Source organism: Mobula hypostoma, chromosome 8 (genome assembly GCF_963921235.1).
Source record: "Mobula hypostoma chromosome 8, sMobHyp1.1, whole genome shotgun sequence".
NCBI classification, from domain to species: Eukaryota; Metazoa; Chordata; class Chondrichthyes; order Myliobatiformes; family Myliobatidae; genus Mobula; species Mobula hypostoma.
This window is the reverse complement of record NC_086104.1, coordinates 143,183,874-144,337,306: the sequence shown is the minus strand read 5'-3', so window position 1 is coordinate 144,337,306 and position 1,153,433 is coordinate 143,183,874. Positions and strand designations below refer to the sequence as shown.

Genomic DNA, 1,153,433 nt, shown 5'->3' with positions numbered 1-1,153,433 from the left:
AGATTATATGTATTGCACTGTACTGCTGGCGCAAAAAAAAAAGATTTCATGACGTATGTGAGCGACGATAAACCTGACTTTGATATAGGTCTCTATTAAGGACTAAATATGGGAAGGGGGCAGAGAGAAGAGAATCATAAGACCATAAGACATAGGAACAGAATTAGGCCATTCAGCCTGTCAAATCTGCTCCATCGTTCCATCATGTCTGATCCCAGATCCCACTCAACCCCATACACCTCCCTTCTCCCAATATCTTTTGATGTCCTGACTGATGAAATGATCAGGTGTATACGATGATGAGAGGCATTGATTGTGTGGATAGTCAGAGGCTTTTTCCCAGGGCGGAAGAGGCTAGCATGAGAGGGCACAGTTTTAAGGTGCTTGGAAGTAGGTACAGAGGAGATGTCCAGGTAAGTTTTTTAATGCAGAGAGTGGTGAGTGCGTGGAATGGGTTGCCGACGACAGTGGTGGAGGCGGATACGACAGAGTCTTTTAAGAGACTCCTGGACAGGTACACGGAGCTCAGAAAAATAGAGGGCTATGGGTAACCCTAGGTAATTTCTCAGGTAAGGACATGTTTGGCACAGCTTTGTGAGCCGAAAGGCCTGTATTGTGCTGTAGGTTTTCTATGTTTCTATGCTCAACTTCCCCCTTAAATATACCCATGGACTTGGCCCCCACCACACACTGTGGCAGAGCATTCCACAGATTCACTACTCTCTGGCGAAAAAAAAATCCTCCTTAACTCTGTTCTAAAAGGTTGCCCCTCAATTTTGAGGCTGTGCCCTCTCGTTCCACCACAGGAAACATCCTCTCCACATCCACCCTTTTTAGTCCAATTCATTTTCAGTAGGTTTCAGAGAGATCCCCCGCATTCTTCTAAATTCCAGTGAGTACAGACTCAAAGCTGCCAAACGCTGCTCAAATGTTAACCCCTTCACTCCTGGAATGATGCTCATGAACCTCCTCTGGACTTCCTCCAATGACAGCACACCCTTTCTGAGATATGGGGCCCAAAACTGTTGACAATACTCCAAGTGCGGCCTGACTAGCATCTTATAAAGGCTCAGCATTATTTCCTTGTTTTTATATTCTATTTCCCTTGAAATAAATGCCAAAATTGCCACAGACTCAACCTGTTGGTTAGGAAAGGGGGAAAGGAGAGGGGAGGGAGCAGGAAGCATCAAAGAGACATTCTGTAATGATCAATAAACCAATTGTTTGGAATCAAATGACCTTGCCTGGTGTCTCAGGGTTGGGTGTGTCTGCACCCACACTAACCTCCACCCCCTGGCACTCCTTCTCTGTCACATGTCCCACACCCCTCCAGTGGAGCTCCACCCTCATTATTCCCATCACCCGTTGCTCCTGCCAGACTTACAAACTTGCTCTTCACTCCATGTTGACAAATACACAGCTTGTGTCTTTTTCCTTCTAAATGTCCAGTACTGGAGGGGATGCATTTAAGGTGAGAGGGGGAAAGGTTCAAAGGAGATGTTCAAAGGTTCCATTTAATAACAGAGAATGTATACAGTATTCAACTTGAAATTCTTACTCTTCGCAGACGTCCACGAAACAGAAGAAAACCCAAACAATGATTGACAGAAAAGCCCCCTCCCCCTCCCAAGCAGAGCAGCAGGAAAGCGTCAACCCTTCCCCTCCCCCACCTGTTCCAGGGAATGTTGGCGTTTTTTGTAATTACACGCACACACGTACATACACACATGATAGCCTACTGGTATTGTTTTATTATTGTCAAATGTACCAGGTTAGAGTGAAAAGCTCGTCTTGCAAGCTTCTCATACAGATTACTCAGTACATTGAGGTAGAAGAAGATAAAACAATAATAATGCAGAATAAAGTGTAAAAACTACTGGAAAAGTGCAGTGCAGAAAAACAAAGTGCAAGATTATAACAAGGTAGATTGTGAGGTCTAGAATCCATCGTATCACACTCTAGAACAGACCACTTGTGTGATAGCAGTGGAATTGTTGTCTCTCGGCCTGATGGAAAACGGAAGAAAGAATAAACTACCAGGATGATGGTGGAGGCAGATGTCATAGAGGCAATGAAGTGGTTCTTAGAGCATTAGCATCAAGATCATTATGTGCCGTGTCGTATGACATGGGCAATCATGGTCTTCTAGCTGTCTTTACTCTGAGAAGTTCTAATAAGCTCTTCAAAACTATTGCCTGTCCATCCCTTGCTATAACTTGGGAATGTCATGGGCTATTGACCTCAACTTTTTCTTCCATTAACTTTTCCCATCACTGTCAGATATTTGAGCTTCTCTTTCCTCGGAACATCTCCCATAAATTCTGGTTTCCTTTTACTGATTGATATCAGCTCTCTTCTTAGAAATATAGAAAACTTACAGCACAATACAGGCCCTTCTGCCCACAAAGCTGTGCCAAACATGCCCTTGCCTTAGAAATTACCTAGGGTTACCCATACCCCTCTATTTTTCTAAGCTCCAAGTACCTATCCAGGAGTCTCTTTAAAGACCCTATCATATCCACCTCCACCACCATTGCCGGCAGCCCATTTCACGCACTCACCACTCTCTGCATAAAAATCTTAACTCTGACATCTCCTCTGTACCTACTTCCAAGCACCTTAAAACTGTGCCCTCTCGTGCTAGCCATTTCAGCCCTGGGAAAAAGCCTCTGATTATCCACACAATCAATTCCTCTCATCGTCTTATACACTTCTATCAGGTCTCCTCTCATTCTCTGTCTCTCCAAGGAGAAAAGGCTGAGTACACTCAACCTATTCTCATAAGGCATGCTCCCCAATCCAGGCAACATCCTTGTAAATCTCCTCTGCACCCTTTCTATGGTTTCCACATACTCCTGTAGTGAGGCGACCAGAATTGAGCACAGTACTCCAAGTGGGGTCTGACCAGGGTCCTATATAGCTGTATCATTACCTCTCTGTTCCTAAACTCAATCCCACGATTGATGAAGGGGAATGCATTGTATGCCTTCTTAACACAGAGTCAACTTGTGCAGCAGCTCGGACCCCAAGATTCCTCTAATCCTCCACACTGCCAGGAGTCTTACCATTAATACTATGTTCTGCCATCATATTTGATCTACCAAAATGAACCACCTCACACTTATCTGGGTTGAACTCCATCTGCCACTTCTCAGCCCAGTTTTTCATTCTATCAATGTCCCGCTGTAAACTCCAACAGCCTTCCACACTATCCACAACATCCCTAACCTTTGTGTCATCAGAAAATTTACTAACACATCCCTCCATTTCCTCATCCAGGTAATTTATAAAAATCACGAAGAGTAGGGTCCCAGAACAGATCCCCGAGGCACACACTGGTGACCAACGTCCATGCAGAATATGACCTGTCTACATCACTCTTTGCCTTCTGTGGGCAAGCCAGTTTTGGATCCACAAAGCGATGTCCCCTTGGATCCCATGCCTCCTTACTTTCTCAATAAGCCTTGCATGGGGTGCTTTATCAAATGCCTTGCTGAAATCCATATATACTACATCTAAGGCTCTACCTTCATCAATGTGTTTAGTCACATCCTCAAAAAATTCAATCAGGCTCGTAAGGCACAACCTGCCTTTGACAAAGCTATGCTGACTATTCCTAATGATACTATGTTCATAAATCCTGCCTCTCAGGATCTTCTCCATCACCTTTCCAACCACCGAAGTAAGACTCACTGGTCTATAATTTCCTGGGCTATCTCTACTCCCTTTCTTGAATAAGGAAACATCATCCGCAACTCCCCAATCCTTCAGAACCTTTCCCGTCCCCATTGATGATGCAAAGATCATTGCCAGAGACTCAGCAATCTCCTCTCTCGCCTCCCACAGTAGCCTGGAGTACATCTCATCCAGTCCCGGCGACTTATCCAACTTGATGCTTTCCAAAAGCTCCAGCACATCCTCTTTCTTATATCTATATGCTTAAGCTTTTCAGTCCCCTGTAAGTAATCTCTACAATCGCCAAGATCCTTTTCCATAGTGAATACTGAAGCAAAGTATCCATTAAGTACCTCTGCTATCTCTTAAGGTTCCATACGCACTTTTCCATTGTCACACCTGATTGATCCTATTCTCTAACATCTTATCCTCTTGCTCTTCACATACTTATAGAATGTCTTGGGGTTTTCCTTAATCCTGTCTACCAAGGCCTTCTCATGACCCCTTCTGGCATCTACTAATTTCATTCTTAAGCTCCTTCCTGCTAGCCTTATAATTTTCTAGATCTGTATCATTACCTAGTTTTTTTGAACCTTTCGTAAGCTTTTTTCTTCTTGACTAGATTTACAACAGCCGTTGTACACCACGGTTCCTGTACCCTACCATCCTTTCCCCGTCTCACTGGAATGTAGCTATGCAGAACACTATGCAAATATCCCCTGAACATTTGCCACATTTCTTCCGTACATTTCCCTGAGAACTTCTGTTGCCAATTTATGCTTCCAAGTTCCTGCCTGATAGCCCCATATTTCCACTTACTCCAATTAAGCACTTTCCTAACTTGTCTGTTCCTATCCCTCTCCAATGCTATGGTAAAGGAGATAGAATTGTGATCACTATCTCCAAAATGCTCTCCCACCGAAAGATCTGACACCTGACCAGGTTCATTTCGCAATACCAGATTAAGTACAGCCTCTCCTCTTGTAGGCTTATCTACATATTGTGTCAAGAAACCTTCCTGAACACACCTAACAAACTCCACCCCGTCTAAACCCCTTGCTCTAGGGAGATGCCAATCGATATTTGGGAAATTAAAATCTCCCACCACGACAACTCTGTTATTATTACTCCTTTCCAGAATCTGTCTCCCTATCTGCTCCTCAATGTCCCTGTTTCTATTGGGTGGTCTATAAAAAACACCCAGTAGAGTTATTGACCCCTTCCTATTCCTAACTACCACCCACAGAGACTTCGTAGACAATCCTTCCATGACTTCCTCCTTTTCTGCAGCCATGATACTATCTCTGATCAATAATGCCACACCCCCACCTTTTTGCCTCCCTCCGTCTTTTCTGAAACATCTAAAGCCTTGCACTCGAAGTAACCATTCCTGCCGCTGAGCCATCCAAGTCTCTGTAATGGCCACAACATCCTAGTTCCAAGTATTGATCCACGCTCTAAGCTCATCCGCTTTGTTCATAATACTCCTTGTATTAAAATAGACACATCTCAAACCATCCCTTCTCAGACACCTGCCTATCCTCCCTCTCGCACTGTCTACAAGCTTTCTCTATTTGTGAGTCAACTGCCTCTTCCCCAGTCTCTTCAGTTCGGTTCCCACCCCCAACAATTCTAATTTAAACTCTCCCCAATAGCCTTAGCAAACCTCCCCGCCAGGATATTGGTCCCCCTGGGATTCAAGTGCAAATTGTCCCTTTTGTACAGGCCACACCTTCCCCAAAAGAGGTCCCAATGATCCAGAAATCTGAATCTCTGCCCCCTGCTCCAATCCCTCAGCCACACATTTATCCTCCACTTCATTCTATTCCTATATACACTGTCACATGGCACAGGCAGTAATCCCGAGATTACTACCTTTGAGGTCCTGCTTCTCAACTTCCTTCTTAATTCCCTGTAGTCTCCTTTCAGGACCTCCTCCTTTTTCCTACCTATGTCGTTGGTACCATTATGTTCCACAACCTCTGGCTGTTCACCTTCCCACTTCAGGATATCGTGGGTGTGATCAGAAACATCCTGGATCCTGGCACCTGGGAGGCAAACTACCATCTGTGTTTCTTTCCTGCATTCACAGAATCACCTGTCTGACCCCCTAACTATAGAATCCCCTATCATTGCTGCTATCCTCTTCCTTTCCCTACCCTTCTGAGCCATAGGGCCAGATTCTTTGCCAGAGGCACGGCCACTGTTGCTTCCCCCAGATAGTGCCCCCCCCCCCCGCCAACAGTACTCAAGCAGGAGTACTTATTGTTAAGGGGGACAGCCACAGGGGTACTCTCTAGCATCTGACTCCTGCCCTTCCCTCTGCTGACTGTTAACCCTTATCTGTCTCCTGAGGCCCTGGTGTGACTACCTGCCTATAGCCTCTATCTATCACCTCCTCACTCTCCTGACCAGACAAAGGTCATCGAGCTGCATCTCCAGTTCCCTAACGTGGTCCCTAAGGAGCTGCAGCTCAACGCACCTGGTGCAGATGTGGCCGTCTGGGAGGCTGGGAGTCTCCAGGACTTCCCACATCTGACACCGAGCACAGAACACCAGCCTCACACACATACTTCCTATCTTATTCCTGTCTTTCTTATTCTGGCTCTTCACAAAACACTTCCTCATTTGTTACACACATCAAAGTTGCTGGTGAACGCAGCAGGCCAGGCAGCATCTCTAGGAAGAGGTACAGTCGACGTTTTGGGCCGAGACCCTTCGTCAGGACGAGGAGGGGTCCTGATGAAGGGTCTCAGCCCGAAACATCGACTGTACCGCTTCCTAGAGATGCTGCCTGACATGCTGCATTCACCAGCAACTTTGATGTGTGTTGTTTGAATTTCCAGCATCTGCAGGATTCCTCATGTCCTCATTTGTTACTCTGTCTTTCCATGGTATTATACTTTATACTTTATTGTCGCCAAATAATTGATACTAGAGCGTACAATCATCACAGCGATATTTGATTCTGCTCTTCGTGATCCCTGGAGTACAAATTGATAGTAAATATTAAAAATTTAAATTATAAATCATAAATAGAAAATAGAAAAGGGAAAGTAAGGTAGTGCAAAAAAACCGAGAGGCAGGTCCGGATATTTGGAGGGTATGGCCCAGATCCAGGTCAGGATCCGTTCAGCAGTCTTATCACAGTTGGAAAGAAGCTGTTCCCAAATCTGGCTGTATGAGTCTTCAAGCTCCTGAGCCTTCTCCCAGAGGGAAGAGGGACGAAAAGTGTGTTGGCTGGGTGGGTCGTGTCCTTGATACTCCTGGCAGCGCTGCTCCAACAGCGTGTGGTGTAAAGTGAGTCCAAGGATGGAAGATTGGTTTGTGTGATGTGCTGGGCTGCGTTCACGATCTTCTGCAGCTTCTTCCAGTCTTGGACAGGACAACTTCTGTACCAGGCTGTGATGCACCCCAGAAGAATGCTTCATCATTCTTCTCAAAATGCCTTGCCTTAGTAGTAATTCTCACTACTAGTAGTAGTAGTTCTCAAAAACCACATTTCTGCAGCTTTGAGTCTTTCCTCAATAATGCTCTTAGTTAAACACAGGAATATCTACAGAATGAAGAATATGGACCAAGTGTAGGCAGAGGGGATTTGGTGTCAGTAGCTTAATTAGTTTGACACAATATTGTGGGCTGAAGGACATGTTCCTGTGCTCTACTGTTCTATGTCCTAATTGCCTATGCAGGCAGCAATCTTATCATCTTATTACTAAGAATTACTTACACTGATATTGATCTGGAACTAGCGAAGGCTCAAATGGACTACATACAGAACTAGTCAAAATGTCAAAAGAAAACCAATCCTTCACTGTACAACCGACCTTATGCTTCACTGTTCTTGTCCTGATTCACTTCATCCAACGGACTCACACTTGTGTCTGTGTTTTAGCCTTTTTTTTTAATCTCCTCTATCAATATATACCTTTTTGTCTTCAATTGACTGAGTTTCACTTCTCATCACACTTCCTGTGACTCATTTTTCTGTGCAGCTGTTACGAGATTCGTTTTCATCCTTGGCAGTCCTTTTCTTAGATCTCCGCAATCTTTTGCCAATCACTATGCAAGTTAAAATTCATTGAGTGCTGCAGTTTTGGAAGACTGAGGGGAAGATGAAACGTGGTCTGGATGGAAATGGCAGGGCAGTGTGGATGAACAAACCCAGATCTTATTGCATGCCTCATATGGCATACAAAAAACAAGGGGAAGGTGGACAGGGAAAGAAACCCAATTCTCAGGAATGAGCAAGCAAGATATTTTGAAAAATAAAAATGAAAGGAGCAAACAAAGCAAGTGGAGATTAATTTGAGAAGCTTGAAATTAATACCCACTGTGATATACCATATACCGACAGAACTTCTGATTGAAAATGTAATAAAAGAGAAGGCTTTCATTAAATTCTGAAGTATTAGTCATCGAGTCAATTGGGAAATTTTCCAAGAACTGATTAGAAGCAAGAAAGATAAAAATGTGTTAACACTGCCACCCTAGGCTTATCCAGAAATTTGTCTCCAGTCCTGATGAAGGGTCCTAGCTCATGATATTCACTGATTATTCCCTGTCACAGATGCTGCCTGACCTGCTGAGTTCTTCCAGTATTTTGTCTGTGTTGCTCTGCACTTAGAGAATCTTGTGTGTAGAAATTTATCCTACTTGGTCACATCGGGACTTTGCACACTGCCTCCGAAATTCAATCCATTTGCTTCCATATTATTTATTGGCATACACTATGGAAGAGGCCCTTCCAGCCGTTCGAGTCAGCAATCCCCCAATTTAATCCTAGCCTATTCACGGGAAAATTTACAATGATCAATTAACCTACCAATCGATATGTCTTTGGACTGTGGGAAGAAACCAGAGCACCCAGAGGAAACCCATGCAGTCACAGGAGAAATGCACAGACTACTTACAGGCAGCAGTGGGAATTCAATCTGGTTTGCTGGTACTGTAAAGCATTGTGTAAATCATTGTTTAATCTGGAACGTTGGACGCTGAGGGGAGAACTGATAGAATTTTAACAAAGGTGAAGGTCTCGCTCTCAGTAAGAACTGGAATACGATTGTAAAATAGGTGGAGCACCAGAAACCTGATTGGCTGAGGACTAACCAATCAGGAGGGATGGACGATGGGGTTATAAGTACCACCTGACTAGGTGGGCCTTGGCAACATCCCTGATGAAGATATCGGAGTTTGTCATCGAAATGGTTAAAATTAATACCAGTACCCAGCTGGAAGCCTGAGAGAAGTTTATGCGTCATATATGCCAGGAAGGCATTAGATCCCTTTTCAGGGCTGAAAGTAGTTTATGAAATTGAGGGATTGAAAGGGTAGACAGTCAGAATCCTTTTTCCTCTGGTACTAGAGGACATGGATTTAAGGTGAGAGAGGTGGAATTTAAAGGAGATGTGCAGGCAAGTTGTTTTTTCCTAACACTGCCAGTGGCAGTGGTGAAAGCAGATGCATCTTAAAAGGTTTTAAAAATAAATAAAGGAAAATGCAGGGAATGGAGGGATACGGATCACGTGGAGGCAAAAGAGATTTAGTTTAATTTGGCATTATTTTCAGCACAGACACCATGAGCTGAATGAACTGTTCCTGTGCTGTGCTGTACTGTTCTATAATCTCTCACTCTAAATCGCATCCAGGTGTCAGTGCTGATTTCCAAGAAACCACCTGAAAGAACTTCAAACTATCTATCTCTATCTCCCAATGGTACAGTTTCACACTAAGCTAAAGATGCACAGTGCGATAAACAGGAACTGTAATACAATATTATGGCTTGAGGTCAAAGTTTTACTGAAATAATGTGCTTTGGATCTAGCACTAATAAGTCTTAACTTAATAAACTGGAATAATTGAAAGGACATTGCTGAGATTATCAAGCAAAAAGCTACTTTACAAGTATTTGCAGAAATTTTTTGGATTAAGGGTATTGGAGTATACACACCTTGCTGGATTTTGTTCAAAACTGAGCCGTCAGTCTAAATAACTGAAGGGGGAAGAGATGGCATATCCTCAATGAACTGCCTTAGGTAATGCAGTGAAACACACGTCTAATACTTTGTGTTCAAGTCTCTGCAGTGAAGCTTAAAACCATAAACATCAAGGTACGAGTCCTGGCCGACCCCAGGTAAAACTCAACCGGTAAACAGTCAGGTGAAACATTAAAAAACATAACTTTGAAGAACTTCTGGAGAGGCTAGCATTCATTCTTTGGAACAAAGAAGCCTGTAGGTAAATCTTTGAAATGTGTAAAATTAAGAAGCTTTGACAGAATAAGAAAGGGATATGTTTTCCGTGGTGAGGGAAATGAGATCAAAAACCAACTGGCGTAGATTTAAAGTATTTGGTCACAGGTCTAAAGTGGAGCTGAAGGACAGATGTCACTGGTGATACAGGCCTAGAACTTACTACTTGATAGTAGTTGAGGCTGAAACCATCACCACATCTTTAAAAGTACTTGGATGCAGTGCTTGAAAAGTTGTAACCTGCAGAGCTATGGGCCTTGTGCAGGATGTGGAATGAGATTAGGCAGCTATTTCTTGACTAGTATAGTATACTGAATGGTGTCCTAATTTCTAAATTTTCTACTGCATGAATTTAGGCTCATATAGTGTTATTTCTCAACACTGACATCTTCCTAATCCATTCAAAAATACTTTTGTTAAACTTGGAATCCTGTCCAAAGTAGCTTCCTGCTGAAGCTGTTCAGTAGAGAGAGGTGGGGAGGTAACAATTTTAGGGCAGCCAGTCCCTCTCTGGTAACTGTTCTCATAGCGTGGCCTTTAAGTCTGTCAGATTATTCAGCCACACCAGGACAAAGCAGAAACCTTCATCTGCTGCACCCCATCTGACAATCAGATGTGCCTAATTAATTTCCCTTCTTAACCTGGCACTGGAACATGTGGTGACACTTGCAGGCTGCCCCCAGCACACTTTTGGGTATGTTGGTTATTGGCGCAAATGATGCATTTCACAATCCAAATCTGAAATCTGAACTGAAGACTGGCATCTGGGCAAGTACAAATTGGGGATGCTGAAAGAGGTTAAGTTACCGGGAGTTAGGGGTTCTAGACCACTAACCCAAAGAGATGAGTTCAAATTTCACCCAGAAGTATTTAAATTTGCAGTAAAAATTAATCTGCATTTAAAATAAGAAGTTTCAGTTTTGACAAACACAACAGATTCTGCAGATGATGGAAACCCAATGCAACACAGAAATAAAAGCAGGAGGAACTCAGCAGGTCAGGCAGCATCTATAGAAAGGAATAAACAGTTGATGTTTCAGGCTGAAATGGTCTACATAAATGCTGCCTGACCTGTTAAATTTCTCTAGCATTTTGAAAGTGTTACTCAGTGCTGGTAAACTGGGATTGCTGTAAAAACCCTTCTGGTTCAGTAATTTCCTTCAGGGATTAAAACCTTCTGTCTTTACCTCATCTGGCCTTCTGGCCTATTTTTATCCATTGACTCATCATTGTGGTTGACTCATAACTGCCTCCCTAATTAAGGACATTAAGGGATGAACAATAAATGCTGGTATCGCCAGCAAAATTCATATTCTATCAAAAGATAGATATGAATTTGCATCATTTCAGTGCTGCAACAAACCAAGAACTTTCTGAGTAGATGCCTGAATCTGTGTCCTTAGACTCATAGAAAAGTACAGCACAGAAACAGGCCATTCGGTCCATCTAGTCTGTGCTGAACCATTTAAACTGCCTACTTCCATCAACCTGCACCGGGACCATAGCCCTTTATATCCATACCATCCATGTACCTATCCAAACTTCTCTTAAAACACTGAAATAAAGCTTGCATGCACCATTTGTGCTGGCAGCTCATTCGACACTCCCATAATCCTCTGCATGAAGAAGTTTCCCCTCATGTACCCTTAAAACTTTTCACCTTTCACCCTTAACCCATGACCTCTGGTTGTCTTCTCACCCAACTTCAGTGGCAAAATCCTGCTTGCGTTTACCTATCTGTACCCCTCATAATTTTGTATACCTCTATCAAATATCTCAATCTTAACTCCAAGGAATAAAGTCCTAATCTATCTAATCTTTCCTTCTGAACAGAATGCTCACAATTAGAACGTGGTGTCATCATGTATTAAACCCACAGATCATGCTCCTGTTTTAATTCAAATGTGATGCGACAAAGTAATATTCTGTGGAACATACCCAAAGAGAGCAAATAGACATGTTGGTCTCATTTAAGTGTTTTTATTTTTTTTTTAAATACATTTGAGGTAAACTCTACCAGTGCCAATTTTAATCCCGCATTTCCCACCCTCTGTACAAGGTTAAAGGCACTCTAGTACCAAAGTTCTGAAATGTCTGGAACATGGAGTCAAAATTGCATCAACCAGATTTCTCTAAGAAAGAAATCATTCCTTAATTAATTCAAGGCAGCCTGCAGTGCTACCTCATACGTATCTAAATTCATGCTGAGAGCATTTTCAGAGGCTGTGCATCATTCATGATCTGGATACTTAGACAAATCATTAGATTTTCCAAAACGGATTGCAGCAAGTCCAATTCTGTTCTCTGGTTCAAAAGGAGTCACAAGACCCACTGTCTAAACTTCACCCTTCGATGCGCCTTTTTGTCAAGCCCATTTTAAACCTGGCTGGAAATTGGGTCACCTAGCTTTCACTCTAACTTGTCAAAATAGGATTAGCCATGTATAAAGGGAACATAGCAAAGATGCCAAATCCTAGTAGTCCCTAGTAGTAGAGGTCACCAGTTTCCTATCCCATACACTGATGGCCAATTGTTTGCCAAGTCATCAAAAGGCTCAACAAGTAGAAATGAATCATCAATATCTCATGCCCCTGCCAAAAATCAACAAGGGTATCGACAACAGATGTAAGCCACATCACTCACAGAGCAGAGGCTTATAGTTACACAGAGAATTTTGTTAATGGTGTCTGTTACACTGGTGAAGGATGTGTAAACTCATTAATAAAAGTGATTAGCCTTCAAAGGCACTCTCCCAATTTGTCAAAACTAAAGATACTTTATGTTCAATTGTGCAAATGAGGAAAACAATTCATGGCTGAATTGAGGGACACAGAGAATGTGATGGAGCTTTTTTTTGATTCTAAACCTTCATCTTTAGAATCAAACTGATGCAAAATATAGCAATCAGGTCTCATGAGTAAGGCAATGCCTCTTGTACTCTTATTGCAGTGTCAGAACATCTCACACTCTCATGGCAGCTTAGCCACATGACAGGGGACTCAAGTGTCAGCACCCATAATCCATCCAGGTTTGGTAGAAAAGCCCAAAGTACAGAAACAATTAAATTTACCTTCAAAAGACAATTTTCACCCAAATAATAAAAAACCTTGTTAAGAGAGGCAGCTTGATGGGTTACAACCAAATTCTGGGCTTTGCAAAGTGTGATCGAAACACAGATTGGTTCATTATTAATCAGTTTGTACTAATATTTAGTTAGCACACCAACTCTTTTGGAAATGGCTTGAGATACTTCACCAAGGTAATCAAGTGCAGTATGTGGTTTGTAACACACGGGTGAGACTACTCTTCCAATCAGGCCATCACCAAGTATCAACTGCAATTGGTCATTAACAAGTAAAGGGGAAAAGGATTGAAGCACATTCCAAATCACACCCAAGTACACAGGGCAAAGCTTTACGAGAGGTCTGTAAACCAATTCCTCAACTTAACTCCAGACACCTCCAACTTCAAGTTAAATTGCAGAACTGAACTCAGAGCAGCATTTCATTCCGAGCAGCTCCATCACACAATTCACAGAACTGTGCTGGACTAGCTGAAATTAGATACAAACTACATTGAAAAGTAGCATGACGTGCAGGTGAGGTGCAGATTCAATTTTAAAATGCCCCAAAAGGAAACATGTTTCTTCAGAATTAACGGTGGATATAACAGTTGTAATAAAATGCAGAATAATTCTGTACATTTTGAAGGGAGTAAGTGGGGAAGGGGGTGGGAAGAGAGGAAAATATTAACCCACTAACTTTAACTTGAAGACAGATATAGTTATCACCAATTATCATGTACACTTTCATCAGTTATGTTCAGTGCAAGACTAAAATGCTGCTAATATGTGATTCTCATGCAGATACCTCCTCACTACCCAACCACTGGAAGTAAAGTGCTAGTTACTGTGCTTGACAGTTTAACCATTTGCTACTCACAGTAGCTAACATTGCAGGGCTAGTTACTATGCAGGTTAAGGAACCGTGATGCATCGAGTCCACTCTGTAGATGTGAACACTCACCACAAAAGTCTGGTTCCAGCAGCTTTCATTCTTCTGCTTGCTGTTCCAACCAACGTGATATGATGACCTTCACTGCAACAAGCAACTCCCATTTCCTATGAATTTATAAAGTAGGAATGAGGCGAGGGTGGGAGACGTGGGATTAGGGAAGCAGAAGCGTGGTCAAACACCTTAAATTACATTATTTTCTTCTTTGAACGAGTGCAGCTATCTTCCTTTGTAAACAGCAATGTCTAAACCAACCAGCAGACATTGATCACCCCCACAGTACTGAAATCAGAATGTATAATCCAATATACACAAATCTTGATAGGGGTAGAACGTTTGAAAAGTGGCATCCAAACCCTCTTTTATACATAAAAATACACATTTTACTTGTCCATTATTAATTCTGCATGGTTATGTGATACACACAGGTCGAGGCTTACAAAGCAGCACGCCAACTTCCAACAATATTAAAATGTCTTCCGGTGGATTGCCCGTGCTCCATCCTCCTCGTATTCTTTCTTGGACACCCACATTTTCTTGAATGTGTCTAGTGAGGCAAGGATAGAGCCCCTGCAGAAGCACAAGACAAAATGCACTTTAAAAAAGAGCCCACTGTGGTTCCTGATGACTCAATAGGTAAAAACACAGTCTGGCATGCAGGGAGGATCGGAGCGCTGCCAGGTTCAATTGTCTATTTATGAAACCTTCTGGTTCAGAGCCAGAACTGGAATTGCTACACACTTAGTCTTTGTTATTCACAATGGATAGGGGCACCGAGGGATAACAACTAAACGCAAATAGCAGTAAAGCTGCTGGTAATGTACATGTACAGAACAAAATACCAGTTTCAGCGACACAAGAGACAGTTTGCTGCTCCAGACCCCAGCATCGGCATTCTGCTGGAGGAACGCGGTGGGTCGAGCAGCGTTTGTGGGAGGAAATTTGGGTCTGACTGGAATGACAGACGGCATCTTTCAGTTGATGCTGTGCAAGAACTTGAGGGAGGGAAACAAGATTTACCTCAGCTGGGGTAACAACAGGAATCAAAGACCAGTTAATTCATCATAACAGAAGATAGAACATGACAGCATGGTACAGGCCCTTCAGCCCACAATGTTGTGCCAACCTTTTAATTTATTCTGAGATCAATCTAACTCTTCCATCACCCTTACCCCTCTATTTTCTTTCATCCCTCTGCCTATCCAGAAATCTCTTAAATATCCCTAGTGCATCTATTTCTATCATGACCCCTGGCAGCATGTTCCACTCACCCACATCATAGGTAAAGAAAACTACCTCTGGCATCCGCTGTACACTTCTTTCCAACCACCTTAAAATTATGCCCCCTCACATTAGCCATTTCCATCCTGTGAAAAAGAGTGGTCTGCAAGAGACTATCTACGTCTCTTATCATCTTGTACACCTTTATCAACTCACCTCTCATCCTCCTTCGCTCCAAACAGAATAGCCCTAGCTCACTCAACTCATCTTCATAAAACATGCTCTCTAATCCAGGCTAATCTCCTCTGCAGAAATGATACAGTGTCCCTCACAACCTCTACTAGCTAGAAGGGACAAGGGTAACACTACTACTTGGAAACTGCCTTCTAAGCTACTTGGAAATATATTGCCGCTCCTCCACCATCATTGGGTTAAAATCTTGGGACTCTCTCCCTATCAGCACTGTGGGTATGCCCACATACCCCCAGTTTAACCCTAGCCTAATCACGGGACAATTTACAATGACCAATTTATCTGCCAACTGGTACATCTTTGGATAGTGGGAGGGAACCACACAGTCAAAGGAGACTGTACAAGCTCCTTAGCGGTTCAAGAAGAAAGGTCACCCACCACCTTCTCATAGGGCAAATAGGGATGGGGAAATAAATGCCGTCTCAGTCTGTGAAGCCCATGTCCCTTGAATGAATGTGAAAGAAAAATCACACTAGGTTCTGAGCGTGCTGAGACATAGAGGTTAAGCTTTTTTTGAATGGAGGGAGGTAAGAGTTCTAGAACTTTTACTTGTACCCAATCCATACTCACTTTATTTTTGTACAACTGGTGGTCTTGTACTGATGAACAATGTACTTAATATACAGTATACTTAACCCAGACTGTACCTATCCCAGGAATATGAAACGGGACAGAATAAAAGAAACACAAACCTGTATCTGACCTGAACTGGGCAGACTTTGAAAGACATTAGCACATCAAATCCACAAAAATCAAAACAAAAAACAGTAACGATGATTGAGCTTATATGCGTGCCAATTGTCAGTATTATTCAAAATTGTTAAAACACTTGAAAGCTTCTACAGATGTACTGTGGAGAGCATTCTGACTAGCTGCATCACGGTCTGGATGGTGAGGTGGCGGGGGGGCGGTGCGCTACTACACAGGATCAAAGTAAACTGACGAGAGTGGTAAACTCAGTGAGCTCCATTACGAGTACTAGCACATCTTCAAGGAGTGGTGCCTCAGAAAAGTGGACCCCCACCACCCAGGACATACCCTGCTGTTACTGTTACCATCAGGAAGGAGATACAGGTGCCTGAAGGCACATACCCAATGATTCAGGAACAGCTTCTTCTCCTCTGCCATCCGATTTCTAAATTGACATTGAACACGTGAACACTACCTCACTACTTTTTTTTTAAATTTCTGTTTTTGCACCACCTATTTTAATTTAACTATTTAATATACATTTATATACTTACTGTAATTTACAGTTAATTTTACCTTATTATTACGTCTTGCATTGTACTGCTGCCACAAAGTTAACAAAGTTCACGACATGCCTGTGTTATTAAACCGGATTTTGACACTTACCCTATCCACGTGGAGTATAGCCTCTCTTGTGGTGCAGAGATCTGCAAAAGAAAATATATCAACAGCTGCTGCACATTACAACTCTAACACCTGATTGTTACAGAAAGAAATTAAAAGCTTTGCTCACACCTTTATTTTCACGTCCTTTGGAGCAAGTTTCTTAACCTCACTGAGTAACCGATCACCAAAACCTAAAATGGCAATGAAAGGTATCTTTTAGTACAAAATTACGTAGTGTGCACAGGATAGAATTGTATCTTTGATCAAGCAGACCTACCCAACATTTATGCTTCACATATTCCCTCCCACCCTTAACACTCCCCTCTGATTACTTTCTTTGCAGTGTGCTGATCTGGCTTCCCAGGAACGTATCATATGATTTGTTTCGAACATTTCCAATACAGTTCCTGACTCTAATCACCCAAATTCTTTCAAACTTATGAATGCCAGCAGAATACTTATGACTCTCGTAAGTTTTCCAAGTTTGTGGAAAGGTTATTTACTGAAAATATTAACCTGTTCTCTCTTCTAAAACACACACTTTTTACTCTGGCAGATCTGCTGCTCCCTTAGCTGGCAGGGCTCGAACCTGCACAGGCAAACCCCAACAGATTTCTAGTCAATCGCCTCAACTATTCAGCCATGTCTTCTGTCTCCTCGGCCACACCCGATGTGCTGGGACATTTTAGGACTGTCCTACAGGTGGCATAGGTGCGGTAATTGGTTTACTGTCACATGCACCAAGATACAGATCGTTCAGTACATAAGTACATCAAGGTAAAAGAGGGGGGAAAGAGGGCGAGGGCAAAGAAAGAAGAAAGGTAAGAATTACACTCCATCAGTGGATTCAGTGTGACTTTGGGAATTCAAGAACGTTAAGAATCAGTGCAGTATTTTTTCTGAATTAATGGAAACTTTCTGGATCAAAAAAAGCTAATGATATCTGGCTCAATGAACTCAACACATGCAGAGTCTGCTTGTAGTCACGTCTGTTCCATGTTTGAAGTCTCCAGGCTTGTACAATAGGCACTTTGTAGAAAATCAGATCAGTCCACGCCTCGTGATAAAAAATTTCAACAACCATTACCGGCGAGGCATTATGGGTGCTACTTCAACACACAAGCACCAATCCACTGTTTTGCTGAAATGTTCCCTATTGATTTCATTTTTGGATGCTCTTTCAAGATTGTAATTGAAGTACAGAATTCTGATGAGTTTTACACTCTCTCTAGCCCCTGCGAAACCGAATAATGCTTACTCCGTAACGTCCCCATTAGGAACAAAAGGCTACTGCACTCCTAAGAGCAGCAGTTAACACTCGAAGGGTACAGTACTAAAAAGGTGCCTGTCAGGCACCCTTGAAGAAAGCAATCCAAATTGCCCTTCACTTTTTGCTTCTCTCTCCTCTCTCCCTACTCCAAATGACCCTGCAAATTTTTTCCAAGTTTTTTAGGCATTTCTCTCTTCAAAGCTACTATAATCCAAAAATACAAGAGGTTCTGCAGACACTGGAAATTTTGAGCAACACGCACAAAATGCTGAGGAACTCAGCAAGTCAGGCAGCATCTCTGGAAGGGAGTAAACAGTGGATGTTTTGGGCTGAAGCTAATGAAGGGTCTTGGCCTGAAACATCAACTGTTTATTGCTCACCATAGAGCTGCCTAGCTTGCTGACTCCCTCCCGCAATTTAAAATGTGTTGCTTTAATCCATAACCACTATACTACCATTGCTTGAAAGGAACTTCACAAAGCCAGCAATGATAATGACAAGTTACTTGCTACTGGGCATCTTGCAGCTACCTTTAAACAGGGTGGAACCCCCCGAGAGTACAATATTGCAAAATAATGTCCTGCGGAGGTCCATGTCTGACTTCTGAATGGCGAAGGTCAGCACCTCATGGATTCCCTCACTTTCATCTCCTTTCAGGTCAGGTTTGAAAAGCAACTCAGGGGCTCGGAATCGAGCTGGTCCCACCTGTAGATAACCAATAAACAAATCATCAGATACAATGAGTAAATAGCCCAATTTACACAAGTTTTCTTGTAAATTAGCAGCACTAAATATGTCACTGGATCAAACAGTTAATAATTCTTGAAACATCCCTAGGCAAAGTTTTATCAAAAGGCACATCATCTTGTGTGTTGACAAGGCAAGTAGACCATGACAGGTCACAGGATCTATTGCTTACTGAGCCGAATAATAAAATCTAAATCTGGCTGGCAATCCTGAGCTCTGAAAGGAAAAGCTAAAATCAATTAGAGTATTCAAAGCTGATCATAATCCTATGCATGCAGTGCCCGCCTGGAACAAGGCAGGCAGTGGTAATGGTGCCTTCCTGCTAATATTTACTGTCCAGGTTTGGACATTAAGTCAGAATGTTGGCAGGGCCTGTGGAATTAGATCCTAACGTGAAACTGTACCCACAAGAGACAGGATGACGACACGAATCTCAGTCCTCCAACTGCAGTGCGACTGGTTTAATGAAGCTTACCTCCAGAATAAAACCATTATGCAAGGGAATACATTACCTCTAAGGTGCTTCCATCGGGGAGAGTGTATTGCGCCTTCTCAGTCTCCAGGGTTTCATCCTTCTGTGGGTTTATAGATAGATAACAGGCCCGCTGTAAAGCAAGAAACATACTTTAAATTCCGTCCCAGCCTTATTGCTTGAAAATCTATGTTTGTGCCAACCACAGCAGAGTAAAAATAAGCATGGAAAATTAAAAACCACCATACTTATATCATGAAGAATTGCTTTAGGCTCAGGCCCATAGAACAGGGAGAGATTGGGTAGCAAATAGAGTTGGGTAGGGGATTGGGGTTGTAAATCAAATCAGGAAAGACTCTAAATATTCATCATCTATGGAAACAGAACTAACTTAAGTGGAAAAGCTCCTTTCCCAGCTCAAACTCTTGTTTCTCTTTCCACACCTGAGCTCCCGAACGTTTCCAGACTTTCCATTTGTGTTTCAGATATCCAGCACCTGCAGTTTTTTGTTACAAGTTTCTAAGAGTGGTTAGTGGTTGAGAAAGCGGTAGGAAGAATTGTGCCTCTTTGTGGCTGGGTTCCCATCTAGTACAAGAGGCCGTGACAGCAGGCCTTAAATTATATTAACTAGAGAGAGAAAAAGCTATAAAAAGAAGTGACAGCATAATCCAAATCCCAGGTGAGAGATTTGCCATTGCAAGCTGTGTCATCAAGAAGCCATCTCATGCTCCCTTGAGTAAATACACATTAAAATCAATCAGCTTAGCTCCCACAATGGTTTCAGGTCTACAGAGCACAGTTGAGCACATCTACATGAAATGCTGCTGCAGGAAAGCAGCATCCATTATCAGTGACCCTCACTACCTAGGAAATGCTCTCTTCTTGCTTCTGCCATTAGGAAGAAGGTACAAGAGCCTCAGGATTCGGAAGCTGGCCACCCATATATCATGTGTGTTGCAGAGGAAAGGCAAAAGAATTTTTGCAAAGAGTGCAGATGTAGGGTCTAGGTTTCATCTGATAGTGCAAGGCCCCTTTAGTACAGGATTGAGATTCAAAGATTCAAAGTATATTTATTAACAAAGTATACAAACCTGAGATTCGTCTTTCTGCCAGGAAACAAAGAAATACCATGGAACCCATTCAAAGAAAACATAAACACCCAACGCACAAATGGCAAAAAACAAGTGAATAACATAGAATATTAAACATCGAACGTCAGATCTTGAAGCTGTATACGAATATTCAGTTTAGTTCAATTTAGCGCTGTGTCTTCGTTGAGCCAGTCTGTCCAGATCAAAATGGCACAAATAGCAATAAAAAAAGTACCTAAAAACCAGAAACACATAACATGAACTGCAGAGTCCTTTAAAAACGACTGGAATCCACAAACTGCGCCGATCAAACCTTGCCCAAGACCCAAGACTCCTGCACCTTCCTCTGGTAGCAGAAAACAAGAGGAAGAGGGAGACCAGTCAAAGACAGACAGCTGAACACCCGCTCGACTTCTGCTCTTTTCCCCATTAACTTCTATCCTGCTTGATGCTCTAATTGGCGAGAAATGGAGCCGATCGTGGGTTCACACTCCACCATCAGGCCACACGTGTCCTCAACTTCGCTGAATTCTCCTGGAGACAGCGAAAGTGCCAGATTGCTCAGTCAGACTGAAAACACATTATCAAAATGTGAATTACCAGGCTCCAATTGCACACAGATTAATAATATTTAAAAGAAGAAGAAGAAGTAGTAGAAGTAGTTTCGTAAACTGTCTGCAGGACGTCGCCATTAGTCATGTTGATCGCTGGTGCCATCTTGACACGATCAGTATTAGCTGATTATCATCAGCGGTATGGTGGCGTTGTGGTTAACGCACTTTACAGTACCAGCGACCTGGGTTCAGTTTGCTCTGCTGCCTGTATGGAGTTTGTACTTTCTCCCCATGACCGCGTGGGTTTCCTCTGGGTACTCCAGTTTGCTCTCACAGTCCAAAGGTGCACCGGTTGGTAGATTAATTGGTCATTGCAAATTGTCCCATGATTTGGCGAGGATTAAATCTGAGGTTGCTGGGCAGCACAATTGGAAGGGCTGAAAGCACCTATTCTGCGCTGTATCTCAATTAACAATAAATAAACAATATAAATGACAATGAGAAACTGGCAGAAGGAAGCACCACCATTTCCTCCAACACATACACACACACGAAGCCAACTTCAAAACACAGGAGACAGGAGAGACTACAGATGCTGGAATCTAGAGTAACAAAGAGCTGCAGGAACCCAGAGGGTCAGACATGCTCTCACCCCCTCCTCCAGGGATAGGGTTCCTCTCACCTACCACTCCACCACCCTCCACGTCCAGCACATAATTCTCCGCAACTTCCGCCATCCTACCACCAAGCACATCTTCCCCCCCCTCCGGCACCCCGCTTTCTGCTTTCTACGCGACACCCTCGTCCATTTGTCCCTCCCCATTGGTGTCCCTCCTGACAATTATCCTTGCAAGGGAGCTGCTGCACTTGCCCCACACCTCCTCCCTCACTACCATTCAGGGTCCCAAACAATCCTTCCAGGTGAGGAAACCTGTGAGTCATACACTGTGCCCTGTGTTCCCGGTGTGGTCTCCTCCGTTTCGCGGAGCACCTGCTGGGGGGGGGTGGGTCTCCCAGTGGCCACCCATTTTGATTCCAATTCACATTCTAAAGTGTTTGTCCATGGCCTCCTCTGCTGTCACGATGGGGCCACACTCAGGTTGGAGAAACACCACCTTATATTCTATCTAGGTAGCTTCCAGCCTGATGGCATGAACATCGATATCTCAAACTTACAGTTAAGGACCCCCCCCCCCCCCCGCTTTACCATTCCCCATCCCCTTTTCCCTCTCTCACCTGATCTCCTTCCTGCTCATCGTCTCCCTCTGGTGCTCCTCCCCCTTTTCTTTCTTCCATGGCCTTCTATCCTTTCCTATTAGATTCCCCCGTCTCCAGCCCTGTATACATTTCACCAATGAACTTCTCACCTCTTTACTTTACCCCTCCCACTCCCAGTTTCACCCATCACCCCATCACCTTGTATTCCTCTCTCTCCCCCCCCCCCCAACTTTTAACTCTACTCCTCATCTTTTTTTTTCTCCAGTCCTGCTGAAGGATTTTGGCCCGAAATATCGACTGTACTTTTTTTCCATAGATGCTGCCTGGCCTGCAGAGTTCCTCCAGTATTTTGTGTGTGTGTTGCTTGGATTTCCAGCATCTGCACAGTTTCTCATTTTTGAGAGTCCAGTAAGGGAGGTGAGGTGGGCAAATGGGAACAGTGAGAGAGCAGATCCAGAGGAAGGAGAATGAAGGTGATGAGCAGATGGTTGGAGGAGGAGGAGGATGAAGGGGTAAAAGCAGGGTGGTAGTGGTGGTGCTGTAGAAGGAATGGGGTAGATCAGGAAGAGAAAGAAAAGATTCAGAGAGGGAGCGGGTTATCTGATATAGGAGAGTTCAATGCTCATGCTGTTAGGTTAGAAACAGTATAGTTGCAACACAGTCATTGCAATTTGCAACCCAACAGCTTCCCACATAGATTTCAATGATTCAATATGACTCATCACCACCACAGTCATATCAGCAGTTAGTCAAATAAACAATGCAGTACAGCCCTTCAAAGGTAAACTGAAAAAAAACCAGCACCTACCTCTTTGATTGTTTTAACAACCTCAAATTCTGCAGTGGTGTGAAAGTCATATCCTTCTTTCCGGAGCAGTAGGCGCAGGTAGCGGGACACATCCCTGCCTGCCACATCTACCCTCATGATGGAATGTGGCATGGCAAAGCCTTCATAGATTGGGACAGCGTGGGTGACACCATCGCCAGCATCGAGCACCACACCCGTGGTTCGACCAGTCGCATATCTGCAGGCAGAATTGCAAAACAGCTCAGTAATTGTACAGGAATAGTTCATCAAGAGCAAGGTTTGCAGCAAAACAAAAACTACTGTGCAAAAGTCTTCACATATATAGACAAAGAGTGCTTAACAGCTTTTATACAGTACTGTATTTGTCAACGAGGAGTGGAGAGTGAGTTTGTAATCCTGGCAGGAGCAGAGATGCTGGGAAGATCGAGGGTGGAGTGCCCCGGGAGGAGTGTGGGACAGGGGGCAGAAGGAGTATCAGGGGTGGGAGGTGGTGCAGGTGCACACACACCCAGCCCTGAGACACCAGGCAAGGCCACTTGATTCCAAACTACTGGCTTATTGATAGAGTATTTTTCTGGTGCTTCCTGCTCCCTCCACTCTCACTCCCCCTTCTCCTAACCATGATTCCTCTGTCCCTGCCCCCTTCCCACTCTCAGTGCACAAGGGAGACAAATATCAAGATTAGATTTATCATCACTCACGTTTGTCATGAAATTTGTTTTTTTTTGTGGCAGCAGTACGGTGCAATACATAAAATTACTACAATACTGTGCAAAAGCCTTGGGCACCCTAGCTATATACAAACGTGTGTGTATATATATATATATATATATATATATATGTATATATATATATATACACACACACATATATATATATATACATATATACACACACACACATATATATACATATACACACACACACACACACATATATATACATATACACACACACACACACACACATATATATACATACACACACACACACATATATATACATATACACACACACACACACACATATATATACATACACACACACACACATACATACACACATATATATATATTAGTTCAATACAGAACTGGAATGCCAAACTAAACTAGCCCCTTCAGTCTACAGTGTCCATATCCATAAGACCATAAGATATAGGAGCAGAATTAGGCTATTTGGTCCATCGAGTCTGCTCTGCCATTTCATCATGGCTGATCCAATTTTCCTCTCAGCCCCAATCTCTTGCCTTCTCCCTGTCTCCTTTCATGCCATGACCAATCTAAAATCTATCAACCTCTGCTTTAAATATACCTAAAGACTTGGCCCCCACAGCTGCCTGTGAGAGTGAATTCCACAGATTCGTCACTCTCTGGCTAAAGAAAATTCTCATCACCATTCTAAAAGGATGTCCCTCTATTCTGAGGCTGTGTCCTCTGGTCTTGGACCACCAGAGCAAACATTCTCTCCACATCCACTCTACCAAGGCCTTTAACCATTCCATAGTTTCAATGAGGTCACCCCTCATTCTTCTGAATTCCAGCAAACACAGGGCCAGAACCATCAAACGCTCTTCATATGACAAGCCATTGGAATAATTTTCATGAACCTTTTTTTGGACTCTCTCCAGTTTCAGCACATCCTTTCTAAGAGAAGGGGACCAAAACTGCTCACAATACTCCAAGTGAGGCCTCACCAGTGCTTTATACTCCAGTGCTTTATAGTCTCAATATTATATCCTTGTTTTTCTATTCTAGTCCTCTTGAAATGAATGCTAACATTGCATTTGCCTTTCTCACCACAGACTCAACCTGCAAACTAACCTTTAGGGAATCCTGCACAAGAACTCCCAAGTCCCTTTGCGCCTTAGTTTTCTACATCTTCTCTCCATTCAGAAAATAGTCAACCCTCTCATTTCTTCTAGCAAAGAGCACAACCATACACTTCCCAACACTACATTCCATCTGCCATTTCTTTGCCCAGTTTCCTAATATGTCTGATTCCTTCTGTAGCCTCTATGCTTCCTCAAAACCACCTGCCCCTCCACCCATCCTCATATTGTCTGCAAACTTTGCAACAAAGCCATCAATTCCCTCATCCGAGTTATTGACATATAATGTAAAAAGAATCAGTCCCAACACAGACCCCTGTGGAACACCCTTCTATTCTCTACACATTAATCTGCCTATATAAGAGGCTCTTAAAACTCGCTATCATATTTGCCTCTGTTATCACCCCGGCAACACATTCCAATCATGTAGTAGTGTGGAAAAATGACTTGCCCCATCTCCGATGAACTCCGCCCCCCCCCACTTAACTTAAAAACATTTCCTCTAGTATTAGACATTTGGATCCTGGGAAAAACATACTGGCTGTCTGCTCTTAACTATGCCTCTCATAATCCTATAAACTCCTATCGGGTCTCCCCTCAGCCTCTGCTGTTCCAGAGAAAACAATCAAAGCTTGTTCAACCTCCCCTCATAACACATGCCCTCTTACCCAGGAAGCACCCACGTAAACATCTTCTTTGCCCTTTCCAAGGCCTCCACATCCTTCCTATAATGATGTGGCCAGAAATGAATGCAATGCTCCAGATGCAACCTAACCTAAGCAGATTTCTTTTCAATAAGAAAACTGTTTAAATACTTGAATTTAAATTTCCCCGTTGGTATGATAGGATCCCAACTCATCCAGAAATTTGGGATTCTTATGAGTCTAGCCCTCAGGAACTGAGTCCAGTAACTTAACCACAACAATACTAATCTGCTACTTAAACCAGAAAGATCCCAGTAAACACACACACACACATACACTATTTAGCAGAAGCAACACACTCAGACCTACTCTGCCATTTATTATCATAGCTGATCTGATTATCTTACTTGTCAGGCAAATTGTTCCTGTGGATCAAGGGATTTGCTTCCATGCTGGATTTGTGGGTTGTGAGGAGGCTAATGAGGACAACGTGGGAACTGCAGATGGGGCAAGTGTCGATTGATGGTGAGCATGAGTAGTTTGTGAGGAGGTCTGCTCCTTCTACCATTTACACAGAGCCTGAGTGAGCCCTCTGATGTGTCGCCTCAAAGTTCTCAATGCCATCCCAAAACATCTTTCCTCATTTAGGCAATCCTGTGCCTGAGATTCCCAGGAGCCAATAGAGATTTCTTCAAGGTGGTTTTGAGCACCTTTGAGTTGTCTTGTCCGCCTGGCAATCTGTTCCCTGAGAGAACTGGAAATTGAGTCCACTTCAAGAGCCTGGTCTCAGGCACGTGAACACTGTGTTCTACCTGGTGAGACACAGAACGTAGTCAGGGGAGGATGGCAGGGGAAAAAAGGATACTGAGATTAGCTTGCTTATCCTCGAATAAATGAAGGATTATGTGAAGACAGCGTTCAGGAGACCCAGGCGACTTCTTCCAGATTGTCCATGAAACAGCTTATTATTTCTTTTGTACGTCTTTTTTTTCTTTTCAAGGTAGCTGGGATTTTGTCACAGCCTGTGATCTACAGCTACAGCTCAAACTACGGCTCTCCTCAAGCAGTGGGTTTTTGTACCGGGCTCTCTCTCTCTCTCGATGGAGGGTGAGAGCCTGTTGGTCCCTGAGTCAAAGGGGCTTGGAGAAGCGATGTTGAAGATTAACATCGGAACAGCGAGCTGTTGGTCTTCCACTCTCGTTGTTGCAGGAGTGATCGCTTTCCCCCTCGCTAGTGAGAGGTAGCCTGCCTGAGATACTAAGGTGCTGGGTTATGTACTATAGTTTTTGATGGACTCTAGATCAAGGTCACTTTGGTGGTATTTGCTATTGCTTGCATGGTGGGTGTGTGGTGCAAGTGAGGGGAGGGGGTGGGGAAGGGTCGATGCTTCTGTGGCTGCTTGTGCCTGGGAAGGGGTGAGGGGGCCTCTGGGGATCTGATATTACTATTATTCGTTCTTTGGAGTTTCTTGTTTCATGGACATCTTCTGTGAAGAGCAAGAATTTCACGTTGAATACTGTGTATATTAATAATAAGACATCCGTTAGTCTTGCAAGACCATGAATCTGCACCTGGAAAGTCTTCACTCTCCAGGGCACAGGCCTGGGCAAGGTTGTATGGAAGACTGGCAGTTGCCCATGCTGCAACTCTCCCCTCTCCACGAGGCCGATGTTGTCCAAGGGAGGGGCATTAGGACCCATACAGCTCGGCACCGGTGTCGTCGCAGAGCACTGTGTGATTAAGTGCCTTGCTCAAGGACACAACAGGCTGCCTCGGCTGGGACTCGAACTCACGACCTTCAGATCACTAGTCGAATGCCTTAACCATTTGGCACGTGCCCACACTGTGTATATTATCTGATATTAAATTGAAGCACTTATAGATGGCCTCCTGCAAACTCCCCAGTTATTAGCTGCTCTTTAGGATCAAGACCTCTTAATTCAGATGTCTTTGGAGATATTATTCTGCCGTTGAGAAAAGATGCGGCTTCCAATTGAGAAACACCTGATGCCCCTCGATCAACTGGTTGTTTTAGATAAATTTGCCCCAATTCTCCATGTAAGCCAGCCAGTGGTGTAGTGGCATCGGCACCAGACTTCGAGTCGAGTGGTCTCGGGTTCGAATCCATGCGGCTCCTTGCATGCTTTCCATCCATGCTGGGTCGAGTGTCGAGCTAGCAACTCGGATAAGATGCTAAAGAAATGGAAAGATTGTCGCCCGATGCACCATAAGGCTTGGAGAGGAAAAACAACAGTAACAAATTCTTGCAACATACATCAAAGTTACTGGTGAACACAGCAGGCCAAGCAGCATCTCTAGGAACAGGTGCAGTCGACGTTTCAGGCCGAGACCCTTCGTCAGGACTAACTGAAGGAAGAGTGAGTAAGGGATTTGAAAGCTGGAGGAGGAGGGGGAGATGCAAAATGATAGGAGAAGACAGGAGGGGGAGGGATAGAGCCGAGAGCTGGACAGGTGATAGGCAAAAGGGGATACAAGGGGATCATGGGACAGGAGGTCCGGGAAGAAAGACAAGGGGGGGGGGTGACCCAGAGGATGGGCAAGAGGTATATTCAGAGGAACAGAGGGAGAAAAAGGAGAGTGAGAAAAAGGAGAGTGAGAGAAAGAATGTGTGCATAAAAATGAGTAACAGATGGGGTACGAGGGGGAGGTGGGACCTTAGCAGAAGTTAGAGAAGTCGATGTTCATGCCATCAGGTTGGAGGCTACCCAGACGGAATATAAGGTGTTGTTCCTCCAACCTGAGTGTGGCTTCATCTTTACAGTAGAGGAGGCCGTGGATAGACATGTCAGAATGGGAATGGGATGTGGAATTAAAATGTGTGGCCACTGGGAGATCCTGCTTTCTCTGGCGGACAGAGCGTAGATGTTCAGCAAAGCGGTCTCCCAGTCTGCGTCGGGTCTCACCAATATATAAAAGGCCACATCGGGAGCACCGGACGCAGTATATCACCCCAGTCGACTCACAGGTGAAGTGATGCCTCACCTGGAAGGACTGTTTGGGGCCCTGAATGGTGGTAAGGGAGGAAGTGTAAGGGCATGTGTAGCACTTGTTCCGCTTACACAGATAAGTGCCAGGAGGGAGATCAGTGGGGAGGGATGGGGGGGACGAATGGACAAGGGAGTTGTGTAGGGAGCGATCCCTGCGGAATGAAGAGGTGGGGGAGGGAAAGATGTGCTTAGTGGTCAACAAATTCTTCTTGTCAGGCGCAAAGAGTCCCCTCATAAGGTACATAAGGTACCAATTACGGCAGTCACCAAAGCAGGCCATATTCTCTGGATGTTTTGCAGCTCTTATAGGCTGGGAGCTGACAGGTTGTAACGTGCCATCTTCAAAAGCTAGATTGGAAGGATACTTGAATGCTTCAATGCCGAATGTCTTTCAGCAGTGCCCCTGTTGATGTGGTTTTAGGGCCAGGGTGCTGAAGATAACAAAACAGGTTAATCCAGCCATCAGTATCAAGATGGTGTGAGTAATGTGGACATCTTTGCGGTCTCAGTGGGACAATATATTTCAGTTGGTGCCAGTGATTTGATGTTGTCATGATTTCCTGTGCTTGCCGCTCTGACAAAAGAGGATACTTGTTATGACAAGACAGGGCTCCGAGCATTTTGTCAACAGCAGGAATTCACTGGAGGTAGCCTTCCCCACCCCATATGTACTAATCACACCCTGCCCAGAGGCTAACTCCCTTTCCACACTGAGGTTACAGTCATCCAAGTTCAGTTAGTCTTCCTTTGGAATACAGACATGTACTTTTCCACAAGGTACAGGCACTTGAACAGACAGCGCATAAAATGGACAAGGATTTAATGCAGGCAAATGGGATTATTACAGCTAGGTAACAATGTCAGCATGAATGTAGTGGGCCAAAGAACCCATTTTGTGCTGTATGACTCAATGATTCTAAGGTCCAAATCCTCATTAGACAAACTGGTCACTACAGGTATTAATCTAATAAGCCTTTAACAAGGAGTTTATTAATGTACACGGTGCCCAGATTCACTTAAGCCCTGTATAAATGAAGCATACCTTTTCATTTAACTTCGCTTGCAATAAACATTTTTTAGTTTTCTTTTTATTTAGTATCTCAGAGCTCTGTAATCTCTTACCACTTGGATTATTTGTCACTTTTCCCTGCCAAAATGAAAAGTTTATTTTTTCCTCCATATTGTAATTCATTTGCCAGGACTTGGCCAACTTACTTATCCAAATCCCTTTAAAGACTCCCTCTGTTCTTTTCATTTTCCAACTCATTTTGTGTCATCCACAAATCTTTCCTTTGGTGTCTTCATCCAAGTCATTGAAACAAATCAGGAAAAAGTTGAAGCCCAGCATCAATACCCAAGGCACTCCACTCTGCATATTTTGCCAATCAATAAAAGACAATTTGCTGACTAGTCTCCATTTCCTGTCAGTTAGCCAATCTTCTATCTGTAGAAATATATGTTACTTCCCATACCACACATTTTGATTTTCTACACATGAGCCTGATGCAGCACTTAATTTAATGTTTACTGGAAATTTGCACTTGATACATCCTCCAATTTTCTAAATACACAGATCACATTACTTCAAAGAATTCCAAGATTAGCCAGGCTGAATTTCTCTTTCACAGAGCCAAAATTTTCAATAATTCAAAACTCGTTTCACAAATATCTTGTTATAATGTCTTTAACATTCCCTTTTCTTCCATGTCAAATCTTAAACGAGTTGGCTTACAGTCTTCCATTTTCTATCTGGATAAAGGAATATTTGCTATATTTCGATTTAATGGAACATTCTTCATATCTAAATAATTTTAGATAATTAAAACCAATGCCAGTCATTTTTTCTGGGAGCCCTGATCTGTATTGAGTTAAAAGCTCAACAAATATCCTCTGCTGTCTTGATCTTAGGGTGGAGGAGTGATTGGGAAGGATATAGAACAATGTCTGAACTGCAAATCAATTTGCATTCCTTTTGCCCTGCTAGAATAGTTCAGGTGACAGCTATTTCACAAGAGCGAAACAAGACAAAGATATGAAAGTGTTTACTGCTTGTACCAATTCGTTCATTTGTATTTCCTTATAGTCGTTGCTTTGTTATTCAAAAATCCAAACCATAAATTGTTTGAAGACTCAATGTCAACAGGTGAAAGAAACTGACATTTACACTATGACTTACAGACTTAGAACAGCTTGCATTGAAATGAAAAGCGCCGGAACGTTAAATGACTCAAAAAACACTTCCGCAGCCCGTTCCCGGTTTTTGCTTGGATTTAGTGGAGCTTCTGTCAGGAGCACTGGATGCTGCAAAACAAATGAATCAGCATTGTCCTGGATTATTTGCAGCATATAGGGAATTACAGCAATGCTCAAGGCTAATTAAATGCTCTACATGATATGTATTTAAGACAATCATAGTAGAAGTCCAAGCAGACAATGGTGCAAAGCCTCACTGAGACATACTTATGTAGCACATAGCAAAGTGACAATACATTACATCCCTGAAAGTTTGGAGAAGGAAGAGTAGATGGAGCTTTACACTAGATTAAACCTGTCCTGGAATGGTATGTTGCATCAGTGTTTAGAGAGGTTTATTCTATATCAGTGACCAACAAGTAGAGTATTGATAATGACTTCTGAGGTTTAAAAAAAAATCCTACTATATTGGATGCATTTTGACCATACCCTTACTAGCTTTAACAGTCCCAGTAATCAGTTTACTTCCATTCCTCTTGATCTTCCCATATAGTCCTGCAATTGCCTCCTTTCTAAGTTCACGTGCAGTGTAAACACGAGCATAGATCTATTGGGTCAAGTCATTACAGTTATGCACTGTAAATAATTACTATTTATTTGGTAGGTATCCAGTTCCACTCTGATCAACATTTTGAATTAGGTGTCTAAATGTGAAATGGTTAGCAAGCTGAACACAATGATCAAGTGGGACTTCCATGTAAAAAAATCACTCTGTGTATTTAACTATAGCATAAGAAAGGGAAGAAAATTTTCCATCCTCCCTTCCCTCTTCTATTCTCCACACTAGCCGTTTATCTTTTCTCACCTGCTTGTGTCTGACCCAGAGACCGTGTGAAGGGACGGTGTAGAGGGAGCTTCACTCTGTGTCTGACCCCAATCACTTCCCCTGGGTCCCTTCCTCTTCTCCTAGGGTCCACTCTCCTCTCCTATCAGATTCCTTCCAATATCGCCCTTTACCTTTCCCAGCCACTTGGCTTTACCAATCACCTTCCAGCCAGGTTCCTTCCCCTCCCCCCACCTTTTTATTCTGACACCCTCCCCTCTTCCTTTCCAGTCCTGAAGAAAAGTCTTGGCTCGAAATGTAGACTGTTTATTTATTTCCATAAATGCTGCCTGATTTGTGGAGATCCTACAGTATTTAGTGTGTGCTGTTGAAGAAAAAGAAATGTGCTTTTGCAGAACAGAGAAATTGTCTCACTTCCTCAGAGAAGGTCTGTAGTTGGTCCTTGCCATAAACATACTGCCAAATTCTCTCCATATCATTCCAGTCTTGCACAATGCCATGTTCCATGGGATAACGAATTGAGAGCAATCCTCGGTGTTCCTAACAGTTGGAGGGAAAAGATAGATGAGGACAAGTAGAACAATGAATAAACACATTATTGAACTATTCAATGAAAATTTAAACTGCAGATGTTGGAAATTTGAAATAAAATAGAAAATACTGCAAACACTCAGAAGCTCAGGCAGCATCTGTGGAAAGAGGAAGAATTGTTTTTTTTTAAAAGAGTGGAAAACCATCTTCCTAACTGTTCTTAATGAAAAAATCCCATCCCTAACGATTTCCCCAGGATGCTGAAACTTGACAGATTCCAGGTGATTTATTATTTTGCTTGTGGTCATCCATATGCAAATACTTACTGACTTCTGCAGAGTTCAACATTGTCCTCATAATATGGATTCCGGAGGTAATTATTTGAACAAAAAGAGGGATCATCATAAGTTCTCACAGACGAGCTAACTCAGCAAGACACAGGAAGTCTAAGTCTGGAGCACCAAAGCTGATATTAGCTATCAGCCAATACCCATGTGAAGTTTCCACTGGGCAGTTTTGTAAATACAGCTCTGCCAACAGTACGATGTATAGCCAAGGAGGTGATGCTGAATGAGCCTTAGACAGTTCCTCACAGCACAGGTCTGAATGCAATTTCCACCACTTCTCCCTCTGATCGAGGCCAATAAACTTCAGGGAAATTTTGGGAAAGCAAATAACCACCCCAACAGTTATATAAACCATTTCATGCATCCTCAGAAAGCAGTGTGACTTGCAAGAACGTCCAGAGACCAGGTACCTACGCCAAATTTGCATATCAAATATTTAAGATGAGAGTTCCCAACCTGGGTCCATGGACTCCTTGGATAACAGTAGGGGTTCATAGCATAAGAAAAGTTGGAAACTCCTGATTAAGGTGATCAAAGGAGTTGGAAAAGAAAATAAGGAATGTTTTCCTTTGCTGAGGATGTCCTTATGAACAGACCAGTTCTAATTTTAAATTATGTCATTGGCTGAAAAATTAAGGACTGATCGTTGATCCACTAAAAAAAAGATGAGCAGAAAAAGTCCCCCTTGCTTTCATAAGGCTACCCCCTTCATGATAAATGAATGGCAAAACAAGCTCAGGGAGCTCAATAACACCACCCCCCGCTTTATTATATTTTGAGATATAACTTAGTAAAAGGCCCTTCCAATCGAACAAGTCCAGGCTGCCTAATTACACCAATGTGACCAGTAAACCTACTATCCCCATATGTCTTTAGAATGTGGGAGGAAACTAGATCACTATCACTGAGAGGAAACCATGAGGTCAATTGCTCAATGGTTCCATTTAATATCAGAGAATATATACAGAATACAACCTCAAACAGAGAAAAAAAAGAACGAATGACAGAAAAACGTTAGAATCCCAAAGCCTCCATCCTCCTTCCCATGCACAAGCAGCAGCAAAGCATCAACTCTCCTCCCTCTCCCTCAACTTGTTCCAGCAGGAAGCATCAGCGCCCATCACCCACCAAGCAAGCAATAGTAATGCCCCCAAAGACTATGATCTGCAATCCAACAAAACCTATTGTTCACCCAACACTTCGACATGCCACAGGCTCTTGCTCTCTCTCTTTCTGGGAAGGGAGAGAGAGGTGTCACCTCTTCCACAGAGAGAGGGTTGACTAACAAACAGCTCGCTGTTTTGATGTTGCGGTCTGAAGCGACGCTTCAGTCTGAAGAACCCTCCACAGGGAGAATGTACAAAGTCCTCACTGACAGCAGTGGAATTGAACCAGGATCGCCCATGTTATGCTAGGTGAAAAGCTACCCTGCTGTGTTGCTCCTACTTCAGGACACAAATTTTAAGCCTCCATATATTTCCATGTCATTGAATTTGTTTTGGCAAAGGAAGATGATTTTAATCAACAAACGGTGTTGAGAATAACGTAGTACCTCAGCCTTGGGCCCAATGAAGAGATCACCTTCCAATGCTCCTGCCATCACCCGAATGTGCTTTGGACGACCAACACTGTAATGAAACAGAAGCATTTTTGAAAAGTTAGAAGGAAAAGAAAATCCTGTGTTTTCCAGTCAGTCAGTGCTGTTATATTCATTCACAAGGCAAACTCAAGCCAAGGTTGAGACTTTTACAAATGTGTACATGATCTTACTGGCCCAAAGTTACCTGGGTTGTATCTAAATTTCTGGGATGGTCCAGTGCCCACCAGCCACTCTCACTACAACTGCATTATCAGCTGTTTCTCACCTATTTTCTCTACAATTCTTCCCTTTAAACATTCCCAATAACCTGCCGACTAACAGACCCTCACATTAGTTGATATTGTGAGTAGCTTGTGATGCCGTCTGAAGGTAGCGTCACCTTCTTCATCTTCAACATCATTAAAAAAAAACAAATCTTTACCCTTCTGGACCTGCAAACAATCCATAGCCCTCAGCCCATCACAAACGTTGTCCCTAGCCACCGACTTCATCCATCCGAAATGGGACCAAACCTTGTTATTAACGCAATCTGATCAGTGGTGTTCTTTAGGGGTTGCTGTAGGGTCCGCTACTTTTCATGTTATATGTTAACGATCTGGATGATGGAAATGATCTTATTTATTATTTAACGATACAGTGCAGAATAGGCCTTCCTGGCCCTTCAAGTTGTGCTGCCCCAGCAACTCCTGACAACCCCGGTTTAACATTAACCTAATCACAGGACAATTTACAATGATCAGTTAAACTACCCGGTATGTCATAGGAGGAAACTGGAGCACCAGGCGAAATCCCAGGTGTTCCATGCGGTGGAATACAGACTCCTTACAGGCCTACGCTCTGTCCGCCAGAGAAAGCAGGATCTCCCAGTGGCCACACATTTTAATTCCACATCCCATTCCCATTCTGACATGTCTATCCATGGCCTCCTCTACTGTAAAGATGAAGCCACACTCAGGTTGGAGGAAAAACACCTTATATTCCGTCTGGGTAGCCTCCAACCTGATGGCATGAACATCGACTTCTCTAACTTCCGCTAATGCCCCACCTCCCCCTTGTACCCCATCTGTTACTTATTTTTATACACACATTCTTTCTCTCACTCTCCTTTTTCTCCCTCTGTCCCTCTGAATATACCCCCTTGCCCATCCTCTGGGTCCCCCCTCCCCCTTGTCTCTCTTCCTGGACTTCCTGTCCCATGATCCTCTCGTATCCCTTTTGCCTATCACCTGTCCAGCTCTTGGCTCCATCCCTCCCCCTCCTGTCTTCTCCTATCATTTTGGATCTCCCCCTCCCCCTCCAATTTTCAAATCCCTTACTCACTCTTCCTTCAGTTAGTCCTGACGAAGGGTCTCGGCCTGAAACGTCGACTGCACCTCTTCCTAGAGATGCTGCCTGGCCTGCTGCGTTCACCAGCAACTTTTATGTGTGTTGCTTGAATTTCCAGCATCTGCAGAATTCCTGTTGTTTGCGTTCCTTACAGGCAGTGCTGGAATTGAAGTCTGAACTCCAACTGCCCAAGCTGTAATAGCGTTGTGCTAACCGCTATGCCACCACAGTGCCCGTGGCTTTGTGGACAATGCAAAACTAGCTGGAGGGATAGGTAGTGTTTTAGAAGCACTTTAAAAGTTTGCCCAACGAGTTGGACAGATTAGCAGAATGGGCAAAGAAGTGGGAAGTATATGGTTATACACTTCGGTAGAAGGAAAAAAGGTGTAAACTGTTTTCTAAATGAGGATGAATTCAGAAATTGGAAGTGTAAAGGGACAGTGCAGGATTCTCTAAAAGTTAACTGCAGGTTGAGGTGGTAGTCAGGAATATAAATGTAATGTTAGCATTCATTTTGAAAGGACTAGAATATAAAAGCAAAGATGTAATGCTGAGTGTTTATGAGGCACTGGTCAGACCACATTTGGTGTATCGTGAACAACTTTGGACCCCTTGTCTAGGGAAGGATATGCTGGCATTGAAAAGGGTCCAGAGGAGGTTTACAAGAATCATCTGGGAATGAAAGGTTAACATATGAGAAGCACTTAATGGCTCTGCATCAGTGCTTGCTGGATTTAGAAGAATGGGGGTGATCTCATTGAAGCATACCAAATATTGAAGGGCCTAGATAGAGTGAAGCTGGAATAGCGGCGGAGTCAAGGACCAGAGGGCACAGTTCAGAATAAAAGGATGTACCTTTAGAACTAAGATAAGAAAGAATTTCTTTAGCCTGATGGTGATGAATCTGTAGAATTCATTGCCACAAATGGCTATGGAAGCCAAGTCACTGGGTATATTTAAAGTGGTGGTTGATAGATTTTTGATTAGTAGAGGTGTCAAAGTTTTTGAGGAGAAGGCAGGAGTTGAAAGGGATAATAAATCAGCCATAATCAAATGGTGTTGAAGACTCAGTGGGTCGAATGGCCTAATTCAGCTCCTATGTCTGTCTTACAAGCAAAGGATTACCTACCATCATGTCCAGTTCTTCTACTATAACAAGGGTGAATTCTGTCCATAAAACCATAAGACATAGGAGCAGAATTAGGCCATTCAACTCATCTCTCGTTCTCCTCTAATGGCGGAGTGCTCTATTAATCTTCGCCAATTAAAGTGTTGAGGAAGACTGAAATTGACGAGGGTGTTCAGGAGTCTTGGGTCCCACGCTGCAAGGTTTGTTGATTGCACCTTGTGGTTGTGGACCCAGTTTTTGAAGGACTCGGTGGTTCCCATGTTAAATGTGTTTCTGGTTAATCTTTTCTCGTTATTTTGCACGATTTGATTGGGGAACTTCAGCGCAGACTGGCTCTGAGGTCTGCAGTCAAAGAATGACACAGCACACACCTAGACTGTTTCAAGGACTCTGCGGTTTGATGTTTAGTATTCTGTGCATGATTCGCTCACTTTTTGCCACTTGCACATGTTGGTTGCCTGATGTTTTCTTTGAACAGGTTCCATGATGTTTCTTTGTTTCACTGCTGCCTGCAAGAGGGTATATCTCAGGGTTGCACCCCAGATACATACTTTGATAATAATGTATTTTGAACCTTTAAAGAAACTCCTCATCTCTGTCCTAAATGAATGTCCTTCTATTGAGGCTGTGCCCTCTGGTCCTAGAGTCCCTCACTATCAGAAGAACCCTCTCCACATCCACTCTATCTAGGCCTTTAAATATTCGATAGGTTTCAATGAGATCCCCCCTCATTCTTCTAAACTCCAGTGAGGTTGGGCTTAGAGCCATCAAAAGCTCCTCATACATTCACCTTTTCATTCCTGGAAACATTATCGTGAATATCCTCTGGACCCTCTCCAATGCCAAAACGTACTTTCTTAGATAAGGGGCCCAAAACTGCTCTCAATATTCCAAGTGCGGTCTGACTAATGCCTTATCATGTTGTGATTATTAGTGGGTGAAAGAGCGACCCTGTGGAGTCTACTAGTGTGTCTAACTCTTGCCTGGGTTGGTAGACTATCACTCGAAGACGGTGCTCTTAAGTTGGTTAAGTTTGGCTAACTTGGAAGTTTCGGAGGACAATGTGAAGATCGACAGCATCAGCTCACCTGAAGAGCTAAACATCTCTCTCTCTCTCTCTCCCCATCACTATTCAACTCAATACCACAAACTGAACTGAACTTTACTCATTACCGTAAGACTGTATCCATTTACCCCTAGGTTTGAAGAAGCTTGGTTTTTCTATTTCCACATATATATATACAATCATTGCTAACCTGTTTGATATACCTGCATTTATGTTACTGTATTGCGTAGTTACTAATAAATACCATTAGTTAATAGCAATACCGGACTCCAAAGTGTTTTCCATTTCTGCTGGTTCTTTAACCCGTCACAGGGTACGTGACACCAACAATCAACTGGAAAAAGCCCCTTTTACTCCCATTCTTTGCACCTTGCCTGTCAGCCAATCTTTAATCTATGCTAGTATCGCTCTTTTAATACCATGGGCTCTTAGCTTGTTAAGCAGCCTCATGTGTGGTACCTTGTCAAAATCCTTCTGAAAATTCAAGTAAACAACATCCACTGACTCTTCTTTGTCTATCCTGCCTATTATTTCCTCAAAGAATTTCAATAAATCTGTCAAGCAGGATTTCCCCTGAAGGAAATCATGATGACTTAGTTCTGTTTTACTGTGTGCCTCCAAGTATCCTGAAATCACATCCTTAATGATGGACTCCAACATCTTCCCAAGCACTGAAGTCAGGCTAACTGGCCTATAACTCATTTTCTTCTGCCACCTTCCCTTCTTAAACAGTAGAGTGACATTTGCAATTTCCCAGTCCCCCAGAACATTGCACATAATCATTTATTGACCTCAGCTCATCTGATGACAGCAAATGATTTAGTGGATTTATTGAAGTTCTCAACAAGTCACTAGTTGCTCCAGACATGACTATTCCAATGCACTCATTCTACCTGAGATCATGCAAAAACCAGCACCTTTTGTCCTAACTCACATCTTGACAGAAATTATCTCTGTTCAGCCACTATTTCCAGTGACCCATCTGCACACAAATACTTACTAATTGGGGAAACAGTATTTGGGTATCTGATCACCAGCAAATCCAGCTTTGACAACACCAGAGCCCTAGAGAGATAAAGAACAGAACAAAAGCATGTCACACATCAGTAAATGCTAACAATGCATAATGTATCAATGAACCAGAGCATTATTATGGCAGAATACTTATTCAGCCCATCTAGTTTGTACCGGCTCCCAGGAGAGAAATTCAACCAGGTCACTCTCCTGCAGGATCCCTTCCAATCCTGCAATTAATTTCCTTAACTGCCTATCCAATTCCCTTGTGATTGTTTTCAACACCTTTCCATGCAACAGGATCAAAAAGTATTTCCCACATCCCCTTCCCAGGAACCTTTCAGTTTACCAACATTTTACACTGGCATCCATCCACCAGTGACAGAACCAAATGGCCCTTCATCACTGGCAAGACCAGACAGTAAGTGTCAGCAGACTGTTGAACCTCAGGCAGAACAGAACCATTCCAATATGGTTTTTGTCATACCCTTCAAGGTACTTTCTAGACCAGCTAGCATACAATGATTAGAAACAGAAAAGGTTGCTGATTTCTCCTTATTCACTTCTATAACCTGCTAGCTTATATGTGACTCCAGACCCACTGAAAAAGGCCTGCTAGATCTTTTCAGTTCCGGAGCAACAAATACCAATCTTTGAGTAAGTAAAAACTAGCTTCTTTATGACTTTAGCTTTATTTGTCGCAGGTAATGGTGAAACATCATCATGGAGGTCTTTAACCTTTCGCTTCAATAGTATGTGGTACCTGCCTGTCCTGGGCCCAGTATGTATGTGCAATTAAGAAAAAAACACGGCAGCGCTTCAACATCCTTAGGAGTTTGCAGAGACTTGGCATGGCATCTAAAACTTTAACAAACTTCTAGAGTGTAATGGGGAGTGCACTGACTAGCTGCATCACAGTCTGGTATGGAAACACCAATGCCTTTCAATGGAAAATCCAATGAAAGTAGTGGATATGGCCCAGTCCATCATAGGTAAAGCCCTCCCAAACATTGAGCACATCTACATAAAACGCTGTCCCAGAAACACAGCATCCATCATCAGGGACCCACATAACCCAGGACATGCTCTCTTCTCACTGCTGCCATCAGAAAGAAGGTACAGGAACGTCAGGACTCTCAGCACCAGGTTCAAGAAAAGTGACTGCCCCTCAACCATTAGGCTCTTGAATCAAAAGGGATAACTTCACTTGCCCCTCCACTGAACCACAACCAATGGACTCACTTTCAAGGATTCTCATGTTCTCAAAATTTATTGCTTATTTATTTAATATTATTATTCTTTCTTTCTTTTGTAGCTACACAGTTTGTTATCTTCCGCACTCTGGGGTTGAACGCCCAAGTTGGGGATTCTTTCATTGATTCTGTTATGGTTATTATTCTATAGATTTATTGAGTATACCACAAGAAAATGAATCTCAGGGTTGTATATGGTAACAATTATGTACCATAAATTTACTTCAAACTTTGATTTATGCTAGCCAAGGCTAAGAAGCTCAACACAGACAAGGAACTGAACGTGGACCCCTACAGTTTTGTGCCCAAAAAGCCTGCCCTAGCTCATCGCTTTGCAGTGCCAGAGATCACGATCAGGTTTCAATTCCCACTACTGTTTGTAAGTTACGTCAATAGGCCAAAAGGCTTAACTCTACTCCTATATCTCATGGTCTTAACAGTACGAGTTTCCTCCCACATTCCAAAAAGACGCATAGTTAGGGCTAGTGAGCAGGCTGCAGGCTATGTTGCCACTGGAAGAGTGGCTGCCCCCAGTACAGTCCTTAGACTGTGTCGGTCATTGACGAAAACAATGCATTTCACTCTATGTTCGGTCAGTACTTGTGACCTTTCTTTCCTGTTTAAATAATTTACTTAATAGGCTCTGCTATCATCCAGTATACAATTATTTTGTGAACGGACAGGATCGCCCCAAGTTACAAATGTACAAAGTTACATACATACAAACAGACATTTGGGAGAGTGATGGATGGATTTGTTGACTGCTCTGGAGATGCAGGCATCTTCTGCTGTGAGAGAATTCAACTTGTGGCAATCTCATTGCATACTGCAAAGACATCCAAATGGCTGAGGTAAACAGCAGATTTAATTACACTTTCCCTTGGTTATTTGGTTCCATTAAACTTTTTTTTATTATTTAGACGTACAGCAGAGTAACAGGCTCTTGTGGTTCAATTGGTCCCATACCAATTTACTACACCCATGTGACCAATTAACCTACTAACCAAACATTCTTGGATGTAGAAGGAAACTGGGGCAACCAGCGGAAACCCACATACACACGGGGAGAACATGCAAACTCTTCACAGAAGGAGGGAATTGGCGTAGTAATAGTGTTACACTAATCACTATGCTTATTGTGTTGCCCCTAATTGCTGGGTGGCTGCATTCTGACGTGCAAACTGCTCAGGTTACAACAGATCATAGAAACAGATCCCTGGTGTAACCTGAGAGTGGGGTGACATGTACTACACAACACATGAAATAAGCCTATTTGTTATCCAATAGTTCCTGGTCCTGTTTAACCTAAAGAGCCAGGAAACTAATCTGCAAAACCAAAAAGTGATTCGAAACTTGCACCAAACAGGTTTCATCAAACAGTAGATAAAGGGTTCTAAGAATTGGACTAACACCCTTTTTATTGCACACTCTGGATAGTGTCAATATCCTTTATATAAAGCAGTCAAAAAATCCTTGCTTTTGACTCAACCACAGGCTTCTTCAAACTTTTCGATATAGAAACATAGTAAAACTACAGCACAATACAGGCCCTTCAGCCCACAATGCTGCGTTGAACATTACTTTAGAAATCACCTAGAGTTACCCATAGCCCTCTATATTTCTAAGCTCCATGTGCCTATCCAGGAGTCTCTTAAAAGACCCTATCGTATCTGCCTCCACCACCATCGCCGGCAGCCCATTCCACACACTCACCACTCTCTGCATAAAAAACTTACCCAGCATCTCCTCTGTACCTACTTCTAAGCACCTTAATACCGTGCCCTCTCATGTTAGCCATTCAGCCCTGGGAAAAAGCCTCTGACTATCCACATGATCAATGCCTCTCATTATCTTATACACCTCTCATCCTCCATTGCTCCAAGGAGAAATGGTCAAGTTCACTCAACCTATTCTCATAAGGCATGCTCCCCAATCCAGGTAACATCCTTGCAAACCTCCTCTGCACCCTTTCTACAGCTTCCACATCCTTCCTGTAGTGAGGTGACCAGAACTGTGCACAGTACTCCAAGTGGGGTCTGACCAGAGATCTATATAGCTGAAAGGAACCTATATAACTGTAGGGATCTTATTTATCTTGTTTTCATTCTGTGCTATTATTTATGAAGTCTGAAATACTAGCTACATCTTCTTTGCCACTTTAAGTCCAAGTGAATAGAATCTTCAGATTCTGAGAGCATCTCATCTGTGGGTCAACGGGCAGCCATTACGCTTAGGAAGCAGATGTACTTGAGTTTAAATCCCACTGCAGAAACCAAAAACAAAAATTTGGGCACTCACTTCACTTTCAGATGGGATGTTAAACCAAAGCATACCCAACATCATTAAGAACTCCCACCATACAGGACATGTCCTCTTTCCATTACTACCATCAGGGAGTTGGTACAGAAGCCTGAAGACACCCACACAATGTTTTAGGATCAGCTTCTTCCCCTCTGTCATCAGATTTCTGAACTATTCATGAAAACCACCTCAGCAATTTGCAATTTATTCAATATTTCTTCAAAGTTCAAAATAAATTTGATTATCAAAGAACATATATGTCACCATATACAGCCCAGAGGTTAATTTTCCTGCTAGCATACTCAGCAAATCCATAGAATAGTAACTATAACAGGTTCAATGAAAGAACCCACACAAAATGTTGGAGGAACTCAGCAGGCTAGGCAGCATCTAGGGAAGAGAGAATATTCGATGTTTCAGGCCAAAACCCTTCTTCAGGCCTGGAGCAAAAGAGCTGAAGAATAGAGTTAAAAGTTCGGGGGAGGGAGGGAGAAACATGAGGTGTTGGTTGAACAGGGAAGGGGAGGGGTGAAATAAAAAACTGGGAAGTTGATTGCTGAAAGACATACAGGGCTGGAGAAGGGGGAAGAGGACCAAAGGCCATGGAAGAAAGAAAAGGGGAGGGGAGCACCAGAGGAGGCAATGGGAAGGTGAGAGAGGGAAAAGGGGATGGGGGGGGGTCATTACTGGAAGTTCGAGAAATCAATGTTCATGCCATCAGGCTGGTGGTGACCAACCTGAGTGTGGCCTTATTGCGAGAGTAGAACACAGGTGCTCGGTGAAGCAGTCTCCCAATCTACATTGGGTCTCACCGATATACAGGAGGCCACACTGGGACAACCAGACACATGACCCCAACAGGCTCACAGGTGAAGTGTTGCCTCAACTGGAAGGACTGTTTGGGGCCCTGAATGGTAGTGAGGGAGGAGGTGTAGGGGCAGGTTCTACTTGCAAGGATAAGTGCCAGGAGGGAGATCAGTGGGGAGAGAATCACATAGGGAGTGATCCCTACTGAAAGCAGAAAGTGGGGGAGGGGGAGAGGGGAAGATGTGCTTCGTGGCCGGATCCCATTGGAGATGGTGGAAGTTCCTGAGAATTATATGCCGGACATGGAGACTGGTGTGTTGGTAGATGAGGACATGAGGAACCCTATCCCTGGGAGGGTGTGAGGAGGATGGGGTGAGGGCAGATGTACATGAGATGGAAGAGATGCAGATGAGGGCAGCATTGATAGGAGGAAGGGAAGCCCCTTTCTTTGACGGAGGAGGATATCTCCTTCATTCTGGAATGAAAAGCCTCATCCCGAGAGCTGATAGAGAAGAGGATGGCGTTTTTACAAGAAACTGGGTGGGAAGACATATAGTCCAGGTAGCTATGAGAGTCCATGTGTTTAGAATAGACATCAGTAGATAAGCTGTCTTCAGAGATAGAGACAGAGAGATCGAGAAAGGGGAGGGAGGTGAATTTGAGGCCAGGGTGGGAACTAGAGTCAAAGTGGATGAAGTCGATGAGTTCTACATGGGTGCAGGAAGCAGCACTGATTCAGTCATCGATGTAGCATAAGAAAAGTGGGGGACGGCCACCAGTGTCGGCTTGGAACATGTAGCTGACTAAAAGCAAGGGATAGCTGGGACCCATGCCAGTGCCCAGGGCTTCTGTCCTCGCCTATTAAATTCCCCCTTCTCCAGCCCTTTATCTCTTTCACCAATCAACTTCCGACCTTTTTACTTCACCCTCCCCCTCCGGTTTCACCTATCACCTTGTGCTTCTCCCTCTCCTCCCCCTACCTTTTAACTCAATTCCTTATCTTTTCTCTCCAATCCTGCTGAAATGTCTCCGCCCAAAATGTTGACTGTACTCTTTTCCATAGATGCTACTTGGCTTGCTGAGTTCCTCCAGCATTTTGTTTTGTGTGTGTTGCTTGGATTTCCAGCATCTGCAGATTTCCTTTTGTTTGTCAATGAAAGATAAACTAGAGTGCAGAAGACGATACACTGTGTGAATGCAAATTAAATAAATTACAAGAATATGAGATAAAGAGTCCTGAAAGTGAGATCATTTGTTGCAGGAACATGGCTGGGCAAGTGAGTGTAGTTTTTCCCTTCGTTCAAGAGCCTGATGGTTGTAGAGGAGTAACTGTTCTTGAACCTGGTTGTTCAAATCCTGAGGTTCTGGTACCTTCCACCTGCCAGCAGCAGTAAGAGAAGTGCATGGCCTGGGTGGTGGTGAACTCTGATGATGGATGCTGCTTTCTTGTGACAGCATTTCATGTAGATGTGCTCAATGGTTGGAAGGGCTTTACGTGTGATGTACTGGGCTGAATCATTGTAACCCATATTAACTTATGTATTGCACTGTACTGCTGGTGCAAAACAACAAATTTCCTGACATATGACAGTGACAAAAAAAAACAACAGATTCTGAGCCCTTCCAGTGGATAACACCGTTTCTAGGAGCTACAGGTAAGTTGTCCAACAATCATCCTTCAATATCACAAAAAATGTCACCGTCATATTGGTCGTGAGCAATGTTGTGTGCAAAAGCAAATAATTATTGCATATTCTACATTATAAAATCAAATACCAGAGGCATGAAAAAACATAACAGTATGTCTTTATTTGTGCCAATTCATTTTTTCCCTGCCCCAAAGATACAAAGTCTTGCAAGGCTATAGTTCACACTGTGCTATTTATCAAAAGCCATGAGGAAGTGCCAACAAATTTTCCCTCTAATGTCGGGGGGGGGGGGAGGTGGAAATGTTAAAATCAATTAATTGTCACTAAACCAAATGCACCTTCAGCCAATACTCTCACAGTCTCCTACCGCAGGACAGCTTTCAAGTTTTCATTTCTTCATTCTAGGGGTGTGAGCTGTGCAGGCATTTATTTCCCATTTCTAATTGTCCCTCAATTAAGAAGGCAGTTATGAGTTACATATCAACCAGACTGGGTAAGGATGCCAATTTTCACTCCAAAGTACACGTGGACCGGATTGATTTGTACAACAATCAGAAGTTTTAGCGAGTGTTTCTGAAACTAATTTTGGAATCCAGCTTTAATTATTATTACTTGAATTTAAATTCCACAGCTGCTGTGGTGGGATTCAAACTCATCTTTGGATCAGGACGCTGGCAACTTGCTGGACAACTTAATTAACACACCACCATGAAAGTTAAATTCTTGACATCACCCGAATCAACTAAGTGGCTTGACGAATCATTCTAAAGAGAACTTAATGGATCTGGGCGTAAGCAACAAGCTGGAGGATTTTGTTGTATTTTGTCAGAAAAATAACAAATTAAAATATTCGTCAATTTAAATGTTGTAATACATTTGAGAGGAGATTATTAAAGATTTTAGATCTCAGCTGATCAGGAATTAACATGGTGCAAAACCTGTTGATTATAGAAATGTGAAGCAAAAGAAAATATCTGAGATATTCAGCAGGTCACACAGTATCTAGAGGTGGAAAATAACATTTCAGATAATATTTCTGGTGGGATGAAAGTTGAAGTGTTCCCCCTCTCTGCAGAAATCAAGATCCATCTGTTTCCTCTCTTCCCCCTTCATTCCACATCCAACTAGTCCCTCTGCAGGACAAGGCACTGTACAACAGAATGTAGTCTGTGATGTTGGCATTATTTTTGTGATACTTTCCAATCAAAAAAATTAATTGTGTCTTCAGATTAGAGCTATCCCCATCCAGAAATTTTGTCAGGCTAAGGGAACAGTGGGAAGAACAATCCGATGAACATAGTGCATCCTGTACTTTTGTTACATAGGAACAATCATTATTATCATGAGATGGAGGTTCACAAGTAGAAAGACATTTCAATATACACTTAGTGACCCTGTATTAGGGTAAATAAATTGTTCACCCTCAGAGTTCAAGTGATGCAGTGCAACGTACAATGGCAATCTTTAGTGGAAGAGTGAAAGCTGAACATCAGCTCACAATTGACTTTCAAACTGAAAATCTGGTCTGTTGTGATCACTGTTACCCAGATGTTCACCAAATGAAAATCAAATCCAAGTAGTTTAACACTGTCATGAGCTAAATCTAGCTCAAAGTTTGACTGGAAGTATTTTGGTCAAAAAATTTTTCCTGATGAAATTTCAGGATGTGTCTCCCTTTCTGCTCTTTACACTACTAACAACCATCCCTCCCCTCACCAATCTGTTTTCACTAATAATAACCATCCCTCCCCTCACCAATCTGTTTTCACTAATAACAACCATCCCTCCCCTCACCAATCTATTTACACTAATAACATCCCTCCCCTCACCAAACTGTTTGCAGTAACAAATATCCCTCCCCTTATCAATCTATGTGAGAGATGAGATTCTGCCAATTTTCTCCATTTTTAAAACAACTAACATCGTATTAGTGAAGTCTTTATGTACCCAGTTTTATTGATGCCTTATGATCTTGTTTTAGACTTAGAGAAAACAAGAGGAGAATGATTATGCCAAGTACATTATCCCCTTGAACCTGCTCCACCGCTCAAGAACCTTGAAGGTGATTCTTTCACTTGTTTCATTTCTCTGCACAATCTGCTGGATGTCCATATTTAAGTGATTTCTTGTGACTCCTGATGATATTTCAAGCTTATAGTGATTTGGGGTATCTGTTTGCTACATATATTCAGTGGCCACTTCAGTAGGTACAATACCTAATATTGTATTATTGCTGTTTGTTAATGCAAATATATAAACAGCCAATCATGTGGCAGCAACTCATTGCATAAAAGAATGCAAACTTGGTCAAAAGGTTCAGTTACTGTTCAGATCAAACATCAGAAATGTGATCAAAGTAACTTTCACCACGAAATGATTGTTGGTGCCTGACGGAGTGATCTGAGTATCTCAGAAACTGCTGATCTCCTAGAATTTTCATGTACAACAGGTTTTAGAATTTACAGAGAATGGTACGGCAACTCTGTGTGCAAAAACACCCTGAGAGAGATCAGAAGGAAACGGCCAGGCTGCTTCAAGCTGACAGGAAGGCAACAGTAACTCAAATAGCCACGCTTTTCAACAGCGGTGTGCAGAAGAGCATCTCTGAATGTACCACACATTGAACCTTGAAGTGAATGGGTACAGAAGACCACCCGTGTTCTGATTCTGTACCTAATAAACCGGTCACTGAGCGTGTATTGCTGAGCACCAGAACCACATTGATAAAGGAGAAACCTGTTGACTTTGTGAAAGATTCGAATGCAGATGCTGGAGGAACTCAAGTGTCGAGCAGCATCTGTTGAGGAAATGAATTGCCAATTTTTGGGTGAGATAATAGAACAGTACAGTGCCGCAACAGGCTTTTGGCCCATAACGCTGTGCTGAACTGATTAATCTGCAATCAAATGCCCAACTGAACCAATATCCTACACAAAGCAATATCCTTACAATATCCGGCACATTCATGTGCTTAAGGGCTTTTTGAATATCTCTATTATGTTTGCCTCTACAGCCATTCCAGGCAGCACTTACCATGAACCCACTACTCTATGTAATAAAAAAAAACTTGCCAGGGACATTTCCTTTGAACTTATCACCTCTCATCTTAAATGCATGTCCTCCGGTATTAGACATTTTGATCTTTGGAATATACTGCTCTATGCCTCTCATAATCCTACAGACTTCTATCTTATCTCCTCTCAGCCTCAGTCACCCCAGAGAAAATAAGCCTAGTTTTTCCCAAACTCTCCCTACAGCAGATGCCTGATAATTCAGGCAGCACCCTCTCCAAAGACTTGACATCGTTCCTACAACAAATTAATGTAAAATTCCAGATGTGGCCCAAGGAGTTTTATAAAGCTGCAAAATTATTTGCCTACTAATCAAAGTAAGTATGCCATATGCCTTTTTTATCACCCTATTGGGGTGGAGATATGTCTCTACCAAAGAAGATTCAAGACAGTCCTTTCCTCCACTAGCCTGCAAGTCACCCTTGGGCAAGGTGTAGCACCTGCTTAACCTGCTTAGCCCCCCCCCCACCCCCCGATCAGGGTCATGTGAAGCCAGGGAGCCAGCGGTGGATGGTCGTAAAATCACAAGTCATGGTTATGCAACCAGTGACGCCAGGCAAACAATCTCTGAAGAGTACTGATAGTGGTTGGGGGCACCCATCTTGTAAAGACACTGCCCAGAAGGCAATGGCAAACCACTTCCATTGAAAAATTTGCCAAGAACAATCATGGTCACGGAAAGACCATGATCGCCCACAACACATGACAGCACATAACAGATAGACCCACCAATCAACCTTTTTTAGCCACTTTCAGGGAGCTATGGAATTGAGTCCAAGATCCTGCTACACATTAACACAGGAGATCAAATGTAAACTGACTCTAAAAACTATTAATAACAAGCCTCTTAAAGTACACCATACACACACACCCACCCAGCTCAGTTAAACTCTGAGTGCACATCTCAACCTGTATCTGCAATTGATCTACAGTAAACCCCGCTGTATCCTTTACCAGTTTTCTACACTGCCCACACCAACCTTCATATCATCACTCAGCTACATTTTCATCCAGATTGACATCCTTCATCTTTACACTAGCCTTCTCTACTTAATGCTGACATAGGGTTTAGAGATTAGCTTTATATGTCACATGTACAGTACCTCAAATCATAGTGAAATGCGTCAATAGAGGATTGTGCTGGGGGCATCCAACAAGTGTTGCCACACTTCTGGTGCCAACATGGCATGCCTATAAATCTCTAAACCCTAACCATACGTTGTTGGACTGTGGGAGGAAACCGGAGCACCTGGAGGAAACCCACGCAGTCACGGAGAGAACGTACACACACCCCACAGGTGACAGTGGTACACGAACCGCGACAGGCAATCTCTGTCACTGTAAAGTTTCGTGCAAACCGCAACGTCACCATAACCACACTAACAATCCCTTCCACATCCCCCCCCCACCACAGATGCTGCTCAGCCCACTGAGTTCCTCCAGCAGATATTTGTTTTGCTAACCAATGGCAGTGTTTGGAGTTATTACCTTCCTTCGCCCTAACACCATTCCTTCAATCCATCATCATTTATGTGCTGTATCGTATGACATGGGCAATCATGATCAATGACCACAATTGTCCTTGGCAATTCTACAGAAGTGGTTTGCCACTGCCTTCTTCCCGACAGTCTCTTTGCAAGACAGGTGACCCCTGTCGTTATCATCAATACTCTTCCGAGATTGTCTGCCTGGCGTCAGCGGTCACATAACCAGGACTTGTGATGTGCACCAGCTGCTCCCATGGCTTCACTCCATCCCGCCATCACTTAATCCACATATCATCCATTTTAACATCTTCTCTATTCTCCACTGCATTGCTTCACTTCCTCAACTGCTTTACCATTCCTGCTCAGATTTAAAAATTGTTCTAACTTCTTCCAGTTACAATAGAACGTCAATATTTATTTCCACCCAGCTAGTGTGAGCTGCCAACCATGCACAACTTCTCTAATGCCAAGATTCTTAACCAAACCAAAAATCTGTGATGACAGTCCCAGACTTTTAGAGGCAAGATTAGCGTGACGTTTAATTTCTATAGGGTTTATACATCCCGTTCAGAACTCAAAAGCTTGAAAACTAAAGGGTTGCAGGTCCTGTACGAATATCGGACACGCAGCTGTCAAGTTGAGTCCACTTTCAATAGTGATGTTGGCACTAGGGATGGGGACAACTGCAGAGAATCACTCCTGCACGAAGCAGCGCCCCGAGGACATTTGCCGCCCACCTGACAGGTTGGCAGGACCTCAGTGGAGCGTCAGATGGAGAGACGGCTCTCCCTCCTGGGCTGGGCATCACGCCCGGCTCTCGGGGCTGGGACACATCGGCGAAAGGGTGAGGAGGGGAAGGAGGTTCAGGTGCTATGGACGGGGATTTAACGGCTGCAACGAGCTTGACTAAAGATCGGCCAAACTAATTCCGGAGTGGTCAAGACTACCCCTTTAAGGGGCAGCGGACAGCAGGGCGCGCTGGGCAGAGAGAGCCAGGCTGGGCTACTCACGTTGTCGATGACCACGGGCTGGTTGGCGATGACATCGTAGGCCTCCATGACACACCGGCTCCACTCCGCCGCACAGCCCACGCATGCGCAACCCCGCCGGGCCTCACCCAGCTGCGCCTGCGCAAACTTGCCGGACCCGACGCATCTACGCCTGCGCCAAGCTTCAGTCAACCAACCTTTGGACCGCCCAGCGAGAGCCGATTCGTTCATCCATCGTGGATTGGCAGCAAAGATAACCATTCATTTCCTATAGATGCTGCCTGGCCTGCTGCGTTCACCAACTTTGATGTGTGTTGCTTGTTATTATGAGATAAAGAGTTCGTCTTCGAAGATAAGAGGAGGAAGTTAGCGCAAAGTTCAAAGCAAATGTATTATCAGAGTACATAAAATGAATCTCATGTTGTATATGGTGACCTATATGAACTTTGATAGTAAACTTACTTTTAATTTTGAACTTGTATGTCATCATATACAATCCTGAGATTCATTTTCTTGCAGACATACAAAATAAATCCGTAATAAAATCAATGAAAGACCGCACCAACTTGGGCGTTGAACCAGTGTGCAAAATACAACAAACTGCATATACAAAAAATAAATAATAATAATAATAATGAGTCCTGATGAAAGGTTTCGGCCCCAAACATTGACTATTTACTCTTTTCCATAGATGCTGCCTGGTCTGCTGAGTTCCTCCAGCATTTTGTGCGTGTTACTTTGATTTCCAACATCTGCAGATTTTCTCTTACAAGTGAAGTTATCCCCTTTGGTTCAAGGGCCCGATATTTAAGAGGTAATAACCGTTCCCGAACCTGGTGGTGCCGCAACAGCGCTCCTTGTAAATGCGCAATGGGATGGACTGGGCTGAATCCACTAATTTTTGTCGAAACTTTCCATTCAAGGGCATTGGTGTTTCCATACCAGGCTGTGATGCACCAGTCAGTAAACACTGCACTGCGCGTCTATGGAAGGGCAGTCCTTATGAAGAGTCTCGGCTCGAAATGTAGACTGTCTCCTCTAAAAGATACTGCCTGACTTGCTGAGCGAGTCTAGCATTTTGTGCATTTATTGATACTCCCAACATCACACAATGACTTGTGTTTATGAAGTTCATCGTATGATTGGCAGAAGCATTCACCAATAATCAAAGAGATTTCTGCATAACCCTGTAAAAGTTGACCAGTAATCGACAGGATGCGCAGTTTGGTCTCTTCAATGATTGACAGATACATTAACCATTAGACGAACAGGATTGAAAAGCTTCTGTTTCGTGATTGGTTGGTCGCTCGCTCCCAGCGATTGTCCAATCAGATGGTAGGTTGGAGTTCCGCACTATGAGGCCTAAAGCCTGGGTCTAGATTTTCTTTACTCCAGAAGCTGGTTCCGCAGCAGCTGCTTTAGATATGGCAGCGGGAGGTGGGCTCTCGGGGCTGGAGCGGTGAGTCGGAGAAAGGGATAACTTTGGAGCGAGAGGGGTGGGGGAAGGAGACGGGCTAGGTCGCGGATATATAATCATGGACTCGTTGCTGTTTCTCTCAACCTTCACCGGCACTCTCTCTTCCCCTCCCTGATCCTCCCCTGTATTCCCTGCCCCCCCCACCCTCTATCCCCACCCTACCCTTTCCCTCGCTGTCACTGCCCACTCTCACCCTACGGCCTTCTCCCTCTCCACCCTTGCCCCCACACCCCGCAGGCACCCTCAATCATCTGCCTGCTCACATACATTCCCCTCCTCATTGCGCCCTTCCTCATACTGCCCACTCTTCCCCCTTTTGCCCCAGTTTTACCCACTGGTCTTTCCGTTCTCAGGTTTATCCACTGTTTTGAAAAAAATAATCGGCAATCTCAAGAACACCCTCACCCTGGAATGTATAATAATGTATAATCAAGGCGGGTGATGTGAGAAAGGTGAAAGGCCAGGTGGCTTACTGCTGCCTTGGTTTGGGTCGTTACAGGTGTCAAAGGTTACAAGGCAAGCAAATAGAGTTGGGAGGGACAATAAATTCGCCACGATGAAATGTAAAGCAGACTCTGCTCCTTTGTCTTATGCTTGCAGATGCCAAAAGGATGTGAGTTTCTTGGCCACTGTAAATTGTCACTAGTGTGTAGGCAATGGGCAGAATCTGGGGCCAATTAGCAAAAACACAGGGGAAAATAAAATGTGGGATTAATAAAGGATGTGTCTAAATGTATAGGCATCAACATCTCAGAGGATCGATCCTGGCCCCAAAGTATTGATAAAAATCATGAGGAAGGCACACCAGTGGCTGCACTTTATTAGGAGATTGATCCGATTTGGTTTGTCACCAAAGGCTAGCAAATTTCTTCAGATGTACTGTGGAGAGCATTTTGACTGGATGTTTTCCCTGCCTGGTGTGGAAGCACTGACGTGCAGGATCAAAAGAGGCGGTAGCGAGTTGTAGAGTCATCCAGCTCCATCGCGGGCACAAGCTTTCTCCACCATCGAGGACATCTTCAAAACGCACTGCCTCAAAAAAGCAGCATCCTCACCATCCTGGATATACCATCTTCTCATTACTGACATTAGGAAGGAGGGACAGGAGACTCAATATGCACGTTCAACAACTTCTCCCCCTCTGCAATCAGGTTTCTGAACGATCCATGAAAACTACCTCAATGTTCCTCTTTTTTGCTTTTTATTAATATTTATATTAAAAGTTTTTGTTTTGCACTGTACTGCAGCCGCAAAGCAACAAATTTAGTTACATATGTTAGACCATAAGATATAGGAGCAGAATTAGGCTATTTGGCCCATCGAGTCTGCTCTGCCATTTCATCATGGCTGATCCATTTTTCCTCTCAGCTCCAATCTTCTGCCTTCTCCCCAAATCCCTTCATGCCCTGATCAATCGAGATTCTGTCGACCTCTGCTTTAAATATTCATAAAGACTTGGCCTCCACAGCTGCCTGTGGCAATGAATTCCACAGATTTACCACTCTCTGGCTAAAGAAAATTCTCCTTATCTCTGTTCCAAAAGGTTGCCTCTCTATTCTGAGATTGTGTCCTCTGGTCTTGGTCTCTCCCAACATAGGAAACATCCTCTCCACTTCCATTCTATCAAAGCCTTTCACCATTCGACAGGTTTCAAATAGGTCCACTCATTTTTCTGAATTCCAGTGAATATAAGCCCAAAGCCATTAAATGTTTTTTATATGACAAGCTGTTCAATCCTGGAATCATTTTCATGAACCTCCTTTGAACCCTCTCCAGTTTCAGCACATCTTTTCTAAGATAAGGGACCCAAAACTCTTCACAATACTCCAAGTGAGGCCTCATGAGTGCTTTATAAAGTTTCAACATTACATCTTTGTTTTTATATTCTAGTCCTCTTGAAATGATTGCTAACATCACATTTGCCTTCCTCACCACAGACTCAACCTGCAAATTAACCTTTAGGGAATCCCGAACAAGGACTCCCAAGTCACTTTGAACCTCTTTCTTTTTGCATTTTCTCTCTATTTAGAAAATAGCCTACTCTTTTATTTATTCTACCAAAGTGTATGACCATACACATCCTAACACTGTATTCCATTTGCCACTTCTTTGCCCATTCTCCTAATTTGCCTGATTTCTTCTGTAGTCTCTCTACTTCCTCAAAATTACCTGCCCCTTTACCTATCTTTATATCATTTACAAACTTTGCAACAAAGCCATCAATTCCCTCACAAAATACTGGAGGAACTCAGCGGGCCACGCAGCATCTATGGAAAAAAGTACAGTCAATGTTTTGGGCCGAAACCTCGACTGTACTCTTTTCCATAGATGCTGCTTGGCCTGCTGAGGTTGTCAGCATTTTGTGTGTGTTGCTCGGATTTCCAACATCTGCAGATTTTCTCTTGTAAATCAATTCCCTTATCTAAGTCATTGACATATAACGTAAAAAGAATTGGTCCCAACACAGACCCCTGTGGAACACCACTAGTCAATGGCAGCCAGTCAGAAAATGCTCCCTTTATTCCCACCCTTTGCCTCCTGCCAATCAGCCACTGCTTTGTCCATGTTAGAATCTTTCCTGTAATAGATAGATATACTTTATTAATCCCGAGGGAAATCTGGTTTCGTTATAGCCGCACCAACCAAGAATAGAGCGTAAATATAGCAATACAAAAACCACAAACAAGTGCTGATGTGCTGATAACTTGTTAAGCAGATTCATGTGTGACACCATGTCAAAGGCCTTTGAATATCCAAGTCCACAACATCGACCAATTCTCCTTTGTCTAACCTGCTTATCTCTTCAAATAGTTCCAACAGATTTGTCGGGCAAGATTGTCCCTTGAGGAAACCATGCTGACTACAGCCTATTTTTGTTATATACCTCCAAGTAGCCTGAGACCTCATCCTTAATAATTGACTCCAACATCTTCCCAACCCCTGAGGTCAGGCAATGAACCTGATTCTGATTCTGATGGTTGGCACAGACTTGGGTCCAGTTTCCATCTTGTATGACTCCATGACTGTGGAGTTGGTTTTCTAACTAACGTAGGTTGCTAAGAGCACTGTGGAGGTGGATACGGCAGCCATCCTGTTAAGGATTATTCTGGAGTTATGAAATTATTTGTAAATAGCAGCCACTAATTCAAGTAAGAATCAGTCTTCAGTTCTTAATGCAAATTGCAAGCAGTAATCAGTTTGTAATTAAAAAGGCAGCTTTGCTAACAAACAGCACTGTACCGAGCACAGGCTGCTGACCCACAGCTGCTCAAGAGATATGGTTTGCAAGTAAAATGACCATGATATATTTTCAACTGCGTCATCCAAATGTAAGACAGTGCAGTAATTGGCCTGCATCAAGCCAGACAGTACTGGCTAAGTTATTTGCACCAGACTGAATTGAAACAATCTTTCAGACCAGACTGATATCACTTAGCTCATCAAACATGGTCACAGGTACAGTTGAAGTCAGAAGTTTACATACACCTTAGCCAAATACATTTCAGCTCAGTTTTTCACAATTCCTGACATTTAATCCTAGAAAGCATTCCCTGTCTTAGGTCAGTTAGGATCACTATTTTAAGAATGTGAAATGTCAGAATAATAATAATATGAATATGGTACCTTCACGCGTTTGGAAATTGCTCCCAAGGATGAACCAGACTTGACATCATTTTCTGACCTCAGTCTGATAGAAAATTTGTGAGCAGAACTGAAAAAGCGTGTGTGGGCAAGAAGGCCTACAAACCTGACTCAGTTACACCAGTTCTGTCTGGAGGAATAGAACAAGATTCCAGCAACTTACTGTGAGAAGCTTGTGAAAGGCTACCCAAAACATTTGACCCAAGTTAAACAATTTAAAGGCAACACTACCAAATACTAACAAAGTGTATGTAAACTTCTGACCCACTGGGAAAGTGATGAAAGAAATAAAAGCTGAAATAAATCATTCTCTCTACTATTATTCTAACATTTCACATTCTTAAAGTAGTGATCCTAACTGACCTAGGACAGGGAATGTTTTCTAGGATTAAATATCAGGAATTGTGAAAAATTGAGTTTAATGTGTTTGGCTAAGGTGTATGTAAACTTCTGACTTCAGCTGTATACTTGATCGATTGATAGTTGACATATTTATCAGAATCAGGTTTAATATCACTAGCATATGTCGTGACATTTTTTGCCTTTGTGGCAGGAATTGAATGGTAGGGTGGAGGAAGCTGTTCCCCTGAGTCGCTGATTGTGTGCCTTCAGGCTTCTGTTTCTGCTTCCTGATGGTAACACTGAGAACAAGGCATGACCTGGGTGACCTTAAGGATGGGTGCTGTCTTTTTGATGGATACTACCGAGGCTAGTACCTGTGATGGAGCAGACTAGGTTTACAAATCTCTGCAGCTTATTTCGATCCTGTGCAGTAGCTCCCCCCCCCACCAATACCATATCTACTCAGAGACACTGCCCTCCCCACATTAGTTTTGGGTGTTTGGGTTTTCTGTCCTTAGAAACTTACAGAGCATCTGTGTGAATTTTGTCCCAGCAAAGGGTAGCATAATAGCTGTTACCTCAACACTATTGCAGCACCAGCCACCCGAGTTCAGTTCAGCTTCTGCCTGTAAGGAGATAGTATGTTCTCCCTGTAATCATGTGGGTTTTCTTCAGATTCATTCTGCATCCCAAGGACATACTGGTCACGAGGTTAATTGGTCACATGGATGTAATTGGGCAGCATGGACTCATTGGGCCGAAGTGGTTTGTTATCATGGTGTATCTCAAAATAAATCTGTTTGAATTTTCAGAGGTATCTGCCAACATTGTCAGACTCAAGTTACCAAGAGCATTGAGGAGATGGATGTAGCAGCAATCCAATCTTTCAGATGTCAGAGTTAGGGAAATTGATCAATAAAATCTTTGAAAGTACCAGAGCTGACAACCTCAACATATTCCCCATTAGCTTTCCTCCCTGAGGCTGTTTAAGTTATCACGAGGAACCCAGTTAATTAATTTCATGACTTCTCCCCATTTGTTTTGCCCAGGAACTGCTGGGTGTGCTTCGCCACTGACCTTGATGATCGCTCTGCAGAATGGGTAAGCCCATGTCGGTGCAAAGGATCAACAAAGTGGATCCATCAGGCATGTCTACAGCGATGGCTTGATGAGAAACAGAAAGGGAACAGCACAGGCCGGGTGGCGTGTCCACAATGCAACACAGAGTACTTGATTGTCTTCCCAAAGTTAGGTAAGCAACTAAACTAAGTGTTACTGCCTTCAAAATCTACAAGGGAAACCTTTTCCTTCCACTTATGCTGTGCTTTTCTTCTGTTTTTTTTAAATGACCAATCAAGGATCTGCAGGTGTTATTTCCAATCAGATACTAGCCAAATGGCAATTCCAGTGTCAACCCAAGCCCGTGAGCCATTTCAATAATGTGTCCTAAATCAAGCCTGGAGTTACAATAGCAGCAAATACCAATCAAGCACACCCATACAGGTCCTTGTGCTTTACCGTTGTGAGTTGGTACTCAGTGAAATGATGTGAAACTGCTGTGGTGGGTACTACTTCTTCTTCATGTGCCCTCCCCGTTACACACTTGGGCGATCATGACTCTCCACATCGAGCGATCCCTCGCAGCATCAATGATATCTCGCACACTTAGATCTGTTAGTTCTTTCACTGTGTCCATATATTTTCTTCTTTGCGTTCCTCTTCCGCATTTCCCAGGCATACAGCCTTGAAATGTGAGGCATTCTATTTCTCCCTTTCTGATGACATGACCGAGGAATTTAAGTTACCTCTCATTTAATGTTCTCATTAAAGATCTTTTTGGGTGTGCACTTTGGAGTACTGTCTCATTAGTTACCTGATCTCTATATGATATTTTCAGCATTCTTCTAAGAAACCACATTTCTGTTGCTTCTAAGTTTCTTTGGAGTTCTGGTGTTATAGTCCATGTTTTGGAAGCATACAGCAAGACTGACCAGATGTAACATTTTAGTAGCCTAAGCCTTGTCGGTGGTAAAAATGGGTTTCATTTTTTGGAAGTTGGTTTTGGCAATGGCAATTCTTCTTTTTATTTCTACTTCTAGCATCTTGTGATATAAAGCTACCAAGGTAATTAAAACTGGTCTTTTGTTCAATCTCTTGGTTACCCATGTACAATTGGCAGTTGGGAGTATCTTGCTGTTTTGATATTACCATACTTCTGTTTTTTTTACAGTTGATGGTTAGGTGGTGGGTACACAAGATGTAAAAATTCAAAGTAAATGTTATTATCAAAGTGCATATACGTCACTGTAAAATACTTTGAGATTCATTTTCTTGGGGGCATACTCAACAAATCTATAGAATAGCTATAACAGAATCAATGGAAGACCACCCAACTAGGACATTCAGCTAGAGTACAAAAAACAACAAACTGCAAAAGTAAAGAAATAATACAAAAAAATTATAGACATCCGTTAGTCTCATGAGACCATGGATTTGCGCCTTGGAAGGTTTCCAGGCGGCAGGCCTGGGCAAGGTTGTATGGAAGACCGGCAGCTGCCCATGCTGCAAGTCTCCCCTCTCCACGACACCGATGTTGTCCAAGGGAAGGGCACTAGGGCCGATACAGCTTGGCACCGGTGTCGTCGCAGAGCAATGTGTGGTTAAGTGCCTTGCCCAAGGACACAACACACTACCTCAGCTGAGGCTCGAACTAGCGGCCTTCAGATCACTAGACCGACACCTTAACCACTTGGCCACGCGCCAACACTAATAAATAGATAATAAATATAAAGAACATGAGATGATAAGTTCTTGAAAGTGAGTTCATTGGTTGTGGGATACATTTCAATGATGGAGCAAGTGGAGTTGAGTGAAGTTATCCCCTTTGTTCAAGAGCCTGATGGTTGACAGGTAGTAACTGTTCCTAAACCTGGTGGTGCGAGTTCAGAGGCTCTGGTACCTTCTTCCTGATAGCAGGAGTGAGAAAAGAGCATGTCTTGGGTGATGGGGGTCCCTGATGATTGATGCTGCTTTCTTGCTACAGTGTTTCATGTAGATGTGCTCAATGTTTGAGAAAGCTCTACCAAGGATGGACTGGGCATATCCACTACTTTTCCTAGGATTTAGATTTATTGAGGCTTATCCAAGAGGTTCTCTTGGAGACACAAGAAACTGCAGATTCTGGAATCTGGAGCAACAAGGAACAAGAAGCACAAATTTGACTGGGCATGAGTGAAAGAGACTTGCAAGAGAATTTGTTGAAGCATAGTTTTCTGCAAACAATTCTATTGACAGATATGTAGACCTCAATCCTATTTATAAGCCAATGTGGGCAAAATTTCAGACCACAATACGCAAAGTTCTCCACACAACCAAGCAGCGATGAAACCCCCTCCATACATCACAAATTTAGTTTCCGTCATGATGACCAATCAGCTAATTGATAGGTATATAAAGGTGAAGCATTTGGAGGATACACCAAATAAACAGCACACAGATTATATCTCCTTGTGTGGTGATAAAATGTTTGCAAGTGGATTGCCAAGATCAGAGAACAACTCAACCCAACCAACAAGCAATCTGCTGGAGGAAGTCAGGAGATCGAACTACATCTTGATTTAGGGGGGTTGGGGTGGTTGAGTTAAGATCTGCTGATTTCCTCCAGCAGACTCTTTGTTGTTCCACTGGTTCCTATCTCTGGATGATTGTGATTCCAAATAATGTGTTCAAGTACCTTTTCCTATTCACCTCATCCTTAGGGTTGAACATGATTTCTGTTAAAAGCAGTATTTGAGTGTGGTATCAGGGCATCCTATGGTAAAACTAAAGCAAGCAGCCAACAAAAGAAAAACACATCATGAATGGAGTTGTTCCTTATAGACTTTGGTTGCTGGAGATCAGTCATCCCAGCTACAATGACCAGGATAAAGAATCCCATTTGACTGACATCCCATCAACCTCTTCTTCCCTCCATCGCAATCTACAAAATGCCCTGTAGTAACTCACTTGCCTACTCCAAGAGTTTTCATTTACAGGTGGACAATAAATATTGGCCCCTTTGGTGATAACATGATTTTGAGAATGGATTAATGAATCCTGAGAGGTTCACTCAATTTTCTTCAATCTACAATACATGGGAGCAAAATTAGGCCGTTCAGTCCACTCCACCAGTCAATCGTGGCTGATTTATTTTTCCCTCTCAATCCCATTCTCCCATAGCCTTTGACCATACCATCCTGTCGCTGCTAGAAGAGCAGCATTTACCTAGCATGTGGCTCAGTGCTGTGCTCCTGTTGGAGCAAGTGCGAAGCCAGAGCAGCTGCAGAACCCACACATGGACAGACCAAAAGGAGTGGATCACTCTGCAAATGTGTGTGCACATTCATCTAATTCAGCATTGGTACAGGGAAGGGCAATTCCCTGTGGCAGACTCATAGCTTTTGCACCCACGCTATGGTTGTTGACTTAAGGGCGAATGGCAACACTGGTTTCCTTACTCTCCAATTGAACTGCCTCGTATTTGTATGTGGGGATCTTTCACTGTAGGATTGCTTGTTCTCACTGTTCATTCCATCCTCACCATTGAACACATCTACATGAAACACTGTTGCAGAAAAGCAGCATCCATCATCAGGGACCCCCCCCACTCCCACCCCAACCACCCAAGACATGCTCTCTTCTCACTGGAAGTAGGTACAGGAGCCTCAGGGCTCAGGAACAGTTACTTCCCCAAAATCATCAGGTTCTTGAACCAAAGGGGATAACTTCACTCACCCCATCATTGAAATGTTTCAATGTTCAACCAATGAACTCACTTTCAAGGACTCTTCATCTCCCTCCTTTATGTCTTTGCCCGGTTTGATGTCTCTTGCACTCTGGTCGAATACCCAAGCTGGTGTGTTCTTTCATTGATTGTGTGATGGTTATTATTCTATAGAGTTATTGAGTGTGCCTGCAATTTATCTCAGAGTTGTATTTGCTGACATATACATATATATGATAATAAATTTTCCCTGAACTTTGCTGTAGTTCATTGAAACCAAAATGTTCTGTGTCCAGATCCATTTTGCATTCAAACTGTTGGGAGTACAGGTCTCAGTCTGGGATGAGACTTGACCTTGTGAGTTGAGTTTGGCTAGAGAAAAATGTGCAAATTCACATATTTATGTTTCTCACAACACAACAGGCCATTTGACCTACTGAGTCAGTGCAGGTTCACAAACCTACTACTTCCCGGTGGTCCATGCACTAACTCTCACTTGTGCTGCATGCACTTCACCTCCTCCTGTCACCAGTGTATACAGGGCCAAGTCACACTGACCAACTAACTTTCTTTGAGATACGAGAGGAAACCAGAGCACCCAGGAGAAACTCACACAGTCTTCGTTAGAATGTGCAAATTTCATAGGGACAGCAAATTTCCTGGATCTGTGAGTGAGCAGCAGTATCTGCAGTGCTAACCGTATACTTCCAACAAGCTTTGTAAGGGCAAGCAAATCAGAAACATTCTGTTACTTAAGCAAGTTAGAGCCAAGTTATGCATAAGCTTGAGAAGTTATGAAAATAACTATAAAGCTGTCACAGGAACATATGGCTTGTATTGTATTATTTTCAGTGACGGCTTGTCCTGACATTTGTATAACTCTGTTCTTCAGGTCCTGTTGTTTATTCCTTACACCAAATCGACCGCATTCTGTCCAAAGCCAGCCCTTTTGCAGCGGCCAGCATCGTGGTGGGAACTGTGTACTGGTCGGCGGTGACATACGGAGCAGTGACTGTGATGCAGGTTGGTCCTCATGCCAGTCTGTAAGTGGCACGGTAGCATAGCAGTTAGTGCAATGCTTTGCACTGCCAGCTGTGAGATTGCGGTTCAATTCCTGCCACCATCTGTGAGGATTTTATATGTTTTTCCTATGACTCCGGGTGCCCTGGTCTCCCTCCACACCTCCAAAGACGGACTGGTTGGGGATAGTAAGTTGTGCCCGCGCTATGTTGGCGCCAGAAGCATGGCGACACTTGCAGGCTGCCCCCGGCGCATCCTCGGACTGATGCAAATGACGCATTTCACTGTGCGTTTCGATATTTCAATGTACATATGACAAATAAAGTCAATCTTTCTGTAATTACAGCCCACATTTTATGAATGAACCGCCTCAAAGGCTTTCACGGGATAACTTTTAAGTTGGCTGCCCTTCCTATAACTTAATTGACTAAAGACACTCATTATGTGCACAAAGAGGTCTGAACTGAATTATCTGATTGTAGCTGGAATCTTTAGTTGACCTCACTCTTAAGATTCGTCAATTGATTTGCTGTAGATTGCAGTATTTATGGTCCCTGCTGTACTGTATAATTGGGAATAGTATTTCGATTATGTCTTTCACAAACTCATAACGATTACAAATGTCTTAACTATGTAATGGGCTGGGTTGATCAGACCCAAAAGGCCCAAACCAATTCAAGTGTCCCGGAGATATGGTAATAAGCATACAAGCCCAACAGTAAGCTAAAGCCTAATTTATTATCATAGAATAGAAAGCACAAATAAACCACACAAAGTACTATGTAGCAAGTTACAAAGATTTCAGGGCTCACGATTCTCAGCCCCACTTGATTGGCACTGTTGTGGGGGCACTTGATGGCTGCTGTTGTCAGGAGAACTCTGAATTCCAACTTGTGAAATCACCCTGAGTCCGTCCTAGGCATCATTCCATCGCGATTCCTCACTCTAGGTGAAGTCCCAAGAAGTGAGGGAAATGTACCTCAATAAATAGGGGTTCAATCCACAAGCATTGAGAGACAGGCAGAGACAGATAAACCCTTTGGTCTTTTCTTCTCATGCCACTAACTCAGCATGGTTTCTTTCATTCAAACAACCCGATGCCACTTGTGCCTTGAGGCCAAGGAAGACTCCAGCTGCTATCTGTAAACTGTGAGCTCTCAAAGAGCTGAAGTGTCACTTGGAGTTGTTCAGACTTTCATCTAATATTTCACAAAATTTTACCACAACACCACTGTCAATTAAGTACTTAGTGCTATGTGCTAATGTGCTTGGTGTTGTAACGTAAGAAAGATTGTAATATGGGAAAGGTTGGTCAAGGCGACATCCATGACCTTCTCAGGACAGGTGCCAGACAGCCGTCTAATTGTAGCTACCCTGAAGCAGAAGCAGGTCTCTTCAGATTCGGGTTAGTTTATTGTCATAGACACCAGGTTGCGATGCAATTTCTTGCTTGCTTGACATTGATAGAGTAAACAAGCTGTGTGGGAATAATAAATACTGCAATAAATCAAGGATCAACTTTACTCACCATAAACATTTACATGTATTAAGAATTTGCTGTGGTGTGTTGGTCAGGATGCAACATGCAGCAAAAAACAACACTCAGCAATTAAATAATAATTATATAAAAATAAAGTTAGAAGTATGGATATGGAATAAACTGTGCACAAATACATATATACCAGCATGTATTTACAGTGTAAACAGCATTATAAAAATTGGTTTAAAGTGTTTACTACAGTACAGCGATTGAGGTCATTGATAAAGGAGTAAACTAAAATGGTTGATCAGATTAACTTCCTGGGGGAAGAAACTTTTAAGATAATGTGAAGTTTTGTTTTGTTTAAATTGCCCAGTAGTGCTTCCTAAAAGGGAGCTCTCGGTTAAAGCAATTAGCCAGGTAGGTAGTGGCTGCAGTGATTTTTTTTTCCCCACTCACTTTTTTTTTGTCTGGACACATACAAGTCCTGCATTGATGGTAGACTGCAGCCAATGAAGTTGGCTTACCTGACAGTTTGCTGTAGTTTTTGCATATTGCGAGAGGTTGTTGCACCGAACCTGATAGTAATGGCTGATATGAGTGAGGATGCTCTCTATGATGGCAGGGTAGTACTGCACTAGTATGTTTAGGAGAAGATGGAATTTTGTCAACTGTCGCAAGGAAAGGTTGGGTACTGCCTGGATCAAGGTGGCGGGTTCCAGGCCCCAGAGTTGGCCCGAGAGCGAGGACCGTCCCGATGTTTGGACGATTTAAGTGCTGGACCGGATTGAAAAGGACAGGGTGTCAGGATTGGAGGTGAAGAATGGGCTCGTTCTGCTCACTGCACCGAGCCGTTTACTCAGCTCTGCACTGAGCTGAGGCTGCGGCCTGCTCTAGCTGCAGTGATGCCTGGCTTCACGTCTGTGGTCCCGTGATGTTTACTCAACTCTGCAAAGAACTGACACTGTGGCCTGTTCCAGCTGTAGTGATGCCTGGCTTCATGTCCTTCACAAAAATTCAGTTCTAAATGCTACTTGCTCAATTTTATTTTCTTCCAGAATTTGTTTTTTTTCTCCTTCTGGGTATTTGATGGACTAGAAGGGCCGAGATGGCCTGTTTCCGTGCTGTAATTGTTATATGGATATAAAAATTGGATTCTTTTGGGGTTTTTTTTTGCTTTATGGCTGCCTGGAAACAGATGAATCTTGAACCTTGATAATATATACATGAGATCCTGCAAAATAATGATGCCTAGGATCCTGAATGTTGAAACGGTGCTAAGTATAGAATTATTGGTGATTAATTGATGGAGAAGAGACACATTTATCCTGAAATTGAATAGCATCTCCACAGTTTTGAGAGCATTTGTACATAATACAGCTAAATAAGTGAATTTGCTGGATTCCCTGCTTCTGTCCATGTCACTATCGTTGGATTTGCAAGGTTTTCAGGGTGTTATTCCTTTGATTGCAGCCTGTGATTTTTTTAAATATTTTGATGTGGGCATGTCAGTTTCACTACGGCCACCACAGAATGTTGACAAGCAAATCCAGAGCCCAATGGCAGGAGGAGTCCACACCAGAATCTGTCCAACCTGCTGCAGCCTTCCCACTTTCACTGCTGTCAGGATGCAAAAGTTCCTCCTCTTGAAGACCGTTTCTTCAGAGCTTCCTCTTGTCAGCCTATTTCAAAGTTCATGGCAGACCTTCCCGGCTACAAAAGCAGCTGCGGGGATCCCCAGCAGGTTCCTCCTTTCTATTACCTGCTATCCACTGCAAAGAAAGAGCTTGAATACCTTCAAAGGAAATTCTGTGACATTAGTGGTGGCATTACAGATGTAGCTTTCCATCCCTTTTGCCTCTGTAAAGCCATGTCCTTCATTCATGAGATATTTATACATTTTTAAGTAAAAGCAAATCTTAAGTAATGATCTAAATGGATTAGTAACATTAAATGCAATTATTTTTAACTTAAAAAAGATCCTTACTTAGATCTTCAGGTGATATTGTATAACGTATACTAGATGGCGATAGTGAACCATCTTGATGTGTTGCGAACTGCTTACAAATCTACGTAAGTATACTCCTGGTTTCTCTCACTGCAATCTACAGCCTGTAATTTTCCTTTAAGCAGCATACTTTTGAACCGTGTAAAGGCACTAGCGATTTCTCAAACTTCCAAAGGACTCGGCGGACATAACTCTCAAGCATGCAGAGGCTAAAGAGCAAGGCTCCAGAGATAAGGACAACAAAGAGGTGCTTGTGGGAAGTAGAGGAGCAGCTATGGGATTGCTTCAAGTCGGTGGACTGGGCCATGTTCAAAACCTGATTGAATATACCACGGTTGAAACAGATTTTGTAAAAGCAGTTGTAGGTGTGTGTCCACCCACAAAATCATTCCGAGTCTTCCTCAACTAGAAGCCCTGGATGAACGATGAGATTTGCAATCTGCTGCGGCCCTGATCAGAGGCATTCAGGTCTGGTGATCAAGTAAGGTACAAGAGGTTCAGGCATGATCTCTGGAAAGCCTTTTCACGTGTGAAGTGGCAATTCCAGATCGAACTTGGATCACTGAAGGATGCTCGACAGCTGTGGTAGGGCTTGAATACTATTACCTCTTACAAAGTGAAACCAAGTAACATAGGTGACAACAAGACTTGGGTCCAAGATGAGCTCAATGCCTTCTATGCTCGCTTTGACCATCAGAACATGGAGGAACCTTCATAAACTCCCGGAGCCCAAATGACCCTGTGATTACAGTCTCTGAAGCCAATGTGAGACCATCTGGGCAAGATGGGGTTTCTGGCTGAGTACTAAAAACCTGTCTGCTCAACTGGCTGGAGTGCTCACCACTATCTTTAAACTCTCGCTTCGGTAGTCTGAGGTACCCGCCTGATTCAAGTAGGTTTCAATTATGCCGGTGCCTAGGAAGAACATGGTAGTCTGCCTCAATGACTACAGTCTCGAAGCACTACATCCATTGTGATGAAGTGCTTTGAGAGGTTGGTGATGAAACATATCAATTCCTGCCTGAGAAGTGACAAAAATCCACTCCAATTTGCCTACGGCACAACAGGTCCACAGCAGGTCATAAACAGAAAAAAATTCTGAGGAAGCAACACTTTTGGAAAAATTGTTGTCCAGTGTAGTCGGCCTGAACTGTGTGGGCCAAAGGGCCTGCTTTTGTGCAAAGGTAGAAATGCTGTACACAGTGCACTGATTTTTGTCAAAATTTTGTACAAATTGTTGCAAAAATCACTGCAATTTATTTACAGAACTTGATGAAGAAGGTGGTTGGAATATGCAAACACAGTACCTCGGGGTGGGGGGGAGGTGATGGTGGAGAGAGTGGTAAGTACTTGAATTCCCAATATATGGAAGGTGATGGACCGTACCAGTAAATGGAACTGATAAAGTTCAAAGTAAATTTATTATCAAGGTACATACAGTATATATTACCTTGTACTGCCTTGAGAATCATTATCTTGCAGGGATAAGAAAAAGATACAACAGAATCAATAAAAAAACTACACACAAAGATTGATAATCAGTGCACAAGAGAAGACAAACTTTGCAAATACAAAAATAAATACATTAACTGAATAATATTGAGTTGTAGAGTCCATAAAAGTAAGTCCATGGGTTGTGGAATCAGTTTAGCATTGAGATGTGTGAAATTATACATGGTGGTTCAGGAGCCTGATGGTTGAAGGTGAATAACTGTTTTTGAATCTGGTTGCGTGGGACCTAGAACTCCTCTCCCTCATCCCCAATGGCAGCAGCAAAGAGACAGCATGGCCTGATGATGGATGCTGCTTTCTTGTAGCAGCACTCCTTGTAGATGTGCTCAATGGTAGGGACAGATATGTACTTAATCTGGATCACAAGGGTTATTACTGCATTATGTAGCACTGACAAGATTTTTGAAAGTATGGATGAGATGGAAAGCTAAAGTAACTTCTATAATTTGTGCTGTTCTCTCTGACTATTGACAAACGGTATTGAAGAGCACTGTTTAGTAACTCTGTTTGCCCTGATCTTTCCGTAGGTCGTTGGGCACAAGAAAGGTCTGGACCTAATGGAGCGGGCGGACCCTCTCTTCCTGCTGATGGGGCTCCCCACCATTCCAGTGATGCTCATTTTGGCCAAGATGATCCGATGGGAGGACTTTGTGCTTCGGATGTGGCGCAAATACTCCAGCAAGCTTCAGGTTCTCAGCAGCATTTTCCCAGGTGAAACACCAGCCTCCATCCACCTGATCCCAGTTCAGACTGACATTATTACAGGGCCCTTAATGAATTAAGTTAAAAGTCTGGCTGTAATCTAATTCTCAGTTGTCAATGTACATTCACATACTGACAGTAATCAAGTATTGGGAGCAAAAGTTAATTGGAGTTGTTTTCATTATAGCAGAGAGTGGACAAAAATGGGGTTGATCAACACAGCAAGAAACTAGTAGTCCCAGATTTATGGGAAATACATATCTATTATTTGAAACTCACCAAGTTATGCATTATCTGAAAGTGACGGGAGCTGTTTACTATTGGCAATGGAAAGACAATTGTATAAGTGCATGCTTGGAAATTTTGGAAGACAATTGGGGAAAAAGTAGAGGAGTGGATAATTATTCCAAAGATGAAGTGAATGAATGGCCTTCCCTGTGAAGGTTCATTTCCATGACTGTTCACCAGTGGGAGGGTATGAATGGTCGGTGCAGTTGATCAAACCTAGGACCTGGACTCAAGTTTGGTTTAGTTGTATGGATTAACATCACTGCTTATTATGAATCTAACTCCAACCCTGAGCTGAGGGACAGTCAATCCAAGTCCTAATTCAACAACAAACAGGAGAAAATCGGCAAATGGTGGAAATCCAAGCAACACACACAAAATGCTGCAGGAACTCAGCATTTTGTGTGTGTTGCCCAATTCAACAACAGCAACTTTCATTAGTAGGACACCATGTGACATGCTAACAACATACCAGGTTTATTTGCAAGAAAGTGAGGAAAGTTCCAAAACCTGGCACAAGGTAGCAGAAAGCACAGCCACAAGTGTTTTAAACAAACTGAGACGAGCAGCAGTCCTGTAGAGATATAGCTGGAGGAGGTTAAACTTCTATGTTAAAATGCGCAAAGACAGGCCATTCAGTTCAGTGCATTGTTTCCTTCTCCACTGCATACTGTACTTCCCCAGATTCTCTGTTTAATCATTTATATCTGGTATTGAATCTTCATTGATTTCTTCATCTACTAGCTGTTGGCTATCCACTGACTGTATCACTGAGACAGTCCACCCTGTGTCTTTATATAGCACAGCTTGAGGTTTTAGTGTTCAGTTTTGAAGGTTGATGCCATTAGATGACTGGATGGATTAAATTTTCAAACTAGATTGTATAAGATTCTTTCTAGCAAACTGTTGAGAGTTGTCTATCTGTCTCTCACTGTGGCTTTTCATACCTGTGTATTTTTCAGGTTGTGGATGTCCCATTCCTCGTATACCCGCAGAGACCAACTACCGAAGTGATCATGCATCTGTCTCTCGCATCCTATGCGGCGCACTTGTCTTCCCAACAATATCCAGCTTAGTCGGCAAGTTGATATTCAGCAGCGTGAACTCCAGTCTGCAGCGAACTATTTTGGTGAGAGTGCAATCTCCTCTGTTGCTTCTCCTCCTCCCTGACACAGGGGTTTGGTTCCACCTGCTCTAAGGTTCTTCATTTGCTCTGCCCATCCATCTGTAACTTTGACATAAGGTGAAACCGGTTCTGAAGCTCTGTTGTGATCAGAGTGCATCCTCCTTCCTAGCATGGGTCAGGGAAGCCTAGCTGTACAACTTTCACACCTAATTTAGCCCAATACCAAGTTTTGTGTGTCTTACAACCCTGTCATCATGAGTTTTCTATTGTCAATGTCCAAAACCGATTGGTGCTATTGGAAGGAGACCAGAGAGCACTCACAGTTGCTGCCTAACATTCCTTTCTTGATCAACATCAATAAAAATAGATCAGCTATATACATAACTCTGCTACTTGAATTCGTGCAGAGTAATCCATTCCTTAGAGCGCTCTTAAGCTGTTGCTAAATATATGATTAGGCCTGAATGAATCCAAGAATTCTGGACTCTTGGTGTTTTTTTTTACAAATTTTAGGAAGAAATTGGGTGGGCTCTGCTCTCCAGTGGTTGAATTTCCTGCTAATGCACTCTCCAACCTTGTCAGCAGTGGTCACACAACACAGTATCAGGGGCTGGCTGGTCTTGTGGAAAGAGTATCCTATTAAATATTGCAGGAAACTGAAGGACAAAGAAGGTAAAATAGGTGTGTTTTTTTCCTAGACTTATTACTGACAGTGGTTGCGCCTAAAGATTTGAAACCTCACTCAAGATGCATCTGAAACGGCAGTAGTACTACCACTCAAGTTGACTGGTGTTCTCCTAAGCCAGTGTTATTAGATCATGACTGAATCGATTGTGGCCTCAAAATCAGCTTCCCACCCTCTCTTCATATCACTCATCTGCCACGTACTTCAGGTGTCTGTAGTCTTTCGAAAAGTTTAGACCAAGGAGTAAACTCAGACGGGATCAGTGGCTAAAATATGGAATTTGTGATGAATACTAAAAGGCAAGTTTTAAGAAGTCTATTAAGCTGGAAAATGGCAACCACGTGGTGTTGGGAGAAAAGCAGTGCACATTGGTCAAAAATGAACAAGAATTGTATCTGCTTATGGGAATTACTAAATATTACTGACAAGGCTACGATTTATTTACCATCTCAAGATGCTCTTGCAGGGAAACCACATTCTTGACCTGGTGCAGTAGTGAAGCTGTTGTATAAGGAGTTTCAACAATGAAGTAAGGCCAAACACTTACTCTTTTTCTCCTCGTATGCCTATTACCTCCCTCTGGTGCCCCTTCTCCTTCCCTTTCTCCCATGATCCACTCTCCTCCTTCAGCTATCACCTCCCAGCTTCTCACTTCATCCCCCTGACCTCCACCCCCCCCCACCTACCTTCCCCTATCACCTCTCTGCTTATACTCCATCCCATCCCTCCACCTTCTTATTCTGGTATCTTCTCCCTTCCTTTCCAATGAGATTCCCCCTTCATTCTTCAAATGATAGTAAAGTCTATATGAAGCAGAGGAAGATTGCCTGGATTATGATCCTGCTCTGAAGAACTCATACAGCAATATCCTGGGCCGGGATGATTAATCTCCTTGAGAATCTTCATCTGTGTGGGAAAAACTCCAACAAATGGAGTTTATCTCAAAATTCAAATGTCTTTAAAAAGAGCTTCTGGAATGCCATAGTCAGTCAAATGCTGTCAAGAACACTCATCTGATCTTGGAAATTCAGCTCTTTTATCCAAGTTTGAACCAAGGCTTTAATGAAGTCTAGAAACAAATGGTCCAAGCAAAGCCAAAAATTAAGTCATAGTATTCTCTGAATGGAGAATGCCTGTGCGTGACTTTACTTAACATGAGGAGGCTGATCCACTGGCAGCCACCACACAGTCCTTGACAGATCGGGATCAGGGTCCAGTGGCATTGAACGTAAAGACAGAGAACCCCTCACTGCTGCAGCCTTCCTTTGCCTTCACTGCCGTTGTGATGTGTCATCATCTTCCGTCAGCTCCACCGCTGAGGTCTTGGTTGGATTGCTCCCGGTCTGGGAACCTCCCCCTTACCTTACCACCATGGGTGACCCTGCCAGGAGCTAAGCTCCAGGTAGCATCCCTCTCGGGATCTCGGGAACTCACAACGCAACAAGATGACGATCCTTGGAGAAGTAATCTGAAATGAATCTCAGTAAACTCCATTAATTAGGCAATCTCCACGGGCTCGTATGCAAACGGCTCATTAACCGACTCTACTTACAGCCACATGACTTGGCGGTGAAAAAGCCACCTTTCACAAACAATACCTACATTAGTCATGTCCTCATGACTTGGACTTATTGAACCATTATTAGTAACAGTACTCAAATGAATTTGGTGATTTGTAAATGGAAGTAGCGTATCTCACCATAGGAATGGACAAAACGCTCTGTTTCCCAACTGCATCCTCTGCCAGCCTAGCTAGGGGTTTCCTGACTCTCTGTGACCTCCTTATCTCACCTTCAGCTTCTCCAGCTTCAACCACTCCTTCTGGCCCTTCCTGTCTATCACATGTACCTTCCAGCAGCTCAGGTCCTGCTGCTCCATGACTGAACGTCATTTAAGTAGGGGCTGCTGAACCTCTTCAATGTCCACTGGTGCTAACCAGCGAGTGCTCTCTCAGGAACGGATGTCCTCAGGCACTCTAATAGTGTGGCAATTACTTTTGGAGCAACCAGCATGAGACTCGTCAGTAGAAAAGGCACCTCATGTTCCATTATCTTCTCAGTTATTCCTTTTTTCCATTCCTTGTGCATCGGTGAGTCACCAAAGTTGCATGACTTTGAAGTCAACTTCCTCAATCCAGAAGAAAGAGGGGCAATCAGCATCCCACATCTGAGGACAAAATCTCTTCCTGAGGTCATCCTGTTTGCGTAGACAGCCAAAGATTTCTGCAGATCAGGTCTCACCAACACTCCTGCAGGTAAGCGTAACTCTTCTTCCTAATCATCAGGAGCATCCAGCTGGATGGCCGAGGCTTTGGGCATCCCAGCTAATTTGGGGGCTCCTGTCTCTCTAGCTACTCCTCCAGGACATAACATAACAGGTTTAGACTGGGTGTACTGCATAGTTCCTCGCTTCTGCTCATCATCCTGCTTTGGAGGAACTTGCACTTTTTCAAAAGCAGCTCTGAACAGAGGGTGAATGGACAAGGCTTTCAAAGAGATCTTTCCATTTCTGTCCTTGCCTGCTCCCATGAGCCTTCTCATAATGGAAGTATTTGCTCCCACAAGAATGGAAGCTCCAGCCTTTTCAACCAGATCCAGGCAGACCAACATTGGTGTGTCAATAATCTCAGTTACTCCGAAATCTACTTCCGAAAATTTTAGTTTCAACAACAAATAACCATTGTATGGGTACCCAAATACTAAGCCCCCAAATCTTAAGAGCACTGAGTGGCATCAACGGTAAATGCATCAAATACAGGTTGTAAAAGGATCTATAAATACAGATCTATACAACCTGTATCAACTACAGCTCTGGCATAAATACCTTCAATCCACTTGGATTGATACATCAGAGCTTGCTCCCACTAAACCTTCAGAGCCAGTGTTTTGCACTTTAATATTCCTCTTGATACACTGATGGGGATGTATCCTCTCCAAAATACCAGCCTGTCTCTGTACTGGGTTCTCTCATAGATTGGCCCCTTTTCTTCTCTGTTTGATCAATTGCTGATTTACTCCGGAGATTATCCTGTCCCTCACAATCTCATTTGAAATGTCCATCTTCTCCACAGTTGTAACAGAAAATACCAATTGCCTCTAATCAAGAAACACTTTTCAGCAGCACGCCTCTGTGTTGTAAGTCCTACAGGTGGGTCGGGTTTCCCAATGGATGTATCACGTTCAGCTGAAACATTAGCAGACATCCGCCGAATCAGCTCAGCTTAAAGGTTTTCCACCTTATTCCTCTGTGGCATCTGGGATCACTTTAGCAGGAGAGGCTACTGAAGACGCTACTCGGCTTTTGGAAATGTCCTGCTTCTCCAATGGTGTTTTCCTCTTCTATAACTTCTCTGAGTAACTTGGTAAAAGATGGAGGAGGGCGCAACTTGTGGGTCATTTGAATACATCGAGCAATTATGTCATGTGACAGTGCGCTCTTCACAACTTGCTCCATCCTCAAGCGATTTCTCTCAGTTGAATTCCCCCTTTCTGGCACAAACAAGGCAGCAGTTTCTCCAAGATGAAAAGGTAGACAGACAGCTTTTCTCCTTCCTCCTGGAATGTGTGCCTAAACTTCATCCTAAGATCAGGTGGATTTTCAGCAGTGCCAAAAGTATCTTTCAGAGCTTGCAGGTAATTAGCTGACATGCCTAATGGGTTTTCCGCCTTTATCACTGTATCAGCTGTTGGAGCTTTGAAGCACCAGTCTCCGTTTTTTATATTATCTGAGTACTGCCATTCATTCAGTAACTGAGATGTCTGCTCAGTCCAAGCCTTCCCCATCAGATGTGGGGTTGACTCCAGAGAACACCCCCAGTCTATGAAAACTTTGGCTTTCCGCATATACACTTCTGCATTTAATAGCAGAATAGCCAAATAGCCATGCTGTAATAGCCAAAATGAGCTCAGTATCTAAATCAACTGCTGAAGGACCCATTAGACTTTTAACATCAGAAACTCTATTCCCTCACTTTGCAGAAACAAGAACAACTTATCTTTAAAGTCTTCGCCCTCAGCTACATGTCCTCTTTCTCTAAAAATATGGACTGCCCATGGCCCCGCCTCTCCAGGGTCTCCCAACCTATCAGGCAGCACGACTCCAGTCACGTCACTGTTAGACTGGATTAACACAACACCCTTATCAGTCGATTGTTCAAAGCGTCGTCAATTATCATAACTTTCCCCAGAACGTTGTGGAACTCAACACTCTGAGTGACCATTCATTGGGAATTTGGACATCCACCTCGCTCAAAACACAAGCATTATTTGTGGATAATCTCTTTGAATTGCACCAAACCTTAATCTCTGAGGCATCCATGTTAAAGTACCTTAAGCAACACACATCAAAGTTGCTGGTGAACGCAGCAGGCCAGGCAGCATCTCTAGGAAGAGGTACAGTCGACGTTTCGGGCTGAGACCCTTCGTCAATACCTTAGTCACTTTCCCCGACACTAACTTAAACACAGGCTTGAACACACAAACCATTTATCAATTCTAAAACAGCAGTCATACAACATTTGAAAATCCCCAGACGATTGTCCCCATAAATGTAGCCTCCCCTCACTGGGCTCATATGCAATCTTGACTCGTTACCCTGCTCTGCTAACAGCCACGTGACTTAGTGGTGAGAAGACTACCTTTCACAAACAATATGTCTAGGGTTGCTATGATTTGGGATTCAACCAAACAGGAATGTTCTAATTCAAGAAACCTCAATTTTTGTGAATGCTGTGTAAATACTGCCCATACACCATCATCGGTTGGCAAGAAATACCAGATCGTACACCGCTTAAAATTATAAAGAAAATATATTTACAGATTTCAGCTTTATCGAACAGTTAATAGGAAAAAGAAAAAAAAATAAAAGAACCCATTACAGTGAAACCAGTCCAATGTGCACATAAAGTTGGAGCTCATACTGGAGTTGTCTTTTACTCACGTACTGGACCCACGGTCTGTGTGAAAACACACACCACATTTCCAAACTTCACTCACGGGCTCTCTCGGGAGTATTGGCCCTTCCTCCTTGCAGCCATTCATCTGCACAAAGCATTCTTGCAACTGGGATGCTCCTTCCCATGGCATTCTCGGGCATCTTCTTCCCTATCCTCTCTATAGCTCCCGCCAAAAATCTCTCTCCACCATGCTCTCCCTAGAACTTTCTCCCACTTCCACCATCCTGATTGGATTTGTTCAACATTCCTAAGTTGAACAACAGGGCTTCTTATCTCTAGCCAAAACCAAAACATTGTACCAGCAGGGCATAGTGCTTTTTGCAGAAACTGTTAAAATGTAATGCCTACAGCATAGCAGTAGAAATCTTAACCAGGGGATTACACAGTCATGGAAAGCCCATAAATCCTGAAGCAATGGCTTCTGCAGTTGTAAATATAAAGTTTGAACATTGCATCTTTCTTTAAAAGTTTACCATGACCAGTGACAGCTAAACATTAGTTCATCAAATAGAAGTCTTTACCAGTTTAGACTTCTGTGGGGCAGGGCTGAGGGGTGTTGCATTTTCTACTCTTCAGGAAGTTGTTTCCCAAAGGCCATCAGTGGGAGGGTGAAGGAAGACGTGCATTGGGACCTAGGATACAGAATAAGTGGTTATTAAAATTTTGGAGTGGAGTGTTTTGGGTGAATAAAGTTGAACTTTTTTTTATATTTAAAAAAAATAAATGGATTGACCAGACAGACTGGGACTTTTGCTGCCTCTTTCAGAATGTTGGCACAGGAGCGTCAGACCGAACCACAACTTGTGCTGTAAAGTCCTAAGATCCTAATGGATATTAAGGGGTTAGGGAGTTGGCAACATGAAAAAAACTCGGGTGTAACTTGTAGGAAGCAACCTTTACTATCCAGTATCATTTTTCAGTGCATCATTGGCCTAATTTGTTCTAATTACTCTCCCTCCCCACACTCTCTCTCTCTCACTCTTTCATATTGTAGGGAGGAATTGCCTTTGTTGCTATCAAAGGGGCTTTAAAGGTTTACTTCCGACAACAGCAGTATCTCATCCAAGCGAACCGGCGGATTCTCAACTATCCTGAGAGGGAAGAGGAGCAGGAAGATCCACAAGAGGCCTACGAGGACTCGAGTAGTGACTAAAGCAGGGAATGATCAGCCTTGATCTGGGCAGGTACAGACCCAGTTAAATTGCAACTCCCCAGATTGCTGGAATTAGCGTTTAACATAATCCCACTTGAAGTGGATGTGGTGCTGCAGCCACATTTGCTGAGGTTTATAATGCAGCCCGGCTGAGTTTTCCAATCCGGTCACCACAGATATTTGCCCTAATTTTTAACTGTCTGTTTCTCCTTTAATTGCTTTTATTATTATGATTTAGTAGCTGGGAGGAATACTTATGGCTGTTACCACTAAATAATTTACTGGCGTCTGCTAAAGCTCACAGCCATGCTCTCATATGTGCCGATTTGGACAGCTTTCTCATGGGGGCTGACCCTTCGTGCCTGAGCTCTGTACATCAAACCTGATTGTAAAGCTGTACTGTAACAGGTTTAATTTTGTCATTCTGAGGCCATGGGCTCAATCTCAATCCAGCCACAAATGGACACTTGTTCAAAGCCACCCTGTGAAGCCCCTGGAGGAAAGAGCTGGTGATATCCCCTGTGGTTCACGCTGGCTGCCAGGTTGTGTTGGGAGTTCAGACACTGAATTATGACATTTCTTTCTTGTGATATCTTCATGAAACAAGAGCATAGTTAAATACTGATGATTAACTGGAGCTTTACAAACTTGATCACAGAAAACATTTATTTGTGCTCATTGCATAAGCTACAATGGGAACTGGTCAAAGATTGGGCTTAGTCTTTCAACCATTCAATCAAATTGTGCATCTAAATAAGTGTTGATTTTATACATATTTGAAAAGTAGGATATTGTAGATGAACAGATTTGCGGTATCTTCATAACAATTTATCTGAAGAAAATTTATTTTTAAATTAAGTTTTCTTTCTGTGTTGCCATAGCAATCATGACAATTGCTATAAAATTTGTTTATTTTTTATTTGTATAAAGCTGTTTGGATTAAATAAGTTGGAGAAAAATAAGGATTCTGAAGAAATTTAATTTAATAAAAATGGCACCTTATAAATTGTGTCTGTTTGTCCTTTGAGTAAATGTCAGTCAGTCATAAAGTCAATGGGGCCATTTCTAACTGCATGTGACTTAAAGCTCTTTACCATTTATTTTCCCTGGCAACTACTGCAAGAAGCTGTACTGTTTTGAGTGTTGCTGGGTGGGGCAGAGGCATCACGGTACATGTGTTTCCTGTCTGGAGAAGTCCTGTAGTCCTGTGCAAAAGTCTTATGCACCCTAGCTATATATGTGTGCCTAAGACTTTTGCACAGAACTGTAGTAATTTTATGTATTGCACTGTACTGCTGCCACAAAAACAAATTTCATGATGTATGCGAGTGATGATAAACCTGATTCTGATATGGGTCTCTATTATTGGCCTGAGCGTGGGAAGGGGGCAGGGAAAGGGCAATCGTCATTGGGAGAAGGGGAAGGAAGGGGAGAGGGAGCAGAAAGCACCAGAGCCACATTCTGTAATTATCAATAAACCATTGTTTGAAATCAAATAACCTTGTCAGGTGTCCCAGGCTGTGTGTCTGTACCCATGCCTCTCCACCGCTGGCACTCCTCCTCTGGCACCTGTTGCACACTCCTACACTCCTCGCTCTGCTCTCCACTGCATGTTGACAAACAGTACTGTACAAAAGTGTTAGGCATAATCTCTATCTCAATCTCAACGTTGTGATCAAGCCTTCCATTATTTGCAATTACAGTTCAATATCAAATTTTGTTTGATAGCACCTTGGAATATTTCACCATCTTAAAGGAGATATAAATGAAATTAGTTAAACCCCCAATGAGAAATGTACTCTTCCCTCACTTTCTTACTTCTTGAAATACAGAAGGTCATTTAGTCCCAGTTTAGTGTGGCGGTGCACACACACATACCTATGACCATGAATTTGAACTTGGGCTCCTCACAGAACAATCCCATCTTATTCTGCTGCCTGGTAAGCCAACTTAATCATCTCTCGTATGTCCCTTTTGATTATTCCACAAATGAACCTGCACGAAGGGGTAGTGATTCAACCAACGATTCTTTCTTTGGGATTGTTGTAATGTAAACAAAGTCACCCAAGAGACTTAGCTGGTAGATATGGAGTAGTCTTTCATTGGACAAAATGAGACACAGCAGACCTCATCCTGAGACCCTTCTGAAAGGAGGGGCCTGCTCAACCCAACATTACAAGACATTTTATATGCTAAAGATCGAAGGGCAATTCTATATTTATAGAGTATCTATGATGCTTTCTTTGAATTACATATAACTTTCTTCACACCCACACTACAGACACCCAAGTGAACGTTAAATCTGCATTGTCTGGTCTTCCAAATTACCGCTGTTTTCATGGCTGTTAGAAACCCATTGTCCAGAGCTGCATTATAAATTTAATCAACAGTCCATACTGAGATCTGAAGATTGGTGGCTGAAGTTCGCTACTGAAGTTAATGTTTTGCTATACACCCAAAATCCAGAATATACTCCCAACAGGGATATGGGATCACTGTCAGATCATAGGAAGTTGTGCAAATTCCACGTAAACACTCAGGGTCAGGATTAAAACCAGGTACTTGTTGCTATGAAGTGCCATTCCACAGTGCTGCCTCATAAAATTACTGCACCTTTCCACAGTACTTTTGGTTAAAAGTACTGACACCTACTGGTTTACAAAGTTTGATCTGAAGTCATGTATCAATTGATTATGGTGATTTAATATTCCATTAACTTATTTAGTTCAATGCCCAACACTGTCTCAGACACGTCTGCTGTGATCTGTGACATTCAAACAAATAACCCAGTTAGTGTGCTCTGTGGAGTGATGCTTGCTGAAAAGAGGACTGAACAATGACTGCATTGAATTTGGAAGGATAACCACCAAGTCAAAATACTGGGCTCAGTCAAGGTTTGCAAGTGCTGGTCATTCATACCTACAAGACAAGGTCAGGACCACAACCTCTCCCCATTTCCTACCCAAGCCAATATCCTCTGCCTTAAATCTCTTTGACATTTACACACATTCAAAATAATAAATGACCTATTTAAACTTATTTATTTTTATATGAATATTTTTATATTAGTGTTATATTTTATATTAGTATATTTATGTTAATATTGTTTTATATCAATATATTTTAATTCATACAAAACTTTATATAAATCAAATATTATTTAAACATTTAAAACTAAAATGAAAAGACTAAATATGCACATATTTAACCTGACTTAACCAAGTGAAATAAAGAAGCATTCTCAAGCATTCTCCTGGCAGTCTGTTTCGCTACTCATCTAAATGCAGTACCTATGCCAGGTTAACCTGCTGTGCGTCCAATTGGTAGATTTCAGCCTGTCTCCAACTTAACTACGGGCAATTATAATTGTATGAAGGTAGTGTTATCTGGAAAAAGTAAGCTAATTGACAGATCAGTAGATGAACAGAAAGATATTCAAATGGCTGGTCTTATAACCCTCTGCAGGAATGTATCCCAATTAGAAAGAGGGTTTGCATAGGAAAGAGGCACGGTAGTTAATAAAAAAAGAAGTCAAGCACAATGCTGAATTGGAAAGTGGACATATAAGGTGCGAAAGGTCTAGTGGGTCCAGAGGAGGTTCATAAGGGCGATTCAGGAATGAAAGGGTTATCATACAAAGAACATTTGATGGCTCTGGGTCTGTACCTGCTGGAATTCAGAAATGATGAGGGGGGATCTCATTGAAACCTTTCGAATGTTGAAAGGCCTAGACAGAGTAGATGTGGAAAGGATGTTTCCCATGGTGGGAGAGTCTAGGACAAGAGGGCGCAGCCTCAAGACAGAGGGGCACCCTTTCAAAACTCATTTTGGGTGAGTTGGTGTGAAGATCTTGGTGTTTGAAAATTATGTGCAATCCAAAGGAAGCATTATGAATGCACTGTAGCTATAAAAATTGTCCTGTTCTTACCTTTGTTCTTTAACATATAAAAATGTGATTTTATATTGGAGTCAGGGAGCATCTTCCAAGAGTCTCCAATAAGAGTCCTGCTTGTTGTGCTGAATAAAAGCTTCTATATCACCAGCCTTAATATTTCTCCAATTACTTCAATCACAGTCACAATAGTTGAAAGTTTTCATAACTCGCTAAATTCTAAGAGGATGAGAAAACAGCCAAATCTGATTCCCACACTCAGAAAGGGAGGAACACAAGGGACTATAGGCCAATTAAATTGTTGCCAAGATGCAAGAGTCTAATAAAAGATGAAATAATTAATCTTTCAAGAATACTTAATATAAGCAAACCTAATCAACGTGGCTATATGAAAGGTAAATCCAATTCTTTGAGGATATGACAGAAAGTCTTGATACAGGGGACCTTGTAGATGGAGTATATTTAGATTTCCGAAAAGGCTTATGACAAGGTGCTACATATGAGGCTGATGTATAAATTGAAAGCTCAAGTTATTAGAGAACAGGTGTTATCATAGATTGAATACTGGATGTCACATAGAAAACAGAGTGTTGGAATAAATGGATCATTTTCAGACTGGAGGGTATAATCAGTGAAGTGCCCCAAAATCAATTCTTGGCCCTCAATTTTTTTCTATTTACATTAATAACCTTGCTCCCTTGCAGACATAGATGGGTGAATTTATAACAGGAAACAAGTAAACAGACATTAAACTAATATGTCCGTCTTCAAAGTTCAAAGTACATATACAACCAGGTACAATCCTGAGATTCATTTTCTTGTGAGCATACTCAATAAATTCATAATAGAATAATAACCATAACAGAATCGATGAAAGACCACACCAACCTGGGCTTTCAACCAATGTGCAAAAGACACAAACTGTCCAAATACAAAAAGAAAGAAATCATAGTAATTAATAAATATCAAGAACATGATAATGAAGAGCTCTTGAAAGTGAGACCATAGGTTTTGGGAACATTTCAATGATGAAGTGAAGTTATCCCCCTTTGGTTTAAGAGCCTGATGGTTGAGGGGTAGTAACTGTTGCTGAACCTGATGGTGAGAGTCCTGAGAAAACTTAAAAAAAAGATGGGCGTATCAGTGAACCAACAAAAAGGAATATGTATAAGTAAAAACAATGTGGTACTGGAAAGTCCACAACCGATGGGCTCACCTTCAAGGACTCTGCAACTCATGTTCTCACTATTTATTTTTGTATCTGCACAATTTGTCTTCTTTTGCACATTGGTTGCTTGTCAATCTTTGTGTGTAGTTTTTTATTGATACCACTGTATTTCTTCATATTATATTCCTGTGTATGCCCAGAAGAAAATTAATCTCCGGGTAGTTTACGGTGACATATATGTATTTTGATAATGGATTTACTTGAACTTTGATGAGACAAAAGGCTGATAAATCCCACGGATCAATGACATACGAATTTGAGATTTGAAAGAGGTGGTGCTGGATATAATGAGAGCACTAATTCCACTGATCCTGCAATTATTCCTGTTTGGAAGGTCCCAAATATGAAGCCTGTATGTAATGAGGGAGGGAGGTAACTATTGACCTACTCTGTTTTTATTAATGAGGATGACTTTAATTTCAGATTTATTTTGAGCCTGCTGTACCATTCATGTACAGAGGCCATTTTCTTAGGTATATCTGTACACCTGCTCATTAATACAAATATGTAATCAGCCAATCACATGGCAGCAACTCAATGCATAAAAGCATGCAGACATGGTCAAGAGGTTTAGTTGTTGTTCAAGCCAAACATCAGAATGGGGAAGAAATGTGATCTAAATGACTTTGACTGTGGAATGATTGTTGGTACCAGACGGGAGCGGTTTGAGTACTTCAGAATCTGCTGATTCCTGGGATTTTCATGCACAACAGTCACTAGAGTTTACGGAGAGTGGTGCGAAAAGCAGAAAACATCCAGTGAGTGACAGCTGTGTGGACAAAAGCACTCTGTTACTGAGTGAGGTCAGAGGAGAATGGCTAGACTGGTTCAAGCTGACAGGAAGGCGACAGTAACTCATGTAACCACACGTTACAACAGTGGTGTGCAGAAGAGCATCTCTGAACACACAACAGGTCGAACCTTGAAGTGGATGGGCTACAGTAGCAGGAAAACGTGGACATACACTCAATACAGGAGGTACCTAACAAAGTAGCCACTGAGTGTATATTATGACTGATCTTCCACTGCAGCCTTTAACTGTAACTATTCCCATATCCTTTGAGTTCTCTCATTTCCAGAAATCTATTAATCCCTGTTTTGAACTAACATAATGACGAGGCCTCTTCAATCCTCTGTTGTGGAGAATTCTGAAACTTACAGAAGAAACTTTATACCCCGTGACTCCCAAGTGCTTGACAGCACAGCCAAGGGAAACATCCACTCATATTTTGTAAGTTTCAATGAGAACACACCCAATGGACTGATTCCAATTAAATTTCCCAGTTACCCTGTTAGTATTCAAATTAGTGTTTAAGGACAAATGGTCTATAACTGGCTGCCGGTCCAGTAGTTTTACCACTCCTTTGTAGATGACACACAACTTAGGGTCATACTCAGAAGTACATGTTTCATTAAATCTTGGCACAGTCATTGGCTAACAAACTGCTGCACTTTCCTAATCCATTAATATTGTGGGTATTCATGAAGTGAAACCGAAGTTTGCCTTTTTGAAATAACTATTCAGCGTATTATTTTACAATCGGTGTTTAATGTATGCAGCAGATTTGGACTGTCTGTCTGATGATAATATGAAAATTTCAATTTGTTTCCTGTGGATGTTAACTATCACTTAGAGCAGTCTCTAATTTGCTACTGATGAAGAAACTTAAAAATGAGGTTTCATCATAGAACTGGCTTCGGCAGTAACTCTGTGCTGTGTGTGGACAGCTGCATTTTCTACTGGGACATCTCGTGAGGTTCAGCTGCCGACAACGCAGACTGGATGGACACTTCAGCTCAACCAACGCTGCCAACTCGCATCACAATCGATCCATTTTACCCTCAGCTTGTTGATGCTCAGTGCTTGCCAGCCCAAATCAGGACACAGGCGACAAATCTCTTACATTGTTTAGAAGTAGCAATATTACAGCGATATCCAAGTCAAATTCAAAGTAAAATTTAGTATCACAGTATATATATAAGACTATAAGATTTAGGAGCAGAATTAGGCCATCGGATCCTTCAATTCTGTTCTGCCATTCCATCATGGCTGATTTATTTTCCCTTTCGACCTCATCGTCCTGCTTACTCCCTTTAACTTTTGGTGCCCTTACTAATCAAGAACCTATCAGCCTATATACCCAGGGACTTGGCCTGTGGCAATGACTTCCACAGATTCACCACCATCTAGCTAAAGAAATTCCCTCACATCTCTATTCTGAAGGGATATCCTTGTACTCTGAGGCTGTGCCCTCTGATCCTGGACTCTCCCATCATAGGAAACATTCTCTTCACATCCACTCTATCCTGGCCTTTCAATATTCAATAATTTCAATGAGATGTTACCAGATACCTTGAAGTGTATGGGGTCTCAAGGAGGGGTAGCATCTTTGGTGGGGGAACATATCACGTCCTTTTCAAGGCGGTTAGTCCACCTTCAGTCCCCACCTGGCACTCAGCTCTCACCTGTGGCTCCCCGTAGCTGTTTGCATGCGACAGCGGCCACACCCCGGGCAATGGCTTCGACAAGCCGGCTAAACCAGGTGAGGGTAGCTGACAGGTCTCAAACCCTCGGTGAGATAGGGAGTTGTCTATCCCAACATGTGAAGACAGACTCCGGCGGATTGAGCGGATGAGACCAATGGAAGGTCCAACGGTCAAGAAGGTGGTCTCTGCAAGCGTCGTGGAACGTGTAGAGCAGGACAAGACACAGAAGATGTCCTGGTCATCCACTGCGCCTAGTCCCATCTCCAGCCGTCTCGACTCTGTCTTGCCACTGGGTCCAGATGGGAATTGGGAAAAGAGAGTGAGGCTGACACTGCGCAACTCTCCCTCACTTAAATCCAAATCACGCGCTAGTCTCAACACCATCATAATGGTGTCGAGGTCCTCATCAACGTCGACGATGGACGAACACCAGATACCCACCTTGTGATTCAGTTTCTTGCAGACGTTTATAGGAAAAAAATACTATAACCTTTATGAAAAACTATACATAAACAAAAACTCACGAACAGCCAATGTGCAAAAGACAGGTTGTGCAAATTTTTTAAAAATATCGAGAACGAGTTGTATGAATTCCTTGAGAATGAGTCTGTGGGTTGAGCTGTGCTGGGTGAAGTTATCCATGCCAATTCAAGAGCCTGAAGGTTGTAATGTAGAGTAATTACCATTCCTGAACCTGGGAGTGTGGGATCTAAGGCTTCTGTAGCTCCTGCCTGTTGGTAGTAGCGAGAAGAGAGCGTGACTTGGATGGTGTGAGTCCTTGGTGATGGATGTCACTTTCTTATGGCAGTGCTCCATGTAAATGTATTCAATGGTGGGGACAGCTTTGCCTGTGATGGACTGGGCTGTGTCCACCATTTTCTGTAGACATTTCCATTCCTGGGTATTGGTGACTTGCAAATTATAGTCTCCCTGTACACGACACGGACAGCCACAGGCACAAGGATAACCTCTATGTCTCCAAGACACATAATGCTGTTGTTTCTCATATAACAGGGATAGTAGGTAAAGGAATGATCCTTAAATAAATCACAGTGATTCTGAAACTTTAGGCAAACTATATACAAGGCAAACAGTACATATTTCCGAAAGGTAGTTTCAATAGCAGTCAGAAGAGGTGCCCAGCTGAGCTGGTGAAATGTTCCTCTGCACAGGGGAGTAAATTTTAATTTCCCACAAATTGCAACATTTAAGAGGCATTTAGACAGGTAACACACACAAAATGCTGGACGAACTCAGCGAGTCAGGCAGCGTCTATAGAAATGAATAAACAGTCGCTCTTTTGGGCCGAGACCCTTCTTCGGAACAGGCACATGAATCGGCAGGGAATAGAGGAATGTGACCATGTGCAGGCGGGTGGGTTTAAGTCGATTTGGCATCATGGTCAGCACATACCTGCTGTTGTGGCTGTATATTTTTATGTTCTGTGTTCAAAAACTGAGTTTTCTTTGTAAAACTTCTCTCCCTTGTAAGTGTTGTGACAATATCTCCCTTCCACTAGGGCTGAGTTTTTCAGATTCCAACTCCCTCTGGGTGAAAAATTCTTCCTCAGAGTGGCCTCATCTCAAACCTTTGCCCTCTGATTTTAGACAGTCCCGCTGTGGAGCAAATTTCCCTACAGTTTAGGCCCTTCATCACCTCGGAGGCTTCTGTCAGGCCTGGGTCAAACTCCTCTGCTCTGTGGAGAACAAATTCAGTTAAGCTGGCCTTTCTTTATAACAGACACACTCCATCCCAGTGGCATCCTAGTGTTCAATGAGCCGACAAACTAAAGTCCACTTAATCCCCCCCTCAGACGACAACCTGCCATTCCAGAAAATTCAGTCTGGTGAACAGGAGAATATACTGAGTGACAACAGTTGCAATATTATTTCTTCTTGTAAAGTTACATTGACTTATATTGACCTCCAGATTGAGGGGATGCAGCCCATGATAGTTAAAAGCAAATAAAGTCCACAATTCAGGAGAGATGATTGATGGTGTAGGAAACTTCAGACTGCAAATTCTGGATTTGAGCTGTTTCTTCACTGCTAATTTAGGACAAAGGAGCAAGACTATGTCACCCTTGTGGCAACACACAATGCGCTGGAGGAACCCAGTGGGCCAGGCAGCATCTATGGAGGGAAATGGGCAGTTGACATTTCGGGCCGAGATCCTTCAAAATGTTGACTGTCCACTTCCGCCCATGGATGCTGCCTTGGTCTGCAGAGTTCTTCCAGTTTTTTTCCGTGTGTTGCTCTTGATTTTCAGCACCTGCAGTACCCTATGTCTCTATATCACGCATAATGACTTTGGCTCACTTTTTGGAGTGGGGGGTGGGGGTGGTCGCTGTTGTAATGTAGAGGGAGTGACAACCAATCTGCATTCAGCAAGCTTGCACAAACGGGAGCAGGGCAGCCATCAGTAGATCTGTGTGCATTAGTAAGGAGTAGCACTCTAATAGACCTCAACTTGTGGCCCTTGTGGCTAAAGGGATCAGGGGGTATGGGGGAAAGGCTGGTACGGGGTTTTGAGTTGGATGATCAGCCATGATCATACTGAATGGCGGTGCAGGCTTGAAGGGCCGAATGGCCTACTCCTGCACCTACTTTCTATGTTTTCTATGACTAGTGTCTCCCTCCTCCAGCTGTTTCTAATCTTAACACTTACCTCTTCCCCCAGCTTACCCCATTTTTTCCCCTTTCTTCCTCTGCCCCCTCAGATACATTAGGGACATTAAGAAATTCTTAGATAGGCGCATTGATGATAGAAAGTGAAAAGCTACGTAGGAGAGAAGATTTGCATTGATTTGAGAGTAAGTTAAAGGGTTAGCACAGCACTGTGGACCGAAGGGCCTGTACTGCGCTGTACTGCTCCATCAATCATTCACCTGTCAGTGTCCAACTCCACTCCCGTTCCCCTTCTCCTCTCTATAGTGGCCATGTCACCTTCCAAATCTCCATCATGATGCAGAATCGTCTGCTGTGTGAAGTTGGCATTCATAGTTGCATTGGCCCTTTAAAAACCGTGTCTAGGAAGGCGTGAGCTGGAAATGATTTGGTCAAGTCATTACGTAAACCAATATCAGGAACTGCACGGTAACTTTGGTGTCACAAAGTGGCTGCTGGGAGCTGTAGTTTGGAGGTTGCTTCCATCACTTCCCCTATGTTGAACTTCAAGAACTACAACTCCCAGAAAGCAGAGCAGAGATTATGTGGCAGGCACTTCGCTGCAGGACAGCCAGTTATTATTGATTGATTGGCACTTGATAATTTATATTAATGGCGTGCAATCCCTGCTGAAGAAAGGCGAGAGTTCTCCCATCATTCAATCAGTCAACAATAACGTGCGTTGGTACCCAGCTGGCCACCTGAAGCAGACGACCGGCATTTTTACAATTACTTTAAATACTTCATAGTCTATAAAGTCCTTTTTAAATGTCATCATGCGGGAAGCAAGCTTCCAAAAATTGTTTAATTGTCAATTGAAGATGCTTGAAGGCAGCAGGAGAGACTTTTGCTGGCATTCCCTGAGGCACAGGAATACTGCAGCCATCAGGAGAGCACAGTGATCCCTGATTTCATCCTGACATTGGCACCTCTGACCATCGCCAACCCTACCTTTTGTGCTCAAGTCTTGAACCCTCAGCTTTCTGACCCCATCGGGGTGCAGTTACTTCACGATCAGTTGGAAGGTGTCAAAGTAAATGTATTTTCAAAGTACATATGAGTCATAATATAACTACTTTCAGATTTATTTTCTTGCAGGCTTCCACAGGAAAACAAAAATATACCAATACAATCAATGGGAAAACTATACATAAACAGAGACGAATGTGCCAATATGCTAAAGGAGACAAACTGTGCAAATAAAAAATAAATTAGCAGATAAGTAATACTCAGAACAGGAATTGTAGAGTCTGACAGGTAATTGCCATAAGGAAAGAAAGGATAGCAAGCTAGGAGAATGAGGGATGATGGGAGGGAGCAGATAACTCAATCAGTGGGAGGGGTGGGGGTCTGAGAATATGGCCAAGAATTCAAGAAGGCCAGAATCCCACACTGGTGGAGTGAAGAACACCTGAAAATACAAAGTCACAAGAGACTGCAGATGCTGGAATCTGGAGCGACAATCTGCGGGAGGAACTCAACAGGTCGATCAGCATCTGCGGAGGGAAAGGACTGTCAGCGTTTTGGGTCAAAACCCTAAATTAAAATGTCAGCAATTCCTTTCTCCCCACTAATGCTGCTCAGTCCAGTGAGTTCCGTCAAAACATGAAGGAGAAGCACAGATGCTGAATGTCAGTAATCAGCAAGGACCTCGTGACCTACAGGTTACTGAGGCTTAATGAGCATGAGGTTGCCCCTCGTCCCGAACGTGCTTATTTCTGCTTGTGTGCAGTTGTCTTTGCTGTCAGGTCACCTCCAGCTCTGCTTCTCAAATCCCCAACCATGGTGGGCAGTGACTTAATCAATGGAGGGTGAGGGCGTTGGGGATTGAGGAGGGGTCATCACTGCCCTGACCACTCTAATCTCACCTGAAGCCCACGCAAGAAGAACAGCCAGTCGCTGTACCTGCTGGGTTCAGCCTTCAACCATGAGAGTTTTCAAAGTTCAGAGTAAATTTATTACCAGTGTACATATATATGCCATCATATACTACCTTTAGTTTCATTTTTGCAGGCATTCATAGCAGAACAAGAGTCAATGAAAAGCTACACATGAAGACTGATAAACAACCAATGTGCCAAAGATGACAAACTCTGCAAATACAAAAAAAAATATATCAATAAATAAATAAATAATACTGAAAACATGAGTTATCGAGTCCTTGAAAGTGAGTCCATAGGTTGTGGATTCTGTTCAGAGTTGAGGCTATTCACACTAATTCTGGAGCATGGTGTTTGAGGAGTAATAACTGCTCCTGAACCTAGTGGTGTGGGACTTAAGGCTCCTGCCCCTCTTCCCAATGTTACCAGCGAGAAGAGAACATGGCCTGGATGGTGGGGGTCCTTGATGATGTTTGCTGCTTTCATGTGGCAGTGCTCATGGTAGACGAGCTCTGTCCTGTGCTCGTCAATGTCTCAATGGTCTATGCACCCATGGAGATGTAGGAGCAGAATTAGGCCATTCAGCCCATCAAGTCTGCTCTGCCATTCCATCATGGCTGATTTATTATACCTCTCAATCTCATACCTAACTCTCTTCATGTCTGTAAAGGGAAAGACCATGCAAGCACCTCACAACATATCCATTTGCATTGCAAACTATAAAAGGAATACTGTAAAAGTAAACACTTATCTCACTGCTCACCCATCTTCCAGGAGCTGTGGTGAAGTGCAACATAGCACCTTAAAATCAAGCAAGTACTTGTCCTCATTCAGGCAAGAGGCTTATTGCCTGTCCTGGAGTCGGCGTAGCCTTGTGTCACCTGCCACCCAAAGGACAATACTCTGGCCTATTTACAAGGTAACACCACACTGCTTCAGGACACACTTTTCTCAGAGGCCAGAGAACCTTTGGAATTCAGTGGAGGCCAGGTCATTAGAAATTTAAGGTGGAGATAGATTTGAATGATCTGGGTACTGAGGGTTATTGGGGAACTGGCTGAGAAGAGGGATTGTGATCAGCAAAGATCAGCCATGATCATATCGATGGCTTTGTTGCCTTATCCCTTCCCTTTTGCCTTCTTGTGACCGCTATCCCGAAAGCAGGCGACTCCCCACAAGGATTAATTGAGGTGAATCAGATGAACGCATTAAAGGAACGGACTGGTTCTCTCCTCTCGGATGCCGCCTGACCTGCGGAGTAATCTCACCAGCCTCAAGTTTCCCCAGACCTGTAGCGTCTGTGGAGACACAAGAGATGGCAGACGCAGGAATCCCGAGCAACAAACAATCTGCTGGAGGAACTCAGCGGTTCGAGCAGCATCTGTGGGGGTGGGAGAGACTGCTGACGTTTCAGGGTGAAACCCTGCATCAGGAAATACTCTGGTAGCACCATGCAGTGTAGTTAATCGCCCACTATAAATGGCTTCCATAAATTGCCCGCAACGCATAGGCGAATGGTATGAAGCCGATGGAAATTACTGGAGAATACGAATACAATCAACGTAGGATTAATGTTTAAGGGCAGCATGGGAATATAGTGGTTAGCACAGCGCTTTACAGTACCAGCAACCCAAGTTCAATTCCCGCCTCTGCCTGTGAGGAGTTTGTACTTTCTCCCTGTGACCGCATGGGTTTCCTCCAGGTGCTCTGGTTTCCTCCCACAGTCCAAGGACCTACCAGTTGATAGGCTAATTGGTCATTGTAAATTGTCTTGTGGTTAGGCTAGGGTTAAATCGGGGATTGCTGGTTGGTGTGGCACGAAGGACCGGGTGGGCCTATTCCGCGCTATATTTCAATCAATCAAGTCAAGTCGCTTTTTATTGTCATTTCGACCATAAACTGCTGGTACAGTACACAATAAAAATGAAACAACGTTCCTCCAGGACTGTGGTGCTACATGAAACAACCGAAAACTACACTAGACTACAGACCTACACAGGACTACATAAAGTGCACAAAACAGTGCAGGGCAGTACAATAAATAATAAACAATGGGCACAGCAGAGGACAACTTACAATATAATAATAAATAATGTAGATGGCAGTCTAGACTCTGGGTATTAAGGAGTCTGATGGCTTGGGGGAAGAAACCATTGCCCAGTCTGGTCGTGAGAGCCCGAATGCTTCGGTACCTTATGCCAGGTGGCCGGAGGGCGAAGAGTTTGTATGAGGGGATTCGTGGGATCCCTCACAATGCTGTTGCCTTTACGGGTGCAGCGTGTAGTGTAAATGTCTGTAATGGCGGGAAGAGAGATCATTGAAATAGATAAACAAGGCGGGGATTGAGGGGGGGATCTTATTGAAACGTATAAAATCCTAAAGGAATTGGACAGGCTAGATGCAGGAAGATTGTTCCCGATGTTGGGAAGTCCAGAACGAGGGGTCACAGTTTGAGGATAAAGGGGAAGCCTTTTAGGACTGAGATTAGGAAAAACTTCTTCACACAGAGAGTGGTGAATCTGTGGAATTCTCTGCCACAGGAAACAGTTGAGGCCAGTTCATTGGCTATGTTTAAGAGGGAGTTAGATATGGCCCTTGTGGCTAAAGGGATCGGGGGTACGGAGGGAAGGCTGGTGTAGGGTTCTGAGTTGGATGATCAGCCATGATCATAATAAATGGCGGTGCAGGCTCGAAGGGCCGAATGGCCTACTCCTGCACCTATTTTCTATGTTTCTATGTTGAGGGTCAGCAGGGACTGGGTGGGCCGAAGAACAGGTTGCGGCGTTGTGTCTCTCCCTACGACTCCATGACTATGACTAGCTATGTGACGTGGGGGCAGGGTGCGGTTAAAATGAAAACAAAATCGCAAACATTCTGAGAGGACGAAAGAAAAACGTCAATTTTTTTTTTTAAAAAATGCCTGCTCGGAACTACCGGCCAAATTCCCGGCACCAGCGCGGGTCAGGTGCAGGATTTACATCAGAGGCAAGAGAGGGGAAAAAATGTAAAGTAACCAGAATGCTTCGGAGTGTAAGAGCTTCAGTTCCGGAGTAAAGAGGCGATGAGTAGGTCATTAAACAGCATCTTGTGATCTTGGTTGTTCCATTTTGATGCGATCGATGAGGAGCGAGAAGAGGGCAAGAGGAAAAGTACACAGACACACTCACACACACACATACACGGCACCGCACTGAAAAGCTGCTGGCCGCATTTCCAGTTCGGTTAGTTTCATGTTTCGTGTGTTAGTTGTGGCGTTGGCTGAAACTGACGCGATTAGCGCTGTTACACAATCGGGGTTGCTCTCTGGGCAAGGATCGCCGGGGTAGCGCCGCGCTGGGCTGGACTTGCATCTCCTCCCCACGTCTCCCTAAACAGCCACTTCCCCTTTTAAATTCTTAATTGTAACTCCCCCCCCCCCACCCACCCACCCCTCCACTACCCAACCCCCCCTCCTTTTTAAAAAAAATTCCCCTCCCCTTCCCCGGCTTTGCGAATCCAGCCATGTTACAGAATGACACGAAAAGGCAATCAGCCTGCAGTCCATATCTGGAGACGGAACTGGAGTCCTTTAAGAGTGCAGAGGTCAGCTGTGGGAGTGAGAGTACCCAGCTGGACTGCCACCCTGCACCTGGCAACTTGGTGCTACAAGATCATGGAGGGACTAGCTCACCTCACAGCAACCTAGGCTGGCCCACCAGCCAGGGGGGCGAGGAAAGCCTCCTCCAGCAGAGGGTCCTGCCAACTGCCATGCTGCTGCCCAAGATGGTCCACCTGGGCCCCCTCTTCGGCGGGACTTTCCCCTCAGCGCACCAGATGGGGCTGTTGCAGCAGCACAGACAGTCGTCCCTCAACCAGCATCCTCCCCCGGGGTCCTTCCCCCAAAGGAACGGCTTCAGCGGACAGCAGCAGAGTTTCAGGGCGTTCAGCTGGGGCGGACACCAGCAGCAGAGCGGAGGAGGTGGAGGAGGAAGTGGTGGCTGGGACTCCCTCAGTACTCCCTGCAGCAGGAGCCTGAGGAGATCGGTTGGAGTAATGGGAGTCTCGAACTCGATCGCATCCTGCTCTTCCAAGAGGTCCTATTCCAGTCACCTCATGGTGCCTCCAAAGTTGAACAGGAGCCAACCTGGACTAACTCCCAAATCCTGGATGGATGACAACCCAGTGTGCACAGACAGCAACAGCAACTGGCTGCCTCACCAGCAGGTAAACCCCTTATACTTTTCTCTTGGGACTGTCACAATGTGCGGGCTGGAAGTATTTTGCTACTGTTGACACCTCCCTTACTGAAGGGATTATCTGGGCTCACTTCCGTGGCTCGCTCTGCTAACTGGAGGTCAGTGGTTTAGGCTATGTCATCTCCAAGTTAGGAGGATGGGGGCCCAGTGATCCAGGTTTGATCCTGACATCCAGCGAAGTGTGTGTGGAGCTTCTGCCTTCTCCTTGTGAATGTGTGTGTTTCCGCTGGGTGCTCCAGTTCCCCCTCCTCCCACGTCCCCAAAAAACACTGTCTAGACAGGTGCCCCTGTAAGTTGCACCTCCTGCCAGTGAACTGTTGGGTATGTGTGGGTTTTTACAGGGCAAGTTAGTACGAGGTTGAATGTTCCGTGAGTCAACATTGGGCCAAATGGTTGTATAGAAATGTGGAAAGTGGGTTCAAGACTTGAATTTTTTTTGAAAAATTGAGATACAAATGCAGAATAGGTCACTCTGGCCTTTCATAGAAACATAGAAAATAGGTGCAGGAATAGGCCATTCGGCCCTTCGAGCCTGCACTGCCATTTATTATGATCATGGCTGATCATCCAACTCAGAACCCTGCACCAGCCTTCCCTCCATACCCCCTGATCCCCGTAGCCACAAGGGCCATATCTGACTCCCTCTTAAATTTAGCCACACTGGGCAGCATCCCTCAATTTAATCCCAGCCTAATCACAGGACAATTTACAATGATCCTACCAACCAGTAAGCCTTTGGACTGTGGGAGGAAACGCACGCGGTCACGGAGAGAACGTACAAACTCCTTACAGGCAGTGGCCTGTACTGTAAAGCATTGCTATGCTACCTTGCCCATATTATTACAGGTGTAACACCCCAGGCAGTACTGAGGGAGTGCTGCACAGTCTATTAAACCCAAGGTCTGTCCTCCCTTTCAGGTGCATGTTAAAGATCCAAAGGGAATATCTTTAAGAACAGAATTCACCTGTGCCTGCGATAGCCTGTTTAATAAAAACGCTTTATCGAGCAGTTATCACAGTTCCATGGGGGCCTGCTGTGCACAAATCTGTTGGCGCAAAGCTGACTTTGCAGCAGTCACTGATGGTAACACACCCGAAATGCTGGAGGATTTCTGCAAGTCAGACACCTATGCAGGGGAAATAAATATATTTATGATTCACTGATTCTAAGGTGTTTTGAAAGGGTATATGTTAATGTAGGCCTGTTCTGGTTCCCTTCAGCCCTTCCCTTTTCCCCCATGGTCCACTCACCTCTCCCATCAGATTCCTTCTTTTTTCAGCCCTTCATCTTTTCCACCTCTCACCTCGCGGCTTCTCTCTTCATCCCCCACCCAACTACCTTCCCTCTCACCAGGTTTCACCTAACACCGAGCTTGTACTCCTTCCCCCTCCCTCCAGCTTCTTATTCCGACTTCTTCACCCTTCCTTTCCAGGCCCAATGAAGGGTCTCAGCCTGAAATGCCTTCTGCTTATTCCTTTCCATAGTGGCGGCCTAACCTACTGAGTTTCTCCAGCATTTTGTGTGTACTATGCATTTGCAGACTCTCTTGTGTTTATGTCAGCTTAGGCCTTCCTTCTTTGTACTGGCTCATTGTAACATTGTGCCCTGTCCCCACAAGACACTGATGTTTCTCATTAACAGAAATTTTGCTGACTTTGTCTATGGGAGGGGACTTAGTAGCCTGGGGTACTACATCTGCGGGCTACACCTCGTCTGAAATGCCCACGTCTCACAGATGTGGCCAACATGGGCTCCTTCTCCATTGCTTGCGTAGCTTAGCAAAGGAGACCACCTCTCTCATCTCCCTGAGCAATTAGCCGAAGGCGCGCTAATGGCCAGGTCACAGTCAGTGTCCAAGTTAGCAAGAAGCAGTGATCTTTACTGTTGCGAGCATTGGGAGATCAAAGGAATTGCCAGCTGGCCATGTTACTGGGACCGGAGGCTTTGAGTTATAAGGGTAGATTAGGACTTTGTTTCTTGGAGTGAAGGAGGGAGAGGGGTGATCTTTTCGACCTTTATCAATCACGAGGGATATACAGCATTCAGCACCTATATAAAGCTCGGGTGCCTAAGACTTTTGCACAGTGCTGCATTTGTCAACGTGGAGCGGAGAGGGAGTTTGTAAATCTGACAGGAGCAAAGACCATAAGGCCGTAAAATCTGGGAGCAGAATTAGGCCATTTGGCCCATCGAGTCTGCTCCACCATTTCATTATGGCTGATTCATTTCCCCTCTCAGCCCCATTCTCCTTTATCCCTTTATGCCCTGACCAATCAAAGAATTAATCAACCTCTGCCTTAAATATACTCAATGACTTGGCCTCCACAGCCACCTGTGGCAACGAATTCCACTGATTCACCGCTCTCTGGCTAAAGACGTTCCTCCTTATCTCCATTCTAAAAGTTCGCCTGTCTATTCTGAGGCTGTGTCCTCTGGTCGTAGGCTCCCCCTCCATAGGAAACATCTCCACATCCACACTGTTGAGGCCTTACAATATTCCATAGGTTCCAAAGGATGTTGGGAATGATGAGGGTGGAACGCCATGGGAGGGTTGTGAGAGAGGTGACAGAGAAGGAGTACAGGAGGCTGGGGTGATGCAGGTGCAGACACATCTGGCGCTGAGACAACAGGCAAGGTCATTTAATTCCAAACTGTTGGTTTATCGATCAATACAGAATGTCTGCCTGGCTCTTCCTGTTCCCTCTCCTCTTCTCAACCACGATTCCCCTTCCCCTGCCTCTTCCTACTCTCGGTCCACAATAGAGACCCATATCAGAATCAGGTTTATCATCTCTCACATATGTCACAAAACTTGTTTTCGTTTGTGTGGCAGCAGTACAGTGCAATACTACAATACTGTGCAGAAGTCTTGGGTGCCCTAGCTGTATAGTGTGCCTAAGACTTTCATACAGTACTGTAGATCAGTGGTCCCCAGTTGTCGGCACCTAATTAATTAGCTTGTTTATTTCTGCTTTTTTCTTAAAGATGTGCTGGGTGTTCTGGTTTCCTCCTACAGTCCAAAGACGTACTGGTTGGTAGATTAATTAGTCTTTGTAAATTGTCCTCTGATTAGGCTAGGATTAAATTAGGGAGTGGCTATTCAGCATGCCTCAAAGTGCCAGAAGGGCCTATTCCATATTGAATCTTAATTTAAAAAGTTAAAAATGATTTAGAGGGATATGGCCCATACAAAGGTGAATGGGACTAGCTTGGTCAGTATTGACCAATTATGTCAGTAGGTCTATTTCTGTGCTGTATGACTCTTCGATTCTACCCAAGGGCTCTGCAGAATGGAAGAGGCCTTTAACTTGTCTGTTGGCCGCTTCCAAATGAGAGGGATTAAAATCACATTACTGCTTGAAGGATTTCCACTGTGAATTGTGGAGTAAAGCGCTAATCCCTCCAATTGAGGTGGTGGGGGAGGTCTGGAATCTAATAAATCCACTACCACAAGGTCACCCTGAATTTGGGGCAGGGGGGCAGTGGAATTTAATGGGCGGAAGAGGGGAACTGCAGGAGGGCAAAGGGATTGTGGTGGTGAATGAGAGGAGTGGGGGGGGGGAGCTCAAAAGCTTCAAATTCAGACCACATAGTTGGGATAATGCTATAAAACCGGGCCTTGTTTTGTAATCTGAATCCCCATTTTAAAATGGAGCCTGGACAGGCTAAGATCTGGAGCAACAAACGATCTGCTGGAGAAACTCGGTGAGTCGAACAGCATCTGTGAGGGTGAGGACTTGTTGATTGGTTTCAGGGTAGGGTCTTAATGCAGGGGTTTGGCCCAAGATGTAAACAGTTCCTTCCCCGCCCACCTACAGATGCTGCTAAACCCACCGAGTTCCTCCAAGTAATTGTTTGTTGCCCTACTTTAAGCTGCTATCTAAGAATGCGGGGGATCTAACTGAAACCTACAGAATGTTGAAAGGACTAGATAGGATGGATGCGGAGAGGATGTTTCTTATGGTGGGGGTGTCCAGAACTAGAGGGCACAGCCTCAAAATTGAGGGGAGATCCTTTTAGAACAGAGGTCAGGAGGAATTTGTTTTTAGCCAGAGAGTAGTAAATCTGTGGAACGTTCTGCCACAAACTGTGGTGGAGGCCAAGTCCGTGGGTATATTTAAGGTGGAAATTGATCGTTTCCTGATCGGTCAGGGCATCAGAACATGTGGCGAGAAGGCAGGTGTCTGATGATGAGTGGGATCCGGTTTCAGCTATGATGGAATGGCAGAGTGGACTTGCTGGGCCGAATGGCCTAATTCTGCTCTTATGTCTTGTGTCTTAACTCTTTTGAAAGCAGATAACTTTCCTGATAGTTATTTAGTTTTTCAGTAAGATCCTCTTTTTGTTTGGCTTTTGCCTGTCGTTGGAAAAGTTGATGTCTACATGTCCATGTGGCCTAGAGCAGTGGTTCCCGGCCACTGGGCCGCAAAGCATGTGCTACCAGGCCGCGAGGAAACGATATGAAATGATACGAGTCAGCTGCACTTTTCCTCATTCCCTGTCACGCACTGTTGAACTTGAACACCAGCCCCCCCCCCCCCCCGGGTCAGTCGGTCAGTCCGTAGTGCAAAAAAAGGTTGGGGACCCCTGGCCTAGAGGGTCAATGGGTGTCTTTGGGCGCCTGTACTCTGACTCTGTTTAACACTGTGTGAGTCTCACTTGGTGATCTGAAGGAGCTGACCTTGATCTCAGAGGCTGCAGCAACTTCTCAAGAGTAAGTTGTTCACCATTAACAGCATTGCAAAAGTCTTAGGCCCCTATATATGGCCAGTGTACCTAAGACCTTTGCACAGTACTGTAGTCATTTTATGTATTGCACTGTACTGCTGCCACAAAAAATTTCTTTGCATGTGAGTGATGATAAACTTGATTTTGATGAGGGCCTCTGTTGTGGACTGAAATTGGGAAGGGGACAAGGAAAGAGGAATCATGGTTGGGGGAAAAAGGAAGCAGGAAGTAGCAGAGAGATATTCTGTAATGATCAATAAACCAATTGTTTGGAATCAAATATGTTTTCCTGGTGTCTCGGGGCTGGCTGTGTCTGCATCTGTGTCACCTCCCTGCCCCCGACACTCCTCTGTCAGCAGTCCCTCACCCCTCCCACAGCACTTTGCTCTTACCATTCCCAACATCCTTTGCACCCGCCAGATTTCCAAACTTGCTCTCTGCACCACGTTGACAAATACAATACTGTGCTAAAGTCTCGGACACTCTAGCTACTTGTGTGTGTGTGTTTTGCACAGTACTGTATTTGCTGCGGCACACAAAATGGAAATCGGGTAGCACCTGTGGAGGGAAATGGACAGGTGATCTTTGAGTTGAGACCCTTCATCTGGATTGAAGGATCGAAGGGGAGACAGCCAGTGTGAAAAGATGGATGGAATGGGTGGAGCAAGAGCTGGCATGTGATGGGTGGATCCAGGTGAGGGGATAATAGGTAAATGAGGGAGAGAGTGGGGATGATGTCAGAAACTGGGAGATGAAAGGCGGAAGTGACAAAGGGCTGAAGTGATGGGGTCTGACAGGAGGCAAAGCTGGAGCAATGAATCGAGGGAGGATGGAGGGAAACCATTGGGATGCATTTGTGGGTAGAGAGGATAGGAGAGGTGAAAGAGATTGTAATGCGATTGCTTGAGTGGAGTATGATGTTCTCCTAAGTTGTCTATTGGTGGTCTTCAGGTGGCTGTGGAGGTCGATTTGGGATCCAAATATCCTGAAGGGTTTTCAGACCTCACAATTGTGTCCTCTTCTCCACTTACTAATCGTCACGGGACTTAATCCGGGGTGTCAGGGTGGATTCCTTGTGCGCGATTTTGTTTAACGTGCAGCGGCTAATGCACGGGTAGCCATCACAAGGTCCTTGACAGGTCGGAGGCAGGGTCCAGTGGCATGGAGTGTAAGATGACTGAGGACCCTTCATTGAGGTAGCCTTCCTCAGCCTTCACTTCTTTTGTGATGTGTCTGGTAGCTCCACTGTCGAGGTCTTTGTTTGATTGATATTTGTTTGGGACCATCCCCTTGACCTCACTGCTGTGGGTGACCCTACCAGGAGCTGAGGGATGGATAGCTAAACTTCAGATGGAATCCCTCTCGGGATCTCAGGAACTCACAGGCCTCTCCACCACAACAAGGTGACGATCCTCAAGAGAAGGATTGGGGAAAGAGATAAGGTGATGTGGGGAGAGGAGAGGAAAAAAAGAAAAGAACAAGAAAAAGATGGGTGAGGTGAACAGTTACCAGAAATTAGAGCATTCAACGTTCCTGCTGCTGGGTGTGAGACTACGCAGGAGGAGGTGAGATGCTGTTCCACTAATTGGTATTTAGCCTCAATGTGGCAGTAGAGGAGGCATGGCTGCGTTGTGGGGAGAGATCTCCAGCGTCTAATAATAATGTTGAAGTGAATGCAGATTAGGTCGTTGTGTGACCAAGATGGTGGTGTTCTCATATCCTTGTCGTTCTTGTCCTCCTTGCTGGTAGAGGTCACAGGTTTGGAAAGTGTTGTCGGAGTACCCTGGGCATTTTTTTTTATCAATAGTGAACACTCTACCATTGAACTGCCCCCCTCTACCATTCCTTCCATTCTCAGCCCGTTCATATGCCTGTCGAAGAGCTTCTGTTGTATTTACCTCCACTACCAACTGTGGCAGTGCTTTCCAGGTGCCCATCGCTCTCTGTAAATAAACATTCGCCCTGCACACCTCCTTTGATTTTACCCCCCTCCCCATCTTTAAATAATGGCCTCTAGTTTGTGATGTTTTGACCCTGGGAGAAAGATACTGGCTGTCAGCCCTATCTGTGCCTCTCATAATCTGATACATTTCTATTAGGCCTCCCCTCGGCCTCTTCCCAGGTTTGTCCAACCTTTCCCTATGGCCCATGGCACATGTCCTCTAACCGATGGGCATCAGCGTTTTAGAAACCTTCCACCATCAAGTTTCTGAACAGACGATGAACCAACCATAAACACAACCTCATATTTTGTGTTGTCTTTTTGCAGTACTTATTTAAATATATAAATAGTGCAAAAATATATATTTTGCTTTTTACGTCTGGCATTGTAGTGCTGCTGCAAAACAACAAATTTTATGAAATAGGTCAGTGATATTAAACCTGATTCTGATTCTCTCCTGCACCCTCCCCATTGCATCCACATCCTTCCTAAAAAAGGGGCAATCAGAATTGAACGCAATAGTCCAAATGCTGATGAACCAGAGTTTTATAATATGCGGATGAAGCAGAGTATTAGTGAAAGCAGCAATGAGCTGGGAGAGGGAATGGACCTGAGAGTACAGGAGCTTATTTATTGTGCGCAATATCTTGCAGGAAATCTGAAGGTCAGATAAAATTTTCCATTGCTCAATCGAACAACACTAGGGGAGAAGGAAGCACAGGTGCTCTTTCATGTGAGGGAGGAATGCTTTGCCAAAGACTGTAAGTGCCAGATAACAACTTTGATCTCCCGTCTGAGGCCTAGAAGCCAGCCCACTGCTGAATTAGTGCTGCCACAGGGCCTGGGTGTTCCTGAGCTAGTCCAAGCCGTTCGTTGCTGCCTTTTGCCTCTGGATCAATCCCCGTGTACTGGTGGGTGTACGCCAAGGCTCGGCCTTGTTAGTCTGCCTTGAGGGAAAGGCCAGCCCAAGGCTGAAGTGTGAAAATGACACTGGGTGGAGATTTTGGTAGTAAGACCTTGGTTTCTGATACTGCAACCCCGTCCTTGTGGCATGGGGAGAGATATCACATGTTGTTTTTATCCCAGACTGGATAATTCAGCAGGCAAAGGAACTGAAGAATTTAGGTCAGCACAAAACTCTTAGCTTATTTTAAAACAAAAAGAAACTTCAGTAGGAACTCAGTGGGTCAGATAGCGTCTGTAGAGGGAAATGGACAGTCGATATATTAGGAGAAAAGAGTGACTGTCCATTTCCCTCTCTGGACTAACACACACGGAAAGCTGGAGCATCTTAGCAGGTCAGGCAGCATCTTCGGAAAGGAATAAAAAGCCCTCTACAGATGCTGCCTTCCCCAGCCGTTTTAATTTTGCTCCAAATTCCAGCATCTGCAGTCTCTGGCATCTCCATCTTCTTCTAAATTTTATGGTTTTCATCTCCTCACCTCCTCCATCCTCCACAATGCACATCAGTGAAGATAATTGGCCAATTAAATTCAGTACTCACTCATACAGAAAGCTGGCCACTTACTATTTAGAAAATAGAGTTGAGAATCAAAGGGAGAAAAGGGGGTTTGATCAATTGTGCTGTACTGAGGCTATCTAATTTAGCTTCTGTGGATGTCTGCATTGGTTGTGGTAATGCCTGGCGTCAAGGATCTTCAGTTCTGAATGCTAATACGAAAAAATCTGCAGATGCTGGAAATCCAGGCGGCACACACAAAATGTTGGAGCAACCCAACAAACCAGGCAGCATCGGTGGAAAAGAGTAAACAGTCGATATTTCAGGCTGAGATTATTCGTCAGGATCGGACAGGTCCCGATGAAAGGTCTTGGCCCAAGATGTTGACTGTTCCATAGACGCTGCCTGGCCTGCGAGGTTCTCTACCCACCCCCCCCCCCCCGGTGTTCAATGGTCTTTTTTTGTTTTAAATGGATTCTATTGTTTTTTTTGTTTTGTGGCTGCCTGTGGGAAACAAATCTCAAGGTTGTACATATAAAGTATACATACTTCGATAATAAATTTATTTTGAATTTTGAGATCTTGGAGTGCAGGTCCACTAATCTCTACGAATTGCTTTGGATTTCCAGATAATGACTTTTTAAAAAAAAACAAATCAATCACTTGTTTTCAGTTCCAGAGGGATGGCATTAAAATATAGGGAAATAAGCTGAACCTTTTTTAGTGCATACTTGGTATTGCATGCAGTTCTGATTGCCATATTATATAAAGTATATAGAAATTTGGAGAGAGATGCAGAAGCTTACTAAGATTACAGGAGAGACAGGAGGATCCTACAAGGATTTTAAGAGAGTCTAGGAACAAGGGCACAACCCCAGGATTAGATTAGATTATGAGGACACTCAGTCCTCGTTTATTGTCATTTAGTAATGCATGCATTAAGAAATGATACAATGTTCCTCCAGTATGATATCACAGAAGCACAGGACAGACCAAGACTAAAACTGACAAAAAACACATAATTATAACATATAGTTACAACAGTGCAAAGCAGTACTGTAATTTGATAAAGAGCAGACCATGGGCATGGTAAAAAAAAAAGTTCTCAAAGTCCCGATAGCCCCATCATCTTACACAGACGGTAGAAGGGAGAAACTCTCCCTGCCATGAACCTCTGGCGCCGAATAAAGGAACACTTTTAAAACTGGTAAGGAGGAACTTCTTCAGCCCGAGCGCAGTGAATCTATGGAATTTGCTGCCACAGAGAGCTGTCCAGGGCAAGTCATTGAGTCATCCAGGGCAAGGCAAAAGTTGATATGTTCTTGTTTGGTAAAGGGGTTAAGTATTATAAGACCATAAGATATAGGAGCAGAATTAGGCCATTTGGCCCATCTAGTCTACTCCACCATTTCATCATGGCTGATCCAATTTTCCCCCTCAGACACAATCTCCTGCCTTCTCCCTGTATCCCTTCATGTCCTGATTAATCAAGAATCTATCAACCTCTGCCTTAAATATACACAAAGACTTGGCCTCTACAGCTGCTGAAGAAATTTCTCCTCAGCTCTCTTCTATTCTGAGGCTGTGTCCTCTGGTTTTAGATTCTCCCGCCATGGGAAACATCCTCTCCATATCCACTCTATCTAGGCCTTCCACCATTCGATTGGTTTCAGTGAGGTCACCTCTCATTCTTCTGAATTCCAGTGAATACAGGCCCAGAGCTATCACATGCTCTCCATATGACAAGCCTTTCAGTCCCTGAATCATTTTTGTGAACCTCCTTTGAACCTTCTCCAGTGTCAGCACATCATTTCTTAGATAAGGGGCCCAAAACTGCTCACAACACTCCAAGTGAGTCCTCACCAGTGCTTCAACATTACAACCTTGCCTTTATATTCTAGACCTCTTAAAATGAATGCTAACATATTTGCCTTCCTCAACATTGACTCAATTTGCAAATTAACCTTTCAGGAATCCTGCACAAGGATTCCCAAGTCCCTTTGCACTTCAGATTTTTTGAATTTTCTCTCCATTTAGAAAATGGTCTGTTCTTGTATTTCTTCGACCGAAGTCCATGACCATATACTTCCCGACACTGTATTCCATCTGCCAATTTTTTCCTATTATCGAGGGAAGGCAGGAGAATGGTGTTGAGGGGGAAAATAAATCAACCATGATTGAGTGGTGGAACAAGACTTGATAGGCCAAATAGCCAAATTCTCCTCCGATGCATCTTTTAACACCCCAAGTGCAAAAGTCTACATATGAGGTAGGAGGTGCTAAGAGGGTTTTCTTTCCCTTAAGGAAAGATGGTTTAGGGGTCACCTAAAGGAGGATTTGACAGGTTAGATTGGATGCACAGAGAATGTTCCTGCTGTGGGGAAGAGCACTGAAGATCACAGCCAAGTGATATGGAATTCAGCTGTTTTATGCAATGAATGGGAGAGTGGGACTCGTGGCCACAGAAGGAGTGGGGGCTGTTGATGCATTTAAAGGGAGCAAAGGGTTGATGAAAGGCAGGATGAGGCTGGAAGGGAGGATTAGGGCTGGCATGGCTGCTTGGACTGGGTAGCCTCTTCCTATTCCTTTGACCTTGTAACTCTCCCATAATTCTTCACCCCTCCAACACTGGACTCTTTTTGTTCTTTGTCCTTTGTCACAACATTGAATTAGAATCAGGTTTATTATCATTGATGTATGTCATGAAATATGTTGTTTTGCAGCAGAGTTACAATGTTGCAATAAGAATTGAAACATAGAAACAGAAAATAGATGCAGGAGTAGGCCATTCGGCCCTTCGAGCCTGCACCGCCATTCAGTATGATCATGGCTGATCATCCAACTGAGAACCCTGTACCAGCCTTCCCTCCATACCCCCTGATCCCTTTAGCCACAAGGGTCATATCTAACTCCCTCTTAAATATAGCCTCAACTGTTTCCTGTGGCAGAGAATTCCACAGATTCACCACTCTCTGTGTGAAGAAGTTTTTCCTAATCTCGGTCCTAAAAGGCTTCCCCTTTATCCTCAAATTGTGACCCCTCGTTCTGGAATATGTTAAAGTTAACTGAATAGTGCAAAAAAAAAGCGCAATTGCGAGGTGGTGTTCATGGACTGTTCAGAAATCTGGTGGTAGAGGGGAAGAAGGTGTTCTGAAAACACTGAGTGTGAGTTTTCAGGCTCCTGGACCTCTTCTCTGATGGTAGGAATGAGAAGATGGCATGTCCCGGGTACCAAGGGTCCTTAATGATGGATGCCACCTTCTTCATGCATCACCTCTTAACGGTGAGGAGGCTAGTGCCCACGATGGAGCTAACTGAGTTTACAACCTTCCACAACTTTTTCCAATTCTGTGCCTTGGCGCCTCCATTGTAGACTCTGGTGCAACCAGTCAGAATGGTCTTCATGATACATCTGTAGAAATTTGCTGGAGTCTTTGGTGACATACCAAATCTCCTCAAACTCCTAATGAAGTGCAGCCATTGGTGTGCCTTCTTCATGATTGCATCAATTTGTTGGACCTAGGACAGATCCTCTGAGATGTTGCCACCCAGGGACTTGGACCTGGTACCAGAGCTTTCCGCTTCCTAGTCTCCAAACTCTTGGATTTCATCTCAACTTTCTCAACCTCTTTCTCTCTCTTCTCAGATGCCTAACAGAAAGCTCTTAAATGCCAACACTTGGCCATGCATTTGTTCCCCATGCTAATGCCTCCTTTGGCATCACAGTTTACTTGATAACACCCTCGTGTAGGTAGTGTATAAATGAAAATTGGATCTGCTCTAACAAGCCTTGTGCACTTGCTCAGTGAGTCTGGAAACAATTTTGGTGGACTTTGCTTAGCGTACTGGATCCATAATCTTCCAATCAGTTTTGAGAACAGATAATGATTAGCTTTATTTGTCGCATGTACATCAACACATACAGTGAAATGTGGTTGTGTCAAGGACCAACACAGGAACAGCCTGCAAGTGCCGCCATGCTTCTGGCAGTGATATGACATGCCCACAACTTGCTAACCTGTACGTTTTTGGAAACCAGAGCACTCGGAGGAAACCCATGCGGTCATGGGGAGAATGTATAGACTCCTTACAGACAATGGCGGGAATTGAGCCCTGAACTTCCGATCACTACTGCTGTGAAGTGTTACACTAACTGCTACGCCTCTGTGCTGCCCTGATTTTCATTTAAAACTTAACCTCGTTGTTGAATAAAACAGCATTGTATCGGGCCCATTGGCCCATCAAACCTGCATCAACCATCTGAGGTCTCCATCGGTCAGGGTTGACAGTGGATGTTATATCTTAGCTCTCTATATACTTTACACAAGCCTGGGCAGTACAATATGGAGAGCAAGCTGTTGCCCATGTAGCAAGCTTCCCCCCTCAATGCATCTGATGAACCCAAAGGAGTGGCAGAGACCGATACAATTTGGTACCATCAGTATAGCAGGAGTTGCCAGACAGTGTTGAACTCGACGTAGGACTGCCTTTGGGACTACAGTTCCAGATTTTCCTCTCTGGGTTTACTCCCGAAGCCGCCTTCATGAGTGGATGTAGGCAGTTTGAGATCAGAGTTTCGTCTTGTCTCCCTTTCTCTTCACCATTTACACCTCGGACTTCAACTACTGCACAGGGTCTTGTCATCTTCAGAAGTTTTCGGATGACTCTGCCATAGTTGGATGCATCAGCAAGGGAGATGAGGTTGAGTACAGGGCTACTGTAGGAAACTTTGTCACATGGTGTGAGCAGAATTATCTTCAGCTTAATGTGAAAAAGACTAAGGAGCTGGTGGTAGACTTGAAGAGAGCTAAGGTACCAGTGACCCCTGTTTCCATCCAGGGGGTCAGTGTGGACATGGTGGAGGATTACAAATACCTGGGGATACGAATTGACAATAAACTGGACTGGTCAAAGAACACTGAGGCTGTCTACAAGAAGGGTCAGAGTCGTCTCTACTTCCTGAGGAGACTGAGGTCCTTTAACATCTGACTGAGGATGTTCTACGAGTCTGTGGTGTCCAGTGCAATCATGTTTGCTGTTGTGTGCTGGGGCAGCAGGCTGAGGGTAGCAGACACCAACAGAATCAACAAACTTATTCGTAAGGCCACTGATGTTGTGGGGATGGAACTGGACTCTCTGACGGTGGTGTCTGAAAAGAGGATGCTGTCTAAGTTGCATGCCATCTTGGTCAATGTCTCCCATCCACTACATAATGTACTGGGTGGGCACAGGAGTACATTCAGCCAGAGACTCATTCCTCCAAGATGCAGCACAGAGCGTCATAGGATGTCATTCCTGCCTGTGGCCATCAAACTTTACAACTCCTCCCTTGGAGGGTCAGACACACTGTGCCGATAGGCTGGTCCTGGACTTATTTCATAATTTACTGGCATAATTTACATATTACTATTTAACTATTTATGGTTCTATGACTATTTATTATTTATGGTGCAACTGTAACGAAAACCAATTTTCTCCTGGGATCAATAAAGTATAACTATGACTATGATCAGAGCTTTCCTTCTCCTGGATGAACTGCCAGCCATGGCTGACAAGCCCCATCTGCTCGAAGTTTTAAGGCACCAGAAACCCCCTTTGCCCCTTCTTCTGTCAGTAGAAACAGTTTTGCCAGGTTTAGTAGCTAAGCCACACATGAAGGCCAGGAGTTGGACTTGGTTGTCTGAGGCTATTTGAGGTGCATGCCATGGCGAGTATTAAGTAGGTAGTGGGAGCCTGTGCCCATTACCACCTCCGCCTATGAGAGCCTTAAGCACCCATCAAGCATTCATTTTCATTTAATCCCCTCTAATCCCATTTTATTCTCCCCTCGCTTCCATCAATTACCCCAGTTTGTACTGTTCACTTAATTGCTATGAACAGCTCTGATGGGCAATTCATCTACCTTGGATGTTTGAGACAACTGGAGCAGCTGTGGGGAAAACTATGTGGTCCCAGGAAAAACATACAAACTTCATAACTCTGTAATGATAGCACTGGAGTTCAGAAAAGAACCCAGGTCAATAGATCTGAGGGTTATTCCACCAGTGCTACTGCACAAGGCAAGGTAGAGGCTCCAGTGAATTTGAAAAAAACCATGATGTGGTGGAGAATTTTCTTTTCTTTATATTATCTGAGATTGCATCAGACTGGATCTGAATTTGGTTTCATATTTGCATTTCTATAGTACCTTTCTCTTCAGGACTGCCTAGTGAAACCAAAACCAGATGTAGAACACCCCAACTACTACTTAACGTCTCAGATGTGTCAGTTTTTAACACTGACACAGTGTTTATCTGACGAGCGTTTGGTGGCTCTGGCCTGTACTCGCTCCAGTTTGGAAGAACCTGGTGGGGATCTCATTGAAACCTACTGGATATTGAAAGGCCTAGACAGGGTGGACATGGAGAAGATATTTGCAATAGCGGGAGACTTGTGGGACCAGAGGCCACAGCCGCAGAGTAAAAGGACGTCCTTTAGAACCGATACAAGGAGGAATTTCTTTCACTAGAGAGTGGTGAATCTGTGGAATTCGTTACCACAGATAACTGTGGAGGCCAAGTTAGTGGGTGTATTTGAAGTCTCTTGACTAGTAAGGGTGTCAAAGGTCACGGGGAGTAGGCAGGAAAATAGAATTGAAAGGGAAAACAAATTAGCCGTGATCAAATAGTGGAGCAGATTTGATGGGCCAAATGGCCTACTTCTGCTCCTATGCATTTTAGTCCAGTTTTAAAGTGTAGTTGCTGTTGAAAATTTAGTGTGTTTCACTATTGCACAAACCTACAAGCAGCGATGTGATAGGTGCTGTGAGTGATGCTAGTCAAGGATAAATATCAGTCAATATGCCAGATGTCCCAAATTTCAACCATAAAGTGAATGCTTGGCAGAGCATGCTATAAAACACAGAGCTTCCTGTACTAGAACTGCTGAAAATGTCAGGATAATACCAAGCTGGCAACACTGGATAAATTCCTGGGGTGAGATCTGTAGCTGTCAGCAATCGACTCGCGAAGCAGATTGAGATTCAATATCCTGCAAATCTGGCGTCCTCATGAGATTTACAGAAAGAGCCAGTGTATTTAGGAGTGGAATGTTTAATCAGGTAGAAGCCGAGGGCTTTCTCTTTGCTGGTTAACTGTGGGTTTGTTTGCATCGCCAAGGGGAACGCAGTGAAGTGTACATGCCGATCTACTGATGGCATTTGTTCGGTGTACGACAGGAAGCTTGCTACAGACCCGAGGCTGATGGTGTGAGGTGTGCCAACATACTGAGGAAAAACTGGCTTTCACAGAGCAGATTTAATCAAGGCCGATGTCTATCCAGGTTCAGAGCTTTTCAGTATCACGTGCTTGCATCGGAATGTACAGTGAAGTGTGCGGTTTGCGTTAACGACTGATGCATCTTAGGGGTGTGCTAGGGGCAGAATAGAGCATGCCCGCAGTGTGTAACAAAACAGCAACAAAGCAACAATGGCAAAACAAGCCCCTTCCTCCCTCTTCTCTCTCTCTCTCTCTCTCTCTCTCTCTCTCTCTCTCTCTCTCACTCACTCACTCACTCACTCACTCACTCACTCACTCACTCACTCACACACACACACACACACACACACAGACAGGTCACAGAGTCTTACAGCATCAAAGCTGGCCCTTCGGCCCATATCCCCCCATGCTAACCACAGCAGCTGATTCTAATTGCCCACTTTTGGGCCCATATCCCTCTAATCACTGCTATTCACATACTAACCCACACTCTTTTAAAATGTTATTGCACCTCCCCCAATCACATCCCTGGCAACTAGTTCCATACACTCACCACTCTCTGGGTGAAGAAGTTGTCTCTCAGACTCCTTTGAAATCTTTCCGTATTCACCACAAACCAATGCCCTCTAGTTTTTAGTTCTATCCCCGGGAACAAAGACTGTGTGCTTTCACACTTTGTATGCTCCTCGCGTTTTTATACACCCCTGAAAGGTACGCCCTCAGTCTCTTACCCTCCCGAGGAATAAGCAGCTAGCCTGTACAACATTTCACTGTAACTCCAGCTGAGTCAGAGATCTCCAAGAGGACCACAGCCTTGTAGGGGTTGGAGGCTTGCGTGTCTCAATGACCCGGAGAGCGATGTTGGCTGGAGTTGGGGCTTTATGCTTGGTAGGGTCACCCGTGCCAAACAGGTCAAAGGGCAGAGGCCAGACTAAGAGGGGTCCACCAGTCCTCCTGGTTCTGGAGTTCAGCTCAGGGCTAACAACCCTGACTGGTAAAACAAAATTATTACGGAAACAGCAGTGAAGAATCCTTCCATGTCTGAGTGCAATGGCATTCCTGAGTTTCCACCTGGGACTTGCATGACTGACAGTAGTGAAATCCAAGAGGAAGTGATTGACATGATGAGGGAAGCCGTGAGCACTGCCAGAAATGGAGGACCTTCCTTGCTGCCCTAAGCTCCAGTGATGTAACAGGCAGTAAGTAGAGTCAGAGAGATACGGCGAGGACAACGGTCCTTCAGCCCATCTAGTCCATGATGACTATCAATTTCTTATTTATCTAATTATTAATCTCATTTAGTTTATTCTTCCCCACACTTTCATTATCTCCACACAGATTCTATCACTTGCCTACCCACCAGGTGTCTGATTCGCCTATCAACCCTCATGTTGTTGGGAAACTGGAGCACCCGGGGGAAACCCACGCAGACGCAGAAAGAACGTGCGAACTCCGCACACAGACAGCACCGGAGGTTGGGATTGAACCTGGGTGTCTGGAGCTGCGAGGCAGCAGCTCGACTAACGAAGCCAACGTGTCGCACTTCTATACTTTATCTCGCAACCTAATGGCTGGAGTTGGGAATTCCAGTTCTTAAATTGAGCGAGATGATTTTAAACAACACGAAGGCCTCGCTCTAAGTAAGTGCTGGAATTCGATTGTGAACAAGGTGGGAGAGTGGAAACCTGATTGGATGAGGACTAACCAGTCAGGAGGGATGGACAAGGGGGTATAGATACCACCGGACTAGACATATCCAAGCATCATCCCTGAAGAAGATGGCAGAATTTGTCATCGAAGCGTCGGTTATAATCGATACCTGCACCCGGCGAGAAGTCCGAGAAGAGTTTATTTGTAATAACTATATAAATTAGACAAGGTATTGAAGAAAAAAGCTGCAAAGTGCAATAGTTTTAAAAAAACCCTACACAAATAGAGACAATCTGTGCTACCACAGGAGGTGGTCCTGTTGTGTTCCATTGCAGAGGTAGGATTAGGGTTATGCAGGCTGGTGTAAGAATCTGATGGTTGTCAGTGGAAGCATTACAGAGAATTGTGAATGTGCGGTGACCTAATACTTCGATGTCTGTGTCCTGTTCACTCAGCACCTTTGACTTCCAGGTAAAAAGAAGATGTCATTTTAAAACTTCCACCCTTTCTCTGTGACACTTTGTAGTCTCACCTCTCCCTATTTCTGTGCTCCAACAGTCCTTGGAGATACCTGACAGGGGGAGATAATGAGCAGTGTTTGTGTTTCTAGGCATCCCCCTCAGAAAATTGATAGAAACGTAGAAAATAGGTGCAGGAATAGGCTATTCAGCCCTTCGAGCCTGCACCACCATTCAGTATGATCATGGCTGATCGTCCAACTCAGAACCCTGCACCAGCCTTCCCTCCATACCCCCTGATCCCTTTAGCCACAAGGGCCATATCTAACTCCCTCTTAAATATAGCCAATGAACTGACCTCAACTGTTTCCTGTGGCAGAGAATTCCACAGATTCACCACTCTCTGTGTGAAGAAGTTTTTCCTAATCTGGGTCCTAAAAGGCTTCCCCTTTATCCTCAAACTGTGACCCCTCGTTCTGGACTTCCCCAACATCGGGAACAATCTTCCTGCATCTAGCCTGTCCAATCCCTTTAGGATTTTATACGTTTCAATCAGATCCCCCCTCAATCTTCTAAATTCCAACGAGTATAAGCCCAGTTCATCCAGTCTTTCATCATATGAAAGTCCTGCCATCCCAAGAATCAATCTGGTGAACCTTCTTTGTACTCCCTCTATGGCAAGGATGTCTTTCCTCAGATTAGGGGACCAAAACTGCACACAATACTCCAGGTGTGGTCTCACCAAGGCCATGTACAACTGCAGTTGTACCTCCCTGCTCCTGTACTCGAATCCTCTTGCTATAAATGCCAGCATACCATTCGCCTTTTTCACCGCCTGCTGTACCTACATGCCCACTTTCAATGACTGGTGTATAATGACACCCAGGTCTCGTTGCACCTCCCCTTTTCCTAATCGGCCACCATTCAGATAATAATCTGTTTTCCCGTTTTTGCCACCAAAGTGGATAACCTCTCATTTATCCACATTAAATTGCATCAGCCATGAATTTGCCCACTCACCTAACCTATCCAAGTCACCCTGCATCCTCTTAGCATCCTCCTCACAGCTAACACTGCCGCCCAGCTTCGTGTCATCCGCAAACTTGGAGATGCTGCATTTAATTCCCTCATCTAAGTCATTAATGTATATTGTAAACAACTGGGGTCCCAGCACTGAGCCTTGTGGTACCCCACTAGTCACTGCCTGCCATTCTGAAAAGGTCCTGTTTATTCCCACTCTTTGCTTCCTGTCTGCCAACCAATTCTCCATCCACATCAATACCTCACCCCCAATACGGTGTGCTTTAAGTTTGCACACTAATCTCCTGTGTGGGACCTTGTCAAAAGCCTTTTGAAAATCCAAATATACCACATCCACTGGTTCTCCCCTATCCACTCTACTAGTTACATCCTCAAAAAATTCTATGAGATTCGTCAGACATGATTTTCCTTTCACAAATCCATGCTGACTTTGTCCGATGATGATGTGGACGGGTTGCAGGGACTGTGGATGAATAGCCAATTAGGCACTGTGAATGCTTAAGGTAGTGGTAGCATTTTAAAAAAAACTATTTATTTATTGAGATACAGCGTGGAGTAGGCCTTTCTGGCCCTTCAAGGCACACTGGCCCTTCAATCCCCCAAATTAATCCTAGCCTAATCATGGGTCAATTTACAATGACCAGTAAACCTACCAACTGGTACATCTTTGGAGTGGGGGAGGAAACGTGAATACCCGGAGGAAACCCATGCGGTCATGGGGAAAACATACAAACTCCTTGTAGGCAGCATTGCGAATTGAACCCGGGTCTCCTGTACTGTAAAGAGTTGTGCTAACCACTGTGCCACTGTACTGCCCCAGTAGTAGCGTGATCACTTGAGATGAGTATGATGATCTCCTAGGGTTTGGGGTGGATTCCAGTAATGGAGAATGCCTGAGCATGATCTTGTTCAACGTGGGGAGACTGATGCACAGGAAGCCGCCACCCGGTCCGACACAGATTGGGGTCAAGGTCCGGTATTACAGGATGTAAGGTGAATGGGGCCACTTCACTACTGCAACCTTCCTCTGCTTTCAGTGTCATTGTATAAGGTCATAAGACATTGGAGCAGAATTAGGCCATTTGGCTTGTCGAGTCTTTTCTGTCATTCCATCACAGTTGATTTATTATCCCTCTCAACCCCATTCTCCTACCTTTGATGCCCTGACTAATCAATAACCTATCAACCTCCGCTTTAAATATTCTCAGTGACTTGGCCTCCACAGCTGTGTGCGGCAGTGAATTCCACAGATTCACCACCCTTTGACTAAATAAATTCATCTTTATTTCTGTTCTAAATGGACGCCCCTCTATTCTGAGGCTGTAGCCTCTGGTCCTGGACTCATCCTCTATAGGAAACATCCTCTCCTCATCCACTCATCCACTCTATCTTGGCCTTTTAATATTCAATAGGTTTTAAAGAGATGTTCTCTCTCCCCCCCCCCCCCCACCATTCCTTTAAATTTCAGTAAGTACGGGCCCAGAGCTGTCAAATGCTAACCCTTTCATTCTTGGAATCATTCTTGTGAGCCTCCTCCGGAACCTCTCTGATTCAATTGCATCCTGTCTTAGATAAGGGGCCCACAATACTCCAAGTGTAATCTGACCAATGCCTTAAAGACTCAGCATTACTTCCTTGCTCTTGTATTCTAGTCCTGAACACTAACATTGCATTTGCCTTCCATACCAATGACTCAACTTGCAAGTTAACCCTAAAGGAGTCTTGTACAAGGACTCCCAAGTGCATTTACACCTCTGAATTTTTTGAATAGTCTGTGCCTTTTTTCCTTCCACAAAGTGCATAACTATGCATTTCCTGACGCCATGTCCCATCTGCCACTTCTTTGGCCCTTCTCTCAATCTGTCCAAGTCCATCTGCAGAGTCCCTGCTTCCTCATCACTACCTGCCCCTCCACCTTTCTTTGTATTATCTGTTATTTTCTCAAAGAATTCCAACAGATTTGTCAGGCAAGATTTCCCCTTACAGAATTCATGCTGACTTCAGTCTATTTTATTATGTGCCTCCAAATACCCTAAAACCTCATCCTCAGTAATTGACTCCAACATCTTCCCAACCACTGAAGTCAGGCTAACTGGCCTATAATTTCCTTTTCTCTGCTTCCCTCACTTAATGAGTGGAATGACATTTGCAATTTTCCAGTCCTCCGGAACCATTCTAGAATCTAGTGATTCTTGGAAGATCATTGCTAATGCCTCCACAATCTCTTCAGCTACCTCTTTCAGAACCCTGGGGGGTGCAGTCCATTTGGTCCAGGTGACTGATCTACCATACCTTCAGACCTTTCAGCTTCACAAATACCTTCTCCTTATCAATAGCAACAACACTCACTTCTGCTCTGTGACAGTCTCAAACTTCTGCTAGTGTCTTCCACAGTGAACACTTGACACAGAATATTATTAAGTTTGTTCACCATTTCTTTGTCCCCCATTGCCAACTCTCCAGCATCATTCTCTAGCGGTCTTAAATCAACTCTCATCTCTCTTTTATTTATATATCTGAAAAATCTTTTGGTATTCTCTTTTATATTACTGACTAGCTTACATTCATATTTCATCTTTTCTCTCGTTACGGCTTCTTTAGTTGCCTCTGTTTTTCAAAAGCCCTGTCTTTTCCTTTTATGTTGTCTTTGACTTCCTTTGTCAGCCATGGATGCCTCATCCTCCCTTTATAATACTACTTCATTTTTTGGTATGTCTATCCTGCACCTTCTGAATTGCATCCAGAAACTCCAGCCACTGCTGTTCTGCCGTCACCCCTGATAATATCCCCTTCCAATCAACTTTGGCCAGTTCTTCTCTCATGCCACTGTAATTCCCTTTACTCCACTGTAACACTGATACATCTGACTTTATCTTCTCCCTCTCAAACTACAGGGTAAATTCTACCACATTATGATCACTGTCTCCTAAATGCTCCTTTACCTGAAGCTTCTAATCAGTTCTGGTTCATGACACAACATCCAATCCAGAATTGCCTTTCCTGTCGTGAGCTCAAGCATAAGCTATTCTGAAAGAAAACATCTAGTAGACATTCTGCAAATTCCCTCTCTTGGGAACTAGCACTAACCTGATTTTCCCAATCTACTGGTGTGTTGAAAATTTCCCATGACTATCGTAACAACTCCCTTTTCTCATGCCTTTTCTACAAACGTTTGTATCTCCCGTTTTAGTTTGCTTCCCACATCCAGGCTACTCTTTGGAGGCCTGTATTCATCATCCATTTCAATTCTGCCCCCTGTTACACTTCAACTCTTCCTACTGACTGTAATTTTGCCCCATCATTTGCCAGTCCTTCCTCAGAGTCTCACTACACACTGAATCGACCTGTATACCAACTGCCTCATCCTTAACCGTATCACTCTCATTTCCACCCCCTGCCAAATTAGTTTAAACCCTCTTCCAACTGCGCCGGCAAACTTACCTGCAGGATATTGGTTCTGGTCGGGTTTAGGTGTAACCTGTCCTTTTTGTACAAGTCATTACCTTGCCCAGAAGAGATCCCAGTGATCCAGAAATCTGAAACTCTGTCCCCTGCACCGGTTGCTCAGCCATTCTTTCATCTGTACTATCATCCTATTTCTGTCCTGACTAACACATGGAACTGGGAGTACTCCAGAGACATGTCATCATCTTCCACCAGCTCCACTGTTGGAGCCTTGGTTGGATCATTCATTGTCTGGAACTGCACCCTTGACCTTACTACTATGGGTGATCTTACTAGAATCTAAGTGCCAGATGGCCGAGCTCCAGATAGCATTGCACTCTTGGGATCTCAGGAACTCACAAGCCTTTTCACCAAGACAAGGCGACTGACCTCAGAGAGGTTCATGCAGCACAGCAGTGGTGTGCACTAGATTTTTTTGGCAGGGAAATGGGAGACGTTGAGGTGGAATCACCAAGTCTGCTTCAAGCTGATGCAAGATCTCCTACCTCCTGCAGCGAAGGAGGCTGAGGATTGTCCTGATTGGTGTTTAAAAGGTTCTGAGAGGCATTAATAGGGTAGATGGTCATTTTCCCCCAAAGTTAGGCTACCAAAAACAAGAGCTCATAGGGTTGAGATGAGAGGAAGAGGTTTAAAAGGATCTAAATTTCTTTTACAGAAGAGTGGCCAATATCTGGAACTTATTTTAATATATTTAGAAATGCACCATGCTCACGGGCCCTTCAAGCCCAAACAAGCCTGCACTGCCAGTTACACCCACGTGGCTAATCTGTTCACCTTTGGACTGTGGGAGGAAAGCAGAGCACCTGGAGGAAACCCAAGCGTTCACAGGGAGAATGTACAAACCCCTCACACACAGCGGCAGAGCTGAACCTGCATTGTTGGCACTGTAATCGCGTAGCACTAACCACTACGCTGCTAAGCAGCCCCTGGGAATATCCTGCTCGGGAAGGTGGTGGAAGCAGATACAGTTACTATATTTAAGTGATTTATTGTTTATTATTGTTACACGCACAGATTAACAGGAACAGGCAAGGCATAGAAGGATATTGTCTTACTGCGGGCAAATGGAAATCAGTGTAGATGGGCAAAAAAGGTCAGCATGGGAAGGTGGGCTGAAGGGCCTGGTTCTTTGTTCCTTACTACTTCAGCCTGGTTCTGTTCTCTTGGATCTCAGCCATGTTTATTGCAGTGTCAAAGCCTCTTGAGTATTCTTGCTGGGGGGGCAGGGGAGAGGCGGACTGATTGTGAAAGAGGGGGTGGCGAAAGAGAATGAATGATATTGGTAGGGAGAGAGAAGAGGGAATGATAATGGTGAGGAAGGGGAGAGGATGACGGAGAGGGAAAGGGGGAGAGTGATTGCTAGTGGCGGGTGGGGGAGAGAGAGTGAGAGACAGATTCGGGGGGAGTGGGAGGGAGAGAGATTGAGAAGGATTAGGAAAGAGAAAGGCAGAGACCCAAATTGCTCTGAGGGAGAGAGAGCTGCCTTACAACAGTTCTGATCTCAGGATGTCGGACAATGCTGAGGATGTTCTACGAGTCTGTGGTGGCCAGTGCGATCATGTTTGCTGTTGTGTGCTGGGGCAGCAGGCTGAGGGTAGCAGACACCAACAGAATCAACAAACTCATTCGTAAGGCCAGTGATGCTGTTGGGGATGGAACTGGACTCTCTGACAGTGGTGTCTGAAAAGAGGATGCTGTCCAAGTTGCATGCCATCTTGGACAATGTCTCTCATCCACTACATAATGTACTGGTTGGGCACAGGAGTATATTCAGCCAGAGACTCATTCCACCGAGATGCAACACAGAGCGTCATAGGAAGTCATTCCTGCCTGTGGCCATCAAACTTTACAACTCCTCCCTTGGAGGGTCAGACACCCTGAGCCAATAGACTGGTCATGGACTTATTTCCTGAATAATATAACAGCATTATTTACATATTACTGTTTAACTATTTATGGTTTTATCACTATTTAATTACAGTATTTATGGTGCAACTGTAACGAAAACCAATTTCCCCTGGGATCAATAAAGTATGACTATGTCGCAAAGCACTTTATGGGCAGTTAAATATTTGAGAAGCATATTGTAATGTAGGAAAATCTGCTGCCAATTTACACTCCACTTAACACATACACAAGAGATTCGGCAGCTGCTGGACATATTGAGCAACGTACACAAAGTGCTGGAGGAACCCAGCAGGTCAGGCAGCAGATAAGGAGGGTGGGGTGGAATAAACAGTCGAGGTTTTGGGCCTTCATTGAGACCCCACATCAAGTAGTCAGAAGATCGTGTTGGCTTTCAGACAGCATCTATACCGGGGGAATAAGCAATCGACGTTTCGGGCTGAGACTCTTCATCAGGACTCATGAAGAAAGGAATGAAACAGTTGCCTGAAATGTCAAGTGTTTGCTCCCCCTCCATAGATGCTGCCTGACTTGCTGAGCTCCTCCAGCATTTAGTGTGTGTTTTAGCTGACACAGCCTGTTTTAAGGCACGGATTGTTGGTGTGAGACCAGAATCAGTGCTCCAGTGTACTTCCCTAACTTTAAATCGGCCACGGATGAGATGTATAGCCTTAGTTGAACATCACAGCCAAACAATGGTACCCCAGCTCTTCAACACACCATTTGTGTTGCACTGCACTGCTAGGTGACATATGGTACTTTGATCTTGTCAATGCATCTTGCACCACCAGAAATGGAGATGAGAGAGCTGCCAACAGAATTCTCGATATAGAAGTATTCTTTATTAAATTCATTCAGGGAACTTGGCAGGAGCTTCCATACCTGATGATAGTTCTGTGAAAAGTCGCGGTGTCCTTGGTGATGAGAAATTCAGGAAGGGGGATTAACTCAGATTATATCCGGGTTCTTGCTGCGTTAAACTTTGAAGAGCTTTGGCCTCCCAGAGGTCAGCTCTTCCCAGAGGTGTAGATTAAAACTATTTCTATTAGAAATATTTCTGCTGAGTGCAGTTCCGGCTCGTTTCGTTGTAATGGACTCTTGTCTGTTCTGTGTTTAATGATTTCAGGAATGGACGCACCCCTATGACACGTTCAACATGCACTCATTGGAGAACTCCTTGATTGACATCTTGCAGAATGAGCAGGAACCACTTAAAAGTGAGTCCCATGGAAACGCACGGCTCTCCTTTCTCGTGCCTCCCTCCTTTCTGTTCCATCGCAGACACCCGCTGAGTGGTAACCTCTTGATGGCGCTTGTTGGATGAATTGACCTTGCTTTTCTCTCTGACATTATTGCATCTATTTCATTGTGATAGCGTGAAAGAACAACTTGTCTTCTTACAGCCCATTGGACATAATACGGTAGTCAATAGAGACACCGATTTATTTATTTATCTGTTGAGATACAGCACAGAACAGACACTTCTGGCCCAACAACCCACCTATTTAATCCTAGCCTAATCACGGGGCAATTTACAGTGACCAATTAACCTACTAACCGGAACATCTTTAGACTGTGGGAGGAAAATGGAGCACCTGGAGGAAACCAATGTGATCACGAGGAGAACATACAAACTCCTTACAGGCTGTGGTGAGAATTGAACCCAGGTCACTGGTTCTGTAAAACGTGCTAACCACTACACTACTGTCCCCCCCTTTCCCCCCCCCCACAGAAACCCACTGGGTCTATGTCAGTCTTTTGAGCACCTATTTACCCTCATCCGACATTAATCCCTTCAGCATCTCTTCAGCACCCTGCCCTCCCCTCCCCGCCCAAAATCCTCCACCACTCACCTACCCACCATGGACAATTTACAGAGGCCAGTTAACCTACTAGCCCGCACACCTTTGTGGTTGTTGGAGGAAGCCGAGCCACCCGAAGGAAAAGCCCACGGTGTCGGAGGGGAGAGCGTGCAAGCTTCACACAGGCAGCGCTAGAGATTGAGATCCAACTCCAGCCTCTGGAACAGTATGGTAGCAGCTCAGGAATGGCCTCGAGACCTGACCACTTCAGCTCAGTTGACAATGATTCCATTTCCATTGGTGGTTTTAGCAAAGATGTCGCTGACCCTTTTATTTTTGGCTCTTACCTGTCTTGTTGCTCCCCACTAGTCATGTGCTTGGTAGAAGGCCAGATGTTGTCCTTCCAAGCCTCTTCCTTACAGGAGCAACTTGGCTCCTTTCGATGACCATGGCAGGAAGTTCAGAGTCTTTGAGAAAGCTGCCCAGCCCACTACCATTTTGAAACCTCTCAATACAAAATGAGGCTATTCAACCCTTCCGACAGATCTCCTCTTAATCTGATGGGCTGTGAGAAAAAAGACCCAGATATTGCGACATAATAATGTCCCAAGGATCCTGTTAAACCTCATCTCCCTATAACGAGTTGCCTTGTTACCTCAGGGTGGCACAGTGGCGTAATTTCAGTTTCTCACAGCTCCAGCGACCCAGGTTCGATTCCAACCTCAGGCACTTTATATTCTGTCTGGGTAGCCTCCAATCTGTTGGCATGAACATTGACTTCTCAAACTTCCGCTAATGCCCCACCTCCCTCTTGTACCCTATCCGTTAATTATTCATATACACACATTCTTTCTCTCTCTCCTTTTTCTCCCTCTGTCCCCCTCACTATACCCCTTGCCCATCCTCTGGGTTTTTCCCCCCCTCCCCCTTTTCTTTCTCCCTAGGCCTCCTGTCCCATGATCCTCTCATATCCCTTTTGTCAATCACCTGTCCAGCTCTTGGCTCCATCCCTCCCCCTCCTGTCTTCTCCTATCATTTTGGATCTCCCCCTCCCCCTCCCACTTTCAAATCTCTTACTACCTCTTCCTTCAGTTAGTCCTGACGAAGGGTCTCGGCCCAAAACGTCGACTGTACCTCTTCCTAGAGATGCTGCCTGGCCTGCTGCGTTCACCAGCAACTTTTATGTGTGTTGGTCAGGCACTTAACAAGTAGAATTTTTTATTTTTTTGTTCTCCCTGTGACTAGGTGGACTTTCCCCGGTGTTCTGGCTTCTTTCCACATCCAAAAGATGATAAGAGGCATATATCAAGTGGATAGCCAGAACAATTTTCACAGGGTGGACATTTAGTAAGGCAGTTGACAAGGTCCCGCACGGGAGGTTGGTCAAGAAGGTTCGGTTGCTCGGCATTCAGGATGAGGTAGTAAATTTGATCAGGCATTGGCTTTGTGGGAGAAGCAGAGAATGGTAGTAGATGGTTGCCTCTCTGACTTGAGGCCTGTGGCTGGTGGAGTGCTGCAGGATCGGTGCTGGAACCGTTCTTGTTTGCCATCTATATCAATGATCTGAATGATAATGTGGTTAACTGGATCAGCAAATTTCTGGATGACACCAAGATTGGGGTGTAGTGAACAGTGAGGTAGGCTACCTTGGCTTGCAGTGGGATCTGGGCCAGCTGGAAAAATGAGCTGAAAAATGGCAGATGAAATTTAATGTAGATAAGTGTTAGGTGTTGCACTTTGGTAGGATAAACCAGGGTAGGTCTTAAACAGTGAATGGTTGGGCACTGAAGTGCGTGGTAGAACAAAGGAATCTGGGAATCGTTCATTGAAAGTGGCACCACATGCAGATAGGGTTGTAAAGAAAGCTTTTGGCATATTGAAACACACAAAATGCTGGAGGAACTCAGCGGGCCAGGCAGCATCAGGTTGAAGGATCTCCGCCCAAAATGTCAAATGTACTCTTTTTCCATAGATGCTGCCTGGCCTGCTGAGTTCCTCCAGCATTTTGTGTGTGTGTGTTGCTTGGATTTCCAGCATCTGCAGATATTCTCGTTTGTTTTTGGCACATTAGCCATCGTAAATTGAAGTATTGAATACAGGAGATGGGATGTTATGTCGGAGTTGTATAAGACATTAGTGAGGCCTAACTTGGAGTTTTATGTGCAGATTTGGACACCTACCTAGAGGAGGATGTGAATAAGGTATAAAGAATGCAGAGAAAATTTGCAAGGATATTGCCAAGTCTGGAGGACCTGAGTTATAAGGAAAGGTTAAATAGGTTAGGACTTTATTCCTTGGAATGTAGAAAATTGAGAGGAGATTTGATAGAGGAGTACAAAATTATGAGGGTTATATTAGGGTAAATGCAAGCAGGCTTTTCCACTAAGGTTGGGTGGGATTAGAGCTGGAGGTCATGGGTTAAGGGTGAAAGTTGAAAAGTTTCAGGGGACCATGAAGGGAAATTTCTTTGCTCAGAGGGCCGTGAGTGTGTGGACTGAGCTGCCAGTGCAAGTGGTGCAAGCAAGCTCGATTTCAACGTTTAAGAGAAGCTTGGATAGGTAAATGGATGGTAGAGGTATGGAGGGCTATAGTTCCAGTGCAGGTCGATGGGAGAAAGCAGTTTAAATGGCTCAACTTGGACTAGATGGGTAGCAGGGCCAGGTTCTGTGCTGTACTTTTCTACGACTCTTTGACTCCATACGTCTAATACGAGGGAGCATCATTTTAAGATGATTGGAAGAAAATGTGGGGTGGATGTTAGAGGTACTTTTTTTTTTACACGGAGAGTGGTGTCAGTGTGGAACTCCCTGCCAGCGTGGTGGTAGAGGCAGATACATTAGGGACATTTACGAAACTCTTAGGCACATGTTTGGTAGAAAATTGGAGGGGTTTGTAGGACGGAAGTGTTTAGATTCATCATAGAGTAAGTCAAAAAGCCAGCACAAAATTGTGGGACAAAGTGTTTGTGCTGTTCTGTTACGTTCTGTGCTGCGTCTCAAGGACAAGTGGGTTGATTAGCCGCTAATTTTAGAGTAGGTGAAAATGTCAGCACAGTATTGTGGGCCAAAGTGCCGTGACAGGAATGCAGGCAAATCTGTGTTGTAAAGCCAAATTTGTTTTCGTAAAGCTTTTTACGGCAAGTGATCTGTCACACTCATCAGCTCAGGCCTCTGCATTTATTTCTTAGTTGGTTCTTAAATACCATCTGAAATAGCCTTGCAGACTGTGTAGTTCAAGAGCAATTAGGAATGGTTACAGAATCAGGCAGGTTATCAGTAATATACACTCAGTGGCCACTTTATTAGGTAGCCCTTGTACCTAATAAAGTGGCCACTGAGTGTATGGTTGTGGTCTTCTGCTGCTCTGGTCCATCCACTTCAAGGTCCAATATGTTGTGTATTCAGAAATGCTTTTCTGCACACTACTGTGGTTATTTGAGTTACTATCACCTTCCTGTCAGCTTGAACTAATCTGGCCATTCTCCTCTCACCTCTCTCAGTAATACTGTGTTTTCACCCGCAGAGCTGCCACTGACTGAATGTCTTTTTTTTTGTTCTTTGCAACATTCCCTGTAAACTCTAGCAATTGCTGTGCATGACAATGCAGGAGAGCAGCAGTTTGTGAGATAGTCAGACCACCCCATCTGGCACCACAGTCATTCCACGGTCAAAGTGACTCAGATCACATTTCTTCCTCCCATTTTGATGTTTGTTCTGAGCAACAAGTGAACTTTCTGACCACAACTGCGTACTTTTACACATTAAGTTGCTGCCACATGATTGGCTGATTCGATATTTGCATTAATGAGCAGTTGTTGCTAATAAAGTGGCCACTGAGATCATGATATTTTGTTGTATTGTGGTGGCAGTACAGTGCAAGACTTAGAAATTACTATAAATTGCATTAAATGAATAAACAGTACAATTGAGTAGTTGGGAGGAAATGTTCATGGATTTGTGGACTGTTCAGAAATCTGTTGCTGGAGGGGAAGAGGCATTGAGTGTGCGGTTTTGGGCTCCTGTACATCCTCCCAGTTGGTTAGTAATGAGAAGAAGGCACGTCCCAGATGGTGAGGGTCCTTCATGATGGATGCTGCCATCTTGAGTCACCACCCTTGGAAGATGTCCTCAATGGTGGGGAAGGTTGTACTTGTGATGAAGTTTGCTGAGGAAGAAGTATTGAGGGAATGGGATTGCTCAGCAAACTGGCATAGACTCGATGGGCCGAATGTTCTCCTATGTTTTAAGGAAACATTAAGATATAGATAAGTTTGAAAGAGTATAGAGAAAATTTACAAGGATGTTGTTGGGTCTGGAGGACCTGAACTATAAGGATAGATTGAATAGGTGAGAACTTTATTCCTTACAGTGTAGAAGACTGAGAGGAGATTTGATATACAAAATTATGAGGGGTATGATAGGGTAGAAGACTTTTTCTTCTGAGTTTGGTGGGACTGCAACCAGAGGTTATGGGTTAAGGGTGAAAGGTGAAAAGTTTGAGGGGAACATGAGGAGAAACTTCTTCACTCAGAGAGCTCTGAGAGTGTGGAATGAGCTGCCAGCACAAGTGGTGCATGCTAGCCCGATTTCAACATTTAAGAGAAGTTTGGATTGGTACATGGATGGTAGGGTATGGAGGGCTATGGTTCTGGTGCAGCTTGATGGGAGTAGCAGTTCAAATGGACTGGCATGGACCAAGGGGCCTGTTTCTGTGTTGTACTTTGCTATGGCTCTTTGACTCCATAATACGATTCTCAAACAAGATTGAATACTGAACCATATATAGGGCAGGTGACTTAGAGTTTGGCCAGGGGTGTTGGTTTTAAGGAGAGTTTTGAAGAATAAGAAGGGGTTTGGGTTTGACACTTAGTGCATCTTCTGCCAATGATGAAATCTGTAGTAGGAAGGAGGAAGGAGTGATGCAGCTTGTCACTAGACAATAATTGAATGGTCCAGACATAGAGGCAAGAGTGTCTCCCTCTAGTCATATTGGATTTCAGCCCCATCTCATTCTTCACTTGGTTTCAATAGGTACATTTAATGTCAGAGAAATGTATACAATATACATCCTGAAATTCTTTTTCTTCGGAAGCATCTGAGGGTTTAACACAATAAGGAATGTGCAATCAACTGCTGACCGTCTCTTTTCCACAGGTCGATCTGCTCTCTTTCCTGTGGAAGATGGCTTCCTTGACAACAGCCAGGGTGACCAGTCTCTATCTTCTGGCTTGAACTCCCCAGCTCTGAGTCAGAATGGAAAGCAAGGAGAACGGTATTCCCGAAAGGTTTTCGTCGGCGGTTTGCCCCCTGACATCGATGAAGGTGAGATAAATAGTTCCGGTCCCTGATGCAGGGGATTCCCTTTGTTTATTGAGCTCTCCGGAGGATAGACAATGACATATAATGTTCTCCCTTCTGGGCTTACATGTTCAGTAGCACTGGAGAAAGTGTCTACTTCCATATTATTGAGTAGGTGTCTATTTATCTGCTAGTGTCTGTTCTGCTCAGTGGTTCTGGGGTCATTGGCTTGTTAAAAGACTGAATTAACAAGGAAAGGGTTTTGCTCAGAAAATATCTGACCATTTTGCTTCAGATTGTTGACAGGAATGTAAGTAAAGGAATTTGTGTTGAATTGTCTTTGCATGGGAAGGTCATAGGGAGATGCAGCATGGAGAGAGAGGCCCTTTGGCCCATCTACTTTGTGCCTGCCTAATCATTCACAGTTATCCCACATTGGTCCTGTTATTTAATTCCCTCAACCGGAGGCCCAGAGGCAGCCTGACCTGGGGTTGGAGGTGTCCCTGTGTGAGAGTGAGTGGTTGGGAATGGGGTTTATCTTGCTGCTGTTGATGCTGTTTGTGTTGTTGTGATGAGTGCTATATTGGCGCTGGAAGGTGTGGCAAGACTTGTGGGCTGCTACCCCCACATCCTTGGTTGTGTTGGTCGTTAATGCAAAGGACACTGTGACTGAACAGTTTCATCAACCCCTTCACATTTTGCCACTCACTGACACTCCAAGGGCATTTACTTACTGCCCATTACGCCGCTGGCATTCAGGGTAGCAGTGAAAGTCCTCCGTCCTTGGTGGTGTTCAAGGGTTCCTTTTATCACGTGAGTAGTTTCCTCTCGGTTATCATTACTGTCAGTTGTGCAAGTCCTGGGTGGAGACCCAGGAATAGCGTCGCACTCCGGTGCAGGAGGGTTCTTCATTGCTGTTTCTGTAACAGTTTCGTTTTCTGACCCGTCAGGGTTGCTCGCCCTGAGCTGAACCCTCGAACCTGGAGGACCAGTGGACCTTCTCTTCGTCTGGCCTCTGCCCTTTGACCTGTTTGGCATGGGTGACCCTACCGAGAGCCAAAGCATAAAGCCCCGACACCAGCCGGCATAGCCTTCTGAGTAATTGAGGCACGCAAGCCTCCAAACCCTACCAAAGGTTGTGGTCCTCTTGGAGGAAGGGCATTTACAAAGGCCAATCAACCTCCAAACCGGAACAGGAACGTCGAGCAATACAGCATGGATACAGGCCCTTCGGCCCAACCAGTCCATGCCGACCACGGTGCCCACCCAGCTCGTCCCGATTTCCTGCGTTCAGCCCATATCCCTCCATTTATCTCTCCAAACGCTTCTTAAATAATGCTTCCATCACTTCCCCCTGGCAGCTCAGCTAGATACTTGCCACCCTCTGCATGAAGTTATTCCTCAGCTCCATTTTAAATCTTTCCCCTCTCACCTTTGAAATGGGGGAGGAAAGCTGTGCAAAGTTCGCGCAGGTGGCACCGAGGGAGGGGGCGGCGGTGGAGGGTACAGGATTGAAGTCAGGTCTCTGGCACCACAAGGAGTAGCTCTGCTGTCTATGTCACTCTGTCTAGTCATTAAACAAATAGCACTCATCAAAGACTCACTGACCCTTGACCCTGTCAAAGTACGGTCACAAAGAGTGCTGCTTACTCCTGCGCGAAAATCCCATATTGTGACAGCATGATGCGAACCACCGAGCATGCCCAGTTGCCAGGCTTCACTTCAGAGGCTGAATGAATTTATGCTCTGCTGTTGCTTCCCTGAGACTTTGATAAGAAGGAATAACTAGTCCCGTCAACAATAGCTTGTTTAAATTTATTGTATGGGCATAGATACCCAGGGGATCAATGTCATGAGAATTATCTTTTTTGCAACAGCAGCACAGTACAGGACAAACTTTAAACTTTAGTAAGACATACAGTACTGTGTAAAAGTTTTGGGTACACATATATAGCTTGTAGTAATTTTATCTATTGCACTGTACTGCTGCTGCTGCAAAATGCAAATTTCATGACATCTGTGAGTGATGATAAACCTGATTCCGATATGGGTCTCTGTTGTGGACTGAAAATGGGAAGGGGACAGGGAGAGGGGAGGGAGCAGGAAGCACCAGAGAGACATTCTGTAGTGATCAATAGACCAACTGTTTGGAATCAAATGACTGTGCCTGGTGTATCAGAGCTGGGTGTTAGTGCACCCACACCACCATCCCCCCCCCCCACCAATCCTGGTACTCCTCCTCTCCCACCTGTCCCGTGGCACTCCACCCTCGACATTCCCAACATCCTTTGCTCCTGCCAGATTTATAAACTTGCTCTCCACTCCACAAATATAGGACTGTGCAGAAGTCTTAGGTACCCTAGCTACATATATGTGTTTAAGGCTCTTGCACAGTGCTTATAGGGGCAGAATTAGACCATCCCGCCCATCAAGTCTGCTCCACCATTCGATTACTTAGAGTCCCTGTCACTATTACCATGACAGCAGAGTAAGTGACGTGCAACTCTGCAACTGGAAGAAACAGCTAAAGGAGATCTTCCACTCCTTCCATCGTGGAGACTTGCTCCCCAGTCAAGTGGGCATGTGTTTAGAACCTGGAACAGTACAGCAGAGGGAAAAGTCCTTCAGGCCATGGTGTCTGCGCCGAACATGTTGCCAAATTAAACGAAAGCTGTTCTGCCTGTATGTGATCCATGTCAGTTGCATGTTCATCCAAAAGCCTCTTAAGTATCTCTGTCATATCGACTTCCATCACTGACCCTAGCAACACGCACAAAATGCTGGAGGAATGCTTTGCATCTGCAGGTTTTCTTGTGTTTGTGATTTACTAACCCTGGCAGCCTGCTCCAGGCACCCATCATTCTCTGCATTAAACAAAAAGACTTGCCTCACACAACAATTTGAAGCATTCTCCCTCATCTTAAGCTTATGTCCTCTAGCACTGGGTGGAAGATTTTGACTGCCTACCGGATCTACGTCCCTCGTAATTTTTATAAACCTCTATCAAGTTTCCCCTCTGCCTCCCACGTTCCAGAAAAAACAGCCCAAGTTTGCCCATCTTCTTCGTGTATCTCAGTCCTTCTAGGCCAATCAGCGTCCTGGTAAACCTCTTCTGTACCCTTCCCAAAGCTTCACTGTTCACTTCACCAGGCATTTTCAAATTTTAACATAGATTTCTTACTTATGTTTCCTGTGGTGCAGGAGTCTAAGACTAGAGGACACAGCCTCAAAATAGAGGGGTGTCTTTTTAGAATGGGGATGAGGAGGGATTTCTTATGCAGAGTGTGGTGCGTGGTGAATCTGTGGAATTCGTTGCCACAGGCGGATGTGGAGGCCAAGTCATTGGTTGTATTTAAGGCAGGGGTTGATAGATTCCTTGTGCGTGCATTGCGAATGGTGAGGATCACTGATGTCCTTGGGTGGGTGAATTTGGATGTCGTGACTTGCACATGTTTGATTACAGTGAGGGAGAATTGTGCAGGTCGTCATCTTCCCCCTGCCGTCCTAGTCCATCTGAATCCAGTGGCAGGACGAGAGTCAAGATGACTGGAGATAGGTCAGGATGCAGTGGTTGGCCAGGGAGATCTACGTGTCTTGCCATGCTCTTTGCGCTCCTCAGCGCGTGCTGCGAAACGCCTTCCTGCCCGTTGAACCGGCTGGTGGTTTCCTCTGCGCAGTCTGCCGAATCCAGACCACATGCTTTGGGTAGACGAGCCCGAAGTCACCGAGGGTTCCAAAAAAAAAAGCTGCAACGGCTACTCTTGCCTGGTTTGGCCGGCCTGTTCAAGCCGTTGCCCAGGGTGTGGCCACTGGTGTGGCCGCTGTTGTGTGCAAACAGCTTACTTGGAGTTACGGGTGCAAGCTGACGGCCCGGTGAGGACCGAAGGTGGAGGATCTACCTCGGAAGGTACGGCAGGTCTTCACACCAGAGGTGCTACCTCTCCCTGACACCCCATACACCCCTCTTGATTAGTCAGGGCATAAAGGGATACAGAGAGAAGGCAGGAGATTGGGGCTGAGAGGGAATATGGATCAGCCGTGATGAAATGGTGGAGCAGACTCAATGGGCCAAATGGCCTAATTCTGCTCCTATATCTTACGGTCTTAACATAATTAACATGAATTGTACATGACTTGTACAACAAAATAAACAAAGATATTTGCATAGTAATGCAGTAAATTATTGCAAGGTATTTCCAATAAGTCAGGTTTATTGTCATTTAACTATATACATGTCTTTAATGCATATAACCATATAATATAGAGAGAAAGGAGACTGTTTCTCTGAACTAGGGTGTAAAGCACATAACACAGAAAACTCTACATTGTCTTTTCCACTGTCAGGTTAATGGGGTTAGATGCTGGGAAGAGGATGTGGCCTTGCTCCCACTATCTTCTGAGGAAAAGTCTGAAACTATTTTGAAGATGGAGGCACGGGGGACTCGGCAAGCAATGAGCTGATAGGTTATCGGGGATAGATGTGTGGCTGAGTTGAGTGTACTGTCAGATCAGACTTGAACTTATGAACAAGGTGAGCTTGGTTGGGCCTGGGCGGCCTACTGCTGTTCCCGGTGCAAACTGTCTGGCGTCCACTCCAGACTGGGCCTTGCTCGTCTATTAAATACGAGCAAGATCGTACTTCAATGGATGGTAATCCACTAAATACATCTGCGTAAAAGTGGATCACAAGCTAAAAATGATCGAGCGTTTCTGCTTAGCAGAAAGACCACAAGCAGTGCCTGTTTTTCAAGTGTTGGGGCTTAAATTGGGAGAAGTTGAAGAATTGGAGGAGGCTGTTCAGCCTGTTGTGTTGAATCTGTGTTTATAGTCTGTGTAAGTGGGTTACCATCCATTGAAGTATGATCCTGCTTGTTTTTAGTAGCTGAAGGAGAAGTCAGAAAGTAGTAGTAGATGGTTGTCTCTCTGACTGGCAGACTGTGACTAGCGGTGCGCCGCAGGGGTCAGCACCTCAACTGGACTTCGTGAATCGCAGGTCAAGGACAGGAGTTGCGATGTTATGTTGAAGTTGTGCAAGACGGTGGTGAGGCCTGATTTGGAGTATTGTGTGTGGTTCTGGCCACCCACCGACAGGAAAAAATAGCAATAAGCTTGAAAATGTACAGGGAAAAATTACAAGGATATCGCTGGAACTTGAGAACCTGAGGTGGAGGGACAGGTTGGAGAGGCTGGGACCTCATTCCCTGGAGTTTAGGAGAGTGAAAGGTCTTACAGAGGTACCCACAATTATGAGGGGTACAGATAGGGTGAATGCATGCAGGCTTTTCCCCTCAGGTTGGCTGAGACTAGAACTAGAGGTTGAAAGGTGAAATATTTGAGGGGGAACTTCATTCAGCGGGTCGTGCAAATGTGGAACAAGCTGCCTGTGGAAGTGGTGGTACGGATTCAGTTGCAACACTTAAGAGAATCTTGGATTGGTACATGGATGAGAGGGGTTCGGGGCGGGATATGGCTTGGGCGCAGGTGAAAGTTTGAGATGGCACTGGTGAAACAAAGTACTGCCATACTGACAGCAAACAAAACTACCGACTACTCTAGTAATCATACCTTTTCTTGAAAACAATCACTGCAATCGATAGCCTGTAACTTCCTTTTCGGGGATGAGCTTTTGAATTGCCTGTATGACTTGGCATTTTTGCAGTGTGAACTGAAGTCTTAAAGTGGCAGGACGTTTGCAGCGTGGTGTGTGTGGGCTGAATTAAGGGGACTGGGATCCGATTTGAAGTGGGAGATCCGAAGCGGGGCAGGGCTGGGGTGGCAGGACCCGGGCCTGGAAGTGAGGAACGAGACGATGTGTGACCACTTTAAGCGCTGGGCCAGATTGAAAAGGTCAGGGTGTTGGGGCTGAAGGCCGAGGAACTGGCCGGTGCTCAGCTCGCTGCTCGGTGAGGCTTGCTCAACTCTCTGCTGAACTGGGGCTGTGGCTTTCAACTAGCGGGCTGCAGTAACGACTGGCCTCGTGGCTGTGACCTCACTTTCGTGAAATTTAGCTCTGAATGTTAATGCTTACTTTTTATTGTTTGCACCACTTTTTTTGCGCGCATTTGGTATTTGATAGTCTTTTTTTATCGGGTTTCTTTGTTTTATGGCTGCTGGTAAGGAGACAAGTCCAAGGTTATATATAGTATACATACTTTGATAATAAATGTACTTTGTAATGGGACTAGACAGAAAATCAGATTGGCATGTAGTACTCTATGACTCTAAAATTTATCAACCCCGGAGTTAAAGTTTGACACGGAGTCAATGAGCAGGAAAGAGTTCTGAAGTGCGGGCTCTCCCGGACAATCCGGGAAGTGGTCTGAGCAGAGGAGCTGAGGTGAGGGAGAAATGGACTTGAACTCACACCCTTCTTGTCTCTGTCTAGATGAGATCATCGCCACTTTCTGCTGCTTTGGTCAGCTGATGGTTGATTGGCCTCACAAGTCCGGCAGTAAATCCTACTTTCCACCTAAAGGTAAGGACGTCTCACCTGACATCAGGTGTGAGCTGTATGTTCATCTGTGTGAAAAGAAGCTTGTGGCATAATGCATCATCAATGAAGTAGGCGGCGTCTGGGTGAGGTAGGAAGCTGTGATGGCTTTGAATCCCTGGCTAATTAATCCAATCCCTGGAATTGGACTAAATCGGCCGATAGTTCTTCTCCCTGCCCACAGCTGCTCTGAAGGTCACTTCTCTGTACCTCCTTGATATTTTCCAGACTGAGTTCGATACCAGTCTTAGCCCTTAGGAGACAAAATCCAATCAATCTCCATCTTGAAAATCCAATCAATGCGCAACACCTATAGCTTATTGGGTCACTGAACTCCCTGCTTGGTTATTGTCGTGCTTTATGACTACGTGCCTAATCTTAGGATTATGCCTTTTAATTTACACTTTCCCAAATTTACAAATGCTTTCTCAATATTTAACCTATTCAACTGCTATCTTAGGCACGTTCTTGCCCATTATCTGTACAGTGTACCCTGCAATTCCCTGCAATGCAACGCATACAAATATAGTGGAGGAACTCAACAGATCAGGCAGCATCTATAGAAATGAATAAACAGTTGACGTTTCAGGCCTAGATCATCCTTCAGGACTGAGAAGGAAGGGAGAAAGATGCCAGAATAAAAAGCTGGGGGGGGGGAGGTGGAGGAGGCTAGCTGGAAGGTGATGGGTGAAGCCAGATGGGTGGGAAAGGTCGAGGGCTGGAGAAGAAGGAATCTGATAGGAGAGGAGAGTGGTCTGTAGGTGAAAAGGGATGAGGAGGAGACCCAGGGTGAGAAGAAGTAAAAGGTCAGAATGGGGAATAAAAGAATGGGGCCATATTGAGAACACTTTTTTACAGGAAGGAAAAACTGATATTCATGCCATCAGGTCGGAGGGTACCCAGATGTAATATAAAGTGTTGCTCCTCCATTCTGAGAGTGGCCGCATCTTGGCTCAAGAGGAGGCCATGGAACTTTCTATTATTCCAGGGGTCTCTGGTGTGTCACAACTACACATTATGCCTAGGGTCAGCATTCACAAGCACATCAGGTTCTTGTAATTAAACATTGATAATTGGTTTATTATTGTTAATTGTACTGAAATACAGTGAAAAGTTCCTGTTTGCATATGCCATCCAGACAGATCATTCCATATACAAGTGCATTAGAGTCGTACAAATGAGAAATTACAAAATGTAGCCTATAGTATTGCATTTACGGAGGAAGTACAGTGGAGGTGGACACAAAGTTCAAAGGCCATCTCGAGGTAGATTCAGAGATCGAGAGTTCATCTTTCTAACACGATGTCCATTCAAGAGTTTTATAAAAGCCAGATTCAATGGTTCAATTTAATATCAAAGAATGTATACAGTATACATCCTGAAATTCTTACTCTTTGCGGGCATCCACGAAACAGAAAAACCCAAAAGAATGAATGAGAGAAACCTCAAAGCCCCACCCCCCCCATGCACAAGGAGCAGCAAAAGCATCGATCCTCCCCCCACTTCAGCAAAAGCACCTCCCTCCCCTCACCATGCAAGCAATAGCAAAACCCCCCAAAGAGACCTTGGTCTAGAGTCCATCAAAAACTACAATCCATCCCAGCACTATGGTATCTCAGACAGGCTGTCTCTCACGAGTGAGGGAGAGAGAAATCTCTCCTGCAACAACGAGAGCGGGAGACCAGGCAACGCGCTTTTCTGATGTTATAATCCTCCTGGTGAAACGTCTTCTCAGGCTTTTTACATCTCTTGCCTGATTTGTGGGGTTAGAAGAGACGATGATCCGGACGGAAGAGATCCTTGATTATCATGAAAGCCAAAGCGGAACTCCTTGGTTACAAGCTCTGCCCCACCAGTACCTAATATTTCTTCCAGTCCTGATGAAGGATCTTGGCCAAAAATGCAGACTGTTCATTGCTGTCCATAGATGCTTCCTGACATAATGAGTTACTCCAGCGTTTTGTGTGTGTTGCAACAGATTTCCAGCATCTGCCAAATCTCGTTAGGTCCCTTTCTTTCTGTTGGACCAGATCATTTGCAATCTTAGAACTCTATTGTAACACTTTTCACCTCAGATGTTTGACGAAGTTTGGTATGGGCCCCCAAATCATAAGAACTTTCTACAGGGGCACAATTGAGAGCATCCTGACTGGCTGTATCACTTGCCTGGCATGGGAACTGTACTTCCCTCAATCGCAGGACTCTGCACAGAGTGGTATGGACAGCCCAGGCATCTGTAGATGTGAACTCCCCACGACTTAGGACATTTACAAAGACAGGTATGAAAAAAGGGCCCGAAGGATCATTGGGGACCTGAGTCACCCCAGCCACAAACTGTTCCAGCTGCTACCATCCGGGAAATGGTACCACAGCTTAAAAGTCAGGACCAACAGGCTCCGGGACCACTTCTTCCAGCAGGCCATCAGACTGATTAACTCTCGCTGATTTGAGTGTATTTCTATGTTACGTTGACTGCTCTTTTTATTATAAATTATTACAAATTACTGTGATTGCACATTGCACATTTAGACAGAGACGCAATGTGAAGATTTTTACTCCTCATGTATGTGAAGGATGTGAGAATTAAGGTCAATTGAATTCAATTCAGTTGATGACTTCATAATCATACCTGCTCCATCACATGAACCAGAACTGGGAGGAGACCATATGGCCCATTATGCCTGCACTACCATTCACTAAGACCATGGCCGATCTGATTTATTACCTCAGTTCCTCCCGCTCACCTGCTTCTGGTAACCCTTCACCCTTTGCTTATCACAAATATTTCCAACTCTGCCTTGTACTGAAAAATAAAACATTCACAATTTTGCTTCCAAAGGCGTTTTGAGGAAGAGAGTTCCAGAGTTTCAGGACCCTCCGAGAGAGAAACTTCCACTTCTTTTCTGTTTTAAATTACTTTTTGAACAGTGACCCCCCCCTTAGTTCTAGATTCCATAGATGGGAACTTCCTCTCCACTGCTCAGGATCACTGTGGTGGCGTGGACACACAGTGCTGGAGAGACGGGTCATTCCTAACTTCTGCTGCCGGCATGAGCGGAGTTTGCACATTCTCCCTGTGACCGTGTGAGTTTCTTTCCATGTCCCTGAGATGTGTGGGTCAGTGGGTTAGCTGTCCACTGTAAATTGTCCCTGTTGTGTAGTGAAATGGTGGAATTTGTATGGATTTGGTAGGAGTGTGGAGTATATGAGTGGTGTAAGATTGGTTTGAAGTTAGACAGTGGTCTACGCAGACTTAATGAGCTGAAAAGCCTGGTTCCATGCAATACGTCTTTCTAAATCCGTCCCTACTTTGTTCATCTGTACCCCTCCTTCAGTTTGTCCACTGCAGAATCAGGTTTAGTATCACTGGCATATATCATGAAAATTGGTAACTTTGCAGCAGCAGTACAATGCAATACACAATAATATAGGAAAAAATTCTGAATTACAGTAATATATACATGTATATCAAATAGTCAAATTAAATACTGTAAAGCCAGATATAAAATAATAGTGAGGTAGTGTTCATGGTTGCAATGTCAATTCAGAAATCGGATGGCAGAGGGGAAGAAGCTGTTTCTAAGTCACTGAGTGTGTGCCTTCGGGCTTCTGTACCTCCTTCCTGATGAGAGAAGAGGGCATGTCCTAGGTGGTGGGGGTCTTTAATGACAGACGCCACCTTTCTGAAGCACTGCTTCTTGAAGATGTCTTGGACACTACAGAGGCTAGTATCTATACCGGAGCTGACTAATTTTACAACTCTCTGCATCTTAATTCCGTCCTTTGCAGTAGCCCCCACCCCCGCCGCCCCCCATACCAGATGGTGATACAGCTTCTCCGAATGTGTTGTGCAGTACCTCTGTAGAAATTTTTGAGTGTTTTAGGTGACGTTCCACATCTCCTCATGTGAGTAATCCTATTCCATCACACTCCCGAGTGGACTCGCATCTCCCGTAATCCGTAATGCTGTCATCCCACAACGCTGCTGCCCGTGGCCTTGATGCTCTGTCACATTCCAGTCACTCCCAGCACTACGTCCCTCGTCCTGTCGCATGCATTGCTCAGACCCTGCTGGTCCCATTTCTCCTGCCCACTGCAGTGAACAGGGAACACTGAGGAAAGAAAATATATCTGTACGTGAGTACACAAGCCAAAATCCACAGGGGGCAGTGACTCTGGGTTGAATTGAACTGTTTGGTCGCTGGATGCCACATTCTGATCTGTACCTGCAGTCACCGTTGCAGTCATAATATCAATATGCGTGGAAAGGATTTGACCCAAATAGTGTCCCTGCCCGTGTCCTTGCAACAGAATCAGGTTTAATATCACCGGCACATGTTGTGAAATTTGTTGTCTTTATGGCAGCAGTACAATGCAATACACAAAGGGGAAAAACTGTGAATTACTGTGAATATATACTATATATTATAAAATAGTTAAGTAGTGTAAAAATAGAAATAAAGATGTAGTGAGTTAGTGTTTCTGGGTTCAATATCCATTCAGAAATGGCAGAGGGGAAGAAGCTGTTCCTGAATCGTTGAGTGTGTGTCTTCAGGCTTCTGTACCTCCTCCCTGATGGTAGCAACAGGCTACCATCGGGAAGGACCTGATACTGTGCAGATCAGTTGGCGGGGGTATTTGCAGACATGTTTAATCTCTCCTTGCCTCAGTCTGTGGTTCCTTCTTGCTTTAAGAAACCCACTATCATCCCAGTGCCCATGATAAGGTGCCGTAATGACTGCAAAATAACATATCCCCTGACATTTGCCATCATGAGGAGCTTCAAGAGGCTGGTCATAGCATACAGTAATTCCAGCCTCCCAGAAAACCATCACTCACTGCAAATTGCATGCAACCAAAACACAGATCTATGGCACTCGCCATTTTTCTCTGGCTCTACACTCGTGTACAGGTAACGACACCCGTACGTTCATCTACTGTTTAGTGAGTACGGCTCAAACTTCACTGCTATGATTCCAAGCAAACTCATGACCAACCTGTGGACCTGGGGGTCAACACTGGCCTCTGCAACTGATCCTAGACTTCCTGACCAACAGACCGCAATCTGCAAAGATAGGCAATGACACCTCTGCCACGATTATTCCAAACGTTGTTGCTCAGTAAGGTTGCCCTCCTCAGCCTTTACTCTACCCCTTGTACACTCGTGACTGCTCTAAATCCATCTGCAAGTTCATAGACAATACCAGGGCGGTGGACCCCATCTCAAAGAGCAGTGAGTCAGAGTACAGGAAGGAAGTGTCATGACAACAACTTCTCCCTCAATGCCAGGAAAACACCAGGGCTGGTCACTGACTTCAGGAAGGGGAGGGTTGCACATGTTCCTGCCTACATCAATAGTGTTGAGTTTGAGAGTTGAGAAGTTCATTTTCCTTGGAGGGAACATCACCGGTCAGCCTATCCTGGTCCAAGCACGTAGATGCCATGGCCAAGAAAGCTCACCAATGCCTCTAATTCCTCAGGAGGCTAAAGAAATCTGGCATGTCCCCATCGACACTTAAACAATTTTTGTCGATGCACCGTAGAAAGCATCCTATCTGGATGTATGAAGACTTGGTATGGTAACTGCTCTGCTTGTGACCGCAGGAATCTTCAGAGAATCGCACATCACAGAAACCAGCCAAACTTCTTGCTGCCTCAGTAAAGCAGCCAGCATAATCAAAGACTCTATCCGCCCCAAACATTCTGTCTTCTTCTCTCATCCATCGGGCAGAAGATGCAAAAGCCTGAAGGCACCATAGCTTTAGGCTCAAGGACAGCTTCGACCCCACTGTTATTATGCTACTAAATAGTTCCCCAGTCTGATAAAATGGACGCTTGACTTCACAGTCAATTTCTTGCTCCCTATTGTTTACCTGCACTGCATGTTCTCTGCAGCTGTTAGACTTTATTCTGCATTGTTATTGCTTTACCTTCTTCTACCTGAAATCGCTCTGTAACAATCTAATCTGTATGAACAGTGTGCAGGGCAAGCTTTTCATTAAATTTCAGTACGTGACCATGATATTCCAATCCCAGTTCTCCCATGTTATTCTGACGAATCCAGTGCCCATCCGATTCCAATCAGACCTGATAACAGGAGCAGCAAGCTCTCCTCTCTGATGGATTTGAAGGGCCGGATACATCATGTAGGATCCCACTCATCCTGCTCACGGACTGATTGTCCCACTCACATCGGGGAGGAGGCTACTTAGCGCCCACGCCAGAACCCCCCAGACTCAAAAATGGTTCCTTTTCCCCAAACAGTAAAGCTGATCAATACCTTCACCCACTAACCCACTGCTCCACACCCCCAACCACCACTATATATCATATGCCACCCTTGGTGGAGGAGGAACACCTTGTATTCTATCTGGGCAGCCTCCAATATGCTGGCATGAATATCGATTTCTCCTTCTGTTTAAAAAAAAAAAAAAAAAATCCTTTGTTCCCTTTTCTCCTGTTCCCCACTCTGGCCTCTGAACTCTCCTCACCGTCCTATCACCTCCCCTTGGTTCCCCTTCTCCTATGGTCCACTCTCCTCTCCTATCAGATTCCTCCTTCTGCAGCTCTTTACCTTTCCCACCCACCTCGCTTCACACATCACCTTCGAGCTAGCCGCCTCCCTTCCCCACCCCCCCCACCACCCTTTTTATTCTGGTGCAGTCCCCCCTTCCTTCTCAGACCTGAAGATGGGTCTCAGACCGAAACGTTGACTGTTTATTCCCCTCCATAGATGCTGCCTGACCTGCTGAGCTCCTCCAGCATTTTGTGTGTGTCGCTCTGGTTTTCCAGCATCTGCAGAATCTCTTGTGTTTGTGATTAAGTGCTTTATCATTTCCTGTCAGTTACCCTATGCACAGCCACTGCTCTGCACAGCATCACTTTATGGACTCACAGTCAATCTAAGCATATAAGCTGTTTTGTGTATTTATACAGTACTGTGTAAAAGTCTAGGGCATATATATATAGTACCTAAGACTTTTCCACAGTACTGTGGTAATTTTAGGCATTGCACTGTACTGCTGCTGCAAAAAAACCCAAATTTCTTGACATATATGAGTGATGATAAATGTGATTCTTTTATTCGTCACTGTTGTGGACAGAGTGGGAAGGGGGCAGGGAGAGGGGAATCATGGTTGGGGAGAGAGGAGAGAGCGGGAAGTACCAGAGACACATTCCATAATAATCAATAAACCAATTGTTTGGAATCAAATGACCTTGCCTGGTGTCTCAGGGTTAGATGTGTCTGCACCCATGCCACCCCCTGCCCCTGGCACTCTTTCTCTGCCACCCGTCCTGCGATGCTCCACCCTCCCAGTATCATTTGCTCCCGCCAAGTTTACAAGCTCACTCTGTGCTCCATGTTGACAAATACAGTACTCCGCAAAGGTCTTAGGCACCCTAGCTATACTTATGTGCCTAGGACTTCTACACAATACTATACAAACAATCTATGTATATTAGTTACTTTGCATATTTATATTTATTGTGTTTTTTTAATATTATTGTGTTCTTTATCTTGTTATCTTTGTGCTGCATTGGATCCAGTGTGAGAATTATTTTGCTGTCCTTATACACTTGGGTACTGGAAATGACATTAAGCAATCTTGAATTGGAATTCCTGTCTCTGTTCTTTGGACATGAAAATAATAATTACTTTGGACTTAACACAATTTTTAAAACTGACATTGTAATTAAGTCGCAAATCAAGCTGTTAGTGTCATTGACTGATTCCTGTTGGTTTTGCAGGTTATGCTTTTCTGCTGTTTCAGGAAGAGTGTTCAGTTCAGGTTCTTATTGACGCCTGTTATCAAGATGACGGTAAACTCTACTTGTACGTTTCTAGCCGCACGGTTAAGGACAAACCGGTGAGTGAGACTTGCCGCTAACACTTCAAGTTTGTTGTCATAGACATGCATGTATTTGGTATAAGTGCCATGAAAACTTGCTTTTTGCAGCATCAGCATGGTACAGTACAAGCATAGGTAAACATAAAATAACATAAATTAGCATAAATTATACATACCAAAATAGGCATAAGTTGAGAGAAACAGAAATATAACCTGAGGTAAAATTAGGGATTTTCAAATCGGTTCAAGAACCTGATGGCAGTGGGGATAAGCCCTTGTTGAACCTTGAGGCTCCTGTACCTGCTGCCTGCTGGCAGCAATGAAGAGGGCGTACAGCCAGGTAATATGGGTCTTTAGTGATGGGTGTCACCTTCCTGAGGCACTGCCTTTTGTAGATGTCCTGGACTATGGGGCGAGCTGTATCTGTGATGGAACTGGCTGAGTCCATCACTCTGTATGGAGGGGGCGGAGGCTACTGCACAGGATCGAATTGAGCTGCAGAGAGTTGCAAACCCAGTCCGTTCCACCATGGGCACTTGCCCCCTTGGGTATCCAGGACATCTTCCAGGAGTGGAGCCCCAGAAAAGTGGCATCCATCATTAAGGATCCTCCCACCACCCTGGACATGCCCTCTTCACATCAGGAATGCTGTAAGGAAGTCTGAAGGCACACACTCAGTGACTCAGCTTCTTCCCTTCCACCATCCGATTTCTGAATGGACATTGAATCCCCTAACGCCGCCCTCACTACTTTTATATTTCTATTTTTTGCACTAATAACTACATTTAACTATTTTCTATTTTTTTTGCACAACCTATTTAATTTAGCTAATACATAACCTACTATAAATCAGTTTTGTTCTCTATTATTATGTATTGCATTGTACTGTTGCCGCAAAGTTAACAAATTTCACGACTTCTGCCGATGATATTAAACCTGATTCTGTGTAGCCTCTTGTCTTTCTGTACATTGAAGTTTCACTGCTGTGCCGCGACACAGTCAGAACCTATTGCAGAACTTGGTGTTTGAGTCGCTGTGTTGTCCTCCTGTTATGAGGAGGGATTCAATAGGCTGGGTCTGTTTTCCCTTGGAGCAGAGGGCTGAGGGGTGAGCTGACTGAGGTGTGGAAGTTTATTAAGTGGGATAGAAAGTGTTGGTCAGTAACCATCTTTTACTCGTGATGGTTAGCTTGGATGTGAAGTTTTAGTTTTATCTTGGACATGAAGGACATAGCTTTCAGATGAGAGTTTGGATTTTCAGAAGGGATCTGAGGGGGAATTTTTTTTTGCACAGAATGTGATTGGAATCTGGATGTGGTGGAGGCAGGTATTTTCACGTTTAACAAGCAGCTAGATGAAAACCAAGATTACATTGACCAGCCCTGTTAACTCCATGGAAAGTAAGTGGAAACAGCGAAGGATTTTGACCTCCTTGGTTCAAAGATTTGTATAGAAAGTAACTGCAGCCACAGAATTAAATGGCACTTTCTTCTGGGGGAGGACAGCAATGGCAAATTTAGATAAAATACTGAAGAGTAGAGACATAACATTGTCTACGAAGATCCGTATAGTCAAGTCTATGTTATTTCCAGCTGTGATGTATGGCTGTGAGAGCTGGACTGTTAGTAAGGCTGAATACAAAGGAATCGACGCCTTTGAACTTGAATGCTGGAGAAAAGTGTTAAGAGTTTATTGGACAGCACGAGGATCTAACAAGTCAATTCTTGAAGAAATACAGCCAGACTGCTCACTAGGAGGCTTGATTATGAGACAAAAGCTCAAATATTTTGACCACATCTTGAGAAGACAGGATTCCCTGGAGAAAACTCTCATGTTAGGTAAAGCAGAAGGTAAAAGAAGGAGAGGACAACAATGGATAGATGATATTACTCAGACAATGCGTATGACCTTGGGGGATCTTAGAGGGAGTTTCCAACAAAAAGGCTTGGTGTGCAGGAGTTCATGAGATCACAAAGAGTCTGACTCGACTTAACAACTGAACAACAACATACACGAGCTGCTAGTTTGTCTGATGCTGCCTGACCCGCTGAGTTCTTCCATCATCTTGTTCATTGGCTCCCTCCCTCCCTACCAGAGGAAGTGTAAGGCGCTCCTTCCCTCTGCTGGCCTGCAGGTAGCCCTTAGGCACGGCGTGTCACCTGCTCAGACCTGCATTCAGGGTCACGTGACACCACGGGAGCAGGTGGCGGATGGTCGTGCGAGCAGCCGGTGCACATCACAAGTCCTGGTTATGTGACCACTGACACCAGGCAGACAATCTCTGAAGAGTATTGATAACGGCTGGGGTCACCCATCTTATAAAGACACTGCCCAGAAGACGGCAATGGCAAACCACTCCTGTAGAACAATTTGCCAAGTACAATCATGGTCAAAGACCGCAATCATCCATGTCATACAAAAGGGCACATATCAAGTGAATGATTTATTGATTGGTTGAGGTGCAGCATGGAGACGGCCCTTCGAGCCACATCGCCCAGCAACCCCCAATTTAACCCTCGGCTAATCACAGGTCTACCAACCGGTACATCTTTGGACTGTGGGAGAAAATCTGTGCAATCACAGGGAGAACGTACAAACTCCTTATAGACACCTGCTGTCTCATATAATCAGGTTCTCTGATTTCTTCCCACACCTCAAAGACCTGCTTGGTAGGCTAATTGCCGCTGTGAGTTACTTGCAGCGTATGTTGGTAGGTGGGGGGAATGGTGTGAGATTAGTCTAAGTCAGGGGTTCCCAACTTTTTTTTTATGCCATGGATCCTTACCATTAACCAAGGGGTCCATGGATTGCTGATTGGGAACCCTTGGTGGAAATTTGAAGATCTGTGTAAATGGTGGGCCATTTGACCCTAAGACTGTGTGGTCTCCCAAGTCCATGAGAAGTAGACTGACTTGATTTGACAGACAGACAATAATCACTGGCTTGTGAATGAATAAGAACGGCAGAGTGTTTCAGCCAGTGCCAAAAGGGTGTTGTGAAAAGTGTTTGGAGATGTGTTGCAAGACTATCTTAAAAAGAACTGATGTCCTTGACTAAGTCAGGCAGTTTGTTTGAGTCAGGCATTGGCTGAAATATTGTGTCATTGCTTGCTGGTGATAACTAAGGCTGTACGGTTGTGAAACAATTCTGATAATTGACTTTAAACCCTTGTGTTATCAAAACGGCTTTAGGCCATGGGGCTTTTTAGCTAGAAAGTGATAAGATTTAAGTCCTGGCAAAAATCACAGATTTGGGCTGTTTGGCACATTAAAGTCACGGAGACGAGTAGTGCTCAGACAGGGCACTCTCTCTATGCCAGCCATAAAATACCCATCTACACTAATCCTGTATACCAGCATTTGATCCACAGGCTTCTGATTGAATCTCTTCAAGATGCTTCTTAAACTTCAAGGGTCTCTGCTTCCATCACCCACTCGGGCCGTGTGCTCCGTATTCCAACCACTCTCTGGATGAAAGAATTCTCCATCAGCTTGTTCCCAAACCTCTAGCACCTTATCTTAAACCTGGAGTCCATAGACCCCTCGGTTAATGGCATAAAAAGAAGTTAGGAGCTCCTGCCTTGAATTTCCCTGTAACATTTCTTCTTACTCTCTAGCTTATCTCAGCCTCTTATAGTTTTGTACACCTAATTTTGGCCTATCCCCTTGTCTCCTCCAAACAAGTCTAACCTATCCACTTTCTCCTCACAGTCTCCACCCCAAGCAACATCCCAGTGAGTCCCTCTGTATGCTCTACAATGTAATTGCATGTTTTCTATAATGTGGCAGACAGAAGTGCATGCAGATCTCCAGTCTAATGAAGCTGTACCTTGTACTCCCTGCTTTTATATTCGATGCATTGAGTTTTGCCGTTTCACAAAGCACTTCTCCTCATGTTGTCTTTATCCAATTCTCATATGAAAGGCAGGAAGGAATTGCACTTGTCCTACTCCACCAGGAATTACACTCAGTGGCCACTTTATTAGGTACCCCCCTCACCTGATAAAAGGAGTTTATGTTCGTCGTTGTCTGTTGCTGCGGCACTTCAAGGTTCAATGTGTTGTGCGTTCAGAGATGCTCTTCTGCACGCCGCTGTTGTAACACATGGTTATTTGAGTGACTGTTGCCTTCCTGTCAGCTTGAACCATTCTGGCCATCCTCCTCTGACTTCAGAGGAACACACGCAAAGTGCTGAGGAGTTCTGCAGGCAGACAACATCTGTAGAAAAGAGTAAGCAGTGGATGTTTAGGGCTGAGGCCCTTCATCAGGACTCCTCTGATTTCTTTCATTAACAAAGCATCTTCTCCCGCAGAACTGTTGCTCACTGATTTTTATTTTTGTTTTTCACACCATCCCCTGTAAATTCTAGAGACTGTTGTGCGCAAAAGTCCCAGGAGATCAGCACTTTCCGAGATACTCGGACCACCCCATCTGGCACCAGCAATCATATCATGGTCAAAGACACTTGCATCACATTTCTTCCCCATTCTGATGTTTGGTCTGAGCAACAACTGAACCTCTTGACCATGTCAGCATGCTTTTATGCGTTGGATGCTGCCATGTGATTGGCTGATTTGATATTTGCATTATGAGCAAGTGTACCTAATAGAAAGGCCACTGAGTAAATTCTAAGTGTTCAGCAAAGCAAGAGAATTCTCCTGTCTGTCCACTATAAATGAATTGCTGAGTACATTTGGGTGGAAATAATGAGGTATTTTTCCACTGAGAGGAAAGATGTTCAAAATCATGGAGACTTCATTAATAGGTAGTCCTCACTAATAGTGGGAAAAGATCCAAAGTACATGTATTGTCAAAGTATGTGCACAGTACACAACCCTGTGATTCGTCTTCCTGCAGACAGCCACGAAACAAGGAAACACCGTGGAACCTGTTCAACGACGTCATCAAACACCCAACACGCAAAAGAAAAGAACAAATCCCACAAACTGCAAAAAAAACAAGCAAATAGCACACAGAATATTGAACATCAAATGGCAGAGGCCTTGAAGCAGTCTAGGAATGTTCAATTTAGCGCTGTGTTGTTTGTTGGTAACAGGCCACAGAGCCAGGCGGCTTGAATCACAAATCACAAAAATTAGTAAAAATTAGTAATGGAAAAAAAAGAAGCAACAAGAAACACGTATAACGTGAACTGCAGAGTCCTCTTAAAAACGAATCCAATCCACAAACCACGCTGATCAAACCTTGCCAAAGACCCAAGACTCCAGCAGCAGCGAGTGAGTGGGAGAGGGAGACAGCGATGAATTCCCGCTCGCCTTCTGCTCTCGTCCTTGTTGATTTCCTGGTGGAAAGAATGATAATGAGGAAACGAGTCAGGGTGTTGATGTTGGGCACTGTGTATGACATGGTCCAGTAGTTGTCCTTCCTGTTGGTTGCCCTCTAGATGTTTACTGTTTGTTGTGTCTACGCACAGCTACATATCGATTAAATAAAAGCATGCACATGGAAGATGGCTTTAACTTGTGTATTCACATTGCAGAGAGAGAGAGAGAACACTATGCACCCGTAGACAACAGATCAATACGTAGTGCTGGGGGGGGGGGGGGTTCATTGCTCTGAAAGAAATAGGTCCATAGATTACACTTCCTCCCCCTTTAGATTAATGGAACATAAAACTGTATATGTACAAAACACTCAGTTTTCCTTTCATAAGCCAAATAAGCATGCTTTCACAATAAACAAAGAAATAAAAATAAACAAACAAACATGCTTTTAGTCCTGACGAAGGGTCTCGACCCGAAACCTCGACTGTACCTCTTCCTATAGATGCTGCCTGGCCTGCTGCGTTCCACCAGCATTTTGTGTGCGTTGCTTGAATTTCCAGCATCTGCAGATTTCCTCGTGGATGTTTTCACAGTAACGGTCCGTGACTAAATTCACAGTTCTAAAGGTTCAGTATTTTGGACAGCGCTCTGTTTCTTTCAAGATAGTGCCTCTGTCTCAGACAAGACACCTACCAAACCAGATATCACTCCACAGATCCAAAGTTCTCAGTTCCTGATGTCATGTTGGTGTCAATGACATGATCATCACTGAGAGGTAGGTCCAGTGACTGTAACATGTCCATCTTGTCGGGTGTCTCCTTCGGTTGAGCATCCAGTGTCTGGCCACATGATGTCTCAACGTCTGATCTCCAACATCCACTGTGTACATCAGTGGTCCAGTTCTTGTAGCTGTCCTACCAGGTGTCCACTTGTCTTCATGGTAATTACGCGCCAAGACTTCCTCTCCAATTTTTGAAGCCCCTTGCTGTTTCACTTGGCAACTGGCTGAACAGTTTATTCCGTACTTCCCTCTGGAGGTCTGGTTTCAGGAGGTCTATGCGAGATCTCAGATTCCTCCTCATGAACAGCATTGCAGGTGTTTGATTTGTCATCGCATGAACAGTGTTCTGAAATACATAAAGGAAGTTGTCCACTTTGTGCTGCAGAGAATTGTCCTCCTTGTCCATCACTTTAATGGGCTTCTTGAAGGTTTGGATAAACCTTCCAGCTAACCCATTCATTGCTGGGTGGTGAGAAGCTGACTTGAAATGTCAGATGCCATTTTTCTTCATAAACAGTTGGAATTCTTTTGACGTGTCTTGTGGTCCGTTGTCACCCACAGTTTGTTCTGGGAAGCCATTTCTGGTGAAGATGGTTCTCAGAGCGGGAACAGTCTGTGCTGAGGTGGTTGACTTCATTGGTATAACCTCCGGCCACTTCGAATGAGCATCCACTGCAATCAGAACCATGGAGTCCATGAATGGCCCAGCAAAGTCAATGCACACTCTTTGTTGTGGTAAAGACGGCCACTCCCAAGAGTGCAAAGGTGCCTGTGGGGCTGCACTTTGAACTTTATGGCACCCCGAACAGCTTTTGGCCAAGTCTTCAATCTGTTTATCTATTCCTGGCCACCACACATAGCTTCAGGCAAGACTCTTCATCTTGACTGTACCTGTGTCCTTCATGCAGATTCTCTAACACTCTGATACACAGTTTAGAGGGAACCACAACACGAGATCCATTCACATCATTGTTCTTTGACATGCTGACAGTTGGACTCGTCTCACTGAGAACTCTGGAAACAGGGTTACCATGAGCTGGCCATCCTTGCATGGTGATTTCTTAGACCTTTGACAGTGTCGGGTCATTCCTCGTTTACCTTTGTGTTACGAAATTTGTCACTGGCAACTGGTCCACCGATGTGTGGAACACATCTGCTGGGTTACAGTATGAAGACTTTTCTTCAGTCACTAATAGTGAAAGATGTGACAAGCCATCAGCATTGCTGTGTTGTTTGGTGCCATTGAACTCTATGTAATAAGAGTGGTCTCCTAGGAATAGAGCCCAATGTTGTAACCGGGTAGCAGTCATCACTGGAATTCCCTTCCTGGGATTCAAAATGGACACAAGGGGCTGGTGATCTGTCACTGGCATAAACTTTTGTCCATAGAGGTAGTGGTGGAACTTCTTTATTCCCCATACTAGACTAAGGGCCTCTTAATTGACCTGTGCATAACTGCATTCTGTGCTTGTCAGTGATCTTGAAGCAAACACAATTGAACGCTTAGATCCATCTTTCATAATGTGTGACTAAATGGCTCCAATCCCATAAGGACTGTGTGTCTGATGGGCAGGGATGGGTCATAATGGGTGAGCAGTTCACCGGATGTTATTAGTCTCTTTGTTTCCTTGAATGCTTTTTCACACCTTTCTGACTATTCCCACTTTGCTCCTGTCTGTGACAGTGCATTCAATAGATGCAGCACTGTGGCAATGTTTGGGAGAAATCGGTGGTAGTACCTAAGAAAGACCTGAGCTGTGACACATTCTCTGGTTTGGGTGCCTGTAGCACTGCTTCAGTCTTCTCTTGTGACTTAAGTAACCCATGCTTGTAAATGACATGACCACAATATGAGATTTCATTCTTGAAAAACTCACATTTCTCTCTCTTTGCGTGCAGACCATACTCAATCAGCCTGGTAAGCCCTTCACCAAGGTCTTGGATGTGCTCTTCATCATTTTTGCCAGTCACGATGATGCCATCGAGGTAACATTGTGTTCCTGGGATATCTTGGAGCACTTGGCCCATTGCTCTTTGCCAAATGGTTGGAGCTGATGTGACACCAAATACAAGACAATTGTAATGGAACAGTCCCTCGTGAGTGTTGATTGTGAGGCACTTCCTGCTTGATTCTTCTATCTTCATTTGCAGATAGGCTTGTGACAAGTCAAACTTTGAAAAGTTCTCCCCACCTGCCAAAGATGCAAAAATGTCTTCTATTTGTGGCAGGAGATACTGCACAGTACTCAGCACCGAGTTGATGCTCACCTTGAAATCCCCATATATGCTAATGGCTCTAGCCTTCCATTCCTTGATCACCAGGACAATGGGTGTGGCCCAGTCGTTCCACTTAACCCTGTAGAGAATTCCAGATACCTCTAAGCTCTGCAATTCACCATCCACTTGAAGACATAGGGTGTAAGGCACTGGATGTACTTTATGGAATCTTGGTGTTGCTGCTTCATCCAGTTCAATTCTTCATGCCTTTGAGTTTACCAATACCCTTCTCAAACACTTCTACATTAGCATTAAGGAGCTGTGACGTTCTCTGGTTAGTGCTACCTGTTGTAGTTGGCCTCTGGAGTTATGGACAAAGCTGACTCCGTATTTAGCTCCATTTTCAGTTTTACACCAGACACATCTATCGCGATCCAAACGATTTTGTGATCTGCTTCAGTTATACTATGCATTTCTAGGCATGTCAGTTCCTTTGTGAGACTCTTATGTTGTCTGATTCTGCTTTACATTTGGTAACTTTATGCATCTGCTTAGCTTTGTGTTTGAAACTTTTCACTCGGTTGTGCTTTTTGTCTGCTTTGCACATTCTGTCTGTGACCTTGTCTGTGATACTTCATGCAGACTTTTTCTTTGAACCAACAGTTATTTGCATCATGGGAGGTTTTGCCATGTGGATAAATTTTTTTGCTTTTTTGCACCATTCAGAAACATTTAGTGCTTTTCACATTCTAACCTCCTTTTCTGTAGTTCTGCTCCATCCTTTGCTGCAGTCTTTAACGATTTTGCAATGGTCAGTACCTGTTCTAAAGTTGAGTCTCTTTCTGCCAGTAGCCTTGTTTGAGTGTTTTGACCATGCATGCCACATACAAGCCTGTCCCTTAATGCATCAGCAAGTCCATCTCTAAAGTCACAGTACTGGGAAATTTTGTGCAGTTCTGCAGTGTATTCAGAAAGGCCTTCACCCTTTGACTGATTCCTTTTGTAAAATCCAAATCTCTCAGCTATTACCCATGGTTTAGGGCTCGAGCGATTTTGTAAAATTGTAACAATTTTGTCAAACATCTTGCCTGCTGGATGCATCAGAGACTGTACGTTCTTGGTCCGATTAAGCTAAGAAGTGTAGGTGTGGTATTTTTTTTTTGCTCCTTCATGTTGTTCGCGTTACAATATAGTTCCACCCTCTTGATATACAACTCCCGGCCTTCATTAGCACTAACAAATTCATCAACTTTCCCGACTGAACATCACCATGTTATTTTGACTTTAATTCAGCGCATCTCTCACTGTTACTATGCACTGTACTCACACGTTTGTTAGCGACTGTGACCGCCTTCTCGTGCTATTTAACTCGCGCTGCGTCGTCCCATAACTGTCAGTGCCGTTGGTGACGTTTTCTGACATTCAGGTTCGTGCCCATCGCCAATTTGTTGTGTCTGTGCACAACTATGCATCGATTAAATAAAAGCACGCTTGCGGGAGATGGCTTTAACTGGTGTATTCGCATTGCAGCGAGAGAGAGAGAGAGCAGTGCACGTGCAAAGACTGCAGATGAATACATAGTGCTAAAGTGGGGGGGGGGGTCATTGCTCAAAAAGGAATGGATCCATACCTTACAGTGTTGGCATGGGGTAACAAGAATTTCACAATGGCATGTCTGCACTGGTCTGAGGTTGACCAAACCCATTCCCTTTGAGAAAAGGTACGATGCCAGAGAGAAAAAAGACATACAAGCTCAATTTTCCGGGAAGGAAGGAAGGTTGTAAAAACATTCAGGATTGGAAGTTGCATGTTTTTCCAGCGACTACATTGGTTTTTCTTGTGTGCTCCAGTATTCTGTCACATCCCAGGGAAGTGCAAGTAGGGTACCAGGTTATAATTTATCCCTGGTGTAGACAAAAGACTGTAGGGAGATAATTGCCCCCTGAGAGCTGGCTGAGAGGCGTAGTGTGATACACGACAGAACATAGAACATAGAATAGTACAGCACATTACAGGCCCTTTGGCCCACAGTGTTGTGCCGACCCTCAAACCCTGCCTCCCATATAACCCCCCACCTTAACTTCCTCCATATACCTGTCTAGCAGTCTCTTAAACTTCACTAGTGTATCTGCCTCCACCACTGACTCAGGCAGTGCATTCCATGCACCAACCACTCTGAGTAAAAAACCTTCCTCTAATATCCCCCTTGAACTTCCCACCCCTTACCTTAAAGCCATGTCCCCTTGTACTGAGCAGTGGTGCCCTGGGGAAGAGGTGCTGGCTATCCACTCTATCTATTCCTCTTAATATCTTGTACAGCTCTATCGTGAGGAGCGGAAGGCAGTGTGGACAGGGCCGATGAACTTAACCTGTTCTTTAACAAATTTGACATTGTGGCCCCTGCCCATCCCCCACATGAGCCATCTGTTGTCGGCCCCCAACCAACACATATTCCACTCTCCCCTCCTACCCCTCCTTACAGTCCCCCACCCTGCTCTCATGACTATACCCCTTCCCCACATGAAACCACCATGATGGGCTTCACAGCTGAACAGGTGAGAAGACAGCTGAAACATCTCAACCCAAGCAAGGCTGCAGGACCGGACGGTGCCAGTACCAGGGTGCTCAAAGCCTGTGGCCCTCAGCTATGTGGAATACTTCGCCATGTATTCAACCTGAGCCTGAGGCTCCAGAGGGTTCCTGTACTGTGGAAGACGTCCTGCCTCATCCCTGTGCCGAAGACGCTGCGCCCCCGCGGCCTCAATGACTGCAGACCGGTGGCATTGACCTCCCACATCATGAAGACCCTGGAGAGACTTGTTCTGGAGCTGCTCCGGCCTATGTTCAGGCCACACTTAGATCCCCTCCAGTTCGCCTACCAGCCCCGACTAGGAGTTGAGGATGCCATCGTTTACCTGCTGAACTGTGTCTATGCCCACCTGGACAAGCCAGCGAGCACTGTGAGGGTCATGTTTTTTGACTTGCCAGTGCGTTCAATACCATCCGCCCTGCTCTGCTGGGGGAGAAGCTGACAGCGATGCAGGTGGATGCTTCCCTGGTAACATGGATTCTTGATTACCTGACTGGCAGACCGCAGTACGTGTGCTTGCAACACTGTGTGTCGGACAGAGTGATCAGCAGCACTGGGGCTCCACAGGGGACTGTCTTGTCTCCCTTTCTCTTCACCATTTACACCTCGGACTTCAACTACTGTGCAGAGTCTTGTCATCTTCAGAAGTTTTTGGATGACTCTGCCATAGTTGGATGCATCAGCAAGGGAGATGAGGCTGAGTACAGGGCTACGGTAGGAAACTTTGTCACATGGTGTGAGTAGAATCATCTGCAGCTTAATGTGAAAAGACTAAGGAGCTGGTGGTAGACTTGAGGAGAGCTAAGGTACCAGTGACCCCTGTTTCCATCCAGGGGGTCAGTGTGGACATGGTGGAGGATTACAAATACCTGGGGATACGAATTGACAATAAACTGGACTGGTCAAAGAACACTGAGGCTGTCTACAAGAAGGGTCAGAGCCGTCTCTATTTCCTGAGGAGACTGAGGTCCTTTAACATCTGCCGGACGATGCTGAGGGTGTTCTACGAGTCTGTGGTGGCCAGTGCTATCATGTTTGCTGTTGTGTGCTGGGGCAGCAGGCTGAGGGTAGCAGACACCAACAGAATCAACAAACTCATCCGTAAGGCCACTGATGTTGTGGGGATGGAACTGGACTCTCTGACGGTGGTGTCTGAAAAGAGGATGCTGTCCAAGTTGCATGCCATCTTGGACAATGTCTCCCATCCACTACATAATGTACTGGGTGGGCACAGGAGTACATTCAGCCAGAGACTCATTCCACCGAGATGCAGCACAGAGCGTCATAGGAAGTCATTCCTGCCTGTGGCCATCAAACTTTACAACTTCACTCTTCCTTCAGTTAGTCCTGACGAAGGGTCTCGGCCTGAAACGTCGACTGCACCTCTTCCTAGAGATGCTGCCTGGCCTGCTGCGTTCACCAGCAACTTTTATGTGTGTTGCTTGAATTTCCAGCATCTGCAGAATTCCTGTTGTTTGAAACTTTACAACTCCTCCCGTGGAGGGTCAGACACTCTGAGCCAATAGGCTGGTCCTAGACTTATTTCATAATTTACATATTACTATTTAACTATTATGGTTCTATTACTATTTATTATTTATGGTGCAACTGTAATAAAAACCAATTTCCCCCGGGATCAATAAAGTACTACTACTACTACTACTACTACGAACTCCTCTCATCCTCACCAGCCAGGCCCTTCGGCCCATCAGATCCATGCCGACCATTTGCACATCTTCATTTGCTTTTGTTAGGATTGTACCCTTCCAAAACTGCTGAATGTGCGGCCTCACCAGTGCCTTATAAAGCCTCAGGCCACAGAGGGACTTGGACACAGGAGAATGGGCAAGGAGGTGGCAGATGGAATAAAATGTCAGGAAATGTATGGTCATGTTCTTTGGTAGAAGGAATAAAAGCGTATACTATTATCTAATCAGGGAGAAAATTTTAAAAATCCAAGGTACAAAGGAACTTGGGAGCCCTCGTGCAGGATGCCCTAAAGGTTAACTTGCAGGTTGTGAGGAAGGCAAATGCAATCTTAGCATTCATTTTGAGAGGTGTAGAATATAAAAGTAAGGATGTAATGCTGAGGCTCTATAAGGCACCGGTGAGGCCTCACTTGGAGTATTGTGAGCAGTTTTGGGCCCCTTAGTTAAGAAAAAGATGTGCTGACATTGGAGAGGGTTTAGAGGAGGTTCACGAACATGATTCCAGGAATGAAAGGGTTATCATAAGAGGAGCGATTTCTGGTTCTGGGCCTTTACTTGCCGGAATTTAGAAGAATGGTGGGGAGGGCGGGAACTCATTGAAACCAATTGAATGTTGAAAGGGCATGATAGAGGGGATGTTTTCTATGGTGGGGGAGTCTAGGACCAGAAGTCACAGCTTAGAATAGAGGAACATCCATTTAGAACCGAGATTAAGAGGAATTCCTTTAGCCAGAGAGTGGCGAATCTGTGGAATTTGTTGCCAGGGGCGGCTGTGAAAGCCAGGTGACTGGGTGTATTTAAGGCAGAGGTTGATGGGTTCTTGATGAGTCGGGGCATGAAAGGTTACGGGGAGAAGGCAGGAGAATGGGGTCGAGAGGGAAATGGACCAGCCACGATCAGCACAGCAGTAACACAGACAGTCGAACTGCAGCCTCATGGCTCAAGCAAGCCAGGTTCGATCCTGAGCTCCGGTGCTGTCTGAGTGGAGTTTGCACGTTCTTCCTGTGCTCCGTTTTCCTCCAAGGTCCCAAAGACATGCGAGTTGGGAGGTGAATTGGGTGCTGTAAATGGCCTTTGTGTTGCTGAGTGGTAGAATTTGAGGAGAATTGATGAGAGCATGCGGAGAATAAATTGGGATGAGCATTTTTGTACGTTTAATGGTTGATGCAGACGTGGTGGGGGTGGGGGGCCCTGTTGTCATGGGCACTCCAGCTATCTGAGCACCAGACTGCAGGACTGAGGGAGTGCTGCACTGTCTGAGGTGCCGTTGTTCAGTTGAGACTCTGCCCACTCTTGAGTGACACAGAAGAGCGTACAGCACCATTATGTAGAAGATCAGGACGGTTACTCCCCTCTGTCTTGACCTCCGTGATCACCCTGCCGTTTTCAGGAGCTTTCTGTGCACAAGTCCCCTGCTCTGTTCCCCGCGTCGTGTTGCAGAACCCACTGCTGAGGCGGTCAGGACTCTCGAAAGGGAATCCGATAAGTGGCAGGGAGTATAATGGGGCAGCACGGTAGCCTAGTGATTAGCACAGTGCTTTACAGTACTGGCGAACCGGGTTCGATTCCCGCTGCCGCCTGCAAGGAGTTTGTCCGTTCTCCCTGTGGCCGTGTGGGTGCTCTGGTTTCCTCCCACAGTCCAAAAGCGTACGGGTTGGTAGGTTAATTGGTCATTGTAAATTACCCTGTGATTAGGCTGGGATTAAAAAAATCCCAGTGCTGCTCGGTGGGGCTGGAAGGGCCTATTCTCCATCAATATACAAGGGGAGGAGGATCGACTGTACTTTTCCTCAAGGAGCCAAGATGAGGGCATTGATGACGGTCTTCTATGCTGTAACGTTTCTGTAATTTTACCTCACGTACTTTGGGTCGTCCTGAGGTTGTGCTGCCTCAGCTCTGGTGCAAGAGCTTGTGTTACTCATTGGTTTTCTTTCCTCTTGTGCTTCAGGTACAGATCAGACCCTGGAGTCTGAGCGACAGCGACTTTGTCCTGGATGGGTCACAGCCTCTGGACCCCAGGAAGACCGTCTTTGTTGGGGGGGTCCCGAGACCCCTGAAAGCCGGTAGGTTGCCGAGTTGGAAAGGCCCAAGCAAGTTGGGGTAGCTGAGACGGAAGGCGCCATTCTTTCAACTTTTAACCTGAACAGGAGGGATCTATCACCCGCCAACATTTGCTCCAGCCCTTACCCTCTTCTTTTGTAATGGTTATCTCCCGCTCTATCTTTCAATGTAGATGAATGGTGTCAACCCAAAACACCAATTGTCCATTCTCCCTCAGCCCACCGCTCCCCACAGATGCTGCCTGACCCATTGGGTTTTTCCAGCATCTCATATTTTGCTTCAGGTTCCAGCATCTGCCGTGTCTTCTGTCTCCATCTTGTATTTATTCATCTGCTACACTGTGATTTGCAGGAAATTTAGAAGTCTAGGCAGGAAGTATGAGATATAATTGTCCACAGCACTTTGCAGCAAGTTTTCTTGTGATAATCACCGAGGAATCTGTTGGAAATAAAAAGACAGAATGCCGGAAACACTCAGCGGGTCAGGCAGTATCTGTGGAAGGAGAAAGAGTTAACTTTGTACGACATTGATTCTTCATCAAAGCCAAACCTCTCCAATTTACAGTCTGCATTTTAATAAATTTTAGACTTATTCAGTTTTCAGCCTCAGCAAGGTGACCTTCTCACATCCCTCCCACCCCTCCTCCATCTGCCCCTCTCCTCCCCTCTCTCCCACCCACCCCTCCTCCATCTGCCTCTCTCCTCCCCTCTCTCCCTCCCACCCCTCCTCCATCTGCCTCTCTCCTCCCCTCTCTCCCACCCACCCCTCCTCCATCTGCCTCTCTCCTCCCCTCTTTCCCACCCACCCCTCCTCCATCTGCCTCTCTCCTCCCCTCTCTCCCACCCACCCCTCCTCCATCTGCCCCTCTCCTCCCCTCTCTCCCACCCACCCCTCCTCCCCTCTCTCCCACCCACCCCTCCTCCATCTGCCCCTCTCCTCCCCTCTCTCCCACCCACCCCTCCTCCATCTGCCCCTCTCCTCCCCTTGCTCCCACCCACCCCTCCTCCATCTGCCTCTCTCCTCCCCTTTCTCCCACCCACCCCTCCTCCATCTGCCCCTCTCCTCCCCTCTCTCCCACCCACCCCTCCTCCATCTGCCCCTCTCCTCCCCTCTCTCCCACCCACCCCTCCTCCATCTGCCCCTCTCCTCCCCTCTCTCCCACCCACCCCTCCTCCATCTGCCCCTCTCCTCCCCTTTCTCCCACCCACCCCTCCTCTATCTGCCTCTCTCCTCCCCTTTCTCCCACCCACCCCTCCTCCATCTGCCTCTCTCCTCCCCTCTCTCCCACCCACCCTTCCTCCATCTGCCGCTCTCCTCCCCTCTCTCCCACCCACCTCCTCCCCTCCCCCTCCCCTCAGCCTACCTCCCCCTGGTGCCCCTCCATCCCTCGGCCCAGATGAAGGATTGCCCACTTCCTTCCCACAGTTGCTCTAATTTCAAAGTAAGTTTACTATCCAAACACTTGTGTGTCACCGTATTCTACCCAGAGATTCATTTTCTTGCAGATATTTTAAGGGGAAAAAAGAAATACAATAGAATTTTATGAAAAACATACATAAACAAAGATTAACAAGCACAACTGTGCAGAAGAGGTCAAACTGTGCAAATGAAACATAATACTGAGAACATGAGTTGTAAAGAGTCCTTCAAAGTGTGTCTGCTGGTAGGGAATCATTTCAGAGTTGTGGTGAGTGAAGTTACCCACTCTGCCTCAGAAGCCTGATGTTTGAGGGGTAATAAATCTTACTGAACCTTGTGCTGTGGGATCCAAGGCTCCTGTCCGATGGCAGGACCCCGAGTTCTTCCAGCACTTTGCACGCTGTGTTATGATGGGTACTACGTTGGGGAGGTTACCCTGGATGACACCGCGTTCTTCCTCTTGCAGTGGAGCTGGCGATGATCATGGACCAGCTTTACGGGGGCGTTTGCTACGCTGGCATTGACACTGACCCCGATTTGAAGTACCCCAAAGGAGCGGGCAGAGTGGCGTTCGCCAACCAGCAGAGCTACATCGCGGCGATCAGCGCCCGTTTCATCCAGCTGCAGCACCGGGACATCGACAAGCGGGTAAGGCCATCCCCTCCTCAGCCCCCTCGAGGTACCAGGGAGACAGCCGGGTCGGGGCAAGGAGCCTGCACCCTTCCCGATCCTCAGGCTTCCATTGGGAGGGTAACTTCGGGATCCCAATGACCAGTCAGTGCACAGTGAGATCCCACCAGCAACGGTGAGATAATTTGCTGTCAGGGGTAACGCACAGAAAATACTGGAGGAGCTCGGCGGGCCAGGCAGCATCTATGGAGGGGGATAAGCAGTCAACGTTTTAGGCCGAAAAGGACCGGAAAGGAAGGGGGCAGAAAGTGCGGGGAGGGGGATGGAGTACAAGATGGTAGGTGATAAGTGAGACCAGATGATGGAGAAGGTGGGTCACTGGGGTGGGGGGCAGGGGGAGGAGCGATGTGAGAAGCTGGGAGGTAATAGGTGGGAGAGATAAAATACTGAAGGGGGAGGAACCCAATAGGACAGGGCAGTGGAACAAGGGGAGGAAATGTGGGGAATCGGAGGGTGCCGATGGGCAGGTCATTGGGGCCCTGGAGAAGAGAAGGGTCTGGAAGTACAAACGTTTGTAGACTAGGGAGAAGAGTCTTTGGTGGCCATCGTGTTCTTTCACTGAGGAAGGACTAGAGTTGTTCATGCCACTTGAAGAAACTGGCAGAGTGGGACTTATTCTCTAGCTTCTGTCCTCTCTTATTAGATTTCTCCTTCTTCAGCCTTTTATCTCTTAATAATTACCTCCCATCCCCCCTTCCTTCTCCCATCTACACACCTTCCCCCTTACCCATCATCTACCAGCTTGTACTTCTCCCAACCCCCTCATCTGCTTTCTGCCCCCCACCCCCTCCACTCCATCTCCAGTGCTGATGAAGGTTTTTGGCTTGAAACATTTACTGGTCATTTCCCTCCACGGATGCTGCCTGACTTCTGAGTTACTCTGGCGTTTTGTGTGTGTTTTGCTGAAGATATCCAGCATCTGCAGAATCTCTGGTGTTTGCACTCTCAGGGGTGTTGTTTGAGGGCACACAGTGGGGTAGGAGCACTGAAGGCATCTCCCGGCTCCTGTGGCGTGCCTTACTGGTTCGTCCTATTCATTAGATAGGGCAAGTGAGGCTTGAGTTTGACGCCTCATTAGCAGATGGGAAGGACCATCTCTATTTGTGGGAGGCTGGCTGCTGATGGAAACAGACTTTGTTCTGTTGGCTTTGGAACCAGAGAGGGGATGAGATCATTGGGTTGTGATGATGATGTGGCAGGCTTTGCCTGAGGCAAGGGAAGGCGGTTTGACATATGAGGAGCATTGGATGTCTCTGGGTTTGTAATCAATCAAGTTCAGGGGTGGGGGGTGGGGCGTGGATCTCGTAGAAACCTACTGGATGGCAAAGGGTCTTGATAGAGTGGAAGTGGAGAGAATGTTTCCATGATTAGGAAAGTGCAGAATCCAAGGGCGCAGCCTCAGAATGAAAGGACTGAAGAGTTGAAGAGGATTTCCTTCATCTAGAAGGTGGTGAATCTATACTTGGTTTTTGCCACAGACAGCGATGGTGGCCAAGTCATCGAGTGCAGTTAAGCCAGAGATTGATGGGTTCTTGATTGGTAAGGGTTATGGGGAGAAGGTGGGTGAACGTGGTTGAGGAAATGGCTGAGTTGATGGGCCGACTGGTCTATTTCTGTTCCTACCATCTTGTGGTCATATTCCAAGGAGGAATTGGAAATGTACAGAGAAGGAGCCATTTTCAGGACAATATTGACGGCTTTCAAGGGGCTTGGCTGGGTCAGACACAATGGGCTGAATGGTCTTCAAGTATCAAATGCAATATTTCAGGTTCATGCGGTATAATTTCAAACGAAGTCCAAACTTCCACTGGAGGTAGATTCTGAACTATTCCCTTCCTGTGAACTTCATCCTGGTTCTCCAGCCTCCGCTCTCACAACTTCTGATGGTTCCCGAGTGTCCACGAGAGGGCAGCAGAGAGTCAGTTCCAGCCTCAGTGGGAGATGTCTGAAAACTGTGACCAAGTGGAATGTTCTACCATGAGATCAGCGCCCCCAGTACCCGCCCTACACTGACCAGCATTTGGATTGGGTCTCCCAGCATCCTAGATTGGGGCAGTGAGGAAACAGAGTCTCTGACCTACCACGCCAACCATCCCGCTCTCACTTATACCAATTATACACTAATCCAATTCTCCATCTGCTCCCACCCACTCTACCATTTACTTGCGTACTCATGGCAAGTCGCAGTGGCCAACTAACTTGCCAGCCTGCAGGAGCGTAAGATATAGGGTTAGAATTAGGCCATTCAGCCCATTGAGTCTGCTCCACCATTCCATCATGACTAGTACATTATCCCTCTTAACACCATTCTTCTGCCTTCACCCCATAACTTTTGACACCCTGACTAATCAAGAACCTATCACCTTACATTCCATCTGAGTAGCCTCCAACCTGATGGGACAAATATTGATTTCTCCTTCTGGTAATATTTTTCTCCCTCTCCCTCCCCTTTTCTTCTATTCCCTTTTTTCTCTTCTCATCTGCCTATCACTTCCCCCGGGTCCCCTCCTCCTTCCCTTTCTCCTAAGGTCCGCTTTCCTCTCCTATCAGGTTCCTCCTCCTGCCCTTTACCTTTCCCACCCACCTGGCTTCACCCATCACCTGGGTATTCTCCTTCCCCTCGGCCCACCTTTTTATTTTGGCATCTTCCCAGACCCTCTGGCCTGAAAAGTCAACTCTTTATTCACCTCCATAAAAACTGACTGATCTAAGTTCCTTCAGCATTTTGTGTGTGTGGCTATCAACCTCTGCTTTAAATATTTCGGGATGTGTGAGCAAACCAGAGCCCCCGGAGGGTCACGGGGAGAATGTACAGGCTCCATGCAGAGAACATCCGAGGTCAGGTTTGAACCTGTGTCACTGGAGCTATGAGGCAGTGGCTTTACCAATCCTTTCAGTCTGCCTAGAGAATCTGTTTCATTGCACGGATGGTCATGGGGCTGGTAGACACTGCCCCCTTGTGGCTACCCAGAGGTGCAGCATTTTCATATGTAGTTCTGCAGCAGGGACAAAACCTTGCACTTACTGTTGTGCCTTGTATATCACTAATTGGATTTGTAGTCAGTTAAGTATTCTTGAAGCATAGTCTCTGCATTGTAGGCATCACAAATAGTTATTCTGCACAGAGCAAGCTACCACAAACTTTAAAGATTAGCTTCATCCATCACATCTACATTGAAAAGTATGTCATTTGCATCATAACAAGTCGCCAAAGGTTGTGTTGGGCAAAGCCTGCAAGTGTCACAATGCTTCTGGCACGAACATATGCTCATGATTCACTAACCCGAAACCGTGCATCTTTGGAATGTCGGAGGAAGCCCTCGTGGTCACAGGGAACGTACAAACTCCATACAGTGGGAATTGAACCCAGATCTCAAAACTGGCTCTATAAAAGCATCACACTATGCTCTATTGCCACCCTACTTGTCACAATAAATAGGTCAGCTGTGGTGTAGCAATGGGGAGGGGGGTTAAAATTTAGTTGCAAAGAGATAAAATAAGTTGAGGGATAAATGTCTCCCATCCACTACATAATGTACTGGCTGGGCACAGGAGTACACTCAGCCAGAGACTCATTCCACCGAGATACAATACAGAGCGTCATAGGAAGTCATTCCTGCCTGTGGCCATCAAACTTTACAACTCCTCCCTTGGAGGGTCAGACACCCTGAGCCAATTGGCTGGTCCTGGACTTATTTCCTGGCATAATTTACATATTACTATTTAATTATTTATGGTGCAACTGTAACGAAAACCAATTTCCCTCGGGATCAATAAAGTATGACTATGACTACTAAAAGTCAGAGTCACACAATAGTGAAACAAGCCCTTCAGCCCGTCAAGTTTATTCCGACCATCTTGCACTCATTACTCAATACATCCTGTATTTTTCTCACCAATTCCTCCCAGATTCAGTCACTCATGCACCAGGGGTAATATATGGGAGGAAATAGAGTACCCGAGAGAGACCTGCGCGGTCTCAGGCAGAATTTGCAAACGCCACACAGACAGCACCCGAGGTCAGGATTGTACCCAGGTCGCTGGAGGTGTGCGGCAGCAAAGACCAGAGTCAAAGCTGAGCTTGTTGTCGTCAGCACAACTCTTATGTATTCACAGGTGCAATGAGGAGCTGGCTTGTGGTGACATCACAGGCACAGAGCATCAGAGGTGTAACCTTCACAAGGAAAACTCAAACTAAACAGAAGTTATACAAAATTATACAAGAGATGAAACAACTGGAGCAGAACAAGTCCACTGTAGTGCAAGGTGGCCAATGTGTTCTCATACTAAGGTGGTGCCATACTGACCATAAGGAATAGAATTAGGCCATTCAACCCAAGTCTGCTCTGCTATTTCATCATTCTCCATGGAGGATGAGATCCCATTCTCCTGCCCTCTCCCTGTAACTTCCACGCCCTGATGAATCAAGAACCTCTCTACTCCGCCTTAAGTGCATTCAAAGATCTGGTGCCCACAGCCACAGATCCACAGATTCACCATCCTCTAGGCAAAGAAGTTCCTCCTCACCTCCTTTCCAAGTAGACGTCTCTCTGCTCTGAGGTTGTTCCCTCTGGTCCTATACTTACCCACCAAAGGAAATATCCTCTCCACATCCACTCCATTGAGGCTTTTCAACATTTGATAGGTTTCAATCAGACCTCCTGCTCATTCTTTTAAATTCCAGCGAGTACAGGCCCAGAGCCTTCAATCGCTCCTCATGTGATAAGCCTTTCGTTCCTGGAATCATTCTTGTGAACCTCCTCTGAACACTCTCCAATCTCAGCACATCCTCTCCTAAATAAAGGGCCCAAAACTGCTCACAGTCCGCCAAGTGAGGCCTCACCAGTGCCTTATGAAGCATCAGCATTACATCTTGCCTTTATATTTCAGTTCTTTGAAACGAATGCTAACATTGCCTTTGCCTTCCTCACCATCGACTCAACCTGCAAATTAACTTTTAGGGAATCCCGCACAAGGACTCCAAAGTCCCCTTGCACCTCAGATTTTTGAATTTTCTCCCCATTTATTTAGTGAGGCATTCATTAAGGTTGTGCTAGTGGTTCAGCAACTGAATGGTTGAAGGGAAATAGCTGTTCTTGAACCTAGAACTTCAGAATTCTGTACCTTCTATCTGATGGTAGTTGTGAGCAGCTCTGCTACCTGTGTCACAATGTTGTCCTGCTCCCCAGAAGCCCTGCAACAACCTCCTGATCAACTTCAAACTTACTATGGGACCCGTACACCTACCAGACGGGGAATTTGCTTTATGTAATAAAAACAAAAGTACACTGGAAGTGCTCAACAGGTTAGACAGCACCCGTGGAAAGAGAAACAGCGCTAACATCTTCAACAAAAACGTTGACTTCTCTTTCACAAACAGGAGAAAATCTGCAGACGCTGGAAATCTGAGCAACACACACAAAATGCTGGAGGAACTCAGCAGGCCAGGCAGCATCTATGGGAAAGAGTACAGTCGACACTTCGGGCCAAAATCCAGTCCTGCCGAAGGGTTTTGGCCGGAAATGTCAACTGTACTCTTTTTCCATAGATGCTGCCTGGCCTGCTGAGTTCCTCCAGCATTTTGTGTGTGTGTTGCTTAAACTGGGAGGCAGATGGAGCCAGGTGGAGATTACTACTGGAAGGAGATAAGCAGGAACATAAGGGAGTCCCAGTGTTGGACGCCACAGGTTTCTCCCTGACTCCGGTGTCTGGTTCTGGTTCTATCTCCCCTAATGGTTCCCATTTTCACCTCCGTTATATATCGGATTCCAAGGCGGGTAGACCCTTGTGTTGCTGTGCATTGCCCTCCAGCTTCCATCTCCAACCTTCACACTCACCTCCCACTACCTCTGTACCTCGGACTTAAATTCTAAACACAAGAGATTCTGCATATGCTGGAAATACACACGTACACACACTCTCTCACACGCAGAAAGCTGAAGGAACTCAGCAAGTCGGGCAGTATGATGGGTCACAGCCCAAACTGTCCACTGTGCATACCCCTCCCTAGGTGCTTCCTGACTTGCCGAGTTCCTCCAGCACTTTGTGTGTGTTATTCCTTTATTGTATTTCTCTCTTTGCCTCTGTCCATCGTTTACCTACCACTCTCTCCCCAGCTCTGTCCCTCATTCCCCACGCTGCACAACCTCTTTCACTCTTCCTCAGATCACCTGTCTTACCGCTTTTCCGCTATGTACTGGCCATCTCCACTCTGAGTCCTGATGCAGGGTTCCGACCTCGAGGGTGCTCAGTGTCTTTCTTTTCCCCCCTCGGATGCTGCTCGACCGGCTGAGTTCTTCCAGTAGCTCACCTGCTTTTCATGTCAACAGCGGGACTGCAGGGTGCAGTCAGGAGCTTGCAGTGCTGGGGAGAGGATTCTGGTGTGCTGGAGATTGGGAGGAGAGGCTCGGAGAGGGGTGGGTGGGAGAGGTCATGTATTGAGGGTGCAAAAAAAAATGATCCGGATTCCTGTTGCTCGGCAGGTGGAGGTGAAGCCATATGTCCTGGTGGACCAGCTGTGCGACGAGTGTCAAGGCGCCCACTGCAACGGCAAGTTCGCCCCCTTTTTCTGCGCCAACATCACCTGCCTGCAGTACTACTGTGACTACTGCTGGACCAGCATCCACTCCCAGGCAGGACGCGAGTACCACAAGCCTCTGGTCAAAGAAGGGGGGGAAAGGCTGCGACAGCTGCCCTTCCGCTGGAGCTAAGAGACCCGGCCCAAAACCCACTACCCTGTGGGACTTGGACGTCTGTACCTAGTGGCTCTTTGTTAATTGGCCCATTCCTTTATTTAGAAGTGTTTGCGCACCGAATTTTCTTACCCAGTATATCTTTTGATTAATTATTTTTAAAGCAGAGAGATTTGGTTTTGGGTGAAGCACTAACCCGAGGGAGCGATGGGTGCTTGTTTCTTGTTTTTGAGGGGGTGGGGTGGGTTCTCCACCTAAGGGTTTCCTCTTTGCAGCACTGGGAAGGTGGAGGGTTGAGTTGTGAGCACGGAGGGTGGAGGAAGGGTCCCGTTGGGCAAGACTGAGGTTGGTTGAGGGAGGGAGGGAGGAGTGGGCTGGCGGTTTTGTTCCAACAGTTTGCAGTGAGAGGGGCTGCACACAGGCTGGAGAGTGGAGAGAACGAGCAGAGCCCGAGTTAGGGGGCTTGTCTGGCTGAACACACTCGCATGTTCCGCGGTCAGTAGTCAACTACTTCCACATGGGCTACGCTGCACTACTGCCCCTGTGACTGTACCCACTGATCTTTCTCTTCCACCTCTCCCCACCCCGCGGCACCGCTCACCGATCTTTCTCCCCCCCACCCACAAATCTTCCCCACACCCCCCTGCAGCCCCGCCCACCGATCTTCCCCACCCCCCCATGGGCCCACACACCAATCCCCCCCCCACATGGCCCAGCTGACCACTCTTCCCCCCCCCTTCCCCATGGCCCCATCCACCATTCCCCGTACATGGCCGTGCCTGGCAACCCACCGCCAATTTTCATATCACCCTGCCCACAGATGCTGGCTTCCGATTCTGACATGGCCCTGCCTAACAGTCCCCCTTGCTCCCCACATCTTTATTATGGGTGCTCCCCTCCTTCCCCTTCCCTGCTGACGTGTCCAGCTAACCCCATGGCCGTATCTTTCTACCCATTCCTGATCGTGGCCCCGTCCCATTCCACAGAGGGAGTTCTGTTTGCTTCACCCTCACCCCGGCAGCATTCAGCCCCACCCTGATTCCATCTCCACACTCCCCCTCCTCCACCAACTGCACACTATTACACCGTACCCCAATTTAATTTTCACTCGCACACCCCTCTCCTGTCACTCCCACCCCCCCATTGGGGATGCTCCCCAAATACAGCCCCCCCTTTCTTCCCACTGAATATCGCCCCCGCAGGTCTGCGGGTGTTGAGAAGGGTCTGGCTGTCCCTGCCCCTGTTGTGGACTGTTTTCTGTCAACATTATTGACCTTTGAGACCCCGACCTGCTGGAATTGGTGGGATACACAGGGAAGGTGCCCAAGACCCGGTGGAAGGGAGAGGAGACAGAGATTTGGACCTAGTTACACCCTCCAGTAAGTCCTATCACCGGAGGAGCCCTCATTCTCTGCCCCCCGTGTGTGAGATCCATTTGATTGGGTGATTGAGATCACTGCTGGTCAGTGGACTTGCCACTTGGAATATCTATAACGGCAGTGAAGGTACTGGCCAGCCCTGGTCTCCTTTACTCTGCCTGAGCAGCTCTGGCAAGATCTGATTCCAAACCCATGTCCAGGGGCACGGAGTACACAGCAAGTCTTCAAGCGTGATTGCAGTGTGGAATGATGTTGGGCTTGGTCTCCCAACGCATTTAGCCCCACAGCACGAGCCTGTGCCCGCAGGGCAGTGCAGAGGCAGGACTGCCACAATCTGGGAGCTTTTGGGACGTTAAAACACACCCCTGGGCTCTGTCTCTTTGTTTCTCTCGCCCCCCCCCCACCCCGATCTCTCTTGACACCTTTTCTCCACTGTTGCCCTGGGCAACCTGAGGTAACGCCAGTCCAGCCCAGGGTTCCCTGGAGCACCTCCTGTTGTCTTGCCCTCCAGTGCATCCCCTTCCCCTCTGAGTGTGGTGCTGCTGCAGCAGGGCTGCTGAGTGAGGTCCGTGCCGTGCCTCACTGGGTGGGTCTCCTCCTCGCAGTGGGTCAAACCCAGGAGGATGGGCTGGTTGGCTTGTGGAGCAGGGACTGAAGAGGGTGGTGTGGTTGAGGGGTGGGGAAGGTACACTGAGTGTGTGTGTGGCTGCTCCCTCTGCCGTCGGGGTGAAGATGTGACCACATTGACTGCTGAAAGTTTTGTGCTGCTGTTCTCTCGCTCAGCTGTTGGGTGGTGGAGATATTATGTGCCCCTGGCAGTGGGCTGTGGAGGGCCCTGTGCCTGTGTGTGTGTTTGTGTGTGCACACCTTGGCCCTGTCAGAACAAGGGTGAACTCGTGTGAGGTGATCTGCACTTGGCCACTACAGGGGTTCAAGTGACCTGGCCCAGTCACACGTCCATCCTGGCCAATGGCAGAGCCACTTGCCTGCCTGTGCTTGGCCAATGGCAGAGCCACTTGCCTGCCTGTGCTTAGCCAATGGCAGAGCCACTTGCCTGCCTGAGCTGGCCAATGGCAGAGCCAGCGGCCTTTCCACCCCATGTGATTGGCCGTGCCGAATGTTCACCCTTGCCAATGGGGGAGCTGGTTCTGCACTGAGTGGGATCATTTAGCACGTGGATTAGACTTGGTTCGGGGAAGTGAGGGAAGGCGAGGTAAGATGAGAGGAGGTGAAGGAAGGGGAGATATGGTAAGGTGAGGGGATTTCACATGAGGTGAGTTTGAAGTCGTGTGCCCGACAGACAGGACAGGGAGAGACATGGGCCAGCAAGGTACCCAGTAAGGTCCGGCTACTGTCTCACTGGGAGGGGGGTTGGTTTGGGGTTGGGGAGAAGAATCACACAGGGCTCCGTTTGCACAGAAAGCACTTTAGCACAGCCTCCCCCCCCCCCCCCTTACAGCGAAGCAAAATCCCCCACCCAACATAACCCGACTTGGAGCAGAGTGATCAGCACTCGTTTTGTTTTCTCTTCTTCATTAGATAATCTTTCTGTTAATCATTACAATGTGTGATTGTGGCCCTTGGATCATGCAGCACTGTTTTGAGAGGTAATCAGGGATAGCACGCCTAATGTGCTCTCTTAAATTCCCCCCCCCCACACTAATCCCAACACCCATACACTTTGCAATCCCATAGAACAGGTGGCCTGGTCAGTGTGGACAGTTTGACACAGGTAATCCCCTGGGTACCTCCAGGCAGCGGTTTGGATCAATTGGCCAGTGAGAGAGGTTAACTAGGAAGCATTAATTACACGTCGAATTCCCTCAGAATCCCCCCCCCCCCCACCGCCCCGAGTTTTTGAAATAACTCAGGGGTTCCCGGGGTGTTGGGACCAGAGGGCACAAAAGAAAGAGAGACCTCCTGAACACAGAAGCCCATTCTAAATCTGTCTCTACCGCTGCTTGGGCTTCATCGCGATGGAAGGTTTCAGCTCTCCTGGTACGTCAAGGTGTTCCAGAACCGCACCAGCTAACACTGAGGGTATCGTGTCACACATTAGGTTGGCTGGTCCCGGTAGGTCTGCCCTGTCCCGAGTGCCCCTGTGCCGGACAGGAGGCGGAGAGACCTTCCAGGCTGGTGGTGCGGTGGGACATCTCTAGCATAATGCAGCCAAGAGCAGGGGAGGACCTTGCAGGTTAACGTGGTGTGGTTGGGTGGAGGGGAAGCATTGTGAAGCCAAGTCTCCCTGGAAGATGCCTTTCAAGGCCAAGTGGGGTTATCAGGAGGAAAAGGGGAGCAAACCTGAAGAGGTGGTAGCGTCTTAACTAGAAGTAGGGTTGTGGGGAGTGGGAGAGAGAAAATGACTTACTTGTATAGTGTCTGTTCCTTGGATTCAGATTTAACATACCTAATAACACAACATCTTGTAAACAAACTACCAGAGTCTGGAATATTTCACACTTGAACTAGGTTGTAGCAGTTTTGTAAAAACAAAATATATAAATCAGTAAATGAGATGCTGCTTTTTTCTACTAAGGAGTCACATGATTTTTGTATTTTTGTATTGCAACTTTATCGTCCAGTGATGTTTTCTATTACTAATGGTTGTATGTAATGTCGAACATGAACATGTGACTCTGTAGATATATAGTAGATACCTCAGATTTTTTTTTCAATTTTAAAATCTTATTTTTTTTCTCTGAAATAAATATATTTCGGTTCTGCAAAGACTGACAGATAATTTATCTTTTAGTTTAGTTTGGAAATAACATATAATTATATAAATATATATTATATAAAAGGCAGTATGCACACTGTAAAATTAAAAATGTATCAAGTCTTGAGGTAAAATGTTTAACAATGAGAATTTGATTTGCCAAATAAATGCTTGATTTATGTGAGTATTTTGTTGAATTGTTTTTATTGGTGCAAGTAATTAGATTATGAAGACACGTAGTCCCCTTTTATTGTCATTTAGTAATGCATGCATTAAGAAATGATACATTATTTCCTCCGGTGTGATATCACAAAACACAGGACAAACCAAGACTGAAAAAACTGACAAAACCACAAAATTATACATATAGTTACAACAGTGCACAATACCGTAACTTGATGAAGAAAGTCCGTGAGCACAGTAAAGTTCAAAGTTTCTCAAATATCCCACATCTCATGCAGTTGGGAGAGGGAAGAAAAACTCTCCCTGCCATGCCGACCACAATCCGACTCTGAGTCATCTGAAAACTTCGAGCTCTGATCAGCTCTCCGACACTGAGTACTGAGTGCCATCTCTGTCCGAACCATTCAACCTCCTTCTCGGTCGCCAAAAGCAGGCAAGGCTGGGGATTTTGAGGCCTACCCTCCGAAAGATTCCCGACCACACAGTAACGACAGCAGCGAACGGGTTTTTCAGAAATTTCTCCAGATGTTCCTCTGTGATTTCACGTCCACTCTCCATCAAATCAGAATTGTCCACGGCCCCTATTTAACAGATACGACATCATTTTTCACCGAGTGCTGTGCACACGCGGCGCGCCGCCATCTTCTCCTCCTGCTGGTTAAGGGTCAAGGGGTTGTTGAAAATGTTGGTCATCATGTTGGGGATGTTCCTTATCTAGGAAAGGATGTGCCTGCACTGAAGAGGGTCCAGAGGAGGTTGACAAGAATGATTCTGGGAATGAAAAGGTATGAGGAGTGTTTGATGGCTTTGGGTCTGTACTCAGTAGGGTTTAGAAGTGTGGGGAGATGAGGGAAGGATCTCACTGAAACCTATTGAACCTATCCTAGATAGAGAGGGTGATTCCTGCAGTGGGGGAGTCCAGGACCAGAGGGAACATCCTCAGAATAGAGTAGGGGTTCCCAACCTGGGGTCCAGTGGGAGGTAAAAAGGAACAGTATGTAAAGCCTTGGAAGTTAGGATCAAACAAAGCACATGAGGAGTATAAAAAGGGCCAGGAAAACAGAAACTAAAGAAAGAAATTAGGAAAGCCAGGACAGGCCATGAGAAGTCCTTGGCATTAAGATGAGTCCCAAGGCATTCTATACATACATCAAGAGTAAGGGGATAACTAGGGAGAGGGTGAGACCACTCAAGGATAAAGTGGGGAACATTTGCTAGGATGTGGAGAATGTGAGTGAGGTAATTAATGAGTACTTTGCTTCAGTATTTACCAAGGAAAAGGACTTGGAGGACCAGGAGAACAGTAGAAATATGATCAGGTGTTTAGAGGTCAACGAGCAGAAGGTGTTGGGCCTCCTCATGAGTGTTAAGGTGGATAAATCCCCAGGGACTGATGTGATTTGCCCCAGGTTATCGAAGGAGACGAGAAACGAGATTGCTGGGGCCTTGGCCGGTATCTTTGTGTCCTTTCTAGCCACAGGTGCAGTTCTGGAAGTGGCTAATGTTGTATCTCCAGTTAAGAAGGAAACAAGGAAAAATCCTGGAAACTATAGACTGGTGAACCTCGCATCAGTTGTAGGGGAGTTGCTGCAGAAAATTCTTAGGGATAGAAAGAATATTTGAGAATTCGGAAACTCATGGCCTGATTAAGGAGAGTCAGCATAGCTTTTTGTGGGGCAGGTCATGTCTTATCAACTTTATTGAGTTTTTTGACAAGATGATGAGAGAGATTGATGAGGGTAGGGCAGTGGATATTGTCTACATGGATTTTAGTAAGGCTTTTGACAAAGGCCCTCACGGGGAGTCTAATCCAGAAGGTTAAGATGCATGGGGTCTGCGGAGAATTGGCTGTTTGAATTCAGAACTGATTTGTGGATAGAAGACAGAGGGGAGTGGTTGAAGGGACTTTTTCGAGCGGGAAGTCTATAATTAGTGGTGATCTGTGCTGGAACCTCTGCTGTTTGTGATGTATCAAAGTCACCTGGATGAAAATGTAGATGTGTAGGTTAGTACGTTTGCAGAAGATACCAAGATTGGTGAAATTGTGGATTAGATTAGATTAGATTATGAGGACACGCAGTCCTCTTTTATTGTCATTTAGTAATGCGTGCATTAAGAAATGATACAATGTTTTTCCAGAATGATATCACAGAAACACATGACAAACCAAGACTGAAAAACTGACAAAAACTTCATAATTATAACATATAGTTACAACAGTGCAAAGCAATACCGTACTTTGATAAGAACAGACCATGGGCACAGTACAATCTCAAAGTCTCTCGGAAGTCCCATCATCTCACGCAGACGGTGAACCTCCAGTGCCGCAAACTTGCCGATGCAGCATCCCGGAAGCATCTGACCACAGTCCGACTCCGAGTCCGTCCGAAAACTTCAAGCCTCCGACCAGCTCTCCGACACCGAGCACCGAGCACCATCTCTGCCGAGCGCTTTGATCCTGGACCCGGCAACAGGCAATAGGCAAAGCCGAGGATTTGGGGCCTTCCCTCCAGAGATTCTCGATTGCACAGTAGCAGCGGCAATGAAGCAGGCATTTCAGAAGTTTCTCCAGATGTTCCTCCGTGCTTCTTCATGTCCGTCTCTACCAAATCAGGATTGTGCACGGCATCCTACTTCACACATACGATATCAATTCGGAACGGTCGCGCGCGCTGCATCACACTGCCATCCTCAGTGTAAAAGACTGACAAAGAATACAGCACGATATACCAGTTGCAGAAATGGGCAGAGTAGTGGGCAGATGGAGCTTAACCCAGATAAATGTGAGGTGTTGCACTTTGGTAGGGCAAAGGCAAGGAGAAAGTACACTGTTAAGGGCTAGATCCTTAAGAGTGTCGCTGAGCAGAGAGATCTTGGGATCCAAGTCCATAGCTCCTCGAAAGTGGCTACACAGCTCGATAAGGTGGTTAAGAAGGCTTATGGAATGCTCGTTTTTATTAGTTAAGGCACTGAGTTCAAAAGTCAAGAGGATATGTTGCGACTTCATAAAAGTCTGGTTAGGCCACATCTGGAGTATTGCATACAGTTCTGGCTGCTCTGCTATAGGAAGGGAGTTGAGGCATTGGTGCAGAAGAGTTTTGTGAGGATGCTGCATGTGCTATCATGAGAGGCTGGATAAACTTGGGTTGTTTTCTCCGGAGCACCAGAGATTGAGGGGAGATCTGATAGAGGTTTATAAGATTATGAGAGGCATAGATAGAGTGGACAGGGAGTATCAGTTTCCCAGAGTTGAAATGTGTAATACCAGAGGGCATACATTGTAGGTGAGAGAGGGGGTAGGTTCAAAGGAGATGTGAGGGGTAAGTTTTTTTTACTCAGAGTGGTGGATGCCTGGAATGCGCTGCCTGGTACGGTGGTAGAGGCTAATACATTGGAGGCTTTTAAGAGACATTTAGGCACATGGATGTAAGGAAGATAGAGGGATATGGACTGTGTAGGTAGAAGGGATTAGTGTTTGGGTGTTTTTGATTTGCTTTTTTGGCACAACATTGTGGGTCGAATGGCCTCTCACTGTGCTGTACTGCTCTACGCTCTCTTTTTAAAGTGGAGGTTGACAGGTTCTTGATTTGTAATGGTGTCAAAAGTTACAGGGACAAGGAAGGAGAATAGTGTTTTGAACATGTCCTTGATAGTGAAAGGGAGGGCTGTGCCCATGATGGAACTGGCTGAGTTTACAATCCCCTGCAGCCTCTTTCGATCCTGTGAACCTCCAAAACTGACCATGACATACACAGGCCTCTGACTGACCGATTCCGTGCCGTGCCCGTGACCAACACTGCCATAACGTATTTTAATCAACCTAGATAGCCACCAGATCTCCTCGGGTTCTATCAGTGTCCAATTAACCCACCAATCTGCAGGAAGGAACTGGAACTCCTAGAGGAAAGCCACGTGGTCACAGGCATGAACACGGGGATGTGATTACACTGGAGAGAGTGCAGAGGCGATTCAGTGATGTTGCCAGGACTGGAGGACGTATTGGGGGAGATTTTTCAAGTTCCGGTTTAATTATCATTCAATCATACATGAATACCCATGAGTATAGCCAATCAAAATAACGTTACTCTAGGGTGCAAAACACAGTACCAACAGTCATACACAGCACAAGGCACATATAGCACATAGAAGAACATAAAAGTCATGCAAAAAATATCTATAGCACAAGTCCTTGAGTGACATCTGCTGTAAATTGACGGTGCATGAGTGTTAGTGGCAAGAACAAGCTGTTCTTAGCAGTCCACAGATGAATGTAAGCTTATACAGACAAACGCATGCCATCCAGCTTGTCATTCCACCGATTGAACACTGGAGGGCAGCACAGATGGGCGGGACCAGCCCCCAACCCAGCATGGATGCCGTGCTACACCGCCTCCAGTGTCTCCTCGCCTGGGCTGCTGTAACAGGCAAGCCTGCGGCTTGAGGCCTAGTCCTTACCACTACTGAGGCCACACAGATCCCCTGCCGCCTTTCTCTCGCCAAAAACAAGGGAAATGGACTTGCAGTACTTTACGTTACCAATGTCCAAGAGGGCCTTGCTATCGTAAGAGAAAAATCCAAGGCAATCACTTACTGTAAGACTGCACAGCGCTTTTGCACACTGACTCCAATGCCTTCTTGTAGCATAGTCTGCACAAAGTCTAGCTCCTCCAGCACCTCTGCCAACAAGCAGTTTGCTGATGGGGTAGACCTGCAGTACTTTAGTTCTTAATGTCCAGCATTGTCTTGCAATTGTAAAAGAAGATGGATGAAACAGTCAAAAACACCTTTGGCTCCCCCCGCGAGAATCCAATGCAGAGGAGGTTCACCAGGTTGATTCCAGAGTTGAGGGGCTTAGACTATGAGGAGAGATTGAGTCGCCTGGGACTCTACTGTTGGGGAAGTCCAGAACGAGGGGTCACAGTTTGAGGATAGAGGGGAAGCCTTTTAGGACCGAGATTAGGAAAAACTTCTTCACACAGAGAGTGGTGAATCTGTGGAATTCTCTGCCACAGGAAACAGTTGAGGCCGGTTCATTGGCTATATTTAAGAGGGAGTTAAATATGGCCCTTGTGGCTAAAGGGATCAGGGGGTATGGAGGGAAGGCTGGTGCAGGGTTCTGAGTTGGATGATCAGCCATGATCATAATAAATGGCGGTGCAGGCTCGAAGGGCCGAATGGCCTACTCCTGCACCTATTTTCTATGTTTGTTTTTTACTCATTGGAATTCAGAAGAATGAGAGCAGATCTTACAGAAATATATAAAGTTATGAAAGAGATAGATAATATAGAGGCAGGAATGTTGAGACGAGAACTAAGAGACATAGCCTCAAGATTTGGGGGAGTAGATTTAGGATGGAGATGAGGAGGAACTGCTTTTCCCAGAGGGTGGTGAATCTGTGGGATTCTCTGCTCAAGGAAGCAGTGGAGGCTACCTCAGTAAATATATTTAAGACAAGGTTGGATAGAATTTTGCATAGTAGGGGAATTTAAGGATTATGGGGAAAAGGCAGGTAGGTGGAGATTAGTCCATGGCCAGATCAGTTATGATCTTATTGAATGGCGAAGCAGGCTGTATGGGCCAGATGGCCTACTCCTGCTCCTATTTCTTATGAATGTGAAACCATCTTACTGGAAACTTACCCTAGATAGGTTGAGCTTATTTTTTCCCTGGAGTAAAGGAGGCTCGGTTGGGGGGTGGGGTGGGCACTGACCTGGTAGAACAGGTATAAAAACAGGTCAAAATCTTCTTATTATGGCAGGGGTGTCAGACACAAGGGGGTTTAGGTTTGAGCTATGAGGTAGGAAATTGAAATGGGATATTAGAGGTAAGATCTTTTACAGAGAGAGCAGGTTGAGATCAAGACCAGGTAGTGGAATCGGATGCAATCACTGCATTTCGGAGGTACTTAGACAAGTAGACAAGGCATGGCAGGACATGGTCTTATGGTGGTCAAATTTTACTATCTATTTATTCAGAGGTACAGCGCAGGCTCATTGGGCCTCTCTGGCCCAAGGAGCCCGCGCTGCTCAGTTATGCCCATGTGATTAATTAACTGACGAAAATGTGTGAGAAAACTGGAGCACTCGGAGGAAGTCCATGCAGTTACGGGGAGAAGGTACAATTTCCTTACAGACATCAACGGGAATTGAACCCGAGTCTCAGGCGCTGTAATAATGTTAAGCTAGCCACTCCACTACCCATGACGATAAGCAGAAATGTTGGGCCGAAAGGCTTGTTGCCCTGCTGGCCGACTGTCCGAATCTGTACCGGAGCGTGCAAATTCCACTTGGACAGCGCCGCGGGTCAGGATCAAAGCCGGCAGCTGATGGTAGGTGCTCAGTGGGCTGAAGAACCTTTCTCGATGCTGTATGACTCTAAGCCCGAGGGATGGGAAGATTTCAGAACACTGCACAGGAAGACCAAAGTAGTGATGAGGAAAGGGAAGTCAGAATGTGAGAGTTGGCCAGTGAAAAAGTTAGGCAGGTTGTGACCTGCATCAATGGTTCATTTGGGTTGGTGAGAGGCTTATCCATGTTTACATATGACACAAGGCTAGGTGGCAGTGTGGCGCTGTGAGGACAATACAGAGAAGCTCGATGTAATTAAGTACAAGCCAAGTGAATGAGTAAGGACAGTGGAAGATGTCCTACCCCTTCTTCCCAGTAGGGAAGTCTAAAACTAGAAGGCATAGTTCTAAGGTGAGGGGGAAATTTCTTCATAGACAGGTTGGTGGCCATATGGCGCAAGCTGCCAGAGGCAGCTGCAGAGGTGGATGCAGTGGCAACACTTAAAAGACATTTGGATATGCAGGTGGGAAAGGTTTAGACGGATATGGGTCAAGTGCAGGCCGTTGGGATGAGCTCCGATGGGCATCTTGGTTGGTATGGACGAGTTTGGCCAAAAGACCTGTTTCTATGTTGCATAATTTTTGTGACTCCCCTTTGTGGACTCTGCTCAACCCCTCCCTCTTTAGAAAAGCTGCCATCACAATCCCTCTTCTTTCTTCTCCTGCCTTCTATTGGGTATAAGATACAAATGTTTGAAAATGCACACCACCAACCTGATGGGCAACTTCTATCTGCAGTTTGAAGACTATCGACAGACCTCCGGTACAATAAAGTTCTTGACTTTGGGCAGCAAGGTGGAGATACGTCTCTATCAAAGGAGGTGTAAGGTGCTCCTTTTCTTCACTAGCCCGCAGGTCACCCTTGAGCAAGGTGTAGTACCTGCTTCAAAGCCATGGGAGTAGGGGGGTGGATTGTCATATGAGCAGCTGGTGCACATCACAAGTCCTGGTAACGCGACCACCGACACCAGGCAGACAATCTCCGGTAATGGCTGGGGTCACCTGCACTGTAAAGACACTGCCCAGGAGAAGGCAATGGCAAACCATTCTGTAGAAAAATTTGCCAAGGACAATCATGTTCACGGAAAGAACATTATCATCCAAGTCATACAACGAGGCACATATAACAAACGATCGAACAAACTCTTAAACTCACAATGTACCTCGTTGTACGTCTCATGCTATATTTTATGCCTCAACTGCACTTTCTCTGCAATTGTAACTGCAGCACTATATTCTCGATTTGTTTATTGTTTTTCCCTTTGTCCTACCTCAATGCACTGAGGTGGTGAAAAGATCCACATGGGAGTCATTCAAAACAAAGCTGTTCAGTGTATTTTGGTACAAGTGACAATAACCAATTATTAAATACCACTTTCTGCCCCTTGATCCATAGATCTGTAGGTTGTATCTTTATTGCCCAAGGATTGTTTATTTGCAAAGAGAGTGACTCTCAGTGGCACATTTTAGGTAGAGGCGATACCGTACTGAGAAAAAGTCTTCGGCATACATACATAGCTAGGGTCCCTAAGCCATTTGCACAGTACAGTACTGTAGTAATATATATATTGCACTGTACTGGTGCCGCAAAAAATTTTCCTGACTTTTGTGAGTGATGATAAACACGATTCTAATCACCGTCATCATCTTTATGTGCCATGTCGTGTAATGTAGACAATCATAGGCTTTCCATGACCATGATTGTCTTTGGCAAATTTTTCTACCGAGGTTGTTTGCCATTGCCTTCTGGGCAGTGAGTGCCTTTACAAGTTGGGTGACCCCAGCCATTATCAATACTCTTCAGAGATTGCCTGCCTGGCATCAGTGGTCACATGATCAGGACCAGTGATATGCACCAGCTGCTCGTACAACCATCCACCACCTGCTCCCCATGACTTCACATGACCCTGATCAGAGGGGGGGGGGCGAAGCAGGTGCTACACCTTGCCCAAGGGTGACGTACAGGCTAGTGGAGGGAAGGAGCACCTTACACCTCCTTTGGTAGAGATGTATCTCCATCCCACCAGCCAACGTAGGACATGGGTCTCTGTTGTGGAGTAAGAATGGGAAGGGGGCAGGGAGAGGGGAATCATGATTGGGAAAAGGGGAAGGGAGAGGGGAGGGAGCAGGAAGCACCAGAGATACATCCTGTAGTGGTCAATAAACCAGTTTTGAAATCAAATGATCTTGCCTGATGTCTCAGGTCTAGATGTGTCTGCACCTGCACCACACTCCTCTGCGGCCTGTCTCTCACCCCTCCCACGGGAATCCACCCTCACCACCCCAACATCCTTTGCTCCCACCAGATTTACAAACTCGCTCTCCGCTCCACATTGACAAATACAGTACTGTGCACCCTAGCTCTATACAGGTGCCTAAGACTTTTGCATAGTATTGTACTCAATAAAGTGGCTTCTGGATGTAATAATGTGCAGACTACATGCACATGTACACACGGGAATGTACACATAGAAAGACAGACAGTATCGTCGTGGTAGTTAGTAGTCAAGTTTGATGTGCTCCTAAGGTGTTATCCATTGGTGGGTCTTCGGGTGGCAATGGAGCCCATCCAGGATGCACTTATCCTGAAATAGGGGCTTCCCCTTCGCCACTTGCTGACGCAATGGTACTTAATTTGGGATGTTTGAGTGGATTCCCTTAACGGTGAAAGCCTGTGCCTGACTTTGTTTAATGTGGGGAGGCTGATGCATGGGCAGCCACCACACTGTCCTTAACAGATCAGGGTCAGCGTCTAGCAGCCTGGAATGCAAGATGACAGGAGACGCTTCACTACTGCAGCCTTCCTCCGCTTCCACTGCCGTTGTGATGTGTCATCATCTTCCACCAGCTCCACCGCTGAGGTCTTGGTCGGATCGCTCTTTGGCTAGAACCTCCCCCTTGGCCTTCCCTCCAGGGGTGACCCTACCAGGAGCTAAGTGTCAGATGGACAAATTCCAGACTGCAACGCTCTCCGGATCTCAGGAACTCATAGGCCTCTCCACCATGACAAAGTGTCGATTCTCTGTGAAGGACACACACACACACACACACACAGAGCACATACAGACGGAATAAGTATTTCATATAATCAGTGTTCCTGCTCAGTGTTTGTTTGAACGTGATGGTTTATTTTGAAGGAACAAAGCTCCTTGAGATCCTGAATAATTGTGCTCCTGCCATGGTGAACAGCTGGGTGATTATGGCTGGTGAGAGGGAGGGTTATTATGCTCTCTGTCTGGCCAGAATTCAAACTCATCCCCACGGGGTAAACTGGGCAATATTTCAGCCTGCTCTTTATTGTATAACTCTGCTGAGCGGCCTATTAGAGTGAGACGTCTGGCAGGAAGGAAGCTTCCTGCTGACAGCCGGTATGAACGGTGGACAGTTTAGCGCCTAGATCCTGGATCCCTCAAGCACAGGGAGCACGGAGCAGCAATTAAGGACCAAATTAGGAGCACGAATTAAAATAGATTGCTTACGCTGGCCATCTAAAATGCAGCAAGTTTCAACCCTAGAATTCCAAAGGGACTTCTAGCTTCTAATGTCTTGTCTGGCTTTGATCTTGCACTTTGGTTGCAGTTATCTTTAAATAGTGTCTACATCAGACAGTACTGGATCTGGACAGCTGATAGATCATTGGAAATTAAGAACTTTTCTGACAGATGACTGCTGATGGGAACTGTTTATTAAATACATGGCAAACTATGCATGCATTAACAGGAGGGGTATAGAACAGTAGAACTGTGCCTGACAAGGGAGGTCAAAGCTATCGTAAAAGCAAAAGAAAGGGCATACAACAAAGCAATAATTAGTGGGAAGATAAAGGATTGGTAAGTTTTAAAAAACCTACAGAGAGCAACTAAAAAAATCATTAGAAGGGAAAAGATGAAATATGAAAGCAAACTAGAAAATAACATCAAAGTGGATAGTAAATTTTTTTTCAAGTATGTTAAAAATAAAAGAGAAATGAGAGGGGACATCGGGTCTCTAGAAAATGAGGGAGGAGAAATATTAACGGGGACAAGGAGATGGCTGATGAACTAAATGAGTATTTTGCATCAGTCTTCGCTGTGGAAGACACAAGCAGTATGCCTGATGTAGCGTGTGAAGGAAGAGAAGTGGGTGCAGTTACTGTTACAAGAGAGAAGGTGCTCAAAAAGCTGAAAGACCTAAAGGACATGTCACCCAGACCCGAGTAACTGAAAGAAGTAGCGTTAGAGATTGCGGTAGCATTAGAAATGATCTTTCAAAAATCATTGGACTCTGGCGTGGTGCCAGAGGAAAATTGCAAAGTCACTCCAGTCTTTAAGAAAGGAAGAAGGCAGCAGAAAGCAAATTAAAGACCAGTTAGCCTGACCTCAGTGGTTGGGAAGATGTTAGAGTCAATTGTTAAGGACAAGGTGATGGAGTACTTGGTGACACAGGACAAGATGGTACAAAGTCAGCATGGCTTCCTTCAGGGAAAATCCTGCCTGACGAACCTGTTGGAATTCTTTGAGGAGATTACAAGTAGGATAGATAAAGGGGATGCAGTGGATGTTGTATATTTGGACTTTCAGAAGGCCTTTGACACATGAGACTGCTTACCAAGTTAAGAGCCCATGGTATAACAGGAATGTTACTAACATGGTTAGAGCAGTGGCTGATTGGTAGGAGGCAGCAACTGGGAATAAAAGCATACTTTTCTGGTTGGCTGCCAGTGACTAGTGGTGTTCTGCAAGAGTGGTGTTGAGGAAACAGGTAGGATGCAGAGGACTTAGACAGATTAGAAGAATGGGCAAGAAAGTGGCAAATGAAATACAATGTTGGATGATGCATGGTCATGCACTTTGGTAGTAGAAATAAATATGAGGACTATTTTCTAAACAGGGAGAAAATCCAGGAATCTGAGATGCAGAGGGTCTTGGGGGTTCTTGTGCAGAACACCGTGAAGGGTAACTTGCAGGTTGAGTCGGTGGTGAGGAAGGCAAATGCCATGTTAGCATTCATCTCAAGAGGTCTAGTATACAAGAGCAACGATGTGGTGCTGAGGCTTTATAGGGCACTGGTGAGGCCTCACCTTGAGTATTGTAAACAGTTTTGGGCTCCTCATCTTAGAAAAGATGTGCTGGCATGAGAGAGTCCAGAGGAGGTTCACAAGGATGATTCCAGGAATGAAAGGGTTATCATACGAGGAACGTTTGATGGTTTTGGGTCTGTACTCGCTGGAATTCAGAAGGATGAAGGAGGATCTTATTGAATCCTTTCGAATGTTGAAAGGCCTAGACAGAGTAGACATGGAAAGGATGTTTCCCATGGTGGGAGAGTCTAGGACAAGAGGGCACAGCCTCAGGATAGAGGGGCGCCCTTTCAAAACAGAGATGTGGAGAAATTTCTTTAGCCAAAGGGTGGTGAATTTGTGGATTTTGTTGCCACATGCAGCTGTGGAGGCCAGGTCGTTGGGTATATTTAAAGTAGAGATCAATAGGTTCTTGATTAGATATGGTATCAAAAGTTATGGGGAGAAGGCCGGGAACTGCGGTTGAGGAGGAGATTGGAAAAAAGGATCAGCCATGATTGAATAGTGGAGCAGACTTGATGGGCCAGTGGCCTAATTCTGCTCTTATGTCTTATGGTCTTATATTCTGCCATCACAGCTGCCTAGCACCCAAGATTCTCTCTCCCAGAGGGTTTTGGAGGGCAGGTCATTAGAGTTATTTGAAGAGGAACTCAATATATTTTAAAAAGTCTTGGGGATTGAGGGCTGTATGAACTGGTGCAAAAAGAGGAACTTGAGGATCTTGGAGGTTACATCTATAGATTCTTCAGATTTGATAGGATTGTTAAGAAGATGTATGGTGTGTTGACAGCCATTCCCAAACTTTCACCTCAGCTAAAGGTACCAGAGTCAGTTTATGAAAAATTTTAAAAGGTGCTTTTGTGAAGGAGGATTAAATGTGGTGTGGTTTCTATCCAATTTGTTCAAAATAAAAAAAAACATATAGATGATAAAAACCTGAAATCAAAACAGAATATATGGAAATTCTCTGCAAGCCTGGTAGGGCCTGTGGAGGAAGAAACAGTGCTAACATGTCACATCTGAAATTCTTTGTCAGAGTTGGAAAAGAGGGAAAGCAAATTGGCTTTAAACCACAGAGAAGATGAGGAAGGGATAATGAATGAGACATATACAGGATTAGGGTTAGGGTTAAGTGGGACGAGGTCAGTGTTGCCATGGTGATGAGCTGTTCATGAAACCATCTGGATGAGAGAGGGAACACAAAGTTGAAGTGAAATATAGGGCTGTAGCAGCACCAAAGTGGACATTTCTTTTAATCTTTATAAGGAAAAATAACATTAATATGAGGGGATGCTCAGTAAATTTTGTGCCAAAGGGTCTCAAGCTGAAATCACAGTTGTGTCAACAAAATGGTAGCAATCTGATAAGGAAGTTATTGGAGAAATTTCAGACGGATGTATCTTCATTTGGAAAGGCAGGTATAATTAGGAGCAATCAGCGTGGTTTAGTACAGTGATCATGTCTCAAAAACCAAGTATTTTGAGGAGATACCTAAGAAAACTGATGAAGACAGAGGTCTACATGGACTTGGATAAGACTTTTGATAACATCCCCACATAGTAGGCTGCTCCATAAAGTTGTGGCACAGTATTTGAGGAATGTTGTCAAACTACAGTTGGTTGGGTGGCCAGAGGCAGAGTCAAGCTCCTGTAAAATTGATCACAAGAGGTACTGCTCTGCTTGATTGTACTCTACAAGGCTTTGCTTGCACTTGCTTGCTATTATAACAACTTAGAATTGAAAGCAAAGGCAACCGAATTTTTCAACACAATCCCTTTTAGAGTTCAAGTTCATTGTAGTTCTGTTTACCTCGGTCCTGTGAGTGAGCTATTGCATCTATTTCAAAGAACAAAGTGCCCTCTGGTTTGGGGGCGTTACAGTCGGAATGCAGCGTGGCAATGTAGCTGTTAGCATAGTGCTTTACTCCCTAGCTGTAAGATTAGTGTTCAACTCCTGCCACTGTCTCTTAGGAGTTTGAACGTTCTCCCCATGACAGCATAGATTTCCTCCCACATTCCAAAGACCTGCAAGTTAGGGTTAGTAAGTTGAGGGCTTGCTATGTCGGCTCGAGAAGCATGGCAACTCTTGCGGGCTGCCCAGCACATTTTGGACTGTGTTGGTTGCTAATGCAAACAACACGTTTCAATGTGTCTTTCGACGTTTCGATGTACATGTGACAAATAAAGCTAATCTCTTTAATTCGGTTGATAACACAACATGAAGTATATCTCATTTCAACCTCCTTGGGTTCAGATGGACCATCCAAGTGAAAACCAACACAAAGACACACACACACACACACACACACACACACACACAGCCTGGGCTGGGTATCTGACACAATCTTTGCCAAATATTTATTACTCGAGGTCTTTTCCAAACGTGACCGCTTTGCGTCAGTCCTTTATTTAGACCTGCACTGTAATGCAAGTTGTCTCCATTCCTGGTGACCTGGAATGATTTAGCTTAATCAAGCATCATATGTTAAGATCATTGGCCAATATTAACACTGTAAACTCTTGCAAGGTCACATTTGTTCTGTGCAAGTGTTTCTAGCAATACACAAGTGTTTCGAGGATAATCATTGTTGCAACAGCCTTCCTGAACCAGCTGAGGGAGATAGAATCCTTCTTAGCAGAGTATAAAGGTGTTGGGTTTAACTATACAGGAGCCGAAGACATGACATGAGTTATCTTGGCTTTTGCTTCCTATCTTTCCTTGGCTCTGCTGTTTGTTATGGATACGTTTCCATTCCCTCGGATCCCAGATAGGATTCTGCAGCAGATGCAGTGCTCCACCATCAATGTAATGCTTTGCGTTAAGCCCCTGCTGGAGGATTTAAGACCATAAGAGCATAAGACATAGGAGCAGAATTAAGCCATTCAACCCATCGAGTCTGCTGTGCTCTGGCTAATTTATCAGAATCTGGTTTAATATCACCGGCATGTGTCGTGAAACTTGTTGATTTTGTGGTAGCAGTACAATACAGTATATAATAATTTAAAAGGCTGTGAATTACAGTAAGTATATATATTAAATAGTTAAATTAAGTAAGTACATGTAGTGCAAAACTGGAAATATAAAATAGCGAAGGTAATGTTCATGGATTCAATTTCCATTCAGAACGTAGATGGCAGAGGGGAAGAAGCTGTTCCTGAATCACTGAGTGTGTGCCTTCAGGCTTCTGTACCTCCTTCTCGATGGTAGCAAAGAAAAGAGGACATGTCCTGGGTGATGGGGGTCCTTAAAGACGAACGCCACCTTTTTTGAGGCATCGCTCCTGGAAGATGACCTGGACACTACGGAGGCTAGTGCCCCTGATGGTGCTGACTATGTCTACAACTTTCTGCAGCTTACTTCAATCCTGTGCACTAGACCATTATACCAGACAGTAATGCAGCCAGTTAAAATTGTAGGAGTCTTATCTACCTCAACCCCATTACCCTGTTTTTTCTCTGTAACCTTTGACACCCTTACTAAGCAAGAACCTATTTTACTCCGCTTTAAGTGTACCCAATGATTTGCACAGTGTTCTGTGGTAATGAAATCTACGGATTCACCACCCTCTAGCTAAAAAATTCCTCCTCATCACTGTTCCAAGGGGACGTCCTTCTATTTTGAGGCAGTGACCTTTGGTCCTAGATTTACCCACTACAGGAAACATCCTCACATTCATCTGGCTTAAGGAGAATGAAGGTAGGGCAGGCAATGTCCACAAGCAGGGGGTCTCAAACATTTTGATTTAAACTGCTCGTACCCAGACCCCATGATAAATTCTTGCTCCAGACAAGTGGCTGCTCTCTCTGTGGAAACAATTAACCCCTGACAAGGTTAAGTTTGCACATTGCTCATATTTATCATATGTTCTCATGATATCGAAAAGAGTCAGTTAAACTCTCTCTCAGAGCATGCCCACCAGTCCCATTCCTCCACTCCTCCCCCAACAACTTGCCTTCCATCCAAAGTGAAAGTAAGGGTCATAGTACAGTCAGGAGATTTCAGCCTCTGTAAGTTCAAATTTCAAAGTAAATTTATTATCAGAGTAGTTATATATCTCAATGTAGTATACTTTCTTGGTGGCACTTACAGGGAAAAAAAGAAACAATAGAATTTTACAAAAATCTATACAATAGCAGACCAGGACTGACAAGCAGACAAGAATATGAACAAATAATACCGAGAACATGAGCTGTAGAGAGTCCTTGAAAGTGATTCCAAAGGTTGTAGAATCAGTTCAGAGTTGTGGTGAGTGTTAAGTGAATTAGTCTACTGTACCTTCAGACCATGCTGGCTTCCAACCTGATGGCATGAATACTGATTTCACCTTCCAGTAATTTTTTTTCTCTCCCCCTCCCCTCTTCTTCTATTTCCCTACTCTGGCCTCTTACCTCTTCCCACCTGCCTATGACCCACTCCCCCTGACCTACCCTACCACCCCGGGTCCCCCTCTCTTCTGTGGCCCACTCTCCTTTCCTCCTTTCCTACCTAAATACCTGGCTTCACCTATCACCTTCTAGCTATCCCCCCTCACCTTATTTATTAAGCATTTTCCCCCTTCCTTTCCAATCCTGAAGAAGGTCTCGGCCCAAAACATTGATCACTTATTCATTTCCGTTGATGCTGCCTGTCCTGCTGCATTCCTCCAGCATTTTGTGTGTGCGTTGCTCTGGATTTCCAGCATCTGCAGACAAAAGCTCCTTATATGTTAACCCTTTCATTCCTGGGATCATTCTTGTCAATCTCCTCTGCACCCTATCCAATGCCAGCACGTCCTCTCTCAGATAAGGAGGCCATAACTGCTCACAGTACTCCGTGCGGTCTGACCAATGCCTTATAGAGCCTCGGCATTACATCCTTGCCGACTGATTGATTAGCGGGTGATAGAAGAGTCAGGGCAGGTTGATGGGTATGTGGGAGAGAACAAGTTATTGGGGAATGAGTGGAGGAGTGGGACTGGTGGGCATGCTCTGAGAGATCCCACGGACTTAATGGATTAAATGGTTCTTTTCTATATCATGAGAAATACGAGGAATGCGCATATTCAGGCCTGTAGGAAGAGATATTAAATTTAAGATCTATTTACTGAACTCATAAAAAGATATTGTTAGAAAGTTAGTGAATGATGTAATCCTGACACCCAGGGACAATCATGCCAACCTTATACGGAGTTGCCATTTTAATATCTTGTACACCACAGGAAGCATCCTATCAAGATGCAAGACAGTCTTGGACGGCAACTGCTCTGTACGAGACTGCAAGAAATTGCACAGATTTGTGCGGACATAACTCAGCTGTGTCGTGGGAACAAGCCTCCGCCCAGAGTACAGATTCTGTCCTTGCTTGTCGCTGTCTCAGTTGAGTAGCCAGCGTTATCAAAGATCCCTCCTTCTCCTGACATTCTCCCTCTGCCCCTCCTCCAGAAGGCAGAAGATACAAAGGTCTGAAAATATGTGCCTCCAGGCTCAAGGGCTGTTCTATCCTGCTATTAGAAGCCAATTTGACTGACTCCTTATCCAACAAGAAGGGCTCTTCACCTCACAGCTGACTTTGTCATGGGCTTGCACCTTATTTCTGCCTGCTCAGCATGTTCCTTGTAACTATAACATTTAATTCTGCATTCTGTCCTTGCTTTTCCCTAGCACTGACTCAATGTACTGATGTGATGAAATGATCTGCATGGGTGGCAGGCAAAACAAAGTTCTTTTTCACTGTGCCCCAGTACATGTGACAATAATAAGCCAACTTACCAATTTTGCTTCATATCCCATAGTTTATATCAACTTCTCTTGACCATTGAAATGCCTGACACGTAAAAGAATTACAGGAAGTATGTGAAGGCTCTGGAAATGGTACAGAAGGGGGCTGCCGGGATGCTGCCTGGATTAATGTGCCTGAGCTATGAGGAACGGTTGGGCAAACTTGGATTATTTCCTCTGGATCACTGAAGGCTGAGAGTAGATCTGATAGATGTTTATAAAATTGCGATTGGCATAGGTCGGGTAGAAAGTCAAAAATATTTCCCAGGGTAGAAATGACAAATATTAAAGGCCATATATTTAAGGTGTGTGTATATTTTGAGATGATCTGTATGGATGAAATGCAAAACAAAACTTTTGATGGTGTTTTGGTGTAGGTGACAATACCAACAACCAATTACTGTGACTAATTACCCAAACTGCTACGCTGAGGCCCAGTACAGGCCTTGTGATGAATATTCATTGTCCCAGGCTGGGGGGCCTTTTTGCCAAGCTTAGCTTTCCAGCTTTTGGCTCCAATCCTCCCCCTCCTGTCTTCTCCTATCATTTTGGATCTCCCCCTCCCCCTCCCACTTTCAAATCTCTTACTATCTCTTCCTTCAGTTATTCCTGATGAAGGGTCTTGGCCCGAAATGTCGACTGTACCGCTTCCTAGAGATGCTGCCTGGCCTGCTGCGTTCACCAGCGACTTTGATGTGTGTTGCTTGAATTTCCAGCATCTGCAGAATTCCTCGCGTTCAGCTTTCTTATGTAGCTGAAACAGTTGTAGAGATCAAAGAGTTGTTTTTGAGTAAGTTAAACCTCCAACTAATATTCTTTGTTCAGCTTCTTGCCATAAATGGGAGCCAGTCTTCAGTTCTTAAGTGCCAAGCAATAATCAGTGTGAACTTAAAAGTACAGCTTTGCAGACAAACATCACTGTCTATAGAACAATGACTGATGGGCCACAGCTGATTACTAAAGAGATGGAGTTATGTTAATTGTTATTTAGTTCAAGGAAGTTTGCAAACCTGACTGATACAATCACATTGCACATCAAGATATCAATAGTTTGAAAATTTGTGTGCTCACAGGTTCAGCATTCACATTATTAATTTTGGGTGTTTGGGAACTCTGTTGCCAGAAGCTTTTAGACTATCTGTGTGAAAAGGTATCTGAAAAAATATAATATGAGTGTGAGGTCACCCAAGCAGCAAGAACAGTATAAATGTAAAAGAGCAGTCAAGCTTGCTAGGAATGGTCAAGGAACAGTAAGAAAAATGATAGGAAGATAGGGCTATTAGAATCTACTCCTCTGTTACTCGACTTCAGTGAAGGACAACTTGTTCATCTGCCACTCATTGGTATGTCTTTTTAGCTTATTGGAATTGTACGTGTGTTTTGGAAATCCTTTGTAATTGGGAAATCGTTTATAAGTTAGAAAACTTCTCTGAGTTTCAAATGTGTTTTAAGAATTTTGTCTGGATTTAAACGTGTATGGCTGAAAATAACTGAACTGCCTTTAAACTACTTTGTTAGCTGGAGGTATCTCCTTCTAGATAGGGGAGGGGGGAGGGACCCACCACTCAAATAGTGGGTACTGGCAACTAAGATCACCATGGAGGATAAACAGAGAAGTGATCTACCGTTTGAAGAGTAGGTGGCTACAATATAATCTCCCTTTAGTGAGGGTACCTGCAGCTATCTATATTGGTTAGGGCTTGTGATTTTTATTTGAGTTTAGAATTTCATGGTCAGTAAACCCAATAATAGCAGACCCTGAGGAGCAACACTTCATCTTTATCTTCCACTGAGGTACAACGCTGTCTAATGGACTCAACATTAAACTTACTGACTTTTAGTAGCTCGTGATTTCTTTCTGTCTGTATCAGACTGGCCTGGGAGGCCATGTCTCTGACTGCTGTTCCTATATTCTTGTGTTCTTGTGTGTATCAGAACTGGCTGTTCTGTCTGTAATCAACTCATTGCCATCATCAAATTCTTTCCTTTTCTAGCTTGCTGGAAAGTCCTACAACTCTTCTTGTGGCAACAATTTACGCAGGCACAGGCACTATTACAGATTGCCAGGTATGATGTTGTGGCCATCACTGAATCGTGGCTGAAGGATGGTTGTAGTTGGGAGCTGAATGTCCAAGGTTACACGTTGTATCAGAGGGATAGGAAGGTAGGCGGAGGGGGTGGTGTGGCTCTACTGGTAAAGAATGGCATCAAATCAGTTGAAAAATATGACATAGGATTGAAAGATGTTGAATCCTTGTGAGTTGAGTTAAGAAACTGCAAGGGTAAAAGGACACTGATGGCAGTTATATACAGGCCTCCCAACAGTGGCTGGGAGGTGGACCATGGGATACAACAGGAACTCGAAAAGGCGAGTCAAAAGGACAATGTAATGGTCGTCATGGGAGATTGTAACATGCAGGTTGATTGGGAAAATCAGGTTGGTAGTGGATCTCAAGACAGTGAGTTTGTTGAATGCCTGAGTGATGGCTTTTTAGAGCAGTTTGTCATTGAGCTTACTAGGGGATCAGCTATACTGGATCGGGTGTTATGTAATGAACCGTAGGCAATTAGGGAGCTTAAGGTAAAAGAACCCTTAGGAACCAGTGATCAGAATATGATGGAGTTCAACTTGAAACTTGATAGGGAGAAAGTGAAGTCTGATGTAGCAGTATTTCAGTGGAGTAAGGGAAATTACAGTGGTATGAGAGAGGAGTTGGCAAAAGTAAATTGGAAGGAGCTACTGGCAGGGATGTCAGCAGAGCAGCAATGGTGTGTGTTTCTGGGAAAAGTCAGGAAGGTGCAGGATATATGTATTCGAAAAATGAAAAAATACTCAAATGGTAAAATAGTTCAACCGTGGCTGACAAGGGAAGTCAAAGCTATTGTAAAAGCAAAAGGAAGGGCATACAACAAAACAAAAATTAGTAGGAAGATAGGGGATTGGTAAATTTTTAAAAACCTACGGAGAGCAACTAAAAAAATCATTAGAACAGAAAAGATGAAATATGAAAGCAAACTAGCAAATAATATCAAAGTGGGTAGTAAAAGTTGGTAAAAGGAGATGGGTGATGAACTAAATGAGTATTTTGCATCAGCCTTCGCTGTGGAAGACACTAGCAGTATGCCTGATGTTGTAGTGTGTGAAGGAAGAGAAGTGGGTGCAGTTACTATTACAAGAGAGAAGGTGGTCAAAAAGCGAAAAGACCTAAAGGTACAGAAGTCACCCGGACTAAATGAACTGCATCAAAGGGTTCTGAAAGAGGTAGCGTTAGAGATTATGGTGGCGTTAGAAATAATCTTTTGAAAATCATTAGACTCTCTCATGGTGCTACAGGACTAGAAAATTGAAAATATCACTCCACTATTTAAGAAAGGAGGAAGACAGCAGAAAGGAAATGATAGACCAGTTAGCCTGACCTCAGTGGTTGGGAAGATGTTAGAGTCAACTGTTAAGGATGAGGTGATGGAGTACTTGGTGACACAGGACAAGATAGTACAAAGTCAGCATGGTTTCCTTCAGGGAAAATCCTGCCTGACCAACCTGTTGGAATTCTTTGATGAGATTACAAGTAGGATAGATAAAGGGGATGTAGTGGATGTTATATATTTGGACTTTCAGAAGGCCTTTGACAAGGTCCCACACATGAGGCAGCTTACCAAGTTAAGAGCCGATGGTATTACAGGGAAGTTACTAACATGGTTGGAGCATTGTCTGATTGGTAGGAGGCAGTGAGTGGGAATAAAAGGTTTCATTTCAGGTTGGCTGCCAGTGACTAGTGGTGTTCCACAGGGGTCAGTGTTGGCACCATTTCTTTTTATGCAGTATATAAATGATTTCGAAGATTGAATATATGGATTTGTTGCCAAGTTTGCAAATGATACGAAGATTGGTGAAGGGGCAGGTAGTGTTGAGAAAATAGGTAGGATACATAAGACCAGAAGATATAGGAGCATAGTAGGCCATTTGGCCCATCGAGTCTGCTCTGCCATTCAAACTAATGAAATACAATGTTGGAAAATACATGGTCATGCGCTTTGGTAGTAGAAATACATGTACAGACTATTTTCTAACCAGAGAGAAAATCCAAAAATATGAAATGCAAGGAGACTTAGGAGTCATTGTGCAGAACACCCTAAAGGTTAACTTGCAGGTCAAGTCAATGGTGAGGAAGGCAAATGCCATGTTAGCATTCATTTCAAGAGGTCTAGAATACAAGAGCAGGGATGTGATGCTGTGGTTTTATAAGGCACTGGTGAGACCTCACCTTGAGTATTGTGAATAGCTTTGGGGCCCTCATCTTAGAAAAGATGTGCTGGCATTGGAGAGAGTCCAGAGGAGGTTCACAAGGATGATTCCAGGACTGAAAGGGCTAGCATACGAGGAACGCTTGATGGCTCTGAGTCTCTGCTTGCTGGAATTCAGAAGGATGAGGGGGTGATCTCATTGAAACTTTTCAAATTTTGAAAGGCCTAGACAGAGTAGATACGGAAAGGATGTTTCCCATGGTGGGAGAGTCTAGGACAAAAGGGTACAGGATGGAGGGGCATCCTTTCAAAACAGAGATGTGGAGAAATTTCTTTAGCCAAATGATGGTGAATTTGTGGAATTCGTTGCCACGTGCAGCTGTGGAGGCCAGGTCTTTGGGTGTATTTAAAGCGGAGATTGATAGGTTCTTGATTGGACATGGCATCAAAGGTTATGGGGAGAAGGCCGGGAAATGAGGTTGAGGAAGCGAAAAAAAAGGATCAGCCATGATTGAATGGTGGAGCAGACTCGAAGGGTCAGATGGCCTAATATTGTTCCTCTGTCTTATGGTCTTCTAACTAATTCTCTAACTGCCTCTATTAATAGATTTGGTCTCACCCTATAAGAGATATTCAACCTTCCTTTTCCTCATCTTTTCTGAAACTGAAAACTAATTTGTTCTTTTTTTCTCTTTTCCAATTCTGATGAAGGGCACAGAGCTGAAATGTTAACAGTTCCTCTTTCCACAGATACCGCCTGACCTGCGCTGCATTTCTGCGATTTTCTATTTTTATTTCAGATTTCCAGCACCTGCAGTTTTTTTGGATTTTTGCTTGACCGAATGTTGCTGTATAGAAAATGGATATTGAATTTCCTACTACTGAGTAGTGGATAAAGTACTTGACTGGCTGTAAAGAGCTTTGAGAAGGCCTTAAGATAAAACATGTTTATTTATTTAATGCTATACTCATCAATTTGTGTCTCTCTCTCTCACCTTTATCCCATCAATTAAGCACTGAAGGTTGTCTAAACTTTCCTCCAAATGCAACAGGACATTAAATCAACTTTCTATAAAAGAGGCAGTAAAACACTATTTAACTCAGAATTACTGATGCCCGGGAATTAATTTAATGCAGATTGTCTCAAGGATCCCAAAGGGATATTTTAACAACCATAACACAGTCTTTGATCACAGCAGTGTCTCTCATAGTGGTCAACATATGGAGAGTATTTATCGTGGCTGAGACAGGAAGTAGGAATTAGGGAAGGAGGTTGTAATTCCAGAGAGAGGTATTTCCAGGAAGAGTCCTGGAAGGTGAAAGCCAGGTGCTTCCAGCTACTATTGCAGCTTCCACTGGCAGGGGGTACAGAATTCATACAAAATATCGGTTGACCTGTCCTGAGTACAGACCATAGAGGCAGCCTTGAGGAGAATGCCTCAAGCATCCTTACTTTCTTAGGAGTCAAGAGAAGCTCAGCTTGTCACCAATCTCTCCAGCATTTTCATTGTGTTTCTTTGCTCTACAATGAATGCTGGTTGGGAAATGAATCTCAGGGTAGTTTATGGTGACATATATGTACTTAAATAATTAATTTACTTTGAACTTTGAGCAAACTTCTGCAGAGATACTGTTGAAAGTGTCCTGACTGGTTGCATCATGGTCTAGTATGGCAATTTGAAAGGGCAGGAACATAAGAAGCTACAGAGAATAGTGGGCTCAGCCCAATACATCATGGGCACATCCCTTCCCATCGTTGGTAGTAAGTATCTACAGGAGGCACTGGCTCAAGGAGGTAGCAGCCATCATCAAAGATCTCCAGCTTCCGGGCCATGTTATTGTTTTGCAGCTACCAACAGGCAGTCCAAAGTCCCACACCACCAGGTTCAAGAACAGCTACTAGCGTTCAGAAACAAGAGAAAATCTGCAGATGCTGGAAATCCAAAGCAACACACACACACACACACACACACACACACACAATGCTGGAGGAACTCAGCAGGCCAGGCAGCGTCAATGGAAAAGAGTGTGGTCAATGTTTTGGGCTTTTGGGCTGAGACCCTTCATCAGGACTGGAGAAAAAGAGATGAGGACTCAAAGTGAGAAGATGAAGGGGAAGTGGGGGAGGGAGGAAGAAACACAAGCTGATAGGTGAAACCGGGAGGTGAGGAGGGGTGAAGTAAAGAGCTGAGAGGTTGATTGATGAAGGAGATACAGGGTTGGAGAAGGGGGAATCTGATAGGAGAGGGAAAAAGGCCTTGGAAGAAAGAAAAGGGAGGAACACCAGAGGGAGGTGATGGGCAAGTAAGGAGATAAGGTGAGAAAGGGAAATGGGAATGAGGAATAGTGAAGCAGCTGGGGGACATTACTGAAAGTTCAAGAAATCAATGTTCATGCCATCAAGTTGGACGCTACAATCAGGTGTTGCTCCTTCAACCTGAGTGTGGCCTCATCACGACAGTAGAGGAGGCCATGGTCTGACATGTCAGAGTGGGAAAGTGAGGTGGAATTAAAACCCTAATCACTACCTCTGTATAGCAATACCATGAACAATTTGCATTAACATGGACTTTCTGTTCTAATTGTTTTCTTCTTTGTGAAAATACTGCACAGTAATTTATGTTTTTCTTGTGAATGCTGCTAATATGATGCTCTGTGATGCTGTCACAAGCTCTTCATTGCACCTGTGCACACACGTACTTGTAAATATGACAAAACATTCGACTCTGATTTTGACCTTGTTAAAGGAAACTGCTCCAATTTGCAAAAGCTGCAGGATGCTGAATGGAGGGTGGAGAACAAAATTCTTCCTCAGTTTCATGCAGCTGAGTGCTGTTAACAGCCAATGAAATGCTCCCATGGTCATTGTTATAACAGGATGTGCAGAAGCCATTTTGCTCCCAGCAGTCCCTGTGAATACTGGAGTTATTATGGAAAAATACAGTTCCACTCCAGGTTATGAACACCCAACTGATGAGGGGTGATTGATAAGTTCGTGGCCTAAGGTAGACGGTGTCGATTTTAAAAAACCTAGCACATTTATTTTTCAGCAACACACATCAAAGTTGCTGGTGAACGCAGCAGGCCAGGCAGCATCTCTAGGAAGAAGTACAGTCGACGTTTCGGGCCGAGACCCTTCGTCAGGACTAACTGAAAGAAGAGCTAGTAAGAGATTTGAAAGTGGGAGGGGGAGGGGGAGATCCGAAATGATAGGAGAAGACAGGAGGGGGAGGGATGGAGCCAAGAGCTGGACAGGTGATTGGCAAAAGGGATATGAGAGGATCATGGGACAGGAGGCCCAGGGAGAAGGAAAAGGGGGAGGGGGGAAAAACCCAGAGGATGGGCAAGGGGTATAGTCAGAGGGACAGAGGGAGAAAAAGGAAAGAGAGAGAAAGAATATGTGTATATAAATAAATAAAAGGTTGGGGTATGAGGGGGAGGTGGGGCATTAGCAGAAGTTTGAGAAGTCAATGTTCATGCCATCAGGTTGGAGGCTATCCAGTCGGAATATAAGGTGTTGTTCCCCCAACCTGAGTGTGGCTTCATCTTTACAGTAGAGGAGGCCGTGGATAGACATATCAGAATGAGAATGGGATGTGGAATTAAAATGTGTGGCCACTGGGAGATCCTGCTTTCTCTGGGGGAACAGAGTGTAGGTGTTCAGCAAAAAGACCTCCCAGTTTGCGTCGGGTCTCGCCAATATATAGAAGGCCACATCGGGAGCACTGGACGCAGTATATCACCCCAGCCGACTCGCAGGTGAAGTGTCACCTCACCTGGAAGGAATGTGTGTTTTTATATACACACATTCTTTCTTTCTCTCTCCTTTTTCTCCCTCTGTCCCTCTGACTATACCCCTTGCCCATCCTCTGGGTATTTCCCCCCCTCCCCCTTTTCCTTCTCCCTGGACCTCCTGTCTCATGATCCTCTCATATCCCTTTTGCCAATCAGCTGTCCAGCTCTTGGCTCTATCCCTCCCCCTCCTGTCTTCTCCTATCATTTTGGATCTCCTCCTTCCCCTCCCACTTTCAAATCTCTTACTAGCTCTTCTTTCAGTTAGTCCTGACGAAGGGTCTTGGCCCTAAACGTCGACTGTACCTCTTCCTATAGATGCTGCCTGGCCTGCTGTGTTCACCAACAACTTTGATGTGTGTTGCTTGAATTACCAGCATCCGCAAAATTCCTTGTGTTTACATTTATTTTTCAACATAGTCCCCCCCTATATTTACACACTTAGTCCAGCAGTCATGGAGCATACGGATCTTGGACCTCCAGAAAGTGATGTCCAGGGGTGATTGATAAGTTCGTGGCCTAAGGTAGAAGGAGATGAGTTATACAGTTCTTGTTATATGCATGTGCAGTTCAACACTGAGTGATTATGCAGAAAGTTTGAAGTTAATAACTCATCTCCTTCTACCTTAGGCCACAAACTTATCAATCACCCATCCTTTGTATAGTCTGCACATATGGAAACATAGAAACATAGAAAATAGGCGCAGGAGTAGGCCATTCGGCCCTTCGAGCCTGCACCGCCATTCAGTATGATCATGGCTGATCATCCAACTCAGAACCCTGTACCAGCCTTCCCTCCATACCCCCTGATCCCTTTAGCCTCAAGGGCCATATCTAACTCCCTCTTAAATATAGCCAATAAACTGGCCTCAACTGTTTCCTGTGGCAGAGAATTCCACAGATTCACCACTCTCTGTGTGAAGAAGTTTTTCCTCACCTCGGTCCTAAAAGGCTTCCCCTTTATCCTCAAACTGTGACCCCTCGTTCTGGACTTCCCCAACATTGGGAACAATCTTCCTGCATCTAGCCTGTCCAATCCCTTTAAGATTTTATATGTTTCAATAAGATCCCCCCTCAATCTTCTAAATTCCATCAAGTATAAGCCTAGTCGATCCAGTCTTTCATCATATGAAAGTCCTGCCATCCCAGGAATCAATTTGGTGAACCTTCTTTGTACTCGCTCTCTGGCAAGGATGTCTTTCCTCAGATTAGGGGACCAAAACTGCACACAGTACTCCAGGTGTGGTCTCACCAAGGCCTTGTACAACTGCAGTAGTACCTCCCTGCTCCTGCACTCGAATCCTCTCGCTATGAATGCCAGAATTGAGCATTTGGGTGACTGGCTTTGTGACAAGCACCAGAAAGTCTGCAGATGCTGGAAATCCGAAGCAACCCACACACAGTGCTGGGGGAGCTCAATGGGACGGGCAGCAACATTGGAAAGAGTAAACAGTTGACGTTTCGGCCCGAGTCCTGTCTTCAGGATGGATTTATTGGCTGCTGCAGATCTGTAAGCATCTTCTGCTGTACGGGAAGGTGGTTCAAGGCCCGCTTCCAACCCGAGAATTGTCCTAGTTACAGAACGGAACCTTGTTGTAACCCCGGGAAGACCTATCATCTGTTGATGGTTATTGAGTGAGGAATAAATATTGACTAAGACACTCGTAATAACTTCCTTGCCTTTATTGCAAATATAGTAGAATTGATCATGAAGTTTATCTTAGAGCTTGAGTTGTAAGGAGATATTGGATAGGCTGGGACTGTTTTCCCTGGACAAAGGAGGCTGAAGAATGGCCTAACAACGGTTTACAAAATTATGAGGGGCAATGAAGTCAATGTTCATTATGTTCCGTCTGGGTAGCCTCCAACCTGATGGTATGAACATTGACTTCTCTAACTTCTGTTAATGCCCCTCCTCCCCTTCGTACCCCATCCCTTATTTATTTATTCCTTTTTTTTTATCCCCCTGTCCCTCTCACTATAACTCCTTACCTGCTCTCCATCCTCTTGGCTCCTCTTCCCCTTCCTTTCTCCCTAGGCCTCCCGTCCCACAATCCTCTCCCTTCTCCAGCCTTGTGTCCCTTTTGCCAATCAACTTTCCAGCTCTTAGCTCCATCCCTCCCCCTCCCGTCTTCTCCTATCATTTCGGATCTCCCCCTCTCCCTCCCACTTTCAAATCTCTTACTATCTCTTCTTTCAGTTAGTCCTGATGAAGAGTCTCGGCCCGAAACGGTGACTGTACCTCTTCCTATAGATGCTGCCTGGCCTGCTGCGTTCTCCAGCATTTTTTGTTTGTGTTACTAACCCTAACCTAATCATGGGACGAGTTACAATGACCAATTAACTTACCCAGCACATCTTTGGACTGTGGGAGGAAACGGGAGCAGCCAGAGAACACTCAAGCATTCCAGATGAGTGTTTATACAGAGACTCTGTACAGACCGATGCCAGAATTCAACTCCGAACTCCAGGGAGACCCGCGCTTTAATAGTGTCCGGCTGACCGCCATGCAACTGTGTCACCCAAACTAGCATCCAAACAGGGAATTGGACCCAAGAACCTCAGACTGAAGGTCTGTTCCTCTACCGACAGAGCCACCCAAGCTCCCCATTGGGCAGACTGTGCACACAGGAAGCTGTTGGCATACCTTGGGTGTTTAGTCAGATCTTTGGAAAAGAGAAGGCTGAGAGGAGACTTAAAATATTATGAGGGATACAGACTGATTAGGAAGTACCTACTTCCCTTAGCACAGGGGTCAGAAGGCAGGGGGCACAGGATAAAAGAAAGTAGATACAGGATTAAAGGCAAGATGAGAGAAAAGCATACATGCTCGTCACATTTCAGAGAGTCATTGAACTTGGAAGCAGGCCCTGTGGCCCATCGAATCCCTGCCAACCATTAACGGCCCATTACCACTAATTCAGCACTTGTCACATTTTATGATTCCACATTCCCTCAACTTCCGCCAGATTCTACCACTCACCTATGCAACCGACAGCAGCCAATTAACCCATGTCTCTTGGGGAGTTGGCGCACTTGAGGGAAACCCACGCGGCCACAGAAAGGACGTGCAAATTCCGCACAGGCAGCTCTTAAAAAGTACTTGGATGCGCAACTGAAAACGGGCTCTGGACGAAGGTGGGATTGGACTAGGTAGCTTATCTTCTAGGCTTGAGGCCTAGCCCTTGGTCGGAGGGAGCCGCAGTGTCGCCTGCTAACAGCCGCCGGGAAAGAGGTGTCGGAGCCGGTGGCAATATGGCACGTTGTCCAGGCTGGAGTCGGTGCTGCCATCTAGTGTTCGTTCAGCAGTACTGCGGACGACTGCAGATTTCTGTGGAATTCATGGACACGGGATCAGGACTAAATTTTTTTTTTGTGCGGCTGTATTATACTGATTTCTTACTTATGCTTGCTATGTTATATGTGCTATGTGTGTTTTGCACTTTAGCCCCAGATTAACCCTGTCTCATTTGGCTGTATTAATGGGTGTTCACGTATGGTTGAATGACAATTAAACTTGAATTGAATTGAATTGATGGGCCAACAGATTCCCATCTGTGCCATGAACCTCCTCTGATTCATCGAGGAGATATTCCACAGTGGAAGTGTTAGTCAGTGCATCTGGTGTATGTTACAAGTGCTGGCTCTCAGTCATATGTCATCCCAGCTTCCACAGACTTCTCCCTCAATCAAAGCAAAGAGAAAGACCAAGAACCACAGAAATTTTAATGATTTGTACGCAAAAATAAACACACAAGGATCCACCAATTTGTTAAAATGTGGATTTCAAGGGAAACCGGTCTTTGCTGGTTGCTGGCAGAACGGAGACATTAGTAAATAGCTTACAAAATCCATCAAGGATGCAGCAAGAACATATGCGGCAGGTGTATGTGAACAAGACGCTATTCAGGAGCGAGAGGAGAATGGAACATTTACTTCGTTATAAAGGTGCAACAATTACTTTGCCTTCTAATTAAATAAGCACTTGACATGAAAATGAAGGCCTCAAGATTAGCTTAATTGAAGTGGGCATCCCACCCTGTTCCACTGTCTTCGGTGTCTTGGATGGACGGGAATCTTAACGAAATATTACAAGAGGGATTGCGAAACTTGTAGATCAACGCCTTGTACACAGGCATGTTTCGAGTATTAAAGAAGTGTTTCCCAGTATTGTAAAATGAAACAGGGACCTTAAAGACCATAAGATATAGGAGCAGAATTAGGCCATTCAGCCCATCGAATCCGCTCCGCCATTCGATCATGGCTGATTTATTATCCCTTTCAACCCCATTCTGCTGTAGGAGGACATTTACAGTAACTACTTTTAAGTGGACCCTTGGTTAGGAGGGTACTGGGCTCTGAGAACAGCTTGCTATACCTGGAGAAAGCAGACTTTACAATACTGTTGCATATCTTCAATACATATTTCAAAGCTTCGGCTAATGGCTTACTGAACATTATGCTTCAACATAAACTGAATGCAACCTTGGGGTACTTGATTAATGTTAGAATCACAGAGTCATACAACACAGGGCCTTCAGCCCATCCTATCTGCTACTCCCAATCTATTCTGATCCCATTTCGTCTGTAACTTTCCTTGCTTTGTCTAGACTGGGGGGTTCAATGGACCACACCTTGGTAAATGGTAATGGTCTATGGCATTAAAAAGGTTGGGAACCTCTGGTCTAGATACTAGTTAAATGTTGTAACAGTCTCTGTTTCCACCAGAGCATTCCAGGTTCTAACCACCATCTGGATGAAAAATTTGTTCCTCAGTCCTCTCTAAGACTTTCAGGCTACCTCCAGCACATCCTTAGGCTGTGTTGTTTGTTAATGAAACAATGCATTTCTCTGTACATCTCAATGTACATGTGATAAATAAATGTCAGGTCACTGGTCTGAGTGCTACTGGTACCATGTAACCCAGTACTACCTGTCGCATGGTCGGGTGGTCGGCGCCTAAACCGGCTCCCCCATCAGGCTTGCCCGGTGAGGAGGGTGGCTAGACACCCTGCAGGACAAAAAACAAGACCTGTCAAAGGGTGGATGAACCCTCTCGTAGGGCCAACGGCCATCTAGCAAACACATGCCGTGAAGGGCAGAAAGGGCATTCCCTGCATCGAAGCTTGGTCTGGCCATTCACTGCAACAGAACTTCCCCCAGCTGTCTTGGACCCCACCATGCCGCTGGATCTGGGAGGGGATGTCTAGACGGTGGGTCTGGACCTGTGCAACCCCCTACTCACCTAAAATCCACTCACGCACACACTGTTCCTTTCTGAGGAGTGGGGTACCACCCCACTAACTGACTGAAAGGAACCATCATCATCCTACGGGATGGATAGCCAGACAGAGAGAGAGATAAATAAATTAATCTGAATCTGAACCTCTCCAGAAACTCCCACCTTTCACTTCAGGCTCATCTGATGTGTAGATGCCTAGTTATTGCAATGGGAGATGGGTTCATTCCAAAGCATCCATCACCACCAGAGTCCTTTACAACTACAGGTCAATAGTGAGGGGCGTCCCCCACTGGTAAAGCATCAACTCCACTTTCTTGGGAAAGTACAGAGATGTTTTATTCTGATCGGAATCAACGGGCTATTCCTCATTCCCTTTAGGGAGGAACAAGAAGACGGGGGCTTAGGAAATGGTGAGAAGAGACACTTCTGGATAAATATTCTGAGTAAATAAACGTATTACTGAAAAATAATATTTATATACAGGATATGGTCCCACAGGCAAGGCCAGCATATATGGCTCAACCTTGACCGCTCTTGTGAAGGTGGAACTGAGCTGTCTTTGAGAATCCATGTATGAGCATAGTCTCAAGGTGCTAATGCTTGGAGGTTTCCAGGATTCTGACTGAGTGACAATAAAGTAAAGGTTATACACTTCCAAACCAACCTGTGAAGGTGTCTATGTTGGTGTTCTCATGTGCATCCTCCACATGCCTTGGTCCTCCCAGGTGGTAGAAGTCGGGGGGTTAGGCTGGTGCTGTCAGGGTAGGCTACGCTGGTAACCATGAAGAAAAGTACAGCACCGAAACAGGCCCTTTGGCCCATTTAGTTTATGCTGAACCATTTAAACTGCCTACTCCCATCGACCTGCACCGAGACCGTAGCTCTCCATACCCCTACCATCAACTGCTCTTAAATGTTGAAATCGAGCTCGCGTGCACCAGTGGCGCTGGCAGCTCGTCCCACACTCTCACCACCCTCTGAATGGAGAAGTTTCTCCTGACGTTCCCCACCATGGTGTACTGCGTAGATGGAGCACACTGCAACAAGTGATGGAGGAGTGAAGCCACCATCTTTCATCAAAGGTCCACACCACCGGACCATGGCATCCTCTCACAGTCACCGTCAGGCAGAAGCCTGTGGTCCCACACCACCAGGTTCAGGAAGAGCTGCAGTACTTCCCTTCAACCATTCGGCTCTTGAACCAACAGGCACAGCCCCACTCACTACATTTTAGCAACAACATGGACATTAATTTTTGTTCTAACTATGTTCTTTCCTGTAAAAAAATCGTGTAGAATTTATTTTTCATTTATGGTTTTCTTGTGAACGTTGCTTTGACGATGCAATGGGCCTGTGAGACTCTTGGGCTCTTGCAAGTTTTTGATTGCACCTGTCCATACATGAACATGGATCTGACAATAACCTCGGCTTTGACTTTGAATAGTTGGGATGGTGCTGCTAGCCAAAGAGGCTGCTTTTCTTGGATGTTCTCATGTTCTGAAGGCAGTTGGCACCACACTCCTCCAGGCAAGCACAGAGTGGCAGCTCCTTACCAGCTTATGAGACTTGTGCTGGGTCACCCCGTGGAGTAATATTGGGCAGAGAGACCTGAGGACCAGTTGAAATATGTGCATCTATTTTAATGGGCCAAACGAACTGAGGACTGGTTCCTCTAATCATTTATAATTGGTGCACCCCTACCGGTTTTTATTTACAAATAAATTCTATTTACATACACATCCAAAGATTTGGACAGTAAACCTTTAGCATTTCCTGAGAAATCTTTCCTATATTGTGACTGAGCAGTGCTTGCTCAGAGGGAAGGGAGGGAGCTGAACCGATGGGCAGCCGGGCTCGGCCGCACATGGGTCGACTTCATCCGCCGTAGTTGTAGTCTGCCTCGTCGCCGTCACCTTCGGGCGTGTTTGAGCTGGGACACTGGATCCTGCCTATCTCTTCCAGGGCGCTGGCTAAGGAGTCAAGGTCCCTGTCGTTCTGATGCTGGGCCTCCCAGATATCCAAGATGATGCTGGCTGGGCTGCTCTTTATTGCAAAGTAGCTCAGGTTCCTAAAGGGAAAAATAAGAATAAGAAGCAGAAACAGTTTTATTATCACTGCCACGTCATGCTGTTTATTGTTACCATAGAAACATAGAAAACAGGTGCAGGAGTAGGCCATTTGGCCCTTCGAGCCTGCACCGCCATTCAGTATGATCATGGCTGATCATCCAACTCAGAACCCTATACCTGCCTTCTCTCCATACCCACAATCCCTTTAGCCACAAGGGTCATATCTAACTCCCTCTTAAATATCGCCAATGAACCAGCCTCAACTGTTTCCTGTGGCAGAGAATTCCACAGATTCACCACTCTCTGTGTGAAGAAGTTTTTCCTAATCTCGGTCCTAAAAGGCTTCCCCTTTATCCTCAAACTGTGACCCCTTGTTCTGGACTTCCCCAACATCGGAAACAATCTTCCTGCATCTAGCCTGTCCAATCCCTTTAGAATTTTATATGTTTCAATAAGATCCCCCATCAATCTTCTAAATTCCAATGAGTATAAGCCTAGCCGATCCAGTCTTTCATCATATGAAAGTCCTGCCATCCCAGGAATCAATCTGGTAAACCTTCTTTGTACTCCCTCTATGGCAAGGATGTCTTTCCTCAGATTAGGGGACCAAAACTGCACACAATACTCCAGGTGTGGTCTCACCAAGGCCTTGTTCTGTGACAGCAGTAAGTCACAAAAAAATGAGAGCGAAGGAGGAATAGCAGGTAACGTTCATGAATTCATGGACTGTTCAGAAATCTGATAGCAGAGGGGAGGAAGCTGTTCCTAGAATATTGAGTGCAGATCTTCAGGTTCCTGTACCCACTCCCCAGTAGTAGTAATAGGAAGAGGGCATGTCCCTGGTGGTGGGGGGTCTTTAAAGATGGATACCACCTTCCTGAGGCGCCACCTTGTGAAGATGCCCTTGAATGTGCAGAAGCTTGAGACTGTGATGGAGCTGACTGAGAATACAACCCTCTGGAGCTCCTTTCTGTGCGTTGGAGTCGGTGATGCAGCCTGCCAGAACGCACTCAAAGGAAGGCGTGCAGTTGCAAGGGGAACTCTCACCTGCAAACTGCCCCGAAATACCTTACAGCCACTGGAATGCAGTCTCTTTGCAAAGCATCTGCTAACTTGTGCATAGCAAGTTCCCACACAAAGAGGTAACAATCACCACATAATCCACTATTTGGATCAAGGGTTAAACATCTACTAAGCAGATCGCTGTGTTTCAATTTTGGTTTACTATTGTCACATGTACTGCAATATAGTGAAAAGCTTGTCTTGCATACTGTTCATACAAACCAAATCATTACACAGTGTATTGGGCTAGAGAAGGTTTCCCAACCTGGGGTCTATGGACCTCTTGTTTAATGGTATTGGACCATGGGATAAAAAAGGTTGGGAACCCCCAGGCTAGGATAATGCAAAATAAAGTATAAAAGCTACCGAAGAAGTGCAGTGCAGGTAAATGATAAAATGCAGGATCATAATGAGGTAGATCGTGAGGCCAAGGGTCCATCTTATCATACAAGAGGTCCATTTGGGAGTCTGATAACAATGGGACAGCGGCCGTTCTTGACCCTGGTGGTACATTCTTTCAGGTGTTTGCATCTCCTGCCCGATGGGAGAGGGGAGGAGAGAGAACGTCCGGGGGAAGGAAGGTACTTTGATTCTGCCAGCTGCTTTACTGAGGCAGCCAGAAGTACAGACAGAGTCCATACAGAGCTGGTTCCCATGATGTGCTGAGCTGTGTCCAGAACTCCCTGCAGTTTCCTGTGGTCATGTGCGGAGCAGTTGCCGTACCAAGCTGTGATGCGTCCAGAGCATCAATAAAAATGGGAATAATGGATGGGGAACATGCTGAATTTATTTAGATTCCTGTGGAACTAGAGGCATTGGTGAGCTTTCTTAGCTGTGACAACAACATGGTTGAACCAGGGCAGGTTATTGGTCCAACCTCGACACTGTTGATGTAGACAGGAGCGTGTGCGCAGCCCCTTCTTTTTGAAGTCAAGGCCCAGCTCTTTCATTTTTTTTTACATTGAGGGAAGGATAGATAGCTCTCTATCTCCTCCCTGTTGGGTAGGTGGTGTGAAATCTTTTATTTTCCCCAGAAAAGAGTCAAAGAACATGACAGCACAGGAACTGGCCCTTCAGCCCATCTAGTTGGTGCTGAATGATTAACTGACCTAGTCCCAGTGACCTGCATCCATACCATAGCCTTCCATACTCCCATCCATATACTTAATCCATACCATAGCCCTCCATACTCCCATCCACATACTTAATCCATACCATAGCCCTCCATACTCCCATCCACATACTTAATCCAAATTTCTCTTAAGTGTTGAAATTGAACCCACATTTACCACTTGTGCTGGCTGCTTGTTCCACAATCTCACCACCCTCTGAGCGAAGACGTTTCCCTTTAAATATTTCGCCCTTAACCAATGACCTCCAGTTAAAATCTCAGCCAACCTCAGTGGAAAATGTTTGCTTGCATTTACCCTAACTATACCTCTCATAATTTTGTATGCCTCTATCAAATCTCCCCTCAATCTTTTACGTTCTAGGGAATGAAGTTTTAACCTATTCAACCTTTCCTTGCAACATAGGCTGTCTGGTGACATCTTTGTAAACCTTCTCTGCACTCTTTCAATCTTATTTACATCCTTTCTGTAGGTAGGTGACCAGAACTGCACACAATACTCCAAATTAGGTCTCACCAATGTCTTATACAACTTCAACATAATGTCCCATCTCCTGTACTAAATGCATTGGTTTATAAAGGCCAATGTAGCAAAAGCTTTCTTTATGAATCTATCTATCTGTGATGGAATTTTCAAGAAATTATGGATCTGTATTCCCAGATCCCTCTGTTCTACTGCACTCCTCAGTACCCTATCACTCACCGAGGAAGACCTAAACTAGTTGGTCTTCCCAAAGTGCAATACCTCATACCTGTCTACATTAAGTTCCATCTGCCATTTTTCCAGTTCATCTAGATCCCGTTGCAAGCTTTAATAGTCTTCCCCACTGTCCAATACACCCGCAATCTTGGTGTCATTCATATATCTGCTGATCCAGTTTACTACATTCTCATTCAGATTGCTGATATAGATGACAAACAACATTGGACCCAGTACTGATCCCTGTTGCACACCACTAGTCACAGGCCTCCAGTCAGAGAGGCAACCATCTACTACCGCTCTTTGGATTCTCCTGCGAACCCAATGTCTCATCCAATTTACTATCTCATCTTGGATGCAAAGTGACTGAACCTTCTTGACCAACTTCACGCACGTGCGGGACTTTGTCAAAGGCATTGCTAAAGTCCATGTAGATAAAATCCACTACATTTCCTTCATCAACTTTCCTCGTAACTTTGTTGGAAAACTCTGTAAGATTGGTTAGATATGAGCTACAATGCATGAAGCCATGTTGACTATCCCTAATCAATTCCTGTCGAATCAAGCACTTATGTATCCAGTCCCTTAGAATACCTTGCAATAACTTTCCCACTACTGATCTCAGGTTAATTGGCTCGTAATTTCCTGGCTTGTTCTTAGAACCTTTCTTAAACAATGGATCAACGTTAGTGTTGGACCCATAATGTTATTTAAGAACAATATTAGGTCCATAATTCATTGGAAGTTGCATCACAGGCAGATAAGGTTGTAAAGAAAGGTTTTGGCACACAGCCTTCATAGATCAAAGTATCGAATCTGAAAAGGGTCTTTGATAAGATCAAGTTGTTCAAGATGGCACCAGTGAACAATGATTCCTTGGGAGACATCTTCCAGCTAGTCAATTCACTTTTTCTACAAGTTCTACTATTCTTTTTATCTTAATTGTGTTTTGGAAACTGCTGGTGCATTTGTCTCACAGTTTGGAGTTTGATCAAGTGACCTAGTGCTCTGCTGTCCCCAAGAATATTCCAAGAGAGGACCACAAGCATGAGCTGCCTCTAAGAAAAGACCAGAGAGGGAGCACAGGGCTATGATCGACTCTATTTCTTCCTGACTGCGGGTTGGTAGTCGCTCTCCATGGAGGCCATGTGTCGATGGCCGCTCTCCACAGAAGGACTGAGTTCGAGCAGTCGCTCTCCTCAACGCTGACGGGGAATGTTTTGGAAACTCTGAGATCGATGTGATATTGGTGAGGACAGTAGTTTATATTGCTCTCCTTCAGTTTTCTGTGTTCTCTTTCTTATTGCCGATCGGCGGGTTGGGGGTTTGGGGTTCAGGGGTTTGATGTCCTTGTGGGCGATATGTTAGTTTTTGTGCAAGGGAGGGGTTGGGGAATTGGGATCTGATGTTTTTCTGTGTGGCCGATCTGTTAGATTTTTATGTGTGAGAGACAGGGTTGGGGATTTGATGTTATCGCTGCTGTTTTTTTTTCCCTGTGGGTGATATGTTAGTTTTTTGTGAGGAAGGGGGCTGGGGAGTTTGGCGTTTAATGTTCTAGCTTCTGTTTTCCGGGAGGGTGATCTGTTAGTTTTTGTGCGAGGGAGGGTTTGAGGAATTTGGGGTTTGTGATTTTTTGTGCGGGCAGTGATTGGGGTTGATGTCTTTTCTTTCAATGACTTCCATGGTTTTTCTGTATCTCATGGCTATCAGGAGAAGATGAATCTCAGAGTCGGAGTCTGGCGACTTATTTTGATAATAAAATGAACCTTTTGACCTTGCTGCTGCTTTGCCTCAATTCTATAGATTCTGTGTCCATCCCCCTAGTAAATACAGATCCAAAAGATCTACATAAGTTCTCCCCCATCTCTTTTGGCTTCACACATAGATTACCACTGTGATCTTCCAGAGGACCAAGAAGGAAAGAAAAACAAAAAAAACTACCTACAGCCTAAGCCTCTCCTCAGCAAAGCCTCAACTACCCAGAGCCTCAACTCCTCAAACCAACTCATACAATGGCCACTCCATTTAAACCCAACTTCTTTCTATTGGATCTTGTCAGGTGCCTAATTATGCACAATCCAATATTTCCTCGTCAACTGTGGCGCGTAAAAACTGCCGATTGCCCCTACTCGCTTCTTTTAAACTCTCAGAATACTGACACTTCAGGGAGCTGCTGAAGTTTAGTGTACCATCCAGCCATGCGGCAATTTCTCTGTTCTACACTGGAGACAGCCAATTCTTTTGTGCAATTATCATTTGGCATTTGAAAAGTGAAAGGGTAAAGGACCATACTGAGAAAGCACTGACAGTATATGTACCCTGTAAAGATTGATACACTACTGACACAGTCCTAGGGGGCGTGCTATATACTAACTACACCTACACACTCCTAGGGACAACCTGTAAACACCAACACACCCTCACAGGTATGCTGCATTGACTTACAAACTCCCAGAGACCTGCTTTATACACAAGCACACAACAAGCCCCCCTCTAAAAAGACTGAACAGACTCTGAAACAGCTTGCAAATGCTGAGACCCCTGTTAATGCAAACACACTCCCAGGGATCCCCCTGTAAATCCCTATACTACTCAAACTACCCTCATACACCTCACAGCAAGTACTGAATGTTAAGCTAATGCTGTCATTTGTCACGTAAGTACCAACATTTCCAGAATACGATGTTGTTGTTGCTGAGATCTTGAGGAGGTTCATATTCTGGAGATGGAAAGAACAACCAGAAGACAGCAGAAAAAAGCCAGGAGAAATGCAGCCATGGTTGCCACCACTACCACCACCACTACTACATATACATGTCCCACCTGCAATAGAGCTTGTGGGTCCAGGATAAGGCTGTATAGTCATCAAAGATCTCACCGTTAAAGGAGTGGACGTCGTCATCGGATTTCGACGGACAACCGAAGAGAAGAAATACCAACATACACCTAGGGACCCTCCAGAAATCCTGACTGACTCTCAGCAACCCCCTGTATATCCTGTCGTGTTTCCTGGTAACCCCTGTAATTCCTGATGCATTTCTGGGCGCACCTGTAAATACTGACGTAATCCTGGAGACCCGCTGTAAATCCTTACACATTCCCAGGGACCCCTGTATCGCTGACCTATTCCTGGGGTTCCCCTGTAAATCTTCACGCACTCCCTGAAATGTGCAAAAGTGAGAACCCCTGCTAATGCAGACACCCCCCCAGAGTCCTCTCGCAACACTGACCCACTGCTCGTGGTGAGGTGGCACAGTGGCGTAGCAGTTAGCACAGCGCTACTGCAGAGCTAGCGACACGGGTTCAATTCCCGCTGCTGACTGTAAGGAGTTTGTACATTCTCCCGGTGACCACGTGGGTTTCCTCCCAGACTCCAGAGACGGATGGGTTAGTAGGTTAATTGGTGACGTGGGCGTAATTGGGCAGCGCGGGTTTGTTGAGCTGGAAAGGCATGCCACTGTGCTGCATCTCGCAAATAAAAAGTAAAATTGCCAGAGTTTCTGTAACCACAAACACACTCCGAGGGAATCCCCTCATTGTGCATTTTTTGAGTTGAACCTATCAATAGTAAGTTATCTGAGAGAACATAAAAGCCAGTTTTTGTAAAGTGACTGTTCCTCCCAGGTGGTGTGCCTTCGTTCTACCCACCTGTCAATATGCAGTTTCTGTGCTAACAGCCGCCAGTCCTTGCCTGTTGCACTGGGAATGTCGAACGTGGAACAGATTTTCTGCCTGATGGAATATGGAATCTTAAACGGTTTGGGGCCTGTTACATTGGTCACACCACTTGCAAACTGTGTGCAGAGGTGAACAGCTTCTCTCTCGCCCTGCAAGAAGAGACAAGCGTCTTTAATCATTGCCCAAGCCAAAAATGATCCGTGACTTTACCGCCAGGGAAAGGAAAATAATTTTCTCACACAGGGACCCTGCGGATTATTCTCTTAAAGTGTCTTCTTTCGAACCATTATCAGGAAACTATCACTGGCTGATGCATTATCCATGAATCAGCTGTATGCTTCGATTGTTCATTAATTATAAATGCCTCGTAGCAAGTACTGAATGTTAAGTTAGTGCTGGAATTGGTCAAGTGATACCATTTGCCTGGCCTTGTTTCATTCCACCACCAGTTGGATATGGAATAAGGTAGATGATCTTGTAGCACCGTTGGAGAGGTATAACACTGTGAGCATCACTGAGATGCGGCTGAAAGGATGTGGTAGTTGGCAGCTTAACAACCAAGGATACACCTTGCATCGAAAGTACAGGCAGGGAGAGGGGGTGGGGTGGCACCGCTGGTAAAAAAATGAAATCGAATCCTTAGAAAGTGGTGGCTTCCAATCGGAAGATGCAGAATCCTCGTGGGTAGAGTTAAGAAATTGCAAGGGCAAAATGACCCCGATGGGAGTTATATACAGGCCCCTGAACTGTAGCCAGGAAGTGGGAGATAAATTTCAATGGGAAAGAGAAAAGACATGTAATAAGGGCAATAGTCACGGGGATCTCAATATGCAGGTAGATTGGGAAAATTAGGTTGGTGCTGGATCTCAAGAGAGGGAACCTGTAGAATGCCTACGAGATGGCTTTTTTGGAACAACTTGTGTTTGAGCCCACTATGCTATTCCGGATTGGGTGTTGTGTAATGAACCAGATTTGATTAGGGAGCTAAGGTAAAGGAACCTTTGGGAGAGGGATCATAATATGATAGAATTCACCCTGCAGTTTGAGAGGGAGAAGATAAAGTCAGATGCATCAGTATTACAGTGAAGTAAAGGGAATTTAAGAGGCCTGAGTGAGAAGCTAGCCAACGTTGATTGGAAGGGGACATCAGCAGGGACGATGGCAGGACAGCAATGGTTGGAGTTTCTGGGGAGGGGCAATTCAGAAGGTGGGGGACAGATACATCCCAAAGATGAAGATGTATTCTAAAGGGAGGATGAGGCAACTGTGGTTGACAAGGGAAGGCAAAGAGAGCATAAAAGCAAAAGAAAGGGCATATAATATAGAAAAAATTCGTGGAAGTTAGAGGATTGGGAAGTTTTTAAAATCCAACAGAAGACAACTGATAACAAAAACTATAAGGAGAGAAAAGATAAAATATGAAGGTAAGCTAGCTGAATATATCAAAGAGAATACTGACTTTTTTTCCAGACACGTAAAGAATAAAAGAGAGGCGAGAGTGAATATTGGATTGCTGGAAAATGACGCTGGAGAGGTTGTAATGAGGGACAGAGAAATGGCAGATGAACTTAAGTATTTTGCATCAGTGTTCCCTGTGGCATTATGTCAGAAATTCACGAATGTCAGTGGCAGAAATGAGTGTTGTTGCTCTTACTAAAGAGAAGGTGCTTGGGAAGCTGAAAAATCTTAAGGTGGATAAGCCAACTGGACCAGATGGACTACACTCCAGGGTTCTCAAAGAGGTAGCTGAAGAGATTGTGGAGGCATTAGCAATGATCTTTCAAGAATCACTAGATTCTGGAACGGTTTCAGAGGACAGGAAAATTGTAAATGTCACTCCACTCTTTCAGAAGGGAGAAAAGCAAAAGGAAAGAAATAATAGGCTAGGTAGCCTGGCTTCAGTGGTTGAGAAGATGCTGGAGTCCATTGTTAAGGATGAGGTTTTGGGGTACTTGGAGGCACATGATAAAGCAGGCCAAAGTCAACATGGTTTCCTTAAGTGGAAATCTTGCCTGACAAATCTGTTGGAATTCTTTGAGGAAATAACAGACAGAATAGACAAAGGAGGGTCAGAGGATGTTGCTTATTTGGAATTTCAGCCAGCCTTTGACAAGGTGTTGCACATGAGGCTGCTTAACAAGGTAACAGCCCATGGTATTACAGAAAGATACTAGCATGGTTAGAGCATTGGCTGATTGGCAGGAGACAAAGAGACGGAAAGAGGGGAGCCTATTCTGTTTGGCTGCTGGTGACTAATTGTGCTCGCAGGGGCCAGTATTCAGACCACTTACTTTCAAGTTATACATCAATGATTCGAACAACAGAATTGATGGCTTTGTGGCCATGTTTGCAGACAATAGAAAGATAAGTGGGAGGAGGGAGGTAGTGTTGAGGAAGCAGGGAATCTGCAGAAGGACTTGGAGAGACTGGGAGAATGGGCAAAGAAGTGGCAGAAGAAATATAGTGTAGGGAAGTGTATGATCATGCACTTTGGTAGAAGAAATAAAGGCAATGAATATTTTCTAAATGGGTAAAAAATTCAACATCAGAGGTGCAAAGGGAATTGGGAATCTTTGTGCAGGATTCCCTAAAGGTTAACTTGTAGGTTGAATCAGTGATAAGGAAGGCAAATGCAATGTTAGCATTCATTTTGAGAGAACTACAATATAAGAACAAGGATGTAAAGCTGAAGCTTTCTGAGGCACTTGGAGTATTGTGAGCAGATTTAGGCCACTTATTTAAGAAAAGATGTGCTGGAATCGGAGAGGGTCCAGAGAAGATTCATGAGAACGTTTGCAGGAATGAAAGGATTAACGTATGAGGAGCGTTTGATGGCTCTGGGCCAGTACTCGCTGGAGCTTTGAAGAATAAAGGGAAGATCTCAATGAAACTTATCAAATATCTAAAGGCCCAAATAGAGTGGATGTGGAGAGAACGTTTCCTAGAGTGGGTGAGTCTAGGACTAGAGGGCACAGCCTCGGAACAGAGGGATGCCCATTTAGAACAGAGGTACAGTAGAAGGAATTTCTTTAGCAGAGGGTAGTGTAACTGTGGAATTCATCATTGTGGATGGCTATGAGGCAAAGTCATTGAGTATATTTCAAGCAGAGGTTGATAGTTTCCTGGTTAACCAGAACATCAAGGGTTAGAGGAAGAAGGGAGGAGAATGGGGTTGAGAGTGATAATGAATCAGCCATGATGGAATGGTAGAAAAGACCTGAAAGGCCAAGTGGCCTAATTCTGCTCCTATGTCTTATGGTTTTATCAGCTCACATACACAAAGACACTGGATGCCACAGGGTACATCAATTGCTGCTCTTAAACACAAACTGATTATATATAAATGGAATGCAATGGCTGCATTAATGTAACCTTTATTAAAAATCTCACTGGAATACCTCTTTGTAGTAAGACCATAAGGACAAAGGAGCAGAATTAGGCCATTCAGCCCATCAAGTTTTCTCCACCATTCCAACATGCCTGCTTTATTAACCCTATTGTCCTGACTTCTCCCCATAAGTTTTGAGGTCTTTACTCAGTAAGAAACTACCAACTTCTGCTTTAAATATACCCAATGACTTGGCCTCCACAGCTAAATATGGCAAAAAAATCACCACTCTCTAGCTAAAAAAATTCCTGCTCATCTCTGTTCTAAGGGGACATCCTTATATTTTGAGGCTATGCCCTCTGGTCCTAGTCTCCTCCACTATAGGAAACATCATTTCCAGATCCACTCTGTCTGGAGCTGTAAATATTGGGTAGGTTTCAATGAGATACCCCGTCATTCTTCTAAACTCCTGCGAGTACAGGCCTAGATAATTCAAATGCTCCTCATGTATTATCCATTCATTTCCGACATCATTCTTGTGAGCTTCTTTTGGATCTTGAGTCCTTCTCAGGCAGTCCCTGAGTCATAGAAATTATTGGCTTCCTCCCTTGTTCTTTGGCGGCTAATCGGGCAAGAGGAAGGTCAGAGCCAATTAAATGTTGGATTTATTACTTCAGGAAATGATTTTTAACTTATTCTTTCCAATTCTGCTCAGTTGGCTACTCAGATGAAGAAAGGGAAGCGAAATCAGTTGAATTAAAATATTCTATCCAAATGTCGGCTGTCTAACTTTTTGGTACAGTAGATCAATTATTTTACTAAATAACTTCTTAACTAAATTTAACTTTCTAACTAAAGTTGCTTACTAACTGCAACTATGAGATTCCTCTGAGCATGAGTACAGATGGTTCGCATGAATAGAATAAAATTAATACAGGGCATTAAATATAGATTGATTTTTGGGACTGGGCCGGCAGACAATCATTCCCTTAGCGTGGCTTTACGTAGCTGAGGCAGCTCAGATATGCGGCTCGCAGGGCTGCTGTCTCACAATTGTAGTGAGCCCAGTTCAATTCTGACTTCCTGTGCTCCTATGTGAAGTTCATGCGTGCTCCCTGAGACGGCGTGGGTTTTCCTGAATGCTCTGGTTTCCTCCCACTAAAAGTGTGTAGCTTCATTCCTGGGTGTTTGGGGTCCTGTCATCGGCTAGTCGGCGGGGGGTGGGGGGGGGGGTGTCGGTATCGAAGATTGGAGCCCGAAGGTCAAAGTTGAAGCCCGATGACTGAAGCCTGGAGACTGGAGGCCTATCCTGGGGCTGGAGGACTGCCCATTGATGTGGGTGCGTGGGGGTGGGGGGAGGAAATGGGGCTTATTTTGCTGCTGACTTGCTGCCTGTCGTGTTCTGTTTTGTTGCATTCTCTGTTATTCTGTCGAGCCCCGTGGGCATCCTATGTTGGAGCCGGAATATGTTGCGCTGCCTTGCGGGCTGCCCCCCCTGCACATCCCTAGGTTCGTTGAGAACACAAAACACACAATTCATTGTATGCTTCAATGTGATAAATGAATCTTAGTCAGAGTCTGGTGGACTAATTGCCCACTGTAAATTGTGAAATGATCGCCCACGTCATACGACATTTCACGGAATGACGATGATGAATTGCTGACAGTAAACTACCACTACAGTGCAAGCCATTAGAATTTGCAGGGTACTGATGGAAATACGGGGGAGAATAAAATGCGATTAGCTTAGGATTCACGTAAATGAGTGTTAAGTAGAACTTGTGAAAAAAAAATTGATTTCTTTTGGTTTAAACCAGGCCTAAATGAGATGCCATTAAGAATCAGAATCAGGTTCATTACCATTGACGTATGTCGTGAAATTTGTTATTTTGTGGCAGCAGTACAGTATGATAGGTAAAATAAAACAGAAAAACATAAAATTAAGTAAGTAGTGCAAATATAGGGAGGTAGTGATCATGGGTTCATTGTCCATTCAGAAATCTGATGGTGGAGGAGAAGAAACAGTTATTAAAATGTTCAGTGTGTGTCTTCAGGCCCCTGTACTTCCTCTCTGATGGTGGTAATGAGAAGAAGGCATGTCCTGGGTGGTGGGGGTCCTTAATGATGGATGCTGCCTTTTTGAGGCATCACCTTGTTGAAGATGGAGGGAAGGCTAGTGCCCGTGGTGAGATGACTGATTTTACATTGCTCTGCAGCTTTTTCTACTCCTGCACTAATCCAGCCGACTCACTAGATATTGCCACCCATTTGGGCACCTGGGGATGGGTGGTTACCACAGTTGTGTTGATACAGGTTACGGGTTTGAGATTGGAATTAAATGATCTCCAGGCCAACAGCACCGAAACAGAGTACATGGTCACTGTTCTGATCACCGAGCACCCGCTTTCACTAATCCCTTCATATTCTCCACAGATCCCCATCCACACCTGCTGGTTCAAACAGCCATGGATGCACTAGGAGCATGTTCAGTGCCCAATTAAACGATTAAACCATACATCATGTGAAATAATGGGAGAGCGCAGTGATCTCAGAGAGTTTTGCGGGTTGGAGGAATTTCCAGGGCTCCATGGTGGCGTAGTGGTTACAGCTTGGGGAGTCTGAGTTTGGAGTTCAATTCTGGTGTTGTCTGTAAAGAGTTTGTACGTTCTCCCTGTGACCGCGTGGGTTTCCTCCAAGTGCTCTGGTTTCCTCCCAAACTCTGAAGATGCACCAGTTAGTAGGTTATTTGGTCATTGTGATAAAATAGATGGGTTGCTGGGGTGGTCCAGAAGGCCCTGTTCCGCGATGTATCTCTAAACAAGATAGATAAAATTGAACGAATTGTGAAGAGCATTTGAAAAACACTGCATTGGATTGCCAGAGCCAACACAGGCCAGTGGGTATAGAGATGATGAGAAAACAGCACGAGGTAGACCATAGAGAGTAGAGTTTTGGATGAGCTCCTAGCCCTTGCAAGGAAGAAGGCAGGTGAGCATTATATCTGGAATTGAAAGCATGGACAAGAGTATCACTAGTAGTTTGGATGGGGCAACTCTAGAGGTGTTCGTACAATTGGTGACATTGGCAATGGAACAGGTATGAATTTATTTTGTCAGCAACAACCACTCACTAGTTTTTCTATAAATTCTACAGCAATTGAATGAAATACCACAAGATACCTCAGATGAATGGGCTATCTCGATACAGGTCAGTATCTTACAATGCAAAATGATGTTGATAGGGGCTAGCATTGGTGTCACACAGTTAATCAACATCTCCTGAAATAACCAACATCGCATGAGCTGAATAAATCCACGGGGAATTTTAATAAACTCTGTTAAGGCAGTGTGTATAACAATGGCAGTGAGACTGACAGCAACTTGGCTTTGAGGATTGCGGGACATCATGGACTAAACCTCACACTGATCCACACTTTAGGACAGCTGCCCTTGAAGGTAGAGCATTTAAAATTCCTGGAGAAGGGTCTCGGCCCAAAGCGTTGACTGTTTATTCAGTTCCATAGACGATGCCTGACCTGCTGAGTTCCTCCGGTGCTTTGAGTGTGTTGCTTTGGATTTCCGGCATCTGCAGGCTTTTTTGTGATCAAAATTTTCAATATAAGTTTGACGTACTTCACTCTATTTTTCAGTGCTCTGATGTACATGTGACAAATGAAGCTAACCTTTCTAATATTTTTTCGAACATCTACAACCATTTTACTGTTGTTATAATGTAAAAATGACGTACATTTTTACCTTATTCAATCTGAAGTAGTACATCTTATGCAAATGAAGCAAAAACATTCATACTGACGAATGGAGAAGATGGTACTTCAGTCAGCTTCACCTCATGCTGGATCTTTATAAGATTTATCTAATTAATTCTACTGTCCACTGACATTTAACCTTACCCTCTCATTTTTAAAAAAAAAGTCTGTCACGAGTCTTGTGGCCCATCAGGCCAGTGCTTATGCTGGTTTCCTTACCCTCTCATAATGACATAAAAATGGTGCGTATTGTCTACAAATGGTAGCAACGGCAGATTCAGGCTAGTTGGCAAACAAAATCTACTCTTACATGAGGAAAGAATGCTTACTGATGATGAAGGAGAGATGCAAAGGCAGAATATACTTACCCCTACCATTCTAGATCACTGTAAGATACATTTCTGGTGTAGACTTAGTGGGCTAATTGGTCTCATTTTGTGTCATAATGATTCTATGATTATGACTGTGAACTATTCTGCCACTGGAATTAGTATCTAAAACCCTTCAAGGTTCTGAGCAGCTTCTATCAAACCACTTTGCTGGTTTTAGGTTGAGCGTTCCTAGTCAGTCCACATTCTTCTCTGCTGGTTTTGTCCTTGGTACTTCAGCCTTCGAATCAAACAGCATAGAAATGGGCCCTTCGGCCTACCATCTCCATGCTGACCTTTGTGCCCACCTACATTAAACTCATTTGCCCACATTAGCACCGTATCCTCCTATGCTTTGCATATTTGCCTGCATTAGGACCACATTTGGACCTACTTGCTGACAATAGGATACTGTATACTTCTGCGGCTTGCCTAACTGCTTCTGTAACATAATCATTATAAGGTTCCATCCCCTCCTCTTGCTGTGCATTCTAGTTTTATTAAATTAGAATCGCGGAATCGTACCGTATGGAAAGAGGCCATTCTGCCCAACTTGCCCATGCTGACAGTGGGCACCGTTCTGAATTAACCCCATATCCCAGCACTTGGTCTAAAGCCCTCAATGATTAAACTTAGATCAAAGCTTATCTAGACACTTAAATTCTGTCAGTGGCTCCACCTCAACCACTCTCCCAGAAGGTGCAATCAAATTTCTCCCTTCACGTCCACTCCATCATCATCCTTAAAGGTACTTTGCTACACATTGGAGCAGATTTCTATTGTTGCCTGGTTTGAAAATGGCATTGCCGTTCTTCCTTTCGTTAAGCGGAGGAAAGAAGTCCTGAATGCCAAATCCACTAAAATAACGCAGGATGAGGCCATCGAAGTCTTGGCTTCCCATGCTGTTTGATATTCATGGAGGTGAGCCTGAACGTTTGGGAGGAGTCTAAAGGGCAACTTCTTCTCTCAGAGGGAGGTCCATATACAGAATGATCTACCAGAGGAAGAGGTCGTGGCAAGTGCATTCATAACTTTTAATAGACACCCAGACAGGGAAATGAATAGGAAAGGCTGAAAGCGTGAGGGGACAAAATAAGGCAAATAGGACCAGCTTAGATGGAAACCTCAGTTGCCATTGACCCTGTTTCTGGCCAGCACGGTAACAGGGCCGTCTGGCCCAACGAGCCCTCGCTGTCCAATTTCACCCATGGGACCCATTAACCTACTGCCCCGTGCATCTTTGGGGTGTGGGAGGAAACCGGAGCACCCCAAGGAAACCAACGAGGTCATGGCGAGAATGTACAAACTCTGGTGCAATTGAACCCCGCCGCTGGCACTGTAACAGCGTTACGCTAACCGCCACGCTACCGTGCTGCCTCATGATGCCATAAATCATTTCCTTCGACAGAAATGTGAGAATTCACGTCCTGTTCCAGCAACTTCAATGCCAACAATAAGGCTGAGGGAATGCTGCTTTGTCGGCAGTACTTCCCTTTGCTTGGGAGCTAAGGAATAAAATACTGCCTGCTCTTCAAAATCCATGTAAAAGATTCCATGCTGTTATCTTGATTAGGAGTGGTGTGCCTTGGACAATCCTTACACCCCAGTCAACTTTATCAACAAACAGATCCGTCATCACGTTGTGAGACCCTCTAAATTAGCTGTCAAATTTTACACACCACAACAATAACTACATTTTAGATGTATTTAATTCACTGTGGGTCAGTGACTGCTTGAGAGGGACCATTAATATGACCACAGAAATTCATATCCGTCTTTCAAAGGCTAGAACCACCAGGGTAATTTAAAAATGGTTATTGATTGGATTTGAAATGCCTTCCGAGTACCATGTTTAATGCACTATAAGGCCTCTTGCAGACTCTCACATAATGAGTAAAAGTGATAAATCAGCGATTTAACACTTCAAGCCAAAATCCTAACACCACAGGGAACAGTGCAAACATAAAGTGGTGAGTTACCTTTTTCTTTCTCACAGGTTTGCTTAATATTATGAAGAATATTATAGAGTGATTAAATTTGAGTTCATTTGCTATGTGCCATATCGTATGACATGGGTGATCATGGTCTTTCCGTGACCATGATTGTACTTGGTAAATTTTTCTACGGAAGTGGTTTGCCGTTGCCTTCTTCTGGGCAGTGTCTTTACAAGATAGGTGATCCCAGCCATTATCAATACTCTTCAGAGATTGTCTGCCTGGCTTCAGTGGTCACATAACCAGGACTTATGATGTGCACCAGCTGCTCATAGGACCATCCACCACCTGCTCTCATAGCTCGCCTGACCCTGACCAGGGGTGGAGGATCTAAACAGGTGCTACACCTTGTTCAAGGGTGATTTGCTGGCTAGCAGAGGGAAGGAGCACCTTACACCTCCATCCTACCACCCAAAGTTGAGTAGCACATACAACATGTTGCAGGAACTCAGCAGGTCAGGCAGCATCGACAGAGAGAAATAAAGAGACGATATTTTGGGCACAGACCCTTCGCCAATCTTGGTGAAGAGATTTGGCCTGAAACGTTGACTCTATATTTTGCTCTATAGAAGCTGCCTGGCCTGCTGAGTTCCTCTAGCATCTTGTGTGTGTTACTCTGGATTTCTAGCATCTGCAGACTTGTGTTTATGATTAAAGCTGAGGCCTATTTTTTTGAGACCAACTGCAAAATCAGTGGTTCCAGAAGTTGCAGAGGATTACAGGCTCGACCAGCTCCAACACAGGCACAAGCCTCCACCCCTTCGAGGACATCTTCAAAAGGCAGTGAGCACCTCAAGAAGGCAGGGAACCCTCACCATCGAGGACATGTCCTCTTCTCATTACCCTCATCACGGAGGAGGTTCAGGAGCCTGAAGATACACAGTCTATTTTCTAGGAACGCGCACAAAGCGATGGAGGAACTCCAGCAGGTCGGGCAGCATCTATGGAGGGGTATAAACAATTGACTTCTCGGGCCTGCGGCAATTTGTGTGCGTTTTTCAAGATTTCCAGCATTTTGCGTTTAAGTTTTAGGAGCAGCATCTTACTCTCTGCCATCAGATTTCTGAATGGTCCTACCTCAATATTCAGCTCTCCTTTAGTACAATCTACTTGGGTAGATAGGGCTCATCGGCCGTGGTTGGCAGCTCATCTAGGAGAAGGAAAACTCTGATCTGGGACCCCCGCAGCCTTGCAGCTGTACCCACTCTTGGAGAAGATTTTGGGAGTAAACCCTGAAATATCTGGAGCCAGAGTCCCTAAGGCAATCCTACACTGAGTTCAATGCTGACTGGCATCGCCTGTGACGCTGCTGGTCTCTGCCGTTCCTGTAGATTCACCCGCTGTGTTGGGGGGGAGCCTGCTCTCCATGTTCAACCCTGACCAATGGAGTCCCTCCAAATACGATCTACCTGTCTCTCTATCAATCTACGGGTATTTATTTATTCATTGTAACCTATACTATTTTTTTAATGTTTTGCATTATACCTCTGTCACAAAGCAACAAATTTCATGACATTATCAGTGACAATAAACCTGATTCTGATTCAGAAACAGCACAGAGAGAAACAACTTTATAGACTATGATTAGGATTTGAAGCACATGGTTGAGGTGAAAGGTCACTGACCGGAAACATTTACTCGGTTTCTCTCTTCATAAGATGCGGCCTGGCTTGCTGAGTTTCCCCCGTGCTTTTTAATTTGGGTTTCCTGCTTCTGCAGTTTTTAAATTTGCTTTTTAATTTGGAGCACTTTGCTGATCGAGCTATAGAAACAGATTACATTGCGAGGAGATACTCCAGGTAGAAGTGTCACAGAGAGCAGAATGGGACTAACTGGAACCCTTTTCAAAAGAAATGGTCAGCACTTGGTTGGACAAGTAAAGATAAAGACAAGGTTTATTTGTTGCATTTGAAAGGCAAAATGCATTGTTTGTGTCAAATCAAATCAAACCAGCGAGGATGGTGCTGGGCAGCCTTCAAGTGCCACCACACTTCTGGCACCTAATGTAACATGCCCACAACTCACTTACCCTAACCATTCATCTCTGGAGTGTGGGGAGGAAACTGAAATACCCAGAGGAAGCACACAGGGTCATAAGACCATCAGACATAGGAGCAGAATTAGGGCATTCGTTCACGGGCAGAATGTACAAACTCTTTACATACAGTGGCAGGAATTGAAGCCCAGTCTTACAGTTGGTACTACAGAACACTACAGTAAGAATACCTTCTCTTTGCCAACACAAAATCTACACCTGCACACCTGCTCGCTAACACAAATACCTAATCAGCCAATCATGTGGCAGCAACTCAATGCATAAAGGCACGCAGACATGGTCAAGAGGTTCAGTTGTTCAGACCAAACATCAGAATGGGGAAGAAATCTGATCTAAGTGATTTTGACCGTGGAATGATTGTTGGTGCCAGATGGGGTGGTTTGAGTATCTCAGAAACTGCTGATCCCCTGGGATATCCATGCACAACAGTCTCTAGAGTTTACAGAAAATGGTGCGAGAAACAAAAAATCCAGACAGCAGCAGTTCTGTGGGCAAAAACACCTTGTTAATGAGAGAGGTCAGAGAAGAATGGCCAGGCTGGTTCATGCTGACAGGAAGGTGACAGTAACTCAAATAAAGTTCAAAGTCAAAGTTAAAATTTATTTTGAACTTTGAGCTGACAGGAAGGTGACAGCAAACCAAGCAACCACGTGTTCTAACAGTGGCGTGCCGAAGAGTATCCCTAAATGCACAACACGTTGAACCTTGAAGTAGATGTGCTACATCAGAAGACCATGAACCTGGTCCAGGGAATGCTTGTGAAGCTTACCTCAAGGATGGAGGTATTGATGTGAAAGGTCTGCTCGTTGCCTTTGAGCTGTCGGACACAGATCCTACAGGAGAGCTGGGTTGTTGCTGAGTTGAATCTTTCCACTCTGAAGGCACATGGCAGAGGCTGCTGCTTCCTGCTCCATATTTGGGAAAAGGCAATTTCCTGCTGAGGAGAGAACAGAGAATCATCCTCCCATTAGAGTCTGTGCAATGATCAATTTCTGTGTTGACCCCAAAACATGAAGAGATGTGTACAGTTTTGGTCCCCCTTCTTTGCCAGAGAGTAGTGAATCTGTGGAATGCTTTGCCACAGGTAGCTGCAGAGGCAGAGGTTGACATATTCTTGACTGTTCAGGGCTTGAAGGGATACGGGGAGAAGACAGAAGATTAGGCCTGTGAGGAGAATTGGATCAGCCATGATGGAATGGTGGAGCAGACTCGATGGACCAAATGGCTAATTCTCTTCTATATCCTATTGTCTTATAGTCTCTTATTAGGAAAGATGTGACTAAACTGGAAGGAGTGCAGAAAAGATTTACAAGGACATTAGCAGGACTAAAAGGACTAAGTTATAGGGAGAGGTTGACCAGTTTAGGTCTTTATTCCCTGGAATATAGGAGAATCACGGACAACCTTTTCGCCTTCCTTTCCAGTCCCGGTGAAAAGTCTTGGCCCAAAACATCGAGTGTTTATTCCTCTGATTTGCTTGAAGAGTTTGTGTGCTATTTTATAAACTATTGAAGTCATACTTGACTTCAGGGGTTGCCTGAGTTGAGGATAACTCTCTGAGCTGACCATCCTCGAACTTGGTTGCTCCACCGTTAGGCACCTGGGCTCCAAGCTTTGAAATTTCTTTCATGACCTCTTTACCTCACTACCTTAATCTACAGGTCTGTCCGGAAACAGCCGACAAATACTGGGATCGCCGCTTGGCTGCAGACACAAGTTTGTGTTTCCTTTCTTTGTGAGAGTAATGCTGTGATCTTTTCATGCTTCTTTAAATTGGTAAATTGGCTTATTATTGTCAAATACAGTGAAAAAATGTGTCTTGCATGCCATCCATTCAGATCGCTTCATTACAACAGAAGATGATAACAGAATGCAGAATCGTGTTAGAGTGACAGAGAGAGTGCAGTGCTGGCAGGCAAGAGTTCATCTCATCATATCAGGCTTCTGTTCAATAGTTATAACAGCAGACTAGAAGATGTCGTGAGTCTAGTGGAACATACTTTCAGTTTTTATCTATAATCTTCTGCCTGATAAACAATAAAATCAAAGGGTAAGACAGATTACTTTGTGAATCGTGTATTTGTCTCTGGAAATTGCTTCGTTTTAGGGATACAGCTTTATAAGTTGTTGGTTGGGAGGCCTTATTCCATGCTGTATAGCTTTTTGACTCTTACACACAGCTAACAAACGCCTCTCAACTGTTAAACAGCTTATGAATAGCAGGTATAACAAACAAATTAGTCAATTATCTTCTTGTGAAATAGGATCAAAAGAAGTAGGAACAGAATTTGAGTTTGCTCTGTCATTCCATCGTGGCTGATTTTTTTATCCCTTTCACCTCCCTTCTCCCCGAAACATTAGATGCCCTTACTAATCAAGAACACATCAACATCTACTTTAAGTATGACCAATGACTTGGCCTCCACAGCCGCCTGCCGCAGTGAATTCCACAGATTCACCACTCATCTGGCCAAAGAAATTCCTCCTTAGCTTTGTTGATTTTCCAGTCCTCCAGAACTATTCCAGAATCTAGTGAGTTTTTTTTTGAAAGATCATTATTAATGTCTCCACAATCTCTTTAGCTACCTTTTTCAGAACCCTGGTGTGTAGTTCATCTGGTCCAGGTGACTTATCTATCTTCAGACCTGCATCTTCCAAATTAGTCACAGAAGTTCCAGCCATTTCTGCTAGTATCCCCTTCTAATCAACTTTGGCCATTCTCCTTCTCTCATGCCTCTGTAGTTACCTTTACTCAACTGCGATACTGATACTGTGCATCCAAATGTAGCTTCTCCCTCTCAAAATGCAGAGTGAGTTCTAATGTAATATGATTACTGCCTCCGAATGGGTCCTTTACCTTGAGCTCGCTAATCAATTCTGGATTGGTATTGTTCACCACATAACACCCAATCCAGAAGTGCCTTTCTCAAGCGGACTTAACCCCAGGCTGCTCTAAAAAGCCAACTCCCAATCATTTTACAAATTGTTTATCTTGGGATCTAGCACCAGTCTAATTTTTGCAATCCACCTGCATATTTTCATCCCCCATGGTCATCATAACACTGTCCTTTTTATATGCCTTTTCTGTCTCCCATTTCAATTTGTAGCCCACGTCCAGGTTACTGTTCGGAGGCCTGTGTACAACTCCCATCAAGGTCTTCTTACCTTTACAGTTTCATAACTCTATCCACAAGGATTCTACATCTCCTGATCCTATATCAGTTCTTTCTAAGGATCTGATTTATTTTTTTGGCAGTTAAGCCACCCCACGTCCTCTGCCCACCTGCCTATCATTTCAATACAATGCGTATCCTTGGATGTTAAGTTCTCAGCTGTGAGCTACTTCCAACCACAAGTCAGCGATGCCCGCAATGACGTATGTCAATGTGATAATAAACTAACTTTGAACTTTGACACCTGCCAATTTCTAACTGCTTTACAAGACTGGCTCCCCAAAATGCCCTCTAAAATCCACCAGAGGTTAATTGTGAGACAGAGATAGATAAACATTCAATTCATTGTGCTGGAATTGATTACATGTTTCATGGCACAATATGAAGCAGCAAGAATGAGACAGAATTTGGACATAGGCTGCTAAATGGTTTGGTAATGCACAGACACATTCCTCAAAGAAGTGCCGTATAACAGCTATCTTTAACAAGAGGAGAACCTAACCAGCTTCCCTTGTTATTCAGTACTACTGTCCATTTCCCCAGCACTGGTATCCTTTGACTCAGTTAGGGATGAGCTACAAATGCTGACTTTACCGATAGCACCCACATCTCGAGAAATAAAGAAATAAGGGAAAAAATTACATAAATTTCACAATGATGTGTCCATCCAGCTTTTCCTCCTCATCACAATCTTGTCTTCAAAAAATGAATGAATTAAATATGCTTTAAAGCAGCTCGCCAAGTTTCCAATTACTCTGGAAATTTGAGAAAGCTCTCTAGGTAATTTGACTATTAATAAATTATTTGTGCCGGAGAAGCTCTGTGGCAAATTATCCACGCATACTAAATCAATTCCTTTTAATACAAATCAAATATTTATGTTCAATTAACCTGTAATGAGTAAACTTGCTAGCACTGTAATTGTTTATGATGGCACCAGCTCACAACCCAAAATCACGGCGGGCATCAGCCTGCTAAATCAACATCGTTTTCGAGGAGAGATGCTCTCCGTCCCCCACACGCCAGAACTTTTTTTCTCTCCTCTCTTCTGCAGCCTAATATTGAACGTTCCTACCATCTTAACTACACGACACAGGAGCAGAATTAGGCCATTCAGCCCATCGAGTCTGCACTGCCATTTTTATTTGGCTGATTTATTATCCCTCTCAAAGGCATGTTTCTCCCCCGTACAATCAGCTCGCACCTACTTGGTTGTTTTCAGCTAAGTATAGACTAAATACACTGAAGGTGTTATGGTCCATAATCTCACTCATGGATTCTATTCCCATGCAAGTTCTCTAGGATACCTGGCTGGAAGTCCGAGAAGAGCTTATTTGCTATCTAGTATACACTTTTCTGAGGGGGACCATTCAGGATCAGAATCAAGTTTAATATTACTGGCATATGTCGTGAAATTTGTTAATTTTGCAGCAGTAGTATATCGCAATACACAATAAAAACTGTAAACTATGGTAATATAATTTACAGCTTTTATTATTATGCAGTATATATATATGTTAAATTAATTAAGTAGTGCAAAAAAAGATAAAAGAAATAGTGAGGCAGTGTTCATGGTTTCAATGTCTACTCAGAAATCTGATGGTAGAGGAGAAAAAGCTGTTCCTGAATTGTTGAGTGCCTTCAGGCACCTGTACTGCCTCTCTGATGGTAGCAATGAGAAGAGGGCACGTCCTGGGTGGTGTGGTACCTTAATGACGGATGCCGCCTTTCTGAGGTTTTGCTCTACGAAGATTGCCTCGATGCTGGGGTTTGACACAAGTCCAAAACCATGACAGGAACAAGATCAGAAATGATTAAAAGATGATTTGATCATCATAACAGATGATTAAAGTAAAGAACAACTCAAACGTTAGTTCAGACAGAATCTTTCAAATGGGAGAGAGAAGGTGAAAGCTTGGCTTGTTGACTCACACTTGGCTCGGGGTAGATTTTAAATACTGCACATATGCAGGATATGGAGATATTTCTGTACACAAGGCAATTTGGCCTATTGCTGGGAACCCTTGCCCTTTGCTCCCCATGGCATCATCAAATCCTTTGCTTAATATGTTACCTACAATGTTATGCCTGCTCAGAATGTTCTAAGACAGCGGTCCCCAACCACTGGGCCGCGGACTGGTACCGGACTGCAAAGTATGTGCTACCGGGCTGTGAGGAAACGATATGAGTCAGCTGCATCTTTCCTCATTCCCTGTCACGCACTGTTGAACTTGAACATAGGGTTGCCAACTGTCCCGTATTTGCCGGGACATCCCATATATTGGGCTAAATTGGTTTGTCTCATTCGGGACCACCCTTGTCCCGTATTTCCCCCGCTAAGGTAGAGCGTTGTTATGAAACCTTTCGTGCCGAAATGGCGTAAAGTGAACAAGCAATCACCATTAATTTATATGGGAAAAATTTTTGAACGTTCCCAGACCCAAAAAATAACCTACCAAATCATGCCAAATAACACATAAAACCTAAAATAACGCTAACATAGACTAAAAGCAAGAATGATATGATAAATACACAGCCTATATAAAGTAGAAATAATGTATTGTATGTACAGTATAGTCGGGGAGATTAAGCCAAAACCGATTTGTGGAAAAAAATCCGCACACAGGTACACAGGTGCCCGTGCAAGGCTTCATAGTCATGTTAGTCTTTCTTGGGGTAAACACAAGTGTCCTGGGATTTGACTGCTACTTTTGTCCCTTATTTGGGAGTGAGAAAGTTGGCAACGCTAACTGTAAAAGACATGTTGAGGTGAGTTTAACCCGACTTGAACACCTCCCCGCCCCCCCATCCACCGCCCGCACCCCCCCACCACCGGGCCGGCCAGTCCACAAGAATATTGTCAATATTAAACCGGTCCGTGGTGCAAAAAAATTGGGGACCCTTGTTCTAAGAGCTATACCATAGCAACAACACCTTGTACTCTGACTCTGAGATATATTTCTAACTTTGGAAAAGAATGGAATCCATTGCCCCCACTGAGTGGAACGTTTTCACGCTACCAATCAGGACAGCTTTAGCTCCTTTCACCTCTGGTTCATTTACCAATTACTATGAACTATGACCTTTAATGGTTGACTAATGGCGGGCCTTTAAATAGTTGTATTGTACTTGTGACTATTGAATGGTTTCCTTGTACAATAAGACAGAACCTTGAGCTCACAACCTACCTCATTATCATCTTGTTCCTCACTTTTGGGCCCCTAAAGGATGTGCTGACAATGGAGAGGGTTCAAAGGAGGTTCATGAAAATCATTCTGGGATTGAAAGGATTGTCACATGAAGAGCATTTGATGGCTTTGGGCCTGTACTCACTGGAATTCAGAAGAATGAGGGGTGACCCCATTAAAATCTATTGAATATTGAAAGGCCTCAAGAAAGTGGATGTGGAGAGGATATTTCCTATGGTGGAGGAGTTTAAGACTGGAAGACACAGCATCAGAATAGTGGGGGCATCATTTTAGCATGGAGATGGGGAGGAATTTCTTGAGCGAGAGTGATGAATCTGTGGAATTCATTGCCACAAGTGGCTGTGGAGGCCAGATCATTGGGTATATTTAAGGCAGAGGTTGATAGATTCTTGATTAGTCAGGGCATGAAGGGATATGGGGAGAAGGCAGGAGACAGGGGCTGAAAGGGAGAATTGGATCAACTATGATGAAATGCCAGAGCAGACTGGATAGGCCAGATGGCCTAACTGTGCTCCTATATCTTATGTTCTTAATGCTTACCTGCACTGCATTTTCAAAGTTCGAAGAACATATATTATCAAAATATGTATACTATGTACAACCTTAAGATTTGTTCCATTACAGGCAGCCACAAAACAAAGAAACTCAATAGAACCCATTAAAAAAGATCACCAAAGCACTTAGAAATGAAGTTCACAAAAGAGCCCACAGAGATGAAGCCAGCAGCCGATTCAGGATCCCGTTAGTTGCAGGCCGCAGCCTCAATTCAGTGCAGAGACAAGTAAACTTTGCAGAGCAGCAACTGAACACCAGCTCTGACACCCTGACATCCTGACCCTCTCCTCCAGCCCTGACACCCTGACCTTTTCAGTTTGGCCCGGCACTTAAATCGTCCAAACCTAAGGTTGTTCCTTGCTCTCAGACCTGAGCCCTGCTGCTTCGATATGCTCTCAGGCCCTGGCCCCACCGCCTCGGTTCAGCCTATACCCAACCTTTCCAGTTCAGCGCGGCACTTATATTGATCAAACTTTGGGGGTTTGCTCGCTCTCTGGCCCGCGATCCATCTCACCTTGCCGTGGTTCTGCCGCTCCAAGTCCGTTCCAGCAATGGCCAAACATTGGCTCACTTCCCTCCCTCGTGCCTGCGCCAAGCTGCCTCATTTTGGCACGTACATACCACGCCTCAACTGTTTTTCACATTTAAGATTCTGTACTCTGTACATCTTATTCTGCATTCTGTTACTCCTTTGGCTTGGTCTATCTCAATATAATATGTAATGGGTTGATCTGCATGAACAGAATGCAAGGCAAGCTTTTCACTATATCTTGGTACATGTGACAATGATAAACCAATACCAATATGACTTACTTTCTCTTGTTTACTTGACTTGAACCCTTCAGTAATTTCAAAACGCTCCATGAGCTGCTGGGGTGGTGGTAGAGGCAGATGCTTTAGGAACATTTAAGGGACTCTTGGATAGGCAGGTGGATGAATGGAAAATGGAGGGCTATTGTGTACAGTTTTGATCACCGAATTATAGGAAAGATGTCAACAAAATAGAGAGAGTACAGAGAAGATTTACTAGAAATCATCACCTAAGTTACAGAGAAAGGTTGAACAAGTTGGGTCTTTATTTTTTGGAACATAGAAAGTTGAGGGGAGACTTGATAGAGATATTTAAAATTATGAGGGGGATAGATAGAGTTGACGTGGATAGGCTTTTTCCATTGAGAGTGGGGGAGATTCAAACAAGAGGACATGAGTTGAGAGTTAAAGGGCAAAAGTTTAGGGGTAACATGAGGGGGAACTTCTTTACTCAGAGAGTGGTGGCTGTGTGGGACGAGCTTCCAGCAGAAGTGGTTGAGGCAGGTTCTATGTCGTTGTTTAAAGTTAAATTGGAGAGCTATATGGACAGGAAAGGAATGGAGGGTTATGGGCTGAGTGCAGGTCGGTGGGACTAGGTGAGAGTAAGAGTTCGGCACGGACTAGAAGGGCCGAGATGGCCTGTTTCCGTGCTGTAATTGTTATATGGTTATATGGTTATTGTGAGGAAAGGTCAGATTGATCTTGGAGTTGGTTAAAAGGTTGGCATAACATTGTGGGCTGAAGGGCCTGTATTGTGCTGTACTTTTCTATGTTCACTAACCCTCAGCTGACGCATTCCAAACACTAGCTGCTTTCGGGATGAAACATAATTCTTCCTTGTATTATCTATATGTTGCTGTGCTGCTCTCTGTTACTCTCCATTCAGCCTTTGCCACTTGCACACTCTTTCCAAGGCTTACCAAAGTTGCTCAGCTACAGCGAGCGAAAACAAGAGGCTGCAATTCACCCTCCAATGTCCGCCTGCGTTTCAAAAGCAAGGTCACTTTGTGGCTGTGCGGAGCGGCTGGCAAAGTCACTGACTCACAGCTCCAGCAGCCCCGGTCCAATCCTGATATCTGTGTGGAGTTTGGCCACTCTGACGGCGGGTTGCCTCCAGACCCCCTGCTTTCCTGCCACAATCACGTGGATTGGCCGGTTAAATGCTGAGTTTTAAAATCTGCTGGGGCAGTTAATGGGAATGTGGGGAGCATGAAGTATTTACTGTAGATGGGTGCAGACTCCTTGGGCATGTTTCTGTGGTGTACGACTCCATTAATACAGAGTCAGTCTGTTTAATTTATAGCACATTAAAATGGTCAGTGTCCCTTTAAATACCACATAACTGGTTCACAGGTGGGAACTGGTACCGTGGGCGGTGGACTGACAACCTGAGGGTGCGAACTAGCGATCCAGAGCAACAGACATAAAATGATGGAGGATCTCAGCAGGTCAAACTGTGAGGGTCACTAGCGAACTCTAGCGCAGGAATCACAGAGACTTTGTTAATTCAAACTAAGCTGAAGATTCATTACAGAAATTAACCAGAAAAGCTAACGAGCTCAGGCAAGCTATACAGAATCTCGATGACCTGAAATCACCCATGATACACAGAAGAACTCCGTCTGATTTCCACCACGCAAGGAACCACAACGACAGAGCAAAGAGGGTTTGGCATGCCCCCTGAAATATGCCCTGGAGCACGTAGGAAGTCAGGACCAATCAGACAACATAGGTGCCCAGACAAAGAAAAAATCCCCAAGGCCAACAACTACAAGTACAGTGCTAATTAAATGATTCCAAGTTGAATAAAAGTGATAAATACAGAGAGTTTAGCAATCCCCACAACACCAAATGAGACACCTGCAACACAAAGTGAAAACCTCCCACTAGCCCAAAGACAAACAAATAGACATAAAAGGTAAACAATCCAAGGAACACTGCGGATCCGAGAAAATGCACACCACATACTAACTGAAAATAAACCCTTTCTTTTTAAACGACCCCTGGTTGTGACACAAACAGCATCCATGGAGGGAAATGTCCATACCTGAGGCTGAGACCCTCCAACAGGGGCTCTTGTTATTGATAAAGGTGTCTGAAATAGTCACCCACTAAGTGGCAATTCTTACTGTTTCATCAAAGTGTGAGTGCATTGTTGTTACCCTTGAGTGGAATTGATGTTCTCTGCAATGCCTCCAAGGACAACGGCACTCCAGCTTTGCAGACGATACAATGATAGGTGGAGCGGCAAGTAGCGTTGAGGAACAGAGAGTCTGCAGGAGGTCCTAGGCCAATTCGAGAATGAGTAAAGAAGCGGCAGATTAAATAGTGCAGGGAAGTGTACGATCACACACTTTTGTAGAAGAAATGAAAGCATAGACTGTGTTCTAAATGGGGAGCAAATTCAGAAATCTGAGGTGCTTAGGGACTTGACAGTATTCATGCAAGATTCCTTAATGGTTAACTTGCAGGTTAAGTTGATGGTAAGGAAGGCATATACAATGTTAGTATTCATATCAAGAGGACTAGAATATAAGAAAAAAGATGGCTATTGGTCAGATGGCGCTTAGAGTACTGTATCGTGAGTTGTTTCATGCCACTTAACTAAGAAAGGATGTGTTTGGCATTGGAGAGAGTCCAGAAGAAGTTCATGGGAATTATCCCAGGAATGAAAGGGTTAATGTTTAAGGAGTGTTTGATGGCTCTGGGCTGGTCCTCATTAGATATTAGAAAAATGAAGGGGGATCTCAATGAAACTTATCGAATATTGAAAGACCTAGTTAGAGTGGACATGGAGAGGATGCTTTCTTTAGTGGGACATCTAGGACCAGAGGGCACGGCCTCAGAATAGAAGGACATCCCTTTAGAATAGAGATGAGGAGGAATTTATTTAGCCGGAGGGTGGTAAATCTGTGGAGTTCTTTGCCACAGAACAATTCACTGGGTATATTTAAGACGGAGGTTGATAGTTCTTGATAAGCAAGGGCATCGAAAGTTATGAGTAGAAGGCAGGAGAATGGGATTGAAAAGGCTAATAAAAGACTAGAAGGGCCAAGATGGCCTGTTTCCGTGCTGTAATTGTTATATGGTTATATGGTTAAATCAGCCAAGGTGATATGGCAGAGTAAACTCGATGGGCTAAATGGCCTAATTCTGCTCCTATTTATTATAACCTCTTCTACAATTATTCTTATTTCCTTCTTATTCCCTTCTACAATCAACTCTGCTACAGTTGGTCTGCATCTGAAACCTTCATCCTAATCACAAACAAGAGAAAGTCTGCAGATGCTGGAAATCTAAGCAACACACACACACACAAAGGGGATGGGAACAAGTGCAGAGAGACAGAGGGGTGTAAAATGAGGGTAGAAGCAAAAAGTAGTAAGGTGAAAAGTAACAGTGGCAGGCCGGCAAATCCAGGGCAAAAATCAAAAAGGGCCACTTTTCAACATAATTGTATAAGGGCTAAGAGAGTTGTAAAAGTGAGCTTGAAGGCTTTGTGTGTCAATGCAAGGCGCATTCGTAACAAGGTGGATGAATTGAATGTGCAGATAGTTATTAATGAATATGATATAGTTGGGATCACAGAGACATGGCTCCAGGGTGACCAAGGATGGGAGCTCAACATTCAGGGATATTCAATAATCAGGAGGGATAGACATGAAAGAAAAGGAGGTGGGGTGGCGTTGCTGGTTAGAGAGGAGATTAACGCAATAGGAAGGAAGGACATTAGCCGGGAGGATGTGGAATTGATATGGGTAGAGTTGCATAACATGAAGGGGCAGAAAACGCTGGTGGGAGTTGTGTACAGGCCACCTAACAGTGGTAGTGAGGTTGGGGATGGCAATAAACAGGAAATTAGAAATGCGTGCAATAAAGGAACAGCAGTTATAATGGGTGACTTCAATCTACATATAGATTGAGTGAACCAAGTTGGTAAGGGTGCTGAGGAAGAGGATTTCTTGGAATGTATGCGGGATAGTTTTCTGAACCAACTAGAGAGCAGGCGATTCTAGGCTGGGTATTGAGCAATGAGGAAGGGTTAGTTAGCAATCTTGTCGTGTGAGGCCCCTTGGGTAAGAGTGACCATAATATGGAGGAATTCTTCATTAAGATGGAGCGTGACATTGTTAATTCAGTAACAAAGGTTCTGAACTTAAAGAAGGGTAACTTTGAAGGAATGAGACTTGAATTAGCTAAGACAGACTGACAAGTGATACTTAAAGGGTTGACGGTGGATATGCAATGGCAAGCATTTAAAGATCGCATGGATGAACTACAACAATTGTTCATCCCAGTTTGGCAACAGAATAAATCAGGGAAGGTAGTGCACCCGTGGCTGACAAGGGAAATTAGGGATAGTATCAATTCCAAAGAAGAAACATACAAATTAGCCAGAAAAAGCGGCTCACCTGAGGACTGGGAGAAATTCAGAGTCCAGCAAAGGAGGACAAAGGGCTTAATTAGGAAGGGGAAAAAAGATTATGAGAGAAAGCTGGCGGAGAACATAAAAACTGACTGTAAAAGCTTTTATAGATATGTGAAAAGAAAAAGATTGGTTAAGACAAATGTAGGTCCCTTACAGTCAGAAACAGCTGAATTGATCATGGGGAACAAGGACATGGCAGACCAATTGAATAACTATTTTGGTTCTGTCTTCACAAACATAAATAATCTTCCGGAAATAGTAGGGGACTGAGGGTCTAGTGAGATGGAGGAACTGAGGGAAATACATGTTAGTAGGGGAGTGGTGTCAGGTAAATTGAAGGGATTAAAGGCAGATATATCCCCAGGGCCAGATGGTCTGCATCCCAGAGTGCTTAAGGAAGTAGCCCAAGAAATAGTGGATGCATTAGTGATAATTTTTCAAAACTCTTTAGATTCTGGATTACTTCCTGAGGATTGGAGGGTGGCTAATGTAACCCCGCTTTTTAAAAAAGGAGGGAGAGAGAAACTGGGGAATTCTAGACCGGTTTGCTTGACATCGGTGGTGGGAAAAATGCTAGAGTCAGTTATCAAAGATGTGATAACAGTACACTTGGAAAGCGGTGAAATCATCGGACAAAGTCAGTATAGATTTGTGAAAGGAAAATCATGTCTGATGAATCTCATAGAATTTTTTGAGGATGTAACTAGTAGAGTGGATAGGGGAGAACAAGTGGATGTGGTATATTTGGATTTTCAAAAGGCTTTTGACAAGGTCGAACACAGGAGTTTAGTGTGCAAACTTAAAGCACACGGTATTGGGGGGTAAGGTATTGGTGTGGATAGAGAATTGGTTGGCAGACAGGAAGCAAAGAGTGGGAATAAAGGGGACCTTTTCAGAATGGCAGGCAGTGACTAGTGGGGTACCGCAAGGCTCAGTGCTGGGACCCCAGTTGTTTACAATATAAACTTGACTTAGACGAGGGAATTAAATGCAGCATCTCCAAGTTTGCGGATGACACGAAGCTGGGTGGCAGTGTTAGCGGTGAGGAGGATGCTAAGAGGATGCAGAGTGACTTGGATAGGTTAGGTGAGTGGGCAAATTCATGGCAGATGCAATTTAATGTGGATAAATGTGAGGTTATCCACTTTGGTGGCAAGAACAGGAAAACAGATTATCATCTGAATGGTGGCCGATTAGGAAAAGGGGAGGTGCAATGAGACCTGGGTGTCATTATACACCAGTCATTGAAAGTGGGCATGCAGGTACAGCAGGCAGTGAAAAAGGCAAATGGTATGCTGGCATTCATAGCAAGAGGATTCGAGTACAGGAGCAGGGAGGTGCTACTACAGTTGTACAAGGCCCTGGTGGGACCACACCTGGAGTATTGTGTGCAGTTTTGGTTCCCTAATCTGAGGAAAGACATCCTTGCTATAGAGGGAGTACAAAGAAGGTTCACCAGATTGATTCCTGGGATGGCAGGACTTTCATATGATGAAAGACTGGATCGACTAGGCTTATACTTGTTGGAATTTAGAAGATTGAGGGGGGATCTGATTGAAACGTATAAAATCCTAAAGGGATTGGACAGGCTAGATGCAGGAAGATTGTTCCCGATGTTGGGGAAGTCCGGAACGAGGGGTTACAGTTTGAGGATAAAGGGGAAGCCTTTTAGGACCGAGATGAGGAAAAACTTCTTCACACAGAGAGTGGTGAATCTGTGGAATTCTCTGCCACAGGAAACAGTTGAGACCGGTTCGTCGGCTATATTTAAGAGGGAGTTAGATATGGTCCCTGTGGTTAAAGGGATCGGGGGGGTATGGAGAGAAGGCAGGTACAGGGTTCTGAGTTGGATGATCGGCCATGATCATACTGAATGGTGGTGCAGGTTCGAAGGGCCGAATGGCCTACTCCTGCACCTATTTTCTATGTTTCTATGTTTCTAAAAAGATGGAGGTACTCAGCAGGTCAGGCAGCATCTGTGGAAAAGAGTACAGCTGACATTTCAGCCCAAAACATCGACTGTACTTTTTTCCATAGATGCTGCCTGGCCTGCCAAGTTCCTCCAGCATTTTGTGTGTATTACACAAAATTCATCTTAACTGTCTGTAGAGTAACTCCACAACAGACCCTCTGGAACGTTGGATACTACAAGCAGTGTACTTCTGACCCAATCACATGTGTATCAATAAATACACTCTGAAATTCATTGTTCATTAATAACACAATCTCCCCTTGGCTTTGAAAGCTAACGATGCTACTGTTGCCACAGTTACAGCAGTGATAATAAAAAAATCTCTGATGATCATTCACACTTACAAAATAAATTAATAATTATGACCGGTGGTAGCTTTTAAAAATGGTGCCCTGGATGTTCAAATAACGTCGTTCCCATAATCTTATAAAAATACAGTATCAAACAAAGCGTGCATAGACATCAAAACTAATCAATTTCCTATCCAGTTATATTTCCTGATATTGAAAGAAATAAATGTAAGTGAGCTAATATTAGACAGCAATATCTGTCTTGGCTCTGTGGATAGTACACTTGCTTCTGAATGCAAAGATTGTTGAATGCAGCCTCTAACAGTCACAGTAATACGGTTGTATATCTAACGATATGTCATTTATGCATTGTGTCAATTTGTATATCGACAGAATATTTTATAAAAATCTGTTAATATTATTGTGTTAGTATAATCCTATGTGCTGTATGTGATCTATGTACTGTGCATTTTGTACCTTAGTCCCTGAGGAACATGGTTTCATTTATCTATATACATGTATACAGTTGAATGACAATAAACTTGAACTTGAGTTCAAGTCTCACTTGAAAGACCCGAGCACATAATTAAGACTGACTGACACTTAAGTGCTTAAGCCGTTGGAGGTTCTGTTTGTCAAATGAGACGCCAGCCAGTGCACATTCTCTGGAAGATCTGAACGGTGAGCTTATCCTACCTGGGAAGGAGTAGGAGAGTCTTAGCAGAGTTCTGTTGACCAACACTAACCGATATTATTTTGGCATTAAAAGCAGAAATTGCTGGAAAAACTCAGCAGGTAAAGCAGCATCAGTGGACAGAGAAACTGTTAAACAATTCAGGTCCCCTAACCTGCTGCTTTTATGCATTTCCCATGGGATCCTGACCTCAACTGTGCTCTGTGCTAACTGCATCCAGTTCTTCTGGAAACTGATTTCTTCCCATATCCCAAAGACATGGAAATTGCGCAGTAGTAGGAAATATTACGGGAGAAATCAGGACGGCTAAAAGAAGCATGATGTTGCTTTGTCAGGTGTAGTGCAGAAACAAACCCTTCTGCCCGTCTAGTCTGTGCTGAACGATTATTCTGCTTAGTCCCATCAAGCCACACCTGAACCATATCCATATCCCTCCCATCCATGTACTTATCCAAATGTTTAAAGTTGAAATCAAACCCTCATCCACTACTTCCTCTGGTAGCTTGTTTCACACGCTTACCAACTTCAGCCATGATGAAATGGCGGAGCAGACTTAATGGACCAAATGGCCTAATTCTGCTCCTACATCTTATGGTCTTAGGTCCTTAAATATCTCACCTTTCACCTTTAACCTATGACATCTTGTTCTAGTTTTACCCAACCTCAATGGAAATACCCCACTTGCATTAATCCTATCAATCCCTCATAATTTCGTATATCTCTATCAAATCTCCCCTCATTGTCCTACATTCCAGGGAAAAATAAATGTTGTAGCAAAATAAAACTCAGTTCAGTTCTGGTCACCTCATTATAGGAAGGATGCTGAATTTCTAGAGATGGTACAGAGGAGATTTACCAGGATGCTGCCTGGTTGGAGAGCTTGTCTTATGAGGAAAGGTTGAGCAAGGTAGGGCTTCTGTCATTGGAATGAAGGAGGATGATCTAGTGTGCAGACTGGTCCTGCACTTTGTGTGGAGGAAGGCACTGAGATTATGTGCACAGACTGGTCCTGCACTTTGTGTGGAGGAAGGCACTGAGATTATGTGCACAGACTGGTCCTGCACTCTGTGGAGGAAAGCGCAGAGATCTAGTGCAACCGCTGTCAAAACTGTGGGGTAAGGCTATGGCTTAAGGCTCCACTGCCAATGCATGTAAAGGACCTGGAATTCATATAAAATGTCTTAATGTGTTTGTTAATGGGAAAGTTGATGTGACGTTGATCATTTGTTCATGTTCTCAATGTTTATTGTTTATTTATTAATCATTATTATTATTGTTGCTTTTATTCTTTCTCTTTGCATTTGTACGGTTTGTTGTCTTATGCACTTTGGTAGTTTGCCCGTCCTGTTGGGGGTGGCCTTTAATTAATTGTATTGCACTTCTTGGATTTAATGTGAATGCTCCCCCTTAATGCAAATTCTGCAAATAAATGGAAATAGCAATGTTATAGAACATAGAATAGTTGAGTACAGAAACAGTCCTTGGGCCTATGATGTTGTGCTAAAACTAACTTAACTAGTTATTAGCCTAACGAACATCTGGGGTGGTGGGATGGAGATACATCTCTACCCAAGGAGGTGTAAGGTTCTCATTCCCTCTGCTAACCTGGGGGTCATCCTTGGGCAAGGTGTAGCACCTGCTTAGCCTCCCCATGTGAAGCCACCGGAGCAGGTAGTGGATGGTCGTATGAGCGGCAGATGCACATCACAAGTCCTGGTTATGTGACCACTGACGCCAGGCAGACAATCACTGAAGAGTGTTGATAATGCATGAGGTTATCCATCTTGTAAACACATTGGCCAAAGAAGCGTAAATTTTATGAATAAATTATATGTTTAACTTTAAATATTATTGTGTATCGAGCAGCAAAATGGTTCCGTCCCCTACTCTTCACTCCTCTGGCCACCCAACTTGCAAGTTAATGGGATTAGTGTACAGTACTCTGCAAAACTCTCAGGCATATATATACAGCTAGGGTACCTAGGATGTTTGCACAGTACTGTATTTGTCAATGTGGAGCAGACAGCGAGTCTGTAAACCTGGCAGGAGCAAAGGATGTTGAGAATGGTGAAGGTGGAGTGCTATTGGATGGGTGTGGAGCAGGTGGCAGGGAAGGAGTGTCAGGGGCAGGGGTTGGCATGGGTGCAGACACCTGGCAAGATCATTTAATTCCAAACAATTGGTTTATTGATCATTACAGAATGTCTCTCTGGTGCTTCCCACTCCCTCCCCCCTCCCTTCCCCGTTTCCCAACCATATTCCCCTCTTCCTGCCCCCTTCCCATTCTCAGTCCACAATAAAGACTAATATCAGAATCAGGTTATCATCACTTACATACATCCTGAATTATTTGTTTTTTGTGGCAGCAGTACAGTTTAAGACATAAAATTCATACAGTACTCTGCACAAACCTTAGGCACGTGCCTAAGACTTTTGCACAGTACTGTTGATGGGCAGAAAGGTCAGCATGGGTGTGGTGCTGTAAACTCTACAGCTCTGACGACGTGTAATGCCAAAACTGGGTGCATTCACTCGTGTTCATACGTAAGCCTCCACCCACCGGTGATTTTGAAGGTTCATGCATGCACAGCAAGTTGTGCTGAAGCAAGCAGCAAATACCTGAAACAGCGTCAGTGGTTTTACTCTCCACAGGAACTGGGGTATGTCGAGTAGGGAGATTTGAAGGCCATATGAGTTCGCTTTGAAATGTATTGTTCTGGGCTCATCCAACAGGTGCCCTCCCTGGTTCCTCTCTTCTGTCATCACCTCCTGGGACAGAAGGAATGCAAGAGTTAACATTTGCAATTGCAGACCACAACATTTTTTGTTCCAGGCACAAGTTTCTCAATCTGAAACATCACCTCCATTTCTCAATCCACAGATGCCGACTGACCTGCAGAACATTTCTGACGTTTTCAGTTTTTATTTCAGAATCTCAGTGTCTACAACTTCTTTGATTTTGGATTCACATTAGTTGTATTTTCAGGAATATTTACAGAAAGAAATTAACTGTGGACTTTAATTAATTGTATTAATTTATTAAAGAAATTCACAGAAGGATGAACTTCTGACAAGATGCATATTTTCAGGACCGTTCATTATAAATTAAAGTGGTTTGGATTTGTAACAGGCTTGATCATATTCCTTAAGGAATTTACTTAAGGAATATTCCTTCAGTATTTTACAAAGGTAGAATTAATTTGGAATCCTTCACTAGTATGTAGGTTCTAAGATGCATAGGTGGGGGGTGGTGGTTGATTAGGAGACTATGCTCTTTGCTGTTCTTCAAAGGATTCAAAGTATATTTATTACTAAAGTACAGTACGTATAAATTATACAGCCTTGCTATTTGTCTGCTTACAGACAGCCACAAAGAAAGAACTCAATTAAAAAAAGAGACCAATACTCAATGACAGAGAAAGAGAAAAAAAAACACAGGTTATGCAATCAACAGAATCAAGCAACAGCATTCTGAACCAATTTGAGTCCGTAGACCCCGAATCCCTGGAGCAGGTTGAAGTAGGTCTCGGTAGGTCTCGGTAGGTCCCAAAGCCTCAGTCTCGGTACATCATATAGCAGGGCAAATTACCACGAAGTGCATAGCAGCCAGAGCAGTTCCACAGCTTCAGCGCTGCAGGGAGAGGAGTGTACATTGCGGGAGAGTGACCGAAATTGGCCCGACCCTCACCCCAGGGACGATTTATGGGTTGAATTTTTTCAGGTTTCAGGATCAGATAAAAGCCACAGCAACGTTGTCACTCTGGAACGAGTGCAAAGCATTCAGAAAGGGTAGATTCTGCTGATCAGGAGGCACATCATGTATTACCTTCGCTCCTTACAAACGAGAGCTAAAGGAGCATCAAAGACAACTGTCCATCGTCTGTTCTGACCACATAAGCCTGGGATTCAACTAATGAACAAGGATTATGATGGATCCCTCTCAAATATCTGCATTCCAAAACCTTTCAACATTCTCAGGTTGCTCCATGGTGACCTTGAGGCCATGATTCTTGTCACTGGGTTCAGCACAGACCCACTCCCAATGCAGACAAAGGTTCCCCACACCAACTTGTTATCAATGGTGCTATTAACGCACCAACTTCCTTCTCAATCTTTCTCGCTGGGGTATTTCACCTCTCCTCTTACATACTTCCTGCTTGAGTTAATCTACAGAGCAAGGGGAAACCATTCAGTTTCCCTCCAGTCCAGAAGTCACCTCATTATGTGCAGGTGACGAATGGTACTCAAGTCATTGAGTTTAAAAAAGCATTGTTTTCTCTTTCATGGAAGCAGACGAGAGGATGGACCTACGCGAACATCCTGAAGACTAGGCCCATCACCAAAGTCATGGCACATTACCACCCAATGTGCCACTCCATGGACGGAGTCTACCTTCGTCCAGTGCCTTGCATTCCTTCCAACATAGGACAATAGGGTGCCGCACTCTTACTGCTCAGGGCATCCTGGAGTTTGGAGTTCAATTCTGGCACCGTTCTATAAGGTGCCGCTGAATGTCCTCCCCTTGGGTTTTCTCTAGGTCCTCCTGTTTTGTTCCACAGTCCAAAGATGTACCAGCTAGGTTAACTGGTTATTGTAAATTGTCCTACGATTAGGTTAGGGTGAATTGGGTTTGTCGGGAGTTGTTGGGCGGTGTGGCTCAAAGAGCCAGAAAGGCCTACTCTGTACTGTATCAGTAAATCATTTTAAAAAAACAGCAATGCTCCTGAGGATCCTATCTGATCACGAAGCTCAAAGAAACACAACTCATAAACCTTCCCTGAGACTGCTGAAGAGCAGTACAGAGTACAAACATCTCCAAACAATTAAGATCCATAATGAGGCACAAATCAATGTAGCCCATTTTCCACATCTCAGGAGACATCACCAATGCTCTAACAAAATCTTTGGACACCTGGGGAAAGGATTGAGGACCTCAGCTACAGCACAGAGTTCAAGGTTCATTCACTCCTGCGTGCATCCAATGTGTCTTAGGGGTGCATGAAGTGGGAGCTGGCAGACACCATTGTGGTTCCTGGTGACCACTTCTGCACCAAGTTTCAGCTGCTGGAAGAACTCCAGCTCAAAGTGAATGACCCAGGAATCTGAATTTCAAACACCGCATTGCATCAGGAAGGGGGAGAGTTACCCAGACACTGTGTTTCAGGGGGTGGTCATACCCATTAGGTTGGCTGCTACAAATTTGGTCTGTGGTCGGGGACACGACGGTGTGACTGTGAGTGAGGCAGGTAGAGGAATCCAAAAGGTAGGGCTGGAGGAACCTCAGCTTGTCCAGCAGGCCTGAGATAGTAGCTCCCTGTGCTGCAGGAAGGATAAGCAACTGAACTGTGGCACCATGGTTCAGAGAGTCAGTCAAGGCGGGGCTGGAAAGTGAGAGAAGAGAAATGTATTTGTGCTGGGACCCCAGTTGTTTACAATATATATTAATGACTTGGATGAGGGAATTAAATGCAGCATCTCCAAGTTTGCGGATGACACGAAGCTGGGTGGCAGTGTTAGCTGTGAGAAGGATGCTAAGAGGATGCAGAGTGACTTGGATAGGTTGGGTGAGTGGGCAAATTCATGGCAGATGCAATTTAATGTGGATAAATGTGAAGTTATCCACTTTGGTGGCAAAAATAGGAAAACAGATTATTATCTGAATGGTGGCCGATTAGGAAAAGGGGAGGTGCAACGAGACCTGGGTGTCATTATACACCAGTCATTGAAAGTGGGCATGCAGGTACAGCAGACGGTGAAAAAGGCGAATGGTATGCTGGCATTTATAGCGAGAGGATTCGAGTACAGGAGCAGGGAGGTACTACTGCAGTTGTACAAGGCCTTGGTGAGACCACACCTGGAGTATTGTGTGCAGTTTTGGTCCTCTAATCTGAGGAAAGACATCCTTGCCATAGAGGGAGTACAAAGAAGGTTCACCAGATTGATTCCTGGGATGGCAGGACTTTCATATGAAGAAAGACTGGATGAACTGGGCTTGTACTCGTTGGAATTTAGAAGATTGAGGGGGGATCTGATTGAAACGTATAAGATCCTAAAGGGATTGGACAGGCTAGATGCAGGAAGATTGTTCCCGATGTTGGGGAAGTCCAGAATGAGGGGCCACAGTTTGAGGATAGAGGGGAAGCCTTTTAGGACCGAGATTAGGAAAAACTTCTTCACACAGAGAGTGGTGAATCTGTGGAATTCTCTGCCACAGGAAACAGTTGAGGCCAGTTCATTGGCTATATTTAAGAGGGAGTTAGATATGGCCCTTGTGGCTACGGGGGTCAGGGGGTATGGAGGGAAGGCTAGGGCGGGGTTCTGAGTTGGATGATCAGCCATGATCATAATAAATGGTGGTGCAGGCTCGAAGGGCCGAATGGCCTACTCCTGCACCTATTTTCTATGTTTCTATGTAATTAAGGAATGTCTAGTTAGGGGATAGATACAAATCTCTGTCACAAGAATCGAGAGTCCTGAAGGCTACATGGCCTGCCTGATACCCAGGATTGCCACATTTCAGCTGACCTGCAGAGGAATTTGGAGCAGGAGGGGAAAGAATTTGCCGTGGTCCATGTGAGTAGCAGTGACATGGGAAGGACAAGAAAAGTGGTTTTTCTTAGGGAATTGAGCAGCTGTGGACTAAATTAATGCTCAGAATCAGAAAATAATAATCTCTAGATTGCTACCTGAGCCATGTAGAAATTCAGAGAGGGTTAATAAGATCAGAGAGCTGCATGCATGGCTCAAAGACCGATGTGGGAGAAGTGGGTTTGAACTTGTAGGACATTGGTATCAGTATTGGGCAAGGAGGGGGCTGATCTGATGAGACAGGCTCCACCTGAACCATTTCGGGACCATCATTTGGTGAATCGCATAACTAGGGCTGTGGACAGGGTTTTAAATTAAATAGTGGGTGGGGGGGGGAGGAGCGTTTCAGCAACTTGGAAAAGTATGCATGAAGTAAAAGGGAAGGAGAGTGCAGGAGATGTTATTGAAGTCTTCAGAATTAAGAATAGGATGAAGTTTAGATAGGGGTTATAAATTAACTTCAGAGAACACGTGGACAAAATTGAGAAGAACAGTGGTAAATACAACACTGAAGGTGTTCCAATTGAATGCCTGCAGTATTCAAGGTAAGCAGATGAGCTAGAAAGTGGAAGGTATAATGTTGTGGGCATCACTGAGTCGTGTTTGAAGAAGATCACAGCTGAGAAATAAACATCCAAGGATACACATCCTATTGAAAAGATAGGCAGGTGGGCAGAAGGGGTGGGTGGCTTTGATGGTAAAAAGTGAAATCATATCCTTTGAAAGAAGTGACATGGGTAGAGTTAAGAAACGGCAAGGGCAAAACAAACTCTAATGGGAGATACGTACAGGCCTTCGAGCAGTAGCCAGGATGTCATACAAATTACAACATGAGATACAAAAAGAATATAAAAAGGGCAATGTTATGATGGCCATGGGGCATTGCCATATGCAGGTACTCTGGGAAGATCAAGTTGGTACCAGATTTCAAGAGGAAGAATCTGTGGAATGTCTACAGGATGGATTTTTTGGAGAAGCTTGTAGTCAAACCCACTGGAGAAAAGGCAATTCTGGATTTGATGCAGTTTGATTAACCTGATTTGATTAGGAAGCTTAAGGTAAAGGAATCCTCAGGAGACAGTGATTATAAGATTCAAGATGGTTTAATGTCATGTCCTGTAATCAAGTTAATGAGAATGAAATAATTGTTACTCTGGATCTGATGCAGCACAAAAATCCCATAAAAGATAAAGAACATAATAATAATAATAATAATAATAATAAATATACACACAATAAATATAAATACATAAGATAGCTTATATATGTAGATTGATTGCATTTCCATAAAGTGATGCTAGGCTGCACAGAAGGTGCCTGATGGGAAGTTACAAAGTAGTGGTGGAGTTAGTGGATGGAGGTGTTGATCAGCCTTACTGCTTGGGCAAAGTTACTGTGTTTAGGGCTACACGGACTATATATCTTCCCACCTTGTCACTTGTAAAAATGCCACCTCTACCTCTCAATTCCTCTGTCTGCACTGTATCTGCTCTCAGAATGAGGCTTCTTATTGCAGAGCTAAAAAGATGACATCCTTCTTCAAAGAGAGGGGTTTTCCTTCCTCCACCATCAACCCTGCCTTCACCCGCATCTCTTCCATTTCATGCATCTGTCCTCACTCCAGCCACCCACCAGCCCACCAGGGAGAGGGTTCCCCATCTCCTCACCTACCGGCCCATCAGCCACTGCATCCAGTAGATAATTCCATGTAATTTCCACCATCTCCAATGGGATCCCAACTCTAAGTACATCTTTCCCTCTTCCCTCAAAATCCGCATTCCACAGGAATCACACTTTACGCGACTCCCTTGTCCATTTGCCCCTCCCCACTGATCTAACTCCCAGCGCTTAACCTTGCCAGTGGAACAAATGCCACACCTGCCCCTACACCTCCTCCATCACCACCATTCAGGGCCTAAAACAGTCCTTCCAGGTGATGTAACACGTCTCCTGAGAGTCTGTTGAGGTCGTATACTGTATCTGATGCTCCCCGTGTGGGCTCCTCTATATCGGTGAGACCTGACGTAGATTGGGAGCCCACTTTGCCAAGTTCCTACGCTCCATCTGCCAGAAAAAGTGGAATCTCCCAGCCGTCACTCTTTCAATTTTACTTCCTATTCCCATTCTGACATGTTAGTCCATGGCCTCCTCTGCTATCGCGACGAGGCCACACTCAGCATGGAGGAGCAACACCTTACATTCTGTCTGAGTAGCCTCCAACCTGATGGCATGAACATCGGTTTGTCTAACTTCTGGTATTTGCCCTGGTCCCCTTCTCCTTCACCAATCCCCATTCCTATTGCCCTCTCTCACCTTATCTTCTCAGCTATCCGTCACCTCCCTCTGGTGCTCCTCCCACTTCCCTTTCTTCCATGGCCTCTGTCCTCTCCTAACAGATTCTCCCTTTTCCAGCCCTTTATCTCTTTCACCAATCTACTTCCTTGCTCTTTACTTCACTCTTCCCCCTCTCCCGGTTTCACCCATCACCTACTACCTTATATTTCTTCCTCTCCTCCCCCTTGCCTTTTTACTCTGACTTCTTTTTCCAGTCCTGATGAAGGGTCCCGGCCTGAAATGTCGACTGTTTACTCTTTTCCATAGATGCCGCCTGACCTGCTGAGTTCCTCCGGCATTTTGTGAGCATTACTTCGACTCCCAGCATCTGCAGACTCTCTAGTTTGTGCCTAAGGCTGGTGGTCCTGGTCTGGATGCTATGTAGCCTCCTCCCCGAATGGAGTGGGACAAAGAGTCTGTGAACAGGTTAGGTGGGATCCTTCATGATGTTACTGGACCTATCCCGGTACCTTTCTGTATATGTGTCCTTGGTGACGGGTAGGCTGGTGCCGGTGATGCATTGGGCAGTTTTGACTGCCCTTTGCAGTGCAGTTTCTGTACCAAGCAGTGATGCCAGCCGTCAGGATGCTCTGTAGAATGATGTGAGCATAAATGTGCAAAGTCTAGCTCTCTTCAGCCTCTTCAGAAAGTAGAGGCGTTGGTGAGCTTCCTTGACTGTGCAGGGATGTGTTCTGGGACCATGAGAGGATGTGTGTGATGTGCACTCCCAGGAGTTTGAAACTGCTCGCAGTTTCCACTGCTGTGCCACCGATGTAAAGAGGTGTTGGGGGGCGGGGGAGAAGGAGGTGTGAGTGGTGTGAGCTCTTCTTTGTCGTGTTGGCACCTGGAGCTCTTTCACCTCCTCACTGTAGGGTGTCTCTTCATTGTTGGTGATGAGCCCCACCACTGACTTGTCACTGCGAACTTGACAATGTGATTGCTCGGGTGTTTGGCCATTTTTGATGCATTATGTGCCCTCTCTTTTTATTTTATGCTGTCTTTGACTATTCTTGTCAGCCATGGTTGCCTCATACTCCATTTTGAATGCTTCTTCTTCTTTGCAATGAACCAGTCCTACATGTTCCAAATTACTTCCAGAATCCACTGCTGCTCTACCATCATCCGGGCTAGTGCCTCATTTCCATTAACTTTGGCCAGCTCCTCTCTCATGCTTAGTTAACTTTACTCAACTGTGACTGTAACTTCTCCCTCTCAAACTCAATGGTGAACTCTATCATATTCTCCTACTCTTTGGTCTAAATACACCACCATGCAACTGGGTGTTTGACTTCCTAACAGACCTCAGACAGTCAGGAGGCATAAACATAGAAACATAGAAAATAGGTGCAGGAGTAGGCCATTCGGCCCTTTGAGCCTGCACCGCCATTTATTATGATCATAACCGTTCTTCCCTCCCTTCGTCCTCAACATAGGTGCCGCTGAGGGCTGTGTGCCTAGCCCACTACTGTTCACTCTACTCACACATCTTGAACCTCCAGAAAGTGTCCACAGCAGGAGTATTGATAAGTTCGTGGCCTAAGGTAGAAGGAGATGAGTTATACAGCTCTCATTATATGCACGTGCAGTTCAACGCTTTGAGTGATTAAGCAGAAAGCTTGAAGTTAATAACTCATCTCCTTCTACCTTAGGCCACGAACCTATCAATCACCCCTGCTGTGGACACTTTCTGGAGGTCCAAGATCCGTATGCTCCATGATAGCTGGACTAAGTGTATAAATGTAGGAGAGGACTATGCTAAAAAATAAATGTGCTAGGTTTTCTAAAATTGACTCCTTCTATCTTAGGCCACGAACTTATCAATCACTCCTTGTATAAGGAGCATTGATGGCTCCGGGCCTGTACTTGTTGGAGTTTAGAAAAATGAGGGTGGATCTTCTTGAATATTGAAAGGCCTGGATAGAGTGAACATGGACAGGACCAGAAAGCACAGCCTCAGAATAGAAGGATGTCCCTTTAGAATAGAGATGAAGAGGAATTTCTTTAACCAAAGGGTGCTGAGTGTAGGGAATTCATGGCCACAGATGGCCAAGTCATTGGGGATATTTAAAGTGGAGGTTGAGAGTTTCTTGACTAGTGGGGTGGAGCATCAAATTTTACAGGGAGAAACCAGGAGATTAGAGTTTAGAGGGAAAATAAATCAGCTAAGATTGAATGGTGGAGCAGACACAATGGCCCAATTGGTCTAATTTTCTCCTATGTCTTATGATCTTACAGTACAAGGACGAGAGGAGAGGGAATGGAGGAAAAGCTGGCAGGTGATAGGTGGATCCAATTGAGGACGGGTCAGATGGTGGATGGAAGGGTGGAAATAGAAACAAAGACTGGGAGATGATAGTTGGAAGCAACAAAGGACTGTGAGAGTTGGAATCTAACAGGAGCAGAATATGGAGCATGGATTTGATGAGGGAAGTGGGGAGTGATGATGACAATAGAGTTTGAGAGAACTAGTGGGAAGAGTACATGGGTGACGGGCAGGTGGAATGGGTGGAGGTGGGGAAAGGAACTGGGTGACAGAGGAAAGTGTAGGAAAATAACTGGATACATCAGCAAGAGAGAGGAAAGAGACAGAAGGGGAGTAACTTGCTGGAAGTTGGAGAATCAGTTATCATGCCATTGGATTGTGAACTTCCCAGATGGAAGATGAGGTGCTGGCTCTCTGTTCTGTCTTCATTCTCACCCTTACAGTGGAGAAGGCCGAGGACAGATACGTCAGTGTGGGAATGGAGAGGGGAATTAAAATGACTAACAATTGGGAGCTCCAGATGGCCAAAGTGGACACCACATAGGTGCTCCAGCATCTTCTTCTTGCTCTAGATTCTGGTATCAGTTGTCCCTTGTGTCCTCTATCAACTTCCTTTCAATTTTGTACAGGGTGTCAGAATCTTTGGTCCACGACACCTCAAACTGGCTGTGAAACATCCAGGAAGATGCTGAAGAATTTGTGGAGGTGAAGTAGATAGGAGAGCACAGCAATCTGAAGATGTCCATCTGTAGCAGAGTCCACTGAACCCTCACAGGAGCCCTTCCCCAAATCAGAGTAGATGGCGCTAAAGGGCGACTCCTTTTCTTGCATCTTCGGAAACAGCTCTATTTCCATCTTTAATATCTTTATTTTTCCCTTCAGGGTTCTTTTGAAGACCCTGACCTGGAGTTACACGCAGACTTTGGTTCTTTGCGGGAATGGGACCCGTTCTTGGGGTTTCAGGACCGGCCAATGTTTGGCACGCCAAGAGGTTGGTCCGAGAGGCGGCCTAGTGTTTGGAAGCCTAAGATCTCAGGGCTCTGGAGACAGGTGGACTGAGGGTCGGTGTCATAGTAGGAGACTCGTGTGTCATCGGGGGAGGCTGGAAAATCTTTCGCTGTGGGCCCAAAGACCCGAGATCTTTGCGATCTTCGGGCACAGAGCTCAAAAAAGCGATGAAACAGATTTTTTAACGTCGTAAACCAGCGGGTTGTTGTTATGTCTCCTGCTCGCTGTGAAAATGGGGGATGCCTCTCTCTCCCTTGCCAGGAAGGGAGAGACCCTGTGGGTTGCCGAGTGCCGGATGAATTGAGATAGTCTTTGGAGAAATTGCAAGGTCTGTGTCTTTGCTATTGCCTGTCTCACGTTTGTCCTCGGTAGTAGGTGCGCTTTCTTTTGCCAAGGGGGGGGAGGGAGGTACAGTTGCCTCGCTGCTGCTTATGCGCAGGGGGGGAGCTGGGGGGGAGACTTTGGGGTTGTCACGTTTAACTTTCGTTCCTTCTTTGGGGCACTTCTCTGTTTTTGTGGATGTTTTGCAAAGAAAAAGCATTTCAGGATATACATTGTATACATTTCTCTGACATTAAATTGAACCTATGAACTTTGAACCTTTGAACCCACAGGACAGTGACAGAAGCAAGCCACCCTTGACCTGTCCTGATGTTGTCAGACTCTTAGGCAGACTTTCATATGCTAAAGGATGAACTCTTAACCTCCCAGTCTACCTTGACGGGGCCTGAGCATTTTATCTGTCTACATCACGGCACTTTCTCTGCGAGAATGTGGACTGAGCTACCAGCACAAGTGGTGCAAGCGAGCTCGATTTCAAAGTTCAAGAGAAGTTTGGATAAGCGCATGAATGGTAGAGGTATGGAGGGCTATGGTTCCAGTGCAGGTTGATGAGAGTAGGCAGTTTAAATGGTTCGGCAAGGACTAGATAGGCTGAAGGCCTGTTTCTGTGCTGTGCTTTTCTATGGCTCTATGATTTTAACTGTGACACTGCATTCTGCATTCTAGTTTTCTTTTTACTATTTTTAAGTGCTTATGTATGGAATAATCTGTCCTGGTGGCATGCAAGCAAGGGCTTTGTACAGTATCTTGGTACGCGTAATGATGATAAACATTATTCCAGTCTCCTGAGGGACTGCTTAAGAAGAAGGCGAGTGTCAGCTCAGCAATGAAGCTGTCTGTACAGTGCTTGTCCCTGCGTATAATCTGGCAATCCTTGACAGTTCACCCATGCAACGCTTGCACCTCGTGGGGATAAAGAGCAAAGGGTTAGAGCCAACGGCTTGGATCCACTGTCAGTGTGCTGACACCTTCAGAGACACAAGAGACTGCAGATGCTGGAATCTGGAATGGCAAACAATCTGCCAGAGGTTCTCAAAGGTACCTGAAACAATTCCTTTCCGTGCAACACAGACAAAATGCTGGAGGAACCCAACAGGCCAGGCAGCATCTATGGAAAGGAGTAACCAGTTGATGTCTGGGGCCGAGATACGTCATCAGGAGTCAGACGATGAGAAGAGAGGCCAACTCCATCATCAAGACAGTGCTTCATTGGACCCCTGAGGGGCAGAGTAAATGTGGGAGCACAAAGACACTTTGGTGCTGTATTGTCGAGGCAGAGATGAGTCCTGATGAAAGGTCGACTGTTTACTCTTTTCCATGGATGCTGCCTGGCCTGCTGAGTTCCTCCAACATTTTGTGTGTGTTGCTTGGATTTCCAGCATCTGCAGATTTTTTTCTTGTTTGCAATTCCTTTTCACCCTTAGGTGCTGCTTGACTCGTTGAGTTCCTCCAGTAGATTGCTGGTTACTGAGGCTTCAATTTACAGAGCTCCTCTTAGTACCTTTTATGACGAGGACAGGAATTATGAAAGCTCTATACAAGATGGAAACGACCCTGCCAAGCTGTCGTCTTTCCGCGCCACGAGCCTGTGGAAAATCCTCTGTATTTTCTAGCCAAGGAAGATCTCCAACCACGCCCTACTCCTTCAGTGTCACCAAGGGGACATGGCCACAATCATCATGAGGAAGCGTTGGAGATGGATTGGACATGCAATGAGAAGAGAGGCTAGCTTCATCATCAAGACAGCACTTCATTGGACCCCTGAAGGGAGTCGGAAACACGGGAGACCAAAGACATCTTGGCGCTGTACCACAGAGGAAGAAATGAGGACCATGAACCATATCTGGGGCATAATAAAAAAGATGGCCAAGGACAGATAGAGATGGACGGACCTTCATTGTTGCCCTAAATTCTATTTGATGATGACAACGGTGATACAAAATGGAAACCTTCCTGACACATGTAGAAAAGGAAACAGCCTCTCAGCTCAAAACCTTACCTGTAGATCACTTGGAATGTCATCCATGCAATACACTCGGAAGTTGTATTCCAGGGAGCTGCAGGACAAGTGCCCAAACACGGCAAGCTTCAGCCTTTTCTCAGCACAGCCGGTGAGGGCCTCACCCACCAGGGCGTAGGTTCCAAGTTGTTCCAGTAGGATGTGGCAGGAGTGAGGGTCTAGCAGGCAGTAACAGGATGTGGTCTCATCTTCAAGCGACATCACTTCCTGCAAAAAGATCATTGGAAGATTGGTAACAAAGGAATCTCAGCAATAATCCCTCACTCTTGATATCCTGCGGGCTACAATCCAGAAGATGAACTGGAGCAGTCAGGTACACAATGTGGTTACAAGAGTAATTCAAAGGCAGGAAATCCAGTAACTCACTTCCTAACTCCCCAAAGCCAGTTCACCATCTCCAGGGGTCAAGTCAGGGAGCATGATGGAAAGCTCTCCACTTGTCTGGGAGAGTGCAGCTTCAACAACACTCTAGAAGCTCATCAGTAGAAATATTACCAATTTTTCTCAATTACCATAGAGAGCATTCTGTCTGGATGCATAATGGTTTGGTATGGCAACTGCTCTGCATGTAACTGCAAGAAACTACAAAGAGCTGTGCACACAGCTCAGCACATCACAGGAACCAGCTTTTCCTCTATGGATTCTGCCAATACTTCTCACTGTCTCAGTTAAGCAGGCAGCATAATGAAAGACCCTGGGCATCCTCTCTTCTCCCCTTCTCTCATTAGGGAGAAGATACAAACCCCTGAAAACATATATTGCCAGGGTCAAGGACAGCGTTGATCCCACTGTTATCAAATTCGTAAATGGATGATCTCTCGTACAATAAGATAGATTCTTGGCCTCAAAGTCTACCCTGTTACCTTGTTATGATCTTGCACTTTAATGTTTACCGTGATGCACTTTTTCAGTAGCCTTTACCATTTTATTCTGCATTGTTATTGTTTTAACCTCATTTTAGTTCAATGCTCTCTCTTACGATTCGATCTGTTTCAACAGTATGCAAGGCAAGCTTTTCACTGTATGTATGACAATACCCAACGTGTTGGCCATGGGTTTAACCTAACATCCCACTGAGAGGCTGTCAGGTTCAGTGCTTTACTCTCTGCCCCCAACGATATTACTTTCCAATAAAAAGGCACTGAACAAAGTTTGAAGTAAATTTTATTATCCAAATACAGATATGTCACCATATACAACGCTGAGGTTCATTTTCCTGTGGGCATACTCAGCAAATCTATAGAATAGTAACTATAACAGGATCAATGAAAGATCAACCAGAGTGCAGAAGACAACAAACTGTGCAAATGAAAATATAAATAAATAGCAATAAATAACGAGAACATGAGATAATGAGATAAAGAGTCCTTAAAGTGAGATCATTGGTTGTTCGAGCATTTCGGTGATGATACAAGTAAGTGTAATTATCCTCCTTTATTTAATAGCCTGATGGTTGAGGGGTAGTAACTGTTCTTGAAGCTGGTGGTCTGAGTCCTGAGGCTCTTGTACCATTTACCTGATGGTAGGAGTGAGAAGAGAGAGCATGACCTGGGTGGTGGGGATCTCTGATGATGGATGCTGCTTTCCTATGACAGTGTTTCATGTAGATGTGCTCGATGGTTGGGAGGGCTTTACCCGTGATGTACTGGGCTGAATCCACTATCTTTTGTAGGATTTTCTATTCAAAGAGTATAAAACTGGCACTTCACCCAAGTGTTTCCTCACAGATTTTACCATCTATCTACACATTGGGGCAATTAAAAAGTTCGAAGGGTAACTTTATCATCAAAGTACTTATGTCATAGAAACATAGAAAATCTACAGCACAATACAGGCCCTTCAGCCCACAATGCTGTTTCGAACATGTACCTACTTTAGAAATTAACTTGGGTTACTTATAGCCCTCTGTTTTTCTAAGCTCCATGTATCCATCCAGGATTCTCTTAGAAGACCCTATTGTATCGGCCTCCACCACCACGTGTCATGGAAGCCCAGCCCATGTCACTACATACCACCTTAGATTCATTTTCTTGCAGGCATACTCAATAAATACAATAACCATAATAGAATCAATGAAAGACTGCACCAACCAGTGTGTGGAAGACATCAAATTGCAAATACAAAAAGAAAGAAATAATAATTATAAATAAATAAGAAATAAATATTGAGGACATGTGATGAAGAGTCCTTGAAAGTGAGGACATCATTTGTGGGAACAGTTCAGTGATGGGGTAAGTGAAGTTGAGTGAAATTAACCTGCTGACCCAATTATAGATCCTAGAACATTACAACACAGTACAGGCCCTTCAGCCCAGGTTGTGGTGCTGACCTGCTGAACTACTCTAAGAGCAAACTCACCCTTCCCTGCTACACAGCCCTCCATTTTTCTATCATCCATTTTCAGTTCATTTTTCGGATGTGGGAGGAAACGGACTTCGGGAGAGTGAGACTGTCAGAGGTGGAGATGGTTAGCAACCTTTAATTCCTAGGTGTCACTATTTGAACTTTGAAAACATGTAGTACATGCAATCTCCCCAGAGGTCAAAGTCAACGTCAAGTTTATGCACATATGTACATAGGTGCCATGAAAAACTTCCTTGGAGCTGTATCATGGACATATAGCATCAGATATACAACACCAGTAAGAAAAACTTGTTAGAGGTAAATTATGTATAACTTTCATGGGTTACGTGAGATTAGGATTGAATCTGCGTCGCTGGAGCTGTGAGAAACCGACTCGACAATCCAGGCCTTTGTGCTGCCTCAGTCCAGTTGAGGAACAAAGATAGATTCCATGTTAAACTTTGTCGGATTCCCCAAAGTGGGAGATGAATGGTGGGGGGGGGGGAGTGGAGGGAGGGGCAGGCAGGAAGGTAGCAGCTGGTAAGTACATCCTGCTGTCCTGTGGATTCCTTGGGAAGGGAGAATGAGGGTGGAGCATTAGCCTGGCAGGGCGGTGTTTCGGGGACACAACACCAAACACTTACTCTTTCAGGAGGCTCCCCAGAAGCATGACACAGTCAAGAGAAGTGAGAGCTTCAGACTCTACCCTCCCTCTTTCGATTGCCCCGTGTAAAATTTTAAGGGGTCTTGATGGGTCATTGTAGAGACAAATGTTTCCTCTTCCGAGAGAACCTAGATCTTAGGGTCACTCCTTCCCCACCTGACACGAGGTAGACCATTTTCTTTCGGAGGTTTATGTGGCTTAGGGCAAAGGACAAGAGAGGCAGAATATTTGAATACTTCAGGAAAAATTGAGCACAGGGGTGAAAGGAGCAGGGAGGAAGGTGGTTACAGTATCAACCATGATCTTATTGGGTGGTGGAGCAGGCCTGAGTGATTTATTTCTGCTCCTAGTTCACATCTTTCTACGCAAAATCACCTCAGGTAGATCCTAGAATAAACAGAAGCACCTGGCTTGCCAAAGAACTTTCTAGATGGAAACAGAGAGAAAAGCTTGTCTGGAAGCTGCTCACTCATTGGATTTGCATGTCACCAGCCTGGAAGGTATTTTTTTGCCCAAGAAGCAGATGGGAGCCTCCATCATTTCAGAAACAGCAAGAAATGGGCCCAGACCAATTTCTTTCTACATATTTGTCCAGACTTTTCGATGACAAGAAGAATGTGCTTCAGCCCATTGAGTCTCAGCTGGCACTTGGTGTATCCCCACTCACCCTTCTCCACTCCTGAGACCTGATGAAGGGCCCTGGCTCGAAACGTTGTCTGTTCATTTCCCTCTTTAGGTGCTGCCTGACCTGCTGATTTCAGATTCAGGTTTATTTATCATGTGTGCATCGAAACATAGAGCGAAACACATCATTTGTGTTAATGATCAACACAGTTGCGGATGTGTTGGGGGTAGCCCACAAATGTCTCCAAAATAGCGTGCCCACAATGTTTGGCAGAACCACGCCAGAACACAACAAGCAACAAAACAACAACAGCAAAATCAGGCCCTGTTCCTCCCTCCCACCCATCAGGCATTGACTTCTAGTCTCCAACTGATCTTCAGTCTTCGATCTTCCGTATTGATCCCCAGACTGGCCGACGATGGGACCCCAAACTCCAGTGTTCTGAGTGAGTTGCTCTCTGCAGTCTGTCTTGAGCCTTCTCTTTGCCTATGACCTGTTCTCTTTCATGTGCCCAGCGCTTTATCAGTTTTTAAATGGCAGCAGTAAGCCAGAATGCATTTTAAAACTCGAGGAAGGTAGGAGCAGAAATAGGCCAATCAACCCCTCAAACCTATCCTAGTGTTCAATATGATCATATCTGTTCTGTTCACCCATGCCAGTTCCCCACAGTTCACAATTCCTCGATCTTTCAAGATTCAAGGTACATTTAATATCAAAATACGTATGTGATATACAACTCTGAGATTCACCTTCTCCCGACAGCCACGAAGCAAAGAAAACCATGGAAGCCGTTCAAAGAAAAACATCACAAAATAAAAATAAATCGGGCAAACAGCAGCAAGAAAAACAAACCCCGCCGCACACACAATAAAAAACAGCTACAGGAACATCATACACCAACCAACCCCCTCGTGCAAAAAACCAAACAAATCACACAAACAGCAACAAGAACATCAAACCCCCGAGCCCCAAACCACTCCCTGCGTAAAAAAAAACAAATCGCGCAAGCAGCAGCAAGACAGAATGGGAGAAAACAAAGAATATAAAGCACAAACCTGAAAAAGTCCAAATGAGCTACAGTCCAATTCATAAATCGTAGACCCAGAACTTCAAAAACACATATCTACTTCCTTATTAAATACTTCTAGTGATCTTAACTCTACAACTCCCTAGTGTGGGCAATTCCAGAGATTCACCTTCCGTGAGAATTACTATCCCTGATGAACTTAAGCTCCCCAACTAGGATTTGAACTCACATGCGGCATTCTGATTGGCTGCATTATTGTCTGGTTTGGTGAGGGGTGGGGGTGGAGCTACTGCACAGGATTGAAAGAAGCTACAGAAAGATGTAAAATTAATCAGCTCCATCTTGGGTACTGGACTCCATCGAATCTAAGACATTTTCAAGGAGTGGTGCCTCAGAAAGGTGCCACCCAGTATTAAAGACCCCCACCACCCAGGACATGCCCTCTTCTCATTGTTACCATCAGGAAGGAGGTACAGAAGCCTGAAAGCACACATTCAATTCAGGAACAGCTTCTTCCCTTCTGCCGTCCGATTTCTAAACGGACATTGAACCCATGAACACCACCTCACTTTTTTTTCTGTTTTTGCACTATTTTTAATTTAACTATTTAATATATACAGTTATATATATTTACTGGTTCCTTAAGGTTGTTATAGCTGGGGGTGGTAATGGGGACAAGCTCCCAATACTCCCGACGGCGTGCACCTCAAATAGCCTCTGAGGACCAAGTCCAGCTCCTGGCCTTCATGTGTGGCTTACGGGAGAAGCCGCAAAGGTGGGTTACTGGCGCCTTAACAACAGTCGCTTCGGGCAGATGGGGCTCATCAGCAGTGATTGGCAGCTCATCTAGGAGAAGAACTCTGATCTCAGACCTCTGCCACCTTGCTGCTAAACCCACTCATAGGAAGGCTTCGGGAGTAAGCCCAAAGGAAAGAATTTGAAGCTGGAGTCCCTACATTAAGTTCAATGCTGACTGGCAACTCCTGCGACGCAGCTGGTACCAAACTGTATCAGGCTCTCCCGTTCCTTTGGGTTCATCAGCTGTGTGGAGAGGGGGAGCTTGCTACATGAGCAACAGCTTGCTCTCCACATCATACTGCCCAGGCTTGCGCATCTAGACAGCTAAGGCACAATATCCGCGGTCAACTCTCACTGACGGAAACCTCATTTATTTACAGTGATTGATTTACTTATTTTTTATTTTATCATGCATTGCATTTTACTGATGCTACTAAGTTAAGAAATTTCATGACATATGCCGATGATATTAAACCTGATTCGTTCTCCAACCCTACAGATTCTTCCTCCAGCATCATTACACCAGATCCAATGGCCAGGTGTTGAAATTCACCCTCCACTGCCTCTGCACTTGTTCAGTCCAACCAGCGCACAAGCACTCTAACTTTCAGAAAGCAGGGAAGACTTGCCACAGGGCCACAGATGAAGCAATCCATCAACGTTGCAGGAAGATTAACAACGTGTAGCAGTCACCTCTGGAAGATCATGCACAGCACAATGCCGTGCTCTGCGACAGGAGAAGAAGACTAACAGCGAGGAAATACTCTGGAGTTTGTTGAATATAAGATTTAATTTAAATATTAAATTTGTCTGAATCAATTAATATTAATTAGCTAAGGGCTATAGTTCGGTGAACCCTCAATTGCACAGTACCAGGAGACCATTATATGAGGTTGTAACGGATCCACTTAATCAAGTAAAACATTCAAACAGATCAGGGTGTTCAATGCAGATGCTCTGTGGATTTGCCACACTGGGAGAATATTCCTCTACATCCTCATGTTTGAAATGTTACGTTTATGGCCTCTGTAAATCATGTGAGACAGTACTGAATTAAACGCACTGAATCAAACGCACTGAATCAAATTCAGAATCAGCCTGATTATAGTCATAGTCATACTTTATTAATCCCGGGGGAAATTGGTTTTCGTTACTGTTGCTCCATAAATAATAAATAGTAATAGAACCATAAATAGTTAAATAGTAATATGTAAATTATGCCAGTAAATTATGAAATAAGTCCAGGACCAGCCTATTGGCTCAGGGTGTCTGACCCTCCAAGGGAGGAGTTGTAAAGTTTGATGGCCACAGGCAGGAATGACTTCCTATGACGCTCTGTGTTACATCTCGGTGGAATGAGTCTCTGGCTGAATGTACTCCTGTGCCCACCCAGTACATTATGTAGTGGATGGGAGACATTGGCCAAGGTGGCATGCAACTTGGACAGCATCCTCTTTTCAGACACCACCGTCAGAGAGTCCAGTTCCATCCCCACAACATCAGTGGCCTTACGAATGAGTTTGTTGATTCTGCTGGTGTCTGCCACCCTCAGCCTGCTGCCCCAGCACACAACAGCAAACATGATAGCACTGGCCACCACAGACTCGTGGCCAGTGCTATCACTGACACATGTCCTGTAGTGGGGTCATGGCCCGAAACAGCGACTGTTCACTCTTTTCCACGGATGCTGCCTGACCTGCTGAGTTCCTCCGGCATTTTGTGTTGCTCAGCATTTCCATCTCCTGGAGGATTTCTTGTATTTATGTGATGAAATTAGTTGTTTTGTGATAGCAGTACTGTGCAATATATATAACATACTATAAATTTGAATAAAAAATATGAAATATATATTTAAAATATCAAATTAAGTAAGTAGTGCAAAGACAACAAAAGTAGTGAGGTAGTGTACGTGGGCTCACTGTCTGTTCAGTAATCTGATGGCAGAGGGGAAGAAGCTGTTCCTAAAATGTTGGGTGTGTGTCTTCAGGCTCTTGTAACTCCTGTTTGATGCTAGCAATGAGAAGAGGCATATCCTGGGTGATGGGGGCTCTTTCTGAGGCATCGCATTTTGAAGATGCCCTCGACGGTGAAAAAGCCAGTGGCTAAGATGGCTCTGGCAGAGTTTAAAATCCACTGGAGCTTTTTCTGACCAGGGCATTTGCCCATTCCATACCAGATGATGAAGCAACCAGTCGGAATGTTCTGTGCAGTACATCTAGAGAAATCTCCTAGGGTCTTTGGTAACATACCAAATCTGCTCAAAGCCTCAATAGAATAAAGCAGCTGGCATGCTTCCTTTGTAACTGAATCCATACGTTGGGCCCAGGATAAATCTTCAGAGGTGTTAACACCCAGGAATTTGAAACTGAAACTGAACTTGGAATGCACAAAATGCAGCATGTTACACCAGAAACAGGACAGGTTGTGTCTATGGCAACAGGCATATCTGCTGGAAAAACTCAGCATCTGTTGGAGGAAAGAACACTTCGGCAATTCCTTTCCTCCCGCGGATGATGCTTGACCCTTTGAATTGCTACAGCAGGCTGTTTGTTGCTCCAGTCTCTAGCATCTGCAGTTTCTTGCAGTCCCTCAGATGAAGTGTCCTGATGAAGGGTCTCGGCCCAAAAGGTTAACAGCTTAGTCCTCTCCACAGACCGCCTGACTTGCTGAGTTCAAAGTTCATGGTAAATTTATTATTAAAGTACATGTATGTCACCGTTTACAACCCTGAGATTTGTTTTCTTGCAGGCATACTTAATAAATCCAAGAAACACAATTGAATCAATGAAAGACCACACCTAACAGACAGACAAACAGCCACTGTGCAAAGGACAACAAAATGAGGAAATAAAAAAAGAGAAAAAAATAACAAACAAATAAATAAATATTGAGAACATGATGAAGAGTCCTTGAAAGTGAGTCCAGTTCAGTGGGAACAGTTCAGTGATGGGGTGAGTGAAGTAATCCCCTCTGGTTCACAAGCCTGATGGTTGGGGGGGGGTAAAACCTGATGGTGTGGGTCCTGAGGCTCTTGTACCTTCTTCCTGATGGTAGCAGTGAGAAGAGAGCATGGCCTGAATGGTGGGGGTCGATGATGGATGCTGCCGTCCTGCATCATCGCTCCGTGCAGATGTGCTCAATGGTGGGGAGGGCTTTATCTGTGATGGTTGGGCTGTATCCACTACTTTTGTAGGATTTTCCATCCGCGGGCATTGGTGTTTTCATACCAGGCTGTGATGCAACCAGTTAATATACTCTCCAGAAGTTTGTCAAAGTTTTCGATGTCATGCCGAATCTTTGCACACTCCTAAGGAAATAGAGGCACTGTTGTGTTTTCTTTGTAATTGCAACTTACATGCTGGGCCCAGGACAGGTCCTCTGAAATGATAACACAGAGGGGAAGTTGCTGACCCCCTCCATCTCCGATCCCCCGATGGGGACTGGCTCATGGACCTCCAGTTTCCTCCTGCTGAAGTCAATGATTAGCTCCTTGGTCTTGCTGACCCTGAGTGAGAGGTTGTTGCCATGGCACCACTCAGCCAGATTCCAATCTCCCTCTTATATGCTAACGCGTCACCACCTTCGATTTGGCCAATGACAGTGCTGTTGACAGCAAACTTGAATATGGTATTGGAGCCGTACTTAGCCTCACAGTTGTAAGTGTAAAGTGAGTAGAGCTGGGGGCGAAGCACACAGCCCTGTGGTTCTCCTGTGCTGATGGAGATCATGGAGAGATCTTGTTGCCACTCTGAAATAACTGGTGTCTGCAGGTGAGGAAATTGAGCAACCAATTGCACAAGGAAGTATTGAAGCTTTGTGATTAGTTTTGAGGAGATGATAGTATTGAATGAGAGTTGTAATTGATAAAGAACATCTTGATGTATGCACCTTTGCTGTCCAGATGTTCCAGGGTTGAAAAAGAGTCCTCCTGGCTTCAACATCACCATGATGAAACGTTCTGAGAAACACACAATATTAGACTGCAGGCTGCTTTACTGTTGAGATGATGAACTCTCAGCAACTAATGGGGTCTTCGTAGCAGCCGTGAAGAAAGCAAACAGCTCAGGTTGCTGAGGTGCCCAAAGGAAAGTCTGCAAAGGAGATGGAATTAAGTAGAGGAGATCAAAATGGAAAGTAATGCTATGAAATCCTCTACAGTCACCTGGCTGTGAGACTGCTCTGGCTGCTTTGGGCTTCGTGCTTGCAAGCTTCACGGCGACTTGCTCCACTGTGTGCTAGGCTGAGGCTATGGATTCAATTTCATTCCAAATGCTGTTGTTTGCTTTTACTGTTTACGTGATTTGTGTTTTTTTTCCTCTCTCTGCACATTGGGTGTTGGTTTTTAAAATTGGGCTCTTTCAAGTTTCTTGCTTTGTGGCTGCCTGTGAGCAGATGAATCTCAAGGTTGTATAATTTAGACATACTTTGATAATATATGTACTTTGAGCTTTAAACTTTGAATTTTTAGATGGGCTTGGTTTAATTTTTTAACCAGAAGGCTCTGGCAAAGTTGCACTCCTGCAGTGCATGCTGGGATATCAGCCACGAGACAGGAAAGTCAAACACTGAGGCACAGGTGACAGAATAAAACGGGCAAACCATTTGAGCTAACGTGGTCATCTTGCTAGTACACTATAACACATACAAAATGCTGGAGCAACTTAGCCAGTCAGGCAGCATCTATGGAGAGGAATAAATAGTCAACATTTTGAGCTGAGACCCTTCACTAGGACTGGTTCGAGCCATTTGTAAGGGCCTCGGCCCAAAACGTTGACTGTTCATTCCCTTCCATAGATGCTGCTTGACCAGCTCAGTCTCTCCAGCATTTTATGTGTGTTGCTGTGGATTTCCAGCAGCTGCAGAATCTCTTGTGTTTATGCTAGTACTCTGTCTTTTTCTTGCCTTCGCTCCATCTCTTCCCCTCACTCACGTTGGCTCTTTCTCACTCCCTCTCTCTCCTTTCCACTTTTTCTCTTTCACTCTTGCACTTCCTCTCTCATTTTCTCCTTTGTGCCTTCTCCAACTCTCACTCTCTCAATAGAGCAGGGGTTCCCAGTCTGGGGCCCACGGATCCCTTGGCTCCAATGCATAAAAGAAGTTGGGAATCCCTGTAATAGGTACCGCACACAAAATTCTGGGAGCATCTCTGGAGAGGAACAACAGTCAATGCTTCGGACTGAGACCCTTCATCAGGACTGGAAAGGAAGGGGGAAGAAGCTAGAGTAAGAAGGTGGGGCAGAGGATGGAGTACAAGCTAGAAGGTGACAGGTGAAGCCAGGTGGGTGGTGGGAGGGGGTGAAATAAGAAGCTGGAAGGCAATAATTGGAAAAAGTAAAGGGGTGAAGAGGAAGGAATCTGACTGGAGTGAGGAATAAACCTAGGAGAAAGGGGAGTAAGAGGGGTACCAGAGGGAGGTGATGGACAGGGGAGGAGAAGAGAGGGGTAAGAGGAGAGACAGGGAGAGGAATGGAAGAAGAAGGAACAGGGAAGAGGGAAGGGAAAAATTGCTCCTCACTCTTGTTCTTTCACACCTGCTATCTCTCTCTCTCACATACTCACACCCTCATATTACCGCAACCTCATCGAAAAAGCAGCTGTTGAAATATTTTCCATCAGCTGTTACTGAAAGTTATGCATCTTTTGTGTGCTGATTATTATGTTTGGCTTACACAGCTCTCGGTGCTGTTCCGAATCAGCTGGTCACTAACTTGTTTTCTCTTGTTACACCAAGTTGCTCTGAATTATACTTCTGCCATTTATCCACTGAGAAGGCAAGTTATTATGTTCAATCTTGTCAACTGTTGCTTAGTGGTTAACCTTCCTCCTGTCTAATCAGAAAATTGCTTTTGTCTCAGTCCTGGGACAAGCACAGTAATCCTGGTTGACATTGCACTGTTGAAGTGTTATATTCTGCATAGGGCAACATATATCAAGCACCATTGAGCCTCTCGAGTGTGTGCCCTTGTTATGAACTTGCACGTTACTGTCTACCTACAGGACTATGGGTACAATGGGAGATATGTGGGATCATTGGGCTCCACTGGGGCTCCGGGAAGTGATAGCGATGATTGAGTTGTAATTAGAAACTATAAATGGTGGACAAGAGAAAATCTGCGGATGCCGGAAATCCAAAGCAACACACACACACTCAAAATGCTGGAGGAATTCAGAAGGTCAGCAAGAAAGAACAGTTCATGTTTTGGGCTGAGACCCTCATCAGGACTGAAGAGGAAGGGGGAAGACTGAAAATGTTGGGGGGAGGGGAAGGAAGGTGATAGGTGAAGCCAAGTGGGTGGGAAAGGTAAAGGACTGAAGAAGAAGGAATCTGATAGGAGAAGAGAGTGGACCACAGGAGAAAGGGAAGGAAGAGGGGACCCAGGGGAAGAGATAGGCAGGAGAGAGGAAGTAAAAGGGCAGGGTGCGGAATAGAAGGAGGGGGAGGGGAAATTGGTCCAAAAATTCATTTGGCTCAATCACACTTGACTATGAATCTGTGTAACCTTAGATGAGTGATTCACCTCTGGGTCCTCCAAAGTCTCTCCAGCATCTATAAGGCACAAGTCGGGGTGTGATGGAATACCCCCTGCCTGTCTGGATGCAGCAACTCTCAAAAGCTTGAGACCTTGATTCAATCGTCACCCGAAACATGGAAGTATTAATTCCCTCCACCATGGGTGCACAGTGCCCACGTCGTGTACCACCTACAAATTGAAGTCATTCATCTGGCCTAATCCGAGAGCACCTTCCAAACAGTGACAACTATTACCAAAGATGAGGGCCTCAGAGACATAGAACACCAACATTTGCATGTTTCTACTCAAAAACCCATACCACTCTGGTTTTGAAATATATTGCCCATCCTTCAGTGACTGAACCCTGGAATTTCCTCCTCAATAGCATCGTGGGAGCACCATCACCAGAATGACTCTAGTAACTCAAAAGAACAGCTCACCACCATCTTCTCAAGGGCTTCTTCTTCTTCTTTTGTGCTAATGGCAGCTTGCACCTATCAGGAAGGTGCATTACCGCCGCCTACTGTAATGGAGTATGAAGGAAGCCATGATGGGGACCCGGTCTTACCTCCCAAACCTGTGTTAATTGAAAAAGTTCACCAGGACCCTACATGACTTAACCGCCCCTGCCTCATGTGCCAGAATATCCTGCTAACTCGACACCCCAGATCTACCCAATAACTGTCTAAAAAGTTTCCCACATTCCAACGAATATTGTGGCACACTACGATCACATGTTCCACCGACTCTGGCACCTTACAAAAATCACACCACTCATTTCTTCTCAAGGGCAATCAGGTAGGGGCAATAACGTCCTTAAGTCCTGAAGAAGGCTCTGGGCCTGAAACCTATTCCTGACCTGCTGAGTTCCTCCAGCATTTTGTGTGTGTGCTGCTTTGAATTTCTAGCATTTGCTGTTTTTTTTGTGTTTATGGGCAATAAAAACTGCCCTTGTCTGCAACACTCAGATCTCCACCAATCAATCAATAAGTATACAAATAACTCAATCAATCAAGCGATCAATCTCCAGGCAACAATCCCTAAGTGGTGTCTTTTTGATAGAATTATGTTGCTATTTCAGGTCTTGTGAGAGACTTGTCCAGTTAAAACATGTGTCCTTCTGTTCCACACTGCCCCAAGTCTAAAGCTAACAGATTGCTCATGTCTACACCATTTGCTCAGCCCTTATGGTGGTCACATTAAACAATTAATCTTCTTTCCACAAAGAGAAAGAGTTCAGCCAGACTTTCAGGTTAACCTCGTTCTCTGAAGGACAGCACTGCTGACAACACAGACCTGTTTCAGTGTCTTGTTGCCAGTGTTGCTGGAAGAGTGTAGTCCAATTTTATTTGCAACTTGGCATCTATATCTACTCAATTGATACAATCAGCGGCACCTTCTCCTGATATTGGGGAAAAAACTGGAAGTCATACTAGCTACCATGGAATGCAGCAGAAGGGGGAAATACATGCCTCTAGAACAGGGGTTCCCAACTTGGGGTCCACAGACTCCTTGCTTAATGGTATTGGAACATGGCATAAAAAAGGTTGGGAACCACTGCTGTCAAGTTTTTTAATCACAGCAGCCGTGTTAATAACACACTCTTGTAGTTATATTACACCATTAATGTAGCTAAAGACCCAAAACTTCAGGATCAATCTGTATGCATATAGCTGAGTCCTACTTCATACTTCAGCAACAAAACACTATGGGTCTCCTCTTGCACCAGCACAGACTTGTTTCTGAATTTTTTGGACTAATGCCTTGCTTTACAGAGTCTTTATTTTCCCTTCACTGCCTTGGATACTTGATGTATATTTTATATTCTGTGTGTTTTCTTTACCTACATGCCTGGGAAGCTGCTGCAAGAAAGTTTTGGTTGCACCTGTACCTCACTGCACTTGCGCACGTCAATAATCTCAACTTGACTTGGAATGGGATTCATCTGTGGCTTCCTCCAAAGGATAGCCTTCTTCTGTGGTGTAATATTCCATAGTCAAGGTAGCCTCCACCCTTTTAATCCCCCAAAATTTCCCTTTTTTAAAGCCTATTTGCCCATCGTTAACCTTTGTCGTTCCAACCCTAGTAGCTACACCTTCCTGGGCTTTGAACTTCGAGAACCCCTCTCTGAAATTCCAGCAGATTTGTCAAGCAAGATATTTCCCAGGGGAAACCATGCTGACTACAGCCTATTTTGTCATGTGCCTCCAAGTACCCTGAGACCTCATGCTTAATAATCGACTCCAATATCTTCCCAGCCACTGAGGTCAGACTAACTGGCCTATAGTTTTCTTTCTTTTGCCTCAGTCCCTTCTTGAAAAGTGGAACGACACTTGCAACTTCCAGTCTTTCTGAACCATTCCAGAATCTAGTGATTCTTGAAAGATCATTACTAATGCCTCCACAATCTCTTCAGCCACCTCTTTCAGAACCCTGGGGTGCACAACATCTGGTCCAGGTGACTTATCTACCCTCAGACTTTTCAGTTTCCCAAGAACCTCCTTTCCAGTAATGGTAACTTCTTACACTTCATGACCTCTGACACCTGGAACTTCCACCATACTGCTAGTGTCTTCAACAGTGAAGACTGATGCAAAATACTTATACAGTTCATCCACCATTTCCCTGTCCCCCATTACTACCTCTCCAGCATCATTTTCCAGTGGTCTGATATCCATTCTCACTTCTCTTTTACATTTTATGTATCTGAAGAAGCTTTTGAAATCATCTTTAATATTACTGGCTAGCTTACTTTCATATTCCATCTTAACCTTCTTAAAGACTTTTTTAGTTGTCTTCTGTTGGTTTTTAAAAGCTTCCCAAACCTCTAACTACCCACCAGTTATTGCTCTATTATATGCCCTCTCTTTGACTTTTATGCTGGCTTTGACTTTTCTTGTTAGCCACGATTGTGTGTCATCTTGCCTTTCGAATACTCCTTCCTCTTTGTGATGTATATATCTTGTGCTTTCCGAATTGCTTCCAGAAATCCCAGCCATTGCTGCCCTGCCAGGGTTATTTTCCAAACAATTCTGGCCAACACCTCTCTCATGCCTTTGTAATTCCCTTTACTTCACTGTAACACTGACACATCTGACTTCTGCTTCTCAAATTTCAGGGCGAATTCAATCATATTATGATCACTTCTCCCTTAAGGTTCTTTTACCTTAAGCTCTCTAATCAATTCCGGTTCATTGCACAACACCCAGTCCAGAATAGCTGATCCCCTAATGGGCTCATCCACAAGCTGCTCTATAAAGCAGGCACTCTCCTGGAAACCAGCACCAACCTGATGTTCCCAATCTACCTGCATATTGAAATCCCCCATGACTATTGTAACATTGGCCTTTGACGTGCATTTTCTATCTCCCATTGCAGGAATGTAAGTGAATGTGGTTTCCACTACGCTGGAGCAACAAAATCCAAATTGGGCGAAGATTGCATTTATTCAGCAGTAGCTGGATTCTTTAATTTTCCATTCCAGTCCCACTCCAATCCGTTTGTAACCTTCCGCACTGTGCCAACAAGGCCCAATGAAGCTTGAGAAGCAATACCTGCTCCTCTGTCTAAGCACGTTGCAGTCTTCCAGACTCAATATTGATCACTCTGACTTCAGGTACTCGTTTTCTTTGTCTGCATCGGAAATGGCCAACTCTGCTGTATTTTATTATTATTTAGAGATACAATATGGCAACAGACCATTCTGGCTCAGCAAGCCCGGGCTGCCCAGTTATACCCATGTGACCAAATCAGTATGTAGTCATGGGGAAAACATACAAGCTTCTTAAGCGGTGGAACTGAACCTGGGTCATTGGCTCTGAAATAGTGTAATACTAACCAATATGCTCCTCTGCTGCCTCTTACATCATCCATCTGAGAAATAGGGTCAGTTTTCATTTTTCCATTGGCACAATCTGACCTGCTGGGCATGTCCCACAGCCCTCCCACATAACACACACAACGAAGCATAGTCACCACTTAACTGGCCCCGCTAAACCAAATGCCCTGGTTTCGCTCTGTCACAGACGTTTCCTTTGTTCTATCCATCCTTCTCACTCAACACTCTCTACAGTTGTGTCACGGCCTGGTATGGTACGCAATTCTATGGAAAAGCCGACAAAAAATCATGGACATGGCCAAATCCGTCATGGGTAAAGCCTTCTCTACCACTGACCACATCTGCAGGGAGTGTTGTGACAGGAAAGCACATCAGCATCCATCATCAAAGGTACAGTAGCCTCAGGACCCACACCAGCAGGTTCAAGAACCATCAGGCTCTTGAACCAGAGGGGACAACTTCACTTACCCCATCACTGATGGATTCACCTTCAAGGACTCTTCATCTCATGTTCTCAATATTTATTGTTTGCTTGCTTGCTTGTCTGTTTGTTTGCTTATTTATTTATTATTTCTTTGTTCCTTCACTTTCTATTTGTATTTGCCCAGTTTGCTGGTTTTTGACCATCCTGTTGGATGCGGTCTTTCAATGATTCTATTGTGTTTCTTGTATGTGCTGTGATTGCCTACAAGAAAATGAATCCTATTGTTGGATATGGTGATGTATATGTACTTTAACAATAAATTTACTTTGAACGACACACACAAAATGCTGGTGGAACGCAGCAGGCCAGACAGCAACCACAGGAAGAAGCAGTCAACGTTTCGGGCCGAGACCCTTCATCCTGATGAAGGGTCTCAGCCCGAAACATCGACTGTACTTCTCCCTATGGATGCTGTCTGGCCTGCTGCGTTCCACCAGCATTTTGTGTGTGTTACTTGAATTTCCAGCATCTGCAAGTTTCCTCACATTTGCAAATTTACTTTGAACTTGGTTTTCTCTTTTGACTCACTTCTGACAATAGAGCTCTTTCTCTCACCACTGTTGCTGCTCAAACTGATAAGAGCATCCGACAATTTTATTTCAGGTTTCCAGCATCTACAGTTTCTTTTTGCTTTTCACAGAAACACAAGTAGTTGTAACTGGCTCTTTGAACTTTAAAGGTAACAGACTAGAAGAGGCATTCACCATTTAATTGAAAGACAAATACAACCCTTAACAGAGATGCACTGAAAAAACTTTTAACTGGCAAACCAACAAAATGATGTGCTTCTTTGGCTTTGACTATGCGTGATTTTTAAATTAGATTTTATTTTGTTTTATTTAGGGATGAAGCACATATTAGGCCCTACCTGTCCTTTAAGCTGTGCCGCCAGCAACCCACCTATTTAGCATTAGTCTAATCGCGGGACAATTTACATTGACCAATTAACCTTCTAGGTGGTAAGTCTTTGGACTGTGGGAGGAAACCGCAGCACCCGGAGGAAACCCATGTATTCCATGGGGAGGACATACAGACTCCTTTCAGAGGACACCGAAAGTAAACTCAGAACTCCAAAACCCCGAACTGTGATGAACCATCAGTCCTAGGTCTTTAAAGGCCATCTCACCACAACTTCTCTAAAGAACTGTAAGGGGTTTCTTCTTTTATGTCACTGTGTAGTCTAATTAAAATGGCTTGTTATGTTATAAATGAAATGGCTTCTTTGTTATGTTAACTGCTGAGAAAGTCCTCCCGCTAGCAGTTTGTTTGGATCATGTTACTGATAAGAGGGTGAACAAACCAATTGGGATAGATGTTATCCTTTCTGTGTGTCTGTAAGTTAGTGTGAATCACGGGTTTTTTGTGCAGAAGGCGGGAGAGAGAGAGACCGAGGATGGACCAGGTGCTGTGAGTCCGCTCACAGGGTTGGACCCTGAGCACGAGTCCGAGGTCCAGGGTGTTCGGCGAGGAGAGGAGACGGAGACGGACTCGTGCGGAGCGTCTGGTCGACCACCGTTGTTGGTCATAGGCGGCAGGTCGAGGTGGTCCGAGGGGATCGCGGGGTGAAGAAGGAGGGTCCTGAGCTCCAACTGTTTGTGCACAAAGAGATTGAACTTTGATAAGTGTAGCGCCTTTTATTTTCCTTTTATATTTTCTTCTCTATTAATTACATAGTTCCAGTAATATCTATAAACTGCAAATCATTTAATCGTATCTGGTGTATTGTTTGTTATTTGGGCGGGGTGGGGTACATCACACAGCATCCACACAAATTATTACCCAGATTGGCGGGGCCGAGGGCTGTTAGATGACAGTGAGCTGAGGGACCCTGACTGAGGCTGGCCAGGGGGGCTACAGAACTAATGATGAGCGTGTGCAGTTTTAGCGCAGTCAGAAAGAAGGAAACGGTGTTTGGAAGCAAACAGGGCTGAAGAAATTACCTGATCAAATGTTGTTTAGGTACACTACGGTGTAAAAGTCTGAGGCACATATATATAGCTAGGGTGTCTAAGAATTTTTCACAGTACTGCAATAAGTCTATGTATTGCACTGCACTAATGCCACAAAAAAAATCAAATTTCTTGACGTATGTGGGTGATGATAAACCGGATTCTGATATGGGTCTCTGTTGTGGACTGAGAGAGAGAAGGGGGCAGGGAGAAGAGAATCATGGTTGGGAAAAGGGGAAGGGGGAGTGGAGGGAGTGGGAAGCACCAGAGAGACAATCTGTAATGATCGATAAACCAATTGTTTGAAATCAAATTACCTTGTTTGGTGTCTCAGGGCTGGGTGTGTCTGCACGTGCTCCTGGTACTCCTTCTCTCCCTCATCCCTCTGCAGTGCTCCACCCTCACCATTCCCAGCATTCTTTCCTCCCACCAGATTTAGAAACTCACTCTCCACTCCATGTTGATAAATACAGCGCTGTGCCTAAGGCTTTTGCTCAGTATTGTATCTTTTCGGCAGAGGTGACATTTTTGCAGTATTCAGAGAGAGAAACCAATTCCGTGATTAGGCTTTGGTTAAAATGGTGGGCTGCTGGCAGCATAGCTCAAAGGACTGAAAGGGCCTATTCCATACTGTATATGTCCTTTTATATTAGTAACAGTATATACTGTAAATCTGTATCAATCGCCTATCAACTTCCTCCTTCTTCAGCCCTTTAACTTTCCACCTATCACTGCATAACCTCTCACATCATTTCCTTTTATTCCTCATTCAACCACACACGTATATTCAGCTTAAATAAAACAGCATTCCAAGGTGCAAAATAGAGCACACAGCACATATAGTTACAATAGCACATACAGTCACGATAATATTAACCCAATCATGGCCTGAAGACTGATGGTGCATGGGATGTTGTCCTGGAGCCATGTTTCTGCAAGGACAAGCGCACAGCAGTTCCCCATCACATGCGAGTGCAGCCGCCGCCGCCGCAATCCGGCTGGTCTTTCACTGCGCAAACACGTGTGAGCAGTTCCGCCGGGGAGGGGCTGGCCCCCCCCCCAAGCCAGCAAGGATCCCAGCATGTCTGCTGCACTTCTGCTCCCTCTCACCTGGACTCACCTATCACCTGCCAGCTCCTCCCGCCTTTTTATCCTTCCTTTTCGGTCTTGGTCCAAAACAGCAACGGGTCATTTCCCGTCACAGTTGCTGCCTGACCCGCTGAGTTCCTGCAGCATGTTGTGTGTGTTACTTTTATATCTGTAGTTTTAACCTTATGTAGCAGTGCTTCAAATCATACACATTAACTGTAGTATGAAGGGAATAGACAGAATGAGAAGGCATCCTTCATGACTTTCATTTAAGCCGCTTTGTCCCAAGAGGTAACATATCAATCGATGTCTGAGGTAAATTTCTAACTCATGTTCCGTAACTTCAAGAGCATCATAAGTTCAACAAAGATTGAATCTTGGCAGAAGGCCTTCCACGTTCAATTCAACATCTTTCAAATGGTAGCATAGTGGTTTTAACGCAGGGCTGTTCCGGCTCAGAGCATTCCGGAGTTCCGAGTTCAATTCCGACTCTGTTCCGTAAGGAGTCTCTGTACATCCTCCCCGCGGAATGCATGGGTTTTCCCCAGGTGCTCTGGTTTCCTCCCAGAGTTCAAAGACATATCATGTATGGACTCTCTGACGGTGGTGTCTGAAAATAGGATGCTGTCCAAGTTGCATGCCATCTTGGTCAATGTCCCCATCCACTACATAATGGACTGGTTGGGCACAGGAGTACATTCAGCCAGAGACTCATTCCACCGAGATGCAACACTGAGCGTCATAGGAAGTCATTCCTGCCTGTGGCCATCAAAGGGAGGAGTTGTAGAGGGTCAGACACCCTGAGCCAATAGGCTGGTCCTAGACTTATTTCCTGGCATAATTTACATATTACTATTTAATTATTTATGGTTTTATTACTATTTAATTATTTATGGTGCAACTGTAACAAAAACCAATTTCCCCCGGGATCAATAAAGTATGATTATGACTATGACTATAATGTCACAAAAAGCTGATTGTGGACCACAGGAGGAATGGAGACAGGCTCAACCCTATTGACATCAATGGATCTTGGGTTGAGAGGGTGAACAGCTTTAAGTTCCTCTGTATGCACATTACTGAGGACCTCACTTGGTCTATACATACCGGCTGTGTGGTGACAAAAGCAGAACAGTGCCTCTTTCACTTCAGATGGTTGAAGAAGCTCGGCATGAGTCCCCAAATCCTAAGGGCTTTCTACAGGAGCACAATTGAGAGCATCCTAACTGGCTGCATCACTACCTGGTATGGGAACTGTACTCCCCTCAATCGCAGGACTCTACAGAGAGTGGTGCGGACAGCCCATCGCATCTGTAGATGTGAACTGCTTCCCACTATTCAGGACGCTTACAGTGACAGGTGCGGAAAAAGGGCTTGAAGGATCCTTGGGAACCTGAGTCACCCCAACCACAAACTGTTCCAGCTGCTGCCATCCAAGAAATCGTACCGCAGCATAAAAGTCAAGATCAACAGGTTCTGGGTCAGCTTCTTCCACCAGGCCATCAGACTGCTTAACTTACGCTGACACAATTGTATTTCTAAGCTATATCGACTGTCCTGTTGTACATCTTTCTCTATATACTGTTTATTACAAATTACTATAATTTACACATTGCACATTCGGATGGAGACGTAAAGGTTTTTACTGCTCATGTATGTGAAGGATGTAAGAAATAAAGTCAATTCAATTCACTAATTGCAATGACCAAATAACTCCATCCAGAATGCATTCGAGTCCTTGTGGTGCTCCCCAGTCCCAGAAGGCCACCAGTACACCCCTGTGTCCTCGTCCTTTAGGGACACATCACCCTGGAAGAAGGGTAGGCAATCAGCTCAGGCAGAACCCATGACTGCCCACTACCTGGGCCTGGGAATGGCCACTTTGGTCGGGCACAAGAGCAAACTGTGCCACTCCTTGAATAGGTTTCCCAGTATAAAGATCTATTTATTATACTGTAGCTTTGGACTAGGTGGCTTTTCAAGTAGTCAACCAATCCATGACCAGGTCCTCATTGGAAGATCGCAGGTGAAGAGGGTTAGCAACTTTCAATTCCTCGGTGTTACTATTTCAGAGGACCTGTTCGGGACCCAGGACGTAAGTGCGATAGTGAAGAAAGCTCAGTACCGCCCCTACTTCCTCAGGAGTTTGTGGAGATGTGGCATGACATCTAAAACTTTGACAAACTTCTATAGGTGTGCACTGGAGAGTGTATTGAATGACTGCAACACGGCCTGATAGGGAAGCACCAATGCCTTTGAACAGAAAATCCCACAAAAGGTAGTGGATTAGGCGTAGTACATCATGGGTAAAGCCCTCCCAACCATTCAGCAGACCTACCTGAAACACTGTCGTAGGAAAGCAGCAGCCACCGTCAGAGATCCCCACCACCCAGGTCATGCCCTCTTCTCACTGCTGCCATCATGTAGAAGGTACAGGAGCCTCAGGACTCGCTCCATCAGGTTCAAGAACAGTTACTACCCCTCAACCATCAAGCTCTTGAATAAAAGGGGATAACTACACTCAACCTCCCTTGCCCCATCATTGAAATGTTCCCACAACCAGTGATTTTACTTTCAAGGACTCTTTATCTCATTCTGTCATGTTCTCATTATTTATTGCTGTTTATTTGTATTTGCATTTGAGCAATCTGTCATCTTCTGCACTCTGGCTGATCTTTCATTGATCCTGTTGTAGTTACTGTTCTATGGATTTGCTGAGTAGGCTCACAGGAAAATGAATCTCAAGGGTTGTATATCGTGACATATACTGTATGTACTTCGGTAATAAAATTTACTTTAAACTTTTGCTGAGAGTTATTGTTAAATCTGCTTCCACTGTCCTTTTAGACAGTGAGGTAATACTAAGGCTTGGAGTATTGTGAGCAGTTTTGGGCCCCTTATCTAAGAATAGACGGGCTGGCATTGGAGAGGGTCCAGGAGAGGTTCAAAGAGAATGATTCTGGGAATGAAAAGGTTAATAAATGAGGAGCATTTGATAGTTCTAGGCCTATACTCACTGGAGTTTAGAAGAATGTGGGAGGGTGAATCTCATTGAAACCTATTGAACATTGAAAGGCCTGGATAGAGTGGATGTGGAGAGGATATTTCCTATAGTTGAGGGAGTCTAGGATCAGAGAACACAGCCTCAGAATAGAGGAATACCCCTTGAGAACAGAGACACGGAGGAATTTTAGTGGTGAATCTGTGGAATTCATTTTCGCAGACAGCTGTGAAGGCTGAATTATTGGGTGTATTTGAAGCGGAGGTCGATAGGTTCTTGATTAGTAAGGGAGTCAAAGGTTACAGGGAGGAGACAGGAGGATGAGGGTGAGAGGGATAATAAATCAGCCATGATGCGATGGCGGAGCATCTCGATGGCCTGAATCTGCCCTTATGGTCTAATGAATTCTGGATGATCATATTTGGAAGTGCAGAAAGAAACCCGGTGATCTCCCCTCTGGGCTTTTCTTTTCTGAGTCTTAATCCGGACCCTCGGCTGAGGGCAAAACATCCTCCTCTCTAAATGCCTGTATTAACTTCCCCCTCCCCCTTCATCGCTCTAAAAGAAACAACCGCAGCCTCCCTATGAAACTGAAATCACCCTTCAAAGCATGGACACATTTTCTGAAATGAGGTGCCAGATCTCAATGCTCCAGCGATTTGTCAATGCGTAAGATTACTTCCTTAGTTTTGCAGATAACTCATAAAAACCTGGATGCTCTATGGCTGCTACCTCACAGCTATTGTACTGCCACATGTATAATGTACATTAGGTACACAGAGGTATACACATCTAGACCTTAAGGGTGTATAGATTTGGGTGTACCACAGGGATGAACTGGTTTGACGACAGATCACCTTTTCTAGAGGGAATACATTGGAAGTGAATGATTGATTGAGGAAGTGCCTCAAAGACCAAAGATTCACGAATAATCTGTGGTTTAATAGAATCTACGGAAGTGGAGATAAGAGAAAGTGGCAAAAAATTATATTTCATATTTCCCTATTTCCTTGTTACACATTCATTGCCACCAGCCAAGACATGCCTTCTTCTCATTGCCACCATCAGGAGTGAGTTACAGGAGCCTGAAGGCACACGTTCAATGAATCAGAAAAAGCTTCATTCCCTCTGGTATGGGGGGGGGGCCTCGTGCGCAGGATCGAAGTAAGCTGCAGAGATTTGCTAAGTTAGTCAGCTCCATCATAGGTACTAGCCTCTGGAGTATCCAAGACACCTTCAAGGAGTGGTGCTTCAAAAAGGTGACCTCCATCATTAAGGACCCCCTCCAAACCCAGGACGTGCCCACTACTCATTGCTGCCATCAGGAAGGAGGTACAGGAGCCTGAAGGCATACACTCAGTGATTCAGGAACAACCTCTTCCCCTCTGCCATCAGATTTCTGAACGGACATTGAACCTATGAACACTCCCTCACTACTTTTTTGTTTCTATTATTTTTGCACTACTTATATTTATATATATATTTTGTTGTTCGTCCTTCGTAGTCGAAGATGACCATGGCTTCAAAGTCAAATGGGAGATTGGTGGCTGTGGATCCGGAGGTGACTGATGAGGCCAATCCGGGCCCTGAAGGCTCGCGCACATGTGGGACATAAGTGGGTGGGTGCTGTCGTGGCAGTGGATGCTGCTCGGGCCTTGCGCACAGCACGCTTTCATTGCGCCTCGATGATGCGCCTGACTTCAGCTGCACGGGCTCCTGTGGTGATCTTGCTGCGCCAAGCTGGACGGTCGAGGGCAGGCGTCTCCCACGTGTTGATGTCGACACCCAGGCCTTTGAGGGACGCTTTCAGGCAGTCTTTGTAACGTTTCTTCTGCCCCCCAACTGAGCGCTTGCCCTGACGCAGTTCTCCGTACAGCATCTGCTTAGGCAATCGGCTGTCTGGCATTCTGACCACATGTCCAGCCCACCTGGCTTGGGCTTTCAGCAGGAGGGTGTAGACGCTGCAGAGCCCAGCTCGTTCCAGGATTTCCGTGTCGGGGACCTTGTCCTGCCACCTGATGTGGAGGAGTCTGCGGAGACAGCTCAGGTGAAAGTGGTTGAGCTGTTTGGCGTGTCTGCTGTAGACAGTCCAGGTCTCGCTGGCGTAAAGGAGGGTGGTAAGGACCACTGCACAGTAGACCTTCAGCTTGGTGGTAAGGCTGAGTCCTCTCCGCTCCCAGACGTTCTCACGGAGTCTCCCAAAGGCGGAACTGGCTTTGACAATCCTGTTCTTGACGTCAGCGTCTATGTTCACTGCGCGAGAGAGTATGCTGCCCACGTAGGTATACTTACTGTAATTCACAGTTTTCTTTTCTCTATTATCATGTATTCCATTATACTGCTGCCGCTAAGTTAACAAATTTCATAACATGCTGGTGATATTAAACCTGATTCTGCTTCTGATTCTGATCTCATCGTGTCTATCCTGGCTCTCAGGCCTTTTGTATTATTCTTGTAATTCTATCCTTACAAAACAATATCAAAAGGATATTTCCTGAATGTGATCTTTACAAGTTAGTAAAGAACTGATCTACAGAGAATCTAAATTTGACGAGCTGATGAATTGGTGGGTGTAAACATCACACAAAACCAATTCAATACTTGCAGGTCTATGTGTCAACATTTCAATGCCATACACAGCACTTTGAGAAATATCTATTGTTCTGCCCTTGCTTGAAAATCCTGCCTCTTCACAATGTCTCCTGATCTGAGTTCCTCAGCATTTCATTGTTTGGTGAGGATGTTAAAGGTTGCAGCTTCAAAGTATGTAGATGGAGTTGAGGAAAATTTAAAGAATTTTTCTATCCTACTGTTATCAGACTCTTGAATGGACTTATATATGATAAAATGGACCCTCGCCCTCGCAGTCTACCTCCTTATGATCTTGCACTGCACTCCTTCAGTAGCTTTTAAACTTTATTCAGAATCAGAATCAGAATTCTGCATTATTATTGTTTTACCTTGTTCTAGCTCAGTGCCTTGTGTAGTGATTTGATCTGTACAAACCGTATGCAAGACAAGCTTTTCACTTTGTCTTGGTACATGTGACAAAAATGAATCAATACCAATACCAAAAAAAGATGGTAGAATTTTAAAAACACAAAAATGCTGGAAACACTCAGTAGGTCAGCCAGCATCTGTCGAGAGAGAAGCCGAGTGAACGTTCAGGTCGAAGACATTCATTAGAACCCTTTCCTCTCCACAGATGCTGTCTGACCTCCTGGGTTTTCCAGCACTTTTGTTTTTTTTTAAGATCTCATTCCAGGAAGTGCAGATTTCCATTAACGTTTCAGACAAAGAGTTTTAACCAATTCATCTGGAACTGCACCCAATATATCTCCAACATTGCCAAGTTTGATTGAGTTGCAGTTCAGGTGCAAGTCAGCCGAATGATGAAGCAAGAACTGTTTCGGGTCATTCCAGGAAGGATGCAATTGCACCAGAGATGGCTCAGAAAGGATTGCCAAGGATTGTGCACGGTTGGAAGTGTCCTTGTGAGGAACAATTCTAAGGCAGGATCATTCTCATTGGAAGAAAGATAGTTGTAGGCAGCAAAGGCCAGAGTCCTGGTTTCAGAGCAGTTGCTGTCTGTGTGGAGTTTGCATGATTCCTCTGGACACTCTGGCTTCCTCCCACACCCCAAAGATGTGTGGGCTTACTACATTAAGTTTCATGAGAGTTTGTTGGCTCTTGGCCTGTACTCACTGGAGTTTAGAATAATGGGGGCGGGGTCTTATCAAAACCCATTGAAAATTGAAATGCTTAGATAGAGTGGATGTTTTTTATATGGTAGGGAGTCTAGAACCATTGGGTATTGCCTCAGAATAGAAAAATGTCTCTTTAGAATGGGAAAATAGTGGAATTTCTTCAGCCAGACTGCGGTGAATTTGTGGGAATCACTGCCACAGATGGCTGTGGAGGCTAAATCATTGGGTATATTTAAAGCAGAGATTCATAGGTTCTTGATTAGTAAGGGTGTCAAAGCGGAGAAGGCAGAAGGGAATTGAGAGGGATAATAAGTCAACCATGATGAAATGGTGCAAAAAGTGTCAAGTGGCCCAATTCCGCTCCTATGCCTTATAGTCTTATATGGCCGCTGTAAATTATGGCTGACGTGTGGGTGTGTGGGAGGATCTGGGTAAGGGAGGAGGAGCTGTCGAAAATGGGATAAATGTAGGACTAGTGCAAAATTCTGTATCCATGCCATAGCTCACTTAGTTGAGGTATTTATAATTAGAAGAGGCCTAGGAAGTATGAACAGGTTGGAAATATTTCCCTTGGCAGAGAGCTTAATAATAGAATACACAGGTTTAAAGTATCAGGCAAAAGATTTATAAGTAAATTGAATATTTTCAACTAAGTGTTTTGGAGGGAATTTATGGCATTGAATTGTGGTGTTGGTATGTTTAACAAGTAATCAGTGTGCTGTGATCCGCAGGTCACCATATTCATACCAAGAGCAGGGAAGGGAATAAGTGTCAGAGGGTCCATTTATCCTGGGTGCTGGCAGAATGGTATCCTTTGCATCCTTTGGAGCTTTGACTCCTGTGGTTCTTTGATCTTGTGATCAAGCTCTGGGAGCTTGTTTACTTTAAGTCTGTTTCCTGAGGGCGGCTTGGCAGCGTAGAGGGCAGCATGGTGGCGTAGCGGTTCGCGCAGTTGCTTTATGGCACCAGCAATCACCAAAGGGGTTCGATTCGTGCCACTGTCCGAAAGGAGTTTGTACGTTCTCCCAGTGAGCAGTGGGCTTCCTTCCACATTCCAAATGCGTACAGTTCGGCTTGGGGTTAGTGGTTTGTGGGCATACTATGCTGGTGCCAGACACATTGTGACCCATGTGGGCCGCTGACAGCACATTCTCACTGATGTGATTTGACGCAAAGACGCGTATCACTGTATGTTTTGATGTCCTGAACTACATGTCAAAAATAAAGCTAATTTTTATCTTTATCCTTTATCCAAACCTCGTTCCACAACCTATGTACTCACTTTCAAAGACTCTACAACTCATGTTTTCAGGATTATTTATTTACTTATTTGCACAATTTGTCTTCTTTTGCATCTTGGCTGTTTGTTAGTCTTTGTTTGTGTGTTTTTCATAAATTCTCTAGCATTTATTTATTTTCCTGCAAATGCCTGCAAGAAAATGAATCTCAAGGTTGTATATGGTGACGTGTATGTACTTGGATAATCAATTTACTTTGAACTTTGAACGTGAATTCTAGCTTTATCCCCACAGTCTTTGGAAAATGCTTCCTGAGTTATCCCAGATTTTGGTCACTCCTTTCAGTGCTGCCTTCCACGCCGGGGATCAGTTTGAATCAGCGTCAATGCAGCTGTGGAAAGTGCAGATGTCTCTAAGCTTACCTCCCACTTTCCTGCCAGGACCTGTCTCTTCAGCTTTATGCTCCAGTGGTCTGGACACACCACCGCACAGTGAGGGATCGTCAGAGCAACTGGACTGGACAAGGCTAAACCAGGCGGTCCACAGGTCACCTCCGGACTCAGGAGAATCTCTGCTCCTTCAGGCTGTAGACTGTAATCGGGAGAGAGAGAGATGTGAATGAACTGATTTGCCAAATGCAACCTGTCAGCTGTTCGACTGGGTAAAATGCACATAATCTATGTACAGTAGGTGTATGTTTGTGTTTGTAATATCAGTATATCAACTATTGCATGTGACAGGTGATACAAAAGTCTTTGGACACATATCCTCAGTCTCAAGGACAGTGTCAACCTCATGCTTATAGGATGCTTGAACAGACTTCTTCTATGATAAAAATGAGCTCTTGATCTCTCAATCAATCATGTTGTCGCCCTTGCAGTTTACTTCTTTACCCACGCTACACATGTATGTAACACTATATTCTGCATTCTGCCCTTTTTTCCCGTTTGAGCTTCCTTGATGTACTAAGGTATGGCACGATCTGTCTGAATGGCATGCAAACAAAAGCTATTCACTCCATCTTGGTACATGTGACAATAATACAGTAATGTGACAATAATACAGTAAACCAATTACGATAGCATCATCGCTACTATTTTGAGTGATATTTTTTGATGAGGTTAATATAATGGGCAAAAGAATATTCAGTGCAAGCCCCTCTATTCATTTTCTGCATATAGATGTAGCTGGAAAGTACCAGCATTTATTGCTCATCCTTAATCAGACCAGCATTTATTGCTCATCCCTAATCAGACCAGCATTTATTGCTCATCCCTAATCGGACCAGCATTTATTGGTCATCCCTAATCGGGCCAGCATTTATTGCTCATCCCTAATCAGACCAGCATTTATTGCTCATCCCTAATCAGACCAGCATTTATTCCTCATCCCTAATCGGGCCAGCATTTATTGCTCATCCCTAACTGGACCAGCATATTTTGCTCATCCCTAATTGCCACTGAGAAGGTGACGTTCAGCTGCCTCCTTGAATCTCTACAGTCTACATTATTGTTGGACAGGGTGATCCCAGTTTTCAAGCTGGTGACAGTGAAGGATTATACCTGCAATCCAAACACAGTGCACCAGTGGTGGACGCTGTGAATGATTGGAGTGATGGATGGAGTCTAATGAGTTGGTTTGTCCTGGATGGTGTTGAGTGCTGTTGCCGCTGCAAGTGGATTGTATCCATCACAGTCTTGTGGACAGTAGAAGGCTTTAGATGCCAGGGGAGGATTCCACTCAGTATTGGTGACCCAAACTCTGATCTTCTGCTCCGCTCACTATCTGCTGGCATGCCGTAATATTTACGTACAGAGCCAGTGGAGTTTCTGGTTAACACTGCCTCTCCAGTTTATTGACAGAAGAGGTTGCAGCAAGAGAAACATCAGTGAATAGCAAAGGAACGTGGTAAGACTGGAGATTATCATTACATGGGACTTGCACGGAGAAATATTATTATCTGTATCTTGAACGTTGACCAGATCTTGTTTCATTATCTGAGATGTCTGTGAAATATACTGTACCAGTGAAAATATACACTCAGTGGCCATTTTATTAGGTACCTCCTCTACTTGATAAAGTGGCCACTGAGTTTATGTCCATGGTCTTCTGCTGCTGTAGCCCAGCTACTTCAAGATTCAACTTGCTGGGTGTTCAGAGATGCTCTTCTGCACAGCACTGTTGTAATGCGTGGTTATTTGAGTTCCTGTCAGCTTGAACCAGTCTAGTCATTTTCCTCTGACCTCTCTTAATAACAAGGCATTTTTGCCCACATTAATGCCTTTTACTGGATGTCTTTTTTTTGTGTTTTTTTTTGCACAATTCTCTGTAAACTCTAAAGGCAGCTGTGAGTGAAAATACCAGGAGATCAGCAGTTTAGGAGATACTCAAACCATCCTATCTGGCACCAACAATCATACCATGATCATAGCCACTTAGATCACATTTCTTCCCCATTCTGGTGTTTGGTCTGAACAACAACAGAAGCCCTTATCCATGACTGCATGTTTTTATGCATTGAGTTGCTGCTACATGATTGGATGATTAGATATTAGCAATAACAGACAGGTGTACAGGTGTTTCTAATAAAGTGGCCGCTGAGTGCAGGTAACTGTAACTGCTACTGATTGGAGACAGCACCGGGCACCTAGATTACATGAGAAACAGAAATGCAGAAGCTGGCCAGCTAACTGCTGCTGTTTGTCCCAATGAGTCATCCTGTACGTCAGTGCCACTTTCATGAATCAGCAAAATATCCCTTCACTACTGGCGCAAAAGATTCTGCAGATGCCGGAAACCTCCAGCAAAGCACCCAAAATGCCGGATGAACAGGGCAGGTCAGGCAGCTACGATGGAAGGGAATAAACACTAGGTGTTTCAGTTCCGAAACGCTTCATCAGGATTGGAAGGGAAGGACTCAGAAGGCAGAATAAGAAGGTGGGGGGAGGGAGAGAATGAAAGCAAGCTGGCTGGTGATAGGTGAGACCAGGTGAGGAGGAAGGTAGATGGGTGGGTAGGGGAGGAGAGAGGGTGAGAAGATGAGAGATGATGGATGGAGCATAGATGAAGGATTCTGATAGGAGAAGACAGCGGACTATGAGGGAAAGGGATGGTAGAGGGGCACCAAAGGGAAGAGATGAACAAGTGAAAAGAGGGGAACAAGAATGGGGAATGGAAAAAGAGAGTGGGGGTGAGGGAAAAATTGATGTTCATGCCATTACATTGGAGACTCTACCCAGATGAAATATGAGGTGTTGCTCCTCCAACCTCAGTGGCAACAGGGGAAGCCCTGGACTGACATATAGGATTGGGAATGAGAAGTCAAATTGAAATCGGTGGTCATCGGCAAATCAACGTTTTGTGGTGGATGAATTGGAGGTGCTTGGCAAAGCAGTCTCAAAGTAGAGGAGGCCACATCTGGAGCACCGGAAGCAGTAGTTAACCCCGGCAGACTCGCAGGTGAAATGTCACCTCAGTTGGAAGGACTGTTTATGGCCCAGAGTCATTGTGAGGGCAGAGCTGTAGATGTAATACTGGTGCTCCTGCAATACTCAGGCACTGAATAATCCCTTCTAGCTGTGGAGTAGCTGGTGACAACTGTACTCTCAGAAGTTGTTAGAAGATTCAAGATTCGAGATTCAAGATTGTTTAATGTCATTTCCAGTACACAAGTGTAAAGGAGAACAAAATAATTGTTACTCCGGATCTGATGTGGCACAAAAACAAAACACGATAATATAAAAAATCCAATAATAAAAAATCCACAATAAATAGAAATACATAATATAGTGTGTGTGTGTGTGTGTGTGTGTATATGTATGTATATAAATCTGTGTGTGTGTGTGTGTATATGTATGTATGTATATAAATCTGTGTGTGTGCGTGTGTGTGTGTGTGTATATATGTATGTATATAAATCTGTGTGTGTGTGTGTGTGTGTGTGTATATGTATGTATATAAATCTGTGTGTGCGTGTGTGTGTGTGTATGTATGTGTGTGTGTATGTATATGTATGTATGTATATAAATCTGTGTGTGTGTATGTGTGTGTGTATATATGTGTGTGTGTGTGTGTGTGTATGTGTGTGTGTGTGTGTGTGTATATGTATGTATATAAATCTGTGTGTGTGTGTGTGTATGTATGTATGTATATAAATCTGTGTGTGCGTGTGTGTGTGTGTGTGTGTGTGTGTGTGTATGTATGTGTGTGTGTGTATATGTATGTATGTATATAAATCTGTGTGTGTGTATGTGTGTGTGTGTATGTGTGTGTGTGTATGTGTGTGTGTGTATATGTATGTATGTATATAAATCTGTGTGTGTGTGTATATGTATGTATGTATATAAATCTGTGTGTGTGTGTATGTACATACATATATGTACATATAGGAATGTCTGTACATAAGGTGACTCTGACAGGAAATGATAAAGTAATGGTGGTTGGCAGGTGTGGAGGAATGGTTTAGTAGGTGGAGGTGTTGGTCAGCCTTACTGCTTGAGGAAAGTAACTGTTTTTAAGTCTGGTCCTGGCATGGATGCTATGTAGCCTCCTCCCCGATGGGAGTGGGACAAACAATCCAGGAATATGAGCCACAATAACAAATTTTAAAACAGGTACCTGGATAGGAAAAGTTTTCAGTGTTATGGGGAAAGAACACCCATTTCAACATACAGACATTAAGAGGTTTTTAAAAAAAGAGCCATAGTTTATACATTTGACTGTCTGCTGGTTTGAAGGACGTTGCAGCTGAGTGTAATTCTCACTCAGTGAGTTACCAATGCCAATTAAACACTGATTCTGCTATTCTAAAATACATGGGCAGATGAACCACAGTTTACTAAATAGACTCACGCTGTTTTTCACGGTGTGATGCAGAAAATGAGTTTGTATAATATCAAGGACATTACATGCAATTGCAGATTGTGTCAGCTGTGTCTCTGTGGGTAGCACGCTCTTCAATGAGCTGGAAGGTCATGGGTTCAGGTCCCTCTCCACAGACCTGAGCACCAGCACCTGGCCCAAGTAACACTGCACTTATGGATCAGGTGTTGTGAAGGTCAGGTATGGCAGTAAACTTCCAGAGAAGTTTCATGTTCAATAAACAATGAGCTCTCTGATAATTTGTGATTTATTGCTGTTGTTTGAAGGATAGTTGAACCCACTGTGGTCACTAAGTCAAGGTAGAACTTTCACAGTGAATGGCAGGGCCCTGGGTTGTGTTGTGTTGTAGAACAGAGTCATCTTGGTGTTCAGGTACACGGTTCGCTGAAAGTGGTGCCATACAGAACTGTGGAAAAGTCTTAGAGATATATGCCTATGACTTCTGCACAGTACTGTAGTAATTTTATGTATTACACTGTACTGCTGCCACAAGAATAACAAATTTCATGACATCAGTGAGTAGTGATAAACCTGATTCTGATCTGGGTCTCTATTGTGGCCTGAGAGTGGGTTGAGCGTAGGGGAAGGGAATCATGTTTGGGAAAAGTGGAAGAATGAGAGGGGAAGGAGTGGGAAGCACCAGAGAGATATTCTATAATGATCAATAAATCAATTGTTTGGAGTCAAATGATCTTGCCTGGTGTCTCAGGGCTGGGTGTGTCTGCAACTGCACCACCTCCACACCCCTGACACTCCTTCTCTGCCACCTGACCCACAACCCTCCCGCAGCACTCCACCCTCGCCATTCCCAATATCCATTGCTCCTGCCTGGCTTACAAACTCGCTGTCCACTCCACGTTGACAAGTACAGTACGATGCAAAATTCTTAGGCACCCTAGCTACATATGTGCCCAAGATCTTTGCACAGTACTGTAGGTAACCAAAGTGGTGAAGAAGACTTTCAGTCAGAATACTGAGTAAAGAAGCTAAGATGTTATATTGTAGTTGCACAAGGTGCTGGTGAGGCCATACTTGGAGTATTGTATTCATTTTTGATCACTGTGCGAAAGGAGAAACGCCTTTAAGTTGTAAAGAGTGCAAAGGGAATCTACGTGGGTATTGGGTAGACTTGAAGGACTGAGCTATGGAAAGAGTTTGAACAGATTGGGGCCCTATTTATTGCTGTTTAGGGGAAAGTGGAATGATCATATAGAGATGTAAAAAATCGCAAAGGGCATGGATAGGGTGAATGCACACAGCCTTCTTCCCAGAGTTGGGGAATCAGGAATTAGAGGGAATAAGACAGAGCAGATTTAATAGGAACTTTATATACTTAGGGTGATGAATATATGGAATGAGCTGCCAGAGAAAGTGGTTGATGCAGGTACAATAACTACTTTTAAGACATGTACATCAATAGGAAAGGTTTGGTGTGTTATGAACTAGGCAAGGGTAAATGGGATTAGTTTAGGGGTTAAATGGCATCTTGGTTGGCATAGATCAGTTGGATTGGAAGTCCTTTTTCATGCTGTATAGACCTGACTCTATGACAACTTGATAAATGGATCATGTTTGAGTGTTACTGAAACTCCAGACTTGAATTTTTAAAACATCTTTCAGGATCAGAATGTTTCAAAAATCAATGCAAAATTCTTAAAGCACATCATTGCTGTACTGGAGTGAATTAGGTGACCAATTTGTACACAGCAAGCTCCCAGAAACAATGGTGTGGTAGCAATCATATCATATGTGTAAGGGGGTTTCGTCTTTTATGTGACTGCGTAGGCTAATTAAAATGGCTTCTTTGTTATGCTATACTTGGGAATGCTTCTTTGTTATGTTAAATGCTGACAGAGTTCTTGCGCTAGCAGCTTGTTTTGGGTTAGACTGTGATAAGAAGATGTTACGAACCAATTGGGATAGTTGTTATGTTTTTGGTGTATCTGAAGGTATTGTATGCGCGAGGTTTTGGGGCAGAAGGTGGGGGAGAGAGACAGAGGATGGACCAGGTGCTGTGAGTCTGCTAATGGGGTCGGACCCCCAGCGGGGCGTTCGGTGAGGAGAGGAGACGGAGACGGACTCATGTGGAGCGTCTGGTCGACCACCGTTGTTGGTCCCAGGCGGCCGGTCGAGGTGGTCGGAGGGGTCGCAGGGTGAAGAAGAAAGGTCCTGAGCTCCAACTGTTTGTGCATGAAGAGATTGAACTTTGATAACTGTGGTGCCTTTTATTTTCCTTTTATATTTTATTCTCTATTAATTATATAGTTCCAGTAATATCTATAAACTGCAAATCATTTAATCGATCACACAGCATCTACACAAACTAGTACCCAGTTTGGCAGGGCCGAGAGCTGTTTCCCTAGACGACAGCGAGCTGAGCGACCCTGAGGCTGGCTAGGGGTGCTACATATGTTTTACCATAGTTGTCTGAAGCATAAACACTGGTCAGGGCACATTGGTGCAGCAGATTAGCACTGTAACCTCATTGCTCCAGCGAATCAGCTTTGATCCTGATCGTGGATGTTGTCTCTCTGGAGTTGTATTCTTTGGCGTTTAGAAAACTGAGGGGTAACTCTACTGAGACATATAAGATCCTGAACAGCTTAACAGGATGGACGCAAATGATTGTGCAGATGCTGGAAATCTTGAGCAACAGACGCATAATGCTGGGGGACCTCAGAAATGCAATTACAAAGTCAGCACGACAACCACTCTACTTCCAAAGGAATTTGCAGAGGTTTGGCATGACATATAAAACCTTGACAAACTTCTACAGATGTGTGGTGGAGAGTATATTGACTGGCTGCATCATGGCCTGGTATGGAAACACCAATGCCCTTGAATGGAAAATCCTACAAAATGTAGTGGAAAAGACCCAGTTCATTACAGGTCAAGCCCTCCCAAACTACTCAGCACATTTACATGAAACGCTGTCACAGGAAAACAGCATCCACCATGCAGGACATGCTGTCTTGCTGCTGCCTTCAGAAAGAAGGTAAAACCCACAACCTATGGACTCACTTTCAAAGTCTCGTCATCGCATGTTCTCAATATTTATAGCTTATTTAGTTATTATTATAATTTCTTTCTTTTTGCATTTGCACAGTTTGTTTTCTTTTGCACACTGGTTGAACGCCCAAATTGGTGCTGTCTTTCATTGATTCTATTATGGTTATTATCCTGTTTTGGGTTAATTGGGTATGTCCACAAGAAAATGAATCTCAAGTTTTTATATGGTGGTATATATGTGCTTTGATTATAAATTTACATGGAACTTTGAACTTTGAAGGTCAGGCTGCATCTATGGAAGTAAACAGTCAGTTGATGTTTGGGTCAAGATGAAGAGTGTCAGTCTGAAATGTTGACTGATTATTTCCCACCCAGGGTAGATATTGAGCTGCTTTCACTGGTAGGAGAGTCCTGAATGAGGGAACATGAATACAAGATGAGGAGGTATTCCTTTAAAACTGAAGTGCAGAGAAATTACCTTCAGCAGAGAGTGAATCTCTGGAATTATCCACCCTTGAGTTAGTTAAGGCGGAAGTAGATAAGTTTTTGAAATTTTAAGGGACTGAGGGCTGTGGGGAACTGGCACAAGAGTTTTGGCCAGCACAGATCAGCCATGGTGGGGCAGATTTGAGAGGCCAAGTGGCCTACTTCGGCTCCTATTTGTTTGCTTATTCTTCGTGTGACTTTATGGCCTTCCTCTATCTGACCATAAGACCATAAGATATAGGAACTGAAGTAGGCCATTCGGCCCATTGAGTCTGATCCACCATTCAATCATGAGATGGTCCAATTCCTCCAGTCATCCCCACTCCGCTGCCTTCTCCCGATACCTTATGATGCCCTGGCTAATCAAGAACCTATCTATCTCTGCCTTAAATGCACCCACTCTGCTCTGATTTCCTTCCAAAGCTCAACATGTGCTGGAAGGTTAAATGTCTACATTGAGTTACCTATCAGTGTAGGTCAATGGCAAAACAAATTGAAGTGAGGGGTGATGGGATAGTTGAGGGAGTATAACGAGAGGGAATAGGACTAATGGGATTGTTTTCCAGGGAGCTGGCATGGATCTTGATGGCTGAATGATCTCCTTTAATGTCACTCTAAGGATAAAGACTTCTATTCTTCTCTGAAGTAGTTCCCTAGGTATGCCAAGATGAGGCCAACCTCAGGATAGAGGAGCAACACCTTATATTCTGTCTGGGTACCCTCCAACCTGATGGTATGAATATCAATTTCTCCTTCCAGTGAACAAAATTTCACCTCCTCTTCCATCGTTTATTTCTGTTCTCCACTCTGACGTTTTATTTCCTCTCACCTGCCTCTTACTTCCCCGGGTCCCCTCCTCCTTCCCTTTCTCCTATGGTCCACTCTCCTCTCCTATCAGATTCTTTCTTCTCCACCCCTTGACCTTTCCCACCCACCTGGCTTCACCAATCACCTTCCAGATAGCCTCTTTCGCCTCTCCCCCACCTTTTTATTCTGGTATCTTCCTCTTCCCTTCTCAGTCCTAAAGAAGGGTGTCGGCTCAAAACGTCAACTGTTTATTTTGGATTTTTGGCATCTGCAGATTTTCTCATGTCCCTGGGATTTTCTTTTGTCTCTTTATTTCTCTGCTCTTCACTGAAATATCATCTTGTAAAGACTTTGGAACATTACTTTCCCCCTTAACTTTCCAACAGAGGCAGCTGAATTACTGCTGAATGATCTGAAAAGACACAGACTATAATAAGCATTGATTTTGTCTCTTGATTTTCAATAAACCAGTGCATCAACTGAAAGTCAATCGTCTCTGTAATGCACAGTCAAATGGTAATTCTTTGCACTGAAGATGTTGAGATGTTTTAACGATGTGATAGACTTCAAAATTTTTCTTCCTTGCTTTCTCTCAATCGATAAGTTGGAATTATGAAAATATTCATACAGGAAGTGTACAGGAACTACCTTCACAATAATGAAGGTAGAGCGGTGGATGCAGTGTATTTGGATTTCAATATGGCATTTGATAAGGTTCTCCATGCACGGCTCTTTTAGAAAGTAAGAAGGCATGGGACCCAAGGAGACCTTGCTTTGTGGATCCAGAAATGGCTTGCCCACATGTTGGCTGTAGACCGTTCATATTGTACATGGAGGGTGGTGACCAGTGGTGTTCCACAGGGATCTGTTCTGTGACCCATCCTCTTTGTGATTTTTATAAATGACCTGGATGAGGAAGCAGAAGGGTAGAAGGGTGGGTTGGTGAGTTTGCTGATGGCACAAAGGTTGGGGATGCTGTGGATGGTCTGGAGGGTGTCAGAGGTTACAGCGGGACATCGATAGGATGCAGAACTGGGCTGAGAAGTGGCAGATAGAGTTCAACCCACGTAAGTATGAAGTGGTTCATTTCGGTAGGTCAAATTTGAAGACAGAATATAATATTAATGGTAAGACTCCTGGCAGTGTGGAGGATCAGTGAGATCTCAGAGTCTGTGTCCAAAGGGCACTTAAAGCTGCTGTGCAGGTTGACAATATTGTTAAGAAGGCGTATGGTGTATTGGCATTCATCAACCATGGAACTGAGTTCAAGAGCCATGACGTAATATTACAACTATATAAGACCCCACCTGGAGTACTGTGTTCAGTTCTAGTCACTTCATTACAGGAAAGATATGGATACTATAGAGAGAGTGCAGAGGAGATTTACAAAGATGTTGCCTGGATTGGAGAGCATGCCTTATGAGAATAGGTTGAGTGTACTTGACCTTTTCTCCTTGGATCGATGGATGATGAGAGGCGACCTGATAGAGGTGTATAAGATAATAAGGGGCAGTGATCGTGTGAATAGCCAGAGGCTTTTTCCCAGGGCTGAAATGGATAACACGAGGAGGCATAATTTTAAGGTACTAGGAAGTAGGTACAAAGGGGGGATGTCAGATGTAAGTTTTTCACACACAGAGTGGTGAGTGCGTGGAATGCACAGCCGGCAATGGTGGTGCAGGCGGATACAATAGGGTCTTTTAAGAGACTCTTGGACAAGTACATGGAGCTTAAAGAAATAGAGGGCTATGTGGTAGGGAAATTCTAGGCAGTTTCTAGAGTAGGTTACATGGTCGGCACGACATTGTGGGTTGAAGGGCCTATAATGTGCTGTAGATTTTAATGTGCGTGGCCAAGTGATTAAGGCGTTCATCTGGTGATCTGAAGGTTGCTAGTTTGAGCCTTGGCTGAGGCAGCGTGTTGTGTCCTTGAGCAAGGCACTTAACCACACATTGCTCTGTGACGACACCGGTGCGAAGCCGTATGGGTCCTAATGCCCTTCCCTTGGACAACATTGGTGTCGTGGAGAGGGGAGACTTGCAGCATGGGCAATTGCCGGTCTTCCATACAACCTTGCCCAGGCCTGTGCCTTGGAAACCTTCCAAGGCCCAAATCCATGGTCTCATGAGACTAACGGATGCCTAAAGAAAAAGATTTCTCTGTTCTAGGAACAAGAATGGATGTATTGTGCTTGTAAATAGTTTTAAAAATGTTGTGCCACTTGCTTATCATCATCATTATGTGTCACGTCGTATGACGTGGGAGACCATGGAATCACTGTTGCTTTGTAGCACTGAAGCAGGACTTACTATCATAATTATGTGCTATGACATATGATGTTAGTGACCATGGTTACCCTTGTCAAGTTTTTCCACAGAAATGATTTGCCATTGCCTTAATCTGGGTAGTGTCTTTACAAGATATGTGACCCCAGCCATTATTGCTACTCTTCAGAGATGGTCTGCCTGGTGTCCAAGTGCACATAACCAGGACTTGTGATATGCACCAGATGCTCATACGACCATCCACCACCTGCTCCCATGGCTTCACATAACCCTGATCGAGGGGCTAAGCAGGTGCTACACCTTGTCCAAGGGTGACCTGCAGGCTAGCAGAGGGAAGGAGTGCCTTACACCTCCTTTGGTACAGACGTATCTTCACCTTGCCACCCATTATCCTTCCTACTCAATTCCTTAAATAAATCTCAGAGTGAAATGTTTTCAAAGAGCCAACAATCTACTCATGAAAGATTGGTAGGTCTTCTAGATACAGGGTTAATACTCTGAAGTACCTCAAACAATCAATCATGCTTGAGTCCATCAGATTTACTTTGCAGTGCATGTGGGCTGTGGGACAGCATGGTAGAGTAGTGGTTAGCAAAACGCTTTACAGTACCAGTGACCCAGGTTCAATTCCCACCGCTCTGTGTAAGAAGTTTGTACATTCTCCTTATGACCACGTGGGTTTCCTCCGGGTGCTCTGGTTTCCTCCCACAGTCCAAAGACGTACCGGTTGGTAGGTTAATTGGTCATTGTGCATTGTCCCATGATTAGGCTAGGGTTAAATCAGATTTATTGAGTACTTCTGCAAGAAAATGAATATCAGGGTTGTATGTGGTGAAATTTATGTACTTTGATAATAAATTAACTTGTATTTTGAACTTTGAACCATTTCTGACATAAACAGAATCCTGGTCCTGGTAAATGCAAATTATTCAATGCCTGAAGAATAATGGCTTCTTCTCGTGATTTAGCAGTCTTCCTCGTTAAAAACTAACTGCAGTAAAACTCTAATAATCCAGCAACCAATTGTTTGGATGTCCTGTTGATTCGCCATTCAGCTCACTCATTAGCCAGGGGCTCAGTGTTTAAATGGGTACATGTTGCCAAGGCTAGGGTCCAGGATGTAGCCCCAGATGTGTGGCCAGATCAGGGCACTGTTCCCTCTAATCTGCGCGGGTGAGCGGTAACTGAAATGCTTCCATCGCACGTCACCTTTTGTTGCTGCGCAGCTGGAACTTTCTTTTATATAATGTTATTACTACAAAGTGCCACGCAGATTTCAGGCCATGTAAGAATTTCCTGTTGAGAGCAATGGTTGGTCCATGCAGCTGTAAAAAAAATTTAGAGGGAACATTGGAACTGGATTTTGGCATCTGGAACAGCAGGGCTCAGGAAGATGGGTAGATAGTACTCCTGTACCAGAACACTTACATCTTCACAAGTTTTCGGATGACTCTGCCATAGTTGGATGCATCAGCAATGGAGATGAGGCTGAGTACAGGGCTACGGTAGGAAACTTTGTCACATGGTGTGAACAGAATTATCTGCAGCTTAATGTGAAAAAGACTAAGGAGCTGGTGGTAGACCTGAGGAGAGCTAAGGTACCAGTGACCCCTGTTTCCATCCAGGGAGTCAGGGTGGACATGGTGGAGGATTACAAATACCTGGGGATATGAATTGACAATAAACTGGACTGGTCAAAGAACACTGAGGCTGTCTACAAGAAGGGTCAGAACTGTCTCTATTTCCTGAGGAGACTGAGGTCCTTTAACATCTGTCAGACGATGCTGAGGATGTTCTACGAGTCTGTGGTGGCCAGTGCAATCATGTTTGCTGTTGTGTGCTGGGGCAGCAGGCTGAGGGTAGCAGACACCAACAGAATCAACAAACTCATTCGTAAGGCCAGTGATGTTGTGGGGATGGAACTGGACTCTCTCACGGTGGTGTCTGAGAAGAGGATGCTGTCTAAGTTGCATGCCATCTTGGTCAATGTCTCCCATCCACTACATAATGTACTGGGTGGGCACAGGAGTACATTCAGCCAGAGACTCATTCCACCAAGATGCAACACAGAGCGTCATAGGAAGTCATTCCTGCCTGTGGCCATCAAACTTTACAACTCCTGCCTTGGAGGGTCAGACACCCTGAGCCAATAGGCTGTTACTGGACTTATTTCCTGGCATAATTTACATATTACTATTTAACTATTTATGGTTTTATTACTATTTAATTATTTATGGTGCAACTGTAACGAGAATGAAAACCAATTTCCCCCGGGATTAATAAAGTATGACAATGACATATCTCCTTCCTTCTTTAAACCTGAATGGAGTCACTGGATAATATAGTATGCCATAATAGGTAATGCCATAGTATTGAAATAAAAGTACGTTGGGATATTGAAAGGAGTAACATCTAGCTGACAGTCCGGTAACACCATTGCCCCAAGAATGTCAATCTCCTGGAGTTTTACATATCAGTTTGTGAGATTTTATTCTGTTCAGTAGTTTTATTTATTTATTGAGATACAGCTCGGAACAGGCCCTTCCGGCCCTTTGAGTCGCTCTGCTCAGCCATCCCCGATTTAATCCCAGCCTAATCACAGGACAATTTACAATGACCAATTCACCCACTAACCAGCATGTCTTTGGACTGTGGGAGGAAACCGGAGCACCCGGAGAAAACCCACATTATTCCACAGGGAGGATGTACAAACTCCTTACAGAGGACGCCGAGATTGAACTACGAACTCCGACGCCCCGAAGGGTAATGGCATTGCACTAACCGCTATGCTACCGTGACGACCCTTGTGGGTTTACAAAGAGATGTACGTGGCTGTTCCTGTGTTCCTGCTGATGGATAATACTCAGATGTGAAGACGATTGGTATCTCTACGGACTACTCAATTAAGCTCTGTGCATGTGCTTTTAAGTTGGATTGCATTGCATCACATGAAGTTTGCCACATAATCAAATTTCAATGAACAATTATAGTTTTTCACTACCTTGGGACATGTGACAATAATAAACCAATTATAGGTCCAATGAAATAGAATCGGGGGGCAGGGTGCTGGTTGTCAGTTACCTTCAGTAAGATGGCGTTGCATCTAGATGCAGCAGCCTCTCGGGGGCCAACCAAAGGTGCTTTTTTCTGTCTTCTTTAAATGTTTTCTTACAATCGCTGGATAATGCTGAACATTAAGAACTTCAAGTACTATAGGTCTACCTCTTCAGTGAGCTGCTCATTGGTGGAGGAGCTGGACCACGTTACTGTCTGCTACAGGAAGGCATCGGAGTCAGTGTGTGAAGGCACCTGGGTCCTGGAGGAACACTGTTCCATTTGGCTGTATTCATGTAAGGTTGAATGATAATTACAGTCAAACTTGAAATTGTGATGTTCTCGCTGAGGACGTCAGCTGAGTTGCTCAGCACAGAAACAGGCCATTTGGCATCTCATGCCTATACTAATCATTGTATTTATCTATACTACTCTTAATTAGTCTGTCGCCTTCTGCACTTTGGGGACTCAAATTCTTCTTAAATGTTGTGAGAGTACAAGCTTCCAGCACCTTCTCAGGCAGTGATTTCTAGATTCAGGCCTCTCCTTTTTCAGGTGAAAAATATCCCTTGAAGTTCCCGTCTAAAATTCCCACTTCAACAGACACAAACCCTGGAAGAACTGAGCAGCAAGCCTTTGGGTCGAGACTCTTCATCTCAGCATTTTGTGTGTGTTGATCCCGATTTCTAGCATTTCAAGTCCCTCTTGTGTCTCCATTTGGCTGTTCCACCGTGAAGTCTCTTTGAGGCATGCCTATCTTGAGGAAATTTTCCTCAAGATAGTTGTATATTCTATTTTATTTAGAGATACAGCACGGTTACAGGCCCTTGCGGCCCAACAGGCCTGAGTACTGCTGGCAATGTGAAGTGGTCAATTAACCAACCAAGAAACCTGATGGTCACCATGTTCTAAAGGACAATTAAGAAAGCAGGACAAATGTTGGTTTTGGTAAGGATACCTATAATTTGTAAATAATGAAGTATGTTCTAAATGATAATTAAGAAAGAGCAACAAATGCTGTAAAAACTCACCTCAGCCCCAGGATACTGACGGACTTTTACCGCTGTACCACTGAGAGCATACTCACCAACTGCATCTCAGTGTGGTATGGCAATTGTCTCGTATCGGACCGCAAAGCACTCCAGCGTGTGGTGAAAACTGCCCAGCAGATTATCGGCACCCAATTGCCCACCATTGACAACATCTACCATAAACACTGCCTGGGCAGGGAGAAAAGCATTATCAGGGATGCATCTCACCCTAACTATGGACTTTTTACTTTCCTCCCATACGGTAGGCGCTACAGGAGCCTCTGCTCCCGCACCAGCAGGCACAGAAAGAGCTTCTTCCCTGAGGCTGTGACACTGCTGAACCTCACATCACAGCGCTAAGCAGTATTGCATCCGTATTGTACTGTCTCAGTACTTTTATATTTGTGTGCTGTAGCACTTTTTTTATTCACAGTTATTTTGTAAATAACACTATTCTTTGCATTTCTGGTCAGATGCTAAATGCATTTCATTGGCTTTGTATCTGTACTCAGCACAATGACAATAAAGTTGAATCTAATCTAATCTAATCTAAAAATTAGTCAGCTCCATCACTAGCCTGGGTAGTATCCAAGGCATCTTCAAGGAGCAGTGTCTCAAAAAGGTGGCGTCCAACATTAAGGACCTCCACCACCCAGGGCATGCCCTCTTCTCATTGTTCCCATCGGGAAGGAAGTACAGAAGCCTAAAGGTACACACTCAATGATTCAGGAACAACTTTTTCCCCTCTGACATCTGATTTCTGAACGGACATTGAACCCATGAACATTACCTCATTACATTTTTGTTTCTGTTTTTGTACTACTGATTTAATTTAACTAAGTTTAACAAATACAGTAAGTGTATGTGTGTGTGTGTGTATGTATATAGATATATATATATACACACACATACATACACACACATACATACATACTTATTGTAATAAAATTTTTTTATACATGATCATGTATTGGATTATACTGCTGCCACAAAGTTAACAAATTCACAACATATACCGGTAATATTAAACCTGATTCTGATTCTAAATTTGTTGCCTTTGGTAATAAAGCCCCATTCTGTGAATAATGAACTGAACAACTATTGGGTACAAAAGCTCTTGTAGGAATGTGAAAATTTTTAAAGTTAATCCAAATGGTCAGGCTAGTATCTCTCAACATGGTTCATTTTTCACATTGGTTCATGGAGAACTTTATCTGTTGAGCCACTGATGTTTGGCAGAAGGTGCCCACTCTTTAAGCTCCCACTCATGAGCTGTGGAGCCATCTCCCACAATGCCATGGAGTCATTCGCCAAGGAACCAGGTCCACTGACCCACTGTTTCCTTGTGGACCATCCAATATTCATTTGCAGCAATCCCACACTATTCCCATGTTTATCTTTCTACATTTCCATTATCCTACATGTCTTTGGGATGTGGGAGTAAGCAGCAACACTCAGAGGAAATCCATATGGTCACAGAGAGAAGATGGCATCTCCAGAGGTCAGGACTGAACCTGTCTCTCTGAGGCTGTGAGGCAGTGGCTCTACTTTGAGCCACTGAGTTGCCTTGTCATACCTGAAATCCAGCCTCTGCTCTGCCGTTCACCCCAATCCCTTTCACAATTCTGGCCCTGATCGCTCTGCCTATCAACTGTGCCAGGTCCCCTTCCAGCCCTGAAGTTCCTTTGCCTCAAACCCAAATCTCTTTCCTTCCAATGCTCACGTGATTCCCCTTGCACTCTCCCTCAACACTTTTAATTGCGCAAAACGTCCGCTGGGTTGTGGTGAACCATTATCTAAAAAGGCTATTTCAATTTCTATTCATAATGACTGAACAGCGTAAGACTCAATTGCACTGATGAAAAATTAACAAAAATTAGCATCAGAAATTATCCTGCTCTCACACATTTTCTTCCAGTTGAGCTGTGTTGGTTTGTCTTTACCACACATTTAAGGATCATCACTAGTTATTCTGAACTTTCAAGAATGCATTGATTAAATTCTCCAGGGACATATAATGAAGCACTTATTTCTGATGATGTCTCGGATTCAAGGGTTTGGCCTGGAGCACGGCCATCTGTCTGCAAAGCTGTACACATCATACCATGCTCAATGCCCAGGAGAGATCATTATTCACAGCAAGACAGGGGGATATTCTTGCAATGCAAAGCGGGCAGGTTCGCTCTGAATCAGAGATAAAAATGTGTTCTCTGGAAGCCTAACTATCGTCCCATCAGCTGCGATACAAATGAGCTCTTTCTATCTTTAGCTACCAGTGTTGCCTTGGAACAATGAAGCATTTGATAGAGCCACTGCTACATGAACCTGAAACCTTCAGCCATAGCTCTGAACCTTTGATTTTGGTTTTGAAGGTCAACCACTTTACAAAGTCATCCAATTATAGGACTTATATAAAAACAGAATTGGGCCATTTGGTTCATCAAATCTGCTCTGCATTTGATCATAGCTGATTTATTTACCCTTTCAACCTCATTCTCCTGTCTTCTCCCCATAACATTTTGATGCTCTTACTCATCAAGAATCTAGTAACCTCTGCTTTAAATATACCCCCAATGACTTGGCTTCCACAGCCATCTGCAGCAATGAATTCTACATATTCACCACCATCCGGCTAAACAAATTTCTCATCTCTGTTCTAGAAGGACGTCCTTCTATTCTGAGGCCACCTCATTTGGTCCTCGGCTCTTTCAATATTGGAAACATCCTCTGCACATCCACTCCATCTACACCTTTCAATATTTGGTAGGTTTCAATGATATCCTTCCTCATTCTTCTAAACTCCAGTGAGTACCGGCCCAAAGCCATTAAATGCACCTTATTCAGTACATTAACCCTTCCTTTCCTGGATCATTCATATAAATCACCTCTGGACCTTCCCCAGTCACATCCTTTCTCAGATCATCATCATTATGTGCTGTGTTGTACTGATGTGGGTGATCATGGACTTACCCCTGACCATGATTGTTCTTGGCAAATTCTTCTACAGAGGTGATTTGCCATTGCTGCCTTCTGGGCAGTGACTTTACAAGACATGTGACCCCAGCTATTATCAATACTCTGCAGAGTTTGTCTGCCTAGCGTCAGTGGTCACATAACCAGGACTTGTGATATGCACCAGCTGCTCATACAACCATCCATCACCAGCTCTCATGGCTTCATGTGACTCTGATGGGGGAGCAAAACAGATGCTACACCCTGCCCAAGGGTGACTGGCAGGCTAGTGGGGAAAAGGAGTGCCTTACATCTCTTTTGGAAGAGACAAATCTGCACCCCGCCACCCATTTCTTAGATATGGGGCCCAAAACTGCTCACAATACTCCAAATGCAGATTTATAAAGCCTCAGCCTGATAAAACAATTATCAATCTAGATTAAAGAGATTTTCAGTGCTTGAAATGGAAGCAACTGCAACAATCCATGCACACAACACAATTCCAAATATATGTTTATGTTTACCCAATTCCAAATATATCCTGTCACACATTAAGTTAGTCATGGGGTCACACACCACAAAACTGGCCGTTTCCTAACACACCCCTTCTGTACTAACTCCCCGTATATGTAGATGGGGTAAACAGACAATAAACTTCTGTTGCAGTTCTGATCACCACAGTAAAGGTAGGTCATTGCAGCTTTGCAGAAGATGCTTATCAGGATGCCGACTGGATTAGAGAGTGTAAACTATGTTGAGAGGTTCAACAAACTTGGATTGTTTTCTCTGGAGCAGCAGAGCCTGACAGAACTTTATAAGATTTATGAGAAGCACAGATTAGGTAGATGGTCAAACTTGCTGTCTCGGGATGGAAATGTCAAGTACTAGAGGGCAAGCATTTGAGCGGAAAGGGGGAAAAGTTTAAATGAGATGTTCAGGAGATGTGACTGCAATGATTCTCCAGTTATACATAGAGATGCTGGAGGAACTCAGCAAGTCAAGACAGCACCTCTGAAGGTGCTGGGCCGAGTCCCTAAGCCCTGATGAAGGGCCTCAGCCTGAAATATCGACTCTTTATTCCTCTCCCTTGATGCCGCCTGACTAGATGAGTTCCTCAAGCATGTTGTGGGTGTTACTCTAGATTTCCAACATTAGTATTTGTTATCAATGATTCTCTGTCTTCTTATGAGAGAACGTTAGTGATCCCACAAGGTATTATTATAACCTGCACACAAGCATCTCTCTGAGGCAATATCAATCCCAGGTTATCCTTGTTTTTTTCACAGATAGTGGAATGTGTTCGAGATGGAAGCAGATACGATAATAGTGTTAGATCCTTTTGGATAGACACAGGAATATGTGGGGAATAGGAATCATGTGAGGGCTGAAGAGATTTAGTTTTGTTTGGCACAAGTATCATAGGCTGAAGGGCCTGTTTTTATGCGGTAGTCTTCAGTGTTCTAAGTGCTAAGACTTGATCCAAATCTTGGTGATCAAATGCTTCTTGTGAGACCACCAAAGCTGGAATGGGGAATCTTGTTTTGTTCATGATTAAGGCTTTAATTTTTGCCAGCAACGTTGTTAGGATTGTGAGGTGATTATGCCAGACTCAATGCATCAGAGTTTCACCATGTCCCTGACCATCAGCATGTTTGGTGTCACATTCACTTAAGACAGTATCTACCGTGTCTTGCAGGAGTCCTGCAGAGGGTGTCCCAACTCTAGACTCCACAAGGCCTTTTTGATACATACAAGTGGATGGATGGACATCTCTTCTGTCATCTAGGTGAGTACACAGTAAAGCACACAAGAGGCTAGACACCACCCTAGTACCAGCACTGCCAACACAGTGTTGCAGCAGTATGTACAGTCAAAGGGCAGGAGAAGGATTCTCTCTCGGATTCCGTCTTCCCCTCCTCCTGGCGTCACCTGTTACCTTTTAGCTTGTCCTCCTTCCCCTCACCTCACCTTTTTATTCTGGCATCTTCCCCCTTCCTCCCCAGTCCTGTTGAAGGGTCTCGGCACACACAGCAGGAACTGGTCAAGACATCTTTGACAGCACATCCCAAACTGGCGAAGTGGTGCAGTTCATTCTCGTGTTCTGATACCGCCTGTGTGCAGTTCTCCCTGTGACTGCAATGGATGTCAATACTCCCATCTCCTGCCAAGTCACAAGGAGGTGTGACTTGGTAGATCAACTGGCCATGGTAAATTGTCCCTAGAATGGATAAATGGTGGAACTCTTACCATACTTGAGGCCTTGTGTTCAGTTCTAGTTGATTCATTAGAGGAAGGCTTTGGAAGCTCTAGAGTGAATGTAGAAGAGATTTATCAGGATGCTGCCTGGGTTAGACAGCATGTCTTCTGAGGATTGGTTGAACAAGCTAGGGCTGTTCTCTTTGGACTGAAGGAAGAATTTGATAGGAGTGTATAAGATGATTAGAGCCATTGATAGAGTGGACACGCAAAATGCTGGAGGAATTCAGCAGGTAAGGCAGCATCTATGGAAACAAACAGTCGATGGTTTGGGCCAAAACCCTTCATCAGGACTCAAGAGGAAGGAGGAAGATGCCAGAATAAAAAGGTAGGAGAAGAAGGACGACAAAGTAAAAGATAATAGATGAAGCCAGGTGGGTGGGAAAGGTAAAGGGCAGGAGAAGAAGCAATCCCTATCAGATCTCCTATCAGATTCCTGCTAAAGGGTCTCGGCCCGAAACGTCGATTGTACTTTTTTGCATAGATGCTGCCTGGCCTGCTGAGTTCTTCCAGCATATTTTGTGTGTATTTCTTGGATTTCCAGCATCTGCATATTTTCTCTCGTTTGTGATCCTTCTTCCTGGCTTCACCAATTACCTTCAGCTAGGGTCGGGCAATAAATGCTGTCCTTGTTGATGGTCCCCACATCACATAATTTCATCACTTTTATGAATAAGATTAATGGACTGTGAAATTATCAGAAGGAAGTCTGAGGCGAGAATGTCAGAGTAATGAATAGACACAAAGAGATTGTAAATTAAGAGTGATTATTTAAAAAACAGAAATGAAACCATATATTTAACTTCTTTTATGTCTTTTACATTTGTTTTTCATCTTGAATGCGATTCTAGAACTATTGGAGCCTGTGATTTGCAAGTTTGGAGATTGCTTGGCGTTTTGGTGCTCTATCGTATCCTCATGGAGAGAAAGCTGCAGGATGGGACACGAGCTGATGTTTGACTCCATTTCACTGATTAAAGCGACGAGGGAGAGTGAAACATTGAGGCGAATGTGAAAGGTGGGTGCCAGCTGCCTGTCTTTTGATTGTTGGTAGGAACACTCTGCCTTTTGATCGCTGGTGAGATTGCTTTGCTACGGAGAGGGAAAGCCCTGCTGCTGGGCCCAAAGAACGTTACCCAGGTTTTCTGCGATTTGGTTATGATCTTGGACTATAGAATTTTTTTTTCAGTCTTAATTTTTTGATATTCTGTGTTATAGGAACAGAGGCGATGTCAGAGGTAAGGTTTTTACGCAGAGAGTGGTGAGTGCGTGGGAATGGGCTGCCAGCGACGGTGGTGGAGGCGGATACGATAGGGTCTTTAAAGAGACTCCTGGATAGGTACATGGAGCTTAGAAAAATAGAGGACTATGGGTAACCCTAGGTAATTTCTAAGGTAAGGACACGTTTGGCACAGCTTTGTGGGCCGAAGGGCCTGTATTGTGCTGTAGGTTTTCTATGCTTCTATGTTTCTGTTTTTTGCTTGATATTTCTTGTTTATTTGTGGAAGAGGAGGATTTGGGAGTCAATGTGCCTGTTCCATTTTTGTTTATGTTTTGTGTGTGGATGAAAGATTTGGGGGTTGATGAATGTACTGCCATTCTTTTTCTTTCATGGTTTAGTGGTTATCTGGAGAAGAAGAACTTCAGAGTTGTATACTTTGATAATAAATTATTATTTGGAGCTTCAAAAGGTGAAAGCCCTGATAAAGGGTCTTGACCCGAAACATCAAATACTTATTCCCTTCTATAGATACTGTCTGACTTTTTGAATTCCTCCAGAATTTTGTGTGTGTTACTCTGGATTTCCAGTATCTGCAGAATCTCTTGTGTTTAGAAAGGAGAAAAGAATACCCAATAAAATACACAATCTAAAGGAATGAGTCTCCTTATTTAGAATTAATTGCTCTATGTGGAGAAGAAATTCACTGGCAGTTAATTAGCACATTTCAAAGGGATATTTAAGGTATTAATTGTCAAACAGTATTTTGTTGTGAATTTCCTGGGTCAATATAATAGCTTCATGTAAAGCATGGGCAGGTGGAAGAGAAAATGCTGTTTTATACTATAGCAGAGAAGTGGTGCAAATTGTTCTGATAATTACTGCCACAAGTTGAAGGATGGTATGCTTTGTCTTCGACAAAATCTTGCACCTTATGTTGGACGACTTAAAGTTGGCATGGAGAGCAAATATTAAGGAAAAACTGCAAATAGTTTGGCGAAGGAGAATGTATCCCAAGTGAGTGAGTGTCAAGCAGCCCATGCAGAAATATGGGAAACTTGTGCCAACTGTTTTATCTAACTTCTGCACATTACAAGTACCTTTGCAAGGTGTTATTCTTGCTTGTTGTCAGGGTGGCATCTGCTAATTCCTTCATTTTGTCATTTCACAGGCAATGTCATTCGTCAACACTATTTAAGATTAGCTTTAATTGTCACACGTACATCGAAACATCCAGCGAAATGTGCCATTTGCATCAACAACCAACACAGTCCAAGGGTGCGCTAGGGCAGCCCATAAGTGTCGGCATGCCTCCAGTGCCAGTGGACAGATGTAACTAGTAAATCAAGGGTTGTCTTTCTAAAGTATATTTTACATCCCTGTCAGACCTTAAAAAATCCTACAGAGGGGCCTATGAGTGTTGTCCAAGGGTCAGATGGCAGATGGAATGATTCCTGCAATGTGGAAAAATGGAGCATACTAAAGGTTCATGTCTCTTGTGGTCTCAGCAGAAGCCAGGGATGTTCCATAATTTATGGAGCTGAGAGCCGGGTATACTTTCTACCTGCCACTTCAGCTTTATACTGGCCATCGCTGGCTCAGTCGTTACGGTTACGTTCACGAGGTGCATCGGTGGTTTTCAGTTAACAGGACAATAGGGTTGGCACCGTAGCGTGGCGATTCGTGCAGTGCCTGAGAGCACCAGAGATCTGCGATCGCGGTTCAATTCCTGTACCGTCAGGATCTGCAAGGGGTTCGTCCCTTTTCCCTGTGACTGTGTGGGTTTCCTCTGGGTGCTCAGGTTTCCTCCCACATTCCAAAGATGTACGGGCTAGGGTTAGGTTTAAATAAATTGTGGGCGTATTATTTTGGTGAGAGAAGATCCAATACTAACAAGGCTGCCCGCAGCACAATCTTTGATGCAACTGACACATTTCACTCCACGTTTCGATGTTTTGATGTACGTGGCAAATGAAGCTAATCTTATCTTTTTTGTTACACTTCCTCCCTTACCATCATTCAGGGCCCCAAACAGTCCTTCCAGGTGAGGCAACACTTCACCTGTGAGTCGGCTGGGGTGATATACTGCATCCGGTGCTCCTGATGTGGCCTTTTATATATTGGCGAGACCCGACGCAGACTGGGAGACCGCTTTGCTGAACATCTGCGCTCTGTCCGCCAGAGAAAGCAGGATCTCCCAGTGGCCACACATTTTAATTCCACATCCCATTCCCATTCTGACATGTCTATCCACGGCCTCCTCTACTGTAAAGATGAAGCCACACTCAGGTTGGAGGAACAACACCTTATATTCCGTCTGGGTAGCCTCCAACCTGATGGCATGAACATCGACTTCTCTAACTTCCGCTAATGCCCCACCTCCCCCTCGTACCCCATCTGTTACTTATTTTTATACACACATTCTTTCTCTCACTCTCCTTTTTCTCCCTCTGTCCCTCTGAATATACCCCTTGCCCATCCTCTGGGTCTCCCCCCCCCCCCACCTCCTTGTCTTTCTTCCCGGACCTCCTGTCCCATGATCCTCTCGTATCCCTTTTGCCTATCACCTGTCCAGCTCTTGGCTCCATCCCTCCCCCTCCTGTCTTCTCCTATCATTTTGGATCTCCCCCTCCCCCTCCAACTTTCAAATCCCTTACTCACTCTTCCTTCAGTTAGTCCTGACGAAGGGTCTCGGCCTGAAACGTCGACTGTACCTCTTCCTAGAGATGCTGCCTGGCCTGCTGCGTTCACCAGCAACTTTTATGCGTGTTGCTTGAATTTCCAGCATCTGCAGAATTCCTGTTGTTTATCTTTTTTGTTGTTGGATGAAAGCAATGTTTTGTTTTTATAAAAAATGTAAATACATGCTTATTTAATTATTATGAGTTGCCCCCGATCTTCAGGGACGTGTAGAAACAAGAGAAAAGATCTTTAGCGTTGCCAGCTGTCACAGGGATGTTAAGGCAGCCTGTGGGCGCGTTCACCTGTGGACAATCCACCAATCACAGGCTGCTCTGCCCTGTGGTGTGACTGACACAGGGATGCCAGTAGCACATTGTTCGGCAGGATGTACCACATGTTAATAATCCACCTCTGCTTCCTCTTCAGATCATCAACATCACAAAGCTCAGCCTTCAGCCAATCCGATCCACTCCTGGCGATCTCAAAGGACAGCTGAGTTTGGACCACACTTAGACTATTGTGTGCATTTCTGGTCACTTCATTATAGGAAAGACCTGGACAACTTAGAGAGGATGCAGAGGAAATGGACTAGAGGGAATATCTTATGCAGATAGGTTGAGCGAGCTAGGGCTTTTCTCGTTGGAGCAAATGAGGATGAGAGGTAGTTTGATAGAGGTATACATGATGATAAGAGGCACACGTAGAGTGGATAGCCTGAGACTTCCTCACAGAATGGGTAATACACACAGTCAAGTATAGGGGTAATGTCAGAGGTGTGTTACACAGACAGTGGTGTATGCATGCCAGGTGTGGTGGTAGAGGCAGATACATTAGGGGCATTTAGATTGGCACGTGGATAATAGAAAATTGGAGGGTTATGTAGGAGGGAAGTGTTAGATTGATTTCAGAGTAGGTTAAAAGATTGGCACAATATTGTGGACCAAAGGACCTGTATTGTGCTGTAACGTTCTATGTTTACAGGACACAGGGAAGGCAATGGAACCAGACAGCATCCCAGAGGGTGTTATGAAGTTGTGCATGCTGGAGGGACCCTGCCTCCAGACCCTGAAGAAGGGTTTTGACCTAAAAACATCAGCAATTCCATTTTCCCCACCCAAGAACAGAAGCTGCTTGACTCGCTGCATCCCTCCAGAACATTGTTGCTCCTCTAGCCAAGCTGTTTCAGTACATTTTCACACAAGCACCTACTGGAAATAGAAGCTGCCTGGGTATGTCCTGTTCGTAAAGTGACCATAAGACATAGGAGCAGAATTAGGCCATTCGGCCCATTACATCTCCACCATTCTATCATGGCTGATATATCAATCCACCATCGCCATTCTATCTTGGCTGTTTGCATGTGATCATGTGGGGTTCCTACAACATCCAAAAGATAGGTTGGTAGGCTAGTTAGCTTCTGTAAATTAATTCTAGTGTTTGTTCATTGGTAGATTCTGGAGATAGTTGATGGGGAAGTTGGGAAAACAGAATACGGTAAGGTCATACTCTCTTCTCACTGCTACCATCAGGAAGAAGGTACAGGAGCCTCAGGATGCACACCACCAGGTTCAGGGACAGATATTACTCCTCATAAATCAGACTTTTGAATCACAGGGGATAACTTCACTCAACTTCACTTACCCCATCACCAAAATACTCCCACAACCCATGGACTCACTTTGAAGAACTCTTCATCTCAGGTTCTTGATATTTATTGCTTATTTATTTATTATGATTACTTCTTACTTTTTGTATTTGCACAGTTAGTTGTCTTTTGCACATTGGTTGAATGCCCAATTGGTGTGGTCTTTCATTGATTCTGTTACAGTTATCATTCTATTATGAATTTAGTGAGTATGCCCGCAAGAAAATTAATCTCAGGGTTTTACATGGTGTTATAAATATACTTTGATAATATATTAACTTTTAACTTTAAATGGGAGCTTGTAGACTCAGTGGGCTAAAGATTTTGTTTTTACGCGTGTGACTCCTTGATCCGGAAGCCAAAATAAATCCTACAAAATTTCACAGATTCTGTTGGACATAAATTTTCTGACTGATGGCCTTTCATCGGGACTGGGAAATGCCAGAAATGGAACAGGTTTAAAGTTAAGGGGAAAGCGGGGAGAGGCGGAGAGAGGAAATGGAGGGTGGTGAAGGTGTTTCCAGAGGATTTGTGAACGGAAGTAAATGATTGTAATCTGTCATACCAAAAAAGAGGCAAAAATCAGAATGCTAGGAGTATGAGCTACTGTAGTAAGGAAAGCAATTGCAATGATCGTATTCATTTCAAATGGATGAGAATATAAAAGCAAGGTTGTAATGTTGAAGCTAGCCCCAGAGGACACAGGCTCAGAATAGAAGGACGTCCCTTTAGAACAGAGATAAGGAGGAATTTCTTTAGCCAGAGGGCGGTAAATCTGTGGAATTCATCGCCACAGACAGCGGCGGAGACCAAGTCATCGGGCATATTTATATCAGAGATGAGTAATTTCTTGATTGGTAAGGACATCAAAGGTTACAGAAAGGAGGCAGGTGAATGGGTTTGAGAGGGAAAGAAATCACCTATGATTGAATGGCAGAGCAGATTGATTGGCCCAATGGCCTAATTCTGCTCCTGTCTTATGGCTACTGTGTGAAATTGATGAATTTAATATTAGTTTTATTGCCTGAGCCTAATTGTTCTCAAGAAGATGATAACAAAGGCAGCGTACAGGGCTAATGGCAGGGCTCTTAACGGTGTGGAGGAAGGGGAGGATCTTCGGATTCACGTCCATCGATCTCTCAAGGATGCTGTGCAAGTTGATAGAGTGTTTAAGAAGGTGATTGGTGGGTTAGCCTTCATTAGTTAAGGGATTGAGTTCAAGACCTGTGAGTTAACATTTTAACTCTATAATACCCGGGTTAGACCACAGAATATTGTGTTCTGTTCTGGTCAACTCATTGTAGGGAGGTAGCAAAAGTTTTTGAGAGGAAGCAAGGGAGACTTACCAGGATGTTGCCTGGAGTAGATCACATAAGGTTCAGTGAGGTAGGGCTTTTTTCTTTAGAACACAGGGAGATGGGAAGTGACTTAATATAATTGTCTAAGATTATGACCAGCATAGATAGGGTGAATGATTTTTTTGCAGGATGGCAATGATCAATACCAGGCAACATTTTTTTAAGATAAGTAGAGGAAAGTTTAGGGGAGATATCAGAGGTAGATTTGATATACAGGTGGCTGTCGTATCACACTGGTGGTGGTAGAGGCTGATACAACAGAGACCCTTTAACAGACTCTGAGATAGACACATGAACATAAGAAGATGGAGAGTTATGGGCCGTGTATGGAGGAAGAGTTAGATTAATTGTGGAGTAGGTTTATATTGCTTTATACTTGTGTGCTGAAGTGCCCACACTATGCTGTACTGCTGTACAATACTGTGCAATATTCTTCGGGACATATATATAGCTAGGGTGCTTAACACTTTTGCACAGTGCTGTATTTATCAGCATGGAGCAGAGAGTGAGTTCGTAAATCTGACAGCAGCGAAGAACGTTGGGGATGGTGAGGCTGTTGTGTCAGGGGAGGGGTGCGGGACAGGTGGCAGAGAAGGAGTGTCAGGGGTGGGAGTACCATGGGCGTAGACACACCCCGCTCTGAGACACCAGGCAAGGCCATTTGGTTCCAAACAACTGGTGTAGTGACCATTACTGAATGTTGCTCCCGTGCTTCCTGATCCCTCCCCACTCCCTTCCTCTTGTCCCAACAATGATTCCCCTCTCCCTGCCCCCTTCCCACTCTCAGCCCACAGCACAGACCCATATCAGAATCAGGTTTATCATCACTCACACATGACAAGATTTTTTTTGCGGTGGCTGTCCAGTGCAATACATAGAAATACTACCGTACGGTGCAAATATCTGAGGCAGCCTAACTATAAAATAAATACCTAAGACGTTTGCACAGTACGGTATGTGTTCAATGTTCTAAAGAGTCCCCCTTGGTGTTGTTGAGAAGATGCATGGGGTGGCTTAAACCCAGCAATAATGAAGGAATGGCGATATGTTTGCTGTTAGGATTGTGAATAGTAGGATGTTTTGAGTCAATGGACCAAGGAAATGCAGAAAACTGCAGTCTTCATTTCACATACCAGGGTAACATAATGGTTCAAAACAAGCTGGGAATCATTACTGTAAGATAGGCCAACATGACAAAACCCTCTGCCTGAATCTATTTTTATTTTGCCACAGTTTGCAGATTTTAGTCAGTTTGGCTGTTGCAGAATTGGAAGGATTAAGAAACATTGATGTGAGTCCAATACTGATCAAGACAGGAGAAATTGCCCTGGGAAACAAGGAAAAGTCAGGGAAATCAAACAAATATTTTGAGTTTGTATTCATGGATAAGGACACAGAAAGCGTCTCAGAAATAGGCAGAATGTCATTACTGAATTGACTTTATTACTTACATCCTTCATATACGTGAGGAGTAAAAATCTTTACCTTACGTCTCTGTCTAAATATGTCTAACTATGAAAGGAAGCTAGCAAATAATATCGAAGAGGATACTAAAAGCTTTTTCAAGTATATAAAGAGTAAAAGACAGGTTAGAGTAGATATAGGACCAATAGAAAATAATGCTGGAGAAATTGTAATGGGAGATGAGGAGATGGCAGAGGAAATGAACAAGTATTTTGCATCAGTCTTCACTGAGGAAGACAGCAGTATACCGGACACTCAAGGGTGGCAGGGAAGAGGAGTGTGTGCAGTCACAATTACGACAGAGAAAGTACTCAGGAAGCTGAATAGGCTAAAGGTCAATAAATCTCCTGGACCAGATGGAATGCACCCTTGTGTTCTAAAGGAAGTAGCTGTGGAGATTGCGGAGGCATTAGCGATGATCTTTCAAAAGTCGATAGATTCTGGCATGGTTCCGGAGGTCTGGAAGATTGCAAATGTCACTCCGCTATTTAAGAAGGGGGCAAGGAAGCAAAAAGGAAATTATAGACCTGTTAGCTTGACATCGGTGGTTGGGAAGTTGTTGGAGTCGATTGTCAAGGATGAGGTTACAGAGTACCTGGAGGCATATGACAAGATAGGCAGAACTCAGCATGGATTCCTTAAAGGAAAATCCTGCCTGACAAACCTATTACAATTTTTTGAGGAAATTACCAGTAGGCTAGACAAGGGAGATGCAGTGGATGTTGTATATTTGGATTTTCAGAAGGCCTTTGACAAGGTGCCACACATGAGGCTACTTAACAAGATAAGAGCCCATGGAATTACGGGAAAGTTACATACGTGGATAGAGCGTTGGCTGATTGGCAGGAAACAGAGAGTGGGAATAAAGGGATCCTATTCTGGTTGGCTGCCGGTTACCAGTGGTGTTCCTCAGGGATCAGTGTTGGGGCCGCTTCTTTTTACATTGGATTTGGATTATGGAATAGATGGCTTTGTAGCTAAGTTTGCTGACGATACGAAGATAGGTGGAGCGGCCGGTAATGCTGAGGAAACGGAGAGTCTGCAGAGAGACTTGGATAGATTGGAAGAATGGGCAGAGAAGTGGCAAATGAAGTACAATGTTGGAAAGTGTATAGTTATGCACTTTGGCAGAAAAAATAAACGGGCAGACTATTATTTAAATGGAGAAAGAATTCAAAGTTCTGAGATGCAACGGGACTTGGGAGTCCTCATACAGGATACCCTTAAAGTTACCCTCCAGGTTGAGTCAGTAGTGAAGAAGGTGAATGCAATGTTGGCATTCATTTCTAGAGGAATAGAGTATAGGAGCAGGGATGTGATGTTGAGGCTCTATAAGCTGCTGGTGAGACCTCACTTGGAGTACTGTGGGCAGTTTTGGTCTCCTTATTTAAGAAAGGATGTGCTGACGTTGGAGAGGGTACAGAGAAGATTCACTAGAATGATTCCGGGAATGAGAGGGTTAACATATGAGGAACGTTTGTCCGCTCTTGGACTGTATTCCTTGGAGCTTAGAAGAATGAGGGGAGACCTCATAGAAACATTTCGAATGTTAAAAGGCATGGACAGAGTGGATGTGGCAAAGTTGTTTCCCATGATGGGGGAGTCTAGTACGAGAGGGCATGACTTAAGGATTGAAGGGCGCCCTTTCAGAACAGAAATGCAAAGAAATTTTTTTAGTCAGAGGGTGGTGAATCTATGGAATTTGTTGCCACGGGCAGCAATGGAGGCCAAGTCATTGGGTGTATTTAAGGCAGAGATTGATAGGTATCTGAGTAGCCAGGGCATCAAAGGTTACGGTGAGAAGGCAGGGGAGTGGGACTAAATAGGAGAAAATGGATCAGCTCATGATAAAATGGCGGGGCAGACTCGATGGGCCGAATGGCCTACTTCTGCTCCTTTGTCTTATGGTCTTATGGTCTAAATGTGCAATGTGCAATTTAAAGTAATTTAAAATAAATATTACCACAACAGGATAGTCAATATAACAGAAATACAGTTGCATCAGCATGAATTAATCAGTCTGATGGCCTGGTGGAAGAAGCTGTCCAGGAGCCTGTTGGTCCTGGCATTTTTGCTGCGGTACCGTTTCCCAGATGGTAGCAGCTGGAATAGATTGTGGTTGGGATGGTTTGGGTCCCCAATGATCCTACGGGCCCTTTTTACACACCTGTCTGTAAATGTTCTGAATAGCAGGAAGTTCACATCTACGGATGCACTGGGCTGTCCACACCACTCTCTGCAGAGTCCTGTGATTGAGGGAAGTACAGTTCCCATACCTGGCAGTGACGCAGCCAGTCAGGATGCTCTCAATTGTGCCCCTATAGAAAGTTCTTAGGATTCGGGGGCTCATACCAAACTTCTTCAACCGTCTGAGGTGAAAGAGGCGCTGCTGTGCCCTTTTCACCACACAACCAGTGTGTACAGACCACGTGAGATAATTAGGAATAAAAGGTAATGGAGGAATTAAAGGAACAGGAAGCTACCAAGTCCCCATGAAATGGTGATCAACATCCTTGAACTTGACACCTGGGATTGTGAAGTTGTCCTGATGCGGAGGAATTAAGCTGACGGACTGAGCCAGCGCGCTCATGAGGAGAGAAAGGAGCCACGATAAGATACACGATAAGATACAGCAGCACAAGTTTGCCTGTTTGGCTCCCTGAGTCTGCTGCCCCATTTCAACATGGCTGATTTATTAGCCATCTCAACCCCGCTCTCCTGCCTTCTCCTTGTAAACCTTTGACGCTCTCACTAATCAAGAAGCTACCAACCTCCATTTTAAATATACCTAATGACTTGGCCTCCACAGCCATCCATGGGAATGAATTCCACAGATTCACCACCCTCTGGCTAAAGAAATTCCTCCTCATCTCTGTTCTAAAGGGACATGCTTGCATTCTGAGGCTGTGCTCTCTGGTCCTAGACTCTCCCACTGTAAGAAATATCCTCTCCACCAGCACTTTATCTAGGCCAGGGGTCCCCACCATTTTTATGCCCAGGGCCAATACCATTAAGCAGGGAGTCTGTGGACTTCCAGGTTAGGAATCTCTGATCTAGGATATTTGATATGTTTCAATGAGATTCCCCTCCTCATTTTCCTAAACTCCAGAGTGTACAGGGAGGACATGAAAACTCTACACAGATGGCAGCAGAGGTCAGAACTGAACCTGGGTCACTGGATCTGTGAGATGTCATCTCTGTTAGTGGTGGTGATTGGTAACTGGTTTTCTATTGTCATATGTACCAAGATATAGTGAAAAAATTGTTTAAGAAATAATCCAGCCATAGCATTCCAAATCTCATGTGCTGGCAATAGTGCAGGTAGATGTGGATACATTTGATACATTTAAGAGACTCCAAGATTGGCAATGGATGAAGGAAAAAGGAGGGCTATGTGGGAGAGAAGGGTTAGATTTATCTCAGAGTAGGTTAAAGGGTCTGTATTGTGTGGTATTGATCTACGTCCTATGTTCTACAAGGACAATTTGTTTGCTCGTTAAGTGCCATGTTGTGTGATGTAGGCGATCATGGTCTTTCCATTACCATGATTGTTCTTGGCAAATTTTTCTCCAGACATGGTTTGCCATTGCCTTTTTCTGGGCAGTGTCTTTACAAGATGGGTGACCCCAACCATTACCAATGCTTTGCAGAGATGGTCTGCCCAGCATCAGTGGTCACATAACCAGGACTTGTGCCACCAGCTGCTCATAGGACCATCCACCACCTGCTCCCATGACTTCACGTGACCCTGATCGGGGTGGGGGGGGGGGAGCTAAGCAGGCGCTACACCTTGCCCAAGGGTGACCTGCAGGCTAGCGGAGGGAAGGAGTGTCTTACACTGCCTTTGGTAGAGATACATCTCCACATTGCCACCTGATAAATAAAATGAGGTAGTTAAAAAAAGCAGAATATCATGTTGCAGTGTTACAGGGAAAGTGCAGGTAGACACATACTTATTTATTATTTATTGGGATACAGTGCACAATAGGGCCTTCTGGCCCTTTGAGCCACGCCGTCCCAACTTAACCCTAGCCTAATCACAGGACAATTTACAATGAACAATTAACCTACCAACTGGTACCTCTGTGGACTGTGCGAAGAAACTGGAGCTCCCGCAGAAAACCCACGGGGTCACGGGGAGAACGGAAAAGCTCGTTCCAGACAGCGGTGGGAATCAAACCTGCACTGTAAAGCCTTGTGCTGACCACCACTACGCTACCGTGCCGCCCATGAAGTGCGAGGGCCAGTTGGGGGTATACTGAGAGACCAAGAGTCAATTTTTATCATACAAAAGGTCTGTTCATGAGTCTTCTCCAGTGAGAAAAAGCCATTACAGTCTGATGGTACATGTTCCCAAGCTTTTGCACCTTCTGACCCAGTGGAATGGAGGAGAAGAAAAATGGAGGGGGGTGGAATGGGAGTGCTACTCCTTTGACTTGTGCTGCTCTTGAACAAGTCAACCACAGTGGACTGGAGAAACAAGACTTAAGGCTGATTTATACTTGTGCGTCAAATGTATGCCACAGGTACCCGTGTACCTTACGCCATAAGGTGACGTGCACCTCCCCAAAAATGTAACTCACGCGCCGCGGCGACGCAGACTGCAACAACTGTGATTGGTTCGCTTGGTAGCATCGGATTTCCTCATACGCATTTCCGGTTGCTTTTCTCTGCCGTGTCTGTACACTGATGCGAAATAAATGGTTGGAGACGATGAACCAAATCGTCAAACCTACCCGCCGACATCTGAAAATATTTGAAATGCATTTCCTCGTCCACGTCTCTCACGAAGAAACTCAACACAGTGGCATAGACACCCCGCCGCCAACTAGCGTTTTGGCGGTGAATTGCAGAGCGACGCAGACACAACTACGCACGCTTGCTACAGCGTAGGGCTACACAAAAGTATAAATCAGGCCTACGGCGTAGCCCGTATGCACAAATATAAATCAGCCTTTAAATCCATTTACTGAAATTGAATTCATAGTGGTCTACCCAGAGCAGCCAAATTGCACAAGTGACAGACAGCACCCGACGTCAGGATTGAACTGGCACCCCTGGAGTTATAAAGCAGCAGCTCTATTAGCTGAGCCAGAGTACTTCCCAATTTATAATGTATGCCGGCTTTGCTCATTATAGACCACTCTGCATGTTAATAAAGATCAGTCTTCTGCTCCTGGTTTCTGAATTGGAACTGAATCTTAGTCGATCAATGCAAAAACTGCATTCAGATCATTACTCACAAGCTGAGTTACTATCTGGTTTTCCTTCCTGTGGGATGTCGGCATGTTCTCACTTTGCCGGATCCAGCGAGATTTTATTTCAATATGTGAGGTGGAGACTGGCGTCTCTACAGGGTCGTTGGGGCCGCACAATCAGCACGGCAGCTGCTTCAGTGAAATCAGACCACCAGAGCTTCGCTGGAATTTGCGCATTCTCGCGGCTTCCCAGTGCTTCGCTCAGCCCACAAACTTGCAGGTTGGTATGTTAATTGGCCACTGTAGGCTGCTCCAAGTGTATGGGTGAGTTGTAGAATGAGGTGAGAATAAAATTAGACTAGTGTAGTATTGGTGTAAGTGGGTGTTTAATGGTTGGGGGATTTAGTGTTATAACCTCAGTAGTCAAAAATCTCAAGATTGCTAATAGTCATTCTTCAGTTCATGAGTGTAAAAGAGAACAAAATGACCCAATCAGCACTAAAAACGTCACAAGTATAAAGAATACAATAAAAATACACAATAAATTTAAATATTAAAGCAATTCTATACAACATAATGTTACCTCCCCTCCTCTACTTTCCAAAGAGATCGCTCCCTCCACGATACCATTTTCCTTTCATCTCTCTCACAAATCTCCCTCCAGGCACCTACCCTTCCAAGCAGCCAAAGTGCCATTCGCCACAAGCAGTACTTCCCAATGGCCAAATATTTTAATTCCCATTCCCCTTCTGACCTGTCGATCCATGGCCTCCTCTTGCGCCAAGATGAAGCTACCTTCAGGGTGGAGGAGCAACACCTTATATTCCGTCTGGGACCCTCCAATCTGATGGTATGAACTTTGATTTCTCCTTCCGGCAAATAAATTCACCCCCCCCAATTCCTCACTCTGACCTTTCACTTCTCACCTGCCTATTACTTCCCCCTGGGTCCCCTTCTACTTCCCTTTCTCCTCTGGCCCACTCTTCTCTCCTATCAGATTCTTTCTTCTCCAGCTCCTGGCCTTTCTCACCCACCTGGCTTCAACTATCACCTTCCTGCTAGCTTCTTACCCCTCTCTCCCCTCCCCCTCCCCCACCTTTTCATTCTGGCATCTCCCCCCTTCTTTCTCAGTCCTGAAGAAGGGTCTATGCCCGAAACGATATGAGGTAGTGTTCATAGGTTCAATGCCCATTCAGAAATCAGATGGCAGAGGGGAAGAAGCTCTTCCTGAATTATTGAATATCTGCCTTCATGCTCCTGTATCTCCTCCCTGATGGTAGCAATGAGAAGAGGGCATGCCCTGGGTGATGGGGGTCCTTCATGATGGATGCTGCCTATTTGAGTCATCGCTCCTTGAAGATGTCCTGGATGCTGACTGAGTTCACAACTGTCTGCAGCTTATTTCGATCCTGTGCACTTTGCTTCGTTCCCACATCAGCTTATATATATAGATTGATTGCATGTACTGTACATAAGGTGACTGACAGGAAAGTGGCAAAGAGACTCTTGGCAAGAGGAATTCTTCTAGCTAGCAGCAGGTCATATGAATACACAGTTGGGCAGTGACTGTCTCAGTGTAGGTATGAGGTGTGGAGCCCGGACACAAAGCAGCAGTGCATGGGGGTAGATGAAGGGTGCTGAGGATCTATTTACAGGCTGAATGGCTCTATAACACAGTGATTTCAAAGCATATAGGCAGTTTGGCTTTCTGTAGGGATAGCAGTTGCAGGGAAAAACAATATTCTGCTAAATGATGCCATTCTGTTGTTGAATCTTAAGGAACATTAATGAGGCAGAGTGAAGGAGTTTTGCTTTGCTGGAAGGGGCTCTGTTGAAATTGGAAAGAATTAAAGCCCTGCTTAAATGGCAATATTGTGGAAATTATACATTCTGTAATATCAGGCCTCTACCACAATGGAATACATTTTCTGACCAGCTCCTGTTCCCTGGTTGCTGCCTACCAGATCACTGGCCTCACCCTTAGCTGCTCCCAAGGTCTCTGACATCTCTCCCAGTCACCCTCATCTTGCTCACTGCCTATCCTCTCCTAAACTCACCTATTTCTTCAGCAAACCCCATGAATCAACCAACCACATCACTGAATTCAGCCTAGTCCACCCCAGGCAACATATTATAAAGCCTCAGCATTACATCCTTGCTTTTATATTCTAGTCCTCTTGAATTGAATGTAATTGCCTTCCTCACTACTGCCTCATCCTGCAAGTTAACCTTTGTGGAATCCTGCACTAGGATTCTCAAGTCACTTTTCACATTTGATTTCTGAATTCTCTCCCCTTTAGAAAATAGCCTGCTAAAGTGCATGACAAAACACTTCCCTGTGCTATATTCCATCTGCTACTCCTTTGCCCATTCTCCTGATCTGTTCAAGTCTTTCTGCAGACTCCTTGCTTCCTCAACACTACCTGCCCCTCCACCTACTGCATCTTTGTATAATCCACAAAATGCATTTAAAAAGAACCTTTGCTGGAGCAATAGACAATAGGTGCAGGAGTAGGCCATTTGGCCCTTTGAGCCAGCATCGCCATTCACTGTGATCATGGCTGATCACCCACAATCAGTACCCCATTCCTGCCTTCTCCCCATATCCCTTGACTCCGCTATCTTTCAGAGCTCTAACTCTTTCTTGAAAGAATCCAGAGAATTGGCCTCCACTGCCTTCTGAGGCAGAGCATTCCACAGAACCACAACCCTCTGTGTGAAAAAGTCCTTCCTCAACTCCGTTCTAAATGGTCTACCCCAGGGGTCCCCAACCTTTTTTGCACTGCGGACCGGTTTAATATTGACAACATTCTTGCAGACTGGTCGACCTGGCGGGGGGGGGGGGGGTGGGTAGGGTTGCCAGTGGACAAGAGTACTAGTCAAATATGTTGTGTTTACCCAGAGAAAGACTACAATGACCATGAAGCCTTGCGTGGGCACCAGTGCGCATGCGTGTGCCTCCCGATTATTTCTTTCCCTGCAAATCGTTTTGAGAATCTGTTTGGGGGGGAGGTGTTAATCACGACCGGAATATAGCTGATAAGTGGCTAATACACTCAGTTTCGTTTCTAAAAGGGTTTATCTAACGAATTTAATATTAAACACATAGCGCATATTTTCCTTGCATGAATATAGTGATAAGTCAATTATCAGGGGAGGACAGGGGAGCTTGAAGTAAGTGTTGAATGAACTTCCAGTAGAAGTGGTAGAGGCAGGTTCAATATTATCATTTAAAGAAAAATTGGATAGGTATATACACAGGAAAGGAATGGAGGGTTATAGGCTGAGTGCAGGTCGGTGGGACTAGGTGAGAGTAGCGTTCAGCACGGACTAGAAGGGCCGAGATGGCCTGTTTCTGTGCTGTAATTGTTACATGGTTATATAAGTAAGTCAATAGCATCACAACATTTTAAGTAACGTTTGGATATTAAATACACAGCACATATTTTCCCCGTACGAACATATAAAATCATTGCAACACACCAATATCGCCGAATCAGTGGGAGCCCTGGGCTTGCTTCCCTGCAACAAGACAGTCCTATTGAGGGGTGATGGGACACAGCGATACTCAAAGAGGGTACCTTCTGTCCAGTCTATTCCGCAATTTAGTTTTCGTTGCATTCATTGCAGAAAACTCCGCTTCGCAGAAATATGTTGGAAGCAACGTTTTCAGTGCTTTCATGTCTATTTCAGGATATTTAGACCTGACTTTGATCCGGAATGCCGGCAGCGATGTTATGTCAAACATACTTTCCAGCCCGCCGTCATTTGCAAGCTCGAGGAGTTGATCTCCCTCCCGCGCTGACATGGGCGACGCACGGGTAATGACCTCGCGTGCGTTCAAGCTCAACAGTGTGTGACAGGAAATGAGGAAAGGTGCAGCTGACTCATATCGCCAAATCATATCGTTTCCTCACGGCCCAGTAGCGTATGCTTTGTGGCCCGGTACCGGTCTGCAGCCCGGTGGTTGGGAACCACTGGTCTACCCCTTCTTCGTAAACGGTGGCCTCTGGTTCTGGACTCCCCCAACATCAGGAACCTGTTTCCTGCCTCTAGCGTGTCCAATCCCTTAATAATCTTATATGTTTCAATCCGATCCCCTCTCATCCTTCTAAATTCCAGTGTATACAAGCCCAGTCGCTCCAATCTTTCAACATATGACAGTCCCGCCATCCCAGGAATTAAGCTCGTGAACCTACTCTGCACTCCCTCAATAGTAAGAATGTCCCTTCTCAAATTTGGAGATCAAAACTGTACACAATACTCCACAATGCTCAACTGTACACAAACCCCTCCTAGTTGCTTCATAGTGTTGACATAAAACTAAATTTGATACCAAGTCTCATAAATTCAAAAGGAGAGAGTAAAGTAGATGGCCAAAAGCTTGGTCAGAGAGCAGGTGTTATGGGAAGTGAGGTGGAGAGAGGGAAATGGAGTCGAGGATGTCACTTTAGTGTTGTGGTTAGCGTACTGGTTTAACAGAGCCAACTGTGAGATCGAGGTTCGGTTCCCACTGCTGTCTGTACATTCTCACTGTGACATTGGGTGTTCCTGTTTCCTCCCACCTTTCAATGATGTAGATGTTAGGATCAGCAAGGTGTGGACATGTTACAATGGCGCTGGGAACATGGCGACACCTGCCAGCTGTCCCCAGCACATCCCTGGACTGTGTTGGTGTATGCGGCAAAGGGCGCATTTCACTGTATGTTTCGCTGTACATGCAAATCTAATCTCTCAGCTGAAAGTCTGCTAATTGATGATCTAGAAACGAATTCACGATTGGTCACCAGGCGAGAGCTAGAGGAAAACAGATGTCCCAGTGAGTAACCTCTCAAATTAGATTTTCAGTATGTAGATGTTACTAGTTTCTGTTTCTCACCCTCAGCTGCCTCTGACAAGACTAAGGTGGTGATTCACCCTGCTTGAACGACTGTGACTTGTCTTGTGAATGCATGAGCAGAGAGCTCCAGGATTTAGAACTAGCACCGATGAAGGTCATATGATATACTTCCAAGTCAGAAATGTGTTAACATTGGAAGGTAGGGTGATAAGTTCCCACTAACCAGATGACACCACCTACAGCTTATCCATTTGGCAACCTGGTCTCGGCCCGCCAGATGCATTCCCTTTATCCTTAACCCACAACCTGTGCAATTCAGTGCCGACCTGTTTTCTTATAATCATAGTTCTGATGAAGGGTCTTCAAATGTTTCTCTTTCCATGGATGCTGCCTGACCTGTTGAGTGTCTCCAGCATCTTAAATTTTATTTTATTTCAGTCTTTTAATCTTTACAATTGTGGGGAGGTTATTCTCCAGGGCAATGGGGGCAATGGCCAGTTTTTATCTGGAGAACTGGTCTCCTTATTTAAGAAAGGATGCTAATGCTTTTGCGGCAGTTCAGAAAGGTTTACTGGATCAATATCTGGAATGTGTGGGTTGCCTCATGAGGAAAAGCTGGACAGACTGAGCTTTTATCTGCTGGAGTGTAGAAGAATGAAATGGGATGTACTTGAAATAAATATAATCCAAAAAATTTATAATACGGTGGCTCTGGAGGAAACGTTCCTCATTGTGAGAGAATCTGGAACTAGGCAACAACACTTAATAAGACCAAGACAATGCAAATGTTTTCTCCTTCTCAGAATAAGTCTTTGGAATTCTCTACCTTAAAGCAAAGTTTTTAAACAGACAGATATTTGATAAACAAGGGGCTGAAAGACTCTGTAAGGCAGATAGATTAAGGTCATAATGTAACCTTCCATAGTTTTATTAAATGGGAAAGCAGGTTTGAGAACCTGACTGACCTAGCCTTGCTCCTGAATGTAAACAGGATGGTTTGGCTTCAGAGAGAGGAAAGGGACCATTGGCTGTGAATGAAGGTCGTACCAGGGACCACAGCCCTGTTCAGTTCTCATCTCTGTGCCTCCTTTCATCATTTGTGAATGAAGAACCTGGTTAGGCACTAGAAGAATTCTGCAATTCTACTTCAAAGTAGAAGAAACTTCCTTTTAACTTGGGCAAGGAAAGAGATTAGCTTTATTGTCACAAGGACATTGCAGCAGACAGTGAAATGCGGCGTTTGGATCAAATCAAATCAGCGAGGTATGTGGTGGGCAGCCCCCAAGCATTGTCACGCTTCTGGTACCATCATATCATGCCCGTAATTCACCCACCCTAACCCTAACATGTCCGTCTTTGGAATGTGGGAGGAAACCAAAGCACCTGGAGGAAACCCACGCGGTCACAGGGAGAATGTACAAACCCCTTATAAACAGCGGAGGGAATCGAGCCCTGATCTTACAGCCGGCGCACTGAAAGCAATTCTTATCAATGATTGAAAATGCTTTGATTTAATACATCTTAATGAATGTCCCTTACCTTGTTAATCACCTAAAGAGATCTGAAGTAGGCAAGATCTAGTATCTCTGAGCAATTTTGACTGCAGATTGTTGTTAGCCACTGAATCTTCCTCCACACTTGTTCTGTGCTTTGAACATCTCTCCCTGGATCAACTCACTGACGATTCACCAGGCTTGTAATTATTGCTAAGGTGGGCATGACACCGTAGTGATGTCAGATGTTGGATATTTTGTGAATTGTAATTGGGTGTTTAGATCAGCATCAGTTTGAAAGACAAGTTTGCTCTTTGCAGTTATTCATTACCCTCAGATGGTCGGGTAGGGAAACAGGGTCGAATATGCTGGAAATTCGAAATACCTAGAAACATGAAGCACTAGAACTACTCAGTACGTCAGGCAGCATCTGCAGAGGGAGAGACAAAGTTAACATTTGAGGTTGATGACCTCAGAACTGGGAAAATATACAAAACCAGGCGATTTTATGTCAAGATCAGGGAGAGAAGGAGGGCATCTTCAATTGCATTTCTTTTGCTTTTTTGTTACAGATGCATATCAGAATCAGTTGACATGAAATAGTTGTTTTGTTGCATCAGTACAGTGCAATATGAAATTAATATAAACTACAAAAATAAATACACCATAATAGAGAATAATGGGGTCGTATTCCTGATGCTATTCATATCGAAGAAAGGTATTAGAGAGGGTCTAGAGGAGGTTTACAAAAATGATCCCAGGTAGGAAAGGGTTACAATACAAGGAGCTTTCGACGGCTCTGGAGTTTAGGAAAATGACAGGGATTTTTTCATTGAAACCTACCAAATATTAGAAGGTCTGGATAGAGTGGACATGTAGAGGATGTTTTGAATATTAGAAGAGTGTAGGAACAAAGGGTACAGCCTCTGAAAAGAAGGCGAGAGATGAGAATTTCTTTATCCAGTGGGTAATGAATTTGTGGAATTCATTGCCACAGATGGCTGTGGAGGACAAGTCACTGGGTTTCGTTAAAATGCAGGTTGATAGGTTTTTGGTTAGTAAAGGCATCAAAGGTTACGGTGAGAAGGGTGGAGAATACGACTGAGAGGGAAAATAAATCAACCATGACCGAATGTCAAAGCAGAATTGATGGGCCAAGTGGACCTATTCAGCTCCTACGTGTTTTGGTTCTATAGTTCAGAATTTTGATGGTGGAAGGGAAGAAGCTGTTTCTGAATAATTGAGTGTGGGTCTTCAGGCTCCTGCACCTCCTCCTTCTTGGTAGTAATGGGAATATGCTATTCTAGCTCTAGTGAAGCATCGTCGAGCTCTGTTTCTCTCTCCATTGATGCTGCCTAACCTGATGAGTCTTTCTGGGACTTTTGATATTTACGTCGCACTTCCAGCACTGGGTATTTTCAATCTTCAGACACCGTTACTGCCACGTCTATAACAGTAGTTAGATGAATAAAATTGCAAAGACAGGTCTTTGTGACACACTGCTCTGACACTCAAAATCAACATTCTCCAGTGGGGCGGATAAAAAAAAAGTTAACGTATAAGACTTTAATGCATTGAATCAAAACTCTTTGTCACTTGTACATGTTTAATGCATTTGGCATAATCTTGCCTTGTCATGTATGTATTTGCTCTCTCCTTGGTAAGTAGAATCCTGTACCAGAAGTTGAATTTTGTATTAATCAGACTGAAATGTGTATTAAAATTCACTGCTAAAGCTTTATCAAAGCTGGGAGACAGATAATGTCACCGTGACTGAAGTTTAAGAACTGAAATTCATTCTTGTTGCAGTGCCAAGGTCAGTATAATCTTTTTTACCTCTAACGTTTGTGGTGATGGAGCGAAAGGGTTGGAAATGAAGGATGCATGTTTATCAAGTTGGGTTCAGATGACTGTATGCAAATAATGTACTATGGCTGCAAATTGCTTGAGAAATATTAGCGAAGGCCCACCCTGCACTGGGAAAACTTGATGTGATAAATGGTTAGAAACCTTTTGATTTAACCAGAGAATGGCATGCAGCTCACTCATCTTCTGGAGAGTCTTACAGCACAGAAAAAAGCCCTTTCAGTCCACCATGCCTATGCTGACTTGCAAATACCCAGCCATAGCATTCACCAGCATATGGTCCTTGGCTTTCTATACTTAAGAGAACAAATAGAAGGAGCAGGGGCAGCCCATATGTTCCCTTGAGCCGGGATCATCATGACTGATCTGATTTTGGCCATGGCCCCGTTTCCTTGCCTGTTTCCCATCAATCTCAAATTCCCCAGAGACCAGAAGTCAGTCTTATACATATTAAGTGATTCTCTCCACACCTCTCTGAATCCAAAGCATTCAGGATCCTCTGAGAGAAGAAATTCTCTGTCACCTCTATCTCGGATGATGACTTGTAATACGTAACCACTTGCTCCTGATTCTGGTTTCCTGCACGAAAGGAAACTTGCCCTCAGCATCTATCTTGACAAGCTCCTTCAGGATCTTGATCAGCACAGAGGATTCTGGAGGATCTCAAAGGGTCAGGCAGCATCTGCGAAGGAAGGTGGGAGGTTGACTTTTCCATTTGAGCCCCTCCCTAAGTCCAGATGGAGAGTCGTGACTCAAAGACTTTCTATCCATTTTCCTCCACAGGTGCTGAATAACCTGCTGAGTTCCTCCAGCATCTTGCTCGTTGCTCCAGATTCCAGCATCTGCAGTCTCTTTCCTCTCCCCTCAGAATCTTATTGGTCTCAATAAAACCACCTCTCATGTGTCTGATGAAGACAGGAAACCTGTGCAGAAGAATTTTTAAAGTAGAAAAGCCAATGTACTGGGGGAGTTCCATTCTCTCAAACCTCAGACGTCCAGGTCCAGTGGTACCAATAAGTGTCACAAAGTGGAGCCTTCCTTGGTTGCAGTAGCTGACCATGACATCTCCTGTGCCTTGGCATGTCCTTCGCTCTCCACGGAGTGCTACAGTACAGCCTTCCTGGCCGTTGGATCTCACTGTGGATCTCATCCACCCAGCCTGCCAAAGCTAATTTCACGTGCTAGGATAGGCATGTACCTACCTCGCTGGGGCGTGAGGCCGCTGGCTAGCCTCACCTGGTTTAGCCTGCCTGTGGAAGCGGCGTACGAGCGTGTGGCCGCTGTCGCATGCAAACTCTAAGTCTGCTCAATTGGTTTGGTAAAGTCAACACCTTCATTCCTGGAATCAATCTGGTGACCCTTCTCTGAAGCATGTCCCTCCTTAGATAAGATCAGAAAATCCAAGTACTGCAGTTGTGACCTCACCAAGATCATGTTCGCTTGTAACAACATTTCCCCATTTGCATTTCATCCCCTTGGATTAAAGCCAACATTCCACTTGCTTTTTCTAATGAATTCCTTGATCCACGTACAGTACTAACTTCTGCATTCCATGTCTGGATGCTTTAAAATCCTTCTGTACCACGAGCAAAATCAGAATCAGAATCAGGTTTATTATCAATATCTTATACAATGAGTGTAAGGGTGGCAGATGGAGATACATCTCTACCAAAGGAGGTGTAAGGCATTCCTTCCATCCGCTAGCCTGCAGGTCAACCTTGGCAAAGTGTAGCACCTGCTTAGCCCCCCGCTTAGGGTCATGGGAAGCCATGGAATCAGGTGGCAGATGGTGGTATGAGCAGCTGATGCGTATCACCAGTCCTGGTTATGCGACCACTGACGCCAGACAGATGATCTCCGAAGAGGATTGATAACGGCTGGGGTCATCAGTCTCGTAAAGACACTGCCCAGAAGGTGGCAATGGCCAACCACTTCTGTAGAAACATTTGCCAAGAACAATAATGTTCATGGAAAGACCATGATAGCCCATGTCATACATCACATAACAAATGAACAAATCATATAATGTGAAATTCGTTGTTTTGAAGCAGCAGCACAGTGTAGAAACCAAAATATACAACAATCATACATAGAACAGAACTGTCAGGCTATTAGTTATCTCTTAACCATCATCTCTAAGGTAGACAACGTAGTCACTTCTTTGTTGCTGGAACATTCTATTGTGTAAATTCTTCTGGGCGTGGACTCACTTTACACCGCACGCTGTCGGAGCAGTGCTGCCAGGATAATCAAGGACACGACCCACCCAGCCAACACACTTTTCGTCCCTCTTCCCTCCAGGAGGAGGCTCAGGAGCTTGAAGACTTGTACGGCCCGATTTGGGAACAGCTTCTTTCCAACTGTGATAAGACTGCTGAACGGATCCTGACCCGGATCTAGGCCGTACCCTCCAAATATCCGGACCTGCCTCTCAGTTTTTTTTGCACTACCTTACTTCCTATTTTTCTATTTTCTATTTATGATCTATAATTTAAAATTTTAATATTTACTAATTTTAACTATTTTTAATATTTTAATATTTAATATTTGTAATCCAGGGAGTGGGAAGCGCAGAATCAAATATCGCTGTAATGACTGTACAGTCTAGTACCAATTGTTTGGTGACAATAAAGTATAAAGTAAAATGTAAATTATTTTCCTGGTTTTATATATAGTTGGTTAGGCTCCACCATGGATGATCTCAAACTCGGCTGCAAAAGGAGGTTTGAGTACGGGACTAGCAGCCCCGTCCTGTAAAAATCCAGAGCTACAGAAGCTCCAAGGCTCTCATCCCTGGGAGAGGAAGGACCTTCACCTAGAAGACAGATGACGTTGTGTGGTGGAAGCGGAAGCCACCGGGCCAGTCAATCTTCAATCGACCCAGGACAGAGGATTTTGGTGAGATGCTGCTGGTGGCCTGTGCCGTAGTGGGGGTGACAGGCTTATGAAGAAGAAGATATATAATTGGCTGTTCTTCAAGGGTACTCTACAGGAAGTGAAATTCTTTGGGATGTCATGAGGTGACGAAAGGCACTTTAGAAATGCAAATACTCCTTCTGTACAATATAACTCAAGCAAAGATACAATTCTCATCAATTGGACATTCCTTGAACTCAACACTCATGAATATTTCGTTAAGAAGGAGGTGAATCACCAGGAGACAGCCACCCAATCCCAATATAATTAGAAGAGCATTCACATGTTATCGTGAGGAACTATAATTAGCTGATGTGAAGCTAATTATTCATAATAAACACTCTTAATAGTTCTGATATTTCAGTTGGAACTTTCAACAGTAGAGCACTAATGAAATGAAGCATAAGAATATTTAATGAATGTGTTTAATGTTTTTTAAACCATGCAATTAAATTCCAAAGCTTTAATTATTTATTATTAAAATGTTCTAGATAAACAACATAATTTTATACTATTTTTCATGCAGCTATGGCAAACCATTGCCCACGCACTTGATTATATTATTCAGTTTGCATCTTCTTGTCTGCGAATTACCAGACTGTGAAGGATCTATTTTAATAATTCCGATTTTTTTTCAATTGGCCACCTCATTTCCCCCATACCCCTGACTATCACAAGGCTCTAAGCAGGCACAGCCTTTCCCCATTCCCGTAAGTACATCTGCAGAAAGGAAAACAACACGTTTGAACATATTTTGTCTCTTACCTACTTTCACCTTGATTGACCGCAATGTACATTTCCCATGAATTCCCCTCAGGAATTGATCCCAAAGGAACCATTAAACGGACTCCTTACGTATATAAAAAAAAACATTGTTAGTTTCAGGAACATGTGCAGATACCTTTAGAAATTTTGCCACCCCAAACATCAATGGAGGAATGGAGCAATTTATACACATTGATGATTATAATAACATGGAATATCTTATCACAAATATCTTCAAATACACATACACTTGAGAATGCCATAGCTTCCAGGTTGTCCACTAAGCCACAAACTCCTCTGCTCTCAGTCTACAGTGCCAGATTCCTCACAGTCTCTGGCTTTCATGTGGCACTTGCTACCCAGAAGCACTGTAGTATTGTTTCCCTGCACAGACAACTGTAGGAAGGCATCTCAGCCCAGGCTAATGGGTGGAAGCTAAGAGCTTGCTTTCCCAGTAATGACAACAACCTTTGAAAGAATGAAAGCAAGGTTTGATGGAGCATTGGAAGTGGGTGCCACTCTAAGGTTTGGGACAAGGGCAATGACTAGAGAGCTCCAAGCCAAACTAATAATGGTTATAGAAGAAATGGGTGATTGGCTTCCTTTTCCTTTGCAAGGAAGCTGTTAGAGTCACCCTTTCTGTTCTAAAAGACAGTTAAGAAAGCAACAAATGTTGACTTTGGTAATGGAACCCCATTCTGTGAATAATTAACAGAAAGATAACTGGCAGCAGATGTCTTGTAGAAACGCGGCCTTCAATAATCAGGGGATTGCATTCAAGAGTCACAAGGTAATGAGCTAGCTCTACAAAACTGATTAGACAAAAATTGAACTATTGTGTTTGGTTTTGGTTGCCTTGTTATAGGAAGGATGTGGAAGCTTTAGAGAGGGCGCAGAGGAGACTTATCAGGATGATGTCTGGATTAGAGAGCACATCTTATGAGGACAGGCTGAATTATCTAGTGTTCTTCTCTTCGGAGAGAAGGAGGATGAGAGGTGACTTGATAGAGGTGTATAAGATGATACGAGGCATAGATCGAGTGGATAGCCAGACTTCATTTCCATGGCAGAAATGGTTAATTCAAGTGGGCCTAACTTTAAGGTATTGGGAGGAAAGTATAGGGGGGTGGGATATCAGAAGCAGATTTTTTTACCCAGAGAGCGGTAGGGACATTTATGAGACACTTCGATAGGCAAATGGTTGGAAAAAAATGTAGGGCTCTGTACTGGAAAGGGTTTGATTGATCTTGGAGTAGGTTAAAGGGTCAGAACAAAATTGTTGGCACAACGGACAGAACTGTGGTGTACTTGTTCCATGCCCTGTGTTTTTAACGTTTATCCAATGGTCAGGCTGGTGTCTCTCGGTATGGTTCAGTTCTCACATTGGTTCATGGAGAGTTGGGAGCTCTAAGTGTTGAGCCAGTGATGTCTGGCAGAGGAGCCCCACTCCTTCAGCCTTCACTCATGAGCTGGGACTCTTACAAAGTCATGGAGTCATTCACCATTGAACCAAGCCACCTGACACAATGTGTGTGTGTCAACCATCAAACATTCATTTACAACAGTGCCACACTAATCCCATTTGATTGTTCCCACATTCCCATCAAACCCACCCCCAGATTCAAAAATTCGCTTGCACACTAGGGATTCAGTGGCTAAATCGACCCATGTGTCTTAAGGACATGGGCGGAAACCACGCAGTCGCAGGGAAAGAACACCAGAGGTCAGCATTGAGCCTGGCTCACTGGAGGTGCTCTACTAAATGCACCACTGTGTTCCCCTCCTTTGTAGCCAAATCATAAAGCATTTTATAAACGTTCGTTTGTCAATTTCACTGGGTGGAGAGGAAACTTTCTCCAACAGATCTCCGTTGATATCCAGGAGATATTATGTAATGGTAGAGTCTGAAGAAAATGGAAGCCAAAATAATGCAGCTTTATAAAACTCCGGTTAGGCCACATAAGACCATAAGGTACAGGAGCAGAATTAGGCCATTCAGCCCATCGAGTCTACTTCACAATTCCATCATGGCTGATCCCGGATCCCACTCATCCCCATATACCTGCCTTCTCGCCATATCCTTTGATACCCTGACCAATCAAAAAACAATCAACTTCTGCCTTAAATATACACATGGAGTAGGCCTCCGCCGCAGTCTGTGGCACAGCATTCCATAGATTTACTACTCTCTGGCTAAAAAAATTCCTCCTTACTTCTGTCCTAAAGGGACACCCCTCAATTTTGAGGCTGTGCTCTCTAGGTCTGGATAGTCTCAGCATAGGAAACATCCTCTCCACATCCACCCAATCTAGTCCTTTCAACATTTGGTAGGTTTCAATGAGATCCCTCTACATTTTTCTAAATTCTAGTGGGTATAGGCCCAAAACAACCAAATGCTCCTCATATGTTAACCCCTTTATTCTTGGAGTTATCCTCGTGAACCTCCTCTGAACTTTCTTCAATGACAACACATTTCTGAGATAGGGCCCAAAACTATTGACAGTACTCCAAGTGCGGCCTGACTAGTGTCTTATAAAGGCTCCACATTATCTCCTTGCTTTTATATTGCATTTCCCTTGAAATAAATGCCAACACTGGATCTGCCTTCTTTACCTGTAAATTAACCTTCTGGGAGTCTTGCACGAGGACTCCTAAGTCCCTCTGCACCTCTGATGCTTGAACCTTCTCCCCATTTAGACAATAGTCTGCACTGTTCTGGAGTATTGCATACAGATCTGGTCGCCCCACTATAGAAAGGATGTTGAAGCTTTGGAGAGGAAACAGAAGATGTTTACCAGGATGCTGGCTGGTTCAGAGGGTATGTGCTATCATGAGAGGCTGGATAAACTTGGGTTGTTCCCCTGGAGTGGTGGAGGCTGAGGGGAGATCTGACAGAGGTTTATAAGATTAGGAGAACATTGATGGAGTAGACATGGAGCATCTGTTCCCTAGGGTAGAAATGTCTGATACCAGAGGGTATGCATTGAAGATGAGAGGGGGTAGGTTCAAAAGGGATGTGAGGGTAAGGTTTTTCACTCAGAGAGTCATGGATGCCTGGAATGTGCTGCCTGGGGTGGTGCTAGAGGCAAATACATTCGAGACTTTTAACAGACGTTTAGATAGGCACGCGAATGTGAGGAGGATGGAGGGATATGGACAATGAGTAGGTAGAAGGGATTAGTATTTGGGGGCTTTTTGGTTTACTTTTCAGCTGGTTTGGCACAATATTGTGCCCCAAAGGGCCTGTTCCTGTGCTGTACTGTTCTATGTTCTAACAAACTGGAACTGAGAACTTCCCCATTGTTGCCAGGGTGCAAATTTCTCTGTAAAGACTGTCGACTTTGTGAGTGGAAGTGCTATAAATATTATTAGGGTAAGATGGATGCTTCCAAACCTATGAGGCGAATGGCTCAGGACATTGCCATTAATTGTAATGTGGGGAAAATGTGAGTGTGCAGTCTAGGCAGACTATCCAGCTACTTTGTGAAGTGTACCCAGCCTGGACATTCTCTCTCCTCTCCTTTTCCATCAGGCAGGAGATACAAAAGCCCGAAGACATGTACCACTAGGCTCATGGATAGCTTCTACCCCACTGTTATAAGACCATTAAATAGTTCCCTAGTATGATACACTGACCTCACAATTTACCTGGTCTTGCACCTTGTTGTTTACCTGCATTGCACTTTTTTTGAGATTGAGACAGACTGAGACATCGAGGCGAATGTGGAAGTGAGCAAGAGTTCAGTGCTGAGCTCCCGCCTTTTGCCAGGGAAGGAGTCTGTGAGCGGCCTATCACTGTGTAAGCGGGAGTGCCCCTCTGCTTCCTGTGTTGTCCCTCTCTTTTGATGGATGTTACTAATATTGTAGGATAATATCCTGGTTCTGCATTTATGGATTGGACTATGGACTTATTCAGACTTACGGTTTTTATATTCTGTGTTTTTAATCATCTGCTCCTTTTCCGTTTTGTTGAGCGAGGGGAGGATATTTGGGGGCGGAGGTCGATGATCTATTAGTGTTCTGTATTTTTTGTGTGGGGGAGGGTTTATTTTTTGGGATCGATGTTCCATTTTGTGCAGGGGAAGGGGGGGTTTTGGGGTGTTTGATGAATCAGGATGACATTCTTTTTTTTGTACCGTGGGGGGGTTGTGGGTTTGATGTTTCTCTCTGAACGACTTTCATGTTCTTTCTTTGTTTCATGGCTATAAATATAAATCTCAGAGTCGTATATGGATACATACTTTGATAATAAATGAACCTTTGAACCTTTATTTGGCATTGTTATTGTTTTACATTGTTCTGCCTCAATGAACTGTGTAATGATTTGATCTGCATGAACAGTATGAAAGACAAGCTTTTCACTCTATGTCATTACCTGTGACAATAATAAACCAATTCCAGTAAGTCAATTCCAAATGAAGTCTCTGAATATGTAACCCCAGCAATATAAAATTTGGAATGCAGTTTATCTAACCCCTGGCATAGAAAACCTGTAACCCCTGGCATTTAAAATTTGGAATGCAGTTTATCTAACCCCTGGCATATAAAATTTGGAATGCAGTTTAGGTAACCCCTGGCATATAAAATGTGGTATGCAGTTTATGTTTTCTAGGAGTAAATTGAGGGTAAATGCAACATATCCACAGTGTGAATGTCTCTCCCCAATCTCTGTGCAGCTTGGTCCAACTTAAGGTGCCAAATTGGCAATAAAGTCAACTCGGGGGCCTTGAGGCATGTTCCAGGTTTGCCCAGACCTCAACAATGAGTGGCGCAAACGTTCATGGTTTCCTTTCAGTTCAAACAAAAATAAAGTGTTGGTGAAGTCAGCAGAGAACAGTGCTCTCCCTAGCTACATGATCTACGGTGTCACCACAGCCCCAGTGAGCTCTCTCATCACTTCTCTGTAATCTACCTGCACACAGCTAATGGGGAAACAAAATATCCAAAATTTAATTTACAGGAACTGCTGATCCCTGTGGAGAAACTCGAGACTGTGGTAGCCGGCTCAAAGTATTAATTTGAGGAATAAGATATGCTGACCTTGAACCTAGAGCCACCCATGTACACAACCCTCACATTAATCAGAATCAGGCTTATTATCACTGATCTACAAAATTATATCAAAATCTTTGGCACATATATATAGCTAGGGTGCCTAAGACTTTTGTACAGTACTGTATTTGTCAACGTGGAGCAGAGAGCGAGTTTGTAAATCTGGTGGAGCAAAGGATGCTGGGAATGACAAGGGTGGAGTGCTGCGGGAGGGGTGTGGGGCAGGTGGCTGAGAAGGTGTGCCAGGGGTGGGGGAAGGTGCGGATGCAGACACACCCAGCCCTGAGACACCGGGCAAGGTCATTTGATTCCAAACAACTGGTTTATTGATCATTACAGAATGTCTCTCTGATACTCCCATTCCCTCCCCTCTCTCTTCCCCTTTTCCCATCCACAATTCCCCTCTCCCTGCCCCCTGCTCACTCCCAGTCGACAACAGAGACCCATATCAGAATGAGGTTTATCATCGATCACGTATGCGTTGAATTTGTTTTTTGTTGTTTTGCAGTGGTAGCACTGTGCAATACATAAAATACTATGAATTACGATAAGAAATATGTATAAGTAGTGGAAAAAGACAGCAAACTAGAGAGGTAGTGTTCATAGGTTGGTTCATTGTCCATTCAGAAATCTGATGGCGGAGGAGAAGAAGCTGATTTTAAATTTTTGAGTGACTTATAAAAACGTAATCCTACTTTTTATATTCTCCCCACATTCTCAGCAGCTCCCTGTTGGTTCTTGCACTCACCTACACACTTGAGCAATTTATAACGGCCAGTCAACCTAGCAACCTTTGGGATGTGGAGGGAAACCAGAACACTGGGAAGAAATCCAACAGTCACAGGGAGAGCATGCAAACTCCACACAGAGAGCACCCGGGGTCAGGATTGAACCCGGGTCGCTGGAGCTGTGAGACAACAGTTCCATCAGTTGTGACATTGAGCTTTCTAGCTTGGGCACAACCAGTGCTGAGGCTGGCGTTTGCATCCAGATCCAATTTAATCTCCCTAAAATTCACAGTTCAATGTAAATTTTATTATCAAAGTACATATACGCCACCTTATACAACCCTGAGATTTATTTTCCTGTGGGGCATACTCAACAAATCTATGCAATAGTAACTATAACAAAATCAACGAAAAACAGTCCAACTAGGGCATTCAACTAGAGTGCAGAAGACAACAAAGTGTGTAGATGCAACAAATATAAATAAATAGCAATATGCATCGAGCACATATGATGAAGAGTCCTTGAAAGTGAGCCGATAGATTGTGAGAACAGTTCAGTGATGGGGCAAGTGAAGTTGAATGAAGTTTGTTCAAGAGCCTGATGGTTGAGGGGTAGTAACTGTTTCTGAAACCAGTAGTGCAAGTCCTGAGGCTTTATCTTCTTCCTGATAGCAGCAGTGAGAAGATAGTATGTGCTGGGTAGTGCAAGTCCCCGATTATGATTGCTGCTTTCCTACGACAGCGTCTCATGTAAATGTGTTCAATGGTTAGAAGGGCTTTACCTGTGATGGACTGGGCCAAATTCATGACTTTCTGTAGGATTTTCCATTCAAGGGCGTTGGTGTTTCCACACCAGGCTGTGACGCAGCCAGTCAATACACTCTCATGACTGGCTGCATCAGGAATTTCAGTGACATGAGCTACTGGCTCCACACCTAGGCAAACAGATTTAATTCCATTGCGCTGTTCAAAATATTTGGACAGGAAACAGACAATAGACAAAAGCAACAGTTTGTTCCTTAACTGACAATAGCTGGCATAAAAGCAAAATAGGTAGCTTGCATTGCTAAGTAACTACTTTGGCATAACCACGGTCCCAGTGGACTACGGTGCCTTGGTATGATTGAATATTACAGTAGCAAGGTGTTGCTTATCAGTGATGAGATGTGCACAATGCATTCAACTGTTTGCAAACTACATGAATGACGGCTAAGAAGGAGTAAATACATCTGATGATCAAAACTAAGGTTTTGTCTTATAGTTAGTTGAACATTCAAGATCGCTTTGAGAATCAGTTTGTTTTAGGAATTTCAATCACATGAGATACATAACTAGGTACTGGCAACTCATTAGGAGATGTGGTATAAAAACGGTGACTAAACTGTTTCTCAACAGCTCAGTGACAAGTACAGCTCTTTAAAGAGATTAATGACTAAAGATTAGCTTTATTTCTCACACGTACATCGAAACATCGAAATATGCAGTGAAGTGCGTCGTTTGTGTCATGAATGTGCTGGGTGTTGCCGAGCTTCAGGTGCCAACAGATCACTTCTTTCGCGCCTTCCCTTTACTTCAGATATGGCTCTGCCACTGGTAGAGCCTGCAGCCTACATTCTCGCCGTGTGACTTCAGGCCAATCGGGCAATCCGCCGCTTTGCTGTCTCCGAGAGTGTTCCGCAAGGCTGTGACCGCAGCGTGCGGGATAGAGGCCAGGAAGTTTGGAGACGAGGCATGGGACCATGATCGACTCCATCTCTCGCTAATTAATGACTGAAATCATCGAGGCGAGTGCGGAAGGCAAGCGAGTGCTCAGCGCTGTCTACCAGCCTCTCGCCTGCTGCTACTGGAGAAGGTGTCTGCATGTAACGGTCTCTCACTCCCTGCTCCCGAGGGAAGGTCCTTGCATCTGAGTGACCTCTCTCTCACTCTATGCTGTGGGCAGATGGGGCCTGAGCAAGGTTTAATCCATACAGATTGGAGATTTGGACTCTAATTCTGTTTTTAAGATGAGTTCTATTTCTAGTTCCAGTTCTAGTTGCTCTTTTTTTGTCACTACTATTAGGCAATTTTGAATCGGCCGGCCTGCAGATAATGAATACTGAGCTGAACTGGACTGTGCTTTGTACTTAGTGTTTTCGACCATTTGTTTTTGTTGCTGTTTGTGTGATTTTTCTGCATGTGGGGGAGGGCGTTTTGATGTTTGATGCTTTTCTTGAATGGTTCTTTGTTTCATGGCTGTCTGCGGGGAAGACGAATTTCAGGGTTGTATACTGCATGAATACTTTGATAATAAATGTACTTTGAACTTTGATCATGCTCACAACTTACTAACCCTAAACCACACATCTTTGGTATGTTGGAAGAAATTGGAGAACATACAGACTCATGGATGGAGGCATGAACTGAACTCCAATCACTGATCACTGATTCCTGGTGCTGTCAATCATTGTAATAACTGCTAGCTAATGTAAATTTTGATTTGCATATTAGGATGAAGACTTCTGTCACTGTCCTTGGGCTGAACTAATGCCATGTTTTTGGGGATTCGAGGAACTACAAGACAAATCTCATTGATTTTCAAAGTGTTCAGGGTTCTGAATTATGCTTCAAAAAGCAAAATACTGCAGATGCTGGAAGTCTGAAAGAAAGACAGAAAATGCTGTAGATACTGAGAAGGTCAGCCAGCATCTGCGGAGAAAGAAACTGTTAAGATTTAAAAACTTTTGTTGGGATAAGGGAGTGTTGAAATCGAACATGTTTATTTGTGTGAAAAGGGGAGGGATGATGGACAGGGTGGGGACTGAATAATATAAGAGGTGGTGGTGCTGTCCAAGAAAGGGATGTGAAGGCTTGTTCAGAGCAGATGACCAGCCTGGAGAGGTGTAAATGATAAGGCCATAAGACCATAGATATAGAAACAGAAATAGGCCATTCAGCCCATCGAATATGACCAGCCATTCAATCAGGGATGATATTTTCAACACCATTGTTCTGCCTTCTTACCGTACCCTCTAACTCCCCTACCAATCAAGACCCTATTAATTACTCTTGGTCTCAACACCCAACTATGGTAAGGTATTCCACTGACTCACTGCCCTCTTGCTTGAGACATCCCACTTCGTCTCAGTCTTATTCCGAAGCTGTGCCCTCAGACCCTTGATACCACGACCAATGGAAACATCCTCTCCGTGCCCACTCTATCCAGGCTAAAGAAGTGAATGAAAACAGAGAAGAAAATAAATGGTTACTGAGGCCGGAACTGTAAGATACAGTGACCTGAAGCAGTAATTCTGCTTTTCTCTCTCAGCAGATGCCGCCCAACCCGCTGAGTGTTACTGGCTTTGTTTCTGCATTTTGCTGTCGGGAGGTAGATCTTAAACTGATTTCTATCTGCGTAAATAGAGTAATACTTACACCATACTTGGAGTAGTATTGCAATTACTCGAGTCGGGTATGATGTTTTCCAGAGGGGTTGTCTATTGGAAGGTGCTCAGATGGCTGCAGAGGCCAATCCGAGATCCTCATATACTGGCGCCGTGTGTAAAACTAAGTGTCTCAGAATCGGAATCAGGTTTATTAGCACTGACGTATGTTGTGAAATTTGATGTTTTGTGGCAGCAGTACTTTTCAAAGCAAGATATAAAAAAAACTCACAAAACACTGGAGGAACTCAGCAGGCCAGGCAGCATCTATGGAAAAGAGCACAAAGTCAATATTTCGGACCGAGACTCTTCATTAGAGGGTTGATCAACAATCCCACTGAAGGGTTTCGGCCCGAAATGTCGACAGTATTCTTTTCCACAGATGCTGTCTGGCCCGCTGAGTTCCTCCAGCACTTTGTGTGTGCTGCTCAGATTTCCAGATTTTTCCTTGTATATAAAATATATTATAAGTTACAATAAAAATATACACAAAAAATAGTGCAGAAGTGGAATATGGAGATAGTTTTCACAGGTTCATGGACCGTTCATCAATCGGATGGCAGAGGGAAGAGACTGATCCTAAAGTTTATTTGCCAGTTCCAGAGTGAAACACCTCAGAGAGGAACATTTGCCACTTTGAATTTTCACATTGATCCTTCTTAAAGTAGCAAAGCTGCAGGTCAATCCACAGGCGTAACATATAAGGGTGACATGAAACTACAGCAAGGGTACAGTGGCACAAGGGTAGAGCTGCTGTCTCATAGTGCCAAGAGATCTGGGTCCAGTGCTGACCTCGGATGCTATGGAGCCTCTGCCTTCTCCCTGTGACTGTCTGGTACTCTAGTTTCCTCCCACTTGATGGGTTAATTTACCCCCTCAGTGTAGGTAAGAGGCAAAAAGAGGGGAAGTGAGCAACAATACATTGTGGAGGTTCTGGGAAGCAAGAAGAGGGGTCTGTGATTGATGAGACGGATGTGCTGGGAGCTGAATTGGACCTAATGGGCTGAATGGCCTCTTGATCCATGACAGTCAGTACTTATAAAGGCCAACACAGTTTCCTGATTACTTGATGAAGGTTCTCGGCCTGAAACGTCGAGTGATTATTCCCCTCCATAGATGCTGCCTGATCTGCTGAGTTCCTCCAGCATTTTGTGCGTGTTGGTCTGGATTTCCAATATCTGCAGAATCTCTTGTGTCTCCTGATTATAGGTGAGGGGTCAGCTCTTGGGAAAGTATTTCACCACAGTTTTTTTTGAAAAGTCATTCTTACGTTAAAAAGAAACAAAACTGGCCTAGAAACTTTAAATACTACATTCTGGTCCATGAAATGGCATCCACTATCTGACACAAGGTACTTACTAACGACTGTAATCCAAAAGACAAGGCAGGAGAATGGAGGTACGTCTCTACCAAGGGAAGTGTAAGAAGCTCCTTCTCTCTGCTGGCCTGCATATCACCCTTGGGTGTAGGACATTAGTAGACCTTAGCTCTTGGTAGGGTCACCCATGCCAAACAGTTCAAAGGGTAGATGCCAGACTAAGAGTGGTCCACCGGTTCTCCAGGCTTGGGGGTTCAGCTCAGGGCTAACAACCCTGACTGGAAAAACAAAATCGTTACGGAAACGGCAATGAAGAATCGTTCTATATCTGTGTGTGATGGCATTCCTGAGCCTCCACCCAGGACATGCATGACTGCCGAGGACAGATAGAGATGGAGGACCTTATTGCTACCCTAAACGCCAGTGGCGTAACGGGATATAACCAGTAACATTAGACTGTCATACATAAACATGCACCTCGGACTTTATGTTAACCTGTCAATCATGAGGCCATGCCTCTTGGGGACTTGTGCTAATATTATTTTGTGTCAGTACGTGCTGGATCATAACTATATGGGCTGTTATGTGACTACTGTATACACATGTATGGCTGAATGATAATAAACTTGACTTGAAAATAACTTGCCTAAAGAGTGAAGAAATGAAAAATTACTGCAACTTTTCCCAATAAAAGCAGGGAAATTTATATGGGGGGGAAACCATGAGTGAAGGTTAGTTGTACACAATTCATTGAAGTAAAATGAGACAGTACCGTGGACAGTGAATTTGACTGACAGACTGGATTATTATTCAATCGTCACTACTGCTGTGTGTGGCAGGGGTGGTGGTGGAGGGCTGAGGATGCTGTGAGTAGGTGATTCTTCTGCAACAAGAATGGGGGGGGGGAAGCCTGGAGTCACTGATCTCACAAATATTAAAAGAAGTATACTTATATCTCAGTCAGACACCGGTGCAAAGGGTGGAGAAGAGGAGAAAGAGAAAGATAGGGAGGGAGGGGGAGAGGAAGAGAGTGAGAGAGAAAGAGGGGGCGGGGGGGAGAAAGAGAGGGAGGGGAGAGAGAGAGGGGGAGAGAGAGAGGAGAGATTGAGAGGGGGAGTGAGAGAATTGGGGATAGAGAGAAGGGGAGAGAGGGGAGAGAGAGGGCAGAGAGAGAGAGAAGGGGAGAGACGGGGAGCGAGAGAGAGAGAAAGGAAAAGAGAGAGTGAAAGGGGAGAGAGAGAGGTAGGGGAGAGGAGAGAGAGAGTGGGAGGGAGAGAGAGGGAGGGAGAGGGAGAGGAAGAGGAAGAGGGAGAGGGAGAGAGAGAGAGAGAGAGAGAGAGAGATTCTGCTGTTATATGACAATTGAATGATCCACCAGTACAATAAAAAGGACTCTTGACCTCACAATCACCTTGTCATGGCCTTGCACTGCACCATTGCCATCCTGTCTGCCTGCTCTGCAACTGAACTCTACCACTTTACTCTGCACTCTATATTGCTTTTCTTTGTACAATCCCAATGCACTACTGTGATGAAATGGTCTGTATGGAGAGCATGCAGAACAAAGTTTTCAGTGCATCTTGTTACACATTGACCACAAATAAACCAATTTACCAATTTAAATGTCCTCACTTGGTCCTTTAAAAAACTGGTGATTAACCTAGAATTGGGAATTCATCCATTTTCAAAGATGTTTAACCTCTTAGCACTTACTTTATGCCTGTGGCGTTAAACTGTGTTTCAGAATACATGCAAGATTTTGCTTGGCATGGCAAACCTATAAGCTCCTTCAGTGCGCTGACAACTTTGCTGAGCTGCAACCATGCCTGAAACCCTTCCTGAATATAGAAACTATAAGACAGGAAGCCTGCAATACTGAAGCACCTGAAGCCAAGCAACTTGTGTGAACACATGTTAGTGCCATCCCCAGCGAGGCAACCTCGTAAGCTTGGGGTTGCTGTCAGGTTTAATGGGAGGAAAGCAACTGAACTTGTATCCTTCAAGTATTGGACAATTTTGCAAGGCATAGACATGTCCACAACCCACATTCCCTATTGGCCAAGTTCAATTACAATGCTTCAAGTTAGTGGATCAATGAAGACCAATCTGGCATGGTGTAATGGAACAGCGAAAGTCAATGTTTCAGGGAAACTTGACAAACAACAGTCATTAACCTCTGCAGAAATCTTTACTCTCATTGACTAGGTGTGTGGAACGCCAAAAAGTACTTTACCCAATTCATAAGACCATAAGACATGGAAACAGAATTAGGCCAGTCGGCCCATTAAATCTGCTCTATCATTCCATCATGGCTGGACCACTATCCCTATCAACCCCATTCTCTTGCCTTCTCTCTGTACATAACTCACTTCAGTCTCTAAGGTCCACATGAAAGCATCCTTCAGGAGGATGAACCCACCTACAGAATCTGGCCCAGTTGGGGTACCTGGCCGAGTACTAAAGATCTGTGTTGATCAACTATCTAGAGTGTTCACTGAGATCTCTAACCTCTCACTCTGGCAGGCTTCAATTATACCGGTGCCTAAGAAGAACTCGGTAACCTGTCTCAATGACTATTGTCCAGTAGCACTTACATCCACTGAGATTAAGTACTTTGAGAGGTTGGTGACAAAACATGTCAACTCCTGCCTGAGAAGCGACTTGGATCTGCTCCAATTTGCCTGTTGTCACAACAAGTCAACAGCAGATACCATCTCATTGGTTCTTCACTCAACCCTGGAACATCAACGTTGCATACATCAGGATGCTCTTTATCAACTACAGCTCAGCATTCAATACTATTATCCCCTCAAAACCAATCAATAAGCTTCAAGACCTTGGCCTCAATACCTCTTTATGCTAATTGATCCTTGGTTTCCTCACTTGCAGACCTCAGTCTGTTTTGATCGGCTACAACATCTCCTCCACAATCTCCATCAGCAAGGTGCACTGCCAGGCTATGTGTTTAGCCCCCTGCTCTAGTCTCTTTACACTTATGGCTGTGCAGATAAGCATAGTTCAAATACAATATTTACGTTTGCTTTCATTGTCAAAGGTGGTGATGAATCAGCATATATGAGGGAGACTGAAAATTTGGCTGAGTGGTGGTGTAAAACAACACCTCACTCAATGTCAGCAAGACCAAGGAGCTGATTACTGACTTCAGCAGGAGGAAAGTGGAGGTCCATGAGCCAGTCCTCATCAGGGGATCAGAGGTAGAGAGGATCAGCAACTTTAAATTCCTCGGTGTTATCATGTCAGAGGACCTGTCCTGGGCCTAGCACTAAATGCAATTATGAAGAAAGCAAGGCAGTGCCTCTATTTCCTTAGAAGTTTGCAAAGCTTTGATATGACATCTAAAACTTTGACAAACTTCTGTAGGTGTGCGGTGAAGGGTATATTGATGGCTGCATCACAAGCTGGTATGGAAACACCTATCATCGATAAAAAGTAATGGATATGGCCCAGTCCGTTGGGGTAAATCCTCCCCACCACTGAGCACACCTACACTGAGTATTATTGCAGGAAAGCAACGTCCATCATCAGGGATCCCCACGACACTGGCCATGCTCTCTACTCGCTGCTTCCATCAGGGAGAAGGTACAGGAGCCTCAGGACTCACACCACCAGGTTCAGGAACAGTCATTACCCCTCAACATTCAGGCCCTTGAACCAGAGAGGATAACTTCACTCAGCTTCACTTGCACCATCAGAGTCCGTAATCTATGGACTCACTTTCAAGGACTCTTCAGCTTATGTTCTTGATAGTCATTGCTTATTTATTTGTTATTATTATTATTTCTTTTTTTTCTTTCTTTTTTGTATTTGCACACCGGTTGTCCACCCTGTCGGTTTGGTCTTTGACCGATTCTATTATGGCCATTGAATTGATTGAGTCTGCCCGCAAGAAAATGAATCTCAGGATTGTATGATATATGTACTCTGATTATAAGTTTGCTTTGAACTTTTAACTAACTAACCAATTAATTAAATAAATAAATTCAGGCCAAAGTAATTTTTGCTAATGTCCACCAATGCAATCACTTACTTCCCAAGTATGGTCCTGCTGAAAGCACACATGGGTGATCAACTGCTCAGGTGTAAATTAAAACTTAACTGACTGCAGCTAATCCAAGTCCAATCATGAACCTATGTATTGTTTTTACTATACTTGAGGCCAGAGGAGAAGATGGTGGGGCGACGCAGTGCATGTAGCTCTCCGGTGAAATGATATCGTATTTGTAAGTAGGATGCCGTGCACAATTCTGATTTGATGGAGACAGACGTGAGAAGCACGGAGGAACATCTGGAGAAACTTCTGAAATGCCCAGTTCGCTGCTGCTGCTACTGTGCTATCGAGAATCTCCGGAGGGTAGGCCCCAAGATCCTTGCTTTGCCTGCTGCTGGCGGCCGGGGCTGGAGGTCGAAGCGCTCGGCAGAGATGGTGCTCGGTGCTCGGTGTCGGAGGGCTGGTCGGAGGCTCAAAGTCTTCGGACGACTCAGAGTCGGACTGTGGTCGGGCATGGCAGGGAGAGTTTTCTTCCTTCTCCCGTCTGTGTGAGATGTGGGACTTTCAAGAGACTTTGAACTTTTTTTACTGTGCCCATGGCCTATTCTTCATCAAGTTATGGTATTGCTTGCACTGTTTTAACTATATGTTATAATTATGTGGCTTTTGTCAATTTTTCAGTCTTGGTCTGTCCTGTGTTTCTGTGATATCACACCGGAGGAATATTGCATCATTTCTTAATGCATGCATTACTAAATGACAATAAAAGAGGACTGCGTGTCCTCATAATCTAATCTAATCTAATCTATGCTCAGTATGACCCAGAGTCCTTTGAATAAGAGAAAAATCTTCTACCATGCTCTACATAAATAGGAGAGGCTAAATAGACTGAGGTGCCTTTTTTTTCCTGGAGCATCGGGAGCCTGAGAGGTGACCTTGCAGAAGTTGTGAGAGGGGAACAATTTAACATGAGACAGGAAAGATTTAAAAAGAACTTGACGGACAACATTTTCTTATAATCACAAGAAAATCTGCAGATGCTAGAAATCCAAATCAATCCACACAAAATGCTGGAGGAACTCAGCAGGTCAGGCAGCATCTGTGGAAAAGAGTAAACAGTCGACGTTTTATGCTGAGACCCTTTTTCGGGACCGAGAGGGAAGAGGGAGGGGAAAATGGCTGAATTAAAAGATGGAGGGAAGATTAAGAGGTCAGCCAGAAGGTGATAGATGAAGTCAAGTGGGTGGGTAAAGTCAAAGGCTGGAGAAAAAAAGAATCTGATAGGAGAGGAGAAAGGGAAGGAGGAAGGGACCCAGAAGGAAGTAATAGATAAGAGAGAAGTTAAAAAGTCAGAGTGGGGAGTAGAGGGGGTGGGGGGAAATGATACACAGAGAGTGGTACTTATGTGGAATGAGCTGCCAGACAGGTGGTTTCCATTTACTATTACTTTCATCTACCTTACTTTCCTTTTTCTATTTTCTATTTATGATTTATAATTTAAATTTTTAATATTTACTGTTTTAAATATTTTTAATATTTAATATTTGTAATCCAGGGAGCGGGAAGCGCAGAATCAAATATCGCAGTGATGATTGTACGTTCTAGTATCAATTGTTTGGCGACAATAAAGTATAAAGTTTTAAAATAACTTTTAAAAGACAATTGGAGAGGTACATGGATCGGAAATGGGCACGCTGATATGGATAGATTAGTTGGGCAGAAGGGCTTTTTTCCGTGCTGTATGACTCCATGACTCTTTAGGTCAGGGGCCTAGTCTTTTCCCCAGAGCTGGAGAATCTAAAACTAGAGCGCAGAGGTTTAAGGTGAGACAGAAATGATTTAAAGGGGAATGGAATTTCCGCACAGGTAAGTGACATATGAAAGGAGCTACTGGAGGAAGTGGTAAAGGTGAGTACATTCAGATTCATACATGGACAGGAAAAGTTTAGAACAGAGTTTCCCAAACTTTTTTTCATGCCATGGGCCACTATCATTAACCGAGGGGTCCGTGGATCCCAGGTTGGGAACCTCTGGTTTGGAGTGACATGGGCCAAATGCAGACAACAGGGACCAACTCAGGTTGGCAAGTTGGGCCAAAGACACTGTTTCCCTGTGATGACTCTGTGATTCAGTTCTGCTGAAATCAAAAGTACCTTCAGTAAATAAGTAGACAAGTCTGGGACCTCTAGGACATATCAATAGTCCCATGGACCACATTCAGGGTCTCCGGTAAATCTTAGGAACCTTCACTGAAAACAAACACAATCCCAGGGAAGCCAGTATCTAAAGACACACTCTTTGAGCTGATCAGTAACATAGAAATGCTCCCTAGTAATACCACACTCCCTGGGATAATGATTAACATAAAAACTCAACTGGGAATGCTGATAAATAGAAACACAATTCAGGGACACCTGAAAAACAAACACAAACTCAGGGATCACCAGTAAGTGCAGACAGAATTCTAGACACAGTCAATAAATTGTAAAACCTTCCCAGGACCTAATGTTAAATACAGACATGATCTCTAGGGTTGCCAGTAAATACACTCAGTGGCCATTTTATTAGGTACACCTCTATACCAGCTTGTTAATGCAAATATCTAATCTAATCAACACAATGCATAAAAGCGTGCAGACATGGTCAAGAGGTTCAGTTGTTGTTTAGACCAAACATCAGAATGGGGAAGAAATGTGATCCAAGCAACTTTGGCAATGGAATGATTGCTGGTGCCAGATGGGGTGGTTTGAGTATCTCAGAAATTGCTGATCTCCTGGGATTTTCATGCACAACAGTTTCCAGAGTTTACAGAGAAAGGTGTGAAAAACAAACAAAAACAAATCGACTGAGTGGTATATCTGTGGGTGAAAATGCCTTGTTAATGAGGAGAATGGCCAGACTCATTCAAGCTGACAAGAAAGCAACAGTAACTCAAATAACGTGTTAGAACAGAGATGTGTAGAAGAGCATCTCTGAACATACAACACGTCGAACCTTGAAGTGGATGCAATACCGCAGCTGAAGACCGTGAACATACATTCAGTGGCCACTTTATTAGGTACAGGAGGTACCTAATGAGGTGGTCACTGACTATATAACAATTCCTTGGGAAACAATGCAATATGGATGTACAGTACTTTAGTTCTGTCAGTATAGAATTGCATTATAGAAAAGCACCAAATGCACTAACTGCAATACAAACCACTTGGAGCCTGACCCAAGAACTGAAATCCAGAGCATCACAAAGAAAAAATGCTCAAGGAACTCCAGGAGGTCAGGCAGCATTTACAGAGAGTGATAAACAGACAACATTTTGGGCCGAGATCCTTTAACAGAAAGCCTGAAATGTTGACTGTTTATTCTGCTCCCTAGAGGCTGCCTGACCTGCTGAGTTCCTCTCGCATTTTTTGTTTGTGTTCCTTTGGATTTCCAGCATCTGCAGAATACATTGAGACAAGAATCAAAATCTCAAGTTCTCACACTATATAAAAAAAAGGGGAAAGATCACGGACTGACTGACAGCAGCTCCAGAAACGAAGCCGCAGACAGCTGCGTAAAAGAACCTGAATAATAGGTTCTTCTATAATCACACTGAGCTTGAGGGTCCTATGCAGTTATTTCAAATTGAACTTCATAATGAGAGTACAAGAGGTGAAAATCAGGCTGTGCAGGATTCACACTGCATTGTTGTAACCTCAGACTGTCCTTTAACATCTGCAAGCTAACACTTACTGAGCAAAAGATCGCTTGGAAATGTCATCTGTGCTGTGATCACTGCACTCAGTGGCCACTTTATTAGGTACGTCTGTACACCTAATGGGGAGACTATGGGAGAGATTTGGCGTAGTGGGAACTACCACTAGATCAGTAATCCAGAGACCCAGTTATATGCTGGGGACATGAGTTCAAATCCCACCATGGTAAATTTGAATTTAATATCTGGTGACTGTAAAAACCCATCTGGTTCACTAATGTCCTTTAGGGGAGGAATCCTGCCATCCTTACCTGGTCTGGCCCACAGTGTGGTTGACTCTTAATTGCCCTCTCAATTGGCCTAACAATCCATTCAGTTGTATTCAACCGCTAAAAAGAAATTAATAAGGAATTAACCCAGACGGACAACCCAATATCGACCTAAGCACTGGAAATGACAACTGAAAAACCAGCCCTGTCCCTCCCTAACAGCACTGTGGGTGTACCTACACCTCAGGGACTGCAGCTTATCACCACCTTCTCAAGGGCAATTAGGGATGAGCAATAAATGCTGGCTTAGCTGGCGGTACCCACATCCCATAAATGAATAAAAAAAACACTTGCTTGTTAATGCCAATATCTAATCAGCCAATCAGGTGGCAGCATCTCATTGCATAAAAGCATGCAGACGCGGTCAAGGGGTTCAGTTATGTTCAGACCAAACATCAGTATAGGGAAGAAATATGATCTAAATAGCTTTGACCGTGGAACGATTGTTGGTGCCAGATGGGGTGGTTTGAGTATCCCAGGAACTGCTGATCTCTGGGGTTTTCTAATACAACAGTCTTTAGAGTTGACAGGGGACGGTGCGAGAAACAAAAAATATCCAGTGAACGGTAGTTTTGTGGGTGAGAAACCTTGTTAGTGAGGGAGGTCAGAAGAGAATGGCCAGACTGGTTTAAGGTGACATTAACTCAAATAACCACACATTACAGCAGTGGTGTGTAGAAGAGCATCTCCGAACACACAACACATTTAACCTTGAAGTGCATGGGTGACAGCAGCAGAAGACCATGAACCTACACTCAGTGGCCACTTTATCAGGTACAGGAGGTATTTAATATTATGGTCATGGAGTATCACTCCTTCTTCCTTGTATTGTGCTCCAATGCAATGATATGCAGTTCGCTCCCTGTGCACTCTGACAATTTGGAACAGAGGTTGTGTTCTGTGATGTGGAATTTGTCTCTCACTCTCCCAGTCACTTTGCCTTGCGCCTGGGAGATGAAGAACTGATGAATGGACAGAAGGTGAGTGGGGTAGCCTGCACAGTCTTACCCTGCTTGTAAATGTACTGAATGATCATGTACAGTCACTGCATGGGTAAACTTAAGAAACATAGACAATTAGATCAGGAGAAACATGCACAAAATGATGGAGGAATTCAACATGTCAGGCAGCATCTATGTATGGAAGGGAATGAGCAGTCGACATTTCAGGCCGAGACCCTTCATTGGGTGCAGGAGTAGACCTTTTGGCCTTTACAATCTGTATTGGATTGTGGTTGGTCATCCTTATCCAGACTGACGATCAGATCCAGATTTCAGCATCCATGTCCTCTTGTGTCTCCTAATTGTTGCTGTCCCCACACACCACTTGATTACATTTGCCTCTGGAAATATATCTCATTCCATCAGGCCATATGATATAGGAGCAGAATTAGGCCATTTACTCATAGTGAATCCGCCATACAATCATGGCTGTTTTTTTTTCCACAAATCCATCCTCCCGCTTTCTCCCCGTAACCATTAACCCCATTACCTGTCAATCTCTTTCATAAATAGACCAAATGACTTGCCCTCCACATGCCTCTGTGGTCACGAATTCCACAAATTCACCACCATCTGGATGAAGAACTTCCTCCTCAGCTCTGATTTACATATATTTATTTTTATTTTGAGGCTGTGCCCTTGGATCCAAGACTCTCCTACTAATAGAGGCATTCTTTCCATGACCACCTACCTACTGCCTGTTCTGCTGCTGGTGTTTAGGGCAGAAATGAAGTGTTCGGGGTGTTCAGGGCTCTCTTCATCGTGTCAGTAGCTCAATTTTCACTACTGTCAGTCATGCAAGTCCCGGGTGGAGACTCAGGAATACCATCGCACTCGGATATAGAAGGATTCTCCTTTGCTATTTCCAAAACTTGTTCTACCAGTCAGGGTTGTTAGTCCCGAGCTGAACCCTTGAAGCTGGAGGACCAGTGGATCACCCTTAGTCTGCCTTCTAGCCTAATTGAATTTTTTGAGGATGTGACTAAACACATTGATGAAGGTAGAGCAGTAGATGTCGTGTACGTGGATTTCAGCAAGGCATTTGATAAGGTACCCCATGCAAGGCTTATTGAGAAAGTAAGGAGGCACGGGATCCAAGGGGACATTGCTTTGTGGATCCAGAACTGGCTAGCCCACAGAAGGGAAAGAGTGGTTGTAGACGGGTCATATTCTGCATGGAGGTCGGTCACCAGTGATGTGCCTCAGGGATCTGTTCTGGGACCCTTCTATTCGTGATTTTTATAAGTGACCTGGATGAGAAAGTGGAGGGATGGGTTAGTAAATTCGCTGATGCCACAAAGGTTGGAGGTATTGTGGATAGTGTGGAGGGCTGTCAAAGGTTACAGCGGGACATCAATAGGATGCCAAACTGGGCTGAGAAGTGGCAGATGGATTTCAACCCAGATAAGTGTGAGGTGGTTCATTTTGGTAGGTCAAATATGATGGCAGAATAGAGCATCAATGGTAAGACTCTTGGCAGTGTGGAGGATCAGAGGGATCTTGCGGTTCGAGTTCATAGGAGCCTCAAAGCTGCTGGGCAGGTCGTGTGGTTAAGAAGGCATAAGGTGCATTGGCCTTCATCAACCATGGGATTGAGTTTAAGAGCTGAGAGGTAATGATACAGCTATATAGGACCTTGGTCAGACCCCACTTGGAGTACTGTGCTCAGTTCTGGTCGCCTCACTACAGGAAGGATGTGGAAACTATAGAAAGGGTGCAGAGGCGATTTACAAGGACATTGCCTGGATTGGGGAGCATGCCTTATGAGAATAAGTTGAGTGAACTCGGCCTTTTCTCCTTTGAGCGACGGAGAATGAGAAGTGACCTCCGAGAGGTATATAAGATGAGAGGCATTAATTGTGTGGATAGTCAGAGGCTTTTTCCCAGGGCTGAAATATCTAACACGAGAGGGCACAGTTTTAAGGTGCTTGGAAGTAGGTACAGAGGAGATGTCAGGGTAAGTTTTTTATGCAGAGAATGGTGAGTGCGTGGAATGGGCTTCCAGTGACGGTGGTTGTGGCCGATACGATAGGACCTTTTAAGAGACTCCTGGGCAGGTACATGGAACTTAGAAGAATAGAGGGCTATGGGTAACCTGAGGTAATTTCTAAAGTAAGTACATGTTCGGCACAGTATTGTGGGCTGAGGGGCCTGTATTGTGCTGTAGGTTTTCTATGTTTCTATGTTACTCTTTGACCTGTTTGGCATGGATGACCTTACTAAGACCCAAAGCATAAAGCCCTGACTCCAGCCAACATAGTTCTCCAGGTCATTGAGGCACGCAAGTCTCCAAACCCAATGACAAGGTTATGGTCCTGTTGGAGGCTTCCACTGTAGGTTTCAATGAGATCTCCTCACATTCTTCTGAATCAATCAGTCAATAAATAAATAATAAAAAAATTCTTCCTTAGGTGTGGGGTCTGAAATTGCTCTCACTATTCCAAATACAGTCTTACTAACACCTTAGAAAGCCTCTGCAGTACATCCTTGTTTTCATATCCTGGTCCTCGCGACATTACTGGTAACATTTAATTCTCCTTCTTTCTTACCAGCACAATCTAAAAGTTATCCTTGAATGAATCCTGAACTAGGTCACCGAAGTCCCTTTGCACCTCCGATTTCAGAACTCTCTCCGATTTAGAAAATAATCCACACTTTCATTTTTCCTATCAAAGTACATAACCATACACTTGCCAACACTGTATTCCACTTACCACTTCTTTGCCCATTCTTCTAACCTGTATAAGTGGTACAAACTCACTGCCTCTGCAATACAAAATTTTTCATAATTTTTAATTTATTTCTATCATTTTTTTTGGAGATCTAGCATTGCCCATCTCTAATTTTCCTGACGATGTGGCTGTGAGCTACCTTCATGAAATACTGAATCCTTCAAGTGATGGATAGACAAGAGTGGATATGGAGAGCATGTTTCCTATCGTGGGAGAGTCTAGGACCGGGGGGCTCAGCCTCAGAATAGAGGAACACCCCTTTAGATCTGAGCTGAGGAGGAATTTCTTGAGCCAGAGGATGGTGAATCTGTGGAACTGTTTGCCACAGGCAGCTCCGGAGGCCAAGTCATTCAACGTATTTAAAGCGGAGGTCAATAGTCGCTTGATTAATAAGGACATCGACGGTTACAGGGATAAGGCAAGGGAATGGGCCTGAGAGGGAAAATAAATTAGCCATGATTATATGGCAGAGCAGACTCAATGCGTCAAATGGCCTAATTCTGCTCCTATGTCTTATGGTCTTATGATATATTTAATTGAGAGGTTGATAGGTTCTTGATTCTTAAGGGTGTTAAAGGTTATGGGGGGAAGGAATGAGAATGGGGTTAAGAGGGAAAAAAACAGAGGTGATTGAATGTCAGAGCAAACTGGTGGGGCCGATTGCTGCTCCTACATCTTATGGTGAAGATGCACCCACTGTGCTGCTGGGTAAAGAGTTCCAGGTAATGAACAGAGTGACAATGAAAGACATGATATATTTCCACATTAGGATGGTGCGTGAAATAAGAGAAATTAGCAGATGGTGGGGCATTCTTGCATCTGTTGCCCTCACCCTTCTTTATGCTTAGGGGTTTTGTAAGGTAATTTCAGAACAGTCTGGTTGAATGACCGCATTGGATTTTGCAGATGCCTTACAATATGAACAGATACTACACCGAAAGGCCGAAAGGCTAAGAAAGATCTCCAACCACACCCTACTCCTTCAGTGCCATCAGGAGGACATGTCCACAAACGTCACGAGAGAATGTAGGAGATGGATTGAGCACATGATGAGAGGAAAGGCCAACTCCATCATCAGGACAGCACTTCAATGAATACCTGAACGGTGGAGGAAAGACGAGAGGCCAAAGACAGCTTGGTTTTGTACTGTAGAGGCAGAAATGAGGACCCTGAACCACACCTGAGGCACAATAGAGAAGATGGCCAAGGACAGACAGAGATGGAAGACCTTCATTGCTGCTGCCCTAAACACCAGCGGTGTAATAGGCAGTAACTAACTACATTATGGTCACTGTGCTGGAAGAACGAATGTTTTTGTTCAGTTGTTTTGTCCAGGCTAGTATCCAGTTTCAATGAGAGTTGTTGGAGCTAAACTCATCCTGAAGAGAGAGGAATCCATCACATTCCTGACTTTTGCTTTGTAGATGATGCAAAGAAATTGGGGTGAGTCCTCTCTGCAGAATATGCAGGGTCAAACCAACTGGCAACGCTTTCATACTTACTTAAAACCATACATTTTATAAGGCGATCTTGGGCTAACTGGTAGGTTGAACACATTCATGCATTGTATGGTGAGGCATATTTAAACCTACAATGGTCACTATGTCATCTATGGCTCAGTCATGTCTCTTCCTCCCCTTTGGTAGATTGCGGGTCAGTCTTAAGCCAGAAACTCACGCATGAGATTGACCCGGGGTGGCACAGAAGCACAGTGGTTAGCGTAATGCTATTACAGTGCCAGCGAGCTCCGATCAGGTTTCGATTCCCGCCGCTGCCTGTAAAGAGTGTGGACGTTGTCCACGTGACTGCGTGGATTTCCTCCAGGTGCTCTGGTTTCCTCCCACATCCCAAGGACATACAACTAGGGTTTGTGAGTGTGGGCTATGCCACGTTGGCGTTGGAGTGTGGTGACACTTGTGGGCTGGCCCAGCACAATCCTTGGTGAGTTGGTTTGACACAAAACAATGCATTTCACTGCCTGCTTCAAAGTTTTCACGTACACGTGACAAAGCTAATCATACTTCTTTCTCTCTTTAATATGTGGGTAATCCTGTTGCACTTATGCTAAATGGTAACCTCCCTAATACATTGACGATGTGGGATTTAGTGACTGTAATGCTACTGAATGTCACGAGTAGGTGCTTGAGCTGCTTTTAAGAATGGTCATTGCCTGGTATGGTGTCTTGATGTGATAAGTGGGTTGATAAGTGTCACTTATCAGCCCACGTTTCAAAGTTGTCTAGCTTCAGCTGCATGCAGGCACCGAATAGTTGATTTATTGAGCAGATGTGAAGGAGACTAAGCCTCCTACTTATGACTCTATGATGGAACAAAGGTCAGTGATAAAGCAGTCGAATAGGGCTGTGTCTGAAACACTCACCAGAGCAACTGTGTCACCAACACAGAGAAGGCACTGGATGAAGAGCTGGTAGCTGTGAGCAAGGCAACTTGCTACAAGCTGATCTCCACAGATCTAATTATTGCTTCTATTGCAAAAACAAAGGAGCTGGTTGTGGACTACAGGAGGAACGGAGACGGGCGAACCCCTATTGACATCAATGGATCTGGTGTTGAGGGAGTGAATAGCTTTAAGTTCCTCGGCATACACATCATTGAGGATCTCACGTGGTCTGTACATATTGGCTGTGTGGTGAAAAAAGCACAGCAGTGCCTCTTTCACCTCAGGTAGTTGAAGAAGTTTGGTATGGGGCCCCAAATCCTACAAACTTTCTGCAGGGCACAACTGAGAGCATCCTGACTGGCTGCATCACTGTCTGGTATGGGAACTGTACTTCCCTCAATCGCAGGACCCTGCAGAGAGTGGTGTGGACAGCCCAGCACATCTGTAGATGTGAACTTCCCACTATGCAGGACATTTACAAAGACAGGTGTGTAAAAAGGGCCCGAAGGATCACTGGGGGCCTGAGTCACCCCAACCACAAACTGTTCCAGCTGCTACCATCTGGGAAACGGTACCGCAGCATAAAAGCCAGGAGAGCTTCTTCCACCGGGCCATCAGACTGCTTAATTCATGCTGGCACAACTGTATTTCTATATTATATTAACTGTCCTGTTGTACATAATATTTATTATAAATTACTATAAATTGCACATTGCACATTTGGACAGAGATGTAATGTAAAGATTTTTACTCCTCATGTATATGAAGGATGTAAGTAATAAAGTCAATCCAATTCAATTCTATTCTATTATAACCATTCAACTCCTTTAACTTTATTCTACATTGCTATTTCTTATGCTACCTTTGAATGGAAAATCCTCCAAAAGGTAGTGGATTTGGCTCAGTTAATCACAGGTAAAGCCCTTCCAGCCATCGAGCGCACCTACATGAAATGCTGTCGTAGGAAAGCAGTATCCTTCATCAGAGGACCCCACCTCCCAGGCCATGCTCACTTCTCACTGCTGTCACCAGGCAGAACGTACAAGAACCTCAAGGCTAGCCCCACCATGTTCGAGAATCGTTTCTACCCCTCAACCATCAGGCTCTTGAATAAAAGGGGATAACTACACTCACTTGTCCCATAACTAATGATCTCACTTTAAGGTCTCTTTATCTCATGTTCTCATTACTTATTACTATTTATTTGTATTTGCATTTGCACAGTTTGATGATCTTTCATTGATACTGTTATAGGTACTATTCTTTTTTTTTGTAATTTATTTTTTATTGAAGTTCATCTGCAGATTTGCTGAGTATGCCTGCGGGAAAATGAATCACAGGATTGTAGACGTACTTTGACAATAAAATTAACTTTGAATATACTGATGCAATGAAATGACCTGTCCGGATGGCATGCAAAACCAAGGTTTTCACTGCCTCTCAGCACATATGACAATACTGACACGACTCACCAACCTAGTTTAGATCGGTACAATGTTCAGCAAGGACATAAGCTGAAGAGCGATCTCTCTGCTACACAATTCTAACATATGAAAAGAAAACCAACTAGTTCACTAATGCCCTTTGAGGAAGAAGATGGAGGTTGCAAGGACAGCTTCCATCCTGCTGTTATTAAAATGGACCTTTTGAGTGATAAAATGGACTCGATCTCACAATCCACCCTATTGTGGTCTTACATCTTTTACACTTTATTCTGCATCCCCTTCACCTGGCTTCACCCATTATCTTCTAGCTTGAGCAACTCAGAAAATGCTGAATTAACTCAGCAGATCGGGCAGCATCGATGGAAATGAATAAACACTCCTCTCCCCCCCCACCCTGCTTTTCATTCTTGCTTCATTCCCCTTCCTTTCCAGTCCTGATGAAGGCTCAAAACATTGGCTCTTAATTCCTCTCCATAGATCAGGAGTTCTTAACCTGGCGTCCGTGGATCCCTCAGGGGTCTGTGGATCGATTCCAGAGGGGTCTGAGATCTTGGATGGGAAAAAAATTACATCTTTATTTTCACTAACCTCTCAGTAAAACTTAGCATTTCCTTCAATTATGAATGTAGCCAACAAAATTACAGTAGTATTAGCAGTGCTTGTGACTTTGTCACCAATAGAAATCACAGATATTTTCATATCACATGAATGTTGTTACACATATCTCAAAATATCATTTACAGAGAGCTCATTACTACTTCAAAATTACCGTAGTTATTTAATGTGTTAATAAAGAAGATCACGTATTACTATATCACAAAGTTGTTTGTTTTTAACTATTTTGATAACTGTATTTCAATATAATGTGTTCTTTTATAATCCTATGCATATTAAAGCTTCAGTTCAAAGTAAATTTTATTATCCAAGTACATATATGTCACCATATACAACCCTATGATTCATCTTCTTGTGTATGTACTCGATAAATCTATAGGACAGTAACTATAACAAGATGAATGAAAGATCATCCAGAGTGCAGAAGACAACAAACTGTGCAAATACAAATATAAACAAACAGCAATAAATAACGAGAACATGAGATAATCAGATAAAGAGTCCTTAAAATCCTTATTTTATATATTTAAACACATTATTGTGAGATGGGTTCCATAGGCTTCACCGGACTGCCAAAGGGGTCCATGGCATAAAAACAGTTAGGAACCGCTGCCATAGATGCTGCCTGACCTTTTGAGTTCCTCCAGCATTTTGTGCTTGTTGCTTTGCATTCTTCTTATTTTTCCCTTATTCTACCCCAGTATGTAAAACAAGCTTCTCACTGCATCGCAGTACATGTGACAATAATGAACCGATACTAATGCCTACACCAGTCCATGTTCTCCGATAGGTGGGACAGGGTTAGAAACCATGCCTCACACTAACTCAAAAGCCATCCATAGATATGGGACCTAGCAGCAGGAGATGCACTTAATGCTAGGGTAAAGTCAGGAGAAATGGGTCCACTTGTGGTTGGTGTGGTGATGGTTAGCTGCTCTTCTGCTCTAGATTTCCAGGATAATAGATGAAGAAATTGATAAGACGGTTACAAGCAGGCCACATTGGAGAAGGAATTGATAAGACCATGCACTTATAATCAAAGAGGTACCTTACACAATTTTATGAGGTAATCTCATAATTTTACGCGCTACTGTCAATAAATGTGTCAGTACTCTGTCAATAAAATTGAGAGTACAGAGCAGATTTACTAAAATGTTGCCTGGCTTTCATCTCCTAAGTTACAGAGAAAGGTTGAACAAGTTGTTCTTTGGAGCGTAGAAGGTTGAGGGGGGACTTGATAGAGGTGTTTAAAATTATGAGGGGGATTGATAGAGTTGACGTGGATAGGCTTTTTCCATTGAGAATGGGGGAGATTCAAACAAGAGGACATGAGTTGAGAGTTAAAGGGCAAAAGTTTAGGGGTAACATGAGGGGGAACATCTTTACTCAGAGAGTGGTAGCTGTGTGGAACGAGCTTCCAGCAGAAGTGGTTGAGGCAGGTTCGATGTTGTCGTTTAAAGTTAAACTGGACAGCTATATGGACAGGAAAGGTATAGAGGGTTATGGGCTGGGTGCAGGTCGGTGGGACTAGGTGAGAGTAAGAGTTCGGCACGGACTAGAAGGGCCGAGATGGCCTGTTTCCATGCTGTAATTGTTATGTGTTATATGGTTATAGTGGATCAGGTAGGTTGAATGCATTTGTGCAATTGTATGGTGGGACATAATGAATCCTATAGAGGTTCACTAAGTCAACTTTGGCTTGGTCATACCATTCTCTCCCCCCCCCCCCGGTACATTGTAGGTTTGTGTTATTCCGGAGACTCAAGCATGAGGCTGAGATTCCACTGCAATGCTGAAGGAGTGTTGCACTCTCGATGAGACAGATGAGATGGAAGCCAAGTGCTTTCCTCTCCGAGGTGGATATAAAACATTTCACTGGTGTGTTTTTAAGAAGAGCAGAGGAGTTTTCCCTGCTATTTTGCCAACATTCTTCACTCACTGTCACTAACGTAGACTACCATCCGTCGGCAGACTGTTATCTGGGGGAGCTTTCTGAGTGCCAGTTGGCTGCTGTGTCTCTGACTTCATAAGAAGTGCTGCATTGGCTGTGAAGCAATTTGGAACAATGTGGAAGGTGCTATGTGGATGCAAATCCACTTTTTTACAAAACTAATGCAAAATATGCCAAGAGCAATGCAGCACTGAAGCAGTATCTTTCACTGAAATTGGTGCCCTCCTAGTGAGTCTAAATGTCTACATTGGCCCATATCCCTCTAAGCTTTTCCTATCCATGTACAGAACTGTGCAAAAGTCTTATGCACATTTATATAGGCAAAAGACTTTTGCACAGTACTGTAGTATCTTGAGGTGTTGCACTGTACTGCTGCCACAAGAAGAAACAAATCTCATGACATATGTGAGTGATGATAAACCCGATTCCGATTTGGGTCTCTAATGCGGACTGAGAGTCAGAAGAGGGCAGGGTGAGGGGAATCATGGTTGGGAAAAGGGGATGGGAGAGGGAGGGCACGGGAAGCACCGGAGAGACATTCTGTAATGATCAATAAACCAATTGCTCGGAATCAAATTACCTTGCCTGGTGACTCAGGGCTGGGGTGCCTGCACCCACGCCGCCTCCTGCCCCTGGTACTCCTTCTCTGCCACCTGTCCCATACCCCTCCCCCTGGTGCTCCACCCTCAATATTCCCAACATCCTTTGTTCCCACCAGGTCAACAAAGTCACTCTCCAATGAACATTGATAAATACAGTACTGTACAAAAGTCTTAGGCACCCCAACTGTATATATGTGCCTTAGACCCTTGAACAGTAGTGTACTTATCCAAATGTTTTTTTTAAATATTGTCATTGTACCTACTGTACCTAACTACTCTCTATGGCAACTCGTTCCATATACATACCATCATCTGCATGAAGAAGTTGCCCCTCAGTTCTCTTTTTAATCTTTCCCCTCTCACCTTAAACCATTGCCCTTTCCCTGCAGTTACCTATCTTATTTTGTAACAATCGCTCCAAGAAACAAAGGGCAAGGAGTAAGACTTTGGTTGGAGAAAAATACCGCAGATGCTGCAATCCAAAACAAAAGCAGAAAATGCAAGAAACACTTACCAGATCAGACAGCACCAAAACTAGTCACTAGCCTCAAAAGTGCTTCAGATTGGTTAATTGGCTGCCAATTATTGTGCCTTTGAAGCCCCCTCAATGGGCTCGTATGGAAACTTGGCTCATTGCTGGCCCTGCTAACAGCCAGGGGACTAAGCAGTGGGAAGGCCACCTTTCATAAACCATAGGCATCTGGGGTTGGTATGAATTGGGCTCAACCAAACAGGAATGCCGATTACAGAATCCTCGATTTGAGTGAATGCTGTGTAAATACTGCCCATACACAATTGTCAGTCGGCAAGAAATATCAGAATGTACACCGCATAAAATTATAAAGAAAGTATATTTACAGATTTCAGCTTTATCGAACAGTTTGTAGAAAAAAGAAAAATGGAAAAAAATAAAAGGGTCTATTGCAGTTAAAACCAGTTTAGATGTGCATATCATTGGAGCTCGTGTTGAAGTTGTCTTTTTACTCAGGCTGGACCCATGGTTTGCATGAAAGCACACTACATTCTGAACTTTGCTTGAAATCTATCTTGAACAAATGGGCTCTTTCTCGGGAGTATTGGCCCTTCCTCCTTGGAGCCATTCATTGCAAAAAACACCTTGTGAAAGAGGGACACTCCTTCCCACGGGATCCTTTGCCATTTTCCCTTCTGTCCTCTCTGCAGCTCCTGCCAAAAAGACCATGAACCCCACCAGTGCCTGTTACAAACCTCTCTCTGCCGAGCTTTCTCTAGAACTTCTCCCAGTTCCACCATCCTGATTGGTTAATACAACATTCCTAAGTTCAACATTGTAGCTCCTTATCTTTAGCCAAAAACCCAATCATGCAAAAAGCAGAACACACTGCTTTTACAGAACTGCTAAAATGAAATACCTACAACATAGCAGTAAAAATCTTAACCAGGACATTACATCCTTCATTCTCAGTCTTAATGAACCCAGATGTACAGTTGGACAGGCAGTGTGTGCATGGAAGCCTGTTTAGTGCCAGCAACTAAGAAAAATCAGTGGATTCTGGTTAATTGGACCACATTGAGACAGATATATTTTGGCCCAATTAAGTGCTTGCCCAATTAGCTGAAATTTCATGGAGATAGTTAGAATGCTATAAAAAAGACAGGCTATAGAACTAGGGAACATAGCCCAAAGATTCGGGGGAGTAAATTTAGGACAGATATAAGGCAAAACTGCTTTTCCCAAAGAGTGGTGAATCTGGGAAATTCTCTGCTCAATGAAGCAGTGGAAGCTACCTCAGTAAATATATTTGACAAGGTTCGATAGATTTTTTCATAGTCGGGAAAATAAGGGTTACGGGGAAAAGGCAGGTCGAGTCCATCGTCAGGTCAGCCATGATCTTATTGATGGTGGTGCAGGCTTGATGGGCCAGATGGCCTACTCCTGCTCCTATTTCTTATGTTCTTATTTTATGTTTAACTAATAAATTATGTATTTAAATGCAATACAGAACAAATTAGAGCATTACCAATACTACAACAGTACTATAAAGCTGTGTATTAGTTCCTAATAGTTATCAACAGAGCAATTCATCCAGTGTATGCTGCCATGTTCTTTTGATTAACTATAAATGAACAAAATCAACGCAGACTCCTTGTGCACATAATAGGTTGTCTTCATTCAACGCTTTCGATGGTTGCATCTTCCAAAACTTCATTTTCATTGTAACATTCAAGATGATTGTCAATACCTTCAAATTCTTCGTAGTTTCAAAGTTGCTGAAATAGTGAAATTGTTTCATTTTCACTCCTGGCCGTTTCTGGCATTTCTAAGCCTGAATGCTTGAAGCCACAGTGAGCAAAACAGTTCTGAATTGTCTTACTGCTTATTCCTTGCCATCTATCTGTGACAAAAACTACTGTTTTTTGAACACAAACACATACACAACTGATGCAATTTAGAAATTGCAACAAGCACGGTATTGTGTCTAACAGCCACATCAGTGCACATGACTGACACTAGTTTTGTTCGGCAACAGTCACCTGTCCCAGTTAAGTGGCATTGTGTTTCAAATAGACAAAGGGAATCCTGGCTTTTCTCTTGATTAGCTTTTGTTCTTGAAGGATTGTCTCAAATAAGTGGCTGCTCCGATTAAATGATGGCCCAATTAACTGGAATCTGCTGAATTCCCCAAATCCTTCCTCAAACTATTTTGGTTTATTTTCATTACACAAGTTAGCATAAAGCAGAGGGCAGCATGGTAGCATCTTGGTTAGCACATCGTTTTAGCCAATTATTGTGGTTCAGTTCCTGAGCCTGTACATTCCCCCGACTGTGTGGATTTCCTCCTGGTGCCAGAGCATAGTTTCCTCCCACATTCCAAAAACATATGGGTTAGGATTAGAGTTCTGAGCATTCTATGTTGATGCCAAAATGTGCGGCAACACTCACAGCTTGCCCATCACAATCCTCGTTGATTTGCTATGATGCAAACGACACATTTCACTGTATGTTTTGATGTACATATGATAAATAAAGCTAATCTTCATGGTTGGTTCACAGAGGAAGAAATTGCTAATGGCTCTAATAATTTTAATAAGCATCCTGTGATATTAAAATCCGTTCCTTCAGAAAGGTACAACTTTTTTTCATTATTACCTATCACAGTATTGTGGGAGAGTTGCTATTTTAATACGCATAATAATATTATGAGCCATTGAAGCTCACATTTTATAATAATAGAACCCTTCAGTTAAAAGCTGCGGAATAAGAAATCTGCAAAAGATGAAGAGTCGCTGCTCAGCACTTAATCACTAACAGGAGTAGGAGGCTTTGGAAGGCACAGGACCAGATGGTCACACAGTAGACCTAATACAACAGATTAGCCAGGGAGATTAATAAAATAGGCAATTTAATCAAGTACGGGCTACAAACAGAATAATGGACAAGGAGTCGTTAATGTAGTGCACTTGTACTACAAAGAGTGCATAATACATTCAATCAGATTACCTTAATGGCTGATAACTGGCAGTGGAATACATTGATAATTTCACATTATTGGACGCAGAGGGAAGGTATAAGCAAATGGAAGGTTGGTACTTTTATCCCAGCGAGCTCAGGCTCATAACAAGTGCAAGAAGAAACTTGCAACTTTCCTCATATCCCGGTGTTACTGGAGGAGCCTTGAGGTTCCAGAGTATTTCCAAGAGTTGGATGGTGGATAAAAATTTCTTCCGTTCTTGCTCGATCTCAAGCTTGGTTAAGTGGCTTCTCGGTACAACCTGACTTCAGACAATCTGGAACTTCATAAAAGGGTCTAAATAGTGTGATAGGGTGGCACGGCAGCATGGTGTTTAGCGTAATGTTTTACAGCGCCTGTGAACGGTGTTCAATTCCCAGCGCTGCCTGTAAGGAGTTTGTACGTTCTCCCCCGTGACCCTGCAGGATCTCTCTGGCTGCTCCGGTTTCCTCCAAGATAGTCCGGCTAGTAAATTGTGGGCCTGCATTGCATTGTACTGCTGCCGCTAAGTGAAGAAACTTCACAACATTTGCCGGTGCTATTAAACCTGATTCCGATTTTGCCACGTTGGTGAGACTTGCAGGCTGCCCACAGCACATCCTCGGACTGCGCTGGTTGTCGATGCAAATGGTGCATTTCACTGAATGTTTCGAGATGTACATAGAGTCATAGAGAAATACAGCTCAGAAACAGGCCTTTCAGCCCATCTAGTCCACGCTGAAACCATTTAAGCTGCCTATTCCCACCATCCTGCGCTGGGACCACAGCCTTTTATATCCCAATATCCATATACCTATCCAAGCTTCTCCTACATGTGATAAATAAATTTAATCTAATAGAAACCTTCCATTTTATAGCATCTTTTACACCCTATGCTGGGAAAGTCTAAGGGCAGAGGACACAGCCTCAGAATAGAGGGGTGTCCTTTTAGGATGGAGATAAGGAGGAATTTCGTTAGCCAGACAGTGGTGAATCTATGGGATTTGTTGTCACAGATGTCAAATCATTGCGTACATTTAAATCAGAGGTTGCTAGATTCTTGATCAGTCAGGGCATGAAGGGATACGGGGAGAAGGCAGGAGACTAAGGCAGAGGAAAACTGGATCAGTCATGATGGCGGAGCGGACTCGATGGGCCGAATGGCCAAATTCTGCTCCTACATCTTATGCTCTTATGTTGTTCTGAAGATATTTCCAGCTGGAGCAGCATTTCTGATATGCAGTCACTAGTAAAACAAGGCAATCAATTTATATACAGAAAGATCTCACAACCACAAAAGAATTATGATCATATATTTGTGATATTATGGGGTATTTATTCACAAGGAAACTGGTGATAAATCTTGGGCTTTATTGAAATGATATATGGTCTTTAATAAGAGCACAGAAAGGGGGTACAGAAATATCAAACCCACGCTGTATTTGTCCAGGGAATATTTGAAGACATGGTTTTGAGGGATATTTACACTATTTCAAAACTCTACTATACATACCCTGAGAGTGGTTGGTGGAACAGGTAATGAGAGAACTTTACTCTGTGGTTAACCTATGCTCTCGCCACCTCAGAGTGTTTTGTGGTTTGCTCTCAGAAGGAGGGCTTGATGGCAGGTGCCTGAACTGGAGATTTATCCTTTCTTCATCACCAATATCCTTCACTTTAATGAACATATCACTGAAAAAGCAAATGTCTGACCTGAGGGTTTACTTCTAAGTCCCTGAGCACAAACAATATTATCTTCACTAATGCACAGTACAACCATTCCTGCATATATTTCAGCCTTTTTGTCCATTCCAGAAATTGCATTCAGATTCAATAAATTATTCTTCGCATTTTATGTGCGTACTAAAAGTCAAGGCTGAATTTAAATTACAAGACAGTTTTGATGAATTTACCCAGGGCTCAATGTTACTCAAATGCACATTCCCATCAAAGCTTTCCAACCTTAAACATCACCATTTCCAATCAGGCAACAAAGTGCTTTCTCAGCTGTAATGACCAGGACTTAAAAGGCACCAAAAGAAATTGTGGTACATTGCTGTATCCATCCTAACAGCTAAGTTTCACTCTGTGAATTGATGGTTCTAGTTAGAATTCATTTGACAAAAGCACTTACTTTAGAAAGGGTTATTCCAAAGAGCATAAAAACAAGGAAGAATCTAACCACTTACTCTTGATATCACAGCTTGGCAATGCGAACTGCTCTGCCCAAGGTTGTGAGAAATTTTAGAGAGTCGTGAATACAGCTCAGTCCATCACACCCAACCAGTCTTCCCTCCACTGATGCTGTTCGCACATCCCACTGCTGTGGGAGAGTAGCCAACATAATCAAGGACCCCTCAAACACCAGTCATTCTCTCTTCTCCCCGCACCTGTCGAGCAGGAGCTACAAAAGCTTTGAAATCATGTACCACTAGACACAAGGACAGCCTCCATCCTGCAGTTATGTTACTAGACTCTTGAATGGACCGCTTATATGTGAAAGATGAACTGCTGACTTTCCAATCTACCTCATTGTGGGGTTTGCCCCTTTTTCATTTACATCTACTGAACTTCCTCTGTAGATACAATACTATATTCTGCATAGTTTTCTTTCTACTACATCAGTGTACTTATAGATCAGAATCAGAATCAGGTTTAATATCACCGGCATATGTCGCGAAATTTGTTAATTTTACAGCAGCAGTACAGTGCAATATATAACAATAGAAAAAACATCAATAACAGTAAGTATATGTATATAAGATTGTTGAATTAATTAAGTAGTGTAAAAAAACAGAAATAAAAGAGTAGTGAGGTAGTGTTCATGGGTTCAAAGTCCAGTCAGAAATCAGACAGCAGAAGGGAAGAAGCTGTTCCTGAATCGCTGAGTGTGTGTCTTCAGGCTTCTATACCTTGTCCCTGATGGTAATAATGGGAAGAGGGCATGTCCTGGATGATGATGCTCCTTAATGATGGACACCACCTTTTTGAGGCATCACTGCTTGAAGATGCCTTGGATACTACGGAGGCTAGTGCCCATGATGGAGCTGACTAATTTTACAACACTTCGATCCTGTGCAGCAGCCTCCCCATACCAGACGGTGATGCCCCCAGTTAGAATGATCTCCACAGTAACATCTGTAGAAATGCGTAAGAGTTTTAGGTGACATACCACATCTCCTCAAACCCCTTATGAGATATAGCTGCTGTCTTGCCTTCTTTACAGCTGCATCAATATGTTGGGTCCAGGTCAGGTCATCAGAGATGGCATGAACTGACTGGACGGTTTACAAATAAAATTTTTCTCTGTATCTTAGACCATAAGACATAGAAGCAGAATTAGGCCATTTGGCCCATCGAGTCTGCTTTGTCATTTAATCATGGCTGATCCTTTTTTCCCCTTCTCAGCCCCACTCCCCAGGCTTCTCCCTGTAACCTTTGATGTCGTTCCAATCAAGAACCTATCAAGCTCTGCCTTAAGTACACCCAGTGACCTGGCCTCCACAGCTGGCTGTGGTAATAAATTCCAAAAACTCAGCACCCTCTGGCTAAAGAAAGTTCTCTACATCTCTGTTTTAAATGGATGCCCCTCCATACTGAGGCTGTGCCCACCCTCTTGTCCTAGACTCTCTCACCATGGGAAACATCCTTTCCATGTCTATTCTGTCTAGGCCTTTCAACATTTGAAAAATTTCAATGAGATAACCCCGCCCTTCCATCCCTCTAAATTTCAGCGAGTACAGACCCAGAGCTAACAAACATTCCTTGTATCATAACCCTTGTATCATAATCCTTTGCCAATGCATTTATAATGTCCACATCTTTTCTTAGAGGAAATTAAGAACCTGGTGGCATGGTGCAAATCAATAACCTATCCCTCAACGTCAGCAAGACGAAGGAGTTGGTTGTTGACTTCAGAAGGAGTAGCGGACGGCATGACCCAATTTACATCGGTGGTGCGCAAGTGGAACAGGTCAAAAGCTTTAAGTTCCTCGGGGTCAATATCACAAATGACCTGACTTGGTCCAACCAAGCAGAGTTCACTGCCAAGAAGGCCTACCAATGCCTTTACTTCCTGAGAAAACTAAAGAAATTTGGCCTGTCCCCTAAAACCCTCACTAATTTTTATAGATGCACCATAGAAAGCATTCTTCTAGGGTGCATCACAACCTGGTATGGAAGTTGTCCTGTCCAAGACCAAAAGAAGCTGCAGAAGATTGTGAACACGGCGCAGCACATCACACAAACCAATCTTCCGTCCTTAGACTCACTTTACACCGCATGCTGTCGGAGCAGTGCTGCCAGGATAATCAAGGACACGACCCACCCAGCCAACACATTTTTCGTCCCTCTTCCCTCTGGGAGAAGGTTCAGGAGCTTGAAGACTCATACGGCCAGATCTGGGACCAGCTTCTTTCCAACTGTGATAAGACTGCTGAACGGATCCTGACCCAGATCTGGGCCGTACCCTCCAAATATCCGGACTTGCCTCTCGGTTTTTTTTGCACTACCTTACTTCCCATTTTTCTATTTTCTATTTATGATTTATAATTTAAATTTTTAATATTTACTAATTTTAACTATTTTTAATATTTAATATTTGTAATCCAGGGAGTGTGAAGCGCAGAATCAAATATTGCTGTGATGATTGTACGTTCTAGTACCAATTGTTTGGCAACAATAAAGTATGAAGTATAAAGTATAAAGTAGATGAGGAGCCCAGAACTGGTCACAAAACTCAAGGTGTGGCCTCACCAGTGCCTTATAAAGCCTCATCCCTGCTCTTGTATTGTAGAACTCTTGAAATGAATGCTTACATTGCATTTGCCTTCCTCATCACCGACCTTACCGGCAAGTTAACCTTTAGGGTATTCTGCACAAGGACTCCCAAGTCCCTTTGTATCTCTGATTTTTGGATTTCCTCCCCATTAGAGAATAGTCTACTTCCAAAGTGCATGACCATGCATTTCCCAACATTGTATTTCATTTGCCAGTCTTGTGTCCATTCTCCTAATCTGTCTAAGTCCTTCTGCAGCCTACCTGTTTCCACAACATTACCTGTCCCTCTACCAACCTTTGTATCACCTGCAAACATAGCAACAAAGCCATCTATTCCATCATCTAAATCATTGATATACAGCATAAAAAGAAGTGGTCCCAACACCGACCCCTGCAGAACACCACTAGTCACTGGCAGCCAACCAAAAAAGATCCTTTTATTCCCACTCACTGCCTCCTACCAATCAGACAATACTCTAACCAAGCCAGTAAATTTCCTGTAATGCCATGGTCTCTTAATTGGTAAGTAGCCTCATGTGTGCCACCTTGTCAAAAGTCTTCTGAAAGTCCAAATATACAACATCCACTGCATTCCCTCTATCTATCCTAAGTGTAATCTCCTCAAGGAATTCCAACAAGTTTGTCAAGTAAGATTTTCCCTTAAGGAAACCATTCTGACTTTCTTCTATCTTGTCCCGTGTCACTAAGTACTCTATAACCTCATCCTTTAAAATTGACTCCAACATCTTCCCAACCACTGAGGTCAGGTAATTTTCTTTCTGCTGCCTTCCTCTTTTCTTAAAGAGTGGAGTGACATTTGCAATTTTCCAGTCCTCTGGCACCATGCCAGAATCCAATGATTTTTGAACGATCGTGACTATTGTTTCCACAATCTCTACCACTACCTCTTTCAGAACACTAGGGTGCAGTTCATTTGGTCTGGGTGACTTATGTACCCTTAGGTCTTTCAGATTTTTGAGCACCTTCTCCCTTGTAATAGTAACTACACTCACTTCTCTTCCCTCACACCCTTCAACAGCTGGCACACTGCTAGTGTCTTCCACAGTGAAGACTGATGCAGAATACTCGTTCAGTTCATCTGCCATCTTCTTGTCCCTCGTTATTATTTCTCTGTCCTCATTTTCTAACGGTCTTATATCCACCCTCATCTCTCTTTTATTTTTTATGTACTTCAAAAATGTTTTACTTTTCACTTTTATATTGTTTGCTAGCTTGCTTTCATATTTCCTCTTTTCCCTTGTAATGACTCTTTTAGTTGCTCTCTGGAGGGTTTTAAAAGCTTCCCAATCCTCTGTCTTCCTAATAATTTTTGCTTTGTTGTATTCCCTCTCTTTTGCTTTTACAATATCTTTGATTTCCCTTGTCAGCCATGGTTGAACTATTTTGCCATTTGAGTATTTCTTCATTTTTAGAATACATCTATCCTGCAGTTTCCTCATTTTTCCTGGAAACTCATGCCACTGCTGCTCTGCTGGCATCCCTGCCAGCAGCTCCTTGCAATTTACTTTGACTAACTCCTCTCTCATACCACTGTAATCTCCTTTACTCTACTTAAGTGCTGCTACACCAGACTTTACTTTCTCCCTATTAAATTTCAAGTTGAACTCAATCATATTGTGATCAGTGTCTCCTAAGGTACCTAATCGTCTCCAGTTCATAACATAACACCCAATCCAGTATAGCTGACCTCCTAGTAGGCTCAACGACAAACTGTTCTCAAAAGCCATCTTGCTACACTTCATTAAAAGTGGCATCACAGGTAGATAGGGTCCAAAGGAAGCTTTTGGCACATTGACCTTCATAAATCAAAGTATTGAGTACAGGAGGTATGATACTACGTTGAAGTTGTATACGTAAGACGTTGGTGAGGCTTAATTTGGAGCATTGTGAGCAGTTTTGGTCATCTACCTAGAAGAAAGATTTTAATAAAGCCTGAAAGAGTACAAAGAAAATTTGCAAGGATGTTGCCAGGTCTGGAGGACCTGTGTTATAAGGAAAGATCGAACTTGTTAGGATTTTATTCCTTGGAACTCAGAAGATTGAAGGGAGATTTGATAGAGATATAAAATGTTGGCCAGAAGAAACTACAGTCTAATCAAGGACAGGGGAAGCACGCAAACCAGTTGTCCTTGTTTTCCCCCATTTAGTGGACTCTGAACTGGTTTTTGCTCTTGGATAATCTAAGCAGAGCAACTGAATGTGGGCTTCAGGTAATGATCTGCTAAACCTGAGACCTTTCTCAAACATCTAGCTATTTGTTATGTAAAGAGAATGGACTCACAAATGATTCTTGACTCTGGGACAATCTAATCAGAGCAACTGAATGTGGACACAAGGAACTTCAGGTAATGACCATTCTCAGAGGAATAGCTACTTGTTATGTAAAATGCCAGACCTACCAAAGAAACAATCTGTAATCTCATTAGACTCTGTGTTGCCTCATTTAACTGGCTTGGAGCAGACAGAGTGTAGAGACACAAATACACAAGGCTGGGGTGGGCAGGGCAATGAAACAGTATTGATTGTAGCCCAGTACAATGACCAGTAAGAAGGTGACCCAGGTGGGTCAGCTGACCTTGAGCCAATGGGACGGAGATCCAACAGTTGAATTGATGAGGAACCGTATAAGACTCAGGAGCTCCGAATACGCAGGGTGATAACTCTCCAGCAGCCAGAGACCAACCATCGCGGATAAGGAGGACCCCATGGCCACGTGGAATGCCTGGCCAGCATTCAGGCATCCCATCCCGCAAAAACTCATTTCAGGGAGGTAGCACCCTCAATTTGCGGGAGACTCCCGGAACTTCCAGGAGAGGTGGGATGTCTGCAATACAGTAGCTCCTGAGCAGCTAGCCAGCTAGTTTAAATAACGTTAGCTATGCTAATGAACGAATGACACCCGTTAAACTCACCTCAACATGTCCTTTACAGTCTTAACCCACCATGGACAACAGAAAAGTCACTGTTGCAAACAGTGCAGCGAGCAACACTGTCATTACTTTTGACTCCTATTAGGCAGGGGTACACTTTAGGGTAGTTTGGGGTGATGTACATTTTATATTTTCTTTTTTTGGAACACTCTGCCATGGCGCGCTCTCTCTCTCTCTCTCATGCGCTTTCGCTCTCTCGCTGTCTCTCTCTCTCGCGCTCTCTCGCTGTCTCTCTCTCTCGTGGTCGTGCTCGATCTCTCTGGTGGTCGCTCTCGCTTTCATGCTCTCTCTCTCGCACTCGCTCTCTCTCTCTCTCTCTCTCTCTCGCTCTCCCTCTCAAAAAAATTGATTTCCGGGATATTGTATATAATTTGCGGGCATCAGGGAGCCACTGTTAATATGCGGGAGACTCCCGGAACTTCCGGGAGAGGTGGGATGTCTGTAGACTTTTTTCTTGGGTAACAGCTTTTCTCTTCCTTGACTGTTCATAGAGTGTCATGGATTCTAGTAGGTTTCACACAGGTAGATAGTTTGTGAACCCACGTGCTTTTTAATTGAAACAATAAATTTACTCGCTGGTTGATACAGATTCTCTGTGCCTCACTGATCATTATTACAAGGGCGGATTCTTGTAAGAACAAAATTACAAGGAGTATAGCTAGGCTAAATGCTAGCAGGTTTTTTCCACAGAGGTTGACTGGGACTACAACTAGTGGCTATGGATTACGGTTGAAAGGTGAAAGGTTTAAGGGGAATATGAGAGGAAGCTTCTTCGTTCAGAGGGTCATGAGAGTGTGGAACAAGCTGCCAGCACAAGTGATGGATGCGAGCTTGATTTCAACGTTTAAGAGAAGTTTAGATAGGTACATGGATGGTAGGGGTATGGAGGGCTACGGTCCCAGTGCACATCGATGGGAGTAGGCAGTTTAAATGGTTCGGCATGGACTAGATGGGCTGAAGGGACTCTTTCTGTGCTGTACTTTTCTATGTCTCTTTGAGACTTTAATAAACTAATACCAATATCAATCTAATCACTTTGTTATTGCCAAACCCTTAGAGGAGGCGTACAAGAGTGAGATAGATCAGCCGATTGACTGGTGTGGCAACAACAACCTTGCACTCAATGTCAGCAAGACCAGGGAATTGATTGCGGATTTCAGGAAGGGGAAGTCAAGCGAACACACAGCAGTGCTCAGCGAGGGATCAGCAGTGGAAAGCGTGATCAGTTTCAAGTTCCTGGGAGTCAACATCTTAGGGGATCAATCTTATAGACAATAGACAATAGACAATAGGTGCAGGAGTAGGCCATTTGGCCCTTCGAGCCAGCACCACCATTCACTGTGATCATGGCTGATCATCCACAATCAGTATCCAGTTCCCGCCTTATCCCCGTAACGTTTGATTCCTCTAAGAGCTCTATCCATCTCTTTCTTGAAGCATCCAGAGACTTGGCCTCCACAGCCTTCTGGGGCAGAGCATTCCATATATCCACCACTCTCTGGGTGAAAAAGTTTTTCCTCAACTCCGTTCTAAATGGCCTACCCCTTATTCTTAAACTGTGGCCTCTGGTTCTGGACTCACCCATCAACGGGAACACACTTCCTGCCTTCAGCGTGTCCAATCCCTTAATAATCTTATATGTTTCAATAAGATCCCCTCTCAGCCTTCTAAATTGCAGAGTATACAAGCCCAATACAATCTTGGGAGCATCTTATTAATGTAATGTTAAAGAAGGCATACTTCATTAGGAGTTTGAGGGGATTTGATATGTCGCCGAAGACTTAGCAAATTTCTACATACCTACTGTGGTGGAGAGCATTCTGACCGGTTGCATTGTCAGTTGGCACAGAGGCTTCAATGTACAGGATCAAAAAAGGCTGCAGGGGGTTATGGTCTCAGCAAGTTCCATCATGGGTGCACGCCTCCTCACCATTCAGGATATTTTCAAAAGACAGGGCCTCAAGGAGGTCACATCTCTCATTAAGGATCCTGACTGTCCAGAACATCCCCTCTTCTCATTACTGCTGTCAGGGAGAAAGTACAGGAGCCTGAAGATGCACATTTTACATTTTAGGAACAATTTCTTCCCCTCGCCATCTGATTTCTTAATGGTCCATGAACCCATGATGCTAGCTCACTTTTCTTTTTTTGCACTATCTATTTATTTATTTTGTATTCTAATTTAAGAGTAATTTTTTATGTCTTGCACTGTACTGCTGTCACAAAATAACAAATTTCACAACATATGTCAGTGATAATAAACCTGATTCATCATTGATCAGTAACTTAACTGACCCAGCTACATAAGCAGTGCCACATGGTGGTGGCTGCATCAGGCTGTGGGGATGCTTCACCGCAGCAGGCACTGGAAGGCTTGTAAAGGTAGAGGGTAAAATGAATGCAGCAAAATGCAAGGAAATCCTGGAGAAAAACCTGATGGAGTCTGCAAGAGAACTGTGACTTGGGTGAGAGAGATTTGTTTCCCAGCAAGACAATGACCCCAAGCATAAAGCCAAAGCCACACAGGAATGGCTTAAAAACAACAGAGTTAATGTCCTGGAGTGGCCAAGTCAGAGTCCAGACCTGAATCCAATTGAGAATTTGTGGCTGGACTTGAAAGGGGCTGTTCACTCACGATCCCAATGCAATCTGACAGAGCTTGAACAGTTTTGTAAAGAAAAATGGGGGAAAATTGCAGAGTCCAGATAGAGACCTATCCACACAGACTCAAGGCTGTAATTGCTGACAAAGGTACATCTACTGAATATTGACTTGAAGGGGGTGAATACTTATGCAATCAGTTATTTTGTGTATTATATTTGTGTTTTAAATTTAGATCATTTTGTAGAAATCTGTTTTCACTTTGACACAAAAGAATCTTTTTCTGTTAATTAGTGTCAATAAAAGCCAAATTAAATTCACTGTGATTCAATGTGTAAAACAATAAAACATGACAACTTCCAAAGGGGGATGAATACTTCTACAGGCACTGTATATACGAAGAAAGGTCTTGGCCCGAAATGTAAATTTTTTAGTCTTTTAATAAATGCTGTGTGACCTGCTGAGTTCTTGTTGCATTTTGTGTGTGTTGTCATGAATTTTGTTGTTTTGTGACAGCAGAATAGTGCAATACATTATAAACTCACTATAAGTTTCAATAAAAATAAATAAATAGTTCAAAAGACGAGTAGTAAGATCATGTTCATGGACTAGTGAGAAATCTGATAGTGAAGGCAAAGAAGCTATTCCTAAAATGTTGCTTTGCTGTTGATGCTGGATCCCAGAAATGAAGATTAAACAAAAAAAACACTTTGATAAGTGGGAGGTGGTCTGGAATTAATCTCAACCGAAAACTGAGCAAAAGTGTTAGGCACATATATATAGACTTTTACAGAGTACTGTAGTAATTTTGTGTATTGCACTGTACAGCTGCCACAACAAAAAAAAACAAATTTCATGACATATGTGAGTGATGATAAACTTGATTCTGATATGGGTCTCTATTGTGGATTGAGAGTGGGAAGGGGATAGGGAGAGGGGTTATCATGATTGGAAAAAGTGGAAGGGAGAGGGAAGGGGAGGGAACAGGGAGCATCAGAGTTATGGTCTGTAATGATTAATAAACCAATTGTTTGGAATCAAATGACCATGCCTGGTGTCTTAGGGCTGGGTATGTGGCCTCAGCCATTATTAATACTCTCCAGAGGTTGTCTACCTGGCGTCAGTGGTCACATAACCAGGACTTGTGATATGCACTGGCTGCTCTTACGACCATCTCCCATGGTTTCACATGACCCTGATCGGAGGGGCTAAGCAGGTGCTACACCTTGTCTAATGGTGACCTGCAGGCTAGTGGAGGGAAGGAGTGCCTTACACCTCCTTTGATAGAGATGTATCTCCACCCCCTCATATTAGTCAATCAAATTTTTACAGTGGTGTGATTTAAGCTGAAAATCATGGTAACCACATTCAAACCTGGTTAGAAAAAATGATTTTCTGGTGCATGATTCTAAAAAATAATGTTCCATGACTGAATACTTTGTATGTCACAGATGTGGAGGAGAAATCTCGAGGCAACTACGGCATAAAATGACAAATGCAGTGTGAAAAGGAGGAGGGAAATGCAAAGGAAGAAAAGCTGGGTTCAGAGGAGGACTGAATTGGAGACGTGGAATCATTATCTGCGGACATTAATCACGACCTTGACTCTAGAAGATTCTGATGAGCTTGGTTCAAAAATGAAGTGTTAGACTTCACCGGGCCAAGGACAATGAACAGAGAATTAAAGGGAGCATAAACACAAGGTTACGTTTACACGCAGAGCATTTGTATGTATCAAGTTAGGTGAAGTCGGCTTTCTGCAGATGAGTGTACCATCCCCATACAGATGAGGAGGTTGTGCATTCCAATTACATTGCGAAGCTAGCCAGATAACTTAGGTTGTCTGAGGCTGCACGTCTGACTGAGATTACAGATTAACTTGTCATGATAACAGAGAACAAACCTTCACCGCCTTCTGAGGAGAGTGGGAGGTCTCCAGTTGCCCTTGCCAACAGTGCCTAAGCCTGTTAACAACTAATTCAAAGCTCACCCACCTTACTGGTATTTTCTGGGTGGTGGGCCCAATTCATGGATTCACTTCTCCCTCAAGCACCAGTGTAGCACAGCAGTGGTGACTACTGTGTCAAAAATGCACAGTGTTCACTTCCCTGGGCTAGAGTATAAAACATAGGACCAGAATCAGACCATTGAGCCCATCGAGTCTGTTCCCCCATTCCATTACGGCTGATTCATTATCCATCTCAATCCCATTCCCCTGCTTTATGGATCAATCACCTACCAAATTCCACTTTAAATATGCCCAATGACTTGGCTTCCACAACCATCCATGGCAGTGAATTCCACAGACCCACCACCCCTGGGCTAAAGATCTTCCTCTTCACCTCTGTCCTGAAGACTGGAGGATGGACCAGAGGCCAGCCCTGGGGTTAGAGGACTGTATATATACATGGGTGGTGGGGGATGGAGGAATGCAGTTTGTTTTGTTGTTGTTGCTTTGTTGGGTTGTTCAAATCAAATCAAGTTTATTGTCATTTAACTGTATGCATTTATATCGTCCAACGAGACAACATTTCTCCAGACCAGGGTGTAAAGCACAGTAGTAGACATTACACATATAACTTAGGAAAGTAAGAATCAAATCTACAAATGAATTACACATAGATAAACAAAGTAGAGTTCATAAATTAAATATTGTAGGGTACAGTACAAATTACCTGGTGACACTTTGAATGCAATGCGACAGGGAGTTCAGAAGCCTAATGGCCTGAGGGAAGAAAATGTTTCCCATCCTGTCCATTCTTGCCTCTTTTTTAACCTGACTCACCCCTCTTTGCATAGCCTGGTGATTCCAAACTCCTCTGGAAACACCATATTGATGCCCAACTGAGTGAGGACACCCGATCGGCAGAGCCCGCAGCAGCCCATAACTCCTGGCCTCAAGTAATCCGACAGTAGGGTTGCCAACTGTCCCGTATTAGCCGGGACATCCCGTATATTGGGCTAAATTGGTTTGTCCCATACGGGACCGCCATTGTCCTGTACTTCCCCCACTAAGGTAGAGCGTTCCTATGAAACCGTTCGTAAGCCGAAATGGCATAAAGCGAAGAAGCGATTACCATTAATTTATATGGGAAAAATTTTTGAGCGTTCCCAAACCCAAAAAATAACCTACCAAATCATCCTAAATAACACATAAAACCTAAAATAATAATAGTAAAAGCAGGAATATGATAAAAACACAGCCTATATAAAGTAGAAATAATGTATGTACAGTATAGTTTCACTTAACAGAATCGGGAGATTAAACCAAAACTGATTTGTAGAAAAAAATCGGCATGTACACGTATGCGAACGTCATGCATGCAAATGTCACAGGTGCCCGCGCAAGGCTTCATGGTCATGGTAGTCTTTCTTGGGGTACACACAAGGGTCCCGTATTTGCTACTTTTGTCCCTTATTTGGGAGTGAGAAAATTGGTAACCCTATCCGACAGCCTTAGCCTCCGAGTGGCTGGATTACAGGCGCGTTGCCTCGGAGCCTCCAGCTTGTTGGTAGAAAGTCAAAGAGGATACTGGATGGATGGGTGGGATCCTTGATAACACTAAGGACCCTGCGTATGCAGCACTCCTGATAAATGGTAGGGAGACCCCTATGATCCTCTCTCATAGACCTCTGTGTTGTTCTGCGAGCATAGAGGGCACACTATGTTAGTGCCAGAATGTGTGCTGACACTAGAGGGCTGCCCCCAGCATATCCTTGGGTGTTTTGGTTATTGACGCAAATGGGTGCATTTCACTGTATGTTTTGGTGTACAGGTGATAAATAAATCTGAGTCTGGATCTATCAACGACTAAACAAATCTCTTCTCCAAGAACATGTTTGTGCTAACAGTTTCCACTGGAGCCCCAGTAGTAAATGGTGCTATTTGATTACGGGTGGTGTCACATTCAAACCTTATTCAGTGCTTGTTAGGGAGGAAGCTGAGGCTTTATAAGGCATTGGTCAGACTGCACTTGGAGCATTGTGAACAGTTTTAGACTTCTTATCTAAGAAAGAATGCGTTTGAATTGGAAAGGCCCTAGAAGAGAATGATCTCAGGAATGAAAGGGTTAATGTTTCAGGAACATTTAATGGCTCTGGGTCTGTCTCGCTGGAATTTGAAGAACAGTAGGGATCTCATTAAAACCTACTGAATATTGAAACACCTAGATATAGTGAACTTGAAAAGAATGATTCCTATAGTGGGGAAGTCTAGGACTAGAAGGCACAGCCTCAGAACAGAAGGACATCCCTTTAGAACAGAGATAATAAGGAATTTCTTTCCCCAGATGGAAGTGAATCTGTTGAATTCATTGCCATAAACGGCTGTGGTGGCCAAGTCATTGGGGTATATTTAAAGTGGAGGTAGATAGGTTCTTGATTAGTAAGTGTGTCAGATGTTATGGGGTGAAAGCAGGAGAGTGGGGTTGAGAATGGGGTCAAATGTCAAACCAGACTCAAGAGCAGAATGGCCTAATTCTGCTCCTGTGTCTTGCGGTTTAAGATACTCTGTTTCTGGTAATGATCAACGAACTTCAAGTAAAATACATCTATTAAGCGCCATCGCCTGATTAAAGCCACAAAGCTCAAAACTACCTGATACATTAGCTGCCAAGTGTTGGCATTGTTAGCCAAAGCAGCAGAACAACAATTTCCATCGACATAGACACCCCTTGGCACTGTACAGGAATGCTATCAAATACAGTTTGAAAGGGACATTCAAGAAGTTCACCTGGGACAAGCACTATCATCTTGGTCAAAGAGAAGGGGAATGTGGAGTGTGAAAGGAGAATTGAGAATGGAAGGAGGTTAGGGTGGAATAGAGGGTGGGAGGAGTGCAGAGATCCCTGAGAGATGTGGAGCCAGACGCAATTACAGGGATGTGCTGTCAGGTGGTAGATTTGAGAAGAAAGGCAAAAATTTTGAACTTGTGATGTCCGCCAACAAAACTCCTGCAGAGGTCAGTAAGCCCATCCATTAAATTGTTAGCACTATTTTTAAAGATTTTGGGGAATTTGATTTGGAGAATAAGTTTCCCGGAGATGAATAAATCCAGTGGCTACCAGACACAGCATTCCAAAATAAGAAGATAAAGGACCCCATCTTTCTGCTCCAATTGCAAACGCACAGGTCTCTCATCAACTAGAGAAACCAAATCATTTCCATTCCACATAATTACAGTGGACCATCTGGCGTTCGGTGAGAACTAATCCTTCAGCAACGATTCCAAGTCAATAGGGACTGCAATTTTAAGATTCACTGTCAGGGAATGGGGTTGGGTGTGGTGGGGGGAGACGTTCAGCACATAGACCCCATCACTTTATAGTAGGTTAACCTCTGCCTGTGTCTTTCCTCTTCTAACAGAACATCTGAAGAACACTTTACCTTAATCATAGTTACGCAAGAACGCAAGGAAATCAGAGCAGGAATATGCTACCTGGCCTCTCAAACTTACCCACAATTCAATTTGATCATGCCTGACCTTCCCCAGGACTCAACTCCTCATCTATGTCTGCTCCAAATAGGCCTTGCTTCCATGATCCATCAAAAATTTATCCAACTCCTCTTTAAATACCTGCAAGTATCTAGCCTCTGCAATTTCCCGATGGTAAGGAATTCCAGAGATTCACCAACCTCTGTGAGAAGGATTCTGACAGGTTTTTAAAAGAGTGTCCCTTTATTTTTACAATTACATTGTTTAAGATTCTGTCAGTAATGAAAACATTTCAACACCTACTATGAGATACCTCCTCAGTGTCTTCTATTCTTCAATATGATTACCCTACATTCTTCATAACTCTAAAGAACACAGGTCTAATATTTTTGCCTGGTTGTGATAGGACAACTCTCCCAAGACTGGAATTGGCCTAGTAAAGCTGGAGAGTAACACAGGATGGAAACAGGCTTTTCAGCCCCTCTCAACCATGCCAACTGAGATGCCCAAATAAGGTAGTCACATTTGTCCACGTTTGACTCACATCCCTCTAAACCAGGGATTCACAACCTTTTTAAGCCATGGACCAATACCATTAAACAAGGGGTCCATGTTGAGAACCCCTGCTCTAAACCTTTTCTATCCATATACTAGTCAATGTATCTTTTAAATATTGCCATTAATTAAACTTCCTCTAGTTACGCCAGCTGCTACTCTACTCTCTCTCCAATGTGACTGTTGATAGTTTGCAGATAGCATAACACTGGTACAGTGCCAGCACCTGGGGTTCAATTCTCACTGCTGTCTGCAAGGAGTTTGTGCGTTCTCCGCATGACTGTGTGGGTTTTCTCTGGGTGCTACAGTTTCCTCCCATGTTCCTAAGATGTACAGGTTAGGGTTAGTAAGCTATGCTATGTCAATGCCAGAAGCACGCCGACACTTGTGGGCTGCCCCCAGTACATACTTGGACTGTGTTGGCCATTGAGGCAAACAACACATTTTACTCTAAGTTTCAATGTACATGTGACAAATAAAGCCAATCTTTAAATCATTAAGTTGTTTCTGAAACAAAGGGTCTAAAACTACACATGGTATTCCAAGTGTGTTTGCACTAACTCAATTGTTACAATACTTTCCTATTTTTAACTTCTAATCCATAGTACTAAAGATTAAAATGGCATTGTCTTCTTGCTTCAACTGTATGCTTACTGTTTGTGCTTCATGCACAAGAATAGCTGGATTCCTTTGTACTCCACTCACTTGAAGTTTCTCTCCATTCAGAAGGTAGTCTGGGTTTCAATCCCTTATCCTGAACTTCATAGCCTAATACTTTCCTACATTAAACACCACTGGCCAATTAAATGCCCACTCAATTAACCTATCTATATCTTGTTGTAGGGTCCAGGTATCCTCAACTCCGCATGCCCTCCCAAATGCTTACATATTATCTGCAAACCTGGATACCTTACACTTTCCTCTTTATCTAATATCAACGTCAAAGTAAATTTATCATCAAAGTACATACATTTTAACATATACTACTTAGAGATTCATTTTCTTGCAGGCATTTACAGAAAATAAAGAGCCACAATAGAATTTATGAAAAACTATACGTGAACAGAGATGTATAAAGAACTATGTGCAAAAGGGAAATAATTGTACAAAAATAAGTAATACTGAGAACATGAGTTGTTGAACTTGTAAGTGTGCCTGCAGGTTGTAATGATCTGGATCATTAATACAGAGGAAAAGGCAAAGTGATTTGCCTTTAGTTACCTAGAATTGGAGAAATCTGTTTGTTTTTTCCCTTTTTTAAAAATGATTTGTACTTTCTCCAAGTGACGACGTGGGTTTCCTCCAGGTGTTTCGGTTCCACCCACAGTCCAAAGACATACCGGTTGGTAGGTTAATTGTCACTGTAAATTGTCCCCCAATTAGGCTAGGATTAAATCAGGAATTGCTGGGCGGTGTGGCTCAAATGGCCAGAAGTGCTATTCTATATTCGTCTGAACCCTTAGTGCCTAGGTGGCACATGGGGCCTCATTCTGTATTGTATCTCAATAAATAAGACCATAAGACATAGGAGCAGAATTAGGCCAGCTGGCCCATCGAGTCTGCTCCGCTATTCAACCATGGCTGATCCTTTTTTGTCTATCTCCTCCTCAACCTCAGTTTCTGGCCTTCTCCCCGTAACCTTTGATGCCATGTCCAATCAAGAACCTATCAATCTCTGCCTTAAATACACCCAATGACCTGGTCACCACAGCTGCATGTGGCAACAAATTCCACAAATTCACCACACTTTGGCTAAAGAAATGTTGCTGCATCTCTGTTTTGAAAGGGTGCCCCTCTATGCTGAGGCGGTACCCTTTTGTCCTAGATTCTCCCACCATGGGAAACATCTTTTCCACTTCTACTCTGTCTAGGCCTTTCAACTTTCGAAAGGTTTCAATGAGATTCTCCCCCATCCTTCCTATTTCCAGTGAGCACAGACCCAGAGCCATCAAATGTTCCTCGAATGATAACCCTTTCATTCCTGGAATCATCCTTGTGAACCTCCCCTGGACCCTCTTCAATGCCAGCACATCTTTTCTAAGATGAGGGGCCCTAAACTGTTCAATTACATGGATAGTAAATAATTGAGTCAAGAATTGATCCTTTGTGCACTCCACGTATTTCAGTTGGTAGTGAGATAGGGAAAGTTTAAAAAAGAGCTCTGAGGCAAATTTATTTTATACAGAGTCTGGAGAGTGCCGGGAACACACAGTGAGTGGAGGTGCTGGAAGCAGATACGATAACAACATTTAATAGGCATTTAGATAGGCAGGGAATGGTGATACAATATATCAACTATGATTGGGTAGAGCTGTTCTCCAATCTTGGCAACTTGCATGCAAAAGTTTTGTCACCATACGAGGAGATATCATCAGCGTGTTGTGTTGTGTCCTCCAAATGCTTGGCCCTTATATACTTAGTAATCCGCTGATTGGTCGTCATTACGGAAACTCAATTGTGATGTAGGGACAAGATTTCCTCCCTACATTAAAATGATTGCCAATCAGTTGTTTACTAAGTATATAAAGGCCAAGTATTCGGAGGGCACACCACAATCAGCAGCGCACTGATGATGTCTCCTTGTACGGTGACGAAACAATTGCAAGTAAATTGTCAAGATCAGAGAACAACTCAACCCAACCATCAACCACCCAAGCTACCCATTTTCCAAATTATTTCCATATATAGATTATATACAGGCAGATGGGTTAAAAAGCCCATCGTTCTGCTGCTCTCGTCTATGTTCTGTAAACAATACTTTTAAGCATCATTTTTTGCTTAACTTGGTACATGGGAAAATTCTTTAGACACGGTCTGAAAAGGTATAATACAAAGGGGAGGGAAGAGGTTAATACAAAAGGCGCTATCAATGCCACTGTCTCACAGCACCAAAGAGCAGGATTCAATCTTGACCTTGTGTGCTGACTATGTGGAATATGCAAGTTCTCCCTGTGACCGCAAGGGTTTCCTCCCGGAACTCTGTATTTCGCCTTCATCCCAAAGGCGTGCAAGTTGATTGATTCATTGGCCACTGTAAACTGCCACTGGTGTGTAATAGAGGAACAGAATCTGGGATGAATTAGAGTTGGGAGATACAGCACTGAAAGAGACCCTTCAGCCCATCTAATTCGTGTTGACCAAGATGTTTACCCAGCTATACCCATTTGCCTGCTTTTGGCCCATATCCTTTGAAATATTTTCTATCCACGTACCTGCCAAAATATTTTTTAAGTTCTGGGTATGTGGGCAGAATTTTAAAAAATGGGATTAAAGGAGGATTTATGTAATTGGCTGGTTGGCAGCCAGCTCAGATGCAGTGGGCTGAAGGATCTGTTACTGTGCTGTACGACAGACTCTATGACAAACACCAGGTTCTCTTCCTTCCAAACAAGACCTTGCAGTTCACGTTACGAAGGGCATCATGAACTAGCTGGTACGTCTCTGACTACATACCTTTGGATGGTCCCACCAAGCATCCTCCGAGGCACCCAAAAATACTGCTCGTCCTGTCCTCGGCCCTCGGGAAAGCGCCAGGGAGATGCTGAGAGCTCGATGCATTGCTCCTTGCGTGCAATTTGTCAACAACCCGGCTGTTGCGCGGGTAAGTCCGGGATGGTACCCTTCCCTGATACTCTACTCCGTCTGCAACTCCGAGGGAAACCATTAATGAGCTTTGCACTTTAACCTTGATCCCCGGCAGAGAGTCAAAGAGGGGTGACTGGGTCATGAGTTCCTTGTCCATTGGTTCCTGGAAACAGATCGGCCCGCTATAGGTCCTGCTCACTGTTAAGTCCTGCTGCATCGATGGGTTCAGAAGCAGGGAATTTCCTAGGAAAATGGACAGAGAAAGAACTCTTTTAGTGTTTTCTCTGCAGCTGCTGCAATCTGGAGCAATAAATAGGATGCTGGAGGAACTCAATGGGTCAGGCAGCATCTGTGGGCAGTCAACATTTCAGGTCAACACCCTTCATCTGGACAGGAAATGTTGGTTGCCCATTTCCTGCAGTGAGAATAATGGTGTGCAAGGGCCTTGATGAGGTGGCTTGGGAGATCAACAGTTCACTGGTTCAATTTAATAACAGAGAATGTATACAGTATACAACCTGAAATTCTTACTCTTCACAGACGTCCATGAAACAGAAGAAAAATCCCAAAGAATGAATGACAGAAGAACGTTGGAACCCCAAAGCCACCCTCCCCCTCCCATGCACAAGCAACAGCAAAGCATCAACCCTCCCCACCCCTCCCTCAGCAAAAGCATCAGCTCCCCACCACCCAACGTACAAACAATAGCAAAGCCCCCAAAGAGACCATGATCTAGAGTCCATCAGAAACCACCGTTTATCCCAACAGTTCGACATGCCACAGGCTTATCTTTTAGGATATGAGAGGTCAGTTAAAGAGTCTGATAAGAATACGATTGAGCTCTATCCACTGCCTCAGGAAACGTTTAACATAATCAAGGACCCCTCCTGCCCTAGTCGTTCTCTCTTCTCTCCTCTCTCCCATTGGGTAGGGTAGGGATCTGTCCTTATGTTGGATCCTTTCCTAAGGCAGCAGGAAGTGTAGACAGTGGAGGGAAGGATGGTTTCTTTGATGAACTGGGCTGCATTCATAATTCTGAAATTTCTTGTGGTCTTGGCCAGAGATGTTGCCATACCTAGCTGTGATGCATCTGGATAGGATGTTTTCTATGCTGCATCCAAAAATAATTGGCAGGAGTCAGAATCAGAATCAGGTTTATTGGCATTGACAGCAGTTGTGGATTTTCTTGTTTCTGGCAGCAGAACAGTGCGGGGATAAGAAGTACATAATGTAAAAGAGCAATAGTGAGGTAGTGTTCATGGATTCATGGATCATTCAGTAACCTGATGGAAGAGGAGAAGAAGCTGTTCCTGAAACATTGTGTGTTCCTGTACCTACTCCCTGATGCTATCAATGAGAGGAGGGAATGTTCAGAGTGGTGAAGGTACCTTCCTGAGGCACTGTCTTTGAAAGATGTTCTCATAATGAGGAAGCTTATGTCCGTGATTGGCACGTGGCCAAGTGGTTAAGGCGTTCGTCTAGTGACTTGAAGGTCACTAGTTCGAGCCTTGGCTGAGGCAACGTGTGTGTCCTTGAGCAAGGCACTTAACCACACATTGCTCTAAGACGACACCGGTGCCAAGCTGTATGGGTCCTATTGCCCTTCCCTTGGACAACATCAGTGGCGTGGAGAGGGGAGACTTGCAGCATGGGCAACTGCCGGTCTTCCATACAACCTTGCCGAGGCCTGTGCCCTGGAAACCAAGGTGCGAATCCATGATCTCATGAGACTAACGGATGCCTATATGTGTATGTGTCTGTGATGGAAATGGTTGAGCCTACAATCCTCTAAAGCCTCTTACGATACTGCACTGTAGCCCCTCCCTAGCAGATGGTGATGCAACCACTTGCAATGCCCTCCAAGGTCCAACTGCTTGAAGGACTGGAAGGGTCTATTCCTCACTGTATGTCCATATAAAAAAATTAAAAAGTTACCTCTTCCATATCCCCAGTTGTTCTGGCAAGGTAGGCTAGTCTGGAAGATTAGACCTCCTGGGATCCAGAGGGAACTAGGCAAGGCAGTTGGATACAAAGTTGGTTGGGTAGTATGAGTTTGAGGGTGATGGTGGAGGCTGGAAGCCTATGACCAGCAGTGTGCTGCAGGAATTAGTGCTGGGTCCACTGTTGTTCATCGTCTATATGAGTGATGGGGAATATAGTTGGCAGGGTTAGGAAGTTAGTGGATGACATCAAAATTGGTCATACAATGGATGGTGAAGATGGAAAAGTGCAGCAGGATCTGGAACAACTGGGAAAGTAGGCCAAAAATGGCAGCTGGGATTTAATTCACAGAAGTGTGAAGTGTTGATAAATTAAACCAGGGCAGGTCTTACACAGTCAATGCCAAGTCCTGAAGGTTGTTGGAGAACAGCGAGATGTAGCAGTACAGGTAAAAAGGTTCACTGAAGTGGCAATACAGATGGATAATCTGATGAAAGGGTATATGGCATGCTTACCTACATCAGACAACGCACTGAGTACAAGAGTTGGGATATCATGAGGGGTATAGATAAGGTAAAACCAAACAGGCTTTTTCCACTGAGGGTGGGTGGGACTGCAACTGGAGGTCATGGGTGAAAGGTGAAAAGTTTAGGGGGAACATGAGGGAAATCTTCTTTACTCAGAGGGTTGTGAGAGTGTGGATGAGCTGCCAGCACAAGTGGTGCATGCAAGCTCAGTTTCACCATTTAAGAGAAGTTTGGATAGGTACAAGGATATTAGGGGTATGGAGGGCTATGGTCCCAGTGCAGGCCGATGGGAGTCGGTAGTTTAAATGGGTTGGAATGGACTAGATGGGCCAAAGGGCCTGTTTCTGTGCTGCACTTGGAATACTACTTAATTTATTTGGAGATACAGCACAGTTCCAAGCCTTCCAGCCCAATGAGCCCATGCTATCTAATTACACCAATTAACCTACCAACCCATACGTCTGAGGAACATGGGAGGAAACAAAGCACCCAAAGGAAACTCTTATTGTCATGGGGAGAATGTACAAACTCCTGACAGATAGTGGTAGGATTCGAAGCTGGGTCACTTGCGCTGTAATAGTGTTAAGCTATTGGAGGAGAGGAGAAGATGGTGACGCAACGCAACTCGCGATGGTGATGTCTGTTATTTGTCAAGTAGGATGCCGTGCACAATCCTGATTTGATGGAGATGGATGTGAGAGCACGGAGGAACATCTGGTGAAACTTCTGAAATGCCTGCTTCGCTGCTGCTGTTACTGTGAGGTCTGAAATCTCTGGAGGGGAAGACCCCGAGTCCTCAGCTTTGCTTGTTGCTTGGCGGCCGGGGCGGGGTCGAAGCGCTCGGCAGAGGATGGTGTTCGGTGCTCAGTGTCGAAGGGCTGGTTGGAAGCTGGAAGTTTTTGGACGGACTCAGAATCCGCTGTGGTCGGGTGCTTCCAATGGTGCAGCATCAGCAAGTTTGCGGCGCTTGGAGGTTCATGGCAGGGAGAGTTTCTACCTTCTGCTGCCTGCGTGAGATGATGGGGCTATCGGGACTTTGAGACTTTTTTTTTACCATGCCCATGGTCTGCTCTTTATCAAATTATGGTATTGCTTTGGACTGTTGTAACTATATGTTATAATTATGTGGTTTTGACAGTTTTAGTCTTGGTTTGTCCTGTGTTTCTTGTGATATTATTCTGGAGGAATATTGTATCATTTTTTAATGCATGCATTTCTAAATGGCAATAAACGAGGACTGAGTGTCCTCATAATTTAATCTAAGCTAACTGCTCTGCTCCTCTGAAGGATCTCAGGGCAATGATATCCTTATACTTTATACTTTATTGTCGCCAAACAATTGGTACTAGAACGTACAATTATCACAGTGATATTTGATTCTCCACTTCCCACTCCCTGAATTACAAATATTAAATATTAAAAATAGTTAAAATTATTAAATATTAAAAAATTAAATTATAAATCATAAATAGAAAATAGAAAACTGGGAAGTAAGGTAGTGCAAAAAAACCGAGAGGCAGGTCCGGATATTTGGAGGGTACGGCCCAGATCCGGGTCAGGACCCGTTCAGCAGTCTTATCACAGTTGGAAAGAAGCTGTTCCCAAATCTGGCCGTATGAGTCTTCAAGCTCCTGAGCCTTCTCCCGGAGGGAAGAGGGACAAAAAGTGTGTTGGCTGGGTGGGTCATGTCCTTGACTATCCTGGCAGCACTGCGGTGTAAAGTGAGTCCATGGACAGAAGATTGGTTTGTGTGATGTGCTGTGCCGTGTTCACGATCTTCTGCAGCTTCTTTCGGTCTTGGACAGGACAACTTCCATACCAGGTTGTGATGCACCCTAGAAGAATGCTTTCTACAGTGCATCTATAAAAATTAGTGAGAGTTTTAGGGGACAGGCCAAATTTCTTTAGTTTTCTTGGGAAGTAAAGGTGCTGGTGGGCCTTCTTGGCAGTGAACTCTGCTTGGTTGGACCAAGTCAGGTCATTTGTGATATTGACCCCGAGGAACTTAAAGCTTTTGACCTGTTCCACTTGTGCACCACCAATGTAAATTGGGTCGTGCGGTCCGCTACTCCTTCTGAAGTCAACAACCAATTCCTTCGTCTTGCTGACGTTGAGGGGTAGGTTATTGTCTTCGCACCATGCCACCAGGTTCTTAATTTCCTTTCTGTACTCAAACTCATCATTACCCGAGATACGGCCTACAATTGTTGTGTCATCAGCAAACTTGTATATAGAGTTCCGGTCACCTAGCTATAGGAAGGATGTTATTGCTCTGGAAATGTTGCAGAAAGGATTCCTAAAGATGTTACCAGCACTGTGGGGCTGAGCGATAAGGGAGAGAATGGGTAGGCTGGAGCTGCTTTCTCATAAATATCAGAAACTGAGTGACCTCGTAGTGGTTTATAAAATTTTAAGAGCCACAGATAAATTGAATGGTCACCGTCTTTTTTTTCAGAAGTGGGGAGTCCAACACCAGAGAGTGAAAGGGGAAAGATTTAAAAGAGACCTAAGGGGAAACCTTCTCACACCGAGGGTGGTGGGTATATGGAAAAGGCTGCCAGAGGGAATGGAAGAAGTAAATGTAATTATAACGATACAGGAGAATTGGACAGAAATGTGGATAGGAGTGACATGGGCCAAATACAGGAAAATGGAATTGGCTCAGGTAGTCCCGGTGTCCCGGTGGCCAACCATTTTAATTCCAATCCCCATTCCCATTTGGACATGTCGGTCCATGGCCTCCTCTGTTGCCACAATGAGGCCACTCTCAGGTTGGAGGAGCAACAACTCATACACCACCCAACTCGATGGTATGATCAATGATATTTTAAAATTCTGGTAATTTCCCCCCCGCTCCATTCCTTCTTCTTCCGTTCCCCGATTTGGCTACCTTCTTACCTCTTTTTCTCCTCACTTGGCTATCACCTCCCTCCATCCCTTTCTCCCATCATCTTCTCTATCAGGTTCCTTCTTCAGCCCTTTACATTTTCCATCTGTCACATCCCAGCTTCTCACTTCATACCCGGCCTCCTCCACCCACCGGGTTTCACCTATCATCTTCTGGTTTGTCTTTCTTCTCTCCGACTCCCTTCCCCCTCCTTCTTATTCTGGCTCCTTCCCTCTTCCTTTTCAGTTCTGACAATGGGTCTTAGCCTGAAACATCAACTATTTATTCCTGTCATGGATGCTGCCTGAACTGCTCAGTTCCTCCAGCATTTTTGTGTGTTACTGGTGAAATTTGTTCTTTTGCGACACCACAACAGGGCAGTACATAAAAGCAACTGTAACACAAGAGGAATCTGCAGATGCTGAAAATCCAAGCAACAAACACAAAATGCTGAAGGAACTCAGCAGGCCAAGTAGCATCTATGGAAAAAAGTACAGTCGACGTTTTGAGCCGAGATCCTTCGGCAGGACTAAGTTGTTTCACTGTCAATTCAGGAAGCTGATGGTGGAGGGGAAGAAACTGTTCCAAAAATGTTGAATGAGGGACTTCAGGCTCCTGTACCTCCTCTTTGATGGTAGTGATAAGAAGAGAGCGTGTAGCAGGGGTCCTTAATGATGTTGTACGTCTCTATGACTAACAACCCAAAACAGGTTGCTTGCTCTGAAAATATGTTAAAAGGCAACAAAATCCAATCTAGCATTGGAGCAGGGAATGGCTTCCCAACGAGTAATTTATAATAAATCAGTACATACTAAATAGGTATCTATAAAACGAAAGACTGACACACAGTCCAAGCAGTGTTTTGAGAGAATTCGGTGTGATTACAGAGTGGTTGCACTGGGACATTAATCAACTGTACACAGAAGAGGCAGAGTATTTTGTCAATGACAATAACCATTGAGTAAAGTGCTTTCACTTGATTCAGTTTATCTGTTTGTACCAGTGCTTTTGAGCCCAAGTGTACTCGTCTGCAATTATGATAGTAACTACAATGATTCACATAGAAAATTACTCTCCTGAACTGATTAATCTACTTCCCTTGAAGTCCCTGCGTTTTACTAAGTAAATGCTCTTCCATTCATTTCCATTGAACACTTGGCCTCCACATGACAATGACCTTTATGGTTGCTGCTTTTGTCGGTGGCGTTTGAAGTCCATTCACGTAGTCCACTCTCAGATAGCAGATTAGCAACGTCTGTATTTACCTTTGTGAATTCTAAACTATTCTCATCTAAACTGGTCAATTGAAGATACATTAATCCTGAGAATCTCCCCCCCATCTCTCTCTCTCTCTCTATCTTTATTTCTTTCTATCTCCAACTCTTTCTCTCTATTTCTACCTCTCTACTTCATCTCTCTCTATCTCTATCTTTCTCTAATTCTGTCCATCTCTATCTCTGTCTAGTTCCCTCTACCTCTGTTTCTACTTGCCTCTCTACTCCATCTCTCTATCTCTCTAAGTCTCTCCATCTCTATCTCTCTCCCTGTTTCACTCTCTCTCCCTCTCCCTCTCTTTTTCTCTCTCGCTTTCTCTTTCTGTCACGCTCTCAAACTGGCCTCAAGGAGCTGTGTGGAAGACACACCTGAGCCATTAGTAGCAAAAGTCTATTCCTTCCTGCAGTCTCCCATGGTCGGAGGTGATTGATTTTTGGCAGTAATGCAAAGGAGATTGAGAGGTCCCTAATTTTCAGACAATGATGTAATCAGAAATCAATTACAGAAGCACTATTCTTCGCCTCATAATACAACGGTAACAAAACAATGAGTCATAAAAGGCAATGTGAAGAACACCTGGTTGGCATGCACTTGAAACACAACAGTGGAACCAGCACCGTAAAAGGAGGGATGTTTCACAGTGGCATGGTAGCATAGTGTTCAATATGTTGATTTACACCACCAGCGATTGGGGTTCAATTCCCATCTATGTTGGAAAGCAGTTTGTACGTTCTCCCCGTGACTGCGTGGGTTTCCTCCAGGTGCTCCAGTTTCCTCCCACCTTCCGAAGTCATACGGGTTATTAAGTTCATTGGTCACATGGGTGTATTTTGCAGTGCGGGCTTCTTGGGCCAAAGGGGTCTGTTACTGTGCTATAACTCTAATATAAATAGATAAATAAATATGTCCTTCTTCCTGCAGCTGAGGCCATTGTAATTCCACTAGATTTCTGAATTGGTCTCAGCCATTGGAAATGGACCCCAAACACACTGATTAGTTGTCACTGTGAACTCCGCTTGACATATGTGAGTGAACGGGCGGTGGAGTAGAAGGGGGCATATGAGGGAATGGTTTCGATCTGAGACCCAGCACAGACCTGAAGAGCCAAATACCTTCCTTTCATATCGTAAGAAGATGAGAATTTCTGGAATCGCTGAATTTCCCACCGCATTGGATTGCTGCCTTTGTTGGATTTCTGGAGCTCCTAGACTACACAAAACTAGACAGCAAGGAGCTCTCAGCCCAAAATGTCGACCCATTATTCCTTTCCATAAGTGCTGCCAGAGTTCCTCCAGTATTTTTGTTTGTGTGCATGTGTTACCAGGGAGCATACACCACTGGTGGAACTCACCAAACATCCAACTGTGGATGCAAATGGACAGGAAATTAGATGTGCATATTTTTCCCATTTGCATTTCCTGAATTCACCAGGCCTCTGTGCCTAACACTCCTGCCACTCAACCTTCCTACCACAGGCAACAACCCCACTTTACTAAAAAGACCACAAAACCTTTCTGCCTGATGAAGGAAGCTTTGGAAACTACAGAAAATCTCCCAGGCCACCCTGCTATGAATTCTTTATTTAGTAACTTACCAATTTAATAACATTTAATTAAACTAATAATTTAATAGTAGGCACTCGTATAGATAAGAACCTGTCTTCAATAAAACCTGCTCAAGTAGAAACTACAATTACAAATTTTCAGATTAAAAGGACAACGTTTCTCTTTGAAGTAAAGGAGGACGAGGGTGAGCTGATGGAGGTGTACAGGATGTTAACAGGCATAAAGCAAGCAGATAGCCAGAGACTTTTTCCCAAGGTGGAAATGGCTAATATGAGGGGGCATAATTTTAACGTGATTGGAGGAAAATATAAGGGGGATATCGGAGGTAAGGTTTTAACACACACAGTGGTGGGCGCGTGGAAGGTGCTGCCAGGGGCGACAGAGGCAGACACATCAGGCACATTTAAGAATCTCTTAGATAGGCACATAAATGATAGGGTAACCAAGTGACCGTTGAATATTATTTTTTATTGTTAAAGTGCACTTATGTATTCACCTTGGTAACACTAAAATAGCTGCCTGTGCCTTTAAGAGAAAACGGTGACGTCATTATGCATGTTCGGAGTGGAAAGAAGAAGTTACAATGTTCTAGAAAGGACATCAAGACCGGGAGCTCCTTTCCCCCTGTGAGTGCTGGTAGTATGGGGAGAAAATATTTTCGTGAGTAAAGTATTGGCGCTGGACGGCATGGTTGTGCGAAGTTCCTTATCGGCCTACTAGAGTGAGCAAGGAGAACTTGTTTCAGTGTTTAGTCTATACCTGTTTGGAAGTTAAGCACGTGTGAGCCAAAGTGAGTATCTCTTAGTTAAGATGAGATGTATTGATTCATATTTTTGATGTTGTATATAAGGTACAGAGTTGGTGGGATTCTAATGTTGTTTGTATAGTCTAATTAGAATTGCCACTACTGTATTGGTTTTGTATATTTTGTTTTATTTATTTTCATACTGCATACATAACTAGCTGATACATAAGTGTGTGGATTGAAATTAAGCTGAGACTTTAGCAGCAGGAACTGTGTTTTTAAAAAAAAAATCATTTGGTTGTTTTAATTCTGATACCCTGATTCTGCCTTAAAATATCTAAAGGAATTAAAAACCTTAAAAAATATTTGTTGTCTCGAGTGTGTATTTCTCCCAGGCTACAAAAACAGAATAATGGAGGAGTGTGTGAGAGGGAAGGGTTAGATTAACCTTAAGATTAGGTTAAAAGGTCAGCACAACATGATGGGCTGAAGGGCCTGTTCTGTGTTGTAGTGTTCTAAGTTTTGTGTAAACAAGCAGAGTGCAGACTACTTATAAATTAGTGGGACGCCACTTAAGAGATTTGCTTTTTGGAAACTGACAGAATATAGATGCCGGCCAATTGTGTGTCAATGGGGCTTTGTTAATTGAACTACATTAAACTAAGCAGAGACATCTTCAGCTAAATTATTTTCCACTATTATGACACAGATCAAGGAAGGTTCCAGATCTGACATAGGCACAAGAGACTGCAGATGTTGGAATGCGAAGTGATAAAGCAGATGTTGGGGGAATTTAGCAGGTCAGCAGCATCTGGACATGGTAATGGACAGTCAACATTTTGGTCCAGATGAAGAGCCTAGACCCAAAACGTGACATCCTATTTCCCTCCACACATAATGTCTGCCCTGAAGAGATTGACCAGCAATGTTTTTTGCTCCTAAACCAGATCATATCATGTTATTAAACACATCAAGCATGCTCACAAGCATATTTGCTCAGTCAGTCAATAATTGGGATTCCCTCCCCCTACCTCCCCACCAACCTTTTAATTTTTGTGTCTTCCTCCTTCCTTTTCAGTCCTGAAGAAGGTTCTCAGCCCAGAACATCAACTGTTTGTTCATTTCCATAGATACTGCCTGACCTGTTGAGTTTTGTGTGTCCAATCACAAGCAAGAGAAAACCTGCAGATGCTGGGAATCTGAGAAACGCACACAAAAAGCTGGAGGAACTCAGCAGGCCCGGCAGCATCTATGGAAAAGAGTACAGTTGATGTTTCGGGACGAGACCCTTTGGCAAGACTGGAGAAAAAATGCTGAGGAGTAGGTTTAAAAGGTGGGGGAGGGGAGAGGGAAACACAAGGTGAGAGGTGAAACCTGAAGGGGGAGGGGATGAAGTAAAGAGTTGGGAAGTAAATCGGTGGAAGAGACAGAAGCCAACTGGAAGAAAGAAAAGTGGGGAGGAGCACCAGAGGGAGGCAGTGGGCAGGCAAGAAAACACAGTGAGGGAGGGCAAAGGGGATAGGAAATGGCGAAGGAGAAGGGGAGTGGGGGGCATTACTGGAAGTTTGAGGAATCAATATTCATGCCATCAGTTTGGCTGCTACCCGAATGGAATATAAGTTGTTGTTTCACCAACCTAAGTGTGGCCTCAATGTGACAGTGGAAGAGGACATGGATAGACATATCAGAATGGGAATGGGAAGTGGAACTAAAATGGGCGTGTTGCTTTGGATTTCCAGCATCAGCAAACTTTCTAGTGTTAATAATTGGGACGTTTACTGCACCTACAGAGTTGGTCCTCACAGAATTAATTTTAGGTGTCTGGAGTCTAACAAAAATGTTTGAATATTCAGTGTTATCTTGCTAGCTAGGACATGTTCCTGTTGTGAAAATGTAATTCAATAGATGTTATTGTATCAATTGAAATTGTGCTCAATCACCTGCTGTTATCTTTGTTCTTAAGAGTACCAAAACTCGATGTATTTGAGTTCAGAGTTTCTCCTGAAAAAAAGACCTTTTATATCTCAATATCCAGTCTCCACTTGGCTCAGTCACAGTCACAACATATCCCACGTCCATATTATTTGACTTCCAATAACGTTGTTATGGAGCGTTGACCAACAAGGTCATTCGAACAAATTATTCAATTAAACAAGCCTGTAATAGTTCATATAAAACTGTGCAGCACACTAACCCTGCCTGACTGTTTTGAAATTGAAGGACTGGAAACCACCAGTAAGGGCCGAAGAGTCGATAACATCAACACCATATTCACTTTGACTTCTCCGATACAGAGTGATGCCCACCACAAGCATTGTGACTGCGATCACTGCTGCCCCGAGCCCGGAGTATAATGCCACATCACTGTTGATCTCGATACCTGGGCAAGAAGACAAAAGAGTGAGATGAAAAATTGTAGCTATTAGTCTCTATTCTTGCTCTTTCACATCCGAGTGATCCGGGCAGCACATGTGGCACAGCTGGTAGATCTGCTGTCTCATAGTGCTGGAGACACAAAGTCCAAAATTCAAAGTAAGTTCAACATAGATTTATTACACTGGACAACAAAGATTTTGCTTCCTGAATACTTTTAGGTGTATCTTATAGATTTTGTGCTACTGATCATGAAAATCACCATGAAATTTCCCTATCACACACCATTTTTTGAAATCCCCTGTATTTTTAATTTCAATGCATAGTATAAGTCAGAATAACAGATGCCAAGATTAAAGAAGGCATTTTTGTTGGTCCACAAATCAACTAGGTCATCAATGACAGGGAATTCAAATAACTTCTAATGGGACCAGAGAAAATTGCATGGAAAGCATTCAAGATATTGTTGAAAATTTTCTTGGCAACTACAGAGTACAAAACTACTTTCTGCTGGTTGACAATGTGCTTCAAAGATACAAAACCATGCATTGCAACATGTCACTAAGGATTCATATCATACATTCCCATTCAGACTTCTTCCCTGCCAATCTTGGCCTCTGTCAGTGACGAGGACAGTGAAAGGTTTCACTAGGACTTTACAGTCATGGAGAAATGGTATCAGGGCAACTAGAGTCCATCAATGATTATTGTTGGACATTTAAGCAAGAAACTGAAGATACTGAGTACAAACAAAAATCATCAACAATACATTTTTAGCTTAGTTGAACTATTGCAAAGCATCAGCACCATTATGCAATGAACGCATGATATTCAATAAAAATAACTTCTTGTTTCTCCAAATTCCTATGTGATACAAGTACCTGTAGTCTGAAATTATATTTGTGTTCAGCTTCAAGAGGTCTATAATAAACAAAAAAAATTCTGAGTAAGCAACCTAAAAAAATCTGATGTCCAGTGTTACTGAAGTACAGTATGCATATGTTACTAAACATTGAGATTCATTCTCATGCAGTCATTTAAAGGGAAAAAAATAAACAGAACAGAATTTTATTAAAAAGAAAACTATACATAAACAAAGACTGACAAAGAACCAATGTGCAAGAGAAGATAAATTATGAAAATAAAAATAATTTTGAGAATGTGAGTTGTAAAGAGTCCCTGAAATCCCTCAAATTGATCCAGGTCCAATTCCAACCTCTGGTACTGCAAGGAGCTTGTACATTCTCCCTCTGATTGCCTGGTTTCCTCTCTTACCCCAAAGCTGCGAAGATCAGTAGGTTAATTGACCATGTGAATTACTCCCTAGGTGTCAGTGTGGGAGAGTCTGGGCAAGAGAATATGGGATTGCAGTGGGATTTGTGATGGTCACCACAGATTCAGTTGGTTATATCTCTCTGACACATCTTGGCTTTTTTTGAAACTGGAGGCATCAATTTTTCCCTCATATTTTTAAGCAGCAAGGAAAATGCCAAGTTCTCATTCACGGTAAGATGAACAATGTCATGGGGTGGAAAGAGACACAATTTCATCCCAACGCTTCTATCTCTCTGGACTGTTGTGTGGAAAGAGGAAAAGGTTTGTACTCCTCCTCTCCCCTCCTCATTCCTTCACCTTGGTCCAAAGTACTGTAAGTCCACAAAAGATTTTTGCAGTGTTTCCAAGGTTAACCTCTTCTCAGCAAGCTCCCAAAATTGATCTGCAACATCATAATGAGCAGATAATCTATCATAGAGTTCAAGAGTCTAGTATTTGACTAGTGGACAAATATTGGCCAGGACACTGAGGAGAACTCATCTTGCAAACCGTCTCAAGTGATTGCTTACACTCCATTTGTGTGGTGTCTTGCTTTAACAGCGCTGTCACCGAGGTGTTGTCAATCTAGATTTTAGGCTTCTGGGGTAATTACCCAACTAGAGATTGACTTTGACTTCGACGTGAGAGACGCAGATTAATGACACAATCCTGATGCTAGAAACCATGTTTTTAAAATATACTTTTTATAAAATTTGTACTTTTTAACAAGCTCATATTTTTTACACTCACAGACAGAAAGCGGTATAGCAGTTAAACTAACAATTTATTAACTTCCTCATTTTTCATTCTCTAAATATTAGTACATTACCCACCTGATGTAATTGTTTCAATTATGTAGTAATTAATTCATTCCTGTCTAATGAAGTTCTTTATCTTATCTATAAAAATGATGGATTTTTAAGAGATGCCATCTTGGCTTCTTTATTCCTTTGTCTATACACCTCTTAGCATCGTTTCTCAGCTCTTTCTCTAGTTTGCTTTGCTTTTTTTATGCTTGTCTGTACTGTAAAATAAACTGAAAGTTTGGAATTAAGAAAACTTGCCATTCCTCAATCCCGGAGGAACACTAAAGGCTGATTTATACTTGTACGTCAACTCAACACCGTAAGTATGGTGTCGCCGCAAACCCTACGCAGAGCCTACGCGGATCCCTACGCAGTAGCCTGACGCGCACCTCTCCCAAAATGTAACTACGCGTCACAGCAACGCAGACCGCAACAACTGTGATTGGTCCACCTGGTAGCATCGCATTTCCTCCTACGCTGCAATAGCTTCCCATTGGGCGACTGAAGGGCAGGGAAGGAACTCTGGCTGCAATGCTTTCCATAAAGCTTTACAGACCTCTGAAATTATGGAGGACACATTTCGCTTTTACGAAAAAAGACGCTCGCTTTAAACTTGTTTACCCCGAGAAAGACTACCATGATCCTGAAGCCTTGCACGGGCAGGTGTGTGCGCATGCGCGAAGTGCCTGAATTGCAGAGCGACGCAGACACACCGACGCACAAGTATAAATGCTCACAACGCGCGTAGGCCACTTGCGTAGGTTACTGCGTCGAGTTGATGCACAAGTATAAATCAGCCTTTAGGACAAGAAAATAAACAGAGATCCAAAATTGTCATGGCTATTGGTGGCATCATGCAGTGTATAAGCCGCTTAAGACTTAATAGATGGGCCTTGAATGGAACAGGTTAGACATGAAGGAGCCCAGTTACACTCAGAGACCATTTTATTAGGTACACCTGTACACCTGCCTATTAATGCAAATCAGCTAATCATGTTGTAGCAGCTCAATACTTAAAAGCCGAGGTTAAAAGGGGGAAAATGTGGTCTAAGTGAACCTGACCGTGGAATGATTGTTGGTGACAGATATGGTGGCTTTCATATCTCAGAAACTGCTAATCTCCTGGGATTTTCACTCACAGCAGTCTCTGGAATTTACAGAGAACCAGACAAGAAACAAAAAAAAATCTAGTGAGTGACAGTTCTGTGGAGGAAAAAAAAAATTCCTTGTTAATGAGAGAGGACGGGGAATAATAGCCAGACTGATTCAAGCTGACAAAAAGGTGACAATAACACAAATAACACAAGGTGGTGTGCAGAAGAGCATCTCTAAACTCACAACATGTCGAACCTTGAAGTGGATGGGCTACAACAGCAGAAGACCACGGACGTACACTCAGTGGTAACTTTATTAGGTGCAGGAGGTACCTCATAAAGTGACCAGTGAGTGTAATTCAGCTCTGTATGTCACTTATCCAAGATAATAAAATTCACTGCAAGAGAATATTAAAGAGAGGTAGAAGTACCTCAGTGTTGGTGCTTGGGAGAGGAGCAATCATAGGCATTCTGGTGCCCACGACATCTGCCTGTACTCCAATGTGTCACTGTTGACAGTTTGATTGCAGTCACAGCAGGATTAGCGAACATTCTTTTGTAATGAATCTCCCCATAATATCTAATAATTATATCACTTAATCCACCTGAAGACGATTAACCATTTACAGCTGTTTAAAGGAAAATAAACACCAGTGCATCTTACAAAGTAATAAGAACAAGATTCATTAAGTTGCAACCTGCTGTGTGGAACAAAATGAGTTATTTCTATACAAACTCATTTAGTTCACATATTTGAATTATTTCAGTCAATGCATCATTTATGATGGGGTTATATTTATAAATATAACCAGTACACTGCTGTTTAAGCGTATGGCTCTATATATCTCCCAGAATGTCACCTGTTGTTATGTGCTTTGATAAAAGTGCAGAGACCACCCTCAGCCACAGACAGTCAAGGTAGTTCAAGCTGGGAGAGAAGCATAAAAATCTAGAGAAAGTCTGGCTGCGATTCATGTTCACATAATTTTTTATTTATTTTCGTTTGCACATTTTTCCTTCTTTTGCTCATTAGTTCTTTGTCAGTCTTAGTTAAGTATAATTTTGATAAATTATATGATATATTACTTCATTTTCCTGTTCATGTCTGCAAAAGGAAGAATCTCAAGGTAGTATATGGTAACGTAGACTGTATGGGGGTCGATGGTTCTGTTGCTGCTTGTGCATGGGGGGGTAGCGGGGCTTTGAGGTTCTGATATTCCTATCATTCATTCTTTGGGGTTTCTTGGATGTTTCTGTGAAGAGTAAGAATTTCAGGTTGTATACTGTATACATTCTGTGATATAAAATTGAACCATCTGAACCATTTGTCCTTTGATTTCTCAGAACATCACAAGCTGCAGAAAAATTGATACGCACTTTTGTTTTTAGCCGATTACACTACTGTAATGCACTCTCTACTGTACTGTCTGAGGAATACATAAATTGGATTCAGCTTGTTCAAAATGCAGCAGCAAGAACCTTAACCAAAAAAAGAAAATCTGAGCACATTTCACTGGTTTTAGCATTATTATACTAACTACCTGTGTCCTTTAGGATTAATTTTAAAGTACACTTAATTGAACATAAGACTGAATAATCTAGCTCCTCCATGTATTTTGGAGTCTCTCTCCCCTTATACTGAGTCATAATCTTAGATCCACGAATACTGGTTTGCTGAGTGGTGCTAGAGCCAAGCATGTAAGAACTGGCGATGAGGTCTTTTGCTCTTATGCACCAAAGATCCTGAATTATCTACTGACTGAGATACGCCAGATTAGTACTGTGGAACAATTTGAAACAATTCTAAAAACTTACATTTGTAATTCGGCCTACTTATAAGATTACTTAATGCCTGTTGGTATTGATTAAGCTTATATGATTTGGTATATTAGATCACATTTTATTCTATATAATGTTTGTCTTTCCTTATGATTATTAATTTTATCTCATACTTTTATAACTTATTGACTAATCTTTACAATTAATGTAAAGCACTTTGAGCTCACATCTCAATGTACAGAAGGTGCTAAGTAATTATTATTATTGTTGATAATAAATTTACTTTGACTCTGACTTTGGGTTGCTTTCACTTGACTGTTGAGGGTAAACTTGATTGAAGGTCTTTTTTTAAGAAAATGAATTTTATTATTAATAAAAATATAATATTTTATAATCAACTGTTCAGTGCATTTTCAATCTTTATATTCCAAGTCAATGCTTTCTGCACTGACCTCTTTCATTCATAGATTAGATTAGATTCAACTTTATTGTCATTGTGCCGAGTACAGATACAAAGCCAATGAAATGCAGTTAGCATCTGACCAGAAATGCAAAGAATAGTGTTATTTACAAAATAACTGCGAATAAAAAGTAAGTGCTACAGCACACAAGTATAAAAGTACTGAGACAGTACAATATGGGGGCAATACTGCTTAGCATTGTGACGAGAGGTTCAGCAGTGTCACAGCCTCAGGGAAGAAGCTCTTCCTGTGCCTGCTGGTGCAGGAGCGGAGGCTCCTGTAGCGCCTACCGGATGGGAGGAGAGTAAAAAGTCCATGGTTGGGATGAGATGCATCCGAGATAATGCTTTTCGCCCTGCCCAGGCAGCGTATATGGTAGATGTTGTCAATGGTGGGCAGTTGGGTGCCGATAATCCGCTGGGCAGTTTTCACCACACGCTGGAGTGCTTTGCGGTCCGATATGGGACAATTGCAATTCCACACCAAGAGCACTGCTGCCACTCTGGGGTGGAATACTGCTGAAATAATAATTAAGGGGCTTCCTTCCCCAACCTAGCCCCTCTCTCTTCAATAGGAGAAGCCTGCACCGTGGTCCTTCACCACCGAGCCATTGTGATGGCTGCACTGAGCTTCAGTGCGTCATTCAGCACATAAGGCCACCGCCTGGAACATCCCAGTTGGCAGCATTCCTCCACGGTTATTTCGATGTGCTGGCAGATCCAACAAGTTTCGGGCAGACCACAGAGCGCCTTTCACCGAGTTGATGATCAGCCAGCAGCACCTGATGTTCGTCTCCGAGTGTGTCCCTGGGAACAGCCCGTAGGTCAGCGAGTCCTCTGTCAGGCAGCTGCTCTGGATGAACTATGACACAGGCCCTTTCATCTTTTCCCACACCCTCTTCGCAAACCCACAGTCCGCAAAGAGGTGAGCTGCTCTCTCTCTTCCCCACAACAGATATCCTACGGACAGACTTGATAGAAGTTTATAGAACTATGCGAAGTCAGAATCTTCCTCCCAGGGTCTTAAATGAGAGGGCACAGCCTTAAGGTGAGAGGGGCAAGATTTAAAGTGGGTGATAGGTTTCCACAGTGAGTGATAGGTTTCCGGAACAGGATCATGTTTTTCAAAGCAGAACAGGGGGTTATAGTCCAGATGGCCATATAGAGACAGGTTAAGATAGATCAGATCAGAACATCAGTACTGACTATTCATCATCATCATTATGTTCTGTGTCATATGATGTGGGCAATCATGGTCTTCTTCTCTCTATCCATGAACATGATAGTTCTTGGCAATATTTTCCACAGAAGTTGTTTGCCATTGCCTTCTTCTTGACAATGTCTTTACAAGATGGGTGGTCCCATCCATTATCAATACTCTTCAGAGATTGTCGGCCAGGCATCAGTGGTTGCAAAACCAAGATTTGAGATATGAACCAGCTGTTCATATGACCATCCACTACCTGCTCCCATGACTTCAGATAGCCCTGATTGGGAAGCTAAGCAGGTGATCTTCAGGCTAGTGGAGGGAAGCAGCACCTTACACCTCCTTTGGTAGTGACATATCTCCACCCTGCCACCAAACTGACCATTAGGAATGCATTTTATAGATTTGAGATGAAATGGTAGTGGTTGATCCTAAGCTTTCTATTGTATGTCACTTTAATTCTTCCGATCTGTTTGAATTTAGTCTTTACCCCTACCATAGCAAGGTCCAATGTACTCTTGAAGAGGAATATGTTACTTCCATCCAGGTATTTTGCAACCTTCTGGACTGAACGTTGAGTTTTCTAGCTTCAAGGAAGCAACCTACTCATCATTTCCCATAATGAATCATGCCTCTTTTTCACCTGTTTCTAAAGATGTCTTCCTAATGTCAGTAAAGAGTCAATTTTGCGGGACGAGATCCTTCATCAGGATCAGAGTCTCATCATGAAACATCGACTCCTTACTCCTTTCCATAGAAGCTGCTGAGCTCCTCCAACACTTTTTGGGTGTGTTCCTCTGGATTTTCAGCATCTTTAGAATCTCTTGTGATTTTGTCCCAAAGGTCAGTACTCATGTTCCTTATTAGCCTGAACCAATTTCTGTTTAATCTTTTACTTTTCACCTAGCAGATACAGGAGCCTATAAATGCACACTCAATGCTTTAAGAACAACTTCTTCACTTCCACCACCTTATTTTTGAATGGCCCATGAACCCATGAACTCTACCTCAACATCTTGCTCACTTTGCACTATTTATTTACTTCTTTATATGTCCTTTTTGTAATTTATAGTATATTTTATGCATTGCCCTGTACTGCTACCACCAAACAAATTTCACAACATACACTCAGTGGCCACTTTATTAGGTACCACCTGTAGCTAATAAAAGTGGCCACTGAATGTACGTTCATGGTCTTCTGCTGCTGTAGCCCATCCACTTCAAGGTTCCATGTGCTGTGCATTCAGAGATGCTCCTCTGCATACCACTGTTGTGAAGTGTGGTTATTTGAGTTACTGTTGCTTTGCTGTCAGCTTGAAACATCCTGGCTATTTTCCTCTGACCTCTCTCATTAAGAAGACGTTTTCACCTGCAGAACTTCCGCTTACTGGATGTTTATTGTTTTTTGCACCGTTCCCTGTAAAATCCAGAGACTGTTGCGTGAAAATACCAGGAGATCAGCAGCTTGTGAGGTACTCAAACCACCCAATCTGACACCAACAATCATTCCACTTAGAAGTCACTTCGATCACATTTCTTCCCCTTTCTGTTGTTTGGCCTGAACAACCAACTGATCCTTTTGACCACATCTACATGCTTTTATGCACTAAGTTGCTGCCACATAATTGGCTGATTAGATATATGCATTAACGAGCAGGTCTACAGTTATGGCTGATACAGTCACCATTAAGTGTATGTCACTGAGGATAAACATGATTCTGATTCACGCCTTATCTTTGTTCGAAAGCTGTAACCACTCCACTCATCCCCCATTTCTGTCGAAACGTCCCTGACCCAAAGTGATGACTGACAGTTCAAAATTGCTTCGGAGCCGTAAGATCAAAGATTAAAGCCATCTACATGGACCAGATTAAGTTTGATCTAGAGGTTTTAAGGATCAAAGAGCAAAGACAAGGAGTGGAGTTTAGGGAAGGCACTGCAGATCTTGAGGGCATGGTAGCTGAAGACGCAGCTGCCAAAACTGGAGTGACTACATTTGGGAATTATCAGTAGATGAACAGAGAGATCCCAGAAAGTCACAGAACTGAAATAGATTACAGAGACAGGGAGAGGTAAGATCACAGGGGGAGGGCGTTGTAATGTATCCAACAGGGTCTAATAAGTTTGATATTAACTACAGGAACTTCAGGCAAGTAAACTTATTCCAACTTATTTATTCTAGCTATTCAAAGTGCTGCACCTCATGATTTTTTCACCCCTGGCAAAATGCTTGCAAATTCACTTTGAAATCTCCCTGATGCAATCACATATTTTTGTGATGTGGCGACCGTGCCTGGATGCAGTACTGTAGCTGTGGACTAGCTGACGGTTCATGTGGTCTTAGTGTGACGGTGCTCTTCTCATGTTCAGTCACAACCACTCGCTTTGTTAGGTCAGCCAAAAGGTACTGTGTATGTTTCCTTAACCAGCATTACTTCCCGCCATTTTACATTCCAGGATCACTACACAGGTTGGACTATTGAGAATCCACAAAAACATGGCGAAAAAAGGAGCGGGAGTAATCACAAGCTTCTCAATCCTCTCCTATTCAAAATGAATTTAGCAGATCCATGCTGGTTTCAACTTAATCTCCTGTGTCAGTTCCCCATGACAATCACTTATTCAATCTTCCAAATATTTACCTTTCTCTACCTTGAATATATCCCAACGATCTGGCCTCCACCATTTCCGGATTGAATAATCATATTAGATAAAACTGGGCACCATGGTAGTGCAGTGGTTAATACAACGCTATCACAGGTCAGGGCTTTCTGGACTTTAGAGTTGAATTCTGGTGCTGTTCTGTAAGGATCCTCTGTATGTCCCTCCCGTGTAATGTATGGGTTTTCCTGAGGAGTTTCGGTTTCCTCCCACAGTCCAAAGTCGTACCGGGTAGGTAATTGGTCATTGTAAGTTGTCTCATGATTAGGTTAGGGTTAATTAGGGTTGTGGGGTTGCTGGGGTGGTGTGGCTTGAAGGGCAAAAAAGGGCCTACTCAGCACTGTATCACCAAATAAAAAAATATTAGAATAAGGTTGCCGCTCATTGTTCTAAACTCTAAAGATTATAGAACCAAACTCTCTAGCTTCTTTTAATAGGATGTAACATGCTGGTTAAGACTTTTACTGCTAAGCTGTAGTATTTCATTTTAGCAGTGCTGTAAGAGCAGTCCCTCCTGCTTTCACCCTGTTTGGGTTTGAGCTGAGATAGGGGGCTTTGTTGCTCAACTTAGGAATGTGGTGTCAGCCAATCAGGATGGTGGAATTGGGAGAAGGTTCTGGAGAACACTGGTGTGGCAGGAGTTGGGAGGAGACAGGAGGGGAGGTGGCTGAGGGGGCCATCCTTGTTGCACAAGGTGCTTTGTGCAGATGAATGGCTTCAAGGAAGAAAGGCCAATACTCCCATGGTAGGCCCCGTTTGTACGAGATGGATTTTGAGTAATATTCAGAGACAGTGTATGTATCAAAGACAATGGCTTCTGGAAGATTGGAGCTCCACTGTGCGCATGTGACTGTTTAAGTATAATGGGCCCTTTTTTTCTCTTTCCGTCCTTTAATAACAGATATTCTTAAATTTACTTCTTCATAATTATATGCAGTGTACGATTTGTTATTTCTTGCTGATGGGCGATGTTGGGGACAGTAAATCACACAGCATTCACACAAACCAGGGTTTGGGTGGACGTGACATTCCAACTTCACAGATTTGGCAAGACCAAAGTTGTATACACCCTAGACGTACAAAGTCCGAGATAGGTGGGTTTCTTGTTGTACAGTCCAGTGGCTGTTAGCAAGGGCTAATGAGCTACATTTCCAGAAATACCCAGTAAAAAGGGGTTTGAAGGATAACCCCCTTCTTCCTTAGTAATTAAATTTCCTTTAGACTGCCTCCAAATTTACTATATCCCTTTTTAGGTGTGGAGACCAAAATCATGCTCAAAGTTCTAAGTGTGGCCTCACCGGCACCCTCTACAATTGCAGCAAGATCACCTTTTTCTTAACCTGCAACCCAAATAAAGACCACATTTCATGCAATGTCTTGCCTCTGTACTTCCCCTAACAAAAACATAAAGATGTTGCCTGGGGTGGAACGTTTCAGAAGAGGCTGAGGTGCTGGCTCCATTTTCCTGCAATCAGAAATGTACGAAGAAAATCTGACTGAAATATTCATTTCTCCTTAATGGAGGTGTTTTTAACCAGAATTAAAAAGTTTAATTTCGGGGACACTAGATTTTAGAGGGGGTATAACAAAGAACTTTTTTCCAACCAATGAGCAGTTGAAATCTGGAATGCACCCTCCACAAAAATGGTGGATGCAGCAAGCCTGGCAACATCAAAGGAGTATTTAGATGAGCATTTGAATGCCATGGCATTAAAGCTACGGACCAAAATCCAGGCTGTCTCTGGGTTATGTAAGGGTTCTATTCCTGAGGGATGTCCCTGTGCAATTTCTGTATGTCAGGAACATTGATTTTCTGTAGCTACCCATTTTACTCTGCTCTATGTACACTTACTGTAGTTCTTTCATGTCATGAAATATTCACCCTAGCACCACCAATAATTATTCTGATAGATTATATACCCTGTCTTGTCATTAATGAATATCATGAAACATTTCATTATTACTATTATTGAACTTTAGTTTTTCTCAGCTCAAGTTGGTAAACCCTGAGTTACGGGCATAGCCAAGCACACTCATTTCTCAATTGCTAGGAACTTTCAGACTATTCCAGTGCGGTTTTATATTGTAGCTTTCTGAAGACTTACATAGATGATACTGTGTAGCTCAAATTGTTTAATGCTATTGTGTAGTGCCTTTGGGATGACACCAGTTGTACAGTATATATTACTATCGGCATAATGTATGCCCTGTTCATTTTCCATAGTCTTTCAATTTCCTCTTTTAATTCAGCATATTTCTGGTGTTTTTCACATTGATTTCTGTAAGTCGTGTGTGTATGGAATGGCTATATCTATTAAGTAAGTTGTTCCTGCTTGTTTATCCTGTATAATTATACCCGGATGTTTATTATGGATTGTCCTATTGTAATAATGGATTATTTTTTTTTTTTTCTCAGCTCAAGCTGGTTTACCCTGAGGTAAGGGGGTAGCCAAGCAGGCTCGCCTGTCAATTGCTAAGAACTCTTGGACTACTCTAGTGGTACTTAGTATTGTAGCTTTCTGAAGATTTACATACACTAGATATTACTGTGTAGTCCTAGTTGTTTAATACTATTATCTAGTGCCTTTGGGATGACACCAGTTGTAGATATTACAATCAGGACAATGCATACCCTGTTCATGTTCCAAAGTCTATCAATTTCCTGTTTTAATTCAGCATATTTCTGGTGTTTTTCACTGATTGATTTCTGTAAGTTATGTGTGTTTAGAATGGGTATATCTATTAAATAAGTTGTTCTTGCTTATTTATCCTGTATTATAATATCTGGACTGTTATTATGGATTGTCCTATCTGTAATAGCTGATCGTGGGCACATGGCCAAGTGGTTAGGGCATTGGACTAGCGACCTGAAGGTCGTGAGTTCGAGCCCCAGCCGAGGGAACGTGTTGTGTCCTTGAGCAAGGCACTTAATCACACATTGCTCTGTGACGACACTGGTGCCAAGCTGTGTGCGTCCTAATGCCCTTCCCTTGGACAACATTGGTGTCGTGGAGAGGGGATACTTGCAGCATGGGCAGCTGCTGGTCTTCCATACAACCTTGCCCAGGCTTGCGCCCTGGAGAGTGAAGACTTCCCAGGCGCTGATCCATGGTCTCACAAGACTAATGGATGCCTTTAATAGCTGATCGGTCGTAATATAATTTGTGGTATTCTGACACTAGAACTGGATCAGGCTCGTATTCAAAGAACATAGAATAGTACAGCACAGTACAGGCCCTTCGGCCCACAAGGTTGTGCCGACCCTCAAACCTTGCCTCCCATATAAGCCCCCACCTTAAATTCCTCCATATACCTGTCTAGTAGTCTCTTAAACTTCACTAGTGTATCTGCCTCCACCAATGACTCAGGCAGTGCATTCCACACACCAACCACTCTCTGAGTAAAAAACCTTCCTCTAATATCCCCCTTGAACTTCCCACCCCTTACCTTAAAGCCATGTCCTCTTGTATTGAGCAGTGGTGCCCTGGGGAAGAGCCGATGGCTATCCACTTTATCTATTCCTCTTATTATCTTGTACACCTCTATCATGTCTCCTCTCATCTTCCTTCTCTCCAAAGAGTAAAGCCCTAGCTCCCTTAATCCCTGATCATAATGCATACTTTATAAACCAGGCAGCATCCTGGTAAATCTCCTCTGTACCCTTTCCAATGCTTCCACATCCTTCCTATAGTGAGGAGACCAGAACTGGACACAGTACTCCAAGTGTGGCCTAACCAGAGTTTTATAGAGCTGCATCATTACCCCGCGACTCTTAAACTCTATCCCTCAACTTATGAAAGCTAACACCCCATAAGCTTTCTTAACTACGCTATCTACCTGTGAGGCAACTTTCAGGGATCTGTGGACTTGTACCCCCAGATCCCTCTGCTCCTCCACACTACCAAGTATCCTGCCATTTACTTTGTACTCTGCCTTGGAGTTTGTCCTTCCAAAGTGTACCACCTCACACTTCTCCGGGTTGAACTTCATCTGCCACTTCTCAGCCCACTTCTGCATCCTATCAATGTCTCTCTGCAATCTTCGACAATCCTCTACACTATCTACACCACCAACCTTTGTGTCATTTGCAAACTTGCCAACCCACCCCTCTACCCCCACATCCAGGTCGTTAATAAAAATCACGAAAAGTAGAGGTCCCAGAACAGATCCTTGTGGGACACCACTAGTCATAATCCTCCAATCTGAATGTACTCCCTCCACCATGACCCTCTGCCTTCTGCAGGCAAGCCAATTCTGAATCTACCTGGCCAAACTTCCCTGGATCCCATGCCTTCTGACTTTCTGAATAAGCCTACTGTATGGAACCTTGTCAAATGCCTTACTAAAATCCATATAGATCACATCCACTGCACTACCCTCATCTATATGCCTGGTCACTCCTCAAAGAACTCTATCAGGCTTGTTAGACATGGTCTGCCCTTCACAAAGCCATGCTGATTGTCCCTGATCAGACCATGATTCTCTAAAGGCCCATAGATCCTATCTCTAAGAATCTTTTCCAACAGCTTTCCCACCACAGGCGTAAGGTTCACTGGTCTATAATTACCCGAACTATCCCCACTACCTTTTTTGAACAAGGGGACAACATTCGCCTCCCTCCAATCCTCCGGTACCATTCCCGTGGATCCTAGCCAGACGCTCGGCAATCTCTTCCCTTGCCTCACGGAGCAGCCTGAGGAATATTCCATCAGGCCCTGAGGACTTATCCGTCCTAATGTATTTTAACAACTCCAACACCTCCTCTCCCTTAATATCAACATGCTCCAGAACATCAACCTCACTCATATTGTCCTCACCGTCATCAAGTTCCCTTTTATTGGTGAATACTGAAGAGAAGTATTCATTGAGGACCTCGCTCACTTCCACAGCCTCCAGGCACATCTTCCCACCTTTATCTCTAATCGGTCCTACCTTCACTCCTGTCATCCTTTTGTTCTTCACATAATTGAAGAATGCCCTACTCGCCAAGGCCTTCTCATGCCCCCTTCTTGCTCTTCTCAGCCCCTTCTTAAGCTCCTTTCTTGCTTCCCTATATTCCTCAATAGACTCATCTGATCCTTGCTACCTAAACCTCATGTATGCTGCCTTCTTCCACCTGACTAGATTTTCCACCTCACTTGTCATCCATGGTTCCTTCACCCTACCATTCTTTATCTTCCTCATCGGGACAAATTTATCCCTAACATCCTGCAAGAGATCTCTAAACATCGACCACATGTCCATAGTACATTTCCCTGCAAAAACATCATCCTAATTCACACCTGCAAGTTTTAGCCTTATAGCCTCATAATTTGCCCTTCCCCAATTGAAAAATTTTCTGTCCTCTCTGATTCTATCCTTTTCCATCATAATGCTAAAGACCAAGGAGCGGTGGTCACTGTCCCCTAGATGCTCACCCACTAAGAGATCTGTGACCTGACACGGTTCATTACCTAGTACTAGATCTAGGTGGCATTCCCCCTAGTCAGCCTGTCTACATAGTGTGACAGGAATCCATCCTGGACACACTTAACAAACTCTGCCCCATCTAAACCCTTGGAACTAATCAGGTGCCAATCAATACTAAGGAAGTTAAAGTCACCCATGATAACCGCCCTGTTATTTTTGCACCTTTCCAAGATCTGCCTCCCAATCTGCTCCTCTGTATCTCTGCTGCTACCTGGGGGCCAATAGAATACTCCCAATAGAGTAACTGCTCCCTTCCTGTTCCTGACTTCCACCCATACTGACTCAAAAGAGGATCCTGCTACATTACCTACCCTTTCTGTAGCTGAAATAGTATCCCTGACCAGTAATACCACCCCTCCTCCCCTCCCCCCCCCCTTTCTATCCCTTTTAAAGCAGTGAAATCCAGGAATATTGAGAATCCATTCCTGCCCTGGTGCCAGCCGAGTCTCTGTAATGGCCACTACATCATAATTCCATCATAGTAAGGTGTGATTTCATTTATGAGTTTGTATTTTAAAGCAAGATTTCAATGAATGATGTTTGCCACTTGATTGTGCCTGCGTAAGTAATCAGACTGTGTTAAACTGCTATTATTATTATTACTTCTATTACAATCTTGAAAAATTCTTTAAAAATCCATGGATAAATTTGCATGCCGTTGGCTTTCCATAACCTGGGAAGCCCCTGCATTGGACAATGACATTAGTGTAGGTATGCATTTGATGGCTGGCATGGACACAATAGGCTGAATGGCCTTTTTCCAAGCTCTGGGACTCTATGCCTTTATGACTTACTTCACTCTTCTTTCTTAATGTTGCAGAAAAGAAAAAGTATTTAATTTCATGCTCCTCGGCATCTAAAGCATCTCTCTTATTCTCTATCCTTGCCTGCTGTGACCTCAGGCTTTGGGTTGCCCTACAGGGCAAAACGGTAGAAGTTATCTAAACCCTCAGCAGTCAGGAGATCGGGAACGGTGTTGATTTTCTCAAGGCAAGAGGTGAACTTATTCAGATCCACAGTTATCTGCATAAACTAAAATTTACACTGTGATATTTCATGTCTTTGAACTGAATTGTTAAGTTTGCTATTTGAACAGATATGTTAATTCCTCTGTTAAATACTAGATACATGTGATGTGAACATTTTCCACTGCTGAGTCTCTTTTCTGGATTTTAATTCTTCATCTTGCCGAGGTTTGTTGTGAGGACATTGGTCAAAAGAACCTCGAATGCTTGAGCAAGTAGTCCACAATGGATCCTTTCTAAGACTAGGAACAGTAGCACATTGAGAATTTAAGCTTCTGCTGCACAATATTACATTGTCTTTGTTATTCCTCTCCATGCCTTCTGGTGGATCAGGTGGCAACTTTGCCATTTTCTTAGCATTCTGTCTGTTTTTTACGAGGCCAAGTCACTAGCTCGACACTCAACCCAGTACGAATGGAAAGCATTCAAGGAGTCGGCAAGATCTGTACCCAGGACCACTGGCTTTGAAGTCCAGAACTGATTCTTCTACACCATTGGCAGGCTTACAATATTACATGCCAGGTGTGTTTTTAAGGCAATTGTGTGTGTGAATATTAATTTTAATAGGTAGAAAGCTCTTTTGATATCCTTATTCCAGTTTGCAATATGGGATTTGGAAGTCAAGCTGATCGTTGCTTTTGCGGCCCATTCCCAAGGCCTTCCATAACGAAGCCGGGGCTGCTTTGCAAAATGAAACAACGTCAAGAAAGAGAAATGTCTCTCATTTGAAGAGAAAACCTGGTGTAATTGCTGGCTGTGATAAAGTGCTTTGAGATTTGGTTTCATCAGGTTTACGGGCAGGGTATCTACAAAATGCAAAGGCTGACAACAGCTCCGAAGGCATGCAGGTGAATTCTCAAGCAGCTGAGGTGGTGCAGAGTAGAGCACATTAAAATATGAAAAGGATACAAAATGATCTGGTCTATGCCTCATTATAAAGTGATGGGAGATGTCCTCCTACATAGCCAGCACAACAGAGACTCTTTGTTGTCATAGCTGATTCTTAAGCTTCAGAAGAATAACTTGCAATGCCCTGCTAGTTTGGAAAGAAGGCAACTGAGAGCAGAATTGCAGAAGACATTAAAATAGCCGGAGGCGATAGAGAGGCTGTTAACTTTTTCCGGTTGATTAAGCTTTGAAAGCCCGCAGCAACTGCCTCCTCTGAATTTTTTGCCTAAGTTTTTTAAATAATTAAAATTGGAATCATTATGCATACTCACTTTGAGGTTGCACCTCCTGCACTGGTGGCTGGTCTGTTAAGAATAACAGGAAAGAAAAACAATTAGTATTAACGTAAAACCCAAAGTGAAAATGCTTTTCATTCTCGTTGTAATTTACAATGCTTTTCTCTGTCATTGCTAGCGTTGGCAGATGGGGCAGGTCAAGTGTGGGCTGCTGAGACTCCCAGTAGCTCCAAACGTGTGCCAGATCAGTTGGCAGCAGGCACTTCTCCATGGAGTGTGATTGACAGCGTTCATATTTCCCCTGTGGTCTCACCCAGCAGCCAGTGAATAGAAGCTGGCAGATTCATCAAAGTCAACAGGCCAGCATGTCAGCCATGTTGTGTTTCCAAACTGGAGACTGGGTTACAAGAAAATGATGTTAACCACTCCCCCACAGCTTGTTTGCAATGAGTAACTTTGACTGCTTGATCAAGGATAGATTATTCATATACCCTTTGCTAGAAATAACTTTTTAAAGTTCTTTCTTGGGATGTGAGCACTGCTGGCAAGGGCAAAATTTACTGCCTGCCTGAAAGTTCCCTTTGAATTTTCTGAGTGACCGTATAAGACATAGAGGCCATTCAGTCCATCAAGTCTACTCTGCCATTCAATCATGACTGATTTATTTTTCTCTCCTGATCCCATTCTCCTGCCCACTCCCCGTAATCTTTGAGGCCCATACTGATCAAGAACCTATCAACCTTCACTCTAAATATACCCAATGACGTGACCTCCACTGCTGCCTGTGGCAATGAATTCTACAGATTCACCACTCCCTGGCTAAAGAAATTCTGCCTCATCTCAATTCTAAAACAGTATCCTTCTATTCTGAGATTGTACCCTTTGGTCCTAGACTTTCTCAATTTGGGAAAAATGAGAGACCATAAGAGGAACAAACAGCCTAAACCTTAATAGCCGTAACTTTTAAAAAATCCTAATTATGATCGCTCTCGTACAATTTTGCACACTTTGTTTAATTTATGTTTTTCTTGCGAACATTTTGTCTCTCAATACTATGTGCCTGTAAATAAGTTTTCCACAGCTCCTGTGAATACATTTATTTATTTATTTTGGGGAGACAGCATGGAATAGACCCCTCCAGCCTTTCAAGCCACACTGCCAGCAACGCCCCCCAATTTAACCCTATCCTAATCCCGGAATAATTTCCAGTGACCAACTGACATACTAACCGGTACGTCTTTGGATTATGGGAGAAAATCAGAGCACCTGGAAAAGACCCACGGGGAGTAAGTACAGAGGAAGCTGGAATTGAACTCCAAACCCCAACACCCTGAGCTGTAATAGTGTTGCACTAACCGCTACGCCACCGTGGCACCCACGTCCTTGTCCATATGACAATAAACTCGACTTACACCTTGACTTTGATTAGGTTGGTAGACTTCACACATCTATGGAAGCTTTAAAAAAACTAGGCTAGCATTTATTACAAGCACACCATTACATGGCTATGACTGTTGGATTTTACAAAATCTAATTCAGTTAACTGTACTTAACTTTATTGGGCTGAGCGGTCTTATTCTACTCCTATGTCGTATGGTCTTACCAGAGGTTGATTAGTTCTTGATAGGTAAGGGTGTCAAAGTTTATGGGGAGAAGGCAGAAGAGTGGGGTTGAGAGGGATAATAAATCAACGATGATGGAATGATGGAGAAGGCTTGATGGGCTGAATGGCCTTACGCTGCTCCTATGTTTTATCGTCTTATCCTTATCTATACCTTTGAACCAGTTTTCAGTATAAAGACCAACCACAAGGCAAGTTCTTTGTTAAAGCTAGAGTGAGTTGGAGTTAGTTACCTGCTTCTGTCTTTTTTGTTATGAACATCTAAAAGAATTGCTGTAACCACAAGATCAGTGCCTCAGTCCTGAATTCCAAAGAGTTTCTGCAAAATATTATCTCCAGATCCAACACCAGCAAGGTCAGGTAGGCGTCATGCCCAATTGATACAGATTTCTCATGGTCAACGCATGGAAAACAGGCATTTAATTTCAATGGTTTGCTTGTACTTCACATGAACTTCTTCTCACCCCAACGCATCTATTCCTTTCTCCCCTATCCAGCCTCCCTTAAAAGTATACTTTCTCAAATTAATTCATGGGATATGAGCATCACTGAACTCCCCCCGAACTGTGGTCTTTGTGGCCCCTTAAGAAAACTCCATCACCTCCACCACAAGTCTGGAGTCACCTATACGTAAAACGTTTTACCTTAGCTGAAGGTTCTGAGTTAGCTAGTTGGGTTGATTGATTCTTATCATGTTACTGATAAAGTTCAAAAAAGTAAATTTATTATCAGAGTGCATATTGGTCACCCATATGCAACCCTGAGATTCATTTCCTTGTGGGCATGCTCAATAAATCTATAGAGTAGTAACCATAACAGAATCAATGAAAGACTGCCCAACTAGAGTGTTTAACCAGTTTGCAAATGACAACAAACTGTCCAAGTACAGAAAGAAAAAAAAATAATAATAGTAAATAAAGAAGCAATAAATATTGAGAACATGAGATGAAGAGTCCTTGAAAGTGAGTCTGTAGGTTGTGGGAACAGTCCAGTGATGGGGCAAGTAAAGTTGAGTGAAGTTATCCCCACTGGTTCAAGAGCCCGATGGTTGAGGGGTAATAATTGTTCCTGAACCTGGTGGTGTGAGTCCTGAGGCTCCAGTACTGTCTTCCTGATGGCAACAGTGAGAAGAGAGCATGACCTGGGTGGTGGGTGAGGAGGGCCATACCATTCACTTCAATGACACACTGTGTCAATGATATTGACATGTTGGCCACTGTCTTGAAGTGCCAACTAATTATTCCAACAGACTTCACTCTATTCCCAAAAAATGTCCAAGCTGCCTGAGGAACCTCCAGACCTTATCAACAAGGTTTTGGGTGGCATCTTGGACTCACATGGCTGGAAAAGTGCCACACCCCTAGTGTGATGGGTGGCACAGCGTTGCAGCGGGTAATGCTGCTGCAAGTGCCTTGGATTCAATCCCGACTCTTGCTGCTACCTGTTCCACTTGTGATGTGGGGTTTCCTCAGAATGCTTCAGTGTCCTCCTTCCTTCTCCCAAAGATGTGCTTGTTGGTAAATTGACTGGCTACAATAGATTATTCCAGGTGTCACTCGAGGCGGGAGAGCTTAGCGGACCTGGGGGAGGTGATGCTGGAGGGAGGTGTTGTGGGTGGGGGACGTGAATCTAAGGGAGATGAGTTGGGGGGAAGCTGAGTCAGATGGGAGGTGAGTCGAGGGGTGGGGGGGAGGTGAATCATGGGAGTGTGATTCGTGGGGGGATGGAGGTATGGGTTGGGGGGGAGATAGGTTAGTGGGGAAGGTGTTTCAGATGGGAGGTGAGGGGAGTCAGTTGTGAGTCAGGGGTGGACAGGTATGGGGGAAGAGTTTTCTGGGGGGGAGGTGCGGACTTATTCCAGGTGTACATCAGTGGTAGGAGAATCGGGTGGAGTTTGACAGGAATGCTGGGATTGCTCTGAGAGCCAGTATAGACCCAATGAGACAAACGGCCTTCTGCAATATCGTAATGTGAATATGACAAGAAACTGCAAAACATGAAGTTTGCCAGCTACCAGCAGGAAACGGCTGGCAAAACCCAGGCCAATGCTCAATTTCATAGTTACTTGCTAGGGAAAAAAAAAGATACACATCTTCATCAAAAGAGGCATCGGTGACAGAACAGACAACTCTTTTCAACTCAATAAGGAGGATAGGAAGGGAGTAATACATAGCTTTTCTGTATATCTGTCCATAATTTAGTAAGGTGTCAGAAGAAATAAAAATAGACAGAGTTATTGCAAAAATAGGTATGCCTCACAAATAACTGCAGGATCTTGGAGTTCTCGACAGCATGTAAATAATGGTGGAGATCTGTGGATGACAGGATATACCTTGGCTCCTTATTTATCTATTTTATAAGAACTTGAAGGAGCTTTGGGGAACGATTATCCCAGCTTTAGTCTGGTATGATAGAAGTAAGGTGAAAAAAAAACTTGCAGAAAATAGCTTCTAACAATAAGGCAAATTCAGACTTAGATAAATCGAAAGCGTCACGGGAGATTGAAGCATCGAGACAGCAGGCAGGCAGTGTACAATGATGCCGAAAGAAGGCCCCTGCATACAAGCAATCTCTCTCTCTCTCTGTCTGTCTCTTTCTCTGTCTCTCTCTCTCTATCTCTTTGTCTCTTTCTTTGCCTCTCTGTCTCTCTCCCTGTCTTTCTATCTCTCTCTGTCTCTCTGTCTCTCTTTCTCTGTCTCTCTCTCTCTCTATCTCTCTGTATCTCTCTCTGTCTCTCTCCCTGTCTCTCTCTCTCTCTTCCTCTCTGCCCCTTTCTTTGCCTCTCTGTCTCTCTCTGTCTTTCTCTCTCTGTCTCTGTCTCCGTCTCTTTGTCTGTCTGTCTCTCTCCGTCTTTCTATCTCTCTCTATCTCTCTCTCTCTATCTCTGTCTCTCTCTCTCTGTCTCTGTCTGTCCCTGTCTCTCTGTCTGTCTGTCTGTCTCTCTCCCACTCTCCCTCTCCCTCTTGTGAGTGGCAGTCTACTTGTCCTCAGGTCGGGGAGCTGGGACAAGCGATGCGGCTGATGGTAGCATCGAAACGGCGAACTGTTGGTCTCCCCTCTGGCTGTTGCAGGAGCGATACCTCTCTCTCCCTTGCTAGTGAGAGAGAGAGACAGCCTGCCTGAGATGTCGAAGTGTTGGGATGGACAGTAGTTTTTGATGGAGTCTAGATCATGGTCTCTGGGAACTTTGCTATGCATGGTGGGTGGTGGGGGTTGATGTTTTCTGGAGTAAGTGGGGGGAGGGGGTTCTTTGATGTTCTAGCATTTTCTGTCAATCAGTCATTGGGGTATTTTTTCTGTTTCATAGGTGTCTGTGAAGAGTAAGAATTTCAAGTTGTATATTATATACATTCCCTGATGTTAAATCAAACCATGTAATACAGCAGAAAGAACATCTGAATCAGAAGCAGAGGAAATTTACAATGGGTTTTAGCAAGAATTGGGTTGTCAAAGATTTAGTGAATTTTAGGAATGCAAAGTGAGGGAAATGGTTCATTTCATTATAACACTGAATGTGAGACACGTTGCACGATGCCTCACAGACACAGCTCTTTGGCCCATCTAGCCCGTGTCAAATCATTTAAACTGCTTACTCCCATTGATCTGTACCAGGACCATAGCCCTCCATATCCCTGCCATTCATGTACCTATCCAGACTTCTCTTAAACTTTGAAATCGAGTTCGCATGCACCACTTACGCTGGAAGCTCATTCCATAGTCTTACGACCCTCTGAGTGAAGAACTTTCCCCTCATGTTCCCCTTAGACTTTTCACCTTTCACCCTTAACCCATGACCTTTAGTTGTAGTCCCACTCAACCTCAGTGGAAAAAAGCCTGCTTGCACTTACCCTATACCCCTCATAATTCTGTATATCTCTATCAATCTTTTATGTTCCAAGGAATAATGCCCTAACCTATTCAATCTTTCCTTGTAGCTCAGGTCCCCCAGTCCCAGCAATATCCCTGTAAATTTTCTCTGTACTCTTGATGTTATCTCAAAAAGTTCAGGGTAAGTTTATTTTCAAAGTATGCAAATGTTGCCATATACCAGCTCGAAACACACACAAAATGCTGAAGGAACTCAGTAGGCCAGGCAGGATCTACAGAAAAGAGTATAGTTGACATTTTGGGCTGAGACAGCAATCCTGATGAAGGTTCACGGCCCGAAACGTCAACTGTACTCTTTTTCTGTAGATGCTGCCTGGCCTGTTGAGTTCCTCCAGCATTTTGTGTGTTGCTTGGATTTCCAGCATCTGCAGGTTTACTCTTGTTTGCGATATACTACCTTGAAATTCATTTTCTTGCGGGCATTTTCAAGGAAAAGAAGAAATACAATAGAATTTTATGAGAAACTATCCACAGATAAAGTCTGATAAACAGTCAATGTTGAAAAGAAGACAAACTGCAAATAAAAATAATACTGAGAACGTGAATTGTAAAGAGTCCTGGTACGTGAGTCTGTAGGTCATAGAATCAGTTCAGAGCAGTGGTGACTGAAGTTATCAATGCTGGTTCAGGAGCCTGATGGTTGAAGGGTAATAATGTTCTTGAACCTGGTGGCGTAGGACCTAAGGGTCTTGTGCCTCCTGCCAAATGCTAGTGGCAAGAAGAGGACTTTGCATTGATGGGGAATGGTGGACGGGGGGTGGTATTTGTCGATAGATGCTGCTTTCTGGTGATAGCGCTCCATATAAATGTACTTAATGGTGGTGAGGGCTTTGCCTGTGATGTACTGGGCTGTATCTGCCACCTGCTGTAACCTTTTTCATTCCTGGGCAATTGTCTTGCATGCCAGGCAATGATGCAGACAGTCAGTGTTCTCTCCATTATGCATCTATAGAGGTTTCTCAAAGTTTTTGGTGACGTGCCGAATCTACACAAACTTCTAAGAAAGGACAGGGGCTGAAGTGCCTTCTTTGTAGTTATGTTCTGGTCCCAGGAGAGATCCTCTGAAATGCCAACACCAAGGAATTTCATTGTACCTATGTATAATGACAATAAAGATCATTCAATTCAATTCAATTAAAGCTACTGGCCCTCTCCATCTCTTGAACAGGAAGATTGAGGCGAGCTTTATAGAGTTTGGAAAAATGAGCAGTTTTTAAGATGAAATAAAATTCATAGTGGAATCGACAGGGTAAACGCGGAGAGACGTTTGATAGCTTGGAGAATCTAAGCCATTTAGGACTGAAGTAAATGGTCTATTTTTTCCTTCTGTTGTTCCTTTCCACCCCTTGTGGCACATCAGGCATCAAACTTGCTGTTTCTTTAGCATTTGTCTGTTTTTTACGAGGCAGAGTTGCTAGCTTGATGGTCGACCCAGCATGGATGGAGAGTGTGCAACGAGCCAGCCGGATTTGAACCCAGGAGCATTTGCTGATATCACTACCGGCCGGTGTAATTTGTTTCCTTCGGGTTGTTGGAAACCTTTGGAATTTGTCCTAGTGACCAATGATCTCAGTCACTGAGCGAAGTGAGGGCTGAGGTCCATAGATTTTAAATGTGAGGGGAATCAGTGGGAAGGTGAATAGGGAACATTATCAGCTATACGTAATCCCGTTGGATGGCAGAGCTGGCTCGACGATCAGCTTGGCTAAACCTGTCTCTATTTCTCATGGCTTCAGTGGAGAGAAATTAGCCAGTGATCTATACTGTGCAAAGACATAGAGAAGCAGGTTTACCTATTTACGTCAGTCCATCAAATTCTGCCATTCGATAGGAATACGCCCAAAGGGGATGTGCATGTAAAGAGTGTATAAGTGAGCTTGTACTTGTGCTAGTGAGTGCAGTAAGGCTTAAGCAGACCTCCTTTTATTGGATCAAGGCTTCATCCGGTCCAGCCAGTGGTAATTGGTGCATCTCCCACTCCTCAGAAACAGAGAGGAAGCAGCTCATTTCACCCCAAAGGATGGGACTGGTTAGTGAGGTAATCACAGCCTCACACTCAGCTATGAGCAGTGTAGGGGAAGTGACAGAGCAAAACTATCTCGGATTTGGAAGAACAGAAGACTCCATTAACCATTACACATAGGAAGCCATTTGGCCCATTGCTTCAATGCTGGCTCTCAGGGGAGCAATCATATCAATCTCATTTCCCCAATCTTATTATTAAGTACTTCTGAATTCTCTGTGAGTTCCCCCTTATGTCCATCAATTTCACTTTTGTCTCTTGCATTGGGGGCAACTTAGAACAGCCATTTAATGTACCAACACATCCTGGAGACGAGGGAAGAAACTGAAGTAACTCGGGGAAGCCTGCACGGTCACTGGGAGAAGGTGCAAATTCCAAAACTCCACACTGACAGTGCCGGGATTCAGGATCGAATCCAGGCTGCTGGAGCGCCAATGCAGCGGCACCAAACGGATGTGTCATCATAGCTGAAGATCATGGGTTACGTGTGTCCTGGCTGCACCTTCTGTGATGAGAGACCTTGACGAGGATGCTTAGGACCCAAATGCTGGAGTACCTGAGGCAAGAATCGAGACATAGTCATAGTCATACTTTATTGATCCCGGGGGAAATTGGTTTTCGCTACAGTTGCACCATAAATAATTAAATAGTAATAGAACCATAAATAGTTAAATAGTAATATGTAAATTATGCCAGTAAATTATGAAATAAGTCCAGGGCCAGCCTATTGGTTCAGGGTGTCTGACCCTCCAAGGGAGGAGTTGTAAAGGTTGATGGCCACAGGCAGGAATGACTTCCTATGACGCTCAGTGCTGCATCTCGGTGGAATGAGTCTCTGGCTGAATGTACTCCTGTGCCCACCCAGTACATTATGTAGTGGATGGGAGACACTGACCAAGATGGCATGCAACTTAGACAGCATCCTCTTTTCAGACACCACTGTGAGAGGGTCCATTTCCATCCCCACAACATCACTGGCCTTACGAATGAGTTTGTTGATTCTGTTGGTGTCTGCTACCCTCAGCCTGCTGCCCTAGCACACAACAGCAAGCATGATAGCACTGGCCACCACAGACTCGTAGAACGTCCTCAGCATCGTCCGGCAGATGTTAAAGGACCTCAGTCTCCTCAGGAAATAGAGAGGGCTCTGACCCTTCTTGTAGACAGTCTCAGTGTTCTTTGACCAGTCCAGTTTATTGTCAAAAGCTGGAATGAGGAATGAGCACAAACAAAATGCTAGATGATATCTCTGGTTGGGCTTATGATTGAGCACCAAGGCTCCATTCAGGTGTTCTTTAAGTACTCAATTCCTCAAGTACTCAATCAAAACAGGATTGCCAATCAGCGGGATGGTCCTGAACCCTGAAACGGGCTGTGCCAGTGATTCATACTCAGTCGAGTTGGAGCGTTAAACTCGGAAGCTGGTGCGGTTGGGTTCATCTCGTTCCAGGAAGGGTGGCAGAGGATACCCAAATCGGCACTCAAACAGTGATATCCTATGTGCTAAACGCTGTAAGGTGTTGTGAGCGAACTCTGCCCACATCAAATGGTCGCACCACTCATCAGGTTTTTCTGAGGCCAGGCATCTTAGGGGTCATTCCAAATCTTGATTGATCTGCTCTGCCTGGCCGTTGGACTGCGGGTGAAACCCGGAGGTAAAACTTGCTGTTGCTCCAATCAACTTACAGAACGCCCTCCAGAAACGTGATGTGAATTGTGGACCACAATCTGTTGCAATATCCACCAGGAATCCATGGATCCTGAAGACCTGGTCCACTACAATTTTGGCCATCTCCACCGCAGATGGTACCTTACAGGTAGAGGGTGGAGAAGCCCTTGAGGTTGTGTACGTGGTTCTTTATTCCGGGCACACTTCTTGCATGCCCGCATTTTTTTTGCCGAACCTCTTTCACTATTCCAGGCCACCAGTACCTTCTCTTGATGAACTGAGAGTCCTGGCAGTCCCTGTGTGAGTGACCATTCTTAATGAAAGTACCCATTGCAGTACCTGAGACTGAACTGAACTTGGGATGTCCAGATAAATGGACTCGTGGATATCTTGGTCAGAGCTGTCAATGGAACCGCCGCCGAGATGAAGTTCCTGATGAACTTCCGGTAAAAGTTGGCAAATCCCAGGAATCACTGGGCCTGTTTCACATTGGATGGTGGTGGCCAATCTCTGACTGCCTGGACCTTGGTGCCATCCATCTTGAGATTGCCAATAGAAATGATAAAACCCGAAAGTGAAACGGTGGTCACGTGAAATTTGGACTTCTCCAGCTTGACATAAAGTCCATGGTTTAGAAGCCTCTTTAAAATGACCTTGACATGAGTGACGTGCTCCTCCTTGGACTTTGAGGATATCATCCAAGTAGACGAAAGTATATCTATGGAGAGTATCCTGGAACACGTCATTTATAAAGGCCTGAGAAAACTGCTGAATATTTGTAAGACTGAAAGGCATAACCACATACTCATAGTGCCCTATTGATTTTCCACTCATCGTCCTCATTTAAGCGGACCAGATTGTATGAACTCTGCAGGGCTAGCTTCGTGAGTACTCTTGCCCCTTGGAGAGCCTCGAAAGCCGTATTCGTGAGTGGAATGGGGAACAATTCTTGGCCATTATGCAGTTTAACCCTCTATAATCAATGCATGGTCACAGGGTCCCATCTTTCTTTCATACGAAGAAGAAGCCTGTGCCAGCAGGTGAGGTGGAGGGCCAAATTAAACCTATAGCAAAGGCCTCCCTAATATATTCTTCCATTGCAACTCTCTGGGCCTGAGTGCATGTATTGCCGATCTCATGGAGGACGGGTACTAGGCAGTAGATCTATAGCACAGCTGTAAGGTCAGTATGGTGAAAGAGTTGAGGCCTTTTTCTTGCTGAAGACCTCTTCCAAGTCCTTGTTGACAGAAGGAACTGCGATCGGTCTGGGTGTTGCAAGTTCCTCAGAGCATTCTTTCAAGGATGACTCCTGAGGTTTCTGAGGTGGCAGAGGTGATTTGACAGACCTCAACGTCTCCTCCCTAAGTCCACTAGACTCCTTCGTTGAACGAGTGGCCAAATCAGAGTCCAAATCCTCATCGGTATCCTCAGTCAATGGCAATGAGGCGTTACAGATGATTCTTGAACCCTAGGGAAAGGGCTCCAAGTGTGTGCGTTTAGGAGCCTTTCCTTTAGTTGTGTCCAGATGGCTGGATCCCTAAGGCTTAGCTACAAGAGTTCCTGACTGCTTGGGCATCTCCTTGGTCTTCACCTGAACTAGGGATTCCCTCTCCCTAATTCTAGCACAACCCTGACTTGACAGGGTCAGGACTTGCACAGTCCCGTTGGCTGGGACCAGCTTGTCTGCCTTTGAGGGTAGAACTGGGTCTCCAGAAGGCTTCAGGGTACCCTGCCTCTTGTTGGTCACTGGTCTCGCGGAAGTCTGGGGTTCAGATCCCCACACTGCAAACATACCCTCTTGCGATGACTGAACCAAGCAATGATTCTCCCTTCTTTCCATTTCACAGAGGGTTCTGCTGGGACAGCCAGGGGTGCCCAAGGATCAGGGGTTGGAGAGGCAAGTCATTGATGTAGAAACTAATGTCCTCCACATGATCCTCTATCCTCATCTGCAAGACCATTGTTCCTTTGCTGGATCTTCCCGGAACCTAGTGGACAGCTATCAAAGACAATTGTGGGCATAGACTGACTCAACTTTCACAGTGGTATGTTGAGCCAACAGATGGTCCCCAAGACAGGAAATTGCCATTTGCCCCAGAGTCAACAAAGGCCTTCACCTCTCTTTGGTTCTTACCCTAGCAGATCTCCACCTTCACTGTGACACCTGAATCCGTAGCGTTGGGAGTGGTGGCAGCTACTGTCACAGTCCTTCTGGCATTGGATAGTCTTAGCCCAGGCAGCTTCAACCTCGGACATTCAGCTACAGATGACCTGCCTCCTCGCAATAATAGCAGCAGTCTTGACTCTGATGCCGGGACCTCTCATCCAGCGGACAGCCTAGTGCAGCCGATTTGCATGAGATCTTGAGCAGGAGATGGGCTGGTCATGGTCCGAGGTTGAGGAGTGGAACTGCAGAGCATTGAGTCCAGGCTCGGGCTAGCCCTCTTCCACCTCTTGATGTAGTCCCACTTTCGCTGTGCTAGACGATCATGGAGATGAATGGACTGGTCAACCAGAACCTCTAAGACCTCCCAAAGCAAGGGCATCCCGGAAACCACAGCAGTATAGAGTGGCCAAGGCCTCCCTATTCCAGACACTCTTTTAGGCTAAGGTATGAAACTCAATAGCGTAGTTGGGTGCTGACCATCTGCCCTGTCGTATCCTCATCATACGGTCATCATTGGCTTGCTCCAGTGGGGTGATGGAACAGCTTCATCATGGTGGCCATGATTCCTCTGAATCTGAGCAAACCTCCAACCTTCGCTCCCAATGCGCGGTGGCCCAGGCCTGGGCTCTCCCAGTCAGAAGAGAGATGATAAAGGCTACCTTTCTGTGCTCCGAAGGGAACCAGGACAGCTAGAGTTCGAGCAGTGAAGCATTGAGTGAGGAAGCCATAGCAAGAACCTGGGTCACCATCGAATCTCTCTGCAGCTGGAAGATGTACTGACTGCACAGAGCAACTGACTGGCTCTCCCAAGCGATTCTGGCTTCTTCCTTGCAAAGGTTGATGAGCAGATACCTGGAGGTCGTGAATCTCCAGGATCTGTCTGGAAATCCTTGGGCTGTGGCTGGTCACAGCAGACGGAAGACTCTGATACTCTGCTGGGTCCATGTTGGCTCAATCATGCAGTGACAAGAGATGCTTTGGACCCAAATGCTGGAGTATTTGAAGCAACGAATGAGACATGGTATCAAACTGGAATGAAAACTGAGCACAAAACAAATGCTAAACAATATCCCTAGTTGGTGCACCATTGAACACTGAACCTCAGTTCAGGTGCTCTTTAAATATTCAATTCTTGTCGCCAAAACATGACTGCCACTTAGCAGGATGGTCTGAACCCTCAAGGGGGCTGCGCCAGCTCTGTATACTCCAGGGAGTTAGAGCATCTAAATCCTGGGAACTGACTAGGTTGGGGGTGTCTTGTAACACCGTCCTGCTTTTAGTCACTATCCATTTGACAAGTATTTAGCGACCTCAGATTTAAAGGTAACGACTAACTTGGAATCAATTACGACTGGAATTTCTACCGCTCCTTGCGTTTTGAAATGCCTCCTGTAAGGCCTGACCAGTGTTAACTCCTGTCGCTACCAATCCCTATACACCTGACCCCATTCAACCCCCCCACCCATCCCTCAGCCCTGAGCTCCCTGCCCAATGAAAATGGATTCCCTCACTCTTACTTATTACCCTACTTAAGATGAGGGTTAGTTATTGAGGGAAAGTTCAAGATTTCAGGGCAGTCTGCTATTGACTGAAGTGAGAGAAACAAGGTTATGTCATCTCCTGCAGTAATCCTGGAGCCTTCCGTTCTCCCATATCTGAGATGGGTTTGCTCTGCCACTTTCTCTACACTGCTCACAGCTGAGGTCCTCTCCATAGATTCTGCCCAACCTGCCGTGATCCTCCTGCATTTTGCGTGTCTCAAAATTTCCAGCACCTGCAGAACCTCTTGTGTCAAACCACCACTCAGTCACATGACCCCCTCTTTCAGTATCTTCCATGTCCACTCAACCCTCTAGCTCTCCCTATTCCTACACCCCATTTAATCCCTACAGCATGCCTCGTTTCACCCTCTTCCTGCTTAGACTGTGGCTGCCCCTGCCACTTGATCTCTCCCAGGACCACACGATAATTCTGAATTACCTGAGGCCATTGTCCCCTCAGTCCTTGCTGTCTCCCTCTGGTTACACAGAACTGGTCCCCATACTCACTCTCAATCTGAACAGCACATTCCAGCAGAGATGATCTGGTAAGCAGTCAGTCCTTTGCAGAAGCATTGTACTCACTCTGAACGCACAGGCCTTCTGTACAGTTCTCCGACTCCTGCCCCAGTCCCTCGCAGAACTTTCCGCCGTACCTCGGCTCAGGAGCCACGCATGCCCGGACCCTCTGGTGTTCACACTCGGGGGAGCATGCTGACCATCTGTTCCAGGGCTCCCAGCCTCCGTCCACTTTGAAAGAAGAAAGAGAACCATCTTGTTTTAGTTTCCAGCGTGTTTCAGTCCGTAGGAGGCAAGATTCAAATCAGAATCAGGTTTAATATCACCAGCATATGTTGCGAAATTTGATACATACATCAACACGCAGGGGCATTTTATGAGGTATGCCTGTACGTTAATGTAAATATCTAATCAGCCAATCATGTAGCCGTATTTGAATGCATAAAAGCATGCAGATATGGTCATCATATCTCTGCTTAGGTGATGCCAAGGTTATTGCGAGTGATGATTGGTCAATGATTTAGAAAGAGGGAGAAAAGAAAGGGAATGGTAACACTGTAAAGTGCAAGTCAGAGGTGTCCTAGGTGCCCAGCAGACGAGGCAATGTCAACAGAGAGAGGAAACCACAGTTAATATCACAGGTCAACGACTAACAGCAGAAATGGCGAGATTTGATTTAAGCGGAGGGAGTGAGTTACCTGAAATTATTGAATTTGACATGCCGTCAGGAATGCTGCAATATGCCAGATGGAAAGGCAGGTGTGTTGATATGGTTCCATCCTTCTTGTCTGCCTATTCATCACCACTAACCAATTGAAACTATTGTTCAAATGTCAAAAGCAGTGGAACGAGTGAGAGTAGGAACAGCACCAAACATTATGAGAGGGCACAGCCAAGTTAGGGAGGTGTAAAATTTTCCCCATCGCAGAGGTCCCTATAGTCAGAAGGCATAGGTTGAAAACAAAGAACAAGGATGACATAAGGAAGATTTTTTTTCCACTTAGAAGGCAGTTGGAGTTTAGAATGTGCTGGCTGAGGGGCAGTGAAAACAGAACATAGAACAACACAAGGCCTTTGGCCCACAATGTTGTGCTGCCCTTTTAACCTACTCTAAGATCAATCTACAACATAGAATATAACAGCACCAGCCCTTCAGTCTATGAAGCTGTGCTGACCTTTCAAACTACCCTAAGGTGAATTGAAGCCCTCCAGTTTTCTTTCATCCATGTTATAGTTATCAGTCTATGGATTAATTTAGTATGTCTGCAAGACAATGAATCCCAGGTTTGTATATGGTGACATATATGTACTTTGATAATAAATTAACTTTGAACTTTGAAAATATGCTCCCTCCTACCAGCCAGTTCCACCTTGGGAACAAAAAGTCTTTGTTGTACACTCTATTTATGTCTCTTATTATCTGGTATACCTCTATCAAGTTACCTCTCATCCTCCTTCACTCCAAAGAGAAAAAGCCCTAGCTTGCTCGACCTTTCCTCATAAGGCACACTTGTCTAATCTAGGAGCAGTCTAGTAATCTAGTGGGGGAGAAGAAGATGGCGGCGCAACGCAGCGTGCGCGGCCTCTCCGGTGAATGATATCTGTATTTGTTAAGTAGGATGCCGTGCACAATCCTGATTTGATGGAGACAGACGTGAGAAGCACGGTGGAACATCTGGTGAAACTTCTGAAATGCCCGCTTTTTGCTGCCGCTGCTACTGTGCGATCGAGAATCTCTGGAGGGGAAAGCCCCGAATCCTCGGCTTTGCCTATTGCTTGGTGGCCGGGGCCGGGGTTGAGGCGCTCGGCAGAGATGGTGCTCGGTGCTCGGTGTCGGAGGGCTGGACGGAGGCTCGAAGTTTTTGGACGGACTCAAGAGTCGGCTGTGGTTGGGTGCTGTATCGGCAAGTTTGCGCGCGCTGGACGTTCATGGCAGTGAGAGTTTTCTTTCTTCTACCGTCTGCGTAAGATGATGGGACTTTCGAGAGTTTGAGACTTTTTTTTTTACCGTGCCCATGGTCTGTTCTTTATCAAATTACGGTATTGCTTTGCACTGTTGTAACTATATGTTATAATTATGTGTTTTTTGTCAGTTTTTCAGTCTTGGTCTGTCTTGTGTTTCTGTGATATCACACTGGAGGAACATTGTATCATTTCTTAATGCATGCATTACTAAATGACAATAAAAGAGGACTGCGTGTCCTCATAATCTAAATCTTCTCTGCACCTTTTCTAAAGCTCTATATCCTATGATGAGAGGTCCACAATAGAACACAATACTCCAAGTATGGTCCAACCAGAGTTTTAGGCAGTAGAGGCAGAGACTCTCATTTCAAGAGTATCTTGATGAACATTTGAATCACTAAGACAGAGAAGGCTGCAGATCATGTGTTAATTACTGGGATTAACATGACTGGCATGGGGCTGAGGGGTCTGCTTTTGTGACTTAGACTATGACTACAACTCTATATCCATCTTGAATTTGTGTAAGTGGTAAAGTGACGATTCTTCCCAAGGATCTGGATTGCATTGCAAACTCTCTGCAAGCAGTGATCTCGACCCTTTAAAAAGCCCTCCTCGGTTGGAGACCAAGTGTAAAGCTATTGCAGTCCAGCGATCAGGGTTTAATTCTGTCACTGCCTGTGAGGAGTTTGTACATTCTCCCAGTGACTGGGTGGGTTTCAAAGCCAATGTAAGTTTATCATCAAAGTACCTATGTCGCGTTTATGTCACCATATTCTACCTTGAGATTCATTTTCTTGCAGGCATTTCCAGGAAAACACAATAGAATTTATGAAAACAATGACTGACAAACAACCATTTCCTTCGGTTGCTCTGGGTTTCAAATTTAAAAACCAACAGGTTAGTAGGTTCATCGGTCACATGGGTGTTACGGGGTGACACAGGCTCCATGGGCCGGAAGGGCCTGTTACCATGGTGAATTTTCAATAAAATTTAAAAAGAATCAATTCAAAAGGCTCCTTGTACCCAGCACTGATGACTCTAATTCCATTAAAGAATCAAAACTGGCAGCAGTTTTTAATTAGCATTTCAATAAAGAGTGAAATACGCATTTGAATTAAGTAGTTGCAATATCATAAACATTAAAAGTAAAATAAATATTTGAAATATTTATGTAAGGAATAAGCAGTTTACATATTTAGGGCTAATTAGTTTGCCGAACAATAATTATGAATGAACACACCACTAAAAAGACACTGAGATTTTCTATCAATAATTGTAAGATTTTTGAGTTATTTTCCTGTAGGATTAGTTTTTAAAAAGGCTTGAATTCACATAATTTTAAGTGATTTTAGTTTGTTTGCAAAGAGCTTGAGAAACGTCACCGGATACGGAGCAACAATTTGGGATCTGGGAATTGTTATTACGTACACAAGTCATGAGGGAGGAAGAGGAGAAGAGAAGGAGGGAAAGGGTCACCAGATTGGGGCAAAACAACACCATAAAAGAGGTGTGGGAGGGGAATACCAAGGAGAGCGGTTACCTGAACCTAGAGAAATCAATGTTGAAGGGTCTCAACTGTTTATATTCCTCCCTGTGTTCCTCTGGCACTTCGTGTGTGTGTTGCTGAACATTTTCCACAATTGCAGAAAATCCTGTATCTATCCGCCTCCCCTTTAAAGGTTCAGACTGATTATATTTCCACCACTCCAACAGGCTGCTCTGTGTATTAAAAATCTTTGCCCTGTGTCTACCCTATATATTTAGATCATTGTGTGCCTCACTTAAATCGAAGGGAAACAGATTCCCTTGATCTACCTTGTCCAGGCTGGTCATGACTTTTCACCCTCTCCTTTCAAACATCCTTGCTCAGCCCTGCAGAATAGGAAGAGGTCATCATCATTATGTGCCATCTCGTATGATGTGGGCGATCATGGTCTTCCTTCTCTATCCATGACCACGATTGTTCTCAGCAACTTTTTCTACAGAAGTGGTTTGCTATTGCCTTCTTCTGGGCAGTGTCTTTACAAGACAGGTGACCCCACCCATTTTCAATACTCTTCAGAGGTTGTCTGCCTGGCATCAGTGGTCACATGACCAGGACTTGTGATGTGCACCAGCTGCTCGTACGACCATCCACCACCTGCTCCCATGGCTTCACATGACCCTGATCAGGGGTGGTGGGGGGGAGCAGGTGGAGGTGCTAAGCAGGTGCTACACCTTGCCCGAGGTGACCTGCAGGCTAGCAGAAGGTAGAAGCATAGAACATAGAACATAGAATAGTACAGCACAGTACAGGCCCTTCGACCCACAATGTTTTGTCGACCCTCAAACTCTGCCTTCCATAAGCCCCCAACTTAAATTCCTCCATATACCTGTCTAGTAGTCTCTTAAACTTCACTAGTGTTTCTGCCTCCACCACTGACTCAGGCAGTGCATTCCACACACCAACCACTCTCTGAGTTAAAAACCTTCCTCTAATATCCCCCTTGAACTTCCCACCCCTTACCTTAAAGCCATGTCCTCTTGTATTGAGCAGTGGTGCCCTGGGGAAGAGGCGCTGGCTGTCCACTCTATCTATTCCTCTTATTATCTTGTACACCTCTATCATGTCTCCTCTCATCCTCCTTCTCTCCAAAGAGTAAAGCCCTTGCTCCTTTAATCTCTGATCATAATGCATACTCTCTAAACCAGGCAGCATCCTGGTAAATCTCCTCTGTACCCTTTCCAATGCTTCCACATCCTTCCTATAGTGAGGTGACCAGAATTGGACACAGTACTCCAAGTGTGGCCTAACCAGAGTTTTATAGAGCTGCATCATTACATCGCGACTCTTAAACACTATCCCTCGACTTATGAAAGCTAACACCCCATAAGCTTTCTTAACTACCCTATCCACCTATGAGGCAACTTTCAGGGATCTGTGGACATGTACCCCCAGATCCCTTTGCTCCTCCACACTACCAAGTATCCTGCCATTTACTTTGTACTCTGCCTTGGAGTTTGTCCTTCCAAAGTGTACCACCTCACACTTCTCCGGGTTGAACTCCATCTGCCACTTCTCAGCCCACTTCTGCATCCTATCAATGTCTTTCTGCAATCTTTGACAATCCTCTACACTATCTACAACACCACCAACCTTTGTGTCGTCTGCAAACTTGCCAGCCCACCCTTCTACCCCCACATCCAGGTTGTTAATAAAAATCACGAAAAGTAGAGGTCCCAGAACAGATCCTTGTGGTACACCACTAAGACACAATCCTCCAAATTGAATGTACTTCCTCTACTACAACCCTCTGCCTTCTGCAGGCAAGCCAATTCTGAATCCACCTGGCCAAACTTCCCTGGATTCCGTGCCTTCTGACCTTCTGAATAAGCCTACTGTGTGGAACCTTGTCAAATGCCTTACTAAAATCCATATAGATCACATCCACTGCACTACCCTCATCTATATGCCTGGTCACCTCCTCAAAGAACTCTATCAGGCTTGTTAGACACGATCTGCCCTTCACAAAGCCATGCTGACTATCCCTGATCAGACCATGATTCTCTAAATGCCCATAGATCCTATCCCTAAGAATCTTTTCCAACAGCTTTCCCACCACAGGCGTAAGGCTCACTGGTCTATAATTACCCAGACTATCCCTACTACCTTTTTTGAACAAGGGAACAACATTCGCCTCCATCCAATCCTCCGGCACCATTCCCGTGGACAACGAGGACATAAAGATCCTAGCCAGAGGCTCAGCAATCTCTTCCCTCACCTCATGGAGCAGCCTGGGGAATATTCCGTCAGGCCCCGGGGACTTATCTGTCCTAATGTATTTTAACAACTCCAACACCTCCTCTCCCTTAATATCAACATGCTCCAGAACATCAACCTCACTCATATTGTCCTCACCATCATGAAGTTCCCTCTCATTGGTGAATACCGAACAGAAATATTCATTGAGGACCTCGCTCACTTCCACAGCCTCCAGGCACATCTTCCCACTTTTATCTCTAATCGGTCCTACCTTCACTCCTGTCATCCTTTTTTTCTTCACATAGTTGAAGAATGCCTTGGGGTTTTCCTTTACCCTACTCGCCAAGGCCTTCTCATGCCCCCTTCTTGCTCTTCTCAGCCCCTTAAGCTCCTTTCTTGCTTCCCTATATTCCTCAATAGACCCATCTGATCCTTGCTTCCTAAACCTCATGTATGCTGCCTTCTTCCACCTGACTAGATTTTCCACCTCACTTGTCACCCATGGTTCCTTCACCCTACCATTCTTTATCTTCCTCACTGGGACAAATTTATCCCTAACATCCTGCAAGAGATCTCTAAACATCGACCACATGTCCATAGTACATTTCCCTGCAAAAACATCATCCCAATTCACACCCGCAAGCTCTAGCCTTACAGCCTCATAATTTGCCCTTCCCCAATTAAAAATTTTCCTGTCCTCTTTGATACTATCCTTTTCCATGATAATTATAAAGGCCAGGGAGCGGTGGTCACTGTCCCCCAGACGCTCACACACTGAGAGATCTGTGACCTGACACGGTTCATTACCTAGTACTAAATCTAGTATGGCATTCCCCCTAGTCGGCCTGTCCACATACTGTGACAGGAATCCGTCCTGGATACACTTAACAAACTCTGCCCCATCTAAACCCTTGGAACTAATCAGGTGCAAATCAATATTAGGGAAGTTAAAGTCACCCATGATAACAACCCTGTTATTTTTGCACCTTTCCAAAATCTGCCTCCCAATCTGCTCCTCTGTATCTCTGCTGCTACCAGGAGGCCTGTAGAATACCCCCAATAGAGTAACTGCTCCCTTCTGACTCAAAAGAGGATGCTGCTACAGTACCCACCCTTCCTGTAGCTGTAATAGTATCCTTGACCAGTAATGCCACCCCCCTCCCCTTTTTCTGCCCTCTCTATCCCTTTTAAAGCACTGAAATCCGGGAATATTGAGAATCCATTCCTGTCCTGGTGCCAGCCAAGTCTCTGTAATGGCCACTACATCATAATTCCATGTATGTATCCAAGCTCTCAGTTCATCACCTTTGTTCCTGATGCTTCTTGCATTGAGGTACACACATTTCAGCCCTTCTACCTTACTGTCTTTACACCATTTATTCTGCTTCTCTTTCCTCAAAGCCACTCTATATGTTAGGTCTTAGAGAAGTATCTCCACCCAGCCACCCAGAAGATGTACATTTTAGAAAAGGTTGGTAAGGTACTGGTACATATGAAAGAAAAGCATAAGATGATATATAGTTCAAGTTAGAAGATCTGGATGATATTGGGTGGATTGTCTCCCTTGTTGCTTTCATAGATTCATCATGTTTTACAGCAGGGAAAAAGGCCATTCAGCCCACAGAGCTTGTACCAACCAATTAGCACTCGTTTATACTTATGGCACATCGGGCAGCAAACTTGCCGCTTCTTTCGCATTAGTCATTTTTTTTTAAGAGGCCAAGTTGCTAGCTCAATGCTCGACCCAGCATGGATGGAAAGCATGCAAGGAGCCGCCTGGATTCGAACCCAGGACCACTCGCTTTGAAGTCCGAAGCGGATGTCGCTGCACCACCGGCTGGCTATACTCATTTATACAAATCCTCGTCTATTCCCTCCATATCCTCTTGCTTCCCCTCTCACATCTCAGATTCTACAACTCAGTTACACTCTATGATCACTGTTAGTTGCCCTATCTTGGAGCTGAGGGAGGAAACTGGGGCATCCACAAGAAACTCCACACGGACAGCGCCTGAGGTCAGGACTGGACCTGGCTCTGTTACTCTCCCAGGGGTTGCCATGGACCAAGGGGTCCGTGAACACTAAGTTGGAAATCCCTTGTCTAATGTTAACTTGATGTATAAGCGATACAGCACATGCAAAACAAAAAAATCACAGAGGAAATGAAAAAAAAAAGGGACAGGTATGGATTAGTCGTGTTATGTGAATGTTAGTTTACGTGTCGGTCTAAAGCTGCTTCTACCATGCCGGTCATCAATTGGCCCATCTGAAAGATGCAGCTGCTCTTCCCAGTGGTTGCCTTGTGTGCCACAGCACTGGTGTCTGGTTTCAGACGACTCAGGGTATAAGAATAGCACATGCGGGAGGCTTGCACTCTCTCCTTCTATCTCTAGGGGCTCTTCAAACTGAGGTCACAACCCGTGCTGAAGAACCATTGGGAAAATATGCTCCAGACTCGCACTCTTCGCCAACTAGCCAACTATCTGTTTGCAGACCATTTGGTTTTGTAGTTTGTTTAATTTGGGGGTGGGGGACTTAGATATTAGGTTGAATCTTTTACTGTTTGTTAATAAATGATTAATCTGCTTATTCATCATCGTGGTCTTCTGTCTCACTCACCAAACCTGTGAACCTGCTTTCACGCTAAAAGTTGACAGTGGGGCATGAGGTAGGCTGCCTTTCTTCTCAGCCTGTCAAGTCCTGACTGTACATGTACAAAATGATAGAAATTTGTAATATGCTCCAGCAGAGATTCCTACACTCCTCTGGATAATTTTGACATTATGCAATAATATAAAATAATTCCTTTTTATTTGTCAGTGCTTTAGTTTTAATGAAACAGAATTATCATATGAAAAGGATTTATTTAAATCATGTTCATGAAACAGTCACTTTTTCCCTGTCATGTTCTTAAAGCCCTGCTAAAGGCACTGAAACAAGACTCGTTATTACGTGAAGGTGCCTTGAGTGTACTTATCAGGAGATTAATTACATGATGGAAGAGTACAAGGAGATGCCTGGATCTTGAGGTTATAATGACAATTGGGTGCTGCAGTAACACAGCAGCCAGCACAACGCTGTTACTGTCATAGTCCGGTCTGCGAAGTCCATGTTCCGGTTCACGGTCCGGTCCATGGTTCCTTGTTCCGGGGTTTCTAGTTTTCCCCAGTTTCTGTTGTGGGCACATGTTTCTCGTTTTGGGGCAGAGACATAAATACCTCTGCAAACCAGGGATTCCCTACTGGACTGTCCTGTTCCCCTCCCTGTCTTTTCCCCCCTCGCCTGACTCTCTGCCTGGATACCTTGCCTGACTCTCTGCCTGCTCACCCAGCCTGGATACCCCACCTGTATCGCTGAAGTCTTACCGCCGGAGCAAGACCGGATCCTTGTTAGATCAAGATAAGGAACTGTCTTTCGTTGTGTGGAATTGTCTGTCTGTGTCCACGCCTTTGCTAGGTAGGTCTGGCCGTTTGCCGCTACCTAGTGTTGAGAACTGTCTCTGTGTCCTCGCCTTCGCTAGGTGGGTCCGGCCGTTTGCTGCCACCTTGTGTTGGGATCCATCTCTTCATATTCAGTATTCTATGTACGAGTCCCGGCCCTACATCCTGTTCCCATGGGGGGGGGGGTCCCGGCTCTGCGTTATGTGTGTGAGACCCGGCCCTACGAACTGTTCCCAAGGAGGGGTCCCGGCTCTGTGTTATGTGCGTGAGTCCCGGCCCTACATTCTGTTCCCAAGGAGGGGTCCCGGCTCTGTGTTACGTGCCTGAGTCCCGGCCCTATGTCCTGTTCCCAAGGAGGGGTCCCAGCTCTATGTTCCATGCTCCTGTCTCTTCTAGTCCAAGGCTCCGTGCTCCTGAAGGCCCTCGTCCAGTCCGTGCCTAGTCCAGTCCTATCCGAGTCCTGTCCATGCGCCTTTACCTGTCCTTGTGTCTCGCCCTACCCAAGAGTTCCTCACCCAAGCCATGTCCAGTCCTGTAGCCTCGTCTTGTACTCGCCTAGTTCTGGAGTCCGAGCCCGAGTCAAGTCCCAGGTTCTGGGTCCTTGCCCAGTCTCTGGTTCGGAGTCCATACCCAAGCCTCCACATTTCAAGACCCAAGACCCCAGCCTGCAGGTCTGAAGACCAAGACCCCAGCCTGCAGGCCTCAAGCCTCAAGACCCCAGCCTGTCTCCAAGCCTCAAGCCTCAAGACCCCAGCCTGTCTCCAAGCCTCAAGACCCCGGCCTCCAGTTCTGCAATCATGTCACGTCCATGTCTGGTTCTGGGGCCTGAGCCCGAGGCAAGACTTAGGTTCTGGGTCGTTGTCCAGTCTCTGGCTTGGGGACCAAGCCCTAGTCTACATTCTTGTCCCTGCTCCTTGTCTGTATCCTGTCAAGTCCTGTTCCTTGTACTTCAGTGTCTGTGTCTTGCATTTGGGTCCGTTCCCAGCACCCCATTGTGACAGTTACGGCTCAGGCCGTTCTGGAGTTCAGAGTTCAATTCTGGCGTCGTTCTGTAAGGAGTCTCTGTACGTCCTCCCCGTGGAATTTGTGGGTTTTCTCAGGGTCCTCTGCTTTCCTTCCACAGTCCAAAGACTAAGGGCAGCACAGTAACATAGTTAGCACAACACTTTCCTGTTCCTGCGACCTAGGTTCAATTTGCTGACTGTAAGGACTTCCTTGTATGTTCTCCCGGTGACCGCATGGGTTTCCTCCAGGTGCTCCAGTTTCCTCCCACAGTCCAAAGATGTACGGTTGGCAGGTTAATTGGTCATTGTAAATTATACCGTGATTAGGCTAGCGTTAAATTGAGTAATTGCTAGGTGAATTGAGTGATTGCTCGAAGGGCCAGAAGGGCCTACTCCATGCTGTATCTCAATAAAAGAGATGACCTGGGTTATTTAATTAGTCATTGTAAATAATCCCGTGTTTATGTTGAGGTTAATCGGGTTTGTTGGGGGTCGCCAAGGCAGCACAACTGGAAGAGCCGGAAGGTCCTACTCTGCACTATTTCGCTAAATTAAAATAAATAAATAGAATGACTGTGAAACTATCATAATTTGTCGTCTCTGTGCCTGGAAAATGACCAAAATCTTGGCAGTTCTGAAGTCCCAAAGATTCTGTCAATGATTCTCTCCACCTCCACTCGTTAGAAAATAATAACATAAGGAATAGGAGCAGGAGTAGGCCATCTGGACTGTCAAGCCTGCTCCACCATTCAATAAGATCATGGCTGATCTGGTCATAGACTCATCTCCACCTGCCTGCCTTTTCCCCAGAACCTTTAATTCCCCTACTATGCAAAAATCTATCCAACGTGGTCTTAAATATACTTACTGAGGTCATCTCCTCCACCATTTCATTGGGCAGAGAATACCACAGATTCACCACCCTCTGGGAAAAGCAGTTCCTCCTCATCTCCATCCTAAATCTTCTCCCCCGAATCTGGAGGCTATGTCCCCTAGTTCTAGTCTCACCTATCAGTGGAAACAACTTTCCTGCCTCTATCTTATCTATCCCTTTCATAATTTTATATGCTTCTATAAGATCTCCTCTCATTCTTCTGAATTCCAGTGAATACAGTCCCAAGTGACTCAATCTCTCCTCATAGTCTAACCCCCTCATCTCTGGAATCAACCTGGTGAGCCTCCTCCAAAGCTTCCTCCTTATATCCTTCCTCCTTAAAAGTTGCACTTTTAAGCCTCCCTCCCCACTACCTTCGGGCTTAATTTCAACTCCTCCCATTCACATCTCTTCCAGACATACCTTTACACCTGACACCACCACCTCTTCCTTCATTCAAACTCTCTTGATCTACACACTACCACTGACCTTACTGTTTATTCTCTCCATGACCTTTTCTCTCTGCTCAACTTGTTTCTAGTTGGTTTGCTCCAAGTGCTCCTGTTTCTTCCCACATTCCAAACATACAGATTGGGGGTAAATTGGCCACATAGGTATAATTGGGCAGTGCAGGCTCAATTGGTTGTTACCGTGCTATATCTCTAATAAAAGCACATCATTGGCCATAGTTCTTAGCAGTTCTCAAGAGAGGTCATCATCCTGAAAGCTTGGCTCCATTTTTCTCTCTGCACCATACTCAATTGCCGAGGATATCCATCAACTTTGATTTTTGTTTCTGGTATCCAACATTTGCAGCATTTTTTATAAGAAGAGAGACCGCGATGGGTTTGTAGGAACCATCTGCCTGATTTCTTATTATGCACAGTGGTGTTGGTTTGCAAAGCCAATGACGTCTGGTTGGGATGTTTTTGATTCATGTTTTCTTGGTTGGAGTCACAGTCATACTGCACGAAAACAGGCCCCTTGCGCCAATGAGAACACGGCAGCCAACAGTCTTCCACTTACATCAATCCCGTGCTATTCTTCTCATATAGTCCTGTGCAAAAGTCTTAGGTGTATAAATATATATATATATAAATAAACAAACAAACATACATATACACACACACACACACACACACACACACACACACATAAATATATATATAGAGCTGGGGTACCTAAGACTTTTACACACTACTGTACATTGATTACAATAGGAAGGGTTTGGGAAACCAAAGTATAAGGTACATGGTATTAGCTCAGTAGTATTAAGTGTTACTTGGTAACTCGAAAGAATATATAGTACTGTGCAAAAGTCTTAGGTATATATATATATATGTGTGTGTGTATATATATATATTTAGAGTTAGGGTGCCTAAGACTCTGCACAGTTTTGTATTTGCCGATGAGGAGCAGAGAGCAAGTTTGTAAATCTGGCAGGAGCAAAGGTTGTTGGGAATAGAGAGGGGGGAGTGACGTGGAGGGGTGTGGGACAGGTGGCAGGGAAAGGAGTACCAGAGGCGGGGATTGGTGTGGGTGCAGACACACCCAGCCTTGAGACACCAGGCAAGGTCATTTGATTCTAAACAATTGGTTTATTGATCATTACAGAATGTCTCTCTGGTGCTTCCCGCTCTCTCCCCTCTCTCTCTACCCCTTTTCCCAACTGTGATTACCCTCTTCCTGCCCCATTCCCACTCTCGGTCCACAATAGAGACCCATATCAGAATCAGGTTTATCATCACTCATATATGTTATGAAATTTGTTTCTTTTTGTGGCAGCAGTGCAGAGTAATACATAAAATTACTACAGTAATGAGCAAAAGTCTTAGGCTCCCCAGCTGTATGTATATGTGCCTAAGACTTTTGCACTGTACTGTATTCCCAAACCTCATCCATATTTTATCCTTATCCACTCCAGCGACAGTTGGCAGTGAGCAATTAACCTACCAATCTGTATGTCTTTGGGACGTGGGAGAAAGCAGAGCACACACAGAGAAAGCCCACGTGATCACAGGGAGAACATACCGACAGCACTGGAGGTCGGGATTAAACCATGGGTACTGGGGCTGTGAGGCTTTGCCTCTGCAAGCTATGGAACTGTGTCTCTCTATGGTCTGTTGTTTAGAGGTAATGATTTGTCTGTGCAAACAAAAGTGAAGGAGTGAAGGTATTGGGGCAAATTTTGCGAGCTGTGCTTGGGCATTCCAAAGGGAATACTTGGCTCTCAGGTCAGTATGTCCTCGATCTATGCTGGTCAGTCCAGTGGGACCTGAGGGACTGCTGGCAGATGCGTTACTCAGCTCTGTCACTGCTTCCATTTGGATTCCAGCAACACACGGCTACAAAGCTGGAACGTGTGCAGAGCACAGGGATGCTGCGTGGGACTCCAGGGAATGAGTTATAGGAAGAGGATGGAACTTTTTCATTGGAGTGCAGGAAAATTAGATGGAGGTGTATAAAAATATGAATGGTGGGGATATGGGGTAAATGCATAGCCTGTATCTGAGAGTTGGGAAATCAAGAACTGCAGGATATACAGTACTGTGCAAAAGTCTTAATAACATATATATATAGTTAGGGTGTCCAATACTTTTGCACAGTACTACACATTCACAGTGAATCAGAATGAGAATCAGGTTTATTATCACCGGCATGTGACGTGAAATTTGTTAACTTAGCAGCAGCAGTTCATAATCTAGCAGAGAGAGAGAAAATAATAATAATAAAAATAAACAAAATAAACATAATAATAAATAAACAAGTAAATCAATTCTGTTTATTGAATAGATTTTTAAAAATGTGCAAAAACAGAAAGACTGTATATTAAAAAAATGAGGTAGTGTCCAAGACTTCAATGTCCATTCAGGAATTGGAAGGGGAAGAAGCTGTTCCTGAATCGCTGAGTGTGTGCTTTCAGGCTTCTGTACCACCTACCTAATGGTAACAGTGAGAAAAGGGCATGCCCTGGGTGCTGGAGGTCATTAATAATGGACGCTGCCTTTCTGAGACACCGCTCCATGAAGATGTTCTGGCTACTTTGTAGGCTAGTACCCAAGATGGAGCTGTCTAGATTTACAATCTTTGGCAGCTTCTTGTGCAGTAGACCCTCCATACCAGACAATGATGCAGACTGTCAGAATGCTCACACGGTACAGCCATAGAAGTTTTTGAGTGTATTTGTTGACATGCCAAATCTCTCCAAACTCCTAATGAAGTATAGCCGCTGTCTTGCCTTCTTTATAACTACATCGATATGTTGGGACCAGGTTAGATCCTCAGAGATCTTGACACCCAGGAACTTGAAGCTGTTCACTCTCTCCACTATTTTTTTATTAAATGCAATCGTGAACAATAGCCAGATCAGAAATGCTGATCAAGTCAACTCATTCCCAAAGAGAACTCTGAGAGGCCAATCAGATGGTTCACTCCTGCTCAGCAATGGAACGCAAAAAAATCATATGTACAATTAAGAAACATTAAGAAGTAGTAGAAATACTGGAGTCATGACGATCATGATGAAGTCTGCTGGAGAGAGATATTTATACACATGCTGTCCTCCATAATTCAAAGAGATTGAAGGATAAGGTTGCAGGGTGACAAAACGTGGCAGGAGCACTTGGAACTAAAAACTAATCCCTACCGGCAGAAAACAGCACCTGTTCTTTCCGCACTGTTCTCCAGCAGTTTAAGGACTAAGTCCAGCCAAATATAACTCACAAGTGCTCTTGAAAGTCAGGGATTAACCCTACCTACCAACAACCAAGCATTGCCATCCTGGTAGCTTATGAAGGAGTATGTGATTTCCCTCCCAGAGATGATATGTGTTTGTGCACTCGATTCTTGAAGGCTTGGACCCCATGGTTGCAGATGTTTCCAACCACAGCATCTGGAAGACTGTTCCGAATTCTGATAGCACAGTGAAGGAAGCTTCCATCCAGTGTCTAGGTTCTCGCATCATAGAAACAGCATGAGCAGGTACAGATAAACTTGATCGTGTGGTGTGCCATCTCTCATAAGGTGAAGGCAGCATGGCGTGAAGGTCTGCAGGGCTGTGGCTGGTGTCCATTTTGTATAGCACAGTAGCTGCAGCAACCTGTCGTCTGTGGTGTAAGCTACTGATGGCTAGCTTCTCACGAGCTGTGGCTTCATCTACACCTACAATCCTGAGAGCCTTTCTTTGAATGGAATCAAACTGGCTGAGGACACTCTGTGAGGCATTCATTCATGATAAGCAGGCATACTCCATGATACTTCGTACCTGGGCTTTGTAAACCGTGGCTCTGCCCCCTTTGTCTAGTCTGGATGCTACTTTCCGCAGAGCTCCAAGCCTTTGTTCAGCCTTGTTTGAAACAGTGGAAAAGTGTTTACCCCACACCAACCTGCTGTCAATATTAACACCAAGGATTACTAGCTCCTTCTTTAAATCCAGCTTGCAGTTCCCAAAATACAGGTCGGGGGTAGATGGATTCCGCTTCCTAGACATCACCATCGCCTTGCACTTAGTAGGCTCAAAGGTGACATTCTAGTCATCTGCCCAGGCTTCTTCTGTTCCCTCTGTGAGGATCTGGTATGTCTTCCTTCATCTTACCCTTCCTGAAGTCCACAATCAGCTCTTTTGTCATACTGACGTTGAGTGCCAGGTTGTTGCTGCAGCACCGTTCCACTAGCTGGCATACCTTAATCCTGTTTGCCCTCTCGTCACCACCTGAGATTCTACCAACAATGGTTGTATTGTCAGCAAATTTATAGATGGTATTTGAACTATGCCTAGCCACACAGTCATGTGTATATAGAGAGTAGAGCAGTGGACTAAGCATTCACCCCTGAGGTGTGCCAGTGTTGATTGTCAGCGAGGAGGATATGTTATCATTAATCTGCACAGATTGTGGTCTTCCAGTTAGGAAGTCGAGGATCCAATTGCAGAGGGAGGTTCAGAGGCTCAGGTTCTCCAACTTCTCAATCAGGATTGTGGGAATGATGGTATTAAATGCTGAGCTATAGTCAATGAACAGCATCCTGACTTAGGTGCTTATGTTGTCTGGGTGGTGTAAAGCCACGTGGAGAGCCATTGAAACTGTGCCATTGAGAGGGGGGAGATTTAATAGGAACTTGAAGGGCAACTTTTACACCCTGAGAGTGGACCATATATGTAATGAACTACCAGAGCAGGTGCATTAACAATGTTTAAAAGGTATTTGGATAGGACCATGGATCAGAAGGGTTTAGGAGAGGGGTTCCAACCATTCTTATGCCATAGACTGCTATCATTAACCGAGGGGTCCATGGACCTTGGATTGGGAACTTGGTTTAGAGGAATGAGGGCTGAACATGGGCAAATGGTCTAGCTTGGATGGGTACCTTAGCAACATACACAAAAATGCTAGAGGAACTCAGCAAGCCAGGCAGCATCTAGAAAAAGAGTACAACCAATATTTCGGCTCCAAACATCAACTATACTCTCTTCCTAGATGCTGCCCGCCTGGCCTGTTGAGGTCCTCCAGCATTTTTGAGTGTTGCACAGATTTCCCGCATCTTCAGATTTTCCCTCGTCTGTGATTGGATGGGAATCTTGGTCAGTATGAACCAGTAGGGCTGAGTGGTCTGTTTCTGTGCTGTATGATTCACATTTGAGCCTGTTAGAATCTCCCATCTTTACGCTTTATAACCTCACTCTATGCTCCAGCATCAACCAGACCAGTAGATCAGAGATATTTAGAAACATCCTCAGCCCCTCACAGAATTTGACAGCAGGCTAAACTCAGTGCCCTAGCCTTGTTCACAGTTACAAAAGTGATTTAGATATTGGGGATTCAACAGACTCTGGGATCAGGAACCTAAATTTTTAAATTTGTTCATTCACAGGATGTAACTGTGGCTGGCAACTGTCAGCATTTGCTGTCCATCACTTAACCTGCCTGAACTGAGGAGATAACTGAGGAGGTAGTCAAACGTTTTGAGTCTGGACTCACAGATAGACAACACTGGATAAGGACATTTGTAAATCAGATGGATTTTTGCAGCAATCCGGATAACATCACAAGTTTTAATTCTTGATTCATTACTTGAATGTAAATTCTCCAGTTGCCATGGAGAGGATTAAGCTTACGTCTTTGAACCACTACACTGCTGCTATTTTAGTTATCGAACCAAACTGTTCTTGTCCCCCATTTTCAGAGGCCTGTTTCTAACTTTTCTGCCTAAATTGCCCAACAAATAGAAATAATTTCTTTCCTCTTACCCGATATTTCAGTAATTGAACAAAAAATTGCAATGGAGCATCTAAATTTCAAAGCCTTGCTTATGCAGCAACGTTTGCAATTTAACCCTTGGTGCTCAAGATCCAGATATCAATTCCACACTCTCTCCAATGCTGATTCATCCTATCTAACTTGTATCGGCCAGAATCGAAGCAGAACTCGGAGTCTGGCATACACAGGGCAATAGAACATAAATGGGTATCCTTGGGATATTCTTCCGAGCCCACCATTCGTGTGACCTAGTAACCTGTTACAGTAAATGAATAATTGAAAGTAATACAGTATGTTTCCATTTATCATTGAACTGAGACAGAATTGTAAGCATCCCTGATAATTAATTGTGAAGTTTCAGTAGGTTTGTTTTATGGCTACCATCTGCACACTCAAGTCACCTTGCTCTGTCCAATACGCCAGATTGTGCCTATAACCCTCCAAGTTATCAGCGATCGTCCAATTGATGTGCACTTTCAAAGCCAGCAGGGAACAGCGGACTAAATAGCCTCCTTTACCATTGCAATATCCTCAGTGGAAACTCTTAAGTGATGAGCTGTGTTGGAAATCACTGTTTCTTTAAGTACTTTTCATAAGCTACTAGATGAATTAATGTAACACTATAGTTGTAGTTTAATTATTTGAACATTTACTAAAGTTGTATTTTAATTATAACCTGTACTTTTTAAACAAACATGTATTTTTCACAGTATGTGGTTGTTCGGCCCCACTTACTGGAGAAGCAGGTACAGCAATTACACCTTTCATTGGCTAAGTATGAGCACACGACACACAAGATGTAATTGGGCAACTATTGATTGTTTTTTTTTATCTAAGGGATTTCTGTTGTCTGGATTATAAAAGACCAAGGATTTTTCAGAGGCGTCATCTTCATCTTCACCTACTTCACTATTCATTCATCCCTATTTTGTTTCTCAACACTTTACTTTGCTTAGTAGCTGTATGTCTGTTTGTATTTTAAAATAAACAATCACTAAGAACTAGGACTGCTCGCTGTTTTAACTCCCGGAAGAACCCTAAGGATTAGAACAGTAACAGAGACCCACCAGCTGCTTCCCAGGGGCACGCCATAATTGGTTGAAATATCGAAGGAACTAACAAAAACATGTGCTTGGTCAATAATGGTAGGTATGAAGAAACAACAGAAGACCATCCACGGAAGATTCTGCGGATGCTGAAAATCAGGAAGAACTCGAACAACATCCAGCATCGATGGGGGGAAGTCGACGATTGATGAGTCCCTTCATCAGGACTGGAAGGAGTACAGAATAAAAAGAGTGGGGGGGGGGAGAAGCACAGGCTGGCAGGAAATGAGAAGGGTGGGCAGGCGGGGCAGGGGAATGAAGCAAGAAGCTGGAAGGCGATAGGTGGATGTGGTAAAGGGCTGAAGAAGAAGGAATCTGATAGGAGACGACAGTAGACAATGGGATAAAAGGAAGGAGATGAAGAACCAAAAAGAGGTGGCAGGCAGATCATGAGGGGAGCAGAGGGGATGAGAAGCAGTGAGGTGGGGAAGCGGGTACACAGGGGAAACAAAGGTGAGTGGTTACTGGGAGTTAGGCAAATACAGTACACTACAAAGGTCTTAGGCACACAAACATATAGCTCGGGTGCCTATGACTTTTGCACAGTACTGTTATTGGTTTAACTAGGAAGTGGTTGGGAAACAGAAATAAGAGTACTTAGCTTTGTATTAGATCAGTAGCATTAAGTGGTTAACTGGTAACTGAAAAGACATAATATATGTTACAGTGCAGAAGTCTTAGGCACCTTAACCATATATACGTGCCTAAAACGTTTGCACAGTACTGTAGGTGTTAATGCTGCCAGAGTGTTGGTGCGTGGCCAAGTGGTTAAGGTGTCGGTCTAGTGATCTGAAGGTCGCTAGTTCGAGCCTCAGCTGTGGCAGCGTGTTGTGTCCTTGAGCAAGGCACTTAACCACACATTGCTCTGCGATGACACCGGTGCCAAGCTGATCGGCCCTAGTGCCCTTCTCTTGGACAACATCAGTGGTGCGGAGAGGGGAGACTTGCAGCATGGGCAACTGCCGGTCTTCCATACAACCTTGCCCAGGCCTGCGCCCTGGAAACCTTCCAAGGCGCAAATCCATCATCTCACAAGACTAACGGACACCTATTAATGCTGCCAGATTGGACACTACCAAGATGGAATATATAACATTGCTTCTCCAACCAGCACTTGTCCTCATTGTGGCAACAGAGGAGGCTGTGAACAGATATGTGGGTGTGGGAACGGGAAGTGGAATTGAAATGGGTGACCGCTCAGAGATCCTGGCTATTACCATGGACAGAGTGAAGGTGCTCGATGAAACAGGCCCCAATTTGCGTCAGGTCTCATTGATTTAAAGGAGGCTGCACCAGGAGCACCAGATGCAATAGGTGACCCCAACAGACTTGCACATAAAGCTCCACGTGGATGGACTGTTTGGTGGCCCTGAGAGAGGAGGTGCAGGGGCAGGTGTAGCACTTGTCACACTTGTGGGGATAGTTGCCAGGAGGGAGATCAGTGGGGAGGGATGACCAGGCAAGGAAGTTGCAGGGAGAGCAATCCCTACAAAAAGCAGGGGTGGTGAGGGGAGAAGGTGATGGGATCCTGCTGGAGGTGGCGGAAGCCACTGAGAATGATGTGTTGGATTGCGGAGGCTTGTGGTGTAGATACGGACAAGGGAACCTGATCCCTACTGTGTCGGGGTGGGATGGGGTGAGCATGAAATGGAAGGGATGGAGGTGAGCGCAGCTTTTATAGTGGTGGCAGGGAAGTTCCATTTTCTGGAAAAGGAAGAGAATATCTAGGATGTCCTGGAATGGAAAACCTCATCCTGAGAGCAGTTGTGGTGGATGTGGACGGGTGACCATTTGGTCTTGTCTGAGAGATCAGCTGGTGGAGTAACCAGCGCACAGTGGCTCTGGGCAAGCACTGAGGTCCTTCGAGGAAGTGAGAGTCAGTGTTGGGCATAGACTGAGGTGTCTCTATAGGAGAAGTAGCCGACTGTTTAATTAGAGGGTGTCTACCATCATCCTTTGAAGTGAACAGTTATCCAAGCCCTCTTGTAAATGATGGGTGACGAGGTGGAGATACGTCACTACCAAAGGAGGTGTAAGGTGATCCTTCCCTCCACTAACATGTAGGTCACCCTTAGGAAAGGTGTAGCACCTGGTTAACCACCCCTCCAGTCAAGGTTTGGTGAAGCCATGGGAACAGGTAGTGGGTGGTCGTATGAGCAGCTGGTGCCCACGTCATACCAACATGGCATATAACAAACAAATAAAAGTCGTAAGTGACAATACAAAATACTTCCTGCCACTGGAAATCTGCAATAAACAACAAAAAAAGAAAATGCGGGAAACACTTCATAGAGAGACGGAGTTCACATTTCAGGCTGAAAATACTTCATCAGTTGCATGATGTCTCAAAAGACTTTCAACGTTTTTGAGGACATCGTCTGAAGTGAAAGCAAAGTTCGTGGAAAGAGCACTGCTGGTGCAGCATTTAATAGCCTTATTTAAGTAGATAAAAATTTCTTGTTGTGAACTATGATTTCCACTCTGCTCGGAAACACGTTCTCATTATCAAACCACTTTTGTGGTGAAGGATTGACGAACTGTGTGTAATCAATAAGCAGTAAGATTGGTGAGAAAGGTCTTTATCCTGTTAATTAGTGGTCAATGAAGGATTGTAAAATGAATACTTCAGCATTCAAAAGAAATCATAAACACAAGAGATTCAGCAGATGCTGGAAATCCAGAGCTGCACATACTGAAGGAGCTCAGCTCGGCTGGTCAGGCAGCACCTATGGAGAGGATTAAACAGTCGATATATCAGGCTGAGACCCTTCTTCAGGACTGGAAAGGGAATGGGAAGAAGTCAGAATGAGAAGGCGGGTGTGGAGGGAGGGCAAGGAATACACCAGGCAAGTGATAGGTGAAACCAGGTCAGTGGGTTGGGGGTAGGGGATGAAGTAAGGAGCAGGGAGGTGATAGGTGGAAGAGATAGGTTGAAGAAGATAGGAGAGGTCAGTGGACCATGGAATAAAGGGAAGGAGTTGGCGAGCCAAAAGGACGTGATGGGAAGGTCATGAGGGCAGTGGAGGGGTAGAGCAGCAGTGAGGTGGGGCACAGTAATGAGGGGAAACAAAAGTGAGCGGTTACTGGAAATGAGAGAAGTAGATATTAATAGGTAGGTGGAAGAGGTAAAGGGCTGAAGAAGAAGGAATCTGATAGGAGAGGAGAGTATACCAGGGGAAATGGGGAAGGAGAAGGGACAGCAGAGGGAAGTTCAAAGGAGAAGTGAAGGATTAAAAGAGAGCCAGAATGGTGAATGGAATAAGAGAGAAGGGGCAGAGGGGAGAAATTACCAGACGTTAGAAAAATAGATGTTCATGCCGTCAGGTTGGAGGCCACCCCGACAGAATATGAGGTGTTGCCTCCTTGTGGCAGTGGAGAAGGCCATGGACTGACATGGAATAGGAATGCAGAATAGAATTAAAATGCCTGACTGCCAGGAAAACCCACCTTCTAGAATCATCATCCGGAATGCTGCGCACATAATAACATTTCCCATGCTGTCAGCTTTGCTTCAGATAATGTTCCAGGTTCTGAGCTTCAAGTTTGTGGGTTTAAATCCAGCTCAGAATATTGTATAGGCTGAGCTTCCCGTGAATTACTGATAGACTGTTGCACTGTCAAGAGAGTTACACCAAGGTTCCAGTTGCTCTCCCAAGTTCGCACACTTTTATTTGGATTGAAGCCTTGGGATTTCTCTCTGCTCTCCCGGTCAATCAGCCTTACTAAAAGATCACCAACTCATGATTTGCAGACCGAGGCAGAGGGACAGGTAGTGTGGCTGAGGCAACCCATCTACAGAAGGACTTGGGCAGGTTGCATGAACGGGTAATGAAGTGGCAGATGGAATACAGTTAAGGCAAGTGTACGGTCATGCACTTTGGTAGGAAGAATAAAGGTATAGCCTATTTTCTAAAAGAGCCATGTAAAAAGGTTGGGCACTTCCGTCAGGGATAGCACAATCACATTGGGCCGAATGGCCTTCTGTGCTGGAACCATTCTATGAGTCTAAGGGAAATATGTCCTTGTTTGTCATGTTTTTTGTTCACTTTACAGCATTCCAGGACTCAGTATCAAATTCTGTAAGCTAATGCCATAACAAATTCTCCCATTAGGAATATTGTGTTCAGTTATAGTCACCGCTTTATAGGACGTGTGTGGAAGCCTTAGAGAGGGTGCAGAGGAGGTTTTCCAGGATACTGCCTGGATTAGAGGCATGTCTTACAAAGACAGGCTATGTCACGTTGTGTGCTGGCAACATTGGAACTGAAGTGCGGAGGAAAGACAGACTCTGATGTAGAGTCAGCAAAGAGAACTTATTCATAGTAATTCCAAAAGAACATCAGTGGCTCAGCTGAGCAACACCGCGAGATGAGGCATTCTCTAAACTAGGACCCTGCAATTAGTGCTAAACAGGCACCCGCTTAAATAATACAAGTAACATAGAATCAAACTTAACAAGCTTAGAGATAAGGCACCAGGAGACCACATTTCAAAGGATGAGTCGCTCAAGAAAGACATAAGGAACTCTAAATGATTAATAACTGTTATTAAACAACAATTAGCCAATTCAGGTACTCTGAAAAGCTCAGAGCCCAGTGCTGTCTGGTGCCCCACACACATACATCCTCATTACAGGCAGTGTGAACTAGGGCTTTTCTCTTTGGAGCAAAGAAGGATGCGAGGTGAGGTGATAGATGTACAAGATGATACGAAACATTGACAGAGTGGACAATCGGAAACGTTTTCCCAGGGCAGAAATGGCTAATACAAGGGGGTGTAATTTTAAGGTGACTGGAGGAAGGTATAGGTGTGATGTCAGAGGTAAGTCGTTACACAGAGAGTGGTAGGTGTGTGGAGCACCTGGCCAGGGGTGGTTGTAGGGGTAGATATATTAGAGGGATTAAGAGGCTCTTAGATCAATATATGGCTGATAGAAAAATGGAGGTCTATGTACTGTTCTGTGTTCTGTTTTATGTAACGGCAGTGTCTGGCCATCCTTCTTTTATCATTTTGGGTTTATTTCTTATTCTTTTGTGTCCTATTACCATCCCACATGGCCTTGACTCAACCTTTCTGCCAAAGAACCTCTCACTGATTACACCCTTCCATGTTCCCATTATGTCTCAAGCATTTCACACTTCTAATGAAGGTTCCTGAGGTGTTAACTCTCCTCAGGAGAGCGGCAAGTGTTTCCTGCAATTTCTTGCCTTTATTCTGTCATACCCGCTTCTCTTCAGATGACATGGGATTGGCACAAATTCGCTGATAGCAATGATGAAGGAAGGAATTTGCTGAAATTTGTTTCAACCTTGTAAGCTTCAACTGCTTCAATCTTTAGTGATTGTTGTTCCACTAAAAATAACTAGCTAATTTGTCACCGCCAAGCAGATGAAATTGCTAAGTTCTTCTGCCTGGTATAGGTTTCAATGATATGACTATCAAACACATGTCCCTGTGCGATGACAATACCAATTGCTTTGATTGGTCTGCTGTGCTGATTCAGACTTCAATCTGTCACTGCGTTTTCAAAACTGTTGAATTGTTTCATGGAATTCTTTTGCTTGCTAAACCATCTTATCACTTACATTTTTTCTTGCTGGTTTTATTGAGAAGTGGAGGCTCTAACCTGGGCAAAGAGAGGAGCAGACAATCTTCTGGACTGAGGTCCCATCACAGAAGGTTCCCCCGTTGAGTGGTGCTGGGTTGGTGCAGGTACGGGTTCGTTTCTGCCACCCTCGGCCGCAGTGGATGCTACAAGATGACCATTCTGTCCAAGAGGACCAGGCACCATTGACTGAAAAATAAACATCCAGTTATACAAGTTAAGGGCTCTGTGAACCGGGCCCTGCTGGGGACAGGTCATCCACCTGAAACAACTTCTCTGTTTTTCCCACCCCCAAAATACTGCCTAACTTTCTGACCACTTGAAGCAAATTGACCTCCAATTCCCATAAAATTGTATTCATTCAGAGGAAGAGGGCATTGCTGGCAAAGCTAGCACTTATAGAAAACACAAGAGACTGTTGGTGGTGTATTTTGGAGTAAAAAAATAACTTTTTACTTTCGGTCATAGAAACATACAGAACAGAAAAAGACCCTTCTGCCCACATTGTCCATGCCAGCCAAAATGGCCACCTAAACTTGTCCTAGTTGCCTCCATTTGGCCCCATAGTCCTCTAAACCGTTCGTATCCATGTACTCGTCCAAATGACTTTTAGAGATTATTACTTTACCTGCCTCAACCACTTCCTGTGGCAGCATTCCACCTATATGCTTCACTTTCTGTGTGCAGAAGTTCTCAGCTCCCAGGAGTACTGGTAAAGTTCTCATAAGTCTGATGTAAACACGTTGACCCTCCATTTGCCCCCACAGATCTTGCTGACCCGCTGAGTTCCTACATCATTTACTGCCATTCCTACTTACATCAGTTTATGAGAACGTTGCCTGAGGTTAGTGAGGCTAGGACTTGCCCTGAAACTGAGGAGATGGTTGCGAGTTGATCATATTGGTGGATGTCAAGTCACACAACCCATGCTGAAGAAGGATAACAGATTTCCTTTCCTGAAGAACATTAGTAAACTAGATAGAGTTTAATGATGGTTTCCATGACCACAACTTGCTTAAACTAAGAACATTTTTGCTATTGGCCTGGCTAGGTTTCAGCCATGAATCTGAGCCAGAAGCTCAAGACTTTTGCACGTTGGTCATTTGTTTGCCTTGTGTGCATTTTTTCCATTGATTTTATTCTGTTTCTTTCTATTTACTGTGAATGCCCGCAAGAAAATGAACCTCAGTTAAGTACTATCACTTTGATAATAAAACTACTTTGAAGGCCCATACTGGGGCTGCACAGTGGCGTAGTTTGTAATGCTGTGGTCTCACAGCTCAGTGACACAGTAGCCTAGTGGTCAGCACAACGCTTTACAGTACCAGCGACTCGAGTTCAATTCCTGCTGCTATCTGTAAGGAGTTTGTACTTTCTCCCCCCGGGTTTCCTCCGGGTGCTCCGGTTTCCTCCCACAATCTGAAGATGTACTGGTTGGTAGGTTAATTAGTCGTTGTAAGTTGTCACGTGATTAGGTTAGGGTTAAACCAGGGGTTGCTGTTCTCACAGCTCGAAGGGCTGCCAGGCCCTGTTTCGCACTGCATATATAGTAAATAAATAAAAACTCAAGTTCAATGCTGACCTCAGGTGGAGTCTGTGTGAATTTGCACGATCCCCCTCGGGACCGTCTGGGTTTTCTCTCACGTCTTAAAAACATTCAGGTGGGTTAATTTGCTGTTGTAAATATCCCCTAGTATAGGTTAGTGCTTAACCCTGAGGGGATGTGGGCGAAAGGCATCAGCAGGCCAAACCAGAGAGACGTTTTGTAACGATCAATAAATCAATTGTTTGGAATCAAATGACTTTGCCTGGTGTCTCAGGACTAGGAGTATCTGCACCCACACCACCCCCCACTCTTTCTCTGCCACCTGTCCCACACCCCTCCCTCGGCGTTCTAACCTCTCCATCCCCAAAATCCTTTGTTCTCACCAGACTTACATTCTTTCTCTTTGCTCCAGATTGACAAGTACAGTATTGTTCAAAAGTCTCTGGCACACTGGCTAGATATATGTTACTTGGACTTTTGCACAGTACTGGACATGGATGGGAAGGACTTAGAAGCAGATGGACCAAATGTGGGCAGATGGGACTAGTTTGGATGGGCATCTAGGTTGGCATGGGTCAGTTGGGTGGAAGCGCCTGTTTCTATGTTCTATGAATCTCTAAAATGGGATTTGTGTGAACGAGCATGGACTTGATGGCCCAAAGTGCCTGCTTCCATGTTGCAGGCCTCGAGGACAAGCCTTGCCTGGCACTCCAGTGAGGTACTGAGGGGTTCAGCACTTGAGGAACACCATTCTTTGCATGGGACTCGGCCTGACTTATCGGGATTGCTGGAAAACATGGGACATTTCCCAATTCCCTTGAAGCCAACACGTGACCTTTCACTCCATTGCTTTCTGTTGGATCTCGCTTCGTGCACATCTCCTGGAGTACAACAGTCACATGGCTTCAGAAGGTGCAGGGACATTCTGAGATTGTGAAGGATGCATGCTAATCACTGCAATGTCCATACGTGAGGAGTGCAATACTATTTCTTACCAAACACCGTCAGTGTGGCGACAGTACTCCGTCGCCGGGCAACCACGTTGGAGGCAATGCAGGTGTAGTTGCCTGAATCGGAGAGGTGTGCTTGCTCGATGACCAGACTGTGCTCTGCGGTCGTGTAAACATTGGGGTCGTGCTGAGGATCAATCGCCTCTTCGTTCTTCAACCATTCGACCTGCAAGGAAAGGCAGAGGCTTGGAACTCCCAGAAAGGATATCACAGTGTCACAGAGTCGTACCGCAAGGAAACAGGCCCTTCGGCCCAACTTGTCCATACTGACCAAGGCATTCACCCAGGTTGATCTGCTTTTAAAGATTAAAAAGATTAGCTTTATTTGTCACACAAACATCGAAACATACAATAAAATGTGCCACTTTGCGCCAACAACGACCATAGTCTGAGGATTGTCCTGGAGACAGCCCACAAATGTCACCACGCTTCAGGCGCCAGCATGATATGCCCGCAATTTAGGAACCCTAACCCTAACTGTATGTATTTTGGAATGTGGGTGGAAATTGGGGCAGCCAGAGGAAACCTACATGGTCATGGAGAGAATGTACAAACTCCTCACAGACAGTGCTGGGAATTGAACTCCGATCAGCGATTGCTTGCGCTGTAAAACGTTGGCTCTAAGCTTTTCCTTTTGAAGAAATTGTCTGGCAGCTTGTAAGAGTACCATACTGTGTTGTGGCATATTAAATTTTGTGGCGTGAAAGTCTGATCAATTCCAGGCAATACTTTAACTCTTTGTGAACTCATAGCATGTAAAGTGTCTGTACAAGTTAAGCACTGTCCGTTTGGTGAATGTTTGCTAATAGCCACTGGATTCTTTTTGGCTTCAGGCACTAGTGGCATGGGAACAAAAGACCAAAGAGTTTATCTGTCTCTGCCTTTCTTGCTATGCTTGTGGATTGAACCCCTATATATTGAACCACCTTTTGGTTGAGTCTTGGTACTTCCCTTAGATCAAGGAATTGTGATCATCAGTGCCTAGGACAGAGCCAGAGTGATTTCATGAGTTGGAATTTGAAGTTCCGCCAATGACAGTAACAATCAAGAGGAGACTAAGAATTGTACACTCTGAAACATCTGTGGAAATCTTTGTGACTTACTATGTAGTATTTTGTGTTGTTTATTTGTGCTTTCTGTTTTATGATAATAAATAAGGCTTAAGTTACTTCGCTGTGCGGGTCCAATTATTACCACATTTCTAGGATTATCGAATTGGTTTGGATCTTCAGGGGTTGATCAACCCACCCATTACACGTACATGTATCACCCTGTACATGAAGGGGAGGCACAGAGGTGCAACTGGTGGAATCCCTGCCCCAGCTCAGTGACCTGAGTTCAGTCCTGATCTGTCTGTGTGGAGTTTGCACAATTTCCCTGCGACCATAAGGGCTTCCTCTGGGAGCTCCAGCTTCCTCCCACTTCCCAAAGATGTGCTCTTTGGTGAAGTAACCGTAAGAGACCATAAGATACAGGAGCAGAGTTAGGCCATTTGCCCCATTGCCTCTACTCCTCCATGGCAACATGGCTGATCCATTTCCCTCTCAGCCCCTATTCCTGCCTTCTCCTCGTATACACAACCGATTGCTCCTGGGGTGTAGGTGAGTGGCCGTGCATTGGGGCTGAGTTGATAGGAGTGTGAGAAGAACAAAATTGGTTTGGGTAGGATTAGTCTAATAATGGGAGCTTGATGCTGGGCCTGGACAGAGGACTGAAGGGTTTGTTTCAGTGTCCTATTCTCCTCTGACTTTTATAAAAAAAACAAGGTATCCAGACATGTCTGGGAGAGAGAATTCCAACCATTCATAACTATCTGAGTGAGAAAATCTCTCCTCAAGTCACTTTTGAATGGGTAAATGCTTACCCTGAAGGCTTTTCTTCTGACTGTCACATTCTCCAAACACTTGTTAACCTCTACTGACAGAAAAACTGAAGAGACGAGATGCATGAGAAAGTGTGAAGTGATTCAACTTGGAATGTCAAGTTTGAAGGCAGAATACAGGGTTAGTGACAGGATTGTTATCAGTGTGGATAAACAGAGGGATCTTGGGGCTAACGTCCATAGATTCCCTCAGTGTTGCTGCTTAAGTTGATAGGGTGGTGAAGGAGGTGTATGGTGTGATGGTTTTATTAGTCGGGGGATTGAGTTCAACAGCTGCAAGTTAATGTTGCAGCTCCATATAACCTTGGTTAGAACACACTTAGAATATTGCATTCAGTTCTGGTCATAGGAAGGATATGGAAGCTTTAGAGAGGGTCCAGAGGAGATTTACCAAGATGCTGCCTGGATTAGAGAGCTTGAGGATTGGTTGAGTTAGCTAGGGCTTTTCTCTTTGGAGTGAAGGAGGAAGAGAGGTGACTTGATAGAGGTGTACAAGATGATGAGGAATAGATTGAGTTGTTGGCCAAAGACTTTTTCCCAGGGCAGGAATGGCACAAAAACGAGGGCATCATTTTAAGGGGATTGGAGGAAAGTAACTGAGGGATGTCAGAGGTAGGTTTAACATATAGAGAGTAGTGGGTATGTGGAATGCCCTGCCAGGGGTGTTAGTTGAGGCAGTTACATAATGGGCATTTAAGAAACTCTTAGATAGGCACACGGATGAAAGAAAAATGGAGGGCTATGTAGGAGGGAAGGGAGTGATTGATCTCAGAGAAGGTTAAAAGGTTGGCACACATTGTAGGAACAAAGGGCTTGTACTGAGTTATAATGTTTTGTGTTCTACATTCTAACTCAAGTCACCTAGCCTTACGATTTGGAAATACATTACTGTTTCCTCATCATCTTCTGTCAACATCCTTCAGCTATTACCCAATACCAATGCAGGAGATGAAAACAATGACACAAGAGTTCCCACAGAAGCTGAATCTGACTTCTGTCCCTTCCCTCTCCAGCCCAGCTGAAGGGTCTTGGCCCGAAGTGTTGACTGTTCATTTCCCTCCATAGATGCTGCCCGACCTGCTGAGTTCCTCCATCATTTTGTGTGAGTTCCTTAATGGCAGCAGCAGGAATTGAACTCTGATCTTACAGCTGGTGCTGTTACAGCGTTACGCTAACTGCTTTGCCACTGTGTCTACCCACTCCTCCTTACTGTCTTTCTTTCCAAATCTTTCTATCATTATTATCCAAAATTAACACCAGTACATCGAAGTAAGCAACACTTACAATGTCTCAAGAAAAAGAACATTATTTTAAAGATTGAAAAATTTTTGTGATTAAAAAAAACCCCTACTAAGTGAGAAAAGTGGGAAAAAAACCCCATCAGGTGTTCAACCCCAGAGCCATGCGTCATACAAAAAGCTTTTAAAGATAAACATCGAACCACCAGCAAAAAAAAAGTATCAAAAATTTACAATTAGATCGTGGAGGAAATCCATCAATGAACTCAAATGATAATAATGAGCAAATGAACCCCATATTTTCTCAAAATCAAACATAGGTTCAAAGGTTCGACTTCTAATTTTCTCCAAACTAAGACATAGCATCACTTGAGAGAACCATTGTGACAAAGTGGGAGCTGATGTATCCTTCCACTTCAACAAAATGGCCCTCCTAGCTATCAATGTTACAAATGCAATAACATGTCGGTCAGGCACAGAAATACCACGGATATTTTGAGGAATTATTCCAAAAAGCACAGTTAATTTGTTAGGTTGTAAATTAATTTTAAGTGCTTTAGAAATTGTCAAACAAACTGACTTCCAGAACTGTTCCAGTATAGAGCAAGACCAAAACATGTGTGTCAGTGTAGCTATCTCAGTTTTACATCTATCACCCCTCCTTACTGCCATCCTCACTGAGTGCTACCCAGTCTGATTTGAGGGACACACTAACACCTCCCATCGGCTTAACACTGCTTACTGATGTACATGGTAAGAAACTAATATTTTGTGCCCTTAAGTGAGTGATAAATCCCAGCTGTAACACAAATTATGTTTTTCATTTTTCACCAGGCCCATAATGAAAACTGTGATCCCCTGGGGAACTTCTCCAGCTTAATAAATTACAACAAGGTTAATATTATTCAGCTGCTTAGAATATCAGACGGAGATTCCTGTGTAATTGTGAAACCAACCGAGCTTCAAGCGGCGATGTGTAGTCAGCCAGTGGAGCGGTACTAGGTATGCGTTGCTCCACGCAGGCACAAACTGAAGCTCTTTGCAATTAAAAGAATATAATTGCCTCAATTGTCTCCATGGTGACAGTCACTGTTCATTTATGTTTGATTATATGGATAGGTTAGGCTGCTGAATAGTATTGGACTAGACTGTGCTGTTTAATTAGAATCTCTCGTGGAGCGTTTGTGTGCTGCTATGTAAAATCTGGTTGAAAGTGGCCCAACAGTGATATTTACGTGTTTCTGGCTTATGAAGGTACTTGAATTTCAGCTCCTCTGCTGGTTCAAGGGCGAAAAGGAGAGAAAAATAACACCAGATGGAGTCTCTCAACAAACTCTCTCCACATGTGCAGCCCATTTTCTTATGAAGATAAAGAGATCGTTTTCCTACTTACTCATCTCTCAGGGTCTCTGAAAAGCTTGCCAACAGCACTGTGGAGCCACATAAAAAGGAAGGATATGATTGCATCAGAGAGGCTGCAGAGGCTTAGTTTTCCTCAAAGTAGAGGACACTGAGGAAGAGGTGGACAGAATTATGAGGCGCATGGATAGGGTAGGGAGCAGTGTGGAAAAGAATCTGGGGTTTACCTACAGAAAACACTTTCTTTTTATTACAATCTGAAGCCGAAAGTGGAGTAACATGTCCCGGAATGAACGCATCCTGATTCAACAATTTCATTATTTTTATACTATTTTTTATCGACACTTAATCCCTTTTACCTCTGTCTGCATGCGCTGTGTATACATAGTGTGAGGTCAGCCTTCTGCTGTGTCAAGCTCAGCTTCTTAAGTGCTACATGTGAGAGTCAGGAGATTCTGCAAATCTTGATCATAACACACACACGCACACAATACTGGAGGAAACCAACAGGTCCGCATCAAAATCAGGTTCAATATCACCGGCATACATCATGAAATTTATTGTCTTTGTGGCAGCAGTACAATGCAATCAATAATAATAGAAAAGAGTGTGAATTACAGTAAATATATATGTATATATTAAATGACTGCAATAAATAAGTAGAGCAAAACAGAAATAAAAAAGTAGTGAGGTGGTGTTCATGGGTTCAATGTCCATTCAGAAATCGGATGGCAGAGAGGAAGAAGCTATTCCTGAATCGTTGAGTGTGTGCCTTCAGGCTCCTGTACCTCTCTGTCACGGTAACAATGAGAAGAAGGCATGTCGTAGTTGATGGGAATCCTTAATGATGGATGTTGTCCGTTTGAGGCATTGCTCATTGAAGATGTCCTGGATACTATGGAGTCCAGTGCCCATGATGGGGCTGACTAGTTTTACAACTCTCTGCAGCTTATTTCGACCCTGTGCCTTAGCAGCCCAACACCCCATGCCAGACGGTGATGCAGCCAGTTAGAATGCTCTCCATGGTACCTCTGTAGAAATTTGTGAGCGTCTTTGATGACGTACCAAATCTCCTCAAACTCCTTCATGTCTTCTTTATAGCTGCTTCGATATGTTGGGTCCAGGATAGATCCTCAAAGAAGTTGCCACCCAGGAACTTGAAATTGCTCCCTCTTTCCACTCCTGGTTCCTCTATCAGGACAGGTGTGTGCTCCCTTGTTTTATCCTTTCTGAAGTCCACAATCAGTACTTTGGTCTTACTGATGTTGAGTGCAGGGTTGTTGCTGCAACACCACTCAACTAGCTGATATATATCTCGCTCCTGTACACCTTCTTGTCACCATCTGAAATTCTGCCTACAATAGTTGTATCATCAGCAAATTTACAGATGACATTTGAGCTGTGTCTTGCCACACCAGTCATGGGTGTAGAGAGAGTAGAGCAATGGGCTAAGCACTTATGCTGCATCATAGAGGCAGCATCTATGGAGGGAAATTAACAGTCGATATTTTGGGCTGAGACCCTCCATCAGGATTGGAAAGCAAAGGGGCTAAGGCCAGAATAAGAAGGCAGAGAGAGGGAGGGGAAGGGCCCTGCCCTCCTCCTTTCCAATCCAGATGAAGGGTCTTGATCTGAGATGTCGACTGTTTATTTCCATCCATAGATGCTGAATTCCTCCAGCATCTTGTGTGTGTTGCTGTTCTGATGACAAACCAAGTTATCAGAAGATTGATACTGATGAGAGAGACAAGGGAGACAATGGAGAAACATTCAAAACGCTAATAAGAGAGAAGAGAGAGATTAACGAGAAAGAAACACATTTCAGATATTGACAGACCGATTGTTTTCAACCTGAACTGTTTGAAGTTTGATGGACAGGCGATACCCCAGCAGGGGGATAAAAAGAACAGGTTCGCTAAGGCACGACACACAGCACGAGATCACGAGATAACGAGACCCTGGAAGAGCGGTGTGCCTCCACAAGTTGGTGGAAGTTTGGAGGTCTGGTCGCGGGAACTGACCATAGACACACAGGGTGAAAAGGGTATGATCGGTGGGAACCTGGTGTGTGTGTCCGCCCTTGCCTGGGTGCTGGGTTCACCACGGAAGAACGGTTGTATCTGGAATGGAGGGGTCACAGTTGGTGACCACAGAAGACGTAAAAAGGGTTCGCCCAAAAGCCAACTGCGAAGAACATCAAAGGTCTGTTTGAATCAAGATTTGCATTCTCTCTCTCTCCAACGGCACAACAGCGATTCCTGCAAATTGTACTAAGCTGAACTGAACTCTGTGTCACTTGAGACTGATCATTTTACCCCTAGACTGCGATAGAGCTTGGTTGATTCCTATTACCCTAGTTCTGTGTACGTGTGTGTTTTATCATTGCTAACCTGTTGCATTTATATCCTTACGATTAGAGTACTGTGTTACTTATTTCTTTAATAAAACTTTATTAATTTCTGTTAAACCAGACTCCAACTAAGTGGTCCATTTCTGCTGGTTTGGCAACCCAGTTATGGGGTACATAACACTGTGTGCTACATAAGCAGCAGATACGTTTTTACCTTGTAAAGACAATGGTAAGCTTCTGTCCTGGAGTTTGTGGGTTTGTTGTTAGGCTGGTCCCTAGGCATGAGTTTACTAGTTTCTATTAACCTGTAATCTGTAGTCCAGGTTGGTTTGAATCAGTCCAATCTACCCATGTCTGGTACCAACAGAATCCCTGTTTATCTCCCTGCTGCAAGACCATCCTGCCATTCTCTAGTACAGCCCTCCAAAGCCACTGCACTCTTCCTTAATACAATAGGAAACTTTTTACCCACAGCAGAGGTGAATAAAATTAGAGGAGATGGGTTTAGGGGAAGGATTAAGAGGTTTAGATGAGATGTTAGGAGAAAAATTTTACACAGATGGTGGTTTGAATTTAGAATATACTGTCCTGGAGATAGAGCTAGTGACTCTCAGTGTCATGACCACGGACGCTGCCACGGGATCGGCGTGCCCATGCTGGCGGGCTGCGCAACAGGTTCAACAATTACGCTCGTAAATATGCACTTTCTAGCTAATTACTGTTTCATTATGGTGGTACTTTACTCCATTTATTTTTGTTCTAGTCTTGTTGAGACTTGACCAAAAGCACAGGAACATTTACAATTCCAAATTACCCTCATCCTTGTCCGGGAAAGAAGGCTACCATTTCGACTGATGCTGTAAAGGAGCAGTATTTTTTTAGTTACTGCTTCCAGCCAGAGTGTTGGCCTCTAACTTTCAATTTGAGAATTTTAGTTAATGGTCCTGTAGGCCTGGCTTTTATCGTTTTTCTTTTCCTTTAAATTCTGCAAAAGTTCTCATTAAATTCGCTGAACTGCTAACCCACTTCAGTGTGTCTCTGAACGCGCTTGGGGCCTATATATGAATGTTCTGATACTAAAAGTTCAAAGTTCAAAGTACATTTGTTATTAAAGCATGTATCCATTATACAACCTTGAGATTTATTTCCTAAGAGGCAGCCAGGAAACAAAAGAAATCAAAAACAAACATTAATATAAAAGACCGTCAAGCACCCAATGTGCTGAAAGGAAAAAAAACAGTTCATGCAAACATTAATTGCAAGCAAATAGCATTCTGAACTGAAATCTACAAAGACAGTTTGTCTCTCGAACCTTAGTTCTGTGCAGAGCGGAGCCGTGGGCTGAGCCTGTCCATTCCTCACCTCAGGCCCCGACACCATGACCTTTTCAATCTGGCCTAGCGCCCACAACGTTTAAGAAAAGCCTAGATAAGCACTTGGATCTACTCTCACAATAATTACGAAGTATTTAGGTGAGCTCGTAAAACACTTAGGTATCGAAAGCAATGGACCAAGCATTGGTAAATGGGATTAACGTAGACTGGTCAGCAAGGATGTGATGGGCCGAAAGGCCTGATACTGTGACCTCTGACTCTTTGAGCATTTTGTCCCTCCTTTAGTTCAGTGCTCATTCCCAATGGAATTCAGCTAGTGTGGTCCAGTTTAACCCATTATGGAAACATCATCAGTAAATCGTTTCATCAAAAAAGGATGGATTATTCCAAGGCAGGTATCTGGACAACAGGAATCATTTCTAGCCAGGAAAGAACAATTGGTGCAGATGTACCACCGAGAGCATTCTAACTGGCTGCATCACTGTCTGGTATGGGGGAGGGGGCACTGCAGAGGATCAAAATAAGCTGCAGAAGTTGTGAACTCAGTCAGTACAGTACTCTCACCGGCACCCAGGACATCTTCATAGAGTGATGCCTCAAAAAGGTAACATCCATCATTAAGGACTCCCATCGCCCAGGACATGCCCTCTTCTCATTGCTACCATCAGGGATGGGGTGCAGGAGCCTGAAGGCATACACCCAACCATTCAGGAACAGTTTCTGCCCCTCTGCTATCCGATTTCTAAATGGACATTGAGCCCATGAACACTATCTCACTATTTGTTTTCTCTTTTTGCACTATTTACCTTTTGTAAACATAAATACTGTAATTTATGTTTTATTGTTATATGTATTGCAATGTAGTGCTGCCACAATAACAGCAAATTTCATGACATAAGCCCACGATTCTAAACCTGATTCTGGTTACTGGAGCTGTTTCTCAATACTAACGTGGTCGTTCAGAGCCAATCTAATCATTATTGCTAAGCACTTGTTGAAACAGTTATTACACCTTAGTCAGGTTTTCATGAGGGGCAATGCTACATTAAGGCTTCCCCTCATTATTGTGGCCCACTGAGTTATTGCCACTAAGAGGGGCGGTGGAAAATTATTGGTCTGGCCTACTGATATTCCATAAGGCTTCCCAACCGTGTCCTTCACTCCTGTGGGTTTGGTCCCTCTCTACCAACCTACGTTTGAGCCATCAGCTGAACAGGTGGCAGAGGAAGAAGCACTGAGTGTGAGCCTTCAGGCTCCTCTACCTCCTCCCTGATGGTAGCAATGAGAAGAAGGCATGTCCTGGGTGAGGGGCTCCGAAATGATGGATATTGCCCTTCTGAGGCATTGCTCCTTAACGATATCCTGGATGTTGGTGAGGCTTGTGCCTATGATGGAGCTGACTGAGTTTACAATTCTCTGCAGCTTATTTCAATCCACGCAGTAGCCCCCCACCCTCCAATACCAGATGGTGATGCAGCCAGTTAGAATGCTCTCCACAGTACATCTGTAGAAATTTGCGAGTGTCATTGGTGACGTACCAAATCTCCTCAAACTCTTCATGAAATATAGCCACTGTCGTGCTTTCTTTGTAACTGCACTGATATGTTGGGGCCAGATAGATCCTCAGAGATATTGTCACCTAGGAATTTGAAATTGCTTACTCTTTCTATTTCTGACCTCTTCATGAGGACTGGTGTGTGCTCTCTTGACTTAGCCTTTCTAAAGTCCACAATCAATTCTTTGGCCTTACTGGTGCTGAGTGGAATGATGTTGCTATGCCACCTCTCAACCATGATCTATCTCACCCCCGTATGTCTTCTCATCACTAATGTCTATATTGCTACCGAGGGAAGCTACTTAGCTTCTTTGGCCCTGTGTCTGGCATTCAATAATCCAAGGGCAGGTATGGTACTGACCTTAGCACCAATACTGTCTCTGCAAAGACATCCAACTCACTGGAAGGGTAGGCTAACCAATGCCAGGCTAACGTCCCTAGCACTGAGGCCCAGTTTCTCACAGGGAACTACATTGGGCAGGACAGATTGCTTGCATCAGATTTCAAAAACAAATGCTCTGTTCCAAGCTACTTTATAAATTAGCAGGTGGACCGAGTAAAAGGTTGAAGAACTGTAACATCCTCAGAAATTCCAGTGTAGCTCTGGCCCGTGATCATCCAAATGGAGACACATTTAGGATCTGTTGAGAACCCAAGTCCAGACATCAGGATGGAAGGAGTGCTACATACGACTAATACCCCTCCATCAGAGACCTTCTGCCCCATTTGTAGAATTTATATCGGTCTCACTAGCTACTTCAGAACAGATGGTGATGAAGAAGGATGGAACAGATTCATCAGGATCCTTTATTTATGCGAACAGATTGGATAGAGTGGGCTTGTTTTCCCTGGCGTGAAGAAGGCTGAGGGTTGACATGGTAGAAGCATATAATATTAATGAAGTTATAGGTAGGGGAGATGATCAAAGTCATTTTCCCATGTATGAAGTATCAAAAATTAGAGGGCAGAGTTTTAAGAGGAGAGGTAGGAGAATTAAAGGGGGGTCTGATTTTTACATAATGGTTGGTATCTGGAGCTTGCTGCCAGAAGAATTCAAGCACAAGTTTATTGTCAGGGGAAAATATACAAAGTGCCTAAATTCTATGAAAATTAGCTTTCGGCAGCAGCAGCAGTGCCGTGCATGACAAACATTAATTACGTGAACTTAAATTAACCTTAATTATTATTTACAGGAAGTGGAATCAGATACAATTACTATGCTTAAGAGGCTTTTAGACAGACCCTTAAACAGGTAGAGCATAGAAGCATATTGTCCTAATGTGGGCAACTGGGGAAAGTGTAGAATAACATGATCAGCTCTGACCTGGTGGGCTAAAGGAACTGATTCTGTGCTCTATGAGTCACAGGGTCATACAGCACAGGAAAAGGCCATTTGGCCCATCATAAAACTGAAGTGCAGGCGAGTCACTCTTGATCCCAAGGGTCTGCCTAAGAAGAGAAAGAACTTTTCACGTCTAGGGTGTGCTCTATTTCTGCTACCACCATCAGGGAGCCTAAAGACCTACACCCAATACAGGAACAGTTTCTTTCACACCACCATTAGAATGATCCATGAACCTATAAACACTAAACCATTATTCCTTTTTTTACACTATTTACTTATTTTGTAAATATTAGTAATCTTATGCACATGTATTTGACTGCTGCCACAAAACATCAAATCTCACATTGAATAAGAGAGTGATAATAAACCTGATTATGATTCTGATTGAAAATGTTTCAGCTCAGTGGATCACAAAGGGATTAAATACAGTCTGTCCTGTTTTTTGGATATCCAGAGTAGCAGTCACAAAATGTCGGAGGAACTCAACAGGTCAGGCAGCATCTATGGAGAGGAATAAACAGTTGATATTTTGGGCTGAGACCTTTCATCAGAACTGTTTATTTCTCACCAGAGATGTTGCCCGACCTGCTCAGTTCCTCCAGCATTTTATGCATGTTACTCTAGTTCATGATAAATATCTGTTTTCCTCTCCCTCCCACCCACACACTCCAATGCAAACCATCTTTGCAAACATTCCTAGAAAGATTTCAAACAAGACTGAAATTTTGTCAATGAAAATCATAGAAATTTACCCTCAGTGGCCACTTAATTATGTACACCTGCTTGCTGATGCAAATATGTAATCAGCCAATCATGTGGCAGCAACTCAATGCCTAAATGTGTGCAGACATGGTCAAGAGGTTCAGTTGTTGTTCAGATCAAACATCAGAACGGGGGAAAAATGTGATTTAAGTGACTTTAACTATGGAATGATTGTTGGTGCCAGATGGGGTGGTTCGAGTATCTCAGAAACCGCTGCTCTCCTGAGATTTTTATGCACAAGAGTCTCTAGAGTTTCCAGAGAATGGTGAGAGAAACAAAAAGCATCAAGTGAGTGGCAGTTCTGCTGGCAGAAATGCCTTTATAATGAGAGAGGTCAGAGGAGAATGGCCAGACTGCTTCTTGGAGACAGAAAGGCAACAGTAACTCAAATAACCATATTCGGGCAGGTGGGGCTCATCAGTTTTGGACGGCAGCCTGCCTAGGGGAAGGAAAACTCTGATTCTAAACCTCCGCTGCCTAGCGGCCATACCCACCCAAGGGAGAGGCTTCGGGAGTAAACCCCGAGGGAGAAATCCGGAGCTGGGGTCCCTACGTCAGTTTGATGTTGTTTACAACTTCACTCTGGCAACCTCTGTGACGACGCTAGTGCCAAGCTGTATCGGCGCTTGCCCTTCCCTTGGACTGCATCAGTGACGTGGAGAGGGGGAACCCGCTGCACGGGCAACAGCTGGTTCTTCAAATCTCCCCACCCAGGTTTGCACCCTGGAGAGGACGCAGTCCACCAGAGGTGCAAACCCATGATCCCCTTGGATTGACGGCTGCCTACTATAACAGTGATGCACAGAAGAGCATCTCTGAATGCACAACATGTCAAACCTTGAAGTGGATGGTCTACAACCGCAGAAAACCGTGACCATAAACATACACTCAATGGCTACTTTATTAGATCCTGGAGGTATCTAGTAATGTGGCCGCTGAATGTATATTACTTACCGATGGTGATGATGATGATGATGACATCCGTCTGTCTTGAAGGGCAATGGGTGTTTTGTCACTGCAGTGACCTCTCCCAGGGCACAAGCTTGGACAGAAGGCATGGAGATCCTAGGATACCCAGTCATCAAGATCCCACTCCTGGCCTCAGTGGTGTAGTCCAAAGGAAAGTGAAGCAATATGTTTGGCACCAGCTTGGCTGTAGCTGCTGCCGTTAGGGTGTTCAGTGACGTCCAACCACCTTAGGGGCTCCACTCTGGATCTGCTGTCTGAGTTTACTCCTATAGCCTTTGTCTCTCCCGAGGCTGCCCGCAAGGCAGTGGGGCTATTTACCCATTGCTGGGAAACCCATACCCTCACCCATTACATATGTATCCCTTAAAAAATGATATTCCAGTCTTTTTTCTCCCCCTCACCCTTGTTCCCTAGCTATGAAAGGTAACCTCATCTTGTCCTGCTAGAAGACAGCTATTTTTGTCTGATTTGTTTAAACTGTGAAGGGGACATCTAACGTTATTATGCACTTAAAAAATCAAGTCTATTCATAAATGGGAGGTTGTAAATTGGCCTGTCAAAAAGAGTGACTGCTTTGAGCAGGTAACATTGTGATTGGAGTCAAAATCTAGAAGCAGTAAATTGAATCACTCCACCATTTCACATCCATGCAAAGCCAGTGGATGAGCTAAATTGAAATTCCATTATACACTCAAGCTTCTGGCTAATCACGAAAAGATCTATAGTGGAAATGCAAGGGACATATACGGATTAGTTCAATAACCCTGTGTTAAGCATCAAGGGATAAATTTGCCTAATTGGTACATTTGTTCCAATTACTGAAAATAATTGCCACATGCTGACTGACAGGGTATGTTCAAAATGGGCTCCATTGAGCGAATTGGAATCCTGTCAGGCTTTATTGTGGTCACTGCACCTGCTACTCTCACCTGCCTCTCCAAATCCATGTCCCTCCTTTGGCAAGGAGAACAATTTCAATCTTTAAGGAATCAATTTACATTGACAGCGTGGCTTTGAATGCTGGCGAGCAAAGAGGCTGCTGAAAGTTATGTAAACACACAGTGGTCAGCAGAATCCAGCTAAACACCGATTAATGGCAAATTTATCCTGTTCACATCCACCTCCGTGATTACGCTGTGATTTCATCAACGCAATTATACACATTAATCTTCATTCCGCAGCATTTGTCAACTGCATTTTGGGTACAGAGGCCATTATAGTAGCTACTGCACTATCTAAATTAATCCATGGGGTGTATATCGAATCACTTAATCATGATGCAGTCAAGCGGCCCCTGTGAGTGCATTCTACCTTCATTAGATTTAATATATTTCTCATTATACACTGCAGTCTTTTGGATGAATGCTTGTTGATCTGTTTGGTGTTTATTCTTCATCTGCCTGATCCTGCTTCAATAAGATACCACTCAGAAGTCACACCAAAATTTGGGCTGCTCTGCTATCATTTCATTGGCTTTATCCGTTCACATACTCTTGGTGCCCACTTTATTAGGTACACCTGCTTGTGAAGGCAAATATTTAATCAGCCAATCAGGTGGCAGCAACTCAATGCAAAAATAAAAGCATGCAGACATGGTCAAGAGGTTCAGTTGTTATTCAGGCCAAACATCAGAATGGGGGAAGAAATGTGATCTGAGTGACTTTGACCGTGGAATGATTCTTGGTGCCAGATGGAGTGGTTTGAGTATCTCAGAAACTGCTGATCTCACATACAACAGTATCTGGAGTTTACAGAGAATGGTACGAGAAACAAAAAAAATCCAGTGAGTGACAGTTCTGTGGGTGAAAGCGCCTTGTTAATGAGAAAGGTCACGGGGGGATGGTCAAACTGGTTCAAGCTGACAGGAAGGTGACAGTAACTCAAATAGCCACATGCTATAACAGTGGTGTGCAGAAAAGCATCTCTGAACACACAACACGCACAAAACGCCGGAGAAAATCAGAAGGCCAGGCAGCATCTACGGAAAAGATGTCTCAGGCCAAAACCCTTCAGCAGGACCCATCAGCAGTCCCGCTGAAGGGTCTCAGCCCAAAATGTCGACTGTGCTCTTTTCCATAGAGGCTGACTGAGTTCCTCCAGCATTTTGTGTATGTTGCTTGGATTTCCAGCATCTGCAGATTATTTCTTGTTTCTGAACACGTAACACTTGGAACCTTGAAGTGATGGGCTACAACAGCAGAAGACCATGAACATACACTACAAGAGGTATCTAATAAAGTGGCCACTGAGTTAATGTAGCAACGACTGACAACTTCTAATCTGGACCTCCTCTTCTGACATTTCACAGAGGAGCAAAATTCTTCCATCATGATTCCCTAAACCAATGAACCCCGACTTAATTTTGCAGAGTAGATCAGGCTGGGTCCTGATCAGTGGTTGTGTGACAGGTGGCCTGAATTAAAACACTTTCTCTGGAGGTTAATTAGCACGGAAAACAATCATGAATCTGAAAAGAAATAACAAAAAGCATTTATCCTTCACTTCTTCTGTTGCATGCACACTTCAAAACGATAAATTATTTTGGGTTTATTTGCACAACAAAGTACGCTGTGATCAGTACACAACTGGCAGGATTTCCAAGGCAAGGTAGACAGCTGCCAGGTGAACGCCAAAACCAGAGGGGGGGGCCACTACACTTAATTAAACATCTGGCAAGATGTCATGAGCTGTGGAGCGCAAACACTGAAGATGTTCGGATGGACGACTGGGTTGAAAATGGTTGGAGGGTTGTGTAGCTAGGTAGAGCTGCTGCCTCATGTCTTCAGGGTCCTCAGTTCAATCCTGACCTCAGGTGCTGCCTGTGTGGAGTTTGCATGTTCTCCTTGCGATCTTGTAGATTTCCTTTGTGTGGTCCAGTTGCCTCCCAAATTCCAGCAATGTGCAGGTAGCTAAACTAATTGATTGTTTGAGATAAAGTGCAGAATTGGTCCTTCCAGCCATTCCCCCAGCAATCGCCTGTGTTAATCCTAACCTAGCCTAACCATAGGACAATTTACAATGACCAATTAACTTACCAAATGGTGTATCTTTGGACTGTGGGAGGGAACTAGAGCACCCAGAGGAAACTCACAGAGACACGGGGAGAACGTACAAACTGCTTACAGGCAGCGTTGGGAATTGGCCACTGTAACTTTCTCCTGGTGTGCAGGTGAGTTGGAGGAGGAATCTGGGTGGAGCCAATGGGAATGTGGGGAGAATTAAATGGGATTCATGTAGGATAAGAGTCAATGAACGGTCAGCATAGACTCAGTGAGCCAAATGGCCTGTTTCTATTCTGTATGATTGTATGACTCGACGGTAGGGCAGGCCCAGTTCCTACTTTGGAGACACAAGAGACTAAGGATGCTGAAAACTGGGGCAACAAACAAGATGTTGCAGAGGGGAAAGGAACTGTCAACAGTTCAGGACTGACGCCTGTTGTGTTCTTTATACGTACCATAGGTTACTAAGAACAAACCATATTCTGGAATAATAAGAACCAGAACTTAAATTTTCAATGCAAACAGCAACCACGTTTTCACCATACAAGTTTCTAGATCGTTCTTTCATTTCTGCGCATGCTCAGAACTCTTTCCAATCACTTTCCTACACGTGACACGTGATACCACCACAACGCTGAGTCCCGACCTGAAACATCAACAATTCCTTCCCCACCCACTCTCCACCCCACAGATGCTGCTTGAGTCAGACACACACACATACACACACACACACACACACACACACACACACACACACACACACACACACACACACACACACACATATACACACATATACACACAAGCTAGATCACAAAAAATGGAAAATCCAGGAAACACTCAACAGTCAGGCAGCATCTGCGGAAAGCAAAGCAGACTTAATATTTCTGCTTTGAGACAGTTCAGAGCTGGAACAAGAATTGTGGGATCATCTTACAATCTTCCAACCACCTTGCAGAAACCTCCCTGAGAGGACAAGGCCACCATCCCAGGAATCAATATGTGAGTATACTCCATCTATTACTAATGTATCCTTTTTAGAAAGATCAAAATTGGTTATAATATTCCAGATGTGATCTCACCAGGAACCTATGGCATTGAAGCAAACTGTCTTTATTGATGGACTCAAACCCTCTTACACTAAGGGCCAGCACACTATATTCCTTGACACTGTAGTTTTAATGATTCCTATACAAGGACATCCAGTTCAGTATGAATGCAAACTTGTTTTATGTTCTCATCACTTAATAAATACTCTTCTATTTGTTTCTACCAAAGTGAACAACATCATACGTGAACACTGTAGAAGAAGGAATAGACTGGTTCATACTAGATTGAGGTACAAGAGAGACTGTGTTATTTTTTTCCACTGGAGAGAAGAACGCTAAGGTGACATGACTAGAAGAATTGGATCGGTCAATGATTGAATGGTGGAGCAGGCTCAATGGGCTGAATGGCCTACTTCTGCTCCTATATCTTAGGGTCTTATGATTGGCAGCATGGTAAATAGTGGTTAGCTCAAAGCTTTACAATTTGGAGTATTGTGTGCATTTCTGGTCACCTAATTATAGGAAGGATATCAGTAAGATTGAAAAAGTGCAGAGAAGATATACTAGGATGTTGCCGGGTCTTCAGGAGTTGAGTTACAGGGAAAGATTGAACAGGTTAGAACTTTATTCCTTGGAGTGTAGAAGAATGAGGGGAGATTTGACAGAGGTTTACAAAATTATGAGGGGTAAATGCGAGTAGGCTCTTTCCACTTAGATTAGGAGAGATAAATAGGAGAGGACATGGCTTTAGGGTGAAAGGGGAAAGGTTTAGGGGGAACATTAGAGGGAACTTCTTCACTCAGAGAGTGGAGGGAGTGTGGAACAAGCTACCATCTGACGTGGTAAATGCAGGCTCGCTCAAGTTTTAAGAATAAATTGAATAGATACATGGATGGGAGAGGTCTGGAGGGTTATGGACTGGGTGCAGGTCAATGGGACTAGCGGAATAAAGTTTCGGCACAGACTAGAAAGGTCAAATGGCCTGCTTTCTGTGGTGTAGTGTTCTATGGTTCTACCAGTGGCCCAGGTTCAATTCCCGCCGCTGCCTGTAAGGAGTTTGTACATCCCCCTTGTGTCCGTGTCCGTGTCCGTGTTGGTTTCCTCCAGGTACTCCGGTTTCCTCCCACAGTCAAAAGATGTACCAGTGTGTATGTTCATTGGTCACTGTAAATTGTACTGAGGTTAGGGTAAGATTAATTCGGGGGATTGCTGGGCAGTGCAGCTCGAAGGGCTGGAAGGGCCTATTCCATTCTGTATCTCAATAATAAAAAAAAATTAAATCAGAGTTCACAAAGTTCAAAGTAAATTGATTATCAAAGCACATAAATGTCACCATATGCAAACCTGAGTCCTGAGAAGCAAAAAGCATGAAAGCGAGTATATGTTTGGTATGGTGGTGGCGTCGAAAACTACAGGCATCAGTTGGCGAGAGGGAGGAGGGTTGAAGGGGCTCTGAGGAGTAAATATTTCACACAAAGAAGAGGAGTAATGAGCTGATGGAGGGTGAGGCAGGGTCAGGATCAGTAACAATGTTTAAGAGGCATCTGGAGTGTTTTTTGAATGAAAATGGCATTGAGGGGTACGGAATTGATGCAGGCAAGTGGAGTTAGTAAAGACAGGAATGTTGGTCAGCATAGACGCAGTCCCTAAGGGCCTGCCAACTCCATGTTTGGGGCCTGAATAGAGATGAGGCAGGAGGTGAATGGGCAGGTGAGGGACTTCTTTTGCTTGCAGTTCTAAGTGCAAGGAAAGAGATTAGTGGGGAGGGACAAATGAATAAGGGAGTGACAGACTGCGATTCCTGTAGCAAGTGGAGAGTTGGGGGAGGATGGGGGAGAGGCAAAGATATGTTTAGTGGTAGGATCTTTTCAAAGATGGTGGAAGTTGCGGATAATGATATCCTGCACGCAGAGGCTCTTGGGGTTGTAGGTGAGGACAAGAGGAATTATAGTCCTGTAAAGACAATGGGAAGATGGGGTGAGGGTAGATGTCTGGGAAATCGAGGACATGCGGCTGAGGGCAGAATCAATGGTGGAGGAAAGGAAACACCATTCTTTGAAGAAGGAGGATACCTCTGATGTTCTGGAAAGAAAAGACGAGGCGGATCCGAAGGAACTGAGAAAAGGGAATGGCATTTTTACGAGTGACAGGATGGGAAAAAGCGTAGTCAAGACAGCTGTGAGGGTCAGCAGGTTTATAAAAGATATCTATACACAGTTTGTCTCCAGAGATCTCAAGAAAGCAGAGTGAGGTGTGAGAAAAGGATCAAGTGAATTTAAGGGGAAGGTGGAAATTGATGAGCTCAGCATGGGAGCATGAAGCAGCACGATTGCAGCCGTCAATATAGTGCAGAAAGAGTAGGGGGGCATTAGCAGGGAAGGCTTGGAACATGGAGTGTTCCATGTAGCCAATGAAAAGCCAAGCGTAGCTGTGGCCCATGCAGGGGTGCATGACTACACCTTAAGTTTGGAGAAAGTGGGAAGAGCTGAAAGACAAATCATTGAGGTCATTGATTTGATGTGCATACTCAGGTAGAGGGTCAAAGAGCTAAAAAAAAAATAGACCCAACATATTGATGCAGCTACAAAGAAGGCACGACAGTGGCTATATTGCATTATGAGTTTGAGAAGATTTGGTATGTTTTGCCTTCCTCCCTGTCCTTCCTGAAACATCTAAAGCCTGTCACTCTAAGTAGCCATTCCTGCCCCTGAGCCATCCAAGTCTCTGTAATGGCTACAAAATCATAGCTCCAAGTACTGATCCACGCTCTAAGCTCATCCGCTTTGTTCATGATGCTTCTTGCATTAATATAGACACATCTCAAGGGTTATTTATCTGATTGCACCCGAGCTCGTACTTTTCCATTATGACCCTTAATGTTATGAAAATATGACGCTTCCCTGTTCTTTTGCTGTTGCTAAAGTTTTGCACAGTCAGCCATAAAATCAGTCCATACTAGCTGGTGAAAGGGTCAGCAAAAGGGTTAATGAACTAAGTAGCAAATTTGTATTCTTTAAATCTGAACTTTTGAAACCCAATATCCTAAGCTTAAACTTACAGCAGACAGTCTTTCATAATCAGGATGCAGCATTGAGTGCAGAAAAGAGCAACATACATTCGTATGACTTAGTTACTGTCTGTTTGATGATTAAAAATACCTTCTGTGATGGATGTACCAATTTGCTCCTGTGTTTTTTTATGTAGTTAAGACTAAAATTATGAACGTCTTGTTTCTGTACTGTATAAAAGAAGGAACTTCCCACTCAACACACACAAAATGCTGGAGGAACTCAGCAGGCCAGGCAGCATCTATGGAAAAGAGTACAGTTGACGTTTCCAGTCAAGGCCCTTCAGCAGGACCCTTCGGCCCAAAACGTTGACTCTACTCTTTTCCATTGATGCTGCCTGGCCTGCTGAGTTCTCCAGGGTTTTGTGTGCATTGCCTGGATTTCCAGCATCTGCAGATTTTCTCCTGTTTGTGATAGGAACATTCCACTGCTTACTTGGAGTCCAGGACGCCCTGTTTGTGAGACGGACTCTCCGTGGCATATCTCATAAATAAAGTGACTTTGATCCTAGTCTTCTCAAAGTCTGTGTTTATTTGCCTGATCAAGATAGTTAGTTTCGCTGAGAATACATCACCAAAAATACACAAATTTCTAACTGGCTGCATCACCGTCCGGTACGGAGGAGTGACAAGGGGCTACGGCAGAGGATCGAAGTAAGCTACAGAGCACTGTAAAATTAGTCAGCTCCATTACGGGCACCAGCCTCCACAGTATCCAAGACATCTTTAAGGAGCAATGCCTCAAAAAGGCGGCATCCATCATTAAGGTCCTCCTAACACATGACATGCCTTGTTCTCCGTGCTACCATCAGGAAGGAGGTACAGGAGCCTGAAGACACACACTCAATGAATCAGGAACAGCTTCTTCCCCTCTGCCATCCAATTTCAACTGTCTCTAGAGTTCACAGAGAAAGGTGCGAAAAATAAAATAAAATCCAGTGAGCAGCACTGTTAAAGAGCGAGGTCAGAGGAGAATGGTTAGAATGGTTTGAGCTGACAGGATGGTGACGGTAGCTCAAAATAACTACTGTTACAACAGTGGTTTGCAGAAGAGCATCTCTGAATTCACAACATGTCAACCCTTGAAGTGGAGGGACTGCAGCAGCAGAAGATCATGAACACACGCACACAGCGGCCACTTTATTAGGTACAGGAGGTAGATAATAAAGTGGCCACTGACTGTAAATTCAGGCGTGTCGCTCACCTCCACCAGCCGCTCACTCTCTGCTCCATCCCAAGCCGGCGCAGGGAGACCCTCACCCAGCCTTTGCTCTGAAGCTCTCTGACCCGCCTCAGCATTTTTTTTTGTAGCATCAGCGGCATTTCCCTCCTCTTGCAACAAAGCACGTCGTTATTATTTTTGCACCCGGCATGTCGCTCTGTTCTAAGAGAGAGGATGTTAACAATGCCTGGTGCCTGCCTGGGAAAAGATAACGAGTCTGCTTAAACACACTGATTGAAGCCGAGGCATGCTTGTGGCACGGGGGGTCACAGAACAGCGGGAAGCATTTTGGATCTGCTTCTTAGAATTCATATCGGTGCTTTGCTAATGTACAAATTTTCTTATTATCTTTGGATGTAATCACACGAACCAGACTTCAAACTGCACCGGTTAGAGTCGGTGAAATTGCATGCCGTGGAGAAACAGACCATGTTTTTGTGTTTATTTTCAGTATGGAGCTAGCCATGCAATGGCAATGAGATAAAGCACTGAGTGACAATGAAGCTGAATGCAAAAAGAGGATGCCTGATTGACTCCTGTCTGAAAGCAGACATAAAACACCGCAATAGGCAGGATTTTAACAGGACAATTTTACAGATGGAGCAGAGCAGCAGGTACGTATCTGGCTGGAACTGATTCTATTGGCACACTCATGTGTATCATAATTTTCTCACTGGTCTGTAGCAGTTAGAAGATGGCTGCTTATGCCGAGTTCTGAAGAAGGTGGCTTTCTGTCCGAAGATGAGATGATTCCCTTTCTGTTGCTAACAAAAACCGTGCACATTTAAAAAAAATATATCTATATTATTCTGGCATCTGAGCAAGACTGATCCCTATCATGTAAAGGCCAGATCATTTAAGGCTGGCATATTTCCTTCCCTGAAGAATAGAGTTCTTCCAACCACTCCAGCCCAACATAAAGGAAGTGGGTTACAGCAAATGTGAAAATTTAGTGTTCATACATTGGAGAGGAGACTGCCCAAGTGGAACATGAGGCATTGCTCTTTTAGTGTGCATTTGGCTTTAGCACTATGGTGAAGAAGGCTGAGAACAGGCACTTGTGTTTGAGGACAGGAAGGGGAGTTGAAATGACATATAACCAGAATCCCAAAATAGCCAAAGTGGAAAGACATTAGCTGCTCCGCTTGGTCTATGCTTGGTCATGCTGATGTAGAGGAGGCAACATTTTGAGCACTGAATGCAGTAGATGAGGTTGGAGGAAGTGTACATGAACCTCTGCTTCAACTGGGAGGGCTGCTTGGACCCTCGCATGGTGGTGAGGGAGGAGGCATAAAGACAGGTGTTGCACCTTTTATAGGGAGGAATGGGTGGTGGAGCAAGAGGGAAACAGGGAGTCATGGGTGAAGTGGTCCCTGCAGAGAGCAGAATTGAGGTGGAGAAAGGGAGATGGGACTGGTGATAGGACCCCACTGGAGCTGGTGGAAATGGCAAAGGTTGATATGCTAGATATGAGGGCCAGTAATGTGAAAGGTAAGAACCAAAGGAATTCCTATCTCTGTTCTGTTTGGGGAAAATGGTAGGAGCAGATACCTAGGCAATAGAGGAAGCCAGTTAAGCCTCCATCAATAGCCACATCTCCTTAAAAAGGAGGACACCTCAGATGTTCTGGGACGGAGAGCTCCATCTTGACAAAAGATGCATTGAGAGTCAGTGACAGAGTAAGAGGCAGTGCAGTCAAAATAACTGAGGGAGAATTTGGTTTTACAAGCAATATAGGTGGATAGATTTTCTCCTGAGATGGAGACAGAGATCTAGAAAAGCATCCATAGTGAATATGAGTGAAGATGGAAGTTGGTAGAAAAGGTGATAATATTGACAAGTTCTACTCAAGCAGCACCAATGCAGTGGAGAAAGGGTGGGAGAGGGTTAAGTTAGGTTTAAGTTTAGGACAAGGACTGTCCCACATAGTCTACAAAAAGACAGGCATGGTTGTACCACTGATTTTTAAAAAGCAAAGGAATTAACAGAGAAGTTTTTGAGGGCAAGAGTGAGGAGCTGTGCATTCAAAGGAAGTGAGGTTGGAGTTGGAGAGGGAATTCATATTGACCTAACATCGACAGATGGGAAGTGAAAACGTCAAGGGAGGGTTAAAGGCCGAGAGGGGCTTCTGGTTGTTAGATGCAAGCAGTTTACAACAAGGACTTGTATTTGCAGAGCACTTTTAATCTGGCAAAGCAAAAACAATGTGCTTAAAGCCACTTGGAGAGATATTAGCAATGAAGGCCAAAGGTTTGTCCAAAGACATATGTTTTATGGAGGGCAGATATAAAGCAACAAAGGGCCAAGGAATCCTAGAACTTAAGGCATAAGTAACTAAGGAAGGCCTGTGGTGCAGCTGGAGATCTGAAACCTTTGATATATAAACCATTAGGAATTGAAAGATAACAGAGCAGTATGCTGACTGATTTTTAAAAAGTTTTAGGGGCAAGCAAGAAGATATTATTTTGGACTACAACATCTCCTCAGTGAGATAAAAGAGCAGTCAAAAATGCCAGATGTTTACTGAGGGCAGAAACTTGCGCTGTCACACCAGTTAAATATCTAGCATATTATTATCCCTGTGCTACTTTCCATCAGCTGAATTCGGTTTTATTAACTTTAGTCCATCTAAATCCTGGAAGATAAAGTATTCATCCTTGTCTATAGTGTGACGTACTGGTACTGGTACATGCAGTCTGGGCAGACTGCTCACCCAGTGAGAGGCAAGTTCAAAACAGAGGTCAGAAACGTCCTGCCAGTTGTAACCACTGTGGCCTATTCTGTCTTCTTCAAAAAGGTTTATGAAAAAATAATGCCTGTAAAGGATTTGTAGAAATTTGTTACTTCCTCTCCATATCTTTATGATCTTGACAACTAGCTTTATTTGTCACATGTATATGGAAACATCAAAGCAAACAGTGAAATGCATAGTTTGTGTTAACGACCAACACACAGACTGCAAGTGTCACCATGCTTCCGGTCCAACATAGCATGCCCACAACTTTCTGATCCTAACTTGTACATCTTTGGAATGTGGGAGGAAACCAAAGCACCCGGAGGAAACCCTCCTGGCCACTATACACACTCCTTATAGACAGCAGCGCAATTGAACCCGGCTGGTGCTGTAATAGCATTATGATAATTGCTATGTTACTGTACATCTGACATTGATAGATCTTGTTAACCAAATCCTTTTATAGATACATATGGTTATATAGAGTTAGGGTATAGATCAGCTATGATCTCACTGAATGCTAGAACAGTCTCAAAGGGCTGAATGGCCTGCTTCTGCTCTACATTCATGAGCTCAAATGCTTTGGATTTAAAAAAAAAAGATTTAGAGCAGTCAGTTGGATATAAAGTCCAAAAAGCTCTAACAAAATATGTTTATCGATTGCAAATACACTCAGTGTCCATTTTGTTAGGTACCTCCTGCACCTGATAAAGTAGCCATTGAATGTATGTTCATGGTCTTCTGCAGCTGTAGGCCATCCACCTCAAGGTCCGATGTGTTGTGTACTCAGAGATGCTCTTCTGCACACCACTGTCGTAGCAAGTGGTTATTTGAGTTCCTGTCGCCTTGTCAGCTTGAACTAATCTGGCCATTCTCCTCTGACCTCTCTCATTGACAAGGCAGTTTTGCCCGCAGAACTGCTGTTCCCTGGACGTTTTTTTTTTGTTTCTCGCCCCATGCTCTGTAAACTCTGGAGACTGCCGTGTGTGAAAATCCCAGGGGATCAACAGTTGCTGAGATACACAACCACCCCGTCTGGCACCAACAATCAGTTCACAGTCAAAATCGCTTCGATCACATTTCTTACCCATTCTGATGCTTGGTCTGAACAACAACTGAACCTCTTGACCATGTCTGCATGCTTTTATGCATTGAGTCGCTGACACGATTGGCTGATTAGATATTTGCATCATTGAGCAAGTATACAGATGTAACTAATAAAGTGGCCACTGAGTACATCGTCAACAGGTTTTATGGAGCTCCATGAGCAACTGTCAGTTCAAATGATCCCATCTGTTATTAAAAATCGAGCTTGCATTTACCTCGATCTCTCAGACATCTGAATAGTGACAGATGAAATGTGGAAGCAAGTGTTTTAGAGATCAATACATTGAAATCTATTTCCATATAGAATATCTGGGTAATGTCAAATTGTGAGGCTTCTCAAATAAACCCTTCTGAATTTATTGCTCACATCAACAGCAATGAGTTAATCGATGTGTTTTGAACTTATTGTTTTTGATAATGATCCAAGAGCAAAATTTGATCTCCTGAACTAGAGTGGAGGATAACTTCACTCAACTCAACACTGAACTGATCACTGAACACAACATAGGGACTCACTTTCGTGGACTCTGGAACTCTTCTCAGTATTATTTTAATTACTTATTTATTATTATTTATTTTTTCTCAGCTCGAGCTGGTAAAAGCTGAGGTACGGGCAGAGCCAAGTATGCTCATTTGTCACTTGCTAGGAACTTTCTGACTATTCTAGTGGTGTTTAGTATTGTGGCTTTCTGAAGACTTACATAGATCACTGTGTATTCCTAATTGTTTAATGCTGTTGTGTAGTGCCTTGGGGATGACACCAGTTATAGATAGACTATAAAGTTAAAGTCTGTCCTGAGCCTTGTGGCCCATCAGGCCGGTGCTTATGCTGGTTTCTGTGGCGTGAAGTGACTGAGAGTACGAGACTCCCCCGCCCCCCCAGATAGGATGCCAGTCTATCACGAGGTTAACCCCCAGCATTTGCCCGTACCCATTTTCAGCTGGGTGGACTGGAGAAGTGTGTGGTTAAATGCCTTGCTCAAAGACACAACACGCTGCCTTGGCCGAGTCTCGAACCCACAACTTTCAGATTGTGAGCCCAACGCCCTAACCACTTGGCCACGTGCCACACTAGATATTACTATAAGGACAATGTATAATTTGTTCATGTTCCAAAGTCTTTCAATTTCTTCTTTTAATTCAGCATATTTCTGGTGTCTTTCACTTAATGATTTCTGTAAGTTATGTGCATTTGGAATAGCTATATCTACTAAATAAGTTTTTCTTGCTTGTTTATCCTGTATTATTATATTTGGAAGGTTATGGATTATCCTATCTGTAATAACTGATTGGTCATAATATAATTTGTGGCATTCTGACTCTAAAACTGGATCAGGCTTGTATTTATAGTAGGGTGTGTGATTTCATTTATGAGTTTGTATTTTAAAGCAAGCTTTTGATCAATGATGTTTGTAACTTGATTGTGCTTGTGTAAGTGATCAGATTGTGTTAAACTGCTACAGGATCCTCTAATGTGTTGGATTGTTTCTGTTTTTTCTTAATAATAATAACAATTATTATATATTTATTTTGTATTTGCACAGTTCGTCTTCTTTGGTTGCTTGTCATTGCTTGTTTGCAATTATTGTGCCTGTGTAAGTGATCAGATTGTGTTTTATTGATTGTGTTTTATCTTTTATTGATTCTATTATGTTTCTTTAGTCTAGGTAAATGCCTGCAAGAAAATAAATCGCGGGGTATTATATAGTGATATGCACCTACTTTGATAATAAACTTTACTTTGAACTTTGAACATTTGATTGGAAAAGGAATGACTTGCATTTCTGTAGCACCTTGCCCAACCTCAAGCAGTTGCAGACTTTTTCAGAAATTACAGAGATTTTTATCTCTGAAGAGTCGTTGCTGTGGCAGTTTAACAGCCAACTTGCATGCAGCAAACACAAACAGCAATAAGATGATGATTAGATCGTTTGTTTTAGTTACATTATCTGAGAAAGAATATTGGCCAGGACACTGGTAATAGATTGCTTTCTTTTCTGTTTCCAGGTCCTTTAGAGGTAATTTTACAGAACAGAAAGTACCTTGGTTTAGCACCTCAAATAAAAGATAGCTCAACTGACATCAGAGCTTCCCTTGCGAATGTCAGGCTAAATCAGGCAGGGGTTTTGGACCTGAAATTTGGAACCACGTTCTCTGAGGGCGATCAGCTCAGTCATGGCTGACACTTCAGAGCACAAGTACTATGTGGGAGGTATAGGTTTCTAGAGGAGTTGCATCAGAATATCATTATGCTATCTCTGCAAAAAGATGCAGAAGAGTTCAACTGATTATTTTGGCGCGCAAATCCATGTTTTTCTGGAAAATGGCACACACCCAGTGACCACTCTATTAGGTATGCCTTTACACCTGCTCGTTAATGGAAATCTCGAATCAGCCAATCATGTGGAAGCAACTCAATACATAAAAGCATGCAGACATGGTCAAGAGGTTCAGTTGTTGTTCAGACCAAACCTCAGGATGGGAAAGAAATGTAATCTAAGTGACTTTGACTGTGTAACGATTGTAGGTGCCAGGAAGGTTGGTTTGAGTATCCCAAAAATTGCTCATCTCCAGTTTACAGAAAATGGGCGGAAAATAAAAAGCAAAAACAGGCAGTTATGTGGCTAAAACTGGCTTTGAAATGAGAGAGGCCAGAGGCAAATGGCCAGACTGGTTCAAGCTGATAGTAAGGTGACAGTAACGCAAATATCCACACGTTACAACAGTGGTGTGAAGATGAGCATCTCTGAATGCACAACATGTCAATCCTTGAAGTCAATGGGCCACAACGGCAGAAGTACCCACCGGGTTCCACCCCTATATCTAATAAAGTTACCATAGAATGCAGTTCTATGTACTGTTACAATGAAAAAGGAAATAATAATGGCTTCTCACACTCCTTAAATGCAGCACAAAGAGATGACTTGGATTTGAAAGCTCAGAGAGAACACATTCTCCTGAATGACAAACAGAGGATTTTCTTAATTTTAACACATACAGATTGGATAAGTGGCAATAACTGACTTCAACACATTTTCAGAACATATTGTATGAGGCTTCACAGGAATAGAATCAGACAGGAATTGACCCAAAGCCGAGGAGCTTTTGGATCAGGTCAGAAAAGGTTGGCCACAGTGATGCTGTAGGCTTTAAGGGTTTAAAGAAGAGAAAAACAACAAAACTAATAATGAGCAGCCTAGAGCTTGGGATCCAGGTAGATGGAGGCATAGCCACAGATTCAGGAGAATACCAGTACACAAAAGGGTAGGGAAGGATGGATAGTTTTAGACAGCTATAGTTATGGAGGAAGTTACAAGGCTTCATGTCAATCAGGTGAGAGCCAAGTTCCACCAGCTTCCTGCCTGCGATGGTCAGGAAGCTGTCAAGCAGAGTGATAATGAGCTGTGCTCATTAAAACTGAGCCAACTGTACCTGCTGTTGCTCCTGTGTTGGCATGCTGCTTGCTTGCCCAAATGATGCCTCATTTAATTGCAACGTAAAATGTTGTATCTCCCTCGGAGAGCCAACACAGACCAGGAGGAAAATTAGACAGCAAGGTCCTCACGTGCACCAGCCATGTGAAATCTCCTCTGAATGGCCATGATTGTATTCCCCAGGACAACTTAAAAATCGGATTAACAACCCAAACTCTGATATAGTAGTTAGATTTGGTAAATGGTGCTTCTGAATGAGACCCACTTGATGTGATCAACTCCTATCAGGCTCCTCAGTTCAGGGGTATTTAGCAATGGGCAAAAAAGTGCCTGCACTGTCAGAGAGATCGCATAGGTGGCACAGAAGTGTAAGGGTTAGCATAACGCTATTACAGTGCCAGCAACCCAGGTTCAATTCTGCCATTGTCTAAAAGCAGCTTGTATGGTCTGGTTTCTTCCAGTTTCTTCCCACACGCCAAAAACTTCCAGGTTTGTAGGTTAATTGGTCACATGGGGGTAATTGGAGGGTGCAGACTCATTATAGTCGGGGGTGGTAGTGGGGACAGGCTCCCACTACCTATTAAATGCTCCCAATGGGAGTGCAGCCTCAAATAGCCTCTGACAACCAAGTCCAGCTCCTGGCCTTCACGTGTGGCTTAGCTACTAAGACCAGTGAAACCGTTTCCACTGACAGGGGAAGGGGTATAGGCCGGTTACTGGCGCCTTAGAACCAGTCGCTTCGGGCAGATGAAGCTCATCAGCCGCGATTGGCAGCTCATCAAGGAGAAGGAAAACTCTGATCTCAGACCTCCGCTGCCTTGCGGCCACATCCACTCATGGGGGAGGCTTCGGGAGTAAACCCCAAGGGAAAAATCCAGAGTTGGAGTCCCTAAGGCAGTCCAGCATTGAGTTCAGTGCTGACAGGCAACTCCTGCGATGCTTCTGGTACCAAACTATATCGGTCTCTGCCATTCCTTTGGGTTCATCAGATGCGTAGAGAGGGGGAGCTTGCTACATGAGCAACAGCTTGCTCTCCATACCGTACTGCCCAGGCTTGTGTATCTAGACAGCTAGGACACAATTTCCATGGTTAACTCTGACCAATGGAGGCCCTCACCTTAGGCTCATTGGGCCAAAAGGGTCTCTAAAAAAAACAATGGAAACTCCTCCAAAGAGCTTCTTGGAAGTGCAACACATATCATATTAGAATGTTTATAGAGTTTTAATTGATTTGATAATTAAAGTTTATTGATTAGATGATCACTGTCTCATGAGTCTACCTGAGTGTATTGGAGTGACAGGATAAGGATCATATTAATACAAAGATTAATACATATATCATCAAAATATTTATGCAGCATTTTGTGTGTGTTGCTTTGGATTTCAAGCATCTGCAGACTTTCTCCTGTTCATGTTTATAATTTCTTTAATGTGTACAGTGAAACAATATTACAAAAAATAAGAGACATCTTGGGAATCAAAGTTGGCGGTGAAAACATCAATAATTTCAGATATGCAGATGACACTGTGTTAATTGCAAGTACGGAGGAAGAACTACAAAACTTAATTGATATAATTGTTGAAGAAAGTGCAAAAATGGGTCTATCTATCAATTGCAAAAAGACAGAATGTATGGTGATATCCAAAAAGGAGAATCCTATCTGCAGGCTGAGAATGAGGAAGGCATAAAATGAGTAAAGAACTTTTGCTACTTAGGAAGCTGGGTGAAATCAGATGGCAGGTGCAACTTGGATATCAAAAGAAGAATAGGGATGGCAAAAGACACCTTTACGAGTATGAAGAGTATACTGACCAATACTAAACTAGGCATGACAACCCGCCTCAGAGTACTGAAATGTTGCGTTTATCCAGTTATGTTACATGGCTCAGAACGTTGGACAGTATCTAGTAACATGAGGAAACGAATTGAAGCAGCAGATATGTGGTTTTTGAGGAGGATGCAAAGAATATCACGGACGAAACGAATATCTAACGAGGATGTCATGAACAGAGCAAGCACAAAAAGAGAAATAATGTATGAGATCATGAAAAGGCAACGTAATTTCATTGGACATGTGATTAGGAAAGAGGAGTTAGAATGCACAGTAATTATGGGAAAGATTGAAGGGAAGAAAGCAAGAGGAAGATAAAGACAAATGATGATGGAGACGGCAACCAGAGAACTGGAAATGAATACCAATGAATTGATCTACTTGACCCGAAACAGGAATGTGTGGGCCATGGCAGTGAAAGCTCAAACTGGGCATGACACCTGATGATGATGATGTTTTTCACATAAATGTTGCGTATCTGATGTTTTTTTGCCAATGATGCTTCTGTAAGCTTTTCATTGTGCTGGTGGGTACAGGTACTTGTGTATAGAACAATAAAATCTATGAGTTATTCCTGACCTGATGTTCAGGAATGACCGTTGGAGATGATAAGGAAGTGTCGTAAATTAGAATTAGAATCACTTACTTACTTCCCATTATACTTGCTGGCACTTAGGGCAGCAATGGAGGTCCTCCATCTTTCTGTCTATATTGTTGCATACTGATATAGGATTCTTCACTGCTGTTTCTGTGACAGTTTCTTTTTAAAACAGTCAGGGTTGTTAGCCTTCAGCTGACCCCTGAACCTGAAAGACCAGTGGACCGCTCTTAGTCTGGCCTCTACCCTTTGACCTGTTTGGCATGGGCGACCCTACCAAGAACAAAGCATAAAGCCTTGACTCCAGCCAACATAGCTCTCTGGGTATTGAGACACACAAGTCTCCAAACCCTCTGACCAGCTTGTGGTCCTCTTGGAGGAGAATCAGAATCAGGTTTAATCTCACCGGCGTATGTCGTGAAATATGTTGTCTTTGTGGTAGCAGTTCAAAGCAATTCGTAATAATAGAAAAAACTGAATTACAGTATGTATCTAGTATACATATTAAATAGTTAAATGAAATAAGTAGTGCAAAAATTAAAATAAAGTAGTGAGGTAGTGTTCATGGGTTCAATGTTCATTCAGAAATCAGATGGCAGAAGGGAAGAAGCTGTTCTTTTATTGATGAGTGTGTGCCTTCCCCGATGGCAGCAGTGAGAACAGTGCATGCCCTGAGTGATGGGGGTCTTTAATAATTGATGCTGCCTCCTTGAGGCATCGCTCCTTGAAGATGTGCTGGATACTACAGAGGCTAGTGCCCACGATGGAGCTGACTAAGTTCACAACTCTTATTCTGATCTTTTGCAGTAGCAACTGCCCCGCCACCCCCAGATGGTGATGCAGCCAGTTAGAATATTGGCTGGAATTGATTTACGAATGTTTAGAGGTCATGAAATATGCTCTGCAGAAGAAAGATAGTTTGCTCAGCGTTCCGCTGCCTCTAACAAGTTCAGTTTGAAAGCAAGTCCACGGAGATAAGTATCCCCATATTGCAGTCAGTCGGCTTGCTGGGCCTCCACTTCGTACCATCTGGCTGCTAAGCACCGCTAGCCTTTCCTAACGCTCCACTTCCTCGGCAGCACCTCCTCCAGTCTGTGTGCTAGCCCATGTGTCGGCACGGAGTGCAGCTGGCGGTTGCTGTGTGGTGCTGCTCCAATGTGGCTCATGCCAGGCAGGGCTCTCTTTGCTTTTGCGAAGGCAGCAGATGGGACATTATCAGATCATTAGCACGCTTGCCTCCATTTACATACCACGCTGGCAGCTCAGGCACTCTTTATGCATCTGTGCACAATAACAACAAGTTTCATTTATGTAACGCTTTCGCAAAACAGATATGTTAAAAGCAACACACACAAAATGCTGGAGGAACTCAGCATCTATGGAAATTAGTAAACAATCGATGTTTCGGGCCGAGGCCTTTCTTCAGGACTCAGGATGTTAAAAGGTGCCTCACAAGAGTGTTCATGGAGTAGATTTACACTGAATCACTTCAGATTTATCTTTTTTATCATATGTACATCCAAACATAAGACGAAGTGCGTAACCAATGTAACCTTTAGGATGTACTGGGGGGAGTCTGCAACATGACCACAGTGTTCAGCAGAACAACAGCAAAACAAGCTCCTTTCCTCTCACTCACTCACCCACCCACACACCCACTCACACACACAGTCTCCCAAGCCCAGGACAGGCCAGGCCTCCAGCCTCCACTGGACTCACAGACTCACCGACGTCCGTCTTCGACATTCCCAGAGGACTTGCAGGCTCAGGGCACTGGTTAACGGGTCTCATCGTCCGGACCTCCAATCGACCTTTGGGTTTCGATCTTCCAGGACCTGCCAATGGCAGGACTTTGGTCTTGAGGCTTGTCAACGTGTGCACCTTGGGAGTCAGCCTTGGGTGTCTCCTGTCCACATGGGCCTCCAACCCTGCTGATCCTATGGGGGAAATCACTGACTTGGGGAGCGGGGTGGAGGTGGAAACCACCCCCTGTCTTGGCTGGTCTTCATCCACAGTGCCTGCTGGCCCAACATCCAACCACAGACATCCTTCGTTCATGTCATCAGTGGCCTTCAAAAGCAGAGCAGAAGTCTGGACTCCAACTTGACTTCTAACATCCACATCCCCGTCTCCAAACCCCAACCTGACTGCTAACTCCCCTCGCTGTCCTCAAAACCATCCTTACAACCCGAAAGGGAAAACTAAGTCTGAGCCGCGACCTTGACGGAGACTGCAGTTCAGTGCCACCTTGACTAGCCTGGAAGGATTTAAGGTGAAGCTTGGTACAGGTAGGTTGTAAGAAGCATGGAGGTAGGGAACAGGAGGAGGGTAGAGAGAGTTTGAGGAAAATGAAACACATACAAAATGCTGGAGGAACTCAACAAGTCAGGCAGCATCTATGGGAGGGGAAATAAACAGTCGACATTTTCAGCTGAGACGCTTCATCAGGACTGGAAAGGAAGGGGGCAGAAGCCAAAATAAGAAGGTGAGGGGAAGGAGAGGAATCTCTGGTGTCTCTGTTAAGAAAGGGAATTCCAGAGCACCGGATCTCAGGTATTACCAAAGATATATTAAAGTATAAGCACAAAAGATTCTGCAGATGCTGGAAATACTGAACAGCTCACACAAAAATGCTGGAGGATAAGCCTTTTTAAAGACTAACGATTAACTTTATTTGTCATATGTACATCGAAAAATTGAAACATACAGTGAAACGCGTGGTTGCATCAATAACCAACATAGTCTGAGGATGTGCAGGGGGCAGCCCACAAGGGTCACCATGCCTCCGGCACCAAAATCGCATCCCACAACTTACTACCCGTATGGCTTCTGGAACGTGGGGGGAAGCTGCAGGTACTGGAGGAAACCCACGAGGTCACAGAGAAAAGGTACAAACTCCTTACAGACTGCAGTGGGAATTGAATCCAGCTCACCTGGGTCCACCTGCACAACCCTAACCCTACCTCAGCAGGAGAACACTGTGGACCGCCCCTTTTGAGATATATGCACAAACACTCCCAAGTCCTTCTGCACAGCAGCGTGCTGCGATCTTTTACCATTTAAATAATGATCTGATCTTTTATTTTTCTTTCCAAAGTGGGTGACCTTGCATTATACCCCATCTGCCAGACCCTTGCCCACTCAGTTCACCTATCTATATCTCTCTGCAGACTCTCCGTATCCTCTGCACAATTTGCTTTTCCACTCAATTTAGTGCCATCAGTAAATTTAGATAGACTACACTCGGCCCCTTCTTCCAGATCTCTAATATATATTTGTACATATGGTTATAAACTGGACCTGAAAGGATCCTTTCAAAAAAAAAAACACTATTTATTTCCCTCTGTAGGTGCTGCCTGACTTGCTGAGTTCCTCCAGAACTTTGTGCGTGTTGCTAAAGATGGTTTGATTAAACTGGGGAGGGGAGAGAAAGAGGCCAGATTGTCATCAAATTAGCTGGCTAACATCTTTAGTTCTAACTCTCCCAACTGGGTGCAGCATGGCCTGGTATAGCAATACCAACACACAGGGACGCAAGAGGACAGTAGGGGCACGCCCCTTGTCACCACTGCCTGTGTCTGCAGGAGGTGCTGCCACAACAAGACAGCATCAATCATCAAGGATCCCCACCATCCAGGCTATGTCCCCTTCTTGAGTGCTGCCATGGGGCAGGAGACAAAGAAGCCTGTACCCCTCCCATCTGGTAGTGTAGTGGCTAGCGCAACGCTTCCCGCCACTGTCTGTAAGGAGCTTGTACCTTCTCCCCGTGACCACGTGGGTTTTCTCCGGGTGCTCCAGTTTCCTCCCACAACCCAAAGACATACTGGTTGGTAGGTTAATTGGTCATTGTAGCTGATCCTGCGATCAGGCTAGGGTTAACTTGGAGATTGCTGGCTCGAAGGGTTAGAAGAGCCTAATCCACGCTGTATCTCAATAAATAAACACGTTTTTTTAAAAAGGCATCTGTTAGACTTGCGAGACCATGGATTCGTGCCTGGAAAGTCTTCACTCTTCAGGGCACAGGCCTGGCCAAGGTTGTATGGAAGACCAGTAGTTGCCCATGCTGCGTCTCCCCTCTCCATGACACCGATGTTGTCCAAGGGAAGGGCATTAGGACCCATACAGCTTGGCACCAGTGTCGTCGCAGAGCAATGTGTGATTAAGTGCCTTGCTCAAGGACACAACATGTTGCCTTGGCTGGGGCTCGAACCCACGACCTTCAGGGCGCTAGTCCAATGCCTTAACCACTTGGCCACGTGCCCACACAATAAACAAGTAAATAAATAAAATATCACCAGTTTCAGGAGCTTTCCTACAACCATCAGATTCTTGAATCAACCTGCACGACCCTCACCCTACCTCGGCAACAGAATACTGCAGACCACCTCTTGCATTACCAAGGACCTGTCTCTAATTGTTTTTGTTTTTCACTAAGGTCCTGTCTCTTCTTTGCTAACTTTTATGATTTATGCATAATTTATGTATAATTTATATTCAGCATGTTGTCTGAGCCTAGGTGCCTGTGCTGCTGCTGGAAGCAAGCTTTTCATTTTGGCAATACCTCACTGCACTGGTGTGCGTGACAATACACCGGGCTTGAAAGGATGCCGAGATCTTCGAAGCCTGCAGGAGAGCAACTTCCCGAGGTGAGGGGGTGATCAAGTTCACGGAGGAATTAACTAATAAAGCTACTGGTGGTGCTCAGATGGGAGGAAGTGTAGGTCACCAAGTTTGAGAGCGATTTGTGAAAAGGACTGGGGGTGTGTTAAGCCAACACCTAGTCCTTTTGGAATTTAGAAGAATGAGGAATCATCTTACAGAAAAGATATATGATCCTAAAGGGGATGGTTAGCCAAGAAGATGTTGAGATGCTTCCATTGGTTCATTCGTTATGTGCCATGTCATATGACATGGGCGATTATGGTCTTTGCATGACCATGTCTGTCCCTGGCGAATGCTTCCACAGAAGTGGTTACCATTACTTTCTTCTGCGTAGTGCCTTTCCGGCCTGTAATTTCCCTATAAGAAACATACTTTTGGACCATCAAAGCCAATTAGTGATTTTATGGTGTTCTGAAGGATTCAGCAAACTTGGATCTCAGGAATGTCGGTATGGCACCTTGAAGTGGAGACCACCAGAAGAGAGAGCTTCCAGCCGTACTTCAAGCCATATGAAAGTAGTGAGGCCTGACAGCAGGAAATGAAGTGGTGTTCAGTCTCACCACTCCATGCCAGCTAGGATCTCCCACCCGCCTGCTTTTGACCTGTCTCCCTCTCTTCTCACTACTACCATGAGGTGGGAGATGCAGGAGTCCTGTGTCCTACGGCACCAAGTTCTGGAACAGTTATTGCCCTACAGCCAGCATGGACCAGCATAGATGACTTCACTCACCTCAGTGCTAAACTGACTAGACAACCTGTAGTCTCACTTTCAGGGACTCTGCATTTGTTTTGGATGTTTTTCTTTCATGGATTCTATCGTAGTTCGTTATTTTCTGGTGGGTGCATGCAAGAAAATGAATTTTAAGGGTTTACAGGGTTTACATACTTCGATGGGCCAGCCAGTGCTGTAATGGCATCAGCACTGGACTTTGAGGCGGATGGTCCTGAGTTCAAATCCGGCCAGGTCCCAACCTGGGCAGCAGCAGTATCTGTGCAGAAGAAAGGCCTGGCGATCTACCTCTCCATCTTGCCAGAAAACCCAGTGGACAACTGCACTGTCTCTAAGGTCACCGTGAGTTGAAGACAACTTGACGGTATTCAACAACATACTCTGATGATGGGTTAACTTTGAAATTTTTGAACTTTGAATGTGGCACAGGATCACTTGTAGCCTTCCTAAATAGTAAAGACCTGAGAACCACTTGGGATTATCCTGCTTTAGTTTATGCTCTTCGATTCCTTTCCTTTGTTCTTCCCAAGGCTGACATGACATGCATCACTTCTTGTACCATTTCTTCTTAGACAAATGCAGCACATTTCAAAGTTCAAAGTCCAAAGTAAATTTTATTATCCGAGTACGTATATGTCACCACATACAACCCAGAGCTTCTGTTTCCTGCGGGTATACTCAGTAAATCTATAGAATAGTAACTATAACAGGATCAATGAAGATCAAGTAGAGCATAGGAGACAACAAACTGTTGAAATGCAAATATAAATAAATAGCAATAAATAACAAGAGCATGAAATAACAAGATAAAGAATCCTTAATGTGAGATCATTGGTTGTGGGAGCATCTCAATAGATGAGTGTACCTATCCCCTTTTGTTCAAGAGCCTGATGGTTGAGGGGTAGTAACTGCTCTTGAACCTGGTGTTGCGAGTCATAAGCGACCAGTACCTTCTACCTGACGGCAGCAGCGAAGAAGGAGGTGAGGAACTTCGATGATGGATGCTGCTTTCCTACAACAGCGTTTCATGTAGATGTGCTCAATGGTCCAGCATTTCCAGCATTTGCTGGCTTCCTCCCCTTCCATTCCCACATATATCTCATTTATACTCTTGTTCATGTTCTGCTTGACTTGCTCCAGTCTCATTCTGTAAAGGTGCTGTTATTTTTTTAGTTACTCCCTAAGCTGATGTGAAGATGTTTAATAAGCATATCAAGCAATTTCATCAAGCAGAATGTACAATCTAATCCCTGCGGAGCACAGAACTTGCAGCAAATTTACAGCCACAGATTTAAGTTACACACACCAGGTATTCCTAAACATACACACAGAACAGATTGTTGCAACTTTATAAAACTCTGATTAGTCCTTATCTGGAGAACTGCATACAGTTCCAGTCGCCCAACTACAGGAAGGATGTTGAGGATTTGGAGGGGGTGCAGAAGAGGTTTACCAGGATGCTGCCTGATTTAGAAGGCATGTGTTATCACGAGGCTGGATAAAATGGGTTATTTTCTCGGGAGTGTCGGAGGCTGAGGGCAGATCTGATAAAGGTTTACAAGATTACGAGAGGCATAGATTGAGTGGGCAAAGTATCTGTTTCCCAGGGTTGAAATGTCTAATACCAGAGGGCATGCATTCACAGTGAGAGGGGGTAGATTCAAGGGGGATATGAGGGGTAAGTTTTATTACTCAGAGAGTTGTGGATGCTTGGAATGCACTGCCTCGTATGATGGTGGTACAGGCAAATACATTGAAGGCTTTTAAGAGATGTTTGGACAGGCACATAATGTGAGGAAGATGGAGGGATATGGACATGATGTACGTAGGAGGGATAAGTGTTTGGGTGTTTTTCATTTGCATTTTACCTAGTTTGGTACTACACTGGAATTTAGAAGGATGAGAGGGGATCTGGTTGAAATGTATAAGATTATTAAGGGATTGGACACGCTAGAGGCAGGAAACATGTTCCAGATGTTGGGGGAGTCCAGAACCAGAGGCCACAGTTTGAGAATAAGGGGTAGGCCATTTAGAACGGAGTCGAGGAAAAAGTTTTTCACCCATAGAGTTGTGGATCTGTGGAATGCTCTGCCTCAGAAGGCAGTGGAGGCCAATTCTCTGGATGCTTTCAAGAAAGAGTTAGATAGAGCTCTTAATGATAGCGGAGTCAAGGGATATTGGGGAGAAGGCAGGAACGGGGTACTGATTGTGGATGATCAGCCATGATCATAGTGAATGGCAGTGCTGGCTTGAAGGGCTGAATGGCCTACTCCTGCACCTATTGTCTATGTGGGCTGAGTGGCCTGGTCTTGTGCTGTACTCTTTCATGTTCTGTGTTTCAAATGTTTCTCACCCCTCTCAGTCCACCTGAAGATACTTATAAAGAGCCTTAGGATATCAGTAGCAATAATTTCAATCATCCTTATTCTGCAACATATTTCCTTTCAAATAATCAAACAAACTCTGGCTCAAAAATTGCTTTTTTAAGCATCCCACTCTACAAACACTTGGGACTTAGTTCTAATTTATGTCAGAGAGATTCCAATTCTATTGATTTCCTGGTGGCTCCTTAAAAGGTCCAGGATTTCTTGCAGGACAGGACCCGGATTTTGTTAACTACTGCCCTTCCACAGCAACTTGTCTCTGTCTGACCTCAGTTAACCTCCTGTGCAGGTAAGTGGCGAAATAACCAATCCGTAGTTGATGGGCATGTGTGCAAGAGGATGGTTACAGCAGTATATGGAAATCAGCAAGGAAGGAATGGGATTCATTGGGAGCCAGTACAGACACATTGGGCTCAATCCTCAATCTGTATTGTTAAATACAGTAATCAGAATCAGGTTTATAAATAAAATAATAATAATAATACCTCACTTTTTAATATACAGTATTTCTGTTTTTGCATTTTTAAAAAATCTATTCAATATATGTAATTGATTTACTTGTTTATTTATTGTTGTCTCTCTCTCTCTCCGCTAGATTATGTATTGCATTGAACTGCTGCTGCTTAGTTAACAAATTTCACGCCGCATGCTGGTGAGTATAAACCTGATTCAGATTCTGATTGCTCAGATCATCTAAAGCCTGCTTGACATTGGCCTGAGGTGGAATGTAAACTGCTACCAAAATGACCCCAGGGAACTCCCGCGGTAGGGTAAAAACGGCACTTTACTGCTAGATATTCCAGGTCTGGTGAGTAGAATTGGGACAGTACTGATATATCTGTGCACCAAGAAGAGTTGATCATGAGGCACACTCCTCCACCTCTGCTTTTGAGAGACTCTCATAGATCTATCCTGATGGTGTATAGTAAATCCATCAATCTGGATCACTGCATTGGTACAGAAGGGGTTAACCAGGATTCCATGAAACAAAGGACACTCGCGGTCCTAATGTCCCTCTGATTCATCACCCTAGCTCTGAGATCATCGATTTTATTCACCGAGACTGCACGTTTGCCAGCAAGATAGTCAGTATAAGGAGTTTAAAACCTTAAAACCTTGTTTCCTTAAATGTACTTGTAACCCCAATCCACCCACGCACTTTCTCCGAGGTGTTCTCCGTGGGCGCTTCCAACCACAATCGGTCAGGTTTAAGCAGCGATAGTTCATTTAAATGCATTAAGACATCTTTGTTGACTCTACTGACCTTGGATGCAGTTGTGCTTTTTAGCTGTATCAGACTGAAACGGGAATATTTAATCGTATCTATTGAGAGTACTACTGCTACTCGAGTCATGCCTAGGCGCCCCAGAAGACCATAAGATACAAGAACAGAATTTGGCCATTTGGCCCATCGAGTCTGCTCCACCATTTCATCATGGCTGATCTAATTTTCCTCTCAGCCCCAATCTCTTGTCTTCTCCCCATATCCCTTCATGCCATGACCAACCAAGAATCTATCAACCTCTGCCTTAAATACACAAAAAGGCTTGGCCCCCACAGCTGGCTGTGGCAAAGAATCCCACAGATTCACCACTCTCTGGCTAAAGAAATTCTTCCTCATCTCCATTCTAAAAGGACACCTGTCTATTCTGAGGCTGTATCCTCAGGTCTCAGACTCTCCCACTATAGGAAACATCTTCTCCATATCCACTCTATCAAAGCCTTTCACCATTCGATAGGTTTCAATAAGGTCACCCCTCATTCTTCTGAGTTCTAGTCAATACAGATCCAGAGCCATCAAACCTTCTTCATATGACAAGCCATTCAATCCCAGAATCATTCTTGTGAACTTCCTTTCAACCCTCTCCAGTTTCAGCACATCCTTTCTAAGAAAAGAGGCCCAAACCTGCTCACAATACTCCAAGTCAGGCCTCACCAGTGCTTTATAAAGTGTCAACATTACATCTTTGCTTTTATATTCCAGCCCTCTTGAAATGAATGAATGCTAACATTGCATTTGCCTTCATCACCACATACTCAACCTGTTAATTAACCTTTAGGGAATCTTTCACAAGTCCCTTTGCAGCTCAGTTTTTTGCATTTTCTCTCCATTTAAAAAATAGTCAACCCTTGCATTTCTTCTACCAAAGTGCATTACCATACACTTCCTGACACTGTATTCGATCTTCCACTTTTTGCCCATTCTCCTAATCTATCTTATTCCTTCTGTAGCCTCTCTACTTCCTTAAATCTACCTGCCCTTCCACCTATCTTCATATCATCTGCAAACTTGCAACAAATACTATTATCCAAATCACTTACATATAATGTAAAAAGAATTTGTCCCCACACAGACCCCTGTGGAACACCACTAATTACTGGTAGATGGTCAGATAAAGCTCCCTTTATTCCCACTCTTTGCCTCCTGCCAATCAATCACTGCTTTATCCATGCTAGAATCTTTCCGGTAATACCATGAACTCATAGCTTGTTAAGCACCTCACGTGTAGCACCCTGTCAAAGATCTTCTGAAAATCCAAGTACTGTACACAACATCAACTGATTATCTTTTGTCTATCCTGCTTGCTACTTCTTCAAAGAATTCCGACAGATTTGTTAGGCAAGATTTTCCCTGAGGAAACCATGCTGACTGCGGCCTATTTTATCATGTGTTTCCAAGTACACTGATACCTCACCCTTAATAATCAAATCCAACATCTTTCTAACAACTGTGGTCAGACTAACTGGCCTATAATTTCCTTTCTTGATGAATGGAGTGACATTTGCAATTTTCCAGTCTTCCAGAACCATTCCAGAATCTAGTGATTCTTGAAAGATCATTACTAATGCCTCCACAATCACTTCAGCCACCTCTTTCAGAACTCTGTGGTGCACACAATCTGGTCCAGGTGACTTGTCTATCTTCAAACCCTTGAGTTTCCCAAGAACCTCCTCTCTAATTATGGTAACTTCACAGACTTCATGTCCCTGGACAGCTGGAACTTCCACCATGCTGCTACTGTCTTCCACAGCGAAAACTGATGCAAAATATACATTCAGTCTGTCCACTGTTTCGTTGCCCCCATTACTAATTCTCCAGTATCATTTTCCAGTGGTCAGATATACACTCTTCCCTCTCTTTTATACCTTATGTACCTGAAGAAAGTTTTGGCATCCCCTTCAATATTATTAGCTAGATTACTTTCGTTTTCCATCTTTAACATCTTAATCACATTTTTTATTGCTTTCTGTTGGTTTTTAAAAGCTTCCCAATCCTCTCACTTCCAATTAATTTTTGCTCTATTATATGCTCTCTCTTTGGCTTTTATGCTGGCTTTGACTTCTCTTGTTAGCCATGGTTGTGTCATCTTTCCTGCAGGATACTTCTTCCTCTTTGGGATGTATGTATCTTGTGCCTTCCAAATTGCTTCCAGAAATTCCAGCCATTACTACTCTGCTGTCATCCCTGCCAGTGCTTTTTTCCATTCAGTTCTGGCCAACTCCTCTCTCATGCCTCTGTAATTCCCTTTCCTCCACTATAATACTGATACATCTAACTTCTCAAATTTCATGGTGAATTCAATCATACTATGATCACTTGTCCATACGCCTTCTTTTACCTTAAGGTCTCTAAATTCTGGTTCCTTGCACAAGATCCAATCCAGAATAGCTGATCCCCTGAGTGGGCTCAACCATGAGCTGTTTGAAAAAGCCATCTCTAGAAATTCCCTCTCCTGGAACCCAGCAGCACCCTGAATTTCCCAATCTATCTGCATATTGAAGTCCCCCATGACTATTGCAACATTGCTCTTTGGGCATGCATTTTTTATCTCCCAGTGTAATCTGTAAACCACATCCTTGCTAATATTTGGGGGTCTGTATACAACTCCATCAGGGTTTTTTTTACCCTTGCAGTTCTTTATCTCTATGCACAATGATTCAGCACCTTGACCCTATGTCACCTCTTTCTAATGATTTGATTTCATTTTTTTTGCCAAAAGAGCAATGTCAACCCACCTACCCTCCCCCCACCACAACCATCCTCCTGCCTATCCTTTCAAAACAATGTGTATCCTTGGACATTGAGCACCCAGTTATAATTTTTCAGGCATGATTCAGTGATGCCTACAACATCATAACTGCCAACCTGCAACTGTGCTGCAAGTTCATCTACCTTATCCCGTACACTGCACACATTCAGATATCACACTTTCAGTCCTGTATTCACCCTTTTCAATTTTGTCCACCTTTTATGTTGCAAATCATCCTGTCGAGTGCAATTTTGCCTCTCCTCACTACACATTGCCTCTGTTTGTAAACCAGCTACCTCATCTTCAGTACTATTATCTGCCTTTCCTACCACACTACTTGCATTGAAATACACTCAGCTCAGGACACTAGTCGCACCATGCTCAACCTTTTGCCTCCTAACTTTGTCTGAAGTCTTACCAACATCTGCCTCCACAACCTCTCCTCTATCTGTTCTGGCATTCTGGTTCCCATCCCCCTGCAACTCGAGTTTAAACCCCACCGTGCAACATGAACAAACCTTTCACTAGGATAATACTCTGGTTAAGGTGCAAACTGTCCCTTCTGTACAGGTCCCACTTTCCCTGGAAGAAAGCCCAATGAACGCAAAATCTTATACCCTCCTACCTACATCGATTCCTTAGCCACATATTAAACTGTATAATCTAACTAGTTCTGGCCTTACTAGCACATGGCACAGGTAGCAATCCTGAGATCACAACCCTGGAGGTCCTGCCCTTTAACATGGCACCTAACTCCCTGAACTCCCTATGCAGGACCTTGTCACTCGTCCTACCCATGAAATTGGTAGCTACACGGACCACGACTTCCAGCTTTTCACCATTCCACTTAAGAATGCTGAGGACTTGATCCAAGATATCCTGGACCCTGGCCCCCGGGAGGCAACATACCATCTGGGAATCTTGTTCTTGCCCACAGAACCTCCCATTCATTCCCCTAACCAACAATTCCCCTATCACCATAGTGTGTCTCTTCTTCCATGTGCAAACCCCCTTCCCTTCTGAGTCACAGAGGCAGACTCAGTGCCAGAGACCCAGCCACTGTGACTTTCTGTCAAGTCGTCCTCTACCCGACAGTGTCCAAAGTGATATACCTGTTGTGTAGGGATACTCTGCACTGGCTCCTTAACCTCTTTCCCTTTCCTAACTGTCACCCAGTTTCCCGTGTCCCGCACCTTGGGTGTAACTACCTCTCTTTATGTCCTGTCTATCACCCCCTCAGCCTCCCGAAATGATCCAGAGTTCATCCAGTTCCAGCTCCGACTCCTTAACACAGTTTGTTACAAACAGCAGCTGGATGCACCTCTCGCAGGGACACTGGAGGTCTCCCTGCCTTCCCACATCCCACAGGGGGAGAATTTCACTATCCTGCCTGTCATCCCTACTGTTCCAGCTGAACAGATATGAAAAAGAGAAGGAAAAAACTTGAACTTTTCTTTCCTTTGCTTTCTCTGAGTGAAGGCTTCTTAGAGCTAAACCCTTAAGATGACCACTCTCTGTCCACTCGACAATAGCCACTGTGATGATGGCCGCTGTGCTTGGCCCCGCCTTCCTTTAATTTGCTCTTACTAATCAATCCCAAACGCCAATTGGTCATTGGTTAAAGCTCTATTACACTGCCGCGACCCGCTCCTGCCTTTTATCCTCGGGTAGTGTACCTGATTGAATCTGGAAACTTCCGCCATCCAGATTGACTGCTGTTCAAAGCTCTATTACCCTGTCTTTTATCCTCAGGCAGATATGTTGTGTCTGCTTTGGCCACAGAGGATAGGGTGACCCCAGTTCCATCCTTAAGTCATGCAAGTCAGAAAATACACAAAAATCAGTTGATTTAGTAAGCATTATATCCACAGTATTATAGTGAAGAGCATCAAAAGCATGGAAGATCGATGTCAATGAAAAATTAATTGTTGTGTACTTAATATTTCAGTAATCTTTCAAATATGGGGTTTGATTAAGCATTATTGATCATTTAAATAATTAATTATGGGTTATATACAAAAATACATTAATTGCATATGTCATCATGCTTCCAGGCAATACATGTGTGCCTTGCTTAAAGTAAACTCAAAGTGTTTTAAAATTTATTCATTTACAGTATGTGGGCATCGCCAGCTAAACCAGCCTATATTGCCCATCCCTGGTTGCCCTAGAGTAGGTGGTGATGAGCTGCCTTTTTGAACTGCTGCATTCCTTGAGGTGTAGATACACCCACAATAGAAAGTTATACCTGTATTTTGGAATGCTCATGTTGTTTTTGAATTAGTTTAATGTTTTGAAGTTATAAAACATAATATTAATAAAAGCAGAGAGACAGAGGAATCTAGAAAATAGAACATAGAACATAGAACCTATAGCACATGATAGGTCCTTTGGCCCACAATGTTGTACCAACCATGTAACCTACCCTAGAAACTGCCTAGAATTACCCTACCACATAGCCCTCTACTTTTCTACGCTCCTTGTATCTATCTAAGAGGCTCTTGAAAGACCCTACTGTATCCAGTTTGACCACCATCGCTGGCAGTGCATTCCACACACCCACCACTCTCTGTGTGAAAAACTTACCTCTGACATCCCCTCTGTACCTACTTCCAAGCACCTTAAAACTATGTCTCCTTGTGTTAGCCGTTTCAGCCCTGGGAAAAAGCCTCTGGCTATCCACACGATCAATCATCCTCTCATCATCTTATACACCTCTATCAGGTCACCTCTTATCCTCCGCCGTTCCAAGGAGAAAAGGCCAAGTTCACTCAATCTATTCTCATAACGTACGCCCTCCAATCCAGACAACATCCTTGTAAGTGTCCTCTGCACTCTCTCTATAGTATCCACATCCTTCCTGTAGTGAGGTCACCAGATCTGAACACAGCACTCCAAGTGGGGTCTGACCAAGGTCTTGTATAGCCGTACCATTACCTCAGGGCTCTTAAACTCAGTCCCATGATTGATGAAGGCCAACACACCATATGCCTTCTTAACAACACTGTCAGCCTGCACAGCAACTTTGAGTATCCTATGGACATGGACCCCAAGATCTCTCTGATCCTCCACGCTGCCAAGCGTTTTATCATTAATACTACTATACTCTGTCTTGAAATTTGACCTACCAAAATGAACCACTTCACACTTATCTGGGTTGAACACCATCTGCCACTTCTCAGCCCAGTTCTGCATCCTATCAATGTCCCACTGTAACCTCAGACAACCCTCCAGACTATCCACAACACCTCCAACCTTTGTGTCATCAGCAAACTTAATAACTCACCCTTCTACTTCTTCATCCAGGTCATTTATAAAGATCACAAAGAGGAGGGGTCACAGAACAGATCACTGCGGAACACCACTGGTCACCGACCTCCATGCAGAATACAAGCTATCTACAACCATCCTTTGCCTTCTGTGGGCAAGCCAATTCTGGACCTACAAAGCAAGGTCTCCTTGGATCCCATGCCTTCTCACTTTCTGAATGAGCATTGCATGGTCTATCTCTGCTGTTTGTAGGAAAGAACACATGCAACTAAATCAGATTACTGAATCTAATGATATTACTTATGAAAGCTTGTCCGTAAGTATGCGTATTTGTAAGTCAGGCGTTCATACCTAGGAATGGCCTACTGTATATCCAGGATTGTTAACGATGCAAGACTAAGTGGGAATCTGAATAACAAAGAAGATGCACAGTATATAAATGGGCTAAGATGGCAGTTGGAGCACAATGTGGAAATGTGTAACGTTATCTTTCGCTAGAAAAATGGAGACGTTTTTCTCTAAAGTACAATATGTGAGGAAATATTGTTGTACAGAGGGCTCTGTGTGTGTTGGTTCATGCCCAACATAAAACAAAACAGCAAACAATAGAAAAGCAAGAACTTTGACCATCATGCCAAGGGAATTGGAGAACAAATGTAAGGAACACTTGGTCAGGTTTTTCAAGTGTTTGATGGGACCACACTTGGAGGACTGCATGTGGTCTTCATCCCAAGGCTAAAGAAGCATACTTAGACCAACTGTAGGTGTTTGAACAACACAGATCTATTAAATTGACTGAAAACTGAAAAACCTCTCTTGCCTTTCTCTGCAGACACTGACTGATCTGCTGGGTATTTCCTGCATTCTCTCTGTTTATTTGCGGTACTTATTTAATTTAACTATTTAATATGCATCTATAAGCTTACTGTAATTTGCATTTTTTTCTATATTTATCCCAGATTGCATTGTACTGCTGCCGCAAAGTTAACAAATCTGACATATGCCAATGATATCAAACTTGATTCTGAATTCGGACCTCAACTCTAACCAATGTTTTCACAACTTTGTCTGTTTTCCCTCTCTCGCACTGCCCTCAGTGATCCATTAATCAGATTGTTCCACAAATATCATTTAGAGTAGGTCACTTTTCCTAAAAGGCATGAGTTAACCGGGTGAATTTTTAATGGCAATTATACAGCAGGCTTTCAACTGCACCAAGCTCATTACCATAAAAATTCATTTAAAAAAAAATATAAATCTTATATTTACTGATCCCTTATGTACCTGTCATTGTTTGCCTGGTTTTGTACTGAGCATTTTATATCCAGACAGATAAGTGTGGTAAACCATGTATATATGTTGTAACTCGGTTACCTGTCTGGACACACCCCTCTGCTGACTGCCCCTGTGACTCCTCCCACAGAGTCCTGTATAAAGGTGTTCGCCTTGCCCCTCCCCCTCAGTCTGGAGGCAGACACTCACTGTGGACGTTGTATTGTACAGCGAATAAAAGCCTTTCAGTATTTTACCAAACCTCAGTCTTTTGGAGTAATTGAAGGTGCTTCAATTTTATTCGCTGTACATTTTAAAACATGGAACAGGCTCTGAGACCAGACAAATTAGACCTCGATCCGCAAACACCTGATGCTGGAAACGCTTTCGAACTCTGGCTGGCCTGCTTCGAAGCGTATCTAGAGGAGATTAAAGCGACCGACCCCGTAGCGAAGCGCAGAGTTCTACTCTCCAGGGTCAGTCCACGGGTTTATTCACTGATCAGAGACCAGCCGAACTACGATGGCGTGATGAACGCACTCAAAAGACAATACCTGCGGCCGATAAACAGCGTCTATGCTCGGCACTGTTTAGCGACACGGCAACAACGGTCCGGGGAATCGAGTGCTGAGTTCGTCCAGGCCCTACGGACGCTCGTGCGAGCCTGCAATTGCCAGGAGCTGACGGCGGCGCAGCATGCAGAACTCCTAGTGACAGACACCTTTGTTACGGGGACCAGGTCAGTGTACGTGCGCCAGTGGCTGCTGGAAAAAGCCGATCTTACCCTAAGTTCAGCGATCGAGCTGGCTGATACGTTGGAGGCCGCTCTGCATAACTCCGAGGCTCTCCGGGCACGCGATCCCCCGATGGCCTTGTGGGAGCCGCAGACCCTGCAACCCGCCAGCGAATCGACCTCGGCTACAGCCAGTCGTGAGTCCGCGAAGTGCTACTTCTGCGGACTGGAGAAGCACCCCCGGAAACGCTGCACGGCCTGACAAGCTACCTGTTCCAGCTGCGGAAAGAAGGGCCACTTCGCCAAGGTCTGTAAGTCAAAACCGCGAGCGGGATCGAGCAGCGCCGCGTGCGAGACGTGGGGGTTGCCATCTTCCCTGCACACTGCCACCACGTGCGAGACATGGGGGCCGCCATCTTCCCTGCCGCCATCTTCCCTGCACGCCGCCACCACGTGCGAGACATGGGGGCGGCCATCTTGGTCGGCGCTACCTCCCACTGCCTACCACCAACGGGTGCTCACGGGCCACCCCACCGCGCCGGACCAAGACAGCAACCCCACCCTGGCTTCCGTGACCCTCGACCAAAGCGCTCCCCACCAGCTCGCAAGGTCAATGATGGACATCCTGGTGGAGGGGCACAGGACAAGCTGCCTGTTTGACACAGGCAGCATGGAGAGTTTTATCCACCCGGCCACGGTGCAGCATTGTGGACTCATGATACGGCCGGTAAGTCGGAGGGTCACCATGGCCTCCGGGTTGCATACAACAGACATCCGGGGGGGTTGTGTAGCGACACTAGTGGTGCAGGGCACAGAATATCGGGACTTTAAGTTACTGGTCTTGCCTCAACTGTGTGCCCCTGTGCTGTTGGGGTTGGACTTCCAGAGCCACCTGAAAAGCATGACAATGAAGTATGATGGGCCCCTCCCGCCATTTACTGTCATAAATCCCCTGTTTTGTAGAGATATGTCACGTACCCCGCTACTGACCACACGCACACACCGAGCCGCGCATCCCACCCAACATCATGCTAACTGCCACACTACCGACACCACTTGCGGCCTCTCCACCCTCAGGATCCCTCCCCCACCGCTGTTCGCCAACCTGACCCCTGACTGTAAACCTGTGGCAACTAAAAGCAGGAGGTACAGCGCGGGGGACAAAGCTTTCATTAAGTCAGAGGTGCAGCGGCTGCTCAGGGAGGGGGTCACTGAGGCAAGCACAAGTCCTTGGAGGGCACAGGTGGTCGTTGTTCGGAACGGGGAGAAGAATAGGATGGTCGTGGACTATAGCCAGACCATCAATAGGTTCACGCAGCTCGACGCGTACCCTCTACCCCGCATCGCGGATATGGTCAATCAGATAGCACAGTACAAGGTGTACTTGACCATAGACCTAAAATCCGCTTACCATCAGCTCCCCATCTGCTGGGAGGACCGCCCTTACACTGCCTTTGAGGCGAACGGCAGGCTTTATCAATTCCTGTGCGTCCCCTTTGGTGTCACGAATGGTGTATCTGTCTTCCAGAGGGCAATGGACCAGATGGTGGACCAGTGCCAACTGAAGGCCACGTTCCCATATCTGGATAACATCACCATCTGCGGTCACGACCAGCAGGATCACGACAACAACCTCCAAAAATTTCTCCAAGTGGCCAAATCTTTCAACCTCACCTATAACAAGGACAAGTGTGTATTTGGGACCATCCGACTTGCTATCCTTGGGTGTGTCGTGGAGAATGGAGTCATTGGCCCTGACCCCGACCGTATGCGCCCCCTGTTGGAACTCCCTTCTCCCAATACCCTCAGAGCCCTCAAAAGGTGCCTGGGCTTCTTTTCATATTACGCCCAATGGGTCTCTAACTATGCAGACAAGGCCCGCATCCTGGTCAAGTCCACCACATTCCCCCTCTCTGCCGAGGCCCACGCGGCCTTCAACCGCATAAAAGGGGACATTGCCAAAGCAGCAATGCATTCGGTGGATGAGGCCATTCCCTTCCAAGTAGAGAGTGACGCCTCCGACTTTGCGCTGGCTGCTACCCTCAACCAGGCAGGAAGATCAGTGGCGTTCTTCTCCCGTACCCTTGAAGGCCCTGAAATTCGGCACTCTGCGGTAGAGAAGGAGGCCCAGGCCATAGTGGAAGCTATAAGGCACTGGAGGCACTATCTTGCCGGCAAAAGGTTCACCCTGCTAATTGACCAGCGCTCAGTCGCGTTCATGTTTAATAATCAGCAGCGGAGCAAAATCAAAAATGATAAAATTCTGAGGTGGAGAATCGAACTCTCCACCTACAACTATGACATCATGTACAGGCCTGGGAAGCTCAACGAGCCCTCCGATGCCCTATCCCGGGGAACATGTGCCAGCGCGCAGATCGACTGACTATATGCCCTACATATAGACCTTTGCCACCCAGGAGTCACCCGGCTTTTCCACTTCGTGAAAGCCCGGAACCTGCCTTACTCCCTTGAGGAGATCAGGATGATGACCAGGGACTGCCAAGTCTGCGCAGAGTGCAAACCGCACTTCTACCGACCCGAAAAGGCACCACTCATCAAGGCCACCCGCCCCTTTGAGCGACTGAGTGTTGACTTTAAGGGCCCCCTTCCCTCCACCGACCGCAATGTGTATTTTCTTAATGTAATTGACGAGTACTCGCGGTTCCCCTTCACCATCCCCTGCCCCGACACCACTACCATGTCAGTTATAAAAGCCCTGCGCAAGCTCTTCACTCTGTTCGGATACCCATGCTATATCCACAGTGACAGAGGGTCCTCGTTTATGAGTGATGAGCTGCGCCAATATCTACTGGCTAGGGGAATTGCAACCAGTAGGACCACGAGCTATAATCCCTGGGGGAATGGACAGGTAGAGAAGGAGAATGGCACAGTGTGGAAAGCCACACTCTCAGCCCTCAGGTCAAAGGGACTGCCGGTCTCCCGCTAGCAGGAGGTCCTTCCCGAGGCACTCCACTCCATCCGCTCCCTGTTATGCACAGCCACCAATGCCACCCCTCATGAGCGGCTCTTTTCTTTTCCCAGAAAATCGACCACTGGAACCACCCTACCAACTTGGCTGACGTCCCCGGGGCCAGTGCTGCTTCGGAAACATGCGAAGAGCAATAAATACTCCCCGATGGTCGAGAGGGTTCACTTACTTCATGCGAACCCTGTACCCACCAATGTATGTACCTACAAGACACCGTGCACCCCAAACCCTATACAGACACCACACGACACTCCCATACCGGGCGCGACGCACACGCACGAGGGATTACCGACGCCTAAGGTGCTGGCACCTGAAGTCAGGCCGGAGCCAGCACAACCGCCATCGCCGGTGCTACGTAGATCACAGCGACGGACTCGACCGCCTGATAGACTTAACCTGTAAATATACCTTGTAAATATTGTCAGTCACTTCACCCCGCGGGACTCTTTTTAAAAAAAGGAGGGGTGAATGTGGTAAACCATGTATATATGTTGTAACTCGGTTATCTGTCTGGACACACACCTCTGCTGACTGCCCCTGTGGCTCCTCCCACAGAGTCCTGTATAAAGGTGTTCGCCTTGCCCCCCCCCTCAGTCCGGGGGCAGACACTCACTGTGGAGGTCATATTGTACAGTGAATAAAAGCCTTTCAGTATTTTACCAAACCTCAGTCTTTTGGAGTAATTGATGGTGCTTCAATAAGTATTAACACTTTTTGCTCTGACCTTAATATAATTACCTGGGAAGGGTGCCAGAAAGAGGACAGTGTATGTAGTTTGGTGAAATTATGGAAAGCTTATTTATTGCTTTGCTCACTCTAGACAAACAAGCCATCTCATCATTCTGCAATTTTCCCTTGTGTAAGTGGCTAGCTCAGAGGTGCAGGGACAATAAAAATCCTTGGTGTATTGGACGAGGAATTTCAATAAGTTAGAACACAAAGGTATTTTTGCCGACAATAGCTAAGGCTAAAGAATCAGGTGTTTGATGAAAAAAATCTTGAAATCAGCATTAAGATAAATGGCATGGAAGTATTTCAATAAAGTTAATAAGAAACTAAGTAGAGGGTCAGCATCAATTTAACTTAACTGGGAACATTCTCATCTCTAAATCAAATAATTGAAAGTTCCAATCTTGTCCCAGAGCTCACTAATGCAAGCTGACTCTTTGGTATAATACTGAGCGAGCCTCTTTAAGCACTCTTTCTGAATTGACTTCTGTTTTCGTAAGTAGGTTTCAAAACACATAGATACTGTATGTTATTGCAATGCATATTTTACTGCAAAGACAGACAACGAACGAGCAAAAGACAAATCATGCAAATAAAAACTAAATAAATAATACCCATGTTCCCAGTATTACTTATTTATTTTATTTATTATTTTCATGACGTGTCTTCTTTGCATATTGGCTGTCTGTCAAACATTGCTATTTATAGTTTTTTATAAATTCTATTGCATTTCTTTATTTTCCTACAGTTGCCTGCAAGGAAATGAATCTCAGTGTAGTATATGGGGACACACATGCACTTTGAAAATAAAGTTACTTTGAACTTTCTACATATAGTACAACAGAGTATGATCTTTTTTAATGGCGCCATGCCGGCAAGGCTAAAACTACGTAACAAAAATTTAGCACTGCTGTATCCGGTGGAGTAGTGGCATCCACACTGGACTTCGGGGTAAGTGGTTCCGGGTTCGAATCCGGCCGGCACCTTGCACGCTTTCTGTCCGTGCTGGGTTGAGTATCGAGTGAGCAACTCGGCCTCGTAAAAAAAGACAAATACTAAGGAAATGGCAAGGTTGCTGCCCGTTGCCCTGCAAGGCGCAGAGAGGACCAACAATATCCAGAGAGTGGTTAGAAAGTGAACTTCAGTATTGAGGTTTAGGATATATTTAATATGAAGATTGAACTCAAGGGGGAAAGGAGGAATACTTTGAGCTTAAAAGAATGGACGTTAAGCATCAGGATTGGTGCTGACTAGTTTACACTGGTATTGTACTTTACTGATGTTCTACTATAATAACGTAACATTAGATGTAATATTCAAATGAATTTCAAAGGTCCAGGAGATAGCAGACATTCCAAAAAATTATTTGTACTCCCTAATGTGCCTTCCCTCATTACCTCATCACTACTCGTGGGAAAAGCTGATACAATTATAGACAATAATTACAGTGCCTTGAAATGAAGTATTTTGAACAGCCTGAGAGATGTGGTCAGGCACTTTATAACTATAAACATATTTTTCTTTCATCAAATAACATTCTCAGCAGGTGCAACCAAAATCCAGCTTTTATTGATTTTAAAAATGAAATATTCTTGGAAAGACGGTGGCAGCCTCACCCCCTGCTGGTGTCTGACACCTAAAGCTAAATATCTGTGCTGCACTGCTTGCGAATGCTACCAGGCACTGTTAATCCGGTTAAGTAATCATGCTGTGCTTGTGAAGATCAAATAAAAATAACCACTCAAATGAGGGGCTGGAGAGTGCAGATTGTGTAGCTGCTGCCACTAGCTCCAGTGGCCTGGGTTTAGTCCTGACCTCTAGTGCTCTTATAGATCATTAGGGATGGGATATCTTTCAGGAATTATGGGATAGAGGCCGATGGCAGTTGGTACTGGGAAGTAGCCTTCAGAAAATAAAAGGCAATGCACACACAAAATGCTGGAGGAACACAGCAGGCTAGGCGGCATCTATGGAAAAGAATAGCCAGTCAACATTTCATGCCAAGAGAAATCTGCTTACAGCCTAAATCAATAGATACACAAATCTCAAGGATCAGGGTTCAAAATTATATGCTATATACATTTACATATATTAGGAATTTGCTGTGGTGCATTGGTCAGGGTGTGACATGCAACAAGAACAACAACATTCAACAATTATAAAGAATAAAATATTAAATATAAAGTTAGCAGTTAAAGTATGTACTGTATATGGAATAAAATTAAAGAATTGAAACTAACCATGGGGTGCGGAACATTCTTATTCCACATCTGTAACTATACTGGGGAAGATAATATGTTAATTTTTATGTTAATCAGCCCCCACTGACATTGCCAAGATGAAATCATGTAAGAATTGTGACAAGAATACACATAAAATTAAGATGTTTGCTGGCCTGGGTTAGCATCAGTGGCATCAGCAGTTGGTCTGCCACCTGTCCTCAGGGGAAGGAGAGATAAGGAACAATGAAGCAGCATCTGGAGATGTGTAATGAAGGGATGTGGGAGAGAGAGCTGTCTGGAGCGGCTCCCCCCTTTGAACCCTGAACTGTTTGAAGTGATGGACAGACGATACCCCAGCAGGGGGATAAAAAGGGACAGGTTTGCTAAGGCAAGACACACACAACACCCGAGGTAACGAGACCCTGGAAGCGGTGCGCCTCTCACGAGTCGGTGGGAAGTACCGGACCTTAAATGCACAGGGTGGAAAGGTACGATCAGCGGGAACCCGGTGTGTGTCCACCCTTGCCTGGGTGCCGGGTTCACTGCAGAGGATCGACCGCATCTGGAGGAGGGGTCACAGTCGGTGACCTCAGGTGACATCACAAAGGACCTGCCCAAAAGCTGCTTATGAGCAATATCGCCGGTCTGTGAGTGGAAGCCGTTTCTGAATGATCAGTCGTTCTCGTTCTCTCTCTCCCTCCCCCCACGTTGTCCATCGCCATGGCAACGATTACTGCGAACTAAACTATTAAATTGAACTGGACTTTTGTGTCACTTTGAAATTTGGTCATTTACCCCTAGACAACGATAGAGCTTGATTGATGCTGTTATCTTAATTCTGTGCACATGTGTGTTTATCATTGCTGAACTGTTGCATTTATTATCCTTTCGATTACTGTGTTGCTTGTTTCTTTAATAAAACTTTCTTAGTTCTAGTAATCCAGACTCCAACTGAGTGATCCATTTCTGCTGGTTTGGCAACCCAGTTACGGGGCACGTAACAGAATGCATAGTTAACAAACATGAGAAAATCTGCAAATGCTGGAAATCCAAAGTAACACTGACAAAATGCTGGAGGAACTCAGCAGGCAAGGCAGCATTAGTGCAAAAGAGAAAATAGTCGACGTTTCAGGTCCATATAAACATATGACAATTATAGCACGGAAACAGGCCATCTTGGCCCTTTTAGTCCATGCCGAACTCTTACTCTCACAAGACCCTTCATCAGGATGCATAGTTAAAGACGTATACTTGCCACTCAACACATCATTCAAGATATCCGTGCTTTGCCAAGTTTATATTCTGGGTGCTTGTATATGCAGAGAGCCATCCCTCAACATTGCAATAAAAGAAATGTTTTTTGCTGTTTTGTGTTCGGAACCCATCAGAACATCCACCAGTATCAAAACATTCAAAGCTGCCATGTCAGTTGAGAAGTAAGTGTGTAATTCTACAAATTTGTCTACACCCAAAATATTGACATGGGTAAATAGAACTATAGAAATGGTACCTAATCAGTTATTATTATCTTAGTGTTTAAAAAGTATAGAACCCCACCCTACAGCAGGATTTCTCCAGGGTGTGTTCAAAAGAACCAAATTCTGCAGAATAACAACAGGAATTCTGCAGATGCTGGAAATTCAAGCAACACACATAAAAGTTGCTGGTGAACACAGCAGGCCAGGCAGCATCTCTAGGAAGAGGTGCAGTCGACATTTCAGGCCGAGACCCTTCTGCAGAATGCCTGCTTGCCTGTCGTACTGAATAAAGATATTCTATATACAGCAGCTTCAGTCTTCCTGTAGCTCATTCCCAGTCAATTTTGTGTGGAGTTTGCAAGTTCTCCCTGTGTCCATGTGGGCTCCGTCTGGGTGCTCCAGCATCCTCTCATCGTCCCAAGGATTTGTGGGTTGGGAGATTAACAGGCCGCTGTAATATTTCCCTCGTGTGTAGGTGAGTTGTTGGATTTGTGGGAGTTCATGGGAATGTGGGAGAAACGGGGAAAATTATAAACACAAGACACTCCGCAGATGCGGGAAATCCAGACTAACACACACAAAATGCTGGAGCATCTCAGCAGATCAGGCAAATTCTATGGAGAGGAATATGAAGTCGAAGTTTTGGGCCGAGATCTTTGATCAAGGGGAAAATTAGTAGGGGAACGGAATCCCTCTGTGAGTTGGCATTGGCTCAATGGTTTGCTTTCCTTCTGTGTTGTAAGAAGATATGCACTGCAATCTACCTCCAAGTAAAACGCCTTTCAGCAACGGAGAGAACTGAATAATCAAAGTGACCTTCTAAATATATTGCTACAAAGAGTGATTATAACCACACTAAATTTTTGAAATTATAATTGCTTGTGATAAATCAGAGGCTGACTCTTACCTTGGCAGTTGGAACTCCCTCAGGAGGACGACAGTGCAGAATAATCTTCCCTTCCAAAGGTACTTCTTTTGCTTGTGGATCTTGCTCAAAATTCTTCCTCAGATCTGTGGGGGCGGAATGGAGGAGGGGGAGGAAAGCAATCAGATTAATTTATTTTTTTCAAACTCAATTGACTTGACTTGCTTTCCCGCCTCCAATCCCAGCATGACGTTGCCTTTGAGCTCTGATCTCTTGGATCAGTGCACTCATCTGATATTGAGTGGGCCAAAGGGATAGGAGGGGACCATTCAGCCCCTCCAGTCTGTTGCACCATTCAACTGTCAGGACTGTTCAATGCTGAACTGTGGTCAAACTCCACAGACACACCTTCCAATAGTTAAATTAAGATTCATAAGTATAATTCCTTTAATCGTATGCAGTGTGCTGTCTGATATTTCATGGCACCAATTTGTAACAGGATAGCAAATACTTTATACTTTTTACTTTATTGTCGCCAAACAATTGATACTAGAACGTACAATCACCATAGCGATATTTGTTTCTGCGCTTCCCGCTCCCTGGATTACAAATTGATAGTAAATATTAAAAATTTAAATTATAATACATAAATGGAAAATATAAAAATGGAAAGTAAGGTATTACACGGCATCCACACAAACTGGGGATTGCGGTGAGAGAGTGCCTCGATCTCACTTGTTTGGTGGGGCCAGAGGTTGACTTTACGTAGCCAAGGAAACCAGGGTGTTTCAGGAACATTTTCTTGCTTACATCCCAAGAACTGTAGGTAAAAGTGATGCATCAGCAATTGGTCGAAGTTTTTAAATCTCGGAGATTAAGTTGACAGCAATTAACATGCCGCCGTTACGTTCCCCAACATTTTCCTTCTCCCAACCTTGGGCCAATCCCCTTTCTCATTCAGAAGACCAGGAGCACCAACCTGGCCAGATGTCGCTGGCTCAGCAAGACAGCTGTGACAGTGGCGATTCAACCTTCCTCAGTCCGACACTTGGAGGCCATCACCTCCAACTCTGGTTCTGCTGGGCAGGACGAGAAGAAAGCTCACGTTGCCCACTCACCTGAGGCCAAATTGGGAGCTCTGCTACAGGCGAGACAGGGCACAGAATGTGGCGTTGGCCGACATGTTGAATAACTCTGGAGCATCAGGGTCACCAATGTAGGATTTCGTAAACGACATGTGCAGGGGCATTTTATGTTTAAGGGAAACCGTAACAACCCCCTTATAGGCAACCAGACGCAGAACATAAAGCGCGGTAAAAATACTTCACGTCATTATATCATCAGGTCAGACCAGCCTTTTAAAGTTAACCCCAACTAAATGTCGAGTTGTGAATTATGCATATGTTTCCACCCATTACATTACCCTACAGCTGTGAGACATCGTTACTTAGAAACAATAACGTTAGGAGAAGGTCCTCCACTGGCTCAGGTCTTATCTGGTATTCACTATGACTAAGGCAGACTAGACTTACAGACACAAAATTATACAACACAGAAACAGGTCTTTTGACCCACCACATTCATGCTGATTTCTTTGCCCATCTCTACTAATCTTGCTTGTCTTCCCTTGCTATTTATAGCTGTTCATAAATTCTATTGTTTTATTTATTTTCCTGTAAAGACCCGCCAGAAAACCAATCTCAAGGTAGTATATGGTAATATATGCGTACTTTGACAATAAATTAATTTTGAACTTTATTTGCCTGAATCCTGCTCTGTGCCCGTGCATAATGAAAGGTTTGATAATGAAATTTGTATAATTAAATGCTTGATGAGAGGGAAGCTTGCTACAGATTCTAGATTCACCATTCAGGTGCAATGACTTGGTCCCCACAGCAGTCTGTGACAATGGATTCACCACCATCTAGTTGAAGAAATTCCGCCCCATCTTTGTTCTGAAGGGAAGTTGTTCTATTTTGAGGTTGTGCCTTCTGGTCTTAGATTCTCCCATTATCCTCTTCATGTCCATTCTATCTAGGCCTTTCAATTTTGGCCACTGAGCACCTAGTTTTGGCCACCACCTTTGGTAACAATCGCGCCCAGGCACAACATAAGCCCGAAAACCAATTTTGCAACTTCTATTGTGAGAAAAGTAAAGCTCGCCCGACACGTGGATCCTGTGTAAGAGGCTGAGACTGCGATTTTGCAAGGCCTAGCATGCAACGTGCTAGGGGATCTGAAAGGCATTGCAGTGTCCAGCAGTCTCTCCTACTACAAGTCACAAGGGGGACTGAGGTCCATCCTTGAGATGCAGCAATGGCTCCAAGGATCCCAGGAAAACAAAGTCGATCCCCTCACACTGGCATCCAGAACAATCCACCCACACCTTGGTGCACACAGTGTGACCATTAGACTATAACACACAGAGGCAGAATTAGGCTACTCGGCCCTTTGAGTCTGCTCCGTTGTTCAATCATGGCTAATTTATTTTCCCTCTCAACCCCATTCTGCTGCCTCCCCCCATAATCTTTGACACCCTTACTAAGCTAGAACCTATCAATCTCCACTTTAAATGTACCCAGTGACTTGCCCCCACCCCAGCTGTCTGTGGCAATGGATTCCACAGATTCACCACCACCTAGCTAAAGAAATTCCTCCTCAGCTCTGTTCAAAAGGGACATAGTTCTATTCTGAGGCTGTGCCCTCTAGTCTTGGACTCTCTCACTAGCCTCTTCAAATCCATTCTGTCTAGGCCTCTCAAAATTTAGTAGGTTTCAATGAAATTCTGCACCCCACCCCCCCCATTCTTCTAAACTCCAGAGAGTACAGGCCCAGAGCCATCAAATGCTCCTCATACGTTAACCCTTTCAATCCTAGGATAATTTTTGTCACCCTCCTCTAGACCCTCTCAAATGCCAGTGCATCTTTTCTTAGAAATGGGACCTAAAATTGCTCAAAATACTTCGTATGTGGCCTGAAAGTACCAAGCCTCAGCATTGCATCCTTGCTTTCATATTCTATGTTCAATATCCTCTTGAAGTGAATGCTAAAGTTCCTTACTATAGCATATTGGACATGTAGTAATATTCACAACATGTCAGGCGGGATAATTGGACAGAGAATATGTTCAGCTACCCAGCTCAAGGTTGTAAATTCTGATTTTAATGAATTGTTTGAATGTGCTTTCTCCTTCTCAAGCATCATCACTCTGATCACATTCCCTGGACCTCTCTATCGCACACAGAACACTTCAGGATAGAGGAGGAAGCAAGAGGGGTGAATGATCAAACCTTTGATATGATCATCCTGGGAATCAAATTTGCAAATTTGGGTTGCATTGCTTCCAACAGTCAGTGTGTATTTCCCCAGTTACCGAGATCAACACTGCACACAGCACCAGGTAATTGCATATTTGTAACTGTGTGGGAGAGAGCACAGAGGAGCTTCATCTGGATGTTGCCTAGATTGGAGGACTTCACACATGGGGCAGAGATTGGACAGGCTGGCCTTGCTTTCCTGGGATTACAGGAGGCCGAGGGGTAACCTAATGGAGAGATACACTCAATGGCCACTTTATTAGGTACACCTGCTCATTAATGCAAATATCTAATCAGCAAATCATGTGGCAGCAACTCAATGCATACATTCTTGCAAAAATGGTCAAGAGCTGTTGTTCAGAGCAAACATCACAATGCAGAAGAAACGTACTCTAAGTGACTTTGACCATGGAATGATTGCTGGTGCCAGACAGGGTAGTTTGAGTATGCTGATCTCCTGAGATTTTCACACACAACAGCCTCTAGGGTTTACAGAGAATGGTACGATAAACAAAAAAAAAATCCAGTGAGTGGCAGTTCGGTGGGAGAAAGTGCCTGAAGAATGTCCCGCGGGTTCAAGCTGCAGGGAAGCTGACAGTAACTCAAATAACCACACGTTATAACAGTGGTGTGCAGAAGGGCATCTCCAAATGCACAACACATCAGACCTTGAAGTGGACGGGCTCCAGCAGCAGAAGACCATGAACATACACTCAGTAACCACTTTATTAGGTAGCGTTCAGCATCACTATTAGTCCAGGAGGTACTTAATAAAGTGGCCATTGAATGTATAAAATTATGAGAGTATGGATAAGTTAAAATCTTTTTCTCATATTAAGCATAACAGAAAAAAAAGGGCATGGGTTTTAAGTGAGAGATAATGTGATTTAAAGGGAATCTTACAGGTAATGTCTGTAACATGCTGACAGAGGAGATATAGAACAAAACAGAACAGTCCACAAAGCTGTGCTATCATTTTGACCTACTCTGAATTTAATCTAACCCTTCCCTCCTCCATAGCCCTCCATTGTTAATCCATTTGCCTAAGAGTCTCTTAAATGTCCCTAATGTATCAGCCTCTACCACCATCACTGGTAGCTCATTCCATTCGCCCACACTCTCTGTGTAAAAAAAAACTACCTCTGACATCCCGCATATACTTTCCTCTAATCACCTTAAAATTCGGCTCTCTCGTATTAGCCATTTCTGCCCCGGGAAAAAGGCACTACTTTATCTATGCCTCCTATCATCTTAGACACCTTTATCAAGCCACTTAACATCGTCCTTCGCTCCGAAGAGAAAAGCCCTAACTTGCTCAATGTTTCCTCATGAAGCATGCTCTCTAACTGAGGCAGGATCCCTAAAGCTTCCACATCCTTTCCATAATGAGGCAACCAGAACTGAACGCAAGACACCAAGGATGGTCTAAATGAGGCATTTAGACAACACTTAAATGGAAGAATAGAGACCAACTGTGGGCTAATGTGATTGGTGTAGGTGGGCCAATAGGTCAGCGTGATCATGATTGGCCAAACAGTCAGCGTGGTCATGATCAGCCAAAGTATCCATTTCTCTGCTGTGTGGCTCTGTGACAGGACAACCTGTAAAGCTGCAGCAAGACTTCTTTACCTGTGTTCTTTAACCTCCTTACACTAAGAGTCAGCGCATTATTTGCCTTTGTGGCTGTTTGCAGTAAGCTTGTGCATCCACTCCCTCAGCTTCATTTACTAGAAAATCCAGATCCAAACACTGGCCGACATTTGCCACGCACGTTTACTTTTACTAATCTTCCTGTGAAAACAAATCACCTCAGTCCTTTTTCCAAGTTATGCTCCGGCTTATCCATTTATTTACTCCGGCTGCTCTGGGCTTTGCGTCTATGGACTTGCTGTCATTCTGAATGCTATTTGTCTACTTTTATTGTTTGCACAATTTGTTTTTTTTCCCCATCTTGGCGTATTGGGTGTTTGACAGTCTTTTTTTTTAATGGCTTCTTTGTTTTGTGGCTGCCAATTGAGAGACAAATCTTAAGGTTGTGTAAAGGATGCGTACTTTAATAATAAATATACTTTGAACTTTAATCATTTCAACACTTATATCCTCCCATAAGATATAGGAGCAGAATTAGGCTTTTCTGCCCTATTGAGACTGCTCTGCATCACGCCTGATTCCATCATGACTGATTTATTTTCCTTCTTAACCCCATTCTCCTGCTTTCTCCCTGTAACCTCTGACACCCTCACTAATCAACACCCTATCAAACTCCACTTCAATGACTTGTCCCCCACAGCTGTCCGTGGCAATGGATTCCAGAGATTTACCATCCTTTGACTACAGAACTTCCTCCTCATCTCCATTCTAAAGGGACATTCTTGTATTCTGAGGCTATGTCCTCTGGTCCTAGACTCCCCCACGATTGGAGACTTCCTCTCTGCAAGCACTCAGTCTAGCTCTTTCAATAGTCAATAGTTTTTAGTGAGATCCCCCCCCCCGCCCATTCTAAACTCCAGTGAGCACAAGCCCAGAGGCATCAAACGCTCCTATACATTAACCCTTTCATTACAGGGATCATTCTCATGGACCCTTTCCAAAGTCAGCACACCCTTTCTCAGATAAGGAGCCCAAAACTGCTCTGCATCACCTCAGCAGCAAGCATCTTCGACAAGATGAACCTTAAGTGAATTTCTGAAGCTACTGTGACATCACCTCCCATTTATCCTCCGCCAAAATGAACAAAGGCACTTGGTATTACCACCACTTGCAGACTCTCATCCAAGATGAACACTTCCCTTCCTATGAAATGTATAACCCTCTTCACTATTGCCTGGCCTAAATCCTGCAACTCCCTATCCTACAGCAAGGTGCGTGAACCTCCACCAGAAGGACAATGATTCAAGAAGCCAACTCATCAACACCCTCTTAAGATTCAAGATTATTTATCATGCGTACATTGAAACCTACAGTGAAGTGTGTCGACCATGTTAAGAACCAACACGACCAATGGTGTGCTGGGGGCAGCCTGAAAGTGTCCCCCACTCCCCGACATTCTGGCAGCTACCTAGTGTGCTCAAAAAATACTTGGCAGATCAACACAGAATACAACAAGCAACAGAACAATAACAGCGAAACAAGCCCCACTCCTCCTTCCACCCACAAACATAGACAGCCCTTTTAACTCTAGGGCAGGCCTCGAGCCTCCGGCAGGGGATAATTCACATTATCCTTAATTCTCCATGGACCTCTGCCTGGAGGTAGAAAGTTATCATCATCTGAGTGTACAGAGTCCGAAAGAACTGTGCAAATTATATTTTACAAACCCTGATTTGATTTCTGCTTGATACACCTTAATGAGACATACATTCACTGAGCACTTTATTAGGGACAGGCCGTGTATGGCCGTGGCTTTCTGCTGCTGTAGCCCACCGATCTCACAGTTCAGTGATGCTCTTCTGCACACCACTTTTGTAACGTGTGGTTGTTCGAGTTACTGTCTCCTTGCTGTCAGCTTGAACCAGCGTGGCCATTCTCCCCTGACCTCTCTCATTTACGGGGTGTTTTCACCCACAGAGCTGCCGCTCAATGGATATTTTTTGTTTCTCGCTCCATTCTCTGTAAACTTTATAGACTGTTGTTTGTGAAAATCCCAGGAGAACAGCACTTTCTGAGATACTCAAATCACCCTGTCTGCCACCAGCAATCATTCCACGGTCAAAGTCACCTAGAGCACATTTCTTCCACATTCTGGTGTTCGCTCTGAACAACAACTCTTGACTGTTTCTGCACGAATGTAAGCAGTGAGTTGCTCCACATGATTGGCGATTAAATACTTGAATTAACAGGCAGGTGTACAGACATACCTAATGAAGTGGCCACTCAGTGTGCATACCCTTGCAGGCAGCATCCTACTCTCAGATCACTTTCCCACTGAGATTTGTATCATCAGCAAACCTGGATAAATTATGTTCAATCCTTTTATCCAAATCATTAATATAAATTGTAAATAGCCGAGGCTCTGGCACTGATCCCTGTGTAACCCCATTAGTAACAGACTGCCAACCTGAAAACGATCCAATTATTCCATGTCTCTGTCCGCAGCCCTGAAAACCAATCCTCTCTTCATTCTTAATTCCACATCCCATTCCCATTCTGACATGTCTGTCCACGGCCTCCTCTACTGTAAAGATGAAGCCACACTCAGGTTGGAGGAACAACACCTTATATTCCGTCTGGGTAGCCTCCAACCTGATGGCATGAACATCGACTTCTCTAACTTCCACTAAGGCCCCACCTCCCCCTCGTACCCCATCTGTTACTTATTTTTATACACACATTCTTTCTCTCACTGTCCTTTTTCTCCCTCTGTCCCTCTGAATATACCTCTTGCCCATCCTCTGGGTCCCCCCCTCCTTGTCTTTCTTCCTGGACCTCCTGTCCCATGATCCTCTCGTATCCCCTTTTGCCTATCACCTGTCCAGCTCTTGGCTCTATCCCTCCCCCTCCTGTCTTCTCCTATCATTTTGGATCTCCCCCTCCCCCTCCCATTTTCAAATCTCTTACTCACTCTTCCTTCAGTTAGTCCTGACGAAGGGTCTCGGCCTGAAACGTCGACTGCACCTCTTCCTAGAGATGCTGCCTGGCCTGCTGCGTTCACCAGCAACTTTGATGTGTGTTGCTTGAATTTCCAGCATCTGCAGAATTCCTGTTGTTTGCCTCTCTTCATTCTGATTTATTATTCCAAACTCTCAAGTCTTTATTTAGTGAAAGTTCAGATACAATCCGCTGGCTCCCCTCATCTACATTTCACTGTATTCTCAAAATCTCTATTGGAGTTGGGGGGGATGTTATTTCTCTTTCTTTAAAAAAAATGCAGATAGCTGCAATTGTTTTCGTATTAAAGACCTTACATATCTCAAACATGAAGAAAGTCTGCAGATGCTGGGAATCCTGAGCAACACACACAAAATGCTGGAGGAACTCAGCAGGTCAGGCAGCATCTATGGAAGTCAATAGATATTCGACATTTTGGGCCGAGACCCTTCTTCTGGACTGAAAAGGAAGGGAGAAAAATACCAGAATAAACAGGTGGGGGGAGGGGAAGGAGGCTAGCTGGAAGATAATAGGTGAAGCCAGGTGGGTGGGAAAGGTCAAGGGCTGGAGAATAATGTATCTGACAGGAGAGTACAGTGGACCATAGGAGAAAGAGAAGGAGGAAGAGTCCCAGGGGGCAGTAATTGGCAGGTCAGAAAAGATAAAAGGTCAGAGTGAGGAATAAAGCAAAGGGATGGGAGTGAAATTTGTTCACTGGAAGGAGAAATCAATATTCATGCCATCGTGATGGAGGCTACCCAGATGGAATATAATGTGTAGATCTTCCACCCTGTAGGGAGACCTCATCTTGGCACAAGAGGCAGCTAGGAAATGACATGTCAGAATGGGAATCGGAATTGAAATGTTTGGCCACCAGGAAGTCCTGCTTGTGGCAGATAGAGCGGAGGTGCTCGAAGAAGTTGTCCTCCAATTATATCTCAAACAAGCTTTTCATTGTACCTGTAGCTTGTTGCACTTGTAGACATTGATAACAAACTTCATTTGACTTGATTTGCCTTAGTAATTCTACTGCTATCTCTTATGGTCTTCAGCTAATAAGACCATAGAACATAGGACCAGAATTAGCCCATTTGGCCCATCGAGATTGCTCCACCATTCAATCATGGTTGAATAATTTTCTCTCTCAATCCTACTCTCCTGCCTTCCTCCCATAACCTTTGACACCATTACTAATCAAGAACCTACCATCCTTCACTTTAAACAAACCCAATGACATGGGCACTACAACCATCTGTGGTAATTAATGCAACAGATTCAACACTCTTTGGCTAAAGAAATCCCTTCTAGTCTCTGTTCTAAAGGGGCATCCTTCTATTCTGAGTATGTGCCCTCTGGTCCTAGACTCTCCCACTATTGGAAACATCCATTCCATCTCTTCAAGGTTTTCAATATTCAGTAAGCTTCATGTAAGATACAACAGAACAGCACAGTGTAGGTACTTTGGCCCATGATGTGTTACCCCAAGGTCAATCTAATGCTTTGCTCCCACATGGCCCTCCATTTTTCTTTCATCCATGGGCCTAGCTAAGAGTTTCCTATATGTTCCTAATTTATCTACCTCTACCATCACCCCTGCATTGTTCTATGCACCTATCAATCTCTGTCATTCCCCCTGTACTTTCATCCAATCATCATCATCATTATGTGCCATGTTGTAATATTTGGGCAATCATGGTCTTTCCATGACTATGACTGTCCTTGGCAAATTTTTCTACACTTATGGTTTGCCATTGCCTTCGTCTGGACAGTGTCTTTACAAGATGTGTGACCCCTGCCGTTATCAATATTCTTCAGAGAGTCTGTCTGGTGTCAGTGGTCGCATAACCAGGGCCTGTGATATGCACCAGCTGCTCGTACGACCATTCACCACCTAATCCCATGGCTTCATGTGACCCTGATCGAGGGACTAATCAGGTGCTACACCTTGCCCAAGGGTAACCTGCAGGCTAGTGGAGGGAAGGAGCACCTTACGTCTCCTTTAGTAGAGTCGTATCTCCACTTTGCCACCCAATTTCATCCATAACATTAAAATTATGCTCTCTCATATCAGTCATTTCGATCCTGAGAAAAAGTTGCTGGCTCTCTACTCTCTCTATATCGCTTATCTATTAAGTCACCTCTCATTCTTCTTTGCTCCAAAGAGCAAAGCCCTGGCTCGCTCAATGAGAACTTCCCTAATTCTTCTAAACTCCAGTGAGGGTAGGCCCTGAGCCATCAAATGCTCCACATGCGTTAATTCTTTCATTCCCAGGATCATTCTTGTAAACTTCTCAGACCACTTCCAATGCTAGCACATCCTTTTACAGATTTGCGGCCAAAAACTGCTCACCATCCTCCAAATGTGGCCTAACCAATGCCTTATAAAGCTTCAGCGTTACATCTTGCTTTTATCCTTCTTGAGTGAACTTGGCCTTTTCTCCTTGGAGCGACGGAAGGTGAAAGGTGACCTGATAGAGGTGTATAAGATGATGAGAGGCATTGTCCGTGTGGATAGCCAGAGGCTTTTTCCCAGGGCTGAAATGGCTAACACGAGGGGCATGGTTTTAAGGTGCTTGGAAGTAGGTGGGTGATGTCAGAGGTTAGTTTTTCACACAGAGAGTGGTGGGTACATGGAATGTACTGCCAGTGACAGTGGTATTTAAGAGACTTTTAGATAAGTACATGGAGCTTAGATAAATAGAGAGTTTTGCGGAAGGGAAATTCTAGGCAGTTTCAAGAGTGGGTTCATGGTTGGCACAACATTGTGGGCTGAAGGGCTTATAATGTGCAGTACATTTCTATGTTCTATGTTTATAGTGCAGTCCTCTTAAAATGAATGCTGATATTGCACTTGGCTTTCTCAAACTTGACCACAAAGCCATCAATTCCACCACTCGGACCATTAACTTACAACATGAAAACTAGTGAATCTAACACTGACTTCTACGGAACACCGCTCATTACTAACAGCCAACAAGAAAAGGCCTCCTTTATTTCCACTCTTTCTCTTCTGCCAGTCAACCGATCTTCCATCTGTGCCAGAATATTTCTTCAATACCATGGACTCCTATCTTGTTTAACAGCCTCACGTGTGGCACCTTGTCAAAGGCTTTCTGAAAATCCAAGTAAACAACATCCACTGCCTCTCCTTTACCTATCCTGCCTGTTAAAGAAATCCATCAGATTTGTCAGGCAACATTTTCCTTCAAGGAATCCATGCTGACATTGGCCTACTTTATTGTGGCCTCCAAATAGCCTGAAGCCTCATCCTTAATAATGGACTCTAATTCCTTACCAATCACTGAAGTCAGGGTAACTGGCCTATAATTTTCTGTCTTTTTCCTCCCTCCCTCCTTAAAGATTGGAGTGGCATTTGTGATCTTCCACTTCTCTGAAACCATTCCTGGATCTAGTGATTTTTGAAAGGTCACTGCTAATGCCTCCACAATCTCTTCAACTAACACTTTCAGAACCCTGGGGTGTAGTCCATCTGGTTAATCTTTTCTCTCCTTGTTGTTTCTTTAGTTGTCTTCTGTTGGTTTTTAAAAGCTTCCCATCCTACTAGATTTCCACTAATTTTTCTCATATTATATGCCATCTCTTTTGCTTTTATGTTGTCTTTGACTCCCCATGTCAGCTACGGTGGCCTCATCCTCCCTTTAGAATATTTCTTCTTCTTTGGGATGAATCCACCCTGAGTCTTCAATATTGTTGCCATAAACACCAGCCATTGCTGCTCTGCTCTCATCCCTGCTAGTGTCCCCTTCTAAGCAACTTTGGACAGCTCCTCTTTCATGCCTCTGTAGCTACCTGTGATACAGATACATCCATTTTTAGCTTCTCCCTCTCAGACTGCAGGGTAACTTCTACCAAATTATGATCATTGCCTACGGGTTAATTCACCTTAAGCTCCCCAGTGAAATCTGTTTCACTGCACAAATCCAGAATCCAGAGATTCCTTTCCCTTAATCTATGTTCTGTCTCCTTTCTATATCCACTCTCTGGAAAAACTTTTTCACCGAGTGTTAGTTTTTCAATTAAAAGTATATAAAAATTATTTTTTTTAAATTTAATTAGATTAGGTCATTATAGATTATAGATTAAAAACATTAAAGATTAGCTTTCAACACACACAAAATGCTGGAAGAACTCAGCAGGCCAGACAGCATCTATGGAAAAGAGTACAGTCGACTTTTCGGGCCATGACCTTTCATCAGGACCCTTCGTCAGTCCTGATGAAGGATCTTGGTCTGAAACTTCGACTGTTTACTTTTTTCTATAGATGTTGCCTGGCCTGCTGACTTCCTCCAGCACTGTGTATGTGTTGCTTTGAATTTTCAGCAGCTGCAGATTTTCTTTTGTTAAAGACTAGCTTTGTTTGTCACATGTACATTGAAACATACAGTGAAATGTGTCGTTTTCATCTAATCAAGGATATTTTGGGCAGGCCACAAGTATTGCAAAGCTTCCAGCGCTAATGCAGCACATCCAAAACTCACTTTACCCAAACCGTACATCTTTGGATTGTAGGAGGAAACCAGAGCACCCAGAGGAAACCCACACGGTCACTGGAGCAGAGAACATACAAAACTCTCTGTAGGCAGCGGCAAGAATTGAGCTGCAATCAGTGATGGCCAGCACTGTAAATCAATGTGACAACCACCACGTGACTGTGGCTCTGTTTATGGCTCAGAGAATTTTCTGGGGTTGGTTCAGAATCAAGGCCATCTGGAAAATCATGGCTATGCACCCATTTCGTTGGGGTGAGACCACCAAGTCCAGGTGGTCTTAGAGCAATAAACCTCTCCAGTACCTTTCCTATATCATTTCTGTAACTCCTTGCTGTTTTCAGAGCACATAAGCTTCGAAGTCTGACACTAAATATATTTACCATCTCAGGTTTCCTTTGTGTACTCCAGTTCCCTCCCACTTTCCTAAGACATACGCGTCAGGGCATGCAATGCTGTAAGCTGTGGGCATTGTATGTTGGCGCTGGAAGCATGGTGATTCTTGCCAGCTGCCCCGAGTATATTTGGACTGTGATGGTCGTTGACACAAATGACACATTTCACTGTATGCACACGTGCCAAATAAAAGGCAAACTTTATCTTTAATCTCTCCCATTCTGCCTTCGAAACCCCCACGTTAACTTGTGTCCCTTTTGATCCAGTTGAAAGAATTTCTTGCAAGCTTTTGCTTCATATGTTTCCCTTGCTTATTCTCAAATTCTGTTTCATGCTGGTAATCCCCTCTTTTGTCATGCTAAACCAGTCACCTAGGCTCGTCCAGTCCTCAGGTCTTCAACTCTTCTGGGCAATGTTATAAGCATCTACTTGGAATCTAATTCCATCCTTAATCTCTTTACCAAACTATGGATGGAACTCTTTTCCAACAGAGATTTTGTTTTTCAATGGACTGTTGAGGATGTCTCAATCTTTCTTGAAATTGGTCTGGTACCTCAGCATCCCTGGTTTAGAATTTAGACAATTTTAATTTTAGTTTACAAATAAGCATCGAATCAGACTTAACCAGGTTTCATCCGGCAACCGTCCTCCACAGGTTAATTTTATACCCGTGATTTCAAACAGCTATGTAAAGGGAAAGAATCTTTTTATTATGCTAAGCCAGATACAGACAGAAATCTTCCACATTGTTGAGGGTGTTATTTATCTCTTGGAAGTGTTCACAGTGAAACACAAGTCATTACAAGATCCAGAAAGTGCAAAAGAAAAAGATCCATGCATTATTTAGAGGCCATAGCCGAGAGCTTCAGTATGCTTCTCTTGCAGGTTGTTCCCGCACTGTAATTCACACAGTGACCTGGCTAGGAATTATTCAGGGAAAATCTGTTTGATTGACTACCTACCCTACAGCAGCTGAAACCTGGAAGGAGGGTACGACAGGATAGTTAATTCACCCCTGCATGTGTGTGTGCGTGTGTGATGCTGCACCGAAACTACCGTTGATTAGCAGCTCCTGCCTCCTAAAGTTCAAAGTTTAAAGTAAATTTATTGTCAAAGCACACATATGTCACCATATAGTACCCTGAGATTCATTTTCTTGTACATACAAAGAGACACAATAGAAACAATGATAAACTGCACACAAAGATGGGCAAACGGCCAATATGCAAAAGACAACACATTGTGCACATACAATAAAAAGAAAATAATAAGGCATACATACATACATACATACGTACATACATACATAAATAAATAAATATTGAGAACATGAGCTTCAGAGACCAAGAATGAGTTCTGAACTGTGGAATCTGTTCAGTATGGCTTACATGCTATCCGGACAGTCGCCTTTCTACTTTTTGTCGTCCCCAGCTCACTCCAGGCCACGCAGAGGCACCAGTAATCTTCCGGGCCATGGAAATCCTCCACTTGCTGGCGTGATATGTTGATCAGGACCTCCCGAACATCCAGCCCTTTGAGGGAAGAGAAAAAGCACAGGGTTAATTGGAGGAGAACTCGTGTTCCAGTTTCTTGGGCAATGCCATTTAGTTCTCGACGTGTTCAGCGAGGGCCGAGTGGGGAGTAGGAAGAGGTGTGCTTTCACCATTTTTGACCCGTTTCTATTATTGTTGAAATTCAATGAGACATCAAAATGTTGCTGTACAAGAGGGATCTGGGGGGTCAAAAGTGTATGAAGCAGCAAGGGGTCGACGTGCAGGTACAGCAAGTAATGTTAAGAAGGGTAAATGACTTCCATCACAAGCAATTAGGTGCGAACATTTTCCGAAATTTTGATACTGATGCAAAACAGTAAATCTCGTCAAGCTCTTCATTCCATCCACCACAAAATAAAAAAGAAACAGGATTTGTGCCATGATGAGGCCACTTCAGGGTGGAAGAGCAACATCTCATATTCCATCAAGGTAGCCTCCAACCTGATGGCATGAATAATTATTTCTCCTTACAATATAAAAAACTTCACTACCCTTCCCCTCTTCCCCACTTTGCCCTCCTACCTTTTATCACCTCCCTGTGTTGCCCCCTCCTTCACGTTCTCCTGTGGTCCACTCTCCTCTCCTCTCAGATTTCCTACTCTTCAGCCATTTACTTTTCCTGCCCACCTGGCTTCACCTATCACCTTCTGGTTATCCTCCTTCCCCCCCCCCACCTTTTTACTCTGGTGCTTTCCCCCTTCCCTTTCAGTCCTGAAGACAGTTCTCAGCCTGAAATGTCGACTGTATATTTATCTGCATAGATGCTGCCTGACCTGCTGTGTTGAACGACAGAGCAGAATCAATTGGCCAGATGACCTAATTCTGCTCCTGTATCTCCTAGTCTTATGGATGTTTCCCCCCAGTGGTGGTACCTAGAATTTGGGGCAGAGTTTCAGAATGGGGGGTAGCCCCTTAAGTTGGAAGTAAGAGGAAATTCTTTTTTCAAAGAGTCATGTCTTTTTGGACTACTCTCCAAAACTCCACAGTTTCAAGCAGTCATGGGTAGTTCAGTTGCCCTACCAAACCATTATGCATGCGGATAGAATGCTTTCTATGGTGCACTGTTAATAATTGGTGGACGTCAAAGGGAACACACCAAACTCCTCTATCCTCCTGAGGAAGTAGAGGTGTGTCCCAGAGCGATGTGGATGGAGGTGGAGTCATTGAATTCATCCAGTGGCAATTGATTTGTGTTTAACTTCCACAGGAAGGTGGAGAGGGAGACCCACTCAACTTGGAATTGTTAAAGTATGCTTGTTCTGGGCGTGAGCATCTTTGCACTAAATTCCCCCCTGTTTTAGGTATGAGAGAGTGTGAAAGCGCTTTGGTGAGTTTCAGGACGTAGGAAATTATCGCACATCCATCCGGGTGCACAGAGGCACAGACAGTGAAGCCACTGCCTCACAACCGCAGAGACCCAATCCTGACCCTAGGTGCTATCTGTGTGGAATTTGCACATATTCCCCCCATGATAGTGTGGGTTTCCTTCTGGTGCCCCAGTTCCCTCCCACGTCCCAAAGACATGCGAATTGGAGCAGATTAGAGTCATTTGTCATACGCACATTGAAAGCAGTCATTTGCGTTAACAACCTCCACAGTCCGAAGATACGCTGGGGCCAGCCTGCAAGTGTCGCCGTGCTGCTGGTGGCAACATGCTCACGACTTACTAAACCTTAGTAATCCCTACACCTTTGGAGTGCGGGAGGAAACAGGAAAAACCCATTTAAAACCCTTGCGGTTATGGAGAGAACCAGCAGGTTACTTGGCCACAGTAAATTACACCCCCTCCCTGCCCCCGTGGTAGAATCTGGGGAGGTTCCAGTTGATGAAAACGTGAGGAGATTAAAAAGGTGGAATTCCCCCCTCATCCTTTGCCTGAGAGCTTGCCTGCCTTTCCCTCCCCACCACCTTCCTATTCTGTCTTCTCCCTTTCTTTCCAGTCCTGGTGAAGCATCTCGGCCCAAAACACCGACCGTTTTGTTCCCTTCCATAGATGCTGCCTGACCTGCCGAGTCCCTCCATCATTTTATGTGTGTGGGTTGCTGTGGACTCAATGGGCCATAGGGCCCTCTTCTCCGCTGTACGTCTCTATAACTCTCGGTCACACGTAAGCCTGACAACACAGACAAAAACAGCAGTGCTTGTGGGTTTTGGATCTGGAGAGATAATGAAAAACAGACTTTCCCTCAATGCCAGCAGAGCAAAAGAGCTGGCCATTGCTCGCTGATCAAAGGTACCCGGAGCACCACATGAAGTATCAGCACATGTTGAAGAAGGGGGGCGGTGTACATTTTCCTGTCTATAACAAGGTTGAGGTTGAGAAGGTTGACAGCTTCAATTTCCTAGGAGAGAACGTAACAAATGGTCTGTCCTGGTCCAATACGTGGATGCAACATCTGAGAAAGCTCACCAATGGCTCTAATTCCTCAGGAGGATAAAAAGAAATTGGCACGTATGGTATCAAAGGAAGCATTGTATCTGCATCGGTATGGCAACTGCTCTTCCCAAGGGCGCGAGAAACTGCAGAGAGTTGTGGACACAGCTCAGCACATCACAGGAACAACGTCCCCTCAGTAGACTTCGCTGCCTCAGTAAAACAGCCAGCATAATCAAAGACACTACCAACCCTGGATTTTTCTCTTTTCTCTCCTCTCCCATCCGGCAGAAGATTCAAAAGCCTGAAAGCACATACCACCAGGCTCAATAATAGCTTCTACTCCACTGCTGTGAGACTATTGAATGGTTCCCTAGTATGATAAGATGGACTCTTGACCTCATAATCTACCTTGTTATGATTTTGCACCTGCAATGAAGTTTTTTTTTGTAGCTATTGTACATTATTTGAACTCTGTTATTACTTACCTTGTTCTACCTCAATGTACTGTGTAATGAATTGATCTGTATGAACCGTATGTGAGACGAGCTTTTCACCGAATCTCAGGACGTGTGACAATAATAAACCAATTCTAATTCCATTTCTGATAAACAAGTCAAGTCTAATGAGGGGTATTGATAGGGCAAATTGCAGGCAGGCTTTTTCCACTGAGGTTGGGCGAGACCACAACTTGAGTTCATAGGGTAAGGGTGAAAGGTGAAATATTTAAGCAGAGCCTGTGGGTGGTGCGAGTGTGGAATGAACCGCCAGCAGAAGTGGAGGATGCGGATTCACTTTTAACATTTAAGAGAAGTTTGGATAAGTACATGGATAGGTAAGGTATGGACGGCTATGGTCCAGGTGCAGGTCAATGGGATGAGGTAGAATAGCTTGGCACAGACTAGATGGGCCAAAGGGCCTGCAGCACTCTGTGACTATGGTTCTAAATCAATCACATGAAGATGAGAGTACAAGTCAGAAAATGTCCTCCATCACTTTCACTAAACATACAACTAAGATCCCGTTACATATTGCACTCCCTGCTATCGGGTTTCATTGAAGACAACCCAACTCAATTTTAGAAGGAGGACTTGGTCTCCTAAGAGCTGTTGCGATGCACAGTTAGCGGAAGAAAGGAAGATAAACTTCCACCTGTCACCAAGAAATAGAGCTTGATGTAGACCCAGCTAACACCAGTTATTAAGTCAAAAGGAAACAGACCATTTCACTGCAGTGTCCTAATTGGCACTCCTGCTTAGTATAACTCTTCTTATTGTCCAGTTATTCATAGTAACTGGGATAATTTAACATGAAAGTTAAATACCGCTTCAGCCTCTTAGCATAAAATTACAATTAGCGTTCCTGTCAATGGCCTCCATATCTTCCTCAGGATGTAGTTGCAAAGGAACATCTGCTACATAATTACTGCAAAAATACAATTTGTCAAAACATAATCATCAATTATGCAGAGAAGAATTTACACAATGTCGTGAGCTCTGAATGAAATTCCACCTATGTTCACTCCTGCAAAAAAACGCAAAGCAGTGGATTATTTTGGGAGGTGGGGGATCGGTGCAATTGTCCCAAATTATTAACCTGCTGATGGTTGTCAGCTATGCATCGAACAAGGGAATAAGGGAGCCAGTGTCTCTGCATTTATAATCTGTCTCTTGTGCAGGCTATATGTGTTCAAGATGGACTCCGCAACCACATCCAGATCCGCATGTGTTTGCAAGAAACTGCAGACTGCCGTGGACGCCGCCCAGCGCATCGCAGAAACCAGCCTCCCCTCCGTGGATTCTGTCTTTACGTTTTGCTGCCTCACTGAAGCAGCCAAAATAATCAAAGACCCCACCCCCACCCTTACATTCTCTCTGCTCCCCTCTCCCGTCGGGCAGAAAACACAAAAGCACGACAGCACATGTCATTATGTTCAAAAAAGCTTTGATCCCACTGTTATCAGATGCTTGGGTGGACCTCCTCCAATGAGATAGACCCTTGACCTCACAATTTACCGTGCAGTCTACTGTTAACCTGCACAACGCTTGCTCTGTGGTTGTTAAAATTTATTCCGCACTGTAATTGTTTTACCTTGTTCTGCCTCAATGCACTGCATAAAAAAGGCAGTAAGACTTTTTTAAAGCATTTGGCCCTTTGAGTCTGCTCCACCATTCCACCATGTCCGATTTATTATCCGTCTCAAACCCATAACCTTTCACGCCCTTACTAATCAAGAACCGATCAACTTCCACTTCAAATATATCCAATAACTTGGCCTACACAGCTCTCTGTGAATTCCACAGATTCACTACCTTACCCTCTGGCTAAAGAAATATCTCCTGATTTCTGTTCTAAAAGGATATCCTTCCATTCTTTGGCTGTGGCCTCTAGTCCGAGACTCCCCCACTATAGGAAACATTCTTTCCACGTGTATGTTATCTAAGCCTGATTGCAAGGGTTTCCAACCTGGGGTCCGTGGATCTCTCAGTTACCTATGGCATAAAAAGGGTTGGGAAACGCTGATTTGTTTGATCTATATGAACATTATGCAAGACAAGCTTTTCACTCTATCACGGTTCATGTTTCAATATTAAAAAAACAATACAAATACAAATTCATGTTCCAGATCTTGTGTCATCTTTGGTTTTGACAAAAGATAACTGCCATGTGAACATGGATATTGTCCTTCCCACAGCTGATGGCCATAGGGAGATACATTCCAGTAGGTGGTCATTGAGAACTTACAGTGAATGGAATTGTGGAGGATCACCGTCCACCACCATCACTATTTCCTTTTCTCTCCGTAACTCCCTAACACTGCGTTTAACTGTCGAAACCTCAGCTGCCTTTTAAAAGGAAGCATTAACCTTATTTCCCTAACTGTAACATCTTAAGTTACAGGAAAAACACTCCACACCAGCAAAATAGATTAAAAGATTGAAAGTACATTTATTACCCAAATATGTATGCAATATGCAGCCTGAGATTCGTCTTCTCACAGACAGCCACGAAACAAAGAAACATCGTGGAACCTGTTCAAAGAAAACATCGAACGCCCAACACACAAATGGTAAAAAATGAGAGAAAAGCACACAGAATGTTAACCATCAAAGCACAGGGTCCTTGAAACAATCCAGGAATGTTCATTTTAGTTTAGTGCAGTTCAATTTAAGACTGTGTCGCTCGTTGACCCCAGGCCGCAGATCCACCCTGCCTCAATCAAAATCGTGCCAGAAAGCAATTAGAAAAGGATTGACCAGAAACCAGAAACACATATGACGTGAACTGCAGAGTCCTCTAAAAGCGAGTCCGATCCACAGACTGCGCCAATTGAACCTTGCCCAAGACCCAAGACTCCTGCACCTTCCTCTGGTAGCTGCGAGCAGGAGGGAGAGGGGAACAGGTTAAACGCAGGCAGACAGCGCTGGATATCCACGTGCCTTCCACTGTCGATGCTCTACTTGGTGATTGGACAAGAAATGGAGCTGATCATAGGTTTGCACTCTGCCATTAGACTGCACACTCTATTCTCAACCACGCCGAATTCCCTCGCAGACGGCAAAAGCTCAGTCGGCCCAAAGACACATTATCAAAGTGTAAATTACAGGTTCCAATCACACACAGATTAGTAGCAGTATAGAAGAAGTAATGTAGTTTTGTAATACAAAAGAAACATTAAAAAAAAATTCTGTTTTCTTCTTTCTCTGAATGGACATGTTTCCAGTATTACTGAATCCCCAGTTGGCTTTGGGAGGCTGAGAATGAGCTTATTAACTCAACATCTGTAGTCTTTTCAAGGGAAGGTGTTCCAACAAGCCGTTGGCAATCAAATTCCCACAATGCCACAACTCCAGTAACTTTAACTTTATGCCACAACTGCAAAGCAGAATCAAACAGGAACAAAAGAAAGAAAATACTTTTCTATATCAAAATACAATTTATTTATAATAAAGTATATTTATAAGAATAAACTGTGCAATGCCTTTTCATTCTTACATTTGCAGACAATGCATTAAGTTGTATTCTTTTACATTTCTTAAAACTCATAGCACTGCTGATACTCGTGGTCGTCTGGAGTGGTACACTACTACAACAATCAAGGGTCTTCCTCACCCTTGGACTTTCAAGAGGTTCACTGCCTTGTTGTAGGTTTGGTGGCTTGTGTGCTTCAATGCCCCGGAGAGCTATGTTGGCTGGAGTCAGGGCCTTGTGCTTTGGCACATGGGAGGGTCACCCATGCCAACCAGGTCAAAGGGTAGAGGCCAGACTAAGAGTGGTCCACCAGTCCTCCAGGTCCGGAGGTTCATCTCAGGGCTAACAACCCTGACTGGTCAGAAAAAATTGTTATGGAAACAGCAATGAAGTATACTTCCTTATTTTTGTGCAACTGTATGGACAGACAGAGATGGAGGACCTTCATTGCTGCCCTCAATCCCAGCGATGTAATGGGTAGTAAGAAAGTACTTACCCTCAGTTCTTCACTGTCCAGTAGTAGAAGAACCCTAGTGGTGACTGCACCAACCTTCAGTGTGTCCGTCAGCACACACTCCTGCAGCCTGGAATTTGCCAGTTGGTAGCATTCCTCTACAGACAACATGGTGTGCTGGCAGACTTCCAAGTTTCGGGCCGACCAAAGGGCTGTCCTTCACTGGGTTGCTGATCTTCCAGCAGCACGTGATGTCGTCTCTGTGCGCGTCACCGGGAACTGACCGTAGATCAGAGAGTCTCCTGTCTCGCAGCTGCTCAGCACAAACAGTGACGTAAGCCCTTACATCTTTCTTCACATCCTCTTCACAAGCCTACAGTCCTCAAAGAGGTGATGACCCACTTGTCCCTGCTACAGTCATTCCGTGGGTAGCGCACGGTGAAGAGATCTGAGTGGGAGGGCCCCTCTCACCACCAGCCAGGCAAGGCGAGAGGGGAGAGGGGAGGGGGGAGGGGTGACGGGTGAGGGGTGAGAGGTGAGGGGAGGGTAGAAATGGGGGAGGGGAGACGGGAGAGAGGAGGGGAGAAGAGGGGAGGGGAGAGGGGAGGGGGGAGGAGAGAGGGGGAAGTAGGGAGAGGGGAAGAGGGTGTGAGGGGGGAAGGGTGAGGGTAGATGGGAGAAGGAAGGGGAGAGGGGAAGAGGGGGTGAGGGGAGGGGGAAGGGTGAGGGTAGATGGAAGAAGGAAGGGGAGGGGGAAGGGGGGTGAGGGGAGGGGGAAGGGTGAGGGTAGATGGGAGATGGGAGAGGGGAAGAGGGGGTGAGGGGAGGGGGAAGGGTGAGGGTAGATGGGAGAAGGAAGGGGAGAGGGGAGGGGGGTGGGTGGAGAAGGGAGGGGGAGGGGAAGAGGCAGAGGGGTGGGTAAGGGCGAGTGGGGGAAGGGGAGTGGGGAGGAGGAAGGAGAGGGAGGAATGGGGTGAAGGGAAGGGGGGTGGGGAGGGGGGGAGAGAGGGGGAAGTGGGGAGAGGGGAAGAGGAGGAGATGGGAGAGGAGAGAGGGAAGGGTGAGGGTAGATGGGTGAGGGAAGGGGAGGGGGGGTGGGTGGAGAAGGGAGGGGGAGGGGAAGAGGCAGAGGGGTGGGTAAGGGGAGAGGGGGAAGGGGAGGGGGGATGTGGGGAGAGGGGAAGAGGGGGAGGTGGAGAGATGGGGAGAGGGATAGAGTGCTGAGGTGTCCGAAGTTTCAATCTGCCACAACGCCTCAGTCGGCGCCATTGGCGAGGAATCAGTCGTCCACAGGGCTGCACCCCAAAGGCTCACGCCTTCCAAGCCACTGCTGGAGATAGCAAACTTTTCCAGCAAGGACGAGTATTGTGGCAATGTCCAGAGATGCCAGAAAGAAAAGAATAAATCATTGCAATTTTTGTTCATTCTTTGGTTGGCGTTGTCACCTCTGTGACAACCAGTGCCAGTGAAGGAACACTGATCTGTTTCCGAGTCAGGATGGTGTGCAGGGGGAAAGGGACCAGCTGAAACCAAGCACATACTGCTGGTTTTCCAAGTTTCCAAGGTTCTGTCAAGGCAAGCTAGATGAGTTGATGCAGTGCATTTTGTCGGTGGAATACTCTGGAGCCAGGATGCACAAATTCATGCTTAAATTTGTGGTTATGGTGCCAATCAAGCAGGATGCCTAGTCCTTACTGGCATGGAGCTTTCTGCTCTGTTAGGGCTGCACTCATCCAAGAGATTTAAGAGCATTCTGATTATTGATTCATATTTTCCTCATGTGTGAAGGACTTCTGACAACTCTTGTGAGAAGTGCTTTAAAATTAATTTTATACCACACAATACATAGCTCCTGTAACAAAGCAGGTTGCTAAGTGACCAATGCGCACACACAAAACTAATGGCAGCAAGCAGGTCAGGGGACAACGACCAGGTTCGTTCATTATCTGCCATGTCGTATGATGTGGACGATCATGGTCTTTCCATGACCATGATTGGTCTTGGCAAATTTTTCTACACAAGTGGCTTGCCATTGCCTTCTGGGCAGTGTCTTCACAAGATGGGTGACCCCAGCCACTGACAATACTCTTTAGAGGTTGTCTGCCTGGCGTCTGTGGTCACATAACCAGGACTTGTGATAGGTACCAGTTGCTCATATGACCATCCCATGCTCCCATGGCTTCGTGTGATCCTGATTGTGGGGCTAAGCAGGTGCTACTCCTTGCCCAAGAGTGACCTGCAGGCTAACGGAGGGAAAGAGCATTTTACACCTCCTTTGGTAGAGATATATCTCCATCTTGCCTCTCAAAATGGTTAAGAATGACCAGGTGACCTGTTTATTAATGTTGAGGAAGGGACAAGCTTTAGTCAGGATAACATGGATTACTTTCTGACTCAGAAGTGGAAAATGTTGGACAGTTGATACACAGCAGGTTAGTCAGTGAGTGGAGTACAGTGCTTAACAGAGTAACAAATTTTAATATGAATCTTATCCCACATCAGCACAGGAGGAGAGCATTCTTCCAGTTAGGCCCTTGCCAGCTCCTAGGAGAGCAATTCTATTTGTTCCAGTCCTTCTCTCCTTATTCCTCTGTATGCCTGCAGCTTATTCTCTTTGACATATGCCCAACACTCCTCTAATAAATCCCTGAAAGATCTTTGACCAGAAAGGCACCCCTTTACTTTTCCTACCCACTTAGCTTCTTCTATCACCTTCTAGCTACCCTCCTCCCCCTCCACCCACCATTTTACTCCGATGTCTTCCCCATTCCATTCCAGTCCAGAAGAATTGTCTTGGACCAAAATGTCGACTGTTTATTCCTTTCTACAGATGCTGCCTGACCTGCTGAGTTCCTCCAGCAGGTCGTGCGTGTTGCCTTGGATTTCCAGTATTTGCAGAATTTATCATACTTTGCTGTGCTACTGCAAAGCTTCTTCAAGGGATGCCTATCCTGAAGAAGTTTGACTCTTCTCTTCGATGGGAGTTTAATGAGACCCTGTGATCTCTGTTGTCCTCAGTCACTTCGACAACGTATTCATCCAAAATCACTACCACAGCCACGTATCGTATGGTCCGCTCTCCTCTCCTATCAGATTCCTTTGGCTCCAGCCTTTACCTTTCCTACCTACCTGGCTTCACCAATCACCTTCTAGTTATCCTTCTTCCCCTCCCCCTACCGTTTTTATTCTGTCACCTTCCCCCTCCCTTTCCAGTCCCGAAGAAGGGTCTCAGCCCAAAATGTCGACTGTTTATAGATGCTGCCTGACCTGCTGAGTTCCTCTGGCATTTCGTATTTATTTTTAAGCAGATTGGAGAGACTGATATCAAGGAGGTAGAGCAAGCAATTAGAAAGGCAAATGGCTGGCTGGCCTTTATGGAGAGAGGATTTTACTACAAGAGTATTGGATTTACTTGGGAACCCATGGTGAGACCAGGTTGGGTATTCAGAACAAGGCATCAAGGTCTCACATCAAGGGTTTAGATGTTCTATCACCCAGAGGTTGGTAAATATTTGGTGTTCTCCACGCAGTGGGGCTGTTGACGCTCAGTTACCATGTATATTCAACACAGAAATTTTGGGAACATGGGGCGGGAGCAGGTAAATGTTACAGATCAGCTTTGGTCTATTGACTGCCAAAACAGGCACAGCAGACTAAATAGCAAGCTCCTGCTGGTAGAGAGTGGTTATGTTACTAATTCCTACACAACGTACCCCTGAATTGAGTAGTTAGCTGGACGATATCAGGGCAATATGAAAACACTGGTGAGTATGAGGACATATATCGGATAGACCAAGGAACAATTTTGCCCTCTTAAGGAATGTTACTGAAGGAAGAGAGTTTCCATTACAGTCTGGATTTTTCATTATTGATACCATTTTTCAGTTCTAGAGTTATAGAAATAGAAATAGGCCTTTTGGTCCATCTAGTACATCCCAGCCCAGTTTTTTGCCTAGTCTCATCTACCTGCACTTGGAATATAGCCCTAACTGAATTTCCCCTAAATGTTACAAGCAACCCACCTCTTCAACTTCCGCTGGCCGCTCGTTCCACACTTACACACTCAGAGTGAAGAAACCCTCCTTCAGATTCCCCTTAATTGTTTCACATTTCACCTTTAACCTGTGACTTGTGGTTCTAGTTTCTGATGAGAAAAAGCCTGCAGACATTCACCCTATCTATGCCCTCATAAGTTTGTATACCTCTAAAAGATGTCCTCTCATTCTTTTGTGCTCCATGGGCATAACTTCTAACCCAATGGCTAAGACAAAAGGGCATACTTTCAAGGTGATTGAGGAACATTTAGAGGGGATGTCAGGCTGTTTTTTTTTAATGCAGTGGGTACTAGCACTGCCAGGGGGATGGTGGTCGAGGTAGATACACTATGGGCATTTAAGAGACTCTTAGATAGGCACATGGATGGAAGAAACGCATTTCCCCATTTCACGTACATCTGCTCTCACTCCATCCTCCCACCACCCCACTAGGAATAGGGTTCCCCTGGTCCTCACCTACCACCCCACCAGCCTCCGGGTCCAACATATTATTCTCCGTAACTTCCGCCACCTCCAACGGGATCCCACCACTAAGCACATCTTTCCCTCCCCCCCCCCTCTGCATTCCGCAGGGATTGCTCCCTACACAACTCCCTTGTCCATTCGTCCCCCCCATCCCTCCCCACTGATCTCCCTCCTGGCACTTATCCGTGTAAGCGGAACAAGTGCTACACATGCCCTTACACTTCCTCCCTTACCACCATTCAGGGCCCCAAACAGTCCTTCCAGGTGAGGCATCACTTCACCTGTGAGTCGACTGGGGTGATATACTGCGTCCGGTGCTCCCGATGTGGCCTTTTATATATTGGTGAGACCCGACGCAGACTGGGAGACCGCTTTGCTGAACATCTACGCTCTGTCCGCCAGAGAAAGCAGGATCTCCCAGTGGCCACACATTTTAATTCCACATCCCATTCCCATTCTGACATGTCTATCCACGGCCTCCTCTACTGTAAAGATGAAGCCACACTCAGGTTGGAGGAACAACACCTTATATTCCGTCTGGGTAGCCTCCAACCTGATGGCATGAACATTGACTTCTCTAACTTCCGCTAAGGCCCCACCTCCCCCTCGTACCCCATCTGTTACTCATTTTTATGCACACATTCTTTCTCTCACTCTCCTTTTTCTCCCTCTGTCCCTCTGAATATACCTCTTGCCCATCCTCTGGGTACCCCCTCCTCCTTGTCTTTCTTCCCGGACCTCCTGTCCCATGATCCTCTCGTATCCCTTTTGCCTATCACCTGTCCAGCTCTTGGCTCTATCCCTCCCCCTCCTGTCTTCTCCTATCATTTTGCATCTCCCCCTCCCCCTCCAGCTTTCAAATCTCTTACTCACTCTTCCTTCAGTTAGTCCTGATGAAGGGTCTCGGCCTGAAACGTCGACTGTACCTCTTCCTATAGATGCTGCTTGGCCTGCTGCATTCACCAGCAACTTTGATGTATGTTGTTGGAAGAAAAAAGTGAGGCTTTTGTGAGAGGGAAGTGTTAGATTGATCTTCAATGCTTTATTTGATCTATCCATTAACTTAAAGTTCAAAGTTGAAAGTAAATTTACTATCAAAGTAAGGGGGAGAAGAAGATGGCGGCGCGACGCAGCGCGCGCGGCCGCTCCGAATGATATTGTATGTGCTAACTAGGGGCCGTGCACAATCCTGGTTTGATGGAGACAGACATGAGAAGCACGGAGGAACACCTGGAGAAACTTCTGAAATGCCCACTTCGCTGCCGCTGCTACTGTGCGATTGAGAATCATCAGCGGGGAAGGCCCCAAATCCTCGGCTTTGCCTATTGCCCGTTGCTGGGGCCGGGGTCGAAGTGCTCAGCAAGAGATGGTGCTCGGTGCTCGGTGTTGGAGGGCTAGTTGGAGGCTCGAAGTTTTCGGACGGACTCAAGAGTCGGCTGCGGTCGGGTGCTTCCAGGATGCTGCATCAGCAAGTTTGCGGCGCTGGAGGTTCATGGCAGGAAGAGTTTTTTTTCTTTCTTCTACCGTCTGCATGAGATGATGGGGCTTCCGAGAGACTTTGAGACTTTTTTTTTTACCATGCCCATGGTCTGTTCTTCATCAAATTACGGTATTGCTTTGCATTGTTTTAACTATATGTTATAATTTTGTGGTTTTTGTCAGTTTTTCAGTCGGTTTGTCTTGTGTTTCTGTGATATCATCATGGAGGAACATTGTATCATTTCTTAATGCATGCATTACTAAGTGACAATAAAAGAGGACTGCATGTCCTCTTGATCTAATCTAAAAGTACATATATGTCACCAGATAACCCTCAGATTCATTTTCTTGTGGGCATACTTAATAAATCTATACAATAATAACTGTAACAGAATCAATGAAAGATCACTCAACTTGTGGGCTCAACCAGAGTGCAGAAGACAACAAAATGTGCAAATACAAAAAGAAAGAAATAATAATAATAAATAAATAAGCAATAAGTATTGAGAACGTGAGATGAAGAGACCTTGAAATTGAGTTCATTGGTTGCGGAAGACCATTGATTTCATGTCCTGAAGTTCCAGAAACATTCCGTAAACTTTCTCTGCACCCGTTCAAGCTTATTGAGATCTTTCAATGGTTCGAAGGTTCAAGAATTTCAGAGTACACATGTCGTGGAAACACTAACTAAGAACACCAGAGTGACTTCGAGTTTCGTCTTAAGAGTTTATTAACATGATATCATGGAGAGTCTGCAGCAGTCTCCACCACCACCAGAACTCTGATTTTAGGTTGTGAAGAGCTCATATTTATACAGCAAGACAAACAACTTCACAATACTTTGTTTGGCATCCCACCGTCAGTGCATGATCAATCGTTTAAAAGACATGTCAATTATCTCTCAGCGCAAGTCTAACAGTTCTTCATGGCTCCTGTTATCAGGACTCCTAATTTTCCCCCAGAGGCACCCCTTCCTCCTGGTTCCAGGGCCTAGTAGCTTATTTATTGGAGTTCCTGGTACTGTGTTTATCATCCAAGGTTATTTTTCAACACACATCAGAACTCTTAAGCCCAGCTGTTCCAGAATGGTCAAGTATTCCATCATACACTAGTTTTAACTATTTCTATCACAATATAACTCTGAAATTCTTCAATTCTCCAGGAATCCATGAAACTAATAAAGGAAAGGAAGACTGCACAATCATCAACACCTAAATCCCTCCTCCTGCACGAAGAATGAGCAAAATGGATCAGGCACATTGATCACCAAAACCCCCTCCTCGCAAAAAAAAAAGATTGAGCAAAAAAATGCACAAAATATAAAAACTATGAGACTGAAAAAAAGAGTCTATAGTTCAAAGTCCAAATCCAAAACGCAGAAAAAGCCTGGACAACACTGTTCACAGTGGCAGGCTCTCCCCTCTCCAGTACAGAGCAACCGATCGAAAGGTAAGCAGCCAGCACTCACACTTTGCATTCGCTTCTATGTTTCAATCTTCTTCATCACTTTAATTGGCAAAATGGAGCCAAAGATCTGCTTGCGCCCCACCCTGTAGCCTGCCCACTATGAGGTTCGCACACGCTGCCTCTGCCTCCCAGAATCCTCTTGGTGGCCGCACAGCACTGAAGCAACTAAACAATATGCAAACGGCAATACACAGACTCCAGCAGTTCCAGGTTCACATTCAAGACCAGAAGCAAACATAAAGACATAAAAGAAGTGAAAAAAAGAAGGTTTCATGATCTATCCCAAAGATGTCGCCCATATGAGCACTGTAGGCAAGCACCAGAAGGTAGGTGACCAGAACTGGACAGAATACTTTTAAGTTTGGCTGCACCAACATCTTAGTTAACCTCTATATAACATCCAATTCCTGTGCTTTATGGCCTGAGTTCATAAACTGAACTTAAATTACCCAACTGGACATGGATTCCTGTTTTTAGATGTTTAGAAATTAATTTCCAGGATGTGAAGTTCCGAAATTTCTTTACGACAAGGCCATTCGCCCATTGAGCCTATGCTCACTGTCAGGGAATTCCGATTCCCTCACTAAAGTTTTCTGTAACTGCTTCTTCCTGCATTCCGCCCCCAGTTTCTGCCACTCATCTTTGGTACAATTTATAATGTCCAATTAAACCACTAACTCACACACCTTCGGAATGTGGGAAGAACGCGGATCCAGTGATATGAAGGATGGGCAAACTCCACGTGAGCATCGGAGGTTGGAATTGAACTTGATGGGTCACTGCAGCTATGAGGCAGTGGCTCTGCCAGCTGTGCCTCTCTGCTGCCCTAGTTAATGCAAAGAAAGTTGGTGGTCATTTAAAATTTCTGCCATTGCTTTCTGAAAGGAATTTTTTTCCTCGCAGACAATAGTGCTACTCTGAAATTCTGCTTCCTTAAGGGCTGTAGCAGTATTTGAAGAGGAAGTAATGAATTTTTTGAAATATCAGCTTATTGATTGTTATGAGGGGCAGAAAATGAAACTGAGGTTTAAGGCAGATCAGTCGTGGTCATATTGAATAGCAAGAAAGGCTTGAGGGACCGAGTGGCCTACTCCTGCTCCTATTTTCTCATTTTCTTATAGCCAACCCCTAATCGCCCTTCAGAAAACAGCAGTAGTTAATAATCCTGGATTAATAGTAACATAACCAGCCCACTGCCGAATATCTTTTCCATTTTAAGTTTGGATTTGAATCAATCAACCCTGCGTAAATCAGATTTTGTCTCTCCCTGCAGTCACTAAAGTGTTTACGTGTGTATTTAACCCTCTCCAGCCCCGTCTAATGGGAACTTTGTAAGTGTGTGTGTGTGTGTCCAGTGGGATGATTCTGGTCTGACTGAGTCTACTGCAGTAGCTGACACTGGGACTTGCTCAGTGATCTTTCTTGAGGACTGAGGAATTTACAACTGCTGAATCTATCGTTCCAGGATTGAATTATGAATTAGCTGCTGGCCACGATAAAACCCTGCTCTGCAGAAATATTGTTTGTATAGAAAATGAAATTTTATTTTGTGCTTCCTGTAAACTTCATTAAACGGATTTAAAAAGAACACTCATTTTGGGAAGTAAAAATGACACCGACAGGGCACCCATTATCATCTTCCAACCTCTCAGCCAACATTGCATCTAATAGTTCATAGAAACTGGGCAAAAGAACCCCTTCCATTCTAAGTAAGTTAGATAGGATGTTCTGACAAGGATAAAATGACAGATAACAAAATGTGAAGTGAACACGAGGAATTCTGCAGATGCTGGAAATTCAAGCAACACACATCAAAGTTGCTGGTGAACGCAGCAGGCCAGGCAGCATCTCTAGGAAGAGGTACAGTCGACGTTTCAGGCCGAGACCCTTCGTCAGGACTAACTGAAGAAAGAGCTAGTAAGAGATTTAAAAGTGGGAGGCGGAAGGGGAGATCCAAAATGATAGGTCTCCCACACCACCACCGACTTTATCCGCTCAGGGGATCTCCCATCCACTGCTACCAACCTTATAGTTCCCAAACCCCGCACTTCCCGTTTCTACCTCCTACCCAAGATCCACAAACCTGCCTGTCCTGGCAGACCTATTGTCCCAGCTTGCTCCTGCCCCACCGAACTCGTTTCTGCATACCTCGACACAGTTTTATCCCCCCTTGTTCAATCCCTTCCTACCTATGTTCGTGACACTTCTCGCGCTCTTAAACTTTTCGATGATTTTAAGTTCCCTGGCCCCCAATGCTTTATTTTCACCATTTTTAAAGCTCCTATCATTTTGGATCTCCCCCTCCCCCTCCCACTTTTAAATCTCTGACTAGCTCTTTCTTCAGTTCGTCCTGACGAAGGGTCTCGGCCTGAAACGTCGACCGTACCTCTTCCTAGAGATGTTGCCTGGCCTGCTGCGTTCACCAGCAACTTTGAAAATGTGAAGTGAATTTCATTTTCAAGATCCACTCCACAGATATGGCCATACAGATAATTTTCACATCCAGGAACTGCAGATATTTTATCAGCTTTTTAATTTTTTTCCCCCCACGGTTTTGGGGGCCTTGACCCCTTTGAGTATATGCTGACTCTCAGAACAAATGTATCATTCTTATCCCTATAATCTATTCTCTCTTGCATGCCCATCGATTGTTTGTGATTCTGATCTGCAGAATATTTTGTGTTTATTAGAATGATGTGCTAACCTTCCCAACAAAATTAAATGACATTAAATAGGAGAAGCTTAGGAAGAGTTCTGTCATTATTTTGCTTTAGGTTCACTGATTGCGGAGACTAAAGTTCACATGGAAGCTTGTCAAAAATCTCAAAGTTGGAAGCTCTTCCTATCCAATTAATTAACCAAAATCTGAATGACATATTGAGCACAGGAAGGTATCACATGCAGAAATTAAATGTTCAATTATGGCACTCCGTGGCCACTTTATTAGGTACCTCCTGTATCTATTGAAGTGGCTACTGTGTGCATGTCTGTGGTCTTCTGCTGCTGGCACCCTTCCACTTCAAGGTTCGATGTGTTGCATGTTTAGAGATGCCCTTCTGCACACCTTTATTGTAACATGTGGTTATTTGAGTTACCGTCGCCTTTCTGTCAGCTGGAACCAGTCTGGCTCTGACCTCGCTCAACAGTAAGATGTTTTCGCCCAGAGAACGCCGCTGACTGGATTTTTAAAATTTTGTTTATCACACCATTCTCTGTAAACTCCAGGGACTGGTGTGTGTGAAATTCCCAGGAGATCAGGAGTTTTTGAGAAACTCAAACCTCCCTGTCTGGAGCCAACTACCACTGCATGCTTAAAGATACCTAGATCACATTTCTTCTCCATTCTGAACAACAACTGAGCCTCTTGACCATGTCTGCATGCTTTTGTGCACTGAGCTGCTGCTGTACAATTGGCTGCTTAGATATTTGCATTAACGAGCAGGTGTGCAAGTGTACCCAATAAAGTGGCCACTCAGTGCAAATCAGTCAGAAAACTGACAGCACGGAAGGAGTCCACTTGGCCCATTGTGACAATGGTGGGCGAGGAAGTCTATGTTAAGATAAAGCCTAGTTTCAGCTTAGCTTAGCTTGACTTAATCCTGCCTCCCAGCATTCAAACTCTAGGTTATGTTCTTCAAAGAACATCCAAGTTTTCAAAGCAACTTCAAGGAGTGAAGGGAAACTTGATATGGGCAGCCTGTTGTTGTCATGGAGAGACACAGGCTGGAAACAAGATTCTGGCCCACCAACTATTGAACACTTACTACTTTAATTTTATATTAATCCCCTTTGCTTTCTTTCTCCCCGTATTCTCAACATCTCTTCAGAAACTTGACTACTCAACTACACCCTTGGGGCAATTGACAGTGGCCAGTTATCCTAGCAGCCTGCTGGATATGCGAAGGAAAAATATGAAAGAAACCCACATGGTCACAGGGAGAATGGGCAAACTCCACACAGCAGCATCAAGGTCTGGATTGAACCTGGGCCTTTGGCACTGTGAGCCTCTTTGACTGAGATTGGATTCAGCTCCCTGCGTGCACCCTCCAGTCAGAGCACTCTTCTCCTTCAGGCTGTCAGGCTGTGGGGGTGGGGGTGGTGGTGGGTAGATTCTGAGTTAGACTGCACACTGGCCAAAGTTCTGACTAGATAGTGATGGTGCAAACGTACTGGTGGAAGTGTCATTCTTCAGGTGAAACAAGTTCCATGATCCCAAAAATCACCCATGGTAACAGGGGTTGCAGGACAGCTTTACAGAATGAAAAGGAAGAAAGCTCATTTCTTCAGGAGAGTCATGTTGAATCATCTAAACACTCAGAGTACATCTGTATAAGTGGGGCAGGTAAAATTCCACTTACTTACGCTAATCTTCAGATATACTATAATTATAATCTATTTTGATTACCTGACTCAATAAGATCCCCAACTCTGAGTCCAATTCAGCCATTTCCACCAGGGACAAAATCCTTCCCACCATTGAGGGGATCAGGAAGACCCTCACCATCTGGGACATGCCCTCTTCTCATTACTCCCAGCAGTGAGGAGGTACAGGAGCCTGAAGACCCATACTTATTGATTCAGGAACAGTGTTTTCCCCGCTGACATCAGATTTCTGAACGGTCCATGAAACCATGAACACCATCTCGTTATTCCATTCCTTGTGCACCATTTAATTTTGTTTGTAATTTATAGAAATGTTATGCCTTTGCACCGTACTGCTGTCACAAGACAACAAACTGCACATTGTATAGGGAGGGAACGTCGACTCAGACCATGAGAGGCCTGCGTCGGGCATTTTCATGCCTTACAAGGCGCAGATTGGAAGTCAGTGTGGGGCGTCACTCCTCACACAGACACTAGAGCAATGTGTGGTTAAGTGCCTTGCTCAAGGACACAAACACGCCGCCACAGCTGAGGCTCGAACTAGCGACCTTCAGATCACTAGACGAACGCCTTAACCACTTGGTCACGTGCCCGACACATTGTATAAGTCAGCAATAATACATCTACTTCTGATTCAGTATTGTTCCTTGGGCTTTAAGATGTTCACACCAAAGAGATACTGTGATGCTGGGATATATTGGTCACCAAGACACCTGAACCCAGTCATTGAGTTTTCTGCTCAACCTGTCAATGCAATAGAACAGTACAGCTGAGGAACAGGCCCTTTGGCCCACAATGTTGTGGTGAACCAATTAAATTTGTCATCAGATTTCCAATTAAACTAACCCTTACTGCTTACACAATATTCATATCCTACCATTTCCCTCACATTTATGTGCTTACCTAAACATATCTTAAAATCCCCAATGTATCTGCCACTACCAATGCATTTCAGGCACCTTTCTGTGTAAAAAGCTTGCCTTTCACATCCCCTTTGAACTTACTCCCTCTCACCTTAAACACATGAGATCTGGTATTAGACATTTCCACCCTGGGAATTAAAGATTCTGTATGTTTACTTTACCTATGCCTCTCAATCTTACAAACCTCTATCAAATCTCCCCTCAGCCTCTGCTGCTCCAGAGAAAACAAGCCAAGTTTGTCCAACCTCTTGTTATAGCACCTGCCCTCTAATCCAGGCAGCATCCTGGTCAACCTCATACCAACCCTGGAATTGGCCTGTTCCCTGCCCCTGACCTACAGCAGCCTGTCCTGAAGCTGGCATGCTATGAAACAGCTTCTCTTTTGGTCTGTGTAGCTGATTGGATCCTGGGTTACAGGAGTCTGGGTTTTAATCTCCACTCTTGTGTGTTTTCTGGGAATAGATAAGCTATCAAATTGACTTACTGTGCCTATCAAGAGGCTGTATTCAGGCCACGGAAGTAAGATACATGGCAGTTATTGCAGACAAATGATTGTATAATATTCAAGTAATGAATAGAAACTGATTATGCAGAAATAGATTAATATAATTAATGTGCTACCTGAGGCAACAGAACATAATATCTAATTTTCTTGTCTTGAGAGAGGAATCTTTTGCATAAACCTTGACAAAAATCTTTCCATCAGTTAATTTTTAATCCTCTGCATTATTGATAGGATAGTGTCCTTGTTAAAATTATTTTTTTGGACAGCTTTGGCTGCTAACATGAATTGGACAGGAGGTAATGAATATCCCTTGGGATAAAACTCTGCTCTCCCCATTTTCACCTGAGGACAAAACAAAACCTCTAAGTGGTCTCATGATTCTTTGATGCTTCCCTACGCGAAATATGAAAATGAGGGTTGGGGGGGGGGGTGGCAGTGCACATTTACTGTGCCGAGATTCAGAGAATTGAGACCTTCAAGTTACTGGGTCTGAAAATCACCACTAGTCTGTCCTGGCCCAGACACGTTGACGTCATAGCCCAAGAAAGCTCACCAATGTCTCAGCTTCCTCAGGAGGCTAAAGATGCTTGGCAAGACTCCTTCGACTCTTACCAATTTTTATCGATGCACCTCAGAAGGCATTCCGTCTGGATTCATAATGGCTTGGTATGGCAACTGCTCTGAATGTGACCGCAAGAAAGATTCAGAGAATTGTCGATACAGCTCAGCACATCATGGAAACTGGCCCTCACTCCATGGACTCTACCTGTACTTCTCGTTGCCTCAGAAAGGAGCTTGCAAAATCAAAGAGCCCATCCACCCCAGATATTCTCTCTTCTCTCCTCTTCCTTTGGAGCAGAAAAGCCTGAAAGCATGTACCAACCGTCGCTAGGATAGCTTCCATCCCCCTGTTATTGGACCTCTTGTACGATAAAAAGGATGCTTGGCCTTAAAATCTACCTTATTATGATCTTTTACTTTATTGATCAACGGCTCTGCATTTTTATTAAAGCATTCCTCTAGGGTGCATCACAACCTGGTATGGAAGTTGTCCTGTCCAAGACCGGAAGAAGCTGCAGAAGATCGTGAACACAGCCCAGTACATCACACAAACCAATCTTCCATCCTTGGACTCACTTTACACCGCATGCTGTCGGAGCAATGCTGCCAGGATAATCAAGGACACGACCCACCCAGCCAACACAATTTTCGTCCCTCTTCCCTCCGGGAGACGGCTCAGGAGCTTGAAGACTCGTACGGCCAGATTTGGGAAGAGCTTCTTTCCAACTGTGATAAGACTGCTGAACGGATCCTGACCCGGATCTGGGCCATACCCTCCAAATATCCGGACCTGCCTCTCGGTTTTTTTGCACTACCTTACTTTCCCTTTTCTATTTTCTATTTATGATTTATAATTTAAATTTTTAATATTTACTATCGATTTGTACTCCAGGGAGCGCGAAGCGCAGAATCAAATATTGCTGTGATGATTGTACGCTCTAGTATCAATTGTTTGGCGATGATAAAGTATAACGTATTTTTTATTCTGCATTGTTATTGTTTTATCTTATTCTAGCTCAATGCACTGTGTAAAGATTGAACTGTATGAACAGAATGCAAGGCAAACTTTTCACTGTATCTTTGGTACATGTGATAACAATAAACCATCACCAACACAACACATACATCCCACTATACTGAGACGGCATTCATCACAAAGCTTTTGGTGTGTGCAGACAGCAGCCAATCCTCTTTCCTTCCCTGAAGCGGGGAGCAGGCAAGACTATAATTTCATTCAGTGAAAGAATGAGTAGATCAGTCTTTCAATCGCATGGTTGCCAGTTCAAATCTCACACCAGGGATTTGAAGGTAAATCTCTAAGCTGACTCTTGAGGGAATGTAAGTAAGTAGGGAAATTTATTATCAAAGTACATATATGTCATGATACTGTATGCTACCTTGAGATTAATTTTCTTACAGGCATGCACAGCAGAAGAGAGAAATACGGTAAAATCAATGAGAAATGCACCCAAAGACTGACAAACAACCAATGTGCAAAACAGGGCAATCTGTGCAAATAAAAATTAGATAAATAAATATTATTGCAAACATGAGTTGTGGAATCCACAGGCTGATTTGGAAGTGAATCCATAGGCTGGGGAATTCATTCAGAGTTGAGGTGAGTGAAGTTATCTATGTTGGTTCAGGAGCACGCTTGATGCTGCTGGTGTCCATGAGTCTTGGGCAAGGATCATCGAAGCGGTTTGTGGATTGGACTCTGTAGTTCACGTTATGGTTCATTTCCGGTTTCTGGACGCTCGTTTCTTTTCCTCGCTGGTTTCTGCGATTTTGATGGAGACGAACTAGTGCTCCGACCTGCAGACAGCGAGAGACGCAGCATTGGATTGAACTGAACTGAATATGCCTGGACCCTTTCAATGTCCTTGTGATTTGGTGTTTTCGATTCTGTTTCTCGCTCAAATTTTTTTTCTTGATTTTTGCATGATTTGTTTTTTTTTGCGCAATGGAAGGTTTGATGCTTTTTTTTAAACGTTTCCATGGTTTCCTTTGTTTCAAGGCTGTCTGTAGGAAGATGAACCTCAGGGCTGTATACTGCATACACACTTTGACAATAAATGTACTTTGAACTTGAAGGGTAATAAATGCTCTAGAACCTGGTGGAGTGAGACCTAAGGCTCCAGTACCCCCTTCCAATTGATTTATGTCCTGGCTGTTTCAGTGGTGCTGCCTTTTGAATTTCCAGACAATCAGCTACTGCAATCTTGTACTAAACTTTTCCAACATTGTTTGTACGTCTCTTTCCTTTTCTATCTTTCAGTTTTATTACATCTGGTCAAGGCTATATTCGTTGGAGGCAAATATGAAAGAGGTGCTGGTGAGGCTCTGGGATAGGCACATGAATGTGCAGAGAATGGAGGGATATGGACATTGTGGAGGTAGAATGGATTTGTTTCATTAGGCATTTTATTACTAGTTTAATTAGTTCAGCACAACATTGTGAGCCAAAGGATCTGTTCCTGTGTTGTTCTGTTCTATGTTCTGTCTTCTTTATTAACACTGCCGCCATGCAGGTGGGACTAAATTCTAGTCAGCCGTGACCTTGTTGAATGGAGTAGCAGGCTTATGAGACCAAATGGTCTCTTCTGTTGAGAGAGAGAAAATATCACCTTATTTGCTCTTCAGGAAGTTATACTGCGTTCACACTGATTCATATTTCTCCAGTAACGCTCCCTTTAAGATCTCAACTTGATCCTATACAGTATTAGCTAACTATACCTCCACAAAAAGCTGTGACATAGTGGTCAGTGCCTTCCTTTCTGAGCTTGTCCCAATCCACTGTTCTACCTCTCCAGCACAGAACTGAGGCAGTGCAGCACTGCCAGATGATCTGCTAAGCCAAAGTCTTCAACATCCATCCATCCTCTTCATTGGACGTTAAAACCCCACCAAACTATTGAGACCATAAGACATAGGAGCAGAATTAGACCATTTGGCCCATTGAGTCTGCTCTATTATTCGATCGTGGCTGATTTATTTTCCCTCTCAACCATCAGGCTCTTGAACAAAAAGGGGATAACTACACTCATTTTGTTTTTGGTGTCCCTGCAACAGATGGTCTCACTTTAAGGACTCTTTATCTTGTTATTTCATGCTCTCATTATTTATTGCTATTTATTTATATTTACTTTTGCACAGTTTGTTATTTATTGATCCTATTTACAGTTACTGTTCTATAGATTTGCTAAGTATGCCCACAGGAAATAGAATCTCAGGGTTGTATGTGGTGACATGTATGCACTCTGATAATGAATTTTACTTTGAACTTTGATTCTCCTACCTTCCCTATGACGCCTTTACTAATTAAAAACCTATCAACTTCTGCTTTAAATATCCCTAATGACTTGGCCTTGACAGCCGTCTGTGCCAATGAGTTGAACAGATTTACCACCTTCTGGCTAAAGAAATTCCTCTTTATCTTTAATAAAGGGGCATTCTATTGTGAGATTGTGTCCTTGATTGTGACATTGAGGACTTCAGTTCTGAATGCTATTTGCATGCTTTTATTGCTTGCATGATTTGTTTATTTCCCCCTCTGCGAATTGGGTGTTGTATGGTATGTTTAAAAAATTGAGTCTTTTGGGGTTCTTTGTTCTGTGGCTGCCTGAAAGAAGATGAATCACAAGGCTGTACAATTTTTACATACTTTGATAATAAATGTACTTTGAACTTTGATCCTAGACTCTCCCGTTATTGAAAACATCCTCTCATGTCCACTCTTTCCAGACTTCTCAATATTCAGTACGTTTCAAAGAGAAACTATACCCTGAGTGCCATGACCAATGTTTAGCCCAAAATCAAAATTTGGGAAAATAATTAATCTGGTTATAACTTTGAAAGTTGTGTGAGCTTACTGTGCACAACTTGTCTGCTGCATTTTCCGTATCACAATACAGAGATGCTACATGAAACAGTGTTTAGAAATGTGAGTCTGCCTTATCACACAAACTTCCCATTCTGTCACTTTGATCCTCCTGGTTATTCAGAACCTTGCAACCTGCCAATTCCTTTAAGCTCGGCTTCTTTTTTTCTCTCTGTCGTTTGACTCCTTTTTCTCTCTTACAGCCCAATGCAGAGTCTTTTGAGGCTCTACAATCTTCAATCAACTGGAAACATTCAATAGACTTTTTCAGCAACACCATTAGCTCCATCATATCTGCCTATAGATCTGGTCAGGGCAATGATTGTGAATGAAAATTGTATTGCTGTCTCTCATGCACCCACCTACTTCTGTACCCCTCCCTCTTTACTTTCTCTCCCACAACTTTTGTTTTGTCATGCTCATTTTGATGGTTGGGGAAACGAGAGCTAGAGGGCATGTGTTTAAGAAGAGAGGGGAGAGATTTAATCGGAAGCCAAGGGGAAATATTTTCACCCAAAGAGTGGTCAGATTATGGAGTAAGCTGCCAGAGGAATTGGTTGGGGGCAGACACAATAGCAACAGTTAAAAGGTGCTAAGACAGGTACATGGATAGGAGATGTTTAGAGTGATATGGGCTAAACTCTGGGAAAATGGATGATCTTAGATGGTAATCTTGGTCAGCATGCACCATTTGATCTGAAGGACCCATTCCCATGTTTTATGCCCATTCGATGGCTTTTCTCTGCAGCCATGCTATTACTCACAGGTACCTCCCTCTCTGAAATAAATTTGCAATCCTCAAATACGGGAACAAACGTTATCCCAACAAACCCTCTCAGCCGGAGCTGTGGGAGTTGTGTTGAAAAGTAAATGACAAGTTTAAAATACCCATGGGAACTCCTTTATAAACTTGCACATCTTCTTGATTACAGTCCCAAATCCCTGCAAGACTTGTGCTGCCAAAGACCGATGGCGATATTGGCATCCATCTGTCTCGAAGGACAATGGATGTGTGCTATGCGTCAGTCCGTTGTTGGAAGGATATACTGGCTTTGGAGACAGTGCAAAGGAGGTTCACAAGGTTGATTCCAGGGATGAAGGGGTTAACCTATGAGGAGAGATTGAGTCGCCTGGGATGAGCCAGATCTGATAAGGGAACTCGAGGTAAAGGAGCCATTAGGAGGTAGTGACCATAATATGATAAGTTTTAATCTACAACTTGAGAGGAAGAAGGGAAGATCGGGAGTGTCAGTATTACAGTTGAACAAAGGGGACTATGTACCCATGAGGGAGGAGCTGGCAAAAGTTGACTGGAAAGGTACCTTAGCAGGGATGACAGTGGAACAACAATGGCAGGTATTTCAGGGTATAATACAGAAGGTGCAGGATCAGTTCATTCCAAAGAGGAAGAAAGATTCTAAGGGGAGTAAGGGGCGACTGTGGATGACAAGGGAAGTCAAGGACAGTATAAAAATAAAAGAGAGGAAGTATAACATAAACAACAGGAATTCTGCAGATGCTGGAAATTCAAGCAACACACATCAAAGTTGCTGGTGAACGCAGCAGGCCAGGCAGCATCTCTAGAAAGAGGTACAGTCGACGTTTCAGGCCGAGACCCTTCGTCAGGAACAAAGTTCAAGGGTCTCGGCCTGAAACATCGACTGTACCTCTTCCTAGAGATGCTGCCTGGCCTGCTGCGTTCACCAGCAACAGTCGACGTTTCAGGCCGAGACCCTTCGTCAGGACTAACAAAGTTCAAGGAAGCCAGAGGATTGGGAGACTTTTAAGGAGCAACAGAAGATAACTGAAAAGGCAATATGGGGAGAAAAGATGAGGTATGAAGATAAGCTGGCCAAGAATATAAAGGAGGATAGTAAAAGCTTCTTTAGGTATGTGAAGAGGAAAAAATTAATTAAGACCAAATTTGGGCCCTTGAAGACAGAAACGGGTGAAATTATGATGGGGAACAAGGAAATGGCAGACGAGCTGAACAGGTACTTTGGATCTGTCTTCACTAGGGAAGACACAAACAATCTCTCGGATGTAATAGTGACCAGAGGACCTAGGGTAACAGAGGAACTGAAGGAAATTTGCATCAGGCAGAAAATGGTGTTGGGTAAACTGACGGGACTGAAGGCTGATAAATCCCCGGGGCCTGATTGTCTGCATCCCAGGGTACTTAAGGAGGTGGCTCTAGAAATTATGGACACATTGGTAATCATTTTCCAATGTTCTATAGATTCAGGATCAGTTCCTGCGAATTGGAGGGTAGCTAATGTTATCTCACTTTTTAAGAAAGGAGGGAGAGATAAAACAGGCAATTATAGACCAGTTAGTCTGACATCAGTGGTGGGGAAGATGCTGAAGTCAATTATAAAAGATGAAATAGCAGCATATTTGGATAGCAGTAGCAGGATTGGTCCGAGTTAGCATGGATTTACGAAGGGGAAATCATGCTTGACTAACCTTCTGGAATTTTTTGAGAATGTAACTATGAAAATGGACATGGGAAGCCAGTGGATGTAGTGTACATGGACTTTCAGAAAGCCTATGATAAAGTCCCACATAGGAGATTAGCATGCAAAATTAGAGCAAATGGTATTGGGGGTAGGGTACTGACATGGATAGAAAATTGGTTGGCAGACAGGAAACAAAGAGTACGGATTAATGGGTCCTTTTCAGAATGGCATGCAGTGACTAGAGGGGTACAGCAAGCTCAGTGCTGGGACCGCAGCTATTTACAATGTACACTAATGATTTAGATGAAGGGATTAAAAGTAACATTAGCAAATTTGCAGATGACACAAAGCTGGGTGGCACTGTGAAATGTGAGGAGGATGTTATGAAAATGCAAGGTGACTTGGACAGGTTGGTTGAGTGGACAGATGCATGGCAGATGCAGTTTAATGTGGATAAATGTGAGGTTATGCACTTTGGTGGCAAGAACAGGAAGGCAGATTACTTTCTGAATGGCGTCAAGTTAGGTAAAGGGGAAGTACAATGAGATCTAGGTGTCCTTGTTCATCAGTCACTGAAAGTAAGCATGCAGGTACAGCAGGCAGTGAAGAAAGCCAATGGCATGTTGGCGTTCATAACAAGGGGAGTTGAGTATAGGAGCAAAGAGGTCCTTCTGCAGTTGTACAGGGCCCTGGTGAGACCATACCTGGAGTATTGTGTACAGTTTTGGTCTCCAAATTTGAGAAGGACATTCTAGCTATTGAGGGAGTGCAGAGTAGGTTCACTGGGTTAATTCCCAGGATGGCGGGACTGTCGTATGTTGAAAGATTGGAGCGACTGGGCTTGTATACACTGGAATTTAGAAGGATGAGAGGGGATCTGATTGAAACATATAAGATTATTAAGGGATTGGACACGCTAGAGGCAGGAAATATGTTCCCGATGTTGGGGGAGTCCAGAACCAGAGGCCACAGTTTAGGAATAAGGGGTAGACAATTTAGAACGGAGTTGAGGGAAAACTTTTTCACACAGAGGGTTGTGGTTCTGTGGAATGCTCTACCTCAGAAGGCAGTGGAGGCCAATTCTCTGGATTCTTTCAAAAAAGAGTTAGATAGAGCTCTTAAAGATAGCAGAGTCAAGGGATATGTGGAGAAGGCAGGAAAAGGGTACTAATTGTGGATGATCAGCCATGATCACAGTGAATGGTGGTGCTGGCTTAAAGGGCTGAATGGCCTACTCCTGCACCTATTGTCTATTGACTATACTCTCTGGAGTTCAGAAGAATGAGGGGGGATCTTATAGAAACATACAACATTTTGTAAGGGATAGGTAAGATAGAAGTAGGAAAGTTGTTTCCACTGGTAGGTGAGACTAGAACTAGGGGAGATTGCCTCAAGATTCAGGGGAGAAGATTTAGGGCGGAGATGAGGAGAAACTATTTTTCCTAGAGAGTGGTGAATCTGTGGAATTCTTTGTCCAGGGAAGCAGTTGAGGCTTCTTCACTAAATATATTTAAGATACAGGTTTTACATAGTAAGGGAATTAAGGGTTATGGGGAAAAGGCAGGTAGATGGAGCTGAGTTCACGGACAGATCAGCCATGATCTTATTGAATGGTGGGGTAGGCTCGATGGGCTGGATGACCTGCTCCTATTTCTTATGTTCTTATGTTCTGTCGCTGTGAACAGCGGCACTGGACTGATCTCTTCAGGGCACAAGCCTGGGCGGAAGTTGTGGAGATCCTGGGATGCCCAGTTGTCAAGATCTCCTTCTTAGCCTCACTGGTGTAGTCCAAAGGAAAGCGAAGCAATACGTTTGGCACCAGCTTGCTGCAGGAGCTGCTGGGAGGATGTTCAGTGACGTCCTGCGGCCTTAGGAGCTCCACTCCAGATTTTCTGGCTGGGTTTACTCTTGTAGCCTACATCCCTCCCGAGGGTGCCCACAAGGCAGTGGGGCTACTTACCCATAGCTGGAGATCTTGCGCACGAGCACCAGACTAATCAAAGACTAATCTTGTGAGAAAAGCTATTTGAAAATTCCTCATCAAAGCCTTCAAAGGATATTAGTTGCATCAAGAAGGGAGCCCTGTATCCAGTTTGAAATCCACCCCTCACTGGATGCCAAACTCCACCTCCCCATAACCCCGCTAAGACCCTCGTTCTCATGATACATTCTCTCAACATGGCTCCAAATAGCTTGGCCGCCCCACCCCTTACCAATGAACCACGGTTAAAATTCCAAGCTGTTTCAATCAAATATATGTTCATTTCAGCGTAAAGCTTTATGTCAACTGTTTATTAGCTGTGCCTGAAAGTTTGCCAATTATTCTCAAACCCAAAAGAGCCTTTGGGAATCTTGTTTATAAAATTAATAGACCTTTTTTGTGCTGGTTTATTTCAGCTGTAGAAATTGTAGCTACTACAGACAGGGGAGCGTGGAGTATATGTCCCTGATTCTTTTTTTCAGGAAAGGAGTCACAAAATGAAAGATGATCAAAAAATAATGGCAAATTAGAAATACCAGTTCAAATTGGACTCAGTGGCCACTTTATTAGGTACTTCTGTACACTCCCTTGTAATGCAAACATTGAAGTAGCCAATCATATAGCAGCAACTCAATGCATAAAAGCATGTAGGCATAGCAAAGAGGTTCAGTTGCTGCTCGGACTAAACATCAGAATGGGGAAGAATTCTGATCTAAGTGACTTCGACCATGGAATGATTGTTGGTGCCAGATGGGGTGGTTTGCATATCTCAGAAACTGCTGATGGCCTGGGATTTTCACACAACAGTCTCTAGAGTTTACAGAGAATGCAGTGAGAACCACGAACAATCCAGTGAGTGGCAGTTCTGAGGGTGAAAATGCCTTGCTAGTGAGAGAGGCCAGAGGGGAATGGCCAGACTAGTTTACGCTGATAGAATGGCAACCTCAAATCAATTAACCACGCAATGCAACAGTGTGTGCCGAAGAGCATTGCAGCATGCATAACACATCGAACCTTGAAAGGATAGCCTGCAGCAACAGAAAACTACAAATATACTGTACATTCAGTGGCCACTTTATTAGGTATAGCAGGATTGGGTGTGAGGATTAAATTGGATTGAATCACTCAGCTGGAATAGACAAAATGGATCATTTGCCTTCTGACATGTGGAAATCTGAGACTCACACAGCACAGAAAATGAATTTCTCAGGGTTGTATAAGGTGACATATGTACCTTGATAATAAATTTATTTTGAGCTTTGACCAGGAGGTACCTTATAAAGTGGCCACTGAGTTTAAATTCACACAGAAAGAGAAACCTTAGCTCCAACTTTCAAAGGACAAAAAGGAACTGAATTGAGCAGGTATTTTTGTGTTGAAATATTTTTCAGTTTTAGATTAGATTATTAGATTAGATTATGAGGACACGCAGTCCTCTTTTATTGTCATTTAGTAATGCATGCATTAAAAATGATACAATGTTCCTCCGGTGTGATATCACAGAAACACAAGATAGACGAAGACTGAAAAACTGACAAAAAACACATAATTATAACATATAATTACAACAGTGCAAAGCAATACCGTAATTTGATAGAAGAACAGACCATGGGCACTGTAAAAAGTCTCAAAGTCTCTCAAAAGTCCCATCATCTCACGCAGACGGTAGAAGGAAGAAAACACTCCCTGCCATGAGCTTCCAGAGCTGCAAACTTGCCGATGTGGCATCCTGGTAGCACCCGACCACAGTCCAACTCTCAGTCCGTCCGAAATCTTCGAGCCTCTGACCAGCCCTCTGACACCGAGCACCGAGCACTATCTCTGCCGAGCGCTTTGACCCTGGACCCGGCAACGAGCAATAGGCAAAGCCGAGGATTTGGGGCCTTCCCTCCGGAGATTCTTGATCGCACAGTAGCAGCGGCAGCGAACTGGGCATTTTAGAAGTTTCTTCAGATGTTCCTCTGTGCTTCTCATGTTCGTCTCCAACAAATCAGGGTTGTGCACGGCCCCCTATTTAACCAATACGATATCATTTTCACCGGAAAGGTTGCACGCGTTGTTTCGCGCCGCCATCTTCTCCCTAATTTTGACTTGGCTAGCACTGTGAAAGAGGCATCAGTGGAGATAAGACCATAAGGTACAGGAGCAGAAGTAGGCCATTCGGCCCATCAAGACTGCCCCGCCATTCAATCATAGGCTGATCCAATTCTAACAGTCTTCCCCACTCAGAGTCGAGAATTTACTTCTAGAGAGATTGGCTAGACTGGTCTGATTTCCTTTGGCTGATATAAAAATGTGAGGGCCCTACTTATTAAGACTGGGAGTACCTGTCCTCAGCTGGACCCACATTAAGTGAGAGACCTTACTGTAAAGGAATTAGAAGTATGAATAAGAATGGAGGACAGGTACTGAGAGTTGGAACTCTCAGCATAATAAAGTGCTGAGAACAGAGACACTGATTAAAGTTTAAAGTTCAAAGTAAATTTTATTATCAAAGTGAACATACGTTATTATATGCATCCTTAAGATTCATTTTCTTGTGCGCATATTTAATAAATCTATAGAATAATAACCATAATAGATCTGCGAAAGACCGCCCGATCAGGGCACTCGAACAGCATGCAGAAGACAACTAACTCTGCAAATACAAAAATAAGAAATAATAATAAATATATAAGCTAGTAGTATTGAGAACATGTGATGAAGAATCCCTGAAAGTGAGTCCGTTGGTTGTGGGAACATTTCAATGAAGGGGAAGTTGAGTGAAGTTATCCCCTTTGGTTCAAGAGCCTGATGGTGTGAATCCTGAGGAGCTTCTACCTTCTTCCTGATGTGGCAGTGAGAAGAAAGCGTGCCCTGGATGGTGGGGTCCCAGGTGATGGATACTGCTTTCCTGCAACAGTGTTTCATGTAGATGTGCTCAACAGTTGGTAAGGGGTTTACCCATGATAACTGGACTGTATCTATTACTTTTGGTAGGATTTTCTTTTCAAGAGCATTGGTGTTTCCATACCAGGGTGTGATGTAGCCAGTCAATATATTAATATACATTTACAGGAGTTGGAGTAGACAAAATAGACTATTTGCTTTCTGTATTGTGGAAATCTGAGACTGGGCGATAGAAACATGTAGTGCAGAGACCAGGGCGGCAACCCAACTGATTCTGCATTGACCATTGCTCACCCATTTACCCTAAACAGGCACTAATCCTATTTTATTCTCCTGACATTCCCTGAACTTCTTCCAGATTCTATCTCTAATCTACACACTAGGGTTAACTTACAGTGATGTGGGAGGAAACCAGACGACCCAGTGGAACATCTGCATTATGTACACATTTTGATTGATGGGAATGCGATTGACTGCTGAAGGCAGACTTCCATGCAACAGGTACTCTACTGCATGATAAATAGCCATAGCAGATAGCAATGAGTATATTTTTGATTGCTTGGTGATTTATTTGGCCACTGACGTCTGGACCCTCACCAGGGCATTGAAGATGAGATGGAAACAACCGTAAAGGAATCCCTGGAGTACTTTACGAAGATGTGTGCAACCCATGATGGAAGAACTGAGACATAGAGTAACTGCGGATATTGGAAATCTGGATCAACAAACACAAAGTGCTGGAGGAAGACAGCAGGTCAGTCCTGATGAAGGGTATTGGCCTGAAATGTCGACTGTTCATCTCCATCCATAGTTGCTGCCTGATCTGCAGAGTTCCTCTAGAACTGAGACTGCAGATGCTGGAAATCTGGATGAACTCGCACGAGATGTTGGAGGAACTCACCTTAAAAACATGTTCTCTGGTTTTTCGAGGAAAATTACTACCTACCCTATCTCTACCTCTCATGAGCTCATAAACAATCAGGTCACCCCTCAGCTCCATTTACTCCAGGGAAAACAAGCTCAGCCTATCCAATCTCTTGCACTAACTGAGGTCCTTCACTCTAGATGACATGCTGCACTTGCTCTTGTGAAGAAGTCGCATTCTTCCTAAAGGATAGTGGCCAGAATGACAAACAATACTCCAAGTACATCCTAGCCAGTGTTTTGTAGAGTTGTAACATGTTCCAAACTCTCTTATGCTATGCCCTGACCCATGAAGGTAAACACGCCACATTCATACCTTTCAGTGAACAATGGACTAGTTCCCTTGGTCTCATCTATCCCCACTCAGCTTTTCACATCATTCCCATTTTTTCCGTCCCTCCACCCTCCTGCCTCCTCTTGCACCTTCCACCTCGTGCACCTCTCCATCCCCCCACCCATTTATTCCAGCTTTAACCCTCTTCCTTTCTCGTCGAAATGAAGGATCTTGGCCTGTTCAATTCCATCCATAGATGCTGCCCGATCTGCTGGGTTCCTCCAGCATTTTGTGTATGAAGATGGAAGACCTGCAGCCTTCTTTCAGATGGATGGTGCTTACTGTCCAAAGGTGCTTGCTCAAGCAAAGCTATCTTGCAATCTTCTGCAAATAAGTGAGCTACACGATATGGAGAAGCCTATTAATATCTGCGCATCCAGATATGACAAGTCAAGTAAAATGATTGATTCTGCAAAGATGAACTGCTGACTACTAGCAAAACAGCAGAAATCCAGCCAACTATACAGCATCCTAATACCATGCCTGCAAAAAACAAACACTCAGTGGCCACTTTACTAGGTACCTTCTGTATCTAATAAAGTGGCCATTGAGTTCATGTCTGTGGTCTTCTGCTGCTGTAGCCCATCCACTTCAAGGTTCAACATGTTGTGCCTTCAGAGATGCTCTTCTGCACACCACTGTTGTAATGTGTGGTTATTTGAGTTACTATCACCTTCTGTCAGCTTGAACCAGTCTGGCCATTCTCCTCTGACTTAACAAGGCATTTTCGCCCACAGAACTGCCACTCACTGGGTGTTTTTTGTTTCTGGCACCATTTTCTGTAAGCTCCCAAAACTGTTGTGTGTGAAAATCCCAGGAGGTCAGCGCAGCTTCTGAGATACACAACTCACCCTTTCTGGCACCATCTGTTTAGATATTTGCATTAATGAGCAGGTGTAATGGGTACCTAATAAACGGGCCAATGAGTGTAGATTTCTTCTTTCCTGTACAGAGGGGTAGCTGGCAGAGGCATTGCATGAAAGCGCCAGAGACCCAGGTTCAATCTTGACCTATACGTGGAGAGGATTCTGACGAGTTGCATAATCATCTAGCTGTAGACTCAGCTAACTCCATCCTCCATCATCGGCACAACCCTCCCACCTTCAAGGACATCGTCAAAAGGTAGTGCCTCAAGAAGGTGTCATCTATCACCAAGGATGCTCACTGTCGAGGACTTGCCCTCTTCTCATGACTACCATCAGGGCAGAGGTACAGGAAGCCTGAAGACCCACCCTTGACACTTTAGGAGCAGCTTCGTCCTCTCGGCCATCAGATTTCTGGATGGTCCATGAACCATGAACACTATTGGTTCCTTTTTGCACTGAGGTGATAGGTGAATCTTGCCAGGGGAAGGTAGGTAGAGGGGGGAGTGGTGTTGAAGTAAGAAGTTGGGAGGTGGTAGGTGAAGAGAGAAAATGGGAGGTGGTAGGCAGAAGAGGTAAATGGCTGAAGAAGAAGGGATCAGATAGGAGAGGACAGTGGACCATGGGATAAAGGGAAGGAGGGGGCACTAGTGGACCATGGGATAAAGGGAAGGAGGGGGCACTAGTGAAGGTGATAGGCAGGTAAGGAGAAGGGAAGGGTAAGAGGGGAGCCAATATGGGGAATGGGAAAAAAAAGAGAAGAAGGGGAAGTGGGAAGAATTATTGGAAGTAACAATAAATTTTGTTTATGAAATCAGGTTGGAGCCTACCCACAGATCCTCCAACATGAAAGTGGCCACAATGAGTTCATATGTGTTTCCGAACTTAATGTCTCTATAATATGAATAATGTAAGTGTCAAAGCAAATTGCTTGAACCTTGCCATTCATGTCTTTGGATTGGACCAACCAATAGCAGTGCATGAAGGGATGCATGTTGTAAAACTAAACTGAATCTTTGATAGTTCAACAGCAATATTTTCATATTCTACAAAATGTTAGAAATAGACATATTTCCATAGTATTAGCAGTACACGGGACTACAGCAGTCCTGATGAAGGGTCTCGGCCAAAACTGTTGGCTGTTTTTTCCCTCTCCATAGATGCTGCCGAACCTGCTGAATGCCTGCAGCATTTTGTGTGTGCTACTCTGAATTTCCAGCATCTGCGGAATCTATTCTGTTTACATACTGTAATTAAGATTGTTTCCTCCTCCAAGAAACATGTAAGCTTAATAATGCTTGTAAATGACCATAATTCATAAAAGTCAGCCCCACCCCTTCTGCAGTTTTGTCTGTCTTGTCCATAGCTTAATTGGAAACCTCTGTAGCTTGATTTTGGTAGTGCCTTAGTCTGTGTTGATGGACCAACAGTGGCGAGCATAAATCTGAACATAGTCTCTGACTCCTCAGTTCTGCACACTGTGGAATGTTCCTGGAATCAGGGCTAAAAGTGCCGTATATGCAGCTTCTGGCTAGCCATCACCTTGATTTGGTCAAATACTTGCACAGCAAAATCCCACAGTCAGCCAGGTGATATAGGTCAGACAGTTAATTTCAATGACCTTGAGAGAAAATACCTGTGATCAGCACTTCAAAGAAGATAGCCCTACTCCTTAAGGTGTCCTGTTATTTTTATTTAAATATCGGCCAAAATGAGAAGATAAAAACATAAGAAATAGGAGCGAGAGTAGGCCATCCGGCCCATCGAGCCTGCCCCGCCATTCAATAAGATCATGGCTGATCTGTCCGTAAACTCAGCTCCATCGACCTGCCTTTTCCCCATAACCCTTAATTCCCTTACTATGTAAAAACCTGTCTAACTGTATCTTAAATATATTTAGTGAAGAAGCCTCAACTGCTTCCCTGGGCAGAGAATTTCACAGATTCACCACTCCCTGGGAAAAACAATGTCTCCTTATCTCCTTCTTAAATCTTCTCCCCTGAATCTTGAGGCGATGTCCCCTAGTTCTAGTCTCACCTACCAATGGAAACAATTTTCCTACTTCTATCTTATCTATCCCTTTCAAAATGTTGTATGTTCCTATAAGATCCCTTCTCATTCTTCTGAATTCCAGACAGTATAGTCCCAGGCAACTCAAATTCTCCTCATAGGTTAACCCCTTCATCCCTGGAATCAACCTGGTGAACCTCCTCTGCACTGCCTCCAAAGCCAGTATATCCTTCCTCAAGTATGGAGACCAGAACTGCACACAGTACTCCAGGTGCAGCCTCACCAGTACCCTGTATAGTTGCAGCATGACCTCCCTGCTCTTGAATTCAATCCCTCCAGCAATGAAGACCAACATTCTGTTTGTCTTCTTAACAACTTGTTGTACCTGCAAGCCAGCTTTTTGCAATTCATGAACAAGCACTCCCAAGTCCCTCTGCACAACAGCATGCTGCAAAATTGTTTAAAATTTTCTTCCAAAAGATGGCTGCTCCAGTAATGAAGCGCTCACTCAGTCTCTTCTCTGGGACTAGATAGGGTGGATGTGGAGAGGATCTTTCCTGTGGTGGGGGTATCCAGAACTAGAAGGCTCAGCCTCAAAATTGAGGGGCAACCTTTTAGAACAGAGGTAAGGAGGATTTTTTTCGGAGTCAGAGAGTAGTGAATCTGTGGAATGTTCTGCCACAGACTACAGTGGAGGTCAATTCTGTGGGTATATTTAAGGCAGAAGTTGATCGTTTCCTGATCGGTCAGGGCATCAAAGGATATGGCGAGAAGGCAGGTGTAGGGATTGAGTGGGATCTAGGATCAGCATTGATGGAACGGCAGAACAGACACGATGGGCTGAATGGCCTAATTCTGCTCCAATGTCTTATGGTCTTATGGGCCTGATCCCACAACCTTCTGACCTGGGAAATGAATACTACAGGCTAACTAGATACTGAGCCAATAAGCCAAACTGATGAAAACACAGCACAGTGCCATTGCTAGTTCTAGGGCTGTTTACTGATTCAATAACTTACTACAACTTTGATATTTAAGATAAGAAAATACGAGAATGCTGATACATCATGAATCATGCACTGCTAAAATTAGATTTTTTTTTCAAAGAGAGTGATAATTAAGTGTTCAGGCTGGAAAAATTCTCATTTTTCAAAACATGTCATTCCCAGTCTTTTCTTTATTAAGGTTCCCTTTGGTGAGATTTAAGAACAACTACGTCTGTGCTTAGACATGATGTTGCCTAGCAATCAGGAAAATTAGATACAAAAGACAATAATTCTCAAATTGAAAGTTATGTTAGTGTAACACTGGGCTGGATTCATTCACTCAATTCCAGTGAAAAACATTTTTCTTAACAGTCTCATAGTATTTCTTTGAGTTCCTGCTAAGTTCCTCTAGCATTTTGAGTGTGGTACTTCTTTGAGGTATTGTTTGGCTAGGGTTGTTCTGAAGTGGCTAGGGTCACACGGCACTACAGCTCAGAAACAAGGCCCATCTAGTCCTTGCCAGCCCAGTTTTCTGCCTGGTCATATCTACCTGCACCCATAAGACCATATGATTTAGGAGCAGAATCAGGGTATTTGGTCTGCTCCGCCATTTCATCATGGCTGAACTCAGAGTGTTTATTTATTTATTTTTATTCATTTGAGATGCAGCATGGAACAGGCCCGTCTAGCCTTTCGAGGCACACCACCCAGCAACTCCCAATACACTGTAAAATTAAATGCCAAAATGTTACAAAGGGGTGACACAAGACACTGAAGATGCAGGAGTCTGGAGAAGCACATGAAGTGCTGGGGAAACTCAGTAAATCAGGCAGCATTTCTGGAAGGAATTGGACAGTTGGCGTTTCTAGTCAAGACTAGACTGAAAGGAAGAGGGACAAAAGCCAGTATAAAAAGGTGTGGGGAGGAAAGGGTGGAGCAAGAGCCGGCAAGTGATAGGTGGAGCGAACTGTGGGAGGTTGACAGGGAAATGCCAGGGGGAGGGGAGAGATTGGGAATGATGTCAAAAGCAAGCAGAACATGAGGAAAAACATTCTTCTGGTAGGTTATAAACACAAGGGATCCTGCAGATGCTGGGAATTCAAAGAAACACACACAAAATATTGCAGGAACTCAGCAGGACAGGCAGCATCTACGGAGATGAATAAACAGTTAACATTTGAGCCTAGACCCTTCATCAGGACTGTGAAGTTCCTGAAGAAAGGCCTTGGCCCAAAATGTGTTCTGTTTATTCCTATCCATAGATGCTGCCTTACCTGCTGAATTCTTCCAGTATTTTGTGCGTGTTACTTATGGTGAGTCTTTCAGATTTAGGACTCACTCCCAGTTAGGGTGATGGAAATGGTGAATCCTTACATTTCAAGGAGAAGATGGTTACTTGAGGGAGAATAATTTTGAGGGCTGTTGGAGAGCACTGGGGATTGGGACTGATGGAAAGAAGCTGGCCAAAATATAGTGGGCCAAATGGTCTGCCTTTGCATTGCAATTATTCCATAATTCTATCCTACTAATGGTGGGCAAGGCAGCTTGTCTCCGCACCAGTAGTGTGCCGACAACAAGGCAGATTAATGTCTCTTGGTGCAAGCCACTAGCGTAGCATTGTTCGTTCAGTTCTGCACCTCTCCAGCTCCGTTTTCCAGCGTTAGAACATCAGAGAACTGTGTGAAGAGAATCCATCTGCTGTCATCGATCTTGATTATGTTTCCAAAGGTAAAGATGGTCCAAAAGAAAATGCCTGGGAACTCTTGCCAGTGAAGTGAGCTTGCTGGTAGGCACTCAATTGCAGCACAGAGCTAGTTATTATTTTAGCCAAAGATGACTTTGGAGAGAATCCACCATCTGCTGCAGCATTGTGGCTGATGATGTAGCCGTCTGGACAGTTTTTCTTTGCAGTGAGGTGTGGCAGTAAACATGTCACGCTCTATAAGTCGAAAGACACACGCCTAATTCTGAATGGCACTGTGGCCAGGGTAGGAGACTAGATTAGATTAGATTAGATTATGAGGATACTCAGTCCTCATTTATTGTCATTTAGAAATGCATGCATTAAAAAATGATACTATGTTCCTCCAGAAAGATATCACAGAAACACAGGACAAACCAAGACTAAAACTGACAAAAACCACATAATTATAACATATAGTTACAACAGTGCAAAGCAATACCGTAATTTGATAAAGAGTAGACCACGAGCACGGTAAAAAAAAAGTCTCAAGTCCCGATAGCCCCATCATCTCACGCAGACGGTAGAAGGGAGGAACTCTCCCTGCCATGAACTCCAAGCGCCGTAAACTTGCCGATGCATTGGAAGCACCCGACCGCAGCCGATTCTGAGTCTGTTGGAAAACTTCGAGCCTCCGACCAGCCCTCTGACACCGAGCACGGAGCACCATCTCTGCCGAGTGCTTCAACCCCACCCCGGCCGCCGAACAACAAGCAAAGCCGAGGACTCGGGGCCTTCCCCTCCGGAGATTCTGGATTACACAGTAGCAGCGGCGGCGAAACAGGCATTTCAGAAGTTTCTCCAGATGTTCCTCCGTGCTTCTCACGTCTGTCTCCATCAAATCAGGATTGTGCACGGCACCCTACTTGACAGATAACAGATATCATTCACTGGAGTGGCCGCTGCGAGCTGCGTCGCGTCGCCATCTTCTCCTTCCTCCACTGTCTAGGTAAAGTCGGGCAAGAATTTGATTCCTTGGAATGTAGGAAACTGAGGGTTGGGGTTCACTCACCTCAACACCGAACTGATCACTGGACACAATCCATGGACTCACTTTCAAGGAGTCTACAACTCTTATTTGTTTGCTGTTTCTTTTTGTAGTTGCAGGGTTTGTCTTCTTTTGCACATTGGTTGCTTGTCAGCCTTTGTGTGTAATTTTTCTTTGATTCTATTGAACTTCTGTGTTCTTATTGTGAATGGCTGCAAGGAAATGAATCAGTACTTGGTAGTACTTGGTGACATATACATACTTTGATCAAAAATACCTTGAACTTTAAAATTTTATTGGTTTATTACAAGGACCAAGATAGTGTGAAAAGTTTTCTTGCATACTGTTTATACAGATCAAATCATTACACAGTGCGTTGAGCTAGAACAAGTTACTGTAAAACAATAACAATGCAAAATAAAGCATAAAAGCTATTGAGAAAGTGCAATACCATGAAATGATGAAGTGTAAGATCATAATGAGGTAGATTGTGAGGGTAAGAGCCCATCTATTCATACAAGAGGTCCATTTAAGTCTCTGATAAGAGTAGGATAGAAGCAGTCCTTGAGCCTGAAGGTATGTCCTTTCGAACCTTCTGCCCAGTGGGAAATGGGAGAAGATAGAAAGATAGTATTTAATCTTATAGAGGTGGACAAGATCATGAGGGACATAGATAGGATGAGTTCACTCAGTCTTTTTTCCCAGGGTTGGGGAATGAAGCACTAGAGGACATAGACTTATGGTGAGAGGAGAGATTTAGTAGGGACCTGAGGGACATCTTCTTCACCCAGTGCATGGAATAGGCTGCCAAAGGAAGTGGTTGAGGAAGGGACAATAACAATATTTAGAAGGCCTAGGTAGATGGCTTGGAAAGATTTAGGTTAGGGACCAAGCACTGGCGAATGGAACTAGCTCGGACCACCTTGTTTGGCGCGGATCAGATATCCTGTTTCTGTGCTGTATCTCTCTATCCATGACTCCATTATTCCATGCTCAAACCCAACTAAACTGAAGAAGACATTTAATATTCTAAGTTCATTGATCAACTTTCCACTGCCTGTTCCCAAACTTCTGCATTCCCAGAACTCACTCACAATGAAACTTGGCTCCAGCAGGTTTTTTTAAAATGTAAAATTAGATTAGATTAGATTCAACTTTATTGTTGTTGTGCCGAGTACAGATACAAAGCCAATGAAATGCAGTTAGCATCCAACCAGAAATGCAAAGAATAGTGTTATTTACAAAATAACTGCAAATAAAAAGTAAGTGCTACAGTACACAAATATAAAAGTACTGAGACAGTACAATACGAATGCAATACTGCTTAGCGCTGTGATGAGAGGTTCAGCAGGGTCACAGCCTCAGGGAAGAAGCTCTTCCTGTGCCTGCTAGTGTGGGAGCAGAGGCTCCTGTAGTGCCTACCGGATGGGAGGAAAGTAAAAAGTCCATGGTTAGGGTGAGATGCATCTTTGATAATGCTTTTCACCCTGCCCAGGCAGCGTTTATGATAGATGTTCTCAATGGTGGGCAATTGGGTGCCGATAATCCGCTGGGCAGTTTTCACCACACGCTGGAGTGCTTTGCGATCTGATACAGGACAATTGACAAACCACACTGAGACGCAGTTGGTGAGTATGCTCTCAATGGTACGGCAGTAAAAGTCCATCAGTATCCTAGGATAGAGGTGAGCTTTTTTGATGCTCCGCAGGAAATAAAGGCGCTGTTGTGCCTTTTTGATCACGATGGAGGAGTTCAGGGACCAGATGAGATCCTTGGAAATGTGGATACCAAGGAATTTGAAGCTTGATACACGCTCCACTACAGCTCCGTTGATGTAGATAGGGACGTGAGTGTGGCTCCTAGCATGCCTGAAGTCCACAAATGATCTCCTTGGTCTCCTGGGTGTTAAGGGCCAGGTTGTTGTCGGCACACCATGTGGCCAGGTGCTGGACCTCATCCCTGTAGGCCGTCTTGTTATCCCCTCTGATCAGGCAAACCACTGTGGTGTCATCTGCGAACTTGATTATGGAGTTAGAACCATGTACAGGAACGCCATTATAGGTGAAAAGGGAGTACAGAAGAGGGCTCAGCACACAGTCTTGAGGCGCGCCGAGGTTCAGGGTGAGAGTGGAGGAGGAGAGGTTGTCTAACTTAACTGATTGGGGACTGTTAGTCAGTATTTTGTCAGTAAAAAGTTTGTAGAAAATCCTGCAGGCTACTTCAAAACTGCGTTCTGCTTGCAGAACTACTATATATGTACTGTATTTCCACCAGCAGCTTGGATAATTGAAGCTTAAGTAGAGACCGCTATCATCCTGAGGCTGTGCACATATCAGAGGTAGTGATGACAGATCTGTTTGGAACAGGAACATGATTAGCCAGCATGGGTCCATACACAGAGAGGCAAGACCTCTGTGGCTTCCACCCAAAGACTTGCTCTCCGACATAAGAGAACAACTGATGAAGGGTTTCGGCTCTTTATTCCTCTCCAGAGATGCTGCCTGACCTGCTGAGTTCATCCAGCATTTTGTGTTCTAAGAGAACAATGGTTATTTGTTCAGCACCTTCAAAATGGCAGTGCATAGGAGTGTTGTCAAAGAAAAATGGAGACTGAGCCAGGAAATGGATAGCCAACAGTTTGACCAAAAGAGCATTCTGTAATGACACAGTTGAAAGGTGAATGTTAGGAAATTGGAGGGAGCTTAGAGAGGGAATTCCAGTATTTAGAACATAGAACATAGAACATAGAAATCTACAGCACATTACAGGCCCTTCAGCCCACAATGTTGTGCCGACCTTGTAACCTACTCTAGAAACTGCCTACAATTTCCCTACAGTATAGCCCTCTATATTTCTAAGTACCATGTACCTATCTAAGAGTCTTTTAAAAGACCTCATCGCATCCGTCTCTACCACCATTGCTGGCAATGTATTCCACAAACTTACCTCTGACATCTTTTGTACCTCTTGTACCTACTTTCAAGCACCTTAAGCTATGCCCCCTCATGTTAGCCATTTCAGCCCTGGGAAAAATGCCTCTGGCTATCCACACAATCAGTTTGAAGGGGGAATAGGAGGGAGGGAACAATGACTCAGACTTTGAGAGGCCTGCGTCGGGCATTTTCATGCCTTACAACTGGAAGTCTGGGTGGGGCGCCACCCCTCGCACAGACACTAGAGCAATGTGTGGTTAAGTGCTTTGCTCACGGACACAAACACGCTGCCACAGCTGTGGCACGAACTAGCGACCTTCAGATCACTAGACGAACGCCGTAACCACTTGGCCACATGCCCAACACAAAGGAGGAATAGCAGAGAGATTAAATTTGGGAATGATTAAGCAGTCAGAGATAGAGGAATGAAAGATCTCAGAAGCTTTGGGGACTGCAGCCTGTGGAGAGAGAAGGGTGTGATTGGAACTGCAGCCCAGTTGACTGACATTCCCAATCCACCCGTAGGATTCCCCACAAAAAAAGCCATTATGCAAACTGAGAGGGCACTCCTGGAATTAAATAATTTCAGATCTCCCAACTTCAGAATTTCACTGGAACTTGATAAGGTCACCCGTGACAAGTTGGATCTCTTTGTCTAGCAGAGGCCAATTTGGAGATGGGCTTGCAGAGATGGAGAACTCAGAACTAATCTATGCCGACTATATTTCAGTGAGTGTACCGATAATCAATGGAACAGGCTCCCTCGACAGATGCTGGCAGTAATTAATATTGAAATAAAAATCAAAATTTAAATGAAAATACAATAGAAGGTAATATTTTTTGATGCCGTGTATGTGTAATTTGAGATCTATTGCATGATAAATGCAATACGTTGGGAAAGAATTGGTGACTTTACCCTCTGTTCCCAAAGCCTGATTTCATTCGAGTTTTCCTCACTCATGGTCCAGGTTCGTTGCAAATTAATTGATAGCGACTGATTGCTAAGATTAGTCAACAACTCAATTGCTAATAACAGCATGTCCAAAGTAAATTTTATTATCAAAGTACATATGTGTCACCATATACAACCATGAGATTCATTTTCTTGTGGGCATACTCAATATATCTATAGAATAATAACCGTAACAGAATCAATGAAGAACCACCTAACTAGGGCGTGCAAAAAACAAAAAACTGTGCAAATACAAAAAGACTAGATCATAATAATACATCAATAAACAATAAATATCAAGAACATGAGATGAAGAGTCCTTGAAAGTGAGTTCATTGGTTGTGGGAGCATTTCAATGATGGGGCAAGCGAATTTGAGTGAAGTTACCCCTCTTGGTTCAGGAGCCTGATGGTTGAGGGGTGGTAACTGTTCTAGAGCCTGGTGGTGTGAATCCTGAGGTTCCAGTATACCTTCTTCCTGATGGCAGCAGTGAGAAGAGAGCACACCCTGGGTGGTGGGGTCCCTGCTGATGGATGCTGCTTGCCTGTGACAGCGTTTCATATAGATGTGCTCAGTGGTTGTAAGGACGTTATCGGTGATGGACTGTACTGTATTCAGTACTTTTTGTAGGATTTTCCATTCAAGGGCATTGGTGTTTCCATACCGGGCTGTGATGCAGCCAGTCAATATAGTCTCCACTACACATCTATAGAAGTACGTTGAAGTACTGAGATCTTTTGTGCTTCCAAGCACTGCCGATTCATACAGGAGACACGTTAATCTATGCAGATCAGGGTACTGAGTGGTTTAGATGGTTGACTTCTCAAAAGGCAAAAGGAACAGGCCCAGGGAGGTGAGTGTTAAGACTGTGTGTGTTAACTACGCGGGTTATAATCAAAGGAAAATTGTCTGTAGTCCCTAGCACTTTAGTGCAAGGGTGTTTATTAGGTGTGCCAAAATCAAACTTACAAAATTTTGTGAAAATGGTGAAATATTTACAAAAAGGTATCTACCAGAAAACAAATAATATCTCCATACTTTTCCTGTGTGAACTCCTGGCAGTCCTGCTCTCTCTTTCTCCTATTCAGGGCGATGAGCCCCATTTTATTAGGGCCAGGACATAACATGTGTAATTGCCCACAAAGTTAACTTAACACTACACCTGAATTAGAATATGATGCACCCCACAATGTAGTGACAATCATATCACAAAATAAATAAAGTACCTACCTTAAACACAGTGTACAAACAATATCGAATATTGAAAGGACTACATAAGTGGATGTGGAGAGGATGTTTCCTATGGTGGGGGTATCCAGAACTAGAAGGCACAGCCTCAGAATTGAGGGACGACCTTTTAGAACAGAGGTAAGGAGGAATTTTTTTAGCTAGAGAGTGGTGCTCTGCCACAGACTGCGGTGGAGGCCAAATCTGTGGGTACATTTAAGGGGGAAGTCGATATTTTCCTGATCGGTCGGGGCATCCAAGGATATGGCGAGAAGGCAGGTGTATAGGGTGGGTGGGATCCGGGATCAACATGATGGAATGGTGAAGCAGACTCGATGGGCTGAATGGCCTAATTCTGCTCCTACGTCTTATGGTCTTATGGTCTAATATATACACACTTACACATCCCCATTACTAAAAAATTGAATATTCTGCTGTGTATGGCGGGAAAGACACTATAAAGCCAACCTGAGCATATCAGCATGGTTTATAAGCCATTATGAGAATATACCAGGGAAGACAGGGAAGTGCGTACACTCAGCATGACCACAGTAGAATAACAAGGCAATGTTTGTGCATGTGCGTGTGTGCGTGTGTGCGTGTATAAGGAGTGTGTTTACCGTGTGTTCTCTGTCACACCATGGTAAGGACAGAAAACGAGCATTGGTTGTCAGAAGAATAACTGCGGCCCAGCGAATCCTGATATCACGCAGTGATGAACTAGGGCTAACACTTATCTCTGGTGCTTAAAGTATACATGGATCAATTACTGAAAGATGAAGCTTCATGTGATTACAACACAAGGATGTCAAAAATAATGCATACAAATCAGAATTTAAATAACTGGAAACCATAAACAGGAAAGGTGCTTTTTAGTTTGATTGATTATATTTATTGCTTCAGGTGGTTTGGTTCCTAACCATTCTGCGTCCCTTGCCATAACCCAGACAGGGACCATTCAGCCCATCGGGTCCATGCTGGCTCCCAACAGAGGAACCTCATTGGCCCCATTCTCTTCCTATTTATCCTCTCTCTTGACTACCAGTCATCTCCCATTTGGTTCATTTACCACTTAAATCAGCACATCACTGGGATGTGGGGGGGAAATCTATGAGGTCAGAAGGAGAATGAGAAAACCCCACACAGCACCTTAAACTGGGATTGAACCAGGCTCTGCAGAGGTGTGAGACAGAAGTGCTAACTGCTGAGCCACCGTGCCAAACAGAACTGCCTCCCTGGACCAGCTGTGACATTTTGGACTGGATCATCTGACTGGGTTACTGCTGCCATTGCCGAACACTAACATACATTTGGGAGAAGGGATGGGCAGAAAAGTTTCCTGTGTCCTGCCACTTTCATTTTCTATTCTGCAGCCATTGCAGAGACTCCAGAGGAGGTTCACAAGAATAATGCCAGAAATGAAAGGATTAATGTATGACTAGCATTTGATGGCTCTGGGATTGTATTCGCTGGAGTTTACAAGAATGAGGGGGAGATCTCATTGAGACCCATCGAATACTGATAGGCCTATACAGAAGCAGGCATGGAGAGGATGTTTCCTATAGTGGGGGAGTCTAGAACCAGAGGGCACAACCTCAGAATACCTGTTACGAGCAGAGATGAGGAAGAACTTCTTTAGCCAGAGAATGGGGAGGCTGTGGAGGCCAAGACTTTGGGTATATTTAAAGGGGAGCTTAATAGATTCTTGATTAGTAAAGGCATCAAAGGTTAGGGGAAGAAGACAGGGGAATGGGTTTAGAGGAATAATAAATCAGCCATGATGGAATGGCAGAGCAAGATAGGCTAAATGACCTAATTCTGTTCCTATGTCTTATGGTCTTAAGGTCTTATGACTCATATCTGTGGTGTCTGTGGAGACCTGCACTGTTGCCATGAGGTGCTACATAATAAAACCTCAACTTCCATCCGGGATGTTGTAGATTTTTAGACCCCATGCTTATTTCTACAACTTTGCACTCTCTGCTTTCTCTGTGTTAGAAGTGGCTACAAGTCATCTCCTCTGCCTGATCCGCTGGTTATATCCTGCAGCCCTGCAGTTTGCAATTGCTTTGTTCCTGAGTTGTTATTATTTTATTTAGCGATACAGAGTGGAGAAAGCCCTTCCAGCCCTTTCAGCCATGTTGGGCCAGCAACTCCTGACAAACCCAATTAACCCAAACCTAATCACGGGACAATTTACAATGACCAATTAATCTACCCGGTACACCTTTGGACTGTGGGAGGAAACTGGAGGACCTGGAGAAAACCCAAGCGTTCCATGGGGAGGACATCCTTACAGATTGGTGCCAGAATTGAACTCCAAACTCCGGAATGCCCTGAGTTGTAATAGCATCGTGCTAACCACTACACTATGGTGGCCCCCTGGAGGAACTCAGTGGAACAGCATGTGAGAGGGGAAGGATTTGTTAATATTTTAGATCAAAACCCTGCATCAGGACTATGCTTCCCGGCCTGCCGAGCATTTCTAGTGTTTTTTTTTAAATTTTTATTTTAGTTTTCCAGTGTCTGCAGCTATCTGATTTTCAGAGAGATGCATTCATACAATTACAGATCTGGGAAATGTGTAACTAAGTGGCAGAGGATACTAAGTGAAGTAAACGCTGGAAGAACCAGAACCAAGGATGAACCAGGAGGTTTGTAGTTTGCTAAGGGCTAAATCTGTGGCATTTAAGTCTGGCGATCCAGGTCTGTATAAGAAAACCAGGTATCACTTGCAGAGGGCTATTTCAAGAGCCAAGAAACAATTCTGGGAGAGATTAGAAGTGACATTGTCAACTCTGGCAGGGTTTGCAGGCCATTACTTCCGCCAAAGCAAAACCAAACATCATGAATGACAGCAATGCTTCAGTACCAGACCAGCTCAACGCCATTTACACTGACTTTGAAAGGGAGAATAAAACCACAGCTATGAGGATTCCTGCAGCATCCAATGACCCTATGACCTCTGTCTCGGAGGCCAACATCAGGCTGTCTTTCAAAAGGGTGAACCCTCGCAAGGTGGCAAGGCCCGACGGGGTACCTGGTAAGGCTCCGAAAACCTGTGCCAACCAGCTGGCAGGGGTATTGAAAGACATTTTCAATCACTCACTGTTACAGTCGGAGGTTCTCACCTGCTCCAGAAGGGCAACAACGTGCCTAAGGAGAGCGGTGTGAGCTGCTTCACTGACAATTATCCAGTAGTGCTCAGATCGACAGTGATGAAAGTTTGAGAGGTTCTATAACACAATCAGTGAAAATTGGCTCTCAGAGACATAGTCATAGAGCATGGAAACTGTCCCTTCTGCCCTACCTGTCTGTGTTGACCAAGATTCTCATTTGGCCTATATCCCTCCCAAGGGTTCCCAACCTAGGGTCCAGAGACCCCTTGCTTAATGTTACTGGTAGGAAAGGAAAGGTACGTCGCACCCGGAGTTTCTCCGGTTAGCGGATAATTTCCCTCCACGCCTCTCTGTACAAGGAAAGTTACAGCAGCGGTTTGCCATTGCCTTCTGCCGGGTGAATTTCCAAAGAGATCACCAGCTCGTAACCCAGCACGGATGGGAAGCGTGCAGGGGAGCTGGCTGGATTCGAACTCGGGACCTTTTGTCCCGAAGTCCAGCACTGATGCCACTACACCACCAGTTGGTGTTATTGAATGTTATTAGTAAAAGCCATAAAAAAGGTTGGGAACCCCTGCTCTAAGCCTTTTCCATCCATGTACCTGACTAAGTTTTTTATTTTTCTTTAAGTCTTGATAATGTGCCTGCCTCAATCATTTCTGCTGGCAGCTCGTTTCATACACATCTCCCTGTGCTGGGAAAGTTGCCCCTCAGGCCCCTTTAATCCAATCCCCCTCCCCCCTTCAATGCATGCTCTCTGGTGTTAAACATTCCTGCCCGGGGAAACAGATACTCCCTGTCTACTCTAACTATGCTTCTCATAATCTTGGAAACCTCTATCAGATCTCCTTTCGGCCTCCGTCACGCCAGAGAAAACAACACAAGTTTGTTGAGACTCTTGTAATAGCTCATGCCCTCTAAACCAGGCAGCATCCTGGTGAACCTCTTCTGCACCCTCGCCAAAGCCTCAACATCCTTCCTATAGTGCACCAAACCAGTAAGAAAAGACAGAACAAAATACAATAGACAGTTAAATATTCAACAGTACAATGGAGTAATATAACAAAGCGTTGCAAGGAGTCTTCTCCAATGTCCTAGCACTATGGAATTGGAAACTTGATCCAGAACTTAGACTCTCCCACCTGACTGACTGCAAATTAGATACTATTTCTCATCAGTGTGTAAAAAATTGACAACATATTCAACAGTAATTAAGTTTTAAAGTCTCTTTCACTGCCTGACTTGACCACTATCTGTTATATATATATTTTTTGCTATACAACACAATTTTTCTCCAGAACTCTACAAGTAATTTATCAATTATTGTTTTCACCTCTGTGAGCTAAGGAAAGTGAATGCAGTCAGGAAGGAATGAGTGGCAGGGTTTGGGTGGAATTGCATTGTTCATCAAAGAGTCAAGAGAATAGACAGCTGGTCAGCTAGTATAGATGACTTTATGATTGGATCGAGCCAAGAGAGAAAATGGAAGAGAGCTTGTAAACGAGACTTAATCTCCGCAGTAGTGATCAATTCAACAGTTTGTGGTCCAGAAATAAAACATAGGAGCAGAATTAAGCCATTCGGCCCATTGAGTCTGCTCCGTCATTCCATCATGGCCGATTTATTAACCCTCTTAACCCTATTCTCCTGTCCTCTCCCCATAGTCTTTGACACTCTTACTAATCAAGAACCTATCATCCTCAGCTTTAAATATACTCATTGACTTGGCCTCCACAGCAGACTGTGGCAATGCATTCCACAGATTTACCACCTTCTGGGTGAAGGAATTCCTTCTCATCTCTGTCCTCTATTTTTTAAGCTGTGCTCTCTGGTCCTAGACTGTCCCACTTTAGGAAATATCCTATTTATGTCCACTTTATCTAGGTCTTTCATTATTTGATAGGTCCCCATGACATTCCCCCCTCCTCCTTCTAAACTCCAGTGAGGACAGGCCTAGAGCCATCAAACACTCCTCATACATTAACCTTTTTTCTGCAAGAATCATTCTCATAACCCTCCTCTGGATCCTTTCCGATGCCAGCACATCTTTTCTCAGATAAGGGGTACAAATCTGCTCGCAATACTCCATTTGCCGTCAAACCAATGCCTTATAAAGCCTCAGCCTCAGAAATACAATCACATGAGGTAAATATCAGAAACAGAGAAGGAATATTAGGGAAGCCAAGTGTATACTGGTGTAGCAGCCTCAAAGCTCCTGCAGTCTGGGTTCAATCCTTGACGCCTGGTGTTGTCTGTGCAGAGTGTGCATGCTCTCCCTCTGAACTTGTCAATTTCCTCTGGGCGATCTGGCTTCCTCCTTTGTCCTGAATCCATACTGGTTGGTGGATAGATTGGCCACTGTAAATTACCCCTAATGTCAGGGTGGAGCTGATGTGTTCGTGAGAGAGAACAGGCTGCTGAGAAAGAAGAGGGGCAATTGAGAGTGCTCTGAGAGTTGGCACAGACTTACTGGGCCAGACAATCTCCTCCAATATCGTAAAGTAATATACTCTGATTCAGATTCAGATTTATGTATCACATACGCACCAAAGCATACAGTGAAATGTGCCATTTGTGTTGACAACCAGCACACCCAGAGACACGCTAGGGGCAGCCCGCAAGTATTGCCACACATTCCGACACCATCACAACTCGGCCACCACACAGAACAGCAAACAGAAACAAACAACAAACCAAAACAGCAGCAAAACAAATCCCTTTCCTCCCCCACCCCACCTACTCCCACACACAGATAATCCTCCAGTAATAAAATTTACTTTGAACCCCAACTCCAGGATAGACCTCCAGTATGATAAAATATATAATATGTAGGAGACCGTCAAAAACTACCTGAATGGAATGTGAATTGGCACAAAGAGGAATTGTTTTAAGCACAGATGTAACTGTGCTTGAAATCACTAGCAAGGAAGTCACTGCACGTTTCAGGATGAAGATTCTCAGTCAAAAAAACAGGCAAAATCGAAGATGAGTTTATTGTCATGGGCAAAACGCATTGAAAATTTACTTGCAACTGCATCATAGGCAAATAGTATCAGAGGCAAAAAATGCAAGGGAAAACATAAGCTAAATATAAGTTACACAAAATTATACAAGAAAGAACAGAACTAGAAAAAAAAATCTGTTGTAGTGCCAAGTGGTCATGGTGTTGCTATACCGAACTTGAGATTCGTGTTCTGTAGATTGGATCAAGTGCTGAATAGGTTCTTCATTGCAATGACTTTTACAAAGATATCCATGATCTCTAACTCTACATCATCCACAAATTTAATCAATTGCATATGTAATTGGGCATGTGTCTCCTTGGCCTGGATCTTGATAATACCTTCCCAATGAATTCTCCAAAGATCAGTGACCTGATGCAAATTGCAGATCTCCTTTCAACTCTAAAGGACTGATCTCAAAGAAAGATTTCGTGATGCCTGAGCAACGCACACAAATTGTTGGGGGAACTCAGCAGGTCAGGCAGCATCTATGGAAAAGAGTAAACGGTCAATGTTTCAGGCCGAGACCCTTAATCATGACTGGAAAGGAAGGGGGAAGAAGTCAGAATAAGAAGGTGGGGATAGGGAATGGAGAAGTACAAGGTGGCAGGTGATAGGTGAAACCAGGAGAGGAGATGAAGTAAAGAGCTGGGAAGTTGATTGGTGGAAGAGATAAGGGCTGGAGAAGGGGGAATCTGGTCAGAGAGGACATAAGACCATGGAAGAAAGGGAAGGGAAAGGAACACCAGAGGGAGGTGATGGGCAGGTATGGAGAGAAGGTGTAAGAGGGAAACAGGAATATAGAATGGTGAAGGAGAGAAGGGGTGTAATTATCAGAAGTTCGAGAAATAGATGTTTATGCCATCAGGTTTGAGGCTACCCAGTTGAAATATAAGGTGTTGGTTCTCCAGTGCCTGAATTATAGACTTCACCTTGTCTGTTATTCCTTGCCAATATCCACCTCCGAACCAAAACTGACCTCACTTCAAAAAAGACTTTCTTCTATTAACCGTTGTGTGTTTTGAGTCCATGAAAGTTGCTGTGCTTTGCAATCTAGTCACTGTACTTGTGGAAGCAAGTTCCAAAGCAACCATAGAATTAACAGCAGTGAAACACACCATTTGGCCAACTGCCCAATGTTGACATTATTGTTCCACAAAGACCTCCTCTTCTCATCCAACCATTTATTCGTTTCTCCCTCGGGTGCTTCAGTCCTGATGAAGGGCCTCGGCCTGAAGCACTGACTGTTAACTCCTCTCCGTAGGTGCTGCCTCACCTGCTGAGTTCCTCCATTTTGTGTGTGTGACTCTAGATTTCCAGCATCATGAGAATCTCCTGTTGTCCCTTGTGTGCTTATCTGCTTTCTCCTTGAAAGCACCAATATTATCTCTCCTCTCACTGGGTAAAGACGTTTCTCCTGAAATTCTTCTCATAAGTAACACAAGTGCATACAAAGATTCAAATGGTTCACACAGTTGTTATCAAAGCATGCATGCAGTATATAACCCTGAGATTCATCTTCCTGCAGACAGCCACAAAACAAAACAAAGAAACACCATAGAAACATAGAAAACCTACAGCACAATACAGGCCCTTCGGCCCACAAAGTTGTGCCGAAACAGTCCCTACCTTAGAAATTACTAGGTTTACTCATAGCCCTCTATTTTTCTAAGCTCCATGTACCTATCCAAAAGTCTCTTAAAAGACCCTATCGTATCTGCCTCCTCCACCACTGCCAGCAGCCCATTCCATGCACTCACCACCCTCTGCGTAAAAAACTTACTCCTGACATCTCCTCTGTACCTACTCCCAAGCACCTTAAACCCGTGCCCTCCTGTGGTAGTCATTTCAGGCCTGGGAAAAAGCATCTGACTATCCACATGATCAATGCCTCTTATGATCTTACACACCTCTCATCCTCCGTCGCTCCAAGGAGAAAAGGCCGAGTTCACTCGACCTGTTTTCATAAGGCATGCTCTCCAATCCAAGCAACATCCTTGTAAATCTGCTCTGCACCCTTTCTATGATTTCCACATCCTTCCTGTAGTGAGGCGACCAGAAATGAGCACAGTACTCGAAGTGGGATCTGACCAGTGTCATATATAGCTGCAACATTACCTCTCGGCTCCTAAATTCAATTCCACGATTGACGAAGGCCAATACACTGCATGCCTTCTTAACCACAGAGTCAACCTGCGCAGCAGCTTTGAGCATCCTGTGGACTCGGACCCCAAGTTCCCTCTGATCCTCCACACTGCCAAGAGTCTTACCATTAATACTACATCCTGCCATCATATTTGGCCTACCAAAATGAACCACCTCACCCTTATCTGGGTTGAACTCCATCTGCCACTTCTCAGCCCAGTTTTGCATCCTATCACTGTCCCGCTGTAACCTCTGACAGCCCTCCACACAGAACCCGCTCAAAGAAAACTTCAAGCACCCACTGGGCAAACAGCAAAAAATGAGCGAGAAACACAGAATATAAAACATCAAATGACAAAGTAATTGAAACAGTCCAGGAATGTTCAGTTTAGTTGAGTTCAGTTCAATTTAGCGCTGGGTTGCTCATTAACTGCTGGCTGCAGAGCCAGTCAAACCTGATCAAAATCGCACAGAATAGCAAGAGAAAAAGGAGCAACCAGACACCAGAAACATGTCATAACATGAACTTCAGTCCAACCCACGAACCACTTTGATTAAACCTTGCCAAAGATACCCGCAGCAGTAAGCAAGAGGGAGAGAGAGATCAGTCAAACGCAGAGATGGTGCTGAACACCAGCTCACCTTCCGGTCTCGGCCTCGTTGATTTCAATCTCGCTCGACACCTTAATCAGCAATCACCAATTGTTCCTTCAACATGTTGGAGATCACGTCCATCTCCAGGCTTCCTGGCCTCAAGGCCGCACACTCCGCTCGAAACCTCACCAAACTCCCTCAGAGACAGCAAAGCGCCAGACCGCTCAACTCACCCGAAAGCACACCATCCAAATGTAAATCACGGGTTTCAATAGTAGCAGAATCACATTTGAAAGAAGTAGTAAAGGAAGTAGTCCATCTCTCCTATCAAACTCTTTAATAATTTTAATGAATTCCATTCAGCTACCCCTTCTTTTCCTTTCTTTCTTTTTAAATCTTTTTATTGAATTAGTACACAAAAGGTAAACCATATAGGCATGGATACACCGTTGCAATATAACTTTACAAGAGATATTAATACACAAAAAGAAGTTAGTACAAACAGTGCAGTTTAGATATAAAATAACAAGGTAGTATAATAGTATACTAATTTTCAAACATGTCAATAAGGAAAAGGGAAAAAAAACCCCAAAAAAACCCCACCGTGCAACTAATCTATAAAGCAAAGCAAAGCAATTGGCTAACTAAGTATCAAGTAGAGTTAAACAACTTAAAACAATCACGTCCTCAAACCCGACCTCCATTAAAAACAGTTAGAAAGCAAGAAGGGAATGTAGATATGGACAGAGAAAGAAAAAAAGTTACATTAAATGAAAATGATGAATAAAAGATCTCTGAGTCTGTTCAAATTTAACTGACGGATCATAAAGATTACTTCTAACTTTCTCCAAATTTAAACATAGTATCATCTGGGAAAACCAAAAGAACGTAGTTGGAGCATTAATCTCCTTCCAATGTTGTAAAATACATCTTTTTGCCATTAAAGTAAGAAATGCAATCAATCTATGGGCTGAAGGGGAGAGATTTCTTCTTTTCCATAGAGGAATTCACAGTCCCAGCCTATCCAGATTCTTTGTTGTAATGAGTCACCAATACAGGTACAATCGTGCACAGCAGGTACATGAATGTACAGAGAATGGAGGGATATAAGAAGTGGCAGATGGAGTTCAACTCAGGTAAGGGTGAGGTGGTTCATTTTGGTAGGTCAAATATGATGGCAGAATATAGTATTAATGGTAAGGCTCTTGGCAGTGTGGAGGATCAGAGGGATCTTGGGGTCCGAGTCCATAGGACACTCAAAGCTGCTGTGCAGGTTGACTCTGTGGTTAAGAAAGCATACAGTGCATTGGCTTTCATCTACCGTGGGATTGAGTTTAAGAGCCGAGAGTTAATGTTATAGCTATATAGGACCCTGGTCAGGCCCCACTTGGAGTATTGTGCTCAGTTCTGGTCACCTCACTACAAGTAGGATGTGGAAACTATAGAAAGGGTGCAGAGGAGATTTACAAGGATGTTGCCTGGATTGGCGAGCATGCCTTATGAAAATAGGTTGAGTGAACTCAGCCTTTTCTCCTTGGAGTGGCAGAGGATGAGAGGTGTATAAGATGATGAGAGGCATTGATCCTGTGTATAGTCAGGGGCTTTTTCCCAGGGCTGAAATGGCTAACACGAGAGGACACAGTTTTAAGGTGCTTAGAAATAGGTACAGAGGAGATGTCAGGGGTAAGTTTTTATGCAGAGAGTGGTGAGTGCGTGGAATGGGCTGCCGGCGACGATGCCGGAGGTGGATACGATAGGGTCTTTTAAGAGACTCCTGGATAGGTACATGGAGCTTAGAAAAATAGAGGGCTACGGGTAACCTTAGGTAATTTCTAAGTAAGTACATGTTTGGCACAGCATTGTGGGCCAAAGGGCCTGTATTGTGCTGTAAGTATTGTGTTGTCCCATCTCCTCGGGAGGCAGGAGGAGAAGATGGCGGCACGAACAGCGCGCGTAGCCTCTCCGGTGAAATGATATTGTATTGTTAAATAGGGGCCGTGCACAATTCTGATTTGATGGAGACAGCCGTGAGAGCACGGAGGAACATCTGGAAAATCTACTGTGCGATCGAGAATCTCTGGAGGGAAGGCCCCAAAATCCTCGGCTTTGCCTGCTGCTGGCAGCCGGGCTGGGGTCGAAGCGTTCGGCAGAGATGGTGCTCGGTGCTCGGTGTCGGAGGGCTGCTCGGAGCTCGAAGTTTTCGGACTACTCAGTTGGACTGTGGTCGGGTGTGGCAGGGAGAGTTTTCTTCCTTCTCCCGCCTGCGTGAGATGTGGGACTCTCGAGAGACTTTGAACTTTTTACCGTGCTAACAGCCTGTTCTTCATCAAGTTACGGTATTGCTTGCACTGTTGTAACTATCAGTCTTGGTCTGTCCTATGCTTCTGTGATATCACACCAGAGGAATATTGTATCATTTCTTAATGCATGCATTACTAAGTGACAATAAAAGAGGACTGTGTGTCCTCATAATCTAATCTAAGTTTTCTATGTTTCTCTATGGGTTGTGTGAAGGCAGAAGAGATTCATTTTAATTCAGCATCATGTGGTACAGGCATTGTAGGCCAAAGGCCTGTGCTGTGCTGTACTCTTCTGTCTGTAACTCTTCAACCTGGTTGCAGCGCTGACTTCTGAAACACTTTCATTTTACTCCTCTGCCTCATTGTAACTAAATATTTGCTGATCAGAAAGATCCTGCTTTCAATCTACTCCCCACTATAGTTAAAAATATAGTGTGAACAGTTCAGAGCCAGGCACTGGGATCAAAACATTTCATCTTCATCCAGTTAAAACTTCAACCACTAATTGAAGTCATTTTTTTATTTGTTTGGTTGATTCATGTTCCAATTCTCAACATCCTTCTCTATTCCAAGGCTACTCTTTCTGCTGGTGAGGGTGGTTGGTGAGGCACATTAAATTCTCCGGAATGTGAACCTCTGTTGTTAATACGTGCACTTTGATATTGAATTAGTGCCTTCTCCTTGTTAGTAGATTGAACTAGTGATTCCTAGAAAGGTGGAGATGCTGGAACATCTCACCCTGAGATCCTATTCTGCAGACTGTGTCGTTGAGGAAGGTGCTGGTGAATATGGGATGAGAGTGGTGAATGGACCTAGGAGAGGGATATGGGAGACCAAGATGAAGAAACATGAGGGGAATGTAAGGATGTAGCGGAAATGGATGAATGTGTGGTGAAGGGAAATGAGGAAACATGATGGGAGCTGGGAAATTTGAGGGCGATATGGGACCATGGAGAGAATGGAGTGGGAGAATGGAAAGAGATGGAGCAGATGAGGAGGAGTTGGGGGATTTGGGGGTGATGGGAGACCATGAAGAGCTGCTTTTTAGTATTTGTTTGGTAAATATTTAAAATTAGGAAAAGAAGCAGATCGACCCTTGCTGTCTTATGACCTAAACTCTTCTCCCCATGTCATAAATCAATTCCATTCCACACCTTGCTAACTATGAATGCCTTCCTCAGGATACCTGCCAGTCTGCTCTCAGGATTACTGAATGCCCTGTACCAGGTCCATTTTGTTATTCATTTTCTCCATGACCTTGCTCCTCCACACATTAAACAAAAGTGCGGGCATCCTTTAACTTACTGAAGGTCTCCATGTTCCCTTTAGACTTTTTTTCTATAGAAGCTAGGAAGTCTTGGGAATTGGAAGCAACTGACCTTTCTTCTTTCCTGGAGATCAGCTGAAGCCTGGAATTGGCAGCTCATGTAGATCCAATTAAATTGCTACCTCTATTTAAAATCTTATTAGATACACGGTCACATAATTTTCATCCTGCTCCATTCATCACTATCATTACGTGACGTATCGTAAGACGTGGGCAATCATGGTCTTCCGTCTGTTTTTGATACCCCTTTCACACTGTTGTTCTTACTCTTTTCTCTATCCATGACCATGATTGTTTTTGGCAAATTTTTCTACAGAAATGGATTGCCATTGCCTTCTCCCGGGTAGTGTCCTTACGAGATGGGTGACCCCAGACATTATCAATACACTTCAGAGATTGTCTGCCTGGTGTCAGTGGTCCCATAACTTGTGACTTGTGATATTCACCAGCTGCTCGCACAGCCATCCACCACGGGCTCCCATGGCCGATCGGGGTGGAGGGGGGAGTTGCTGAGCAGGCGTTACACCCTCCCCAAGGGTAATCTGCAGGCTGGCGGAGGGAAGGGGCGCCATACACTTCTTTAGGAAGAAATGTATCTCCCCCACACCCCATCCACTATTCTATTCAAGGATCCTCAAATGTTTCTTTTTAGTAAATATATTAAGACAAGGTTGGATAGATTTTTGCATAGTAGGGGAATTAAGAGTTACGGGGAAAAGGCAGGTAGATGGAGATGAGTCCATGGCCAGATCAGCCATGATCGTAGTGAATGGTGGAACAAGGTCAGATGGCCTACTACCCCTGCTCCTATTTCTTATGCTTTAATACTTTAACTTTATACTCTTGCAACAGTATCAAACAGTGTAATAGTTTTAGTTTTAAAGATCACCTTTATTCACCATATACATTTACATGTATTAGGAAATTGCTGTGGTGTGTTGGCATGGCTTGAAAAAAAAACAACAACTTTTGAGTACTATAAGAATAAAGAATTATACACTCAGTGGCCTTTTTATGAGTACACCTGCTGGTTAATGGAAATATCTAATCAGCCAATCATGAGGCAGCAACTCAATGCACAAAAGCACGCAGACATGGTCAGGAGGTTCAGTTGTTGTTCAGACCAAACATCAGGATGGGGAAGAAATGTGATCTAAATGACTTTGACAGTGGAATGATTGTTGGTGCCAATTGAGATGGTTTGAGTATGTCAGAACCAGCTGATCTGCTGGGAGTTTCATGCACAACAATCTCTAGAGTTTACAGAGAAAAGTGTGAAGAAGTTAAAAAATATTCAGAGAGCTACAGTTCTGTGGGTGAAGAAGGCTTGTTAATGACAGAGGTCAGAGGAGAATGGCCATACGGGTTCAAGCTGTGTGGAAGGAGACAGTAATTGAAATGGCCAAATGCTACGACAGTGCTGCGTAAAAGAGCATTTCTGAATGCACGTACCGAACCTTGAAATGAATGGGCTACAGAAGCAGAAGACCATATTGGATTCCACTCCTGTACCTCACAGAGTGGCCACTGAATGTAGGGAAAAAAAATAGAGGTTCAAGTACGGATATGAAATAAAATAAGTATAAATATATATATACCAGCATGCATTTACACCGTATACAACATTATGAAAAGTGGTTTAACATGTTTACTGTGGAATGCAGGGAATAAGGTTATAGATGGGAGGGGAGGGTGGATAGGTGAAAATTCCGCCATTTATCTCCTGTTCCACATTATATTGCAGATGATGAAAGCTTCCCTTCACCAATTTTTCCTTCAACGTGTTGTAAAGAATAGTTAGAAAGTTTTACACTGTGATAAAGGTTTTCACATCTGTTTTTGGACATCCCAGACTGTCTTACGTATTGGGAAGGACAACAAAATCAAGTTCAGAGGATGTGGTGTGGAGATGTCAGCCGGCTCCTTCAATGTTGTTTGGGATAAATGATGCCCATCTTAGCCAAAGAGTTAGTGCTGTTGTCTCAAAGTCGCCTAGGTTTAATCCTGACCTCAGGTGCTGTCTGGTAAATAGGTTTACTAAGGTCTCATGTACTGAGATAGAGTGAAAAGTTTGTTTAGCATACTATACATACAGACCATCTCACTCATCAGTGCGTTGAGGTATCTCAATCATGGTATACAGAATGAAGTGTAAAAGTTACGGAGAAAATGTGTGGAGTGTGAATAATGTCCCTGTGTCTGCGTGGGTTTCCCCAGGTGCTCCTGTTTCCTCCACATCCCAAAGACATGGGGGTTATAGGTTAAATGCCAGCTGTAAATGGTCCTCAAGGGTAAGTGGGTGGAAAGAAAATCAGGGGATAGATAGAAGATATGTGAAGGAGAACACAATTACAGGAGATAAGGGAGAATGTTCTGAGAGCCATCAGCGACTCGATTAGCTTTATTTATCACATATGTTCCTTAAGGGTGTTATAGCCAGGGGTGGTAATGGGGATAAGCTCCCACTGCCTATTAAATGCTCCCAATGGTGTGTGCCTCAAATAGCCTCCCAGCTCCCGGCTTTCACGTGTGGCTTAGCTACTAAGCCCAGTGGAACCATTTCTACTGGCAGGAGCAGGGGCCAAGGCGGGCTACCAGCACCAGTCGCTTCAGGCAGATGGGGTTCATTAGCCATGGTTGGCAGCTCATCAAGGAGAAGGAAAACTCCGATCTCAAACCCCTGCTGCCTTGCGGCTATCCCACTCATGGGGAAGGTATCGGGAGTAAGCCCTGAGGGAAGAATTCAGAGCTGGAGTCTCTAAGACAGTTCTACATTGAGTTCAATGCTGACTGGCAACCCCTGCGATGCTGCTGGTGCCAAACTGTATAGGTCTCTGCCGTTCATTTGGGTTCATCAGATGCATTGAGAGGCTAGCTTGTTACATGGGCAACAGCTTGCTTTCTATATCATACTGCCCAGGCTTGTGTATCTCGACAGCTAGGGTGCAATCTCCATGGTTAACTCTGACCGACGGAGGCCCTCACCTCACCTCATTGGTACAGCGAAATGTGACGTTTTTGTCAACGACCAACACATTTCAAAGATGCGCTGGGAACAGTCCAAAAGTGTTGCCATGCTTCTGGTGCCAACATAGTATGCCCACAACTTACTAACCCTAACCTGTAAATCTTTGGAAAGTAGGAGACCCATTGGGCATAACGGCTTACCTCTGCGTTATGAGAAAAATGGGAACACAGGAAGGAGGTCCCCAGTATACTTCCATCTGATGCCATGGAAGTTTTATATCCACCCAGAAAAGAGCAAGACTGGCTAAGTTTTAGCACGTCTTCTGGTAGACCACCCTGCACTTTCACTGGGGTAGGCATTGAACTCTCAGTTTAGTAAGTCAGCCATTTAATGATGGCCAAGTTATTGGGGCAAATTGAACTCACAACCCACCAACGGAGCCATTTAGTGACAAGAATGAGATCCATGGTGACCCAACCCAAAATATTTTTCTTGATCTGCTGGGCAAATCCTCATCTGGAACCTCTCAAGAAATAGACACTGTACTGGGATTTTGATGGATTAAAGGATTAAAATGAGTGGACATCCTTTCCTATCCCAATTCTCCAGACCTCCCATTGGCAACCCAACTATCGCCACAAATGTCCATTTCCGGTTGCAGTGCCACCGAATGTATGTGGCATTTCTTCCAATCATTGAGAAAGATGAGGGCAACGTTTGTGTGGTGACTCCTACATGTACAGGTTCTTCTGTGTGATACGCAGTGCCCCGACTTGGAAACACATTGCAGATCTGTCCATGTCTCCGGATTAACATCACTGAATGTTCTGTTTAATGAAGTTGCAATGCCGAGACACTGCAGTCATTGGTCAGATCATATTAAGAGTATTGTAAGCAGTTTTAGGCCCCATATCTAAGAAAAGATGTGCTGGCATTGGAGAGTTCAGAGGAGCTTTACAAGAATAATCCTGGGAATGAAACAGTTAACATATGATGGCTCTGGGCCTGTACTTGCTGGAGTTTAGAAGAATAAAGTGGGGGGGGGGGAGGATCTCATTTTGAAACATATCAAATGTTGAAAAGTCTGGACACGTGGAGAGAATGTTTCCAGTAGTGGGAGAGCCTGGGACCAGAGGGCACACCCTCAGAATAGAAGGATGTCCCTTTAGAACAGAGAAGAAGAGGAATTTCTTCAGCTAGAAGTTGGTGAATCTGTGGAATCCATTGCCAAGGACAAGTGTGGAGGCCAAGTTATTAGATATATTTAAAGGAGAGGTTGACATGTTCTTGATTAGCAAGAGCGTCAAAGGTTACTTGGAGAAGGCAGGAGAATGGGGTTGAGAGGGAAAATAAATCAGCCATGTTCGAATAATAGAACAGATTCGATGGGAAGAATGCCTAATTCTAATCCTACATCTCAATGTCTTATAGGCTTATGATTTGTATTTACCACACCAGATTGATCAGATTGTGTAAGTCCCAGGGCAGCTGTTAGTTGTGGCAGGGCTTATAGGCCATAACAGTCAGACAGCATAGCCAACAATAGCACATCCATCCCTAATGTGCTTAATGCATTCTATGCACATTTTGAACAGAAGGTGATTGGAGAGTCCCCTGTACACCTGAACCTACAGTCAGCATTGTGGACGTAAGATCAGCCTTCCAGGGAATGAACCCACAGAAAGCATCTGGTCTGGATGGTCTCCCTGGCCATATCCTTAGATACTGTGCAGATCATCTGCGGATTGGGAGGGCGAGAGGTATTTGCAGACGTTTCTTTTAAATCTCTCTGTCCTTTCATCTGAAGTTTGCACCTGATTTAACAAGACCACTATCATCTCAGTACCTAAGAAAAACAAGGTAAAGTGTCTTAATGACTACCAAACAGTGGTTCTGACATCCACCATCATGAAATGCTTCAAGAGACTGGCTATGACACACATTAACTCCAGCCTTCCAGACAACCTTGTCCCACTTCCCACTGAAACAGGTCAATGGCGGGAGACATCTCCCTGGCCCCAGACTCATCTCTAGAGCATCGGGACAGCAAAGACAGCTACTATGGCTTAATGGTTATGGTTCTAATTCCAGTACTATAATTCCATGCAAATTCATCTCCAGGCTCCTAGACCTGGGACTCATCACCTCCATTTGCAACTAGATCCTTGACTTCCTGTCCAACAGAGTGCAGTCCGTGAAGATAAGTAGCAATATCTCTGCCACAATTACTGTATCCTCAACACTGGAGCCCTACAGGGCTGCATTTGCAGCCCCTGCTCTACACCCTATACACTTTTAACTGTGTGGACAGATTATGCTCTGACTCAATTGACAACTTTGCAGATGATACCATCATAATGGGCTTTCTCAAATTGATGAGCCTGAAAGTGATAGAGAGTCTGGTGACAACAATCTTTCACTCAATGCCAGTAAACAAAAGAGCTGTTCATTGAATTCAGGAACAGGTCGGTGCACATGCTTCTATCTACAGCACATCAACATTAAGGTTGAGAGGGTCAAGAGCTTCAGGTTCCTTGAATGCCCATCACCGATAGCTTGTTCTGGTCCAACTATGTTAACACCACAGCCAAGGGAGCTCATCGGCACTTCCACTTCCTCAGGGGACTAAAGAAATGTGGCACGTCCTCTTTCACCCCCACCAATTTTTACCAGTATATCATAGAAAACATCCTATTGGATGCACCATGGCTTGGCACATCAGGAAACTGCAGAGAGCTGTGGACACAGCTCATCACATCATGGAAACCAGCCTCCCTCTGTGGATTCGGCCTGCACTTCACAGGAGTACTGCCAGTAAAGCAGACAACATAAAGCCCCACCCAACCCAGACGTTTTCTCTTCTTCCTTCTCCTTTTGGGCAGAAAAAGCAAAAGCCTGAAAACATACCACACCAGGCTTAAGGACAGCTTCAATCCCACTGTTGTAAAACATTTGAAGAGTTCCCTATGATAACACGGACTGCTGATTTGAAGATCTATCTCACTGTGATCTTGCACCATATTGTCGACATACACTGCCCTTTTGGGCAGATGGGGCTCATCATTCGTGGTTGGCAGCTCATCTAGGAGAAGAAGAACTCTGATCTCAAATTGCCGCTGCCTCACGGCTATACCCACTCACAGGGAAGGCTTCGGGAGTAAACTCTGAGGAGCTAGAGTCCCTCAGGCAGTCGTACATTGAGATCAATGCTGACTGGCAACCCCTGCAACACCACTGGTGCAAACTTCATCAGCCTTGCCGTTTCTTTGGTTTCATCAGCTGTGTGGAGGGGGGAGTCTGCTGCAAGAGCAACAGCTTGCTCTCCATCTCGTACTGCCCTGGCTTGCATAGACAGTTAGGATGCAACGTCCATGGTCGACCCTGATCAATGAAGGGCCTACGCTGCATTTTCTGCAGCTGTCACACTTCATTCTGCACGCTGTTATTGTTTTATCTTGCTAGTGTGTCATTCTGCTCTGTTTTTGTTCTACTTCAATGCACTATTGTAATGAATTGATCTGTATGAACGGTATGCAAGACAATTTTTTAAATTTTAACTTGGTACATGTGACAATAATAAACTGATTTACTGATCTAAATGCAAAGGATGACTTTCCAAGGACAGATGGAGATGTATGGTAAATACTGGAAATGCCATAGATATATGCAATGGAAGAATGTAATATCATTATCTCATAAACTCTTTAAAGAGGGTACAGTTGGTGAGATAAACGGAGGATGACTGTCCTTCCATTCCTTCTTAATAGCAAGCCGTTAAAATCCCTCACCGTAACGTAAGTATCCAAAAAACTTCTGGCTGCACTAATTTAGGGATATCCGAAATCGTTCGTCGTGTCTGGGTAACTATTCCGCTGGTCAAGCGAAGGGGAATTTGAGAATAGCTATCCATTAAAAAGACAGCTGGGATAATAAATCGAATCCTCGGGCTTCTTGATGCTAAGTACTTTGGCTCTGAGAGTCCCACGTAGGAGTGCTTAACTAATTCATCTCTGCATTTACTGAGTGAGAGAGTAAATGGGTTAACACCTCCGCAGAAGCAGGCAAGTAGACAAGCACATGAAATGAATCTAATGTGACAGAAGTTTAGACCTTCACACTCCAAATGGTTACACTTAAAGCTTTTCCTCCTCCAGGCTCAGTATTACTAATTGATTTATTTACTCATTATTACTTTTTTTTTCGTATTTGCAGTTTATCTTCTTTTACACATTGGTTGCTTGTCAGTCTGTGTTTGTGTGTAGTTTTTCATGGATTCTGTTGTATTTCTTTGTTCTAGTGCGAATGCCTGCAAGAAAATGAATCTCAGGGCAGTATACGGTGACATATACAGTGCGTACTTTGATAATGAATTTACTTCGAACTTTACACTCTGAAGCATATTGTTCTCACTTCACAAATTGAGGCTGAAGCTTGGACTTTAATATTAAGCAATTTTTATTAAAAGATACAGTTTTTGCTAAATCCAATTATTATTTACAACATACATTTTATATGTCCTTATAACTTAAAAGGAGGACATTCGGCCCATCGCATCTACGATAGCTCTCAGTTTCGATCTTCCACTTATTTATCTCTTATCTTCTTTCTCTCACAGGTGCATCAGCTCTTTTTGTGATTCTACCATCTCCCAACCACCAGAGATGTCTCACAGCACTCAAATAATTTCGGGATGTGAGAGGAAACCAGAACAGCCAGAGGAACCCACCTGGTGACAAAGAGAAGTTCCACACACCTGAATTGATGAAGCTGCATGGTAGTCCATCTTCCCTCCCTGTCTTCCAACAAACTGACAGCTATTTATCCTAATCATTATTACATGATCATGGGAGAGTTTTGCAGTTGTGATAGGTAACCATGAACCCGCTCCTTTGGGATCTCTTAACTTTTTTGGCGCTTGTCTTTTCTTGATACATACACTCAGTGACCACTTTATTAGGTACACCTCTACACCTGCTCATTAATGTAAAAGCTCATTAACGGTGATGAATATCTGTTATCTGTCAAGTAGGGGACCGTGCACAATCCTGATTTGATGGAGACAGACGTGAGTGCACAGCGGAACATCTGGAAAACTTCTGAAATGTCTGCTTCGCTGCCGCTGCTACTGTGTGGTAACCAGAATCCCCGGAGCTGAAGGCCCGGAAATCCTCAGCTTTGCATGTTTCAGCGGCCGGGGTGAGGTTGAAGGCGCTTGGCAGAGAATGGTGCTCAGGAGGCTGTATTGGAGAGGCTGCTCGGAAGCTCGGAGTTTTCGGACGGATGGACTCAGGGTCGGCTGGGGTCGGCTGCTTCCAAGGCATCGGCAAGTTGACGGTGCCTGGAGCTTTATGGCAGGGAGTTTCTCCCTTTTGCCGCTGCTATCGGGGACTCCGGAGTTGATCGACTTGGGACTTTGAGACTTTTTTTTTACTGTGCCTATGGACTGTTCTTCATCAAATTATGGTATTGTTTTGCACTGCTGTAACTATATGTTATAATTATGTGGTTTTGTCAGTGTTAGTCTTTGGTCTGTCTTGTTTTCTGTGATATCATGCTGGTGAAACACTGTATCATTTCTTAATGCATGTATGCATTTCTAAATGACAATAAAAGAGGACTGAGTGTCCTCATAATCTAAAAATATAAAATCAGCCAATCACGTGGAGGCAACCCAATGCATAAAAGCATGCAGGCATGGTTAAGAGCTTCAGTTGTCATTCGAACCAAACATCAGAATTTGAAGAGATCTAAGTGATTTTGGAATGACTGTTGGTGACAGAAGGTGTGGTTTGAATATCTCCTGGGATTTTTCATGCAGAACAGTCACTAGAGTTTATAGGGAATGAGCAGCGAGCAGTTCCGTGGGCAAAAACATCTTGTTAATGAGAGAGGTCAGAGGCAAATGGCCAGACTGGTTCAAGCTGACAGGAGGGCAGCCGTAACTCAACCATGCATTGCAACAATGGTGTGCAGAAGAGCATTACTGGATGAAGAGAATGTTAAAATTTGAAGTGAATGGTTTGCAGCAGCAGAAGACCATGAACATACACGCTGTGGCCATTTTATTAGGGACAGGAGGTAACTGATGAAATGGCCACTGAGTCTATCTCAGATTGTCTACCTTTCATTTCATTTCCTGCCTCATCAAATGGAAGCCTCTTACTTCTGAAAGATATTCTGCTACACAACGAGATACAGTGCTATTCACATACCTAATTCCATCCAACATGCTTTCTCCGCATATCCCTCGTACCTCTGGTAAAAATGATCTAAATCAATTTCACACTCAAAACAATAGCTAACCAAGCATTAATTGCTGTTTGTCAGTTTTCCAAGCTAATTTTGGGTGTAAAAGTTTTCTCAAACTTCAGAATCAGAATCAGATTCAGATTGAATATCATTGGCATATGCTGTGGAATTTGTTGCCTTGCAGCGGTACATTTTTTTAATGTGCGCCACGCTCTGCCAGAGCCTCGGCGACCACTTTTTCAACTGGCTGTCTTGGAGGAAAGATTCTGTGAGTGGTCCCCCAAGTTCTTCTCATAGCGCAACTTGTTCTTTTTTCACAAGGCCGAGTTGCGAGCTCAACACTCAACCTAAGCACGGATGGAAAGCGTGCCCGGGAGCGGCCCGACTGGATTCGAACTCGGGAGCCTTCGCTCTGGAGTCTGGCACTGACGTCAATGCGCCACCGGCCGCGACAGCAGTACATTACTCCTCATAATAATAAAAAAATCTATAAACTGAATTAAGAAACATAATATGAATTAAATAAGTAGTGCATATAAAAACAAAAGGAAAAAAAAACTGAGGAAGTGTTCATGGGATAATTGTCTATTCAGAAATCTAATAGTGGAGGGGAAGAAGCTGTTTCTAAAATGTGGAGTGTGTGTCATCAGGCTCCTGTACTTCCTCCTTGACAGTAACAATGAGAAGAAGGTATATCCTGGGTGATGGGAGTCCTTAACAATGGACGCCGCCTTTTTTTGAGGTATCACGTTTTGAAGATGTCCTCGATGCTGCTGAGGCTGGTGCCCGTGATGGAGCTGGCTGAGTTGGCAACTTTCTGCATCTTTTTCGATCTTGCGTCATAGCCCCTCCATGCCAGACTTCATTCCTGAAACACCTTGCTCCATTGTTTTGTATTCTGCTCCCTCATGCTTGTCTCCCGAATCAGCTTCTTTTCATCTCACCTATGACCTTCTCTTTGCATTTTGCAAATTTCCATATTCCAGGATAAACAACCTAATCTGGTTAATTGCTCCTTGCAAGTTAACTGAGTCCTTGTATCATTTTGATATCCAAACTGTGCTTCCTCTAAGGGCAACATATCCTTCTGAAGCTGACTCCACAACAGTTCACATTGCGCCAGGTGTGGCCCAACAGCAGTTTTGTAAGGTGGAGCATATCATCCATCCGCTTGTGCTTCAAACCTCCCAATAACGCATGAGGAACGCTTGATGGCTCTAGGACAGTACTTGCTGGAGTTTAGAAGAATGGGAGGGCATCTTATTGAAATCTTTGAATATTGAAAGGCCTAGATGGAGTGGATGTGGAGAGGATGTTTCTAATATTGGGGAAGTCTAGGACAAGAGGGTATGGACTCAGAATAAAAGGACAGGCCATTTCATAGAACAGAGATGAGGAGGGATTTCTTGACTCAAAGGGTGGTGAATTTGTGGAATTCATTGCTACAGGCGGTTGTGGAGGCCACATCATCCGGCATACTTAAAGTGGAGTTTGATAACGATTCTTCTTAAATTTTGATGAAGTGAAACTTTTCATAAGCTCCTCCTCAGTGCATATAACTACTGGTTGTGCAGAAGTCCTGACTAGGGTCTCTAAGGAGTTTATACATTCTTGCTGTGATTGCATGGGTTTCCTCTGGGTGCTCTAGTTTCTTCCCACATCTCAGAGGTTAGTAGGCTAATTGGTCACATGGGTGTAATTGGGCAGTGGCGGCTCGTTGAGCTGGAAGGGCCTGCTACCATGCTGTATCTCTAAATAAATAAAAAATAAATTTCACCTTATGTTTCAATTGCAAATATCTAATCAGCCAATCATATAGCAGCAATTCCAGGCACAAAAGCATGCAGACATGGTCAAGAGGTTCAGTGTTCAGATCAAATGTCAGAATGAGTAAGAACTGTGATCTAAATGACTTTGGCTGTGGAATGATTGTTGGTGCCAGATGAAGTGGTTTGAGTATTTCAGGAACAGCTGATCTCCTGAGATTTTCACGCACAACAGAGTTTACAGAGAACGGTGAGAAAAACAAAAAAAAAAAATCCGGTGAGCAGTTCTGTGGGTGAGAATGCCTTGTTAATGGGAGAAGTCAGAGGAGAATGTTGAGATTGGTTCAAGCTGACAGGAAGGTGACCATAACTCAAGTAGTCATGTGTTACAACAGTGGTATGCATAAGAGCATCTCTGAACACAGAACACATCAAAACTTGAAGTACACTGCCTAAACAGCAGAAGACCATGAATATACACTCTGCAACCACTTTATTAAGTACAGGAGATAACAAATAAAGTGACCACTGAGTGTATATGTGACAAATAAAGCTAATCTTTATCTTTATGTTTATTTCTTACTCTGTCTTGAAACACCTTTCCCTGAAGTTGAGAGATTACAGTAACTTTAATGCAACACCAGACATTGGGGATACAATTTATTTTCTAAACTATCTCTCCATCCTATGAACTAAATTCATGAATGGCCTGGGAGTCAATCTGCTAATGATCGAGTAGGACAGTATTTCCAGGGAGTGACCCATTTACTTCCCTGATAGCAGGGTCTGGATCAGCAGTTACCTCTCCCACAGCTGTTGCTTAATGGCCAATTCACCATTGCCAGCTGCAGTGACTCTGTTGCTAACTGTATTCTCTAATGTCTGCTGCACTAACTCTGAAAATCCAAATGCCACAGATGTTAGAAACCTTTAGTGACATGTTGCACTTCATGTTTTTTGTATGCTTGAACCATGTTGCCAACCAGCCGAATGTAATTTGCAAAATGTTGGCAGGAAAATTTTCAGCAACATCTTTGAATACCTTCATTGCGATTTTCGTAGGTCCCACTGTCAGGTCTTTGAATTGCCTGTCATTGATGACCTGTTTGACTTGTGGACCAACAAAAATGCCTTCCTTAATCAAGACATCAGTTATTCTGACTTGAATGCTGCGTGATAAAGAAATTTCATGGTGATTTCCATGACCAGCAGCCCAAGATCAATGAGATACACCCACAAGTATTCAGGAAGCAAAATCTTTGTTGTCCAGTATTATTTTAGATCAGGCAACAACAGTTTTTAAGCTTCTCAACCAAGCCAAACCCTTGGCGTGTGTAAACAAACAACTCCCACATACCAGCATTTCTAAAAGCTTCCTAGGACAAATCTCTGACATAAGAAGCCTTTATTAGGCAGCAGTTATGGGAAACAAAAGTTCCTTGGGTAAACAAACCCTGGGGGGATGGCCTGAACCACTGACTACCTACCAGACATCCCACTTCTCCCAGAAGTTCCAGGAGTCTCCCGCATATTAATAGTGGCTCCCTGATGTCCGCAAATTATATACAATGTCCCGGAAATTGATTTTTTTGAGAGCAAGCGTGAGAGAGCGCGCGCGAGAGAGAGTGAGAGAGCGAGCGCAAGAACGACAAGACAGAGAGAGCGCGCGAGAGCGAGAGAGAGAGAGAGGGCGAGGGCAAGAGAGAGAGAGAGAGAGCGAGAGCAAGAGCAAGAGCCAGAAAGCAAGCATGAGAGGGCGAGTGCGAGTTACAGCGACCACTAGTGAGAGAGCGAGAGCAAGAGCGAGAGTTCCAAAAAAAAGTCAGAGTGGCAGAGTGTTCCAAAAAAAGAAAATATGAAACGTACATCACCCCAGACTACACTAAAGTGTACCCCTGCCTAATAGGGGTCAAAAATAATGACAGCATTGCTCGCTGCACTGTTTGCAACAGTGACTTTTCTATTGCCCATGGTGGGTTAAGACTGTAAAAGACATGTTGAGGTGAGTTTAACAGGTGTCATTCGTTCATTAGCATAGCTAACGTTATTTAAACTACCTGGCCAGCTGCTAAGGAGGTTCTCTATTGCAGACATCCCACCTCTCCCGGAAGTTCTGGGAGTCTCCCACAAATTGTTGGTGTTACCTCCCTGAAATGAGTTTTTGCAGGCTGGGATGTCTGACCTACTGTTTATTTTTTCTCACAGCCCGCAAACAGCATTCAGTACCTTCTAAAGATCTGGTACTTTCAGACCATGATGAGGTGCAGGACTACAATTCTTCACCCAATTTCTGAAATATTTATCAAAATGCACACTGCCAGCACGGATGTCCTGCCCCACCACTGTAGATATAACCATCCCTCTTCCACTAGTCAATATGACATGGCATTCAGTCATTTTATCCTAACAGTGGACTGCAATAATCTTCTTAACACAGATATTAGACTAATGGATTTATGATTCACAAGATTCCCTCTTCCAAATTTGTAGAAAAGCAGAGTGATATACTGGATGCACATCTTCAAAGTTCTTCTTCAGTATGGACTTCTTGCTTGAGAGTGATACCTTCAGGGATTCCATTTGTCCTCACATAGGGAGAACTTTGTAAAATTATAATAGGGCATTTGCAGTGTTCTCATCCACTTCCTTTAAAATCCTGTGATCTGCACAAGTTGGTCCTGAGGAGTTATTAAACAAACTGCTAGAACAACTTGAGCAGTAACCTTGGGGTAAAGGAATTGACATTTTGGGTCAAAACCCTGCATCAAGACTTCAACCTGGAAAATCAACAATTCCTTCCCTCCCCCACAAGAGCAACATGACATGCTGAGTCACTCCAGCTGATTGCTTGTTTCCTCAGATTCCAGCATCTGCAGTCTCCTGAGGGGTCATTATTTTTTATTGCCATCATTTTGTTTATTTCTTCAATTGATTTTTGTATAACTCTATTCCTAATTCACTAGTAGTTTCTACAGCATATTGCAAAGTAATCATTTGTCATAGCTATTATTATTTTCATAACTCTTAAACACTTTTAAGGAGCATATACTTCCAGATGCACTTTTCTAATCCAATTATAAAGGGCTTTTGTTTTGATTTCAAAATCCTTTAATTTTTTTTCTCTGACATTCCTTTCTGTAGCTTCCACAACTGCCTTGTTTTGTTTGTGCATCTTTTCAAGTTGCTGGGATCTGCACAACCTTTTGATTCTGATGTGCATTTTGTTTTATGTTGACCCATTTTTCTTTGACTGGCCAGAATTCCTTGTTTTCATAAGTAGAGTTGTAGTTTTGGCATATATAAAGACAAGATGTAATGCAGATGCTGGAAATCTTGACCAACACACACCCACACACCCAAAATGCTGGAGGACCGTAGCAAGTCAGCAGCATCTATGGAAGAGAATAAATTGTTAACGCTTCAGGCTGGTACTCTTCCTTCCTGCTGCCGTCTGTAAGGAGGTTCTGTGTTCTCCCTGTGACTGCGTGTGTTCCCTCCAGATGCTCCGGTTTCCATCCACAGTCCAAAGACGTACCAGGTTAATTGGTCATTGTACATTGCTCTGTGATTAGGCTAGGGTTAAATCAGGGGTTGCTAGGCAACATGGCTCGAAGGGCTAGGAGGGCCTATTGCACGCTGTACCTCAAGAAATAAGAAATCAGAATGCTTTAGCAGATAAATTTATTCCGTATTGAATTCCAGTGCTGATGAAGGGTCCTGACCTGAAACGTTGTCTTCCATTTCCCTCCACAGATGTTCCCTGAACCGCTGAGTTTCTCCAGCATTTTGTGCACTGCTGTCTATAGAATTCATAAATCATCAGAGATCCCAACCATCCAGGCCAGGCCATCTTCTCATAGTTGCTATCAGGCAGGAGGTATTAAGCCTGAAATTAACCACAACTGGACTCAAGAACAGCTACTTCCCATCACACCCTAATCACAACATCAGTATAGCAACACTATGACCACTTTATACTACAATGGACTTTGCATCTTTCCTTGTATAATTTTTCGCACAGTTTATGTTTTTCTTGTCCGTCTGATGTCACGTGTCTGTGATGCTGTAGCAAGTAAATTTTTCATTGCACCCGTCATGAATCCACTTGTGCACAGTACAATAGGCTCAACTTTGAATTAATTATTATCTGAATCCTTTCGACTGATACATGGTTGTCATACTCAAAAATAATTTTACTTGGTAAGCACTGGATCATCTCCAAGTCATTATGTAACAGTAAACTTTACTTAATCTAGAATCTTGAGTCACTGCTTTGTGCTAATCCTTTTTAAACTAAGATACAAAGCTTCACTGGACCACGCAAACATTTTCCAGTTCAACAGCATAACCATTACTGTATCCAACGCTGTTTCTAAAGACTCCTTCCAACTTCTCCCAACATGTAAACACAAAACTCCTGATAGTCCAGTCGTCAAAACTCCTAGTCATATATCATACAGCCACAGAGTTATGCAACATTGAGACAGGCAATCTGGTCCATTGAGTCCAGCACCAAAGTTCAAGATACAGTGCCCATTGAAACTATTCACCCCGCCTCCCCCCCCAGAAGTTTTCATGTTTTACTGTTTTACAACATTGCATCATAGTGGATTTAATTTGGCTTTTTCGACACTGATCAACAGAAAAAGACTCTTTTGTGTCAAAGTGAAAACAGATTTCTACAAAGTGATCTAAATTAATTACAAATCTAAAACACAAAGTAATTGATTGCAGAAGTATTCACCCCCTTTTAATATGACACACCAACACTTCAAGCAACTTGGCAAAAAGGTTATTGAAAAGCTTAAGTCAGGAGATGGAGACAAAAAATTTCCAAGTTACTGAATATCTCTTGGAGTACAGTTAAGTCAATTATCAAGAAATGGAAGGATATAGCACAGCTGTAAATCTGCCTAGAGCAGACCGTCCTCAAAAACTGACTGACCATGAAAGAAAGGAACAAGTGAGGGAGGCCACCAAGAGATCTATGACAACTCTGAAGGAGTTACAAGCTTCTGAGGCTGAGATGCGAGAGACCGTGCATACAACAACTGTTGCCCGGGTGCTTCAACAGTTGCAGCTTTATGGGAAAGTGGCAACGAGCAAGCTATAGTTGAAAAAATCTCGCATTAAGTCTTAGCTAGAAGGCATGTGGGACGCTCTGAAGTTAGCTGGAAGAAGGTCTATGATCTGAGAAAAACAAAATTCAGCTTTTTGGTCAAACACCCACATCATCAAAAACATACCATCCCTACCGTGAAGCATGGTGGTGGCTTCATCATGCTGTGGGGATGCTTCACTGCAGCAGGCCCTGGAAGGCTCGTGAAGGTAGATCGTAAACTGAATGCAGCAAAATACAGGGAAATCCTGGAGGAAAACCTGATGCAATCTGCAAGAGTACTGTCACTTGGGAGAAGATTTGTTTTCGGCAAGACAATGACCCCAAGCATAAAGCCAAAGCTACATAGGAATGGCTTGAAAGCAACAATGTCAATGTCCTGGAGTGGCCAGACCTCAATCCAATTGGGAATTTGTGGCTGGACTTGAAAAGGGCTGTTCAATCACAATCCTCATGCAATCTGACAGAGCTTGAGCAGTTTTGTAAAGAAGAATGGGGAAAAATCGTAGTGTCTGGATGGGCAAAGACTTATCCACACAGACTCAGGGCAGTAATTGCTGCCAAAGGTGTATGTACTAAATACTGACTTGAAGTGGGTGAATACTTATGCAATCAATTATTTTGTATTTTATATCTATAATTCATTTAGGTCATTTCAGAGATCTGTTTTCACTTAGACACGAAAGAGTCTTTTTCAGTTGATCAGTGTCAAAAAAGCCAGATTAAATCCACTGTGATTCAATGCTGTAAAACAATGAGTCTTGGAAAACTTGCAAGGGGGATGAATACTTTTTATAGGCACTGTAAATTTATTATCGAAGTCCCATATACTACCCTGAGATTCATTTTCTTGCAGGCATTATCATTGAACAAGGAATACAATAGAATCAATGAAAAACTACACACAAAGACTGACAAACAACCAATGTGCAAAAGGGGACAATACACACAATGTTTATCAGGTCTCAGCCTGAAATGTCGACTGCTTATTCCCATCCATAGTTGCTGCCTGACGTGTTGAGCTCTTCCAGCACATTGTGTGTATTGCTCTAGACTTTCAGCATCTGTAGTACCTCTTGTATCTATGTGTTTGTGCAAAAGAGGACAATTGTGCAAATACAAAAGAAAATAATATTAATACATAAGTAAACAAATAATACTGAGAACATAATTTGTAGAGAGCTTCTGCAATTTACAGTAATCTTTCTTTCGTTCTTTTTCAATTTTTATTAGTTTCATAATGATAAACATACCCTAGTATTGATACAAAGTTGTTGGGATTACATCGTTATGATTAACCCAGTTGACACATGGGTATTAAACCTCCCAATCATACAGTGTGCAAATGTAATATACAAAAATAAAATCATGAAAAATGAAAAAAAATATACCCCAAAAGAAAAACTAACCTAAACAGTGTTAATCAACTAAACTAAGAAAAAAAAGACATGGGCTGTTATATAACATCAAAAAAAAAGGAACCATTAGTGTCGTCGACACCATTCCTCTCAACATATATTAAAAAGGAATAGAATAAGTTTGGAAAGGTCAAATTACATCATATGAAAATGTTGAATAAATGGCCTCCAAGTCTTTTCGAATTTAATAGAGGGATCATAAATAACACTTCTAATTTTTTCTAAGTTTAAACACAACATAGTTTGAGAGAACCAATGAAATGTGGTGGGAATATTAATCTCTTTCCAATTCAGCAAAATGGATCTTCTAGCCATTAATGTAAGAAATGCAATCATCCGACAAGCTGAAGAGTTTAAGTGACTTGATTCTATCATTGGTAACCCAAAAATCACAGTAATAGGGTGAGGATGTAAATCAATATTCAGAACAGTTGAAATAGTATCAAAAATATCTTTCCAATATTTTTTCAAAAAAGGACATGACCAAAACATATGAGTTAAAGAAGCTATCTCAAAGTGACATCTATCACATACAGGATTTATATGAGAATAATAATGAGCTAGTTTATCCTCAGACATATGAGCCCCATGCACTACTTTAAACTGTATCAACGCATGTTTAGCACATAGAGAGGATGTTAACTAATTGAAGAATTTTTTCCCATTTTTCAATCGGTAATCTTAAGTTCCCTTTCCCAATCAGTCTTAACTTTATCAGATACGTCTGGACGTATTTTCATAATTATATTACAGTATAAATAATTGCTATTATACCTTTCTGAAAAGGATTTAAATCTAATTTTTTTTCCAAAATATCCGTTGAATATAAATTCGGGAAGGTAGGAGAAGCAGTATTTATAAAGTTTCCAATCTGTAAATATCTAAAAAAAATGGGATCTAGGCAAGTTATAATCTTACACTAATCCCACTGCATTCTCTCCACATTCCTGATGCATCTGATTCTACTGGTGTGTTATGCACAAGGGGCCATTTACAGTGGCCATTAAGCCTACCACCCAGCACATCTTGGGAATCCGGGAGGAAAACAGAGCAGCTGAAGGGAGAGCAGTTAATCAAAGGGAGATGATACGTGCAGAGAGCACTGCAGGTGGGGATCGAACCCGGGTCATGGAGCTGTGAAGCATTGATTCCTCTATGGGTGCCATTTGGCCCCAATACCTAGTTATTGATTCCTAGTTCTTCCAAATGAGATTGGTATATTCACGCATGTTGGCTAGAATAATGTCATGGGCTGAAGGGCCTGTTTCCATTCTGTACACCTCTACGTCTCACAGAGCCGAAGTACTCATGCCTCTGTAAACAGACTAGCAACCGGTTTCTGATGTTCCCTTTAAACCAACTTGGTTCAAAAAATGTATGTATAATACTGTGTAATTTCAACAAAGAAAATAATGGGCTATTATTAAGGAACAGTATCCAACAGTCCAGAAAATCTGAGTTCAAATCCAAGTTCCTGAGCACAATGGATTCCTCTGTTTTGTCCAGTGACAATGAGCTCAGTGAATCTTGTAGTCCCATTGGGAACTTCCCTAATTGGGAGCTTCTCTAACAAACTTAACACAAACTTCAACAATTCCAATTTTAACTTCCCACAACCAGCCAAATCTTCTTTACTAACAGCACAAGCACCAGCTTATAAACAGAAACTGGTGGAAACACTCAAAAGATTAGACAGTATCTGTGGAAAAACAAACAGATTTAATGTTTCCAGCTGAAAACCCTTGCCAGAACTGGAAAATCAAGAAAACAAGTTGTACAGAGAGAATGGAAGAAAGATTTCAGATTAGAACATGAACACTCTGTTAGCATAGCTCCACAACAATCCTAGTCTCACCATATCAGGGATATTTCCTTTGTTTTACGTATCCTTCCTCTGCCCTCACTGCACTACTTGAACCGGTATTTTTCTCATTTTTGCATTACTGATGGTAGGTTTTCAATATAAAATGAACTATTCTTCTCTTTCCACATATGCTGCTCAACATGCTGAGTATCTATCTAGTTACCTTGCTGCTCCCATCAAGAAGAAGGTACAGGAGCCTCAGGACACATGCCACTAGGTTCAGGAACAGTTCCTCCACCAGATTGTTGCTCCTCTAGACAAGCTGTTTCAGTACATTTACACACTGGCACCTACTTGAAATGAAGTTTCCTGCTCATGAAAGACCATAAAGCCGTAAGACATAGGAACAGAATTAGGCCACTTGGCCGATTGAGTCTCCACCATTCTATCATGGCTATTTGCACGTGATTGTGTTGGTTTCCTTCCATATCCAAAAGACATGCAGGTTGGCCTCTGTAAATTAATTCTACTGCTTGTTGAGTTGTAGATTCTGGTGGTAGATGATGGAAATGTTGGGGAAACAGAGCAGGATTAAATCAGGCTCTTATCTTGCTGCTGCCATCAGGAAGAAAGTACACGAGCCTCAGGACTTACACCAACAGGTTCAGGTACAGTTATTACCCCTCAGCCAAAGGGGATAACTTCACTTGTCCCACCACTGAAATGTCCCCACATCTATGGGACTCACGTTCAAGGACTCTTCATCTCAGGTTCTCAATATTTACTGCTTATTTATTTATTATTATTAAGTATTTCTTCTTGTATTTGCACTGTTTGCTGTCTTTTGCACATTGGTTGAACGCCCAAGTTGGTGCGCTCTTCCATTGATTCTGTTATGGAGCATGCCTGCAAGAAAATGAATCTCAGGAGTGTATACAGTGGCATATATGTGCTCTGATAATTAACTTACTTTGAACTTTGAACTTATTTTCTGTTTTCAGCATTTGCAGTTTTTGTTATTTCATCTAGGGGCACACTGCTCACTGGGACTACTCTGCTGTAATCATCGAGATTGCTCTGTACATAATGGACACATGGAATACTTATTCTTCAGTGTCTAAAGATGGAAACAGTGATGTCAGCAGTAAAAGAGTGCTGATACTGTTCGTAGTAGGGTTGCGATATTCAAAAGGAACATGAAAATGATGAAGCTGTTACCTAATAGGGTGGGAAAAGCTGCCAAGGAGGACTCAATCAAGGTTCAGGAAATGCAGTTTGCAGACAGCATTTCAGCAATTCAACTCTTATTAAGCATCAACAGAGGTAATCCAGAGGAGAGATACATCGTGCTCTGTGATCTCAGTAATGAACTAATTAATATGCCTTGCCTTTGTTCTCCTCTCTATTAGGAAGCTCTGTAATGTCATAAGAGAGCAAGAAACAGAAGATGAGATAGGGTAGAGGAAGGCTGATGAGGAGTAAACATATCACTGTGGACCTCTGTACTTGTGTGGTTTGAATCTGTGCTGCAAGAACTTTTGGTAATTCCCCCCCCACCTTCCCTCTTCTTTCCTGCCTCACTCTAGCTCACCTCTTACCCTTCTGTTCTCCTCCCCTGACCATCACCTCCCTCTGGTGTCCCCCCTCATTCTTTTCCTCACATGTGTCCACTGTCCTCTCCTATCAGATTCCTTCTTCTTCTGCCCTTTTTCCACCTATCACCTCCTGGCTTCTCACTTAATTCACCCACCCCTTCCCTCAACCAGTGGACATCACCTATCACCTTCTAGCTAGTCTTCCCCTCCCTCCACCTTCTTATTCTGGCTTCTTCCTCCTTCCTTTCCAGTCCTGATGAAGGCTCTCGGCCTGAAATAGCAACTGTTTAATCCTTTCCATAGATGCTGCCTGATGTGCTGAGTTCCTCCAGCATTGTGCAATGTAATTGGTGGCAACGTACAGAATCCACAACCACCAACATCGAATTGGGGTTCACTTTAAGAGGTGGATTTGATGTGATGAGATAATTATGTAAATGTCTTTTACCATGCTTTGAGTTCAGTTTTTGGTATTCAATAAATGAGTTGTTACCTTTTTTCTCATAAACATAAAACGCCTCTGCTGTTTTATTTGTGAAAACTTAGCTCTGTGTGTGTGTGTGTGTGTGTGTGTGAGAGAGAGAGAGAGAGAGAGAGACTCTGGATTTCCAGCATCTACAGAACCTCTTGTGCACGAACTTGCAATTATACTAATGTTGAAAACTTGTTAAACATTGGGGTTAGTGTGTTCATTATTAAAACCAGAGTGCTATCTCACCTCCTGTCCTGTTTTGCATACTGCAGAGTTGCTGAAACACGGCTCCCCGTCTAGTTTGGAGCCCTTGAGCGAAATGCTGATGCAAGTGCTGATGTATTCTGTGGCATGACTTTGAGTCATTGGCAACTCAAATTGCTAGACCAGAAAACCTTCTCAATAATTGAACAAACTATTCACCCGTGGCTACGAAAAGAATTATTCCTTATTTCATGTAAATTTGTAATGAGTGCCTGATGCACAAAGCATTACGAATTCAATAAAGGGCAAAATGGAGGGAGCAAAGAAGGGCCATGAAAGTTAGGGTCTTTGTGATTTGACTGAAAGGAACGAGACTTCAGGCTAAAAAGCCATGACCATTGATTTCTTTTCCTGAATTGCGCTGAAACCAGCAGATTGTATGTGAGTTTCCTTGTAGCTGAATTGCTTCAATTGTTTCAATTCCATTCATTTTGTTCTGGACTGAATAATTATCCGCTGTACCAGAGCAATCAATTAAACGTAATAGGCTGTTTTGAGAAACTCCAGTAAGTATCTCTGAACTGATCTGAACATATTGGCTGTTGTTTTGGTACGTTGCAAACTCTGAAAGATAACGGTGACTGATTGACTGAGAATTGATAAGGTATTTCAGCTTTCTGCTGGCTCTCATTATTCCATGGGAACTTGTAAAGAGAGGCGAGCATTTATTAAGTACCTCATTATCACCCAGAGAGATCTTCGGGTGGCTCATTTTGCAGCGGTTAACTCCAAAACACAGGTTGTGTGTGTTTTTCCCTTGGCAGTTTAATCCACACCATTTGTGGATTGGACTCGAGGTTCATGCTATGATGTGTTTCTGGTGTCTGGTTACTCCTTTTTTCATTGCTACTTTGTACAGTTTTGCTCAGGGCACACTGGCTCTGCAGCCTGCAGGCAACGAACAACACAGCCCTACATTGAACAGAACTGAACTAAACTGACTATTCCTAGACTGTTTCAAGGATTTTGTGGTTCGATGTTTTATATTCTGTTTTTTGCTCTTTTTTTGCCATTTGTGCTATTTGATCTTTTTTTTGAGCATTTGGTATTTGATGTTTTCTTTGAACGGATTCCATGGTGGTTTCTTTGTTCCATGGCTCCCTGTGGGAAGACAAATCTCAAGGCTGTATATACAGGTCGACCTTCACCAATCCGGCACCATTGGGACCTGAGGAGTGCCGGATTAGTGAAAATGCCGAATTACAGAAGGATCACATTAAGCAAAATCAGTGCTGGATTACCGAAGGAACTGGATTACAGGTAGTTGGATTAGTGAAGGTCGACCTGTACTGCATATGTACTTTGAAAAATAAATGTATTTTGAATTTACTTTGAATATTTGAAAACTACCCATGACCTCCTCCCACCATATCAGCTCCAGCTCACAACAACAGTGTCTTGCACTCAGTAGCCACTTTATTAGGTATGTTTGTACACCTGCACATTAATGCAAACTAGACAATGGGGTGACCCGTTGGGGCACCCTTTGAGAGAAGTGTAGTGCAGTCTGATGTGACCAGAATGAACATTAAGTTTTCCTGAATGCGATTGGTATCGCTTTGCTTTGGAAACTGAAGTAGAAAACCTCAGTTTATTAAAGAAGAACAACGCGTAGCAAAGCAAATATAGCTCCTCCTCGTTTAATGAAGGACACTTTTGATGGCATCATTTCTGGTTTATCTGCCACCCTTGTGCCTCTCGTTGTCACTCTGGAGATGTGCAGTCCTTTCATCCCCCGTTTCTTCATCTCTTCTGTTGTTTGTTCTTTGTCTCTGATCCCGGAGATGTGCATTTCTCAGCTCCTTTGTCTCTTCCTCTCTCCTCCTTCTGTGCCTGTTTTTGTCATTCTGGAGATGTGCAGCTCTTTCATCTCCTGGCTCTTCATTCCTTCTGCTGTTTGTTGTTTGTCTCTGATCCTGGAGACGTGCATGCCTCTCCTCCTCTGTCTCTTCTTCTCTCATCTTTTTTTGTCCTGACTCTTTGATCCTGGAGTCGTGCGGCCCTGGCCTCATCTGATTCTTGTTCCCTCCTTCTCCTTGCCACTTCCTGGCGATGTTTGGTGTCATCTCGTGACCATAATGTCCCCCTACCCTTTCCACGTGGCATAATTAGGCTGACCATTTTTTTTTACCCTTATGCTGGATAGAAGATACAAAGCAGTAACACCAAAGGACGCTGATTATTCTTGATGATGTGGTTGGCACTCTCCTAAATGGACAGGATATAGTCACTGCTGTACTTTGACTGCAGCAAAGGGTTTATGGGTGTATCGAAGTATGTCATTACAATAAGATTTAATTATCTGTTATTGATGGGTGGCAGTTGGATCTGTCCCAGATCTGCACATGCTGATGGTGATCAGCAGAATGTGACCCCTCGAAATAGAGCTGCCCTGCCCTTTAGCTCCAGTAGGTGTCGCTGCTGAGGCTGGTCATGTCCATGCATCAGGCTGTTGCATCTTGACTTCCATGATGGCGGATTGGCTCTCGGGTGAAAGTTGATTTTGGCGAATGAGCAATTTTATACGAATATATAACCCTGAACTTTGCCTGCATTCTGTAAATTAGCACATTTTAATTTGACTGAGCCAAATAAAGTGCCACTGTAATGCACCGTTTGTGCTAATTGGAAGTCACAGACAGACAGACAGAGCATGAGAGTTTTAGTAGTGTATAGATATCTAATCAGACAATCATGTGGCAGCAATTCAAAGCATAAAAGCATGCAGACATGGTCAAAAGTAAAGTTCCCTCTAATTTTTTTATAGCTGCATGGACCAATCATTGCTCTGAGGATTTTTTACAGGGCCTAAAAACTGCACGGCACTTTAAATTATTATTTTTTTGTAAAATGCATACTGATGTCTCAGAATGAAAATTGAAAAATCACGTACTTTAGATTTTATTTATTGAAGGGTGTAATGAAATACATTACAAAAATACAAAATTTTTCAAATTTCATAATTTTTTCCCCACTTTTCTTATTGCAAATCCATTATCATCTCTAAACACTGTCCAGATAATTTGTTGCATTCAGATATCTATTCTGAGGCTACGCCCTCTGCTCCTAGACCACTCCACCGCAGGAAACGTCCTCTCCAAATCCAGTCTGTCGAGGCCTTTCAATATTCAATGTTTCAATGAGATCTCCCCCCCACCCCGCCTTACTCTTCTGAACTTCAGTGAGTATAGGCCCAGACCAGAGCCAACAAATGTTCTTTATATGATAACCCTTTCAATCCTGGAATCATTTTAATGAGCATCTGCAATGTCAGCACATTTTTTCCTAGAAAATGGCCCAAAACTGCTCACAATACTCCAAATAAGGCCTCACCAGTGCCTTATAAAGCTTCAACGTTACATACTTGCTTTTATATTCCAGTCCTCTTGAAATGAATGCAAACACTGCACTTGCCTTCCTTGCCACTGCTCAATTTGCAAAGTGACCTTTAGGGAATCCTGCACAAGGACTCCCAAATCCCTTTGTTCCTCAGCTTTTGAATTTTCTATCTACCTAGAAAATAGTCTATGCTTTTATTTCTTCTACCAAAGTGCATGACCATACACTTCCTGAGACTATATTCCATCTGCCAATTCTTTGACCATTCTGTGTAAGTCCTTCAGCAGCTTCTCTGCTTCCTTACCACTATCTGCCCCTCCATCATTCTTCACATCATCCACAAACTTAACCATGAAGCCATTAACTCCATCATCCAAATCATTGATATATAACATAAAAAGAAGGCGTCCAAACACAGACCCTTGTCGAACACCATTAGTCACCAGCAGCCAGTCAGAAAAGGCTCCCTTTATTCCCACTCTTTGCCTCCTGACAATCAGCCACTGCTCTATCCATGCTAGTATCATTCCTGTAACACCATGGGCTGTTAACTTGTTAAGCAGCCTCATGTGCGGCACCTTGTCAAAGACCCTCTGAAAATCCAAGTTACCAACATCCACTGATTCCATTTCTTGTCTCCTTTTAGACTTACACTTAAGACAGAATCCACATCTGCAGTCAGTGCTGAAGCTTGAAATATTCCAGTAATGTCAGCAAGAATTGACAGTTCTTCAAATCTTTTGTTTCAAAGCATGCAGTTCAACATATCAGTAAACGTCTCAACTGAACCAGTCTTAACTCTCTCAGAAATGACGATTTTGAAATCATGGTATTACTGCGATAGATTTGAGGCAACGCTTTCATTGTCGTTTGTAATAGTAGCTGAGTAATTTTTTATCAGTTGTAGAATATTCTTTTTTCCAAGATCAAAGTTGGTTGTATTTGCAATGGCAACAGGGTCAAAAGCTTGCCACTCTCTTAACTCATCATCAGGAAATCTATTATCCAAGTGATTACACACTCTTGAATGAACTGAATAATAGGCACAGTGTCAACGTCAGAACTTATAGAGGCAAGTAGATCTTTCATTTTGTAACTCCAGTAAATAGTATCGCCGAGATACTGCAACAGTAGCTTGTTAATTTTAGCTTTTCTAAACTGTAGTGCTTCAATTGTACTCAAACAGCTTTTCTGAATGAATTTACAAAGGGATGCCAGATTGTCGAAAACAATGTTAAGGACAGTTAATGCTAATCTATAGCGTGAGTTGGTCAAAACCTTCAGGTAGTAGTTGCTGATAGGATCGTTACATTCATCAACTTGCTTTGTGGAATACTGGATCAAAACTTTGTAATTCCTCATTAAACCAGTAACAGCAAAAATGTCTTAACAACCATCTTACTTTTTTTAGTGGTCTAAATGGCACAACATCACATTCTGTGACATTAGCTAATTCTCCTAACTTCCTTTTTTTAACCAATGGTCTGCTGAACATAGTACACACTGTTTCTATATCCTGCATAATTGATATTTACTTCCATGCATTGTTTTATTCCAGGTCTTCTCTGTGTGCAACACAATATTACTCAGGATAGATGCTTAATTTTTCGTTGAAGAATTGCTTCCACACCCTTATTCCTTCCAAGTATAACAGTTACTCCATCACTATCTTTTGAATATCAAGATAGTTGTTGACATAATCTTTTTTTAATGACTTCAATTACAGTGATACTGTCACATGCAGTTAGCTTCAAAATACCCACAAACATAGTCTCATCCTAAGTTCTATTTTCTGGTTGAAACTTAAAATATAAAATGAACAATTTCTGGGCAGAAATGTCTGTACTTTCCTCAGCAATTAGTGCAGATTTCTCCAATTCTTCCATTATTTGATTCTGAAGCACAAAGCTGATGCTCTCACCATATTCATATGCTGTGCCAACTGTCTGGTATATTTACACAATTGGCCACATGTGCATGAGTTTATTCAATGGAATATATAGAAGCATTAGTTTTAATTGCTATAGTAATGTCATCAACTACTACTTTGACCATATCAGTTAGACTTATTTCACAGGTCTTGTTTCACTTTTGCTTCACACTTTTACGGAGTTTCAGTAATTAGAGGAGAAGATGGCGACACGACGCAGCTCGCAGCGGCCCCTCTGGTGATGAATATCTGTTATCTGTCAAGTAGGGTGCCGTGCACAATTCTGATTTGATGGAGGCAGACATGAGAGCACGGAAGAACATCTGGCGAAACTTCTGAAATGCCTGTTTCGTTGCCGCTGCTACTGTGTGATCCGAAATCTCCGGAGGGGAAGGCCCCGAGTCCTCAGCTTTGCTTGTTGCTCAGCATCCGAGGGTGGGGTCAAAGCGCTTGGCAGAGATGATGCTCGGTGTCAGAGGGCTCTTCACAGGCTCGAAGTTTTCGGACGGACTCAGAGTCGGCTGTGGTCGGGTGCTCCCAGGATGCTGCATCGGCAAGTTTGCGGCGCTGGAGGTTCATGGCAGGGAGAGTTTCTCCCTTCTACCATCTGCATGAGATGTTGGGGCTATCGGGACCCTGAGACTTTTTTTTTACAGTGCCCATGGTCTGCTCTTATCAAATTACGGTATTGCTTTGCACTGTTGTAACTATATGTTATAATTATGTGGTTTTGTCAGTTTTAGTCTTGGTCTGTCCTGTGTTTCTGTGATATCATACTGGAGGAACATTGTATCATTTCTTAATGCATGCATTTCTAAATGACAATAAACGAGGACTGAGTGTCCTCATAATCTAAAAAAAATCTCAATATGCGCAAAATTCTACATTTCTTCTGGTTGTGTAATTTGGTAACTATATGAATTCTCTGGTTAACACGCTGTATTAAGTAATCTAACTTATATTCTTCCCATTTATTCACTACTAAATTTGCTCCAACTTTCATTTTTGTACAAATTGTGCATACAATATAGCTAGTATCTTATTATGTTAAAATATCACAGATTTTTATAGTTTGTTTTTGGTGTGAAGATGGTAGTTTAGTATCAATGAGTTGCAAAACTAGTCTACCTTAAATTCAGTACAAGGCATTTAACTCTTCTGCTTTTCTTTTTTATATCCTCAAGATACTAAAATTAATATTAATTATTATTAGAGATTACTAAAATTAATAAGTTATTGTTAAAAAATAACAAAATCAAAAATTATAATTTTAATAAAATAACCACAGTCTTGCAAACAATATAGTAGAAACCTTGTTCCAAAAATTTTTAATTAAAAACATCACATTCAATTATGATTGTTTGGAAGATTATTTACCAAAAAGGTCAGAATAACATTTTTTTTCACATAAAACAAACACAAACCTCAACTCACAACACATGTAAATTATACCACACAGTCAGAACAACTTATTGCAAAAGTAGAATATTTTGACTAGATGATGTCAGCATTCAATGGGCTGGTGGTTTATTAACAAAGAGCTACTGACTTCCATTCTGTGCATATTGTTACAATTTGCAAAAGTGTTATAACTTGAAACACCACCAATGTAAATAACATTGAAGCCCTAAAATATTTCAAAGTAAAGGTTGTGGTACATTTACTATTTAGAAAACTTATGGATTATAATCATTAATACATAAATAATTACAGGATAGTTCACAAATATATTAACATTAATCTCAAAATTCTATTAGCGCAATTTCAAAATAACATTAACATTATATAAAAGAACATTACAGCTATGCAGCAACAAAGGCTATGTGAACGGGAGCATTTCAGTTAGTGGGCGGCCACACACGTCAACTCAGAGGAACGAGTTGTATTTTAGACCAAATATCAGAATGGGGAAGAAATATGATCGTAGTGACTTTGACCCCATAAAGAACCCTTAGGGAACAGTGATCACAATATGATCGAGTTCACATTGAAATTTGAGAGAGAGAAAATAAAATCCAATGTGTCGGTATTTCAGTGGAATAAAGGAAATTAGAATGGCACGAGAGGAGAACTGGCCGAAGTTGACTGGAAAGGGACATTTGCAGGAAGGACAGGGAAGTGCAAGACAAATATATTCCAATTAAGAAGAAATCTTCTTTCTTTCTTTTTAAATCTTTTTATTGAATAAGTATACCAAAAGGTAAGCCATATAAACATTAATACAATGTTAAAATATAATAAAATTACAGAAGGTATCAATACCGAAAAAAAATACTACAAACAATGTAATTTAAACATAAGAAACCAAGATAACATAATAGTATACTAAATTTTATATATATATATGATAGAAAAAAAGAAAAAAAACCCCAAAAAAACAACCCACCGTGCAACTAACTAAAAGCAAAGCAAAGCAATGGGCTAACTTGAAACCAAACAGAGTTAAACTTAAAATCACGTCCTCAATCCCGACCTAAGAAGAAATCTTCAAAGAGAAGAAGGACACTACCGTGGCTGACAAGTGAAGCCAGAGCCAAAGTTAAAGGAAAAGAGAGGGTATACAAGGAAGCCAGAGCTATTGTGAAGATAGAGGATTGGGAAGCCTTTAAAAACTTGCAGAAGGAAATTAAGAAGGTCAATAGGAAGGAAAAGATTAATTATAAAAGGAAGCTGGTGACTAATATCCAAGAAGATATTAAAAGCTTTTTTAAGTATATAAAGGATAAATGAGAGTTGAGGGTAGATATAGGACCAATAGAAAATGATGCTGGAGATATTGTAATGAGTAATGCAGAGATGGCAGAGGAACTGAATGCATATTTTGCATCAGTCTTCACAGTGGAAGACATCTGCAATGTACTGGACATTCAAGTGTGTCAGGGAAGTGACGTTTGTGCAGTGAAAATTACAACTGAGAAGGTGCTCAGGAAGCCTAATGGTCTGAGGGTGGATAAATCTTCTGGACCTGATGGAATGCACCCTCGGGTTCTGAATGAAGTAGCTGGAGAGATTGCGGAGGCGTTAACAATTTTTCAAGAATTGGTAAGATTCTGGCATTGTACTGGATGACTGGAAAATTCAAAATGTTACTCCACTATTTAAGAAGGGTGGGAGGCAGCAGAAAGGAAACTATAGACCTGTTAGCCTGACATCAGTGGTTGGCAAGTTGTTGGAATTGATTGTTAGGGATGAGATTACAGAGTACCTGGAGGCACATGACAAGATAGGCCAAAGCCAGCTTGGTTTCCTGAAAGGAAAATCCTGCCTGACAAACCTACTGCAATTCTTTGAGGAAATTACAAACAGGGTAGACAAAGGAGCTGCAGTAGACATTGTGTGCTTGGATTTTCAGAAGGCCTTAGATAAGGTGCCGCACATGAGGCTGCTTAGCAAGATAAGAGCTCATGGAATTACAGGGAAGTTACTAGCATAGGTGAAGCATTGGCTGGTCAGCAGAAAACAGAGACTGGGAATAAAGGGATCTTATTCTGGCTGGCTGCCGGTTACCAGTGGAGTTCCACAGGGATCGGTGTTGGGGCTGCTGCTTTTTACGATGTATGTCAATGATTTGAACTATGGTATTAATTGATTTGTGGCTAAATTTGCCAATGATATAAAGATAGGTGGAGGAGTGGGTAGTGTTGAAGAAACAGAGAGCCTGCATAGAGACTTATATAGTTTAGGGGAATGGGCAAAGAAGTTGCAAATGAAATACAATGTTGGAAAGTGTATGGTCGTGTACTTGGTGGAAGAAATAAACAGACAGACTATTATTTAGATGGGGAGAGAATTCAAAATGCACAGATGCAAAGGGACTTGGGAGTCCTTGTGCAAGATACCCTAAAGGTTACCCGCTAGGTTGAGTCAGTTGTAAAGAAGGCAAATTCAATGTTGGCATTCATTTCTAGAGGTATAGAATATAAGAGCAGGGATGTGATGTTGAGGCTCTATAAGGCACTCGTGAGACCACACTTGGAGTATTGTGTGCAGTTTTGGGCTCCTTATTTTAGAAAGGATATACTGACATTGGAGAGGGTTCAGAGAAGATTCACAAGAATTCCAGGAATGAAAGTGTTACCGTATGAGGAACGTCTGGCAGCAATTAGGCTGTATTCCCTAGATGAGGGGGGGATCTCATAGAAACATTCCGAATGTTAAAAGGCCTGAACAGTTTAGATATGGCAAAGTTATTTCCCATGGTAGGGGATTCTAGAACAAAAGGGCATGACTTCAGGATTGAAGGACATCCGTTTAAAACTGAGATGCGGAGAAATTACTTTAGTCAGAGGGTGGTAGATCTGTGGAATTTGTTTCCACGAGTGGCTGTGGAGGCCAAGTCACTGGGTGTATTTAAGGCAGAGATAGATAGGTTCTTGATTAGCCAGGGCATCAAAGGGTGTGGGGTGAATACAGGGGATTAGGGATCACTGGAAAAATTGGATTCCCTGTTCTATTGCATTCTTTGGTGCCCTACTGTTCACTGTGTAACACCTGCCGTGGTTGGTCCTACAGAAGTGCAACACCTCGCCCACGATTGAATGGCGGAACAGACGTAATGGGCCGAATGGCCTACTTCTGCTTCTATATCTTATGGTCTTATGGGCCGTGGCACGGTTGTTGGTGTGGTTTGAGTGTCTCAGAAACTGCTGATCTCTTGAGATTTTCACGCATAACAGTTGCGAACGTTTACAGAGACCGATGCAAGAAACAAAAAAAAATCCAATGAGTAGTAATTCTGTGGGCGAAAATGCCTTGCTAATGAGAGAGGACAGAGGAGAATTGTGAGACTGGTTCAAGAAGACAGGAAGGGGACAATAATTCAAATAGCCAAATGTTACAACAGTTGAGTATCTCTGAATGCACATGTCAAACCTTGAGGTGGATGGACTACAGCAGCAGAAGACCACGAACATGTACTCAGTGGCTTCTTTATTGGGTACCGGAGATACCTAAAATATTGACCATTGAATGTAGAACAGTACTGCACAGTACAGGCCCTTTGGCCCATGAAATTGTACCAATATTTTAACTTACTCCAAGATCATTCTAACCCTTCCCTTCTGCAAAGCCTCCAATTTTTATCATCCATGTGCCTATCTTAGAGTTTCTTAATTGTCCCTAATGCATGTGCCTCTCCAACTACCTGTGTAGGGTATTTGAAGCTCCCACTACCTGCGTAGAGTGTTCCAAGCTCCCACCATTTCCCTGCATAAAAAAAACCTACCTCTGACACACCACCTATACTTCCCTCCAATAACCTCATAGAGTCATAGAGTTATAGAAAAGTATAGCACAGAAATAGACCCTTCAACTCATCTAGTCCATTCCAAACTACTTAAACTGCCTACTCCCATTGACACGTGCCAGGACCATAGCGTTCCATACCTATATCATCCATGTACTTCTCTTAAATGTTAAAATCGAGCTTACATGTATAACTTGCGCTGGCAGTTCATTCCACACACTCGTAACCCTCTGAGTGAAGAAGCATACCCTCATGTGTCCCTTAAATTTTTCCCCTTTCACCCTTAACATATGACCTCTGGATGTTATACCACCCAACATCAGTGGAAAAAGCCTGCTTGCATTTGCCTATCTATAGTCCTCATAATTTTGTATACTTCTATCAAATCTCCTCTCAATCTTCTATGTTCCAAAGAATAAAGTCCTAATCTATAAATTTTTCCTTATAACTCAGGTCCTCAAGACCCAGTAACATCCTTGTAAGTTTTCTCTGTACTCATTCAACTTTATTTTCATTTTTCCTGTAGGTAGGTGACCAAATATGCACGCAATACTCCAAAATTAGGCCACAATAATTTCTTATATAACTTCAACATAACATCCCATCTCCTGTGCTTAGTACTTTTATTTATGAAACCCAATTTTGCCAATAGCTTTTTTTATGACCCTATCTACCTGTGACACCAGTTTCAATGAACTATGGACCTGTATTCCCAGATCGCTGTTCTCCTGCAATCTTCGGTGCGTTACCATTCACTGTGCAAGACCTACCATGGTTGATCCTACTGAGGTGCAACATCTTGCACTTGCCTTCATTAAATTCCATCTGCCATTTTTAGCCCTTTTTCCCAGCTGGTCCAGATCCCGCTGCAAGCCATAATAGCCTTCCTTGCTGTCCACTACAGCCACAATCTTGGTGTCAAGCAAATTTGCTGATCCAGTTAACCACATTATCATCTAGGATATCGATGACAAACAACAACTGACCCAGCACTGATCCCTGCAGCACTCCACTAGTCACAGGCCTCCAGTCAGAAAGGCAACCACCTACTACCGCACTCTGTCTTCTCCCACAAACCCAATGTCTAATCCAATTTGCTATCTTATCTTGAACGCCGAGCGACTGACCTTTCTTGACCAACCTCCCCTACCTTGCTAAAGTCCATGTAGAAAAATCCACTGCCTTGCCTTCATCCACTTCCTTGGTAACTTCCTCAAAATACACCTCAAAGTTATGCCCTCTTGTATTGGCCATTTCTGCCCTGACAAAAAAGTCTCTGGTTACCTGATTGAACTGTGCCTCATATTATTTTGTACACCTCTATCAAGTCTCCACTTACCCTGCTGCACTCCAGAGAGAAAAGCCTGAGCCTGCTCAAATTTTACGGAACAAAATCTGTCATCCTTACACAGTATTAATCACCAAACCTCAAACCCTGGGCCTCCTTACCTCCCTTTGCAACCAGATGTCGACTTCATTATTGGAAGATCACAGTTGATTTGGATTGGTAATAACATCTTCTCCTCACTGGCAGTCAACACAAGTGCACCACAAGGATTCGTGCTTCATCTCCGACTCTATTCTCACCAGAAACAGCTTCTTCACCTCCACCATTAGATTTAGAAACACTGCATGAATCCATAGTAATTTGTATGTCTGTGCATTACTGCTGCCACAAAAGAACAAATTTGATATCATATGTCAGTGATACTAAATCTAATTCTGATTCCGATGATCTGCTACTTCATTAGAAGTTTGAGGAGATTTGTTATGTCAGCAAAGACTCTGGCAAATTTCTACAGATACACCATGGAGAGCATTCTGACTGGTTGCATCCCAGCCTGGGATAGAGCTTCCACTGCAGAGAATCACAAGAGGCTTTAGAAGGTTGTAGACTCTGCCATCTCCATCATGGGCAGAACCCTTCCCTACCAATGAAGACACGTTCAACAGGTGAAGCCTCAAGAAGGCAGCATCCATCACTATGGTACTTTGCCAGCTGGGATACATCCTCTTCTCATTACTACCATTGGGGAGGAGGTATAGGAGTCTGAAGACCTTCACTGAATGATTCAGGAATAGTTTCTTCCCTTCACCATCAAATTTCTGAATGGTCCATGTTTCCATGAATACCAACTCACCATTCTTTGCTTATTGCACTTCATTTATCTTTATAACTTATGGATATTTACATCTTTGCGCTGAACTGCTGCCATGAAACAACACATTTCAATTCGTGTGCCATGAATAATAAATGGATCCTGATTCTATTTGCAATATCTGTACCATCAGTGTGTTGACTGTTGCTGGAAACTCCGAGTAACACACGCAAAATACTAGAAAATGAACAGGTCAGGCAGCATCTTTGGAATGAAGTAAATAGTTGAAATTTCGAGCCAGGAACCTTCATTATTTTCATCACATCCCTCTGGTCCTCCTCCTTCCCTTTCTTACATGGTTCACTGTCAACTCTTATAAGATCCCTTCTTGTTCAGCCCTTTTACCTCTTCCATCTGTCACCTCCCAGCTTCTAATGTATCCCCCTTCCCCACCCACCCACCTTCCCCCTCAACTGGTCTCACCTATCACCTGCTAGCTTGTACTCCTTTCCCTCTCCTCAATTTTACAAACCTATAATGTGCACCACCAAGAAAGACAGCAGGTGCCTGAGCACCTTCTCATATCTTTGACAACATGCACTCAGCGACCACTTTATCAGGTACACCTGCATGCACACTTGCTCGTTGACGCAAATATCCCGTCAGCCAATCACGTGGCAGCAACTCAATGCACAGAAGCATGCAGACAAAGTCAAGAGGTTCAGTTGCTGTTCAGACCAAGATCAGAGTGGGGAAGAAATATGAACTAAGTAACTTTAACTGTGCAATGATTGTTGGTGTCAGATGGGGTGGTTTGAGTATCTCAGAAGCTGCTGATCTCCTGGGATTTTCATGCACAACAGTCTCTGGAGTTTACAGAGAATGGTGTGAAAAACAAAATACATCCAGTGATTCGCAGTTCAGGGGATGAAAATGCCTTATTAAAGAGAGGGGTTAGAGGAGAATGGCCAAGCTGTTCAAATTGACAGGAAGGCGACAGTAACTCAAATAACCACGCATTACAAAAGTGGTGTGCAGAAGAGCATCTCTGAATGCACAACACAGTAAATCTTGAAGTGGATGGGCTACAGCAGCAGAAGACCTTACCAGGTTCCACTTCTGTGTCTACTGTAATAAAGCAAGGCAGTAGCTCTATGAGATGTACCACCATGCCTCCCACTAGTTGTTTCAGTTCCATTTATGTACAATCTTTACAAGTGGCCAAAGTGCTACACCTGCCCATTCACCTCCTCCCTCACCTTCATTCAGACTCCCAAATAGTACTTCTAGGTGAGGCAACACTTCACCTGTGAACCTGTTGGAGGTTGTCTACTGTATCTGCTGCTACTGATGCAGCCTTCTCTACATTGGTGAGACCCGTCGTAAATTGGGGGAACGGCTCTGTGGAGAACCTCTGCTCCATCCACCAAAAGTAAAATTTCCCTTTGGCCAACCATTTTAATTCCTATTCCCACTCCCATTCTGAACATCAACTGTTCATTCATTTCCACAGATGATGCTTGACCTACTGAGTTCCTCCAGCATTGTGTGTGTGTGTGTGTGTGTGTGCGTGTGTGTGTCGTTACGTACAATCAATCTTATTGAAGGCTTGCCACAAGGCATTTTCATCTACATTGACAAACAGATCTAGTTGCAGTGATAGTGGATAGTCTAATGATTAGGGAGAAGAATTTCATTCCTTGAATTGATTTAGTTTGCTGCTTCATCGGGAGCACAGGAATGATTTTTGCTTTTGTGAGAGAGGAGACCTCCAAAAGCACTCAAATCTCCCTGACCAAGGGTGTACCCGTTGGACACAGGCTAACAGATACCACTACAGAATAACCTTTATTTCTGTTGCCTCTTTGATACAGCAAGAACATCTCAAAGACCCGCACTTTTGGAAAAAGCAGTTTTCAAGGTGGGTAGTGTCTGCAATGATTTTTACTGCCTGTTTTTTTTTTTCCTGGCTACATACAAGTCCTGCAGTGATGCTGGACTGCTGCCAAGGACATTTTCTACTATCCTGACAGTTCACTGTAGTTTCTGTCTATTATGGGAAGATGCTGCTTTGAATCAGATTCAACATTTGGGTTCCTGGGCATCATTATTTCTCAGGACCCCAAGCGGGGGGACCATATTTTTATTCAGTAACAAAAAGACCCAGCAGGAGACGTACTTCTTGTGGCAGTCGGTACAATTCCATCTTCCCCAGAACTCGCTGATGGAATTCTACACTGCCTTCATACAGAGCATCCTCACATCAGCTATTGCTGTCTGACTCGGTGCAGCATCCTCTCACATATACAGAAACTAGACCGAACTGTCAGGACGGCAGGAAATGTCATTGGCAGCAGTCTAGCATCACTGCAGGACTTGTGTGTGGCCAGGACCAAAAAGCAGGCAGGAAAAATCATTGCCGATGCTACCCACCTCCAAACTGCCTTTTCCAAAAGCTCCCTTCTGGAAAGCCCTATAGGGCTGTAAAACAAAAACTACACCATCTTAAAAATTTCTTACCCTGGCACTTAATCTGATAAACCATTTTAGTTAATCTGATCAATCCTTCTAGTGAGCCCCCCCACCCCTTCTATCAATTACCCTTGTCACTACACTGCACTGTAGGCACTTCAAACTACTTCTTATAATCGCAAACACAAGGAAATCTACAGATGCTGGAAATTCAAGCAACACACACAAAATGCTGGTGGAACGCAGCAGGCCAGACAGCATCCATAGGAAGAAGTACAGTCGACGTTTTGGGCCGAGACCCTTCGTCAGGACTAACTGAAATTAGAGATAGTAAGAGATTTGTAAGTGGAAGGGGGAGGGGGAGATCCAAAATGATAGGAGAAGACAGGAGGAGGAGGGATGGAGCTAAGAGCTGGTAAGTTGATTGGCAAAAGGGATACAAGGCTGGAGAAGGGAGAGGTTCATGGGACGGGAGGCCTAGGGAGAAAGAAAGGGGGAGGGGAGCGCCAGAGGAAGATGGAGAGCAGGCAAGTAGTTATTGTGAGAGGGACAGAGAGAGAGAGAGAGAAAGAAAAAAAAAGGAAAAAATAAAAAATAATATAAAAATAAGGGATGGGGTAAGAACGGGAGGAGGGGCATTAATGGAAGTTTGAGAAGTTCATGCCATCAGGTTGGAGGCTACCCAGACGGAATATAAGGTGTTGTTCCTCCAACCTGAGTGTGGCTTCATCCTGACAGTAGAGGAGGCCGTGGATAGACATATCATAATGGGAATGGGACACCTTCTCCTTGCCAGCTCTCCATCTTCCTCTGGCGCTCCCCTCCCCCTTTCTTTTTCCCCAGGCCTCCTGTCCCATGATCCTCTCTCTTCTCCAGCCTTGTATCCCTTTTGCCAATCAACTGTCCAGCTCTTGGCTCCATCCCTCCCCCTCCTGTCTTCTCCTATCATTTTGGATCTCCCCCTCTCCCTCCCACTTTCAAATCTCTTACTATCTCTTCTTTCAGTTAAGTCTTGACGAGGGGTCTCGGCCCGAAACGTCGACTGTGCTTCTTCCTATGGATGCTGTCTGGCCTGCTGCGTTCCACCAGCATTTTGTGTGTGTTGCTACTTTTATTAATGCTGCTTACATTGCAAGCACCTGCTGGTATTTACCCATTTATGCACATTTTATTCCATATCTGTACTTTAAACTCTAACCTCATTTTGTTAGATTGTTTAATCTTCACAAGTATTGAATGTTTTATTTTGTTGCATGTCACACCCTGACTAACACACACAGCAAATTCCTGATATGTGTTCAATATATGGTGAATGAAATTGATCCTTGGTCCTTGATGACACATTCCTGACCAAAGGTGGTCAAGGGGCAGTTAAGCCTAAAGGGAGGTTGGATAGACCAGAGGCAGCTAGACCAGCAGAGAAGGTCAAATAAGAGCATACTCTTGGCAGCCAGGAGTACATTGCTCCAGAGAGAAATAAAATAAGACAGAAATTGGCTGTGAGAGGAAGCAACCAGATAATACTATCAGCGGGATACCGCGGGATACGCAACGGGAAATCCATCCAAGTGTGCGGGTGAGGATGGAGCTACAGCTGAATCCATTAATTCACTGATAAAGGCAATTTCATGGAGGAAGGAAAGCCAGGGTCTTCTTAATTAGGAGTGGAAAGTTCTGTACAGATAAGAGCACATGGCATTACAGGGGATGTGTCAAATTAGATAGATAAAGGATTAGAAAGTCAAAAGCAACGAGCAGCTCCTAATGGAAAGCACTTTGGAAGGGAATGAGGTGAATAGCTGAGTAGCTCGGGGATCAGCTACAGCAAAGGCTCAGCCTCATGTCTTTATTAACGGCCTTCAGTGTTACACCTGAGCAAGAGACGATGTGCAAAAGGCAAATATGACCTGCTGCGTAAGCGTGGAACGAAAGCGACAACATTGTAGCAGGATCAAATGTTTTTACTGAATTATGTTAGTAATGGTACACACTGGGCGATTTACAGCGTGGGAGCGACGAATCAGGCCCGCTGAGACAAAAAAAAACACGCGCACTCGAAAGCCCGCGACCAAAACACCATGCCTCTCAAGCGTCGGAGGTCCAGTCGATTGGCTCCATGCGCACTCGCCGCATTCTTGTGAACCTACTTGGGAAACAGTGAAGCCTGCACAGTCTTGAAAATTCAATGAAAACCCTGCAGATGCAGGAAGTCTGGAATAAAAGTAGAACATGCTGGAAACACTCAGCGGGTCAGGCTGAATTTGTGTAAATAAGAGACTGAGGCCTCTGTCAGTCAGAGTTGTCCATGGGCATTGTGTCCTAGCAGTCTAGATGTGCAAGCCTGGGCAGTACAATATGGAGGGCAAGCTGTTGCCAATGTAGCAAACTCCCCCGTTCCACGCATCTGATGAACCCAAAGGAACGGCGGAGGTCGATACAGTTTGGTACCAGCAGCATTGCAGGAGTTGTCAGTCAGCATTGAACTCAATGCAGAACTGCCTTAGGGACTCCAGCTCCGGATAGTTCCCTCGGGGTTTACTCTCAAAGCCTTCCCCATGAGTGGGTATAGCTTCAAGGCAGCAGAGGTTTGAGATCAGAGTTTTTCTTCTCTTAGATGAGCTGCCAACCTCAGCTGATGAGCTCCATCTGCCCGAAATGACTGGTTTTAAGGTGCCAGTAATCCATCTTTGTCCCATGTCCTGTCAGTAGAAACAGTTCTGTTGGACTTAGTAGCTAAGCCACATGTGAAGGCCAGGAGCTGGACTTGGTTGTCAGAGGCTATTTGAGGCGCACACCATTGGGAGCATTTAATAGATAGTGGGAGCTTGTCCCCATTACCATCCCCAGTTATAACAGTGGAAGTAGTAGCAAGGTTAATATTACAGGTTAAAAACCCTTCAGTCAGGACCTGTGGAAAGAGAAACAGCGTTAACACCAAGTTAGAGAGCTTTTGTTTTGCTTTCCACAGATTCTGTGGCACATTCATTGATTCCTGGGTGCTCTTGATGAAAAAGCTCCTATTAATGTGGTAACAGGTGGAGAGTGGAGGTAAAAGACTGCGCTTAATGAGATTTCTGGAAGAAGATGGTGCCAGCGAACAACGCCATTATCCAGGCGAGAGCGGAAGGCAGGCGAGTGTTTAGCGCTGTCTAGCAGCGTTCTGTTTACTGCTGCCAGCGAAAGGTGTCTGCGTGTGACAGTCTGTCTCTACCTCTCGCTCGCTGCCCCTGGAAGCAGGTCCTTGAGTTCGAATGGTCTTGCTCCCCTTTTGCACTGGAGGATTGTGCTGGAGTCCTGGGCCCTGGTTTAATCTACGCAGCTTGTGGATTAGACTCTGTAGAACACATTTTGATGTGTTTCTGGTCACTCCTCTCCCCATTGCTATTTTACACTATTTTGATCAGGGTAACAAGCAACACAGTGCTAGGCTGAGATGAACTGAGCTGAACCGAATATGCCTAGATTCTTCTGTCTCTGTGTTTCTTGCTCATTTTTTTTCTATTTTGCCATTTGCGTGATTTGCTTTTTTATCGCGAGGAGTGGGGTTAATGTTCTTCTTCGAACAGGTTCCAAGGTTTACTTTGTTTTGTGGCTGTCTGTAGGGAAGACAAATCTCAGGGTTGTATATTACATACATACTTCGATGATAAATGTACTTAGAATCCTTTTGAATCAAAACTGAGTAGCTCACACAAAAAGCTGGAGGCACTCATCGATGGAGGGGAATAACCGGTCAACATTTCGAGAAATGTTATCAGTATGTATGTGTTGTGATTATCAAACCACTTTTGTGGCACCAGGTGAACAAAGCATGTGCAGGCAGAAAAGATGAGTGAGAAAGGTCTTTACCCTGTTAATTAATGGTCATGAAAGATTGTAAAACAAATACTTCAGCACCCAGAAGAAATCACAAACACAAATGATTCTACAGGTGCTGGAAATCTATATCAAGATAGGCAAAATGCTGGAGGGGCTCAGCAGGTTTGGCAGCATCTATGGAGGGGAATGAATAATCGATGTTTTAGGTCGGGACCCTTCATCAGGATGGGAAAGGAAGGGGGCAGAAACCAGAATAGGAAGGTGAAGGGAGTAGAAGCTTCTTCCTTCGTCTTTTCCAGTGGTTGAATTGAGAATGATAGATGCCTTTCTGGGTTGTGGAAATTGGAACATTGGGGGCATTTAAAGAGGAATTAGATACATTTTTGAAATAGCAGGAAGTTCGTTTACTTCCTGCTCCTGAACTTCCCGGACTTCCAGTCAAGATGGCGCCTGCGCACAACATTCCCATGGTCGGCATCTTCTGGACAGACCACCAAATTACTTACTTCACTTCTTTTATGTCTGTTTTTCATCTTGAATGTTTTCCTGGCACTGTTAGAGACTGTGATTTGCAGTTTGGAGATTGTTTGGGTAATCCAGCACGTTGCTGTCTCCAAGAGGCTTCTGGGAGGCAGCAAGCATGGGCCTCGAGGCAAGGAGGCTGTGGGGCTTGTAAGCTGATGTTGGACTCTATTTCGCTGATTAAAACAATGAGGGAGATTGAAACATCTAGGCAAATACAGGAGGTGAGCACCAGCTGCCTGCTATCTGATCACTGGTGGGAAAACTCTGCTGTTGGAGGAGGGAACATGTGTGGCCTGCCACTGTGCCTGGAAGACTTTAACATGATTTTTCTACGTTTATGGGTATGGATAGGGATATGGAATTGGATTATGGTCTTTGGACTTTGTTTCAATCTTATAGTTTTTTATATTCTGCATTTTCACCTGTTCTTTCTCATTTTTTTGTGCTGAGGAGAGGGATTTGGGGGTTGATATTCTTCTGGCATTTTGTGCGGGCGAGTGTGGTCCGGGTGGTAGATCGATGTTCTTGTTGTGCTTTGTTCATTTTTTTTGTGGAGGGAGAGGGGTATTTGGGGGCCGATGTTCTTTTGTTTCATGCAGAGGAGAGGGGTTTGGTGACTGATGATCCTGCTGCCGTTCTTGTTTTTTCTTGGTTTCATAGCTATCAGGAGAAGAAGAATCTCAGAGTTGTATACTTTGATAATAAATGTACTTTTGAATTCTTGAATTTTTGAATTGAGGGTCACAAGGAGCTGGCACAGAAGGGGAGTTGAGGCCTGAGGTGGATCAGGCTTTCAATGGTAGAACATACTTGAGGGGTCAAGTGGCCTACTCCTGCTCCTATCTTCTTGCCTGCTTGTGTCACAGATGCACTCCTATGCATGCAATATCACTGTCAATAGACAATAGACAATAGGTGCAGGAGTAGGCCATTCAGCCCTTTGAGCCAGCACCACCATTCACTGTGATCATGGCTGATCATCCACAATCAGTACCCTTTTCCTGCCTTCTCCCGATATCCCATCACTCCGCTATCTTTAAGAGCTCTATCTAACTCTTTTTTGAAAGAATCCAGAGAATTGGCCTCCACTGCCTTCTGAGCCAGAGCATTCCACAGAACCACAACCCTCTGTGTGAAAAAGTTTTTCCTCAACTCCATTCTAAATTGTCTACCCCTTATTCTTAAACTGTGGCCTCTGGTTCTGGACTCCCCCAACATCGGGAACATGTTTCCTGCCTCTAGCGTGTCCAACCCTTAATAATTTTATATGTTTCAATCAGATCCCCTCTTATCCTTCTAAGTTCCAGAGTATACAACCCCAGTCGCTCCAATCTTTCAACATATGACAGTCCCGCCATCCCGGGAATTAACCTCGTGAACCTACGCTGCACTCCCTCAATAGCTAGAATGTCCTTCCTCAAATTTGGAGACCAAAACTGTACACAATACTCCAGGTGTTGTCTCATCAGGGCCCTGTACAACTACAGAAGGACCTTTTTGCTCCTATACTCAACTCCCCTTGTTATGAAGGCCAGCATGCCATTAGCTTTCTTCACTGCCTGCTGTACCTGCATGCTTACTTTCAGTGACTGATGAACAAGGACACCTTGATCTCGTTGTACTTCCCCTTTTCCTAACTTGACGCCATTCAGATAGTAATCTGCCTTCCTGTTCTTGCCACCAAAGTGGATAACCTCACATTTATCCTCATTAAACTGCATCTGCCATGCATTTGCCCACTCACTCAACCTGTCCAAGTCACCCTGCATTCTCATAACATCCTCCTCATATTTCACACCGCCACCCAACTTTGTGTCATCTGCAAATTTGCTAATGTTACTTTTAATCCCTTCATCTAAATCATTAATGTATATTGTAAATAGCTGCAGCCCCAGCACTGAGCCTTGCAGTACCCCACTAGTCACTGCCTGCCACTCTGAAAAGGACCCATTTATCCCTACTCTTTGTTTCTTGTCTGCCAACCAATTTTCTACCCGTGTCAGTACCCTACCCCCAATACTATTTGCTCTAATTTTGCACACTAATCTCTTATGTGGGACCTTATCAAAGGCTTTCTGAAAGTCCAGGTACACTACATCCACTGGCTTTCCCATGTCCATTTTCATAGCCACATTCTCAAAAAATTCCAGAAGATTAGTCAAGCATGACTTCCCCTTCGTATATCCATGCTGACTCGGACCTATCCTGCCGCTGCGATCCAAATATGCCGCTATTACATCTTGTATAATTGTTTCCAGCATCTTCCCCACCACTGATGTCAGACTAACTGGTCTATAATTGCCTGTTTTCTCTCTCCCTCCTTTCTTAAAAAGTGGGATAACATTAGCTGCCCTCCAATCTCTTTTTGAGATTATATCCTTTCAGGTGGATATTAAAGATCCCAGCTCATTTCAAAGGAGGACAGTTGGTGAATACAGCTAGAATGCAAGCCACGATCTATGACACTGAAATTGATAATCTAGATCAGAGTTCTGTTCAAATTAAACTTAGTATCAAAGTATATCTATGTCACCATATTCTAGCATAAGACTTATTTTCTCAAAGGTATTTACAGGAGAAAAGGAAACACAATAGAACTTACAAAAAAATTATACCTAAATGGACAAAGACTGACAAGAAGCCAATGTGCAAAAGAAGACAAACAGAGCAAAATAAGAAGTCATATTGGGAACAGGAGCTGTAAAGAGTCCTTGAAAGTAAATCTGTAGGTCGTAGAATCAGTTCAGAGTCATGGTGATTGAAGTTATGCATGGCAGTTCAGGGACTTGATGGCTGCAGGATAATAACTATTCCTGAAGCTGGTGGAGTGGGACCTAAGGCTTCTGTATCTCCTGCCCAATGGTAGTTGTGAGAGGAGGGCACGGCCTGGATGGTGGGACTATATTGGCTCAAGTGAAATGGGGCTCCCGTGCTGCGCTCATTGCAATAGAGATGTTAAGTTCTTCAATCCACCAACATCCCCTCCTCTGCAAGAGACTAGACCTTGGTTTGACAGTGAGCTGTGAGGAGAGCTCTGCTTATCCCTGATTTATCAGTTATCGTTAGATTGATTATGTTACATGCTGTTTTGCTTTCCTTGGCAGAAGGATAATTGTGTACGTTAGTGATGATTCATACGAGGAGTCATGCTGTAAAGTCTGCAGCATCACTAATGAAGTTATTGAAAATCACAGCCACCCAGATTGAATATAGAGCAATAATCTTATCAAATGAGATCATAACCTGAAATCTGGCTCATTTATTAAAATCATCTCAAAACCAAGAGATAAAAATTCCTCCAGGGCATATAGTAATGCTTACTGTTTGTGGACAAGGTCATGAGGTGCGTTCATTCGACACCGCAGCTTGTGGTTCTTTGGTGTCAGAAGACAAACAACGACCGTGATTGAGTTGGTGCCTGGCTGGTGGATCTACAGAGAAACCCAGCTTGCTGCAGTGCACATGACAACATCTCCCAGACCTTTGCACCTGGCCACATCAGTGCAGAAGCAGAGAACATACTGGGGGTCAGAGGCAGACTCAGTCCTCCCACGGGGTTTTGGGCCAAGTCCAGCAACAATCTTGTACTCAAAACTTGGGAAAACTCAACACAACTGGCTCCCTAACCTTGTACTTCTTTTAGCAGGGACACCTAGGTCATTTCCTTTGAATGGGATCACTGCCTGTCACTAAATAAGAGTCTTCTTTTAAAATAATATTAATACTTAAAAATTGAAAGTGTTTATAAATGAATGTATTATTTTACACAATATTTACACAAAAAGCAAATATTAATTATAAATTGAAAGAGTTTTAAATTAATCTATTTTTACTTTTTAAAACAATGTTTTTAACATTTCAAAATCTATTTATTTATTAATTATTGATATCAAGCGCAGAATAGGCTCTTCTGAGGCCTCGATCCGCACTGCCCAGCAATCCCCCACTTTAAGCAACACTAACAACACGCTGGAGGAACTCAGCAGGCCGGGCAGCATCTGCGGAAACGTTGAGTCGACGTTTTGGGCCGGAACCCTTCGTCAGGACTGTAGTGGGAAGGGGCAGAGGCCCTATAAAGAAGGTGGGGGGAGGGTGGGAAGGAGAAGGCTGGTAGGTTCCAGGTGAAAAACCAGTAAGGGGAAAGATAAAGGGGTGGGGGAAGGGAGGCAGGGAGGTGATAGGCAGGAAAGGTGAAGAAGGAATAGGGGAGGGAGGTGCCTATCACCTCCCTCATGGTTCTGCCTCCTTCTACTACCCATTGTGTTTCCCCTATTCCTTCTTCACCTTTCCTGCCTATCACCTCCCTGCCTCCCTTCCCCCACCCCGTTATCTTTCCCCTTACTGGTTTTTCACCTGGAACCTACCAGCCTTCTCCTTCCCACCCTCCCCCCTCTACCTTCTTTATACAGCCTCTGCCTCTTACCCCTACAGTCCTGACGAAGGGTTCCGGCCCGAAACGTCGACTCATCGTTTCCACAGATGCTGCCTGACCTGCCGAGTTCCTCCAGCGTGTTGTCAGTGTTGCTTTGACCCCAGCATCTGCAGATTATTTTGTGTTTACGATCCCCCACTTTAACCCTAGCCTAATCATGGGACAATTTACAATGACCAATTAACCCACCATCTGGTATGTGTTTGGACTGTGGGAGGAAACCTGAGCACCTGGGGGAGAACGTACAAACTCCTTACAGGCAGCGGTAGGAATTGAACCCGGGTCACCCACACTGTAAAGCGTTGTGCTAACCACTACACTAATTATAAATTGAAATTAATTTTTGTGAATGTATTTTTAAGTTATTGAACACATTTTTTTCAATATTCCAGACTATTTTAGCTGTTTCCAAATGCCTCTGACCACCAGGTCAGCTTGGGACCTTGGTTGTCACCACTTGCAACCTCAGCACTCCTTGGACATGTTGCCAACATTGGGCGGGGGGGGGGGGGACTCTAGGACCAGATGACACAGCCTCAGAACAGAGGGATGCTTCTTTAGAACAGAGATGAAGAATTACTTTAGCCAGAGGTTGGTGAATCTGTGGAATTCATTGCCACAGGCGCTGTGGAGAGAAAGTCATCAGGTATATTTAAAGCAAACATAATTAAGTTCTTGATTCATAAGGGCATCAACGTTTACGGGGAGAACACAGGAGAACGGAATTGAGAGAGAAAATAAATCAGCCATGATCGAGTGGTGGAGCAGATTTGACGGGCTGAATGGTGTAATTCTGCTTCTTTGTCTATTGGTTTTGTAGATGGTGCTCTGACCCAGGGGACCTAAACAAGGAGGGCAATGGAGCCACAGAACTGCAAAAGGTTAGTGCTACTGTGGGCATCCGTGAGAATAAGCAAGGTATAGCCTACTGTAAGGACACTGGCATGTCCTTGGGTCTAAACTTGCAAGCAGCTTCCCAAGGTATGGTATCACTCTGGTTACCAGCCTAACCATCAGAATGAAAGACCTAAAGTTCAGGTTGTAACAGGCCAGCTAAGGAATTTCAAAAAAAAACAAGCGATTCTGCAGATGTTGGAAATGCACAGTAACACACACAAAATGTTGCAGGAAATTAGTAGGTAAGAAGAGTAGTAAACAGTCGACTTTTGAGTCAAGACATTTCATCAGGGCTCAATGAAAAATAAGTTTCGATATGTCTCTAGTAAAGGAGGTGTAAGGTGCTCCTAACCTCTGCTAACCTACAGGTCACCTTTGGGCAAGGTGTAGCACCTGCTTAGTGCCTCCCCCACCAAGGGAGGTCAGATGTCTGACTTTAGGCTGGAAAGTCCGGCTTTTGAACACTCTGTCCTCCGTCCGGCACCACCTCGAGCCAGAACGTTAATTTGTCCTCCTTTTTTGGGTCTGACTAAAAACTTATATAATTGACCTCAGATGTACTTAAAACATTGGGAACTGAAAGCTATAACAACCGTTAACGCATTTTTATTATACGTAGTTGCCGTTGTCAACACTGTTGATGAGCTGCAGTGTACGAGTCACGTCAGCACGTCTGAGAGGGTCAGTCTGCCCAAGGCCGCAGTGGAGAGTGGTTGACTTTTTTGTTCTTGTCTCAAGCCCCTAAAGAAATGCTAAAAAGAAAGACTATATTTAACCATGAATGGGCTGAAGAAATTGGATTTGTTGCTAAAAGCAGAAAAGATAACTTGTGTGTTTTTTGTACACTATGCTGTTGTGATGTGGAGATTGGCAGAAAGGGAAGAAGTGCAGTTGACCGACACGCTACCACAGATGAACATAAAGTTAACACTCGTACTGCTGGTATGTCATCATTGTTATCATTTTTCTCCCCAGCTCAATCAACTCAAGATGACAAAATCTTGGCTGCAGAACTGTGTAAAGTGTATCGTGCTGTGAAGCATCATCAGTCATACAGAAGTGTTGACTGTGGAGTAAAAGTTGACAAAGAAATATACAGTGACTCATTGATAGTGAAAGGTGTGACATGTGGGAAAATTAAAGCAAATGCTCTGTGTGAAAATATTCTAGCACCGTATTCTGTACAAATGCATGTGGAGTATATCAAAGAACTTGGCTTGCCCTTTTCAGTAGCAACTGATGCTTCAAACAAAGGTGCAACAAAGTGTTTCCAAATACTTCTGAGATACTTTCATTTTGAGAAGGGAGTGCAACATGTGTTACTTGACTTTTGCAGCGATAACAATGAATCATCAGAGGGCATAACAAATCAGCTACTGGTTTAACTAGAGACTTCAGGTCTAGATCTGAATAAAGTGTCTGCATACACTGCTGACAATGCAAGTGTAAACTATGGAAAACACAGCAGTGTTTACCAAAACCTGAAAATGGCTCAAAAGAACATTATTGCTGCCAATTGTCTGGCCCATATTTTGTACAATGCAACAAGATTTGCTACAGGAAAACTGGAAATTGATGTTGAAAATATTGTGCTCAAAGTGTACAACCATTTCAGCATCTCAGCTAAAAGAACAGCACAGTTAAAGGAACTGTGTTGTCATCTGTTACGGCATGTTGTGACTAGATGGCTGTCTCTTTTGCCATCTATTGACAGAATACTTAAGTGCTGGGAAGTCCTAAAAAGTTATTTTTAGAGTCTAGGTGAGGAGGAGAGCCCCAAGGTACTGTGGAAGTGCTATGGAGATGAAGGAAATGCCTGTGAATCGTCCGAGATCTATTTCTTCTTCCTCAGTCACACTCTTAAATTGTTCCCAAGACACTATTGAAGCACTAGAAGCCAAGTCATTCAGCATAATTTCAGTATTTCAGCTAATGGCTGAACTGAAAAGCAAACTTGAGAGCAGAGGAAAGGACTTTTTTTTTGGCTTTGCAGTGAACACCAAGCTTAGCCAGCTTACCCCGACGTGTCGAAGAAATGTGAAGCAGACTTCATTGTTTTCTATGAAAGAGTCATAAAGTACTTAAGTGACAGGTATGACTTCTCTGAAAACAGCTTTCGTAACAAAGTGTCAAAATTGAGCCTACTAAGTGCCATACCTTTTGGGGAATTTTGTGATGCATTCAAGGCCTGCAACCTTCAAGATATTGATATGGATTAATTATATGAAGAGTATGGGATTGTGGAGGCAATTATCAATACTCCTGAGATGGTAGATAGCCATAGTGAAGAATGTTATCTCAAGCTGCTCAGTAAATCTGAGGTCTCTTTCACTAACCTGAAGAAGGTGATGCTGATATCTTCTCTATTCCATGCAGTAATGCTCCCACAGAACGGGTTTTTTAAATGACGACCTCAGCTTGGAGAAAGGGGAGAAGCCGTCTGCGTGGGCTCAGTCGGAGCAGAGCTCCAAATATGTAACAACTTCTCAGAAGAGTGGCCCAGCCATATACAAAAAACTCCTGGCCAACAGAGAACTCCTGGAGATGGCAAGTAAAGGGCAGAAATACAAAAAAAAGACATCCATACCTGGCAGTCCATAGTAGGCCTAAGTAGGCTACTTCCTTTAGTTTGTGAAAAAAGCTAATTTGGTTAGCATATCTGCTTCAGCAGGAGTAAAAATGAATATTCATTGCTTTCAGTTCTTTATTTATACTGTATGAATGCATGTATGTAATATGCAAAATGATGAATCATTGAATGGAAAAAGGGCTCTGGCAGAAAATCACTGATTAATGATGAAATAGCTAGGTTTTTGCTGGATTTATATAGGCAAAAAAAGTATCATGTTAGAATTTTTATTTAATAAAATAATTAAAGTTTGCATTTGTTATTTTTGCAATATGGTTTAAATTTTATAAAAAAATAATTTTTTTGGAAATGCACTGTATATACATGGTAACCTCTGACCTCTTTGCAAATTTGGAAATGGCCACCCTACCCCCACCCCCGATCAGAGTCACGTGAAGCCAAGGGAGTAGGTAGTGGATGGTCGTACGAGCAGCTACTGCATATCGCAAGTCCTGATTATGCAACCACTGATGCCAGGCAGACAAACTCTGAAGAGTATTGATAATGGCTGGGGTCACCCATCTGCCCAGAAGAAGGCAATGGCAAACCACTTCTGTTGAAAAATTTGCCAAGAGCAGTCATGGTCACAGAAAGGGCAACAGCGTGAAGGGAGTCTTCCCCACAGGCAAAGATTCCTCACTCAGTATACAGATGGAAGACCGTGATCACCCACGTCATGTGACATGGCACAGAATGATTAATTCATGAAGATGGAGCCAAGTAAATTAGTCTCCCATTTGATTCTAATAATGGCTTTTAGGGAGAAAGACTCCTTTCCTTATCCTTGCTGCAATATGCCTGAAGGCTGATTTATAGTTGTGCGTCAAATGGATGCCGTAACCTACGCTAGTGGCCTACGTGCGTTGTGAGCATTTATACTTGTGTGTTGGTGTGTTTGTGTCACTCTGCAATTCGGGCACATCACACATGTGCACACACCTGCCCGCGCAAGGCTTCATGGTCATGATAGTCTTTCTTGGGGTAAACAAGAAGCGAGCGTCTTTTTTCGTAAAAGCGAAATGTGTCCTCCATAATTTCGGGAGGTCTGTAAAGCTTTATGGAAAGCACTGCAGCCAGAGTTCCTTCCCTGCCCTTCAGTCGCCCAATGGAAAGCTATTGCAGCCCAGGAGGAAAAGCGAAGCTACCAAGCGGACCAATCACAGTTGTTGCGGTCTGCGTTGCTGCGACGCGCAGTTACATTTTGTGAGAGGTGCGCGTCAGGCTACGGTGTAGGGATCTACGTAGGCTCTGCGTAGGGTTTGCGGCTACGCCGTACATACGGCGTTGAGTTGACGCAGAAGTATAAATCAGCCTTGACTCTTTCCCCAAGACGCTCAAACAATGTGCCAGTGTTGCCAATTCAGTGCAAATGATGCCTGTCCTCAGACGGAGAGTGAAAAGGCCTGCTGCTTGTGGATGGTCCAGTGCTTCCTTGTGAAAAGAATGAGATTTATGGAGGGGGAGCAGTCTTGATCCTCCTGGTCCACAAGGTATTTCACAGGCCAGCAATTGCTTTAAACCAAGCACCACGGTTTAAAAGACTCACTGTTGTGTGGATCTCCTCGACCCTAAAACGTTATTGTGGAACTGATGATGCTTTCATTATTTAAACTAGCTGGCTGCCAGCAGTCGGATCCTCAGCTGACTTAACAGTAAAGACAAGATGTCACAGAGAATGTTGTATTGTTACAGGAGCTATCAATAAACTAAGGCTTAGTATTCAGAGAAAAAAAATTGAGGCCCTACTCAAAGAGCAAAAATCTCCTGGGCAATATTCCTCCCTCGAAGAACAATATCAACAAGAAGAAATAACTGGCCTTCCATCTTACTGGGTTGTGTATGATTTTTAAAGGAGGGAGATATTTACTGGGCTTTGATTGGAAAACAATGGCCCATAATGCCTTGCAAAGCTGGGTTGGCACGGTAACGCAGTGGTTAGCATAAGGCTATGACTGGGCCGGTGACCTGTGTTCAATTCCGCAACTGTCTGTAAGGGGGTTTGTGCGTTCACCCCAAGGCCATATGGGTTTCCTTGGGGGGCTCCAGTTTTCTCCCAGATTCCAAAGCTGTATGGGTTAATTGATTATAAGCCCGAGAAATTCAGCAGAGGCTGGAAATCCAAAGCACTGGAGGAGCTCGGCAGGTCAGGCAGCATGTATCTCGGCCTGAAACAATGGCAGTTCATTCACTTCCATAGATGCTGCCTGACCTACTGGATTGGGGCATTAATTGATCGCTTGAAAGTCATTGGACCACATGGGTTTGTTGGGACAGAACGACCTGTTATTGTACAGTATCTCTAAATAGACCACCATGGTAGTGTAGCAGTTAGCACAACGCTATTACAGCTCAGGGCACCAGTGCACTGGAGTTCAACTCCGATGCCACCCTTAAGGTGTATGTATGTCCTCCCCATGAATGCATGGGTTTCCTTCAAGTGGTCTGGTTTCCTCCCAAATTCCTCATATGGTAGGTTAATTGGTCATTGCAAATCAGAATCGGGTTTTCTATCACCGGCATATATCGTGAAATTTGTTAACTTAGCAGCAGCAATACAATGCAATAGATGATAATATAGAAAAAAATAAATAATATTCGTATATCAAATATTTAAATTTAAATATAGTGCAAAAACAGAAATAATAAAAACTGAGGTAGTGTTCATGGGTTCAGTGACCACTTAAGCAGAGGGGATCCCAGATTGCTGAGTGTGTGCCTTCAGGCTTCTGTACATCCATCCTGACAGTAACAAAAAGAGTCCTGGGTGATGGGCATCCTTAATAATGGACACCACCTTTATGAGGCACCGTTCCTGTCACTAGGTTAAGGTTAAATAGGTGTTTTGCTGGACCTGAAGGGCCTGTTCTTTAAATAAAATAAATGGCTCCCTGCGCCATTGCTGAATGAATAGATGCAAAGTAATGTAACTAAAAAGCTCTCCTTCCTAGCCTAAACAAAAGATAAAACCTCCCACGCAAAATGAACACTACAGATAATTAAATTCAAGAAAAGTTGGAACAGAATTCATTCCAGGCTATAATCCAATTTTCAGATTTAGAAGATGGCATCAAACTGCCAGTTTACGATATAACCCGGGCATTTTGATTAAATTGCAGTCCTGAAATCACTCTCCAGGTATCCATTCTATGAAAGTTCTAGCAGCAGGTAGAATGAACGTTTTGGCAGTGCAGTGCTATGAATTCTGGAGCCCACTAATTTGCCCTCAGCCTGTTCTGTTTTCTTTGGGGAATCTGACACGCATTCGGAACAAATTTGCATGATGTGATATTCGTCTATCAATGTGTGCATCCATATGCTAATATCACACAGCATGATTTTGCAAGCAATTATAATGCAGGTTTTGCAAATCAACAAACCCGCTTTGAAGGTGAAAATAGAAAAGAAAGGCTTGTATACATAAGCACAAGAAATTCTGCAGATGCTCGAAATTCAGAGCAACAGACCCAAAATACTGGAGGAACTCAGCAGGTCAGACAGCATTTAAGGAGGGGATTGAACAGTCAACGTTTTGGGCCAAGACCCACCACCTAAAATGTCGACTGTTGATTTCACTGCATCGATGTTGCCTGACTTGTCATAGTGGCTAGTAAAATGCTATTACAGTGCCAACAACCAAGCTGGGTTAGTATGTTCTCCCTGTGATAGCAGAGGTTTCTTTTGGGTATTCCGTGTTCATCCCACGTTCCAAAGACTTATGGGTTTGTAGGCTAATTGGTCACATGGATGTGATTGGGCAACATGGGCTCCTTGAGTTGTAAAAGTCTTGCTACCATCCTGTACCTCTAAATTGAATTGAAAAAATATATAGCACCTTTGAAAATTTGTCTCTACACTCATGGTGTAGATCCAACAGAGATGCAGGATCTTTGGCACTCCGAGCCCATGCTGAGCATGAAGGACCCATACACACTAATCCTAAACTGATCCTATTTATTCTCCCCAATTTCCTGTCAACTCCCCTTCAAATATACCTGTAGTATATTCAATACTTCACTAATATTTGAGTAATGTTGTAAATATATTGTTTGATTAAATAAGCATTCTTTGCTTGTTTATACATTTTATTACAGGTTATATGTAAGAAGTATGTGAATGGCATACATTATTACATCATCTAGCACCTCACTAAAGAAAAATTAAGTAGACAGGTTATCCCGGCTCCTGTGTTTTTCTTTCAATTAGTTTCTGGATTTATAAAACATAACCATGGTGACCAAGAAGTTTTAAAATGAACCCGAGATAAGTACCTACATGTTGAAGCACAGCACATTTTTCTTTGGAATGGGAGAGAGAGGCATTCAAGCTTAAAAAAAAGTGTAGAAACATTTTTCTTTGGAAGGTGAAAAGATGTTCATTGTTGATTGCAGACTACTTTAGGTTTCATAAGCAAAATCAAATGGAAGGGGAGTCTGGTTTAGTTTAAGTGGTTGAATTGAAGGAATTATCTGAGCATTGCCAGTTCAATGATGGCTTAAAGAACTGAGAGATTGCTTAAGATTTGTGCAATCTTACAAAAAACATTCAAAAATGGCTCTTAATTGAAGCATAACTCACATTTAAAAGAACACTTGAAATTGCTGTATCAATGGAAACAGCAGCCAGAGACATAATTGAGTCAGAAATGAAAATGAACATTAACAAAATCCCAATAAACAGAAACCTGCTTGGCTGAACAAATTGTGTTTCCACTGTGGCAGGGGCTCATATACACCAGATGAATGCAGGTTTAAAGGTAAAACTTGCAAAAAATACAACAAAGTAGGACACATACAAAATGCACATCAGGCAGACAAAAATAAATAGGCTGCACAAGGAAAAGAAAAAGACAAATGGTCAAGTTGCAGCTTCAAAAAAGTTGCAGCTGATGAAAAATTTGATAATGATAAGAGTGACACAGGACTGAGCAGTATTGTGATTTACAATGTGAAAACTGACAATATACAAACAACATGGCTTACACCAGAAGTCAATGGTAAATTAATTAAAATGGAATTGGACACTTGCTCGGCTATTTCAGCCATTCCACAAAATGAGTTTGATCAGCATTTCAAAGATACTGAACTGAAGCCTGCAGATATCCAACTAAGAACTTACACTGGAGAAAAGTTAACTCCAGTGGGAATGGCCTTCACAATGGTGAAATGCAACAACAAATAATGCCACATCCAAGGTTTACAAAGCCTAACCAGTCCCTTTCACCATCCATGATAAAGTAGCCAGTGAGCTAGGTCGCATGGAGGCTGAACAAATTTTTCCCAAGGTTGAAGGGAGCCCATGGGCAACGACAGTGTACCCAGTAGCCAAGAAAGATGGGTCTGTCAGGAGCTGTGGTGACTTTAAGTTCACCATCAACCCAGTACTAAAAGTAGATCAAAAGCCTCTTCCCGTGTTAGAGGATAGCTTGGCAAACCTTTCTGGAGAGAAACACTTCAGCAAAGTAGACTTAGCTGAGGTCTATCTACAGATGGAGATGGAAGAACCCAAGGTGTTTCTCACCACGAGCACCATAAAGGGTTTTATCACTACAATAGGCTTATTTTAGGGGTAGTATCTGGCAGAAAGCTATGGACTGGTGCTACGAAGTTGCCCAGGCTCTTGGTGTTACCTGGATGACAATTATAGTTACTACTGAGGATGACAAGGAACATCTCCAAACGCTCAAGACAGTGTTAAAAAGATTAGAAGATTGATGATCTCAGGTCATAGTGCGACAAGTGTAAATTCTTTAAACCAAGCATCACTTACTGTGGTCACATCATTGACACACAGGATTTACACAATTATGCTGAGAAAATTCAAGCAGTGAAAGGTCATAGGATGTATCACAGTCATGGTCCTTTTTAGGATTTGTCAATTACTGTAGCAGGTTCTTCCCAAACCTGGCTACTGCGCTCGACCCCTTGATGTCATTACTACAGAACTGTTAGAAATGGCAATGGACAAAGCAGTGGGAGGTGGCTTTCAAAAAGGCAAAGGAAATGGTGACAGTAGTCTCTGTACTCACACATTATGATCCACATCGTCCAGTGAAGCTTGCCTTGGACGCCTAACTTTATAGTATAGTGCAGCCATGTCACAGGTTATGAGTGATGGATGTGAATGCCCCATAGTCTTTGTGTCATGTTCCCTCACTGCAGCAAAGAAAAGTATGCACAGATTGACAGAATCTCTGGTTCAGGGTGAAAAACCTTTCAACCAGTACTTGTATGGGACAGGGTTTACCTTCATTACTGATCTTCAGCCACTAGTATCCATTTTCAATCCACAGAAGGGTGTTCCACTAACAGCAGCAGCATAATGCAAACATGGGCTCTGTTTCTTGGAGGACGTAATTACAAGATCGAATTCAAGAGAAAAACTAACAATGAAAATGCTGATGGATTGTCTGGTTTACACTTGGAAAAGGAAAAAACAGAATAATTTATTAAAAAAAAGACAGTGCTCTTGACATATTCTCCTTAATGCAAATCGAAAGTCTCCCTTTTATGGCAGAGATGATCTAAAAAAGACCCCACACTGTCTCAGGTCTACATGGCAACCCAAAATGGCCTGAACATGCAGCAGAAACTTCAGCTCCCCCATTTTTACCAGCACCGGGATGAACTTGCCCTTGAAGGGTTTGCCTTACGTGGGGATGGGTAGTTGTACCATCCAAGCTGAGAGCTAAAATGTTGGAGGAGCTACCTGCCAATCATCTAGGTGCGGTCAAAATGAAAGCATTGGCACAAAACTTTGTCTGGTGGGCTGGGATAGGTAGCAGGTCGAGCAGCTGGTTATGCACTGTCTGGGATGCCAACATGTCCAGAAGAGGCCAGAAGTATTCCCAATAGTCTCCATGACAGCCTTGTACACTGTTAATGCATTGAGGAGCCTCTTCTCAAGGACTGGTTCCAGACCACTTTGTCAGTGACAATGGACCACAGTCTGTTGTGTAACAGTTTCAGTCATTCCTGACAATGAATGGAATAAGACATATTACATCTACACTGTACCATCCATCTGCAGATGGCTTGGTGGAAAGGTTTGTCCAGATCTAACTGCCTGTACTGCTAGTCCAGAGGCAAGAATTTTGCACGGTAGATCGAAGCCCGAAAGTTGATTGGAGGTCTGGATCACAGGCAAAAGGTTGATCAGTGGTCAAGATCGAAGCCCGAAGGTCAATCAGAAGTCCAGAAGGCTGGAATCTTGGTCAGCGAATCTCTGCGTGTTCGTGAGGGAAGACTTTGAATCCTTGAATCTGCAGGAGACAAGTAGGTAGCTTGTCCTGGGGTTAGAGAACTGTGTATGTGAGTGGGTGGGTAGGTGGGAAGGAGGGAGAAAGGGGCTTGATTGCTTTATCCCTTTCTGTGTTCTGGTGTGTTCAGTGTTGCTCTGCCAAGCATTGTAGGCGTGCTATATTGGTGCTAGAATGGGTGCCAATACTTGCGGGCTGCCCCCTGCACATCCTTGAGTGTGTTGGTTGTTAATACAAACAACACACTTCACTGTATGATTCAATGTACATGTGATAAATAACTCTGAATCTGAGTGTGAATCAGAAGATGTGCTTCAGATGTCCAATTTTGACCCTGATACCCCGTACTGTTTGTATGGAGTTTGCACATTTTCCTAAATTCAATAATTCTTACTGTCACTCCAATGCGGCGCTGCTGGAGTGTTTTAATATGGACGATGCTGTCTTTCAAACAGGATGTTGCACCAAGTCCCAATTTGCCCTCTCAGAGATCTCATGCACTAACTTAAGAGAAAGCAGGAGAACTGCCTTGGATTATATTTACCCCTGAAGTAGAATGAAGAGAAAAGTAGAGGAAATATTCTCATGCTGTTCACACATTTGCTTCCGTGCACTCAATGTTTTGACTTATCTTTGTGTCAGCTAGTCCGGCCGGGTCAAGTTTTATGTGAAATTTGGAGTCTGCCTGAAACCGCTGGATTTCTCCCTGCTGCTCCCGTTTCCTCCCGTATCTTGCAGACGTTCTAGTTGGCGGGTGAACTGGCTACTGTAAAGATGCCTATGGGCAGGTACAACATTCCCTTTAATACTTTTCAGCGCTGCGCGGACCAGCCAGTGCTCTGAGCAGGAAAGCTTTTTGTGGCCTGAAAACTGTGTGGCACTTTAACAAAACATTAAGGAAAAGAGAATTCCAGCTGCGCGGCAACAAAGGCTAAATGCATGGGAGCACTTCAGTTACAGCGAGGCCGCATATCTGAACAGCTTAGAAGGAACAGTGGGCAGGTGCATGTTCAGAGAATTGAGAGGCATCGATGGCTATGTCAGAGAGATGAGGTGGTTAGGAAGCCAGTGCAGACACCACAGATGGGGGCTGTAGTGGCTAGAGGGAAGGTGGTTAGTCCATGGGGCAAACTCCCCCATCTTTCACCTGCAAGGGGTTCCTTTGTTCTCCCAACACAAAGCCTTGAGTTTTTCAATACCATCCTAAATTCCTCTTACGAGCAGTAATGCGGCAGAGATTTCCAGCAGTGTGAATGTTGCACGTCTACAAGGAGGTTTTGAGAAAATCATTGAATCCCTTCTCCTGTCCACCAGGTAATCTGTTCTGAAGACAGAGCACAGAATTGACTGCCTGCTTCAAATTCTGCACGAGTGCTACACAATTGTTAACAGCCTTGGCACGGGCACTGTGATATCCATCACTGCTTCCTTTGACCACTCAATGCTCCCATCTCTAGCAGCAATTGTTCAACATCTGATACTAGATGATTGGCAATTTCCTCTCAGTGAATACCAGGAAAAGTGGAGATGAAGTCCAATTCTTTAGGCACTGCTTTAAGTTAATTTGATTCATATGAAACTTATCATACATTCGTTCTACAGAATGCACCTCCATAGGTGGAATGAAGCTCTTATATCTGAGGGTACAATTATTGTAATGGCAATAAATTCCATTCCAGTTACTTCTGAAATGTTTTTCAAAGCAAGATCTTGTCTTAAACTGAAAGTTTCATATCGCTGTTGGCTTTAAGCCAAACTTTCTTATAAAGAGTAATTTGGGGAAGATAAGTGGGGCCAGGAAAATAGAATAGAAAAGGCAGCCATATACAGTACTGTGCAAAAAGTCTTAGACACATAAATATAGCTAGGGTGCCTAAGACTTTTGCACAGTACTGTATTTGTCAACATGGAGCAACGAGTGAGTTTGTAAATCTGGCAGGAGCAAAGATGTTGGAAATGCCAAGGGTGGAACGCTGCAGGAGGGGTGAGGGACAGGTGGCAGAGAAGGAGTACAATGGGCGGGGGGGGGGGTGTGGGTGCTGACACAACCAGCCCTGAGACACCACGCAAGGTAATTTAATTCCAAACAATTGGTTTATTGATCATTGCAAAATCTCTCTCTGGTGCTTCCCGTTCCCTCCTCTTTTCCCAACCATGATTCCCCTCTCTCTGCCCCCTTCCCACTCTCAGTCCACAATAGAGACCCATATCAGAATCAGGTTTATCATCACTCACATAGGTCATGAATTTTTTTTTGTGGCAGCAGTACAGTGCAATACATAAAATTACTAAGGAACCGTGCAAAAGTCTTAGGCACCCTCGTTATATGTACAGTATGTGTTTAAGACTTTTGCACAGAACTGTATTTCTGATCAATTGGTGACATTTTGTTCATCAAGTCAGAGCTATCCACTGTGTGGAATGGGATTGAATAGAAGAGGGACCATAATCAGCAAATTTGAAAAGGTAGTAAATGTGCTCACTCTGTGAACGTGGGTGTAAACTCTGGGAGGGAAAATAACACTTGAGACAAAACAAATAGAAGCAACTCTTTTGGCAGAGGCAATGGTCTAGTCTATATGTTACACACAGCTCCCAATACTGAGTGATTGGGGCACTTTCTTTTACTGAGATATAACGTGGACTTGGGTCTTCTGGCTCTTTGAGTCATGCCGCTGTGACGAGAATACACATAGATTAAGATGTTAGCTGTCCTGTGCTGGCACCAGTGGGATCAGCAGTTGGTCTGCCACCTGTCTTCAGGAGAAAGAGAGATAAGGAAAACAATGGAGCAGCAATTGGGGATGTTAATGAAGGGACGGGAGAGTTTAACGGAAGGAGAGCTGTCAAGATCGGCTCTCCCTTTGAACCCTGAACTGTTTGAAGTGATGGACAGGCGATACCCCAGCAGGGGGATAAAAAGGGACAGGTTCGCTAAGGCAAGACACACACGACACCATGAGGTAATGAGACCCTGGAAGCAGTGCATCTCCCACAAGTCGGTGGGAAGTTTTGGAAGGCTGCTCGCGGGGCCAAGCCATAGACGCACAGGGTGGAAAGGCACGATCAGCGGGAACCTGGTGTGTGTCCGCCCTTGCCTGGGTGCCAGGTTCACCGCAGAGAAACGATCGTATCTGGAAACGGAGGGGTCACGGTCGGTGACCTCAGAAGACATCACAAAGGGCTCGCCTGAAAGCTGACTGCGAAGAATATCGAAGGTCTGTGTGGAAGCCGTTTGAATATTCATTCGTTTTGCTCTCTCTCTCCTTCCCCCGACTGTCCATCTCCCACGGCAGTGATTACTGCAAACTGAATTGAATTCAATGGAACTGAACTTTGCGTCACTTTGAAACTGGTCATTTACCCCTAGACGACGATAGAGCATTTATTATCCTTTTGATTAGAGTACTGTGTTGCTTGTTTCTTTAATAAAACTTTCTTAGTTCTAGTAGTCCAGACTCCAACTGAGTGATCCATTTCTGCTGGTTTGGCAATCCAGTTACGGGGTATGTAACATAAGTGGGGTTCTCGTCCGCGATTTTGAACGCTAAGTTTGGGACGGAGTAAATTGATTGGGTTAAAATTACCGAAAGAAAGAAAAGACAAACAGCAGAAATAGAGGTTGAGGAATTTATAAAGGCGCCGACCTTGGAGGCATTAGAGGATGCCAGGAAAGCGGAATTGGCAGCTGTGGCCAAATGGTTGAATCTTGTTAAGGGGAAGTCGACAATGAGGAGAGAGGAGATTACACAGAGCTATCGTAGAGCACTATGTATCTAAAGGTGTGTTTCCCCAAGGGGAGCTGGAGGTGGTGTCTATTGAAAAACCTGCCGGAGACGCGGTACAGGTGCAGCTTGAAAAACTGAGACTCGAGCACGAGTTCCGGGTACGGCAGCTAGAACATGAAGAGAAAGAGAGTTAGAAAGGCAGGAGAGAGAGAGACAGATGGAGCGAGAAGAGAGGCAGTTGGAGAAACAGAGGGAAAGGGAATTTGAGCTGGAGAAGTTAAAGATAAGGGCAGAGCAGGGGCCCGTGCCGAACCAAGGTGGAGGATTCCGGGCGACTCAGGAGGTTAGGCTGGTTCCCCCATTTGACGATACCCACGTGGATCGGTACTTTCTCCATTTCGAAAAAGTTGCTACAAGTCAGGACTGGCCGAGGGATAAGTGGGCTGTTTTGCTTCAGAGTGTACTGAAAGGGAAAGCCCAACAAGCTTACTCAGCTTTGTCTGCGGAAGATGCCCAGAGGTATGAGGTGGTGAAAGAGGCCATCCTCAGGAGTTATGAGTTGGTCCTGGAGGCATACCGGCAGAGGTTCCGGAATGCGAGGAAGCAGTGGGTCCGCACGTATTTAGAGTTTGCCCACGAGATGCAGACAAATTGTGAGCGTTGGTGCGCCTCGAAGGGGGTAGAGGGGGATTATGACAGACTGCTACAGCTGATCCTGATTGAGCAGTTTAAAGGTTGTGTCCCTGAGGGTATGAGACCCTACCTAGATGAGAAAGAGGCAGCCATGTTAGCCGCAACTGCTAAGTTAGTGGATGAGTATGCGTTGACACATAAAATGAAGTTTGCCCCGAGTAAGGGCTACCAGAAGGGTAGTCAGGACGGCAGGGAGAGTCCGCCAGAAAAGTCAGAAAGTAAGCCGGGGACTAGTGAGAAGAATAAGGTAGACCGGGAGCAGTCTGGTAGGAAGTCTCCTGGGGTCATCTGTTATAATTGTGGGAAAGTCGGACACTTTGCGTCCAGGTGCTTTGCCCCAAAGAAGGAGACGGGAAAAGGAAAAACGGCGATTTTGACTGGCTGTATCGAGCTGGTAAACGAACCGCTAGGAGAGGACAGGTCTGCCAAAGTTCAGGAAGGGTGCGAGAGGTTTATCTCGGCCGGATTGGTGTCAGTGAAGGAGGGGTTAAAACCAGTTCCAGTGTGGAGCTGAAGAGACACGGGAGCGTGTCAGTCATTGATATTGAAGAGTGTATTAGAGTTTAGCTCAGAGACCCAGACTGGGGAGGTCAAGGTCAAAGGTATTGGGGGAGGGACAGAGGCAGTCCCTTTGCACCAGATACACCTACAAAGCAACTTGGTCTCTGGACTAGTCACGATCGGGGTGAGGCCCGAATTACTGATGAAAGGCGTGGAAGTCTTGCTCAGTAATGACCTCGCCGGGGGAATCGTGTTCCCAGCCGTGAGATTGACAGGTCAGCCTGCCAGCATTGAGGCCCCGCCCATGGACTCACAGGTTCATCACAGGACTGCCGAAGTAAATTTAGCTGAGACATTTCTGCCAGCCTTGTACGAGAAGGGGGTAGAAAGTGAAAAGAAGGAGTGTAGTGAAACAAGAGGTAGTGAGGGAGCTGGGACGGACGTAGCATTAGCCAGGAAAGAATTTGTGCAGACGCAGGAGCGAGACGAGGGGCTGATGGTTTTGGCGGAGACAGCTCTCTCTGACGCAGAATTAAAAAGGGAACCAGTAGGCTATTGTGTGGAGGAGGAAGTGCTAAGGAAGAAAGGGAGACCAAGTACCGTACCCGCAGATGAGGAATGGGGGGTGGTGCAAAAGAGTTATGGGGATGAGATTTTTAACCTGGCCCACAAGGTACCCCCCGGTGGACATTTTGCGGTGCTGGAGGAAACAGTTGGTGGAATCATGAAAGAGGTTTACTGGCTGCACAGGAGGAAGGATGTTATTGATTATGGCAGACGCGAACTGAGACGGTCACAGGCTTTTGATATGCTAACAAACCTAGTCGGTGTTAGCACGGAAATCAATGAAGCTAGGGTCCCCCTGAAAAGAAAAAAAAAACATTTTGAAAAGATGAGTATGGTATCGACCAGATGGGAGAAGGCTATTGTTTTGGCCAGCTCTGCTGATAAGGTCTCTCCCTTAATCCCCGAACAAAGTGACTCTTTAGGAGAAGACTTGCACACGTGTGTTTGATTGCCCCGAGGCGATGCAAAGAACTGGGACGCTGGGTGGTGTTTGTTACGCTAGTTCTGCCTAGCGAGCAGCATCCATATAGAATGAGTAATTCAGTGACTAAAGGGCTGACGAACACAGAGGTGTGTATTGGCGATGTAATACGGCTGTCTGAAGCCAGCTTGATAGTGAACCTTGAAAAAAATGAGTTCGGCCACACGAAGGTCACTTATCTGGGAATTGTGGTGACACAGGGGCAGCTGGCAGCGATGCAAGCTAAAGGGCGGGCTATCTCTGACATCCCAACCCTGACAGACAAGAGGGCCCTCAGAAGGCTCTTGGAGATGGTGGGGTACTGTAGAAAGTTTTGCAATAACTCTGCGGTTACTACCCCTCCCCCTCCTACTAAGCCCTTGCGAGAGAAAACTAAGTCGGAATGGGACGACCCTTGTTATTGTGGTCCAGGATGAAACCCAATGAGAGGTTACATTGATCGCAATTCATCAGTGTTTTTGGCCACTATGAAGTCTGCTAAATTGGAGCCTGGTCTAAAGGATTATTAATAACACATATAAAAGGAACAGAAAATGTGATGGCTGACTGTCTGTCAGGTGTTGACAACTTAAAATTCGCTGTATTAGCCAAATAGCTGATGAAGATGTATATTTGTGTGTATCAAATAATGTATTCATGTTACTAATTTTTACCCCGGTAAAAATCCTTAAAGGTGAGAGGTGTGACGAGAATACACATAGATTAAGATGTTAGCTGTCCTGTGCTGGCACCAGTGGGATCAGCAGTTGGTCTGCCACCTGTCTTCAGGAGAAAGAGAGATAAGGAAAACAATGGAGCAGCATTTGGGGACGTTAATGAAGGGATGGGAGAGTTTAACGGAAGGAGAGCTGTCAAGATCGGCTCCCCCTTTGAACCCTGAACTGTTTGAAGTGATGGACAGGCGATACCCCAGCAGGGGGATAAAAAGGGACAGGTTCGCTAAGGCAAGACACACACGACACCACGAGGTAACGAGACCCTGGAAGCGGTGCGCCTCCTATAAGTCGGTGGGAAGTTTTGGAAGGCAGCTCGCGGGACCAAGCCATAGACGCACAGGGTGGAAAGGCACGATCAGCGGGAACCTGGTGTGTGTCCGCCCTTGCCTGGGTGCCAGGTTCACCGCAGAGAAACGATCGTATCTGGAAACGGAGGGGTCACGGTCGGTGACCTCAGAAGACATCACAAAGGGCTCGCCCGAAAGCTGACTGCGAAGAATATCGAAGGTCTGTGTGGAAGCCGTTTGAATATTCATTCGTTTTGCTCTCTCTCTCCCTCCCCCAACTGTCCAGTGATTACTGCAAACTGAACTGAATTCAATTGAACTGAACTTTGCGTCACTTTGAAACTGGTCATTTACCCCTAGACGACGATAGAGCTTGATTGATCCTGTTATCCTAATTCTGTGTACATGTGTGTTTATCATTGCTGAACTGTTGCATTTATTATCCTTTTGATTAGAGTACTGTGTTGCTTGTTTCTTTAATAAAACTTTCTTAGTTCTAGTAGTCCAGACTCCAACTGAGTGATCCATTTCTGCTGGTTTGGCAACCCAGTTATGGGGTACGTAACACCGCCCAATAATCTACTGATTTAATTCGAGCCCAATCGTGGGACAATTTACAATGACCAATTAACCTACCAACCAGTACGTCTTTGGACCGTGGGATTGTCACGGGGAGAACATATAAACTCATTACAGGTATAAACTCAAGACAGGCAGAGGTGGGAATTGAACCTGGGTTGCTGGTGCTGTAAAGAGTTGTTCTAACCATTATTCTACTGTGCCATCCCCCTTCAGAAAACTGTGCCCTCTAATGAAAAACATGGAGGGGAAACAGGTTCTACATTATTGTGTTTTATGAATCATTTCTATCGCACCGTTTCCACCATTACAAGAAATTTGCACTCACTGAAATGCTGTAGAGAATATGGTGCTGAATTTTGACACAGCGAGGTCCCAGAAGCAGCTCTCTGAGAATGGTCAAATCACCTTTTTCAGTTTTACCTCGACAACTTGTCTTCCTGATGAGGTGTGCAGAAACACAGTACACACATTATAAACACAAGAAATTTACAGATGCTGGAAATCCAAAGCAACACATACAAAATGCTGGAAGAACTCAGCAGGCCAGGCAGCATCTATGAAGATGAATAAACAGTTGGTGTTCTCTTGGCCTGAAACATCGACTGTTCATTCATTTTCATAGATGCAGCCTGACTTGCTGAGTTCCTCCAGCATTTTGTGTATGTTGCATAGTGCACACGTTCCTGGATTATGAAGAATTAGGCAAAAGAACATAAGAACTGGGACCAGGAAAGAGCCTTTTCCACCATTCATTGAGAACATGGTTGATTTACCTCAGTTCCTATATCTGTCCTGATGTCAACAAGGCTATCAGCATCGGTTTTGAATGAATTCATCACCGAGCCTACACAATACCCCGCCCTTCTTACTCTAGCTCTTCTCAACTATCTATCACTTCCCCTGGGTCCCCTCCTCCTTCCCTCTCTCCTATGGTCCACTCTCCTCTCCTATCAGATTCCTTCTTCTCCAGCCCTTGACCTTTCCCACCCACCTGGCTTCACCTTTCACCTTCCAGTTAGCCTCCTTCCTGTCTCCACCATCTTTCCATTCTGGCATCTTCCCCCCCCCCCCCCACCTTCTTTCTCAGTCCCGAAGAAGGGTCTCGGCTCGAAACATCGATTATCTATTCATTTCCATAGACGCTGCCTGACCTGGGTGAGTTCCTTTGTGTGTGTTGCTTTGGATTTCCAGCATCTGCGGACTTTCTCATATTTATGACTTTAATAATATTCTAGGAACATCGAGATAACTCATCAAGACAATCACTCCATACTGCCACCATTCTTCCATGACCTTTTGCAGCAAACACCTAAGCCAGCAGACAACTCAACGCCATCCTTGCCCCACGCTTTGACATCCTCCCTCACAGCGTGCAGGAGAAATACCACTTCAAAGAGCATGAAGCAGACTGACATGTGAAAATGTCTTCCAGATGCTCTCACCGACCAAACACAGGGATGCCACGAGGGAAGTGTGTTACCTGTCAGCTCATCCACGTCCTCCTCCAGCATGTGTTCGTCCTGATGCACCCAGTCGCCGTTGCACTTGAAGAAGATCTGCATGGCAGGCATGGCTTTGCAACGCAGCTTAATGGGGTCGTTCTTCACAATGTAGGAATCCTCTGGTTCAATCTGGAAGCGAGGCAGCGTCCCTACAGGTGTGTTTGCAGCTTGACCGTCTCCATTGCTTGCCCCTGCTGAGGAAGAACAATGTCAAGGCATAAGAGTGGGTATAAGAATAGAAAGGGTAGCTGGCTACAAACTGTGCAATTAGCACCATCACCCGCACCAAGCCCTTGGAGAATTCAGAGAACATAGAATAGTCCAGCACAGTACAGGACCTTCGGCCCACAATGTTGTGTCAAGATCAAGATTCCAAGATTTCAAGATTCCATTCTAACCTTTCCCTTCCGCATAGGCCTCCATTTCTCTTTCATCTATGTGTCTGAGAGTCTCTTAAAAGTCTCAAATACCTTTACCACCACCCTGGCAGAGCATTCCATACTCTCACAACACTCTCTGCAAGAAACTGACCTCTGATATATCTCCCATACATTCCTCCAATCACCTTAAAATAATGCCCTCTTGTTTTAGCCATTTCAGCTCTGAAACAAAGGCACCCACTGTCCACTATTAAGTCCTCTCATTATCTTGTCTATCTCTATCAAGTGACCTCTCATCCTCCTTCACTCCGAAAGAGAAAAACCCTAGTGAGCTCAACTTTTCTTCAAAAGACATGCTGCCTAGTTTAAGCAGCATCCTGGTAAATCTCCTCTGCACCTTCTCTAAATCTTCCACATCCTTCCTATAATGAGGTGACCAGAACTGAACACAATGTACCATGTGTGGTGTAGCCAGAGATTTATAGAGCTGCTACATTATCTTGTGGTTCTGGTACTCAATCCCCTGACTACTTAAGGTCAACACACCATACAAAGATTCAAAGCACATTTATTATCAAAGAATGTATCAATTATACACCTTGGAATTTGTCTGCTTATAGGCAGCCACACAGAAACTCGAAGAACCCAATTAAAAAAAGACCAAAAACCAATGTGCAGAGAAAGAGAGAAAAAAATACATTGTGAAAACAATAGGAGCAAGTCAACAGCATCCTGAACCAGACTGACTTCTGGAGTTCAGGGGAATGAGGGGGGATCTCATAGAAACATTCTGAATGTTAAAAGGCCTGAACAGATTAGATATGGCAAAGTTATTTCCCATGGTAGGGGATTCTAGGACAAGAGGGAACAACTTCAGGAATGAAGGACGTCTATTTAGAACTGAGATGCAGATAAATTACTTTAGTCAGAGGGTGGTAAATCTGTGAAATTTGTTGCAACCAGCGGCTGTGGCCAAATCATTGGGTGTATTTAAGGCAGAGATAGATAGGTTCTTGATTAGCCAGGGCATCAGAGGATATGGGGTGAAGGCAGGGGAGTGGGGAGGACTAGAATTGGATCAGCCCATGACTGAATGGCGGAGCAGACACAATGGACTGGCTTACTTCTACTCCCATATCTTACGGTCTTATGGAGTTCCAGTTCCGCTCCTGGAGCAACCTGACTAGGTCCAAGCCAAGCGTTGGTCCCCAGCTTTCACACCAGCAGGGCAGAAACGCACAGCAGCCGGCGCAGTTCACAGCCTCAGAATGAATATTCGCGGGACAGCCAGTGAATTCAGCCCGACTTTCGTCTCCATACCCAACACGCTTCCAGTCAATCTGGGATGATGTCTAAATCGTCCAAGCACCGTGTAATGCCACGTTCCAGGACAAGGATCCATGCACCCTGATATGCCTGAGCCATCTGCCTAAAGCCGTTCCGGGTCTTCCCAAATCGGCTCGACACTTGGAGCGATCCAACCTCGCACCCGGGTTAGGGTGGACGGGCATCGGTACCCTTCCGCATCGACGACTCTCCAAATCCCTCACTCCATCACCAGCAGTGATATCAACTCCATCTGCGAACCAGGCTGTTCGGACACGTTGCTCCTCACAATGCCCTGGCACGCCTCACCCCCCTGAACTAGTCTTGTCTCCGCCTGCCTCATTACTGTCTGTGGCAATAGCAGTAAGCTGTCGCACATCTCCGGTAGCGCTTGCTTAAGTCAGAAAACACCATGCGCCGCCTTAATCACCCGAGCAGCCTGAGTGGCAACTCTAAGGGATCCTCAGGAAGTTTTGTTGACATATATAAACATTCAAACAATGATTGGATCCACTGTGGTCATGGGGAGATGATTACCTCTCGCAAACTGCGGTAGAGCAAAGAATGCTGGGCGAGAGCCAGCTCTCATGTTAGGCTGTGAGACTGGTGCTGGGAGGTAGGGTGAAGGCAGATGGGCAATTATCCGAGAGGAACGTTTCATATCTCCATCTGCTAAGTCAGCCTAAGTCTTGATTCTGCTCCTCTTCCAGGAGATCAGATTCAGAATTAGAATTATTATCACTGACTTAGATGATGTGAGATTTGTTGTTTCGCAGCTGCAGTTTTGGGCCCCTCATCAAAGAAAAGGTGTGCTGGCATTGGAGAAGGTCCAGAGGATCTTCACAAGCACTACAATAATGAGAAAGGCAGTAGACGCTGGAAATCAAAAGGCAACGCACACAAAATTCTGGAGGAACTCAGCAGGTCAGGTAGCATCTATGGAAATGAATAAATAGTCACTGTTTTGGGCCAAGACTCTTCTTCGGGACTGAGAAGGAAGGGGAAAGTTGCCAGAATAAAAAAGGTGGGGAGAGGGGAAAAGAGGCTACCTGGAAGGTGATAAGGTGATAGGAGAAGCCAGGTAGATGGGAAGGGTCAAGGATTGGAGGGAAAAAAAGAATCTGATAGGATCAGAGAGTGGACCATAGGAGAAAGGGAAGGAGGATGGAACCCAGGGCAAGTAGTAGGCGGGTGATTATAAGTAAAAGGTCATAATGGAGAATAGAGGAGGTGGGGGTGGTTGGAATTTGTTTACTGGAAGGAGGAATCAATATTCATGCCATCAGGTTGGAGGGTCTTAGACCTTCTGGTTTTATGGTCTTTCCAGATGGAATATAAGGTGTTGTTCCTCCATCCTGAAGAGACCATGGATGGACATGCCAGAATGGGAATAGGAATTGGAATTAAAACGTTTGGCTATCGGGAAGACCCACTTTTGGCAGATGGTGTGGAGGTGCTTGACGAAGCGGTCCCCCAATTTATGAAGGGTCTCACTAATGTAGAGGAAGCCCCATTGGGAGCACCTGACATGACAGGTGACTGCAGAAGATCCACAGGTGAGGTGTTGCCTCACCTGGAAGGACTATTTGGGGCTCAGAGAGGAGGTGAAAGGGCAGATGTATGGGCAGGTGTTATCCCAAATTATCCTGGGAATGAAAGTGCTAACAGATGAGGATTGCTTAATGGCTCTAGGCTTGTACTTGCTGGAGTTCAGAAGAATGAGGAAGGCTCTCATTGAAGCCCGTCAAATAGCAAATGGTCTACTGTAGATTGAGTGGACATGGAGAGGATGCTTTTTATAATTGGGACATCTAGGACCAGAGGGCAAAGCTTCAGAATAGAAAGGTGAGCCTTTAGGACAGAGACGAGTAGGAATTTCTTTTATTAGAGGATGGTGAATCTGTGGAATTCATTGCCACAGATGGTTGTGGTAGCCAAAACATTGGGTATATTTAAAGTAAAGGTTGATAGGTTCTTGATTAGTCAGGGCATCAAAGGTTATAGGAAGAAGGCAGGAGAATGGGGTGAGAGGGAAAACAGATCAGTCATAATGGAATGGCAAAGCAGACGAATGGCCTAATTCTGCTCTTGGGCCTTATCACAGCAGTATAGTGCAAAAGAAAAGTGTGCAAAAAACAAGGAATAGCAGAATCGTGTTTATGGACCATTCAGAAATCTGTTGGCTGAGGGGAAGAAGCTGTTTCTGAATTTTGTGCATATGGTGCTGAGTATTGTGATGTGGAGTGTTTAGTAATTTTCTTAGGTATCTCCTGTACCCAATAAAGTGGCCATTGATCATACTTTTGTGGTCTTCTGCTGCTGTAGTTCATCCATTTCAAGATCCGACATGTTGTGTATTCAGAAATGCTCTTCTGCACACCTCTGTTGTAACATGTAGTTATTTAAGTTACTGTTGCCTTCCTGACAGCTTGACCCAGCCTGGTTATTCTCTTCTGACCTCTCTCATTGATAAGGCATTTTTTCCCACAGAACGTTTTTGCTTCTTGCACCATTCTCTGTAAACTCTAGAGATGAATGTGTGTGAAAACTCCCAGGAGATCAGCAGTTTCTGAAATACTCAAGCCACCCCATCTGGCACCAACAAACATTCCATGGTCAAAGTCACTTAGTTCACATTCCTTCCCATTGTGAACAACAACTGAGCCTCTTGACCATGTCTGCATGCTTTTATGCTTTAGTTTGTTGCCACATGATTGGCTGATTAGATATTTGCATTAACAAGTAGTTGTGCAGGTATAACTAATAAAATTCCAATGTATGTAAAACTGTGGACTTTTTTCCAGCAAAAGAAGTCTTAATCAGTCCAAACTGTTACATAATTTGTGTTCATCTATCCACTAGTAATCGATTAGCTAGCTTTTGTAATTTGCGAACAGTTTATACATTCGATGCTGGACTTCTTGCAGTATAGACACAACGCAAGAGTTACTCGACATCCATTATTCCAGGTGTTGAAAGGTCACATTGTAGAAGGTTTTGCAACATCATAATTGAAGAGATTTAGGAAATTAAACACAAGGATTTTGGACATATCAGTTCAAATCCCTGCAGGGGAACCAATAAAGATTTTTAATTGAGTAACTATAAAATGGACTGCCACTTGGCTCTCTAATCACGTTTCTGAAGGTAGTGTCTCTTTCTGTGGGGCTCTAGACTCCATTAAATTTTGGTTGTGCCAGTTGTACAGGGTAATGCCAAGACCACCCTTGGAGTACAGAGATTTATTGGGCTAATTCCTGTGATGAAAGGCTTGTGCTACCATGGATGGCGAAAGGAGGTAGATATACATTCGGAGGCCAGTTTATTAGGTACACCTGTAGACCTGCTTATAAATGCAATACCTAATCAGCCAATCATGCGGCACCAACTCAATGCATAAAAACACGTAGACATGGTCAAGAGGTTCAGTTGTTGTTCACAACAAACATCAAAATGGGAAAGAAATGTGACTTTGACCGTTAAGATTGTTGGGGCCAGATGGGATGATTTTGAGTATCTTAGAAACTGCTGATCTCCTGGGATTTTCATGCACAACTGTCTCTAGGGCAGGGGTTCCCAACCTTTTTTATGCCATGGACCAATGAGGGGTTTATGAACCCCAGGTTGGGAACCCCTCCTCTAGTGTTTAGTGTTTAAAAACAAAAACATTCTGTGAGCAGCTGTTCAGTGGGCGGAACGCCCTGCTAATGAGAGGGGTCAGAGGACAATGGCCAGATTGGTTGAAGCTGACAGGAAGGTGACAGTAACTCAAATAATTACTAGTTACAACACTGGTGGGCAGAGGAGCATCTCTGAACGTAAAACATGTTGAACCTTGAAGTGGATGGGCTACAGCAGCAGCAGACTACAAATACGTACTCAATGGCTGCTTTATTAGGTACAAGAGGTACCTAATAAAATGGCCACTGAATGACCGGAAGAAGCTGCAGAAGATCATGAACACGGCACAGCACATCACACAAACTTACCTTCCATCCGTGGACTCACTTTACACCGCATGCTGTCAGAGCAGTGCTGCCAGGATAATCAAGGACACGACCCACCCAGCCAACACACTTTTCGTCCCTCTTCCCTCCAGGAGAAGGCTCAGGAGCTTGAAGACTCGTACGGCCAGATTTGGGAACAGCTTCTTTCCAACTGTGATAAGACTGCTGAACAGATCCTGACTCGGATCTGGGCCGTACCCTCCAAGTATCCGGACCTGCCTCTCGGTTTTTTTTTTGCACGACCTTACTTTCCATTTTTATATTTTCAACTTATGATTTATAATTTAAATTTTTAATATTTACTATCGATTTGTAATCCACGGAGCGGGAAGCGCAGAATCAAATACCGCTATGATGATTGTACGTTCTAATATCAATTGTTTAGTGACAATAAAGTATAAAGTATTACCTGTATTGTGTTAGAGTTGCAAAGAAAGTGCAATGTTATTTGAGTGCAAGGCCATGCTAAGGTGGATTGGGGGATCAAGAGCTCATCCTTTAGCTTATGACTTGTCCTTCTAAGAGTATGATAAGAGTAAGGTTGAAGCTGTCCCTGAGGTTGGTGGTGTATGTTTCCAGTCTTTTCTATCTTCTGCCCAACTGGAGAGGAGGTGAGAGAATTACTGGGCTAGAAGGGGTCCTTGGTTTTGTTGGCTACTTTCCTGAGACAACAGTTCATGTAGACGGAGTCAGTGGAGGGGTAGTTAGTATGGCAGGTTCACAATTCTCTGCAATTCCTTACGGTTTGGGGCAGAACAATTACCAATCCAAACTATGAGGCATCCAGATAGCCAGTTTGAGCTGCCAAGTGACCTTTTCCACCATTTTGTTATTATTAAAAGTAAGTGCTGCAGCAGTTACTTTTTGTTCGCAGTTTTTTTGTAAATAACACTATTCTTTGGATTTCTGGTTAGATGTTAACTGCATTTCTTTGGCTTTGTATCTGTACTCGGCACAATGACAATAAAAGTTGAATCTAATCTAATCTTAATGAATTTGAAATGGTACAACAATTAACTCTTCTTTAATGGCTCTTGGGGTTGGCAACTAAACACCGCCTCACTAGAGATGCCTACATCTGTAACTGAAAGAACAAAATGCAAATGATTTCAAGGAGTGAAATCTTCCCTTTGAAGTTTTAGCTTTGCATGAGTCTCTGTGCTTTTGCTCAGCGTGCTTTCTGACAGACTGCAGTATTTACAGTTGTTCTATCGGACTGCACCTGCAATTGGGTCACTTGCTGAGCGGTTAACCGTGCACCTAATGAGCTCCAACTCGCAAAAAGCTGGCTAATTCTCCAAGGCAATCTTGCTGATTGAGCGATAGGGTAAGAGTCCATTGATCAATCCATGCTGGTGAGTGCAGTCTGTGCTCGAGCAATTATCAGTGGGAGGAGGTGTAAATTGAAGTGCTAACCCGATCAGGCAACTAAGTGTTTATAAGAGGGAGCTAAGACGGTGAAATGGGATTTACAAGTGAAGATGTTTTGGAATATATAAATCCATAAAACACAGGAGTGGAATTAGGACATTCAGCCCATCAATTCTGTCCTTTCCCTCTCAACCCCATTCTCAGCTTTCTTCCTGTAACTTTTGATCCCCTTACTAATCAAGAACCTATCAACCTCTACCTAAATCATCCACAATCACTTGGCCTCCGCAGCTGACTGTGGCAATGAGTTCTCCCTGGCTCCACGTCTCATGCTGTTTTTGACAGGAAAGGCAAGGGGCAGCAATCAGGTTAGCGACTTTCTGTCATTTGCTGCTCATAGGCCGACTGCTGACAGAGCACTTGGTCTTTTTCTCCCCCTCTGCTGTTGACAGTCCATTTTCTCAATTCAACAGATCTTCTACTTAATTGAAAGCACTTTTGAGACATATTCACATGGATGTCACTGGTGACTGCAATATTTGTGAAGTGGCTGCTATACCAGCTAATCCATTTGCTGCCTGATTTCCTCCTTCTATTTCTGTTTCTTCTTGCTGTCCAACCACTCCCATTCTGATCTGTCCGCCTACTAAACTGTTACAGTGAGGTCCAATGCCAACAACACCTTATCATCTGTCTGGGCCTGCTGAAGTCTGCAGGGCCTCATCCTTTCCAATTCTACAACTCAAGGAGAAAAAGGATGTTCGTAAAGCAGCAGGGAGAATAGGGGAGGGGATGTCTCCAACGGGTTAACACTGGGTAACCATGGCAATGAGCGGAGAGGAAGTTAACTGGTCAGTGAGTGAGTGGAAGCAGTTAGAGAGTAAGAACATGGAGAATAGGCATGTCCATATAGTTGGTATGGCAACAGTTAGTGCAAAGCTTGACAACACCAGTGATCACCAGTCAGGGTTTGATTCCTTAAGGAGTTCCTACATTCTCCCTATGACTGTTTGTTTCCTTGGGGGTGCTATAATTCAGTGGTCCCCAACCACCGGGCCGCGGACCGGTACCGGACTGCATAGCATGTGCTACCGGGCCGCAAGGAAACGATATGAGTCAGCTGCACCTTTCCTCGTTCCCTGTCATGCACTGTTGAACTTGAAATAACCTACCAAATCATACCAAATAACACATAAAACCTAAAATAACACTAACATATAGTAAAAGCAGGAATGATATGATAAATACACAGCCTATATAAAGTAGAAATAATGTATGTACAGTGTAGTTTAACTTAACAGAATCGGGAAGATTAAGCCAAAGCCGATTTGTAGAAAAAAAATCGGCACGTACACATATGCGCACGTCATGTATGTGCACATCACGCATGTGCACACAGGTGCCGGCGCAAGGCTTCATGGTCATGGTAGTCTTTCTCGGGGTAAACACAAGTGTCCCGTATTTGACTGCTACTTTTGTCCCTTATTTGGGAGTGAGAAAGTTGGCAACCCTACTTAAACAGTGTCACCCCCGTCGGCCGGTCCGCAAGAATATTGTCAATATTAAACCGGTCCGCGGTGCAAAATAGGCTGGGGACCCCTGCTCTAATTTCCTCCCACATTCTAAATACATACAGTCAGAGTGAGTGATTTGCGGGCATGCTTTGTTGGCATGTGACACATGGCGATACTTGCAATCTGCCCACCAGCACAACCCCTGAACTGTGTCGGTCGTCACCACCAAATGGCCCATTTCGTAGCATGTTTCAATGTACACATGACAAATAAAGCTAACCTTTATCTTTGATTTATTTACTAAGATGCAGCATGGAATAGGCCCTTACGGCCCTTTGAGCCAAGTCGCCCAGCAAACCCCAGATTTAATTCTATCCTAATCATGGAGCAATTAACCTACCAACCAATACGTCTTTGGACTGAGGGAGGAACCTGAAGTGCATGGAGGAAAGGGGAAAAAATAAACAGAGTTCCCCAATCCTAGGTCAGTAGATTAAAGGCAAATCACTTTGTCTTTCCATCTGTATCAGAAATGGCTCATTTTATTTTTCCTGATCAACCCCATTGTTGTTGTTCCTCTCCGCACCTTGTGGCAGCAACTTTGCTGTTTTTTTTTAGCATTTTTGTCTGTTTTTACAAGGCCGAATTGCTAACTTGACACTCAACCCAGCACGGATGGAAAGCGCGCAAGGAGCCGGCTGGATTTGCCTCGAAGTCCAGTGCAGATGCCACTACACCGCCAGCCGTCTGAACAACCCCCATTAGTTCCATTTAATTTCCTGTACCCTGTTCTCTCTCCCACCTCCTTTGTCCCATCCTCTTGCTATCCACCAACGCACTAGGGGATTTTGTGGGAACAGAAGGAAACGTGCAAACTCCACACCGACAGCGCTGGAGCTCAGAATGAAAAACCCGGGACACCGGAGTTGTACGGCAGCAGATCTTTCTGCTTTGTCACCGCAGCTTCAAGGATGAGAGAACTCAGCTGAACTAACGCCTACACCAAGTATCTCAGCAGGGAACAGAAGAACGCACAAGTGGTTGCTGCCGGAGCTCCAGAGGGCATCCAGTCACTGACGACTGCAGTTGCGTCGGGAGTTCGGGTAGTAGGCCTTCTCCTTGCTGCACGTTAGCTGCTCAGCAACAGCAAGAAGAGCAGAACCTGCATCACCTGGGCCACATAAAGAGCGTGCCTTATGTGGTACCTCTGCTATCGAGAAGCAGTGTGTACTCCACCAGAGATCAGACGCTGTCACGGTACAGAAACACCAAAGGGTTTCTCTGCTCAGCACCATCGTGCTATCTGTTAACAGCTAACAGCCAAATTTCAGCAATTACTCTTTATAAACTGCACCTTCCTGAAACAACAGGACACGCTGGAACAAGAGGAGATCTGCAGATGCTGGAAATCCGAGCAACACACACAAAATGCCGGAGGAACTCAGCAGGCCAGGTAGCATCCATGGAAATGAGTATAGTTGAAGTTTTGGGCCAAGATCCTTCATCAACACACTGGAAAATAGCTCTTGCATGACCTGCGGCAGTATAAATGAGCACTAACTATGGAGAAAAGTAACACCTACATTTCAATTTGATGAGGATTAGGTTAGCAGGATTCAGGGATCAGAAGGCATTTGGGAAATCCATCGATCCTAGAGGCTACAGGGAAAACATGTGACAAGTTGCTCTTTCTATGGAGGAATGAGAAGGGAAATTTAAATTTCTGAATGCTATTTGCTTACTTTTATTGTTTGCACAATTTTTTTTTCTCTGCTCATTAGGTGTTTGACGGTCTTTTTTATGGGTTCTTCTGGGTTTTTTAGAGTAGTGGCTGCCCGTAAGGAGGTGAATCTCAAGGATGCATAATATACACATACTTTGTACTTTGAACTTTGTAATTGTTGGAAACTGAAGAGAGAAAACGTTTGTGAATTCCCCCCCATGCACAAATGAAATTTTGTAAATTCCTCAGCCCAGAGAGAGGGATGAGTCTGGTGATCTTGAGAAATATTCATCTGAATAGTTGGTGCCAAGAAGCATATTAATAGTTACCAGGACCCACTGGAAATACAGGCACACCTGAATATACTGATGCATCCAGCAAATGCTTTGGAAATGCTGATGCTTTCACCAAGATTCTCTTATAATGCAAATATAATTCAGCAGACCACTGTGAATGCTATTATACAGGGTGATGGGGTAATCTACTCTGCTTTTCCTTAGAAACTAGGTTACAGAGTAATTTATTAGGAGAGGAACTACTCTGCATGTCCTCTCAGCACAGGACAAATGAATAACAACAGTATGTTCTGTTCTACTGTATATTAGGCAATGGACAAATTTACCCTTCTGTTCCTCTCTATTCTAGGTGAGGGGCTAGTTATCCCTTTGTCCCTCTCTGCTCTAAGTGAGGGAATAATTTACCCCTCTGTTCCTCTGAACACTGGGCGAGGGACTATTTTGCCCCTCTGTACACTGGCTGAAGGACTAATTTATCCCTCTGGTCCTCTGTACACTGGGTGAGGGACTAATTTACCCCTCTGATCCTCTGTACACTGGGTGAGGGACTAATTTACCCCTCTGATCCTCTGTACACTGGGTGAGGGACTAATTTACCCCTCTGATCTTCTGTACGCTGGGTGAGGGAAGAATTTACCCCTCTGATCCTCTGTACACAACGAGGGACAATTTTACCCCTCTGGTTCTCTGTACACTGGCTGAAGGACTAATTTACCCCTCTGATTGTCTGTACCCTAGATGAGAGGCTTATTTTTCCACTACTTCCCGTTCACTGTGGGCTAGCCCATCCCTTTTCACCTCTCTATATAAAATTGGAACGGCTCACTCAGCCCCTCAGACCTCCTGTGCTTTTCAGTAAAACATAGCTGACCCGACCCTGAGGTCACCACCACGTTCCACCTCTCTCCCCATACCTCTTCAAAGCCCCTCAACTTTAAATATCTGTAAATAACCACTTTGACTTCTTCAGTAACTCCACTTCCACAGCTCTCTGGGGGGACAACATTTCTAAGATTCTCGATTTTCCAAGGCAAGGGAGGGGGGAGGGGGAGCTTTGTGGTCCTAATGTTTTTCTGTCATTCATTCTTTGGGGCTTTTCTTCTGTTTTGTGGATATCTGTGAAGAATTTCAGGTTGTATGTTGAATACATTCTCTGACATTAAATGGAACCATCGAAGAAATTTCTTCTGACTTCCAAACAATAACCCTTCATTCTGAAACTATGCACCTTGGATCTCCACTGGACATGGTTGTCAGGTGTTGGTGTTGAGTAATTTATCTGGCTCATTCAGAAAAACAGACTCTTCACTCTTAGAGTAACCTATAAAACACTGACTCTGCCCCCTTTGCCCTTTCATAGCATACAGTTTTTAACCCTAAAGTTAAAGATTTAATTGTCATACGGGTGGGAGGAGAAGATAGCGGCGCAAAGCAGCGCGTGCAGCCTCTCCAGTGAAATGATATTGTATTTGTTAAATAGGGTACCGTGCACAATTCTGATTTGATGGAGACAGCCATGAGAAGCGTGGAGGAACATCTGGAGAAACTTTTGAAATGTCTGGTTCACTGCCGCTGCTACTATGCAATCGAGAATCTCCGGAGGGAAGGTCCCAAAATCCTCGGCTTTGCCTGCTACTGGCGGCTGGAGATGGGGTCGAAGCGCTTGGCAGAGATGCTGCCCGGTGCTCGGTGTTGGAGGGATGGTTGGAGGCTCGAAGTTTTCAGACGACTCAGAGTTGGACTGTGGTCGGGCATGGCAGGGAGAGTTTTCTTCCTTCTCCCGTCTGTGTGAGATGTGGGACTTTCGAGAGACTTTGAACTTTTTTTACTGTGCCCATGGCCTGTTCTTCATCAAGTTATGGTATTGCTTGCACTATTGTAACTATATGTTATAATTATGTGGTTTTTGTCAGTTTTTCAGTCTTGGTCTGTTCTGTGTTTCTGTGATATCACACCGGAGGAATATTGTATCATTTCTTAATGCATGCATTACTAAATGACAATAAAAGAGGACTGTGTGTCCTCATAATCTAATCTAATCTAAATATACACCAAAACATCGAAACAAACTGTGAAATGCGATGTTTCATCAATGACAAACACGGTCTGAGGACGTGCTGGGAACAGGGGGTAAGTGTCGCTGTGATTCTGGTGCCAACATAGCACGTCCAACACTTACTAACCCTGACATGTACATATGTCTTTGGATTGTGTGAAGAGAACACCAAGAGGAAACCCACTCAGTCATGGGGAGAATGTACTAACTCTTTACAGACAGCAGTGGAATTGAGTCTGTGTCGCTGGGGATGTAATTGTGTTCAACTTACCACTATGCCACCATGTTGCCAATACTGTTGGATTGTAATGACGTTCATGCAATATGGTCAATGTGTGCTCTGGGTACCACACAAAGACAGCAGATGGTGCTGTTTCTTCACAGCTCCTGTAAACCCCCTCACGCCCCTTTCGATGCTGACCTCGGGTGCTGTCTGTGTGAAGTTTGCAAGATCCCTGTGTGACCGCATGGATTTTCACTGGTTGTTCTGGTTACCTCGCACATCCCAGAGGTCCCAGGATAGAGTTGAGAAGAGGAGAGGAGGGTTGTGCATGTTAGGGTTAGGGGTAGGGTCAAGGGATGGAGGTGAGGGCCCAGAGGGGCGCAACAGTCCAACAGGGAGAGGGGCCAGGGTTTGTGGGGGTGTAGGGGTTAGGGTTAGGGTATGTAGGTTAGGAGCTGGAAGAGAGAGGATTGTGGACAATAGCTTTAGGAGTAGAGTTGGAGGATGGAGGTGAGGACCTTGAGGGGAGTGGGATCCTGACATGGAGGGGGTGGGCTTACAGGGACGGAGTTTATAGGGGTGTGATGGTTAGGGTTAGACGTAGGGTTAGGGTATGTAGGTGGGTGGGGGGGCTAGAGGAGAAAGAATTGTGAACATTAGGGTTAGGGATAGGGTTGGGGGATGAAAGGTGAGGGCCTGGAGGGGGGAGAAGATCCCAGTGGGGAGAGAGGGGTGAATTACCCCCAGTGTTAGGGTGTATTTGATGTCAATAATGAGAGAAAAGAGGCCACAATAGGATTGAGGGGATTGCTCTGAGAGCTGGCATAGATTCTGTGGGCTGAAATGTCTCCAAAGTCACAGATTCCAAAGAATTGGTTTATTGATCATTACAGAGAGTGGAAAGCACCAGAGAGATATTCTCTAATGATCAATAAATCAATTGTTTGGAATCAAATGACCTTTCCTGGAGTGTCAGGGCTGAGTTTATCTGCACCTGCCCCACTACTGCCACCCCACCCCGGCACTTCTCTGCCACATGTCCCAGACCTCTCCCGCTGCCCTCCCCCTTTGCCATTCTCAACATCCTTTGCTCCCGTTAGATTTACAAACTTGCTCTCTGCTCCACATTGACAAATACAGCACTGTGCAAAAGTCTTAGGCACCCGAGCTGTACACACGTGCCCTAGACTTTAGCACAGTGCGGTACGTCAGTGCTATTAAACCTGACTGTGACATGGTACTTCCAGCAGCCAGAGCAAACAAAGACCAGTTGGAAACCTCATCAAGCTGATGCTCAGTACGGTCCTGTTCTTGCAGTACTCTCTCTCGCAAGCAATCGCTCATGCCCTTCCAACTCCAGCCTCCTCCCCATTCACAGCCTCAAACACTGCCTCTAGCTGAAACACTGATTGTTTCTTGGTACTTTTTATTTTGAATCAGAATCAGTTTATCATCACTGATGTTTATTTTGGTTGCAGCAAAAGTACAGTGCAATACATAAAATATACTATGATTCATAAGAAGAAATACAAATCAAAATATTAAATAATGAGTGCAAAAAAGAACAAAGAAATAGTGAGGTAGTGTTAACAAGAGGAATTCTGCAGATGCTGGAATTTCAAGCAACACACATAAAAGTTGCTGGTGAACATAGCAGGCAAGGCAGCATCTCTAGGAAGAGGTACAGTCGACGTTTCAGGCCGAGACCCTTCGTCAGGACTAACTGAAAGAAGAGCTAGTAAGAGATCTGAAAGTAGGAGGGGGAGGGGGAGATCCAAAATGATAGGAGAAGACAGGAGGGGGAGGGATGGAGCCAAGAGCTGGACAGGTGATTGGCAAAAGGGATATGAGAGGATCATGGGACAGGAGGCCCAGGGAGAAAGAAAGGGGGTGGGGGGAAGCCCAGAGGATGGGCAAGGAGTATATTGAGAGGGACAGAGGGAGAAAAAGGAGAGAGAGAAAAAGAATGTGTGTATATAAATAAATAAATAACGGATGGGGTATGAGGGGGAGGTGGGGCATTAGCAGAAGTTTGAGAAGTCACGTTCATACCATCAGGTTGAAGGCTACCCAGACAGAATATAAGGTGTTGTTCCTCCAACCTGAGTGTACTGTAAAGATGAAGCTAGAGGAGGCCATGGATAGACATATCGCAATGGGAATGGGACGTGGAATCAAAATGTGTGGCCACTGGGAGATATCAGAATGGGAATGGGACGTGAAATTAAAATGTGTGTACCAGAATGGGAATGTGAGGTAGTGTTCATGGGTTTATTGTCCATTCAGAAATCTGATGGCTGAGGGGAAGAAGCCGTTCCAATCTTCAGTCTCCTGTACTTCCTGTCTGATGGTGGTAATGAGAAGAGGGCATATTCTGGGGGTGATAGGGTGTCCTTAATGACGGATATTGCATACTGTGAGGGTACCTAATGATGCCTTTTTTGAGGCATCGGCTTTTGAAGATGTTCTCGATGGTAAGGAGGCTAGTTCTGCTGTTACGACTTGTCCTCCTCCACAATGAGGAGACCAAACTGTTTGAGTTTTGAAGGATCTGCATTCATTCAAAGGTCGCGATCTTCCTCCCATTTTAGTTCTGCATCCCACTTTGACTTTTCTAACCTCAGCTTCCAACACCAATGCAATGCAGCGAACTGTAAACTCAAGGAACAGCTTTTCACCTTTCAGCCAGTTTTTCTGGCTCAATGAAGTTTGACAACTTCTCATAATAAACCAACTATTGCACCAAATCAGTTGCTTTGTTTGTTTCAGTAATGCCCTCAATCAACCTTTGCCAACATCTTGTTTTATCGTCCAATTTCTCCAGCTTTCCACCCTGACATTGATACTACTATCTGCTTTGTCCTTTGACTGGCTCCTCTTCCTGTCCTTCCATTTGCTTAGACCATGTATAACATAAAAGTATATTTATGACCAAAGTACATATATTTCACCATTTACAACCCTGAGATTCATTTTCTTGCAAGCATAATCAATAAATCTATAGAATAATAACCATAACAGAATCAATGAAAGACCATCAAACTTGGACATTCAATCAGAGTGCAGAAGACAACAAACTGTGCAAATGCAAAAATAAGAAATAATAATAATAATAAATAAATAAATAAGCAATAAGAATTGAGAAGAAGAGTCCTTGTAAGTGAGTCCATTGGTTGTGGGCACATTTCAATGATGGGGCAAGTGATGTTGAGTGAAGTTATCCCCTTTGGTTCAAGAGCCTGATGGTTGAGGAGTAGCAGCTGTTCCTGAACCTGGTGGTGTGATTCCTGAGGTTCCTGTACCTTCTTCCTGAAGGCAGCAGTGAGAAGGGAACATTTCCAAGGTGGTGGGGGTTCCCGAGGATGGATGCTGCTTTCCTGCAACAGCGTTTCATGTGGATGTGCTCAATGGCTCTACCCGTGATGGACTGGGCTGTATCCACTACTTTTTTGTAGGATGTTCCATTCAAAGGTATTGGTGTTTCCATACCAGGCTGTGATGCAGTCAATATACTCTCCACAACACATCTATGGACGTTTGTCAAAGTTTTAGATATCATGCTGAATCTGCACACATTCCTAAGGAAGTAGAGGCAAACCTGAAAGATTCAGGGGACCAGCTTCAATTATCCCCCAAGCTCTACAAATCATTCCTTTGAATATCCACTCTTTTGATTGGATCAGGTTCCACCAAGCATATTCACAATGAATTCAACAGCCTAATACTCCCCGAGTAAAGAAGAGCTTTTCATTATTTCCTCTTGCAGCAAATCGCTACAGCTTCCTGCCAATGGGAACCAGCTGCCAATAGGAAACATTTCCTTCCTCTAACCCTGTATAATTCTTTCATCATTTTAAGCTCCTTTATCAAATCTCTCACATTTCTCTGCTCCTGGGAGACAACCCCGTCTTCTTCAATTTGACCTTGTATCCAAAATCCCTTTGGAGAGTCATTGGGTAACCATTATTTAACCCAGTGATTCCTATATTTCATTGTGTGAAGCACACAGAGGTGCCCAGTGTGATATGAAAGACCTTGCATTAAAGCATTTATCAAAATTTAACATTCAAGTGGTCTCTCCTTTGTTATCAGCCTCTACCATAATCTGCCAAACTTCTATTTGTTTGAGGGTTGCTAATATTTTACGTTTGTACTGCCTTGTGTTTTACAACAAGTCTTTAATTAAGCACTTCTCCTCTGCTGAATATTAAACAGTTGTTTTCCAGAAACCTGAACAGCTGCTGGAAAGGAGCACGAGTGAAGTCAGAACTTTGTAACTGAAGGGTAACTCTAGTATCTAAGCACATATCATTTCCCTGAGAGCTCACACCTCCCTGCAGTACTGATCAACAGAATTAATCAAATTCTGCATTTCTTTAATTTCACAGGTTTCTTCAGGATCAGTATTAAATTAAGACCATAAGATACAGGAGCAGAATTAGGTTATCTAGCCCATAGAGTCAGCTCCCCCAGCCCATCATGGCTAATCTATTATCCTTCTCAACGCCATTTCTTTGGCCTTCTCCCCATAATCTTTGACACCCTTAATAATCAAGAACAGTGGTGAAAGCAATTCCTCTTCATCTCTGTTCTAAAGGGACATCCTTGTATTCTGAGGTTGCAAGGCTGCACCCCACTGGTACTAGACTCTCCCACTATAAGAAACATCCTCTCTACATCCGCTCTATCTAGGTCTTTCAACATTCGATAGGTTTCAACGGGATCCCCTCTCATTCTTCTGAACTCCAGTGAGTGCAGGCCCAGAGCCATCGAGCTCTTCTCATCAATTAACCCTTCCATTCCCAGGACCACTCTCGTGAACCTCCAAACCAGACTGCGATGCAATCAGTCAGAAATACCTGCGCAGCACATCTGTAGAAATCTGGTGACACATAACAAATCTCCTCAAATTCCTAAAGTAGACCTGCTGAATCCTAACACGGGACACAATTTCAAAGTAAGCTGTCAGCATCAGTTTGGATGAGATTTATTGCTTTACAATCTCCCTGTCTCTGTGCCATCTCCACTCCCTCTTCCACATGGCCCCATCTGCCTATCAGCATCATTTCACCTAGATCCACATATCAGGTCCTTCCTCACCTCACCCCTCATCTCCTTATATCACCTATCACCGCCCCCTCCCCCTTTTGCACTATCAGTATCTCAACCCGAAACATTGACCTTCACCAATGATGCCAGAGTTCACTAACAAGCAGCAGGGCCTCACTTGGCTGACAGAGAGAAGAGCCTTCTGAGTTCGAGACAAAATATTATCTGCAATGTATGCTACTCTTGGGACATTGTAGTATGGAAGAGTCTGTGACCCACCACGATAAGTATTGTTGATTGTGGAGAAGGATGCAAGCATTCATAAGTATAATCACAAAAAAGGCACAGCAGAGCCACTACTACCTTTTTAGAAAGTTTGCATAGATTCAGCAGGCCACCAAAATCTTTAACAGACTTCTATATGTCCCCATTGGAGAATATCTTAACTGGTTGCATCATGGCCTGGTCTGAAAACACAAAAGACCAGGAATTAAAAAGCCAACAGAAAGTGGTGAACATAGCCCAGCCCAACACGGGTAAACCCTTCCCCACCATTGAGTGTGTAACGCTCAGTTATATTGGCTCCTATATGTCTAGGGGATATCCCGCCCAGCACCTGCCTCAACGCTTCCCACGGAGTCGGTTGCTGCACCATTGCCGCCCGAATCAGTCCCAAACATAAATCATCAGCCAGCACACCCAGTACGTTTTACCAAGTACACTTTATAGATATTACTGTCTATGAAATTAATATAAATACCATACAGAAAAGGAAGTAATGGAAAAAAAAGAGGCGCCAGACTTATCAAAGTCCAAGTTCTTCATGCACAACCGTTGGAGCTCAATCGATTCCTGACGACCACCCGGATTCTGTCGACTCACGGCTCGGGACCACCCGAAGTGATCAACCGGAGCCTTTCCGCACGTCCGCCGTCCTCCCCGTACGTCCGCCGTCCTCCCCGTCTCTCCTCCGACTCCCCGTCTCTCCACCGTCCTCCCCGTCTCTCCTCCGATTCCCCGTCAAAAACCCCCGCACGTCTGCCGTCCTCCCCGTCTCTCCTGTGACTCCCCCCAAAAACCACGTCCACCGTCCTCCCCGCCTCTCCTCCGACTCCCCATCTCTCCTCCGACTCCCCGCCAAAGCCCCGTTCCCAGTCATATGATACAGCATTATCATCCGAAAACAGAACGATACCTGACCACCCATTGGCTAGTAGCACTCTGCTGTCTGTACTAACCCAAGCAACTGTCTAGCTACAGACTTTCTCAGCATTTAACATAATGAAGAAGCATTCCCCAGTATAACATAACAAAGAAGCCATTTTAAATTTAACATAACAAAAAAGAAAGACTCCATACAAGTACATTTACAAAGAGCACTGCCACAAGAGAGCAACATCGGTCTTCAAAGACCCCCACCTTCAAGGCTATACCTTGTCATCGCTACTACCACTGTGCAGGAGGTACAAAAATGTTAATTTCCACACCACCAGGTTCAGGAACATTTGTTACCGTACAACCATCAGGATCTTGAACCAGTGTGGATAACTGCACTCACCACAGTTCCGAACTGATTCTATGACCTACAGACTCACTTTCCAGGACTATTTACGACTCATGTTCTCAGTATTATTTTCATTTGCACAGCTTGTGCACATTGGTTGTCAGCCTTTGTTTATTTATATATAGATTTCTGTATTACTCTATTGTATTTCTTTTTCCCTGTCAATGCCTGCAAGAAAATGGATCTCACGGTAGCATATTATAATACATACGGGACTGTGCAAATGTCTTAGGCACAAATATATAGCTAGAGTGCCTAATACCTTTGCACAGTGCTGCATTTATCAACGTGGAGCGCAAAGCCAGTTTGAAATTCTGGCAGGAGCAAGGGATGTTGGGAATGGCGAGGGTGGAGCACAGCGGGAGGGGTGAGGGACGGGTGGCGGAGAAGGCGTGCAGGGGCTGGGGAGGACATGGGTGCAGACACTCCCAGTCCTGAGACACCAGGCAAGGTCATCTGATTCCAAACAATTGGTTTATTGATTACTACAGGATATCTTTCTGGTGCTTTCTGCTCCCTCCCCTCTCCCTGCCCCCTTCCCACTCTCAGTCCAAAATAGAGACCCAAATCAGAATCAGGTTTATCATCACTCACATATGTCATGAAATTTGCTTTTGGTTGTAGCAGCAGTACAGTGCAATACATAAAATTACTACAATACTGTGCAAGAGTCTTAAGCACCCTTGCTACATATACTGCAAGACCTTTGCACAGTACTAATAATAAATTTACTTTCATCTTTGAACTTTGAATTTTCAGATTAATTTATTTAGCACACCTCAAAAGATACATGAAATTGCGTCATTTGCATTAAAACCAACATAATCCGAGGATGTTCTGGGGGCAGCCCCCAAATGTTGCCACATATTCTGGCGCCAACACAGCACGTCCACAGTACTCGGCAGAACGACAGAGAACACAACAAGCAACAAACCAACAACAGCAAAACAAGCCCTGTTCCTCCGTCTCACCCACCGACTCACATGGACGGTCTTCCCACCCTAGAATAGGCCTCCAACATCCTATCACCAGGCTTCAGTTTTGGGTCTTGCAAATTGACAACAAACTCAATTTTGACTCTCGCAGTCTAGCCATACTCTGTATGATTTTGTGTATCGCACCTTCAGATCAAGCTGCCTCTTGATGATTCAAGAACACTATGACACAGATGGCTGGCATTGGCATTAAAAAACAAATGAGAGTTCTTTGGTATGAAATGGATCAGAATTATGCTTTATCCCATGAATGAGTCACACAGAAAGAAGCCCCACTGTTTATTTAAAAGATAAGGTCCTATGCACAGCCCCTACAATACAGGTGTTTTGTTTCATCAGAGAAGATAAATAAACTTATATTGGTAACTCAGTCACGAACGATAGAATTGACCACTAACAAGAAGACCCAATCAGCTGTAGCTTTTTTAGGATGCCTAAAATAATCACTGCTGCCCTCACTGATTTTATCTGCTCAAGTAATAGATTCAACAGAATCTCAACATACAATTTCTGTCGTGTCCAAGTCAGAGTACTTAATTGGGCATTACAGACAGAGCTTCAGAATGCATGTCAAGGATTCTGTACCTGACCTGAGAGCAGATAAGACTTTCTTAGATAAGAGAATCAGCCCATTAGGAGCAATAATGGCAGACTGGTGGAATTAAACAATAGATCATGATTTCATCTCTTTCTTTTTCACAAGCATTTCCTTGGGATTAAGGATTTCTTGCTCTTTCTTGGTTCTGAGGTAGCTGATGAGGCCACAGGTGGGAAGAAGATGGGGATGCAGAAGGATATGGGCTCAATGAAGAGATTCCAGATTGTTGGTACCATCCCAGAATATTCCTTCCCATTTTGATTGCTCCTGGGCCACATGGTTTCAATAAGTCAGTACCCCTCCCCCCCAGGAGGCTTTGAGAACATCCTTCAGGCTTTTTCTCTGTCCTCTTGGTAACCACTGAAGTTTGAAATGGAGTATGGTATCAGGTATGTCAACAACATGGCCTGTCCAGTCAGGACCACCACAGTGAGGGAAGGCCTCAGTGCTACAGAGGTCATCTTGGTGAGAGGATTTCAACAATGGTCCACTTCTCCTTCTCCACTTCACTTCTTCATATGGCAGGTGTTATCCTCTTCACACTTCTAATTGGTGTTTGTGAAGCCACTCCCCCAGCTTATGGCCGGGCATGATGAAATGTGGCCCAGGAGGGGCAGATATGAGTCTGTCCATTCGGGAGCTGTGGTGATAATGTCTTCAGTGTAATAAAGTTTCTGCAGCAGTTAATGCATGTCTCCCATAAGACCCAAGGCATAGGAATAGAATCAGGCCATTTGACCTATTCAGTCTGCTCCACAATTCTAAAATGGCTGATTTATTGTCCCTCTTGACTGCATTTTCCCTGTAACCTCTAATGCTCTTACTAATCAAGAACATATCAACCTCTGCTTTAAATATACCCAATGACCTGGTCTCCATAGCTGTCTGTGACAATGAATTCCACAGATTCACCACCCTATGGCTAAAGAAATTACACCTCATCTCTGTTCTAAAGAGACTTCTTGATACTCTAAGGCCCTGCCTTCCAGTCTTAGATTCTTCCACTATAGGAAGCACCTCTCCATGTTCACTGAATCTAGGCCTTTCAATATTCGATAGTTTTCAATCCAACTAAGACCTCAACGGTGGAACAGGAGGACGAAGTTACTTCGGACTCAATGGCTGTGAAGGCGGATGAAGGCTGCAACAAATCCATCAGCTCCAATCGCCGTGGTTTCCATGCCATTGGAATCAGTTGGTTGATTTGTGAAGTATCGTGTGCTTCTTGGAGTGCAACATCAAGTCCACGTTAAACAAATACACGCACAGGCGTCTTCGCTCTGTGGGCCACTTCTTCAGAACGAAGACCATCATCCTCGACCTCGAGGGATAGCCACGATGATGAGGAGGTTTCAATGAGAATCTGCACACCCCTCCCAATTCTTTTAAATTTCTGCAAGTACAGACCCAGAACCATCAAGTACCTCTCGTATGTTAACCCTTTCATTCCTGGGCTCCTTCTCATGAGCCTCTCTATTGCCAGCACAACCTTTCTTAGATAAAGTGCCCAGAACTGCTTACAATACTCCAAGTGTGGTCTCGAAAGCCTGAGGAGTACTGCAGACCAGTAGACCATGAGCTTAGTGCCTCGGTTAAGATCCCAGTCTTTGAAGACTCCTTTCCTCAGGCTGTGCTGGTGCACTGCAGGCAGTAACGCATGTATTGTTAAATCTGCTGTCAATGGGAGTCGGCTCCTAAGATGTGGAAATAGACAACCATATCCAGCATTGTGTTCTGAAACACTATGTCAGTGGCAATACTACACAGGTTTATAGAGAGAGACAGCTCGGAATCAGGCCCTTCAGCCCATCGAGTGCACATTGACTATCAACCACCCATTCTCTAATCCAACATTAATGCTATTTTATTTTAATTATCCTGTATACTAATACCCACACACTTAGGGGCAGTTAACAGTGACAACTAACCAGCAAACCTACATGTTTTTAGGATGTGGGACGAAACCAGAGTACCCAGAGGAAAAAAATCATGCAGAGATAGGAAGAACTTGCAAACTCCACAGAAGTCGTAGCTGAGGTCAGAATTTCGTCAGCCAGATGGTGGCGAATCTGTGGAATTTGGCCTGGGCGGGCAAAGTCACTAGGTGGACTGAAAGCAGAGATTGATAGGTTATTGATTGGTAAGAGGGTTAAGGGTTATGGAGAGAAAGGGGAAGAATGGGGTTGAAATAAATATCGGACCTGATTGAATGGCAGGTCAGAATCATTGGGCTGAATAGCTTAATTCTACACTTGTATCTTATGATAACACACACAGTATTGTGCAAAAGTCTAAGGAACATGTAGAAAAATTCTGTAAAGTGAAGATGCTTTCAAAAATAACGGAATGAAAAGTTTTTAAATATAAAAAAAATTATGATAAAGAGCAGTAAACAATAAAAAACTGAATCAAATCAATATTTAGTGTGACCACCCTTTGCCTTTAAAACTGCATCAATACTCTTAAGTAAGCTGTCGTGCAGTTTTATAAAAAAATTAGATGGTAGGCTGTTCCAAACATCTTGGAGAACTTGCCACAGCTCTGCAGATTATGGCTGAAATGCTTGTTCTGTCCCTCTAGGTAATTCCAGACATCTTCGATGATCCTGAGATCAGGGCTCAGTTAAGGCCATATCATCTATTGCAGAATTCTTAGTTCTTCTTTTCACTGAAGATATTTCTTTATGATCTTGGCCATGTGCTTGGAGGCATTGTCCTGCTGCAGAATGAAGTTGGGACCGATCGGATGCCTCTCTGATGGTATTGCATGATGGATGAGAATCTGCTTGTCCTTCTCAGCACTGAGGACTCCGTTAATTCTGACAAGATCACCAATTCCATTTATAGAGATGCAACCCCAAACCAACAGTGAACCTCTGCCGCCCTTCACTGTTGACTGTAGACATTCATCCATGTCTCCCATATCCAAGACTCCAGCTCTTCTGCAGACAAACTGCCTCCTCCTTGACCCAAAAAGATCAAATTTTGACTTATCACTCCAGAGCACCTCCTGCTCAGCACCACAGTCTTTGTATTTCTGTGCGTGGGTAAGTCTCTTGGCTTTGTATCCACTTCGGGGGAAGTTTTGGCAGCAGCTCGTCCACGAAGACCACTTCTGACAAGACTTCTCTGGAATGTAGAGGATTGTACTTGGGTTCCAGTGGCTTCTGTAAGTTCTGAGCTGACAGCATTGCTGGACTTCTTCCAATTTAGAAGGTATGTCAGTTTGATGTATCTCTCATCTGTTGCACTCAGTTTCCACGGCATTTCTCGTCCTCGTTCTTGCCCATTTCTTTGTGCTACTTCAGAAGAGCTTGGACAGCACATTTTGAAACCCTGTCTGCTGTGAAACTTCTGCTTGGGAGAGACCTTACTGATACAGGATGACCACCCTGTGTCTTGTTGCTACACACACTCTTGCCATGGTGTACGAATTGATGATTTGAAGGTTAAATTGTCACATCTGCCACACCACATCTTTTAGTTTGGTTGTCCTTCACCCTGTTTGATTCCTTCTGCACTGTTTCTGTTTCAGCTAATCAGTTTACTTCATTCAGCTCATGATGTCATTGATCATTAGCACCTGCTTGTATCTTTGTTTAATCATGCACTGGGCTATACACTTATAAAGTAATCAAGTTTTCATTTAAAGATGGTCTGTTACTTGATATCACAAACAAGGGAAAATCTGCAGATGTTGGCAATCAAAGCAACACACACAAAATGCTGGAGGAACTTAACAGACTAGGCAGCATCTATGGAAAAGAGTACAGTCGATATTTCGGGTCTTGGCCTGAAACATTGATGGTTTACTTTTGTCCATAGATGCTGCCTGGCTTGCTGATTTACTCCAGCCTTTTGTGTGTGTGTTACTATTATTTGATATGTTACTTTCTTTAATGAAATACAAAAAAAATAGTGACATTGAATTTTTTGGAAAATGAATGTTTGGAAAACTAAAATTTACTCTTTTCTACTGACATATTAATGTAGAAGACAAAAAAAAATCTGAAACAAAATTTATATGAAAAATCTAGGGTACCAAAGAATTTTACACAGTACTGTATAGGAGGCAAATTTCTGAGGACAGTCACAGCTGAGAAGGATTCTTTGCAGCACTTTGCAGGTGATGGAGTTGAGGGTTTTTGTAATTTGAAGGTCGTATCGACACAGATGCTGTCTTTGTCTAACACTGTGCAGTGAAGATCGTGTCCACTGCGGTTTTAAATATGCACACAGCAATTCCACGAGCAGCTCTTCACTTTGCTTTTGTGAGATGTACAAAGTGCCTTTGGGAGACATACACAGTACCCACTCATGGAAATAGCAAAAAGCGGGGGTCACAAATATAAGATAGAGACTAATGGTGCTGACAGAGATCAAATAGTTTCCCATTAGAGAACAACTCTGGACTGATTCTATGATCTACAAACTCACTTAAAAAGAAACTTTACAACTTGTGTTCTCAGTAATATGTCTTATTTGTACAATCTGTTTTTTTGCACATTGATTGTTTGTCAAACTTTATAGTTTTTAAAAAATTATTTTGTATTTCTTTATTTTCCTGTAAATGCCTGCAAGAAATAAAAATCTCAAGGTAGTATATGCTTACACATATGCAATCTGATAATAAATTTTACTTTGAACTTTGACCCATACCCCCGATAACTCTTGCAATTTTGAGCATCCTCTAAACTGCTCAAGAGAGTTGCAGCTGAGCGGGAGAGACTAATAACAGATTGAGTCCTCAAATAACATGGGGGAAGCTCAATCTGGATCTGACCGGTGTTATTGTGCTGCCCAGTCTGTATTTTTCCCTCTGTTACGTATCCCGTAACGGGTTAAAGAACCAGCAGAAATGGACCACACCTTTAGTCTGGTTTTGCTTTCAACAAACTCTATTTTCACTGGTAACTACGCCAAACAGTAATATATGACCAGATAAATCAAACAGGTTAACAGAGATTATGCATATACAGGTGTGTAAATATAAAATCCAAACTTCTTCAAGCTTAGGTAGTAATTGATACAGTCTTAGAATGGTAGGTAAGAAAAGTTCAGTTCAGATGCACAGGTTAATTAATGAGAGATATTTGTAATCCAAAGGCGAATGTTGTGAGAAGGTGATTATGTTGATATTCCACAGATTCCACAATAGCAATACAAAATAACAATAGCAGTAGGTTTTATTTCCAAAGTTGTTCCACTCCACACACGAAATATCACCCACAGTGATTCTCAACGAATATCCTTTCAACACAAGTGGTACCAACCCGAATTCAGCTACGGGACATCCCAAAGTGGTGGCCACGGGATACTCCAACAGAATCCACGTATGGATTATCACCAACAGTAGTTTATCACTGAGGTACCGTCTTCAAGTGGTAAAACTACCAACCCAGGCAAGGATTATCTCACACAGGTAGTTTCCACACAAGGTTACCCCAAACACATAACTGTGATAGCCACTTATCCAGTTCCACGACATACGAAATAACTCCAACAATGATTTGCCACAGGGGTGTCTTTCTTCAGTGAACTACCACACCCAAACAAGGGTAACACACAAGTGGTATTCACAAAGGTACTCCCCTCCCCAGAGAACCGATTATTGTGGATTAACTACATGACAGTCACACCTTCGTATTCGAATAGAACTCAAACTCACCCTCACAGGCTACTTAGAGAGAGAGTCCAAACAGTGACCTCTTTGTCACTAGGTTTCTTCTGTTTCAAACCTTCCTCTCCCCTCTTCTCTTCCTGCAAACTTGTTCTAGTTGCAGAAAACTTGTGAGAGTCATTTATCAATACTCAGGATCGATCTCAACTCACTCCTTTTGGGCTACTGAAAGTTTAAACCAGCGACTGACTCACTTACTCACTCTTCCTTCAGTTAGTCCTGAGGAAGGGTCTCGGCCTGAAACGTCGACTGCACCTCTTCCTATAGATGCTGCCTGGCCTGCTGCGTTCACCAGCAACTTTTATGTGTGTTGACTGACTCACTGGTGTCTTCCATTGACCGAATGCATCTTGACTCTGAGCATGTGTTTCTCTGTGTCTGTAAGTGTCCTTGTAAAAAGTAAACACACTGCAGAGAAACCATAACATCGATTGTCCATCAAATACCTCCACCTCTCTCTCTCTTTCCATGGCAATCCAGAAGCTGACAGCAGTAGTCAGTGTCCTTGTAAAAGTGTAAACACGAGCTGAAAGACAGATTCCGTCCCTCTCTTTCTCTCAGCAGATATCCAACAGTTAGTCTCAGTACTCTCTTGTGCCTTAAAGTGACAGTCCACAGCAAAAAGGAACCCTAGGGGTACATAACACCTCAAATGTCAGTGGTGTCACTGGATGTCTAGAATAGAAAGGGCTTCTCTCTCCAGCAAGAAAACCTGGGGAAGACTCACTTGTGAGAAACAATGCTTTGCTGCAACTCATTACTTGCTGTTTCTATACTTTGCACATCAAAACAGTAATATTAAAACATTGCAAATAAGTCCCCAGAGCTGTCAAGGTTTTCCCGAAACCTGCAGTTAGCACAGTAGTACGTGATAGGTGCTGCACAATGTGCATGAAATTGATTACCCTAACACACAGTCTCTTGTTTCCTATCTTCACCCTCAGGGGACTGGAGGTCTGAGAGGGGACGGAATAATAGGAAAAGGAATGGAACAATGTGTAGTTACGTGCTTGATAAATTTAAATCTGAAGGAAGACCTGCTCTAATTCATGATTTCACATAAAAGGACGAGGTTGATGGCAATTCAATGGGCGATTTACAGATTAGGATTGGGTTTAGTTGGGAGACACACATAGTGCCCACTTGTGGAAATGGCCAAAAGCAGGGATCATAAATATAAGACAGAGACTAATAAATCCAATAGGGAATTCGGGTAAAAAAAGTTCTACATTAAGAAAGTGGGAAGAACATTACATAGAGTGATGAGGCATCAAGTGCTACCATTTTTAAGCAGAAGTCAGATAGGAAAATGAAGGAAAAAACAAGCGAGCAGAGATTCCCTGGGAAAAATGAAATCCTGGCTGCCTGGTGTTACAGCAGTCCATGAAACATTAGCAACATTGAAGTTGTTGATCCTCAGCTTGGTCAACATAGCTAACATGACTAACCATGAAAGGTCTAATAAATCTTAACTATTCACAAAGTTAATGGATCAACTTACTAGACTAAATTCAAATATCCACCTAATTCCTGTTCCTTTTGATCCAATACTCACCCAAACTTACTTTCACTGAAATAGAAGATCTTCCGTCGGCCAGCCAACTTCTTCTCCTTGCCCCAGGCACAATGGTCTTTCTTGTGACAGTTGGTCTCAATGGAGTCTTCACTCATTCACGTCCTGAGCTCCCCCTTTGTTCATCTCCTGAGTCCCCCTTTATCTCTGAAAATATACATTATTATACTCTTTCCTGATCAGTTCTGCACCATTCTACTTCAATGTTATTGCCTCTGATTCATCGGGCCTTCAAATCTCCACCTCTCATTGGCTCTGGTCCAACACTTTATTGCACACCACCACGGTAATTTCTTCATTCCTATATGCTGAGTAAGGCCATTTCTCGGTTATTATAGCCAGTTCAAATCAGATACTGTACTAAGGCCACGATCACTCCTCTTAGCCTTCAGTAACCTTCTGCCTTATCAGAAGAGCATCCTACAAATAACCCCATATATGGAAATGTTCTCTGATTTGTAGATTATTGGTAGGGCCTTCACTATGTCCACTTCCAAGTCCTTCTTTGCAGAAAGAGTTAATTCAGGAAATGATAGCCCTCACTTCTTCCACTACCTGGCAAGAACTAAGACATTTGTTTGGTCTACTTGTCTACTCTCCTTTATTTTGTTCTAGATATCCCATTGAGCACATTCAGGAAAAAGCGCTGTCGCAGGAAAGCAGTATCAATCATCAGGGACCCCACTACCCAGGTCATGCTCTCTTCTTGCTGCTGCCGCCAGGAAGAAGGTACAGGAGCCTCAGGACTCACGCCACCAGGTTCAGGAACAGTTACCACCCCTCAACCATCAGGCTCTTGAATAACTCACTTGCCCCATCACAGAAATGTTCCCACAACCTATGAACACACTTTCAAGGAACCTTTATCTCATGTTCTTGATATTTATTGCTTACTTATTTGTTATTATTATTGTTTTTAACTTTTGTTTCTCAGCTCAAGCTGCTAAAACCTGAGGTACGGGCATAGCCAAGCACACACATTTGTCAATTGCTAGGGACTTTCAAACTATGCTAGTGGGCTTTAGTATTGTGGCTTTCTGAAGATTAACATAGATATTACTGTTTGGCCTAATCATATAATTTGTGTAGTGACTTTGAGATGATACTAATTGTAGATATTGCTGTCGGGACAATGTATATATATCCTGTTCATGTTCCACAGTCTTTCAATTTCCTTTTAAAATTCAGCATATTTCTTGTGTTTTTCACTTATTTATTTCTGTATGCTATGTATGTTTGGAACGGCTTTATTTGTTAAATAAGTTATCCTTGCTTGTATATCCTGTAATATTATATCTGGATGGTTATTATGGATTGTCCTATCTGTAATAATGAATTTCCATAATATAGTTTGTAGCGCTCTGACTCTAAAATTGGATTAGGCTTGTATTTATAATGAGGTATGGTGTCTTTTATAAGTTTGTATTTGAAAGCAAAACTTTGGTGAATATTATTATTATTATTTCTTCTTTCTTTTGTTACCTTTCGCACACTGGTTGTCCGCCCTATTGGTGTGGTCTTTCATTGATTCTATAATGTTTTTTGTATTTATTGAGTATGCCCACAAGAAAATGAATATGGTGACATATATGTACTTTGGTAATAAATTTACTGTGAACTTTTGTTCCATATATTTTTAATTTATTTAATCCAGCAATGTAATTTAGCTATAAAGTTCCCTAAAATAATTTAAAAAGATCTATCCCCATGTCACCTTCAGGCCAGGTCACGGTCCTTCGGACCCTCAGCTAATTTTCCACATTCAGAGCTGATCACAGAACAAGAAAGGTTTTGCTGGGTGTGCACTAAAGGTGAACTCATTGAACAAGAAGCTGCAGACGCTCTGTTTTGAAGGATAGATCTGATAGATGACAAGCTGTCTAATCCTCCAAACACTTAAACTAGCACCCATACAACAATTCAAATATTTGGAGCAGCGCACACAAAATTCTGCTGGAACTCTGCAAGCCAGGCAGCATCCATGGAGGGGAATAAGTAGCCGACGATTTGGGCTGAGATTCTGCATTGGTACTGAAAATGAAAGGCAGAAACCAGAATAAGAAGTCGGAGGAGAATTATGGGTTATCCTCTCTTCATTTCCAGTGTTGACAAAGGGTCTTGGCTGGAATCATCAACTATTTATCCCCTTCATAGAAGCTGCCCAGCCTGCTGAGTTCCTCCAGTATTTTGTGTGTGTGTGTGTGTGTGTGTGTGTGTGTGTGTGTGTGTGTGTGTGTGTGTTACTCAAGATTTCCAGCATCCGTGAAATCTCTTCTGTTTATAATACATAAATGTTGCTTTTCTTCTGCAAAGCCTGTGAAATGAAGCAATGCCAATTTTCTGTTGATCTTTCTAATGCCAAGATCATCACTGAGGGAGATTTGGGCAGGAGTGCTCTCTGTCATTATGAGTAGAGGTAACAGGCAAATAGATCCTTCCCAGGATTTGGAAGCTCACTGAATGAATGGATATTTCAGGAAAGTAGGATGAAACACTTTGTATTTGGAGCTGCTATATTGACAGCGAGATGTTAAGCTGTTCGCCCCAACACTGAACTTCATCCACAACCCACAGACTTGCCTTCAAGGACCCTTCATCTCATGCTCTCAATACATTGCTTATTTATCTATTTATTTATTCATTCATTCATTATTATTCCCATTTTTTCTCTTCTTTTTGTATTTGCACAGTTTGTTGCTTATTCTTGCATATTGATTGTTGTCTGTCCTATTGGGCGCAGTCTTTTATTGATCCTTGCACTTACTGTGATTGTCCGCAAGAAGATGAATCTCAGGGTTGTATATGGTGACAAACATACTTTGACAATAAAATTTAGTTTGAACCTTGAACTTGGCTGCCTTCCACCTGGTCTTTGTGCACATCAAAAAATATCCTGGTGCTATCTGAAGAAGGAAAAGGGAGCTCCCTTAAGATGGCCAGTGTGGATGCTGTGACCCTAACAGGCATGCTACTACGTCTCCAAAATTCCTCTTTCAACCATCAATTGACAAAGTGCTCATTTGGTTCAGTCCAGACACTAGACCCATTTCATATCTATCAGGTTGGCTTCTGTAAATGCAGACACAAAGGATAAACACACTGGCCTGAATATTAATCTGAACAGGAAAGGTGGAAAGTAGTTAAGGGCAGAAAAAGGGTTAATCTGGAAAAACAGGCACCAAATTCAAGCAAACCTCCACCATTTCTGACTGCCAGCACTTTTACCGATTGTGTGATATTGGAGAGGTGGGGCACTTTGTTGGCAAATTTAAATCAGGTCAAACAATACAATTGCTATGGTAACTAAAATCTCCTTCTTAAGCCCACCCTCCACCACCTCCAGTTTAAATTCCAGGCGGAATATTTTGGAGGATCAAGAACCAAGAACGTGACACTATTACAGCTCATGGTGCTCCGGAATTCAGAGTTCAGTTTGGCGTTGTGTCAGGCGTTTGTACGTTCTCCCTGTGAACGTGTGGTTTTCCTCTGAGTGCTCTGCTATCTTCCCTCATCCCAAAGGCCAATAGGTTTATTGTTCATTGTAAGTTGTCCTGTGATTAGGTTAGCATGAAACGAGTGGGTTTCTGGGAGGTGTGGCTTGTTAAGCCGGAAGAACCTGTATCTTTAAATAAATAAATTAGGAATCTGCTATAAATGCTTAAGAATTCAGGAATAGGTCATTGGGCTGACAACGTCTGTACCAACCAGGATATTAATTTACAATAATCCCATTTACCTGCACGTGAGTCTACACCCTTCCATTCATGTGCCCGTCCAAATGCCTCTTAAAAATTGCTATTGTATCTGTTCCCATCACTTCCTCCGGCAGCATCTTCCAGCCATCCACCATACATAGTGCAAATAAACTGCTTGTAAATCTCTTTTTAAACTTTCTCCCTCTCACCTAGAAGCTAGGCCATCTATGTTTGTCACAAAAAACTGTGGGTCAATTGTTTAAGAAAAATAACAAGATGGCTTGAGTCACAAAACTAGATTGAGGTGCTTTTATTTACCTCAAAACAAGACAAAAACTGGGAAAAACAATATATATATCTCCACCCTCAGATTAAACACAAAAGAAAACTAACCCCAAAGCCTGTCTGTCTCTTGTTTTACGGCGGTTGGCATCCAGCTTAATGGTGCATTACCGCCACCCTCTGCTCCAGAATGTGCACTAGACATACATTCTAAATCCCTTCACACACACACACACCCCTACACTTCACCCTCCCATCTTTGACCATCCTAGTATCCTATTCCTGTTTATTCGTCATATTCTATAAAAAACCCCTGTACCCCTTAAAAACGCTAAAAATACCCGGACTTGTGCTCTCTCACCCATGCCCAGCAACCCTTTTAATGTGAATTCCTGCATCCCCAACTCCCTTAATTTATTTCTCATCATCTCTCTCTGTATCCCATACTTCCTGCAACTCAGAACTACATGTTCTACTGACTCCTCTTCCTGACATTCCTCACGCAATCCTGTCTGGTGTTTCCCTATCATTTTCAATGTTTTGTTTAATGCACAGTGCCCCAGCCTTAACCTAGTCCACACAATTTCCTCTCTTCTGTTTCCATTACCTACCCTAGTAACTGCAATACTCTTTTGTATTTGATATAAATGCCTCCCTTTCCCCTCCCTGTCCCATCTTTCTTGCCACATTCAGTTGACTTTTTCCCAGATTACACACTTAACCTCTGCTTTACTGATACTAATGTGCATTTCCACATTTTCTTTCTTTAATGCCCTCTTTGCCAACTCATCCACCCTCTCATTCCCCTTCACCCCTACATGTGCTGGAACCCATAGAAATTTTACCTGACCTCCCTGATTTGCAATTCTTGTAACTAACTGAAGGACTTCATAAAGTACATCTTGCCGACTGTTTGTGTGAAAAGACCTTAAACTTGCTAGAACTGAGGATGAATCTGAACATATCAATGCTTTGGATGGTCTGGCTTTCTGCACCCATTGCAACGCAACCAACACTGCCAGCATCTCCACTGTAAACACCCCTAACTTATTAGATGTTCTTCTGCTGAATCCAATTTCTTTTGCTGGTATTACCACCCCAAACCCTGTCACTCCTGTTTCAGGTTCCTTCACACCATCTGTATAAATGTGAGTATAATCACTATACTTTTCCATCACATGACAGTTAAATGCATTTACCAAATCTGTTTTATATCTTTCTTTCCTTTTTACCTCTAACAAATGCCAGTCTATGTCAGGCCATACAAGCTTCCATGGAGCTACAACCGGATAAACTACTGAAGGACTTATCCTCAGATCAAACACTCCACATTCTTTCGCGATATCATTCGCTACCCGATTAAAGGTATCCCTCTGAAACCTCCCATTTTCCCAGCACTCCTGCAACACTCCTTTAGTAGGGTGAGAATCATTGTGCCCCTGCAAGTTAGCCCAGTAGTTTGCCATCAGTTGCATCCTTCTTAGTTCCAAAGGCATTATTCCCATTTCTACCTGTAGGGCTGACACTGGTGACGTTTTAAAAGCCCCACTGCACACTCTCAAGGCCTGAGCCTGAATCACATCCAGTTTCCTTATAAGAGACCTAGCTGCTGATCCATATACTATATTTCCATAATCCAATACAGATCTTACTAAAGCCACATACATTCTCTTCAAAGCTGAACAACTTGCTCCCCATTCCCTACCAGTCAAACATCTCATCACATTTATTACTTTTTTACATTTCTCAACTTTCCTGATATGGTCTGCCCATGTTAATCGTGAATCAAATATAACTCCCAGAAATTTAAATGATGCAACCCTTTCTAATTCAACCCCATACATCCTTAACTTCTTCCCTACCTCAACCCTTTTCCTGGTAAAAAATAGTTTGAGTTTTATCTACTGAAAATCTACATCCCCAATCATAACCCCACTCCATCACTTCATCAATTGCTTCTTGTAGTTTCCCGATTATATAGTCCATGTTCCTGCCTCTTTTCCACAAGGCCCCATCATCCGCAAACAGTGACCTACCTATATCCACTGGTACCTTTGTGAAGACATCGTTGATCATAATCATGAAAAGTAATGGGCTAATCACACTACCTTGAGGCGTGCCATTTTCCACTATGTACTGTTTTGATAATTCTGATCCAATCCGAACTTGTATTTTTCTACCAAACAAAAAATCTTTAATCCAATTAAAAACTCTCCCACCAACCCCCATCTTGTGCAGTTTAATTAATAATCCTTCCTTCCACATCATATCATAGGCTTTTTCAATGTCAAAGAACACTGCCACTACTGACTCTCTATTTGCCTGGGCCTTCCTTATTTCAGTCTCTAACATAATCACTGAGTCCATGGAATTCCTTCCCTTTCTAAAACCACTCTGATAACTTGCCAGCATTCCCCTTTTCTCAAGCTCATATGATAACCTTTCTGTTATCATCCTTTCCATTATCTTACATATACTTGATGTTAATGCAATTGGTCTGTAGCTAGTGGGTTTTGACAGATCCTTGCCAGGCTTCCTTATTGGAATTACTACTGCTTCTTTCCATGCACTTGGTAATCTTCCCTCCTCCCACACTCTGTTATAAAAATGCAGCAACTTCAAGAGCACTCCTTCTCCTAGATTTTTTAGCATCACAGAGCACATCAGATCTTTCCCTGGGGAGGTTGGTCTCAATCTCTTTATTGCTCTCACCATTTCTGCTAATGTAAATGGATCATCAATTATATCATCTGTTCCTTCCCTCCTGCTTAACACACCTGGGTGTTGGCTCATTATTCTTTCCCTCTTTCTTCTCCCTTCTTCAGACAAATTTTCTGAACTGTGTATCAGTACAAATGACTTGGCCATGACCTCAGCCTTATCCCTACTGGAGACTGCAGTTTCCTCCTCAGATATCATTACTGGATATTCCCATTCCCTTCCATCTCCTCCCATCCTCTTAATCATTCCCCATATCTCTCCCACAGGTGTTGTTCTTCCTACCTTGTCGCAAAAACTCCTCCAACTTGCCCTTTTAGCTTGACGTATAGTTCTTCTCACCACTGCCTGTGCTTTCTTATATTGAACCAAATGCTGCATATTATGGGTTCTTTTAACTAGCCTGAATGCTCTATTTGTTTTTTACAGCCTGACAACATTCCTCTGTCCACCATGGTACCAGTTTTCTATTCATCCTATTTTTACTCCTAGGTATAGACCCTTCTGCTGCCATGATAATTGCTGAAGTCACCTGACTGTTTAATTCATCTACATTTCCAGAAATATCAATCTTTGTCAACCCTTCTTCACTCAACTTCTGGAACTTACCCCAATCAGCTTTTTCAAACACCCACTTTGGGGTTCCGCCACCTGGTCTTACTTCAACTCTTTCACCCACTGAACACAAAACTGGGTAGTGATCACTGCCTACTGTTGAAGCAGTCCAAACTCCCCAGTTACTAATGCCAGCCAAGGTATTAGACACTAACGTAATATCTAACACTGACTCAGTTCCTGTTGTTATATCTATCCTTGTGCCGCTACCATCATTCATACACACCAAATCCCTTTCTTCCATCAAATCTTCAATTACCTTTCCATTTGGATCTGTAATCTGATCCCCCCATATTGTGCTATGAGCATTGAAATCTGCACACCACACTACTTTATGTCTGTTTTGTCCTTGTATCTTTAATAGGCTGTCCAAATCCAACCTTTTACATGGATTGTAGTAGTTAATTATAACCACTCCCTCCCCTCTCTCCCACACTTCCACCACTATGTATTCCTGATCATCTCCTTTCTCCAGTACCCTATATGGTATACCTTGCTTGATTAACATAGCACAGCCCCCTCCTCCCCCTAGATTTCTATCTTTCCTTATCATTGTATACCCATATACCACAAAGTCTAAAGTTGGTTTCAACCAAGTTTCCTGAATACACACTACATCCGGTTTTACAACCATTTCTTTAATAAAGTGCTTGAATTCCTGGCTATTGGCCAGTAAGCTCCTTGCATTCCATTGTAAAAGAATCACCATAATTAGTATTAACCAACACATGACACTTCCTGGCTTGACTGATTACTGAGGTTCTCCCTCACTTCCTCCCATGTCAGTCCTACTAACCCTAAATGGTTTACTGCTGCTTTTACCACCAGCTGAATTTTGTCACTTTTTGACTTTACCTCAGCAGTACTATTAATCACTCCTGCAATGAATGTTACTAGAGCCTTTTTGTCTACATAAATCCTGTCATTTGTTCTTTGTTGCATCTCTCGTATCCCTATTGCTCCCTGTTCATTAGGAGCATTATTCTGTTCTCTTGACATTCTTACAGCTTCTGCATAAGTGATCTTTCTTTTCACTCTTATTTCTTGAATTTTAGTCTCCCGTCTCACAACCTGACACCCACTATATGCAACATTATGAGCTCCTCCACAATTGCAGCATTTTGGTTGAACTCCTGTTCCGCACTTTCCATATTCATGATCACCCCCACATCTAGCACATCTCCTCTGCCTTTTACAGTTTTTAGCCATGTGTCCAAACCTTTGACAATTATAGCACCTCAATGGCTTTGGCACATACACCCTTACTGGGTAACTCATGAAACCCAGGAACACCTTCCTTGGCACTCTTTCTTCTTCAAATTCAATCAATACTGATTCACTTTCCTTTTTCACTCCCTCCTTTGTTGTTTTCAGTCTTTGAACATTCATTACTTTCCCTCCTTTGATATTCCTCTTTATCTCCTCCATATTTATACTCATTGGTATCCCCATGATCACTCCTTTACAACCACTGTTTTGTGCTCCCACCCTCCCAGTGTATTCCACCTTGCATTTTCCTATCTCTTTTAGCTTGAGTGCTTTCTCAAGTTGTTCCTCATTCACACATCTTACCAATAAGTTGCCATCATTAAGGACTTTTGCAAATACTATTTCCCCTATCTTATTTGTCAGAGTTGTTGTTAGCACAAACAGGTTAATTTTCTTCATATGTCCCTGAGCCTTCTCATTAAACCTAATTATGACAACACCTCCTCTCTGAGCTTGTTCATCTTCCTCACTTTCAGAGCTTTCTCCACCATCATTTCTTATTCTTTTATTCCCTTTGTCTTGGTTTTTATTCATCCAACCCCTCACTACCTCCTCATTCCCTTTATTTCTCCCTTCACAATAATCCACCTCTCCCCAGCTGCCTACCTCTGGTCCCAAGTCTCTATCCCTCTCCTTCTCCACTTTCTTTCCCTCAACCCCACCTCTTATCTTGTCCACCATTACCAGACCCACACAACCCCCTCCCAGCAATTTCCATTCCTTCCCCACTCTCTTTCCCTCAACAGGTTCCAAAACACACTCACACATCAAGCAAAACACAGCCAGCTTCCAGCAGCAGCCCACACTCCAACCTCATCAACCCCAAAGCCTTGGTAACCTGAGGCTTATAACTGCTAAGCCCCTCCCCCTAGACCAACCAAAAGCTAATTAACTCAATTATCCAATTAAAGATGGTATCCTCCACCATCAGCACACCTGTGCAGGTTGCTGCTGCCTCTATGAGACAGTTCCATGCAGCAGCTCTGTTTCAGACCCAGTCACTATTACTGCTGGGGATGAGGGTTTTACTGAGTGGGCTATGTGCTGTCTGTAATCAGTGACGGGCCTTCATCACAATGTTCTTGCTGTTCTGCAGTTTCCCTTCGTGTATAGACTGACAGTGAGAGGGGGGAGAAGAACATTGGTGAGTGCTTTGTACACCACTCCCTGTAATGTACGGAGTAGCATACCCTTCACTCCCTTGTCAAACCCCAGTCCCTAAAGGAACCTCAAAGTTCTGAGTCACAAGGACACACAGCATCATTAATCAGAGCTACACTGTTCCCATTTTGATTCATGGAGTTATAAAGCTCCATGCCACAGGAACAGGATCTTCAGACCATCTGGTATCTTCCAGGCTGGTTTTCTATCTACAGGTTTCCCCCGTTATCCGAAGGTAGAGCATTCCTATGAAACAATTCGTAAGCCGGAATGTCGTAAAGAGAATAAGCAATTACCATTTATTAATATAGGAAAAAACTTTCAGCGTTCCCAGACCCAAAAAATAACCTACAAAATCATGCCAAATAACACATAAAACCTAAAATAACAGTAACATATAGTAAAAGCAGGAGTGATATGGTAAATACACAACCTATATAAAATAGAAATACTTTTCTGCAGCACTGTCTAGCGCAGCGAAAATCTCGCTGAAGCTCTCTTGGCAGAAACAATCTCTCCAGTAACCATTAAGCTATGAAGCTGCCAAATCATACCAAATAACACATAAAAAACACAGCCTATATAAGATATAAATAATGTACAGTATGTACAGTGTAGTTTCACTACTTGGAATCCGGAAGACTCCAATAAATTGCAGTTTTGTCACAGTTACACACTTGCTTATATGAATAAGCACCTGACGCAATCGGCAATCGCCTCTGATCTGGGCCGACATTTACGTGCCAGGCTGCACCTAATTAATTAACTTGTTTATTTTGGCTTTTTTCTTTAAGATGTGGGGGTGCGTTCCGACTACCGCTGCACCACGGCATTCTTCGCGGCAATGTATCGGTCCACGGCCCGGAGGTTGGGGACCACTGCTTAAACTAGGAAGCTGCCCTCGCCTCAGAAACCGATCAAACCACCCATGACTACCTTTAAATTCCACTTTCGCAACACTTTCAGCATCATCGTCCAGTGCTTTCTGTTTCAGCTCATTAAAAAGACTGACTGACTTCTCCTTAAGTATAAGAAAACTTAACGGAATACCATACTTTGTACACCCATCAATCCACTCAAACAATAGACTTCCCATTTTATCCATTATTGGATGCCAACTTAGAGAGACCACTTTGCTACGAGCAGAACCAAAAGTAACAACGGCAGCTTTCAAAATTCTCTCTCTGTGCGTATAAATAGTGCGAATGGTGGATGCAGGCAAGTTCAACGTGCGGACAATGTCCTTACTTCATTCACCACAATCGAAATGCTTAATTATGTCTAGTTTTACGCTAAGTGTAACACCCTTACGAGCTCTTTTAGGCTTTTCCGATACCTTAGAACTCATCTTGCTAACGGATGCACAAAATAAATCGAGATAAAGCATGTATTTAAGCAATGCCGGCTAGAATGCAGTTCCGGGGGAGGAGCTTGGCTATTCCGGCGCCCGCTGCCTTTTTTCGTAACAGTGAAAACACCTTCTGTTAGCGAAAACAGGTAACTAATGTAGGTAACACACATCAAAGTTGCTGGTGAACGCAGCAGGCCAGGCAGCATCTCTAGGAAGAGGTGCAGTCGACGTTTCAGGCCGAGACCCTTCGTCAGGACTAACTGAAGGAAGAGTGAGTAAGGGATTTGAAAGTTGGAGGGGGAGGGGGAGATCCAAAATGATAGGAGAAGACAGGAGAGGGAGGGATGGAGCCAAGAGCTGGACAGGTGATAGGCAAAAGGGATACGAGAGGATCATGGGATAGGAGGTCCGGGAAGAAAGACAAGTGGGGGGGGGACCCAAAGGATGGGCAAGGGGTATATTCAGAGGGATAGAGGGAGAAAAAGGAGAGTGAGAGAAAGAATGTGTGTATAAAAATAAGTAGCAGATGGGGTACGAGGGGGAGGTGGGGCCTAGCGGAAGTTAGAGAAGTTGATGTTCATGCCATCAGGTTGGAGGCTACCCAGACGGAATATAAGGTGTTGTTCCTCCAACCTGAGTGTGGCTTCATCTTTACAGTAGAGGAGGCCGTGGATAGACATGTCAGAACGGGAATGGGATGTGGAATTAAAATGTGTGGCCACTGGGAGATCCTGCTTTCTCTGGCGGACAGAGCGTAGGTGTTCAGCAAAGCGGTCTCCCAGTCTGCGTCGGGTCTCGCCAATATATAAAAGGCCACATCGGGAGCACCGGACGCAGTATATCACCCCACCCGACTCACAGGTGAAGTGTTGCCTCACCTGGAAGGACTGTTTGGGGCCCTGAATGGTGGTAAGGGAGGAAGTGTAAGGGCATGTGTAGCACTTGTTCTGCTTACACGGATAAGTGCCAGGAGGGAGATCAGTGGGCAAGGGAGTTGTGTAGGGAGCGATCCCTGCAGAATGCAGAGAGAAGGGGGGATGGAAAGATGTGCTTAGTGGTGGGATCCCGTTGGAGGTGGCGGAAGTTACGGAGAATAATATGTTGGACCCGGAGGCTGGTGGAGTGGTAGGTGAGGACCAGGGGAACCCTATTCCTAGTGGGGTGGCGGGAGGATGGAGTGAGAGCAGATGTACGTGAAATGGGGAAGATGCATTTAAGAGCAGAGTTGATAGTGGAGGAAGGGAAGCCCCTTTCTTTAAAAAAGGAAGACATCTCCCTCGTCCTAGAATGAAAAGCCTCATCCTGAGAGCAGATGCGGCGGAGACGGAGGAATTGCGAGAAGGGGATGGCGTTTTTGCAAGAGACAGGGTGAGAAGAGGAATAGTCCAGATAGCTGTGAGAGTCAATAGGCTTATAGTAGACATCAGTGGATAAGCTGTCTCCAGAGACAGAGACAGAAAGATCTAGAAAGGGGAGGGAGGTGTCGGAAATGGACCAGGTAAACTTGAGGGCAGGGTGAAAGTTGGAGGCAAACTTAATAAAGTCAACGAGCTCTGCATGCGTGCAGGAAGCAGCGCCAATGCAGTCGTCGATGTAGCGAAGGAAAAGTGGGGGACAGATACCAGAATATAGATTGTTCCACAAAGCCAACAAAAAGGCAGGCATAGCTAGGACCCATACGGGTGCCCATAGCTACACCTTTAGTTTGGAGGAAGTGGGAGGAACCAAAGGAGAAATTATTAAGGGTAAGGACTAATTCCGCTAGACAGAGCAGAGTGGTAGTAGAGGGGAACTGATTGGGTCTGGAATCCAAAAAGAAGCGTAGAGCTTTGAGACCTTCCTGATGGGGGATGGAAGTATATAGGGACTGGACATCCATGGTGAAAATAAAGCGGTGGAGGCCAGGGAACTTAAAATCATCGAAAAGTTTAAGAGCGTGAGAAGTGTCACGAACATAGGTAGGAAAGGATTGAACAAGGGGGGATAAAACCGTGTGGAGGTATGCAGAAACGAGTTCGGTGGGGCAGGAGCAAGCTGAGACAATAGGTCGGCCAGGACAGGCAAGTTTGTGAATCTTGGGTAGGAGGTAGAAACGGGAAGTGCGAAGTGTGGGAACTATAAGGTTGGTAGCAGTGGATGGGAGATCCCCTGAGCGGATAAAGTCGGTGAAGGTGTGGGAGACAATGGCCTGGTGCTCCTTAGTGGGGTCACGATCGAGGGGTAAATAAGAGGAGGTATCCGCGAGTTGTTGCTGTGCCTCGGCAAGGTAGAGGTCAGTACGCCAGACTACAACAGCACCCCCCTTATCGACGGGTTTAATAATAAGGTTAGGATTAGTGCGGAGGGAGTGGAGAGCAGAGCGTTCCGAAGGAGTGAGGTTGGAATGGGGACAAGGTGCGGTGAAGTTGAGACGGTTGATGTCCCGTCGGCAGTTAGCAATAAAGAGATCCAGAGCAGGCAGAAGACCAGAGCGGGGTGTCCATGAAGAAGAAGGTTGAAGACGGGAGAAGGGGTCATCGGTGGGGGTGGAAGTGTCCTTGCCGAAGAAGTAGGCTCGGAGACGGAGACGGCGGAAGAAAAGTTCCGCATCATAGCGAACACGGAACTCGCTGAGGTGTGGGCGAAGGGGGACAAAGGTGAGGCCCTTACTGAGGACAGAGCGCTCTGCCTCCGACAGTTCTTATGTAACTAATGTAGGTCTTTCGTAACAGCGAGGTGTTGTAAAGTGAACATTTGGAAAACGGGGACCACCTGTAATCCCATCTAACTGCACCTGGACCAAAGCCCTCCACAACTCTCTCATCTCTGTACCGGTACTCATCATTATTATGTGCCATGTCGTATGATGTGGGCGATCATGCTCTATCCATGACCATTACTGTCCTTAGCACATTTTTCTGCTGAGGTGGTTTTCCATTGCCTTCTTCTGGGCAGTGTCTTTACCAAGACAAGTGACCCCAGCCATTATCAAAAGTCTTCAGGAACTGTCTGCCAGGCATCAGTAGTCGCACAACCAGGATTTATGCACCAGCTTCTCATATGAACATCTCATGGCTCATGTGACCCTGATCGGCAGGGGGAGGGGAGTGGGTGGGCTTAAGTAGGAGCTACATCTTGCCCAAAAGTGACCTGCAGGCTAGCTGAGAGAAGGAGCGCTTTACACCAACTTTGGTAGAGACGTATCTCCACCCCATCACCCAGGTACCTCTCGTAACTTCTCTTAACTGGGTGGCGTGAGTGGAAGAGGGCAAGGCTTTAGGTTAGGATGGCAGGGGGGATGATTGTTATCCAACACAGCAGGTGGAGATCTGTCTGTACTTGATCTGTTACCCTCCATGGCTTGCCTTTTCAAGTGTTCACCAAGATGTTGTGAGAACCTCTGCCTCACAGGAGAGTCTCTCTCCTTGAAGCTATGATCTCCACCTGCTGTGCTAGATGATTATCATCCTGCCCCATCCTGACCTAAAGCCTGGCCCTCTACTGACCAGTCCACCTTCCAACTCTGGAATCACCAGTCCATCCATTTTCTGTCACCCTTCAACATGAGCAACCTTCGGCCCCATATCTACAGGAGGATGTGCTGGCATTAGGAGACGTTTATAAGAATGATCCTAGGAATGGAAGCGTTAATTTATGAGGCTTGTTTTGAGGTCCGTACACACAGGAGCTTAGAAGAATGAGAGGGAATCTCATTAAAACCTATCGAATATTGAAAGGCCTAGACAGGGTAGATGTAGAGAGGATGTTTCCATAAGTGAGATAGTCTAGGATCAGAGGACAAAGCTTCAGAATAGAAGAATGTTTAGGCCAGATACATTATGAGGAGGCACTTCTTAAGGCAGAGGGTGGTGTATCAATGGAATTAATTGCCTCAGATGCATGTAGAAGCCAAATCATTGAGTATATTTAAAGCAGAAGATGAACAAGTTCTTGATTAGTAAGGGTGTCAAAGGTTACAGGGAGAAGATGGGAAAATGAGTTTGAGAGGGAAAATAAATCAGCCATGAACGAATGACAGAGCAGACTTGATGAGCCTAATGGCCTAATTCTACTCCTGTGTCTTATGGCCTTATGATCAAGTGGGAAATATACTTTAAAATATTTACCAAGAACTTAGGATTAAATAGGTCCATCAATTACCAGTTGCACAGATTGCTGCATCACATATGCTTGCCTTCAACACGCAGAGCACAAGCAACCATAAAATCAAGTGGCCTTAATGATAGCTGAAGGAATGGAAATGTTCCAGGAATTAGTCCTGCCAGCTATTGCAACAGCTAATTTGCTGCATCCATCAGCCGGCAAAAGAAAATGTCTTACTTCAACAACGTCTGTCATCAAGGAAGGGAGGAAGTGGGGGTGGTGGCACTCTTCCGAGGAGAAGTCAGCTGCTATCAGAAATAATAAAATGACCAGCAGACTGACTCAGTGTTGTACCTGCAACTTGATTTCCAAAATGTTCCTAGATCTTCTACACTGCGCTGAAGAAGATGAACGATGGAGAGGCGATTTTATTGAAATATCTGGGATGTTTAGGAGGCTTGGCAGAGTAGATGGCAAGTTCTTTCCACTAAAGTCAATGGTGGAGCAGACTCAATGGGCTGATTGGCCTGATTCTCCTTCTCTGTATTAAGGTGATAAGTATGCACAGGTGCAATGAGTTGCAGCAGGAATAAAGGCACGTTGCATCACATCAATTAGACATAAATTGAGCACAGTATTTACAAGAAAAAGGACACAGAACAAAGAAAGACAAAATCCATAAACGTAAGGGATTCTGCAGATGATGGAAATCTTGAGTAACACACACACACACACACACACACACACACACACACACACACACATATACACACACGCGCGCGCGCAGAATGCTGGAGAAACTCAGCAAGTCAGGCAGCATCTATGGAGGTGAGTAAACAGTCAACATTTTGGGCCGAGACCCTTCAGAAGGTCAGAGTCCATTTTGGTGCATCCTGTGCAAAGCGATCAATGTGGTCATAGTTTTGCTAAACTGTATTGATTATGGTTTTGCCGGATGGTTCAATAACAGAATCATTGAAGGGAAGGAGCAGTCCTTGTACCTAAGAATTTTGGGACTTGCTTCTAAGATGAGGGGGTGGGGGTAGCTATTTAATACTGAGGCATATAACAACTTCTTCTCACAGTGAGTAGTGAATCTCAGGAGATCTCCATCTGAGGAAAGTGGAGATTGCAGCATTGTAGGACTTCCAGAGGAAGAACATAAATATTTGGAACATCAAGGAATTGAGGACCACAGGGAGGTTGGCATTACAAAGGAAATGAGACTTGGGGCAGATCAGCCATTATATTGAATTGTGGGACAGGTGTGAGAATCTGTATGGACTACTCCTGCTCCCACTGTTTTGTAAGTATATGTTTGGGAATTCTGTGTATGTTATGTAGAACATAGACACAGAGCAGTATAGCACAGTACAGGCCCTTTGACAGATGAAGTTGTGCTTACCATTTAATCTTCTCCACGATCAATCTAACCCTTCCCTCCCACATTTCCTTCATTTTTCTGTCATCCATGTACCTATGCAAGGGTCTTTTAAATGTTCCTAATGTATTTGCCTTAACAACCAGTCCCGGCCGGATGTTCCAAGCACACATCACTCTCAGCGTAAAAAACATGTAGGAGATATAGGGACAAAACCTTGGTCAATATGGCAGATTTAATGGTCCATTTCAAAGGAAGAAGGGAAGGTAGTGGGATATCCTTCAGGAGCTGATATAGAAAGAACCTAAACATGTGTGATTAAATGTTCGGGTCAGTGAATAATTGGGAAGGTCCCTTCACACAAGAAGAATTCAACCCATCAAAGCAAAGAAGCATCTTCTGGAGGATCTCACCAATTCTGTCATCCTCTTAACTCCCAAAATTAAATACACAGCAATAATGATGGATGGTCCTGCCAAAGGGTTTCGGCCCAAAACATCATCTGTACTTTTTACCATAGATGCTGCCTGGCCTGCTGAGTTCCTCCAGCATTTTGTGTAGTGTTGTTTGTCCTTCTAGACCAGGGATTCCCAACCTAGGGTTGACAGAGCCTTTGGTTAATGGTAGGGGTCCACTACGTTAAAAAAACGGTTGGGAACCACTGTTCTAGAGATGGTACGTACCATCAGTTTGCAAAGTACGATATCAAGAATTTTTCTTGCAGACCACTACTGAACTGCAGTTATTCTTAAACTCCTGAACTAATTAAGCTAATCTGGTTCAATAGGCTTCTTGAAGAATGAAATATTCACGAGTTTTCAGAGACTGATTTACAACACATCAAAGCAAGACCCAGGAGTTCTGATGAAAAGTCATCAGCCTGAAATGTTAATTCTGCTTGTCCTTCTCTGCAGATGACAACAGACCTGCTGAGTGTTTCCAACACTTTTGTTTTTTTAATCTTGAGTATTAAAGCAAAGGTGCTCAGCACAATTTTATCAAGTTCTTTCAAACACTATTTCCAGCAGATTCACACAAAAGAGTGATTTTTTTCCCCCGGTTCACATCAACCAGCACAAAATCTGAAATGAATAAATCAATCAATTTCCAATTCCCCTGAAGCAGAGATGAAAGTAAGCCAATATGGATAGATAAAGGATATCAGTGTGAAATCTGTTAATGCAATCAGCTTACCATCATTATCATTATGTGTCGGGTCGTATGACCTGGCCATTCGTGGTCTATGACCATGATTGCTTTTGGCAAATGCTTCTACTGGAATGGGAGTTGTACCACAGTCTTCTGACTGAGATGTCATGGTCTTTGGAAAGAACAACAATCTAAGCCAGCTCCTACAAAGGGAAAGGATGCTCCTTTTAAGGCTTTCTAACTGAAAGCTGTGACCTCCATTAGCAAAACACAGCTAGTTTGGGATTAATTTTCAAGAATATTTCCAGTTCTTTTTTTCTTTTTTTTAAAATTTTATTTTTATTCACGCAGCATAGAACGGTACTGCACAGTAAAGGCCCTTCTGGTCCACGATACTGTGCCAATCCTTTAATCTACTCCAAAATCAATCTCACCCTTCCCGCCTATGTAGCCCTCAAATTTTCTGTTATCCATGTGCCTATCTAAAAGTCACTTAAATGTCCCTAGTGTATTTACCTCTAACACCATTCCAGACAACTTGTTCCGTACACCCGTCACTCTCCGTACAAAAAAAAATTATCTCTGACATCCCCCCTATAGGTCCCTCCAACGACATTAAAATTATGCCCCCTCGTGTTAGCCATTTTCACACTGGGAAAAACTCTCGACAAGATCCACTCGATCTATGCCTCATATCAACTTATACATCTGTATCAAGTCATCTCTCACCCTCATTGAAAAGTTCCAGCTCGCTCAACCTATCCTCATAAATCATATTCTCCAATCCAGTCAGCATTCTGGTAAATCTCCAAGGAAATGCTGATAATTGGGCTAGGCCACAGTTGAACAGAGTCCAGACTATGAAGAAAGACTGACAGAATGTGTTCACAAAATGACCTTCATCCCATATAACAAGTGCAGTAAGCCAGGTTGTGAAATCTACTCAGCGTGAAAATTACAATACAGACCGGAAATATTTTAGAGATGTGTACATTTCATCTATTACATGAGTGGTCTGCATTGAGAAACTACATTTGTAGTCACTGGATTGTTATTTTTGCAGTGTTGTACAAGACTTGTACTTAACAATTATAAAGAGCTTTGATGAGACCAGCACTTATGAACACTCAGTGGCCACTTTATTGGATACATGTGTACACTTGCTCATTATTGCAAATATATAATCAACCAATCTTGTGGCAGCAATTCAATGCATACAAGCATGCAAACATAGTCAAGAGATTCAGTTGTTGTTCAGACCAAACACCAGAATAGGGAAGAAATGCAATCTAAGTGACATTGACCGTGGAATGATTGTTGGTGCCAGATGGGGTAGTTTGAGTATCTCAGAAACTGCAGATCTCCTGGGATTTTCACACACAACAGTCTCTGGAGTTTACAGAGAAATGGTCTGAGGCATCCAGTGAATGGCAGTTCTGTGGGTGTAAAGATCTCGTAAAAGACAGAGGTCAGAGGAGAATGGGCAGACAGGTCCAAGACGACAGGAAGATGACAGTAACCCACATAAGGAGGTTCACGAAAATGATTCCAGGATTGAATGGCTTGTCAGATGAACAGCTTTTGATGGCTCTGGGCCTCATTTCACTGGAATTCAGAAGCATGAAGGGTGATCTCATTGAAACCTATCGAATGGTGAATGGCCTTGATAGAGTGGATGTGGAGAGGATGTTTCCTATGGTGGAAGAGTCTAAGACCAGAGGACACAGCCTCAGAATAGAGGGGTGTCCTTTTAGAATGGGGATCAGTAGGAATTTCTTTAGCCAAAGAGTGTTGAATCTGTGGAATTTTTTGCCACAGGTAGCTGTGGAGGCCAAGTCTTTATGGTATATTTAAGGAAGAGGTTGATAGATTCTTGATTAGTCAGGACATGAAGAGATATGGGGAGAAGGTAGGAGATTGAGGCTAAGAGGAATATTGGATCAGCCATGATAAAATGGCAAAGCAGACTTGATGGACCAAATAGTCTAATTCTGCTCCAATATCTTATGGCCTTATAACACGCATTAAAACAGAGTATGCAGAAGAGTTTCTCTGAATGCACAATATGTCAAACCTTGAATTGTATGGGCGACAGCAAGAATGGACCATGAATTTACACTCAGTGGCCACTTTATTAGGTAAAGTTGGCTCTGAATGTAGCTTGAGGTTTTGGTCTCCATACCAAAGAAAACACATACAGTACATGCCTTGAAGACAGTACGGTTTAGATTCATTGGAGTAATGCCTGAGGCAGGGATGTTGAATCATGAGAGGAGACTGAGTAGATTTTTCTGATATTCCTGGAGTTTAGAGGAATGAGAATAAGATTTTGAGGGAGGTTTTTATGATTGATATTGAGAGCCTGCTTCCTGCGGATGAGGAGTATAGAGCCAGGGAACACAATCTCGGGGTATGGAGTCAGATATCGATGACAAAAGCCAGGTGTAATATCACTCAGAAAGTTATGAATCTTTCGAAGTCTCAGTCCTAAAGAGCTATGTTGATGAGCACCAGGAATCAGAAGGTGTTTTCACACAACAGTCTTGTAAAAGGATCAGATGGCAGAGCAATTCAAGAGCTTTCTGGTTTTAACTCTTCTCCATTCTAGATTATGTGAAAGAATTCCATTGTGCAAGAGAAACAAAATAGAAAAAAAAGTCTTTTCACAACACACAGCACAAAAAGGAAGACTTCTCCCAACCATTTCTGTTATGACCTCCGGAATCTCAACCCTGTTGTCAACAGACTGAATGAAAAGTAATATCTAACGTACTTTCTTTTAATGAAACCAATTCTCAAGTCTCTGCTGTGATAAAATACAGGAGTGTTTTTGTAGACACTACAGGGCAAGGAATTGTAGTGGGAGTTTGCAACTGTCTTTGCAGAGTCGTTGATCTCTTTTCAGATAAGTGCTGCATTTCAAAATGAACAAAGTTAAAATGTCACCTATCGTCTAAAAGGCTGGCAAAAGATTACAATTAATGCTAGTGTTTTAATTAGGAATATAAAATGTTCTGTGTATTAGATTCTGTAGTTCACATTATGATGTGTTTCTGGCTTCTGGTTTCTGGTCGCTCCTTTCCTGTTGCTATTTTGTGCAGGACAGACTGGCTTTGCAGCCTGAAATTAGCCAACGCCACAGGAGCTAGATTGAACTGAACTGAATGTGCCTAGACTGGTTGTATGATTTGTAGCATGGCTTTATATACCCTGTGGTTTTCATTTATTTTTTTTGCCATTTGCACAATTCATTCTCTTTTTTTTTTGGGTTGGGATTTTGATGTTTTTCTTTGAAAAGTTTCCTTGGTTTTTCTTTCTTTGTTTCATGGCTGTCTGTGGGAAGACGAATCTCAGGGTTGTATACTGCGTACATATTTTGATAATAAATGTACTTTGATCCCTTTGAAAATAGGAGGAGCCAATTTAGCTCCCTGAGTCTGTTCTATCATTCAATGCTAATTTATAGCAGTAGTGCGACCACTTGAGTCGAATATGATGTTTTCCAAAGGCGATTTCTGTTGGTGAGTCTTCAGATGATTATAGAGGCCAATCCAGGATCCACAGAAAAATCTGAGATGTTAGGATAGATTCTCTTAATGAAGAACTCCTGTGCATGACTTTCTTTAACGTGGGGAGGCTGATTCACAGGTAGCCACCAGAATCACTCTTTATCTGGAACCTCCCCTTGACCTTACTGTGATGGGTGTCTCTCCACGGTGCCAAGAGTCAGATGGTTAAACTCCAGATGGCCTCTATCTCAGGATCCCTGGAGCTCACAAGCCTCTCTACCATCACACAGTAACAATCCTTGAAGAAGAGTTAATTTGTATCTACAATCCAAAACATTATCTTTTCCCATCTCCCTTAATATCAGTATAGGAAGGAGTTGAGTGCAGTTCTGGTCACCACAGGAAGGACCTGTGTGCAGTTCAGGTAACTACACTACAGGAAGGCAATGTGTGCAATTCTGGTTATGACACTAGAGGAAGGACTTGATTCAGCAAGAGAGGGAGCAGAAAGGATTGACAAGGATGTTATCTGGATTTGGAGGGTTTGAGCTATCTGGAGAGATTGGATTGACTAGGACTGGTTCCTGGAGCAAAGGAAACTGGGCGATGATACGGTAGAAGTGTGCAAAATTATAAGAGGCACAATTCCTTTATTTATTGGAAACATTCTTATTTCCTATCCTCTATCTCATTCATTAAAGCCACTGAGTCATCTAGTGCAGATAAATCTGTAGTGACCACCTTCTTCCCACCGCACCCCATCTTAAGATTTCTGAATGGTCCATGAATCCTTGTATACCATCTCGTTATTCTTCCTTTTGCAGTTTTTTTTTGGGATGTCTTTGCACTGTGCGGTTGTTGCAAAACAATAAATTTCATGTCATTTTAGGCAGTGATAATAAACCTGATTCTGAAACTGGTGCCAACTTACAGAAAATAGATTGATAGATTGATTCAGATGTAGCACGGAACAAGCCCTTCTGGCCTTTCAAACCACACTGCTCATTCCTAGCCTACTCACAGGACAATTTACAGTGACCAATCAGCCGACCAACTCATATACCATTGAGAGCATACTCACCAACTGCATCTCAGTATGGTATGGTAATTATCCCGTATCGGACTGCAAAGCACTCCAGTGCGTGGTGAAAACTGCCCAGCGGATTAGCGGCACCCAATTACCCACCATTGAGATCATCTACCATATACGCTGCCTGGGCAGGGCGAAAAGCATTATCAACGATGCATCTCACCCTAACCATGGACTTTTTACTCTCCTCCCATCCGGTAGGTGCTACAAGAGCCTCCGCTCCCGCACCAGCAGGCACAGGAAGAGCTTCTTCCCTGAGGCTGTGACCCTGCTGAACCTCACATCACAGCGCTAAGCAGTATTGCCCCCATATTGTACTGTCTCAGTACTTTTATATTTGTGTGCTGTAGCACTTACTTTTTATTCGCAGTTATTTTGTAAATAATACTATTCTTTGCATTTCTGGTCAGATGCTCACTGCATTTCATTGGCTTTGTATCTGTACTCGGCACAATGACAATAAAGTTGAATCTAATCTAATCTAATATCTTTGGACTGTGGGGGGATACCAGAGCACCCAGAGGAAATCCATGCAATCATGGGGAGAACATATGAACTCCGTACAGGCAGCGGTGGGAATTGAACCCAGGTCTCCTGAACTGAACAAGTGTTGTGCTAACCATTAAGCTACGGTGTCGCCCCAATCTTCTCCCCATAGTACATGTATTTGCCCCTTCTCTTTCCATTCACCTCCATATCTGGGATAAGTTTTAGTGTCCGTTTAATCTAGCAACCCCCATGATTTTGGAATTACTGTATGCCAAGTATAGCACAATAGAGTTATATTTCCAATCCCACGTTGGTAGAAAGTTGTTTCAGTTTATCTCTGGGGCTTCCTTGAGGCTCTCTGTAGCTTTAACTCCGAGCAGAATTTTAATCATCCACTGTGATTTAAAGCCTGATGCCTTTCCCTCCACAATCTAAATGCACTTTGTATGTGACCCTACGGCCAACCAGAAGGGCAACAACAGCTTCAGATTCCGTTTCATTTACTTATCACATCAAAACATACAGTGAAATGCATCATTTGCATTAACACCCAAGGGTGTGCTGGGGGGCAGCCCACAAATGTCTCCACACATTCCGGTGCCAATCTAACGTGCCCACCATGCTTGGCAGAACAACGTAGAACACAACAAGACAGGACATACCAAGCGACAAAGCAACAGCAGCAAAAAAAGCACCTTTCCTCCCTCCCAAAAACACGTACGCAGTCCTCTAACCCCGCACAGGCCTTCTTGGCCTCCAGTGGCCTTGTGGATTCACAGATACTGGGCTTTCAACTTCTTCTGTAGTCTCATGGATTCAAATATACAGGGCCGTCAGCTTCTCCTATGGACTGAAGGATTCACAGACACTGGGCCTTCAACTTCGCCGGTGGCGTAGATTTGCAGACTTGGGGCTCTGATGATCGAGCCTCAACTTCTAGACTACCAATCGACCTTTGGGCTTCAATAATTGGCACCGACCCAGCGCCCGCTGACAATAATGAACGAGGATCTGAAGAGGAGCCCTCAAACTTCGGTCTCGCTGATTCACCCTCTGAGGGGGTCACCATCACTCGCGCCTCCTGCCCGCATGAAACTCTGATCCTGGGACACGCCATCAGCTCCAGGTCTGCTGGTCCAACATTCAACCATGTCCACATCACTGGCCTACGAACGCGGAGTGGAGGCTTACAGTTCAGCCTGTCCTCTAATTCCCCCACATCCTTGTCCCTAAACACTAACCTGACTCTTAACTCCCCTCTTTCTCCCAAAAACCATCCCTACAAACCTAAAAACAAACCAAAACACAACTACATCTGAGCTGCAAACTCAACATATACTTCACCTGAGTGCCCTTTTGACTGCACTAACCCTCTGTAGCTACTTTATTAGATACAGCTATACACTTGCTCATTAATGCAAATATCTACTTGCATAAAATTAGCATAAAATCATTCAGACATGGTCAAGAGGTTCAGTTGTTGATCAGCCTGAACATCAGAATGGGGAAAGAAGTGCGATCTAAGTGGTTTTGACCATGGAGTGATTGTTGGCGCCAGATGGGATTGTCTGAGTATCTCAAAAACTGCTGATCTCCTGGGATTTTCACACACAACTGTCTCTAGAGTTTACAGAGAATGGTGCGAGAAACAAATAAAAAAAATCCAGTGAGCAGCAGTTCTGTGGGTGGAAACACCTTGTTTATGAGAGAGGTCAGAGGAGAATGGCCGGACTAGTTCAAGCTGACAGGAAGGAGAAAGTACCTCAGATAACCTCACATTGCAACAGTGGTGCACAGAAGATATTCTCTGGACACACAACATGTCAAACCTTGAAGTGGATTGGCTATAGCAGTAGACGGCCATACGCTCGGCAGCCCCTTTATTAGGTACTGGTGGTACCCAGTAAGGAGGACACTCAGTGTATGTAGTGCCTTTAACACAGCGAAGAATCCCACAGCGCTTAACAGGAGCTCAAGCAAATGCAAGATGACATCGAGCGACCGGAATAACGTGGCAATTGAATAAAATCTGAGCGCAGACACAGCTTCTGAGAGCTCTGAGCAGCGGCTGCTGGCTTCAGCTACTCGTCAGGCATCCGAATGCCATATTTCCCGTGCATGTCTGCGTGCTCACTATTGCTCTGGTGCTGTTCTGAACGGCGCACAAAGGAGCTTCATCTGGGAAAGACATTATCCCGACAGACAGTTGAGCTGTCCTACCTGGGATGAAAACAGTCTCATCTGCAGAGATGATAAAATTAGATCTGGATGTGCAGCTTCAACTGCCTTGTGTATTGTCTGTGTAACTCTACCATATTTCACGTTTTACTTGCAGTGAGATTATCACTTAACACTCACAATGCAATCATGAAAATTTGAATTACAATACTTACCGTTAATTACTAGGAATAAACATATCAGTGCTGAGTTATAGGGTACAGCCTTAACAACTGATCCTTTGTGCCTCTTGGTTTATCAGACATTAGCAGTTGGAGTAACACTATTACAGCACCAGTAACACAGGTTCAGTTCCCACTGCTTTCTGAAGGCAGACATCCCACCTCTCCCGGAAGTTCCAGGAGTCTCCCGCATATTGATAGTGGCTCCCTGATGCCTGCAAGTTAGATACAATATCCCGGAAATCGATTTTTTTTTTTGACAGCAAGCGAGAGAGAGAGTGTGTGTGAGAGAGAGAGAGAGCATCATGGCAGAGTGTTCCAAAAAAAAAAGAAAATATAAAACATACGTCACCCCAGACTACCCTAAATTGTACCCCTGCCTAACAGGGGTCAAAAATAATGAGAGTGTTGCTCACTGCACTGTTTGCAACAATGACTTTTCTATTGCCCATGGTGGGTTAAGACTGTAAAAGACATGTTGAGGGGAGTCTAACAGGTGTCATTCGTCCATTAGCATAGGTAATGTTATTTAAACTAGCTGGCTAGCTGCTAAGGAGCTACTCTATTGCATACATCCCACCTCTCCCGGAAGTTCCAGGAGTCTCCCGCAAATTGATGAAGCTACCTCCCTGAAATGAGTTTTTGCAGGGTGGGATGTCTGTGAAGGGAGTCTGTATGCTCTCCCCATGACCACATTAATTTCTTCCGGGGGTTCTGGCTTGCGCCCACATTCCAAAGATTTGCAGGTTAATGAGTTAGTCGGTCACATGGGTGTAATTCACTGGGTTGGAAGGGCCTGTAACTATGCTGTATCTCTAAATAAGATACAGTTACGTGGTTCATGAACGATAAGTTAGCAGCATTCCTGCAGTGTGTGAAAACAAAGATTAGTTCCAGTCTACGTGCAGAGCTCCTGGCCAGTACCATACTTTGCAAAAGTCTTAGGCATGGTTCAAATGGTTGGATTTATCAGCAGAGATTGTATACAGTATACAACTTGAAATTCTTACTCTTCACAGACATCCACAAAAAGACAGAGGAACCCCAAAGCCCCCTCCTCCTCCCCGCACAAGTATATATATATTGCAAATAAAAGGTCCTACACTGCAAGAAACTTCTGCCCATCAGGAATATTTACAATAGCGTGCAAAATTCTCAGGCATCTATATATAGCTAGGATACCTAAGACTTTCTTGACTGTGTGGTAGTAATTGCACTGTATTGTCGCAAAAAAAACCCCCCAAATTTCATGACATATGTGAGTGATGATAAACCTGATTCTGATATGTGTCTCTATTGTGGACTGAGAGTGGGAAGGGGGCAGGGAGAGGGGAATCATAGTTGGGAAAAGGGGAAGGGAGAGGGGAGAGAGTGGGAAACACCAGAGAGACATTCTGTGATGATCAATAAACCAATTGTTTCGAATTAAATGCCCTTGCCTAGTATGTCAGGTCTGGGTGTGTCTGCACCCACACCACCAACCCTCCTGCACCTGGTGCTCCCTCTCTGCTACCTGTCCCACACCCCTCCTGCGGTGCTCCACACTCACCATCTCAACATCCTTTGCTCCCACTAGATTTACAAACTCACTCTCCGCTCCACGTTGACAAATACAGTACTGTGCAAAAGGCTGAGGCTCCCTTGGTATATATATATGTGCCTAAGACTTTTGTACCATGCTGTACATGTGCAGGAATCTGTACTTATGTATACACATAGTCCTATGCCTCTGTATCTCTTTGGAGATCTCTTTGCCTACGTCAGATGGTGTGGATGTGGAGAGGATGATTCCTGTCGTGGGGAAGCCTAGGACTAGAGGGCACAGCCTCCAAATAGAAGGACGTCCCTTCAGAACAGAGGTGAGGAGATGTTTTTAGTCGAAGGATGGTGAAATTGTGGAAGCAACGCTCACAACACGCTGGAGGAACTCAGCAGGTCGGGCAGCATCCGTGGAAACGATCAGTCAACGTTTCGGGCCGGAACCCTTCGTTAGGACACAGAGGGGGAGCAGGGAGAGAGGGTCTCACTGAACTCCCGTCGAAGAGAAGATTTAAACTTCTTCAGGGTAGGCATGATTGTGGATTGTGGAATTCATTTTCTCAGACAGCTGAGGAGGCCAAATCATTGGGTACATTTAAAGCGGAGGTTGGTAGTTTCTTTATTTGTAAGGGTGTCAACGGTTATGGGGAGAAAGCAGGTAAATGGGGTTGAGAGCCATGAAGGAATAGCAGAGCAGAATCGATGGGTGGAAAAGCCTAATTCTACTCCTGCCTTATCAAGCTCTATGCCCAGCAAGTATACACATAACTCTGCCCGTGTGTACATGTAAAATGGCCTGTGTGTACAAGTATACACATAACTCTGCCTGTGTGTACATGTAAAATGGCCTGTGTGTGCAAGTATACACATAACTCTGCCCGTGTGTACATGTAAAATGGCCTGCATGTGTACATGCAAAACTGATGATTGTACCCATGAATTCTTGTGCATACACAGAAATCTGCGACTGTGCATAAGCAAAGCTCTCCGCCTTTTGTATATGCTGCCTCTGTGCAGGCATCTGTGCCAATGCACAAAACACAGAGGTGTGTCACGGTTAGAGGACAGATCTGTGTGCCTCGCTCTACAAAGCTCTTTCTCCACGTATTCACAACAATCAGCACCTGTGTACATGGACTGTTGTGTACCTGGGTGCCACCTCACTCTTCATGTGCTGTGAGCGTACATTAATCGCAAGGAAAATGGTTTCAGAACTTACTGAGCAGAGTAACAAAAATGTGTTATACATGTAGGACTCCTCTGAATTTTTTTTTTGTACTTTGATCTTGATCTTCTTGAGCCAAGAGAGAAAAAACAGCCTCCAGCCACATAGGGCTGCTGAAGAGTAGTGGTGAGGACCAGAGCACGTACGTGCTGGAGCTTGACCACGTGATTGGAGCATGGCATAATCTTCTAAACACAAAGAAGTCACTTCTTGTTTGGACTTAGGGCACTAAACATAGAATATAGAACAGTACAGCACCTGAAACAGGGCCTTTGGTCCACAATGTTGTGCCGAACCAAATGAATTGGATAATCAAATGGACAACTAAATTAATTCCTTATGCCTATACAATCTCCATATCAATGCATATGCCTATCTAAACGTCTCTTAAAAGTCCCTAATATATTTGCCTGTACCACCACCCAAGGCACCCACCACTCTCTGTGTAAAAATCTTGCCTCTCATTCTTACTTTGAAATTACCCCCTCTCACCTTAAAAGCATGCCCCCTGGTATGAGACGTTTCAACCTTCAGAAAAAGATACTTCTTGGTCCACTCTACCGATGCCTCTCAAAGTCTGATAAACCTCTATCAGATCTCCCCTCTACCTCTGCCGCTCCAGAGTAAAAAAATACAAATTTGTCTAATCTCTCATGATAGCACATGCCCTCTAATCCAGGCAGCATCCTGATAAACCTCTTCTGCACCCTCTCCAAAGCCTCAACATTCTTCCTATAGTGGGTTTATATGCAATACTCCAGATGTGGCCCAACTAGCGTTTTATAAAGCTGCAACATAACCTCGTGACTTTTGAACTCAATGCCTCAACTAATGAAGGCAAGCATGCTGTATGCACTTCAACCTGTGTAGCCACTTTCAGCGAACTATGAACTTGGACCTCAAGTTCCCTCTGCTCCTCAACACTATTAAGGGTCTTGCCCTTAACTATGTATTGTCTCTTTACATTTGACCAGCCAAGATGCAACACTTCACACTTGGCCAGATTAAACCCTATCTGCCACTTTTCCACCCATATCTGCAACTGATCTATATCCCACTACATTATTTGCCAGTCACCTGTGCTATCCAGAACACCACCAATTCGTATCATCTGCAAACTTACTAACTCACCCATCTACAATTTCATCCAGGTCATTTATAAACACCACAAACAGCAGAGGTTCCAATACAGATCCCTGTGGTACACCACTAGTCACAAACTTTCAGCTAGAAACTTAAGCAGGAATAGGCCATTCAACACCTCGTGCTTGCTAACCTCTTCAGTGGTGTCATGGCTGATGTTTATTCTTAATGCCCCTTTCCTACAGTATCTTTTAATATCTAGCATGGAACATACAAGCTTCCCTCCTTTCATCTGTGTTCCACTCTGAGGTTCTTAAATGCCCCTAATGTATCTGCTTCTACCACCACCCCTGACAGAGCATTCCATGCAAACAGAACTTAACCTCTGACATCACCCCCCTACAATTTCCTCCAATCACCTTAAAATTATCCCCCCTTATATTAACCATTTCTGCCCTGAGAAAAAGTCTTTCTCCCATGGTCCGTTCTCCTCTCCTATCAGATTCCCAGTTCCCACTTCACACCCTCTTTTCCATTCACATGTCTTCACCTATCACTTTCTAGCTTGCACTCCTTCCCCTCCCCAACTTTCTTATCTGGCTTCTTCCCCCTTTCTCTCCAGTTCTGATGAAGGGCTCAACCCGTAACATCAACTCTTTATTCCTCTCCATAGATGCTGCCTGACCTGCCGAGTTCCTCCAGCAATTTGTGTGTATTACTCTCTGTCTATGCATTTTATCATTTTGAACACCTCTATCTCATTCTCCTTCGCTCCAAAGTGAAGAGCATTAGCTTCACTTCCAAGAAATCTATTGGTCTCTGCCTTGACAGATGACTGACAGTTTAAAGTTCAAAGTAAATTTTATTATCAAAGTACATATATGTCAGCGTATACAACCCTGAGATTCATTTTCCTCTGGGCATACTCAGCAAATCTATAGAAAAGTAACTATAACAGGATCAATGAAAGATCAACCAGAGCACAGAAGACAACAAACGGCCCCAAAGAAAATATAAATAAATAACAATAAATAGTAAGAGCGTGAGATAATGAGAGAAGGAGCCCTAAAGTGAGATGATTGGTTACACTATTGTCCATTTTGATTGGAAGAACAAAGTTGCTGTTTACATACTGTAGATCGAACAGGCTGAGGTCAGATAGTGTTGCTTAAATAATTTTTTTTACATCTGTTGTTGTTGTGTGCTGACTGGTGCCAAAATGCAAAAATCAGAAGAGTGTTGATCAACGCAAACAGTTTGGAGGCAGTGCAGGGAGGTTCTAACCTCAGAAAACAGCAAGTCCTCAGTGGTAAAAGCCGCAGGCTGTCATCAAGGAAAGCAATTTAAAGCAGCCCGGCTTGACCACAATCAGTTTTACAACCGCGTAATATGCTGTTGCAGGAGCTAAGTCTCATCAATCAAGTTGCTAAGTGATCTCTGTTAAAGTTTTGGTCAAATAATCTCAGTTAAGCAAAAGCAGTTCCTTGGGTGACAGCTGAGAATGACGTCTCTAGCGCAGTTGGAGAGTAATCATTGATTCCAGTGAGCTGGCTGGATTGGGACAACCCATCTCAAGCATTTCAGCTACTTGGCAATTGCCTCCACCTACCTGGCTGAATTGAAGGGCGGGCTACAAATTAAATCAACTAGCAGAAATTTGCCCCTCCTTCTGCTAATTATTTTGTGCCATTTTCAACTTTAACCTGTTCTTGAGAAGGATATTGAGGGGAGAATAAAGTTCTGTCAGGTCTGACTTGGAATCAAAGACAAAGTCAAATTTATTCTCATATGCACAAATATATTTAAGTATTTCTTATTATAACTTACGGCACATTTTATGTCTTGCACTGTACTGTAGCCACAGAACAACACAGATAATAAACCTGATTCTGATTTTACATGTACGCACAGGTACAGTGAAATACCAACCCACCCGTCTTCGGGAAGTGAGAGAAAACCAGGTCATATCGAGGAAATGAACATATTCACAGGCCGGACTGGCAAACTCCACACCCGATGTCAGGATCGAACCCGGATCTCTGGTGCTGTGTGCCAGCAGCTCTCCCACCAAGTGAAGGTCTCCTGAGTCTGTAATTTTGAAAGATGCATCAATAGGGGAGGTTGCACACACTCAATCCAGTTCCAGGACTGACTTTGTGATGGAGGTACACTGTGCACGAGGTGTCTATCTGACGTGTTGGCAGATTGAAGTTGATCTGAGTAATGTTGCTGAAGATAAGCTTTAAATTGCAAACCATTAAAGGGTCCCAGTAAACTCCTTTTGTTCTGTGCAATGATCTGGTTAGTCATGAAGGATTTTCTACCGCTGCTTTTCATTGGATATTCCCGGTCAAATGAAGCTCTTACTCCCCAATCTGCGTTCTCTGCAAAGCAGCATTAAACCCGCGCTATTTCTACACAATGTCAAAGTCAAGATGTTCCAAATATATTTTGCAAGGGTGAAACTTTCATCCTGCCAAAACCAGGAGGTATTTACTTAGGACGGAGTTCTTTTGATTGTAGCATGGAAAGAAAAGACTGTTAAAGCTCAAAATGAGCATCCTCCAATATTGTTTCATCTAAAGATAAAGAAATTAACTTTATTTGTCACATGTTCATTGAACCATTCTGTGAAATGCGTCGTTTTGCATAAAATCAAATCAGTGAAGATTGTGCTGGGCAGCCCACAAATTTTGCCATGGTTCCGGTGCCAACTTAACGCACCCACAACTCACTAACCCTAACTGGACGTCTTTGGACTGTGGGAGGAAACAGGAGCATCCGGAGGAGACCTGTTACGACACGCACCCATCCGCGCCAGCTTCCGAGGTCCGGACGCTCTAACTAGCCGGAGTATGGAGAGCTGGTGCAGATCCTTTAAAGATTCAGGACAGTCCCGCTAATTGGCAATCATGGGTGGCAAGGACTGAGCATCTAAGGAGCGCCTGCGCTGAGGCTCGGTGCTCAATCATAAGCCTACTCGTGATTGTGTCTAGTGTGTGTTTTGTGCTCAGATTCTCGATCCAGTTTGAAACCGTGTCTTGACCCTAGCCTCAGGTACTCCAGCATTTGGGTCCAAGCCATCCTCGTCAATGACTCTCATCACAGGAACCCACATGATCATGGGGAGAATGCACAGAAAGCAGCAGGAATTGAACCCCAATCATATTGCTGACTTTATAATAACGTTATGCTATCACTACACTACTGTGTCGCTCTATTACACTAGCAGGCTGCCCCAGTACATCAATCTTATCGATGCATAGACATAACATAGTACAGCAGAGAACAGGTCCTTTGACCCAACATGTCTGTGCTGACCATGATGCCAATTTAAATGATTCCCATTTGCTTACACATGGTCTCCATCCCTCTATTCCCTGCCTGTTCATGCTCCTGTCTAATTCATCTTAAACATTGCTATTGTGTCTGCTTCCACCATCTTGCACCTATCATGCCCCGCATAAAAATCTCACCTGCTAAGTCTCTTCTAAACTTTCCTCCTCTCATCTTAAAACTATGCCGTCTAGCATTTGTTATTTTCACTTTGAGAAAAAGACACTATCTTTGCTTATATATCACTAGTTACCCTAGGGGTGTAGGGGGTGTCCAGGGAGGGGTAGTACCTCTAGTGAAGGGGCTTCTTATGACCTTTCTGGGGCTGCTCACTCACCTTTGGTCCCCACCGGACACTCAGCTCCCACTTGTGGCTCCAAGTAGCGTTAGCGGCCACACCCCGGTACTCCGCTTTGACAGGTGGGCTAAACCAGGTGAGGGAAGCTGGTGGCCTCATAACCTGGTGAGATAGGGGCATGCCTGACCCAGCATATGAAGTCAGCTCTGGTGGACTGGGTGGATGAGAAATGCTGTGAGATCCAGCGGCTAGGAAGGTGGGACTGAACACTCTGTGGAGAGCGAAGGGCAAAGCAAGACACAGAAGGCATCACGGCCATCCACTGCAGCCAAGGAAGACCCCAGTTTGTGACACTTCTTCGTAGCAGTGGACCTGAGTTTCTAATGTCAAAAAGGTGGCACTGCCCCAGTGCAACTCAATGCACAAAAACTCAAGGTTTTTAAACCTGATTGTGTATCGCATAGGTTTCCTGTCATCGTTGGCACGATGAACCTTAGCTATACCTCTCATAATTTCTAACAAGTCATTCCTTGGCCTCCAATACTACAGTATAAATTTGTCCAGCCTCTCCCTTTACCAATATTCTTCATTCAATCCAGTTAACATCCTGATGATGCTCTTCTGCACTCTCTCCAAGGCCTTCCCATTCTTCCTGCAATGCAGTGACCATTACAGGAACATCATATCATATTCCAAATGTTTTCCTAATCAAAGTTCCCTACTGCCGCAACATGACTTCCTGATTTCCATCCTCAATACACCAATTAATTCAAACTCAGATCCAGATTTATTTATCAAAGCATACAGTGAAATGTGTCGCTTGCATTAACAACCAAAGGCATCCAAAGAAGTGCTGGGGGCAGCCCACAAGTGTCGCCAAACCTTGTAGCACCACCACAGCATGGCCAGAGTGCCCGGCAGAACAACACAGGACATACAACACAGGGAAGTTTGGCCAGGTAGATTCAGAATTGGCTTGCCTGCAGAAGGCAGAGGGTGGTGGTAGAGGGAGTACATTCATATTGGAGGATTGTGACTAGTGGTGTCCCACAAGGATCTGTTCTGGGACCTCTACTTTTCGTGATTTTTATTAACGACCTGGATGTGGGGGTAGAAGGGTGGGTTGGCAAGTTTGCAGACGACACAAAGGTTGGTGGTCTTGTAGATAGTGTAGAGGATTGTCGAAGATTGCAGAGAGACATTGATAGGATGCAGAAGTGGGCTGAGAAGTGGCAGATGGAGTTCAACCTTGAGAAGTGTGAGGTGGTACACTTTGGAAGGACAAACTCCAAGGCAGAGTACAAAGTAAATGGCAGGATACTTGGTAGTGTGGAGGAGCAGAGGGATCTAGGGGTACATGTCCACAGATCCCTGAAAGTTGCCTCACAGGTGGATAGGGTAGTTAAGAAAGCTTATGGGGTGTTAGCTTTCATAAGTTGAAGGATAGAGTTTAAGAGTCGCGATGTAATGATGCAGCTCTATATATCCCTGACGAAGGGTCTCGGCCTGAAACGTCAACTGCACCTCTTCCTAGAGATGCTGCCTGGCCTGCTGCGTTCACCAGCAACTTTTATGCGTGTTGTTGTTTGCACCTCTATAAAACTCTGGTTAGGCCACACTTGGAGTACTGTGTCCAGTTCTGGTCGCCCCACTATAGGAAGGATGTGGAAGCATTGGAAAGGGTACAGAGGAGATTTACCAGGATGTGCCTGGTTTTGAGAGTATGCATTATGATCAGATATTAAGGGACCTAGGGCTATACTCTTTGGAGAGAAAGAGGATGAGAGGAGACATGATAGAGGTGTACAAGATAATAAGAGGAATAGATAGAATGGATAGCCAGCACCTCTTCCCCAGGGCACCACTGCTCAATACAAGAGGACATGGCTTTAAGGTAAGGGGTGGGAAGTTCAAGGGGGATATCAGAGGAAGGTTTTTTGCTCAGAGAGTGGTTGGTGTGTGGAATGCACTGCCTGAGTCAGTGGTGGAGGCAGATACACTCATGAAGTTTAAGAGACGACTAGACAGGTATATGGAGGAATTTAAAGTGGGGGCTTATATGGGAGGCAGGGTTTGAGGGTCGGCACAACATTGTGGGCCGAAGGGGCTGTACTGTGCTGTACTATTCTATGTTCTATGAACTCCCAAGTCCCTTTGCATCTCATACTATGAGACAAAGCAACAACAGTGAGACAAGCCCCATTCCACACATTAACTGCAGCCCAACCGTGCTGCCCTCACATCGTTGCATCTCCTGTGGGTGGGGTGGAGGAAGGAAGGTTGAATCCTAATTTGCAGTGCTGCCTGTGCAGATTTATGTTGATTGAGGGCAAAATATTCGGGGATGATTTGAAGAAAATAGCAATGTGATCTTTTCCATTCACTGGAGAACACAAGTTGGCACATGGAAAGCACATCACAGTTTGGTACAGCACTTCAATGTCAGACAAGACTTTGCTTCTCCATGCTGCAAGTGGAAGCTGAAACCAGAATTTTTTCATTTCAGTGACAAGAGTGTGTTCAGAAGTGCTCTGTTGCCTACAACTGTTGTAACATGTGATAATCTGAATTAATGCCGCCTCCCTGTCATATTGAACCAGCCTGACAATTCTCATCTGACCTTTCTTATTAACAAGGCATTTTCACTCACCAGACGTGCCACTCACTGGATGCTTTTTTTTTTGGCTTTTCAGAACACTCTCTGGAAATCCTATAGACCTTTATGCTTGAAAATCCCAGGAGATCAGCAGTTTCTGAGATACTCAAACCACCCCATCTCACATCAGCAATCATTCCATGGTCAAAGTTACTTCGATCACATTTCTTCCCCATTCTGATATTTGGTCTCAGCAACAAATGAAATTCTTTAACATGTCTGCAGGTTTTATGCATTGAGTTGCTACTGCGTGATTAGTTAATTAGATATTTGCGTTAACAAGCAGGTGTACAGATGTACTTAATATGTGCCGGTCAAGATGGTGCCAGTAAACAATAACTCCTCGGATGGCATTTTTCAGATAGCCAACCTTTTCAGTTATTTCACTTTTCTGACGTCTTCTTTCTGTCTTGATTGTGTTTCGGAAACTGTGCCGAGCAGTTTGAAATTCGATCGAATGATCTAGCGCTCCGCTGTCCCTGGAGAGGACCGAGAGCACGACCTGCATCATGGAGAAGACCAGGGATGGGACTCAGAGCCATGATCAACTCCATTTCGAAGCGTCAAGTATGATTGAAGCACTGAGGCGAAGGTGGTGGCTCTCCATGGGGGTCGATGGAGGACGGTAGCCAGGTGGGCAGCGTTTGGACCCAACGTGGCGGTCACTCTTCATGGAAGGACTGAGCTCCTGTGGCCACTCTCCTTGATAGTGTTGGGAGGATGTTTTTGAAATTTTGAGATTTATGTGATTATTGGACTGTAGTTTACATTAGTCTTCAGTTTTCTGCGTTTTCTTTCTTGTTGCTGAATGGCGGGAGGGGGCGATATGTTACTTTTTGTGTGAGGGAGGAGTTGGAAATCTGGGGTCTGATGTCCCTGTTGGTGTTTTTCCTGTGTGGGTGATGTGTTAGTTTGTGTGTGTGTGTGTGTGTGTGTGTGTGTGTGTGAAAGAGGGGGTTAGATTTTTTAGATTATGAGGACACGCAGTCCTCTTTTATTGTCATTTAGTAATGCATGCATTAAGAAATGATACAATATTTCTCTGGTGTGATATCACAGAAACACAGGACAGGCCAAGACTGAAAAACTTACAAAAACCACATAATTATAACATATAGTTACAACAGTGCAACAATACCATAACTTGATGAAGAACAGGCCATGGCACAGTAAAAAAGTTCAAAGTCTCTCGAAAGTCCCACATCTCACGCAGACGGGAGAAGGAAGAAAACTCTCCCTGCCATGCCTGACCACAGTCTGACTCTGAGTTGTCCGAAAACTTCGAGCCTCCGATCAGCCCTCCGACACTGAGTACCGAGCACCATCTCTATCCGAACGCTTTGACCTCAGCCTCGGTCACCAGCAGCAGGCAAAGCCGGGGATTTTGGGGTCTTCCCTCCAGAAGATTCTCGATCGCGCAGTCGGCAGCAAACCGGCATTTCAGACATTTCTCCAGATGTTCCTCTGTGCTTTCACATCTGTCTCCATCAAATCAGAATTGTCCACGGCCCCTCTTTAACAGATAGGGTTGGGGGTATGATTCTATCCCCTCAGACCTACAACCCCATCTTTTAACCTTTTAACATAAGCCATAAGCCCCTTTTAGTTCATGGCTGATCTATTGTCTGCTACTTTGCTTCTCGATTCCCCCCTCCCATTCACTGTAAGCCCAAAGTATGATTCCCCTGGTTAGCAGCCTTTGCAATGATGTCTACATACCATGCACTAATTCTATACTCCTGTTGTAATGTACACTATTATAAATGGACTGTTAACTACAGATATTGGTATTGGTTTATTACTGTCATATGCACCAAAATACAGTGAAAAGTTTCTCCTGCATACTGCTCATACAGTTTAAATCACTACACAGTACATTGAGGAAGAATAAGGTAAAACAGTAACAATGTAGAATAAAATGCAATTTCTACTGAATCAGTGTATTGCAGGGAAACAATAAAGTGTAAGATCCTGTTGTACAAGGGGTCTGTTCAGGACTCTGACTAGGCTATGATAAAAGCTGTTCTTGAGTCTGGTGGTTAGTACTTTCGGGCTTTTGCATCTTCTGCCTGATGGGAGAGGGGAGAAGAGAGAATACCTGGGGTGCATGGGGTCTTTGGTTATGCTGGCTACTTTACTGAGGTGCCATGAAGAGTCCATGGAGGGGGGCCTGGTTTCTGTGATTTGCTGGGCTGCGTCCACAACTCCCTACATTCCAGGTCATCTCAGTTTACAACTGGCTTCCATTACCAAGAGCTGTTCGCGTCCTGAACAGTTTGCAAGTAGGTGATGTGGCCACACCCCTCGACATGAAACGCTGTTGTAGGAAAGCAGCATCCATCATCAGAGACCCCCACCACCCAGGTCATGCTCATAGATAGAAGGTCCTGCTGCCATCAGGTAGAAGGTACAAGAGCCTCAGGACCTGCACCACCAGATTCAAGATTGGTTACTACCCCTCAACCATCAGGCTCTTGACGAAAAATGGATAACTACACTAGCCCATCCATTGAGATGTTCCCACAAAAAACGATCTCACTTTAAAAACCCTTTATCTTCTTATTTCAGGTTCTTGCTATTTATTTATACTTGCATTTGCACTGTTTGTTGTCACCTGCACTCGGGTTGATCTTTCATTGATCCTGTTATAGGTACTATTCTATAGATTGGGTGAGTATGCCCGCAGGAAAATGAATCTCAGAGTTATATGTGGTGACATATATGTACTTTGATAATAGAATTTACTCTGAACTTTTCCCAGCAATATATTTATTCAAGGGCCTAGCAAGAGCAGTGTATAGTTAAAGTGGGCGTTTAACTCAATCTTTCAGATTTTGCAGCAAGATGCAACGCTATGGAGTTGTCACAATTCCCACACGGCAGAATATGCCTGCAGTCTCACAGCAGCCAGTAAATCCAGCCCACTGATCTGCCAAACATTCATTGATGTGTACTGGATATGAAAAAGTTAGACGCTTGTAACCCGGGAAGGACCTGAGATAACTTCCCCCTGATTTATAATCAAACCTACTGTACATCAATCATTACAACATTAGAAAAAAATCCACTGGGCTGCATAGTAAAACAGGTAATGTTGCAACTAGAGAGAAGTCTGCCAGGAATGTGATGAAAATTTATAAGTTTATTCTGATTATCTCTCCTGAAATTAAATCTGCTGAATTTCTAGCCTGTGTTAACTGCAGCATGGAAACTGTCTGGATGACCTTGGCCACTGCGGGTGCTGGAGTCTGCCTGATAACTCACACAGCACGTCCTTATGTTAGAGATGGAGTCCATTTGACCCATTTACTCTCTACTAGATCTCACTAACAATCCCAAAAATGCTGCTCCCAACCTCCCACTTAATTCCCTGTAGCTTTTTCCCCATCATCAAGGACATCTTGGTGGCGGAAGACGGCGGCGCGACGCAGCTCGCAGCGGCTGCTCCGGTGGAGATGTCTGTTATTTGTCAAGTAGGGTGCTGTGCACAATCTGATTTGATGGAGACGGACGTAAGAGCATGGAGGAACATCTGGAGAAACTTCTAAAATGCCTGCTTTGCTGCTGCTGCTACTGTGTGGTCCAGAATATCTGGAGGAGAAGGCCCCAAGTCCTCGGCTTTGCTTGTTGCTCGGCGGCCGGGGCGAGGTCGAAGCGCTCGGCAGAGGATGGTGCTCGGAGGGGCTGTGTCGAAGGGGCTGGTCGGAGGCTCGAAGTTTTCGGACGGACTCAGAGTCCACTGCGGTCGGGTGCTTCCAATGGTGCTGCATCGGCGAGTTGTCGGCGCTTGGAGGTTCATGGCGGGGAGAGTTTCTCCCTTCTGCCGCCTGCGTGAGATGATGAGTCTATTGGGACTTTGAGACTTTTTTTTACAGTGCCCATGGTCTGCTTTTTATCAAATTATGGTATTGCTTTGCACTGTTGTAACTATATGTTATAATTACATGGCTTTGTCAGTTTTAGTCTTGGTTTGTCCTGTGTTTTCTTATGATATAATTCTGGAGGAACGTTGTATTGTTTTTTAATGCATGCATTTCTAAATGACAATAAACGAAAACTGAACTGAACTGAACTGATCTTCCAGAGGCGGCGCCTCAAGAAAGTGGCATCCATCATTAAATACCCTCATCACCCTCTTTGGAATATGCCCTCTTTGTCTTATTACAATCAGAGTAGAGGAACAGGAGCCTAAAGACCCACACTTCATATCTGAGGAGCTGCTTTTTACCCCTTCCCCATCACATTTCTGAATGGTCCATGAACCCCTGCACACTACATTGTCCTTTGTCTTCTGCACTATTTTTGATATCTTACGATAATTTTTATCTGTTCCACTATACTACTGCTGCAAAATAAAAAATTTTGCGATGCATGTCAGTGATAATTAAGCTGATTCTGACGGTTTTTCACATGCCCATCAACTTGTTCCCCACACCTCTCACCAATCACATCATTTACAATTAGGAGACACAGATACTGGGATCTGGAGCAACACACACACACACACACACACACACACACACACACACACACACAATGCTGGTGGAATGAGCCAGGGCAGGCAGCTTGATCGTGAGCTCTGGTGCTTTCTGTGTGGTGTATGCACGCACTCTCTGTGCCCGTACGGGTTTCCCCTGGGTGTTCCGGCTTCCACCCACACCCTGAGAGTGTTCAGCTTGGTACATTAATTGCCTGCCGGAAATTGTCGCATCTGAGTGCCAGAATCTTTAGTCAGGGTGGCGAGTCTGTAGAATGGGTGGCACAGAAGTGTAATGGCTAGCATGGGTTCAATTCCCAGCACTGCCTGTAAGAAATTTGTACGTGACTGTGTGGGTTTCCTCTGGGTGCTCCGGTTTCCCCCCACAGTCCAAAGACGTATCGGTTGGTAGGTTAATTGGTCATTGTAAACTGTCCTCTGATTAGGCTTGGGTTAAATCGGGGTTTGTTGAGTGGCGTGCCTCAAAAATCGAGGGGCCCTTTTCCGTACTGTATCTCAATCAATAACAAATTACTAAAGACAGCTGTAGAGTTTTTGGAGAGGTCGATAGGTTTATGATAGGTAAGGGCATCAAAGTTTATGGGGAAAAGGCGGGAGACTGAGGTTGAGAGGGATAATAAATTAGTCATGATTGAATGGCGGAGCAGACTCGATGGGCCACATGGCCAAATTCTGCTCCTGTGTCTTATGGTCTTACTCTTGGGGGGGGGGAGGAGTTGATGGGCCTGGGGGGAGGGTAAAATGGGATTGATGTAAGATTAATATAAGAGATACAAGTGACTGTAGAAGTTGGAATCTACTTAAGAAACTCAGCAGGTTGAACAGCATCTATGGCAGCAAAGATAATTGTCCATAATTCCAGTCAATATTTCCTCATCAGGATGTAAGAAGAAGTCCGATGGGTCAGAGGACCGGTTCTGCCCCGCACGACTTTGGAACACCCAGAGAAAACTAGCAAGGGGGAAGATGCAAACCCCTGAGGCGAGAATCCAACAGAATTCGTTGGAGGGCTGAGGCCGCTGCTTAGGTTAAATTATGGACTTTCAGGATCACCTCCCTCGTCCCTGCATAAATAGGCCCTTTTATATATACAAACCGTGAAGAGACCAAAAAAAAAACAGGAAAAAAAATGGGTAAACCATACCTCTTGAATAACTAAAAGAGCGGCAATTTATAGATTGCTGTGTTTTTGTATTCAAGTTGAAGGCAAGATGCTTGCCGTGATTAAGGTTAAGTAGTTTGATGAACCCCACTGTTTGGGTCAGACTGCGGGAAGGAGGCCCGCAGCATTGCGCAAGTTCCATCTGAATATCAAAAGGACTTTGAAAGCAAACTTACATTGAATGCCACTGTTGCGTTAATGAATAAAAGCAGCGTGACAGCTGTAATTGTGAGGGGAAAAAAGGCCTGAAAACCTCAAAAGCCTTCTCTCAATGTATGATCTATCTCAGTAAGGCTTCTTATTAACTTGGTGCCTGCAGTGTTCAGGGAATGCATGTCACAATTTTAGAGAAAATAATGTTACCACTCACTATAATTTTGCTTCATCATTCATATTAAAAAGTTTTTAACGAAAGAGCAAACCAGCTGAAAACCATTAAACATGAACTCACAATCTTTTCATTGCATTTTATTGAATGTATCCACTGAATGTGCAGCTTTTCAAAGTGTACCTAACCAGTTCAGTTCTTTCACGATCTGTTTTTCTGCCCTGGGGTTTTAATCTTATCTCATCTCCCGGAGGTGAGTGGCCGCGTTGCTAAACCAGCCCTCCTCTCCTGCCGTCCATTGCTCCTACAGCTGTTGGGGGTGAGGGAGGCACTTGACCAAACCGAATTTGCTCTCATCCAGGTCTGCAGGCAGCAGGGCACTAGAGATGGAGTGGATGGAGAGAAGGAGAAAGAGACAGGGTTGGGAGGGGGGAGGATGAGAGAGAGAAAGGGGTAGAAGAGAAAAGAGAGAGAAGAAGGGTGAAGGTGAGAGGGAGAGGAGGTGGGATGGAAGGAGAGGAGGGATAAGGCAGAGGAGGAAGAGAGGAAGGGGAAGAGGGATAAGGCAGAGGAGGAAGAGAGGAAGGGGAAGAGGGATAAGGCAGAGGAGGAAGAGAGGAAAGGGAGAGAGGGAAGTGAGAGCAGAGAGATGGAGAGAGAAGAGAGGGAAGAAAGAGCAGGGAAAGACACGAGAGAGAAGGAGACACCGGAGGAGTTCAGTGAAGATGCTTGGTTTGATAGCTGAGACTTGGTTTAGTTCTTTGTGGCAGGGAAGTGCTACCACCTTCAATTTATTTTTCTTCTGCTCTCTCTCTCTCCCTCTCTCCCTCCCTCCCTCCCTCTCACTCTTTTCTCCAAACATCCTCCTTAAACCCTTCTCCCAGCACACAAATATTCCCTCTAATTTGTAATGACCAGTGTGCACAAAAATCTAGTGCTGTGCAAATTTTTGCCCAGTGACAACACACGCGCACTGAATAATTTCTTCAGTAAAAATAAGCCAGTTCTCAAAACTGCAGGCAAATTATTGCAAACTCCACATTGTCAACTCTGACTACATCAGAAACAGGAAGAGAAAATGTGATTGTGTACAATTGTGAACTACACCTAATAGGCCAATGAGGTAGAGGGTGACAACCTTTTGTGCGCAGTTTAAATTCCTTTGTGCACTAGTAACAAAGGATGTGTGCGTGGAACATTAGAGGGAAAATTGCAGCACACCCTAACAATATGTCCCACTCCCCCCAGTGGAAGGTATATCAAAGTGGTTTCCATGGGTACCACACCACACGATACCCACACAGCAACATTAAAAATAACAATTCATCCTACTCAATATTTTGATCTATTTTTAAAACAAAACAGTTTAATTGGTGGCAGGACAAATGTTTCAATTTCCATTTTCCATTTGACAACTTCACAAAATAAATTGGATCAAAGGCATTGTAAATTAGAATCAGTAACTGGGAAACAGAAGGTCATATTTTCAATTAGTCTTGATACAAATTGCAACAATGGATTATAAGGGAAATTAATAATCAAAACAATACTTTTACTTAATAATTAACAATGTGAGGGGTGATCGTTGGACAGACTAATATTTATTCCTCATCTTTGAATTCCCCCAAACTGCCAGGTTTGCTGCTCTTCAGAAAATAGTTAAAAGCTAATTGCTTTGCTGTGGGCCTCAGGTTAGGTTTAAAGTTCAAAGTAAATTTATTATCAAAGTACGTACAGTACTATGCAAAATTCTTACACACACACACACATGACTTTTGCACAGTACTGTAGTAATTTTATGTATTACACTGTACTGCTACCACAAAAAAGAACAATTTTCATGACATATATGAGTGATGATATACCCAACTCTGATACGGATTGCTATTGTGGACTGATAGTGGAAAGGGGACAAGGAATGAGGAATCGTGGTTAGGAAAATGGGAAGGGAGAGGTGAGGGAACGGTAAGCACCAGAGAGACATTCTGTAATGATGAATAAACCAATTGTTTGGAATCAAATGAGCTTGCCTGGTGTCTCAGGACTGGGTGTGTCTTCACCCGTGCCACCCTCTGCCCCACCACTCCCTTCCTACCATCTGTCCCACACCCCATTCGCAGCGCTCCAACCGTACCATTCCCAACATCCACTGCACCCGCCATATTTACAAACGCAAACACGAGGAAATCTGCAGATGCTGGAATTTCAAGCAACACACATAAAAGTTGCTGGTGAACGCAGCAGGCCAGGCAGCATCTCTAGGAAGAGGTACAGTCGACGTTTCGGGCCCAGACCCTTCGTCAGGATCCTGTACCTCTACGTCCTGTACGTCGACTGTACCTCTTCCTAGAGATGCTGCCTGGCCTGCTGCGTTCACCAGCAACTTTGATGTGTGTTGGTTGAAGGTTAATAACTGTTTCCTGAACCTAGTCGTGTGGGTCCTAAGGCTCCTGTGCCTCCCTCCCTATGTCAACAGTTGAAGAGAGTGTAGCCTGGGTAGTTAAGCTAGTGAGGACAGAATATGACAGCAACACACACAAAATGCTGGAGGAACTCAGAGTTCCTCCAACATTTTGTGTGTGTTGCTCTGATTTCCAGCATCCGCAGATTTTCTGTTGTTTGACGACAGAATATTTCCCGTCAGTGAAGCAGATACATTTGTATCACAACCTTTGGCTTTTAAAGTCACCAACATTGTTCCTAGCATCTCAAACATAAAGAACTAAATAAATTCCATTCCTCAGCTTCTTTGAAGAATATGTATAATGTCTCCAGTTCACAGTTCAGGCCGCTGCAAACTAGTCTACTAATTTAACCAGTCCATTCTACACAAGTGCATTATTCATTGTCAGTTAGGATGTTCATGGAGTTACAATCTTACAGCACAGAAAATGGCCACTCCGCCCACCACGTTTTCCCCTAAAACCAAATATGTTAATCTTCTTTCTCAGCACGTGGTCAGAATCTTCAACAACTTTGCAATTCACCTGTTCAAATTTCTACAGGTGCCCAGTGGGGAACATTCTGATTGGCTGCATCACCGTCTGGTATGGGGTCTCCGCTGCACAGGATCACAAGAGGCTGCAGGGGACTGTGGACGCATCCAGATCCTTCACCACCATAAGCCTCCCCACCCCGAGGGCATCTTCAAGAGATGGTGCCTCAGGATAATGGCATCCATCATTAAGGACCCTCACCATCCCAAACATGTCCCCTTCTCTTTATCACCATCAGGGACGAGGTACAGGAGCCTGAAGACCCACACTCAACATTTTAAGACCAGTGTCTTCCCCTCTGTCATCAGATTTCTGAATGGTCCATGAAAACTACTTTTCTACTACATATTAATTTTGTAACTAATAGTAATTTTTGAAGCCTTGCATTGTATTGCTACTACAAAACAACATATTTCACAACACATGTCACTGATTCCGATTGCCAAGATGCAGTATGAGAGTACCTGTCTTCACCACACATTCAGACAATGCGTTCCAAACACTCCCTGAAAGAAAAATTTCTTCCTCAGATCTCCTCTGAACATCTTACCTCAATTCCCACTAGCTTTAATTACCTCTGGCATAGGAAAGATTTTCCTACCTACCCTATGTGCGCTTCTCACAATCTAATGCTCTTCAGCCCCAGGGTAAACAGACCCACTCAAATTCACTGTCCCTTAGTAACTGAAGTTCTCCATCCAGGCAAGATCAAGGAGATCTTTTTTGCAGCCTCTCCGGTGTGATCACACCCTTCCTCTGGTACGGTGATCAGAACTGTGCACAATGCTCCAAACTGGCCAAAGCAACGCTTTGTAAGTTCTCTAAGTCCTGCCTTTATAGGTTCTGTTACTAAGTTCTTCATTAAATCAGGACGCTGTTCTTTAACACATTCTGAGATGTGCAATTTTCTTGGCAGATGGAGAATAATCCTTTTCCTCTGAAAGAATAGCCTGACCTAAGGGCAATGGGTGCATACTTGAGGATGTGGAAGGTGTGTGCAGATATCCACACAACCTTTAACATGCCCCCGTCTCTTGGAGGGAGAAAGAGGAACTCATTTATTCATTGCAATAAACACTAGCTTACACTGTAAGGGTTAAAACGGTTGCATTTGAGGCATACATTTCACTGGGAGTGAAAGTTGCCTCTTTGGCCAATGGAGTGTGCATCGGTCTAACTCTGGAGTTATTGGGAGTAAGGTATCGGGGTGGTGCTTCGAGAAGACAGTATCCATCATTTCGGATCCTCGCCATCTGGGATATACCCTCTTCCCACTGGGGAGACCTGAAGAGGCACACTCAACATTTTTAGGAACATCTTCCCTTTTATCATCAGAGTTTGAATGGTTTGCAAACAGTACCTCACTATCCAGAATCAGGTTTAATATCACCAGCATATATTGTAAAATTTGTTACAAGGCAATACATGAAAATAGAGAGAAAAAGAAAATTGTAAGTTACTGTACACATAGTTAACTAAGTAGCAAAAAAAAAATTAGTGAGGTAGTGTTCAAGGGTTCCATGTCCATTCAGAAATCGATGGCAGAGGGGAAGAATCTGTTCCTGAATCATTATTTGTGTGCCTTCAGGCTCCTGGACCTCCTCCTTGATGGTAGCAATGAGAAGAGGGCATGCCCTGGGTGGTGTGGATCCTTAATGAGGGAGGTCACCTTTCTGAGTCACTGCTCTTTGAAGATGCCCTGGATACTACGGAGGCTAGCGTCCATGATGCAGCAGGCTAATTTTACAACTCTCTTGCGCTAATTACTTATTTTAGTTCTTACTTGTAACTTATAAGAAATTTGATGTCTTGCGCTGTACTGCTGCCACAAAACAATAAATCTCATGACATACAACATACCAGTGATAATAAACCTGATTCTTATTCTGCTTCTGATTCTGACTTGAGAATATGATTCTTGGAGATTCTTGGGTGCAGTGGCCAGCCTATGTAACAGAATGCAGAAGATGTTAAGAAGCATTCACCCCAAATCCAGGACTTCTTGTCGAGTCACAAGCGCATCACTTACAGTCTGGAATTTTTGTGATCTCCATTGCCTCTTCTGAGACATAAGCAGCTAATCGAGCAGATTTCCCTTTCCACTGAGCAGGCCACTCAATGTGTTTATGCCTCAAGCTGCTCCAATCAGAGTTCTGCTTGCTGTTACCCTGGGGACGGCCTTTTGTAATCCAAGAGCAGATGGCTGCTACTGCAAGAGGAGGATGGTTGCCATCAGGAAGAAAGCTGCCACAGTGCTGGAAATGGTTGCTTGAGTTGTTTAGGGCTTGAAGTCATGGATAGCAGGTAGATGACTTGGGTCACAGGGGACATATTTTAAGCCCAGTCGTGGAAGCATTCCTTTAACAGTGTGCTTCTTGAAAGTGTTCTGAGGATACCAATAATTCTCTTCTCACCTTTGTTTCTCAGGCCATTACTTTTACATGAAACTCACCACTTACTACCCCGGAAGATCCCACTGTCACCAGCCGGCTTCTCGTGATAATTAACTGCAAATTACCCTAAGTGAGAGAGAACAGTGTGAGGAACATCACCAACAGGAACTCCTGATGTTGGATAAGCTCCCTCTTCACTTGTGTCTTCACCTGAAACGTTTGGCGCTGAAAAGATCAGAAGGCAGGAAGGTCCCAGGGTGAAAGCAGCTTGAGTCAATGACAGAACAATCCAGGAAGATCCTTCTATTCCACCTGAATGGTCTACATCCCAACAGCATGAATATTGAACTCTCCAACGTCAGGTTATCTGCTCCTCCATTTGTCCCATTTCCCTCTCCTCCTCACTTACCTAGTTCCTCCTATACCCACCACAGTCCCCTGATCACCCTGTTTCTTTCTGATCCTCTGCCCATTCCAACTGCTCGACACCCACACACTCCTCCCACTGGGTCCCTTCTTCCACTGTTCCCATCTGCTCTCCCAACCTCCCTGTCTGATTCCATGCTCCACCTTCATCCTCATCAGCTTCCATCACACGCAGTCCTTTGTTAACTCCTCCTATAACCTCCAAGCCTCTGCTATTTCCACCCAATCCCTCCTCCATCAACTTTATTGTTTATTGGGATACAGCAAGATTTGGCCTGTCCCCTAAAACCCTCACTAATTTTTATAGACGCACCGTAGAAAGCATTCTTCATGCATCACAACCTGGTATGGAAGTTGTCCTGTCCAAGACCGGAAGAAGCTGCAGAAGATCGTGAACAGAGCGGATATATATATATATCAATATGACCAGATTTGGGAACAGCTTCTTTCCAACTGTGATTAGACTGCTGAATGGATCCTGACCTGGATCTGGGCCATACCTCCAAATATCCTGACTGGTTGCATCACAGCCAGGTACAAAAATACCAATACCTAAGAATGGAAAAGCATACAAAAAGTAATGAATACGGCCCAGTCCATCAAAATAAAAGCTCTCCGCACCATTGAGCACATCTACAAGGAACACTGCCTCAAGGAATGAGCATCCATCATCAGAGACCCCACCATCCAGGCCTTGCTCTCTTCTCACTGCTGGCATCAGGAAGGAGCTACAGGAGCCTTAGGCGCCACACCATGAGGTTCACGTATAATTATTACACTTCAACCATCAGGCTCTTGAACCAGCGTGGATAACTTCACTAACCTCAGCACCAAATTATTCCATTGTGGACTCCCTTTCACGGACTCTGCAACTCATGTTCCCAATACTATTTATTTATTTGTTTGTTTGGTTGTTCTTTTTGGTAATTGCACAGTTATGCACATTGGCCGCTCATCTGACTTTTTTTTTTCATTGATTCTGTAAAAAAAAATTATACTGCACCAACCACCACTGCTGGGCTATAAACGTGCAGGAGCAATGTGTGGTTAAGTGCCTTGCTCAAGGACACAACACGTTGCCTCGGCTGAGGCTCGAACTCACGACCTCAGATCACTAGTCCAATGCCTTAACCACTTATGTTTCTTCATATCTACCATGAATGCCCACAGGAAAATGAATCTCAGGGTAGTGTATGGTGACATAAAGTACTTTGATAAGAAATTTTCTTTGACTTTGAAGAAGGTGGCACCGGACAACATCCAAAGGTCATTGAACGATCTTGCAGCACCTTCTAGGCCAACGCTTTCTGAAGAAAATCCCTTAAATAGCAGCAGTGAATGAGTGCCACAAAGTGTTTTTCTGTGACTGTCTAATGACTTCACTAAAGTATAAAAGCAAGAGCGAATTTCAACTGCCAACACTCCGAGGAAGCATTGTGTGATGATGAATACCCCTCACTCTGTGTCCTGAGCACTGGTCAGGGGTTCAGGCAATCTAGGCAGAGGCTAAGTTCACTAAACCAGCATAATCACATCTCTTAATGCAAGTACACACTCTTTGGATGGTACAATAGCATAGCAGTTAAAATAATGCCATTACAGTGCCAGTGACCCAAGGTTCAATTCCTGCCGCTGTTTGTAAGGAGTTAGTACGTTTTCACTATGACCCCGTAAGTTTTCTTCGGCTATTCTAGATTTCTCCCACATTCTAAAAATGTGCAGACAAGTTGGTTAACTGGTCACATGTGAGTGTTGGGCACCGTGGGCTTATTCAGCTAGAAAGGCCTGTTACCATGTTGCATCACCAAATAAATAAAAACTAAAACACAATGCTAAGTAATCTCAATTCTGGCAAGCTTGTTTTAAACTAATCTTACCTTGTCTGCTTCCTACTGAGTCGAAGGTTGACAATGTAAAGCATGCAAGTCCTCATTAAGCACTTGTCCCCGCTCTTATTTCCAAAAACAGAAGTACAAATAAAACTGAGGAATGGAGTGAGGTGGGATGTAATTTCTACACTTCCACAACACACAGCAGGATACCCTTCGGGCAATCGAGATTATACTGTCCCTCAATGCAATTCCATGAATTTTCCTTATAATCTCTTGCCCGCATCATGAGCAAATCTCTCCGCATTCTGGCACTCACCTGCACACAAGTGGCAACTTATAGTGGCCAGTTAACCTATCAAATTGCATGTCTTTGGAATGTGGGAGGAAACTGGAGCACCTGGAGGAAACCTACATGGTCATGAGGAGAACATGCAAACTGCATATAGTCAGAACCTGGGTTGCTGGAACATAACTTCACAACTGTACTGTATATTTTGCACATTCATCTGAAATCACAAACTGCTTTATGATTTGATCTTGCAAATTTCTACAGCTGAACGATGAAGAACTTTCTGACAGGTTGCACCATAGCTAAGTATGTAGGCTCCAATGTAAAGAAACTATAGAGGGTTGCAGACTCAGTCACAGGCACAAACCTCCCAACCATTGAGGACATCTTCAAGCGGGAATGCCTCAAGAGGGTGGCATCCATCTTAAGGATTATCGCCATCCAGGAACTGCCCTCTTCCCATTACTACCACCAGAGAGAAGGTACAGGAGCCTGAAGATCCTCACTCAATGCTTTAGGAACAGCTTCTTCTCCACTGTCATCAGATTTCCAGACACATGAACACTACCTCAATATTCTTTTTTTTTGCATTTATTTTGAAATTTGTAGCAATTTTATGCCTTTCCACTGTACTGCTGCCACGAAACAACAGATTTCATGTCAAGACATGAAATATAAGACATATAAGACTGCGATAATAAAACTGATTCTGATTGGAGTAATCTCAAAGGGTGACAGGAAAGACCTCCAAGAGGGCCACAACTTTTCTTTGGGTTTGGAGGCTTGCATGTCTCAATGACTTGGAAAAGTCATGTTGGCTGGAGTCAGGGCCTTGTGCTTTGGCTCTTGGTAGGGTCTCCCATGCCAAACAGGTCATAGGGTACAGGCCAGACCAAGAGTGGTCCACTGGTGCTCCAGGTTTGGGAGTTCAGCTCAGGGTTGACAGCCCTGACTGATAAAACAAAATTGTTGTGGGAACAGCAATAAAGATTCCTTCTATACAGACAGAGATGGAGGACCTTCATTGCTGCCTTAAATGTGACAGGAAAGAGCGGTGGGAAAAATATAACAGGCAGCAACATCACAAGAGGCACTTAATACAAATCCTTTAGTGTATTGTACATGCATAATAGCTACAGAAAGATTTTCATCATACAGGCAATAATAGCTTGCTCTAATTAGAACAACAGTTCATTAGTTCACCTGTGAGAATGTTGGAAGTATTTTACATATGGAGGCATCCGAAAACTGAGTACATCATGACAGTGAGGCCACCAATACAGAATGCACCTTTCTTACAGAATTTGAGTGTCAATTCCTACCAGAACATCTGGGACTTTCCGTGCAGGTACAGAGCCATGCCCAAAAACCCAATATCCTAACTTAGTATTGGCATTGGTATATTATTGTCACACATCATGAGATACACTGAAAAATGTTTGTTTGCATGCCATCCAGATAGACCATTCCGTGCATCAGTACATTGGGGGATTAGAAAGAGAACAGAATGCAGAATGTAGTGACACAGTTGCAGAATACTGGTAGTCAAGTAAGATGCGAGAGACACGAGGAGGTAGACTGAGAGATCAAGAATTGATCTTTGATGTACAATTGGTTCATTCAAGAGTCTGTCCTGATGTCTGGTGGTATATGCTTTCAACTGCTGCCTGCTAATTTTTGATCCTGAGGGTTCCTCTGGGAGTCAAAAATGGTGAGCATTATTAATTCCAAGATTTCAGTTTATTTTAGAGTACAAACAAACATACAAATACTAAACAAACTAAATAAAAAGCCAAGAAATGATGCTAAAAGGGGAATTAATGTTAAGGTATGCAAGACAAAGAAATAAAAGATGGTGCTTCTGAAAAAAACATCACATTTATAGATAAGATAAAGAAAATTCCTTAGATAGCAATGAATGAATTAATGAACTACATAATTAACACAATTACATCACCTGAGTAAAGTGCTAATATTTATCCAATGAAAAATGAGAAAGGTGATAAACCGTTAGTTTAGCTGCTATACCGCTTTCTGCCAGCAAGTGTGAAAAATACACGAGTTTGTTCAAAAGTACAAATCTTATAAAAAGTATTATTTAAATAAAAGATAGTGGATTCCAACATGCTCAATGGGAGAGGGGAAAAGAGAGAATGGCTGGCATGGGAGGTGTCCTCAATAATTTTGGCTGTTTCCCTGAGGCAATGGTAAGTGTAGAGGGTAAGTGGAACTTCCATAAAGCAGAGTCACCAACAATGATTGCAGTTCCTAAAATAAATTACTCAGCTTCACACTAGAGTAGACAGGCCCCATGATATTTGTGTCTGTATCCCCCAAGTATGATGTTATACTGATTAGAGTTGGGACAAAGTGACATTAACAATTCTGTTTGCATCTCTATATGGCCTGCTCAATTTCATCATCATCATTATATGCTGTGTGGTATGACATGGATGATCATGGTCTTTTGAGCATGATTATTCTTGCCAAATTTTTCTACAGAATTTATTTGTCATTGCCTTCTTCTGGACAGTGCCTTTGCAAGATGGGTGGCCCCAGCCATTGTCAATATGCTTCAGAATTTGTCTGCCTGGTGTCAGGGGTCGCATAATTAGGACTTGTGATCTGCACTGGCTGCTCATACGACCATCCACCACCTGCTGCCATGGCTTCACGTGACTCTGATCAGGGGTTAAGAAGGTGCTACACCTTGCCCAAGGGTGACCTGCACGCTAGCAGGGGGAAAAAGTGCTTTGCTCCTCCTCTAGTAGGGATATATCTTCACCTCACCACTCAATATGGCTTAAACAATGGTTAATAACAGTGATGGACTTCTTGGCACGGAAAAGTGTTGCTTTCTGGCACCCAGATTGCTTGTCTTTGTGAACTGCCGGACCCAGACCTGGTCCAGTTCCAGTTAAGCGGATGCAAAAACACAAAGATTGCAGGTTCAAGTACCGCTCTAGGTGGTAAGTATAGTCCAGGATCGAACCTCCAATGCAGCAGTGAGAGTATATTGTGTTGTTTCCCATTAAACTGTCAGTTTTGGTGGTGCAGCTGGGTATTAAATATTTAAATTCTTCAACCACTTATATATTTTAGGACAATTTGGGTAACAGTGGAGTTGGGGACAGAAATAGGTGAAGTGCTCAATTAGTCTGCTTAATGGGCTGTAGGTCATTTTCAAGTGGATTGACCTGAATCCAGGCTAGCTTGTTATAAAAAGTACTATTACCTTTCCACTTAAAATATGTCAGTATTATGGATTAAATATGCATTGGTAATGTGCATTCTTTAATAAATTATTTACAAAGTACTTACAATTGGGTTGCAAATGGAACTCATTTGAGAAACTAGGTCCATTTATTGGTAGATAATAGCTCCCAGAATTAAACACTAAAAGTTTGAGATTGGCACATTGGTGTCAGAAACAAAAGCTTGCCTTTTAATTCCCAGCAGGTGGGAAGCAGTCAGCCCATCACTGTATGAAGGGCCTAGAGAGAGTGGATGTAGAGAGGATGTTTCCTATAATGGGAGAGTCTAGGACAAGAGGGCACAGACTCGGAATGGAGGAATTTCTTTTGCCAGAGGGTTTAGAATCTGTGGAATTCATTGCCAAACATGACTATGGAGGCCAAGTCATTGGGTATATTAAAAGCAGAGGTTCAGATGTACCTTGGAGAGCTGGCTGTATCACCATATGGTACGTAGGGGTCAATGCACAGGATCGGAAAAGAAAACTGCAGAGTGTTGCAAACTCAGCCAGCTCCATCAAGGGCACTAGCCTGCCCAGCACTGAGGGCATCTTCAAATGGCGATGCCTCAAAAAGATGGCATCCATCATTAAAGGCACCAATCACCCACGACATGCTCTGTTTTCATTGCTACTCTCAGGGAAGAGGTACAGGAACCTAAAGACAAACAGTACATATTGTGGGCTTTAAAAAAGCCACTGGGTGTACTTCTGTGATCTTCTGCTGCTGTAGCCCATCCACTTCAAGGTTTGAAGTGTTGTGCTTTCAGACATGCTCTTCTGCACACCACTGTGGTAACAAGTGGTTATTTGAAGACGCAAACAACAGGAATTCTGCAGATGCTGGAAATTCAAGCAACACACATCAAAGTTGCTGGTGAACGCAGCAGGCCAGGCAGCATCTCTCGTTAGAGGTTCAGTCGGCGTTTCAGGCCAAGACCCTTCATCAGGACTAACTGAAGGGAGAGTTAGTAAGAGATTTGAAAGTTGGAGGGGGAGGGGGAGATCCAAAATGATAGGAGAAGACAGGAGGGGGAGGGATGGAGCCAAGAGCTGGACAGGTGATTGGCAAAAGGGATATGAGAGGATCATGGGACAGGAGGTCCGGGGAGAAAGACAAGGGCTCTTAAACGCATCTCCCCCATTTCACATACATCTGCTCTCACTCCATCCTCCCGCCACCCCACTAGGAATAGGGTTCCCCTGGTCCTCACCTACCACCCCACCAGCCTCCGGGTCCAACATATTATTCTCTGTAACTTCCGCCACCTCCAACGGGATCCCACCACTAAGCACATCTTTCCCTCCCCTGCTCTCTCTGCTTTCCGCAGGGATCGCTCTCTACGCGACTCCCTTGTCCATTCGTTCCCCCCATCCCTCCCCACTGATCTCCCTCCTGGCACTTATCCTTGCAAGCGGAACAAGTGCTACACATGCCCTTACACTTCCTCCCTTACCACCATTCAGGGCCCCAAACAGTCCTTCCAGGTGAGGCGACTCTTCACCTGTGAGTCGGCTGGGGTGATATACTGCATCCGGTGCTCCCGATGTGGCCTTTTATATATTGGCGAGACCCGACGCAGACTGGGAGACCGCTTTGCTGAACACCTATGCTCTGTCCGCCAGAGAAAGCAGGATCTCCCAGTGGCCACACATTTTAATTCCACATCCCATTCCCATTCTGACATGTCTATCCACGGCCTCGTCTACTGTAAAGATGAAGCCACACTCAGGTTGGAGGAACAACACCTTATATTCCGTCTGGGTAGCCTCCAACCTGATGGCATGAACATCGACTTCTCTAACTTCCGCCTAGGCCCCACCTCCCCCTCGTACCCCATCTGTTATTTATTTTTACACACACATTCTTTCTCTCACTCTCCTTTTTCTCCCTCTGTCCCTCTGAATATACCCCTTGCCCATCCTCTGGTTCCCCCCCCCGCCCTTGTCTTTCTTCCCGGACCTCCTGTCCCATGATCCTCACGTATCCCTTTTGCCTATCACCTGTCCAGCTCTTGGCTCTATCCCTCCCCCTCCTGTCTTCTCCTATCATTCTGGATCTCCCCCTCCCCCTCCAACTTTCAATCTCTTACTAACTCTTCCTTCAGTTAGTCCTGACGAAGGGTCTCGGCCTGAAACGTCAACTGAACCTCAAACTAGAGATGCTGCCTGGCCTGCTGCGTTCACCAGCAACTTTGATGTGTGTTGGTTATTTGAAGTACTGTTTCCTTCCTGTTGGCTTGAATCAGTTTGGCCATTCCCCTCTGACCTCCTCCATTAACAAGGCATGTTCACCCACAGAACTGCCGTTCACTGGACGTTTTTGTTTTTTGCACCATTCTCTATAAACTCTCGACACTTTTGTGTATGTGAATCTCAGGAGATTAGCAGATTCTGACATACTCAAGCTACCCCATCTGGCACCAAAATCCACAGTCAAAATCATTGAGATCGCGTTTCTTCCCCATCCTGATGTTTGGTCTGAACAACAACTGAACCGCTTGAACATGCCTGTATGCTCTTATGCATTGAGTTACTGCTACATAATTGGCTGATTAGATATTTGCATTAATGAGCAGCGGTACAGGTGTAGCCAATAAAGTAGCCACTATATATATCTTACTCTAATCCAGACCTCTAGGTTAATTGTAAGGGTTCATGGCATAAAACAAGTCTAAATTATAGTATTTTTATGTATTGCATTGTACTGTGGCCTCGGAACAACAAATTTCAAGGCATACGTTCGACACACATAAAATGATGGAGGAACTCAGCAGGCCAAGCAGCATCTAGGAGAAGAGTACTGTTGACATTTCGGGCCGTAACGTTTCGGCAGGACTGGAGAAAAAAGTTAAGGAGTAGATTGAAAAGGTGGAGGGAGGGGGGGAGAGAAACACAAGGTGACAGGTGAAACCTGGAGGGGGACTGATGCACGTGATGAAAGAGTCAGAGAGCAGCAGGGATCACAGTGGAGGAGAACTGAGGGAGGGTTTCACTGAACTCCTGTTGAAGGGAAGATTTAAACTTCTTCTTGGTAAGTTCTCCTTGGAAGAGACTTTGCAGTGTAGTGATCCAATCACAAACAAGGGAAAATCTGCAGATGCTGGAAATCCGAGCACAAAACACACACACACACACACACACACACACACACACACACACGATATTAAACCTGATTCTGATATTACTGCCTCATTCCCTTCTTCAGCCTCCCATTGACACTCTTCAAATCTAACATTATAACTCAAACACACATAGTCAAAAGAAGCCTTGAACCTCTGCACACCCTGAACACACTGAGAAGGGCAGACTCGACATCACTGGCAGAGCTGAGCTGCAAATAAATTAGCTAATGGAAATAGATATCTTCTATTACCTATATCTAAGCTCTTAATAATCTTATCCATTTTGATTAAGATTCCTGTTGGTCTTCTCTATACCAAATAAAACAACACTATCTTATCGGATCCATCCTCATGCCTAAATCTTTCATCTGGCCAACATCTTTGTAAATCTCAGCACCCTCCCTAGTTCAATCCCAGCATTCCTGTGACGTGGAAGCCTCAAATGTCCACAGTTCTCAAAGCTGCTGCCTAAAAAGTGTGTAGATTTTGAGCTCAGCTTCCTTGCTTGTACAGTAAAACAGAGTGAAAACTTCCTATGTGCCTTTTTAAACAGATTCAGAATTGGCTTTACTATCACTGATATATGCCATGGAATCTGTTATTTTGTGGCAGCAGTACAGTGCAACACATAAAATATTACTATATATTACAATAAGAAACAAAAAAACTAAGGAAATTGGGCAACAGGTGATCAGAATGGAGGGGTAGTGTACGTGGGTTCATGGACCGTTTAGAAATCCGATGGCATCTCAGAGCTACCCTGATCTGAGAACATACATACCAAGAACCCTCTTCCACACTTCTCAATTCCCTTCCTTCTTTGTACATATAAGACTTTCTCCAGTGGGTACAAGGGACGGTGAAGTTTTGTGGGGAAACTGCATACCTTTGTTGAGAGACAATGTGAAGTCTTTCCTCAGCAGCATATAGAGACACCTTGCTAGTGTATCACAGCTTCATAACCTCTACGTGTCCTAATTTTATTCATCATCAATGAAATAGCTATCTTGTGATCTTGAGAATACTTGGCAGACTGGTGTCTAGACGTGCTTTTGAAATTACACTGCACAATACTAAAACACTTAATGCAATCATTTAAAATGCTTATATCTATTAAACATTATACACCAGTCATTGAAAGTGGGCATGCAGGTACAGCAGGCGGTGAAAAAGGCGAATGGTATGCTGGCATTTATAGCGAGAGGATTCGAGTACAGGAGCAGGGAGGTACTACTGCAGTTGTACAAGGCCTTGGTGAGACCACACCTGGAGTATTGTGTGCAGTTTTGGTCCCCTAATCTGAGGAAAGACATCTTTGCCATAGAGGGAGTACAAAGAAGGTTCACCAGATTGATTCCTGGGATGGCAGGTCTTTCATATGAAGAAAGACTGGATGAACTGGGCTTGTACTCGTTGGAATTTAGAAGATTGAGGGGGGATCTGATTGAAACGTATAAGATCCTAAAGGGATTGGACAGGCTAGATGCGGGAAGATTGTTCCTGATGTTGGGGAGGTCCAGAACGAGGGGTCACAGTTTGAGGATAGAGGGGAAGCCTTTTAGGACCGAGATTAGGAAAAACTTCTTCACACAGAGAGTGGTGAATCTGTGGAATTCTCTGCCACAGCAAACTGTTGAGGCCAGTTCATTAGCTATGTTTAAAAGGAAGTTAGATATGGCCCTTGTGGCTACAGGGGTCAGGGGGTATGGAGGGAAGGCTGGGTTCTGTGTTGGATGATCAGCCATGATCATAATAAATGGCGGTGCAGGCTCGAAGGGCCGAATGGCCTACTCCTGCACCTATTTTCTATGTTTCTATGTTTCTATGTTAAATAGCATGGTTATACTTTCTGTTCTATGAAGGAAGAAAAAAATTTCACAATTTTTCTTTAATTGTCAGGACCACTATAATTTCAGTGCCCAATGGGAGTAATGGGGTCTGTAATACGAATCAAGTTTTCTCCCTGTTCATAAGGGTTGATGTTGATAATGGTACCCCACCCCACTGCACAATTTACTTGCAGATTAACTTGGCTGGGAGGGAAACAATGCACTTTAAACACCATCAACTTCATTTGGACAGTTAAAGATCTAATCTACTGAATAATTTCTTCAGAATCCATCGACTGCTGAGTTTCTGCTTTCAAAACAAAATTTAATATCACCAAATCCTGGAAAATATATACTTTCAATTAACTTTGGCACTTACAGAGCTCTGCTTTCCTTTGGCAGATTATTTCTGGCATTTTGTATAAACGATAAAGGGTTGAAAAACAAATTTGTCTATTTCCTCAACTAAACTCATTGTCTAGTTCTTACACTGATTTCAAATTCATTTCGGTACGATAGATTAAACAACTCTGTATTTGTCTTGAATTACTGACATGATTGGTCTGTTTGAATTGGAATTATAACAGCAGACAGCTTCTGAGGTTCATTATTGCAGAGCTGACAGGAATTATTGGAGAAAGTGGAGCTAAGGGAGCAACTTCTCTCTTGGGGCATTTTGATAACTAGAGTCGTGACTGCTTTAGCCACGTTTTCACCAGTCTGCTTGCTCCCTTTAAAACATTGGTACATTAAATTGAATAATCGCCGCTGCAGCTTCTCACATCAGCATGACTATTACCCGCTCATGTTTGTTGCTGGCAGCAGAGAATGTTGGACCAGATGCAGATGTGATCTAACAACACGTTCAAAAGTCGAGGGAGGTAGCTAACCACAATCCTGGCCAATCTTAATCTCTCAACCATCAGCACACTGATTTAAAACTTCTGTTGTAAAGTTCATACTTGCTACATGACAGAATATTTTAGAAAACCGATTGTACTTTGCGGCTGGGTAAGGTATTAGATTATCCAGGAACCTGATGATTCTTGTGCGTCTTTCATGCCAATGGCAAAATAGTGAGTGGCAGGCTCTTACATGAAGCATTCACTGGCACCAGGCCATAAAGAACATCCATTCCACCGTTAGGTCATTATCACACTGCTGTTTGTGAAGGCTTGCTGTTGTTACATTGTCTGCAATACACCACACTTTACAGCAATGACTCTATTAGAGCACAGCAAAATTGGAGTACAGTCTTTCGGCCCACAGTGTCGATGCCAAAATAAACTTTTAATTTCAAGTTTCAAACTTCCAATTTGAATGCAGGTTTTCCAACATCTGCAGAATTTTTTGTGTCTATGGTGTGCCAAATGTTGCAAGCAGGGGTCATTTTTAAGGTTTTTTTTTGTTAATTAGTATGTCACCTCATGGGTATGCGTTGTCCTTTGATTGTTTATCTTTTATGTCTGATTGTTTGTCTTTGAACCAGCTCTGGTTTTTCACTTTGTTTCGCAGGTGTCTCATCTGAGATCATGGGGATTGTTAAACTCTCTTTGCATTTATCACTTTTATTGAATTTGGGATAATTTAATTAGCGCGGAATTCCTACGTGCTCCAGGGTGTATTTCAGGGGGCATATCATCCTGGGTCATTGTGGTTCCTTGTTGGGTGAAACTCAGACCCAGTTCTTCTGTGTATCGTCAGTGATTTCTGTTCTTCAAGGTTCTGTACAGTTTGCCTGAGCTCTTGTTAGTTTTTCTAGTTAATTTCTGTAATAAATCTTTAGTTTTGTTTGAATTGCCAAAGTCTCAGTGAGTCCTGCACTTGAGTTTGCTAGTGATCCTCACACCAAATTAAACTAAATTTCTTTTTCTAGTACAGCACTGTGTAAAAGTCTTAGGTGTACTGTATATACAGTATATAGCTAGCGTGCCTAGCCTTTTGCACAGTACTGCAGTAATTTTATGTGCTGCACTGTGCTGCTGTCACAAAAAAGATCATTACCTATGTGAGTGATGATTCTGATATGGGTCTCCGTTGCGGACTGAGAGTGGGAAGGGGGCAGGGGGAGGGGAATCATGGTTGCAAGAAGGGCAAGGGAGAAGGAGAGAGCAGGAAGCACTAGAAAGACATTCTGTAATGATCAATAAACCAGTCGTTCAGAATCGAATGGCGTTGCCTGGTGTCTCAGAGTGAGTGTGTCTGCACCCACAACACCCCCTGCCCCGGCACTCCTTCGCCACCTGCCCCACACCCATCTCGTGGCACTCCACCCTTGCTAATCCCAACAGCCTTTTCTCCCGCCAGATTTACAAACTCGCTCTCCACTCAATGTTGACAAATACAGTGCTGTGCAAAAGTCTTAGACACCCTAGCTACTGTGTGTGACTGAGGCTTTTGAATAATACTGTACATGAATCTGACTGAGCGGCCTCCAGTCCTTTACTTTTGCATTGAGTTGCATCAGTTTAATTTTGCCTCTATTATTTTCCCGGAAGTGAAACCTGAATTACATTATTACAGCCTGTTATGCTTTAATTTATTACATAATGAATAGTCTATCTATAAATAAATTATGTTTCAAACACCTTTGGTGTTCAGAATTTGAGGAAGCTATTTCTGTTATATCAAACCATTTTTTTCCCCCTGGATGGTCACACTTTTCTTGTTCTATGTTCCTGCTTCATTTTGTTCTTGATTCAAATCCCATGGATTCACAACTGCTTCTGTGTGTGGCAGCGTAACCGTGTGAGACAGCTTCTTCCAACAAATGGTCTGTTGCAATACGTTTAGTGCTGTTTTTTACACTGAAGCCTGACAAGTTGATGTGAATCAGAATCAGATTTATTATCACCAACATATGTTGTGAAATTTGTTGGTTTGTGGCAGCAGTGCAGTGCAATGCAAGTTACATAAGAAATACTGCGTATAAAAATATAGATAAATATTGCAAGAAGAACAGAATAGTGAAGTACTGTTCACTGGTTCATGGGCCAGACAGAAATCTGATGGCGGAGGGAATGAAAAAGTTCCTAAACCACTGAGTGTGTGTCTTCAGGCTTCTGTACCTTCTTTTTGATGTTAGTAATGAGAGGAGAGCATGTCCTGGATTTTCAGGGTCCCCAGTGAGGGGCACCATCCTTCTGAAGACATCGTTGATGGTGGGGATGCTGGTATCCATGATGGAGCTGGCTGAGTGTACAAATCTCTGCAGCTTTTTTTTTTTCGGTCCTATGCTTTGGAGATGATGGAGACAGCAGCCAGAGAGTTGCAAATGAATACCAATGAAATGACCCACTTGACCTGAAACAGGAGTGTATGGGCCATGGCAGTCAAAGCTCAGATTGGGCATGGCACCTGGTGATGATGATAATGCTTTGGAGATTTCATACCAAGTGATGGTACACCCACTCGGAATGCCCTTCATATCTGTAGAAATTTGCTAGAGCCTCCACTGACATACCAAATGTAGTGGAGAGTATATTGCCTGGCTGCATCACCAAAGGGGATACCTTTACTCGACTTCACTTGCCTCATCACTTCTTCGTCTCCTGTTCTCAATATTTATTGCTTATTTATTCATTATTACCATTTCTTCTTTTGCATTTGCTCAGTTTGTTGTCTTCTGCACTCTGGTTGAACATCCTAGTTGGACAGTCTTTCATTGAATCTGTTATAGTCATTATTCTATAAATTTGTTGAGCATGACCACACAAAAAATAAATCTCAGGTTTCTATACGGTGATGTATATATACTTTGATAATAAATTATCCTAATAATAAATTTATTATTATCCTAATAATAAATTATTCCTAACTAGGATCCAACTATCGCTTGCCAGCTCTCTTTCTACCTTTTCACCTGTGTACTAGCTATCCCTCTATCTCTCAGTGCAGATGAAAGGCCTCGATCAAAACATCAGTTGCCCTTTTCTCTCCAGATGCTGCCTGGCCTGCCAGCTTCCTCCAACATCTTGATTTTTTTCCCCCTCCAGTCTGTTGTGCCTACCTGACTTAAAAAGTGAACTTTTGGCTGGCAATATATCATTTACCTATTTCTGGGACCTAAGCGTTGCTTGCAAAGCCAAGTTTCATTACCAGTCCTTCAATGCCCTGCAGAAAATGGTAGTGGAGCTCAGTCTTTGAAGCACTGCAGTCCTTGAGGTAAAGGTGTTCCTACGATGGTTCTAGGGTGGGTGTTGTGGAGTTTCAGAATTTACACCCGATGACAGTGATATAGACAATAGGTGCAGGAGTAGGCCATTTGGCCCTTCGAGCCAGCACCGCCATTCACTGTGATCATGGCTGATCATCCACAATCAGTACCCCATTCCTGCCTTCCCCCCATATCCCTTGGCTCCAGTATCTTTAAGAGCTCTATCTAACTCTCTCTTGAAAGCATCCAGAGAATTGGCCTCCACTGCCTTCTGAGGCAGAGTGTTCCACAGATCCACAACTCTCTGGGTGAAATCAGAACAGAGCATAATATGGAAAGGAACCTGGGTGGTGGTTCCCTAAGTCCTTGTTGCACTTGTCCTTCCAGTGGGGCAGCAAGGTAACATAGTGGTTAGCATAACACTATTACTACACAAACAACCCAGGTTCACTTCTACTGCTGTCTGTAAGGAGTTTGTACATTCTCCTCATAATCTTACAAGTGATCCAGTTTCCTCCCACATTCAAAAGACATATAATTTAGTAGGTTAATTGGTCACATGGGTACAACTGAGCAGCACAGACTCACTGGGCCGTAAGGGCCTACTACAGCGCTGTATCTCAAAATATAGGCATCCGTTAGTCTCATGAGACCATGGTTTTGTGCCTTGGAAGGTTTCCAGGGTGCAGGCCTGGGCAAGGTTATATGGAAGTCCGGCAGTTGCCCATGATGCAAGTCTCCCCTTGCCACGCCACCGATGTTGTCCGAGGGAAGGGCACTAGGGCCAATATAGCTTGGCACCGGTGTTGTCGCAGAGCAATGTGTGGTTAAGTGCCTTGCTCAAGGACATACACGCTGCCTCAGCCAAGGCTTGAACTAGCGACCTTCAGATCACTAGACCGACGCCTTAACCACTTGGCCACGAGCCAACACGAAATAAGACTTAATATATTTATACAGCATGGAGTAGGCCCTTCTGGCCCTTTGAGCCATGCAGCCCAGCAATCCCCTAGTTTATTCCTAGCCTAATCAAGGGAGAATTTACAATGAACAATTAACCTATTAATTAGTCTGTGGGAGGAAACCAGAGCACCCGGTGGAAACCTACGCGGTCATGGGGAGAATGTACAAACTCCTTATAGGCAGCAGCAGGAATTGAACCCAGGTCGCTGGTACTACGCCAACCACTACTCTACTGCGCTGCCAAACAAGATACAAAACATTTCTAAAAATTTCTGGGCTGCGTCTCCTGACAACTCTAGGAACAACAGCTTTTATTTAGATAGCGCCTTTCAAATAGTATGAATTCTTGCAGCCTTCACTTCAGTGGCATCAAACAAAAACGGACACAGGTTGCAAGGATGTTAGGACTGATTTCAAAATCTTTGACCCGAGTGATTAACAAAGTTTTACCAGTAAGTTCTTTAATGAACCTGGTATTTCATTTCAGTGCATCCTTACGATTAACAGGAACATGAATCCAGAAATAATATTGTTGACATCTCTATGTTGAGAGATGGTTTTATTTACTCATGGACATTGTCGACAATGTAGGAATTTACTGCTTTTTCCCTACTTATCTCTAAACTGAGGGAGATAGTCTAGAAGCAACCACTTTGTTGCATCTGGAGTAACATATAGACCAGTTAAGGGCAGATTACCTTTTGCGAAGGATGTTGGGGTGGAGATACGTCTCTACGAAAGGAGGGGTAAGGCACTCCTTCCCTGCAGGTCACCCTTGGGCAAGGTGTAGCACCTGCTTAGCCCCAGATTAGAGTCACGTGAAGCTATGGGAGCAGGTAGTGGACGGTCATATGAGTAGCTGGTGTGTATCACAAGTCCTGGTTATTCAACCACTGACGCCAGGCAGACAATCTCTGAAGAGTATTGATAATGGCTGCGGCCATCTGCCTTGTAAAGACACTGCCCAGAAGAAGGCATTGGCAAACTACTGTAGAAAAATTTGCCAAGAACAATCATGGTCATGGATAGAGAATTAGAACTTCTCAGATTAAAGACAGATGGAAGACCATAATCGCCCACGTCATACGACACAGCACATAATGATGATGATGATGATTAGTGACACAAATTGTGTTTCTGTCAAAATCTGGTGGCTTCACTATGACTGATAGTGAGCTTAGCTATTAAAAAAAAGGATTTATCTAAATCCTTGTATTTAAATTTCCCAGCTGCTATGGTGGGATCTGAACTCCTGTCTCTGGTCCCAGAACTCAGTTTGGTAATCCACTAATTTAGCCATTCTGTATTTCTGCCCATTCATTGATATTTGTCAAGAGTGCTGCCTGTACATGGCCCACGGCATGGTCAAGGAAGCCTCCCATCAGAGTCATATTCTCATTGGCCCCACTATGCGCATGTGGCGTGGCATACAGGTCATTACACACTTCAAACCTCCTAGTACTGTGCCCCCTTCCAGCTCTGCTTTCCTCCCTGATGAGCTCAATTACCTCTACGCTCGCTTTGACCGAGAGAACATGGTGGTCACCCTCAAAGCGGATCTCCCACTTGGTGAACTGCCTCTCTCACTTTCCACCTCCGATGTTTGTTCCACCCTGAGCAGGGTGAATGTACGGAAGGCAGCAGGTCCGGATGGAATACCTGGCCATGTGCTCAGAGTCTGTGCAGGGCAGTTGGCCAGGGTCTTCACGGACATTTTTAATCTGTCCCTGGCCCAGGCAGTTGTCCCCACAAGCTTCAAGATCACCACCATCGTGGCAGTGCCGAAGCATTCCAGTGCCACGGGCCTGAATGACTTCCATCCAGTTGCACTCACTTCCATCACTGCAAAGTGCTTTGAGAGACTGGTTCTATCACATCTGAAATCCTGCCTGCCCACTAGCCGTGACCCCCATCAATTTGCCTATCACACCAACAGGTCAACAGAGGACACCATCTCCACAGCACTTCACTCTGCCCTGACCCACCTAGACAGCCCCAACTCTTACATCAGAATGCTGTTCATTGACTTTAGTTCAGCATTCAATACTGTGATCCCCTCCAAGCTGATCACCAAACTTCGTCAGCTGGGTATCAGCATATCCCTCTGCAATTGGACCTTGGACTTTCTGACTAACAGACCCCAATCAGTTAAGTTAGACAACCTCTCCTCCTCCACTCTCACCCTGAACACCGGTGTGCCTCAAGGCTGTGTGCTGAGCCCTCTTCTGTACTCCCTTTTCACCTATGACTGTGTTCCCATACATGGTTCTAACTCCATAACGAAGTTCGCAGATGACACCACGGTTGGCCTGATCAGAGGGGATGATGAGACGGCCTACAGGGACCAGGTCCAGCACCTGGCCACGTGGTGTGCCGACAACAACTTGGCCCTTAGCACCCAGAAGACCAAGGAGATCATTGTGGACTTCAGGCATGCCAGGAGCCACACTCACGTCCCCATCTACATCAACAGAGCTGTAGTGGAGCGTGTATCAAGCTTCAAACTCCTTGGTGTCCAGATTTCTGAGGATTTCACCTGGTACCTGAACTCCTCCATCATGATCAAAAAGGTGCAACAACACCTTTATTCCCTTCAGAGCATGAAGAAAGCTCACCTCTGTCCCAGCATACTGACGGACTTTTACTGCTGTAGCATTGAGAGCATACTCATCAACTGCATCTCAGTGTGCTTTGGCAATTGTCCCGTATGGGACCGCAAAGCACTCCAGCATGTGGTGAAAACTGCCCAGCAGATTATTGGCACCCAATTGCCCACCATTGAGAACATCTACTACAAATGCTGCCTGGGCAGGGCGAAAACCATTATCAAGAATGCATCTCACCCTAACCATGGACTTTTTACTGTCCTCCCTTCCGGTAGGCGCTACTGGAGCCTCCGCTCCCACACCAGCAGGCACAGGAAGAGCTTCTTCCCTGAGGCTGTGACCCTGCTGAACCTCACATCACAGCGCTAAGCAGTATTGCACCCATATTGTACCATCTCAGTACTTTTATGTGCTGTAGCACTTACTTTTTATTTGCAGTTATTTTGTAAATAACACTATTCTTTGCATTTCTGGTCAGATGCTAACTGCATTTCATTGGCTTTGTATCTGTACTCGGCACAAAGACAATAAAGTTGAATCTAATCTAATCTAACCTAATCTTCAGACCTTTCAGTTTCCCAAGAACCTTCCCCTTAATTATGGTAACTTCACACACTTTATGTCCCCTGACACCTGGAACTTCCACCACACTGCTCATGTCTTCCACAGTGAAGACTGATGCAAAATACTTATATAAGTTTGTCTGCTATTTCGTTGTCCTCTATTACTACCTCTCCAGCATCGTTTTCCAGTGGTCATTTTCCAGTGCATTCCATTGGCTTTGTATCTGTACTCGGCACAATGACAATAAAGTTGAATCTAATCTAATCTAATCTGATCATCAGGCAGAAGGTATCACAGCATTAGGGCAAGGTCTGTTAGGATGGGAAACAGCTTCTTCCTGCAGGGCAGGAGACTACTGAACTCCCTGCCGCCACCAAGGTCTCATCACTTATGAAGAGCCAGTCTCATTAAAAACAAAAACAACAGGAATTCTGCAGATGCTGGAAATTCAAGCAACATACATCAAGGTTGCTGGTGAACGCAGCAGGCCAAGCAGCATCTGTAGGAAGAGGTGCAGTCGACGTTTCAGGCCGAGACCCTTCGTCAGGACTAACTGAAGGAAGAGTGAGTAAGGGATTTGAAAGTTGGAGGGGGAGGGGGAGATCCAAAATGATAGGAGAAGACAGGAGGGGGAGGGATAGAGCCGAGAGCTGGACAGGTGATAGGCAAAAGGGGATACGAGAGGATCATGGGACAGGAGGTCCGGGAAGAAAGACAAGGGGGGGCGGTGACCCAGAGGATGGGCAAGAGGTATTTTCAGAGGGAGAGAGGGAGAAAAAGGAGAGTGAGAGAAAGAATGTGTGCATAAAAATGAGTAACAGATGGGGTACGAGGGGGAGGTGGGGCCTTAGCGGAAATTAGAGAAGTCGATGTTCATGCCATCAGGTTGGAGGCTAGCCTCCAACCTGATGGCATGAACATCGACTTCTCTAATTTCCGCTAAGGCCCCACCTCCCCCTCGTACCCCATCTGTTACTCATTTTTATGCACACATTCTTTCTCTCACTCTCCTTTTTCTCCCTCTCTCCCTCTGAAAATACCTCTTGCCCATCCTCTGGGTCACCCCCCCCCCCTGTCTTTCTTCCCGGACCTCCTGTCCCATGATCCTCTCGTATCCCCTTTTGCCTATCACCTGTCCAGCTCTCGGCTCTATCCCTCCCCCTCCTGTCTTCTCCTATCATTTTGGATCTCCCCCTTCCCCCTCCAACTTTCAAATCCCTTACTCACTCTTCTTTCAGTTAGTCCTGACGAAGGGTCTCGGCCTGAAACGTCGACTGCACCTCTTCCTACAGATGCTGCTTGGCCTGCTGCGTTCACCAGCAACTTTGATGTATGTAGCCAGTCTCATTATACTGGTTACTTTTTAACTTGTGTCGTAAATGTACCTGATGCTAAATGTCAACCTTCTGGCATATATTTTATTATTTGTTAATCTATTTGTCATAGTATTACTTTATGGGTTGAGTGTGAATTATATGTACTGTGTTGTCCCCTTTGAGCTGGAGGAAAATTGTTTCATTTGGTGCTATACAGGTTGAATGATAATAAACTTGAACTTAACTGTAATTCTTGCCAAATAAATTTCTTCCGGGAAATATAGCTTCAACATTTCGTGAAATAGATAGTTCTACTTTCCTTTGTTAAACATGATCTTGGACATTTTTTAGTTACATGCAGAGTCCTTTTCCTCAACGTGCGACATACCTCTGAGGATGATGTGCCTGGCTCCGCTCCTGGAAACAATCCACACATGAAAGCCGACGACCCTTCTGGGAAACATAATCCATCAGGCACAGCTGTATTTCTAGGGTTCATCAGTCTAGTCAGTTCCTTATGCCCATTTGCCCTGCTCTTTGCGGCGCCACTGGGAATAATTGACTAACCATGATCCGTCCAGCAATTCTTTTTCTGAACTAATAACCCACAAAGCAAAGTTCCTCAAAGCTCTGATGATCTGCTATCCGGAAATCCTGATGGTGCAGCATGCAGCTCACTAGGTCTTGTTTACCATAATTACTCCTCAGCCACCGGGGCCCAGGATTCCACCTTCTCTTCCCACCCACTGAGGCCCAAGTTCCCACACTCCCAGCCACTGGGGACCAGTTACACACACCATTCCCACCGACTTGAGCCTAGGTTCCCACACTTCCTTCCCACCCACTGAGGCCCAGGTTCCCAAACTCCCCAGCCACTGGGGACTAGTTACAGACACCATTCCCACCAACTTGAGGCCAGGTTCCCACACTCCCTTCCCACCCACTGGGGCCCAGGTTTCCCCACTCCCTTCCCACTGGGGCCCAGTTCCCACACTCCCTTCCCACATACTGGGGTCCAATTCCCACACTTTCCACCCACTGGGAACCAGGTTCAGGCACTCCATTCCCACCCACTAGAGGCCAGTTTCCCACACTCCCTTCCCACTCATTGTGGCCCAGGTTCCCACCCACTGGGCCCAGATCCCTCACTACCTTCCCACCCACTCGAACCCAGGTTCCTTTGCTCCCATCCCAGCCACTGCGGCCTGGGTTCCTATGCTTCCTTCCAATTCACCAAGGCCCTAGTTCCTGCTCCCTCTTTCAACTTATCCGATTCATTGGATAACTTGTTATGATACTGTGTAACATGTGAAGAAAAGCGAACGAAGAGTGTCGAGGTATTCATAGAACTATAGCTAACAGCCTGGAAAACCCACTAATCTGGCACCATTAAGTTCCCCGGCTTGCCAGGTTTTCAGTGCTTTACTCTACATTCCTTCTGCTTTTTGATGCGGAAGTTAGGCAGAAAAAAAAACTATAATTAGGAAACCTCCAGAATGGCTCTAGGAGGTTCAGAGAAGCAGTGAGATCATGGGCAATCTGAAAAGGATCGGAGTGGGAGCCAATCAGATCAGGGGGCATGGGAGTGAAGGGCGATGGAGACTTGGTCTATGGAAGGTGACAGACAGCAGTGTTTCCATTGAGTAGGACAAGAAAGACTAATCAGAACACACTGGAGTTGTCAAGCTTAGAGGTGACTGATCAAATAGGCAGCTGTTATAAGACTATTGAATGGCCTCTAGTACAATAAGACATTGTTTTGCCCTCACAATCCACCTCATTGTTGCTTTGAACCTTACTACCTATCTTCTCTGCATTTTCTCAGTAACTTTAACACTTTATTCTGCATTCTGTTTCAGACTTACCTCGCAGTGCCTCAATCCTGTCGTATGACGGAGATCTAAATGGATGCTATCAATGCCTGGTTTTCACTGTGCCTCACTACTTGTGACAATAGTTACCAATTTACTCCTGCACACCTTTCTTACTTCCCTGGGAGCAGGATTTGGCTGAGTTTAGCTGAGTAAATTTGTCTCAGATGCTTTGAGGAGATCGGCGCCAAACTCTAATAAAATACTGATGCAGTTAAAAAAAAACAATCAAAGGGCGGTATTTTTCAGAAATTAGAGTGAGAAGGCTCAACCATGTGAAGAATCCAGAGCAGTGACAACAGAGAGCTGGACAAAGCCTATTTTCAAGATGGTTCTAAACTCCATGGAATTGTTCTGCTGCAATGGAGATGAGGAAGCAGAGATTTCCTGTATATCACACTATAACATCCTTTAACAGAGTGCAATGTGGCATGAAATCTAGCTCCCAGCAGCACACCGGTTTTGGCATTCTTCCATTTGTAAGAATATTAGGAAAGTCAAGGATGGAAATAAGCTCTTTGACTCACTGAAAATGTTCCCTGTCATTGGGTAATTCCTTCCTGCCCAGAGCCAAACAAAATCCTGAATTTTAAAGTTCAAAGTTCAAAGTATAATCATTATCAAATTATACCACCTTGAGATTCATCGGCTTAAAGGCAGTCACAAAGCAAGAAACCCGAAAGAGCCCAATTAAAAAAAAAGACTGACACTCAATGCGTTGAGAGAGAGAGAAAAAAAAACCCCACAAATCATCCAAACAATGAAAGCAAGCAACAGCGTTCAGAATCAAATTGAGTCCGTATACCCAGAGCCCAGAGTAGCCGGAGTTGGCCCATAGCCTAAGTCTCAGTTCATCACACAGTGGAGAAACTCACTGCAAAGCTCGCAGACACAAAGCGCGTGCGCATAGCAGCCAGAGTAGTCTCACAGCCTCAGCGCCACAAAGAGAGGAGAAAGGCCCTATGACAGGAAATAACTCATCGGCCAACTTTGGCGCAAAGACTTTCCACTTATCAGGACTTGACACATCAGCTGTTCATTTCCCTACATAGATGCTGCCTAACCTGCTGAGCTCCTCCAGCATTTTGTGCATGTGCTGCTCAAGATTTTCAGCATTTGCAGAATCTCTTGTGTTTGTGACCGTGGTTGTAGTGTTGCAGTATAGCAACTCTATGACGACTTTGACCAATTTGTGCAACTTCGATCAGAGCGAATTGGCACTGTGACCAACAAATGTTGAGGAACGTGGCACTAGATTGAACTGAATGAGCTCAACTGAATATGCCTGGACTATTTTGATGCCTATGTGATTTAGTGTTTTGTATTCTGTGTTTTTTGATCTTTTTTGTCATTTCCATGATTTGTTCTTTTTCTGTGCACTGATTTTGAACGGGTTCCATGGTGTTTCCTTGTTTCATGGCTGTCTGTGGGAAGGCAAATCTCAGGGTTGTATACTACATACATTCTTTGACAATAAATGTACTTTGAATATACAAAGCTTTTTGTTGCTTTAATTGCGTTCTTTCATGCTGTTAATTTGTTTTTCTTGTAAATGTTACGGCTCTCCTATACTCCACTGAAAATTCCTAATATGTGTAAATATATATATTGAACAAGGTTGATCCTTGATCTGCCTAAAGTTTTTCATTGCACCTGTATATACCTGTATTTGTGCATATTACAATATAAAGTTTGTGACTTCATGTCAAGATCTGAAGCAAATAGCAGTCAATAAGTACAAAAAAACGAAGTACTGTATTCACTCCTTACGGTATACGTTGACGCAGAACAGGTTTTACAGTGCAGTCCAACGGACACAAAACGTTGGAGGAACTTGGCAAGCCAGGCAGCATCTATGGGAAAGGCAGCATGCTGCCTGATGCTGAATTCCTCCAGCATTTTGTGTGTGTTACTCCAGTCTAGAGTGTTGGTCCAAATTTTCCATCATCCGTTAAAGTCATACAGTCCCCAAGTTATGGGACTTTCACTCCCCATTGTTGGCTCTTATCAAAATCGATCAAATTAACGATGCAGGGCTTCAACCCAAATCACTGACAATTCCTTTACACCTCACTGATCAATGTTCAAAGTACATATATATCACCATTTACAACCCTGAGATTCATTTTCTTGTGTGCATACTCAATAAATCCATAATAGAATAGTAACCATAACAGAATCAATGAAAGACCGCACCAACCTGGGTGTTCAACCATATAACCGTATAACAATTACAGCACGGAAACAGGCCATCTCGGCCCTTCTAGTCCGTGCCGAACTCCTACTCTCGCCTAGTCCCACCGACCTGCACTCAGTCCATAACCCTCCATTCCTTTCCTGTCCATATAGCTATCCAATTTAACTTTAAATGACAACATCGAACCTGCCTCAACCATCAAACCAGCGTGCAAAAGACAACAAACTTGTGCAAATACAAAAAGAAATAATAGCTTTAAATAAATAAGCAATGAACATCAAGAATTTGAGATGAAGAGTCCTTGAAAATGAGTATATAAGTTGTGGGAACATTCAATGATGGGGCAAGTGAAATTGAGTGGTTATCCCATTTGGTCCAAGAGCCTAATGGTTGAAGGGTAATAACTGTTCCTGAACATGGTGGTGTGAGTCTTGAGGGTCCTGTACCTTCTTCGTGATGGCAGCAGTGAGAAGAGAGCATGTGCTGGGTGGTGTGGTGGGGGTGCCTGATGATGGATGCTGCTTTCCTGCGGTAGCACCTCGCGTAGAGGTGCTCGAGCCACCAGATTGTCGCTTGCTCCTGATTACAGGATCTACAGTTGCTTTTGTCTCCATTAAGTCTAACTTTGCTTTTCCCCTCATCAGGCTGCATTCTTTCTGTCAAGCATTCTTCTAGGGTGCATCACAACCTGGTATGGAAGTTGTCCTGTCCAAGACCGAAAGAAGCTGCAGAAGATCGTGAACACGGCCCAGTACATCATACAAACCAATCTTCCATCCTTGGACTCACTTTACACCGCATGCTGTCGAAGCAATGCTGCCAGGATAATCAAGGACACAACCCACCTAACCAACACATTTTTCGTCCCTCTTCCCTCCGGGAGACGGCTCAGGAGCTTGAAGACTCGTACGGCCAGATTTGGGAACAGCTTCTTTCCAACTGTGATAAGACTGCTGAACGGATCCCGACCCGGATCTGGGCCGTACCCGCCAAATATCCGGACCTGCCTCTCGGTTTTTTTGCACTACCTTACTTTCCCTTTTCTATTTTCTATTTATGATTTATAAATTAATTTTTAAAATATTTACTATCAATTTGTACTCCAGGGAGCGTGAACGTCCAATTTTGACTTGAGTATTAGTGATGAATATGTAATTCAGATCATAATAACTCACGGATGGGAAAAATACTGTCCCCATGTTACCATTTACTTTCACTACCAGATTAAAGCAGTGCCAGCGGGAATAATTTCTTGTTACATACAGGACTGTGCAAAATTCTTAGGCACATATATATAGCTAGAATGCCTAAGACTTTTGCACAGTACTGTAGTAATTTTATGTATTGCACTGTAATGCTGCAAAAAATCACATTTCATTATTTAATGTGGATAAATGTGAAGTTATCCACTTTGGTGGCAAAAATAGTAAAACAGATTATTATCTGAATGGTGGCCGATTAGGAAAAGGGGAGGTGCAACGAGACCTGGGTGTCATTATACACCAGTCATTGAAAGTGGGCATGCAGGTACAGCAGACGGTGAAAAAGGCGAATGGTATGCTGGCATTTATAGCGAGAGGATTCGAGTACAGGAGCAGGGAGGTACTACTGCAGTTGTACAAGGCCTTGGTGAGACCACACCTGGAGTATTGTGTGCAGTTTTGGTCCCCTAATCTGAGGAAAGACATCCTTGCCATAGAGGGAGTACAAAGAAGGTTCACCAGATTGATTCCTGGGATGGCAGGACTTTCATATGAAGAAAGACTGGATGAACTGGGCTTGTACTCGTTGGAATTTAGAAGATTGAGGGGGGATCTGATTGAAACGTATAAGATCCTAAAGGGATTGGACAGGCTAGATGCAGGAAGATTGTTCCCGATGTTGGGGAAGTCCAGAACGAGGGGTCACAGTTTGAGGATAGAGGGGAAGCCTTTTAGGACCAAGATTAGGAAAAACTTCTTCACACAGAGAGTGGTGAATCTGTGGAATTCTCTGCCACAGGAAACAGTTGAGGCCAGTTCATTGGTTATGTTTAAGAGGGAGTTAGATATAGCCCTTGTGGCTACAGGGGTCAGGGGGTATGGAGGGAAGGCTGGGGCGGGGTTCTGAGTTGGATGATCAGCCATGATCATAATAAATGGCGGTGCAGGCTCGAAGGGCTGAATGGCCTACTCCTGCACCTATTTTCTATGTTTCTATTACCTATGTGAATGATAATAAACCTGATTCTGATATGGGTCTCTATTGTGGACTGAGAGTGGGAAGGGGGGCAGGGAGAGGGAAGTCATGTCTGAGAAAAGAAGATAGAGGGGAGGGAGAGACATTCTGTAATGATCAATGAAGCAATTGTTTGGAATCAAATGACTTTGCCTGGTGTCTCAGGGCTTGTGTCTGCACCCTTGCCAACCTTCACCCTGGCACTCCTTCTCTGCCACCTGTCCCACACATCTCCCACACGCTCCACTCTCACCATTCCCGACATCCTTTGCTCCCACCAGATTTACAATCTCACGCTCCACTCCAAGAGATGACAAATACGATACTGTGCAGCAGTCTTGGGCTTCCTAGCTCTGTGTGTGTGTGTGTATCTATATATATATATATACACACACACTCACATATATATATATATATATGTGTGTGTGTGTGTGTGTGTGTGTGTGTGTGTGTGTGTGTGTGTGTGTGTGCGCGCGCGCGCGCGCTGAAGACTTTTACACAGGGCTGTATTTCATCTAAAAACCTGATTATTTTGAACTCATCTAACAAATGCCCTCTTAATCGTCTCTTTTACGAAGAGCAGAATCCCTTCCAGCTTCAAGATTGTTTAAGCACGAGAAAATCTGCGAGTGCTGGAAATCCATGCAACACACACAGAACGCTGGAGGAACTCAGCAGGTCAGGCAGCATCTGTGGAAAAGAGTACACAGTTGACGTTTTGGGCCAAGAACCTGAACGCCTTGACCGTGCAAGTTAACCTCGACTGTTTACTCACTTCCATAAATGCAGCCTGGTCTGCTGAGTTCCTCCAGCATTTAGTGTGTGTTTGTCAAGGCCGTTTAATGTCATTTCCTATACCCCAGTGTAAAGGAGAATGAGATCGTTGTTACTCCGGATCCGATGCTAAACAAAACAAAGCACAACAAGATCTAAAAAAAAACACAATATCAATAAAAAACACAAGAAGTATAAATACATGTTAGCTTACATATATAAATTGATTTTATGTCCATAAAGTGATGCTAGCCTGCACTTAAGGTGACTGATGGGAAATAAAAAAGTAGCGGTGGAGTTAGTGGGTGGAGGTGTTGGTCAGCCTTACCGCCTGGGGAAAGTAACTGGTTTTGAGTTTGTTGATCTGATGCTACATAGCCTGTTCCTGACGTGAGTGGGACAAGCAGTCCATGAGCAGGATGTGTGACATCCATTATGATGTTACTGGTCCTTTACTGGCACTTTTCTACATACGTGTCCTTGCTGACGGGTAGGGTGGTGACAGTGATGTACTGGGAAGTTTTGACTACCTGTTGCAGAGCCTTCCTGTCTGCTGCAGTGCAGTGTCGGTATCGTGCAGTGAAGCAACCTGTTAAGTGCTCTCAACTGTGCATCTGAAGACCCAAGCAAGTGAGTATAGATGTGCAAGGTCCAGCTCTCCTCAGCCTCTTCAGAAAGTGAAGGTGCTGGTGAGCTTTCTTGACTATGTAGGATGTGTTCTGGGAGCATGTGAGGTTGTGTGTGACATGCACTGCCTGGAGTTTGAAATTGCTTATCCTATTTGTGACAGATGTGATACTGAGGTGGCCACTTTAACTCATATGTTTTGGTCTTGTTTAAAGCTGGATAATTTTTGGAGAGATGTTTTTAACACGCTATCAAAAGTCTTGGATCTGGACCTACAACCTAATTTACTTATGGCAACCTTTGGGATTATCCCATCGGAAGCAGGAAACGTTCCTGTTTCCGCTCAATGTATGATAGCCTTTTCAACTTTATTGGCTAGGAGAGCCATTTTATTGAAGTGGAAGGATTCTAATCCACCAACTGTCTTTTTCTGGCTTTCCTCCATTATGTCCTGCTTAAGTTCAGAGAAAATATGAAGTCAGACATTTGATACATCCTTTAAATTTGAGCATATCTGGTGACCTTTCATTCAATATTTTCATTTGATTTGATTTATTACTCTTCCAATTACTTTTTTTCAAAATTTTAGACTTGATCAGAAAGTCATATCCTCAGAATGGACTGCCCAGTCCCCTCCCCCCCACCACCCTTTTTCTTATAGTATAGTGGTTTTTTTTACTTCTTCTCATTTTAAAAATTTAAAGATTTTTTTCTCTCTATGAATTGAGGAGAATTAGTTGTCTTTTTTATTATATATTACATATGTGGATAATACTGTGTATGATTTTGATAATGTCCATTTCACTTTCTGTTTGTATTGTTATTGATCTATATATTTGAGATAATTCTCCTCTTGTTTGTATATATGCTCTTTCTAAATCAATAAAAAGATTAATAAAAAAATTTAGAAAAAAGGAAATTGCTTGTAGTTTCCACCGCTGTACCACTGATGTAAAGAGGGGTATGAGAGGTGTGAGTTCTCCTGAATTCGATAGCAATCTCCTTTGCCTTGGTGACACTAAGGAAGAGGTTAGTTGCTGACACCAGGCCTTGTGCTCTTTCACCTCCTCTCTGTAGGCTGTCTCAACGTTGTTGGTGACGAACCCCACCACCGTCGTGTCATCGGCGAACTTGACGATGTGATTGCTCAGGTTTTGCCGAGTCATGTATGCAGAGTGTACAGCAATCGTCTCAGTGCACAGCCCTGGGGGCCACCCATGCTGAGGATGACGGGGTGGGGAAGAGCGGTTGTGCACTCTATCTGAGCTCTGTTCTTTCAGAAGTCCAGCACCCAGCTGCATTGTGGTGTATTTAAAATGAAGAGTAGGAGCTTGTTCACCAAGGGCTATAGGACAATAGTGTTGAATACTGAACTGAAAGCCAGAAACAGCTTTCTGACATAAATGTCCTTGTTTTCTAGGTGTGTTAGAAGCAGGTGCATCACAGGTGTATGGCATCTGTTGTTGAGCAGTTCTACCTGAAGACCATCCGAATCTAGTCCCCCCAGGATAGGAAGTTTCCTCATCTCCAGCACCGTTCTAAATTATGACTTGATTCGCAAATCTTCAACATCATTTCAGAGAGAAAGGCTCTTACTGGCAGACTGAGGTTCATATACTGAAGCACTAATAACAAAAGAATGTATGAAGTATAACCACGATTTTAATGAACATAACACAGTACAGCATAGCACAGGACCTTCAGTCCATGATGTTGTGTCAACCTTGTAACCTATTCTTAGATCAATCTAACTTTTCCCTTCTACATAACCCTCCATTTCTCTTTCATCCATGTGCCTAAGAGTCTCTTAAATGCCCCAAATGTGTTTGCCTCTACCACCATCCTTAGCAGTGCATTCTATGAACTCTCTGTAAAAGCCCTTCTTTTGACATACGTTCCTGCAATCACCTTAAAATGACGCCCTTGCACATTAGTCATTGCCAGCCTGGGAAAATCCGCTAGATGTCCACTTTAAGTCTCTTATCGTCTTAAATACACCTCTCTCAAATTACCTCTCATCCTCTTTTGCTCCAAAGAGACAAGCCCAAGCTTGCTTAGAATAACCTCATAAAACATGCCCTCTAATCCAAGCAGCATCTTTGGAAGTTTGGAAGCTAATTTATGCATAGTAAAAGTAAAGGCATCCGTTAGTCTTGCGAGACCATGGATCTGCACCTGGAAAGTCTTCTCTCTCCAGGGCGCAGGCCTGGGCAAGGTTGTATGGAAGACCAGCAGTTGCCCACACTGCAAGTCACCCCTCTCCACGACACCGATGTTGTCCAAGGGAAGGGCATTAGGACCCATACATCTTGGCACCAGTGTCGTCGCAGAGCAATGTGTGATTAAGTGCCTTGCTCAAGGACACAACACATGTTGCCTCAGCTGGGGTTCGAACTCACGACCTTAACCACTTGGCCATATGCCCACTTATGCATAGTAAGCTCCCACGAACAGTACTGTTATGACCAGATTATAGACTTATGTAGTTATTGATTGAAGAACAAATATTGACCACTTGTAAGGCCCTTACTCTTGATCGAAGGAGTTTCAAGTGACCCTTTACACCAGTGCCTGGTATGGAAAATCCAACAAAATGTGGTGAATATGGCCCAGTCCAACATGGGTAAAGCCCTCTCCACCAGTGAGCAAATCTACATGAAACGCTGTCACATGCTCCTTACTCATTGCTGCAAGGAGCCTCAGGATTCGCATCACTAGGTTCAGGAACAGTTACTACCCCCTCAACCAACAGGCTCTTGAACCAATGAGGATAATTTCACTCAACTTCACTTGCTCCATCATTGAAATGTTCCCACAACCTACAGACTCACTTTCAAGGACTCTTCATCTCATGTTCTTGAGATGTATTGCTTATTAATTTATTATTTTTGTTATTTATTTCTTTTTGTATTTGTACACTAGTTCAACACCTAAGTTGGTATGACCTTTCATTGATTCTGCTATGGTTATTATTCTATAGATTTATTGAGTGTGCCTGCAAGAAAATGAATATGTCCAAGCTTAATATCTAATGTGTGCCAGTACAGCACCTCATTAGTAACTTGGATGTATTTGTTGGAAGCTATGGAGTGGGATCTGAGCCCACAATCTGCTGGCTCTGAGGCAGAGTCACTACCAAAACTAACACTTTATAAATGCATTACACAATTGAATTGGAATGACTAGTGAACATCAAAGCCCTTCCAGGTCAAATCTCAAGTGGACATCTTATGGCTGAGATTTCAGACTCAGATATATTGATCACACCTACATTGAAACATACAGTGAAATGTGTTGTTTGTGTTACTAACTCAACCTAAGGATGTGCGGGGTCAGTCCACAGTGTTGCTACACATTCCAATGCCAACAAAGCAGGCCCACCACGGTCGGCAGAAGACCACAAGCCACGACAACAAAACAGTAGAAGGTGAAGAGGAGATTTGATAGAGATACACAAAATTATGAGGGATATAGATAGGGTAAGTGCAAGCAGGCTTTTTCCACTGAGGTTGGGTGGAACTACAACTATAGGTCATGGATTAAGGGTGAAAGGTGAAAAGTTTAAGGGGAACATGAAGGGAAACTTATTCACTCAAAGGATCATGAGAGTGTGTAATAAGCTGCCAGTGGATGAGGGGCATGAAAGCTTGATTCCAAAGTTTCAGAGAAGTTGGGATAGGTACTTGGACGGTAGAGGTACGGAGGGCTACGTTTTTATTTCAAAGCAGTCCCATTCCTATTTTGCAAACACTGTTCTTTATACCACATCTAGCATTCACCAGACCAATGTGTATCTTCCGGGTTCACACAGTGAATTGGACATACCTACCACTTAGCCACCTCCCCCCTCCCGCCCCCATTCAATCAAGTGTCTGTCTACTTGTCTTCTTCCAAAGCATTACTCACATTAAATCAAGTTACAGCACTGCTCTCTCTCGTGATCTTTCAAAGAAAGAACCAGTTTGAGATTGGTTGGTCCCAAAGGGAATAACTTCTCAAAGGAACTATGTGCCACTTACTCGTGCATTCATCCTGAACAATGTTCATTATAAATTTAATTCAACTGATTTCACTTATGGCATGGCAAGGTGAGGGATTTCTGCGTCACAAGGGATCTTAGCACTGGTTTATCTCTAGTTTTCTGAGTTCTGAAAAGAGGTTATAGACCTGAAACGTTAATCCTGATTCCGCTTCACAGATACCTGTTCTGCGTTTTTCCAGAACTTTCTGCTTTTGTTCATTGCAGGGACAGAATTCTCACTGATAAGGACAATTCGGATAGTAGTGCTGTGCATTCTACATTTAATTAGCCACCAGCTACTTTTGCTGTCCTTCAGTTAAAAAAAATCCATCCAGCTCTCCGTTGACTTCACCATCTTGAGCAGATCGTTTGATTCCCTACTCCCTGAGCTTGAGTCACCCGACCCTGATTTTGCAGAACAGAAAAACCACCCCTTCTGAATCCAAAACACTTCAACGATGTCTCTCCCAAGTCACGTTTCCTCCAGTGTTAAATTCTAGTGCAAACTCTAGTCCAATCTGGCACGGGGAACTGGGAGACAGATGCTCCCTCACAGCATGTATGCAGCACTGTCAGTTGTGCTGTTACCTGAGTCCTCTTGAACAGCATCTGTTCCTGTTTAATTTGGAAAAAAAATGGCTGGTTTCCAGGTACAGAGTATGGGGTGTGCATTAAGCAGATTATTATGGACGTCTTCAAAGGCTTCAACTTCCCCATTTAGTTTTCTTATTGCAAGCAGCGTTCCACCATCTGTACAGACTAATGAAATTCTTGCCGAACACCGACAGAAACATAGGTCCTTGGAGCTTCCAACCATCCTGTCTGTAAACATTGCCACACGGCAATAAGCCTCACCTATTATGGAAGAATTATGAGCCTGTGTTGCCAAGTTTGTTGTGGACACAGTTAGAGAAATTACTTTTCACTGTTTTTCCCTAACAGTCAGAGTCAATAGATTCTGGCATGGTTCTGGAAGAATGGAAAAGTCACTCCACTCTTCAAGAAGGGAGTGAGGTAGAAGAAAGGAAATTATAGACCATTTAGCCTGACCTCAGTGGTTGGGAAGATGTTGGAGTCGATTGTTAAGGCTGTGGCTTCAGGTACTTTGAAGCACCAAATAAGATAGACCATAGTCAGTACAGTTTTCTCAGTGGAAATTCTTACCTGACAAGTCTGTTGGAATTCTTTGAAGAAATAACACAAGCAGGATAGACAAAAGAGAATTGGTGGATGTTGTGTACTTGGATTTTCAGAAGCCCTTTAACAAGAGCCACACATGAGACTCATAAAGAAGATAAGGGTATTACAGGAAAGGTACTATCATGGATTGAGCATTAGCTGATTTGCAAGAGGCCAAGGATGGGAATAAAGGGATCCTTTGGATTGGCTGCTCATAATTAGTGGTGTTCCACGGGAGTTTGTGTTGGGACTGCTTCCTTTAACATGGTGTGTCAATGATTTGGATGATGAAATTGATAGCTTTGTGGCCAAGTCCGTGGACGATACAAAGGTAGGTGGAGGTAGTGTTGCAGAATGACTTGGACAGATTAGAAGAATTAGCATAGAGATGGCAGATGGAATACAGTGTCAGGAAGTGTAAGGTCATACACATTGGTGGAAGGAATAAAAGCATAGACTATTTTCTAAATGGCGAGAAAATTCAAAAATCTGAGGTGCAAAGAGATTTGGAAGTCCTTGTGCAGGATTACATAAAGGTTAATTTGCAGGTTGAATCAGTACTAAGGAAGGCGAATACAATGTTATCATCCACTTCAAGAGAATGAGAGTATAAAAGCAAGGATGGAATGCTGAAGCTTTATAAGGCATTGGTGAGGCCCCACAGAGTATTGTGAGCAGTTTTGGGCCCCTTATGTTTAAAAAAAGATGTGCTGACAGTGGAGAGGTTTGGAAGAATGACGCCGGGAATGAAAGGGTGGATTATCATATGAACAGTGATTGAAGGCTCTGGGCTTGTACTTGCTGGAATTTAGAAAAAATGAGGGGGAATCTCATTGAAACCTATTGAATGTTGAAAGGCCCAGACAGAGTGGATGTGAAGAGGATGATTCCTTTGGTGGGGGGGGGGGGGTCAAGGACCAGAGGGTACAGTCTCAAAGTAGAGGGTATCCATTTAGAACAGAGATGAGGAGGAAATTCTTTAGCCAGAGGGTGCTAAATCTGTGGAACTTGTCGCCACAGACGGCTGTAGAGGCCAGGTCACTGGGTGCATTTAAGGCGGAGATTGATAGGTTCCTGATTAGTCAAGGCGTGAAAGGTTATGCGAAGAACGCAGGACGATGGGGTTCAGAAGGAAATAGATCAGTCATAATGCTATAGCAGAGCAGACTCGGGGGGGGGGGGGGCGGCGGCAACGAATGGGTTAATTCTGTTCCTACATTTTCTGGCCTTATCGTGTAGTTCTTAGAATTCTTAGCGGTATGCATCATGGAAACAGGCCCTTTGGCTCAACTGGTCCATGATGACTAGGAAGCCCTATTCAAGCCAGCTCTATTTGTCAGTGTTTGGCCCAGAAACCTGTAAACCTTTCAATCCATGTACCCCTGTTCAACTGTGATTTAAAAGTTTTTATTGTATCTGCCTCAACCACTTCCTCTGGCAGTTTATTCCATGTACTCTCAGTAGCCACACCAGGCAGTGATGCAACTAGTCAGGAGTACTATACTCAGTTCTGGTCGTCTCACTACAGGAAGGATGTGGAAACCATAGAAAGGGAGAAGAGGAGATCTACAAAGATGTTGCCTGGATTGGGGAGCATGCCTTATGACAATAGGTTGAGTGAACTTGGCCTTTTCTCCTTAGAGCGATGGAGGATGAGAGGTGACCTGATAGAGGTGTACAAGATGATGACAGGCATTAATCGTGTGGATAGTCAGAGGCTTTTTCCCAGGGCTGGAATGGTTGCCACAAGAGGACACAGGTTTAAGGTGCTGGGGAGTAGGTACAGAGGAGATGTCAGTGGTAAGTTTTTTACTCAGAGAGTGGTGAGTGCGTGGAATGGGCTTCCGGCAACGGTGGTGGAGGCGGATACGATAGGGTCTTTTAAGAGACATTTAGATAGGTACATGGAGCTTAGTAAAATAGAGAGCTATCGGTAAGCCTAGTAATTTCTAAGGTAGGGACATGTTCGGCACAACTTTGTGCGCCGAAGGGCCTGTATTGTGCTGTAGGTTTTCTATGTTCCTAACGGTCTGCAAGTTCATAGCAATTGAGAAATGAGCGTGCTTGGCTATGCCCATATCAGTTTACCAGCTTGGGCTGAGGTAAACTAAATAATAATAAAAATTTACACAACAGTCAGATAAGACTTCAAGGATATATTTTCATCAACAAAAACAGGATTCAGCACTTCACACAAGCATATGCAATTCTGATAAGTACACACCACTAAACAAATGAGAGCACAACTCCAAAAAATGAAGACATTATCAATATTGGAGAAAACGTTAAACAATGGAAGAGCACAACCCTCCATGAACAGACTAGATATCAACAAGGGAGCATCAAATGCCTGGCTCAGAGTTGGAGACTTCTTCCCAGCAACCGAAGGGTTCATTGTGGCAATATAGGACCAGGTGGTTGACACAAAAAAAAATCAAAAATTGGTAATAAAAGACCAACAAGTTCAAGACAATAAAAGCAGAAAATGGCAAGAGAAACCAGAGACAATTCAACACATTACAGGATCCTGCAGCAATTTATCTCAATCTGATTACTTACACAGGCACTTGGCAAGCATCATTCAGCAAAACCTTGCTTTAACATACAAACTCGGAAAAGAACACATACCTTACTAGGACTACAAGCCTGATCCAGCTTTAGAGTCAGCGTCCCACAAATTATATTACAGATTGGACAATCCATAATAACAGTCTGGATATAATATTGCAGGATAAACAAGCAAGAACAACTTACTTAATAGATAAAGCCATTACAAACACACATAACTTATAGAAACAAATAAGTGAAAGACACCAGAAATATGCTGAATTAAAAAAGGAAATTGAAAGACTATGAAACATGAACATTATCCCAATGGTAATATCTACAACTGGTATCATCCCAAAGTCACTACACAACAGCATTATACAGCGAAGCCTACACTGCAATATTTATGTAAATCTTCAGAAAGCCACAATATTAAACAGCACTAGGATAGTCCGAAAGTTCATAGCAATTAAGAAATGAGTGTGCTTGGCTGTGCCCATACCTCAGGTTTTACCAGCTCAAGCTGAGAAATAAATAACAATAAAAACTTTATTTAAATAGCATACATTAAGATGCAGGCTCAAAGTCCTTTACATAGATTGTAAAGATATATCAATATAGTCATAAAATTTGAGACAGAATTAAAACTCATAAGTAAAGACAAACATTATATAAAGTAAAATGTAATTGAATATATCAAAATATAGCAATAGGCATTAAGTAATCCTGCAAATAGGCCAAATTTAAAAAGTAGGTTTTACTGTCATTGAATGTTAGATGTTGACAGCTGGACTTCCTCTTGTTGGATGTTGTCATTGCCTGGCACTTGTGTGGTACAAATATTACTGTTTACCAGCAGCCCATGCCCGCATATTGTCCATTTCTTGCTCCATTTGATTGTGGACTGCCTCAATACTTGAGGAGTCACAAATAGTGAACATTGAACATTGTGTAAATCAGTAAACACTCCTAGTTCTGACCTTACAACTGAAGGGAGCTCATTGATAAAGTGTGTGAAAATAGTTGGATCAGAACACTCCCCTGAGGAAATCCTGCAGAGGTGACCAGTAGCTGTGATGATTGACCAGGCTCTGATGGAACCAGTCAGGAAACTATCCACTGACAGACTGCTATAGATATACAGTGGTTGCATCACGGCCTAGTATGAACACACCAATGCCCAGGAACTGAAAAGTCTACAAAAAATGGTGGATACAGCCCACTCCATCACAGGCCAATCCCTCCACATCATTGGGCACATTTACAAGGAATGCTCCTAGAAGAAAGCAACATACACGGTCAAGGACACCTATCACCCTGGTCATGCTCTCCTCTCATTACTACCATTGGGCAGGAGGTACAGGAGCCTCAGGTCCCATAACACAAGGTTCAAGAACAATTATTACCCTTCAGTATTACTTATTTACTTTTTTATTACTTGCATGATTTGTCTTCACTTCCACATTGTCAGTCTTTGTTAATTATATTTTTATCTGAATTCTATTTTCCTGTAAATGCCTACAAGAAAACAAATCTCAAGGCAGTAGATAATAACATATACATAAGTACTGTGATATTAAATTTACTTTGAAATTTGACCTCCAACTACCACAACCATCTTCTTATGTTCTAGATTTCTCCTTGATTCCCATTCATTCCAGGGTAGCCAGGTCTCCTCGATGCCAAACTCAATCAAGTGCTGCCTTTATGTCAAGGGCAGTTACCTTTGGAGCTCAGCTCCTTTGTCCATGTATGGACCAAGGCTAAAACGAATTCAGAGCTGAGTGACTCTGGTAGAACCCACGCTGAGCTGCTGTGAGAAGGCTGTTGTTGCTAAGCAAGTGCCACTTGATAGCACCATCAATTAGCCCTTCCCTCAACTCGCCGATGATCGAGAGTAGATTAATGGAGTGGTAACCAGCTGGGTTAAACTCATTCAAGTTCAAGTTTATTGTCTTGGGCATCCATATCCAGAGTATAAATGCCATGAAAATTAGTTTTGAAGCAGCAACACATTACAAACATGACAGGCACAAATTACATCAATTTAAATTAATAAAAATTACACATAATATGTGACACAGTACACAAAAATAACAATGGCATTATTGCATGTTGAGAGAAATATAGGGCTAGGCAGAATTAAGTTTGAATTCATGTTTTAAGAACCTGATGGAGCTGGGGAAGAAGGTGTCGTTGAACCTTAAGATGGGGGTCTTCAAGCTCTGGCGCCTCCTGCCTGATGGCAGTAATGAGAGGAGGGCTTAGCTCAAATAACAGGGGTTCCTTGATAATGGATGCACCCTCTTGAGATGTCACATTTGATGGTGGGGACAACTGTACCTGTGATAGAGCTGACTTGGTCTCCATACCCTGGAGACTCTCGCACTCCTGTACATTGGCCCAATGTGGCCATTTTGTTTCTTGAACTATACAGCTCAATCCATCTCTAAAATGCTTCTTTGGTTATGAAGTACATGCTTGTTGTTTTGAGAAGCATCTGAAAGGTGCTGAAGAAATGTAGGCTTCCTCTTGAGCAGTACCCTTCAAAAGAGTACTAGAAAGATTTTGTAGCAATAGAAAATTGCAAGAATATTGGGAAAAAGATAGAATTAGGGCACAGTGGATGGAAAGAGCTGGGTTAAAAAGTGGAGAAGGAGGATTCAGGGTTGTGTTGAGAACCTCAAGATGAGCGATCAGGAGCACAGAAAGATTTGCAGAGATTCAAATTCAAATTTATTTATCACATGTATATCGAAACAACCAACAAAAGCTCTGAAAGGGGTGGCTGAAGAAATCGTGGAGGCATTAGTAATGATCTTTCAAGAATCACTAGATTCTGGAATGGTTCCAGAAGACTGGAAAATTGCAAATGTCATTCCACTTCAAGAAGGGAGAGAGGCAGAAGGGAGGAAACTCTAGGCCAGTTAGTCTGACCTCAGTTGTTGGGAAGATATTGGAGTCCATCATTAAGGATGAGGTCCTAGGGTACTTGGGGGCACATGATAAAATAAGTTGTAGTCCGCATGGTTTCCTCAAGGAAAAACGTTGCCTGACAAATCTGTTGGAATTTATTGAAGAAGTAACAAGCAGGATAGACAAAGGAGAATCGGCTGATGTTGTGTACTTGGATTTTCAGAAGGCCTTTGACAAAGTGCCACACATGAGACTGCTTAACAAGCTATTGTATTTCAGGAAAGATTCTAGCATAGATAAGGCAGTGGCTGATTGGCAGGAGGCAAAGAGTAGGAATAAAGAGAGTCTTTTCTGACTGGCTGCTGGCGTCTAGTGCTGTTCCACAGGGGTCTGTGTTGGGATCAATTCTTTTCACGTTATTTGTCATTGATTTGGATGACGGATGGCTTTGATGCAAGGTTTGCAGACGATATGAAGATAGGTGGAGGGCAGGTAGTTTTGAAGAAGTAGAGAGGCTACAGAAGGACTTAGGCAGATTAGGAGAAATGGTAAAGAAATGGAAGATGGAATACAGTGTTGGGAGATATATGGTCATGCACTTTGGTAGAAGAAATGAAAGGGTTGACTATTTTCTAAATGGAGAGAAAATACAAAAATTGAGGTGCAAAGGGTCTTGGGAGTCCTTGTGCAGGATTCCCTAAAGATTATTTTGCAGGCCGGGTCTGTGGTGAGGAAGGCAAATGCAATTTTAGCATTAATTTGAAGAGGACTAGAATATAAAAGCAGGAATGTAATATTGAAACTTTATAAAGCACTGGTGAGGTCTCACTTGGAGCACTGAGAGCAGGTTTTGGCCCCTTATCTTGGAAAGGATGTGCTGAAACTGGACAGGGTTCAGAGGATCTACAGGGAAATGATTCCAGGATTGAATGGCTTGTTATATGAAATGCGTCTGATGACTCTGGGCCTGTATTCACTTGAATTCAGAAGAATGGGGGTGACCTCATTGAAACTTATTGAATGGTGAAAACCCTTGATAGAGTAGATATGGAGAGGATGTTTCCTATGGTGGGAGAGTCTAAAATCAGAGGACAAAACCCCAGAATAGAGGAGAGCCCTTTTAGAAAGGAGATGAGGAGGGATTTCTTTAGCCAGAGAGTGGTGAATCTGTGGAATTCTTTGCCACAGGCAGCTGTAGAGGCCAAGTCTTCATGTATATTTAAGGCAGAGGTTGATAGATTCTTGTTTGGTCAGGTCATGAAGGGATACGGGGAGAAGGCAGGAGATTGAGGCTGAAATGAAAATTGGATCAGCCATGATGAAATGGCGGATCAGATTCGATGGCCCAAATGGCTGATTCTGCTCCTATATCTTACGGCCTTATGGTCTTCTGACCAAGGATGTGCTGGGGCCAGCCCGCAAATGTCACAACACATGTAGGTTCCAGCATAGCACACCCATATTTGTCCAACACAATAACGTCACAACAGAACATACAACACCAGCAGCAATAGCAACAACGGAACAAAACAGCAACGTCAAAACAAGTACCTTTCCCACCTTGTGTACCAGTCAACCACCAAACCATCCCATCATGAACCCCCTGTCACATCTGTGGAAAAAGTCTATATTTCTCACAAATGTCTCATCATTTCAGACGCCACCAAGCCAGAGTGGGAGAAAGATATTCTAATCCCTGAGGGATTGCCAAAGATAGAGAAGGAATCAATGGGCTGAATGGCCTCCAGCCCTGTGTTATTCTATGAATATGCAGAAATACTTACAGACTTTGAATCAAAAGAAATTGTTTGCCCTCTTTAACCAGTTACCAGTTGTTGAAAATAGATGGTAAAAGCCTCAGGCAGTTCTAGGAGAGGAACTGGACTGGAACCTGTCTATAATGCAGCAACAACAAACTCCATCGAGTGTCTCGCCAGATTCTACCTCAGTAATTACTCCACAGGGCACCAATTATCATCATATGGGAATGTGGGTGAGATAGAAATTGCTGAGAGGACGTTTCCATCCAAAGATTAGTAGATTTGTGGAATAAGCTACCAGGGAAGGCCACTGATGGAAATGTTACAAATGAGCTCAAAACAACAAGAGGGAATATTCCTGGGCGCAGAATGGGCTCCCTGTGATGTACAATACAGTACCAAAGTCTAGCCACATATATATATATATAGCTAGGGTGCCTAAGACTTTTGCACAGTACTGTATAGGTCAGCATGAAGCAGAGAGCGAGTTTGTAAATCTGATGGGAGCAAAGGATGCTTGGAATGGCGGGGTTGGAGCGCTGCAGGAGAGGTCTGGGACCGACGGCAGAGAAGGAGTACCGGGGCGAAGGTTGGCGTAGGTGCAGACACTCCCAGTTCTGAGACAGCAAGTGAGGTCATTTGATTCCAAATAGTTGGTTTATTAATCATTATAGAATGTCTTTCCAGTGCTTCCTGCTCCCTCCCCCGTCCCTTCCCCTTTTCCTAACCATGATTCCCCTCTCCCTGCTCCCTTCCCAGTCTCAGTCCACAATAGAATCAGGTTTATCATCACTCACATATTTCATGAAACTTGTTTTTTTGTGTGGCAGCAGTACAGTGCAATACATAAAATTACTGCAGTGCTGTGCAAAAGCCGTATGCACCTTAGCTATATATATGTGCCTATGACTCATGCACAGTACTGTACATGCAATGTTCCTTTCTACTTCATACTGACAACTTCACAACTCATTCTCACCTAACTTCTGTTCACAGGTCACAGATGCCATCACTCCCCTCGAACTTGCTGGAAATTCTGCCACGCTGCATTCACCCATCCAGCACCTGTTCAACCAACACGTCTGTGCTTGTGACTTATAATGGCTCCTACTTATGCACTGCTGCAGTTTCAAACTTCCTTCCTTGTTTATGAACCCCTCCATAGCTCTACGGCTTCCTTCTCTCTGCAGACTCCTTTAACTCTACCACACTCGGGATCGCTGGGCTGTTCTATTTCTGGGTTCTTGAGCGCCCCTGAGATTGGGGCATCGCAGGAGCGTAATGTTTCTACAGCACCGGTGAAGTGGTTCAGTTCTGCCACTATCTGTAAGGAGTTTGCCCATTCTCCTTGTGTCCCTCTGGGTGCTCCGGTTTCCTAAAGACGTTAGAGTTAGTAAAATAATTGGTCACATGGATGTAATTAGGTGGTGCACGTTTGTTGGGCCAGAGGGGTTTGCTGCCATGCCTAAATAAAATAAAACAAATCAATGGTCCACCACTCTAGATCTCTTTCTTGATTATTGTTGTTGTTCCTCTCTCCACGCCTTGTGGTGCTCGAGGTGGAAACCTTGTCGTTTCTTTAACACTTGTCTCATTTTTACGAGGCCGCGTTGCTACCCTGTGGCTCAACTCAACAGCTATGGATAGCGTGCAAGGAGCCGGCAGGATTCGAACTCATGAACACTCGCCACGATGTCTGGTGCGGATGCCACTACACCACTGGCCAGCTTTCTTTCTAGAATCACTTTCATTCTCTCCAATATTGGGCTTTCTTGGTACGGCTTGGATCTTGGATGTGGCCTAAGCATGAATCCTTTAAGTATATACTATATAGCTAGGGTGCTAAGACTTTTGCACAGTACTCTAGTAATTTTATGTAATGCTACAGCAAAAAAACAAATTTTATGGCATATGCGAGTGATGACAAACCTGATTTTGATATGGGTCTCTATTGTGGACTAAGAGTGGGAAGGGGGCAGGGCGAAGGGAATCATTGTTGGGAAGAGGGAAAGGGAGAGGGGATAGAGTGGGAAGCACCAGAGAGACATTCTGTATTAATCAATAAACCAATCGTTTGGAATGAAATAACCTTGCCTGGTGTCTCAGGGCTGGGTGTGTCTGTACCCTCGACATTCCCAACATCCTTTCTTTAGTCCTGACGAAGGGTCTCGGCCTGAAACATCGACTGCACCTCTTCCTAGAGATGCTGCCTGGCCTGCTGTGTTCACCAGCAACTTTGATGTGTGTTGCTTGAATTCCCAGCATCTGCAGAATTCCTGTTGTTTGCATCCTTTCTTTCCACAGGGTTTACAAACTCGCTCTCCGCTCAACGTCGACAAATACAGTGCTGTGAAAATGTTAGGCAGTCCAGTTATCTATATGTGCCTAAGGCTTCTGCTTAGCACTGTATGTTGTTGATCAGTGAGGTGATGTTGTTATCAATCCTCACTGATTGAGGTCTGCCAATGAGGAAATCGAGTATCTAGTCAGAGGATTACATAAGAATAAAATTACTGCAAGAGCTTTGAACCTTTCTGTGTACATACATCTATTGATGCTTCTGGACACATCTTCAGTGATGTTCCTGGAATCATCAGGTGTTTCGGGTCTTTCAACATTATACAACCTCCTCCAGGTGACCCAGCTGGGGCTGATCAGACCCCAGGTTGTGTCCAGATGGCTAGCTACTTATGACTCCATGGCCCCCCTCTTTTGAGCCACAGCCATCTTGAGGCCCTCTCTGCCGCATCGGTGGTACTGCGGATGGTTCTCCTCTTCCTCTCTCCCTCGATGCCCAAAATGCTGAAGGCTCTAACTAAAGAACAGGCTATGAATCCCCTACAACCAACCTCCACCGGGAGACACCTCGCTCTCCATCCAGCCTGCTGACAGTTGCTGACCAGTCCTGTGTACTTGGAGAGCTTCCTTTCAAAGGCCTCTTCCAAGTTATCTTCCCATGGGACTGTCAGCTCCAGCAGCACCACTTGCTTAGTAGACTCAGACACTAGGACTATGTCTGGTCGCAGGGTGGTGGGTGCGATATGGTTGGGGAACTTCAGCTGCCCTTCGAGGTCCACCAACAGCTGCCAGTCCCTTGCAGAGGTCAGAATGCCTGCAGATGTTCTTTTGGCAGCTATTGGCTGCTCCCCAGCTCTGACAAAGGCAATGGTCTGCTTGGAGGGTCGGGACCGCTTCACCCACTCAACTCCTGCGCTGATGGCTTCAGCGATGGTCTTCAGGACCTGATCATGCCTCCACCTGTACCGTCCCTCACCAAGTGCTTTTGCACAGCCGCTGAGGATGTGCTCCAGGGTTCCTCGCTTGGAGCACAGTGGGCACACAGATGACTCTGCCCTGCCCCATGTGTGCAGGTTTGATGGGCTTGGAAGCACATCGTACACTGCCTGGATGAGAAATTGGATGCGGTGTGGTTCGGCTTTCCAAAGATCAGCCTAGGTCACTTTCCTCTCAACCGCATTCTCCCATCTTGTCCAAGCTCCCTGTTGCTTCATTCCCACCGCCTTGCAGGCTCTCATCTCCTCCACTACTGCTCTCACCTCCTCCTGAACTAGACGACGCCTTTCCTTCCCTCTGGGACTTCCATTTGGGGAGTTGGATTGAACTTCTCCAAATCAATACCACCCTGATTTGGAACCGAATGGCAATCCTTTATCACTCTGGGTTGACAAACACTTTGGACAGGATTTCACCCAACAAACTGAGGCAGTTCACCACTATCTTCACAAAAGGTTACAAATAGTAAATGCTGGCCTTACTTGTAAAATCAATGTTCTCAGAGTTTAAAATAAAACTGTAGGGTTTTTTCAAGGATTTTCCAGTCCACAGCTGCACAGCTGCACCCTGCAGTTCGAGAGGGAGAAGCTGAAGTCAAATGTATGTATACAACAGTGGAGTAATGGGAATTGCAGAGGAAAGAGAGAGAGGAGCTGGCCAAAGTTGATTGGAAGGGAACACTGGCAGGGATGATTGCAGAGCAGCAATGTCTGGAGTTTCTGGGAGCAATTTGAAAGGAGCAAGATAGATACTTCCAAAAGAAGAAGCATTCCAAAGGCAGGATGATGCAACCGTGGCTGACAAAGGAAGTCACACCCAATATAAAAGCCAAGGAGAGGGCATATAATACAGCAAAAATTAATGGAAAGTTGGAGGATAAAAGGGCAACTAAAAAGTCATAAAGAGAGAAAGATGGAATATGAAGGTAAGGAAGCCAATAGTATTAAAGAGGATACCAGAAGCTTCTTTAGATATATAATGAGTGAAGAGAGGTTAGAGTAGATATCCGACCTCTAGAAAATGATGCTGAAGAGGTAGTAATGGAGGACAAGGAAATAGTGGATGAACTGAATAAGAAACTTGCATCAGTCTTCATTGTGGAGGATACCAGCAGTATGCCAGAAGTTTGAGAGTGTCTCGGGAAAGAAGTAAGTAAAGTGCCATTACTACGGAGAAGGTGCTTGGAAAACTGAAAGGTCTGAAGGTAGATACATCACCTGAATCAGAAGGTATACATCCCTGGGTTCTGAAAGAGGTGGCCAAAGAAACTGTGGAGGCATTATTAATGATCTTTCGAGAATCAATAGATTCTGACATTGTTCTGAAGTTCTAGAAAATTGCAAATGTCACTCCACTCTTCAAGAAGGGAGAGAGGCAGAAGAGAAAACAATTACAGGCCAGTAAGTCTGACCTTAGTGGTTGAGATGATGTTGGATTAGATTGTTAAGGATGTGGTTTCAGGGGACTTGGAGGCACATGATACAAAAGGCTGAAGTCAGCATGGTTTCCTTAAGGGAAAATCTTACCTGACAAATCTGTTGGAATTCTTTGATGAAACAACAAGCAGGATAGACAAAGGAGAATCAGCCGATGCTGTGCATTTGGATTTTCAGAAGGCCTTTGACAAGGTGCCACACATGAGGCTGTTTAACAGATTAAGATCTAATGGTATTACAGGAAAGATACTAGCATGCATAGAGCATTGGCTGACTGGCTAGAGGCAGAGAGTGGGAATAGAGGGAGCCTTTTCTGGTTCCCTGCCAGTGACTAGTGGTGTTCCACATTTTTCTGCGTTGGGATTGCTTCTTTTTATGTCATTTGTCAATGATTTGAATGTAAACGTATGGCGTGCTTGGAGTAAAATGGACCACAGAGTAGTCACTCGTGAGATAGAGCTGTCATTTGATTGGCTAGCATTTACTATATTGCCAAACCCTCGCTCATCCTGAAGGTGAGTGTCACTTAGGAAGTTCAAAAACTTAACACTCTATTTTACTCACAGACCTAAAAGCAGGCTTGGCAGTTGGAAAATAATCTGACACAACAAATGTGCAATTAAGGCCGGTCCTCAACTGCTGTCACTTAGTGTCAAGCTGATGACGTGAGCTAAATAGAAAAGAGAAATACAAGTGACAGAAATGTTGGCATGAGTACTCCCGGGTAGGTGAGGAGAGATCAGGGACCAAACGCACAATGTGCCAGCAGTCTGCGCAAACCAATCCTCAGAAAATTACGTTACTATCTTTAGAAGTGCAATTAATAAATGACTCTAAATGTTCGACCACAAGGTAAAGGAGCAGAATTACGTCATTTGGCTCAACCAGTCTGCAACTTTGTTTTCAAACCCTTTTGCTCTCCTTCTTTCAACAACCCTTAGCCCACTTACCATTTAATAACCCATCAAACTTGCACCCTATAACTTGTCCACCACAGCCCTCCGTGGCAATGAGTTCCATAGATTTGCTGCTCCAGCTGAAGAAATTCATCATTATCTCTGTTTTAAAGGGAAGCCCCTTTATTCTGAGGCTGTGCTCACAGATCCTAGACTCTCTGGCTAATGGAAGCATCCCCCTCCATATCTACTCCATCCAGTCCTTTCGGTATCCGTTAGGTTACGATGTAGATGGACACTCTGTAACATGAGTGGAGATTTCTGAGATATGGTGAGAAAAAGACTTACCTTTCACAATATTAACTGGACCCAAACAATGCAGAGGTCTCAAAAAGCTTTGCCCGGGAATGTTTCTAATGCTCAAAGCAAGCAAATGACAACAGCAGGATAATTCTTCTATGATGTTGACTGAAATAAAATTTGGCCAGAGCATTAGTTGGGAAACTGCTCTCCACTGCAAAACAACGCTGAGGCACCGATCCATTAATCCAAGAATACTGGTGATGCCACAGTTTCACTTCTTATCTGACAGCCAGTACCTCAATTATCATAGCCCTTTGGTTGAACTACATTGGCATGTCAGTATACATTGTTATAATCAAGTTTCTGGAGTAGATTTGCTCCCAGTGCCATCTCCCTTGGCTTAGCGGACTACTAACAAACTAATGGCGGTTATCGACTGGGGATAGGTACAAAATGAGTCGGAGCCTCAGCCCGAAATGTCGACTGTTTATTCCTCTCCATGCACACTGTCTGATCCAGCACTTTGTGTGTGTTGTTCTGGATGTCCAGCATCTGCAGAATCTCATATGTTTATGATTTGCCATACTTCTGGGTACCGTTTTGCAGAAAAAAAGTCCACCTTTGTAATATCCTGTATGGATCCAAGACAGCTAAATTGAAACCTCGCAAGAGCTGGCCCATCCAAGCTTTTAGATAGGCACATGACTATGCAAAGGATGGAGTGACATGCATTACAGTGATCTTATATTGAGGTGTGTAAAATCATGAGAGGGTGAACAAACTCAGACCAGGATTGGAGAATGAAGAACCAGAGGGCATAGGTTTAAGGTGAGAAGGGAAAGATTTAAAAGAAACCTGAGGGGCATCTTCCTTTTTTACGCGGTGCGTGGTACAAACATGGAATGAGCTGCCAGTTGAAGTGGCTGAGGCAGATGGGATACAACTTTTGAAAGGCAGTTGGACAGATACATAACAACACACTTACACAATGCTGGAGAAACTCAGCAGGTCAGGCAGTATCTATGGAAATGAATAAACAGTCAACATTACGGACAGATACATGTATTATTCAGGTTTAGAAGGATATGGGACAAATGCTGGAAAATAGGAGTAGCTTTGGTGGGGCATCTTGCTCAGCAGAGACCAGTTGAGTCGCAGGACCTATTTCAATGCTGTATAACTTCATGACTCTATGTACATACAGGTATTAATTTAATTTGTCATTTTTCGCAGCAAAGACATCATGGGTTAAAGGGCCTGGGCCTGTACTGTTCCAAGTTATATATGAAGGCACTGCATCACATCTTCATTTTATTGCTAGAGGGAATGGTGTTATAACAAAGGCTAGTGTCGAAACAAGCTGCTCATGGCTCTCAGTGCTAACCTTGAACACTTGCATCAATTTTCATCTGTACCATTGTTGCCTTAGTGTTTTGGGTTCAAGGTCAACAAAACATCACCCAGGCTGGGATGCAGGATGTGTGAAACGATCAAAGGTTTGCAAAATATAGCCTTGCAAAACTCGAGAAAGGAGAGACACAAGAGAGAGCAGATGCAGGAAGCTGGAGGAGGGAACAGTCTGCTGGAGGAACTCAGTGGGCTGAGCAGCATCTGTGGGGGGCAGGTGGTGGAGGCAGGAAAGGAAATGTCGAAGTTTTGGGTCAAAACTACATCGGGATAAAGCAGACAATGGACTATATGAAAGATGTCCTTCACTTCATTCCTGTCCCAGCTCTACGTTGACCACTGTTGCCTCCGTTTTGAAGTAGGGTCTACGACCCATTCACTAACGGGTTTCTCTTTCCACGAATGCTGCTCCAATAGACCATAGGACCATAAGATTCAGGAGCAGAATGAGGCCATTCAGTCCATCGAGTCTGCTCTACCATTCCATCATGGCTGATTTATGATTTCTCTCAACTCCATCCTCTTGCCTTCTCCCCACACCTTACTAATTAAAACCGTATCATCTTCTGCTTTAAATATACCCAATGAGTTGGCCTCCACAGCCATTTCTGGCAAGGAATTCCACAAATTCACTACCCTCTAGCTGAAAAATTTCCCCTCATCTTTGTTCTAAAGGGATATCTTTGTATTCAGAGGCTGTGCCCTCTGTTCCTAGACTCCCCCACTATAGGAAACATCCTCTCCCCGCCCACTCTATCTAGGCATTTCAATCATTAGATAGGTTTCAAGGAAATTCCCATCACTCTTCTCAACTCCACTGAGTACAGGCCTACAGCCATGAAAGAATCCTCATAAGTTAAACCTTTCATTGCTGGGATCTTTCTTGTGAATCTCCTCTGGATTCTCTCCAATGCTAGCACATCCTTTCTTAGATAGGGGGTCCAAAACTGCTCACGATACTCCAAGTGCAGTCTGACCAATGTCTTATAAAGCCTCAGCATTACATCCTTGCTTTTAAATTCCAGTCCTGTCTAAATAAATCCTAACAGTGCATTTGCCTTCCTTCCCACTGACTCAACCTACAAATTCATCTTTAGGGAATCCTGCATAAGGACTCCCAAGTCCCTTTGCACCTCTGATTTCTTAATTTGACCTCTGATTAGCTGAGTTTTTGTAGCATATTCTGTGTTTCTTTCAGATTCCAGTATTGACTATTTTATTTGGTTTATCCTAGCCTCGTGACTAATTCCATTAGCTCAGGTAGACAGTGGAAACCTCATGGAACCAGAAAAACAGAGCGAGCACTAAGTGTCGTGATCAAACACCTGGCATGTGCAGGTTGGGTGGACAATCAGCTAATTGTTCTCAGTGAGCTAGTGAGCTCTTACTGCGGAGAAGATGAGCACAGACATTCTGACGTCAGGTACAATGAAGCTGGTGACAAGTAATGGAATAAAGTTTAATCATGGGGAAGCCAAATACAGAATAATAACAGATCTATTGATCACATTGTGCGCATCGCTCATCTCCTCAGCAACAATGAAGCAACACCTATTTGTTCCATTGAACGAAAAGATGGCACTTACATTGTGGCCCCTCCTAAACAACGGAGCTGAAATGCAAAGTCACACTGAAAGACTCAATACGTTTACATTAAGTAGACAGGGTAATGTTGCAGCAAAAACTAGGAATAAAGGGTTTTCTTTTGAACTCACTATTCCTGACAAAAGGGCTGTGGTCAAAGTTGAACTGGATAAATGTGTTCCCTCTTCGCCATCCTCCCAAATACAAATCTTCCATCCTTCCCATTCCACAGATACATATGTCCCTTCTTTCCCCACCCTCAGATACACCTGTTCCATCTTCCCCATCTTCTCCTGGATACACATGTCCTATCCTTTGCATCCCCTCGATACAAGTGTCCCATCTTTGCCAACTTCCCAGATACATGTGTCCTTTCTTTGTCTACTTCCCAGATTCAATTTTCCCATCCTTTCCACCCACCAGATACAAGTGTCTTACCCTTGCCAACTAGCAGATACAGGTATCCCAACCTTGCCAACCCTCTGGAACAAACCTTATCCCATCTTCTCCATAACCTCTGCTTTGGGCAGATTGAGGAAACAGTGTCACTCCATAACCAGTCCCACCAGATCACAGTCACCATCTCCACTCTGACGAGTCAATGAGATCTCTGAAATATATATACAGAACCTATGCAAATACGATGCAGTATCCGTAAAAATACTCTTCCGTACTCTCTGCCTTCCATCCACTACATTTGATGTTCATTTACTGAGATCTCTGTACTCCAGTCCTGGTCTTTTGCTCATTCCCATCATTGATGACACCTTTAATTCCCAGGACTCTAAAATTCTCTTTCAATTTCTGCTGGAGTTAGCTTCTTTGAACAAGTTTTTGGAAATCTGGTTCAGTATCAATGATTGCTGTGTGATTCTCTTTTGCTATGGTATGAGGCATTTTATCACATTTGAATCATTTCAGAGATGCAAGCCGTCAGAAAACGCAGAGCAGTTCCGTGCATAGATGCCATACATCATCTTGTTTCTTACGATTAATAACTAGCTGCTCAAAATTGCGAGTACAATAAAACTCTGCTTTCCGACTATTTGCAAATCCCACTGGATCAGTTTTTGGCTCACCGAGTAATGTTTTTATATGAAGATAAACCATGCATAATAATAAAAAATTATATACAGAATAAACCGTGCCATGCCTTTACATTCTACCATTCATAGTCAATGATTTCAGTACTGTCCTACACACCAAAAACACTGTTGCTACTCATGCGCCAAGTAATGTTGGCCATGCTTCATTTTGACTCTTCAGGGCTTTGAATCCCACACTCCCTTCCCACTCACCAGGGTCCCATGTCCTACTCTCCCTTTAAATTGACAGCATCCCATTTTCAGTAACACACACAAAATGCTGGAGGAACTCTGCAGGCCAGGGGGCATCTAGGGAGGGAAAAGAACAGTCAGGGTTTCGGACAGAGACGTTTTATCAGGACTCCTTGAAACTTATCAGGATCACTCAGAAATTCATAATAATACAACATTATATCTACAGAACTGCGCAAAGATCTTAGGCACATATATATAACTAGGGTGCCTAAGAATTTTTGCACAGTACTGTAGTAATATTATCTATTGCACTGTACTGCTGCTGCAAAAGGAAAACAAATTTCATGTCACTTGCAAGTGATAAACCTGATTCTGATATGGGTCTCTATTGAGGACTGAGAGTGGCAAGGTACAGTTAGTTTTGTTGAATGGTTGGATTCCATGTTGTAAGCACCAATTAATTTAATTATTTTGAGATGGAGCATGGTATTAAGCCCCCAAAGCACAAGTAGCGACTGTCGCCCATTGCACCCATGTTAACAATTAACCTACTAATCTGTAAACCCAAACACTGGGAAATCTGCAGAAGCTGGAACTTCAAGCAACACACATAAAAGTTGCTGGTGAACGCAGCAGGCCAGGCAGCATCTCTAGGAAGAGGTACAGTTTACGTTTCGGGCCGAGACCCTTCGTCAGGACTAACTGAAAGAAGAGCTAGTAAGAGATTTGAAAGTGGGAGAGGGAGGGGGAGATCCAAAACGATAGGAGAAGACAGGAGGGGGAGGAATGGAGTCATGAGCTGGAAAGTTAATTGGCAAAAGGGATATGAGAGGATCATGGGGCAGGAGGCCTAGGGAAAAAGAAAGGGGGAGGGCGGAAGCCCAGAGACAGAGGGAGAAAAAGGAGAGAGAGAAAAAGAATATATATGCTGATCTTGTTGACTTCATTAACTTTGCCTCCAACTTTCACCCTGCCCTCAAGTTTACCTGGTCCACTTCTGACACCTCCCTCCCCTTTCTAGATCTTTTTGTCTCTATCTCTGGAGACAGCTTATCTACTGATGTCTACTATAAGCCTACCGACTCTCACAGCTATCTGGACTATTCCTCTTCTCACTCTGTCTCTTGCAAAAATGCCATCCCCTTCTCGCAATTCCTCCATCTCTGCCGCATCTACTCTCAGGATGAGGCTTTTCATTCCAGGATGAAGGAGATGTCTTCCTTTTTTAACGAAAGGGGCTTCCCCTCCTCCACCATCAACTCTGCTCTCAAATGCATCTCTCCCATTTCACACACATCTGCTCTCACCATCCTCCCGCCACCCCACTAGGAATAGGGTTACCCTGGTCCTCACCTACCACCCCACCAGCCTCCTGGTCCAACATATTATTCTCTGTAACGTCCGCCACCTCCAACGGGATCCCACCACTAAGCACATCTTTCCCTCCCCCCCCGCTTTCCGCAGGGATTGCTCCCTATGCGACTCCCTTGTCCATTCGTCTCCCCCCAATCCCTCCCCACCGATGTCCCGCCTGGCACTTAGCCGTGTAAGCGGAACAAGTGCTACACATGCCCTTACACTTCCTTCCTCACCACCATTCAGGGCCCCAGACAGTCCTTCCAGGTGAGGCGACACTTCACCTGTAAGTTGGCTGGGGTGATATACTGTGTCCGGTGCTCATGATGCGGCCTTCTATATATTGGCGAGACCTGGCGCAGACTGGGAGACCGTTTTGCTGAACACCTACGCTCTGTCCGCCAGAGAAAGCAGGATCTCCCAGTGGCCACACAATTTAATTCCAAGTCCCATTCCCATTCTGATATGTCTATCCACGGTCTCCTCTACTGTCAAGATGAAGCCACACTCAGGTTGGAGGAACAACACCTTATATTCCATCTGGGCAGCCTCCAACCTGATGGAATGAACATTCACTTCTCTAACTTCCATTAATGCCCCTCCTCCCCCTCGTACCCCATCCGTTATTTATATATATATTTTTTCTCTCTCTCCTTTTTCTCCCTCTGTCTCTGGGCTTCGCCCTCCCCATTTCTTTCTCCCTAGGCCTCCCGTCCCATGATGCTCTCATATCCCTTTTGCCAATCAACTGTCCAGCTCTTGGCTCCATCCCTCCCCCTCCTGTCTTCTCCTATCATTTCCGATCTCCCCCTCACCCTCCGACTTTCAAATCTCTTACTAGCTCTTCTTTCAGTTAGTCCTGACGAAGGGTCTTGGCCCGAAACGTCGACTGTACCTCTTCCTAGAGATGCTGCCTGGCCTGCTGTGTTCACCAGCAACTTTTATGTGTGTTGCTAATCTGTAAACCTTTGGGATGTAGGGAGGAAACTGGAGCACCCAGAGGAAACACACACGGTCACAGGGAGGATATACAAACTCCTCTCAGACAGGGGTTCGAATTCTGCCATAAGGTTATGTTGCCCCTGATTCTGCTTGTTTTCTATGGGATATTATGTACACAACTCTTCAAGCCTCACACTGGAACAAGATGTTATATCTGTCGATGTTTAGAGATCTCTTGCGGGATGTAAGGGATAAATTTGTCCCGGTGAGGAAGATAAAGAATGGTAGGGTGAAGGAACCATGGGTGACAAGTGAGGTGGAAAATCTAGTCAGGAGGAAGAAGGCAGCATACATGAGGTTTAGGAAGCAAGGATCAGATGGGTCTATTGAGGAATATAGGGAAGCAAGAAAGGAGCTTAAGAAGGGGCTGAGAAGAGCAAGAAGCGGGCATGAGAAGGCTTTGGCGAGTAGAGTAAAGGAAAACCCCAAGGCATTCTTCAATTATGTGAAGAAAAAAAGGATGACAGGAGTGAAGGTAGGACCGATTAGAGATAAAGGTGGGAAGATGTGCCTGGAGGCTGTGGAAGTGAGCGAGGTCCTCAATGAATACTTCTCTTCGGTATTCACCAATGAGAGGGAACTTGATGATGGTGAGGACAATATGAGTGAGGTTGATTTTCTGGAGCATGCTGATATTAAGGGAGAGGAGGTGTTGGAGTTGTTAAAATACATTAGGACAGATAAGTCCCCGGGGCCTGACGGAATATTCTCCCGGCTGCTCCACGAGGCGAGAGAAGAGATTGCTGAGCCTCTGGCTAGGATCTTTATGTCCTCGTTGTCCACGGGAATGGTATCGGAGGATTGGAGGGAGGCGAATGTTCTTCCCTTGTTCAAAAAAGGTAGTAGGGATAGTCCGGGTAATTATAGACCAGTGAGCCTTACGTCTGTGGTGGGAAAGCTGTTGGAAAAGATTCTTAGAGATAGGATCTATAGGCATTTGGAGAATCGGTCTGATCAGGGACAGTCAGCATGGCTTTGTGAAGGGCAGATCGTGTCTAACAAGCCTGATAGAGTTCTTTGAGGAGGTGACCAGGCATATAGATGAGGGTAGTGCAGTGGATGTGATCTATATGGATTTTAGTAAGGCATTTGACAAGGTTCCACATGGTAGGCTTATTCAGAAAGTTAGAAGGCATGGGATCCAGGGAAGTTTGGCCAGGTGGATTCAGAATTGGCTTGCCTGCAGAAGGTAGAGGGCCGTAGTGGAGGGAGTACATTCAGATTGGAGGATTGTGACTAGTGGTGTCCCACAAGGATCTGTTCTGGGACCTCTACTCTTCATGATTTTTATTAACGACCTGGATGTGGGGGTAGAAGGGTGGGTTGGCAAGTTTGCAGACGACACAAAGGTTGGTGGTGTTGTAGATAGTGTAGAGGATTGTCAAAGATTGCAGAGAGACATTGACAGGATGCAGAAGTGGGCTGAGAAGTGGCAGATGGAGTTCAACCCGGAGAAGTGTGAGGTGGTACACTTTGGAAGGACAAACTCCAAGGCAGAGTACAAAGTAAATAGCAGGATACTTGGTAGTGTGGAGGAGCAGAGGGATCTCGGGGTACATGTCCACAGATCCCTGAAAGTTGCCTCACAGGTGGATAGGGTAGTTAAGAAAGCTTCTGGGGTGTTAGCTTTCATAAGTCGAGGGATAGAGTTTAAGAGTTGCGATGTAATGATGCAGCTCTATAAAACTCTGGTTAGGCCACACTTGGAGTATAGTGTCCAGTTCTGGTCACCTCACTATAGGAAGGATGTGGAAGCATTGGAAAGGATACAGAGAAGATTTACCAGGATGCTGCCTGGTTTAGAAAGTATGCATTATGATCAGAGATTAAAGGAGCTAGGGCTTTACTCTTTGGAGAGAAGGAGGAAGAGAGGAAACATGATAGAGGTGTACAAGATAATAAGAGGAATAGATAGAGTGGATAGCCAGCGCCTCTTCCCCAGGGCACCACTGCTCAATACAAGAGGATATGACTTTAAGGTAAGGGGTGGGAAGTTCAAGGGGGATATTAGAGGAAGGTTTTTTACTCAGAGACTGGTTGGTGCGTGGAATGCACTGCCTGAGTCAGTGGTGGAGGCAGATACACTAGTGAAGTTTAAGAGACTACTAGACAGGTATATGGAGGAATCTAAGGTGGGGGCTTATATGGGAGGCAGGGTTTGAGGGTCGGCACAACATTGTGGGCCGAAGGGCCTGTACTGTGCTGTACTATTCTATGTTCTATGTTCTATCTTTCCACATATCATCCTTCAGGGACTGTTAATTACTGACAAATGTGATTTAATAACTCCACTCGTTGATAGTGGCTTGATGTTTGCACTCTGCCCTCCACTTTCCTACAAGTGAATACCTAAGATTTGACATTCACAAAGCTGAGTTTGGGCTATTCTGTCAGTACCTCCAGTTGAACTCTGTCTTTTTGTGTGTTTTCCCCAGCTGTCAGTCTGTGGTTTTGTATTGCCATGTGCTTCTGTCCCCACTCCTGCTCTACTCCAGCCCCTGTATTACTGAGTACTCCGTCTCTCGCCTGTTTCTCATTATTACCTGTATTGCCGCCACCTGTGTCTCATAGAGCTCCACCTATCATCTGACTCTCTGTTTATTGCTCAGTGTATTTCAGTCCTGTGTTTTCACCTGTTTGTTGCCAGATTGTGCCAGTGAAATTTCCTGAGCCTTTCCAGCATTTGCATCTGTACTCTGTCTGTCTGAATACCAACTCTGCCTGATTCCCTGATTCTGGTTTTGGGATTTCTCTGGACGTTTTGATCTCTGCCTGAACTTTGACGCTGACTTTGTTTGCACCTTGGGATTTGTTACTCAATTAATATCACTGTGTGCACAATACTTGGTCTGCAATTTGATCCCTGCTCCAGCATCCTGACATATTCACTGAGTGGCTACTTTAGTAGGTACACCTGTATACCTGCTCTTTAATGCAAATACCTATTCAGCTGATCATGTAGCAGCAACTCAATGCATAAAGGCATGCAGGTATAGTCAAAAGGTACAGTGGTTGTTCAAACCAAACATCAGAACGGGGAAGAAATATGATCCAGGTGACTTTGACCGTAAAATGATTGTTGCTGCCAGATGGGTGGTTTCAGTATTTCAGAAACTGCTGATATCCTAGGATTTTCACGCACAAGTCTCTAGACTTTACAGAGAATGGTATGAGAGGCAAAAAAAAATCCAGTGAGTGGCAGTTCTATGGGTGAAAAATGGTTTGTTAATGAGAGTAGCCAGAGAATGGCCAGACTGGTTCAAGCTGACTGACGGGATCCTGAAGTATCCCTATGAACTGTGCTTTTGAAAAGAGAGAGAGAGTTATTTAACACTGCCAAAGAGAGAGATGAAGACTAACGGTTGGACTATCATTTTAAAGCACTGGAAGTAACTTTGGATTTCTACTGAGTTGGAGACAGCACCGAGCAGCTTGTAAGTTGCTATGGTGACCGAAGGCGGTGTTATTTAATGGACACTCAATGTTATGATTTTCGGCAGATTGTTGATACTACTTCAAGGACTTCTGTCTGCTTGCATTTCTTTCACAGAGAGGAAGGAGTTATTTGAATAACAGTTGATGCTCAGCACGGGAAGATAAAATAGGAGGTCAGATGATACAGACTTCAGACACATGTTCTGGACAGTGAATGAGCATTGTTGCACCCGCAGGAAAAGTGGGTTTTGAAGGATCGATCAGGCGGATCGATCCATCGCTCTTGCAGTGGAAAGAGGAAAAGGGTTGACTGGTGGGGAGTTGTCCATTTGTCCACCCTCACCTGGGGGATAGCTCCACCACAGAAAACCAGTACCCTTTGTTAAAGTCACAGTTGGTGACTTTGAAAGGATTTTGAAGGATAACAAGAAGATTGATGGCGTCCGCTCACCTGAAGAGTCAAATCTCTGCCTCTCTCTCTCTCTCTCTCTCCATCACTACTCAACTCAATACCACGAACTGAACTGAACTTTACTCATCATCGTAAGACTGTATCTTTCTACCCCTAGACTGAAAGAAGCTTGGTTTTTCATACATATATTTCCACACTTACTGATTTACTTACTTTCATATAATTATTGCTAACCTGTTTGATTTATCTACATTTATATTACTGTATTGTGTAGTTACTAATATATTAGTTTACAGCAATACTGGACTCCAAAGTGTTTTCCATCTCTGCTGGTTCTTTATCCCCATCACGGGGTTTGTGACACTGACAAGAAGGTGACGGTAACTCAAATAACTACGTATTATAATGGCGGTGTGCAGAAGAACATTTCTGAATGCTCAACATGTCGAACCTTGAAGTGGTTTTTTTTCTTTTTCAATCTTTTTATTAATTTCATAGAATGAAAACATAACATCACAATACTACAAATAAAATAAGACCAAATAGTATAAATTAACAAAACTCCCAATCGTGTAGAATAGGAATGAATAACACAAAGCAAAAAAAAAACTGAAAAAAACATGAAAAAGAAAAAAAACCCTATCCCCAAAAAAAAAACTAAACTAAACAGAATTAGTCAACTAAACTAAAGACTTGGGCAGTACTAACAACTTAAAAATGGGAAAGAAGAAAACCTTAGTGTCGACGACTCCGCTCTTCTCAACAAGCAGTACACACATTTTGATTCCACATCCCATTCCCATTCTGACATGTCTATCCACGGCCTATTCTACTGTAAAGATGAAGCCACACTCAGGTTGGAGGAACAACACCTTATATTCCGTCTGGGTAGCCTCCAACCTGATGGCATGAACATCGACTTCTCTAACTTCCGCTAAGGCCCCACCTCCCCCTCGTACCCCATCTGTTACTCATTTTTATGCACACATTCTTTCTCTCACTCTCCTTTTACTCCCTCTGTCCCTCTGACTATACCCCTTGCCCATCCTCTGGGTTTTTTTTCCCCCATCCTCCTTTGCCTTCTCCCTAGGCCTCCTGTCCCATGATCCTCTCATATCCCCTTTGCCAATCACCTGTCCAGCTCTTGGCTCCATCCCTCCCCCTCCTGTCTTCTCCTATCATTTTGGATCTCCCCCTCCGCCTCCAACTTTCAAATCTCTTACTAACTCTTCCTTCAGTTAGTCCTGACGAAGGATCTCGGCCTGAAACGTCGACTGTACCTCTTCCTAGAGATGCTGCCTGGCCTGTTGCGTTCACCAGCAACTTTGATGTGTGTTCCTTGAATTTCCAGCATCTGCAGAATTTCTGTTGTTTGGATATTCATTGAACTATTGTTTGAGTGCCCAGACTTCAATAATATCTAAATGTACTACTAATGAGATGAGATGGCAATAACTCAAGCAAATTCTATTGATACTGTTGGTACTATCGTTAAATCACTTGAAGAATTCTGGATGACAAATAATTTAGTACTGTTGTAATTTCAAACCTTTCTGAACTTGGGCACATTCTAAATGAAAACAAAATAAATTATAACGGTATGCAATTTATGCTGTCAGTGCTTAAAATGCATGCTATGAACGTGAGAAGTAATGGATTTGATTTAATTTCTATTATACCATGATGGAAAATAAGATATTAATTTCAGTGAATGACTCCATTCAGAGGGCCGTGTGATGAAGCTCCCTTCAGAGCTTTTGATCATGTTGGCTGAGATGGTATTGCAATGTATGCAGAGGGAGTGCTGCATTGTCCAAGTTGCTTTTCGGATAGACTGAGGGTATGCCTGCTGCCTTGGGTGCAGGTGAAAGATGCAATGGCACTATTTCAATGTCAATAAGACCAAGGATCTGACTGTAGACTTCAGAAGAGGGAAACCAGAGGTCCATGAGTCAGTAATCATCGGAGGTGGAGAGGGTCAGTAACTTTAAATTCCTGGGTGTCGCTCTCTCAGAGGTCCTGTCCTAGACCCAATCATATAAACACGACTGCAAAGAAAGCCTAACAGAATTTCTATTCCCTCAGGAGTCTCCGCAGATTCGGCATGTCATCAAAAACCTTGGCAAACTTCTAGCGGTGTGTGGCGAAAAGTGTGCTGACTGTCTGGCAACTTCTTATTTCCAAAGAGGGCAGGGAAATTATTTTGCACCATCCAGACAATGCCTCTCCTTCCAGCGAAACAGTGAAACCCATAAAAAAGCGCAAGAAATTTGTATGCAATCGAGGCTGACAAGTTAATGGCTTCCTGCATTACAGAAATATTGTCTTTTGATAAGTCATTTAAAAAAAACATGAGGGTTCTCTCAGTGTCCTTGTCAACGTTTAACCAAAGCCTGATTATTTATTTCATTACTGCTCCTGCAAACTAAATCAGGTTGCTGCAATATTCAAAGTTCAAGGTTGAAAGTAAATTTCAATTGTTCAATGGATCCATTTAATATTAGAGAATACAGCATACAATTCTTACTCTTTGCAAACATCCACAAAATGGAAGGAAAACCCCAAAGAATGAATGCAGAAAAATGTTAGAACCCCGAATTTCCCCCACACCCCCTCCCACGCACAAGCATCAACCCTCCCCACTCACTTGCCCCTCACTTGCACCAGCAAAAACACTAACCCCGCTCCTTGAACTTGAATCTGGAATCTTGATCTGGAATCCATAAAAACTACAGACCATCCCAACACTTTGACACCTCAGACAGTCAGAGTCAGTCTCTCTCTCTCTCTCTCTCTTGAGAGAGAGAGAGAGATATTGCTCCTGCAACAAGGAGATGAGGAGACTTGCAGCTTGCTGCTTGCTGTTTCGATGTTACCATCTTCCGCATCGCGTCCCCTAACTCGAGGCTCTCACTCACTATCAAAAAGCAGGCTGCTACATGTTCAAATTTCAAAGTAAATTTATTATCAAAGAATGCATAGGTCACCACATATAACCCTGAGATTCATTTCCTTGCTGGTATTCACAGTAGAACAAAGAAATCTCATCGAATCAATGAAAAATTATACACAAAATGAAGACTGACAACCAATGTGCGAAAGAAGACAAACTGTGCAAATTTAAAAATAACTACGAATAGTAATAAAAAATAAATAAGCAAACTTACATTTTCCAGCATGAAATGGTTCTAGAGGTAATCTGTGAAACACTTTTGGGAATTCATAGCCATTGAGAGGTGACACACAGTTAGTCAGAGAAAACCATCAGCACCTAGAACACAAGGCCTGCAATATGTCTTCCATACTTGGATGAGCGATCAGAGTAATCGAGCTTAACCCAGACTGGTGCATTCACTTTGACTGGCGACAATAAGTTTTTGACAACAAATTCTACCCAACACAACTGAACTCCAGTTCACCTGCATTCCCCAGGCAGCATCATTCTGAATCATTTTAATTTGAGCAATATCAAACAGGAAACAGTGTGATAATGAGGTGGATTTTTGACAGTCATTGTAGACATTGCAAGCAACGATACGTGTTACCTTTGAATGCTGGCTTGCCTGCTGTTGCAAAGAAACCATACGCAAAACATCATGAGAGGATTGTTCATGTTACCACACAGTCTGAACAAAGTGCAGTACACCAAGTTCAAGTTTGTCATTCAACCATACGTGAAAACCCATGAATACAGCCAAATGAAACAGAGTTGCTCCTGGGACAGGGTGTGAAATGCGGTAGCAACAGTCATACTCAGCACAAGGCATATATAGCACATATATCAGTAAAATACAGGTACACGGAAGTCCAAGACCCTGAGTCCATAAAAGTTGCAGCAGTCTGCAGTTAAACATAATATGGCTTGTCTTCTGCCAAGTGAACAGAGGAGGCAGCACTGACTCCAGCTACCCCACGCTCCAGCACTTTGGTGGCCACTCCTCTTGGCAGCTGTAAACAGGCAACACCATGGCTTGAGGCCTAGCACTCACTATGACCGAGGCTATGCAACTCCCCCCGCCAACTGCCAATACATCAGACAATTAGACTTGCAGCAAGTTCTGCCCCTTCAGATTATCCGTCAACAAGCGACTCGCTGATGGGGTAGACCTGCAGACTCTAAGTACTTAATGTAAGTACTTAAGCGTCTTGTGATCATAAAAATTATGTTTAAAAAAGACAACAGCACCTTTGGTTGGCTCTGTAGAAGCTGCTGTGACTGAACGTGCTGCCATCTTATCGGAAATGGGTTTCACGGTCAAGAAATCCCCCAAGAGGACCACCTTGCCATGGTTTGGAGGCTGGCGTGCCTCAATGACCCAGAGAGCCATGATGGCTGAAGCCAGGGCCTTATACTTCGGCTGTTGGTAGGGTCACTCATGCTAAACATGTCAAAGGATAGAGGCCAGACTAAGAGTGGTCCATTAGACCGAGGTTCAAGGGTTCAGTGTAAGGCCAACAATCATGACTGGTAAAACAAAACTGTTATGGAAAGAGCAATACAGAATCCTTCTACATCTGAGCGTGACGGTATTCCTGAGTCTCCACCCGGGACTTGCGTGGCTGACAGCAGTGAAAACCGAGAGGAAGCTACTGACTTGATGAAGGAAGTCCTGATCACCGCCAGAGATGGAGGACCTTCATTGCTTCTCTAAATGCCAGTGCTGGAATGGGCAGTAAATTACTAAGTAAGGTCAAGAAATGGTTAGAAGTCAGCCTGCTTTTTGGATGTGTTGTTAAATTAAGGTCTTTACTCTCAGAGCTTGGTGTAAGAACCTTATTGTACTGTCCTGAAGACAGCAACAAGATTCCCTTGATGCTCTGATCAAAATTGAACCCTCAGTCCATGAGGAAGCAGACGACTCACCTGTCCCCTCATTCATTGGAGTTTACTTTGTGCACCCTGACTATAAAGTGTCCGAGATACCCTCAAAACATTAGAAATGCAATTCTTTCTTTAACTTGCACAGGTAACGTGTCATCCCTAATGCAAGGGGACACATTGCATTGAAAAAAAATAATGATGCTTACTGTAGCTGATGTGGAGATGAACTTCTGTGAATGAAATAACAACCTGGCACTAAGAGCACCAAGGTGACCCCGATAGACTTACAGGTGAACTGTTGCCTCACCTGCAAGGACCTTGTGGGGTCCTGAATAATGGTGAGGTTGGAATGGTATTTCTATCTCCCCATGACCCTGATTATTTGACCACTGTCACATTGCTTGTGGAAGTTTGGTTCTGCACATTGGTTGCCCTGGTTTTTACATTGAATTTTGTGGGATCATGTTTTGTTCAAATCTGAAATAAGCTGGAGCTGCAAAAGTCTTTACCTTCTATCAGTGTAACTGGGCAAATATATAGCTGCAAATTGCAGAAACTAAAGATGTGTACTGTGGTAATCAAAAGGTACCAAGTTCTATGATGATCCCTTCACATTTTGGGAAGTGTGGGATCTCTTGTAAGTAGTGCCCAGTGGAGAAGTAGGTGACGACTGTTGCTTAATTCGTCCAGTACTTGATAAACCAGCAAGCCAGATTAAATATGATAAATCCTTAGATAAACTGGAGTTATTTCTTAATGTTACGAGCCACACTTTCTGTGTAATTGGGCAGGAGAGAGACTTGAGATTTCAGATTTAAACTTCAACCAAACTTTGAGAGAAATTCTAAAAACTCCGAAAATCTTACAGACAACCAAGTCACCCAAAGTGATGCCCAGTGGAGGAGTATCACACACAATGATCTCACATGGAATACGTCTCTAAAGAGGAATCAAACAATTCTGCAGCTGAAAGAGTCCCTTCTCCTTCAGAAATCCAATTTTTTGGTAAGTCTCCCACTCTGAAGACTGATATTGATCAGATGCTGTACAAATTTGGAAAGACATATTCTCACACTATTAAGGCAGCTGGTTGTATACACACAGTGACTTCCTGAATACTGTTGGCTTGCAGCTTTGGGTTCTTTTATTTGATTTATTGATACATCACAGAGTAAGCCTTTCCAGCCCTTCGAGGCACACCGCCCCAGCAACCCCGACAAACCCAATTAACCCTAATCTAATCCCAGGACCATTTACAATGATCAATATTTTTTATTTATTCATTTACAGGATCTGGGCATAGCCAGCAATTATTGCCCATCTCCAGTTGCCTTTGAGAAGGTGGTTAACCTACCCAGTACGTGTTTGGACTGCAGGAGGACACTAGAGGACCCGGAGAAAACCCATGCATTCCATGGGGAGGACATCCAGAGACTCCTAATAGAACAGCACCGGAACTGAACTCCGAACTCCGGAACAAGTCGAGCTGTGATAGCGACATGCTAATCGCTCCTCTACTGTTGCTCCCTTTAATTAATCTGTAGATAATTTGAGTGCCCCCATCTGCAGATTAATGACCTCACTGTGGTATCACTGTTCACACAACGTCATCCAACTTGTCCACTCTGTGAAGGTCATGTAAACTAGCGAATTCGTAATGAGTTTGTAGAGCAGTTCCAATAAATTGAGGTCTTAGTGACTTTTCAGGCAGACATTTGTAAACCCTCAGTATTCCAATTACAGGATCTTTTCTCCCATTCATGCGGAAAAATAAATCTTGGACTCAATGCCACCACCAAAGGGTTTACTGTCACAAACAAGAAGAAGGATCTAAAGTCAATTTCCTGAATTATTTGCAATCTTTTATTAATAATAGAATGAAGAAGATTGCTTTATAATCATATTACTGAAGGGTGAATACTAATGTATCTTGCAGTACATTGACACTATTCAGTTTTGTTAATTCTTTGGCTTATTCCATAGATAAGCCACCAAAGGATTATACAGGATCTGCATTTGGAATAAGATTTAGTCATTTATTTAGAATAATATTAACAATACATATTTTCCCTTGATAGGGTCCATACAACATTACATAAGAAGCCGTATCTGTTTTTTAACCACTTTTGTCATTCACAGTTCACTAGTTTTTACTTATTTTCTTTCCCACTCGTTCACGTGTGTTGTGTCATCTTCGTAACATTCTCACCTCAGTGACAGTAGGTCAGACCTGAGGAAAGCTATGTGCCAAGGATATTGAACCTCAGCAGCAGACGTGTAAGCCTGAATCGTACCAGGCTTTTGTTTACAAAAATTGTTATGTAGTAGGTTGAACTCAGTGTGACAGCTTCCCTGAAAGAAACATCCACAGTCTGCACACAGCGGCCACTTTATTAGGTACACCTATACATCTGCTCTTTAATGTAAATACCGAATCAGCCAATCATGTGGCAGCAACTATGTCAAGAGGTTCAGTTGTTGTTCAGCCCAAACATCAGAAAGGGGAAGAAATGTGACCTAAGTGATTTTGTCTGTGGAATGATTGTTGGTGCCATGTGGGGTGGTTTGAGTATCTCAGAAACTGCTGATCTCCTAGGAGTTTCATGCACAACAGTCTCCAGAGTTTACAGAGAATGGTAGAAAAAAAATTTTTAAAAAATCCTGTAAACAGCAGTTCTGTGAGTAAAAATGCCTTGATAATAGGAGAGGTCAGAGGACAATGTCCAGACTGGTTCAAGCTGACAGGAAGGCAACAGTAACTGAAATAACCAGGCGTTACAACAGTGGTGTGCAGAATAGCATCTCCGAATGCTCAACATGTCGAACCTTGAAGTGGATGGGCTACAGCAGCTGAAGACCACACCAGGTTCCACTCCTGTACCTAATAAAGCAGCCACCGAGTGTACATTATATAAACGTGACACTTTTGGGGTTCCTTACAATGTTATCGCAAGGGCAGAATGTCATTCACGAAGATGGAACCTATTGCGGTGCCATTTCACTGCACCTTCGCTCTGATCTGCATTAACTTCTCCGGATGGCAGTAATGCACCTTAAAGCTGTTTGTCAACAGCTATAAACCCTCAGAAGAAGAACTTCGTTGGAAGACCATTCAAAGTATTATCCCTCCAAATAGCTCCTTGTGATCTTCAGCGCTTGCTTTACTAGGATCTCACATCACTGTGGGCTGAAGGGCCTTTTCCTGCTGTACTGTCCGATCGTTTTGAATGAAGTATTAGATTAGATTAGATTATGAGGACACGCAGTCCTCTTTTATTGTCATTTAGTAATGCATGCATTAAGAAATGATACAATGTTCCTCCAGAATGATATCACAGAAACACAAGACAAACCAAGACTAAAAACCTGACAAAAACCAGATAATTATAACATATAGTGCAAATTATAACAACAGTGCAAAGCAATACTGTAATTTGATAGAAGAACAGACCATGGGCACGGTAAAAAAAGGTCTCAAAGTCTCTCGAAAGTCCCATCATCTCACGCAGACAGTAAAAGGAAGAAATCTCCCCTTGCCATGAGCTTCCAGCGCCGCAAATTTGCCGATGCAGCACCCTGGAAGCACCCAACCACAGCTGACTCTTGAGTCCGTCCGAAAACTTCGAGCCTCCGACCAGCTCTCCGACACCGAGCACCATCTCTGCCGAACGCTTCGACCCCAGCTCCGGCAACAGGAAATAGGCAAAGCCGAAGATTTGGGGCCATTCTCTCCGGAGATTCTCAATCGCACAGTAGCAGCGGCAACAAAGCGGGCATTTCAGAAGTTACTCCAGATGTTCCTCCGTGCTTCTCACGTCTGTCTCCATCAAATCAGGATTGTGCACGGTACTTACTTACAAATACGATATCATTTCGGAGTGGCCGTGCGCGCTGCGTCGCGCCGCCATCTTCTCCTCCCCTCCATATTGTATACCTGTACTACCACAAACAAGAGAAAATCTGCGCATGCTGGAAATCCAAGCAGCGCACACAAGATGCTGGAGGAACTCAACAGGCCAGGCACCTCTACTAGTTACTTTAGTAAGGTTCTGCCTCAGTCAGCCCACTAGGTTGTGGAGACCAGTTGCAACATTTACTCCAACAGATCAGTCCCTCTGCATTAATTCCGTGGACGGAATATTCCCCTCACGTCCTGGTGGTCAAATCTTTACTCTAGATTCAAGTGTGTTTCAGCTTACAGAAATAACCTTGCTCTGATTCTATTAATCGTTAAACCATTTCAGAATAAGAATCAGGTTTAATATCACCGGCACATGTCACGGAATATGATAACTTGCAATGCATAATAACAGAGAAAAAAATTGAATTACATAAAATAGTGAGGTTAAATGTGTCATGCAAAAGATAGAAATTAAAAAAAAGTAGCAAGGTAGTATTCATGAAAGATCAGAAATCTGATCTTCCTGGAAAATGGATGCCTCATAGTAGAGACTCAAGTTGACATTTTGGGTTACATCGAACATAGAAATCGACAGCACATCACAGGCTCTTCAACCCACAACATTGCACTGACCATGTAATCTGCTCTAGAAACGGCCAAGAATTTCCGTAGCGGATAGCCCTCTATTTTTCTAAGCTCCAGGTACCTATCTAAGAGGCTCTTAAAAGACCCTATTGTATCCACTTCCACCACCGCCGCCGGCAGTGCATTCTATGCACCCACCACTCTCTGTCTGATAAACCTACCCCTGGCATCCAAGCACCTTAAAACTATGCCCCCTTTTGTTAGCCACTTCAGCCCTGGGAAAAAGCCTCTGACTTTCCAGATGATCAATGCCCCTCATCATCTTGTACTCCTTTATCAAGTCACCTCTCATCCTCCGTCACTCCAAGGAGAAAAGGCCAAGTTCACTCAACCTACTCTCATAAGGTACGCCCTCCAATCCAGGCAACATCCTTGAAAATCTCCTCTGCACTCTCTCTATATTATCCACATTCTTCCTGTAGTGATGTGACCAGAACTGAGCACAGTACTCCAATTGGGGTCTGACCAAGGTCTTATATAGCTGTAACATTACCTCACGGCTCTTGAACTCAATCCCATGGTTGATGAATGCCAACACACCATACGCCTTCTTAACAACACTGTCACCCTGCACAGCAGCTTTGAGTGTCCTATGGACACGGATCTCTCAGATCCTCCACACTGTAAAGAGTCTTACCATTAATATTATATTCTTGTCTTCAATTTTGACCTACCAAAATGAACCACTTCACACTTATCTGGGTTGAAGTTCTCCTGCCATAACCTCTGACAACCCTCCACACTATCCACAACATCCCCAACCTTTGTGTCATCAGCAAACTTACTAACCCACTCTTGAGATCCTTCATTTGGACTGAAAGGTAGAGGGGAGATAGCCAGGATAAAATGGTGAAGGAAAGGGGTAGGGGAGGAAGAGCTAGGAAGTGGTAGGTGGATCTAAGTGAGGAAGGGAGGGAGGCACAAGGAGGAGGAACCAGTGGAGGTAGCAACAGAGGGTTGGGAGGTGACAGGCGGAGGCAGCAAAGGACCGCAGATGATGGAGTTTGATGGGAGAAGAAGGTGAAATGCGGAATCTAATAAGGAAAGTGAAGAGCACATGTGGGAACACTGGGGGAGTGTGTGGGTGTTGGGCAGATGGAATAGGTGGAGGAGGGAAAGAAAACAGGATTTTAGGGGCTGGGGAGCATTGGGGTAGATGTAGGAGAAACCATAGCATGTCAACCCAAAATATAAACAGTGTGTTCCCCTCCTAAGACCCTGACTGATCCACTGAGCACCTGCTGCATCTTGCCTGACGTTCCACCGTGAATTGACACAGTGGGAGAGAAAGTCGCTTTTGGCAATGTCAAGATGCAGGCAGCCATGTGGCCATTTTCCATTACAGAGATATTCCTGCTGCCTAGCAGCCACACTCACTAAAGTCAGTCAAGCTCAGCCCACAACAATCCAATTTATAGGTTCGGCGGGTTAAGAAACAAAGCAGCTTGCAACAAGTGCTTAACGCATAAATACAAGAGAGCTGAATGAAAAAGGACGAGTTCTGAACGGATTTTCAGCTAAGCCACCTGAGTACATCTGTCCCTTTGTCCCTGTCTGTATGGAGACTGGCTGCAGCTGTAAAAATTCAGCTGTATGAATGATATCCAGTCAAGTGTTACAATGCATCTTGAAAAAGAATCAGGCAAGGTGCCATCCACTCATGCTACACTCTATAGTCACTTCATTAGGGCACCTCCCGTACTTAATAAAGTGGCCACTGAGTGCATCATCATGGTCTTCTGTTGCTGTAGCCCATCCACTTCAAGGTTTGACGTGTTGTGTGTTTGGAGATGCTCTTCTGTTGTAATGCCTGGTTATTTTAATTACTATCACCTCCCTGTCAGCTTGAACCAGTCTGACCATTCTCCTCTGACCTCTCTCATTAATAAGGCATTTTTGCCCACAGAACTGCTGCTCGCTGGATGTTGTTTTTTTTGTTTCTTGCACTATTCTGTGCAAACTCCAGAGAATGCTGTATGTAAAAAGCCCAGGAGATCTGAGATACTCAATCTACCCTGTCTGGCACCAACAATCATTCCATGGTTAAAATCAGTTACACTGCAATTCTTCCCCAATAACTGAATGACCATGTCTGCATGCTTTTATGTGGAGTTGCTGCCATATTATCACTGATTAGATATTTGTATTACAGTCATCCCACCCTGCAAAAACCCATTTCAGGGAGGTAGCACCCCCGCCCCCCGCAACCCCATACCCCCTATACCCCCCCCCACCCCGGGTCGACCTCCAAGGGTGCGTGTATACGGGACATTTGATTATGAAAGAACACAACAATTTATTTGACACATATTGAAACTATTTACACACACACACACATACACATATATATATATATTCCTTGTTGAGTACTTTGTTGGCAATCTCAATGCTAATGCAAATAGGTTTTCTATTTCTTTTGCAAACTTTCCTTGTACTGTGATGTGGCTCTGCTGAAAAGAACTGTGAAATACTTGAGTAGCCTTCCCTGCGATTAGCCTCCCTAAAAGAAATAAAAGCATAAGGTGTGTCCTTATTATATTGTCTTATGTAATACTTTGTTTAGTGATTTTGTCTAATCTGTAAACCAATCTGTAACCTGTAAACTGGGTATATGCAGAAAATGTGACATTAAAATATGTACTTATATATTATCATGGCGTCGTTTTTAATTCTACTACAACTTTAAGCACGTCTACAGGGAGTATTTTGTGTCTACAGGGAGCTTGGTCTCATCACGTAGGACATCAATAGAGTAGCTCCGTAGCAGCTAGCCAGCTAGTTTAAATAACGTTAGCTATGCTAATGAACGAATGACACCTGTTAAACTCACCTCAACATGTCTTTTACAGTCCTAACCCACCATGGGCAATAGAAAAATCACTGTTGCAAACAGTTCAGCGAGCAACACTGTCATTATTTTGACCCCTATTAGGCAGGGGTACATTTTAGTGTAGTCTGGGGTAAAGTGCCGTTTTATATTTTCTTTTTTTGAAACACACTGCCATGGCAGTGCAGGACACTAAACTGAACTGATGTAGAGACAGAGGTCGACTGTAAAGCCCGCCCACAGAGAAAACTGATAGGTCTACTTATCACAAAGAGAGACCAATCAGGATGCTCGCTCCTGCTCCCGCTCCCTCTCATTTCTGGGACATTGTATATAATTTGCGGGCATCAGGGAGCTGCTATTAATGTGCAGGAGACTCCCGGAACTTCCGGGAGAGGTGGGATGTCTGGTATTAGTGAACAGTGTATAGGTGTATCTAACAAAGTGGCTACTGAGTGTAGACTCAAATGCCTGGCCTCCACAGCTCTCTGTGGCAACACATTCCACAGATTCACTGCCTTCTGGCCGAATAAATTCCTCCTCTCCTCAGTTCTAAAGGGACACCCCCTAATTCTGAGGCTGTGCCCTTGGATCACAGACTCTCCTACTGATGAAAACATGCTCTCTGCATCCACTCGATCCTTGGCTTTCAGTATTCAAAAGAATGAAAGGGAAAAGGATTGTCAAAGGATTCCAAGGCAAAGATTCAATGACTGAAACTACATTTATTATCAAAGAATGTATAAATTATGAAACCTTGAGATTTGTTTGCGCACAGGCAGCCACAAAGCAAGAAACCTGAAAGAACCCAATTAAAGAAAAAAAATCTATGTAAAAGACCAACACCCAGTGCGCAAGAGAATGAAAAACAAACAAATCACGCAAACAACTGAAGTGAACAACAACATTCCGAACCAAAATTGAGTCCGCAGATCTGAACTGTGGAGCAGCCAGGAGTAGGCCCAAAGCCTCACTCACAGTTCATCATATTAGTGGGCATAGAGCACAGCAGCCAGGGCAGTCTTCGTGGAGAGAGAAGTGACCATCACGGCGAACGAGCAAAGTAAGCTCTAACCCTGGATCCTGACAACCTGACTTTCCAGTCTATCTGGGCTGGTATTTCAATTGACCAAACAATGGAACAGCAAAAGGCTCCAGCACCCTGGAGAGAAGATTGAACATCGTGGAGAGTGAGTGAAATCATCTCTTGCCTCCGATCTGGGCCGGCATTTATATTGTCTGAACAAAGAGAGATCAATAATAAATCGGTTTAAGACGGCGCCTCTGAAGATGTGTGAGAGCTGACTGGTAGATTGTAAAGAAAGAAGTTTGACTGAAAACATCACTTATAACATTTTTTCAGAAACAAATTGTGGGTGAACTATCGCCACAGACAGTGAGGAGGTAGGGTAGGTGGAGGCGATGATGGTTCGGGGAGGAGCTGTGCTGGGGCATTGCGAGGCACAACTTGTTCAAGCCGGGTTTTTTTTTAAGCTTGTCGTACCAGACATTCAGCCATTCTTGTCTGGGACGTGGTGTCAGGATTAACTGGGTCACGTTATGAACGTTTCTGACTCGACCCTTGTATTTTTTACGAGGCCGAGTGGCTAGCTCAACGCTCAACCCGGCACGGATGGAAAGCGTGCTCGGGGGTGGCCCGACCTGGATTCAAACTCGGGAACCTTCGCTCTGGAGTCCGGCGCTGATCTCAGTGCGCCACCAGCCAGCCAAGCCAGGGTTACAGACGCAGTTTGTGGTAGCGCTGCCAGAGATGGAGTGAGCGTTTTGGAGAGGAGCCCATGTGGAAGAGTTTTGATGGCCATCCACCTAACCACGGCGGTAGGTTGGATTGCTCCAAACGCTGAGCCGATTTGGTGAGATCGAGTCCCGCTTCAGGCTGAGCAGCCCAAGCATGTCGGGGCACTGGGATCCAGGTCCTAGAGCACAGCACTACCAGTACATAGACAATTTAAACACTGGCCCACATAGACCGGAATTCAGACTGTCGGGTATGGAGGCGAGGATCGGGCTGATCTTCACTCGCTCTCCCACGAATGTTCATTCCTTTCTCTGTGGCACCGAGGCTGTGAACTGATCCAACTGCTCTGCATATTTGCTCTGCTGTTGTGATGAATTGGGACTGAGGCTTTGGCCTACTCTGGCTACTCCGGGAGCGAATCCGGGACTCAGTCTGGTTCAGAATGCTGTTCGCCTGCTTCGATTATTTGCATGATTTGTTTTTTCTCTCTCTCTCTGCAGTGGCTTTTGATCTTTTTAAAAACTGGATTATTTGGGTTTCTTGCTTTGTGGTTGTATTCAGACAGATTTCAAGATGTATAATTTATAGATTCCTTAATAATAAATGTGCTTTCAATTCTTGAAATAAATACAGGTGAATATGAGGAAAGGTCAAGAGGTAAAGATAGAGGCTCAGGTGGGAAGTCCACCACCAAGATGGAGTGGAAGGAACAAAAGATGTCTACAGTGTTTGAGGAGATCAGTGATGTGAGACAGGACAAGGACACAGTGGTTGCATGGGAAGCGGGGGGGGGGGGTAGCAGGAAGGAGTATAATGCAGGTTTGCTCAGAGAGTTGAGACCTACCCAACTATAGTCTTTCTCTACATCTACCGGATCAAACCTGAACATCACCAAGCCTCCTCACACAAACTCCTTCTGCCTGTCTCTCACAGACACAGACACACACACCACAAACACACGGCACCCACAAATACTCCTTGTCTCTCTATGTCTACGAGAATATTATTCACTTATTCTCGCTCTCTCTCTTGCTCACTTGCTATCCCTCTTAGTTAAATGCCGGAAGCAGCCCAACCACAAATAATTCACAAGAACATACACTGACCTAACCCTGAGCCTGAGCATCACAGAGCTGGGACCGGTGAGAAGGCAGATCTAGAGCCTAAGGATTTTTTTCAGTATGAGAGAGAGATAGAGATATAGATAGATAAATAGAGAGAGGAAAAAAGAGAGAGGGAGAAGGAAAGAGACAGAGGGGGAGAGAGGGAGGGGAGAGAAGGGGGTAGAGAGAGAGAGAGAGAGAGTGAGAGGAAGGGAGAGGGACGGGGGAGGGAAAGGGAGAGGAAGGGAAGGAGAGAGGGAGAGGGAGAGAGAGGGGGAGGGGGAGGGAGGGAGAAAGAGAGACCAGAAGAGTTACAGTTTCTGAGGGTTTGAGAAATGAGGGCCAGCCAGAAGAATGAATTAAGCTAGAATTATCTCCTCAAAATCCTTGAAACCAAATGCAATTATTGAAATGTTTTCTGCTGTGTAATAAAATGGTAGGGGCAACTGCAGCAGATCAGGAATAAACTTATTGGGAAAAGGATTTAGTGATTCGCTCCTGATGGAATTGGGAACTAAATAAAACAAAGTGATAATTCTGAAGTAGGTATACAATTTATAGAAAATATTACCATAAAATTTAAATTTTCTCATGAAACTGCAATTACGAGCAAACTCCCAAGGATCTCTGTAAATACAAGTGCATCTCATGGACTCCACTAAATCCCCATGTACAATGCAAACAATGACAAATAGTCTGAAGCAACACACACAAAATGTTGGAGGACCTCAGCAGGTCCGGCCGCATCTGTGGAAATGAATAAACAGTTCAATTGGAGCCATGATGGGGAGGTTCTGACGAAGGGTATTGGCCCGAGACGTTGACTGTTTATTCTTCTCTATGTTCTGTCTGACCTGCGAAGTTCTTCCAATACTTTATTTGTGTTGCTCTAGGTTTCCAGCATCTGCAGAATACAAACGTTATAAATTTTGCAGATGCTGGAAGCCTAGAGCAACAGGCACAATGCTGAATGAACTCAGCATGTCAGGCAGTACCTATCGTAAGGAATAAACAGTTGATGTTTCAGGCCGAGACCCTTCCCCAGGACTGGAAAGGAAGGAGGAAGATGCCAGAATGAAAAGGTGGGGGGAGAACAAGGAGGATAGCTGGAAGGTGATAGGTAAAGCCAGGTTGATAGGAAAGGTTAAGGGCTGGACAGGAAGAAATCTGATAGGAGAGGGGAGTGCACCATAGGAGAAAGGGAAGGAGGAGGGGATCCGGGGGAGGTGACAGGTGAGAAGATGTAAGAGGCCAGAGTGGGGAATAGAAGAAGGGGGGGGGGTTAACACCCCTTCCTCCACACATCCCCTCCAACTATTCATCCAGTAAAAAATATAGCTTTTGTGTATAATCAATCAGAAACTCTCTTGTAAATGTCGAGATTCTCACAGGGACCCTCCTGTATACACTGACACAACTCGAAGGACCTCTGTTTGTATTGAAATTCCTGGGGATATCCTGTAAATATTGGCATTATCCAAATACCCTCTCTAAATACTGACACAGTTCAAGAAACACCCTTTAAGTATGATTATGCATCAAAGGATGTCCTTAGACTGGCATACATTACTGTAATCTCCATAAAATACTGAAACAATCCAACAAAGAGAGATTCAATTGTAATTTCACTTAACAAAAGGTGAGGTTAGCTGACAAGCCGTCATGATTATAAGAACCTAACTATCAATTAGGAGCAGAAGAAACAATCTGCTGGAGGAACCCAGCAGGTTGGGCAGCATCTATGGAGAAAAGGAACTATGGAAACTCTACAACAGGACTGCGACGATGAAGGAAGGAGTGAAAGGGAGATGGACCCAAAAGGACCTGAAACGTCAATGATTCCTCTGCCCTCAGAGACGTTCCTCCAGCAGACTGTCGGTCCAGGTTTCAGCATCCGCAGTCACTTGTGTGTCAGTTTTAATAACTAGGAGAGGAGTCCCAGGAGTCTTGCTCCCGAGGAAGGAGTCTGTGTGTGACAGCCTCGCTCCCGAGGGAAGGCCCCTGTGTTTGAGTGGTCTCTCTCTCCCTCGATGCTGTTGGAGGACGTTACCATAGTTCCGTGAATTATGGACTCTGTAGTTCAAATTGGACTCTCTTTCAGTTTTTTGTTTTTACATTCGGTGTTTTTGCCCATTCTCTTTCGTTGCCGCTTGGCGTGATTTGTTAGTTTTTTTTGTGGGGGGGGGGGATTGAAGTTTGATGTTCCCGGCGTCTGCATGGTTTGTTTCATTAGGTGTGTGGTGGGGGAGGGGGTTGATGTTCTTGTTGCCATCTGCATAACTTCTTTCACATGGGGGGGGTTGATGATTGCGTTGCCGTTTGAGAGATTTGTTTTATTTTGTGCGGGGGGGGTGTTGATGTTTTTCTTTGATTGGCTTCGAAGGTTTTCTTTGCTTTGCGGCTTTCTGGAGAAGACAAATCTCAGAGATGCTCCCTGCACGCTTGCTTTGATAATAAATGCACCTTTGAACTAAGACCTCACTCACTCCCATTCCGTCTCCGTTGGAACTCCATGCCCATCCTTAGCATATACTGAATGCAGTTGTTGCTGCAACCCCAGCCATGCAAGGGAATGCCTGTTATCTTTGCAGAGCATGTTGTTATTAGCATAAGCTAACAGAAGTAATGTGCATGTAGGCCAAACAAGCACAGATAAATACAGAAATCTGATGACCTTGCAAAACAATGCTCCCCAGTTTGCTTTACAGATGCTGATAGACCTGCCTTCTGCTTCAAGCAGTTTTTTTTTCTTGCTTTATTTCTAAGGAACTCAACCTACTCGGTTTGGCTGTCAAAGCAGCCTCTTTCATTAGGCAGAGTAACCTGGAGAGAATCTTCACAAGATCATTTTTATTCTGATAAATATTCATCAGGAGTTAAAGCCTTAGCATCAGTGTGAGACAGTGGACACCTGGGCACATTCCTCTCAACATGTTGGAAAATGTCAGCTCATCATCTTTAGTATACATGTGGGAATGAGAAAATTGGTTTAAGAATGCAAGGTTGTATAACACTGCTATTCAAAAGGACTTGGCTGTGTTGGTATGCAAGTTGCTGAATGATAACACTATTAATTCGTTTTTGTAACTTATACTAATTTTTATGTCTTGCACTGTACTGATACCACAAGACTCCAAATTTCACAACGTATGTCAGCAATAATAAACCTGATTCTTATTCTGAGGAGAGACTAGGGCTAGCTAAGGTCCCCCACCTGAGCCTGTCCCGTCTGCCTGCGTTTGACGTACCTTCCCTCTCTTCTCACTATTACCATCAGGCGGGAGGTGCAGGAGTCTCAGGTCCAGGCTCGGAGCAGTTGCTGCCCTGTAGTCATCTGGCTCCTTCGCGCGCCTCAGCACAGAACTGACTCTGCTGCCCATAGACATCCTTTCGGGGACGCTGCAGCTCGTGTTCCATGTATTGTTTGTTTACTTCTTTTTATCATTAATACAATTTATTTTTTTTTGCACATGGAGGTTTGTCAGTCTTTGTTGTGTGTGATTTGTCGTGGATTCTGCTGTGTTTCCTTGCTCCGTGGCTGCCTGCAAGCAGATAAATCTCAAGGTTGCATATGGTTGGCATAATTTGATAATAAAATTTATTTGAACTTTGAACTTAATGAAGCAAATAGTATGTGATTATGACAGGATTAGTCCGAAGTCAACAGTTCAAAGTACACTTAGTATCAAAGTATGTATATTATATACAACCTTGAGATTCACTCAAAGTACATTTACTATCAAAGTATATATACATTATACAACCTTGAGATTCATCTCATTACAGGCAACCACAAAACAAAGAGTTTCAATAGAACCCTTTAAAAAAGAAGACTGTCTTCAGCCAATCTTGTTTGGATCCCACCACCACCTCAAGTCCTCATCCTTTTTTTACCTCCAGACCAAACAAAGCCAACACGTCTACGAGTCTGTGGTGGCCAGTGCGATCATGTTTGCTGTTGTGTGCTGGGGCAGCAGGCTGAGGGTAGCAGACACCAACAGAATCAACAAACTCATTCGTAAGGCCAGTGATGTTGTGGGGATGGAACTGGACTCTCTGACGGTGCTGCCTGAAAACAGGATGCTGTCCAAATTGCATGCCATCTTGGACAATGTCTCCCATCCACTACATAATGTACTGGGTGGGCACAGGAGTACATTCAGCCAGAGACTCATTCCACTGAGATGCAACACAGAGTGTCATAGGAAGTCATTCCTGCCTGTGGCCATCAAATTTTCCAACTCCTCCCTTGGAGGGTCAGACACCCTGAGCCAATAGGCTGGTCCTGGATTTATTTCATAATTTACTGGCATAATTTACATATTACTATTTAATTATTTATGGTTTTATTACTATTTAATTATTTATGGTGCAACTGTAACGAAAACCAATTTCCCCCGGGATCAATAAAGTATGACTATGACTATGACTACGACACAACTATGGGCTGGTCTCCCTTATTCTACTCTCTACAAATCTGACTTCCGACAAATGAAAGCTAACTCAACAAAGCAGAAGAAACTGAAACAGTGGCAGTCTATCTCATCCTCTTCACCTTCTTTCCCACGTATTAAGTTCTGGTTGATCTCCCAACAATGCACTATCCCTGTGGCCCACTGAATGTACAGATATGTATTGATATCTGTTTCAAAAGAACACTGTGACTGACCCACAAGAGTACAGGACTTCGAAGAGCAACCGCTCACTGCATGAAGAAATTTCCTATCATCTCATTCCAAAACAGCTGACCCCTTTCTCTTAAACCATGCCACACAATAGCATCTACATGAAGAAGGCAACATCCATCATTAGAGATCCCCACCATCCAGGCCATGCCATCTTCTTCCAGCTACCATTGGGCAGCAAGTACAGAACTCGGAAGTCCCACAGCACCAGGTTCAAGAACAAAGTTCAAATGTAAAATATTCAAAGCAAATTTATTATCAAAATACGTATATGACACCATACCCTGAGATTTATTTTCTTGCAGGCATTCACAATAGAACAAAGAAGTCCGATCTAATCAATGAAGAACTACACATAAAGACTGACAAGCAATCAGCTACTTCCCTTAAATCATGAACCAACTTGCAAACCCCTAATTATTACGCCAGTATATAGGGATCTTGACCACTTTCTTGTAAAATCTATGTTTAATTTTTGTTTCTCTTGTGAATGCTACTTCTATAATACTATGTGCCTGTGATGTTGTTGCAAATAAATTTTTTCATTACACCTGGGCAAATACTTGTACTTGTGCATATGACAATAAACTTGACTTTGACTTTGATCTTGGACTCCACAGTCAGGGGAAATGTTTTCCCTTCATTCGGCAAGTTGAACCCTTAAAGACTCTTGTATGATCCAATGAGATCTCATTTCATTTTTCTAAACTCTTAAAAAATACATTTCTAGCCTGCTCAACCTCATCTCATTAGGCAAACTGCCAGCTCCTGAATCCTCCACTGAATTTTCACTGCACTTTCACTGGTGCATCCTCTTTGGTCTGAAGTAAAAATACTCCTGGGATGGTTTCATCATGCCCCATATTAATGTAATAATACTTTGTTTTTTTCTGTATTCAAATCTTCTCATAATACAATTTGCCCTCCAAATCACTTGCGGCACCTGCACATTGGCTTTCAACAACTTGCATTCAGGAAACCGAGGTGTTTTGAACATCAATACTACTCGAGGGGTGACCAATAAACTTTTCTGTTATGTATACGGATGTGACATGTTCCCACATTTCATTTTGTTAGCCATGTTCACTGACTGAGGCAACACAGTCGTTAGCGCCCTCACTTTGCAGTGCCAGCGAACACCAATCGGGGTTCCATTCCCACCAATGCCGATAAGGCATTTGCATGTTCCCCTTGTGGCAGCACGAGTTTCCCCCCATGCGCACCAGATGCCTCCCACATTCCAAAGACGTACAGTTCGGGCCGGTAGGTTGCAGGCACGCTGTGCTGGTGCCCGAAGCACGGCCACCCCTTGCAGGGTGCTCGACACAATCCTAAACATGAGAAGGTCTGCAGATGCCGGAAATACAAAAAAAAAACGCACACAAAATTGCTGGAGGAACTCAGCAGGTCAGGCAGCGTCTACGGAAATGAATAAGCAGTCGACGTTTTGGGCCAAGATCCTTCTTCAGGACTGAGAAGGAAGGGGGAAGACACCAGAATAAAAAAGATGGGGGAAGGAGTTCAGCTAGAAGGTGATAAGTGAAGACAAGTGGCAGGGAAAGGTAAAGCACAAGCTTTGCTGATTTGATTTCACTGTCTGTTTCAATGCGTATGTCTCAAACAAAGTTAATCTTTAAATCTTTCTTTTTAACTTTGTTCCCTCCTTCTCTTCGACCCTGTGCCCTTATTGTCTTTAGTCCCTTGCATTAAGTCCATTCACCCATTACCCAATGTTGCTTTGGCTTCCAGTTAAACAATTCTTCAAATGTTTGTGTTCAAATCCCACGCTCCTTTCTATCTCTCTAATGCTTTATAACACATTATATAAAATATCCTGGGGCATCATTGCTTCATGAAAATGTTATATAAATAGAGTTCCTTGCTGTGGTGAACGAAGCAATGAAGACAGAAAGAAGATGATTTTCTAAGATGTATATGAATAAATTAAATCTTGAACCAGTCTAACACACTTAGATTGCTGGTGAACTAATCATGTTGCAAGTATGAACACACGAGATTCAAATATTTTTCAGCAAAGCTGGCCTTATCCTTCTATGCTGTGTCTGAGAGAGTTCATCCATTGTGCTGCCCTCCCAGATGGCACACAATCTTGACCGAGAAATATGAACACCTACGCTCTGTTCGCCAGAGAAAGCAGGATCTTGCAGTGGCCACACATTTTAATTCCACGTCCCATTCCCATTCTGATATGTCTATCCATGGCCTCCTCGACTATTAAGATGAAGCCACACTCAGGTTGGAGGAACAACACCTTATATTCCGTCTGGGCAGCCTCCAACCTGATGGCATGAACATTGACTTCTCAAACTTCCGCTAATGCCCCACCTCCCCCTCGTACCCCATCTGTTATTTATTTATATATGCACATTCTTTTTCTCTCTCTCCTTTTTCTCCCTCTGTCCCTCTCACTATACCCCTTGCCCATCCTCTGGGTTTCCCCCTCCCCCTTTTCTTTCTCCCTAGGCCTCCTGTCCCATGATCCTCTCATATTCCTTTTGCCAATCAACTTTCCAGCTCTTGGCTCCATTCCTCCCCCTCCTGTCTTCTCCTATCATTTCGGATCTCCCCCTCCCCCTCCCACTTTCAAATCTCTTACTAGCTCTTCTTTCAGTTAGTCCTGATGAAGGGTCTCAGACCGAAACGTCGACTGTACCTCTTCCTAGAGATGCTGCCTGGCCTGCTACGTTCACCAACAACTTTTATGTGTGTTGCTTGAAATTCCAGCATCTGCGGATTTCCTCGTGTTTGCGAGAAATATATCACTGGCTTTCAGAAGATGGAGCAGGTGGGGGAGAGGAAGAGGGGTAGACGCAGGCAGAAACAGGAAAGTGAGGTGAAACCAGATCTGGGAGGGATGGTGAGCAGATAGAACCAAGTGGGGGAAGGGGTAGGAAGGGGAGGGGGAATATAACAATTCCAGGTAACTAGACCAAATCCTGGAAATTCCTATTCAACAACACACTGAGAATGCCTTCAGCAAAAGAATTGCAGTAGAGCAGCTCATCACTGCTTTCTCAAGGACATATAGAGATATAAAACCTCAGAGGGCAACGAGAAGGTGTACGGGAGTGAGATAGCAACAATAACCTTGCACTTAACGTCAGCAAGACCAAGAGAATGGCTGTAGACTTCAGGAAGGGGAAATCAGGACAACACACACATTGAGTGGTCAGCAGTCAAAGGGGTGAATAGCTTTGAGATCCTGGGCATCAACATCTCAGAGGATCTGTCCTGGGCCCAACGTATTGATGCAATCATGAAGAAGGCATGGCAGTAGCCATAAATCATTAGGAATTTGAGGAGATTTAGCACATCACTAAAGACTCTTGCAAATTTCTACACAATAATGGTGGAGAACATTCCGACTGATTGCATTTGCAGGCTCGAAAGAGGCTACAGAGGGTTTTTGATACAGCCAGTTTGATCACAGGCACAACCCTCCCCACCAGGAAGGAAATCTTCAAACACCGGTGTCTCAGGAAGTCATTATCCATCATTAAATTAAAGACACTCAGCATCTGGGAGTCAGAATCAGAATCAGGTTTAATATCACGGTCATAGGTCATGAAATCTATTGTCTTAGCGGCAGGTGTACATTGCGATGCATAATAATAGAAAAAACTGAATTATATTAAGTGTGTGTATATATATATAAAATAAAAAATAAAATAGTAAAATAAAATAAGTTGTGCAAAAATAAAAATTAAGAAAAAGTACTGAATTAGTGTTCATGGGTTCAATATCCATTCAGAAATTGGATGGCAGAATGGAAGAAGCTGTTCCTAAATTGTTGAGTGTGTGCCTTCAGGCTTCTGTACCTCCATCCTGATGGTAGCAATGAGAATACAGCATGACCTGGGAGATGGGGGTCCGTAATGATGGAAGCTGCCTTCTTGAAGGATCGCTCCTTGAAGATGTCCTGGATACTATGAAGGTTAGTGCCCATGATGGAGCTGACTGAGTTTACAACTCTCTGCAGTTTATTTTAATCCTGTGCAGTAGCACCCCTCCCCCATACCAGATGGTGACGCAGTTAGAATGCTCTCCACAGTACATCTGTAGAAATATGCAAGTTTCTTTGGTGACATACAAAATCTCCTCAAACTCCTCATGAAATACAGCTGCTATTGTGCCTTCTTTGTAACTGTATCGATATGTTGGGTCCAGGATAGATCTTCAGAGATGTTGATAAGAACTTGAGACAGCTCATTCTTTCCAATTCCGTTCCCCCATGAGGAATAGAACATAGAATAGTACAGCACAGTACAAGCCCTTCGGCCCACAATGTTGTGCCGACCCTCAAACCCTGCCTCCCATATAAGCCCCCACTTTAGATTCCTCCATATACCTGTCTAGTAGTCTCTTAAACTTCACTAGTGTATCTGCCTCCACCACTGACTCAGGCAGTGCATTCCATGCACCAACCACTCTCTGAGTAAAAAACCTTCCTCTAATATCCCCCTTGAACTTCCCACCCCTTACCTTAAAGCCATGTCTTCTTGTATTGAGCAGTGGTGCCCTGGGGAAGAGGTGCTGGCTATCCACTCTATCTATTCCTCTTATTATCTTGTACACCTCTATCATGTCTCCTCTCATCCTCCTTCTCTTCAAAGAGTAAAGCCCTTGCTCCCTTAATCTCTGATCATAATGCATACGTTCCCTCGGCATACTCTTTCTGAAGTCCACAATCAACTTTTTGGTCTTATTGACATTGAGTGCAAGGCTATTGTGACACCCACTCAACTAGCTGACCTACCTCGCTCCTGTACGCCTGTTTGTCACCACCTGAAATTCTGCCAAAAACAGCTGTATCATCAGCAAATTTATAGATGGCATTTGTGCTGTGCCTAGCCACACAGCCATGGATATAGAGAGTAGAGCAGTGGGCTAAGCACAGATGCCTGAGGTGCACCATTGCTGATTATCAGCGAGGTGGATATGTTATTTCTGATCCACACAAATTGCGGTCTTACAGGACATGCCTTCTCCTCTTTACTATCAGAGGGATGAGGCACAGGAGAATGAAGATGCCCACTCAGCATCTTAGTTTCAGCTTTTCCCCCTCTGCAATCCATGAGCACCACCTCACTATTTCTCATTTCTAACACAGTAATTCGCACAGTACTTCCTCCATAAAACAACAAATTTCACAACATAATAAACCTGATTCAGGTACTTGCTACTTGCTGGTCATAACCATATTCCATTAAACTATTAAAAAAGGTAAACTATTAAAAATATAGAAATTTTATTTATCATAGCTTGTGCATCATACTTTATCCCCTATGTGCCTTTGTTCTGCTTTATCTCCCCCAATCCCCACCTGGAATTGTTACATTCACCCTCTCTGGTTCATCTGCCCATCATTACACCCCCAACCACCTAGGTTTCTTCTGTCCTAGCCCACCCTTCCTATCCCCTCCTCCACCTGCTCATCATCCCTCCCATATCCAGTTTCACCTCACCTCACTTTCCTGTTTCTGCCTCAGCCTCAGCCTCAGCCTTAGCCCTCCCCTCTCCCCCTCCCCCAGCTGCTCCATCTGCTGAAGCTTTTTCTTCATCAATTTTTTTCACTAACCCACCAACCTGTCTCTAATTTGCAACCTACCCACTCCACCTAACTCTATCTGCTCATTGTCCCCCACTTCATCTGGTTCAACCCATCGTCTATCAGCTCCTGCTTCACTCCTCCCTCTCACCTCTTTCTATTGGCCGTCTCCTAGCAACACTTAGCTGGCTAAATGGTGTTGCAGCAAAAACCTTGCACTCAATGTCAGTAAGACCAAAAAACTGATTGTGAACTTCAGAAGGGTATATCGAGGGAATACACAGCATTCCTCACAGAGGGAGCAATTTCAAGTTCTTGTCAATGCCTCTGAAGATCTCTCCTGGACCCAACATATCGATGCAGCTACAAAGGAGGCACAACAGCAGTTAAATATTTCATTAGGAGTTTGAGGAGATTTGGTATGTCACTCACAAATTTCTACAGATATACCGTGGAGAGCATTTCTAACTGGCTGCATCACCGTCTGGTATTGTGGGGAGGTGGGGGGCAGGGGCTACTCCACAGCATGGAAATAAGCTGCAGAGAGTTGTAAACTCAGTCAGTTACATCATGGACACAAACCTCCTTAGTATCCAGGACATCTTCAAGGAGCAATGCCTCAAAAAGGCGGCATCCATCATTAAGGGCCCCCCATCATCCAAGATATGCCCTGCTCTTTTTGCTACCGTCGTGAAGGAGGTACAGAAGCCTGAAAGCTCACAATCAATGACTCAGTAACAGCTCCTTCCACCCTGCCATCTGATTTCTGAATGGACATTGAACCCATGAACACTACCTCATTACTTCTTCTAAATGTTTATTTTTGCACTATTTATTTAACTATTTAATACATATATACTTGCAGTAATTCAGTTTTCCCCCCAATATTATTATGTGTTGCACTGTACTGCAGCTGCAAAGACAACAAATTTCCCAACATATGCCGGTGATATTAAACCCGATTCTGTTGCAGGGTTTCGACCTGAGACGTCAACCATTCCTTTGCCTCCTTGGATGCTGCCTGACCAGCTGAGCTCCTCCAACTCTCGCACTATGTTCTGCATTTTGTTTTATTTTTCCCTTTGTACTGCCTTGATGTACTTACTTTTGGATAGATTTGTATGAATGATGTGTTCTTCACTGAATCTCGGTCGATCTAATAATAAAAATACCACTTACTAATTTGTTTTTCCTTGCATCAAGTTCCAGTATTTGCAGTCTCTGATGTCTTTGTATTTTATCAGATCCACTGATCAATGGATATTGACTACAGCAGTGCAGGACTATTTTTGGATTAAAAACTGGATTTGTATTTTCACAGTAATGTAGGTGAACTCAGTTTTATGCTGGTTATGGTGATGGCTCTATGGAAGGAGAAACCATGCATAGTTTACACAGAAATGGCACAGACTGGACAATGACTCATTACGGTCTGCTTAGGTTGGGAGACTGGTCTTGAGGAACAGAAGCATCACTTATGCAAATATCTTACATAGCAAAAGGATCTGGTGCCTTCCCGGCATATATGATGAATAAACTCTTCCCATGCTTCCATCTGGACATAGGTATCACTTTTAACTGATGTTTGAATGACAAACTCTGCCATCTTTATCAGGGATGATGCCATGGCAGGCCTAGTCCACAGGTATGAATGACAAGGGTATAAATACCATCGGACTAGGCATGCCTAGGCATCATCCCTGATGAAGATGGCAGAGTTTGTCATCGAAACGTGGGTTAAAATCAATACTTGTACCTGGCTGGAAGCCCGAGAAGAGGTTATTCATCTTATATTGGTACCCAGTGAAGAAACAGGGCCGTAGGCAGAGGGAGATGTGGGCTTGCCTTTTGCATGCTATATAACTGCAATAGAGTTGTAGAATCATAGTCATAGAGTACTACAGTGCAGAAATAGGCCATGCCAACCTGGTCTGCCTAATCCCATCTAACTGCACTCGGACACAGTCCTCCATACCCAACCCATCCATGTTCCCATCCAAACTTCTCTTAAGTGTTACAAATGAAGACGGGTCTACCACTTCTGTAGGCAGCTCATTCCACACTCACATCGCCCTTTTAGTGAAGAAGTTTTCCCTCAGATTTCCCTTAAATACTTCACCTTATAAAGTTCAAAGTTCAAAAGTACATTTATTATCAAAGTATGTATATATACATTATACAACCTTGAGATTCATCTCCTTACAGGCAGCCATCAAACAAAGAAACCCAAAAGAACCCACCAAAAAAAGAAACCCAACAAACACCCAATGTGCAGACAGGAAAAAGAACAAATTGTGAAAACAATTAAAGCATGCAGGTAGCATTCTGAACAAATGTGAGTCCATAGATGTGAAGCCCGGAGCAGCCGAAGCAGGCCACAGCCTCAGCCTCAGATCAGGGCAGAGCTGAGCAAACATTGTGACGCCCTAAACCTATGACCTCCAATCCCAGTCTCACTCAATCTGATAGGAAAAGGCCTGTATGCATGTATCCCATCAATACCCCTCATAATTCTGTGTACCTACATAAGAACTTCCCTCCTTCTCCTATGCGCAAGTCAAAATTGGCAAGACTCAGACCAGGAAGCTCGAGTGTGGTGGAGGATTTCAGATGTGAAGGACAGGGAGTGCTGAGGCGTGAATGGGTGGTCGCTGGGATCAGACTTACGATGGTTGGGAGCGGGGCAGGATTAATTACAGTATCTTCCATTGCACAATAAAGGTAAATAGTTAGCCTCTCTATTTCACCAACGTACACTACAAAAATAATTTTCAAAGGGATGTATGACCTGATTATGTCATATCGAGCTGCTGTCAAGACAGGGGAGATATGTATGCTTGTACCTCCTTGGAGATGGTCAGTTATTGATAAACATACTTGGGAATATATACAAAACTACTCATGTCTGATGCTTATTTTCTTGCAATGATACACTCAGAACGCTTGGCATTAAATGTGATAGATGATCACATATTTCCACCAATTGGACTGGAAGGTTAGATCATATGGGATCCAGTTGACCTAGCCAACTATATAGAAAATGGATTTGGTAGAAGACACTAAAATTGGAGGTTCTGTTGTTGTTCAGACAAAACATCAGAATGGGGGAGAAATGCGATTGAAGTGACTTTGACTGTGGAATGATTGTTGGTGCCAGACAGGGTGGTTTGAATATCTCAAAAACTGATGATCTCCTAGGATTTTCACGCACTACAGTCTCTAGAGTTTACACAGAATGGTATGAAAAACCTACAAAAAACATCTGTGGGCGAAAATACCTTGCTAATGAGAGAGGTCAGAGGAGAATAGCCAGACTGATTCAAGCTGACAGTAACTCAAATAACAACAAGTTACAACGTACGTGTGCAGAAGAACATTTCTGAATGGACAACACTTCAAACCTTGCAGTTGGTGGGCTGCAACAGCAGAAGACCACAGACTCTCTCTCAGTGGCCATTTTATTAAGTATTGTAGGTACCTAATAAAGCAGCCACTAAATACAATTCCCTGAAAGTGATGGTGCAGGTGGTTGAGCATTTGGCATGCTTGCCTTTCAGTCAGTGCACTGAATGCAGGAGTTGGGACATCATTTACAACTATACAAGTGGTTGGTGAGACCACATTTGGCGTACTGTGAACTCTTTAGGTCACTCAGCTTTAGGAAGGTTGTCATTAAGATGGGAAGAGTACATAAAAGATTGAGAAGGATGTCACCAGTGCTGGAGGGCTTGCGTTAAGGAAGGACTGTTTGGGACTTTTTTCCTTGGAGCACAGGAGGCTAAGCAATGACCACATAGTTGAGAAGCTAGATAATGTAAGTGGTCACAATTATAAGACTAGAAGGCCAACATATCCCTCTCAACCCCATTCTCCTGCCTTCTCCCCATATTCATAACCTTTCACGCCTTGACTAATCAAAAACCTATCAACCTCTGCTTCAAATATACCCATTGATGGCCTCCAAAGCCATCTGTGGGAATGAATTCCATAGGTTCACCACCCTCTGGCTAGAGAAATTGCTCCTCATCTCTGTTCCAAATGGATACCCCTCTATTCTGAGGCTGCAGCCGCTGCTCTTAGACTATCCCACCATAGGAAACATAGTCTCCACAATGTTTAATAGGTATCTCCAAGGAGTGGTGCCTCAAAAGAGGCAACATCCATCATTAAGGACCCCCTCGACCCAGTACACGCCTTCTTCTCATTATTACCATCAGGAAGGAGGTACGGAAGCCTGAAGGCACAAACTCAATGATTCAGAAACAACTTCCTCCCATCCGATTTTTGAATGGACTTGAACACTACCTCAGCACTTTTTTATATATTATCATGTACAGTGTTGCATTGTACCACTGCCACAAAATTAACAACTTTCACGACATATGCCAGTGATATTAAACCTGATTCTGATTTGGACAAGTACATGGATTGGAAGGGTTTAGATGGATATGGGCCAAATTCGGGTAAATCGGATTAGCTTGGATAGATATCTTATGGATGAGTTGGGCCAAGAACCTGTATAACTCTGCAACTCTCTAATTCTGTATAATTCCATAACCCTCTAAATTCCATTCTGAAACAACTCTTGACCTCGAGTTAACCATCACTAATAGGCCATTGCACTGCAAATGGGAGGGAACCAGAAGCATTCTAATCAGATGGATTATTATGCAACATTTTGGAACGATGAGGGAACTAATTGCGAGCATGTGCCACGACCAGGATTATCTCTCCTCCAGGTTTCTCACAATTCAGATCAAAGATATGCAAATGGCCCCTTTGGCCAGATGGGAGCAGCGCCAGACAACACGGATCAGACCAGGCAGGATGCTGCTGTAGTGCAACAGAGATAATAAAGAGACACCATGTCGAGAATGAGGCAGAATTATTCATCGGTACCTTCAAAGTACAAGCTACAACTGTCTTGAGAAAGGTTTACCATGGTCACAGCGGTAGGTGTAATGTAGAACAACCAACATCATAAATTAACTCGTGTCTTTATAACATGTGAGCATTTTGCATTTACACCAAGGCTACCAATCTTACTTTATATGTAAATCTCCCCATACTTATCCAATAACCTGCATTCTCTCTGAGAGCGGAATCAAAATCAGGTTTCACATCATCATGTGCATGCATCCTGTTGCAGCCATCCCGATCGGATTCTTACCTTTTAGCTTACGTTATCTTTTGTATTTTTTTTTCACGGTAACACGTCGAAGCTGCACCCTCTCTAACATGCTGGTAGAGAGAGTTTTATTTGGGTTTTTAGCGCTGGAAATAGTTACATTCCGACACGCGGGACAGAAGCATGGTCGCATTGTTCATTCCAGGGACCAGCTTGTGCTAATGCCGGCCGGTTTAGCGAGCAGAGCGGCGGACACCCCTGCTGAAATCTGGAGGAAAACACACAGAGGATGCAGAGGGGGATCACAAAGGTGAGGAAAGAGGACCAGGTTGAGACAACAGAGACTTATGGAGAAGAGGAGTTCGGTGGGTAATAAAATGGACGAGTTCACGGCGCTAGCCAGGCGTCAGAGAACATTTTGGGAGTGCAGTGTTATGTGCTTCAGTGAAACGGAGCTGCACGAGGACATATCCGATCAAAACTTCTCCATGGACGGCTTCCAGACCGTTCCGACTGACTGGAAGTGCACTGAGAGCGGTAAGCGTAAAGGAGTTGGGAGCTTACTGTTCTGGTTAACAACAGATGGTGCAAGCTGGGTCATATTACGATCGAGGAACGTGTTTGTAGACCAGATATTGAACTTTTTACTGTTGGACTTCGGTCACATTCCAACGAGATTCAACACTGGGCAGCACGGGAGGTCGTCCCTGTCTGTGGCCATCGAACTTGCAGCTCCTCCCGTGGAGGGTCAGACACCCTGAGCCAATAGACTGGTCCTGGACTTTTTTCCATCTGGCATAGTTTGCATTTTGTTGTTTGATTGTTTGTGGTTTTTGTATTGCTATATTTATGCTCTATTCTTGGTTGGTGCGGCTGTAATGAAACCCAATTTCCCTCGGGATCAATAAAATATATCTATCTATCTATCTATCTATCAACATATGTCATGAAATTTGTTGGCTTTGCAGCAGCAGTACAGTACAATACATAGTAATAGAATAAAACATAAACTACACTGTATATATAATAGCTAAATTAAATAGTGCAAAAAGGGAAATTTTAAAAAATAGTGAGATAGTGTTCATTGGTTCAATGTCCATTCAGAAATCAGATGGCAGAGGGGAAGAAGCTGTTCCCGAATTGTTGAGTATGGGCCTTCAGGCTTCTGTACGTTTCTGATGGTAGCAATGAGATCTGGGTGACGGGAGTCCTTAATGATGGACGCCGCCTTTTTGAGGCATCGCTCCTTGAAGATGTCCTGTGTACTACGGAGGCAAGTGCCCACATTGCAGCTGACTAAGTTTACAACTGTCTGCAGCTTACTTCGATCCTGTGCAAAAGTGTTCCCCCTCTCCCCACCCCATACAAGATGGTGATGCATCTGTGGAAGTTTGCGGGTGTTTTAGGTGACATACCAGATCTCCTCAAATTGCTAATGAAATACAGCCACTGTTGTGCCTTCTTTGTAGCTGCACCGACGTGATGGGACCAGGTTAGATCCTCAGAGGTAGTGACACCCAGGAACTTGAAATTGCTCACTCTTTCCACTTCTGATCCCTCTGACATGCAGCAGTCAGGTCCAGGGATGCCTTAATCCCCCACACAGCTGACAGGGCAATTGCACGAAGCCTGTTCATGCACCACTGCAAGAGCATTCTTGAAAACCTGGCACTGGGTCACATCCATTTGCCGCAGCTGTGGCTCACCGGCTGCAACTCAATTCTAAGTCTGAAGGTTGAGGCTCAGGGCCCACTCTGGAGATTTTCACAGTTTGGGCTCAGCTGACTTTCCAGTCCAATAATGGGATTTTGGATGAGTCTCTAAACCAAGGCTCTGCACGCTCAGGTGGAGGAACCATTTCCAAGGGCAGCAGGGATTCCTCTCAGTGCCCAGGCCAATATTTATCTCTCAATCAACTTCACAAGAACAGATAATCTGGATCTTTTGCACATGTCTCTTACATACTAGGAATGAGTGCATTCCAGAGTACTGAACGAGCTGCAAGGTATTTTGAAACGTCTGAAGAATAATGTGAACAACATTGTAAAATTTTCACAATTAGGAGCTGTGAAAATAATGAAATATATTTTAAAAATCTATGCAGTATTTTTCATCATCTCAAGATGCCCTAAAGCAATTGGCAATCATTGAGGTTCAAGCAAAGCGTGGACACTCAAAATCATTGTCAAAGTGAAAACTAATCATATCAAAGTAAGATTCATTTTCTTGCAGGGATTCACAGAAAAATAAAGAAATATAATGAATTTAATGAAAAACTACACATATACAAAGACTAACCAATGACTAATTTGCAAAAGAAGAAGACAAATTATGCAAAAATAATTTTAAAAATGTGAATAAATTAATACTGGGAGTATGAGTTCTGGGGTCTTTGAAAGTGAGTCTATAGGATGCAAAGTCAGTTCAGCATTGAGGTGAGTGAAGTTCTCCACACTGGTTCAGGAACCTGATGCTTGTAGGGTAATAACTTTTCTTGAACCTGGTAGTTTGGGATCGAAGGCTTTTGCACCTCCTGGTGATGGTAGTAGCAAGAAGAACACATGGACTGGGTGATGGGGGTCATTGATGATAAATGCTGCTTTTGAATAGTGGGAAATAAGGCACCAAACTGGTCTAAAAACAGCAATGACCCAACCATTTCTTTTAAATTGGTGTCGTTTGAGAGGTATATACTTGTCAGGAGATTGACGATAATTTCCCATAATGCCAAGGTACTTCTAGCTTCACCTAGACAGTGACAAGCCTTTTTTTTGCAACATACTTAAGCCTGATTACAAATTACACATAAAATATTTTATGTATAAAGCAGTTGCAATCAATACATGCATGTTTTTATTCCACTGTTGCTCAGTCACGTAAACAAGATGAGCTAAACTCAGCTTTAGCCAAATAAAAAGCTTCCACTTGAGGTCTTGCACAGGGTTATTGTCAAATTTAGTGTCGGTTAGGTTTCATTTCTGAGAATCCTAATTTCCAACTGGCTGTTGGTTTTCTGCTGTGGAACTTCTCTTCCTGCGTGTTTCACCCAGGCAGCTCAACAGAAACACAGCCACTGCTACTCAGATGTACAAAATGCTGGAGAAACTCGGAGACTCAGACAGCATCTATGGAGGGAAATAAACAGTCAATGTTTTGAGCCCGAGTTCCTTCAGCATTTTGTTTGTGCTGCCCAAGATTTCCAGTGTCTGCACAATTCCTTGTTTCCATGACTTGGTCTTACAACTTCAACCTCCCCCCGCCCCCACTATTAAACATGCAAGAAAGCATTATCCAATTGCTCGACTGTCAGGCGAATCGGCCAAATGTCCTTGATGCCCCCTTGTTTCTTTCTTCCTCCTTTGTTTCTGTTCATTGATCTTATTTAATTCCTGGAGACAGACCCCTCAGTCAATCCTGCTGGAATGACAACCATTGTCTTCAAAACTCAAAAAACCAGGAGCAGGTTTCGGCTATTCGGCTCTCAATCTTGCCTCATCATTCAGTACGGCCCTGGCTGATTTATGCTCGTCTCATCTCCTTTTCTGTGCCAGTTTGCCACTCATTTTCTTTTCCCAAGAGAGTTCTAAAGGTGTGCCACATAACTGGGAGGAAGTCTTGAACCTACGCATTTATAGGCATCCATTAGTCTCATGAGACCATGGAAGGTCTCCAGGGCGCAGGCCTGGGCAAAGTTGCACGGAAGGTCACCAGTTGCCCATGCTGCAAGTCTCCCCTCTCCACGACACCAATGTTGTCCAAGGGAAGGGCATTAGGAGTCATACAGCTTGGCACCGGTGTCGTCGCAGAGCAATGTGTGGTTAAGTGCCTTGTTCAAGGATACACACGCTGCCTCAGCCTAGGCTCGAACTAGCGACCTTCAAATCACTAGACGAACACCTTAACCACTTGGCCAAGCACCAACATTATACCAACACATTTGGACATATCATTAGATAAGGGATTGAGGTCAATTCTGAAAAATATTGCCTGGTTTGGAAAGGATGAATTTCAAGGTCCTGGGGTGATGCAGAATGGCTGCTGAGGCTCAGGAGTGGAGGAAATGCAATGCAGGCGAACCTCAACTCGGCAAAAAGTCAACAGCCCTAAGGATCTGAAAAATCACCAAAAGTGAAATAGACGGGGCACCATGCTATATTTACTCCTGTTCTTCTGACTTGTTTTCTTTCTCTAACTAAATGAATATCAGTCTGAAAACAGCACTCCAGCAGTTTCTGTCTTTCCTTACACACCGTCTGATCGGGGGACATTTTCCGCATTTGCCTTTTGGTTTACGTACTTGCACTATACTTTGCTGCTGCTGTTAAAAGATAAATTTCATGGCAATTATACCCTATGGAAATAAACCTGAAACTTGAAATTGATTGGTAACAATCAATAAAACTATTATGATTATGTCAAATGGTTAACAGGATGTCAGAAAGTGCAAAAGATGAACTATCCTGAAATTCAAATGTGTGACAGTCCAATTTTGATCTCTCCATACATTTGCTAATGTTGTATTTATGGAATGTGTGGAGCTTGAGATCACAGTAGAAGTTGCTTTTGATGAGTAAACACCAGATTTAAAAAGCAATTGGGGCCTGTCGGGACTTTCTGTAGAGCTTGAGATCATTTGGGTTTGGCACGGGCCAATAAAAATAAGTTAGGTTTTAGCAGAGTAGCCTTTGTGTGAGTGAGACAGAGTTTGAGTGGGGAACCGAGGCTTCGGAGAGAAGAGGTGGAGGCTAGGGTGAGGCTTCTATCGATTTTCTGTTTCTTTCTTTACTAGTTCCTAGGTGGAGTGGTGAAAATGGATCTCAGGAAAGTGGTGGACTCCTCTTGCAAGATGTGGAAGACCTGGGAGACCTCCAGTGTCCCTGATTGCTCCATCTGTGAGGAGTGCATCCTGGTGCAGCTCCTTACAGACCATGTTTGGGGACTGCAGCTGGATTTGGATGACCTACAGATCATTTGGGAGAAATGAGGAGTTCACAGAGAGAGCTCCAGAGAGACAGTCACAACTAAGTTGTAGGAAGCAAATAGCTGGGTGACTGTCAGGGATTGAGAACAGGCAGTAGCCCTGTGGCCATTCCCACCAATATCAAGCATACCGTGTTGAATATTATTGGGGTGGGATGGCCTAGCAGGGGAACGCAGCAGTGACTAGTCTGGCTCTGTGCTTCAGAAGGGAAGGAAAACGAAGAGAAGAGTGGTGAAAGGGAATCCAATAGTTGTGGAGATAAGAGATCCTATAGAAGTGAAAGAGACTCCTTGTCTTAGAGGTGCCAAGGTCAAGGATGAGACATATTGGGTCCACGCCATTTTTAAGGAGGAGGGTGAACAGACAGAAGGTGCCAATGCTATTGCTCTGAAGGATGAGGTCCTCAAGAGCAAATAAAAAGAGCTAGAAATGAAATTGCAAAGTAGGACCTCAAAGGTAATCATCTCTGGATTACCGCCCATGCCTTGTGCCAGTGAGGGTAAGAATAGGGTGATATGGCAGATGAATGTGTGGTTAAGGAATTAGTGCACAGGGCATCATTTCATTGGGATCTCTTCTGGGAAAGGTATGATCTATACATTGGGGACTGATTTTACCTGAACTCGAGGGTTAGCAACATCCTTGTGGGCAGGTTTGCTGGAGCTGCTGAAGAAGGTTTAAACTAATTTGGCAGGGGGATGAGAATACGAGTGGTAGTTCTGAGGATAAGGAAGTTAGTGTAAAGATAGATATAACATGTAGAGAGGAAGGATAAGCAGTTGAAAATTGCAGTCCCTGGGATGGGTTTATGTGTGTCTATTCTAAATGTGAGAAGTGCCAGGAACAAGGGTGATCAACTTAGAGCATGGATCAGTAAATGGAATTACAATGTGGTCATTTCAGAGAATTGGCTGTCACAAGGGCAGGAAAGGCTGCTGGATAAACTGGGGTTTAGATATTTTAAAAGGGACAGGGAGGGAGGTAAAAAAGGCGGGAAGTGGCATTGTAAATCACGGATAGAATCACAGTGGGAGAAAGTAAGGAAATCATGGAGAGATCATCCACTGATTTGCCATGGGTGGAAATTGGAAGCAATCCTCTACTGGGAGTATCCTATAAGCTACCCCAATAGCAACAGAGGCCCCGAGGAAAAGATCAGAGGCATATTTTGGAAAGGTGAAAAAATAATAAGGTTGTTGTCAGGGGCGACTTCAACTTCCCTAATATTTATTGGTACCTCCTTAGGTTTAGAGGAGGATTCTTTCTGGATTAAATACCATATCTTATGAAGAGCTTCTTCCCCTCAGCCATCTGATTCCTAAATAGACATTGAATCTTTGGACACGACCTCAATTTTTTTAATATACAGTATTTCTGTTTTTGCATGTTTTATTTTAATCTATTCAACTAACATAATTGATTTACTTCTTTATTTATTAATTATTTTTTCTCTCTGCTGGATTATGTATTGCATTGAACTGCTGCTGCTAAGTTAACACATTTCACATCACATGCCAGTGTTAATAAACCTGATTCCGACACTGATCCTGAAAGTTTGAGAGAGCTAGGGCCTTTCTTCTTGCAACAAGGGAGGATGTGAGGAGACTTGTTAGAGGAGTACAAAATGATAAGAGGCATAGGTAGAGTAGACAGTTGATACTTTTTCCCAGGGCAGAAGTGACCAATACGAGAGGGCATAATTTTAAGGTGATTGGAGGGAGGTATAGGAAGAGCTGCCAGTGAATAGGTTTCTTACACAGAACGATGAGTGCATGGATCGTGCTGCCTGGGGTGGTGATAGAGGCAAGTACAGTGGAAACATTTAAGAGACTCTTAGATAAACATGTGACTAAAAGAAAAATGGAGGGCTATGTGAAAGAGAAGCTTTAGATTGATCATGGAACGGGTTAAAAAGTCAGCACAACATCATGGGGTGAAGGGCCCGTACTGTGCTACACTGTTCTATGTTCCATGAGGTTGCTGGAAGATTGGCATTTATTGTCTACACTAAATTGCCCATGAACTGCATGAGATTTCAAGATGCAGTAAAGATTGCATCAAAGTACTGTGTTTTAGAGTTAGGTACCTTCCAAGACGACCACAGCTTGTCGAGGGGTTTGGAGGCCTGCGTGCCTCAATGACCTGGAGAGCTATGTGGGCTGGAGTCAGGGCTTCATGCTTTGACTCTTTGGTCAGGTCGCCCGTGCCAAACAGGTCAAAGGGTAGAAGCCAAACTAAGAGTGGCCCACCGGTCCTCTAGGTTCAGGGGTTCAGCACTGGGCTAACAACCCTGACTGGTAAAACTAAATTGTTATGGAAACAGCAATGAAGAATCCTTCTACATCTAAGTGTGACGGTATTCTGAGTCTCCACCAGGAACTTGCATGACTAACAGTAGTGAAAACCGAGAGGAAGCTACTGACATGATGAATGAAGCCCTGAACACTGCTAGAGATGGAGGACTTTCATTGCTGCCCTAAACACCAGTGGTGTAATGAGCAGCTCAGTAGATCTAAGTATAACCAGACTGGGTGAGGAATGCAGATTTCTTTTAACGAACCAGGCAGACTTTTAACACAATTGGTAATTTTATGCTCATCTTCACTGAAACTATTTTTTATTCACGAATTGATTAAGTTTAAACGTATTTGTACAAGTAATTGAGACCACACTTGGGGTTTGTCAACAGCCTTTGTTATAGGAAAGACATTCATAAACTGATGCAGAGAAGGATTATAAGGAATAATCCAAGGCCTGAGCTACAGGGACAGCTTGGACAAGCTAGGACTTTATTCCTTGGAACATAGGAGATTGAGGGGTGACCTTGGAAATAATTTGGAATATGTGCGGCTCAGGTGGTTGACGGTTGGGTTGAAGACATCTCTTTGCATGATGACGAAACGTTTGCCAAGATCAGAGAACAACTCAACCCAACCGTATAAAATCATGAAGGTCGCAGAATAGGTGAATGCACATAGTCTTTTTAAGGTTAAGCTGAGAGATGAAAGATTTATGAAGATACTTGAGGGGCAACATCTTCACACAGAGGATGGTGTGTATAAGGAGTGGGCTGCCAGAGGAAGTGGTTGAGGCAGGTACAATAACATTCAAAATACATTTGATTAAGTACATGGACTGGAGGAACGCAGAGGGATATGAGCAAAACTTGGGCAAATGCGACTAACTGGTGGGCACCTTCGTCAGATTGAGTGAGATGGGTCAAAAGGTTGGTTCCCCAGCTCCCATTTTGGAATTTGAACTCATGATTATTAACCTGGGACCCTGGATTCCAACTTTAGTAACGTGACCATTATCGTAGTATAGTCTTCCCCAGGCAACAAACAGCCAATTTATGTACAGCCTGTCCATATGAGCGAGTGTTTGGGAGACCAGTGGGATGGATTTGCTGGCAGTTGTAGGACTGCAAGCAACATCTGCAGTGTGGGAACTCAATCTCGTTTTGGGGTAATACTTCTGACTTGTTAGCCATTTGGGTTATGCACCTTTCAAAAAACTATATATATAGGCATAGTTTGCAGCTCACAGAAACAGAAAATTGCCATAACCTGAGGATGACCTGTATCAACTTGCTATGGATAATGCAAGAAGCATGCATATACTGTCAGAATCTGGGACGTGAATTCACTGCAGTTCCGAACCTCAGAGCAAGGGGTTTATTGGCACAATCTAGGTCAAGTGAAGCAAGAAGGAGAACAGAGCAGGCCTGAGTAGTTTGCTGCTGAATTCAGCTGCTTGCCAATGTAAAAGCAACATTGTCACAGTGTGGCCCGCCCAACAGGAGCACAATAAACTACCTACTAATTCACGAGTAATGCCAGGCATGGTCATTTATTGCTGGAGCTCTTCAATATTCACAACCACTTATTGAGATCCTGGGATTGTGTCAATATTTTAGATGTGTGTGTGTGTGTGTGTGTGTGTGTATATATACTTGTGTAAATATTTGTTGTGATCCCTTGGTGTGTGTCAATATTTGCTCTGATCCCTTGGTGTGTGTATTAATAGCTTTACTGATTCCTAGTGTGTGTATATCAATATTTCTACTGATCCCTTTGAGTGTGTGTGTGTTGATCCCTTGGTGTGTGGATTAATATTTCTACTGATCCTGTGTGTGTGTGTATGTGTGTGTGTGTGTGTGTGTGTATTTCAATAGGTACATTTAATGTCAGAGAAATGTATACAATATACATCCTGAAACTTCCTTGCAAACATCCATGAAAACAGAGGAGCGCCCCAAAGAATGAATGACAACTAAATATTACAACCATATATTTACACAGATCCCTACATGCACGTGTCAATACTTGCACCAAACCCTTGGGTATGTGTTAATACTTCTGCTGATCCCTTGTGTGAGTGTGTGTGTGTGTGTGTGTGTGTGTGTGTGTGTGTGTGAATAAGTGCTATTAATATGATTCTAAAGTATTGTGCCCTGTTCCAGACAATTCAGGGTGGCCAGCAGCATCCCTTCAGAATCACTGCTTTACTGTCTTTGTTAGGGTTTCAGCTTAAGTGCTTGAGCTGGTCTAATAAACAAGATATATCTTTTTCCATTAAAAATGGATGTAAATCTGACGTTTACAAATTCTACACTTATAAGCATGATTTAATAAACCCAAACCTTTGAATAATGAATGCATGGAACATATCCAATAAATCACCTTGGGTCACTAAACATGAAATGGAATGTAATAAATGTTTAACTAATTTCAATAATATCTAATAATACATTTATTCAACAAAGAAAAAAACTGTATTAAATAAATTGAAACAATGTCGAATCTCATTCAGCACATTCTGAATCCTCAACAAAGGTAAGTCAATTGAATAGTGTGTTAGAGGAGGATGCAACATCAGGGAGTTAATTCAGTTTTGCAGAGCAAGAATCCAACTGCTTCCAGAAGGGTTGGGGAGGCAGCAGACTAACCCGTGATTTAGAAGGATTGGAGAAGATCACCACCTGATTTGGGAAAGGTACAGAGGGAGATTAAAAAGAAGGAAAATCAGGGCAAACACTCAAAGCTAGGGATCAGCGCAGATATTGACATACCTGATGATTACTATAAATATTGGTGCATCCATGTACACGCACAAACCCTGGGAACGCTGCAAATATGAACAGCACACTGGCAATCACTAAAGATATTCTCTCTCTCGCACACACGTACCCCAAGAGACCAGTGCAAATATTCACGTACACACACACACACACACACACACACACACTGAACTATCAACATGAACACGGGATCTTCATAAGCGTTTGTCAATGCAAAAATTGACTGTGCCTGGCAATACTCGTTAATTAGAACCCCATTGCCCCTCCTCTTTCCTTTTCTCCCATGGTCCATTCTCCTCTCCTATCAGATTCCTTCTTCTTTAGACCTTTATCCCTTCCACCTATCACCTCCCATCCTCTCACTTCAACCCTCCCCCACCTACCTATCATCCACTCGCCTGGCTTCACCTATCACCTGGCAGTTTCTATTCCTTCCTCTACACACACTTTCTTATCCTGGCTTCTTCACCCTTCCTTTCCAGTCCTGATGTCTCGGCCTGTAATATTGACTGTAACATTCCTCTCCATAGCTGCTGCTGAGTTCCTCCAGCATTTTGTGTGCGTTGCTCTGGATTTCCAGCACCTGTAGAATCTCTTGATTTTATAATTGTGCTCCTGTTGGGCTGACCACACTGTGACAATATTTGCTTTTCAACTGACAAGCAGCTAAGTTCATCAACAAACAACTCATCTGTCCCATTTCCCTTCCACAACACACAGTTTTTCTTCAGTTTTTGTGAGGGTGAAGACTGTGCCTTTAAATTCATTGGCCTGCAGTTTGACCCTGCAGTGAGTTCATGTCCAAATGACGGGATAGCCTTCAGTTTGGGCCTGGGTGTTGTGGGGTGTCTCAGCGGGTGGGCGGGTGGGAAGGGAAGATTTCCCCATTGATGAAGACAAGCCATTAACTCACTTCATATGATCATGCAGACAGGACTGTGTGTACAAAAGAAGCTGCCAGAGCAAGTTCAAGGTTCAAAGTTCACATTAAATTTATTATTAAAATACATTGATGGTAACCATATACAACCTTGAGATTCATTTTCTAGCAGGCATACACAGTAAATCTGAGAAACATAATAAAATCAATGAAACGGGACAGACAAACAACTAATTTGCAAAAGACAACCAACTGGGCAAATGCAAAATGAAAAAAATAAAAAAATAACAATAATAAATAAATAGGCAATAAATATTGAGAACATGAGATGAATAGTCCTTGGAAGTGAGTCCATAGACTGTGGGAACATTTCAATGATGGAGTGAGTGAAGATATCCTCACTGATTCCAGAGCCTCATGGTTGAGGGGTATTAACTGTTCCTGTTCATGGTGTAGTTCTCTCTGACTCTGCATTTGACGGCAATTCCCTTGCAAGTCGCTCAGGTTGTATTCTGTGACTTTATATTGCATAAATCACACAAGTCCACATTTGGCCTGTATCCTGCTAAACTCTTCCTGTCTGAGTGTTGTTTAAACATTATTATTGTATCTGCCTCAACCACTTCCAATGCTCTCTTCTCACTGCTGCCATTAGGAAGAAGGCACAGGAGCCTCAGGGCTCACCACCGGGTTCCGGAACAGTCACTACCCTTCAACCATCAGGCTCTCGTACTGGTGGAGACATTGAACTGAGGAATCTCAGCATCCCTGAACTGATCCCAAACCTACGGACACTTCATCACATGTTCTCGATACTTATAGCTTATTTAGTAATTATTATTTTTCTTCTCTTTTTGAATTTGTATTTTTGTTTGTTGTCTTTTGCACACGGGTGTTTGTCCATTGGTATGGTCTTTCACTGACTCCATTGTAAGTTTTTTTGTAATTACTGTGAATGCCCACAAGAAAATGAATGTCTTGAATCTCAAGGTGAATGCCCACAAGAAAATGAATGTCTTGAATCTCAAGGTTATATATATACTTTGATAATAACATTACTTTGAACTTTGAACAACATCATGGGCCAAAAGGCCTGTTGCTGTGTTAACACACAACAAAGAGCAATACAGCACAGTACAAGACCTTTGGCCCATGATATTGTGCCAAACTTTTAACCTACAAAGCCAATCTAATCTTTCCCTCCTACAAAGCCTTCCATTTTTCCATCATCAATGTGCCTATCTAAGAGTTTCTGAAATGCGCCTAATGGATCTGCCTCTACCACTACCCCTGGTAATGTGTTCCATGAACTCGCCACTCTGTGTAAAGAACCCGCAACTGACATCGCCCCGGACTTCCCTCCAATCATCTCAAAATGATGCCCCCTGGTATTAGCCATTTGTCGTACTCTTCTGTGTTCAGAATTCTACATTTAGAGCAGTGTGTGTGATATTTCATCAGTGAAACACTAACAAGATTTTGAAGTCCCTACAGGAAACTCAAGGTAAATTTATTGGCAAAGTACACATATGTCACCATATACAACCCTGAGATTCATTTTCTTGCAGGCATACCAATAAATCCGTAAAAGAGTAATAACCATAATGGTATCAATGAAAGACCATGCCACTTTGGGCATTCAACCAGTTTGCACATTTTTTTCATCTGTTTCTTTATCCCCAGAATACCTTGGTTACACGGCATGGTACGGCAGCATGGGGGTTAGCACAACATTTTACAGTACAGGCGAACCAAGTTCAATTCCGTCCGCTGCCTGAAAGGAACTTATATGTTCTCCCCGTGACTGCGTGGGCTTCCTCCCACAGTCCAAAGATGGTAGGTTAATTAGTCATTTTAAATTGTCCCATAATTAGGGTCAAATCTAGGGTTATTGGGTGGCATGGCTCCAAGAGCCAGATGGGCCTACTCCACGTTGTATCTCAATAAATGAATAAAGGGAAAGGAAATGTACATCGCATTCGGTTAGCGGACAATTTCCCACCACACCTCTCTGACATAGTGGGGAATCGCGTACGAGGCAAGTTACAGCAGTGGTTTGCCATTGCCTTCTGCCGGGTCAGTTTCCAAAGAGATCACTAGCTCGTAACCCAGCACGGATGGAAAGCGTGCAGGGGAGCCGGCTGGATTCGAACTCCGGACCTTTCGTCCCGAAGTCCAATGCTGATGCCAATACGCCACCAGCCGGGTCCAATAAATGAATACGTAAATAAAAATACTCATTGACACTTGAACTTGATGACATCCATTGGACCAAACCATCTCCTTCAGTTTGAGCAAGATAGTTATCTACCCTACGTGTTGAACAATGGGAATGACGGTGAAAAGAAGGGCATTTTACTAAGCTGTTAAGCCTCCTGCTCTTTCCTGCCACATCTGCAATGTTTGCACTAATGTGCCATCTATCAGTCTATTCCAGAGAAGGTTTATTCAAATGAGCAAGTATTGCCAAGAGGATTTGGCATTTATACCGCAAGATATAATCAGTTCCTTATCCTGGGTCCGTAAGGGTTGACGAGAGTGCCTTCATTACTCTATTTGCAGCCATATCTCAAAGGAACATTCATTCCGTGAACGAGGCCTTTCATTTTGGTGTGCAGGCACAGCCTCAAAATCTTGCACGAGGGCAAATTCTTGGCAATGGTCAAACCATTTTTATCTACAGGCAAAACACATTGTCACGGGTTGTTTTTTCCAAGGCGGAGGTGAGATTGGAAGGATGGCTGTTTGAGAGGGCCTGGAGCTTATCTGTATCATCCCAGCTGTTTACACCCACACATCACCCAGATAGCTCGCCACATTGGTACAAAAAGACACCTGTCATGATTAAGCAGCTCACTGAGCAGATCTGAATTCAAGTCGTGGAGGCAATAAGCAGAGGGTTTTTTTTGCATTTGTACAAAAACAAGCCACGGGAATGATCAGCGTCAGGCACATGCACCATAGTTCTGAATGTGGACCAAGGGCTCCTTTGGGAAAGAGGAGCAACGAAATATTGAAGAGAGAAAGTGGGGCAAAGCATAGTAGCTTATGGGGAGATTGGCTTTACCAAAGACTGAGATTGAGAGCCAATGAATTCACTGAAGGAATGATGGTCTGCCATCAATGTCACCCCATCCTCACAGATCCATAACAGCACTCTTGTGTTAATTGGAAGAAAATTAAATTTACTTAATCTAAACACTTTGAAATTAATAGATCCTTAGAATGGCAAAAACTAGCTTGTAAAAGTTTAACCAACTTTAGTGAAATTTGAAGGAACTTGTATTTAGGTGTTTAGCAGTTTGACATTTCTCAAAGCATCCGATAAAGACTTAGGTATATTACTGAACCTCTTCGGCTCTCCCTTGAGATCAAAGATAGCCTGGTTCTCAGATTGATGGGGCCAGTGTCGGAATTTTAAACTCATCTACACATGAGCTAGGAGGTGCCCAGGGAATGAATGGGTTGCTAGTGTGTAAGGTGGTGCACCCTTCCTGTAATATTAAGCTGAAACTCTGCATGCACCCAAAGCACGTACTCAGGACTGTCAATACCACCACTGATACCCCTTTCTTCACTTTGGGAGATCATAGGCTGAGAGTCAGTGAAGATGCTACATTTTTCAGTTCAAGGTGGTTTACTAAACACATTATTGTTATGAATGTGTTTATGACAATGCACAAGATTAAACAGACATAGTGGTTAGTATAATGCTTTACAGTAGCAGTGACCTGGGTTCAATTCCTGCTGCTGCCTGTAAGGAGTTTGTACATTTTCCCCGAAATCGGGTTCCTCTGGTTTCCTCCCGAAATCCAAAAACAAAGTAGATTAATTGGTCACTGCAATTGTCCCGTGATTAGTTTAGGGTGAAACTCGGGGGTTGCGAGACAGTGTAGCTCAAAGGACTGGAAGGGCCTATTCCGTGCTGTATCTCAATAAAAAAAATTATTGAACTGGTTTTGGTGAAGCTAGCACTTCTGATCCATAGTCCTGTGTTCAACTTTTACAGTGGCAACAGACAAAGAAATTAAATTTAGTTAAAATAAAGAATTTAAAAAAACTACCAGATTAAAAAAAACAAGCAACACACATAAAAGTTGCTGGTGAACGCAGCAGGCCAGGCAGCATCTCTAGGAAGAGGTGCAGTCGACGTTTCAGGCCGAGACCCTTTGTCAGGACTAACTGAAGGAAGAGTGAGTAAGGGATTTGAAAGTTGGAGGGGGAGGGGGAGATCCAAAATGATAGGAGAAGACAGGAGGGGGAGGGATGGAGCCAAGAGCTGGACAGGTGATTGGCAAAAGGGATACGAGAGGATCATGGGGCAGGAGGTCCGGGAAGAAAGACAAGTGGAGGGACCCAGAGGATGGGCAAGGGGTATATTCAGAGGGACAGAGGGAGAAAAAGGAGAGTGAAAGAAAGAATGTGTGTATAAAAATAAGTAACAGATGGGGTACGAGGGGGAGGTGGGGCATTAGCGGAAGTTAGAGAAGTCGATGTTCATGCCATCAGGTTGGAGGCTACCCAGACGGAATATAAGGTGTTGTTCCTCCAATCTGAGTGTGGCTTCATCTTTACAGTAGAGGAGGCCGTGGATTAGACATGTCAGAATGGGAATGGGATGTGGAATTAAAATGTGTGGCCACTGGGAGATCCTGCTTTCTCTGGCGGACAGAGCGTAGATGTTCAGCAAAGCGGTCTCCCAGTCTGCGTCGCCCTCCAACTTTCAAATCCCTTACTCACTCTTCTTTCAGTTAGTCCTGACGAAGGGTCTCGGCCTGAAACGTCGACTGCACCTCTTCCTAGAGATGCTGCCTGGCCTGCTGCGTTCACCAGCAACTTTTTTGTGATGTTGCTTGAATTTCCAGCATCTGCAGAATTCCTGTTGTTTGAGATTAAAAAAAACTCTTGTTTGTTAATGGGGAATGACAGCCTGTGCTTATTTTAATGCATTTGTAGGCTTCTCTTCTTGCAAATTAATTGCTGTGTTTGTTTCTCAAACAGCAGTAACATTATTAGTGTTGTACTTCAGATTGTGAACGGGTCTGTCTAAATATTAAATTCTTGTTGGCTTTGAAGGAGCTGGAAAACACTGATAAACAAGACCATGGTACTACATGAAACAACACAAAACTACACTAGACTGCAGACCTACACGGGACTGCATAAAGTGCACAAAACAGTGCAAGGCAGTACAGTAATTAATAAACAAGACAATAGGCACAGTAAAGGACAAATTACAATATAATAATAACTGATGTAAATGTAAACGTAAACAATGTAAAACGTTGTTTTGTTTTTACTGTGAATTGTACCAGCAGTTATAGTTGAAATGACAATAAAAGCGACTTGACTTGACTTGAAAGTTGTCACTTTGCATCATTAAAGAAGAATTCACTATAATAATATTGTGTGAGCGGCAGGGTAGAGGTAAGTCTCTACCGAAGGAGGTGCAAAGCCCTCCTTCCCTCCGCTAGCCTGCAGGTCACCCTCGGGCAAGCTGCTTAGCCACCCCCTCCCCCCAAATCGGGGTCACATGAAGCCATTGCAACAGATGGTCATAGGAGCAGCCGGTGCACATCACAGTTCCTGGTTATGTGACTGCTGATGCCAGGCAGACAGTCTCTGAAGAGTATTGACAATGCTTGGGGCCACCCAACTTGAAAAGGCACTGCCCAGAAGAAGACAAAGGCAAACCACTGCTGTAGAATTTGCCAAGAACAATCACGGTCATGAAAAGACCATGATCGCCCACGTTATACGACGCGGCACATAATGATGATGACGATGATGATGATGATGATGACACTGTATGTTTAGCAAACCTTCCTGAAACAATGCAACACCTTCATTGACTCTCAGCCTATGACTTCTCAAAGTGAAGGAAGGGATCGTGATGGTGGTATTCACAGTCCCCAGTCTGTACTGGCAATGCAAAATACTTTTCTTCGCATCTAGATTAACACAGATGCTACCCATGGTTTGGTGGCCACCTGCGCAGTATTTCCTTCAACACTGTCATGCTCATTTTGGATATCCAAGTAGTTCAAAGTCCAAAGTACATTTATTATCAAAGTATACATTATACAACCTTGAGCTTTGTCTCCTTACAGGCAGCCACTAAACAGAAACCCAAAAGAAACCATTAAAAAAAAGACCGTCGAACACCCAAAAACAAAACAAACTGTGCAAACAATACAAGTAAGCAAACAGCACTTAGAACGAAAGTGAGTTCACAGACACGAGGCCTGGAGCAGCTAGAACAGGCCCCAGACTAGCCTCAGTTCAGCACAGAGCCCAGTAAACGTCACGGCGATTGTCACAGGTGGCAAGTTTTGGACTTTCTGATGGCATTTAGTAGTTCATTTTCCTTCATGGCAAGCTCCCCTGGGAGTTTTATGACAACCAGTATGCTTGGAAATGCTTACTGGGCCATATACCACAAGCAGCTACATAGCTGTCCTGATGCTTGGTTATGCTGGATTGAAATCACACTGAGTCAATCAGCAACACATTGCAGTGAAATCGGTGACTACTTTATTAATCATTGCTTTCCAGCTTCTTCAAAGCAAACTGGATGTTCAATTTAGATAGAGCCATTCACAACCTGAAGTACAACACTAATGATGTTACTGCTCTTTGAGAAACAAACTCAGCAACTAATTTGCAAGCAGAGAGGCCTGCAAACGCATTAAAAACAAACTCAATTCATTATTCCCAAAAGATTATTAATGAAGTAGAGTTTTACTTTATGCAGTAGCTTGGTTTTATCCTCTAAATTAACTACATTTAAAATTTCTTCTGATTAGTACAAGAGAAGTGTGATAGCCCTGTCAGGATGGTGTTAGATACGTGAGTTATGACTGAAGGGTAAAATGGCTGGAGATGCTTCTCAGGTGCGGCAAAAATCAAACTGACAAAAATTAGCAAAATAGCAAAAAGAAAAGTGCCAATTTAACGCAATAACAGCTCCGTACTTTGTTCAGTGTGACCTCCTGGCAGCCCAATCTCTCTCTCTCTTCCACTGAGAGCAAACAGCCCATTCTTTTTAGGCACCAGGACATACATCCCTTAATTACCAAGCAAGCGAATTTAAGCCTACACCTGAATTAGAGTATGATACACCCCACAATGTAGTCACAATCATATTACAAAATAAACAGGAGTATCCACCTTAAACACAGTGTACAAACAATACGTACACATTTGCATATCGTCATTACTAAAGCAGAGGAATATCCTGCCGTGTATGGTGGGAAAGGCAGCATACAGCCAGCCCATTATGAGAATATACCGGGGGGAAGACATTGACGTGCACACTCTCAGCTCAATGACAACAGAATGACAAGATAATGTTTGTGTGTGTGTAAGTGCGCGTGTGTAAGGAGTGCGTTTACTGAGCTCCCTCTGTCACAGATGGGGTGACATCGACGATGGACCTGCATTCCATGCTGAATGCATGCATCATAAATTGATTCTCAATCTCAGTATGTAAAACCATTGGTTGCCATTATAGGCTTTGAACACAGGACTATGGACCAAAAGCCCTAGCTCCTGGAACGCTAGTTCAATTATATAACCACAAAGCCCGTGGTTAGACTACGCCTGTGCAAACTTGTGCATCATAATAGAAGTACTCACTGTGGTAATGTGTTTAATAAACTGCCTGAAAAAAGGCACTGTCCCACCTCATTATTCTAGCTTTTTCCCCCTTTTCTTCCAGTCCTGATGAAGAATCTTGGTCTGAAACAACAACTCTTTATTCCTTTCCATAGACCTGCTGAGTTCCTCCAGCATCTCTAGTGTTTTACTCTGGATTTCCAGCATCTGCAGACGTGTGCATGAAAAAAAGCAAGATTTTCACTGACTCTTGGTCCACGACTTCTCAAAGAGGAGAAAGGGCCAGTGATTGTGGTTTTGACATTCCTGAGTCTGTGGTTTGGAAGCATGTAGAATCTCAGCTTAAAATGATGGAATGAATCCACCAGCTTACACATTACTAACCCACTCATTCCCTTGGGCTCCTCCGAGCTCGTGTGTGGATGTGTGCAATTCCTACAATTTGTCCCGTCAGTCAGCTCAGTACTGAGTTGAAGCAGGTCATCCTTGATCTCAAGGAACTGCCAAAGAGGTTCAATAATTTACCCGTCTTTCTCAGATGCTTCGTGAACCGAGGTGCCTACATATACAAACTGTCAAATTCAATTAAATTGCTTAATCTTTGACAAGTTAGTTCTTTTCCATTCTAAGTAACAGTTTAAATGGTTTGGCATGGACTAGATGGGATGAAGGGCCTGTTCCTGTGGTGTGCTTTTCTATGACTATTAATTTCAGAGTGCAATGTGGATTTTGGGAATTTATCCTACATTCAGCTAACCTATACTTTCTTGAACAAACTGTTAAACTCTTCGTTCTGGAATTTCAATAGATCTGTGAACCTATACAAGTTCCTGGTCTTGAATACACATGATCTGCCCATGCGAAGAACATAGACCCGTTGCTTAACGAAGCCGGCCGAATAATCATGGGCACACTGTGCCCCACACCCACTAACATCATTTACAGACTTGCAGGCATTGCTACCCCAGAGATCCGAAGACACACTACAACAAAAATTGAAAAAGGTACACAGAACTCGGATCCACGGCACCCACTATATCATCATGTGCCAGTTTCCAACTGCCTAAAATCGAGGAAAAGCTTTGCTACAGTGGAGGAACTACTGCACGGAACATCCCCCCAGACATACAGGATTGACCTCTGGCAACAAACAGAAGCCAGAACCCCACCAAACAATACAGCGCAAGACCCCACAGAAATGTTACCAGACGGGGCACTGCTTGACAGACGGAAGTGGTGCACTCTCGACAGAGCGAGAGCGGGAGTTTGTAGGAAGGGAGACAATATGGTGAAGTGGGGTTTAAAGGCCAGCGAATCCTGTGAGTGTGGCGAAAGGGTGCAGAACATTGAACACATTCTGCGCAACTGCCCACTCTCACCTGATTTAGCTGACACTGACCTGCTCAACATCAACCAAACAACACTAGAGTGGCTGGCTGTCTGGTGTGACAAGCTATGATGATGATGATCTGCCTATATCAAAAAAATTGTCTCTTTTTAGTGAAATTCTGTGCCATTTCATTAATAAATCTCTCCTGCATGCTTTAACCAAGGTTCTCAAGAATAAAGTTATAAATATGAAGAACATACCTAACAATAAAATCCGGTTGAATGAGTGGGGCAAATATATGATTAGGCCTGTGTCTATAAACACTCAGTATTACATACTGTTTGTAGGTCTCACTCTCTACCTAGGCACAGTTCCTTATAATCAAGGCTAACCCTCCAGTGCAGCACTGAAGTCTGCTAAACTGTCAATTTCTGTTTTTTTGGAAAATAGATGGATTCAAAGCCTTGTCTGCCTTTTCAAATGGACATAAAGGAAGTGTCGGAGGAAGTTCCTTCTATGAGATAACTAATTTTTATCCCTCCCTCAGAAGAGATTGCCTGGTCCTAATGTCATTGATGTTTGTTTGTAGGAGCTAAAATGGATGCTGCAAATCCCAGGTTACGATTATATACTTCGAAAGTTTTTCACTGCATTAGGACATCCTGAGGTCATGTACAGTACTGTACAAAAGTATTTGGCACGTATTCATAGCTAGTGCCTCACATTTTTGCACAGTACTGTAGATATTTTACATATTGCACTGTACAGCTGCTGCAAAAATTTTTAAAAATGCTGTATGTGAATGATGATAAACCTGATTCTGAGATAGGTCTCTATTACGGAGTGAGAGTGAGAAGGGGGCAGGGAGAAGGAAATAATGGTTTGGTAAAGGAGAAGGGAGAGGGAATGGGGAGGACCACAGAGACATTCTGCAATGATCAATAAGCCAATTGTTTGGAACCAAATCTCCTTGCCTGGTCTCTCAGGGCTGGGTGTTTCTGCACCCGCGTCATCCCCCACCCCCGACACCTTCTCCGCCACCTGTTCCACACCCCTCCCGCGGTGCTCGACCCTTGCCATTCCCAACATCCTTTGCTCCTGCCAGATTTACAAACTCACTCTCTGCTGCACATTGACAAATACAGTACTGTGCAAAGACCCTAGGCACACATATACAGCTAGAGTGCCTGAGACCTTTGCACAGTACTGTATGGTACTATAAAATTCAAGACTTTCTTCATTTCTAACCAGTTGACCTTGTCTCAAAGGCTCGCTGGCACTTCAAAGGCTCTCCATTGTAACACTTCAGCGCACTCAGTATTTATGAATTCTGGTGTGATTTCACAATGTTTTGTGCTTGGTAAAGAGCCCCGAAGACAAAGGCCAAGGAGGCAAGTTATCCTGTTGCAGCCTCACATCTAACCCCGCATCATGTCCGGCAAGGCTTCACAATGACAACTGAAGCTGATACCATTATCCAAACAGTAACAACTTCCACTTCTATTCCGTTCTTAGCATTTCAAAGATATTGCAAGGTACTTCACTGGGAGTCAAAAAGAACGTATTGAAACCAGGTCGCAGGAGAAGACGCTGAGGCAGATAGCTGAAGATTGGCCAGAGTGGTGGGTTTTAAAAAGAGCCTTAAACGAAGAAAGGGACGGAAGTGGACGAAGGTTGGGTGAACTTCAGATCTCATGGCCTGTATAGCCGAAGGTAAGGTTGTCATTGTTGAGTAATTAGGTTCAGGGATTAACTACTCATCAATTGAGGAATAAACCATCCTCTCCTAATCCAGTCTGTTGCAGCATGGCCACATGTTGGATATAACCCTTTCAACTATCACACTCAGGCCCTCCACTGATTGAGGATGTTGCTCACTAGCTGTCCACATGATACGCAAGCCAGCATGGTACGATATGGAGAGCAGACTGTTGCCCCTGCAGCAGGCCCCCCTGCTCCATGCCGCTGATGAATCCAAAGGAATGGCTGAGACCCATACAATTTGGCACCGGTGGCATCGCAGGAGTTGCCAATCAGCATTGAACTTAATGAAGGACTGCCGTGGGACCCAGCTCCAGACTTTTCCTCGGGGTTTACACCCAAAGCCTTCCCCGTGAGTGGGTACAGCTTCAAAGCAGTGGAGGTTTGTGGTCAGAGATTTCCTTCTCTGGGATGAGCTGCCAACAGCTGTCGGCTGATGGCTGTCGATCCCCATCTGCCCAAAGGGAGTGGTTTTAAGGCGCCAGTAACCCGCCTTTGCCCTTCCTCCTGTCAGTAGAAACAGTTCTGCCGGGCTTAGTAGCTAAACCACACATGAAGGCCAGGAGCTGGACTTGGTTGTCAGAGACTATTTGAGACGCACGCAATTGGGAACAATTAATAGGTAGTGGGGGTTTATCCCCATTAACCCCCCCCCGCTACAAAAACCTTAGCATTTATAAAATTATGAGAGAGATAGTTAGAGTAGACAGTTGGTACTTTTCTCCCAGCATGAAAGTATTTATTTAGTTATTGAAATACAGCACAGAATAGGCCCTTCGAGCCACACCGCCAAGCAATCCTCTGACTTTAATACTAGCCCAATCACAGGACAATTTACAATCTACCTTTAGGTAGGTCTTTGGATTGTGGGAGGAAACCGGAACACATGGAGGAAATTCTTGCGGCCACAGGGAGAATGCCCGAACTCCTTACATGAGGCGGCGGGAACTGAACCCAGGCCGCTGGTAGTGTAAAGTGCTGTGCTAACCACTACGCTACCGTCTGCCCCATATCTAATACTGGAAGGCATGCACTTAAGGTGAAAGAGGGGAAGTGCAAAGGAGAAGTGTGGGGTGGGTGTTTTTGACACAGAAAAGGGCGGGTGCCTGGAACAGTGGAGCAGGCAGGTACAATAGAGCTGTTAAAAAGGCTCTTAGGCACATGAAAATGCAGACAGCAGAGGGATGAGGACCATGTGCAGGCAGAAGGGATTAGTTTAATTAGTTTGGCACAACATCATGGGCCAAAGGGCCTGTTCCTGTGCTGTACTTTGTCAACTACAACCAATTCTCAGACCAGCTTCCAGCATGGTTTCCATTTCACTGAAGACTGCCCAATCTTTTTTTTGAAATCCACTTCTCACAAACCCAGCAATTCAACAACTGTTTCGTTAATATGCAAAATTCTAGGGCGTTAGAGTGAAGCTGGTAAAAAAACAGCTACTGGAGAAGCCAAAATGAAGTGGCGCAGGGTTAAAGTGAGAGGGTGAAGATTTTAAAAGGACTCAAGGGGGCAAGGTTTTCACAGAGAGGGTAGTGGGTGTATGGGATGAGCCACTGGGGGGAGTGGTGTCGCTGGACACAATTACTACAGTTAAAGCACAAAAGGAAAGGTTCAGAGGGATAGGGGCCAAATGCAGACAAATAGAACTAATCATTTGTCTAAGTTAACAAATTTCATGACACATGCCGGTGATAATAAACCTGATTCGGATTCGGATTCTCTTACTCAGTTAGGCACCTTGCTGAGTATGGATGGATGGGTTGGGGCAAAGTGGCTGCTTGCACGCTTGCCCAGCTCCAGCACTCTGTGACTCCTCCGTGTGTTTCAAAGAGAAATGAAGTATTTGGCAGAAAACCAGCTAAACTCCAGAACCTGACACAAAACTAAAACAGCTAATAACAGGTTCTCAAGAGATCATGTCTGTGCATTGGTATTTTGAGCTGCCACAATTGACAATCTCATGATAAGTCTGGGTTCTCTCATGATAAAATGATAAAATGGGAATTGCAGTTAGTTTGAGGAATATGTTGCAAACTGTTAAGTTAGGTCGGCCTCCATTTTTGTTTCTGTAGGCAAAGTCAGCCACTCTCCCTGCAGGTTTTGCTTCGAGCTTCAACTTCTTCCATGGGGATATGATCTTATCAAAGGTCAGGAATCTCACAGTACTGAGAATTAATATAATGACCATAACCTGGTTCGCAAACATCTAGCACTTACAGCACGCAACAGGCCTGGCCATCAACCATACATTTAAACCGATCCAGTATTAATACTGCCCCCAAAGTCCACCAGCTTTTCAGAAGTTTATGTCACCCAAATCAGGCTTAACATATGCGGAGCGTTTGATGTATCTGGGCTTGCACTTTGATGGACTTAAAAATGATGGGAGATCATATTGAAACTTACCAGATACCAAAAGGTCTTGGTAGAGTAGATGTGGAGAGGATGTTTCTATTAGCATGATGGTCTAACATCCAAGGGCACAGCCTCAAAATAAAGGAACATTTATTATAAAGGAACATCTATGTTGAGGAATTCCTTCAACTTGAGGGTGGTGAACCGGTGGAATTTGTTGCCACTGAGGGATGAGGAGGCCAGGGCACTGGGTGTAGTTAAGGCAAAAATTGGTAGGTTCTTGATTGGTAAGGGAGTTATAGACTGTGGGGAGAAGCCAGGAGAATGGGGATGAAAAAAAAACAGACATGATTTAATGGCAGAGCAGATTCAACAGGCCAAATGGGCCTAATTCTGCTTCTATATCTTGTAGTCTTGTGGTGCGTACCTTAATGTTTTTTTAAAGAGAATTTTCTTCTCCGTTGAGTATCGAGACTCTTGAATACCATAGCAGTACTTCAAAATTTACTGCCACGTTAAATCTCTCCAAAAAGTATGTCTCTGTTTCATGGCACCACAAACCCTGATCTTCCTGACCTTGGTACTGAATGTGGGGAGTCTGAATGTTACCCCTAAAACACTGTGATACTCCTCTAGGGTGTTCTGGGTTTTCTCCGACATCCGAAAGACCTGTGGTCTGTAGATTAAGTAGCCCCTGTGAATTGCCCAGCAGTGTATACACGAGTGGTGGAATTTGAGGGCAGTATTAATATTGGATCGGTGTAAATGGGTAGTTAATGGCTGGGCCTGCTACAAGCTGTATCTCTTTATGACTCTAAATATTATTCCAGTCAGCATGCACAGTAAATAACACCTTCCTTATCATCAGAAATGCTCCAATAAGATGCTTGAAGTACTTTACTTCCTGTTATTTTTCTCATGTTTGACAAATATTTTCACACCTGAGGTGCAGGTGGTTATCTCAGCACTGGCTTATATTGCTGTTTCCAAAGACTACTTATGGCATTTGAATTTATACGCTGGCTGTATTAATAACAGCCATGATGAAAGTATTGGAGAAAACTTCCGCTAAGGCCCCACCTCCCCCTCGTACCCCATCTGTTACTCATTTTTATGCACACATTCTTTCTCTCACTCTCCTTTTTCTCCCTCTGTCCCTCTGAATATACCTCTTGCCCATCCTCTGGGTCACCCCCCCCCCTTGTCTTTCTTCCCGGACCTCCTGTCCCATGATCCTCTCGTATCCCTTTTTGCCAATCAACTGTCCAGCTCTTGGCTCCATCCCTCCCCCTCCTGTCTTCTCCTATCATTTTGGATCTCCCCCTCCCCCTCCAACTTTCAAATCCCTTACTCACTCTTCCTTCAGTTAGTCCTGACGAAGGGTCTCGGCCTGAAACGTCGACTGTACCTCTTCCTACAGATGCTGCCTGGCCTGCTGCGTTCACCAGCAACTTTTATGTATGTTGGAGAAAATTTATCTCAGATTGCCTGCCTCGAATGCTTATAAGAGCATCTGATGGACTGTATGCAGTTCCTGTAGATTTACTTCAATCGCCTTCAACAGAACTTAACATGCTGATAACCAGAGACTTGTTTTCATACCACTTCCTACCTACTTTGATCTTCCTGTGCCAAACGGTATTCACTGATTCCATCATCTGCAGCCCTCCACAGCCTTCACCTATCACCTCCCAGTTGTTATTTCCATTTCTCCCTTTCCTCATCTAGAATCATCTTCTGCTTGCTCCAGCCCCGGCTTGATAACAGTGAGGAAGTCACGCTGCAGCTATATAAAACTTCAGTCAGATCACACTTAAGAGTATCGCATGCAGTTTTGGATGCCCTATTATAGAATGGATATGGAGTTTATGGAAACAGTGCTGAAGAGGTTTACCAGGAAGCTGCCTGGATTAGAGGGTATAAGCAAAAAGGAAAAGTTGGACAAGCTTGGGTTGTTCTCCTTAGAGTGTCAGAAGCTAAGAAAAGACCTGATGGAAGTTTTTAAAATTACAATAACCATAGATGGGGTAGAAATCTAATGGGGTGTCCGACAGAGTGATCAGCAGCATTGGGGCTCCACAGGGGACTGTCTTGTCTCTCTTTCTCTTCACCATTTACACCTCGGACTTCAACTACTGCACAGAGTCTTGTCATCTTCAGAAGTTTTCAGATGACTCTGCCATAGTTGGATGCATCAGCAAGGGAGATGAGGCTGAGTACAGGGCTACGGTAGGAAACTTTGTCACATGGTGTGAGCGGAATTATCTGCAGCTTAATGTGAAAAAGACTAAGGAGCTGGTGGTAGACCTGAGGAGAGCTAAGGTAGCGGTGACCCCTGTTTCCATCCAGGGGGTCAGTGTGGACATGGTGGAAGATTACAAATACCTGGGGATACGAATTGACAATAAACTGGACTGGTCAAAGAACACTGAGGCTGTCTACAAGAAGAGTTAGTGCCGTCTCTATTTCCTGAGGAGACTGAGGTCCTTTAACATCTGCCGGACGATGCTGAGGATGTTCTACAAGTCTGTGGTGGCCAGTGCTATCATGTTTGCTGTTGTGTGCTGGGGCAGCAGGCTGAGGGTAGCAGACACCAACAGAATCAACAAACTCATTCGTAAGGCCAGTGATGTTGTGGGGATGGAACTGGACTCTCTGACGGTGGTGTCTGAAAAGAGGATGCTGTCCAAGTTGCATGCCATCTTGGACAATGTCTCCCATCCACTACATAATGTACTGGGTGGGCACAGGAGTACATTCAGCCAGAGACTCATTGGACCGAGATGCAACACTGAGCGTCATAGGAAGTCATTCCTGCCTGTGGCCATCAAACTTTGCAACTCCTCCCTTGGAGGGTCAGACACCCTGAGCCAATACCCTGGTCCTGGACTTATTTCCTGGCATAATTTACATATTACTATTTAACTATTTATGGTCTTATTACCATTTATTATTTATGGTGCAACTATAACGAAAACCAATTTCCCCCAGGATCAATAAAGTATGACTATGACTATGACTGTGGAATCTTTTCTCTAAAGTAGAAATTTCTAAAACTAGAAGACAAACCTTTCAGGTTAGAGGAAGGAAGTTCAAAGCAGAAGTTTTTTTTTTGAACACAAAGTGGTAGGTGCCTGTAACATTTTATTGGAGTAGAAGGGAAATCATGCAGGTTTTTGAAGCTTAAGAAGATTTTAGATAGTTTTCTGAATATGAAGGGAGTGGATATGGATGAGCAACACACACAAAATCTCGATTTCCAACATCTGCAGATTTTCTCTTGTCTGTGGAAATGGATGATACAGAGGCAGAAATTGGCATCAAGATCGGCACATCATGGGCTGAGTGGCCTGTCCCGTTCTGTATCGTTCAATGCTCTATGTTAGTCTATACATCTCATCTCATCCCTTCCCTTCACCTTAAAACTGATTAGTTTTTGTTACCTTCCCAGTTTTGACAAAGGTCTTTTACCTGAAATATTAATTCTGGTTTTTCTTTCCACAGATATTGCCAGACTTGCCGAGTGTTTCCAACATTTTTCATTCCTCCTCCAGTGACACAGAGCTGCTGCCCTGCAACTTCAGTGACCCTGGTTTAATCCTGACCTCCAGTGCTGGCTGTGTGGAGTTTGCACGCTCTCCCTGTGACTGTGTGGGTTTCCTCAGGGTGCTCTAATTTCTTTCCACATTGCAATAAAGTGTTGGTTGATAGAGTAACTGTCATGGTGGTGCTGGCAAAGACTGAACCCAGGTGCGGAGGAAAGACAGACTCCCTTGTGGGGATGTCGACCAGCATTTATTCATAAGAATGCCAATAAAACACTGTTCACTCGGTAGAGTGACACCATGAGATGTAACATTCTCAAAGTTTGGACCCCGTGATGAGTGCTAATCAGGAGTCTGCTGAAATAGCCGCAGAATGTGGAAAACCCATGCCAGTCAAAATAAACTTAACAAAATTAAACCGAAAGCACCAGTGATTAACGATCCTTATTAAGACAACAATTAACAAATGCAGGTGCTCTAGAAACCTTGTAGCCCAATGCTCTGCAGCTCCCTGCACAGGCTCGAAGATCTCATTACATTAATTGATCCCCTCATCACTGGATCCTCTACAGTTTGCTTATCGTCCGAATCTCTCTGCGGAGGACGCAATATCCACCACACTGCACACAGTTCTCTCTCACTTGGACAACAAAGACACTTATGCCAGAATCCTGTACATTGATTTCAGTGCAGCGTTCAATACCATCATCCCGCAGACTAGTGGAGAAACTGTCGCTGCTTGGCCTTAGCACTGCCATGTGTTGCTGGATCTGGATTTCTTGACAGAGAGACCACAGTCAGTCCGTGTAGGCAGGAACATCTCTGACTCCATCACACTGAGCACTGGATCCCCACAAGGCTGTGTGCTTAGCCCATTGCTGTTTACACTGCTAACACATGACTGTACAGCCAGATTCAAGGAGAACCTGATCATTAAATTTGCAGATGATACCACAGTGGTGGGGCTCATCAGCAAAAATGATGAAACTATGTACAGCGAGGAAGTCAAACACCTAGAGAGCTGGTGCAGGGATAACAACTTGATGCTTAATGTCACCAGAACCAAGGAGATGATCATCGATTTCAGACGGTCTCAGCCTGAGCACACACCCCTCAGCATCAGCGGCTCCACAGTGGAGAGAGTGGAAAACATCAAGTTCCTTGGGGTGCAGATCTCGGACAATCTCACCTAGTCCAGGAACACCACTGGGATTGTGAAATGGGCCCAGCAGAGATTGCACTTTCTTTCTTTTTTTACTTTTTCTTTTTAAATCTTTTTATTGAATAAGTATACAAAAAGGTAAGCCATATAGGCACTAATACACTGTTAGAATATAATAAAATTACAGGAGATGTTAATACAAAAAAAATGATACAAACAATGTAGTTTAAACATAATGTACCAAGGTAACATAATAGTATACTAATTTTTATATATATATATATATATATATATATATATATATATATATCAATAGAGAAAAGGAAGAAAAAACCCAAAAAAAAAACCCACCGTGCAACTAAACTAAAAGCAAAGCAAAGCAATGGGCTAACTTGGAACCAAGTAGAGTTAAAGAACTTAAAATCACGTCCTCAAACCTGACCTCCATTAAAAACAGTTAAAAAAAAACAAGAAGGGTGAGATTGCACTTTCTGAGGAAGCTTAAACAAGCATCACTCCCCACACATTCTACATTCTACAGAGGCGTGGTTGAGAGTGTGCTGACCTCTTGCATCACAACCTGGTACTCCAGCTGCAGTGCTGTCAACAAAAAAGCCTTAAAGAGGGTGGTTAGGGGAGCAGAGAAGGTTATTGGGGTCTCCCTACCTTCTGTCCAAGACCTCTTTCAGAGTCGATGCCTCCAGAAGACACGGTACATCATTAAAGACCCCTCACACCCTCTCCATGAACTGTTTCTTTTTCTGCCATCAGGCAAACATTACAGGAGCATCAAAACTAAAACCACAAGGCTACTAAACAGCTTCCTCCCACAGGCAGTCAGACTGCTAAATAGCTGCTCCACCTGACTCTGCTTTGGACACTTTTAACTTGCACTGGACACTTATAACTGATTTTAGCTGACATGTGGTTGCTGTGTTTTACTATTTATTGTTACGTTTATTACTTAGTGTTGCATTTGTTGCTATGATTGCACTGCCCCTGAGGAACGCTGTCTCATTCTGCCCCGCAGAGCTGATGTATGGTTAGAATGACAATAAAGTTTTTTTGAATTGAATTGAATTGAATTGATGATTGTAAATTGCTCCTAGGGATAGGTGACTGTTACAATTTCAAATGTGTGGATGGGAAAATAAGGAGAATAAAGTATGATTCAAGTAGGATTCATACAAAAGTACATTCTTCATGGTTAGTACAGTCTCCATGGGATGAAGAGTCTTTTCCCAGGCTGCTTGACCATATAACAAGTGTTGCTCTACTCTGTCTGCAAAGCAAACCTCATGTAGGTTGATTGAAACTGGGGTCTCACTCACCATATTTTCAAGTGGTTTCAGAGGTTCACCTTTAAAACACCACAAGTAATCCAGCAAATGGAGAAGTGGTTTCATGTCCATCAGATGAGAAATAATTGGAGAGGAAAAAAACTGAAAGATAACTGACAGAAGAGCTGGTACTAAAAGCCTTCTCCACAAGGGGAGCTTTCCAATCAATGCTATGTGTAAGAACAATGTCTATTCTGGCTGCCCTCTGTAAGGTAGGCCCCAATACAAGTGCGTTCTCTGAAAATTTCTGTAAGTTTCTGCATTGGTCTCAAAGCTTCCGGATGGAGGCTCACCCTCACTGGCTGCAAGCTTGCTTCAGGATTCTTGCAGAATGTCTCCCTTCATAAATCCACATGCCACACTGCTGCCTTGCCTTATCGATGTCAACATGAGCTCAACCACCAAAGAGGGGAGCCTTCCAGTTTCAGTCAAAGTGCATTTTTTTCATTTGCACCTGGAAGGGTACTTGCTACAGAAAACAATTTCCAAAAGTGCTGCATTCACTAAGGGCAGTCATGTCCACAGTCATATTTCTGATGATTTCCTGCCCTGTGTACCTTTGTACAGAGAAGCTGATTTTGATGAGTGTTTTGCAGAAGCCTCTGCAGAGGGCCCTTCCAGCCTGTCCCTCTTCATGCTCTGCAACAGGCGGATTTCCTAGTGGCCAGCCACTCCCCATTCCTGTTCTTATATGTCAGTCCATAGCCTCCTCTAGTGTTGTGATGAGGCCACTCATATTAGAAACCATAGAAACTACAGCACAGAAACAGGCCTTTTGGCCCTACTTGGCTGTGCCGAGCCATTTTCTGCCTAGTCCCACTGACCTGCACATAGACCATATCCCTCCATACACCTCCCATCCATGTATCTGTCCAATTTATTCTTAAATGTTAAAAAAGAACCCGCATTTACCACCTCATCTGGCAGCTCATTCCATACTCCCACCACTCTCAGACATATTCTGTCTGAGTAGCCTCCAATCTGACAGCACAAGCATCAAGTTCTTTAACTTGCAGTGATCCCTCCCCTCCCCCTTCTCCTTTTCCATTCCCCATTACAGCTTCTCTCTTACACCTTCCCTTCTCCTCATCCCTGTCATCTTCCCTCCTTCCCTTACTCCCGTGGTTTATGCTCCTCTCCTATTCTTTAGGCCTTTACTTCCCACCTAACCACCTCCCAGCTTCTCACTTCAGCCCAGCCACCCACCTTTCCCCTCACCTGTCTTTACCTATTACCTTCCGGTTTACACTTCTTCCCCTAACCTTCTTGTTCTGGCTTTCTTTTCCCCATCCATTCCAGTCCTGACGAAGGTACTCGGCCCAGAACATTGCCCCTTTATTCCTCACCGTAGATGATGTTTGACCTGCTGATCTCCTCCAGCATTTTGTGTGTGTTGTGTAGTGCAAGTCCATGGATTCCTGAAAGTGACATCACAGGTAGACAGGGTGGTGAAGGAGTCTTTTGGCATGCTGGCCTTAAATCAGTCAGGGCACTGAGGAGCAAAGTCAGTTCATTACTTTTGCTGACGATGAGCACAGTACTTATGAGGACAATATCTGTGTACGAGTCTTGCTATGGTTAGTTACATGGCAGCCTAAACAAGTGTAACGGTCAGGTTTGACCGGAGGTGTCAGTCAAGGGAAGACAGCCCCTGGCCCCGCCAACTGTGTGAAATGTAGTTGTGAAACCTCTTGCTTGTGTGAATGCTGTGTGATCTGTTCCCCCGTTACCAATCAATACCATGAAATAACAAGACAGTACACCATATCATTTCTTAATTTTAGTAATGCATGCATTACTAAATGACAATAAAAGAGGACTCCGTGTCCTCATAATCTAATCTAATCTAATCTAATATGCAATTAAATGATTTAGCTTTATAATTCTTCATTTGACTTAGTAAGGGTTAGTAAACAAAAAGAAAAGGGCCCATTTTAATGAACAGTCTAACGTGCACTAGCTGGAGCTCATGGTTTCCTTTTTATTAGTCCTCCATCAATTTCCCTGGGCTTCACCAACTCCCGGCCCCACTCCAAGTCCACTCCATCCTGGTGTCTATGACCTCTCCATTCTGGCATCTTCTCTCTCCATCTTCTGCCGAACAAAAAACCTAGATCACCTCGGTCTCAGGCACACAACAAGAAATAAAACGCTCCCTTCACTGGACGGCGCACATTCCAAAGCTCCTGTTATTTCTAGCCATAACCCAAACACTGCTGCTACAGAAAAAACACTACATTAGCAGTGAAGCCTTTCCCCGGGTGTTACACAAGAATTTACTGTTGCAATGGAATCCTTTTGAGGATAATATGGATAAGTGGCACTATATAGACAGCAAGAAAGATGACTCACACACTCATTGACGGAATTCATAGCTAACACTGAACAACAGTGGAAAGAGAAGACAAGTCTCATTTTTCTGGAAAGTGCTCCAGAACTGCTAAGCAGTTTGCAAATAACAATCACTGCACAGATCAGGCACTACAGACAAAAAATTAGCATATACACTCAGCGGCCACTCTATTAGGTATACCTGCTCGTTAATGCAAATATCTAATTAGCCAGTCACGTGGCAGCAACTCAATGCATAAAAGCATGCAGATACCGTCAAGCGGTTCAGTTGTTGTTCAGAACAACCATCAGAATGGGGAAGAAGTGTGACCTAAGTGACTTTGACTGTGTAATGATTGTTGGTGCCAGATAGGGTGGTTTGAGTCTCAAAGAATACTGATCTCCTGGGATTTTCACGCACAAGTCTCTGGAGTTTACAGGGAAAAGTGTGAAAAAAAAAGAACAACTCAGTGAGTGGTGGTTCTGCAGGCGGAAACACCTTGTTAATGTGAGAGGTCAGAGGGGAATGGCCGGAATGGTTCAAGCTGAAAGGATGGCGACAGTAACTCAGATAACCAGGCGTTACAACAGTGATGTGTAGAAGAGCATCCCCGAATGCACAGCGCCTCAAACCTTGAAGTGGATGGGTTACAGCAGCAAAGATCATGACCATATACCCAGTGGACACTTTAAGTACGGGAGGTAGCTAATAAAGCCGCCACTGTGTAAAGCAGCCAGTGAGTACAGCAGGAGGCTGTGTACTCACCCCCTGCTGTGCTCACTGTACACCCATGATTGTGTAGCCAAGTTTCCATCAAACTCAATATATAAGTTTGCTGATGACACAACAATTGTAGGCCGTATCTCGGGTAATGATGAGTTTGAGCACAGAGAGGAAATTAAGAACCTGGTGGCATGGTACAAAGACAATAATCTATCCCTCAACGTCAGCAAGACGAAGGAATTGGTTGTTGACTTCAGAAGGAGTAGCGGTCCACACGACCCAATTTACATCGGTGGTGTGCAAGTGGAACAGGTCAAAAGCTTTAAGTTCCTCGGGATCAATATCACAAATGACCTGACTTGGTCCAACCAAGCAGAGTCCACTGCCAAGAAGGCCCACCAGTCCCTTTACTTCCTGAGAAAACTAAAGAAATTTGGCCTGTCCCCTAAAACCCTCACTAATTTTATAGATGCACTGTAGAAAGCATTCTTCTAGGGTGCATCATAACCTGGTATGGAAGTTGTCCTGTCCAAGACGGGAAGAAGCTGCAGGAGATGGTGAACACAGCCCAGCACATCACACAAACCAATCTTCCGTCCTTGGACTCACTTTACACCGCACGCTGTCGGAGCAGTGCTGCCAGGATAATCAAGGACACGACCCACCCAGCCAACAAACTTTTTGTCCCTCTTCCCTCCAGGAGAAGGCTCAGGAGCTTGAAGACTCGTACAGCCAGATTTGGGAACAGCTTCTTTCCAACTGTGATAAGACTGCTGAACGGATCCTGACCCAGATCTGGGCCGTACCCTCCAAATATCTGCCTCTCGGTTTTTTTGCACTACCTTACTTACCATTTTTCTATTTTCTATTTATGATTTATAATTTAAATTTTTAATATTTACTATCGATTTGTAATTCAGGGAGCGGGAAGCGCAGAATCAAATATCGCTGCGATGATTGTACGTTCTAGTATCAATTGTTTGGTGACAATAAATTATGAAGTATAACTATCAGCACAGCATAACTGTCAGCTTGATAAAAAGCAACAGGAACTTTACCTCAGTAAACATGCAAATTCTGTGACAAGACAGAATATATATATATATTTTTACAAAGTGGCTTTTCGTTTGCTGAGAGAAAGACAAGTGATATAAATGTCATGGATTTAAACTATACCCTCCTGTGCATATGCTTCATCAACAAGTACTTCTCTTTACAGCTTGTTGTACTTCACTGCTCCAAAACATGTCAACAGTAATGAAGTGAACATCATTCCACCAGCAATGAGGATAAGGCTTAGACTTCAAATGGTACAAGTGCAAAATGAAAACAGAAAAAGTGTCTCACTTTGCAAAGCGATAGATCCCTTGTCAGAACAAGACAAGTTCTAATGAAGAGTATACACATTTTAATCAGTCTTGTCTCTTTTCTTCTCTACTATCTACAAGTTCGATCAAACATTAAGGGAGAAATCTAATGGGATGTTGTTTACCCATGACTGGCCTGCGGCACTTTCCACTTCACAGAAATGTACGATTAGGTTAATTGATTGGTTTTGGTGCCGTACTGCATCAATGACATTAATCCACCATGGAAACAAATAAACAACATGGCTAAATATGACAAGGCATGCAGGCAGATTTCGCTGGTTTGATTAATTGATCAATTCAGGTTAAGAGGCATTCTGATGCGTGACTGGGGCAGCACTTAAGGACAGAATCATGATCACCGTCTTCCTGCAGTCCTGCTAAGGCAGTAGCAATATTGCTGCAGAGTGTGCGGCCTGGAGGCCAAGAAGCCTAAGAACGAGGCACAAGCCCATGATCGACTCCATTTCTCGTCGATTTGTGGACTGGACTTGAGTTCACCTGACGATGTATTTCTGGTTTCTGGTCGCTCCTTTTGTTGCCGCTATTTTGTGCGATTTTTGATCAGAGTGGACTAGCTTTGCGGCCTGAAGTTAACAAACAACACAGTGCCGGATGGAACTGAACTGTGCTGAACTGAATATGCCCAGACTGTTACACTGACTTGTGGTTTGACATTTTATATTCAGTGTTTTTTGCTATTTGCAAGATTTGTTCTTTTTTTTGCACATTGTGGGTTTGAAGCTTCCTTTCAATGGGTTCCATGGATTTCTGTTTTTGTTTCATAGCTGTCTATGGAAGACAAATCTCAGGATTGTATTCTGCATTCAGACTTTGATAATAAATATACTTTGACTTTTGACCTTAATTCCTGTTACCCCATCTTGTAGGTTTTGAGTTTTTATACCTTTATTGGTTTATTCCCTGCTTAAAAAATACCAATAGATCCAGCAAAATATCCAGTGGAAATATCAGAAAGAACTTTTACCACTAGTGAAATGCGCAACTTGTTAACCGGAAACTAGAAACTACAAGAGAGAAGGCATTGAGTGTCACAGTGAGAGATTAGTCATGGAAGGATGAGAGGAGATTTGGAGTTTAACAAGGAATGCTGGAGAGGGGGACTCTAATGCACAGGATCAAAATAAGCTGCAGAGTTGTAAACTTAGTCAGCCCTGTAGTAACTAAGACATCTTCAAGGAGCAATGCCTCAAAAAGGTGGCATCCATCATTAAGAGTTCCCATCACCCAGGGCATGCCCCCTTCTCATTGTTATCATTGGGATAAAGGAACTGAAGTCTGAAAGCACAGTCTCAATATTTCAGGGACAGTTTCTTCCCCTCTGCCATCTAATTTCTGAATGGACATTGAACCCATGAACACTACCTCACCAGTTTTTAAAAAGGTATATATTTGTACACTACTTATTTAATTTAACTATTTAATATAGATTTACTTACTGTAATTCACAGTTTTTTTTTGCATTTTACTGCTGCCACAAAGTCAACAAATTTCATGACATACGCCAGTGATATTAAACCTGATTCTGATTGTGAAATGGCTTATTTTCTGGCAGACAAACAAGATTGAAGATGCTGGAATCTGGAACAAAAATAGAAAGCTGGAAAACTCAGTGGGTTAAACAGCGTCTGTGGAGGCAAAAGGTGTCTGTTGACCTACTGGGTCAAGAGCCTGCATCAGATTCTGTCTATATAAAAACTGCAGTTACCATACGGGTGAACAGCAGATAGAGCTGCTGCCTCACAGCTCAAGTGACCTGACTTCTAGTGCAATCTGTGTGGAGTTTGCACGTTCTCTCAGTCACGGCACGGATTTCACCTGAGAGCTCCCACTTCTTCCCACATCCCAACAACTAGCAGGTTCGTAGCTAGTTGGCTGCAGTAAATTGATTTTAGCATGAGTGGTACAACTGATGGATATGGAGAGAATAAAGTGGGTTGGGTAGATCAAATGGGAATGGATGGTTGATGGCTTGTGGTTGATGATTGATGACTGATGGTTGGGCCTTCTAACTGGCCCACTAAACCATTGATCTGGACTGACCCTATTAGAAATATCTCCCCCTTGTACCAATCCCTTCCACCTTCTCTAGAACTATAGTCTTTTACCAATGCAGCTTTCTTATGAACTCTTTTACTTTTCTTTGCCATGTCTGATGGAAAGACACAGCTCACTTTCCCTGCCTAAGCGGCAATGCCTCTTCTTATTTCTAAAATTGGGATATTGGCATAAAATTGAGATAGTAATACTCCTTCAAGACTTTGATTTCCCAGCCTTTGTCACTTTTGCAACAAGCGATGGAAGTTACAATACAAATGCGCCAGGATTTCTTTCCTGAACTTTTCTGCTGCTCATTTTTCCCATAAACCTCACTCAGTTCAACCTTCTCTGATATCTTCTTTTGTAGGCATCAATTTCATCAAATTCTTTTTTGCATGCCATCCATATGTTGTGTATTTAATACTTTAGTAATATTTGAGTCATATTGTAAATATATTGGTTGACTAAGTATTCTTTGTTGTTTACATAATGCATTGAAGGCTATATGTAAAAGTATGTAAATAGCATATGTTATTATGCCACCAGGTCACATATACATACCTCACTTAAAGTAAAACCAAAGTTAGACTCACATTTCAGACTCCCTTGCTATTCTTCCAATTAGTTTTATGTCTTGGAAATACAAAGCTTAACACCATACATGTCCATAAAACCATAAAACGCAGGACAGAATTAAGCAGTTCAGTTCATCCAGTCTGCTCTGCCATTCAACCATTCTCCCTCTCAACCCCATTCTCCTGCCTTCTCCCTGTAATCTTTGATGCCCTTACTAATCAAGAACCTATCGATCGGCCCCTTAAATATAGTCAATGATAGTTTCAGCAACATCAATTTCTGTTTGGTAATTGCTCTCCCACTAGTCCCCAGTCCAAAGTTGAAGCATCCCACCATGTTTCAGTTGCCTCGAGGGCACCATTTAAATGGAAGATGTTGCTGTTCGTACTGGACCAAGTGAATGGAAAATTAAAATACATGTGACCTGGGTCCATTTAAAAGTCGATGCTTGAAGTAATTTGCATCCTGAAGGGACAATGAGGCTCTGTCAAAGCTTCTAATAAAACCTACAATCAAATATACTAGAAGTTATAAGACACCCTGGTCCCTGTTGAAGAGTTTGAAATACACCGGTTCGGTTCTTGTGTCCTTTCACATCACCTGCGTCTAATTTGAATTTAATTAAAACAGGTAGGCTGAGCCTGTTATTTAAGTATTACAAGTGTTTGACAGCGCTGCAGAGATGTAATTTAAGTTAGTTTTATATCAAGATAAACAGGTATGTGTCAAGTGTTAAAATATTCCATTTGTTACTGTGAAATCACCACTGGGACTGAACTCAGGCAAGCAGTTCAGGGAAGGAAATTGCTTCAGCAATTTAACATGCAAGATGGAGCACCCTTGATTATGCAGGTAGGACAGGTAGACAGCTGTCAGGGAAGAATACAGACAGTTTAAGATTAAGGATGGAAATGAGTAGATAAATACTTAACTGATTAGTATATTAAGTTCCCAAAGGGCCTTGCAAAGGCAGATCATACAAACAACAAAAAAAGAAAATTTGTAAATACAAGCTTTGCTTCTTTCAAAACAACTTGCTCATGATTAATTCATATGCTATGTCAAGAACTAAGATGCAAAATGTCTCTTGTAGACTTACGAGACTTAGAAATGGTGGAACCTGCACACCTTGCTGGTGACAGTGTTGATGCCAGGAAAGTACAGAGGACTCCCATTGTTTCACGAACCTGACTGCTCAAGAGGTACAATCAGAAATACAATACAGGAGATGTAACAGCTACAAACAGCATTCTGATTACAAGTAGTGATCCAAGTTATAGTACATTGATTAGGGGCAGATATTAGATTAAGCACCAGGGAGAATTTATCGAAGAACATAAAGAAAAAGTGATAAATGAAATTTGGCAAATTGGTTTATTAATCTCACATTTCCCAAAGTATGAAAATCTTTGTTTTGCATGTCATCCATACAGATCCATAAGATATTGAGACATGCAAACACAGATAGGCCATTCAGGCCATTGAGTCTGCTGATTTATTCTCCCTCTCAATCCAATTTCCTGGACCTTCTCCCTGTAGTCTTTGATGCCTTTACTAATGAAGAACCAACCAAACTTCACTTTCAGTATACCCAATGACTTCCACAGATTCACCAACCTCTGGCTAAACAAATTCCTTTTAATTTCCGAACTAAAAGGACATCCTTGTATTCTGAGGCTCTGCCCCCAGTTCCTAGGCTCTCTCACGATTTGAAACACCTCTTCATGTCCACTCTATCCACACCTTTGAATATACAATATCTTTCCCATTCTTCTAAACTTCAGCAAGTACAGGTCCAGAGCATTCACACACTCCCCATACTTTAACACTTTCATTGCTGGGGATCATTTTTGTACAACTTCAATAGGCCCTCTCCAATACCAGCATCAACTTCCTTAGATGCAGGGCCCAAAATTGCTTACAATTCTCCAAATGTGGTCTGATCCATGCCTTATAATTAAAGCATCCTAACCCGCTGCATCACTGTTTGGTACAGAAAGTGTACTGTAGCAGACAGGAAGGCTCTACAACGGGTAGTCAAAGTTGCCCAGTGGATCACCAGCACCAGCCTACCTGCCATCAAGGACATTATATACCGAAAGGTGCCAGAAAAGGGCCAGTAACATCATGAATGATCTGCTCATGGACTCTCTGTCCCACTCACATCAGAGAGGAGGCTATACAGCATCCACACTTGAACCACCAAACTCAAAAACAGTTACTTTCCCCAAGTAGTAAGGCTGATCAACATCTCCACCCACTAACTCCACCACTACTTTATTACTTTACATTAGTCACCTTATGTACAGCCAAATGCCACTTTATGGAGATACAATCAATGCATATAAGCTACATTATGTATTTATATTTATTGTATTTTTTTATTGTTGTGGTCTGTATTTTTTGTATTTTTTTATTGTTGTGGTATTTTTTTATTGTTGTGGTTTTTTATTGTTGTGGTCTGTTGTGTCAACTAATTTGTTCTCTTTACACTTGTAAACAGGAAATGACATTAAACCATCTTGAATCCTGACTAAAGCCTCAGCAATACATTCTTTCTTTTATATTTTAGTCCTGTGGAAAGAAATGCTAGCATTGCATTTACCTTCCTAATAACCAACTCAACTTGCAAGTTAGACAATAGGTGCAGAAGTAGGCCACTCGGCCCTTCGAGCCAGCACCGCCATTCACTGTGATCATGCCTGATCATCCACTATCAGTATTCTGTCCTCCACAGCCTTCTGGGGCAGAGCATTCCATATATCCACCACTCTCTGGGTGAAAAAGTTTTTCCCAAACTCCGTTCTAAATGGCCTACCTCTTATTCTTAAACTGTGGCCAGATCTGGACTCACCCATCAGCGGGAACATGCTTCCTGCCTGCAGCATGTTCAATCCCTTAATAATCTTATATCTTTCAATAAGATCCCCTCTCAGCCTTCTAAATTCCAGAGTATACAAGCCCAGTCACTCCAAACTTTCGACATATGACAGTCCCGCCATCCCGGGAATTAACCTTGTGAACCTACGCTGCACTCCCTCAATAGCAAGAATGTCCTTCCTCAAAGTTGGAGACCAAAACTGCACACAGTACTCCAGGTGTGGTCTCACCAGGGCCCTGTACAGCTGCAGAAGGACCTCTTTGCTCTTATACTCAATTCTCCTTGTTATGAAGGCCAGAATGCCATTAGCTTTTTTCACTGCCTGCTGTACTTGCATGCTTGCTTTCAGTGACTGATGTACAAGAACACCTAGATCTCGATGTGCTTCCTCTTTTCCTAACTTGACTCCATTTAGATAATAATCTGTCTTCCCATTCTTACCACCAAAGTGGATAACCTCACATTTATCTACATTAAACTGCATCTGCCATTCATCTGCCCACTCACCCAGCCTGTCCAAGTCACCCTGCATTCTCATAACACTGCCTCCCAGCTTTGTGTCATCAGCAAATTTGCTAATGTTACTTTTAATTCCCTCATCTAAATCATTAATATATATTGTAAACAGCTGCGGTCCCAGCACTGAACCCTGCGGTACTCCACTGGTCACCACCTGCCATTCCGAAAGGGACCCGTTAATCGCTACTCTTTGTTTTCTGTCAGCCAGAACCGATGCATCTTTCGACTGTGGTTGAAAAACAGAGCACCCAGAGGAAACCCACACATTCACACGAAGGATGTACAAGCTCGTTACAGATTAATTCAGAATTGAACTCTGACACCCTGAGCTGTAATTGCATCACGCTAACCACTACACTACCGTGGCGCCATAAAGGAAATCATGTTGACTTTGGGCCTATTTTATCGTGCGACTCCAAGTATTCCAAAACCCTACCCTTAATAATGGGCTCCAACATCTTAGTAAATTTTGTTACTTCATCACAAAAGTACATTGAGGTAGTACAAAGGAAAAAAGCAAAATCAAAATGCAGAATAAAGTGTTATAATTATGGAGAAAGTGCAGTGGGCACTTGATCTTGGTGTTACTATCAATATTTTAAGGAAGACTTAAGATAGAAAGTATAATAAAAGATAACTCAAAAGGATTTGCAATATTTCAAGATCTAAGATTTAAAGATGGGCTATTGTTTTGATAAAGATCTCTTTCAAAATCCATCCTTATATTTTCCTCCCTCTTTTACGGATCGTGCTTTTCAAATTTGGAAGACTAAGGGTATTTCACGGTTTTTGGATTTATTTTTAGATGGTTCCCTTATGTCTTTTGAACAATTATCTAATAAATATAATTTATCAAGAATACATTTTTTTAGATATCTACAAGTTAGAAATTTCCTAAGTACTATACTTTCTTCCTTTCCAATGCTTCCTCCTACATACATTTTAGATACTATAATTAACCTTAATCCATGTCAGAAAGGTGCATCGGCTATGATTTATAATATTATTATGAAACTTAGGAAAGCTCCATTTGATAAGATTAGGGTAGATTGGGAACAGGAATTGGGGTTTATCATTTCCATGGATGACTGGGGGCAGATCTTACAATTAGTCAATACTTCCTCTATCTGTGCTAAACATTCCCTAATTCAATTTAAAGTTGTTCATAGAGCACATATGTCCAAAGATAACTTAGCTCGCTTTTATTCTCATATTAATCCTTTTTGTGATAGATGTCCGGGGCAGATAACCTCTTTAACTCATATGTTTTGGTCTTGCCCTACTCTGGGAACTTTTTGGAGAGACATTTTTAATATTTTCTCCAAGGTATTGAATATAGATATCTCTCCTCACCCTATTACTGCTATCTTTGGACTACCTAAAATTTCCAGTAATCTTTCCCCTTCAGCCCGTAGAATGATTGCATTTCTTACTTTAATGGCGAAAAGATGCATCTTACAACATTGGAAAGAGCTTAATGCTCCAACTACCTTTTTTTGGTTTTCTCAGACGATATTATGCTTGAATTTGGAGAAAATTAGAAGCAATCTTTATGGCTCCTCATTTAAAGTTGAACAGACCTGGAGATCTTTTATTCAATATTTTCATTTAATGTAATATATACCCTTCTTGTTTTTTTTTTACTGTTTTTAATGGAGGTCGGGATTGAGGACGTGACTTTAAGTTTTTTAACTCTGTTTGGTTTCAAGTTAGCCCATTGCTTTGCTTTGCTTTTAGTTAGTTGCACGGTGGGTTTTTTTTTGGGGTTTTTTTTCCTTTTCTCTATTGATATATATATAAAAATTAGTATACTATTATGTTACCTTGGTACGTTATGTTTAAATTACATTGTTTGTATTTTTTTTTGGATTAATATCTTCTGTAATTTTATTATATTCTAACAGTGTATTAGTGCCTATATGGCTTACCTTTTTGTATACTTATTCAATAAAATGATTTAAAAAGAAAGAAAACAAAATCCATCCTCTTCCAAAATAGTAGGCAGTCATAATGAAGGAATTCCATCACTGGTCAGTAGATCTAAGTGAAGATAAATTTTAAAAGCAACTGGAGCATGAACCTGCTATAGTGTTGCGCATTTAACATTACCATCAGGATGAAGTCTGAGGCATTGGTCCTGCTACTACACAACCAGACTTCAGCTGCATCCCAAATCAATAGAAATCAAAGATTTATTATGCGAGGACCAATCCATCAAATCTCCAAAGATGTTAAAGCTTATACTTAAAGTAAGATGCTTTTCACAACCTTAGCATGTCCCAAATGTCTTTATTGCCAATGATCTGTTCAGATCAATAGGACTTCAGTTTTGCAAGAACTCACAGATGAATGGCAAGTCATATGACTTTGAGTTTTGGATGAAAGATTAATGCTGCCTGATTGCTCTCAATCTATTTGAAAAAGCATGATGGGATCATTCACTTTTGCTGAAGCTGTCATTTTATCAACTTAACAATGTGGTCAGGAAAGCACACCAGCACCTCCACTTCCTTAGAAGGATAAGCAAATCCAGTATGTCCCTGTTGACCCTCACAAATTTTAACCGATGCACCACAGATGCATCACAGCTGGTACGGCAACTGCTCTACCCAAGGCTGCGAGAAATTGAACAGAGTTGTGGACACAGCTTAATCCATTATGAATACTAGCCTCTCCTCCATAGATTCTGTCTACAATTTCCCTGCCTCGGGAGAGCAACCAGCATAATGAAGGACACCTTTCACCCTCGACACTCCCACATCTCTCCTCTTCCATTGGCAGAAATACAAAGGCTTATAAACACCTACCACCAGGCTGAAGGACAGCTTCCACCCCATTGTCACAAGTTCCTTGAACATCCCTCTTGCATGTTGAAGATGACCTCTTGACCTTATAATCTACCTCTAGGTGGCCCTTGCACCATATTGTCTACCTGCATGGCACTTTCTCTGTAATAGTAAAACTTTATTCTGCCTTGCCTATAACACTTGATCAAAACTCATATGTTTTTTGAAATTTTTGAATCTGTGTGGATGGCGGTGTGGAGGTACCAAAGGAAATACAAGGCACTCCCTCCCTCTGCTAACCTACTAGTCACCACTGGGCAAGGTGTAACACCTGCTTAACCCGATCAGAGCCATGTGAAGCCGCGGGAGCAGGTAGTGTGTGATCGTTTGAGCAGCTGGTGCATATTACAACCCCTGGTTATACAACCGCTGATGCCAGGCAATCTCTGAAGAGCATTGATAATGGCTGGGGTCATTCAACTTGTAAAGACACTGCCCAGAAGAAGGCAAATGGCAAATTACCTCTGTAGAAAAATTTGCCAAGAACAATCATGATCATGGATAGACCATGATCACCTGCATCATGCGACATGGCACATAATGATGATGATCTGTGGATGGCGTGCAAAGCTAAGTTTTCCACTGTATCTCAGTACATGTGAGAATAGTAAACCAACTACCACTATCAAAAAATGATGCTTTCTCAGGATTGCAGCACTCCCTCTGTAAACTACAACAACGGCAGGGGATATTAAACCTACAACCCTTGACAAATCAAAATCTGGCCCAGCAGATTAAGGACAAGGTGGTTTGGTGTCCACTGAGCTGAGTGTGAGGATTATCAATTGAGCGTTGAGTGGACACAACCTCTGAGTCCCCAATTGAGTAGAAAATAGTCATTTGTTGATGGTGAGGGGCAAGAGGGAAAGGAATGGAGCTTGCAGGTGATGCTGGAGCTCAGAGTCACAGGGCAATACGGCATGGATACTGGCCCTTCGGCCCAACCAGAATGTGCTGACCACCTTGGCCATCCAACTAGTCCCAACTTCCTGCATACAGCCAAAACCCTCCTAAGCCCTGCCCTTCCACGTACTTATCCAAATGATTCTCAAATGATACTATTGTACCTGCCTCAATTACTTCCTCTGGCACCTCACCACCCTCTGAGTGAAAAAGTTACCTCACAGGTCCCTTTTGTGTCTTTTCTTCTCACTCTAAACCTAGTTTTTTATGGCCCCTACCCTGGGGAAAGGACTTACAGTCCACCTTATCTATGCTTCCCATCATTTTAAACATTTCTATAAGGTCCTTTTTTGTTGCTTTTTTGGGTGATTTTGAATTGGGGTGGCCTGCATATAATGAACACTGAGCTGAACTAAATGCAACTGTTTTATATTCCGTGCTTTTCCTTGTGTATTTTTTTGTTGCTGTTTGTATGATTTGTTTTTTTTTGCATGGGGGGGGTTGATGTTTCTCTTTGAACGTGGTCCATGGTTTTTCTTTGTTTCATGGCTGTCTGTGGGGAAGATGAATCTCAGCCTTCTATATCGCATATATTGTTTCTTTCCACGCTTTGTGGCGCATCCTTGCTGTTTCTTCAGCATTTTTGTATGATTTTTATGAGGCTGAGCAGCTAGCTCGACGCTCAACCCAGCACAGATGGAAAGCGTGCAAGAAGCCAGCCAGATTCGAACCTGAAACCACTCACGCCAAAGTCCGGTGCCACTACACCACCGCCTGACAAATAATGCATACATTCTTTGATAATAAGTGTACTTTGAACCTTTGAATCTTTGAAGGTCCCTCCTGATTCTCCAACGTACTAAGGTGGAATGAACTTAGCCCAGCATACCTCCCCCTATCACTGTGTAGTTCTAGTCCCAGCAATATCCTTGTAAATCTTGGATTGTAAAGATGATCTTTTCCATAACAGTTCATATATCACACTTGCTGCAGAATGAGTATGTTTATCCACAAGCTTCACGGTGTTCGGGTCAGTCCTTCAAGACTGAGGCAGGAAGAAAGTAGCTGATTGCAGTGACTGCGGTGGTGAATTCTGGACTTTGTCATTGATGAGGGAACCTGGAGTCAGGAATCCTGCTAATTGTTGTTTTGTAGCAGCAGTCCAGTGCAAGCACAACAAATTACTACAAGTTACCTTAAAATTAAGTAAACACTGTGTACATACATCTATTGATGCTTCTGGACACATCTTCAGTGATGTTCCTGGAATCATTGGGTGTTTCGGGTCTCTCAATATCATACAACCTCCTCCAGGTAACCCAGCCGGGGCTGATCAGACCCCAGCTTGTGTCCAGATGGCTAGCTACTTATGACTCCATGGCTCCCCTCTTTTGAGCCACAGCCATCTTGAGACCCTCTCTGCCGCATCGGTGGTACTGCGGATGGCTCTCCTCTTCCTCTCTCCCTCGATGCCCAAAATGCTGAAGGCTCTAACTAAAGAACGGGCTACGAATCCCCTACAACCAACCTCCACTGGGAGACACCTCGCTCTCCATGCAGCCTGCTGACAGTTGCCAACCAGTCCTGCGTACTTGGAGAGCTTCCTTTCAAAGGCCTCTTCCAAGTTATCTTCCCATGGGACTGTCAGCTCCAGCAGCACCACTTGCTTAGTCGACTCAGACACTAGGACTATGTCTGGTCGCAGGGTGGTGACTGCGATATGGTTGGGGAACTTCAGCTGCCCTTCGAGGTCCACCAACAGCTGCCAGTCCCTTGCAGTGGTCAGAATGCCTGCAGATGTTCTTTTGGCAGGTATTGGCTGCTCCCCAGCTCTGACAAAGGCAATGGTCTGCTTGGAGGGTCGGGACCGCTTCGCCCACTCAACTCCTGCGCTGACGGCTTCAGCGATGGTCTTCAGGACCTGATCATGCCTCCACCTGTACCGACCCTCACCAAGTGCCTTTGCACAGCCGCTGAGGATGTGCTCCAGGGTTCCTCACTTGGAGCACAGTGGGCACGCAGATGACTCTCTCTTGCCCCATGTGTGCAGGTTTGATGGGCTTGGAAGCACATCGTACACTGCCTGGATGAGAAATTGGATGCGGTGTGGTTCAGCTTTCCAAAGATCAGCCCAGGTCACTTTCCTCTCAATCGCATTCTCCCATCTTGTCCAAGCTCCCTGTTGCTTCATTCCCACTGCCTTGCAGGCTTTCATCTCCTCCACTACTACTCTCACCCCCTCCTGAACTAGACGACACCTTTCCTTCCCTCTGGTGTCCATTTGGGGAGTTGGAAAGGATCCCAGCCCAGATCGGCCTTGTGTGACCACTTCCACCAGCCTCCTGTGATGCAGCCTCGCCTCTGCCTCCTGAACAGCTTCCTCTGCCCTCCACTTCCTGCCAGTACTTACTTGGATCCCTGCTCTAGCCACCTTCGGGTCACTTGAGTCCCTATACTGTAGCACTTCTCTGGCTCTTGTTACCTTGAATTCTTCCTCCAAGGATTTGAAGGGCAGTTGCAGTTTGTTGTGGTGTCCATAGAGTGCGATGCTGCTCAGGCTCTTTGGCAGCCCCAGCCATCTCCTGAGGTGGTTGCTAACCCTCCTCTCTAAGGTTTCGACTGTCGAGATCGGAACTGCATAGACGAGGAGGGGCCACAGGATTCTGGGAAGAACGCCATGCTGATACACCCAGGCTTTAAACTTCCCAGGTAGGCCAGACTTGTCCACAGATTTCAGCCAGCCCTCCAACTCGGTGCAGGTTGCCTGAATGGATGTTGTGTCCCTTAAAGAGCTGTCAAAAACTTTGCCTAAGCTCTTGACTGGCTTTTCTGTGATGGTTGGGATGGCTGTAAGTACTGCAAAAGAAGAATTGTGAGGTAGTGTTCATGGACCATTTAGAAATCTGATGGCAGAGGGGAAGAAGCTGTTCCTAAAACATTGAGTTTGGGTCTTCAGGCTCTTGTACTTCCTCCTTAATGGTAGTAATGAGAAAAGGGCATGTCCTGGACGGTGAAATAAGTAAATTCGATGATCAAAGTATATAAGTGTCACCAACTACCACCCCGAGATTCATTTTCCTGTGGGCATACTCAGCAAACCTATAGAATAGTAACCATAACAGGTTCAATGAAAGATCAACTAGAGTGCAGAAGACAACAAACTGTGCAAATACAAATATAAATAAATAGCAATAACTAACAAGAACATGAGTTAAAGAGTGCTTAAAGTGAGATCACTGGTTGTAGGAACATTTCCATGAAGAGGATCCTTCTTGAGGCATCGTCTTTGGAAGATGCCCATGAGAGAGGGGAGGCTTGTGCCCGCGATGAAGCTGGTTGAGTCTACAATCTTCTAAAGCCTCTTTTGATCCCGTCTCGATTCTACGCGGTAATGCAACCAATCAGAACGCTCGCCGCAGTCTTAGTCTCCAAGTAAGTTCCAGAAAGAAATTGACACATATTGGACACAAATAGTGCTGAAGGGGTTAACACAGGAAAGAGGTGCCGAGATAAAAGATGACCCATGTTAAACGGCAGAGCAGGTGCAAAGGCCTGAATGACTTCCTGCTCCTGCTTCCTACGGCTCTGACTCAGCAGATAGTACCACACACTTTTCTAAGCTGCGTGTCTGAAAAGAGAAAAGACTTCCGTTCCCCAAGATTGCTGAAGTGCCAATTCGTCCCCCGACACACAGTAGAAAAGATGAGTTAATGAACTCACAAAAATCCAATCAAAACTGTAAAACAAAATGCATAATGCGAGCCAACAAACACATTTACATCAGCCAGCGTATGTCTGTATCCAAAGAGGAAGAAATGTCCCAGTACACCAATGATACTTTCCTGTAGCAACCCATCATACACCATTCGCTGCACTATGATTATGTTTAATAACCTGCGGCTGGATAATTATCACAGCTTGGAATCGGATGTCGTTCTGTATAAATTCATTACAATTCATTAGCGCTGCAGTAAAATCAGTCATTACTGTTTGACGACAACTTTTCAGCAGAGTTATTAGGGAAGGTGCCGGTGAAATCTACCCGGAGATAAATGTCATTATGTAGCGTTCAACATTTTGGCACGTGGTCAGAGCGACAGGGAAGACTTCAATATTGTGCTTGAAATTGGACGGGTCTGAAGTAGCTACACCAAAATCCATTACAGCCTGATTATATCCATCAGCCGTGGCTGTGTGCAGTCGGTTGTGAACATCAGTGTTTAATCCATAAAAAGGAACTAATGAGAAAATTTAAAATGGAACACACGCTTCGGTGACTTTGGAGGCTTTCTTGGATGGAATAAATGATCTGCCAGCATGCTATCTACATGCTGATGTGAAATCTTCAGCGAGCCTGTTCATCGACAAGAAGGAGAACAGCACTGCTGGGGTTATTTGCTTGTATACTCATTAGATACACTTTGTCTTCTGCCTGTGTGAGAGGCAGCTCATTCTGCGGAACCGGAGAGATTTACAGCACAGAGCGAGGCCATTCGACTCCACAGTTTCTACAGCAAGGTGAACGTAACTTCACTGCCTCTGCTCGGCACCAACCGTAAATTACACTGAACGCAGATTCCCATTTCTTCTGAGGCAGTCCCTCAGATTCGAGAGTGACTCTTACAAAACTTCAGTGTCTCAAGGGGCAGGAAGTGCGTGCACAGGGATTATTATGATCCAGTGTGGACACAGCGAGATCTTGTTTCAATGACAAGGAGGTCCAAGATGGTCGGAGGCTGAGTTCTGCTGAATGTGATTAGTGTGCAGACAAATGTCTATATACACAAACACACACACACACGCACGTCACACAAGAACACATAAATGCAGGCATACGCACAGACATGCACACATGTAAATCACACACAAACATGCAGACAATACACACTCAAAACACATACACACATATGAAACACATGCAATTTACAAACACATACATGTTGGCAGCATACACATAGGTAACTCACACTTGAACACGTACATGCAAGTAATAGAAGACATGAACACACATGCACACAGATCACAAGCTCATAGTGTTACATCGCTCAAGGAGATCTGTTTTTTTGTGAGAATGATATAATGGTCTTTTGGAGGTCACCTGATGTGATTTTCCCGCCGGTTGGAGGTCACGTGATGACATGTACACCATGACTATATAAGGGTTGACCCAGGTGACACAGTTGGTTTTTAGTTTGTAGATTTCCAGGTAGTATGTGCTGTATCTCCGTTTCTGTTGCATGTTTGTTTTTGTGACGCAGTTCCATTTTTAAAATGGAGTGTGGATTCTATTGCAAGATACTATATTATTGGACTGGAAATTTTTGGCTAGATGCGTTGATTTACCTAATTCCAATAGTAGAAGGGAGAGTGAAGAACTTACTGAAGTACAGGATCGAAGGATTGAGAGAAGTCGGCATCGTTTGGCAGTTTTAATAAAGGATTGACCTTACTGAGGCTTCACTGGAGGAGTAGCTACCTGCATCGGAGATAACTCTTGCCAAGAAGAGCAAGGAGTTCCTGCAATGGTTTGCTCTCTCTCTAAAAGAATTTAAGGTCAGTTGATTTAAACTGTTTATTTTCATAGAATCCTATAGACAGAACCAGCAGGAAAGTCGTGTCTATGAAGAAATCCTTCTCCAGAGAAGTCTCTCCCAATTGAACGTGTAAATCTGTTGGACTTCCGAATTTACCGCTTTAAGAACCAGAGGCGAGTGACGAGTTGGTGAACGGCTGCATAACAGTTAACTTCCGGTTAAAGTTTTCGTTTGTTTTTTTTCCCTTATCGTTTATACGTGTTTAATAAATGTTTGGTTGTTTTTAAATAACCTGTTTCGATTGATATTCATTGTTGTCTGTTACATAACAATAGACACAAATTCAAACATACACGAACACAAGTGCACACAGATCACAAACACTCAGTCACAAATTCAAACATACACACACACACCCCCACGCAGAGGACAAAGTCATATGGACACTAATTCCTATGTTCTTGCCCACATTCTCTTCCCTAGCCTTTCTCTGTCGCCACTGCTACCCTGAACTCACTACTCCCTTCCCCGTTAAGCCACATGTTCCCTTCTCATTACGCACTTTCTTCACCCTCAGCAAAATCCTCCAGCTTCGTGCACCAATCCTCTCACCCACTTTCTCCCACACCCCTCCAAAAGCCAACTGCTCTACCTCTCCCAAAGTAACCACGACCATCACAGTTCAGTGACCTTCACCTGAGGTCTACTCGCCAATCATCTTACCCTTTTTCTGCTCGCCACAGAAGACCCACGTATCCTCAGTCCCTATTATCTCTAGTTGCACAGAGTTGATCCTGAAGACATTCTCAACTCAACAGCACTATAGATCACACCCACAGTGGTTCTATTTGTCAGTTCCTCTGAGAACATCACAACTTCCTGAAAGCTTTAGGGAGGATGCAGAGATTTACCAGAATGCTGCCTGGATTAGAGAGCACATCTTTGGAGTATAGTTAAATGAGCTGGGGCTTTTCTCTTTGGAGGAAAGGAGGATAAGAAGTGGTATGATAGAGTTGTATAAGAGACAATGATAGAATGGACATCTGGTACCTTTTCCCCAGGGCAAACATGGCTGATATGAGCGGCCATAACTTCATGGTGATTGGAGGAAAGTATAGAGGGAGATGTTGTTAAGGTATCTCACAGTTTTCTCTCACATCCCAAAGACGGCTTCTGTAAATGGCCCCTCGCGTAGACGCATACCAAAAGAATCAAAAAGGAGTTGATGCATGTGCATGAAAATAAGCTGCTGAATTCCAAGAGGAACAAGAGGGGGAGTGAAGTGCTGGGGTTGCTCTACTGGAAGCTAGCCTGAACTCAATAGGCCACACAGCCTCCTTCTTTATCATAATAAGTAAGTAAAAAGGCAAGCTGTCTCCGACAATTAAACCCCTTCAACTGACCCTGCTTACTTAATTCAGACCCTCTCAGATTCAAACAACAGTGGTAACGTTGGAATGTTACGAGGTGACAAATGGCTTCCTGCAAATCACATCTGTTTTAAACAATACTTCTATAGGTGAAATAAAAAATCACAACAACCTAAATAAACTTTACCAATCTTTTGGAGTAAGAATAAAAGCTAAGAAATTTAGGGTTTTGACCTGAAATGTTGACAATTCCTTTCTGGGAGCTTGAACCCATGGGTTAAGTAAAAAAGATGTAAGCTAAATAAACAGCAGGCAAAATGATCAATGGCACAATTAAACCTGAGCTGAAGCGAAAGAAAACAATTATACAAAACCAACAGGGATAAGAGTGAGAAGAAATTTTAGGCTTATGGGAATTCATTGAAATAGATTAAACGTGGTGTTAGATATACTAAAGGAACAAAATGGACCCTTGACAGGAGCACAGAGTCAAAAGTCATTACATTATTAGGACATCTTTACCAGAAATAGGATTATTAACAGCTAATGTGCATCCACCGTAAGAAACCAAAATAGAATGTGATTTGATGCTTGTTGCAAGTTTTCATGGCATGGTGACGGCAATGAGTCAGGACACACACATCTCAGTGCAGCAGAGTGGGGAACTGCTGCACAGTCAGATCTGACAGTTAGTTGATAAGTTAGCTTAATAATTGCTTGATTTTTAGGTATTGAAATGGAGTTGCGGGTCACCCTGATGGGTCTTGTGAAAGAACTAAGGTGCACAGAATAACGTCATGTTTCCATAACACTCTACTGCAAGGACATCGATTTCTCTAATATCCAGTAATTTTTCCCTCCCCCTTCATTTTCCACTCACCAGTCTGACTTCCCTCTTTGTCTCCTCTTCTACTCACCTGCCTACCACCTCACTTTATTTCCCCTTCTTCCCTTTCTCCCACGGTTCAGTCTTCTCTTCTATCACATTCATTATTCTTTAGCCCTTCCCTTTCCCTCTGGAGCCGGGGTTCTCAATCTGGGTTCCATGGACTCCCTTGCTAAATGGTCTTGGTCCATGGCATAATAAAAGGTTGGGAACCCAAGCTCTGCCAACTCCCAGCTTCTCACTTCATCTCCCCCTCCTCCACCCACCTGCCTCCACCTATTGATCTACTTATTGATTGATTGAGATACAGTAAGGAGTAGGCGCCTCCAGCCCTTCGAGCCACACCACCCTGCAATCCCCCCAGTCTAATCACGGGACAATTTCCAATGACCAACTAACCCACCAACCAGTACGCCTTTGAACTGTGGGACAGGACCCCATGCACCCAGAGGAAACCCACACGGCCATGGGAAGAGCGCACAGACTCATTACAGGCAATGGCTGAAACTTGTAGGTTCTCCCCGTGACTGTGTGGGTTTCCTCTGGGCACCTTCCCCTCCTCTTACCTTCTTACTCTGGCTCCTTCCTCCTTCCTCTCCAGACCTGATGAACTGTCGTGGCCTGAAGTGTCGACTCTTTATTCCCTTCCGTAGATGCTGAGTTCCTTCCGCATTCTGTGTGCCTCATTCTGGATTTCCAGCATCTGCAGAATCTCTTGTGTTACTAAAAAGAATATCACTGATCCCAGCACTGCGTTCCCTGTTGAGGTGTTGCAAATTCCTGCAGTTATTATTCAGGTGCACAGGATGAACTTAAAGGGACAGGCACTATGAACCCATGAACACTATCTCATCATTCGTGTTCTGCACTATCTAACTATCTATTGATTGATTGACACATAGTGTGGAACTGGCTCTTTCAGTCCTTCAAGTCACGCCGCCCAGCAATCTCCCGTTTTTATCCTAGCCTAATCGTGGGACAATTTACAATGACCAATTTAACAGTTATGGGAATGAATTTGTGGCTACTTATCACAGTTCTGGCATTGAAATGGAACTGTAGTTTTTGTTTCAGTTGGCAAGGTCAATGGGCCGAATCCCTTGGCTTTATACAGTCGATCTCAGTGACTCTGCACAAGTTGCTGGAGGTCCTAAAGAAGAATGAATGACCCCTTCTGAGCTCTGACGGTCCTATCAAGTTAAAAGTCCTTTACTTCGTTCTATTATATCATGTTTTGAAACATTAACCCCACTCCTCACAGCCGCCGCATTATTTGCACAGCCTTTTACTCCGATTTAATTTTATTGTAATCAGAGATACAGTACAGTAACAGGCTCTTCCGGCCCACAAGCCAGCACCGCCCAATTTCATCCAGGTGACAATTAACTTACCGAACTGCACGTCTTTGGAATGTGGGGAAGGGAATCGGAGCACCCGAAGGAAACCTACACGGAACGTACAAACTCCTTACAGCCAGCGATGGAATTGAACCCCGGTCGCTGGTACTGTAAAGAGTTATACTAACCACTACGCTACCGTGCTACCTTAACACAAGGTTAGAGGGGATAGCTAGATCTATTTATCGTTTTGACTTTAGAATATAAAACTGCATTTGAATTGTATCAGGCAACACACATGAAGTTGCTGGTGAACGCAGCAGGCCAGGCAGCATCTCTAGGAAGAGGTACAGTCGACATTAGTGGAGGTTTGAGAAGTCAATGTTCATGCCATCAGGTTGGAGGCTACCCAGACGGAATATAAGGTGTTGTTCTTCGAACCTGAATGTGGCTTCATCTTTCCAGTAGAGGAGGCCATGGATAGACATATCAGAATGGGAATGGGACGTGGAACTAAAATGTGTGGCCACTGGGAGATCCTGCTTTAAATAGATGGCATGAACATTGACTCGTCAAACTTCTGCTAATGCCCCACCTCCCCCTCGTACCCCATCCGTTATTTATTTGCATACACACATTCTTTTTCTCTCTCTTCTTTTTCTCCCTCTGTCCCTCTCACTATACCCCTCGCCCATACTCTGGGCTTCCCCTTCCCCCTTTCTTTCTCCCTGGGCCTCCTGTCCCATGATCCTCTCATATCCCTTTTGCCAATCACCTGTCCAGCTCTTGGCTCCATCCCTCCCCCTCCTGTCTTCGCCTATCATTTCAGATCTCCCCCTCCACCTCCCACTTTCAAATCTCTTACTAGCTTTTCTTTCAGTTAGTCCTGACGAAGGGTCTCGGCCCGAAACGTCGACTGTACCTCTTCCTAGAGATGCTGCCTGGCCTGCTGCGTTCACCAGCAACTTCAATGTGTGTTGCTTGAAATTCCAGCATCTGCAGAATTCCTCGTGTTTGCATTTGAATTGTATCAATCGTTTCTTGGCCAGCCCCCCATACCCACCCTCAGGCATGACAGATTGATGGCAACATGCGTCATTTTCTGCGAGCGATTGGTAACTTAACGTCTTTTGTAAAAATGAAAGCTGTAACCCCAGATCGTTTCTTCCTCGGCAATTTAGACACCCACGCAATTTGCTCAGCACCTGTCCATTTGTGAGCACAATACGGAAAGCTCCAACATATGCCTCGGACTTCCCGGGGGGAACGCAACACCACCCCAGGAGATGGGAGAGACGACACACGAAGGGCGTTTTTGAGATGAGAAGTATCACTCGGCCAGCTTGCCGCCATCTATTACATCGGGCGTCTGTCTGTTTTCAGCCACTCTCCCTCTATCACCAAAGCTAACGATTACATGAGCCAGCCAATTCTGCATCCCTTGACTTGGCTCATTTAATGGCATTTCAGAGATGAAGTCAGTGTGTTGGTTTAAGTCACGCTGCAGCTCCCGTGGGCTACATTATTAACAGAAATAGCCATCTTTAGATAGGCTCTTAAAACTGGCCCCTTCAGGTGGCCTTTGCAGTCACTGCGGATCTCCTGGATCTATATGAACAGCAGCCTGGAATTCTCTTCCTTCCTTGATTATCCCCTCGATTAATTCCCTCATCGAGTTATAACCATCAGGAACTAATTAATTGCTGTTCACCTGACTGTTTATCTGGTCACACTGCTGTATGGAATGGCTACTCCTCGCCTGTGCTGCATTGCAAGCTAATTAATTGTGTGTGATAGGTTTCCAAATGTTTATCAGCTGTGGTAAGGAACTAGTCTTTCTTCCCCACAAGCCAGACAGCTTTCTATCACAGTAAACTTGCAATGGAATAGTGCAAGAGATTCTTGTCTACTTCAGATAAAGACATTCTGCCCTTTGACGATACTGTGTGGAGAAGGCCCTTCCACCCTTCGAGCCTTGTCGCCCCAGCAAACCCCAACAAACCTAATTTACTCTGACCTATCATGGGTCAATTTACAATGACCAATTAACCCACTGAGTACATCTTCTGGCAAACCCAATTAACTCTAAACTAATCATGGGAAATTCACAATGACCACTTAACCTACCCAGTACCTCTTCAGACTTTGGGAGGAAACTGGAGCACCCGGGGGAAATCCCACGCATTCCACAGGGCGGACGTATATAAACTCCTTACAGAGCGGTGCCAGAATTAAACTCCAAACTCCGGAATGCCCTGCGCTTTTAAAGTGTCACGCTAAAACTGCTACACTACCGTGTTCTGTATCAGGAAACAACAAAAAACTGCAGATGCTTGAAATCTGAAATAAAACAGAATACGCATGAAACACTCAGTGGGTCAGGCAGCACATTTGTGGAAGAGAATGAGTTCCAATGATGGTCTGAAATGGTAATGGTTTCTCTTACCACAGACGCTGCCTGATCTGCTGATTTTCTTCCTAATCTCTACCTGCCTCATCTCTCATTATGAAACAATCTCTCTTCTCCCCCCCTTCTATTAGACGTAAGATAAAAAAACAGCTTGAAAGTATACACCTCCAGACTCAAGGCCATCTTCGATTGCATTGCCCTCAGACTACAGAATCGGACCTCCTGTGCGACAAAAGATGAACTGATGACCCTACAATTAACCTTGGCATGGTAGTGTAGTGGTCAGCACAACGCTCTGTAGTACCAGCAACCCAGGTTCAATTCCCACCCCTGCCAGTAAGGAGCTTGTATATTCTCCCCATGAATGTGTGGGTCATCAAAGATGAAAAGGTTGATAGATTAATTGGTCATTGTAAATCGTCCCATGATGAGACTAGGATTAAATCGGTGGTTTGGAGAGCTGGAAGGGACTATTCCATGCTCTGGCTTGTCATGGCCCTGTATTACACTTCCTCTGTAACTGTAAGTGTGCACTATGTCTTGCTCTGATATCTATTTTCCAGCTCCTGATAAAGGGTCTCAGCTCAATATGTCGACTGTTTATTCCTTTCCATAGATGCTGCCTGATTTGCTGGGTTCCTCCAGCATGTTGAGGGTGTGTTACTCTGGATTTCCAGCATCTGCATGACCTCTTGCATTGACTACTTCTGTTACCGTATTTCCCATGGACAAGCATGTGGAAGTCTGCAGATGCTGGACACCTAAGCAACACACACAAAGCTCTGGAGGATTCAGCTGGTCAGGCAGCACCCATGGACAAAAGCCAACAGTCAATGTTGCGGGCCGAGACCCCCCCTCCTTCCTTCTCGGTCCTGGGGAGGGGACTCAGCCTGAAACGTCAACTGTTTGCTCTCTTCCGTGGATGCTTTCCCTCATGCTTTGAAACGAACTGTACGGATGGCATGTGAAGCAAAGTTTTTCACAGTATCATATTACATATGACAACAATAAACCAATTACTGAACCAAAACAGAATATACTGGAAATAGTCAGCAGGTCAATCAGCAACAATGGGTAAAAAATCAGAGATAAATCTCTGATGGGAGACTTATTATTGGATTATGAAAGACAGAAACTAAGTTAGTTTTAAGTGCAGGCTTGATTGGGAATGACAGTTTGGATGAAGGCAATATCTGTTAGAAGACAAAGCCAGCTAAAATGAGGTAATGGGGCAAGTAGATGGTGTTTTGGGTGGCAGGATGGTGATGTGTCTCTACTATGGAAGCGTAAGGCGCTTCTTCCTTCTGCTAGCCTGCAGGCCCCTCTTGGGCAAGGTGCTTAGCCCCACTGATCAGTGTCACACGAAGCCATGGGAGCAAGTGGTGGATGGTCATATGAGCAGCTGGTGCATTTCATCAGTCCTGGTTATGCGACCACTGACGCCACACAATCTCTGAAGAGTATTGATAATAGCCGGGCTCACCCATCTTGTAAAAACACTGCTCAAAAGAAGGCAATGGCAAAACCACTTCTGTAGAAAAAAAATGGCATGAACAATCATGATCATGAGACCTTGATCGCCTACGTCATACGGCATTGCACATGATGATGATGATGACGATGATGATGATGATGATGATGAGATGATGGTTGATAATGTTCCTTTGTGTTAATAGTAGAGCTGTGAGACATGTCCAGCAGCTTAGGGTCTCATACAGAAGAGAGAAAAATCGAGCCTATATAAGACCATAAGACATAGGAGCAGAATTGGGCCATTTGGCCCATCAAGTCTGCTCTGACATAAAATTATGGCTGATCCTTTCTCCCCTCCTCAGCCCCACTCCCCCGGCCTTCTCCCTATAACCTTTGATGCCGTGTCAAATCAAGAACCTATCAAGCTATACCTTAAACAGCATGGACTCCACAGCTGCCTGTGGTAACAAATTTCACAAATTCACCACCCTCTGGCTAAAGACATTTCCCTGCATCTCTGTTTTAAATAGACGTCCCTCTATCCTGAGACTGTGACCTTTTGTCCTAGACTCCCCCACCATAGGAAAATCCTTTCCACACCTATTCTGTCTAGGCCTTTAAACAATGAAAGGTTTCAATGAGATCCCCCTGATCCTACAAAGTTCCAGAAAGTACAGACCCACAGCCATCAAACGTTCCTCATATGATAACCCTTTCATTCCCTTCCCAGAATAATCCTTGTGAACATCCTCTGAACCATCTACAATGCCAGTTCATCTTTTCTGAGATGAGGAGCCCAAAACTGTTCAAAATACTCAAGGTGAGGCCTTACCAGTGACTTATAAAGGCTTAGCATCACATCCCTTCTTTTGTATTCAAGCCCTCTGGAAATGAGTGTTAACACTGCATTTGCCTTCCTCACCACTGACTCAACCTGCAAGTAAACCTTCAGGGTGTTCTGCACAAGGACTCCCAAGTCCCTCTGTATCTCAGATTTTGGATTTTCTCCCTATTTAGAAAATAGTCTTCACATTTATTTCTGCTACCAAAGTGCATGACCATGCATTTTCCAACATTGTATTTCATTTGCCACTTTCTTGCCCATTGTCCTAATATGTCTAAGTCCTTCTACATCCTACTTGTTTCCTCAACACCACCTGCCCTCCACCAATCTTCATATCATCTGAAAATATGGCAACAAAGCCATCTATTCCATTATCTAAATCATTGATATACAGAATTAATAAAGAGGTCCCAACACCAACCACTGCGGAACACCACTGGTCACTGGCAGCCAACCAGAGAAGGTTCCTTTTAGTCCCACTGACTGCCTCCTACCAATCAGCCAATGCTGTAACCATGCCGGTAACTTTCCTGTAATACTCTGGGCTCTTAACTTGGTAACCGTTGTGGCACCTTATCAAAGGCCTTCCTGGAAGTCCAATATATATAACATCCACTGCATCCCCTTTATTTATCCTACTTGAAATCTCCTCAAAGAATTCCAACAGGTTCGTCAGGCAAGATTTTTCCTTAAGGAAACCATGCTGACTTTGTCCGATCTTGTCCCGTGTCATGACATAGAGAAGGAGAGCAACGGACTTGATGCCATGGGTTGGTCAGTGTGGACACAAGGTATTGGTATTGGTTTACTATTGTTACACGAACCTCAATACAGTGAAAAGCTTTCTGTGATAATAATATCAACTCATGAAATATTGAGTATCACTTCAATATAACTCCAAACAAATGAGTTGTGATCAGCAAACATTCACCACCCTTGCTCGGCCAGTGTCACCACCACTTGTGTTGCTCAGTCACTCTCCTTCTCCATTTTATCATTGGTCTTGTTTTCTTTGGAGCATCCGTGTGTTAGGACATATTCTGGAGTATCGCAAATATTAATTTCAACTGCAACCAGTCTTCAGATCTGAATATGGATTGTAGATTGAGTTAATATGCAGCTCGGAACAATGGTCTTCCTGGAGCTGCAGATTGGGGTTGTTTGCAAACCAGGAAACATTCCATTGACCAGAGATGTCTGCATATGCATGAATGCAGCTCGGAGACAGCTGTGACTAACATTCATTTTGGATGTCTGGAGTGTCAGTGTGACTATCTAGGTGTCTGAAAATTGTATGTAATTCAAAGGAAACATTGTGGATACATTGTAGCTATAGAATTGTCCTGCCATTGCCTTTGATCTTTTTTAGCATATAAAAATGTCATAAAATATTGGTTCAGAGAGCTTCCACTAAGAGTGTCTCCAGTATGACGCCTGCATGTATGCTGAATAAGGACTTCTACATTACGAGCTTCAGTGTCTCCTGGTGACTGTAATCACAGTCACAGCAAGAGGCTGAGCCAAGTTCATAAAATTATGAGATGCAAAGATAGACAGCTGGTATCTTTTACCCTAGTTCAAACTCTAATTCAGGAGAGCACAGATTCAAGGTGAGATGGGGAATTTCAAAGGAGATGTACAAGGTAAGTTTTTTTTAACACAGAGAATAGTGGATGCCTGGAATGCATTACCAGGAGTAGTAGTGGAGGCAGATATGATAGAGGTGTTTAAGAGACCCTTAGATAGGCACATGAATACGAACAGTCAAGACAAGGCAAGCTTTTTGCTATTTAACTATATACATGCGTACTGTCAAATGAGACAACGTTTCCCCAGGCCAGGGTGTAAAGCACTCTAGTACACATAGCAAACACATAGCATATATATAGCACACAATTAACTTAGGAAAGTGGGAATTAAATCTACAAATGGATTACACATAAATAAACAAAGTGCATAAATTAGATATTATGAAGAAAATGGAGGGATAGGGGCCATGAATGGGTCAAAGGGATTAGGCATCAATAGCTTAATGATTTTAGCACAACATTGTGGGCTGAAAGGCCTGTTTCTGAGCTATCATTGTCTAAGTTATCTTTGTCTTCTCCACCACGCCCCTTCGCTGCAACTACAAGTATGTTTCATTCCAGTATTTTCCCTGGTCTGATGACCTGCAGGGTCAACTCCACTTTCTCTCTCCACAGATGCCGCCAGACCAGCTGTGTCCTTCCAAATGTACTTCCGGCATCTGCAATGTTTCACTTTGAGATCCGGTCACCCTCCACCTGTCCCGGACGCTAACAGTTTCCTACTGAACTCTTGCTCCTGGCATCAGACTGACAATTGCTGCTTTATCCAATTTCCCCACCATCTGTGGTCTCCAACTGTGTTCCAACCAAACGCAACTACAAAATGATCATCATTACAATCAAGCTGCTACACGTAGAATCCAGTGTTCTGTTCACTACTTACAACTTGCTTTGCTGCATGGCTGCAGTGTATTATATAAAAGAACAATAAAAATAATTGAATTCTTCAGCCAGCTAAAGCTTACTAAAACAGCATCAATGGTATTGACTGTGGAAAATGCTAAACTTATTGCTTGTGAACTTTAGCATCAGCTTAAAGCATTAACAATTCTTTTGTAATCAGCAGAAGGGACTTCATAATATCATTTGCAGCTTACTTCAACAAATCTCATGCTGCACTGCCTTTTGGTTTTACTTCTCCAGACCTTTGCCTACGGCTACATCTCTGGGAAGCCATTTCACCATTTAGCCCCTCCAGTGAGCTCTGTTTGCAACAGATTACAGTTGACCCACACCTCAAATCCACCCACCTGCCTTTTCCCAACTTCTTTACCTATGAGTGACCAGTCAATCTTGATCTCCAGTTATCTTGCATATCTCCCTCTCTCTTTCTCTCTCTTTCTCTCTCTCTCTCTCTCTCTCTCTCACTATTCCAGTACAGCCCCACACATCCTCCTCAGCACCACAATTCCACCCCGACATTCTACCGGCTACCGTAAAACAATTTCAATTTCCCTAAACATCAAACTCGAGAGGGTCAAGGGTTGAAGATGAGTAGGGGAAAGGCACGGTAGCGTAGAGGTTAGCACAATGCTTTGCAGTACAAGCGACCTGGGTTCAATTCCCGCCGCTGCCTGCAAGGAGTTTGTACGTACTCCACGTGACTGCATGGGTTTCCTCCAGGTGCTCTGGTTTCCTCCCACAGTCCAAATACATAGCAGTTGGTAGGTTAATTAGTCATTGTAAATTGTCCCGTGATTAGGTTAGGGATAAATCGGGGATTGCTGGGCAATGTGGCTCCAAGGGCTGGAAAGGCCAATTCTGTTCTGTACCTAGACAGACAGATAGATAGATAGATAGATAAATAAAATGTACAAGGATCAGAGAATAATAAGTGCCCAGAACTTGCCACCAGCAGAGGTGACGGAAGCTGACATAATGCCCAGCTTCTTACTTCACCCACCAATCTACCTGCCCCTTCTCCTGGTCTCACCTATCACCTGCCAGCTTACACTCCTCCCTGAACCCCAACCTTCTCATTCTGGCTTCTGCCCTCTTCCTGTCTGGTCCTGAGTCCCGATGAAATGTCTCAGCCTGAAACAGTGACAGTTTATTCCCCTCACTGGATGCTGCCCCACTTGCTGAGTTCCTCCAGCATTTTCTGGCAGCCCTCAAGATTTCCAGCATCTGCAGGATCTCTTGCTTTGTGCAGACATGATGGCAATGTTTAATTGGCACTTAGACATTAGCAGGCAGGAAACGAAGGGTTCCAGATCACATGCTGGCAGATGGGATTAATGTGGCTAAGCTTCATAGTCCATGCACACATAGAACCGTACAACACAGAATCAGATCCTTAGGCCCTAATGCTGTGCCAGACCAATTATATTAGCAATCAAATGGCCATCTAAATTAATCCCTTCTGACTGCACAATGTTCCATACTCTTTTATTTCTCTCACATCTATGTGCCTATCTAAACTGCTTAGAAGTCCCCAGTGTATCTGCCTTTACCACCACTTTAAGCAGAGAATTCCAGGAACCCACTCTGCTTCTCACAGTCCAACCCTACATAAGACCATAAGACCATAAGACAAAGAAGCAGAAGTAGGCCATTCAGCCCATCGAGTCTGCTCCACCATTTTATCATGAGCTGATCCATTTTCTCCTATTTAGTCCCATTCCCCTGCTTTCTCACCATAACCTTTGATGCCCTGGCTACTCAGATACCTATCAATCTCTGCCTTAAATACACCCAATGACTTGGCCTCCACTGCTGCCCGTGGCAACAAATTCCATAGATTCACCACCCTCTGACTAAAAAAATTTCTTCGCATTTCTGTTCTGAAAGGGCACCCCTTCAATCCTTAAGTCATGCCCTCTCGTACTAGACTCCCCCATCATGGGAAACAACTTTGCCACATCCACTCTGTCCATGCCTTTTAACATTCGAAATGTTTCTATGAGGTCTCCCCTCATTCTTCTAAACTCCAAGGAATACAGTCCAAGAGCGGACAAATGTTCCTCATATGTTAACCCTCTCATTCCCAGAATCATTCTAGTGAATCTTCTCTGTACCCTCTCCAACGTCAGCACATCCTTTCTTAAATAAGGAGTCCAAAACTGCCCACAGTACTCCAAGTGAGGTCTCACCAGCACCTTATAGAGCCTCAATATCACATCCCTGCTCCTATACTCTATTCCTCTAGAAATGAATGCCAACATTGCATTCACCTTCTTCACTACTGACTTCAACCTGGAGGTTAACTTTAAGGGTATCCTGTACGAGGACTCCCAAGTCCCGTTGCATCTCAGAACTTTGAATTCTTTCCCCATTTAAATAATAGTCTGCCCGTTTATTTTTTCTGCCAAAGTGCATAACCATACACTTTCCAACGTTGTACTTCATTTGCCCATTCTTCCAATCTATCCAAGTCTCTCTGCAGACTCTCCATTTCCTCGGCACTACCAGCCCCTCCACCTATCTTCGTATCGTCAGCAAACTTAGCCACAAAGCCATCTATTCCATAATCTAAATCGTTGATGTACAATGTAAAAAGAAGCGGCCCCAACACTGATCCCTGCGGAACACCACTGGTAACCGGCAGCCAACCAGAATAGGATCCCTTTATTCCCACTCTCTGTTTCCTGCCAATCAACCAACGCTCTATCCACGTATGTAACTTTCCTGTAATTCCATGGGCTCTTATCTTGTTAAGTAGCCTCATGTGTGGCACCTTGTCAAAGGCCTTCTGAAAATCCAAATATACAACATCCACTGCATCTCCCTTGTCTAGCCTACTGGTAATTTCCTCAAAAAATTGTAATAGGTTTGTCAGGCACGATTTTCCTTTAAGGAATCCATGCTGAGTTCTGCCTATCTTGTCATATGCCTCCAGGAACTCTGTAACCTCATCCTTGACAATCAACTCCAACAACTTCCCAACCACCGATGTCAAGCTAATAGGTCTATAATTTCCTTTTTGCTTCCTTGCCCCCTTCTTAAATAGCAGAGTGACATTTGCAATCTTCCAGTCCTCCGGAACCATGCCAGAATCTATCGACTTTTGAAAGATCATCGCTAATGCCTCCGCAATCTCCACAGCTACTTCCTTCAGAACACGAGGGTGCATTCCATCTGGTCCAGGAGATTTATATACCTTTAGTCTATTAAGCTTCCTGAGTACTTTCTCTGTTGTAATTGTGACTGCGCACACTTCTCTTCCCTGCCACCCTTGAGTGTCCGGTATCCTGCTGTCTTCCTCAGTGAAGACTGATGCTTGTTCAGTTCCTCTGCCATCTCCTCATCTCCCATTACAATTTCTCCAACATCATTTTCTATCGGTCCTATATCTACTCTCAGCTGTTTTTTACTCTTTATATACTTGAAAAAGCTTTTAGTATCCTCTTTGATATTATTTGCTAGTTTCCTTTCATAGTTAATCTTTTCTCTTTTAATGACCTTCTTGGTTTCCTTTTGTAAGGTTTTAAAAACTTCCCAATCCTCTCTTTTCCCACTAATTTTTGCTTCCTTGTATGCCCTCTCTTTTGCGTTACCTTTGGCTTTGACTTCTCTTGTCAACCACGGTTGCATCCTTTTTCCACTCAAAAATTTCTTCTTTTTTGGAATATACCTGTCTTGCACATTCCTCATTTCTCGCATAAACTCCAGCCACTGCTGCTCTGCTGCCTTTCCCACCAGTGTCTCTTTCCAGTCAACTTTGGCCAGTTCCTCTCTCATGCCACTGTAATTTCCTTTACTCCACTGAAACACCGACACATCAGATTTCGGCTTCTCTTTTTCTAATTTCACAGTGAACTCAATCATGTTATGATCACTGCCTCCTAAGGGTTCCTTCACCTCAATCTCTCCAATCACCTCCGGTTCATTACACAATATCCAATCCAGTACAGCCGATCCTCTAGTGGGCTCAACAACAAGCTGTTCTAAAAAGCCATCTCGCAGACATTCTACAAATTCTCTCTCTTGAGATTTAGTGCTGACCTGATTTTCCCAATCTACTCGCATGTTAAAACCCCCCACAATTATCATAACACTGCCCTTCTGACAAGCCTTTACTATTTCCATTTGTAATTTGTAGTCCACATCCCTGCAGCTGTTTGGAGGCCTATAAATAACTGCCATCAGGGTCCTTTTACCCCTGCTATTTCTTAGCTCAACCCATAAAGATTCTGCACCTTCCGATCCTATATCACCTCTTTCTAATGATTTAATATCATTTCTTACCAATAAAGCCACGCCTCCCCCTCTGCCTACCTTCCTATCCTTCCGATACACCGTGTATCCTTGGACGTTCAGCTCCCAGAGACATGCATCCTTTAGCCAGGTCTCAGTGATGGCCACAATATCATACCTGCCAATCTGTAGCTGTACAATAAGATCATCCACCTTATTCCTTATGCTGTGTGCATTTAAGTACAACACCTTAAGACCAGTATTTGATAATTATTGCTTTGATTTCACTGCAACTTTATTGCACTGCAACTCATCCCAATGGCTACAAATTTGCCCCATCACCTGCCTGTCTTTCCTGACATCTTTACTGCTCACTATCTTAGATTTATTTCTGTTTTCCCCTTCCTCCGCTCTATCATTCCGGTTCCCATCCCCCTGCCAAATTAGTTTAAACCCTCCCTAACAGCTCTATTAAACTTTCCCGCCAGGATATTGGTCCCCTTCGGGTTCAGGTGTAAACTGTCCTTTTTGAACAGGTCATACTTCCCCCAGAAGAGATCCCAATTATCCAAGAATCTGAAGCCCTGCCCCCTACACCAGTCTCTCAGCCACGCATTCATTTGCCTGATCCTACTAATCTTGCTCTCGCTAGCACGTGGCACAGGTAACAATCCCGAGATTACTACCCTGGAGGTCCTGCTTCTCAGCTTCCTTCCTAACTCCTGGAAATCTCTATTCAGGACCTCCTCCTTTGTCCTATCTATGTCATTGGTACCAACATGTACCAAGACAACTGGCTGCTCACCCTCCCTCTTTAGAATATTCAGGACCCGATCCGAGACATCCCGTACTTTGGCACCTGGGAGGCAACACACCATGCGGGTATCTCTGTCAGGCTCACAGAATCTCCTGTCTGTTCCCCTGACTATGGAATCCCCCACGACTACCGCATTTCTCTTCTCCCTCCTTCACTCCTGCACAACAGCGCCAGGCTCAGTGCTAGACACCCGGTCACCGTGGGCGTCCCCCGTCAGGTCATCCCCATTGTGTGAGGTGGAAGCGGGTAAGGCCGGCCAACAGGGCTCTGGTGAAAATGTACAGGCCAATCCCCTGTACAGTGGATTATAGAAACATTGACAAACTCCAACCATACCAGCGCAGACATCCCACCCTGCAGAAACTCATTTCAGGGAGGTAGCATCATCAATTTGCGGGAGACTCCCAGAACTTCCGGGAGAGGTGGGATGTCCGCAATAGAGTAGCTCCTTAGCAGCTAGCCAGCTAGTTTAAATAACATCAGCTATGCTAATGAACAAATGATACCTGTTAAACTCACCTCAACATGTCTTTTACAGTCTTAACCCACCATGGGCAATAGAAAAGTCACTGTTGCAAACAGTGCAGCGAGCAACACTGTCATTATTTTTGACCGTTATTAGGCAGGGGTACACTTTAGGGTAGTCTGGGGTGACGTACGTTTTATATTTTCTTTTTCTGGAACACTCTGCCATAGCGCGCTCTCTCTCTCTCGTGGTCGCTCTCGCACTCTCTCGGTCTCAAAAAAAATCAATTTCCGGGACGTTGTATATCATTTGTGGGCATCAGGGAGTCGCTATTAATATGCAGAAGACTCCCGGAACTTCCGGGAGAGGTGGGATGTCTGCCATCGACTTTGACAATGGAGACAGGAGGCCATCGATGATCTATGCTCAACTGGCAGCTAAGGACCCAAGACACTAAGCCCACGCTCTCTGTAAAAAAAAACTTGCCCCTCACATAACCTTTGAACTTACCCCCTCTCACCTTAAACACATGCCCTCTGACATGGTAGGTGAAGGTCATGTTCCAGTGTTTCATTGTTCTATGGTCCTGTTTTTTCTCATTTGAGCAAGTTCAACTGGCATTTTTCTTTTAAAAATCACCTCAGGTGAAGTCTGCTGTTTGTGGTAGTCTGTTAATTTAGATACCCTTATCTGTCTCTCTACTGTTATGTGCCAGCAGCAATACACCACAGACTCAGTTTTTAATGTTAAACAGCTATATTTTCAGTATCTACACAAATACAGACAATTAAACAAATTACTCCCCTAAACAAAAATTAACAGTGCTATGCATTTTAGCTCACAAACTGCAGAGGTTTAGGAACAGTTTTTCCTAAGTCTTACTCAAACAGAGTCCTAGGATAGCAATCCAGAAGGTTCCAGAAATCCACAGGAACAGGTACAGGTGTCTGTGAGGGAGAGCTCATAAATCCACCTTAAGATGACACAAGGTGACAGTCACAGAAGATTCCAGAAGTCCAGTAATCGTCACTGAAATACTAGAGTCTGTGCAGGGGTAACAAAGTCATGTCAAAGTTCCAAAATCCCCGTAGGGATAAAACAAGGTGACAGTCACGGAATATTCCTTAACACAAGTGGTCGCCACACAATGCACTCGAATCCATGTACAAATGAACGTAAGTGGTGTGGTAAACTATATATATGTTGTAACTGGGTTAACCGTCTGGACACACCCCTCTGCTGACTGCCCCTGTGGCTCCACCCACAGAATCCTGTATAAAGGTGTTCGCCTTGCCCCTCCCCCTCAGTCCGGGGCAGACACTCACCGTGGAGGTCGTATTGTACAGCGAATAAAAGCCTTTCAGTATTTTACCAAACCTCAGTCTTTTGGAGTTAATGAAGGTGCTTCAAGTGGTCTCCACAGGATACTCCAGAAATCCAAGTATGGATCCTACAAAGTGACAGTCACGTATCCAATATGCAATGTGTGCCGCTAATTATCACAATCTTCTGGACATGGAGAAGTATTAGACTCGCCCACTGCTGTAGCGAATTCTTCAACTAACTCCACCCAGCTCGCTCTTCCGCTGGTAGCTCACAGTCCACTGTCCCTTAACTGTTGAGTGTTCCAGCAACCTCTCTGCACTTTGTTAATGACATCATCCACCCGCTTCGTCCAGGCGCCTAAAATGACGCTTACGGGATAAAAAAACGTTGACACGTAACACCACACATATATCAGTCATCAGGTTTCTGAATTTGTGTTTTACACAAAGGAGGATTATTCACTTCCTCTGACGTACGACTGAGTTACGCTTATGCAGAGTAACATAGCAGAGAAGATATTCTATGTAGTGTATAGGGAAATGGTTTATTATTGTCCCACGTACTGAGGTACAGTGAAGACGTTGCCATAAAGATCATTTCATCACATTAGTACATTAGGGTAGTACAAGATTAGGTATATTTGTCACATGTACATTAGCTTTATCTGTCAACCTACAGTACTGTGCAAAATTCTTAGGCACATACAACGTATATTTATAGCTAAGGTGCCTAATAGTTTTGCACTGTACTGTATTTGTCAACATGGAGCGGAATGTGAGTTTGTAAATCTGGCGGGAGCAGAGAATGTTGGGGTGGCGAGGGTGAATGTCACAGGAGGGGTCTGGGATAGGTGACAGCGAAGGGGTGCCAGGGGCAGGAAGGCGACGTGGGTGCAGACACACCCAGTCCTGAGACACAAGTCCAACCATTTGATTCCAGTCAATTGGTTTATTGATCATTACAGATCGTCTCTCTGTTGTTGTCTAAGACTTTTGCACAGTACTGTGCATCGAAACATACAGTGAAACGCCTCATTTGCATCGACAACCAACACAGTCCGAGCGTGTACTGGGAGCAGCCCACAAGTGTCGCCACACTTCTGGCACCACAAACACCTACAACATACGTCTTTGGAATATATGAGGAAACTGATGCAGTCATGGGGAGAACGTACAAACTCCTTACCGAAAGAAGTGGGAATTGAACCCCAATTGCCAGTGCTGTAAAACGTGATGCTGACTGCTATGCCAACATGCCACTTACCCCACTACTGTGGCCAATACACTAAACAATAATGGAATGCAGAATATTGTGCAATTAGCACAGTGCAGGCAGAAAATACAGTGCATGGCCATGATTAGGTAGATTTTGAGGTCAAGGGTCTGTCTTACTGCACAAGAAGTCCTTTCAAATGCCTTATAAGGGCAGGATAGAAGTTGAGCCGATTAGTATGTGATTTCAGGCTTTTGCATCTTCTGCCAATAGACGGGGAGAAGAAAGAATTTCTAAGGCCGGAGGGGGTTACGCTGGCCGCTTTACCGAGCAAGTGAGAAGTGCAGACAGAGTCCATGGAATGGAGATTGGTTTTCATGACATATAGCCCGAAGTCTGACCATTGAGGGGTGAGTTGATTTTAAATAAGGAATGTACTGGGCCTACAGAAACTAGGGCCTAAATCTTTGAGCCTCAGCTGTGATTGATATTGGTTGCTCTCCCACGGCAACCACAGTCATAGGAGAAGACTCAGGGGTGTGGTCAAAGCCTGGTTGAAGAAAGGCAGCATCTTGGCTGACTTCTGAGAACCCCGAGCCCATGAAATGAAGGGGCACCCAGGACTACAGAGGGTCCATATGCAGGGAGTGCACAGAAACCCTGTGTAAATGGCTGAAGGAGCACAACTACCATCCTATCAACCAACTCCTGCCACAGTTGAGTCCATGGTTCGGTTTTGATCAGCTACCTCAGGACCCTGAGAAACCAGAGTGGAGACAAGTCATCCCCAGGCTCTGGGGCCTGCCTGAGAAGAACTTCTCCCTCAGAGAGTTGGAGGATAAAAACCTCAGTGCACCACCTGAACGCAAAATAACTTGAAAAGGATGAGAAGGAATAGTGCATGAAGGTGAGGTCTTCAGGGCATGAATCTTCAGGTGGGCATGAACGACCCTAATGCACAGTGCAAGGGAAAATTATCCTTCTTGTGACCTCCAAATAAATTATCTGGCCATTATCACATTGCTAATGTGGGATACACAAATTGCCTGCTGTGAGCATGCATTAAAATGTTAAGAATTTCAGCTGTAAAGCACTGAGGGAGGTTGCAAAGTTGAGAAAATCCACACAGAAATCTGTGCACCAACAAATCTGATTAGTTCTGGTAAAATGGTGGCATGCTTGGTTGCAGTGGCTTCTGCGGATCTAACAAATGTTGCAAATGCTTGTTTTAAATGTTTCCTTTTGATTGCAGGACCCCGTTGGACATTGGTAATACACAGTGGGGAGATCAATGACGGGGGTGCTGTGTGGCCTTGGTTGTTGCGCAGAGCAGGCCCCCATGACATGGCATCACCTGTTACAGCCACCCGGGGTACAAGGTGCCGGAGTCAGAGTGGGAGAGAAGCGAGGTGCAGCTGGTGCACTGCATCCATGCTGGGTTAGGGACTTGCCCCTTCAGGCTGGCTCTCCAGTTGGCGTTGCCCTCTAGTGTTCGCTCACTGGAAGACACACTGGATTGCTTTCATCTGTGGCTGGCTCAGCACGAGATGAGGAACTGCTGCGTGCATGTCCTTGCAGAAACATGGCTCCAGGACAACATTCCATGAACCATCAATCTCCACACCATGCAAGTCAGGGACTTGCGCTAATATTATTTTGTGACTGTAGGTGCTATCGTAACTATTTGTCTATCTGCTGTGTGTGTTTTGTACCTGGGACCCAGAGGAATACTATTTTGTTTAGCTGTATACATATGAATTGCTGAGTGACAATTAAACTTTAACATGAACTTATTCTGCTTGGTTCTTATTGCACTTAGCAGTAATACACCATAGGTGGTGATGTTTGTGTTGAAGAGTGACCAAGGCACAGTTTTGTTTTAGCACCCCACATTTCTGTTTTATTCTTTTGGCTTTAAGGCTATATGAAATGCCAAAAGTTTAGTTATTGACAGCTGGAAAGGGCTTGATCCAGAGTCTCCAGTCCCAAATCTGTGGAGGACCAATTGAAAGTCTTTCATTTACAGAAAAGCTTTTATTTCCCATCAATACTCATGGTTGTGAAGTCAATAGAAATGCTTAAAATCTACATTTTATTGTGGGGAAGTAGTATATTTACTGAGCAGAAAAGGAAAGAATAACGAAAGTAAGTTAAACTAGATTCAATGAGTCCTGAAGAAGGGTTTCAGCTTGAAATGTTGACTGTTTATTTCACTTGTTGAATGCTGCCTGACTTGCGGAGATCGTCCAGCACTTTGTGTGTGTTGCACTGGACTTCCAGTGTCTGGGAAATCTCTTGTGCTTATAATTCAATTCCATTTCACCTTTGCCAGGCACTGGTCTCACAGGTCATGACATTACACGTTTACAGTAGCTTTGTTTGTGAGGATCAGTTGGAAATGGTGCATTTAGCTGGAAACTAGAACCTCTCTTCATTAACCATAAAGAAGCAAGTACGAAGACTGGCACAAAAATTATAAAGTGTACCCAATGGGATCTAGATACTTAACCTTCAGCCTCTGCCAAGTTCATTCCCCTATGTTCAATTTGCGTGCACATACTGTAAACATCTCAGCAATTAAGTGGACAGTTCTGAGCTCCAAACCTATTGAGCCCTGCTGAAGGGTCTCAGCCCGAAATGTCAACTGCACTCTTTTCCATAGCTGCTGCATGGCCTGCTGAGTTCCTCCAGCATTTCATGTGTTTTGTTTAGATTTCCAGCACCTGCAGATTTTCTCTTGTTTCTGAATTTCAATTTTCTTTTACGTGAGGGCTTCCTTGAGTCTATAGACATTTAGAATATATCCCCGAATAACTTAGCACCACAGGGGCAATGTCTGGTAAAAAGTTTGTAATACACATAAAAACTAACCTTCGCAAGATAGTGGAAGAAATGGAAAAGCAACTTTTAAAAACCTGCAATTTTTAAAGGTTACAAGTGTAATCACCACAATATGATTATTGTCAATTGGCTTGGGAAAGCAACTGTTTTTGAGAACGGGTTTAAAGGAGGGTGTCACAAATACTTAATGGGTCCATATTAGTATTTCTTACTGGTCAGTAAAGTGGAGAGAGGATCCCAGCAAAAGATGATAGACAAGCTGTAGGAGAAGATTGGTACTTCAGTACATCTTGGGAGCAGAAAGTATTAGACTGAATGCAGGCATTGGGACCATGCCTTCTGTTAATTGTTCCATCATCAGATAATTGGTTTGCCTTCCTCAATAACTTCTCTAGCTTCAAAGCTATATTTTAGCCCGAGCTTTGGGTCACAGCTGCTCACAAGGCTTGGAGTCATTTTTGTTGACGAATAACACTCTTCTGAAGAATCTAACCATTTCTGCATAAAATGCTAGAGGAACTCAGCAGGCCAGGTGGCATCTATGGAAAAGAGTACAGTCGATGTTTTGGGCTGAACCCTTTCACCAGTCCTGCTGAAGGGTTTCGTCCCAAAACGTTGGCTGTGCTCTTTTCCATAGATGCTGCCTGGCCTGCTGAGTTCCTCCAGCATTTTGTGTATGTTGCTCGGATTTCCAGCATCGGAAGATTTTTCCTTGTTTGTTAATCATTTCTGCATGCTGTTTTTATAAAATTTCAAATGCAATATGCTGAAGAATTTCAAGGTTGTTTTCTCTGTGCTAAGGCTCTGTTGCCTGACTGGTGTCCTGCAGATGCACCAACATTCTCATAATGAAGCCTATGGGTATCACTGTGCACATGCAATGAATGACATTGAAATGAAAGGGTTCAGACTACTTGTTAATGATCCCTCCAGTCGCAGATTTCCAGTGAAACAGAAACAAAATAAATCATGTTTTTCAATAACCAACATTAAAGATAAAATAACGATTAGCTTTATTTGTCACATGTACATCAAAACCTGCAGGGGAATGTGTCGTCTGTGACAAATCAAATTAGCTAGTACTGTGCTGGGGGGCAGCCCGCAGGGGTCACGGTGCCGCTGCTGCCGAAATAACATGCCAACAACACACCGCCCCTAACTGTACTACATGTCTTTGGAGCGTGGCAGGATACAGCAGCACCCAGAAGAAAGCCAAGCAGTCTCGGGGAGAACAGACAAGCTCCTTACTAACAGCGGTGGGAATCGAACCTCAATCGGTGATGGCTGCTGTAGTGAGATTGCACTAATCGCTTCACCACCACGTGCTGCAACATTGTTTTGCTTGAGGTGAGCATCACTAATGTTCCTATCGCCCTAACGCTAGATATAGATCTTTCTATTGTAGTCTTTGTAACTTTCCTTTTTGACGTCTCAGTATTGGAGTGCTTGCTCTAAGAGTTGCTTTGCATGCTATTTTATTTGAGATGATGAATTATTTAACACAAAAAGGAGCAGCCATCTGCCATTCAGCCCGTCCAGCCTGGCCTGCCATTCAGTCTGATCCCAGGCTTCAACTCCTTTTCTGTACCAGTTTCCCATAGCCCTTAATTCCCTGAACTTCCAGATATTTATCACCCTGCTCCTTAAATGCCTCCAATGATCTGGTCTTCAGGAATTTTGGAGAGATGTTGCCTCTATGAAAATAAACTCCTATCCACCTCTGGTTGAAAAGACCCTTGTCTTGCACCCATGTCCTCTTGTGGGACTCCTCAACAAGTGGAACCATCTCAACATTCATCCTGTAATGCCTCCTCAGGATCTTACGTATTTCAGTAAGTTTCCTCCTTGGTCTTCCAAACTCCAGTGAATACAGTTCTCCCTTCATTAGCAATTCCAATAAAAACTAACAATAGAGAGTTCTTAAAACTGTAGCACCCAGTAGGACTGTAAACATGAGGAATTCTGCAGATGCTGGAAATTCAAGCAACACACATAAAAGTTGCTGGTGAACGCAGCAGGCCAGGCAGCATCTCCAGCTAGAGGTACAGTCGATGTTTCGGGCTAAGACCTTTCGTCAGGACTAACTGAAAGAAGAGCTAGTAAGAGATTTGAAAATGGGAGGGGGAGGGGGAGATCCAAAATGATAGGAGAAGACAGGAGGGGGAGGGATGGAGCCAAGAGCTGGACAGGTGATTGGCAAAAGAGATATGAGAGTACACATTCTTTCCCTCTCTCTCCTTTTTCTCCCTCTGTCCCTCTGACTATACCCCTTGCCCATCCTTTGGGTTTTTCCCCCTCCCCCTTTTCCTTCTCCCTGTGCCTCCTGTCCCATGATCCTCTCATATCCCTTTTGCCAATCACCTGTCCAGCTCTTGGCTCCATCCCTCCCCCTCCTGTCTTCTCCTATCATTTTGGATCTCCCCCTCCCCCTCCCACTTTCAAATCTCTTACTAGCTCTTCCTTCAGTTAGTCCTGACGAAGGGTCTCGGCCCGAAACGCCAACTGTACCTCTTCTTAGAGATGCTGCCTGGCCTGCTGCGTTCACCAGCAACTTTGATGTGTGTGGCACCCAGTAAGAGGTCTTTGTCCATCATGTCAAGGAAGCAAAGGATCATCTGTTCATATTGCACCACCAGGTTCTAACTGTAAACTGTAAGTGCCGTCACTACATTCTTTAACAACCCAGCAATAAGCGCAATGGTAATTATAATTGCGATGGTTCGGTCAGAGATGGTTCGTTAGATTTTTGGATGTGACACTCTGTCACAATAGATACTGCAACTCACATGATAGATGCTTAAGAGGCCTTGGGGTTATTCGATCACCACAGCTCTTGGTTATTTTTATCTGTAGTTCTTAGATAATGAGTAGTTGGAAGCTCTCACCCCACACACATACACACATACACACACACACACACACACACACGCACACACACACACACCCCAAAAATCCCAATTTACATAGTGGGTTTTAACAAGGACGTCAACGGTGGGAACCATTTATTATGTTATGGTGTGCAGCAGCAACCCTGAGGCTCCTGAGGAATAATCTAAGGTGCCCAACCAGCGCAGGGAGGATGCATCTCTGGGAAGCACTAGTAGAGCCACTCCTTCACAATGCCGGAGACCCAGGTTCAATTCTGACCTTGGATGCTGCCGGCACTGAGTTTCCTCATTCTCTCAATGAGTGCCTGGGTTTCACTCTGGTGCTCTGCTTTCCTTCTGCATGTTTTTGGTAGTTTAGCTGGCTTTTGTGAATTGTGCCCCCCTCCAGTATGAGTAGCAGAAACTGCCTAAGTCCAATAACAATTAAAAACACGGTTAGTGTAGGATTCGCATCCATTGTGGTTGATGGTCATCACTTGGTGGGCTGAAGGACTCTTCAGCTCATATCTCGATATTTAGTGCTTATTTATTTATTATTATTCTTTCTTTCTGTTTGTATCTGCACAGTTTGTTGTCTATTGCACAATGGTTGCAGTTGTTGCGGTCTTTCATTGATTCTGTTATGGCTATTATTGAGTACGCCCACAAGAAAAAGAATCTCAGTGTTGTATATGGTACATTGCGTCCAGATATAATCAAATGGTCCGACACCAGTAGAGAAGCGGTTGTTGGTGAACTCACAGTCCCCTGGGAAGACAACATCGATGAAGCCCATGAGCGCAAGTTAACCAAGTATGCAGAGTTAAGATCAGAGTGCAGAGACAGAGGGTGGAAGGTCTCATGCTATCCATTCGAAGTAGGCTGCCGTGGGTTTATTGCGTTCACTCTCCAGAAGTGGCTGAGTGACCTTGGCTTCACTAGAAGAGAGATCAAGTCAACCAGCAGGGCTGCAGCTGAGGCAACAGAGAAAGAATCAGCATGGGTGTGGACCAAGTATGTCCAGAGGGGCAGATAGTCAGACAGTGTATACATATCTTGCAAACTCTTCAGTAGTTGCATAGACACCTGAAGAGCAGACTATCTGTTGGATGGAAGTGACTGATAGAGGCAGATGCCAAGTTTTTAAGCTCACCAGTGGGAGGTGGTGCTTTAGCACTGCTGGCCCACCACCTCGAGGGAGTCTTGATCATAAGCGGGCCGAAACTCCTGAAGACAGGTGGCAGATCAACTGATGATCCCACTGGTGATATCACAGGACAGTTAACATCTTAGTCCATGTGTATTTTGTAACTCTTTTGTTCTGGACACCAGTGACTACCAGGAATAGTCTGGTTGGCAACCGGGAATAGTCCGGTGACAGCGTGGAGAGACAGCGGACAGCCAGGAAAAACTGGCACCGGGGGTGTCAGGATTGGCAGTCCGGGCACCAGCTCAGAAGAGCACCCACCTCTTGAAGCTTCTAGTTTACATGGAGAAACATACCCTCGGGGTCCTCCGAGAGGGAGGGAGAATGATGGACCCAATCGGACGGATACAATTAATTACAGGGAACGACTACAACCAAGAGCTAGGATAAGAGGCTCTGAGTGTCCAGTGTGTTGGTGTGGGAGAGCGTTTTCCAGTATTAAAGGTTTACGAGTCCACCAAGCAAAGTTGAAGTGCTATTCCATCCTAGTGGATGAAGATGAGATTTCTTCACCAAGCACAGATGATGTGGTCTTTTCAACCACTGATTCATAAGCCACAGCGATTTGCTCTGGAGAGCGTCATCATACTCCAGGTCAGACGAGAGATAACCCAGGTCAGGTTTCAGACCACAGTACCCAGGTAGATTCTTCGCATGATGGCGGTGGTGAGGAGGTAGAGAAGAAGAGGAAGGTCAAGTGGCCAGCAATGGCAGGTGAGAAGACTTGGCATGTATTTGATGAGGATATCAGTATGATATTGGAGAACACTCTCAGGGGAAAATCAAAGAGAAAGTTGGAAGTGATGGGCAATATGATTTACAATGTTGGAAAGTACAGGTTTGGTTTGGTTGAGTTGAAGAAAATAAAGCCTACACAGCAACCAAGCAGGTGCCAGAAGGAGATTAGTAGGTTGAGGAGAGAGCTTAGATCGTTGAGACAGAGGTGGAAGGTAGCAAGTGAGGGTGACAAGCCAGGGCTTGCTGATCTCCGAGAGCATTTTCGAATAAAGTTAGCATCACTCCATCGTGCAGAGTCACAATGTAAAAAGAGAAAGAAGAGAGAGAAGGCAAGAAAGTCGTTCTTTGGGAACCCTCACGAGTTCACAAAGAAACTGTTTGAACAAAGTAAGAGCGGGCAGCTTAACATCTCTCAACAAGAACTTGAGGATCACCTAGCAAGCACTTACTCTAACGAACAGCAGGAGGCTCCTTTGCTTGACATTTCAGGGCTTGTGAAGCCTACCAGGCCAGGAGTGAAGTTCGATCTGTCAGAACCCAAGCTGACAGAAGTCGAACGGTTCATCAGAAAGGCAAGATCAGGCTCAGTGCCAGGACCTAATGGAGTGCCGTATAAGGTGTTCAAGAAGTGTGAGCAGCTGAGGAAATACTTGTGGAGATTGTTAAAGATGGTGTGGAGGCAAGGTGTTGTTCCTTTGTCATGGAGTGAGGTTGAAGGAGTATACATCCCAAAGGAAGAGAATTCTTCTACTTTGAATCAGTTCCGACCAATTTCACTCCTGAATGTAGAGGGGAAGATTATGTTTGGCATTCTGGCAGAAAGAATATCTTCATTTGTGATTGAAAATGGATTAGTAAATACATCTGTGCAGAAGGCAGGAATACCAGGCTTCCCAGGATGCCTTGAACATTCTAGTAAGATATGGCATACCATCCAGGAGTCAAAAAGGTTGAGAAGAAATCTGGCTGTAGTTTGGCTTGATCTGGCAAATGCATATGGTTCTGTTCCCCATGTCCCTGGCTGAGTTTGCGATGGAATTCCTATGGATTCCTGCGAAGGTGAGGAACTTTGTTATGCAGTACTACAACGATTTCCGGATGAGGTTTTCCACTCAGCAGTTTACAACTAGGTGGCAGAGCTTGGATGTTGGAATCCCAATGGGATGTGCAATTTCACCCATCCTTTTTGTGCTAGCCATGGAGGTTATTGTGAGGGCGGCAGAATCAGTGGGACCAGGTATCGCACTTGATGGCGGAGAGGAGTTACCACCAATACGAGCGTTCATGGATGATCTCACCCTTTTGGGTCCCAGCACGCAGGCAGTGGAAAATGTACTATCTAGACTCGAGGAGCTAATGGATTGGAGAAGAATGAAGTTCAAGACCAAGAAGTCAAGGAGCCTTGTTCTTAGGAGAGGAAAGCTGGTTGACTTTCATTTCATCCTTCGTGGAGAGGAGATTCCATCCATTCAGGACCAACCAGTTAAGAGCCTCGGGCGATGGTACACAGAGGAGCTGAGAGACACCAAGAGGGTTCAAGAGACAGCAGAACAGATCAGCAGAGGTCTGATGTCTGTTGACAAGTGTGGCTTGCCTGGCAAGTTGAAGTTGTGGTGCTTGCAGTACGGACTGATGCCATGGATAGTGGCCGCTAACTGTCTATGAAGTGGAAATGTCCCATGTTGAGGCAATGGAATGGAAGATCAACAAGTATGTGAAGAAGTGGCCTGGAGTACTGAGCAGCCTCACCAATGTTGCAATCCACAGTAGCCAGACAAAGCTTACCATCCCAGTGCAATCCCTTGCTGAGGAAGTCAAGGTAGCCAAGGTAAGATCATTCTTGATGCTTCGAGACTCAAAAGACCCTGTCATCAAGAACACCCAGCCAGATGTGAGATCAGGCAGGAAGTGGTCAGCCTGTGTAGCAGTTGATGAGGCAGAGTCCAGATTGAAGCACAAGGAGAGGGTTGGGGCTATCCAGCTAGGCCGCCAGGGACTTGGATGGACAACCCACAAGTGGTAGTCATCTTCTACAGGTAAGGAGCGCTGTGAGCTTGTAACACAAGAAATACGAGCAGTAGAAGAGGAGAAGGGGTTAACTAAAACAGCTGGCCTGGCCAAACAAGGGGCTTGGACCCGGTGGGAAAGTGTTGAACAACGACACCTATCTTGGAATGTTCTGTGGCAGATGGAACCACTCCGCATCTCTTTTTTATGCAGAGCAGCGTACGATCTGCTCCCAACACCTGCCAACCTGAGCACCTAGTATGAAGATAAGACAGACAGGTGTGCTGCTTGTGGCGAGAAGGGAACACTTCAACATATCTTGAGTGCATGCAGAGTCAATCTTTCCAGCTGCATGTACACTTAGAGACATAACAACGTTCTCAAAGTTGTAACAGAAGCGGTTGAGCAGAGAGTACTGCAGCACAACTTATCTCATGCCCATGCTGCACAGAACATCGCATATCATTTGTGAAAGAAGGCTCCAAGTCAAGGGTGTACAGCGCAGGCTCACGATCAAGCATACTTTCTTCAGCCAATGATTGGTGTGTCAAGGCCGACCTGGACGGGAAAGGCAGTTTCCCGGAGCAAATAGCTTTCACCACATTGCGTCCAGATATAATCAAATGGTCTGACACCAGTAGAGAAGCGGTTATTGGTGAACTCACAGTCCCCTGGGAAGACAACATCGATGAAGCCCATGAGCGCAAGTTAACCAAGTATGCAGAGTTAAGATCAGAGTGCAGAGACAGAGGGTGGAAGGTCTCATGCTATCCATTTGAAGTAGGCTGTCGTGGGTTTATTGTGTTCACTCTCCAGAAGTGGCTGCGTGACCTTGGCTTCACTAGAAGAGAGATCAAGTCAACCAGCAGGGCTGTAGCTGAGGCAGTAGAGAAAGAATCAGCATGGGTGTGGACCAAGTATGTCCAGAGGGGCAGATAGTCAGACAGTGTATACATATCTTGCAAACCTCAGTAGTTGCATAGACACCTGAAGAGTAGACTATCTGTTGGATGGAAGTGACTGATAGAGGCAGATGCCAAGTTTTTAAGCTCACCAGTGGGAGGTGGTGCTTTAGCACTGCTGGCCCACCACCTCGAGGGAGTCTTGATCATAAGCGGGCCGAAACTGCTGAACACAGGTGGCAGATCAACTGATGATCCCACTGGTGATAGCACAGGACAGTTAACATCTTAGTCCATGTGTATTTTGGAACTGGTGACATATATGCACCTTAATAATAAAATTTACTTTGAACTTTGAAGTAACTGCAATGCACTCTGTGGATGATATGCGTTGCAGTCACTCTGCACCAGTGGTAGTGCAAACAACACACATCAAGTTGCTGGTGAACACAGCAGGCCAGGCAGCATCTCTAGGAAGAGGTACAGTTTACGTTTCGGGCCGAGACCCTTCGTCAGGACTAACTGAAGGAAGAGACAGTAAGAGATTTGAAAGTGGGAGGGGGAGGGGGAGATCTAAAATGATAGGAGAAGACAGGAGGGGGAGGGATGGAGCCAAGAGCTGGCGAAAAGTTGAAGACAGATGGGGAGCAGTGAGAGATGGTTTCACTGAACTCCTGTTGATGAGAAGATTTAAACTTCTTCAGTGTAAGTGTGCAAATACTTACATAGCTGCATGGGTGCCAATCATGCAGGCTACTTTATCCAAGGTGGTGTACAACTTCTTGAGAATTGTTTGATCAGCCATGTTCTTACTGAACAAAAGAACAGGCCTAAGGGGGGGATTTACCTCATTCAACCTCCATTTTCTTATTCTCTCATCAGATGCACGCGTTCAGTCAACTGCCAAGTATTCTATCACGTACTCCTGTGCTTTGTAGATGGTGGGAAGACTTTGAGCTGAGTCACCACTGACAGGATAAATTAGCTCTTACCCACTCTGTTTATGTGGCAGGCCCGGATAACTTTGTGGATGACCCCTAGGATATAGTGTCTGAGGGATGGGCGCTAACTGGCGATGGCAGAGAACAACGAACAGCTACTCCTACACTAGCCTGGAACTCTTTGGAATGGAAGAGTATCTTGGAATTGGAGGAGGAAGGAGCGAGCTGAGTGGTGGCCAATTCAATTGAATGATAGAGTGTGTCTGAGGACAGACTAACTTCACATTCTCACAAACGTGAATACTATTCTGAAAGAAGCCAATGAGCTATAAATCTTCAACCTATTTTTAAAAAAAGTATAAGTTCTTGAAAATAATGGGATTTAAATGGATTTTCCAAATGGCTTCACATTCTTCTGCCTCCCTGCCATCTCTGAAAAGAATTGTTTTTTTTTTGGACTGATCCCAAGCAAGAAAAGGCACACTGGACCGGATCAGCCCCGGGGAAAGGGTAGAAATACAAACCGATTCTTCTCATGGGCCAGACATAAACAATAACAAAGTAAAACACCTGGTGGCCATTAACGATGATCACTTCCCCCGGCTTAATTGCTTTTATATTATGATTTAATCACACCAAAAAAAAATTCAAGAAACAACATATCTGATGGCTTTTATACTGCCTGTGACCCTAGGAAGAATATTTATTGATGTTTGCAAAACTTTTGCTTATAAAGCACCAATAAAGCTCCCCAGAATAGCATTGGAACAGGCTGCTAAGTTTACAGGCGGTTTCAACGCGTCTTACTGCTTTGGGAGCCCGTGTTGGCTTCAGCATGGTTTCTCTGATACCTCATCAAAGCAGCCAACATAACCAAGGATCCTTCCCATCTCGGTCATCCTCTCCCCTCTGACTTCAGGCAGAAGGTACAAAGCCACACACACACAATGCTGGAGGTGCTCAGCACGTCAGGCAGCATCCATGGAAATGAATAAACAGTCAACGTTTCGAGCTGAGACTCTTTTACAACATTTCAGAATCAGAAACAGGTTTAATATTACCGGCATATGCTATGAAATTTGTTGTTTTTGTGACAGAAGTACATAGCAATAAAAACTGTGAATTACAGTAAATATACTGTATATACAGCTAGGGTGCGTAAGACTATTGCAGAGTATTCTATATATGTCTATATAGACACTCTTTATTCTATATAGAGTATTCTATATTATGTCTTTCCAGATAACACTCAATACTACTGAGCTAATACTTTAAACTTTATTGTCACCAGACAATTGATACTAGAAGGTACAATCATCACAGCGATATTTGATTCTGCGCCTCGCACTCCCTGGAGTACAAGTCGATAGTAAACATTAAAAATTTGAATTATAAATCATAAATAGAAAATAGAAAAGGGAAAGGAAGGTAGTGCAAAAAAAAACTGAGAGGCAGGCCCTGATATTTGGATGGTACGGCCCAGATCCGGGTCAGGATCTGTTCAGCAGTCTTATCACAGTTGGAAAGAAGCTGTTCCCAAATCTGGCCATACGAGTCTTCAAGCTCCTGAGCCGTCTCCCGGAGGGAAGAGGGACGAAAAGTGTGTTGGCTGGGTGGGTCATGTCCTTGATTATCCTGGCAGCACTGCTCCGACAGCGTGCGGTGTAAAGTGAGTCCAAGGACGGAAGATTGGTTTGTGTGATGTGCTGTGCTGTGTTCACGATCTTCTGCAGCTTCTTCTGGTCTTGGACAGGACAACTTCCATACCAGGTTGTGATGCACCCTAGAAGAATGCTTTCTACTGTGCATCTTAATACAAAGCTAAGTACTCTTATTTCTATTTCTCAACCACCTTCCTATTTTAACCAATATACAGTACCGTGTAAAAATCTTGGGCACCCTAACTCTAAGTGCTTAAGACTGTTGCAATGTACTCTGTATTCCCAGCTGCCTGGTGAAAGCGCTGAAGCATGGGATGACAAATTTACAGCAACATAAAATTTCCACAAATCCAATCTGTAAATCAATTTAATTCCAATCATCTGCTACAATGCAGCTAAATGTTTGGTTTGTTGCTTTGTTCTGTTTGAAGTGTAAGGGGAATTGCAGAATGGTTTTTAAAGAAAAAATCTATACTCATTGGCCACTTTATTAGGTACACCTGTACAATTGCTTGATAATGCAACTGTCTAATCTGCTAATCATGTGCCAGCAATTCAATGCATAAAAGCATGCAGACATGGTCAAAAGGTTCAGTTGCTGTTCAGACCAAACATCAGACTGGGGAGAAAATATAATCTGTGTGACTTTGACCATAGAATGATTAGTGGTGCCAGAAGGAATGGTTTGAGAATTTCAGAAATTGCTGATTTTCATGCACAACAGTGTCTAGAGTTTACAAAGAATGGTGTGAAAGCAAAATAACATCCAGTTCTGCTTGCGAAAATGCCTTGTTAACGAGAACGGTCAGAGGAGAATGGCCAGACTGATTGAAGCGGACAGGAAGGTGACAGTAACTCAAATAACCATGTGCTACAACAGTGGTGTGCAGAAGAGCATCTCTGAATACACAAGAAGCCGAACATTGAAGCGGATGGGTTATAGCAGCAGAAAACCACAAACATACACTCAGTGGCCACTTTATTAGGTACCTCATGTACCTAATAAAGTAGTCACTGTGTGTAGATTACATGTGACAATTGGGGGAACACAATAGCTATTCCCAAAACCAAAATGCCAATCCACACCTCAATGGTTTAATGACACTGAGAATGATATAAAGGCATTGATGCTTTCTGCGCCCACCAGTCTGTCAGATGACAAAATTTAATCCACACCAATATTTGAGTGAAGGCATCGCGATTGAATCTTTCGGAAAACCACATTCCTAAAACTTTGCCTCATTTTTTTAAAATCATTTGCCCAAAAGGCCAGCAACTAATGAAATAGTGTGGTCCATGTGGAGATGGAACATCTACCTACAGAGCCATCTCCTCATGTGGCCTGCTAATACAAAGAACTGCTGCACAGTAATGTAATATTTGTGGGAAAGATTTTTGTCTATGTCAACACGCTCCCAGCTTACAGACAGCAGAGCTTGAATGCCCTCTACCTTCCTCTGCCCTCCCATGGTGCGGCTGACAGAAAACGTGTAGCCCAGCAGAGGCAGGCAGCTGGATGGTGAGACAGTCGCTCTGAAAGTCTCGCAGAAGAGTGATGGAATTCATCAACTTCTACGCCCAGGCCTGCAGGGACCTTGACAATACGAAATGAGCATATTTTTTACTATGCTTACATAAAAGCCAAAGTTTACTGTTCTTTACCTCCTCCAGTGCTCATGGAAAAAAAGTTGCGTTCACTGACAACAAATGAGATTTTGCAGTCGGTTCATTATCAGACAGTCAAATGCTGGCAGCTCCAGGGTTGCTGCCTGAGATGTCTAACCCCATTAATTAAAAAGCTCAATAGTTGCAGATAGGAGCAAGGAAGGCTTGTTACTGTACCACCCAATGTTGACTTGGCGCCTCTAATTTAGAAGATTCCATGTGCGACCTCACTCCCAAGTTTGAGCACAGAAACACAAGTCTGCACTCCAGGACAGCACTGCTCTAACATGCTTGTTTGGTTTCTCTCTCTCTACTTTCTCTTACTCACCTATCAGCTTGACACCTACAGCTAAACCCCATGGCAAACCTGACTTCATCCTATCAAAGATATTTGTCCTATCCATCCATACCCTGCCTACTTGCAGATTAAAACGAAGTTTTATTTTCTTTCTTTCCCAGATCCAACAAGGGGTCTTTGACCTGAAGCAAAAATTCTGCTTCCCTTGCCAGAGATGCTGCCTAGCTTGTATTTTATGGTTTCATGCCAGGGCAGTTTTGAGTGCATGCCAAATGTTGAAGGTATCACCTTTTGGCTGAGAAATTAAACACAATCTGCTCTAACCTGATGGGAGCCAAAGTAGTGATTGGATCAAAGTTCAAAGTATATGTCATCATATACTACCCTGAGATAATTTTCTTGCAGGATTCACAGTAGAACAAAGAAATATAATAAAATCAATGAAAAACTACATAAAAACTCTGACAAAGTGTAAAATAAGACAAGTGTGTCAATACAAAGAAAACAAACAAGAATAATAATAAATAAATAGTAAATCGCACTCAGGATCTGGCCAAATATCTTCGGCATATGTCGTGAAATTTGTTGTCTTTGCAGCAGCAGTACAATGCAATAAATAAAAATGGAAAAAAATTTGTGAATTATATGTGTGTGTATATATATTTAAATAATTAGTGCAAAAACAGAAATAAAAAAAAGTAGTGAGGTAGTTTTCATGGGTTCAATATCCATTCTGAAACCGCATGGCAGAGGGGAAGAAGCTGTTCCTGAACCATTGAGTGTGTGCCTTCAGGCTCCTGTGTGTCCTTCCTGATGGAAGCAATGAGAACAAAGCATGACTTGGGTGATGGGGAATAAATATAACCGAGTAAATAAGTTGTTGAGTCCTTGAAAGTTAACCCCATGTGAATTTAGTTTAGTCCCAGGCAGATAATCCGATCAACCATTCTAGTTTTCCTCCCAAGCCGCCTCCCTCTAACAATGACCTCAGCCACTGCACTGTAAGCACCTTAAACCACTTTGTGTATTTATGCACATTTCATTCCATATCTATACTTCAACCTATAACTTTAATAATGTATATTTAACATGGATGAAGCCCATGAGCGCAAGTTAACCAAGTATGCAGAATTAAGATCAGAGTGCAGAGACGGAGGGTGGAAGGTCTCATGCTATCCATTCGAAGTAGGCTGCCGTGGGTTTATTGCGTTCACTCTCCAGAAGTGGCTGAGTGACCTTGGCTTCACTAGAAGAGAGATCAAGTCAACCAGCAGGGCTGTAGCTGAGGCAGTAGAGAAAGGATCAGCATGGGTGTGGACCAAGTATGTCCAGAGGGGCAGATAGTCAGACAGTGTATACATATCTTGCAAACTCTTCAGTAGTTGCATTGACACCTGAAGAGCAGACTATCTGTTGGATGGAAGTGACCAACAACTCTGATAGAGGCAGATGCCAAGTTTTTAAGCTCACCAGTGGGAGGTGGTGCTTTAGCACTGCTGGCCCACCACCTCGAGGGAGTCTTGATCATAAGCGGGCCGAAACTCCTGAAGACAGGTGGCAGATCAACTGATGATCCCACTGGTGATAGCACAGGACAGTTAACATCTTAGTCCACGACTATTTTGTAACTCTTGTATATTTATATTTACATTTTGTAAATATATTTCAGGGCTTCTTCAGAATCCTGAAGAAGGGTCTCAGCCCGAAACGTTGACTGTTTATTCACTTCTGTTGATGCTGCCTCACCTGCTGAGTTCCTCCAGCACTTTGTGGGTGTTGCTTTGGATTTCCAGCATCTGCAGAATTTCTCCTGTTTCTTTTTGTATAATTCTTTATTCCTTATAATGGCTTAATATTGTTGGTTTTTGTTGCATGTCGTGCCAACACACTGGATATATATTGATTGCTGATCCTTTAAAGTAGAATCACCAAACAGACTAAATAATGCAGAAGACCGATTCTCCTCCTCTTGAAACATGGCTTTTTAAGAATAGTTTCATATCGAAGGGTTATTTCCACCAAGACAATCTCATCAGAGATTCTTTATTTGTTTGTGTTTAGTACAATAAATCCAAAGAGCCTACAACGTGTCTGAAGAACAGAGGTCACCTCTTTTGGCTGCATCTGGTGCTATTTAAAACGCTCCCAGTGTCCCTGTGCCATTCTCCCACCACAATGGCTGATTTATGTCCGACTTGTCGCCGTTAATATGATGAAAGAGGCCAGGCTAGAAAATTGCAAGCTTTCAAAATTCAGCCAAGCAAAGTGTCACATTTTTGTCTGCAGCCATTAACTAGATGAAGCGAAACTGTTTTGCTTTTTTTGAAATGGTGGCCTGGAGCTATTAGTTCTATATTCCCTATGCACACTCCTGCACTGTGGACAAAATATATTGTCTAATAGATAAAAAGAAATTTTAAAAACTATTTCTTCTGTCAGAGTTTCCAAAATGCTTAGTGCAAACCCAGAATAACATCATTGCCAGATTCACATAATAATTACTTCGCTTAGGTTTATGGTCACTCAGGGATATTTATTCAGGGTTTAGAATCAAAAAGTATTTATAGTGTTATAAACTAGCCTTAACAACCTAGGTCAATTCTTGAATGTCCACGGGCAGTCACTGTGTGCTGTGATATTCACTCTTTGCTCCATGATCTAGCCTTGACAAAGCAACTGCGGCGGAGACGCAAGAGATTGCAGACGCTGGGAACTGGAGCAACAAACAGACTGCTGGAGGAGCTTCCTGAACAATGGAGGACCTCAGCAGGTCAGGCAGCAAAACTATGGAGGGAAATGGACAACTGAGGCTGATGGGAGTTAACGTTTGCAAGAGTTAACATCCATGGGGTCTCTCATACCTGGAATTCCAATTTGTTTTATCTGTTTCTGACCCAGACTGGTGCAACTGGTGCCAAGTCTACATCCAATCTTGTCAGTGAGTTCAATGACTGAGGTCATTGTGACTGCCATGACACTGGCCAATCATAAAGACGAGGTTCTGCATTTGCTGGGAATCTTGCGCAACACACACAAAGTGCTGGGGGTATCCTGCAAATCAGGCAGCATCTATAGAGGGGAATAGACAGTTGAAATTTCAGGTCAAGACTTTTCATTGGGGGAAGACTTCCAGATTCGGCTCTCTTTCTTTCCAGTCCAGATGAAGGGTCTCAGCCTGAAACGTTGACTGTTTATTCCCCGCCAAAGAAGCAGCCTGACTTGCTGAGTTCCTCCAGTATTCTGTGTGTGATGCAGTGATAGTGTTACTGCCCACAGACACCTTAGCTTGACATGCCTCGTAGGGTCGCTACCTCGGGTCTCCAGTGACCCAAGTTCAACCCCGAACCTTCAATGCTACCCTTGTTGAGTTTGCACATTCTCCAGATTACTCGGTGGGTTCCCCGAGTGCTCCAGTTTTTACCCACATCCCAGAGACATGAAGGTTGGTAGGTTATTTGGCTGAGTAAAGTTAGGCGAGTTGTAGACTTGTCAGGAGGGAGAAATAGGTTACAGGGAAAATTAGTAGGTGGAGAGGGGTTCACTAGCTATAGATTCAGTATAGATCCAATGGGCTGAATGGCCTCCCCCTATAAAGAAATACAAAACAAAACTTTAACGAGTTTATTTGGGACTACACAAAGGTAGACGAAAAAATTAACGTGATTAATTCAGGAAGTACCTCTGTCATAGCCACCAGCTGTTTGTTTTGTCTACGATGACAACCACTATCAGTTGTCGAGACTGAGCCTATTCAGTAGCTGGATATATGAATGCTGGTACATATTTTTCAAGGATGCCCAACTTACATGCTCACCACCCAAAGTGGCAATGATCCTTAACAGCACATTAGCCTCCGTATTGCTCACACCATCCAACCATCCTACCTCTTTTATCGATAATGATTCAAATGTAAATTGACAGATAGAAGGTATAAATGTGAATACACTCCAGCATACTGGTTGCTTGTATATATGGCTGAGATGTCTGACCTTTGTTAACTAAGATTCCTCTTTAGTTATGGCCCAGGCCATTTCCCTCATCAGAAGTAACTGCCTTTCTGATTTGGAAGTGGATTCCGGGACAATGCAGCACTCTGTATCTTTGCACAGGTCAAATGTTCAAAGTGACTTGTAACTTAGGATGGAGCTAGGCCAATCTGCAGCTGGTTAAAGAGAAAAAAAATTGGATGAGGAGGACGCTGATCATGTAGAACAGATGGGATCTCTCCAAATGCTACTGCAGTGACAGGTAGGGAGAAGCTGTGCCCAATGACCTGCCAGGTACATGATACAAATTAATCGTCCCATTTGACAAACCCAGTAAAAGATAAGTCACAGTTGGACGTAAAGCCAAGCTGCTCCCTTATTGAATCTGCAAACCCACTAAAGCAAGCCTTACTATTTTACAAAAAAAGATATACACATTGTGCTTCAAAATTCCATCATTGTCCTTGACTTTCTCATTTAACCATTTCACTGCCGACTTTGTCAAGTGACCTTTGTCTAGTCCTATCTAAGCAAGTTTTTTGACTGCCTTCGGGCTGGTTTTGGCTCCCGGTTTCTCTCAGCTTCCCTGCAGCCAGGCCTCTGTTCAGAATCCATCTGCTGCCAAACGCACTCTCATCAGGTATAACAACCGCAAAATATAAATTGCAGTCTTTGGGAAAGTGAGGTCAGGGCCTGAGGTGGGTATTAAGTCTGCATAAATCCATTACTTACTGACGTGTGCAACTCTCCTGCTGTACACAGTGAGCAGACGAGCAAGTCAACGTGATTAATTCCAGAGGTACCTTTGTCATAGCCACTAGCCATCTGTTTTGTCTACAATGACAACCACTATGAGTTGTCAAGACTGAGCCCATCTAGAAGCTGCGTAGATGAATGTTGTTATATATTTTTCAATGATGCCCAATATCCGTACTCACCTCCTAATGAGGGAATGATTCTTAACAGCACATTAGCCTCCGTATTGCACACACCATCTCACACAGTATCCTTCACCTGACACCATCCTACCACAAGACTGTAAGATATAAGAGCAGAGTCAGGCCATTCAGCCCATTGAGTCTGCTCTGCCATTTCATCATGGCTGCTTCCGGATCCCATTCAACCCTAAACACCATATCCCTTGGTGCCCTGACCAAACAGGAATCTGTCAGTACCTCCACCTGAAGTCTGTCTTTTTGTGTGTTTCCCCCTAGCTGTCAGTCTGTGGTTTTGTACTGCCATGTGCCCGTGCCCGTGCCCGTGCCCCTGCCCCTGTCCCTGTCCCTGTCCCTGTCCCTGCTCCAGCCCCTGTATTACTGAGTACTCTGTCTCTCACCTGTTTCTCATTATTATCTGTATTGCTGCCACCTGTGTCTCATTGTGCTCCACCTATCATCTGCCTCTCTGTTTATTGCTCAGTGTATTTCAGTCCTGTGTTTTCACCTGTTTGTTGCTAAATTGTGCCAGTGAAATTTCCTGAGCCTTTCCAGCATTTGTATCTGTACTCTGCCCATCTGAATACTAACTCTGCCTGATTCCCTGATTCTGGTTTTGGGATTTCTCTGAATGTTTTGATCTCTGCCTGAACTTTGACACTGACTTTGTTTGCACCTCAGAATTTGTTACTCAATTAATATCACTGTGTGCAGAGTACTGGGTCTGCGATTGGATTCCTGCTCCAGTGCCCTGACAGGAATCTATCAACTTCTGCTCTAAATACCCCTGGACTAGGCCTGCACCGCAGTCTGTGGCAGAGCATTTCACAGATTCATCACTCTTTGGCTAAAAAAATTGCTCCTTCTGTTTTAAAAGGTCACCCCTCAAGTTTGAAGCTGTATCCTCTAGTTCTGAATACCCCCACCAGAGGAAACATCCTCTCCACATCCACCCTATCTAGTCTTTTCAACACTCTGTAGGTTTCAACGAGATTCCACCGCATGCATCTAAATTCAGTGGGTACTGGCCCAAAGCCGCTAAATGCTCCTCATATGTTAACCCCTTCATTACCGGAATCATCCTCGTGAACCTGCTCTGGACTCTCTCCAATGACAATACATCCTTTCTGAGATAAGAGGCCTAAAACTGTTGACAATACCCCAAGTGCGCCCTGACTAGTGTCTTATAAACCTTCAGCATTACCTCCTTGTTTTTATCTTCTATTCCCCGTGAAATAAATGTGTACATTGCATTTGTTTCCTTTACCACAGCCTCAACCTGTGAATTAACCTTCTGGGAATCTTGCATAAGGACTCCCAAGTCCCTTTGCACCCCTGATCTTTGAATTTTCTGCCCAGTTAGATAATAGTCTGCACTATTGTTTCTTTTACGAAAATGTATTATCATACATTTCCCAACGCTGTATTCCATTCTTCCAACCTGTCTAATTCCTGCAGCAACCGCACTGCTTCCTCAGCACTACCTACCCCTCCACTTATCTCCGTACCATCCGCAAACTTTGCCAGAAAGCCGTCAATTCCACTATCTAAAAGCTACTAATTCCACCATGCATGTTATCCTATACACGGCCCATCCAATCATGAGCATTATTCAGATCATGCCCTCTTCTCACAAATACCATCAAGGAGGACATACAGGAGCTTTACGATGCACAATTAATGTTTTAGGAACAGCTTAATGTTTTAGAAGCAGTGATTTTTGTCACCGCTAGTTAGCGGGAAATAAGCAGTAAATAATTCAGAACTGTTTCGCTCGCTATGGTTTCAAGTGTTCAGAATGCTCCATCATCCCATGAACACTACCTCTCATTTGTATTATTTTTTATTTAGATTATGAGAACACTCAGTCCTCTTTTATTGTCATTTAGAAATGCATACATGCATTAAGAAATGATACAATGTTTCTCTGGAGTGATATCACAGAAAATAGGACAAACCAAAGACTAACACTGACAGAACCACATAATTATAACATATAGTTACAGCAGTGCAAAGCAATACCGTAATTTGATGAACAAACCATGGGCACGGTAAAAATAGTCTCAAAGTCCCCGAGTCGCTCGACTCCCAAGTCCCCGATAGCAGATGGCAAAAGGGAGAAACTCCCTGCCATGAATCTCCAGGCACCGTCAACTTGCCGATGCCTTGGAAACAGCCGACCACAGCCGACACTGAGTCCATCCGTCCGAAAACTTCGAGCCTCCAACCAGCCCTCCGATACAGTCTCCCGAGCGCCTTCGACCTCGCCCCAGCCGCTGAAACATGCAAAGCCGAGGATTTCGGGGCCTTCAGCTAAGGAGATTCCAGTTACCACATGGTAGCAGCGGCAGCGAAGCGGGCATTTCAGAAGTTTTCCAGATGTTCCCCCGTACTCTCACATCCGTCTCCATCAAATCAGAATTGTGCACGGTCCCCTACTTGACAGATATCATTCATTCACCAGAGAGGCCACGCGTGCTGCCGTTGTGCCGCCATCTTCTCCTCCTAGAGTAGATTCCGGTTAATTGCGCCATCGGGTTATCAGGCAGCCACTTATTTGGGACAACTGCTGAGAACAAAAATGAAAACAGCCAGGATTCCCTTCACTTACTTGGGACACTATGCTACTTATCTGGGGCAAGAGACTGTCGGTGAACAGCTTCTAACTAGCATCAGCCGCATGCCATCACGCGGCCATTAGGCACCACACCGTGCTTCAAGTGAACACTTTTTAAATAGTTAGTCGCATGTGCCAAAAAACAGTGATTTTTGTCACTGTTAGTTGGTGGGAAATAAGCAGTAAATAATTCAGAACTGCTTTGTTCACTATGGTTTCAAGTATTCAGGTTTGAAGATGCCAGAGACGGCTGGGAGCGAAAATGAAAGAATTACACTACTTCAACAAGTTAGGAACTAAGAGTAATTTGAAGGTATCAACAATCATCAGAATCAGGTTTATTATCACCGGCATGTGTTGTGAAATTTGTTAACTTCGCAGCAACAGCTCAATGCAATACGTAACATAGAAGGGGGGGGGGGGGGTTAATTAATTAATTATTACAGTATCTGTATATTGAATAGGTAAAAAATCATGCAAAAACAGAAATAAAGTGAGGTCGTGTTCAAGGGTTCAAAGTCCATTTAGGAATCGGAGGGCAGAGGGGAAGAAGCTGTTCCTAAATCGCTGGGTGTGTGCCTTCAAGCTTCTGTACCTCCTACCTGATGGTAACAGTGAGAAAAGGACATGCCCTGGGTGCTGGAGGTCCTTAATAATGGACGCTGCTTTTCTGAGACACCGTTCCTTGAACATGTCCTGGGTACTTTGTAGGCTAGTACCCAAGATTGAGCCGACTAAATTTACAACCCTCTGCAACTTATTTCGGTCCTGTGCAGTAGCCCCCAACCTCCCCCAATACCAGACAGTGATGCAGACTGTCAGAAGTCTCTCCACAGTACATCTATAGAAGTTTTTGAGTGTATTTGTATACATACCAAATCTCTTCAAACTCCTAATAAAGTATAGTCACTGTCTTGCCTTCTTTATAACAGCATCAATATGTTGGGACAAGGTTAGGTATTCCCAGAGCTGTTGATACGCAGGAACTTGAAACTACTCACTCTCTCCACTTCTGTTCCCACTATGAGGACTGGCATGTGTTCCTTCATCTTACCCTTCCTGAAGTCCACAATCAGCTTTTTCACCTTACTGACATTGAGTGCAAGGTTTTTGCTGCGACACCACTCAACTAGCTGGTATATCTCACTCCTGTACACTCTCACATCTCCATCTGAGATTCTACCAACAATGGCTGTACCATCAGTAAATTTATAGATAGTATTTGAGTTACATAGTCATGGGTATAGAGAGAGTAGAGCAGTGGGCTAAGCACACACCCCTGAGGTGCACCAGCGTTGATCATCAGCGAGGAGAAGATGTTACCACCGATCCGCACAGATTCTGGTCTTCTGGTTAGGATGTCGAGGATCCAATTGCAGAGTAAGGTACAGAGGCCCAGGTTCTGTAACTTCTCAATCAGGATTGCGGGAACGGTGGTATTAAATGCTGAGCTATAGTTGATGAACATCATCCTGACATAGGTGTTTGTGTTGTGCAGGTGGTCTAAAACTGTGTGAAGAGCCATTGAGATTGCATCTGTCATTGACCTATTGTGGCGATAGACAAATTGCAATGGGTCCAAGTCCTTGCTGAGGCAGGAGTTCAGTCTAGTCATGACCAACCTCTCAAAGCATTTCATCACTGTAGATGTGAGTGCTACTGGGTGATAGTCATTAAGGCAGCTCACATTATTCTTCTTATCACTGGTATAATTGTTACCTTCTTGAAGCAAGTAGGAACTTCCACTCATAGCAGTGAGAGGTTGAAAATGTCCTTGAATACTCCCTCCAGTTGGTTGGCACAGGTTTTCAGAGCCTTACCAGGTACTCCGTCAGGACCTTCCGCCTTGCGAGGGTTCACCCTCTTTAAAGACAGCCGAACATCGGCCTCTGAGACATAGATCACAGGGTCATCAGGTGCAGCAGAGATCTTCTAGGGATATTCTCTCTTTCAAAGTGGGCATAGAAGGCGTTGAGTTCAACTGGTAATGAAGCATTGCTGCCATTCATACTATAGGGTTTCGCTTTGTAGGAAGTAATGCCTTGTAAACCCTGCCAGAGTTATCATACATCTGATGCCACCTCCAACCTCGTTTGAAATTGTCTCTTCTTGAATGTTACAATGGAAATGAAGATTTGGAGGATGCAATCATTGACAACATTGTATGAAGGCAGTCCATTAACTGCACTAGGAGTCTGTGCTGGTTTTGTTCATTTGCAGTCATAAGAACACAATGTGGATGCATTCCTCAGTCAATAACTATTAGGAACTAATACACAATTTTATTGTACTGTAATAGTATTGGTGGTTACTAATTTGTTCTGTATTTCATTTAACTACATAACTTGTTACACAGTTTGTCTTTTTTATACCTTTAACTGTTTCCATGAAACCGGCCAATTGAGACAGCCGCTTAATTGGGCCAAAACGTACTGGTCTTGATATGTCCCAATTAACTGGAATCCTCTGTATTTCCTAATATAATTTATAGTAATTTTTTATGTACTGCACTGTACTGCTTCCAAAAAACAACAAATTTCATGATATATATCAGTGATTACAAATCGGATTCACATTCTATTCCCCACATTTCGCACCCTAATATATAATTACTTTACAACCCACTAACACACATTGTCCTGAATATGGTTCCCTCCTCTGCATGTAAAATACTGACCATAGTCCCATATCCAAGAGGGTTTAAGAAAGGTTCATGAGAATGATTCCCAGAAAGTAAGGGTTAATGGATGAGGAGCATTTGACGGTTTTGGGCCCATACTTACTGGAGGTTAGAAGAGGGTGATCTCATTGAAATCTGTTGAAAATTGAAAGGCCTAGATAGAATGAATGTGGAGAGGATGTTTCGCAATAGTGGCACAGTCTAGGACTAGAGGGCACAGCCACAGAATAGAAAGAACATTCCTTTAAACAGAGATGATGATGAATTTCTTTAGGCAGAGGGTGGTGAATCTGTGGAATTCTTTAACACAGAAGGCTGTGGAAGCCGTGTCATTGGGTGTATTTAAAATGGAGGTTGATAGGTTCTTGATTAGTTGGGGCATCAATGGTTTTGGTGTGAAGGCAGGAGAATGGAATTGAGAGGGTTGATAAATCAGCTATGATCGAATGGTGGAGCAGATCAATTCTATCCCCAGGTCTGAGAGCTTTATGGTGCATTGTTCAACATGAATCACAAAATGCCCCAGCCATGATCATATTAACACAGCCTGCTTGGTGAAGTAGATAACAAATCAATCCCAGTCTGATATTCTCCAAACTGCAGACCTTGTCTTTTGTGATACCTTATCTGCCTTACAATTATAAACCACAACCAACAGACCCTTTGTTTATCCCCCACGTGCCCTGTGAGGGTGATCTGCATAACATGACCACTCTCGAGCAATATTCTTCAGGTTTTCATCCCCCTTCACGCACTTTTCTACTTGTACTGCAGTACCTTACATATTCATCTCCATTCCATAAAGGCCCACACATCCATTCCAACACATACAGTAACCCCCACCCAACCTACTCAAACCGGTGTCCTCCCAGCTGCATGATTCATCCAGCCTTCCGGCTAGCATTCGTTTATGTATCACGAGAGGAAGGAGGCTGAAAGAAGTAATAGACAGCTGACTGTGGGTGTAGAAGAGTGGCTGTCATTGTAAAGGGCAATGGTAATGGGTTTTCATAAGCGTACAAATGGAAAAAGGAACAAGAAATAACAGACAGCTAATAGTAAGAAATAGATTTAAATTTATGTAAAAATAAGAGACTGTAGATACCAGAATCTGGAGTAACACTCAAGATATTGGAGGTATTCAGAAATCAGGCAGCATCTAGGGAGGAGAATGGACAGTTGGTCTTTCAAGTCAAGACCCTTCATCATTCCTGATGAAGGGTCTTGGCCCGAAACGTTAACTGTACCTCTTCCAATAGATGCTGCCTGGCCTGCTGCGTTCACCAGCAACTTTTATGTGTGTTGCTTGAAATTCCAGCATCTGCAGATCTCCTCGTGTTTACCCTTCATCAGAATTGGTCTCAGAATACAGGGCAAGGGTTTTGACCTGAAACATTGACTCTCAGTTTTCCTCTATAGATGCTGTCAATCCTGATGAGTTCCTTCAATACCTTGTGTGTGGCTTACACATTGGTTTTTCCATCACTTATTTTTGAAAACCATTGTCCTGATATGGGAAAGACTTCCACACAAGAAAATCCCGTGAATGCAGTGTAGCAATTCCAGACGAAGTGCTTCTGTGGAGGACGTTGAATGAGGAATTACCATTGGCTACTACAGTAGGACAATCTTTGAAATGGCATCACGGATCCTTATGTGTGCTCTTGACAGGACAGAATTTTATTTCATTTATTTTGTTGTTTAGTGATACAACATGGTTACAGGCCCTTCTGGCCCAACTTGCACGTGGTGCCCAATTGGACCCATGTGACCAATTAACTTACTAACCCATACACCTTTGGAATGTGGGAGGAAACTGGAGAGCCCAGAGGAAATCTACATGGCCACAGGGAGAATATACAAACTCTTTACGGACAGTGGTGTGGGAATTGTACCCGGGTCGCTGATGCTGTGATAGTGTTGTGCTAACTGCTATGCTACTGTGCTGGGACTTAGCATAACATCTCATCTACAAGGCAACATCTCTGCCAAAGTGCACTGCAAATCTCAGCCTGTAATATCCAGCCCAGGTCTTTGGATCATCATTTGAAGCCACGGTCTTCCAAACTGGAGAAGAAAGTGCAGCTCAGAAGTAACAAAAATAGAACACCAGCTTTGACGCAGAAAGCTGAGCGTGGGAAGTTGGAAAACAACAGAGTGTGGGGTAGAGGTTAGAATAGGAACAGAGGTACCTCCAGATTGAAATAGTGCAAAGCCTGAGTTACAAGGAACAGAATGTTAATGTAAAATATATAGGCTGGGCAGACTAAGGAGTCCAGCACTGTGATATGAGCAGTGGGATGAATGTTCAATTGCTGCTCCGATAATAATTAGAAAAATACAACTTAAAGAACTGAGCTTTGTTCATGAAGATGAACATGTAACTGGGGCTGAATTTAATGCAGCAATTCCATCTTGCTTTCATAGTTTAAGGCATTGACTGAATTACTGTCGCGGAACTGACGTACGAGTCATCTATTAGACAACAAGCCGCTCAAGATTGGAAAGAAATTTGCATAAGCAGTGGACCAAATCAGATTCTTCAGACATAGCTGTTGCTTTGCAGTTCTCTGCAGCAGAGAAGTGTCTGACAACTGTCTACTGCCAACTCCATAGCATATTGCAATATCGTCACTGTAATAACCCTGAGCAAGAACATCTACCCTTTCTGTCATCATCGACCATGATTCAGTGAAGCCCATGCAGGCAACATGGAATTTCAAAACATAACCTTTCCACTGAGTCTTAAGATAAGGAAGGACAAAAGAAAAAAAATGAAGTAAATTAAAATTAAATAGTGATTTGCAACTTCAGAAGACCACTAAATGCTTTGAGGTTTTCATGGTAAGGAATATGATGTCACTACCTCTCCACTTCTTTTTTCTCCTTTTGCACTACTATTTTAATTTAACCTACATTTTATATATATACATAAACACTTCTTACCCTAATTTACAGTTTTATTATTATGTACTGCCTTACACTGCCGCTGCATAACAGCAGCATCACAACCTGGACGGGTTACACTTGAATCCGAGGGGGACCAATATCCTGGCAGGGAGATTAGCGAGGGCTACTGAGGTGACTTTAAACTAGAATGTTTGGGGGGTGGGAATCAAATTAAAGAGGCTAGGCGTGAGGAGGTTAGTTCACAACACGGGGATGGGAACCAGTGCAGAGAGACAGAGGGGTGTAAAGTGAGGGTAGAAGCAAAAAGTACAAAGGAGAAAAGTAAAAGTGGCAGGCCGACAAATCCAGGGCAAGCATTAAAAAGGGCCACTTTTCAATATAATTGTATAAGGGCTAAGAGAGTTGTAAAAGAGCGCCTGAAGGCTTTGTGTGTCAATGCAAGGAGCATTCGTAATAAGGTGGATGAATTAAAAGTGCAGATTGTTATTAATGATTATGATATAGTTGGGATCACAGAGACATGGCTCCAGGGTGACCAAGGATGGGAGCTCAACGTTCAGGGATATTCAATATTCAGGAGGGATAGACATGAAGGAAGGGGAGGTGGGGTGGCGTTGCTGGTTAAAGAAGAGATTAACGCAATAGAAAGGAAGGACATAAGCCGGGAAGATGTGGAATCAATATGGGTAGAGCTGCGTAACACTAAGGGGCAGAAGACATTGGTGGGAGTTGTGTACAGGCCACCTAACAGTAGTAGTGAGGTCAGAGATGGTATTAAACAGGAAATTAGAAATGTGTGCAATAAAGGAACAGCAGTTATAATGGGTGACTTCAATCTACATGTAGATTGGGTGAACCAAATTGGTAAAGGTGCTGAGGAAGAGGATTTCTTGGAATGTATGCGGGATGGTTTTTTGAACCAACATGTCGAGGAACCAACTAGAGAGCAGGCTATTCTGGACTGGGTTTTGAGCAATGAGGAAGGGTTGATTAGCAATCTTGTCGTGAGAGGCCCCTTGGGTAAGAGTGACCATAATATGGTGGAATTCTTCATTAAGATGGAGGGTGACATAGTTAATTCAGAAACAAAGGTTCTGAACTTAAAGAGGGGTAACTTTGAAGGTATGAGACGTGAATTAGCTAAGATAGATTGGCAAATGACACTTAAAGGATTGACGGTGGATATGCAATGGCAAGCATTTAAAGGTTGCATGGATGAACTACAAGAATTGTTCATCCCAGTTTGGCAAAAGAATAAATCAAGGAAGGTAGTGCACCCATGGCTGACAAGATAAATTAGGGATAGTATCAATTCCAAAGAAGAAGCATACAAATTAGCCAGAGAAAGTGGCTCACTTGAGGACTGGGAGAAATTCAGAGTTCAGCAGAGGAGGACAAAGGGCTTAATTAGGAAGAGGAAAAAAGATTATGAGAGAAAACTGGCAGGGAACATAAAAACTGACTGTAAAAGCTTTTATAGATATGTAAAAAGGAAAAGACTGGTAAAGACAAATGTAGGTCCCCTACAGACAGAAACAGGTGAATTGATTATGGGGAGCAAGGACATGGCAGACCAATTGAATAATTACTTTGGTTCTGTCTTCACTAAGGAGGACATAAATAATCTTCCAGAAATAGTAGGGGACAGAGGGTCCAGTGAGATGGAGGAACTGAGTGAAATACATGTTAGTAGGGAAGTGGTGTTAGGTAAATTGAAGGGATTGAAGGCAGATAAATCCCCAGGGCCAGATGGTCTGCATCCTAGAGTGCTTAAGGAAGTAGCCCAAGAAATAGTGGATGCATTAGTGATAATTTTTCAAAACTCGTTAGATTCTGGATTAGTTCCTGAGGATTGGAGGGTGGCTAATGTAACTCCACTTTTTAAAAAAGGAGGGAGAGAGAAACCGGGGAATTATAGACCGGTTAGCCTAACGTCGGTGGTGGGGAAACTGCTGGAGTCAGTTATCAAAGATGAGATAACAGCACATTTGGAAAGCGGTGAAATGATCCGACAAAGTCAGCATGGATTTGTGAAAGGAAAATCATGTCTGACGAATCTCATAGAATTTTTTGAGGATGTAACTAGTAGAGTGGATAGGGGAGAACCAGTGGATGTGGTATATTTGGATTTTCAAAAGGCTTTTGACAAGGTCCCACACAGGAGATTAGTGTGCAAACTTAAAGCACACGGTATCGGGGGTAAGGTATTGATGTGGATGGAGAATTGGTTAGCAGACAGGAAGCAAAGAGTGAGAAAAAACGGGACCTTTTCAGAATGGCAGGCGGTACCGCAAGGCTCAGTGCTGGGACCCCAGTTGTTTACAATATATATTAATGACTTGGATGAGGGAATTAAATGCAGCATCTCCAAGTTTGCGGATGACACGAAGCTGGGTGGCAGTGTTAGCAGTGAGGAGGATGCTAAGAGGATGCAGAGTGACTTGGATAGGTTGGGTGAGTGGGAAAATTCATGGCAGATGCAATTTAATGTGGATAAATGTGAAGTTATCCACTTTGTGGCAAAAATAGGAAAACAGATTATTATCTGAATGGTGGCCCATTAGGAAAAGGGGAGGTGCAACGAGACCTGGGTGTCATGATACACCAGTCATTGAAAGTGGGCATGCAGGTACAGCAGGCGGTGAAAAAGGCGAATGGTATGCTGGCATTTATAGCGAGAGGATTCGAGTACAGGAGCAGGGAGGTACTACTGCAGTTGTACAAGGCCTTGGTGAGACCACACCTGGAGTATTGTGTGCAGTTTTGGTCCCCTAATCTGAGGAAAGACATCCTTGCCATAGAGGGAGTACAAAGAAGGTTCACCAGATTGATTCCTGGGATGGCAGGACTTTCATATGAAGAAAGACTGGATGAACTGGGCTTGTACTCGTTGGAATTTAGAAGATTGAGGGGGGATCTGATTGAAACGTATAAAATCCTAAAGGGATTGGACAGGCTAGATGCAGGAAGATTGTTCCCGATGTTGGGGAAGTCCAGAACAAGGGGTCACAGTTTGAGGATAAAGGGGAAGCCTTTTAGGACCGAGATTAGGAAAAACTTCTTCACACAGAGAGTGGTGAATCTGTGGAATTCTCTGCCACAGGAAACAGTTGAGGCCAGTTCATTGGCTATATTTAAGAGGGAGTTAGATATGGCCCTTGTGGCTACGGGGATCAGGGGGTATGGAGGGAAGGCTGGGGCGGGGTTCTGAGTTGGACGATCAGCCATGATCATAATAAATGGCGATGCAGGCTCGAAGGGCCGAATGGCCTACTCCTGCACCTATTTTCTATGTTTCTATGAAAGTTGTCCTGTCCAAGACCGGAAGAAGCTGCAGAAGATCGTAAACACAGCGCAGCACATCACACAAACTAATCTTCCATCCTTGGACTCACTTTACATTGCACGCTGTCGAAGCATTGCTGACAGGATAATCATGGACACGACCCACCCAGCCAACACACTTTTCATCCCTCTTCTCTCCGGAAGAAGGCTCAGGGGCTTGAAGACCCGTACGGCCAGATTTGGGAACAGCTTCTTTCCAACTGTGATAAGACCGCTGAACGGATCCTGACCCAGATCTGGGCCGTACCCTCCAAATATCCGGATCTGCCTCTCAGTTTTTTTGCACTACCTTACTTTCCCTTTTCTATTTTCTATTTATGATTTATAATTTAAATTTTTAATATTTACTATCAATTTGTAATCCAGGGAGCAGGAAGCTCAGAATCAAATATCGCTGTGATGACTGTACATTCTAGTATCAATTGTTTGGTGGCAATAAAGTATAAAGTAAAGTAACAACAAATTTCATGACATATGCCAGTGATATTAAAACAGATTCTGATTCTGAATTTATGCACAAATTGATACTCTAAACATTAAGAGATAATCATTTATCTGATTTAAATATGGGCCAGGACACTGGGAAAAATCTTGTCGTGCTCTTCTTTGAAAGGTTTTCATGGGATCTTTAATGTCCATCTGTGATTACAGCTAGAGACTTGGTTTCAGGTCTCAGCTGGGAGATGGCATCTCCACAACACGGCGCTCTCAATGCCATTCAAGAACCTTAACTCAAGTCAGGATATCTCAAGAAACTGATACCAAGAATTATGGAGCTGAGATTTAGTGTCTTCCCAGTTGCAGTGACAAGAACAAACCACCAACCTCGAGGTCTGACAAAATTAAGGGCTTAACTCAGGTCAAAATTCTAGTCTCCCAGGACTAGTGGGCATGTCTTATGAAAATTGATTGAGCGAGTTAGGACGATGATAGATGACTTCATAGAGGTGTACAAGATGATAAGAGACATAGCTCGAATGGATAGCCAGAGACTTTATCCCAGGGCAAGAATGGCTAATAAGGGAGCATAATTTTAAGGTGATTGGAGGAGAGTATAAGGGGGATGTCAGAGGTAACCTTTTCTTTACACAGAGTGGTGGACGTGTGGAACGTCCTGCCAGGGGTTGTGATAGTGGCCAATAGATTAGGGGCATTTAAGAAACTCTTAGATAGGCACATTAATGATAGGGAAATAGAGGGTTATGTAGAAGAGTAGAGCTAGATTAATCTTAAAGTGGTTTGAAAGTTCGGCACAACATTGTGGGCCAAGTCCCAAAGCTCTATCTCAGCAGCAACGTCTCACACACTGACTTGCTCTTTTCTTCCAAGGAATAGATGTCGAAGCTACTTCACTGGCTGTAGTTTAATTGGTAGCATCAGTAAACATTACAAAGTCCACCGTAACACTTTCTCATGATATCTATGTGTTAGAGGAGTCTTCAGGTAAGATAAAGACTGGTTTTCTTTGCCACACATGCACTGAAACATCGAAACACACACTGAAATGTGTCACTTGTGTCAGGGATGCGTTGGGCCAGCCCACAAGCGTTGTCGTGTTTCCAACACCAACATAGCATACCCACAACTTACTAACTCTAAGTCATAGGGGTATATGGGGTGTCGGAGAGGGGTAGCACCTCTGGTGGGGGAACATGTCACGTCCTTTTCAAGGCGGTTAGCCCACCTTTGGTCCCCACCTGGCACTCAGCACTCACCTGTGGCTCCCCGTAGCTGTTTGCATGCGACAGCGGCCACACCCTGGGCAACGGCTTCGACAAGCCAGCTAAACCAGGTGAGGGTAGCCGACGGGTCTCAAACCCTCGATGAGATAGGGAGTTGCCTATCCCAGCACGTGAAGACAGACTCCGGCGGATTGAGCGGACGAGACCAGTGGAAGGTCCAACAGTCAAGAAGGCGGTCTCTGCAAGCGTCGTGGAACGTGTAGAGCAGGACTAGACACAGAAGACGTCCTGGTCATCCACTGTGCCTAGTCCCATCTCCAGCCGTCTCGACTCTTGTCTTGCCACTGGATCCAGATGGGAATTGGGAAGAGAGAGTGAGGCTGACGCTGCGCAACTCTCCCTCACTTAAATCCAAATCTTGCGCAAGTCTCGACACCCATCATCATCATAATGGTGTCGAGGTCTTCATCAACAATGACAATGGACGAACAACTCTAAGTCACATGTCTTTGGAAGGCGGGAGGAAACTAGGCCACCCAGAGAAAACCCATGTGGTCACAGGGAGAACATGCAAACTCCTTTCAGACAGTGGCAAGAACTGAACCCTTATCTTACAGCTGCTGTGCTGGAAGCGATGCGCTAACCGCTATGCGACTGTGCCGTCCTGTTTCAGGCTTTCCGGGTAACAGGATCATGTATAGCATCCTCTCCCTATTTAGGATCAAGGCTAATGATGTGGTGAACGAACAGCACAGAGCTCTTGAGGGGTAAGTGTAATGTGAGCAAATCCTTCCATGTCATCTGTTGACAAAGCAATGCCATGTCTCCAAACATAAAGGCAGTCTGGTTTACAACTTACAGCCATAGAGTTGTGGAGCACAGAAACAGACTTTAGTGTTTTTAATATTTCACTGACATTTGAGTAATATTGTAAATATATTATTTGATTAAGCAGTCTTTGTTTGTTTACACAATTCATTGGGTTATATATAAAAAGTACAGTGATGATGACAAGGAACATCTCTAAAATCTCAAGACAGGGTTAAAATGGTTAGAAGGTTACGGGCTCAGAGCACAATGTAGCAAGTGTGAATTCTTTAAACCAAGTATCACTAACTGCGGTCACACCATTGACACACAAGAATTACACAAATGTGCTGATAACATTCAAGCAGTGGTGCATGCTCCAAGGACAAAGGATGTGTCACAATTTTTTTTAGACTATGAGGACACGCAGTCTTCTTTTATTGTCATTTAGTAATGCATGCATTAAGAAATGATACAATATTTCCTCCGGTGTGATATCACAAAACACAGGACAGACCAAGACTGAAAAAACTAACAAAACTACATAATTATAACATATAGTTACAACAGTGCAACAATACCATAACTTGATGATGAACAGTCATCAAGTTCAAAGTCTCTCTATTGTCCCACATGTCACGCAAATGGGAGAAGGAAGAAAAACTCTCCCTGCCGTACCGGACCACAGTCCGACTCTGAGTAATCCGAAAACTTCGAGCCTCCGATCAGCTCTCCAACACTGAGTACTGCGCACCATCTCTATCCGAGCGATTCGACCTCAATCTCGGTTGCAAACAGCAGGCAAAGCCGGGGACTTTGAGGTCTTCCCTACGAAGATTCACGATCGCGCAGTAACGACAGCAGCGAACGGGCATTTCAGAAATTTCTCCAGATGTTCCTCCGTGCCTTCACGGCTGTCTCCATCAAATCAGAATTGTCCACGGCCCCTATTTAACGGATACGATATCATTTTTCACCGGAGGGCTGCGCACGCGCAGCACGCTGCATTCTCTCCTCCCGCCAATTGCGGTCCTTTTTAAGATTTGTCAATTATTAAAACAAGTTTCTGCCAAACCTGGCAACTTTGCCTCACCCTTTGAACTCATTAATACATATAGGAATGAAATGGCAATGGACAAAGCAGTGTGAGGTGTCCTTCTGAAAGATAAAGGAAATGGTGTCATCAGATACTGTACACACACGTTATGATCCACATCATCCAGTGAAGCTTGCCTGTGGCCTCACCTTATGATCTAGGTGCAGTCATGTCACGTTATGAGTGATGGAAGTGAACACCCCTTAGTCTTTGCCTCATGTTCCCTTATACCACTGCAGAGAAAAATGATGCAGATTGGCAGAGAGGCCTTGAATCCAGTTTGAGGTGTAAAATATTTCAACATGTACTGGTATGGAAGAGGGATTGCCCTCATTACTGATCATCAGCCACTGATGTCCAGTTTTTATTCACAGAAGGGTGTTCCACTAACAGTAGCAGAATGAATGCAGAGATAAGCTCTAATTCCTGAAGAACACAATTACAGGATTAAAGACAAGAGGATAACAAATCTTGGAAATGCTGATGGATTGATCCATTTACCTTTGGAAAAAGGAAATACCTGAAAAGATTTACAAAGAGGACACTCCACTTGACATATTCTCCCGAATGAAAATCAAAAGTCTCCATGTTATGGTGGAGATCACCCCAAAGGAAACTCGAAAAGCCTCCGCACTATCTCAGCCATTTTGAACCCAAGATGGCTAGAATGTGTAGCAGAAATTCCAGTTCCCCCATTTTTACCAGTGCTGGGATGAACTTGCCCTTGACAGGGGTTGCATAATGTGGAGACTAAGAGTTGTTATACCATCTGCACTGAGAGCTGAAGTGTTGGATGCTGGTCATCTAGGCATGGTCAAAGTTAAAGTGTTGGCTCCAAGTTTCTTCTGGTGTCCTGGGATCGACCTGCAGATCGAGCAGCTTGCCATGCATTGTTCAGGATCTGAACATGGGCAGAAGATGGCAAAAGTGGTGCCTCCCCATCCTTGGGAATGGCCTGGTAAAGGATTCATGTGGCTTTTGCTGGACCACTCATGGGCATAAATTTCTTGGTAGTACTGGATGGCAGCTACAAAACCATATACCCATATGACAATTACAGCACAGAAACAGCCATCTCGGCCCTTCTAGTCCATGCCGAACTCTTACTCTCACCTAGTCCCACCGACCTGCACTCAGCCCATAACCCCCCATTGCTTTCCTGTCCATATATCTATCCAAATTAACTTTAAATGACAACATCGAACCTTCCTAAACCACTTCTGCCAGAAGCTCATTCCACACAGCTACCACTCTCTAATTAAGAAGTTGCCCCTCATGTTACTCCTAAACTTCTGCCATTTAACTCTCAACTCATGTCCTCTTGTTTGAATCTCCCCCACTCTCAATGGAAAAAACCTATCCACGTCAACTCTATCTATCCCCCTCATAATTTTAAATACTTCTATCAAGTCCCCCCTCAACTTTCTACGGTCCAAAGAATAAAGACCCGAAGTGTTCCCAATAGCTTCCACTACAATCTCACACACTGTTGAGAAGCCTCATCTCAAGGTCTGGTGTTCTAGAACACTTAGTCAGTGACAATGGACCACAGCTTGTTGCAGATCAGTTTCAGTCCTTCCAAAAAATGAACGGAAGGAGATATTGCATCTGCACCGTACCACTTAGCTACGAATGGCTTGGCAGAAAGGCTTCTCCAGAGTCCAAGGAACACACTGCAAGCAATGTCAGCAGAACAGACTATACTGACACTGAATCAGAAGCTCACCAACTTCCTCCCTGTATACTGCAATGCAGCACACTTCACAATTAGCAACTCACCAGCTATGCTGTTCCTGGGCCATCCCTTGCACGCACGATCGGATCTCCTCAAAGCCAATCTCAGAAGGAGTGTGCAGGATAAACAGCAGAGGCAAACTGAAGGCTCTCAAACAGGGAGGTTCGACGTTTCACTCCTGGACAAGCAGCCCTGGCGAGGGACTACAGCGGTATTCAACAAGCGGCATGCGCCGGTCGGGCACGCAGCCTGGTACAGCCGTTCCGATCTATTCTTACTTTCTTCTTCTTACTTTTTAATTTACATTATTTTTTTGTATTTTTTTTCTCACGGTAACATGTCGAAGCTGCACCCTCTCTAACATGCTGGTAGAGAGAGTTTTATTTGGGTTTTTTTTTAGCGCTGGAAATAGTTACATCCCGACACGCGGGACAGAAGCAAGGTCACATTGTGTATTCCAGGGACCAGCTGTTTGTGCTAAAGCCGGCCGGTTTAGCGAGCAGAGCAGCGGACACCCCTGCTGAAATCCGGAGGAAAACACACAGAGGATGCAGAGGGGGATCACAAAGTCGAGGAAGGAGGACCGGGTCGAGACAACAGAGACCTATGGAGAAGAGAAGGTCGGTGGGTAATACCGTTCCAGCTGACCAGAAGTGCACTGAAAGCGGTAAGCATAAAGGAGTTGGGTGCTTACTGATCTGGTTAACAACAGATGGTGCAATCCGGGTCATATTACGATCGAGGAACGTGTTTGTAGACCGGATATTGAACTTTTTACTGTTGGACTTCGGCCACATTCCACCGTGATACAGCACTTGGCAGCACAGGAGGTCGTTCCTGCCTGTGGCCATCAAATGTGCAGCTCCTCCCGTGGAGGGTCAGTCATCCTGAGCCAATAGACTGGTCCTGGACTTATATTCCATCTGGCATAGTTTGCACTTTGTTGTTTGATTGTTTGTGGTTTTTGTATTGCTATACTTACGCTCTATTCTTGGTTGGTGCGGCTGTAACGAAACCAAATTTCCCTCAGGATTAATAAAGTATATCTATCTATCTATCTAACTTGGAAAGATGAAGAACAGAACTGGACCACTCCTGCACAGTGGCAATTGCATCTCATGTAATGTGGAGTCAACACATCGATCATTTGAGGAGAGCAGAGTCAATTGTTAGAGAAGGAAGGCATCCAGAGCTGTCAGAACCACCTTCTGCAGTTCCAGAGTCAACTCCTACAACCACCACAGAGGAGGACCCAGAACCTGAGATTATTTCATGGCCCAAGTCTCATCTGCCAAGCAGAGTAACCATCCCCTTGTCGGGAAAGATGTTATCCCACAAGAGTAAGAACTCCTCCACAAGTGTTAAATCTTTAGGCCTGAATGTGACAATTTAAAATTTGCTATGCTGTGAATGTATACAATGTAGTTGTATTTTATAGTACACTATATATATATATGATGACTAGAGAGCATTATGTTAAACATCTGAATTGAGATGCATTCTATATTGAGTTGGAGTTTATAGCTAAGTGGGGGGAGTGTAGTGAATTTAATATTTTAGTAATATTTAAATAAAATTGTAAATATATTGTTTAATTACACATAATTCATTATGGTTTATCTGTACGAAGTACCTGAGTGGCAAACATTATTATGCCACCATGTCACATGTAAGCACCTCACTGAAGAAAGGGAAAGTAAAACAGAAACAGACATGTTATCCCTGGGCTCCCATGTTTTTCTTTCGATTAGTTTCTAGAGTTACAAAACATACCACAACTCATTTGGCCCTTAAAGTCCACGCTGACTATCAAGTACCCAACTAACCGAGTCTAACTGGAGCCAATCTATTCGACTGAGGATGTTTCCCTTGTTTATTTTTCCTGATCACTGCAGCTCTATGTCTAACTGTGGTAACCGGAACTTATTCTAGAACAGGATCACAATCAGCTTTATTATCACTGACATATGTCGTCAAATTAGTTGTCTTGCTGCAGCTTTACAGTGCAATACATTAAAAATTACTAGAAGTTACAATAAGAAATATGTAAAAATAAGTAGTGCAAAAGAAGAACAAAATAATGATACACACAAAATGCTGGAAGACCTCAGCAAGCCAGGCAGCATCTATAGAAGAAATTACAGTTGACGCTTTGGGCCTTCTGTACTTTTTTTCCACAGATTCTGCCTGGTCTGCTGAGTTCCTCCAGCATATTTTGTGTGTGTTCCTCGGATTTCCAGCATCTGCAGATTTTCTCTTGTTTGTAACAAAATAGTGACGTGGTGCTCATGGTTCACGGTGCTTTTGGAAATTTGAAGACAGAGGGAAAGAAGCTGTTCCTAAAATGTTGAAGGTGCTTTCTCAGGCTCCTGTTCCTCCTCCCTGATGGCAGTAATGAGATGTGGGCATGTCCTGGGAAGGTGAGGGTCTTTAATGACGATTGCTGCCTTCTTGAGGCGTCACCTTATGAAGATGTCCTCGATGGTGAGGAGGCTTGTGCCCATGATGGAGCTGGCTGACTCTACAACACTCTGCAGCTTTTTTTCCAATCCTGTGCAATAGAAACTAACTCTCTCATGAGTAGCCCCAAGCCTAGCTGTGAAATGGGGAGTGTTGAGCATAGGGCTAGCAAACCCATTCCCTCAAAACCCAGAGCTACCAAAAGCCCAACGGAAGCTCCAAAGATGTCATCCCTGAGACAGGATGGATATCAAGGAGACGGGCTACACTTGTGGACAACTTGAAAGATTACCCAAGGATAGAAGTCTCTGTCAAGCTTCTGTTGGTGGCCTGTGCCCCAGTAGGGGTGATGGGCTTAATTAATAAGTAAACATTGGAGACTCCACACCAGGCAGTGATGCAGCTAGTCAGGAGCACTGTGCTCAGTTCTGGTCGTCTCACTACAGGAAGGATGTGGAAAGCATAGAAAGGGTGCAGAGGAGATTTACAAGGATGTTGCCTGGATTGGGGAGCATGCCTTATGAAAACAGGTTGAGTGAAATCAGCCTTTTCTCCTTGGAGCGACGAAGGATGAGAGGTGACCTTATAGAAGTGTGTAAGATCATAAGAGGCATTGATCGTGGGGATAGTCAGAGGCTTTTTCCCAGGGCTGAAATGGCTGCCACAAGGGGGCACAGGTTTAAGGTGCTTGGGAGTAGGTACAGAGGAGTTGTCAGGAGTAAGGTTTTTACGCAGAGTGGTGAGTGCATGGAATGGGCTGCCGGCAATGGTGGTGGAGGCGGATACGGTAGGGTCTTTTAAGAGACTTTTGGATAGGTACATGGAGCTTAGAAGAATAGAGGGCTATGGGTAACCCTAGTAATTTCTAAGGTAGGGACATGTCGGCACAACTTTGTGGGCCGAAGGGCCTGTGTTGTGCTGTAGGTTTTCTATGTTTCTTAGAAGGCTCTCCACGGTACATTTGTAGAAATTGGCTAGTCTTTGGATGGGTCATCTCCTCAAATGCTTAATGAAGTATGCCTTCTTCGAGATTGCATGATTATGTTGGATCCTCTAAGATGTTGATGCCCAAGAACTTACAGCTTTTCACCCTTTCCACTGCTGACCCCTCCATGAGGACTGGTGTGTGTTCCCTCGACTTTGCTTTCCTGAAGTCCACCATCAGTTTCTTGGTCTTACTGAAACTGAGTGAAAGATTGCTGTTGCACCACCACTAACTAAAGCAGCCAATCTTATCGTCCTCCAAAGATAGAAAATCCTACCAAAAGTAGTGGATACTTCCCAGTCCATCACGGGTAAATCCCTCTCCACCACTGAGCACACATCAACAGGAAGCGTTGTTGTAGGAAAGCAGCATCCATCATCAGGGAGCCCCATCACCCAGGTCATACTATCTTCTCACTGCTGTCATCAGCAAGAAGGTACAGAAGCCTCAGGATCTGCACCACCAAATTCAGGAAAAGCTATTACCACTCAACCATCAGACTCCTGAACCAGAGGGGATAGCTTCACTCAACTTCACTTGCCCCATCATTGAAATGTTCCCACAACCTATGGACTCACTTTCAAGAACTCTTCAGCTCATGGTCTCAATATTTATCGTCTGTTTATTTATTATTATATCTTTCTTTTTATATTTGCACAGTTGTCTTTTACACACTGGTTGAACGGCCACGTTGGTGTGGTCTTCTGGTGATTCTGTTATGGTTATTATTCTATTATGGATTTATTAAGTCTGCCTGCAAGAAAACAAATCTCAGGGTGTCATATATGTACTTTGATAATAAATTGGCTTTGAATTTTTGAGGTGTGTGCCTCTTGTCTCCATTTGAGACTATACCAACAACAGTAGTGTCATTGGAGAATTTATAGATGTTTGAGCTCTGCTCAGATACACAGTCATGAGTATAGAGAGAGTGGACAATAGGCTGAGCATCGTTGAGTCGTGTTCTGTGTTGATAGTCAACAAGGAGGAACCAGCATATGCAGACACTGAAGGGTGAGTGTTCAGCCTGACGACATGACTTCTACGGCTGGCAGAAAAGTAATTTAACAGCAGGAAGGGTTGACTGAATGTGCCACTGTTCTTTGTTCTGATTCTGATCGGCCGGTGGGGCGGGGGTCATCAGTCAGGGTAGAGCTGAAGATGACACAGAGGACCCTCCTTCTCAACAGCCTGCAACAGCTCAGTCCACACTGGAACTGGAAGCACCCACAGAGTTAACTCAAGCTTATTGGTTTAGAGGACATGGCTTTAAGGTAAGGGGTGGGAAGTTCAAGGGGGATATTAGAGGAAGGTTTTTTTACTCAGAGAGTGGTTTGTGCGTGGAATGCACTGCCTGAGTCAGTGGTGGAGGCAGATACACTAGTGAAGTTTAAGAGGCCACTGGACAGGTATTATTATGATTATGAAGACACGTAGTCCTCTTTTATTGTCACTTAGTAATGCATGCATTAAGAAATGATACATTATTTCCTCTGGTGTGATATCACAAAACACAGGACAGACCAAGACTGACAAAACCACATAATTATAATATATAGTTACAACAGGGCAACAATACCATAACTTGAAGAAGAAGTCCATGAGCACAGTAAAGTTCAAAGTCTCTCAAATGTCCCACATCTCACGCAAGCGGGAGAAGGAAGAAAAACTCTCCCTGCCATGCCGACCACAATCCGACTCTGAGTCATCCGAGAACTTCGAGCTCTGATCAACTCTCCAACACCAAGTACTGAGCGCCATCTCTGTCCAAACGATTCGACCTCCTTCTCCGTCGCCAAACGCAGGCAAGGCCGGGGATGGAGGAATGGAGGAATTTAAGGTGGGGGGTTATATGGAAGGCAGGGTTTGAGGGTCGGCACAACATTGTGGGCTGAGGGGCCTGTACTGCGCTGTACTATTCTATGTTCTATGTTCTATTGTAATGAGTGCTATTACGGTTAGGTGCAGGTACTAAGAAAAACTTGCTTGGAGCAGTGTTACAGGCATAGTGAAATTGGACAACCCACAGAACATAAATTATATAGGACAGTGGGGAGAAAAATGGAATGTGTAAAACAAGATGTTGGTGCAAAAAGAACACAATCAGGGACAAGACAATGGTAGTCAAGACATAGTCCATAGAGTTCAATCAACTACAGATGTGCAAGGTAAAACTGGCAAGGTGACCGAGACATTAAAGTGGGAGATTCTCTACCTTATGGATGTCACAAATATACAATAATGTATCAATGTTCAAAGTAAAATTATTATCAAGGTACATACGTTTATGTCACCCGTACTACCCTAAGATATATTTTCTTGTGGGCTTTTACAGTACAACAAAGAAATACAATAGAATCAATGATAAACTACACAGACAAAGTCCGATAAAGAACCAATATGCAAAAGAGACAAGATGTGCAAATAGAAAAAGAAGTAAATAAATAACACTGAGACCATGAGTTGTAGAGCCCTTGAAAGTGAGTCCATAGGTTGTGGAATCAGTTTAGTGTCGAAGTGAGTGAAGTTATCCTTGCTGGATGGCTGGACAGTAATCATTGTTCTTGAACCTGATCTGATGCCGTGATGCAACCAGTTAGGATACACTCCACTGTGCATCTATGGAAGTTCATCAAAGTTACCAATAAGGTATGTGAAGTTTACTGAATGTGAAAGATTTTCTTTGTTGTACTGTATTTCATTATATCCTTCAATTAATAATTAAAATCAAAAATATCCGATTTTTCAATTTTCTTTCTAAATATTCATAGTATGCACATTACAAAAAGAAAACATTTAAAGAGCCGTGCAGTTTTCAGGCCGTGTAAAACTGCCCTTCTCAGAGCAATAGATGGTTGGCACAGCTGTAAAAAAATATTCGTGGGAATGTTGCCTGGAATCTGATAAATCAGGAAGGTGATAATGAGAAACATAAAGGCCGTGGTGAAGGCCAGATGGAGTCAAATGAGTGGATAGTGGGTGGATGAAATCAGGAAGGGAAGGGGGATGAAAGTGGGTAAGGGGGTGGGGGAGAGCTACAAGAAGGCATATGGGATAGGGAACAGCAAAACTGAAGAGTGGAAACTGCTGGAAGGAGAGAGAGAGGGGGAAACACAAGAGGGAGGGATTATCCAAAACTGAGTTTCTCCAACAATTTGGGCTATATATCTGTGTTGACTCTTTCAGACAGCAATCCCCTTGATCCCCAGCCCACATTTTTCTCCTATCTACCAGAGCAAGTGTTCATTCAGTACACTAACCCTACCAGCTACTACTGAACAGGTGCTTGCACAAACAGTATGCTTGTCTTTATATCAGCTCCGGTACCATTCCTGAGCAGCAAACAATCCTTCTGCCACTGGAGCCAGTTTCTCTTTGTTTATTTTTAAGAAATCATTCATAATTTTGAACACTTTATTCAAACCTGCCTGCTCCATGAAAAGCAACTTCGAAGTCTCCAATCACTTTTTGTAGTTTTCTTTAGCCAGAGAGTGGTGAATCTGTGAGATTCATCTGCACAGGCCAAGGCTTTATGTATATTTAAGGCAGAGATTGATGGATTCTTGATTGGTCAGGACATGAAGGGATACGGGGAGGAGGTAGTAGATTGGGACCGAGAGGTAAATGGATTAGCCATGATGAAATGGCAAAGGCAGACTGGATGGGCCAAATAGGCTAATTCTGTTCCTATGTCTTGTTGTCTTTCCCTACCCTTGGCATCATGATAACAAGCCTTTTTTTGCCTCCTCTCAAAGGCCAAGATTTAAAGTCCTTAATGTTAAATCCTTAAGATGTCCAGTTACAATATTTAAGAACACACACTAGGATAAAAAAACAATTTCCTGCAGAATTCAGTCAACAATATCAAAGTTCTTTATTTTTGTGATCTTTCTATTGCATGATTTTGATTTATGGTTATATTCTTGTATTCTCGTTCTTGATGCATTCAAGTGATTGAAGTTATGAAAACTCTTGTTTACAAAACCTGTTCAAAATGAGTTGACAGATACGTAGTTACCATTACCAAGGCCCCACTCTGTCAAGCCGGTGTGAATGCTAATGTGCCACCCCAGCTCAAAGGCACTCACATACAGGCATCTCCCCACCCCCACCCCCCACCCCCCAATGTGGTGATGTGGAAAAGGATAACAGTGTCTCTACTTCCTCAGAGAACTAAAGAATTCGCCATATCCCCAATGACGCTCACCAATTATACAGTGCTCAAGACTACAGGAAGGAGGTATAGAAGCCTGAAGGCATACACTCAGCGATTCAGGAACAGCTCCTTCCCCTCTGCCATCTGATTTCTGAATGGATATTGAACCCATGAACACCATCTCACGTTTCTATTATTTCTGTTTTTACACTATGTTAAATTTAGCTATTTAATATACATATACTTACTGTAATTGATTTACTTGTTTTTTTTTCTTTATATTATCATGTATGGTATTATACAGGTGTCACTAAGTTAACAAATTTGATGGCATATGCTGATGATATTACACCTGATTCTGATTCTGCAGGGAACTACAGTGTTATGAGCAAAACCCCATCCATCACGCAAACAAGACTCCCCTCCTTCGATTCCACTGACTCCTTTCTGTCTCTGCAATGCAGCCAAGATAATCAAAGACCTCACCCTCGACTCAACCACTCTCTGTTCTCTCACCTTCCATCAGGCAGAAGATAGAAAAACTTGAGAACATGTACTACTAGCCTCAAGGACATATTCTATCCCACTGTTATAAGACTCCTGAACAGACTATTTATCTAATAAAGATGAACTCTTGATCTTACTTACCTCGTTATGGCTCTTGGACTTTATTTGCCTAAGCCCACCATACTTTCCCTGTAATTCCATTTTGTTCTACCTCAATGTACTTTTCTTTGGAATAATTTGCTAGGACAACATGCACTATGTCTCATTAGATCTGCAAATAATAAAACTGCCAGTTCCAAATCCTCAGCCCCAAGGGGCTACAAAAGAAGGTGATTGCTCCAAAGTTTCTTGCAGAAGAAAGATCATCCACTTGTAATGGAGGAGGGAGGGACTGAGACTGATGTCTACAACATGAGCTTTGTGGAGGCTTTTGAAGAGGTAGCAACTTGAAATGGTTAAGTGATTGTATTCTCGATTGCTAGGGAATGAATTATGTCTATCATGAACACTCAGGAACTCACCCTTAGATGAGCTTTGAGCACAGGCTGCTGCCTGGTAAATTTTCCAGATTTAAACTGGTGAAGAAGTTTGAAGAGTTCTGCTTCCAAATGCTGATAGATTTTGATGAATGATAATCTTGCTCTGCTGGGGCTCTGCACGCATGGCTGCATCGAGTTGATTAATGTGAGGGGAAAGATCGCTGCAGGAAAGTGTTGTGGTCATTTCAAGATGAATGAGCATTTTATTTACAGATTGTCTGACCACCGAGATTAATGCAGCATTTCAAAACAGCTGAGGCTGCACGATTGTAAATGGCGAGTGGATCGGATTACAGGCTGCTAAACTGGCCAGCCACCTCTAAAGAGTTAAAACCGGGAAATGCGGGAGATGGCCAGCAAGTCAGGCAGCATCTATGGAGTTAGTGTCAGGGTTAACATTCCAGGCCAACAGCCCATGATCAAATAATGCCTCAGAATAACAAACAATCTGCTGGAGGAACTCAAGGAACCAAGCAGTATCTTAAGATTGTAACAAGGCTAGCAGTTGATGTTGACAACCTTCGATCTAACAATGGGTCGGTGTGGTCAACCAGCGAGCAGACCTGCAAATACTGGGCGCCGAGAGAAGCAGATGTATAAAGGGATGGAAATGCATGGCAAGTTATCCAGAGCAACATACCGCCACTGTAAGAGCAGGCCAGAGGTGGGACAGCCCTCTCCAAAAATGCCCAAAACTATTTTGAAGTGTAACAATTATTTGCCTGGATGAATGCATTGCCAACACTACTTATGCAGGTTGATACCATTCAAAACACAGTGACTTTGCCACCTTTTCCCTCCAGCTAAAGTTTGCACATCCTCCATTATACAACTATTATCGCCCAAATGCACTACAGAAGCTCACCAAATGAAAGAAAATAGCATTACATACATAATCCCTCGGAACACTCTGTGTATGGGAACTTTTGAAAACTAGGGTAGACGTTTACCATTGTACACACACTCCTAACCCAATGTGGGCTGTTTAAGGAGGATGATTGCCAAGTCCAGAGTGATTGTGTAATGGCAGTTTCTGAAGGAAAATCCCTGTGATGCTAAAATTATCTTCACAAAGGAGGCATGCTGAAATTGGATATCTTCAACAGGAATAGTGACGTTAATTGGACATTTAGTAGTGCTTCCTGCCAGCATGTGGAGTTTGATCAACTAGGCAAAGAAAAACTACTCCCTCTGGCTAAGCAATCAATGATAAAATTGATCAGTTTCAATCCTCAGACAGTGAGTATGGAAATTAGGAGAGATCTCGTTCCACGGCAGGTTGGGGAGAGTCTACGGAGTGAAACGGACTAGCTCAGTTTAACTAGGTTGACACAGATGAGTGGGGCCAATGGGCTTGTTTCCATGCTGTTTAACTCTACCACCCTGTGACACTGCTTCATTAAAAGGAGAAAATGCAGGAAGGCAAGGAGATACAGAGAAAGAACATGGCTATGAGTTGGGTTTCAACGGCCTCTCCTCAGTTCATTGGCTGTATAAGTAGTTTCCTACACTATAAACAATGCATTATGCATGTAGATGTTAAACATCAGTATAGCCCAGAGCAGGTGCTGTGCAATTATAATTATTTGTGCCATGCTTTGGATGGGATGATCAAATAAAGCCTCATCAATCTCTTAGGTGGAAAATTCCAGGGCACAGTTTGAAAAGTCAGGGTGGTACCTCTCACGTCCCAACCAATATCACTCCCTCACCATATTTTCTACATGAACCGCAGAAAGCATCCTACCCAGAGGCACTACAGCTTGTTAAGGCAAAGATTGCAAGAAATTGCAGGGAACTTTGAATGCAGCCCAATCCATCATAAAAACAAGACTCCCCTCCACTAACTACATCTATCCTTCCTGCTGCCTTGGGAAAGTTGCCAACATAATCAAGAACCTATATTCTGGTCCTTCCTTCTTCTTCCCTCTCCCACTGGGCAAAAAGATAGAAAAAATTGATTACATGTACCATGAGGCTCAAGGACAGCTTCTATCCCACTGCTAGAAGACTCATGAAAGGTCTTCTTGACATAATAAAGATGAACTCACGATCTCTCAGCCTACTTCATCATGGTACTGACATTTTATACTTTGATCTGTAGTAAACAATATATTTACAAAGGCAGGTGTGTAAAAAGGGCCCAAAGGCTCGTTGAATACCCAAGTCACCTCACCCACAAACTGTTCCGGCTGCTATCATCTGGGAAACGGTACCGCAGCATAAAAGCCAGGACCAACAGGCTCCGGGACAGCTTCTTCCACCAGGCCATCAGACTGATTAATTCATGCTGATGCAACTGTATTTCTATGTTATATTGACTATCCTATTGTACATAATATTTATTATAAATTACTATAATTGCATATTGCATATTTGAATGGAGACGTAACGTAAAGATTTGTACTCCTCATATATATGAAGGATGTAAGTAGTAAAGTCAATTCAATAACGTAGCACTATCGTAGACAGTCAATATTTTGGGAGCAGTTCTTCATCTGGACTCAACATTTCCCTCCAGCGATGCTGCCTGATCTGCTGAGTTCCTCCAGAACCTTGTGCGTTTTGCCCTTAGAGCTTGCTAAATGTGCAAGAGATGTCTGAAGTATGATTAGTAAAATTCTATAAGCTGTACCACGTCTGCTTCTATCACTGGGAGATGTAGACTCTGCACGCTAAAAATAGCAGAGCAACTGAATGCATCATTGGCTGGTAAAACTCCAAGTAAACCTCAGAATGTCACTAAATTGTGAGGGTGCACTAATAAAAACATTTAAGTGAAACATTTTAATGAGTTTCAATACCGTTCAAAAACTTTTCAACGTGCGTTTCAATACTGCTCCTTGATTACTGTAAATAAGCTGAAGGAACATTGACGAGCCTAAAGCCATGAAAACCAGGGATCAAGGAACAACTTTATTCTCCATATACTGGACTTATACATACATTAGAGATTTGCTCAGTGTGTTGGTCAAGGCAGGACATGAAACAAAAAAACAACAGTCTAGAACTATAAAGAATAAAAAATTATATCAAAAATAAAGTTAGAGGTTAATGTACGGATATGGAATAAAGTGTGTGAAAATACCAGCAGGTATTTAAAATGTAAGCAGCATGATAGAAAGAGGTTTAAAGTGTTTACAGCACAGTGCAGTGACAGGGATAATAGATAGGGAGGGTGAGGGAGGAGCTAACTAGAACAGTTGATCAAATTAACTGCCTGACAGAAGAAACTTTAATATGATATGAAGTTTCTGTTTTAATACTCTTTCAGCACTTTCAGGAAGCGGGTGTTTGGAAAAGGCAGCCTTCAGGATGGATAGGATCCTCAATGATTGTTCCTGCCTATTGCTTTATCCTAGACATCTACAGCTCCTGCAGTGATGGTAGCCTCCAGCCGTCGACCTTTTCTGCTGACCTGACAGGTCGCTGTAGTTCTCTGTATGTGAGAGGATGCTGCCCCGAACCAAGCTGCAATGGATGATGTGATAATATTCCCAATGATGCCCACCAACAGAGCAAACACATGCAGCCGCATTTCCTCATTTGAGCCAAGACCTTGAACTGCCAATATGCAAATAGATTTTCAATATGCGCTTCACCAAATTATATATTCATATTCAGTCCTGGCACTGAGCAGTTCCTCTCATCTTGACAGAGGCAATGGCAAATCCTTTCCTGTGGCGAACTCGGCTGACAGGATTTTGTGAATCAGCAATGCTCACGGGAGCCGCCTAATTGATCTTTAACCGATCTGTGCTCCAATAGATTGAGAGAAAACTCGAGACACTGATGTCTTGGCAGGTTTGGGGGGGGGGGTGGAAATGGACGAGAAAAGATCTCCAAGAGGGAAGATGTATAATCACTTGGACCAGGAGACAGATTATTCACAAACACAACGGAAACCTTGAGGACTAAAATGGGTCACACAAATCAAGCCATATGTCAAGCAGGATTCAGAAAATCAGACTTGAAAACAGCCGGTCACAAATAGCCCTGGGCAGATTTAACATATCTCCTGTCTCTAGCACCGGGGCAGTGATTAATATGACAGTATCATAAAAGACAGTGATAGCTGATCTATGTATGCATCTATTCACCATGAGAACACAAGTAACTCACACAGTAATGACATGAGAATCATCAATATCTCATCTAGTTTACTGAATGTACACCAGAGATCGATGAGAGTTATCACTCATCTCGCAGTGCTGACGTATGCAAATATCATGCAGATAAGATTATGTTAATGAAGCACAAGTACCACATTAAAAATATGCATGGGACCCATTGAAGAGTTTCGAATGGGAACCATCCTTGTGTAAAAAGAAACAAGCTCTTCTTTTTTGCAAACCTTTGTCATCAGTAACACTTAAAGGCAGGATAGTGCAACGCTCTTCTTATGGGATGAGGAAAGGCAGGGAGACCTCCAGTATCCCTAACCATTACAACTGCAAGAAGTGCATCCAGCTGCAGTTTCTAATAAACTATGTTAAGGAGTTGGAGCTGGAACTGGATGAACTCCAGATCATTCAGAAGGCTGAAGGGTTATAGATAGGACATATAGAGAGGTAGTTACATCCAGGGTTCAGGACACAAGAAACTAGGAGACAGTCAGGAAGGGGAAAATGGATATGGAGCCAGTGCAGAGTATCCCTGGGCCATCCCCCTCAACAACAAGGATATCACTTTGGGTGCTATCGGGGAGAATGAACCATTAGAGGAAAGTCACAGTGGTCGGGTGTCTGGCTCTGAGACTGCCTCTGTGACTCAGAAGGGAAGGGGGGAGGAGAGGCACACTGTGATGATGGGAGATCTGTTAGTTAAGGGAACGGACAGGAGGTTCTGTAGACAAGCACGACATTCCCAGGTGGTATGTTGCCTCCTGGTGCCAGTATCTGGGATATGTCGGATCAAGTCTTCAGCATTCTTAAGTGGGAGGGTGAACAGCCAGAAGTCGTAGTCCATGTTGGTACCGATTATATGGGTAGGACAAATGTTAAGGTTCTGCATAGAGACGTTCAGGGAGTTAGGTGCTAAGTTAATGGGGAGGACCTCCAGGGTTGTGATCTCAGGATTGCTACTCGTGCCACATGCTAGTGAAGCTAGAACTAGGAAGATTATACAGTTTATACAATCCCATGGGAGGGGTTTCTAAGACAAGAGGGCATGACTTCAGTATTGGAGGATGTCCTTTTAGAACTGAGATGTGGAAAAATTACTTTAGTCAGAGGGTGGTAAATCTGTGGAATTTGTTGCCACGAGCAGCCGTGGAGGCCAAGGCATTAGGTGTACTTAAGACAGAGATAGATAGGTTCTTGATTAGCCAGGGTACCAAAGGGTATGGGGTGAAGGCAGGGGAGTGGGGATGACTGGAAGAATTGGATCAGCCCATGAGTGAATGGCGGAGCAGACTCAATGGGCCGAATGGCCTATTTCTGCTCCTATATCTTATGGTCTTAATACATGGTAAGAAGTTGGTGTAGGAGGGAGGGCATTAAAATTTTAGGATCATTAGGCTCTCCTTCAGGGGCCTGTACAGAAGGGACGGACTGCACTTGAACGGGGGGGTGGGGAGATGGTTGGTGGCTAATATCCCAACAGAAGGTTTGTTAATGCTGTACAGAGGGGTTTAAACTGGAGTTGCAGGGGGTTGGGAACCAGAATGCCAGAACAGTTAGTGGAGAGGTTGGAGGCAGACGTTAGTAAGACCGCAGACAAAGTTAGGAATCAAAACATTGAGCATGGTGCGACAAAATCGAAAAGGGTGAATATGGGACTGAAAGTGTTGCATCCGAATGTGCATAGTATACAGAATAAGGTAGATCAACTTGCAACACAGTAGCAGATTGGCAGGTATGATATTGTAGGCATCAAGGAATCATGGCTGGGAGCTTAATGTCCAAGGATACACATTGCATCGAAAGGATAAGCAGGAAGGCAGAGGGGGCAGCGTTGCTCTGTTGGTGAAAAATTAGATCAAATCTTTCAAAAGAGGTCACATAGGGTCAGAAGGTGTTGAATCATTGTGGATAGACCTAAGGAACTGTAAGGGTAAAAAGACACTGATGGGAGTTGTATACACGTCACCAAAGAGTAGTAAGGATGTGGCCTACAAATTACAACAGGAAATAGAAAATGCATGTCAAAAGGGCAATGTTACAATTGTCATGGGGGACTTCAATATGCAGGTAGATTGGGAAATTCAGATGGGTGCTGGATTACAGGAAGGGGAATTTCTAGAGTCCCCATGAGTGTTTCTTTAGAGCAGCTCATGGTTGAGCCCACTGAAGGATCAGATATTCTGGGCTGGGTGTTGTGCAATGAAGCAGAATTAATTAGAGAGCTTAAGGTAAAAGAACCCTTTGGGGAGAGTGATGATAATAGAATCGAATTTACAATGAAATTTGGGGAGAAGCTAAAATCAGATGTATCAATATTACAGTGGAATAAAGGGAATTACCAGGGCGTAAGAGAGGAGTTGGCCAGAATTCATTGGAAAAGAACACTAGCAGGGATGACGGCAGAGTAGCAATGGCTGGAATTTCTGGAAGGCACAGGATATATTCATCCCAAAGAAGAAGAAGTATTTTAAAGGAAAGATGGCACAACCATGGCTAACAAGAGAAGTCAAAGCCAACATAAAAGCCAAAGAGAGGGCATATAATAGAGCAAAAATTAGTGGGAAGTTAGGGGATTGGGAAGCTTTTAAAAACCAACAGAAGGCAACTAAAAAAGTCATTAAGAAGGTAAAGATAGAATTCAAAAGTAAGCTAGCCAATAATATTAAAGAGGAAACCAAAAGTTTCTTCAGATACATAAAGTGTAAAAGAGAAGTAAGAGTGGATATCAGACCACTGGAAAATGATGCTGGAGAGGTAGTAATGAGGAACTTTGCATCAGTCTTCACTGTGGAAGACACTAGCTGTATGGTAGAAGTCCCAGGTGTCAGGGGGCATGAAGGGTGTGAAGTTACCATAACTAAAGAGAATGTTCTTAGGAAACTAAAAGGTCTGAAGGTAGATAAATCACTTGGACCAGATGGTACACACCCCTGAATTCTGAATGAGATGACTGAAGAGATAATAGAGGCATGAGGAATGATCTTTCAAGAATCACTAGATTCTGGAATGGTTCTGGAAGATGAGAAAATTGCAAATGTAATTCCACTCTTCAAGAAGGGAGAGAGGCAGAAGAAACAAAACTACAGGCCAGTTAGTCTGATCTCTGTGGTTGGGAAGATATTGGAGTTGATTATTAAGGGTGTAGTTTCAGAGTACTGGGAGACACATGATCAAAATAGGTTGTAGTTAGCATAGTTTCCTCAAGGGAAATATTGCCTGACAAATCTGTTGAAATTCTTTGAAGAAATAGCAACCAGGATAGACAAAGGAGAATCAGTTGAAGTTGTGTACTTGGATTTTCAGAAGGCCTTTGATAAGGTGCCACACATGAGGCTGCTTAACAAGCTACGAACCCTTGTTATTCCAGGAAAGATTCTAACATGGATAAAGCAGTGGCTGATCGGCAGGAGGCAAAGAGTGGGAATAAAGGGAGCCTTTTCTGACTGGCTGCCAGTGTTCCACAGGGGTCTGTGTTGGGACCGATTCCTTTTACGTTATATGTCAATGATTTGGATAATGGAATTAATGGCATTGTTGTAAAGTTTACAGACGATACGAAGATAGGTGGAGGGCAGGTAGTTTTGAGGAAGTAGAGAGGCTACAGAAGGACTTAGATGGATTAGGAGAATGGGCAAAGAAATGGCAGATGGAATACAGTGTTGGGAAGTGTATGGTCATGCACTTCGGTAGAATAAATGAAAGGGTTAACTATTTTCTAAATGGAGAGAAAATACAAAAAAACTGAGGCACAAAGAGACTTGGGAGTCCTTGTGCAGCATTCCCTAAAGGTTAATTTGCAGGCTGGAGTTTGTGTGAGGAAGGCAAATGCAATGATAGCATTCATTCCAAGAGGATTAGAATATAAAAGAAAGGATGAAATGTTGAAAATTTATAAAGCATTGGTGAGGCCTCACTTGGAGTATTGTGAGCAGGTTTGGGTCTCTTATCGTAGAAAGGATGTGCTGAAACTGGAGAGGGTTCAAAGGAGGTTCACGAAAATGATTCCAGGATTGAATGGCTTGTCATATGAAGAATGTTTGATAGCTCTGGGCATGTTTTCACTGGAATTCAGAAGAATGAGGGGTGACCTCATTGAAACCTATCAAATGGTAAAAGTCCTTGACAGAGTAGAGATAGAGAGGATGTTTCCTACAGTGGGAGAGTCTAAGGCCAGAGGACACAGCCTCAGAATAGAGCGATTCCTTTTAGAATGGAGATGAGGAGGAATTACTGTAGTTGGAGAGTAGTGAATCTGTGGAATTCTTTGCCACATGCAGCTGTGGAGACCAAAACCTTATGTATATTTAAGGTCGTAAACACGAGGAATCCTGCAGATGCTGGAAATTCAAGCAACACACATCAAAGTTACTGGTGAACGCAGCAGGCCAGGCAGCATCTCTAGGAAGAGGTACTCATCCTCTGGGTTTCCCCCCCTCCCCCTTTTCCTTCTCCCTGGGCCTCCTGTCCCGTGGTCCTCTCATGTCCCTTTTGCCAATCACCTGTCCAGCTCTTGGCTCCATCCCTCCCCTCCTGTCGTCTCCTATCATTCTGGATCTCCCCCTCCCCCTCCCACTTTCAAGTTTCTTACTGGCTCTTCCTTCAGTTGGTCCTGACGAAGGGTCTCAGCCTGAAACGTCGACTGTACCTCTTCCTAGAGATGCTGCCTGGCCTGCTGCGTTCACCAGCAACTTTGATGTGTGTTGCTTGTATATTTAAGGTAGAGCTTGATAGATTCTTGACTGGTAAGGGCATGAAAGGGTATGGGGAGAAAGCAGAAGATTGGGGCTGGGAGGAAGATTGGATTAGCCATGATGAAATGGCAGTCCAGAACCGATGGGACAAATAGCCTAATTCTGCTCCTATATCTTATGGTCTTATGGTAACAAACAAAAAAAATCCAGTGAGTGGCAGTTCTGTGGACTGAATTGCCTTGTTAATGAGAGGTCAGAGGAGGAAGGCCAGACTCGTACCTCATAAAGTTGCCACTGAGTGTATCCTCACATTGAGAAGGCAATCATTTTGTAGTCTGAGACAGTACTGGAGCCAATGAGAGAGCCTGATGCAGGGGCAATGAGCATACTTAAAGTGGAGTGGGGACCATGAGACTTGCAAGGAAGATGGAGAGAGGTACTGAGAGTTAGCTAAACCAGACTAGTGGCAGAAGTAATTGGTTCCCAAATGAGACAGGCAAGCAGACGGTGAAAGTTTAAAAAGGGAGAGAAACTTTAACAAGGTCCACATTCCAGGATGCTAGAAAGTACTGTACTGTGCAGAAGTATGAGGCACGCATATCTAGGGTGCCTCAGACATTTGCACAGTACTGTGTTAATTTTATGTATTGCACTATACTGCTGCTGCAAAAAAAAACAACTTCATTCCATGTGTGAGAGATGATGAACCTGATTCTGATATGGTTCTCTGTTCTGGACTGAAAGTGGAAAGGGGGCAGAGAGAGGGGAATCATGGTTGAGAAAAGTGGGAGGGAGTGGGAAGCACCAGAGAGACATTCTGTAATGAACAATAAACCAATTGTTTGGGATTAAATGACCTTGCCTGGTGTCTCAGGGGTATGTGTGCCTACACCTGTGCCAACACCTCCCCCGCTACTTGCTCTCCTTCTCTGCCACCTGTCCCACACCCCCCCTCCCACTGCGCTTGACCCACACTGTTCCCAACAGCCTTTGCTCCCACCCACCTCCCACCCCCAGATTTACAAACTCACTCTCCGTTCCATAGTGACTAATACAGTACTGTGCAAAAGTCTTGAGGCTCTCTGGCTATATATGTGCACTTAAGACTTCTGCACAGTACTGTACATACGTGAACCACAGAGGAGACTCGGACATTGTCCAAGGCTTAATTGAGGTGGGCAGCTCTGGAACATCCTAACAAACATTGCAAACATGGGGAGCTCAGACTGAATGGTAAGGGAAATAAATTTCAGGAACTGGAAAATTGATGCGATCCCAAAGGACGAGAAAAGTGAAAAAATCTTCTGGATGGGCAGTTCTAAGACGGAAGGAGCAAACCAATCAGATGGAATGTGGCTTAAAAAAAAGTACAAATAACCAAATCTACCGAAGGGTGAGAATAGCTGGTGCAACGAGAAGGTTGTATCAAGCAACTGTCAACGTAAGTGTCCAAGTAGTTTACAGCTTGTCTTTGCAAAATCTATGTACTCTCAGAGAGTCAGGGAGGCCTGTCCACTGACAGAACGGTTAACAAACCGGTGAACAGACATAGGGAACAGACGCTTCGCACAACGGAAGTTCACAGGAAGAACATGCACAATGAGGTGTGGGATTTGACACACACAGCTCAGAAGTGCAGCAAAAGCTCTTCATGAGTAAGTTATCAAACAGACATTGATGCTTAGCCACGCAGAGTACTGGAGCAGGTCACAGAATCACAGTACTATACAGGATAGTTAATAGACTCTTGGACCCATTCCACCAAGGTGCCTAACTAAGCTCACCTCATTTGCCTGTGGTTTAGTCCATATCTCTAATCCTTTCCTATCCTATAGAATTTACGCTCTATTCTTGGTTGGTGCGGCTGTAATGAAACCAAATTTCCCTCAGGATTAATAAAGTATATCTATCTATCTATCTATCTATCCATGTTCCTGTCCAAATCTCATCATTGTGCTCACCTCTAGCACAGGGGTTCCCAAACTTTTTTTTTATGCCATGACCCCTACCATTGACCAAGTGGTCTGTGGACCCCTAGTTGGGAACCCCTGCTCTAGCAGCTTATTCCACATATTTAACAACCTCTGTGTGAAAATGTTGCCCCTTAGGTCCCTTGTAAATCTTTTCCCCCTCACAGTACTTAAGATGCATCGAAACAAGTTCTTGAAGGCGAAGAAGGCTACGGATCAAGTTCAGAATTAGTGTGATTAAACACAATGGTCTGTATGGATGAGATGGGCTGTTCCACTATGTAAAATTCTTGACTCTAAGGATGTGGTTTCAAAATAAGCAGCAGGCATTTAAATCTGAGTTGCTTTAGTTGCTCACGAAGGATGCTGAATTTATGAATTTTTATTATATCATCATATTATTGAGACTGGTTCCTTAAGATTACTATAGCAGGGGGTGTAAGTGGGGGTAAGCTCCCACCACCTACGAAATGCGTGCACCTCAAATAGCCTCTGACCATCAAGTCCAGCTCCTGGCCTTCATGAGAGGCTTAGCTGCCGAGCCTGGTGGAACCATTTCTACTGACAGGAGAAGGGCTCATGAGGATGATTCTGGGATGAAGGGATTAACATAGGAGGAACCTTTGCGGCTTTGGGCCTGTACCCATTGGAATTTAGAAGAATGCGTGGGAATCTCATTCAAACCTACCAAATGTTGAAAGGACTAGATAGGGTGGATGCGGAGAGGATGTTTCTCATGATGGGGGTATCCTGAACCAGAGAGCACAGCCTCAAAATTGAGGGCATCAAAGGATATGACGAGAAGGCAGGTGCCTGGGGTTGAGTGGGATCTGGGATCAGCCATGATGGAATGGTGGAACAGACTCGAGGGGCTGAATGGCCTAATTCTGCTCCTATGTCTTGGCACGTTACCAGTCACTTCGGGCAGATGGGGCTCATCAGCCATGATTGGCAGCTCATCTTGGAGAAAGGAAACTCTGATCTCAAACCCTGATGCCTTGCAGCTGTAGTCACTCACGGGGAAGGCTTTGGGAGTAATCTCCGAGGGAAAACTTCCGATCTGGAGTCCCTAAGGCTGTCCTATATTGGGTTCAATGCTGATTGGCAAATTCTGCGATGCTGCTGGTACCAAACTGTATCAGTCTCCGCCGTTCCTTTGAGTTCATCACATGCATGGATGGGGGAGCTTGCTCTCCCTATCGTACTGCCCAGACTTGCTTATCTAGACAGCTAAGATGCAATATCCAGGGTTAACTCTGACCGACTGAGGCCTCAGAATTATTGAGGCTGGATCACTGGGGTATTAAGGAGGAATTATTTAAGCCCCGACAAACAATTGTGAGAACAGCTGAGAGGATCGTAGGGGTGCCCCTACCATCCACCAGGGACATTTATGAGGAGCACCGCATACGCAGGGCCTTTAGTATTATCAAGGATCCCACCCATCCATCCTCTTTGACATTCCTACCAACAGGCAGGAGACTCCGAAGCATAAAAACAAGAACAGTCAGGATTGGAAACAACTATTCCCTCAGACCATTAGGCTTCTGAACTCCCTGCTGCATCGCACTCAAAGTGCCACCAGACAATCTGTACTCTACCCTACAATATTTAATTTATTCACTTTGTTATCTATGGGTAATTCATTTGTAGATTTAATTCTTACTTTCCCTGAGCTATTGTGTATTATATGCATGTTCTGTGTACTACTGTGCTTTACACCCTGGTCTGGAGAAACGTTGACTTGCTTGGTGGTGTATGTGTGTGTGTACATATATATATAGAGCGAGAGAGAGAGAGAGAGAGATAAATGACAATAAACTTGACTTAGAGAGATAAATTTTTGAAAGATTTAGCAACAGGCCCGGAAGAGGGGTGAAGCCTGGGGAAGATCAGTCATGACCATAGTGAATAAAGGGGTAGGCTTGGAGCGCTCCTATTTCCTTGTATTGTGTGAAGTGTTGCTCTTGGGGAAGGGATAGGAAACATTGACCAGAATTCCGATGAGGAACTTTCATTATGTGTAGAGCCTAGGGCATCTGTGGAAGATAAAATGTGAGCATTTTTAAGAGACAAGATAAAAAAAGGTTCCACTTCAATTGGCAGATGCAGAGAATAATCAGAGAAAAAAAAAGTTAAGATAATTATGGAAAATAAATCCAAGAAATTGTAATTATATTTCCAGAGCAGGTTGTTGTGAGCTGCGATACAGCACCTTCTTTCTTAGTTTTCCAAAGCGAGAGTTAGCTGAATCCGAACAGGGAGGAAAGGAACCTACAAATTAAGTTTGATAAAATATCTAAAAAAGGAGATTAGCGGTGAAAGGAAATGCATATAGAAAAAATGCAAATGACTGCAGAAAGGGATAAAAAATAAGGAGAGATAGGTCACATTAAGAAGCGATATTATCACTGAGAGTGAAGTTATAAAGCATTTAGTGGTGATAGGAGATTCGGCACAGAGTGTGGTGATGCATAATGAGACAACCCGTTCAGCAAGTGAAGCCAGAGAGCATCAGGTAAAAATCTGGATTGCTCTTTGACTGCTGTGTTCAGTTCTGGCTGCTGAGCGATCAATAAAGCATTCAGGCCTCTGAGTCAAGGCAGAGCAGAGCCCAGAACTGATTCCCCATCGCAGACTACAAGCTGTTGGGAAAACGGCGCAGGAATGTATAAACCCAAAAGGAAGCAACACAAAAAAAAAACATCGGGAGACACAAGAGACAGCAAATTACAGAATCTGGAGCCACAAAACAATCTGCTGTCGGAACTCAGTGGGCCGGGCAGCATTGTGGGAGGAAAGGAATCATTAATATTTTGGGTCAAGATCCTTCATCAAGACTAGTTACCCTGCAGAGTTTCGACCCAAGACATTGTCAGTTCCTTTCCCCATGGATGCTGTTGAACCTGCTGAGTTTCTCCATCAGGTTATTTGTTATTTGTAATATGTTTGGTCTGGCAGCTCCTGAAGGGAAGGATCTGTGTTTCAGCACCTTTCCTACAGATTCCCAGCACTTGCGGTTCTCTGATTCAAATTCAGATTAATTTCTTATTCATGTCTATTTATTTACTTATTTATTGAGATCGTTCATTTGTTATAGAAACATAGAAAATAGGTGCAGGAGTAGGCCATTTGGCCCTTCGAGCCTGCACCGCCATTTATTATGATCTTGGCTGATCATCCAACTCAGAACCCCGCCCCAGCCTTCCCTCCATACCCCCTGACCCCCGTAGCCACAAGGGCCATATCTAACTCCCTCTTAAATATAGCCAATGAACTGGCCTCAACAGTTTCCTGTGGCAGAGAATTCCACAGATTCACCACTCTCTGTGTGAAGAAGTTTTTCCTCATCTCGGTCCTAAAAGGCTTCCCCTCTATCCTCAAACTGTGACCCCTCGTTCTGGACTTCCCCAACATCGGGAACAATCTTCCTGCATCTAGCCTATCCAATCCCATTAGGATCTTATACGTTTCAATCAGATCCCCCCTCAATCTTCTAAATTGCAACGAGTACAAGCCCAATTCATCCAGTCTTTCTTCCTTATTTATTGAGATCGTTCATTTGTTATGTGCCGTATCCCATGATGTAGGCGGTCATAGTCTTTCCGTGACCATGATTGTTCCTGCCAAATTTTTCTACAGAAGCGGTTTGCCATCGCCTTCTTCTGGGCAGCACCTTTACACGACAGGTGACCCCAGCCCTTATCAATACTTTTCAGGGACTGTCTGCCTGGCGTCAGTGGTTGCACCAGGGTTTGTGATAATGCACCAGCTGCTCATGTGTCCATCCACCACCTGCTCCCGTGGCTTCATGTGTCCTTACTCATGTCCGACACCTTGCCCAAGGGTGACCTGCAGGTAAGTGGAGGGAAGGAGAGCCTTTGGTAAAGACGTATCTCCACCCTGCCACCCGATTTATTGAGATACAGCACGGCATAGACCTTGCTGGCCCTTTGAGACACACCACCTGGTAAATCCCTTTATTTAATAAAAGCCTAATCACAGGCCAATGACCAACTAACCCACCAATTGATACGTCTTTGGACTGCAAGAGGAAACCCAAGCGGTCACAGCGTGAACGTACAAACTCCTTACAGGCAGTGGCAGGAATCGAACCTGGGTCTCTGGTACTGTAAAGAGTTGTGCTAACCACTACGCCATCGAGCCACCCTAATCACATGGAAGTTGAAGCGTACAGTGAAATGCAACATTTGCATTAACCATTAGCACAACCTAAGGATGTGCTGGGGGCAGCCCACAAGTGTCACCACGCATTCCAATGTCAATGCAGCACGCCCACAATGTTCAAGGAAAAACACAAGCAACAACCACAACAATAACAGCAGCAAAACCTTGTATCTCCCTCCAACCCAGCCAACTACCCACAACATATATAGACAATGCTCCAATCACGTAATTCAACTTCTAACCTACTATTTGAGGGATGTGGGCTTCTCTGGCAAAGCTGGAGTTTATTACCCATCCATTGCTGCCCGAGAAGGTAATGCTGAGCTGTGATGTTGAACCCCTGCAGCCCTTCGGGTGATTGTTCCCCAATGAGATTGTTAGAGCGGAAGCTCCAAGAGACAGAGTCAGTGACATTGAAGGAACGGCAATACGGTTATACATGAGGATGAGTTGCAGCTCAGAGGGGAACATACAGATGCTGTCGTCCGGACACTTCATCCTTCATGGGGTGGTGGCGGGGGGGGGGGGTGGTGGAATTTCATGGTTGTTGGCTGCTGCTGAAGACTTTTGGAAGCACTTGGATAGGTCCATGGAAAACATAGAAACATAGAAAATAGGTGCAGGAGTAGGCCATTCGGCCCTTCGAGCCTGCACCGCCATTTATTATGATCATGGCTGATCATCCAACTCAGAACCCAGCCTTCCCTCCATACCCCCTGACCCCTGTAGCCACAAGGGCCATATCTAACTTCCTTTTAAACATAGCTAATGAACTGGCCTCAACAGTTTGCTGTGGCAGAGAATTCCACAGATTCACCACTCTCTGTGTGAAGAAGTTTTTCCTAATCTCGGTCCTAAAAGGCTTCCCCTCTATCCTCAAACTGTGACCCCTCGTTCTGGACCTCCCCAACATCGGGAACAATCTTCCCGCATCTAGCCTGTCCAATCCCTTTAGGATCTTATACGTTTCAATCAGATCCCCCCTCAATCTTCTAAATTCCAACGAGTACAAGCCCAGTTCATCCAGTCTTTCTTCATATGAAAGACCTGCCATCCCAGGAATCAATCTGGTGAACCTTCTTTGTACTCCCTCTATGGCAAAGATGTCTTTCCTCAGATTAGGGGACCAAAACTGCACACAATACTCCAGGTGTGGTCTCACCAAGGCCTTGTACAACTGCAGTAGTACCTCCCTGCTCCTGTACTCGAATCCTCTCGCTATAAATGCCAGCATACCATTCGCCTTTTTCACCGCCTGCTGTACCTGCATGCCCACTTTCAATGACTGGTGTATAATGACACCCAGGTCTCGTTGCACCTCCCCTTTTCCTAATCGGCCACCATTCAGATAATAATCTGTTTTCCTATTTTTGCCACCAAAGTGGATAACTTCACATTTATCCACATTAAATTGCATCTGCCACGAGTTTGCCCACTCACCCAACCTATCCAAGTCACCCTGCATCCTCTTAGCATCCTCCTCACTGCTAACACTGCCACCCAGCTTCGTGTCATCCGCAAACTTGGAGATGCTGCATTTAATTCCCTCATCCAAGTCATTAATATATATTGTAAACAACTGGGGTCCCAGCACTGAGCCTTGCGGTACCCCACTAGTCACCGCCTGCCATTCTGAAAAGGTCCCGTTTATTCCCACTCTTTGCTTCCTGTCTGCTAACCAATTCTCCACCCACACCAATACCTTACCCCCAATACCGTGTGCTTTAAATTTGCACACTAATCTCCTGTGTGGGACCTTGTCAAAAGCCTTTTGAAAATCCAAATATACCACATCCACTGGTTCTCCCCTATCCACTCTACTAGTTACATCCTCAAAAAATTCTATGAGATTCGTCAGACATGATTTTCCTTTCACAAATCCATGCTGACTTTGTCCGATCATTTCACCGCTTTCCAAATGTGCTGTTATCACATCCTTGATAACTGACTCCAGCAGTTTCCCCACCACCGACGTTAGGCTAACCGGCCTATAATTCCCCGGTTTTTCTCTCCCTCCTTTTTTAAAAAGTGGGGTTACATTAGCCACCCTCCAATCCTCAGGAACTAGTCCAGAATCTAACGAGTTTTGAAAAATTATCACTAATGCATCCACTATTTCTTGGGCTACTTCCTTAAGCACTCTGGGATGCAGACCATCTGGCCCTGGGGATTTATCTGCCTTCAATCCCTTCAATTTACCTAACACCACTTCCCTACTAACATGTATTTCGCTCAGTTCCTCCATCTCACTGGACCCTCTGTCCCTTACTATTTCTGGAAGATTATTTATGTCCTCCTTAGTGAAGACAGAACCAAAGTAATTATTCAATTGGTCTGCCATGTCCTTGCTCCCCATAATCAATTCACCTGTTTCTGTTTGCAGGGGACCTACATTTGTCTTTATCAGTCTTTTCCTTTTTACATATCTATAAAAGCTTTTACAGTCCGTTTTTATGTTCTCTGCCAGTTTTCTCTCATAATCTTTTTTCCCCTTCCTAATTAAGCCCTTTGTCCTCCTCTGCTGAACTCTGAATTTCTCCCAGTCCTCAGGTGAGCCACTTTCTCTGGCTAATTTGTATGCTACTTCTTTGGAATTGATACTATCCCTAATTTCTCTTGTCAGCCACGGGTGCACTACCTTCCTTGATTTATTCTTTTGCCAAACTGGGATGAACAATTCTTGTAGTTCATCCATGCAACCTTTAAATGCCTGCCATTGCATATCCACCGTCAATCCTTTAAGTGTCATTTGCCAGTCTATCTTAGCTAATTCACGACTCATACCTTCAAAGTTACCTCTCTTTAAGTTCAGAACCTTTGTTTCTGAATTAACTACGTCACTCTCCATGTTAATGAAGAATTCCACCATATTATGGTCACTCTTACCCAAGGGGCCTCTCACGACAAGATCGCTAATTAACCCTTCCTCATTGCTCAAAACCCAGTCCAGAATAGCCTGCTCTCTAGTCGGTTCCTCGACATGTTGGTTCAAAAAACCATCCCGCATACATTCCAAGAAATCCTCTTCCTCAGCACCTTTACCAATTTGGTTCACCCAGTCTACATGTAGATTGTAGTCACCCATTATAACTGCTGTTCCTTTATTGCACACATTTCTAATTTCCTGTTTAATACCATCTCCGACCTCACTACTACTGTTCGGTGGCCTGTACACAACTCCCACCAGCGTCTTCTGCCCCTTAGTGTTACGCAGCTCTACCCATTTCGATTCCACATCTTCCCGGCTTATGTCCTTCCTTTCTATTGCGTTAATCTCTTTTTTAACCAGCAACGCCACCCCACCTCCCCTTCCTTCATGTCTATCCCTCCTGAATATTGAATATCCCTGAACGTTGAGCTCCCATCCCTGGTCACCCTGGAGCCATGTCTCTGTGATCCCAACTATATCATAATCATTAATAACAATCTGCACTTTCAATTCATCCACCTTATTACGAATGCTCCTTGCATTGACACATAAAGCCTTCAGGCGCTCTTTTACAACTCTCTTAGCCCTTTTTAATGCTTGCCCTGGATTTGTCGGCCTGCCACTTTTACTTTTCCCCTTTGTACTTTTTGCTTCTACGCTCACTTTACACCCCTCTGTCTCTCTGCACTGGTTCCCATCCCTCTGTTGTGAACTAACCTCCTCACACCTAGCCTCTTTAATTTGATTCCCACCCCCCAACCATTCTAGTTTAAAGTCACCTCAGTAGCCCCCGCTAATCTCCCTGCCAGGATATTGGTCCCCCTAGGATTTAAGTGTAACCCGTCCTTTTTGTACAGGTCACACCTGCGCCAAAAGAGGTCCCAATGATCCAAAAACTTGAATCCCTGCCCCCTGCTCCAATCCCTCAGCCACGCATTTATCCTCCACCTCATCGCATTCCTACTCTCACTGTCGCGTGGCACAGGCAGTAATCCCGAGATTACTACCTTTGCGGTCCTTTTTCTCAACTCCCTTCCTAGCTCCCTATATTCTTCTTTCAGGACCTCATCCCTTTTCCTACCTATGTCATTGGTACCTATATGTACCAGGACCTCTGGCTCTTCACCCTCCCACTTCAGGATATCTTGGACACGATCAGAAATATCCCGGACCCTGGCACCAGGGAGGCAAACTACCAACCGAGTCTCTGGACTGCGTCCACAGAATCGCCTATCTGACCCCCTTACTATCGAGTCCCCTATCACAACTGCCCTCCTCTTCCTTGCCCTACCCTTCTGAGCTACAGGGCCAGACTCTGTGCCGGAGGCAGGGCCACTGTCGCTTCCCCCGGGTAAGCTGTCCCCTCCAACAGTACTCAAACAGGAGTACCTGTTGTTAAGGGGCACAGCCGCCGGGGTACTCCCCATCACCTGCCTTTTCCCCTTCCCCCTCCTAACCGTGACCCACTTGTCTGCCTCCCGTGGCCCCGGCGTGACCACCTGCCTTCCACTCCTCTCTATCACCTCCTCGCTCTCCCTGACCAGATGAAGGTCATCGAGCTGCAGCTCCAGTTCCGTAACGCGGTCCCTTAGGAGCTGCATCTCGATGCACTTGGCGCAGATGTAGACGTCCGGGAGGCTTGGAGACTCCAGGGCCTCCCACATCCGACACCGAGAACAGCAAACTGCCCTCACAGTCATAATGCTCCTCTCCTCAAATAGCAACAGAAAATGAATGTCAAACCTTCCTCGCCTCGCCCGCTTCCGCCTAAGCCCGGTGAGCCGAAGCCCTTAAGTCTTCACTCTGCTCCCGGCTCACTCCGCCGCCCACAAACTACGCTGCCCGCTCTCTGAGGCTCTGTTCCTTTTAAATCTGCCGCGCTGCACTGCCCGACGTCACACGCCTGCGCAGTCCCGCCTCTCAGAAAGCCGTTGGAGAAAAAAAAACGAAAATTTCAAAAATCTCTTTCTCGGCACTCCCACTCAGACTCTCAGACTCCTTCTTCGAAGGGCAGGGAATGGAGGGATATGGACTGAACGAAGGAAATTAGGACTACAAACTGATCCCTTGTCGCAGACTCCAATCTGACAGGAAAATAGCAGAGGAATGTCTAACCAGAATGGAAGCCGTCAACCCACTTCTCTGAAGCAACATAAAAAACATCTGGAGACACAAGAGGCAGCAGATGCTAGAATCTGGAGCCAAAAAAAGCCATCTGCTGACGGAACTCAGTGTGCCGAGCAGCATCTGTTGGAGGAAAGGAATCGTCAATGCTTTGGGTCAAAACCCTGCATTACTGGTTACTCTGCAGGATTTCAACCCGAAACATCGACATTTTCCTTCCCCACAGATGCTGTTGTACACAGTTCCTCCAGCAGGTTATTTGTAATATGTCTGGTCTGGCAGTTCCTAGAGGGAGGGATCTGTGTTTCAGCACCTTTCCTACAGATTACTAGCACTTGCAGTTCTCTGATTCAAATTCAGATTCATTTCTTTATTTATTTATTGAGTCGTTCATTTGTTCGTTCATTATGCGCCGTGTCATATGATATAGCAGTCGTGGTCTTCCTATGACCATGATTGTCCTCGGCAAATTTTCCTACTTTAGTGGTTTGCCATTGCCTTCTTCTGGGTAGTGTCTTTACGAGATGGGTGACCCGAGCCATTATCAATACTCTTCTGAGATTGTCTGCCTGGCCTCACTGGTCGTGTAACCAGGATTTGTGATATGCACTGTCTGGTCAACCAACAATTCATTACCTGCTCCCATGCCTCCTCATGATTCTGATCGGGTGTTACACCTTATCTTCCTGACAGGAAAATAGTGGAGGAATGTCTAACCCGGAGGTCCACAGATCCCTTTCTTAATGGTATTGGCCCATGGCATAAAAACAGTTGGGAACCCCTGGTCTAACCAGAATGGAAGCCATCAACAGACCCCACTGAAGTAACGTAATAAACATCTGGAGGGACAACAGACTACAGATGCGAGAATCTGGAGCCTCAAACAATCTGCTGGAAGAGGTCAGCATCTGTCGAGGGAAAGGAATCAGGCGCTGTGGTCAGTATAGAATGGTTGGGCCAAAGGCCCTTAATCCAAGCTCTATGACTCAGTTTCTTAGGTGGTATGTGGACTGAATGTATGTTACTAATAAATTCTATTTGTCACAACAGTGAGAGATGAGGTAGAAGATGTGGGATTGAAATTAATTCCATGATAGAAGTTGGGATCACAATGAGTTAGAATATGCAGGGAGCTGCAGAGCGAAAGGGAATGGTTGGAAATGGTTGGGAGCAGCCTGGAATGAATATTGCAGAATGTACTGCAAGGACATGCAGGATCGACATAGTTGGTTGCTAGAACCTGGCCATTCCATGAGGTGCACTCAGAGGCCGCCATCCTTTTGATGTGCTTTTGGAGTTCTGAGGCGGGTTGTCATGCCTAGTTTAGTATTGGTCAGTATACTCTTCATTCTTGTAAAGGTGTCTTTTGCCATCCCTATTCTTCTTTTGATGTCCAGGTGCGACTTGGACATCTAAAAAAGAATAGGGATGGCAAAAGACACCTTCACGAGAATGAAGAGTATACTGACCAATACTAAACTAGGCATGACAACCCGCCTCAGAGTACTGAAATGTTACATTTATCCAGTTATGTTATATGGTTTAGAATGTTGGACAATTTCTAGTAACATGAGGAAATGAATTGTAGCAGCAGAGATGAAGTGGTTTTTGAGGAGGATGCAAAGAATATCATGGACGAAATGAATATCTAATGAGGATGTCATGAACAGAGCAAACGCAAAAAGGGAAATAATGTATGAGGTCATGAAAAGGAAACGTAACTTCATTGGACATGTGATTAGGAAAGAGGAGTTAGAATGCACGGTAATTATGGGAAAGACTGAAAGGAAGAAAGCAAGAGGAAGACAAAGACAAATGACGATGGAGACAGCAGCCAGAGAATTGGAAATGAACACCAATGAATTGATCCACTTGACCTGAATCAGGAGTGTGTGGGCCATGGCAGTCAAAGCTCAAACTGGGCATGACACCTGATGCTGATGATGATGAAGTTCTAGCATTTCTACAGCAGATAGAGAGAAGGTTCTATACAAGGGAATTCCCCCCAATCTGTGTCATGTCTCACAGATATGGAGGAGGTCACACCAGGAGCAATGGATACAACAGATGACCCCAAAAGACTCAGATGAGGGGAGATGCCTCACTTAGAAAGACTGTCTGGAGCTCTGAATGATGGTGAGGGACGAGGTGTAGGAGCAACACTTGTCATGCTTTGAAAGATAAATCCCAGGAGGGAGATCAGTGGAGAAGGATGAGTGGATGAAGAGGTCACGTAGAGAGCAATGGAATTCGGAGAGGTGGGAGGGAGGAAAGGATGGATGTGCTTAGTGGTACGATGCATGTGGACTCTTCCGCTGTCACCATCTGTGACATCAGCTGCCCAAGGGAATTGGCTCTTGCCTTGCGGAAGATCATTGATGACATCATACGGGAACTTGCACAAGTTGGCTGAGATGTCTGTCCCAACAACATCGCTGCTCCTAACCACCTCTGGCAAGAACCCTTGATCCTGCTGTGCCTGCTGATGTGATAGCAAGTGTTTGCGCAGGTCCGGGGCGGGGGAGGGGGCGGGGAGGGAGGGGTTGCCGACAGCAATCCTCATAGTATCAATCCTTGCTGGGTATCCGCACAGATGTGATCAGAATAATCCTCCCAACAACCAGAAACCGCAGTCTGGTTTAATCTAGTTAGCCCAGACACTGCCTTGCAAATTAGACACAGACAGAATGTGAAGAGATGGCAACTGACTGAATTTGCCTGGGGATAGAAGAGCTGACAAAATTAACAGCAATGATAAGGTTCAGCCAGATATCAGTCAGCAGATACAACTTCAGTACGTAATGGATTGCGTAGCCTCGGGGGAGGTGGGTGTGGAATCAACAGTGGATTTTCCTGCTGCGATCAATTAGTCTCTTGCTTTTGATGATCGGATTATCGTTCTTCTCCATCTCCTCCTTCCACCTTTCAGAAGCAACGGATTTTAACAAACTACAAAGGATTCTGAAATTAAACAACTTTTTAATAAATAAAAGGGAAATGAAATATTTTCACTCCAAAGAAACCTGGGAGATGCTATGGAGCATTTGTATCTATTGTATATTGAAGGATTTCCCAAGACTTTCCCTCTTAATCTAAAAGTATGGTCTATTAAAACAAATCTTCACTAACTGGCATCAGTTTCTGTTCTACATTGGACGCGGGCATTGCTGGCAAGGCCAGCACTTACTGGTCACTTGCTAACAGTGTAATACTTCTGTCTTGAACTCCTGCAGGGGCCAAGTGTGAATATCCAGCCGCTCAGCTCAGTACATCTAGACTGAACCTAACGGAATTAGATTTGCAATTGGTTTACTACAGTCATGCTAGGCATGGTGGCATGGCGACTGGTGTAATGCTTTACAGAATCAGTTGCAAGACTAAGGTTTCATTCCTACCACTGTCTATAGGGATTTTGCAAATTCTCCCCACATGGGTTTCCTCCAAGTGCTCTGGTTTCCTTCCACGTTCCAAAGTTCAAAGTAAATTTTATCATCAAAGTACATATATATAGGCATCTGTTAGTCTCGTGAGGCCATGGATTTGCGCCTTGGAAGGTTTCCCGGGCGCAGGCCTGGGCAAGGTTGTATGGGAGACCGGCAGTTGCCCATGCCGCAAGTCTCCCATAGAACCATAGAACCTACAGCACAGAAAACAGGCCCTTTGGCCCTTCTTGGCTGTGCCGAACCATTTTCTGCCTAGTCCCACTGACCTGCACACGGACCATATCCCTCCATACATCTCCCATCCATGTATCTGTCCAACTTATTCTTAAATGTTAAAAAAGAACCCGCATTTACCACCTCGTCTGGCAGCTCATTCCATACTCCCACCACTCTCTGTGTGAAGAAGCCCCACTAATGTTCCCTCTAAACTTTTCCCCCCTCACCCTTAACCCATGTCCTCTGGTTTTTTTATCCCCTTGCCTCAGTGGAAAAAGCCTGCTTGCATTCACTCTATCTATACCCATCATAATTTTGTATACCTCTATCAAATCTCCCCTCATTCTTCTACGCTCCAGGGAATAAAGTCCTAACCTATTCAACCTTTCTCAGTAACTGACTTTCTCACGTCCCGGCAACATCCTTGTAAACATTCTCTGCACTCTTTCAACCTTATTTATATCCTTCCTGTAATTTGGTGACCAAAACTGAACACAATACTCCAGATTCGGCCTCACCAATGCCTTATACAACCTCATCATAACATTCCAGCTCTTATACTCAATACTTTGATTAATAAGGACCAATGTACCAAAAGCTCTCTTTACGACCCTATCTACCTGTGACGACACTCTTAGGGAATTTTGTATCTGTATTCCCAGATCCCTCTGTTCCACTGCACTCCTCAGTGCCTTACCATTAACCCTGTATGTTCTACCTTGGTTTGTCCTTCCAATGTGCAATACCTCACACTTATCTGTATTAAACTCCATCTGCCATTTTTCAGCCCATTTTTCCAGCTGGTCCAAGTCCCTCTGCAGGCTCTGAAAACCTTCCTCACTGTCTACTACACCTCCAATCTTTGTATCATCAGCAAATTTGCTGATCCAATTTACCACATTATCATCCAGATCATTGATATAGATGACAAATAACAATGGACCCAGCACTGATCCCTGTGGCACACCACTATATTGGACCCCTCTCCACGCCACCGATGTTGTCCAAGGGAAGGGCACTAGGGCCGATACAGCTTGGTACCGGTGTCTTCGCAGAGCAATGTGTGGTTAAGTGCCTTGCTCAAGGACACAACACGCTGCCACGGCTGAGGCTCGAACTAGCGACCTTCAGATCACTAGACTGACGCCTTAACCACTTGGCCACGCACCAACACAAAGAGGCACGAGAGAGAAGCTGGTCAACGTTGATTGGAAGGGGACTCGAGCAGGGATGAGCAGGAAGTACATGTATGTCACCATATACAAGGCTGAGATTCATTTTCTTGTAGCATACTCAGCAAATCTATCACCGGGTCAATGAAAGATCAACCAGAGTGCAGAAGACAACAAACTGTGCAAATACAAACATAAATAAGTAGCAATAAATAAGGAGAACATGAGATAATGAGATTGAGTCCTTAAAGTGAGATCACTGGTTGCGGAAACTTCTCAAAGTTGGGGCAATTGAGTGTAGTTACCCCCTTCTATTCAAGAGCCTGATGGTTGAGGGGTAGTAACCGTTCTTGAGCTTGGTGGTGTGAGACCCAAGGCTCTTGTACCTTCCATCTGATGGCAACAGCTAGAGAAGAGAGCATGACCTGGGTGTTGGGGGTGCCTGATAATGGAAGAAACACACACAAAATGCTGGAGGAACTCAGCAGGCCAGGCAGCATCTATAGAAACAAGTACAGATGATGTTTCAAGCCGAAACCCTTTGGCAGGACTGGGGAAGGATCTTGGCCCGAAATGTCGACTGTACTTTTTTCTATACATGCTGCCCGTCCTGCTGAGTTCCTCCAGCATCTTGTGTGTGTTGTTCGGATTTCCAGCACCTGCAGATTTTCTCTTGTTTGCCTGATGATAGATGCTGCTTTCCTATGAAAGCGTTTCATGTAGGTGTGCTTAATGGTTGGGAGGGATTTACCCGTGATATACTGAGCCAAATTACTACATTCTGTAGTATTTTCCATTCAGGGGCATTGGTGTTTCCACACCAAGCTCCAATGCTGCCAGTTAATACACTCACCACGTTTGTATCTATCCATGTTTGTATAAATTTTAGATGTCATGCTGAATTGGGTTAGGGTGTGTGAGTTATGGGCCTGCTACATTGGGGCCAGAAGCATAGCGACCCAGCATAATACCCACAGATTTGATTTGTTGCAAACAACGCATTTCACTGAATGTTTTGATGTACATGTGACAAATAAAGTGAATCTCTTTATTATTCAAATCACGTACCTAGGTACAGTGAAGCACTTGTACAATGTTCATACAGAACAATTAATACTCAACGCATTGAAGTAGAACAAGGTGAAACAATAACAATGCAGAATAGAGTGAACCAGCTACAGAGAAAGTGTTGTGCAGGTAAACAATAAAGTGCAAAATAATAATGAGGTAGGTCATCAGGACAAGAGGCTAACTTATCATACTAGTGAACTATTTAACTATAGTCTTATGACATCCTTTGACACTGGGTAGTCAACCTGCTGAAAATGGCCCACCATTGAATCGCAACTGTAGCTGGTTTATTATTGTGAATAAAATTCTTCTCAGGCTTCCAGCTGTGTACTGGTATTGACTTTAACTGATGTTTCGATGACAAACTCTGCCATCTTCATCAGGGATTATGCCTGGGCATGTCCAATCCAATGGTATTTATACGCCCGTCATCTGTCCCTCCTGATTGGTTAGCCCTCATCTAATCAGGTTTCCGCTGTCCCACCTTGTTTACAATCAAATTCCAATCCTTACATAGAGCGAGACATTAGTCTTTGTTTAAATTCTTTTCTTCTAGCTTTATTTCATTGGCTTTCTTTACCAGGCAGTCCCAAAAGCCATTGGCACGGCGCAGTAGTTTTGGCACTGCGAATGCAATATTCTGCTACTGCCAATTCTTCCAGATTACCCAAACAGATAACACTGAGGTACAATGAAAAACTTCAATTTGCATGTCATCGATACAGATCATTTCAGCTCATCAGTACATTGAGGTAGTGTAAGTGAAAAGCAGTAACAATGCAGAATAAAGTGTCAGTTCGAGAGAAAGCACAGTGCAGGTCGACAATAAAGTGCAAGGGCTGGGACGAGGTAGATTGTGAGGTCAAGAGTCCATCTTATCATACCAGAGACAGTTCACTAATCTCATAACAGCTGGCCTTGAGTCTGGCTGTATGTGCCTTCAGGTTTTTATACCCTCTGCCCAAAGGAAGAGTGGGGAAGGGGGAATGTTCAGGGTGGGTGTTGGCTTTGATTAAGCTGGCTGCTATACTGGAGCAGTGTTCTTTTTTCTTTTCTTTTTAAATCTTTTTATTGAATAAGTATACAAAAAGGTAAACCATATAAACATTAATACAATGTTAAAATATAATAAAATTCCAGAAGGTATCAATACCAAAAAAAATACTACAAACAATGTAATTTAAACATAAAAAACCAAGATAACATAATAGTATACTAAATTTTATATATATATCAATGGAAAAAAAAGAAAAAAAAAACCCCCAAAAAAAACCCACCGTGCAACTAACTAAAAGCAAAGCAAAGCAATGGGCTAACTTGAAACCAAACAGAGTTAAACTTAAAATCACGTCCTCAATCCTGACCTCCATTAAAAACAGTGAAAAAAAACAAGAAGGGTAAGAGCAGTGTTAAGGATAGACAGAGTCCGTGGAGAAGAGATGGAATGGGAGGGCAAAGATACTGACATTTGGTCTTTGGTGCAGATGTCAGAGATGAACTGACTGGTGAAATGGGTATCACCGGCAGCATCTGCGGAAGAACAGTCTGAGTATGTTTAAACCACTTACTGAATGCACTGGGCTTTTAAACTGCAGTCTAGCTGATTTTTGGTCAGTGACCCCAGAGCCAGTTTCATAGTAAGCTGATGTAACTCAACATCTTTTCAGGCTATTCCAGAGCACAGTTCAAAATCAAACACGTGGAGAGCAGAGCCCAGACTGACAAGAATCCTAGCTTCCCTCCCCTGAAAAGTGAGAATGTAGATCATACTGGATAAGTCCTGGTCCCTCCCATCACAGTGGCACAGCGAGCTGCATATCCGTCTCACAGCTCCGACAAGCTGGGCTCGATTCCACTCACAGGTGAAGTCCGTGTGGAGTTCACGCATTCTCCCTGTGAGGACCTGGATTTCGGCGAGTGCACTTTTGTCCTCCAACATCCCAAAAATCCATTCTGGTTGGCCATTGGTGTTAAGGTTGGCAGGAGACACTGGACAACAAGGAATTTGCTTCCAGAATACTTTTGGGTGTATCTTATGCATTTTAGGCTGCTGATCATGAAATTTCCACATCACGCCCCAAATTTTTGAAATCACCTACATTTGTTATTTCAATTCATAATTCAAATCAGAGTAACTGATATCAAGATTAAGGAAAGCAAGTCTGATGGTCCACAAATCAAACAGGTCATCATTGACAGGCAATTCGAAGAATTTCTAGTGGGACCAGAGAAAATCGCATGGAAGGCATTCAGGGACGTTGTTGAGATTTTCCTTGGCAACTACAGAGCACCAAACTACATGCAGCTGGTTGACAACAACCAGACAAAACCATGAAGTGCAACATGACAGTAAAGATTCAGTATCTGCATTCCCATTTAGACTTCTTCCCTGCAAATCTTGGCGCTGTCAGTGACGAGCACAGTGAAAGATTTCAGCAAGACATTGCAGTAGGGAGAAATGGCATCAGGGCAGCTGGAATCCTTCAATGCTGGCTGATTATTGTTGGACACATAAGCGAGATGCCTCAGACACTGAGTATACATGAAAATCATCAACAAAACATTTTTTGCTTCGTTGCAAAGCATCAACACTGTTACACAATTGAACACATTATATTCAATAAAATCTAATTTCCTGTTTCTCCAAATTCCTACACGATACCAGTAGTCTGAAATTATATTATATCATAAATTTTAAAGAAATTCTGAGGATGCAACACTTTTGAAAAAAGTGTTGTCCAGTGAAATTGGTGAGGTATTGCTGCTCAAATGAAAGAGAATTTCTTTTAGGGAAATAATAGGACTGATGGGGCTGCTCTGAAGATGACAAACATTTGATGGGCTAAATGGCCTCCTACTGTGCTGTGAGGCATAAAATCACCACTTTGCAAGCAGTGACCAGGCCTCAGGTGTGGATCCAAAGCCCCACCCCTGAAGAGCCTTGAAGACCTTGTGACCTTGTGACAGCCTCGAGCTGCCAAGGGCCTTTGAACATGCCTGAGTGTCTCTGATGATCAAAGGCACTTACACAGTTCAAACTAGTTAAATAATTAAAGAGGCAATTGAAACATCAAAAAAAATCATCTGAAAAAAAAATTCAAAAAGCAAGATAAAAATTAGCTCACTGACACATCAAGGTCAGCGACCCCATTCTAATGAACAAAGTGCTTCTCAGATTAACTGTACAAGCTGCCGGGCTAAGTTCAAAAAGCCTCTTGCCCTTTACCACAGTAAATGTGGGCTAAAAACTAATGGTAGAGTGGGCAGTCAGCCACATGTTCTGATGTTTGGCCTCCTTCTTGACCCAGACCTTCGAGTTAAAGTCAGAGACAAATTGTTGTAAAAAAAGAGGGCATCATCACCAATTATCTATGGAACATCAGGAATGTCCTATTTTAACCTATTACTGAACAAATTTTTAAACTAATCTGGTAGATTCTTGATCAGTAAAATCAAGGCCAGCAGTTGAAGTTCATTGTATAACCCAATTAAAATTTCCTTCTTAATATCTTGTGTGAAGTTCTGGTCACCATATCACAGGAATGATGTGAGGGCTTTGATGAGAATGCAGAAGAGATAAAACAAGATTTTGCCCAGATTAGTGGCTATGAGCTATAATGAGAGGTTGAACGTAAGTCGATAAACTTGAGATCAAGGCTTGGGCCTACTACTCCGGCTGCTCTAGGGAGCAAATCTAAGGACTCAATCTGGCTCAGAATGCTGTCGTTTGCATCTATTGTTTGTATGAAGTGTGTTTTATTTTCCCCTTTCTCTGCAGTGGTTATGGTTGTTGCTCTTTTTTTTAAATTTGGGGTTTTCGGGTTTCTTGCTCTGTGGCTGCCTGCAAGCAAACAAATCTCAAGACTGTAAACTGAGCCGTGCCAAAGGGTTTCGGCCCAAAACGTCGACTGTACTTTTTGCCATAGATGCCGCCTGGCCTGCTGAGTTCCTCCAGATTTCTGTGTGTGTTGCTCGGATTTCCAGCATCTGCAGGTTTTTTTCTTGTTTGTATAATTTATACATTCTTTGACAGCAAACGTACTTTAATTTGATTTGGATGAACTTGGACTGTTTTCGCTGATGTGCTGGAGGCTGAGGAGAGATCTGATAGAGGCAATTATAAGATTATAAGGCAAAGGGTAAATAGATTTTCTCCCCATGGTAGGAAGGGTATCAAATACTAAAGGGCACAGCTTTAAAATAAGAGAGGGATAACTAAAATGAGATGTGCAGGGTATGTTGGTATGTTTTGTTTTATTGCACAGAGTGTCTGGGATGTGCTGCCATAGGTTGCGGTGAAAACAGTACGATAGTGACATCTAACATTAAGAGACATCTGAACCTGTAGAGAATGAAGAGATATAGATCATGTACAGGCAGACAGGATTAGTTAAACTTGGCATCACGCTCAGCACTGACATTGTCGACTGAAGTGCCTGTGCCTGTGTTATCATAAAGAGATGTACCATGAGAGCATTCTAACTGGCTGCATCGCCATCTGGTATGGGGGGCGGTGTTGTTAGGCTACTGCACAGGATTGGAATAAGCTGCAGAGAGTTGTAAACTTAGTCAGCTCCATCATAAACACTAGCCCCCGTAGTATGTAGGACATCCTCAAGGAACGATGCCTCAAAAAGGTGGCCCATCATCGAAGACCGCCAACACCCAGGTCATGTCTACCATTAGGAAAGAGGTACAGGAGCCTAAAGGCACACATTCAGCAATTCAGAAACAGCTTCTCCCCCATGCCATCAGACATCTGAATGGATATTGAACCCATGAACACTAACTCGCTCACGAGGAAATCTGTAGACGCTGGAAATTCAAGCAACACACACAAAATGCTGGTATTCCACCAGCATTTTGTGTGTGTTGCAACACTAACTCACTACATATTTTAATTTCTATTTTTGAACTACTTATTTAATTTAACTATTTATTAGTAAAATTAAATCTAAAGTTAAATAATTAAATAAATTTAACTATTTATTATATATTTACTTACAAACTCACTGTAATTCAGTTTTCTCTGTTATAATGTATTGCATTGTACAGTACTGCTGCCACAAAGTCAAGAAATTTCACAGCATTTGCCTGTGATATTAAACCTGATTCTGAAGGATTTGTTTTCCGATATTTGCATGTCAGTTGTCTCATTTGGCCATTACAAACTCTCTGATGCCCATTGATTTTGCGGCACTGGTGTCATAATGAGAAGAAATCACACCAGCCATAAAACCCACTTGACCCAGGCAATAGAACAGACAGACAGACACACACACACACACACACACACTTACTTCAAAAATGTCTTCCTGCGTTTATCCTAAACTAATTCATACAATGCTTTTATCTCTCATCTTTTACCTACAAGCTGATATATAATTACATTTTTCCCACATTTGATGCACGTGCTTTTGTACTTAAATTATTGCAAATTTTAGACCTACTCAATAATCTAATACAAAAATCAGCCGTCTATTTTCTCTGCTGCCTTTCTGCTCTCCCACAGAAAGCAATTTATTGGAGTTATCCAGCCTGGAGCAGGAAAGCAACATCCTTCCATTAGCCACCAGTTATGAACAGGTTTAAATCCTCGGTTTTTAAATGGAAGGCGTGAAATTATTTGGGACCAGTCTTCATACAGTCACACAATGGCCCGTCAGCCTACCATGACTGTGCTCGCTATCAAACATCAATCCTGCACTAATCTCCCCACATTCTGTCACTCACTTACACACAGAGGAGGCTAATTAATTTACCAATCAGCAAGTCTTTGAGATATAGGAGGAAACCCATACAGTCACAGGGAGCATATGCAAACTCAATATGGACTACACACAGCAGCCACTTTACTGCCGATTGCGTCGCCTCTGATCTGGGCCAACATTTACGTGCTGGGCGGCACCTAATTAATTAGCTTGTTTATTTCGGCTTTTTTCTTAAAGATGTACTGGGTGCGTTCCGGCTACTGCTGAACTGCTGCATTCTTCGCAGCCCGGTATCGATCCGTGGACTGGAAGTTGGGGACCATTGTATTAAAGCATGCAGACATGGTCAAGAGGTTTAGTTATTATTCAGACCAAACATCAGAATGGGGAAGAAGTGTGATCCAAATGACTTTGACTGTGGAATAATTGCTGGGTGGTTTGAGTATCTAAGAAACTGTTCTCCTGGGATTTTCATGCACAACAGATTCTAGAGTTTATAGGGAATTGTGTGAGAAACAAAACATATTCATTGAGTGACAGTTCTCTGGGTGAAAATGCCAGAAGAGAATGGACAGACTGATTTAAGCTGACAGGAAGGTGACAGTACTCAAATAACCACATTACACCAGTGGTGTACAGGAAAACATTTCTGAATGCATAACACGTTGAATTTGAAGTAGTTGGGCTACAGCAGCAGAAGACCATGAATATATTCTCAGTGGCGACTTTATTAGGCAGCTAAGTTTGAACCTGGGTCACTGGAGCTGAGACAGTAGTTCTATCAGCTGTACCAATGTGCTATCTATGCACATTAATCCTCTCAGTCTGTGTTCAATATCAAAGGGTCCGATGTTTGCCTTTCTGCAAAGTACAGAATCATGCTTCCCTCATCTTAGTTCTGAAACCACTGCCTGAGCTGTGCAGGCAAAACTGAGACAGGTGTATGTTGGGGCTGCACGGTGTTCCAGCAACCAGGTTCAATTCCCACGGCGGTCTGTGAGGAGTATTTTATGTTTTCCCCCTGGATTTCCTCCGGGTGCTCAAGTTTCCTGCTACAGTCCAAAGAAGTACCTGTTGGTAGGTTAATTGGTCATTGTAAATTGTAACATGATTATGCTGGGGTTATATTGGGGTTGCTGGGCGGCGCATTTCAAAGGGTGGAAGGGCCTATTCTGTGCTGCATCTCATGAAATAAAAATAAAATAGAATAGACAGAGACACTGATGGTATAAGGGGCTGCTCTTGTGTTTTGATGACATTATTGGCTCTAAAGCACTCTGAAATGGCCTGAAAGGTACAATGTTAAAACAGATCATCTTTTTCTTCTTATTAGAGTCAACCAGAGACTCCATCCTATCTTGTGTAATCACTTTCCTGTGCATAAGCAGCCCAAGACATATGGCAGAACAAGATTTCCATGCAGTTAAGCACAATTGACAGAAGAACAACCTTTGTTTATGGTCTCATTGGAAGACACTGAGCTCCTTCTATGTACTGAACAATGCATGATGAAAGAACACTGCATTCTGGTCGAGCTAACCAGGTTCTGGAAAGCATCAATGCTCTGCTTTCAGATCAGCCTCCACTGAATAGACCAGCCCGAATAAGGAGATGATCCCTGGCCCAGGGGCAAAGGGTTCTTACAAGACATGACAACTAATCAGAATCAGAATCACTTTATTGCCAATATGTGAAACATACCAGAACTGATTGTAGTTCAGTGCTAAGCATAAAACACCAGGACAATAGTGTAATTTATTTAACAATTCAATAGTATTTGAGTAAGCTTGTATATATATGTCTCTGATTAAGCATTATTGTTCCTTTAAATAATTCCTTACAGGTTATATGCATAAATACATTAATTGCATACGTCATCACACTACCAACGTGCACTCCTCGCTTAACGAAAAGATGAAGTTACATGCTTATCTCGGACTCTTGTGTCTTTCTTTGAATTAGTTTAATGTTTTGAATTTACAAGACACAGGACAACACCAAAACAGACAATACAACAGCAACCAGCGATTCACAAGACAATACTGCAAACAGCCATGAGCAATAATAATTAGTATAACAGTCACATGTGAAAATGCCAATAATCAAACTTAAATAAATGAGAACATGTGAACAGACTCAATAATCATCACCAGAAAAAGGAGGGCAGGAAAGACCATTTAATAGATGTTGTGCAGGGACAGGGTATTACACCTGACTGAGTTTTGATGAGAAGCTGGATAGCTACAGGAAAGTAGCTTCGGAGATGACGTGTAGCCCTGGTGGTGATGGACTTGTAGCGTCTCCCTGATGGCAATTTAGTGAATAAGAGACTGCTAGAGTCAGCAGGAATTTCTTCAGCTTTTTCTTCACTCTGGCAACGAACAGGTCTTTTAATTCTGGTTAGTCCTGACGAAGGGTCTCGGCCTGAAACGTCGACTGCACCTCTTCCTATAGATGCTGCTTGGCCTGCTGCGTTCACCAGCAACTTTGATGTATGTTGCAGGTCTTTTAATGTCGGTAGCTGACGACCAGTGCTGAGTGGACCACGGCTCAGAGAGAGAGGAGGTGGTGGGAAACCAAACAGTGATAGAGGTGGTCACAACTTTTTCTCAATGATGGCTGAGTAAAAATTCATCAGGATATGCCCTGAGATGTTAAGTTTCCTGAGCTGACGTAGGAAGAACAATCTCTGCTGGGCTTTCCTAGTGATGAATGTAACGCGCTTGTCCCACTTCAGTGTATTGGTAATGGTAGCTAATAAACAATGAAGACCAACACAGAAGGAAACATACAAGTAGAACAAATGGAAATGGTTGGTCATTACCTGTGGCTGGGGAAAGATGGCAGGAGGCCAAATGCATTGTTCTATGAGCACTCCTAACATCTAGAGGATAGGGAATACCCTTTCTAGGTGGCTATCCGATGCAGAGTGTAGGTTGGGTTAGGCTGCTACATTCTCTTAGATAAGGGGCCAACCAACACCTGGAGCAAGATGTCAGAGGTCAGTTGTTTTGAAGTGTACCCCAGCGTGACAGGAGGACTAAGAATAAAGGAAATAATGTCTCCTATTGCTCGAAGTCTCCAGATCTCTTAAGGTTTTTGCAGTGAATTGTGAATGTAAAATTATGGCTTAACTTACTTACTGCTGTACAGAACAAGGCCTTTCTGCCCACTGTGTCCATGCTAGTCCCCAGCATTGCATTCTCATCCGCCTATTCCTCCTCAGCTTATTTCCCTACAGTCAGATGCCATTTTCTCCTTCATCAGTTCCCCTTTCTTCCTTTTGTCATTTGCCTGCCTTTTTGATAGTAGCTGATTAACCTCCAACTACATCATAAACACAAGAGATTCTGCAGAAGCTAGAAATCTTCAGAGATATATACACACACACACACACACACACACACACAAAAAATTGCAGAAGGAACTCAACAAAGTCAGGCAGCATCTATGAAGGGAAATAAACAGCCGACATTCCAGGTTTGATGAAGGGTCTCAGCCTGAAACATTGACTGTTTATTCCCCTCCATAGATGCTGCCTGACTTGCTGAGCTCCTCCAGCATTTTGTGCATGAAGCTCCCAGCATGTCGACGGGATATGGCAGGTAACCAGCGACACCTCATGGGGGATCCTAAGCGCCCAGAGGGAAACCGTGCAAACACTACACACTGATCGCGCCAGAGGTCAGGAATGTAGCCACATCCCCTGAAACTGGGAGGCAGCAGCCCTTACTGCTGGGTCACTATGCACCCTGCACTTTTCCAGAGTTTTCCTGCTGCCGTTCAAATTAATGTCCTTGTTTTCCTATCATGGCTGTAAAATATGAGGCCGGACCATCAAACTGCCATTACTGTTGGGTCAGTAGCATTTTCAATCCTGCAGTCTATTAAACTGATAGATCAAATGACAGTAAAGCAGTAAGTGGAAGCCACATTTTTTAACAAATTATAGCCTACTTCAAGTTCGGGCAGCCAAACACTTAACTGGGAATATGAATGGAGACAGGAAACAGATTTTTCAAATTATTGGGGACTTAACCTCGAGTATAAAACTTCAGCTAACATCTAAAGACTGAACTGCTTCTGCATCAATGCACACCCCTCAGCAAACTCAGCATTTTTCCCGAAAGTTCAGAGGATTCCAGCTTTTATAATGAATGGCATAACTTGGTGTGTCTGTGCTGCACATTTATATACAGTGGCCTGGTGTAGACCGTGGCTTTTCACCATTTCGATACTGAACTGCGCCAGTGGTCTTTTATTTAAAGAATTTATTTATTGAGATACAGTGCGGAGCAGGCCCTCCCGGGCCCCTGGTCCTCCGCCCCACCCAGCAATCCCCCGATTTCATCTGAGCCTAACCACGGGACAATTTGCAAAGACTAACTAACCTTGCAACCGGTACGCCTCTGGACTGTGGGAAGGAAAATGGAGCACCCAGAGGAAACCCACATAGTCACGGGGAGAACATACAAACTCCTTACAGGCAGTGGCGGGAATTGAACCCGGTACTGTACTGTCTGTAGTGTAAAATGTTGTGCTAACTGCTATGCTGCCGTGCTGCCCCTAACTGTAGACTAGATCTTGCCCATTAATGTAGGCTAGATCTTGTAGAGAGGGAGTGTTATACAGTCTTCTTAGAGCACTCTGAAACGGGACCTTTGGCCCATCAAGTCTATGCTAGCCTGGTTTTCTGCCTAGTCCCATCCACCTGCAGCTGATCCATAGCTCTCCATCCTCCTCTTTTCATCTACCTATCCAAAACTCCCTTAAATTTTAAGATTTAACCCGCATCCACCACTTTTGCTGGCAACTTGCTCCACACCCTCACCACCCTCTATGTGAAGAAGTTTTCCCTCAGGGTCCCCTAAAGTATTTTAACTTTCACCCTAAACCTATAACTTCTAGTTCTAGTCTCACCGAATCTGAGGAAAATAATGCCTGCAAGCATTCACCCTATCTATATCCCTCAGAACTTTATAAACATCTATAAGAACATAAGAACATAAGAAATAGGAGCGAGAGTAGGCCATCCGGCCCATCGAGCCTGCCCCGCCATTCAATAAGATCATGGCTGATCTGTCCGTAAACTCAGCTCCATCTACCTGCCTTTTCCCCATAACCCTTAATTCCCTTACTATGTAAAAACCTTTCTAACTGTTTCTTAAATATATTTATTGAGGAAGCCTCAACTGCTTCCCTGGGCAGAAAATTCCACAGATTCACCACTCTCTGGGGAAAAAATAGTTTCTCCTCATCTCCGTCCTAAATCTTCTCCCCTGAATCTTGAGGCAATGTCCCTGAGTTCTAGTCTCACCTACCAATGGAAACAACTTTCCTACTTCTATCTTATCTATTCCTTTCAAAATTTTCCATGTTTCTGTAAGATACCCTCTCATTCTTCTGAACTCCAGAGAGTATAGTCCCAGGCGACTCAATCTCTCCTCATAGGTTAACCCCTTCATCCCTGGAATCAACCTGGTGAACCTCCTCTGCACTGCCTCCAAAGCCAGTATATCCTTCCTCAAGTATGGAGATGTTGATCCCTTGGGGAAAGTAATAGATAAATATACTAAATTTATTTTGAATCCCATAGAGCAAGTGGAAACCTTCCATTATCCAGGCAGTTCTTCTTTCTTTTACTTTTTTTTTCTTTTTTTTTCAGGTAGGGGTATATATTGGGGGGGAAGGGTTAAGGGGAGGGGGGAGGGTAGATACTATCATTCTATGTAATCACTTCGAAAACTCAATAAAAATTATATTAAAGAAAAAGTATGGAGACCAGAACTGCACACAGCACTCCAGGTGCAGCCTCACCCGTACCCTGTATAGTTGCAGCATGACCTCCTTGCTCTTGAATTCAATCCCTCCAGCAATGAAGGCCAGCATTCCGTTTGCCTTCTTAATAACCTGTTGTACCTGTGTGTGTAACCGGAAGACCACAATCTGTGCAGATTGGTGATAACATATCCTCCTCACTGATGATCAACACTTGCGCACCTCAAGGGTATGAGCTTAGCCCACTGCTCACTCTCTCTATACCCATGACTGTGTAGCTCAAATACCATCTATAAATTTGTTGATGATATAGCCATTGTTGGTAGAATCTCAGATGGAGACGTAAGGGTGTACAGGAGCGAGGTATACCAGCTAGTGGAGTGGTGCCGCAGCAACAACCTGGCACTCAACGTCAGTAAGACTAAAGAGCTGATTGTGGACTTCAGGAAGGGTAAGACAAAGCAACACATACCCATCCTCATAGAGGGATCAGAAGTGGAGAGAGTGAGCAGTTTCAAGTTCCTGGGTGTCAAGATCTCCGAGAATCTAACTTGGTCCCAACACATTGATGCAGCTATAAAGAAGCAAGACAGCAGCTATATTTCATTAGGTGTTTGAAGAGATTTGGTTTGTCAACTAAAACACACAAAAATCTCTACAGATGTACTGTGGAGAGCATTCTGACAGGCTGCATCACTGTCTGGTATGTGTGGGGCTACAGCATAGGACTGAACGAAGCTACAGAAAGTCATAAAATTAGTCAGCTGCATCTTGGGTACTAGCCTCCGTAGTACCCAAGACATCTTCAAGGAGCGGTGCCTCAAAAAAGCGAAGTCCATTATTAAGGATGCCCATCACCCAGGGCACATCCTCTTCTCACTGTTACCATCAGGATGGAGGTACAGAAATCTGAAGGCACACACTCAGTGATTCAGGAACAGCTTCTTCCCCTCTGACATCCGATTCTTAAATGTATATTGAACCCATTAATACTACCCCACTTTTTTTATATATGTATCATTTCTGTTTTTGCACTATTTTAATCTATTCTATATATACACACACACATACACACACTTAAAAAATATATAAACTTACCGTATTTGTTTTACTTATTTATTTTTTCTTCATTCTATATTATTATGTATTGCATTGAACTGCTTTTGCCAAGTTAACAAATTTCACGACATATGCTGGTGATATTAAACCTGATTCAGATTCTTATCTCATTAGCAGTCGTGTGAAGTTCAAGTGTGAATGGAGTTATCAGCAACATTCTACATTCTTTTAGCTGTGGTGCAAATAGGTACCATTCAGGCACAGTGGCGCAGTGGTTAACACAACGCTTTACAGTACAGGCGACCCAGGTTCAATTCCCACCAAACTGTAAGGGGTTTGTATGTTCTCTTTGTGACCATGTGGGTTTCCTCTGGATGCTCCGGTTTCCTCCCACAGTCCAAAGGTGTACCAGTTGGCAGGTTAATTGGTCATTGCAAATTGTCCCATGTTTAGGCTAGCATTAAGTCAAGGGATTGACGTCTGAAGGGCTGGAACAGCCTATTCTCCACTGTATCTCATCAATCAATAAACAAGCAAATAAAAAGAACATGGAAAATCTCAAAGTCATTTTGATACTGCAACAATTGAGTACGATGAAGAAACAGGAATAAAGATTATAAGAAGCTGCAGAGAGTACCAAACTCAGCTCAATACATCACCGGCACAATCCTCCCTGCCATGATAAGTATCTTCTCGAAGTGCTGCATCAAGAAGGCAACCTTCATCATCGAAGGTTCCAGGCCATACCATCTTCTCTTGCCTGCCATCTGTAGTATGTATAGAAGCCTAAAGTCCCAAATCACCAAATTTAAGAAGAGCTTCTTTCCCTGCGATCATTTGGTTCTTAAGCCAACATGCACAATCCAAATCACTATACAACATCACGACCACTTTGCACTATAATGGACATTTTTATTCCAATTGTTTTCTTTCTTACATACATTGGCATAATTTATGTTTGATGTGTTTTTCTTATTAATGTTGCGTATCTGATGCTAGGAGACTGTGGTGCTGCTGCAAGGTTTTCATTACACCTGTTCGTACATACACCTGCTCATATGACAATAAACCCAACTTTGAACAGAAATTCCTCCTGTCACCGTACAGTTTAATTGCTATGTGAGTAATTCCAAAATACTACCAGATCTGAAATTTGCGAAATGAGCTGTGTGAAAATCAACAGGACCCCATGCATGTACTTTATGACTAAATAGAAGGTGTACACAGCCCAAATCTACAGGCAACACGATAGTGCAGTGGTTTGCACAACGCTTTACAGTTCCAGCGACCGGGGTTCAATTCCCACAGCTGCCTGTAAGGAGTTTGTACGTTTTCCCCATGACTATATGAGTTATCTCCGGGTGCTCTGGTTTCCTCCCACAGTCCAAAGACCGACTGGTTGGTAGATTAATTGTTCACTGTACATTGTCCCATGATTAGGCTAGGATTAAATCAGGGGTTGCTGGGTGGCGCAGCTCATAGGGCCAGAAGGGCCTATTCTGCACTATAGTAACAGGCATCCGTTAGTCTCGTGAGACCATGGATTTGCGCCTTGGAAGGTTTCTAGGGCGCAGGCCTGGGCAAGGTTGTATGGAAGACCAGCAGTTGCCCATGCTGCAAGTCTCCCCTCTCCACGCCACCAATGTTGTCCAAGGGAAGAGCATTAGGACCCATACAGCTTGGCACCGGTGTCGTCTCAGAACAATGCATCAAGTGCCTTGCTCAAGGACACAACACGCCAAGGTTCGAACTAGCGACCTTCAGATCACCAGACAAATGCCTTAACCACTTGGCCACGCGCCAACACACTATATCTCATTAAATAAATAAAATGCCTACTGAAAAGAACAAGCAATTAGTTCACTGGACAGGAACTGTTCTGAGCCTTACTCATGGACATTCGATATCTCCCTGATTGTAACGAAAGCAGAATATGCTGAAAACACTCTGCGGGTCAGGCAGCAAGCATAGAATGAGAAATAGTTGACCTTTTTCAGTCCTGAAACATTCATTCTGATTCTCTCTCCACAGATGCTGCTTAACCTGCTGAGGGTTAACGGGAAGTGTGGTAGCATAACGGTCAGCGTAAAACATCACAGCGCCAGCTGTAAGATTGGGGTTCACTTCCCTTTACTGACTGGAGGGAGTTTGTACATTCTCCCCGTGACTGTGTAGGTTTCCTCTGCTTTCTTCCCACACCCCAAAGACATACGTTCTGGTCAGGGTTAGTAAGATGTGAGCATGCTACATTGGTGCCGAAGGCATGGGGACACTCGCAAGGTTCCACCAGCACACCCTCAACATAAATGATTCATTTAGTTGTATGTTCAATGTTTTGCTGTAGAGTCTTTGTTCTTTATTATTATCTGCTTTTATTTCAGATTTTGAGTATCTGCAGTTTTTTTTTACTTCTGTCTACCAAGTGCTCAGTACATGGAGTCAACTTAGGAAAAGGGGAAGCACAATGAGATCTAGGTGTTCTTGTACATCAGTCACTGAAAGCAAGCGTGCAAGTACAGCAGGCAGTGAAGAAAGCTAATGGCATGCTGGCCTTCACAACAAGGGGAATTGAGTATAAGAGCAAAGAGGTCCTTCTGCAGCTGTACAGGGCCCTGGGTGAGACCACACCTGGAATACTGTGTGCAGTTTTGGTCTCCAAATTTGAGGAAGGACATTCTTGCTATTGAGGGAGTGCAGCGTAGGTTCACAAGGTTAATTCCTGGGATGGCAGGACTGTCATATGTTGAAAGATTGGAGTGACTGGGCTTGTATACACTGGAATTTAGAAGGCTAAGAGGGGATCTTATTGAAACATATAAGATTATTAAGGGATTGGACACGCTGCAGGCAGGAAGCACGTTCCCGCTGATGGGTGAGTCCAAAACCAGATGCCACAGTTTAAGAATTAGGGGTAGGCCATTTAGAACGGAGTTGAGGAAAAACTTTTTCACCCAGAGAGTGGTGGATATATGGAATGCTCTGCCCCAGAAGGCTGTGGAGGACAAGTCTCTGGATGCTTTCAAAAAAGAGATGGATAGAGCTCTTAAAGATAGTGGAATCAAAGGTTATGGGGATAAGGCAGGAACTGGATACTGATAGTGGATGATCAGCCATGATCACAGTGAATGGCGGTGCTGGCTCGAAGGGCCGAATGGCCTACTCCTGCACCTATTGTCTATTTTCTATTGTCTACACATGGTGCAGAGATTTTGGTGCTTTAGCTAGGAGGAGGCACCATAGAGAGAAATCAATCAGTAAGTGAGAAACATGAAAAGATCTGCAGATGCTGGAAATCCAAAGTAACACAAATAAAATGCTGGAAGAACTCAGCAAGTCAGGCAGCATCTATGGAAATGAATAGATGATAGGCATTTCAAGCCGAGACCCTTCTTCGGGACTCATAAGAAAGTTTTGGCTGAAAGACTGATGAAACCTGATATGTTGCATACCTGTATGACATCCATCTCTTTTGGAGGGATGGTTTGGATCCATGGGATAACACAATGCAAGTTACAGTACGTTATTAAACAGCAAGGGAAGACTGCAGCAGCTACAAAGGAAACTCAATTCTCACATCATTCAGAAAGCATTTGCCAGTCATTTTAATGGACTGGACTAATTAATTAGCAGGGCATACCCAAAAGCAGTGAACTTAGAGACACAAGACTCATGTTATACATGATCTTAGACTCATAGAGAGCACTTCTCTTAATTGAATCATAGAGCTCTACATCTTCTTTTGATTTTCTTCCCATCAAATCCAAGAGAACTGCCTGTAACAGCAAAGACAACCATGTTGTCTTTGTGATCTTGTCAGCGACAGTAAATGTCTGCAATAGATACTAGGGGGAAAGCTGATCTGAACCTTCATTCATTCCTTACACGACAATATGGCCAGCTTCATCCAGTCTTCCAGCCTTATTTTTGTTCATTTTTGGATGAAAAACAAGGCTGTGTTTTGAACCCTGCTCTAGCTACCTATTCCTGTGTACTCCTGAAAACACCTTGGATAGAGTGGCCCTTCGCACACAAATCGGGCTGTTCCGATGGATGACAGTGCCCCAGATTCTGATCATGAACTTGTCTGTGCTGAAGCATATGCCGGATAGAGAATCAACTTCAGCAGCTTCAGTATCATTACACAGTGCATTGAGGTAGAACAAGCTGAAACCATAACAATGCAGAATATAGTGTAATGTCTGCAGAGAAAGCACAGTGCATGTGGACAATAATATGCAAAATCATGATGAGGTAGATTGTAAGGTTGTAAGCACACTCCTTACACAGGTGCATTCATAGCCATGCACACATATTGCCTTGTCACTCTGCCCTCACTGCGCTGAGTGTGCACACTTCAGTTTGTCTTCCCCAGTATATTCCCATAATGGTCCTAAAGTGTGTTGATGTGCTCAGGTAGGTTTTATGGTGCCACTCCCACCATACACAGCAGAATATTCCATTTCTTTAGCAATGGGGATATATAAATGTGTAAATGTTGTTTGCATACTGTATTTAAGGTAGATACCTCTGTTTATTTTGTAATGTGATTGTAACTACATCATGGGATGTGTCATATTCTAATTCAGGTGTAGGCTTAAGTTCATTTTGTTGGTAATTAAAGATGCCATGTCCTAGTCCCTAAAAAAGCTCATCGCTCTCATTTGGGAAAGAGATCTGGTCTGCCAGGGGTTCACACTGGACAGGCATAAGTACGGAGCTATTATTATGTTTCCTGGCAGATTGTTTTTGTAAATATTGGCATTTTTCACTTTTTTGCTAATTTTTGTAAGTTTGATTTTTAACGCACTTAATGAACGTCCTTGCACTATACTTTATACTTTATTGTCGCCAAGCATTTGGTACTAGAACGTACAACCATCACAGCGATTTTTGATTCTGTGCTTCACACTCCCTGGAATACAAATATTAAGTATTAAAAATAGTCAAAATTAGTAAATATTAAAAATACAAATTATAAATCATAAATAGAAAATAGAAAAATGGGAAGTAAGGTAGTGCAAAAAAACCAAGAGGCAGGTCCGGATATTTGGAGGGTACGGCCCAGATCCGGGTCAGGATCCGTTCAGCAGTCTTATCACAGTTGGAAAGAAGTTGTTCCCAAATCTGGCCGTACGAGTCCTCAAGCTCCTGAACCTTCTCCCGGAGGAAAGAGGGACGAAAAGTGTGTTGGCTGGGTGGGTCGTGTCCTTGATTATCCTGGCAACACTGCTCCGACAGCGTGCGGTGTAAAGTGAGTCCAAGGACGAAAGATTGGTTTGTGTGAAGTGCTAAGTGACTCCCGTCATTTTCTCCTTTCGTTACAACTCATGTTTTAACAAAAGTCAAGGGTTCTTATTGTACTTAGGGATCATTTATTCGTCTTATAATAGCTGAGTAGAAATTGTCCTTGACAACTATGTGGTATGTGATTTCGGGCTTTTGTATGCTCTGCCTGATGGGAGAGGGGGAAGAAAGAATGTACAGTGTGGATGTCTTCTCTGATTATGCTGGCTGCTTTTGAGATAGTAAGAAGTATAAAGTCCATGGAGGGAAGAGTGGTTTCATGATGTGCTGGGTTGCTGGAAAAAATAATTGGAGGATGGATCTGCTCAGTGAATGGTATAGACTAGATGGGCTGAAGTGGACACCCATGACATTAAGAATCATGGGAATATGGCCATGGGAAGAAATGTGCCACCATAACTATCATGGGTTTCAACACCACCACAGCTGATGCCAACAGGTTGGGTAAGGTTTTTCTACCACAGATCACTCAACACCATCAGCCAATGACACTTTCAGTGGTGACATAGAATTGGCTCTTTCAGTCATCGAAAGAAATCCAGGACAAAGGATGGCCCGAAGAAAGCTTGAAATCTGCATGCCCATCACCTCACATCAATGGAAGTACACCAAGCATTGTAGTACATAGGTTGCCGGGTTACTCGGCCAAATTGTGCGGATATTAAATAAGCATGTTTAGCATCCTCTGTGGAAGGAAAATGAGAGTTATCTTCAGGTCAGTGACCTTCTGCCAGCACACCATTCTCTTCAAATCCCCAGTGTGGTTTTAAAGCTGCTAAATTGTACTTGAGGTGCAGTTAGGGGCCTGGTCATGCCTGCCTCGATGTGGTCCTCAGACATGGATCCACAGATTAGAGCAGTGGTCCCCAACCACCGGGCCGCGGACTGGTACCGGGCCGCAAAGCATGCGCTACTTGGCCGCGAGGAAACAATATGATTTGGCAATATGAGTCAGCTGCACCTTTCCTCATTCCCTGTCACGCCCAATGTTAAACTTGAACACACGCGAGGTCATTACTTGCGCATCATCCATGTCAGCACGGGAAGGAGATCAACTCCTCGAGCTTGCAAATGACAGCGGGCTGGAAAGTATGTTTGACATAACATCGCTGCCGGCATTCTGGATCAAAGTCAAGGCTAAATATCCTGAGATAGCCACGAAAGCACTGAAAACGTTGCTTCCATTTCCAACATATCTCTGCAATGAATGCAACGAAAACTAAATTACGGAATAGACTGGACATACGGAACCCCCTTCGAGTATCGCTGTCTCCCATCACCCCTCGACGTTGCAGGGAACCAAGCCCCAGGCTCCCACTGATTCAGCGATATTGGTGTGTTTGCAATGATTTTATATGTTCATACAGGGAAAGTATGTGCTGTGTGTTTAATATCCAAACGTTACTTAAAATGTTATGATGCCATTGACTTATAAGTGACCATATAACAATTACAGCACGGAAACAGGCCATCTCTGCCCTTCTAGTTTGTGCCGAACGCTACTCTCACCTAGTCCCACCGACCTGCACTCAGCCCATAACCCTCCATTCCTTTCCTGTCCATTTATCTATCCAATTTTTCTTTAAATGATAATATCGAACCTGCCTCTACCACTTCTACTGGAAGCTTGTTCAACACTTACTTCAAGCTCCCGTCTCCTCCCCTGATAATTGATTTATCAGTATATTCATGTGAGGAAAATCTGCACTGTGTGTTTAATAATAAATTCATTAGATAAACCTTTTTATAAACCAAATTGAATGTATTAGCCACTTATCACCTATATTCCAGTCGTGATTAACAGCAACCCCCCCCCACCCCACAAACAGAGTCACCAGAAGAGATTTGTGGGGGAAAAAATTGGCATGTTCACGCATGCGCACTGGTGCCCGCGCAAGGCTCCATGGTCATTGTAGTCTTTCTCGGAGTAAACGCAACGTATTTGACTGCTACTCTCGTCCGTTGGCAACCATTACCACTGGTCGGCCAGTCCCAACAATATTGTCAATATTAAACCGGTCTGCAGTGCAATAAAGGTTGGGGACCCTGGATTAGAAGAATTGGGCACAGAGTAAATGAATAATACGATTTTGAATGATGAACACCATAGGGACATCTTCATGGTGTGAACAAATTAAAGAGATCAGGAAAAGTACTTCCACAGGGGTACAGTGAGAAGGCAAATGCTTAGAGAATAAACTAACTCTTGGGCCAGACACCTAGAATATAGAATAGCACAGGAATGATGTACTGAACTAATTAAAGGCCCAACTAAACTAATCATTTCTGCCAACACAATGTCCATAACTCTCCTTTCTCTGCATATTCATGAGCTGATCTAAGAGCATTCTCACACTTGTTTTGTACTTGCTTCTACCACCATCCCTGGCAGTGCATTAGAGACAGGCAACATTCTCTGTATTAAAAAAAAAATTTGCCCTGATATGGACAAAATGCTGGAGGAACTCTGCAGATCAGGCAGCACCTATGGAAAGGAACAGACAGCCAATGTTTTGAGAGAGACCCTTCATGAAGTCCTGGTGAAGGGTCTCAGCCCAAACTCGACCCCTCCAATTCACCTACCAACATAACCGATTGACAAACGACGCAATAGCCACTGCTCCACATACCGTCCTGACGCACCTGGAGAAGAAGGATGCTTGTGTGAGAATGCTGTTCTTGGACTACAGTTCAGCGTTCAACACCATAGTTTCATCCAGGCTTGACAAGAAGCTCAGAGACATCGACCTTGACCCTGCTTTGTGCAGCTGGATCCTAGAATTCCTGTCAGATTGCCAGCAGGTTGTAAGAGTGGACTCCCTCACCTCCAACCCTCTGACTCTCAATACAGGAGCCCCTCAGGGCTGTGTACTGAGTCCCCTCCTTTACTCCCTGTATATCCATGACTATATCTCCACCCATAGCTCCAACCTTCTAAGTAAATTTGCTGATGACACTACATTGATTGCCCTTATCTCAAACAATAACGAGGTGGCCTGCAGGGAAGAAGTCATCTCTCTGACACAGTGGTCAAGAAACTAACCTCTTCCTTAATGTTGCCGAAACAATGGAGATGGTTGTGGATTACGGGAGGAATGGAGACGGGCTAACCCCTATTGACATCAATGGATCTGGGGTTGAGGGGGTAAACAGCTTCAAGTTCCCCGGCATCCACATCACAGAGGACCTCATGTGGTCTGCACACTCCAGCTGTGTGGTGAAAAAGGCACAACAGTGCCTCTTTCACCTCAGACGGTTAAGGAAGTTTGGTATGTGCCCCCAAATTCTAAGAACTTTCTACAGGGGCACAATAGAGAGCATCCTGACTGGCTGCATCACTGCCTGGTATGGAAACTGTACCTCCCTTAATTGCAGGACTCTGCAGAGAGTGGTGCGGACAGCCCAGCGCATCTGTAGTTGTGAATTTCCCATGATTCAGGACATTTACAATGACAAGTATGTAAAAAGGGCCCGTAAGATCATTGGGGACCCAAGCCATCCCAGCTACAATCTATTCCAGCTGCTACCATCCAGGAAACAGTACCGCAGCATAAAAGCCAGGACCAACAGGCTCCGGGACAGCTTCTTCCACCAGGCCATCAGACTGATAAACTTGAGTGTACTCTATATTACATTGACTGTTCTATTTAATATAAATTATCATAAGTTACTATGATTGCACATTTAGTTGGAGACGTAACGTAAAGATTTTTACTCCTCATGTATGTGAAGGATGTAAGAAATAAAGTCAATTCAATTCCTCCAGCATTTTGTGTGGGTTGCCTTAGATTTCCAGCACCTGCAGATTTTCTAGTGTTTGTGTTGCCCTGAACATACTGGTTCTCCTAACTATCTATACTTCTCAATATTTTAAATATTTGTCAGGTCTCCCCCCCGCCCCGCCACTCCAGAGAAAACAACACCAGTTTGTCCCACCTCTCCCTACGGCAAATACCCACTAATCCAGACAGTATCCTGGTAAACCTCTTCTGTACCTATGCCTGCACCATATCCTTCCTATAATAGGGCCACCAGAATTAAATGCTATACTCCAGGTGCAGCCTAACCAGAGCTTTATAAATCTGAAACATAACTTCCCGACGCTTGAACTCAATGCCTCAGCTAGAAAAAGCAAGCATGCCATCTTAACCCACACAAAATGCCGGAGGAACTCAGCAGGTCAGCCAGAAATGAATAAACAGTCGATGTTTCAGAGCAAGGTCCTTCTTCAGGACTGGAATAAAAAGGGGGAAGATGCCAGAATAAAAAAGTGGGAGGAAGGGAAGGAGGAAAGCTAGAAGGTGATAGGTGAAGCCAAGTGTGTAGGAATGATAAAGGGTTGGAGAGGAAGGAATCTGATAGGAGAGGACAGTAGATCATAGAAGAATGGAAAGGAGGAGGGGGCCCGGGGGAAGTGATAGGCAGGTGAGAACAAGTAAGAGGCCACAGTGGGGCATTGAAGTGGGGAGGAGAAGGGAATTTTTTTTCACACACAAAACGTCATATGCCTTTTTTTAAACCTATCTATCAACCTGAGCAGCCATTTTCAGAAAGCTATGGACTTGGACAACAAGATCCCTCTCTACATCAATATTGCTAAGAGTCCTACCATTAACTGCGTCCTGTCCCTTTACATCTGCCGCAGTCTGAAATGGTAGTACAGCATCTCTAAATAACATGTTTTAAAAAAACACAGGAGACTGTGACAGAGAGCACTTGGTAAACACACTTCTTACAATGCGCATTTACATATACACACACGAACATGGCTATCATTGTGCTGACAGCACACACTTCAATGTCGTCCCCGCTATATTCTCATAAACCAAGTTAATGCACTCCAGTTGGCTTTATGGTGCCTTTTCCACCATACTTGGTGGAATATTCCATGTCTTTAGTAACGCAGAGTTGTACATGTGTATAAATTGTATACTGCATTTAAGGTAGATACTTCTGTTAATTTTGTAATATGATTGTAACTACATTGTGGGGACACTTTTTTCCCTTATTAGGGAGCGAGAGAGCCTGTGGTATGTTGAATTGCCGGGTGAACGAGTAGTCTTTGGGGTACTGCAAGTCTGTGTCTTTAAAGATGCTTCACTACACGCTTGAGTGCTTGGTGGAGAGCGTCAATGCTTTTTTGCTGGCGGGGGGGGTCGTTGCTGCTGCTTGTGTGTGGGTGGGAGGAGCCGGGAGGGGACTTTGGGGTTCTAACATTTAACTGTCATTCATTCTGTGGGGCACTCCTCTGTTTTTGTGGATGTTTGCGAAGAAAAAGAATTTCAGGATGTGTATCGTATACATTTCTCCGACATTAAATGTATCTATTAAAACCTATTGGGTGCGTTATATTCTAATTCATGTGTAGTACTAAGTTAACTTTGCCGGTAATTTAAGATGGTATGTCTTAGTGCTGAATAAAAGGGAGCTCATCGCTCTCAGTGAGAGAAATAGGGGCTACCAGGAGTTCACACCGGACAAGAATAGTACTGAGCTATTATTGTGCTTTCTGGTAAATAGCTTTTTGTAAATATTGACAGTTTTCTTTTTGTTCTTTTTGCTAATTTTTTTAAGTTTGATTTCTGACATACCTAATAAACACCATTGCACTAAAGTGCTAAGTGACTCCAGCCATTTTTTCCTTTGGTCGTTTCACATACCTCACGGATGCTTCACTCTGTAAATACGAAGCTTAGTGAGGACTGTGCTTCGATCAAAATGCAAACTGCTGGAGAAAGTCAGTGGGGCAGGCAGCAAGGACACATGAGAGGCTTGTACATGCTGAGATTTGGAACGACCAACAACCTGCTGGAGGAACTCAGCAGCATCTATGGGAGGAAAGCACTCATCAACACTTCAAATCAAAATCCCACGTCAGGGCTGACCAGTAGAATCAGGCAGCATTACTAAAAGATGAGGTCAAATGGGCCAACTTAAATTTGGCAGCTCTAATGTTCAGGAGCAGATAATAAAAACAATGAAAGTTTTTCAGTCCATTCCAACACACCGGTATAGATTTGAATTAGCTTGCTGAAGATGAGACAGCAGCCAGCAACGTAGTGATTCCCAGACGAGAGGGAATACCGGAAGATTATTGTCCACGCAGAGATGTGTTCTATCCCCTTCACAGACTTCAAAGGTAGTGAGAGGAAAGGTAAAAGTGGGAAAAAAAAGCAAGGACGTGCATTAGAGCAAGAGACAGAAATAAAGATGGATTGAGACAATGAGATGTACCAAAAGTAAATGAAAGGGAGTAAAAGAACCAAGGAAGCAAAAGAAATTTTAAAAAGGAGAGAAGGGGAAAATTAAAAAAAAGAAATAGGCTGCAGATCTCAAAACGTACAGTCAGGACTGGATGAAATGGGCGTATTTTACAAAGGTTGAAATGACGAACAGATTTCCTCCTACCCCAATATAACATTCAATAGTGAGAAATGGAAAGAACACAATTTCAGAGCCTATATGGTTGCGGTTCAGACATTAAACTATGAAATTACTGGTGGCAACACTGAACCTATCACAGGCCATTTGCTCTGGCCCATTACCACTAACCTAGTTTCTCAAGCCTGGTCATTCATATAAAAAGCCTATCTAGCACAATTACAAATCTATTACCGCAGGACATTTTCATTGGCAGCTGCTGGCTCAACCAGTAACTGGCTTCATTGAGGTTTCTCCAGAAACCATAAATCTGTATTCAGGAGGAGTGGTTCTGCTTCACCTATAACTGCTTGCTGGACAATTAGGATAAATTTTAATCAACACCTCCTCAAAATCGGTGGCTGGGGGTCAGGTTAAATGATAACCCTTCAAAACTCTGAAATCTAATTCCCGCAATATACTCTTTACAGGATTCAGAGTAAGCAGTCACAAAAGATTCAGTGGCTGCTTCTCCCTCCAATCTATCCCCAGAACTGGCTATCCTAAGCCATACACTTGGGAGTCTGGGATCTGACTCTCCCTGGGATCCAGCACCTCTTGGATTCACATCATCATCCCAACTTGCTTCGGACACTTCACTATCCAATCCAATGTTAACAGGGTTAAACAGGTTGATTTGGAGACGATAGGATAAGGCTGGAGAATGGGGTTGAGACATGATGAAATGGTGGCAGATTTGATGGTCTGAATAGCCTAATTCTGATCCTATATCTTATAGAACATGGAGAACATATTCCTGCAGATGGTTGGAGGGGCAACACCTTATATTTCATCTGGGTAGCCTCCAACCTAATAGCATGAACATTGATTTCTCCTTCCGGTAAAAAAAATCCTCCCCTTTCCCTCTTCCTTTATTCTGCACTCTGACCCTTTACCTCTTCTCACCTGCTATTACTTCTCCCCGGGTCCACACCTCTTATGGCCCACTCCCTTCTCCTATCAGATTCTTCTTCTCCGGCCTTTGACCTTTCCCACCCATCTGGCTTCACCTATCACCTTCTAGTTATCCTCCTTCCCCTCCTTCCACTTTTTTATTTTGGCATCTTCCTGTTCCTTCCTAGTCTAGAAGAAGGGTCTTGGCCTGAAATGTCAACTGTTCACCCATTTTCATAGACACTGCCTGACCTGCAGACTTCCTTCAGCATTTTGTGTGTGTTGCTTGAGGTGTAGTATTGTTATTTTTCTTGTAGTTTAACTTACTTATGCTTTCCTGAATTTTTATATAATCACCTATATACATGTAATTGCTCAATGAGTTTATAGTTGCCTTTGTATTTTCCTGGAAGCCTCTTGATTTCAGTGGCAGATGTCACATTACTTGAATCTGTCTATTTTGTTGGTTAATATTATTAATTGAATTTCTGTTATCTTTAGTCTGGTATAAGACCACATTACTTTTTCCTTTGCCTCACCATTTTTCTTCCTTTCTTCTTCCTTTCTATCCTTTACTCTAGTAAACATTTATAAGCAACGAGTTTTAAGCTGCATTCTTGACTTCCGAAGTACCTTTGGATCACAAAAGCATCAGGGTCCAACAATCAAGAGAAAATCTGCAGAATGCTGAAACTCCAAGCAACACACACAAAATGCTGGAGGAACTCAGCAGGCCAGGCAGCATCAATGGAGAAAAGTGTAGTTGACATTTCGGGGAAGACCCTGCAGCAGGGTCCAACAATGCCAGCATGCGAACTCCACGCTGACAGCACCAATGGTCAGATCGCTGGAGCTCTGAGGCAGCAACTCGGTAGGAGTTGTGCCACAGGTAGAAGCTATAGGACTAAAAGTTTTATTACAAGGCACATATCATACATGCAAACGAGTTATCTATTGTTCCAGAGCTTGTTGGTCATGTGCAATGACACAAAACAACATTCAAAGCACAACTATTGTTGATCTTGAGATCTATTTACTAAGGTGAATGCAGAGTTGTCCATTGGCGAGGCCCTTGACAAAATGAGTAGATCTTGCCTGGACAGTAAATAGCACCTCCTACAAGAACTATCCCTGTCTTCCTGATTCATTTCATCTCATGTTCTGGATATTTATTGCTTATTTATTTATTATTATTATTTCTTCTTTTTATATTTGCATGGTTTGTTGTCTTCTGCACTCTGGTTGAACACTTTAGTTGGGCAGTCTTTCATTGATTCTGTTATGGATATTATTCTATAGATTTACTGAGTATGCCCACAATGAAAGGAATCTCTGGATTGTATGCGGTGACATAAATGAAAATGAATCTCAGGCCTGTATATGGTGAAATATATGTACTTTGATAATAAAATTTACTCTGAACTTTGACTCCTCTAGGACGCTCGTAGGTTGTCCTTCTTCAATGGATGGCTTGGAATCACAACCCCAGCTCTGATGTTCCACTGGCAACATGCCCCTTCCCATTCATTCCTTGGCCATTCAAGTGAAAATCTACTCCAAGTCTGCTCACTCGCTGATCCATTCCCCCATTGGAAACCTTTGTTTTAACAAGACACTGTTTTGCAGACAGCTTGGGCCCTACCAAGTGGTTTCAGTGCAATTATTTAAGCCTGAGGTCTGAGAATCTCTCTTACGCACATTATGTCGTGCACTTCTTGTTTGTCATAAGGTTTCTCCCCCTGTAGCCTTGATGTGGCTCCCTGCACAGTGCCAATTCTGAGCAAATTGTTTTGTAGTGAATAATTTCTCACCCACCTTCACACATCCAGCCCTATGAAAACTTGCCCTAACTTTAAGAACCTCCTAAGTTCTCTCTTCTGAGACTCCCTGGCCTGGTCTGCATACAAAGTAGTTTAAGGAACTGATCACAGGATCAGCTCCTGGTCAGTTTGGTTCGGAACGCTGTTGCTTGCTTCTATTGTTTGCATGATTTGTGTTTATTTTCTATTTCTCTGCGCATTGGGTGTTGGTCTTTTCTTTTAATTGGGTTCTTTTGGGTTTCTTTCTTTGTGGCTGCCTGTAAGTACACGAATCTCAAGGCTGTATCATTTATACACTCCTTGATATTAAATGTACTTTGAACATGTGAATCTTTGGTCTTCAGACTGCATCATGATTAACATCAAACACAAAAATATATCAACACAAAAATATATCACCGACACATCCCAGCACGTACTTCCCCCTCCCCTCTCTCAAATGAAATTAAGATATTGGCCACCCTGTCCAGCTGCGATAACACTGCAAGAAGGTTCTCCCTCCTTTCTGCAGATAGAGTTAAATCTGGTTACCCTACAAGCATTATTCACTGGAAATATTTTTCACATTGCAACAATACCAGATAGAATAAAAGTAAAAATACATCAGTGAAACCTTCTCTGCTACCATTTCATGGTTAATGTGATTTACCACATATACATATTTTTACATCATGAATATGTTTTTGAGATGCCGTTCACACGTTGGGTCATCTGCACTCTCAACAGGAATGTGCATACATTGCATCACCATACAAACTGTGAAAGATTAATTATCAGGGAACCACAAACTAACGCATCCAATGGCCTTTACATTAAATTACAGTTGAAAGCAGAAGGAAGAATTGCAAAAGAATATGCTTTCCACAAAAATGGTGACAATTGAATAGACAGACGTTTAATTTTACCCTTGCACAGCATAAGGCTACAAAGAGAATATTGTTTCACCCAGTGGAAGTCAAGTGTGTGGATGGGGTTTGTAAAAGGCCTAAGTAAGAATTCTTCTGCTTTTGGAAGGAGAGAATTAGGCAGTTGAGAGATAGGAAGACAGAGAGTGGGATAGAGAGAGAGAGAGAGATTGTGTGTGTGAGAAATAGGGAGAGAGAGAGAGAGAGAGAGAGAGAGAAAGCGCATGAGAGAGAGAGAGAACAAGAGAGCGAGCAAGACAGGGAGTGAGAAAGAAACTGAGGGAGTGTGCAAGAGAGAGCGAGTTTTTTCGTTGGCTATGTGGGACAGTCCATGTTCCAAGCTTTCCCCGGTAATGCTGCCCAACTCTTTCTGTGCTATATTGACAACTGCACTGGTGCTGCTTCATGTACCCATGCTGAGCTCGACAGTTTCATCAACTTTGCCTCCAACTTCCACCCGCCCTCAAATTCACTTGGTCCATTTCTGACATCTCTTTCTCAATCTCTACGTCTCCCTCTGGAGACAAACTGTTTACCAACATATTTTATAAACCTACCGATTCCCATGGCTATCTTAATGATACATCTTCCCACCCTGTATCCTGTAAAACTGCTATTTCCTTTTCTCAGTTCCTTTGTCTCCGCCGCATCTGTTCCCAGGGTGCGTCCTTCCTTTCCAGAACATGAGAAATATCCTCCTTCCTTAAAGAACAGGGTTTCCCTTCCTACACCACTGATGCTGCCCTCACCTGCAACTCCTCCATTTCTGGGACAACCACGCCCATCCTATCCTCCCACCACCTTAACAGGGATAGCGCACCTCCTGTCCTCACCTACCACCTCATAAGCCTGCGCATCCACCACATCATTCTCCACAGCTTCCACCATCTTCACCGGGATGCTGCTACCAAACACATCTTTACCTTCCGCCCACTCTCCTCTTTCCACAGGGATCACTCCCTCCGTAATTCCCTTGACCATTCGTCCCTCCCCACTGATCTCCGTCTCGGCAAGGACTCTTCCACTCCCACCGATGACCCCTTCTCCCGTCTTCAACCCTCCTCTTCTTCATGGACACCCCGCTCTGGTCTTCTGCATGCTCTGGATCTCTTTATTGCCAACTGCCGACGGGACATCAACCGTCTCGACTTCACCGCACCTTGTTCCCATTCCAACCTCACTCCTTCGGAACGCTCTGCTCTCCACTCCCTCCGCACTAATCCTAACCTTATTATTAAACCCGCTGATAAAGGGGGTGCTGTTGTAGTCTGGCGTACTGACCTCTACCTTGCCGAGGCACAGCGACAACTCGCAGATACCTCCTCTTATTTACCCCTCGATCGTGACCCCACCAAGGAGCACCAGGCCATTGTCTCCCACACTATCAACGACTTTATCCGCTCAGGGGATCTCCCATCCACTGCTACCAACCTTATAGTTCCCACACCCCGCACTTCCCGTTTCTACCTCCTACCCAAGATCCACAAACCTGCCTGTCCTGGCCGACCTATTGTCTCAGCTTGCTCCTGCCCCACCGAACTCGTTTCTGCATACCTCGACACTGTTTTATCACCCCTTGTTCAATCCCTTCCGACCTATGTTCGTGACACTTCTCACGCTCTTAAACTTTTCGATGATTTTAAGTTCCCTGGCCCCCACCGCTTTATTTTCACCATGGATGTCCAGTCCTTATATACTTCCATCCCCCATCAGGAAGGTCTCAAAGCTCTACGCTTCTTTTTGGATTCCAGACCTAATCAGTTCCCCTCTACCACCACTCTGCTCCGTCTAGCGGAATTAGTCCTTACTCTTAATAATTTCTCCTTTTGCTCCTCCCATTTCCTCCAAACTAAAGGTGTAGCTATGGGCACCCGTATGGGTCCTAGCTATGCCTGCCTTTTTGTTGGGTTTGTGGAACAATCTATGTTCCGTGCCTATTCTGGTATCTGTCCCCCACTTTTCCTTCGCTATATCGACGACTGCATTGGCGCTGCTTCCTGCACGCATGCAGAACTCGTTGACTTTATTAACTTTGCCTCCAACTTTCACCCTGCCCTCAAGTTTATCTGGTCTATTTCTGACACCTCCCTCCCCTTTCTAGATCTTTCTGTCTCTGTCTCTGGAGACAGCTTATCCACTGATATCTACTATAAGCCTACTGACTCTCACAGCTATCTGGACTATTCCTCTTCTCACCCTGTCTCTTGCAAAAACGCCATCCCCTTCTCGCAATTCCTCCACCTCCGCCGCATCTGCTCTCAGGATGAGGCTTTTCATTCTAGGACGAGGGAGATGTCTTCATTTTTTAAAAAAGGGGCTTCCCTTCCTCCACTATCAACTCTGCTCTTAAACGCATCTCCTCCATTTCACGTACATCTGCTCTCACTCCATCCTCCCACCACCCCACTAGGAATAGGGTTCCCCTGGTCCTCACCTACCACCCCACCAGCCTCCGGGTCCAACATATTATTCTCCGTAACTTCCGCCACCTCCAACGGGATCCCACCACTAAGCACATCTTTCCCTCCCCCCCTCTCTCTGCATTCCGCAGGGATCGCTCCCTACACAACTCCCTTGTTCATTCGTCCCCCCCATCCCTCCCCACTGATCTCCCTCCTCGCACTTATCCGTGTAAGCGGAACAAGTGCTACACATGCCCTTACACTTCCTCCCTTACCACCATTCAGGGCCCCAAACAGTCCTTCCAGGTGAGGCATCACTTCACCTGTGAGTCGACTGGGGTGATATACTGCGTCCGGTGCTCCCGATGTGGCCTTTTATATATTGGTGAGACCCGACGCAGACTGGGAGACCGCTTTGCTGAACATCTACGCTCTGTCCGCCAGAGAAAGCAGGATCTCCCAGTGGCCACACATTTTAATTCCACATCCCATTCCCATTCTGACATGTCTATCCACGGCCTCCTCTACTGTAAAGATGAAGCCACACTCAGGTTGGAGGAACAACACCTTATATTCCGTCTGGGTAGCCTCCAACCTGATGGCATGAACAGTGACTTCTCTAACTTCCGCTAAGCCCCACCTCCCCCTCGTACCCCAGCTGTTACTCATTTTTATGCACACATTCTTTCTCTCACTCTCCTTTTTCTCCCTCTGTCCTTCTGAATATACCTCTTGCCCATCCTCTGGGTCACACCCCCCCCCCGTCTTTCTCCCTAGGCCTCCTGTCCCATGATCCTCTCGTATCCCTTTTGACTATCACCTGTCCAGCTCTCGGCTCTATCCCTCCCCCTCCTGTCTTCTCCTATCATTTTGCATCTCCCCCTCCCCCTCCAGCTTTCAAATCCCTTACTCACTCTTCCTTCAGTTAGTCCTGACGAAGGGTCTCGGCCTGAAACGTCGACTGCGCCTCTTCCTATAGATGCTGCTTGGCCTGCTGCGTTCACCAGCAACTTTGATGTATGTTGCTCCGTCTTGACACATATCCTTGCAAGCAATAGAAAGGCTGCACCTGCCCAGTCACTTCATCCTTTACTTCTATTCATGGCCCCAAACAGTCCTTCCTGGAGGGGCAACACCTCACCAGCAAATCTGGGCTGTCGTTTGTTGTATCTGGTGCTCCCAATGTTGCCTCCTCTACATTGGTGAGGCCTGATGTAAACTGAGGGTGTAAAAAGCAGAACTTTCCAGTAGCCAACAATTTTAATTACAGTCCCCGTTCCCATCCCTACATGTCAGTCCATGGCCTCCTCTTCTGAAACAAGGAGAAAACCTTATATTCTGTCTAGGTTCCCTCCAACCTCATGGCATAAACATCGATTTTGCCTTCTGGTGAATAAAATTCCTCTTCTTCTATTCCCCTCTCTAGCCTCTTACCTCATCTCCTCACCTGCCAATCGTCTCCCTGGTGTCCCTCCTTCTTCCCTTTCTCCCATGGTCCACTCTGCTCTCCTATCAGATTCCTTCTTCTCCAGTCTTTTACCTTTCCCGCCCACCTGACTTCACTGATCACCTTCCAGCCTACCTCCTTTCCCTCCCCACACCTTTTCATTCTGGAATATTCCCTCTTCCAGAAGCATTAATTGTTTATTCATTACCATAAATGCTGCCTGATCTGTTGAGTTCCTCCAGCAGTTTGTGTGTGTTGCTCAAGATTATTATCATCAGCAGGATCTCTTGTGTTAGCGGAAGAGGGGTGGAAAGAGGGAGAGAGTGAAAGGGAAGAGAGCAGGGGGGAAAGAGGGGTTGAGAGGGGTGAGAGGGGGAGGAGAGGGGTGAGAGGGGAAGAGAGGTGAGAGGGGTGAAAGGGGGAAGAGAGGTGAGGGGGTGAAAGGGGGAAGAGGGGGAAAGGGGGAGGGGAGGAGAGAGCGGAGGGGAGGGGGAGAGGGGAGAGGGGAGAGGGGAGGGGGGAGGGGGGAGAGGGGAGGGGGAGAGGGGGAGGGAGAGGGGAGGGAGAGGGGAGGGAGAGGGGAGGGAGAGGGGAGGGAGAGGGGGAGAGAGAGGGGGAGGGAGAGGGGGAGGGAAAGGGGGGAGGGAGAGGGGGAGAGGGGGAGGGGGGAGAGGGCACAGGGCGAGGGGAGAAGGGAGAGAGGAAGGGGCAGGGGGGACAAGGGAATGGGGGAGGGAGGAGTGGGGGAGAGAGGAAAGAGAAGGTGAGAGATAGAGAGAAGGCAGGAGAGAAAGGCAGAACGAGAGAGAAAGATAAACAAAGAGAGATAAATGCAGCAGGAAGTGCAAGGAGAAAAGAGTGAGAGGGAGAGAGAGAAGGACATATCTAAAGCAGCGAAATGAGGTGTGCAAGCGAAAGAAAGAAAGATAGAGAACTCCTTTGGCTCTCAGTGCATGCTGCTTATTACAGAACAACTGCTTAGGGAAGCAATGCGAACACAAGAGAAAAGCTATTATTTTTTAGGCAAGGTGCCAAATCCCTTTGCCAGTGCCCAAGGTTAATTTGAATAAAAGTGGTCCACAAAAATATTCCTCCAAATATAATAGGATCTTAAAAGTATCTTTCGTTTCAAATTTGCAAGAGAGCCTGCCATTTAATCCTTTGAGGTGACCTGTGGGTAATCCCAGATCTCAAACTGCTTCAAATGGACTAGTGGAAGATTTAGAAATTCAAGATTGAACTTTTCCCTCAATTAATCAGCAAGAAGTAAAAGCCATTTACAAAACGATTTCAAACTTCACCCCTCTCTTTCTCTCCCACACACACATATGTAAGGAGTTTATGTCTTTGCTCAATTCCTTTTAGCAAAGAAGGCTTTAGCTCATAAAAAATTCAATACAATTTTACAATGTGCTCATAAAAATCTTACTAAGTATGCTCTAGAATTGGCTATTTTGCCAACGAGCTTTTCCTCCAGTGTAGATTGTATTATACAGTACGTAAACAAAGATATATATGATCTGAATATTACGACAGTCAAGGTAATCAAAACACGAATAGGCTACCGTTTTTCAAAACCATCCTATAAAATCTGTCCAATGACTGCAAGAAGAGATTGTTCGAAGGCATTTGCAATATTATGGGTGCACTTATTTTGTAAGTCTCTGCTGTCATTTGCAATGTCAGAGTAGAAATAGACCTACTGCTGTGGTACTACCTTCTGCTGTTTTGACGGAAATTGTAGCTCATTTATCCAAAAGCGGTTTCACTTATTCATTCACAGGATGCGGCCGTCACTGCAAAGCCAGTGTTTATTGCTCATCCCTAATTACCCTTGTACAGGGCAGCCCGCTGAGCTGCTCTGAGAGGTTATGAGTCAACAATATCACTTTGGGTCTGGAGCCACATACAAGCCTGACAAAAATCCACTTCCTTTCCCTGAAGGGCTTGGTGAGTTAGATGAGACTTGTCCTTATAACAATCCAGTAGCTTCATGGTCACCGTATGAGTTTTTTTTAAATTCAACATTTATTTAATATTAACTGAATTTTAAGCTCAAAGCAGTCATGGTGGGATTTGAACTCTTCGCTGCATCATTAACTCAAGTGTAATGGGATGAAGAAATGCTAAAACACTGAGTACTTCTTTATTCTTTGTACTTCATTCCTCAGGCATTGATAATCAATAAGTCACCAGTAGCCTGAGCAGATCCAAGTACTTTGCTTTGCAACCTTTAAAGGGCTTAGTAGATGACCCTCTCACCTCGAGTCATTAGGTTGTGGGTGCTAAACCCAGTCCCAAAGAACCAATAACTTCTGTTCCACAGGGAGATCTGGGCCAGGTCACGGATCTCTCGGTGGGTGAGCATCTGGGGGACAGTGACCACTGCTCCCTGGCCCTTAGCATTATCATAGAAAAGGATAGAATCAGAGAGGACATGAACATTTTTAATTGGGGAAGGGTAACTTATGAGGCTACAAGGCTAGAACTTGTGGGTGTGAATTGGGATGATTTTTTTGCAGGGAAATGTACTATGGACATGTGGTCGACATTTAGAGATCTCTTGCAGGAGGTTAGGGATAAATTTGTCCCGGTGAGGAAGATAAAGAATGGTAGGCTGAAGGAACCATGGGTGACAAGTGAGGTGGAAAATCTAGTCAGGTGGAAGAAAGCAGTATACATGAGGTTTAGGAAGCAAGGATCAGATGGGTCTATTGAGGAATATAGGGAAGCAAGAAAGGAGCTTAAGAAGGGGCTGAGAAGAGCAAGAAGGGGGCATGAGAAGGCCTTGGCAAGCAGGGTAAAGAAAAACCCCAAGGCATTCTTCAATTATGTGAAGAACAAAAGGATGACAGGAGTGAAGGTAGGACCGATTAGAGATAAAGGTGGGAAGATGTGCCTGGAGGCTGTGGAAGTGAGCGAGACCCTCAATGAATACTTCTCTTCGGTATTCACCAATGAAAGGGAACTGGATGACGATGAGGACAATATGAGTGAGGTTGATGTTCTGGAGCATGTTGATATTAAGGGAGAGGAGGTGTTGGAGTTGTTAAAATACATTAGGATGGATTAGTCCCCGGGGCCTGACGGAATATTCCCCAGGCTGCTCCATGAAGTGAGGGAAGAGATTGCTGAGCCTCTGGCTAGGATCTTTATGTCCTCATTATCCAAGGGAATGGTACCGGAGGATTGGAGGGAGGCGAATGTTGTCCCTTTGTTCAAAAAAGGTAGTAGGGATAGTTCGGGTAATTATAGACCAGTGAGCCTTACGTCTGTGGTGGGAAAGCTGTTGGAAAAGATTCTTAGATAGGATCTCTGGGCATTTAGAGAATCATGGTCTGATCAGGAACAGTCAGCATGGCTTTGTGAAGGACAGAGCGTGTCTAACAAGCCTGATAGAGTTTTTTGAGGAAGTGACCAGGCATATAGATGAAGATAGTGCAGTGGATGTCATCTACATGGATTTTAGTAAGGCATTTGACAAGGTTCCACACGGTAGGCTTATTCAGAAAGTCAGAAGGCATGGGATCCAGGGAAGTTTGACCAGCTGGATTCGGAATTGGCTTGCCTGTAGAAAGCAAAGGGTCATGGTGGAGGGAGTACATTCGGATTGGAGGGTTGTGACTAGTGGTGTCCCACAAGGATCGGTTCTGGGACCTCTACTTTTCGTCATTTTTATTAACGACCTGGATGTCGGGGTAGAAGGGTGAGTTGGCAAGTTTGCAAACGACACAAAAGTTGGTGGTGTTGTGGATAGTGTAGAGGATTGTCAAAGATTGCAGAGACATTGATAGGATGCAGAAGTGGGCTGAGAAGTGGCAGATGGCCTTCAACCCGGAGAAGTGTGAGGTGGTACACTTTGGAAGGACAAGCTCCAAGGCAGAGTACGAAGTAAATGGCAGGATACTTGGTAGTGTGGAGGAGCAGAGGGATCTGGGGGTACTTGTCCACAGATCCCTGAAAGTTTCCTCACAGGTAGATAGGGTGGTTAAGAAAGCTTATGAGGTGTTAGCTTTCATAAGTCGAGGGATAGAGTTTAAGAGTCACGAGGTAATGATGCAGCTCTATAAAACTCTGGTTAGGCCACACGGAGTACTGTGTCCACTTCTGGTCGCCTCACTATAGGAAGGATGTGGAAGTATTGGAAAGGTTACAGAGGAGATTTACCAGGATGCTGCCTGGTTTAGAGAGTATGCATTATGATCAGAGATTAAGGGAGCTAGGGCTTTACTCTTTGGACAGAAGGAGGATGAGAGGAGACATGATAAAGGTATGCAAGATATTAAGAGGAATAGATAGAGTGGACAGCCAGCACTTCTTCCCCAGGGCACCACTGCTCAATACGAGAGGACATGGCTTTAAGGTAAGGGGTGGGAAGTTCAAGGGGGATATTAGAGGAAGGTTTTTTACTCAGCGAGTGATTGGTGCGTGGAATGCACTGCCTGAGTCAGTGGTGGAGGCAGATACACTAGTAAAATTTAAGAGACTACTAGAAAGGTATATGGAGGAATTTCAGGTGGAGGGGGTTATATGGGAGGCAGGGTTGGAGGGTCGGCACAACATTGTGGGCCGAAGGGCCTGTACTGTGCTGTACTATTCTATGTTCGATATGTTCTATTCCTGATTACTGCCCAGTGCCTCTGATATCTACCATAATAAAGTGCTTCGAGATGCTAGTCATGGCACGCACCAACTCCCACTTTACAGATAACAATAATCCACTGCAATTTGTCTACTGCCAAAACAGGTCTATGGCAGATGCCATCTCTATAGCCTTAAACTCATCTCCGGGGTACCTGGTCAATAAAGGCAGCTACCTCACACTATTCAATCCACACAAAATGCTGAAGGAACTCAGCAGGCCAGGCAGCATCTATGGAAGAGAGTAAACAGTCGATATTTACCAGGACCGCCCTGATGAAGGGTCTCGGCCTGAAACATTGACTGTTTATTCCTTTCCATATACGCTGCCTAATCTAATCTACTGAGCTCCTCCAGCATTTTGTCCGTTTACAGGGCAAGTTTGTTTTTGCACAGAAATTGTTGGTTGTCTCTAATGCACTGCCAAGGGGTGGTAGTAGGACTATCCCGATGAATGGCCTCGGCCCAAAACATTGACTGTTTACACTTTTCCATAGATGCTGCCTGGCCTGCTAAGTTCCTCCGGCATTTTGTGTGTGTTGCTTGGATTTCCAGTAGCTGCAGATTTTCTCTTGTTTGTACAATTGTTTATTGACTACAGTTCTGCCTTCAATACTATAATTCCAAGCAATCTTAACACAAAAATCAGAAACCTGGGAATTAATGCCTCCCTTTGCCTTGACTTCCTGACCAGTAGACTACGATCAATAAGGATAGGCAGCAGCACATCCACCACAATTATTCTAAACACTGGTGCGCCAAAGCATATCAAAGCAGCAAGGCCCAGGTCCTAGAGCGAGGAAGGATAATTTAAATGCCAGGCCAGATTGAAAAATCAAAGCGCTGGGCCCAGAGCTTTGGCTCGGGCCGGTTCTGTTCACTGCTCCGCGGCGTTTACTCGACTCTGTGCTGAACTGAGGTGGAAGGTGTGGCCTGTTCCCACTGCTCCGGGCTTTGTATCTGAGGACTCACTTTTGTTCTGAATGCTACTTGCTTACTTTTATTGTTTGCACGATTTGTTTCTTTTTCTTTCTGCACATTGGGTGTCTGATGGTCTCCTTATAAATGGGTTCTTTGTTTTGTGGCTGCCTGTAAGGAGATGAAATTCAAGGTTGTATAATGTATACATACTTTGATAATAAATGTACTTTGAACTTTGAACGGCCTGGATTTCAATGTTGTGTCCTCACGCCTGTACTCTATTCCCTGTCAACTCAAGACTGCTTGGCCAGATCCTGCTCTCACTTCATCTGCAAGTTTGCAGATGATTGCACTGTAATGGGCTGCATCTTAAATAACAATGAGTCAGAGCACAGGAAGGAGCCAGAGGGCTTAGTGACATGCTATCGTGACAACAACCTTTCCTTCAATGTCAGCAAAAGAGCTGGTCTTTGACTTCAGGAAGGAGGGTAGTGCGCATGTTCCTGTCTACATCAACAATGAGAGGGTTGAGCTCTTCAGGCTCCTAGATGGTGAACATCATAATTTGCCTGCCCTGGTCCAGCCACATTGATATCACAGCTAAGAAAACTCATTAATCCTTCTACTTCCTCAGGAGGCTAAAGCAATTTGGCACGTCCTTATTGATTCTCGCCAACTTTTATCGATGCACCTTACAAAGCATTCTGTCTGGCTGCATAATGGATCGGTACGGCAACTGCTCTTGCACAAGATCGTAAGAAACTGCTGCGAGTTGTGGACACAGCTCAGCACATCATGGGAACCAGCCTCTCCTCCATGGGCTCTGTCTATACTTCTCACTGCTTCAGTCAAGCAGCCAGCAGAATCAGTGGCCCCACCCACCCCAGACTATCTCTTCTCCCCCCCTCCGATTAGGCAGAAAATACAAGAGTCTGAAAGCACATACCACCAGACTCAAGGACAACATCTATCCCACTGCCATCAGACTCCTGAACAAACCTCTTGTATGAAAAGATGGACTCTTAGCATCACAATATAGCTGATTTGATCTGGCATTTTATTGTTAACCTGCGCTGCACTCTTTTGGCAGCCTTTACACTTTATTCTGCATTTGTTACTGTTTTAGCTTATTCTAACTCAGTGCACTGTGTAGCGATTAGATCTGTATGAACAGTAAAGCCAAACTTTTCACTGTATCTTGCTACATGCAATAATAATAAACCAATACCAATAGTGGGCAGTAAACATCCAGACAGGTGATTTAGGACAGTGCTGAGAGAGCTGATGCACTGTCAGAGGTGCAGTTTTGCAAACATGTTACTCTAAGGCCTCATTTGTTCTAAAATAGAAGTTGGAAACACTCAGCAGGTCAGGCAGCATCTGTGGAAGGAGAAATAAGCTTTAGGTCAGAGACCCTTCATAAAATCATGGTGAGAAACAGCATAGAAATGGGCTTTTCAGCCCACCAAAGCCAAGCTGAACTTCGGGCACACATTCCCACCACTCTGGCGAAGATAGGGTCTTTGACTATGCTGGCCGTTTTACTGAGGCAGCAAGAAGTATTAAGCTGAGTCCATAGAGAGGAGGATGAGGGTTCCACAACTTCTTGCAGTCACGTGCACAGCAGTTGCCATACCAAGCCACATGCGGCTACCTGCGGAAGGATGAATCTCAGGGTTGTGTACATTTATCGAGAATAGGTGTACTTTGAAGTTTTGAACATACCCCAGATTCTACCGCTCACCTCCACACTAAGGGTAATTTACTCACATGTCTTTGGGGCACGAGAGAGGAAACCCACATAGACACAGGGAGGACGTGCAAACTCCCCTCAGACAGAACCTCGAAACTCAACCTCTGGTGCCGTGTGGCAGTAGCTCACAGCACCCAGGATCAAGTTTAAAACTTGTCCTCTGGCACTGTGAAGTAGGGATTCCACTCTCCTGCCCCTACAAGCTGAAACTCTGTTTCTCTCTCCACAGATGCTGCCTGACCTGCTGAGTGTTTCCAGCACATCCCATTCTTATTTTGGACTTCCAACATCTGCAGTTTTTTTTCTCTGACTGTGAACTGCTCTCTCTGGTGAACAGAAGTCTGTATAAGCTAGTTTGAGGAGGAGATAGGAGATCACCCCAAAGTCCTTGCTCATACTTACTCCTCAGCAAGCATCACCGAAACAGGCAATTTGGTCAATGCTGTTGCACTGTTTGTGGGATTTTGCTGTATACCATCTGACTGCTCCACTTGCTGAATTACAGCAGTAACTACACTTCAGAAGGAAGTTATTGGCCATAAAGTGCTTCAGGGAGCACCCTGACAAGTAGCGAAAGGTCCTAATGAAATCAAAACCTTTCTTATGTTTTGCTAAAGTTTTAAAGGACCTTTGTGAGAACATGTGAGGAGTTTTGTGTGCAGCTTTGGTCTCTTTATTTCGGCAAGATGTTCATATGTTGGTAGGCATGCAACAAAGTTTTATTACCCAGGGGGTATGAGCAAAGATTGAGTCAGTTAAACCTATATTCACTGGAAATTTTTTATCTTATTCAGTAATACGGCATGGTGGCTGGATTTTTTGACATGATGGGTCCTTGCTCTCCAAATACCTCCACAAGACCAACCGACTCGTAGGAAACTGGGGCACCTAGAGGAAACACAGACGGTCTGTTTGCAGGGTCGGTCACTGAACCTGGAGGCTAGGTCGCAAACGTTTCATCACCAGTCGAGATGACATCATCGGTGCGTGATTAAATGTTCTTTCTGTCGAGAGCACGGGGAGAGCGTATAACCTCCTTACAGACAGTGGCAGAATTGAATCCGGGTCACTGGTGCTGAGATAGCGTTACGCTAACCGCTAGCTACCATGCGTATGAATGAATGAGAGGAGCTCTCATCCCATAATATTTGAACGGCGCTTGACAGACACTGGGAAGGTGTTCCCAATGATCAGTAAGTCGAGAACTTGAGGTCACAACCTCTGGTTGCACAGTCAAATGTTCAGAAGGGCGGCTCAGTAGCGTAGTGATTACCACGACACTTTACAGTACAGGTGACCCCGGTTCGATTCCCACCGCTGCCTTTAAAGAGTTAGTATGTTCTCCCTGTTCCTCCGGGTTCCTCCCACAATCCAAAGATGTACCAGTTGGTAGGCTAATTTGTCATTGTAAATTGTCTCGTGATTAGGCTAGGATTAAATCAGAGGATTGCTAGGCAGAATAGATCAAAGAGCTGGAATGGCCCTAATCCGCACTGTATCTCAATAAATAGATAAGTATTTATAGACATTTAAAAGACACTTGGATAAGAAAGCAGGGGTTCCCAATCTGTGGTCCACAGACCCCTCAGTTAATGGCATAAAAAAGGATTAAACCATAGGCTAGCGTTAAATGAGGTAATTGACGAGGCAGCAGGGCTCAAAGGGCCAGGAAGGCCTACTCTGCACTGTATGTCAAGAAATAAATATTAAGTAAATAAACAACGGAGTGGGACAAAGTTCTCCACCCAGTGCTAAAGTCAAAATTGAGTTGATTGTCCTATGCACAGGTGCAATGAAAAACATACTTTCAGCAGCATCACAGGAACACAGCATCATACAAGCAACACTCACAAGAAAAACAAATTAAGCATAAATTATACCCAACTTTTAGATGACAACACAATTAGAACAAAAGAAAACTTAAGTCCATTTCTGTGCAAAGTGGTCAAAGTTGCCTCAGTGTTGCTGAACTGTAGCGATTGGGGTTGTGTCAGTTGGTTGAAGATAAGTAGCTCTTTTTGAATCAGGTAATGTAGGACTTTAGTCTTCAGACCTTTGGCTCAACTCATCCTCTGACTAAGATGCCCATCTAAACTACTCCGACTGATGTATTTGACCCATACTCCACGAAACAATAAGACCGTCAGACTTAGAGCAGAATTAGGCTGCTCAGCCCACCGAAAACTTTCCTATTCATGTTGTGCTCCAGAGGGTGGCAAATCTGTTGAATTCTCTACCACAGAGATTAGCAGAGGACAAGGTGATTATAATTAAGATGGAGACAGATATATTTGATTCTAAAGGGATGTGAGATAGTATTCATGGGTTCAATGTTCATTCAGAAATCTTATGGCAGAGGGGAAAAAGCTGTTCCTGAATCATTGCGTGTGTGCCTTCAGGCTCCTGTACCTCCTCTTTGATGGTAGCAATGAGAAGAGGGCATGCCCTGGATGACAGGGGTCCGTAATGATGGATGCTCTCTTTAAGGAGCAATGCCTCAAAAAGATGTCCTGGATGCTGAGGAGACTAGTGCGCCCCAGCTGACTGAGTTCACCACTTTCTGCAGCTTATTTCGATGCTGTGCAGTGTCCCCCTCCGCCCCCCCCCCCACACCAGATGATGATGCAGCCAGTTAGGACGCTCTCCACCGTACATCTGTAGAAAGTTGCGAGTGACTTTGGTGACGTACCACATCTCCTCCAACTCGTAATGAAATATAGCCACTGTCGTGCCTTCTCCATAACTGCATCAATCTGATGGGCCAAGGACAGATCCTTAGAGATGTTGACACCCAGGCTATTGTTGGCAGCCACCACTGGATAAATGATGAAATTGTCCCAAAGGCTACGTGTGCTCCTACATTCTCTGGTTACTTGTATATTAATTTACTGTTTATAATGTCTATTGGCTACAACTTATTGGTGTGTAATGGATGGGAGAATAGCCATACCAGTGGACAAGTGAGCAGACTAGCAAACTTTAGCCAGGGTCAAAGCCGACCACAACAGATGGGCAACGTAATCCAGAATAAAGATCTGCCATCAGACGTGGAAAGCATTTCATGAATGGGAACGAACTATGGAGCCCGAGAGGAAAACACTGACAACTTTCTTGTGCCCTGATTGGGAATGAATTGAGGCATAAAAACACTTAAACCATTGGCAAATATACCAGCCTTAAATTCTTAAATATTATTCCAACAGCTCTTATGTGTGATGTCGGGGAAGAACCTCTTGTTATTTGCACATTTCACAACCACTTTCATTGCAAGCAATGAACTGCAATTAATCTTCAGATGTGCAATTATAACCACAGGGACCCGATCTTGGAGTGGTTAGTTTGATTTATCACTAACTCCCTCCAGTCACTTCAGGGGATCTTCTTTCCCAGCTCATGATTCAGTGGCTCATTGTTGCAGAGTAAATGCAGAGGCTTCTGATGCCACCCGAAACACCAATACCTTCCACACCCCTCACCACAGATGCAGCTCAACCCCCTGAGTTGCTATAGCAGATTACGGATAGCAGAGTTCGGAGTTCAAGGCCTGGAGTTCGGGATCCTGTCACTGGCAAGTCCAGAGATAGAGGGCTAGAGTTCGGGGTCCCATCATCCATAAGTCCACAGTTTGAGGACAGGAAGTCAGGATCTTATCAATGGCGAGTCCAGAGTTCGAGTTCCTATCATCAAGGTCAATACTGAAGAAAGAAGCCTGAAGGTCAAAGATAGAAGTCAGCAAATCAGGAAGTCAAGGCCTCATGGCTGAAGCCCTGGGGAAGCTGGAGGCCCGATGTCCATGATTCCACTAGTCCACTGGAGGCTGATGGCCTGGAGGCAGCCTGCCCTGGGGTTGGATGAGAAGTGTATGTGTGTGTGGTAGGTGGGTGACTGGGAGGTATATGGTTTGTTTTGCTGTTGTTGTTTATGTGGTTCTGCTGAACATTGAAGACATTCTATTGTTGGCACCAGAATGTGTGGTGACATTTGCGAGCTGACCCCAGCACGTCTTTTGGGTGTTTTGGTTATGAATGAAAACAATGGATTTCACTGTACATTTCAATGCACATATGATAACTAAATAGATTTGTATCTGAATCAGATGTTGTTCTAGTGTGCTGCAGATCGTTGCTTTAGTGTTCCTACCCTGTCTATGTTTCTTAATCTCCCATCTCTTAGTCCATTACATCGTTCCAAAATCTTCAGCGTTAAATATCAGGGCTACCTGACACTGAGGCAGTAACATCTGCACCAACTATACACATAGGTTTCCAAAACTCTGGCACCTCTAGTCTATGGACCACCCCCCACCAGGCCATGCATCTACCTGATTATCAAAGTTCTCAGATCTGGACCACGCTGCTTCCTAGGTTGCCTGGAGGAAGTCAGTGAACACAAAATCATTTTAGTTGCCTGGTTTAGAGGGCATTTGCTATCACAAGAGGCTGGATAATCTTAGATTGTTTTCTCTGGAGTGCCAGAGGCTGAGAGGAGATCTGACAGAGGTTTACAAGATTATGAGAGGCATAGAGTAAACAGTGAGTATCTGTTTCCCAGGGCTGAAATGGCTAGTATCAGAGGGATATGAAGGCAAGAGGGGGGAGGGTCAAGGAGAATGTGAGGTGTAAGTTCTTCACTCAGAGAGTGGTGGATGCCTAGAATGCGCTACCTAGTATGGTAGCAGAGGCATTTCATGTCAAGTCAAGTCAAGTCAAGTCACTTTTATTGTCATTTCGACCATAACTGCTGGTACAGTACACAGCAAAAACGAGACAACGATTTTCAGGACCATGGTGCTACATGAACAATACAAAAACTATACCGAACTACGTAAAAAACAACACAAAACTACACTAGACTACAGACCTACCCAGGACTGCATAAAGTGCACAAAACAGTGCAGGCATTACAATAAATAATAAACAAGACAATAGGCACAGTAGACGGTAGTAGGTTGGTGTCAGTCCAGGCTCTGGGTATTGAGGAGTCTGTTACATAGTCTGGTCGTGAGAGCCCAAATACTTCGATGCCTTTTGCCAGATGGCAGGAGGGAGAAGAGTTCGTATGAGGGGTGCGTGGGGTCGTTCATAATGCTGTTTGCTTTACGGATGCAGTGTGTGGTGTAACTGTCTCTAATGGTGGGAAGAGAGACCCCGATGATCTTCTCAGCTGACCTCACTATCCGCTGCAGGGGCTTGCGATTCGAGACGGTGCAATTTCTGAACCAGGCAGTGATGCAGCTGCTCAGGATGCTCTCAATACAACCTCTGTAGAATGTGGTGAGGATGGGGGGGGCGGGAGATGGACTTTTCTCAGCCTTCGCAGAGAGTAGAGAGACTGCCGGGCCTTCTTTGCAATGGAGCTGATGTTGAGGGACCAGGTAAGATTCTCCGCCAGGTGAACACCAACACGTGAAAAGCATGGAAAGTCTGGATGGGACCCAGAGCGATAGAGCAGTGAAAGAAGTGCATGGAGTAAAGCCAGATCTAACATACAGAGAGGCTTTGAGGAAAGAGAAGCAGAATAAACGGTGTAAAGACAGTAAGGTAGAAGGGCTGAAATGTGTGTACCTCAATGCAAGAAGCAACAGGAACAAAGGTGATGAACTGAGAGCTTGGATACATACGTGGAATTATGATTTAGTGGCCATTACAGAGACTTGGCTGGCACCAGGGCAGGAATGAATTCTCAATATTCTTGGTTTTCAGTGCTTTAAAAGGGATAGAGAGGGTGGAAAAAGGGGAGGAGGGATGGCATTACTGGTCAGGGATACTATTACAGCTACAGGAAGGGTGGGAAAAGTAGCAGGATCCTCTTTTGAGTCAATGTGGGCGGAAGTCAGGAACAAGAAGGGAGCAGTTACTCGACTGGGGGTATTCTATAGGCCCCCTGGTAGCAGCAGATATACAGAGGAGCAGATTGGGAGAGAGATTTTGGAAAGGTGAAAAAATAACAGGGTTGTTATCATGGGTGACTTTAACTTCCCTAATATTGATTGGCACCTGATTAGTTCCAAGGGTTTAGATGGGGCAGAATTTGTTAAGTGTGTCCAGGACGGATTCCTGTCACAGTATGTGGACAGGCTGACCAGGGGGAATGCCATACTAGATCTAGCACTAGGTAATGAACCGGGTCAGGTCACAGATCTCTCAGTGGGTGAGCATCTGGGGGACAGTAACCACCACTCCCTGGCCTTTATAATTATCATGGAAAAGGATAGAATCAAAGAGGACAAGAAAATTTTTAATTGGGGAAAGGCAAATTATGAGGCAATAAGGCTAGAACTTGCGGGTGTGAATTGGGATGATGTTTTTGCAGGGAAATGTACTATGGACATGTGGTCAATGTTTAGAGATCTCTTGCGGGACGTAAGGGATATATTTGTCCCGGTGAGGAAGATAAAGAATGGTAGGGTGAAGGAACCATGGGTGACAAGTGAGGTGAAAATCTAGTCAGGTGGAAGAAGGCAGTATACATGAGGTTTAGGAAGCAAGGATCAGATGGGTCTATTGAGGAATATAGGGAAGCAAGAAAGGAGCTTAAGAAGGGGCTGAGAAGAGCAAGAAGGGGGCATGAGAAGGCCTTGGTGAGTAGGGTAAAGGAAAAGCCCAAGGCATTCTTCAATTATCTGAAGAAAAAAGGAGTGAAGGTAGGACCGATTAGAGATAAAGGTGGGAAGATGTGCATGGAGGCTGTGGAAGTGAGCAAGATCCTCAATGAATACTTCTCTTCGGTATTCACCAATGAGAGGGAACTTGATGATGGTGAGGACAATATGAGTGAGGTTGATGTTCTGGAGCATGCTGATATTAAGGGAGAGGAGGTGTTGGAGCTGTTAAAATACATGAGGGCAGGTACGTCCCCGGGGCCCGACGGAATATTCCCCAGGCTGCTCCATGAGGCGAGAGAAGAGATTGCTGAGCCTCTGGCTAGGATCTTTATGGCCTCGTTGTCCACGGAAATGGTACCGGAGGATTGGAGGGAGGCGAATGTTGTCCCCTTGTTCAAAAAAGGTAGTAGGGATAGTCCGGGTAATTATAGACCAGTGAGCCTTATGTCTGTGGTGGGAAAGCTGTTGGAAAAGATTCTTAGAGATAGGATCTATAGGCATTTAGAGAATCATGGTCTGATCAGGGACAGTCAGCATGGCTTTGTGAAGGGCAGATCGTGTCTAACAAGCCTGATAGAGTTCTTTGAGGAGGTGACCAGGCATATAGATAAGGGTAGTGCAGTGGATGTGATCTATATGGATTTTAGTAAGGCATTTGACAAGGTTCCACACGGTAGGCTTATTCAGAAAGTTAGAAGGCATGGGATCCAGAGAAGTTTGGCCAGGTGGATTCAGAATTGGCTTACCTGCAGAAGGCAGAGGGTGGTGGTGGAGGGAGTACATTCAGATTGGAGGATTGTGACTAGTGCTGTCCCACAAGGATCTGTTCTGGGACCTCTACTTTTTGTGATTTTTATTAACAACCTGGATGTGGGGGTAGAAGGGCGGGTTGGCAAGTTTGCAGACGACACAAAGGTTGGTGGTGTTGTAGATAGTGTAGAGGATTGTCAAAGATTGCAGAGTGACATTGATAGGATGCAAAAGTGGGCTGAGAAGTGGCAGATGGAGCTCAACCCTTGAGAAGTGTGAGGTGGTACACTTTGGAAGGACAAACTCCAAGGCAGAGTACAAAGTAAATGGCAGGATACTTGGTAGTGTGGAGGAGCAGAGGGATCTGGGGGTACATGTCCACAGATCCCTGAAGGTTGCCTCACAGGTGGATAGGATAGTTAAGAAAGCTTATGGCGTGTTAGCTTTCATAAGTCGAGGGATAGAGTTTAAGAGTCGCGATGTAATGATGCAGCTCTATAAAACTCTGTTTAGGCCACACTTGGTGTACTGTGTCCAGTTCTGGTCACCTCACTATAGGAAGGATGTGGAAGCATTGGAAAGGGTACAGAGGAGATTTATCAGGATGCTGCCTGGTTTAGAAAGTATGGATTATGATCAGAGATTAAGGGAGCTAGGGCTTTACTCTTTAGAGAGAAGGAGGATGAGAGGAGACATGATAGAGGTGTACAAGATAATAAGAGGAATAGATGGAGTGGATAGCCAGCGCCTCTTCCCCAGGGCACCACTGCTCAATACAAGAGGACATGGCTTTAAGGTAAGGGGTGGGAAGTTCAAGGGGGATATTAGAGGAAGGTTTTTCACTCAGAGAGTGGTTGGTGCGTGGAATGCACTGCCTGCGTCAGTGGTGGAGGCAGATACACTAGTGAAGTTTAAGCGACTACTAGACAGGTATATGGAGGTATCTAAGGTGGGGTCTTATATGGAAGGCAGGGTTTGAGGGTCAGCACATTGTGGGCCGAAAGGCCTGTACAGTGCTGTACTATTCTATATGTTCTATATGTTCTAAATTTGGTGCTCTTAATGATCTCTACAGAGGAGTCGTCGATGTTCAGTGGAGAATGGTCGTTCCATGTCCTCCTGAAGTCAACAATCATCTCTTTAGAAGATGTTTGGATAGGCACATGGATGTAAGGAAGATGGAGGCATATGGACATGGTGTAGGTAGGAGGGATTGGTGTTTGGGTGTTTTTGACTTGCTTTCAGCTGGTTCAGCACAACATTGTTGGCCGAACGGCCTATTCCTGTGCTGTTCTGTTCCAGGTTCTAAATTCCTCTCTGGGAAGATTGAAGGAAGCAATAACATACTCCTGCTGGTCATGATTTGATTTCTGTCATTACAAAGGCTGAGCGCATTCAGAATCCTTTTTGTCACTGTGATAGATGGTGTTGAATGCCTCTCTTTGGACACTGTCCAACAGGGTAGAGGTCAACAAAAGGACGGCACAAAATAAACTCATTTTGGAGTAAGATGTACATATCGCCTTGGGATATTCTTTTCGATAACGATGCCATTGAATGTGAACAGCTGCGGTTGTCCTTCCTGGAATGCAGGGTTTAGGCTAAAATCTAGGTTTTTCTCGTTCAATGAAAGCCTTCTGAGGTAGTTTTAAAATGTTGAAGGGATTTTATTGCACGAGACACATTGTCAGCAATAGCAGCAAAGAGCTGACACGGAACCTGACGGGCTGATAATTGAAAGGCAAGAAATAGAGTGAGCACTACAATGAGTTTGCAACAGAAGCAGTGATAATCTAGCAGCAGGCCATTCACTTTCCAACTGTACAAATAGATCACAGAACAGCACAGCACAGGAGCAGGCCTTTCGGCCCACAATGCTGTGCTGAACCAACTAAATTAGTAATCAAATAGCCAACTAAACTAATCCCTTCTGTATGCACAAGGTCTATATCCTTCTATTTTACTCATATTCATGTCCTATCTGAACATCTCATGTAAGTCCCTAATGTATATGCCTCTATCATCACCCAGGCAGTGCATGCCAGGCGTCCGCCCACCAAATACTTGCCCCTCTTATCTCTTTTGCACTTACCCCCTCTCACCTTAAATGCACGGCCTCTGGTATTAGATATTTTAGCTCTAGGCAAAAGAAACTATCTGTCTGCTTTATGCACAAGATTACATCCACGGCAAGTTGAGCTCACCAAAATCCACCGTTTTTGCTGGTTTTTACCCTTTGAACAAGGCAAAGATCATAAAGGCCATTTAAGTCCCCAACATACTCCCTACTCTGACCTCTCAGTCTATGGCCTCCATTTAGCCAGAGGGTGGTGAATCTATGGAATTTGTTGCCAAGGGCAGCAGTGGAGGCCAAGTCATTGAGTGTATTTAAGGCAGAGATCGATAGGCATCTGAGTAGCCAGGGCATCAAAGATTATGGTGAGAAGGCGAGGGAGTGGGAATAAATGGGAGAATGGATCAGCTCATGATAAATTGGTGGAGCAGACTCGATGGGCCGAATGGCCGACTTCTGCTCCTTTGTCTTATGGTCTTATGTAGTGTTGCAGTGAGGCCCGACACAAGGTTGAGGAGCACCACCTCATCTTTCGTCAGTACACCTGCAGTATTCAACAGTGAATTTTTCCACCTTCCACTACTGTGTTTTGTTTCTGGACTGGCCATTTGTGACTGTGTTCCTCTATTAGTTTTTGTTCCATTTTATTTATTCTGTTCTGATCATGATGCCGGGCCTCAATCCAGAACGTTGGCAATTCGTTTCCTCCATGGATGAAGCTCAACAGGCTGACTCCCTTCAGTGGATTGTTTGTTTCTTGAGCTAACATGAAATCTGATGTTTCTCAAGCCTGCTGGGCACATCCCAGTTAGTCAAATTATACAATATCCGCAGCTTCACAATATTAGACAACAAAGTTTCACTGCTGTGGTGTCAACATATTACAGACATTCCCTCTGTTCCACCCCTGTCATCTCTCACTTTCTCTGCTACCTCGACTAAATGGGGCACCACGGTAGTTAGCGGAACGCTGTTACAACTCGAGCCGTTGAAGTTCGAACTTTAATTCCAGTGTCCTCCATAAGAAAGTTTGAATTTTCTTCCCATGTGCCTGAGGGTTTCCTTCAGGTACTCTGCTTTCCTCCCACAGTCCAAAGATGTACCAGCTAATAGGTTAATTGGTCATTGTAAATTGTCCTGTGATTGGACTATATATTTAAACGGATGGGTTGCTGGACAGTGCAGCTCTTCGGGTCTGAAAGGCCTGTTCCATGCTCTTAACTAAATGAATAAACAAATAAAAATTTGCTTTCTCACTTTCTCAGCTTTGATGCCTCAATGTGAAACCTTAACCCTCCACAGGTGCAGCTTGACCTTCCGAGTTTTTCTGGTACTTATTGTTTTTATTTCAGGTTTCCAACATCTGCAGTGCTTTCAGATTCCCACGACACTGTAACTTCCACATACAAGTGACCTCTCTGTGCACCAGAGGCCACTACAATTGCTGCACTTGGTTCAAAAGTAAAGCTCATGGGACCTCATCAGGTGATGACCTTTCCTGACAGGCAAGAGAATTACTGTATCAAATTCCACAGGACTCCAAGTCTCCAACATTAACGATTACTCTTTTTCCTTTATATCTTCTGAAAACCAAATAAAAAATTTCTACTAACACATGGATGCACAATTCAAACTAGAAGATCAAGCTGTGTCTTTTTTAGTAGGTAGAGATGCTGGAAATTATGAAGCAGAGGCAGGAGAGTGGGACTGCCTGGATAATGCTTGCACAGAACTAATATAGAATCAATGGGCTAGATTCCATTCTGTAGCTTTCTGTGACCTACCAAATTCTCGTCGAAATGGGAGTGGGAGTAGGGAAGAATGATGTAGCCAACAGAATGGTGGTCTCAGCTGAGGAGACATCAGTAAATGTTTTTACATCACAGGAAGTTATGTAATTAACAAATCTTTACTGCCGGCTTCCATCACGTAAGTTACTGATTTCCTCTAATTCTCTATTGCAGATTTTCTTCCTTTTTCTATCCACAGTTCTCCCTTCTTCGTACCTTTTATTTTTATTTTCTTTATTATTGTGCGTGTATTGAGATACAGTAACAAAATGGTCCAGGCAGAGTATTCCATACATTGAGGCCTGAGAAGAGAACAGAATGCAGGATATAGTGTGGCAGCTACCGAGGAAATCAAGGATCAGCAGTCAATTTAATTTGCTAGAGACATTTGGGAGCGGATTGATGATGACACTAAACGGCGACTCCTCTGCTTGCATCTTCGGTAACAGCTCTACTTCCATCTTTAATATCTTTATTTTTCCCTTTCAGAGTCCTTTTGAAGACCCTGACCTGGAGTTACACGCTGACTTCGGTTCTTTGCGGGAATGGGACCCGTTCTCGGGGTTTCAGGACTGGCCGTTGCTCGGCACATCAAGGGTTCGACCAGAGAGTCCGGCTCGGATTTGGAGGCCTAGGATCTCGGGGCTCTGGAGACGGGTGGATCAAAGGTTGGTGTCAGAGCAGGAGACCCGTGTGTCATCGGGGGAGTCAGAATATCTATGGTTGTCTGCCCAGATACTTGAGATCTTTGAGCACAGAGCTCGAAAAAAGCAACGTAACGGACTTTTAACATTGTAAACCAGTGAGTCGTTTGTTATGTCTCCCCGCTCGCTGTGAAAACGGAGACATCTCTTTCTTCCTTATTAGGGAGAGAGAGAGCCTGTGGTATGTCGAACACCGGGTGAAAGATGTAGTCTTTGGGGTAACTGCAAGTCTGTGTCTTTGCTGTTGCTTTGCTCATGCTTGAGTGCCAATGGCGGGTGCCAATGCTTTTTTTTGGCGGTGGGAGGAGGGGGGATTGTTGCTTGCTACCATTTACACGCGGGAGGGAGGGGAGTTCTACATTTCAGGATGTATATTGTATACATTTCTCTGACAGTAAATGTACCTTTGAAACCTTTAAAACATTTAAAACATTTACAGGTATTAGGAATTTGCTGTGGTGTGTCTGTCAGGGTGCCACATGCAAGAGAAAACAATATTCAACAGTTATGAAGAGTAAAGAATTAAAAAATAATAAATAAATAAATAAATAATGTGATGCAGATAAACAAATAAAGTGCAACAGCCATGATGGGGTTGACTAGGATATCACTGGGAATTCACCTTGAGCGTACAAGAAATCCATTCAAGAGTTTGATAACTGTGGGAGAGAAGTTGTAACCATGTCTGGTGGTAAATTCCAACTCTGATGAAAGCATATTTGATTTGTTCCTCTCCACGCTTTGTGGCGCACTGGGCAGCAACTTTGCAGTTTCTTTAGCGTTTCTCTAGTTTATTTTATGACGGCGAGTTGCTAAATCAAAGCTCAACCCAGCACGGATGGAAAGCGTGCAAGGAGCCGGCTGGATTCCAACAAAGGACTACTTGCCTCGAAGTCCAGTGAGGATGCCACTATACCACCAGCCAGCTAAAAGTGTATTGATCTGAAACATTAACTCTGTTTCCCTTTCCACAGATGCTGTCTGACCTGCTGAGTGTTTCCAGCAGCTTCCATTTACTTTAGATAGCTCATTTCGACTTCTAAGTTCAAAGTAAATTTTATTAGTAAAGTACATATGTGTCCTCACATACAACTCTGAGAAACATCTTCTTGTGGGCATACTCAGCAAATCTGTAGAATATTAACTGTAACAGCATCAATGAAAAATCAAAGAGATTGCAGAAGACAATAAACTGTGCAAATATAGATACAAATATATAGCAATAAGTAGCAAGAACATGAGAAAAAGATTCATTGAAAATGAGAGTATAGGCTGTGGAAACATTTCGATGATGGGGCAAGTGAAGTTGGGTGTGGTTATCCCCTTTTATTCAAGAGCTTGATGGTTGCCCTTGAATTTTTATATCTGTTTCCAAAGCTCAGAATCCTGAAAGTTCCAATGATCTATTCACACATATTAGCCAGAGCTCTCTGTTCTTGTACATCCGTTGGAGTTGTGCCCTCTGGTTTACATCACCTCCCCTTATTCACCAAAGACTCTTAAATCTCTATAGACGTACAGTGGAGAGCGTTGTGTCTGGTTGCGTGACAGCCTGGTACAGAGGCTTCAGTGCACAAATCACATGCACAGGATTACAAACTCAGCCAGCTGCATCAAAGGGTCAATCTTCTCCACCACCAAGGACACCTTCAAGAAGCAAAGTCTCAAGATATTGGCATCTATCATCAAGGGACCTCACCATCTGGGTCATACCCTCTCCTACAGGATCCTGAAGACCCACAAAGATTCAAATAAAGGTTCTTCCCCTCTGCCATCAGATTTCTGAATGGTCCATGAACTTCACTATTCCTTTTTGTTGCACTATGTATTTACTTTTGTAAGTTAGAGAAATATCAATTTATTTCTTTATTTATCACTATTTTGTACGTTAGGGTAATTTTATGTCTGCTGCCACAAAAGAATAAATTTCATTTAATCTAATTTTGGGGTAGCAAGTTTGATTTTAATTCAGATTCCAACCAAAATTTTATACTTTACATTTCTCATTAAGTTTCATCTGTCACCTAGCTTCCCATGCCACTGGTTTATCTGTATCTCTTTAGGTCTACGGTTAACTTCCTTGCAGTTCATTGAACTTCTGAGTATTGTGTCATCTGAAGATATGGTTGTCTGTACATATGCTCTATACAGATCCAAATTAACTGCACACATTGAGAAAAGCAGTGTACAACTGCACACCATGCTCTTTTTCAGTCCAAATATCTACCGTTCCCTGACACCAAGGTTAAACTAATTGGCCTGTAGTTACTGGGTTTATCCTGAGAACGATTTCTTTAAACAAAGGCATGACATTTATAATTTGAGTCAGTAATTAATTCTCTCATTTATGACACTCAGCAACCAAAAGATTTATAAAATTATGAGCAGTGTTGATAGATGGTCAGAATCTTTTTCCCCCAGGGTAGAAATGTCAAATAGCATGGACATGTATTTAAGGTGAAGGGGGAAGTTTAAAGGACATGAGTAAGATGGATAAATCTTTGTGTAACATTCTGGTAAAGGTTTCACTGCTAATGTTGTAAGGTATGTCATGTAATGGTCTTTCTATAGAAGCTGTGTTTGGATTACTGTTAGAGATAAGGGATACTTAGGAATGTGGGCCATCTAATCATGAGAGTGGAATGGGGAGAAGGTTCTAGAGAAGGCTGGGGGAGCGGCTTTGTGACTGACATCAGTGGTTGGTCTTTGTCTTTGTTTGGCGGGAGATGAAGAAAGAAGACGCTGGAGAGAACTGATCATAGGATTCAATCCGGTGGAAAAACACGATTCGATGGAGCAAGGCAGGGAGGTCTACCGAGGATCGGTGAAGATGGCTTTTGGAAGATTTGAGCTCCAACCTGTGCATACTTGACTGTTAAGATTATAATGGGCCCTTTCTGTTCTTTTCTTCCTTTTCTTTACTAACTCTTTGGTTAAGTTAATGTTTACAAATATACTTCTTTATAATTGTATGCCATATACGATCTGTTGTTTCATGGCAATGGACTATTGCAGGGCAGTAAATCACACAGCGTTCACACAAACCAGGGTTTGGGTAGGCAAGACATCCCAATCTCATGGATTTAGCAGGACCAACATTCTATACACCCTAGATGTATGAAGCCGGGGAAAGGTGGGTTTTCTCAGAGCTGAGTCTGGTGGCTGTTAGGGAGGGGCTAACCAGCCGTTTCTATAGACACCCAGAAAAAAGGGGTTTCATTTGTTTCTATACAGAGAATGGTGGGTACCTGGAATGAATGAGCTGTCTGGAGTAGTGGTGTTTAAGAGGTTGTTAAACACATGAGTATGCACAGAATGAAGAGATATGGACCATGTACAAGCAGGAGAAATTTAATTTAATTCAGCGTCATGTTCGGTGCAGAGTTCGTGGGCTGAAGGACCTGTTCCTGTGCTGTACTCTCTTATGTTATATCTTTACTAGAAGCAGCCAACCTGTTTAGAAACAGCTGGTCCTGAAGAAGGCCTCGGCCTGAACTGTTTCCATCGATGTTGCCTGACCTGCTGAGTTCCTCCAGCATTTTGTGTGCGTTGCTTTGGATTTCCAGCATCTGCAGAATTTCTCATTTTTATTATTTTTTGGCTTATCCAGAATTTTAATTACCTCTTCATTTGATGCATTTTCTTTCTTGGTGAAGACTGATATACAGTCCTCATTTAAGACCAAAATCAACATCTCAAAGGACAAGCCCTGTGACCCACAAATTCTATGCCAACTATGGTACCAATTCAGATAGCACATCTTCCTTTCACGTCCTGCCTGTTCATGTGCTGTCCAAATGCCTTTTAAACGTTGCTATAGTGTCCACTTCCAACACTTCCCAGTACCTATCACTCTGCATAAAAAAACAACCCTCTAAAATATCCTTTAAACTTTCCCCGTCTCTCCTCAAGTATATGTCCTGTTGCATTTGACATTTCCATCCTGGGAAAAATACTCTGAATATGCTCCTCACATTTATATAAACTTCTATCAGGTCCCCCTTCAGCCTCCAAAGCTGTGGAGAAAACAGAGCTTTGAACAGTACTGCACAGGTACAGACCCTTCAACCCACAATATTGTGCCAAATTAGAGTTATAGAGCACTACAGCTCAGAAACAAGCCCTTTGGCTCACCTAGTCTGTGCCAAACTATTACTCTGCGTAGTCCTATCGACTTGCAGCTGAACCGTAGCCCTCCACACGCGTGCCTATCTGGATATACCTATCCAAACTTCTCTTCAATGTTGAAATTGAACCTGCATCCACCACTTCTGCTGGCAGCTCATTCCACACTCAATCAGTACATTTAACGTCAGAGAAATGTATGCAATATACATCCTGAAATTCTTTTTCTTCGCAAACATCCACAAAAACAGAGCAGTGCTCCAAAGAAAGAATGACAAGTTAAATTTTAGAAACCCAAAGCCCCTCCCATATATAAGCTGCAGCAAAGCAATGACCTGACCTCCCCTCCCCCACTAGCAAAAAGCATCAGCGCTCCCGAGCACTGAAGCGTGCAGCAAAACATCAACAAAGACACAGACTAGCAGTACCCCAAAGACTATTCGTTCACCCAGTAATATGACATACCACAGGCTCCCTCTCTTCCTAATAAGGGAAAAAGAGGTGTCTCCGTCCCTCACCACCCTCTGAGTGAAGAAGTTTCCCCTCACACTCCCCTTATATATTTCACCTCTCATCTTTAAACTATGACCTCTAGCTCTAGTCTCAGCCAAACTCAGTCAGGAGAGTTTACATTTACCCATGAAATAACCATATAACCATATAACAATTACAGCACGGAAACAGGCCATCTCGGCCCTTCTAGTCCGTGCTGAACACTTACTCTCACCTAGTCCCACCGACCTGCACTCAGCCCATAACCCTCCATTCCTTTCCTGTCCATATAGCTGTCCAGTTTAACTTTAAATGACAACATCGAACCTGCCTCTACCACTTCTGCTGGAAGCTCATTCCACACAGCTACCACTCTCTGAGTAAAGAAGTTCCCCCTTATGTTACCCCTAAACTTTTGCCCTTTAATTCTCAACTCAGGTCCTCTTGTTTGAATCTCCCCTACCTTCAATGGAAAAAAACCTATCCACGTCAACTCTATCCCCCTCATAATTTTAAATACCTCTATTAAGTCCCCCCTTAACCTTCTATGCTCCAAAGAATAAAGACTCAACTTGTTCAACCTTTCTCTGTAACTTAAGTGCTGAAATCCAAGTAACATTCTAGTAAATCTTCTCTGTACTCTCTCTATCCTGTTGATATCTTTCCCATAATTCGGTGACCAGAACTGTACACAATACTCCAAATTCCCCTCATAATTTTGTAATTAATTCAAAGTACATTTATTACCAAAGTATGCATGGAGTATACAACCCTGAGATTTGTCTTCTCCACAGACAGCCACAAAACAAAGAAAACCATGGAATCTGTTCAAGGAAAAGCATCAACCACCCCACGCGTAAAAGTAAACAAATCACACAAATGGAAAACACTTTGTCAAACTGTAGATAGCAGGCTCCAGCAGTACTAGAACCGTATTTAAAAGAAAAAGATGTAAAGGAAGTGCAAGAAGGAGTTTCATGAACCATCTGAAGATGTCGCCCGCAGTAGTGTTGTTCGCTATTTAAACATCCACTTAACTAATCCCTTCTGCCTGCACAATGCCCACATCTCTCCGATCGCTGCACATATATCTGCCTATCCAGCATAATTAAAACAAACAAATTTTGTCTAGCCTCTCCATGAATAAATCTCCTCTTTTATTGATCTCTGGTGGTCCCCAGCTCCTGTCTTGTTTCTCTTTCCCTGTCCAAATGTCATGAGAAGATTTTTGGATCCCCTTTTATGCTGGGTGCCAGTCGTTCCTTCTGGTCCCTTTACCCCTCAGGAATCAGCTTGCTCCTTACTTGACTTTACACCCTGGCATCTCTCAAAATCTCTTTCATTCTGCTACACTCTTAATTGTGGGAAGATGCAAGGAACCCCAGTTTTCATTTAACCTGCCCTTCTCCCTCATAGGTTTCAACTCACCTGCCCCTCTTCCTCACGAGAAAAGAAAACACAACTCCAGCGGAAGCGTCTCAGTTTAAAGGTGTCCTATTGTTCAATTACAGCCTGGCCTGCCAAACATTGATTACAAATGACACAGGCCAGATCTATTTGCATCTCATTAAAACTGGACCTTATCCAATTGACTATTTTTACACTGGAGTGGTATTCATCCCTTCCACAGCTATACCAGTCTTTATGATATTATGATCAATATTCTTCAATCTACCATCAGGCCACCAAGCACATTTTTGTAGTGGTTACTCAGATATCCCTGAAACTGGTTTGCACGTTACAAGATATTTGGGAAATTCACATGATTCAGTGATACTTGAATTAATATTTTGCTTTGTTCACTGAGCAACATCAGTTTCTAATTTGTTTGCTTGCACCTTCTGGTTTGAGATGTGCTCATCAACTCTCCTCTGGACAGTTTGCAGTGGTCGAGTTTAATAAGTGGTTCTGAAGAACAGGAAGCAGGCTCCCTATCATAATAATACTTAAGGAATTCTAGCTAGTGATGCTTAAGTGGAACCTAATTAACCAAACTTGTGAAAATCATACAACTTTTTTTTTAAACTAAGCACAGCAAAAGTTAAATCTGTTATTGAAAATTTTAAAAAGAAGATAGAACAGTGCAAGGCAGTATAGTTTTTTTCCCAATCTAAGCAGGTTACAAACTCTAGGGCACAAGCACTTACAGCTAATGCAAAGGTACCCCTTCAACCAGGGCCCTCCAATAGTTTTTATGCCATGGACCCCAACTGAGGAGTCCGTGAACCCCAGGTTAGGATTCTCTGCCGTAAAAGACTGAAGAAACAACACATACTGCATTGAAAAATAATATAGTTCACCTTTATATAGGCCACTTAGATGATGTTAATTTTACAGGTTTATTTTATATTTTGACTTTTCAAATTCCTTAACCCTTATTTTCATGAATCAGAATTTAAAGAATGTACATTTGATATATTTATATAGCAATCTATTTATATTCAATTAGTAGCCACCAGCCCATGTTGCAAACTGTGCATGATATTAAGCACATGTCAATCACACAGGGACGGCATGCTAGCGTAATGGCTAGCACAATGCTTTACAGTACCAGCAACTCGGGTTTAATTCCCATCACTGTCTGGAACAAGTTTGTACCTTCTCGCCGTGGCCACGTATGTTGGTTCTGGGTGCTCCGGTTTCCACCCAGAGCCTAAAGACATTCCAATTGGGCATTATACATTGCCCCGTGATTAGGCCAGGGTTAAATTGGGGATTGCTGGGTGGTGCAGTTCAAAGGCCCTATTCCATGCTGTATCTCAATAGGTAAATAAAAAAATAAATCACATGTTGATAAGGAGTAGGCCATTCTGCCCCTCAAATCTGCCTCACCATACAGCATGATCATGACCGATTGGCCCCAAGACTCATATATGACAGATTCCCTTTGCCTTTAATTCCACGATCTTTCAAAAGAATTGTCTACTTCCTCTTTGAATATCCCCAGTGATCCAGCTTCTACAACCCTTTGGCTGTGGAATCTTAATACAGGGATGGTATCAATATGTTTTGTCAATACCCTGCATACAGGCTGTTGACCCTGAATGCTGAGCACGACTTTTCTCCAAAGATGCAACTGAATCCACTGAATTCTTCCAGCAATTTGTTCCTTTTCTGCCGCAGGTTTCAGCATCAGTGATCTCCTGCGTCAGACATATTTCTAAGCAGCTTTGATAAAGTACTACAGTCTAAAATCAGCTGTTTCAAGACGAGCATTTGTATTTCCAAATGAACGGTGAGAAGAAGAGAGAATATCAAAACTGCAAGGGCAAAGGATCGGCAATGGATGAACAGCAGCCAGAAACATTTTGTAAGAAACGGGAAAGCAGGAAGAGGCACAAGACAGCGATTAGATTGGCACTTGAATGATGGAAAAATGGAGGGTAAAGTGGGAGGGAAAGGTAAATTGCTCTTAGAGTAGGTTAAAAAGTCGGTACAACATTGTGGGCTGAGGGCCTTGTACTGTGCTTTGCGTTGTTCTATGTTCTATAAGGAATCAGTTATTGGAAATTCTGGAAAGGTAAAGTTTATCCTTATTCTGGAAGAAGAAAGCACTTAGCTCATAACAGATCCTAGTATCACACAGTCCAATTTACTCAGCTTGGATAATTAAGATTTCAATGGAATTGAACTTGAGAGAAAGAGAGAGTCCAATCATTTGTTACTACACCATATCATTTCTGCCATCTGCTAATCAATCGTCTTTTTTTTATTATTTATTCATTTACAGGATGTGGGTGTCACCAGCTAAGCCAGCATTTATTTCCCATCCCGAGTTGCCCTTGTGAGGGTGGTGATGAGCTGCCTTCTTGAACCACTGCAGTCCCAGAGGTGTAGGTACACCCACAGTGCTATTAGGGAGGGAATTCCATGATTTTGACCTAGCGGCAATGAAGGAACGGTGATATGTTTCCAAGTCAGGATGGTGAGTGACATAGAGAGGGATTTCCAAGTGGTGGTGTTCCCAGGTATCCACTGATCTCGTCCTTCTAGATGGTAGTAGTCGTGAGTCTGGAAGTTCTATCAGTGACAGGTCTGCCAATACAAACTGGATGGCTTTGAAGGGAGAGATTCAAAAATCGCAATCTAAGAAGATAAAAACTAATAGGACTCTTGAAAATAAGTTATTGAGAGCAGTTAATGTGGGAAGTCTTGATTACTGGAAGAAGCACTGGAATGAACAGACTCTTCTTAAAGGATGGGAAACAGACACCATCATGAGGTCTCATCTGCGACGCACATCTTTCATGCTACCGAAATAAGGTACATAAAGGGGGATGGTTGCTAGGGACAGCAAAAAGATGCAGAAACATTAAAATGGTTCCTTCTAAAATCAACTCATATCAATTTCCAGGTAATCTACTAATATACCCTCAGTAGCCAGGTACACCTGTATACCTACTCATGAATACAAATATCTAATCAGCTAATCATGTGGCAGCATAAGAGCATGTAGACATGGTCAAGAGGATCAGTTGTACAGAAGGAACACCAGAATGATGAAGAAATGTGACGTAAGTGACTTTGACTGTGGAATGATTGTTGGTGCCAGACAGGGTGGTTTGAGTATCTCAGAAACTGCTGATCTTCTGGGATTTTCACGTACAACAGTCTCTAGAGTTTACAGAGATTAGTGCGAAAAACCAAAAAGAACATCCAGTGAGTGGCATTTCAGAAAATGCCTTGTTAATTACAGAGGTCAGAGGAGAAAGGCCAGGTTGGTTCAAGCTGACAGGAAGGCGACAGTAATTCCAATAACAATAATTTACTACAGTGGTGTGCAAAAGAGCATCTCTGAACGCACAACATGTTGAACCTTGAAGTAGATGAGCTACAGCAGGAGAAGATCTCATTGGCTTCCACTCCAGTACCTAACAAAATGGTCACTAAGTAGGAGTATATTGTCATGAACAAGAGAGGTAATATTTAAGTCAGACATCACTGGATATAAATATCAATGCATTATGTTTCAAATACTTGATGCAAAATTGTGTTCTGTGCATTAAATGTTTTATGACACTCTTTCTAGTTTTTGAAATAGTTCAGCAGGACTGTAGCTTTAAAATTAATGCTCATTTTAGTCTCCACTGTTTGCCTAGTCCAGAAGCTGATGAGTTTATTGTCCAGTTGACCTAACTTCTACGCACTGGTGACAAAAGATACTGGAGAAGATGGAATCTTGAGAAACACACAAAATACTGGAGCGATTCAGTGAGTAAGGCAGCACCTGTGGGGGGGGGGGAATGTTCAGATGCTCAGTCCAAATGAAGGGTCTCAACCCAAAATGTCAACTACTCATTTCCCTCCACAGATGCTGCCTAGCCCGCTGAATTCATCCAGCACCTTGCTTGTGGCATGTATGGGACAGTTATTTCTGAAAGCAAGTCCCTTTCACTTGGAATGTCAAGTCCCACCCAGATAGAGCTGAAACAGTACCCAATAACTGCAGTTGCTGGCCAGCTCAACACCGATTCCCAGATCCATAAATACCGGCTTCTTTACCACAAAGTACTTCCAAATACCGCCCAATCAGGTGCCTTGAGACAACAAGTACGTGAGGCACTAACACAGTAGAAACAGCAGGCAGTCCTTGATGTACCAATGTTTTTTTTAAACCATAAGACTACTTCTTCTAACGATTAACGTCAGTTTATGGGATGTGCAATCCTACAGCAGTGGTACGGTGTTAAATTGACTTAACTGAATTCAGAGCACTGTATGTTACAGCGGAGTACTGTATATGTTTCTTCCAGAATCTACTGTGAGATTCAGCTCACCTACTTTAACTTCTCCTTTGCAAGAAGTGTTGACTTCTCACAAGCGTGAGACTCCATGGAAACTAGTTACTTTCCGGCACATCCCACTAACAGCCTCTGAAGAGACCAAAACACACTGGGCAAAGATAAACCCTGTTCAGTAATGAACCAGCACAGGTGTAGAGGCATGCATGCGCACACACACGTTCTCTCTGGTGCACACACAAAATACTAAAGACAACTGTTTTCTTAAATTACAGATACAGTGACTCGCCTGACAAACTTATTAGACCAGAGGACACTGTGTTATAAGCATACCCAGTAACACTAGGTTAGTGTGACAATGCAAAACAGAGAGGGTCCAAGGCACATCTGGTAACAAGACTCATGAGATCTATTTTCAACTAAGAAACAGACTGTAACAGTCATTAAAAACAAACTATGCACATCTCCCATTTATAATTGCCTTGTTTCACACTATCTGCTCCAGTTTTTTTTGCAATGTTCCATTTAATCAAAATATAATCAATTATTTTCATGCTTAGATTCATAATTGAAACTGTTGAAACACATTTTCTTAATTTTCACGTATTTTGCCAAGTCTCCCGATAATTTATGAAGTGGTTCGATTAGAGATTTTACTCAGCATGCAAACCATTTGTTGTTTGTTTTGTAATTACTACATCATAATTACTGTCTAATTGCAATTTTGTAATCAATTCAACTGTGCAGAGTAAAAGTTTGTAATATGTTGAATCATTAATTTGGTCATTATTTCTCTGTGTAATTTCTTGGTTTACAGTCAACTACTCAATTGGAGTTCATGATTAGTCAAATCAAGAGCCAGCGAAAGCACTGGACTGAGACAAGTTGACTGACAGCTGGCAGTTCTATGGGGAGCTGTCAACTTGTCAACTGTTTGTGCTTCAGTTCATTTTCGAACTTACAGGCATGTCCAGATAGATGCCATCACATACCCTTAACATTTACTGGCACTGAGTCTTCACCATCAACATACAGTATCACCATATCTACTGAAATGGTCATAGATATCCTCTGACTTGTTTTTTTTTTGCGTGACTATGTTTTTTTTTGCTTGCTGTTTTGAATTTGCTGTGTACGTTCTGCAGCTTGACCCCAGAGGAACACAGTTTCATTTGGCTATATTCATGCATGGTCAAATGAAAATTCAACTTAAATTTGAATCCTATTTGAATTTGACAATGATGGCATGCTAGGGTTGTACATCTGTGTTGGGTGACCTATTTCCTGACACTCACTTTGCATCTTATGCAAGGTGGTGTATGTATTGGAATATTCTCATCTTCACTGGATTAAAGTAAATTTATTATCAAAGTAGATACACGTTACCATATACTTTCAGATTTATTTTCTTGCAGGCATTTGCAGGAAATACAATAGCATTTACAAAACAATCTATACATATACAGAGACTGATAAAGAAAAATGTAGAAATAAAGACAAACTTTGCAAATAAAAAATATTACCGAGAACTCGACTTGTAACGAGTCCTTGAAAGTGACTCTGTAGGTCGTAGAATCAGTTCAGAGCTGGGATGATTGAAGTTATCCATACCGGTTCAGGAGACTGATCGTTGTAGCATAGTAACTGTTCCTGAACCTAGTGATGTGGGAGCTAAGGTTTTTGTCCCTCGTACCAAATGGTATGGTGAGAAGAGAGTATGGCTTGGATGGTGGGGGTCTTTGATGTTGGCTGCTACTTTCTTGTGGCAGCACTCCATGTGAATGTATGTAATGGCGGGGATGCTTTGTCTGTGATGGACCGGGCTGTATCTACCACTTTCTGTAACTTTTCCATTTCTGGGCATTTGCATACCAGACCATGAAGCAACCAGTTAGGACACTCCCCACTGTGTATCCTACAGAAATTTGTCAGAAGTTTTTGCTGATATGCCAAATCTACGCAAAATTCTAAGAAAGTAGAGGCACTCCCATTCCTTCTTCATGGTAACACTTATGTGAAACTTCTGCAAGTCTCAAGAAGTTTGACATCATCCAGAACAAAGCAGCCCACTGCTTGGTACCCCATCCAGGAACCTATAACCTTTCTTTCCACCACTGGCACATAGTGGATATAGCATGTTCAACCAATACACAGCTCATTCAATAAAGCAATTACAGCATCACCTGTCAATCCTCTATCACCAAGGAAGAGCAGGGCATGGGTACTCCACCAAGTCATTCACCATCTCCCCTCAGAAACATATTGCCTTTCCTTCATAGACAGTAGGTCCAAATCTTTCAGCCCCTATCCCAGAGCATTGTGGCAGTGCTTTTATCAGGATGACCATAGCAGTTCAAGGAAGCAGCTCACAATCACCTTCTCAAGGGAACTAGTGTGGCTGGAGATAACCCACACAGAGACAAAAAAATTGCTGAAAACAAACTAAACTAGTTTTGGTGGTGAAGACTGAGGGTTAACCATAATGGAGGTAGCTTCCCTCTTTAATTAAAAGCAATTTCGCTGACCAAACTACTTTCACTCTATCTATGCCCACTCTTTCTCCCAGGAAAAGGGAGTTAAATCCTAGCGGGCATAAGTTGAAGGTGAGTGGGGAAAGATTTACAAAGGACCTGACAGATAATTTCTTCATTCAGAGGATGGTGCATTTATAGACCAAACTACCATGGGAAGTGGTCGAGGCTGGAAGAATTATGCTTATTCAAGCAGGACGATATGTAATTCTGAACCCAGTGATGTGGCTTAAGTGAGTGTTCAGTTCAGGGGTATAATATTGTAAAAATATTGATACGGCTACATTTGAAGTACTGTGTGTAGTTCCGGTCCTTAGGAAGGATGACATTAAACTGAACAGCATGCAAAAAAAGATTTACAAAGATGTTAGCAGAATAGAGGCTTTAGGTTATAAAGAAACAGTGGACAGGTAAGGACTTCATTCCCTGGAGTGTAGAAGGCTAAGGAGTGATCTGAATCAGAATCAGGTCTAATATAGAGTCTAAACTGGATTCAAAACAAGAGGGGAAGATTTAAAAGGCACACATACGAGAGGCAATGTTTTCAACAAGCCCCTAGAGTAGTGGGAGAAGAAAGAGGTAGAATTATGAAAGTTAAAGTCATCTTGAAAGGTATATGGATAGAAAATGTTCCAAAGTTCAAGGTACATTAATTATCACAGTACGTAGTATAATATATATGAGCTTGAGATTTGTCTCCTTGCAGGCAGGCACAGAACAGAGGGATATAGGCCAGGCATGGGAAAATGGGACTAGCTGAGATGGGCATTTTGAACAGCACAGATAAGCTGGGCAAAAAAGGGTCTATTTTCATGCTGTATTACTCTAGGACTCTATGAAAGAAAAGTCACACCTCAGTGTAACATCACATCTGAAAATAAATGCTGGAAAATCTCGGCACGGCAGGCAGAATCTGTGGAAAAAGAAAGTGATTAAAGAACAGAAATATTAACTCCATTTCCCTTTCTGCTGATGTTAAGTGACCTGCTGAGTTTCTCCAGCATTTTATGTCTTCATTGTAGCAAAAAAAAATCACAAATGTTAACTGGATTGCACTTGGGACCTGATCACTTTCAGAATAACTGCTTGTACCATCTCTGAGAAGTGACCTTTGATAATGTTGAGATAATGATATGGAGATGTTCTTCAAACATGCTTACACATTAAGTGGACATTAAGACCCAAGGGGAAACTAAAAGACAAGATGTGTAACCATAATACTATACTCTGATGCATCATGTACGCTTCTGTACATAAAGTAGCTTTCTTATTTACTACAACATGAAGACAGATTTCACAATGTTTCGATATAGACTTGATCAATGAACTTGAATCCTGATGGAAACCTTTCAGTCTGCAGTGTCTATTCTAACTTGAGCAGACTACCCCATCCTATCCCCAGTAACTCTTACCCACCAGTTCTGCCACTAACCTTCAGCAGGGGTAACAACCGACTGACTCTGGCTGTCTTTGAAATGTGGGAACTACCGGGCACCCTAGGGAGAATATGCTCAGTCACAGAGAGAGTGTGCAGCCTCCACACGGACTGTGCTGGAGGGTCAGGATCGAACCCAGGTCTCCAAAGCTCTGAGGCAGCAATTCTAACTGTTGAACCTCCCTGCTACATTATTCTGGACAGCTGGCTTGGAGAAAAGGTTATAGACAGTTGACCATTCTACTGCTCTCATGGAAAGCTGTGTTTTAGCAGTACCAAAGAAACACTTAGCAAGGAGAGGATTGCTACTCATCTATAATTTGATCAGGGCTGCCCCTGTCACATCCCGAGTAAGTCCTTCAGCTTCATTTATTATCAAAGATCAATCACATTCAAATCTAATTAAGGGCAATGTGGGTTTTGCTGGGCAGGTCAATCTGGATTGCTTCACTAATGGTTGTGGAAGAAATTATATCTGACCGGAGAGGACAGTGGACCATAGGAGAAAATAAATGAAAAGTAACAGGCAGGTGAGAAGTAGTAAAATGTCAGAGTGGGGATAGAGGAAAGGGGGAATTTGTTTATTAGGTAAATTAAGTGCATTATGTAGGAATGATTAAAGAAATATTTAAAATACTGATAAGCTTAGTGAAAAGCCAAGGTCTTTAGCTGGTTAACCATTCTAATTAGTCCCCACCCCCCATTTACTACCTCAGTTACTGTACTGTAAACACTTTAAATCATTTTTATAATGCTGTTTACATTGTAAATACAAGTTGGTATTTATGCATTTATGCAAATTTATTCCCTACCCACACTTTAACCTTTAACTTCATATTTTACAGAATTCTTGATTCTTAAAATTGTTGAATGTTGTTTTTTTTTCTTATTGCATATTGTGCCAACACATCAGAACAAATTCCTATGCAAATATATATGGTGAATAAAGTTGATCCTTGATCCGCTTCACCCTTGTTGATGATAGAACAGTATTAATTCCATTCTATTTACTGTGCACTGGCAGGATTTTGGCAGCCTCTTTCTTGGAGGTTATCTTATGGATCTTGAGATAGGAACAGACTGATTTCCTGTGTGGGTGATATTTCTTGCTTTATCCCTTCTGCGCACTCTTTTTGGAGATCTGGCACTGAAAACGCGTGGAAAGGAAGTGCTTTTCTGATTCTCTTGCTGGTGTCAATGCATTGCGATTTCATGTGGTACAGTTCTGTGTCAAAACAGGAGAGACTTAGAAAGGGAGTGGACAGTAAGTGGTGAGTGACTCAGGCTTGAGAGACCAGATTACTAGGGATGGGGGAGTCCTGCAACCAGCAGGACTGAACCAGCAATCAACTGTCACCTATAGCACGTTTAAATGGCAATAAACAAGTTGCATCAATGTTCAGAACTGTGAGGCCAAACTAGCAGATGTTCTCTCCTTCTTTAAAGCAACCATAGAGGTGTCAGAAATAAATAGGGCAGAGAAGAAACCAATGTTGCCTTCAACAAAAGGTCAGTTATAGGCCGAATCGAAGGTGTGGGATCCAGGTCCCAGAACATATTGAAATGACTAAACACAATGTTCAGATGACAGTTTAAGCACCGGGCCAGGTTGAAAAGATCGGGAGTCAGGGCCTGAGGTGAGCGACGGGCCAGTTCAGGTCACTACTCCGTGACGTTTACTCAGCTCTCCGCTGAACCAAGAGTATGTTCACAGACTGTCTCTGCGGACTTCTGTTCAGAATGTTACTTCCTCATGTTTATCGTTTGCATGGTTTTTTCTTCTCTGCACATTGGATGTTTGACAGTCTTTTTTTTAAATGGGCTTCTTTAGGTTTCCCTGTTCTGTGGCTGCCTGTAAGGAGCCAAATCTCAAGGTTGTGTAATGTATACATATTTTGATAATAAATGTACCTTGAACAAGCTTTGAAAACAGGAGTGGATGAGAGAAAGAGACTCATTTTGTGAGGATCTAACTATTGGCTTGAGTTGTGGTGTCATAAGAACATAAGAAATAGAAGCAGGAGTAGGCCATCTGGCCCGTTGAGCCTGCCCCACCATTCAATAAGATCATGGCTGATCTGAACATCGACTCATCTCCACCTACCTGCCTTTTCCCCATAACCCTCAATTCCCCTACTATGCAAAAATCTTACTAACCTTGTCTTAGATATATTTACTGAGGTAGCCTCCACTACTTCATTGGGTAGAGAATTCCACAGATTCACCACTCTTGGGGAAAAGCAGTTCCTCCTCATCTCTGTCCTAAATCTACTCCCCCAAAATCTTGAGGTTACGTTCCCTAGTTCTAGTCTTACCTATCAGTGAAAACAACTTTCCTACCTCTATCATCTAACCCTTTCATAATTTTATATATTTCCATAAGATCTCCTGTCATTCTTATGAATTCCAGCAAGTGCAGTCCCAGGCGACTCAATCTCTCCTCATAGTCTAGCCCCCTCATCTCTGGAATTAACCTGGTGAACCTCCTCTTCACCACCTCCAAAGCCAGTAAATCCTTCCTCAAGTAAGGAGACCAGAACTGTATGTCATACTCCAGGTGCAGCCTCAAAAGCACCCTCTACAGTTGCAGCATAACCTCCCTGCTCATAAATTCAATCCCTCTAGCAATGAAGGCCAACATCCAATTTGCCTTCTTGCCATCCTCTCAATGAGTGCCATTAAAGTACATACTGAGGATATAAACTAGTACCCACAATTCTTAGCAATGTGGAGGAACAGGGGGATCTTGGGGGGGGGGGTTCACATCCATAGATCCCTCAAAGTTGCAGTACCAGTTGATAGGGTGGTTAAGAAAGCATTATGGTGTGTTATCCTTCATTAGTCAGGGGATTGAGTTCAAGAGCCACGAGGTAGCACTGCAGCTATTTAAGAACACTGGTTGAACCACACTTGGAGTACTGATTTCAGTTCTGGTCACCTCAATAGTGGAAGGACATGAAAGCTTCAGAGAGGCTCCCGAGATTTACCTGGATGCTGTCTGGATTAGACAGCGCATCTGATGAGGATAGGTTGAGTGAGCAATGCCTTTGTTCTTTGGAGGATGAGAGGTGACTTCATAGAGATGTACAAAATGATCAGTGGCAGAGATAAAGTTAACAGCCAGAAACTTTTCCCCAAGGGTGGAAATGGCAAATGCACGGAGGCATAATTTTAAAGTGCTTGGAGGAAAGTATAGGGGGGTTGGCAGAGGCAATTTTTTTTTAAAAACACAGTGTGGTAGGTGCGTTGAACGTGCTACCAGGTGTGGCGGTAGACACATATACATTGCAGACATTCAAGGGACTCTTAGATGGATAATAGAAAAATGAAGGGTTAGATTGATCCCAGAGTAGGTCACAAGGTTGTAACAATATCGTGAACTGAAGACCTGTACTATGCTACATTGTTAGACACTCAGTGTCCACTTATCAGATAAAACTGCTCGTTAATGTAAATACCTAATTAGCCAATCATGTGGCAGCAACTCAGTGCCTAAAGCATGCAGATATGGTCAAGGGGTTCAGTTCTTGCTCAGACCAAACTTCAGAATTGGGAAGAAATCTGATCTAAGTGATTTTGACGATGGAATTATTGTTGGTGCCAGATGGGATGGTTTGAGTGTCTCAGAAGCTGCTAGAGTCTACAGAGAATGGTATGAAAAAGAAAAAGAAAATAGTTCAGTGAGCTGCAGTTCCGTGGGTGAAAATGAGTTCAGAGCAGAATGGCCAGACTGCTTAAAGTGGACAAGGAGGCAACATTAACTCGAATAGCCACACATTACAACAGCAGGAGAACATCTCTGAATGCACAACATGTCACATCTTGAAATGGATAGGCTACAGTAGCAGAAGAACAAGAACATACACTCAGTGGCCACTTTATTAGGCATAGAAAGTACCTTACAGTATGTTCTATGTAGTATTTGCTGCATTCTACCTACACAACCATGAGCTTCACTTCACTACTTCACTCCCCTTCAATCTATTCCTTCCATATATAACCAGAATTCGTTCTTCTCAATGGCAATCATCCATTAACTGGAGTTTTAACACAGCAGATACATGGCATTGCTTGTGAAATAAAAATCATAATCCTGAACAGGTTTATCTTTATGGAGAGTGAAACAAGGGGAGCAGGGCAGTTTAGTCTTAATGGCAGAGGTAGTCAGGCATTGTCCATGATGGTAAAGCCTTCTTCAGTCCACTATTCCACCTAAGCTGCTCAGGTGTCTGGCCACGCAGTAACTGAAATGCTCCCATGCACATAGCCTTTGTTGCCTTGCAACTGGAATGTTGATTTTATACTGTTAATATAATTTTGAAATCTCTTAATATAATTATTATATTGTAAATAAGTATGTGTTAATGAATATCATCAATAAATTGTCTAAACAATAAACATACCACAACCTCTACTTTGAAACATTTTAGTGCTTCAACATATTTACATTGTCAGTATTTCAAGTTACAACACTGTTACAAATTGTAACAATAAACACAGAATGGAAGGCAGTAGCTCATTGTTAATAAACTGCCAGCCCGCTGAATGCAGGAATGGAAGATCTTTTTGTTAACAATTAATAAATAAAATCTGAAGTATCTGATTTTTCAATTTTCATTCTGAATATCGATAGAATGCATATTACAAAACAAAACATTTAAAGTGCCATGCAGTTATCAGGCCGTGTAAAACTTTCCTGCTCAGAGCAATGGTTGCTCCATGCAGCTGTTAAAAAAAATAGAGGGAACATTGCCAGTCTAATGTCATGTTATTTGAAGTTACTATCGTGAACTTTTTTTTGGATTTATTTGTGTTGGTATTACATTTATGCCAATGAGATCTAGTTTTCCTCCCACTGAAATATTTTTGCACCTTAAAACATTTTCCGGTCTTCATTCAGTACTCCCTTTTCTAGACAGGAGTTCCAAACCCATTCATTTTTTTCTAACTAGAATGCTACTGGAATTAAGAAGCTATTTATTTTAGTACCTCACCAGTGTCTTTATATTAATTTAAGCCTCCTTGTCAGTATTCATTTTACATTTTCACTGTGACATAATCAGCAGCTTTCACTCTTAGAATTTAATACAATGAGAAAATAAAATTTACTTTTTTTTTTAAATCACTCCTGCTAATGCATACAAAAACACAAACATTTTCGAAGCAGAACTGTCAAGGACAGATGTATAAGAATTGTATTATACCAATCTTACTTATTTATTGATAGATTGAGATACAGTGTGGAATAGGCCCCTTGCAGCCCTTTGAACCACACCACCCAACAATCCACTGATTTAACTCCAGCCTAATTACAGGACAATTTATAATGACTAGTTAACCTACCAACCGGTACATCTTCGGACTATGTGAGGAAACCGGAGCACACGGAGGAAACCCACACAGTCACAGGGAGAACGTATAAACTCCATATAGGCAGGCAGCGGCGGGAATTGAACCCAGGTCGCTTGTACTATAAAGCGCTGTGCTAACCACCGAGCTACCATGCAGGCCTTTATAACATAATTTCAAAATATTCACCTTATGAATCAGTTTCATCATATTAGACAACCACTGCTTCATAGACTACATTTTTAAAGCAACTGCAAGTTTCAGGTTTCCTCTTCTCCCTTCCCTCTTTTTCTATTCCCCACTCTGGCTCCCCTCCTTCCTCTTCTCACCTACCTATCACCTCTCCTGTTGCAACTCCTCCTTCCCTTTCTCCCATGGTTCAGTCTCCTTCTCCTATTAGATTACCTCTTCTTCTGCCCTTTACCTTTTCCTATCACCTCCCAGCTTTTCACTTCTTCCTCTGTCCCCCATCCATCTACCTCACCCCTCACCTGGCTTCACCCGTCACCTTCTAGCTTGTACTACCTCCCCTCCCCCAACACCTCCTTATCCTTCCCCTTCCTTTCCAATCCTGATAAAGGGTCTTGGCCTGAAATATTAGCTGTTTATTCCTTTCCACAGATGTTACCTGCCCTGCTGGGTTCCTCCATGTTCCTGTGTTTGTTACTCTGTAAATCCAGCACCTGCAAAGTCACTTGTATTTTGGGCTTGCCCACACTGGCGTGTCTGCTGCACTTGCCCTTTCTATTCAAGCTTTTGGCCATAATGGCAAACTACAGTACTTTCTCACTGCTTACAGTTCCAGAGTGGAACCTGTTAGTAAAGTTTGCATTAAAATGCAACTAACTACGGACAAGGAAACTGTGACTGTGCATTGTCAAGGAAACTGCACCAAGCAAGTTAAAAAATATTAAGAGCCTCAGCCAGTTACAACTGCAGTGCCAACATGGGTGTCCCGGCAGCTATTATTGCTCTGGGCATCAGGGTTCAGAGTTCAACTCCAGAGCCGTCAGTAAGGAGTTTGTATGCTCTCAGCGTGACTGCATGATATACTCCCACAGTCCAGAGATGTATTGGCTAGTAGTCTTTGTAAATCATCCTGCATTGAGGATAGGGTTAAATAGGTGGGCTGTAGGGCGCTGGTAAGGCCACTTCCACACTACGTCTTTAAATAGAAATTTAGAAAACTAAAAAATAACACACAGCATAACAGAGAAGGAAGGGTTAAGTTACAGCACATAGCCTGTGGACTGGGATAAGCACATCATGAACTAGGTACGGGGAGGAATTTTCCCTTTCTATAACGTGCAATACAGTTAAATGCATATGAAACTTCACACTTAAGATATTGTTATGTTGGAGTTCAGTACATAATACTACAGAACACTGCTCATTTAGCACACGCATCAAGGAACATGACAGCAGACCAAAACAACTTGTATTTATATAGCACCTATGATATAATATCACACAGCACTTCACAGAACTATCTTGGGACCTGCTAATCAAAACAGCGTCAGTTAAGAATGCGTGGGCAGCATTTTCCCTGCTGAATCAGCAAGCTGAGATTCACTTCCCATTCCACTGTAAGACCGTAAAACACAGCAGCAGAATGAGGCCATTCAGCCAAACCGAATCCGCAGCGCCTTTCCATCATGGTGGATTTATTGTCCCTCTCAACCCCATTCTCCCACCTTCTCCTCATAACCATTGACACCCCGACTAATCCAAAAACCTATCACCCTCCACTTTATGTATACCCAATGACCTACCCTCCACAGCTGTCTGCAGTGTACACCAATGAATTCTTCAGATTCATCACCCTCTGGCTAAAGAAATTCCTCCTCATCCCTGGAGGGGGGAAGAGGGGAAGGGGGGGAGGAAGAGGGGGAAGAGTGGGGAGAGAGAGAGAGAGAGGGGAGGGGGGGAGAAGAGAGAGAGAGAGAGAGAGAGAGGGGAGGGGGGAGAAGAGAGAGAGAGAGAGAGAGAGGGAGGGGGGGAGAGAGAGAGAGAGAGAGAGAGAGAGAGAGAGAGAGAGAGAGAGAGAGAGAGAGATGGAGGGAGAGAGAGAGAGAGGGGGGGGTGGAGGGAGAGAGAGAGAGAGAGAGAGAGGGGGGTGGAGGGAGAGAGAGAGAGAGAGGGGGGTGGAGGGAGAGAGAGAGAGAGGGGGGGTGGAGGGAGAGAGAGAGAGAGAGAGGGGGGGTGGAGGGAGAGGGGAGTGGAGAGCGAGGGGAGTGGAGAGAGAGGGGAGTGGAGAGAGATGGGAGAGATGGAAGCTTGGGGAGGGAGAGGGAGGAAGTTTCTACACCCCATCATATTTCTGAATGAGCACTACCTCCTTGTTGCTCTTTTGCATTATGTATTTATGTTGTCACCTGTTGCAATGTCTTTATGTCTTGCACTGTATTGCAACTGTTAAACAACAAATTTCACAGCATGGGTCACTGAAAATAAACCAGATTCTGATTCTTTAAATAGTCATTTATACTGATCTCAACTCTACAGTCCTCTCAGGTAGAGAATTCCAGAGATTCACCATCTCTGCAAGTTCTTCCACATCACAGTTTTAAATGACCTCCCTAAGTCTTGTGAATATGTTTCTTTGTGCAAAGTTCTCGCACTAAGGGAAACATCTCAACATCTAGCAATGCTCAGCGTTTTAAGAACAGTATCTCGCCCTCTGCTATCAGATTTCTGAATGGTCCATGAACTTACGAACACTAACTTCCTGTTTCACTTTTGCACTTCTATTTTTGAAAACAACATACTAATTTGTTATGCCTGCACTATACTGCTGTCACAAAACAATAAATTTCAGGAATTATGACAGCAAAAATAAATCTAGAGAGTGCAGAGGAGATTTACAAGGATGTGGCCTGGATTGGAGGGTGTACCTGAGGAGAATAGGTTGAGAGTACTTGCCTTTTTCTTCTTGAAGCGACAGAGGATGAGAGGTGACCTGATATAGGCGTATAAGATGATGAGGGGCATTGATCGTGTGGATAGCCAGAGGCTTTTTTCCCAGGGCTGAAATGGCTAACACAAGGGGGCATAGTTTTAAGGTGCTTGGAAATAGGTACCAAGGGGATATCAGGGGTACGTTTTTCACACAGAGTGGTGAGTGTGTGGAATACACTGCCAGCAGCGGTGATGGAAGAGAGCCATGAGGACAGAAGGAACATGTTCTGATGACTCTCTGGGTTCGCCAATCGGTGAGACCAGAATTCACAGCCTAGTGTTCAGGATCCCATCAACAATGAGTCCAGAGTTCGCGGACCAGTGCTTGGTGATCGGCATGTTGGTGCTGAAGATCGAGGCCCAAAGGTTGAATTGGAAGTCCAGAAGTCTTGGCCCATTGGCTGGAATTGAGTCTGCGAATCTCTACAACCCCACTGGGAGGTTAGAGCCCAATGTCCACAGGCCCAAGTCAGAGTCTGCTAGATGCTGGAGGCCTGTCCTGTGGTTCAAGAACTGTGTGTGTGAGTGGGTGGGAGTGAAGAATGGGGCTTGTTTTGCTGTTGTTTTGGTACTTGGTGTTGTTCTGCACAGCACTGTGGGCACGGTCTGTTGGCACTGGAACGTGTGGCGACATTTGCAGGCTGCCTCCTGCAAACCCTCGAGTATGTTGGTTGTTAAAGCAAATGACACAGTTGACTGTATGTTTTGATGTACATGTGATAAATAAACTTTTGAATCTTGAATCCTGAATAAAGGGTTTAGAACTATGCATGAAGTATGACACTACATGGTAGTGTGTAGAATTGCAAAATATTTTCCAATTTCTAAACTCTAAGCCTCTTGTAATAAAGGGTATTTGCCTTCTAGCCATTTGTTGCACCTGAATACACATGAACCTGCCCCCCTCGATCCCTTACACAATTTAGATAATAGTTTTCCTGTGAACTGCTCCTATCAAAATGAATACCCTTATACTTCCCCATGTTAATCTCTATTTGTCAAGCTTTTAACCACTCACTCAACCTATGCAAGTCTCATATCCTCATCACAAGAAGTCACCAGGAAACTTAGTTACTCTGAATTTCACATTCCACCCCCCCCCACCCCAATCATCAGAATACATCATAAATAACTGAGGCCAAGAGCGGTTCCTTGGAACAATCCATAAACTATACCCCTGCAGCCTGTAAAAGACGTGTTTTTTTCTAGTTCTTCTTCCAAGAGGACCACAGCCTTGTTGAAGGGTTTGGAAGCTTGTCTTCCTCAATGACCCGGAGAGCTGTGCTGGCTGAAGTCAGAGCTTTATGCTTTGGCTCCTGGTAAGGTCACTCATGCCAAAAAAGTCAAAGGGTAGAAGCCAGACTAAAAGTGGTCCACCGGTCCTCCAGGTTCAGAGGTTAGCTCAGAGCTAACAACCCTGACTGGTAAAACAAAATTATTTTGGAAACAGCAATGAAGAACCCTACATCTGTGTATGATGGTTTTCCTGAGTCTCCACCCGGGACTTGCGCAAAGTAAAAACTAAGAGGGAGCTACTGAGACAATGAAGAATACCTGAACACTACCAAAGATGGAGGATGTCCACTGGTGTCCTAAACACCAGCAGCCTAAAAGATATAAGATTAAAGAGTGAAAGGTAGTTGAAGATATCCAATGTCCTGGGCCAACATTTATCCCTCAATTGATACTCCCTAGAGAGATTATATGATCAGTAACAATTACTCCCTGTTAGAACTTGCCTGTACAAATTGTCGCACTTTGAGGACACATATTTGGGTCATCTCGGAGAGTGTATTCCCTCAGATTATTGTTTTCCTACCTCTCAGTCTTGCACTGGTATCACACATTTTGTTGTTTATTCTGTACATGTGTAACTTATGCATGATTTATGTTAATTATGTTTGTCCTCATCTTGTAATGCACTGTACTGCTGCTGCATTAAAGCTAGTTTTCAAGCAATTTACACACTATGAATGCCTACTGACAGCAATAAAGTTGAATTTACACATGGAAAGCTTTGTTCAAATAAATTATCAAGGCACAGAGGCAAAGACCCAAAGAGCTGTGGACTTTAATTGGTATAGATGGTAACCTGACATTTATCATAGATAAAAGTGGACCAGAGAGCCTGTATCTGTCTTGTGGGACTCCATGACTCTAATTCTTTGATGTTTACTGATTGAGACTGAACCACAAGTTTAGTAAAGACATAAGTAGTTGATTTAGAGGAGGGGGATAGAAAGGCTCAGAGAAGCTATTCCAGAACTCTACCTATCCACAGGTGAAGCCATAATGGTCAAAGGAGCAACAATTGGAAAAAGCTTAGAAGGCTCTAGGGATGAAGGAAATTGGCAGAAAGATGAAGAGAAGGAGCTGTCCATGGTGCCAATACATTCGATCATGTCTAATATGGTCATCCAATCCATCCTGCTCTTAAACGCATCTCCCCCATTTCACGTACATCTGCTCTCACTCCATCCTCCCGCCACCCCACTAGGAATAGGGTTCCCCTGGTCCTCACCTACCACCCCACCAGCCTCCGGGTCCAACATATTATTCTACGTAACTTCCGCCACCTCCAACGGGATCCCACCACTAAGCACATCTTTTCCTCCCCACCTCTCTCTGCATTCCGCAGGGATCGCTCCCTACGCAACTCCCTTGTCCATTCATACCCCCCATCCCTCCCCACTGAACTCCCTCCTGGCACTTATCCGTGTAAGTGGAACAAGTGCTACACATGCCCTCACACTTCCTCCCTTACCACCATTCAGGGCCCCAAACAGTCCTTCCAGGTGAGGCAACACTTCACCTGTGAGTCGACTGGGGTGATATACTGCGTCCGGCGCTCCCAATGTGGCCTTTTATATATTGGCGAGACCCGACGCAGACTGAGAGACCGCTTTGCTGAACATCTACACTCTGTCCGCCAGAGAAAGCAGGATCTCCCGGTGGCCACACATTTTAATTCCACATCCCATTCCGACATGTCTATCCACGGCCTCCTCTACTGTAAAGATGAAGCCACACTCAGGTTGGAGGAACAACACCTTATATTCCGTCTGGGTAGCCTCCAACCTGATGGCATGAACATCGACTTCTCTAACTTCCGCTAGCGCCCCACCTCCCCCTCGTACCCCATCTGTTACTTATTTTTATGCACGCATTCTTTCTCTCACTCTCCTTTTTCTCCCTCTGTCCCTCTGAATATACCTCTTGCCCATCCTGTGGGTCCCCCCCCCTTGTCTTTCTTCCCGAACCTCCTGTCCCATGATCCTCTCATATCCCTTTTGCCAATCACCTGTCCAGCTCTTGGCTCTATCCTTCCCCCTCCTGTCTTCTCCTATCATTTTGGATCTCCCCCTCCCCCTCCAACTTTCAAATCCCTTACTCACTCTTCCTTCAGTTAGTCCTGACGAAGGGTCTCGGCCTGAAACGTCGACTGCACCTCCTCCTACAGATGCTGCCTGGCCTGCTGCGTTCACCAGCAACTTTGATGTGTGTTGTTTTCTCCTTTCTTGTTCTATTTGCTAGATAGCGTCTCAAAATGAGAAACCAGGATCAAAATTAGAATCAGCTTTGTTGTCACTGACATAAATCGTGAAACATGATGTTTGTGACAGCAGTACAGTGCAGGCATAACACTTTGCTATAACCATTCCAACATGCCGATCCATGGCCTCCCCTACGGACAAGATGAGGACATTCTCAGATTGCAGGGGCAATAACTCATATTCTGTCTGGGTATCCGACGGCCTGACGGCATGAACATCGATTTATCTAACATGGAGTAATTTCTCCCCTTCCTCCTTCTCTCTTCTTCTATTCCCCATTCCACCTCCTCGCTTCTCTTCTGCTCACCTGCCTATCACCTCTCTTTGGAGTCCCTCCTCCTTCACTTTCTCCCATGAATGTTTCCCACTCTCATCTCCCATTAGATTCCTTCTTCTCCAGCCCTTTACCTTTCCCATCTATCACCTCCCCACCCACCTCTGTTCCCCTTCACATGGCTTCACCATCAGCTATATCTTGCACTCCGTTCCCCCCACCCCCCCAGCTTCTTATTCTGACTTATTGCCTATTTCTTTCCAGTCATGTTGAAGTGTCACGAACTGGAACATTGACTCCATTCCGTTCCACAGATGCTGCGTGAGCTCACCCAGCATCTCGTGAGTGCAACTTTGGATTTCCATCCATTAGGTTTAGGGTTCTGCAAAATCTCTTGTGCTGACAAATTACTGTAGGTTACAATAAAATGAAATAAGTAAGTGATACAAAAGATGAATGGGGGGCAGTGTTCAAGAGTTCATGGGCCATTCAGGAGTCTGATGGCAGAGATGGAAAAGCTGTCTTGAAAATGCTGAGTTTCAGGCTTCATACCTCCTCTCTGATAGTGGTAATGATGATTTTATTTAGTTATTTATTTGTTTTTATTTATTGAGATAAGTGTGGAATAGGCCCTTCTGGCCCTTCAAGCCACACCACCCAGCAACCCCCTAATTTAACCCTAGACTAAGCATGGGACAATTCACAATGACCAATTAATCTACAAACTGTGGGAGAAACTGGGGCAGCCAGAGAAAACCCAAGGGGTCACAGAGAGCATACAAGATCCTTACAGGCAGCAGTGGGAATTGATCATGGAGCGCTGGTATTGTAAGCTACTGTAAAGCATTGTGCTATCCACTATGTTACATTGCCACCCCAAGAAGAGAAGAGGGAAGGTCCCAGTTAGTGAGGGTTCTTAACAATGTCTTAGCCTTCCTGAGGCAGCGGGATTGGAAGACGTCCTCGATGGTGGGGAGGCTAATGACCATGATGGAGCTGGCTGAGTCAACAAACTTCTGAAGCCTTTTCTGATGCTGTGCATTGGCGCCTCCTTATGTGAGGATGATGCAACTAGTCAGAATGCTCTCCATGGTACATCTGCAGAAATTTACTTGAGTCTTTGGTGACAGACAAAATATCCTCAAACTCCTCATGAAGTATAGCCATTGGTGTGCCTTCTTTGTGATGGCACGTTGGGCCCAAGATTGACCCTCTGAAATGTTTACATCCAGGACCCTGAAACTGCTCACCCCTTCCAATGATGACCCCTGAATGAGGACTGATATGTGTTCTCCCAACTTCCCCTTCCTGAAGAACACAATGAATTCCTTGGTCATGCTGGCACTGAGTGCAAGGTTGTTGGCAAGCACAATATATACAGGTGCTTCCCCTCACAGAGTAGGGATAGTCTGGTAGGCTAGATGGATGGGTACTATATGAGGTACTGTGTTTCATCTGCCACTTGCCCAGGAACTGTGCACTTCTACTACATTGCCTCATTGTTCATTCCCTAAATGCTCCTTCCATACTTTGAACCGTTATTGGACAAGGAATTGCCAGATTCAATGTGGAAGATGCATTTCTTCAAGGAAATTTCAGCACATCCTCATCTACCTAGGACAGAGCTCAGAACAGAGTGGTCGTCCGAGTCTGATGTCAAGCATGCCTTACTGAGCCAAATGAATATGAGGATTTTGGTCTTGAACATGTTGCTCTGAAGAGAGGACATCTCTGACAATCTTGCAGTTCTGCATTGCAGTATTAACCTTGGTTTTAAAGCATTGGTGACTGAAAAAATCAGTATGAATGCAGTCTGTACAATGGAACTGAAATGCAATCTATTAACTTGGACACCTTTGTCTAATTTCAACAGGCAATCTCACAGACATGAGCATCTTCTAATGTTTGCACAGTCTCTGAGGAAACAGCGCCTGTGCTGTGAAAGTACATTTTGAGTTTAGCCAATCACAAAATAAAACTCAAGAAGTGACAAATTTACAATCTGCACCATTGTTAACAAATGGGGGTGAATACACATAAAAGGATTTGAAGGTTGCACAAACATTTTTTTTAATGGAGATGCACAAAAGAATCTTTTATTACCTGACTGACATGCAAAGGCTGGCAAAAGACTTTACTGCACTGAAAGCATTTACACTTGCACATCCACACTGCTATTTGCATCCCCAGTAATCAAATGTTTGCTGTGTCAACTGAATGATTATTGTACACCGACGAATCCAAATGGATTGTGTCAAGAAAGTGTGGCTCTCAAATAAGACCAGAAGACTTGGGGATAGAATTAGGCCATTCTTCCCATTGAGTCTGCTTTGCCATTTGATCATGGCTTATTTATTATCCCTCTCAACTCTATTCTCTTGCCTTCTCACTGTAACCTTTGACATGATCTGATTTGCATAATTCTGATTTGATGGAGACAGACGTGAGAAGGCGCAGAGGAACATCTGGAGAAACTTCTGAAATGTCGGGTTCACTGCTGCTGCTACTGTGCGATCGAGAATCTCTGGAGGGAAGGCCCCGAAATCCCCAGTTTTGCCTGCTGCTGGCGACCGAGGCTGAGGTCGAAGTGTTCGGCAGAGATGGCTGTGTCGGAGGGCTGATTGGAGCTCGAAGTTTTCGGACGACTCAGAGTCAGACTGTGGTCGGGCAAGGCAGGGAGAGTTTTCTTCCTTCTCCCACCTGCGTGAGATGTGGGACTTTCGAGAGACTTCGAACTTTTTTACTGTGCCATGGCCCGTTCTTCATCAAGTTATGGTATTGTTGCACTGTTGTAACTATATGTTATAATTATGTGGTTTTTGTTAGTTTTTCAGTCTTGGTCTGTCCTGTGTTTCTGTGATACCACACCGGAGGAATATTGTATCATTTCTTAATGCATGCATTACTAAATGACAACAAAAGAGGACTGCGTGTCCTCATAATCTAATCTAATCTAATCTAATCCAGGAAGATCTACAATATTTTCAGGTCTGTGGGACCAACCTTGAGCAAATAGTTAAGGCACATGTCAAGATGCTCATTTTCAATTAAATTGCATGTGACTGAGTATATTGGTTTACTGGTAAGATGCTTGTTTTCCTTGCCCCTTTGACCTCAGGTAGACTATAGAACAAATCTAGACGCATACTCTCCCACATTGAACTACACTTGGTAAAAAGTGCTATGTATGAAGCCCAACTCGCCTTGTATCTGACTCTTCTCCACATTCTAAACATGAGAAAGTCTGCAGATTCTGGAAATCCAAAGCAACACACACAAAATGCTGGAGAAACTCAGCAGTCCAGGCAAAATCCATGGAAATGAATAAACAGTTGACGTTTCGGGCTGAGACCCTTCAGCAGAACCTGAAGAAGGGTTTCGGCCCAAAATGTTGACTGTTTATTCATTTCCATAGACACTACCTGAACTGCTGAGTTTCTCCAGCACTTTTTATGTGTTCCTCTCCACATTCAATTGGTTGAATGGCATCTAATTAAGAGAGGGATCATTGCGCAGTCTCAGCAAAAGTTAAAGTTGCAGATTCCAATTTTGGTAATTTCATTTACATCTCAAAATCCAAAGTAATTTTTAAATTTAATTATGTATATGTTACCATATGATACCCTCCCCTAGCTCAGACAATTTGTACTCGTAAGATGTGCTTTCCAATCCAGGCATCATCCTGCTAATTCTGCTCTGCAACCAGGGATAAAAGTCCTTGCCTATCCAGCCTCTCCTTAAGTTCTCCAGTTCCAGTCAGCATTGAGCAATTTCACTAAGAAAACAGTATCCATTGTCAAGGACCTCCACTATCCAGGCTATGCTCTCTTGCACCCTCAGAGTCTTTTTGCTGCACCCTCTCCACTTTAATAACACTCTCCCTACAGCAGGGTAACCACAACTGAATGCAGTACACCAAATGTTGCCTTACACCCATCTTGCAAGGCTGTATCCCTGCAGCGAAGTGGCAGTTCAACCAGATCAGTGAGTCCAGAATTGCACTGAGTTCCAACTGAATAAAGAGGCATATTTCCTACCTTAAAAGGTATTACATAAAAAAAAACAACTATTTGTAAGTCCCAATTTAATTGATTACTTGAACTTAAACACCTCTGCTTGCTTAGATAAATCCTCTGGACCTCTGACTGGCAATCCAGCAACCTAACCACTGTACCTCTCTAACCCGTAGCCAAGTTGGTTAATAATTGCTGGCTGTGTTAAGGATGACTTCTCTTTGGAATGCCTGCAGTATTTTCACTCTACACTTTGCCGATTTGTATCCAAACCCTGACTCCAGGGCACCTCCAGGATCTGCCGATTTTAAAATACAACAGAGAACCACAAGATAAGAAAACAACACAATATTATTTGAAAGTCTATCATCCAGCCTGAGATTTGAATGCTGATGTAATTCTTATCCTAACTTTAGCATCCTGATATATAAGCCGATAAAAGCTTCTTCAATTTGAAGGTTAAATTTAATGCCCACCCATGACACGAAATATAATGAAATAAGTACCATTCCTCAGTCACTTCCAGTACTGGTACTGGGAGATAAACACCTCATTACCTTGATAATAAAGTTTCAGCAGAGCCAAGGGTTTTCAACAATAAGCACCCTTTTAACAGTGTCCTATATGCTAGCATTTCCATCAATCAACATGACAGGAGGCTTGCCAGTAAGCAATTACTGACTACCTCTTTCTAGAAGCACTGGAGCTGAAGAAAAGGTCGGAGAAAGGAGTCTGAGGCACAGTTGGTTCTTGCCCTTCCACAAAGAAAAGTTCACACCAAAATGCAAGAGATTTTGAAGATCCTACATGGCCAGAGTAGCACACACAAAATGCTGGAGGAACTCAGTAGGTCAGGCGGCATCTGTGGTGAGGAATAAAGGGTTGATGTTTTGGGTCGAGGTCCTCCTTCAGGACTAGAAAGGAAGGGGAAAGAAGCCAGAATAAGAAGTCGGGGAGGAGGGGAAGGAGTACAAGTTGGAAGGCGATTGGCGAAGCCAGGTGAGGGGTAAGGTGATTGGCGGAGGCAGGTCAGGGGGAAGGTGATTGGTAAAGCTATGTGAGGGGAAAGGTGATAGGTGAAGCCAGGTGAGGGGAAAGATGACAGGTGAAAGCAGGTGAGCGGGAAGGGGGATGGGTGAATGAGGGGGCAATGAAGTGAGAAGGTGGGAGATGATAGGTGGGAAAGGTAAAGGGCTGAAGGAGGAATCTGATAAGGAGGAATCTGGGAGAAAGGGAAGATGGAGGGGCACCAGAGATGACACAGGTGAGGAGAAGAGACTGAGAAGAAAATGTGAGAGGGTAACCCAAAAGGACAATGGAAAAAAAGTTAAGTCAGATCCAATTTATTGTCATTTAACTATATACACATATACCATCAAATGAGATAATGCTTTTCTGGACCAGAGTGTAAAGCATGGTAGTTCTCAACACACCAATAACTTATGAAAGTAAGAATAAAATCTACAAATAAATTACTCATAAATAAAGTGCATAAATTAAATATTTTAGGGTACAGAACAAATTAACTGGTAACACTTCGAGTGTGATGCGGTAGGGATTTCAGGAGCCAAATAGCCTAAGGGAGAAAACTGTTTTTGTTCTTCTTTTATGAATAGGAGTCTCCTGCCTGGTGGTAGAAAGTCAAAGAGGACTGGATGATGGGTGGGAACCTTGATAATACCTAGGACCTTGCATATACAGCGCTCCTGATAAACATCTCTGATGGGTGGTAGGGAGACCCCTTTGATCCTCTGAGCCACTCTTGCAGTCCTTTGGAGGGACTTCCAATCTGATGCTCTGCTGCTGTGATACCAGATGGAGATGTAGCTTGTCAGGATGTTCTCAAAGTTGCTCCTGTAAAATGCAGTTAAGATGGGGGTGGTGGTGGAAGGGGAAAGGGGAGAAATCTCTGGACATTGGAGAAATCAAAGTCCATGCTATCAGGTTGGAGGCTACCTAGACGGAATATGAGGTGCTGCTCCTCCAACCTGAGAGAGACTTACTAGCCCTGTCAAACGGTAAAAATGCAAGAGCAAGCTATCGGTTGATATTTTCTTCCTCCACCTTTGTCCAGTTAATCAAAAACTCACAAAAACCATCAGAAGGTACCAAGCTGCATGCCATTAATTTAATTCTGACTCTATGGACTGCAGTTCACAGGAACCCTTCTACCTGAAGCATAACCAATGTGTGCTGCACAACAAAGTCACATGGAGATTCTGGCAGTCTGGCCTTTGAGTTGCAGACCAAGCATGCATCTTTAATTGACATTTTTTTTTCACTGTTGCGACATCAGGCAATCAAGCAGTGACAACCACCTCATCAGTACAGGAGCCTCGAGTCAATTACAGCCAAATCTGGCTACCTCTAGTGCTATATACTGTGGATAATGGATCCCAGTCCAATTGGCTCCACAGGGGAGAAAATATTTTCTAAGGAGTTTCTTTGTCAATAAACCTGGAATCGTGAGTGACATTTCTGCCTATAATAATGAAAGTAACCTGTTCATTTTCTGACCCTTTGCTCCAGCAGAGATTCTGATTTTACTCGGTTTGCAAGTGGAGCAGAAGACAAGGTCAAATGATGTGAACTGCACTTAAAATATTGCAAATTATGCCCAGCCATTAAATTGTATGCTCCTTTCTTCATGCTCACTTTGATTTAACAGTAATTATTTAGCAACTTTTGATCATCTTACAGAAAAAACAGCATTTAATAAAATGGACTCAATTGATGTTGAAATTGTACTATATCAATGTTGGTAGATGCTATATGATCTCATTAGTATTCACATCACCCCCACCAGATAATAGATGCTCAAATTCTGTTATGTTGTCTTCTTATCTTGGTTGTCTTCCTTATTAATGTTTCAGCAACTCCAGTTCCCAGCAGAAAGTTGTGGCTTCTTTCAAATAATGTACAATGAAAGGTGGGAGGGAGAGAGGGGGGGGGAGGGGGGGAAGGGGGGGAGGTTATTGGAAGGGTGCTAAAGGTGGGGTAGGGGAGATGGGAATCAGAGACAGAGAGACGGGCAAGCAGAGAGAGACAGACAGAGAGGGGGAGGCAGGCAGAGAGAGACAGATAAAAATGTGGCTTTCAGGAACTAACATTGAGACAGTGCAATTTATATATCATCACATCCAAGGGAAACAGGTTACTATGACCTTTTGAATGAATTGTGGGATGTGGCCATTGCAAACTTTTATTTAAACTTGTGAATTGTGAAAGCAGTTCAGTAACTAGGATGACCACAGGGTGAGGGGGAGGTTTGGCACCGTGGTAACATAGGGGTTCACGTGATGTTATTACAGCCCGGGGCATTGGAATTCGGAGTTCAATCCCAGCATCCTCTATAAGGAGTCTCTGTAACTCCCCCCTATGGAATGCCCAAGTTTTCCCTGGGTCTTCTGTGAGGGGATCCAGGAGTGCCCCTATTAACTGTTTGAAGAGAGACAGGGAGAGACATTTATCATTGATGGTTTGTTTGGAAAGGAGAGAGAGGCAAAGATTGACTGTTGGACCGACACGGGAGTTAACTTTGGAGTTTTACTTCGGAGATTAAAAACTGAGCAGCTCTAAGGTTGCTATGGTGACCAACAGGACATTATTGATGTTACTTCCAAGCACTTGTTGCCTGCTCGCAATCCTTCACAGACAAAGGAAGGAGGGATTATTTGAATGACAGTTGATGCTCAGTACCGTGAGATAAACAGGAGGTCAGATGATACAGACCTCAGACTCATGATCTGGACACTGAATGAGCATTGTTGTGCCTGCAGAGAAAGTGGGCTTTGGAGGATCGATCCAAATTGCTATTCCAGTAAAGGAGAAGGGGTTGACTGGTGAAGAGTTGTCTATGTGCCCACCCTTGCCAGGGTGATAGCTCCACCACAGGAAAACCGGTTAAGGTCACAGTCGGTGACTTGTGAAGGATTTCGGAGGACGACGAGGAAATCGACGACAGTAGCTCACCTGAGGACTCAACTCACTCTCTCTCTCTCTCTATCGCTATTCAACTACATACCACGAACTGAACTTTACTCAACATCGTAAGACTGTATCTTTTTACCCCTAGACTTAAAGAAGCTTGGTTTTTCATATAACTATTTCCACACTTACTGATTTACATATATATATATATAATCATTGCTAACCTGTTTGATTTATTTACATTTATAATTACTGTATTGTGTAGTTATTAATAAATATTATTAGTTTATAGCAATACTGGACTCCAAAGTGGTTTCTATTTCTGCTGGTTTCTTTATCCCCGTCACAGGGTACGTCACAATTCCCACAGTCCAAAGACATACTGGGTAGGCTAATTGGTCAATAGTAAATTATCCAGTGATTAGGTTAGGGTTAATCAGCGTTGTAGTGTTGCTGGGGTGACATGGTTTGAAGGGCCTATTATGCTCTGCATCTCTAAATTTAAAAATTTTGCATGAGGCAAAAGAAACTTCACCATTAAGATTCTTGATCCGAGAATGCTGCTATTCAAGGCTATTGAATGGAGGGAACGGAGAGATAGACGGACTGACTGGGAAGAAGTTGAAAATCACTCATGATCCTTTTGGATGACACAGCCAATTCAAGACAGGCAGAGAAACATGGAATTCTCATCCCCCAATATGCACAGGAAGATCAGCTTAGCTGTGTTAAAGCTGTGGAGAGGAGGGAAAAGTCTCAGAAATATTAAATAGCAATCAAATAAAACTGGCTTGACAGGCATCTGCAGAACACAGCCTTGTTGAAATTCTGCGGAATTATAAAGATGTGAAATGCCGCAGGGTTTGAGGGTAGGTGGAGGAAGCGTTTCACACTCCTGATACCCAGATGCCGGAGTTCAGTCGGTAAGAAAGAACAGTGCCAACTCATTCACACCGAAATGTGCTGATGCAGAGAAGGAAGTGTGCAGAACCAAAATCATAGATCCTCACAAGCAACTGTTCTCAGCTCTACACCAAGGATCCTGGCCAACAATCAATCACGCTTTCAAAACAGATTGCCTGGCCATTCACTGCTGTGGTGTTTACCTATGTGTAACACCCGAGTTGCTTCTTCCAGAATAGCTAACACTTGCCCTGCAAAGAAAATATAAACCCCAGTGAGCAAGACAGCCCAACTGATATTTAGAGATGTCCTATGAGTAGTGATTGATAAGTTCATGGCCTAAGGTAGAAGGAGTCAATTTTAGAAAACCTTTTTCCTACATTTACACACTTAGTTCAGCAATCGTGGAGCATACAGATCCCTTCTTTGTAGAAGCCTGCACCTTGGACCTCCAGAAGTGGTCCACAGCAGGGGTGATTTCGTGGCCTAAGGTAGAAGGAGTTAAGTTATTAACTTCAAACTTCCTGCATTTTCATTCAAAGAGTTTCATTCAAAACTGCACGTGCATGTAACGAGAGCTGTATAACTCATTTCTTTCTATCTTAGGCCACGAACCTATCTATCACCCTTGCTGTGGACCACCTGGAGGTCCAAGAGCATTCTCGTTATATGTATATACAGTTCAACTCTGAGTGAAAATGCAGAAAGTTTGAAGTTAATAACTCACTTAGGCCATGAACTTATCAATCAGCCCTGCTGTGGACTACTTCTACAAAGAAGGGATCCGTATGCTCCACGACCGCTGGACTAAGTGTGTACATGTAGGAGGGGACAATGTTGAAAAATAAATGTGCTAGGTTTTCTAAAATTGACTCATTCTACCTTAGGCCACGAACCTAACAATCACCCCTCGTATATGTAGCAGAAAAATGAGCAAATCGTTTCCACTTACATTATGGGTAGTAGCAATTGAGCATTGGACAATGTCAGATGTTAGACCGGCAGAGAGTGGATGAGGGCCCCATCCCTGCCACAAGGTCAGCGAGTAGTCAGTAGGCTTCGAACCCTGAGCTCCTGGCAGACAGGATGAACGAGTTCCAATGACCATCTGGGTTCGTGAATTGGTGAGACTGGAGACTGGGGCCTAGTGTTAAGGGTCTTGTCAACAGCAAGTCCAAAGTTCAAGGCCTAACATTCGGTTATCGACATGCCCTGGGATTAATGTCAAGGATCGAGGCCCGAGGGTTGAACTGGAAATCCAGAAGTCTAAGCTCACTGGTCAGAGCTGAGGCTGTGAATCTTTGCGAGTTCTGTGCGGAAGTCAAATCCGAGTGTCTGCAGGGCCCAAGTCCGAGTCCGCGAGAGGCTAGAGGCCTGACCTGAGGTTATGGTTGTGTATGTGTGTGGCTGGGAAGGGAAAACATTGCTTGTTTTTGCTGTTGTGTTGATGCTTGTTGTGCTCTGTGTTATTCTGCCAAGCATCATGAGCATGCTATGCTGGTGCCAAAATGTGTGATATTTGCGGGCTGCCCCCAGCACACCCACAAATGATGCATTTCACTGTACGTTTCAATGTAGATGTGGCAAATAAACCTGAGTCTTGAAAACGGTTAAAAAAGAGAACAAAGAACAGACCATGAAGACATTACGAGCTTTTCATGTCTTTGATATTGCTCACAACACTGCTCTTTAACACAGAACAGTATCGCAGAATATGGGCCAGTCAGTACGATGTTGTACTGATCTATCATTCCATAATCAATCAATCTAACCCTTGCCTCCTACACAGCCCATAACCCTCCATTTTTCTGACACCCATGAGCCTATCTAAGAGCATCATAAACGTCCATGTTGTATCAACATCTACCACCAACCCTGGCAGTGAATTCAAGGAAACTAAAAAAAACTCTTTACTCCACTCATCTTCAAGGCACGTCCTCTGGTATTGGCCATTATCACCTTGGAAGAAAAGCGCTGCTGTCCGCATTCTCATAATCTTACACACCTCCATCAAATCACCTCCCATCCTCCCTTGCTCCAAAAGAGAAAAGCCCTGGCTCACTCAGGTTTTCTTCTTAAGATGTTCTCTAATCCAAGCAGCACCATTGTAAATCACTTCTGAAACCTCTCTAAGGCTTCCATGTCCTTCCTATAATGAGGCAACCAAAACTGAACACCATTCTCCGAGTGTAGTCGAGTGCGAACATAAGAACCTAAGAAATAGGAGCAGGAGTAGGCCATCTGGCCCATCGAGCCTGCTCCACCATTCAATAAGATCATGGCTGATCTGGCCATGGACACATCTCCACCTACCTGTCTTTTTCCCATAACCCTCAATTCCCCTACTATGCAAAAATCTATCCAAACTTCTCTTAAATATATTTACTGAGGTAGCCTTCACTGTTCTTGTTAGGCAGAGAATTTCACAGATTCACCACTCTTTGGGAAAAGCAGTTCCTCCTCACCTCCATCCTAAATCTACTCCCCTAAATTTTGATGCTATGTCTCCTAGTTCTAGTCTCACCTAACAGGAAAGAATAACTTTCCTGTCTCTATCTTACCTACCCCTTTCATAATTCTATATATTTCTATAAGATTTCCTCACATTCTTCTGAACTCCAGTGAGTACATTCCCAGGTGAGTCAGTCTCTCCTCATTGTCCAACCCCATCATCTCTGGAATCAACTTGGTGAACCTCCTCTACACAGCTCCCAAAGCCAAAATATCCTTCTTCAAGTAAGGACTCCAGAACTGCAAGCAGTACTCCAAGTGCGGCCTCACCAGTACCCTGTACAGTTGCAGCAAAACCCCTCTGCTCTTAAATTCAATCCCTTTAGCAATGAACACCGACATTCCATTTGCCTTCTTGATAAACTGCTACATCCGCAAACGAACTTTTTGTGATTCATGCACAAGCACTCCCAACTCCCTCTGCTCAGCAGTATTCTGCAAGTTTTTACCGATTAAATAATAATCTGCATCTTTCATTTTTCCTTCCAAAGTGGATGACCTCACATCTACCAACATTGTACTCCATCTGCCAGACCCTTGCCCACTCAATTAACCTAGCTATATAGAGTTTCATAGAGCTTCAACATAACCTCATTTAATCTCATTTTAGAACAAACAGGATGCTATAAACTCAACATCTCTATTTCACGTTGATAGTCCTAGACTACCCAGTCTCTCCTTAAACTCTCCAGTTCCAGTCAGCATTGAACAATTTTACTCTGAAAACAGTATCCATTATCAAGGACCCCTGCCATCCAGGCCAAGCTCTCTTGCTGCTGCTATTGGGAAAGAGGACCAGGAGCCTTAGGTCTCACACCACCAGGTTCAGGAAGAGTTATTACCCTTCAACTATCAGGCTCCTGAACTAGCATGAATAACTTCACTCACCCCAACACTGAACTGATTCAACAACCTACTGACTCATTTTCAAGGACTCTACAACTCATGTTCTCAGTATTTTTTATTGGTTTAGTTATTTATTATTATTTGTTTTTTAATGTATTTACAGAGGTTGGGTTCTTTAGCATATTGGGTGTTTGACAGCCTTTGTGTGTAGTTATTAAACATAGAACATAGAATAGTACAGCACAGTACAGGCCCTTCAGCCCACAATGTTATGCTGACCCTCAAACCCTGCCTCCCATATAACCTCCCACCTTAAATTCCTCTATATACCTGTCTAGTAGTCTCTTAAATTTCACTAGTGTATCTGCCTCCACCACTGACGCAGGCAGTGCATTCCACGCACCAACCACTCTCTGAGTGAAAAACCTTCCTCTAATATCCTCCTTGAACTTCCCACCCCTTACCTTAAAGCCATGTCCTCTTGTATTGAGCAGTGGTGCCCTGGGGAAGAGGCGCTGGCTATCCACTCTATCTATTCCTCTTATTATCTTGTACACCTCTATCATGTCTCCTCTCATCCTCCTTCTCTCCAAACAGTAAAGCCCTAGCTCCCTTAATCTCTGATCATAATCCATACTCTCTAAACCAGGCAGCATCCTGGTAAATCTCCTCTGTACCCTTTCCAATACTTCCACATCCTTCTTATAGTGAGGCGACCAGAACTGGACACAGTACTTCAAGTGTGGCCTAAGCAGAGTTTTATAGAGCTGCATCATTACATCAGGACTCTTAAACTCTATCCCTCGACTTGTGAAAGCTAACACCCCATAAGCTTTCTTAACTACCCTATCCACCTGTGAAGCAACTTTCAGGGATCTGTGGACATGTAGCCCCAGATCTCTCTGCTCCTTCACACTACCAAGTATCCTGCCATTTACTTTGTACTCTGCCTTGGAGTTTGTCCTTCCAAAGTGTACCACCTCATACTTCTCCGGGTTGAACTCCATCTGCCACTTCTCAGCCCACTTCTGCATCCTATCAATGTCTCTCTGCAATCTTCGACAATCCTCTACACTATCTACAACACCACCAACCTTTGTGTCGTCTGCAAACTTGCCAACCTACTCTTCTACCCCGACATCCAGGTCGTTAATAAAAATCACGAAAAGTAGAGGTCCCAGAACAGTTCCTTGTGGGACACCACTAGCCACAATCCTCCAATCTGAATGTACTCCCTCCACCATGACCCTCTACCTTCTGCAGGCAAGCTAATTCTGAATCCACCTGGCCAAACTTCCCTGGATCCCATGCCTTCTGACTTTCTGAATAAGCCTGCCATGTGGAACCTTGTCAAATGCCTTACTAAAATCCATGTAGATCACATCCACTGCACTACCCTTATCTATATGCCTGGTCACCTCCTCAAAGAACTCTATCAGGCTGGTTAGACACAATCTGCCCTTCATAAAGCCATGCTGACTGTCCCTGAGCAGACCATGATTCTCTAGAATCAATTATTCATTGATTCTATTGTATTTCTTTGTTCTACTGTAAATGCCTGCAAGAAAATAAATCTCAAGGTAGTATATGATGACAAACTGTATATGTAGTTTGATAATAAATGTTCTTTGCTCATCCAATCACTTCCCTTAATTTAATATCCTTCAATCCAGGCAGCAGTCTGATAAATGCCAACTCTATTCTCTCCAGTACAATCACATCCTTCCTACAAAGTGGTGGCCAGAAACGCACACAATTCTCATGTGCACCCTAACCAGTCTTTTTTGTTAAGTTGTAACATCCTATTCTTCATACTCTATGCCCTGACACATGAAGGCGAGCATTCTTCACCACCAGTGTTACTACTTTCAGGGAACTATGAACATAATCTCCAAGTTCTCTCTATATTTCAATACACCTTAGCATCCTACCATTTGCTGTATGTACTGGATGTCCTATTCCTATTTAACTCCTCAAAATGTGGCACCTTGCACTTATCAGGATTAAGTTCCATCTGCCAATGCTCTGCTCATCTGACCGATGTCCCACTGTAGTCTTAAACAACCTTCTCCACTCCTCCCAACACGACCAATTTTCAAATCATCCACATCTCATTATTATCTCATTTCGTGCATTAACAACTAAGTGGTATTTATACAGCAAACATGAGGAAATCTGCAGATGCTGGAATTTCAAGCAACACACATAAAAGTTGCTGGTGAACGCAGCAGGCCAGGCAGCATCTCTAGGAAGAGGTACAGTTGACGTTTTGGGCCGAGACCCTTTGTCAGGACTAACTGAAAGAAGAGCTAGTAAAGAGATTTGAAATAGGTAGGGGGAGGGGGAGATCCAAAATGATAGGAGAAGACAGGAGGGGGAGGGATGGAGTCAAGAGCTGGACAGGTGATTGACAAAAGGGATATGAGAGGATCATGGGACAGGAGGCCTAGGGAGAAAGAAAAGGGGGGGGAAGCCCAGAGGATGGGCAAGGGGTATAGTGAGACGGTCAGAGGGAGGTACTTATACAGTATCACAAGCAACAACAGGCCCCAGCACTTATTCTTGTAGTACACCTCTGGTCTTAACCTTCGGGAGCAGTCAACTATGCAGGATCTTGTCAAATGTTGAATTACAGAAAGGAGCCAGAAAAAGGTCAGCAGTTGTATGAAGGATCCCACCCACCCTGGTGAAGGACTGCTTGTCCCAATTCCGTCAGGGAGGAGGAGGCTACGTAGCATCCATGCCAGGATCACCAGACCCAAAAGCAGTTACATTCTCCAAGCAGTAAGGCTAATCAACACTTCCACCCACAAATCAACCCCATCTTTATTATTTCTTGTCAGAGTCCCCCTATTTATAGATATTTTTATACCTAATGTCACTTAATGTACATAGATTAGATTATGAAGACACACAGTCCTCTTATTGTCATTTAGTAATGCATGCATTAAGAAATGATGCAATATTTCCTCCGGTGTGCTATCACAAAACAAAGGACAGACCAAGACTGAAAAAAACTAACAAAACCACATGACTATAACATATAGTTACAATAGTGCACAATACCATAACTGGATGAAGAAGTCCATGAGCGCAGTAAAAGTTCAAAGTCTCTCAAATGTCCCACACCTCACGCAGACGGGAGAAGGAAGAAAAACTCTCCCTGCCATACCCGACCACGGTCCGACTCTGAGTCATCCGAAAACTTTGAGCTCTAATCAGCTCTCTGACACCGAGTACTGAGTGCCATCTCTATCCGAACGATTCGACCTCCTTCTCGGTCACCAACACCAGGCAAAGCTGGGAATTTTGAGGCCTTCCCTCCAAAAGATTCCCGACCGCGCAGTAACGACAACAGCGAACGAGCCTTTCAGAAATTTTTCCAGATGTTCCTCTGTGCTTTCACGTCCGTCTCCATCAAATCAGAATTGTCCACGGCCCCTATTTAACGGATACGATATCATTTTTCACCAGAGGGCTGCGCACGCGTGGCGCACTGCTTTCTCTCCTCCCAATCTATGTATATAATCTATTTTATGTATTTATATTTACTGAGATTTTCTTTATTGTTTTCTTTATCTTATTGTGCTTATGTTATGCAGATCACGAGTAATAATTATTTCAATCTTTACACTTGTATGCTGGAAATGACATTTATAATAGAAACACAGAAAACCTACAGCACAATACAGGCCCTTCAGCCTACATAGGAGGAGTTCACATATTTTACAAGCAAGGTTATCAATCAAGTTCTTTTGAATATCCTGTATTTAGCCATGCTGGTGTGTTCTCTGCACTCTCCTTCATTAACCAACACAGCAAGATCTTTAGTGAAGCAGTTAGGAGTTTGTCTCGACATGTTGATTTGCTAAAGTGAATCTGGATCCAGGAGCAGGGGTAATGGATTCAATCTCACTGGTCCAGGCCTCTAGATTGCTACTTAACATCAGGAAGGTGACAGAACCATACAGCATGGAAACAAGGCCCTGCAGCCCATCAAGTACATGCTTACTATGAAGGACCCATTTCCACTTATCCAACACTAATCCCTTTTTGTTCCTCCCCACATCCCTGCGCTAGGGCAGTTGCATCTTCCCCAATTAAAAATTTTCCTGTCCTCTCTGATTCTATCCTTTTCCATGATAATGCTAAAGGCCAGGGTGCGGTGGTCACTGTGCCCCAGGTGCTCACCTACTGAGAGATCTGTGACCTGACCCGGTTTGTTACCTAATACTAGATCTAGTATGGCATTCCCCCTAGTCGGCCTGTCAACATACTGCGACAGGAATCCGTTCTGGACACACTTAACAAACTCTGCCCCGTCTGAACCCTTGGGACTAATCAGGTGCCAATCAATATTAGGGAAGCTAAAGTCACCCATGATAACAACCTTGTTAATTTTGCACCTTTCCAAAATCTGCCTCCCAATTTGCTCCTCAGTATCTCTGCTGCTACCAGGGGGCCTATAGAATACTCCCAATAGAGTAACTGCTCCCTTCCTGTTCCTGACTTCCACCCATACTGACTCAAAAGAGGATCCTACTACATTATCCACCCTTTCTGTGGCTCTAATAGTATCGCTGACCAGTAATGCCACCCCTCCTCTCATTTTTCCACCTTCTCTATCCCTTTTAAAGCACTGAAATCCAGGAATATTGAGAATCCATTCCTGCCCTGGTGCCAGCCAAGTCTCTGTAATGGCTACATCATCATAATTCCGTGTATGTATCCAAGCTCTCAGTTCATCACCTTTGTTCCTGATAGGACCACTAAAAAAAAATGAAGCCAGAGAAAAAATGAGGACAAGGAGATGGCAGATGAACTAAATGAGTATTTTGCATCAGTCTTTACTGTAGAAGACACTAGAAGTGTGCCAGCTGTTGAAGGGTGTGAGGGAAGGATAGTCAGTACAGTTACTATTACAAGGGAGAAGGTGCTCAAAAAGCTGAAAGACCCAAAGGTACATAAGTCACCCAGGTCAGTTGAACTGCATCCTAGGTTTCTGAAAGAGGTAGTGTTGGAGATTGTGGAGGCTTTCAAGAAACATTGGGTTCTGGTATGGTTCCAGAGGACTGGAAAATTGGAAATATCACTCCACTCATTAGGAAAGGAGAGAAGCATCGAAAAGGAAATTATAGACCAGTTAGCCTGCCCTCAGTGGTTGGGAAGATGTTGGAGTCAACTGTTAAGGATGAAGTTATGGAGTACTTGGTGTCACAGGACAAGATAGGACAAAGTCAGAATGGTTTCCTTAAGGGAAAATCTGACCTGATGAATTGGTTGAAATTCTATGAGGAGATTACAAGTAGGATAGGTAAAGGGGATGTAGTGGATGTTGTGTATTTGGACTGTCAGAAGGCCTTTGACAAGGTCCAACACATGATGCAGCTTACCAAGTTAAGAGCCCATGGTAGTAGAGGAGAGTTACTGGCATGGTTAGAGCATTGTCTGACAGGTAGAAGGCAGACAGTGGGAATAAAAGGATGCTTTTCTGGTTGGCTGCCAGTGACTCGTGGTGTTCCACAAGGGTCGGTGTTGTTATCGTTGAGGGGTGTTTATGCTGTATATCAATGCTTTGTTGCCAAGTTTGCAGATGATAAGAAGATTGATGGAGGGGCAGGTAGTGTTGAGGATACAGGAAGGCTGTAGAAGGACATAGACAGATTAGGAGAATGGGCAAGGAAGTGGCAGATAATATAAAATGTTGGAAAATGCATGTTCATGCACTTTGGTAGAAGAAATAAATGTGCTCACTATTTTCTCAATGGAGAAAAAATCCAGGAATTTGAGATACAGAGGGACTTAGGAGTCCTTGTGCAGAACACCCCAATGTTTAACTTGCAGGAAGAGTCAGTGGTAAGGAAGGCAAATACAATGTTAGCAATCATTTCAAGAGTTCTAGAATACAAGAAGAGGGATGTGATCCTGAGGCCTCAGCTTGAGTATTGTGAACAGTTTTGGGCTCCTCATCTCAGAAAAGATGTGCTGGCATTGGAGGGGGTTTTGAGGAGGTTCACAAGGATGATTCCGGGAATTAAAGAGGAACATTAGATGGCTCTGGATCTGCACTCACTGGAATTTTAAAGGATAGAGGGGGGAATCTCATTGAAAGCTTTTGATTGTTGAAAGGCCTAGACAGAGTAGATGTGGAAAGGATGTCTCCCATGGTGGGGGAGTCTAGGACACGAGGGCACAGCTTCAGGATAGAGGGGCATTCATTTAAAACAGAGATATAGAGAAATTTCTTTAACCAGAGGGTGGTGAATTTGGAGAATTTGTTACAACATGCAGCTGTGGAGGCCAGGTTATTGGGTGTATTTAAGCCGGAGTTTGATAAGTTCTTGATTGGCCACAGCATCAAAGGTTATGGGGAGAAGGCCGGGGAGTGGAGCTGAGAAGAGGTAAAAACAATCAGCCATGATTGATTGGCAGGGCAGACTCGACAGGCCAAATGGTCTAATTCTGCTCCTATGTTTTATGGTCTTACGCTGAACGGACGTAATGAGGTCGTGGTCTGATGACAAGGACACCCAGGAGAACTGGAGACTAGACTATGCTGCACAATCTCCAGAAACACATATACACACACATACACACAAACCACTGACAAAATAATAGGTTTATCATTTTTCAAAAGACAAGTGAATATTGCAATATTACTTAAGTATCTTGAAAAGGTGGCACATGTAACTATTTTGTTCCAATTCATTTATCAGAGATCAGGAGAATAAGGGGCATAAATAGGGTGAATGAACACAGTTTTCCCCCCAGGGTTTCAGAATCAAGAACCAGAGGACATAGGCTTAACATGACAGGGGAGGGATTTGATAGGAACCTAAATGGCAACTTATTTCACCAAGAGGAACTTACTGAGGCAGATATATTAAAAGCACTTAAAAGGCACTTGGACAGATACATGGGTAGGAAAGGATTAGAGCAGGGGTTCCCAACCTTTTTTGTGCCATGGATCGTGACCCCAGGTTGGGAACCCTACAGGGTTGTGGGCCAAACATGGGCAAATGGGCATCTTAGTCAGCATGGAGCGATTGGGCTGAAGGGCCTGCTTCTGAACAGTGCGACTCCATACTGCAGAAGCCTTCAGTGGGCTAAACACATTCACAGCTCTCTTCCATAGATCTGTCATATGCTGAGTTTCCTTGCGTATTTTAGCACAGGAGGCCATTCAGCCCACTGGTTGATGCCAGCCCCCCAGCAGAAATCCATTAGCTGCATTTCCCCTTCCCTATTTGTCTATAGGCCTGCAACCTATTCTTGCTTATTGTCACCAGCTTTCCTGTGGCCTGTTTGCCACATGCCCACACCAAGGGATGAAGTGCAACCACCGATTAACGCACCTCTGGGACGTGAGAGGAACCTGGAGTGGAAACCCTATCCAGTCATATTGGGACCAGAGGGAGCATCCAAGATCAGGATCAAACCCTTGGAGCAGTGAGGCAGCAGCACTACAACTGCTGCAACACCATGCCACCCGTCTTGAATGAATACAGGGTCCTGCAATTCCACTCCCAGAAAGCAGTACTACAGAGGCGAATTCTCAATGTAAAAATATTAACTGGTGATACCAGCTTCAACGTGACTAAAGCCGAACCAATTCCCCAATCCATACCAGCTTATAAGATAATTGATCTGACCATCGTTTGAATGAGACAACCCTCACCAAGGGTTCATCGGGGCAAGACGGCCTTAACGTCCCAAGTCCACATTTCATGGTATGGTTGGATACCTTGATACACATATGACCAATAAAACTAACCTTTATCAGATGAAGCGGTTCAATGCGAAAAGCTGACTGTCCACTTCCCTCTGTGGATGCTGTGTGACTCACTGAGTTCCTCCAGCATCTTTTGCATTGCTGAAGAACACAGTTGACCACATAGTCAAATATAAAAGCAATTCTATTTGGGGCTTCCCCCGAACGATAGCAATGCACGTCGTGCGTTCTACACAAAGACCCTTTGATATACAATCTACCCATTTGGATCTAGAGAGTCTGCAATAGAGCAGAAACACAGTTACCTCACTGTGCTTGAGTACCTAACAATTGCTGACGACTTGCTGCACACTGTGTGAGATAAACATTCACAAGACAGCCTCGAATTACTTGGAAAGGTCAATGGTTTCATGTTAAAGCAACTGTTTTGGGTGTTTTTAAAGTTTAATGATATGCACAGGCTGAATAATGAAGCAAGGTACTTGATCAGCACAATGCCTATAAATTAAGGAAAGTGCAGTGGAAACTGTCAGGAGATGAAGTGTTATAGGATGCATTTCTCACCCAAGTGGATCGGCATGGACCAACGTAAACCTCTAGTTCGCCATGCTCACTGCGCGGAAAGGCCTGCAGATTTCAGACCTCTTCAATGAGTTGACATTTTATACAAGATACAAAAGCACAAGGTGCAACAGTTATAAATTCAATGAATTGGGAATGCAACATAATTGGCACTAGCCCGAGAGAATTCAATACGAAATCAAGAACTCAAAATTCTGACAATTTCAACATTCCCCTGTCCTGAGGGCCAGAGGACCCCGAGGGACGAGGGTGTGAGTGGAGGAGACCAGCTGCCATTTTGAGTGTGCGAACCCTCGATGATAAGTATGAAGCCATCTTACAAACTCTCCCTTCACTGCCTCGGGGATATACCATCAGGGGATGGCGTCAGGATTTAAACACCAAAAAAAAAGAGGATCTTTTTGAGCAAATAGAATTGACAAACTTCAAGACTGACCTAATATTACTGTCCTGAATGGGGAATACAAAAGTATGAGAAATAGAAGCAGTGTTCTTAAAAGCTTCTCCAAAGCTCCAAGTTTAGCACATACCATTGGAAGTGGTTGAACACCTAAAGGGAAGAGAAAGCTCTCTGAGAGTGTCTGTCCATGACAATGCATTCACTAACTGGGCTCAGCCTAAGGACCACGCTGAAACACTTGCAACACTTCAAGTGCCAAGTAGATAATCAAACCATGGGTCCTCTGTGACCTCAACAACTAAAGATACCAAAGAGGCTCAGCACAACTGAATGAAGTGTGACTCCTGACAACCCCCTGCCATACATATCAGGGGCAGTTATGTTCACCTCATCTCTGAAATTAGGCTTGGGTTGTATTGCAGCCCGGAGTAAAGTAGTCGTTGTAGGAGCAAAGTGGTCGTTGTAGGACCACAGTTGAGCATTGATGAGCAGGTTGCTGGTGAATGATAGGCACTTTACATACGTCTCTTCACTGAGGATTGAGAGTAGGCAGCTGGAGAGATACTTGTGTTTCTATGCATAGACATTGTAACAAATTGGCTCAAAACATGGTTAGTTCTGGGGATCATGTCTCTAGCCTCCAGCAGCTAGAATTTCAAGGCAGTAGCTACGCGGGAACATCATTGTCTTCAAGTTGTCCCCCAGGTCACATCGCCCTAATTTGAGAATTACAACACCACTCCTCAATTCCTCAGTCAAAACCCTGAACAACACACACAAAATGCTGGAAGAATTCAGCAGGTCAGGCAGCGTCTATGGAAAAGAGTTAACAGTCAACTTTACAGGCTGAGACCCTTCTTTGGAACTGTTGGGTCAGGCATCCGCTCAGGTATAAAATGGACCATTGACTTCACAATCTAACTTGTTCTGCTCTCTCACTGTATTATTTTACCCACCCTGCACTTTCTCTGTAGCTTGTATACTTTATTTAGCAAGGTGCTTGTCAAGGTCTTGCATGATAGGCTGGACTAGGTAAGAATATATGGGATCTGGACAGAGATAGAAAATTGGATTCAAAATTAGCTTGTTGGAAGGAGGTAGAGGATGATTGAGGAACATTGCTTTTCAGATTGGACACTGGCAGGGTGCCACAGGGATCAGTGCTGGCTACCTTATTTTTCCATTATATATTTAAGTGATTTGGAAGAGAAGGTAGAGTGTAGGATTATTAAGGTTACAGATGACATCAAATTTGTTGGTATAATGAACATTGAAGCAGTGTAGTTTGTTTAAGGTCACAACAGTGCACTGGGAATGTGGATGAGCAAACAGCTAGTGGAAAAAACAAGTGCAATATGAGGAATATTTGGGAAGTTAAACCAGATCAGTGCCCTGGGGAATGGTACTGAACAGCCAAACATTAGATACAAGTACATTGTTCCCTGACAGTGGAGTTGGATGTTGAAATTATATTGTCCAGAAGGTTCTTCAGAATTCAAGAATGAGGCATAAATCTTGTGGTTACAGCCATTTTATTTTGAGCCCATAACAAAGAAATAATAGTAAGCAATTCACTGAGGAACTTAAGAAGTCAAAGGAAAGACAAAAAACAAAGAATTCATGTTGTTACATGCTGAGTACTATCACAAATTAGACAGAAAAGGAAATTTCTTGATAAGAACAGCCTAGGAGACAGTTAGGTTTGTGATACAGACAGCAGACAAGGAATTTACAAACCAGCTACACTGCAAATTACGAAAACTCCACTGAACATTTACAAACAGGTAATTATACAGATATATAAGCATAGAGTAAGTAAACTACAAAAATTTGACAATTTAGAGCCTCATCCAAAAGTGGCGACACAGTTAGACAGAGTGGTGAAGAAAGTGAATGGTATGCTTGCCTTTATCAGCAGAGGCACTGAATCTAGGAGTTGGTTAGGTCATACTTGCAATTCTGGTGACCACATTATAGGAAGGATATGACTAAGCTAGAGATGGTGCAGAACAGATTCACATGGATTTAACTTATGTCCTTTCTTTCTTTTTAAATCTTTTTATTGAGTAAGTATACAAAAAAGGTAAACCATATAAACATTAATACAATGTTAAAGTATAATAAAATTCCAAAAGATAACAATACCAAAAAGAAAATACTACAAACAATGTAATTTAAGCATAAGAAAGCAAGATAACATAATAGTATACTAGATTTTATATATATCAATGGAAAAAAAAAGAAAAAAAAACCCCAAAAAAAAAACCCACCGTGCAACTAACTAAAAGCAAAGCAAAAAGCAATGGGCTAACTTGAAACCAAACAGAGTTAAACTTAAAATCACGTCCTCAATCCCGACCTCCATTAAAACAGTGAAAAAAAAACAAGAAGGGTAAATATTACATTAAATGAAAATATCGAATAAAAGGTCCCCAAATCTGTTCAAATTTAAATGAAGAATCATAAAGATTACTTCTAATTTTCTCCAGATTCAAACATAAAATCGTCTGAGAAAACCAAAAAAAGGTAGTTGGAGCATTAAGCTCTTTCCAATGTTGTAAAATACATCTTTTCGCCATTAAAGTAAGAAATGCAATCATTCTACGGGCTGAAGGGGAAAGATTACTAGAAATTTTAGGTAGTCCAAAGATAGCAGTAATAGGGTGAGGAGAGATATCTATATTTAATACCTTAGAAATAATATTGAAAATATCTCTCCAAAAAGTTTCCAAAGTAGGGCAAGACCAAAACATATGAGTTAAAGAGGCTATCTGCCCCGAACATCTATCACAGAAAGGATTAATATGCGAGTAAAAACGCTCTAACTTATCTTTGGACATATGTGCTCTATGAACCACTTTAAATTGAATTAGGGAATGTTTAGCACAAATAGAGGAAGTATTAACTAATTGTAAAATCTGCCCCCAATCATCCACAGAAATGGTAAGCCCCAATTCCTGTTCCCAATCTACCCTAATCTTATCAAATGGAGCTTTCCTAAGTTTCATAATAATATTATAAATCATAGCCGATGCACCTTTCTGACATGGATTAAGGTTAATTATCGAATCTAAAATATATATAGGAGGAAGCATTGGAAAGGAAGAAAGTATAGTACTTAGGAAATTTCTAACTTGTAAATATCTAAAAAAATGTATTCTTGATAAGTTATATTTATTAGATAATTGTTCAAAAGACATAAGGGAACCATCTAAAAATAAATCCAAAAACCGTAAAATACCCTTAGTCTTCCAAGTTTGAAAAGCGCGATCCGTAAAAGAGGGAGGAAAAAATATGTTACCTAAAATAGGAATCGCTAACCCGAATTGATTAAGATCAAAAAATTTTCTGAATTGAAACCAAATGCGCAAAGCATATTTAACTATCGGGTTAGAGACCTGCTTAAGGCGTTTCGAATCAAAAGGAAGAGAGGAACCTAAAATAGAACCAAGTGTATAACCCTGAACAGATTGTAATTCCAATGCTACCCATTTAGGAATAGATAGTATGTCCCGGTCAAGTAACCAAAATTTCATATGTCGAATATTAATAGCCCAATAATAAAATCTAAAGTTAGGTAATGCTAAACCTCCATCTCTCTTAGCTTTCTGTAAATGTATTTTACCCAGTCTCGGATTCTTATTCTGCCAAATAAATGAAGAAATTTTAGAGTCAACTTTATCAAAAAAAGATTTAGGAACGAAAATTGGTAATGCCTGAAACACATATAAAAATTTTGGCAAAAAAAACATCTTAACTGCATTAATACGACCAATCAAAGTTAAATATAAGGGAAACCATTTAGATGAAAGTTGAGTAATATGGTCTATTAATGGTAAAAAGTTAGTCTTAAATAAATCTTTATGTTTACAAGTAATTTTAATCCCAAGATATGAAAAGTAATTATTAATCAATTTAAATGGAAATTTATAATATAAGGGAAGATGTTTATTAATCGGAAAAAGTTCACTCTTACTAAGATTTAATTTATAACCTGAGAAAAGACCAAATTGTGCTAATAACTCTAAAACAGCAGGAATGGATCTCTCAGGATTAGAAATATATAAAAGTAAATCATCAGCATAGAGTGATAATTTATGGGACTTTAATCCCCGAGTTATCCCAGTAATATTTGAAGATTCTCGAATAGCAATTGCAAGAGGTTCTAATGCAATATCAAATAATAGGGGACTAAGAGGACAGCCTTGTCGAGTACCACGAAAGAGAGGAAAAAAAGGTGAGTTTAAGGAGTTAGTACGAACCGAGGCTACAGGGGAGTGATATAACAGTTTAATCCAGGATATAAATTTCAAGCTAAAATTAAACATTTCAAGCACCTTAAATAAATAAGGCCATTCTACTCTATCAAAAGCTTTCTCGGCATCTAAAGAAATAACACACTCAGGAACATTTTGTGAGGGAGTATAAACGATATTTAACAATGTACGAATATTATAAAAAGAGTAACGACCTTTAATAAAACCCGTTTGGTCTTCCGAAATAATAGAAGGAAGTACTTTTTCTAGTCTATTTGCTAATAACTTAGAAAAAACTTTAGAATCAACATTTAATAAAGATATTGGTCTATAAGATGCACATTGAGCAGGGTCTTTATCCTTCTTTAGTATTAAAGAAATTGATGCTCTATTAAAAGATTCCGGAAGTTTACCAAGTTTCAAAGAAGCCTCAAAAACCTTATAGAGCCAAGGAATCAATAAAGAAGCAAAACATTTATAAAATTCAACGGTAAACCCATCAGGGCCAGGAGCTTTCCCCAGATTCATAGAAAAAATAACATTCTTAATCTCATCCATTGTAATGGAAGTATCTAATAAAGAAGACATATCCTGTGAAATCTGAGGGAAGTCTAACTTATCTAAAAAATCATTCATATATTTAGAATCTCGAGGAGACTCTGATTGATATAAAGAAGAATAAAAATCACAAAAGGTTTGATTAATCCCCACATGATCCAATATCAATCGATCATTTTGGTTATAAATCTGATTGATTTGAGATTTAACATAATTAGATTTCAATTGATTAGCCAGCAGCTTGCCAATTTTATCACTGTGAACATAAAAATCACTTCTTGTTTTCTTTAATTGGTTTACAATCGAGGACGAGAGTAGTAAACTGTGTTCCATTTGAAGTTCAGTTCTTTGTTTGTATAGCTCCTCAGAAGGAGCCATAACATATTTCTTATCAATTTCTTTAATCTTGTCCACAATTGCCATCTCCTCCTGCTTCTGTTTCTTCCTCAAAGCAACGGAATACGAAATAATCTGACCCCGAATATAGGCTTTAAAAGTGTCCCAAAGAGTGTTAACCGAAATATCTTCTGTATGGTTAATTGTAAAAAAAAGCTCAATCTGTTCATTCATAAAATTAACAAAGTCCGAGTCCTGAAGCAACAGCGAATTAAAACGCCATTGTCTATTGTTTGGTATATTGGCCATAATTTTAATAGAAAGCTTAAGTGGAGCATGATCCGAAATGGTTATAGAATCATAATCACATTTAATCACTGAAGGAATGAGACGAGAATCAATGAAAAAATAATCAATTCTTGAATAGGAATGATGAACATGTGAAAAGAAGGAAAAATCTTTTTCCTGAGGATGCAGAAAACGCCAAATGTCCGTCGACCCAGAATCAGAAAGGAAAAAATTAATCAAATTTGCAGATTTATTAGGTAAAGTCCGTAAAGGAGCCGAACGGTCCAAAGCTGGAGATAAACAGGTATTAAGATCTCCGCCCCAAATCAATGAAAACTCGTTCAAATTCAGAAACTGATCAAACAATGATTTATAAAATTCCGGACAATCCATATTAGGAGCATAAACATTAACCAAAACTACTTTTTTATTAAATAGTAAACCACTAACCAATAAAAATCTACCATTCGGATCAGAGATAATATCCTGTTGTATAAAAGTAACTGAGGAGTCTATAAAAATAGAGACGCCTCGAATCTTAGCATTGGAGTTCGAATGAAATTGTTGTCCCTTCCAGAATTTGAAAAAACGTAGTCTGTCCCCCCTCCGTACATGGGTCTCTTGTAAAAATAAAATTTGTGCTTTAAGTCTCCGGAACACTTTAAAAACTTTTTTCCTTTTAATAGGATGATTAAGACCATTAGTATTCCAGGAGACAAAATTAATAATAGACTCCATAAATCCTAAAGTCAACCCATAACAAGGAGGATTGACAATAGGCGCGACCCACAAACCCGGAGAGGAAACAGAACATACAAAAGATACCGGGGAAAAGGACGCAACCAATACTTCAATAATGTATATAGCCCAAAGAGAAACAAACTAAAACGTGAAGCCCCTCCCACCACCCCCCACCCCAAGACCCCAAGGCGAAATCTAAAGCAGACCCGCCAGAAAGAAGCAAGCGCTAAAACTACCCCCATGACTTCCGGTATACGCTCCCTAAAAAAAAGGTATAAATATGAAAAGGATCAGCTAATTGTAAAACAGTAAAAAAATAAGTAAAAAAAAGTTAGCTCAATTAAAATACACACAGAACAGAACAAAAGCCGGAAAGTATATATTAAAAAAAAACCACAATAAACCTCAAACTCATGAATAGACACAGCAACAAAAAAAATAGGATTATTAACATAAAATAACTTATGTCCTTTAGATAATGTCATAAATCTCCTATTGCAATATCAATGGGGAAAAATGTATCTCTAGTATATATGGCAATATTCAAGGGAAAATGACATGGTTTCACAAGCAAGACAAAAACTGGAACTGCATCCCATTTCAGCAAACACTGAGGTGGTAGGGAAACAGCAGGTGGGATGTGTTATCAGAGAGTTACAGCAGTACAACAAAAAATCAAGTCTATCGGTCCACCATGTTCACAACCATTATCCTTATCTATAGTAATCCCATTTATCTGTACATGGCCTTCTTGTTGCTTCCTCAATGTGAATGTTGCTGGTTTCAATGAGCGAAGGGTCTCTCCACATCCATTTCATCAATCAAAGAATGGGAATGGGTTTAACTAATCTTAAGGGCTTGTGGAGTGAAATAGGAAAACACACTGAAGTAGTATCTGCTGGAGTACTTGGGGTTTCCAGAACTTCATGGCCGATCCCAGTGGCCAGGTAGACCAGAACTCATGAACCAAGTCATACATGCAACTTGCCAACCAAGTCCAACATGGTAATCCATGATGCTGGCAATCTGGGAACTCATGAACCACTTCAGTCACTGGCATCTCACTAGCCAAAGCCCACTGACTAAACGTGTGATAATTTTGCATGCCTCAATTTCTCTCCCATTATATTAGCAGAAGAATCCAATTCAAACAACTGTGAATTTGTAATTACCTCCAATAAATGCTCCCTAGAAGAGAATATCACATCATATTTCTTTTCAATATTTCATATTTCTCACGATGTCAAAGGAAGCCATTTGTCCCTTGAGTTTAGCTGAATCCTTTCAGTCCTCTTCACACACTTGTTTCTTTATGATCTAGCCTCTCATAAGCCTCCTATCTGCACTCGGGCAACTTACCATAGCCAACTAACCTACCAGCACGTCCTTAAAGAAAATGAAGCACTCATCTAAAGATCAAGAACTTCCAAACACATGGGTCACTCAGTTTTCAACTAGGCACACAGACTTGGAATCATATACAAATCAGAGCAGGTAGACGAGGCCGATTTCCTTTCCTACCATCTTTGATCTTCACTCAACTTCACTTGCCCCATCGCTGAAATGTTCCCAACAACCTATGGTCTCACTTTCAAGGCCTCTTTATCTCATGTTCTTGATATTTATTGCTTGTTTATTTCTTCTAATTATTTCTTTGTGTATTTGCACAGTTTGTTGTCTTTAGCACAGTGGTTGAACACCCAAGTTGGTACAGTCTATTATGGTTATTATCCTATTATGGATTCATTGAGTATTCCACAAGGAAATGAATCTCAGGATTATATATGATGACATATATATAAGAAATAGGAGCAGGAGTAGGTCATCTGGCCCGTTGAGCCTGCTCCACTATTCAATAAGATCATGGCTGATCTGGCCATGGGCTCATCTCCATCTACCTGCTTTATCCCCATAACCTTTAATTCCCCTAATATGCAAAAATCTATCCAACCTTGTCTTAAATATATTTACTGACATAGCCACCACTGCTTTATTGGGCAGAGAATTCCAGATTCACCACTCTCTGGAAAGAGCAGTTCCTCCTCATTTCCACCTAGCTCTACTCTCCTGAATCTTGAGGCTATGTCCCCTAGTTCCAGTCTCGCCTACCAGTGGAAACAACTTTACTGCCTCTATCTTATCCATCTCCTTCATAACTTTATATGTTTCTATAAGATCTCCTCTCTTTGATCATAAATTTACTTTGAACTTTAGAGAAAATAGTGGGGTTCTGAAAACTACTTTCCTTCCTTTAACCAGGTGATTATACATACATAAGCAAATACAAAGTTAAGTTAAACTACAGGAAAAACAGACTCAAATCCAACAGTGGTAACACAGGTAGACAGAATGCTGACAAAAGTGCATGCTATGCTTGCCTTCGTCAGCTGAAGCACTGAGCATAGGAGTTGGTTGGGTCATGCTTGGAGTACTGTGCAAAATTCTGGAGACTATATTATGGAAAGAGTGTTACTAAGCTAGAGATGGTGAATAAAAGATTTACACATCACACCTGTACTGGAGGACTCCTGTTATAATTAAACTGGAGTGGTGGGGACTGTTTCCCCTCCACATTGAAAAAGACATTTATTAAACTATGAGAGACATAGATAGGGAAGATAATGATATTCTTTTAAACCAGGGTAGGGGAGTCTAAAGCTAGAGAGCATATGTTTAAGATGAGAGCTTCCTCCACTGAGGGTGGTGAAGCTAAGGAGTGAGCTGCCGGGGGGGGGGGGGGCAGGGTACAATGACAACACTTAAAAGATGTTTGGACAGGTACATGGATATCAAGGACAACTTGAGGGATACAGACTAAACACAGGCAAAGTGAAATTAGCAAACACAGGCATCTTGGTTGGCACAAGCAAGACGGGCTGAAGGGCCTGTTTCCTTGCTGTGATAAACAGTGTGGTAATTATAATTGCAGCTGAAGCAATTAAATCTGTCAATAATCATCATGGCTCCTGACCTTCCAATAATCCATCATCCTAATTAATTTAATTCATTTTAGCTGTTTGTCTGAACATTATTGAATCTAGTGGAGTTTACAAATTACATTGATGTAAATTAAACTGCATGGAGCACATTTAATTTTAGGAATGATACCACAGAATTTGTTTCCATCAGGAATCAGTGTACACAACAAATTAGCAAAAGATAGCAGATAGAATAAAATGAACAACAAGCACAAAAAAACACAAAGTTGATGGTGAACACAGCAGGCCAGGCAGCATCTCTAGGAAGAGGTGCAGTCGACGTTTCAGGCCGATACCCTTCGTCAGGACTAACTGAAAGAAAAGCTAGTAAGAGATTTGAAAGTGGGAGGGGGAGGGGGAGATCCAAAATGATAGGAGAAGACAGGAGGGGGAGGGATGGAGCCAAGAGCTGGACAGGTGATAGGCAAAAGGTTTATGAGAGGATCATGGGACAGGAGGCCTAGGGAGAAAGAAAATGGGAAGGGGGGAAAAAACCCAGAGGCTGGGCAAGGGGAAGAGAGAGAGAGCGAGAGCGAGAGAGAGAGAAAAAGAATGTGTGTATAAAAATAAATAACGAATGGGGTACGAGGGAGAGGTGGGGCATTAGCGGAAGTTAGAGAAGTCAATGTTCATGCCATCAGGTTGGAGGCTACCCAGACGGAATATAAGGTGTTGTTCCTCCAACCTGAGTGTGGTTTCATCTTTACAGTAGAGGAGGCCGTGGATAGACATATCAGAATGGGAATAGGATGTGGAATTAAAATGTGTGGCCACTTCCGCTAATGCCCCACCTCCCCCTCGTTCCACATCAGTTATTTATTTATATACACACATTCTTTTTCTCGCTCTCCTTTTTCTCCCTCTATCCCTCTCACTATACCCCTTGCCCATCCTCTGGGATTTTCCCCCCTCCTCCTTTTCCTTCCCCCTGGGCCTCCTGTCCCATGATCCTCTCATATCCCTTTTGCCAATCACCTGTCCAGCTCTTGGCTCCATCCCTCCTTCTCCTGTCTTCTCCTATCATTTTGGATCTCCCCTCCCCCTCCCACTTTCAAATCTCTTACTAGCTCTTCTTTCAGTTAGTCCTGACAAAGGGTCTCGGCCCGAAACGTCAACTGTACCTCTTCCTAGAGATGCTGCCTGGCCTGCTGCATTCACCATCAACTTTGATGTGTGTTGCTTGAATTTCCAGCATCTGCAGACTTCCTCGTGTTTGCATTTTTAAACAAACACAAAATGCTGAAGGAACTCAGGTAAGGCAGCATCTACGGAAATGAATAAACAGTCAACAGGTGCTGGCATGAAACATCAACTCTTTATTCCTCTCCATAGATGCTGCCTGACCTGCTGAGTTCCTCCAGCATTTTGCCCATGTTACTCTGCATTTCCAGCAGACTCACTTATGTTTAGGAAGCAATAAAATGCCTGAAATCGCCTAAGGGCACCTCAACAAGAAGGGGGAGCAAAGATTTGGATCTCTCTGCTTGGTGGAATTGGAACAAGCTCTCTCAATCATTGAGACTTTCCAAATTTTCACTGAGGCAGTTGTGTTTAACGCTCTGTGATGCATCAATGCAACTGGAGCAGGATAGTTTACTGTCTACATCTATGTTCATACATTGAAGGTAATGTTCTCACTTTACAATAGCATACTCAATCAAAGGCATGATCTTGAAACTTTTCCAAACCAGTAAATCAGAGTGATAGAATTTCCAATGCAGGTGGGCATCATCCAGTCAGTCTTTCAATTCCAAAGACTGTTTGGAATTAGTTTCATTCTCATCCTGCTGTACCGCTTAAAAAGTATTTTATTCTCACAGCATTTCCAATAACTCTCAACATGAAAACATTCTCTTTATTGTAACTACATTCTTTTGTTGCTGAGACACAAGTCGACTTTCAAGTACTCATAAAACAACTGGAATAGCATGTCAAAATGAAGTACAAAACTCATCCTGATTTCTATGCTTCCATCAACCCTCTTCCTCTATACTCTTTTGTTCCCAAGCAAAGCAATTCAATTTTACTCAATTCCCTTTGAAGATTTTTCAGTGACTCTAGAGATACAGTAGACAGGGCTCCATAGACATTCTGCAGCCTCACCATAAAGAAAATCATGGATGAAAAGCAAGCTGATATTCAGTTCAGAATTCCGTGCAATGATAAATTGTGTAGGTGCCGATTTGAGGTTTCTTTTCTTGCTCCGAAAGTACTTAGTGAATTGCCAACAAACTACAAGCACTTCAGGGCAAGTAGCTGGCTTTGGGAAGGTGTGAGCTAATGAAAAGACAAGCAGAGATTCCACCAATTTGACCAAGTCCAAACTGGTCAACGTTTTAGGTGAAGGTTGTGTTCTTCTCGAAACCAATAGGTAGACCAGCTGCAGATAACCGTGTGATGCTTTCCAAGAAGTCTATGAATCTGGCTGGATGAAGCATAACTTGAGGCTTACTGTGAAGAGTTCTTACCCAAAAATCCTGTACTGATCATCATCAAAGCCATAGATACAGCAGTGTGCTAGCAATGCTGCTGTTGGGAGAGAATACTGTCCTGAAGAAAATACTCGCCCTTCTTCTTTGTCATTCTTCTAACTGCATTGCCCTACATCCACAATTTCAAAACTTGTTACACATATTAGGATGCTGCAAATAGCTTAATAAAGCCAGTCATGGTAGATAATCATCCAAGGAATAATCTTCATCATTATTTCTTCAGCTTCTGTGTAGCATAGTCCCAGAGGCTAACACATCCAAGGTAACACTACCTGGCTTTCCAGAGGGGCCAATCCCTAAAACCGGCAATTTGCTGGGAATTAACCTAAGCGAGAAAACAGGTGGCATTGCCAACAGCGGAATTAAAATCCCTGGCAATGAGGGTAAAGGTGAAAGGTCAGCTTTGTCACATGGACATCGAAACATACAGTGAAACGCGTCACTTGCATCAAATCAAATCAGCAAGGAGCGCGCTGGACAGCTCGCAAGAGTCACCACGCTTTCGGCACCCAACATAGCATGCCCAGAACACACTAACCCTAACTGTTTGTACTTGGAATGTGGGAGGAAACCAAAGCACCTGGAGGAAACCCATGCTGTCATGGGGAGAACGAACAAACTCCATACAGACAGCAGTAGAATCGAACCCAGGTTACTGGTACTATAATACCATTACACCAACAGCTACCATGCTGCTACGAGAGTACTGCCAATTAGGCCATTAATTATAAAGCTAACATTTTCAGATTCATGGGACTATCATTATCGGCTTCTTTGCAAAAAGGAAATTAACACCTTAAAGAGAACATGTTATTAAATGATAATTTTGGTGTGCAGTTCCCACTCGAGGTTATGATTAACAACAAACATCTGCAGCCATGGAAAAAACATTAAAAAATTTAACTGACCTTTCTAGTAGATTTTTTCCCCCCACCAGAAGCTCAGAATCACAGGGATTGTCAAAATGTGTCAGTGTGGTTCTGAGAGAGGCCAGCTTTGCTGTATCCTTCACTTTAACAGTACAAAAGACAATACAGTCATTGGAAGGATCACAGTACAGGCAGTCAAAGTACCTCAGATACATTGTCATTACAAACGCTGGAAACGTCAATGGCTTCATGAGGTGCCTGATGATCTGCTTCCAGCACATTTACTCCTGGTGCCTCTGGAGATCCAATGCTTTGAAAGCTCTTGAAACAATTCATGTCTGTGGCAAAGATTAACTTCCTGTGCTGTCCCCCACCAGCTATGGGTGCTCCTGGTGTAATATCACAAACACATACTCAGGTGTCCACATTATTACGTACCTCCTGTGCCTAGCAAAGTGGCAATTGAGGGTGCGTTCATGGTCTTCTATTGCTCCAGCCCATCCACTTCAAGGTTCAACGTGTTGTGGGTTCAGAGATGCTCTTCCATACACCACTGTTGTAACACATGATTATCTGAGTTACTGTCACCTTCCTATCAACTTGAACTAGTCTGACCATTCTCCTCTGACCTCTCTCATTAACAAGGCATTTTCACCCACAGAACTGCCTCTCACCGTATATATTTTTTGTTTTTTATACCATTCTCTATAAAAACCAGATACTATCAAGATTTCCAGCATCTACAGAATCTAGTGTGAATGACAAGTGATGGAAGTTGCGAGTTGACATTCCACATTAGCATGCACTCACCCTAAAATGGAGGATGATGTCCCCAGGACAATCAACGTGGAAAACTCCGGACGTTAAGCTTCTTTAGGCCTGACAGAGCAGAAAGTTAAACACAACTCTAAACTTCGCTACCTTGAACTCCTCCAATACCGATAACAACGGGAGCTGTAGCTAGCCTGATCTTATGTAGAGCTCCACTGAAGAAGACCTTGCCGGGGGGGGGGGGGAATCCCCAGCCACCTCCTCAGGCGCTTGTTAACTTTCCACTCAATGCCTTCTGCAGAGGTCATGGGGAACTCACACATTGTGAAAAGCCAGATCAGCCTCGGTAGAAGACCATGTTGGCACAACCACGTCTTAAATTTACCAGGGAGTCCAGTTTTGTCACTCTTCTTCAGCCACTCTTCAGTCCGCTTTACAGTGTCGGTGATGTTGGCGCTGTCTGACATTGCTGCATTAAACCACTTTCCAAGACACTTCACTGGGTTGTCCTCTATGGATGGAATGACTTCTCCCTGTACTTGAAGGCTGAACTTGCTAGTATCCTTGCCCATAAGACCATATGACATAGGAGCAGAATTAGGCCATTCAGCCCATTGAGTCTGCCGAAAAGGGATCAAGAACTGAAGGAAATGGACTTGGAATGGAGTGATGAGAAAAGAGTTAAAGAAAAGAAACACACACAAAATGCTGGAGGAACTCAGCAGGTTGTGCGGCATCTATGGAGGAAAATGAACAGTTGATGATCTGAGCTGAGACCCTTCATCAGGGCTGTGTTAAAGTTAGAGAAAATCCTTTTTTTTCCACTGAAAGGGTGGGTGAATCCTCTCTCTGAAAGGGTAATGTTGACAGAATCCTTCCTCTTCTTTAAAAATTCTCTATTGCACTCTGGATTTAAGATGGGAGGTGAGATTGGTTTTAGTTGCTTGGGTACAGCAGGGCCAGATGTCTTCCATATGTGCTGCGAAGCCTCATGTTCCCATGGCGGTAGAAGACAAAAAAATAACAAAAGGTGGATTGCTGGGATCTTTAGTGCAATTTTCCAAAAACTCGTTTCTCTTATCGCAACTAACAGCCAATGTTTCTCTTCTCAGGTCAGTCCAATCAATCAGATTAAGTCAGGGTGAAAAAGACGAGAAGACTTGCATCCTCATGGCCTTTTGCATGCTCTCATTACAAAACACCAATCTGTTCCCAGTTACTCCCTCACCTTCCACAAAAAAACTTAACCGTTTAAATGTTATCTGAATTGATACGAGGGCAGATTACATGATGCATATGGCTCTAAATCCCTCATTTCACCAAAAAATTGAAGAATATTTCATCTAAATTTGTGTCCAAAATATTTATTTAACTGCAGCAACAAGTGCAAAGTTACTAAGGGGTTTTGGATATTGACATACATTTTCTTTGAACTGTGATAGGACATGGGATTGCCTGGTATTGCAGCTGGTAAAGATTACTGCTCGAGTGACCCAGGTTCAGTCCTGAGCCATAAAGCATTCTGTGTGCAGTCTTTCCCTTCTCCATCTCCGCATCAACTTTCTGCAATTTCTCTAGATTCTTCCCATACCTCAAAAGATGGTGGGTTAATTAGCTGCTGGAAATAGCCCTTGTTGTGTGTAAGTATGGGGCAGAATCTGGGGAAGTTGATCGGAATGTGGAGAATATAAAACTGTGTGAAAGAAGTAGTTTTGATGGTCAACAGGACTAAGACAAGTCTGCAAATAACAACCCATACATGGGTAAAGGCCCAGTTGGAAGAAAACCTCAAGGAACAGACGTACACCAAAGGTGGCAAAGATGAAGATGGAACACCCACCGCTGGGGTACAATAGGTCGCACCCTGGATGCCTTAATCACACAGAGGTTCATCTGAAATACAAGTGAAATCCTCCCGCTTGTCTCCACCAAGGCACTTGTCCTTCAGCCAAGCATGGGCATTGTCTGGAGGTGCTGGAAATAGCCAACATATAATACACAAAGTGTTATCAATATCACCCTGTGCATACCCCAGGTGATTTTGAATGGTTATTATTCCTGTACATCTGTTAATGGATGGCTGGGAGGAGCCCTCTACTTAATAATTCACTAGGTTTCCAGTATGATTTCCAGGCTGAGCAGAAATCTGAGAGGAACTCGAACATCCACCCATTCCTGCTGTGCTTCGCATCAGCTCTTAATCCTTGCCACCCAGATCTCCTCTGTGCACTGTGAGATGTCAAATGAAGGCTCAACCAGCTTCCCATCAGGCCCACCCAATACAACAGTGTACGTGGGCAGATGGCCAATCACCCATGATTGAACAACACACTAGACTCAATGGGCTGAATGGCAAAACTCTGCTCCTATTGTCTTTTAATCTGGAAAAGTTTCTCCTCACATCTTAATTCTCTTCCCTTTATTTTATATGGTGACACAAAGAGAGATCCACACTCAACCCATCTGTAAGCCATTGTGTAAATCTCACGCATTCTGTTTTATTCATATGTACAGTACTGTGCTTACACACTGTACATATATATATATATATATATATATATATATATATATAGGGGGGAGCCCAAGACTTATGCATGGTACTGTAGTAATGTTATGTTTTACACTGTACTGCTGCCTATCAAAAACAGATTTCAGGATGTACTGTGTATGAGTAATAATAAACCTGATTCTAATATGGGTCTCTAATGTTTAGATTAGATTCAACTTTATTGTCATTGTGCCGAGTACAGATACAAAGCCAATGAAATGCATTTAGCATCTGACCAGAAATGCAAAGAATAGTGTTATTTACAAAATAACTGCTATTAAAAAGTGCTACAGCACACAAATATAAAAGTACTGAGACAATACAATACGGATGCAATACTGCTTAGCGCTGTGATGAGAGGTTCAGCAGTGTCACAGCCTAAGGGAAGAAGCTCTTCCTGTGCCTGCTGGTGTGGGAGCGGAAGCTCCTGTAGCGCCTACTGGATGGGAGGAGAGTAAAAAGTCCATGGTTAGGGTGAGATGCATCCCCGATAATGCTTTTCGCCCTGCCCAGGCAGCGTTTATGGTAGATGTTCTCAATAGTGGGCAATTGGGTGCCGATAATCTGCTAGGCAGTTTTCACCGCACGCTGGAGAGCTTTGCAGTCCGATATGGGACAATTGCAATACCAGACTAAGATGCAGTTGGTGAGTATGCTCTCAATGATACAGCGATAAAAGTCCGTCAGTATCCTGGGACAGAGGTGAGCTTTTTTGATGCTCCGCAGGAAATAAAGGACGGAGAGTGTGGACTCAGAGTGTGGTCAATAATGTGGACTGAGAGTGAGAAGGAGAAGGAAGAGGGGAATAATGGCTGGGAAAAAGAGGAAGGGAGAGAAGGGAGAGTGGGAAGCACCAGAGAGACATTCCATAATGATCAATAAACCAATTGTTTCGAATAAAATAACCTTGCCTGGCATCTCAGGACACCCACCCCTCACTCTCGGCACTCCTTCTCTGCCATCTGTCCCACATCCCTCCTGGCGCACTCCACCCTCCCCATTCCAACATCCTTTTTCTCCCAGCAGATCTATAAACTCGCTCTCTCCTCCACGTTGACAAATAAAGTACTGTGCAAAAGTATTAGGCTCCGAGCTATATACATCTGCCCAAGACTTTTGCATCATGCTCTACATACATTTACATGTTTAACAAATTTGCTGTGGTCTGCTGGTGTGACATGCAGCAAAAAACAACATTCAACAATTATAAAGAATAAAGAATTATATAAAAATTAAAATTAGTATTTAAAGTACATATATGGGGAAAAAGTGCAAAAATACATAATTAGAATGTAAACAGCATTATAAAGTTATTTACAGTGCAGTGAAGAGATGGGGGTAATAGAGTGAGAGGGTTTCTTTCATAGACTATGATCTGTGGCACACTGGCAGAGACAATCTCACAGACCCTTCATCAAGCAGCGTTAACAATTTAGTGATAGACCACTGATTATTGAGGGACATATGTAAATGCGGTTATATTATTATTTAAATTAAGTTCAGCTCAAAAATTAAACAGGCAGTATGTGGCCAGGAGGTACAGATGATAAATAAATTGTAGAGTCACTGTACGGAAAGTATATTTCACCTGCCTTTTCAACACAGCCAGCTCAATGCGATTAGCGCTCGCTGTTGTGGCTTCTCTGTTCTACACAACCCATCACACTGACTCAAACACAGTGTCATTTCTGAACTCAAAATCACGGATGCAAGTCTAACATGCACAACATCTGAGGCTGACATTTCAATGTCGTTTTCAGGAAGTACTGCACTGTTAGAGATGTCACCTTTCCAAAGGAGATGCCATTTTCTCCAGAATTGTTTTTCACAGAACAATAATGGATGATTTGACTGAATTCTGAATAATACCAATCGCCCTCTCCCTCTCTCCATGCCTCTCATTCTGGCCCAGTACTCAATACTTAAACAAAAGGTCAAAGTCTGATCAATCCATTGTCTGTGGAAGCTTGCTGTGCACAAAATGCTAGCTGCACTTCCCACGTTACAACAGTGACTATACTTCAGAGCTTCTAAAGTAGGGGTTCCAAAACTTTTTATGCCATGGAGCCTTACTATTAATTGAGTGATCCATGGACCCCAGGTTGGGAAACTCTGTTCTAAAGGGATTTGGAACACTGTTGGGAGCACATCAGAATTCAAGGCCCTCCCTTCCCAATCATCAACCCTTAATAAATTGTCCTAGCTCATGATTGTCTGGGTGTTACGTGCATCCAACTTAAAAATAGTAACCTCCCTTTTAAAGGACCATTGTTAACTCTAAAGGGATTTGGAACATCTGAACATTGGAAATACAATTATTTCCTTCCTGTAGTGATAGGATGAAGGAACACGAACCAATCCTCCTAGAGGGATCAGAAGTGGAGACAGAGCAATTTCAAGTTCCTGGGTGTCAAAACTCTGAAGATCTAACCTGGTTAGGAGAGGAGAAGATGGCGGCGCAACACAGCTCGCAGCGGCCACTCCGGTGAATGATGTCTGTTAGTTGTCAAGTAGGGTGCCATGCACAATCCTGATTTGATGGAGACAGACGTGACAGCACGGTGGAACAGCTGGTGAAACTTCTGAAATGCCTGCTTCGCTGCTGCTGCCACTGTGTGGTCCGAAATCTCCGGAGGGGAAGGTCCTGAGTCCTCGGCTTTGCTTGCTGTTTGGCGGCCGGGGCGGGGTCAAAGCGCTCGGCAGAGGATGGTGCTCGGTGTCAAAGGGCTGGTCGGAGGCTCGAAGTTTTCAGACAGACTCAGAGTCCGCTGCAGTCGGGTGCTTCCAATGCTGCTGCATCGGCAAGTTTGCGGCGCTTGGAGGTTCATGGCAGGGAGAGTTTCTCTCTTCTGCCGTCTGCGTAAGATGACGAGTCTATTGGGACTTTGGGACTTTTTTTTTACCATGCCCATGGTCTGCTCTTTATCAAATTATGGTATTGCTTTGCACTGTTGTAACTATATGTTATAATTATGTGGTTTTGTCAGTTTTAGTCTTGGTTTGTCCTGTGTTTCTTGTGATATCATTCTGGAGGAACATTGTACCATTTTTTAACGCATGCATTTCTAAATGACAATAAACGAGGACTGAGTGTCCTCATAATCTAATCTAAACCCAATTTATTGATGCAGTTATAAAGAAGGCAAGACAGCAGCTTATTTTCATTGGGAATTTGAGGTGGTTTGGTTTGTCACCTAAAACACCCAAAACCTTCTATAGATGTACCATGGAGAGCACTCTGGCAGGCTGCATCACTGTCTGGTCTGGGGTGGGGCGACTGCACAGGATCAAAAGCAGCTAGAGATTTGCACCCTAGCAATATGTGTGCCTTAAAATTTTTGCACAGTATGTAGTGCTGAGATGTTTCCACGAATGAGAGAATCTCAAATGAGCATAAACAATTTAAAAATTAGGGGGTAGTCACTGAAAGTGGAGATGTGCAGAACCTTCTTGCAAAGGGTTGTGAATCTCTGGAATTCTCTCCTCCATAGGATTGTGAAGGCTAAATCATTTTGGGATACTTAAAAGAGAAAATAGATAAACTTTTGGCTGATCGTGGATTTAAGGACTATGAAGAACAAAGACCAGCATACATCACTTGGAATGATGAGGTAGGCTTCTATTTCCTCCATCTTTCTAAATTATTTTATTATTTTCCTAAGCATTCTTGCCATCACGGCAGTGAAAATGGGTTTTACAAGTTGATCCATTGGACCTATTCTCCAGGGCATTAAGTAGGACTTAAAAGTTTACAAAGGAAGAAAACAAATTATTTTTTTCCATTTCCATCAAAAGTTGCTCATTACACTACACTCAATTAGGCAGAAATGCATTTTAAGCAGAAATCCTAGTTAAAGCAGATGGTGAGTGATTATAATATAATGCAATCCAGTGCAGCAAAAATCAAAAAGCATTAAGCATTGTTTTTGCTTTAAAGAATGGGTAATATTTCTGGCAATTTCTCAAATACCAAAACATCACTACAATATATGCAAATAAATCAATTTACCTGAACCTGACATCTACAGCTGCTGAAATTTAACATATTTATAATTTCTTATTTTTTAAAAAATATTTGCCAGTGTATGCAATTTTCTCCTGTGTTCAATTCAAAGATTTAAAGATTCAAAGTACATTTATTTTCAAAGAATGATAATTAATGGTTATTATTAATAAACCTTGAGATTTGTCTACTTGCAGGAAGCCACAAAGCAAGAAACCCAAAAGAACCCATTTAAAAAAAATAGAGACCAACACCCATTGCGCAGAGAAAGGGAAAAACACAAATCATGCAAACAATAAAAGCAAGCACAGCATTCTGAACCAAACTGAGTCCCAGATCAGAATCCCTGGAGCAGCCCAGAGTAGGCCCAAAGCCTCGGTCTCTCTCCGTCATATCAGCAGGGCAAATCACCATGAAGCACAGCAGCTGGGACAGTCTCACAACCTTAGCGCCTCGGAGAGAGGAGTGAACGTCGTGGGAGAGCAAGCAAAATCAGCCCAACTCTCTCCTCCAGTCCCGACACCCTACCTTACCAGTCCATCTGGGCCGGCGTTCAAATTGTCCAAACAGCAGGTCATGCCTCGCATTAGGATAGTTTCCATTTTCAGCTGCTCTCGTGCTGCATGTCTCTGCTGGACTTCAAACAGAGAAAACGCAGTTGCATATTGCAAAGAGAAGGCAGAATTACAGGGAAGAGGGAAGCAGGAAACAGAGCTGAATCAAATGAAACATACGAGGGCATACTTAGTTGAATGGAAGATAGAGAAATAACAAACAAGCAGTACAGCCCAAGCCAATCCACTCCCACCATCCATCACCATGCACAACAACAGATGGCTCAATGAAATGGAATGGATTCACTTTAGACATAGTAATGTGTCTGCCACAGCTGAGAACAGAACCTAGGTAATCAGCAATGAACCTCATAAGGATTGCATGAAAACATCCCTCCCTCTTCAGGGAGTAGTCAATACTTGGCAGTTGCTACCACATAGATTTTTCGTCCAGTTTAAAAGGAAGCAAGGTCATCAACGGGCAGAGATAAGAACGTAAGCCATGTTAATGGAGTTGGTTGGGAAGGGATCAAAACAGTCTTGTGTAGAGCATAGTCCCTGGCATGTGCCCCAGATGCCAAATTATGTGATTTTATGATATACTGCGATATTCCTGCATTCATAATTGCTGGTTGCAACATTACACCTGCTGTGGAAGCAATAGGAAAGTCCCATCATCATATTCTATAACAAATTGTAAATTACTTTACAAGAAGCAGAGAGGTTGTGTGAACCTGCTCAAGGTGGAGTGTCTGTTTCCGAATCCCAGTCCAAATCTGGGTCCACTGGAGGCAGATGAATACGGACAGTCTTGGGGTTAGACAACTGTGGCGGGAGGGAGGGAGACACGAGAGCTTGTTCTGCTGTTGTTGTTCTGTTGCTTGTTGTGTTCTGTGTTATTCTGACTAGCATTGTGGGTGTGCTATGTTGTTGCTGGAATGTGTGGCGACACTCGCAGGCTTCCCTCAGCGCACCCTTTAATGTGTTGGTTGTTCACACAAATGATGCTATTCCAGTTCATTGGGCCATCTGTCGCTGTGCATGGAGATGGATGGTGGGAGTGGATTGGCTTGGGCTGTATTGATTGCCTGTTATTTCTCTATCTTCCATTCAACTAAATATGCCCTCATTTGTTTCAATTGATGCTGATGTCAGCAGTTAGCTCCATTTCCTGTACACGATCAACTTGAATCTTGATAGCCGTACAGCTACAGTCAGCAGTCACCCAGTAACCTACCCAATCCAATTCATCCCATTTCATCTTCATGATGTGATAGAATTTATGCACCAGAGTTCTCTCATACCATCTTAATTGTATTAAGCAGAGCCTTTAATATCGATAAAGGTTTATATAAAAATGCTGAATGTGAGCCAAAGAACGCGGGCATATGGTTGTAACTGGCAGAGGAGGCTACCACATGATCACATGTAAACTTGTTATCCTGAAAGCCCTTTGTTCAACACTTGGATTTCAAGGATTCCTTCTGCCAGTTTTTAAGCCCATGGTGTGAAACCCACAAGAATTCACTGAGTATTTTCCCTGCTTTTTCAATTTTCCCTGACAAAGTTAAACTTTCATTCAAAGATCGGCCACTTTAACTCTTTCCTCAAGATTTTTAAAACACCATTTTGGGCACCAAATAGATCAACCTATAATATTTGTAAAATACAATGATGCAATCAAGTATAGCTTCTATCCTGCTGTTATCAAACCCCTGAATAGACCTCTGGTATGATCAAATGGACTCTCGGCCATAGAATCTACCTTGTTATGATTTTGCATTTTATCATTTGCCTGCACTGTATTTTTTGGTACTGTTGTGTATTTAATACTTCAGTGATATTTGAGTAGTGCAAAAACGTTATTTGATCATTATTCTTGTTTGTTAAATGATTTGTTATGAGTTATATGTAATAGTACATGAATGGCATACATCATCATATCATCATGCCACAGGTCATATGTGCAAGCATTGCTTTAAGTAAAGAAGAAATGAGAGACAATGTTCCCAACTCTGTTCTTTTTTTGGCTTTTTTTTTGGTTTTGGAGTTAGTAAACATAACAGTGGTGACAAGTAAGTTTTAAACGAACACAAGATAACCACCTACCTGTTGAAGTGCAGCAAGATGTTGAAGTTTTAAAAAAGCGCAGCACATGGTTTCTTTGGAAAAGGACACAGTCAAGATCAAAAAGAAAAGATAGAAAATAGACAAGTTCATGGGTTCATAGACAAGAGTACTAGGTAATAATAATAATAATAATAATAAATAAATAGTAGAAATGGCTGGCTATGTCAGAAAGATAGAAACATTTGATTACACAATAGATAACTGGCTGATGTATACTGAGTAAATTGAACAGTATTTTGAAGCAAACAGTCAATAGCAAATGCTAGCTTTGCTGCGTGCATTGGGTTTAAAAGCATACAGTTTGCTTAGAAGTTTAACTGCCCAAAAGCGAACCGCAAATTAATTAAAACGGAATTGGACAATGGCTCGGGTCTTTCAGTCATTCCACAAAATGAGCTAGAACAGCATTTCGAAGGTACTGAACTGAAGCCTGCAGATATCCAGCTAAGAACTTATACTGGATAAAAGATAACTTCTTGTGGGGATGACATTTGTAACAGTGAAATACAGCAATCTACAAGCTACATTGGACTTTTATGTGGTAAAAACAGCAGGACCAGCATTGTGGGGTTGTGATTGGCTGAGACAACTACAGCCTGATTGGAAATCCATCTACCATTAGCATGCCACATCCACTGCAATAGAATCAAATGAAAGTGAATTAAGAAAGGTACTGGATGATGCCACAGCAGTGTTCAAGAATGCTATTGGAAGACTCAAACAGATCAAGAGTAAAATGGTGTTAAATGAAAATGCCACACCCAAATTTTGCAAAGCCCATCAGGTATACCATCTGTGATAAAGTATCCAGTGAGCTAGATCACATGGAAGCTGAAAGAATTCTTTCCAACACTGTGTGGAGCCCACGGGCAATGCTAGTAGTCCCAGTAGCCAAGAAGAATGAGTCTGTGGTGATTTTAAAGTCACTATGAACCCAGTACTGAAAGTAGATTGATAACCTTTGCCCAGGGAATAGGATATCTTTGCATACATTTCTGGAGGGAAACGTTTCAGCAAAGTAGACTTAGTTGATGTTTACCTATAGATGGAAATGGAAGAGGAGTCTTTCTCACCATAAACACTCACAAACAGCCTCATCACTATAATAGGCTTATTTTCCAAGTAATACCTGCACGTGCACTGTGAAAGAAAGCTGCCCAGGCAATCAATATTACCTTTGTTACATTACCAGTGAGGATGATAAGGAACATCTCAAATCTCTAGACACTATTAAAAAGATTAGAAGATTATGAGCTCAGAGTACATTGCAACAAGTGTGAATTCCCTAAACCTAGCATCACTTACTGTGGTCACACTATTGACATGTAAGGATTACACAAGTGTGCTGAGAAAATTCAAAAATTGGTGGATGCCCCAAGGCCAAAAGACATGCCATAGTTGCAGTCCATTTTAGGATTTGTCAACTACCATAATGGGTTCCTATCAAACTTGGCTATTGTGCTCCACCCTTTGAACTCATTACCACAGATCAGAAAAAAATGGTAATCAGGATGTCAGCAAGTCCAGAAGAAATGAGTCCAGAGTTGCCAAAACCACTCCCTGTAGTCCCAGAGTCAACTCCTACACTCACCACGGAGGAGGACCCAAAGCTTGAGAATGTTTCACAGCCACCCATCTCACCAAACAGAGTTACCCTCTACACGCTCCCGGCCCTGTCGAGAAAGATGTTATCCCACAAGAGTAATACATTCTCCATAGTGATCCAACTTTTGGGCATGAAAGAAACAAACAGTTTACAATGCTGTGGATGCATATATAGTAGTTGTATTATATAGTATACCGTATATGTGTATACAAGTTAAGATGCATTCTATATTGAATTGAAGTTTATACCCAAGCAATGAGGAGTATTGTGTATTTAATATTTAAGTAATATTGTAAATATATTGCTTGATTAAACATTCTCATTTGTTTAAATAATTCATTACGGGTTTTATGTAAAAGTACGTGATTGGCATACGTCATCACACCACCACATCATTTCCTGGCATAATTTACATATTACTATTTAACTATTTATGGTTTTACTACTATTTATTATTTATGGTGCAACTGTAACGAAAACCAATTTCCCCCCGGGATCAATAACGTATGACTATGACTACGACTATGACTATGTGCATACCTCACTTAAAGACGAAACTAGACAAGTTATTACTGTCTGTGTTTTTGCTTTTAATTAGTTTTGTTTTGAAATTATGAAACATAACAGGTACATTTTTTAAATTATTCAGCATTGTTATTGTTTTACCTTAATCTAGCTCAATACACCATGTAATGAATTAATCTGTATAAACAGTACGCAAGAAAAACTTGGGACTATGCATTCAATACTCAGTGTGGTACCCCCCATTAGTATTGCCCTCAATGGATGAGACAGTCCAGTGAAACAAGGCAGTAACATTTATTGTCCCTTAAAGAGAGTAAGTAATGATTTCTCAAGGCAAGGATATTCCAAGAGTCATAATATTGTTTTAATAACCTCCTCTTGGGTAAAATAGTGCCTATTTGTGCACCAAAAAAAAAAGATATAATCTCAGTTTCTATGCATGTGCCTGGTTTGTAATTTTATGGACAATTAGACTTCATTGACAGAAGGTGTTACATCGATCACATCTTCATTTGTAATGTTAAAGTTCATATATTGCTTTAGAAGTGTTGGCATGTGGCCAAGTGGTTAATGCATCGGTCTAGTGATCTGAAGGTCGCTAGTTCGAGCCTCAGCTGAGGCAGCATGTTGTGTCCTTGAGCAAGGCACTTAACCACACATTGCTCTGCGACGACACCGGTGCCAAGCTGTATCGGCCCTAGTGCCCTTCCCTTGGACAACATCGGTGGCGTGGAGAGGGGAGACTTGCAGCATGGGCAACTGCCGGTCTTCCATACAACCTTGCCCAGGCCTGCGCCCTGGAAACCTTCCAAGGAAACCATCCATGGTCTCATGAGACTAACGGATGCCTATATATGTGACAATGGATCCACAGTGAAGCTCTGCTTGGAATTCCTGTGCTGAACTGGCAAAAAGGATCACTGCAGAAGTTGAGATCGGAAACAAAAATGCAGTCAAACAGTATCTGTGGATCAGAAAATGTTTCAGGTCAACAACCCTTCCTGCAAAGAGGGCAGGAAGAAGACATCACGGTTCATTTTCCTCCGCTGTCTATAAGGAGCTTGCCTGTTCACCCCATGATCACGTGTGTTTCCTTCAGATGTCCCACATTCCAAAGATGTACAAGTCAGGGTTAGTAAGATGTGGACATGCCAGAAGCACGGTGACATTACAGCTTGCCACTCAGCACATCCTCAAACTGTGTTGATTATTGATACAAACAACACACTACACTGTGTTTCAATGTACACGTGGAAAATAACGTTATTCTCTTTCCTTCTTTCATCCTTACCTTGCTCCAAAGTAATCACTTCTCAGATATAGTCAGAGTCACAGAGCACAACAGTGCATCACATCCAAACTTTCTGTGCATCGACACTAATCCCATTTATCCGCATCAGGACCATATCCTTGACCATCTAAAAGCCTGTTGAACACAGTTATTGCATTTGATTTCACCACCACCTCTGCAAGCCCATTCCAAATATCAACTACACTGTTTGGAAAAAAAAACTACCCTTCAGATCCCCTTTAAAATTCCTTCCTCTCACCTTAACCTTTGCTCTCTTGTTTTTGATCCCCCTACCATGGGGACATCAGAAAGTATTCTTCCTCTGTGCTTGTGGCAATCAATAGATGACCTTGGTTACACAAGCAATGATCCTCTCTTTGCAAGGTATTAACCACTGTAGGTGGAAACTATCGAGCGAAGACTTGACTCCATAGGACAACTCTGTGTGTGTGTGTGTGTGTGTGTGTGTGTGTGTGTGTGTGTGTGTGCGCGCGCGCGTGTGTGCGTGTGCGCGCGCGCGTGTGTGCGTGTGCGTGTGTTGATGGTTGGGTACTATTGACTCTCTTTATTGACTTTCAATGTACTGTATGTCAGCATGAGGGAGGTTCAGCTTTGAAAATACAGTGCAGCCTCAGTTTAATTTATCTAACTGCATCGCAGGTTTGGATATACAACAGGAATTAATATGTCACCCCAGATGGATATTCGCTGTAAGGTGTGTATGTGTATACATCTTTTGCTACTAGCGCACAAAGGAATTTAAACTGCGCACAAAAGGTGGTCACCCTCTCCCTCGTTGGCAAGTATATTTCACGATCGTACACAATCACATTTCCTTTTCTGGTTTCTGATGCGGACGTTGTTGACAACATGGGGTTTGCAATGTTTTGTCTGCAGATTGTAGAACTGGCTTACTTATACTGTTTTCATTGAATAAATTATTATTTAATTTTAGTACACATTTCTTATTGTAATTTATGGTATATTTCATGTATAGCATTGACTGTACTGTTGCCACAAAGCAACAAATTTTATGACATATCGGTGCTGGTGATAATAAACAGAATTCTGATTGCCTGTATCAACTTCCAATCTACATACTCTATTCCACTATAGAGTCCTAGAGAAGTACAGCACAGAAACAGGCCCTTTGGCCCATCTGGTCCATGCCAAAACTATTTAAACTACCTAATCCCGTCGACCTGCACCGGGACCATAGCCCTCCATTTTCTTCCTATCCACATTCCTATCCAAACTTCTCTTGATCATTGAAATCAAGCTCGCTTGCACCATTTGCACAAGCAGCTTGTCCCATGACCCTCTGAGTGAAGAAGTTTCCTCTCACGCTCCCCTTAAACTTCTCACTTTTCACCCTTAACCCATGGTTTCCCACTGGTTTTCCACCCAACCTCAGTGGAAAAGGCCTGCTTGCATTTATCCCATCTATACCCCTCAATCTCAAATTCTCACTTGAATTGCTTTTGTTGCTTTCCTTGGCTCTGCAGTCTATCAAAATGTGATCTTTTTGGCAGCGAGAAAAAAAACACTTGGGTATTGTAAACTGGCAAAGCTGTGACCATCAACACACACAAAATGCTGGAGGAAGGCCAGGCAGCACCTACTGAAAAGAATACAGTCAACGTTTCGGGCCGAGAACCTTCAGCAGGACTGTTGTTAAAATGATGAGGAGTCGGAGTTAAAAGGTGGGGGAAGGGGAGGGAGAAACACAAGGCGACAGGTGAAACTGGGAGGGAGAGGGGTGAAGTAAACAGCTGGGAAGTTGTTTGGTGAAAGAGATACAGGGCTGGGGAAGAGGGAATCTAATAGAAAGGACAGAAGGCCATGAAGGAGAGTAAGACGGGGAGGAACACCAGAGGGAGGTGAAGGGCAGTCAAGGATAGGTGAGAGAGGGAAAAGGGGATGGAAAATGATGGAGGTGGGCAGCCATGACTGGAAGTTTGAGAAATCGAAGTTCATGCAATCAGGTTGGAGGCTACGCAGAAGGAAAACAAGAGGTTGCTCCTCCGACTGAAGTGTGGCCTCATCGTAACAGTAGAGGAGGCCATGGGTGGTAGAGCAGGCCATGGGTGGTAGAGGAGGCCATGGGTAGTAGAGGAGGCCATGGGTAGTAGAGCAGGTCCAGCATCTTGTGTGTCTCGCTTGGATTTCCAGCATCTGCAGACTTTCTCTTGTTTGACACTCTGACTATGTAATGTTAGCAACCAACAGAACTGGCCTCACCATTAAACATCTATTTTCTAGCCTTAGACTATGGTATAGTGTTCTGTGTGGACTGCAGCTCCACCTTTCAATTGTGGCAGATGACACTCTCTAGCATTCCTGCATGCTATTTCTACTGACACGGCAATATGACATTCATGTTCAAATAGCAGATTTTGTGTGGTCTGTGACTTAATTAGCTCAATGCCAGACACACACACACACACATACACACACACACACACACACACACACACACACACATGTCCTGACTACAAAAGGCACTAAAATTGCAATGCAAGGATGAGTTCTCCAAAGTTCAAAGTAAATTTCTTATCAAAGTACATATATGTCCCCTAATACCACTCAGATTCATTTTCTTACGAGCATTCACAGTAGATAGAAAGAAACACAATGGAATTTCTGAAAAATTGCAAAGATGGACAAACAACCAATGCTCAAAAGACTGCAAATTGTGCAAATACAGAGAAGAAAAATAACAATAAATAAGTAATTAAATTATGAGAAATGATTTGCAGAGTTTTTGAAACTGAGCCCATAGGTTGTGGAATCAGTTCAGTGTTGCGTTGAATGAAGTTATCCATTCTGGTTCAAGAGCCTGATGGTTGAGGGTAATAACTGTTCAGGAACCTAATGGTATGGGGCCAAGGCACCTATACTTCCTTCTTGATGGCAGCAACAAGAAGACATCTTGACCTGGATAGTGAGTGTCCTTGAAGATGGATGCATGCTTTCCTACGACCGTGCTCCTTGTAAATTTCTCAATCTGGTGGGGGTGTGGAGGGTGGAGGGGTTTCCCTGCAATGGACTGGGCTATATCCACTACATTTTGCTGGCTCTTCTGTTCAAAGACACTGATGTTTCCATACCAGGCCGTGATGCAACCAGTTGGTATGTCCTCCACTGTGCATCTCCAGAAATTTGTCGAAGTATCAGATGTCATGCCAAACCTTCGCAAACTTCTAGGATAGTAGAAACGCTGCTCTGCCTTCTTTGTAATGGCAGTTAGGTGCTGAACCTAGAACAGGTCCTCTGAAATGAAACAAACTCACTTAAAGTCTATTTCCCTTCTGGCTCGTTCACAGCTTGCAGCTAAATCTGATAACTTCAGATTACACCTCTGGCACATCAAGACATCTTTTGTCTTGTGTGGCACAAAATCAGAATCAGGTTTATTATCACCGACAGACGTCGTGAAAGTTGTGTCTTAGCAGCAGCAGTACAGTGCACGTCATAGGAATTACTACAAGTTACAGAAAATACGTAATGCAAAAAATGAATAATAGAGTAGTTCTCATGGACCATTAAAAAATCTGATGGCAGAGGGGAAGAAGGGACTCCATATAAACCATTGGGTGTATGTGTTCAGGCTTTTTCACATCCTTCCTGATGGTTGTAAAACAAAGAGGGCGTCTCCTGGATGGTGAAGGTCATCTTCTTGAGATGGTGCTTGTTGAAGATGTCCTCAATGGTGAGAAGGAGCTGTGACGGAACTGGCTGAACCTACAGACCTCCCAAGCCCCTGGCCATCCCGTGCATTGGTGGATCCATACTAGGCTGTTATGCAACCAGATAGAATCCTTCAACATTGTCACATGCTTCTGGCCCATCTCTACCGGGAATAATGTTTGTATTTGCTGATGTGTCATATTCCTTTTGGCTCTCATTTCTAACTCTTCTTGAACACACCCACTTGCTGATATAGGAACTGAATCCTCATACTTTCCAACATTTCTTTCAGTTCCACCTTCTCACAGCTAACACCAGGCCAACAGTACAGAAACCTGAAGTCCCACATGACGAGGTCCACTAACAGTTACTTCCCTTCAACCAATGTTTTCTTGAACAATGGCACAACCCTAATCGCTGCAGATTAGCAATACCTTGATCACAGTGACCACTTCGCACTTGTTTTTTTTTTGTCCTGGTTGTATTATTCCGTGTAGGAGGTGTGTAAGCATCCTTGTGAATGCTGCCTATCTGATGCTACGTGTCTGTGATGCTGCTGCAAGGAAGTTTTTCATTGCACTTGTGCATACATATAACATTGCTTATGAAAATAAACTTGACTTTGACTTGGAGAAAACTGTTTTTGTACTGCTGCTAGGAAGCAGCAATATGTTTAAACTGTGAAAGCCAGACAGGGTGAAGACCTAGACCCCGGCCACACTGGCTTTCTAAACCTCTCACTCCTCATGCCACACCAGGGAGCTGTCAGGCAGATGAGATTTTATGCTAACTTGTACATTCTCCCCGTGGCCAAATGGGCTTCCCCTTGGCGCTCCGGTTTCCTCCCATATTCCAAAGCGTCAGGGTCAGGACTAGTGAGTCGTGGGTCTGCTACATAGGGGTTAAAAACATGGCGACAATTGCGAGCTGACCAGCACAACCGTTGCAGATTTGACGCAAATGGCGCATCCTACTGTCTGCTTTGATGTAATGTGGTAAACAAAGGTAATCTTAAAATATTTATCTTTAATAATCACAGGGAAACATTGCCAAAAAAAAGCCAGGCTCATCTGAAACTTGCCTAGTAGGTGTCATTGTTCTTCAGTCTTGCAGCAATTCTCTGGGACTAACATGTCCTCACACAAGTATTGAGGTAAGTATGTACACACAAGAAGCAATAGGTTTAACCTTTCAAATAAACTGGTATCTCCATGGAATCTTCAAACCCCTGCTGTAGACTATGCATTCAATTCTGAGTCATTGCTACATTGCTTGAAAGCAAGTGCACTATGCCATCTTTCAACAGGATTATGATGCAAATACTTAGTGAACCATACATATTTATGTTTGTGGGCATCAAAGTAATGCTGCTGCTCTCAACTCCAGTGATGCAGGTTCAACCCAACATCGGGAATGTCCAAGTTTTCCATTCAGCTGCGTGGGTTTTATCTGGATGCTCCATTTTCCGGCCACAGCCAAAGATATTCCAATCGCGGGATTAACTGGCCACTGTAAATTGTCAGTGGGTGGCAGGGTAGAGATACATCTCTACCAAAGGAGGCGTAGGTCACCCTTGGGCAAGGTGTAGCACCTGCTTAGCGAACTGCAACCCACCCCCGCTGCCCAATCAGAATCACGTGAAGCCATGTGATCAGGTGGCGACTGGCCGCGTGAGCAGCTGTTGCAGATCACAAGTCCCGGTTATGCGACCACTGACGCCAGGCGGACAATCTCTGAAGCGTATTGATATTGGCTGGGGTCACCCGTCCTGTAAAGACACTGCCCAGAAGTCGGCAATGGTAAAACACTTCTGTAGAAAAATGAGACCATGGTAGCCAATGTCATATGACACAGCACATAATGATGATGATAATGATGAAATTATCACTAGTGTGTAAGTGGGTGATAGAATCTGGTGGGTTGATGAGAATGTGGTGGGGGAGGTGGAAGAGAATAAAATAAATAGGATTAGTGCTTGATGGACGTTGGCCAAAAGATTGCATCTGTACTCTACAAATCTATTACACACTATACTTACTGTAAGTGCTTTGCTAATTTATTTTGGAAAAGGCTTTCTGAACTAATATAAAAGTAAACCAGCCTGCTTCCCATAATATGCAAGTTTATAATTTGTCATTGGTTGTGAATCTTGCCTTGCCTTGTCTGTTCCCAGACCTCAGGGACCTTAGAATGTTTGCTGATTTTGCTAACAGCCAGTGGTGTACACATGGATCTGTTGAAACAACAAACAAGGACCTGTATGCCCTCTCAGGTGGATCAATAGAACGATTTTGAAGATGTGCAATATTTAGTCCTTAACCAATGCGGCTGAAGAATAAATTATTCGGTGTGGAGATGCAACATCACTGTGCACCGATCAACTGTCTTATTAGGCTAGAAGAGGGAGATCCAGAGGTCAGAAAGATGCTTTGTAACAACTTCTGAAGTTCAGTTCAACAGATCTGTATGGCATGAACTTCAAAAACTGATACCATACAATGAAACCATGGTGTGCATTTAGAGTGATAACTTGGATTTCTGGACAGTTTCCTCTTATTGACTTAGGGACTGGTTAATATAAATTTGCTGCAGGAATAAAGAAAGATAGCTTGAACTAAAATCAATGAACAGAGAGAAACTGCAAACAAATCTGGCTTGCTTGCTTGCTTGCTTTTTTGTTGTATAAATGCCAGCTTTTAAATTGTTAGGAATACCACACCCCATGCCAGGAAAGAGCTCAGTCTCGTTTCCAGAATAAATACAAAACATTCTGCAATTACTGGCATAACACTGAATGAAGAGCAATCAGCTCAAATGGAAGCAATAGAAAACCTGCTTAAGACATAGGAGCAGAATTAGGCCATTCAGCCCATCGAGTCTGCTCCACCATTCCAAAATGGCTGATTTATGATCCCTCTCAACCCTATTCTTCTGCCTTCACCCTGTAACCTTTGAAACCGTCACTAATCAAGGACTCATCAACCTCTGTTTTTAAATATACCCAATGGTTTGGCCTCCACAGCCATCTATGGCAATGAATTCCACAGATTCACCACCCTCTGGCTATAGAAATTCCTCCTCAACTCTGTTCTAAAGGGACTCCCTTGTATTTCTAAACACCAATTACTCTGTAGATGCTGGGGTCAAAGCAACACACACAACACGCTGGAGGAAATCAGGAGGTCAGGCTGACAAAGGGTTTCGGACCGAAACGTTGACTGTTCATTTCCACAGATGCTGCCCAACCTGCTGAGTTCCTCCAGCGAGTTGTCCCTTGTATTCGAAAGTTGTGCCCTCTGATCAAAGACTCTAAAATAGGAAACATCCTCCCTATGTTCACTCTATCTTGGCCTGTCAATATTCAATAGGCTTCAATGAGATCCCCCATCACTCTTCTGAACTCCAGCAAGTACAGGCCCAGATCTATCAAGCACTCCTCATGTTAACTCCTCCTTTCCCAGCTGCCTGACCTGCTGAGTCCTCCAGCATTTTCTGCCTTTGGAATATGGATTAAACCCGAGATTGGCAATGGAAGAAAATTTTAACTACATCGGTAAAAACAGAGACAGGACGCCCATATAAAGACGTACCTACAGCAACAGCAATAGAATCAGGGCCTCACTTGGGAAGAAATCTAATGGATGCATAACCCTACCAGCCGATTGAGAACAAATCCTCTTGAGGCAACATCTTGATTTTAACATTCTCCTCATTGAAATTCCTCCAAGTTCCCATTCCTTCCCATCTCTGAATCCTCTCCAGCCCCAAATCTACGAAGTTTTGCATTCCCACAACTGTAGCCTCTCCTGCATTCCAGAATTTAATCAATCCATCTTTGTGGAACATCTCTCTTTTAGCTACTGCAGTCGTGCACGCTGGAACAATATATCCAAATTATTCCTTTTTTCTCTCTACCTTTAGTTCTCTTTTCCACTTCTCATGCCTCTCTCCTTCCCTTCCCTCTTCCCTCACTTTCTCTCCCCTTCCTTGACCCTGCCGAACCTCCTCCCTTCTTTCCCTTTCTCTTTCTTTTGGGATTCTCCCTTCATGTTTTTGGTCACCTGGCTCAGTACCTCCATGAATAGCTCCACTGCACAACACACCTGTGACGGACTTCTAGACGCTGATGAAGCTTCTGTTTGAGCACAAGCTGCATCACTCAATATGGGTATATAAATCAACTGTCAGAGCTGTATCAGTACAGGGTAGGGGGGAAAAGAAAAAGCAACTGATCACATTTATGCAATCCAGGAAGGATGACTCAAACTAAATTTATGACACTGAAGAGCAAACATCTATCGTAAATTCACAAGAGCATTTCAATTAATTCCGCTATGTGACAGCTCAAAATTTGCCATGTCTCACAGATTTTCCAGGATCTAACAGCTCTGTTCCGAAACAAATCCTCTCTGACAAATTCTCCACTCTGCCCCAGGATCTACGGGCTTGGAATAACCTTATCTTGCCTGCACTGAGTGATATAATGTGATACAAGGTGGTGTCACACTGCAACACTTGCATGGTTCACTTCCCAACCTGTGATTTTTTCAGGAACAACGTCTTTACCACGGCTCGGTGACAGAAATGGAACCACTTCCACCAGAGACAAGTGGGGTGCTGCATTTGTCTGCATCAGTGTTAAAATCCAAACCTGGTACAGGGCAAGGCCGCTCAGGACCAGAACTGACGCTTGGGCTCATCTTAGTCTCGGCATGGCTTAATTGCTTTCAGCTGCCAGGCTGGAGAGTGTATTTCTGCCCCTCTCTAAATTTGTTCATGCACATCAGCCATCAATTGTCTCCCATTGCTAACTGACCCCAAACGTGGGGCCTGTCTGGGTCATTTGCAGAGGGCCATTTAAAGTCAGCCAGGGTTGGCGGCCACATCGAGCAACTTCCTTTTCCTGAGGAGAATCACGGGGAAGGCGGATCTTTAGGACTATCCGAAGCTTCATGATCATTGTCACTTTGGTTGTCAGTTTAAAATGCAGATTATTGCCGCCTTTACAGGTCAAAGTGTCAGGGAGCGTCCGGTAAATCTCCTGCTGCACTTTCGCGATTATACGTATGTCAGCATTTTTTGTGAGTGTGAGTGTGGTGGAGCAAACAGGGAAAAAGAATCAGAGTCAAGTTTAATATCACTGGCATTTGTCATGAAGTTTGTTGTTTAGTGGCAGCAGCACACAGCAAACAGTAATAAAAACATGAATTACAATAAGTATACATTAAAAAATTTAAAAAGGGGGAAAATACCGAGGAATTGCTCATGGGTTCATTGTCCATCCAGAAATCTGATGGCAGAGGGGAAGAAGCTGTCGATAAAACACTTCAGGCTCCTGTACCTCCTCTTTAAATGGTAGCAATGAGAAGAGAGCATGTCCTGGGTGATGGGGATCCTTAATGATGGATGCCGTCGTTTTGAGGCATCGTCTTTTAAAGATGACCTGGATTCTAGAGAAGCTACTGTCCGTGATAGAACTGGCCGAGTTTACAACTTTCTGCAGCTTTTTCCAATCCAGTGCCGTGGCCCCTCCATGCAACTAGTTAGAGTGCTCTCCACGGTACATCTGGAGAAAATTGTGAGAGACTTTCATGACATTCTAATGAAATATAGCCAGTGCTGTGCCTTCTATGTAATTGCATCAATATGTTGGTCCAGGGCTGGATCTTCAGAGATGTCGACACCCATGAACTTGAACCTGCTCACCTTTTCCACTTCTGATCCCTTGATGAGGACTGGTATGTGTTCCCTTGACTTCCACTTTCTGAAGTCAACGATCAATTCTTTATTTTCACTGAGGCTGATTGCAAGGTTGTTACAGCAACACCCGTCCACCAGCTGCCCTACCTCACTCTTTACACCAACCGTCACCATCTAAGCTTCTGCCGGCAATAAATATAGTTGTTTCATTGGCCTAGCTCAAACTGTGCCATGAGAGAGTAGGGCAGAGGGCTAAGTACACTTCCCAGAGGTGTGCCAGTGTTGATTGCCAGTGAGGAGGAGATGTTACTTACAATCCACACAGATTGTGGTCTCCCAGTGAGGAGATCAAGGATCCAGATTCAGAGTGTAGTGCAGAGGCCCAGGTTTTGGATCTTTTTGATTAGAACTGAGGATATGATTGTATTGAACACAATAAACAGCAGCCTTAAGTATGTATTACTATTTTTAAAAAAATGAGAAAGAAGATTGCAGAAAGCGAAAGCAGAAAAGGAAAAATACACTTAGTAGCCACTTTGTTAGGTACACCTGTATGCAAATATCTCATCAGATAATAATATGGCAGCAACTCAATGCATAAAAGCATGCAAACATGGTCAAGTGGTTCAGTTGTTGTTCAGACCAAACATTGTAATGGGGAAGAAAGGTGATCTCAGTGATTTTAATTGTGGAATGACTGTTGGTGCCAGATTGGGTGGTTTGAGTATCTCAGAAACTGCTGATCTCAGTTTAATCGAGAATGATCCGATAAGCAATCAAACATACAGTGAGCAGCAGTTCTGTGGGCGAAAATGCTTTGTTCATGAGAAAGGCCAGGAGAGAAAGACCAAACTGTTTCAAGCCGACAGGAATTTGGCGGTAACTCAAATAACCACGTGTCACAACAGTGGTGTGCAGAAGAAAACACATTGAACCTTGAAGTGGATGGGCTACAGCAGCAGAAGACCAAGAACACACACTCAGTGGCCACTTTATTAGTTATAAGAGGTACCTAATAAAGTGGCCACTGAGTGTAGACAGAAACTTTGTTGAAAGCTTGAGGGAGGGACGTCAGAGGCAAGTTGTTTACACAGGGAGCGAGGGGTGTGTGGAATGCCCTGCCAGGATTGGTGGTAGAAGCAAATACTTTCAGGGTATTCAGATAAGCACATGGATGATAGAAAAATGGAAGGCTATGCAGGAGGGAAGCACGAGGAAATCTGCAGATGCTGGAATTTCAAGCAACGCACATAGAAGTTGCTGGTGAACGCAGCAGGCCAGGCAGCATCTCTAGGAAGAGGTACAGTCGACGTTTCGGGCCGAGACCCTTCGTCAGGACTAACTGAAGGAACAGATAGTAAGTGATTTGAAAGTGGGAGGGGGAGGAGGAGATCCAAAATGATAGGAGAAGACAGGAGAGGGAAGGATGGAGCCAAGAGCTGGACAGGTGTTGGGCAAAAGGGATATGAGAAGATCATGGGACAGGAGGACTAGGGAGAAAGAAAAGGCGGGGGGGAAGCCCAGAGGATGGGCAAGGGGTGAGAGGAACAGAGGGAGAAAAAGGAGGGAAGGGTTAGATTGATCTTAGAGTAGGTTAAAAGGTTAACACAACATCATGGGCTGATAGGCTTGTAATGTTCTGTGTAAATTTGTGTCTGTGAAAACACAGACACAAGGGAAACAAGAGCCATAAACTCTGGATTGGAGATTAGTGCCAACATTCTGGTTGATGTGAGCCTACAGATATATAACAGAGTCTCTGCACCCCGCCCCCACCCCAGCAGAGTCTGTGTTAGCAACCACCTATCCCTCACGTACAGAGTGAGCTGTCAAACAGGTGATCCTGAAGCTGGTAAAATCTATGCAGCAGATGGAGAGGAGGAAACTGCGAGAAGAAGAAAACTGATGAATCCCTTTCATGGTAGTCAATGAATTACAAGGATTGAGGTCAAATAGCCATACTTTCTTGCAAACATGATCAAAAACGGAAGCCCTGCTTGCTTCCTTCCAAATACCTTCACCCAAGATCTAACCAACAAAGAAATAATACACACTTAAGCAATATCTATGTACTCATTCAGATGAAATTAGACAGCAAAATAGTAGATGTGGTATCTTTTCAAATCTGGCAACCATTGTCAGCCCCAGTTAGAAAAGCTACCCAGTGGTGAGATTTTCTTTTCCAAAGAGATGTAGCATACACCAGGCTCTTCTGGCCTATCGAGCAGCCCACCTATTTAACCCTAGCATAATCACAGGACAATTTGCAATGAATTAACCTACTAAGACAGTACACCTTTGGAACGTGGGAGGGCCCGGACAAAACCCATGTTGTGCTTCCTGGGAAGGACGTACGAAATTCTTACAGATGGAATTGAAGTCCAAACTCTGATGCCCCAAGCTGTAATAGCATCATGGTGACTGCTATGCTACCATCACGCTCCCTTATAGACTTGATTGAGAAGGAAGTAGAATTATGAACCATTCCTTCAATGATCCTTGACTGACAATTAGGTGGTGTGGGTGAAATGGAGATCTCCAGTGTGACCAAGGGCAGCAAACTGAACATGGCATCTATTATAGAACCTCAACAAACATTCTTCTGAGGGTTCCCAGTTATGCTGAAGAGGCAACAACTGAAGATCTGTTTCTCAGGCTGAAGGCACACCATCCAAAATGGCACCACGCCCATCTTCATAACGCTTGGCAGGAACTTCCACCCCCGACTCTTTCAACAGGAATTTTCATTCAGAGTAGAAACACTGATCTACCAGGTAGTCTCAGCACTTGTGCATTAGTTTATGCTTTTCTCCAGTGCCACTACTAGTCTGGCCCCCAGGGCAATCAGTTTTCACGAAGGGTTTCCTCACGTGCCACTACCAGTCTCCCTGGTCTGGTCCCCAGGGCAATCAGTTTTCACGAAAGGTTTCCTCAAGAACAACTACATTTATGTTGGACACCACACTCCAAAGCAAAACGCTCCTTCACCTTTTTGATCTATGCACTACTAAGCTGAGCATTTCCTATATCTGCAGTCATTTTGCTGTTCATCAATCCAACTCCCAATGGGGATTTGTATTGTAGGCCACTCGGCCCCTCAAGCCTGCCACTAAATATGATTGTGGCTGATCTTCCCCAGGACTCTTCACCTTTAATTTGGTCTTTCAAAAATTTATTTGCTGTACTTTCTCATTAAATGCCCACTATATTCTCGGCTCCATGACTCCCCAAGGCAGAAATATCCAGAGATTCATCATTCTCTGCAAAGACTGAACCCCCTCCAGCTAGAGGAATGGTGGACCATGGACACCAGAGACGTCACAGGGACAATGCAGGAGCAGGCAGTGAGAGGCTCACTCAAAATTTCATCCACTAACAGTTCACAGGGGCACAACAGAGGCACAGTAATGCTGATAGCAGAGCTGCTGCCTTGCGGCTTCTGTGACTCAGCTTCAATCCTGACTTGGGAGGGTGTGCGTGGAGCTTGAAACTTCACTCAGTGACTGCATGGGTTTCCGCTGGCTGATCCAGTTTCCTCCCACATTCCAAAGGCATGCAGGTTGGCAAATTAATCGGCCACTGTAAACAGCCCCGACTGGAAGTGGGCAGTAGACTCAGTGGGGTGGGGAGGCATGTGGAGTTGATCAGCCTATGAAACGGAGTAACTTAAAAGGAAATTGCAGGATGATGGATAGGAATAAGCGGAGAGCTAGCACAAACTCAATAGCTTCCTTTCATACCAAAAGAAAGTATTAAATACACACGTGACCAGGTACGTTTCACTGAGATCCTAGTTAGATCGACAACAGCAAATATGTGCTGCACTGCTTATGGGCGTGAAGTTCACCTTCTCACTTATCTCCTTGGCCTCAGGGCCACTCCCAGTGACTGCTGTTGATGTCCACCACCTCTCAGCTTGCTGCTCACTTCAGGGAGCTCACACAAGCTCCTTTCTCAAAGAAAGAAGGCTGTATCCTCACTCTTCAGCCCGCAGGAATAAGAATTTTCTGCTATTTCAACTTTCCCAAAAGTGTGGATGTTCATACACCGCTGATGTGAAAAAGATTCCTTAAAAAAATCTCACTCCCAACCTTCTGTCATAGCCCTCGACAGTCCCCCTAGCCCCCGTGTATGAAGAAAAAGCCCCCAGTGGCTAATATTCTCCACCAGTCTATCCAGGTCCCAAAAGAGCCCTCTAACACTTCTCCACCTGTTATTACAAAATTCCGTTCTTGACACAGCAACCCTTTCCAGTCACATGAAGAGTGCTGCTTTGATAGTACACATGTTCCTACATGGAGGCTCAGTTCAACAGAGAAGAGGAGGATAACAGTGATGCACATTTACCCTCGGGCAATAAAGCAACACTGTTCTGGGAACCCCACATCAGAAAATGATCACGGGGCTACTAAAACCAGTATTAGGTTGACATTCTGCTGAGTTAGTGCTCATGCAAAGTAGAAGGACTTCAAGGATAAATTTGTCCTTATTAGCTTCTCAAATTCAGTAATAAGCCCCAGAGGACGCAACAGCAAATTCACTCAGATTTCTTTTTACTTTCAAATGACGGGAAAAAAAGGATGAAAAATTGCATGTTAGGCACAGATTTCCCAATTAGCGTTTACCACAGCAGAAAGTAACAGCATTGAGAGGAACTGGAAGTAATGAACTCCATGAATTCGAGTCACTGAAATCTCTCAATGATAAACATTACTGCACTATCACTCCTACTTTTATATTGGAATTAATAAAATCCTGGAGGATATTTTTATTTTACTAATAAAAGGAATTCACCTGAAACAGCTGGGCAGAACCCATTCAATAATCCCTTTACCAGGTTAAATTCCCCGATTTTGCCATTCATCTTGATAAATTTATAATGACTTGATTAGTGCAAGGTGGCACATGTCTGAAAAGAGCTGAAAACCAAATTATAATTACTTCAAAGTCATTCTTAATTCTCGTCTGCAAATACATTCATAAAGGCTTTACTGGAGTGAAAAGGAAGGGAGTGTCTTTCTGGATGTCCACTTTTATCTTTAGACCTCTGTCTTTTGGACCATGGGTGTCTCTCCACTTAATCCACTCTCTGTAAATACACAGTCATCCACAACTCTGCGGCTCGTGTTTTCTCTCGCATGGTTCTAAGGTTCAAAGGTTCACGTTTTATCCAAGTGCACAACTCCAAAATTTTTCTTCTCCTGGTCCAATCACCCTTGACTTTACTTGCATCAGGTAACACTGCGATTCTCATCCTTATTCCCAAGCCCTTTGTGACCTTTGCCCTCAAGGTCACATGTGCTGGCATCATTCTGGCTTCCCAATCGCTCTCAAATTAAGCAGTTCCCAAAGTCAGCCATTCTAGCTCCAACAATGCCCTGACTCCCGAATTCACACCTTAAGCCTCAGTCCTTCTCCTTTAGGATATTTCTTAAAACCTGCTGCTATGGACTAATTTTTCCAGAGTTAATGGAAGCTATTGCTCCATGAAACATTACCTCACTCCAGTTACAGTCCACTATTACGCTATTTGAATAATCTGCTGAAAAGGAAGGTGGGGCTACAGGAATTTATGGTGTTTTCGGTGGTAAGCCTACAACAGGATGTCCTCCAACAGACAGCTCGTTGCTCCAGATTCCATCAACTGTCTCCAATTGTGTCTCCAAGCTGCTAGTTTATCAAATCAGGATTTTCTGATGTCACCGCCCTGTCACACACTTCCATCCCCTCCTTTCAACATCTGCTTTACGTCCACATGAACAAACGAGCAATGGAGGAGGAGGGGATGGAGACAGACAGCAGTCTAGAGACATGATGGGGAGAGAAGGGGAGCGGGCGGGAGACACGGGGGGGGAGAGAAGGGGATCGGGCGGGAGACACGGGGGGGAGAGAAGGGGAGCGGGCGGGAGACACGGGGGGGAGAGAAGGGGAGCGGGCGGGAGACACGGAGGGGAGAGAAGGGGAGCGGGCGGGAGACACGGGGGGGAGAGAAGGGGAGCGGGCGGGAGACACGGGGGGGAGAGAAGGGGAGCGGGCGGGAGACACGGGGGGAGAGAAGGGGAGCGGGCGGGAGACACGGGGGGAGAGAAGGGGAGCGGGCGGGAGACACGGGGGGGAGAGAAGGGGAGCGGGCGGGAGACACGGGGGGAGAGAAGGGGAGCGGGCGGGAGACACGGGGGGAGAGAAGGGGAGCGGGCGGGAGACACGGGGGGAGAGAAGGGGAGCGGGCGGGAGACACGGGGGGGAGAGAAGGGGAGCGGGCGGGAGACACGGGGGGAGAGAAGGGGAGCGGGCGGGAGACACGGGGGGGAGAGAAGGGGAGCGGGCGGGAGACACGGGGGGGAGAGAAGGGGAGCAGGCGGGAGACACGGGGGGGAGAGAAGGGGAGCGGGCGGGAGACACTGGGGGGAGAGAAGTGGACCGGGCGGGAGACACGGGGGGGTGGAGAGAAGGGGAGCGGGCGGGAGACATGGGGGGGGAGAGAAGGGGAGCGGGCAGGAGACACGGGGGGGGGGGAGAGAAGGGCAGTGGGGAGAATTGTGCAACTGCTGCCCTAAGCCAACAAATGCAAGAAGAAACAGGGACTTATCTACTGTACAACACTTGCCTTATGCCAGGTGCTCAGCAGAATCGAGGATCCACCTTAACTGAACTCCAATCTGAGTGGTATGGTGAAAGGTTAGAATTGGATGCGGAGGAGAAGAAAGAAACGGATTTGGATTCTAGCTCTGAAACTGTGTTTTTCTGTATGAAGCTTTCCAGTGGCTTCCTCTCCAATGAATTTAAACACCCTCGAGAGCTCTTCATAAGAGATAATTGAGATGCTGCCATTTCCCAGCCTAATACTCAATGAAAGTGACGAAAAATTACTGATCATTAAATGACTGTTGTTTATAGTGAAGGAACTGGTTAGCACGACACATTACAGTGCAGGCAACCTGGGTTCAATTCCTGCCGCTGCCTTCGGAAGTTTGTACATTCTCCCCATTACTGCGTGGGTTTCCTCCCACAATCCAATAATATACGGATTAGAAGGTTCATTTGTCATTGTAAATTGTCCCATGATTAGGCTAGGATTAAATCGGAGGATTTCTGCCGGCTTGGCTCAAAGGGCTGGAGGGGCCTGTTCCGTGTTGTATCTCAGTAAATAAATAACAAAAAAACACACCTAGTGATAAAGCACCAACAGCAAAACAATCTTGTACACAGTCAGGACAGGCCATTTCCAGCTTACAAGCTAGAGCAGAATCTTGGTTTTGCAGACATTGGGCTTTTAACTTCCCCAGCAAAATCTAAGAAAATCGCTGACCCAGGGCTCCACCCATCAGGCATCAACTTTTGACGTCGATCTAGACTTCCGATCGACCTTTGGGCTTAGATCATTGGTAGCGACCCAACACTCACCGATGATGATGATGACTGAGGACCCTGGATGAGGAACAGAACTCGAGCCTCAACCACCAGACTCACCAGTGACTGGACCCAAACACTAGGCCTCGATGGGGAGCGGGGGGGGGGGCGGGGTACCTTCACTCATACCTTCTGCTCACACGGAATCTAATCTCGGAAATTAACGGCCAATAACCCTTCTGCGTCATAACGGCAATGGTAGAATAACAAAATGACTGGACCAGTGCAGAAGTTTGATGCTTTCCAATTAATTTATGCTAAGACTTTATCTATTTGGCTCTAGGTTATCTTACAGGTTTTAAATATTCAAGTACATTTAAAAATCCCACTGTTTCAAGTTTCTCATTCAGACTGCAATGCTTCTGTTCCCTGAGGCATCACCCTCAGGTAATCTGTCTTCTGATAAAATTAATCTGCTTGACAACAGAATGGATGTTAAAAAGGGGAATTCATCTGCCTAGGTTTCACTGGCCTGAATTTTGAATGAGGACCAACACAATCCAAGCTGCAGTTTTGTGGAGCATTATGAGTTTGAACCAGCAGACTTTCCTTACTCCATCTAAAAAGACACTGAGCTTCATAGCCAGCAATCCCTAAAATACATCTTAGTCTAATTTATAAAAAGTGGTAAAGTACATCTTAATTGGAAGGAACATATTTTGGGCTTGACTGTGAGTCAATGTCCACAGATATTATAGTTGTGATAACTGGTGTTCACCAGCAGCCCCAGGGAGGGACTCAGTAGTACAGTAGCTTGTGAGCGCTTTCGGCCAATTTCCACATTCAGACAGCACCGCACTGCCACCATGCAGGTCACGGAAATTCACCTTTCCAGAATTAATTAAATTAGCTCTCACAGAATTTGTGAGAGAAAGTAACACAAGGAGAGAGAGGGGAGGGATGGGCGAAAGGGGAGAGGGGAGAGGGGACGGGGTGGGGAGACTGAAGGGTGGGGGGTGGGGCAGTTTAGGCCACTACCCCACTTAGCATCTTTCTGTGGCACTCACTGTGCTTGCTCTAATTCCCATCATGCACTGCTTACGAGCCAAGAACGCGGCACATCGTCGCACACCTTGGAAACACTGCTCAGACTCAAGGGTTGTGGAGAAAATAAGACGTCAATAAACCAATTCACAAAAATATTGCATTTAGAGGGACTTCCCTTTAATAATTTTTAAAAAATCAAACGCAAACAGGTGAGAATTGCAACCAGACACAGGCGGGGCTACATTTACCAGGTATGCTTTCACACTAAGACTCAATGGATCCTGAAACCCTATGCCACGAACAGCAAGCAAACATAGATCAATATATTGATAAAAAAGGAATACAAAAAGATAATTAGGCATCTCTTGGAAATGTATTACCATAGGTTCAACAATAAAGAGCTGACTGTCCTAATTATGAGCTGTTATTTTTATGATAGCTATTCTGAAGCAAAAAAAAATTCTGCTTTAGAATAGAGTACACTAGCAACCTCTAAAGAATTGTTTGTTCAGTCAGCACTGCTGTGCTCATAGCTTCTCAGTTGAGGTCATCAGGTCACAAGAGCATACAGCATCAGATCGGAACTTATAGCGACAAATTTCAGCACATTTCTGATAGTTCAGAGCAAAAAAAAAATCACCGATTTATTTTCCAGTCTAAACCTACGGAGGATAAAGTGTTTATTGCTGAAGTGAGAAGCAGCAGGGTCAGGAAGTCAGTTTATTTTTGTGCTACAAAGTAAATTTAGTATTTTTCTCTCTCTAGACTTCAGCTTGTTCACATACATTTTAAATTCCCACAGGGACACAAAACAAAAGCAAGCATAAAAGACTGGGCACCTCAGGAAGGTCAGTGGTATAAATTAATCTTTAGTACTTTAGATAATTATTGTCAGGTTGAAACAGCTGTGGGACAAAGAGCTGCAAATTGTGCTGGGGACGATTTAACTTCAAGTTGTAATATGCTGCAAAAAGAGAGACTGAATAAAATTCCCCTAGACTACTCCAAAGAGAAGACATCTAAAAGAGTGTAATTCAAGTAATTTAAAATGTCTGAATAACTGATTTGTGAGATGAACACAAGGTGGTGTAAGATTAGGGTAATTTTATAATAGCTGAAGAAAATTGCAGCACTAAATCCCCAGACAGGATTAATTAGCTCCATTTGCACTACTGGCTGATGACTTAGAGGGCAGAGTGATACCATATCTGCATCCACATCATCTGTCAATGCAACACAGCTAATAAAATGGAGAGGCAACTGCCTGGACAATGGTGGCATACAAACCTCCGAGTGCAGTTTTCAAAATTAAAACCTGCTGGTCTTGTGTGCTGCAAGTCAAAATAAGTAACTCTACTTCCCACTCCCACTCCGACATGTCAGTCCGTGGCCTCCTCTACTGTTGCGATGAGGCCACACTCAGGTTGGAGGAGCAACATCTTATATTCCGCCTGGGTAGCCTCCAACCTGATGGCATGAACTGCGATTTCTTCCAGTAATTGTCCCCCACCTTCACCCTTGCCATTTCCCTCTCTCACCTTAACTCCTTACCTGGCCATCTCCTCTCTTCCCGTTTCTTCTATCCTCTCCTATCAGATTTCTCCTTCTCCAGCCCTGTATCTTTTTCACCCATCAACTTCCCAGCTCTTTACCTCACCCTTCCCCCCTCCCAGCGTCACCTACCAGCTTGTACTTCTTCCACCCCTCCCCACCCCAACTTCTTACTCAAACTTTTCATCTTTTTTTCCCCAGTCTTGATGAAGGGTCTCAGCCCAAACTGTCACCTGTTTACTCTTTTCCACAGAAGCTGCCTGGCCTGCTGAGTTCCTCCAGCACTTTGTGTATGATGCTTGGATTTCCAGCATCTGCAGACGTTTTCATCTTAAATGTTGATGCTGTTGGCTGCAAGCTCCTTAGAGTGCAGATGCCAATTCCTCAGTTACCTGCACCATCAGATGCATGGTTTCTTGCACTTGTGAAGTCTTCAGCTATTTGTACTGTCCATACAATACCTATTTGAATGTACCTCTCAATACCCAGAGATGGGAGCCTTAGCAACACTCCAATGTCTTTCATAGGTGTTAATAAGGACAGGAGAGGAGGAGACCGACAGACAGAAAGACAGGCAGGAGGAGGAGGAAGAGGGGAAACGGGGAAAAAAAGAGAATGTAACAAAGATGTGAATAAGACAGGAACCATGGCTTGCCAAAAAACCAAAGGCAATCATCATGCTTTTCCCTGGGATATGAGCAATGGATCTTTCTACATCTATTTAAGACACTAGTTCGGGCAGAGGTTAAACACCTCGAGGGAATGTCTGCACTTCCAACAGCACTTGTCCTGACTTGAGTTTTCCAAGAGAGAGACATGGAGCCTTCTAACTCAGAGGCAAATGCGCTATCAAAATTGCCTGACAGTTTTATTGAGATATTTTACTGCATTACAGGCACTACGTAATTCCAACTACTGTTCTCTTCAGTAAGAAATGCTCTGCCACAGACTGTGGTGGAGGCCAAGTCTGTGCATATACCTAAGGCAGAAGTTGATTGTTTCCTGATCGGTCAGGTCACCAAAGGATATGGCGAGACCTCAGGAGTCTGGGGTTGAGTGGGATCCGGGATCAGCCATGATGGAATGGTGGAGCAGACGCGGGGGGCTGAATGGCCTAATTTTGCAACTGTGTCTAACGGTCTTATCATCAGGCGTGACCTACAAGCTGGCAGAGGAAAGGAGCACCTCACACCTCCTTTAGTAGACACGTATCTCCACCACACCACCCATTTGATGTTTTCAAATGTTAATGTACAAAGTTGGTATTGCAATCCATTTCCATCAGTGGCAGCACAGAGGTATGGCACTAAACTCCAGAGACCCTGGTTCAACTGATACTTTGCTGCTGTCCATGTGGAATGTGCACATTCACCTTTTCACTGTGTGGGTTCCTGCCCTGGTTGCCTCACACATCCCAAAGCCATCCGAGCACATTACTTAGTCAATATGTGGTACTCCTTGGTGTCAGTTAGTGGCAGAAGGGGAGTTGGTAGGCAGATGAGAAAGAGTAAGATGCAGGCTCAAGGTGAAACCAGTAGAGGAAGGCGATACAGGGTCCACTTTATTAGGTACACCTGCACGTTAAAGCAAATATCTGATCAGCCAATCAATATGGCAGCAAGTCAATCCATAAAAGCATGCAGGCATGGTCCAGAAGCTCAGATGTTGATCAGAATGTGGAAGAAACTACTTTGACAGTGGAAAGATTGTTGGTGCCAGTGAGGTGGTTTGAGTATCTCAGAAATTGCTGATCTCCTGGGATTTTCATACACGACAGTCCCTACAGTTTACAGGGAATGGTACAAAAAAATTAAAACATCCAGTGAGCAGGCAGCTCTGTGGGCAAAAATGCCTTGTTAATGTCAGAGGGGAATGGCCAGACTGCTTCAAGCCGACAGGAAGGTGACAGTAACTCAGCTGGCCGCACATTACACCAGTGGTGTGCGTTCAGCGATGTCCTTCCGCATAACACTTCGAACCTTGAAGTGGATGGGCTGCAACAGCAGAAGGCAGCAAACATACACTCAGTGGCCACTGTATTAGGTACAGGAGGCATCGAACAAAATGGCTACTGAGTGTAGAATTGATAGGGGAAGTGATTACTCTGTTGGAAACCAGCATGGGCCAAATAGTCTGCATCTGTATCATAACAAGTAGAATCGTACAATCTATTTAATTTAAAAAAAGCACAAAAGCAGCAACTTTCATGTTAGCAAATCATAAGGGATGAAACACTAGTCAAAAGGAACCTTCTCAATTCTAATGCACGTTTAGAGTATTATTACTAGATGTCCCACTCAAATATTTTCAACAATGTTATCAAGAAACTTCATGAATAAAAGTACAATTTTGAAAAAATGATGAATCAAACCTATTTTATTGCCACTAGAAAAATTGCACTATTAGACTTCACTTCTGCATTGAAGTTTAATTATGGATTTGTGGTACATCTCCCTGCAAGGAAAAGGTACCAATTATCTTTCAAGCATCACAAAATATTTCCATGTTTTTCTTGCAGATCTCCCAAATCGGATCACAAAACCCTTCAGTGAAAAGGGTATTCATTGACAGCACGTCACAGGAGATGGGCTGGAGAGCCTGTGACTCACAGAAAACAAAATCTATTTAAGGAGCCAAGAAACACAAACATCTTATCCCCATTTAAAATAGTCTAATTTCTTCAGAAGAAAAAAATACCCAGCAGAAGATAGTTACGAATAAAGGCTGCTTCGTAAAGTTGCTGAAAAAACTCTACACAGGTCATGACCAATTTGGAGACAGGATCACTGGAGACAAATGAGATGTCTGTGAGCAAATAAAGTATTCATGTAAAAATCAATCACAGCCACTGATAAATCTCTGACCAGCCTCGGTCCTGCTAAGGTGGTGGACATAGCATTTGTTAGAGGATATCTTACTGTTTAGGATGGTGATGAATATTGGTCACTTGGGTTGAGACCGTTGATGATGTGGTTTTTGCCAGGGTGGCAATTAGCCTGCAGAAGTTTCATCACCAGTCAAGGTGGACATCCTCAGTGCGCAGTTGGTGGTAACCAATTAGGCAAGCAAACACGGGCACTCCCAGAGAGAAACACCAACAACTGTGTACTGAGGATGTCACCTCGACTGGCAATGAAACTTCTGCAAACTAATTGCCAAGCTTGGCGAACACTGCAACATCAACTGCATTTACAAAGTACATCTGGTGCAGATTTACTTAACTGGGCCAGATATCATATCACAATATAAATCCCAACTCATCAAGCCCATTTGAATTGGAAACTCACTGGATTATTTATTTTGACTTTAATTCAGGTGGACTGCCAACCTATGCAAATGTCCCTCAGCAACCCAACTGAAAGGCATGCGGGTGGGCTCTTTGGCTACTGCAAACTATGAAGGAGGGAGGTGAGACTAGGGTGAAGTTGATCAGTATTATAGGGAAATAACTGGAAGAATGGGATTGCTCCAAGAGCTAATATAGGATCAGCAGGGACAAGTGGCCCCATTTTATGTCACTAGGAAATACTAACACAACAAATGGGCTCAAAATGAGCTACCGCAAGGCTACAGAGAGTGGAGGTACATCACAGGTAAAGCCCTCCCCACCATTGAGCATATTTACACGGAACTCTGCAACAAGAAAGCACCTCACTTTTCTAAAATATACAGTATTTCTGTTTTTTTGCACTATTTTTAATGTATTCAATATATGTATACCATATAAAGTATACTGAATAAGATTTATTTATTTATTCGAAGAAGTACAGTCGACGTTTCGGGCCGATACCCTTCGTCAGGACTAACTGAAAGAAGAGCTAGTAAGAGTTTGAAAATGGGAGGGGGAGGGGAAGATCCGAAATGATAGGAGAAGACAGGAGAGGGAGGGGTGGAACCAAGAGCTGGACAGGTGATTGGCAAAAGGGATATGAGAGGATCATGGGACAGGAGGCCCAGGGAGAAAGAAAAGGGGGAGGGGGGAAAAACAGAGGATGGGCAAGGGGCATAGTGAAAGGGACAGAGGGAGAAAAAGGAGCGAGAGAGAAAAGAATGTGTGTGTATAAATAAATAACGGATGGGGTACGAGGGGGAGGTGGGGCATTAGCGGAAGTTAGAGAAGTCGATGTACATGCCATCAGGTTGGAGGCTACCCAGACGGAATATAAGGTGTTGTTCCTCCAACCTGAGCGTGGCTTCATCTTGACAGTAGAGGAGGCCATGGATAGACCTATCAGAATGGGAATACGACATGGAATTAAAATGTGTGGCCACTGGGAGATCCCGCTTTCTCTGGCGGACAGAGCGTAGGTGTTCAGCAAAGCGGTCTCCCAGTCTGCGTCGGGTCTCGCCAATATATAAAAGGCCACATCGGGAGCACCGGACGCAGTATATCACACCAGCCGACTCACAGATGAAGTGTCACCTCACCTGGAAGGACTGTCTGGGGCCCTGAATGGTGGTGAGCGTGGAAGTGTAAGGGCATGTGTAGCACTTGTTCTGTTTACAAGGATAAGTGCTGGGAGGGAGATCGGTGGGAAGGGATGGGGGGGGGAACGAATGGACGAAGGAGTCACATAGGGGGCAATCCCTGTGGAAAGCAGAAAGGGGGGGGAGGGAAAGATGTGCTTGGTGGTGGGATCCCGTAGGAGGTGGCGGAAGTTACGGAGAATTATATGTTGGACCCGAAGGCTGGTGGGGTGGTAGGTGAGGACCAGGGAAACCCTATTCCTAGTGAGGTGGCGGGAGGATGGAGTGAGAGCAGATGTGCGTGAAATAGGAGAGATGCATTTGAGAACAGAGTTGATGTTGGAGGAAGGGAAGCCCCCATCTTTAAAAAAAAAGGAAGACATCTCCTTCGTCCTGGAATAAAAAGCCTCATCCTGAGAGCAGATGCGGTGGAGCCGGAGGAATTGTGGGAAGGGGATGGCATTTTTGCAAGAAACAGGGTGGGAAGAGGAATAGTCCAGGTAGCTGTGAGAGACCGTAGGCTTATAGTAGACATCAGTAGATAAGCTGTCTCCAGAGATAGAGACAGAAAGATCAAGGAAGAGGAGGGAGGTGTCGGAAATGGACTAGGTAAATTTGAGGGCAGGGTGAAAGTTGGAGGCAAAGTTAATGAAGTCAACGAGCTCAGCATGCGTGCAGGAAGCAGCGCCAATGCAGTCCACCAGCACTGTGTGTGTTGCTTGAATTTCCAGCAGCCATATATTTCCTTGTGTTTGTGTTTATTTATTTATTTATTATTATTACTATTATTATTCTATTTCTTCTATATTATGTATTGGATTGAACTGCTGCTGCTGAGTTAACAAATGTCACGTCACATGCCGGGGATAATAAACCTGATTCTGATTCTAATTCTGAGAAAGCAGCCTCCACCATCAAAGACCCTCTTTATCCAGGCCATGCTCTCTTCTCGCTTCTACCACTGGGCTGGAAGTACAGAAGCCTTAGGTCCCACACCACCAGGATCAGGAACAGTTGCCGTGTCACCCTACAACCATCATGCTACTGATCCAACATGAGTAACTTCACACACCACTACTCTGAACTGATTCTACAATATACAGCCACTGCTTACAACTCATGGTCTCAATATTATTTTTGTTTGCACAGTTTGCCTTTTCTAGCACATTGCTTATTTGACAGTCTTTGTTTACGTTTGAATTTTTTGCAAAATTCTATTGTATTTTTCTCCTATAGATGCCTGCAAGAAGGGGGATGTCAGGGTAGTACGTGGTAACATATACATTCTGGATTATAAATTTATTTTGAAACTTCACAAGAACTTTGAACTTGAAAATATGGGTTCCTATACCTACATCAGCATCTGGTCTTCCACTGAAAATTAATAGTGCCTTACCAAATTCAGAAGGTGTAATTAATAGTTCACTCTCATTAAAGTTGTCACAATATTAACAGAAATATCCATGATGAAATAAACCAGCAAGATCACTGCACTTGTAAATAGCAGTTGTCTGCAAAACAGCCCTGGAAATGAAATGTCAGATGAATTCCATCCCAGGGTAAGAGGTAAGGAGACTGTCTATCAATAATAAAGTTAAGATTTTCCCAACACAGAAAGCAGCACACACAGGCTAGAAGACAGAGAAAATTGTGTGCATGATTATCAGCATTCCTCCTCAGAAATAACTTCACCAGAGGATAGATATTGAGATACGAGATACCACAATCAATGACCACTTTATTAATTACACCTGCTCATTAATGCAAATATCTAATCAGCCAAACATGTAGATCAATACATAAAAGCATGCAGAGATGGTCAGACCAAACAGCAGAATGGGGAAGAAATGTGATAGATAGACAGACAGAGAGACATATGTTATTGATCCTGAGGGAAATTGGATCCAAGTGACTTTGACCATGGAATGATTGTTGGTGTCAGACAGGGTGGTTTGAGTATCTCAGAAACTACTGATCTTCTGGGATATTCACTCACAACGGTCTCTAGATTTTACAGAGAGTGGTGTAAAAAAACAAGCAAGAAAAAAAAAATCCAGTGAGTCGCAGTTCCGTGGAAGAAAACACGTTGCTAATGAGGGAGCTCAGAGGAGAATGGCCAGACTAGTTCAAGGTGCGAGTAACTCAAATAACCACGCGTTACAACAGCGGTGCGCAGAAGAGCATCTCTGAACGCACAACACATGTAAGCCTTGAAGTGGATGGGCTGCAGCAGAAGACCACAAACATACACTCTGTGGCTACTTTGTTAGGTACAGGAGGTACCTAATAAATTGGCCACTGAGTATACGTTACTATAATACAGCAGCAGAAAGCCAAGAAGCCCATGTTGTATTTCTGGTTATTAGTATCAGCAGCAACTGATAAGTATCACTCAAGTGGTTGAACAGATTCAGGGGAATGTGTGGCTGGGGAAAGTCTTCCATTAAATTAAAGCACGATCTATGTAATTGGAATGATTAACCACTGCAATTAATGAGCAAACCCCTCGGCTTTATCTCTGCTTATTTGTTTTTGGGACAGAGCTATAAAAAGGTGATTATACAGCTTTAATACTCAAGAAGAGGTGCTTTTAATTAGTCACCTAGTTGTGATTTAACGTTGAAGAATTGCTTTCATTTACTGCATCCGAAGTTTAGCCATAATGCATGAGGTGGTAGGACTGAAGTGGTATTCCGATAAGAGGTTTTAATGAAGAATGATCCTTTGATAATTTGATCATAATCTTCAAGAATACCAACTCCACTCTTTCACATTGCAGGCTTTTTTCCCCATTGTAGTACAACAGTGAACGGACAATAAAAGTCATCCTGGTCCTCGCATAGTGTTTGAGCCAGCACTTTTGACCCAAAATCAAGAGATGTGCCATTCAGAGGTCAGCGAGATAATTTCCTAAACTATTCGGGTGATCTGACCGGATCCATCATTAGGTGTCAGCCACTGCAATCTCGGCTGACGTTTGTAACTAAAAGCAGAAATTGACCCCTGGACCTAGAACCTCAGCAGAGGGAAACAAAACCCCTTGTATCAACCATAATGCGACCAATGAGTGTAGAATGTTTACTCTACTAGATTCAATACAATCCATAGCAGAATATTATCATCGTCCCACAGGCAATTATCTGATATATGCCATCATCTGAGGCAAATTAGGAGGTCATTTTTATTTGGTACTAATTGTAACTAAAGTGAGTCCCTGGACTCACTTTACACCGCACGCTGTCGGAGCAGTGCTGCCAGGATAATCAAGGACACGACCCACCCAGCCAACACACTTCGCGTCCCTCTTCCCTCCAGAAGGCTCAGGAGCTTGAAGACTCGTATGGCCAGATTTGGGAACAGCTTCTTTCCAACTGTGATAAGACTGCTGAACAGATCCTGACCCGGATCTGGGCCGTACCCTCCAAATATCCGGACCTGCCTCTCGGTTTTTTTGCACTACCTTACTTTCCCTTTTCTATTTTCTATTTATGATTTATAATTTAAATTTTTAGTATTTACTATCGATTTGTACTCCAGGGAGCACGAAGAGCGAATCAAATATCGCTGTGATGATTGTACGCTCTAGTATCAATTGTTTGGCGACAATAAAGTACAGTACTTCAAAAGAGCCTGCACAAACTCAATGGACAAAATGGTCTCTTGTGATGCACATCAAGAATTCCATATTGCACAATTGTTGGAAACCAACAGAAGTTGCTTTTCTTTCTCCCCCTCTCCCCTTAGGGAATGGTACAGGACAGCAACAAAACACTTTAAAAGTATCAGCTGCAAGATAGAGGTTCACATCCCGCCACTGTCTATAAGGAGTTTGTTTGTACTCCTTGTGATGGAGTGGGTTTACAGATGCTCCACTCTCCTACCATATTCCAAAGGTGTACAGGTAGGGGTAAGTAAGTTGTGGCCATGCCAGGTTGGCATCAGAAGCTTGGCAGTACTGGCAGGATGCCCAACATAATCCTTGATTTAATTTGACACGAACACGGCATGTAAATATGACAAATAAAGCCAATCTTTACATTTATTTAATCTATATTTCTGTCCCTTTTTGCTTCTCTTTGTGTTTGCCTTCATGTTCATACAGGTGCTGGAGAACTCCAAAACATGAGTAAATGATTTGCAGTAGGAGCAGTCCATCACTGGGCATAATGGGATCACTGGGGGCTAACAAGGTGTCCATGAGTGAAGCACGGCAGTTCTCAGCAGGCATGATTGACAGAATACACCAAGGTGCATAACCTGTACACAGGGAAACACAATTTTCTGAACATGCACATTTTCCAGTCATCTCCAGCAGTACAGATCCCAATTTTTTAGATTAGATTATGAGGACACTCAGTCCTCATTTATTGTCATTTAGAAATGCATGCATTAAAAAATGATACAATGTTCCTCCAGAATGATATCACAAGAAACACAGGACAAACCAAGACTAAAACTGACAAAACCACATAATTATAACATATAGTTACAACAGCGCAAAGCAATACCGTAATTTGATAAAGAGCAGACCATGGGTACGGTAAAAAAGTCTCAAAGTCCCGATAGCCCCATCGTCTCACGCAGACGGTAGAAGGGAGAAACTCTCCCTGCCATGAACCTCCAAGCGCCGCAAACTTGCCGATGCAGCAGCGTTGGAAGCGCCTGACCACAGTGGACTCTGAGTCCGTCCGAAAACTTCGAGCCTCTGACCAGCCCTTTGACACCGAGCACCAACCTCTGCCGAGCGCTTCGACCCCGCCCCGGCTGCCGAGCAACAAGCAAAGCTGAGGACTCTGGGCCTTCCCCTCTGGAGATTCTGGATCACACAGTAGCAGCGGCAGCGAAGCGGGCATTTCAGAAGTTCCACCAGATGTTCCTCCGTACACTCACGTCTGTCTCCATCAAATCAGGATTGTGCACGGTCCCCTACTTGACAGATAACAGACATCATTCACCGGAGTGGCCGCTGTGAGCTGTGTCGTGTCAAAGGAGAGTTGATCTGCTTGAAAGCTTTCCTATTGTCCCTTAAGAGGGATATCAGAAGTTCGAAGTAAATTTATTATCAGTGTACAGATATGTCACTATATACAACCTGGAGATATATTTTCTTGCAGTTCTACCCAATAAATCCAAATTGCTATAATAGAATCAATGAAAGACCGCACCAGTGTGCAATAACAAAAAGCTGTGCAGATACAAAAGGGAAAGAAAAAAAGAAATAATAACAATAAATAAATATAAATATCGAGAACATGAGATGAAGAGTCCTTGAAAGTGATTCCATGGGCTGAGGGAACATGACAATGATAGGGCAAGTCAAGTTATTCCCTTTCTTTCAAGAGTTTGATGGTTGTGGTGTAGTACCTGTTCTTGAACCTGGTGGTGTGGGACTTGAGACTCCTGTAAGTACTTCCGTCAATCGCAGGACTCTGCAGAGAGTGGTGCGGACAGCTCAGCAATCTGAAGATATGACCTTCCCACTATTCAGGAAACTTACAAAGACAAGTGTGTAAAGAGGGCCCGAAGGATCATTGGGGACCCGAGACACCCTAACCACAAACTGTTCCAGCTGCTACCATCTGGAAAGTGGCACTGCAGCGTAAAAGCCAGGACCAACAGGCTCTGGGACAACTTCTTCCATCAGGTTATCAGACTGATTAATTTATGCTGATACAATTGTATTTCTATGTCATATTGACTGCCCTGTTGTACATACTGTTTATTATAAATTACTATAAATTTCACATTTAAATGGAGATGTAACACAAAGATTTTTACTCCTCGTGTATATGAAGGATGTAAGTAATAAAGTCAATTCAATTTAATTTCTGATTGTAGCAGCAAAAGGGTGGTGCTTTCCTGCAACAGCACTCAGTGTAGAGTGAGTGGTTGGGAGGGCTTTACCCATGACAAACTGTGCGTATCCACTACGTTTTCTAGGATTTTCTGTTCAAGGGCATTGGTGCTTCCACAGCAGGCCATCATGCAACCAGTCAATATGCTCTCCACCCCACATCTATATAAGTTTGTCAAAGTTTTAGATGCTATACCAAATCTTCACAAACTTCTATGAAAGTAGAGGCATTGGTATGCTTTCTTCATAATTGCACTAACATGCTGAGCAAAGAATGGGTTCTCTGAAATTATAACACTGAGGAATTTAAAGTTGCTGACCCTCTCCACCTCTGATCCCTCGATGAGGACTGGCTCCTGAAGTTATTAAGCTCCTTGGTCTTGTTGACGTTGAGTGAGAGGTTATTGTGGCACATTTAGATGTAGAAGTAACGTAAAGATTTTTACTCCTTATGTACGTGAAGGATGTAAGAAATAAAGTCAATTCAATTCAATCAGTCAGATTTTCAATCACCATCTATATGCTGATTGATCACCACTTTTGATTTGGCCTACAAGAACGATGTCATCAGCAAACATAAATAAGGCATTGGAGCTGAGCTCAGCTACACAGTCATAAATGTAAAGCAAGCAGAGCAGGGAGCTAAGCACACAGTCTTGTGATAGACCTGTGCTGATGGAGATCATGGAGGAGATGCTGTTGCCAATCTGAATTGTCCGGTGTCTGCAAATGAGAGTTCAAGGATCCGACTGCATATGGAGATACAGCTGCCACGGTATTGAAGTTTGTTGATTAGTTTTGAGGGGATGAGAGTATTGAATGCTGAGCTGTAGTTGATAAGGAGCATCCTGATGTATGCATCTTAGCTGTCAGGGTTGAGTGAATGAGGTAGCATCTGCTGTGAGATGGCAAGAAGTCTAAGGTTTGAGTGCAATTGGAAGGAGTACAAAGGGGGATTTGAGGTTTTTCTTTTGAAGAGTAAGCAGAAAATAGTTGACATCTGGAATGCTCTACAAGAGGTGGTAGTGGAATTAGATATCAGAACTGTATATCAGAATCAAAATCTGATTTAATATCTCCGGCATATGTCATGAAATTTGTTCACTTTCCGGCAGCAGTGCAATGCAATATGTAATAGAGAAAAAAACTGAATTACTGTAAATATATATTTTTAATAGCTAAATGGCAGGATACTTGGTAGTATGGAGGAGCACAGAGATCTCGGAGTACATGTCCACAGATCCCTGAAAGTTGCCTCACAGGTGGATAGGGTAGTTAAGAAAGCTTATGGGGTGTTAGCTTTCATAAGTCGAGGGATAGAGTTTCAGAGTCGCGATGTAATGATGCAGCTCTATAAAACTCTGGTTAGGCCACACTTGGAGTACTGTGTCCAGTTCTGGTCGCCTCACTATAGGAAGCATGTGGAAGCATTGGAAAAGGTACAGAGGAGATTTATCAGGATGCTGCCTGGTTTACAAAGTATGCATTATGATCAGAGATTAAGGGAGCTAGGGCTTTACTCTTTGGAGAGAAGGAGGATGAGAGGAGACATGATAGAGGTGTACAAGATAATAAGAGGAATAGATAGAGTGGACAGCCAGTGCCTCTTCCCCAGGGCACCACTGCTCAATACAAGAGGACATGGCTTTAAGGTAAGGGGTGGGAAGTTCAAGGGGGATATTAGAGGAAGGTTTTTTACTCAGAGAGTGGTTGGTGCGTGGAATGCACTGCCTGAGTCAGTGGTGGAGGCAGATACACTAGTGAAGTTTAAGAGACTACTAGACAGGTATATGGAGGAATTTAAGGTGGGGGCTTATATGGGAGGCAGGGTTTGAGGGACGGCACAACATTGTGGGCTGAAGGGCCTGTACTGTGCTGTACTATTCTATGTTCTATGTAAATTAAATAAGTAGACCAAAAATACAAATCAGAAAGGTAGTGAGGGTGTGTTCGTGGGTTCAATATCCATTCAGAAATCAGAGGCCAGAGAAGAAGCTGCTGCTCCAAAATCACTGTATGCGTGCCTTCAGGCTTCTGAACCTCCTTCCCGATGGTAGCAATGAGAAGAGGGCATGTCCTAGGTGTTGGGGGTCCTTTATGATGGACGCTGCCTTTCTGAGGCACCACTCCTTGAAGACGTCCTGGATACCACGGAGGCTGGTGGCCATGATGGAGCTGACTGAGTTCACAACTCTCTGCAGCTTCTTTCAACCCACCACACTCCACCACCACCTCCCACCGCAATACCAGACGGTGATGCAGTCAGTTAGAATGCACTCCATGGCACATCTGTAGAAATTTGTAGAAACTTGCTAAGGTCTTTTGTGACATACCAAATCTCCTCAAGCACCTATTGAAATATAGCCGCTGCCGTGCCTTCTTTTTAGCTGCATCGAAATATTAGAGTCATTCAGAGAGTCATTTGAAAAGGCAAGGTGAAGAAGGACAAGCTCATGCAGGTCAGTGGGATTTGTGTAAAGGTTGGTATGTTGGCCAAAATGGTCTATTTCTGTGTGATACAACTCTGTGACTGATGTAAATCTCCAAAGTACAGAATTACCCCACCTGCAGAAAGATCCCACCCTCCAAGAGGAGCACAACTTCGTCAAGGTTTGTGTGCCTCTATGACACAAAGACAGCCATACCGGCTGGTGTCAGGGATTTATGCTATGGCTCTTTGTGGGGTCACCCATGCCAAACAGGCCAAAAGCTAGAGTGGTTCAATGGTCCTCCAGGTTCGGGGGTCAGCCCGGGGTGGGGTGGTGGGGGGGGCGGGGGTTGATGTCTTTTCTATTAACGACTCCATGTTTTTTCTGTATTTCATGGCTGTCTGGGAAAGACGAATCTCAGAGTTGTATTCTGTGTGAGTACTTTGATAATAAATTGAAACTTTGAAAATTGTTATGGAAACAGGAATGAAGAATCATTCTACATCCGAGTGTGATGGTATTCCTGAGTCTCCCCCCGGAACTTGCTTGACCGATAGTAGTGAAAACTGCGAGAAAGCTACTGACATGATGAAGGAAGACCTGAACAAATGCCACTGGCATAATAGGCAGCAAGTGATAAGTAGAAAGATCTAACACTGAACACAGTATACAGCAACAGGAACAGTCCCCTGAACTACGTAACTCCTACAAATGCCGTAATCCTGTATTCCTCATTTCCCCAAATAATCAGAAATTCATCAACTTCTGCCATGAAAATGTTCAGCGGCCACATCTCCACAACAGTCTCTTGATATAAATAATCAAAAGATTCGCTGGTTAATTTTTTTTTCCTTTACTTCTCTGTCCTGAATGTCCAGGTGCTTATTTCCAGACTGACTCCTGCTTTTAGAGCAGGAGTTCCCAACCCAGGGACCACTGACCCCTTGCTTAATGGTATTGGTCCATAGCATTAAAAAAAAAGTCAGGAGCACCTGATTTAGACACTCCACCCAATGGAAACCATCCCTGATTTCACCCTGTCAGGACGCTCAACATTGTGTGTGCTTCAATGTGATTATATCACATCCTTCTAATTCTGGCCTAGACTGTTTAGCCTCTCATCAGAAGCCAATCACTTCAAACCAGGAATCAAGCTGGAGAACCTTTACAGCATTCTTACTATTGTAAAGTATTCTTCCTTGGGTATGGTGTGCAGACTTACATGTAACAGGTGCAAATCCCAACAGGATTTGACATAACTGTGGGAGGGCATTTTAATCACCTACTCAAATCCTCTTGTAACAAAGAGCCGGCATATCATACAAAATGCTGGAGGAACTCAGCAGGTCACGAAGTACATATTGTCTGACCCGCTGAGTTCCTCCAGCATTTTGTGCGTGTTACTCTGGATTTCCAGCATTTGCTGGATCTCTTGCGTTTGTGCCAGTGATTCATTTGCCTTTCTAATTGCTTTCAGGACCTACAGACAAGTGCTTGGGACTTTAGGATTGTAGAGGGGTACGACACAGAAACAGGCCCTTCAACCCACTAAGTCTGTGCTGACCCAATCTTCCGCCCAGTCCCATCTACCTACATCCGGACTATAGACCTCCTGATCTCTCTCATCCACTTACCCGTCCAAACTTGCATCTACCATTTCCGCTGGCAGTTCATTCCACACTCACATCACCTTCCGAGTGAACAAGCTCACCCTCAGATGAACAGATTTTCCAGGCTCTTAGATGTTGCTTTGTCAATACACCAAAGCATTTAGATTCAAAGTACATTTATTATCAAAGTTTAATGCAGTATACAACCGTGAAATTCATCTGCCCCACAGCCAGTCACGAAACAGAGGAACTGGAACCAACCCTTTCAAAGAAAAATATGAAACACTGACCACACACACACATCACTTTAAGATGTTGCACTATAACATTTCAGAAAAAGCCAGTAACTTTAAAGAATACATAGGAACTGTGGCTCTGGAAGGTGGGTGGAGGGCAATCATCTCTTGGCGAGACATGCTAAGCTAGTGGGACTTCCAAATGGTCAGATACCAAATTACCAGAGTTTTATGCACTAACTTTCAGTGATTTATGTATAAAAGGCACCTAGCTCCAACACCTTTACATTTCTCATGATTTAAAAAAAAATCTGTCCTTCAATCGACATGATGCCCTCATACTTTACCCCATTACATTTCAGCCGTCTCATCCTCACCTATTCACAGACACTCTATTCCATCCTCACACGGCACCACTCAGTTTAGTAGCATCAGCCAACCTGGGCATACACTTGGTTCTCTCATCCGATGCACCGATGCAGATCATTTACAGCCGAGTCTTCAACTCCCACCAATGCCGACAAAACAGGACTGTTTATATTCCCACTCTCCATTTTGTAGCCACCGACTAATCCTCACTCTACACCAGTATATTACCCACAATCGTACATGCTTGCTATGTGGGGGTTAGTTTATTTGTCGGTCGAAAGCCGCTTCCATCGATTGGCCCATTTGAAGGATGCAGCAGCTCCTTCCCATCGGTTGCCTTGTATGCCACGGGACCGGCGTCTGGTTTCAGGTACCTCAGGGGTACAAGAATAGCTCGCACGGGAGGTTCACTCTCTCTCCTTTTGTCTCCAGGGGCTCCTCTTCACAACAAGGTTGCTGAAGAACCATTGGAAGAGTATGCTCCAGATTTAGAAAGACTGCGCAGATTCTTAGCCAAGTATCTCTGTTGACTATTTAGTTTTGTAGCTTGTGTAACTTGGGGGGGGGGAGGGGGGACTTAGATGTTTGGTCAAATCTTTTTTTTATTGTAATTAAATGATTAATATGTTTATTCATAGCGTGTCTTCTGTCTCACCAAACCCGTGAACCTGCTTCCACATTAGGGTGCTCCAATTTATTTTATTGAAACTGGCCGTCTAGCACACCAAGTGCATGTTGATCATCAAATCTCCAATCATACTAATCCAAGACTGACCCCATTTTATTCTACTGAAATGTTACAAAATATTATTTCACACCCCTCCCCGCCCAAAACTGTTTATTAGACGTGAAGCTGAACATCAGGATGGGTATGACATTCCCTCATTAATTGTCTGATCACTTTAATTTAGTTCACAATGACAGTATGGCGAAAGCCAATGAGATTTAGCGATGGAAGACCAAGCACAAGTACAAGAATGAGAAGAACAACGGGACTATAAAGAAAAGGGATAGAAATAAAGTTAAAACACACATATGAACAAGACCTGCCAGGCTGTATCACAGTCCAGAAGCAGACTCAGAAATACTTCCTGTTGTATTTCTTTACTTTGTGGCTGCCTGCAAGATGATGAATCTCAAGGTCATATATCGTATACATACTCTGATAATAAATTTACTTTGAACCTTGATACTTTCTGCTCATTGTTGCTGGAATACAGGATGTCTGATTGATTCCGCTGAAGTTTCAATAAAGCTACATTACATTCAACTGGGATTACCGAAGTAAATTATTGAAAGGTAACTTTGATCCAAATGTCCTAGGGAACACTATAACAACAGGGCTGCATTTTCCCTGCAATAAAATGCAAACTAGCTTCATAACAAAAGGTCTAATATATAAGGAGTGTCTGACGGCCCTGGGCCCGTACTCAATGGAATTCATTACGATGCATGGTGGTTAGGAGAGTGTCATCTCATTAAAACCTACCATTTGAAACAATATCGTAGGATACCAGCATCCAAATATCAAAGACCCAAACATGCAGGTCATGCTCTCTTCCCGCTGCTGCTATTAGGAAGGTACAAGAGGCTCGTGACTTGCACCAACAGGTTCAAGAACAGTTACTGCCCCTCAACTATCAGGCTCGAACAAAAGGGGAGAGCCTCACTCACTTTCACTTGCCCCACAACCAACGGACGCACTTTCAGGGACTCTTCATCTCATATTCTCAGTATTTATTGCCATTTATCTATATTTGCATTTGCACATTTTGTTGTCTTCTGCACTCCGGTTAAATTTCTTAGTTGGGCAGTCATTAATATTCCGTTAATATGCCCACAAGAAAATTAAGCTCAGGGCGACAAATGAATATAGTGAAGATAGATGTACCTTGATAATAAAATGGACTTTGATCATGTACTGAAAGATGTGGATAGAGTGGAGGTGGAGAGAATGTTTCCATTACGAGAATCTAGGATCCAAAAGCACAGACTCAGAATAAAAAGGACGGTCCTTTAGAATTTGAATTGAGGGGGAACTTCTTCAGCCAGAGGGGAGTGAATCCATGGACATTGGTGTCATTGAGGGCTGTACAAACCAAGTCAGTGGGCGCATTCATGACCGAGGTTGATAGGTTCTTAGTTGGTGGGGGGGTGGGGTTAAGGTGGGAAAATAGCATTGAAAAGAAAATATCAACCATAAAAGAACAGCACAGCAGACTCAATGGGCCCCAAAAGCCCAATTCTGTTCCTATATCTTATGGTCATCATTTTAACAGATTTCCCTGACACAAAGGACTACGGGAATAGGGTGAAGATCAAATCTCATGTTTTGCTGAAGATTAAATTAACTAAACATTTGTGCAAGGCCTGAGAATGAAATGACATCAAAGCAAGAGAATGCATTCTAAAATGACATTTGTTAGAAAATTGCTCATGGTTACACATGAGGGCATCTATAAATTCAGCCCCTGTTAGTAGGTCTGCAAAACTGACAGAGCTCTGTGCTCTGTGTCTGAAAGTCATAAAGTTGCAGATAGCAGAATGAATTTTGGAGACACACTGCAAATTGCAGAAATACTTGACCCTACTTTATCACTTCAATCACCACTACTCTGAACTGATTCTATGACCTACAGACTCACATTCAAGGACTCTTTAGAACTCATGTTCTCAGTATTATTGTTTTATTTGCACATATTGGTTGTTTGTCAGTCTCTGTCTACTTTTAAGTAAAATTCTATGACAGTGGATGCCAGTTAACTGGGCCGCTGGTTAATCGGGGCAGCTGCTTATTTTGGACAACTCTTAAAGAATAAAAACGGAAAAAACAACTGGGATTCTCCTTGTCTATTTGGAACACTGTGCCACTTAATTGGGACAGAAGCCTGTTGCCAAACAGTCTCTAATTAGTGTCAGACATATGCATTTGTGTGCGTATGATCATCCATGATCACACTGAATGGCGGTGCTGGCTCGAAGGGCCGATTGGCCTACTCCTGCACCTATTGTCTATTGTGTGCCCATTGGACACTGCACCGTGTTTCGAGTGAAGTTTTTAAAACAGCATCAGTTGCATGCGCTTGTGTTCAAAAAGCAGTGAGTTTTCCTCTCTGATATTCGACCAGAAATAAGCAGAAAGACAATTCAGAACTACTTTGCATGCTGCAGTTTCAAGCATTCAGGCTTGAGGATGCCAGAAACGGCCAGGAGTGAAAATGAAACGATTTCACGACTTCAACAAGTTGGGCACTATGAAGAATTTGAAAGTATTGACCAATCATCTTGAACGTTAGTAAGGAGTTATGATTTGGAAGATGCAATCATCGATAGGATTGCATGAAGGTAGTCCATTATCCGTACTAGGTGTGTGTGCTGATTCCGTTCACTTACAGTCAAACAAAAGAACACGGCAGCATACAGGTACACGAGATGAATTCCTCCATTGATAACAATTAGGAAGTAATCCAGTTTTATAATATTGTAGTACTATTGATAGGGTTCTAATTTGCTCTGTATTTTATTTAAATACATAATTTGTTACTCAGTTAAATGGTTACTTATCTTTTTTTTTTAAACACACTTTTTGAACTATTTCCATGAAACTTCAGCTAATTGCGACAGCTGTTCAATTGGTCCAGAAGTGTCCCAATTTATTGGAGTGCACTGTATATTTCCTTTTCCTCTCTAAATGAATCTCAGGATAGTATATGGTAACATATACATGGTTCGATAATAAATCTACTTTGAACTGCTGACTGCAGACAAGTTTATAAGCAGCAATAGGAGAGACAGTGAGGTGCACTCCATTCCAATGAAACCAATTTCAGAATACAGCTACTTATGGCTTGTCAGTGAAGATTAATTTTTACCACTCCCTCCCCATCCCCAGACAATTTTAAATGTTGCTCTATTTGTTCTTGGAAATTGCTGTTTATTCTTACTACTCTTGTCTATTTTATGTTGACTTTTACATTTATGGGTCAATGTTTGATGAGCCTGCACATTCTCAGGTGACTGAGGTGTGACTTTCGCGGGGAGGCAATTTCTTGCGCTGACCTTGTGGATGCTTGAGGTGGCTAGCTGGCTGATATTTAATTTTATCCCCCCACTAAAATTGCTGCAGCAACAAACTGAGGTCATGAAGGATATTACAATAAACGTCTGTTTATTTCACGATCACAGCAGGCAACACAAGGTCCTGGAGAGGTTCCATCGACCACATCTCTGCAAATTTCTCTAAAGCCACCAGCGGTGACGTGGCACGGTAGCACAGTGGTTAGCGTAATGCTATTACTGCGTCAGTGACCTGGGTTCAATTCCTGCCGCTGTTTGTAAGGGATCTATACATTCTCCCCATGACCCTGTGGCTTCCTCCAGTGCTCTACTTTCCTCCCCCATTCCAGAGACACGTGGGTTTGCTAGATCTCTGGTTTTCTGATCCTTAGGGATCTGCCAGGATTGAGGAATGCTGAGCAGTGTTAATGCTTAATGATTGTTTATTTTAAAGTGCAAGCAAACATACAAACACTACGCAAACTAAATGAAGAGCTGAGAAACGGAGCCAAGATGAATGAAAAGCATTCAGATGCCGAAAGTGGCGCCTTTGAAAAATCTGCCGCTTTTATATTTGAGATTAGAGAAATTCCTTAGATAAACTAAACCAATCAATGATTGCACAATTACATCACATGGGTCATGTGCTAATAGTTAGCCAATGAAAAATGAGAAAAGTGATAAACCGTTAGTTTAGCTGCTATACAGTTCTCTGCCAGTAAGTGGGGATGAACCACCACATCCTTGTGAAAAATACATGAGTTTCTTAAAAAGTATAAATGATTAAAATACAACTTTAATCTTACATTAAATACTGGTTTCCAACAGGATAGTAAGCTAATTAGTTGCATGGGTATGAATAGGTAGTATGGGTTTGTTGGGCTGAAAGGGCCTGTTACTATGTTGCATCTCTAAATAGATAAAAAAAATATAAACAAAACAACATCAGCTTCCTCCTCCAAGCCAACGTTCCAATAATTGAGTCTCTAATTACACTAAAGGACAAACCACAAAGGCCACTTAACTAATACCAGACTTCCAAAGTAAGTACTCTATTCTATAAATCACCAGATAGACAGAGAAGGCTGTTCTCAAAGCCTTCCTTGCCATACAACTTGCAGAAGAAACATTCAGGACGGCATCGAAAACTTCATGCTCGTTTGCCCGAAATAAAGTATTTAAGTGGCAGAAGAAGGGAAGCCTTTCCAAAACTACTTAAGCCATCAGGCCAAGCAACTCCTATTAAGTCTGATGCCAATCCTATTGGCCCCGTCAGCTCCTGTGGGACAGGGGAGGACACAAGTTGTTCTCAACCCTGAGGGACTACCTTTGGCTGGGATAGATAGTGGAGGATGAGGGAATATGGAGAGTAAAGCAGAGGAATGGGGGAGAAAGAGCCTACCTCCACACTACAAGGTTCTGATGCCTTGTAAGCCACTCCCAGTGGATAGAAACAAATAGGATCAGTACCAGTGAATTGTACTTCATCTAAAAAAAATCATTTCAATTACTTTAGTAGATTGAGAATGCCAACCTCTACCATAAAGGAATCTGTTTCTATGCATTAACAGTAACATACACTTAGAAATCATTTAACATAATCATTACCTAATGGGGTGAAGGAGGAAAGAGGGAAAACTAGAGAGAAACTTAGCAGGAGGTGAGTTAAGGAGGACACATGAGAGTGAAGATGCTGCAATGCGCAGCAATCAATAATCTTCTGCTGGAGGAACTGCACAGGTTGAGCTGTGGTTTAAGGAAACCGGAGGGCGTCAATGTGGGAGGCAGGCAAACCAAATCGACCTTCCTCGAATCGACCTACCAACCCTTTCTATCTCCGTAACGCCTCCTCCGCCACTGCAGTGTAGCAGTTAGTGTGGCGATGTTACAGCTCGGGGCATCAGAGTTCAGAGTTTAATCCCGGTGTCCTCTGTAAGGAATCCGCACATCTTCCCCATGGAATGCAGGGGCTCCCCCCCACCACCCCATCCCCCGGTGCTCCGGTTTCCCCCCCATAGTCCAGAGGTGTACCAGTTAGTAGGTTAATTGGTCATGAGGGTTAGATCGGGGGTTGCTGGGCAGTGCTGGTCAAAGGGCCAGAAGAGCCTATACTGTGCTGTATCTCTAAATAAATTTTCTAAAAATGCTCTACTCCATTACAGATTAGAAATCTACACTGGCTCCAAGCAGCTAATGCAAACAGTGGACATAATATGGGGTCAGAATGAGTGACCTCAAACTTTAGGTAAATTGTGAGTTACACAGGGGTCTACTTTCTCCTACCTGGACCACCAGGAGAAGAGTGACAAAAGTAGAGCTCTTCAAAAACAAACTGCAGAGGACCCAATGAGCCAAGAAAGGGCAAACACAAGCATTGCAACTTTCGTTACGTAATCATGCTCGTGTCAGAGAAAGTGGAAAAGCGATTAATGCAGAGCAGTTCCGCGTTTTGCAAATACAGTATGTCTGAAGAGCCGATACTTGATCAGAGACAGAAAGATGATCAAAAACTTTCTACGGTGAACCAGTGGTCAGTAAAGCAGGTCTCTTGTGCCACTCCTGTGTCAGTCAATGATCTTTAGTTAGGCAATGTGTCTTATTAATATTTTTTAAAACTGTATTGGTCTATGCAGCTCATGCACATTTATATTGATCACAAACTACATTAACTATTTATACCTCAGTAGGTTGTGTTTGAATATAGGTTTTTAGGATTTTATCCTTCAACCACATTACAAATCTCTTCATGTAAACTTCTGTGATGCAAAACCATAGTAATATTATGGAATCATGGAGCACTTCAGTGCAGAAAATGGCCCTTCTGCCCATCAAGTCCATGCCTAGTCCCATCCACCCACAACTGGACCACGCCCCTCGATACCTCTCCCATCCATTAACTCACATCCACCACCTTTGTTGGCAGCTTGTTCTGTACTCGTACCAATCTGAGTGAAGTTTCCCCTCAGGTTCCCCTTACATCTTTCACCTTTCACCCTTAACCTATGACCTCCAGTTCTGGTCTTATGCAACTCGGTGGAAGAAGCCTGCTGGGATTCACCTTATCTGTACAACTCATAATTTTGTATACATCTATAACATCTTCTACGCTCCAGGGAATAAAGACCGGACCTAGTCAACCCTCCCCTGTAATTTAAGCAAATCCCATTTCAATTACTGAAATTTTACAAAGAAAACAACCCAAATGGAGAAAATCTCCCCCAAGATCCATAATAGATTTTCCAGCAGTTGTGCTCATAGCCAGGCATTGACTGAGCTGAGGGCTCAACTCCAGCTACGGGGCCTGCACTGCACAGTCGGTCTCTAGCACAAACGTCTCCAGGACCTCCCCAGTCTGGACTTGGATTTCCGCCCGCTGAACCAGACGAACCCAACTGAAATACACTGATCCCAATGAACTCAATGAGAAATTGAGTAGATTAAAAAACCAGATGGTTCATTAATGTTTATTAAAATTATTAATTTATTAATAACCTTAAGGAATAAATAACCTTATTATGGAATAAAAAAACCATGATTTTTTTTTCTAACTTTTGACAAGTCTTAAGTTTGACATTCAAACATTCATTTTGAGTAGCCAGCATCGACCTAGTCACTGTTGCCCCAGGCCTCACAGGTGAGGGAGAGTCCCATTTCTTAAGGACAGCACTTTGCCTAGATCCTGTTTGAAGAAGAGGACAACACAAGAATCAGACAATCAGCGAACCTGGGGTGGGTACAAAACCTGCCCCAGTGAGGCTTTGCACTAATAAGGCCAAGTCATGAAACTGAGGACTGCATATTAAAATATGCTTGGTCTCAAATGTTAAGCACACACTAAATGTACAAGTCAGATAACACATAATATAACGTTAACCTGCTCCAAAACCTGGGCCTCTATAGCTCCCTATGCAAATAGGCCTTCAACTTACTCACCAGAAGACCACAATCTGTGAGGATCAGAAATAACATCTTGCTCCTCGTTAACAATCAACACTGGCGCACCTCTGTTCCTGAGTATCAATATCCTTGAGAATCTATCCTGGGCCCAACATATTGATGCAATTCCAAAGAAGGGACACTAGCGTCCATATTTCATTAGGAACAGATATATTTCATTCGGTGTTTGAGGAGATATACTATACCACCAAATTTCTACAGATGAATTCTAACTGACTCCCTCACCGTCTGGTATGGGGGAGGGGGGAGCATTGCACAGGATTGAAATAAGCTGCAAAAAAAGTTGTAAACTCAGTCAGCTCCATCATGAGCGCTAGCCTCCCCAACATCCAGGACATCTTCACGGAGCAATGACTCAAATAGGCAGCATGCATCATTACGGGCCGCCATCACCCAGGACATGCCTTGTTCTTATTGCTAACATCAGAGGGGAGATATAGGAGCCTGAAGGAACACACTAAATGATTCAGGAACAGCTTCTTCCCCTCTGTCATCAGATGTCTGAGTGGACATTGAACCCATGAGCACTACCTCACAACTCCCCCCCCCCTTTTTGCACTACTTACTTCATTTAAATTTTTTATATACATACACATTTCTTTTTTTTTTATATTCTTTTTGCTCAGCATAACAAAACTTTCAATTTAGATACATTTACATTTCTTCCCCTCACAGATATCAGCTGTCAGAACACTTCCATCAAAATACAGTCATCACCCCAACATCCTATACAAAAGCTCTTATTAGTATAGCAGACAGGTTTACATCTACATACTGCAGAAAAGGTTGCCATGTTTTATGAAAACTATGCTTTTGAGTGTACCATACATGTCAAAAAGTCCAAAGGAATGTATTTCATGATTAATTTGCGCCAACCAAGAAGTCCAGGGGCCTTATCGGATATCCAAGTAAAATGTTCTTCCTCGCACAAAAAGTCAGGACATTAAAAAGTTTTTTCTGATGTGCATTAATAATACGACTGCTGGGTAAGCCTAAGAGAAAAGACACTGGGTCCATTTCAAGCTCCATCTTCAGAATCTTTTCCATTTCACCCAAAATATCACTCCAGTATGCCTGAAGCTTGGGACAAGTCCAAAAACAGTGGGTGAAAGTTCCAGTATTTACTTTACATTTAGAACATATTGGAGAAACCCCCGCCTTAAATTTCAAGAGATGGTCTGGACTCAGATGGGATCTATGCTGAATTCTGAGTTGCAGTGCTTTAGTTCTATTGCAAACTGAAATTTCCTTTGCATTATCACAGATGTCTTCCCATGTTTCAGCTGTAATTTCTACTCCCAGCTCTTCCTCCCAGACCCTTCCCAGCTACTCAGCCTCTCCACAAGAACATTCCCTCAGGATACGGTAAAAAGTACTGATGGAGACTTCACCCTTAGAACCAAACACCCTCTTTTCTATGTCAGAACTATAGAAATCAGTTAACATGATGTTTTATTCTGTATATAATCTCTTATCTGAAAGAAATGAAAAAGATCCTTGTTGGGTATGTTAAATTTCTGTACTACTTGACTAAAAGACATCATCGTTCCTTCATCAAATAATTCTCCTAGATGGAAAATAGCCTTAGAAATCCAAAGCTTAAATCCAGAATCCATTATGCCAGGCTGAAAATCTGGACTGTCGGTTATTGGAGTGAAGGGTGATATTTTTGCTGAGTTGCCCTCAATTTGTCGCACCACCCTCCAAGTCCTGACTGTATTAATTGTTATTGGATTGTGACAATACTCCTTAATTAGTTTCATCTTATTGAGGAAAAGCAAATTAAAAAGAGTGCATTTTGCTTATGAAGCTTCAATGTTTACTTGGGCATATTTATCACACCTACGTTTGATCAATTGTTCAAAGCTAACTTTACACAGTTATTTGACAAAATCAAACAGGATCTTCAGCGATGGAGCACATACACATTTCTTACTGTATACTATTATATACTGCAATTGTGACGCGGTCCTGAATTACCCCATGAACTGTGCTTTTGAAAAGAGAGAGAGAATTGCTCAACACGAGAGAGAGAGAGAGAGAGAGAGAGAGAGAGAGAGAGAATTGCTCAACACGAGAGAGAGAGAGAGAGAGAGAATTGCTCAACACGAGAGAGAGAGAGAGAGAGAGAGAGAGAGAGAGAGAGAATTGCTCAACACGAGAGAGAGAGAGAGAGAGAGAGAGAATTGCTCAACACGAGAGAGAGAGAGAGAGAGAGAATTGCTCAACACGAGAGAGAGAGAGAGAGAGAGAGAGAGAGAGAATTGCTCAACACGAGAGAGAGAGAGAGAGAGAGAGAGAATTGCTCAACACGAGAGAGAGAGAGAGAGAGAGAATTGCTCAACACGAGAGAGAGAGAGAGAGAGAGAGAGAGAGAGAATTGCTCAACACGAGAGAGAGAGAGAGAGAGAGAGAGAGAGAGAGAGAGAATTGCTCAACACGAGAGAGAGAGAGAGAGAGAGAGAGAGAGAGAATTGCTCAACACGAGAGAGAGAGAGAGAGAATTGCTCAACACGAGAGAGAGAGAGAGAGAGAGAGAGAGAATTGCTCAACACGAGAGAGAGAGAGAGAGAGAGAGAGAGAGAGAGAGAGAGAGAGAGAGAGACTGACTGCTTGGAGATGGTGTTATGGTTTCTCTGCAGTATGGTTACACTTTGCAAGGGAACTGCCAGCTTCTGTGTTCTTACAGAGAGAGAAGGGAGGAGCTACTTGATGGACAGCTGGTGTTCAGTACAGTGAGATAAATAGAAGGTCAGCTGATAGACTGACAGTCATATGGTTTTGGACACTGAATGAGCTTTGTTGTGCCCACAGAAAAGGTGGGTTTTGGAAGATCAATCAGGCGGATTGATCAGTGGCTCTCGCAGTGTGAAAAGGGTGTGACGTTATTCGTGTGTCCAACCCTCGCCTGGGTTGATAATTCTACCACAGAATGGTCTCCTTTGTTGTGGTCACAGTTAGTGACCTCTAAAGGATTTTGGAAGACAATGGGAAGATAGACGGCGTCAGCTCACCTGAAGATTCAAACCTCTCTCTCTCCATCCCTACTCAACTCAATACCATGAACTGAACTGAACTTCACTCATCATCGTAAGACTATCTATTTACCCCTAGACTGAAGAAGCTTGGTTTTCACATATTTCCACACTTATACATATCTAATCATTGCTATCTTGTTTTATATATCTGATTTTATATTACTGTATTGCATAGTTACTAATAAATACCATTAGTTAATAGCAATACCGGACTCCAAAGTGTTTTCTATTTCTGCTGGATCTTTAACCCGTCACAGGGTATGTGACACAATGTACTACTGCCACATAACAACAAATTTCATAACATACACCAGTGATATTAAACCTGATTCTAATTATTTTAGTATGTCACATTACAACATATTAAGAAGATGCCATGTCTCACACCAACACAACTAAAAACTAATTAGGGTCATATGCCCAGATAAAGATCAGAAGATGACAAATTAGAAATACAAGAGGGGCAGTTAATAATGGAGAGCCTAAAACTTAAAGGACAACCTTTCTCATCCAAGTGCCTGCCCAGTGCCAGTCGCAATAAGCAAGAGACCAACTGCTGGAAGAGTCAACATGTCGCCTTTCTTTTCTTTCTTGGTTTCATGGCTACCTGGAGAAGAAGAATTTCACAGTTGAATACTTCAATAAGTGAACCTTTGATATAAAGGAGGAAAAGGGAATGCTTAGTCCCCTGAATTCCTACATAAGAATATAAGACATAAGAGATAGGAGCAGGAGTAGGCCATCCAGCCCATCGAGCCCGCCCTGCCATTCAATAAGATCATGGCTGATCTGTCCGTAAACTCAGCTCCATCTACCTGCCTTAATTCCCTTACTATGTAAAAACCTTTCTAACTGTTTCTTAAATATATTTAGTGAGGAAGCCTCAACTGCTTCCCTGGACAGAAAATTCCACAGATTCACCACTCCCTGGGAAAAACAGTTTCTCTTCATCTCCGCCCTAAATCTTCTCCCCTAAATCTTGAGGCAATGTCCCCCAGTTCTAGTCTCACCTAGCAATGGAAACAACTTTCCTACTTCCATCTTATCTATCCCTTTCAAAATTTTCTATGTTTCTACAAGATCCCCTCTCATTCTTCTGAGAGTATAGTCCCAGGCAACTCAAATCTCACCTCATAGGTTAACCCCTTCATCCCTGGAATCAACCTGGTGAACCTCCTCTGCACTGCCTCCAAAGCCAGTATATCCTTCCTCAAGTATGGAGACCAGAACTGCACACAGTACTCCAGGTGCAGCCTCACCAGTACCCTGTATAGTTGCAGCATGACCTCCCTGCTCTTGAATTCAATCCCTCTAGCAATGAAGGCCAGCATTCCGTTTGCCTTCTTAACAACCTGTTGTAGCTGCAAGCCAACTTTTTGCAATTCATGAACAAGCACTCCCAAGTCCCTCTGCACAACAGCATGCTGCAATCTTTCACCATTTAAATAATAATCTGCTGTTCTATTATTCCTTCCAAAGTGGATGATCTCGCATTTACCAACGTTGTATTCCATCTGCCTAACATTGTATTCCATCTGAATTCCTCTGGCAATTTGTTTTTATTTGCTCCAGATTCCAGCATCTTCTGTCCCTTCAGTCTCCATTCACAATGATTGGCACCCCCCTGTCAGATACACCCTGATGGCAGCCCTTAATGATGGATACCACCTACTCGAGTCATCGCTTCTTGAAGATGTCCTGGATACTGGGGAGGCTGGTGCCCATGATAGAGCTGACAACTTTCTGCGTCTTATTTCAATCCTGTGTCACTTAATCACAGAGGATGTGCAAGGTAACAATGGTCCAAGCTCCACTCAGTTCTTGCACCTCCCCCCCCCCCACTCCGGTGGTGATGTGATTCACTGAAAATAGGCCATTTGCAGCAGTCAATCCCTCTCCAATCCGTCTACAAGAGACAAGGAAACTCCTACTACAGCAAGACTTTGAGCTCTTTAGGTCCAAAAACACAAGGCATTGCTAGCTTTCGCTGTGCTACATTCCACGACAACATCGGAGGGAGTTGGCATCCTCTCCATCACTTAGCATTGGTTACTATTTTCATTCACATTTGAATGCACTCACTCTAAATGTTCAACAATAGGGGACTGTTCCAATTGTGAGGCGCGAGGCGCAATTTAACAATACTTGACTGCTTACTGTGAATCTGCAATTAAATGGCAGTCGCAAACAATTGGCTCACTTAACCTGCCGCAGGATATGCAAAGTAGTACCATACTCTCACTCAAAAGAAACACACTTAAATTGCATCCCTCAACTCCTTAAAATGTTTCACAATGAAGTAACTTTAAGTGGTTTGATTTCAATGAAGTAACATAATCATTTAAGCACCCAGCAAGGTGAAATACAATGGACAACGAATGCAGGGATCAATAATTCACTTCTTTCCTACCTTTTCCATTCAATGCCTTTGAACAGAAAATCCTACAAAAGGTAGTGGATTCTGTCCAGTACATAACAGGTAAAGTCCTCCTGACCACTGAGCACATCTACGTGAAACAACACAGCTTCCATCATCAGAGACCCTCACTACCCAGGCCATGCTCTTTTCTCGCTGCTGCCATCAGGTAGAAGGTGCAGGTGCCTCAGGACTCACACCACCAGGTTCAGGAACAGTTACTACCCCTCAACCATCAGGCTCTTGGATAAAAGGGGTAAACTACACTCATCTAATGAGATGATTTCCACAACCAGTGATCTCACTTTAAGGACTCTTCATCTCGTTATTTCAGGCTCTCGTTATTCACTTATATTTGCATTTCAACAGCTTGTTGTCTTCGATGCTCTTGCTCTTTCACTGATCGTGTTTACAGTTACTATTCTGTAGATTTGCTAAGTATGGCCACAGCAAAAGAATCTCAGGGTTGTATGTGGTGACATGCCTGTGCTCTGATCATAAATTTTACTTTGAACATTCCTAAACGGTCCCTCAGGATCGAGGATGGGTATTTTTTCCAGGTCCCACTCAATTCTGTGGGTTCTGAGATGGTTGATCATTAACACAGATTCAAACCAAGGCACCTGGAAGATAACTTTTTTTTTTAACATTTACAGATATAGCACAGCAACAGGCCCTACGAGCTCGTGCCAATCAACTGCACCTATATAACCAATTAATCTACTAACCCATATGTCTTTGGAACATGGGAGGAAACCCGAGCACCGGGAGGAAACCCATGCAGTCTGAAGGAGTACGTACAGGCAGCAGGGGAATTGAAACCGGGTCACTGACGCTGAAACAGCATTATGTTAACTGCTATGCTACCGTGTTGACCAGTGATACTCCATTTCAAAACACAGCAGCCACTCCCAAACACATTTAAACAGTAACTGGACCACTGTTCATTAACTGCTTAAATTACTTCAGTGAAATCTGTTTTTATTCTTCGCAGGACGTGACACTGCACAGTGATTGCAATGAACATGTTACCGACAACCAGCAAGTCCCTGATACTAACAACTGGTCTTATGGCCTTGTGGTCTAACGGCGACTTGATAGCCATTTAGTGAACTAAACGAACAACTTAAAGTTCTAAGCAAAAGAAATAGTCACTGATTTAATATCACAACTCAAATGCAGAAGCTGGAATTTAAGGAGTTAAAGATTTACAGTTCCTCTGCTTTTAAAGATTAGGACAGCACGGTTAGCACAATGCGATTACAGCACCAGCGAAACCAGTTCAATTCCTGCCAGTGACTGGAAGGAGTTTGTATATTCTGTCCATGACTGCACCAATTTCCTCCAGGTGATCTGGTTTCCTCCCACAGTCCAAAGACGTACAGATGGCTTAGTAGGTTAATTTGTCACATGAGTGTAATTGGGCTGGTAGGGTCTGTTGCAGGGCTGTATTTCCAAATAGAAATATGTAAATAAACCTTCAATCGCCTAAAATATATCTTGTTATCTTCAAAAATACCTTTCAGGATGAGATGTAAAAGACGCAAGATTCCAGAACCAGAGCTAATAATTATCAGGCAGAGCTGTGATGTTTATTCTACGCTGTTCCCTCAGTGATAAGACACTTAAGCAGCAGTCGGGAAAATTAATAATTTTCAGTCCAAGGTAAACAAGTGGCTTGAAACCAATACTGACTGACTTAAGCATTTTTCTCTTTTTTTTGTTATTTTTTTCCCTTTGAAGAATAATTATCTCCTCTGATCTGAATTAATAAACAGTATGCAAGAAGACAATGCTTCCACCATGGGTTCCTCTTGTTAAAATGGCAGACAGTCTGTCACTTTATCACGAGAGCTTTGTTCCGTGTGTTAGTGTAGTACTGCCTCAGTATGACAAGACGGTGTAAGCTAATGAAACCAAATCCTTTAGCGGCTGTTCATCTCAAAATCCCCCAAATCAAAGCAGTGTTGTCAATTGAGCGGAACCAATGCACAGAACAGGATTGCAAATGGGACTTCTCCGAAATACTCCATGTGCGTGGGGTGGGGGGGGGACCAGAGTACCAAGCAAAACCCAAACAGTCTCAGGAGGAACATGCAAACTCCACACAGACAACAGTCAGTCAAGACTGAACACAAGTTGCAAGAATGACAAAGCAACAGCTCTGTTAGCTGCACCACATTGCTGCCTGTTTTATATCTAGGACAAGCTGAAAACTGGTTTCTCATTAGAAAAACAACATCTTTAGTGTGTCTTGCCTTAGTTATTAATAGTCTTTATAAAGTGACTTTAAAAATCCACAGAGAACCATTTACATTTCTTTTCCATTTCTTATTAAATACATTATTTTAACATGTAAAACAAGATGACGTTCACAGGCTTAAACACAGCATGCACACTCAGGGTCCAATTTGTTCTGAAGCACCCTTCACCCCACCAATTCCAGCCACAACCAAAAGATCGAAACAGGGCAGTGGGGAGTGAACAGGGAGTAAGACACCTCCTGTAATTCTACTATAGTATGATGAGGAGGAGGAATTTATTCAGAGAGTGGCGAATCTTTAGAATTCAATACTGTAGACAATTAGGAAGCCAAGTCATTGGGTATATTTAAAGCAGAGGTTGATAGGTTCTTAATTAGTAGGGGGTCTCAAACTTATGGGGAGAAGGCAGGAGAATGGGATAATAAATCAGTCATGATCGAATGACAAAGCAGACTTAATGGGCCGAATGGCCTAACTCCGCTCCTATCTCTTATGCAATTAGCCAAAAAGCCCCATCCCCCAAAACCATCAACCTCTCACCTTCCACTCAAAGACCCACTTTCAACACTTTAGTAAAAGCTTCGTCTCTCTGCCATTAGATTTCTGAATGATCCATAAATACTCCCTGACTATTCCTGTTTTGTAATCTTTATTTATCCAACTATTTATTTTATTTGTGCCTTATAGTAATTTCAGTTTTATACCTTGCTCTGCTGCCACAGAACAAGTTTCATGACTCATGTCGGCAATAATAAATGTGACTCTGATCCCAAGCCAACCGAGAAGATAGCATTAAGTAAACATCAGCAGGCATCTACCTCTGTCATGGTGGGAGGAGCAATGTAAATGCAATCACTTCTTGTTGACCAGACTGGAGTATTCAGGCTATTTCGAGTGCAGGACACCGCTCTGAAGGAAAGGGTTAAGAAATGCCAATCGTGACAGTGAAATGATGTAGCACAACGGAAGAGAGAATGGTGGAAAAGAGTAGAGGAAATAAGAGCTAATAATGAGCTGACAGAATCACTGATATATTTACACAAATTCCATATATAATAATGCACACTAAATAAATACAAAACTACTAATGCTCCACTTCAATGTTTGATGCTCGATTAGTGGTTGACTTATGGTTGGTAAGCATCACATATATCCCATACAACAGTTGGAGCCTTACCACTGGCACGCTTGTCTCAGCACAGATGAGAATAATCACGCCCTTGAGGTATCAAAACCGCAATATTTTCCAATTTTACAGAAGGAAGCACTGGCACACACCAGGCTGCAAAATAAAACATGCAGAAAATTATGGAACAAACTTGAAAAAACACTGAGAATGCTCGGCAGGGCAGAAACATCAGGGCAGAGGAGAAAGCACTTAACGGAGTAGAAATTCCTCCCTCAGTCAAACATGTTAAGTGTACAGCAACAATCTTCTGCAGGAGTTCGACGGCTCAGGCAGCATCTGTGGAGAGAATTGGAGAGTCAACAAGAACGTTCTCGGCCTGGCTTTTTACTCTTTTCCATGGATACCACACACACAAACAATGCTGGAAGAAATCACAGGTCAGGCAGCATCCACGTTGAGGAATACACAGTCAACATTTTGGGCCTGGACCCTCCATCAAGACTCAGGGGAATAAACAGTCAGTGTATTTGGGCCAAGACATTTCATCAGGACTCAAGGGAATAAACAGGTCTTGAAGGCTTATTAGTCTTCAATACCATCAAATTCTACCATCCCAACTCTTTTCTAATATTGATTTCTTTCAGTTCCTTCCATTCTTTTAGATCCTATATTTCCAATATATCCAGGTCGTCACGGTGTTCTTCTTTGTGAAGGCAGAACTAAGACTCGCCGAGCTGTCAGAAAATTTATTTCTGATTTGGAGTTCTCCCCCATCTTTGTCTTTTTGTTTCAGTCGTTCCATTTCTATCCTTGTTATCTCGACCTCAGCCGTCCCATTCTGGCACCCAACAGAGCATTTAAGCTTAAATTTTCCCCCAAGTTGTAGGGTCCGTATGGAAGCAAGGCATTGTTCTATCAAATCCTGATCAGTGCATGCTCTTCTTCTTGCTAAAACCATTGGCCATGGGGTACAGAGGCCTTGGATTTCTCACCACCAAGTCCAAAAACAGTTACTACCTTCAATCATCAGACTCCAACATGGACAACTTCACTCATCACTAGGCAGGAGAGTAGTGTAGTGGTTAGCAAAATGTTTTACAGTACAGGCCACCCGGGCCACTGCCTGTAAGGAGTTTCTATGTCCTCCCCAAGACCACGTGGGTTTCTTCCAGGTGCTCTAGTTTCCTCCCACAGTCCAAAGACGTACCAGCTGGTAGCTTAATTGGCCGTTGTAAATTGACCCAAGATTAGGCTAGCATTAAATTGGTGATTGCTAGACGGTATGGGTCAAAGGGCCAGAAGGACATACTCCACGTTGTATCTCAATAAATAAATAGACTTTAATCTGATTCCACAACTGTGGTCTCACTTTCAAAGACTCTACAACTCGTAGTGTATTATTTATGCTTCTATTTGCATAATTTGTGTTCTTTTGCACATTGGTCGTTTGTCAGTCTTTGTTTGTGTCAGGGGTTCCCCAATCTGGGGTCTACAGACCTCTCAGTTAACGGTAGGGGTTCATGGCATAAAAAACATAGGGAACCCTGGCTTATGTATAGTTTTTCATAAATTCTATTGTTTGTCTTTATTTTCCTGTAAATGCTTGCAAGAAAATGAATCTCAAGGTAGTATATGATAATATACGTGCACTTAGATTTTAAAAAATTACTTTGACTTTGCATGTCTCAACCTGAAATGTCAACCATCCCTCTGCCCGAGTAGCAGAAGTCCTCCTGCAATCTGTATTTTGTTCATTTCTCCCTATCAATTCTATTTAGGGAGTGGACAATTGAAAACCAGAAAATTAAGATTGTTCTGCACAACCGCGACATTAACAACTAAAATTTAGATGGTGCTTTGATCATGGTCAATTATCCATTGAACTTCACAGAGGAATGATTGAAGGAGCATTGATACTCAGCCCTATAAGAGGACAACAGAACAGATGACTGAAAAGCTTGATCATACAGGGAAAGTTTTAAAGAGAAGGCCCATAGTGGATGAAATATATAATGTGTAGTGAGAGCTGGATTTGGAAGAGCACAGAAATCTGATAAGGTTGTAGAAATTAGGAGAGCAAAGCCATAAAGGCCATGAAAATAGGAACAGAGTCTGGCCATTCTGCCTACTGAGTCTGCTCTGCCAGTCCATCACGTCTGATTTATTATCCCTCTCAATCCCATTCTCCTTCCTTCTCCCTGTAACCTTTCATGCCCTTACTAACCAAAAACCCATCAACCTCTGCCTTAAATATACCCAATGACTTGACTTCCACAACCATCCATGGAGGGAACCTGGCAGCAAGATAGTGGCTGGCGGAGCGGGTGTGAGAAAGAGGAACGTTCAGCCCTACTCAAGACGCTCAGCTGCCCCATCCCTTGATGAGTATGTAGAGACCATAATCATTCACTTCCCTTGTTACACTTAGGCGTAAATCATCCGTTCATAATGTGCCATGCCATATCATGTGGGTGTTCATGGTCTTTCCACGATCATGATTATTCTTGGCAAATTTTCCTGCATTAGTGGTTTGCCATTGCCTTCTTCTGGGCAGTGTCTTTGCAAGACGAGTGCCTCCAGCTATTATCAATACTCTTCAGAGCTTATCTGCCTGGGATCAGCGGTCCATTAACTAAGATTTCTGATTTGTCCCAGCTGCTCATACGATCATCCGCCACCTACTCCCAGGGCTTCATGTGACCCTGATTGAGGGAGCTAAGCAGATGTTGCACCATGCCCAAGGGTGATCTAGTGGAGGGAAGGAGCACCTTACACCACCTTCAGTACCTTCACCCCACAAGCCTATTATTTATATCCAATTTGCTGCTAGAATCCCCACGTTGATGGCTACCCCCAATAATCTGGACAATCTGTCTAGTTACAGGAGATCAAGCAACAGTGAAGTGGGTAGATTGTGACAAAGTGGACTAATCTGAAGAGTAAGGGATATCATGACAAATATACCTTTAAAATGCGACGCACACTACCAGAGACTTTCATTATATAAGATAAATAGTGCGCCTCAGGGGAGGTTGCAGTTCAGTAATGGGCTGGAAGACTGATAAGGAATGAGTCTCCAGAGCCAAGTTTATATTTGATATTCTGACAGCCATTCCCAAGAGCACTGCAGGACAGTAAAAAGCATCTTAAAGAAAAAGAATGGGCACGGGATAGCGACCGCGCTGCTTACTGTGAACACTCAACTCTCACGGCATTGATCTCCACAGTCAAGAGTGAGTGACGCGACAGTTATCCATCAACACTGCAACTCACCACCGAGTGGGCAGCTGCCGCGAGGGCCCAGCATCCTGAGGGGGGGGGGGCTGTTCCTCCTCCCTGAGTTTTCCCCTCAAAACATACTTTCTGTATGGAGTAGTGAAGGTGGAGGCAGGGAAAAGGGTTGCCCCAGAATGGAACGGCCTACGAAAAGTGGCGGACGCAGCCCAGTCCAGCAGAGGCAAAGCCCTACCCCCCCCCCATTCAGCACATCTACAAACAGCACTGCCACAAGGCTACACTCCCCGGCCCCCACCCCAACCATCCAGGCCATGCTCTCTTCTCACTGCTGCTGTCAAAAAGGAGGAAGAAGAGCCTTAGGCCCCACACCAACAGGTTCAGAAATAATTATCCCTCAAGCATCAGGCTCTGAACCAGTATGGATAATATCGCTCAACACAACACTAAACTCAACCTACAGTATGTACTCACTTTCAAGGACTTTACAGCTCATGTTCTCTGTGTTATTTATTTTGTATCTGCGCAGTTTGTCTTTTTTTTACACACTGGTTACTTGTCAATCTTTGCATGTCATTCTTCCATGCATTCTATTATGAACGTCTGCAAGAAAGAACCTCAGTATAACATATAGTGACATATACAGCCAGTGGCCATTTGGCTAGGTACCTCCTGTATCTAATAAAGTGAACACTGATTATGATTGTGGTCTCTGCTGCTGTAGCCCATCCTCTTCGAGGTTTGATTGTGTCTTTAGAGATGCTCTTCTGCACACCACTCTTGTAACAATGTTTTTTTTTTGAATTACTGTCAGCTTGAACCAGTCTGGCCATTCTCCTCTGACCTCTCTCATTGACAAGGTATTTTCATCCACAGAACAGTCACTTACTGGATTTTTTTTGTTGTGTTTTTTTGCAGCATTCTCTGTAAACTCTAGAGACTGATGTGCATGAAAATCCCAGGAGATCAGCAGTTTCTGAGATACTCAGACCACCCTGTCTGGCACAATTATTCAACAGTCAAAGTCACTTAGATAACATTTCTTCCCCATTCTGATGAATACTCTGAACCTCTTGACCATGTATCTATTGAGTTGCTACCACATCATTGGCTGATTATATATTTGCATAATTGAGCAGGTGTTCCTAATTAAGTGGCCACTGAGTGCATGTTTGTACTTTGATAATAAATTTAATTTGAATGTTTGAACCTTTGTAAAGTTAAAAAAAAGGTTCACGTCCCACCTCAGGGTAACTGCAATACCAGAATTAAAGTCGTTGAAACAGCTTTGCATTTGCAGAACCAAATTTAATTAAATCTGCATTAATCCGATGTTCACATCTTAGTTTTCTGAGGAGAAAAAAAGGCAAGACTTCTACAGCACATTTGTCAAGTCCGCACGGTGAAAAAGAGAACAAGATAGAAGTGACGAAGAGTGAAGGGCAAATGTGGAGGGAGGATGTGTCACTAAATCAATAAAGAAGTAAATTATGGCAATTTTGGATCAGCTTCGCAAACTCTGTGCATCTGCATTCTCTCACATTATCCATGCTAAAATGGTGATGTGCAACGCTGCCAGTAATTTGCCTTAACTTAACAGTTATCCAATTCCGACTAAATGCTCAATCACAGCTGTGCTGTGCATGCAGATTTACACTCGCATCTCTTCAGGGTCCCAATTAAAAAAAATCCCTCCACAATTTGGGGATAGAGATATAATACATAGAAAAATGCATACAATATATGAAGCCTCCATTTCTCCCCGCCCTCCCCCCACCCCACTTTCCAAAATCTTCTGGTTATTGAAATACGGAGATAAATCTGACAATTATTCCAGCAAGGAGTTTAAGCCACGAGTCCAGTAGTATCCATAAATCTAACAGATTTCGAACAAAAACAACCATTTTAATTTCTCTCTCTGCCCCACAGATGCAAATTTCCACTATAGATCAACATAGGCAATCCAAGAGGTTGTCTACTCTGTTTCTAATGCGATGCTCCTGAGCAACAGCTTGAGAAGATTGGAGACATATGCTCTCTGACAGTTGCTGGCCATTGTTTCAATTAAAGACATCAGTTACAATTAACACTAACAACTGAAAAACTAGATTAGGACTTCAATGAATGTGAAGTTTTACATACACCTTAACCTAAATAAACTGCGATTACTTTTTTTTTTCCAGAGACCGGGAAGGAGCTCAATTGAGTCTATTAACATTCCGATTGGGTATACTAACCTGTTGAGTGAATCTTAACCCTTTCTGAAAAAAAAAACAAGCCCTGCTGTCCTTCAGAAGGTCAGATGATACACTTACATTTCAGGCTTTGCAGGCTTGTGCAATGCCAAGGGCTGCCAGAAGGCGGCACACCCGGACAGGATGAAAACCGATCAATCAATCTGAACAATATTAGCAAGACCTGAGCCATATTTAATTTGTATTATCATAAGCAGATTGAATATTCAAAATACAGCGCATTAGAGTTATATTGAGATATAACCCCAAAATGCTACATTTTATAGAATAACTTATTTAAATCCTTACTTCGTTGAAACTATTTAAGTAAATTCCATTAGTAATTGACACATCAGCTGCAGACTCAGAGATAGCAAGCTTCGTTTTCAGACAGTGATGCTTTTTTAACCGCTAACCCGAGCTGGTTAAAATTGACATTTTCCCGCCGTTGTTTTTATGGAGAGATCATACTCCGCCACTCCACCCCGATGTATGACCAGCGAATAAATACGGACCCTCCACAAGTCAAACACATCATGGTCTATTCGGTAGTAAGTACCATCAGATGCAGAAGAATTAAAGCCGTAGCAACACGTTTTAACTTTTCGAAAAGTGATGGTTAATTGAAAATTCATTGCTAACTTCTAAACAACAAACATACACAAGAATATCTATGCGTATGTACTGCCTGACAATATATATTATCAGTGTCTAGCTAGAAGGTACAACTTTTTCCTCCCAATTCTCCACAGAAGGTTTGTCTATCTGTGCACTGACTGTGTTATTTGGGTGCGTGATTATCCACGTTTGGGGGAAAGCTCTTCTTCGGTGCCCTACGCCCGGTACACCAAGGACAAATAAACTTACGCACTGTTAAAACCCGCTCATCCAAAAAACTCTGTGACTTCAACTCGATTTGGCAATTTGGGAATAAGAATTAAACGCAGGTTCTAACGTATTTCCGGGATGCCAAGTTTTTTTAAGACGATTATAGTATATTAAACAAATATTACGTCACAAAATACAATTGGTTATTAAATAAATGCCAGGTCACTTCTGAATCAATTTAGGGCCACCGTGCCCCAGCAGATATTGCAACGTTTAGTAATCAAGGGCAGTTCCACTTAGGACTTTATTGCAAAAGTTCCGCAACTTTAGGATGGAGGTTTCAGTCTAAGGTTGCGTATTGGCTGAGGGCTGCTTTGCGAGCTGTTCATTCACTAGCGGGAGATTAACACTATCCGCCGCGAAGCGAGAAGGGTGAAGGGAGCAGTTTGCAACAGTTCTGTGCCAGTAATTGAAAAATCGATGCAGTGTCCAGCAGTCAGACACACGCTAGAGTGGGGGGGGGGGGGGAATAAGCACTGGTCACCTCCGTTCATTGATATTCATATCCCAAACTGCTAGAGCATTTCTTCAGCCTTGCAGATTCAACAAAAATATTTATTTTTCCTCCAAAATTATTGCAACTTGGTCTGGTCTGGACTGAAACGAGTCAGGGAAGAGTGGGAAACTAAGGTGATAACAGAGGGCGTAAGTGGAACTGCCTTTGCAAGTGACAGACTCAGATTGCCACTTTTTCCTGCTGACGGAACTTGACAGGGCATTGCTCTGCCAGTGGTGGACAGTAACAGCATTACGCTTCAGTGCATTCCCCAGCAAGCGACAATATACTCGTTGCATTGCCCCCTTACCCTTCTCCCCTCGACTTATGGCGCAGAGAGCCAATAACAGCAGCCAGCAACAGCATCTCAGAGGAAGCGTCTTCATGGTCTTTTCTCTTGGGCTTCCTCGGTGACGAGAGAAAACCTTCGCAAACCTTGCGGCTTCTTTAACTCTAACGATAGCCGGTCATCCTGGTTCCGGCGGCTGGACGGCTGCAAGGCAATGGGTCCTTTCACGCCGCACTTGCAGTCCGCACCTGACACAAACTCCGGCTCGGTGAGCGCGATCCAGGACTCCTTTTGCAACCTGCTGCGCGCAGCCTAACCTGATGAGAGCCCGGGGGCTGTGATCGACAGCAGCGTCGACCAACCGGCGCCACAGAACTCCGTATAAGGCTCGCCACGGACTCCCACTAGCCAATAGGAGCGGCGGGGCGGACAGCGCGCTTGCCTCTCCCTGTCAGGCTAGGTTGAGACGTGAGCCGCTGTTCTGCAGCGTTGAGACTGCTGCGAATAAAAAATAGAGAGGGGAGGGAGAGAATGCAGCCGGAGGCATCAATGCTGATCAGGATCAAAGTGAGGGCTTGCAATAAATTACCCCAGAGAAGGGGCAGCGGGGAGGGAGTTGAAACTGGCAAGCCTTGCCCACCAAGCATGAGGGGTTGGATCTCTCGCAGGGACCAGAGTGAATAAGTAGCTGTTTCTCATTACCCGCTGGGGTGCACCCTGCGAAATACATAACAGGTTACTGTGTTTATTTAGGAATCAACAGTATTGCAAAGCAACACGGGGCCGGCGTACAAACAGCGCCACTATTAACTGTTCGGGCTCGGACTATGTTTACTAAAGTTTGTGTTTCTGCCCGTTCTATGGATCTAGTGCTACAAAACTTGTTGCTCAATCTCATAACGGGCCCGCAAGTAGGAGGCGACACTGGGATGCTCAGTGTGTACTCTTGACATTCCTCATTCTCATAACCAGAAGCAAACTAGCATTGTGTAAGAGGTGGCTGTTTTTTTGCCAAACTAGGGAAATCAATGCCCTTTTTGCGCAAAAGAAACTTAATTATATTTTATTGGAAGAATTTTAATTTTATATATTTCAAATTAGCATGGGATACCGACGTGAACGGAGTGTTTGTTGTTTGAGGTGCTGTTTACTACGCGGCTAGCATCCAAAGCGAACATTGGCGTTATTAAAGTGGCGCCACTACAGATAACGTGGTGTTACTGTCACACTTGGTTCCAAGGTCCAGTTAAATTTGGAGTTGTAATCAACGCGATGACAGTTGGGCTCAGTCAGGAGGTAGGAAGATCAATCAAAAGCTCAAGCTGCTCTGTTGGAAGGCAGTCTCGTCAATGAACACTTCGCTAATGAGGTGCTAAATAAAAATCTAACGGCACCTCTGAGAGGTTGAAGTATCTCAGGGATCAAATGGCGATTTTCAAGATGGCGCTGGCAATACATGGCAACGTTTTGTGGGCAGCTCACAAACTTCCAGGTATTCTTCTGCAAGGAGTGCTGTCACAGGAAAGCAGAATCCATCATCACGGACCCCCACCATCCAGGCCACGCTCTCTTCTTGCTGCTGCTATCAGAAAGGAGGTACAGAAGCCTCATGTCCCACACCACCAGGTTCAGGAACAGTTATTACCGCTCAACCAACAGGCTCTTGATACTTCCCCTCACCCCAACACTGAACTCATTCTACAATCAGTTCTGGTCGCCTCACTACAAGGAGGATGCGGAAACCATAGAAAGGGTGCAGAGGAGATTTACAAGAATGTTGCCTGGATTGGGGAGCATGCCTTATGAGAATAGGTTGAGTGAATGCCGCCTTTTCTCCTTGAAGCGACGGAGGATGAGAGGTGACCTGACAGAGGTGTATAAGATGATGAGAGGCATTGATCATGTGGATAGTCAGAGGCTTTTTCCCGGGACTGAAATGGATAGCACGAGAGAGCACAGTTTTAATTTGCTTGGAAGTAGATACAGAGGAGATGTCAGGGGTAAGTTTTTTTACACAGAGTGTTGAGTGCGTGGAATGGGCTGCCGGCGACGGTGGTGGAGTTGGATATGATAGGGTCTTTTAAGAGACTGCTGGATAGATACATGGAGCTTAAAAGGACATGTTCGGCACAGCTTTGTGGGCCGAAGGGCCTGTATTGTGCTGTAGGTTTTCAATGTTTCTAGGTATTTTTTTAACCTACGGACTCATTTGCAAGGACTCTACAACTCATGTTCTCAATATTATTTATTTATTATTATAGTTTTTTTTCCTTTATTGTATTTACACAATTTGCACATTCATTGTTAGCCTGTCCTTGTTGCCTGCAGTATTACACTGATCATATTGTGCTTTTTTTTGTATCCATTGTGAATGCCCACAAGAAAATGAATTTCAGAGTAGTAATAGATGACATAATGTATACTTTGATAATAAATTTACTTTGAACTTCAGAAGCAGAATTGGGTTTAATATCACTGGCATATGTCATGTGATTTGTTAACTTTGTGGCAGGAGTACAATGCAAACAATAATAATAGAGAAGAAACTGTGAATTACCTTAAGTACATCACTAAATTAAATAAGTAGTACAAAAATAGAAAAAAAAAGTTTATGAGGTAGTGTTCATGGGTTCAACGTCCATTCAGAAATCGAATGGCAGAGGGGAAGAAGCTGTTCCTTTGAATTACTTTTGCTGCTATCTGCAGCCTGTAATTTCCCTTTGAGCACAGTATCTACTGTGAATGCCCACAAGGCAGTGAATCCCAGGTTAGTATATGTTGACATATATGTACTTTGATAATAAATTTCCTTTGAGCTTAAGCTTGTTTAATCTTCTGCAGCACTGTACTTGAATTCTGAGATGATGTGCTCTTTTGACACGGTAGGAGAATGCTCTTCACCTGGATATGACTTCAGAAAACAATGGTGTGTGCAACTATTTTATGGCCTCCATCTAACTCCATGTAAGCCACTGGTTTACAATGGTTGCAAAGAATTCTTTGAAAGATTCTTGGAGGATCTGTTGAATTTCCTGAATGAATCAGTCTTGGATCATGTCAGAATCAAGTTTATTAATATGACATATATTGTGAAATTTATTGTTTTGCAGTGGCATATATACCATAAATAACGATATATACAATTCTGTGTGAAAGACTTAGGCACATATATACAGCTAGGGTGCCTAAGAGTTCCGCACAGTACTTCAGTAGTTTTATCTATTGCATGGTACTGCTGCCAAAAAAAAAACAAATTTAGTTAAATATGTGAATGGTGATAAACTTTATGGGTGTCCATTATGGTCTGAGAGTGGGAACGGGCAAGAAGAGGGAAATCATGGTTGGGAACAGGGGAAGAGGGAGGGGACGGAGAGGGAAGCAACAGAGAGACATTCTGTAATGATCAATAAACCAATATACAGTATATTTACTATATAGATATGAGAGAGAGAGAGAGAGAGAGAGAGAGAGAGAGAGAGTATATAATTGCAAAAATGGTGAAGTACTGTTCACGGGTTCAATGCCATTCAGAAATCTGCTGGCAGAGGGGAAGAAGTTGTTCCCAACCATTGATTGTGCATCTCCAGGCTCCTCCATCTCCTCTCTAAAGATAGTAATGAGAAGTGGGCATGAGAAGTGGGTGGCTCATTCTCATCTGATTCAGTCTCCCCCTCCAGAGACTTTAGTATATAATCCCTGTTGGCTGCAGAGCCAGTGGAAGATGATGACACGTCACAATGGCAGTGAAGGAGGGGGAGATCTGCAGCAGTGAAAGGTCCCCAATTGTCTTATATACCATGCCACTCTACCCTGACCATGATCTGCCAAGGTGGCTGCCCACGCTTCAGCATCCCCGCGTTAAACGAGTGTTCTCCATGAAGGGAACCTACTGTAGACACAAGAGGTACCGCAGTTGCTGGAAATCTAGAACGATACACACAACGTGCTGGAGGAGCTCAGCAGGTCAGGCAGCTTCTGTGGAGGGGAATAAACAGTCGGCATTTTGGGCCGAGTCCCTTCATCAGGACTGGAAAGGAACCTTGAAGAAGTCAAAATAAGAAGGTGGGAGGAGGGGAGGAAGAAGTTCTAGGAGACAGGTGATAGGTGAGGGGGTGAAGTAAAGAGCTGGGAAGATGATAAAAATAAAGGGCTGGGGGGGCGTGAAGGATCTGATGGAACAGGATAGAAGACCATGGAAGAAAGGGAAGGGGGAGGAACACCAGATGTAGGTGATGGGTAGGTAAGAAGAGAAGGTATGAAAGGGAAACAAGGAAGGGGGATGGTGAAGGCGGGGGAGCAGTTACCGGAAGTTCGAGAATTGGATGTTTATGCCATCAGGTTGGAGACTACCCAGACGGAATATATGGTGTTGCTCCATCCAACCTGAGCGTGGCCTCGCCGTGGCAGTTGAGGAGTTCATGGACCGGCAAGTCGGACCCGCCACTGCAGACGAACCCTTGGAGAACAACTTACCGGAGTAACCGCGCTATAACCTGGCACTTCACTGAAGTACTGAGAAGGGAAGCTGTGGAGACAGGTACAATTACAATCTTTAGGCAGGTTCAGGGATGGGAAAGGTGTAGAGGGATACGGGCCAAATGGCACCAGCCTGGTCATCCAGCCGGGTCCGTGTCGATGAGCTGTTTCCGTGCTAAATTACGCGGGAAGGTGGAGGTGCTTCCTCTCAGCTGAGCTGTTACACAGCAGAAGCAGATGATGGCATGGCAGGCGATTCCTGACCGACGTTTATTGCTTAACTGACAACTCAGATGAATAGACGATAGTGTGTTGTTTGTGGGAGTTTGCTGTGTTTATGTCGCGTGCTGCATTTCCGGCAATATCTCAATAGAAAGGCTGCTTCGTCGGCGGCACAACACTCTTGGACATCCGGAAAAAAATTTAGAAGTGCGATGCAAGAGAAAATCTGTCTTTTCTTGTTTCTTTCTTTCACTCCCTTGTCGATTCAATAGTGTGAACTTTCTCACCCGTGTTCTCAATGTGCTTAAAATTCACTGTCCGCAAATGGAAATCAGGGAGCACATATGACTTGTACGCACAATCCTCTCCTGACAGCCAGAGCCCCGTTGACAGACAGCCAGCATGAGCACGTTAGATTTGCCTCTGAATACATATTGTAGCGACTAATCTCAGAATCATCGTCTAAAGTTTCAAAGAGAGATTTGTAACATTTCAATCAGTTCCCTCCTGTTAGAATCTGCCTTGTTTTAAAATGTTGCTCTCGATCGCTGTAATATGGAGTGAGAATTTTCCACCCACATGTCCTGTCGGAACACAGTCTGTTGGGTTTTATTTTGTGATGTAAAGCATTTACATCTATACTGCAAACATGCCAGTCTCCTACGCTTCAAAACAAACAGCTCGCCACCTCTCAGGCTGCCACTGCAAATCCAGCTGCCGCCCTTTCGTGCGGAGATTTACTCCTGTTATTTTCTGTACGCTGAGACGCACAAACAATAGGCGCCGGCTTCTCACGGAGTCGCAATGCCCTACCAGGCTGACAATAATTGCAGAGTGTGCAGAGACTCGGTGACCACTTTATTAGGTACACCTGCATGCAGCATTTGCTCGTTAATGCAGATCAGCCAATCACGTGGCAGCAACTCAATGTATAAAAGCATGCAGACACGGTCAAGAGGTTCAGTTGTTGTTCAGACCAAACATCAGAATGGGGAAGAAATGTGATCTAAATGACTTTGACCGTGGAATGATTGCTGGTGCCAGATTGGGTGGTTTGAGTATCTCAGAAACTGCTGATCTCCTGGGATTTTCACTCACAGCAGCCTCCAGAGTTTACAGACACTGGTAGGAAAACAGATAAAACATTCAGTGGGTGAAAATGCTTTGAGAAAAGTTAGGTGAGAATGGCCAGACTTGTTCAAGCAGATCAGAGTGCGACAGTAATTCAATTAAATATGCTTTGGAACAGTGATGTGCAGAAGAGCATCTCTGAACGCACAGCACATTGAATCTTCAGCTACATAAGAACATGAACCTGCACTGAGTGACCACCTTATTAGGTACAGGAGGTACCTAATAAAGTGGCCACTGAGTTATAACTGCAGATGCCAAAAACCTGAAATAAAAGCAGAAGATGCTGGTGATAGTCAACAGGACAGACAGCATCTGTGGAGAGAGAGAGAAAGAGGGAAATAAAATGAAGCATTAACTTCTCCACAGATGCTGCTTGACATGTAATGGATCTCCAGGAGTTTCTGCCGTTGTTCTTATCTTTTAGAGATACAGCACATTCCAACGAACCCATGCTATCTAATTACGCCCTTGTGACCAATTAATCTACTGAAACCAGATGTCTTTGGGATGTAGGAGGAAACTAGAGCACGCGGAGGAAGCCCATGTTGCCATTTACACTTAGAAAAAACAGAGCCATGCATCCATACAGCATGGAAGCTGGCCTTTTGGCCCAACTGGTTTGTACTAACCAAAATTCCCATCCAAGCTATTCCTAATTGCCACGTTTGACCCAAATCCTACCCAGGTATCTTTTAAATGTAATTAAGTTACCAACCTCAACCACCTCCTTGATAGCTCATTTCAAATACTGAACACCCTCTGACCATCTACATTCCCATTAAATCTCTCTCCCTCACCTTAAACCCTTGCCCTTTACTTCTTGATTCCCCCAGCCCTGGGCGAAAAATCTGTGTTAATTGATGCTACCTATGCCCATGTATTGATTATATACATGTCTATAGAGATGAGGAAGAATTTCTTTCAGTAGAAGATGGTGAATCGATGGAATTCATTGCTCCAGAAGGCTATGGAGGACAAGTTACTGGGTATATTTAAAATAGAGTTTGATAGGTACTTGACTTGTAAGGGAGAAGGCAGGAGAATGGGGTTGAGAAGGATGATAAATCAGTCATGATCTGACTCAATGGTCAAATAGCCTAATTTTGCTCCTATGCTTTATGCTCTAATAGGATTACCCCTAATTCTCCTCTTCTCCAGTGGAGAAAGCTCCAACCTGTTCAACCTCAGTCCCTCCCATCTTACTCCTGGTAATACAAAATCCTCCTCAGTCAGAATATTAAGTATTGTGTACAGGAGTTGTGATGTCATATTAAGCAGTACAAGATGTTGGCAATGCCACACTCGGAGTTTTGCATACACTTCTGGTTACCCTGCCGTTATTAATATGGTTAAAATGGTTGAACAAAAAAAAAAGATTTACGAGGATGTTATCAGGACTGGAGGGTTTCAATTAGTGGGAAAGGCTGGACAGGCCAGAAGTTTTTTCCTTGTAGCACGAGAGACAGAGGAGCACTTTAGAGGAGTTCTATTTGTCACATGTATATCAAAACATGCAGGGAGATGCATCATGTGTGTCAGATCAAAGCAGTGAGGATTGTGCTGGGGGTCCCTCAAGCTTCACCACGATTCAGGTGCCAACATAGTATGCCTACAATGCACTAATCTGAACCATACATCATAGGCATGTGGGAGTTAGCCGGAGGATACTCTCACGGTAGCGGGAGAATGTACAAACCCCTTATAGGCAGCGGTGGGAATCGAACCCTAGTCAGTGATCACAGGTGCTGCAAAGTGATGCATTAATCGCAACGCTGCCATGCGACTTTATAGAGATCTATAAACTCCTGAAGGAAATCGTCATCATCATCATGTGTCGTGTCATATGATGCAGGCGATCACAATCTAGGAGCATGATTGTTCTTGGCAAATTTTTCTACAGAAGTGGTTTGCCATTGCCTTCTTCTGGGCGGTGTCTTTACAAGAGGAGTGACTGATACTCTTCAGAGATTGTCTGCCTGGAATCACTGGTCGCATAACCAGGACTTGTGATATGCATTTATGCAGTCCTGGATAGGACTGTAGTCTAGTGTAGTTTTTGTGTTTTTTCTTACGTAGTTCAGTGTAGTTTTTGTATTGTTTCATGTAGCACCATGGTCCTGGAAAACATTGTCTCATTTTTACTATGTTCTGTACCAGCAGTTATGGTTGAAGTGACAATAAAAAGTGACTTGACTTGACTTGATCAGCTGTTCATATGACCATCCATCACCAGCTCCCATGGTTTCACGTGACCCTGATCGAGGGGCTAAGCAGATGCTACACCTTGCCCAAGGATGACCTACAGGCTAGCAGAAGGACGAAGCACCTTACACCTCCTTTTGCAGAGACATATTATCACTCTGTCACCCAGACGAGGGGAATGTGTAAGTTTAATAGCCAAAGTCTTTTCCCCATGCTGGGGCAGTCCAAAACTAGAGGGCAGAGGTTGAAAATGAGAGTGGAAAGATTTAAAAGTGACCTGAGGGGGTAACCTTTTCATACAGAGAGGGTGCATATACAGAATGAGCTGCCAGAGGAAGTGATGGATATAGGTACAACTAAAAGACCTCCGTGCAGATACGCAGGTAAGAAAGGTTCAGAACTGGGGTTCCCAGACTTTGTTATGCCATGGACCAATACCATTAAGCAAGAGGTCCATGGACCACAGATAGGGAACTGCTGATCTAGAAGGATATGGGCCAATGCTGGAAAATGGGATTAGTTCAGGTAGGCAGTTTGATTAGAAGGGCCAAATGGTCTGCCTTGCAGACTCTGTAGCTCCATGACTCTATATCATGGGAGGTCCCTGGTTACAATTGATCCGATTGACAATAATTTGGGCAAATTCTCCCAGATGTTTGAAAGCATTTTTCAAGATAGTGGGAATAATAATAACAAAATATTTCATGTAGCTTATTAATGACTACACTATATACATATTCCATAATTTTAGTTACAGGTAATGTTGGGATTATTATTCAGTGAAATGAAAGAATTATAGTAAGTGGCATTATCTTCCTCCAGCTCCACCGTAGGCTGGGATTTTTATTGATTGATTGATTGATTGAGATACAATGTGGAATGGGCCCTTCCAGCTTTTTGAGCCACGCTGCTCAGCAATCCCTGAAATAACCCTAGCCTAATCACAGGACAGTTTACAATGACCAATTAACCTACCAATTGGTATGTCTTTGGACTGTGGGAGGAAACCGGAGCACCAGGAGGAAACCCATTAGTCACAGGGAGAACATACAGACTCCTTACAGTCAGTGGCGGGAATTGAACCCTGGGTCACGGGTACTGTAAAGCGTTGCGCTAATTACTATTCTACCGTGTTATGAGCGGAGGCGTCTGGAGTGGGAGGCTGATTCAGAAGAGGGAGAGCAATCGATCCAAGACATGCCCTCATCTCATTGCTACTATCGGAGAGGAGTTACAGGAGCCTGGAAGAAACACTCTCAATATTTTTGGAACGGCTTCTTCCCATCTGCCAACAGGTTTCTGAACAGACAACGAACCAACCCACGAACACTATCTCACTAATTTTGCACTCAGTCTGCAAGACTTATTTGCTTTCACATACATGATGCACTATATAATCTGTACATAGATGGATATGATATGGGAACCTATGGAAAACAGATGCACAGGAAAGAGAGTAGATGCTGGGCTCAGCAACTTTTGGAGGAACTCAGCAAGTTGAGCAGCATCTGTTTGTGGAAAGAAACCATCCAGATACAGCATCTCAACCTGAGACATCGACAATACCTCTTCCCCACAGATGTTGTTTGACCCGCTGAGTTCATCCAGCAGTTTGAATTCTGAAATTTAAAAAAAACAGATGTGTCTTACCGACAGGCAAATTAGCTTGTCGACAGTTCAGAGAAACTAAACCCTTAAATAACCTGGGATGGGGGGAGTGGGGAGGAGTCTGCCTATATTTTACCACAAGACGCAATGATCTGTGCAATGACACTGTACTGGGAAATTGCACAACACTGCTTCTGACCAGCACCGCTAAGTGATCAGGTTGAACTGTGATATGATCCCATGCTGCCAGCCTGCACTGCAAATATCAAATCACATTGAAACTGGTGCCTGGCGATAGCTTTGCACAATTATTCAACCAAATGACATTTAAGGCAATGATTAATATGAGAAACCCTTCTATGTGTTAGCATTTGAGCTGCAAAGTGTCTAGAACACTCTCATCACTCCTCTGAACCGTGGAGTTTTATTATTCTGTCATTAGATAGGGCCATTGCAGGCAATGTCAGTGTTTGTTACCCTTAAAACCAGGAGACTTGCTGGGCCAGCAGAGAGGAATGTAAGGGCCAACAATATTGCCTTGAATCTGGGGTTATGTATCGGAAAATAATGTCTATTTTGCCCCCTTGTACAGATATCCATGACTTAACCTTCACATTTTATCTTTTCCCTTCTTATTGCTATTTCAGATTCGTTCTGTTGGTTTTTAAAAACTTCCCAACCCTTGAGCTTCTCACTAATTTTTGCCTTATTTTATGCCCTCCCTTTTGCTTTTACGTTGTCTTTGACTTCCCTTGACAGCCTTGGATGCCTCATCCTCCCTTTAGAATGCTTCTTCTTCCTTAGGGTGAACTGATCCTGCATCTTCAAATGACTCCCAGAAACTCCCAAATGCTGCACAGCTGTCGTGCAGGCCAGTGTCCCCTTCTAATCAACTTGATCCAGTTTCTCTGTCATGTCTCTGGAGTTAACTTTACTCAACTGTCAGGCAGGGCTGGGCTGCTTCCCTTCAATCCACTTCGACAGGGCCCAAGGCGAGGAGAGACGCAAACTGGCGCAGGAAGAGGTGCGACCAGCTGTCGAGGAAGTGCATACCACCAGGATGGTAGGAATTGGGCAGCCGGGAGCTTGGGCAAGGTGGGAGGGTGCACCGAAGTGGAAGTTCTCCTGGTCCACCATCTAGCAGGCAGAACCCCAGCGCATTAAGTTCAGACCAGTGAACCATTTTGCTTGGGGAAAAAGTGAGGCACCATCCTGTCCCCTCTGCCCTAGAACATATCCTCAGCAGCTGCTCAAAAGCTTTAGGAGAAGGCTGCTACCACTGGTGCCATGACCAGCTGGTGAAGGCAGTAACAGAAAATATCTCCTCGATCGTTAACAGTAATAAGAACCAAACCACCTGATGACCCTAGGTAACATCGCTGATGATGTGTCCCGGCATATCCTAGGATGTATCCCAGCATCATACTGCTAATACGTCCAATTTTAAATTGCGGAGTGAATTTTATCATATTATGATCACTGCCTCCTGTGTAGTCCTTTACCTTAAGCTTTGTAATCAAATCATTACGCAACACCCAATCAAGAATTACCTTTTCCCTAGTGGGCTCAACTACAAGCTGCTCTAAAACACCATCTCAAAGGCAATCGACAAATTCCTTCTCTTGGGATCCAGCACTAAATGGACTTTTCCAATCTACCTATGCATTAAAATCCCCCACAAATATCTGAACATTGCCTTTTTTGCATGTCTTTTCTACCTCCCATTGTAATTTGCACTCCACATTCTGTTTGCTGGTTGGAGGCCCATATATAACTTCCAACAGGGTCTTTCTACCTTGCAATTCCTTAACTCTAACCTTAAGGATGCTATATCTTATGATCCTATGTCACTTCCTCCTAAGGATCTGATTTCCGATTTGACCAACAAAGCCACCCACCCACTTTGCCACCTGCCCGTCCTTTAGGTATGATGTGTACCCTAGGATGTTAAGCTCCTAGCTGTGATCCTCCTTCAACCACAACTCGGAAAAAAACGGTAATGTCTCCACAGACCCTTGGGAATCCATGGTCCACAACCATTCAAAGAAGGAACAGTCCAGCTGGTATTGAGAAACTTGAAGCCATGCATGGAATCACAAGACCCCTGCGTAAATGGCAGAAGGAGAAGTCGATCTCAGAAGCTGCCCACCTCCATCTTCAGGCATCAGGAAGTCAGAGTCCACTATTGGCTGTGAGTCCGTGAGTCCACTGAAGGCTGGAGGCCCAGACACCTATTCTGGGGTTGGAAGGCTGTCTGTGTGTGAGAGAGAGTGGGAAGGAGGATCGGGGCTTGCTTTGCTTTTGTTTTGTTGCTTGTCATGTTCCACTTTGTCCAATTGTGGTGCTTTGCTGAGCGTTGTGGGGATACTATGTTGACGCTGAAATGTGAGGTGACACTTGTGGGCTACCCCTGCACATCCTTGTGTCGTGTCATTAACACAAACAATGCATTTCACTGTGTGTTTCAATGTAGGGTCAATAAATAAGTGAATTTGAATCTGGATCTGAATCTGAGCCGATGGAAGAGTCTGTGGTTCCCACGTTCATACCACTAGTCACCTAACAACTCTCCAGAACTGAATGGAAGAAAGCCATTCTCAATCCTAAGGGACTAAGAAGATAGTTGCTTTGAGAAAGCTTTGCCTTTGAACTAAAACCCCTCATCATAATGAAGGATTATTTTAAAAAAAGATTTTTTTGTCAATTAAAATGGGGACCGTATTTTCTCGATGTCACCTTGAGGCTATGCAGTGGTCCTTGGATTGTTTACCATTTATGTCTAAATATTTTTGCCCTAGCTCTAGTTTTACACTTTGTTTTGCAGGTGTCTCATTTGGGATAATTTAACTCTTTGCATTTATCACCTTTATTCAACTTGGGATAACTTAGCACAGTATTGTCAATGTTCGGAATTCCTACTTGCTCCGGGGTGTATTTCAGAGGGGCATATCATCCTCTCTTTCTGGGCCGCTGTGGTTCCTTGTGAGGTGACACTCAAACTGATTCTTCAATGTATCATGAGGAATTTCAGTTCTTCAAGATTCTGTATTGGTTGCCTGAGCTCTTGTAAGGTTTTCCTAGTCATTTTTTGTAATAAATCTTTAGTCTCGTTTGAATTGCCAAAGTCTCCTTGATTCCTGCACTTGAATTCTCTAGTGACCCTCACACCCCTTTGATATGAAGCCATCATATTTGCCTCCTTCACTGCCTTCTACACCTCAATATCAAAGCTATCATGTGTTACATCTGTTACGTGTATGATTGTGCTTTAGATTATGAAGACATGCAGTCCTCTTTTATTGTCATTTAGTAATGCATGCATTAAGAAATGATACATTATTTTCTCCGGTGTGATATCACAAAACACAGGACAGACCAAGACTGAAAAAACTAACAAAACCACATAATTATAACATATAGTTACAACAGTGCAACAATACCATAACTTGATGAAGAACAGTCCATGAGCACAGTAAAGTCTCTCAAATGTCCCACATCTCACGCAGACGGGAGAAGGAAGAAAAACTCTCCCTGCCATGCCCAACCACAGTCCGACTCTGAGTCGTCTGAAAACTTTGAGCCTCCGATCAGCTCTCCAACACCGAGTACCGAGCACCATCTCTATCCGAACGATTCGACCTCAATCTCGGTCGCCAACAGCAGGCAAAGCTGGGGATTTTGAGGTCTTCCCTTTGGAAGATTCTCGATCGCGCAGTAACAACAGCAGCGAACCTGCGTTTCAGAAATTTCTCCAGATGTTCCTCTGTGCTTTCACTTCTGTCTCCATCAAATCAGAATTATCCACGGCCCCTATTTAACGGATACAATATCATTTTTCACCGGAGGACTGTGCACGCGCGGTGCGCTGCTCTCTCTCCTGCCGCCATTTTAACCCCTGGTTCGAAGAAATGTTGTCTCATTTCTGTATACATTATACGTTATATACGTGTAACTAGTTAAATGACAATAAACTTGACTTGACTGTTCGGGGGATGGCACGGTGGCACAGCGTGATGCCATTACAGCCCCAGCATTCTCCAAGCAGGGTTCAATTCCTGGCAACATCTGCAAGAAGTTTACACGTTCTCCCTATGACCTTGTAGGTGTCCTCCAGGTGCTCCATCTTCCTCCCATTTTCCAAAGGTGAGTTAGGGTTAGTGAGTTGTGGGCACACTACGTTGTTGCGGGAAACATGACAACACCTGGTTGCCCTGCACAATTCACACTGATTTTATTAGATGCAAATACCGCACTTCTCAGTATGTTTCAATGCATATATGATAAATAAACCTCATCTGGTTTGTCACTAAAAACACTTGCAAATTTCTACAGATGTACCGTGAACAGCATTCTAACTGGCTGCATCACCATCTGGTATGGGGGTGGGGGAGGGGGCTATGACACTGGATTGAAGTAAGCTGCAGGAAGTTGTAAGGTTAGTCAGATCCATCATGGGCACTAGCTTTCATAGTATTAAAACATCTTGGAGGAGCGGTGCCTCAAAAAGACGGCTTCCATCATTAAGGAACTCCATCACCTAGGACATGCCTTCTCACTGCTACCATCAGGAAGGAGGTATAGGAACCTGAAGGTACACACTCAATGATCCAGGAACAGCTTCTTCCCCTCTACCATCTGATTTGTGAATGGACATTGAACCCACGACCACTATCTCACTACTTTTTAATTTCAGTTTCAATACTACTTATTTAACTATTTTCTTTCTTTTTTTTCCTTTTCAAATCTGTTTATTGTTATATTATACAAAAGAAATAACATGAGTACATTGAAGTAACAACACTTACAATATCTCAAAAGGGACATTATCTTAAAGATTGAAAAAAAAATTTGTGATAACAAAAACAAAACCTACTAAGCAGAAAAAGTGAGGAAAAAAAAGAACCCATTAGGTGTACAACCCTGGAGCCATGTGTTATACAAAAAGCTTCTAAAAATAAACATCAAACCGCCAGCAAGAAAAGAAAATATACCAAAAAATTTACAATTAGATTGTGGAAAAAATCTATCAATTAACTCAAATGATAATAACAAGCAAATGAGCCCCATCTTTTCTCAAGATCAAATAAAGGTTCAAAGGTTCGACTTCTAATTTTCTCCAAACTAAGACATAGCATCACTTGAGAGAACCATTGTGACAAAGTGGGAGCTGATGTATCCTTCCACTTCAACAGGATGGCCCTCCTAGCTATCAATGTAACAAATACAATAACATGTTGGTCAGACACAGAAATACCATGAATATTTTGAGGAATTATTCCAAAAAGCACAGTCAATTTATTAGGTTGTAGATTAATTTTAAGTGCTTTAGAGATTGTTGAAAAAAACAATTAACTGTTTTACACACACACACACACACACACAAATTCATCCTTTTTTCTCAATGTTATCATATATGCATTGTACTGCCGCAAAGTTAACATATATCACAACATATTAAACCTGATTCTGATTCTCTCTCTATTACTGGGAAAAGAACATCGAATGGGAAGTTAAAACGATAAGAAAAAATGTAGGAGCTAGAAATTTACTGTAGGTTATTCCTAGTGTAAATGGCTGGTTGGAGAATGAGGAAGACTGTTCCTGAGCATGTATGAGAGAAAGACTGATAGGGAAAGTGAGGGCAAGGGATTGTTCTGAGAGTCAGAATAGATTTTAAGGGTGGAATGACCTCCTTCATGAAGCAACTTGTTCATACTGTACATGATGTATAATTTCAGCCAAGGATCAATGTGGTGACCTTCTAACTGCCCTCGCAGGTAGACTTGGAATCTACCCAATTGTGTCCAACTATTACACACTTTCACTTCAGTGGTTTTGAGGAAACTCACCATCACTGTCTCAACAGCAACAGCAATAGAAAACAAGTGCCATCTCTGCTAGCAATACCCACTTACACTGAATGAATGAAAGACTACAATTTATTGCTGCTGTCAGTTGTCAGAGTGAATGTGTTATCGATTCTCTTTTAAGCAATAGATATTTATAAATGTTTGTCGTCTGGTAAAAGAAGCACAGGGTTCATCAGATACTGTTGCTGCACATTTAATATCAACTTGCTGTAAATGAGAGTAATATCCTGGTCTGTTGCCTTATTCTGATCTCTGCTTGAGTTCTGAGATTAAGAACAATATGTGCTTCAGATTCACACAATGAATGCACCTGACACTGTGTGAATTAAGCTTTTGATTAACTGACAATGCCATTATGGTGTGTACATGTCATGAGAGAGGACACATCTCTCTCAATCAAATAGAGCATTGTTAGCTTTGCCTTCTTTCACCTCGCTGTCTCTACAGCATTTGAGATTTGGTATGTCAACAAACACTCTAGGAAATTTGTACACATGTGCCGTGGGGATCATTCTGACTAGTTGAATCACAGCCTGGTATGGAGGCTCTGTTGTGCAGGCATGAATGAGGCTTGTAGACTCAGTCAGCACCATTGCAGGCATAACCTTCCCCACTACTGAAGACATCTTCAAAAGCCAGGGTTCTTCAAGAATGCAGCATCTATCAATAAGGGCCTTCCTCACCTGGGACATATCCTCTTCCTATTAATACCACCGAGGAGGTACAAGAGCATGAAGACCCACACTCAAAGTTTTAGGAACAGCTTCTTCTCCTACGCTATCAGATTTCTGAATGGTCCATGAATGCATGAACACTACCTCATTATTCATCATTTGTATTGTTTGTTTATCAATCAATCAATCTATCTATCTAACTAGCTAACTATCTATCTACTCAAGAGACTCCGGAGTTACTGGAAATCTAGAGCGACACATTGCTGGAGGAATTTAGCAGGTCAGGCAGTTCTATGGAAATGAATAAGCAGTCGACATTTCAGGCCGAGGCTCTTCACCAGGACTGGAAAGGAGGCGGGAAGATTCCAGAGTAGAAAGATAGGAGCGGGAAAGGAGGACTAGCTAGAAGGTGACAGGTGAAGCCAGGGTGGAGGGAAAGGTCAAGGGTTGGAGAAGAAGAAATCTGACAGCAGAGGAGAGCGGACCATGAGAGAAAGGGAAGAAGGAAGGTCACCAGGGGGAGGTGATGGACAGGTGAGGAGAAGAAGTACGAGCTCAGAGTGGGGAATAGAAGAGGGAAAGGGAAGGAAATTTTTTTTTACCAGAAGGAGAAATCAATATTCATGCCGTCAGGTTGGGGGCTGCCTAGACGGAATATGAGGTGTTTCACCTTCAACTAAGGGTGGCCTCATCACGGACCGACATGTCGGAACTGGAATGGGGCTAGGAATTAAAATTCCGCTTTTGACAAATGGAGCAGAGATGCTCAAAAATGCGGTCCCCTAATTTATGTCGGGCTTCAACAATAGAGAGAAGGCTGCATCGGGAGCTGCAGATACAATAGACGACCCTAACAGTTTCACAGGTGAAGTGTTGCCTCAACTCAATCTCAGTGGCTCTTCACCTTAGACCACCTGGACAACACAAACACCTACGTCAGGATGCTGTTCATCGACTATAGCTCAGCATTTAATACCATCATTCCCACAATCCTGATTGAGAAGTTACAGAACCTGGGCCTCTGTACTTCCCTCTACATTTGGATCCTCGACTTCCTCACGAGAAGACTACAGTCTGTGCGGATTGGTGATAATATCTCCTCCTTGCTGATGATCAACACTGGTGCACCTCAGGGGTGTGTGCTTAGCCCACTGTTCTGCTCTCTTTTTACCTATGACTGTGTGGCTCGGCATAGCTCAAGTACCACCTATAAGTTTCCTGATGATACAACCATTGCTGGTAGAATCTCAGATAGACTCGAGGGTGTACAGGAGTGAGATATGCCAGCTGGTGGAGTGGTATTGCAGCAACAACCTTGCACTAAACATCAGCAAGATAAAAACGCTGATTGTGGACTTCAGGGAGGGTAAGATGAAGAAACACAGACCAATCTTCATAGAGGGATCAGAAGTGGCGAGAGTAAGCAGTTTCAAGTTCCTGTGTGTCAAGATCTCTGAGATCCTAGCCTGGTCCCAACATATTGATGCAGCTATAAAGAAGGCAAGACAATGACTATACTTCATTAGAAGTTTGAAGAGATTTGGTATGTTAACAAAAGCACTCAAAGACTTATATAGATGTACCGTGGAGAGCATTCCGGGAGGCTGCATCACTGTCTGGTATGGGCAGGGGTGGGGTCTACTCCACAAGACTGAATGAAGCTGCAGAGAGTTGTAAATTTAGTCGGCTCCATCTTGGGTACTAGCCTACAAAGTACTCGGAACATCTTCAAGGAGTGGCATCTCAGAAAGGCAGCGTCCATTATTAAGGACCCCCAGCACCCAGGGCATGCCCTTTTCTCACAGTTACCATCAAGTAGGAGGTACAGAAGCCTGAGGGCACACACTCAGTGATTCAGGAACAGTTTCTTCCCCTCTGCCATCCGATTCCTAAATGGACTTTGAATGAGTTTGTGAACACACTCAGTGCATTTCTGCTATCACTGGAACTCAAAGGCTACTTCATACAGCTTTACTGATGTTCCTTAGAATTACACCTAAAAGAATGTACAGGAAAATTAAGCAATTTGTATAGCCGTGCTTGAATTGTCTTTCCATAGTTAATACTCACAAATATATCTCTCTCCCTTCCTTCATCGCCTCGTCCATTATGTTAATACCTTGCTGTGAGGGACTTAAAGGCACCATTCCTCCTCTAGTGCAATCAGTATTAGTATGATATTCACTCATACAAACCATTCAAGGACACACAATAAGACAATGTGCATGAACATATTACAGACATGTGCAGTTCCTCCCCAGATCACAAACACCTAACTTACGCACATTCACATGAATGAAGTGGGACATGTTTGTGCTTCGTAACTTCAAAACATTAAATTAATTCAAAGAAGACATGGGAGTCCTTGCAGGTCTGACTTCATTTTTACTCTCAACAAGGTGCTCACCTATCGCGTGGGAGCATGATGACGTCTGCAATTAATGTACTTTTACATGTAACTCGTAATGAATTATGTAAATGGACAGGAATGTGTAATCAAATAATATCTATACTAGATTGCTGAAATATTATTGAAATATTAACTACACAATAGGATGGGAGTTGTTGGCTGCTGCAGCTTCTCCCATGTAAGATCTTGGTTTGTGCCGCATTTTCGACTTGAGAGCTGTTCAGGTTATGGGCGGTTTACAGGAGTGGAACCCTGTTGTAAGGTGGGAGCAGCCTGCACTGTCATTTAACAACAAAGGACTTTAAACATTCACAGTGAACAGGAAAAGTGTATAGGCTCCAGATATTATATATCATTTTACTGACAAACTCATCGAGCCAACATGTAGATCAGGAGTACTGGAAAACTATTTGAACACAAAACCCATCAATGAAGAAGAGATTGTTCTCATTTGATATGAGAACTTGCCCATCCCCACACAACAGAGAGCAAGGAACTGCACTTCTGGTACTTAAGTGGAGAGAAACTTTCACTAGAATTGTTCAACAGCAAGTGGGATGGAAGTCATTTAGTCACCCATGCCTGTGTTATCTCTCAGTAGAGTCATTCAATTAGTTCCACTAGTTCCTTAAGGTTTTATAGCCCAGGGTGGTAGTGAGAATAAGCTGACACTACCTTTTAAATGCTTCCAGTGGCATGGATCTCTGACAAACAAATCTGGCTCCTGACCTTTACCGGTGGCTTAGGTAATGAGCCCAGTAGAAACATTTCTACCGACAGTAGAAGGGGCAAGAGCGGGTTACTAGCATGTTAAAACCAGTTGCTTTGGGCAGATGGGGCTCATCAGCCGTGGTTGGCAGCTCATCTAGGAGAAGGGAAACTCTGATCTCAAGCCTCCACTGCCTCACAACTGTACCCACTCAAAGGGAAGGCTTCGGGAGTAAACCCTGAGGGGAAGATACCGAGCTGGAGCCCCTAAGGTTGAGTTCGATATTGACTGGCAGCTCCTGTGACACCACTGGTGCCAAACTGCCTCAGTCTCTGGCATTCCTTTGGATTCATCAGTTACTGACCTGGCTTGCGTGTCACATCGACAGGCGGAGCACAAGATCCGTGGTCGATCCTGACCAGCTGAGGGCCTCAGTTAGTTCCAATCCATTGCTCTTTCCCCGTTGACCTATACATTTTGTGTCTTTGAGTACTCATTCAAATCTCTTTTCAGAATCATATCTGAAGCAATGATTCCATTTCTGTTTCCATATTACTGTTTCTCCCTCTATAAAAATATTTTTACGTCATCTTTTGTTCATTTGCAAACCTATATTCCTAGTTACTGACTGTTTTGCCCTATTTATTCTCTTTTATTTTAACGGTTTTGCACACCTCTGTCAAATCTCATCTTTGAAGGAGAACAGTCGAAAGTTTCTTTGACCTGAAAAGTTACCATTGCTTCGCTTTCTGCAGATGCTGCCTGACCCCAGTGTGGACTAAGATTTTTCAACAGGCCTTCCTCCCTGAGTTGGCAATACAGTTTCAAAATCCACATGTTTCACTGGCTTGATCCATCTTTATAATTCAACTTTTGCAATCCTCGGTACAAAATCCTGTTCCACTTGGGTCTAGTTTCAGTGTTAAAGGCTGGCACTGGATCCAGAATCTGCACTTAGTGTCTTGGCCGCCTGTTAAAACCAGATTGCCAGTATAGATGAAGGGTCTCGACTGGAAACATCGGCAGTCCTTTTCCCGTCGTAAATGCTGTCTGAACCGTCAAGTTCCTCCAGAACCTTTGCCTGTTCCTCCAGGTTCCAATATCTTCAGTGTTTTGTATGTCTCTGTCCAAATCAACAATTCAATCAGGTGCTCATACAAGTTCAAAACTTTTTGTGTTACTTCCTTAATCAGAGAAATTTTTATATTTGTGCTGGCTATTTGTTCCACATCAGTTCCAACATTGAGCTCAGTTGAAGTTAATGGGATTGAATTCAATAGAGAGATTTCGGATGTACAACTCCTAATGTTCTGCACTGTATTTGCTACCGAGCCTGTGTACTCTTTCATTTTGTTATTTAGTATTTATTTATTTACACTACCTTACTTCAATGTGAGCAAGACCAAGGAGCTGATTATTGATTTCAGGAGAAAGAAACCAGAGGTCTATAAGCTACTCCTCAGCAGAGGATCAGAGGTGGAGAAGGTTATCAACTTTAAATTCCCATGTGTTACTATTTTGGAGGATCTGCCCTGAGCCCAGCACGCAAGTGCAATTATGAAGACATTATGGCGGTGTCTTTACTTCTTTAGGAGTTTGTGGAGATTCAGCATGACATCTAAAACATTGACAAACTTCTATGGATGTGTAGTGGACAGTATATTGACTGGCTGTATCACAGTCTGGTATGGAAACACCGATGCCCTTGAATGGAAAATGCTACAAAAATTAGTGGACTTGGCCCAGTCCATCACAGGTAAAGCCCTCCCAACCATTGACCACATCTACATGAAATGTTGTCACAAGAAAAGAGTAACCATCATCAGGGTCCCCTACGCCCAGGACTTGCTCCCTTCTCACTGCCGCCATCAGAAAGAAGGTACAGGACCCTTAGGATTCACACTGCCAGGTTCAGGAACAGTTACCGCCCCTTGATTGTTGCACCAAAGGTGATAAATTCACTCATCTTCACTTGCCCCATCATTGAAATGTTTCCGTAACCAATGGGCTCACTTTCAAGGTCTCTTCATCTCATGTTCTCAATATTTATTGCTTATTTATTATTATCATCATTATTATTATTATTATTATTATTATTTCTTCTTTTTTGTTTGTTGTCTTCTGCACTCGGGTTGAACACCCAAGTCGGGCAATCTTTCACTGATTCTGTTATGGTTGTTATTCTATAGACTGATTGAGTATGCCCACAAGAAAATAAGTCAGAGGATTGTATATGGTGACATATATGTTGGTTGATAATAAATATACTTTGACTTTGATTTATTTATATAATCTACTAATTAATTAATTAATTAATCTATCTATTTATTTAGAGATACAACTTCTTGCTCATGGAACCAATTCTTTTATAAGTAATCCTATGTATACCATATTTATTGTGATGGATTCCACTTTATTTCCTATATTTACAAATCAAAAGTAGAAACCAGAACTTGTGCTGATGTTCATGTCTCATCTGGTTTGTCATGTTTGAGATCATGATCTCTGTTGTCTGTTACTAATTGTGTTAGGAACTTGCCATGTTACTGATTTCCTCCATAACGAGCATCATCTTTCTCTGACTCAATGTTCAATTCTCTGCCATTTTTCAAATAGCACACTGCTGATTATAAAGAGTATTGATCTGCACATTGCAACCTGTGGCACCTTGCTCTTGGGGTCAGCTCAGCTCATGTAAACTTCAGGTATAGTGAGAAGGAGCTTCAGTCCTGGGTTCAGTTTATAGCATAAAGTGACCTGGAAAGGGGAAAAGAGCCAATCATGTCTCTCCCTCCAATTCCATGCCCAGTGACAAAATCCCATTTCTTTACTAAAAGGGCTCATAATAGCAGAAACTATATTTCCAAAGTGCCCCAGAGTCTGTGAACTGTTTTGAAATGCCCTGAGAAAACACTATAAAGCTATAGGCCTTTCTTTGACTCTCGATTAGAGAGCAAACTAACTTCTTGTTCATGAACTGCCCCTATCTGTAAAATTCTGTAGAGTTAAGACACATTGATAAACTATGTTTTTTTTTGGGTTATCTTAGACCTTTACAGGAGGTAGATGTTAGTTTTCAAAATTTTATCAAGTTTTCAATTGCATCAATACAGTACCTGGTATGAAGGCTGGATTGAAAGTGACTGGAGAGGATCGTATGTTTGTAGATATAGCTAGCTCCATCATGGCCACAACTCTCCCTACCATTGAGAACATCTTCAAAAGGCGATGCCCCAAAAAGACAGCGTCTTTCATTAAGGACAGCCCCAACTCAGGACATTTCTTCTTCACATTACTAACTTCAGTGAGGAAGTACAAGATCCTGAAGTCACACACTCAGTGTTTTATGAACATCTTCGCCTCCACCATCAGATTTCTGAACTATCCATGAACAAATGAACACAACTTCACGATTCCGATTTTGCACAATCTATTTATCTATCTATCTATATCCACCCATCTATATCTTCAAGGAGCGACCATCATTAAGGTCACTCATCACCCAGGTCATGCCTTGTTCTCATTGCTACCATCAGGAAGGCACACATTCAACAATTCAGGAACAGCTTCTTCAACTTTGTCATCCAATCTCTGAATGGACATTGAACCCATAAACAATACCTCACTACATTTTTATTTCTATTTTTTGAACTACCTATTTAATTTAAATATGTTATTTTTTTAGGCATCCATTAGTCTCATGAGACCATGGATTTGCGCCTTGGAAGGTTTCCAGGGTGCAGGCCTGGGCAAGGTTGTATGGAAGACCGGCAGTTGCCCATGCTGCAAGTCTCCCCTTTCCACGCCACCGATGTTGTCTGAGGGAAGGGCACTAGGGCCGATACAGCTTGGCACCGGTGTCATTGTAGAGCAATGTGTGGTTAAGTGCCTTGCTCAAGGACACAACACATTGCCTCAGCTGAGGCTCGAACTAGCAACCTTCAGATCACTAGACTGACGCCTTAACCACTTGGCCACGAGCCAACACTAACTATTTTATATATATATATTTACTGTAATTCACAATTCTTTTTCTCTATTGTTATGTATTACATGGTACGGCTGCTGTAAAGTCAACAAACTTCATGACATATGCTGTTGATATTAAACCTAATCCTGATTCTATCTATCTATAATTTTTTGTTGGTAACTTATAGTAATTTTTGTGTCTTTCACTCTGCTGCTGCCACCGAAGTACAAATTTTATGACATGTGTCGGTGATAATCACTCTGATTCTGATCAATTGAGAAGTTAACTTCAATTTGAGCAAACTGCATCCATTGCTTGCAGTCTGCTCCCATTTAAGGTGGAATTGTTTCTACCTGGTCTTGGAGTTCGGTGATGCTCCATTCAAACCGACCACCTATTATTTGCTGAAGTTGCAATGCGATGGAGCCCTGCTGTGCACTTTCAAGCCTTTCTTCCCTCCACGTTCGAAAGGACTTCAGACTTGTGAGTCCTACCTTTTCAGAGTTGTACTAAAGAAGATTAATGGCTAGTTGTATTTGCTTAGCAATAAAACCAGAGGGATATTGAAGAACAGCAGACGAAACATCATCTCTCAAGTTACATTTCAATATTTTTTGACAGATGTGTGGACATGTGATTTACAGAGTGCTACTTTTCAAAGGGAACAAAGAGATTAATAGTCATGAGTCTCTTGTCATGTTGTGAAATATGACATTTGATTAAAATCTAAAAAATTTGCTGCTTGTATAAGCTTATAAAACACTCCATAAAAATTCAGAGTCACATGAATTATTCCAATAGCATATGCTTAGATTGGGGGAGTGCTAAGACTTTCAGTGTCTGATGGGGGCGTTGGCACTTTCGAATGCTGGTTGGACTTTGCAGCACTATTTTAGAGATTTTTCTTGAGAAGTTAATGTTGGCAGATGCTCTCAAAGGACACTTTATTAGCTACAGGAGTGCACCTAATAAAGTGGCCACAAGACTGGAAACTGGTGTGGTCTTCTGCTGCTTCAAGGTTCGACGTGTTGTGCATTCAGAAATGCTCTTCTGCGCACCACTGTTGTAATGTGTGATTATTTGAGTCGCTTTCACCTTCCTGTCATCTTGGACCAGTCTGGCCATTCTCTTCTGACTTCTCTCATTAACAAGGCGTTTTCATCCACAGAACTGCTGCTTACTGTATTTTTTTTTCACACCATACTCTGTAAACTCAAGAGACCATTGTGTGTAAAAATCCCAGGCGATCAGCAGTTTCTGAAATAATCAGACTGCCCTATCTGGCACCAACAATCATTCCACCATTAAAGTCATGTAGAGTGCATTTCTTCCTCCTTCCGATGTTTGGTCTGAACATCAGCTGAACCTCTTGACCAATCTGCTTGCTTTTATGTATTGAGTTGCTGCCAAATATTTGGCTGATTAGATATTGCCTTAACGAGTAGGTGTACATTTGCACCTAATAAAGTGGCCACCGAGTGTATACGGGGAGGTTCAGGCAGAGAGTAAGCCCAGAACACTTCACAACACACAATACAGCTTTAAAAACACAACAGCCACTTCAAAATCTAACTCCTATTTTCTTCTCAGCTGGTGCTTGTGAGCCATTTGCCTTTGTCTCTGCCGTGACTTGGTGGCTAACACTTTCACTTCTGAGTCAGAAGGTTGTGGGTTTAACTCCCTCTGCAGAGACCTGAACTCAAAGCTAACAATCCAAAGCATTCACAAGGGAAGGCTGCACAGATGGAGATGCCATCTTTTGGAAAAGCTATTAAACTGATTCCTTGTCTGCCTTCTCAACTGGACACAAATGATCCCATGGCACTGTCTGGAAGATGATTTGAAGACTTTTCCTCTCTGTCCTGGCTAATATTTATCCCTCAATCAACATCACTAATATAGAGTAACTGGCTGCTGGGTCGAAACGCATTTGCTGTCTTGCTATCGACTCCATATGGGACTCCCAGCCAAGTGATGAGTCAGCTCATCTCTCCGTACAGAGGCCAGAGACAAAATGGAGATCAGACCCTCTCATATTTGACTCCACTGTAGATACACCATTAAATAAGTGAGCGACCTTTATTAGAAAAAGTAATTTTTTTCTTTATTTTAATGTTTTTAATTCAAGTCACTCAAAGCATTTTCAAGCTTTTTTATTGCTATGTTAAAATTGATTAACTATTTCAGTCTGCTCAAATGCTTGAAATAACATTAAGAAAAGAACATTGAAAAATCTGCCAGAGCATTGCACTTTGGGTGTGGGTTGTACCACTTCTGTTATTGTGTGTGTAGATAACCAAGAGCTTCAGTGGGCAATATGGATGGTTCACCTGGAACAGGATGTAACATGGGTGAGCTCGTCGCACGTGCTCAGGCTGGAACAGAAGCCGTGGCTGTAAATCTGTAAATAAAATAGTTCTAGTTTTTTTACCCCATGCTGCTTGTCTTTACAAGGAACAGACATAACATGGTGTCAGAAGTCGGCGTGAGGTCTAAATACAGACAGTAAGTAAACACCGTGAGCAACTGAAGAAAAGGCTGCTAGACGGAGAATGACGGAGCGAAGCAGGCCAACGAGGCGACAGGGCGCGTTATGTCCTGAAGTACCCTGGGTTCAACAAGAGATCCAGGTAAGAGCCAAAATATTTCTGCCATAGTTTTCCCACACCTATGCAGTTTACCAGCAATCTAACTTGATAACTGGGAATACTTCAAACAGTGATGATTTTATATATATCATGGCTAGTGGAGGGGCAGTCGAGAAATTTAAAACGTCTATCTTTCTGCATGTAATTGGTGAAAATGTTTTGGACATTTATAACAGCTTTCAAATTGATTGAGACAGCCTTTACATTGGATACTCTGATGACAAAATTTGAGGAGAATTTTGTCCCAATTAAAAACATCATGTTTGACAGATATAAGTTTTCCTCCTCTGAGCAGAAACAAGGTGATAGCTTTGACCAATATCTGGCTGAGCTTCTCACACTGAGTAAGTCCTGTGAATTTGGAGATTTCAGAGACACTATTCAGAGACAAACTAGTTTGTGGAATCTTGGATAATGGGCTCAGAGAAAGCTTGCTCAGTGAAAAATCTTTGACGCTAGAAAGAGCTCTGATTATGTGTAGGGAGGCAGCGACCACACGAGCCCAAGCTAAGGAGCTGCACGGAGCAGAAGGAACAGTGCATGCTTTGGAAACAGAGGGGCAGAGCACAAGGCAACAGCAAAGCAAAGAGAGAGGGTCAAACAGCAAACGTGGAGGTAGGCACATCCCAAAGATGTGCAATCATTGTGGGAAGAAGAGTCATTTTGAGGTGCTGCAAAGCTGGAACTACCAAGAGAAAAGGTGCATACAGTTGCTGAGGAAATGGAAGAAGTCTTTGTAGATTCTCTGCAGACTGCTGGTGATGGGAGAACAGAATGGATCGTTCCCGTGACTGTGAATGAGACAGTGATTCCATTCAAGCTTGATAGCAAACCCGGTAAATCTGTTATCTGTGGATGATTACAAAACTCTTAAAGTAAAGGGCAATATTTACCCAGTGAATTTGAAAGTAACAGGCTACTCTGAAGAGAACGTTCCAGTAGAAGGAGGCTGTATTGTAGCCTATGAAGCACAATAGAACCTATAAGTCCATAAGATATAGGAGCAGAATTAGACTTTTGGCCTATCGAGTCTGCTCTACCATTTCACCAGGGCTGATCCCTCTCAGCCCTAATCTCCTGCCTTCTTCTTGTATCTTTTCATGCCCTGACTAAAAACCTCACACAACAAAGACCATCAGACACCCAAGGTGTAAAAAATAGATCATGTAAATTAAAAAAAAACACACAGAACATGAACGTTGATTTCCCAGAAGTTATGAGCCTGTTATGATCCATTAAACAATTCAGACTACGCAGTAAAATCGGTGTAAATCTTTAGAAAGCCATAATACAAAGCACCACTAGAATAGGCTGAAAGTTACTAGCATTTGAGAAACGAGCGTGCTTATTTCCCAGCAAGCACAACCATGGAGCTGTTCGGCACTGCAGCTCAGCTGAAGGCCACAGGCATGGAGCCAGTTCAGTGCTGAAGCAAGTAAAGCCTTTCGGAGTAGTGGGCTGAACACTGATTTGTCATTTGCTCCCAGCCTCACCTTGATCCTCTAACCTGCCTCAGTGCTTAAATCAACTAAACATCGGTTCGTTTTCTGCTCCCGGCTTCAATCTGGCCCCAAGTCCACTCCAGCATTCTTGAGGTCCAGTTTGTTGAATCCTTCAGGATACCACAAAAATGCCAGGTCATACAGATGGTTCAAAAGCACAGCTCCCAAATGGAAATTACAGGCTGCAAATCATAGTCCAGAAAAAAAATACAATTAATAGAATATTTGATAGTTTTGTTTCGTGCCTGCAAAATGTCACCGTGTTTTGGAAGTGCCATCTCACCAATGCATCCCCATTTACACTTTATCCCATTGTAAAGCACTTTGAACTACATTGTTCATTAAAAAAAGTGCTCTATGAATAACTTATTATGATTATATTTTTTTTTTCTCAGCTCAAGCTGGTAAAATCTGATGCACAGGCATAGCAAAGCATGCTCATTTCTCAAATGCTAGGAACTTTTGGACTATTCTGCTGGTGTTTTGTGTTGTGGCTTTCTGAAGATTTACAAATATATTACTTTTTAGCCCAAATTGTTTAATGCTATTGTGTGGTGACTTTCGAATGATACTATTTGTAGATATTACTATCGGGATAATGTATACCCTGTTCATGTTCCAAAGTCTATCAATTTCCTGTTTTAATTCAGCATATTTCTGGTGTTTTTCACTTATTGATTTCTGTAAGTCGTGTGTGTATGGACTGGCTATATCTATTAAGTAAGTTGTTCTTGCTTATTTATCCTGTATTTTTAAATCCGGACGGTTATTACGGATTGTCTTTCTGTGATAACGGGTCAGTTGTAATATAATTTGTGGGATTCTGACTCTAAATCTGGATCAGGCTTGCATTTATAGTAAGGTACGATTTCTTTTATGCATTTGTATCTTAAAGCAAGATTTTGGTGAATGATATTTGCCACTTGATTGTGCCTGTGTAAGTAATCAGATTGAGTTAAACTGCTACTGGATCCTGTAATGTGTTGTATTGTTTCTCGTTTTCCTTTGAATTATCTACATTTATTAATTTGAATTTGTTGGTCTTTTATTATGTGTTTTTGATGGGTTTTTTTGTGTTAACCACCTGGTCCTATATTGCTACATGGAACCCCTCTGTTTCTGGAAAGAGGTCTCCAACTCTACGCCAGGTATTCAACGCTTCCTTGTTGATATCTAGTCTGCTGAGATTGTGAGGTTGTCTTCCATGGAGGATTATGCTCTTCCATTAATTAACTGTTTGTTCATTAGTGATAGTGTCTTCATTTTTCTGGGTTGTGCTCTCATTTAAGCTTAGAGATGTGTACTTCTTATCAGAATTGCATATGGTCTCTCATTAACAAGGTGGTTTTTTTTGCCCACAGAACTGCCATTCAATGGATGCTTTAAGTTTTTTTACACCATGTTCTGTAAACTCTAAAGCTCATATGTGTGAAAACCCTTGGAGATCAGCAGTTTGTGAGATACTCGAACCACCCTGACTGGCACCAACCTTCATTCCACAGTCAGCCACTTAGATCACATTTCTTCCGCGTTCTGATGTTTGATCTGAAAAACTGTACCCCCTGTCCATATCAACATGTTAAGTTGCTGCCACATGATTGGCTGATTAGATATTTTCATTAATAAGCAGGTGTACTGGTGTACCTGATAAAGTGGCCACTGAGTGTATGTCCGTCCTTTACTCATTTCTCTATAAACTGCATCTTACTTTCTCTCATCTGCCCATCAACTCTCCATCTGCCTCTAACCTATCACATAACTGGATATCTTAAAGGAGTTACAGGGACTGAGGTGATTGCAGAGATAATATAAATATTAGCACTCTGAGCATCTGTAGCAATTATGCAGCATGGATATCGTTAGACGAGTCCAAGTTTCTGATCAGGGAGGAACTTGAGATTACTTTTCCTTGGGTAGTCTTGCTATACTTAACAACATCTGTTGGTTGCTCTTATTCACCAGAAAGCCAAACATTTCTGGCAGTGTGTTCGCCAACAGTGAGACAGCCAAACTAAATTCCTGTAAGCTGGGAAAAATGTTTAGAACTTCATCTTCACAAATCTCAGCAGGTCTGATGTGCTCACAGCTGTTGATAAGTTTTCTCACATTGACCAACTGAGGCACTTCTGTTTGCATGCACCAAGAGGTGAGATTTGTTTGCAGGCACTAAATTTGCAGAGTGATGATGGGCTTCCTGAATATATGGGGCATAGGTTACACTTCCTGACTCTTGTATTCTCAGCTCAGATGCGGGGTGCACTCAAGTCTGGTGCAGCCACCGCAAGTGTTTGATGGGAGGGCAACAGTGTAGGGTTCTTCTGCCACTGGACATGGGGCGGGGGGCCTGGTTAAGGGAGGAAGTCGCTCAATTATTGTAATAGTGTCCCACACCAGGAGACCACATGAGTGGCAACAGTTCTATTGGTTTATGGAATATAATAGAACAGTCCCCGACCCTGCTCTCATGACTATACCCCTTCCCCACACGAAACCACCATGGTGGGCTTCACAGCTGAACAGGTGAGAAGACAGCTGAAACGTCTCAACCCAAGCAAGGCTGCAGGACCGGATGGTGTCAGTACCAGGGTAATCAAAGCCTGTGCCCCTCAGCTATGTGGAGTACTTCGCCATGTATTCAACCTGAGGTTGAGGCTCTGGAGGGTTCCTGTACTGTGGAAGACATCCTGCCTCGTCCCTGTGCCGAAGACACCGTGCCCCAGCGGCCTCAATGACTACAGACCAGTGGCACTGACCTCCCACATCATGAAGACCCTGGAGAGACTTGTTCTGGAGCTGCTCCGGCCTCTGGTCAGCCCACACTTAGATCCCCTCCAGTTCGCCTACCAGCCCTGACTAGGAGTTGAGGATGCCATCGTTTACCTGCTGAACTGTGTCTATGCCCACTGGACAAGCCAGCGAGCACTGTGAGGGTCATGTTTTTTGACTTCTCCAGTGCGTTCAACACCATCTGCCCAGCTCTGCTGGGGGAGAAGCTGACAGCGATGCAGGTGGTTGCTTCCCTGGTATCATGGATTCTTGATTACCTGACTGGCAGACCACAGTACGTGTGCTTGCAACACTGTGTGTCCGACAGAGTGATCAGCAGCACTGGGGCTCCACAGGGGACTGTCTTGTCTCCCTTTCTCTTCATCATTTACATCTCGGACTTCAACTACTGCACAGAGTCTTGTCATCTTCAGAAGTTTTCGGATGATTCTGCCATGGTTGGATGCATCAGCAAGGGAGATGAGACTGAGTACAGGGCTACAGTAGGAAACTTTGTCACATGGCGTGAGCAGAATTATCTGCAGCTTAATGTGAAAAAGACTAAGAAGCTGGTGGTAGACCTGAGGAGAGCTAAGGTACTGGTAACCCCTGTTTCCATCCAAGGGGTCAGTGTGGACATGATGGAGGATTACAAATACCTGGGGATACGAATTGACAATAAACTGGACTGGTCAAAGAACACTGAGGCTGTCTACAAGAAGGGTCAGAGCCGTCTCTATTTCCTGAGAAGACTGAGGTCCTTTAACATCTGCCGGACGATGCTGCGGATGTTCTACGAGTCTGTGGTGGCTAGTGCTATCATGTTTGCTCTTGTGTGCTGGGGCAGCAGGCTGAGGGTGGCAGACACCAACAGAATCAACAAACTCATTCGTAAGGCCAGTGATGTTGTGGGGATGGAACTGGACTCTCTCACGGTGGTGTCTGAAAAGAGGATGCTGTCTAAGTTGCATGCCATCTTGGTCAATGTCTCCCATCCACTACATAATGTACTGGGTGGGCACAGGAGTGCATTCGGCCAGAGACTCATTCCACCAAGATGCAGCATAGAGCGTCATAGGAAGTCATTCCTGCCTGTGGCCATCAAACTTTACAACTCCTCCCTTGGAGGGTCAGACACCCTGAGCCAATAGGCTGGTCCTGGACTTATTTCATAATTTACTGACATAATTTACATATTACTATTTAACTATTATGGTTCTATTACTATTTATTATTTATGGTGCAACTGTAATGAAAATCAATTTCCCCTGGGATCAATAAAGTGTGACTATGACTACGTATTGCATTGACTGTGATTGTAAGAATGAAAGGCATTGCACGGTTTATTCTTGTAAATCATTTAAAAAATTATGAATAAAGTTAATTTTGATATATAAAAATCTCAGCTAGATGCCGATGTTATTGGCCTAAATAAAAATCATAGAACTTTAAATAAATGAATTACAACCACACTGAATCAGACCAAAGCCAAATGCACAAAATGCTGGAGAAACTCAGCAAGTCAGGCAGCACCTTTGGAAATTAATAAACAGTCGGCATTTCAGGCCAAGAAAGGGAGAGGAAAAGTGCAGAACTTCAGGACTGGAAAGGAAGGTGCCAGAATAAAAAGGTGAGGGGACAGGAAGGAGGATATCTAGATGGTGATAGGTGAAGCCAAGTGGGTGGGAAAGGTAAAGTGCTGGAGAAATAGGAGAGGAGAGTAGACCACAGGAGAAAGGAAAAGGGGAGGGGACCCAGGGGAGGTGATAGGCAGGTGAGAAGAGGTAAGAGGCCACAGTGGGGAACAGAAGAAAACGGGAGGGGGAAGGAATTTTTTTACTAGGAGGAGAATTCAATATTCATGCCATAATGTGTGAGGCTACCCAGATGCGAGTCAGGACAACATCAATGGTGGAGGAAGGGAAACCTTGTTCTTTGAAGAAGGAGAACATCTTTGATGTGCAGGAATTGCATCCTTGACACTGATGCGGCAGAGATGAAGGAACAGAGAAAAGGAAATAGCATTTTTACAGGAGACAGGGTGGGAAGAGGTATAATCAATATAACTGTGGGATTCAGTAGGTTTATAAAAGATGTCAGTTAACAGTTTGTCTCCAGAGATGGAGAGAGAAAGATCAAGAAAGGTGTCTGAAATGGACCAAGTGAATTTAAGTGCAAGGTCAAAGTTAGAGGCAAAGTTGATGAAATTGACAAACTCAGCGTGGGTGCATAAAGCAGCACCAATGTAGTGGAGGAAGGGTTGGGGGGTATTACCAGGGAAGGCTTGGAGCAAGGATTGTTCTATTCAGCCAACGAAGAGGCAGGCATAGCTGGGGCCTATGCCAATCCTCAAGTCTGGAGAACGTGGATGGAGCTGAAGGAAAAATTGCTGAGGATGAGGACCAGTTCAAAAATGGAGGAGGGTGGTGGTAGTGGTGATGATGGTGAATCAGACCATAATTGGAGTAATGTGAGCAGTTTCGGATCCCTTATCCATGAAAGTATGTGCTGGCATTGGAGAGGGTCCAGAGGAGGTTTATGAGAATGATTCCAGGAATAAAAGGGTTAATGTATGAGGAGTACTTGATGGCACTGGACCTATACTTGCTGGAGGGAAATAAACAAGGAGGACCTCATTGAAATCTATGATACAGTGGATGTGGAGAGAACGTTTTCTATAGTCATAGAGTCTAAGACAGAGGGTGCAGCCTCAGAATGCAAGGACATCCCTTCAAAGTGAAGATGAGGAGGAATTTCTTCAGCCAAAGTGTGGTGAATCTGTGGGATTCATTGTCACATATGGATGCGGAAGCCAAGTCATTGTATATATTTAAAGTAGGGGGTTGATAGGGTCTTGATTAGTAAAGGTATCAAAGGTTACGGGGAGAAGGCTGGAGGAAGGGGTTGAGACGGGTAATAAGTCAGCCATGATGGAATGATAGAGTAACCTCAATGAGCCAAATGGCCTAATTCTGCTCCCATGTCCAATGGTCGTATAGTTTGATAGAGTTTTTCAGTTTTGCAAAGAGAATGGTTAGGCTCAGTTTTTCTCTATAGAATAGTGGAGGCTGAGGGAGGGGAATCTGATAGAGATAGACAATATTATGAGAGGGAATGTGGGTGACATTTCCTTCATTGGAGAGATGTCTGAAGCTAGATGACATAGATTTAATAGGGGGAAATTTTTTTTCACATGGTGCGTAATTTAGAACACCCTGCCTGAGGTTGTGACGGAGGCAATATTTAACGAATATCTCGATGAGCACTTAAATCTCCAAGACATGAAAGGTAGCTAAATTAAATTAGTACAGACAGGCAGTTGAAGGTTAGCATGGGCAGAGTGGGGCAGTATGACTCTATCATGCTCTGGCTGATGATGTTTTACTCTGATCTTTGGGGTTCTAATGTTTTCCTGTCATTCATTCTTTGGGGTTTTTCTTCTGTTTCGTGGATGTCTGCAGAGAGTAAGAAGTTCAGGTTGTATACTGTAAACATTCTCTGATATTAAATGGAATCATTGGACCATTGAACCATTAATTAAAAGTCCAGGTCACCCATTTCCACAGTCGATCCACAAACACACCACAATACGGTTCAGTCAACTGCATTGACTTATCTGTAGGGGAGCTCTTCAAATTGATGTGCTTCAGACTCTTCAAAGTGCTTTACTGGAGACGTGCACATTTTTAAAAAGAACTTTCTATACAAAACACATTTAATATACTATGAAGCTGACAGTGTATGGCTACATATAACTCAGTGGCTACTTCATTAGGTACTCCATGTGGCTACCTGAGTTGCTGTCGCCTTCCTCTCAGCTTGAACCAGTCCGGCTATTCTCCTCTGACTTCTCTCATTAACAAGGCATTCTTGCCCACAGAATTGCCATTCACTGGATGTTTTTGTTTGTTGTTGTTTCCCATACCATTATCTGTAAACTCCAGAGAATGTTGTACGTGAAAATTTCCAGAGATAAACAGTTTCTGAAATAAGCTACCCTCGTCTGGCACCAAAGTAACCCAGTCCATATTTCTTCTCCATTCTGACGTTCAATCAGAACAACAACTGAACCTCATGACCATGTCTGCATGATTTAATGTATTGAGTCGCTGCCACATAATTGGCTGATTAGATATTTGCATTAACAAGCAGGTATACAGGTGTACCTAATAAAGTGGCCACTGAGTGTGCTTAAATGGCATCGCATAGATGATTTTTTTTTCATTGGAAAAATAAAGTGCCATTAGAGTGATCTTCACCATGTAAATAGATTGTTATTTTGCAACTCTGGTCCACAGATTCACTTTCAGGACTCGTTACAATTTATGTTCTCAGTATTTTTTTTATTTGTGCAATTTGTCCTTTTTTGCGCATTGGTTGTTTGTCGGTCTTTGTTTATGTTTAGTACTTCAAAAATTCTATTGTATTTCATTATTTTCTTGTATATGCCTGCAAGGAAATGAAATTTAATTTATTATACCGCAATATAGAGTACATGTACTCTGATAGTAAGTTTACTTTGAACTTTTGAACTCCAGGTCTTTCCAGGGTGTGGATATATCTGAAACAACAATGGCTTACATTTATACAGTTTCATCAGAGCAGTAAAATTTCCCAAGGTGCTGTACTGCAGCATTGTCACACAAATTGTATTGCAAAGAAATAGGAGAAAGTGCTGGAAATGTTCCCGGTGCAAGAAGGCAGAATCCGTGGAAAAAGAGAAAGGGAAACAAAGTTAACGTTTCAGGATGAAAACCATTCAATAGTAACCCCACTTTTTAAAAAAGGAGGGAGAGAGAAACCGGGGAATTATAGACCGGTTAGCCTAACGTCGGTGGTGGGGAAACTGCTGGAGTCAGTTATCAAGGATGTGATAACAGCACATTTGGAAAGCGGTGAAATCATCGGACAAAGTCAGCATGGATTTGTGAAAGGAAAATCATGTCTGACGAATCTCATAGAATTTTTTGAGGATGTAACTAGTAGAGTGGATAGGGGAGAACCAGTGGATGTGGTATATTTGGATTTTCAAAAGGCTTTTGACACGGTCCCACACAGGAGATTAGTGTGCAAACTTAAAGCACACGGTATTGGGGGTAAGGTATTGGTGTGGGTGGAGAATTGGTTAGCAGACAGGAAGCAAAGAGTGGGAATAAACGGGACCTTTTCAGAATGGCAGGCGGTGACTAGTGGGGTACCGCAAGGCTCAGTGCTGGGACCCCAGTTGTTTACAATATATATTAATGACTTGGATGAGGGAATTAAATGCAGCATCTCCAAGTTTGCGGATGACACGAAGCTGGATGGCAGTGTTAGCAGTGAGGAGGATGCTAAGAGGATGCAGGGTGACTTGGATAGGTTGGGTGAGTGGGCAAACTCATGGCAGATGCAATTTAATGTGGATAAATGTGAAGTTATCCACTTTGGTGGCAAAAATAGGAAAACAGATTATTATCTGAATGGTGGCCGATTAGGAAAAGGGGAGGTGCAACGAGACCTGGGTGTCATTATACACAGTTGAAAGTGGGCATGCAGGTACAGCAGGCGGTGAAAAAGGCGAATGGT

The 1,153,433-nt window shown here is 43.8% G+C and overlaps 4 protein-coding genes across 8 annotated transcripts; 2 read left to right on the top strand and 2 right to left on the bottom strand.

The window, feature by feature from the left end:
- Window positions 1-12,767: 12,767 nt before the first annotated feature.
- Window positions 12,768-50,280, bottom strand: LOC134351025 (beta-centractin-like). The gene is made up of 11 exons (XM_063057004.1): window positions 50,037-50,280; window positions 38,445-38,509; window positions 33,876-33,951; window positions 31,860-31,985; window positions 30,585-30,709; window positions 22,929-23,145; window positions 19,298-19,390; window positions 18,569-18,743; window positions 16,898-16,959; window positions 16,769-16,809; window positions 12,768-14,509 (listed from the first exon to the last, which is right to left on the bottom strand). Exons 1-11 carry the CDS (start codon window positions 50,274-50,276, stop codon window positions 14,407-14,409), a joined length of 1,323 nt encoding a protein of 440 aa, XP_062913074.1. The 5' UTR covers window positions 50,277-50,280; the 3' UTR covers window positions 12,768-14,406.
- Window positions 50,281-51,343: 1,063 nt separating this feature from the next.
- On the top strand, window positions 51,344-76,564 carry LOC134351024 (E3 ubiquitin-protein ligase MARCHF5-like). The gene is made up of 6 exons (XM_063057003.1): window positions 51,344-51,474; window positions 56,526-56,728; window positions 61,131-61,261; window positions 66,786-66,969; window positions 68,211-68,377; window positions 75,008-76,564. Exons 1-6 carry the CDS (start codon window positions 51,440-51,442, stop codon window positions 75,164-75,166), a joined length of 879 nt encoding a protein of 292 aa, XP_062913073.1. The 5' UTR covers window positions 51,344-51,439; the 3' UTR covers window positions 75,167-76,564.
- Window positions 76,565-90,320: 13,756 nt separating this feature from the next.
- LOC134351023 (cytoplasmic polyadenylation element-binding protein 2-like) lies at window positions 90,321-164,613 on the top strand. The gene is made up of 8 exons (XM_063057002.1): window positions 90,321-91,522; window positions 116,586-116,676; window positions 122,415-122,582; window positions 128,944-129,033; window positions 136,798-136,916; window positions 151,427-151,541; window positions 153,425-153,606; window positions 160,131-164,613. Exons 1-8 carry the CDS (start codon window positions 90,821-90,823, stop codon window positions 160,356-160,358), a joined length of 1,695 nt encoding a protein of 564 aa, XP_062913072.1. The 5' UTR covers window positions 90,321-90,820; the 3' UTR covers window positions 160,359-164,613.
- Window positions 164,614-193,541: 28,928 nt separating this feature from the next.
- On the bottom strand, window positions 193,542-1,117,946 carry LOC134351022 (netrin receptor UNC5D-like). 5 transcript variants are annotated; one of them, XM_063056996.1, is made up of 17 exons: window positions 1,117,699-1,117,946; window positions 632,525-632,740; window positions 509,736-509,879; window positions 495,582-495,685; window positions 439,321-439,501; window positions 436,801-436,968; window positions 412,856-413,020; window positions 399,401-399,433; window positions 382,187-382,372; window positions 370,921-371,295; window positions 318,379-318,463; window positions 272,594-272,762; window positions 244,876-245,103; window positions 232,961-233,110; window positions 215,979-216,146; window positions 203,668-203,846; window positions 193,542-197,127 (listed from the first exon to the last, which is right to left on the bottom strand). In XM_063056996.1, the coding sequence occupies exons 1-17, from the start codon at window positions 1,117,772-1,117,774 to the stop codon at window positions 196,935-196,937; spliced, it is 2,820 nt and encodes a 939-aa protein (XP_062913066.1). In that variant the 5' UTR covers window positions 1,117,775-1,117,946; the 3' UTR covers window positions 193,542-196,934. The 5 variants fall into 5 exon arrangements, with proteins under 5 accessions (XP_062913066.1, XP_062913067.1, XP_062913070.1 ...); XM_063056997.1 differs by having other exon boundaries at window positions 215,979-216,143; XM_063057000.1 differs by lacking the exon at window positions 1,117,699-1,117,946 and adding an exon at window positions 660,883-661,020.
- Between the last annotated feature and the right edge of the window lie 35,487 nt (window positions 1,117,947-1,153,433).

Bases quoted from the DNA above. Each gene is read 5' to 3' on its own strand.
- LOC134351024 (XM_063057003.1), top strand. From the start codon at position 51,440: ATGGCAGCGGGAGGTGGGCTCTCGGGGCTGGAGCG. The intron at 66,970-68,210 runs GTGAAACACCAG...TGTATTTTTCAG, and splicing joins TCTCAGCAGCATTTTCCCAG to GTTGTGGATGTCCCATTCCT. The intron at 68,378-75,007 runs GTGAGAGTGCAA...TTCATATTGTAG, and splicing joins GTCTGCAGCGAACTATTTTG to GGAGGAATTGCCTTTGTTGC.
- LOC134351025 (XM_063057004.1), bottom strand. From the start codon at position 50,276: ATGGTTATCTTTGCTGCCAATCCACGATGGATGAACGAATCGGCTCTC. The intron at 19,391-22,928 runs GTAGGTGCTGGT...CTTGCTTTACAG, and splicing joins TTGTTAAAACAATCAAAGAG to CGGGCCTGTTATCTATCTAT. The intron at 18,744-19,297 runs GTAATGTATTCC...GGTTATCTACAG, and splicing joins CCGATGGAAGCACCTTAGAG to GTGGGACCAGCTCGATTCCG.
- LOC134351023 (XM_063057002.1), top strand. From the start codon at position 90,821: ATGTTACAGAATGACACGAAAAGGCAATCAGCCTGCAGTCCATATCTG. The intron at 116,677-122,414 runs GTGAGTCCCATG...TCTTTTCCACAG, and splicing joins TGAGCAGGAACCACTTAAAA to GTCGATCTGCTCTCTTTCCT. The intron at 151,542-153,424 runs GTAGGTTGCCGA...TTCCTCTTGCAG, and splicing joins CCCGAGACCCCTGAAAGCCG to TGGAGCTGGCGATGATCATG.
- LOC134351022 (XM_063056996.1), bottom strand. From the start codon at position 1,117,774: ATGAAGACGCTTCCTCTGAGATGCTGTTGCTGGCTGCTGTTATTGGCT. The intron at 399,434-412,855 runs GTGAGTACAATG...TATTCTTAACAG, and splicing joins AGAAGGCCTGTGCGTTCAGA to ACCAGCCACCAGTGCAGGAG. The intron at 382,373-399,400 runs GTGAGTATGCAT...CTTCTTGCCCAG, and splicing joins GCAGGAGGTGCAACCTCAAA to GTATCGAGATCAACAGTGAT.